This window comes from Caretta caretta, chromosome 2 (genome assembly GCF_965140235.1).
Source record: "Caretta caretta isolate rCarCar2 chromosome 2, rCarCar1.hap1, whole genome shotgun sequence".
NCBI lineage: Eukaryota > Metazoa > Chordata > Testudines > Cheloniidae > Caretta > Caretta caretta.
In genome coordinates this window covers 132,365,663-133,519,095 of record NC_134207.1, presented here as the reverse complement: position 1 = coordinate 133,519,095, position 1,153,433 = coordinate 132,365,663, and the positions used below count along the sequence as shown (strand labels likewise).

At 40.9% G+C, this 1,153,433-nt stretch overlaps 1 protein-coding gene, 3 long non-coding RNA genes and 1 pseudogene across 17 annotated transcripts; 1 reads left to right on the top strand and 4 right to left on the bottom strand.

Annotated features, from left to right (window-relative positions):
* Positions 1 to 113,504: 113,504 nt before the first annotated feature.
* On the bottom strand, positions 113,505 to 149,272 carry LOC142071096 (uncharacterized). 6 transcript variants are annotated; one of them, XR_012667071.1, is made up of 5 exons: positions 149,099 to 149,272; positions 121,147 to 121,218; positions 120,678 to 120,791; positions 119,703 to 119,887; positions 118,932 to 118,995 (listed from the first exon to the last, which is right to left on the bottom strand). It is a non-coding gene; the product is annotated as an uncharacterized LOC142071096 (long non-coding RNA). The 6 variants fall into 6 exon arrangements; XR_012667072.1 differs by lacking the exon at positions 149,099 to 149,272 and adding an exon at positions 121,437 to 121,651; XR_012667068.1 differs by lacking the exons at positions 118,932 to 118,995; positions 149,099 to 149,272 and adding an exon at positions 113,505 to 114,956 and having other exon boundaries at positions 121,147 to 121,651.
* Positions 149,273 to 217,507: 68,235 nt separating this feature from the next.
* Positions 217,508 to 1,049,131, bottom strand: CDH18 (cadherin 18). Of its 9 annotated transcripts, none has more exons than XM_048839639.2 (17): positions 1,048,635 to 1,049,131; positions 897,099 to 897,181; positions 815,249 to 815,358; positions 736,008 to 736,089; positions 669,655 to 669,733; positions 498,918 to 498,988; positions 470,169 to 470,659; positions 412,937 to 413,231; positions 396,225 to 396,344; positions 316,651 to 316,818; positions 305,470 to 305,657; positions 292,346 to 292,599; positions 275,038 to 275,174; positions 255,859 to 255,980; positions 243,405 to 243,522; positions 223,924 to 224,175; positions 217,508 to 221,955 (listed from the first exon to the last, which is right to left on the bottom strand). In XM_048839639.2, the coding sequence occupies exons 7-17, from the start codon at positions 470,394 to 470,396 to the stop codon at positions 221,465 to 221,467; spliced, it is 2,373 nt and encodes a 790-aa protein (XP_048695596.2). In that variant the 5' UTR covers positions 470,397 to 470,659; positions 498,918 to 498,988; positions 669,655 to 669,733; positions 736,008 to 736,089; positions 815,249 to 815,358; positions 897,099 to 897,181; positions 1,048,635 to 1,049,131; the 3' UTR covers positions 217,508 to 221,464. The 9 variants fall into 9 exon arrangements, with proteins under 9 accessions (XP_048695596.2, XP_074981530.1, XP_048695594.2 ...); XM_075125429.1 differs by having other exon boundaries at positions 736,008 to 736,086; XM_048839637.2 differs by lacking the exon at positions 736,008 to 736,089.
* On the bottom strand, positions 330,732 to 335,354 carry LOC142071250 (cytochrome c oxidase subunit 1-like; annotated as a pseudogene).
* On the top strand, positions 341,469 to 345,998 carry LOC125632029 (uncharacterized). The gene is made up of 3 exons (XR_012667066.1): positions 341,469 to 341,534; positions 344,911 to 345,032; positions 345,570 to 345,998. It is a non-coding gene; the product is annotated as an uncharacterized LOC125632029 (long non-coding RNA).
* LOC142070824 (uncharacterized) lies at positions 1,029,594 to 1,032,978 on the bottom strand. Its single transcript, XR_012666747.1, has 2 exons — positions 1,032,913 to 1,032,978; positions 1,029,594 to 1,029,752 (listed from the first exon to the last, which is right to left on the bottom strand). It is a non-coding gene; the product is annotated as an uncharacterized LOC142070824 (long non-coding RNA).
* Positions 1,049,132 to 1,153,433: the final 104,302 nt, after the last annotated feature.

The window sequence follows — 1,153,433 nt, the reverse complement described above, 5'->3', positions numbered from 1 at the left end:
CTAAATATCTTTTTAAGAGCCTAACTTTAAACTCCTAGTTTTGAAAATAATCATTTTATTTTAGGATTCCAGTAAAGCACTTTTTGTGTAATTATTTTCTCTGATCAAGATAAAAGTCTCTTCTAAAGGAAAAAGTATCTCTTAGAATATATAAAAGCATCTGTGTGGTTAGAGTGATGGGTAAGTCCGTCAGAGTGGAATTGGAGAGCAGGACATTCGCTTTCAGGGAAGAATTTTGCTCTTCCTGCTGAAAGTTCGTGCAGGTATAGCAGCTCTCCAGAGATGGCAGGGACAGGATGAACTGTACCTGTTTGCACTGCCTTAACCGGTCTCCTTATTTATGTTATCTTTTTAGGAAGTGTGATGTTTTACTTAAACAGGTCTAAAATGCACAGTATTAACATCATGTCTTTAGTGCTAATAGAGTGATTGGGTATTTTCTTTGTGCTTTTAGACATATTTACCTCATGAACCCTCAAATTCTAATTCTGAAAATGGATATGGATCTCTGAAAAGAATTCTTTCCTTAGCTAGACTTTAAATTTTGTTTTCATTCTCTGCTTAAAAAAACAATAGTTATCCCTTGAGAAAATGGCATTATAAAGCAGTTAATCGTGTTTGTGACAAAAGGGATGCAAATCCTTTATAATTATCTGAAGACTGTCATCTAATTGAACATAAAGATTAAAAAGATTGAGCTCCATAAAATATGCCATATACTTTTTATTACTACAGGCATTAGTGTTCCAAGCTTAATGTATGCTTCGTTACCTAGAAATTCATTCCATTGGCATGTTAACTGGGTTTTGTGCAGCAGATCCTTTCCCTTCTCTTCCTAAGATACTGTGTGGAGGTGCTACAGCAAAATACCAAATGAAGAGACTTAACTCAAAGTCACCCACTTAAAGAAGAGTTAAAATTCATCACTTCCTGCTACATAAAAATATATGCAGACAAATCAAGATCACCAAATGGCATGATCCTGACACAATTAATTGCTTTATCTACTCTAAAGTGAGTTCTAATAGGTGACAGGCAATTTTGTTCAGTTATTGTATTGATTTAAATTTGGTCTCCAAAGGTATCCACCAAAGAAAAGCAACATCTCATTTTCACTTCTATTCTAGTGCAGAGAGGATACAGTGATCATAAGTAGTCCACATTTTTTTTCAATAAAAAAACTCTTAAGGAAGTCATCAAATGCGCTCATTAATACATGCTTTGTAAAATACGGACATAAATTAATCTTATATTTTCCCAGAGTCAGCATGCACTTTGTTTCTACTACAGGGGAAATCAGCTGAAAAAAATGAAAATTTCAAAAGCCTTTTATCTCCTGTACTCTGACTCATTACACAATCTCTTCTGTAGCTTTTAAATCCAATCAATACTTATTCCTATATAAAAAGAAAAGGAGTACTTGTGGCACCTTAAAAACTAACAAATTTATCTGAGCATAAGCTTTTGTGAGCTACAGCTCACTTCATCTCCTATATAGTGTCTCAATTTATGATAGGCACTCCTGATAACATTATTAATGTGAGATACACAAGTAATCTGTGAATTAGCATTTCATAGCTCTGAATATAAATCAATATGAAATCAATCATATAAATGTTATGAAAGGCAGCTTGCCCTGTATATAATTATTTCTATCTTTAATGAATTTGAAGAGAATGTACACTATTAAATAAAACAACACATTTGCTTATGAAAAGAAGTTTATATAACCCTAAAATTATCTCCTCAATTCCAAACAGGCAACTTCTCTAATATTATAAACCAGTCTTCATGATTGCATTGCTTTGCAATAGTACATATAATTGCACTGGTTAGATAGTTTATCAGTACTGGAATTTCCATACTAACCGTTTAAATGTAATGTTTGCTTTCTTATGTCTAAATCTTTTTTCATGATAGAGAGGCATTAAGGACTGCATTTTAGGTCAATTATTGAACTTCTTCGTTGGTTGAAATTACTGGGACTTCAACTCTGTGCCATATATAGTCATCCAAGATACTGCCCTATAGTTCTCTGCCTGTTACATCTTATTATTTAATATTTACCAAAACAGCTACTCATCCAACAGCATGCAACATGAAGAAATGTACAAAGCATGGTTTCACTTTTTTCTCCTTCCGCCCACATTGAACAAACACCAAAACAGTGTACTTATTTTTTCAAGTTTCCTTTCATCAAAGTTTTGATGGCTTTTTTCACTTTTCTTTTGTACTTTGTTGTCTTTCTGCACATTAACACCCTAACTGGAAAAGTATCAAATGAAAATGTGTGTTTGGAGGAATAACTTGAAAGTGTCAGATATAGCAGTCTCTCCCCTCCTCAAAACAGTGGTATCATGCTGTGTGTTAATTCTGGCTGTAATTTTCCTTCTAGTTAATCTAGGTTACAGTAACACGTTTATTTTTTTATATATATAACAGCAAATGGAAACAAAATTTTGTCTGTTCCCCCAGCCACACTGAAGATCATTTCATATATATTAATCATAAACACATTTTCAAAGCTTAAGATTTTAAAAAATCCTGAATTTCAGGGGATGAGGATAGGAGGGGGATCATGTCTGACTTTTTTATTTTCTTATATATTTTGTAGACTTCTTTGTTCTATATGAAACCAGATCTTAAAAACAGTTTCTTTCTACCACAAGATAGAGACAGTTAAAACAACATCTTTTGCAAACACAACACACACACATCGTGACTGGTTTGCCAGTTCACTGAGCATAGTTGTTACCATCTCCATAATTGGCTTGGGAGGGTGTCATACATAGCCTGTATTCTCTTATTTTAAGGGGAAAGAAAAGCTGAGCATGGACAGTCCCACTTTAAAATGGTACATGTGTAGTTCTGATGCCTCTGAAAAGTACTGAGAGGAAGGATAGTGTAGGGGTTAGGGAACTAATTGAGCTCTTGGAAGAACCACATTCAATTCCCCACTCTACCACAGATTTCCTGTGTGAACTTGGGCAAGTCACTTAATCTCTCTAGGACTCAGTGCCTCATCTGTAAAGTGTGGATAATAGAGTGAGGGGTGTTATGAGGCTAAATACATAAAAGACTGTGAGGCACTCAGATTTTATAAGGATCATCTGAAGAGGAAGTAACATCTTTCTCATCCCTGTCTTATTATTTGAAGTGAGGTGCCACCTAGAGTCTTCAGCCCCATCATGCTTATGTATAACCCAATGGATAATCCATTGCTCAAACAACTTACAGTCTCAGCAGAAGACAAGGTTGATTCCAGAGAGCGGCAGGAGACAGGAACAGCAAGATGATTCCAGTGAGAGTGACAACTCAACCAGCAGTCAGAGCATAGCAGATGCCCAACTACTGTTGAGTGTTTTCTAGATGCGTTTTAAGGATAGATTTAAAGAAAGATAATGTGGTGGCGTTGTAGTCTTTATAGAGATCCCTTTCCACCCATAAAGATGGGAGAAAGCATGAAGGAGCTGGCTGGAAAATTTTAAATCTTTAGTGAAGGTTGGTGTCATTAGTGTAGAAGAGATAGGGTTGGATGTCTTGATACTATACAAGAATTTATATGAAAGAGGGAGACAGTGCTGGGATGAAAAGAGAGTGTGACACAGTCCAAGCAATGAACCATACTGAACTGCAGCCAGGACAGATACAATATTTGAAGTAAGTTACTCGTCAAAAGTTTTAATTATTTTAAACAATTCTTATTACAAAAAATCAAATCAAGTTAATCCAAAAACAACAAGAAAACAAATGAAAAACACCTCAAACAATATCTTGACTAAATTAGACTCTTGACATTCTTACAACTGTGTGTTTTTTACTTTTTCTCCCCCTTCAGCAGATGGGGTTAAAGAACCTAGCCCGAGTTGTGATATAAAATGCCATTGGTCATTTCAGTTTTCAAACTCCTGGCTAGCTTCTACATTGATTTTTTAATTGGAAAAACAATTTAATTTTCGCAGCCTTGATGGGAAATTCCATCGATGAATTGCCCAGTTCCTAAGTGGTTTGAGTCAGTGTAGTGCCAGTGACATCAAAAGTTGAGACTGGGCTGGATCTTGAGCTGCCAATATTTGTCATCCTAAAACGAAAGACATGATGCACTGTAGTCAGGCTGTAGCCAGCGTCTTCACAGGTGATCTTCCCCTTCCTTGCTCTACCCCCATTCAAGAACTGAACACAGTTCAAGAGGCTTTCACATTCAGCATTACTTTATGTCTGCATAGACCGAGAACTCAAATGGCAATATGAACTATTAACTGTAGTAGACACATGTATAGTGTTTCACTATCTTAATTAACATTACAGTAGTAACTTGTTCAGGGTCAAACCTACTTTACAAGAAATTGATTGGAACTGGGTACAAAACAAAAATCTCTTCACATTCTTTGATACTCTTTAAACTTCTTTTAACAGTCCACAACACAGTAACACAAAGTCACTTAAACTACTGTTCTCCAGGAGGCCAGTATAAACTGTATATACTGTTCTCCAGGAGGCCAGTAGCTGTATAAATCTTACATTCCTAGTCTCCTTATTTTAACAGTAGCGGCAAGGCCTCTGTACGTATGGATGAGCTGTGTTTGTGTTTTATTGATCAAACCGTTGTTTAATTGACTGCTATCAAGTGTTCTCATAAGACTCTATTGGGTTTCAACTCCTTTTATTTACTGCCTTTTCCAGTATAGGTGTATTTCATTGAATTGTAGTAATATAAGCATGGTTGATTGCAAATATCATCCTTCCTTTATAACTTTACCATTAATGTAAAATAAATCAATATGAATGCAACCCTTTTCACCCCTAACAGGATTGCCCTTAAAGTAAGCCCTGTCCTTAAAGTTTACAATATCCTGTCCAAAGCTGTATCAACTTTTTTCATCTTCCCTTTTAAACATAACTATTTCATCAAAATAGTTTCAGTCTAGTTCCCTATTTTTACCCCTAACTACTATATCTGGCAACATCATACAGTATCTTAATATTAGGTATCTATATTTCAATTAATTGTTTCAAAGTAGGGTAGAGAAAATGGAAAAGGGAAGTTTCCTTTCCGCTACGGCACCTAGGTGGTTAACAGGTTTCCTGACTTGCCTGTTCTGCGTTACATTACATACTCTTCTGAAAGGGAAAAGAAACTGAGTTTCTTCAGTGTTTGAAAAAGAATGAAGAAACTGGGCTGTTGGATTTTGAGACTCTACCCTTGCAGGTCTTTCTCTTTTCTGAAAAGTCTTGATACCTGGGCAATTCTTAATAATAATTCATAATTCAGGGCCTTTAGTCACTAGAACTGACAGCCACATGAAACTGAGGTGATCAGGCTGTACTTTCATTGCTATAGTTGGCAGCAGTGTGCATGATTACAGCAACATGCAGCCTATCACCACTGAGTTTCAGAAAACAGGTTCTCCTGAAAGCTCATACCATAAGCATCCATAGTTTGAGAAAACATGCTGAATATGGCTTAATGTTTCAAAAGCTATGTTCAGAAGCCTGTACTTCTTAACAAGACTTAAAAGTGAACAATATAGCGAGTTAAATGAATACAGCTTTCTGAAATCCAGAGAAAAAAGGACTCTGAAAAAAATCCTAAACATTTGTATCTTAAAAAAATAATCTGAATTTAAGTACTATACATCTCTAATTAGAACATTTGCTTCTGGAACAGAATTAAATAGGTCACAATATCCAGATAGCTTACTTTTAGCCTTATTATTGAAGAGATAATATGTGCAAATTGCTCATCACTATCAACTTTAAAATACAAACATGTTCCTCATATATTATGTCATTTTGCTAATTTATATTTAATATATGAAATATAGAATCCTCTGCATATATAGCTGTGGTTAATAATAATTCTGCTGACAATTGCTTATGGCCACATAATACTGTTTGAAACTTTACTAATAACTTTGCTTCTTATTGGAAATTCACTTTTTATATGTGTTTTTATTTATAGTATATCATTTTAAAGCATTAAATTCAAGTAATAAACAAACATTGACAGTAGAATAAGCTATATCTAAAGTCACTGTAAAGAACGATTTCCTAGTTTTAGATTAAATAATGGATGTGTCAGAAAACAGACACCATATTGTGAACCAATAGACAATTTCAATCATTTTAACAATGCAAGCTATAGGACAGAGGATTTAATACAATGGACTGGGACAGTCTACATTGCAACTGAAAGCAAGCCAAAGACCATGTTTACTCGCTAACATAATAAAATATATTAAGAAAATAAGGCATCCCTTTTCTGGAATGAAATACCAGAACAGAATAGTTTTAAAATTATTACTATTGTTTGCTTTCCTGTTCTGAGGCCTCATTAAGTTTTATGGTTCCCTGGCTGCTCTTAGTTTCCTTCAACATGCCAACATTCAAAGTTCTACTCAATATATCAAGGAAATAATTCTGATGCGTGTGTACACATATGTACATGTGCAAAGGAGCTAATCTGTGCATTTTGCACATAGTGACCCCTTACTGGGCCCTATGCACCATTTCAGCTCTGCATTAGTCCTCTTTAGGGGGTTGAGAGCATAATGGCTTCTGCAAACAATGCATGTTGTAGCCGGAACTCCATACCATTCCCAAACAGGCTGGTGTGGAAAGCACTGTAGGATCTATTTCTCTATTCTGGTTCTTATAATGGCATTATAGTATATGAGGCCCTGCCAAGAGATGATTATTGGAATTACAGTAGGCCAGCAGGCTAATTCTCCCTCCTTATTTTCTCTGAGAAAATCAGAATTATATTTTAAAAGTAATGAAAGGGAGAGAGAGAGAGAAAATATTTCCTACTACTTTCCCGTTTTTCCTCCTTCACCTCTTTAGTCTCTTTTTCCTTCTTTTGTCCTCTTATTTATCTTTTATTGCTTAAGTTGTGCATGCATGAGAGTGCCAAGTCAGAGAAACAGTTTCATGCTTTGCTCTGCAGAGAATGAGATCTATGTTCATTATTATTTTCTCTGGTAATGAATACCACAGATCTAGACTTTGTGCTGCAAAAGCACCGTCTCCCACACTTATGAGCATGACTCTTAATATTGACATGTTCATCATTCCTGACGAAACTAAAGAACTTCAATTTTAGCTAGTACTTCATGGGAAGCTATTGTAGTGACCAGAAAAATGGGGCAATGCACTCTCAATAACTAGTGTTCCTGAGGATGCTGGCTGCTTCATTTGACAACTTTAGCTTTTTTAACGTAGGAGTGCTCATCCTCATCTGTAATGAAGGGCGGAGGAAAGACCACCATATTCACGATGATAATCGATTTTTTCAGGTTGTGTCTCCTGTGGTGGGTTCCTCCTGGGGTGCCACCTGGAACTGAGGTACAGCTGAGTCCTTTGTCTCACCAATATGGGTTCCCTCTTGCAGTGTGTCATTGTGACAAGCTCATAGGTGCTGACTCCATGGGAGCTCCGGGGCTGGAGCACCCACGGGGGGAAATTAGCAGGTGCTTTGCACCCACGAGCAGCCAAGCTGCCCCCTCCTCACCTCCTTCTCCCCCCCCCCGAGGAGTGTGCCATGTCCCTGCTCCTCCCCCTCCCTCCCAGTGCTTCCTGCCCCCCCACTGCCTAACAGCTGTTTGGTGGCACTTAGGACTTTCGGGGAGGGAGGAGGAGGAGTGGGGACATGGCGTGCTCAGAAGAAGAGACAGAGACGAGGCAGGACAGAGGCAGGGACTGGGGGAAGGGGGTGGAATGGGGGCTGGGGTGGGAAAAGACAGCATGGGGCAGGGCCTTTGGGGAAGGGGGTGGAATGGGGGTGGGGCGAGGGAGGTGCAGGGGTGGTAAGAGGTGGGGCGGGGGCAGGACAGGGCCAGAGGCAGGAGGGCGTTGAGCACCCACCGGGCAGAGGGGAAGTCCGCGCCTATGGACAAGCTGCAAAGCTCTCCAAACTTGCATTCACACGAACCTCCACAGGCAGGGACCACACCCAGCTGTGTTCATGAACCCACAACAGAGAATCTACAGGTAAAATACTCCCAGCTCCCCAGCCGAAGACCCCAGGCCTGTCCCATCCTGCCCTGGTCAAAATCCAAGCAGGATGAATTTATTATCCAATCCACCACTTCTACAAAGGAAAGAGGATGTGCACCAACTCTTGTTCATGAGCTGAGATTTATCCCCTTTGCACTTCAAACAACACACAGTGTTTTAGGTAAAATACAAAATAGATTATTAACTACAGAAAGATAGCTTTTGGGTGATTATAAGTGATGGCAAACAGATCAAAATAGATTACCTAGTAAATAAAACTAAGCCAAAGATACTAGAAAGATTGGATATGAATTAGCAGTTCCTCACCCTGGCTGATGATACAAGCAGTCCACCAGGTTTCCATACACAGGCTAGAAATCCCGTTAGCCTGGGAGCAGCACTTCCCCCCCTCCCCAGTTCAGTCTTTTTCCTCTGGTACTTTCAGGTGTGTTGTTGTAGGGAGAGTGAGGTCCAGTCATGATGTCATTCCCCCCTTTTATATCTTCTTCCAAGTTTCTGGAAAGATCTTTTGCTGTGAGCTGGGTCAAACAGTTCCCATTGTGTAGTGCTATCTCTGAGAGGTTTCTATTGTACACAGTTCCTGGGGTACTCCTTGTGCTTGTGTGTATTTCCTCAATAAGCCATTAACATGGTTTGCCCTTTTTATTGTTGTACCTGAAAGGCTGCTTGTGGGTGTTCTCAACCTCACAAGACATTTCAGTAGCACATACATAGCCAAACTTCATAACTTCACATACAATGATGGCACATACAATCCAATAAGATATTAATGTCTAGCAGATCAAGACTTTTAGAATGACACCTCACAAGGCATACCTTGTCCAAAATGTATCATAATTATATGACAATGGTGAATGGGGGCGGGGGTGTGCCAGGGTGTCACATATCCCTCCTGTGGCTGACCTAAATATCTATAAAAGCTTATAATTTACTCATAGCTAAAGGATCCCTCTTTGGCAGGGACTCATGTTTAAATAACTAAGTTTGGTTGCTACTGAAGACCTTGATGCCTGTACACATGCAGCCATGATTCATACACAACTGCATGGAAGTCCTACCGCCTGCCCTAGAATTTTTCCTCCCAAAGTGCTTAGGCTTAGATATCTTAGGTAGAGTTTAGTTTCTAATTGTATAATGCCATTTCAGAATCATTAACATTGTCCATTAACCAAACTTCCTTCAGTTCCATCATGCTGATCTCAGATGCTTGAGAGACTCTTTCCACTCTTGCAAAAATTCAATCATTTTTTCTTACAGAAAATTTGTCTGTTAAGCATCAGTAATCTGTTGGGTTTAATGATCTCCAGGACATGGTGACAAATTGTATTTATATGATTTAATTTTAGTTTTGTTTGTTTATTTAAAAAAAAGTTTTAAAGCACTTTCATCATGAATGTATTTCTGGCAGCAATGGTGGCAGTAGCTTATAAATTTCTCATTTGGTATCTTTGCACAATTTAAATGTTTTGGAACAACATCTAGCTGCTACAGTAATAGGTTCTGAATAAATAAATGCAAAAAATACATTAAATTAAACTACTGACAGACTGAAATCCTAAACACATTGATAATGTGCTTTAGCTAGTCTCCTTATAAGAGCTACTATTAAATATATTTATATCCTTTCATTTTCTGTAGGGGTAAAAATGTAAGTGCTAAGCCACACGTGTACATTTTAATAATAGATATAGATGATTCCATAAAAATCATAGTAAAAAATCACTTATTGTAGTGTCAGTCTTTGGGGGGAAAATTCATTGGACAGATCCAAGAAATAAATCCCTTGCATATTTAATTCCATGATTTTTAAATAGATTTATGACTTGTGAGAGCAACTCAATAACTGGAAATTTTGCTGAATGCAGGGATGCCCTGATATAAGACAGGTAAGATGCTGCTAAAGAGGAAGCTTTGATTTTGCATTTAGATTACTTGGTTGTCTCATCAATCTTCCGCCACCATACTGGGAAATCTATAAATGTGGAGAAGAGTCTCAAGCCTTGGCCTTGAGGACCCTTGAAGGATCAGAAGTATGACTCTCCATATTTTTGCTTTCAAGACTTCAATATTATAGAGATAAGTAACCATAAATCAAATTGTACCACTCAAGCACCATAGCTTACATTCCTGAAAATGTTGCCAAGACCACCTCTTTCAGATGGCATCCTATAAAGTGCTTAAGTTTTTCAGTGAGATACCTTGTGCATTGTAGATCTGTCCATACTCTTTGGTCAAAATTAAGCCATTCAGATATCTCAGTCTGCACCTTTTGAAGACACCGCAACAGTGATGGATCATATTTTCATAGATACACATGCTGCACAGAGAGTAGGAAGTGGCCCTCAATACTTTCACAGAGTAGTATGGAATGACCAGATGCCTGGATGAGTTCATCAGCATATAAACACCCAGTATAAAATGGCACATAAAACAAATATCAGTGTCTGAGAAGGTAATTAGGACAAATAAAAATTTTAAGATGATTAAAAAGTTATTTAATAGCCTTCAATATCGAAAGTGTCAGTTATCTATTTTGTGCTAAGATTCACAAATGCAGTATCTAAGTATTCAGCTTGTCTTAGGGCAAGTTTGACCCCACGAGCATGTAAGCAGGTATTTGAGCTCTACTTACATGAATAGTTCCATTGACTTTGCATTCTTAAAGCTAAGCATGTGCATAGGTATTTGCAGAATGAGGGGTTAAATTGTATTTTACAAAATATCTTTGTCACTTCAAAGAAAATTGCGTGTGTGTACCGAATATGGTATCTTGAAAAAAAAAATACAAACACCTAAATCACTTAAGAGCACAAGTCCCACTGATTTCAAATTGCAAGCTTTCATGGAGTACAGTATAGCCAAGATGAAACCTTTCTGCTTTCTTGACATGTGGAAGTTCAATATAATAGAAGGTAATGTTGGGTGCAAATACAACACAGGCAACTTTCTTATCAGTTTTGTGTCTGGGTTTGTGTTGCTGTCATAGTAGGCATTAATGAAGCCCTAGACTTGTGTTTTTCAGCATAGATGAGCATTTTAAGTGTGAAAATGCTTAGTAGAAAAAAATCTTTACGCAGAAATCTCAAATTCTACATTTAGGAAGCTAAAGAAATGAGTACAAAAATCCACTTCAGCAATACAAGACAAGACAAGGAAAGAAAGAACTAGCACTGTGTACATACAATTCTGATTACATTATAAAGAACCGACTTTTCTTTTAAAACCATGTTTTAAATATAAAAACCTGGTGCACTTTATTTTAAATAATAATTTCTATTGACCCTGCTTTTTCCAGCTTATTTTGTCCTTTCTAGTATTTGTAGTAGATGGTAGAAAACTTAATCTGAAACTTCAAACTTTCAGAGACTTGGGAGCAGATGCAAACTTCATGGCTGTGGCCTCTCTCTAATAAATATATGTGTTAGCATTGACTATAAAATACCAAGGAGTTTAAATGACATTTTTGTAGACTTTCCCTCTGCTCCATCAATGATTATTTTCCCTTATTTCCCATTAACCAAAATTTCTCACAAACATCTTCACACTCTCCTCTCTGTTGCTATTCTTTATACGCAAGAGGCGCTCCCTGTAAAGATCTGCAAAGCCGCAACATTATCCAAATTCAAATTCACTTCTGCTATAATGCCTACAAAACACTAGACAATTGCTAAGCATTTGTGTCCTGATCTAAAGTTCATTCCGTCAGTTGATAGACTTCATTGGGCTCCAGGTCAGACCCTGAGATGTGAACACTGCTTGCTAACACTTATCTCACTACTACTATGTGCTCTCCCCATCTTTATGTGGCACTTACCTATAATTTCATCTCATACTTTGTAAGTTCCTTGAGGCAGAGGCTGTTCTTTTGTTATATATGCATACAGTGCCTATCATAATGTTGCCCTGGTCCCTGACTGGGGGCTTTAAATGCTACCACAATACTAAGGAAAATAATGTATTACTTCTGTGATAAGCTATTTATACCAGCTGTACAATAATAACCCAGGTGGTGAAAAAACAGGGGATACTTACAGTTTATTTTCCAACCAGGTCTCCTTTCATGTATCAAAGTATAGGCTACCAAGTTAAACAACATTATATATAGATATATAGATATAAATATAGAAATATATAGACTAAGAGGTCAAAATGGTCAAGTGAATCTATTAGTAAGGTTCCTGTAACTGATATTTTCAGGGTTAAAGATGCCACCACCTATGATGCAAAAAGAAAAGGAGTACTTGTGGCACCTTAGAGACTAACCAATTTATTTGAGCTTTCGTGAGCTACAGCTCACTTCATCGGATGCATACCATGGAAACTGCACGAAAGCTCATGCTCAAATAAATTGGTTAGTCTCTAAGGTGCCACAAGTACTCCTTTTCTTTTTGCGAATACAGACTAACACGGCTGTTATTCTGAAATCTGTCATTATGCAAGGCACTGCATTTAGCCGTATGGAGTGGAAATCTATCAACTGCACGAAAAAGCTTGCTTCTGCAGTTTCCACGGTATGCATCCGATGAAGTTAGCTGTAGCTCACGAAAGCTCATGCTGAAATAAATTGGTTAGTCTCTAAGGTGCCACAAGTACTCCTTTTCTTTTTGCGAATACAGACTAACACGGCTGTTACTCTGAAACCATCTATGATGACGCAACTCAAAGAAAAACTACAAGAAAAATTGTGCTTTTCACAATATTTATTATTTAATATTGTGAAAAGCACAATTTTTCTTGTAGTTTTTCTTTGAGTTGTGTCATTATACTTAAAGATCACCATCACTTAAGTAGAATACCCCAGTGTTGTATACTAAAAACTGTATAGTGTTGTATACTAAAAACTGATGGCATGATTTGAGCCAGACTAGTGGTAGCAAAAGTGACCTATTGAGTTTTACTATCATAAACAGGAAGAAAAGGTGCATTTAAATACTGCAAAGTTTGAGTATTTTAAATAGAAAACATTATCTTTAAAAAAAAAAAAAGCTTTCCTTTGTTAGATAAGTTGATTTACACCTGCATTTTTACTTTGAGTCACTTCAGCTGTCCATTTTCAGGGTTCTGCAGTGAGCTCTGGAAGAATTATACAGAGACAGAAGTAACCAGCTGCATTCCCAGGGGAAAAAAAATCATGTCAAGCAAATTAAAAGGAAGTCCTCTGACAGGTTCATTATAAACCTCTTTGTACTTTGGATTTATTAAACTGTCCTAATTTATACTGTGACAACCATGGAAAAAAGGAGGAAGAAAGACTAGAAGAGTTTTATCGCTGATCTAGAACAAGTGACTGATATTTTTGTAAATGGATATTGATATACATAGTTTGGCCTCTAGCAGTGGAGGTTACATTGGTATCTTGATAAGAATTATTACTAAATTATTTACAATAAAGAAATAAATAAAAAGACCATGTTGCCATTTCCTTACAGTACAGTGACATGTGATCAAAAAACCAATGGGGAAAAGGCAGGGGAAAGAGGGGATGCATATTAGGGACTGAGACCAGATGTAGCATAGTTGCAAAGCAAATATTTCATATGAATATTAAGGGCTAGGATTTGACTACATGCCCATACAAGGAAGTAAGAACTCCCTTGCTCTCCTTACAAATTTACCTGGGCTACCGAACCAAGATATTGCATTCACATGCATAGGGCTAGAACTGGTCAAAATGCAAAATTTCTGTTTTACAGGTAATTCCAATATATTTTTTAAAAATACATTAGTTACAAATTGGAACAAAGTCAACATTTTAAAGTTTCACATGAAACAAAATTTCCCCCTGAAATGTGTTCCAGGTCAAATGTTTCATTTCAATTTTGACCTTTTCAAAAATATTTCTTTAATTTTATACTATTTTAATTTTAGTATATAAAATATATTAATATAATCACATGGTATAATATATAATATACAATACTATACTATAAATAAAATATTAAATGTATACAATAACACACAAAATTAGAATACATTATAAAATAAAATATTTTAAAAAATTACCCGCAAACTTTCAAAAGAAAATCTTTCCAAAGCAAAACAAAAATTAAAAATGTTTTCTTCTGATTAGGTTTTCTTCTTTATGGCCTCATTTAAAAACTTCATATTGATTTTTTGACATTTCCCTTGAATGTTTTGATATTGATGAACTAGCATTTTCCAGTGGAAATATGTTCCATCAGAAAAATTTTGACCAGCTTTACATAGGTATAATTTGGGGATAATTGACAGCTTAATTCTCCCCTGATGTTAGTGGTTAGGGAAGAGAGTCTTGGCTCCAGTTATCCCCTTTACATACTAGGCAGAGAAACTTGAGTCTGGGCAGGATGGATAGACCAGGGAAAAGAAGGAAGCAGGGGGGCAGTACGGTCTCAGAGAGATGCTTCTGAATCATGTCTTCCAGTGTTAATACTGAGATGGTGCACCACAGTTAGACGGTGCCTAGAATCATAATCCAGCCCTAAATATTTATTGGGGGGGAGGTGACTGAATTCTAAAACTTTACAATGGTTCTTTCCTTTTTTTAAATGCAGAGGGTATAGATTAGTAGATTCACTAAGATCTACTTAGATTCACACATATTTGAGCCTCTCCTTCTCTCTGTCTGTTACTAGGGATGGAGATTATTAAGAAGAAAAATCCTTTAGATTGATAGTTCCTGCCAATAAATATTATAACATGGTGATATCCGTGAGCTAGATGAAGACTGTATGATAAATTGCATTTCGGATGCAAGTCACCTTCACTTTGCCCACTATCCCATCTCTACCAGGACTTACGCTAGCATTCCAAACCCCTCAAGGAGTTTCACACACCTAACACTCTTTCTGAATATCTTTCCACAAACATATTTCTCTCCTTCATTTCAATTAGATTCATAGAGTTTAAGGTCAAATTAGTCTGTCCTCCTGTATATCGCAGACCATTAAATTTCACCCAGTTATCCCTATATTGAGACTAAAAACTCATATTTGACTAAAACATAACTTGTGTTTGGGCTAAAGCATACATGGATATATTACAAAATCATAAATATGAAACTTGCCATCGCTCTGCACTGGTCTGAGGTGCTGAACCAGTGACAGATTTATGATTTAATATCTTCTGAACAAAAGTAGTTAAAATGAGTGTTTTACTATCACCTTCTTGTGGGGGCCTCTGAATTGGTATGTTACATCAACCTTTATCCTGAAAAAGTCTTTGCTGAGCACGTCAGCTGCATCATAATTCAGGCAACTGCTGTAGCTGTTGGTCGCTAAAGCCCTTGCACTTTGTGGGTCCAAAGTACATGCTACCAGCTGCTTCCAACTGCAACACTCTTACCATGGCCTCCAGACATCCTGCCTCCTTGAGCAAGTACTCAACTAACTCACTAACTGGTCATGGTATTGTGCCAGAACTTTCCCTGTCTCCTATCACCCTTCAATCAGGTGTGAGAAGGGTGACAGATTTACCCTTAGACTTACAATGCTGCCCTCTGCTGTCCTGTGTCTGCTCAACCAATTCATCACAGCATCACTAGAGAGTTGGGAATCTCCCATTTTCAAAAAACAAGGGTCAGGTTTTGCTCTGATGACACAAGAATACAAACAAAGACACAGTTGCTAGGTAGCTTCAGACTCTATCCTGGGAAAGAGACTGTTTTCTCTTTCTAATTCACTCTTGAAATGATGGCAGGAGGAAACATCCACCCCCCAGATGGAAGAAAAGTTATGGGTTAAAAAGAGTGGGCAAGAGAGTTATGAATTAAAGAGAGAGACAGGGCAGAACCAATGAGAGAGAGTTAGGTGTAGATGCCAGAGTTACTCCTGCTGGGCCTGACCTAAACATGGTCCTTCCCCACCAAGTTCTCCCTCACGGTACTTAAACATTTCCCTTCCCTCCCTCCTGCAAGTAAAATTCAAAATGGCTTAAAGGTTTATAAGTTTGGGCTTGTAAGCACCAAACTATTTAAAACATAAGAAATCTTTTAGTAGTATATAGAAGACATGGTTTCTAGTGCTGAGCCCTTTCTTCCACCTCACTGTTAACAAGGGACTTTCCACAGACATCAGCAACGATTCCAGGTCACATGCCAATGCCATATCCCCATAGTCTGGGTATGTGCTGAAATTTCCAGCTGTTAAATTTCTTGGACAGGGTTATTATCTTTTTGTCACCAAAAAGATGAGCCAAATTTAACTCAGAGCACTAACAAAAGACCCTGGGTCTGTAGAACTCTATTGGAATCTATTGCTGGATATTGGTCCAGAAGAACTCCATCAACTGCAGTGGAATTCTACCTGCCTAATGTCTATTGTTAGTGCTAGACCAGGTCTAAGTAATGTACACAGGCTGCAATATGTGCTTGATAATATCGTCCAGTAAATACTATTTATGAGACTCTGCCATGTATGAGGCTGTAGGAGTCATGAAACATGTTGCTTGCCGGATTCTCGAAAACCTATCCAGCATATAATTATAACACATCTGCCCTGAAGGAGTGAAATATTTCTAAAAGATACTTTCTGGCTGGCTTATTCATCTCTTTACCATAGCATCCAAGGGTTGTCAACCACTGATGCAAAACAACAAATCTGTCTGGACATTAATGTCTGAGCCTCTGGCAAGGTTATATCCTTTCTTTGCAGGGGCCTCAACAGATCACTCAGTTCAGACACAGCAACAAACATTATTCCTAAATTGTGAACAAACTCTGCTGAGGTCAAAGTGTGAACCCTAACACAGTCAGCTTTGAGAAAATACGAGCATGGGATTATAGAGACTTTTCTCCAGCACACTTTTTGTGGATCTTTTATAAGAAGAAATCCAGATGAATACTCAGAATCTTGTGAATGATTGTTTCCAAGGCACTTTCAGTATTTCAGTTCTTGCAGAGCTAAGATGGCCAGGTAGCTAATAAAAGTGCTGGGATCTGTATCCGTAGGACATTCTCTTAGTGTTTAGTCCTGTAATATTTGAACTGGAGTATAAACCTCTGGGCTTGTAATTTAATCTAAATGGGAGAGTAAATGATCCCTTTTAAGAATTTATTATGAACAGATCTATTTTCTGTGGGAGACATAACTTGTCAAGGGGTAATATGGCTCACTCCACTACCACATCCACGTGCTATGTCTCTGAACCACGAGCTCTTATCTTTGACTGCAAAAATATCTGATAAAATGACCTGGATTCAGTACCGTAACCAAGCAGGTGGCTTGCCCCCTCTGAAATAAAATAAATCCAATTGCTCTGTAGCAACTCCTATAATTGTATCACATCTCAGACAATTCAAAAAACCTGCTGGCCTCCCTGCATCTGTGCTGTTATCCAGTTCAATGAAACAGCTCATCAGGAGACACCCTTGCCACAGCCTAATTGTACATTATTTGGAGTGGCTATTGCTTCATTCTACCATTACTGATGGTGTTGCTTTCATCTCATGACTATTTACTAAAACTGAACGGTTAAAAAAAAACTCATACTGATTCCTGGCTGTTGTGTATAAGTACAGTAGTGGGACTGAAAAGTTTGTCAGTTGCACTGTAAGAATATGTCTACAGTGCAGTCCCGGGGTGCAATTGCAGTTTGTCTAGTTTTTATCTAGCTAGCTCCAGCACCAATAGCCAGTGAAACCACAGCAGCTGGTGCTTTAGCACAGCCTGGCTGTGAAAAAAATTACCCAGGGTTCCAGTCGGACTTGTACAGCCAGCACAGAGGCCCGTGGTGCTGCGGCTTCACTGCTCTGGTACCTCAAGCTAGCTAGAATAAAACTAGCTCAAGGTATCTATATGTGCTGAAGTCCCAACTGTGACTGCAGTGACTAAGATAAATAGATCAGGGTACTTCAATAGCTGCATTATTCCTATGTATTTTCCTATGCTGTTGCTTACAGTAGGAACAGCTAAACTTACTATTTGCAGTATTCAATTTTTCAAATTAATTGCAAACCTGATTTAGTTATCTAAGGCATATGGAAAATTTTCAAGGGGCACCAGTGCGCATGTTGTTTGGAAAACCCATGCTCCATTAAGTCGTTTCAGGTCCCCACGTATCACTCAGACACTGCAATTCTGTTAGAGGTCAGTGTTTTTGTTTTGTTCCTGCTGTTCTGCATTGCCCCAGAGTACAGTTAGTTATTTCATGTTCTATTTTAACCTGTTTTGAAAATTCAACGGATGTTTTTTTCAGCTGCAAGATGGGATGTGGATGGTTTGCTGTCATGCATGTCCCCCTCCACATCCCGTGACAGCTGCTCCACATTTTTATTATCTCCAAATGATAAATAGCTCCGTTCACCCACACAGGAGAAATGTCTATAATTTTTCAGGTCGTGAATTTTTCACCCTTCAACATGCGCAACAGGCAGCCAGATTGTTTACTACAATTAGCTAAGGGAACTCTGCAGGTTTTTGGAGGCGCTGGATGATGGTCCAGCAATCTGGGCCAATGCAGCAGGTTTCTGCATCCACATAAAAAGGAACATATATCTTTGACGTATCTTCCAGTAGATGGAAGAATCCATTTTTTCCCCATGGTACCATCTGGCTGTTCATATTTCCCGCCAGTAAAAGTGTTCATGGGTTCAGATTGATGGAACTGCATAACCAAAACAACAAAACTGTTACACTTTGTTCTCTTTAGTCACAGCTAAGTGAACCAATTCACCGAACAGGACTGCCACAACAATCTACAGATAGTAAAAAAAAACATGCATTCTACTTTGCTGGATGTAGCATTTTACTATCTTTTCCTGGACATTTGATGAACAACTTGATTCAGTGATTCTGTCCGAATTCTAGATTTGGATTATTAATTATCATTAACAAGTATTATTGCATCACCTAGGAGCCTCAGTCCTGGACCAGGACCCCTTGCGCTAGGTACTGTACCAACAAAAGAAAGAGAGAGTTCCTGCCCCAAAAGGCTTACAATCTAAATATAAGACAAGAGATAAACAGATGGCTATAGACAGGCAGGTAGGGGAGTAGAAGGAGTCAACATAACAAGCCATGGTCTCAGCACACCATCAGCCTAACCATTGTCAAAGTTTTTTTTGTAGGGATCACAGCAAAGGAGACTTAGTTTTGAGGCAGGATTTGAGGGTAGATATTGTGATAGCTTTGCACTTGTTTAAGGGAAGCACCTCCCAAGCAGGAGGGGCAGCATGGGAGAAGTTAGGGCTATTACATTTCTTTCTAAACAATGGATTACAGGTCATTTATATCGCGCTTGCCGCTAAGTTCCTGCAGTTCCTACTGAGATCACTAGGAAAGAAGGTGATCTGTATATTGAAGGATGGGACCGTGAGACAAACACACATGGGTTAAAAGTACATGCAGCTTGTTTGTGCCAGTGCCTTGTCTATTAGGGGCCAAATCCTCAGACACGATTAAATTTAGCCTAGTGCAGAGGGCCTATCCATGCAACCATGGAAGTTGCATATAAACCCTCCTCAGAACCTGAGGAAGGGGATTTGGGATCCAGGACCAGCACCTTCCCCACCCCCTACCTCACACATACACTTCTCTGCTTCTCTTTAGCCCCCCCCTTCCCCCCGCCCAATTCTGTCTCATCCCCAGTTGCCTCCTCCCTCTTCCAGAACCTTTCACCTATTCTATTCCCCATGCTGCCATCCCACATGTCCCCACATTATTTGTTTCTGCTTCTACCTATGCCTGTCCTCCAGCCTCTGCTCCTCTTACACATGAACGGATGGTAGCGCTGGGAGGAATATTTTGGGAAGTTTCCCCCATGTGGACAAGGGTTGAAATCCTGGCCTCACTGAAGTCAGTGGCAAAGCTTCCATTCATTTCAATAAAGCCAGGATTTTACCCCAAGTTTGCAAGTGCCTTCAGCACATATTGTTTTGATGAAAACTTTCTGAATATGGATTGATGCATTGCTGCCTTCCTGAGGCTGTAGATACTGTATACTTAACTCTGAAAGGTGTTAATTACACCCATTCGTTTGCTGTTATTATTAGTTACTTTACTGCTGACCATCTTAGGAAACAGGCCCGGCTGACATATTCATATGAGATTGTCATAAATATAAAGGGAAGGGTAAACCCCTTTGAAATCCCTCCTGGCCAGGGGAAAGCTCCTCTCACCTGTAAAGGGTTAAGAAGCTAAAGGTAACCTCGCTGGCACCTGACCAAAATGACCAATGAGGAGACAAGATACTTTCAAAAGCTGGGAGGAGGGAGAGAAACAAAGGGTTTGTGTCTGTCTGTGTGCTGTTCTTGCCAGGGACAGAACAGGAATGGAGTCTTAGAACTTTTAGTAAGTAATCTAGCTAGGTATGTGTTAGATTATGATTTCTTTAAATGGCTGAGAAAAGAATTGTGCTGAATAGAATAACTATTTCTGTCTGTGTATCTTTTTTGTAACTTAAGGTTTTGCCTAGAGGGGTTCTCTATGTTTTTGAATCTAATTACCCTGTAAGATATCTACCATCCTGATTTTACAGGGGGGATTTCTTTATTTCTATTTACTTCTATTTTTTATTAAAAGTCTTCTTGTAAAAACTGAATGCTTTTTCATTGTTCTCAGATCCAAGGGTTTGGGTCTGTGGTCACCTATGCAAATTGGTGAGGCTTTTTATCCAACATTTCCCAGGAAAGGGGGGGTGCAAGTGTTGGGAGGATTGTTCATTGTTCTTAAGATCCAAGGGTCTGGGTCTGTAGTCACCTAGGCAAATTGGTGAGGCTTTTTACTAAACCTTGTCCAGGAAGTGGGGTGCAAGGTTTTGGGAAGTATTTTGGGGGGAAAGACGCGTCCAAACAGCTCTCCCCCAGTAACCAGTATTAGTTTGGTGGTGGTAGCGGCCATTCCAAGGATAACGGGTGTAATATTTTGTACCTTGGGGAAGTTTTGACCTAAGCTGGTAAAGATAAGCTTAGGAGGTTTTTCATGCAGGTCCCCACATCTGTACCCTAGAGTTCAGAGTGGGGGAGGAACCTTGACATGGTGGCACAGTGGTGGGATTAACCTGAAATCATTTGAGATCCAGTTGAGATTTTTTGAACTAGAAATACAGATTTTAAAAAGGAATTTTTTTTTTCTTTGGAAAGAAAGTCCAGAAAGCAGCTTTGAAACTGAAAGCAGCTTGGTTTCTCTCTGCTTTGTGGCCAAGCAGAGACAAAAGGGGATTATCTTGTGAATTGCAGGGTCTTTTTGCCTGGAGGCAGGGTACTTAACTCCTGCAGGGAAATCTTCCAATCCAGAGGTTTTTTTTTCTTTTCTTCCTAAAAGTAAATAGGGGGTGTGTGTTCTACCCATTTGCTTTTTCTTTGGGCTGGGTAAGCAGGTTTCCAAGTAGTTGGAGGTTTTTTGCTTTAATTTGGGCCCAGAGCAGAGACAAGGGAATTGTCTTTTTCTGTAGGCTGACAATCACTATCAGAGAATAGGTATTCTATTGCAGCACAGCAAAATTTTTCAGCCAAGTTTTGTTTGTTTATTTCTAAACCTCAGGTGTAAAGTTAGTTAAAAACAGAGAGGTTAGAATGACCAAATCCTCAGCTCAACTACAGCTGGAATTAGCCAAATTTCAGGCTGAGGAAAGACAAAGGGAACATGAAAGACAGATAGAACTCATGCGGCTGGAGAAGGAGGTACAGGAGGCTGCCCACAAGAGGGAAATGGAGGCAAGGAAGCATGTGGAGGAGGAGAAGGAAAAAGAGAGGAAGCATGTGGAGGAGGAGAAGGAAAAAGAGAGGAAGCATGTGGAGGAGGAGAAGGAAAAAGAGAGGAAGCATGTGGAGGAGGTGGAGAGGATAAAGGCCCAGCAGAATATACCAACAAACCCTAGCAATCCTTCTCCAGGTACCACTTCCCATCCCAGAAAGTTCCCCACCTACAAGGCAGGTGATGATACTGAGGCCTTCTTAGAAAACTTTGAAAGGGCCTGCCTTGGGTACAACATCTCTACTGACCAATACATGGTAGAGCTGAGGACGCAGCTCAGTGGACCCTTAGCCGAGGTGGCAGCTGAAATGCCTAAAGAACACATGAACAAGTATGAACTGTTTAAATCCAAGGCGAGAGTCAGAATGGGGATAACACCCGAGCAGTCTCGTCGGAGGTTCACAGCCCTAAGGTGGAAACCAGACATGTCATTTACCCGACATGCCTACCACATTGTGAAACATTGGGATGCCTGGATATCAGGAGCAAGTGATGAATCTCCAGTAAATTTGCCCTTCCTAATGCAAATGGAACAATTCTTAGAGGGTGTTCCTGAGGAAATAGAAAGATACATCCTAGACGGGAAGCCCAAAACTGTAATCGAGGCAGGAGAGATTGGAGCCAGATGGGTGGAGGTGGCAGAGAAGAAGAAAACTGTTCGCAGTTGGAGTGGAGACCAGAAGGGACCACCCCAGACCACACCCTATTACCGGGGGCCGCCCAAAGCCCCACCTACCTCCCAAAGAACCCTCCAGACCCCTTATCGTCCCATCACCCCGTTCTCCAGCAACCCTCCTCGCCCCAGTGACCCGTCAGCTGGACGATGTTTTAAGTGTAACGAGCTGGGGCATGTAAAGGCCAACTGCCCCAAGAACCCCAACAGATTACAGTTCATTGCACCGGAATCACACCAGAGGTCCACAGGCCCAGATACCTCCCAGATACCCTTGGAGCGGAGGGAAGCTGTGAGTGTGGGCGGGAAGAAGGTCACCGCGTGGAGGGACACCGGAGCACAAGTGTCAGCTATCCATGCTTCCTTAGTGGACCCCAATTTAATCAACCCAGAGATCCAAGTGACGATTCAACCCTTCAAGTCCAACTCTTTCAATTTGCCTACAGCCAAGTTGCCTGTCCAGTACAAGGGCTGGTCAGGAATGTGGACTTTTGCAGTCTATGATGATTATCCCATCCCCATGCTGTTGGGGGAAGACTTGGCCAATCATGTGAAACAGGCCAAGTGGGTGGGAACGGTCACCCGCAGCCAGGCTAAACAAGCCGTGAGGCCTAGCTCTGTTCCGGAAACTTCTATCAGGACTCGGTCAGAGGTGATGGACCTGGACCCCAGGCCAATGTCTGCAACAGCAGTAGTGGATCCAGTCCCAGAGACACAAACGGAACCAGTCCCAGAACCGGAACCAGCCGAACAACCAACACCAGACCCCGTGTCAGCACTGAATCCAGTACTTGCAACCTCAACACCAGAGGGCCCCACCGAACCTGAACTGGCAGCAGCCGATAACCCGACCCAAGAGGCTCAGCCGGAGCCTGAATCCCAACATAGTGCACCAGCGGAGAGCGGTTCACAGTCACCAGAAACAGCTCCATCCCCTATATCGCTTCCAGAGGGACCAAGCCTAAGTCCACAATCCCATGAGGAACTGATGTCTCCAGCATCAAGGGAACAGTTCCAGACCGAACAGGAAGCAGATGAAAGCCTCCAGAGAGCTTGGACGGCGGCACGGAGCAACCCACCGCCTCTCAGCTCTTCTAATCGATCCAGAGAATTAAAGGTTTGTCAGTTTACAGCCCAGGGAGGAGACGACGCTGAGTGGCCTGAAGGTGTTTACTACGAAGGGAAATGTGCTGGTGGTGTGGAAGAGGTGAACCTCTCCATGACCCTTGGGCGTATGCAGCGACAGCAGATCCAGGAGCTGTGCACTAGCTATGCGCCAATGTTCTCAGCCACCCCAGGACTGACTGAACGGGCATACCACTCCATTGACACAGGTAATGCTCACCCAATTAGGGTCCAACCTTACCGGGTGTCTCCTCAAGCTAAAACTGCTATAGAACGGGAGATCCAGGATATGTTACAGATGGGGGTAATCCGCCCCTCTGAAAGTGCATGGGCATCTCCAGTGGTTCTAGTTCCCAAACCAGATGGGGAAATAGGTTTTTGCGTGGACTACCGTAAGCTAAATGCTGTAACTCGCCCAGACAACTATCCAATGCCACGCACAGATGAACTATTAGAGAAACTGGGACGGGCCCAGTTCATCTCTACCTTGGACTTAACCAAGGGGTACTGGCAGGTACCGCTAGATGAATCTGCCAAGGAAAGGTCAGCCTTCATCACACATCTCGGGCTGTATGAATTTAATGTACTCCCTTTCGGGCTGCGAAATGCACCCGCCACTTTCCAAAGACTTGTAGATGGTCTCCTAGCGGGATTAGGAGAATATGCAGTCGCCTACCTTGACGACGTAGCCATATTTTCGGATTCCTGGGCAGACCACCTGGAACATCTACAAAAAGTCCTTGAGCGCATAAGGGAGGCAGGACTAACTGTTAAGGCTAAGAAGTGTCAAATAGGCCTAAACAGAGTGACTTACCTTGGACACCAGGTGGGTCAAGGAACTATCAGCCCCCTACAGGCCAAAGTGGATGCTATCCAAAAGTGGCCTGTCCCAAAGTCAAAGAAACAGGTTCAATCCTTCTTAGGCTTGGCTGGTTATTACAGACGATTTGTACCGCACTACAGCCAAATCGCTGCCCCACTGACAGACCTAACCAAAAAGAAACAGCCAAATGCTGTTCAGTGGACCGGAAAGTGTCAGAAGGCCTTTAACAAGCTTAAAGCGACACTCATGTCTGACCCTGTACTAAGGGCCCCAGACTTTGACAAACCGTTCCTAGTAACCACAGATGCATCTGAGCGTGGTGTGGGAGCAGTTTTAATGCAGAAAGGACCTGATCAAGAATTCCACCCTGTAGTGTTTCTCAGCAAAAAACTGTCTGAGAGGGAAAGCAACTGGTCAGTCACTGAAAAAGAATGTTATGCCATTGTCTACGCTCTGGAAAAGCTACGCCCATATGTTTGGGGACGGCGTTTCCACCTGCAAACCGACCATGCTGCACTAAAGTGGCTTCACACCGTCAAAGAAACTAACAAAAAACTTCTTCGGTGGAGTTTAGCTCTCCAAGATTTTGATTTCGACATCCAACACATCTCAGGAGCTTCTAACAAAGTGGCTGATGCACTCTCCCGTGAAAGTTTCCCAGAGTCAACTGGTTAAAATCGTCCTTGAGATGTGGAAAATATTGTTAGTCTTTATGTACTTGGTAGTATATTTAGAGATGCATGTGTCTTATTAACTCTGTTTTTCCTAGAGATCCAGGAAGAAATCCCAGCCAGTGTTTCACCCTAGCTGAGATTTGGGGGGCGTGTCATAAATATAAAGGGAAGGGTAAACCCCTTTGAAATCCCTCCTGGCCAGGGGAAAGCTCCTCTCACCTGTAAAGGGTTAAGAAGCTAAAGGTAACCTCGCTGGCACCTGACCAAAATGACCAATGAGGAGACAAGATACTTTCAAAAGCTGGGAGGAGGGAGACAAACAAAGGGTTTGTGTCTGTCTGTGTGCTGTTCTTGCCAGGGACAGAACAGGAATGGAGTCTTAGAACTTTTAGTAAGTAATCTAGCTAGGTATGTGTTAGATTATGATTTCTTTAAATGGCTGAGAAAAGAATTGTGCTGAATAGAATAACTATTTCTGTCTGTGTATCTTTTTTGTAACTTAAGGTTTTGCCTAGAGGGGTTCTCTATGTTTTGGAATCTAATTACCCTGTAAGATATCTACCATCCTGATTTTACAGGGGGGATTTCTTTATTTCTATTTACTTCTATTTTTTATTAAAAGTCTTCTTGTAAGAAAACTGAATGCTTTTTCATTGTTCTCAGATCCAAGGGTTTGGGTCTGTGGTCACCTATGCAAATTGGTGAGGCTTTTTATCCAACATTTCCCAGGAGAGGGGGGGGTGCAAGTGTTGGGAGGATTGTTCATTGTTCTTAAGATCCAAGGGTCTGGGTCTGTAGTCACCTAGGCAAATTGGTGAGGCTTTTTACCAAACCTTGTCCAGGAAGTGGGGTGCAAGGTTTTGGGAAGTATTTTGGGGGGGAAAGACGCGTCCAAACAGCTCTTCCCCAGTAACCAGTATTAGTTTGGTGGTGGTAGCGGCCATTCCAAGGATAACGGGTGTAATATTTTGTACCTTGGGGAAGTTTTGACCTAAGCTGGTAAAGATAAGCTTAGGAGGTTTTTCATGCAGGTCCCCACATCTGTACCCTAGAGTTCAGAGTGGGGGAGGAACCTTGACAGAGATGTTTAAATATCACAGGAATTAGGGGGATATTTGTGCTTGTAGGTTTGAAGCAGAATTCCCACAATGAGATAAAAGAAAACCTCTTTAAAAAAAATCATGGTGCAATGTGATTCTAGAGATGAGAATGATTTATCAGGAACATGATGTACAACCTGTGGACACCAGGCTGCTTATCATTTAAACTTTCAGGGGAGCTGGATACTGCCAAGTATAGTCATTAAAAATTGTTTGGGTATGTTTAGGGCCCTACCAAATCCATGGCCATGAAAAACGTGTCACAGACTGCGAAATCTGGTCTCCCTTGTGAAATCTGGTCTTTTGTGTGCTTTTACCCTCTACTAAACCGATTTCACAGGGGAGACCAGCATTTCTCAAACTGGGGGTCTTGACCCAAAAGAGGGTTGCCGGAGGGTTGCAAGGTTATTTTAGGGGGTCACGGTATTGCCAGCCTTACTTCTGTCCTGCCTTCAGAGCTGGGAGGCTGGAGGGAGGTGCCTGTTGGCTGGGCACCCAGCTCTAAAAACAGCACCCTGACAGCAGCAGCGCAGAAGTAAGGGTGGCATGGTATTTTATTGCCACCCTTCCTTCTGCACTGCTGCCTTCAGATCTGGACGGCTGGAGAATGGCAGCTGTTGACTGAGGGTCCACTCTGCAGGCAGCAGCAAAGAAGTAAGGGTGGCAACACCATACTATTCCGTGACATCCTTTCTTCTGTGCTGCTGCTGGCGGTGGCTCTGCCTTCAGAGCTGGGCTCCCAGCCAGCAGCTGCCACTCTCTGACCGCCCAGCTTTGAAGGTAGCATCGCCATTACCAGCAGTGCAGAAATAAGGGTAGCAGTACCACAATCCCCCTATAATAACCTTTTGATCCCCCCACAATTCCTTTCTGGGTCAGTGCCCCTACAATTACAACACCCTTACATTTCAGATTTAAATAGCTGAAATCATGAACTTTACGATTTAAAAAATCCTATGACTGTGAAATTCATTAAAATGGACCTTGAATTTGGTAGGGCCCTAGATATGTGTGTGATTTGGTGAGAAAAACCAAGTGGTAAGAGAGAGACAAGGGCAACAGATAGCATGAAGAGAAGGAAGTGAAGGCCCTTGTCATTTTTATTGCAGTAGTGCCTGCGGACCAGAAATGCAGATTAGGGCCACATTGTACCAGGTGCTGTACAAATACCACTGATGTCTCCCTGCCTCAGTCTAGAATTTAGAGACTATACAATGGATGAATAAACAGATAAGCAGGAAGAGTGAGGGGTGAGAGGCAAAGTAACAGACATCTATACAAGTTAGGAGTTACAGTGGTCTCAGTAGGTACGCGGTGGTTGTGGTACTGTAGGCAGAAAAAGTGAGCATGGTTAATGGAATGGGCATGCTAGGAAAACAATCAACATCAGTATTGCCACAACTATGCCCTTCCCCTCCCCAGGCATATTTGGGCAAAAGAGATGGTTGAAGAAGAGCTTGAGAAGAGCCCTGAAAGGAGCCGTGTGAAGAAAAGAAAATATCCAAAAGAGGTACTGAGCTCTGGAAAAGAGCAAGTTGGTAATTTTTGGAAAAAGTTTCTTCTTCTTCTTCTTTTTTTGGGGGGGGGAGGGGAGGGGCAAGGAGCAAACATGGTAGGATTTTCTGGAACTAAAAATAGATATCAGAAAAGGAGGATCTAAAGTGTGACAAGGGGTGGAAGGAAACAAATTGGATGGTCAAAAATACTCTAAAAATTAAAAAGACTGTGTGCATTAAGATTTCCAATTAAAAGTCTTTGAATCTATGCAATTATTTATGTAAGGTTAGGCACGGGTTCCTGGCAAGTTGCCAACAAAGACTTCCGTACTGCAAATTTCTGCGTCATTGCTTTGAATGGGTAGTTTAATTGTGTTGATATCTGCTCACTTCTCTTGATGAATCCAGAAGTAAAAAGCTTAGCACTTCAAGTTATTATTTACAACTATTACTTCTAATTAGCTCATAGAAATGCATGGTCTCTTTCTGTAAAGCATTTTCCTTAGCCGGTTCAGTAAAAAGATAATCATTTAGTTTATAAGATTCAGGGTGTAGCCACATATTCGCAACAAACTTTAAGCTATAAATTGTGTTAAAAGCTGTAAAGGCTTTGATTTATCAGTTCCTCCTTAGTACCATCATTGATCACTTGGACCATTAAATCACTGAAGTCTCAAGAGGAAATCTCAAGAAAAGATATGCAGCCTCTAGCCTTACCTTTCACCTTTATGAAATGGCTTTTCTTTGAATATTCATACAACTGTTACATTTGGTGTTTCTTGGTGACAACAAGGTGACATCTGATTTATAATAGATTGTATTTCAGTGAGGCAAACAAAAGTAAATCCTATCGTATCGTTTTGTCTTCATCTATCTCTTCTCTTCTTTAGCAATTCATATGCATGCCATAAAGGGTATGCATTTGCCATTACATGGAATAACCCCAAACAACTATCTGTATTTAATTAAAGTGCTGCATTTCTTTGGACTAATCCTGAATCAGACGTTTTCCTTAAAGAAGTTTCTGCTGGACGTCTCAGAACAATCCATTGCAATTGATTCACCTTGTTAAAAAAGTAACTGGTTTTATATATATATATATATATATGCACCTTTTTTTGGTCACTAGAATGGGGACAAATAATGAGAAATATTTGTCAGATGCTTTATTTGAAAAAAAATTGTGACATTTTCTAAATGAAAAATATTCAAATTAATGAACCAGCTTTATTGGAGATCCCTTACCTCATAAAAGTTATAGGTTGTGCTCATAGAGCTGCCTGTTGTTAAGGTTGCCCATCATAATACTCTTTTTTCAGTTGCTTATAATTGTGTCAAATGTTAGGTGTCTGGGCTGAAGTTCTCCATGCCACATATCTGCCCCAGACCATTTTTAACTTTAGCCAAACCAATTTGGCTATTTCAGAAAACAAAATGAGGGGGAAATATATTTTTCCATGTTAAAAATGTATGGTGACCTTTTCTTTGAAAACATTTGGACAGAGCTCTTAACTCTAGCATTTCCCAACTTTTGACCACTTGACTTTGCAATCTTAATAATGTTTTTTTTCCCCACATAATACTTGGTGAGTAATATATGTTTACGTTAAATGCAATTTCTGTAAGATGTTTCAGTTATTAATAAAGGGTAGGTTTTACTATCTGAGTGGCAGGTTGAATTATGGACTGATTTCATAGACAGTTCTTGTTACTCATTCCAAAAGAAGCCTTAAAAAGATAAAAAGGCAAACACTGAGTTGCATTCTCCCTAACCGGAAACCGCTCAGTTAAGAGAGTGTAAATGCCATGAGTTTAAATTTTATTGTTTTTCCTGCAAATGTATTTATCTGGATGGGAAGTCTGTCCAGAGGGACCATTCAGAAACCTACATATATTTGGAGATCTTCCAGAGACATGGAACCATCTTGCAGAGTCCATAAGCTTCCACACTGCTGACCAGGTCTCCCCATGCTTCCAGTCATCCCCGCACAAATTGGTTCCAGCAGGAGCCAAGATTTCAAGCACTCTCCCAAATTTTGTCCACCCCAATGTCAACCAGCTTTAGCAGGGCAATTCACTTCACAGTAGTTTATGTTGGCTTCCTTCTATCTTCACGGCCTGGCTTGGTGATGGGTGGAGAATTTGTCAGGAGTCGATGGCAGCTCAGTAAAGCTATCACAGGTATGCTTACATCTATCTAGCACACTAGCACCACAGGTTGCAAGAGCCCACCCAGGAACCCCAAGTAGGTACTCATGTTGCTAGCTCATGCTGAAGCCTGTGCCACCACACATAAACCAGCAGACCCATTTTCTAGAGAAGGTCAGGGCTCAGAAGCAGTACTCTCACCTTCTGTGCAGCCCCAGACCACAGCTGGGAGTGTAAGCTCCTGTCCAGACGCAGAAGAAGAGGTAGGTTTAGTGGAGGGGCATCTTTCATCTAACAGAGCCAATAGTATTAATTTTGTGTATGGAGGTGTGGAAGGTACAATTCTGTGGCTGAGCCCAAAACCTCCCCTTGCCCTGCTAACAGGAAGGCAGGAAAGGAGACAATTTAAAAGACAGGTCTTACAGGCATGAATATGCACTCTAACCAATGAATCAATGTGATTAAATATGGATGAGGATGAAAATAGATCAGAATTCTGAGGTTTCTATTAACTTCTGTTTATGGACCTGAGCCTGCTAAGTGCAATCCTTTAGCAGGAGTTGAGGACCCTTGGCACCTCTCAACTAGGCCGGAATTAATTTAAATAAAATGTTTAGCATTATCATTTATGAGCTTGTGTACTAGATAATAAAGGGTCTGAGGGTGACTTTATTTATCCATCTGCCACCTCTCCAAATATATTAAAAATCACAGGAGGAACATATCTATTCTCTGACAAACTGATCTGAGTATTGGTTAAAAGTCTATTTCCTGCCACGGGACAGCAGAGTAACAAATTCAGCCAGCACCTTAGATTAAGTTATAATTTGCAAATGATTAGGAGGAGAAAAATCCTTAGAAAAAGACAATAAATAAAGCTGGGAACTATGCTCACAGTAAAACCCCAAACCATCCAGCCTCTGTTTGGAATTCTCCCATAGATTTGATAGTCCAACCATAGGTGATAACGTTCACAAACCTTTCAAGTAAAATGGGGTACAGCAATTCTGGGTCCAGGTGAAACACAGGAACTTAGACTCTCTCCATAATTACTGGTATTTACTGGGCTGAATTCAAAGTGGAACCTGAGATTATGTGACCTGCTGTGCAGAGATGCCACTTCCTCAGGTGTAAGAGCTTGGGAAAACCAGGCAAAAAAACATAGCAATAGCTAAAAATATTTACCAGAGAGATGGAAGAATGAATGGCATAGCCTTCTAGTATTCAGATGTAACATGGCCACTGTGGGTGGCAGCTGATTCTCCCCCCAGATTTAAAGGAGCAACTACCAGATTTTCATGGGAGGAAGAACCTAGAGCAGAGAGTTCAGTTGTAACTGAAACAGGAAAAAGTTCTTAGGGAAGTGGTTGCATTCCTGTCTTTCTGAGCACTAGGATTCAGGGTGAAAAACATCAAGCTTCATGAGATTGTCATTGCTGGAATATGTTTGAGAGTTATGATGTGTTTTTTTCTTTGATTAGTTTACTTTTAGACTATTTTATATTCACTTCTTTTCTCACACTCTCTGCCTGATACTTCTGCTCTGAATTCGGACCACTGAGTCTCAGAGCAGCTAATTTGCTATAACTCATGTCAAGCAGCCAGAAAAAAAGGAGTGTAGCAAGAAAAGTAACTCACAAAACTGTACCAGGGAATGCGTAAATGAAAATAAGTCATCCTACTTTTAATTGACATCTAGTTCTGATTCCTTGTTTTGAAAAGTGGGCCCTAAGCCTGCAGTGAGCACTATATGGCAAATACCTGCAGCTGTGCAGATCTCCACTGACTTCAAATAAATACATCTGTGTGCAGTTCACTGCAGTACTGGGAGTTTAGACAGCACTCTCAGTACTAACTTGCGTGTGTAAGTCTAAATACCCACTGATTCATGTGGCTAATACCGTTGCTCAGATCCACAATGGGATTTAGGTACCTAACCCCCCTATTTACATGTTACTGTGATCCACAAACACCATGTTCCGCTGCTGCCAAACCCTACAGGTGCCTAGATTTAGGTGGCATTTAATTTTTGCTGTAAAGGTTCCTTAGGCACCTAAGTTTCCACCTCTGGGAATGTGCCATTGTGCCTCAGCTAGGCACTTATCTCACACCTATAACCTATCACAGTCCTCAAACCAGGTGACAATAGGTGTTGGGAAGGAGAAGTTAGCAGCTACCTTTTTAACTTTTAGTCCAGCAGTTAAGGAATTCACAATGCTCTCCTGAGAGGAAGGGATTTGAAGAGGGTTTTCCCACCTTTCAAGCAAGTGCTCTAACCACTGGACTATGAAACAATCTAATGTGGGTTTCTCTCGTTTTGTCTTGTTGAAGCCATTTCACTTTGTATAAAATATTAATTGGGCCACAGAAAGAGTGAGAATAACTCTTTACATCAGAGATTGGATCACTCACCTGAGGAGACCCTTGCCCAAGTCTCTTTACCTCAACAGGCCTAAAAAGAAATTAAAGTGGATCTTTCTCATCCCAGGTGAGTACCTTAATCACCGGGCTGCAGGTTGTAAAGGAGTGGGTACCTCCACCTTTCTTTCCCTTCCTCTCCCAGCCCCTGGCTGTTTTGTGCAGAATTAGGAAGGTGTCTTAACTACTCTTGCAAGAACAGTTTAGGTGCCTAACTCCAGGAGAGGGTTCTCAGGTATGGATCACAAGCAGCAGTGGATGACTCCCCCTAGCTCTGACTTAGGTGCCTGACCTCAGGAGAAGGGGGCAGCTTAGGATACACCCCTCTCATTGGCATCTTCAACTGGCTATCTTAGATAACTCCCCACCTCGCATGCTGGCTTTTTTGGATACCATTTTCAGGTGCCTGTCCTTTCCCATGCATTGTACAGGGAACCTAGGCACCTAATGCAAGATTTGTGGATTCCAGTGATTTTCAACATACCTAAAATTTAGGCATTGCAAGTCCAATATCCCTTTGTGGATCTGGGTCCACATTAGTGAAATGACCAGGAGTCTAATTCACTCAAGTTTATACCTCACCTTTGAATTTTGTCCATGGTATTAGCGACTGCAATTTCACTTTGATATTTGAGGTTGCTTTGTGCCTGAAGCTCAGCATGAAATTCATGGTGAAGGAGAAACCATGCAGACTGAACCCAAAGAAAATGTTGGCCTGAACACTGATTTCAACCAGCTATATAAAAGATTTACTGAGAGTAAAAGGAAACCTGGGCAAATAAAAGTGACACCAATGAAAACAACATGCCACATAATCCAATAAATACGTGACAGAACATCAGAAAAAAGGTTTACTGTGTGAAATTGAGAACAAACACATGAGCAGAAGGTCAACAAGGAAAGCTACAGTGAAGTGAAAAGCAAAATAAAAAAGAATCACCTGTAAGAAAAATAAGTTTACAAGACTGGCCATTAAATTGTAACAAAGATCAAGTGGAAGGAAAAAAAATCAAAACACAATAAATAAAATAGTACAGGATGCAGCTTTTTTTTTTTTTACAGCTGACAGTGTAATATATAGATATGTTGTCACCCAGCATTCACCGCAACTGATGCTGTTCTGTGATGTCTATCCATTACTTTGTGCTGTAAGAACCAGCTTCTACTTCCAGTGCACATCTTGAGCAATTGAGTTATGTACCGGGGGAACCCACAGGATCCAGTTGGGGAAGAGATCACAGATCTTCAAGACTGCAGTGACTTCACTGCACCTCCAGGAAGAATGCTCGTGGTATCTGAATAGATATGGATCCACTGGCACCACTCCTTTACTGGCCTTCCCACGATACCCCATGCACTCCAGGAAGTTGAATTGCAGGGATCCTCTACATCACGCAGGTTCATAGACTCATAGAATATTAGGGTTGGAAGAGACCTCAAGAGGTCTTCTAGTCCAACCCCCTGCTCAGAGCAGGACAAACCCCAAGTAAATCATCTCAGCCAGGGCTTTGTCAAGCTGGGCCCTAAAAACCTCTAAGGATAGAGATTCCACCACCTCCCTAGGTAACCCATTGCAGTGCTTCACCATCCTCCTAGTGAAATAGTGTTTCTTAATATCCAACTTAGACCTCCCCCACTGCATCTTGAGACCACTGCTTCTTGTTCTGTCATCTGCCGCCACTGAGAACAGCCTAGATCCATCCTCTTTGGAACCCCCTTTCAAGTAGTTGAAGAGTGCTATCAAATCCCCCCTCACTCTTCTCTTCTGCAGACTAAACAAGCCCAGTTCCCTCAGCCTCTCCTCATGTGCCCCAGCCTCCTAATAATTGTTGTCCTCTACTGGACTTTGTTCAATTTGTCCACATCCTTTATGTAGTGGGGGGCCCAACACTGGACACAATCCTCCAGATGTGGCCTCAGCAGTGCTGAGTAGAGGGGATGATCATTTCCCTCGATCTCCTGGCAATGCTCATATTAATGCAGCCCAAAATGCCATTAGCCTTCTTGGCATCAAGGGCACACTGCTGACTCACTGTTGACCCATGTGGTTGGTGCCATGTAAGGGCTGCAAACCCCTCCATGGAATCATAGTATGTTCACCTCACCTGTCATGCTGTGGTCAAGGAGCACTCTTTTTCCCATTTTAGACAATAATTACTCTTTTCCCTACAATGTAATGATAAAGTGATTCATCTTCTTTCCTTCATTTATATTGCTTTGCCATAAAACTAATCCCCAAGTCTGTCTTTTCCATTTGTTACACACCAAACTCTTTAAGTCTCTCCTTATATATCTTATCCTCCCATCGCTGCGTCATTAATGTTGCCCTTCTTAGTATTCTCCTTCATTTTGGCAATATCCTTCTTGGACTATTGGGATTAAAATAGTGTATAACATTACGGATATGCTCATATCAGGGCTATGGAGAGTGACATTATCACCTTCCTTATTCTAAATGAGATGCCTTTGTACATCCATCCAGGAATAGCTCTGGGTTTGTTTTTTTTTCCTCAACAGACTCATTGAGCAAGCTCATATTTAGCCTCTGATCTATTGTCACTTCAGATCTCCCTTTCACTCACTGCTTTCTAGACCACTTCCCCGCCAGTTTGCCTCACTAGCTGTCTGTACAAGGATTATTCCACTGCCACAGAAAGGCAACCCCCGCAGTTGTTGAATGTGAATGTGATGCATCATCTTTCTTGTGCAAAATGGCTAACAGTTTCATGAAAGGGAGTGGAGAATAACTTCTCCATTTGACACTGCAGAGGGAATTTTAGGAAGACAGAAGTAGCTGTCTAAGGGTCAAATACTGTCTGCTTTATGTTGAATAGTACCTTACTCAACCAACTGTTCACTGTGTGTGCTTCTCACCCCTATCAAGCCCCTTTTTGCTATATAAAATGGCCAGTGCTGCATAAAGGGGCTCTAAAAACTCCCAGATCCTGCTGAGGGAGAATGCTCCAAGTGCAGGAACTGAAGAACACAGATACTGGTTGCTTCCAATGGCCATCTCACAATTCCTGGCATAGGGGGAATACTAGGGGTGAAACTGAAAGTGAGAGGGGCATGTCATAGGCTGTGCCATAGTTTGTAGGACTACAGAGATTCTGGGAAGAGCTGCTACCCATAGACAAGGAATGAAGGATGTTGTAACTTATGCATTATGTACATTAGCATTATCTAAACTTTTAGTCCCCGCACCAAGCAGCTCAGAATCCGGTGGTGACAAGTGTATCTGCTTAATGCCACTTTAGCTTCCCTCCACTGGGGCTGAGAGTTGTGTTGTCGGTGGGGCTTCTCGCTAATAATGTTCTATTCAACACGAATAAGAGTGGCAGAATCTGGCTCTAAGTTAGCCGCAGGCCAGCACACCAGCACTAAGACATCTATTAGTCTTTGAGTCGAGATGAGGATGGATGTGCATGACTAATAGTCATAAGCCGTTTGCAGCTTTCCATTGTTTGTTAATGTCTTAATATTAATGTATATTTGTACTGCCCAAGGATACTATTCTGTATCTGAAGTAAGTCAGATCTGGCATTCTGGTATTTCGGTATTTGGATGGTGAAAATACAAGGAGACAGTTTCACATTGTTTTGGGCCCCCAAAATTGGTCTCTGTGGCATTACAAAATATGAGCACAAATGCACAGACCATATATGGCTTTAGTTGAATTTTCCTGAAAATTGCCACAAATGCAGATGTCTGACTTCAATCCACAGCTATTGCTAGTGCACTTTTCAGTAATATGATTTCTGTATTAATGCCAACATCAAGATCACTATACCGAGCACTGAAGGCAAATACAAAGTTTTAACCTTTTAAGAGCACTTTAAATTCCATATAACAAAGACTTTAGTTGACATGTTAATTACCAAGCTGTATGAAAACTGGGTTATCTTCTGGCCTCTGGCATTTTTAAGTTCATTAATCTTTTTACCTTATCTTCCTCTTTTCCCTTCCTTTTGCTGAGAATCTCTAAGTATAGTGAGATTATAAAAACTCAGCCAGACAGTGAGATTGTTGTGGTGGTAAATAAGGAGAAGCATTTGTTGAAATGGAACAAGCATTTTGTGTTTCTTGCGTATAATACTAAAAGTAACAGCATCAATGGAAAATTCAGATAACTGACCTTTGTGCAGGTTATTGATAGCTGCCTGTACTGTGAGTGAGAGATGACAGAAGCTAATATTCCTTGATACCAATGTCATTTGCAACTACTAGAGTGTTTGGATTATTAAATTTCTTTTTAAATAAAAAAGTATTTAATTTTCATAGAAAATAGAAAACCTTATTTAATTTTGACAGATAGGTAAATTAGATAATTTAATGAAATTATTTTCCATGTATTTTTTTCAAGCAATAAAATTCTGTAATAATGATTCACTATAACGCTGCCCTTTGTGCTGTCATTTACACGTGTGCAAAGTGGGTGTAAATTATAATCAGTCAGGCTTAGTAGCATTTTACACCTCCTTTACACTGGTCTGAATGATAAATTAAGGTGAGGGGCAGCAGAGAATCCAGTCCAAACTGTTCTGTAATACTCTAGAATCCTTTGAATCAGGCTACGCTGGTAAACACCTTTTGTTTACCCTGCTAACAAGAATTGCCCTTTCCCAGAAGAATTGCCAGCAGAATATTAGCAGCAATACTGATCTCTAGAGAGCTGCAGAGATTCCAGCATACTACTGAACAGACCTACAGAGCTCAGAGGAGGCACTGATATGCCTGGCATAGAGATGGAGCCTGCTGTCTGTGCCTTGAAATTAAGAGGGGCAGATGCAAGATAAATGTTTTATGACACGGGATACATGTGGTAGTTGGCATGGAAGGAGCAAACCAAAGCCTTGTCTACAGTAGGAAAATACTTGCTATTGATAAGGGATGTCAGCAGCAGGTGCAGTAAACGACTGTTCTACAAGGTTTGACCACAAGAGTAGACGCCCGGTCAACGCTATTTCAGAAGCAGTGTTTTACTTTTCATAAAATTTGTATTGATTTTGGCTTTTCAATACAAACATCACAATATAAAAAGAAAACAAAAATGGACATTATGAATTTATAATCACCATCAGTAACAAACATACTTATGCAAAAACCACTCTAACAACTTTAATATTAAATGACAAAATCAAATAAATCAGTACTTTACAATTCATAGGGGCCCAGCACCCGAATGGCAGAGAGGGGAAATATGAAAGCCAAGGGGGCGGGGAAGATGGGCAGGGGGACAGAGGTGGACAAGTAAATCAATACATAGAATAGAATTGTGACCTCTCTGATTCAGTTACCCAAGGAAAATGTCACTTTCCACCACAGGGATCAATTTGAATTTGAAGGGAACTGGTCTCCACTGGTAGAAACATTTTGACTGAAAGAGCTGTGTTTAAAACAATGGTTAAAAATAGAGCTGCTTGAAAAACCCAACAGGTTTTCTTCAGAAAATGCTGTTTCATCAAAAGCTAAATGTTTTGTGGGAAGCAGGGGCGCTGGAACAATGTGTACAGCGGGGGGCTGAGAGCCATTGAACCAAACTGCAAACACTGTATGTGATGGTAACCACTTCAAGCTGGGGAATGCTGCAGCACCCCTAGTAACCCTAGTTCCAGCATTTGTGGTGGGAACATATTAATGTTGAAGTAATTTGACAGAACAATTCAAAATGATTAATTTAGACTTTCTCGTTTCATGTTGTTAAGGTAAAAATATTTGTTTTGGTAATGTCAAAACACTATAAAATACTGATGATAGTATAAAATATTAAATATAAGTTTTAATGTTTGATATGTATACATTATTGTTAGTATTTTCTATGGTATAATCATGTTTTGATGTATAAAAAAAAGAAACTTCTCCAAACAAAAATATTTCAGAATTTCTGTTCCATGAAATATTTTGAAATTTCACTTTTTGTCCCCATTCAGAATGAAAAGACATTTCAAAATGTAAGAGATCACTGTGGAATTGTTTGTTTTGTTTTTTTTGACCCACTCTAGTTAAAACCTGCTAGGTTTAACCACAGGTTTTGAAACAATGCTCAATGTGCTTTACACTTATGGTTTGACTGTGTTCAACAGTGGTTGATCTGCACTTATTGTCAGCAGTGGTAATTTTCCTAAAATAGACAAGATTCGTTATTCAGGAGCTGGCACTGGGAGTCCATGCACTTTTTTTGAGCATTCCAGGTAAGGTATTAGTGATTCAAAGTTATTAGAGGGACAAACAACTGAGAACCATCATTAGACAAAGCTGCACAAAAAGCCTAAACACCACCCAGTGCCATTAAATCACTGAGCAGAATTGCATCCCCATTAAACTGATATGATTAATATTTATTATCACTTAATTCTGGTCTCTGGGAGATTTATCTGTTAAATGGATTCATCCCTTATATGTGTCCTGATTAAATGGAGTGCATCTGTCTGTTTCTCAAGATACTGTTATGGATCCCATCACCATAATAGATAAGTACCTCCAAAGTATTTAAAAATAGGGCAAACAATAGGAACCTGTCTCTTTCTTCCTTCCAAAGGAATAAGAGAACAAATCTGGCGAGTTTGCAGGGTTTTATTATTTGTTAATTTTTGTTTATGCATGTGATTGGGTGTATGAAGAACTTATTGAGGAAACAGAAATTGATCTAGCAGTTAAAAGTATAAAGTAATGTGTGATAAAATCATATCAGCGAAATCTACAGTCAAACCCAAGCATCTTTGTTACAAATGTTCATGTCATTTGGAATATTAACAGAAAAGTAATAGTAACTGCAAAGCACTGAGGCATGAAGATAAGGAATTAGCTTAATGAAACAGTTACAGTAGGAGGTCAAACATTTCCTTAATTGTACCCTGCAATCCTAGAGCTGGATTTGACCCATGATCTTTACTTCAAACATTTTTCTTTCTTCTTCATTCATTAGTTAAAGGAAGTTAGCCATATAAAGGTTTCTTTGCTCAGTCCCAACATTAGTTATTAGTAGAGTTGTGAGAAATGTTTGCAGTAAACTTAACCTTGGGTACAAGATTCGCTACCTACTGTTCCTAGGCAGAACTACATTTCTAAAGCCATTAACAGTGGTCATCAATAAAGAGACACGTTGGTAAAACTGGCTATTATTATTATCATTTACTGTTTGTGTGGTTCCAAACATGTGCTAAATTGATTTACAGGCAAGTATACAGAACCCAACTCATAAGTTTCTGTACCTTCTCTAGTCATTTATACCAGTATAAACTGAGCATAAAATGCTTCCATTAGCACAAATGGCTGCACAAGGTGAAGGACAATGGTGAACCAGGTCATCAGTTCCTTCCCTGGGAAATTTAAAATCTAAAGAGACAACATAAAAGTCCAGTCTATACTATGTAATTTTTCTATATATTTTCCACCCGTGCTAATACTGGTTCAGTTCCACCACCATTAGCAACATCAGAAGGCCTTGTGCACACTAGCAGCAACCACCGTTTTAAATACTAATGGTGAAATTCTGGCACCATTGAATTCAATGGCAAAAAACTTCCATTGACTTCTGTGAGGCCAGCATTTCACCCTAAGTGTACTTCAGTTGCTCAAAGCAGGTTTAATCTAATCAACAAAGATTCTCAGTGTTGGTAATACAATACTGGCTGAGCCAGTAGTTGGCAACAACGCATATCTAGCTAGATTACTTACTAAATTCTAAGACTCCTTCCTGTTCTGTCCCTGGCAAAAGCATCACACAGACAGACACAGACCCTTTGTTTTTCTCCCTCCTCCCAGCTTTTGAAAGTATCTTGTCTCCTCATTGGTCATTTTGGTCAGGTGCCAGCGAGGTTATCCTAGCTTCTTAACCCTTTACAGGTGAAAGGATTTTTCCTCTGGCCAGGAGGGATTTTAAAGGTGTTTACCCTTCCCTTTATATTTATGAGACAGGCAGAAAGGCTTGCCATGTAAGAGGCTACTCTCTCATTGGAGGTGGTGAGCCTTGGAACAAAGTTTTCTGTATTTTGAAATTTAAAGGCTCCTTCTTAACACATGACCAGGATTCTGGTGCTTCAAGGAAGCTGCCTTAATTGCATGTAGATGCAGACTCTTATAGGAAAGGCTTTTTCAGTTCAGTCAACTCAGTCCAGCCCTAAACACACATCGCTGTGGGAAATGGGGCCCGTGAAGAATCAAGCTTAATCACAGAATCATAGAATCTCAGGGTTGGAAGGGACCTCAGGAGGTCATCTAGTCCAACCCCCTGCTCAAAGCAGGACCAATCCCCAATTTTTGCCCCAGATCCCTCAATGGCCCCCTCAAGGATTGAACTCACAACCCTGGGTTTAGCAGGCCAATGCTCAAACCACTGAGCTATCCCTCCCCCCATGAGGAAGAGTCTAAAGAACTAAAAATCTTACTGGCTGTGCCAGCTGAAAATGAAATCATAGTCAGCCTCAAAGGATGCTTCCAAATGAGGCTGACAGAATCAGGAGTTACTTTATCAACTTCTCCTGGGCGTGATTATATTGAGCATTAGGAACAAGGGAAACTTGACAGCACCAGAGCCTTGGGATGTTAAGGAAGGTGCTTTTAAAATGAGATTATATTTATATTGTATAAGAAATGCTTGAGGGAAAGTATAGGAGGAACAAAGTAAATGAAAATAGGGGAACAGGAGAAAGCTATGGAAAAACCTGCTCTCATATGAAAGAAATACGCCAACTAGAAATGCCCATATATTAACATGACTTAAAAAGAAAAAAACACTACCTTGTTGAGAACTATTGGTACCTGATATTTATACATTGTAGGACAGAAAGAGAATGAAATGGAGAAAAGGCATGTTACTTCACTAGCATAAATCTGATAGTATGAAGAACTATCGAAACTAGGAGACTCATTAGGAGAAGCCATAAGAGAACAATGAGTTGTACAGTGTGCGGCTTATCAATCAGAATGAAGTATTTAGCTAAAATGAAACAGCGCAAGCAATTCCCATTTTCTAGCAATGATAAAGTATTTTCCTGTTTTCCCTAGGGATGTTGAGCCAATTTACCCCACTGTAGATTGAAACACACACCTTATGGACTCTCAGACCTTTAAGGGCAAAATCATTTTGGCTTTTTTTTTCAATATGTTTTTTCACCTCTTTTTTATAGTTCATATTATTTATACCTATCACATAGCAAATAGAGAATACTGGCTGTTTTATTAGGGAAATAAATCATGGCAGAAAAGTAGTGGCTGCACAGAATAATCAGCTGACTTTATAGCAGTAGTCTAGTTTTATATTGTTAGCCTGAACCAAGTGAAGACAGATTAGTTGAAGTTTCTCTCTATTGTAACCTCTATAGCACAAGAAATAACACTGAATGCTAATATTTAAGACACAGTAGGCTTCCACTTCAGGATACAAAATAAAGATCATTTACTTCTCAGGTTTTCTTTCACCACTTGGACTTCCACGTCCTTAGGTTTTAGAAAACCCTGCTTTAATCCTGCAATACATTTGTCTTGGAGTCATAAGCCTGTGGGGAAAAAATATTTCAGTTTCTCTCATTTGAGGTTCAGTATTCTAAATGTTAGTTTTCTTCTCAATGGTAGTAATGAAACTAATATACTTATTGCAGATTGTAAATGAAAAAAAGCCTTCAGTGCTGAATCCTTTGAATAAGAATGCAGTAATATGCTGTGATTTGCTATAGCATGTTATCAATCTAGAATTAGTCTGTAGACTAGGCCTGGGTGAACCTCTAAGGGCTTGGAGTTTAGGTTCAGTTTAGATAAGCATCCACAGAATTATCCAATGCTCACAATTTCTAGAAGCTGCAAAACGGGGCTGGAAATTTCACAGTCAATAGATGCTCTCACATATCTGTCTTGCTTTTTATTCTCAGCCCAAGCCAGAATTTGGAAATGAAAAGGCATGCAAAATGAATTAAAAATAATATAAACATTTCAGAACCTCAGCAATGGTTCAATATACATTCATTGCTAAAAGTGGGAAAAGGTTTGGATCAGTTAATATTTTATATGGACCGGTTTACTCATCCCTAGAGTGAACCCTTTACATAGTGTGCATATATGTTTGTAGTAACTGAACCCAGGCTAGACTTTGGTGATGGTGGTCAGAGGGGAAAACATTTTGAAGATCTGGTCAGGATTCTGTCCTCCATTGAGGCAGTTGCTCCACCACTTGATTCATCAAAATGACGCAAAGCCAAAAGGACCTTTTGTGTTCTTCCCTAACCTTTAAATTAATTAATTAGGTAGAGTCAGTGGCTAAAAAGACTTCTTTCACATGTAGCTTTTTAGGAAATTGTTTCCCACCGGAAGACAATTTGGCCACAGCAATCTGTGCACTTGTCACCTCCAGTGTTGCCAACTGAATAATGTGCTTTTTGGCCTCTGATCTGGGCAGGCTCATGATGACGTCCATTTCCAATGTTTATATAATTTTGGGAAAGCAAACTAGATATTTGTGTGTCTTGGTCACCACTCTCCACCCCTTCTGCTCAATACCCTGTCACCTAGTGAAAGTTCCACTAAATTATAAGCCCAAAGACCAAGATTTCTGGCCCACATGGAGTGTAACAACAAACTTTCTCCTATCACTTACACTATAATTGATGTGGACAAGACTGTCCTATTGATTTAAAGGCTCTGGGTTCAAACCCTGCTCAAGTCTCATGTATAAGAGTTAGTATAAGGACACTGAAGTAATTATTAGAATGAATTCATATTGCACCTAACAAAATGGGTGCCCGATCCTGATTGGACCCTCTAGTGAGAACTATTGCCTTGTAACCAAAATTTCTTTATTCACTACAGATTTGTGAGAGCTAGTGACATTGTAATTGTCACAGGCACATTGTGCTGTGTGTAGAGGGAGTTTAAAAATCAAAAGACAATTACAAAGGTATGATTTAATCTTTTTTAAAAAAATAAACCTCATGATTTTGGGACCAGCCTCATAATTGTTGGGGATTTGACTCATGATTTTGAACCTGGGGTTGGCAGTACTGTTTACCATATTTGGCACTGAGTATGTATGCAATCCAGAGGCTCCAGAATGTGACTTTCTGACACCTGAATGGCCCACGCTGCCCATGCTGTGCTTCCCAACCACTTCACTGACATTTCAAAGCCTTGAGTCTGATCTCCAAAGCAATCGATGGGTCAAAACAAAACTCCATCAGCAAATGCTTCCCCTGCCATAACCTGCATAAGAACATAGGAACGACCATACTGGGTCAGACCAAAGGTCCATCTACCCCCGTATCCTGTCTTCCAACAGTGGCCAATGCCATGTGCCAGAGGGAATGAACAGAACAGGTAATCATCAAGTGAACCTTTCCCTGTAGCTCATTCCCAGCTTCTGTCACACAGAGGCTAGGGACACCATCCCTGCCCATCTTGGCTAATAGTCATTCATGGACCTGTCCTCCATTAATTTATCTAATTTTTTAATCCTGTTATAGTTTTGACCTTCACAACCTCCTCTGGCAAAGAGTTCTACAGGTTGATTGTGCGTTGTGTAAAAAAAATACTTCCTTTTGTTTGTTTTAAACCTGCTGCCTATTAATTTCATTTGGTGACCCCTAGTTCTTGTGTTATGAGAAGAAGTAAATAACACTTCTTTATTTACCTTCTCCACACCAGTCATGATTTTATAGACCTCTATCATATCCCCCTTAGTCATCTCTTTTACAAGCTAAAAGGTCCCAGTCTTACTAATCTCTCCTCATACAGAAGCCATTCCATACCCCTAATCATTTTTGTTGTCCTTTTCTAAACCTTTTCCAATTCTAATATGTCTGTTTTGAGATGGGGTGACCACATCTGCACACAGTATTCAAGATGTGGACATACCGTGGATTTATATAGAGGTAATATGGTATGTTCTGTCTTTTTACCTTTCTTAATGATGTCCAACATTTTGTTTCCTTTTTTTGACTGCCGCTGCAAATTGAGTGGATATTTTCAGAGAACTATACACAATGACTCCAAGAGCTCTTTTTCACTAAAAACAGCTAATTTAGACCCCATCATTTTATATGTATAGTTGGGATTATGTTTTCCAATATGCATTACTTTGCATTTATCAACATTGAATTTCATCTGCCATTTTGTTTCCCAGTCACCCAGTTTTGAGAGATCCTTTTGTAGCTTTTTGCAGTCTGCCTTAAGTATCTGAGCTGTTTTGTATCATCTGCAAATTTTGCCACCTCACTGTTTACCCCTTTTTCCAGATCATTTAAGAACATGTTGAATAGGCCTGGGCCCAGTACAGAACCCTGAGAGACACCACTATTCACCTCTCTCCATTCTGAAAACTGACGATTTTTCCTACCCTTTGTTTGCTATCTTTTAACCAGTTACCAATCCACAAGAGGACCTTCCCTCTTATCCCATGATAGCTTACTTTGCTTAAGAGCCTTTGGTGAGGGACTCTTTCACAGGCTTTCTGAAAATATAAATACACTATATCCACTGGATCCCCCTTGTCCACATATTGACCCCCTCAAAGAGTTCCAGTTGATCGGTGAGGCATGATTTCCCTTTACAAAAACCATGTTGACTCTTCCCCAACAAATTATGTTCATCTGTGTGTCTGACAACTCTGTTCTTTACTATAGTTTCAACCAGTTTGCCTGGTACTATAATGGACTCTGTAATGGACAATTGTGCTTCTCTGGGACTATATGAGAGCCAGGGATAAAGTGCTCTCAGTTGAGGGGATTCAGATGTGGAAAGAGCTTCCTGAGGAGTGGAATAATCCAGTCTGAACGCATTCAGCATATGCTACAAAAAACTCTTCTTTGTATCATGGAAGAACTGCATTGAGCAGGAATTAGTATGATCATGATAAAAAAACATGTATAGCACTTAAAAAACTACATTAAAAGTTATTAAAGTTGCATACTCAAGCTTTTGCAATGGAAATGAGAACTGAAAGTAGCCAGAGGGTCACAGAATGGACTGAAAGGACAGGAGTCTAGAGGCATTGACTTTATGCAGGAGTTTAAAAGTGCTTATTTTCTCCATCATAAGAGAGGTGTGGAATCACCTAGCCACCTTCATCTTTGGAGAATCTATTAGAGCAGCTAATTTATTCTTAGTCTCAAATGAGATGGTGTGGGGATCAAGATGTTACAGATGAGCTAAACATGGCCATGTTTTCATGAAAAAGCATGGACTGGCCAATTACAATTCATCTTAGAACCATTAAGGGACAAAACCATAGTATAATGACTGGCAAACAATAAATCACATAGCATGAATAAATCTTCTGAATGCTTTAAGGAGTTAGATAGATAGATAGATTAGATTAGATTAGATTAGATTAGATTAGATTAGATTAGATTATGTTTATTCCAGAGGAATTAATTCAAACGATTTATGAAGTCTCTTTGTACATTGAGGTAATCAGCCTCTCCCACAATCTGTGTAGTTGTCTTGGATCAATACAACTCTCTGGAGAATAGGGTGACTCAATTGCTTTTGAACTCTATTAAGACCACCTTAAATTGGTGTAACGTTATTAATATGAACTGGGACCATATAGATCATTGTTGCCACCATTGTTATATATTTAGAGCAAATATTATGCAAAGGTTGTCGTGTGAGATGTCTATGAAGAGATTATGATTTGCTGGTTATAATTATGCTAGCTGTATGTATATAACATTTTTGTATTTGAAGTTATGAATATGGGCTATGTACTTGTATCTCAAATGTATTTGATTCCAAGTAGCCTCAGCGAAGCATTTGGTCAGCTTCTTGAGAAAGGACTATTCTCAGTAAGTGCTCAATCAAGAAACATTTAACTGACAACAGACTTTGGGAGATGCCAATCCACATCTGAGCTTTCCTGGGAACATTCAAACTAACATGTAAACAATGGTGTCAACCTGCAAACTGAGTCATGCATAGACATTTGACTTGCCCATGTGACTCCAGACTCCATTTTGCTGCTGTGATTTTCCATAGTAAGAACAAAGGGGGGTCCTTCCATGGGCAGAGAGGATATAAAAGGCCTTGGAAACCCCTCTATTTTGTCTTCAATCCTGCTTCTGATCACTGGAGGAACCTTGCTACAAACTGAAGCTCTGAACGAAGGGCTGAGTGACCCATCCCAGCTGTGGATTGTGATGGGGAAAGGCCAGATGGCCATAGGAAAGTAATGAGAAACAGGTATGTTAGCCCCAGGTTAAACAAATCCCTGTTACCATGGTAACCAAATGGCAGTTGATCCAGGTTAATCAAGACACCTGGGGCCAATTAAAATCCTTCCAGAAAGCAGTGGAGACAGCTAGGTTGATTGGGACATCTGAAGCCAATCAGGGGCTGGCTGAAACTAGTTAAAAGCCTCCCAGTTAGTCAGGTGCAGGGCGTGTGTCAGGAGCTGTAGGAGGAAGTCACGCTGCTGGAGAAACAGAGCAGTACAAACCCTATCAGGTACAAGAAAGGAGGCCCTGAGGTGAGGGTGACATAGATATTGAGGAAGTGGGGGCTGCTGTGGGGAAGTGGCCCAGGGAATCGTACTCGTCTTGTTTCCAAAAAGTCAGCTACCAAGAGCTGCTACTATCAGGGTCCCTGGGCTGAAGCCTAGAGTAAAGGGCGGCCCAGGCTCCCCCCTCCTCTCCCCAACTAATCACTGAGACTGGGAGACAACAGAGACTGTGCGAGGGAGGACAGCTTCTCCTCACCTCCCTTGCTGGCTTATGATGAAAATGGCTCAGTAGGCTGTGACCCTTGCCTCTAGAGAGAGAAGGGCTACATTGAGGGTCAGAGTGAGCCTCTGGGGCTAGTGTAATCCATGAGGAAGTGCGGGACCCACTGAGACAAGGTCAGAACTTTGTCACAAGATGTACTCCAGAGACTTGATTTGAACCTGCAGTTGATTCCACCACTACTACAAGCCTGAACCAAGAACTTTGCCATTACTGTATGTAATTGATTCCATTTAATCAATTCTAGCCCTCATCTATATCTTTTTCCTTTTATGAATAAACCTTTATATTTTAGATTCTAAAGGATTGGCAACAGTGTGATTTGTGGGTAAGACCTGATTTGTATATTGACCTCGGTCTGGGTCTTGTTCCTTTGGGATAGGGAGAACATTTTTTCTTTTACTGGGGTATTCATAACCATTCATCCCCATAACGAGTGGCACTGGTGGTGATACTGGGAAACTGGAGTATCTAAGGGAATTGCTTGTAAGACTTATGGTTAGCCAGTGGGGTAAAACCAAAGTCTTCTCTGTCTGGCTGGTTTAGTGTGCCTTAGAAGTGGAGAAATCCCAGCCTTGGGCTGTAACTCCCTTACTCTCAGCAATTTGTCCTGAATTGATATTCTCAGAAGTGTCCCGCCAAAGGCAGCATTCTTAAAATTGGTCAGAGGACTGTGCTCTGACCCCTCACTGGTATGTGAAACATAGCTTTTTCAATAGTTCAGGTCTGTACCATTTCAATTTTCTTGTGATATACTTGAGTAATATCATTGAAGTAGACAACACAAGAAATGTCATTCTACTATTTTTCTGTAAATGTAACATGGGTTAAATGCATTCATATAATCAGACAAATATGATACATCTTATTTCATAATCACCAGGTATCATCCATATACTGGAAATATCCTGCAATATTGTCCCCAGCAAACCATGGCAATTGTCTCCAACAATGTCCATAAAACATCTTCCACTAAATGGTGAGGCTGGAAACTATACTAGTCCCTTAATTAAAAATACATTCATACTCAACATACATGAACAAGCATATCAGCCTCATCTTTAGTCCTCATATCCACATCACACTGTGTAAATAATAATACTAGTAATCTAATGATTCATTTAATTACTAAGGTGCCTTATCTTAAAGCTCCTTAATGACTAAAAATATAATGAACAACAATTGTCATCATGGTTAAATAAAAAATATTAGGAGTGTACTGAAACACTCCTCTAGAATAATAACATGGTCTGAAGAGGAAACATGAAAGTAAGGAGAAACATGATCTTACTACTAATCAGAGTTTTAGCCTCCTTCACTTTCTTTAGTTTAAGCCCATGTTAAGAAAACAGATTAGGGGAGGAAAGAGTGTTGGCCACATACCCTTTGTGTATAGCCCTATTTACCTACTTATGGTATTTAAAGGGGTCTCATCTCCTCCAACCACCTTTAATATATCTATCTTCATTATTCTCTTGTGAGTGAGGATAGGATTATTATCACCCCTTTACAGAGACACTGAGGGTATGGCGAAATTGGAGCTTGGAGGTGTGATTCCCTGTGCAGACAGATGGACTTGTACTAGTTCAGCTGAAGCTATCACGCTAAAAACAGACATTGCAGCACAGCCTAGCCACCTGAATCCCAACCTACCTAATCTCCTGGGTGCATGCTCAGGTAGTTAGCCTGAGTCACTGCCAGTGCCACAACATCCACACTTCTATTTTTAACATGCTAGCTTCACCTGAACAAGTGTGTCTCTCGGCCCATTCTGGGAATTACACCACCCAGCTGCAGTGTTGACATACCACATGTAACTTGTTCAAGAGAACAAAGAAAGTCTGTGGTAGAGCAGGGAATTAAAGCTCCCAAGTTAAGAGCCTAAACACTGGACAATCCTTCATGGTTTTTTTGCACTGGGGATGTTATTCAAAACGACTCTGTGAGATAACAGAAGATGCTGATGGACATGATGTATTTCTTGAGTCAGATTGCCTAGGTTACATCAAAGTTTTTGGCAGCATGCTGAATCTAGATTCAAATACAGACAGTCCTTGGAACTCATGGTATCATGGAAGCACTGAGTGCAGCTGAATCAAATCCCCCACGTTGTATGACTCAACTCCTCTGATGTACTGAGCACAGATCCCAATACTTATACAATTCCATTGACACAGCCTATGCAAGTCCCCCCAGCAAAGCCTGTGGTTAGGCAAGATCTAGTAGTTTCATTACTCATTCTTATAACAGTGTAACACATTTATGCCTGAGTGAGGTGAAAGAGAAAGTTGGAGTCAGATAATAAGGAGCGGTACTTTGACACAAAAGGTCTCTTTTGTTGTAAAATATTTTTTCAACAGGGGAAGAGAATAAACATAATGACCCTTAGCATCATCATGTTATCCCAACTGTGCAAAAGACGGTGGGTAGAAAGAACCAGCTATTCCTCCCATCCATTCTACATAAGCATGTCTACAGAGATTGCTATAGTATCCAGACTCATGGCACTTCTTGACTGAGATTCAAGATGCTGGGATGTAGTCAGAAGAAAGATTGCTTACAAGCCCGCAGAGCACTGTTCTTCTTGGGCAAATACCAGTTCAAGTTGTGGAAGAAGCATATTTATATGTTGATTCTCTCCCCACAGAGGAGCAAGATGAATTCAAAAAGCTGATCTACTCGGGCATGGAAACAACCCCACACAGAGGATTGTGGGAACTGATGTAAATAATCTAGAGAAAGTAGCTGCTTCTGTTGTGAGTAGAGAGAGAAAAGTCATCCTTCATTTCCCTATTTTCATCCAAACTACTATTCATCTTCTCCTACTACTAAAGATCATAAAAAGAATAGTCACCAAGAAAAGAAGCCAATTTATACTCTAGGTATAGATTTAGGTTAGTTCAGTGTGAAGTGATGGTTGATCTATTAATAGTCTGGATCAATATCTATGTTAAACAAATTCTTTCAAATCTCAGAAATGTTTGGAGAAGACTGCTGTAGATGGCTCAGGGTATTAATTAATGGGCTGTGAAATTTTATTCTTTCTAGTTCACAGTCCAGTGCAGTCCAGGTCAGAAGTGACTATAAGTCATTCAGTAGCTTATTTTAAATGGATTTTTCAGGCTAGCTCCTAATAGACAATTGGCACCTTTGTGGGACGGTAATGCATGCAAGAGAGCGAGATGTCAGGAACTTAATGAGCATACACTCTTTTTCTTTGCCCCTTAGAAGCAGCTTCTCCAGATCAGGACTGAGGTAAACCAGTGTGCTGGGTGGTGTGGGGTAGCTTACATTGACACTGCTCATTTCTACTTGTCAGCAACACAGCAGACTACTTCTCTGGCGCTGTCAATTCGGCATATTTCACATGCGAAAACAAAACCAAAAAACCCATTATCACTTAATGAAAAAAGTTGTGTTTTGCAGTGTGGGTGACTGTTTCAGTAGAACTGCTTAATTATACAAATGTTTATGTCCACCACTGGCAAAGAAGCCTGCAGTATTTAGAACTTTTTGGGGCCCCAAGATCGGTGAAAAATCAACAACAAATACAGCTACTTAAGAGAATTATACTTTCACCATATCATGCCCTTATGACCTGCTCACCAAACGTCTCACATTGGATTTACAGTAGCTGAAAAATCACCCATTAAAGATAAATTAGAATTTAAATCTACAAACTGTCTATCATTTATTTTAAATTATTATAAATGTATTTACATAGCTACTGGGAATGACTAAGCAGTGTAAGAAATTGGGAATCTTAAGTAATGTAACAAGCAATCTTCACTGGCTTAATTTAGCTGTGTTAGTAGATATAAATCCTTAATGATTCTTTTTGTATATTAAGCTTTTTGTATATTAATTTTGTATATTATTTGGCCAAAAATCCCAGGATCCTTGCTGTATTGGCCAACATGTCTAAACTCCAATGCCTTAACAATAGTATATTTTAGACTGAGTTAGTGTGTGACTAATGTCTATAACCTATAGTAGGGCTGTGCTTAATTATTCACTCTGGTAACCTATATCCAGACAGGGAACCCAGTCGACTAACAAAGGATGCCTGTTACTACAGAAGTGTCTTGTAATGAATAAGGCAGTGTGATTGATAAGGGGTACTTATGATCCAGATCAGTGGACCACTGAACAGTTCTGTGACTGATATTTCTTATTGTAGCTGTTTTTGGTGACTTATGAAATAATGGCCTTTTGAAAGATGTTTTTAACTCATTCGGAAGTATTTGTTTCCACAGTGGTTTTCAGTAATAATGGGGTTGAGATTCCTTTAGCTTTCAATCATGTAAACGGAGATACCAAGCAAGAACTTCCATAATTAATTAAGTAAATTTTAATAGAACAATTTCTGATATCACTTGAATTTGACTTAAGAATCTAGCCTTTCCTATCAAATATTTTCCTCCTATCAATCTTATCTTACACATTCTCTCATTCTTTAGGGTTTCAATCTTCCATATTCTTAATTCAGGGAAAATTCTCATTGATTTCAATAAGAGTTTTACTAGCAGATGTCAAAAAATTAAAACATTTGAAAAAAGGTAATTTAAAGATTACAGATTTGTTACAATAGTTGTTTCCAGATTTATTTACTGTATTAAAAGAGATAATTGAAAAAGAAATACATGCAAGCTGCTTTCGTTTCTAAGAAATAAAATAATTTTAATTTTGTTTTTTTCTCTTACAAATGTGTGCAAATTTTCCTTGATCCTTAAAATACCCCTTTTAAGTCTACGAGGCCTCAACACAGTAAAACATTTAAGCACATGCTTAACCTCAAGTATATGAGTAATGCACCAAGTCTAGCTGACCTTAGTCATTCAAGTAGTCTTACTTTATGTTCTGCCTGGGTAATTTCTGTTGAACTCAATAGCTTGTGGATGGCAATGTGAGTAGTGTGCACGACTAGGAGTACCAGTTTCCAAATGAAACAGGCTGCTACAAAAAGAAATGGGATTTGTGTTTGTTAGATATCTTTGTTGCAAAATAGCATTATTCTGACAAGCCCATCTGCCCATGTTTTGCTAGAAATTTGAAATGTTTCAGTGAAGGGTTGCAGGATCTCCCTTAAAAGCACAGACCTGGATTTTACTGCACTAAAAAATCAAGACAAAACTCCTGTCATAAATATAAAGGGAAGGGTAAACCCCTTTGAAATCCCTCCTGGCCAGGGGAAAGCTCCTCTCACCTGTAAAGGGTTAAGAAGCTAAAGGTAACCTTGCTGGCACCTGACCAAAATGACCAATGAGGAGACAAGATACTTTCAAAAGCTGGGAGGAGGGAGAGAAACAAAGGGTCTGTGTGTCTGTCTATAGTCTGTCTTGGCCGGGGATAGACCAGGAATGGAGTCTTAGAACTTTTAGTAAGTAATCTAGCTAGGTACATGTTAGATTATGATTTCTTTAAATGGCTGAGAAAAGAACTGTGCTGAATAGAATAACTATTTCTGTCTGTGTATCTTGTTTGTAACTTAAGGTTTTGCCTAGAGGGGTTCTCTATGTTTTGAATCTAATTACCCTGTAAGGTATTTACCATCCTGATTTTACAGGGGGGATTTCTTTATTTCTATTTACTTCTATTTTTTATTAAAAGTCTTCTTGTAAGAAAACTGAATGCTTTTTCATTGTTCTCAGATCCAAGGGTTTGGGTCTGTGGTCACCTATGCAAATTGGTGAGGCTTTTTATCCAACATTTCCCAGGAGAGGGGGGGGTGCAAGTGTTGGGAGGATTGTTCATTGTTCTTAAGATCCAAGGGTCTGGGTCTGTAGTCACCTAGGCAAATTGGTGAGGCTTTTTACCAAACCTTGTCCAGGAAGTGGGGTGCAAGGTTTTGGGAAGTATTTTGGGGGGAAAGACGCGTCCAAACAGCTCTTCCCCAGTAACCAGTATTAGTTTGGTGGTGGTAGCGGCCAATCCAAGGACAAAGGGTGGAATATTTTGTACCTTGGGGAAGTTTTGACCTAAGCTGGTAAAGATAAGCTTAGGAGGTTTTTCATGCAGGTCCCCACACCTGTACCCTAGAGTTCAGAGTGGGGGAGGAACCTTGACAACTCCACTTCTGACTGTCCTTTTGTTATAGATAATATGACCTCCTAATTTTTTAAAAAAATATATTGGTAAAAGAGCTGGCAGGTGTGAGTTTCATGCTGAGCTGCCTTGTAGTCAATGTAGAGATATGGTTGTAAAAGATTATAATTTAGATATGCTCCTCATTATGGACAGTATTATGAATATAGGTATTTGGAGATGTGCCCTGGAGGCAGGGGTATGGAACATTGCATGGCCACGTGCAGTAGTTCACCAGACACACCCTCAAGCTGGTCTTATTGAAGTTTTATTCCTTTCTCATTCACTGGTTTGTTATTTAATGAACCCCAAAATTGTTGCATGATATCAGAAGTGCTGAATGAGAAGGAAACTGCAGTCATTTTGAAGTTAACTCCTATGTTTTCAACTGAAAGCAGAGACAAAGGGAGGCACCAGAGAGGCATGTGGAGCACAAGGCACAGAGGGTTTTGCATGTATTTGGTGAGCACAATAGAAGCTTGACTAGCTTAAGAAGCGAGGGAAAGCCTCAAATGGATGTTTTGCAACCTCCATCCAGTCTGCAATTGTCAGGCAATGTTGCAGAGAACTGGAAAAAATTCAGACAGAGATTTGAATTATATTTAGCAGCCATAGGAGCAGAGGAGAAAAATGATAAAGTGAAAGCCATCAGTCTTTTTGCATGTTGTTGGGGCTGAAGCACTGAGTACTTATAACAATTCTAAGTTTGAAGAAGGTGAAATCATGAAGTTAAGTAAAATACTGACTATTTTATTCATTTGAGGAACACTGCATTCCGAAAAAGAATGACACCTTTGAAAGAGAGAGAGAGAGAGAGAGTTTTTCACATGTATGCAAAAAACTGATGACACCATAGAGCAGTATGTCACAGAATTCATAGAATCATAGAATATCAGGGTTGGAAGGGACCTCAGGAGGTCATTTAGTCCAACCCCTTGCTTAAAGCAGGACCAATCCCCAACTAAATCATCCCAGCCCGGGCTTTGTCAAGCCTGACCTTAAAAACTTCAAAGGAAGGAGACTCCACCACCTCCATAGGTAACGCATTCCAGTGCTTCACTACCCTCCTAGTGAAAAAGTTTTTTCCTAATATCCAACCTAAACCTCCCCCACTGCAACTTGAGACCATTACTCCTCTTTCTGTCATCTGCTACCACTGAGAGCAGTCTAGATCCATCCTCTTTGGAACCCCCTTTCAGGTAGTTGAAAGCAGCTATCAAATCCCCCCTCCTTCTTCTCTTCCGTAGACTAAACATCCCCAGTTCCCTGAGCCTCTCCTCATAAGTCATGTGTTCCAGTCCTCTAATCATTTTGTTGCCCTCCGCTGGATGTTTTCCAATTTTTTCACACCCTTCTTGTAGTGTGGGGCCCAAAACTGGACACAGTACTCCAGATGAGGCCTCACCAATGTCGAATAGAGGGGAACGATCATGTCCCTCGATCTGCTGGCAATGCCCCTAATTATACACCCCAAAATGCCATTGGTCTTCTTGGCAACAAGGGCACACTGTTGACTCATATCCAGCTTCTCATCCACTGTAACCCACAGGTCCTTTTCTGAAGAACTGCTGCCTAGCCATTCGGTCCCTAGTCTGTAGCAGTGCATGGGATTCTTCCGAACTAAGTGCAGGATCTGCACTTGTCCTTGTTGAACCTCATCAGATTTCTTTTGGCCCAATCTTCTAATTTATCTAGGTCCCTCTGTATCCTATTCCTACCGTCCAGCATATCTACCTGTCCTTCCAGTTTAGTGTCATCTGAAAACTTGCTGAGGGTGCAATCCACGCCATCCTCCAGATCATTAATGAAGATACTGAACAAAAACGGCCCCAGGACCGACCCTTGGGGCACTCCACTTGATACCGGCTGCCAACTAGACATGGAGCCATTGATCACTACCCATTGAGCCCAACAATCTAGCCAACTTTCTATCCACCTTATAGTCCATTCATCCAGCCCATACTTCTTTAACTTGCTGGCAAGTATACTGTGGGAGACAGTGTCAAAAGCTTTGCTAAAGTCAAGGAACAACATGTCCCTTTCCCCTCATCCACAGAGCCAGTTAAGGCAATTATATTAGTCAGGCATGACTTGCCCTTGGTGAATCCATGCTGACTGTTCCTGATCACTTTCCTCTCCTCTAAGTGCTTCAGAATTGATTCCTTGAGGATCTGCTCCATGATTTTTCCAGGGACTGAGGTGAGGCCGACTGGCCTGTAGTTCCCAGGATCCTCCTTCTTCCCTTTCTTAAAGATGGGCACTACATTAGCCTTTTTCCAGTCATCCGGGACTTCCCCCAATTGCCATGAGTTTTCAAAGATAATGGCCAATGGCTCTGCAATCACATCCGCCAACTCCTTTAGCACTCTCGGATGCAGCGCATCCGGCCCCATGGATTTGTGCTCATCCAGCTTTTCTAAATAGTCCCGAACCACTTCTTTCTCCACAGAGGGCTGGTCACCTCCTCCCCATGCTGTGCTGCCCAGTGGAGTAGTCTGGGAGCTGACCTTATTCATGAAGACAGAGGCAAAAAAAGCATTGAGTACATTAGCTTTTTCCACATTCTCTGTCACTAGGTTGCCTCCCTCATTCAGTAAGGGGCCCACGCTTTTCTTGACTTTCTTCTTGTTGCCAACATACCTGAAGAAACCCTTCTTGTTACTCTTAACATCCCTCACTAGCTGCAACTCCAGGTGTGATTTAGCCTTCCTGATTTCATTCCTACATGCCTGAGCAATATTTATATACTCATCCCTAGTCATTTGTCCAATCTTCCACTTCTTGTAAGCTTCTTTTTTGTGTTTAATATCAGCAAGGATTTCACTGTTAAGCCAAGCTGGTTGCCTACCATATTTACTATTCTTTCTACACATCGGGATGGTTTGTCCCTGTAACCTCAATAAGGATTCTTTAAAATACAGCCAGCTCTCCTGGACTCCTTTCCCCCTCATGTTATTCTCCCAGGGGATCCTGCCCATCAGTTCCCTGAGGGAGTCAAAGTCTGCTTTTCTGAAGTCCAGGGTCCGTATTCTGCTGCTCTCCTTTCTTCCTTCTGTCAGGATCCTGAACTCGACCATCTCATGGTCACTGCCTCCCAGATTCCCATCCACTTTTGCTGAAACTCAGTAAAACATGTGATTTTGGTGAGCTGACAGAGTCTCTGGTCAGAGATAGTATCATTTGTGGCATTAAAGACAATGTGTTAAGAGAAAGACTTCTCCTTGAAGGAGACTTAACTTTAGAAAAAGCTCTCCAAATATGCAAGGCAGTAGAAACTGTAAAAGCACAAGCCAACGAGCTTAATTCACCAGAAGGAGTTAAGTATGTAAGTAAGTATAAAAGCATGCAGTAAGTATAAAAGAATATAACCAGAATAGGTCTAATCAAAGAGTGGAACCACTTGCTATGAAAATCGCTGCTAGGATGAAGACTGGGTACAGATGGTCATGTGGAAAGGTGTGGATCATAGCATTGCCCCAAACAGTGTGTTGCCTTTGGGAAACTCTGTCATAAATTGGGACAAAATACATCATTTTGCTGATTCAGAAAAGTCAAGTGCATTCAGTTAAAGACAATCTGGTTGAGGATTTTTCCATAGATATACTGGGATCTAGCAAGCCTGATGAGAGGGAATGGATACAGCCTATGACAGTGAATGGAACAGTTATTCCACTGAAACTTGACACAGGAGCTCAGGTTAATATTCTGTCTGAACAAGATTATGAGAGACTAAAAATAAGACCAAAACTGAGACCAAGGAACAAATATACCAGTGAAGGGGAGGTATATTGCTAGCATCAACCATAAAAACACCATGTACAGGGGTGGGCAAACTTTTTGGCCTGAGGGCCACATCTGGGTGGGGAAATTTTATGCAGGGCCATGAATGTAGGGCTGGGGCAAAGGGTTGGGGTGCGGGAGGGAGTGTGGGATGTGGGAGGGAGTGCGGTGTGCAAGAAGGGGCTCAGGGTAGGGGGTTGGAGCAGAGGAGGGATGCGGAGTGTACGAGAGGGATCAGGGAAGGGGTTTGGAGTGCAGGGGGGGTGCACAGTGGTGCAGGGAGGAGTGCAGGTTGCGGGACGGGGTTGAGGGCAGGAGGTTGGGGTGCAAAGTGCGGGAGGGGGCTTAGGGCAGTGGTGGAGGGAGGAGTGCGGGAGAGGGCAGGGGTTTGGGGTGCAGGAGGGGTGCAAAGTGTGAGAGGGTCTCAGGGCAGGGGGTTGGGTGCAGGAGAGGTGCGGGGTGAAGCAGGGGGCTCAGGACAGGGGGTTGGGGTGCAGAATGAGTGCAGGGTGCAGCAGGGGGTTGGGGTGCAGGCAGAAGGCTCAGGGCATGAAGTTGGGGTGCAGGGTGCAGGAGGGGTTTGGGGTGTAGGCTCCGGCTCAGCGCTGCTTACCTGGAGAGGCTCCAGGGTGGCAGCAGGGCACACCAGTGTCAGGGCAGGCTCCCTGCCTGCCCTGGCCCTGGCCCCACGCTGCTCCAGGAAGCGGCTGACACCATGTCCCTGCGGCCCCGTGGGGTGGGGGAAAGGGGAGAGGCTCCGCGCACTGCTCTTGCCTGTGGGTACCTTCCCAGAAGCTCCCGTTGGCTGTGGTTCCCTGTTCCTGTCCAATGGGAGCTTCAGGGGAGGTACCCACAGGCAAGAGCAGTGCACAGAGCCTCTCCCCTTCCCCCCATCCCCTGGGGCCGCAGGGACATGGTGCCGGCTGCTTCTGGGAGTGGTGCCCCCGGTGCCACGGGAGTGGCAATCCCGCGGGCTAGATCCAAAGCCCTGAAGAGCTGGATCCGGCCCATGGGCCGTAGTTTGCCCACCCCTGTTGTACAGGCTCCCGTTCATTGAAGTGCCAAAAGAGGTGACACCAACTTTAGGCCTGGGTGCATGTGAAAAATTCAGTCTGGTAAAATGGGTGCTCTCACTACAAGATCATACTGAACCTGGCTAGGAGGCACTCTTTGGGGAATATCATGACCTTTTGCAAAGGTCTATGAACATACTGATGGTGTTGACACCGCAATGGATAAGATCATCATCTGGGGCTCAGTGAAAGAGGAGCATGATCATAGACTTTGGTAAGTTCTGGATGCAACTATAGCTGCAAACCTCAAACTAAATAAGGAGAAATGTCTTTATGGGTTACATAACTGACTTTTCTTGAGGTCATTATTTCAAACGAAGCTGTAAAACCTGATAAGAGGAAGATTTCAGCCAATGAAATGATGTCACATGCCCAGTCAAACAAAGATATCCAGCAGTTCCTGGGAATGGTCAGTTATCTTGGAAAATTCATACCTAATCTATCTACCAAAGCAGTAGCTTTGAGAAAACTCCTAGAGAATAAAAATGAATGGTATTGGGGTACAGAATAGGAGGAATCATGGCAAGGTTTTAAACAACTGATACAAGAAACCAGCATTAAATTTCTATGCACTAAGAATGCCTATTAAACTCCCAGCAGATGCTTCACAGTCTGGGTTAGGTGCAGTGATTTTACAGAAGAATGAGGATTGTTGGCAACCAGTGGCATATGTATCCAAATAACTGACTGCGGCAGAAACCAGATACACATAGATCAAGAAGGAGCTTTTAGGAATAGTGTTTTCCTGTGAGAGATTCATCAGTATATTAATGGACAGATTGTGGAGCTTGAAATGTATGACAAGCCCCTGATAGCATTATTTAACAAACAACTAAATGACTGTACCTTAAGGATTCAAAGAATGATGATAAAGCTGTAAAAGTCTGATTTGGTTATGACCTATGCTCCCAGTAAATTCATGTTCACTGCAGATGCACTTTCTAGAGCAGTGGCTCCCACAAAACCAGAGAAGACTTTTGAGACAGAGAAGCAAGTAGATTTCATTGTAAAGTCAATTCCCATAGCTAACAGGAAACTGCAACAAATAAGAGAGGAAACAGAGGATGAATTGCTGGGAATCCTTAAAGAAGTGGTAATTAAAGGGTGGCCTGAAGAAATAAGCAGTTGCTGTCCTAATATAAGCGACTATTGGAACTGCAGACATGAACTTACTGTGATAGACTGAGTGATTTTAAAGGGCAGTAAGGTTGTATTTCCAACGACCCCCCAAAAAGCAATGCTACAGAAGATCCACAAGGATCATTTAGGAATTGAGAGGTGCAAACAAGGAGCAGGAAAGGTGCTGCATTGGCTGTGGATCAATCACAACATTGCTGATGGGGTAGGAATCTGCATTTCATGTGAAATAGAATCCATGAAAATAGGCAAAACCACTGAGACCTCATCCAGCTCTACAAAGGCCTTATGAGGAGGTTGACACCGATTTATTTACCTGGCAATCAAAGGATTATTTAATAGTCACAGATTATTATACTCTGTATCCTGAAATTTGCACACACACTGCACAGTACTAGTAGTAAATCAGTAATAGCTGGCATGAAGGAAATCTTCTCCAGATATGGAATTCCAAATGAAGTCTTTAGAGACCATTGGCCACAATTTTCCAGTGCAGATTTTAGGCAATAAACCAGAGATTGGGATTTTCATCAGAAAACATCAAATCCAAATTACCGTCAATCAAATGGACTTGTGGAAATGTCTGTATGAAAAAGACTTTTGACAGTGGGAGTGATTTCTACAAAGCTGTACTGGTTTACCAAAGTACACCTTTGGAGAATGGCTTTTCTCCAGCTCAGCTGTTAATGGGAAGAAGGATCAGATCTAATTTACCAAATACTGATAATATGCTGAAATCTCATAACAATGAAACCATATGGAAGATGAAAGAAAACCAGAAGTCTACACAGAAATATTATTTTGACAAAAGGGTCCATGATCTCCCATCTCTTAACTCAGGTGGATAGAGTGTGCCTGAGGAATCACACATCTAATACTTGAGGTCAAGGGGGTACCATTAAGAGCTGCATTCAAGGTCTTATGTAGTCCAGACAGACCCGGGGGATGCATTTCAACATAATCAAAGGGATCCACGAGTAATCCCAGAAAGTTCCGAAACACTGACAGTGGATGTGGACTCTGGCATTTCCCATATGACTGATCCTTTATCATCAATGCACAAAGGAGAAACTGTCAAGGAACAAGAGAACAACTCAGACTCTAATGAAGGATTGATGCTGAGAAGATCAGAACAGGAGATTAAATGTCCTGAAAGACGCATAGGGACTTGCTAACCTCCCTGGAGATGGGGTATTAGAGGAAAGTGACTGGTAAATAGAGTGATGTGCTGGTAACCTCTCCTCTCTAGGTAGCTGATATACTGGGTTTATGGAAATGTATTACATGGGTTGAAAATGTAATGAATGTGTTATTAGATAGTTTTTAGCTGTCTATATATATGTATATGAGTTAAGTTGTTTTTCTTTAAAAGGGAAGATATACAGATATGGTTGCAGAAGAATATAATTTAGAGATGTTCCCTCATTATGGACAGTATTAAGAACATAGGACTTCGGAGATGTGTCCTGGAGGCAGGGGTTGGGAACACCGCATGGCCATGTGCAGCAATTCGCCAGAGACACTCCAGTTTGCTTTATTAAAGTTTTATTCTTTTTTCATTCATTGGATTGTTATTTGGTGAACCCCAAAATCATGACAGTTAATATAATGGGAACTGCAAAGAGGTCCCTCTTAGACCTGCGCAGCTAGACTGATAAGATGGCCAAAGTAAAAACCTATAGCTGTACTTTTAGGGCAGACTCTGCAGTTACTCTAACAAGTTGTTCCAATAGGTAGCCCACAGAATGATGACAGTATTGGGTTCTTCATGCAGCTCTGACACCCTGTTACAGCTCAAATATGCATACAATTGGTAAGACACAGTTGCATCTTAACACCAAAAGAAGTGAAGAGAAGTAAGTGTCCTAAGAGGGACACCATCAGGATATCAGACTGTTTGGGAATTGGGTGCAACCTGCGCACCTTGTCAGCAGGGCAAAGGAGAGTGTGCACTTGTGGAAGTCACATCACAAACAAGGGGCTGTCTCCTAAACCTTAGGAGACATGTCATTCTGTAGGCATAAATACTGTAGCTCTTACACCTTTTTTTACTGATTATGGAATAATGGCCCAGCCAGCGCAGAATTTAATTCATTGAGTCAGCAGAGCTGAGTGGGTTCAGGGAGTGGCATTAAGAAACTTTTCCCAGGGAATGCATCTAAATACCCTGTGCAGGAATGGAAGGAATTTGGACAAAAAAAACAGAGTGAGCCTGTAATGGGGCATGCTCTGTCCTCAGATGACCCTCAGTATCTGTCTGTTGAGTGGCAACTGTGTGTGTTTTATTTACACACTCCCCTCACCAACATCATACTCCTGGGGGAATTCTGCACCACTGGACACATGCAACATTCATGCCCCCAGCAGATTTCTTTGCTTCCCCACAGAAATATGATTTCTGACAGGGAAGCAAAGGGAAGCTGGAAGAGCTGTTGTACACAGCTCCCCAGCAGCCTGGGTGCATTTTTTTGGGTGCCTGGAGTAGCCAGCAGAGTGTTAAATTACTGGGGAGGGAGGCTTGGGACACTCCGGCCAGTGGCTCCTAGCATGTGCCAGGCTCAGCTACTAGTCCTGGCTGGGAAGGATGGGACTTCCTCTTCCCCTGCAAGGAGCGGCCAGGGCTGTGTCAGACTCACCCCCAGAAGCCTCTTCACCTGCAGGAAGCACCACACCCCCACCTCACTTCCTGCCCCCCCCCATCACATCTCAGCCATGAGGGGAAGGGGTCACTGAATGGGAGACTGCTCCCCCATCTGCCCAACCCCTGTGCATCTGGACCCACCTCATACCCAGATTTTCCCAGCAAGTCTCACCCCCTGCACTCAGAATCCCCCTCCCACACTGACTCGTCTGAACCTGAACCCGAACCCACACCCCTACCCCTAAAAGTCTGGTCCTTGCACTGTGTCAGGGTCAGGTGTAACTTTACTGCAAAGTCCATGTCCCAGCACAGGGGGAGCAGTGCAGGGTGATCTCCTACCTCTTTGCAGTTAGTGGTCTGTGCTTCCCACTGCCATGATGGAGCCTCCATATTTATTTATTGACAAAAAATTTGAAGAATTTTGCAGAATTTTAAAATATTGTGTGCAGAATTTTAAATTGTTTGGCACAGAATACCCTATGGAGTAATACCAGCACAATGTCATGCAACAATTGTATATACAGTACTTCTCTACCTTTAACCCTTTCCTGCAGGACCGGAGGACTCCCTTCCTTGAGATCTCTACACACACTGGGCCCTGTTACTCCATCTTTTCCCTGTTACGCCTTCCTGTGTCATCCTTATAACCCTCAGCAGCTGGACCAATTGGCTCATCCAGCCTCCCAGGCTGATCAGCCAATTATGTTCCACATCCTCATTCAGTTTTCTCCAGGGAAGCTGACTGATGCCTAATTGCTGGTTCACCTGCTAACTTCCAGCATTCTGTCACAGAGACCTATTGAAAGAAAGAGCTGGTTGAGTGCAGAAAGCAGGGCTGGGACTTAGATTGTGAGATCGGTCAAACTATAGCAACCTGATTGGCCATCAACAGTTAAGTGAGGCTGGAGTCATCAATGGAGTGTCACAATGCTGACGACCTCACGTCCCCAGTATGTTCTGTCAGAATCCATCTATGCCTCATAGTGTCACAGGGAGGCAGGGAGAGGGGCAGCCTCACCAGCTCTGCCAGGGCCTGGATCTGCCTTCTCCCAAAGATCAGGGATGCTAACATCTGGGGTTTTGGTTCACACCCATTTCTGATAGATAATATGGTGATAATGTTACAGCACATGAAAGGAGACCTTCACCCACCTACCAGATCTCCATACCCAGAGGTGTGTCCAATAAGTACTTCATACATATTCAGAAAGGGATAGTGAATATGGCTGTCCACTCTCTAGCTGTCCTGAACTAAAAGATCCCTATGGAGTTTTAACCTACACCAGTTTCAAAGGAAGGTTGAGCAAAGTGCAGAGGGGAACTTTCAGTGCATGGCAGCAGTGCCAACACAGACACAGTGAGCAGCAGGTTAGCATAGGGTAGATTCACATCCTAGCATGCTGCAAAATAAGAGCTCATTTGGCCAAACATCCTGTGCGTGTGCGTGTGTGTAAGTGAGTGTGTGTATGTGAGAGAGAAAGAGAGAGAGGAAAAAATGTTTCAAGGACTTCCTCAGTTCACACAGAATAATGTGTTATTGTCACAGACTGGGGACAAGGTGCCACTTTAAGATCCAAATTTCACACACCCCAGAGTCTGAGGGCTAGTCTACACTTGAAATGCTACAGTGTAGACACTACATACACTGACGGGAAGGGTTGTTCCATCAGCATAGGTAAATGACCTCCCCAAGAGGCAGTAGTTAGGCTGATGGAAGAATTCTTCTGTCATAGAATCATAGAATATCAGGGTTGGAAGGGACCTCAGGAGGTCATCTAGTCCAACCCCCTGCTCAAAGCAGGACCAATCCCCAATTTTTGCCCCAGATCCCTAAATGGCCCCGTCAAGGATTGAACTCACAACCCTGGGTTTAGCAGGCCAATGCTCAAACCACTGAGCTATCCCTCCCTCTGTCAACCTAGCGCTATCTACACTGTGGGATAGGTCAGCTTAACTACGTCGCTCAGGGTGTGGATTTTTCACTCCCCTCAGAGATGTATCTAAGCCAATTTAATATTCTAGTATAGACCAGGCCTAAGTGTGACTAGATCCAGGGTTTGGGTGTGACTGAGATTTGTATCTCCTTGTCACAATGTTTCTTTCCGATCTGTTTCTTTCCTTTTGTCTTCTCTCTTGTGCAATTTTCCTTCTCTAACCTTTTCGCGATGATTCTTTTGTGTCCTTTTCAGAGTTGCAACGTGGCTCAGATAAGGATATTTGAAAATTATTTTATAAATAAAGAAATAATCGTCTAAGTAGTCTTTTCTCACCCTGCTGAGTAAATTTCTGTGTAATTAATTCACCGTCAACTGAAGTCCCTAGAAATAAAAGAACTCAACTGATACTCAGCATTGAGCACTGGACTGTCAATCAGGAGACTTAAGCAGTATTCCAGCCTCTGCCACTGATCTGTTGTACCACCTTGGACAATTGACACTTTGCCTCTGTTTCTTCTCCTTTCTTTTTTATGTCCATCTTGACTCTTTAGATTCCAAGCTCTTTGGCACAAGGACACGTATGTGTTTTTACCTTGCCTAACAGAATGGGATCTCAGATGGGATTGGGCTCTCTACACAATCCCTTAATACCAATAATAAATAAACCTAATAATGAGGATGATGTTTGTGGTGGGGAATAGCACCAAATAAAATATTGGACAGACAGAGGTCCAAGAAAATACATCAGATGAATGTCTCAGCTGCAGTTCAGTGGGAAGGTATCAGCTGGGTGTCTCGCTGCGGATGATGGCATCTTTTTATTAATGGTGTTTCATACCACTGAGCCTGGTGATCAAGCTGGGAGAGGGAGAGGCTCTGGCACAATCAGCACAAAGGTACGGTAGAATGTATTAGTTCTAATAATAACATTTCTTTCCACTGGTTCCACAGCCCATAATCCACAATCCATACACAGAGTGAAACAGAGAGATAGAGTGAAATAAAGAAAGAGAAAGAAAAAAGAATGACAGTCAAACACTGCTGACTATCAGAGAAGCCCAATAGAACCCATCAGGCAGTTCAGAGTCTGCCTCTCATCCACAACTCTTTAGAAGAGTCTTTTCTTATTTAGGTCTTATTTGTGAACTTCTTACTCCCCTGCTGAGCATTTATTCACCCAAGGAGAACCACTGACTCCAGCAGTAGTATGAGAAAGAGCTCTCCATGCAACTAACTTCTCCATGGTCTGATCTTTTGTCCATTTGGTGAGGGCCATGTATTGTGCATGTGTTTGCACACATTTGCTGTGCTTTATAAAGACCAGCGTGTACCATCTTAACTCAGGCTGAGTAGTGCCTTGCTCCTCCAAGTGCTATTGAAATAAACATTGCTACTTGTGGAGTAAAATGCTGCTCAAGGTGAGTAAAAGTGGCACAATCTGGCCCTAAAATACTTTATTTACTGCCCCAAGTACCTTCGGTCTCTAATATTCTCATGAAAATCAACAGATCATTTGTGGACTAAAGTATGAGACATAATGGCCAAACCTAACCCCTATCCTTCGTAATATGCTCCTCCTGCCCATATCTTCCACAGTACAGAAAAAAAAGAAATGAACCTCTGCTTTTCTCCCACAACTTGAATACTTAGCTTTCTTTTGGTAAAATAAGAACAATCTATCTCAGGCTTCAGCTCTTCAGCTGGTCACCTGCACAGGGGCCAGGAAGGTTGTTATTCTCCCCTAGTTCAGAACTGGCCAAATGATTTAGGGGTTGTTGTTGTTGTTTTTAAGTCTTCCACTGAAACATCAGATAGCCACTACTGGACACAAGGCTAAATGCAACCAATGGTTTGATGCAGTTTGGCAAATTCTATGCCCCTAGATGTTTGTGCCACTCTTGATTTCATGCTCATGGTTAAACTAATCATCCAGTTAGGGGTCACTAAAGACCTTGGAGATTTTTCACCTTCATTGACAGCATCAACCAGGGCTGTCTTCTAGAATCATCTTGACCCATCAACATAACTCTAATTTCCTTTTCCTATTTAATAAATCTTTATATAGTTTATTATAGAATTGGCTACAAGTGTTGTCTTTGGTGTGAGATCTAAGGGGCACCTAACTCAAAGTGAGTGACTGCTCCGTTCAGATTGGTAGCAACCTGAATATTGCTGTGATACTTGGTCTAAGGGATCATCTATCACAGAGTTATGCTCATCTGGGTGAAGAGAGAGATTTGAGTACCTAATGGGGCTTCCTTTAACAATTCAGGCTGTTATAGTGCCTAAGGAGTTTACACTTGATGATTAGTTGGTGAAATCTGAGTATAGAATTCACAGCCAATTCGAGGGTTGTGTCCTGCTTCCTAACAGTCTGCCCTGAGGTTGGGACTCATGCTCTTGAGACCCTGCAGGAAGCATAACAGCAGGAAATTCAGAGAACTGGGAATTCAATACCAAGACTCTGGTAAAGTATGTGGAGATACCCATAACTGGCTCTAAAATGAATGGTGCCCGGAGCTCAAAGATCATTGATCAGGAAATGAGGGTAAAAGAAAAAAAGATGTGGGTTTATTGGGAGACCAGCTGATATCTGCTGTGCACGGCAACCTGCTTTGAGTGAGGTGCCTGCCTAAAGTCAATTCAGTTAGTGAGCAGTCATGTTTCATCCCAAATGGAGAGAAGAAACTACATTGTCCTAAGATTGGTAGTCCCAAATCCACTGACATCCATCTCTCATGAATTGGAATTGAGTGGTATTCCTTTACATAGTTTGTGAGTCCTCTAGGGATGATAGTACCTGTGTTCTATAGTTAGAAACCTGCCAGAGCAGCAGTTTGTATATTACTCCTGGGAGTATTCTGTGGCCAAAAAAAAAAAAAATCTGCACACAATAATTTAAAATTCTGCAAATTTTATTTGTCAATAAATAAATGTGGAGGCTCCAGCCTGGCAGGGGGAGCACAGGCCACTGACTGCACAGAGGGAGATCACCCTGCACCCTCCTCCCACAGACATGAATTCGGAGGTAAAGATGCACCCGACCCTGACACCACGCAAGGACCAGGGCTGTCCCAGAAACACCTTGGGGCCCTGCCTCTCTGTGCCAAGCAAACTAGGTGTAGGCAGGCAGGCTCAGCCCAGCAGGATCCAAGTATGGAGGGGCTTAGTATAGGTAGATCCAAGTGTGGGGTGATAGGGTTCTGTGTGGGGCAATCTGGATGCGGGTGGCTTGGTGGGAGTCTGGGTGAGAGGGAGATCTGGATGAAGAGGAGCTCTTGGGGGCGGGGGTGGGTTCTGGGTACAGACACAATAGGACTCTGCAAGAGGGTCCAGGTGAAGGTGATTAAGACTCAGCGGAGGTGGAGGGGTCCGTGTGTGGAGGGATCAGCAGGGAGGGTCCAGGTGCTGGCCTGATAGGGTGAGGGTGCAGGGGTGGCTTGGTGGGGTTCAGTGGGGTGGGTGTCTGGGTGCAGGGGGCTAGTCAGGGTGGTCAAGATGCAGATGAGCTGGGGCTTGTTGGGGTGGGGATTCAAGTGCGGGGAGTGGTCTAAGTTCAGGGGTGGGATCCAGATGCAAGGAGATGGGGCTCAGCAAGGGGGTCTGGATGAAGGGGGGCTCTGGATGCAGAGGGTGAGGCTTGTCAAGGTGTGGGTTCAGGTTTGGGGGGGGTCAGTGGGGTTGTTCTGGGTGCAGGGGGTGAGGCTTGGTGGGGAAATTTGGGTATAAGGTGGGTCTGGATGTACGGGGGTTGGGTGGATGGGGGAGCGGCTCCTTGTATAGTGACCCCTCTCCCTCGCAGCTGAGGAGCAAAGGGGACAGGAAGCTGGGGGATGGGGTGGGGGGTGCTTCCTGCAGCCAGAGAGGTTTCTGGGGGTGAGTCTGACCCAGCCCTGGCTGCTTCTTCCTCTTCCCCTGCAAGTCCCATCCTTCCCAGACCAGCCAGGACTAGTAGCTGAGCCTGGCACAGGGTAGGAGCCACTGGTCCAGTCGTCCCCAGCCACACCCCCTGCCCTCAGTGATTTACCACTCTGCTGGCTGTTGCAGGTGCCCAAAACAACACACCTGTGCTACTGGGGAGTGGCACGTGACTGCTCTTGCGGATTCCCTTTGCTTCCCTATCAAAAAGTCATTTTTCTGCAGGGAAGCAAAGAAATCTGCAGGGAACATGACTATTGCACCCACACAGTGGGTGCAGAATTCTCCCAGAAATAGTATATGCAGCCAGGCCTTGCATGTTTATTGTTAGTAACCACAATCATTTGGACTCCACAGTGTCCCTATGGTGCCATCATAGTTTGTTGAGTAAAGATTAAAAAAAAAAACATAAAAGTGTCCAAATATATGAGGACTGTAAGTTCACAATAGTAGATCTAATTTTGCCCAGTGGGGAAGGCTTATTTTCCAATGCAGCACAATTTTAGGAAACTGGCTTTGTCCAACACTTCCCAGCTAAAGCCAGAGGTTGCCCTATTCTCTCTCTCTCTCAGCTGTGTCTGCTTTAATTCACTTTGTGAGAGCCTAAGTCTTGCCATGACTTGATCCTGTACATAAAGGATATGGGGTCTGTATGTTATGATAAAGAACATGCCACCAGTGGCGTTACATCTCTGTAACTGGCTGCCTCAAGAATAGCAGGGCAGTCGCATAGGTAGTGCTGTTCGAGAAGAAAAACCATCCCTCCTTGTAACAGTTCTTATTCAAAGCGTCTGTACTAAAAACTGCAAACACAATGGGTATCCCAGCCTCGGTTATCTATCTAGTCAGTGATACAGACCAACCCCTGGGGCAATACAAAAACATAAAGGGAGACTAAGAAAGCCCCAGCTATTCTTTGTCTTTTAGAATGTTATTTATTTTGTGTGAAAGGACTGCAACCCCCAAATATAGGGAATATAAAAGAGACATACTTTACACAAGGTGTTTGCCAAGCCCAAATGGCCACTTACAGTAAGCAGCCCCCAAAACCAGGATCATGAAATCCCCCTGAAGTTCAAATATGAATGAAAAACTGATAGAGGATAAAACTTTCTCCCAGGGTGGAGTGATTGTATTGGCTTTGGCATCTACTATTCAATGTATTATACTTTCAGGATGTCACACAGTGATGGAGGTATAGCACTGAAAATTACTTTGAGTGACAGAACCTGAGGTAGAGCAGAGGTTAAAAATTCCACTCAGAAAAGATCAGGCTGATGCAAATAGCATAGCAAAGGACCAGTCTGTAGTGACATTAGGTTTCCTACACCATGGGCTCAGGTAAATGCTGCCACCAGCAAGCTTTGAACTTGACAATTTTACTATGACTCCCCTCATTTTGCTCCCTTATTCTGAGGACCTTGTCCCCAGGAGAACGGTGATCCCTGATAAATATGTTAGGGACTCTTCAAAGACCACTGGAGGAAAAACTAGTCACCACAGCTCCACTGCAGACATATCTAACAAACACTTTACTTCATTACTTACAAGTAAATACATGAATGAACTACTTTACTGTTCAAGTGATGACCTCTCTCAAGAACAGGAAAGTCTTATTACACTTCCCAGTTTAGTCTTCCTTCACAGAAGCTGCTGGGTCCTACATCCTCTGAACATCACCTTTCCGCTACCCTGGACTCCTAAGTCACCGAAGAACTAGTCTCTAGTGTCTTGAGAGTCCAATCCTCACACTTTCAGCTAGGTCCTGCAAAAACTTACTCTAGCCAGCAAGCCTCACCTCTCCCTTCCCCACATCCTTGCCTACCACTTGCATTTGAGTGAACCTTCATGGTGGATCTTAGCAACCAAATGGGCCTTTACCGAGTCCTTAGATGTCCAATTACACTCTTATGTCCAACCATGTGTTTAATTTCCACAACCCCATACATGGAATAACTCGCCACATTGCCTAACTTTCTCCACACACACCCAGGCCATGGAACTGACCTCCCTTATGGCGGGGAGAAAGCTGGGGAGATGTATGTGAGGGAAAGGATTTTCTAGTATATGCTCCCCAAAACATTGTTTTGTCCCTAATGCTTATAGTGCGTCCAGGGATTGAGATGTGGGTTAGGAGGGAGGCAGATCTGGTTCTCTTTGTGGGCCCTAAAATAAGGGATAAAAGAGGAGAGGGGGAGAGAGAGGTAGAACTCCAAGTATTGTGTAATGAGTTCAGGGGGTACTTGTAATATTCTGTATAACTAATACACTCCCTTCTGTCCTGTACCTCAGCCCACCTCTCTGCTGAAGCTCAGGTCAGAGCTTAGTCTGCTCATGACTTAAAAGGGGAAAAAAAGAAAAATATTACACAAGTGCCACTGCCAAGAGAGATTGGCATACCACTTCTTTAAGAATAATATCATTCTGCAACCTGCATTTGGAATACTTGTGAAAAAAAAAAATTAAACAATTCTCATGCAGTGTTTTCCCCACATAGTTTCCCCCACTCTCCTGCCGTTGCCTAAATTGGAAGGCACTCATCAGAACTCCCACACATACACCCAGACAGATGACTTCACAATATCTGCAGCATGGCATCAAAAGTGCCTGTGTGTCAGCTGGACTCCTCAGAGCCAGAGAGGAATGGCAGCCCCACAATTCTCCAAGCTCCTCAGAGTCCCCTCACCAAATCAGTGCAAAGCTCTTTCATGGTCAGCAGTAATTCCAGTCCCAAAGTCAATAGTTGACTGTCTCCACAGCTTCCAGCAAGATAGGAATTCTGCAGTGTCACAGATTGTAGAACACAGCTCACATAACATATGCATCTTAGTCCTGCTTTGGTCAATTGCCAGGTCCACAAAGCCTTCTCCAACTCCCCCTATTTATAACCCGTACCCCACTGAGCTCCAATAGGCTCAGCTCGCAGATAACAGATGTGCTGAACCAGCTAGACAGCTTGCCCTTAATCAAAACCCTTGACATAACATCAGACAGCTACTGAGAATATCCACAAATTACCACCACCACCACCTCCACTCCCTCCTTTAGATGCCTCTGAGCCCTTCTCATTGAGCATCCTGCCCTGCTCTCTACATGTGTGCGGAGACAGAGAGATATAAACAAAAATCCATGTCTCTTCCCCATTGCTTCTTTCTCATCTTTAGACTAAAGAACTTCAATTGCTGCAGTACAACCATGTGAGTTACAATTGCCTTCAAGAAACAGCCATGACACTCTCACAGAGATGCTAAGCTTCTGAGAAACATCTTCATGTGCCAACCCCGCTACCATACAATTGTTAGGCAGACACCAATAACAATAAGCGTTTTACATTAGTTATTACAAGGGGAGAGCCACAAATGGAGTTTTCTCCTGATTGTTTGGTTCTGGGGCTGAGCTGCAACATAGTTATTATAATGGATACTTCAGAGGGGTCCTTAATAGATCTGGACAGCTAAATTGGCAAGATGGGTGAGTGACAGGGGGAAAATCCAAATCTATGCATTTAGGGCAGATCCTGCAATCTCTACTTTTGTGAGAAGTCCCAGTGATATCTCACAGAAGAAGTTCAGGAACTCATCCTTCATCCAGTTTTGACATATTGTCATATCTCGAATACAGTTAGGCCTGGTGTACACTACACAGTTAGGCTGATGTAAGGTAGCTTATGTTGACCTAAATATGTCAGTGTACACACTACAGCCTTGTTCCACCAATGTAAGTGCCCTACTACACCGACATAGTAACTCCACCTCCACAAGAGATGTAGGATTTATGTTGGTGTAGTTAGGGCAGTGCAGTATCTGTGTATACACTGCATTACTTACATTGGCTGTTAGCTGTCTTGTCAATTTCATGGCTCCATGCTGGAGAAGCCAGGCCAGCTGGCCCCACCTCCCGGTGGGGCTCCCGGCAGGGAGCTGCATGGAGCTGACAGTCCTGGCTCTCAGTCCCTTACACTGCCCCTCTTCAGTCAGTGGAAGCACTCCTAGTGAGGATGCACTCCACTGAAAGAAGGAGGGTAGTGTGGACATCAGTAATTGCTGTGGTGGCTGTAAGTCAACCTAACAAAGGTCAGCTTATGTCTGTAGTATAGACATACCCTTAGATACATGCCTTAACCCCAAAAGTAAGAGGGAAATAAGAATTTATACTGCAGCATTTGATATTCTTAATTGGACTCTGCCAGGGCAGCGGACTCGTCTGTGATTGGTACATCATAAACACCTTATGAGTAGGGTAGAGAAGACAGTGTGCTCTTGGGAGTTTCATATCATAGACAAAGGACTGTCTCCTCAACATGAGGGGAAAATATCATTGTACAGTGACAGATCCTTTAAATCAAGCAGTATCAATTATCGAACAACAGTCCAGCCAACTATGAGTTAATTTTTTTCTCAGATAGTGGCTCTGGGAAGGATCAGGGAGGGGAAGGAAAAATTCTGTAATCCAAGTAAAGCATCTGAATTCCTGTAAAAAACAGAAGAACTGGGACAAAAGCAGCAGAAAAAGCCCCACTGAGAAATGAGCTGATTGGGTGCAGGGAGCAGGGCTGGGACTTGGATTATGAGATCATTCAAAATATGGCAACCTGATTGGCCAGCAGCAGCCCAGAGAGGGTGGAGTCATCAATGGGGTGTCATACAACTGATTTAGCTAAAGATGTTTGTAGATTATTTTATAAATAATGTAATAATGCCCCAAATCGTCATTTCTCAATCTGCTGAGTACAATTCTGTGTAATGAATTCTTTTAACTGAAAACAGCTGTTCCTAGGTGTGTATGGAGTCAGCTGAGGAACAGCAGGGGCCAGTGAATTGGACACTGAACTGTCAATCAGGAGAACAGGGTAATATTCCTGTCTCTGCCACTGATCGGCTATTCCATCTTGGGCAACTGATATTTTGCCTCTGTTTCTTCCCCCTCTTGACTTCCAGTTCTTCAAGATGGGGACAGTCTATTACTATGTGGTTTTACCATGCTTAGCTCAATGGGATCCCAGGTGAGACTGGATTTCTAGGTGCTCCTTTAATACCAACAATAAATACAACTAATTATTCGGATAGTGACTGGGTGAGGAATAGCTACAAATAGTGCATATGAGAGAGAGGGTTCAAAGAAAATACATCAACTTAACCACTCATCTGCAGCTAAAGACAAGGGAATAGTGCCATCTTTTCTGTAATTGTGTTTCAGTACCCCTGTCCCTGGGTTGAGCTGAAAGAGGATCTGGCACAATCAGCACCAAGAGACAGTTGAATGCTTTAGCTCTGAACTGACATTTCTTTCCACAGATCCCACAGGGCATAAACCATCCACAATCTATACACAGAGTAAAATGGAAAGAGAGAGAGAGAGAGAGAGAGAGAGAGAGAGAGAGAGAGAGAGAGAGAGAGATTAATAAAGAGGATGAGAAAGAGTGAATGTGAATGACAGTCAGACACTGCAGACCCTCGGGGGAGCATAGGAGACATTAGGATATAACCAGATATTGACCATAGATGGAAGAAAGACACCAGGCCAGGTAAGACCAGCAGTCTGATGCAGTTCAGCAAATCCTCCTATGTCCCGAGCTGCTTAGCTGTGCCACTCTTGCTCTCATGCTCATAGTTAAATTGTGCACTAGATTTGGGGTCAGGAAGTAATTTTCCTTCAGGTCAGATTGGCCAAGACCTTGGAGTTTTTTTGCCTTCCTCTGCATCACTGAGCAGGGGCTGTCTGCTTGGGTCATCTGGACCTATCTCAGGGGCTTCAGACATTAGGCTCACTTCCTGTTTTCACTGTACTTCCTATTTTCCATCTGTGGCTGACAACACTTCAGTCTCCTGAAGACTACAAATTTTAATACGTAATTCTCTCCTAACTGACTTGCCAGTGTGGAGTTGGTTCAATACAATTTATTTGGAAAGATTATAAAGTGAGTTATGCTTTGTCTACAGTTGGGCTCTGCTTGTGATAAAAACATTTTCAGATCTACAGCCTCTGACTTTATAGTGAGAGCTGAGATCCCATTTATCCTTTCTAGGGCTGTCTGCAAGTGGAGCTGGTAGTGATCATGAGTCCTTCAAAGGGTTTAGACTAGAAACCATTAATGCAATGGACATCGGAGTCTCAGATTTCTATATACTCCCTGGGTAACACACACATAAAGGGAGATTTTAAAATAATGCACACTGAAAAACATAATCTCTGTGTGATGGGACATCTGCCCCCAGTAGCCCATAAAGGGTTAAGAAAACCCTAGGGAGGCTGCGCAACAGGAAGCCAGTTGGAGACAACCCTAGGAAGGCTGTTCAGGAGATAGCCAATTGGAGAGTGCTACGAGGAGCAGCCAATCAGGGCTGCACAGGCCTTTTTCAGAAGAGCGGCAGGGCAGAGCAAGTCAGTTACTCCCTGGAGCTTGAGGAGGGAGAAGAACTGCTCACATCTTGGAAAGAGCAGTGCTGGGCAGGTTCAGGGGAGTGAGAGTGAGCTCCCAACTGGGATGCTGGGGCCCTGAGACAAGGGCAGAGAAGGTGCTGGGGGCTGCGGGGAAGTGGCCCAAGGATGTAGACTGCAGGATTGGAAGGGTCAGAGCACATGGCTGCCATCTACAGGGTCCCTGGACTGGGACCTGGAGTAGTGGGTGGGCCTGGGTTTCCCCCCCACCCCCCACTTGCCACTGAGGAAGTCACTGGACAGTAGACTATGGTTCCCAGGGAAGTGGGGAGGACAAACTGTGACACAGCCAGAGGGCTGAATCCTGAAGAGGATGGTGCGGTCCTTGGGGTGACATGCTTCCTGGAGCAGAACTGACAGTGGTGAGATATCACCAGATGAGGACACACTAGCGAACTAAGCTAATTCCCTGGACACACAGCAGGAGGTGCCACAGTGGTGAGTCGCACCACATCACACCCAACTATACATATAAAATGATGGGGTCTAAATTAGCTGTTACAACTCAAGAGAGAAATCTTGGAGTCATTGTGGACTCTGAAAACATCCACTCAATATGCAGCAGCAGTCAAAAAATCAAACAGAATGTTGGGCATCCTTAAAAAAGGGATAGATAATAAGACATAAAATATTATATTGCCTCTATATAAATCCATGGTATGCCCACATCTTGAATACTGTGTGTAGATGTGGTCACCCCATCTCAAAAAAGATATATTGCAATTGGAAAAGGTTCAGAAAAGGGCAACAAAAATTATTAGGGGTATGGAATGCTCTCTGTATGAGGAGAGACTAATAAGATTGGGATTTTTCACCTTGGAAAAGAGAGAACCAAGGAGGGATATGACTGAGGTCTATAAAATCATGATTGGTTTGGAAAAAGTAAATAAGGAAGTGTTAATTACTCCTTTTCTTAACTAAGGCTACATTTTAGTCAAGGGTATTTTTAGTAAAAGTCATGGACAGGTCATGGGCAATACACAAAAAGTCATAGCCTATGACCTGTCCATGACTTTCACTAAAAATGCCTGTGACTAAATCTTACCTTCTGGGAGGGGGGCACTCCTGAAGACTGCTGCTGGGGGGTGGGCAGTGTGGGGTGACACTTCTGCTGGGGAGGTGCAGTGAGGGGGCAATGCTTTTGCTGCGGGGGGGGGGGCAGCGCGGGGCCCCATTGCTGCTGGGGGGAGACAGCCTGTGGTCCTGATGCTGCTGGTTTGGGTGCAGGGCGGCCTGGGGACCCGCCACCACTGCTGGTCCGGGTGGGAGATGGCCCGTGGCCTTGCCGCTGCTAATCTGGGCGGGGATGGCCCAGGGCCACGAGGCCACTGCTGCTGGTCCCACATCGCTGCTCCAGCGCAGCTCTGGGGACCAGCTGCCTGAGGCTGCCAGAGTAGCGTCTGGTGCGTCTGACCCTAGGGCTTCCCCAACTGCTGGGGTGGTTCTGGGGTCAGACGCACCAGCTCTGCAAAATTCATGGAGTTCACAGAAAGTCACAAAAGCCGTGATTTCCATGACCTCCATGAATGATTTGCAGCCTTATTCATAAACAAGAACTAGGGGTCACCAAATGAAATTAATAGGCAGCAGGTTTAAAACAAACATGTAGGTTACAATTGCCTTCAAGAAACAACCAGCAAGAGGCCTGATGCTTTCCTCTCCATGATACCCACTTATGGATGCTAAGTTTCCCAATCATATGCTCCAGAGACAACCCCTTCACTGTACCTGTTTTAGCAGCCACCAATAAAATCACTGGTTCATATTAGTCATAACATGAGGCTAGTTAGAGTTTTCCCTTCTGCTTTTTTGTTTCTGGTGCAGCACTGCAATGCAGTTGATATAATGAGAACAGCAGAGTGATCTCTGCAAAACCTGCAAAGTTAAATTGGCCAGATGGGTGGGTAGGAGTGGAAGTAGGATGGATGGGTGGGAGTATCCTAGATCCTACAACTCTTACTTTTGCAAGTAGTCCCAGTGGCTAGCTCACAGAAGGAACGTAGGAAAGTGCCCTTTACACAGATCTGACATGCTGTCACAAGCTCATCAGGAATTGAGTACAGCATAAGCACCTTGTCAGCAGGGCAGAGGAGAGTGTGCACTCATGGGAGTGACTAATAAAAGATGAAAGGCTGTCTCCTACACATGAAGGGAAATGTCATTGTGCAGTCAAAAACCCTTTAACGCTAGCACCTTCCTTATTGATTATTGAATAATGGCCCAGACAGCACTGAATTTAATATATTCTGAGTCAATGGAGCTGGGAGTGTGCAAGGAGTGACATTAAATGGCTGCTATTGCAGGTAAAGGATCTAAATACCCTGTAAAAATACAGAAGAACTGGGACAAAAAGGACAGAGAAAGCCCTATAGAGATGAGAGCTGGATGGGTGCAGGAAGCATGGCTTGGATTTGATTTGTGAGGTCAGACAAAATACAGCAACCTCACTGGCCAGCAACCGTTCAGAAAGAGTGGAGTCATCAATGGGGTGCAACAATGCTGATGACCTCATCTCGCTAGTATGTTTTGTCAGGACCCTTCTCTGCATCAGAGTGACAGAGGGAGGCAGTAAGAGGGGCACCTAACAGCCTATTTCCCCGGTTCTGCCAGGGCTTTACCAATCAGGGTCTATCATTATTAGAGATGGTCCCAAAACATTTGGATCTGGATCTCACCCTTCTCCCATACATTAGGGATGCTGGGTTCCAAGGTTTTGGTTCACAATTACTTTTAATAGGTAATAGGTTGATAATGTTGTAGCAGATGAAAGGAGACCCTCACCAAACTACATGATCAAGAGGTAAATCCAGCAAATTTCAAATCCAAATTTCAAACATCCCACAATCTGAATGTGACTGCACCCAGGGTTTGTGTGTGCCTGAGATCTGTATCTCCATTTCAATCAGTTTCTTTCCAATCTCTTTGCTCATGTCTTGTGGAGTTTTCCTTCTCTGATTGTTTCATGAAGGACATGAAACAATGTCCCCTTTTTTGTGCTCCTTTTAATCTTGCAAAGTGACTTGGATACAGATTTTTTAAAATTCTTTTGTAAGTAATGTAATAATGGCCCAAACTGTCTTATCTCACTCTGCTGAGGACAATTCTATATAATGAATTCCTTTAATAGAAAGCAGAAGCCCCTATGTGAGAAAAGACTCAGGGTATGTCTACACTACGGAATAAGGTCGAATTTATAGAAGTCGGTTTTTTAGAAATCGGTTTTATAAATTCGAGTGTGTGTGTCCCCACAGAAAATGCTCTAAGTGCATTAAGTGCATTAACTCGGCGGAGCGCTTCCACAGTACCGAGGCAAGCGTCGACTTCCGGAGCATTGCACTGTGGGTAGCTATCCCACAGTTCCCGCAGTCTCCGCTGCCCATTGGAATTCTGGGTTGAGATCCCAATGCCTGATGGGGCTAAAACATTGTCGCGGGTGGTTCTGGGTACGTGTCGTCAGGCCCCCGTTCCCTCCCTCCCTCCGTGAAAGCAAGGGCAGACAATCATTTCGCGCCTTTTTTCCTGAGTTACCTGTGCAGACGCCATACCATAGCAAGCATGGAGCCCGCTCAGGTAACCGTCACCCTATGTCTCCTGGGTGCTGGCAGACGTGGTACAGCTTTGCTGCACAGTAGCAGCAACCCCTTGCCTTCTGGCAGCAGACGGTGCAATACGATTGGTAGTCGTCCTCATCGTGTCCGAGGTGCTCCTGGCTGCGTCGGCTGGGAGCGCCTGGGCAGACATGGGCGCAGGGACTAAATTTGGAGTGACTTGACCAGGTCATTCTCTTTAGTCCTGCAGTCAGTCCTATTGAACCGTCTTATGGTGAGCGGGCAGGCGATACGGACTGCTAGCAGTCGTATTGTACCATCTTCTGCCAGGCAGGCAAGAGATGAGGATTGCTAGCAGTCGTATTGCACCATCTTCTGCCAGGCAGGCAAGAGATGGGGATGGCTAGCAGTCGTACTGTACCATCTTCTGCCGAGCAGCCATGAGATGTGGATGGCATGCAGTCCTTCTGCACCGTCTGCTGCCAGCCAAAGATGTAAAAGATAGATGGAGTGGGTCAAAACAAGAAATAGACCAGATTTGTTTTGTACTCATTTGCCTCCTCCCCTGTCTAGGGGACTCATTCCTCTAGGTCACACTGCAGTCACTCACAGAGAAGGTGCAGCGAGGTAAATCTAGCCATGTATCAATCAGAGGCCAGGCTAACCTCCTTGTTCCAATAACAACGATAACTTAGGTGCACCATTTCTTATTGGAACCCTCCGTGCAGTCCTGCCTGAAATACTCCTTGATGTACAGGCACCCCCTTTGTTGATTTTAGCTCCCTGAAGCCAACCCTGTAAGCCGTGTCATCAGTCGCCCCTCCCTCCGTCAGAGCAACGGCAGACAATCGTTCTGCGCCTTTTTTCTGTGCGGACGCCATACCACGGCAAGCATGGAGCCCGCTCAGCTCACTTTGGCAATTAGGAGCACATTAACCACCACACGCATTATTCAGCAGTATATGCAGCACCAGAACATGGCAACGCGATACCGGGTGAGGAGGCGACGTCAGCGCGGTCCCGTGAGTGATCAGGACATGGACACAGATTTCTCTGAAAGCATGGGCCCTGACAATGCATGCATCATGGTGCTAATGGGGCAGGTTCATGCTGTGGAACGCCGATTCTGGGCTCAGGAAACAAGCACAGACTGGTGGGACCGCATAGTGTTGCAGGTCTGGGACGATTCCCAGTGGCTACGAAACTTTCGCATGCGTAAGGGCACTTTCATGGAACTTTGTGACTTGCTTTCCCCTGCCCTGAAGCGCATGAATACCAAGATGAGAGCAGCCCTCACAGTTGAGAAGCGAGTGGCGATAGCCCTGTGGAAGCTTGCAACGCCAGACAGCTACCGGTCAGTTGGGAATCAATTTGGAGTGGGCAAATCTACTGTGGGGCCTGCTGTGATGCAAGTAGCCCACGCAATCAAAGATCTGCTGATATCAAGGGTAGTGACCCTGGGAAATGTACAGGTCATAGTGGATGGCTTTGCTGCAATGGGATTCCCTAACTGTGGTGGGGCTATAGACGGAACCCATATCCCTATCTTGGCACCGGAGCACCAAGCCGCCGAGTACATAAACCGCAAGGGGTACTTTTCGATAGTGCTGCAAGCTCTGGTGGATCACAAGGGACGTTTCACCAACATCAACGTGGGATGGCCGGGAAAGGTGCATGATGCTCGCATCTTCAGGAACTCTGGTCTGTTTCAAAAGCTGCAGGAAGGGACTTTATTCCCAGACCAGAAAATAACTGTTGGGGATGTTGAAATGCCTATATGTATCCTTGGGGACCCAGCCTACCCCTTAATGCCATGGCTCATGAAGCCATACACAGGCAGCCTGGACAGTGGTCAGGAGCTGTTCAACTACAGGCTGAGCAAGTGCAGAATGGTGGTAGAATGTGCATTTGGACGTTTAAAGGCGCGCTGGCGCAGTTTACTGACTCGCTTAGACCTCAGCGAAACCAATATTCCCACTGTTATTACTGCTTGCTGTGTGCTCCACAATATCTGTGAGAGTAAGGGGGAGACGTTTATGGCGGGGTGGGAGGTTGAGGCAAATCGCCTGGCTGCTGGTTACGCGCAGCCAGACACCAGGGCGGTTAGAAGAGCACAGGAGGGCGCGGTACGCATCAGAGAAGCTTTGAAAAACAGTTTCATGACTGGCCAGGCTACGGTGTGAAAGTTCTGTTTGTTTCTCCTTGATTAACCCCCCCGCCCCTTGGTTCACTCTACTTCCCTGTAAGCTAACCACCCTCCCCTCCTCCCTTTAATCATTGCTTGCAGAGGCAATAAAGTCATTGTTGCTTCACATTCATGCATTCGTTATTCATTCATCACACAAATAGGGGGATGACTACCAAGGTATCCCAGGAGGGGTGGTGGAGGAGGGAAGGAAAATGCCACACAGCACTTTAAGCACAGCACTTTAAAAGTTTACAACTTTAAAATTTATTGAATGACAGCCTTCTTTTTTTTGGGCAATCCTCTGTGGTGGAGTGGCTGGTTGGCCGGAGGCCCCCCCACCGCGTTCTTGGGCATCTGGGTGTGGAGGCTATGGAACTTGGGGAGGAGGGCGGTTGGTTACAGAGGGGCTGCAGTGGCAGTCTGTGCTCCAGCTGCCTTTGCTGCAGCTCAACCATACACTGGAGCATACTGGTTTGGTCCTGCAGCAGCCTCAGCATTGAATCCTGCCTCCTCTCATCACGCTGCCGCCACCTTTGAGCTTCAGCCCTGTCTTCAGCCCACCACTTACTCTCTTCAGCCCTCCACCTCTCCTCCCGGTCACTTTGTGCTTTCCTGCACTCTGACATTATTTGCCTCCACGCATTCGTCTGTGCTCTGTCACTGTGGGAGGACAGCATGAGCTCGGAGAACATTTCATCGCGAGTGCGTTTTTTTTTCTTTCTAAGCTTCACTAGCCTCTGGGAAGGAGAAGATCCTGTGATCATTGAAACACATGCAGCTGGTGGAGAAAAAAAAAAGGGACAGCGGTATTTAAAAAGACACATTTTATAAAACAGTCGCTACACTCTTTCAGGGTAAACCTTGCTGTTAACATTACATACATAGCACATGTGCTTTCGTTACAAGGTCGCATTTTGCCTCCTCCCACCGCGTGAACGGATTTTGGTTGAATGCCAGCAAACATACACTGCAATGCTTTGTTCTACAGTGATTCCCCAGTACGTGTTGCTGGCCTGGAGTGGTAAAGTGTCCTACCATGAAGGACAAAATAAGGCTGCCCTCCCCAGAAACCTTTTGCAAAGGCAGAACCGCAAATGCCAGGGCAAAGTAATCCTTTCACATGCTTGCTTTTAAACCATGTATAGCATTTTAAAAGGTACACTCACCAGAGGTCCCTTCTCCGCCTGCTGAGTCCAGGAGGCAGCCTTGGCTGGGTTCGGGGGGTACTGGCTCCAGGTCTAGGGTGAGAAACAGTTCCTGGCTGTCGGGAAAACCGGTTTCTCCGCTTGCTTGCTGTGAGCTATCTACAACCTCCTCCTCATCATCTTCTTCGTCCCCAAAACCTACTTCCGTATTGCCTCCATCTCCATTGAAGGAGTCAAACAACACGGCTGGGGTAGTGGTGGCTGAACCCCCTAAAATGGCATGCAGCTCATCATAGAAGCGGCATGTTTGGGGCTCTGACCCAGAGCGGCTGTTCGCCTCTCTGGTTTTCTGGTAGGCTTGCCTCAGCTCCTTCAGTTTCACGCGGCACTGCTTCGGGTCCCTGTTATGGCCTCTGTCCTTCATGCCCTGGGAGATTTTCAGAAAGGTTTTGGCATTTCGAAAACTGGAACGGAGTTCTGATAGCACAGATTCCTCTCCCCAAACAGCGATCAGATCCCGTACCTCCCGTTCGGTCCATGCTGGAGCTCTTTTGCGATTCTGGGACTCCATCATGGTCACCTGTGCTGATGAGCTCTGCATGGTCACCTGCAGCTTGCCACGCTGGCCAAACAGGAAATGAGATTCAAAAGTTCGCGGTTCTTTTCCTGTCTACCTGGCCAGTGCATCTGAGTTGAGAGCGCTGTCCAGAGCGGTCAGAATGGAGCACTCTGGGATAGCTCCCGGAGGCCAATACCATCGAATTGTGTCCACAGTACCCCAAATTCGAGCCGGCAACGTCGATTTAAGCGCTAATCCACTTGTCAGGGGTGGAGTAAGGAAATCGATTTTAAGAGCCCTTTAAGTCGAAATAAAGGGCTTCATTGTGTGGACGGGTGCAGGTTTAAATCGATTTAACGCTGCTAAATTCGACCTAAAGTCCTAGTGTAGACCAGGGCTCAACTGAGGGACAGCATTGGCAATCCAGTTCCTAATCCTGCCCAGTCAGAAGACATAGACCATATTCCTGCATCTGCCACTTACCTGCTACTAGACAATACGCACTTTACCTCTGTTTTCTCACCATCCTTTTTCATGTCCTTATTGATCCTTTAGATTCTGAGGTCTTTGAGGCAGTGACTGTCTATTATTATGTGCTTTTTCCATTCCTAGCAAAGTGGGATCCCACTTTGGGGTGTCAGGTGCTGACTCCTAGTACCCAGGCCTACTGGTTGGAGTGGCTGTCAAAGTCAGATGTCAGGTCAGGACTGGGCCAAGGGTGGCACTGGAATCAAGATCTGGGGACAGGGCAGGGTCAGAACTAAGATCCATAGACAAGCCAGAATCAGTACCATAGCTGGAGTCCAGGTGCAAACCAGGGTTCAAAGCTGGGGTCCAGATACAGACCAAAGGTCAAAGCTGGGTACTCAGAGTAGGAGCATCCAGGGAGGATCAAGAAGTGGAGACCAGGCTGGAGCGAGTCAGTAACAGGGCTAGAGCAAGGTCAAAGTAGGGCCAGGACAAAGCTGGAACAGGGCTCAGGCAGGGCTGGAACACGATCAAGAGCAGACTGGGAGTCTTGAGAGTCTGAGACAGTGCTGTTCCTTTTCATATAGCCCTCCTGGCCCCTGCTTGGCTGCTTCTGAAGCCCCTCTGATTGGTTAATTCCCCTGCAGTCAGTCTAGGCCACTTGGATGTTTTCTCTTCTGCTCCTCTCTGCAACGGGATGTGGCAGGACCTTGAGGTCTCCAAAAGGGGGGCCTCTGGGCCTAGTTTCCCCTGTCACAGAATCCTAGAGACCTAGAGGTAGAAACAATGACTATACTCAGCCCAGACTCAGTTGGCTTAGAAGCACATGGGTCCACTTACAACAGACTGGTAACTGAGCCCCAGGTTGTAACAAGTTGCTCAACAAAAACAGGCCACTTATTTAGATTACTAAATATGGGTTTAGGAGCCTAACTTTCAGCTCCTGTTTCTTAAAATCTTGGCTGAAATGTTTAGTAGCATTTTTAATGTTATTGATTAAAAGTTGTTGGGTGGGGAAAAGGAGACACATGGTCTTCCCTCTGACCCTTCACCCCCACCCCACCCCACCCCACCCAACCCCACCCCTCCAGAGCATCTTTGGCACTCAGGAGGATTCAGCCTCCAGACCAAGCATAGGTGTAGTAGAGGACACACCCCCTTTGCCCACCAGGGAATTAAGAGATGTGTTCTGTCTTCATGTGATAAATGCTTTTCAGTGGTACCCTTTCAACAGTTCACGTTCTCACCACTGGGATGTTAATACTTTGGAAATAAGCAGGCAGATAAAATACAAGCAGTTGGAATGTTAGGTATAGCTAGCTATACTGATCAAAACTCAATGTAATGAAAAGTATGGATATTGAACAGTAAATCCCACTGTAACCAGTATAAATAATAGTCTTCGATTAGGGGATAAATTTTCAAAGCATTTTATAGGGTTTGACACATACAATTCTCATTACGGTTAAGAATACTAGATTCCAAAATGCTGTGCAACCCTACACAAATTGATCTGTGTGTTTTGTGATTATATTTGACTCCTTATGTGCAAGGGAATTTTCCCTGTTCTCTCAAGAATACTCTAGATAGATCACTTATTTTCCAAGGAGAGAGAGAACATTTATGATTTTATTTTATTTGGTAATGTGCTTTTCTGGAACTTTTCTTTTAGTAGACACTAACAGAACTGCACAAGGTATCCAAAAGGTAATTTTTTTTTACTGGGGACAGTGCATTTTTTGTCCTTATTTCTCATTATGGTGGCGAGCACACTTTTTCAAAATCAGATCAGTAGTTCATTTTCCATGTCTCTCTCCTAGTCTCCCTTGGAGTAGATATTCTTCATCAGTAAGAGGAATCAAAAATATGCATACACAAAGGAGCCCAAATGACATGCACATTTAAAGAAACCTATAAACTGCTGGCATTTCTGAGAGGTTGGTAGGATTCCTCCTTGGCGATTATCCACTTGTCTCATACAGCTCATATTTTTTCTAAATTGGTATGTGTTAGCTCATCTAAGAGTGCCAAGAGACTGTAACAATTAGCCTATTTGCATTAAAAAAAGCAGATGCTCTAAGAATTCAGCATTGTCCTGTAGGGGTTGGATTTGGGAAAGTGCATCTGTTACAGTGCAACAGTATTTAGATAACAAAGATTCATTATAACATTGGTGGAAAATATCTATAAAAAGTTTGACAGCAGCTATGCTACTTTCAGTGGGATGAATACAAATTCTCTTAGCAAGACTTGTTTGGATGCTGCACAGAGCAAATACTCTATATGGCAAGGTGTTATCCACAATGACATTACTGACAGTGCTGATCAGCTGGGGTATTTCTAAGAATAAGTCCATTTTAGTTTCCAAGAAAACATCCTCATGTTCAAAATTAACAAAATGATCAGACTGAATTCCATTAAGGTTCCCACGCAACAGTTCATTTAAGCAACTGCTGGGGCTGAAAATTGTGCTGACATGCCTCTGAACATGTAAGAGATTCATTAAACTGTGTAGGTTCAGCCCTGAGTTGGAAGCTAAGCAGTCAAGAAGGCATTCTGCCCCTGGCACACAATCTGCTTCCTGGTGGGCACAAGCATACAGAGATAGCAGATTGCAACATTGCCACAGTCAGACAACTGTGCTGGCTGGCCCATGGAAGGGGGGATGGAGGGAAGGCCCCCCTTTCTGCTCACCCATCACTGCCCCTATTGTGGAGTAGGGAGAGAGTATTCCTTGTGCTCCCTTAGCACAGAGACTGCAATTCTAGATGGCCATTACATAGGCCATGCATTGCCCTATAAAATGCACATATATGGAAAGGGAACAAAATCTTACACAAAAGAAACATGTCAGTACCCAGTTCAGCAGAAGGGGCTTTCAGTGGATGACTAATATTCTCAATGTTAATTTTGTTGGAAAGGATAGAATCAGTGCATCCCCAATTCTCATTTTTAAACTGAAATTTAAGTCCAGTTTTAGCGCCTGATTCAGACAAAGAATTCCTGGTTTGGAAACTCCTATTCATCAGTATGAGGTGTGCTTTGCTACATAACAGTAACAATTAAAAGATACCTTCAGCTCACAAGCAACTTTAGCAGGGGTTCATGGGTTTAATTTCACCCACAGAAATCATGAGACCATCCCTCATTCACCCTCAGATGTGGCTCTTGTCCCACAGAGCTGGGTCTTGCTCTCCACTCCACATATTGTGACTTGGTACATGGGGTCAAAGGGCCACTCATGTTCAGCTCAACCACTCCTCTGTCATGGCAGAGACTCCTTCAGCCTCTTCTCCTCTCCCACCAGGGCCTCCCCTTCTCATGAGGTCAGGATTCGTGTTGCAGTGCTCGGGTGGAGGGTGCTGCTGTGGGTGATCAGTACCCGTTAGCAGTTTAGTGCAGGGCACCCACTGAAGCAAAAGACTACATCTATTCCTGCTTCATCTCTGCCTTTGGTTCACAAACAAAATCTGAGAATTTTAAGACTCTGGAGTGCCTGTCTACCTTCGTAACCATTTAATACTGACCCATGAAGTTTCCTGCAAGTCAGCCAATAAGTCACAGGTGTCTAACTGTTCATGAATAAGGGAAAACTCCTATTGTGGACTTTGCTGGTGGGCATAACAATTGTAATGCAGACCCTGCTTCTTGTCTTTTACTACTAGTATATTATTGATGGGCTCAATTGATTTTAAATACAGTCATCTTTCAAGGTAAACAGTAACCAGGCTTATCCACAGACATATGTTGCAGTGCTTGGCTGCCTGGAGTGAATTTCTCTTACTGTACTTTGTATTCTGTTACATGTTTCCTCAAGTGCATTATTCTTAAAGAAAAAAAGATCAGAGTTGTATTTCAGTACAAAGTATTAGCATATGTAATTTGCTTACTCAGTTTAAAAAAAAGGACTAGTCTTTGGTACAATTCTTCTTTTTGTGATATATTAACGATGCAAAATAAGCCTTAACTGATCATATCATCCACCACTCTATTTTTAATGTAGAGTGGCACTAGTCATTCCATAGTCAATACTGAAAGTAGCTCTGTTATAAACCTGATTTTTCAACATCCCCATAACTTCACCAGAAAAAAACTGAAATGTATTAAATATTGCAAATCCTAGGGTACCTTTTTCCTGGAATGTGTAATAAAAAAACATTTTATAGGGATCTGAAACTTTGGATATTTATTTCAGGGGAGGGGAGAATCTTCTGCCCCTCATGCTAGCTCTTGCTCAAGAGACAACATGTTTGTTGGGTTCTGTCAGCGTGTTTGGAGAGACGCTCCTTTTAGTACTTTGATAGCTAGAGAGTGCAGAGAGTAATTCAGAACTCAGATACACAAATGTAGCCCTTGTTTATATTACAAAAGCTCTGCTAGTAAAACTCTATCAGTAGAGCCCTCTAATGTAGACATAACTTATGCTGACAGAAGTATTCTTCTGTCAGCATAGCTGCATCTACACAGAAGCTTTTGCCAGCATAGCTGTCAGGTGTGGGGGTGCGTGTGTTTTTTCCCACCCCCATGATGGACGTAGCTATGTCAGCAAAACTTTGTAGTGTAGACTTGGCCTTTTTAAAAAAATAGTTACTTAAAAGAAAAGCAAGGCAAACTTGTGAAGAGAGACTTGAAAGTTTCCCTCACTACTTACCCGCTCTGTGTTTATTTGCAGAAGGCAAACAACATAGAGTTATTAAAAATAAATTGTTGCATAGGGCAGGGAAAGTGAAAAGAAAAGGAGTACTTGTGGCACCTTAGAGACTAACAATTTATTTGAGCATGAGCTTTCGTGAGCTACAGCTCACTTCATTGGATGCATACCGTGGAAACTGCAGCAGACATTATATACACACAGAGATCATGAAGTGTTACTCTCTGATGCACCCCAGCACAGCAATCTGCAAAACACAAACAAAAGAAACAAGACATGCAGGTAGGTGTCAATCAAAACACAAACTAACCATGAAGCAGTTAGGGCAGCAACAGAGTGAACAAAACGATCACAGAAGGCTTCCAGGAAAACACTACAACGAAACTTTGGCATTTCAACAATTACAGGTGACGATCTTCAAATGATCTGAGGCCATGTCTACACACACGAGCTTACAGTGGCACAGCTGTACCAATGCAGATGCACTGTTGTAAGAATGCTCATGTAGCCGCTCTATGCCTATGGGAGAGACCTCTCCTGTCGACATAGCACTGTGCACCCCTGTGTACTAACACTTATGCTGGCAAAACTCAGGGGGCTGTTTTTTTCACATCCGTGAGCTACAAAAGTTTTGCCAACATAAGTGTTAATGTAGACATGGCCTGAGATTTTTATTTAAGAAAAAAATAAAAAGGTCAGGTACACTTTAAATCTAACAGCATTGATACAAGTAAACTTATTTATTCAAGAATTATTTTTAAAAGACCCTGGTGAAGATGCTCTTCCAAACTCTTAAGTTAATTGCTTTTTGCCTGCTAGGATTCCTCTGCACAGCTGGCCTGGAACTTCCATAGGACTGGGGATGAGGAGAAGACCTGGAATGAAGCCAGGGGCTGTGCCATTGAAGTTCACAGGAGGTGACATTCAGAACTAGATTGCTACAGACATACGCTCTTCTAAAAGGAGAATTCTCCCCACCCCTTTTTTGTTATTTTAGGAACTGGGTCTGGATGTCAGGGACAAGCAGACAGACCTACAGGGACACACAAACACTTTACAGTGGATCCATTTTAATTTTTGATGGTGACTTGATTTTTCTTCACTCTTGGACCAAAAATTTTAATTGTAATATTAATCAGCATTCTCATGTAGCAGGACCACTGTCTGGTCCAGTTTATGTTTTAAAATTTGGAACAATCAATTATAATATCACACTACTTGCTGTTTTATGATGTAATAGGAAGAGAGCCTGAGACATAAGCCCTTGTATCAGAGGCCTGGTACGAGGCAGGACCTGCTATACCCTGTTTGTATCAGGGTATAAAGATGTATCTCAGAGGGAGTACCTTTGTCTAGCCTAGGGAAGAACAGAAAGTCTCTCCATTCACTGAGCTGGTCCATTGTTATGGGCATACATGTATTAGTGGTCCAATAGAGTCTGCGGGATACTAGTACCGTGCTTAGTCGACAATAAACCTGGTTGGGTGCCTTCATCCCTAAACAGAACTTGTGGTCATTGGGCAGTTCACTCAAGGTCTGTCATGCCAGCTGTCTGCACAGGGCTGGGGCAGCACACAGAGGAAACACACACACACAGCCAAACATCTATCAACATCTAACCGTGTATGATATATGAAATCAGTCAGTGGAAAGACAAAAAATATTTTCTCATCCCAGAAAGAAAAGCATCCACTGTCATGTGTTCATGATAGAGTTTGGGATGCTATTTTTCATGGGGTGAGGAAGTCTTTTGTATGTTTCATCTTCATAGTTATCCTTAATTACTAAAAAACTTCAGAGTATAAGTACCTACAAATTAAAATTAGTATGCAAAATAACCTTATTAATTCAACTGGAATAGAATTATATAATTATTCAGATAATACTTAGATTTTAAAGATTTCTGTATTGCTTTACATAGAAAAGCTATTAATTTATTACCTTTATCTCCATTTTACAGGTGGGGAAACTGAGGCATGCGATAGCGAGCCAAAGTGACTTACTCAAGATCACTCTGCAGGTCAGTGGTAGCAGCAGGACTAGCACTAAGTGATCAGATGATATGATTATGAGTGTAGTGCAGGAACCTGAACTGCATAGAACAGAGCCAAGGTCTCTAGTAATGGGGAAAAAAAACAGGATGGTCTTGGTCAATGGTAAAATTAAAGAACGGGCACAAACAAAATACAATACAAAGTAAAATATACCCTTACCATTACCCCCTCCTCCACAGAAAACACAAGAGAATGAATCTGAAGCATTTGAAAAGCCAAGGGCCGAGGAAGTCTAATAGAGGGGCAGGTGGTGGTGGTAGCTCGGTAGTTCTCAGTCTGACAGCTCTGTGCAAAATGGGTGATGATACTGCCTGAGAAAGAGTGTGGCTAGGGCATCTGGGGATTCACTGTTCAATATACCTCCCTCTGCAGTCTTTGGTGGAGCCCCAGTCACTTAGAATCATAGAATATCAGGGTTGGAAGGGACCCCACTGCAACTTGAGACCATTACTCCTTGTTCTGTCATCTGCTACCACTGAGAACAGTCTAGAGCCATCCTCTTTGGAACCCCCTTTCAGGTAATTGAAAGCAGCTATCAAATCCCCCCTCCTTCTTCTCTTCCATAGACTAAACATCCCCAGTTCCCTCAGCCTCTCCTCATAAGTCATGTGTTCCAGTCCCCTAATCATTTTTATTGCCCTCTGCTGGACTCTTTCCAATTTTTCCACATCCTTCTTGTAGAGTGGGGCCCAAAACTGGACACAGTACTCCAGATGAGGCCTCACCAGTGTCGAATAGAGGGGAACGATCACGTCCCTCGATCTGCTGGCAATTCCCCTACTCATACATCCCAAAATGCCATTGGCCTTCTTGGCAACAAGGGCACACTGCTGACTCATATCCAGCTTCTCGTCCACTGTAACCCATAGGTCCTTTTCTGCAGATCTGCTGCCGAGCCATTCGGTCCCTAGTCTGTAGCGGTGGATTGCATTCTTCCGTCCTAAGTGCAGGACTCTGCACTTGTCCTTGTTGAACCTCATCAGATTTCTTTTGGCTCAATCCTCCAATTTGTCTAGGTCCCTCTGTATCCTATCCCTACCCTCCAGTGTATCTACCTCTCCTTCCAGTTTAGTGTCATCTGCAAACTTGCTGAGGGTGCAATCCACACCATCCTCCAGATCATTAATGAAGATATTGAACAAAACCGGCCCCAGGACCGACCCTTGGGGCACTCCACTTGATACCGGCTGCCAACTAGACTTGGAGCCATTGATCACTACCCGTTGAGCCCGACAATCTAGCCAACTTTCTATCCACCTTATAGTCCATTCATCCAGCCCATACTTCTTTAACTTGCTGGCAAGAATACTGTGGGAGACAGTGTCAAAAGCTTTGCTAAAGTCAAGGAACAACACGTCCATTGCTTTCCCTTCATCCACAGAGCCAGTTATCTCGTCACAAAAGGCAATTAGATTAGTCAGGCATGACTTGCCCTTGGTGAATCCATGCTGACTGTTCCTGATCACTTTCCTCTCCTCTAAGTGCTTTAGAATTGATTCCTTGAGGATCTGCTCCATGATTTTTCCAGGGACTGAGGTGAGGCTGACTGGCCTGTAGTTCCCAGGATCCCCCTTCTTCCCTTTTTTAAAGATGGGCACTACATTAGCCTTTTTCCAGTCGTCCGGGACTTCCCCCGATCTCCATGAGTTTTCAAAGATAATGGCCAATGGTTCTGCAATCACATCCACCAACTCCTTTAGCACTCTCCGATGCAACGCATCTGGCCCCATGGACTTGTGCACGTCCAGCTTTTCTAAATAGTCGTGAACCACTTCTTTCTCCACAGAGGGCTGATCACCTCCTCCCCATGCTGTGCCGCCCAGTGAAGTAGTCTGGGAGCTGACCTTGTTCGTGAAGACAGAGGCAAAAAAAGCATTGAGTACATTAGCTTTTTCCACATTCTCTGTCACTAGGTTGCCTCCCTCATTCAGTAAGGGGACCACATTTTCCTTGACTTTCTTCTTGTTGCTAACATACCTGAAGAAACCCTTCTTGTTACTCTTAACATCTCTTGCTAGCTGCAACTCCAGGTGTGATTTGGCCTTCCTGATTTCACTCCTGCATGCCCGAGCAATATTTTTATACTCATCCCTAGTCATTTGTCCAATCTTCCACTTCTTGTAAGCTTCTTTTTTTGTATTTAAAATTAGCAAGGATTTCACTGTTAAGCCAAGCTAGTCGCCTGCCATATTTACTATTCTTTCTACATATTGGGATGGTTTGTCGCTGTAACCTCAATAAAGATTCTTTGAAATACAGCCAGCTCTCCTAGACTCCTTTCCGCCTCATGTTATTCTCCCAGGGGATATTGCCCATCAGTTCCCTGAGGGAGTCAAAGTCTGCTTTTCTGAAGTCCAGAGTCCGTATTCTGCTGCTTTCCTTTCTTCCTTGTGTCAGGATCCTGAACTCAACCATCTCATGGTCACTGCCTCCCAGGTTCCCATCCACTTTTGCTTCCCCTACTAATTTTTCCCAGTTTGTGAGCAGCAGGTCAAGAAGAGCTCTGCCCCTAGTTGATTCCTCCAGCACTTGCACCAGGAAATTGTCCCCTACATTTTCCAAAAACTTCCTGGATTGCCTGTGCACCACTGTATTCCTCTCCCAGCAGATATCAGGGTGATTGAAGTCTCCCATGAGAACCAGGGCCTGCGATCTAGTAACTTCTGCGAGTTGCCGGAAGAAAGCCTCGTCCACCTCATCCCCCTGGTCTGGTGGTCTATAGTAGACTCCCACCACGACATCACCCTTGTTGCTCACACTTCTAAACTTAATCCAGAGACTCTCAGGTTTTTTCTGCAGTTTCATACTTGAGCTCTGAGCAGTCATACTGCTCTCTTAATACAGTGCAACTCCCCCACCTTTTCTGCCCTGCCTGTCCTTCCTGAACAGCTTATATCCATCCATGACAGTACTCCAGTCATGTGAGTTATCCCACCAAGTCTCTGTTATTCCAATCACATCATAATTCCTTGACTTTGCCAGGACTTTCAGTTCTCCCTGCTTATTTCCCAGGCTTCGTGCATTTGTGTATAGGCACTTGAGATAACCCGCTGATCACCCCTCTTTCTCAGTATGAGGCAGGAGCCCTCCCCTCTCACGCACTCCTGCTTCCTCCCGGTATCCCACTTCCCCACTTACCTCAGGGCTTTGGTCTCCTTCCCCCAGTGAACCTAGTTTAAAGCCCTCCTCACTAGGTTAGCCAGCCAGCTTGTGAAGATGTTCTTCCCTCTCTTCGTTAGGTGGAGCCCGTCTCTGCCTAGCACTCCTCCTTCATGGAACACCATCCCATGGTCAAAGAATCCAAAGCCTTCCCTCCGACACCACCTGCGTAGCCATTCGTTGACTTCCACGATTCAACGGTCTCTACCCAGGTTTTTTCCTTCCACGGGGAGGATGGACGAGAACACCACTTGCGCCTCAAACTCCTTTATCCTTCATCCCAGAGCCACGTAGTCTGCAGTGATCCGCTCAAGGTCATTCTTGGCAGTATCATTGGTGCCCATGTGGAGAAGCAGGAAGGGGTAGCGATCCGAGGGCTTGATGAGTCTTGGCAGTCTCTCTGTCACATCGTGAATCTTAGCTCCCAGCAAGCAGCAGACTTCTCAGTTTTCCCGGTCGGGGCGGCAGATAGGTGACTCAGTCCCCCTGAGGAGACAGTCCCCGACCACCACCACCCGCCTCCTTCTCTGGGGAGCGGTGGTCGTGGAGCTCCCAACCATAGGACAGTGCATCTCATGCCTTCCAATCGGTCAACCAATCTCCAGCAGAAAACCCTTGAGTTCAGAAAATCAACTGGTGCACAAGTTCAGTATGTTTTACACTCTGAAATATTAAAATACTATATATATGATTTCTTCTCTTCTTGGAATTTGAAGGGCAATTATACTTTGTGAAAAAGTGGGGAGGAGCCTCTCAGTTGGTTCTTGTGATTTCACATTGAAAAGAGATTGTGTTGTAGCCAAGTGATAGAGACAGACAACTTCTGAAACCATATGGACTATATCACTTTCCCAGCATATGACTATAATAATTAGTAGATTCATCCTTGGCATTTATACTTTCATTTTACATCTTTCAAACCCCTTTACCAACATTGTCTACCTGATTTAGCTGACTGAAGGCCTTGATTGATGTCAGAAAACCTCAAGAGTATCTTTTGCCTCTTCCAGATTGCAACTTCAGTATCCCCAGTTCCTGCCAGTTTAACTGGTGTTCACCAGGGGAGTTGCACAACAGGCTGTAGTTTGCATGCCATCTTCAGTGGGACATTGCAGGGTTCAAGCTACATTTACAGCCCAGTTTTGGCAAATACCTCCACTTGCATTACATTCCTAATGAAACATATTTACTTATTCCACAAAGTAAACTCTGTAGCCCTCAAAATAGGAATAGCAGATGTTTCTAAAGGCCCTGGGGGACTGTAAGATGAGTAAGGCAGGGTTAGCACACTCTGGAGACAAGAAGCAGGGCAGGCAGATTCCCTGCCTTAAAACATTATTTTCTAAAAAAATATATGGGCCAGTTTCTAATTAAACTGTAATGTTGGTTTCAAGCCAAAGGCACTAAATACCAGACTAGTGAAAGAGGGCAGTTTGCTCATCACTCCTTGTGATAACTGAAACATCTACAGTGACGCTGTAGACAAAGTGGATCACTTCTGATCCAGACACCTTACCTTAAATTACTCAGTTACCTTGTTCCCAGAAGTTTTCTTTTACTGCTTTGAATTAGTTCTCACAACTCCTGTCTGAACCACCTAGTAAGGAAGACAGCATCATCTAATGGGCCTGATCTTGGGCCCATGGAACTTAAATGCAAAGCTCCTATTCACTTCAATAGTGAAGGATCAAGTAGACTGCAAAATCTAAATTATTGCAAACTTATTGTTCAGAAGAAGTTTACCTGTACAGGACGACTTTGAAAATGTATCTGTTTGGTTGTTACTGCTTTATTTGCAGACCTTCTTTAAAGGACCTTATCACTAATAATTCCTGTACTGAACTCAGACTATCTGCATTAGGATACTTACACTGGTACAAATTATTTCACTTTGTTACCCAATTAAGCTTCAATGGTGAAGTCCTGCTTTAAGTGGGTGCCGCGTATCTTCGTTAGGAGTTTGAATTTGTATAACTACATTAAGTTTTTAGAGAGGTGTGAATTTCCTTAAACATGGACAGGGCCTAAGAAATAGCAGCAAATCTAAATGTTATGCTGTGGGAACTTAAACAAGCAGAATGATCGAATGGACGTTTAACTGAATGAGATGCCATCACTACTTGTGTTTCTTGAGGATCAATATTCGTTTCTTCACATTTGTTAAGAGGTGTATTAGGGGACTTAGAACTCCTACTCCAAATGTCAATGCAGCCAGCCAGAATTCTGGATTAGGAGATATTAGTATTGGTATATTAACATAAGACTAAGAATATATCTTTACAAAAAAAACTGCCTGATGGGGGGGGGAGAGAGAGTCATGGTGCTCCCCCAAGTTCAAATCACAGACCATGCTCTCCATGCACAGATGACACAAAAATTATACATCACTTACAGTGGATTGTGTAGATTTGTTGACACAATTGTGTCTCTTCTTTCTTGTGTGCTTTGATCAGCAGTGAACTTGTTTACAAATGTTGACATTTAAATTATCAAAATTACTCTTCAGAATAAAACTGGACAAATATTTTTTCACTGAAACTTTTTTCAGCAAAAAAATGTAGACTGGGTGACTCCAAAATATTTCATGAATTCATGTGGAATTCATCAAACGTTTCAGTCACTTTACCCCAAAAACTTTTTTTTAATTATTTTTCCTGAATTGCCAGTGAACTGGAAAAAATAGATTTTCCAAGCTCTATTTCAGAGTTAACACTTCACTACAATGAATGAAAATAGTTTATTCCTCTCCAAGCTATTGTTTCAGGTTACCTCCAGACTATGGTAGATATCAGAGCATCCGTTTACACTGTATTTACATTTTATAAATTGTCTTCACAACAATATAGAGCAAGAAATTTAAGCTAAGTGGGAAAAAAAAGTGTTTTTACTTTAAGGTAGTTAACTCAAGATCTCTTGCTGTAAAATCCTCAATGTGGCTACTTGAGCTCAACTGTAGATCCCCCACTTCAGGTTTACTGTAACTAGATACATCGAGGAGGTGAACGCTACCTGTGCCTTATCTCCACTACTAATTTACTTCAAGATAGCTATCTCAATGTCAAAGCACATCTTTACACCTTTGTTTACACTGGAGACCAATACTTCTTTATTATTATTATTTTATTATTAGATGAAAGCATGGATTCTACGGAACAGGTTGCCCAACTGCTGTAAGCCAGCACAGTTCAACACCTACCAACAATCTCATGAGTTAGAGAACCTTTAGAGAATGCCAGACTTGCAAGTCTTTGTGACAGATGAGATACATGATCTATCGGTAGCTTTAATGACTCTCATGAGAGCTGAAGGCTTCCCCTAAACCTCACTGTAAATATAACTGAATTAGTTGAGCGAAAAATGTACAGTTTCACCTTGCAGGACCATGAATGAATAAAGGGAAGATTAATTAATATCAACAACAGCACTGGAAAAGGGAAAGCAAATGGCTCTGGCCGATGCTCATGACTTTTTTCCCCATTAAATTCCCAGTTATAATTGTCCTTGAATACAATTACATTACATTCATAAACTTCTATGTTTCAGTGAGATTCCCTAGCAAAACGTAACAGAGGGAGCCTTTCCTCTGCTAAGTACTGTAATGACTGCACTAAAAGGACAGCACAATGACAGCACTGAAAGAACAGTATCACTTTCAAGGCCCCAGTGTCAACAGGCTCTCATGGAAATATCTCCTCCTTCTAACTGCAAGCCTTAGGAGTGAATAACAAACTATCTTTACTGGAGAGATCTGCCAGGGATAAGAACCTCTGAGCAGGCCTGGAAGGAGAGCATATCACTTATCTGATTTCAGCTCAAGACAATATTAACATCGATTTTAAAAAAATACATTAAAGTATTGTAAATGGACCTTCCTTTGTTGCCACTTGCTCCTAGAGCTAGTTTAATTCTAATCCTCAAGAATTTGAATGACTTTGTGAGGCTTTTGCCCTGCTGCCTTCTTGTGGTGAAGTCACTCCCTAATCACCACTCTCCCTCAGGGCATGAAGTAAAAGGATATCCTCCTCAGGTGCCTTTCCCCTGCTGACAGCTGTTCCAGTCCTGCAGTGGTCTAATTCTTCTTATGACTCAGTGCTCCAGTTGGGCCACATATGCCCTGCCAGGGTAAATTGAGCCATTTATGTCTATAGTCCAGCAACTTCTCGGTGCGTCTTCAGCCCAACTTCAACCTTAATAATCCTTTCCAGCCTTTGTCTCTGAGGCATCCACGCTACCTTTACCTTCTACCTTTAGAGGAATCCAGGCCCTCCCTCTATGCAGAGTTCCAGCCCAGAGACCCTTTAATAAACAGCTAAAATCTTCCTACCTGGACCACCTCTTTACCTTACCTTGCCTCTGCATCTTTCCACCAGCCCCCTCCCAGGCTCATTCCTCCACAGACCCCTGCAAAAAAAACAAAACAAAAAACACCATAGTCCCAGGGAACAAAGTGCGTGGAAGAGTCCTGTGATGAGCCTACCTGCCCCTAGGAACACCCTGGAATCTAGCAGCCTCTGGTTATCTTCCAGCCCCATCCTGGCCTCCCTTCAGGCAGCCCGAGGACAGGCCCTGGCCCCAGACAAGCCTTTTCAAGGGGCTAGCATGAAATGTCCTTTGTTCCTCCCAGCCAGCCACTGCATCCAGCCTGTTTCCCTTTTTAACCCCTCCCTCCAGGTTTAAAATCTCTCTTAAGTGAAGTAGGGCAGGGCTGAGTGAGCCCACAGGTTCATTAGCCCTTTCCTGCCTAATGAGGGGTGTGCACACCACATCACACTTCTCCCTTTTTTCTTAGCTTTCTGTTGACATGACACTAGCTAGGAGGCAGCATCAGGATTTCCTCCATGAAACATGTACAGCAGTCTTTCCTTTCCTTCCCCTTTACTTGTCTGACCCCTCTGAGCTTGAGGACCACACTGCACTCATTTCTTTGGATGTAAGACTTTTGTGACTGGTCACTTTAAAAAAAAAATCTATGCAGAAGATGTATTTGTCCCCTTGCTGAAAACGCAATCCCTTGACAAAAATTGTTGTTGATTAATTGTCATGATGCTAAAGGCAAAAAACATGCAGGATGTTTGGAAACAACATACTTTTCATTTTTCTCCTCAGACAAGAGAAGGGACAACATCAGTTATTACTTTTGCAGCCTACTCCTCAACACAGACTTGACCCTGAAAGGAATAAAATCTTATGACAAAATTACTAATCAGGGACTCCTTAGAGGAAACAGGTGGGGCGAGTCTCTCCTCACTTACACTGGCATAAGTCAGGGATAATGTGATTGAAATTACACTGATGTAACTGAGAGGAGAATTATGCTCACTATCTGTGGCTGGGAGGGGTTATGACTACTCCCTATAAAAACATCAGGAGAGAGAAGAGCTATTTAAACTAAAGAACAATATCAGCACAGGAAGAAATGAGTATAAACTGGGCATGAAAAAAGTAATGCTGAAAATTAAAAGGTTTCTAACCAGAAAAGTGAGGTTCTGGAACAGCGTCCTAATAGGAGAACATAAGAACAGCCATACTGTGTCAGACCAATGGTCCATCTAACCCAGTATCCTGTCTTCCGACAGTGGCCATGCCAGGTGCTTCAGGGGGAAAGAACAGAACAGGTAATCAAGTGATCCATCATTTGTCACTCATTCCTAGCTTCTGGGAAACTGAGATACTTCAGAGCATGGTTTTGCATCCCTGCCCATCTTGGCTAATAGCCATCGATGGACCTATCCTCCATGAACTTATCTACTTCTTGTTTGAACCCTATTTTAGTCTTGGCCTTCACAGCATCCTCTGGCAAAGGGTTCCACAGGTTGACTGTGCGCTGGGTGAAGAAATACTTCCTTTTGTTTGTTTTGTGGAGCAGGAAACATAAATGGTTTTAAGATGCATTTTAATACACTTATGAACACGATGATATGATGGGCTTGCCTGCGATAGCAAGGAACTGGACTCAGTGACCCATGAGGTCCCTTCCAGTCCCGTCCTATGTTCATAAGCTAGAGACTGTAAGTTTAAAAAATGTTGGGCTCACAATTTACAACCAAAAATGGGAAGGTGTCTGACTGGAAGTTATAGAAGGTGATTCTAGTAATGCAGTGCTGGCTGTAAAAGGCTAATTAATTAAGATGAGCTATTATCAGTAGGGTTATTATAATTATTATTCCTAGCAGGGTTACTACCAAAGCCTTTCCACTGGGATATGGGAAATATAGTGGCACCTCTGCATGGCTGCCAATACAGCCAATGGAAGCCCAGCCCTGCCCCTATTCAGGGTTCAAGTGGTACAGAGAGCCTTACACCAGCCATCTGTACTGTGCTGAACTTTACTCCTTATGCAATCTCCCCATTTGCTTCAACAGCAGGCTCTGATTGGGTCCATACTATTAGGCCTAGTGTAATAGTGCCTGATGAGAAGACGTGCTGAACACTCCAAGTTCCCACAGGAGGTAATATCAGTGAATGAACAACCACGGTTCATACACAGATGTAATCACCATACTTCAGAGTACCTCCACACAATATTGTAAACCAAAATATATTTTTGCCTCCCTACCCTTATAGCAGTGAGAAGTGAACTTCTGAAGAATTGGAAAGTTAACTCAGTTCAAATACTGCATTTTCTTCTGCACAACTGAAGAAAGGCTGTTAGAACCACATTGTTTAACAGATCCAACTATAAATCTTACAAGAACAGCATCTCATATAGTTTACAATAACTTCCAAGTTTTCTGTCCTGCCTGTTATGCAGCTAGAAGAGTTCATGACATTCTGGTATTTTTGCTTCTGGTCGTGAAAGAAGCTAAAAGAATATTGGCTTTTTTAAAAATAAAAATGGTTTATTTTTGGTTTAACTTCATAGATTCATAGATATTTAGGTCAGAAGGGACCATTATGATCATCTAGTCTGACCTCCTGCACAACGCAGGCCACAGAATTTCACCCACCACTCTTACAAAAAAACCTCACACCTATATCTGTGCTATTGAAGTCCTCAAATTGTAGTTTAAAGACTTCAAGGAGCAGAGACTCCTCCAGCAAGTGGCCTGTGCCCCATGCTACAGAGGAAGGCAAAAAACCTCCAGGGCCTCTTCCAATCTGCCCTGGAGGAAAATTCCTTCCCGACCCCAAATATGGCGATCAGCTAAACCCTGAGCACATGGGCAAGATTCACCAGCCAGATACTACAGAAAATTCTTTCCTGGTAACTCGGATCTCACCCCATCTAATAGCCCATCACAGGCCATTGGGCCTATTTACCATGAATATTTAATTACCAAAACCATGTTATCCCATCACACCATCTCCTCCATAAACTTATCGAGTTTAATCTTAAAGCCAGATAGATCTTTTGCCCCCACTGCTTCCCTTGGAAGGCTATTCCAAAACTTCACTCCTCTGATGGTTAAAAACCTTTGTCTAATTTCTAGTCTAAATTTCCTAGTGGCCAGTTTATATCCATTTGTTCTTGTGTCCACATTGGTACTGAGCTTAAATAATTCCTCTCTCTCTCCGGTATTTATCCCTCTGATATATTTATAGAGAGCAATCATATCTCCCCTCAACCTTCTTTTAGTTAGGCTAAACAAGACAAGCTCCTTGAGTCTCCTTTCATAAGACAAGTTTTCCATTCCTCGGATCATCCTAGTAGCCCTTCTCTGTACCTGTTCCAGTTTGAATTCATCCTTCTTAAACATGGGAGACCAGAACTGCACACAGTATTCCAGGTGAGGTCTCACCAGTGCCTTGTATAATGGTACTAAAACCTCCTTATCCCTACTGGAAATACCTCTCCTGATGCATCCCAAGATCGCATTAGCTTTTTTCACAGCCATATCACATTGGCGGCTCATAGTCATCCTATGATCAACTAATACTCCAAGGTCCTTTTCCTCCTCCGTTACTTCTAATTGATGCGTCCCTAGCTTATAATTAAATTCTCGTTATTAATCCCTAAATGCATGACCTTACACTTCTCACTATTAAATTTCATCCTATTACTATTACTCCAGTTTACAAGGTCATCCAGATCCTCCTATATGATATTCCGGTCCTTCTCTAAATTGGCAATACCTCCCAGCTTTGTATCATCCGCAAACTTTATTAGCACACTCCCACTTTTTGTGCCAAGGTCAGTAATAAAAAGATTAAATAAGATTGGTCCCAAAACCCATCCTTGAGGAACTCCACTGGTAACCTCCCTCCAGCCTGACAGTTCACCTTTCAGTAGGACCCGTTGTAGTCTCCCCTTTAACCAATTCCTTATCCACCTTTCAAATTTCCTATTGATTCCCATCTTATCCAATTTAACTAATAATTCCCCATGTGGCACAGTATTAAATGCCTTACTAAAATTTAGGTAAATTAGATCCACTGCGTTTCCTTTGTCTAAAAAATCTGTTACTTTCTCAAAGAAGGAGATCAGGTTGGTTTGGCATGATCTACCTTTTGTAAAACCATGTTGTATTTTGTCCCATTTACCATTGACTTCAATGTCCTTAACTACCTTCTCCTTCAACATTTTTTCCAAGACCTTGCATACTACAGATGTCAAACTAACAGGCCTATAATAACCCGGATCACTTTTTTTTCCCTTTCTTAAAAATAGGAACTATGTTAGCAATTCTCCAATCATATGGTACAACCCCTGAGTTTACAGATTCATTAAAAATTCTTGCTAATGGGCTTGCAATTTCTTGTGCCAATTCCTTTAATATTCTTGGATGAAGATTATCTGGGCCCCCCGATTTAGTCCCATTAAGCTGTTTGAGTTTCGCTTCTACCTCAAATATGGTAATGTCTACCTCCATATCCTCATTCCCATTTGTCATGCTACCATTATCCCTAAGATCCTCTTTAGTCTTATTAAAGACTGAGGCAAAGTATTTGTTTAGATATTGGGCCATGCCTAGATTATTCTTGACCTCTACTCTATCCTCAGTGTTTAGCGGTCCCACTTCTTATTTCTTTGTTTTCTTCTTATTTATATGACTATAGAGCCTTTTACTATTGGTTTTAATTCCCTTTGCAAGGTCCAACTCTACATGGCTTTTGGCCTTTCTCACTTTATCCCTACATGTTCTGACCTCAATAAGGTAGCTTTCCTTGCTGACCCCTCCCTTCTTCCACTCCCTATATGCTTTCTGCTTTTTCTTAATCACCTCTCTGAGATGCTTGCTCATCCAGCTTGGTCTACAACTACTGCCTATGAATTTTTTCCCCTTTCTTGGGATGCAGGCTTCCGATAGCTTCTGCAGCTTTGATTTAAAATAATCCCAGGCCTCCTCTATCTTTAGATCCATAAATTCTTCAGTCCAATCCACTTCCCTAACTAATTTCCTTAATTTTTGAAAGTCAGCCCTTTTGAAATCAAAAACCCTAGCTGCAGATTTATTTTTATTAATCCTTCTGTTCAGTTTGAACTGAATTAGCTCATGATCACTTGAACCAAGATTATCCCCTGCAACCATTTCTTCTCCTCACTACTCACCAAAACCAAATCTAAAATGGCATCCCCTCTAGTCGGTTCAGCAACTACTTGATGAAGGAATCCATCAGCTACTGCATCTAGGAAAATCTGAGCCCTATTATTATTACTAGCACTCGTCCTCCAGTCTATATCTGGGAAGTTAAAGTCTCCCATGATCACACAGTTTCCATTAGTATTTACTTTATTAAAAACATTAAAAAGGGCTCTATCCATATCCAAATTAGATCCCGGCGGTCTATAGCACACCCCAAGCACTATCCCAGGGGAGGCTCTAATAGTTTTCTTCCCCAATTTAATTTTTGCCCAGATGGACTCAGTCATATCCATTTTCATCGCTTCTTATTTCTTTACATTCTGTCTCATCATAGATATACAGTGCTACTCCACCACCTTTACCTTTATTTCGGTCTTTCCTAAACAGCACATACCCTTCAATACCTGTAGTCCAGTCATGACTACTATTCCACCATGTTTCTGTTATCCCTATAATATCTGGTTTCACCTCCTGCACCAGTAGCTCTAGTTCCTCCATTTTGTTACCTAGGCTCCTCGCATTAGTGTACAAACATCTTAATTTTTGCTGTTTGGCCTCACTCACATTCTGTACCCTATTAGGCAAGGTCATTTTACTACCAGTATTAGACTTGTATCTACACTGCCCTTCCTCCTACCCATGGCTGTATCCACTCTTACTTCATTTTCTTTCCTCTCAATGCTAAATTCTGGCGTGGAGATTACCTGGACATCTCCCAACCATCTCCCCCAAATTCCTAGTTTAAAGCTCTCTTAATCAGTTGTGCCAGCCTCCATCCGAGAAGTCTATTTCCTTCCCTGATCAGATGAAGTCCATCCCGAGAGAACTGTCCTCTATCCATGAATGCCTCCCAGTGGCCTTTCATCCCAAAACCCTCCTTATAGCACCACTGCCTAAGCCATCTGTTGAGAGTCATAATCTTGTCACACCTTTTGTTGCCCTTCTCTAGGAATAGGCAGAATCCCACTAAAGATCACCTGAGCCTCAATTTCCTTAAGCGTCTTCCCCAGCCTAGCATAGTCTCCCTTAATACTTTCCAGCGAGAATCTAGCGGTATCATTTGTTCCCACACGAAGGATAATTAGGGGATTCTTTCCGGCTCCCTTTAGAATCCTTTTCAACCTCAGGTCTACATCCCGTATCTTAGCACCTGGAAGACAGCACACCTTCCTATTCTCTGGATCAGCTCTGGTTACAGGCCTATCTATTCTTCTCAGTAAAGAGTCCCCAATCACATAGACCTGCCTTTTCCTAGTGATGGTGCTATTCTCCAGTCTATCCCCTGTTCCTTCTGGCTGCAAGTTCTTTCCATTCCTATTCTCCCTTGTAATCCTCTTTAACCCATCCTGTATCCTCCTGGGGCTCATATTTGGTGTAATCTCCATTAACTCTTCCCCTTTTCCTATAGGACTAGCCGCTCTTCTATTCTTCCTTGCCCTTCCACCTTCAGTGACCACCTGCTGAGCCCCTTCTTCATTTTCCAACTCTGCAAACCTATTCTTAAGCTCTATTTCTCCTTCACTGGCCCGTCTTTTCCTCTGCCTGGTTCTTTTAGTCACATGCTTCCACTGACCACTTTCCTCACCCAGTCTCCCCTCAGAATTCCCCAGTCCCGCTTCCATCTACAAGTCTGAGCTTTTCCCTTCAGAGACCTCATGTCTTTGCCCATAATCTGCTCAAACCCCTTCCTAAACTCTACCAGACTTTCCATCTGCATCTCCAAACCTCGGATCTTTTCCTCCACCAGCTCTATCAGATGGCATTTCATACAGACAAAACTCTTACCAGGTGCCCCCTCCAGGATCATGTACATACCACAACCAGTCATCTTCATTGTGTCTTCCGCTACATGGGTCACTCCCACTGCTGCCTCCGTATCTGTCATAGCCTTGCCACCTAAATCCTGTTAATCTGGGAAACACAAACCACACCAAAACACCACCACCCACAGCAAAAAACAAGCACCACAAGACAATCTCCCCTTTCGAACTCCCACTCAAACTCCCCTGTTTACAGCTCTGTTTGCTAGCTCCTGTGCCGCTGCAGCTGTCTGTTGTTCTTGAAGGTTTGGGTCACTTCTTATTTTATCTAGGCTGCTGTGCATATCCCTTTGCTGTAGAAGTTAAAAGTTATGTTAGTTTGATCATAGTTGTGTGTCTGTTTGTTCTAAAGGATGAAGTCAATTTGAATTAATCTTCTCTATTGATGCACTGCATTGCACAGATATTAAAGGACTTATGAAATGTTACTTGACATCTGGCAAAACGTAAATACTATGAAGCCTCCCAATATCTATTAAGGAGAGGTGTTACAAGATCTTACATGGTAAATGAAAGATAAGGAACTTGAATGACTATGGTCAGAAACATTCTATTGAAGTACTTTAAAAAATGATATCTTACACTAACTTTCATCTGAAAGTCTCCAAGGCAGAGATTCTCAAAGTTATTTAGGCTCCTAACTTCTATTGTTATTAAATGGAGTTGGGGCTCAAATCCTAAAAGGGGCAGAACTCAGGAGTTTTGAGGATCTGGGCCCAAGTTCCTACCTTGTTACAACCTTACATCAAGTTATTCCTACTATTTTGTCAATTCTGGTCCATGACAGTCCAAGAGCATTCAACATGATATTAAAGGGTTTACTTGTTTGGCAGTTGAAGTTGGGCCTGTTGATGGAATATGGGGTGGGAAAGGTGGGAAAGGGCAGTAAACATTTGCAACCTTTGTGTAAGCAAATTCTTGAAAATGCATAAGGAACCAATGATCCCAAAGGCTGTGCCCTACTCATGCCAACATTGATAAGAGGTCTCAGTGGTACTGTCACCACCTCAGAACTCCCAGAAAGGGAATACTGGAGGAGTGAGTTTATTTCTTCCAAAGACATCCCTGACAGTGAATAAGGTAAATTTAATTGAAGATGCTAATATAGTCTCGAATTTAAATCTGGGAAACAGAGTGACTGACAAAGATCACCCTTTAATTAAAGTTTAACATCTGACTGACACATTTGATGGGAATCAATACTGCAAGAGAACTGTCTTCCTTGAAATAATTATCCTACTTTACAGCAATTACGTGGCATTCATAATTATGTCAGTGTCCTGGTATAACTATATGAATTGGTTTCATCTGAATTTCAATGAAGAAGAGGAGGTTTCAAGATTTGACTTTTGCAAGTCATCTGCACAAAATGCAACTAGGTTATCTTAAAAATAATAATAAACTCACTTTTTCCCTCCCTAAATGTCTGATTATACGTCTATTAGTGACTAACCTGTAGCTAAAACTTTAAAAGCATCGTGTTACTCAGTAGTAACGGCTCAGTGTTTCATATAAAATACTAATTACAGCATGAAAACTTTTTTTAAAATTTTCACTAATAAATTTACAGTGCACTTGGTATTTGATTCGTACAAGGGTTTAGGATTATAGAAAGACGCCCCTGCCTCCCCTCCTCCCCAAAAAGCAAGAAATTTTAGTTCTACTTTGAAGGACTGGATAGTTGTGGAGCAAATCATTCCATGTTCCCTGTTCATCATGGTTTAGTTGTTAGTTTGTTTTAACCCCCTCTCTGCCCTGATGTTCTCCCATACTGCTCTGAACATTTATTAACACTTGATGCTGAGAAGATATTCTATACGCTATTATTGGAATCATACAGGAAAAATGGACCCAAGCAATAGTGCAAAATAGGGAGTTATACAGTAGATTCTACGATCCCTATCAAATTGTTCAAGAACAATTTGTGATTTCCAGAGCAGAATTACACGCTTATACACCTGTACCCATCTTTGGAACATTCCTAGAGAAACTCACAGACAGAAAAAATCATTAAAAGAAAGCAATCAGGTGTACTGCCTGTGACAAACTTCCTCCCCTCTACCTTTGTGGGTCTTGCGCTTATTGGCTGATTTGCTCGCCTTGGAGATTCACAGCCGCCCTCAGTTTGGCCGTTTTTGTGAACCCACAGTCCAGGTCAACCCCTCCTGTGTCTGACCAGGAGTTGGAAGGTTTGGGGAGAACCCGGGACTGCCCTTTACTCCGGGTTCCAGCCCAGGGCCCTGTGGAATGCAGCTGTCTAGAATGCCTCCTGGAATAGCTGTGCGACAGCTACAACTCCCTGGGCTACTTCCCCATGGCCTCCTCCCATCACCTTCTTTATCCTCACCACAGGACCTTCCTCCTGGTGTCTGATAATGCTTGTACTCCTCAGTCCTCCAACAGTCCGCGTTCTCACTCTCAGCTCCTAGTGCCTCTTGCTCCCAGCTCCTCATACAAATGCCACAAACTGAAGTGAGGTCCTTTTTAAACTCAGGTGCCCTGATTAGCCAGCCTTAATTGATTCTAGCAGCTTCTTGATTGGCTGCAGGTGTTCTAATCAGTCTTTTGTCTTAATTGTTTCCAGAAAGTTCCTGATTGTTCTGGAACCTTCCCTGTTACCTTACTCAGGGGAAAGGGACCTACTTAGCCTGGGGCTAATATATCTGCCTTCTAGCAGCTCTACTGGAGCCATCTGGCCCGACTCTGTCACATGCCCTATAAATATTGGTAATGGTTGGCATAATAGGCACATTTTAAAGTTAAAAATATAAACTGCTTAGTAAAGGTAATAAAAAGTACTAATCATGAAAAGATGCTAATTATTTAAAAAACTGAAGGAAAAATTTTTCACTGTAAATTTTGGAAGGTGTGTCAACTATGTGAGGCAAATGTAAAGGAAAAGACTTATTTACAACTTTATTTTAAGTGATAGTACTTACAACAGAATCAAGACATGCTCCCTGTGGGCTGCCTTCTAATCTCATTTATGTTTGTAGAAAAGAAAAGTACCTACATTGAAGCCACTGGACTTACAGAGTTGTAAGCGAGAGCAAAATGAGACCATCTATATTTGCTGCTATATTAAACACGACCAAAAAGATTGTGGGTTTGAAACATCAACATTTCAGCAGTTATACAGAATGCTGCCAAATTGTTTGGCTTCCCTGTGCATTAGTATGGGGGGCTGGGGAAACCATGATTTTTTCATCATGAGTCTAAAATGATTAAGTGCCTGATCCTGCAAGGTAGTAAGTACCCTAAACTTCCATTGAGTTAAGGTTTGAGCTTATAGCAGGTTGAGAACTTTTCATGGAAACACATAGGTTTGGACAAAAAAATCAGCAGGAAGATTTTTCAGATTCAGGACAGAATTTATGGTCAAAATCAGAGAAAGGACCCAGCCCAGAACAGCAAATAGCCTAAACTGAGATTTGAACCTGGGTTTCCCACATCTCAAGTGAGTGCTATGACCACCAAGGTATAGAGTCAGTCCCTCCTGAAAACATCAAAGGAATATTTATTTATTTTTTACAAAGTGAAACAGTACTCACAGGAGCACTTGAGAGGCTGATTTTTTAGCCTGGTGGTAAATCACTAGCTAGGACATAGGAAAGCTAGGTTCAAATACCTACTCTGCCTGATTTACAGCAGGGCTTGAACCTGTGTCTGCAACATCCCCTTGGAGTGCCCTAATGACTAACATATTGGCTAATCTGGGGTCTCTCTTGTTCTTTTTTTTTTTTTTTTTTTTTTTGTGGGGAAAAAATTGTGTAATGAGACATGAAAACAAGTATTGAAATTTCATTTTTTTAAAAGCAGAATCCTTGTTTTCTGACCTACCCTATTTGAGCTCCAATATTGTTGGTAAAATGATGAATATGCTTGGGATGCTCTACAAAAAAAGACTTGGTTCTTTAGTAATACAAGTATTCCTCTTCTTTTTGCGGATACAGACTAACATGGCTGCTACTCTGAAACCTATTTAAAGTCTGAGTCCCCTGAATTCACAGTTGTTTCTCACTCTTCAGGAGCTGTATTCAGGATCTCCAACCAATCATATCGAGCTTTTTCGCATTAACCTCCAAAGTTCCAGGCCACAGTGACTCACACAATGAATTCAGTATGGTTCGCATTAGTTCCTGTTAACTTTCTTTCATTGTCAGCTTAAGGGAGCTCCCTTGAACAAAATGAGAGGTCAGCTCCCAGCATGCCTAGTGCAATACCTCTCTAGCACATCCAGGTCAGGGATGAGCTGGGGATCAGAACTCTAACACACCTCTCCCCACCCAGTCAAAGGAAAAATGAAATACCACTAGACAACCTGGCCAGATCATTAAAATTTGTTGCTAATATTGCTTGCAGCTTAGGGGCCCAGATTCATTTATTGCTTTCTCTACTGAGGAAATTGAATACAATCTTACTTGCTCCATAAATTTAGATGACTTTGTGAAACCAACTATGAAGAACAATTTTGGGACAGATGAGGACTTAGATAGAGTGGTGAAAAGAATCTGAGTAGGATAATTTAGGTGAATACACCTTTTTGCCCCCCAAACAACTCTGTTAAGTTCAGTCTCAAGACAAAAACAAAACTAATGTTTAAAAAACCATCCTTCCAAAGGTTCTAAAACATTCAGTGAATTTTTTTAGAGCAGTACAGATAGTTTCACAGAAAAGAAATATTCAATCAACAAAAACAAGATCCAGACAGATTTCAACAGCACAAGAATTAAAGATAAGACCTTCCAGAATTGTATCAGTTATCTTTCCCCTTATGATTTGGGGAGCTGGCTTCAGGATATCAAATTCTGGATACAGTTTTCAGTCTTAATTTAAAAAGTGTGAATTTCCTGGGTTCTGATCAACTTCTTTGTCCTTTAAAACCCTTTTCACCTGAAAACTTACAAATATTAGGATAAAGAAATCTCAGTGATGTTAAAATCAAATTTTATTGACATAACTTCATACTTTTCTACCAAACGATCCAATGCTAAATGTTCACATGAGTAACACTAGTCCCATAAATTGTTGCCTTGATTAATATCCTCAGTAACATTATTCTCACATATAGGATTTAATGGGATCAGACCCAATTGTGGGATCTCAGTTCCTAAGAAATATATAATAAGCAATGGCTCTAAATCTCAAAAAGCTCAGAACAGCTCCTGACTCTTCTTAGCTAATTTGGCTTCAAAAATGCAAATTATTCTGTGCCTATAGTCCCAAAGCCCATTACCACAGAAACATTTATTAACACTCTCCCTAACCTCAATAAATTTGCTAGGAGCTAGTCTGTTTTTGTATGCTTGAAGTTAATAATGATTTTAAATTGTCAAATAACAGGCTCAAATGGAATTATTTAATCAAAGATTAACGATCAGAGATTAGTGCAGTACTGTACAGATTACAGAAAGAAGATATAATTTATCATTCCCCGTAGATGGTGAAAAGAAGGCAGTTTGGTCCCTTCCTCTGTACCTGGTAGAATGCTGACAGCATTTATTCCTAATCTAACTTTCCAACCCTATTTCAGTTGTAGGGTGTGAGACAAAAACTCCTTTTTGGAGGGAAAATCCTTTTCCATGATTACATTAACTCTTGTGGTTTTTTTTTTTTTTTTTACCTTTTCATTTTACCTAATTACTGATGGAATTTCTTTTATGTTATAGTTAGGTTACATGAACGATAAGCTAAAGGGAATGCTAATCCAGTCATTATTACTAATGGCTGTGACGGCAGTTCTTATGGGGTTAAAAACATTTCAATGGATCTTTAATTCATCCATTAAAGAAAACATCTGCAACAACAAGTATGCCTTATCAATCATTGAAGATAAATTAAATCATAGGCACCCCATATCAATCACCCAGTCTCAGTCTAGCATACGTCTGTAGACAATTTTCATTCGCTTGAGGGGTCTTTTCCCTAGACATCTATATCCTCAGCAACTCCAGGTCTGTGGGAATAATTAGATGCAGCCCAAATCTCAATTACATTAAAAAAAATCCTGAGTACAGGTCACTCACAAATTAAGAGTCATCATTCTGGGCCTTAGAATTAAAAAACAAACAAACACTTTTTGCTAATATCAGAGATTCTGGGGCAATAGTTAATATGTAAATAAATTTAATTTACAAGGGAAAAAAAGAGAATTAAAAAGGTTAATATTTACTAACATTATAGATTTCTTAACGAGCCCCAAATAAGGGACAGTACCGAATTGTGACAATTCTGTCCCTGGTTCTCTATTTTCTCCAGGAGGAAAGTAATACTGTGCCAGTCCATTACTGAATCCAGATCATTTCCCTTGCTCTGCTTACTCAGCTGTGCTGGCTAATACATTAGGGCATGGTGGTGGTGATGGAAAAGAGGCTTTGCCTACTCCTCGTTCTGCCTGTGTAGCTGCATGAGAGGGAGAATAACTGCAAGTTCATGATGCTCTTCTTGCTGTTTTGTGCTCTCCAAGGCAAGTACCCTGTACAGGGGAGAATAAAGATCATTATGCATGTGACAATTTTGCCCTAAATTGTTGAAAGCACCTGTAAGTTTTTGAGCTGTGTGTGTTGCGCTAAGGCGATGCACATAGATTCGCTCCAAAATCAACTATCTTCACATTATTTTCCCAGCACAGAAGAAACATTCAGGTCACTAGGACTCTTATAGAAAAGTATGGGTTTGTTATTCACCCTGATTAAGTCCAGCAAGTTTACTGCCTCTAATATAATTTTTCTGAGTTTTACCGAGTTTGTAGAAATGTCTGTCAGTCGGGAAACAATTGATAAAGTCCTCCCTCTGTTCTTTGATTTGCACTCTTTATCTTACACTTCAATAAAAGCCTCTTATTGCTTCCCCCCGTTCCTCCTGGTATTGAACACAGCGATGGACAGATTTCTATTGACACAAAGGCCTCTTTACAGTACAAGAGTGCAGTGAAAATCTGCCCCTCACTATGTAATCATGAAAAGAAAAGGAGTACTTGTGGCACCTTAGAGACTAACCAATTTATTTGAGCATAAGCTTTCGTGAGCTACAGCTCACTTCATCGGATGCATACTGTGGAAAGTGTAGAAGATCTTTTTATACACACAAAGCATGAAAAAATACCTCCCCCCACCCCACTCTCCTGCTGGTAATAGCTTATCTAAAGTGATCACTCTCCTTACAATGTGTATGATAATCAAGGTGGGCCATTTCCAGCACAAATCCAGGGTTTACACAAGAACGTCTGAGGAAGGGGAGGGAGGTAGGAAAAAACAAGGGGAAATAGGTTACCTTGGGGGAAAGAGGTAGAACATATAGATATAATGTATCTAAAATAACATTCAGGACTTCACATTTAGTTTAAATACTTTAAAATATGTCCCACCTTCTTTTACCATCTTCTTTTAGGGCCTGACCCAAAGCTGATTAGAATCAATGGGAGAGGGGTAAGGAATCTTCCAAAACTCTTAACCAGTTTAAGGATTCTTCGATCCATTAAACTGATCAAATGATATACTGTCATTTTGGGGAAAGAACAGAGTTCAATTTCCCCTGCATTTTTGGTTGGGTAGCCCAGGGTTAACCTCCTACTTTGACTTACAGAATGGTCTGCCAGTAATGTACATTGCCTCTAGAACAGAGAGGACTGTGTTTTGTTTATCTGACTTAGAAATAAGCCATCCTCTGGCACATATGCACCTCACTGCATGTGAAGCTGCAGATGTTTTTTTCTAGAGTCAAGGACATAAGGAGCTAAAGAGCTGTCTCATTATTTGGGCCTGAAGATCTAAAAAATCCAAGCTTTACATTAAGAAAGACATTGCAGTTTCATGCTGGATATTGGGCTGGATCTTCAACAGCAACTATCTCAGGTTCATTAAATTATTTGACAAGAGTTAGTTCAACCTGCTCGGCACAATTCCTATTTGAAAACATGCCAGCCTTTCCTTTGCGTATCAGCCAGAACTATTCAAGAAATGTATCATTATTGCTATTTTTGCCTATATACACTAGTACAGTATTCTTTTGTTTAAAAAGCAAAACCCACAAATCCTATCCTAATCATCAGAAATGTCCCAAAATATAATGATAAGCTTTAGGGTTAAATTGTGACAGGCCACATACAAGTACAGTGGGCTGGAGAATAGGGTACCCAGAGCCCACTCTCACCCTCCATTGTACCTAGAGGCAGAATACAGAAAAGACAGGACCAATGTTTCCTGAAACACTTGGCTATTTGGGCAATGAACATTCCTGGCAGCACTCTTTCCTAGATGGCTTCTGGGTCTGATCAAAGCCTTGTTTCCCACTCCATCTGATAATCAGAGGTAGATCTGGGGAAAAGAATGCAGCACATTCTAGAGATGCACATGCCATTTCTGAGCACGCTTGCCTCTGATCCACTGACGCAACCTATGTGCCTCAGCTGTTGTATGTAGAATGTCTTGGAGTCAGTACTTAGGTGCTACATCTTTGCTGCTCCCCCCGCTTCCCCCAAACGCATCTCTGGTAGTAAAAGCTGGAATTTGGACTAGTGTTTTGCTGTAGAATATTTTTATATAGTTGTCATGTAAATATATTTAGAAGTGTTGAATCCTAGTAACAATTTTCTTCTGAAGTTAAGATAGTAATTTTAAAGGTAACTGGTTTTGTTTCTGCTCTATAGGATCAACCAGCTCTATAGGATCTATAGGATCTCTATAGGATCTCTATAGGATCAATCTGAGAATCGCTGAAGAGTATTTATTTCTGCTACTTTCTCTTAAAAGCCACCAGTCATTATCTGCTAGATTAGTAAACACCTATACATTTTCTACATGAATAATGTCTGCCATTTTCCCATCTGGGCAGATTCTATCTCAATTACATAGGAGTAATTGATATCTAGATCTGCCTCTGCCTTTTTAATACTTGTCAAGAATTCTCTCCCTTAAAAGCAATTGTAAGTAATTAATTATTAGTTACATACCATTTGCTAGAGGCACCTGAAGTCTTGTGTCATAAGCCATTTGATTATTGATATACCTGTTTTAATCTGTGTTGCCTCAGAACAGCACTTACAGGATTTTCTGAATCAGCGGTGGGATTGTTTTACTTCATGTAATGACTGCAAACTGTTGATTAAGGATATTCCTCTCTCTCTATTGCATCCTTCACCAAACTATCAGAAATAGACTAGGGGTGGACAAACTGTGGCTTGCGAGCCACATGCAGCTCTTTTACCAAGCCCACCATGCTCCCCTTTCTCTGTATACCAGACTGGCGGAGGAGCTCAGGGCTTCTGCCCTTCAGCAGGAGTGCCCAGCTCTCGAGGTTACAGACATTATCGTATGTGGCTCACAGGGTCAGCAAGTCTGGCCACTTCTGCAATAGACTCTTGCCAAATTTGAGAATAATCCAATTCTATTCGAGGCTTTGTAGATTTTCTTTTCTAATGGATCTTTCTGATTTGTGGAAGTGTCTCATTAGTTACGTCTGGAATAACTTATCTGCTTGCATAATTGCCAATTTCTGCTGTCAGTGACACAAATGTATGTTGTGCGAGTGTACTGCTAGATAACAAGGAAAATTTACCGATATCTCAAAGGACTTTTTAAAACTTTATACTTAACTTTGTTCACAACCATGAAGTATAATACCCAAATACAAACAATATTTAGGGAATGCCCAAATGAGTGGCTCCTTGATCCTGGGTCCAGGTCTATACCAGACTGCCCTTTACTCCGGGTTCCAGCCCAGGGCCCTGTGGAATGCAGCTGTCTAGAGTGCCTCCTGGAACAGCTGTGCGACAGCTACAACTCCCTGGGCTACTTCCCCATGGCCTCCTCCCATCGCCTTCTTTATCCCCACCATAGGACCTTCCTCCTGGTATCTGATAATGCTTGTACTCCTCAGTCCTCCAACAGTCCGCGTTCTCACTCTCAGCTCCTCGTGCCTCTTGCTCCCAGCTCCTCATACGAATGCCACAAACTGAAGTGAGGTCCTTTTTAAACTCAGGTGCCCTGATTAGCCAGCCTTAATTGATTCTAGCAGCTTCTTGATTGGCTGCAGGTGTTCTAATCAGTCTTTTGTCTTAATTCTTTCCAGAAAGTTTAAGGCAACCTCAGGGCTTTCCACACAACACAGCCCCTGTGCTGGGCTAGCTAACCTCTCATTAATTATTATTATTAAATATTTGTGCTGCATTAGTATGACCCGGTGTGCCTAGGGCAGCCATAACTGGAAATGCCAATGTCAGGGCAGGCTTCAAATAGGAGAGCAGATATTCTGAAGACTGGTGGGTCACACTTAGTTTAAACTCCCAACCAGTCACAAACTGTGCTTTCAATTCCCCACACTGATTATCAAGAAGCAAAAAAGAAATCACACAGCCCCCTTTATTGCATTCCAGTTCTCTGGCTCCCAATCAGCACCTAGGTCCAGTACAGTGAGAAGTTATTTAACAACTCTGTTCACATATACAAAATGTTCTTCTGACCCCAAAGGGTCAGCCATGTTACTAGGTTAGTATAGTTTGGATCTTACCAAAATACCACATTGCCAACCAATCCTTTAGTGTCTAAAACTAAAGGTTTATTATATAAAAAAGAAAGACCAAGAAGAGAGATTTAAATGGCAAAACATACAAAGACTTTAAAGTCCATCAGGTTCCTAGCAGTATTGGTGAGTTTGCTGGCTTGAACATCCCTCTGGAATACATTCACAGCTTGGATGGGTCATTCAGTCCTTTTTTCAGGCCTTCGTTTGTAGAAAGGTTACTCCAGAGGTAAGAAGCACGTGTGAAGACAAGAAGCCAGACTGAAGACAAAATGGAGAAAATGCAGCTGCCTTTTATAGTCTTTTGCCATGCAGCTTGATTTCCTTTGTTTCAAACACAAGCTGCCCAGCACATGGCCTGGTAGCTTTAGAGTTCTGTCCATAGGTATGCCCCTGCATGCCTTGCTGAGTCATAAGGTGTATCCCTTGCCTTCTCTCAATTGTATAGATGATGTCCCTTGATGGGCTATCAATCAGGCTAGGCAGTGCTGATGCCAATCTGTCTGGGAGTGTCACCCAGATGCTCAGCACAAGTTTGGAACTACAGACATACCATGCCTATAACCTACAATACAAAGGTGATACAAACACATAAATAAGATCATCATACCTGGCAAATTATAACATTTTTGCAGATACCTTACATGGTATATCTGGCATAATTCATTGCAATTTTACAATATTGGTATTCATAATATCCTAACGTGCCCCCCACCCCCAATTCCATAAAGCATCACAATTAGCATCTACAGTTCCCAGTGAGGGAATGCGGTAAGAACTGTACACACACAAAAATAAAAGATAGTTTTGGCCCCTAAGAGCATACAGGGAGGTGAAGGAGAACTGGTAGATACAACAAATTAACAAAATAACAGTGAGAAAATTGTGATGAGCATAGAGTGTTATTAGAAGCAGCAGTCACAACTGCCTATCCATTGTTGAGCATTTTGCAGGAATCACAACAGACAGGAGTTTTAATGCAGAGATGTAAAGGAGGATAATGTGGTGGACTTGCAGATTTTTGACAAAGCTTGCCTACCCAGCGGCATCGAGATAGTGCAAAGGTGCTTATGGGAAAATGTGACTAAAGGACAATAAAGGCTGGCATTGCTGGTAGATCACAGCTGTATATGGGAAGCTTGACAGCATTTGAGAATATACCAATGGAAGAGATATACTGAAAAAGTGAAGACGTGTAGTTTGCATTTGATGCAGTGGAAAAAGGAGATCCCATGGGGGAATGCTTGCTGGGGACTCCCTCATGCTGGAAAGACCAAACATACCCCTCCCCCTTCATGATGGTATAGATTAAATAAAAAATGTCAGTTAGCAAGCAAAGGATTAGCAAATGCAACATATCATGTTAGCATACGAACAGAAAACTTAACTTTTGGAGTTTCCTGACTTTTTTCAAGCTTCTCATTGCATTCATATTAACTTGTGACTTTAAATTTCCCTGCCATTTCCTAAAGATTGAAGAGAGAAAACAAAAAGGGGAAAGATTAAATTAAAAAAATAAATAAAAGCAAATCCAGTCCCCAAAGGCCAGCTTATTCCCCTGAATCATGGGAAAATATGTTAATAAAAGAACACTGGTACACACATCTGCACTGTACATGAAGCATAGACAGACATGTATACTTTGCTATTTTTCTACTCTGCACGATCCAAATGGTATTCGCAACTAGCCATAACTTCATTAATTCAAAGCCAACATTTTTCAAAGCTCGCAAATAAACATAGCTTATACATATGGAAAATATGAGATTGTAAGATCTTTGGGGAAGGGGTTGTATCTGTTCATGTGTCAGCATTTAAGGTCAGAAGGGACCACCATACCATTTTAGTCTGACCTTCTGTACAGGACAGACAACTAACACCTCCCAGCCACTCCACACCAAGCAAACAGCTATAATCAAGCCACAGTATTACAGACCTTGGGAGACTAAAGTATTGTGTGCCACAGGCAGAGAACAGGAGGAACTGAGGTATAACAGTAATTAAGGCTCCAGCAATGGTAGGGAACTGATTAAGTGACATCTAGCCAGGTAATCTCAGCAAGTGACCCAGGCCCCATGCTGCAGAGGAAGGCAAAAAACTCCCCAAGCCCCCTGCCAATCTGTCCTGCAGGAAAATTCCTTCCCAACCCCAAATACAGCACAATCCTTGGCCCATGCCACTTCCTGCAGCCCCCATTGGCCTGGAACGGCATACCGCGGCCAGTGGGATCTCCGTTTGGCCGAACCTGCGGACGCTGCAGGTAAACAAACTGTCCCAGCCTGTCAGCAGATTTCCCTGACGGACCGTGTGCCAAAGATTGCTGATCCTTGAGCTAGACCCTGAGAATGTGAGCAAGAGTCAGCCAGTGAAACATGTAAGAGAGAAAATTGTTTGTGCCACCTCAGAGTCCTGGCCCACCCCTCCAGTGTCCCATCTCCAGCTATGGAAATCCCTGATGCCTCAGAGGACGGGAGGCGGGGGAGGGAGAGATAGTCACAGAAAACACTGGGGAGTGGGGGGAATTCCCTTCCTAGGCCTTGAATACTTTTGTATAGAGCCCAGGATAATCCTTGTAGTGCTTTTGAGTGCTACCCTAACCAAATGAATACGTTAATAAACACTAAAATATCAGCTAAGTACTAATACTATTATTAACCAGGTTGATTTTTCTCAGGATTACTACTCTGGTATTCAGAAAAGGCTGAATTGTTACATATGCATATTTCAACAGCTTCTCAGCACAGCACAGCTGCTGCTATATCCGGTGACAAAACCAACCTTTAAGGGACATGGAAGACATCAGAAGGTCAGTGTTACATGCAGTAAAAAAGCAAAAATAAGACTGTAAAATACAATACAAATAATAAAAAGACGCCATTGCCAAGTGAGAAGAACAGCTATTTCAAAGGACAAAAGTTGCCAGAGGCTTGTTCATACTAGACCAAAAAAAAAAAATGATAAAAATGGAGAGAATCTGCCCATACATATTGAGGACCAAAGTGTTGACAAATGGAGTGTTATCAACAAAGACTTCAACTTTATAGGACTCTATTTTTGGTAACACTGTAACGTAAGTCTCCTTTTGCTGGACAGACTGAGTAGTAAGAGGGACAGTGGCACCACTGACTGGGCAGTGGCATTATGTGGGAGAAATTGATAAATGGGTCATAAAAAATAAGGAAAAGAAAGAATGTGCATTTATTCCTGGAAAGTTACAATGAAATACCTACTGACGCACGGGAATGGTTATAATGGATCAAACCAGCAGGATTCTAGCTCCAAAAGCTACTGGATACTTCAGAAGAAGAAGTTGCAGGCAGCTGTCGGATAACTTGCCCACAGGGAGAGGTTCCTCCTAGCCCCTAATACTTAGAAGTAGGCTTATGCGCTGAAAATGCTTGTTGGGTTTTTTGGTTAATATTTACTGTGTTAACTCTAGATAAGTTATTTGTGTAAACATAAAAAACCTTTTTTGAATGATGTTACATGCTTGGTCTCAGTTATATCTGTGGCAATGAGTTCCACAGGCTGATTGTGCAGCTATATGAAAAAAATACTTCTATGCATTTTTTAATTTGCCACCATTCAATTTCAGTGAATGTCTCTGTGTTCTTGTATTATGAGACAGGGTGACTAAAAGTTCCCAATCTACTTTAAAGCACGTATGGTGCTGAAATCCATGTTATCATACTGTTCTACAGTATCCCGTGCCTTAGTCTGCCTCACCTGCTGTCTGAACACAGATCTATAACTGCCAAAACTACTTCTAACATTTCAAATCCCTAAGAAGTTTTCCTAGAGCTTCTATTTTAAAAAAGAGAAAAATCTGCCAAAATGTTACACTCCTTCCCCTCAAATATGAAATGATTTTCCCTAAAATGCACTATGCAGGGTAGGCAATATCCAATCCTAAATCAATTTCACTTTTAGGCATTAGTCCTGTATGAGCAACTGCTAGCACTGACATCTATATCATTGTGGCGTCCTATTGAAGTCAATTAATTCTTCAAGGGCACGGTGGGGCACACTTGAAGATCCTGGTGCAGATTTGGGATCCTAACCTTCAGGGATATAAATTGGCTCCGTCTACCACTTAAGAGCTAGAAATCCTCTCTCTCCAATAGCATTCTGGACTTATTTCTAGCACTGGTCAGTTGAAGGATACAGGATTTTACATTTTGGACTACGATTGACTAAACTGCTGTATTAAAAAGATTGCTTATATTTATTATACTTTTTAGGCAGCCTGTCAATACAAGCAGGGGGATATGAAAACTAGCAGCACTATGTCTTTTTAAAATTCTGTAAAATATGTTTTATTTTTTTGTAACGTATGCAGCATGGACAATAGATATATGGTACAGTTTGAAGTTTGTATGGGCACTCATCTGGAATTAATTGGTCTGTTTATAATCGGTATCATGTTCTTGACTGTTACATAAATGCTAGACACCCTGAACTAGAAAAATCGGATCTAATAATTATTCTGTTCTGATCCAGAACTCAACTTCACAATTTGGGGCTATGATTAAAATTAATATGCTTTTGTTCATCAGGCCTCCTTGTTTTATTCCATCTTAAAGGACACTAACATGTTTCTATGAGCATTTGGATCATTCATTTTGAAAAAACTAGCTATAACTGTCACTCAGCAAGAGCTGATCATGACTTATATGAGTACAGATAGGGCAATTCTCCTCCAGAGCCCACTGTATTCATGACTGTGTCACTTATGTATCCCTGAAAAAGAGCTTAATTTCATTTTTCTGTTTTGTTTTTGAAAATCTGTCAAAGGCTTGGCTACATCCCATCTGTCAGAACACATCAAACCTGACACCACAAATAACTTGTGAAGAGTTTCAATTGTAAGAGCTCACTTGGTCCTTAAAGATGTAACATGTGACAAGTAAAGATTAAGCTGCCTCTCAGAATTCGGATGTATAACTTGCACTTAGAATGACATAATCCAACCCTCAGCCAGTGGTTTAAGATAATGCATCAAGACAAGTGATGCTTATTCACATGTTCTGTTTTGAACTGTTAACTCAAATTTGTGTTATTCTTAGATGGCTTTCTATAGGAAAAGAACAGCCCTTGAGTAAGATACTGTACTGTGTTCAACTCACTGGTTTATTCTTCCATTACACAAACGGTATACAGAACTAATTAACCCATTTTGGCAAAGCTTCCCTGCTTTTCGTCTATTTGAAAGTTTTTATGAAGCTTTTCCCTAAAAATAGCCTTTTCTAACTCTTTTCTTCATGCCTATCAGGTACAGGGTTAACTGTAATTCTACGCTCTCCATGATCCCGTCAAGAACACCCTTTTAGGTCTCAGCCCTAAAGACGTGACCTCTCTGTGGGCCAGCACCGGTTTTACTTTCCCTCCAGAACACAGTTTAGGGTCACAATGCTCTTTCAATTCACTGTGAATATTTCAGCGTGTTGCCGGCACCCAGTGCCGAGAGGCTGAACAACAGCTTGAGTTGGTTCGTTACCCGGTGTGCTACACCCAATAATCACAACGGGGTGGAGAAGCAGAAAAGTTTATTTGCAGCTGCAAAAAGGTACAGGGAGAATAAAATCTCAAATCCTGCACAACAGAGCAGGAAGTTACACAGGCTTTTATACATCCTTTTTCCCAGCATACTTATCCAATAGCAAGCTGCTCCAAGTATCCATATAGCCAGCCAATCCAGTTCCCAGCTAGTTCCCTGATTCTCTGTATCATTTGTTAAACTATACATAAAGCTGCTTTATTCAGCATTGTTCTTCCATATCTCCCCTGTTTGGCCTTGCTTAGTTTCAGGCAGTCTGACTCTGCAACATACTGTTGCAGATTCTCAGCATAACTGCTGTGTGTGCCTCCAGGCGGGGGGGCCAAGGACACTTGGGCCTAGCACGCAGAGCTGCTGTGAGTGCCTCCAGGCAGGAGGAGGGGGGCCAAGGACACTGCGGCCTAGTGCGAGGGGGCTTCATCGACACTCGTGGTCTTCCATCCCCTCGAGTTACCTAGTGGCCATGCCCCAGTGTTCCCAACAAGCGTGTCTAGCTTTAGCCCAGCATCTGCTATTCTATTATCTCCCAGAGGCTATGTCAGCACTTACCAGAGAGCAGCCAGCTCTCACAAAGCACGGTACAGTTATTTTAGAACAAAAGCATTACAGAGAAAGCATATCAACAATAAACAGTCTACAAACATACTAAGCTTACCATGTATCACCCATCTTCCACATGGAGACCTGGGTTTGTTTCCAGTCCTTCATCTCTTTCCAGCAGCATTTTGCTCTCTTGGCTAAGGTGTCACATCAGTTTGTGACACGTGAGTTTGTGGGTCAACCTGGAGTCACTTCGAGCTGACACTGTCTACAGTTTGGAACCTTTGTTGCCCAGATCTCCTGAAACAGATGAAACCACTCAATTCCCCTTTCCTCAAGGGGGTAAAGTTTCAAAGGCTGGATAGCTGAATAACTGGCATTGGGACTTTGTATTAATCACCCCCATTGTTCCAGATTCCATAGGAAACCCACCCAGTGAGCCAGGAACACAAAGATACATATAACTATTATTTGTACAAAGGTCTATGAATATTCTGTGGGACCACAGAGTCTGGCACATCTCAGTATAATAGTCTTTGAAGTTTTCCACGCTTTCAAGAGCCCACATCTGTCACACCTGCCCATTAGAAAAGAAAGAATTTAATCCCTTTGCCCCAATGGGTAACAATGGTATATGAGTTGGAAAATTGATTCATTCTTTCATAAAATATATATATATAAGAAGTTTCACAGTTTTCCACAATGCCCACTTCTATACTAGCCATGCCCCAGAATTCCCTCTTTATCCATCCCGGCACCTTTTCCTCACACAATTCCCTCAAAACTCAGGTCTTCCACATAACCCACCAGTGATATTGCATAGCATTAAAAGTGCTCCCATGCAGCCATTAATGGAAAAATAAATCTCATTCTAGAGGCTTTGTCCTGACCCACAGAAATCAACTGGAGTTTTTATTTTGATTTTAATGGGAGAAAGATCAGAGTCTAGTATAGCCAAAAACTCTAAGTTTCCCAGTGATATTTGTTTTTGTGTGTGTGTGTTGGAGGGGGAGAGCTCTTCTTGGATTATAAGTGTAACTCCCCGCCACCCCTTTCCTCCCTGGGTTACTCGGGAGCAGGCAACACTCACCTGTGTGCCTGGGCGCCTGATGTTGTTGACATTAAAGGAGATCCTGAGTATCCCAGTGGTGATGTTGGATAGGTGGGAATCCTCTATCCACACCTCTGCTGCAGTCCTTTGCCCCTAAAGGAATTTGAAATTGGCAGTGCCTCCACGTGGCTGGGCTCTGTACACACTCAATGGTGTACCTTGGGAATCTCCAGGAATAAAGCTATTCTCATAACAAATAATAATAATATCATCTGTGGCATGGGTGTAACTCAAAAATACCAATTATAAATAATATACATCCAATATACTTAAATTAGAGCTAACACACCTTTACTTAACAACTTAAAGAACAGGGTATAACAGACTAAAATATTTCACGATTAATTTAAATCCACGGGGGGGGGGGTTGAATAAAATCAATTAACAAGTATAGGATACAGTGATAAATTAAACTTATCTAACTGGCATTGACACTGCCACCACTCACCCCACCCCGCAGTGTACACTCCTCTGGATTTCAGAGTCCGAGACACCGGCTTGCGTGGGCGCTCTGGAAGATCTGCAGGTGGAGATAGAACTCTGTTGTTTCTGTGTATCGGGCCCACCAAGGCAACAATCTGCACAACCCCTCGGACGATTGGAGCTGGCCCCACCAGACGTCAGCAACTCTGGGTCCTGGTTTGATGGGAAGATCACTCTGCTCGACTCAGACTCAGTCTCTCTGTGGTGTCCCTTCCCGAGCAAGTACTTTCCCAAACAACAGTGGGGGTTACTCACAGTCCTTCACTGCAGGCCCACCCCAGTCAGCTCTAAGCACAGCAACAGTCTCTGCCCTGGCTCCAGTGAAGCCACCAACAGCCGCTGAGGCTTCCTGCTGGATCAAAGCCCCTGCAGGCTCTCAGCAGCAGCAGCAGCAGCAGCTCCTGGTATGGACAGAGCTCCACAGCAGCACTCTCATTCCTCTTCCCAAAATGGAGTTCACTGCCTGCTCGCCCTGGAGCAGGAAGTCTCTGCCTCTTTCCTCAAGGCCTCGTGGGAGTTGCAGTCTCTAAGGCTAGATTGCGGCACACAGGCTTTTCCCCGGAACACTCCCAATAAAGTTCAAAGGCCCCTCTAGTAAAAGGTGCCTACATAAGGTTTACAAGGCAGGTGCCACACTTTCTTGGTATCTTGTGTCACCTGAGGCATACCATCAGTGCTTAATAGAGTGAGAGTTTAAAGTCAGAAAGGAGCACCAGATCATCTAGGCTGACCTCCTGTATATCACAGGCCACCCAGCACCCATACACTAAACCCAACACCTGGAATCAAAACAAAGTGTTATGGCCCTCAAGAGACTAGCACTAGCTAAAAACAGGTAAATATATCTCATGAAAATTTCCAAGAGAAATTAAACCTTTTCCAACTCATTTGAAGTTATCAGTTAAATGTTTTATTCTTTTTACTTTTAATCATTGTCACTACTACTGCCCCCTATACATTTCTGCAGAGTCCCAATCACTGTAGGATCTAGGAATCAAACAATTAATAGTAGTCATTTTCTTCCTAATCACAAAATTGTAGCCAAACATATCAAAGTTACCTACTACTAGTTCACACCGTCTTGAAACATAATCTGCACAGTGTGATAATGTACTCTTCGGGCTTGTTGATTTACAGCCTGACCTGACTTTTTATGAGAAATAAATATTGCTGTGCAAGACATATAAATGGATTGTGTCACGGTGTTCTCCCAGATGCTGATTGTAGTTGTTTCAAATTAGTGTGAAGAAAGGGAGATGAGTGGGTCCAAATGTTCAGAAAGATTTGGAAAATTATCAGTTCTCATCCTGCACATGCATTGTAACATCATCTACAAATAGTACTTTCGCCATACCTATACCATTTTATCTACTGCACTATATTTTACATAATTAAGGGCATATTAATTCTTATATACTGAACTGTTTGTTTTTCTATTCCATGGTTGGTCTGAGATGGAATTAAAATTGTCTGCAAACATTTAGGTGATTTCACTCAGGGAAGTTGGACAATATTTCAATAGTTTTGTTAATTCCTTTTTATGCCAAAAATAATCATTTTATTTACTTGATAAGCAAGTAGCAAAAGAAGATTACGGGTAATAAAAATGGATATAGGAGCATGTATATTCTATCATTTAAAAAAACATGAATTGTGTAAGGGGACAGTTGCCCCCTTACTAACAGTCAGTGGGGGTGTTTTAGTTGCTAGCTCCCAGTATTAAAAAGGAGGAAGGGTCAATGGGGAATCAGGACCCTGAGACTGACAGCTCCCAGGAACAATGGGGAGAGGCCAATGCTCCAGGTCAGCGTGAATGACAGGGTGAGCAGGCTAATCAGGGAGTCAGGAGGGCAGGGACGTCCCGTCCTCCATGTGAGCTGGATATGCCTGGGTCAGACAGACAGAGTGGGGCCGAGCTAAGGAGAAAGCAGGGGCGCAAGCTGAGCTGGGGAGCAGAGCTGTGCCAGATCCAGAGGGACCAGAAAAGCAGCCCAGAGAGAGCAGACCCTGTGCTGGGAGCAGAGCTGCTGCCCCAAAGCCAGAGGCACAGCCCAGAGAGAGCAGACTTGCCCTGGGAGCAGAGCTGCAGCAACCAGAGCCAGAGGGGCCAAAGAAGCAGCCCAGGGAGCTGGAGGCAGAGCAGCAGCAGCAGTGCAGAGACCGAGTGGTGGAGCTGGGGCTGGAGCACTCTGGAGCTGGGTGCGGTGAGCAGCTGGGGAGAGCGAGAGGGACCCTGGGCAGCAGGCCCAGCACAGAGAGACGCCTCAGCCAAGAGGCTCTGCAGGCCAGGCTTGGATCGTAACCCCGACAGGGCGGGGGCGACACTGGGAAGAAGGGTCCTACCACTTAGAGCCTGAGAGCGTGTGGCCACCACCAGAGCAAGTGTCCAACCCACAGCATCCCTGCAGCACAGCCAGGGCCTGAGAAGAAGGCCTGGGACTTACAAGGAACAGACTGTGAACTGCCCTGACATTCCAGAGACGCCGTTTGTGATGTTCCCCGCCACAGAGCGGGTTGATGTGTTTCCTTTAACCTTTCCCATTTTCCTTATTCTTTTTAAAATTAATTGTTGATTAAATAACTTGCATTTGCTTTAACTTGTATGTAATGGTCAGTGGGTCAGAGAAATGCCCAGTGCAGAGAGAGTACCCCGGAGTGGGGACACCCTAGCCCCCGTCCTAGGTGACCACAGCAGGTTTGGGGGTCAAGCCCCCCAGGAATTCTGGGCCCAGCCTTGTTGGGGTTACGAGGACTCTGCCAGACAGGAGAGTGGAAGGGGAGTCCTCAAGGGCAGGGAGGCCACTGGGTAAAGGAAGCGGGAGCGAGGACTCAGATCCTTTCGCTAGCCCACTTCACCGGGGTAGTGCAGAAGCCAGGAAAGTTCCCTACAATAGCGGGACTATTCCCCCACTTACAATTGCATCACAACCCACATCGCCCAGTCACTCACCTCTTAAAATTGACTGAGAGATACGGGATTTAGCAATGGCAGAATACAGATTATCTCTTGAGAGAATTTCATCTTTTTCCAGTTAAATTAAAAAGTCAAACTACAAGGGTCATGAGTGAAAAGAGACTAGCCACATTAGTGCCTAGTAATTACATGGATGCATTTATTAGACTACTAGCGCTATTCATATTAATTAGGTAATTGGATGAATGTTGCATATACAGCAAGCCCTACAGTTCAGAGGTACTTAATAGAAGCACAAAGGTATGGTATTACTTAATTCTCTACAGCTTCACAATATATCCATTCTAGCTATACTACCCTTTTAGAATACTAAATTTAAAAAATACTAGCAGCGTTGAGGTACAAATGTTATTTCCTGCAGATTGAAAGGGCACAGTTCTTAGTTAATTGGGGGAGATGAACATGGCTCTAAGTAATCTTTTTGCTTCCTCTGATCCTGGAGCCAAATCAGTCACTGATGTAAGTTAGTGCAGAAACAAGTCTGCTATAATTTTTGCCAGGGGTTGATAGACCACACTGAACTATAGGCCTACCCCTCCAGCTCCAGAATTGTATGTTTTGCATGTTTGTCATGGGACAACAGTTTTCGCTGGTGAAAACAGATCTCTTTTCCAAACTCAGGGAAAGTGATAAAGCCATAAAAGACTTATTCTACATTTGGTAAGAACATATTTATTTATTTATGTATTTATTTTACACTGGGGCAACTCTCACTGGCATAAAACCAAAGTAACAGAGTAGAGTCTCAGGCCTACGGTTTCCATTTTAAAAGATTAATTGAGCTATTTGACTTTTCTCCCTTACACCTTTTCTGGGGAAATATTTGTGACACTCTGTACCTCGGGGGGAACACCCAGCACCCCCATGTTGATCCTTGTAAAATGATTGTGTGGTATCCAATCCAATATTTTATAGGCAAGATCAATTTACAAAACCTGGCTAAAACAAGGGTTCAGTTAGGGATGAGGATGAGGTTTGTCTGATAATGTAACAGCCACTACTGATTAACTCAAATTTTCAGAAGTAACCATCTAGTAGGAGGAAGCACATTCTAACCAAACATCCATCTCTCTCTCCCAATAGCACCCTGCATTGTGGCACTTGTAGACATATCCATCTAGCAACAGTTGCTAATTAGGAAAGGGTCTCATCCTCTCATGGCTATTTCTATACACCAGAGCCTTCTGGGAGAGCATATGTTGTTAATAGCTTCCAGTGTGGTATGAGAAGCCTGTAATAGGATGCTGTCAGGATGGTTCAAGTAGGAAATTAAGATTTACATCCAAAGCAGCAATCTGACACAGCATGTTGGACAAAATGGCCTGGAAAAGTGTGGTGTGTATACGTCATCACACTGAGAGCAAACAGGTTATTGTCCATCTTACCAGTGGAAAAGTTCAATTGCATCAGCCTAGAAGAAACAGAATTGGACGCTGATCAGTCACTCATTAACTGCCAATGCTGCAATGCCCATTGGGCATTGAGTGAAAGTACAACAGCCACCCCTTGCTGGAGCAACCCCTGGAGTAGCAATTTGAGAACAAAAACATCTGGCCTTCAACTTTCTTTTCACCACTTCCTGGCCAGAACATTTCATAGAATCATAGTATCATAGAATATCAGGGTTGGAAGGGACCTCAGGAGGTCATCTAGTCCAACTCCCTGCTCAAAAGCAGGACCCATCCCTAATTAAATCATCCCAGCCAGGGCTTTGTCAAGCCTGACCTTAAAAACTTCTAAGGAAGGAGATTCCACCACCTCCCTAGGCAACGCATTCCAGTGTTTCACCACCCTCCTAGTGAAAAAGTTTTTCCTAATTTCCAACCTAAACCTCCCCCACAGCAACTTGAGACCATTACTCCTTGTCCTGTCCTGTTCCACCACTGAGAATAGTCTAGAACCATCTCTCTGGAACCACCTCTCAGGTAGTTGAAAGCAGCTATCAAATCCCCCCTCATTCTTCTCTTCTGCAGACTAAACAATCCCAGTTCCCTCAGCCTCTCCTCATAAGTCATGTGTTCCAGACCCCTAATCATTTTTGTTGCCCTTCGCTGGACTCTTTCCAATTTATCCACATCCTTCTTGTAGTGTGGGGCCCAAAACTGGACAGAGTACTCCAGATGAGGCCTCACCTGTCGAATAGAGGGGAACGATCACGTCCCTCGATCTGCTCGCTATGCCCCTACTTATACATCCCAAAATGCCATTGGCCTTCTTGGCAACAAGGGCACACTGCTGACTCATATCCAGCTTCTCGTCCACTGTCACCCCTAGGTCCTTTTCCGCAGAACTGCTGCCTAGCCATTCAGTCCCTAGTCTGTAGCTGTGCATTGGGTTCTTCCGTCCTAAGTGCAGGACCCTGCACTTATCCTTATTGAACCTATCAGATTTCTTTTGGCCCAATCCTCCAATTTGTCTAGGTCCCTCTGTATCCTATCCCTGCCCTCCAGCATATCTACCACTCCTCCCAGTTTAGTATCATCCGCAAATTTGCTGAGAGTGCAATCCACACCATCCTCCAGATCATTAATGAAGATATTGAAGAAAACCGGCCCCAGGACCGACCCCTGGGGCACTCCACTTGACACCGGCCGCCAACTAGACATGGAGCCATTGATCACTACCCGTTGAGCCCGACAATCTAGCCAACTTTCTACCCACCTTATAGTGCATTCATCCAACCCATACTTCTTTAACTTGCTGACAAGAATACTGTGGGAGACCATATAAAAGCTTTGCTAAAGTCAAGATACAATACATCCACTGCTTTCCCTTCATCCACAGAACCATTAATCTCATCATAGAAGGCGATTAGATTAGTCAGGCATGACCTTCCCTTGGTGAATCCATGCTGACTGTTCCTGATCACTTTCCTCTCCTCTAAGTGCTTCAGAATTGATTCTTTGAGGACCTGCTCCATGATTTTTCCGGGGACTGAAGTGAGGCTGACTGTCCTGTAGTTCCCAGGATACTCCTTCTTCCCTTTTTTAAAGATGAGCACTACATTAGCCTTTTTCCAGTCATCCGGGACTTCCCTCGTTTGCCACGAGTCTGCAATCACAGCCGCCAGTTCCTTTAGCACTCTCGGATGCAACTCGTCTGGCCTCATGGACTTGTGCATGTCCAGCTTTTCTAAATAGTCCCTAACCACCTCTTTCTCCACAGGGGGCTGGCCATCTATTCCCCATGTTGTGATGCCCAGCGCAGCAGTCTGGGAGCTGACCTTGTTCGTGAAGACAGAGGCAAAAAAAGCATTAGCTTTTTCCACATCCTCTGTCATCATCCTTTTTCCACATCCTCTGTCACTAGGTTGCCTCCCTCATTCATTAAGGGGCCCACACTTTCCTTGGCATTCCTTTCACTTTCAGAGAAGGCTCAGATATCAATATTCAGATTTTGCAGCTTCTCAAAGAGGAGGACAGCTTTAGCTATTTCTAACATTCCAGGCACCAATTTTATATCGACTGCCAACACACAGGGTACCAGAATGGCCCTTTAACAAGGTTTCAATAGTAATTTTTGCCTCAGAGGCAAATAAACTCTTGGGTATTTCAGCTAAAAGGTCAGTTGACCAGATTGTTGCACACATCTTGTCTCTCTAATATCCTGAGACCAACATAACTTCAACAACATTGAATATAACAAAAGAGAGAAGCAGGTTTTTTTCTTTTTTAAAATATCTTTCTTTGTTCCTGCTACCAAATGTTTATTAATTATTATAATTAGGTTTGATGCATGCTCTGTATTAAGCAGTAGTACACCACGCTCAACACAGTCTATGCACTATATATAAAGTAGTTTTAAAATGTACACTGTAATAATTGACAAAAGTATATAAGGCCATCTTTGAAGACACACAAACAGAGATAAGGTTTGCCTCAACCTTAACTCTGTTTCCTGACTTTTTGTTGTGTGATTTCTTGGGGTAGAGATCATCTTTTTGTTCTAGTGTGCACAGCGCCTAGGACAATGGGATCCTGGTCTATGCCTGAGGTTCCTAGGCACTACAGTAATACAAATAATAATCATATGAATATGTAATATTGCTTCAATGGTAGATTGCTGCACAAAATCCATAATAGCATATGGAAGTGTTCACTATCTGTTAAACTGATGATCCATTTGAGAAGTGGAATTCAACATGCACTTTTAAACATCTCACCTGCACTCAGCTTTTCAGTGCAGCATTACCGGAACTATTTGAAAATGCCCTAGCAGCTTCAGACAACTGCCCTTTCATTATTTAGCTATTGTTTTTGAAAGGAGCCTGACAGCGAAATATTTCCTTCTACTGTGATCCAGTACAGTCATGTTGTGGCCAAATACAGAAAAGAAGAGCGCCCGTATAGGGTTTTACTAAATCAGGGAAAGTTTGTTTATAGCCAAGGCCTTGGACATCTCTTTTGTCCGTCTTTTTACTGCACCTTGTCTTTTCTATTTCATTTCATGAGCTGCACTTAGCATTAAGGTATCCTAAACTGCTAGAAGTTTTCTTCCTACTGTTTTCAAAATAATCAAATAGTATCAGCAAACCATTCAGGGATACATGGCTGGGGAGCTGGAGGAAATGACTCATTTTAATTCTTCAGCCCCTGTAAAGCTTTGGCTCTTCAACTCACATTTCATTCTACAAAGACAAATATGTTTCATTCCCAGGAACCTTACAAGTCTCCCCACACATACTGAAGTTTCTGTCAATCACTCTTCATTGTTTGGCCCCTATGAAGCAGTGTGTAAACAATATTTTCATAAATTAAGATTAGCTTCAGCTTAATTGCTTCTTGTTCATCTACAGAGAGAATGAAAAAGTGTTATTCCTTTTCTGTTTACTGACTGTGGGCCTGTTTGCTTGAATCCTTTTCACTGCTGTATTTTCCAACATATCCTAAGACATTACCATACGTGTTTATCTGGCATATTTTGAGTGAAAGCAGAAACTTTAAAGCAGTGGCACTTTGAAAAACAAAGATTTAATATGGTTCTTTGTGCAAAATGCAACTTTAAATTAAAAAAAAAATGTTGGCATGAAAGATGTAGGCTTTCAAGAATTATATTCCCCTATCACAAAAAAAGCTATGCTCTCTTTATCACCTAAGCAGGTACAGCATTTCAAGGCACATAGTAAACTTCTAAAGTCCTTGTTTAGGGAAGGGAAGATGGTAATTTCATTAATGCACAGGACTGCTTATAGGGCTGTTAAATAGGGGTTTTTTTTTAAAGGTGACACAGTTATTTTGTGAAAAACAGCACATTCAGGTCACTTTCACATGTGGGTGGGTATTATGTAAAGGTCATAATTGTTCAGAGGGGTGCAAGCTATTCACAAAGACCTTCAAGAATCCCCAAAGTTTGACAAATTTCAACATAAATCAGAACATTCTTACCAAAATATATAATAGATTGTTTGTTATTATCATCCTGTTTTAAAAGAATAGAACATCCAGTCAGGGAGTGAAAAAATGCCATGCAGCTTAGCTGACCATCATCATTATGAATAGCAAATAGAAACTAGTCAAAGCAATCAGTTAGCAATAAACTTCCTGGCTGAAATTGTATTAATTTTGCCAAGTTATTTAGGCCTAATTTTTTGAAAATTCTTACTCAGTTTTAGAGTGGCCAGTTTGAGACATGCAAGGTAAAATCATAGCTCCATTAAAATCGAAGGCAACCTGTGGACTTCAATGTGTTCAGGATTTCTCTTGCATAGTGTGTTATTCAGAGATGTTGAGCACCTAAAGCTCTCACTGAAGTAAATTGTAATTGTGGCTCTCCAGCATTCCTGAAGATTGGGGTTTAGAGAACTCAAATGGGGAAGTTGAGTATCACGGTGTCCTGAAATAGGTCACAGATGTGAGTGCCAATCACAGTTTGGACTGTGAGAAAACTGGGCAGACACACCCAAACTGGAAGTATACTTTATAATTAGATTTCACCAAACCAGTAACAAATGGGTACTCCTGGATCACTACATTAGTTTTTCCCTGGAGCCATAGACAGTTGCCCTTAGGCTCGCTAGCCCCTACTTTGCCACCCAGACAGACTGGACTTTATGATGAGAGGTTATTAAAAGCAAAACCACTACATACTAGGTTCTTCCAGCCCCCAATGGCCAGTCACTTTTCCTAGGTCAAGGTATACTTCAGATCTCACCAAAGACAATGCCGAAGCCAATTCCTTTCTTAAATTAAAAAGATTTATTAGCTAAGAAAAAGAAATGAGTGTTGTTGAGAGGTTAAAGCAAGCAAATCCATTATAGGTGAATTAAAGGTTGTAAGTTCATTATGATAGCACAGGTGCAGTAATTTGCTGGTTTCCTATAGTCTCTTAAGGTTGCCCAAATATGAGTTTGGGGACCTCTGGCTTGTATCTGGTGTCCCCCCGACAGCATCCAAATGGATCAGAGATGTAGGATCGTTCCCAGGGCACACTTTTATAGATGAAAACAGACAGGCAAACATTTCTAGCACAGCATGGATCCATAGACTTCCCACTGTTGAACACAATGATCCACTCTTCATTTACAGTTCTAAGGCTGGTCCATCAGCAGGCGATTAGTGTCTTGCTGCAGCTGCACTGCCTCCTGTTAGGCGGCTGCCTGGACACGAGTAGCCTCCTGCTGGGCAGCCGTGGCTTGTATCAGTGCCCGCACTACCTCCTCCATTGTGGTGAAAAACAATAAAAATAGACCCACTTCCCTTTTTTTTTCCCCTTCCTTCCAAACACTCTCCCTCTTCCGCTGTGCTGTGGACACCAGATCCCACTTTCGACACCAGTTGTGACAAAGTTCCTGCTCTACCTTTGTGGGTCTTGCACTTATTGGCGGATTTGCTCACCTTGGAGCTTCACGGCAGCCCTCAACGTGACCGTTTTTCTGAACCCACAGTCCAGGTTGACTCCTCCTGTGTCTGACCAGGAGTTGGGAGGATTTGGGGGGAACCCAGGCCTGCCCTCTACTCCGGGTTCCAGCCCAGGGTCCCGTGGAACGCAGCTGTCTAGAGTGCCTCCTGGAACAGCTGTGTGACAGCTACAACTCCCTGGGCTACTTCCCCATGGCCTCCTCCCAACACCTTCTGTGTCCTCACCACAGGACCTTCCTCCTGGTGTCTGTTAACGCTTGTACACCTCAGTCCTCCAACAGTCCGCGTTCTCACTCTCAGCTCCTAGGGCCTCTTGCTCCTAGCTACTCATACGAATGCCACAAACTGAAGTGAGGTCCTTTTTAAACCCAGGTGCCCTGATTAGCCTGCCTTAATTGATTCTAGCAGCTTCTTGATTGGCTTCAGGTTTTCTAATCACCCTGTCTTAATTAGCTCCAGAAGGTTCCTGTTTGTTCTGGAACCTCTCCTGTTGGGAAACGGAACGTCCTTTGCTTGCTCCTCAGCTATCTGCTTTCTATTCTTTCCTAAAGCCCTCTGGCCTGGATTTTTCTTACTTTTTGAACCTGCCTTAGTCCCCCCCCCGACAAAAGCCAGACGCTTTTTTTGCTTTGTTTTGATTCTTTGTTTTTTTTCCGTCTACGTGCTGGTCAGCCCTCAGCTTGCCGCCAGCACCCGCCGCCCCGACGCCTGCTTTCGGGCGCAGCTATTTGTCTCAGCTGAGCCCCCCGGAGGAGGGGGGGGGAAGATTGCCAATTTTGCTGTCCGGAGGGGGGAGTGGAAACCCCCAGACCCAGCCGTTTTGCTGGCAGCTTGGACTTTACAACATTCTCAGCATGCCGGAAGCCTTGGAACACAGCCCACACAGCTGGAGAAGAAGATTTCAGAAGACAGGAGAAATAATCCAGGAGAGCTATAAATCATTGTGAAGGGGGCCGTAAGACTGAGTAATTTTCTGAATTATACTCTCGTGGGGGGAGTTTGACTGTGGTTTACTTGCGTTTGTGGCGGCACAGGGGGTGTGGCACGGAGACCCCCACCCCCGATCCATCGGTGCCCCTAACTCCCCCACCCTTACTACAACTGTTACGGCCCCCCCACCGTCCGTCCCTGCTGGCAACCTGCCATCTCCCTTCAGATCCAGCTGTTCACTTTGAACTTTGCCTTTCAGGCCGGATATAACAGCCGACCAAATGAGACTCTTTGGACAAACGTGCGTGGGTCTGCACCCCCCCGCACCAGATTGCTTATCCCACAGTTTGCCCCTATTACCGGACCCCGATTTTGTTTTCTCCCCCCCCTCCCAGTCCAACCCCTTCGGCTTTCCCCCACCCCTCTGCCTGCAGCACATAGGGAGGAGCGGCTACTCCGCTTCTCCCTTCCTCCTCCTCCTTCCGGTGTCTCCCCGTCTCTCCCTGCTCACAATGGCGGGGAATGAGAGGGGCGAGGCCCCTTTAAAAAAATCAGTTGTCCCTCCCCCACCACCACCCCTGCCCGACCCCCAAGGTCCTCCCCCCACCACTATTGTTAAGATACTTGCCACCACCCCCCCCGCTGGGCACCGGCAGCAGGAGGCACCAGGGTGATTGCTGCTGCTGCTGCTGCACCCACCGCCCCCCCAGATTCTAGGAAACCCCCCCCCGGTTGGCCGGAAAGGCCAGGGCGGGTGGAAAGGAAAGGCCCCGCTAAAACCACTAAGCCCTCCATGGCAGGGGCTGCCCCCACCGCTGTGGCCTCGTCATCAACCGTGGCGCCCCTCCCTGTGTTTCCCACCACCAGCTCTGCGATTGCCCCTCCCCTAGCCCCCAGGACATATGCCCGGGCGGCAGTGGGCTCCCCCCTGCCTGCCGCCTCGTCGTCTCGCCCCCCCGCCTGCCTCCACCACCATCACCAGCGGCCGGGGCCCTTTCCCCGCCTTGACCAGGAAGCACAGCGTCCGTTGCTTCCTGGTGCCCACCTCGCCCCACGTGGAGACATACGTGCAGGCGTTGGCGAAGGTGGTAGGACCCACGGCTATTGTGGCGGCGTCCAAGATGTATGGGAAGGTCGTTTTTTTTCTTAGCCTCGGAGGATGCCGCCCAGGAGGCGGTAGAGAGGGGCCTGACGGGGGGGGGGTGTTTGTCCCCCTAGAACCGTTAGAAGACCTGGGCGTTCGCCTCGTCCTTACCTCCGTTCCTCCCTTCTTACCCAATGCTGCCCTGTTACCCGCTCTTTCCACCCTGGGGAAACTTGTTTCTGTCATCAGCCCTCTCCCGTTGGGCTGCAAGGACCCCACCCTCCGTCACGTCCTTTCGTTCCGCCGGCAAGTGCAGCTTCTACCGCCGGCAGGGGCGTGTGACGAAGAGGCGCTCGAGGGGTCTTTTCTAGTCCCCTACCAGGGAGCCCGCTATCGGGTCTTTTACTCTACCGTAGAGGCCCGGTGCTACCTCTGCCGTTCAGCGGGGCATGTCCGCAGAGACTGCCCTTTAGCCCAGGGGGGAGGGGCATCCGAAACCCCTGAGACCCGGCAGGACATCGGCCCCGTTGCTGCCGACGCCCCTGGCTGCCCGGCACCTGAAACCAACCCTCCTCCTACTCGACCCATCGCTGCTCCCGTCCGGGCCCAAGAAATACCTTCCCTACAACGCCCGGGCGAGCAAGGGAGTTCCATGGAGGAGGATGTGGCAAGGATATTACCAGGTATAGGAAAGGGCCCTCCCCAAGGAGAAACCCCCGCCCCTCATGCTGCCTCACCGCTACCCCCCCCGAACCCCTGAACCATCGCCTCCGCCCCCCGACACGACCCCTGTTAACCAGCCCCCAGATGATGCTATGGAGGGCTGGACCCGAGTCCAGGGGAAGTGAGGCAAGCGGAAGGCTCGAGCTTCGCTGCATCCATCCGATGCGGAAGCCCCCCGGAAGACCAGGAAAGGGGGCACTGCTATCGAGCCTCCCACCACGGCCACGAGCGAGATCCATCCGCTGGTGTCGGGAGGGGAAGACGGACTGGCATTGGAGGGCAGAATCCCTCCTCCACGAGATACCCTCCCCTCCGAGACTTCTGAGGACGCCCCTTCTGCCTGGATACCACCCGAACCCCCCGCGGACCCCGAGGCGACCGTTGAGGCGAGCCCTAGAGGAGAGGCCCCCGGGGTGGCAGGAGCTGGCCTCTCCCCCGTGTATGCGGAGATTGAGGCCCTAGATTTGACCCCGGTCACTCAGGGAGGGGATGATCTGCTGCCGGCTGGCCTCGAGCTGGGCAATCTTACCCCAGCCTCCCTTTCCCCATGCTCCCTCCCCCTAATTGCCTTCCCGGGTGAGCGCCCTGCAGAAGGTGGTCCACCACCTGATGCCATGGCCGCTAAGACCACCATGGAGCCAGTGCCTAGCATTATTGGGAGCCCCCTCCCTTACCCCTTAACCCTTGACTCTGCTCAGGAGGCACTTTCCTTTAGCTGCTTGCCTCCTGAACCCCAGAGCCTTACCCCTGCCCCTGTCCCCACCCCTGTCCCTGCCCAAGTCCCCTCCTCCTGCAATGCTAATGCTGCCCCTGGGGTTATTTCCTTTCCGCCTTTCGCAGATTCCCCTCAGGGAGCAGTCTTTGCTCTTTCTAGCCGCGACCCATTAGGAGTAGCAATTTTTTCCCTGCCATCCCCCTCCACCCCAAGGCGTGAAATGAATTTAATAACCCCAGCCTGTTAGACGCCCCGTCGGTGGTCCGCACCCTGTTTACCCGCCTTAGCGGACCACGAGGCTGTATTAAGAGTCCCACCAGGGAACACCTCGGAAATTGTAACCCCACCCCCCCATGAGCTGCGGCATGCACTATGGAAGTTCCTAGAACACACCCGTGGCGCCCGCAATAGGGTACAGCTGGCTCTTCAGCTATGGGGGGACTTTGACCAAATCCTCCAGGCCACAAGGGCCCTTATAAAGGAGGGCAGGGGGCAAGGAAAGCGCGGTGCTGCGGCCTACGAGCGAGCCCGCAGCTTCCGACACGATCTACTGATCTACGGGATGGGTCACGGGTTGGTGCGCAACCCGCCAGGGGCCCTGAACACCCCCGCCAACAAGAAACCCCCACCCCCCCAGCCCTCCGCATGACACCTCTTATTATTGTGACCCTGAATACCAGGGGCTGTAGGATGGCTCTCCGCAGGTCCCAGGTGCTCTCTTACCTTCGGGAAGGGGGGTACTCTGTAGTTTTCCTGCAGGAGACCCATACGGACCCAGCTGCCGAGGACAGGTGGCGGCTGGAGTGGGGAGACGGGGTATACTTTAGCCACTTCGCTACTTGGCAAGCTGGAGTGGCGACCCTGTTCTCCCGCAACCTACGGTCCAAGGTGCTGGGGTCACTGAGGCCGTGCCGGGCCACCTGCTGCACCTTCAAGTCCATATGGAGGGGCTCGTGGTCAATCTTGTTAACATCTATGCCCCGCAAATGAGCTCCAGGCGGCTACAATTTTATCAGCGGGTGTCCAACTTTCTCGGCACCCTGGATTCGCACGAGTGCCTGGTCCTGGGAGGGGACTTTAACACCACCCTCAAGGAACGGGACCGCTCCGGGGCTGAGCCGAGCCCGGCCGCTGCGAATATTCTCCGAGGGATAGTTGAACATCACTCCCTAGTGGACGTCTGGTGTGACCATCACCCAGATGACACTTCCACGTTCACCTTTGTCCGGGTGGAGGCCCATCGGTCACACCACTCTCGGTTGGACCATATTTACTTATCCCGTTTCCATCTTTCACAGGCCCACTCCTCCGCCATTCGGCCGGCCCCATTCTCCGATCACCATTTAGTCACCGTAACGGTCTCCCTCCGTGCAGAGAGACCGGGGCCGGCCTATTGGCACTTTAATAACAGCCTGTTGGAGGACGAGAGCTTCGTGATGTCCTTCCGGGAGTTTTGGCTGGCCTGGCGAGAGCAGTGGCGTGCCTTTCCCTCGGTGCTGCGATGGTGGGATCTAAGGAAGGTGCGCGCTAAGCTCTTCTGCCGTGACTACACTCGGGGCACCAGCCAACGGCGAAATGCGGCGATAGAGCAGTTGGAACGGGAGGTCTTAGAGATGGAGAGGCGCCTGGCCGCCAACCCCGAGGACCCGTCCCTCTGCGGAGTGTGCCGGGAGAAGTGGGAGGAGCTCCAGGCCCTCGAGGACCACCGGACCCGAGGTGCCTTCGTTCGGTCCCGCATCCGCCTCCTTCGGGAGATGGACCGTGGCTCCCGCTTCTTCTATGCCCTGGAGAAGACGAGGGGGGCCAAGAAACACGTCACCTGCCTTCTTGTGGAAGACGGCAGCCCCCGCACGGATCCAGAGGAGATGTGTGGGAGGGCCCGTGACTTCTACACAAGCCTTTTCTCCCCGGATCCAACCGATCCTGGAGCTTGCGGGGTGTTCTGGGAGGAACTCCCCACGGTCAGCGTGGGCGACCGAGACCGACTAGAGCTGTCTCTCACCCTGGCCGAGTTCTTGGAAGCCCTCCGTCGCATGCCCACCAATAAATCTCTGGGCAAGGACGGGCTGACCGTGGAGTTTTACCACGCGTTCTGGGACATCCTCGGCCCAGACCTAGTCACCGTCTGGGCTGAGTCCTTGCAGAGCGGGGTCCTCCCTCTGTCATGCAGCCGAGCGGTGCTCGCCTTGCTGCCGAAGAAGGGGGACCTTCGCGATCTACGAAACTGGCGTCCCGTCTCACTCCTTAGCACGGATTACAAAATCGTAGCGAAAGCAATCTCGCTGCGGCTAGGGTCCGTGATGGCGGATGTGATCCACCCAGACCAGACCTATACTGTCCCGGGTCGCAGCATTTTCGACAACCTCTTTCTAGTCCAAGACCTTTTGGAACTCGGGCGGAGAGATGGTCTATCGTTCGCCCTCCTGTCTCTTGATCAGGAGAAGGCGTTCGATAGAGTAGACCATGGGTACCTCCTGAGCACTCTGCAGGCGTTTGGATTTGGACCTCAGTTTGTGAGTTTTCTCTGGGTGCTGTATGCCTCCGCGGAGTGTTTGGTTAGGCTCAACTGGACCCTGACTGAACCAGCTTCAGCTTCAGGGTCCAGCTGAGGCGAGGTCAGCTTCAGGCGAGCAGTGCGGCAGGGGTGCCCCCTCTCGGGCCAGTTGTACACTCTGGCGATCGAGCCTTTCCTCTGTCTCCTCCGCAGGAGGATGACAGGGTTGGTGCTGTGGGAGCTGGAGCTGCGGCTGGTTTCTGTCGGCATACGCCGATGATGTACTCCTCGTGGTCCAGGACCTGGGCGACTTGGCGCGAGTGGAGGCATGCCAGGCCATCTATTCGACAGCCTCCTCCGCCCCAGTCAACTGGGTCAAGAGCTCTGGTTTGGAGGTGGGGGACTGGCAGCAGGTGAGCTCCCTCCCACCTGCGCTTCAGACCATCTGGTGGAGTGCGGGTCCACTGCTCTATCTCGGCGTTTACCTTTCCGCCACGCACCCTTCCCCTCTGGAGAACTGGCAAAATTTAGAGGGCGGGGTAATAGAGCGGATCCGGAAGTGGACGAGGCTACTCCGATGTCTCTCCCTCCGAGGGAGAGCACTGGTGCTTAACCAACTCGTCCTGTCCACGCTCTGGTACCGGCTCAACACCCTGGCCCTGGCCCCGGGTTTCCTGACCCACCTCCGGAGATTGATTCTAGAGTTCTTCTGGTCACGAATGCACTGGACCCCTGTTGGAGTTCTTCATCTACCCCTGAAGGAAGGAAGGCAGGGCCTGAAGTGCCTGTACACTCAGGTCCGCGTTTTCCGCCTCCAGGCCCTGCAGAGGCTCTTTTATAGTGCACGTAGTTCGGCGTGGAGCATTCTGGAGCACGCCTTCCTGCACCGCTTCCAAGGGCTCCGATATGACCGGCAGCTCTTTTATCTTTCTCCGAGGGGTTTTCCGCGAGACCTCTCTGGGCTGCCGGTCTTCTACCAGGACCTCCTCCGGACCTGGAAACTGTTTTCAGCTACCAGGTCCGTGGCGGCCAACGTGGGAGCATATCTCCTCACAGAGCCCCTGCTACACAATCCCCAGTTCCGTGTGCAGGTGGCGGAGTCCCGCTCAGTGCGCCAGAAGTTGGTCCTTTCGGAAGTCATGAGGGTCGGAGACCTCCTGGACTACGACCGGAGAGACTGGCTGGATCCCCTGACGCTCGCTCGGCACATGGGGCTCTCCAGCCCCCGTACTCCCCGGCACGTACTTCAGGAGGTGAAGGCCGCCTTGACCCCCGCTGCTCGGGCTTATGTCAACTGAGCCTTCCTCGAGGGCGCACCCCGCCCATCCTCTACCCCAGGCCCGCCGGACCTTTCCATTGGTCCCCTACCCCGTAGATCCCAACAAACCCCTCACCCTTTCACTGCAAGCCGGCTGCATGAACTGTAGCCGGTCAGTTTTCAAATTGCACCACGGAAATATTTACACACACTCACGCTTCACACCCTTCACACCCACACCCTGGTGTCCCGCCCTGATACAAAGTGGCGGGACCTCCTCCCACCTTTGGAGGGTGAGCAACCTCGATGGGCCAGCCTGTATTCCACCTTGGTCCCGAGGCCCGTCGGGGACGTCAGTTGGCGGCTCCTTCACGGAGCTGTGAGCACGGGCGTGTTTTTGACATGGTTTACCCCCATCCCGGATACTTGCCCTTTTTGTAATGTGAGGGAAACCCTGACGCACGTATATTTAGAGTGTGCCAGATTGCAGCCCCTTTTCCGGCTCCTCACAAATATTTTATTGCGCTTCTGGCTTCATTTCTCCCCTCACCTTTTTATCTATACACTTCCCATCCGTGGCCCCACAAAGTCGTGGGATCTCCTGGTCAACCTCCTGCTAGCCTTGGCTAAAACAGACATTTATAAAACCAGAGAGAGGAGGTTGGCCCATGAAACGTCCTGCAATTGTAGGGCCTTTTTCCGATCCTCAGTACATTCACGTATCTGGGCGGAGTTCCTCTGGGCGGCGTCCACCGACTCCCTTGATGCTTTCGAGGAGCTGTGGGCGCTGTCCGGGGCTCTCTGCTCGGTGACCCCGACCGGTTCCCTCTGTCTGACCCTTTGATTGAGGGGAAGAGCGAGAGACGCCAGCCCCAGCCGTTGCCGCTGTGGATACCATCATTCCTGTCATCTAGGAGGGGTCCTATAATACATGGGTGTCTACCTCCCACCCCTAAACCGCCCATCCTGCAGCCGTGCCCATCTTGCCGGGCACTCTCAGGAGAGGGAGGATCGGTGACACTGGGCGCGGCACTAGGTAACTCGAGGGGGTGGAAGACCATGAGTGTCGAGGAGGCCCCCCACTCTAGGCCACCAGGTAACTCAGGAGGGTGGAAGACCACGAGTGTTGAGGAAGCCCCCCCGCTCTGGGCCCAGGCTAGCCTGAACACTTCTCCCTCCTGAAAGCTGCTGTGTTATACCTTCTGTTTGCATTGTTTTGTTGCATAGCTGTTCTGTTTCCTTTGGTATTTTTTGTAAGTGTTACCAATAAACTTCTTTTCTGTTTTAAAAAAAAAAAAAAACACCTTCCCTGCTCCCTTACCCAGGGAAAAGGGACCTCCTTCGCTTGCTGCTCAGCTATCTGCTTTCTATTCTCTCCTAAAGCCCCTGGCCTGGATTTTTCTTACTTTTTGACCCTGCTTCAGTTCCCCCGCCCCCCCCCGACCGGGCCAGATGCTTTTTCTTCGTTTTTTTTTTGCTGTTTTTCTGCTGCCATTCAAGTGCTGGTCGGCTGCCAGCTTGCTGCCAGTCCCCCCATGGTTGCCCTCGGACACTGCTACTGCTTTAGCTGAAACCCCGGGGGGGGGGGAATGCCGACCCACTCCCCGGAGGAAGGGAGTGGAAGCCTCAGACCCAGCCATTTGCTGTTTTTGTGGACCCGTAATTAATCAACAGTTTATTTCTTTCTTCTTATCTGCTTGGCATTTCTGGAATGCTCCACAAAGCCCAGAAGAGAAGACAGCCGACAGAGACATTGCCCAGGGAAGCTACAAATGATCATGGAGGGGGCCGTAAGACTGAGTAACTTTTGAACTGTACTCTCGTGTGGGGGGAGTTTGACTGTGTCTTAACTGCATTTGTAGGGGCACAGGGGTGTGGCACGGAGCTGCCCCCCCGATCCATCGGTGCCCCCCCAACACTACTACAACCATCACAGCCCCCCCGCCGTCCGTCCCTGTTGGCAACTTGCCATCTGCCTCTGGATTTAGCTGCTTGCTCTGAATTTCGTCATCCGGACCAGATACAACAGCCGGCCAAATGAGACTCTTTGGACAAACGTGCGTGGGTCCACGTTCCCCCCCCCCCCCGCCCCTGGACTGCCCACCCCACAGTTTGCCCCTACTACCTAACCCCAAGTCCTGTTTCCTCCCCCTGTCCAGTCCGACCCATTTGGCCCACCCCCCGCCGCCTGCAGCCCAGCAGGAGAAGTGGTTAATCTGCTTCCCCCTCCCCACTCCTCCTTCTGGTGCCTCCCCGTCTCTCCCTGCTCACAATGGCGGGGAATGAGAGGGGTGAAGCTCCTCTAACAACCTCAGCTGCCCCTCTCCCACCTACCCCCCTGCCCAACCCCCAAGCCTCCCCCCGCCCACTGCTGCCAAAACACCTGCCACCGCTCCCGCTGGGTCATCGGCAGCAGGAGGCACTGGGGCGACTACTGCCGCCACTACGCCCACTGCCCCCCCAGATTCTAGGAGAGCTCCCCCAGTTGGCCGGAAAGGCCAGGGTGTGAAGAAGGGAAAGGGGCCCCGCTACAATCACCAGGCCCTCCATGGCAGGGGCTGCCCCCACCGCTGTGGCCTCGTCATAGACCATGGCATCTCTCCCTGCTGTTCACTCCACCAGCTCTCCGAGCGTCCCTCCCCCAGCCCCCAGGGCATATGCCCGAGCGGTAGCAGCCCCCCCACCACCTGTCGCCTCGTCATCTCGCCCACGCACCGCCTCTGCTACCATCAGTAGCGGCCGGGGCCCCTTCCCCACCATGACCAGGAAGCACGGCATCCGTTGCCTCCTGGTGCCCGCCTCGCCCCACGTGGAGACATACGTGCAGGCATTGGCAAGGGTGGTAGGACCCATGGCTATTGTCGCGGCCTCCAAAATGTACGGGAAGGTCGTCTTTTTCTTAGCATCGGAGGCTGCCGCCCAGGAGGCGGTGCAGAAGGGCCTGGCGGTGGGGGGGGTGTTCGTTCCCCTGGAACCACTAGAGGACCTGGGCGTCTGCCTAGTCGTGACCTCCGTCCCTCCTTTTCTACCCAATGCCGCCCTGTTACCCGCTCTCCCACCCTGGGGAAACCTGTTTCTGTCATCAGCCCTCTCCCGTTGGGCTGCAAGGACCCCACCCTCCGTCACGTCCTTTTGTTCCACCTGCAAGTGCAGCTTCTACCGCCACCGGCGGCGCGTGACGGAGAGGCGCTCGAGGGGTCCTTCCTAGTCCCCTGCCAGGGAGCCCGCTATCGGGTCTTTTACTCTACAGGAGAGGCCCGGTGCTACCTTTGCCGATCAGCGGGGCATGTCCGAAGAGACTGCCCCTTGGCTCGGTGGGGAGGGGCACCCGAGACCCCCGAGACCCTGCAGGACATCGGCTCTGTCGTTGCCGACGCCCCTGGCTACCCGGTACCTGAAACCACCTCTCCTCCTGCTCGATCCATCGCTGCTCCTGCCCGGGCCCAAGAGACACCTCCCATACAACGCCCGGACGAGCAAGGGACCCCGCCCTTGCTGTTAACAATCCAGCAGAGCCTATGGAGGAGGATGCAGCAAAGATATGACCAGGCATAGGAGAGGGCCCGCCCCAAGGAGAACCGCCCCCCCCCATGCTGCCTCACCGTTACCCCCCCGAGTCCCTGAACCATCGCCTCTGCCCCCCGACACGACCCCTGCTAACCAGCCCCCAGACGATGCTATGGAAGTCTGGACTCTAGTCCAGGGAAAGCGAGGCAAGAGGAAGGCTCGAGCTCCGCTGCACCCATCTGATGCGGAGGCCCCCCGGAAGACCAGGAAGGGAGGCACTGACACTGAGCCTTCCGCTATGCCCACGAGTGAGATTCTTCTGCCGGTGTTGGGAGGGGAAGATAAAATAGTACTGGAAGGGGAAGATAAAATAGTACTCCCCCTCCATGGGAGACCCTCCCCTCTGAGACCCCAGAAGAAGCCCCTTCTGCCCGAATATCACCCAAACCTCCCGCAAATCCCGAAGCGACCGTCGTAGCGGGCGCCAGAGGGGAGACCTCTGGGGTGGTAGAAGATGACCTCTTCTCCATGTATGAGGAGATCGAGGCCCCAGGTTTGACCCCGGTCACCCAGGGAGAGAATGACCTACTGCCGGCTGGCCTCGATCTGGGCAACCTTACCCCAGTCCCCATTTCCCCATGCTCCCTCTCCCTAACCGCCCTCCCGGGCAGGCACCCTACAGAAGGTGGTCCACCACCTGATGCCATGGCTGCCAAATCCACCACAGAGCCTGCGCCTAGCATCACTGGGAGCCCCATCCCCACTCCCTTAACCCTCGAATCTGCTTGGGAGACACCACCTCTCAGCTGCTTGCCTCCCGAAGCCCAGAGCCTCGCCTCTGACCCCGCCCCCACCCCGTCCCTGCCCAATCCACCTCTTCCTGCAATGCTATTGCCGCCCCTGGGGTTATTGCTTTCCCGTTTGCGGGATTCCCCCCAAGGAGCAGCCTTTGCATTTTCCTGCCGCGACCCATTAGGAGCTGCAATTTTCCCTCCGCCATCCCCTTCTACCCCAAGGCTTGAGATGGACCTAATAACTTTAGCCTGTCAGATGACCCGTTGGTGGTCCGCACCCTGCCTGCCCGCCTCAGCAGACCACGAGGCTGCACCAAGAGCCCCACGAGGGAATAACCGGGAAATCGCAACCCCACCCCACCATGAGCTGCGAAAAGCATTGCGGGAGTTTTTAGAAGACAGCCATGGCTCCCGCAACAGGGTACAGCTGGCTCTACAGGTATGGGGGACTTTGATCAACCTCTCCAGGCCACAAGGGCCCTTTTAAAGGAGGGTGGAGGGAAAGGAAGGCACGGTGCTGCGGCCTACGGGCGGGTCCGTGGCTTCCGTGATGATTTACTCACTTACGGGTTGGGTCATGGATTGTTGCGCGACCCGCTGGGGGCCATGAACACTCCCGCCAACACGGAATCCCCACCCCCCCAGCCCTCCACATGATGCCTCTGATTATCGCAACTTTGAGCACCAGAGGATGCAGAATGGCTCTCCGCAGGTCCCAGGTGCTCTCTTACCTTCGGGAAGGGGGGTACTCTGTGGTTTTCCTGCAGGAGACCCATATGGATCAGATCGCCGAGGACAGCTGGCGGCTGGAGTGGGGAGACTGAGTCTACTTTAGCCACTTTACGATTCGACAAGCTGGAGTGGCGACCCTGTTCTCCCCCAACCTACGGCCCGAGGTGCTAGGGGTCACTGAGGCCATGCCGAGCCACCTGCAGCATCTCCGAGTCCGTATGGAGGGGCTCGTTGTCAACCTCGTTAACATCTATGCCCTGACAATGAGCCCGAAGCGGCCACAATTCTATCAGCAGGTGTCCAACTTCCTCGGCACCCTAGATTCTCACGAGTGTCTAGTCTTGGGAGGGGACTTTAACACCATCCTCGAGGAACAGGACTGCTCAGGGGCCGAGCTGAGCCCGGCCACCACGCACATTCTCCGAGGAATAGTCGAACATCACTCCCTAGTGGACGTCTGGTGTGACCATCACCCAGATGACACTTCCACGTTCACCTTTGTCCGGGTGGAGGCCCATCGGTCACACCACTCTCGGTTGGACCGTATTTATTTATCCTGTTTCCAACTTTCAGAAGCCCACTCCTCCAACATTCGGCCGGCCCCATTTTCTGACCATCATCTAGCCACCATAACAGCCTCCCTCCACGCAGAGAGGCCGGGACCGGCCTATTGGCATTTTAACAACAGCCTGTTGGAGGATGAGGGCTTCGTGATGTCCTTCCGGGAATTTTGGCTGGCCTGGCGAGAGCAGCGGCGTGCCTTTCCCTCGGCGCAGCGATGGTGGGATCTAGGGAAGGTCCGCGCCAAGCTCTTCTGCCGTGACTACACTCTGGGCACCAGCCGACGGAGAAATGCAGCGATAGAGCAGTTGGAACGGGAGGTCTTAGAGATGGAGAGGCATCTGGCTGCCAGCCCCAAGGACCCGTTCCTCTGCAGAGCGTGCCGGGAGAAGCGGGAGGAGCTCTGGGCCCTTGAGGATCATCAGGCCCGAGGTGCCTTTGTTCGATCCCGCATCCGCCTCCTTCGGGAGATGGATCGCGGCTCCCGTTTCTTCTATGCCCCGGAGAAAATGAGGGGGGCCAAGAAACACGTCACCTGCCTTCTAGCAGAAGACGGCGCCCCCCTCACGGATCCGGTGGAAATGTGTGAGAGGGCCCGTGACTTCTACACAAGCCTTTTCTCCCCAGATCCGACCGATTCTGGCGCTTGCAAGGTGCTCTGGGAGGAACTCCCCACGGTCAGCGTGGGCGACCGAGACCGACTAGAGCTGCCTCTCACCCTGGCCGAGTTCTCGGAAGCCCTCCGTCGCATGCCCACCAATAAATCTCCGGGCATGGACGGGCTGACCGTGGCGTTTTACCGTGCATTCTGGGATATCCTTGGCCCAGACCTAGCCACTGTGTGGGCTGAGTCTTTGTAGGGCAGGGTCCTCCCTCTTTCGTGCAGGCGAGCGGTGCTCATCTTGTGCGAAGAAGGGGGACCTCTGCGATTTACGAAACTGGTGTCCTGTCTCACTATTTAGCACGGGCTACAAAATCGTAGCAAAAGCAATCTCGCTGTGGCTAGGGTCCGTGATCCACCCAGACCAGACCTATACTGTCCCGGGTCGCAACATTTTTGACAACCTATTTCTAGTCCGAGATCTTTCGGAACTCAGGCGTAGAGACGGTCTGTCATTCGCCCTCCTGTCTCTTGATCAGGAGAAGGCATTCGATAGAGTGGACCATAGGTACCTCCTGGGCACTCTGCAGGCATTTGGATTCGGACCTCAGTTTGTGAGTTTTCTCCAGGTGCTGTACGCTTCCGCGGAGTGTCTGGTTAGGCTCAACTGGACGCTGACTGAACCGGTCAGCTTCGAGCGAGGAGTACAGCAGGGGTGCCCCCTCTTGGGCCAGCTGTACACTCTGGCAATCGAGCCCTTCCTCTGTCTCTGCCGCAGGAGGTTGACAGGGTTGGTGCTGCGGGAGCCAGAGCTGTGGCTGGTCCTGTTGGTGTACGCCGTTGACGTGCTCCTAGTGGTCCAGGACCTGGGAGACTTGGCGCGGGTGGAGGCTTGCCAGGCCATCTATTCGGCAGCCTCCTCCGCCCGAGTCAACTGGGTCAAGAGCTCTGGCTTGGCGGTGGGGGACTGGTGGCAGGTGAGCTCCCTCCCACCCGCGCTTCAGACCATCCGGTGGAGCGCGGGTCCACTGCTCTACCTAGGCGTTTACCTTTCTGTCATGCACCCTTCTCCGCCAGAGAACTGGCAAAATTTAGAAGGCGGGGTGATAGAGCGGCTCCGGAAATGGACGAGGCTACTCCGATGTCTCTCCCTCCAAGGGAGAGCACTGGTGCTTAACCAACTAGTCCTGTCCACACTCTGGTACCGACGCAACACCCTGGTCCCGGCCCCGGGTTTCCTGACCAACCTCCGGACATCGATTCTAGAGTTCTTTTGGTCAGGAATGCACGGGGCCCCTGTTGGGATTCTACATCTACCCCTGAAGGAAGGAGGGCAGGGCCTGAAGTGTCTGCACACTCAGGTCCGTGTCTTCCGCCTCCAGGCCCTGCAGAGGCTCCTTTATAGCGCAGGTAGGTTGACCTGGAGCATACTGGCGCACGCCTTCCTGCGCCGCTTCCAAGGGCTCTGATACGACCGGCAGCTCTTTTATCTCTGTCAGAGAGGTTTTCCGCGAGACCTCTCTGGGCTGCCGGTCTTCTACCAGGACCTCCTCCGGACCTGGAAACTGTTTTCAACAACCAGGTCCGTGGCGGTCACCATGGGAACAGATCTCCTCGCGGAGCCCCTGCTACACAACCCCCAGCTCCATGTGCAGGCAGCGGAGTCCTGCTCGGTGCACCAGAGTTTGGTCCTGGCAGAAGTCACGAGAGTCGGAGACCTCCTGGACTACGATCGGGGAGACTGGCTGGATCCCCTGACGCTCGCTCGGCGCATGGGGCTCTCCAGACCTCATACCCCCCGATGCATACTTCAGGAGGTGAAGGCCACCTTGACGCCTGCTGCTTGGGCTTATCTCAACCGAGCCCTGCGCGAGGGCGCACCCCGCCCACCCTCTACCCCAGGCCCGCCGGAGTTTCAATTGGGCCCCTACCCCGTAGATCCCAACAAACCCCTCACCCTTTCACTGTGAACTGACTGCATGAACTGCAGCCGGTCAGCTTCCAAATCGCGCCACGGAAATATCTATACACATTCACGCTTCACACCCTTCACGCCCACACCCTGGTGTCCTGCCCCAATACAAAGTGGTGGGCCCTCCTGCCACCTTTGGAGGGTGAGCAACCCCGGTGGGCCAGCCTGTATTCCACCTTGGTCCCGAGGCCCGTCGGGGACATTAGTTGGAGGCTCCTTCACGGAGCTGTGAGCACGGGCGTGTTTTTGACACGGTTCACCCCCATCCCGGATACTTGCCCTTTTTGCAACGTGAGGGAAACCCTGGTTCACGTATATTTAGAGTGTGCCAGGCTGCAGCCCCTTTTCGGGCTCCTCACGAATATTTTATTATGCTTTTGTCTACACTTTTCCCCTCACCTTTTTATCTACACACTCCCCATCCGTGGCCCCACAAAATCGCGAGATCTCCTGGTTCACCTCCTCCTAGCCCTAGCTAAAACAGCCATTTATAAAACCAGAGAAGGGAGGTTGGCTAATGAAGTGTCCTGCGATTGTAGGGCCATTTTCCGATCCTCAGTACAGTCACGTATCCGGGCGGAGTGCCTCTGGGCGCTGTCCACCGACTCCCTTGACACCTTCGAGGAGCAGTGGGCGCTGTCCGAGGTTCTCTGCTCGGTGACCCCGCCCCGGTTCCCTCCATCTGACCCTTTGATTGAGGGGAAGAGTGAGAGACCCCAGCCCCAGCCGTTGCCACTGTGGATACCATCATCACTGTCACCTAGGAGGGGTCCTATCACACGTGGGCGTACGTCTCCCCCACCCCCGAACCGCCCACCCCGCAGCCATGCCCATCTTGTCGGGCACTCTCAGGAGAGGAATAATCGGTGACACTGGGCGTGGCACTAGGTAACTCGAGGGGGGTGGAAGACCATGAGTGTCGAGGAAGCCCCCCGCTCTAGGCCACCAGGTAACTCAGGAGGGTGGAAGACCACGAGTGTCAAGGAAGCCCCCCCGCTCTGGGCCCAGGCTAGCCTGAACACTTCTCCCTCCTGAAGGCTGCTGTGTTATACCTTGTGTTTGCTTTTGTTTTGTTGCATAGTTTTGCTTTATCCTTTTTGGTGATTTTTTGTAAGTGTTACACAAATAAAATTCTTTTCTGCTTCAAAAAAAAAAAATTACTCTCCTAGAACCATCTGGCCCGGCCCTGTCACAGAACCTAAGCTCTATTTTCAAACTTGACTTGGGCACTTAGGGCCAGATTGTTAAAGGTATTTAGATACATAAGGATGCAGGTAGATGTGGCTAATATGCTTTAAAAATCTAAACCTTAGACTCCTAAATGCCTAAGTCACATTTGAAAATCGAAGTTAAGATCTTAGGTCAGTTAGTTGCTTTTGAATATTTTACCTACAATCCTAAACATTTGTAAAGTCCTTTGAGATCCTAGCATGGAAGGAGCTATGGAGTGCAATATTATACGTAATTTAATTATTTTACTTCCTATCAATAAGGTAATATTTTAATTTATTTAGGGAGACATTAAGAGGATAGCAACTTATTTTTAAACTTAAATAGTTAATAGGAACACTATGTATTTATGATTCTAGTTGAGGATGTTATTAAGTTGTTCCAGTGATAATTGCTGAAATTTTATATAGTTTAAAGGTGATGTTGAACTGAAATAAGTTTCTATAAATAAATACATCTGTTTTCACTACATCCGTTAATTATGATTTATCACTAGATAAAAATGAATGCCATTTACTTATTAAAAATTAGATAAAAAGATAAACATATCTCCTTATAATCCCCATCACTATTTCCTAATCACATGCTGAGATTGTGGACTTCCTTAGTGAAAGAAAGAGCAGTGGTCATGAAACAGAATGAACATTATTTTAGGAAGACTGATTTTGCTGTTCAGTTGGACAGATTTCCCTCACTTTGAATTGAGCAATTGTGTATACAGCCAGGACACAGGTTAACTTCATATTCACCCTGGGATATCTTTGGGTTTCCCATAGGAACATTTCAATGGAAACTGCATGTGTTTATCTAATAGAAATAATTTCACCTATATGTATTATCACAAGAGCTTATGTACAATATTTTACTGCTGATTTTGAAATTAAATGTGTGTACTGACTAAAAGAACGGTCAGAGTCTGTAATTAGTGAGGCTTTTTAAAAAAAAAAATATTTTCTGGCGTGAGATCAACATTTCCAACTCTATTGCATAACAATCTATATTTATTTATCAATATCCCTGAATGCCACATCATTGATAGCAGGGTTTGGTAAATGATAAAATTATTAATCTGACACAAACTAGTAATGATGGAGCCAATTATGGCTTTTATATAGACACCAGTTAAAATGAATGTGAATGTGACCCAGTAGTAACTGGAAAAGTTCTAAGTCTTAATCTCTAGCATAAGGGGAAAAAAATCCACAAACTATCAAAAGTATAGACAATCAGACTGATATCAGGAAAATGCTTTTAGTGTTACCTGGTATTGTGCTGAAACCAAAAGCTCTTGGTAACTTTACTCTTTGCGAAGCAGTGGCAGGAAATAAATCAATGGGGACATGGCTAGTTTGGCCTATAGATAGTTTTTGAACCCAGGTAAACAAATGTGCTTTCACTCAAAGCTTCTACTTTAATTTAGTCTCCAGCATTTACACAAGCCCACAACAGGTGAGTACCCCAAATTAATCCCAGATTAATATTTACCCAGGGTTTAGAGGAGGTCTCGAGTGGATTTCTGAAGACGTCCTATGGCCAGCTTTCCATCTGCTGGGGAACATGGCAGGTGTCCAAGTGTTCAAGTGTCCAAGAAGCTCAGATTTCTTCCTCTTTTTATATCCAATTTGTTAGTACGACATTGTTTATCTATTTTGATGAATAAGCTAACAAACAAACTGCTGAGCAGAAGCTAAGTGAGAAATATTCCAGCCTATAGTGTGTAGTTTTCCATCAGTTAACCAGCTGTATTTCACATAGAAGTAGTTAACTATTGGCAGACTTTGCATCTTGCAAAACCACATGCTATGGCAAAAAGCTCAAGTCAGGGAAGCACAGGGTCATGTTTACGCCTCGCGGTCACTCATATCCCCCGTCACCAGCTAGTCTGTTAGTTGCATTAGGCAGTTTCTGAAGCCTTTTCTCGTTGCTTTCAGCAATGAACATAACAATTGGCATTCCAGCTATGCGCAGTGGTGTACGCATGTTAATGGGCTCTGTGCTATCAAAATTTTCCCCCTCCTACAGTGCCCTCCTTGAAGGTCACCTCCTTTTAAAAGGGGGCTTCCACATAGCCACAGTCAACTCCACCAAGAGTTATGGTTGCACCAGAGCTGTGATACAATGAAAACTCAAGACTCTCAGCCGAGATTGATCAAATTTTCTTCTTGTTGACATCCCAAACTCAGCACACCAGATTAACTGTGTGATGACTACAGGGTGGCAAGTTACACATACTCCCCTTCTAAGGATGAGGGCAATGGTGGCAGAAGCCACTGGCTCATCTGTTGAGGGACTTGGAGTTGCCAAATTTTCATGAGGTCCAACATATCATCAGGTTGAAAAAGAAGATCATTATTACTTGGAACACTAAAAATACTACAGTGAGATTCAGGGCCAAATTTAAGATCCCTATGCCAGTGGGGAACCATCCCAATAATACCTTCCACGACTGGAGTTTTATATCCTGGCAAATTCTTGTAAATACACGTTTACTTTCAGTGGTGTTATGATGTATGGTAACCATGACCTTACGCACCTCTTTTTTGGCAGTGTGCATCTGGCTCTGTAAGTCAGAGTGTACAAGCAACATTTATAAAACAGTTAAATTCATTCCAAGGGATACAGCTTTCACAGCAGAGTACAAAGTATATGTCTCTTTTAACTGATTATATTTAAGTTCAGGCACTTGAAATTCAAAATTACATCCCCAAATCACTATAACATGACAAAAACATTTATTTTCATGAGGATCATGATCTACTTTATGCATGTAGTTAACAAGAAGCACAGGATATCAGCTTCTAAGACAAACACAGTGATCACCTATATATACACAAGCATAGAGTTATTATTTGCTAATGGATTAATAGCATAGTGGCATTTCCCTTCAGTTGTTTCCCAAACACACATTCTCTACTTGCAGGGCATTTTTGTTGCATTCATGTCCAATTCCAGATTCCTTTAAACAGACGTCACTATCTGTAGCCTTGCCTCCCCCAGATCTTCTTGTCCAGTGTTTGGGGGTGAAAGGGATTGTTTCTACTTAAAAAAAAATGGCTATTCCCCTGTAAACACATTTGGGCTTTCTACAATTAAATAACAGCCTGTCAGTTCCCACCCAGTGACAATTGTAACCAACTGGGTAGCTTTTAGTTCCCCCCACTAACTAATCCGCTCCTCTATTAGCCCCTTGCGTTTACATGAGGATGGTGTGGTTACGACCAAAGTGGTAGGGATTCCATAGTCACCAGCATAGACCATTTGCAACCCAAATCATGATACATTACTAGTTCTCACTCATTACCAATGTTAATATTTACTTTCGATTTTATTGAAGTGGGGCCATATCCGTCCCCGGGGCCTAAAGGAGTGATTTGTTCTCCCAGGATGTTGGGATCAGTAGTGATGTCAAGGGTATTGTTCACTTTACATTTCACAGTCATTCATGGATAGTCTCCCCATGCAGAAAACACAACAGGTTCCTAATTCACATGACCAAAGGAACAGATCTATAATCCAAAGGCCAGCAAAAGCAGCACATAGGAGTGCATTGCCTCCAAGATCTTCCAGTATCTACATAGTTAATAATCTAAAACACAAAACAAAACAAACATTTCCCCTCCCTATATAGCAGGAGGTATCACTGAACATTTAAGCTAAATTTATTAACTTTTACTCAGACCCATCCAGGCCTGAGTCCCTCTTCCCCTTTCCTTCTTTCCTGGGAGGGGACTCTTGAGCTTTCAACTGTCCTTTGAGCACCCACTTGGGGCTTGCTCAGCAAATTCATCAGAGCTGATTTGCTTAGGGCCTGCTGGGGCTGAACATGTTCCTATTATTTTTGCTAGCGAGTACATGTTTTATGGTCTGTTTTCAGGACAAAGGACAATCTCACCAGATATTCCCAATACTGCAAAGCCCATGTTCTTTTTTTCACAGTGAGTAAATCCCCTCTCCACCTCACTGGAAGGTAAAGAAATATGACACAGGATGGAGCTCTGTTCCATGGTTCTGACTCAGAATAGCTCCCATCCCATTCTCAGTAGTCATCAGTTGCAGAAAAAATGGTTCTTCCACCTGGGATATGCTAAACCGGAACCCTGGAATTTAAGAATCAGCTCTACTCTGTGTTGAACAGGGGAGTGCCGCTCCTGCTCCAGGATTAATCCGAGGTAGTTTTTTTGCTGGGAGCAGAGCAGGACTTTCTTTGGGCTTATCTTAAACGCAGTTTCCTGAATCATTTGTAACAGCCTCTCCAATACCTCCAGATTCTTTTCCCTGGTCTGAGTGCAAACCAGGATATCATGCATATAAAAAAAATTACACTGTCTCTTTTGGGCATTCCTGCCCACATCTTGACTCGGGCATTGATCCAGCCTATGGGGACCCTATGAAAACACAACTGCTTCCCTTAAAAGGTAAAAGGCAGATTTGTAATAGCTGTCCCAAATGTAAAGGGATAACAAAGAAAGCATTGGCCAAATCTAAAACTGAAAACCACTGGGCCCCTCCTACAATGGAGGCCATCCCCTCCTAATACCTAGACATCAGCCAGCTCACCCTGTTCAGAGGGGGGAAATACACTACCAGCCTCCAAGTTTTGTTATCACCTTTAAGGAATGGCCAGAGAACACCATTATTGGGGCTTATCTGTTCCACCAAAATTCCTTGGCCCAAAAGCCCATCACGTGTTTGTTTCAGACTGGCTTTTGCCTCTTTTATTGTTTCTGGTGTGGGGGATCAGGGTGTAGGACTCAGATTTCTACACCATTTTTAATACTTTCTTATTTTTGGCCCAAACATCACAGTGTTTCTCTGCAATTGCTAGGATTTCTGGGGGCCACATGGGACAATTCAGTTCTTCAGATATCTTAAGAGATGCTCTCCAGTAGCTTGCTGAAATCTCCACTGGCTCCCAGGGCGTGTCAGGGGCCGTTTCCCATAGGATCTGTTAGCAAAATCAACAAACATTCTTAATTCTCTCAAGACATCAATTCCCAGGATCACTTCTCCTCCCAAATCCATTGAACCATACTGCCCTTTTATTTCTCCTCTTCCCTACCCAATACAAAATGTTTCGGCAAAAAGGAACAACTCTCTGTGCCTCATTAAACTCCTGCAAGGTTTTAACTCCAGCCGGAGATTCAAACAGGTTCTTATTCTGGGTACTAATCAAGGAATAGGTGGCACCTGTATATAACGAATTCCATCCAAACACCCCTCCTTCAAACGCCACATAAACTGTGAACCTCCCCCAACCCATCAGTGTCCAAATCAGGAGAACTGGGGGCGACTGGCCTCCTCACGGGGAGGCAACGGGAGGTGCACTTGGGATCTTCCCTTCATGCTCAGCCAGACCTTAATAAAATTTCTGGGATGGAAAAGCCATCTATTTTGTCCTTCAGTTCATACCTTAGGCACTGTCTCCAAATTTCCACCCCACCAGGGATCAGGGGCTCTGCTCGACTTTTGTACCGCCTGTCTCCCTTCTCTTTCCTTTCTCCCCTTTAGCTCTCAAATAAACTACAATCTTTGGGCCCAATCCTTCTTTTGTTAATCTACTGCTTTTCTCAGAACTGCTTTCCAGGCAGTAGTTAGGATCAGTAGCAAAGTAAATTTTCCTGTTGCTAGGCAACAATATTTTCAAGGACAATAAAATACTTTTAGTAAAGTAAAGCCAGCTGAAGCTTTAACTCTTAACTTTCAAAACAAAAACGCACAAAGGCAAAAAACAGCAGATGGAGGAAGAGAGGGGAGGAAAAAGAAGAAATGGAAAGGGCAGGCAAAGAAAGTGTGTGTGAAGATTGACTTAAGAGGGAAGGGGAACTTAAGCCAAGAAAAACTATAGACAGCAACAACAAATATAGAAGTAGGGCTCTGTGAGCTAAAGCATCTAGGAACCCGAACCCTTAACCCCTATCTTGGCTCCGAGAGGAGAGTGGGAATTGCCACCACATCCACCGGAGTGAAACCGGGGGTGCCATCTATGCTTGCTAGCCACCACAAAGCTGTGCTCCAGCTTAACATGCCAACCAATTTCCCTGGGGCTCTAACCTTTTCAGAGGAGAAGGGCCTGAACTCTACCCATTCTTCCCCTCGTCGGTTACCCCCTTGGAGACCAATCTTCCCTCACCGTGGCACCTATGGGTGTGGATGTCTGCAGCTCTTCCAGTGTTTCAAGCAAGGGACCATACAGAGATTGCCCAGAAGAGCTCAAAGGAAATGGAAGTTCATAGGGATCATCCTTCTCATCATCATAATAAGAAGGATACAAATGAGGGTCCTCCTCTGACCCATCCCCCCTTCCCAGACTACAACTTCCTCTAATTACAGCCGCTATTCCCTTCTGCTCTCCAAACCCTGCCTCTTACATTCCCCATGGTCTGCCTAGGTCTTATCCTTGAGAACCCTTCAGTAAGATTCTAAAAGTTCTTTCACTCTCCACTGTCCTTCAGCCTGGATATCTTTTTGTTTTTTTCAACATTATCTTTAATTCCTCTATTTCTGTCTTTAACTGATCTCTCTCTTTATCTACTGCCATCGTGACCATCTTCTTACAGAGCTGCAGGAATTTTCCGGGGCCAGTCCAGACTCCTAGTTTCCAGGATCTGTTACTATGTTCCTGTATAAAATCAGTCAAGCTGTTTCCCAACATCATTTTCAACTGTTCTTCCTTACCAAATGTTTCCTTTCCTTTGGACAAAAGGTGAGACAGAATAACAGAAAGCAGCAGGAGCTGCAGGGAGAGAGAGGAGGAAGAGCCTCTTATGTACCTCTCTAGCACCCCCAGGAGCCTGGATGATTAACACCAGCTTCTCAGGGAGCTTCCTGTTTCCTGCTGCTTCCCTGAACCCACTTGAGGAGAACAGGCAGTCAACTGTAGTAGTAGGAGCCAGTTAGGCCCTTAAGAAGCTGATATCTTCCCTCACTCTGGCCTTGCTACCAGCCTGCTTATTTGTCCCCTTCAATTGAGTGTTGAGAGCCACTATAGCGGGCACAGAACAGCAGTCATGAGTGAAAGAAGAAAACGCCCCTCTGGGGCAGCATTCAGAAAAAGAAAGAAAGCAAAAGGAAGCTTTTCTATCTAAGCAGGAAGGAGTTCTCCTGAGATACATAGACACAAATGTTCACGGTGAGCCTTCCGGCCCCAGTGAGGACGTGAGTGGTGAGGAGATGCCTGATCTTCCAATTAGTCAGAGTGTAGCTGACCTGGCAACTACTGCAGCATCAATATCTCCATCTCAGATAGATGTAACCATGAACATTCCTGAAGAAAAGTGTTGATCAGAGAAGAGTGTCGTGGAGGCACAAGAAACAGCTGCTGCTGAGTTTAGTTCCTTAAGTCGAGATGATCCAGGACTGTGGACCTACTTGAGCAGTAGCCTGAGGGACTTCTTGTACTGCATGGGCCACAGCAAATGAAAAACTTCATGTTCCCCAAAGACAATGAAGATAGAAGTTTCCATCCAACACATGACTGGCCTGAAATCCCCAATGGTGACAAAGTGGAGAGGCCATGTACTCAAAAACCCAGAATGCTGCATACTGTTTTTGTTGCAAACTCTTTGAGTCTAATGTTCCAGCCACATTGGGTTCTACAGGAACAAAGGACTGGAAAAATCTGGCTAGAAATCTGGCATGCCATGAGAAGGCAGCAAATCACCAGAGAGCATTCTATAGGTGGAAAGAGCTTGAGATGAGACTAAAGTTAAAGGCCACCATAGATGATCAGCATCAAGAGAAGATTGCATCAGAGTCTCTTTACTGGCAAAATGTTCTGAAAAGGCTCATTGCCATTGTGAGAATGCTTGCTACCCAAAACCTAGCACTGCGTGGCACTTCAGATCAGCTGTATGTGCCAAACAATGGAAACTTCCTTAAAATTGTGGTGTTGATGGCTGAGTTACATGCTCCTGGGGTACAGCATCAAAGAAGAGTCACCACCCAAGAAATGTACACACACCACTCCCTTGTAAAAACAACTCAAAATGAGATCATACAGTTACTGGCAACAAAAGTCAAACAGAAGATTGTGGCAGATCTGAAGTCAGCAAGTTTACTCTGTTATTCTGGACTGCACACCTGACATCAGCCATACAGAGCAAATGACTTCAGTGGTGCATTTTGTAACAACAACAGAACCTTGTGAAAATGTCCCTGCAATTGTAACTGTCAGAGAATTTTCTAGAATTTATTGACATTGATGATACTACAGGAGCTGGTATGACAAACGTGCTTCTTAAAAAGCTGGAAGATACGGGAATTGTGATAGCTGACATGAGAGGTCAGTGCTACGATAACGGTGTCAACATGAGAGGAAAGAACAGAGGAGTGCAGACACAGATCCGAGAGTTAAACCCTCAAGCTTTTTTCGTCCCATGCAGTTCTCATTCATTGATCTTGGTGGTCAGTGATGCAGCATCAGCTTGTGGTGAGGATGCTGAATTTTTTAGTGTAATTCAAAGCATCTATGTATTTTTCTCTGCATCAACTCATCGATGGCAAATTTTGAAGCAAAATCTGCGAACATCCTCTCTGACACTGAAACCACTGAGTGCCACATGATGGGAAAGTTGAGTGGAGGCGATAAAGCCCATCAAACACCAAATTGGGAAGATAGATGATGCCATAGTTGCCATGATGGAGGTTAATGCTATGACAGGAACTGTTCATGGGAGAACAGTGGCAGAGGGAAATGGAATCATGAGAAACATACAGAACTTCAAATTTCTGTGTGGCTTAGTGTTGTGGCATGATGTCTTACTGGTCAGATGAGGGATTTCAAAACATTCTGAAGAGTGCACAGAAGTTGATGAAGAAACTTCACACTGATGCTATTTTTCCACCCATTCAAGAATACAGGAGTCACCAAAGAAGAAGACATTTTGATTATGAGGCATGGGATAATCCCATAAGAGACCCCGAACAACAATTCAAAGTTGAATTCTTTAACCAGGTGCTAGATTGTGCAATAGTCAGTTGAAGAACGTTTCATGCAGCTCAAGGAACACAGCTGTATATTTGGGATGTTTATGATATTCCAAAACTCCTCACTATACCTGAAGAAGACCTACACCACCAATGCAGGGCACTAGAGACAGTGTTGACACATGATGACATGTGCAATATTGATGCGAGTGATTTAGGCGATGAACTGAAAGCCCGTTCAAGATACATTTCAGCAGGATCAACTCCAAAGGCTGTTCTGGACTATATGTGCTCAAATAAGATGACCACCCTCTTTCCAAATGCTTTTGTTGCTCTGTGCATACTTCTAACACTTCCTGTAACAGTTGTCAGTGGAGAATGCAGCTTCTCCAAGCTGAAGTTCATAAAAACACATCTACGCTCCACAATGACACAGGAGAGGCTGGTTGGCCTTGCAACCATCTCAGTAGAGCATGAGCTGGCCCAGATTGTGGACCTTCAGGAAGCAGTTCAAATCTTTGCAACCAAGAAGGCACAGAAGGCACTTTGATTATTCAAACATATAAAAATGCCAGTGTTTACTATGCAGACAAGAAAAGTTAACTTTCAAACACCTGAACAGCAAATGTAAGTGTTACTTAACATTTTTGAACAAGGCATTTTAAGTTGTCAGTTCACCTTTATTGGGGTAGGTAGCAGAGCAGTACCATGAGAAGAGTAGAACAGGAAGAAGGCAGAATTGAGACCTTTCAAATTTTTGGCCCAAGCGAGGGGACATGGGGGCATCATTTGAGCTCCCCGCCTCAGGTGCCAAAATGTTGTGGGCTGGCCCTGGGAAACAGCTGCCAGCCTAATTAGCCTGGGGCTGCATAAAAGCCTCAGAGGAAGGAAGCCAAAGGGGGCAGACAGAAACGGGGGAAACCAGAGAGTGGAAGGAAAGTGGGAGTGCTTCTCTCCTGGCTGCAGGGGCTGGGAAGTCCTTTAGAGTGAAACCCCCATGCTGTATGTGGTGAGAAGGTGATGGGATTGCACTTATAAATAAACTGCACGGGTGATTGCTGAACCGGAGGGTCTCTGAGTGGTTTTTGCAGCAGAGCAGAGGCAGGACCCTGGGGGGACCCAGCTATGCCCTGTTAGTGTCCTTAAATTGTTCAAATGAATGATTTTTTGTTAAGTACTTAAGACTTGAATATATTTACACTGTGTAAATAATAATGTAACAGCTTTCATTATGTTTATAAATAGCAAAAGGGTAAGCGTTTAGATTTGGTCTGAAGTGCTTTCAGATGTTTGTTACCCAAATTTGAACTATTATCGCACTTTAAGGAATCATCCTCAATTGGTAAATTATGAACTAGAAGGGGTCACCAGCAGGTCATTATGAGCTCATGAGACTGTGTTGATTCCCACCTGACCTGTTAAACTTTCATTATATCCAGATAATTGGAACACTGCTTCATATTTTGCACAAGTGGAAAGCCAGTCCCAGGAGAAAATTGTGTGATACATTTGCGTTGTGCAGAATAGAATGTGAAACACCCAAGATGCACTATAGACTATAACTCGCTTTTAGTATCAACTAAAAGAGAAAAGGAGGCAAGGCACAGAGAGAGAAAAAACAAGAAATCTCTGCTTCAGGAGACAACACAAAGAGAGAAAAGAGCAACATTTCTCTTTCTTCATAAAAGGTCTAATTTATTGGAGGAACCAATTAACTACAAAAAGAAAAGGAGTACTTGTGGCACCTTAGAGACAAGTACTCCTTTTCTTTTTGCGAATACAGACTAACACGGCTGTTCCTCTGAAACCTGTCAATTAACTACAATGTTCTTTGGATTAGTCTCTAACTTGACAATAAGAAGGAAATGGGAAAAAATGAGTTCCTCCACTTCTCGAAATCCTTTGAAGATCCATGGTCAATGGCACAAATGTTTCTGAGATGTGGGGAAGTGGGCCACAAGATTAAAAATAAAAAAAGTGTCTGAAATGTGGGTCCTAGGAAAAAGTTGTTTAGAACTCCTGTTCTGGAATAATATACTCTAACAAGAGGTTTATATTAAAAATATTTACCTTTCAAGAGTTTTTAAAATTTACTGTCAAGCAAATTGAAACACAATATCCCTACATTTTGTACTGACTTTCATATAATGTGACTGCTTAGAAATTTAATTTCCCAAATCGGGTGCAGTGATAAATACAACTCTCTTTATAATGAAAATATTTAATTTTTATACCACACATATAATAAAACCAAAACCCAATTGAACTTCCACTTCATGCTTTTCTCCCTACATGTTTTTTTTTTCATTCTTTGATCATTGTAATGAAGTTAGCTTGTCTCTCTCTGGGAGAGCTTTTCTCCCTACATGTTTTTTTTCATTCTTTGATCATTGTAATGAAGAGAGCTTGTCTCTCTCTGGGGTGGCAGGGACCCCCACCGTCTCACTAAGTTCGGGAGGAGGCCTAGCAGGGAATTAGTCCAGCCACAGAAGTCTTCCTCCGCGGCCTTTGTGAGGGCAGAAACAACATACTTAGTTCTCAGCCCAGGCCCTAGGTCAGGGCAGGGCAAGGGTGAGTCAGGTGCTCAGGCCCTCAGGCAGGGGCTGAGCAACAACAGTTTATCAACAGTGAGCCCAGGCCATGGGTGCGAAGGCCTGGGAGAGGGGGAGACTGCTACTCACAAGTTGGGTAGCAGGGATGATGCAGGCTGATGACGAAGACCCGCTGCTATGCCAGTGGGGATCCTGGCCACAACACACTGACATGGGTTCTGGCAGTGTCGCAGCCAGACTAGGGTCTGCTGCCTGGGGCTACTTCTGGACTCCCCATCTTGAAGTACCTGGGTCAGAGTGGTGTCCTCAGGGGGGGTCCAACACCATGGGTTCCTCGAGATCACTGTTGCAAGGCAGGCTGGGCCACTCTTCCGGGTAGTTGGCCTGGGGCAGGCCTGGCAGCTCCTCCAGGTAGCTGGCCTGGGGCAAGCTCAGCAACTCCTCTGGGTAGCTGACCTGGGGCAGGCCTGGCCAGCCCTTGGGTCTGGTCTGCTGCAGGGGCTTCCCAACCAGGAAGTAAGCTGGAGGTGTCTGCTCTCCAAGTAAGCTCTGGGGTCAGGCCTTTATACTTCCTGTGCCATGCCTGACCCTCTGGGGGGTGGGCTCAGAGCTCCCCAGCTCCACCCACTCTGGTGTACAGAGGGGTTCATCTCTCTGGGGTGGCAGGGACCCACACCGCCTCACTACAATCATTTTTGTAAAATCTACTTACTATGATGCTATTATTGTATTAACTTATAGGTAATACAAATGTTCATCACTTGGTACAGAATATATCTGATAACTAGTCCATAATACAAACTGACTCCTGGGGGAATTCTGCACCACTGTGCATGCGCAGAATTTATGTCCCCTGCCAATTTCTTTGCTTCTCCACAGAAAATGACTTTCTGATGTGGAAAAAAAGGGAAGCGACAAGAGCAGTCATGTGACCTTCCCCAGCAGTACGTTTTGGGTGTCCACGGCAGCTGGCAGAGAAGTAAATTACTGTAGGATGGGGGAAGGACTGGGGAAGACCCATCTGGTGGCTTCTACTGTGTGCTGGGCTCAATGGCTAGTTCCGGTTGGGCTAGGGAGGATGTGACTTCCTCTTCCCCTGCATGGCATCTGGGGCTGGGTCAGACCCACACCCAGATTTGTCCCCCAGATCCAGGAAGCTCTGCAAACTCTTCCCCCCACCCCCCACTTCCTGCATCCATTGCTCTTCAGCTGCAGGGGGAGGGATCACTGTACTGGGAGCTGCTCCACCAACCATCATACATCCAGGCTCCCTCATACCCAGACCCTCCTGCTGAGCCTCACACCCATCACACACAGAGGAGCCCCACTTCCCCTGTACCTGGACCATGCCAGTGAGCCACTCACACCTGGATCTCCACCTCACCAAGCCCCAACCAGCTGCACCTGGATCGCTACCCCACTGAGCCCCACTCCCCCAGCATCTGGACTCTGCACTGAGATCCCCACACTCAGACCCCACCCCCTGCCAAGCCCTATCCCCCCACACCTAGACCTCCCTGCTGAGCCCCAACCACCTTCACCTGGATCCCCCGCAGCATCCCATTAACTTTGCATCCAGAACCCCCTAACAAGTCCCTGTGCATCCAGATACCTCCCACACTCAGATACCCCACTGACCCACCCACACCTAGATAGCTCCACACAGAACCCTCTCAATCCACACCTGGATCCTTCCACACTAAGCCCCTCCACACGTGGATCCTGCTGGTCTGAGTCTGCCTGCCCACACCTGGTGCACCTGACATAGAGGGGCAGGATACTGGGGTGTTTCTGGGGCAGGTCCGGTCCTTGTGCTGTCAGGGTTGGGTGCAGCCTCACCGCTGAGTCTGTGTCCCAGGGGGAGCTGCAGGATGATCTCCCACCTCCGTTCAGCGAGTGGCCTGTGCTCCCCAATGTCATGCTGAAGCCTGCACATTAATCTGACAAATAAAATTTGCAGAATTTTAAAATATTGTGCACAGAATTTTTATTTTTTTGGCACAGAATGCCCTCAGGAGCACAACTATGAATACATGCATTTGACTGTCATTAAAGTCAATGAGTACTTGTGGCACCTTAAAGACTAACCAATTTATCTGAGCATAAGCTTTTGTGAGCTACAGATCACTTCATCGGATGCATACTGTGGAAAATACATAAGATGTTTTTATACACACAGACCATGAAAAAATGGGTGTTTAATCACTACAGAAGGTTTTCTCTCCCCCCACCCCACTCTCCTGCTGGTAATAGCTTATCTAAAGTGATCACTCTCCTTACAATGTGTATGATAATAAAGGTGGGCCATTTCCAGCACAAATCCAGGTTTTCTCCCACCACCCCACCCTAGTAACTATTTCCCCTTGTTTATTCCTTCCTTCCCCCCCCGCCACTGTTCCTCAGACGTTCTTGTTAAACCCTGGAGAGTGGGGTGGAGGGAGAAAAAACCTTTTGTAGTGATAAACACCCATTTTTTCATGGTCTGCGTGTATAAAAACATCTTCTGTATTTTCCACAGTATACATCCGATGAAGTGAGCTGTAGCTCACGAAAGCTTATGCTCAAATAAATTGGTTAGTCTCTAAGGTGCCACAAGTACTCCTTTTCTTTTTGTGAATACAGACTAACACGGCTGTTACTCTGAAACCTGTCATTAAAGTCAATGGGAGTTGTGCACCTGTGTCCGAGAGGAGAGTTTAGCTCTTTATTTGAGATTGGAATCTGTTCAGTTGTAAGAAGTACTCATCAGAGTCAAGTGAATATGAACAGGCTATACAATGCCCTATATTCATATCTTAAATGACATTGCTATAAAGCAAGGACCTTATCAAATAGGTCCATTCTATGGGCACCTGAAAAGACTAACTCTTTTCTCCTTTGTTCTAAAGCTTATGAGAGCTAGCTGACTGGGTAATAGGACAGACCTGTAGTGGTCTGACTAGCTGGGCATGATATTAATAATTTGATTTTTCAAAAAATGTAATCAAGGGCTTAATATCTTGCCAGTCACAAAACATCTGTTTCACTGACTCCTTCTGTAATATGTATTAAATGTCTGGCCTGGCAAAAAGTCAGCCCTAGATAAGAAAGCAAAAAGGTAGACTAAAACCATCTTTGCATCAACACACTGCCAAGTAGTGCACACATGAACATTTCTGATTACCATGCACATTGTAGGGAGAGTGGTCACTTTGGATGAGCTATTACCAGGAGAGTGAGTTTGTGTGTGTATGGGGGTTGGGGGGGGTGAGAAAACCTGGATTTGTGCTAGAAATGGCCCACCTTGATTATCATGCACATTGTAGGGAGAGTGGTCACTTTGGATAAGCTATTACCAGCAGGAGAGTGAGTTTGTGTGTGTGGTTTTTGGAGGGGGTGAGGGGGTGAGAGAACCTGGATTTGTGCTAGAAATGGCCCACCTTGATTATCATGCACATTGTAGGGAGAGTGGTCACTTTGGATAAGCTATTACCAGCAGGAGAGTGAGTTTGTGTGTGTGGTTTTTGGAGGGGGTGAGAGAACCTGGATTTGTGCAGGAAATGGCCCACCTTGATTATCATACACATTGTGAAGAGAGTTGTCACTTTGGATGGGCTATTACCAGCAGGAGAGTGAGTTGGGGGGGGGGAGGGTGAGAAAACCTGGATTTGTGCTGGAAATGGCCCAACTTGATGATCACTTTAGATAAGCTATTACCAGCAGGACAGTGGGGTGGGAGGAGGTATTGTTTCATGATCTCTGTTTGTATATAATGTCTGCTGCAGTTTCCACGGTATGCATCCGATGAAGTGAGCTGTAGCTCACGAAAGCTCATGCTCAAATAAATTGGTTCGTCTCTAAGGTGCCACAAGTACTCCTTTTCTTTTTGCGATTTCTGTTCATGTGCTTGGTCTTGATTGTGACAATGTTGCACGCTGTTTCAGTGAGGGACATTATATTACGGTTTATATGTTCTGCATTCTATCAGTTTTATCAGCTTATTGTTATGATTCTCAACCATTAGGTGATACGCTCAATTTTAAAATTTAAGTTAGAATAACTTGCTTTGCTTTCTCCATTTGGATGAATCACTGTAGATGTCAGGCCAATAAAACTGTGTTGAAGGAAAGAGGCTAAATTCTGATCTGCATCAGTATACACCAGTGGAAAATTTGGCTGCAAGTCTTTTGATTATGGATACACCTTATTGATTCGTTATCAGTTTGGATGCCATCTCTCTAGAAACGTAGGAAAGACACTAGGCCATAAGTAATATCTATATTTATGCAAATAGAGTTAGGAATCATCCACTTCACAAGTACATTAAAATAACCTATCATAGAAGTCCAAACCTTAGGGTTACATTTTGTACTATTCTAGACATTGTATATTGATTTTATGTGCATAATGTTAAATAATATATCTCAGCTACAGTCACATTCCATCATGTACTCTGATGGCATATCCTAACTGGACATAATCAGAAGAATTTAATATAAACAATTTCTAAAATTACCACCTTTGCTCTGATCATTTCTCACTTTCATGTAGCTAAAAAACATAGGGCCTGAAGAAACTGTGCCTGACAAGTGATGCTGAGACCCATCTAATCTCCATCTCAAAAAGTGCTTAGCACCTTGCAGAATCAGTCTCTTTAGATCCTTTTATTCTAAATGGAAACAAGTATCTAAACATAAGTCAGACTTTTCACTGTCTAGATAAAGGACAGACAGGGAAGAGGAGAGTTCAAGTATAAAGGAATAACATATTAAGTCCAGGTGTGTCAGGATCACAAATCCCATTGACTTTCAACAGAACCTGTGCTACTAAATCATATAGGACTTTTGAAAATTCCACCTGTAAGGAATGGTGTCATGTGTGAGGAAATCACTAGGGCATTGTGATCAGAAAAAAGAATGGAGATTACACAGCAAGTGGTCTATATGATGGATTTTGGTGGTGACTTCAAAGGCCAGGATTTTAAAAAGTCTTTGTGCAAAACCAAAAACCTATATACATATATATACAAACACAAACACACAAGAGCATCTATAGGGGAAAAAAACAGGTTATAAGTGCAAAAATAATACAATACGTAGGGAAAACAGAAACACAAGCTAAGAGGAACACACAATAAAATATGAAACAGTCAAGTTAAAGCAATGGGAGAGGGGGTGTCATTCAAGGTAATATAAATCCTAGGTATTTTGTTTGTACAAGTGAAAGTCTAGTAAGATAAAAAAAATAGACATTTTAAACCAAAGGACTAAAACAGAAGGCAAGAGAAAGAAAGGGTGAGAAAATGCAACCAATATGTACCCTCATGCACCGTTTAGATACATTTAGAAACCAAGACAAGTGTTGGAACTGATAATTTTAGATAAAAGGAAAATTGAAATGAAAACTGTAGCTTTGAGGAACCAATAACCCAAAGCAGACTTTCTGCACAGAAAGACTAGGAAGACAACATCCCCAACTACTGTAGGTTTCTTAATGCAGGAAACTGCTCCAGCACAGGTATATGAAGATGTGCAAAATGTTAATATTGGATCTGTCTCAGCTTTTTGAAAATATGAATGGTCAGATAGTGGTATTAAGGTATTGGCTTGCCCTGGAAAAGCAAAGGGCCAGGTGTTGGTGTGCTATCCCTTTCGGTGGTGGGCTTGCTTAATGTGCTCCTAGGCAGCTCTGCTAGTTACTGTAGAAGGGAAAGTCTCACCTCCACACTCATCTTTTGGGGTAATTTGCATCCCCAAAAGCACTAGCAGGGAGTAGTGCCTACACTTTCTGGAATGCAAGAGTCTTACCTGGAAGAAGAAAGACTTCTCTGTGCATTCAGATTTCTCTGTGCATTCATATTAGGTTCAAGATCACCCTGAGCCAAAATATAAGAGGAAAGATCCTCAGCTGGTACATATTGGTATATATTCATTCAGTGTAGCTACACAAATTTTACCAATGAGAAATTTGGCTTTAGATCTTTTTAGAGCTTTGTGGAACTTGACACTGAGTGTGTAAAGGTTCATTAGAACATTTTTCAGTTTCAGTTCATGTGGGCTTGCATTTTCTGAGTTTTGCTTTGCGTTTTGTTTTCAAAGTTAAAATCAGCTGATTGATATCATACCCACCCACAAGAATTTGCATATAGTCTTTGGTGGACACTAATCTGAACTAGGACTGCTTGCAATTTGGTCCAGGCTCACCAAATTATTTCTGAATTTTTTTTGAACAAAAGTTGTGTGTCCCTTCCTGATTTGGGATTTCCATATGAAAGCATTGCACATCTATAACCTATTCAAATACAAAACTGGAGATGGAAACCCCTTATCTTGAAAACCAAGGTAGACAGTATGATATTTTGCCAAGTGCACCTTTTCTAAATAGGACCTCTAAAAATGTTGTCATCTATCACAAACAACATCTCTTATCCATTGAATATGGCCACTGAGCTTGTCAGTACTGAGGGGTACCATGAAGTGCCATACTTGTCATTTCTATATTGATAATCCTGGTTTCTCCCTTCCAAAACCAAATTCAGAAATGTAATAAATATACAATGTGTTTTATGCAGACAGGAAAATAGTAATAGTTAAATGGCAAATGCTCAGTTGTTTCTCTCTTTTGTACAGAAATATGTCTGGAAAATTTTCTGACAGTCTGCATAGCACACATCAGCATGGTGTCTGAGGGTATCATAAAATTAGATGTGTTTCCAGGACAGGACAACACTGAGGGGACTTCAAAACATCTTTCCAATACTCCAGCCTTAGCTGCATAAACACAGATCTGGTGTGGCCCAAGATTCAGATAGTTTAAGACGGGAAGGGACCATTAGATCATCTACTCTGACCTCCTGTATATCACAGGCCCTCAAATGTCACCCAATTACTCCTGTACTGAGACCATTAACTTGTGCTTACTAAAGCATATCTTCCAGAAAGGCATCCAGTCATGAGCTGAAGATATCAGAAGATGGAGTCTCTGCCATTTCCTCTTGTAATTTATTTCAGTATTTAATCACCCTCACTTAAAATGTGCATCTTACTTCCAGTTTGAATTTGTCTGGCTTCAGCTTTCAGTCACTGGTTCTTATTATGCCTTTCTCTGTTTGATAAGAGAGTCATTTAGTACCCTGCATTTTCTCTCTATGAAAGTACATATACAGTTTAACCAAGTCACCTCTGAATATGCCTATGAACCAAATGCACAATTCCCTTGTTACCTATCAGCTCTGTGTTCGTCGGGAACCAGGGCACAGTATCCAGCCTGTCTGACTCACAAAGGACCCCCCCCACACACACACACACAGAGCCTCTGCTTGAACCAAAACCGATCAGAAGAAAGACTTACAAAAAGCAATGAAAAGGCAGTGGGAGACACACCTAAACCCCTGGGACAAGGGTGACAGGATTAAGGAAATTCACCTAGCCTCATTTTCATCGAAGATGGGACAGGGAGGCGTCTCCATTAGCATACAGAATCGAGAACAGAGATTCCAAGGCAAGAACGGCACTGACCTCTGGGACCAGAAAGCAGGGAAGCACTGCATGATGGGGGATCTCTGCTCCAGATGTTAATGAACCCATGCCTGCACACACCCAGCTCAGTAGTTATCAGACCAATTCTAGTAATAAATCCTTTATTGGTACCCAAAATACTAAAGCTTCCTAATTCCATTGTGAGCTCCCTCTAAGGATCACTGCCCACAGCCAGGAATGATCAGTTCCTTTTGTCCAGCCTGAACAAAACAACTTCGGTATACTCCCTTGAGCCATCAGTTTACCCGTAAGCAAATCTAGTGTTCTCCCTTGAACCATTGTTGTTTCCCTACAAAAAACAAACAAACAAACAAACAAAAAAAAACCCTACCCACTCTCAAGTAAGTGTTCTAATGCCTGGATTAAAAATCTGCATCAGTTCCATTGGGACTTCATCTTCTCCTGACTGATTGTGCTGGGGGCTCTGCCTGTCTCCAGCACTCTGAACCCTCAGCTGCCACCATCACCTAGGAACCCCGACCGGTTCAAGCTTCACGGAGTGGTGAGAACCCAACTCTCTCTTTTTTTCACCCCCTACTTTAGGTACAGCTTTCTAACCCTGACTTGTGTGATCAGGTATAGTTTTCTAAACTTGACTTTTGTAGTCAAATTAAGCTAGATTTAATATTGTAACTGTTTTGTTTGGCTCTCCTTGTATGGTTATTACCTGGCAATAAATAACTTTTATCGTTAAACTGGTTGATTCCCTCCCTCCTTCTCTCTCTTTTGCATTTTTGGCTTCCCTATTTGCTCTGCAGCAATGTTCCTCTTACCTAAGCTAAAGATCCCTGCAGCACCCAAAACTCCTGTAGGGTTTGCTCATCAAGTGAGTTACCACCAGAACAGTTGTAACGTGAAAGTGGGGATAGGGACGTGCTGAACCTGTGGCAGAGGAGGGTGGCAGCTTTTAAGTGCTGCTTGACCCAGCCTGCTGAGTCCAGGGACATCTAACGGGTCAGCCTGGGTGTGCTGATTGACCCAGTCTTCTCAGACATGCTCTGTTAATGTGTGTGTTTGTGTTTTCATCTGATTCTGGGACTGGAGGAACCCAGCCCTGGGGAACCTAGGTCCTGCAGGATAGCTCCATTAGGAAGGCACTTGCAAAGGGAGAAGTAGAGCTCTGTATGAGAACACAAGTGACACAAGCAGTACATTGATAGAATTACAGAACTCCCCACCCCAGAAGAATAACCCAAATAAATGAGCATACCCCAGGATAATGGGCAAACCTGGTTACACCCTGCATGTTATAAATGGCAATTAAAATGGCATGCAAGAATTATTCTGAGCATAGTAAGCTTTCACTGTAATGTCTTTGAACCACCAATGTTTGGGTTTTTTTCCCAAGGCTGATGGGTATTGCAGTTCTTTTGATGTGAAAATTTGAAATCTAACTGAAAGATCCAAATTGAAAGAACCTGGTAGTCACAGCAATTTCTACAGAAGAAATAAATAGGTTTTTTTTGGAGCTGATTTCTAAACAGAGGGAAAAGAAAGTTTGCCCAGCATGCCCTTTTCATTATTGTCATAAAAAAATGTTTCAGTGTTAACAAACATTCCAGCAGCCTATTACCCCATGAGTTTATTGCAATTTATGTGAAATTTAGCAGTGGCCAAAAAAATAAAATTCTTCCATTTAGGGAGACTTAGCCATAAGCTTAACCAACTCAGAAATGACCACAGCTCCAGTTGAACCTAGATGCCCAATTTTACAATTACTTAAGATATTATCAAATGATTAATATGACACTTGTTAAAACATTTAACACATCCTTCAAGCCAATTGTATTGTATCCTTCTGAGATCATATAAAGCGAGAGAGAATGATTATACTTCTTAGTCCCCCGTCCCCCCACACACACACACAATTTTTTTCCCCAAAGATTTGAAGATTTGGCTCTTTAAATGTGTTCTTTCTTTGTTTTCCCAGATGTGAAAAAAGCAGCAGCCAGTCTGAAGGTCTAGGTTTTGCTCTTGGTAGCCAGAAGATACAATAAGATTCAGGGAAGGTTCAAGTTGGTTTTTATTGCATTAGAATCAATATCCTTACATTAAAATGCAACCATTTCAGTAAGACAAAATGAGACAAAGGAAAATTCAAAAAGCTAAAGTTACTGCCTAACAATGTTGAGGTTATAGGCCAAGCAAGGCTGTTAATAGCAATACATATGACACAGTTTACCTGCTTTTTCAGAAAGGACTTTTGTGAAATACAAAATGACAGGCTGCTGATTAGGCATGAAGCACCAGGGATCCAGGCAGCACACAAAAGAAAATACACTGAAGACAGTGTCTTTGTAAAGGACAGTGTTTACTTGAGTCTCTCAGAGGTCAATTGTTAGAGTCAGACCCTATTTATATACAGGTCTTACAAGAATAGAAAAAAAAGCATGAGAATAAGTGAGAAGTTCAAAAGGGTGTAACTGCTGCCCCATCGGCATCACAGTTCCCTACTGAAGAATCATTCAGGGCTTGCTTGCTTACCCTTTACAAAATGCTTACCTTATTTTAGGCACAGAAATGAGATGAAATTAGCTCCTTTCTCTTTATTAGCTCTCAAACTGCCCTCCGGTCCCGACTAAATCATTAACATAGGTGCAATCTAGCAGATTAGTTACAGCCCTATGATTACAACTACTATGATTTGGAAAAGCATTTAAGCACATGCTTTATTTTAAGCATGAGAACAACTCCTTGGAAGTAAATAGGACAGCTGATGTACTAATGTTAAGTATGTGCTTAAGGCAGGGGTTGGCAACCTTTCAGAAGTGGTATGCCAAGTCTTCATTTATTCACTTTAGTTTAAGGTTTCACGTGACAGTAATATGTTTTAATGTTTTTTAGAAGGTCTCTCTCGCTGTAAGTCTATATTATATAACTAAGCTATTGTTGTAAAATGAACAAGGTTTTCAAAATGTTTAAGAAGCTTCATTTAAAATTAAATTAAAATGTTGATCGTACGTCGCCGGCCTGCTCGGCCCGCTGCTGGTCTGGGGTTCCATTCACCTAGGCTGGCAGCGGGCTGAGCGGGGCCGGCAGCCAGAACCCCAGACCGGCAGCGGGCTAAGCGGAGCCGGCAGCCAGAACCCCAGACCGGCAGCGGGATGAGCAGCTCAGCCCGCTGCTACTCAGGGGTTCCATCTGCTGGCTCCTGCCAGCCGGGATCCCAGCTGCCAAACCCGCTCAGCCTGCTGCTGGTCTGGGGTCCCGGCCCTGTCCACATACAGTGGGTACCTACCTTCTCCCTGGTTCTGGTCATTCTCTTCCTCTGTCTCTGCACTGAGCTGAGGGTGGGAGTGCACTGAGCACAGGGCAGCAGGTGAAGGGAGAAGGCTGGGGGTTGGGGTGTAGGGTCTGGCCAGGAGTTGGAATGAGGGAGGGGGCTCAGGGTTGGGGAAGGAGGTTTAGGTGTGGAATGCTTACCTGGGCAGCTCCCATTTGGTGGGAGGGGTGCAGGTGCTCCCGTTTGGTGCTCAGGGTGGGGCTGGGTATGTGGGGGGTGCCAGAGTCAGGGCTGGGGTCGTGGAGGGTGAAGGAGTCAAGCAGAGGTCTGGGTGTGTGTGAGGGGGGTACAGGGCTCAGGGCAGGGGCCTTGGGGTGTGCGGGGCTGCAGAGCTCAGGGCAGAGGGATGGGTGTGTTTGGGGGGGTCAGGGCAGAGGGCTGGGGGTGTGGGCTGGGGTTGTGGGGTGCTCACGGCAGGGGGCTGGAGGGAAAGGGGATATGCCCCGCTTCCCCAAGGCCCTGCCCCCCGCTTCTTCTCTGCTTCCGCCAGGAGCAGCGAGCACGCTGACTCCGCTCCTCCCCCACCCCCTCCGTCACAAGGGCCGGCAAGGAGGGAGGGATGAAGAGGAGGAGGAGGGGCAGGAACCCAGCACACTGCGGGAACAGGCAGGGGAGCCGGCAGGACCAAGCTGCCGGGACCCTGGCAGTCAGCAGCGTGCCATTAAAAATGGGCTCGCGTGCCGTCTTTGGTACACGTGCCATAGGTTGCCGACCCCTGGCTTAAGGGCTAAGCTGCATAGGGGCCTAGATCACAATATTTCGGATCCCAGGCATTTCTTGCCAATAGAAAGATTGCTGCCCCAGTTATCATTTGATAACTCAGTTAAGAACTTTGCAAAGCATTTACATATCACCGACCAGAACTGGCAGTATCCTATTCCTTAAAAATACACACATAGATATGTGCCCATAAACACCCCTCTACAGCCACTCATTTGCAACTTAAGCTCCCTCTATTTATTTAGTTAATGAATTAATTTAAAGGCATTTTTATGATGTTCAGTATAGCTATCCATTTAAACAGGTCCACTGTTATGCTTAAGAGAAGCAACATATTTCAAACATGATTTGGGCATCCCTTAGGTAGCTGTTTTAAGAATTTCCAATAAAATTGCATTCCTCTTTCAGTTCTGCAACCACTGCTAGGACACAGAAACCCTACAAAAACTATTTGCCAACATCCATGTATCTGTGTAAATAAATAGATCTATAAAACATCAGACACATTTTGTATTACCCACCTCCCTTGTCCTATTGGCCTTGTTTCATGAAAGCATCCCTATTCAGAAAAGAATGTAAGCACATGAATATAGCCCATTGACTTGGGACTTAAATACATGCTCTTAGAGTGTTCCATCAAACATTCAGGACAACTAATACACAGCAAATTCACCTGCAAGGTAGTGAGAGTCAAAAATAAGAAATAAAAAGCTGCTGTGGATATCTTGATCATGTCAAGACCAACATGAAATCCCTTTTAAAAAATCAGTCCAATTTACTATTATATTGCTAGCTTTTTAATACTGAGAAAGGGTATCTTTCATCAACTTTATTGTAGTTCAAAGTTACAAAAAAAAAGCAATACAGCAGCTGAACATGCAGTTCGTCACAGAGAATATACATAAGATCATACAAGCAAATGACGTAGACTGGAAGTAACTAGGACTATTAGCAGCCTGTTACTATACCATAATTACAGCAGGAAGTCAAGTTAGTATGTGGTGCAATAAATCAATTTGCAAATAACTGGCAGGCCTAAAGGACAGGTGAACCAATCACTACATAGGGCGTGGCCAGGCATTGTTTTCCTGGAGTAGGGACTGGAGATGTTTGGTGTGTCTTTCCATGGAGAGCCTGACTTTGCTTGTGTAGGTGTTTTAGTCTGGGGCCAGGTTTATGGGCATTAGTCAAAGTAAATTAATAGAATGAGACTAGTTATTAGTTTTTTACTATAGGACTTTGTTCAATACAAATACATAAAAATATCTAAAGGCTGGAGAGGAAGGATGGTTAAGGATCAGCACACAAAGTACAACACTTCAGTTTTTAGCTCTGCTACAGACTTCCTGTCTGACCACAGGCAAATTATTTAGGGCTAGATTGTGGTGCCCCGTATGTGGCTGCTCAGTGGGAGTAAGGGGGGATGGCTCAGTCCTGTTTGTATAGCTTATGTAAAGAAGCAAAGTTTCAGCTGCTGTAGACATAGAAGTCAAGGGGCTGCAACAAAGTTGTTTCCTTCATGAAGAAACTTGCTGATAAGAAGGCAGGGAGTCAGTAAAGCTGTGGTTCTCACACACACAGCTAGCAGAGCTGGCGTGCTGCATTGGGGAAGTATGTTGCCCCCCTTTCCCTCCCTGCGAAAGGGTTGTCATGGATTTCTCCCTCCCAGCACAATCACAAAGTGTGGAAGGCATTGTACTTTTAAGACAGAATGTTTCCCAATGCTACCTCGGATGCAGTGCATCTCCTGTTACAGGGCTATGGCTAAATACCACACTCTAGCCCTTAATCTCTCTGTGCCTCAGTTCTCTATCTATAAAACAGGGAATAATTCCCTGGCTCTCAGGGGTTTGTGAGGATAGATTCATTAATGTGTCTGAGGAGCTCACTATGGACACTATGTCAGTATCTTGATAAAATTCAAAATATTACAAGTTCAGTCATAACCGTGGAAGCTGCATTATACCTTGAAGCTCATTGGACTAAACAGGAAAGCACAACTGAGCAATTCAGCATGAGTCAGGAATGAAATTTACAAGCAGAAGAAATCACTTAGGAGCTATTGGAGCAGCCAGTTAATAGGACAGTCAAATTCCTAACAGGTACCAGAGGGCAGCAAACCAATCAGTGAGTCAGCAACAGGCAGCAGTAGCTATGGCGACAGAAACAGACTCGTTCACCAGGAGGAAAAGAACAAGTATCTTGTCAGTGAGTAGGGCCCAAGGCTGTGAAAATGAGAGGGCCCCAAAAGTGCCACCTTGCTGCCTGCCTGAGTGCGGCTGCCTGGGGTGGGGGGGGCAGGGAAGATGGACAGTGGAGTATGGTTCAGGATGGGAAGCAGGGGCTGCATGTGCCTTCCCAAGTGAAGCAATGCCCTCACCTTTCTGTGGAGCTCCTGATTGCTGTCTTCTTCCTGCTAGAGTCTGCATGATCCTTAGGGGAACAAAGAGTTATAGTTCTAGCCACACTGCAGTCATTTATTTTGTCTTTTTAAAAGTGCTTCTTTGTTGACTAAATGTGATACATAATCACCATCCACATTACAAAGGAGGTTTATAAAAATCATTTCCCTTTGCTTCTTTCATATCAGTCTTGTGCTGTTGTTCAAGTCTTTGTTTGAGCCTATAGAAAGGCAGAAGTTAAAATGATCCATTGTTCAAGCCGTGTTTTTCTTCTGCTCTGGCCATCTTAATGTTAAACTGTGATAGCAGAATGAATGCTCCATAATAACTGCTCTGAAATAGTCCAGAAACAATAAGGCAGAGTTTTTAGATAAAATAAATAACATAATATCTGGTGATTTAGAAACTTGAGTTTGCCAAAGTTTTAGCTACATGGAGCAGCATGAGTCCATCCTTGCTAGTTACACAGGGAATCAGCTGCCCTCTTGGTGAACCTGTATTTGATTTAGACTTAAAATGTATGGCGCTTCTGAAAAGAAAAAAATTTAAAAGTGCTGCAGACGTTGCTGAGCTCTCTTGAGAGTAACAGGTCAATGAACTCAGATAGAGTCATGCTGGAGACAATGAAGAAAGTGACAAACATAATCTGAAGAGTGGCATATTCTCTGTCTGGTAATGCTGTCTGCAGTTCACTCAGGATTAAGTAATGTATGATCTGAATGGTGAAAAAAAATCTTCAGCTGAATATTACACCCTTTTCAACTGGATTTGATGAAGGGTTTTGCCAGAAACCCATATCTTAGTTTTTTGATTGATTTAGATAAGTGCAGGACTATTTTTATTTTAAAGGCCATGGGTGACCAGTAGAATTGCCAGCATTGCACATACGTTCTTCAATCTACACTGCTTTCTAATTTATTTCTAGTTCTAGAATAAGAAGTTCATTTTAATCTACAAAGCCCTACATGGGTTTTGTTACCAAAGAGACCTTGTTACCAAAAGACTCTCATTGGGTAAGATCAGCTGAGGTGTCTATGATAGAATCATAGAATCATAGAATATCAGGGTTGGAAGGGACCTCAGGAGGTCATCTAGTCCAACCCCTGCTCAAAGCAGGACCAATCCCCAATTAAATCATCCCAGCCAGGACTTTGTCAAGCCTGACCTTAAAAACTTCTAAGGAAGGAGATTCTACCACCTCCCTAGGTGAAGCATTCCAATGTTTCACCATCCTCCTAGTGAAAAAGTTTTTCCTAATATCCAACCTAAACCTCCCCCACTGCAACTTGAGACCATTACTCCTTGTCCTGTCCTCTTCTACCACTGGGAATAGTTTAGAACCATCCTCTTTGGAACCACCTCTCAGGTAGTTGAAAGCAGCTATCAAATCCCCCCTCATTCTTCTCTTCTGCAGACTAAAAAATCCCAGTTCCCTCAGCCTCTCCTCATAAGTCATGTGTTCCAGACCCCTAATAATTTTTGTTGCCCTTCGCTGGACTTGCTCCAATTTTTCCACATCCTTCTTGTAGTGTGGGGCCCAAAACTGGACACAGTACTCCAGATGAGGCCTCACCAATGTCGAATAGAGGGAAACGATCACCTCCCTCGATCTGCTGGCTATGCCCCTACTTATACATCCCAAAATGCCATTGGCCTTCTTGGCAACAAGGGCACACTGTTGACTCATATCCAGCTTCTCGTCCACTGTCACCCCTAGGTCCTTTTCCGCAGAACTGCTGCCTAGCCATTCGGTCCCTACTCTGTAGCGGTGCATTGGATTCTTCCGTCCTAAGTGCAGGACCCTGCACTTACCCTTGTTGAACCTCATCAGATTTCTTTTGGCCCAATCCTCCAATTTGCTTAGGTCCCTCTGTATCCTATCCCTACCTGCCACCGTATCTACCACTCCTCCTAGTTTAGTGTCATCCGCAAATTTGCTGAGAGTGCAATCCACACCATCCTCCAGATCATTTATGAAGATATTGAACAAAACCGGCCCCAGGACTGACCCTTGGGGCACTCCACTTGATACCAGCTGCCATCTAGACATGGAGCCATTGATCACTACCTGTTGAGCCCGACAATCTAGCCAACTTTCTACCCACCTTATTGTGCATTCATCCAGCCCATACTTCTTTAACTTGCTGACAAGAATACTGTGGGAGACCGTGTCAAAAGCTTTGCTAAAGTCAAGAAACAATACATCCACTGCTTTCCCTTCATCCACAGAACCAGTAATCTCATCATAGAAGGCGATTAGATTAGTCAGGCATGACCTTCCCTTGGTGAATCCATGCTGACTGTTCCTGATCACTTTCCTCTCGTGTAAGTGCTTCAGGATTGATTCCTTGAGGACCTGCTCCATGATTTTTCCGGGGACTGAGGTGAGGCTGACTGGCCTGTAGTTCCCAGGATCCTCCTTCTTCCCTTTTTAAAGATGGGCACTACATTAGCCTTTTTCCAGTTGTCCGGGACTTCCCCCGATCGCCATGAGTTTTCAAAGATAATGGCCAATGGCTCTGCAATCACAGCCGCCAACACCTTTAGCACTCTCGAATGCAACGCATCCGGCCCCATGGACTTGTGCACGTCCAGCTTTTCTGTCTTTCCCCTACTTTAACTAGATGTGACTGGAAGTATTTTCAGAGAAGGGTCCACAAAAGTGGAATCTGCTTCCACCATCAGTTTGCCAGAGCTTGATGATTAATGGGTTAGCAAAGGTGGGAGATATGTCACAATCTCACAAAGATCTAGCCTTCCTTCAATCATTCATCATATTCAAAAGCAGTGTTGCATGCTCTTTGTTCATGTTGCCTGGATGGACACAAAACACCCCAGCACACTGTACTCTCAATCTCTCCCTAGGACCTCAAAGGGATGCACGCCCTGACCCTAACTGGTAATGGCTGCAGAGCTTCCCCAGTGATTCATGGATTCAGTGGATTGAGTCAGATCTGGGAACTTCATTACACTATGTCTGGTACAACATCATCAACCATGGTCACTCTGGCTGGTGCAACAGTCCTCAGTAGAATATCCATGTCTGATGATGGAGGTGAGAGGAAAGCTTTAAATAGGGGTTTAGAAGAGTGTTTGGTTTTGGGCATTAGTTCTATTTGTAGTATGTATAAAGTTTGAACAATGGTAACTTTTATCAGTTAAAATAAATAATTAAATTAATTTGACTGTTGATGTTCTATAGTTTACTTGAGTGTCAGATCCAGTGAAACTATTTTAAAATCAGTGGAGTCAATGGAGTTGCACCTGATTAAACTAGCTTTGGCCCTTAAGAGTGTTTCCAACCAACTCATTATCTAATATAATACTAATTTGCAATTCTGTAGTGTGTATCATTTGAGGAGCTCAAAGCGCTTTATAAATATTAACTAATGAATGATCACAATACCATTCTGAAGTAGATAAAAATATTTTCCAGATGGGAAAGTAGAGCTGGTCAGAACCCAGATTTATTGCTCTAATTTTCTCATTTTTTTTTCATTCAAATCAAAACAAATGTTTTGAAATTTTCCATGCAGTGAAATTCCGAGGTCTAATTTCAAAAAAATCAAAACTTTTTTTTGGTCTGATAAGTTGAAATGTTCTGTTTTGACTTTACTGACTCAACTTTTATGTTTATAATATAAAATGTTTTGAGTGTTATAAGTTTATATTTTACATTTTTTATTATTTAAATTAGTAATTGGTTTTGAAATTGGTATTCTGACTGGTACTTGGTATTTGGATGAGTACATGATATTCTAGAATCTAACTGACAATTGTTGATTTGGTAATTGGTATTTAAATTAGTTTGGTACATGGTTTGCTCAAATGGTATTATAACTTGTGATTTGTAACTGTTATTCCACTTTATAATAAGTACTTGATTTAGTAATTGGTTTGGTAACATAACATAATATAATAAAAAACTGGGCAGCTTGTCAAGTGGCAGCTCAAGAAGTTGGCCATTCAGAGAGCTGTGGAGAGTAGGAGCTGGACTGCCCAGGGAACCTTGCTTCTTTGCCAGCCAGTCCGCCCATTGAGATTCCTTCTAAGCTTTCACTGAAATTGACACATTCCCTCAGAACATTTCGATTTCATAAACTCAGCATTTTTTGATGGAAATCTGGTCAATTGGAAAAAAAAATTGCCTACCTCTTTGGGAAAGTCGGAAACACAGGAATTGCTATAATGGATCCCTCCAATGGTCCATCTGGTTCAGGGTCCTGTTAAGTATCACTTGGGATGATCTGTCTCAGAGAAATTCCCCCATAGTGTTCCAAAACTGGCTTATGCCTTGAAACATGAGGGGTTAGAGAACCATAGAATTGTACGGATGGAAGGGACGTTGAGACATCAATAAGCTTAGTCCCATGTACTGAGGCTTGATCAAGTAAACCTTGAGCATTCCTGTTCTACCTCTCCTTAAAAACCTGCAATGATAGGGATTCCACAACCGCCTTTGGAAGCCTATTCCAGAGCTCAACTTCACTTATAGTTAGCAAGTTTTTCCTAATATCTAACCTAAATCTCCCTCACTGCAGATTAAGCCCATTACTTCTTGTCCTACCATTAATGGACATGGAGAACAATTGATCAGTATAAATCACAATTGATTTATAACAGTCTTTATAATATTTTAAGAGTGTTATCAAGTCCCCTCTCCAGGTTTTCTTTTCTCAAGACTAAAACATGCCCAGTTTTTTCAACTTTTCCTCACAGGTTAGGTTTTGTAAACCTTTTATTATTTTTGTTGCTCTCTTCTAGACTCTCTCCAATTTAGGCATATCTTTAGTTAAGTGTGGCACATACTTCCCCTAAGGCCTCACCAGTACCAAGTAAAGTAGAAGAATAACCTCCCATTTGTCATAATCCAGAGGTTTCAGACCTGGATGTTCACGGTTCCTTAGGATTATCATGCTCCAACCCATCACCCATCAGTTTACTGGCATCAGTAAACCTGGTAAAGCCTTACCAAAATCAAGCTATATCACATCTACTGCTCTCTCCACTACCCACCAACCATTAGGCCAGTAACCCAAGTAAAGAAGAAATTTAAGTTGGTTTGGCTTAATTTATTTTTGACAAATCCATGCTGGCTAGTTCTTATAACTCTATCATCCTCTCGGTGCTTATAAACTGATTGTTTGATAATTTGTTCCAGTATCTTTCCAGGTACTGAAATTAAGATGACTGGCCTTTAATTCCCCAGGCCTTCTTTGTTCCCCTTTTTAAAGATAGGTATTATATTTGCCATTTTCCAGTCCTCTGGGACCTCAACTGTCCTTCATGAGTTCTCAAAGATAATTGCTATAGGCTCTGAGATTGCTTCAGCAAGGTCCTTAGGTATCCTAGGATGAATGTCCTCAGGCCCTGCTGATTTGAATATGTCAAACTTATCTAAATATTCTTTAACCTGTTCTTTCCCTATATTGGCTTCCATTCCTCCCTCCTTGTTGTTAATATTAATTATACTGAATATCTGGTCGCCATTAAAACTTTTTAGTGAAGACCGAAGCAAAACAGGCATTAAACACTTCAGCCATCTTGACGTCATCGGTTATTAGCTCTTCTTCCTCGCTAAGAAGTGAATTTACACTTTCCTTCTTTCTCTTGCTTCCAGGGTATGTAAATAACATGTTCTTATTGCTTTTTACGTCCCTGGCAATTTTGTGTCTTAGCCTTTCTGATTTTGTCTCTACGTGCTTATACTATTCTTTTATACTCCTCCTTAGCAATTCACCCATGTTTCCATTTTTTTGTAGGACTCCTTTTTAATTTTCAGGTCATTAAAGAGCTTCTAATGCAGACATATTGGCCACTTCCTGATGCAAAGGAAAGATAGGAAGAATAGGATCATTTGCAGTTGTGCCCTTAATATTGTGTCCTTGAGAAACTGATAGCTCTCCTGAACTCCTTTTTCCCTGATATTTTCTTCCCATGGGACTTTCTCTACCAGTTTTATGAGTTTGTTAAAGTCCGATTTTTTTAAGTCAATTGTCCTTATTCTGCTGCTCTCACTCCTTCCTTTCCTTAAAATAATGAAATCTATCATTCATTATATTCAAAAGCAGGGTTGCGTGCTCTTTGTTCATGTTATCATTCCATAACAACTTTCAGCCAAATTGCCTTCCACCTTCAGTATCACTACCAATTCCTCCCTGTTGGTCAGAATCAAGTCTCAAATTTCTGTCCCTCCCCCCACCCGGTTACTTCCTCCACTTTCTGAAACAAAAAGTTGACCCCAATACAATCAAATATCTTATTGGCAATTTTGTGTTTTGCTGTGTTATTTTTTCAATAGATGTATGCACAATTAAAGTTCCCGATTACCACCAGGTCTGATGTTTTAGATATTTCTGTTATTTGTTCTAGATATGCCTGATCCCCTCCTTGTCATGATTTGGTGGACTATAGCAGACCCCTTCCATCATGTCTCCTCAATTTTTCCCCCTTTTATCTTTAGCCAGATAAAGGGTGCAAAGGACACGTCCCTTCTAAAGATCTTTACAAATATTTAGAATTCCAGATATTTTTATTATCCTAGGTCTGATCTTTTTTTTGACTCCTGTTAAATTCTTGGCCTCAATGCCGAGGTTAAATTATTTTCTGTAGGTCAAACAGTAAGTCAGTGGCAGAGCCAAGAAAAAAATGTTAAACTCTTGGCTCTCGGTTCCATCTAGACCACATATCCTCCAGACAGTTGCTGAAATTCTCCTGGATACACATAAAACATCCCCATTTTAAGACCAATCTAATCACATTTGTAGAACTGTAGGGATAATAGTATTCATTGTGGCATTACTTGAGATTGAGAGTTTAGTCAACTTCAGTGTTTCTGCAAATGAAAGTTAGATAAGGTATAAATTCAACATAAGTTCAAGCCTCTACTATTTCTCATATAGCACCTCCCCCTCCAGAATCAATGGTTCAATTACTTCCTTTTTATTTGAACAACTATCCTATGTTAAGACAATTTAACACATGCAGCATGTTATGTCTGATCCCAAATCAAGAATCATAGTTACAGTTCCTCTCTTACTTTTTAGCAATTCCCCTAAAGGTTATCCAAAAAAGAGAGCCTGAATCTCACAAACTATTTTAAATAATCTTTAATAAATGAGAACGTTTCAGGGTTGTTTAAAAAGTGTACCTTTCCATGAATATATTATACCACTCACTTTACTCTCACCTCTTCCTTCTCAAGCACATTTGCTTCAACTACTCATCTGGGTCTAGATTTTAATTACATCAGTGGAGTGTGTTGTCTTATTTCAATGGAGTATCTCCTGAATTACATTGGTGCAAATGAGATCTAAATCTGGGTATATACGGGTACATGCATCTTAATGGCAATGCCTCTAGCAAAAAACATTTTTGAACCCCAGGCTTTTGTGTGCGTTTGTTAGAGCTTTCCCAACTCCTATATAAAACCTACTTTATACCCATTTAAAATAAAGTAACTATGAATGAAGAAATAAAAGGAGAAAAGAAGGGACCCTTGTCTGTCTGGGGGCAGATTTTCAAAGGTACAGTGAGGCACATGTCTCCCCTTGAATTTCAATGGCAATTAGGTGCTTAATGGCTCTTTCGACTTTAGAAAAATTCCTACTTGCTAAGTATTGAGGATTTTTTCATATGGTATGTAGAAGCATTTTTGTAAAACCTGTATTTAATTGATCTGTCAAGTTCACTCAAGTCAAAGATGTTGGGCTACTGCTGTGGTGCTGCTCAAGTTTTGTCACGAATATAAAAGTCCCAATTGTGACTGCCGTAAGTGGGTATACTATAGTGGAGAAAAGATAGAGAAACCATGTTTTTCTATCCATCTGCAGGCATAATGCTTTTGTCTGTCCCCTCTGGAACAGGGCTTCTCCTCCTTCTATTTACACTGCTAATGCAGCTCTGGCCACAAAACAGCTCTAACTGTGTGCAAATGCATAAAGAGATATTTTAAAGGGGACACGGATGAGTTATCCTCATTGATCAGCAAGCAGTGGATCTAGACTGCCTAAGCAATATTATACTCATTACTCTGGGGCGCGGCGGGGAGAACAGAACTTGACCTGGGCTTACATTGCTGCTGTGAAAAATTAAGTTAAATCATAGAAAAATCTTTAACAGGAGTAATGAAACAACAAAATGCATCAAGGGAGGTTGTGGGATGGAATCACTGTCAGTGAAGATCTTCACTATTAAACCAAACCCTCCTTTTATCAAGTATCAGTTGAGGAAAAGTTAAATTAATCTATTCCTGCCATGATGCTGTACCACAAACTTGATGCACTACAGCCCTCTTTTAAGTCAAATGATTATGTGATTCCATTCAGTATGGAAGTGGAAATGTTGATATTCCAGGTTGCCAGAAGCAGACAGTACAACAAACACAAAGGGACAGATTTTCCCCTCTGATATGCATGTACAACTCACATCAAAGAAAATGAAAGCTGGACACACATATCTGAGAAGGGAATTTGGAACAAAAGAGAAAGGAGATTCACTAACTCACTGATTTGTTAAAATGGGAGCTGAGTGGAGTGCCCTTCGCTAACTCTGAATCATTTTCTTAGTTCCCCACCACCATGCTCTGTCAGATGCTGAATTACTGATCATCAGGGCATATTATAAAGTCTACATACTTGGCCAGGGCTCTCTGTTAGGTGATGGGTTGTAGGGACTGATGAATTCCAAACAGAAGTGAATGGGAAGTTTGAATAGCATTGGTGCAATATAGTTGCATCAGCCAGTTTTGCTAATAAAGTAAGTTGCAGTATTCCAGGATATCGGGCAACAAAAGCATGGATCTCAGTACGTAGGCCCTTGTCTGACAGGACAGGCTACAATCACCTGACCAACTGAGTGGGAAAGAAAGCATTCCTCTCCATATTAGCCAATCTGTGTGTCCAGAGATAGTGAGGACTACAGCACAACTTCAAGGCTTTACACCACTTCCTTGCTCTGTGGTGTGATTCTTGGGATTGATGATGGAATTAGAATTGTTCTGTAAGTGCTCACAGCTACAAAAGTCTGTGTTACAACACCCATATTGTCTGAGATGCTAATTCTTTACGGTTAAAAGAAATGTACAAAATTGCTGTTCTATTAATAAATGAGAGAACATTAGCCCAAATGTTTGTCTTGAGCTTCAGCACAGCTAGCTTCAAATTAGTACAATTAAGGATCATTTTAATACGTTTTCATTGAAACATGATGTTTTAGGGTTTAAAAAGGTTCTACAATCTTTAACAAGCCAAAGGGAACTGAAGCAATATTTCAGTCCGGCGCCTGTGGCTCCCAGATCATTGGGAACACCGCTCTTCTACCTTGGTTAATTTAGGGTAGCTGAGTTGCCACCTATTTAGTTCTAAAAAATAGTAACACATCCCAAAGCATCATGACCCTTTACTCAGGAACAGGGAGTAGGTTAGAGTTAGGTAGAATGGCTAATTTAAGAATTTCTTCTCCATTCCAATCTGTCCTGAAGCAGTTCCTCTGCAGCTAATCAAAGCCTTTTTTAGGAAATCTAGTTTTGGCTCTCCCAACCCTTCTCTTACTTAAAAATCAGGCATCTATCTCCAAATCCAATTATAAGGACCTGATCCTGTCAACGCACATTTTAAATAAGAGTGCTCGCATGTGAAAAGGTAATCTTGTGTGTAAGTGTTTGCAACATGGGGGTAACAAACAACTAAACAGCCTTATTTGTAGAGGGGCTGAGCTGCCTTTAATTCCAGTGACTTCAATAGAAGCTGCAAGAGATCAGCACCTACATATGTATAGGCTGAAGGTCCAGAAATCTGCAGATTTTATGAAAAGGATGCAATATAGAACCTGTCATGTGTTGTGAATATGCATTACATCATTTGCATAAACACCATGCTACACAGTTGGGGGTGGGGGAGGGAGAGAAGAGAGCACCACGCTGAATATCTGCCACATTACCTCATCCCAGAGGTCATCAGCATTCAGCCTTCCTACACTGGCTCACAGCACCATGACAAGCCATTAGCCACCTAGACCCTTTTCCACTTATAAAACTCAATGGGGGCAAATAGGAAAAAAAGCTACTGAAGCTACAGATTAACTTTGGAGTGGAAGACAGATTCAGGTTTACTGCAGAAGAATGAACATTTGCATGTCCTCCCATCAACTGGCTAAATAACATGAATAAATGGTTAAATAACCCAGTCACCATGGTTTGTATAACACTCCTGCAGGGTGGATATATCCATGGGCAGGTACCTCAGCTCCAAGCACCAGGTTAAACTCCCAGTACCCAAAAACCTCATTCACTCCTAGAAGCTTTCACATTGATACACACATAGAAGTCACCACTCTCCACATTCTTTCAGTCCCACATGTGTGGGCTACCTCCCTTCCTCATTGGCCAGTCTCCCTTCCTCCTTCACCTGATCTGTTCCATGAACACGTGTGTGAGGGCATCATCTTTTTCTCTCTAGTGTTTCTCTATGTTATCTCTATACAGCTTTCATGGCATCTGTGATGTGAGAGAGTCAGGTGGACAGTTGGGAGTCCAGCAGAAGGTGCATGAAATTGGCAGTCTCCTGAGCAAAACTGGTTTGCACCTGTGAAAATCAGGTAACTTATTTAGGTGCGTAAAGGTAGGCATCTAAATCCACTTTTAGGTAACCACGATTGAACATTTTGTCCATATATCTATTTGATGACTTTCAGTTATTTTGGATCACCAGTATTTCAAGGAAAAGATTAAAAAAGAAACAGAGCTCTTGCCCATGTGTGTCTTCAATCTATACAGCTACTCTCCACTTCTGTGTATAAGACACAAACTATGTGCAATCATTGTGTAACCCCTTGGCCGGATGGTGTTGGCAGAAACCAGGGCCAGATTCAATATCTAGGGGGTTCCTCTTACAAATACAAAACAGAACTAGCCCAGTCTCCCACCTTGTAATCTGGGAAAATCAAACACCACCCCCTGGGCATCTCTAAGAGGCAGTACTTCCCCACTTGCAAGCACTGAGTCTGTGCTTAACAAAAGAAAAACTTTTATTAAAAGGAAAAGGGACCCCAGCATTAATGTGGGAAAACACCACAACCATTATTCAAAAGCATGTAACCATAAGCAAACACCTACCCCACAGTACATTGGGTAGCGTCCTTTGCCATAATTTCCCACTGTGTAGTGTGGAAGTCCAAGGAACGAATGTCCCTTCAACACACCATTCCTTTTTTTCCCCTGCTGCACCCCATTCACAGTTGGTGGTCCTTGGTCAACCGGACCCAGAGTTCAGAGGTGTGTTCATGAGGATTCACTCCCACCCTCTGCTGCTGCCATCTCTGCCGTCGCTTGCTGCTGCCTCTGCTACTTACCGCTGGACTCTGCTGCCACTGGCTACAGCTACTACGGTTTTCTCTGCCATCCCCCGCAGCTCACTGCCACTTCTGTGATGCTGTGTTCTGAGATTCCGCCACTTAACTATGTTCTCAGTGATTTCAGCTCTTAGTGAATTCACCGGGTAGTGGGGAACCTCACTGCTAGTACACTGCACTGTCTTTCACTGCAAGAGTGCCCCAAGTATATTACTTCAGCCACTATTACCTTTATCTACCAAAATTGTAAGTTCATCCAAAAAAGAAACCACATTAGTTTGACAGGATCTATTTTCCATAATGCCATGTTGCTTTCCACTAATTAAATTACCATCCTTTATTCATAGAATCCCTTATCAACGTCTCCATTATCTTGCTTGGGATTAATGTCAGGCTGATTGGCCTATAATTACATGGGTCATCCCATTTAAATTTATTAAAAATTGGCACAACATTAGCTTGCTTCCATTCTTCTGGAACTTCCTCAATAGTGCCAAGACTTATTGAAAAACAGCATTAATGGTCCAGCAAGCTCCTTATCCAAGCCTTGTAAAACTCTTGGATGCAAGCTATTTGGACCTGTACATTAAAAATGTTTAACTTTGTAGCTTCTGTTTAACTACCTTGTGGTGGGGCACGACTCACCCCTGTGGCACCTCCTGCTGGTCATCCAGGGAATTAGCATTTCTAGCCTCCAGAGTGCCCTCTGCAGGCCAGTATCCTGCTTGCCGCTGGACCCGAGTCCCTCCCGGACCCCAGTGTCTCTTTCACGCTGGGGTGCTGCCCCCTGCCAGTACCCCCACAGATCTGGGTCTTCTCCCCCCGCCCCAGGGAATCCCCACCCCACCTCAGTCTTTGGCTACTGCCAGTCACCATCTAGTCCCTGCTCCCTGGGGCGGAATGCAGTATAATTGCCACTCATCATCGGCAAGGAGGGTCTGGATCTGCTGCTTCTGCCTACCCTTGGGCTGCCCTCTGCAACCCCAGTACCCTTCTCCTAGGCCTTCTTCAAGGCCTGAAGCCTGGGGGTTTCCCAGGCTGGAGCGCCACAGGTCCTCTGGCCTTTCCCCAGCCCACCTTAGGTACCTGGCTCAGCTCCCAGCAGTCAGGCCCCTCCCTTTCAACATCTAGAGAGACTCTGTGTCCTCCTGGCCCACTGCCCTCTTTTAAAGGCCAGTTGGGCCCTGACTGGGGCATGGCTGCAGCTGTGGCTGTTTCCCCATTCAGCCGAGGCTTGCTGCTTTCCCTAGCAGCAGCCCTCTCCAGCCTCAGCCCTCTCCCAGGGCTGATTTCAAGCCCTTCAGGGCAGGAGCAGGTGACCACCCTGATACATAACTCCTGAGAGACTAGTGAAAAGGCAAGAGTGTTCTCATCAGCGTATGATAAGACTATATCATCTATTTCCCTACTCCTTCCGAACACAGAACAAAAATATTTATCGGTCACTTCTGCCTTTTCTGCATTATTATTAATAACTCTCCTATTTCCATCTAGTAATGGACCAATACCATTGAGAAGATATTTTTGTTCCTAATATTTTTTTAAAAAAAAAACCTCCTTGTTGTTCTAACTCAGCTGACTATAGAGCACTCCTGGTGTCCCTTTGCTTCCCTTATCAATTTGCTGTGGCCTTCTTCCTTGATTGTGGAATTATGGATTTTTGGGCATCTGGTAAGATGTTCTTAAAAGATTCCCAATTATCACTCACATTTTTCTGATTAAATTCTTCCTCCTCACTCATAATTATTTTCAGCTTTGTGAAACAGGCCCTATTAAAGTACCAAATGTGTGTGTATATGTATATATATATTATTGATCTGGACTTTATTCGGCTTGTCATGATCACTTGCACCTAAGCTACTGTTAATTTTCTGTTCTGTGATCAGTCCTGCTATCTAATACACACTTCCTCTGTGTTGGCTGCAACACTTCTTGAGTCAGGACATTGTCATCTATAATATTGAGAAATTTCAGGATATTTTAGTACAGGGAGCATAACACCTCCAGCATATGTCACTCAAATTGAAGTCCCTCATGATCATACGGCTTATATTCCTGTGCATTATAGATAAATTCATAAGGAGGCAGTCATCCTGTTCCCTAGTGTTATGTGGTAGACTGTGGCAGACATCAGTTAGTACCCCATTTTGTGCTTTATCTGTTAGGACATTGATCCATAAGCATTCAAGTTAATTTTCTTCCAAGTTAGCAGTGACTTGAAAACAGGTAATGCCATTTTTTACATAGAGTGCCATTCCCCCTCCCCTTTGGCCACTAGGTCCTTCCTAAAATAGGTTACAACCATTAATTTTAACATTGAAATAGTATGAAACATTCTACCAAGTTTTAGTAATTCCAACTAGATCAAATTTATGCTCATAAATTAGCAATTCCAATTCCATGTGTTTGTTACCCAGGCTCCTAGCATTGGTATATAGAATTTCTTTTTCTTAGTGGCCTTTGTTTTTTATTCATTTTGTTCACTACATCTCACTTTTGTTCTGAGTGCTTATATCTTCCCCCCTTTTCACCTTCCCCTTTTGCTAGTATTTTAACCTCCTCCTGTGTAATCTACCCTGCCTTTCCCTGAGGAAATTGGTTCTCCTTCTACTGAGGTGGAGACCATCCAAATTTGATAGCCCCCTCCCTCGCAGAAAGTGAACCAAAGTTCCACAAAATCAAAACCTTCCACCACCTACCTATCCACTGGTGCACTTCCAGCATCTTCTGCCTTCCTTTAGTTGTGGGACAGGAAGAGATTAATTTACTTGCCCAAGGTCACTTTGGAAGCCTGTGGAGGAGCAGGGAATAGGATCTGGGTCTCTGGAATCTAACTACTGGACCATCCTTCTCCTGTAGCCTTGCATTGGCTACACTAATTTTACCTCAGTCAGAGCTTGCATGGATCTATTTCCTCAAGCTGTAAATTACACCCTCAGCTCTAAGTGTACAAATATCCTCAGTCTCATTTATGCTAATGTTTTAGTTATGAAAAACAACCTTGAAATATGTGTGAACATAATTTTACTTCCACTTCAAGGAAGGCCTCTTTATACTGCCAAAACCACATAGAACAGCCAATGCATAAAAGAGAGTCAGCCCAATCAAGTTTAATACTACCCTCATTTTAGAAGGCCCAGAGACTATCTGCCATGTGAGATAATCCCCTTATTTAAAACACCTCCAGAATATGAAGCAACCTCATACTTAAGATTAAATATCACAATTTTGAGTTGGCACAGAATCTCATTACTCATTACAGGTAAAGCTGTTGGTAAATTATGCAAAACATCCCTTATTACACTGTAAGTTCCTGAAGTGAGCAAGAACTATGTCCTCCTATATTTGTATTATGCTAAAAGGATTTTGCGTGTCACTCTAATATACATTATAAATAATAGTCAAACACCATCAAGTATTTTTGTTGCTTATGCGACAGTTTAAAGACAGGGCATTTGAGAATATTTTGAAAAATGTAAACTTTTGTTTTAAATAAGCAGTACTAATTTCTGGAATCCTCCACCTATAAGGACAGGTTGCCTCATTTGCACAGATGGTGGCATGAATGAACGCATGAAGTTGGGGAAAGAGAAAAAGATCCTGATCCTGCAAAGAGAATCTCTGGGGCACAAGAGGAGGAGGAGGAGGGGGAGAAAATGAAGACAAGTCAATAGAGAGAGTGTGAAAAGTTATTTGAAGAAGATAAATGTATATATAAAAGAATATGGGAAATCAATGTAGAGATTCGAGAAGTGGAAAAACATGGTCAAAAGAGCAAGAGAGGAAAATTATCTCAAAGTCTACCATTATCTCTTCACTATCTAGGACAAAAATACTGTCTCTGTCGCCTTCTAAGAGCAGAATCTACTAATCCCACACATAACTCCAGACTAACTCAAACCTATTTTTATTTTCTTCATTTATAAACAACCAACTTTACAATATCAAAAAGTTGCTTGGCTCTCAGCACACTATTAGCCTTAGTTTTGTATTGTTCCTGGATTTTAATCGTTCAAGAAATTGGCTAATTGCCAACACTGTACAGAGAAAAATTGTTAGGTGACCCCCCAATAATCTCTAAATCCAGAAATCAATGCCAGATAAAGGGCAACTGTCTAATCAAGCTAACTAGAGGATTTTAAAGCTTTCAGCTACTTTCAAAGGGGCGAGAGGCCAGTAAGTGCACCAAAACACAGAATTACAAGTCTACTGGCATAGTGAGATAAAACACTGCCTCCGTCGTAAGTAGAAGGAAGTTGTGTTTTGTTTCAGCACACAAATACAATTTAAACAAGTATTACTTTTGTCTGTAGTTGTTGAATGTTTCAGGTATCCTGCAAAATATAGTACAGTAATGAGTGTCACAGTGTCAAAGATAAATATATCAGAACAATTAGTTTTTGTAGGTTATGTTAGGCAAAGCTGTGCTATTAATTACTTTGTCTGTGGTAGAAATTGACTGATTTTACTTTTTCAGTTAGTGGCATTATGGAAACGGTTATACTTTCCACTATCTATAAGATGAGATGTGATTACTGTCAAAAGTATTGTCCAAGTGGTCAAAAGGGGGATTGGACTTCTGGAGTGTGTTAATTCATTACCGAAACAGAACTAGAGAGTCAGAATATTCCTTCCTAATCTACTGTTATCTACAATTATGTATATAGCTTCTATTAATATTTCGCTACGGGATGTATGAACAACCGAAAAGCTTACACAAAAGCAATGCTAGTTTCAGAGCTCCAGCAAAACAGCAGCGCTGTCTTCAAGTTCCTGCAAAACAGGTCCTCCCACCAGCTGTACAAACCCTCCAATATATTAAAGTTCTTTTATAGAAAACTGTTTGATCGGCCAAGCAAAGATTTTTTCAACTAGACACACTTAGTTGCCCTAAAATATTACTATTGACCAAGGTCAGACAATTACTTTGTTCCATAGGCTGGGTATACGAGGATTGGACACAGTTCATCTGAGTGAAGTGAGTATGAAGTACACATTTCAAGATACCAGGCTAGTGTTTTTCTGAACTCTTACCATGGCCTCTGTGTTTGGAGGAAGAAAAGGAGTACTTGTGGCACCTTAGAGACTAACAAATTTAAGGTGCCACAAGTACTCCTTTTCTTTTTGTGGATACAGACTAAGACAGCTGCTACTCTGAAACCTGTGTTTGGAGGGAGCTAGCAGCCCTACTGTGGTTGACCAGCCGAGGAAGGATATATCATCTAGGAGCTGAGGGGTTTCCGGCATTCCTTTGGGGGTGGTTAAAATAGGCGTGATTGCATCATATAGAAAAATCCAACCTGTTCCATCCTAATCAGAAGCGACATTAGGGAGGGGCAGGCATGGTCACATGACCCTCCCCAGATGCGGGGGAGGGGGGTGGGGAGTTACAGCTGTGCTCAGGTACCTGCCTCAGGCCAGAAGGAGAGCACTCGCCTGCGCTCTGCGGCTGCTTGCCCTGCGCTGGTGAGCTTCTTTCTTGCAGTAACGGGGCAAAATAGGAGGAGGGGAGCAGGGAGGAAGGGGGGGCTGCCGGGGACACTGGGGATGATCGTGCTGCCTCTAGGCAACTCTGAGAGCCATAAACCCCTCTCATCTTTTTGCTGGGAGTATGAATTTTATCTAATGCTGGAAGAGCTGCACAGCATGTTTAGTTGATGGCCTCCTTTCAGGCTATGCCCTTAGCAGCACATTCCAAGGTGGCGCCTCATTTCGTATGTAAAGTCTTTTGATTGAAGAAGTTTGGACGGGTCAGGTGGTGTGTTTGCATTAGCACGCTGGGTTTCTGTAGGTCTACAGCGTATGTGCCCTATTCCCAGAGTAGCATGCTGGTGGTCTTGCCACGTAACAAGAAAGCCCCTTCCAGCTCACAATGGAAATACAGAAAGCATCATTGGTGGCAATGTTTTCACTGCAAAGAGTTTGCCAACAAAGGATAAGGAAAAAGTGTTGTTAGCTGCTCTCTCTCACCAGGCGCAAAGTACACAAGAGGGGTGCAGCCATCCTGAGTGTCACCTTACTGCACCATCCCTGCAGTGGCCGAGTGCTACATGGATACAAACTTCAATATTATTTCTAGTACAATACAATAATAGGGGCTTATAAATTACAAGCTCTGAAAATACTGTATACAGAGTGGGGTATTAGAAGGTATGCTGTATTGTATACAGCGGTGGGTTGGAAGGTGTGGCATATTGTGCCCAGGGTATTGGAAGGTATGGCATGTTGTTGCATTTTGAAAGCTAGGGGTATAATTAATCTGTTGTAATTCCACTGATTCCAGTGAAATTAAACCAGGGGTAAAATTGGCCTAGTTGATTCAATTCTTTTTCTGTACTTTTTCTGTACTGCTGCCAATATCTTATGGCTTACATTGTTCCAGAAATCCTCAGCAAACAAACAGTTAATTATTGATTGTTCCCTACACTTTAGCATAACTAAAAACAAAAACCTAAAATGAAAAGAGAAATTTAAGGCTTAAGCCATAAAGCAAGCAGGTCAAATGTATAATTGAAGTGACTGAGCAACGCAATAGGTGTCCAAAAGCTGGGTTGCTAACAGGGGCGGCTCTACCAATTTTTCCGCCCCCAATCAGTTGCCACCGAATTGCTGCCGTGCCTGGAAGAGCGGCGGAGCTGCCGCTGAATTGCTGCTGCGGGCCACGGACTGCTGCCCCATTCTGAAGGCTGCCTCAAGCACCTGCTTGGAAAGCTGGTGCCCGGAGCGGTCCTGGTTGGTCAGGAGAACCTGGTGTCTGGTGAAGAGATGCAATAGATCTGCTCTGCTCCCAAAGCCAAACAGAAAGTAGCAGGTCAGTGGTGACAGAGGAGGTAAACCTGGTCTAAGATGACCACACCATTAGCCGTCCCTGGTATTACAGACCTAAGGGACAGGTCTCTGTTAATGCAGCACAGAATGAACTTGAAACAGCCAAAGGAATTTCCCCAGTGGCAGTGATGGTTCTGCTGCCTTCTGCATCTGCCATCTACTGCGCTGGAACCCACTGTGCGGCATACGGGAAAGCAAAGGCTTCTCGGAGGCAAAGAGGGGACAGAGCCATGTGAGGGAAGGGGAGGAGGAAGAGCTAGGCTCTGGTATACCCAGTTCTCCGCTGGTTTAAGGGCCTTGGGGGATCTTTCCACTTGGGCACAGTGGAGAATTAAGCCCAAATCTCTGAACTAGACCAGAGTAATGGATCACTGAAATAAGAGTCTTGGCCTGGTATCCCCCTTGATATAGCTGTTGTTACAGGAAAACAGTCTCTTACATTTATAGCCCATGGCTGGTCTTTTCAGATAACTAATACAGAAGTAAAGGTGGATCAGCTGTCTCACTGATTTGATGGGGATATAGCAGCTCAAGGGCATAAAATTCTCATTCACTTTAGCAGGGTTCAAAGCCAGCTAGATAACAAATCAGTGACACATTTTTGTGCACTGTCTGAGCAAGACCTTGCTAATTTGCTTCTAAGTCCCCATTCTATTGTCCAATTAGCTGGGCGCTCTCCCCAGACAAACTCTGTCTAGCATTGTACTTCTCTGCCTGCTTGCATACTGTGGAACAGCGTATGTCTCTTGGCAGCCATCTTCCACTGAATTTCTCTAATCCACAAAGTGCAGATAAAACGATTGTATCTCTGGGCAGCTGCAGGAATTTTTCTGGGAAATGTAAACTCGTTGGAGGGCTAAGCTGCTGCTATTATTCAGAGCTTTCACCGCAGTGGCAATGCTTTCGTCCATGCTGTTTAATGATCTGCTTACATCTTTGCCACTAGCATCAGGAAAATTCCTCGACACTGCCTATGAAATTAATATGCATCTAGTGTGCTAATAAAAATCATTTGTTATCTTAGTGCTTGGGAATGTGAATGAGGGATAGGACTTCATTCCTATTATTAAAATAAAGATAGATTATTTTTCTATCAAAACTTCACATGGTTTCGCTGTAATTATAAAGCTGTATGCAGTTGTGTTGGGGTTATATTTATTCACAAGACTGATTCTGGCCCTTTATTCTAAGGTAGCAGTGGGCACACCAAAAAAGCAAATGACAGAATGCATAAGAATTTCTGTGAGCACTCTTTTTTTAAGAATCTCAAATGTCAGGGCCAGCAACATACAAATCTGCCTAAATGCTAGTCACATATTAGGACAACTTTCTTAAGATTTTTAGTGCACCTATGAAACATACAATCACAGTTTTCTCATGTGTAGCTCTCTTTTAGAACAGTCTCCATTTACTGTTACATAGTATCGTAAAACATGACATCAAAAGTAGTAAACCAAAACTCCTTTATCTCATGAGTACTGCCTTGAACCCCGTTGCATACCACCATAACCTTTAAGTTGTCCCCGCCTTACTATCCGCAGTTACTAGTCGCCTGTGATCCTAATGACATTTATATCACTGACATCAGCATTGATCTCTGTAACACTGACAAACTGACATGAGTTGGGGTCTGGCTGGCATCTGAGGGAATGAAGTCTACCCGTAAAACTCAAGGAAAGCTGTAATTGTGCCAGTATAACCTGGCAGCAGGGATTAGAGGAGCTTCCCCAATTTGGGGTTCAAAAGTATTGTGTGGGGATCCAAAAGGCTCTGCTGATTTTTTTGTGCTTAAACAAACTGATCTTCTGTATCTTTTGAGGTTCACCCATCATCATTGTGATCAATTAAGGACCAGATCCTGCTGCATTAACTTCACTGAGAACAGGAAAAAATTATATAGATATATATTATAAATGAATATGATACAGTGATTCTAAATGATAGGCCTTACTCTGATGTCTCTCTTCATATGACCATTCTCACATGAATCCAGTGGGACTACACCCATGAGTAAGGGGGGTAGGTCCAAAAGCACAATCTAATAAATATATTTCCATAGAGCCTACATCCATTTTCCACTGAAATGCAGGAAATAGAATATATTCTGACTGAAAATCTTATGAAACCTAGTAAACTGGTTGATTTTTAAAGTAGAAGTTAGAGAATATAAATGTAGCTTAAATATCAGAATTAATAGCAGTGCATGTCACCAATACTGCAGCCAGTGTACTGTGCATCATCGAATCTTGACAGCTTTACATATAAAGCCTTTTCCCGCAGTGCCCCATCTGATTTTTTTTCCCAAGGTGGTATTATTTATTTATGAATCTTATTGGGGGATAGCGACACAGGGTAAGGACTTTTAATTCAAACTTCAAATATGCTGCATGACTACTTAGCTAACACAACACATGGGACTAGTAATCTCCATCAAGTAAAGTAAAAATAACTGAAGTTGTGTCTGGAAAGTGTTATAAAAGCTTTTAGAGAAGGCTGGTCATTGTTGCGGAAAGTGAGAGGTGCAGGCGGCAATGTTTAAAATAAAGTTTGGACAGAATTTCTGCTAAGCTCTTGAAACTCTTTGATATTTCCTAATTGCCCTCCCTTGAGTTTTTATCTGACATTCTACATGATTAGGTTCCAAGTAACCTGGAGATAATGTCTATTGACTAAGCCATATCTGAAATAGTAAGTACAGTATTATGTAGCAAACACCAAAATGAATAGCAACATCCAGTGCCCACTTGTCAAGATGTCAATCAGGAAGTAATTCAAGTGCTATGTGCGGAGGGTATATTATGCACTGCTCAGCATTTCTTTTCCACGGTTACAATTTTTGCCCTCTCTGCGGTCAATATTTTGTTTTGTACGGTCATTTATTCTGTTAAATGACTCATTCAAAACGGAGCTATTTGTTCAAGTTCACTGGAATTCCAGAAACTCTTACCCCCTTAAAACCCAAGTAGGCTTTGATGATGGACAGACTAGATCAGATGCATCTTCATGTTTGGTCAACCGTGCTTGTGAGACCAAGCAAGGACCAAGTTTCTTGATACCTCCAACAATACTGACCGACGCTTGAGGTACATGTTCACAATACAGTAGCATCTTTTTGTGCGTGTGATGTCTTCTGTAATGTTCCATATAATTATATTCTCTATAAGTCAGATTCCACCATCGTTGCTCACATTGAGAAATCAAGAATAGTCCCACTGAAAACAATAGGACTACTTGAGGAGCAGGATGATCCTCAGTGTTGAGTAGAGGTGGCAAAATCTGGTCAGATGTAATATATGCAAGACACCGACCTGTTATGTAAATATTGGGTTTGGTAACCAGCTGAACCATTGCCAACTCAGTGCATATGCAAACTATCTAGGAAGAAATTAACAATTACAATTAATAAAATATAACATTATACATTAATTGAACCAGATTTTCCACAGTTTTTTCACCACTTTTAAACATATATATTATACCATTCAAATCAGTGAAGTTACACTGGTGTTAAAACTATGGCACAGGATTGGACAATCTGACTTACTAACTTTCAAGTGTGAGCTCCAAATATTCCCTTCCATCTTCCAAAGATCCAGCTCAGAAACAACCCATACCTCAGCATTTTACCTATATCCAGAATGAAAAGATCAACAAAGGTTTGATGAAAACCTGAAATGGTTGGGAAATAATGGTTGTTGCAGACTGATAAATTCACTCTCACTCATTTCGGGGAAAATTTTCAGAGTCACAAAGGCCAGTGAGGTGCTCAGCTCCCATTGACAAATCAATGGAAATTGATGTCTAAGTTATATTTTTACCTTTGAAAATCTCCCACTTTCTTCTGCAGAGTATTGTGAGAATCCAAAGGTTATTTGGGGGGAGGGGAACAGCTGCTTCGTTGTCAGGCTTTAAGTCATCTGCATAAAACAGGAGACGTGGCATATTCCCTAAGCAAGAGATACTATATCAGACCAGCTGCCAGTGTGCCAAACAAAGATAATAAGTATGTTAAGAAACAAGCATTACATCCTCAGAGAGAACTCAAAATGGCTGACCACTGAACATAAGTGATCTGATACTCTTATCTAATTTACAATAATCCAATGTAATGTGCCCAATCACTTCCTTGTCACCAAAGGCACAATCCAACTATCACTGAAGTTCAAAAAAAGTCCTCCTGTTGCCTTCAATGGGAATTGGATTGAGCCCCAAATGAGTGCTGGGTTTTAAAATTACCCCTTCTTTAGGTATCACATACACCACATGGAACCAAAGATACATTTTCTACGAGACCTTCCTGTGGTGCATGTTAGAATTGCAATGTCACATGTACTTAGATACTGATCTGTAGTGCTGCACACATTGACATTTTCAGCAGGTGGTGCTTAATGGAAAAGAAACTACTGCTGACAAAGAGGCAAAAGCTACTGGGCAGACACAGATGTGTGGCAGTCTAATTAAATTTGCAATTGTACTTTTACTATAATTTGTCGTCTAATTGTGTCCCAGACTAAACTGATGCATTTATGAGTGTAATTAATGATGAGTTATTTAAAGGCACTGATTGAAGTGATTGGTTTTTCATTGACTACAAAGCAAATGAAGGAAGAGTAGATTTGATTTTGAATTTTTTTAAAATGTTTCCTTTCTTTTGTATTATTTCCATTTTAATTTTTTTCTGCCATATTAGAAAGTTAAGCATTAGTGAATGCAGCTAACAGGAACAAGATTCCTAGACAGATCTACAAACCAACAAAACAAACCAACAAAACAGCAACAAACCAACAAAACAAATTGTAAGAAACAACAGCTGACAAGGAGGAGACGTGTGATATGGGTTGGCTCTTTACCATGCCGACCCCAGTCATGTGACCAAGGCCAGGAAATAAGTTTCATACTAGATTGACCTCTAAGAGCCAAATAAATTCAGTCCCTCATGAAACAAGGGGGGAGGCATTCTTGTGCCTCTCTTATAATAGTAATCCCTGTGTTCTAGAGAACAGATTGCTGAAAAGGGAACAAAGGATTGGTAGCTCCTGATTCCCCTACCTCTTTGCTTCTGCCCAGGGGACAGGGCCGGTGCACTGGAAGGAGCAATTTTCTCCATCCAAAGAAATGTGACAGGTTGCTCATATCCCCTGCCCATTCACGCTTTTCTACCACCCCCAAGACACAATCTCCTTGGTGCTACTTCTGGTACAGGATAGCTCAGCATTGCTCCTTCTTCAGGGCAGTGGGACAAAAGTCATCATTATCCCTTATTGTAGTGTATGCTCGATTTATAGACAGTCACATGAGTTTTAATTTATAGATAGGCTTGGAAGTATTAGATTTTTTTTTCTCAGCAAACGTTGATTTCACCATACACACACAAACATAGAAACAAATATTTCCATCAATGATAATCTAAATTTACAGATACACAGAGTAAGAAAAATGTTGCTTGAGAACTTATTCAAGTTTTATTTAAGGATATTAACTTTATATATTTTGACACGTGATGATTGTGACAATTTGTGTTATAGTGCTTATTAAGCTTTAACCTTTTGAATCTGAACATCTGTTGTCATTAAATAATTGTCTGACACACACCCCGCCCCGGGGGTGACTCCCTCAGTACTTTCCTGCAACCGTGAACATTTAAATCAATAAAAATTGGGGGGAAAATGCTTAAACCCCATAATTTTGCCCAACTGTGGTAAATTAAATTGATATAAATAGAAACCAGTGCTTAAAAATAAAAAACAATATCCATTGAAATTATTTTAAAAAATTGAATTCTGTCAAGTCTATTTAAATGGCGTGTTTAGAATAGGAATGTTTAAATGGAGGAGAGGTAGATGTTTCACTACAGTAGTATTTTTCAATGAAAAATATTCTACATATTTGATGTGGTTTTTGGTGATGACAGGTTTTTAGTGACACCAAATAGATGGTCCATAGGGTATACTATAGATTAGAGCTATGTCTGCTCCCATTAATGCTTGAATCAGGCCACTTTGGAACAGAAAAAAAATCAGTGATTTTTCCTCATGCCATTCACTCTTATCTTTCTCTCACTATCCCATCAGAATGTTGGGATGCATGGCAATTTTCCCATAGGGAGAATGTCACATAGAGGCCCAGTGGTGGTTCATCACTCTGGGTCAGCAACTCTAGTCAGGCCTGACATACTTACTACACCTAGCACAGTGTTGTCATAATCTATATCTAACAGGTGTCATGTAAGGTACCATATACAACATGGTAACACACTGATCCCCAAAACCTTTCTGTGGTTTATATACAGGATGTGTACAAATAGTTATAAATAGGTGTTAGAATTATGTTATTAAAATGTGTTTGGCAGGAAATGCACAAGCCCAGTCTGCTTTAGACAAAGGAATGTGTATTTGCTTGTCAGACCAGCCTGGTTATCAGGCAAAGACAACGAAGGTACAGGTACACATAGGTGCGGGAATTAATGGTGCAGGGGGTGCTGCAGTACCCCCAGGTTTTGCATGGGGTCCCGGCTTCTGGCCCTGGTACCATCTGCCAACCCTGCGCCTGGGTCCCGGCTGCCGGCCCCAAGCTGGGGCTCTTCACCCATCCCCAGCTGGGGCCCCAGCCTTGCCCCCCTAACCCCTGTATGCATCCCCCCCTTCTGGAACCATGGCCCTGCTCCTGGCCCCAGCTTTAGGGGTGTCGAGGGATGCAGATGGGGGAAGAGAGGAGAGCAGCTCCCCCACTCTAAAAAGTGTTCCAGCACCATTGCATGTACATGCAAGGTAAAGAAAGCCATGAGGAGAGCAAGTGGGGAAAGACGTTGATTTAGCAGTCTCCATAGGAGATGGACACAGCACCCCCAGGAAACCTTCCAGCCTCTTGAACCTGGGCCTTAAACTTTGGAAGATATAAGCAAGGACAGAAATCAATTTTGGCATCCTTCACCTAAAGAAAAAGGAACCAGGCACTTTGAGATCTGCAAAGGGTCCTGGCCAGGGTCTGGTCAGCCATGCTGGAAAAGAAATAGGTGAGGAAGACTTCTTTGAGCAAGAGAGTCTAATTTATTAAATCAGATGTTTGTCTTAAAAGCATATTTTTACTTTTGTTTGTCTGTAACCCTTTCTATCTTTAGTCCTTAATCACATAATTCTATATCCTTTTGTTAAATAAACTTGTTTTATTTTAGCATAACTCAATTCAGTGCACTGATTGATGGGAAAGGTGTGTTGACCTGAGTTAAGATAACAGTCTGTAGCGTATTGTTTCTTTAAAGGAGCAATGAACTTAACTTCTGTAAGTGTTCAGTAAGGGGGCTCGACACTGGAGGGAGACGTCTCTGGGGAACTTTGGAATTGGGGTTCACCGAGTGTTACCTGCAAGGCACAGTTTGGACTAGCAGTATCCTGAAGAGTTTGTTGGCCAGACAGTCATCTGTTGTGTCAGGGAGTTGTCACACAGTTTAGGAGTAGCAAAACTCACTTGATGAGGCTGAAAGGGGTAATACACAATTCTGGAAACCCCAGCAGATTGTCACAGAGAATATCCGTGTAGCATCAATGAAATGAGAGAGAATCTTAGAGAGTTCTCAAAATCAGCAGCAGAGCAAGCAAACCAACCGAGAAAGTAGACTTCCCTTCAATTTTGTAGTGGTTGCAGCAGAGGTGAAAAACAAACAGACAGAGACATAAATATAAATATTTCATACAGAAGTAATCTAACTTCAAAGGCCTCAGTAACTGAATAGGAATGAATATCCCAGTCAGTAAATGCAGTTTCCAAGATTCTTTTATTTAACCTCTAAATCATTTTTCTGCCTTAACATTTCCTGTGCAGTAGACTATATTTTTTGAAAAGAAAGCCAGTTCCTCTTTTCAGTGCCAGATAATAAACATCCTTGGCTGTATCAAATAAACACAATAGTAAAGAAGATGGGTTGCAGCATTTCAGTACAAGGAGAAAAGCTATAGTGTGTTGGAGTAAGTACTATGGAATTTGTTGTTCAGTGGGGGTTGTTCTTTTCTCCCTTTTAAACTATTGTTATTCAATATTTCCACCACTTGGTTTAAAGCAGTTAATTTAGCTCACACTAAAACTAGTTTTGGGAGGAGATAAATTGGGGAACTCTTTATAAACCTCCCATTGGGCCAACCTATAGGGTCTGATCGTGCTCCCACTGAAGTCAACAGTAAAATTCCAGCTGATTCTATCAGGGCCTATAAGGACCAAAATAGAACACAGAAGGATCTCCTTATTTTAACCTTATGGGGGAATATTCAATGCAATGGATACAGCTACCAATTTTGCCTGAGCAGGAAAGTACTCTTGCATATTGTCCAGAAACAGATTAGATGCTGATAGTTAAAGTTTTGGCTCAAAACACTAGAGTAGGTATAAAATAACTGAATGGAGTACAGCTGGTTAATTTAATTGTAGCCATATTTGAAAAATGTCACCTTTTTATATGTTTGAAAAGGAAACCAATGTGACTATTCACCTGCTTAAACTTAAGCATGTGCTTAAATACATTGTTGAATTGGAGCCATAATAAACACATATTGTTTCTATAAAATATAAAGAAATACAACACCCTCAACACAACTTTGATCCCCCCAAAATCCAATTCTTTGAATAGTAATCTCAACACAAACACAACAAAGACCCTTGCAAAAGGAGTATATATATATATATAGTGACAAAGTTCCTACTCTACCTTGGTGGGTCTTGCGCTTATTGGCGGATTTGCTCGCCTTGGAGCTTCACAGCAGCCCTCAGCTTGGCCGTTTTTCTGAACCCACAGTCCAGGTCGACTCCTCCTGTATCTGACCAGGAGTTGGGAGGATTTGGGGGGAACTCAGGCCTGCCCGCTACTCCGGGTTCCAGCCCAGGGCCCTGTGGAATGCAGCTGTCTAGAGTGCCTCCTGGAACAGCTGTGCGACAGCTACAACTCCCTGAGCTACTTCCCCATGGCCTCCTCCCAACACCTTCTTTATCCTCACCATAGGACCTTCCTCCTGGTGTCTGTTAACGCTTGTACACCTCAGTCCTCCAACAGTCCGCGTTCTCACTCTCAGCTCCTAGTGCCTCTCGCTCCCAGCTCTTCACACGCACACCACAAACTGAGTGAGCTCCTTTTTAAAACCCACGTGCCCTGATTAGCCTGCCTTAATTGATTCTAGCAGCTTCTTGATTGGCTGCAGGTGTTCTAATCAGCCTGTCTTAATTGTCTCCAGAAGGTTCCTGATTGTTCCTGGGCGTTTGCCTCGTCCTCACCTCCATTCCTCCCTTTTTACCCAATGCCGCCCTGTTACCTGCTCTCTCCACCCTGGGGAAACTTGTCTCTGTCATCAGCCCTCTCCCATTGGGCTGCAAGGACCCCACCCTCCGTCACGTCCTTTCGTTCCGCCGGCAAGTGCAGCTTCTACCGCCGGCGGCGGTGCGTGACGGAGAGGCGCTCGAGGGGTCTTTTCTAGTCCCCTACCAGGGAGCCCGCTATCGGGTCTTTTACTCCACCGGAGAGGCCCGATGCTACCTCTGCCACTCAGCGGGTCATGTCCACAGAGACTGCCCTTTAGTCCAGGGGGGAGGGGCACCAAGACCCCCGAGACCCGGCAGGACATCGGCCCCGTCGTTGCCGACACCCCTGGCCGCCCGGAAACTGAAACCAACCCTCCTCCTACTCGATCCACCACTGCTCCCGTCCGGGCCCAAGAAACACCTTCCCTACAACGCCCAGGCGAGCAAGGGAGTCCCACTCTTGCTATTACCAATCCGGTAGAGCCTATGGAGGAGGGTGTGGCAAAGATATTACCGGGTATAGGAGAGGGCCCGCCCCAAGGAGAACCCCCCGCCCCTCATGCTGCCTTACCATTACCCCCCCCCGAACTCCTGAAGCATCGCCTCCGCCCCCCGACACGATCCCTGCTAACCAACACCCAGACGACACGATGGAGGGCTGGACCCTAGTCCAGGGGAAGAGAGGCAAGCGGAAGGCTCGAGTCCCTCTGCACCCATCCTATGCGGAAGCCCCCCGGAAGACCAGGAAGGGAGGCACTGATATCGAGCCTTCCGCTACGGCCACGAGTGAGATCCATCTGCTGGTGTCGGGAGGGGAAGACAGACTGGCATTGGAGGGCAGAATCCCCCGTCCACGAGATACCCTCCCCTCCGAGACCCCTGAGGAAGCTCCTTCTGCCTGGATACCACCCGAACCCCCCGTGAACCCCGAGGCGACCGTTGAGGCGGGCCCTAGAGGAGAGGCCCCTGGGGTAGCAGGAGTTGGCCTCTCATCCGTGTATGCGGAGATTGAGGCCCTAGATTTGACCCCGGTCACCCAGGGAGAAGATGATCTACTGCCGGCTGGCCTCGATCTGGGTAGCCTCACCCCAGCCCCCCTTTCCCAATGCTCCCTCCCGCTAATTGCCTTCCCGGGCAAGCGCACCGCAGAAGGTGGTCCACCACCTGATGCCATGGCCGCCAAGACCACCACGGAGCCAGCGCCTAGCACCACTGGGAGCCCCCTCCCTTACCCCTTAACTCTCGACTCTGCTCAGGAGGCACCTTCTTTTAGCTGCTCGCCTCATGAAGGCTCGTCCAGAGCCTTACCTCTACCCCCGCCCCCACCCCTGTCCCTGCCCAATTCCCCTCCTCCTGCAATGCTAATGCCACCCCTGGAGTTATTTCTTTCCCGCCTTTTGCAGATTCCCCCCAGGGAGCAGTCTTTGCACTTTCTAGTCGCGACCCATTAGGAGTTGCAATTTTTTCCCTGCCATCCCCTTCCACCCCAAGGCGTGAAATGGATTTAATAACCCCAGCCTGTCAGACGCCCCGTCGGTGGTCCGCACCCTGTCTACCCGCCTTAGCGGACCACGAGGCTGCATTAAAAGCCCCACCAGGGAATACCCCAGAAATCGTAACCCCACCCCCCCCATGAGCTGCGGCATGCACTACAGAAGTTCCTAGAACACACCCGTGGCGCCTGTAATAGGGTACAGCTGGCTCTTCAGCTATGGGGGGACTTTGACCAAATCCTCCAGGCCACAAGGGCCCTTATACAGGAGGCCAGGGGGCAAGGAAAGCACGGTGCTGCGGCCTACGAGCGAGCCCGCGGCTTCCGAAACGATCTACTCATCCACGGGATGGGTCACGGGTTGCTGCGCAACCTGCTGGGGGCCACGAACACCCCCACCAACAAGAAACTCCCACCCCCCCAGGCCTCCGCATGACGCCTCTTATTATTACAACCCTGAATACCAGGGGCTGTAGGATGGCTCTCCGCAGGTCCCAGGTGCTCTCTTACCTTTGGGAAGGGGGGTACTCTGTAGTTTTCCTGCAGGAGACCCATACGGACCCAGCTGCCGAGGACAGGTGGCGGCTGGAGTGGGGGGACGGGGTATACTTTAGCCACTTCACGACTTGGCAAGCTGGAGTGGTGACCGTGTTCTCCCCCAACCTATGGCCCGAGGTGCTAGGAGTCACTGAGGCCGTGCCGGGCCACCTGCTGCACCTTCGAGTCCATATGGAGGGGCTCGTGGTCAACCTTGTTAACATCTATGCCTCGCAAACGAGCCCAAAGCGGCCACAATTCTATCAGCGGGTGTCCGACTTTCTCGGCACCCTAGATTTGCACGAGTGCCTGGTCCTGGGAGGGGACTTTAACACCACCCTCAAGGAACAGGACCGCTCAGGGGCTGAGCCGAGCCCGGCCGCCGCGAACATTCTCCGAGGGATAGTTGAACATCACTCCCTAGTGGACGTCTGGCGTGACCATCACCCAGATGACACTTCCACGTTCACTTTTGTCCGGGTGGAGGCCCATCGGTCACACCACTCTCGGTTGGACCGTATTTACTTATCCCGTTTCCATCTTTCACAGGCCCACTCCTCCGCCATTCGGCCGGCCCCATTCTCCGACCATCATTTAGTCACCATAACGGTCTCCCTCCGTGCAGAGAGACCAGGGCCGACCTATTGGCACTTTAACAACAGCCTGTTGGAGGACGAGAGCTTTGTGACGTCCTTCCGGGAGTTTTGGCTGGCCTGGCGAGAGCAGTGGCGTGCCTTTCCCTTGGTGCGGCGAAGGTGGGATCTCGGGAAGGTGCGTGCCAAGCTCTTCTGCCATGACTACACTCAGGGCACCAGCCGACGGCGAAATGCATCGATAGAGCAGTTGGAACGGGAGGTCTTAGAGATGGAGAGGAGCCTGGCCGCCAGTCCCGAGGACCCGTCCCTCTGCGGAGCGTGCTGGGAGAAGCAGGAGGAGCTCCGGGCCCTTGAGGACCACCGGGCCCGAGGTGCCTTCGTTCGGTCCCGCATCCGCCTCCTTCGGGAGATGGACCGCGGCTCTCGCTTCTTCTATGCCCTGGAGAAAACGAGGGGGGCCAAGAAACACGTCACCTGCCTTCTTGCGGAAGACGGCACCCCCCTCACGGATCCGGGAGAGATGTGTGGGAGGGCCCGTGACTTCTACACAAGCCTTTTCTCCCCGGATCCGACCGATCCTGGCGCTTGCAGGGTGCTCTGGGAGGAACTCCCCATGGTCAGCGTGAGTCTAGACCGAGACTGACTAGAGCTGCCTCTCACCCTAGCTGAGTTCTCAGAAGCCCTCCGTCGCATGCCCACCAATAAATCTCCGGGCATGGACGGGCTGACCATGGAGTTTTACCGCCCGTTCCGGGACATCTTCGGCCCAGACCTAGTCACTCTCTGGGCTGAGTCCTTGCAGAGCGGGGTCCTCCCTCTGTCGTGCAGCCGAGCGGTGCTCACCTTGCTGCCGAAGAAGGGGGACCTCCGCGATTTACGAAACTGGCGTCCCGTCTCACTCCTTAGCACGGATTACAAAATCGTAGCGAAAGCAATCTCGCTGCGGCTAGGGTCCGTGATGGCGGACGTGATCCACCCAGACCAGACCTATACTGTCCCGGGTCGCAGCATTTTTGACAACCTCTTTCTAGTCAGAGACCTTTTGGAACTCGGGCAGAGAGATGGTCGGTCGTTCGCCCTCCTGTCTCTTGATCAGGAGAAGGTGTTCGATAGAGTAGACCATGGGTACCTCCTGAGCACTCTGCAGGCATTTGGATTCGGACCTCAGTTTGTGAGTTTTCTCCGGGTGCTGTATGCCTCCGCGGAGTGTTTGGTTAGGCTCAACTGGACCCTGACTGAACCGGTCAGCTTCGGGCGAGGAGTGCGGCACGGGTGCCCCCTCTCAGGCCAGTTGTACGCTCTGGCGATCGAGCCTTTCCTCCGTCTCCTCCGCAGGAGGATGACAGGGTTGGTGCTATGGGAGCCAGAGCTGCACCTGGTCCTGTCGGCATACGCCGATGACGTACTCCTCGTGGTCCAGGACCCGGGCGACTTGGCGTGAGTGGAGGCATGCCAGACCATCTATTCGGCAGCCTCCTCCACCCCAGTCAACTGGGTCAAGAGCTCTGGCTTGGCGGTGGGGGACTGGCGGCAGGTGAGCTCCCTCCCACCTGTGCTTCAGACCATCTGGTGGAGTGTGGGTCCACTGCTCTATCTCGGCATTTACCTTTCCGCCACGCACCCTTCCCCGCCGGAGAACTGGCAAAATTTAGAGGGTGGGGTGATAGAGCGGATCCGGAAATGGACAAGGCTACTCCGATGTCTCTCCCTCCGAGGGAGAGCACTGGTGCTTAACCAACTAGTCCTGTCCACGCTCTGGTACCAGCTCAACACCCTGGCCCCGGCCCCAGGTTTCCTGACCCACCTCCGGAGATTGACTCTAGAGTTCTTCTGGTCAGGAATGCACTGGGCCCCTGTTGGAGTTCTTCATCTACCCCTGAAGGAAGGAGGGCAGGGCCTGAAGTGTCTGTACACTCAGGTCCGCGTTTTCCGCCTCCAGGCCCTGCAGAGGCTCTTTTATAGTGCACGTAGACTATGACCGGGGAGACTGGCTGGATCCCCTGATGCTCGCTTGGCGCATGGGGCTCTCCAGACCTCATACCCCCCAGCATGTACTTCAGGAGGTGAAGGCCGCTTTGCCGCTCGCTGCTCGAGCTTACCTCGACCGGGTCCTGCTCGAGGGCACGCCTCGCCCACCGTCTACCCCAGGCCTGCCGGACTTTTTAATTGGACCCCTGCCCCGCAGATCCAATCGACCCCCCTCCACCCTTTCACTGCGAGCCAGCTGCATGAACTGCAGCCAGTACGCTTCCAAACCGCGCCAAGGAAACATCTATACATGCTCGTGCTCCACACCCTTCACGCCCTCACCCTAGTGACCCGCCCCGACAAAGTGTCGAGACCTGCAGCCACCTTTGGAGGGAGAGCAGCCCCGGTGGGCCAGCCTATATTCCACCTTGGTTCCGAGGCCCGTCGGGGACATCAGTTGGCGGCTCCTTCACGGAGCTGTGAGCACGGGCACATACTTGGCGCAGTTCACCCCCATCCCAGATACTTGTCCCTTTTGTGGTGTGAAGGAAACCCTGGCGCACGTATATTTGGAGTGCGCCAGGCTGCAGCCCCTGTTCCAGCTCCTCACAAATCTCCTATTATGTTTTTGGTTGCATTTTCCCCTCACCTTTTTATTTATGCACTCCCCATCCGTGGCCTCACAAAGTTGTGGGATCTCCTAGTTAACCTCCTCCTGGCCCTGGCTAAAATGACCATCTATAAAAGCAGAGAGAGGAGGTTGGCCGATGGAGTTTCCTGTGACTGTGGGGCCATTTTCCGATCCTCGGTCCGTTCACGTATCCGGGCGGAGTTCCTCTAGGCGGCGTCCACCGACTCCCTTGATGCTTCTGAGGAGCGGTGGGCACTGTCTGAAGTTCTCTGCTCGGTGTCCCCATCCGGGTCCCTTTGTCTGACCCTTTGATTGGGGGAGAGAGTAAGGGACCCCAGCCCCAGCCATTGCTGCTGCGGACACCACCACCTTAGAGGGGTCCTTTCACATGTGGCTGCACGTGCCCCTCTCCCAGATTGTCCACCCCACAGCCTGCCCCGCTTGTTGGGTGCTTTCAGAGGAGGGAATTGTTGGTGACACTCTGGCGTGGCGCCAGGTAACTCCAGAGGGTGGAAGACCACGAGAGCCAATGAAGCCCCCTCGCCCTGGGCCACCAGGTAACTTGGAAGGGTGGAAGACCACGAGAGTCGAGGAAGCCCCCCGCTCTGGGCGCAGGCAGCTTGAACACTTCCCTCCCCTGAAGCTAATGAGAAAACAATTGTGATTGGTTGCTGTGTTACACATTGCATATGCTGTTGTTTTTACTTTGAAAGTGTGTTATGCAAATAAAAATATCTTTTGCTTTAAAAAAAAAATTACTCTCCTAGAGCCATCTGGCCCAACCCTGACACAATATATAAATTATTGATCTTACCAGCCTCTAATCTAAGGTGACATACGTACAAAATTTTTACTACAATCAATATTACATTTTTCTTTTAAATTACGTATACATTAGTCTCAAGAAACAGCACTTATAAGTACTTTACCAAAATATATTCTATTGCCACTTGACAAATGCAAAATACTATCAGTATTTAAATATGTAATAGTATCTCCTTTAAAAATTTAGACACTGAAGTCAAGAGTAATGCCTAAATAACTCACTAATGCACTGGTCAGAGTTAAGATTGATGTGATGCAATATGCATTTCCTTATACTTTATATCTTCATATTTAAATCTATGTGTTTGTTTATTATGTGGGCATTGTAAGATTTATAATGTCTTTACCCATTAATATCTTTGTTTTCAAGTTGTTGAGATTGGTAAAGGATGTGGTAGTTAGGTGTATTGTTGTCACATAACACCTTTATATTAACTGGATTTTAAACAAAGGAATTTTGGTTCATTTGTTTAAATCTTTCATATAAATAGGCAGTGTCTTAAATGGCTAAACCTTTCTGTGGTTTACCCAAGTCATGAAGAAAGTCATAACTTTCTGATGTCCGGATTTCTTAGGTACAATCTCAGCTGCAATGCTAAAGATTTCCATGAATGTCAGAGGTGGAGATGATTAATGGCTGAGAAATATAATGACTTACTTTTGCATTCTTCTTTAAGCCTGATTGGCTGAATCATTTATATGGCTGCTTCATAATTCCCAGCTTTTAGTAATTTAGTTAAACAGCAGTTCACTTCAGAGCATGTGGAATGGAAATAATATATGGCTCTGGACAGTACAGACCAAGTAAGGGCAAGCAGCTCCTTAGAAAGCAGGTTCATAATTCAATATGCATCAGATGGACATCTGGGTTAATTATCCTGACCCAGTATTACCCACAGATGAACTGCATCTTCTTAAAAAGGGTCAGGTGCTGCATCTGTAACAAAGTGATAGGCAAATTTCAAAGACATAAACGGTCTCAGGTTCATATATAATAAGGCTGAAAAGGATCTGATGTTTCACCTGGCTTACCACTGCCTCTTTTACACCCATTCTACATCAGCAAGCATGAGACATCCCAGCTAATATTATCCACCCACTCATGTATTTGATTTTGATTTGTATAATTTCTGTGCTGTTTGCCATGAGCACAGCAATTCATCAGCCAAATTGTTCCGCTATCAGTGCTATAGGTCAAAAAAAAATAAAAAAATATCCATTTCTCGTAACCCTTTTTCATAAACCATAGTCTCACTTATAGTGGCTTTTGAATCCTATCTGCAGACTCATTCCATGCCATTATTTTATTTCACCATCAGAAAATATACATCTAACTTCTCGATTAATTTTCTGTGTAGCACTGAGATGTGAATTTTGTTAAATTGCCTCGTCTAAAAGGCTTTGCAGAGGCAATACCTGCATGTTAGTCAGTGCAGGTTTTTGCCTCAGTACAGCTTCAAAGTTGGCTTCCAAATCCAGATAAATTGGGGACAATTTTACCTTCAAATAATGGCGTGGTGCTCACTTGCCTCAAAGGATGTTATACTCCTGCAACTGAGGACAGAACAGGACCTATTAGCCAAGATTTTCAAACATGACTAATGATTTTGGATGTCTCCCTTATTTCAACTGGAGACACTTGTAAGGGGCCTGATTTTCCATAAAGTGCTGAGTGCCCATCCTCTGAAAATGGGGCCTCTTTAAGATGTCTGAAGTTGGGCTCCCTAAGCTTTCGGCAATGAAAATCACTAGTTACTTTTGAAAATTTAGGCCACTATCATGTCAACCAAATTCATCTCTAATTGCTCAGACTCTTACCATATCAAACAAGGGGCTCAGCTTGGCACAATCTTTTCTTCCTAGCCTTCTAGGGCCTGCCATATAATGATTTTCTCTGAACGAATGCATGCAAATGGACCTTCATTATGTTTACAAGCATTTTCCCTATGCAAGAAGTTAGGCTAAAACAGTTCAGATTAATTTTTCAGGACATCCTTTTTCTCTTTAAAAGAATAAACTGTAGTCTTCCTCCACTTCTTGAGCACATTACTTGATTTCTATTTGTTAAATTCTGGGTCCTAAAGGTCTTTCATTGGTGATTACAGGAATCTAAGATGTATGCAGCCTGGTCTTGAATATTTCTATTCATTAGAGTTAACTAACTAATATTTTGTATCATCTTGGAGCACAATCCTGCAAAGTACCAAGCACTCTGGCCCTGTTCCAGCAAAGTCCTTAAGTACATGCTTAACTTTAAACCCATTAATAAGTGCTTTGCTGGATCAAGGACAGAGTGCTCAGAATTTTGCAGGATCAAACCTTTACAGTGATTCTGTTCTAGATTGCAATAATTTTGTTACATAATTGTTCCTTAGATAACTTCTCTTCTGCTTTCTCTTTAAATGTAAAGTGCATATGTGTATGTGATATGTTACAAAACACAAACCTTTCCCCCCCTTGATTTTGGCTCCTAGGGTCCCATCCAATTCCCACTGAAGTAAATGGGAGACTCATCAACTTCAGTAACCTTTGGATCAAGCCTTTAAGACTTGATTCAAACTCCATTAAAGTAAATTAAAAGACTCCTTGACTTCAGTGGGGCACTATACCAGGTCCTAGATTACATTTTCTATCCATTTGACACATAACCACTTTGGTGAGACTAAAGAGAAGTGAGCCATTTGATACCAGTTTGTGGTGGTCTTTGATACAGAAAATGTGTTCCCTAGAGACAGGACTGAGACACCATCTTATTTATATAGGCCACTGGGTAGGTATCAAATGTTAATGACTTTTGAATGCTACTGACAAAGCTAGATTTATGTTGGTGACCTACATTCTCAAGGCTATGAACATTTCCCAGAACAGGCACCTCGTATTATAAGGTGTCACCTCCTTGCTGCAATGTATCTCTTCAGTTTTTATAATTTCTAACCATCTATTTCTAGGCCCTCTGTGGTATGTGTTTCAGTAAGAACACATTCTTTTGAAGTTTATGGCATATGAAATAATGGCAATTATATAGCAACTTTCATCCTAGTTGCTCTTAACAAATATTGAGGCAAATATTTTTTAAACCTGGAGACCTAAAGGTAGGTTCCTAACTCAATATTTAGGCACCTAATTCTAAATGGCCCCATTTTTAACAGTGCTCATTCCCACAAATCCCATGGACGACTCTGGCTGCAATCCATTTATTAGTCTACTTGTATTTCATATATATTTAAATACGGATTTAAGATCTTAATTTTAAGCACTCAGTTTTGAACATTTGGGGCCAAATTAATTAAGCATCAGAAAAATGTTATGGAAACCTAAGTAGGTTAAGCCACTTGCTCAAGATCAGACACTGAGTTAATGGCAAGAGTTGGGACTAGAGTAAAGCTGGGAAAGTTTTTTTGGATGACTTTTTTATTTGACAGAAAATGCAGTTTTGGTGAACCCAAAAATATTTGCAAATTTGACATGAATTGTTTTGGCCATTCACAGTATGGCCAGAAGAGAAAGAGGATGGTTTCCCTCCCTCCCCCCTAGCCTCCAGACCATTGGCTCGAGTACTCACCGGGAGGTGGGAGATCCAGGTTCATGTCCGCACTCAGAAACAGACCTGACATGGCCTTTTTTTGATTCTCAAAAAATTCTGATTTTTTTTCAGATTTGGTCCAACCTGAATTGAAATATTTGTTCAATATTTTAGAACTGTGACCAACCAGAAAAATCAGTGATTCACCTAGATCTAGAATACAGTCCTGGATTCCTGACTCACCATCTCTTAATCAAACTATTAAATGGACCATTTCTATGTCACTGCCCATGGTTTCATCTTTTATTGTGCTAAGCTCAATAAGTGGATCTGTATTGATGTTACTCCATTGACTTCAAAGGGGTTGTACCAGCTCAGTATTCATGAACTAGTTAGTTCATGACCACAACTCCCAGGTGTCCTCCACTTTTTAATATAATCTCTGTTGGAATCAGATCTCTGATGGACATTTCCTCTTTGTGTCTTTTTCAAGTTTTGAGTGATTTGAGTGTTTTGAAGGTATCCTTTATCATTTTTAAAATATATGTACCAAGGACTTTTGCTTCAGTACACATTTTCCTTTGTAAATAACTGGAAAGTTGAAGTCACTCAAAAGCACCAAGACACTTAATCTAACCATTGGTCCCTTTTCCCTTAGCAATTATTGATCCTTCTCTTCCCTTGGATTGTTCCTCTAACAAAACTTTGACTATAAAATATCGTTAATTACTCTTTGTTATCATTCATATTATTACTTTCCAGATGACACTCTCTCTCAATTTCATGTATGCTGTCAGCTCACTGAGGCAGAGAATCTCACTTTGTGTTTGTATACCATCTAACATATTGGGGTCCTGACCCTCAGTGGATCTCTGGGATGCTATTGCAATATAAATAAATCATTGTGAAAATATTTTGATTGTAACACAACTGTCCTCTCTTCTGCCCATTCCTGTTGTTCAAGAGTGGAAAGAGGAAGTGTACTGGGAGATGAGGTAGCCTGCACATTTAAATGTGGTCTCTGATTATTCTGATGTGGTCGAGATGTTGGAGTATGAATAAGAACATCAACTCAACTCCCATCAACTACCCCTCAAATCAGTGTCACAGTACAAGAAAAACTAAAGAAGACAGCCACCACAACTATGTACTGTTAATGGTAGCATGTTATAGCAAAGAAAAATCGGAGAAAATAGGTATCTGTACCATTGTCATGTGCAATATCTTTAAAAGAAAAAAATGTCATTCGGGTGAGGGGTTATTTTAAAGAGAAGCAGAGAGAAAGATTGATCTGCTTTAAGAAAAAAGAATCATATAAATATAATACCACATGGAAATCAGATGAGCAGAGGGCAGCAGTTCCAGTCTGGACTCAGTACCAGCAATGCGGTAGGGGCTAAGTGAGGAGAAGAATTATGTGGAGTTGGGAAACACACTGACATAATTTGAAAAGAACACACACATCTGCAGGGCCAAGTCTAATATGCTGTAGGAGTCTCAAAATGCTTCAAGAAATAGGATTCTGAGATTGTGCCCACAGTGAGATTGCCAAGGAGGCTAGCATCAACTGTGGGAATATTTTCTGGGATGGAACTGGAGTGAGATCACCAGCTCATGTCACATAAACCACTAATCATGAGATGGTAACAACATTTGGTCACCATTCATATTGTTCAAATTTGAACTGGTGACCCAGAAGTGAAATGCTCACTTTCCATTACCAGGCCTCTTATCCATCTCCATCTCACCTTTAAAGGGGATGAAAGGGATGGAATACAGATCAGCAGACATCCTCTGTTGAATGGCACACTACCTCTGTCCACACAATAGTCAAGGAGGTGGATTGACCGTCAGATGTCACAAGCTACTGTACGTAGAAGAAACCTTTTAAATTATATCAAAGTATGGTGGAAAACATATTGCAAACGAGCAAAACCTTTTCACTTATGGAATATGAGAGTTTTCATTTCCCTAGTCAGAAATAGCCAACTGCAGCCTCTACTTGGCCATCACAGGTACATAAAACCCTGCAAGACAGAGTGACCAGGTTCTTCAGCACATTTGAAGTGGAACATTTGACCTGACCACCTTATAGGTCACCTGGTGTTCTTTCCTTTTAAAAATACCTGGACAAGTGGCTGCTGGAGTTCAAATCCACACAGCTGCCCAGCATCACAGCTGCACCCTGAATGTGCCACTTTGACATAACCATTTAACTGATATAACCATGGTGAATGGGATGTAGGAGCTGTATGTCAAAGCTATCCAACACTTTATCTCCACAGGTAATATGATAAATCTGGTGTATGCCTTGAAGAGTAAGCAATCTATTTATTCATGTTCCATGCTTTGTATGCTGCCTCCTTTCTCCTGGCTTTTCACACAAGTTGAGTGAAATGTTTGCAATGAGCTCATGCAGAACTCACCTAGTTTCATGTTCTGTTACAAATGGAGACCTCAGGCCAGATTCATCAGATGCTTTGGTGAATATATCTTCTGAGTGATGCCCCATCCAAATTCCAGTGAACCTGGCCAGATGTATGGTTTGTGTTGACACAAAACCAGGTGAAAACTGGCATGTTCCCAAGAGTATACATATGCCAATTAAGACCTACAACTCAAACCCATAGCTATACATTATGGCGCATGCCACTGTTACATATTTGAACAATCAAAAACATCTTATAATTCTAACCAGAGGAGTTTTAAAATGCCACAAATGACCAAGGGAAATGATTTTACATGTGCACTACAGTTTTGTTTTTCCCCCTGCATGGTACAATCCTATGCATATGCGTGGGGCCGGGCTGGGGGGGAGGGGGAGTAGCTAGACATTTTCCAAAATGCATATGCAACATTATCGTGCATAAATCCTGCATTTGTGCACACAAATGGGAATTTCTATGTGTACACTCAGTCACTGTAAGCACAAAGATATAGAGTATTCATAAAGGTCAGCATTAAATGTTATCATTTGCTAGAGCAGATCAAATAAGTAATTAATAATAATGGTCAGCCACTATTTGAAAATTTAGTGTTTTTCTGCTTCAACACCTGTGAGCTTATGATTATATTTCTATCCTGGAATTTGTTCTAATTATGCATGATAGACCAAATAAATCAGATTTGAACCAATCTATTGCTAGGTTAACTACAATAAATGTTTCCCTTGCAGTTGCCGTCAATTGATCAGACCACGCTTGATTTATCATTTACAATGGATCCGATTTTTTAAATTATTTAGGTTCCTAAAGAGGCAGATAGGCTTCTATTGGGATCTTCAAAAGTACTTGGTACCCATCTGTGACGAAGCGGGACTGTTCTTATTGTTTCCTCTGAATAGTGTGGAGATGCCTCAGTTTCCCCTATGCAGTTCTTAAGTATCTAGGTGGTGGAATAAGGGTGTATGATCATTGCAGAGCCCTAGAGGGCAGGTGTGTGCAGGGGTCTGGACACAGAGAATGGCCGACACCCTGTTTCCTGGCAACTGATGACCTGGGCCCTTCCCCCCTGCAAGAGAGCTAAAGGGTTGGAGAACAAAGGAATCAGGTGACCTCCTGGCCCGGGAAAGGGACAAAGCCCAGAAGAGGAGGGGCTGGAGGCAGTTTCAGTTAGAGGCTGGCTGGAGACGAGGCGTGAAGTGCAGATGTAGTTGTCTGGCTCACTGCCCCCCAAAATGGACCCAGCTGAGGGGTCCTGTTCTCTGCACCTGCAAGCTCTGTGTTAGACCATGTTCCTGTCATCTAATAAACCTTCTGTTTTACTGGCTGGCTGAGAGTCCCGTCTGACTGCGGAGTTGGGGGGCAGGAGCCAGACAACTACGTCTGCACTTCACGCTTTGTCCCCAGCCAGCCCCAAACTGAAACTGCCTCCAGCCCCTCCTCTTCTGGGCTTTGTCCCTTTCCCGGGCCAGGAGGTCACCTAATTCCTTTGTTCTCCAACCCTTTAGCTCTCACCTTGCAGGGGGGAAGGGCCCAGGCCATCAGTTGCCAGGAAACAGGGTGTCGGCCATTCTCTGTGTCCAGACCCTGCACACACCTGCCCTCTAGGGCTCTGCAATGATCATACACCCTTATCCCACCACCTAGATACTTAAGAACTGCATAAGGGAAACTGAGGCACCCCAACCCTATTCAGAGGAAACAGTAAGGACAGTCCCGCTTCGTCACACCATCTTTAAGCATCTAAATACCTTTAAAAATCTGGCCTAATGCGCCTGTTCCAAATCCCATTGAAATCAAAGGAAAGACTCAGACTGACTTCAGCAAGCTCAGATCAGGCCTAATGAGAGCGCATTAATTATTATTATTGACATCCTTTATCAATAATAGTAACTGAGTGTGTGTGTAATTAATAAGTGAATTGAAATATGATTATGAATCAGTGGTTTCAGTTCAAGTCAGAGTCTGGATTTCTGGTTAAAGCACAGGAGTGAGAACGCTACTAATTTCTGGCTCCTCCATTTTCACTGTGTGACCTTGGACACATCACTTAACCTTCATTTCCCAATCTGTAAAATGGGTCCAATAATGCTTTCCTCATGCTTAAGGATATTGTGAAGATTAATTAATTACTGAGTGTAAAGCATGTTAACATCCTTGGATGAAAGCACTCTCTATAAACTACTATGCTTTCACAAAACTAGAGTCTGAAGGAACACAGGAGTCCCGGAGGGCGGGGGTGGGCAACGACCCCCTCGTGGGGTGAGGAGGGAACCCGTTGTTAAGATTTTGGCAGCTCATCACTGAGTTCATCCCTAACTGCATACAAATGATTTATATTCCAACCAGCACAGGGGAAATAGAACCAAGTTGGGGAAACCCTAAAATTAAAATATAATAAGTGGGGTGGGCCTACAAATTGGCTGTGCCGAGAAGGAAGGATACAGAGGATATTAAACTTTAAAGAGGGTCTAAGGTATCCCTAAATGTTTTTTTTTAAAATGATCAGTTTCTCCCTTAAACTTCCTTTCTAGATCCAGGCCTAAAATATCTGTATCTTACAACTGGATGGTACCTTGTCCCCAAAAGCCATTCTTACAATTTTTCTGAAGGCATCTATGAGAATTGTCTAAAGCAAGGCAGCTTGTCACCATAACAGCCAATAATGAATTCATTTGGGAAAGAATGATTGCTGCACATGCATATACACATACATGTGCCTAAGAGTGGCTATGCGTATTCTTACCTTTATTTTCTTCCACATCAGTAATAAGCAACCATAATAACCCCTGCTGTGACCATGGATCCATGTATGTGCAATTCACTGTTTTAATCACTTTGATCATTTATATATATTTGTGAATGGTTCACAAATGGTTTCACAAATTATTATATTTTGGTCATTGATTCATCTAAGAAGCCCTGGTTCCATTCCAGAACAATGGTGATTTGGGTGGAGTACTTTCATGAGTATAAATAATGACCTGTTTAGCAGTTATAATACTGCTGTTGTGAAATAACTCTTGGCATTTCTTGCTCCTTTCCTATTTGCAGCATGTTCTTTGAGACAGTGAATCAACTGAATGGACATATGGAGATTTAAAATCCTATTTAAAGTTACTATAGCATTGCTGACATACATCGACCTCACTAATACTGTTAGAGCATATCCTATTTTTAAATGTGAAGTGCCTTTAAATGGTTATATTTCATCAGCGCATACAATATATGGGGTTACATGCAAATATCCCACTGTGTTTCAGGAGTGATGAGGAATGCAATAACCCATCACCATGGCAAACGGCATAGTTTATTTGAAAAATACGAATAAAAGATTTGATCCCTTTTGTTTATTCAAAGAAAAATGTAACAATCTCTAATGGTAACACTTGCTAAGGAGGTATTTGTAACCTAATTCAATAGAATATTATACTTTTGACATTTCTCTTTTGTTAAAAAAATATATATATATTTGGTGACTTTGGAAAAGTAAGAATATCCTAATACTTGCAATGCTGCTTTTAATGTTCCTCAGAATGCATTGTGCTCTTTTATATGAATGGCAAGTACAAGATCCCGAGTACACTGCAATCCCAAAACAATTACCTTATGCAGCACAATTTGCTATTCTCCTCTAGATTTTTAAAGTTTCCTTCATTATTCTTTCGTATGACAGTGTATAGAGGAGTTTACAGGACACAGTTAACTCCAATGTGGTTGACATTAAAATTTTGTAAAATGAGGTTTTACAAAGCCTAAGACCAACAGAAACATTGCATTTTTAAAAAAGTACCAATAGAAATAGTTGTTACAGCAATGAGTATTATCCTGCGGTATTTGCAATTCAAACATAGCAGCAACTTCAAATCTGAAAGCAAAATGGATTACAATGATTGACATGTTCCAAGCTGAAAGCAAGGCTAAAAATAAACAAAGTACATTAGAGAGTGGAAACTATTTTGGACTTTTAATTGTATTTTTTTTTTCAGTTTAAAACATCCAAGGTGTTAATAGTAGCACCCATAAAGAAACTGATTTGTTGCCAAATCCAACAACAATATGCAGGGTTGGAGTTTGACTCACTGGAGCCCAGGGTAGAAACTAAGGAGTGGGCCCCAACTATGCTCAAGCTGAAGCTCAAGCCCTGCTGCCCAGGGCTGAAGACTGAGCCACTTGTTGTTGCCGCTCACCCCTACCCTGCAAACTTTCCTCCCCACCCCCTGAAGAGGCATACCCCACACTTTCAAAACCTCTGCTTCAGTGTGATTCTCCCCCCCCTCACCCCCGCTGTACTTTTAGAGATTAAATTATTGTAATATTCGCATTACATTTACCCACAGTAACTCTGTAAAGATGATGTAACTTAGCTTCGTGAGGCTCCCTATAGTGTGGGGCTCTGGGCAATTGCCCTGTTTCCTACCCCCTAATACCGGCCATGCCAATGAGTCTATGATAATCTTTCCATTGACTTCAATAGGCAATGGATGAAGCTCTGTGATTTTTAACCTGGCAGGGCACTTTTAGATTCTATTCTTTACCCCTGTATGTGCGCTGTTCATTTTTCCAGATTATAAACCATGCTTACAACATGCTGAGTGCCCTCACCCAGCACCTTGCAAACAAAAAAGACCTGTTTGAATTAATATGATTAATTGGTTGGATGTAAATATCAGACAGCTTTTGCAGAAATAATTAGAAAGCCTTAAGTAACCCCTGTAATATGGCACTTAACTATTATTATAGCCATATAGCTTTATTCTGATTCAGGATCATCCAGCTTTAGTAAAAGTTGAGCACATTCCAGTGCTTAAGCTGGCAGAGCTGCAATAGAATTAATGTTTGGGCTCAGAGTAAATTGTTTAAAAACATGACTAATACAAGAGATCCAAGAAAGTTTTAAGCGACGTCTGTAGAATCAGACTCAACCACAACTAGAAAAGATTTTAACACAATATTTTCACTCTATGTAACCTTTGCTTAAATCAATAGTGTGACAAAATGATCATGGCTTCTTTGACACAGAGAGTTAGCTTTTTCTTTCAGTTTAATCATGTTAACACAGAAAGCATCAAGTATAGTTGTAGTTTGTTCCTGGGACAAGAAAATCAAGGGTAAAATGGAAAGGTAACAAGGGGAAATCTGGCAAACCTATTTGATCTCCACCTTGAGATCCTTCTCTGTGTCTCTGAAGATTTGGTATTCTGCTCTTTGTCATGCAAACAACACAGCACTGTGATGTTTATTTGAGTAAACGACAGTAAGCATAGCATGCAGACTTATAATGATATAAAAGCACATTTGGAGATCATAGTTGCTAGGAGATATGAAACAACGCACAGAAGCATCAGTGAAGCCGAGTCTCAATAACCCCACAGCAGAATTTGCACTTTAAACACCTCAGAATTCCACACATCCTGTGTACAGTATATGTGTAGCATAGCAGCAATGGTACATGGAACATTACAAATGGTCAAACAGGGATTTCTCGTCTTCTGAAAGGTGACCCCCTACTCTCAATGTCAGAATATGAGCATTAGGAAAGTCCATCTGCCTGTGTCACTACGCTTCACTTTTATTTGGCTTTAAACCTTCATGTATCTATGACGCAATTCATACAAAAGTATCCTATCAAATATTACACAACTCAAACGGCAAGTCATTTCTCCTCTTTGGGGGCAGAGGGGACAATTTTGCAGATTAAACTGCCCTAGATTCCATGTCTCAAACCTGTAATATAATAATGAAGCAGGTGTAATATAAAATATTAGGAAACATGGGTACTATAGCTTTTGAAAGCTTTTGTCTTTCCTTACACTAGTTTCCTTACCCTAGCACTCTGTTTCCTTACCCTAGCACTCTGTTGGTGCTATACAAATAATACAGATGGTGGCATAAACTGATCGTCATTTAAATCGGGAAGAAACGCCTCCAGATCATTTATTGCACCACTGAATAAATTATGGCTTCAGTTCAGGAACGCATGTAAGCATGTGCTCCATGGGCACAGCATGTGCTTAACTCCCACTGAAATCACTTTATATTAAGCACATATTTCAATATTGTCCTGAACAGGGATGTCAGCTTGAATAAGATCCTATGAAGACTTCTCTTCTGAGACCTCCTGCACTGGGCACAAATTGAGACAGGATGCCGGACTAAATAGATCCAGGGCCAGCTCTAGGCACCAGCAAACCAAGCACGTGCTTGGGCCACACTTTTCAAGGGGCAGCATTCCGCCCCCCTCTCCCCTTTTTTGCTTCGGCGGCACTCGGCCCTCCCCTTTCTTTTTTGCTTTGGTGGCACTCCGCTTGGGGCGGCAAAAAACCTAGAGCCGGCCCTGAATCGCCCTCACATTGCAACTAAAGTAGACCAATTTTTTTTTTCAAATCGCATTGAAAATTTGAATTTCAAAATAAAAAAAGATACAGAAAATTTGCTCTTGTAATTTTTTCCCACTTTTCCTCCCAAACAGGTCTTGTTACAACTGCTGTGCTTTTATATACTCCTGTTGTGTTCAAATTCATTTTAGCACATCAACATTTTAAAAAAAATATTACTTGTGCTTGGGGATAGGAGGTGATGAGAAAGTGGCTAACAGAAGCTTGTGAGAAGTGCTGCGGCAAATAGCTTAAAGGAGTTTTCAATGTTTGTCTCAAAGTGTCAAGGTGAGTGAGGTAATATCTTTTATCGGGCCAACTTCTGTTGGTGAGAGAGACAAGCTTTCAAACTGACACAGAGCTCTTCATCAGTTCTCTTTCAAAATGTGTGAGCTTCCTGCCCATTTGCCCAGTAGGCCTTGTAAACTTGAAAGCACTCTTCAATAATGTCATGAGGGGCTGGCAAAAAAAATTCAAGAAATCGAAAGTAATGTTAAGTGTGAGCTGATGATTAGGGTCCAATTTGTTTCTGGCCCTTGTTCAGGTGTGTTGTGGGGAAGGAGGGTCCTAAGGAGCCTTCTAATTGCCTTATGTGGCTCATGTAAAGGCCATATACAACGGAGGTCCTTGCTTGGTGGGAAAGTCTAGAAATGCTTCCGTCTCTACTCACCAGAGGGCATACAGCAGCCCAAAGGCGCAGGGAAGGGTGGGAAGAAGGTGGGATTATGGTTTTTCCACCCCTCCACAACTACCTGCAGAACAGGACTGTTGTAGAGTAGCATAGCAGCAGCCAGTCTTCCCCTGTGCAATAGGGAGCTTGGGACAGGGGTACCAGAATGGGGTGGGAAGCGGTGGTGCAGAAGCAGGGTCTCAGGGGAAGAGGAGGTGCAGGGCCAGGGTCTTGGCAGAAGGGGCAGTGTGTGGGTGGGGGCTTGGGGAAGAGGGGTGGTGCAAGGGCAGTGCAGGGAGCAGCGTGGCATAGGGGGCGGGCCCACATTTCGGGTGTCTATGGCCCCCCACTTTTAGGGCGCTTCCGCCACTCCTATCTTGGGGAGGAATTCCATCTTTTTGAGCTCCACCAGGGTCTATGCAGCTCCACACTGCTCCTAGCTCTGGGCTGTACCTTAAAGGTCATTAATCATGATCATGGTCCTTTTATAGTCTGAGTGTGAGAAAGATGAAGAGCAGAAGAAACTTACTTTAAAAACACTAGCCATCAAAAAACTGTGGGAGGTTGGATTAAGTGTTAAAATGCTGAAAAAGCAAATTCCACAATGATAAACAATTAGAAATTGAATATCTTGATTTACTCAACTTACATGTACCCCAGTAATGGAATTTCTACATTACAATATTTTTCCACCTCCACTGATTTTAATAGATTTGTGTACCCGCCAGATTTTAAATTAGTCAAAAACTTTGCTGTGCTTGGAGGGAGATACTTCTAAGATCCTTCAGCATTTTGGGCAATAATAATTAATGTAACTATCATTAAAAAAAACACAGGAACATTGTCTTAAACTCCTTGCTGTCTCAGTTTCCACATTCAGATAACATCATACCAGCAGGTCTATTTTTCTTTGGGTAACACATGCAAAATAAACATGGCATAGGAGAGCCCTCGCATCACAAATTGACCATTGGAGCTCCGGACACAGAGGAATGTAAGCCTAGTTAGCTTCATTCACTGACCCCCAAGGGTGCACAGTGACCCAAACTACTGCATAGGTTAAAATGTACTGCGCGGTTCTTTTTATTGAGAAAGTCTATGTCTCATCTGCTTCACTGCATAGAGAATATTTTATACCATTCCATTTAGATGAACAAGGTCCCTGTGGAAAGGTTAAAAAAAAAAAAGAAACAGAGAATGGAAGCAACAGCTTCTACACCACTCAATAACAGTGCAGGTCTTGTGACTATGGGCTGCATGCATATTTGTGCAGGCAGCCAGTTACCCCCATCTCCATTGGTTTGTTACCGAGCAATAGACTGAGGGAGGGCACAACAAAACTACATACCTGCACTGCAGCCTGATGTTTCAATAAGATTCAATGTGTTACTAATAGGGGCCCACCAAAGGGCCATTTGAGTGGATAATTCCAACGTATCCCTTCTGTAAAGGAATGGATTGCTGGCATTTATCACAGCAGTAACGATCCCCATTGGTTATCTCAGTTTGGGATCCCAAGCCTAGTGCAGAGCTAGAAATGCAATGTCACAACTACCTGCATAAGCTCTCCAATGAACAATCCTCACCACAGGCACCACCATAGACTTACTGTTTTTCTGGCATGTTTAAATATATTGCAATAAAAATGTCATTGCTTCATTTATTTTAGGTATTGTTATGGATATGGTATCACAGACTTTATTTAGCAATTAAAAAATATACACAAAGGACAATTGTTTCTTTCTTTTTCTGTATTTTTCAAAATTTGATTTTCTTCCAGTTGAAGAACCCAGTTTCAAATATGAAAAGGGCACTTGTTTCTACAGTAACTGTGTACAACTTGCTCAGTTCCAAGTACTGTATTCATTTATTGTTACCGCTGCTGTGGTTCGCTCCAGTTTGGGAACTAAAACACTTCTTGTTCCAGGAATGGTAACTAAGTTGTTCTTTCTGATTCTATTTCTCCATAGAGTTCAGCTAGCTTCTTAAACTCTGGTCCCCAGTCACCAAGGTAATTATAATCCTGGTCAGAGTGTGTAGTGGCTGAATCCAGAGAGCTGATAGATCCGGCTTCTGATCTATGACCCTCATATGCATATGTTTGTATGGAGTCATAGGGAGGCACACTGGGATCGAGATCTGCCTCTGCCAATCTTTGTCTAATAAATTCATGAACATCTATACTGTTCAGACTTGAAGAAGGCTGGTGCCTAGGTGCGTGCTTCACGTCAGGACGCACATCCCTCCGATACTTCAGCTCCTCAGCAGCTGATGGGTTCCGCAGGGCTGAGATGTCAAATGCTTCAGTGTCCTCCTCTCCACCACCCTCGTCATCATACGTGACAATGTTTTCCCGAACATCCTCCTCGGAAATGATCAGGGGCTCCTTTTTGCTGCGTCTTAATGTAATGAAAAGGACCACAATTGCTAAAGAGAAAATTGCAGGTATTAGGTTAGGTTTACAGGCATTACATATGAAATAAGCAACATATCTCTTACATGGGTCACAAATACGAAATCCCAAATAAAAACGGATCAGACACTTGCGGACTGCTATTTGGATTCTTGCATTATGATGTTGGGCTTCAACAGAGTTATGATTAACTCAGCAGTATGTTTGTATACCCTGTGGCCAATATTTTCAAACCTGGATGCCTAAATTTGGGCATCAAAGGACAGATTTGCAGCTGAAATGGAGCTGGTGTCCAACTGAGCTGTGCCAATTTACATCTGCTGAAAATCCAGCCACTAAAATCCACCAAAGGCAACTAAATAAGGGCATCCTGCTTTTCAGAGGTGCAGAACACCTGCAGCTTGCGCTGACTTCACTGGAAATTGTGGCTACTCAGGACTGGTAACATCAGGCCACTTTTGTTAATACCAAGCTTTAGTTACAACCCTACTCCTCCCCATGTCCCTCAACAGCTCCACTACTCAACACATACGTTTCAAATTTCCATTTCCCATTATGGACCCTTGTAACGTTCAGATTGCCTGTGTGTTCCTGTGTCTCATAAAACTGAGCACACATAATGTAAAACACTGGAAGAATATGTAATACACATAAACTAGAGGTTTTTGTGAGTACAGCTAAAGTTTACCTCCCATGCACAGCCCATTGGTGGAAGAACAGGCTCTATTGTCGATAAGGCCCCGATTCTGCAAGTTGTCATATGCAGACAGTCTGCTGTACCCATGTGGAGTCCCACTTAAATCAGTGGGGTTCCCTGTTGGCACAGCAGCCTGCCAGAATATAGCAAGCAGTGCCTATAATGACTAAGAGGGAAATTTCCAATGGCACAAAGGGCAGTTGGGTGTCCAACCCTGATTAATTATCAATGAGATTGGGATGCCTGATTCCTGCTTTGAAAATCTTCACCTAATATACGAAAGATGAGATTTTTCAACACTGCATAAGGGATCTGGATGCCCAATTCCTAATAAAATTAATAATCAATTAGCTATCAACTTAAAATCTTCAAGGTTTTGTGTTTTCCTTTTGGAAAAAACAATAACAAAATGCTCTTTCATTTCCATGTCCATGTATTTGCACATATTGTGACTGAAATGTTGATAACATAACTCAAGTGTGTTTCTGTACATTTTAAAGTTATACTCTAAAACCCAGGAAATGGCTGAGATAAGCTGTGGCGAAAGGAATCAGTAGAAAGAGCACAGGCTTTCAAGATAAATTCATTGATTTAAGGGATGTAAGTGGGTCACAGGACAAATCCCATTGTTTCAAACATTCTCTGTTAGAATGCATAAAAACACATGGATAGTACAATGATGTTTATGTACAACATGTTGTATCTCTGCCAAATGAGAATATTAAGTAATGGGTAAATTAAAATTGGTCTGGGAAAATAGAGAAAATGCATATCCACGGACATTTATCTAATGGAATCATTTTGTCATTTAATATGTCCCCTGCCCCTCTTGATTATGTTGTGCACTGATATCAGCTCATCTCACAGAGGTAATTAGAAAGTGGCTTTTGTACAGTATTAATAGTGCTTCTTACAGAGTAATGCAATTCAAAACTCTTTTCCTCATCTCTCTTCTTTATCATTTTTCCAGCTGTTCTAGTGATGATCCTTGAGTCAATGGCTTTCTGAAACCTTTTTAAATTACCTGGGAAGATCTACAATGCTAATTACTCTGACTTCTGGACATTTTTTTCTACAGGATGCCAGTTTTTCACCAGTATGCTTTACAGGCATTTTTCCTAATAATTTTAGCAAAACCTATCTATAAAACCACAGCTTTATATTTCTAATTACCTCTTTTCACAAGTAATCCCTGATTCGGAAACGCATGATAGTAAAAGCCGCTACTGCCACGTTCTGAAGGCTAATGAAAGGATATCAGTATTTAACCAAGAGAGTGGCTTACCCAGAAGAATGATGACACAGAGCAGAATTGCAATTAAGGCTCCTGTGCTCAAACCGGCTGAGGAAAGGAAAGCTTCGGCATGGCAGGTCCGAACGCGCCCATCTCTCTCACATGCACAGACCCTGATTGTAAGGGTGCTGCTGCTGCTGAGAGAAGGGATTCCACTATCAGAAATCAAAATCGGGAGGTAGTAGACATCTTGAGTAGTTCGACTGAATCTCCTCCGTCTGGTCAGGATACTGGCTGTGTTATCTATAATCACAAAAAGCAGGACACCCTGGCTTAATGAAGAATAATTATGATTTATTGTTTCTGTCATGCCCAAGGGTGTGAGAGACACCTCAACAAACAGACAGTCCCTGCCTCAAAGGGCTTACATTCTACAATTTAAACATGGCAGGACAAAGGTGTGTGACAGAGGAAAACAACAGGGGGGAGTGTGGTGGGATTAGGCAGGGTTACATAAATATCATGTGCCAGCTTTGCTAGTTCACTTCTTGATGACTTAATTTACTTTGATAAAGTTTTTGGGTCTCATTCTCACTTAAGGACACTTTGTACCATCTGGGTAGTGTAAAGGGACCTGAAAGGGGGTGCACATGTAACTTACATCCACTTAAAGTCCCATTTTCCACTACCACAGATGTGTAAAAGTTCTTTAGCATAAACGAGAATAAGGCCCTTCAATTTAACTGACTGTGTTTCTTATAGGCTTCACAGCAGAAGTGAGTTATCAGGAGAGATCTGAGCGAGGAGAAGAGGGTGGCCAAAAAGCACCAGCTGTGTGACATTCAAGGTGGAGGTGAGAGTTGACAGAGTGAGCTAGGGTAGGGGGCATGGGAAGTTAGAAGGTGACACTCAGCTAAAGGGAGGGAACAGGCAAATGGATTCGAGTCATAGCAGAACAAAAAAGAAGGGAGAGGAAGTTCATGTTGAATTTCATTACTTAAAAGTTCCTCAGGTCCAGCTGGCATGCTCTGCAGTTAATAATACTAAGGGGTTATTTTAATTTTACATTTATATGATAGTAGCACCCAGAGGCCCTCATTAGGATCAGGACCCCATTGTGCGAGGTCAGGGATTGGCAACCTTTGGCACGCTCCCACCAGCTGCGGTTCACCACTGCAGGCCAATGGGGGCTGCGGGAAGCGGCGTGGGCCGAGGGATGTACTGGCTGCCGCTTCCCGCAGCCCCTATTGGCCTGCAGCAGTGAACTGTGGCCGGTGGGAGTTGCGATTGGCCAAACCTGTAGATGCTGCAGGTAAACAAAGCAGCCCGGCCTGCCAGCGGACTTCCCTGACCGGCCGTGTGCCAAAGGTTGCCAATCCCAGTGCCAGGGGTTGTGCAAACACATAAGAAGACACTGTTCCTACTCCAAACAGCATGCAATCTTCTAAGAAGTCAAGTGGAAGAGGGAATTGATACATTTTTATATACATATACACATCTACAGAAGTATTTTTTAGTTATTATAAACAAGAGTCACTTATCCCCATCAACATGGTACCAAATCCATCCTTAACTGATTGATTTCTTAAAGACATTGTGAGCAGAGATGAATCCTGAGGAGCAATATGAAAGAGGAGGATAGTGGCCATACAGATCAGTTCAGGGAGTGTTGCGACGTTTTCAAGAGAAACTTGTAAGTGAGCTGATGAGTCTGGTATCACTGGCAGAGCCGAGGAGATGGATCATCGTGTATGTGAATACATATGATCATGGAGATGTATCTCTATAAGAGTGGAGTGATTAAGGGCAGGGAGGAGAAAACAGGGGGATGATTTTGTAATATTACTGGGAGTCAACAGATGATACTGTTACATAGATAGCCTCACAAGCTTTGTTTAACCAACACTACAGGCAGGAAGATCTTGCACACACATGTGTTGGGGCAGTTCTTTTTTGGAAGTGGCTTTCACATCACTATTAAAGTCTGTTCACTGCCTGACTCTTTCTGATTGGAATATTTTTGTTTAGGTGTTGAGCTGCTGCGTACAGGACATACTGAAGCAAACATATATATATATATGGTCTCAGAAGCTCAGTGAGTGCTGAAGAATGCTAAGAAAGAACAACTGACCAAGATTATGGTGTGCTGAAGTCCATCCAGTTAGGATGAACTGAGGAAAGTATGACTTTTTCCTGAGGAATGGAGGAAATTGAAGCAGGAAAGAGCATACATATTGTTAAGAGTCCTGTTAAAGGGCCTGAACAGCTGGGTTGGCTTAGTGATGCTTCAAGACTCTGCTAACAATGCTTTGGGAAAGGGGCACACCAAGAGAACTAGGTAGATGTCACTGAAAAAGGGATACAGGTGCAGGAATATAGATAGAATGGCACGTTCCAGCCCACATGGCTAGTTGTTTTCCATGGTGGGGAGGGGTCATGAGTATGGCTAGGTTGGGTAGGTATTACTTACTTGGTTTTGATTCAATAAGCTAGCCCTTTGTCTATCAAGCTCTTTGTGCCAACACTTTAAACATTGATCTCATCTGTCTCTCTATCCTAACATTTCACCCATGCCTGCAGCAAGATCTATGTACGTATGTGACCCCCATCACCATGGGACTGGAATACTTGGCAATCATTAATGGATTTCATTCTCAACACCCTGTGAGGTAGATATTATCCCATTTTTACATGTGGGTAACTGAGGCAAAGGGTAGATTAATTGACATACCCAAGATCACACAGGAAGTCTGTGACTGAGCCAGGAACTGAATGTGTTTCCCAAGTCCCAGTCCAGTGGCCTGTTCACTGTGCTTATTGGTGCTTTCTTAGATGACTTAGCTAAATACATTTATCTTTGTCTCCATTTCCACTGGTTGCAATATATAAAACTGCCTCTTAAGTCTCCTTCCGCACTTAAAGGGCAAGGTGCCACTTTTGTGGGTTTTGCTCTGAGGCAGGCTGGCTTCCCAGCAGACTTCCTCCCACTCTTTTGGTGGTATGATGCCTGCCTGCTTTGTTGTTGTTGATCAGGCCCCATGTATAAAAACACAAATAGGTGATTCTTTTGAAGTCATTAACGCCCACTGACAGTATGTTCCTACAAAACAGCCTGAGAGTGGGGAAATAATATTTATAATGATACAATCTATCCCCTCTGTTACTGAGGTGCTAGGGTGTTGCACACTTAAAATAAACTGAATGAAAACCCCTCAGCAATAATTAAAACGGTGTCAAATAGTCTGCAAGAAAACCCCAACAGAAGTACTACACAAGAAACACAGCAAATCTGTACAGCTGCTTTTGATTTTGTGACACAGACCTTATTCCAAAATACACCTAAAAGTGTATGCAATACAAAAAGATTTGTTTTAAGACATCTCCAAATAAGCTGATAAAATTTTAGTTTTTACCATGCATTGTCCGGGGAGGTAGCCTTAATGAGACTCTGCAGCTATGACATTTTATTAAAAAAATCAAGATCCCTCCACTAATATTCACTGTTTCACCATTAAAGTACATGCTATTTCCACCTTATTTTGCAGCACCCCTCATTTTGTGTTACAATTGTGTCACTTGATTGAAAAGATCAAATTAAATGTCACTGGGATTCAGATTACATTTATTATATTCAGAGACCTCTTCCCCAGAGCTGGGTGAGTACTGGCCTGCGGATTCTATTCACAGACTGTGCCATGGAAAGAGGTTCATCGAGTTCACAGGTCCACAGGTTTTACAGGCCTCTGCCAATTTAATTTAAAAAGAATTGGAAGATTCGTAAGGCTTATTTGACAAGAGGTTGGAAGAGCTTGTTCTTTGATACATGTATGACATTTTACATTTACTAAAATGTTTTTCACAAACAATTTCAGTTCTTTTATTCTAGCATACGGATGGGGCGATGGGCTATCATGATGCTGAATTGGCTACAAAAGACCATAATATTGACCTTGCCACTCATTAAACAGTGGGGGGCTGTTGTCTGGCTTGTTGGAAAAGAAGTGTGCCCCCTTTAAGGGCTAGAAAGCCAAGAAGTGACTTCTGACTGCAGCAGCAGACCGGGGCAGCATGGAGTCTCTGACCTGTTATCCACAGGTGACCATAAGAGAGGGGAGACTATATAGATTCATGCTGGTTCAGAAAAAGCCTTCTTTTACCTGGACCAGTGGAACAGCACCCATCCTACCACCCATGAAAGTGGTAAAATACCAGGTTTTGTCAGGTTCTGCTGTGGGCATTGCACTAGTTGCTCCTTTCTCGGGGCAAGGGAAAAGGGGCTGGGAAGAAATTTTTCCCTCACCACCAGATTGGCAAAGGCAAAGTGTTTTTGTATTAATTTTTTCCTTCCTTACAGCAGGTTCAGGAGGGCTTAGTTGGGCGAACATGAGAGAGGAATTAGACTATGATGTCGCAACTCATTATGTAAAAGTGGTGAGGCTGTCCAGTGCAAGTATGCCTTAGGGAAGGGATACAATGATCAGACAAAATGGATTGGTAAAGGAGGTATGCTTTAAAGGAGCAAAAACAGAGATATGGACTGAATTCCCATTGACTTCAGTTCCCAAAATTGCCACTGACTTCAGTGGGGCCAGGACTTTACACATTGTCATTGTTCATCTAATAACTCTGCCCATATCTGGGATAATTCAAGTTAACTTGTTCTGACCTTGACACCAAGAACAAGATCTTTAGTAATTTTCATACCCAAAAGTACAATGTTAAACAATAATGTTTTATTTAATATGGCAAAATTCCCATTGCCTTCAATGAGGCCAGGATTTCACTCCATGTGTTTTTGTAGTGCAAATCTGCAAACCACTCCAAGAGCTAGATTTGCAATATGTGAAGGAGGATCATTGTACAAAAGAGCCAACAAATTTGACATTTTAAGAACATATATCTTCCAGAATGCAATGTCAGGCCTTAAAAATCCAACTGAATTGCATTCTATCAACCAGAATTTTGATGAAACAGCGTAACCAAAATGTAGGCAAATACTTTAATTTGCAACATGACTTTTTAAAAAGTGCCATATCCTGACTGGCACTGGGCTCCTGGAATTGCAATGAAGTCAATGGGAGTTGCAGGTACTCAGCACATCTCAGCAATTTTGTAATAGAATGGTCAACAGTAGGGATGGTTTGATTTCAAGTTGTAAGAAAAATGGGGTGAGAAAACAACACCACAAAGTTATCTAGACAATATAATAAAGTAAAAATATCAAGAATATATTTAAGGGCTAAAGCTTGTAGTGCAATTCCATTTTCGTGACAAGTAACACCGTATCCATCAACTGAGCATCAACAGTTGCATCAGTCATGAGGCTCATCCCAATACAAGTCATCCTCAGATCTTCTACAGCTAATCAAACATGTAGTAGCAAGTGCTATTAAGAATACTGATGATGGCCCTTTACTTCTTTTTGGCGATTTATTATTTTTCTGTTGTGATGGTGTCTACAGGCCCCAACATATAAGCTCAGTTGCTCTGTGTAAATTTAGACAGAATAAGAAGTTCCTACGGTATTTGCCCATGTAAATCTGCCTGGGATGACATCCAGAAGAGGCCCAGTCTTTAAATCTGGGCAGGAAAGCATAACCTCCTCCTTTCTTCCCCTGACATAAATCTAACCTAGAGTGAGTGATCCAATGATGCAGCTAAAACAGCAGTGACAAAAATGCAGTCTGTTAAGAAAAAAAGCCAAACACATCAGAGACCTAATACGAGAGCAAAAAGTGAACCATCCTGAGCAGAAAGGGTTTAAAGTCACACAAAAAACACGAGTAGCAACCAAGCAATGATGAAAGAATTTAAGCATGGAAGCTTATTGGCAAAGCTGTGAAGGAAAGAACACTGAAACATGAGGTCTGATATGAAATAAGGCAGCAGATAACTGCAGACAGGGGGAAATCCAAACTGAAAAAGCACAAAGATGTCAAAAGAAAAAAAAATAGGCAAGGTTGCGAGAAGATGAAATAAAAAAGTCATGGACGAAGTTGGCAGACGTAACACTAGAGTGAAGAAATCTTGAAAGAACGAAGTTTAACCCCACCACCCCAATGAGAAGCTGACATTTTTATACTGTATAAAATAAATTAGTAAACACCAAAGAGTTGGAAGAATGCAATGCAACAACATTTTTCACAGTTTTGCATTTTTAACTCTTTTTTAAAAAGATAGTAACCATCAAGAGGCATGGGTTTAAACACAAAAGCAGTTAGAACCAAGGTCTCTAATTTAGAAATGCCCTTGATCATGGTCATTTTGGTACTTTATATTCTTTCTAAAAGTACTTACAGCATGGAATAAGTAGACAAAACCCTAGCTGGAATGTGTCTAAGATCGCTAAAATAGTAAGCAAAATTAGAGCCATGTGTACAAAAAATAAATATTTTTTTCTCCCAGTGGAGGTTTACAGATATAAATACAAGCAAAGGAGGTTGTAGGTATGTGTTGTGGTGGTGGAATAGAAGGTCCAGGGGTATCAGTATGTTCATATATTCTAATGTTCATTATTACTATGGGGGAAACCTTGATAAAGGTAATACCTAGCTGTTATATAGTGCTTTTCTATGGTGGATCTCAAAGTGCTTTACAGAGGAGGTCAGTATCTTTACTCCATGTGGGGAAACTGAGCACAGGAAAGTGAAATGACTTGCCCAAACTCACCCCTCAGGTCAGTGATAGTAGCAGAGCTGGTGTTCAGAATCTCATTCTAGTGACTAAATATGAATAAAGTGAATAAATGTACAAAAGTTCAGCCAAACATTTGCTCAATGACTTTTCTTCCTATGCTTTTTATATTTACACTGGGTGACTTTTCTGAGGGAGGAAGAGAAGTTGGAGAAGCCACTGAGAGGGAAACTATGGACTGTGCAACTTATAAGTGGAAAAACTTAACATGAAACAAAAAATCCCACAAATGTAGAAGGCCAAAGACAGTGGGGTACAAAGAAAGATGCTAATGATCCATTTAAGGGTTATGGGGGAAATAACACAGAGAGTTTCTTCTGACAAAGGAAAAGAGACAAGAAGACAGATATACTGGAACAGAAGCAGTAACCTTAGGATGATGAAAACTGTACAGGTTGGTTCACCAGGCCAGAAGTGAACCAGCCTTTGTAAATAGGCTAGATGGTTCATGTTCAATGACCTATCTATACCTGTTCCATAACAAAATATACTTTGTACATTCCAGTAAGGCCCTTGACACCTTTACAAAGCTGCACCCTTCCTTCCTGAAAAGATCTAAAGTCAGAAGGTGGGTCTCAAGGCTTGCAGGGGATAAGAGGGTTGGCTGCTAAGGGGCTAACTTAGAGGGGGAGGGAAATTTGTCTAGTTTTGTAGCTGTACAAATAACAGTAGTTCATGATAACTGAACTTGTATACACACGAGCTACGCTTTGGAAATACACGGAAGCTGGAACCCAAGACTCTGCTCAAGTGGGTATGAGGTTCAGTGTGGAATATTCCCCACAGCTCTAAGCAATCTTTCTTTACCCTTTGGAATTGTAGACTATGAATCCAGACTATCCTGCACTCAAGGCCATTATCACAATCCTCTTTGTTTCCAAAGTGCTGTTCATCTCTGATTTATATTTTGTTCCCACCCTGAGAAATGCAATGCAGGAATAGGGAAAATATCAAAGAAGCTGAGAACTGGTGTGAGTTCTGGGGAAGGTGAAAGTAGGAGCACTTTGTGGACTACTAATTTATGTATTATACACAAATTGAGAATTCTATTGACACACTACAGGCAAGCACAAGAGAAATGAAAGTAAAAACAAAATAAAAATCCATTTGTTGCTTTAGGCATATTTTAATTTGTTGCTCTACTCTGCTTATGTCAGCAGCTGAACTTTTAGAAGTTCTCTGAGATATTGTGACTAATTAAAAATAAACAGAATTATCAAAGAGACAATGTTTGCGTTGGTAATATTCCTAAAGTGATAGCTGCCAATTTCTTTTTTTAATATATATTTTATATATTACAATATATAAATAATAGTTGCAAATACAACAAATATACCAAAATACTAGATTCAATATAATACACCAAGTAAATAAAGAGGGTTAGAATAAAGGAAGTCAAGGGGAAGCAACATATTTATCCTCAGAGTCTACATTAATCATAGACCTCTAAAAAGTCAGCTCAAATTGCTATGTATATTTTGGGCATTTCCTTTCTGCAGAATGCCAGTCATTTGTTAGCTGCAAGGTCAGCCATATCACTGGCCCAGGCATACATATTTGGTGAAGATCAACTTTTCAATTTTATCACGATTAATTTTTTAGTGACCAAAGCTGACATTGGAATCACACCATTTTGTTACCAGGTAATCTGCAGGTATCAGAAAAAATATATCCAAGAATGAAATTTAAGGGAGAGGGCTCCAACTTAGCATCCAATATCAAAGTGATCCTTTGACCTACTGCATACCAGAAATTCTTGACACAGGACACTCCCAAAACATATGCACTAACCTACCAAGAGAGTTACATTTCCTACATCAGTCAGCATTCATGAGGCCCATTATCATTAGCCTTTGTGGAGACCACTGTATATATATATAATTTTTTTTTTTTCGGTGAATAAGCCATAGTCTCAGGTCTACAGTTGCTTTTATTTTTGTTAACATTAGATGCAATTGTATTCCATTGGGTAACAGATAGTTGTGTATCCAAATCTCTCTTGCAAGCAACTCTCCAATTATCAGTCTTTGGCAGAATTTTTTGGAACAGAAAACTGTAAAAGGATACCACTGGCCAAGTAAATCCAGTAAGTTTCCTCCAAAGTAATAAAAATTCTGGAGTTCCCAGTGCATCCAGTCCAAACACATTCATTAGTAAATGCTTTATTTGGAGATGTTTCCATGCTCAGGGGCAGGGCAAGCCAAATTGTTGCTGAAAATCTACAAATACTTTAACTTTTTCATTGCCTATTAGCTGCGAAACAATCATAATTCCTGTCTCCATCAATCCACCCCAGTCAAGGTTTTGCCACTGATTTTAAAAATAGGATTGCTCTATGGGATTGCTTCTTTATGGAAGAATGCATGGAAGAAGAACTTTCTAGCCAAGTATGACTAAAGCTTGCTTCACAGCTGTTATTGTGGAAACGTTGGAGTCTTCAAATCCATAATAATTCAATTCTACAGTGTCTGAAATAGGGAAAGGATATACCAATTCTCATACAATCATAGAATCATAGAAGACTGAACACTTTTTGCAGCCATAGCTAACAGCCACAAAGATACCTGACTTAACAAAAAGGAGATATCATAATTTTCAAAGTTGGAAAAGCCAAACTCTCCCAGAGGGAGGGGGAGCTGTTCAGAATTAGTCTAGGTTTCTTACCTGCATCCTAAAGGAACATTCTGAAAATATTATTGAATTTCTTAAAATAATTTTGAGGAATAGAACTAGGGAGACCCCTCAGAAGATATGAAATTTTGGGAAGGACAGTCATTTTCGGTATATTAATTTTACCCCACAAACTGAGGGGTTAAGGAGTTCCATCTCCCCAAATGGTTAGGTACTTGGGCAATTGTTGGCTTTCTCTATATCTTAGGAATGTCCTGAATATTCTGTATCTGTATAATCAGTATTCCTATACATTTTATGTAAAACGATTGACACTGACAAGTTCTGATTTAAGAAAAGACCTTTGTGAGCATAGTTGTTAATGCCTAAGATTTCTGATTTACTCCAATTAATTGTATATCCTGAGAGGTGTCCAAACTTTTAAACAGTTGGGTTAGAAGGTTAGGAATCGTAACTTTGGGCTTAGATACAAATACAAGAGCATCATCCGCTTAGAACATAATGTTGGACTCTGTTATCCCCCACCCTGATATCATAAATATATTGGTCAGATAGCAATGGCTACAACTTCTAGATCTAAATCAAACAGAAGAGGAGAAAGGGGACAGCCCTGCCTCATTCGTCTGTGTAACAGAAATGGGGCAGAAATAATACCTTTGGTCACTACCCTGGAAGTCAGGTTAGAGTACAAAAGTTTAATCCAAGCAAATAAATTGCTTACCAAATCCAAATTTTGCTAACACATGAAAAAGATAATCACAGGCTATGTGATTAAAGGCCTTTTTTGGCATCGAAATAAACAAGAGCTAAGGGTTCCTTAGTATCTCCTGAAGCAGCAATAATATCAGTCAGATGACACAAATTATCTGAGCTTTGTCTATTATGAAGGAAGCCTACCTGATTTATGTGTATAATGTGTGAGAGAAGTTCATCCAATTGCATAGCAAGAGCTTTGACTGAAATCTTAGCATCACAATTTATTGAAGAAATTGGCCTGTGATTTCTACATAGTCCAAGGTCTTTCCCAGGTTTAGAAATATCTGAAATTACAACATCTCTTAGAGTAGGCAGGAGAGTTTGCTCATTCTTGGCCTCATTGAATATGTTCAATAATCTGAATGTTAAAGTTACATAGAACTTTTTGTAAAATTAAGTTGAGAACCCAGCAACACCAGGAATCTTTGCAACTTTCATTTCTTTTACAGCTGGCATTAGTTCCGTTATTTCTAAAGGAGCAGCTAAAAGTTGCTTCTGATAATTAGAGATCTGTGGAAGAGACAATACACTAGAAAAGTCATCTACGGCATCTTTGCTGATTCTCTTTTCAGCTAAATATAGTTTTGAATAAAACTGCTGAAATTCTTCATTAATATCTGTGTTTTATATAATGTATTGCTACTATCATGAATAACACCCATCTTATTTCTGTTAGCCTTTTGCTTAAATCTATATGCCAATAGCTTGCTATCTTTCTTGCCAGATTCCCAGCAGTTTTGCTTCAAACAGAAGAAAGCAAACTCAGCCTTTTGGGACAGAAATTTGTTGATTTTGTATTTTAGATGAATGAGAGTTCTGAGTTCCTTTAGGAAGGGGGCAGATGCAGTCTACATCCAAGACCTTAATTTCCTTTGAAAGGGCATCAATTCCATGTTCTCTTCATTTCTTTTTAATGGAGGCATAAGAGATGATACTGTCTCTGACAAAAGCTTTAAAGGCTTCCCAAAGTGTGTCAGGTGATGAAGCAGTGGGGCATTGGTATTAAAAAAATGTTAACTCCTGCTGGATAGAGTTACCAAATGATGTATCAAACAGAAGAGATGTGTTTAATCTCCACATTTTAGTTGGGGGGTACATAACATGGGGACCTCAAAGACATATATAGATAAGCATGGTCAGATATAGTAATAGTACCAGTGACAGAATTGGTCAAGTTTTGTGAAAGTAGGAAATAGTCCAAACTAAAATGTGTTGAATGAGCTGCAGGAAACAAAACAAAACAAAAAACACCCCAAACCTATAGGCTCTGGCTGTAGGAATACCAGATCTCCACACATTTTGTCATTCTAAGTTAGCTATGTATGTTTTTTATATAGAAATGGAGAAGATTTATCAAGGATTAGATCTAGAATTTTGTTAAAATCAACAGCTATAATAAGGGTATGGTGGCCTTATACTATACTATACTATGGCATTTATACTCATAAAACGTTTATGAAAAAAATTGGGATCATCCAGGTTTGGCCTGTAAAGATTGCAAAAGAGGATTATAAAACTGCCAATTTCAATCTTAAGGACAGTGAATCCACCCTCATTGTCAGACCCTGTGATCAAAATATTAACATTCAATTTTTTATGTATTAGTACAGCAACACCCCTCACTTTAGAATTAAAGCAACTAGAAACTGAGAGGCCTACCCAATCTCTCTTCAGTTTATAAGCTTCAAGTTCTGTCAGACGCATCTTGTGGAGCATGTCAATGTTCTCTTTTTTCAGTACTGAATTACTTTTTTTTCTTTCAGTGGGGTTATTAAATTCTTTTATATTCCAGGAGATGCTTTAAATTATTGGAGCCATCATTGTTAAAATATACTGGATAAAATATAAAGTCGTTTTGTGAATAAATGAGAAATTGCAGATGTTCCTAAGTAGCATACAGCTCTTTCATATCTTAGCAACTAAAGCTATATAATCTAGGCAGAGGGTGTCACTTCCCAGTACATATTCCATAGGCATGGGAAGGAAATTCCCAGCATGGAAGAGTGATGAGAGGGAGGCAGAAAGAGGAATTAAATAAGCAAATAAACAAAATATAAAAAGATACAGGAGAGAGAAATACACACAAGTATCATACAATCCAAAAGAAGAATTTGTTTAAACTGTCCAAAAATACACACTTGACAATCAGAGGAGGTGGTTGGATCAGGTGAAATTTTGAGATTCTCACAACCCCTGGGCCCCAAACATTAAAATTATAGTAACTGTCTGCTAGCAACAGAACCTTGACACATTTGTCAATAAGAAAGCACCATCTAATAAAGCTACTACAAAAAATATAATTACTGATCAAATGATTGATTTTACATTGATCCTCTTTTTGAACAAGTTAAGGCAATAGGAAGTAAATTGATGATAACCTTTCAACACTTCAGCCCCGGTGAGAGAGAAATAAAGGAAAAGAAAAGAAACATACATATCAATATCTATGAGCTCACATCAACCTCTTTAGAGGGGCCATATCAGATCTCAGAGAGCCATACATTAATCCCATACAGTCAGCTCATTCCATAGATGTCTCTTCTTGTGAGGAAAGAGTGTGCAGAATTTGAGGCAATTTTTCTGCCTCCTAAGAGGAACTGAATGATACTGTCCCCTCATCATTCTTAATATGGAGCATTGCCAAATAAAATATTTCTAGTTTATCTTCCTGGCCAGCTGTTTTGCTTGGTTAAAACACTGCCCTCATTGCAACCACATCACAGGAATAATCTCAAAAGAGCTGTATTTTAATTGCTGTTTCTCTCCATACCAGCTCCTTTTTTCCCCCTCTGGATTTCTGCAGTATAACTCCCGTAGTGGTAAACTTCAGGAACTGTACAATCAATAGTCTAGGCTGATTTCCTGGAGCTGGCTAAGAAGCAAGAGCTCATTGTGCCCATTCTATGCCAAAACCAGAAGATCCAACAACTTAGTTAGCAGTTTAAGGACAAATTCAGAGGGTTTACCTTTCTCTAATCCTTTAGGAAAAAACACAATCCTCATGTTACATCATTGTGAGTGGTTTTCTAGATCAATTAGCTTGGTCTTAACAGTCTTGATGTCATTACAGTTCTTCATAACCTGCAATTTGTTCTCTTTGAAATCATTTTCCACATCAGAAATTCTGTGTTGTGCTTCACCCATCTGGATTGAGCTTGTAGCACACTCTGAATCTCAGTCGTGGCGGTCTGTAGGGTCAAAACTGTAAATTTAATTTCACCAGTATCTACGGTTGCCTGCAGTAGTACCACCCAATTGTGCTGCCTCAGGCTCGGGCATGTTTCTGTTTGTAGAAGTGGGGAGGCAGGTCTCGTCTGTTTTGGTTTTTTTTCCCTGTGTTTTTGGATTCAGAGAGGAAGACGCAGAACTAAAGGGCATCTTGCGGGCTTCCATAGTTGGAAGCAATATTTCTCTGGGTTGGATGGTGAGTTTCAGGGGACGGATATTTGGCGATTCCCCATTGGCTACTTTAGAGCTCAAGAAACCTGCATCCACCTCAGTCACAGTGCCCTCTGGTGTCCAAGCTTTGAATTTCTGAGTTTTAATTTGTTTACGTAGGACTATATTCTTGGGCATTTCCATTTCATTTCTTCACTGATAACACTGGGACAAACATTTATTTCTGGTTAGTTTCAAATTTACTGTCACGGGGCTGGTCTGCCACTCCAGTAGCGATGGCACGATGTGTGGCCACAGTGCAGTTCAGAGTTTGGGCTTAGGGCTCAGGAATTCGTTTCTCAGCTAGCAGGGATTGTGAGTTGCAGATGAGGGGTGGGGGGGCAGAGTGCACCCACTCAAACAAAGGGATAAAGAGCCTTTGTGTCACTCTTTAGCATCCCCTCTGGTCAGTTCAGGAGCAGAGAGGGATCTAGCTTTTTTTTCATTTAAGAAATGTTTTGGCCAGAGAGAGGAGGAAAATAGCAGAGATCTTCACAGCTCTGAGAAGTGTTTAGCTGGAAGAGTTCCCTCCCCCTCACCATGGAAAAACTCCTGATATCTGATACACTCCTTCTCTAAATTCTCTGCGTGGCTCATAATTTGCCATCCCTTCTGCTTCCCTTTGCACTTGCAGCAGATTTCCTCTTTATTTATGTTTTTCAGTTGTGTGATAATATCTGAGCAAGACAGTATACATCCTGTTGATGCCCCAAGTGCTCTGGGGTTCAGTCTTACAGTTATCATAATTAGTGCTAATGCTGTTCTCCTTTCCCAGATATCTTAACATTTTTTCCCTTCCTGCTAATTCAGCAAAAATATGTTCTTTAAAGGTCCACATTTCATGAAATATGCAGAAAGTATTTGTAATAGTTCTATAAGTTGTGCTAGCTTTTGGGTTTTCCATCCAGCTCTACAGTAAAGAAGTGATTTCTTCCTGTGCTACTCTACTAAAAATAATATTTATTTCTCTTGTGCCCATTTATTAAGTATTACTGCTACCAGAGCAGCAAAAACATATGTGTGTATGTTACATCTTCTAGTAATATCAATGTGTGCTCTTACAGAATTAATTTTGAAAGTTCAGCTGTTTGATATCAGCAACACCAGCATGAGGAGGTGCCTCTGTACCCTTTTCTTTCTTTTGCCTGCTATGTGCTGATCCCAGCCTTGATCCCAGAGTTATGTGACTTTGCAGTCTGCTCAGCATTGGAGGACAAGTGAACACAATCCCTGGAATAATGGTACAGATATAAGCTCAGTAATCAACAGAACAACGTTAATTTATTATTGGAAAAGGATGGCCCAGTGGATAGAGCTTTAGCCTGGAACTTGAGAACCCAGTTCTGTTATGATGTTAGGCCCAGAATGTTAAAAGATATTTAGGCATTTCTTTGCTCAGTGTTACAATACCTAACTGACTTAGGACTCTAAATCTTATCTTAAAAAGTCAGTTTGGAAGTTAGGACCCTATGGGTATGTCTACACTGCACACCCCAACCCCCCCCCAACCCCCCCCACCCTGAGACATTGAGTTTCAGAGCCCAGGTCAATTTACTTGGGCTCAAGGGGCTCGAGTTGCAGGGCTAAAAATAGCAGTGCAGACTTTTAGCCCAAGCCCGAATGTCGATGCTGCAATTTTCAGTCCCGCAGCCCAAGCCGCACAAGCCTGAGTCTGATGACCCGGGCCAGCCGCAGCTGTGCCAGAAATCTTTGATTGCCATGTTGACTTACATTAAGACTAATTGAAAGTCTATGGGACTTCAGCCCCTAAATCACTAAGGTGTTGCAACACATACATAACTTGGTCTCTCTTTGCCTCAGTTCCCCATTTCTAAAACAGGAATAAATGGTATTTCCCTACCTCACAGGGGTCTGGTGAGGGTAAATACATTACAAATTGTGAGGTGCTCAGGTATTTATCTGGAGGCAGCTCTTCTCCCGCAGCTGCTGTTAAAATATCTTGTTGAAAAAAGAAAGCAAACAAGTTGCAGCTATAGAAAAGGCATGTAACTTTTCCCCCACACATAACTCAAAAATGGCTCACTGGAAAATCTTCAAACTTGTTTTCAATATTGATCCTCAATGACAATTAGTGCACGAGACTGTCTTTACCAAGTTGGAGTTGAACATTTTCTTGGGGTTAAGTCCAATTTCAGACTTTCAGAAGTCACCAGTCTCAGTGGGTTAAAGCTTGGGGAATTTACAAATTATATTGGCACAGCTGACTGAATACGTACATTCTGTGACACCAAAAATTACAGAGAATTTACCAGAGCCATTGGGGCAGCCAGTAGGATTTGTAAGTTTTGTGAGAGAAAAAGTTGTATCTCAAAGAGCTTGAAAATCTTAAAAGTTCTCTGAAACCTGAGTGAAGTTCCCTCTAGAGGTTACAGTCTCTTCCAAGTGTCTCAAGGGCAGTATAACTTCTGCTTGCAGGTTATAGCCTGAACCAAAATAGGGACGAAGCGATCTATCAATCTAATCCTCTCTCTCTCTCTCTCTGTATGTGTGTGTGTGTGTATATATAAATACACACACACACACACACACATATACAGGAAGACTCTGTATGTATGTGTGTGACTATGTCCATACCAACCTATATATCTGTACAGAGGTCTTGGGCTTTCACCACAACTTGGAGTAGACAGAGCTGGCTGAAAAACATTCACAAACATTTTCATTGAAATCTTTTTTTTTTTTTTTTTCAAAAATGTCAAGCATTCTGCAAACTGGTCAAGAAACCGTGTAAGCTTTTTGCAAAGAAAAAAATATTGTTGATGTTTTGAAAATTTAAATTTTGTCAGCCAGCTCTGCATTCTGAAGAGGTTCTTCTCCCCTTCTTTGGCTCCCTGACAGTGTGGTCCTGCAGCAAAGACTTCCCTGGGTGTCACTAACTGTGAAAACTCCCGTAAGGGGCCTTCCTCAGCAGGAAAAGACTCGAGGAACAGTTTATGTAGAATGCATTCATGCTGCCGTCTTTTCTACTGCTGTCTTTGGGGAGCAGGGAATGTCCTTCTTGTTACTGACCCCTTTCCCTTCCCAGACACAGATCTCAAAACCCATGAAGGAACTGAGGCACAGAAAAATCAGGGTATCCGACTGAGCACCTTCCGTATGGGATGAGAAAGATCCATATGCAAGGTTCTTTGTATGCTAGAATTCATGAGGAAAGGATAAGGTTTAAAAAAACATAAAAAGAATTAAGCATATTAATCAACTACACATTAGTGGGAAAAAGAAACCATTTGGGTAGGTACAGAATTCATAATAAAGAGCAGATTCACACTGGCAGACTAAACAAGCAGATTTTAAACTGGGTGAATGGGCAACTGTATTGCAAAAAAATGATAGTAACTATGCTAGACTAAGTAATAACTGCCAAGTTCAGACATTATTGATAAATTAAAAAAAAAAAAAAAAAACTACGGAGAATACTTATTTTTTTCTAATAGATTCTATAATGCCCAGTGCTAGCAATATTATGAAGAACAATGTGGGAAGACTAGAGAGGCTCAGCATTCTTTTTTTTCCCCCCCACAGAAAATTTTGACTTTTTGGCAAATGTTTATAAACCAGAAATTTTCACCTGAAAACTTTCAGATGAAACCCAAAATTTTTGACTCAGAAATGCCACTGCACAGCTTCATGGGAGTTGTAACTCCTGTGCTCCCCTTCTCTATCAGCCAGGCTCCCAGGCTGGACTATATCTACCATGATGTACCTTTGTCTCCTCTCTTGCTGAGCCTGCGTATGAAGAACAGGAATCCCTATGGTGCATTTTGAGCGATGCACTCTGGTTGGGGACCCTGAAGGCACAGAGTAGAATGTGGGCATGAGGGAACCAAACTATAAGTCCTATGAGGAACCACAGTAGGTCTTCCAAAAACAAAACGAAAAACAAAATATTTCGTGTGTGTGTGGGAGGGGTATTCAATTTTTTGGACAAGAAGTCAAACTTTCCCTCAGAAAGTAGTATATTTTGCAAAAAAACAAAACAAAACAAAACAAAAAACACATTTTCTTGAAAACCCAGTTTTCCATCAAAAAACATTTGCAGCAGAAAATTTTCAAATAACCAACTCCCAAATAATTGAAAAGCCATTTTTCATTGGTCTTGCTTTCTAGAATTGCAGGATTAAACCATTAAATAAAAATATATGTGATTTTCTTCAATGTAGCAATATTTTGTTGTTTCTTTGTTGTATTTGTCTGTGCATACTGTATTATTTTGCTGCTGGTGGTATTCTCTGATCCCTCTGGGCCTGATTCTGATACCCTTGTTCAAACTGAATAGTACTTATTTCATGAGGACACTCAATCAACTTCAGTGAATCTACTTGAGAAGTAAAATACTACTCAACATAAGAAGGAGTATCAGCACCCAGCTCCCCTTTTAATATTTTTAATTTTATATATATTTTTTTTATTTTTATTTTCTTTTTTCTAACCTAACAATCCCCAAATATTCAGCGATTATAAAGTTATGCAGTTATAAAATAAAACCAATTTATTAAATTGTTCTGATCTTTTTTTTACACAACACAGCTTAGAAATGGTTTTGTTTGAAAAGTTCAAAGTTGCCATATGCATGGGATGTGTCTTCAGCCAAGTCTGGAAAAAATGGTTTAGAAATACTAAAGTTTCAAGTGGTTGAAAATTGCACTGTATATGTTTTCCACTGATATTTCAGGGCTAGATCGTGCCTAACAACACAGCTCTGAAGAAGGGGTGCTAGATAAATAGCACAAACCAAGGATGCATTGGTTCATGGACAGCCTTTGGAGGCACAATTTCCCACTCTAGTTCCCCTGCTCAAGAGTGGTATCATTTGTTGTTGTCCTATAACAAAAGCAAATTATGACACTCCATAAACCAGCTGTAGTTGGTGGGGTGGAGTCAATGCTCCACTCCATGTGCCCATATTCCACACTCATATGCTCCAGGGGGTATAGTAGGCCAGCAGCAACCTCTTACTTCAGTTCAACTGCACCCGAGTCTGGATAGCTTGCACACAGAAGTAAGGAAAATTCTTACTCTCCCTCACATCCGTATGTGTGAATATGTAGTCCAAGTCACATTATGGCCCTTAAGCCTTAAAACATTGATATTTTGCTGGTGGCCAGACAAGTGTATGGTTTAGAGCATACAATTTGTTCAAAGGCTCCAAAGGTTTAATAATATATCAAGATCCAGAGATCCAAATATATCCATTCAAAAGCATGCAAACATCTGAATCCCTGTGCATTGAAATGAGTGCAGCTGTGATCCCAAACGTAAAAACATTCAAACACTCAGTGAGTTTATATGAATCTCCCTTCAATGTTCAAAATATAAAGGCACACAAGTACACTCTGCATTCATTTCAGGGGTAGACCTCCCATCCCTGAATACAATGCTCCATCATGATCTGAACAGAATGAAAGCTCCAAGTTGGCAAAGGGCTAGATTGCACCATTTAGTCACCGCCCTGTGGGGGGATAGTGCAGAGTCATATCGTTCCCGGGGCAGTGCCGGAGGCCTTCCTTTGGGATACAGACCTCTAGGACTGAGAGGGAGTTCAGTTTCCTTCAGTCCTTGGTTTCTCTTGTAAGAATGTCAGCCATAGTGACAATTCATAGTGGCGTAGTGGTGGTGGCTTTATAATCATCAACTAGGAACTGCACTGAGACTGCAAACAAAACATTTCTCCAACTCATTTAAATAAAACAACCACCATGAGTGGATAAAAAGACTATAAAGCGTACATGCTGGGTATAAAAGAGAACAGAATATAAAAATGGAATAACATTTTCTAAAAGACTATTTTTGAAATATAGTCCTGGTTATTCATAGTTCACAATACAATGTGTACAAATATGATGTCCTTGGAATCAGCCAGTTGAACATTGATAGATTAGAGTTTCCACCTCCTGATAAGCATTGTGTGGAAACAGAGCACAATTGCTTTGTTCAATGAGACATCCCAGACAAAACAGAGTCCCACTTCTTATAGATTAATGTCTTTGATTTACCTTCATTGTCCCTTAGGGTAAAGTTGGGATTCAAAGAAAGGCCTTCATCAAGAGAATAATGGAATCTTGGCCCATTTGCAGAGTTATCTTTGTCAGTGGCTCTGATAGTCTGAATGACCTGAAATATAAATTAAATAGTAAATGTGTTGAAATTTCAACTTGACCCAAATATTACCTGACCTCAGCACAATCTTTAAGCTTAGCTTATTTTAATTTTCTACTTGGCTGCAGCCAAATTCAACCCATGAAACTACTGGCCCATTAGCTTGATTTCTCTCAAATGAAATATTTTAGGACCCATACTATGGAGCAAGCTAAAAGCATCCATACTTCACAATATTTTAATATGAGTCAGGACCTTGCTACAAATATTTTCCTTATCATTAATATGCATACTGGGGACTTGCAGAATTACAGTTTTCCATAAACACCTGTTTTCTGAGAGACAAGACAATAATTAGACAAATGTCTCCAATATAAAGCATCTTCTGTGTGTTGTCCCTACTAATGAAATGCAAAAGCAGTTGACGCTTTTTCCACTCTAACAATGCTTAGGCAAAACAATTGTTAAATCAGAGTGACAGACACTCAACACAAGCATTGTGTTTAAATCCCCTTTTAGGACTCAGTACCAAATTGTAAGAGAGCAGAAGATGAAGAGCAGCAGCCATAACCGGTTTTAGTTTGGCTTACCCCAGAGTAACATTAGATTAAATATATTGAGACAGACACCATGATTAGGAGAGCCAGGTTTGAAAGATAAGATTCCTATAACCCAAATCCCTACTGATTTTTCAAATTGAATGCAACCCAAAACTTTACTAGGCTTTTGCAATGTTTGACTGAATATTTTTCACCTTTCACTTTCATTTTCTTGGTGGGACTGGAAATTCAAGTGCCAAAATAGTGTAAAAGAAAGACTGTTCTTAAGGTATTTCTGGATAAGACTGAATAAACTGCTGCACACAAATGACCAGAAATCCAGGGAGGGAAATACATTTTCTCATGAGATTTCCTGCTCAGTTTTGTAGACTGATAAGTGTCCAAATGTTTATAGACTCATCCACACTGAACTTCTTTTAGGGCTGTTAGGGGTGCTGCTGTATTAAAAGCTGAAGTACACAGGCTTGTCTCAATGTCCACTTACACAGGAGTGGCAAAGCAAAAGAAAGAAATGATATTTTTAAAGCTAATATAATACAACAATTACTGTATAATCAGTAGAGTCTGAGTCTGAAGCAGATAAGAAGGCAAACAATATTTTCTGATAATTATTTTTTATTGGGAGTTGGGGGGAAGATTTGATATTTTTAAAAGTAGCCACAATAAATTATTTGCGAGATTGTAAGCAATCAAGGCAATTATTTGCCAGATTGTAAGCAATCAAATTACATCTCAGATCATCTATAATCTTGAAGTCTGCAGCTAAGCAGCCTCATACTACAGCACCCCCTGTTAAAACTTTGGTAAGCAGCTAATTGCTCTACATTACATTTTGAAAAGGTGGTAAACCCCAAGAGGCATATCTGTAATTGAAATGGCCTTGCAAAATGAAAGAAGGATTGACATGCCTTACCTGATCAGCCTAAATTCAGATATTTCATTCTTAATGTTTAGAGATACTTGGGGAGGGAATATTTTCAATTTCAAGTACGTCAGTTTTTTGGGACTACTGAAATTTCTTTTCACAGTTTTTTTTCTTTTTTTCCTTTAATAGCTAGTTAAAATGTAGATCAAAGGCCTGAGAAAATGAAAGTGTGTTTCATTAAGTAATAGTTCCAAAAACTTGGCTGTTTATTAGCAAAAATACTTTATATTGTCATACATTGTACACTTTTCTTTGACAAACTATGTTTTTGCTAATGGATTAATCTTGGGGCTCAATCCTGCTTTACTCATATAAGTAGCTCTATCTGACTACACTCAGTATGGAAGACTGGACCAAATTTTCCTCTCAGATGCATGTGCCTTCCATTGAAATGCATCCCTGAGTAAGTAGCCTTTGGTTGCAATTTGAAGGCCTCATCCTAAAAGAGCAAGTAAGTCATGGAAAGCCAGCATTTCTGCTTAGGCGAGATAAAATCAGTGTTCTCGCTTTTATTTGACATTGAGGACTTCTAGAGATACAGAGGGGTGGAAGATTAAGAACTTTTGAGCCACCACTCCACTATTAGAAATAAATGATCTTTAACAATACTGAAATGCATGCATTTTTTTGTCCAGTTTTTCATGACGGAACGTACCGTGGGCACTGTGGTTGATGCAAGGAAAATCTTACTATCCAAATGTGTAAAAATGTACCTCTCTCATTTATCTAACATTTCAGGCCAATGATTTTACAGGATCTTGTTTCAGATACATGCCACAGTTTTTCAATACTCTATCTCAAGGTTTCTGTGCCACAGAAGAATTGGTAGGGTGTCTTTAGTAGCACTTTAAATCTCAAGAAAATACCCTAGCTATATTCTCTGATTTTTGCATGTGAAAATCCATGTTTACTCTACTTTAAGCCATATAACTGAGAAAGTCTATAGTCAATTGAAAACACGCAATGTGGAAACAACACTTTTTCATGTACAAAGTGTGTACATCGGGGCTGACTGAATTTTTTTGTTCAAATTGTTTCTCAACAGAAGTTTGGGTTTTTGACAAAATTAATTTGCTTCATGAAACATGTCTGCATTCCACAGAAAACATTAAGTTTTCAGTGCCAAAGAGAGGGGAATAATCACTTCCCTCGATCTGCTGGCAATGCTCCTACTAACACAGCCCAATATGCCATTGGCCTTCTTGGCAACAAGGGCACACTGCTGACTCAATTCCAGCTTCTCATCCACTGTAATCCCCAGGTTCTTTTCTGCAGAACTTAGCCAGTAGGTCCCCAGCCTATAGCGGTGCATAGGATTCTTCTTTCCTAAGTTCAGGACTCTGCACTTGTCCTGGTTGAACCTCATCAGATTTCTTTTGGCCCAATTCTCCAATTTATCTAGATCACTTTGGACCCTATCCCTCCCCTCCATCATATCTACCTCTCCCCCCAGCTTAGTGTCATCTACAAACTTGCTAAGGGTGCAATTCATCCCATCATCCAAATAATTAATAAAGATGTTGAACAAAACCGGCCTCAGGACTGTCCCTTGGGGTACTCCACTTGATATCGGCTGCCAACTAGATATCGACCCTTTGATCACTACCTAATGAGCCTGACAATCTAGCCAGCTTTCTATCCACCTTATAGTCCATTCATCCAAACCATACTTCTTTAACTTGCTGGCAAGAATATTGTGGGAGACCATATCAAAAGCTTTGCTAAAGTCAAGATATATCACATCCACCACTTTCCCCATATCCACAGAGCCAATTAGCTCATCATAGAAGGCAATCAGGTTGGTCAGGCATGATTTGCCCTTGGTGAATCTATGTTGACTGTTCCTGATCACTTTCCTCTCCTCCAAGTGCTTCAAAATGGATTCCTTGTGGACCTGCTCCATGATTTTGCCGGGGACTGAAGTGAGGCTGACCCTAACCCTAACCCTAGCTATTGAATTTGAAATGCTTCATGAAATTGGGTCGATATTTTGTTGCAGAAGAAAACTGGGCGGGGTGGGGGGAGAAGAGGGAAAGGTGCAACAATGTCAAAATGTCCTATTTCAACATTTGGGAATGAAATATTTTTGCTTCATTTTTTGTATTGTATTATATTGTAGGATGTTATATAATGTATAATACAAAATAAAAAAAATCCTCAAAATCTACATGAAGCATTGAAAAAAATTCCTTCTTGATGAATTTCGAAATAATTGGTTCCCTTTCCTATTTGTAATTAAGCCAAAATATTTTGGAAAATGGAATTTCTGTCCTCCTCTAGTGAGGTATATATATATGGATGGAGGGATTTCTCATATATGAGTCTTGTTCTTCCTGCCAGACATTTAATCAGCTTCTCAAACTTTATCACACAGTTCAGATGAAAGTTTTGCTATCATTTATTGGGTCTGGATAATATCCATAATTGGAGTCTGAATAGTTCCAGAATACAAGGACCTTGAACTCTGATCTACATTATATGCTATTTCCCCCTCATTAATAAATTAACATGCTTTGAAATATCCTGTAATTTGTTTAATAAGGATTACACCATAGAAGAGGATTTTATTTTACAAATGAATTGAAACACGTATGAGTAAAAGTCTTTCTGTCCGATGGTCAAATTCTGTCCTGGCATAAGCTGGCACAACTCTAATTCACTTCAAGGGGAATTGCCCTCTCTTATGATTGATTTGAATTTGGTCCTGTGTCTCAAGCTATATTTATTGTGCATCAGTCAGCAGTTCTTGTGGGATACAGAATGTATCTGCTAAGCAAGGTGAAAGCCAGACTAGGAAAGTCATGAGCAGAATGTTCAAATGGTCTTCTCCTCACAAGTGTTTTGATTGGGAGATCCTTTTGCGGATTCATTGAAATAATTCCTTTCTAACACTACGTTTTATTGAATTAAAAACAAAATCAATTGTGCTCTTGGGAAGAGAGGGAGAAACAGAAGGAAAGACTGTGGAAATCAGTGTCGCTGTTATTTTCCCCACCTCAAACTTATCCCCAAACCTGTACCTAAAAACGCCCACTAAAAAAATCCCACAGGTTTATGGAATTAAAAACAAAATAAATCCAGTATGTTAAGTCTGCTTTATTCTGCTTAACTGGACACTGGAGGATTATCACTTTGTAAGGAAAACCTTAGGCAGTTTAGGGCCGCTGTGGGGCTACCTGCACTCTCATCCTAGCTGCTGGGGCAGGAGGAATGGCTGGGCCAAAAAGGTACGGCCAGGGGAATCCCTGACTGCTGGTACAGCCTCTTAGGACCCTGGGCAACTAGCATAAAATAAAGCAGCTCTTAGGATGTCATTGTGCCCCCCCCTTGAATTTTAGAACTCATCTGCAGCTGAGAATCTGCCCTACTATGTGATTGACTTCTTAGGTAAAACGGGTTAGAAATTCTCTGGTGGAACAGTTTTCCATTGGAGAATGCAGGTTTCTCAACATTGAAATATTTTGAGGAGAAGGTTTGATTTCAACAAAGGTCGAACAGAACCCAGCCAGGGCTCTGACGGAATCCTGCCAGCCAGATAGGTTTCCATCAGACACTCACCTGGTTTCCTGCCAGCTCGCCCACCCAACTCTTCTAAAGTCTGCCACGCAGGCTTTAGGGAAGACAGGAGCCTGAAAGTGCTGGCTTCAAGCTCTAAGGTTCTCAGCTTTGCTGAGGCTCTCAGGGCTTCCAGGATCTTGGCTCCCCATCAGCCCACCAGGCATAATTTCATTGAAATATTTTCATTGATATATTTTCATTGAAATATTCATTGAAATATTCATTGAAAATATTTTCAATATTTCATTGAAACATTGAAATATTTTGAGGAGAAGGTTTGATTTCAACAAAGGTCGAACAGAACCCAGCCAGGGCTCTGACGGAATCCTGCCAGCCAGATAGGTTTCCATCAGACACTCACCTGGTTTCCTGCCAGCTCGCCCACCCAACTCTTCTAAAGTCTGCCACGCAGGCTTTAGGGAAGACAGGAGCCTGAAAGTGCTGGCTTCAAGCTCTAAGGTTCTCAGCTTTGCTGAGGCTCTCAGGGCTTCCAGGATCTTGGCTCCCCATCAGCCCACCAGGCATAATTTCATTTCAAAATTACTGATTTCCCTAAATGATTTTTTAAAAATTCTGTTTTGTGGAGAAAATTGATTTTGGGAGAGGTGAGAATTTATTTTGGGGGGAGGTACTGATTTTGTGGGAGGCAAATCTATTCATTCTGCTATGAGAAGAAAGAAGTGATTGTGTGACGGGGTGAGTACATGGTGCACAGGGGAGAAGAAAACTTGGGATGAGGCCTAGGTGTATTGTCGTGGGGTGTTTTTCTTAGAAAAGCCAGTCACAACTTATTTTCCCTTCCTAGGCATAGACCAGAGATTTTGCTTCATCTGTAGTGTCCTCAAGGGGAAGGGAGTTACACAGAGAGAAAGGATGAGAGACAGAGATGTAGAAATTAGCGATAAGCATGGTAATTGTATGTAAATGTTAATGTGGAAATCATGAAAATTTAATGTAAATTAGTAATCATTCTTTTTGATGGGCCAATGTAGGAAAGTCTGGGATTGATCAACCATCGTGTATTGGTGTTAATCTTGATTCTTTAGTTCTTCCCTTAATTTAATTTTTCCTCTGCTATTTCATATGTAGCATCAAGCAGTGGGTCTGAGAGTTTAAATCTGTCTCAAAAGATATCTCTAGGGCAAAGTGCTTCAATCATTTCTTTAAATTGCTCATTTTGTGCTACATTGAAGGCAGTGTCAGCATAAAAGAAGTTTATAAATTATCAAGTTCAAGTCTTTGCCTTTCAGTTGCTTTTCTGGGATAATCATTCACCAACTGAATATACACATTATTCTTTTTCATTTCCTGAAAGTTGAAGAAAAACAAAGAGTTTCCCGAATTAAATTGATATTGAAAAGCTGCTGAAAGACTGTAAACAAGGGTTTTAATTATTGCGACTTTCAAACAGAAGATAACAACATAGACCAGTGCTACTCCAAGTGGTGGTCCGCGGACCGATGCCGGACCGCGAGCCATCGGCTGCCGGTCTGCAGACATATTGGAAAAAAAAAATTGCTGGTCCCCCACATCAGATAGCTTGAGAAGCACTGACATACACAATGCCTCACTTCCAGGATCATTAAAACAGTAGATGTTCTGCTTTTCCACTTCAAAAGACAAAGTATCATTCACTGGCACATTTGATCTTAAAGAATCTTTACATTTTTATTTAGAATTACCTATTTTCATTACTTCAGTTCACTGAGGGCTTTTTTTTTTTTTTTTACTTTTTTCAACTTCAGACATATTTAATCAGTGACTAATGAACAATGTTTATAATCACTAAATATTTATCAACCATTTGCAGTATTGATCAGCAGCTTTCACATGTACTGCAACTAGAATGAGAAACAACCCCTTAATCAATTCAATATTGTGAAGCCTGAAAAACTAATAATCATGTTATCAAGTGCCCTGACTCCTTCCAAGAGTTTCCAGATTCTAGCAAACCACGCAGTTCTAAGAGTTCACAGTGCTATCAAGGACTATCAGTTGTTCTGTCCCAGTTATTTATACATATTTATATATCTATATCTATCTATATCTATATCTATATATAGATATTCATGTAAATACTTCAGATGAACTTAAATCCAAGAGAGTCCAACAACAGCAACTGATTAAAACAGAAATAAAATATTCACAAAAAGCTGGGACAGTGTGGGAGGAGTGTTGGACCCAAAACCCATGTGTTTTTCACAGACCTGCAAAGTAACTCATCAGGAAGGCTGCAGTATAGTTGTAGCCTAGTCAGTCCCAGGATTTTAAAGACACAAGATGGGTGAGGTAATATCTTTAATTTAACTAACTTCTGATGGTGAGAGAGACAATCTTTTGAGCCACACAGCTCTCTTTTTAGGTCTGGGAAAGGTACTCTGAGCATCACAGCTAAATGCAAGATGGAGCAAATTGATTAACATAAGTAGTTTGCACATATTCTAAGGAACCATTCAAGGTAGATGCTAACTATGTACGCTAAACAATCTGCTCCAACTTGCACTTAACTGTGATGCTCAGAGTACCTTTCCCAGAGTTGAAGAAAAGCTTTCTGTGGCTCAAAAGATTGTCCTTTTCACCAACAGATGTTGGTCCAATAAATGATATTACCTCACCCGCCCTATCTCTCATCAGGAAGTGATATTTGAAAAGCAAGTTTTAGTCATACATTTATACATTGCTGTTATACATCTGATTTCTTACATAAATTATGTTTTTCGTTAGATGGAACTTTTAAACTGAAGTACTTAATATTTTCAAAAATGAAAATGTATGAAACCCAAGAAATGCTGAGCAATATTTTGCTATTGTAATTATTAGTACAGAACCTCAACTCAGGGCTTGTCTACACTACCGCTTAAGTCAATGTAACTTTTTCGCTCAGAGATTTGAAAAAAAACACCCCCTCGAGCGATGTACGTTACATTGACTTAAAGTGCTGTCTACATTGCATTATGTTGTGGGGAGACACTTTCTCACCAACATAGCTTCTGCCTCTCAACATAGCACTTCTTCGCTGATGTAGTGCGGTGGTGAAAACAAGCTCTTAGTGTTTACATTTTAGCCCTCTGCTTTCAGAAACAGGATTCTTCTGGTTATAGTCCTTCCTACCTCTAGGATTCAATCAAGTTTTAATTTCCAAACCAAGCTATTTTACTAAAGAGGGGATAGCCCCTTACAACTGGAATGCCTTCTGTGAACTATCCTCTTTTCTTGCAAATCCCTACTCTAATTCCATTTTTGCTGTGACCCTAAAGTAAATTTTCCATTGTGTTGACTATTTGTAGAGTTCAAGGAAAATGTTAAGGCCCAAGTCTGTATTAAAATAAAGAAAAATATTTTTCTCTGTTAAATTGTTCTTTTAACAGCTAATTTGATTTTTACTCACAACAGTGTAAAGTGAAGCAATCTTATGGAGTTGCTTGACAATTTATTTGCCCTGTGATTAGCTGAAGTGAATGCCTATTTTTTGTGAAATGTAAAATTGGGTGTTTGAATCTATATGTTTTTTTATAATCAAATAAGAAAATACAATTCCAGCTTTTATGTTTTCTATGTTTCCTAACTCAAAAAGTGTTGCATCCAACATGGGGGAATTCTTTATTAGATCTTGTCTTAACAGGTAAAGAAGAAATGATCACAGAACTAAAAATTAATGGTAACTTAAGTATAAGTGATCATGATTTGATCACATTTATAATGTGCAAGCATAATAAAGTCCAGACCAGCAATCTATACACTTGGTGCTTTAATTGGGCTAGTTTCACAAAGCTATAAATAATTATGAACCAAATCAGCTGGGAGGAAGAATTTAACAAGAAGACTGTGAATGATAATTGACAGTCTTTTAAGAATACTTTACAAGATGCCCCAAAATTGAAGGCAGCTCCATAAAAATGGAAGTTGATAATAATGACAATAAATCAGAAGTAAGGAAGTGTAGAAAATTTATAAGGGAAGGAAAGAGACAAGAGGGGAAATCTATGTCCAACAGATTTAAGGACAATAAAAAGGAGTTTAAATATACTAGGAGCAAAAAGAACCTTGACAATGGTATTGGTCTGTTACTAGATGGAAATCGTAGAATTATCCATAGTAATGCAGAGAAGGCAGAAGTATTCAATAAATATTGTGGTTCCATATCTGGGGAACAAACAGATGATATAGTTTCATCAGATGGTGATGATAACACTCTTTCCATTCCACTCGTATTTCAGGAGGATGTTAAACAGAAGCTAATTAAGTTAGACATTTTGAAATTAGCAGATCCAGATAAATTGCATCCAAGAGTTTTAAAAGAGCTGTCTGAAGAGCTTACTGGACCATTAATGTTGAAGTCTTGAAGCACTGGGGAAGTTCCTGAAGAATGGAAGAAAGCTAATGTGCCAATTTATAAAAAGTGTAAAGGAGGTGACCCAGGTAACTATAGGTCTGTCAGCATGACAACAGTCCCAGGCAAGATAATGTAGCAGCTGATATAGGACTCAAATGATAACGAATTAAAGGAGTCTAATGTAATTAATGCAAATCAACAAGGATTTATGGAAAACAGACCCTGTCACACAAATTTATCTTTTTTTATGAGATTACATGCTTGGTTGATAAAGATAATAGTGTTGATGAATATACTTAGACTTCTGGAAGGTGTTTGAGTTGGTACTGAACAACACTTTCATTAAAAAAATTAGAATGACATAAAATTAACATGCCACACATTAAAAGGATTAAAAACTGGCTAACTAATAGGTCTCAAAATGTAACTGAAATGCGGAATTGTCATCAAGCAGGTGTGTTTCCAGTGAGGTCCCTCAGGGATCAGATCTTGGTTCTACATTTAACATTTTTATCAGCGACCTGGAATAAAATATAAAAACTTCACTGATAAAGTGGACAGATGACACAAAAATGGGGGAGTGTAAGTAATGAAGAAAACAGGTCACTGATTCAGATCAATTGGGATCACTTGGTAAACTGGGCACAAACAAACAGGCGTTTTAATGCAGCTAAATGTAAATGTATTAATCTAGGGAAAAGATACAAAATTGGGATTTTGTGTCAAGCTGGGAGTACTTTAAACTAGATATGTGCGGAGTCTAAGAATCTAAGAATTGAGGTTGCTTGATGCAATGAGTTCCTTAATGGGACATCCTATTGGTCATTCTCATCAATTGTGGCTAAGTCAGGATAAATAAAAGTAATAAAATGTCTTTTAAATTATTCTGAACCATCATATCTATCTGAACCATCACACCTTTTATCATAAGTAATGGTTAACTTACAATGTACCCTCATTTTTCCTCTCCTCTTTCTTAATATCTGTCAAACTCATTTGTTGCATCTTGTCTTCAATTACATGGTAAGCTCTTTGAGGAAGGATCCATGACTTCTTATGTGTTTCTTGCACAGTACAGTAACTCGATTCTCACTGGAGCCTTGGTGCACTTCCCCAATACAAATAAATAATAATAAAAAGTGTGCAATATAGTTTTCCTAGTTTAAAAATAAAACATTAATAACAAGCACACTTTCATATTAAACTACTGTGTTATAAAGTCCTTCCCAGAGGTACTACTTCTGGATGTTAGATTGTAGTGTAGCAAGGGTCATGGCATCATTCACATCAGGGAACAATAGCTCCGGAGAGAAATATAATCCCAGTACACATCAGCAACAGATGTCAGTGTGGTCAGAAATATCTGATAATTTAATAAATAGCTTGCTCAAAACTGCCCATATACGGAAGTTTCTTTTGAGAGTTTAAATCTTTGTCAATGGGACTAATTTGCTGACTTAAAAACATAGCAAACAAAGAAAACTCAAACATTTCAGAGTTTTCCTTGTCCTGTTATAACACATTCAAAATATACCTTGTCTTTAATTTACATAATTTAAAAATAAAAGCATTGCACTAGATAATATCTAGAAGTCAGAAAAGAAAGTCACATTATTTAGGAGAATTTCACAAATTTTTGTCACCATTTAGTTTTGTTCAATTCTTCAGTCCCTGAAGTTGTACTTTATTTGAATCATAGAATCATAGACTTTAAGGTCAGAAGGGACCATTATGATCATCTAGTCTGACCTCCTGCACAACGCAGGACACAGAATCTCACCCACCCACTCCTGTAACAAACCTCTAACCTATGTCTGAGCTATTGAAGTCCTCAAATCATGGTTTAAAGATTTGGTGCGGATATTTCTTACATTGCAGATATGAATACTTTTACCCTTTCCTCATGTTTTTGATGTGAAAGCCATTATTGCTCAAAAAATGGACCCCTTAAGAAAAATGTGAGAATCCTTGTATTTTGAGTGTTTTCATTTTGTTACAGATAACACTTTATCTCTAATAGCTGCTCAATATCTGCCTCAGATTGTATTGTAATCTGTGGTGAAAGCAATACTTTATTAAACACATAAAACCAGATTTCTCCATTAAGCATAAATTAACACAGATTGAGATAAAATGCGTCCCCAAATGAACAGAAAATGTGAAAAGCAATTACACCCTAACATCCATTTTAAGGCTGTCAAGCAAACTAGTGCATAGCCAGAAGGAAGTGGTAGCGAACAGTGCAAAACACTGAAAGAGAGTGAAAAATATGGAAATATGGTAAAGCCCAGGGCACTGATGGAGCCTACCAGCAATGGACGTAGCAGTAGAGCAGTACTCCATTATTCAGCCTCAGTTTTAAAAGAAAAAAATGTCAGCCTCCTTTGCATTATGAACATCTGATGTCATTTCACAGGGATACCCATGTAGGGTTCAGCCTGTTTGTAATCCTCACACAAACTGCTCTTTAGGACAACAAAATGTTCAAAGAAGCACTATGGCAGCTTTGTTGTATCTACCATTGTACAGAGCACCATAAAGGAATCTTGCACCGAGTGACAAATGGGGTGGAGGGACATTGAATTTGTTTTGTAGCATTGTTGATGATGATGGTGACGATGATGACGACGACAACTATAAACAAGATCATGGGTTTCCAATATATAGTCATTTAACAGATGTGATTACGATTTTGACTATCTTGACTGAACACAGACATCTGATTTTTAACATTAACATCACAAAAATATTTTTAAAAAATCCCCAAAACACATTTCCCTCCACCTATCACATTCAAAAGTCTGATCAAATACAAAGTATACAAAATATAAATGGCATTCGTATTTTTCGCTTATGAAAATATGATGCTCAAGTATTCATTGAATCAAAATTATTTTGCACGCAACATTAACAGAAATAAATCTGTTCTTTTACCATACATTAGAGGAAAGAGAACCGTGAGATGGATGGGTTACCTGACCGGGCTTTGCGTTCTCACAGACAACTACATCATATTCTCTGGCAAGCTCTGGAGGGTTGTCGTTGACATCCAGGATTCGAATATCAACTGGAACATGGCTTAGCAGACCAGGGTTGTCTGTAATACAAACAAAAATGGATTCAGTCATTTGACAGTTTTAATACACACTCTAAAGCCTTAGTCTACACAAAAATTCTTAAAATCATGGTTTGTTGGAGGCTCCAGCTACTACAACAGAACTTTCAGTAAAGATACTTTAATAAAGATCGTATTTGCTGAGTCTCATTAACATTCTGAAAAATGAAAAATGAATAGACAGGCATAGCATGAATACTAAATTGCTATTTTGTCATATCAAGAAAATTACAAGTTACTCAGGAACTGAAGTGGGAGAAAGTTTTCAGAGTTTATTAGATGGTGTCACACTGTATGCTAAGAAATGATCAATTGGCTTCACAATTAACCTGGAAGTGTCACTCCAGTGTTGAACAAAATCTAAAATTAAATATAGTACTTTTGTTTTCCTCTGTCCCTCAAAGATTTCAGGGTATGAAAATAAAATACTGAAGTGATAAGAGAAGAAAAAAAACTGTTTAAACCATTTTCTCAAACTGCGCTCCAGATTCCATGCAAGATATTACACAGCTGCAAATTATATAAATATAATAAAGTCAGCCTTGATGCTGTTTCATTGAAGTCAATGGGACTTTTTCAATTGACTTTAAAGGTGCAGGATCAATCATGTAAACAGTAATAAAATAATGAACAATAAAGGCTTAAGTTGTTTAGGTTTAAAAAAAATAACAGAGTTTATTCTACGAGATTAGGTCTGTCTCTGATTTCCAAAAAATCAAAACGAAAAGTACAATAAACAGACTTGTTTCAAATAGCAGTTTTACATGATGAAATGGGAAAGAAATGCATGTTTTCTTGATCTATACACATATTCTCTCATTTTCATTACCTTACATTGGCTTTTTATATTTCATTGTATACATTTTATGTGAAGAACCTTTTATAATTAGCATTCTTCATTATAATACCCTCAGCTCCTGTAACAACATCTCTTCCAAAAAAAAAAATGCAATATGCATAGCTGAACAGAAGAAAAAAAATCTTTCCTAACTGGTTAAAAATGAAGACCCTTTGCTGAAAATTGTGGACTTCATTTTTATGTCCTCCACTGGAACCTAACTAGCAGTAAAAGATATCTGGGTCCAATATTCGGGCACTGCATAGATGTAAATTGCTTGTAACTGCTACGGAGAACTGAGTCTGTGTTTTTTATAATGTGTGTGTGTGCGTGCGTGTGTTATCTTTGCCTTAATTAGCCCATATCACATACCTCTATCAAAAAGGTTATTGGTGTGATGGCTCAGACTCATTTTAGCTTTGCTGACTGTTGCTCAGAATTCTTCCATCTTATTGATTAGATGAGAAAGCTTTCTAGTCCAAAAAAATTCTATCTAAGGCTATTTCTAGATTTGAGCGGGGAGGTGCGATTCCTAGCTCATGTAGACATACCCATGTGTAACGAGGTAGCACTATTTTTAGGTAGCTAGCTCGCAGAACTAGCAGTGGTCCATGCAAATCATACTTCTCAGCTCAAATGTAGAGATAACCTGTATCACCAAATAACTTCCTGGTGAGATAATATATCAGAATATATCAGAATGCTAACATTCTAGTGTATTTCAACAAGCCAGTCTTTTCGAGTTATAGGTGGGCTTTGGGACAAAGGTTCTGGTTGACAGGTCCCCTTAAGAGTCTCCACTCTCTCGCATGCACACACAAATGCATACAAATGTGTTTCAAATTATACTCCACTTGCCCCCTATTCAACAGTTCTTAATGAGTTAACATGAGAAACAGGAGGAAGTTAAAATAATTATAAGAAATCAAGTATGGGGGTAGCCATGTTAATCTGTATTCACAAAAACAACAAGGAGTCCGGTGGCACCTTAAAGACTAACACATTTATTTGGGAATAAGCTTTTGTGGTTTCTGGGTTAGTGTTTCTGTGGTGTGGTGTGTAGTTGCTGGCGAGTATTTGCTTCAGGTTGTGGGGCTGTCTGTAAGCAAGGACTGGCCTGCCTCTCAAGGTCTGTGAGAGTGAGGGATCGTTTTCCAGGATAGGTTGTAGATCGTTGATAATCTGCTGGAGAAGTTTTAGCTGGGGGCTGTACGTGATGACCAGTGGTGTTGTTATTTTCCTTGTTGGGTCTGTCCTGTAGTAGGTGATTTCTAGGTACCCATCTCGCTCTGTCAATCTGTTTCCTCACTTCCCCAGGTGGGTACTGTAGTTTTAAGAATGCTTGATAAAGATCCCGTAGGTGTTTGTCTCTGTCTGAGGAATTGGAGCAAATTCAGTTGTATCTTAGGGCGTGGCTGTAGACAATGGATCGTGTGATGTGTCACTCTCACAGACCTTGGGAGGCAGGCCAGTCCTCGCTTACAGACAGCCCCCCAACCTGAAGCAAATGTTCACCAGCAACTACACACCACACCACAGGAACCAATCCCTGTAGCAAATCTCGTTGCCTACTCTGTCCCCATATCTACTCTAGTGACACCATCAGAGGACCCAATCACATCAGTCACACCATCAGTGGCTCATTCACCTGCACGTCTACTAATGTTATATATGCCATCCTGTGCCAGCAATGCCCCTCTGCTATGTACATTGGCCAAACTGGACAGTCCCTATGTACAAGGATAAATGGACACAAATTGGATATCAGGAATAGTAATAAACAAAAGCCAGTAGGAAAACACTTCAATCTTCCTGGACATTCTGTAACAGATTTAAAAGTAGCTATACTTGAACAAAAAAACTTCAGAAACAGACTTGAAAGAGAAACTGCAGAACTAAAATTCATTTGCAAATTTAACACCATTAATTTGGGCTTGAATATGGACTGGGAGTGGCTGGCTCATTACAAAAGCAGCTTTGCCTCTCCTGGAATTGACACCTTCTTATCAATTATTGGGAGTGGACTACATCCACCCTGATCCAATTGGCCCTGTCAACACTGGTTCTCCACTTGTGAGGTAACTCCCTTCTCTTCATGTGTCAGTATAATAATGCCTGCATCTGTATTTTCACCCCATGCATCTGAAGAAATGTTTTTTTTATCCACGAAAGCTTATGACCAAATAAATTGGTTAGTCTTTAAGATGCCATCAGACTCCTTAATGATAAGAAGTGTCACTCATACGGATGGAAGACCTGATCAGGACAGCATAAGAACATCTACTCCTACCCCAAACTCCCCCCCCCCCCCGCAGTATTAGAACTCATATCAAATGAACCTTTTCAGAAGTTAGATACAGGCTGGACACTTCTATTTTCTTGCTTCAACTTTTCTTGTGTGTTTTTATTTTCAGTTCAGCTTTACAAAAAAGACTGGTTACCTACCTGTATTGCAAATGTTGTTCTTCGAGATATCACTGCAAATGTGTATTTCGTTAAGGTGCATGCATACCCAGCGCACCAGAGCTGGAGAGTTTTCTGCAGCAATACCCATTGGAGATCACACATGCACATCCTTGTGACACCTGAGACTATATCAGGGTGGCGGCACCCCATCCCTCCCTCAGTTTCTTCACACCAGAACATGGCAAAATAAGACTTGGAGACGGGGGGTGTGTGTGTGTGTGTGTGGAATATACGAGGGCAACAACATCTAAAAGAACAACAGTTAAAATACAGATAATCATTTTTTTCTTCAAGTGGTTGCACATGTGTATTCCACTCAGGTGATTCACAAGAAGTACCATTAGGAGGTGGAGCTCAGAGTCTGCAATATGTAACTGCAATGTGGCTCTCTCAACATTTGCATCAGATCTCAAAGCAGTCATGATGGTGTAATGATGAGTGAAGGTATGCACCAAGGACCAAGTGGCAGCCCTACAAATGTCCAGTATGAGGACATCCTTTTGAAAAGCCACTAAAGTAGTTTGAGCTCTCACTAAATGAGCCAATAGTATACGTGGAGGATGGGTATCTGTTACTCCCATGAACCATGATAATACAGGAAACAATCCATTTAGAAATTGTGTGGTAACTGCTTGACCTCTGAGTTTGTCAGCATAAGAAACAAATAGCCAGTGGAATATCTTAAAAGGCTTAGTCCTATCAGGATAAAAGGTGCATGCCCTCTTTACAAGCCAAAATATGTAGATGTTCTTCATCCTTACGTGAGTGTGATAATTTGGGGGGGAAGAATGAAATGCAAATGAAAGGCAGATACCACTCGTGGCAAGGCACCTCCTTAGTCTCGGCAGACTTAGCATTTCCCCCTCTGGTGGTGGTGGGCCTTTGGGCTCTTGGTGCCTGGGATATAGACCTCTAATGAATTAAGAGTAGCTCAACAATCTTTAAAAGAATGTAAAGTCTCATTAGTGCTGTATGAAAACAAACACAAACCATCAAACATAGTTTGTTGCATGTCCAATTGCTATACCCAAAGTTCTGTAATCAGAAAGCTTTTCTCATTGTTATTACAGATGCTATTACCATAGAAGCAGCATCAGATGCAGCAAATGCAGATTGGAGTGCCATCTTGGCCACTAAGCAACTTTCTGGCAGGAAAGACTTTACTTCCTCCTGGTAGTTTCTCAGTAAAGCTGGACATTGCATCCCAGTTCACACAGTCACATGTAACTCACAGTGCTTGCTGATTTGCTATATGTATCTGGAGAAAGGAGGGGGAATAATTTTTTTCTCCCAAATAAATCAAGTCTCTTGTGCCCTACTTCTTGTGGGTTGATTTAAATCTCCCCAAACATGATTTTTCATTGACAGGGATCACTACTAAAAATTCAGGGCAGAATAGAATAAAAACCCTCAAAGTCTTTCACAGGAACACGATAACATTTGTCTGTGCACTTAGCTATAGGGGCTAAGGATACTGGCATATTCTGTAAGGTCTTTGCTGGTATTAGAAGAGTCTCATTGATCGCAAGGGCTATGACAAAGTTTTGGAGTACTCTGATCAGACTGCAAGCGGTCATCTAAATATTCAGTAGGCATTGGGGATCAAAAGTTGATGGGATCACTAGTTGAACTGATTGATCTCTAGTCCATTGTGAAGAGGTCAGTGTAGGTACTGAGACAGGTATGGCAGATGATACCACAAAAAACTCCCAAGATGTTGATGGTACAGCATCGTGAATTGCTGTTGAGAAAGACTTCATAGTCAGTGCCATGGAATATGCTGGGATCAGTAGCCAAGCTGACAATCATTCTGGTACTGAGGCTGTTGATGCCAAAGCAGAGTCCAAGACTGAAAATGAGACCTAAGACTTTCCCACCACTGACACAGCATGTCCTGGTGTCAAAGTGGGTACCAGAGAAGGCACCCAGCCCTCAATATGCTTCTTAGGTCATACTGATATCAGTACCACTAACAGTCTCTGCACCAGAGTTAAGGAGACAGAGCCGGTACTGCAGGAGATGTCACAAATGCATGGACTTGTGAGTACCGGATGGTCTGGAACAGAGGGCAAAGCAAATTCTTTTGCTGCCTCAGAGACCTGTGGGGTTGTCAGTATGATGTCAGCACTGAAATACCATGCACTGGTTCTGGACTCAACAGCCATCTTGTAGATAATGCACTGAGTCAACAGCACAGTACTGATATCTGTCCACCATGGTATTGGACTCAGTTAGCTATCCTAAAGATTGTACCAGAGTTGACAGGATGGTACTGATATCATCCCACTGCAGTACCAGACTCAACATCCTTCCTACCGATGGTACCAGAGTCAATGGCATGGTACTGAACTCAATGGTTGTCCTGCAGATAGTACCAGAGTTGATGACATGGTACCCATATCCTGCTGCTGTAGTACCAGGAAGATGTATACATGGCCCAGCTCTATCATGGGTACCTGAAGAGCCCAATGATGTTTTGAGTTCTCTTTCAAGGAAGACAAGCTTATGTGTCCACTTTTGGGGAGGCCTTGAAGAAGAAGATTTCCCCCTCTTCCTCTGTGGAGAAGAGTGCAAGTCCAGGGATCTGCCAGACAACTTGCAGACTTCATGAGAATGAAAGGTGTGATGTCCCAGGGCTTGAAGCCAGATCAGAGAGTCCCCAAGCAGCTGCCACTTCCTGATTCACCCAATAGGTAGTAAAGTGGGTAGGCTGAGAAGCTACTAGGGCTTCAGCGCCAGGCAAGGGACCACCCATGGGAGCGCTGACTGGAAGATCACTTGGCTCCACCAATTGGCCCAACTATGCTATTTAAACCAAGAGGAGGAACAGGAAGTTTGTCAGAGCAACCCGGTGGTTTTATGTTGTGGATGCACTGGATTGTGCTTGTGCTTGCCTCCTGCACTCAACCCTGTTCCTGACTCCTGCTCTGCTTCTGCCTCCTACTTCTCTCCCACCTTCTCTCCTATTCCCACCGGGCTCTTGCTCTATGCTTGATCCTTGCCTCTCCTTCTGTCCTTATGCCTTCCCTCCAATCTTCAGTGACCAGTCCTGCTCTGACCCCAGCCCCCAACTTCTGACCCTGACTCCAGCTTGACCCTTGGCTCTGGTATTTGGCATCTGATCTCAACTCTGGCCCTGAGTTTTGATTACGGGTTCTGACTCTGGCTTGGCCCCTGGCTCTAGTAACTGGCAATTGACTCTGGTGCTGATCCTTGGCTTCATTCCCCAACCTGGATGCCTGTTCCACCCACTAGACCTGACTCCTGCTCTGACTACTACGCCAGACTGCGTACATGCTGGTTCATAACAGCAGGGCACTCATGTGAAGGCCCCAGGGGTTGAGGCAGGCCACCTGCTCCATAGGTGGTGTTTGAGGAGCGGGTTTCTGGAAAGCTGCATTCTTTTCTAAAAAGAGTGGTAGATACTGCACTTCTCAATGTGCTCCTCACTGAGGGTCAAAAAGGCAGCATGTATGAGGGTGACTATTCAGGATAGACACTTACATGATGGGAAGTGCTCAAAGCCTAGTGAGCACTTCATGCCACCAGTGCATAGCACTAAAATATTTAAAAAAAAAAAAACAAGTAAAACATAAAATAAAAAGCTAAACAACAGTTACCAACTGCTAACTATTTACAGATAAGGTAGAAGGCTAAACTGGCTAACTGTAGAAGAAAATAACATGAGGTAAACTATACATCGATTTCTGAGTCAGGCCACAGGTGATGAAAATGAATTGAGCTGGGTCAGGGCAGTGCTGCCTTTATGTAGGCTCAGGAGAGGCCACAAGGATGTGCAGGACATGTCCCACCCCAGCGCGCACTGGCTCTGGCATGCTGGGTGCACACACGCATCTGGTGAAATACATGAGAAGGTCTGACCATCCTCCTTTTGTTCCCTCAGAACCCACTGTGTCGTCGTAAAATCTCTAGCTACATGTAATATTGACATACCACAAATAATGGAGACTGTGGAAGGAACATCCCCAGGAGCTAAAGACCATCAAAACTTCAGCACCTTCTGCTCCAAGTACAAGGTACAATTCTTTGATTTTGCCTTTTCTAACACAAATAAATAGCAACATGTATATTAAAGAAAAAATAGAAAGATCCACCCTACCAAATCCCAAATCAAAACATAACAAATTCCTCCAACAAAACAAGACACTCCATTGCACACACGTCTCCCTATAAGGAGAGAATGAGAGAACATGGGTCAGATGTTAGTCATATTGCTCAATGCATTAGTGGAAGGTACTCAGATATTATAGTCATGAGCATGGTATAAGAACCTATATTGAATAGAATAGATTATATAAATAGATTCGTAACAGCCCACTGTAAACTGGACCATCTCTCCACTACTGAATATTAAAGGCCAGTAGAAGGTGCAACTATGGACATTTTCTGTATCACATTAATGCAAGGATGAGGCATTGAAGTTGTCACCTGCACCAGAGAAGATGACTCTATTGGGAATATTTGAGAATGAAAGAATAGTGGGAAAAGAGGAGGTTCAGAACAGGAAGGACACCAACTGGTCACTTCTGAACAGCTGGAAGAAAGGAGCAAGCTGTCTGGTCACTGCTAGAGGGACTTGGAATACCAGTAGGCTTCCCCACAGAAGACAATTCAAAGTAAGGTGGTGGGAAAACCAGACCCTGGTAAAAGAAGATTTTAAGGTATAGGGGAAACTCAAAGTTGGCCCTCCCTAATAGGCACACCATGAAGTTTCCTAGGAGAGTACAAATGAAAGGACAGCACATTCCTTTTTAGTTGGGAAAATACAGTTATAAGCTGCCTTCTGTTTACCTGATCCCCCCTCTTGGTGCAGAGTTGGGACAGTCCAAGAGCATGCATTTCACTAGTGGGAAGTATGGGAGGTGGATTCTGCCAGTAGCTGAGCCTGAGCTGATCTGTGGCTAAGAGGAGCCTGATCCCAACTCCAGCAGGTTCGTGCATATGGACTGAGTGGGATATGAACTGAAAGAGGCAAAAAACTAACACAAGGAGGCAGACAGACTGAGGGACAGAGGAGGACAAGGAATTATTGTAGGAGGAATGGACTGGGAAGAAAGTGACAATGTACTCGTGGATGAGTAAATAAAGCAGCAAAAATGGATTTGGGGGTAATCCCATCAATTTTGGGGAGAAAGAAATGGAAGATGTCAGGTGAGACACGACCAGAGGGAGCTCGGGGTGATGAAGAAAGATGATGACTCCCATTCAAAGAACAGCATTGCTCCTCTAAAGGTGAGAGAAATACATTGATAGGGGAAGGAAAGAAAAAAAGTGAGTGAGAGCACAACATAGAGCATAGACAGAAACATAGTGTTCCCTGTAAAGGTATAAGAGATTCCATTCCTATGGGATCAGAGGCCAGCAACTGGCTGCCTGGCTGATTAGCCACACCCACTGCAGCTGGGGAAAATAGCTCGAACTTAATTAGCTGATCCTCATAGAAGAAGGCAGTAAGAAATGGAGGGAGAGGTCAGCAATACCCTCCAGAAAGCTGAGGGGCCAGTGGCTTTAAGCCCAATGGACTGCTGCTAGAGAAACTGTATTACTAAGGCTCTGAGGTAAGAACCAGGAAAAAATGGGTTAATAAACTAACTGGTGTGAGGGGCAAACTTGGGGAAGGGACTATTCAGCCTGCACAGACTTTGAGGGAAGAGTCTGTGAAGTTTTTTTCATTTGTTTTAAAAGGCTTGAAATAACAGTTTATATATATATATATATATATATATATATATATATATATATATATATATATATATATATATATAACCTACTAACCCTGCTGAAAATTGCTTCCCTGGATTCCGTGAGAGAACATCAGACAGAATTACCCCAGGGAGCAAGTTGGCTCAGCAAGAGCAAAATCTGGTCTGGTAAAATGATGTTGCTATAGACAGGCCCCACTGCTTTACCCTGCCCCTTTGCTGAGTGTTTGCAGAATCCAGAGGCTTGCAGGTAAATTTCCTGTTTGGAGCAGGAATTGGTGAGGCTGAAGCACACATTTTAGTGTAGTTTGTTCTTTCACAAAATGTATACAAGCCGTGTTTGCTTGAACAGGAGTGGTAACAAACAGCAAAACAGGCAACTTCCTTCTTGCAGAACCTTCATATCAGACACTGCTACCCTGTCTCCAGAGCAACAATCTTGCACCTCTGTTACTTTTCAGGGGGTCATCACTCCAGTTCAACTACTTAACAAACTTTGTGCCCCTTGCATTTTTCACCTGGGAAACCCATAATCGAAAGCTGCTCATGGACACCACATAATGTGGAAAGTTGAATCAGGGCCTTTACCCTTCCTTTGTGCAACTGCTCTCTAATGAAACATCTTAAAGGCTTAGACAAAGAAACATTCTTAAATGCACAGGATACCCTTAATAACACTCTGGATTCAGTTATTGCATGACATCTTTGATATCCGGTATAACTAGGACCAGGATTTGGACTGCTGAATTCAGTGATAGTTTTCTATGAGAAAAGAGTGAATAAAGACTTTTAAAATTTTGGTCTGAATTAATATTCTAGCAGAATGTAGAAATTCAGAAAACCTTGAAGCATTTTGTACACCAACCCACACCACTATGAGCCAAAAAATGTCATGAAGCTTATGACAAATAACGAATACTCAAGTTAGTCCATAAGAACATAAGAATGGTCATTCTAGGTTGCAGACCCATGTTCCATATAGCCCCATATTCTGTCTTCCAACAGTGGACAATGCCAGATGCTTCAGAGGGAAGAAACAAAACAGAGTTATTTATTGAGCCATTCATTCCCTGTTGTCTAGTCTCAACTTCTGGCAGTCAGATGATTACGGACATCCAGAGCATGGGTTTGTGTCCTTGACCATCTTGGCTAATAGCCATTGATGCACCTATCCTCCATGAACTTATCTAATTCCTTTTTGAACCCATTTATAGCTTTGGTCTTCACAATATCCCCACAATAAGCTCCACAAGCTGACTATGTGTTGTGTGAAGAAATTTTTCCTTTCATTTGTTTTAAACCTGCTTGCTGCCTATTAATTTCACTGGGTGACTCCTGGTTCTTATGTTATGTAAAGGGGTAAATAACACTTCCCTATTGCCTTTCTCTACACAATACATGATTTTATAGACGTCCATCACATCCCCTCTCAGGCTTCCCTTTTACAAGCTGAACAGACCCAGTCTTCTTAATGTTCAATAACCCTGATAATTTTTGTTGCCCTTCTCTGTACCTTTTCTAATTCCAACATATATTTTTGGATGGGGTGACCTGAACTGCACTCAGTATTCAAGGTGTGGGCTTGGACTTACATAGTGCCAATATTATATTTTCTGTCTTATTATCTATTCCTTTCTTAGTGATTCCCAACATTCTGTTAACTTCTTTGACTGTCGCTACACATTGAGCAGATGTTTTCAGAGAACTATCCACGATGACTCCAAGATCTTTTTCTTGAGTGGTAACAGCTAATTTAGACCCCATTATTTTGTACATATAAGTTTATATTGTTTTCCAGTGTGCATTACTTTCCATTTATCAACATTTAATTTCATCTGCCATTTTGTTGCCCCGTAAAGTTTTGTGAGATCCCTTTGTAATTCTTCACAGTCTGCTTTGAACTTAACTATCTTGAGTAATTTTGTATCATTGCCGATCTTTGACACCTCACTTTTTACCCCCCTTTTCAGATCATTTATGAATATGTTGAACAGCACTGGTCCCAATACAGATCCTTGGGAGACCCCATTATTTACCCCTCTGTACTGTGAAAACTTGACAGTTTATTCCTACCTTTTATTTCCTCTGTTTCAATCAGTTACGGATCCATGAGAAGACCTCTCCTCTTATCACATGACTGCATACTTTATTTTGGCCTGTCAAAGGCTTTCTGAAAGTCCAAGGACAGTATATCCACTAGATCACCCTTGTGAATATGATTGTTGACACCCTCAAAGAATTCTAATCAATTGATGAGGTATGATTTCCTTTTACAAAAGCCATGCTGACTCTTCCCCAACATATCGTGTTAATCTATCCATCTGATAATTCTGTTCTTTGCTATAGTTTCTACCAATTTACCTGGTACTGAAGTTAGGCTTGCTGGCCTGTAATTGCCAGGATCTGAAGCCTTTTTTTTTTTTTTTTTTGTAAATTGATATTACATTAGCTATCCTCCAGTCATCTTGTGCAGAGACTGATTTAAGAAATAGGTTATATACCACAGTTAGTAATTCTGCAATTTCATATGTGAGTTCCTTCAGCACTCTTGGATGAATACCATCTGGTACTGGTGACTTATTATTGTTTAATTTATCAGTTTGTTCCAAACCCTCCTCTACTGACACCTCAATCTGGAACACTTCCTGAATTTGGCACCTCATAAGGATGGCTCAGGAATGGGAATCATCATAACAATTAATTATTCCTCTCAAACACTGTACCAACAACTAAGAAAAGTGCCTGTTTTTTACTTAATTTTCCGAAAACAGAGGGAAGGTGAATTCTACTAAGTTAAGCCAAATAACTATTTTAGTATTTCACAGAATAGGGGGAAGCATTTATGTTACTTTTCTAACACATGTGAACAAGAACAACAATAATTAGTTATATCCTCTTAGAAAATAAAATAAATCTTTAGAAAGAAAAAATTAATACTCTGTGGATACTGAACTCTAAACAGTGAAAGAATATATGAGACGTGACTATATGTGGTCATATTCAGATTTTGCTGTCTTGCACATCTATGGTGGTTGCTTAATTATAATCTAGATTAATAGCCTCAAAAACATTCACATGTTTCTTTGATGGGCAGTGTCTTTGATCTTTAAAATTAGGGATGTGAGTTTGAAAGAATCTCACTTGTTTTTGAAGGTAATTACACCAACAACAATTCGGGTCCTATCAGTGCTAATTCACAAGAAGAAAAAAAACCTTTTCCCCTTTTATACACCAGAATCATATCACCCCATATTCTTATTCCCACCAGGCTGTACATATATAAATTCCTTTATCTTTCTTCAAAGTTAAACAAGAGTGCTTGTGTGCATCTATCATTTCATTTTTAAGTGTATGTAAATGTACACACATTTTGGTCACTGTTACACATCTATTTTATATCCTCTGGACCTCTACCATGCTTTTGACCATTTTCATTAAACCTTTCAATTCCTCCAGCTGCATCCTTCTGTCTCATTTTGCAGAATCAGTAACAACATGGATTTTAATCTCACAACACATTTCTTTTTCTTAAAAGCAAAATAGTCATGTCTCCTTCTCCATCTCTCTCCCCAAACTACTGCAAAACCTGAGAACAATTGGCCAAATTCTTTCCTTTGTTTGGAGCCCACTGACTTCAACTGAAAATATGTGTGGCACGTGAAAGAAAAATAATGGCCCGATTTTTGGCAGGTGTCACATGTTATCTTCTCTTAGGCTACATGGTCTGTTTATAACATTCATCTGATAACTCTTGAACCTGGTTTAAACAATCTCATATCTTAAATTTGCTCTCATTCTGTGTTTCTTAGTTGTCATTGTTATTTCCTTGTATTTCTTAATTTCTATTTCCACTATATTTCATCTTTGGAAAATGTTTGTGTATAATTAAAGTTCATATTGATCTCTGTAGCATAGTTAACAATTATTGCATGTTGTTTTGTATGTTTTGGTTATCCTCATCTTCTTTCTTTTGATTAGAATTTATTGCCCTGTCTCAAAGTGTCTCAAAAAAGTGCTGCTTTGTTGGGTTTTTGTAGTGACTGTATTTACCTGGGATCATTTCAATACTGCAGCATAAACCATTGCACATTTTATTAATATATCACAGAGTTGCTGCTTTGTATGTATATATTTTTCCCTTTCCCTTTGAAGCTGGCATGAGGAATGGTGGTGGTGGGGGGAAGAACAAACAAACATCATCAAATATCTTTGTTTTCCAGTATCTCATTTTATCTTAGAGCCTTGAGGACTTTTAAAAGTATGTAGCTGCATAATAATATTTCATAGACTCTTATTTCCTATCTCACTGTGGGATCAAAGTTCCATTTGTGCAGTATCATTTCACATGGTCATATTTTACTCTCTTTTCCTAGAACTTCAGACATCCAGAGCTTAAGAAAGTCTATGTGGATCTGACATTACCCCAGCGGATAGCTTTGCTATTTTCAAGTTATTTAATTTGCTCCTATTCTTTGCATCCTCTGCTCTGCAGGTTAGAATCCTATTTGGAAAAAGATCTAGGAACCATAATTGAATAAGTCTTTGTGCACACTGGAATTCAGGCTTGTTCTTGGAGTTTATCCTAATGGTTGCAAATTCTCCTTCCCCTCTCTAATCCATTCTGGTTATAAATTCAGTGAGTTCACTTGATAGCTACATAGGAATACAGGTACTACTATTCTATATGAGGCCAGTGATCTATCTAAACCAGGATTCTATATCCAACAGTGGCCAATACCATCTCCTTCGGAGAAAGGAGTGAGAAATTCTGTCGAATGCACTTATAGTATAGTATGTTTGACAAAACTTTCTTTCAAATCTTCAATACCTAGAGGACAGTTTATGCCCTAAAGCATGATGGTTACTATCTTTCCAAAATTCATGATTTTTGTTAACATTTACTATTATCACTCTGGATGATATTATTATCCATTTTAATGTCAAATCTTTTCCCCTTCAATGACTTCTTGTGGTAATGAATTCCACAGACTGATTGTGAGCTGTGTTTACCATGTGGCAGGTCTCAGAAATGTTTAGTTCAGTTGCTAGACTTACTGCTGAAACAGATTTCCTGACAAAATCCTTCTTGTTGGAGGAGAGAGAGCGAGAGCATCTGGAGCACTGGGCCAGTAAAAGACCTGAGGCCTGAACCATAGTCAGTAAAGTCAGGCCATAAACCAAAGCCAGGCCAAGTATTAAAACAGATACTTACAAGTTCATGGTCCAATACATGAACTTTGCAAGGGGTTATTGCTAGTTTGTTGCTAAAACACAGGCAGTCCTAAGAAACAACAGATACTGGGTATGTACGTGAACACATCTCAGAAGATTAACACAGGTACGTCCTGACCTAACCCAGATAAAAGGGTTTGACAGAAGTGATGAATGGGGATGTTTTGCCTAAGTCATCTGGAGCAAAGTATAAGGGGAGGTAACAAGCAGATGTTGTGAAACATGTAAGGTGGCATGTAAGTTGTTTGACTCAGTCTGTAAATGTTGGGGTACCTCTCCTTAATACTTTGTGTGGCCTAGGGGACAGCAGAGAGTCCCACTGCTGACTGAGCCACTCCTTGTCACTGGGCACTCATGTGTTAGTGTAACCTATAACCAAGGAGCCAGAGCACTAGACTGTGCCTTCAGGGCAATAAACCCATGTCCGTGGTCTTTCTTTATGACTGACATTGAGGCCGGCTGAATTAGTAGGCTGCATTTTCTGCTAGTGCTAATAACAGTGGAGCTCCAAGAAAAGAAGCACTGAGCAGCTATAACAACCTGGCAGCAGTAACAACATTCTTCAGCAACATTCTTAACAACACTTGCAATTTTTCTTGTCTGGGACCTCTGATGCAGCATGCCATTCTCATTCTAATCCTCTAATGCCTCCATGTTATGCTTATTTCCCCCCACAGCTCTCACCCCATGTTACTGGAACAACAGGCTCCAAGGGATATTTTTTAATCTTTCTCATTTGTAGCGTGTGTTGCTTTGATTGTTCAAACTATAAGTTAACTTTAATTGGAATTGACTTCAGAGCTGGAACAAGCCTATTAGAAATGAGTGCTTTAGTACTTCTGCCCCTCTCTGGCCCTCATCTTTCTCTTAAAGTAGGCCAGACTCCTATTTGTTGTTTTCAACATTGATGCATATTGAGCAATAATCTTAAATGAAGCATCTATCAGTGATTCCTGCAGTAGATCTTTCTTCTTCAAAATGTATCAGTGTGTGTGTATACACATCTACCCTGATATAACGCAGTCCTCGGGAGCCAAAAAATCTTACCATGTTATAGGTGAAATCGTGTTATATTGAACTTGCTTTGGCCTCGAGCATTTCCGTTATTAACACAGTATTTGACACAATAAGTTTTATTCTTGGTGTTGTTTTAGAAAGGGCGCAACTGATGTCGTCCTTCGCATCAAGCCCAGGGTCGGGGCTCGCAGCTGCGCGCCAGGGTCGGGGCTTGCAGCCATGTGTCCCTGTCGGGGTCGAGACTCACAGCCGCGCACTGGGGTCAGGGTTTGTAGCCCCACAGCTCCACACAGGGGTCAGGGCTCGCAGCCCGGAGCAGGGGTCGGGGCTCGCAACTTGCAGCCGCGCGTTAGGCTCGGGGCTCGCGACCCCCACATAACTAGGTCGTGACCCCTGAGGGTTCGCAACCCCCAGTTTGAGAACCAATGTTGTAGATGAGACAGAAAACCATTTTTGCTTTACCGCGTTATATCCAAATTTGTGTTATATCGGATCACGTTATATTGGGGTAGAGGTGTATATAATATTATACTGATATATGGTTTGTATCAGTGTTTATTGATACAGAATGTATCTGTGTGTGAATATATATATACACATGTCTGAAACATCTGCTTTTATATATAAAATCAAAACGCCTCATTCATATATATGAGTGATTTTTTTGATTTTTTTCCCTCCAGTATGACTCCTCACGTTTATCCAAGTTTAAATTTCACTGCCCAATTTCCAATATGCTTAGATTCTTCAGGAGTCCGTCTAAATCCTCCTTAGTTTTTACCAACTGGGATGGGACATACTGTAATCTGATTTCACCACTTTTCTGCCCATTTCATTCATTACATCATTACAAAGTATTCTGATCAACACTGATCCCAACATATTTTCCTTTCAGAGGAACAACTTTTCACAGAGGCTCTGTTCCCTCTCACTAAATCAGCTTTTAATCTACGACAGCACATTGGCCACTCATTCTGTAGTTATTTATTTCCCTTAATAGTCTCTTGTCAGAGACCTTGTCTCAAACCTTTAGAAAAGCCAAACAAATCATGTCAACTGGCTCTCCTCCATCACTATTCCACTTACTTTTTTCAAAGAATTCTAACAGTTAGTGAGACATGATTTACTCTCACTGAAGCCATGCTGTTTTAATGCTATTAATTTACACTTATCCAAGTATTACGTTACTCTGTCTTTAATATACTTTCTCAGTCAGTTTCCCCAGAACTGAGGTGAGGTTCATCACTCTGCAGTTCCTTCACTTAAGATGTAGTACCAGATTATCAACTTTCTTATTCCCTTGACATCTGGGGAGTTCATAGCAGGAGTTATTGCAGACTGTTTTGCACCAACCAATGCTGAAACAGCCAAAACAGCTACTTCAACTATGTTATTTTCCTGGCACATCCCACTTACCCTGACTGTGGCCTTCTTATATCTCATTTCTCATCCATCTTCCCAGTTAATGTGTTAAAGAAACCCATTCCCCTTGCAAGGACTCATGCTTTGTGCTCATTGGGGATGGAATTTTCAAAAGGACTCATCATTATATTCACTCTGCTCCCACTGAGGTAAAACTTCAATGGGAGTAGTTAGGCCAATTCTGAGACCCAGATCCCTTGATTTCAATGGGAGTTAGATGCCTAAACACCTTAGCAGATCTGGAACTGAGTTCCTCTCAAAATTCCACCCAGAAAGTGCATGTAAGCACCTCCTAGAGGGCTCAGAGACAATATTTTAATCTTAGAGACTAGTTACGGAAGAAGAAGACCCAAGAAAGGTTAATCAAAACCTAGTCTGTCTGCCAATCCCCCCTTTTAACCAAAAGCTTCAAATCTTTTCAACACTCCAGTTTTAAGAATGAGAAGTACATGGAGGGAAAGCAATGCCCATTTTCCCCCACAACAGTGTACAACAGTGCTTCAAGCTTTTCTGAATTTCCCCCCACAACACAGAGCACTGTGGATGCAGAATTCTAAGGAGATTGTCTTTTAAAATAGCATTTCATCACCATACATCTCATTTTCTTTAGTTATAAATATAATCTTTATTACTACCCTGTGCACAACACCACCCTCTTGATAATGTGACATAAATAATGTATAGAAAAGCTTCATTTAACTTTAGTGCTATTGAGATTTATTTCTGCAAAAGAGTTACATTTGGAAAGCCTGGATAGCTACTATTCCTTTTCACTTGCAGCTTCATATGGATGTCCCAATGAGGCTTTTAAATCTTAATTAAAGCTCACTTTTACTATGCACCTGTTTATGATTAGGCCTAAATTATAGTTTAATGCATGTTGCATTGTAATAAGACAATTTGCAAAGAAACTGTAAAGCACACCGAGGTCTCAGTGGTTGTGTTTTTTATGACTAACCACATAAAACTCAAGATTTTACTATTTACTATAGGCATAATAATAAAATCAATTTGTTGTCCTCATACAATTATATATATAGTACTAATACTATAGCATATCCTAGTAGCATCTTCCATAAATGAAACTGCAAAACAGATTCAATTTTAATCTGTAGCTGAAACAGATGAAAACAGAGGGGATGCTCACCAGTGTTGGTGGCTATTGTCATTGGTCCACATTGTGTTGCATCATCTTGTGACAATGATGGGATATAGCAAGAAGAAAAGAAAAAGTGCATCTGAAAATAGTTCATGTTCCCAAGCAAAATCATAGCCACTGAAAGATTACATTTTTGGGTTCAGTTGGCACAGTTTGTGTGGACACATGCTTAGTATTCCTATCTCCCTTTGTTTTGATGCCAGCATTTATACTTTACCAGGATGGAGGATCTGTGACGAAAATGAGTTCAGTCACTTTTAGCTATTTTCTTAATTGGAGGAGAATTTTAAAAAGTAAAACATTTTTTTTCCCTGTACCAATAACATTTTTACAACTTCTTCAGTTAAATAGGGCTACTGACAAAACTGGCTTTACAGATGCGACGTATCAAGAAAATACTCTTATTTTAAGGTTGCAAGTAGCCTTGTTTCTTCAGAGGAATTTGGTCTGGATTAGGCAGTTATGAGCATTTCACATAGAATGTTTGCTGTAGGAATAGGAACAGAATCCAGATCCAAATCTTATCCACTAAACTACAGTGACCCCCTGACAATTTGCTTCAGCTTTCTGTGTCTTAGTCACAATGAGTAAAAGTTTCAACATTTCCTAACCTGTGTCCCATTTTCCAAAGTCGAAAACAGATTAATAATACTTTAAGGAAAATTTGGGGATTTAATTTCTTAGATGAAAACAACAGGGGGCGGGGGGAGGGTACAGAGATTCAATCTATAGGGTCATAAGGTTAATTCTAGTTATAAAAGGGAATGGTTGAGTTTCTCAAATTAGGCAATATTCTTAAAAAATGATACTGTTTAGTTATTTGTCAAGAAATATGAAAGCTGATATTCAACCCACACAAAAAGGCTAAATTCCTCCCTGATATGAGAACATTACCTATAATGGAGTTGTGCCCGAGACAAATTGGTACCAATGTGCTTAACAGAGGAAAAGGTTGTAAATATATATAGATGAATAAATATATGTATTTGTATTTTTTCTGGAATTAGAGAAATAACATGTATACCTCAAATTCTCCTTTACCTCCAAATTGGTGGGAAAAGGCCTGCCTTTGAAGAGAACCTATAGACAATCGGTATAATATTCCTTAAAAAGAATTATTAGTCTTGCATTCATAAGATATGGAAGCTTTTCTGTTACACGTCTACTAAATGTATTATTTACCTATCTCAGAAGCAGCAACTGTGATGTTGTACCAAGGTGTTTCCTCTCTGTCAAAGATCTTGGCAGTCTTAATGTTTCCAGTGTTAGCATCAATGATGAAATACCTATCTTCTTCTGTATTATGGTCAATGAAATATCTATGAAGGAATAAAAAAGCATAAATGCACAGATCTACTCCTTGTGGCATATATAATTGCAGAGCTGAAGAAGGCTACAAAGGAATATAATATGGGTTAATTTGTAAGTCTTTAAAAATGGCGCAGATTTTTTTAAAAGGTTAGGAGAAGTTCTATATTATCAAAGGATCCAAAATAAAATTACATTTATTTCTTATTTCATCATGCAACTTGATTTATTTATTCAAAACAAAATTTCCACAGGAATTTACAAGACACATTTTGCCAGGAGTTGATTTTTACATAGCAGGGGAAAAAAAGTTAAATTCTATTATTAATTATTTGCTGTGACTGCAATCTCTCTTGTTTGTTTATTTCCTGTACCAATAGTGTAGCATGTCTCACTGATAATGAATTTTGAAACTGATGACGTAAGATATTTTACAACATTAAGGGTTGCTGGGATCAAAAATAGCTGATTCATGAAACTGCAAGTGACACTGGACTAGAAGCAGAACTAACCAAGCTTAACTGCCTTGGCTTGTTGGCATGTTTCCTAGCAGTGAAAGTGAGAGCCTTGAAGTAAGGAAAGAAAAACAACAACAACAAAACAGAGTGAGGGAACACAAAGAAAGAGATTGGCAAGCAATATTTTTCAATGTATAATTCATTCACGATTACTTTTAATAAATGTATCATTTACAGACTTCAGTCAAGCTTTCTTTCTAACTTCAGGCTTGTTCATAATCTCTGACAAAAAACAAAGGAAGAAGATACTGAATATCTCTTATGTACTGTAAATGGTTCTTCAGATAGTTTATGACAGTCGTGCTGTAACTGTGATAGTTTGAACATACAGAAGTTATGTAGGTCAAAACAGTAGTTTTGACATACCACATCCAAAATGAAAAATATTTTCATTATGATTTATATATCCCTACAAACATGTATTGTACATTGCAGGATAATAAAATACATAGTCCCTATTCCAAGGAGTTTCTAATTTAAGAGTCTGGCTCCTGCAGACACTGGCTACTGGACACATTGCTTATGACTGAGAGGAGACCCATTATTGACTATTCACAGTAGTATGTACTACACTTATTTTTGTTTGAACATGAACACTGTACTCTAGGATTAGATATAGTACAATAAGTACAGCTAGAGATGGGAGTAAATGAGATAAGGATTACAATGATAGGAACACATGGATGCTTATGGATAACTATCAAATCACTAGACAAACTATATCTATATTATACTTGATTTTCACAGCTGCATAACAAATGGTGGCTTTAGTTTTTAAAAGAGGAACAGCTTTGTCCACATCAGTTACATATGGCGACAAAGCTCTGACCTTGTCTCAGTGGGCACCGCACTTCCTGGTGGATTACGCTAGCCTCAGAGGCTCACTCTGACCCTCCACATAGCCCTTCTTTCTCTAGAGGCAAGAGTCACAGCCTACTGAGCCATTTTCATCATAAGCCAGCAAGGGAGGTGAGGAGAAGCTACCTTCCCTCGCACAGTCTCTGTTGTCTCCCAGTCTCGGTGATTAGTTGGGGAGGGGAGGGGGAGCCCGGGCCCACGCTCTACTCCAGGCTCCAGCCCAGGAACCCTGATAGTAGCAGCTCTTGGTAGCTCTTGGCCACTTCTCCACAGCAGCCCCCACTTCCTCAATATCTACATCACCCTTACCTCAGGCCTCCTTTCTTGTGCCTGATAAGGTTTGTTCTACTCCATTTCTCCAGCAGCATGACTTCCTCCTACAGCTCCTGTCACACGCCCTCCACCTGACTAAGTGGGAGGCTTTTAACTAGTTTCAGCCAGCCCCTGATTGGCTTCAGGTGTCCCAATCAACCCTAGCAGTCTCCACTGCTTTCTGGAAGAATCTTAATTGGCCCCAGGTGTCTTGCTTAACCTGGAACAACTGCCATTTGGTTACCATGGTAACAGGGATTTGTTTAGCCTAGGGCTAACATACCTGTTTCTCACTACTTTCCTATAGCCATCTGGCCTTGCCCCGTCACAATATGTATATTCTATGGGAGATTAAAGCACTCAGTGTTGAATGAATAATTTCATTTTTATTTTTGTCACTTATGAAAATAATTTATTTCACTCACTGTTTCAGTTCACTTACTATGATATTAGAGAGAGAGAAAAGTTTTGAATCAACCCACAGTTGTATTTACTTTTTCTCTAGTTTTATTTACATACAGTTAGGGATGTATCTTTAAAAAAACCCATCTATTGGGTGGCTACATATTTTCATGGCAAAGGTAAGAGAAATTTTCTTTGGCATAAATAAATGGACTACTGGACTGTTCTTTCATCTTCCCTAATATCTTATATTGAGAGAGTGCTTTCCTGTCTTCTAAGAGTCCAGAGTCCTCCTTAAAACCACTTCTTGCTTAAAGATTTCCAATACTAATATTTTCATTGAGTTCTCCAACCTCCATGTGTCCCAATTGTTTCTTGTGTATCCTATCTAGAAGCATCTTACAAGTAGTTAGTGTAGCATGGAGTCCCCCTGATTTCATGTGCAGAAGAAATGATGTGCAGAAGAAATGGACTATGTGCAGAAGAAATGATGCATGCAGCACTGTTTGCTGGATCAGACTCTTAGATGATAAACTCTTCACTTGTATTTTATAAGTATCTTGTCTCCTGTGTATGGTGAACCATTGTAGGTATGACCCGAAGACCATCCCAGTGCCAGAGCGCCAGTATCTGGTAGTGCGTTTCAGCTAGTCTGACCAGTTCAGTGTATCCCAATTAACTTATGTTATAATCTATGTCTAGTAGGTATTTTGTTACGCAGTGTTTCCCAAACTTGGGAAGCCGCAGACAATGGGCACTGCGGGAAGCGGTGTGGGCTGAGGGACACACTGGCCGCTGCTTCCCACAACCCCCATTGGCCAGGCACAGTGAACTGCGGCCAGTGGGAGCCACAATCAGCCAAACCTGCGGACGCGGCAGGTAAACAAACCAGCCTGCCTCACCAGGGGCTTTCCCTGAACAAGCGGCATCCCAAGTTTGGGAAACACTGGTGTAAGGTATCGTTAGAAAACCAGTATCACAATAATCATTAATATTTTTGCGTGGTGTATGATAAATTCCCCAAGGGCTGAACAAATGGGAAGGAAATATGGGACTAAAATGTGTTTGAACCAGAGAAGTCTGGGGAATGGGTAAACATGTTTTTTTTCCTAACAAAGGAAAGGTCGATGCCCCCCTCCAAGTGTAATCAGAGACAATTGGCAATCACAGTCAAGTGGCCATTCATTGGCATATCAGAGGCAGCAGGGGCAGATCAGTTTGCATTGCAGAAAGCACCAACAAGGAAGACAGCAGCCTGGAACCTTCTCCATCAGACGCTATGGCACCTTTCCCTCACAGCAGGGGCACCGAACTTTGAGAAGGATACTGTAAAAGATCCGGACTCACCTGGCGGTGCCTCCTGCTAGTCTTTGGGAATTAGCTCTTTTCCAGCCTGGAGCACCATCTGCAGGCCGGTGATCTGCACAGCTCTGGCCCCCCTGTCCCTCACAGACCCTGGTGTCCCTTTCTCTGGGGTTTTGCCCCCTGGCAGTACCCCCACACTGCCTCAGAGTCCCCTTCCTGGGGAACCCCCAACCCACTATCCCCACCTTGCCTCAGTCTGGGCTACTGCCAATCATCACCAAGCCCCCACTCCCTGGAGCAGACTGCAGTGTAAAGGCCACTCATCACAGGCAAGAGGGTTTGGACCTGTTGCCTTCCTCTGCCTCCCAGTACCTCTGTGGGCCTTGGACCAGGCCCTACAGCCTGGGGAGTTGCCAGCCTGGAGTGCCCCGGCTAAGCCTGCTCCTTCCCCAGCATTGCACCACCCTCAGTACCCTGTCAGGCAGGCAGGCCCTGCTCTCTCCCAGCCTGGAGAGAGATTCCTTGGGCCTCTGGCTCACAGCCTTTTTATACAGGCCAGCTGGGGCTGATTTGGGCATGGCCCAGTTGCGGCTGCTTCCCCAATCAGCCATCCCCAGCCACAGCCCTCTCCAGGGCTGCTTTTAACCCCTTCTATTTTAGGAGCAGGGTAGCCACCCCACTACAGATGCATTTCAAAAGTTCACTGGACTATAAATGTCAGAGGCAAAGAACCCCAAGTTATCTTTCACCTAACAAACAAAGGAACCAAACACTTTGTATTTGGTGGGAGATCCAAAGGGCCCCAAAAGTACTGAGTACAATCTTGTTTAGGTTAAGCTACTGATTTTTGTCAGTCCCTTGAATGGACACTTTGCTGTACTTATAAAGTACTATGAATGCATACTATTGGTGCTCTAGAAATAAGCTTCCTGCCTCTTAATGACCAGATCCACTGGATTCAGGTTGATGACCAAATAGCTCCACTCATATAGCCTATTTTAGAGCTAGATGACTATACTTCACCTAGGTTTTTCAATTTCTTGGTCCAATCAACAACAACACAACCCAGAACAAACAACCAAACAAAAACCACCTTGCTGCTTATGACATTAATTAATTACATTGTTATTACTCTTAATAATACTAGTAATGAATGTTGGTGCTTCTGTAGAATAGAAAATGGGGATAGCATCATTGAAGTTCTAAAGCTTCATATTGTTTCTTCAAAACTGAATTTTTATCATAGATGAAACTAGATGCAACCTGTACCACCCTTTTGTCAGGAGGGGGTCTGTGCCCCAGAGGGGGATTCGCTGAAGAGAAGGTCAAATGGAATGTGAATCACTGTTTTCCTTGGGTCTTCTGACCCAGTTTCTGGTCAAAGGGGGTGGCGGCTGCACTGGCCAGCTCTATGTCTTTTAGTTGAGCAGCGGTTGCAGGTGTCCTCAGTTATCTTAAGAAAAGCAAAGTATATTTGCCATGAGGCAGAAACAAAGAGAAGTTATAAAGAAAACAAGCAGTAAGCAGAATATTACCGTAGACAGATGTGAAAAGCAAAGTGAGTTAAGCTCTGAGCTTAGATACAGAAAATATTGGGCAAGGGAGATTTTCAAAAATACTAAGGATTTTAGAAACACAATCACTATTGATAGTCTTTCACTGAGATTTTTGCTTCTAAATCCCTTAGAAGCTTTTGCAAAATCCCACTAAATTAACTGAAGATGCCGTATAATACCAAATCTGTCTCCCTGTCAAGCCAAACAAGCTGTCAGTTGGAGTTACTGCATGTCTCTCTCCAGTCATTTTGTTTTATTGAAAAACCTAGCTTTTCATCCTATCCTAACCCCTTTTATTGGCTTACACATTACATTATAGATAGTACAAACCCAGTTTGGTGTCTGTCTCATACCTCTCAACAGCTATGGACAATAAGAAATGTTCTTGTTCAATTGCCCCTTGTCATCTGGCATACATAGCTATCTGACCAAATAATCCTCCATAAATCATTTTTGAGACAGACCTGAGTTCACAACTCCCAATACATCTTTGACTTTACACATCAAAGCATGCTTAGCCAGGCAACCCTTAGATAAACTGTTCATCCCCAAACCAAAAATATCACTCAAATAAATAGGTATCTTGGCATACCTATTAATCACACTATCCACAGACATACTATTATATAATTAAATAGCACTACAGTGATACCTATTGGGAGACTTGATTTGGCTTCAAATCGTAGCAGAGCCTCTTTCTTCACAAAAGACTCTCAGATTTAAAGCAAAGGTGAGAGGGAAGATATCTCAAACAGTAGCGCAGAAAAAAGTAAGTTATTCCTTTAAGTTTACTGCCTGTGATCAAAAGTTTGCACAAAGATTTTGATCAATACAAACCTTAAGGATACTGCAGCCTATTGTTTATGTAAGAATCAGTCACATAATACTGAGTGATGTGATGAGTATAACTAGCTTTGACTGGTGTCTTGAGCCTAACCTCAGTGGATGTGTTTTGATTTTAAAAATGCATCTCAGAGGACTGGTAGATTGCCACCTCCACCTGCAAAATGGAGAAACAGGATCCCAAAAGGCCAAATTTCTACTTCTTAAGAAAATCTCCCACTGTTGTTAACTCTGTTTTGTCTCATGGCAGAAGTACTCCACCACTCTAGTGTGAACTCTAGTACTCCAGTACTCTAGTGTGAACTCTAGTACTCCACCACTCTAGTGTGTTTGTGTGGTGGGGGGAGAGCATAAGGAATCTTTGCTTCCTTGCAATTTCAATCTGCACATTCCTTTTAGGGTCATGGGCGAGGGGGTGTGGCCTCATTATCCACTAGAACTTAGCAGATCTGGATAGCCTTGCCTCAGGGGTGAACAATGGAATATATAACACTTCACAAAGGGTTGTAATAGATGTGCTGCCTATGCACTCCTGGGAAAGCTCCACATGGCCAGTTACGACAAGCAGTGCCAAACTGATGCAATCCAACCCAGAAAGATTTAAACCTGTACCCTTCCCCATCAGACCCTAGCAAAAGAAGGCAGCCTAAGGTTGACATCTGATTTCAAAAAAAAAAAAAGAGTCCCCAGTCATCCTTACTGGTGATCACTGGGGCTGAATCTGTATATGAACTCTAAATTGATACAAGGGGTTTCACAATCTTAAATATAGATAGAAGTAACTGTTTGGCTCTAAAGGAAGGAAACTGGTAATATTGAGGCTTTCAGGCCTTAAGAAGGGTTATTGAATGTGAAGATTCAAGAGAGAGTGGTTAGATCTTATATCCACAGTCCTCCATGTCCACCCTGGTTTGAGTCTAAACACATTTAATCAGTTAATGATAGCCATTTCACTTGGGTGACCTCAAAGATTTAAAAGCCATTGTTTACTTTATTGGCAAAACCAGGTTTGAGCAGGGTCTTTCCTGTCATCCTCATGCATTCAAATTACAAGATATTTCTAATGTTCTTCTGGAAAGAAGTCGTGTGCCAGTTGAAGGCAATGGTGCTTAACATCTGCATTGTCCCCAAGAAAATATAAAAGATTATGGATTTGTCTCATCAGGCAAGACTAAAACTCAGGAGACTGTAATCCTATCCAGCTCTAAATTGGCACTGATGAGAGACTGAGGATTGTTCTAGTCACTGTCCTGCCTTAAGTATACAAAAAGGTCTGAGGATAGATAAACTGGCTTAGATATCTAAGAGGCTTTACAAGTTGATTAGATCCAATACAATCAAGTCTTGGAACAAATTTCAAATGACCTGAACATTTCTGAGTATGCGTGGGCACTGTCAGAGAGCTGGGTGCTCCAGCTGCAGCTAGCCACAGCTTGCTGGTCAGAAGACAGAACCTTCATTAAACATTACTAGAGCCCCTCAAATGTGGACAAATACAACTCGGCAGATGCAGCCTTCAGATGCGCCTCCCAAATGTGAAAAAGCCCACCATGTATAACAACAGATTACTTTTCATTCTGAGAAAATAGAATGCTGTTTGTATGAAGGGAAAAAAACATTTTTCCCACACTCACTTTTATTCACTGACAACTTCTACACATCTTTCCTACCCTTGATCATGTGTACTCTATTATCTTGCTTTTCTAGGAAAAGATTTGCTTCCACATTTTCTTTCTTCACCTTTGCATGGACAGGAAAGCCTGTAAGGACCTAAGTTAGAAGCCAAAGCAAGATGAAGATCTCTCTTATTTTACTAAAAAGAAAAGGAGTACTTGTGGCACCTGAGAGACTAACAAATTTATTTGAGCATAAGCTTTCGTGAATGCATCAGATGAAGTGAGCTGTAGCTCGTGAAAGCTTATGCTCAAATAAATTTGTTAGTCTCTCAGGTGCCACAAGTACTCCTTTTCTTATTGCGAATACAGACTAACACGGCTGCTACTCTGAAACCTGTCTTATTTTACTGATTTCACTGAATTCTTCAGAGAATTACTCCTGCTGCAATGGCGCTTTAAATAGGTGTATTGATACTGGGCATCTCACTGTTATATTCAGAATCCCCCTTTTTCAGTGAAATAAATATTTTACTCAGGTTCCAGTGCTGCTAGGTAAGTACCAATATTGAGTTCAGTAAATACCAGACCCAGTCTCCATCCCAAGGAACTTACACACTAAATGTGATTTTAATAACATATTTACTCATGCTTTTGGACGTATATACACAAAATAGCAGAATAAGTCATATAAGAATAAGTTTATATATTCATATTTGTTTATTACAGATTGGTGAAGCTCAATCCTTCAGATCAAATCATGTCTAGATTTTGGGGACACTCAGATATATGACCTGAGTCTTAATGCTATACGCAAGTTTTACTCCAGTGTAATTATGCTGAAGTTAGTGCAATTCCACCAGCACAGAGTGAAAATTCAGGCCCTTGGAACTCCAACAGAGAAACAAACTGTCAGTTTTGCTGTCAAAACTATGGATAAGGGAAGAAACAATTCTGGTTGCTGAGAATTTTTGACCACCTTGTACTCGAAATCTGTGATGTGATAGCATCTTTTGGACTTATAAACTGCTGTTACGTATGCGTAGCAGAGATAGAGCACACAGCTTGAGCTAGCCCAATAATATTTTGGGTATCTACAGGGAAGGAGCAGCAATTGGATGAGAGCTGCTTCTGTTCCAACACTGTCAGTAAAGAGATGTACTCTGCAGCCCTGGGGAAGACCCACAGCAATTCAGACAAAGCAAAAGACTTCTAGTCTTCAGCCAGGCAAAATAGAGTGCTCTTCATATATTTTGATTTACAGACAACCTTGTAGACCTTGGGAAAAATAATATTGACGGAACAGAGAGGGCAAAGATATAACATGAGAGGAAAAGAAGGCCCCTGCCTTCTCTGCTTGTATGGATCTGCACACAAGAACTGGGTGAATTTTTCCGGAAAAAAATGCAGATTCATCGACACCGAACTGTTGTGTGAATGCATGTTGGTTTTGCCAAATTGTTCATGTCAAAAAAACCAGGACACAAAAATGCCAAAATTGTAAAAAATGTTGAAATGAAAAGTTAAAAAAGACAACGTTTTGATTTTTTTAATTCAAAATAACTTTTCATTTGAAAATATGCTTCAATGTTATTTATTTATTTAAAGGAACCACTCAAAATACAACCATTTGTTTTGGGTTGACTGATTTTTTTTCCTTTGACCCAAGACCATTTTTATTTATTTGTTCTTCAATTCACATAAATTTTTGAAAATAATTGGTTTTGGGTCAACCCATTATTTTTCCCTCTGATTTTTTTTGGAATTGCCTTAAAACAAAACAAAAATCAGTTATTTGCATAGCTCTACTGTACACTGAAACTCCTGCAGAGATATACAGAGTGGGAAAACTTTACAGTCCATCTGTCAGAGCTTTGGTACCATCCTGCTCACTGTTTCATCCTAGTGCCTTACAAATTTTATGAGTAAACATAAGGAAGAATCTCTACCTTTTTATCGGCCCTTTGCTTTGCACCAAAGTAGGTTCTGCAGCAGCCAACAGGGTGATTCCCATATATTACCCAGATTCATAAAAATACAACAGGGTGATCCCCGTAGCACAGATTCATAAAACAGAGCCAAAGTGATATATTCAATACAGAACACAGACAGAAAACAGTTCATTCTCTATACTACACCATGATTTAAAATATCAGACTGACCCTTTTCCGCATATACATTATATCATCACTTCTGACTGTAGTAAGGACCTTCTGTTGACTTCTCTTCTCATTCATACACTGTGTTCCATATTAGCCAAGTATTTTTGTTGTTGTTGACCTTATTCTCACACAGTGATTACACACAGCTTTCCAGATTACAGTAAGGATCCTTCCACTAACCCTACATCTCCATATTAAGCCTGTGCTCCCACAGTTCACAGACTACATTCCATAATATAATAGCTTCTACTGTTCCAGCATGTACTGGACCTACTTTATGTAGGGCTTTTCACTGCACTCTTTACATACGGCATTCCAGACTATTATCGGAGCTTTTTATTGCACTGATGATGTAATGTGTTTCAATCTTATATTAGGTGCCTGTCACTCCGTTGTTTATGTGTATTGTGCGCCTAACTGAAATAGGAGATGCTATTCTATCATTTATATATATATAAAGTGGCCTACTTTATCAATGGAAACCTTCACTCCATTAATATGCTGCATTCCGTATTTAATATGGGTTTTTTTTTCTCCATCAGCATAGCATGTACTGTAATATAAAAAGAGTAATAACTGATTCTGAACAGTGTGTTTGCCATAGAACCCACTTGAGCAAGCAGTTCCTGCTCCCTGTTCTGCTTCCTCTTGCAGTGTGGGCATGCAAGAGGGTGTAGGTCAGGATGTTTACCAGGTCACCGAAGCTCATTAGACCTATCTTCCCAAAGACATGTAAGATAACTGAGCCTGTGAAATTTAGCTTTGTCTGTTTGGTTTTTTTTTTTTTTTTTTTCAAAGGGTGAAGCTAGAATAGTTAGCTTTCATTCTCTTCCCTATTTATCAGCAGTGGGTTTTAGGAAAACCAGCTACTAGGCAGGGAAGAAAAAACTATAAGAACATAATTCTTGCAACATTCATTTCATTTCCAAACCCACACTATAGATCCCTCACATACTCACTGCTAAGATTCTGATACTGAACCAGAACCTACTTTGTGTAAGCACAGGTTTGGCTATAGGTTCCTCAAATCAAAAATTAAGGAGGGTTCAGAATGCGAGGGGATGCTTTTGTTCCATCTCTAATAAATATACATTTTTGTATTTAGGAATGTAAATATAATCCAGCTCAAGATCATTAAAGTTCTTAAAGGTCACAAAAAGAATGTTAGTAGTACACTGAATTTCAAGAGGATATACTCTTTGTTACAATATGAATCTCAGTGTTCCTTTTAAAATATCAAAATTTTTCCTGGCTCTCTGAAGTATGATACCATATAATTTGTTAAATCATCCCTATATTCTACTAGCAATGCAGCAAAGGTTAAAATAGGTTCCTGCATCTGCTCCATTATTTGAAACCCAAATTAATTTCCCTATATAATGTTAATTTTGTAATCCTGTGACTAAGTAATGTATTATTTAATTAGTAGGTTATTTGAAAGCTCCAAACAGAAGGTTAGCAATTTAATCCAGACTAAATTGACGCAAATCTGAGTTCATTACAGCGCCGATATCACTCAGTGGCTGGAAAGCAGGTTCTTCTACTCTGTAACAGAGTAGGTATCTTAACCACTATCATATATTATCCATTATGAGGTAACACTACGCAACAGTTAGACAAAGCAGAAAGGCAAAAGCAGCCGGGAGACTCTACTACATGCTCTACTAACTTCCCATAAAATGAGCAGTCTGAAGCTTACAGAAAAGCTTTTCCAATTTTGTAGGTTTCCTTAATCTGGTTAATGCTTTCTACTTTTCCTGGAAATAAAGCAGCTGCTTTGTATAAAAGGCAACTGAACCATACGGCCCAATTTACTCCATATCTAAATCTTCCATGTGCTATTCTGTTTTAGCTATAGTGGCAAGAGTCAGGTTGGAGGGGAAGGAAAGAAAGAAGTTTATTTTCTAGTGCATTCAGGAAGATACTCAGACTACTTCAGTTTCCTATTGTTAATCAAGCTCTGCACTGACTAATGAAGTTAATTATAGCAAAGTGGAATACCAAGTGGTTTGGTTCAACATGAAAATGCTGTGAATTTCAAAACACTAATACAGTGAACCTGCCCTAATCAGCCATGGAAGGATCTAACAAAAGTCAGTCACTTAGAAGAGTCAATTTTAAGCAAACAATGATAGAAATTATATAGAAAAGCACGAGATGTTTATATTTGTTGTTATTTGTGTTACAGTGGCACATAGAGAGCAAATCAAGATTAGGACCCTTTGTACAAGGGACCATCTGTTCAAACAGCTAGTAGGAGACAATCCTTGCTCTGAACAGCTTACAATCTAATTTAAAGTAGGACAAAACAAATGTGTCTAACAGCTGATGGGAGGAAATCTTAAAATTGTTGTTTAAAACAGTGAGTTGAATCCTGGAAATAATGTAAAATTCACTACATGAAAAATATTTGTTAACTAATATGGTATTTCTAGAAGGCTTTGTATTCTCAGCATTTACACTAACTACATGGTATGAACCAAACTACCACCATGCTTTGCACTCTTGCCAAGCTTATTGTGAACTGTATGTAACCCTGTGTATGCAGAACCTTTCAGAAGTGATGCAAAATATAAACAGGGTGCTAGGATAATTGGGATAGGAGTCCTTAACTAAATAAAAAGCTAGAAATAATTGGTGATTTGGCCCTCCCAAAATAAATAAAAAACAGACAAATCCAAAAATATATAATGAGTGAATGGAGAGAAACAGATGGATGGATAGAGATATAAGATTTCATTTGCTTACTTTTATAATTTGTAAGGCACAGAGCTGAGCACAGTAAAATGTCTAGATAAAGTAAATTGGGTACGTTAAAAAGAAAGAAATAAGGTCATTGATTTTCCCAAGCACAGAAACCACTGACAATTAAAAAAAATATTGCATTTTGAAACTGGTACAGAAGATGATGGTTAATCATCACCAATTTGAAGAAGGAGGTATATAAAGATTGTGATGATATTGTGGATGGAAAAAAATAGTAGAATGTCCTCCTCTACGTCAACTACAGTGTCAGTACTAGCAATGTTTAACTGCATGTACAATTTGACACAGCGGCAGCATCTTTCGATTTAGACTTACGTGAAAAATAAGAAATGTTATGTGGGAACAACAGTGATGCAATATGGAGGAAAGGATCTCCCACCTCCTAACAGCAGATAACAATATCTGTATTTGGTCACCTGCTGCTTGGCTTTATTGCTAAGAATTTTTTTAAAAATATTTCTCCTCGGGACAGTTATTTGCTATAATCACTCTTCTGATCCTTACTCTGTCCACAGTGATCATTCTTGCCACCAGAATAAAGTGTAACTTAATTGGGTAGTAAATAAATTGTATCATTAAACCAGCAGGTAATAAATTAATAATAATATGCTTGAAACCATGTTTGTCTAAAGCTATATCAACCTCAGTAATGGCAGTGTCCCTATAAAATGGAAAGGACATACAACTGGATTAGGAAACACTGTGAAGAAAGTCATTGCTCTTTAATTATACTGTGGACTAGTATCATTCTATAATGGATCTAAGTAACTTAATTGGCTGGTAGCTAGCACTGTAGATGGATCAGCTGTGGAACACATACCTTCATCTATGCGGTACACAGGCTGTAGATTTTGTATTTTCTAGTAAATCAATGTCAAGCAAAGTAGTTTTTGTTTGATTGTTTTAAACTAGCGTTCTGTGGGGATGAACATGGAGAAGGTAATCCTATTCTCCTCCTCTCAACAGGCTCACCCCTGAATTTTAAGAGTTTAATCAAACAGCTCTTATTAAAGTTAATGGGAGTTTTATGGCTATATTTCAAACATATTGGGTAAGTCAGTAACTTGCCCTCCACACCATGGCAGGGGAATAAGGGAATCCTTTACTTCCCTCCACTGATGGCCTGCATCATGGGTAGTTTCCACAGAACTGCAATTTCCCTCTGTTCAGGTAGGTAAGAAATAAGGAGAGAGATTTGACTCTCCTCCCCAGTGTGACAACAAGCATAGAGGGGAAGGCAATATGCACCAGGCAAAGTGCTCATTTCTGTTCTGCTCATGGGGCAGCACAAGTATGTGTCACCCGTTACTCAGAGCAGTCACAAAGCCACAATTCAGCCCTTTAAATATTAAAGCCCTGTGACAGAGTGCTGGAAACTAAAAGGTAAGTCAGCACTCTGACCACTTAGGCACCAATCAGACCCCCTGGAGACGGCTGATTGGATAACTAGCTGGAAATCCCCAATCAGGCTGAGAAGGGTGTTGAACCAGAAGCGTATCATTATAAAAGGGGGTACAGGAAGGAAATGAAGGAGTGCACCTGGGCTAGCTGAGCCCTGTATGCTCTGAGATTTTCAGGAAGGGAGGGCTTATCCTGTGGGAAAGGGCCAAAGGGCCAGAAGCACCATAAATACTTTGCTGTGTGAGACTGCACAGGGGATAGTGGCAGGACTATAAATAAACTCACATGAAGTTGACACCTACTGATAGAGTTTGAGAGGTTTCTGGGGTATCAGGGGATGGGGATGAAGCCTGCACAGTTACAAGCCCCTTAATATGTTGTGTGTGGGCATCAGATGGTTCAATATTGGGATGTACACTCTTTCACCTCTTGAATTCTGGCTCAAATACAACCCAAAGCTACCATGACAGAAATTGTTACCAGATGATGGTTGCTCGGGTGACTATATGTGAAATGAGTTTGATGGCTAGTCCAGCTATTAGAAGACAGGTATTTCCATAACAAAAACAACCATCACAATTGGCACCCATTTTGGTACTCTCAGAGGGATGGATAAAGAGAGGTTGGACAATGAACTTTCCTCTCACGCCTAACAATGTTTCCTACAGGTCAGGATTGAACCCCTAGTAGGGCAGTAAGGGGGCATTTGCACCGCTGCTGTCCCTGCTAAACCTCTACTATGGATAAAGAGAGGGTTTCAATGTCCAAGGTAGTCAATCCAGCTCCTTCCACAAGCATATCTTTCATATAGGGAAAAAACATTAAAAGAGAGAGAAATGGAAGAAAGAGTGAGGAAATAAAGGGAATAAGATGAATGAGGAAAATGATAAGAAAGAATAGGGCTCAGGAAGGGGTGAGCAAAAGTTAGGTTCAGTTATTGAAAGAATTTGAATAATTTATGTTGTCACCTCAGCCACTTGTTTCAAGCTGCTAGTGAAAAAGATGCCAAAGGGCTGGATCCACTACCAGGACTGGTGCCAGCTGTTTCTCCAACTAGTTTCCCACTCTACTCACCAAACCTGCTGCCGTTTTCCTTCTCAGCCTTTCACAACTTGCAATGGCTTCTCTCCTACCACCTTCCTCTGACTCTTCTCTAGACAAAATTTTCTTAACTGTTGAAAACTGTTGAGGGGTGGTGGATCTTCATTTGGCTTCCCTGTTCTCAGGCCAGCAAGAAAGCTAATCTCTATGTTGCTCCATGCTATGGGGTCACAGATTCATCTTCCTTACAGCCATTGTCATTTAGCTGACTTAGAAAGCGACTTGTCTCTTAGTCAAGTTAATTTTACTAGTTAACATACTAATGTTATGATTTAGACAATAACATGATAACCACAGTTTAAATTAATTATCTTAGCATTATCAAATTGTGGATACTGATTGTTGGATACCAAACACTTCTGAGAGTTGGAGTATCAGCACAAAAACAGGTTTCAGAATCATAAAAAATTAGGAGTTTATAACATTCCATGGTAATTGTTCCACTGTATTGACAGTATCATATTCATACAGTAGGCTTTAATTAAAATTGTGCATGTCCAATTAACTTCAGAAAGACTGATTGCCATTTACTTTCTCATATAGTGATGCAAGGGATTTACAATTCATTCATAAAAAGGATTAGGCTACCAAACATGTAGTCATATGGGAATTATTTTTTTCTAAAAGATCTGAATTCCAACCTTAGATATTTGTTTGTTTATCTAGGGAATTATCATACTTTTTATTTGAAAAGAACCACGCTTCCTTATATAAAGCAACACAAGAACTACCACTGTATTCCTCAGTATGGCCTAAAACATGTAGAGTAACTCTGCTGTAAACCAGGAATGGATCCAAGCCAAAATTTTAGCTATGACCAGCAACCCTCTCCTTCTATGTTGGCTGAATCCAAACACCTTGAAACTTAGAAAACTTCAGATTCAGATTTCCTGTACCTGGGTATATGAGTTTTCAGCCCCAGTATGGTGATATGGCCTGTAATACGGAGTGTGTGAAATTTGGAGCCAGCTTCATAGTTCAGATCTTGCTGTTTTTCAAACCTAGCTGTGTTATAAACTGTAGTGTTATGGTCAAACCATTAACACAGAATATCACAGAATTTATTAAAAAAAACCCCAGAAACTGTTCCAAGAAATCAGTTCCAGTAAGAAGACTATTTGATTTCTTTCTTCACTAAAATGTTATACGTTTGTTTCATTTACAAATGACGTATCTGATCTAGCACATGCTCGCTACTGAGAAAAATAGCAACAGGACTAATCATCCTTGTATGTACTTTGCCTGGTAGTAAATGTTTGCAAAGTATGCCTCAAACAATATCAGCAATGCAAGAAAATTCACTAGATGACCCAAATTCTTTTCTACTCTGATATGAATGAAAAATATTAGAATATTATAACTCAGATTATAAATATTTTGTAAAATTACTGCATTCCCATGGTGTGGGAGGAACCTCCTTGACACCTGGCACAAGTGCTTGTCACTGTTAAATTTCCTCCATTTGGGAAAGTGCAGTGACTGCTTTCTCCCTGTGCAAGCATAGCACCTCAAAAGAAGATAGAGAGAAGCCAGGGTCACGGTCCTAACCAGGGAATGGGCTGGTTACACCAGTTGTGGAGTGGAACAGCAGGCTGTACAATCTTACCGGATGAGTCAGGCAATTAATTGATCTTTGACTATTAGTGGTAAATATGCCCAATGACCTGTGATGGGATGCTAGATAGGATGGGATCTGAGTTACTACAGAGAATGCTTTCCTGGGTGTCTGGCTGGTGAGTCTTGCCCACATGCTCAGGGTTTAGATGATCGCCATATTTGTGGTTGGGAAGGAATTTTTCTCCAGGGCAGATTGGCAGAAGCCCTGGGGCATTTTCGCCTTCCTCTGCAGCGTGGGGCACGGGTCACTTGCTGGAGGATTCTCTGCACCTTGAAGTCTTTAAACCACAATCTGAGGACTTCAATAGCTCAGCCATAGGTCAGGGGTTTGTTACAGGAGTGGGTGGGTGAGATTCTGTGTCCTGCGTTGTGCAGGAGGTCAGACTAGATGATCATAATGGTCCCTTCTGACCTTAAAGTCTATGATTCTATGATACTATGAACAGTAAATCATTCCTGCACAATGGACTACTCAGAGAAGGATTGTGTCAACGTGAGCTTCATGCTAACTTCTATTCAGGTTGATGGCAAAATGCCTCAATTTAGCACAAATTAATTGAAAAGCTGATAACTACAATACATACACAAAATTGGATGTTGGGAATAAAAAAAATTCATCCATTTTTTCTAATATAGGTTAACAGAAAATACATAATCCGACATATCCCAGATCTCATTTATCCATTAGCAACCAGAGATCAATTCAGTACTACTTGGACTTACTGTACCTTACTAAGCTGTTAGTGCTGTCAGGATCTTGTGCTGCCACTGTACCAACAACAGTCCCAATCTTCGCATTTTCATAAACTTCCATGACATAGGAAGGCATAGAGAATAGTGGAGGTTCATCCACGTCCCCAACAATGATCTTCAACATTGTTACGTCTTTAAAGGGTCCCAAATGTGAAAAACGGAAATCAAGGTGTGTATTTGCTACTTCTATATTAAGTGTATAGGATTTCTTTTTTTCATAGTTCAGTGGCTGTTGGAAGAAAAAGATATGACATTATCATATTGTGCTTTTTTTTTTTAACTTGTTGCAAATAAAATTTCTTTCAGTTTTGTCGGAAAGACAATTGGAGTATGTCTACACTGCATTAAACCACCTGCAGCTGGCCCATGGCAGCTGACTTTGGTTTATGGGGCTATAAAACTGTAGTGTAGAACTTTGGGCTTGGGCTGAACACATGAAAAAAATTCTAAATTTACATTCTGCTTCTTTTTACATCCATTCACGCCTTGAGTAATAAGTACAAATTAAATTATATTAATGCAATGGTAACTTTGCAGCTGTACATTCAGTCATGACATATAAAATATAAGGTTACATGTGCAATCTTAATTCTGCCTCTAGTGTGTAAATATTATGGCATAGGGCCACATTTTTCATTGTTACCCTTCTGATTATCTCGAGTAACTCCATTGAAATCTCTGGAGCAGAATTTGGTCCTATGTCTTTAATTCTGTGATCACATGGTGTTTCTTAATAATTTTTTCTTTAAACAATTTTAGATATTCATGTTTACCATCTGGTACTACTGTGCAGTATCGGGTGCATGTAAGACAAAAGGGCTACATGCTTGTAATTTTGTGAAACATTCTAGGGAGTTACATGGGGGAAAGAGGGTAATAATAACCAGCTCGGGGAATGCTTCCAGTAACCTTGCAATCAGTACAATACAATCCCAGGATCACAGAGATTGGCCTGTGATTCTAGATGCAAAGTGAACACATTCCATGATGCAAGCACATATGCAGTGTACTCATGTACCAACTTAATGCAAATATGTGCTCAAGCTGTAGTTTTCAAAGGTTCATAAACTAGTAAACTAAAAAATAATAATGCTTTTAAATAAAGAGGGTACTAGTCATCAGAGGATTAAATCTACACCATACTTCATACGTCAGTCATTTCTAAAAAGAGAAAGAGAGATTCTTTATTTTAAAAGGGAAATGTAAGAGAGAGAGAGTGTGTGTGTGTATGTGTATTTTTTCCCCATCACTAAACTCCCAAATGGCTGAAGAGATTTTGTTCTAATGTTTGAACCAATTCCATCTTTGAGCAAACAACAAGCAAGGAAAATATAAGATCACATTTTGAATATATAAGAAAATTTTGATCATATGAAAAAAGTAGCTTATAATGGAAATTGTTCTGCAACCTCAAGAAAGTTCTAACTGTTTAACAATGTTATTAAGACATTTTGTGAAATTACATAAACATAAAGCATTTAGCTCTTTTTAAACAATGAACACCACACCTTGTGGTACACACACACACACATAAGACCCCGATTCAGCACTGAGCTTCCTGCAAGCAGAAATGATACCCAACACAGAACTCCATTGAAATCACAAAGGGCTGACTGAGTAGAACTCAGTGCAAGAGTGAAGCTTCAAAGTGACAGCTACATACATGCATTTCCTATCAACATCAACATTGGGAATCTAAAAAATCACTAATTAAGGCAGGAACTGTGATGAACTAGTTGTGTGAACCATTGGGGCTATATACTCCAAGTGAAAGGGAGTTTGCTGTGAACATCAGGTCTACAGTATGTTTCGGTGATAAGGTATGGCATTTAGGTTTGTCTGGATGTTAAAGTTGCCTAAAGTTGTGGTGATTTCTTCAGTTTTTACTGGGTATGTTGAAACGAAATGAACTTGTGCAATCTTAATGCTAAGGAAATGAGGTCTCTTTGCATGGAAATGTATGTTATTTTAAAAGTCATACAAATTTCTCAGTACCTAGCAAATCTTCCAGCATGCAGATCAGAACCATATACATCATTCAAAACAAATAATCATTGCCTATTGCCACAACATAATTATGTAATTACGTCTCATATGACCTTGTTAGTCAGTGTTTTAATAGCACGTCTATTTTAAAAGAAGTGAACATAAATTGACAATTCATACTGCTAGATGACATGTTTAGACAATGATCAATTATACAAGACAATGCAAAATGCAACTAACATACGTGTATTACTTTGGAAACACAATTTAAGCCATAGTTGTGGAAAGATGAAAGTAAATGGGCCCATAGCAATATTTGGATTCCCAAGTAAATTGTGGAGAGCTATAAATCAAATACATGGTTGCAAGATACACAGTATAATTAGGAACGTAATTGTTTTTTGCAGTTATCTTAAATGAAGGGTGGCAATTGTACCCAACAGCTTCAACAAAGTTTATCTCTATTTTAACAATATTTGTAGCTACAGCAAAGCAGGAATAATAACTTCATATAAGCAGGAAACAGCTGAGATTTCAAGGGCATCTATGCCTTTATGTCCAAAAGATAGACCTATGCAGTTTTTCCTCTCTTCTTCTTTCTGCTTCCTCCAGCCTATCCAAGAGAATCTGTCATTGAGAAGTGGGAGAGGAAGACCATTCCACTCTGCTATTTTGTGCTTCATGGTGGTGGGAAGACCAATGCCCTTTAATATTTAGCTATTCCGTAGCATATGGGACACATACGGTAGTGATTTACACCCCATACAATCATACTGAAGGCAGTGAGGTGACAGGGAGAAAATCAGTGGAGAATTTGCCACTTAAAATCCTAAGGTGAACCTAGGACACTCACTCATATAACAAAAACTAACAAAATATTCCACAACTACCAATAATTTTTGCTATCATTTGACCTTTTTCTTTTACATTTAATGTAAAATGTGGGAAATTGAAGTGTGTTTGTAATTTGGACTGACAGAACTAGATTTTGTATGGCGGCTGCTTGAAGTTGTGTACTTAAATTGAATTTGGCTTTATGTAATCTAAAAGAAAAAAAAATCCTGTGTCAACGATTACATTTTCACCTGAAACAATGGAGGCCTGGTTAAAACGGGGCTAAAAATTTGGTATACAGCATTCACCCTACTATAGATTAGGTAGTATTTGGGCTGTATATACCTTTGTGGTTTTGCTCTTCCAGTTGTTTCAGGTTCATGTTGTATCACTCATACAAGGTTCATGCACTTGGCAACATTCAGGGCACACCTGGAGTGTTGTGTAGGAGCAGTGCACACACGGCTCCTCTCAAGGGCATGAACCTTGGAATCTCGCCCAGATGACATGAACCGTGGGAAGCCTCCCAGGACTGGGCTCAAGGCCCGAGAGCAAGGAATGCAGTAGATAGAAATAGGTAAATAAGAATGTTAAACAAAGCCAGTGTATTCCTTTTATCGGTTGGAGAATGCAATGCGCGGGGGGAGAGAAAGAATAAAGGAGAGGGTGTAAAGCTGACAGGACCAGCCGTTGGCAGACCAGCCTGCTTGCTTGCTTAAAGCTTTGTGCTGTCTTGTATTTGGACCGCAACATCATCATGTTAATATAAAAACCACTAAATGAATCTCACATGACCATTTCCAAAACTCACTGGTTTACTAAGCAATTAGGGGATTAATTTGGGGAAGTATTCACTACCTTAGTGCAGTATGGGTTTCTCAGGACTCAGATTTTGGTGAGGTTCAGCAGTAGTTCCATCAGCAGTAGGAGGACTGTTTTCTGTTCCACTTCAGCACAGGGGCAATGGGAATATGGGCTGGGCTGCCTACTCAGGCTATTCCACAGAGTAACATGGTTTCTAGTTGTTTGAGGGAGTCAGTAAAAATATAGCCAACCCCTTCCCCAAGAGATAGAATGGGTGATTGGAGGGAATATGCCACCCAGGGAAGTAATGGTTTTTGTCACACTTTCACCCTCTTCTCCCCAGAACTGATAAACCATATGAAGTGAAGGGAAATTATAGCTTGCTCATGAGATTTTGATGAAAGCTTGAGGTCTCTTCTGTAGACAGAATTCAGAAGGGTTGAAGCGTGCACTCACAGGGACCATGAGGGAAGGAGGTTGTGAGGGAATAGAAGGCCCTGGGTCAGACCACAACAAGGTTAGAGAGAATCCTCACAGAAGCTGATGTGGGCGTTTCAGTCAGGTTGACCAACCTGGCCTAGAGCCTTGAGTGAATCTCTGAGAAGTTTATTCTTGCATCAAAACTTCAAACCTGCCAAATTTCAGATGATTTTGAAGAGAAATTTTGTGTAGACTTAGTTACTACATTTACTTGTGGCTTTTCTGATGTGCTCATGATACAGTACATTCTTCCTCAGAAAAGCAAGAGGGAAGGGATATTCTTATATGCTTTAGAGAATCTGTTGCAACTTTATTTACTGAACAAAACCGATTGTGATCTTAGCAGAGATAAGCTATTTGAGGTAAAATGTTACAGTGATTAAACGAGGAGAAAGATTTTTAAAGATTATCTGAAATTACCTTCCATTCCCTGAACTGGAATCACAGGAGTACAGAATTAGTTTAGGGGCTCATATTCAAGTTCTTGATAAAAATATAGATCTTAAATGCCCTCCAGGCATCCATTTATAGAATTGACCAAACACTAAACATATTGCCGAAGGACGCTTTTAAAATGTATATATAGCCAGTGGGTATAGTATAATGTCTCAGAGGCAATACAGGGGACATGGGATGCCAGGAATTTTCTGAAGCATTGGATTTCAGCTCATCCAAACCATAGTATTAGCTCAGCAAAATATGCCCTTGTATGTCTGAATGTGCAAGTGACTCACATCACCTATTATTTTGCATGATGATACAAAAACAGGCTGTGTTCACATTGAATGTACCCTAAAACAAAATAGTGTGAAAATGAACATTTCCCAGCTGCTACAGTGTCAGCCATAAATGGAGTTAACTCAGATTTTAACCTGGTTGAAGTATACAGTATCAATGCAATTTCTGCACCTTTGCCTCGTGTTTTTAAAATGTAAATGTATTGCATTTAATGGGCAATAGTCATAGTGAGCTTTTAGAGGTTTGATCCACTCTTATTTTAAACAAAATGTTGCAGATTATGACTTTAGTTACATTTATATAACCATACTGACTTTACTGGGATTGCAGGAACACAAAGAAGGGCAGAATTTATTTCCTATGCATCTGCATCAGTTGTCACTCTTACTATACAGAGACACATTTAATATTAAAAGGCAGATGCTACCCACTCACTATAAACAAATGAATCAAAACTTGACATGATTTGGATAGACATATGAGCCATTTTAAAAAAAACCCACACAATAAAATGAAATGTTAGTTATAAAATCTCATAACTTATATACAAATTAGTTGTGCATACTGTAAAATAAAAAATAATAATGCATAGGCCAATATTGGAGGTGTCATATAAAGGTATTTTTATCTACTTTTAGATGTAGGACTATTGTTAGGTGCTTATACTAGAGAGAGTTTGTTCTCATTTCTTCTTCTTGCCAAGATGGTTGCAGCCTCACTGGCTGGAGCTGAAGGAAGTGTTGTTCCTCCAGTGTGTTCACTGGATGTGATGGTGGAAAAGTCTGTTTGTTTGGAAACTGATGCAGAAGTTACTGTGCGCAGACTGGTAGATCCCATGGTTCTATGAGCTGACGTTATAAGCCTTGTTCCTGTGTTGCCTGAGGGGGTTGTGCACCCAGGCCAAATGTATCTGTAGGGAAGCTGACTTGGGAACTTCACTTGGGGACTGGAAGGATTTGCAATGAAGGGACAGGCAACAGGAGTACGTGTTCAAAAGGAGAAAGAGTTTTCTGTACCTTTCTCTGCTGTTGGGGAGCAGCTGACAAAGGAAGTTGTTGGTACAGATATAGTGGAACTAGTTCTCCTTACTCTGGGAAATGGCTTGCAGGGCGTACTCCATTTCAAACTCTGCCTGGGTGTTCAAGAGGGGCAAGAATACATTGGAGCTTTGCCACAATCAGGCTGTATCAGTAATGCAGGGGTGTAGGGCAGTTTAGCAGTCACACCTATGACTCCCCCTTCCTCTGTGATTGGAGAGGGGACTAGTACTGGGCTCTCCTCTGTTGCAGGGGTCCATTCACTTTAATGGACTTCACTCAGGATTATTAAGAATATGAGCTGACCAGAGGGAAAAGTGCCCTAAAAGAATCATTTTTTAAGACTCTGAAGTAGGGTTTTTTGTTTTTCCTGACCCTGGGGGCCCCAGAAACACAGAGGGAAGCTGCAGTGCTGATAAGGAGCAGAAAGGTCTGTTGTGAATAAGCAGCCATGGAATAATGACAATAAGGAAGGACCTAACTTGTCTATTTCTGACTCTATGTCTTCTGAGGGGCCACCCAGGAACAAATCCCATGCAGCTGTCATAGCCAATCAGGATCAGGCTTCTGGGCAGGGTGCCTCACAATGGAAGGATTATTTTAGGATGCCTTGGCATAGATTTGTGATACGTCCGAGCTACAGAGAGGACACAGACAAAGGTCACACTAGGGATTTTGTTGTTTTGACTCTTGTTAAAATCTTTAGGTTTCTCGCTTGCACAGCTGAAAACTGTGATCCACCTGCTAGGCAGCAGAGAATTCATTGTCAGCTTTCACTTTGATAACAAACTGGATTTTTTCTGGGAGCTGTTTGGAATTGGGAAAGGAAGTAGGGATTGGGATGATATAGTAGCCGTTTCTTTATTCCAACCTGCCATTAAGCCTGTGACTATTTTCTTCCACAATAAAAACATACATGAAACAGACATTCTGCGCTGGGTTTCATGTTATGCCAAAGTGTTGTAGCCTCCAATTAAAATATAGGGTCAATGTAGAGTTTGGAATAGTGAATTCAAAGGCACCTTTGTACTTTTCCAGGTAAATAATACAGTTCAGCATCTTGCCAACATATTTTATTTAGGTTCTGAACAGAGTTACTGTAGGCATCCTTGGAAGCCATGCACGTCTCTTAACTGTGGAATTAAAGAGTGTTTGAGGAAGTACATGCACTTTTGTTCTAATGCATACAAAACTGAGGATGGCAGAGACTTCATTAGATGCTGTGTGTGTGTGTGTGTGTGTAAAAAGTGGCATGTTTATAGGCAGTGCCCAGAGACATGGCAAAATAGGGAAAGACTGCATTCCTACCCGTGCAAGGACCTTTCCTCCTTCCTTGAGCTGGGGGGCAGAGGATTCCAAGCAGCCCTGCAATGATTGATGAAAGCCCTATTTTGAGCAGCATGGCCTCCCTACTTTTGAGAGAAGGACTGACTTTGTTCTTTAGCAGTAAAGGATTGGGAAGGGATCAGAGCAAGGGAGTGGGAACCATTGAGAGCCAGGATAATACAGAAGAGGGTACAAGCACTAATAATGTGGAGGAGTCTATTAGAGATGATGACAAAGAAAAAGAGAAAATTGGAAAGGAACATCTGCAGGTGTAATTGGTTGTGCAGGAAGCCAAGTCACCAGGGAGGGACTGGCAGCTTCTGGTATAGAAGACCTGATAGTTGGGCAGCATGTTTTTATGTGCTGAGCTTCAAGAACAGGAGGATTTTTTAAAAGAGAGGATCCGAGAAGACTGCTGGGGTTATGGCCTACTGCTGTCTGAACCACATATATGGTTGTCAGCTGTCTAATCGCACAAACCCAAACACCCTTGCCCTGTTCCCTGCCCCACCCCTTCTTCAAGGCCCTCTGGCCCCGACCCCCCAGACCCCCCACCCCTTCCAGATACCCCCCCATGGGCTGTAGGCACCTGGCAGTCACTTCCAGGAGTGGTGTGGGGTCAGAACAGGCAGGGACCTTGCCTTAGCCCTGCTGCACCACCAGACTTTATCGCCTAAAAAATCCCAGTTTGGCTTCAGTAGCCCCCGGGAGATAGAGCCCAATTCTGGACAACTCCCAGAGAAACACATAGTATTTTCACAGATCCAACAGGCAGCATTATAATACAGTTTGTATTAGGCACTCTTCTGGATGAGGGAGAGCAGAGAGATGACCCTGTGGGTGGGTTACAAATGCATTCATTAGGGGAAAGGGACCCAGGGGTTACTGGGCTTGAGCAACTTCAGAAAGAACTGTCAGTTGGGATCAATATCTGAGGACTCAGAAGGCCCCCCCACAGCTGAGAATAATAAACCAGCCAACAAAGAAAAAGTGGCTAAAGGAAAGAGTGTGTGGATAAATCAGACGGATTAGTAACAGTGACGAGGTGGTCAAGTAGACAGGAATCACAAGTACCAGTAAGTACTTGGACCTTCCTTTCTATAGATGGTATTGCAATTTGGAGTATGCACTCCATTCTGAGTGTGGTCTGGAGGAAGTTGATCTATTAAGTTTTTGGAGGGGCAGGATTTGGATTTCATGGGGATCCAGGAAACAAAAGCAATATTCTAGGTGTCACATTTTGTGAGCGTAGAGAGAGTGGGGGAGGAGACCATCTTTTTGGTCCCCAGTATCTGATACATATGAAGGAGTAGGGGTACTGTTTTATACTTATGGAGCATCAGTATAAAGCATAGAAGAACTGCAGCTGAGAAGATGTTTATTCATTGATTTCTGTTATTTGGGTTGGGGTATTGTTGTGGCACCATCTATAACCCACAGCATCAAAAGCTGAGGAAAGATTTATTTACAGAGGTTGCTCCTTTTTTTTTTTACAGACATTATGACACTTGTTTTTAATGGGAGATTTTAATTGTTTAGCTGCAGTGACTGACAGTGTGAATCAATTGGCAGGGTTATGAGTTAATGAAACTTACTTAGAAGCAGTGTGGGTTGTTGCTGGATTAAGAAATGTTTTTTGGGTATCCTCATTCAGTGAAAGAGGGGGAATTCACATTTTTGTAGAGGAGAATTTTGTAGAGTAGTTGATTGGACAGGGTATATGCAAAAGATACTTCAATGACTGGACAATGTGTAGTGCAGCCAGTAGAGTTTTCTGACGACTGCTTGGTCAAGTTGAACTGGGGGAGTATAGAACAGTGATTTTTGGGTCAATGCTATTAGAAACTAAATGGTTGTTTACTTAATAGGGCAGTGACAATTAGAAAAGTTGAAGCCATCTTTGTAGAAAGAGAAATAGTTTGGAAGTTTCATGAACCCCAGATGGAGTGCTGGGAATGGACACAGAGGAATCTGGTGAGCTGTCGACATTCCTTTTCAGGACAGCTGCATACATCTCATTAGGCATTATTTAGCATTGCAGAGCTATTTGAGAGATCTTCATAGTTGACTGCAAGGTGGGGAATGCCTAGAAATAAGGATCTCTGGGGAAGTTAAGTAGGAAATGGTTCAGTACTGAAGGAGAAAGCCGGAATCAGCTATATTTGCAAAGAAATTGAGGCCAGAAGGTGCAATAGTCTCCTCTGATATGTTTTCAGGATGTAAAGAAAAGAGACTATTTTGGGTTATGGTGGGGTTACAGGATCCTAACACTGGGCAGGTCTGCAGGGACTCTAATGGCATGTGGAGGATAATTTACAAATATTACAATGAGCTCTTTTAGGGACAAACCATTCCTCATTTCTAGCAGCAGCAGTTTTTGGATAGTATTGCAGGTTTTCCAACACTGGCAGTTCAGGAACAGGACTCACTTGTGAGGCCAATAGAGGAAACGGAAGTTCATGTAGTTGTCTTGTCACTGAAGAAAGGAACTTTTCTGAGGGCGGACTATTACACAGTCAAATTTTATCAAAGGTTTACGAATCCCCCTCTGCAGTGCTCTCAGTGACACCTTGAATACATGTACATCGGACCTTCCTTTTATGAAGGCCTCTCTTTTTTTCAAAAACAGGATTGGGAAGACATCAGGACCTGGAGACCTAATACCATTTTGAAAACAGGAAACAAAATGTTGGCTTTTCTAGCAAAAAGTTTGGAGAAAAAGCAGGGAAATTATTGCATCCCACTCAGTTTAATGCAGTTCAAGGTCACATGCTGGCAGGCACTTTGTGTAGTTTGCAGGAAGTATCTGAAATTGGTTGACGGGGGAAATGGGAGAGTTATGTTTTGTCCTTGGATCGGACCAAAACTTTTGACAAGAATGAACTTGTATTATATATGGTTGGTCCAGTCTCATAGTGGTATTTCCCTACTGTTTATTTATTGGCTGCAGCTCTTGGATGTTCATGTATTATGCCCTTTAGTAAAAGGGTGGAAGGGAGAGGCTATATTCTGGGATAAGACAAAGTTGTGCCTTGAGTCCGTTGTATTATTTTTCTTTGGACACTTTACTGTGGGCAGTGTATAGTAATAGAATTTTAGGGCATAAATACATGGATTAAGGGGAAGAGGAATTTCACTCTGTCAATGAAAATGTTCATCCACATAAATGATGTCACAGTGCTGGTGGGCAGTACAGAAGATGGGGACTTTTTTTTTCTTTACACTTTACATAATTATTCAGCAGCAGCCAGAGCAGCAATTAACATGAAGAAGAGCTTTTGTGGGTGGGGATTTCATGGTACTCTTTTGTTCTTTCAGAGAAGTTGGAGCTTGTGATGAGCCCTCCTGGAGTTACAGATATTTTGGGACTTGTCTTGGGCAGTGATTCAGTTGCTGAGTAGAACTGAGAGAAGCAGGTTAAGGTGATAAGGTGCCAGATTAAGGTGATGAGGTGGAAGGGATGAACACTAATGTTGGCAGAAAGGATGATATTAACTATAAATATTCCTATTAGTCCTTTGCATTTATATAGCATATGGGTATCCTGCCCTGGAAAACCGGGTTATTTTTTCAGATGCTCTGGGGCAATAATGTAACCTAATGGAGAGAAGACTGGAGAGTCTACCTTCCAGTTAAAGAAGGGGGTTTGGGTTGTTATGCCCTGAAGCTTTCTTGATGGAATTCTTTGTATTTTTAATTTTCATAGGCTTTGCATGGCTGAGAGTTCAGAATGGTAACTCAATTCCCAGTATTATTCGGATATGTCACAGGGGAAGAAATGGAGTAACTGGTGGGAAAAAAGGGTAATTTCCCCCCCGTAACAGTCAAGCAGCCTCCCTCTAACCTACACTTACTTTAAAATGTATTTCCCATTGGCAAATTCAGGCAACAGCATTCCAGCATGGTGGCTCAATTTAGGAGAGCTCTAAACCAGAGCATGCTTATGGAATATTTCTCCGAATGCCATTTAGAAGTATTGAATTGCCCAAAGGATTGTCTCAGTAAGGTCATTATAGAACCTTCAAAATAACAGAGTTCCTGTCACGTACAGGGACATATGGTTGCAGGTATTTCATAGTAAATTCTATTTTAGAAGTAGCCTATGAGGGAAGCACATAGTAGATGAAGAGGATCCTCAGGAAGCCTGCTCTGGGTCAGAGGAGATAGTGGAGCAGTTTTTATTATTCTGTTCCCTTTACATCTGCATTTGGGATTTGTTGGCTTCAAAACTGAGAGTTCCATTGTTGCATGGCCAGACTTACGGAAAATTGACTTTTGGATCTTTTTCAGACACCAGAGGACTCAGCATCTGTTCCAATAAGTAAAAGACAGACATTTTCTCTGAAACTCTGGTAGTTGTTAATACAATGGTTTTATACTACCTCTGCAGAGCCACTGTTTAGCTGTCTGGGGCAAGCACAGAATGGCACACCTGAAACTCTCGTTCATGCTATTTGTGCAGTTGTTCAGTCACTGGCAATGTGGATAAAAAAGTATGAGCTTGGTGGAATGGAAGCTGAGATGGGGCCCTATAATACTGGATTGATCTTCTAGTTTTAAGGACAAAAATTCTGGGGTGGGGAGGGTTTGGATTTTGTGTGTGTTTGTGTATCTGTGATTTGTTCTTACTTTGACTCTAATTTTGGGTTTTTGGTTATATTTCAATAAACATGAAAAGTGAGATGGGGGGAGTATATTTTCTTTCAAAAAGTTTTGTTTGATTTCACTTCTGGAGCTTCCCTCCCAACATCTCCCCTTCTTCATATCTTCCAGAGATTGTTTTTCATTCTTCCTGCCTTCATTGAAAGTGAGCAAATACATTAGTAAAATATGAATTTTAATGCATTCTTCCATTGCTTGTTTGTGTAGTATAATCCAGGCCTACACAGGTAAACAACAGCTCCACATTAAAAAAAAAAAAAAAAACAACTAATTGATGCCTGTTAATCCAAACAGAGACTTAAATCTAAAAACAATTTCCTACCATTGGCAATGTTTTGAAAATTAATTAATTAATTATAACAGCGTATGGTTAATTCCTGTTTTCTTCATGTAAAACTAAACAAAAATCCAGTCACATCCTACAAAGGGGTCTTAGTATTTTGTGGGGAATTTACGAGAAACTCAGTTCAGGGGACCTGCTTAATGCAGATATGAGATGAACTTGGTGTCATAAACCCATTTGTGTAGAACTCAGTTAAACATCACCATATATGGCACAAAGCCTTTTGTCTAAGGGCCAACAGTTTGTCTAGAATCTGGATAACATGGATAATTCATATATGTTATAACCACCTGATAGCTACTTAGTGATTTCAGTCTATTTGCAAAGGTGTAAGTGTGTATGTTATATAAACCACCTCAATAATTGGCACCTTTCCGGTAGTCTCAGCAGGGAGGTCAAGGACTGAAAAGGCATGAAAACTAAACTGAATTTCTCATTGCCATAGATGAACCTTCTAGGTCAGGATTCAAGCCATTTGGGGACAACTATACTCTTGCTGTCTGTCTGTACTTAGTTTGTTTAATCCAAAATGTTTCATGAACAATATAGCCACTTGCAAGGGGCGGGACCTTTAAAAAAATCCTACATGGTTTAATCTGATTCAGACTATTTGGATATTACTGAATACTGAACTCTGGTCATTCTAGAAGCACAGAATATTTAATTAATTGTTGCCTTCAGATTGTTTCCCATCTCCTTCTCCTTCTGCACTTCCAACACAGAATTAAAGCTTTTGATGGAGACATTATATTAGCATTGGATCAATATGTGCTCTAGTAAGTTTACAAATTAAAACAAACATTTCCATCTTGACCTCTGCTTGTCTTGTGCAGACTTCACTAACATTTTAATTATATTTACAGAAGCACTTCCAAAGCCATTTGCTTACCTTCTTCAGGGAAATAATTCCTTCCCGTGTCTCTTTGTCAGTGGATATGGAAAACACTCCAGAACCATCACCGTTTATGATCGTGTATTTCATGTCTGCATTAGAACCAGCATCTGCGTCATTTGCCTTGATTTTGCCTACTGCTGACCCAACTTGGGCTGATTCAGGAACATACAGCTGATAATGTTCTGGAAAAAAATATTAGGATAATATTTGTAATCAAGCTAGAAACAGAATTTCAGAATGCTCAACACCCATTGTGCCTGCTAATCAGAGAACACAATTACCTCAGAATACTGACCATACTAAACTGCAAACCATATACATTTCTGACCATAAAGAGCACCAGCCAGAATTTTAAGTGACATCCAGTATTTGTACAAGCAGGTTCTGATGGCCACTAAAAGATAAAATACTAGTTCAAGAGATAATTAAGTAATTGGAGCACAATACCTCTTGTTAGCAAACATTTGGGAAAATACACTGTGGTGTGAATCACTGGTTTATATTATCCACACAAAAATATCAACGTATCGACACACTACACATACCTTGACTATGGGACATGATTTCTTCAAAGAGCAGATCACTGTTTTGTAGGCAAGAATGACAGAACCAGTCTCCTTACAGTGGGGTAAAAATCTATGTTAACAGAAAAGTCCCAGTTCTTATACTTTGAAACATGTGTTTCAATATAAGGTTTAGAGGCAACAGCCAGTGTAGCATGAGTATTTTGCAGCCTTAGTAAACATATAACTCTCTATGTTCATTTCCCACCTCATCTGGTGAAGGAAACATTTGTAACTACATTTACAAATGTAAAAAGCTTGGAGTTGTTCTCTTCCTTCCCAACTCTTGCAGTTGCAAGAGTGATTACCACTCAAAACTTTATTGCACTGAACAAAATCTGTTTATATCTGAAGTGAGTATTCATGCACCCCATTGTCTAGACATAACGTAAAAAGGCCTATTATGTAACGTAAATGCCTATAAAAAAGAATGAGACAAGAGAAGCTGCAATTATGATACAATGACACCAATGGCTGTTGATATGGAGCCGGGAGAGTTTAATATTACTGAGTTCATTGAGAAATATGCCCAGTACTGTTATACTAGCAGACCTATATTTAGGCTTGGCAGAATTCAATTTCTTTTATTTGATTTTTTTATAATTTTAAATATTTGATTTTTTATCAGTTTTAATTTTCACAGTATCACATAATTATGGGTTTTAAGCATTTTATTTGATTTTTGTCTATTTAAACTTTCATAGTTTCAGGGAATTATGGGGGGATCAAACAATGGAGAGAGTTAGACAATAATTATTTAATGACAGTAGCTGTTGAGATTTAAATGGTTAAAGTTCCATAAACATTAAATCACAAACTATTAACATCACATGTCAAAATATGCAGAGTAAATATGCTTAAATCAAGCTCTAATAAAGTTATCAAACAGCATTTTTCTTACTTTACCCATCCATACATTTCAATTAAAATTGCTGGAAATATTTTTTCATCGGGGGTGTGTGTGTGAATGTTCATCGACATTTACCAATAAAAATACCTTCCAAGCCTACCTATATTACTCATTACTAAGTGACAATAAAACAAGAAACCACTGATTTTCTGTTGAACAGTATAAAGTGGCCTTAAGAGCCCCAGTCCCATGCAGGGGAGGATTCCTTCAGCATAGATATTGAGAAAGACAGCCATAAGGCCGTTTCAGAGAACTCTCTCCTAATCCCTGGCATAGGGGGTAAGCAGAGGACAGGGCTGAGGGGGGAGGGCTATGTTGGGGGGAGAGGCAAGTTGGGGGCAAGTCTGCTGCTCACAGTCCTGTGGAGATTCAGAGCAGTGCTGCACCCATAGACAGAACTCTTGGGGCTGTCTAAGGTCTTGGCTACAAGGCATGGAAATGCACACTAGAGGGTGTGACACATTGTGCATTAGCTGACCGGTGTAGATCCTACTCCATGCACTAAAAGCTCCCTAGCATGTATTAACGTAGTGCTCATTAACACACATTAGGGCAGTGATTCTCAAACTTTTGTAGTGGTGACCCCTTTCACATAGCAAGCCTCTGAGTGCGACCCCCACCCCTGTAAATTAAAAACACTTTAAAATATATTTAACACCATTATAAATGCATTATAAAGGTGCCGTCATTTTGAATGAAGACATATTAAACTGATTTGTGAAAACATCATTTCATACTTTTTTTCCGCATGGTGTCACTACAGCACAGCTACTGAGGCTACAGACTGCCAACCTTTGCTAATGGCAGCCTGTGGCTTCAGACCTACTGAGAACAAAAGAAGATTGGGCCAAAATTGCCACTGTCTTAATTGGGGACAGCCTGTGGCCTTAGTCTTATTGAGAACAACAGATGGTGCTGTCATTTTGAATCAGGACAACTCTTCATGAGTTTCTCAGAAGCACACTTTTTTTTCCCAGTTTCTGCTTTAAGAGACACTTTCAGTCATGAAGAATAACAGAAAAAATAGCATTAATCCTACAAAAAAGTGTTTTCAAAACTATGCACTGCACTGAATCTACTTAAAGATACATTTGAAAATTAAATATGAACTTAAATTCATTGCTGAATTGTAACCTGTAATTTTGAAAAAGAAGTTTTAAGACTGTGATGAATTTTAAGAACACCTAGACTATATTACCTGATAATAACTCAGACTTTGATGCTATTGTAAAGTCTGAATTTGTTTCTCACATTCGGTCTTGCATTCTATTTTTACTTGATAAACAAGGGTTTGTTTTCAGTCTGCTGCTAACAAATATACAGTGTTTTCTTCAAATGTGAGACTACTTCAGCTCTTTGCTGTCAACCCCAAAACTAAACTAGGAAGCTTAAAAAAAAATCAGTTTATCTAATTAAAACCCAGCATTGATTTCACCAGTAAGGAAATTAGAACAAAGTAATATTGATTTTATATTCCCTGTGTTACCCAGAGAAATGATGTAAAATTAAGTTCTGAAGTTTTCATGTAATGTATCAAGGACTTGTTCCAAATTCCATCGGAAATCCACATCATAGAGATCTGGGGACTGGATTCTGTAACTTGTTGCATCAGGGCAGAAACCTGCACCCACATGGAGTCCCAGTGATTAAATGGGGGTCTTGTGAGGTCTACAGGACTACAGCTGCATAGTCTCCTTTGCAAGGGCAGGACCCATGTTTGTAACTGTGCTGCTGGGTAACAAAGCACATTTATGACATTGAGCTGTTTAGAGAAAACATTAGTTTTCTGCTCTAGCTAGAATCTTTATCCCTATTTGTCAGTCATGAATGTTTGGTATTTGCTGAAACAAGTTCATTTATTTTCAATGTAGATCCTGGGAAATGTTCTCATCTACCTTGGACATGTGAGGAATATATGTGAATAATTTGTTGTATGTAGAAAAGCACAAGGATGACTGTATCAAGTGGAACAATCATCTGGCTATTGTCATGGATGTGGGAATACTCACCCTCCCCACCACCCAACCCCCCGAGTAGGTGAATAAAGAAAATAATTTTTCACAAGAAATTATTTGAATTTAAATACAAATCTCTTTGGCCATGTTAGCTACCCTTTTGTGTTTGACTTCCAAGAACTGTCGTGTGATCAATCTTTAAAATCACATACTTAAAATACTCTTGAAAACTGAGTGTTAAATTTACCTTCCAGGAGTATTTACAATAAAAACCTGATTATAAGAATTACGCTTATCTAACTGGGGAACAAAGGCAATACCATCAACCTTATGTGACCAAATACAGTTAAAGCAACAAATCTCAGTTTTCAAATAAAGCAAGCAATGCTGTAAATGATATTCAAAACCTATTTAGTTGACTAAGTTCAAATAATCTATACATACAATGAAATTACATTTGCTCACAGGCATTCTGTGAACATAAAAAGAAGGCAAATTCATCAAAAATTATTTCTTGCACATTATTTGCCCAGCTCCAGAGAGAGAAAGAGAGAGCGACAGAGTGAGAGAGAGAATTCTTAGTTGTCTCAAACAAACAGAAAACCCTTAGCTCTTAACTCTTGGATACATTTTATGTTCTTCGTAAGTTATTATGTTATGTATTCCTTTCCATCTCTCAGGGCACATCATATGTTAACAAATGATTCTAGTATATTAAGAATGTAAAACATAGTGGAAAAGGTAAAAAACCATTCAGATCATTGAGGGTTGTCTCTTTTTACACAATATTTCCTTGGGACGGTCTTGATACGCTGCTTTTAAAATGACCTAATATCTTTGGTTCAGCAACCTTGCTAGGCAGGTGATTCCAAACAATTCTTATAGGGGATTAACCACTGCCCCCCCAACCTCCCACCCCCATGTCTCTTATGTTTGGAACAGTAGGTTGCTGCTCTTTGGCTTGACAGATTTGATTCTCATACCAGCATCAGATAATAAAAGACAAACACATGCCTATTTATTTTTTCTCCTGTCATATCTCCTGCTGAGAGAATTAGAGAGAAGCCACATGCTCTGAAAATTTAAAGAAATTGAGCCTGGATAGTTCAACTCTTACCAGGCTTACCTTTAATAAAAGGTGAGAAACATTTGCAATTTTTAAATGTAAAACAATCAAAGTCAAATAGTTTGGGGATTTACTTCATCTGATGTTATCTTGTAAAAAAAGGAGAATAATCAATACATTGTACACTAAGCCATTTAAACAAAGGATGTGTCAGTCACTGGCCAGTCTCTTTTGGACCAGAAGTAGAGACATTATACATATTACTAATTGAAATAATTGTATAATTGAAAACTTTAAGAACAAGAGAGGAAGAAAATAACAGTTGAGCAGGAGAGTTATGCAGTGTGACTATCATACAAACATTGACTTGATTCATGTTTAATGGCAGTAAAGTTCTGCTCAATAGTTGAGATAATTCCTCAAGTGGCACTCTTATGTCAGTCTTAATGCCCTCTACAGTTAAAGTTGCAAAATAGTTTTCATTAGCACCCTATGTCCTTGCATTCAGATCTGCAAAACATTCACTTTGCGGGGGGCTAACATTTTTCATGCTTCATCATAGCTGGACTGTCAGTTTTTCCATAAATCTTAAACACAATCCCATTGACTCTTTCTGAGTTATGAGTGCTTTTAAAAACAATTCTGACCATATTTCCTCCCCATTCAGCCAACTCAAAAAAGGGTGAACTTTGATTCTAACTTGGCATGCAAATTTGTGTGCTAAATTTGAAAAAAAAAAATTGCTTGGATAATAAAGATACAGGCTATTGAAATATAATCTAAATATGTTTATCAGCAACTACTAGGATTTATTGCTTAATAAAGTCCACCTCTTTGTGACATCAAAATGAACCTTTACCTTGAGGCCACTTAATAATGTATTGAGGTAGTCTGGATTAAACTTGAGACCCATATCTGATTGAAAGCGACGGGCTGGAGGAGAAATCAAAGTTTTGCAGAAAACTATTTCCAGCTGTTGCAGTATGGTTTGGCTGGTGACAAATTTCAGCATAGCTGGTACAACAGGGCAGCATGGAGGAAATCTCGATGAGGATCTCATTTTGGAGATTCCTCACATTGAGGCTACATCTACACTACTCACCATTTTTGGCAGCAGATAGTGTCTGTATAGCTACACTCCACAGGGAAAAGCAGGCTGTGTCCACACCGCAGTGTTGTAGCTACATGTGTCAGTGAAAGGTTCTGGCAGAGGGGAACAGTGGGGAAAAGCTCCAGCAGCTCCCTGTTGCCAGAGCCTTTCATTGAGGCAAGAAAAGACTAGCAGGGAGGAGGCCACTGGGAAAGGTCAAGCTGATGGAGCCTTTCCTGGAGTCAGCTCTGGTAGCCAGGAGCTGGCAGAGCCTTTCCTTTCTGCCATTTAGCTGCTGGTATCTTGCCCTATGACAAAGTAGTGGTCCAGCAGCAGGGAACTGCTGAAGCCTTTCACTGATGTCTTCCCTCTTCCAGAACTGTTCCTCACAGGGGAGCCTTTTCCTGCAGCGGGGAAAGACTCCAGCAGTGGGGAGGCAGTGAGACACCACATGTTTAAAAATAGCAGTGTAGATAGGAAGCACGTCTTGGGTAAGTAGACAGCACACAAGGTATATGCTTGCATACATACTCATACCCCTCAGGCATATCTTTACTCTACTTATCTAAGCCATGCCTCACTGGCTACACTCCTATTTATACTCATGCTGGGGGGGGGGTGAGGCTTCCAGGTATGTACACTACATGCTGCCAAAAATGGCGTGTAGTGTAGACGTAGCCTGAGATCCCTCAAATTGCCCATTGGTCTCTGCTCCCTAAGGCCCAATGTAACGGCTGAATTTTCACAACAGAAAAGGATAGACATTTAGTTTAATTTTTAAGTAGCACTAGCTGCTGAGCTAATCTAAATCCGTAGAGGCTCTTATATTTTCCCCTCACTTGCAAGCTTCTCCTTTCCACAAAATTAAGGCTTTTCTGCATGTGTGGGAAGAATATTGATTTTATGTTTATAATTGCCTTTCAGGAAATTATCCTCGCAGCAAAATTTCCAACTACCCAGATCCCAGCTGTTCTTCATCCCAGACTCTAAGAAAGATTATATGAAGAGAATTATTAAATATATTAAATAATCAAACCTTATTGCATGTAAACCAAAATGCTAGAAGACTATTGTCATGCTAAGTTGCAAACTATGCACAAGGACAAGCAATAATTATTGTGGAACAAAAACTCAGCAATGGAACTCACAGATGAAAAAAAAACAACAAAAAACAGTGTGTGTCATCTTAAAACTGAAGAGCTGGAGAACATTATTTAGAAAAAAAATCTTTATAAACATAGAGCTGATAGCTTCCTACTGTAGTTAGGATGAAAATCAACCAACTACACAGCCGGTACATGTCCCTATGCACTGATTAAGGTCTTAAAAGAGTTAAGTAGGTCTTAAGTAATGCTTAAGTGACACATGGGCCATCTGCATAGCAACAGCTTTTACCCTAAGTGAATTATTGCTATTAGATTGCCTTACTGGGAACAGTCACAGAGGAACCCATGAAGGCATCCAATTATTAGAACATCATCTCTATCGAAAAATGTGTTTCTTCAATCACACTTTTAAAATATGGCAGGTGACCAAATATGGCTTAACAGTGAAATCCTTGCTGATCTTAAAAAAAAAAAAAAAAGAAGAAGAAGCTTACAAGAAGCGGAAGATTGGACAAATGACCAGGGAGGAGTATAAAAATGTTGCTCATGCCTGTAGGAGTGAAATCAGGAAGGCCAAATCACAATTGGAGTTGCAGCTAGCAAAGGCTGTTAAGAGTAACAAGAAGGGTTTCTACAGGTATGTTAGCAACAAGAAGGTCAGGGAAAGTGTGGGCCCCTTTCTGAATGGGGGAGGCAACCTAGTGACAGAGGATGTGGAAAAAGCTAATGTACTCAATGCTTTTTTTGCCTCTGTCTTCATGAACAAGGTCAGCTCCCAGACTACCGCACTGAGCAGCACAGTATGGGGAGGAGATGACCAGCCCTCTGTGAAGAAAAAAGTGGTTCACGACTATTTAGAAAAGCTGGATGAACAGAAGTCCATGGGGCCGGATGTGCTGCATCCAAGAGTGCTAAAGGAGTTGGCGGATGTGATTGCAGAGTCATTGGCCATTATCTTTGAAAACTCATGGCGATCGGGGAAGGTCCCAGATGACTGGAAAAAGGCTAATGTAGTGCCCATCTTTAAAAAAGGGAAGGAGGAGGATCCTGGGAACTACAGGCCAGTCAGCCTCACCGCAGTCCCTGGAAAAATCATGGAGCAAATTCTCAAGGAATCAATTTTGAAGCACTTTGAGGAGAGGAAAGTCATCAGGAACAGTCAGCATGGATTCACCAAGGGCAAGTCATGCCAGACTAACCTAATTGCCTTCTATAATGAGATAACTGGCTCTGTGGATGAGGGGAAAGCAGTGGACATGTTATTCCTTGACTTTAGCAAATCTTTTGATACGGTCTTCCACAGTATTCTTGCCAGCAAGTTAAAGAAGTATGGGCTCGATGAATGGACTATAAGGTGGATAGAAAGTTGGCTAGATTGTTGGGCTCAACGGGTAGTGATCAATGGTTCCATGTCTAGTTCGCAGCCAGTATCAAGCGGAGTGCCCCAAGGATTGGTCCTGGGGCTGGTTTTGTTCAATATCTTCATTAATGATCTGGAGTATGGTGTGGATTGCATCCTCAGCAAGTTTGCGGATGACACTAAACTGGGAGGAGTGGTAGATACGCTAGAGGGTAGGGAGAGGATACAGAGGGACCTAGACAAATTGGAGGATTGGGCCAAAAGAAATCTGATGAGGTTCAACAAGGATAAGTGCAGAGTCCTGCACTTAGGACAGAAGAATCCCATGCACTGCTACAGACAAAGGACCGAGTGGCTAGGCAGCAGTTCTGCAGAAAAGGACCTAGTTGTTACAGTGGACGAGAAGCTGGATATGAGTCAACAGTGTCCCCTTGTTGCCAGGAAGGTTAACAGCATTTTGGGCTGTATAAGTAGGAGCATTGTCAGCAGATCGAGGGACATGATCATTCCCCTCTATTTGGCATTGGTGAGGCCTCAGTTTTGGGCCCCACACTACAAGAAGGATGTGGAAAAATTGGAAAGAGTCCAGCGGAGGGCAACAAAAATGATTAGGGGGCTGGAGCACATGATTTTTGAGGAGAGGCTGAGGGAACTGGGAATTATTTGTCTGCAGAAGAGCAGAATGAGGGGGGATTTGACAGCTGCTTTCAACTACCTGAAAGGGGGTTCCAAAGAGGATGGAGCTAGACTGTTTTCAGTGGTACCAGATGACAGAACAAGAACCAATGGTCTCAAGTTGCAGTGGGGGAAGTTTAGGTTGGATGTTAGGAAAAACTTTTTCACTAGGAGGGTGGTGAAGCTCTGGAATTGGTTACCTAGGGAGGTGGTGGAATCTCCTTCCTTAGAGGTTTTTAAGGTCAGGCTTGTCAAAGCCCTGGCTGGGATGATTTAGTTGGGGATTGGTCCTGCTTTGAGCTGGGGGTTGAACTAGATAACCTCCTGAGGTCTCTTCCAACCCTGATATTCTATGATTCACTGTGCCAAGGAGGAATCTCACAAGAAGGACAACCCAGAGCTGGACCCATTATCACTGCTGCCCAGAGTGAGTACTGGGGCTTGTGCCTTTGCTTTGGAAATAAGGAGGAAGGCTGTTGTTAAGTGGGCAGGTTGTCACTCTGTGTGGCTTTGCAGAGAGTGGCAGAAGAAGGCACCATACAGGTTTTGGGGGGAAGATTTACTGGTGCTGAAGATTACAAGGACAATCAAGACTCTCCACTGGACTGGAACTTTGCCCAGTGACACCACTAGTTCAGCCTGTGTGTTCTCTGCAAACTTGGCAGCCATTAGAGTTCATACATTAGAGTTACTCATCTCCAAAACCTGCCAGGGAGGTTGGTGTGCATTTCTGTGTCAGTTTAATATCTAGGCACATCCCCAACCCTGACTCTCCCTACCTCCAATAAAAGGAAACAACTCTCCAAAACTTTTGAAAGCTGCTTTGTATTTTTGCCTTCTTTGGTCGCTGAATTCTCACACATCATGGTAACCTAAGACTTTTTATTTGTTAATTAAGATATCTAAATATTACATTTATTTCACTATATGCTGTAGCCTTCATCTTTCCAATCAAAATGTGAAAGTGTTAAAGATGGTGGTGGCTATCTTGCCAATTTTATGGGATATAAAACTGAATTAACTATCTCAGATTACATTTCAAAGGCTCTTCATTGTGCATATGGGAAGGACAGGACAAGTATTCATTATTACAAAACTTTTAAAGAGCTTCCTAACTACATAACATTAATTGTCAGATAATTGTATCTTTCCTTGGAGCTTTGTGATCTCAATTCTTCCTTATAAATCTTTTCCTTTAAACAGCTTAACATATTTCCCACTGGGTGAACTTATAGTTGCTAGGCCATTATGTTCTACAGTGGCTCTTAATAATGTCTAAGTCCAGATAACCATACTTTTACTGGCCCTGAGCCAATTTGCAATCAAAAGTAGGTTTAGTCATGCAATTTTGGTCTGAAAAGTCTCTTAAATACCTTTTTGGGGCCAGACTCTGAAGTCTTAGAAGACTACAACTCCTGTTTCAGAATTCTAAATGCATATGCTGGGTGTCAATACATTTCCTATTCGTTATTTGATTGTGACCTTGTATGCACTTGCAGTTACATGAAGCTACACAGCACGGTGAAAGACAGGCTGTGCCCACCCTCACTCTGGTGTATATTACATGCAGCAGTGAAAGGCAGGGGGAGGCAGCGGGGGTGGGGAGGGTGGGTGGGAGGGTGGAGAAAGGCTCTGACACTGCGACACTACACTGATAAAAATAAGCACTGCTTGGGTGTGTAGAAAGCTATGAAGGGTACATACATTAAAGGCTCAAGCAGGTAGGACACCCTACTCTACTCACCTAAGCAGTGCCTCATCATCTACACTGACATATACATCCATGCTAGCTAAGTGTGAAGTATCTGTATTCTACATGATGCCATAAGTGAGGAGTTACACTAAGATATTCTTACTACATGAACATTCATCATAACTTGTGATGTGCGAGCATTTGGTTTTTGATATTTAGTATCCATACTTCACTTACTTCGGGAAAAGGCAGGATTTACTGTACAACACCAACAATAATAGTAATATCATACTTTGAACTATTGTTTTTAATATCAAAAGTGATTTATAAATCTTGTGTTGGAGCGGGGTGGTGGAGGGGCATGTACATGCTGGATTAAAGTTTATAATTCCTTCCCTGTCATGGGAACAACACGATTAACTTGGTGAATCCATACCATATTATCATGTAATTACATTTCAGAATGGATGGAGCAGAACCCACAGTAGAGTTCTTATCTTTTCCCTATTATTATTGTTGTTAGTAGTAGTATTATATGTAAAGGGATCATGGTTGGCTTCTGTGCTGGAATTGTATCACATCCTCACACACTATCCCACATGAAAAAGATTAAAAATAAAACCCCTGAAAACATCACTTTTTGTGTCCCCTCTCCACCTGTAACTTGAACAGTGATTGATTTTCATTAATAGGTCACTTCCATCACTAAAAATCAGTGTGGCTTTTCAAATCAAATACATATTGAACTTTTACATACTCTGAGGAAACCTGGGTGGATTGTCGTTGACATCAGTGAGTGTGATATTTACAGTTGTTGACCCTGATAGTCCTCCGACCTGCCCAGCCATATCTTTGGCTTGAATGACAACGGAATAATGCTCTCTGGCTTCCCTGTCCATGTTATGCAAGGCAGTCCTGATGACTCCTGTGATGCAAAGAAAAATAAAAGAAACACCAGCGTTAGCACTTCTGAACAATGGTCAAGGGTAGACATCCACAGAGCCTGTTTTGTCACCCGAGGTAGGACACAGAACTTCTACTATTGCAAAGCCCCTTTACAGCCAAAATAAACTATTTTTTATTTAATTTCTGATTTCTAACCAACAGATTGGAAGTCTCTTGTGTGAAGATAACCAAAGAAAATGGGTTATACAATGTGTTGTGGAGAAATGTTGGTGAGAACTGCATTGTTTTCTAAAAAAATTAATATAATTGTGGCAGCATTTGCTAGACAGACAGCTTGCTTGAGGATATGTAGAAATTAAAAACACCCCATATTACAAGAAAATGTAATATATTAATAAATGATTACTCCAATTCATGTAATGTACAAAGACCTCAAGGCACATTGCCAAAAAAACAATGTTTTATCTTATATAATAATTGCTTAAGTAGCTGTTTAATTGAAATATTAATGAATATGCATTCATGCCCCACAAGAGAAGTCTCAAATTCCACTATCCAGTAGCCAAACAAATAATAATCTTTTGTTTTTGTGCATAAAGTTTGGAACTATTCTGAAAAGTGACTTCAAAAATGGCACCCTCTTATTCAAAATGCCTTGATCTGATCCCTATATCCATTCACAGCTGTAAACAGTTGACCTTAGTGAGAAAAATGCATTTTTGCTGCTTTTTGACTCCTATTTAGCCCAGCAGAGCCGATAGAGCTGGAGGTGAGTGAGCAAAAGTTTCTACTTAATTTTACACATCATCAGCAGAAATGTTTACTAACTTCCAATATCTTCAAGCACACTGATGACAAAAGGGTTGTGCAGGTATCACCTAAGGCTTGACCAATATGACCAATATTACTTTTGTCACTGGTGATATGTTAGATCAAAGGTCTCAGACATGTGACCCGCAGGGCTCTTCCCTGTGGCCCGCCAAGCTCCCCGCTCCGCTCCCCCCGTTCCCTCCCTAGCGCACCGCATCCCCAGCCTACCTCCAGGCCAGGGGTGGGCAAACTACGGTCCCGGGCTGGATCCGGCCCCTCAGGGCTTTCGATCTGGCCCGCGGATTTGCCAACCTCGTGGTGCTGAGGGCCCCGCACTGCTTCCCTGCGGCCCCGGGAGAGGGGGAGAAGAGAACTCTGTGAGCTGTTCTTGCCTGTGGTTACCGCCCCTAAAGCTCCCATTGGCCGGGAACGGGGAAGCACGGCCAATGGGAGCTTTGGGGGAGGTACCCACAGGCAAGAACAGCTCACAGAGTTCTCTGCTCTCCCTCCCCCCGGGGCCACAGGGAAGCAGTGCCTGTGACTTCCCGGAGCGGCACGGGGCCAGGGCTGAGGCCAGGGCAGACAGGCAGGGAGCCCATCCTGGTCCCGGTGCATGCCCCTGCCACCCCGGAGCCGCTCAAGGTAAGAGGCGCCAGGCTGGAACCCGAACCCCTCCTGCATCCCGCACCCCAATTCCCTGCCCTGAGCCCCCTGCCTGCACCCCAACCCCTTGCCACACCCGCACTCCCTCCTGCACCCCAACCCCCAGCACTGAGCCCCCTGCCACACCCTGCTCCCCCCTGCACCCCAATTCCCTGCCCTGAGCCCCCTGCCTGCACCCCAACCTCTTGCCACACCCGCACTCCCTCCTGCACTCCAATCCCCTGCACTGAGCCCCCTGCCACATCCCACACCCCTCCTGCACCCCAACACCCTGCCCTGAGCCCCCTGCCACACCCCAACCCCCTGCCATACCCCACACTCCCTCCTGCACCCCAACCCCCTGCCCTCAGCCCCCAGCTTCACCCTGCGGGTGGGGGGGTGGAGTGGGGGCAGCGGGGGGGAGGGTGATGCAGCCCTCGGACCAACGTACGAGTCCTCATGTGGCCCTTCTGGTGAGTCGAGTTTGAGACCCGTTTTTAGATAGAATAACCCAGCTACATTCGCTGAGCCCAGACTGAGTTTGCAAGGTTGGCAGTCCGGAAAATCCCCCCACTCCCCTCCACACACTATTATTTGTGAGTGGGGAGAATTTCACACTTAAAGGGAACTGCAGGAGTCACTTTCCAGAGCAGAGTCCCACTTTAAAATTTAGAATTACAAAAAGATTTGTAAGGGCATTTTGAAACAGATTGTTAAATAGAGAAAGAAAACAAAACCTACCACTATCAAAGCTTCCTTAAAAAAGTGTGTGAAAGACTAAACTTGTTAAAATAAAACTGTCCTGACATGGTAACTGTTGCTTCTTTACAAATTTAAATCATTTGATAGCCATGCACAAGAACAGACAGGGATATAACAACAAATGCATTGATGGATGAGGGAACTTGATGGGGCTGCAGTGAAAGGTGGGAAGTCCTAGCAGCGATGGAGGGAGACATTCCCCGTGGGATAATAGTTAGCTCCTCCCCCTGGGAGTCTCTGGCACCCATTGGCCAGCTGCAGGAGAGAGGTGCTGATGGATCAGCATTTCCCAGCTCCCAGGATGTAACTTGGCACAGAGGCCACATGGAGCCTCTTTTGATTTGCCCATTCTTACTAGTGGTTTCAGGCTTGGGTCCTAGATACACTTAAACTGAAACTACGGCTGGCTTAGACATAAAAGTATTACTTGCAGTCTACAGCAAGCTTCCAGGTCACAGGTGTTTCAGCCCACTAGGGAATGACTGAAATGTTAATATGATCTTAATTGTGCATGCTCCAGTGAGGTGTGAGGTGGAGTATGAGCTACTTTTGATGTCTGACAGCTCTGCGGTGAGAATCACTCTGCTTCTCTCCCTAATCATTACACTGGCTGGTACACAGCAAAGCGTTCTCCTTCTGCTTTCTGAAACCTCCATCATCTACTTGCTAGTTTCCTAATTCTTTCCAGAAACATACAAATGAGTTCTGAGAACAATGAGCCAGACCTCCACTGGAGTAAACTGATATAGCACCCCTGAGATTAATGAAGCTCTTTATGGCAATTTATATCAAATGAGGATCAGGATCATTACCTATTCCTCTTACATTCCTATACATAACACTAGCACATTGCCCAGTGCAGGAAGTTTGTGGTAGCTTTGCAAGAGGCCTAAGATTAGATCAAACTGGCCGTACTTGAGAAAATACAAATCCCACTTTCAAAGTGAAGGCTATGTCATTTTCCTTGCCACTAGACTCTATAGACTGGCTCACAGGTAAGCAAAACACACAACATACTTCCAGAACTGGGTTAAACATGGTTATGTAACATTAAAACACATGCAACTTTCCTAGTTTGACACTTCATTACCAACTGTAAACTCAGTTAGGTTTATTAAAATGTTGGTGAATTTTTTGAGATTCTGTTCTGTACCATTTCAACAGAACCTGGAGCAATGTATGTGTGACATTCCATACCTTGGGGGAGCATCCTGTAACCCTCGTTTCTATATAATTCCATATTCCTCGTTTCTATATAATTGTGATCTTACATATAAAGCATGCCTTGTAAGGTATCAGGGGAATGGTTATGATATGCTGAAAGTCATTTCTCTATCTATATATGTGTATAATTACCGCATATGAAGTTATGAGAATTGTGTGGTATGGTTGTCACTAGAACATGCTGTAAGTTGGGGAATAAGCCAGGTATTAGCTCCCCAGAGGCAACAGCAAGGAAAGTAACCAATGCCAGGGTGGGGTATCAATCAATCAACAACCATTGACTAGGGGAATTGCTCAACCTTGCCTGGAGACTCAGCAATGCCCCGAGACATGCCTGGACTTGTGTTTTCAAGGACTGAGGGTATAAAACAGACACAGAGGCTATATGCTGGCCCTTCTCCTGCCTCCACCTATGCTGCAAGCAACTAAGACTAGACTCCAACAGAGGAGACTGGCCCAGATTTAAGGAATAAACCTGTATATTAAGGACTGCAATATCCAACAGGGTGAGAAAAACTGCTTAATCTAGATGTTGCCCAGTCTAATAGGGTTGAGAGTTTAGACTGCGTGCTTATATTTTATTTCTTTTGGTAACTAACTCCGACTTTTTGCCTGTCACTTAATACCACTAAAGATGTACCTTTTATGCTCAATACATTTATTTAATTGTTTATCTTTACCAGTGAGTTTGTATGAAGTGTGGGGCAAATCTGCTCAGGTTTTGCAAAGGCTGGTGTATGTCCACTTTCCACTGTTGAAGTGGTGAAGCAATTAATAAATTTGCACTGCCCATCTTGAGCAGTACAAGATGGTATATTCCTGGGGTACAGTGCTGGGTGCTGGGGCCTTTCTCTGTGTGATTCGTGAGTGGCTCTGGGAGCATTCATGCAATCTAGCTGGGTGTGGGGCTCCACATGCTGTTGTGCTGAGTGATCACAGCACCTAGAAGGGGTACCTTCTTGTCACTAGCAAAGCATTATGAGAGACAGCCCAGGCTGGAGAGAGTTCAGGGGGTACAGCAGCCCCGCAGTCCCAGGCTGCACCCCAGGGGTCCCGTCAGAGTATGTTTAAACAAGAAACCATGTAAAAAATTGTGGTTTTAACTCAGTACAGCTTTGAGTTTCTAGGTTCACTATCAGCAGCAACTTAATATTCCGGAATTGCATACACCAGAGCCAAAGGAAGTTTGCCTGACACCTCTCACTCAAATAGAAACATTTGTATAGTTCCACATCTTTATTCACATTTAGTTTTCCCACAGAGATTCTCAGAACATTTCAAGAATAAATATCTAACCCCAATTTATATGTAATTACCAGAACTTGCCAAAGAAATTTGGATGAAACCACATTCAGTAAGAATATGCAGATCTGTCAAAATTGAAATGTGTTGTGAAATCAGATTAATTTTGCCTAATTTCTATTTTGGAAGAAAAAGGGAATGGGGGGGGGGGGGTGGAGAAATCCTAACAATATTGCAACTTCCCATTTCAACATTTCCAGATTAGAAAATTTTGATTTTACATTTGGAAATTACTTCATTCTGTATTTTTTATTTTGCATTATATTATCTATTATAATTAGATTATCTATTATCTATTTTTAAAGTCCAAATCAAAACAAAATGTTTCAATCAACACAAAACAAATTGTTAGGACTGTCGATTAATCACAGTTAACAAATGCAATTAACCCAACAAAATTAATCTGCAGTTTTAATTGCACTGTTCTACAATAGAATACCAACTGAAATTTATTAAATATTTTGGATGTTTTTCTACATTTTCGTATATATTGTATTCTGTGTTGAATTGAAATCAAAGTGTAAATATTTTTATTACAAATATTCTTACTGTAAAACTGATAAAAAAAGAAATAGTATTTTTAATTCACCTCATACAAGTACTGTAGTGCAATCTCTTTGTCGTGAAAGTGCAATTTGCAACTGTAGATTTTTTTGTTACATAACTGCACTCAAAAACAAAACAATGTAAAACTTCAGAGCCTACAAATCCATTCAGTCCTATTTCTTGTTCAGTCAGTCGCTAAGACAAACAAGTGTGTTTACATTTACAGGAGATAATGCTGCCCTCTTCTTATTTACAATGTCACCAGAAAGTGAGAACAGGCATTTGCATGGCACTTTTGTAGCCGGCACTGCAAGGTATGTATTTGCCAGACATGCTAAACATTCATATGTCCCTTCATGATTTGGCCACCATTCCAGAGGACATGCTTCCATGCTGTTGATACCCATTAAAACAATAATGTGTTAATTAAATTTGTGACTGAACTCCTCAGGGCAGAATTGTATGTCCCTTGCTCTGTTTTACCCACATATATATTTGCCAAATGTTTCACAATGTAGCAGTCTCGGGTGATGACCCAGCACATGTTGTTCATTTTAAGAATACTTTCACTTCAGATTTCACAAAACGCAAAGAAGGTACCAATGTGAGATTTCTAAAGAGAGCTACAGCATTCAACCCAAGGTTTAAGGAAAGTGCCTTCCAAAATCTGAGAGGGATGAGGTGTGGAGCATATTTTCAGAAGTCTTAAAAGAGCAATACTCCTATGCGGAAATTACAGAACCCTAACCACCAAAAAAGAAAATCAACTTTCTGTTGGTGGCATCTGACTCAGATAAATGAACATGCGGCAGTCCACACTGCGTTGTATTGTTATCGAGCAGAAACCATCACTGGCATTGTTGCATGTCTACTGGAATGGTGGTTGAAGCATGAAGACATATGAATCTTTAGCGCATCTGTCACATAAATATCTTGCAAAGCTGGCTACAACAGTGCCATGGGAACAACGGTTCTCTCTTTCAGTTGACATTGTAAACAAGAAGTGGGCAGCATTATCTCCCGCAAATGTAAACAAACTTGTTTGTCTGAGTGATTGGCTGAACAAGAAGTAGGACTGAGTGGAATTGCAGGCTCTAAAATTTTACATTGTTTTACTTTAGAATGCCCTTTTTTGTCCACAGTTCTATGTCTGTAAGTTCAACTTTCATGATAAAAAGACTGCACTACAGTATTTGTATTAGGTGAATTGAAAAATACTATTTCTTTTGTTTTTTTACAGTGCAAATAATTGTAATAAAAATAAATATAAAGTGAGCACTGTACACTTTGTATTCTTTGTTGTAATTGAAATAAATATATTTGAAAATGTAGCAAACATCCAAAACATTTAAATAAAAAGGTATTCTATAATTGTTTAACAGTACGATTAATCACATGATTAATCAAGATTATTCTTTTAATCACACAGTTAATCATGATTAATTTTTTAATCGCTTGACAGCCCTACAAATAATGATTTTTTCATTTTTCATTCCATTTTGGAATAAAGACAACATTTTGAAATCTCAAATTCCAACACAAAAAGGGATTTCTCTCCTCCACACAGAGAAAACATAAGAACATAAGAATGGCTATACTGGGTGAGACCAAAGGTCCATCTAGCCCAGTATACTATCTTCCGACAGTGCCAATGCCAGCTGCTTCAGAGGGAATGAGCAGAACAGGGAATCATCCAATGATCCATCCCCTGTTGCCCATTCCCAGCTTGTGCAAACAGAGGCTAGGGACACCTCAGAGTATGGTTTTGCATTCCTGCCCATCCTGGCTAATAGCTATCCTCCATGAATTTATCTAGTAGTTTTTAGAACCCTGTTATAATCTTGACCTTCACATCATCCACAGGTTGACTGTGCGCTGTGTGAAGAAATACTTCCTTAATTTGTTTTAAACCTGCTGCCTATTAATTTCATTTGGTGAGCCCTAGTTTTTGTCTTATGAGGAGTAAATAACACTTCCTTATTTACTTTCTCCACAGCAGTCATGATTTCATAAACCTCTATCATTTCCCCCCTTAGCCATCTCTTTTCCAAGCTGAAAAGTCCCAGACTTACTAATCTCTCCTCATGTGGAAGCTGTTCCATACTCCTAATCATTTTTGGTGCTTTTTTCTGTAGTTTTTTCCAATTCCAGTGGATCTTTTTTTTTTGAGATGGGGTGACCAGATCTTCATGCAGTATTCAAGATGTGGGTGAACCATGGGTTTATATATAGGAAATATGATATCGTCTGTCTTGTTACCTATGCATTTCCTAATGATTCCCCACTTTCCAAGCTGCTGCACATTCAGTGGATGTTTTCCGAGATCTAGGAGTTATTGTGGATAAATCTCTTTCTTGAGTGGTACCACCTAATTTATACCCCATCATTTTATATATATAGTTGGAATTATATTTTCCAATATCCATTACTTTACATTTATCAACACTGAATTTCATTGAACATTGAATTGAACAGTATAATCAAGTAATTATAACACAAAGAATATTAACCTTTCTCAAGTGTCAAGAAAAAAGTTACATTAACTGTGAGGTGGAGAAAATTTGTACCCTAAATGCATTCAGAAACCAAGAATAATTCTTTAATATCTTAGAACAAAAATATTTAAAATCAAGTATCATGAAAAAAGTTATACTAACTGTGTTGTGGACTTTTGTCCCCAAATTTATTCAGAAATTATGAACAGTTCTTTAATGTGTTAGGCAAAAAAACAAACAAACAAAAAAAAACAACCAACAACTTTATTTAACTAGCAAATTGAAAGAATTACCAGGGGTCTCAGTTAGCCCTTCTACCTTAGGTCGATTGTATATATCGAAACAACAAGGAGTCTGGTGGCACCTTAAAGACTAACAGATTTGTTTGGGCATAAGCTTTCGTGGCTAAAACACCACTTCTTCAGATGCATTGAGGTGCCACCAGACTCCTTGTTGTTTTTGTGGATACAGAATAACACGGCTACCCCTTGATACTTGTATATATAGAGCCCTGCACAGATAAAAAATTTGGACCTGCATCCAATCCGCATCCATGATAATTAACTTGTATCCAATCTGCACTCCACCTTTTATATGTATGTGTATGCACACCTGCACCAGCACCTATGTCACTATTAGAGCCCTGCAAGGATAAAAAAAATTTTGGATCCACATCCGCTCCGTGATCTGCAAGGATGGTAAACAATACAACCGAATTGGGCTCTGTGGATGCAGATATCCACAGATATAAAGTGTATATCCAGTGATTTGCAGGCTTTTATGTGTACAATAACCACTGTCACTGCAATGCATTATCAATTAGCATATGCAGTGTCCTAAAATAACATATTAGGAGGGCCAATGTGCATGAGTTATCCCAACATATATCCCGTGGGGTATATTATGCTATGGATGTGATGAGGGTTAAATTGGTAAATTTTAATTAACATTAAGGCAGTTCTGAGAATAAGCAATTTCTCCATATACAAAATAAATCCTTCCTAAGTCACAATTTCTCCTTGCTTCTTCCCTACTCCTAGGTGGTACTGCCCATTCTCTACCCCTTCCTGACAATCTCTCACCTGTATTTTCTGGGGAGCAAATAAATAGGCAATTGGTTCTGCTTGCTCCTTAATGCTTGGGCCCAAAGTCTAGGGAAGTCCTTGTAGAGATTAAAAGGTTGGGTTTTTTTACTCCCTCTTACTTGCTTGCACGGGTACGTCATCATCTATCTATCTATGTAGTGTATATACGTATATCTAGTGCTAAAAGATTTTTGATCCAATCAAATAAAAATATATTTAAATTTCATAAATATGTATATAGAACACGCATATTAAAATTAGGGTAATATTTTGGCAACAAGTTATATTTTTCTTTCTTGCATAGATGTAACCTGTAGACAACAGCCAAACAAACAAACAAGATTCTTAGAGAGGTGCAAATCTTAGAGAGTGGAGCACACATTGCTGTTGATATGCACATCATCTGAAAAGAATAAACTAAGTTTTTCTTTCCACATTCTTAATGCAAAACGCTTGTAGCTAATGGAAACTAACTAGGCATATTCATTTCCCTTTAGCAGTTACTCTATTTGCCATGTGGAAGTGCAATCTTTGCATGTAAAATATTTTATTTTGTTGCTGGAACATGAAGCTGATCAAGTAGAGCGATTCATACCAGCCCACTTTGACTCCACCTCTGCTGCTTCTGTGCAATTAGTACTTTAGTTTCTTGTGCTGTCAGTCAGATAACAATCATAAGTGCTAAACTCAAAATATATTTTAAATGTCCACTTTACACATTGATTATGCATGGGATTTTGACTAATTACTAAAGAAAGAAAAAGTGCCTCTGAAAGCATTGGAATATGATAATTTAATTAGTACCATTTTCTCCTGGTGGATGAAAGCTGTATTTCTGCAACTGCTTTGATTTAAGAATGTGAGGATAGGTTTTTAGATTCATTTTCTGATAGCTTATTATTTTAATGGACTGTCATGAGCACATTATTATGAATTTCTAAATTTCTAAATGTGAAAATACAACAACTTTCAAGGAGGTCATCACATCCCTTTTTTTGTATTATTTTTGCCTTTTTAGGGTAACTGCTGAAGAAGCACAAGCTCTGAAACTATTCATCACAAAAGACACTTAAAACTAAAGCTAGAAAATGTAGCTTCCTAAAGTTTGGATTCAAGTTTTTTGTTCAGCCTTAATTATAAAGATATGAGTAATACAGACATTGAGATTTTAGTCCCAATTCAGACTGTGAATACTTCCAAAATATAGGTGTTTGGATTCAAGCTTTTCATTCAACTCTCTCTCTAGATAAAACATATTTTGCATTGTGCTTCTTGCTGAGATTACACAAGTCAGCCATGAAACTAGATCTGACAATTACAGCCAAGAAAATGTAATAGAACCGATAATACTCCCTCATGTAGGGGTCAAATTTCTGTTACATTAAAGACTGTAGCGTTAATGGACACTGTCTGTGTGTATAAAAGGAAGAAGTTTCCTCTTCAGAGCGAGTTATTGCAGAAATATTTTACTTATCTTTCACAGACTTCGTAATTAAGTAGGCAATAATAGTAAGTACTAAATTAGAATACATTTTTTAAATTAAATCAAGTTAATTTAGCTAGAATGGTGTTATAAGGAAACTGAGGGGAAAAAATCAGTCATGATTTGTCATTAATAATGAAAGCCTTGTCAAAAAGGCTTCTGAATAGCAACCAGAACTATAAAATCAAAAAACCTCATGCACTAGCCTTCCAAAAGCAATAGTATCTATTGATTGAAGGAAGCCTTCACTGGTAGAGTGGAAAGACCTAACTACAATAATTTCTTCTGGATGCCAAATGTAATCACAATATTTTCAACACTTTCTTAATGCAGAGCTAACAAAGTGCATAAAATGCAGTAGATGCTGCCAATGAACAGAAAGGAAAACCTAATCTGTCATGTACAGTGGCTGAAACCTCAAGAACTGTCTGCTACAGAACTACCATAGCAATAGGCCACATTAGCTGGGCAAAAAAACCTGTCATTCTTTCTACTGTCCATAGTTAAAGCAGCTATAATATGGATGCCAGGTTTGTCAGTTGTTCTTCAGTTGGTGTTTACACCCACATTTAAAAAAATATTCTTCTTTCCTCTCTGACTCCTGGAGCTGGTTGAATCAGCAGGATCCTATTACCTGCAGATTGTTTTTCTGCTGAGCTGTTGTAGCTGTCCCATTCCTTGCAAATTGCTATCTGAGTGCTGCTTCCCAATCACTGTGATACTGAGGGGATTTTGCCTGGGTCTCTGGTGTCTGCTGATCGCAGGTTCACAGCACTGCGCCTGTGCTCACTTTTGTAAACATTACCCTTTGATTTCCGCTCACTGTCCTGTTTTGAACTAATTTAGCAACCAAACAAAACATATGCATTCTCCAGTGCAAACCAACTTAACTAGTAACATACCAAGTTTTAAGCACACTGCAAAAATCTGAAGCTTTCTGTATAGTTTTTTTTTTGCTTGTTTTTTTTTTTTAAAGAAGTGATATTCTGTGCAAATATACATGAATGGCCTGAACCTAAGCGGGTATACTCTGAAGATAAAGAAGTTACGTTGATAAACTTTCTCAGCATCTGGCCCTAAGTATGCTCAATTCTATGATCAGGTACAACTATCATGGACTTCAGTGGGATTGTCTGGATGTAACTGAAGGCGGAAAGCTGGCTCTTTAAATGCTTTTCACGCTGCTTATAAATACTGGGGAGGGATGAATTGGGTCTGATAAAAGAAATGCCATGTTGCAGTGCACTCAGGAGAAGGAGCACAAAGATCCCTGTAGGGATACAATAGACATAAGTGTTTTATTAGTGATAATCTTCAAGTGACACAGATAGTAAATGCTACTTCTAGGTGCAGAAAGACGTAAAACAGTATTTAACCCAATACGTATTGCAACACAATAAGAACCAACCTCCATCATGACACGATCTAGAACTGTGGTTCTTAACCTTGGTGCACCCACCCCCTGGGGGTGCAAGATGCCCTTTCTGGGGGTACGAGACATGCCAGATTTTTTTAGAAGGTAAATCATCGAAAACACAATTAAGCACAGGCATGTAAGTACAACTACTATGTTTCACAAACCTATGTATTTATTAACATTATACATTTTTAATGATTACTGTCATATACAAACAAAAAATATATCTAGGTTTAAAGAACTGACCTACTTTAACAATTTTTGATAAGGGGTGCAAGAACATATTTTGATTTTGGTAAGAGGTGTGAGAACATATTTTGAGAACCAAAGGGGTGCAGGCTGCAGTAAAGGTTAAGAACCACTGGTTTAAAAGAATGGTCATTGAGCTGGGAGCCAAGACTACAAGCTGTCTATGACAAGCCAATATTGTTCCACAGTTCTTTAGATGTTTCTTGGCTTTCAGAAAAGACCTTTTTAATGCTCTATAAATAGAGAGTGGCCAGAGAAAAGTGTGCAGCAACATCACTGGTCATCAGTAGCTTGGCTATTTTTTTCCTGTGAGATGAAGGGATTAATACTCACCTCCTGACACAAAGTTATTAGAGATAGGCTTTTGGACTCAGGCATTTTTAAGGTAAATCTTCTGCATTTATTCGAACACTTAGGAAATCGAAGATGGGGGAGGAAGTAAAAACAGATTTGCATTTAGCCATGCCCCCAGGCCTTTAACAGAGGTACTCAGGTCCTTAAGTGTAATTTTGTAAGTTATCCTGATGCATCTGCAATTAACATGTAATCGTCTAAAAGGATTAACATTGTTAGACCTAAAGATCTTAAAAGGTGAATTCCAGGTCTTATTATTCCTAAACACTTTTAATAGCTCTGGAACTGCACAGAGACCAAATATTGCGACCCTCCCCCGATCCCTTCCAAAATAATCCAAGAAACCTTTTCAAAGTGATTTTCTTTCTCTAACTGGGCTCTTCATTGATTTCTCTTCTTTTTAGTGTCAATCAAGCTCCTGTGTCCTTACGGAATTGTTCAGGGGTATGAGATATAAGTACTGGACGATAATCTCTTGAGGATTTAGTGACAGCAAAATGACTTTAGCTCCGACAGATCCCTCTTTGAACTGCTTTTAGACCCCCCTAAATTTCTTCCTCCAGTGTTAAAGATTTAGCTTGGCCTAAATTTATCTGTGGTCAGGACACCCTTCAGACTCGACTGACAGTCAAATATATTACTACTTCTAGCAGTGCCATACAACGTGCTGGCTCTGTGTGTGTGTGGGTGATGACGTGACACTCTTCACAATGGGTGGGTGGTACCAGCAACTCTCTCGGCAGTGGCAGGTTTAAAACCTCTGACAGGGACTGCAAAGTAACTACTATGGAATGGCTGATATGATGATACTCGTTTGGCTTGCATACCAACATATAGTAACTGCATACCTCCAGCAGCAAGCAGGAGTTAACCAGTTCCAACTTGTGACCCAGAAGGTGTAGTGGGTGAAAATGGTCTCTGGCTAATAATGACTTGGGGCTTTTGTATACTTTATGTTCCCTTGGGATGACTATCTTACTTCTTAATCAGACTTTAACTTTACCCTAACTGGTCACAGACCGAAAAGTTGGGAAATCCCTGTGTTTGGGGAATGGCCTTACCTTATAGTCCTGTAATCTAGAATCTGCTGTGACTCCAGTCACACAGCAGAAGATATGCCTTGCGAAAGAACAGACTATTGTCATGTTAGTATTTTGTATTGCATCATTTGAATATGTCCCATTTCTCAGTATTTTGTTTCACTCCTTGCAATCCAGTTTATGGAATGACAGGCCCAGGCAGCCCATTGAGGGTGTTTGTTATTCTCCTGGACTTCCTTTCATGAAGGCTCCAGCATAGGAGTTTTAACAATAGCTGAAAAGATCCTTACTGTAATGACCCTATGTTTGGTGTCTAGCTCTTTACAGACATGGAGGAAGCTAAATACAGAGAAAGAACTAAGGAAGTTCCAATAGAAAGGCCCTTATTGAAGTTTCCTCAAGCCCACAACATATACCACCACACCTGAATCCACTCTTGCTATGCTTGCTAGTGAGAGCCACTTTCGGGTCTCATAAAGCTACAGGTCACTTCACTGACTGAATCATATAATCTCCTTCCTCATCATGCTTCACTGTAAGCCAATATTTTCTTCATCATGGGGAGCTCTCCACAATTGCTGGCCCAGTCCAGACACTCTGCAGATGTTTTGGCTGCAATATCTTGTAGCTTAAGATGCAAAAAGTTTCAACAGTAGATCTCACTGACTTCAATAGTGGTAAGCTCCTAACTCTCTCCAGAAAAGAGATCACTTCAGCACTCTTGGCAGCACTTACTGGCAGCACTTGCTTGGGGTTGAGGTCTGAGTCAGTGGGGTTTCTATCAGGAGAAAAATCTGGTGTGAATAGAAATGGTTGAATATTCAAATCCTAGAATCTGGACAATCAAGGTCTAGGAGCACCACAGACCTTGAAGGCTTCATACCATGGGAAAAGATCTTCCCTGAGTGATGGACAGTCTACTGGGCCTGCAGTGATATAGTGTCCCTGCTGTGCTTAATTCTATTGCTGCCTAGATGTCTGAGGCCCTGGGTGACATATCTATCTCTACTTCAAAATCCTCTCCAAGCTCCTTCATAACAGATTCATAACACCAGGCAGGCAGGCTGAAATAGAGTGAATGACTGTGCAGGGGATGGGTTAGAGGGGAGGTTAAAGGTAAGGAAATAATCCATTATAGGCTCCTTCTTCAGATAAATGATTTTTTCCCCATAGGTTTGTATAGTTCCATGGCACTTGGTGAAAAGAAACAACTCTAGGCAACTTGAGATGAAGGGGGGGGGGCAGTGGTAGCCCTAGATAAGACCCTTAGATAGTGGGAGCAGATTCAAATTCTCCATCGCAAGGAATCTTATCCACAAGACAGAATTCTTGTTGGATGGCAAATGTAAAGGCGTGACAAATTTATGTTACCAATCTGCCTGAGGCTTCAGGTGATCAGGCTGAGGCCGCAGGATTGTTAGGGGAGGAGATGACGGAGCATACCAAGTGACCAAATTTTAAAGCTTTATTAATAAAATAATAAAATAACAGCGGAGAATGCTGGGATTCCATTCCCCAAGTCACTCAAAGGAAGGAAGAAAGCGTTAGTGCCCCAAGCCCTAACCCACTTTCATACTCACTCCTGCACTACCCGAAGCTGGACTTTAGACAGGCACTTTCGGCTAATCGCAGCTCCCCCTGGCCGCGGTTTGCTGTTCCAGGTCAATGGGAGCTATGGGAAGTGGTGGCCAGCACATTCCTCGGCCCACGCCACTTCCCGCAGCCCCTATTGGCCTGGAATGGCGAACCGTGGCCAGTGGGAGCTGCGATTTGTCGAACCTACAGACGCTGCAGGTAAACAAACCATCTTGGCCTGCCAGCGGATTTCCCTGACGGGCCACATGCCAAAGGTTGCCAATCCCTGCTCTAGGGCCTCAATCAAATTGACAAAAAGCAGGAAAAGTCAGATTAATCTGCTACTTGTCCCATTCAAAATGCCTGCTGTTGTTCCATTTATTACTTCCTTCACAATGGTGGGAGCAAAGGATGGAGTGGCAACCTTAACTTTGCATTTCCTATTTATCATTTTAAGTTGGACTCTTATGTCAATTAAATTTATCTTTTTGTCTTTAATAATTATTTTATTGTGTATGTAAACAATCTGAGATAATTAATGTGGTTGCCTGTGTTGTTACATAACATTGCAGTTTCAACAGACAGCAGGTCACCTTAATGACAGGGCCAAGATAAGAAACTATGCATCAGAATAGAACATTCATATGGGGTCAGACTGGAGAATAGACGTGAAAACTGATAGAAAAAAAGCATTCAGGAGAATACTTCCATTTCATCTTCACCTTCACTCTACTTCAGCTCAGTTTGATTTACTGATCTGTTTACATTACAGTGCTTTGATGTATAATTTCAGTCTCTATGTATTGCCAGGGAGACAGCATGCTCTAGCTGCAGATCATTAGGTTCTTTTCCCACTTCTGCCACAGATTCACTATGTGCCCTTGAACATAAACTCAGTACTTGATTTACATATCTCTTAAATGACCTAACGGTTAGCTATTTCATGTACTATGGGGAGATTTAAGTAATGTTTGCAAAGCATTTAGTCCCAAATCCTGAGAATCACTTAAAGCATACATGTAACTTTTGATGACTAGAGTAGTCCAACTGAAGTTAATTTGAAGATGTCAGTGGGACTACCTACATATTTAAAGGTTCATATGTGGCAAAGTGCTTTGTTTAATCAGTGTCCTATAGATTCTTGGATGAACAATGCTAAAACCGTGGACAATATTATCTTTAACCAATACATCCACAGCATCCATAAGTAATGTTTTCAATCATGTGTGGTTGGCTAGGAGACTGTCACATCTTGGTGGACAATAATCTTGCCTCAGGTATTCACACCTTTGTCACTTCTCAGCAGGACTACAGCAATGTGATAAACCTGGAAGCTTTCAGCACTTAGGAAACTCCAACTAGTACAGAATGCTGCTGTGTGTCTCCTCAGCAACATAGGCTAGCTTGAGCACATGGAACCTGTCCTCCACTCTTTATACTCACTTCTCACACAATTTCAAATCAAATCCAAGTTCTGAGCTCTTATCTTCAAAGTACTCAATGACCTGGACTCAGAATATGTAAAAGATCACTTAAAACCCTGGGATGAAGACTGTAGTCAAAAACTCTGCTCCTCGAACACAATCGAACTCTCAACAATAAGGGTAAAGGTTGTCTGTGTGAGAGACAGATTTTTCTTGGGGGCTGGTAGGTGACTGTGCAAGGAACTGCCCCAGGATCTAAGGACTATCACAAATCTTACCATCTTCCACTCCAAGTGCAAGACACATTTCTTTGACCTGCCTTCTCTTAACATAAATACACAGTTGTGTGTGTGTGTGTGAGAGAGAGACACTCCATTGCACATTCTTTTCCCTCTTGGGAGGGGATGAGAGAACAATATGCAATGGACGTTAGTCACATGGTTTAATGCAAAACTGGGAGATACTCAGATATTTTATGGTGAGTGTGAGTACTGTATAAAAATCTATATAAAATAGAATTCTGGGTGGAGAAATGCAAGACCACCTTAAACACCACATTCACTAATTCTGGATGCTTTTTTAGTCATAACAGTACTACTGATCTGCCTTCACTATGGTAAAAGCTATTTCTGCAAATTCCATTGTGTCCCCCCAAGAGATCAAGAAAACAAACATATTACTGCATCGGATGGCTTCCTGGCTGCACTCTTGGCAAATGGTTGATTGAATAGCCAGCTAGTATAAAATGGTTGTTTGCTACAACAAGCAGAAATTCATGGCTCCTGCAGATGCTCAGTGCTTGATTTAGGAACCTTCGCTATGTGAACACGTTTATTGTTTTCCAACACACACAACAAAGAATGCTGTATGTTATATATGGAACATGTAACACAATCCCATCAAGAAACTTGTGATGAGTGTGTTTAAAAATGCTATTTTGCTTCTTAGACCCAACACCTCCAATTTATTTATCCATTAGATGACATAATAGGTAACTATTGACTTCTGTTGAGATTCAGTCAGGACTTATTGACCTGAGAGTTAAATATTGATTGCATTGAAGACAAGATAAATCTTTATCTGAAGGTTGCAATAAATCTTAAATTTGTCTGAAAACAGATGTTTGTGTTGTTTCATTGTTACATGTGCTATGGTACCAGGGAAAAAAAATAAGGCTATTAAAAAAGTGTTTTGGCTTATTTTAAAAAAAAGTTCTCCAACACGCTATGGTGCATTAGGAAAGCCTTGTCTTCTTTCTCCCTCCTACCCACCATGACTCAACATATAATAAATATTTATAAACAACATTATGGGACAAACTTTTAAAAAAGTTCCTTTTGAATTAACCAGGTGTGTTATAGTGTATGGTATGCTGCCCTTGGTTGAAAATACCATGGGTGAAATCCTGGCCACGCTGAAGTGAATGGGAGATTTATCATTGAAATAGAATTTCATAAGGTGTGCATCTGAATAGTCTGAGTAACGTCGTGGCATTCCAGCTAAGCCTAGGAAATGCTGAGGGAAGAAGGTTATGTTAACACCTGCAAATATTACTCCGAAATGTACTTTTTTCAGGTTTGGTATAGTGAATATCCTGTAAAAAGAGGGAATCAGTGGGTAAACCCTGCTATAATAGCGAACCCAGCTCCTACTGAAAGAACATAGTGGAAATGTGCTACTGCATAGTAAGTGTCGTGTAGCACAATGTCTAAGGATGAGTTGGCTAATACAATGCCTGGTGGTCCACCAATAGTAAATAGGAAGATGAAACCAAGAGCTCAAAGTATGGCAGCGTCTCATTTAATTATTCCACAATGTAGGGTGGCTAATCAGCTGAATACTTTTACTCCTGTTGGGATGGCAATAATTATTGTTGCGGATGTAAAATAGGCTTGTGTATCTACGTCTATTCCAACAGTAAATATGTGATGGGCTCATACAATGAAGCCTAAGAAACCAATGGATATTATTGTTCCAAGTATCCCTATAAAACCAAATGGTTCTTTTTTATCTGCATAATAGGTAACAACATGGGAGATACTGCCAGGAGAAAGGGAAGGGGCATGATGAACCAGTGGTCTGATTTGGCATGGAAATATCCTATTTCCGTAAGAAAGGCAGCATTTTAAAAACTTTATCTTTGGCATACTATAAATAAAGCTTATTACTGGGAAGCATAAATACTATCGTCCATCTTCTATTTGTTTCCTCTTGCTGTCTTTTCAGATACATTCTTTTAAGCATTTGATGTCAAAAGCATAAGACTTTGTTTTCTGACTTCTGATTTCAAATAATTTAATTTTATGAGGAAATGCTGAAACATACTAATTTATAACTTGATTGCGCTCTGCCAATAGGAGTCAGTTTCACATACTACACTAATCTACTAGTGTACAAAGCATTCGTAGAGTAGCATGAGAGAAAAAGTAACATATATTTTCAAGCTCAGTAAATATTGCTGGTCTAATTCAATTAACAGTGAAATGAATCATCATCCGCTGAAAACTGGGACTTCTTATTTGTTCAAATCTTTTATAAGACTCTCGTTTAACAAAGCATTACTATATACTGTTGTGCTTTACATCTTCAGCCAAAATATTGGCTGTATTAACCCTCACAAAACCCCCATGAGATTATTTTATTGGATTGGAACAATGAGATAAAAGAAGTTTAGGGAACTATCAAAAGCCCATTTAAGTCAATGAGAACCAGAGGCGGTTGAAGATCAGAAATTTCAATTCCACAGGCATTCCTGGTATTTCTAAATTTATTTTCATCCCAAATCAGGATGAAACATCAAGCTATCAAGATTCCTTTCAGGGGAAAAAAAAACATTCTGAAAAATTTCAATTTGGAAATTGAAACAAATAGTATTAAGATGCTGCACAAAGGAATGCAAACAGTAAGATAGGATACTAGTTTATAATAACAGGTTTCAGAGGAACAGCCGTGTTAGTCTGTATTCGCAAAAAGAAAAGGAGTACTTGTGGCACCTTAGAGACTAACCAATTTATTTGAGCATGAGCTTTCGTGAGCTACAGCTCACTTCATCTGATGAAGTGAGCTGTAGCTCACGAAAGCTCATGCTCAAATAAATTGGTTAGTCTCTAAGGTGCCACAAGTACTCCTTTTCTTTTTAGTTTATAATACTAAATCCAAATGTTTTGGGGCCTGGTTCTCTGTTGGTGTAAATCAATGTACCTCTTCCAAAATGAATGGAACGATGCTGATTTACAACAGTTATGTATCTGGCCACAAGGATTAGGAAACATTTCATGATGTTAAATGAATAGTACAGTCATTCATGAGAGAATAATCTGTCACATGAGTAAAAGTTCCACATTCTAAAGCATAAACAGTAAAAGTACAAGAATTACACCAGCTGAGAATCTGGCCCTTAGTTTTTAATTAAAGTTGTTTATATCATTGTCTTTTTGTTTCCCAGACTAAAAAATGCCTGGTGTATAAAATATGCATTTATTGACATGTTGCTATGGCACTGGACTGGGACTCAGGAAAACTGGATTCTACTCCCAGCTCAGTCACTCACCCAATGTATGACACTGGACAAGTCAATTCACCTCTCTGTGCCTCTTTTTATTTCCACGTTCTATCTATCTTGTCTATGTAAACTGTAAGCTGCTCTGGGCAGGGTCTGTCTTTTAGTATGCGTCTGTAGAGTGACGAGCAAAATGGGGCAGCGCCTCCTGCCTGCTGGCAGCTCTGCCAATTGACTCCTCCCGCACCCTCCCAGGGCCTTCTGCCCCCTGCGATCAGCTGTTCCGTGGCATGCAGGAGGTGCTGGGAGGGAGGGGGAAGAGAGGAGATGGGATACACTCAGGGGAGGGGGTGGAAAGAGATGGTGTGGATCAGGGGCAGGAAGAGGCAGGGGGTTGGGGCAAGGGTGGAGTGGGGGTGGGGCCTGGGGATGACCAGGGGTTGAGCACTCCCCTCCCCCCGCCCTTTTCCTCCAGGGACAATTGGAAGCCGGCACCTGCAGCTATGTGCATGGTTAGGTCTTATGGCCCAGGGACACCGATGGCCAGGTGTGATATCAAATCTGCTTTTTGACTGTTGCTGGTGCACACTTCTGACTTCAACCTTTTGGATTTCTCTTTCAAGGGTCAATTTTATTTTGATAAACTATGCCCATGGGATGTGCACTATCCTCTTCAGCATTTGAAAAAATGAGTACAATGCTACACTGGGCAGTGATGTTGGAAGCTGGTTTATGGCAAGTCGTGCATTACTTATTCTTTTTGTTCATGGGCAGCACTAATTCAGACAACTGATGGACACCTTTCAGTCCCTTGCTAAAAGACTTGGGGGTATGAAAAAGCAGTGGAACCTTACACTACACTGACCTACCTGGGGATTGAGCTAAACACACTGGCAGGTAAATCATGATTCCCTCAATATAAGCTTCAGGAGCTATTGGACTTGATTAGGAGACGTAAAGGGGTTACCTAGTTACACTCTGTGAGCTGCAATCTCTTTTTGGGAATCTTAACTTTTCCTGCCAGGTGTTAGCCTCAGGGCAAGCATTCTGTGTTTGGCTTGCAGCAGCCACTGCAGGCATAGCGAGACCTCACCCTTTTATGAGTTACTAGAGAGATGAAGGAAGATTTCGGGATGTGGGAACAGTTTCTGGGCCATTTTAATGCAGCGTCATCATGGACGGAAGAATGGATACTGGAGGCTGAATTAAAGATGAACTCAGATGCTTTGGGAGGTGTGGGTTTGGGGGTATTTTACCAACGTGGGGTGTGCCCAGAAATGGCCCTCCACCTGGCTGCAAAAAGGGATAGTGCAGGACATAACATTTCTGGATTTTTCCCCATTTTGGTCACTGTGGTCGTTTGGGAACAGAGTTCGCTAACAAAAGAGTGTGCTTCTGGTGTGACAGTATGGCAGTGGTACACATTATCCATCGCCAGTCCTCCAGATCACACAGGGTTACGAGGTTAGTAAGGATATTTGTACTACGATGTTTACGCTTTAAATCTGCTTCACTTCCAAACACGTGTGCAGGGTTGATACTGGAATAGTCGGTGCATTGTCTCCTTTTCAGATGGACAGATTTTGGGTTTTGGCACCAGGAGCTAGCGAGGAACCCAAACAGACGCCGCGAGCACTGCGGAACCTTGGCATATGATGGTTGCCGGTATAGCACAGAGGTCGGTGGCTCTGCAAACAGTGTGAAGCTATGAGAGAAGTTTTTAATGATTTTGTGCTATTCAGGCTCTGGAAGCCTGTCAATGATATAGCCCATTATAGAGGACCGTGTGCTGCAGTACATGCCGTCAACAACCAAACGACTGGTGTCTTCAACCATCTCCACTCACCTATCGGCCCTTACATTTGTCCGTGAGCTGAACAGTTAACCAGACCTTGCAGCAGGTTTTTTAGTTCACCCTAGGGAGGCTACACATCATCCCATCATTGTTAATATGCTTAGGGATCTGCTGCCGATCCTGGAACCCATATATTGCTGTGGACAGGCGCTGGCCTTGTTCAGAGCGGCATTTCTGGAGCTTTTTTGGTGCTTTTACGATCAGTGAGCTAGTACCTAGTTCCTGATAGTGATTCTCTGGAAGGGCTTTGGCACTAAGGAACATACAGTGGAAGGGGCGATCAATTATACTAACCTTGAGGAAGTCAAACTTAGATCAAGGTTTGGGGATGAATCCATTATTCTACAGGGACTTGGTAATCATAGAATAACAGAGTTGGAAGGGACCTCTGGAGGCCATCTAGTCCAACCCCCTGCCCAGAGCAGGACCAATCCCAACTAAATCATCCCAGCCAGGGCTTTGTCAAGCCTGACCTTAAAAACTTCTAAGGAAGGGGATTCCACCAGCTCCCTAGGTAACGCATTCCAGTGTTTCACCACCCTCCTAGTGAAAAAGTTTTTCCTAATATCCAACCTAAACCTCCCCCACTGCAACTTGAGACCATTACTCCTTGTCCTGTCATCTGCTATCACTGAGAATAATCTAGATCCATCCTCTTTCGATCCACCTTTCAGGTAGTTGAAAGCAGCTATCAAATCCCCCCTCATTCTTCTCTTCTGTAGACTAAACAATCCCAGTTCCCTCAGCCTCTCCTCATAAGCCATTTGTTCCAGTCCCCTAATCATTTTTGTTGCCGTTCGCTGGAATCTCTCCAATTTTTCCACATCCTTCTTGTAGTGTGGGGCCCAAAACTGGACACAGTACTCCAGGCCTCACCAATGTCGAATAGAGGGGAACGATCATGTCCCTCGATCTGCTGGCAATGCCCCTAATTATACACCCCAAAATGCCATTGGCCTTTTTGGCAACAAGGGCACACTGTCGACTCATATCCAGCTTCTCGTCCACTGTCACCCCTAGGTCCTTCTCTGCAGAACTGCCGCTGAGCCATTCGGTCCCTAGTCTGTAGTGGTGCATTGGATTCTTCCATCCTAAGTGAAGGACTCTGCACTTGTCCTTGTTGAACCTTATCAGATTTCTTTTGGCCCAATCCTCCAATTTTTCTAGGTCCCTCTGTATCCTATCCCTACCCTGCAGCGTATCTACCACTCCTCCCAGTTTAGTGTCATCCGCAAACTTGCTGAGGGTGCAATCCACACCATCCTCCAGATCCTGAATGAAGATATTGAACAAAACCGGCCCCAGGACCGACCCTTGGGGCACTCCGCTAGATACCGGCTGCCAACTAGACATGGAGCCATTGATCGCTACCCGTTGAGCCCAACAATCTAGCCAACTTTCTACCACCTTGTAGTGCATCCATCCAGCCCATACTTCTTTAACTTGCTGACAAGAATACTGTGGGAGACGGTGTCAAAAGCTTTGCTAAAGTCGAGGAATAACACATCCACTGCTTTCCCTTCATCCACAGAACCAGTTATCTCATCATAGAAGGCAATTAGATTAGTCAGGCATGACTTTCCCTTGGTGAATCCATGCTGACTGTTCCTGATCACTTTCCTCTTGTCTAAGTGCTTCAGAATTGATTCCTTGAGGACATGCTCCATGATTTTTCCGGGGACTGCCCCTCTTTATTCACAGTGGGGGGGGGGGCCCTTCAGAACATTCCAGTTCATTACAGTTTTAAGATGGGAATTGACGAAGTTGGGGCTCCCAGTGCATGAATTTGGTTCCCACTCATTTAGGATCATGGTGGCAATAGCAATGGTCCAGCTTGGTCTGAGATCTAGGGCAATTCAGACAATTGGGCACTGGCATTCTGAAGCATACAGAATGTACATGAGACCACTGGTAGGGAATCAATGTTAATTTTCTGTAGTGTTTTCATTTCAGATGCTGGCAGATAGGCCAGGCAGATTGTGGTGTGGAGCTATGGGCACTGTATCATTTACTTGGTGCACAGGTGGGCTTCCAGGTTGTCTGGAGGTTCACAGCTGGGCCTCAGTGGTGATGCAATCCTGAGCCAGCATGGGAGGAGACCAGGTGATTCCGCTTCTATACCCTGTGGGGGCCCATGAGCGGGCACCAGATATAATTGTGGCTCATCTTGGGGAAAATGCTTTGGGAATGTGTAAAGGGGTAGACTTCAGGATCAGAGCTAAGAAGGACTTGGGGCAGATCCTGGAACTTTGCACAGGAATAAAAAATTGTGTGGTTGGACATGCTGCAATGCAGGGTGTGTTGAGTTGACATGGCTAGGAGGTACGTGAATAGGTGTCATGGGGTGGGGGTGTTGATAATTCTGCATCAGGACATAGCATACATGGCACCGAATTATCAGGGAGGGTGGAGTCCACCTGTCAGACTTGGGAGGGACACGTTTTTGGGCCAATAATAAAGGGGGCATTATGAGATGTCTGTGAAACCGGCAAGGTACGGGAGGGAGGCAGCCACGTTAATAATTGTTGGTGCCTCCTTGTGGCAGATGTCCTGTGCAGGTACTCCATGGGGAAGGGGTATAGTGAGCAGATAAAATGGATTGGTAAAGGATTTAAAGGTGGTATTCTTTAAATGAGTGGCAAGGGGGAGGGATAGTCTTATGACTGGAGACAACCCCATTTTTATAGCCCCCCCAACTCTCATTCGAGGGGTGTGCAGGGTAAAGTCCCTAGCAAAGGGTTGGCTGGGAAGCAGGATGGGTAAGGGGGGGCTGATGGAAATCTCACCCTGGTATATATTGAAATGATTATGGAATTACCTGCACTGTACACTTTTATCTGCTGGGTACTCCATTTAAGAATAATGTTGCGGCCTAATTAAACCACATACAGTGTCTCCTATCCTTCTTCCAGCATAGCCGGTTAACTCAGTTGCTCAAATGTCCAAGGAAAGTGAACACAAAAAGGATATACGGTAAGTACTGCTGTAATAGCTGTAATTTGCTATTACATTTGAGCTAATACTTGTGGAAATATTTTTGTTTCAGTTTTCATGTAGTTCTACTTGTTATGTCACAGAGAACAATTTAGTTATTAACAGACTGGCGACCCTGCACAAGCGCTTTAACAACCAAAACAAACAACAAAACAGAAAACCTTTCAAATATTTTCCAAAACTTTGAGAGAATTAATATCCTGAGTGCTAAAGTCTAAACAGTAAACTTTATACGTGTTTTGACATGTATAAAACCTTTGTGTGGTTATCCATTCCATTAATATTGCATCACTTAGGGTTTTTCTATGAACTGTGTTGGAGAAGACATTTACAAAAGATTGGAGAACAGATTTTCATTACCATTTCTAAAAGATGTAATTTATCACGTGGACGATGACACACACATCCTGAGAATTTTAAGATATTGAATGAAGTAGAGAAATATATTTTGCAAAGGACACTGCTATTTGCTACAGAATATGAGATTTGACATTTCTGAAAGCTGTCCTTGAGCATTACATCTCTTAATTTTGGTCTCAACATTATCAAATAGTACCCTCACAAAAAAAGTAATCCCTTTTTATGTGATAGCAGGAGTTCACAGACTATGGTTATACTTTTCAAATCTGGGTACCTAAAGAATAAAGAACTTAGGCACCTAAAGAATAGCCTAATATTCAGAGGTGCTACGCATCCACAGTTCCCACTGAAATCAAATTCTAACGTTAGTCAACCGATGTTTGAAAATGTAACCTTTATATTTTAATTGCTTGAATCTTAAACATATTCATAACAAGACTAGCAGTTTGTTTACAGATTGTGCATTACTATGTGAAATGGGGGAAAGAAGTTTTAAATAGCTAGCTTTCATATGGTCTTATTGGAAAAAAATATATATAGACAATGTTATGACTTGACCATTTTAACAAAATAAAACCATCCAAATCAATGCAAAATATTTCCTACAGAGTATGCATACATAACTAAATTTTACAAAATGATGTGTAACAGTTAGTGTCAACACTGTACAGAAGAATGCATGTAAGCATAATGGAATGGAAAGTAGCTGAACTATATTTTAGGTTGCAACAATATTAAAGCAAAATTTCCATAGTTCTCTAAAATCCACAAGCACACAGACTGGCCTGCACATAGGTATGATAGGTAAGGACACATGGTATAGTTTGTTTATTAATATGGAGTCATTTGGTTAAGGGATTACCAGAGATGTTACCATCGCCACCCAATAACCCATTTTTAACATTTCATCTTTCTTAGAACAATTTTTTTGTGCAGAGATAGGGGAAAAAGCAAAAGCAAAAAACAATGGGAAATATCCACGTTCTATTTATATCATTGAGCTGCCCCTGCTGAGATCTACTGGTGAGCACCAAGAACCAGCTCCAAATTTCAATAACTTATTAGACTTTGGTTTTGGTTCCATGGAATGGTATCCCAGGTTGCTACTGTTCATAGATAGGACACCAGCACTGTCTAATGAAACTTGGAGGGAAGAAAAAAAGTAGACTATGCTACAACACATCATTTGGTTTAGGGCAAGTTGCACTGACCTGGAAGACAAACTATCATGAGTTCAAGTAACCTCTTTTGATAACTGTTGGTAATATTTCTGTGCACTTCACAAGCTCTTATAATGATCAAAGCCTCATATCCCTATCTAGAAAAAAGTCACTATGATTGCCTCACATTTTGCAGAAAAGCAAACAGAGTTATTCCTAGCAAAGAATAATTTTTTCCTCTATAAAAAAACGCCTCCCATTCTCCCCTCACTAATAATATTTATAACTGCCATCCCTTTTAAAATAGTCTGGGATCTGAAAGTTAAGCTGTGTTTTTTCTAGCTTCTGCCTCTTCTTTAAAATTGTTTTCTTTAGGGGGGGGAAATGTGTTCTCTTCAATTGTGCAAAGTGGCAACAAAGCTACATGGCATTTTAAATATACACGTATTTCAATGCCCAGCATGAACCAAAAAAGTGCTAAAATTGTTTCAGAACATACCTGAAGAAAGAATGAGACTTTCCACTCATTTTTTACCCTGTTGGAGCTTTTCTTTGAGCACTTCTTAGTATTACAGGGTAACGTGTGTACAATTTGTTTCGAAACCCAACACATTTCAATAAAATCAACTTAAATGTTCTGAAAGTTCTATTATAGAAAGGAGATTTTTAGGTTTGCTTCCACATAGAAATGGATAGCTAGTTTATTCAGCATTGCACAGTACGGAACACTCACAGATATAAATGCTTCCGTCACATTAGAAAGGCCTGCTTTTCTTGTTGCTCTGTATTTGTGCCAAACAACTATTTCATGGTCACCTGTTTTTCTGCACAGCAGTTTGCAGTAAGATCAAACTCTCACTTCTTCTAGTATACAGAGTGGCTTCTAGATAATGAGCACATGCTTTTATGAGCAACTGGACTATTACATGGAGCACAAAACGTAACATCACAAGCGCGGGAGATTTGAGGCTTTATATCCAGGAGAATGAAATTTGACAGAAATATTTCTTAATTTAGAATCTATTTTGTTTGCCTCATCATTCTACTTACTATGTACAGTGATACTTGCTTTAAAGTCTTTCTGATTAATCTACAGGAGTGACTGCTTCGGGGCAAACATAGGGTAGCCAGAGATTAACTGCTCTGAGAGGGAGAAAATCATTCAGAAGAGGGAGAAGGAATTTTAGGAGTATTATGACTCCTTCTCCCTCTTGCTCACACCCAGGGGTGCTGGAACAATATTTATAGTGGGGATGATGACAGCCATTGAATCAAACTGTAAATGGAATCCACTTCAAGCCAGGGGATGCAGTAGCATCCCCAGCACCTATGCACACACCAGTGTTTTCTCTGGATGGTCAGGAAGAAGAGTCAAAGTGGAACACCCCTTTCACAAGTTCTTCATTCTTTTGTCTCTCTCACAACTGAGGTAGGTGATTGTGGAGCCTGCCCTGAGAATAAGTGGGGAGAGGAGAGCAAACACAAGAACTTAGGAGAGAGGGGACATGCATCTCCACTGAATGAACAGTGCCAGTTTAACTTCTGTGTTTTCTTCTCCCTTGGGGAATGATGGGAACACTGAGCCTTGGGGTGGCTCTGGGGGGATCAGATTGTTGCTTTGGTGGGTGTGCATGAAAACTCTGGGCATGGGGGAGGCAGTTACATCTTGTGTAAAATTAATATGGCTAATATAATGTTATGGAGGTTAAACTATATGGAAGGAATTTGCATTTTCCCAGGATGTGTGCAGTGCATATTGGAGAAGGGGTAAAAGAAATGCAAATAAAACATGGTACTCCAAAAGGAGGCAAAATAGGTTGTGCTTTCTTTTTCAGATCTCTGTGTTTTGGAGCAGGAAATGAAAGTGGAAAGTAATCAGAACTCTAGTGGAAGTGGAATGTTTCCCTTTTAAGACACTCTCTAAACTGCTAACAGCTTTGGATCCAAAAGCAAGCTAGTAAGCCTCTGTGTGTAAATGCAAATTACCTAGCTGATGGGCATAAAACAGCTGCAAATAACGAATACATCTGGTCAGCAAACAAGCTACTAGAAGACTCAGATTATGGCCCTCCAGGAAAGGGAGGTGAAAAAACAAGTCAAGCCTGAAAATAAGGGGGACAGGTTAACCTTAAGGGGTGTGTGTGTGCGGGGGAATGGGAACAGGGAATGGGGGTAAGGAAATTGGAATCATGTTTGCTAAAGGGGGAGATGGGAACAGGGAATGGGGGTAAGGAAATTGGAATCATGTTTTGCTAAGGTCGGGAATGGGAACAGGGACACAGGTGCATGGCTCTGTTGTGTCAGAGCTGGGAAGGAGGATACTAAGGAAGGAAACTGGAATCATGCTTGCTGGAAGTTCACCCCAATAAACATCGAATTGTTTGCACCTTTGGACTTCGGGTATTGTTGCTCTCTGTTCATGCGAGAAGGACCAGGGAAGTAAGTGGGTGAAGGAATAAGCCCCCCTAACACTTCTCTCTGCTGCTTTTCTCAGAGATCCAGTCAGCAGGCAGCTCAGGCTGAGATAGCCGAAGAGCAAACCTCCTTCCTCCTGCTATGGCTGCCTCCTTCACCTCAGAGAACTGAATTGCTCAATCACTTCTGCCTCTCTCAAGCTTTTTTCAGTGCACATGTAAAAAATTAAAAAGTGGCAGTTTGAATTTCATGTTTTTTTCACAGAAATTGTACATTTTTCTTGGCAAATGTTCAGTGTCTCCTTTTCCACTAAACTCCATGGCAACTGAAAAAATCATAATAAAAAATTCATCATCATCACCAAGCTCAGGATTCAGCAAGCCAAATTCTGCCAGTTGCAGCTGGGCAGCTCCAACCTCTTCATATTCTGCCCTCAGGAACACACAGTCAGTGCTCTTGCCCTTCAGTGGGGTTTTCACAGGAATAACAGAAAGAATACTATTTGAATACTGTGAGATATACAAGGGACCTATGGGGCAAGTAAAGCTCAGATTTTTTTTTACTACAATTATTATTTATATAAATTAAAAAAAATGTATATAAAGATGCCTGAGACTCTAGGAGTTCTAACAATCCATTAATGTTATAGTGTAACCCCAACAACATTAAAACAATCAGCCAGACAGGAACACAGGCAGCCAAGTAATGTGTTCCTTTCTACCCCTTCTTGCAGCTCAATAAATATACTCAGCCCTCTCCAAAAGACCTATCAAATGGAAATCATAATTCTGTTGATTGTGTGCAAGCTAGAAAAGAATCAAATTTCCTCTCCTGGAGCTACGTTGGTTCTGCTGGGCTAACAGAAGTAAACAAATCTTCCACTTTTTACCACTATCAGTAAAGCAATGGAGCTATGATTCAAAATAAACACAGGAAGCCGAGCTGCTATGAGAAAAGGTGCCATTTTTACACAGTCATTTTTCCAAGTAGCTTTCGGTCCAGCAGTTTCATAAAGACAATATACATCTATACGTCTGGACTGCATCATTTCTTTCATAACTTTAATGAGTTTAGTGTAAATGATGGCTAATTTGACATTTTATTTTGCACTTTGCTAGCAGTGCTTTTATTTTATCCTTTTTCATGGCAGTGATAACCGAGAGGAGATAACTGCATCACACATTCTGTATTCCCACATACAGCTGTTGAGCAACACTCAAATCGTTTTCCAGATCATTAAGTGCATTCCCCACCTAAAAGACTGAGATGTTAATAATAAAGCAGTGATAATTCAAACAAGTACATGCAGGTGCAAACCTGTCAAAAGGCAAAGCACTAGAAGAAGAACTGGTTTCTAGCCATCACTTGTAATCCTCTTCTTTGAATGCTATGTTTGTGTATTTGGTATGTGTCCCTCCTGTACAGATGGCATATTACGGTCTCACACTAACTGAATATTTGAAAAACCAAAAGAAAAAAAACAACAAATTCTATCTAAATTAAATGACTAACAACGGATCGTGCAGAGTGGGGGGGGGGAGAGGAGAGGAACATTTTTTCAAAATCAGATGCAGTGAGTGTACCCAAAGAAATATACATGCACATTTTTGCATACAAAAAATGAATATGTGTGTGCTCAACTATTAAGTGTCAACTATTTATTTTTTATGCAGCAGCACAGATTTTCTGAGGGCACAGGATGATTTCATGGGGAGGTATTTGAGGATCTGTCTGTTCCCTGTCCATACCCTCCAGAGTCCCAAATCATAGCAACTCTTTTGGCCAATAAATACTGCTTTGGATACCTGCCAGACAGGGTAAATTGTAAGCAGTAAGAATCCTCAAAGGATGAATTTGGTGCTTCAGCAGCATTCCAAAAGCCCCCGCCCCCCACTTTGGTGGCAAAATATAAACTGCTCTGACTTTCTGAAATGTTTCATAATTTGTGTGTCCAAAAATGATATCCATTCTTCTGTTGAACATAGTACAGCAGATCATGCATTGGGAGCTTTATGCACAAGCTTTACTTAGTCACATCCTAAACAACCATTCTGATGTTTAAACCCTCAAATTACATTGTTTTATTTTGAGTCATTGTAGCTATAACCTCTATTTTAGTCACTATATTATTTTTTTTTCCTTTTTATGAAATCCTGCGCTTTCTGGAAAATACATAATCACAAAGGTTTATAAAAAGACAGAGTAGTGTGTCATTAGGTTATAATACTGAAATCCCTTAGCAGGATATAAACCTGCCTAGTATACCTCAAGCTATTTTATTGTTTTGGTCTAAGCCTTACATTTGGAAAATGTAGGCGTCCTAGAACCACAGGTGACAATTTCAGAACAGTCAATTCAGTTCCTCACATTTTGATGGTTGATAGACAAAGTTCTGTCCAATTTGCTTTGCAGTTCGAACTTTATAAACAAAAGGTCTGTCTGCTCTGTGGGGAACAAGATTGTGTGAAACCATTCATAAGGGTAGAAATTTGCTTCAATATCCTTGGACAGAATGCCCCCTCTCCATCACTCTTCTGCAGCACACTGTGTGCTAACTGAATGGCACCATACATCTTAGAAGTAGCTGCATTTCAATGGCACTGTTTGTAAAGCAGCTCTTTAGGATTCCTTGGAATGAAAAGCAGTGAATACATATAAAAATACTACTCCTTGGAATTTAACTAAGTGGGAATACTGATTTTGTGTGTCTGTGTGTGAGAGAGAGAGAGAGAACTTCAGCCACAGTTTATGCTGTGGCATGTCATATTTCATTCTTTACAGATTCCTAGTAGCCCTGAACTTTTCCCTGTATTATCTTTCACACAGACAAATTTGGACAGCTGGCTTCAAAATCTCTGTCTGGGCTATTGAAATATCACCTATTTATTGGGAATACCCAGCACATTATTTCAAAATGATGAAGGAAAATAATTGGAGACTAAGCCAAAGAGGCACAGAAATGTAGTGCTGAGTCAGCATTGTAGAGGTCCCAGAACATCCCTGTTTTAAATAATCCATCTATAACATGAGCCAGTTTACCCTACCTCAGAGAGGTATTGTGAACATAAGAACGGCCATACTGGGTCAGACCAAAGGTCCATCTAGCCCAGTATCCTGTCTTCCAACAGTAGCCAATGCCAGGTGCTTCAGAGGGAATGAACAGAACAGGCAATCATCAAGTGATCCATTCCCTGTCGCCCATTCCCAGCTTCTGGCAAAACTGAGGCTAAGAACACCATCCCTGCCCATCCTGGATAATAGCCATAGATGGACCTACCCTCCATGAATTTATCTAGTTCTTTTTTGAACCCTGTTTAGTTTTGGCCTTCACAACATCCTCTGGCAAGACTGTTCCACAGGTTGACTGCATTGTGTGAAGAAAAATACTTCCTTTTGTTTGTTTTAAACCTGCTGCCTATTTCATTTGGTGATCTCTAGTTCTTGTGTTATGAGAAGGAGTAAATAACATTTCCTTATTTACTTTCTCCATACCAATCATGATTTTATAGATTTGTATCATAACCACCCTTAGTCAGCTCTTTTCCAAGCTGAAATTTAACTCATGTTTATAAAAACACTCTTTAGGCCCTTGATTAAAAGAAAATCATCCTGGAATTCCTAAAATGCTTTATTTTATGTAATATGTTCTGCAATAAAAGGCCAGTTGAGAACGGACAGCCTTAACTCTGAGCTTCTTTACATTTTGTGATGAGTGTTGTTATCCTTATCTCTGACTCTAGTCTATTCTGAGAGCTTACTGTGTGGCTGTGATGTATTTACTGTTACATGTTCTCTTGATGCGATGCTGGAATAATAACCAATTACTGTCCAGTCTCTAACTTCCCTTTTGTGTCCATTCCAGATGCACTGAGCCTTGGTCTACACTACGTGTTTAGGTCGAATTTAGCAGCATTAGATCAATTTAACCCTTCACCCATCCACACGACGAAGCCATTTTTGTTGACTTAAAGGGCTCTTAAAATCGATTTCTGTACTCCTTCCCGATGAGGGGATTAGTGCTAAAATCAACATTGCCGGGTCAAATTTGGGGTAGTGTGGACGCAGTTCAACGGTATTGGCCTCCAGGAGCTATCCCGGAGTGCTCCATTGTGACCTCTCTGGACAGCACTTTGAACTCTGATGCTCTAGCCAGGTACACAGGAAAAGTCCCGGGAACTTTTGAATTTCATTTCCTGTTTGGTTAGCATGCCAAACTCAGCAGCACTCAGCTGCACAGGCGACCATGCAGTCCCCCCAGGATCGTAGAGCATAGACAGTTTCTACGCTCCCCCTATCGTCTCCGTCCCTGAGGTTATCGCAGATTAGAAAGCGAAAAAAAAGCACTTGCAATGACGTTTTCCTAGCTCACTCAATCCTCCCACACTGATAGGACACAGCTTAATACATGGAGGCATTCAGTGGCAGAGGCCAGGAAAGAATTGCTGCGTTTCCTTAACAGCAAAAGTATCATGCCTCGCTAGCGATCCTGCCTGAGCCATATCACTGTGTCACATGCACTCCGCGCTGTGTCAGCCTTGGGCAGGGGCATGACCGCTTTGTGAGCAGGAAGGCCATAGATATAGACATTGCATTACGTAGCTTCTGTAGCTAGAGAAACCATTCCTGTGCATTTGGCAAAGTCTGTGTCAAAAAAAGAGAAGTCCCATTCAAGTTGGGTTTCTGTAGTGAAGGGGTTATCATGTTTGCCTAACACACAGAAGGTCCCCGCTTTGAAAGCGGGCAGAAACAGGTTACTGTTTCTTTCTCTGACTCTCCTCCTGCATTTTTAGTCTTAGAACAGACCTCACTGTGAAATTTTACTTTGAAGTATATCAATTATGAGTTAAATAATAAGGAATCTCTCTCTAAGTTATAGTCCTGGGTCCCTTACCCTTTCAGCTGCTCTGATAAATTAACATTTTTCTTAGGGGAGGGGAAAAATTTTCATGAAGCCTTTTATAGGGACTAAATGCTATCTAGGACTCTGAAATAATCTTAACGTGGCCCATAGAGTGCAATCCTTCATTCTGGATTTGTCATTCCACAAGTTGAACTGCTCCTTACTACTGTCCAGGCTTCATGAGCCATGGGAGCAAGGAGTAGGCTGGGGTAGGTGTGACCACATGGTGCTGCCAGCTGGGAGAGCAGCCTGAGGCAGAAGCCTCCATCTCGCATGATATTCCAGGCAGGACTGAATCTCCATGAGACAAAACATAAAGAAGAGAATGACCTGGAGTCACTCCCATTCGGTGCTCTAAGAGGAGGATAGCCATGTCTGTCCAAGTGCCCCTGATCGACCTCATAAAGGTCTGCCAGGAGCACCCAGGAGACGTACAACGGCTATCAGTCCTACTGCACCATCTGCTGCGAAGGCAAGGAGCTGCTGCTGTGTAGCAACGCAGTACCGCATCTGCCAGCAGCTCCCAGGAGACGTACGGTGATGGTGAACTGAGTGGCACTGGCGGCCGGGACCCCGGCTGGCAGGAGCCAGTGGACAGAGCCCCAGTCCGGCAGCGGGCCTGCTGCCGGTCTGGGGCTCAGTCCGCTGGCCCCATTCAGCCCGCTGCCCGCCTGCGGTTCTGATCATCCAGGCAGGCAGTGGGCTGAGCGGGGCCGGTGGATGGGATCCTGGAAAAAAAGCGTGAAAAGATGGTCTGCCGTTGCTTTCATGGAGGGAGGGAGGGAGGGGGGCCCAACAACATGTACCCAAAGCCACCAGCGACAAAGTTTTTGCCCCATCAGGCACTGGGAGCTTAACCCAAAATTCCAATGAGCAATGGAGACTGCAGGAACTGTGGGATAGCTAACCACAGTGCACCACTCTGTAAGTTGACGCTAGCCACGGTAGTGAGGATGCACTCCGCCGACTTAATGCGCTTAGTGTGGACATACACAAGTGACTGTATAAAATTGACTTCTAAAAATTGACTTCTATGAAATCGACCTAATTTTGTAGTGTAGACATACCCTTAGACACCACTGGGATCCTGCTGGCTTGGGCTCCTCTCTTGCTTTTTAAATTGAACTTGTGCTTGTCATCATCATGAATGACCCCCTATTAGTTTTGGATTAGAATCAGTTGACCATTAGGACATGCTCATTTACTTCTCATTTGCTTTTGATCCCAATGGTCATTGTTGGTATTTCAGCAACTAAAGGAAATTGCTAACATGCCTGGAAGTGATCCCTATTCTTTCAAGTCATACCTAGAGATATGATATTGATTCTTGGTCATGGAAAGTGTTATAATGTTCCTATCCTGTGCTGCTGTTCAACATATAAACAACATGAAGCCCTTTGGCAAGACATGAGTAGACATTAATACAGTGTCTTATACTTAGAGGATGTGTAATTGTCTCTCCTCCTTGTAGACACCACAAGTTTTGCCTCAGCACTAGAAGAAAGCTTGGATATTTACCACCTGAATATATCAGACTACTTTTTCCTGAGTCTGTGACAACACAAATACTGCTGGTAAGACAGATCATAATTAGAGATGGTCTCTCTTCTCTTCCTATATTAAGGGAGGTGATTAGAAGCAGTGAAACTGGTTAAAACTTTGGAAGTAAATTAAGCTAAACAGAATTAAGATAGACCTAAGCTAAGAATCAAGATCCAAGGAATCATACAACCCATTTCACCAAGCACAGGGCTGTCTTTCCATAAATTCATCACTAGATGCAGGAAAGGATGTTTTCTCCTGCTAACTATAACTACAGTCTACATAATTTAGCATGGTGTAGTGGTCAAAGTGGATGGGGGTGGATCTGTGGAAGCACCTAATATTAGGCCCATGGACCCAACTGATAATAATATACTGTATGTTTTGGATTTTACACTGTAGAATGTTATTTTATATGGTGAATATTTGTGATGTACTTGCCTTTATTTGTGACTTTCTGGCATTCCCTAGGATGTCAAAATTGTCACAGCCTTTTCTGTAGCAGTTTATCCTTGTTGTTTAGTAGGAAAACTGAATCAGGAGTCTTACTCTTTAGCTGCACACTTACCAAGCAGAGTGTCATCTAGTAAGGCCTCACTCTTGATAGCTGGACAGGGAGAAAGGCAGTGCACGATGTCTAGATTTCACACAACACTCAGGAAGATCATGTGTACTTTATAACCAGCCTGTAAACAACTGGAGTTGCTAAAACATGCTGCTGGGGATACCTAGAACTGTGAGCCACTGTGTTACCTCTCTGCCTCAGTAAGATTGAATTTTGCTGGAGCTTAGATTATGTCTCAGCTCCCTGCCATACCAGCCAAATTCTTAAAGCTCTCCCAGCTCTAGCAGGAACAATCAGTGAACTCCGAGCTCCTCAGAGATGTTTCTCTAAAATACACAGCCCCTACCACTGCATTCAAAGAAGATATTAAGTTCGCTTCTCTGTCAAAGTGTCAGTACAGTTTCTTAATCTGACTGGGGCAAATTCACCCTTCCCTCCAAACACAGCACTGAATTGATTTCTAGTAAAAGTGGAACAAGTTTATTCACAAAATGGCATGGATTAAGTAATACCAAGTAAAAGAGATAAAGGTAAGATTGTTACAAGCAAACAAAAGAACACACATGGAAAAGTCTAAAACCTAATCCATCAAGATACAATTTTTGTTCAAGATGGTTTTGTTCAATCTCAGTTTCCTTTCTGGACTTTATTGGCTGGTCTGGCCAGGACCCATCACAGAGACCAAATTGCTTGGTTTCGTTTTCTCCTTGAGGTGAAGGGTTAAGATGGAGTATCATTCTGTTCCTTATATTCCCACTGGGATTTTTTCGTTTTACTAGTCAGGAAGGCTACCTGGTGATTCAGTCTCCACTGTCTCTCTGGGGTGCAGGAGACATGTTAACTCTTTATCTCTTGAGGTCAGGCTCAAGATAATTATCCCTGGTTTAGCTTGATGGCTTTCTTAATGGCTAATATGTAAATCAAAGAAAACCCACGTTCCTTTGTCTAAGACAGACCCATTTCTCACCTTTGCCTTGGCTAGGCTGTCTTGTGTTAAACATGTTCTAGTTACATCACACAGAATGAATTCATAACTTCACACATAAAGTTAACAAATGCATTTTGCAATTATATAAATTATCAGAGTGCCATCAGTTTTCATATATACCTCTGTGACAGAAATATACCCATGTTCATACACTACACACTACTGTAATAATTTTGTACAAGGAATGTCATGTAAGGTATCATTTCAAAACTTATCATTTTCTAGCAAGTATCATCCTGGTAAAATAGGTGTGGCAACATTGTATGTGAAGTTTTAAGATTTGCTTGTATGATGTTATTAATACATGTTCCAAACCCCGGAGCCCTACCCAAACAGAAGTTGGCAAACAGGTCTGTCCTAAACAAAGGAATGTGTGGTCAGCTTAATTTGCATTTAAGCAGTAAACAGAGACATCAAGCAGGATGGAAGACAAAACCAGTTCAAACAGGTGAGAAAAAACCGGGAGGGAACATCCTTCCACATAGACTCTTTGTCTCCTTATGCCCAGCTGGAAATATTTTTTTAAGAAGGGGACTGAAACTATATAAATGAGGGACAAACACCCCCAAATGGACCCCTCTCTCTCCCTGCCTATCACATTCACTGCACCTGAAGAGAAAAAGGAGCAAGTGTTAGTCTCTGGAAGAGGAGTCCTAACGTGAGAATTTGGTCAGTAATCCGCTGGAGCATGCTGTGAGAAACTTTTCTTGAATCTGATATAGTTTATTAAGATAGGCATTAGTAAAACATTTTATCTTTGTTTTACTTGTAAACACTTTATGGTTCTTTAATTGTGCCCACTTAAAATCTCTCTTTTTTGAAGTTAATAAACTTGCTTTACTATTTTATCTAACCCAGTGTGTTTAAACTGAAGTATCTGAATAACTATTTGAGATAATAAAATGGCATATTATTCCCTTAAAGGAATAACAGACTTAAAATATTTTCACTATTTAGGAGAGGGCTGGGCAGTACAGGACATAGATTTCTGGGAGGATATTTAAGATTGGGGATGTGATGGGATCACCCTGCAGTATAAACAGGGCAGCTGAGAGCCAGAGTGTAACCCATCTGCAGCTGGCAGGCAAGTTGCGGTTACACACTGACACTCAGGGTGTTGTTGCATGCTTGCAGGCTGTTTGTGTGCAGCTCAGGTGGGAGCTACTTCAGCAAGGCCATTGTAATGCATCCGAGGTGGCAGGGTAGGAGTGACACAGGTGCCATTAGTCTGGATTGTACCATGGTATGTCACAACCTCACAAGGCATATTTTGTACACATTATTGCAGTAATGTATAGGGTGCAAATACAGGGGTATCTAGAGTCATAATTTCTTCTCATGGGGAATATCAGGTCATGATGCTGCACTTGGCATATTGTAAAAATTCTGAGTCTATGGATGGCGGTTTTGGGGAATAAATGGTGCAAAGGAGTGGGAGGAGACACAGTGGGGTTGTTCTCTCCCTGCTAGATAGCTTGGCAGTATTACATAGTGGGATCTGCAATTTTTGGAAAAGGGTAGAGTTTGATAACTAAGCAAAGAATTCCACCTTGCAGAGATGCCAGTCTTGCTCTGAGACTTTTAGGGACGTTTATAAACAAAAAAATAGGGAGGAAATAGGGAGGTTCCTGGGACTGGCAGCAAGTGTTGAAGGTGCTAAGCCAAATACAGACAGGGGATCTGGGGTAACACCTTGACCACTTGAGGTGCATTTTACATGCACTCCTGTGTATGGTAGAGAGACTGGGAACTCTCTCTAACCCCTACCCTCTCCCTGGAAAATCTGGTCTCTCTCTCTCTTCCCCCTGGAGACACTAGGACCTCTCTCTCCCCCTGCCCTTCGCCACTTGTTGTACCTCTGGCCCTCTTGCCCCAAACAGGGAGAAGGGGAGGACTGGTCCTAGGAAAGATACCCTCCTATGGTGCCTGGGGCGCTTAATTACCTTGGCAGTCTTGGGCCTGGATCTCTTTTCCAGGATGATCTTCCTCTGTTGCATTCCCTCTCTTCCTCCTCCTCCTGCTTCTCCGGCTTCTCTCCCTTGAGACTGAGCAGTGATGGTCAGATAGGAGGCAAAGCCATGGAAACTGTCAGTGGGGTTTGGGGTGCTGGATTCACCACCCAAGCCACACACTATGTGTTGTATTTTAACTGCCCCATATGCATCCTGCTGGTGCACTCTAGATACCTAGAGTGCATTGAAACATGGTGCAGCAGGATCCATCTGAAGCAGGTAGAATGCAACGCCCAGCCTGCGTGATATCAGGCTTGGTGATATCACCCAAGCCTGCGTTTATCACCAGGCTTGGGTGATAAACGCAGCAGCACTCCAACCCATTCAAAAACTTATCACGCTTGCCTCCTATCAGACCCTGACTGTGCAATCTGTGCGTATGCCACAGGGGCGTTGGAGAAGGTGGCTCCCTGTAGTGCTTTTTGCTGTGTTTCTAAGACCCTAGTGGTGATGAGTGACACACATACTTTATATACATGTGTGTGCATGCACATGTTTCAGCTTACAAAATTTGCAAATTTAAACCCAAATTACTAATTTCATAGTGAAATGTAAGTAATTGGGAGTATTGTGAAAAATTAGGGAGGAGTGGCATTTCTGCACCTTAATATCTTGGTTATGTTCCTTATTAATAACTTATTGTAACCTATGTGAATTTCTGTATTGTTGCTTGGAAAACTAATAATAATTACATTTTCAAAAGTCCATTAATAATAAACTGACATCATTTTGGCATGAAAAATAAACTATCCCTCACTGCAGAATTCCTAGGTGCTGCTTTCCACATGTACTTGTACATTAAGGAACATTTTTGTTTATTCACTTTTTGTCCCTCTCTCAGCTACAGTCCAGAGAGAGATGCTTTTCCTCTTAAGCTCCTAATGCACTTACATAACTTCAATAAGTTAACTAAACACAGACACTGGCTGTTGCATTCATCATACTAATTATATACTGAATGGTATGTTTCTCCCATCAAGTGCCTCCCACATATTTGATATAAACCTTTCAAACTGAAAGGAAAAAAAAAAAAAAGAAAACAAGTCCTAGAATTGTGCTGTGTGATTGAGAGAATCACTTATCCTGGTGTCACTAAGCTACAAAATCAATTAATGTGTTCCATCATCTTCAGAAAGTGCTATCTAACATGCACCATGCAAACCATTACACTGGATATTCCAAAAAGCAATTGCTTCCTCCATTTAGGATTAGGATTAAGGTAAATTGACCCTTTCTTTACATTTTATGAGTAAAAGAAAACAGATCACTTTTTTTCTGCTTGCCTTTCAAATAGATTTTGCATGGCTTGCTAGTAGAAGCCAAACAGTAATTGAAATTCTACCTGTGGAATGTACATAAAGCTATTTAACTGAGATGTAATTTCTATGTAAAGTAACTTTCCTTGGATGCATTAGGGTACATAATATAATTTAAACACTGGTAGTAACCTTCCTTCTAAGTGGATTAAAAAATAGCCAATGTATTTTTGGTAAACAAAACTGTTCTGATATTTCATTAGCATATTCAACATTTACTTTTACACTTCCCAAATGCCAGAAATAATCTTAATGCCAATTAGATGTTCAGTTTTAATATTTTAATCAAATGTTGCCAAAATTCACTTGACAATGTGCTCAAGACAGGCAACCCTAGGCTCATGTCCAATAATGAATTACATCTTTTCTTTCTCTCTCTCTCTCTCTCAATATTTACTATTTCTTAAAGGAAGTAGAGGAATGTTGATCTTGTGGTTAAATTAAATGCCTGCAAAGCAGGACATATGAGTTCCCTTCCTGCCTCTGCAACCAACTTTCATTGTAACTTTGTGTCAGCCACTTTGGCTCATTTCCTCATGTAAAATGAGAATATTATACGAATCTATCTCAACAGGGTTGTTGTGAGGCTTTGTTTCCAGTCCATTTCTGAATGCAAATTAAGGACTTGGTTTTGCACTATAAAGCTCTTTATAATTTAGGTACTGGTAATCTCAGAGACTTCCTCTCTCTTTGTACTTTTACCCAACATTTGAGTTGGCTGAGGCACTTAGGCTAACAATCCTTAGGCTTAAACATCTGACGTTTACAGAAGGGAGTATTCAGGAGAGAGCCTTTGACTGGAATTTGCTTTCCCTCTTCAGTCAACTGAACCAGAGCTTGCTGACATTCCGGAAACACTGCAAAGTCTGTCTATTTAATCAAGCTTCTCCTGATGAAGTGGTTTATAATAGGCAGAACTGAAGGAACAAAAAGGAGTTCTCGGTTGGAAGCTAGGAGGAAGTCATGAGTTCTAGTATCTCTTCTGCTGACTGATGTTAATGATTTATATTTACTTCACATATTATTGAGTGAGGCCTCTGTCAAGGTTCCTCCCCCACTGTGAACTCTAGGGTACAGATGTGGGGACCTGCATGAAAACCTCCTAAGCTTACTTTTACCAGCTTAGGTTAAAACTTCCCCAAGGTACAAATTAATTTTATCCTTTGTCCTTGGAATATCCACTGCCACCACCAAACTCTAACTGGGTTTACTTAGGGGAAACTTAGTTTGGACATGTCTTTCCCCCCAAAATCCTCCCAACCCTTGCATCCCACTTCCTGGGAAAGGTTTGGTAAAAATCCTCACCAATTTGCATAGGTGACCACAGACCCAAACCCTTGGATCTGAGAACAATGAAAAAGCATTCAGTTTTCTTACAAGAAGACTTTGAATAGAAATAGAAGTACATAGAAGTAAAGGAATCACCTCTGTAAAATCAGGATGGTAGATACCTTACAGGGTAATTAGATTCAAAACATAGAGAATCCCTCTAGGCAAAACCTTAAGTTACAAAAAAGACACACAGACAGAAATAGTCATTCTATTCAGCACAATTCTTTTCTCAGACATTTAAAGAAATCATAATCTAACACATACCTAGCTAGATTACTTACTAAAAGTTCTAAGACTCCATTCCTGGTCTATCCCCGGCAAAAGCAGCATATAGACAGCCACAGACCCTTTGTTTCTCTTCCTCCTCCCAGCTTTTGAAAGTATCTTGTCTCCTCATTGGTCATTTTGGTCAGGTGCCAGCGAGGTTACCTTTAGCTTCTTAACCCTTTACAGGTGAGAGGATTTTTCCTCTGGCCAGGAGGGATTTTAAAGGGGTTTACCCTTCCCTTTATATTTATGACAGCCTCATATCCTAAAATTTGGGATACAACAAATATGCTCCCACCATTTAACAAATGGGGTAACTGAGAGGTTGTACAAAGTGCCTTCTTCTGGCACAGATGGGAATAGAAACCATGTCACTAAAATGTCATATTCCAAGTCTCATCCAAGGAGTCCCATAGCCTTTCAAAAGGAAAGGGCCAGGTCCATATACTTGGCTATGTTGTGACCACTACACCACACTTCCCTTCCAAGTCAGTAATAGAACCCAGCAATACTGATTCCCTCCTTCCTACCACTGTCTAGCAAAAAAAATATGGAAATAACTGGCAAAGTCATTGAATGTTTTACATCCTCCTCTATAACAACCTAAAACTGTTACCTGTTACTTCTTTAGCTCATGTGAAAAATTGCTCTATATAAATAAAGTTCTTGCTGTGGATATAAAGACCCTGTATTTATACCCATGATGACACCAGTGGGGAGTCAATATGGTTCCACATTACAGGACTTCTGCTTTTTCAATTTTCTTTAAAAAACAGGAAGTTACATACAAAAACTATGCTAAAAGGATATTACCAAATGAAGCAGGTTACTCATCATATAAATAATGTAAACATTTGCTTCAGGGTTAAAATCAAGCTACAGCATTGTGGTATACATAAGGACAAGAATATAAAACTGTACGTTTTGGCAATATTCATCTGAGCAATATTCAGTCACCTATCCCTATGGTCTGATGCTGACAGGATACAGCAGCATACCCCAAGTTGATCAGTAATTTTCTAACACCCATCAGCTCCTACTTACACCGTGCAGATCTGGCACCAGGTTCTTCTCCTTAACAAGAGCTGTCCTCTGGACAGTTAGTCTGATAGTCTTCTACTTCCCAGCCCTCCAACTCTACAGATTTCAGTGGGTGACTTTCTGGATGCTTCCACTTTCTTGGAGCCACAAAGTGGAGGTCTGGCCTACCAGCCTCGTATTTAAGGACCAGGGAAATCATTAAGATAGGTCCATTTCTCTTCCTATTCTCCCCATAGGGTGTCCAGTTTGTGACCAGAAAGCCCGGTTGAAAAGGGAACCTGATGGCTTCTGGTCAGATCTATGGATCAGACACACAAAGTCTGGTTACTGAGGGTGGGGTGGTGCCGAGTCATCACCTGCATCAGTCCCTACTCAGCTGGGGCCACCTACTACCTGCATTGGGAAGCTGCAGCTCCCAGTCTCAGCTGTGCAGGTGAATCCATCCCGACCCACACAGGGAGTGGGGGAGAGGGAAAAAGCAGTGAGTGACGGAGGGACGGGGGAAGAGGAGGGAATGGGGGAATGGGGCCTTAGAGGGAAGGGGCAGGGCAGGGGCAGGTCCTCAGGGGGAATGGGGTAGGAAAAGGGAGGCTCCAGCACTCCTGCTGGAGTGTCCGGTTTTTAAATATTACAAAGTTGGCAACCCTGTCTCCCCAAAATATAAATCCAGCTACAGCCATCTTCACTGAATGGCCTGTCTGTGCTTTGATTAGTCTAAATTCTAACACACTGTAATTCCATTGGCTTTAATGGAATTAAAACTGGGTCAGATTGGTTCCATTATTTTTAAGAGGGAAGTCACTCCAGCTAAATGTCCATTCCTACATAGAGTTAGTAAACAAAAGTGAAACTATTTTCTGATCATCCAGGACATTTCCAATATAAAAAGACTAATAGGTACATAGAAAGTGGTATAAGTACATGCAGGTGCAAACTTGTCAAAAGGCAAAATACAGGAAAGATAATAACTTTCAGGCCATCATCTGTAATCCTCTTTTAAATGTGTCATCTGTACATTTGGTGTATGGCCTTCCTGTGCAGATGGTATATGACTGGCCCACAGTTAATGAATACATACAGAGCCAGAGTACAAGGGGGAAAAAAATCTGGCAGTATTAGATGGCATTAACAAAGAGTCCTAGGGAGAAATCCAAAAGAAATGTAGCTGAGCATCTTTTAGTTTCTTTCAGTGCTGAGCAGTGGACTACTGGGATCCCTCATTTTCTCCCTTCTCCTCCCTCAAAGGCCCCATAACACAGTGACCCTCCTTCTGGCTAAAAATGACAGGCTAGGACTTTGGGTGTCTGCCAGAAAAGGATGTTTGTGAGTGACACAAAGCACTCCCAAGCCCAAGGGGCTGAATATGGGTTCTCTGCAGAAGTGGGTATTTTTAAAGGTTTTTTGCTACAGCTGAATGGGGGAAAATGGTGCCATGACTTTTCTTGGACTTTTTTATATATATTCTGTCAAAAATGATATTCATTATTCTGCAAGAGACAGTACAGCAAACAATGCATTTAGATTTATGCACAAACTCTATTCACTCACTTCCAAATCAATTCTTCCTACAAGTAAATCCTCAAATTACATTCCATTTTATTTTGATCCATTATAGCTATCATATAATATTGCAACATATTTTTTTCATTGTGATGGCTTTCTAGGAGAGGCATCCTCACTAAGGTCTGTACAGGCACAGAACTATGTTATGGCAGGTTTTATGCAAAGATTTAAATTCGTAATTGTGCTCCACTTTATTTGTGAAAGTCCATACGTGTAGAACAGAAGGCATTATTAAACCTCCAGGTGTGGCTCTGAATGAAAGCTACATGTGAATACTTATACATCCAAAATAGATGCCACCCACATAAAATTGCCCAAGAAACTCTTTTTCTAAATGTGGGAGGTAGCATGCTAGTCACATAGCACGTCTCTTAGACAGGCACAGTATAAAGTTCATATGCTCCCATGTTTGTTTATATAGAGCTATTGCTCCTCTTTTTTTTTTTTTTTCTCTCTCTTCCTCATATTTTCTAGCTGGAATAGGTGGATGTGGGAAGAAACAAAGAGATTTTATCACGAGAGAGAAAATCATTGCATGCTCTCTCTCTCTTTCATATATATGATTTTTCTCCCCCATGATAAAATCTCTCTGTTTCTTCCCACATCCACCTATTCCAGCTAGGAAATATGTGGAAGAAAATGAACCCAGGAGCAATAGCTCTATATAAACAAAATTGGGGGCACAACACCACTATACCGTGGCTATCTGCTCATCCAAGAGACATGCTAGATACACACACACACACACACAAACACACGTGTTATATATATAAGACAGAAATTGCTGTTCCAAGTTACTCCAGGCTCATTTTTAAGACCCTGCTAAGTGCAAAAATCATGATCAGTAATGAATTCTCACACACACAGATGCTCAAAAAACTGGACAATAAATCTGAGTCAAAATCTTAATGGTCTTTTTTGGTGTGAAGGAGTGGACGGCGCAGATATTAAAATAATATGCCAGTCTCCCCATTTTCTGTGTGTTGATGCTCGTGACAAATACTCAAAGACTCATAGAAGTATGAGATGGAAATGATGTATTAGGTCATCTAGTTCCTTCTCTTTGTCAATGCAGGACTGCTCCCTACTGCAAGTTAACGTCACTGTGTATGAATATATGCTGCAGCATTCATTTGTCTCTCTTCCTGATGGAAGGTTTATTTTATTGCACTGAATGTTCAGAGTGCATTTTACTGAGTGAACTGAAAGATACAATTTGCATAAAATATTTCAAAATGCATCTATATTTACATTAATAAAGTAAATTGCTTTTGCTTAGAATACTTCCTTTCAAATATTTATATGGCCATCTTGTAGAACTGAAGTTAAAACTATGGGCTACAGAGAGTTGTAAATTATCTTATCTTCCTCCTCATATCCTGTGTATTACTCTGTGGATGAGCTAAGGTGAAACATTATGAATGGAAGGGCTTGAAAATCTATGCCATCACAGACTTGAGATTTTAGTTAGAGTTTGCAAAGCTGATGTGTAATAAGATCATTCAAAGAGAAATAAAGATTAATCATTTTCACTGAGGATTTCAGGCCACTCTGGTGACAGGGCTGGAGGAGTTGAATACCATGTATATTTTCCACTGGCACCTCAGAGGTTCACTGAGTTATTCTCAGATCTGAAGCAGCCATTTGCTTGCTCTTCTTTCTAAGAGGCATTGCTATGTATCTAGATTTGCTATTTATCTAGAGTTATGTGAACTGTTTTTTAGCAAATAATATATTTTTAAGGAATTTAGCTCTTTTTCCGTCCTGACATATACTCTGATGTTTGTTATTCTTCTAAATTATTGGCCAGGTGTTTTATGGGAACTTTTCATCTTTTCTGCTGTTCATGTTTTGGATAGTTACTAATTCACAATTCCTATTGGTACTAATAATGTATGTAGGAATGGAATGAAGTTTAAACAAGCTGATCTAAATTTTAGTAAAAGTTTTGGGTAGGGCTTAGGTTCACACATGCTTCAAGCTGCTCCTCAGAAGTGGCTTCTAGCTGTCTTTCTATCACTATTAACTTACCTATGAATTTTTACCATGTAGTTGTTTTTCTAAGTTATCTATAACACAGTACTGATGATGTGTTAAAGGAAAATATATTTTTGATTACAAAAACAGGTGTCAACTTTAGCTCTATTAACAAAATGCTGTGTCTTGGAATATATTTCTATAGATATACTAGATATACTACAATCTCAGAGGCAAATAGTCTTCAGAATATCAGAACAGAAAGTGAATACACATTTTTTAATTATACTAAAAACTTATTTTGTGGAGATTTTAATGTTGCACTTATGCATCCATCTGCACATGAAAGCTAGCAAAATTAAGGATTTTAAACATTTTTCTCCTGTCATTGCTAATGGATATTTTGTTGAACCTTTTAAGATATGGTGCTCTCTCAGGGAAAACAAGCATGTGTTGAGTTTCCTAGCAAAGGTATTATTTAATTTGGTTACCTTTAAGGTACACTAAAATTAATAAAATCTGAGGTTAAGGCTTTCTGCAGCTTCTGTTAAAGAGAAAACAAGACTAGAAGTTGTCAATTGCCTAAGCAATACTTATTAACAGTGGTAAAGTGGAGATCAGTGTCATTTATTAATTCCTTGAGATCTTGGAGGAATTAATCTTCTCAAAAATAATATATTTTTATTTCCTTTACACATAAGATATTAAAGGCATTGGAGGAAGAGGAGGTTAGATCATGGCTTGAAGGCTTTATCTAGGACAACAAAAAGGAGGAAACAATAGAAGAAATATTTTAAATTTCTCCAGGGAACTACAATCTGATAAATGCTTCTGGATATATTCTTTTAAGACAACTATATCTATTTTCAACTTCAATCGGGCCTCATTCAGTGTTCACCAAATTCAGCAGAAAGATTCCCCTTGTCTTTATGGGGCATTGGATCACTTCATTAATGTTCCATGTAACCGTTACAATTTAGTATTTAAAGATGTAATTGTCTTAATCAGACTTTGTGTTCCTTGACTCCTTACTCTTAACACAGAAGGGCTATTTAGTGTGTTTCCTGAATCCATTTGTCATAAAATAGAGAGATAAAAATTTTAATAAAACTATATGCATTGAATAAACAGATAATAAGTACAACGTGTATAACTGTTAGCTGTCTGAAACGTCTGGATATGTTGATATTACATCTGTCTCATTACTAAACTCAGATCAAATATGAAAAATAAAAACAGAGTTAAGCTTCACAGAAAGGTTCTGTTCTTAATCAGACGTGTGGCCACCATCTTAAAGATGCTCAAGGAGGAAGATTTACAGATTTTAAAGGTATTTATTAAGGAAACCATAGCATGGCAATGTTTGTTAATGAGGTAAATAGTACTACCAGACTGATCACATAAGGGGGGAGTCGAGGAGAGAAAAAAAGATGACAAGATGTGGTAAACAGAAGTGACATACAGTTATGTTTTGGCCTCCACCGGACGGAATTCATCCATGAGTGGGACACAGTATCTTGGAACTGATTTGCTCTAACAATTTCCCAATCCGAACTGATACCAATGCATTGATATGCCAGCAACATTGTCTCACAGAAGTGACGCCAGCTGGTGCTGAAGTAGTTGAGAATAAAAACGCAGCACAAATTACAATCAACACAGCAGGGATGTTATACAGGGCTTAAACACAGCAAAGAGGTATGAATTTAGTTAAATGGATTAGCTCAATCTGTACACTTAAATTCAAACCTCTATTCTGTCAATAATCAATTCAAAAAGAGCAAACAGTTTAGTCTGGAGGAAATTGGTTTGGCCTGAGGTGAAAGCCAGGGTGTGAAAAGATATCAAATAGGATAAAACAAACAAATAAATAAATAAAACTATATTATTCCCCACACCATCATTTCCTGTCTTTACATGAAGTCATCTGTTAAAATCCTGATTTTAAGGACTGTTTTTTTTTTTTCAGAATTCCATTTTCTTAATCCATTTTGTTTTGATACCAAGATACCTGCAAAAATAACAAAGTAACAATGCAGATTTTCATGTAGCAAAATCTTCATATGGAGCCTCTCATTCTACAGTTCAGGAAACTGGTTAATGACAGAAGTTAAGAAATACTGCAAATTGCATGTCAGTTTATGACTGTATTATAAAGAATAAATGTCAGGTTATGATGATTTCAAGTGCTCTGTAGATTTTCATCAGAGTGAAAGATAGCAACCTTGATCATGCTGTTAAAAGACAGAGTGCTTGTGAGAGAGAGTTGTCCATATCCTATGAAGAGATTTTGTTAATATGCACTTGCAAATTAACAGCTCCTTTTTCTGTCTTTCCTTTTCCCTCAAAGGATTTTACAGGCATCTGAATAAGATTTAAAGCCCCAGATCCTGAGCTGTGTAAATGAACCTCACTGTGACTTCATTGTAGCTACATTGCTTTCACCAGCTAAGGATCTGGCCATTATCAACAACATGGATTCTTTTGCCTCTAAGGAAATATCTTCGATCTCACACTGTTTGCTGCATTTGCACCTGCCACATTTATAACTGTTGTTTATTTGTTTTAAAGCCCCTAGAAGCAAGCAGACTCCAAACAGGCAAAGGACTGGGGTTTTTAATTTATCTTACAGCACAACCACAGAAATGACAATAGGCAATTGGAAAGTATTCTGATAGCTGAGGATCTGGTCACTACTACCAACAAGAAAACACCCAAACCATATGACCTCTCACCATGGGCATTGGAAATGAAAGTCTCCATATCCCACTATCAAGCCACCCAGTCATCTAAGCATGTGCACTCTATTTTTGTGTGAGTTCATAAATATTTGATAGCATTCAACCTCCTTGTCACCTGAGCCAGTTCCTCCCCTCAACTCTTTCTGTGCCTTTACTGGGCAATAGTGCCCATCATTTCATTGCATATCTGAAATGTTTCATAAGACACTCATGAAATGCTATGCAAAGGAAAGCAGATTTTCATAATGACTAAGTCAAGCTGTAGAGGAATCCACAATACACAGGTGTAGTTCATGGCTAAAAAAGGGGGAGGAGGGAACCTTATGAATAGGGCCCTATGAAATTCATGATTCATTTTGACCAATTTCATGGTCATAGGATTTAAAAAATCATAAATTTAATGTTTTCAGATATTTAAATCTGAAATTTTATGGTGTTGTAACTGTAGGGGTCCTGACCCAAAGAGGGGGGTAGGGGGAGGGGGGTCACGAATTGCCACCATTACTTCTGTGCTGCCTTTAAATATGGGCCCTTGGCCAGCAGTCGCCAATCTCCAGCCATCCAGCTCTGAAGGCAATGTAGAAGTAAGGGTGGAAATACTGTGACCTTCCCTACAATAACCTTGTGACCCCCACCCCTGTAACCCCTTTTGAGTCAGAACCCCTAGTTTCAGAAATGCTTGTGTCCCCCGTGAAATCTGGGCTTTTGTGTGCTTTTACCCTATACTATACAGATTTCAAGGGGGAGACCAGATTTCACCGTCCGTGACATATTTTTCACGGCCGTGAATTTGGAGGGACCTACAGTAACTCCTCACTTAAAGTCATCCCGGTTAACATTGTTTTGTTATTAGGTTGCTGATCTATTAGAGAACATACTTGTTTAAAGTCACGCAATGTTCCCTTATAAGGTTGTTTGGCTCGCCTCATTCCGCCCGTCCAGTGCTCCTGGAATGCTGGGCGGGCGGAGCGGGGGAAGACCCTGGACCCCAACCCCACTTCCCGGATGGAACACCAGGCGGTCAGAGCAGTGCAAGCCCCCGTGCCCTGACCCCGCTACGCTCCTGTCTCAACCAAACTTCATAATCATCATTGGTGAGAACAGTATTAAATTGTTTGTTTCAAATTATTTAAAACTTATACTATATATGTATCTAATGTGTTTTGTCTGGAAAAAAAATTTCCCCTGGAATCTAACCTCCCGTATTTACATTAATTCTTATGGGGAAATCGGATTCGCTTAATATTGTTTAGCTTAAAGTAGCATTTTTCAGCAACATAACTACAACGTTAAGCGAGGAATTACTGTACTTATGAACTGATATTTTGGCCAAGAGACAGTTTGTACTATAGTGGGTTTTATTCTTACATGTATATGCATAATTATTGTTTGCTCAATTTATTAAGTACAAGTTATATACTCATTAGTACACCATGATTATCTTTATTACACCGAATACCAAATACTGTAAACTGTTAATGACTAGCCACTTATTTTAAAATCATCCCCTATTGTTTCAGATAATTTAAAACACTGCCCTCAAAAGAGTGGCTTTATTCATTTTAAAATGTAAATGTCATCAGTTTAACTAATAAGAAATAACTCTCTCGCCTGCCTGACTATAAAGAAATATGGTGCCTGCCTACCATAAAAATGTTTAAAGGCTTATCAGCTCAGCTCAGTATTTGATAAAGCGAGTAACAACCAGAAGACCTGAGAATAGTTTAACAACAATATGAAAAAAGTTTCTTGGTTTCCTATATGTTCAATTACTTTCTTTCTTTAGCATGTGATATTCTGAGTCTATGCTGTCTCAGAGATAACAAATGAGGAAAGCTTATTTAAATGTATGATATCTGAAAGAATGCTGTACACATGGTAATCAAAAAGGCTCATTAAAGAACAGGGTTTATAATAGAGACTACAAATCCACAACCACCATACTGTCATGAATGCAACATTATAATTTTATTCATGTAAAAAAATAATGAGAACTATACAGCTTCTAACACCAATACAAAATTGGAAAAAAAAATGTGGCAAAGGCCAATAAATAGTAACAAACAGCAAAAGCCTGGGGGGAGGAGAAACGGGGTCACTTGTGAGAGACTGGGACAATAAAGAGATTGTGCTAGATTCTGCTCTCAGGTACACCAATGTAAATAGAAAGTAACTTCAGTGAAGCAAATCAAGTTTCCCACTTTTAAGGTATATTTGTTGAGGCTATGTTTTAAGTCATGTTTCAGCCTTAAAAATAATTAAATGAAATGTTTGTGTATTTTTTAACACCACCAACCACTGTTTTAGTTCAAGATCATACTGGTTTTCCCAGTTACACTGGGAGTTGGGACTAGTGACTGCTGATTCAAGATGTGATTGCAACCATCTGGATTTGATCCTAATGTAACAGTTGGATTTATTATATATAAAGTACAAGGCCCCAGGTTGGATTGAGAACTAGAGGGCTGACCCTTGCAAGGTATGGGTCACCTTCAATGTACATTAACATCATTGAACTTTAAACACTTCACAGGACTGGATCCTAAATGCCTTCCGTATATTTAGATATATTATTAAATCTGTACACTTTTTTAGAACAAAACATGCATCCCTTTTAAAGAATGTAAGAGATTTTCATAAAATTGTGCAGAGAAAAAAAAATGAATGAGATTTCTTTTACCAGAGGTACTATAATGGGTTTTATTTGCTAACATTGTAACCCCGAGAGCAAATTATTATCACCGTTTTATAAGACCTGTAAGACTGTTGACACAATATTAACGATATAAATAGATCGTAAATAGATCTGTGTACAACTATCCATTTTGATGCTTTTTCACATGTGAAAATAGATTTCCATAAGAATTCATGGCTAATCTCACTCTTGGGTATTTTTCCACCTATTTTTTCAGAGGAGCAGTATTAGCTGGAAAATGTAAATACATAAAATTTATTGTGGAAATATCCTGGTAAACTGAGAAGAGGCTTAACTTTATTAACACAGAATTTTGCAGTAATAATCTATGAGGCAACAGTTTACTCGATTCATTACCACAGTGCCACAGCCTTCAGTTCTCACAAAACTGGGTGACTGGGCAACAAAATCGCAGATGAAATTCAGTGTTGATAGATGCAAAGTAAAGCACATTGGAAAACATAATCCTCACTGTACATATAAAATAATGGGGTCTAAATTAGCTGTTACCACTTAAGAAAGAGATCTTGGAGTCATTGGGAATACTTCTCTGAAAATATCCCCTCAGTGTGCAGTGGCAGTCAACAAAGCTAACAGAATGTTTAGAGTCATTAGGAAAGGGGTTAGATAATAGTACAGAAATTATCATATTGCCTCTATATAAATCCATGGTACTCCCACATCTTGAATACTGCATGCAGATCTGATCGCCCCATCTCAAAAAATATATATTTGAATTGGAAAGGGTACAGAGAAGGGCAACAAAAATGATTAGGGGTATGAAACATTTTCCATATCAGGAGAGATTAATAAGTCTGGGACTGTTCAGCTTGGAAAAGAGGTGACTAAATTGGGATATGATAGATGTCTATAAAATCATGACCTGTGGAACTCTTTCCAGAGGATGTTGTGAAGGCCAAGACTATAACAGGGTTCAAAAAAGAACTAAGTAAATACATGGAGGATAGGTCCATCAATGGCTATTAGCCAGGATGGGCAGGGATGATGTCTCTAGCCTCTGTTTGCCAGAAGCTGGGAATGGGCGACAGGGGATGGATTACTTGATGATTACCTGTTCTGTTCATTCCCTATGAAGCACCTGGCATTGACTACTGGAAGACAGGATACTGGGCTAGATGGATCTTTGGTCTGACCCAGTATGGTCGTTCCTACGTTCTTAGGGTGCAATCCTCATTACCCAAGTGCTGAAAGTAAACAAGCTTTGTACATCTTAATCTCTGTGGAGGATGGAAACATACCTACGACATCCACCAGCACATGCGGAGTTACTTTGCAATGACTGCTACAGTGCTCAGGCCACCATATTCCCCTACAAAGAGATTTTGCTCAACGAACCCCTCCTCCAACCAGCACCCATCCTACTCCTTGAGACACAGCCAACGCAAAACATCTCTCCAGTGAGTGCTATGAGTGTCATTTCTCCCTTCCATTTCATCTACATGGCCTGCACTCAAACAGACGCAAGCAGAACCACACTGAATGGATAGCATTTTGGATCTTCTATGTTTGTGCAATTGGGGAGGATGGGGGTGAGGGGATGAAGGGAAGCTTTCTCCCTCAGCTCCTATTCAGGAAAACTCCTATGGAGTCAACAGAAGCTTTGTCTGAGCAAGGAAGGAGTGAGACCAGGATGTGGCTTTAGGAGCACTCTCACAGAATACTGTGCAGGATTTTTCTGTTGTTTTAGTAATTAAAATTTAATTAAAGATCAACAGAATTCTTGACCATACAAATTATGGCCCCAATCCTGTGAAGGCATATGTACCTGGCGAACCTGTGACTTGAATCATGGTCCTGCTGAACTCAGTTTGTTACATAACATTGTGTGAATCAACTCGTTAACTCCTCTCTCTCTCTCTCTCTTTTTTTTAAGGAGAAAATGAGTTAAACATCTGGGGTCTGATTCTACAAAGAGCTGGCACTTCACTATCCCCACATCCCCCTAGGAGAGGCTCAGTAACTTGCCCTTGGCATGATATGCAAAAACACAACTTTTAACAGGGAATCTTAGTAGATTCTCACAGTGCTGGCCAAAACCAGGTCTCCTTATAGTTCACCTGGAAGACCTGTGATTTACAGAGCAGGTAGGATCTCAGTTCCAGTCTTCTGAAAAATCACATCCACAATAAAATTGTGGATTTTAGAATTTTTACAGTGTTCCAGAATTTGTTGCTTTTTCAGCTCATTTTTCAACTGTAGACAACAGACTTATACCAGGTTACCACTATCCGGCTATGCTGAACTGTTTGAAACAGCACTTGATTCTCTTATTCTGTGTAAGGAGGATGAAAAGGGAATAGAATGCCTTTGCAAAAGGAAGCATAATAGATGAATAGCTAAAGCCCAAATGGAAGAAAGAAACAAAGAAAGAAAGAAGCAAGCTCAAGGCCCAAACCTGTTCCCACTGAAGTCAGTGGCAAAACTCCCATGAACTTCAATAGTGCAAGATACAAGTTCCATGTTGTATAAATATTGTATATGAAAACCACAATTCCCATAGCTTTTGACAATGGGCTATTCAGAGAACTTCCATATGGTCACAGAATGTCTGATCCCTGCAGGACTAGAAATTTGTGTGTGATGGAATGAAACATCAAAGTACTTAAAATAGCATGTGGTTCAGCTGCTCATGGCACTTCATGCTGATTTCAAAAGCTCTTTGAATTCTCCTGTGTCTGAAACTGACAGAAGGAACAAATATCAGCAAACACATGAGATGATGGGATGAGTGGAAATTGTTTTATATTAAACATGGAAGGACTAACTTTTTTTTCCCACATCAACAGCTTGGTCTTGTGGTTACATATATGGTCAGATCCTCAACTAGTCTAACTTGGGCTAACTTCATTGATGACTAATTTACACAAGCTGACACTTATTTCCTTCCCCGTAGAATGAATTACAAGTGTTAATGGCAAACGATCAAAATTATAGGTAATGTATTAAAAAAAATAAAAACAATATTAAAGAAGCATTACTGTTAGCAAAGTAGTCTGAGGGTAAATACAATAGCACAGAAGCAAACAGTGTCAAATTTTGCTCTTAATCACCAGTGTAAACTGGTTTACTTCTGAACAGAATTTAGACCACGGAATGAAAGGAGTTTATTTTTATTAGTTCAGTTCTTTTATTTTTATCTCATTAAAGCTGAGAAATGAAATTAGTCTCAAGAGTGATGAAAATACACTTACTCATATGCAAAAAAACCCCAAACAAAAAATCTTGAAATATTTGAAAACATCACTTTCTTCTAAAAGGATTATTTTTTTACATTTCAAAGAAAAAAATAGAGCAATGTTTTTTTTTTCCCTCTTGTTTCTGTAGCTTTAGTGGAGTCACATGCTTTTTATTGATTGATATAAAATATGCAATTAACTTTCACTTAAGATTATGGGAGTGCATTTCCCATCCCATTTAAATACTAGGAATTCCCTAGTTAAGAAAACATCACCCAAACACATTACATGCTACCTAGCTTTACAACCACATGTAACACTATACATATGCATTCTTACACTATGTATTCCTTTCAAAAACCAAATCTATACCAGCCCATAAATCCACACAAAGAAAACTAGTTATGTCTCAGATTCTGTCTAGAGTAATCCAAACCTAAATTTAAACCACTACGAGCAAACTATTTGTTCGCTAGAGGGCATTGAAGGAAAAGTTCAGACTAACAGCATAAATTTTTTAAAAAGTTATTTTTAACTGCTAACCTTGAAACCATTGAGCAAATTTTCATGTAAATTTCCAGAAAAAAAAGTCTCTGTGTCTTGCAAGTATAAATGAAGTGTTTTCACCTTATATCTTCACAAATGTAATTACCATTAAAACTGTTAATCTCCATAAAACCTTATCTATGGAATAACTAGCAATGCCTTCATACATAACGAGAAAAAAGTCACATTAAATATGTTACAACTTGTTTGCAAATATGGTTTGGGGTTTTTATTTTATTTTTTTTTTTGGCTTTTCTAAACCTTTGTATTAAGGAATTTAAGATTAATTTATTCTGGGATCTCAAAGAAGCCCAAAGGCCAGCATCAAGGCTATCTGTGCAGCCCAAAGCAGCTCCTTAGGGGAAGGGTTACCACAGCTTGTCCAGGAACTGAAAACAGAAGAGGGTGATTACTGCAGTGCCAGAGATTTTAAATAGCTCCAGAGAAGTACTGTCCCCGGGGTGGGGAGGGGGTTGCACAAACTGGTTTAGGGCAGTCCCTGAGAAAGAGCAAGGGACAAAAAAGAACTTGGGATATCAAAGCTGAGTGTGAGGATGTGTCTTCCTTTTGACGCAACAAATGGACAGGGCATTGGATCTTCAGGGGACCCCAACCTTTGCTGAACGATTGGAAAGACTTTGGCCTACTGATGAGTATGATGGTGAATCCTGGAATGTATAGGGTGCATTCAAATTTGTATGTATATACGTGTATAAAATGTGTTCTCTGTAATGCTTTGCCTTTGCCAGTACTTTGCTGTGGAAGGTCACTAACTTGGAGAGAGAGTGTATTAGAGATTGGGGCCGCCTTCTTGCTGGACCCTGGCTTGTTCTTGCTGAGCCAGAGCTCTCCCAGGGTAATTCTTCCTGAAACCTTCTCACTGAGAACAGGGAAGGTAATTTCCAGCAGAATCAGTTGTTGTGGCTTCTTTTTCTTTCATTTCAAGTTTTCTCAACAAACAAGATCAAATCTTCCCCGAGTCTGTCCCTCACTCCCCATAAATTCCTCAATCCAAAGTTCCTGGCTTCTACCTGAGAGCCTTTTGATAATAGGACTTCCCCCACAGTCTTCCTTCCGTCCACCTTTTTGTTTCTGGGAGCAGTTCCTCCCAGCAGGAGCTCCAGCCTCCAACAGGTACTGCAACTCTTCCCTTTAATTGCCTGACTCCTCCTTTTATGATGATCAGAGGGTTAAGCCGCCAGCTTTAGCAGGTGCTGTAGGCGGGGCTAATCAGCCAGCTAACTAGCTGCCAGCCTCTGACCTCAGTCAAATTGTATCCCTTATATCTTCACAGAAAGCAAAGTACAGGTGGTGGCATTTAGGAAGACTGGCTTGCCAGGGGTATCAAAGTCTATGGCAGGGTGCTATGCAACCTTAAAACCCCCAGTCAGGAGGGAAAGACACAAGGGTCTCTGTCCAAGAGTCAATTGCTGAAAGTTTGAAATCTTAAGTTTGTGGGTGCTTTTGAGGAACCACAGAAGGGTTTAAACATGTGCAGTTACCATATAACTCTGACTCAGTCTAGTTAAACATGTCCATAATTGTTTTCAGGATTGGGGTCTCATTGAGTAATAAAAACTGAAATAAAAAAACTGAAATAGATTTGACTTTATTTCCTAGTCACCTCTATAGGTTAGGGCTCCAAAAATCATAGAACATGGTTCAGTATCTGCTAACAGTGGGTATTGTTACATATTCTTAATAACTTCTTTCATCCTTCTATTCTTGTCTATAACTGCAAATGTGTCACTTATTTCAGTAAAGTGCTTCCAAACACAATTTGTATAGAGGATGTTATATTGCACTGTAGTGTACTGCACAGATTGACTGCTATATAAACACAAAAGGTTAAAGAAAATCAGAATCTAGGACATTACAATGATATCACTATTTAATGGAAACATTCTTCATCTGTAGTTAGGGCCCTACCAAATTCACGGCCATGAAAAACACATCAGTGACCGTGAAATCTGGTCTTTTGTGTGCTTTTATCCTATACTTTTCAGATTTCATCGGGGGACCAGTGTATCTCAAATTGGGGGTCCTGACCCCAAAGGGAGTTGCAGGGGGGGTCCCAAGGTTATTTTAGGGAGGGTCACAGTATTGCTACCCTTACTTCTGCGACAGGTTTCAGAGTGGTAGCCCTGATAGTCTGTATCAGCAAAAATAATGAGGAGTCCTTGTGCTACAAGGACTCCTTACTTCTGTGTTGCCTTCAGAGCTGGGCGGCCGGAGAGCGACAGCTGTTGGAGGGGTGCTGAGCTCTGAAGGCTGTGCCTCTTCAGCAACAGCACAGAAGTAAGTGTAGCCACCCTTACTTCTGTGTTGCTGACTTCAGCAATAGGAGGCTGGAGAGTGGCAGCTGCTCACTGAGGGCCCAGCTCTGCAGGCAGCAGCACAGAAGGGTGGCAATACCATACCGTACCATCCTTACTTCTGTGCTGCTGTTGACGGTGGCTCTGCCTTCAGAGCTGGGCTCCCGGCTCCCAGCTGCCGCTCTCCAGCTGCCAAGCTCTGAAGACAGTGCCACGGCCAGCAGCAGTACAGAAGTAAGAGTAGCAGTACTTCAACCCCCCTACAATAACCTTGAGACCCCCCCCAAGTCCTTATTGGGTCCCAACAATTACACCCCCTGAAATTTTAGATTTAAATAGCTGAAATCGTGAAATGTATGATTTTTTAAATCCTATGCCTGTGAAATTGACCAAAATGGACCATAAATTTGATAGGGCCCTATCGATAGTGCAGGTTTTTCTTTAAAGACTAAAGCATTCTGATAAAGCATTAGGGACCTAGTATTGTGGAGGGGGGAGCTATTGTCATAAGGGATTTTCCTATTTGTCTTCATAAGTACAACATTCTCTTTGATATATCAAAAACAAAAAACAAAGATTATTACTATTTTTTTCATCAGTGCCCACCTGCAGTTCCAATTCAGATATGTACAAGTAATTGTTTATTTCCATTTAACTGCAAACAAACAACACTTTATTTTACCACAATAGAAATATTTAAATCAGAAAGAGAAATGTGATAATGTACAATACAGTTCCCCTTTCTATATCACCTGTTCTTCTCTGTTGAGTCTGTTTTGCAAACATGTAATAAGACTGCTTAGACTCACCCCTCAGTGACAAAATGATTTGAGAAAGACTAAACATTATTATAAAGCTAATTATTTACTAATGAATAAATACCCCTTGCTTTATGAAGTATTGCACTAACCAACTAGTCTCTGTACAGAGTCATTCACGTGTTTATGATTCTTTTTGTCCCTCTAACAATTCAGGCTGACACCAGCAAAAGCTAGCTAAGTGATAGGACAGATTGCTTAGGTTTGGCAGACCCAAATATTGGATCTGTTCCAATATTTAAAAAACAAAACAAAAACAAAAGCAGTCTTGTAGTCCCCCTATACATGTCTTTATTTTACACAGCATAGTTTCATAGAAGTAGTAGCTATCTTAAAAGAATTTTAAGGGTGCAAAATCAGGCATTCCAAACCTCAGACATGCCAGATTTAAGGTTTCATGTGCAGTCCTAATGCATTATAATTGATAGTCTTGTCAAGCATCACATAAGAAGTCTGGGGAAGAGCCAAGAATAAAGTCCAGCTTTCCCAGGTCCTATTCCAACGCCTAAACACAAACACACCACACTACACTATGCCCTTCCCATAAAGTCATCCTGGAAGCAGAGAAAGGGTCAGATATGGGAGGTAGGGAAGTGCTCTTTGCTCCAACTATTCTGGACCGCAGAACTTCCTATAAGCAGACAGTTACAGCTGTTGTAAGTTAGAGCAACCTCCGGGGCTGATGTGTTTTACGTCAAGGATTGGACTGATACCTGAAGCAGCCCAGAATTTAAAAGATGCAAAGTGACATGAAGCTGCTGGCCTATCTTCCCAGTGCAGGAAGGACCGACAGCAAACCCAAAGTATGGGTCAAGCCCTTTTTCTTAGGACTCTCCAACACAAAATACAGCTATTCCCCTAACCAAAGAAGGCTGCAGGAGCCCAGAGGCCTTCCCCGGGGCATATTTTTCTCCTTCCTCCATTGCCTACCACAGGAGCCCAATTACTTCCTGTAACTGTTCTTTCTACTGAGCTCTTTCAGTCTTTTATAGGAATCACCTGACCCCTTTTCCAGCTGGATTTGATAATCCCCTCTCCCAGGCAAAAACACCTGTTCTAAAAAAGTCTGTATCTGAACAGGGCTGGCTGGACCCAGGTCCCCTGACCCCAGGTCCTCTGGCCCATAAAGAGTCAGACCACCTTCTCCCCCCCCACCCCCATGCTGGGTTGTGCATTCTGTGATAGGCCTTCTCAGTCACTTTTCTGGACCTTGGGTTCTATTTCCAGCTCTTACACAAGTGATCTTTTGCAACTTCTCAGCTATCTCATCTGTAAATAGGGTGGGCAGAAAGGGGAAAAATAATGTTGAGCTCCAAGGGTAGCATTTTGAGGACTCGCTCAATAATAAGGACTGTGGAGCTCAAAGAATTAACACCAATGAGCATACAAGAAAATATTAGACCTCATGACTGGCACTGAGGATGCCTTCCTAGGTGTCAAACAAGTGACAGCAGCTGCTGTACTACTGTATCACCCTTGGATCTCTTGCCCTGTGCCACAGTGCATAGAATATTTAGGAAACTCAGGGAGCTGAACCATTCTCAGATATTTGAGTGACAATTTTCTAAAAAGCTCTACAGAACAGGTGCAAATAGCAGGGGTTTTTTCAGAAGTTTTAAGCAACCACCTCTGGGTGGATTTTCATTGGGAAAACAAAATGTACCTCCCCTAATCCCCAGCATTGCCCACCTCCCAAATATAATGTTTCTGCTCCGAACTGTGGAGCCACTACCACTCTTAAAAGAAACAGCTGGGTGAAAAAAATATCAAGCAAAACTACTTATTTTTCCCTAAACTCACTTTTGGATACCGTGTTTACTGAAACTTAATAAACAGCCTGAGACAGAGAGTAAGTATGGAGAATTTTAGCCCAAATGATTAAAGTCTGGCAAAGTTGCAAGCATCTAAAAACAGGGGCTTAAAATGGAAACTCTTAGTCAATCTTAACTAGACATGTTAAAACACTTGCTCAGAATACATTTAAATGTTTATGTGAATCTTTCCTTTAATACTAAAAATGAAGAACAATTTGTATTGTATGCAAATCATTTGCAGACCTATCATAGTGTAACCTACCACATGTCAATTGCAATTTCATATTACAGTGACACTGAAATTACCAGTTACTTTTTATGTCACCTTGTGACAGCTATCATTCAAAACTGTACCAATATTCCCAAGAAATAAAATGACAAAATAACTAATTACATTCTATCTTACAAACATTTCCAGAGTTACAACAGGTAATTTATGTACCACATTACTGACCAAACTGACATAATCAGAAAAAGTCCATTATTAACAGAAGATCAACATTAGAGCTTGTCAGGAATTTTCTCTGAATATGAGTTTTCAGTAGAAATGCACTTTCTTCAAAATCAAAACATAATGCAGGAAAATTAAAATACAGTATTTCATTTCAGTTGGTTCAATCTGAGTCAAGATATTTCAGTTTCCTAAATTGAACTGAAAGATTAATATTGAACAGACCTCAAATGAAAACTGCATCTACCTAAAGTGTGTGGTGCCTCATGGGAATTGAAGTTTGGGTTCCATATGCCCTCCTTCTCCCCAATAGACAGGGCTGCTTGACCAGACAACATGTCCCACAATGCAATGTGGTCTCCCACTTACTAAGCTGTGTAATACAGCTTGGGAGTCCTCTAATTCTAGATGTATCATGGGATATGTAGTTTCATCATTTCTGAGTTAGAATTTTTCTTTCCATAAAAAATGTGTTATTTCAACTTTTCATCCCAAATCTGTAAACAAACAAATGTTAAAATATCAGAATTTCCCATGGATGGAAATTGTGGATTTTCACTCAGCTCTAATCAATGTTTTAATTAAAAAAAATCTGCAAAGATACTGATATTGGAAAACATAATAATATAAAATATATTTAAAATATTGCACTGTCACCCATTAAAGCTGATTGGAAAATGAATCCCTGTGAAACTTCCAACTTATCATCAAAAACATGAAAACCTCCAAACTGAAAATGTTTTTATTTTTATTTATTTATTGGGGGGTGAAAAACAAACCAAAAAAATGAGGAAGACAGACACTTTCTGCCAAAATTGTATTTTGTTGAAATTTTTTGGTCAAAAATGTTTCAACAAACAGTTTTCAACTAGTTCTGTCAATATTACGTTTACCTCTCTTGATTCATTAGTGAAAGGAAAGACTTTATGGGTTTAGTCCAAAGGCCACTGAAGTGAATGGAAGGATTCCTGTTGAACTTAATGGACTGTGAATCAGACCTTCTAACACTATCTTATTACTGTTTACCTGAACCACAGTGTGGACTCTCACCTATATAAGCCAGTGAGAAGGAGCTTCCCACTGCTACTTGTTAAAGTATATTGTCTGTATTGCCTTACAATCTATCCTAAAACAAAAGCCATTTATCTAACAAAATTACTTTTATTCAAATCCAAAATCCATAATTAACTGAAGATTACTTTGTGGAAAAGCTGGTTGGAAAATCTGAGAATGACTGCAACTATTACATTTATATTTTAACTTCTCTATTGCTCAAACTGAAGATTTTTGTGATACATTAACTTTGATTTTGTTTAAGGCGGTTTGGAAATTGGCAAGAATCAATACCACACATATGTGGAAATTTTTTTGTTATCCCTCGTTTCACTACCTCTGGTTACAATGACAGAACTAAAATCAGTTTTCAATCCATTTGGGGTCTTATAAATAGTAAATTGGTCCTGGGAGTGGATGTGTGTGTCAGCAACTATCTCTGTGAAGAAATTTATGTGAATTGTTTTTAGTTTCAAGCCTTTGAAATTCATCCTCCAGCTGCCTATCAAAAAGAAAGTGTCTTCAAGCTGAAAAAATCCACATTAGTTGTAGTAATGAATCCCAAATTAATGAATTGGAAGAAAAAATAACTATTTCATTTTACTAATGGTCTGACTTAATGCCCATTGAAGGCAATGGGAATCTACTATTGACCACAATGGGCATTAGATCAGCCCATAAGTCCCGGCTAGTAACAGGCAGTCTGTTGGGGGAAGAAAAAGGGATGGGGGAGAATTACAGCAAAACCAATATAAATCTATACGTTCTGCAATTCTTAAGTATTGTGGTCACCTTGGCCTAGTCTGTGACTTGGACAACACAAATGCACAGGAGTGAGACAAGCCCCACCACTCATCTCCCTCTGGCCCCCATATCCAGCTTTCACAGCAGGGGGGTCAAATATGCTTCTGGTATAGGGCAGTGGCAAATTACTATCCATGACCCCAAGCCCAAGGGGAAAGCAGGGAATGAACTGTGCTTCATATGAATATCTTTGAGGCACAATGCCTGTCACTGCTATTTCTGGACTGGGGCAGTTTATGCACCATTCCTGCTCAAAGATGCACCTAAAAGGAACAGTCTAGCAATAAATGTTTACATTTATTATTACATTTGTTAAGATGTAATTCTCCACCTACTTCTTTCTGTAAACTACTAAATCAATAAACAGACCAACTGGAAATCTGATCAGAGTATCTTTAGGTATAGATATTTACAGATCAATCTTGGAAAACTGCAATGAAAATTCACCATGTCAGGCACAAAATCTACTCACCAACCCTTCCCATGATAATCATGCTACTGAAAAACAAACAAACAACCTTCCTGCCTTCATGATATTTTACTTATCTGTGAAAACAAAACAAAAACAAAGACACAAACAAAATACCCTAAACCTAGCTCAGGACAAGTACGAATAAGAACATACGATTTTGCAAGAGTGATATAAATGTAGATCAAGGAAACAAAATTTTGTTATAAAGACATGCAAATCTCACTCAACTGCCTCAGTTATATGCATCATGCTATGCTGCATCCTCCTTCATTGTATATGCTTATTGATATAAGCTAAGGCACAATGCCGTTAGCTAGACAATGAAATATAGCAGCAAAATATATTCTCTTAATAGGTCCATACCTTGAGTATGCATTCAGTGTTTTTTTATATCGTCTAATTTAATACACAGATAAATTGTTAAAACAGATTGATTGTTTTAGCAAGTACAAATTTTGCACTGAATTCCATTTACAGTGACTATATGAAATAACTTGTTGCTTCATTTGTGCATGCACCCAACAAAACTACCACTTTTGACACAAACAGTTTGGGACATTCTGATGCAGCACAGCTTACAGGTGTGGTTGTACCAGTGCATTCTGGGACTCCTGAAATACCCACTTTATAGTGCCCAGAACTGCTGTTGGGAACAGGGACTTTTGAATAATTCCTAAATATAAGATACTGCACCTTGAGCTAGAATTTAGACAGCTGGTTGAGCCAAAGCAACAGGAACTCTTGTCAAATCTTTTCCATACTGATGAGAACTTGCTCTAAACTGTAGCAGACTGGAGCCAAAGACCAACCATGTGTTGGCTGCACATATTGGATGCAAGGTTTTATACATACATGGCAAGCTGTAGGCACTCTTGTTAATTTTTTCCCCTTCTATCTTTAAAACTAAGTAAAAAAGGACCTAGGTATTTATTATAGAGACATCCATTTTGAAGTTGAAGGCTAAATACCAAAGTGATGGGCGTTGTATAGGAATAGGAAACCTGAATAGGAAAGATTAGGTAGACAGACACCCAATCACACTTGCAACAATCAAATCATTTGTACACAATAATATTGCTGAGGCCAACAATCCATTTCACTGGGATTTTAATGACTTTTCGTAGAAACTAATTTCAAATGCATTAAACCCCAAGAATGCTAAAATGAGTTCAGACAGTGAAAAGACCTTTATCTTGTTACCAATCTTTGCCATTCTATGCTGAGGACATGAAGGTAGGAAAAATCTCATCATAAAAAGGTATTCCCCAGGAAGGTATTCCCCACTGTATCAGCTAAGTTCTTTATTTGATTTTTTTTTCCCATTCAAGCAAAGTGAGCCTCTGGCCTAATTTATGTGGTAGTTAGATATAGAGAGAATCATGGTATTTTCTGCCTGAATACTTTTATATACAGCCAATCAATCTACGAGTATTTCTTTTAAGAAAATGGTGGTGGAGAGCTAAACACTCATTTCATCTACCAGCATCGTGTGAAACTGCTGTCAGGATGCCTGCATTTTCTTCTGGTGTTGTAAATGTTTTATCTAAGTTTTCTACTTATAAGGAAAAGACATCCTTATAGACAGAAATAAAGTTTGCTTTGCTAGTATCTTAAATTTAGTTTCTTCAAAATACTAAGTGACGGGGGGATACAAAAATATTGAGGATGTTGTTGACCATATAGAGTTAAATGCAATGGCAACTGAATCCCTGAGAAGTCTAGGCAATTACAATAATGCAAGCATTGTTGCAAGCATTATGAAAACTTTCATACTATAGGCCTATTCCTGAAGTCCTTATTCAATCTTTATCAAGGAAGATCTCCCAAAGACTTAAAAGGGAGTTTTGCTCCAAGTGCAGACTAAGAACTGCATATTGGGTTACAAGGCAGAAACTCTAGTGAGTGGTACCATTTTTCTCATTCTGAAATGATGACATTTTCAGTGACAGAGATTGTGACATTGCTTTGAGACATCCTTGGAAGCATTTATGGGCTGGGGATTTCTGAAACTTGTTTGCCTGAGAGATGTTTATGGACCTAAAAGTGTTCTTTGTTAATAAAACTTTATTCTTAGTTTCACTACAAATAAACAATCTCAGTGCTGTGTATTAAGATGGGTGTATAATCCCAGCTGAGCTAAGAAGCTGTTATGTGTACTGGCTTCTTGGAGGAAGAGAATTTGATTTTACCTTTGTGAGTGTCCAGTAAAAGAGACAGGGCACTGCAAGGGAGATGGCTGTTGGGAGACTAAGGACTGGAAGGGTTATTGGGGTCATCCTGCAAGGAGCATCTGGACTGGTGGAAACCAGGGTTAGACCACTATGCTGTCAGAATGCTCCTGGTGTCAGGGCTCTGAGCCAAAGCTGCACAGCACAGAGACACCTAGGGTTACAGGGCAGATGGTAACCGAACCCCTTACTGGTCTTGGTGAACCACTAAAGGGTCTAGTGAACATCGTAGGAGAATAGTGAGCTTGAACACCAAAGAATAAGTAATTGAATCACCTGATAGTATATAGTATTGCTGTAATATAAAAGTGTATTGAGGAAAGTCTTTTATGAAAGCTTGTAATGTTCTGAATGTGATGGTCATTGGGAGATATGTATTCAGATTATGATTATGAATGTATGCACATATAGATCATAGAAATTGTAACTGTGGTGCAACTACAGCGTCACCTCACAAGTAATCAGACAGGGAGGGGCGTCTCCCAACCTAGTAGTTTACACAAAACCAATTTCAAGTACCCACTCATTGTCCAGCCATGAAGAGATAATGGAGGATCATTCGAGTTAACGAGAAAAAACTGAAACAATTTGAGAATGAAAAGAAAACTGCCGACTTGGCCTTGATCTACACTACAAACTTATGTGGGTATAACTACATCACTCTGGAAAATCCACCCCCCTGGGTGACATAGTTATACTGACCTAACCCCCTGCATAGACAGCACCATGTCATGGGGAGGGCTTCCCCCGCCAACGTAACTACTGCCTCTCAGGGCAGTGGAGTACCTATGCTGATGGGAGGTGTTTGGCATAGGGAGCGTCTTCATTAAGTTCTACAGTGGTGCAGTGCAGCTGCACTGCTGCAACACTGTAAGCACAGACAACTCCTCGGAAATCTAAGAGACGAGGGAATTTCCCTCACCATGGATCACCGGAGTCTGAGAGAGAGAGAAAGAGAGAGTGCAACTTTTAAAAGCAGGCTTGTTGCTGAGATTTTTTTTATCCAGAAATGGAGGGCCAGCACCTAAGCACAGGGCTGTCTGTGGAATACTGGAACCCCTCTAGGACAGAGAACATGCTGGGAAACTGTCCAGAGGTTATAGGTAACTTGTATTAGAAAAGGGATTTTAGCTAATATAGAAATATAAAGCCTGAGGTTGTGTATATGCTTATTTTCTGGGTAACACATATATGTTTTCCTCCCTTACTATTTCACCTTTGAAATTAAGACTTTTCTATTAAATTAACTTTTTTTGTTTATTTTTACCCAAGACAGGTTTATGTTGTGGAGACTGTGTGGTGTGTGTGTGCCAAAGTGAACCTATAACATGAGGCATAACTTTCTTCCTTCAGGGGTGATGAACCAGAGGGGAAAAGTCCAAATGTCTGGTAGTTAAGAGCTCAGGGTGGACAGATCTGGGGAGACTCAGGACTGGAAGGGCTGTTGATGTCAACGCGTAAGGAGTAAGTAGGCTAGTGGCAACTGAGGTGAGACCTTTATGCTTTTAGACTGGCTACTGGTGTCAGGGCACTGAGACATAGCAGTACAGCATTAAGGCACCCAAGGTAACAGGACAGATAGTGACAGAACCCTGAACTAGTCTTGGTGATCCCCGAAACATCCCAGAAGCCAACACCAAATTCTGACACTCTGGGTTGGTAAAGCTCAGAACCATTATGGAGGTAATGTGTTCGGGCTTGAAAGTGGTTTCTCTCCCACCTTCCTGCTCATATGAAAAAAATGCATTATGGAGGTTCCAGATATCAACTCCTCAGTTAGTGTTGAATTCTAAAGTGAGGTATATATTTCTGTGTTTCCTCTAAAAGTAGGTGGCCAAATGATGTGAAATTTAAATGTTTAGTAGGAAGTATTTCTACTTGTGCTGAGTTGCAATTTGTCCTTCAGAATGCTAGTTTTCATTGCTGTCCAATGTCTCGAGAAATATTGTCTATATGCACATACATTAAGAGACAGGTGGCTCCTGACTAAATCTGGCACAATAGGTAGTTTGTTTAAAATAAAATGTTGAGTCATTTTTAGATGTTATTCACATTATAACTAAAAGTTTGTGTGCTGTGCACTCAAACCTGATTGTTGGGGCCTGGGTGCATGCAAATGCAACTGATGGACACACATACGACCTTCTCCGTCAGGGAAATCTATAGTTTTTGTCAGATTTTTTTTGGCAGATGAATGAGGATCCATGTGCAGCTGCTGAGAGATAAAATGTTCTCCACCAATAGCTGTACTTTTATCACCCCACAGGTCCACTGCCCTTTATACAACCTCAAGCGCTGATTTAACATTAAAAAATTAGGACATTAATACACAAAACACTTCATTGTGAAGTAATTAGGTTTGCTACTCACACAACATACCTGACACAAACCCACAAAAGCAAAGTCATGACAAATTAAGTCACCTAGTGATACATAACCTCTAGTCCTCCCTCCACAAACATACACCTCACCATTAGTACAGCTAACACACATTATAAACCACACTGCTGCCTGGATCTCTGCTCCCTCTGGGGAGGCCAGTGTTCCATCATCCTCTTTAACCTCCCTGATACACACAGCCTTTAGCAAAATATCTTCATCCAGTGCAACCAAATACTACAGCTAAGATCCATAACTATTAATGTTGGGAAAATCATTAGGTAATGGGGTAGAGAAAGGCAAAGGGTGGCAAAATTAAGGTTATGGAGAGTGATCTGTGTAGTATGATAGTTGCCATAATGCTAAGGTGTATGCTGTGGATGGAGGAGTAAAAGTTTGTTGTGTACTAGTACACAAAGAGAATTATATATGTTTGTACTAATATTTTAATCTAAACTATTGAATCAGTTTCTAAAGAAAATGTAAGTAATGGATATAGAACAAAAAGACAAACGGTATCCTCCAAATATCCCAGTAATTTTTGAGGATTAGAGGCATTATTGGCCAACATGTTTTCCCCATTCTTTCTATCATAGTAAATTAACAGGAAGTAAGAAAGAGATAATCATTGTCAAGAAGAATGACACCTGTTAGTACAACCAAAAACCATGAAGATATTACTTAGCTCCACAGAACTGAAATTTGACCTGCAAAGTGTTTCTAACATGTGGAACAAGTCCTAAGGGGAAGAGTGTTTAAGAGTCTGGTGCATTAATCTTTAGAGTCACTGTGCTGGCTCACATCCCAGATGAGCTAAAAATTACAATGATGTATGTGTGGTTTAAGGGTGAAATCTCTTTCTTTTCCTCTCCTCCCCCTGAAGTTAAACACATTTCTACCATGCATGCAATTTTCTACATGGTGTTTGTATAGAATATTGGCTCACAATGTTTACAAATCTCTTAAATTAAAAAGCTTATACATCTCTTGCCAAAAGCAAGACAGGGAGAAAGATCTGTGAATAGAAGGATAATCCTACTTTACGGATATCACATTTTACAGCTTGATAAAACGGAATTGTTTTTTCTTACACCAATATCATTAGCTACTGTAACATAGCCAGTAGGGTATTTTAAGGGCAAAAAAAATATAGGCCCTAGCATCCTGAATGAAGTGGGGCCAGCACATGTGAAAAGAGATGCAAGCAGCTATCAGACAGGGGCAAGCATGCAAAATAAACACAAAAGCTGGAGTATCATTATGCTGTCCCAGCATGCAGAAGATAGAGCTCAAACCTCCAATAATGCTGTTCACAGGGCAATTTACACATAAGACAAGGGAAACGGGCAGTAAGGGTAAGGGAACAGAACCTGTGCTGCAGTATACGCCTCCCTTCTTCCCCACCATGTGTTTAAAGCAGGGTATAACAAATACACAGGGCAAAGCTGCCCAGGCACTGCGTCAAAAGTATAAGGATATAATAATATATCCACAGATCATCGGTAAAGGGAGGTATATGTCCACAGAAGACTGGGACAATGCCATCTTAGGATAATGGTTCTGCTTATAGAGTCAGGATGTTGGAGTCCCTAGGTGGCATGTCCAGAAGCCTTGAGAAAATAACACTGTGAACTGGTGCTGACTGGCGATTAGCAGATAGGCAGACATCATGAGACATCATCATCATCCACAGCAATTGCCCAGAAGGGCAAAGAGGGTTTTTATTTAAAAAAAAAAAAAAAAAAAAAGCCCCAGCATCCAGCTCCATTTCCAAAGGAGAAGAGCAATTGTCTTGGAGTGCTGGGCAGCCTGTTATCCTTTGTCTTGATCCTCTTAACTGTTTTCTGGAATAAACATTATACTGGACATGTTTGGGGTAAAAGCACTGCAGCCTCTTAGGGGGTAATGACTGTCATCCCATGTCCTGTCTGGGACATGTGTCTGTGTCCAATGCCTTTGTCAATCAAGGTCTGAAGCATGCTAGACTGTGCCACATCATACCTCCTCTTCCTCCTCATGCATTCCAGCTTCTCTGAGAAATCTGTTATCAGGACCTAGGTCACCATTGGTGGTTGTCAACTAAGCATCATTTTTCAGACAGCTTTGGAGAAGGATGCATGACCATTTCACTGGCTTCTTTTGGACAGGTTGCACAGAGTTTTGTACCTCCCCCTGTTCTTTGTACACAAGCTTTGCTGAGCACTTTTGATCTGGAAATTAATGACTAGGTATCTGTCCCCATTTTGGGACTCCTCTCACATTCCCCTTTTTTGGAGCGCATCTTATTCTCCTGTAGTCTTTGCATCATAGTGGACAAATAGCCCTAATCAATGAGGGTTTTAATTGTATGGAAGTCCTGTGAAAGTTTTAGTTGGGCCAAAATAGAGTTCTCAGGAAAACCAGATGCAGAGCAGCAAAAGCTACTTTATTTAATCAAAACTAGGATGTTAAATATTCCTAGCCTGTGTTTTGTAGTACTCAGCAGCATGTCAGTAAATGTATTAAGTGGCATCAACCAACTATTTTTCTTCCACTCTGTTTTTCATCTTCCCACATGTACAACTCATCTCTCTTACCACCTTTCCCTTTCTTTGAGTATCTTTGGGGAACATAATAATGATGTGCAAATGTGCTGAACACAAGAAATGGAAGTACAACGAAGACTGGTGAATACTCGCAGCTTACGATCATAGTAAGAAAGATTCACATTTGTGTCTTAATTATTCCCATGAAATCTAAAGCGAAGGAAATAATAGTACTTAGGGTATTATTAGTTGCTAGTTAAAAAAGTAGCACTGTTAGAACCAGGGTAAAAAATAATTCTTGAAAGGAGAAAGAAAACTAAACAGAAACCTCAAGGATCAGAACAATACATTGAATAATACCTAGCAGAATTAGAAGAAAGTGACTAGACTCTTAAATTTTGTTTTGAGCTTGAATTCCTTGAGATTCTCTTTCTCCAACAGAAAAGTTGGTCCAGTAAAAGACAGTACCTCACCCACCTTGTCTCTCTTGTGATTCTCTTTGACGGTAAACTGAATGCTTTGACATTGGTGTAAACAGGAGGTAAAATATCCCTGGGAGCTATTTCCAAGGATACCTCAAAGAAAAAAAAAATAAAACCTGCTCATGGAATATAGTTTTTAAATCTCCTGGAGAAAATGTGAAATCATCCACGAAGGAAACAGTAAGTTTTAGCTGAAGTGGAGCTGCATGCTCTGTTAGTAACATATATCACTGATAGAGAAGACTTTGACTGACATGGTCATTCTCTAGTATGACTTCTTTTTGACACCACAGAGCAGAAATCAGTCAAATATAATAATACATTTGGATTCTGTAGTGGAGGATATAAGTAAATGGTCTGAGTGATCATTGTAAGCAAGACTTTCAAGACTCTCTATACTTGCTTGTATAATGTAAATAGAATTTATCTTCTGCAAAATTCCATTTTTCATGTAACAATTCTTGCAGAGTTCTTAAGGTTTGAATATTGAGCTACAAAGGTTTAGGGCTCTTTGTCATGTCAAGACTGTAGTACAACATAATAAGCCAGATCAAGAATTTACTCTGAGTCCATTTCAATGGGCAGCACTCAGCCGTGCAGACTTAGCAGCTGACCGAGCAGGGAGTTGTAAACGATTCAAAGTTCCCTCCCTGCTCCAATGTGGAAGTAATTTAAGCTACTTATATGGCCCCTATTGCCTTAGTATCTGAGCACCTCACATTTTTTTAACATATTTATCCTCACAACACCCCTGTGAGCAGGAGAGTACTATTATCCCCATTTTACAGATGGGGAACTGAAAAACAGAACGAGGTGACTTGTTCAAGGTCACAGAAGGAAGTTGATGCAGAAGAAAGAATTAGACTCAGATCTTCTAAATCCTGTGCTATTGTCACCCATCCTCCATACCAACAGCCAATGACGAGTCCTACCAAGCAGGCTTGGCTTTGGCTTTAGCTTTAGCTTAGGTCAGAAAGGAATGTACTTTTGCCAAATTTATATAAGACACTGAAACTGAAAGGTTTCAGAGTAACAGTCGTGTTAGTCTGTATTCGCAAAAAGAAAAGGAGTACTTGTGGCACCTTAAAGACTAACCAATTTATTTGAGCATGAGCTTTCGTGAGCTACAGCTCACTTCATCGGATGCATCCGATGAAGTGAGCTGTAGCTCACAAAAGCTCATGCGCAAATAAATTGGTTAGTCTCTAAGGTGCCACAAGTACTCCTTTTCTTTTTTTGAAACTGAAATGTTCACACAAGAGAATTTCACCATTGTAATTAAATCAATTCCTAAACGGAAACCAAACATGACAGTCTCTATGCAAAAGAATAAATGGATACAAATCAGACATGAATAATTGTAACATTCAAAAACAAGTAGGAGAGCATTTTAATCTCCCTGGACACTCAATAACAGACTTAAAAGTGGCAAAAAAAAACCCTTCAAAAACAGACTTCAAAGAGAAACTGCAGAACAGGAATTAATTTGCAAACTGTACAACATCAAATTCGGCCTGAATAAAGACTGGGAGTGGATGGGTCACTACAAAAAGTAATTTTCCCTCTGCTGATACTCACACCTTCTTGTCAACTTTTGGAAATGTGTGATGTCCTCCTTGATTTCATTGGCATTGTTAACACTACAAAAGTAATTTTTCTCTCTTGATATTCACCCCTTCTTGTCAACTGTTGAGAATAGGCCACTTCCACCTTAAATGAATTGGCATCATTTGCACTGACCCCCCCACACACACACTTGGTAAGGCAACTCCCATATTTTCATGGGCTGTAATATATATACTGCTTACTGTATTTTTCACTCCAGGCATCTGATGAAGTGTGTTTTAGCCCACGAAAGCTTATGCCCAAATAAGTTTGTTAGTTTCTAAGGTGCCACAAGGACTCCTCATTGTTTTTGCTGATACAGACTGATATGGCTACCACTCTGAAACCTAAACAGAGATAGTTATGTTGGTGCAAATTTAGTCAAGGCTTCAAACTGTAAGCTCTTTGGAGTGTTGGCTGTGTTTTTATGACCTGTGCATGTACAGAACTGAACACTATGGGGCCCTGATCAGGATCCCTAAGTGATACTGATACTAACAATTAATAATAAATCAAAAACATAGCACTCTGCCCTTCCTGCAGTGTGTTGTGCTCTGTGGCTGAACTCTGAATGGAAACAAAGGGATGCTGTACCCCCTCCCTCAAAAGCCACAATCCTGCCCAATGTGATCAAAAACATCAAACACACAAAGAACAAAGTCACACCACCTAAAAACTACAAAGACTGAAGTACTCACCCCATTTCAGCTCATTTAAAAATTCAGCGCTAATGGTAATGTAGGCACATTAATCATTGTACTCCTTTTATATAGATATACTCTGTCTAAAAGAGAAACACAACGTGCCTGTGCCATTAGCGCTGCATTTTTAAGTGAGCTGAAACGGGGTGACCACTTAAGTCTTTGTAGCATATTGCTATATATATGTGTCTGTATAGCAATACCATGATCATAAATTATTAATGTTAATAGTTTCATCCCATATTACTGTTATGCAGCGTGATTTAACACGTCAAAAATAAAAACAGATACACAAATTGTATAAGTCCTACAGTATTCAGTTGGCTTATGAGCTAGTATCACGTGCTGTTTGTTCCCCCCTTCCCCCGGTCCCCCTCCAAGTGAATTATAAATACATTTTTGCAAAATCATTCTTTAAAGATTTTGATATCACAAAATCTACGTGCTGTCTGTAAATTATGGGTAAGTACATTGTTCTACACAAAATAGAAGTGACAATATGTTATAAATCACAGAGATAGCCAGTTTGGCACACATGGCACATCCTTATGCTTGGAACTACCTGCACATCCCTTCTTTGTATTGGCATATTTTAATATCATTATTATTTTACTCTCAGTAAAAGAACCAGTCCAGAGATGTTGTAAATTAATGCTTTCTTATGAGGAATGCTTGAAGCCATTGAAATCTTATTGCATTCTTGAAAAACACAAAATGAGGCCACTTCTCTCATACCTTGTTTATACTAGTTTGCAGAAATATTATCTCACAAATATGTTGCTTTACAATTTAAACTTCTAAAGTAATATGTTCAAAAACAACAATAACTGATCTATGATTACGAATTTTGGTGTATTGTTGCCACCCAGTTCCAACCAGCCAGACGTTTAAAAGTACATTTTCTGTGTAATCTGAATATTTAACTTTTCTTTGTGATTTGTTCAGAGACATTCTTTCAAGAATAAATGCATTTCCCTGCATCAATTTCTGTATTTCAAATTAGTGTCAGGAGTCAGATTTTCATAATACAAATTTCAGTATATTTAATGGATATAAGATAAACTGTTTGTGTGAAAAAGATAAATTATATCATTGTACTAGTCTCAGTAAATTCCTAATGAATACTGCACACTGTATATTTTTAATGAAGTTCATCAGGTATGTCTGCATATCGGTTTCATATTTCTTATACCATTGAGTGAATGATTAAAGCTATTTGTGGAGTAATACACTCAAGGAAAGATTCCTAGTAACTTCTATGGGCTTTCGACCGTGCCCTAATACAGCAAGATATCTGTATTGTACAGTCAGTCGATAGAGCTTTACAGCTTATCTATCTTTATTATATAATTTTGATTTAATACACTTATTTTTATATTAACAAAGAAAGTTTTTTGATGTGGAGTTTAATTAGTAGAGATAGTTCCAAATCAAAAGTCTGGATTTAAAATTTCCCAAATATTAGGAAAGTTGGGATCTGAAATTTGTAACTCAGCTCTCTATCTGTCATGAACTATTGAACAAGCAATGTACAAATGTCAAAAAGTATTTTAAAAGCATTTCTTGATTCTTCAGAAAGTTCCACCAATACCATAATTCATATTTTTAAATGCCATTTTGCCCTAATATATTTATCAATTTACTTGTTCTATAACCATTCATATCCACTGATAACTTAATTACCTTATAACCAGTGATGAGCTGCCAAACTCTTAACAACCAGTTCCCTCCTCACCCCATGAGGGGGTCGTGGCCCGCCCGCCCCATGGCCTACCCATCCACCCCCCTTCCCTGTCCGCCCCTGGATCCAGGCAGGAGGGTCTCGTGGGCCACCGTAGTGGGTGCCCATCCCGCCCCGCCCCTAAGAGCCAGAGGGACCTGCCGAGGGGGTGAGGTGGGGAGTCCCAGCGGTGCTTACCTGGGGCAGCTCCTGGGAAGCATCCCGCAGGTCCCTCTGGCTCCTAGGGGCAGGGTAGCGTAGCTAGGAGGGGAGCTGCACCCACCAAATTTTCCCCGTGGGTGCTCCAGCCCCGGAGCACCCATGGAGTCAGCACCTAAGGTGTCACTTTTGGCCAATTGTTAAATTTAGAAGCCCTTTTAGAACCGGTTGTCCCTTTCAGGACAACCGGTTCTAAAAGGGCTTCTAAATGTAAATGTTCGGTTCCAGCGAACCAGTGTGAACCAGCTCCAGCTCACTGCTGCTTATAATAGGGGTGGCCACCTGCAGCTCTGGAGCCACATGCAGTGCTTCAGAAGTTAACATGAGGCTCCTTGTACAGGCACCGACTCCGGGGCAGGAGCTATGGGAGCCAACTTCACTGCTCAACCCCTGGTTCACAGGCACTCCCCCCACACCACTCCACCCCTTCTCGCCTCCTTCCCTGAGCCTGCAGTGCCCTCACTCCTCTCTCTCCCTCCCCCCACAGAGCCTCCTGCACACCACAAACAGCTGATCAGGAGGTGCGGTGAGGGAGGGGGGAGGCACTGATCGGTGTGGCTGTCGCCATGAAGCTGTCGCGGGACTGCTGACGTATTACTGTGGCTCTTTGGCAATGCACATTAGAAAATTCTGGCTCCTTCTCAGGCTCAGGTTGGCCATCCCTGCCTTATAATGTCATTAGTTATAATATGAGGGGGGAAGACTATTACCGTAGGTTCCCTATATATCTGTCACATTCAGGTCCCACATCAAGTTGATGCAGGTTAATTCTGCTAACATAACCTAGGATCTAAAAATAAATCTCTTCAGTTTTTGCCTCTTTCATGAGCATCAGTAATAAATATTCTATACTCAGAACACAGATCATTTGCTGAAGATGTGAAGCAAGGCAGGAAAGAGTCCAGTTCAATTTTCCACAGCAGAACTACTAAGAGTAGTAAGTAAATACATAATAATACTTAAAACGTATAGAGCACCTTTTTGTAATCAAAACATGTTATAAACCTTAAGCTTAGATAGTAGTTGGCCAGGGTTAAGTTTCCACTTGAGGCAGGAGTCTGGCATCCCTCTACCTTGATGAAAACTAAATTATTTGCCTGAAAATTTTGCACATATTGTTTTGCCAGGGAAGGAGACTTGTTTTATTTATGTATTTATTTTTATTTGAGGGTAGCTAAGCAAATGCCTTAAGACATAACAATTAAAAAATGTGAAACCTGTTGCATTTTTGAAAGTTTAACTTGAAAAAAAACCCACCGTTGATCAAAATATTTCAGATTTGATTTATTCTCTTCAGTGACTATTGTTTTATTCTCTTCAACTCTGATAACTTTCGAAAGTGTGATGATCTAATTTTTGAGTTATTTGATACCATACTTCTGAGAAGTCCAGAATTGGAGTCCTTGAATTGTAAATTGCACAGAACTGAGTTCAAACTATCTGTAGTTACAAGCTGTGTACTTCTTAAAGTCAGTATTCACAAAAGACAGCTAGCTATAAAAGATTTAAGATGTCTCTAGCCAAAGACTCCAAGAAGCTTTAAGAACTGTTACAGGGACCCTGTGGGTTTGAATAACCATAGCATGGACTCCTGGGGAGTTTATAAGACTTTCTCTCTTTCTCCCCCCTCCAGATTGTATCAAATCCATCTACATTTAGTTTTTGTATATCATTATTTTATATATTAAGTTATAAACTAAGAGAATGGCCAGATAAAATCTTCATTATGATAGAGTAGAAGAAATAAAGACTTCAGGAAAAGTAATCTACTGTAGTTGTAAAGAATAGAAGTGATTGAAAATCTGGAAGTTCAGAATTAAGATTTTACAAAGACTGTCAAACAGTTCATATTCTCCTGTTATATCTCTGACTATCCTGCATCTAGATTACAAACACCTTAAAGCCACACACTACATCTTTTTCTTCATTTTCCAGTATCTTAGTTCCCCCCTTGAATCATACCAAACTCTGTATACTGATGTTATCGGAACTACCTGTCAAGTCAAATACCTTTCTCCAATTTTCTCTGCCCACATGAGCCATCTCTATCAATGTCTCACTTTTTACCTTCCTTATAAGGAATAAAACCTATCTTTCTCCCATCCCATATTTCCAATATAGTCAAGAAGTCATAATATTTTCACATCTTATCATCTACATAAAGTCTTGAGACCACTTAAGTTTATAAGGCCAATCCTCATGAAGGCTTCAGAAATTAACATTAAATCTACTCCTATCCACTTTCTGAGTACAAAGACCACTACAACTGTCTTATTCTCTTCCCTGATGTGGGCCTGACTTTCAAACATCCACACATAACCAAATCTGCACTATGAGCCATCCATTGGCTAAGTAATGGCTCCAGTTTACAGAATATCTCATTCTCCAGAATGAATTAGATCCAACATTGCATTAGAATGACAAAATAAAGTAGAAATATAGATGGCAACAATGGAACTATAGTTATCACAGCTGTGATCTGATATCATGTGGATGGTGCATAGTGTGGTGTGGTACAAAGATTGAGAAAATTTGCGTAAACTTAACTGAATTTCCAATTTTCTTCTTAAGCTTTTTAAAATGCAATTTAGTTTAAAATTATCTTACTCTATAAGGCCTACATTAATACAACTCTAAAAAAATCAACTATCAAACGCATCATAATGCTTGGCCAATCAAATACAGATATTCTATCACCTTTAAAACACACTGAATTCTTTCTAAAGGATCTGATACATCTATGCATGCGCACGCGCACACGCACACACACACACACACACCTGTATCTAGTTGTCTGAATTAAATATTGGAAAGATTTTGTTCTCAACACTCTAAATCAGAAGATGACCCTTCCCTACTGGAAGCTGCATGAGCAACTTGAAGTGTAAAATATTCCAAGCCTCATTAATGTCTTTCTTGGTACCCTGGATCAGTTTTGCTAGATATAAGTTAGCAAACTGTTGTTATTGTTTTATCAAGTTCATCAAGAAATGATGTAGGGTGGAAATTCTCCCTCCCGTTCTGCAATCTTTATGCTGCTTTATACTGTGGCAGCAAAATGGGTTGTGAAAATCTTGTATCCAGCCACCATAGGAACGGAGTAGAGGCCATCTCTCCAAATCCCAGACGAGGGAATGTGTGTGGGGCACCACAACAGTGGATTCTGGGTGGCATTGCTGCCGATAGGCAACATGGTTTAGACTCCTCAAATTGCACCCGGGGCTGTTTCAGCCCCCATAGTTGCCTGAAATCTCAGGGCAAGAAAAGATGATATAACAGCACCTTAATCCCCATCCCCTGGCTGGGAGGTTTGTACTACATCTCTTAAAGACACAGCACAAAATATCGTTTTTCGATCTGAGTCTATAGGCTTCTTGTCTTGAGACATGTCAGGGAAAATAAGAACCCATTGTTCCTGATAAAAATGTTTTGTTTTATAATCACCAAGAGCCAGATTCAGATACTCTTACCTCACATAGTAAATTTACTCCTCCAGCAGTTGTGCATAGGGAGATCAACACACACACACACACACACTTTCACATGTAACAAGTCTCCTGTGAATATATATGCATATAAAGTGTGTCTGCATTTATTTCATGTCATACAATCTCAAAAGCGTTATTTTTTTGTCATAAATAGTAGTTGTGATCTCTTTGCTCCATAGCAAAATTTTGCTGGCTTACAAGGATTTGTTTTTGAAGGGAGGAAAAAGGAAAAACAACAATTATTAAATTAACCCGAAGTGTATACTGTATTAAATTAAACAGCCTTGTTATTAAAGATAACAAATCACGTTAAACAAAATAAAATGTCTGTCATCGAACAATAGATAGGTTAATGAAGTTCAGGAAATTCAAGCAGTATTAAACACCCCACTTGGTAGACATTTCTTACTCTTTCTAATAAGCTATTTGGATTTCTTATTCTTGTTTTATGCTTTTATGTATCTTAGGGGGCAGCGGGGGGGGGGAGCATAAATGATGCACAGAGCTTAAACCTGATCATTTCAGCTCATTCTACTCCTTGAGTCATATAGAACACATTTTCAGTGTAATGACAATATTGCAGTTTTAGAAATACAAACATAATATTTGTTTCTTATGGTATGTGTGTTGAATTCACTAATCCTGCTAAGCCTGTCCTACAGGCAAGACAAAGCATATACAATAATAATTTAATAGGCACAGTTGAGTGGTTTGCTGAGCCTAAACCTGAAAGTACAAAAAAGTGATATTCCACTTTGGCTGAATGGTTCATATCACAACTCCTTGAAGAATAAATTCTATACACAGACATGTCATTTGAATGAAGAGTACAAAATTGCAATTCTCATAGCTCAAAGGGTGTTCAAGTCAATGGTAGAATTTAATAGGAGAAAAACAATTCTTTCATATGTTGGGTTACAATCTACCAGATTGCAATCTATCAGGTGCATCAAACCATAAGAAATATAAAGTGCCCACCTGTTTTAGGGTCAACAGAGAAGTATGGCTGTCCCTGAAGAATACTGTATACCACCCGGGCACTGTTCCCATAGGTAGGGTCATCTGCATCTGTAGCTGTCACCTGTAGAACAGAGGTACCTGTACATCCAGGAAAACAAGGTTTAGTTGATAAAAGTTCTAGATTTCCTGTCAAACAATTATTTTTAAATGCACTTCCAAAATCCACCCCCCCCCCCCGAAATCCCTTCTTTCTAGCTAGCGAAGGGATCAAATTGCAGAATTGCTTCTCCTTTTCCCATCCTTCCATATTTTTAAGGTGTTATCACCTTAGTATCTAACTGCAAAAAAAATTATGAGTGTTAAGGTCTGGGGTTTTGTTTCAGCTCATTATGTAAGGATAGCAGCAATTTCAAAATTCATATTCAGATCAAGATTTTGAACCACCAAAGTTATACATGTTGGGATAAGTCCACCATTTACTGCAGATACTAATCTTGAAAGATATATTCATTTTAAATCACATCAGTGGAGCTCCAGAAATCAATGAAAGGTGTACAACAATTGAAGTATAGAAATCAGGAGATTCCAAAGAACAAAAACTTAAACCTAAAACTGCTTTTTACAAGACTACAAATGGAATTTCAGAGACACAATTCCAGAATTAACAGAAACATCTGCGAGCAGCCTTCTTGCTGTACTTAACAGATATTTTTAACAAATTATCAGTTGCAACTATATCATAAAGTGGAATAGGGTTATAAAATGCACTCTAGAGAGATTAAACTGTGTGAATTGCTGTGTAGATAAAGTGAAGCAGAGAAGTTTGTGATGGCTCCAGTTGCAATAAAGAAACTTTGAAATTTACTGTAATTTCTCCAGTAAATACTTGATTATGAATCTTTTTTGTTATCTCATTTGGACACTATTTTCAAGAAATCAGTTAGTGGAAGGAGGATAAAGTTTTGGAGCTTCATTCTTGTCCCACTACTCCATGTAGCCTCACACTTCCTATTTCCACACATAGAGTTGGCCAATATCAATGAGGAGACATATAAGAAATGTAATATTGGAATAGACCATTAGCCCATTTCTAGTGTTATCGTAAAGCTGGCAGTGATATTTGAAGCCGATGGCTCTGATCTTGCAGATACTTATGCACCATGAATTGAACTGTTTGAGGCCAATGGGACTCAGAGTCATAGTCAAGCAAGCATGTGAGGCTTTGCAGGATCAGGACCTGTAAATGCTGAGGAAGCATCCATGCTATAGTGCAATGTTATATCATAGAATCATAGAATATCAGGGTTGGAAGGGACCCCAGAAGGTCATCTAGTCCAACCCCCTGCTCGAAGCAGGACCAATTCCCAGTTAAATCATCCCAGCCAGGGCTTTGTCAAGCCTGACCTTAAAAACCTCTAAGGAAGGAGATTCTACCACCTCCCTAGGTAACGCATTCCAGTGTTTCACCACCCTCTTAGTGAAAAAGTTTTTCCTAATATCCAATCTAAACCTCCCCCACTGCAGCTTGAGACCATTACTCCTCGTTCTGTCATCTGCTACCATTGAGAACAGTCTAGAGCCATCCTCTTTGGAACCCCCTTTCAGGTAGTTGAAAGCAGCTATCAAATCCCCCCTCATTCTTCTCTTCTGCAGGCTAAACAATCCCAGCTCCCTCAGCCTCTCCTCATAACTCATGTGTTCCAGACCCCTAATCATTTTTGTTGCCCTTCGCTGGACTCTCTCCAATTTCTCCACATGCTTCTTGTAGTGTGGGGCCCAAAACTGGACACAGTACTCCAGATGAGGCCTCACCAATGTCGAATAGAGGGGAACGATCACGTCCCTCGATCTGCTCGCTATGCCCCTACTTATACATCCCAAAATGCCATTGGCCTTCTTGGCAACAAGGGCACACTGCTGACTCATATCCAGCTTCTCGTCCACTGTCACCCCTAGGTCCTTTTCCGCAGAACTGCTGCCTAGCCATTCGGTCCCTAGTCTGTAGCTGTGCATTGGGTTCTTCCGTCCTAAGTGCAGGACCCTGCACTTATCCTTATTGAACCTCATCAGATTTCTTTTGGCCCAATCCTCCAATTTGTCTAGGTCCTTCTGTATCCTATCCCTCCCCTCCAGCGTATCTACCACTCCTCCCAGTTTATCCTGGACATAAAAGTTCCTTTCTACTTCCAAGCTGGTGATTAGCATATGCCTTATAATGTTGAGAATTGTTATCCGATGTAGTTGTTAATTCCACTCACATAAATAACTCGAATACATGGGAAAGAGTGAAATTTGAGAATATCTTGTTTAATTTGAAAAGTTAAATATAGCTCAATCAGCTGATAATGACCTGACCATTTATTTTTATCCAAGTTTTAATAACCTATATAGAAATGTAACAGATACACTGGCATGCAATTATTTTAGGTTCAAGATGACTGAATTCTTTTTGAAGTACAATAAGCTGAAATAAAATGTTGTTTCCTTAAACTGTCATTGAAATCCATATGGCCATTTTTACTGTGATGCCCATACTTAATGTTCATGTACAAGTTTCAGCAAATCATGACAGATAACTTCAACTAACAGCAAATGCCCCCTCCTCTGTTTCACAACTTGCCTAACTACCTGAAGAATGAACTTCCACCCTCTTCAGCAATACTATAAACATCAACGTGAAAAAGCCATATCTTCTCTGTACTTTAGTTTAGTCTAAAATCTCTGCTGACTACAGACTTTCCATATTAATTTACTTATACTTTTTATTAATGAATTTATTATTTTACCTTGAAGTATTATTTTATTTTATTTGGGCCACCGTCAATGCCAGGACACAGGAACAAAGTGATTTTACTCATTACAATGTACATACTAACCAAAACCACCTGCCCATGTAGGCAGCTTCTATAGATATTTAAAACACGGTAAAAACTGCAATCTCTTCCTACCCTCAAAAACAGTAATTACCAACAGATGCCTTCCCTGTCAAAACATATTAGCCCCATATAAGCACCTTCCCCAAAGCTTGGAAAACATATGAGGTTTGAAGAAGTCTCTACATGTCAATGAATATGGGCTTTTTCAGAAGGCATAGGAGGAGTAAGGTCCAAAGCTGATGTTATTTCATTGTAAACACCTTTCTAACAGTCCCTCTCTCTTTTAAATAGATACATTGGCAAAAGATTCATAGATTGAAGTGCTATCATGATTCTATACCAAGAAGACACCATAGTTTAAAATAATCTGGGCATTTTTATTATTTATTCATAAAGAGCAATAAATATGCATTCATGCTTAATTATTTATTTATGATTTCATTTTTATTTGATGTTAAAAAGGAACAAAAATGAAAAATAAAGACTTTCTAGAATGCATACTCAGGACATTTTATCAAATTGCACCATTGGAATCCAAGTGTTATGGCTTTGCTGCAGAAATTACTGTTTTCTTGTGCAGAATGAAATTCAAGTTGTATCTTGTTCGCTGTTGCTGTTTTACAATCCTTGCAAATTCATTTGAGAATTCAGCCCAGAGCAGTTCATGCAGGCAGGCAAGTACTCTCAGCCTTCAGAAATCTTCACCTTATTTTCACTTCTTAAAGTTTTCGTTCAACATTGATCCATCTGAGATTTTAACAATGCAGCAAATCACAGCAAGTTATGCATACAGATTTGCATTCTCAGCAGACATTTACTTTTTATTAAACTTCCTCATTAAATGTTAAAGTTTTGTCTGCAGAGACACAGACTGACGTTATCCTCTTCAGCTTTTCTTCTCTAGATAACTTTACAACATTCTGATTTCAAAAAAAAAAAAAAAAAGAAAGAAAAAAAAAAGACAGACTAATATATGGCTACAGTTCTGATTTCCCAAATCAGTTCAGCCTTAGTTTTGATAACACAGGAAAAAGTAAAACTTTTTTTGGGGGGGCACGGGGGTGGGAAGGTGATTCTGAAAGTACATAACCATATTTTACAGTTACAAACAAAGTATCAACTAAGTAGAAGTAATACCCAATATGTAGTTCTAAAAGTGCCAAGGGGAATAGTTGGAATGGTTATGTACGCTGAATAACCAACTAATCCAAATTTTGGGAAAAAAACACCATTTTTAAAAAAAAATATTTGCAATGTCAAAAATGCTTTCACAGCAAAATTTTCAGGTTTCCTTGATATAGACTTATGCTGTAGTTTAGTGAATAAAGGCCTTCAGGGAAATTAAATGTTTATTTTTTTACTTGGTTCCTTTTTGAGAACATAAAAAATGGCCAGAGTGGGTCAGACCAATAGTCCAGCTAGCCCAATGTTTTGTCTTCCAACAGTGGCCAATGCCAAGTGCTTCAGAGGGAATGAGCAGAACAGGCAATCATCAAGTGATCCATCCTCTGTCGCCCATTCCCAGATTCTGGCAAACAGAGGCTAGGGTCACTTCAGAACATGGTACTGCATTCCTGGCTAATAGCCATAGATAGACCTATCCTCCATTAAGTTACCTAGTTTTTTTTTTTAACCCTGTTATAATCTTGGCCTTCAAAACTTCCTCCGGTAAAGAGTTCCACAGGTTGACTGTGCACTGTGTGAAGAATTTTTCCTTTTGTTTGTTTTATACCTGCTGCCTAATAATTTCATTGGGTGACCCCTAATTTTTGTGTTCTGAGAAGAAGTAAATAACACTTCCTTATTTACTTTCTCCGCACCAGGCATGATTTTATAGATCTCTATCATATCCCCTCTTAGTCATCTCTTTTCCAAGCTGAACAGTCCGAGTCTTATTAATCACTCCTCATATGGAAACCGTTCCATACCCTAATAATTTTTGTTGCCCTTTTGGTTTAGGTGGAGCCCATCCTTCCTGTATAGGTTCCCCCTTTCCCAAAAGGTTCCCCAGTTCCTAATAAACTTAACACTTCTTCCCTACACCATCATCTCATCCACACATTGAGACCCTGCAGTTCTCCCTGTCTGATGATGCATGTGGATCTGGAAGCATTTCAGAGGTTACCATAGAGGTCCTGGACTTCAATCTCTTACCTAGCAGCCTAAATTTGGCTTCCAGGACCTCTCTCCTATCCTATCCTGTCACTGGTACCTACATGTACCACAACAACTGGCTCTTCCCCAGCTCTACACAAAAGTCTATTTAGATGTCTCAAGAGATCAATAACATTCACACAGGGCAGGCAAGTCACCATGTGGTTCTCCTGATCATCGCAAACCCATGCAAATATCTATGTTTCTAATGATCATATCCCCCAAGACTATTACCTGTCTCTTCCTAATAACTGGAGTTCCCTCCCAGAGAGAGGTATCCTTAGTGTGACAGGATACCATGACATAATCTGGAAAGAGGATCCCAACTATGGGATCATTTCACTCTGCTTCAGTTTGATGTTCTCTTTCCCTGAGACTTTCATCCTCCTCAACAGTACAGAGATTGTCAGACTGGGAGAGGGACCATTCTACTGCGTCCCAGAAAGTCTCATTTATGTACCTCTCTGTTTCCCTTAGGTCTTCCAGTTCAGCCACTCTGGTCTCCAAAGCCTGTATGCATTCTCTGGGGGCCGGGAGCTCTTTGCACTGAATGCACACATACGCCACCCGTCCATAAGTCAGGTAATCATACATGCTACACGAGGTTCATTAACATTACTGGTAGCAGTAATGGAGTCCTGGTTTACATATAGCCACATAGTTCATTGGAAGAAATTGTTCATTTGTCTGACATTTACAGTAATTTACAGGTAACGATAACTCTGAAGGAAACCACTGGAAGAAGTGGTCCTGTCTCCATCAGAATGGTCCCCTGAGCAATCGTCACATTCTCTTTCTCTCATGCCGAACAAGATAACCAGGAATCAGATAACATGCTGATAGGGCTCAATCCTGTAAGCTGCTGAACACTCTGGCCTGCACCAGTGAAGCACTTAAGCATGTGATTATAGTTACACACAGAGACTCACAGAAATGGAAGGAGGGAAGGGAATTCAATAGGCCAGGTAGTCCATCTTTCCTGCACTGAAGTAATACCAAGTATACTCAGATGGTACCTAACAGATGTTTGTCTAATATGTTCTGAAAAACCTCCAGTGGCAGCAATCCCACAACATCCCTAGGTAACCTATTCCATTACCTAACAATCCTTATACTTGAGAAGGTTTTCCTAATATCTAATGTAATTCTCCCTTGCTGCAGATTACGTCTTGTCCTAGTTGCAGTGGCCACAGAGAGCAATTGATCATCATACACTTTATATAATGCTTACCTTATTTGAAAACTGTTATGTCCCCCTCAGTCTTGTCTCAAGACCAAACATACCGAATAGGTCTGGTTTCCTAAATCTTTTGTCATTTTTTTTATTGCTCTCCTCTGAACTCTCTCCATTTTGTCCACATGTTTCTTAAAGTGTGGCACCCAACACTGGGCACAATACTCCAGTTGAGGCCTTACAGCAGTGCCAGGTAGAGCAGCACAATTACCTCCCATGTCTTAAATACAACACTTCTGTGAATAAACCCCAGAACATTAACCTTTTTCACACCATCATCACATTGTCAGCTCATATTCAATTTATGATCCACTCTAACTCCAGATCCTTTTCTGCCATACTACTGCCTAGCCAGCTATTCGCTATTTTGTATACATTTGATTTTTCCTTACTAAAGTGTAGTACTTTTCAATATTTAATTTAATCTTATTGATTTCAGACCAATTGTCCAATTTATTAAGGTTGCTTGAATACTATTCTTGTCCTCTGAAGTGCTTGCAACTCTTTCCAGCTTGGTGCCATCCACAAATTTCATAAGCATACTGTGCACTCCATTCCCAATCATGAATGAAAATATTGAATAGTACCAGGACCCAAGATAGACCCCTGCAGGACTCCAGTGGATACTTCCCTCCCCACCTCAGTTTGACAGCAAACCAATAATAACTATTCTTGGAGTATTCTTCTTTCAACTAGTTCTTCACCAAACTTATGATAATTTCATCTAGACCACATTTCCCTACTATGCTTATGAGAATGTCATGTAGGACTGTGTCAGAAGCTTTTCTAGTATCAAGACATATTCTGTCTACCACTTCCCCTCTATCTACCAGGCCTTAACCAGTCAAAGAAGGAAATTAGATTGGTTCAGCATGATTTGTTCTTGACAAATCTAAACTGGCTATTACTTATCACCCTATTTTCCTCTAGATGCTCACAAATTTATTCTTGGTAATGACAATGAGAAAGACTGGGGTGAGGGGGGGCAGAAGAGAGAGAGAAGAGATTCATAAAGCATTACCACCAAATCCACCCTAATGTAGAATTCAAGAACCAAGGAAAGTACATTGAATGGCAAAACAACAAATTCAGATATCACAACAAGCACAAGAATAGCTACTGGTGAAACACCTTTAACAAATACTAAAATAAAGGTGTCATAAAAATAAAGGGAAGGGTAAACCCCTTTGAAATCCCTCCTGGCCAGGGGAAAGCTCCTCTCACCTGTAAAGGGTTAAGAAGCTAAAGGTAACCTCGCTGGCACCTGACCAAAATGACCAATGAGGAGACAAGATACTTTCAAAAGCTGGGACGAGGGAGAGGAACAAAGGGTCTGTGTCTGTCTGTGTGCTGCTCTTGCCAGAGACAGAACAGGAATGGAGTCTTAGAACTTTTAGTAAGTAATCTAGCTAGGTATGTGTTAGATTATGATTTCTTTAAATGGCTGAGAAAAGAATTGTGCTGAATAGAATAACTATTTCTGTCTGTGCATCTTTTTTGTAACTTAAGGTTTTGCCTAGAGGGGTTCTCTATGTTTTGAATCTAATTACCCTGTAAGATATCTACCATCCTGATTTTACAGGGGGGATTTCTTTATTTCTATTTACTGCTATTTTTATTAAAAGTCTTCTTGTAAAACACTGAATGCTTTTTCATTGTTCTCAGATCCAAGGGTTTGGGTCTGTGGTCACCTATGCGAATTGGTGAGGCTTTTTATCCAACATTTCCCAGGAAAGGGGGGGTGCAAGTGTTGGGAGGATTGTTCATTGTTCTTCAGATCCAAGGGTCTGGGTCTGTAGTCACCTAGGCAAATTGGTGAGGCTTTTACCAAACCTTGTCCAGGAAGTGGGGTGCAAGGTTTTGGGTAGTATTTTGGGGGGAAGGACGCGTCCAAACAGCTCTTCCCCAGTAACCAGTATTAGTTTGGTGGTGGTAGCGGCCATTCCAAGGATAACGGGTGTAATATTTTGTACCTTGGGGAAGTTTTGACCTAAGCTGGTAAAGATAAGCTTAGGGTTTTTTTTCATGCAGGTCCCCACATCTGTACCCTAGAGTTCAGAGTGGGGGAGGAACCTTAACAAAAGGTAAGAAGTTCAGCTGTTTATAGCATCCCAGCTGAAGGTTAAAATGGCAAACTTGTCATGAAAGTGGATCCAATCCACTATGCCAGCTATGCCAGCTATGCCAGCTATGCCAGATGGGATGAATCTATCCATCAATTGAAGGTGGTGATGGGGAGATAAAGAGACCAAAAATATCTATAAAAAAGCAATAACAGACTTTTATCAGGTATCACTGGAAAGACTGACAAGAAAACAAATTGTGCACAATATACAATGACTTTTCAAAAAGTGTGACGAGGTGGGAAAAAAATCAATAAATGTTAAAGAAAAGAATGATCAAAAACCTGCAATGAAAGCATCAAGACTGATTACAGTAAATGGTGAGATGTAACACTAACTCTGAATCACAGGGAAGTTTCTTAAAATATATTCTTTAACAATCATCTCAGACACAGCCCATCAACAGGAAAAAAAAATATATGTTTTTCTCCACACAAGCTAGATGTTGATGCTTCACCATAGCATTAGCAGTGTTCTGGGTTAAAATAAAACACACTGATTTATTACCCAAAATGTTGTCCTAAAATAGCCTGGAAGAGTCTGAGTAATCCCTAAAAGCTGATGATCAGGATACATAATTTGTAATGTGGCTGTGAATTAAAGCCAGGAATTCAGACTGATATGAAATGAGGTTTGTTATCTATAGAAGAATCAAACAAGCTCTACCCTGGAGTGACTAGTGAGAGGACAATAAGAAGTGAACTACTACAGATAAGAAGAAGAAATCATTACTTTATGTGCTCTTGACTTTGAGGACAACATCGATCTGTTCTCTACCAACCTTTTCACTATATAGATAATAAAGTGACTGCTGAAGAGACAGAGAATCAGGAGCTTAATTGCAAGTAATACCCTATTCGAGAGTATAGAATTTGAAAAAAGGGAGGAGTAAAACTGGTGAGTTTTCTTCATAGAAAGTTGTCTTATTGGAGACAGAACTGGCAGAAGTAACTGGCGTGTAGTCTGATTACAGATGACTGGAAGGTATTGCAAGGAATGAATATAAGCTAGCAACTATAAGACAAAAAATAATAATTAACCCAAAAACATACAAAAATTGCCGTGCTGTTTCTATAGTTGTGATGTGACACTGCAGCAACAAACCAAAGACAACTGGAGAGACTTCACGCAGATCTGCTGTATTTTTCATGACAGCAGCATTCCCTGACATCAATAGTGTACATGAAGAAATAACACTCTCACTGTTGTAATACCATCTGCAGAAAAGGCCTCTAAGGCCATGTCTACACTAAAAAGTTAAGTCAACTTCATCTAAGTCCACATCGAGCTTCTGATTTAAGCAAGTTGATCTTGCATTTCCATACTACGCTCATTGTGTCGGCGGAGTGCATCTTCACTAGCAGCATTTGCATCGATACACAGAGCACTGCACTGTGGGTAGCTATCCCACAGCGCATGTAGCCGAGTGGAATTTTGGGTTGGACTTGCAATGCCTTATGGGACTAAAACATTGTCGCAGGTGGTATGGGAACATGGCATTAGCCTCCCATGATGCACTTAACTCCCCCTTCCCTGAAATCAACGGCAAACAAACCAAGCCTTTTTCGAGCCTTTTTTTGTAAGCCTGGGTTACCCACATGGTTGCCATAGCACGATAAACATAGACCCCACTCAGCTGTACACTGTAGCTGTCAGCATTACAAGCCGATACAGGAGCTGCTGCACAGAACAATGTGCTGCCACGCAAGCAGCCCTGCTGGAAGACATAGTGCAGAGCAATTCTCAGTTGCTGGCGACAGTCACGCAACACCTTGACACAGTTGAGCACCATTTCTGGGCCCAGAAAACGAGCACTGACTGGCGGGACCACATTGTTATGCAGTTATGGGATGACGAGCAGTGGCTGCAGAACTATTGAATGTGTAAGACCACTTTCCAGGAACTGTGCGAAGAGCTTTCCCCAACCCTGAAGTGCAGCAATACTAAAATGAGAGTTGCTCTGACAGTGGAGAAATGAGTGCCGATAGCTCTGTGGAAGCTTGCAACACCAGACAGCTATCGATCAGAAGGGCATCAATTTGGAGTGGGTAAATCTAGCGATCCAAGCTTGCAGGGCCATCAACAGACTTCTGCTAAGAAGGGTAGTGACTCTGGGCAACATGCAGGACATATGGGATGGTTTTGCCGTGATGGGGTTCCCTAATTGCGGAGGGATGATAGATGGAACACATGTCCCTATCTTGGCACCATACCACCAAAGAGTACGTAAACTGAAAGGGATACTTTTCAGTGGTGTTGCAAGCGCTGGTGGACCACAGAGGCCATTTCACCAACATGAACGTTGGATGGTCAGACAAGATGCATGACGTGCTCATCTTTAGAAACACGGGTCTGTTCAGAAAGCTGCAAGCAGGGACTTCCTTTCTAGACTGCAAAATAATAATTTTTGATGTTGAAATGCCAGCCATGATCCAGCCTACCCCTTACTCCCATGGCTCATGGAGCCATATACAGGCAGCCTAGACAGCAGTAAGGACCGGTTCAACCATAGGCTGAGCAAAGACAGAATGGTGGTGGGATGTGCCTTTGGACGTTTAAAAGGTTGCTGGCATTGTTTGCATACTAGGTTAAACCTCAGTGAAAGCAATATCTCCATTGCTATTGCTGTCTGCTGTGTGCTCCACAGTATCTGTGAAAGAAAGGGAGGAAAGTTTCTGCAGGGGTGGAAGGTTAAGGCAGATCGCCTGGCAGCCAATTTTGAGCAGCCAAACACCAGGGCAATAAGAAGAGCACATTGAGGGTCTCTACATCTCAGTAAGGTGTTGAAAACAAATTTCAGCAATGAGCCAGAGTAATGTGACACGTATCTGTGCTGTTCCTTACCAAAATGTCCCCGCGATCTGCATTTTCTCCCCTGTATACTCCACCCCCACCAACCACTTTGTGTTCAATGAATAAAGAGCCCTTTCTCCTCAATCAGTTAAGTTTTATTATGCACATAAACACAAAGAGACAGCAAAGAAAAGTAAGATAACCTGGGGCAAAAGGGCTGATAACACTATGGGAGGAGAAACAAGGAAAGCTTGCTTACAGAAGCACTGCAATAACAATCAAAGGTGTCGAAATGGGCACCTTCTGGTCCTGGTACCCTCCCCTGGTGTTGAGTGCAAGGGATAACAGACTTTCCCAGCCTCCGCCTCACAGGACATTTGTGGGAGGAGGATGTAGAACCGGGTGATGATGGCAGCACGTTCAGCATAGGCTGCAGAGGGACTCCAGCATCCAGGTGACCTTTTTTGAGCCTCAAGCAGACACTTCAACATGTCTGATTGCTCCTTCATAATCCGCAGCATCTCTTCCTGCATGACACGCTCTTGTTCCATGCATGCTCACCTGTACTCCCTGACTATACCCAGGTTCCCGGATAGTGTGATCTCTATGCTCTGAGCTCCATCTTGTCACTCTTGAACTCATTGAACATGTCCTGCCGAGTCTTCTTTTTCCACCTTCTAATCTGGGAAAGTCTGTGTCCCGGTGTGGAGGATGGACACATGGAGACAAGGCTTCAGCTGCAAGGAATGCAAAGTACAAGGGTAGCATTGACAGTTCATACATTGTTTCTGGTGCAAGGTTAATATTTTTAATTAAAAACCCCACCCCTCAATACACTTCACTGCAAGCCACAACATAATAATGAGTCAATAGCCACTGGCTATTGCAAGAGTCAGTTTGCTGCTCCAGCCATGGAGAATAAGGCCACAAGTTATGGGCGAGAGGTCTTGTGCTGCTGCTTTTGTGAAGACATCCTTGGGATCACAAGTTGGAACTTGAGAAAAGCCCCCTTTCCCCAGGAACCTGGATGGTGCTTGAGGACAGGCACCAGGGTAAAGCCCCTGAAATAGTTTGGTTTTTAACAAAAGCAGCACCGGGGGGAAGGACACAAACAAGAAGCTGCCACCCTCTTTTTTTCAATGCTGCTTGCAATGCACGCTGATCCCTTCCAACTGCAACCATTGCACATTTGGGAAAGTGTGGTTGTGTTACCCAGATTTCACCAGAGAGGGGGTGGGTTACTTGTTGAATTGTTTGCGGTATAAGGGCTAGCATTGAAAACTCCCCCCCGTTTCTCCCAAGTGACCCTATGTGATATCACTCTCCTGAGGGTATCATAGATGGCAAGGAAGCAGATGCTGCAATGCTGTGTGCTGCAATGATACCAGCAGAGTTAATAATGGAGTGGCACAGGAAAGTGTCCTACCATGGTGGACAAAACAAGGAAGCCCTTCCCAGAAACCTTCTGCAAAGGATTGCAGAATACCTTCATGAAAGCTTCCTAGAGATCTCCATGGAGGATTCCCAGGCCATCCCTATGCACATAAATAGTATTTTTCAGAAGGCACTCTCTGCGAAGCTGGAGTGGCCACCGATACCCACTACACCAACTTTTTTGTTCAGATTAAACATTAAAAATAATAGAATGTAACTCTTAGAGTTTGATTGGAAATGTGTACTCACTAGAGTTGCCTTCCCCAGCATCATACTCTGACGCCAACTGATCCTGTGAAGTGATGGGCTCTAGGGTTAAAAACTGTTCTTGGTTGTTGGGGAGAATTGATCCTCCATTTGCCTGCCCTTCTCCCACAATCTTGGCATAGATGCCAACATTTCTTCTGCTGGATCGGAGCTCTGCCTGCACAGAGTTTTCTTCCCACACAGCAATAAGATCCACCACCTCCTGTGTACTCCATGCTGGAGTGCGTTTTCAGCCTTGAGTCTCCATTCTCTTCCTCCTCCTCCTCAACAACAATGTCCTCCTTGTTGTTGCTCAAGGGTGCCTGGGGTTCCTGGGAGGTATTCACAGAGCGTTTTGGGGTAGTGGTGGGGTGGTCACCGAGAATTGCATGCAGCTTCTCATAAAAGTGGCATGTCTGTGGGGCAGAACAAGAACAACTTTTCGCTTCCCCTGTCTTCTGGTACACTTGCCGAAGCCCCTTTATTTTCACATGGCACTGCTGCATGTCCCTGGTGTAGCCCTTCTCCCCCAATCTTGGCATAGATGCCAACATTTCTTCTGCTGGATCGGAGCTCTGCCTGCACAGACTTTTCTCCCCACACAGCAATAAGATTCACCACCTCCTGTGTACTCCATGCTGGAGTGCATTTTCAGCCTTGAGTCTCTATCATCAGCTATGCCAGCATGCTCTCCATGCTGCTCAAACAGGAAATGAAAATTCAAAAGTTCCAGGGGCTTTAACAGGGGAGCAGCTGTTTCCTGTGTAACTGGCTGATGTGCAGCGGAGTTGAAAGTGCTTTCCAAAGCAGTCACAGTGGAGCATTGTGGGACACCTCCTGGAGGCCAATTCATTTGAATTACACAACAGAGTCTACACTATCCCCATGTCGACCCATGGATATTGAATCAAGCGCTCCCCCTCTCGCGGAGGAGTACAGAAGTTGACTTCCCAAGCCACTTTGATCAGCAGAAAGGACTCAGTAGTTTAGACCCATACATTATTAGATTGACTTAACATGGCTTATGTCAACCTAAGTTTGTAGTGTAGACCAGGCCTTTGAGACATTACTTCCAGGAATTATATTTCTTCCTGGAGGTGGGGGAGAATTAATATATTTTGGTTGTCGGGCATAGCAGATATGGATTCAAAGCATTAAAATAAAACATGTGGATCTGTACTTATTAGTATCTCTGTGTGGAGAAAAATCTTGCTAGCTCCAGGACAGAAACAATAGATCAATTAAGTAGTCAGTATCCATGAAGGAGTCATGGATTCAGACAGGAACAAACAACCATAAGCAAAGTAGTGTTGCACCTTTTGTTTTAAATGATATCAAGTCAGTTAGAAAGCCTCTTATCAGTCACCTGAAGAGCTATCTTAGTTCAAAGACTGGCCAGTTAGAGTGGCTGATAAAAAGTGCAGAGCAGCTAGAAAGGATTTATGGTGATATCTGGAGCTGGGAGAAAAGGTAGATAATGTGCTTTAAGCTGAAAGCAAGGTAGTGGAAGGAGAAGGGGCTGAGGGAGAGATTCCAAGTATGGGGGAAAGACTCATGGAATCAAGGCTGGGAGTTGAGATAGAGACAGAGACCCCAGGAAGGGGTCCAAAAGTTAGCAGGAGACTAAAAGAAAGAATCAAGAACACTCGGGGGCAGAAAGACACCAAGGGGAAGACTCACCAAAGGCTTGGACATTCAGCTATTAGGAAGAGAGAAGGGTACTTCCAAGGGGTGGGGGTTAGGGAGAGACTTTTAGAAAGGGGAAAGAATTGGGGAGAGAAACAAATGGAGACTTACAGAATATATCAGATAATCTGTGGAAGAGAAACATGGTGAGGGGGGTTAGAGATGCTGAGCAAGATAGAAGTTGGGATTCTATTGCATAGTGAGGGTGAAAGAAAATCTGAGGAGAAGAGAATGAGTGGGGAAGGGGGAGAAGAGAACCAAGGGGATATAACAAGGGGATTGTTCTGTGACCTAAGGAGGAATGAAACAGTAGGGAAGCGAGAAATGGGGATGGATCTAAAAGCATTAGAAACAGGAGAAAAGAAGGGGATGGAGGGAGAGATTTAGATCCTTCTACATTATGATAGTTACTGTGCTGGGCTGGACAGTTAAAATAATCTGGTCTTGCAGGGTAGATGGGAAAGAACTGTATTTAACCAATGGGGCTAATTCACCTCTCTCTTACACCAGTGTAAGTCCATTTACATCAGTGGTGTAATGGCTGTTTTACATCAATGTAAAGGGAGAGGAGAATCAGTCTCAAGTTTTCAAACTGCTACAATCCTGGCTTTGGCTGTTGAATATTTCAGGAACATGATTTAACAGTTTGGTGCTATCTACAATGGTGTGACCAACACACATGCTAATATGTTATATGCTGTATTTTACTACATGCACGTGTTGAAGGAAAATGTGAAGGGGCTAGCTATGTGCCTGGACCACTCCCACAGCAAGGTTAGAGTCACAAACTTGATGAACCCAAGAGACCTATATGTCAGCTGGCTCACAGTAATGATGGCAGGTGATGCCCACCCCCCACTCTACATCTTAAATGCCAGTGAGCCAGAGAATGAACAAACAAAGGACTCCCAGCCCAAAGCAAGCTCTCCATACCTAAGCTTTTAAATGTCCTCAAATTACCTCTCATTAACAATAAAACCTTTTTCTCTCTGTTTTCCTGACTCGTACAAAGCACCCCTGATTATTTTTTTGCTGCATCTGGCCCATTATGATGAGCCATCATCATAATTCAGTGTGACTGAATGATGATAAACCATCAAGATTCAATCATACTAGCCTTTCTCTCCAAACATATAATTCAAATAATCACTTTTTTTATGAGAGGCCAGTAACTCAGTTCACTTTGGTATTTTTTTCTGTTGGCATTTATAAACTCCACTTCGCAAAAGTTCAGCTAGACACCTGCTGACTTAAGAAAGAAAGAGTCAGTAGAAGTGAACAAATTATATGTTTTATGTAAATCGACTCCAGAGGGTTATTTTTGTCTTGGACTTCCTGCTGTTCTCTTTTAGAACTAGTGTGGGTAACTGTCCCCAATCACCCGTTAGTGATACAAGGCAGCAGGCTTCAGGAGGAAAACTGCTTACAATAACTGAGCTTTCTAAAACAAAAATATTTTTGGATCTGTCCATCCTGCATGAGAAAAGAAATATATCTAGCACTGTGCCAAAAAAAAAAAATCTAAATCAATGATATTATTGAGGAACCAATAAGTAACAGGAACTGCTAGCATGTTGCTGCTGCTTTAAATATAGCACTGATCAAGCAGCAGCAAAATGCATGGACATATAATTAATACCTAAGGTAAAACTGTCATAGGGTAATACAAAGCTGAGCTACACTTTATCTTACATTATAAAAAATAACTGAAGATGAACCTGTGAGGCTGTGGTCTAAAATAAACTGGAGATTTACTTTTCCTTTCATTTATTTTATTCTTTCCATAAATTGCATAGATTATTTACACATTCAGATGCCTCTGAAAATAAAGTAAACAGTGTAGTTGTACAGAAATGTAAGAATGTAACTTTTTTTCCCAAAGTGCAGTTACCCAGGAGTGCAAAACTATTGAAGTATTTAAGAATAGCACTGCATTTCCTCTTCTGCTGACATGCATAATGTATTGTATGAGTGAACTATGGACAGGCAGATAAAGAAAACTAACATGTGACGTTCAATTTGAAATCTTGCTGCCTTGTTATTACTACAACCTTCCAGCTTTTGTTGACCTTTGTGTATAACTGATGAAAAAGAAAATGCTTTATTATAACTCTGTGAAACAGGAACTGGTAGCTTCACTAATTAAAATTTAGCTGCCTTACAAGAATAAAGTATCTTCCTTACCCATTTCAGACATCTCTGGCACAGTAACAATGTAAGGTCCATCTGTAAATTTTGGTGCATTGTCATTGATGTCCTGCACTTTGATAATGAACTCAGATTCAGGCTCGAGTGGCTTGTTCGTCCGTCTGTCAATAGCCTGAGCATGCAGCACATAGTGTGTCTTCTGCTCTCGATCTAGGCTTTTGGTTGAATGGATGTCTCCCGTAGTGTCATCAATAATAAATATAGTTCCAGCCCCTTCTCCTGTAAGGATATACTTGACTGATCCATCACCTTTGTCAGAATTGGAGTGTAGCTGAAAAATATACACAAACACACAATATCATGTAAAATAATATTTAATATAACATGTCATATAACACGATGTAATGCATCTGTATGCTGTTAATACTGGTCTAGAAAAAACTCCTCCCTGGCTGTTGTAATGTTCTGTGCACAAGTTTAGCCAACTCATACTTATTCTGCTGTGGGTTACCTCATCATAACTGATCTGCTTGAGTTCCATAGGGATCTCCCTCCAGTCAGTGAGCTTCTTCAACTCTGTCATGGTACCAGCAAGTACATGAAAACAATATTTCTATCAGTTGCCTTTTTTTAAGGCTCGCATCAAACTGAGTCAGCACTGCTGGAGCAATACCTTGAGCACTGTGTCTGAAACACCTATACTGATGAGCTAAGGCAATATGATTAAGTTTTACTTCACTGATTATGGTTCAGATCCAATCACCCATAAGTCATCTTGTATGGCCCCATGCACAATACCATTTGTAATAACTGGAAGCTGGGGATAGCACCTGAGTGACAGATCCCCCCCCCCCCCGCCTTGTTTTACCTCTGCCTAAAACATAACTACTTTTTCACTTTCTTCTATTGGAAAGTCACCTAATCTGCTGACCCCTGTATTATCCATTATAAAGTAATGGAGTTTGAATGGTCTATATCTTAACTATTGCTAGCATATCTATTTAAAATATGTAATTATTTCATCCTTTGAATAGGACAAAAAACAACCAAAAAAACTCCTTGTGAACTTAAATAAATACCAAATTGTATTAAAAATGAAGGCTAAAAAGCTATGTATCCAGGCTTTCCCCTACTAAATTCATAAAAAGGGAGCCTAGAAATCTGTTTGCCACAGAAAAACCATGGAAAAATGCAGAATTTCAGCTTTTACAGGAAAAATCTTTAGTTTTTACATTTAATATAAAGATAAAAACTGGTAGCTTCACTCACTGCAAGTTATCTGCCTTACGAGAATAACATTTTCCTTACCCATTTCAGACATCTCTGAACTCATACAGCAGAATTCCATTTAGCCATCTTATATTATCAGGCTCAGACAGTCAGCCCCAGGCCACTGGGGCTCAGTTAATATGGAGAGCCAGAGGCTCGGGTAAATGGGGTTCTACTGTATATCAATAAAACACTGTTCAACTAATACCTATACATATTATGGCTAGGGAAAGCAAAGTTCAACATTTCATTTTAATCACAAAAAATGTTGATTTTTATGTTTCTTTTAATTCGAGAATTTTGGGGGTTTTAACCATGGAAAACTAGTGGTTATCTACATTAAAAACAAATCTGTGTTCTCTGGCAGGCGGGCATCATTATTTGATGGGTTGAAAGGTTTTTATTAACATCACCTTGATAAGAGGAGAGTGAATTTTGTACAATGCTGACCAAAGTGAGAATACAGTTATCAACATCTGTCCCAATCCTCACATTCTCCTCAAGTGACATTAAATTGGAGAAATAGACTTTATGATTTTAAGTACTGACTCATTCTCATACTCACTGAATTTGCTTGAATAGCACAAATTGTATTCTTCTAGCATGTGTTAGCACTAAATATCTGGCATTATTAACTTTCCTTGAAGAATCTGAGTAAAATATATTGAGAATACCAACAAATGTTATTAATTCAATTAATGCAACACATGGTGTTGCTTTCCAGTTGCCTCTCCAATTTGTGCCTCTCCATTAGTGTACAATTTCCTTTCAAACCTCATTTTAGAAACCATTTTAGGACATAGAGTATAATGTAAAATGAGATAGTTAAGGGAGATTGTAACCTTCTTGTTTATGCTTTGTCAAGTCAGAAGCTGCAGACACTTTCTTATCACCCCTTCTACCTACTTCCTTCTTTGGAAACTCAGTTTTATGTTTGAAAGGCATTTGAGGTTGTGATTTATAAAGGTAAAAGACATATGTAGTCACTTGACGTTTTTCATTGTGCTTCTATCAGCTATGCATGGTTGATGTTGCACATCATTTACACTGTGTTCTGTATGTATTTAACATTGCTGGGGAAAGTCTAATAAAATTAAAGGCCAGATTCTCAGCTGATATAAATCAGCATAGCTCCATTGTCGCCAGTGTACCTACACAGATTGAAGCTAGTGGATGACCTGGCCTAACGATTAAGATCAAATTAAAAAGTTATAAAATTCCATAACTCTGAACTTATTTTTTAAAGTCTGAAAAAAAAAATGTGTGGGGAGGGAGACAAAGTTGTACTGAGAGAGTGTGTGCGCGCAACCATCTAGTCCTGAAAGGACATCTTTCTATTTTTACATATCTCATTTTTTATTCCTTTGGGCCACATTCTGCATTCAGATACATGTACACATCTCACAGACTTAAACGGAATTGGTGCTTGTATTATCAAGGGGAGGATCTGTTTATATGTAAGTAATTTATAATGCTCAGAGTGCTCAGTCTTGTAATGCTTATAAAGCCAAAACACTCACCAAGTTGGAATTTGCCCTGTGAGAAAACTGGAATATCAGGACCAGGATGTTGGTCCATCTGGTGAAATAGCAAGTATTCTCATGTGCATCATTGCTAATTCCACTTTTATGGATAGATTACTATGTGCCATAATTTTTAGGCCAGTAGAATTTATTTCAGAAAGCACAAGTGGTCTAATTTCTTATTAAACCTGCAGACAAGCTGCATGCGGCAGATCGTTCCAAATCCACCCCTGGTATAAAGCTCTGAAGTCAATGGAGCTGTCCCAGCAATGTGCAGAAGCCTACTCCATGCTATAAGGAGATAACAGGGAAAATTCCCTCCTCATTCTCTTTCTTTAATACTCTGTGTGTGTAGTTGTTGTCCAAGCCCAGAACACTGGTAAGAAATGAACAGACTGAGCAATACAGATTGAATGGGCTCAACCACTTCCTCACTTCAGCTTTGTAAGATTTTTCTGTAAAGATGCCACTACTCAAGGCAGTTCTACTAGTCGACCAGAGAAGGGAACTCTTAAAAATTGTCTGTAGCAGGCTGCTTCTAAGTATGAAATACCTTAGGATATAAAAACTTTCCAAAACCACTGGCATGCTCATGGAACTGAACAGTATTGGACTGATTTTTATTGTGGGGTGGGGGTGGAGGGGAGGACAGAGGGGAAGGAAGCTTAGCACTAGCTGTCAGAATGAAAATTCAGGTATATTTTCAGTCAGGAGAATCTTGACTCTCACAGGTAAACTATAGGAAGTAAGAAGCATGTACCAGCAATGAAATATTCCTCTGCTCACAGGTGTCAACAAATTATATGCTTGTCCTGCTACATCTTATGTGAAAATTACCCTGCAAGCTATTAAAGGAAAATTTGTGCTGGGATAATTAAGGGAAGACAATGAGTTGGATTACATTAGCAAAACCTGAAACCCTTCAGATTTTCAATTGTGTCTTTCACACTTCCATTGTAAAGCAACTGCTGAAAGAAAGAAACTGGCAGAAAATGATTTGGGTGCCTCTTTTTCTGCTTTTTGATATGTTTCCTTCAGTGATTCCCCCGCTTATGAGGGAGTTGGTCTTTTCCCCCCCTGCATACTGCTAAATCATCCCCAGTAGAAAAAATGTATCCCTGTGGCTCACAAAGAAAAAATGACTAGAAGATGGTCCAATGGTTAGGACACTAGGCAGGGGCTCTGGAAATCTGGATTTAATTGCCTGTTCTGCCACTGAATTCCTGTGTGACCTTGGGCAAGTCACTTAGGGCTTGTCCTCATGACACGATAAAGTACATTAGAGGGGTGTGATTTATAGAATGTGCTGCACTCTAACTGCTCAACACAGACCTTGCTGGCACACATTAAAAGGCACCTAATTCATATTATTCTTAATTCATGCCAGCAGTATCTACATGGAGTTTTACCGTAGACAAGCCCTTACTCTTATTTGCCACAGTTCCCTATTTGTAAAATAGGGATGTTAGGGTTCTTGGGATACCCAGGACTGTGAATCACCTTGTTAATCCTGACTCTAGAGAGAGGGAATCTTTCTTGTGGTAGCTGCATGACAGATAGGTCCACCAGCCTTACAGCCACTCGAGCACTCTCCTCTAGGCTATGGCATCCCTGACGTCACCTCACAGGTTAACAATAGGGACACCACGATCCCCGAGTCCCTTTGAATTATTCTCCTGTGATATCCAGCCACTGCTACTGGCTACTCACAGAAATTCCAAATCCTCTGCCCCCAAAGGTACAGTGTACCCCAGTTTACCTGTTTCACCTTATACCACTACTCCCGTGAACCACACGGCACTTGTGAACACTTACAAGAAAACAGAAGTAGGTTTATTTAAGAAAAAAATAACTAGAAATGAGAGAAAGTGATGGACGCAACTGGATACAACACGAAATAGCAAAATGCAAACTGGATCTACACTTATCAATAGTTACCTCTCCAATATAATAAAGTAGGTCCTCCCACCCCAAAGTTCAGTCTGTTGCAGAGCTGTCTGACTTCACAGGAACCAGGATTCAAATGTTCATGATGCCTCCTCCCCACACTCCACCAGGTGTCTCCTCAGTGAATGGACCCAGAGTGCTTCTCCCACCCGTGTTATACTGAAAACAGATTTTTTTTCTATTCACAGATAGGAAGAAATCCTGTCTCGTTGTAAACTTTCTTTTTTACCTTTAACTTTAAGTGGTTTCAGTTGCTTGTTGTTGCCTCTGGTGGTTTTCCATACAAAATCTTAGTATTCCACAAGGCTGAACAATTGAGCCTTGCACTGAATCACAGGCCAAACAGGACAGTGTGTCAATTCCCCTTTGACTAAATAGGCCATCACCAAGACACATCATCTCCTCGTGACTAATTACTACTCCAATATAAACACCTTATGACTTGAATATTACCCATATATGCATCTCCGAATAATCATGAATCTTGATAAGTTATGCGGTTTCTGTGGATACCTTTCATGTTACTCTTTATGGATAAATACCCTGTAAATCATGTGTTTGGTGTAGTGAGTTTGTCAGGTCTGAGGTTACTTAACTTTCCTAATAGATAACACAGAAAGATCAGATGCCAAGTTACCAATGCTTGTTTGGAACCCTATTTCCACTCCTTTCAATGACTACTATCCCTTTGAGGTCTCTCTATCAAAAGCAGTATCACTGAATCCAAATCCAGGAAGTCACAAACAAGACAACAAACCATAGACATGAGGAAAGAAGAATAAAGAGTGACCATCTTCTAGGTTAAAACAGCTTTAGGTTATTAAAGTACATGAGCTCTGAGAGCCTCTGTGGCACATCTGCCCAAGACATAATCATTTATCCCTAAAGTCCCAGGTTTTTTTGTTGTTGTCCTCACCAAGACATTTTCTTCTCCCTATAAACTCCACAGACATGGTTGCTCATAAAAGAGCATTTCTACATGCAGGACACAGAGCCAAGATTTTCAGAATTGATTACATGATTTTGGGTGTCTCAATTACTGGGTGCACAAATTAAGACACCTTGGATGAGCCTGATTTTCCAGAAAGTGCTGAGCACCCTGTGTTTTGGAAATCAGGTCCCTTCAAAGAGTCTCAAACAGGGCATCCAAAATCAAAGCACTTAAAATCACTAATCACTTCTGGAAATCTTGGCCATTCTGAATCTGCTTCTGTGTCTCAGAAAACAAGATGTTTAATTATTCATTTGTCTTGTACTGGACATGACAAAAAATAAAGGCAGTCCTTGCCCTATAGAGATTACAGTCTAATAAACAACATTCTAAACGTTAGAGAAATAGAAAAGTGGGATAACGCAGATTTTTTCCCCTTTCCTCCAAATTGTAAATACACTGAGAGGTTTGAATGGGAGTAGGTTAGTAGATAAACAAACTAGGATTAGGTCATTCCACAAATAGATAGGGCAGGCTACATATTGAAATACTAGAAAGTATTTCAATATGTACCTTTCTCTGTAGGTGAGCCATACAAAAATAAAAGATAACATCTTCAGTGGTGCCTGCATGACTTAGGAGCCTCAGCTCCATTTTAAAAAATGATCTAGGCACTTAGCAATCAAATCCCCTTTGACTTGAAATGAGACTTGGGCTCCTACATTATGTCGGCATAGCAGGGGAGTTACATCAGCGGGAGGAGCATTTCAGTGTGTACACTATTTTGTCAACAAAACTATATAGTGTAGAAAAGGCCTAAGTCTCTTCTGAAAATGAGATTTAGGCCATGAATCACTTAGGCACTTTTGAAGATTTTATCCAATATTGTTTATTTGGTAAAATTCCTCGACAGGACAAATACAATAAATATTCTGAATCTGTTCACTTCAAGAGGAAGCCAGACAAGTATTGCAGTATGCTTATTTTCCTTCTTTTATCCCTCACTCACTCCATCCCTGTCTTTATTTCTTTAAATGTGTTCCTGTTCTGAGAAACAAGAAAGTGAAAATAATAGCTGAAGAGTAAATCTGAAATATCACCTTTATCAAGTCAGTAGGCTTCATTTCTTGACATATTTAATAACAGTTTGGCTTCAAGATGATTTATGATAGCTCTTTCATCTTTAACTGGTCTATTTCTCTAGCGTATGACTGATTTAGCAGAAGAGTGAGCAAGGTGTCCTTGTTTTGTTAAGACAAACATTTTTTTCCATTAATGCTATTATATGTCTAATTTTCTTTTATAATCCTCAAGATATCATAAAAAGGATTAAGTTTCTGAAAGGCACAGTGTTAATAGATTTCAGAGTAGCAGCTGTGTTCGTCTGTATCCGCAAAAGGAAAAGGAGTACTTGTGGTACCTTAGAGACTAAAAAAATTATTTGAGCATAAGCTTTCGTAAGCTACTGCTCACTTCATCGGATGCATTCAGCGGAAAATACAGTAGGGAGATTATATATACACAGAGAACATGTTAATAGATGTAGTTTAAACTTCTCTTAGCTAATATCAGTTTTCCACAACTAATTTTAAAACCTCTAAATAAATGCCATACTATTTCAGAGACCTGCAATCTGAATTGCTAGCTCACTAACTACACCACACAGGGATTTCAGTACAATATTTAAAATCCTCAGATCTGGAACTAGGTTATCACTATCAAGATCTATGTGGCACCAATGTGTAGCTACTGAAAGTGATAATTTAGGAACAAGCTTTATTTCTCAGCAAGCTGGCTATACCTGCTTATTTGAATGATTTTGTAATTGTCACAGTTCAGGGCAACTGAACCTGTATTTCCCATGGATGGTTCACCATGGGCACCTACTCTTGGCTTTCAGCTCCCTAGCTGTTGCCTCTCTTAGGTGGAGATATGCATCTCTCTCCCACTTCTGACTCTGTGCTTTCCCAGGCTGGAGAGTTCCCATTCCTTCACTGTGTCTTCCCAGCACAGACAGCTTGCCCTAGAATACCTGCTTCCTTTCCCTTCAGAGAAAGATAACAGTGTAATTGCTACAGATATAAGTTCCACACAACTCTTTCTAAGCAAACTTTCTTCACTTGTAAGGTACAAAGCACTACAGAGAAAACAGATTAAAAACAATAAAAAACTGACAAGGCGTGCTAATAAGCTTACCAGAAGTCAACCCAATTTTCTGCTATGGATTTGGCAAGTGCAATCTTTTAACCTAGGGGAATCCTTATGGTTACAAGTTCATCAGAGTTTCAGCTCACAACAAGCACTCAGTGTTATGAGGACCCAGTAGGCCTAGTCCTTCCAAACATCCCCTAAGGATTGGGGTCCTCCATGGACCTGTCCATTTGCTGGAACAGTAAGAAGGCCCTGAGGCACGTTAAACCGCAGGCTTTTATCCAGAAATCCTTTTTTTTGACTGTTGCTCCTTGGAGACTCCAGTTGGAACTAGCATATGCATTTCTCCCCAAGGAGGGTGGTTTCAAAGGGTTGATAATGGAGGAAGTACATTAGTATTTCCCCTCTCTACTACAGGAGGATATACAATGCCGCAACTCTACATACTAAATTGCATTTTTAATACAATGTACCCCAAGGTGTTAGATCTAATACAATAAAGTTTAACTTAACTCTATAAAGTTTACCTTCACTCCATATGGTTCATTCGGTATATTGCCAATCGATCACAGTAATAACTAATATGTTATGAAATTTCTAGTGCTACCTTATGAGGAGAAGGTAAGAATTGCTAGCAAATTTTATTAAAGCAAAATGTAACCATTGGTAGTCCCACTTGTTTGTGATTTTTTTTTTAATATTATACACACACATACACACACCTGCCAAGAAAAAATGCTAATTTGCATCATACTAAAGAAGGGATCATAATAAATACAGTAGTTATTTTACTATGGGGGTTGATTATTTCAAGCAAAACATGATGTGGGATTTTTTTGAACTTTAAATTTTTGGGGGGAACATATTTGTAGTAATTTAAATATAGTCACCATAGTTAATTAACCACAAAGAAGGAATTGGTTTCAGTGCTATATTTGAATATGACAGGAAGGATGGTCCTGTGGCTAGGATGCTAGCCTAGGACTTAGAGACCCATACAGTATTTGATTTCTCACTATACCAAAGACAGTGTGTGTGATCTTGGACAAGTCATTTAGTTTGTCTGTGCTTGTGATCCTCAACTGCACAGTGTGGATAACAGCACTTTCCTCATTCACTATACCCCCATGAAGTAGGGATGAGGGCCAGATAACTACCTTAAGTATGCCTGTGCAACTTCAATGTAGCCCCTTGTGTGTCTGCATTATAATACACTCTTTAATTACATGCTCACACAGTATTATTCCCCCGAGGAGTCCCGCCTCATTCAATGCACAGAGTAGACAGTGCTCAATTAACATGCAGATATTCAATATTTTGTTTTATATTCATTTTTCAAGATGTCTGCTTTATTACAAGGAAGATAAGAAATATTAATTTCCTCAGAGGCTTTTCTATGGTGCTCATTACTACAGTATCTGAATACTTCAAAAACATTAATTAATTAATTTTCACCAAATGCTTGTAAAGTGGGGTAGTTGTATTATCCCCATTTTACAGATAGGGAATAGAAGCATGGAGATTAAGGTAAAAAATGTCCACCAATTTGGAGTGTCCAATTTGATATACCTAGGGCCTGATTTTTCAGAGTACTTGGTATTATATAGCACTTGTATATATTCAAGCACAGTCCCATTAATTTCAGTTGAAACTATGAGCAACTCAGCATTCTGCAAATCAGACCCCAGGGTCTCAAGTCAAGTATCCATAAAATGAGGAAAATACAATTAGTGAAAGGTTTGGTTTAAGTGACTTGATTCACATTCCATAGGAACTCTGTGGCAGAGACAGGGATAGAATCCAATTCTCCAGGGCAGCATTAAAGTGCCTTAACCATGAGACCATCCTCACTCTTCCTGAAATCCCCTGCCTCATTCACCATACAACTTCCAACTTCTGCAACATATAAGGAAGGGTTCCTACAGACAACAGTCTCCTTTACCACACAACCCTGATTCATTCCAAGAGCAGGTCCATCCTGTGCATGAAATGAGGCAGGGATCCTGTGGCAAAAAACAGCGTATAATTATGAAATTAAAGACTATCATAACACATATGCCAAGGGGGCCAAATTAAGAAAGACAACCTTAATTGTGGCATTTGCTAACTTTTGAGTGATGCATAAAATGGGGATGTGCTCCCCCCAGATTGGCTCACTGGCTCTGTCCTTCTCTTGCTACATCTGCCCCCTGCACACTCAGCCCCTGTCCTTGGCAGCTGGGTGAGGAATGGAAGGGGCAGGACCAGCCACTTCTCATGCCAGCCACTCTGGGTCACGGCTCTGTGCAACAAAGCAGATGTCTGAGAGAGACTGAGAGAGCCTTGTTGGGGAGATGGTGGCAGGCTGCCCCCTTCCTGCACCCAGCTGCCAAGGACATGGACAGAGCAAGCCAGAGCCTCCACTCCCCCAACATGTTTCTGGCTTGCTTAGCCCCTATCCCCAACCACTGGGCCTGGCTGGGGGGCAACCCACCACTGCCTCCCCAATCAGGGTCTCTCAGGCAGCTGCTGCACTGTACAGAGCAGTGACTCGGAACGGCCAGCTTGAGCCATATGAGAAGCAGCTCCCTTACGCTCCCTGCCTGGGCCTGGCGGCTAGGGAGAGCACCCGAATATACCAGGGGGCAGGCACAGCAGGAGGACAGAGTCCCTCTCCTCCCCTCCCCCATCCCCAGGTAACATGAGGTGAGGAGAGTGAGGCAGCCCCGGGCTGGGTGCAGTCACTGAGCAGAGGAGACATGTGGGACTGTCACGTGTCCTCCCCTTTAGATTGTGCCCCCCCTCCCTCCGGTATGGGGAAGCATGAGTCATCTACTCTGACTTTGCAAATTTAATACTATTCTTTGAGCTCTGTTTGCCTGGGTGTAATTTCCCAGGTTTTTTGTTTGTTTGTTTTTAAAAACAGTAATTTCACCACATGGTATTATCATTGATATCCACATGGGACACCACCAGCATTGGGACTTTCAGATCCCACACACAGCTCCCCACCAAATGAGCCAGCACAGTCACCGATAGAAGCAGTACATTGTCATCCTCCATATGCACCAGAAGTAGAGGGTAAGATCCTTTGCCATTGTGGTTCACAGATACTTGCTGACAGCAGAGAAATAACGAGAATCAGGAATTCTGGATTTTATTGTGGCCTCCAAGGGTGTGTGTGCTCTTGTGGGCAACAGATTCTTCTGCCCACTCCCCGCAAGCTTAAAGCCTTTCTGCCTCTTCCCCTCTCATCCTGTCCCTATCCCAGTCCTGTCTCTTCCCTTCCTCCTCCCAGTCCCATTCTCCACTCCTCAGGCTTCTCTTCCCAGCCTTAGTGTCCTCACCCAGCCAGTGCTAGTATCCCCCTACATACTTCCCATCCCAGTTGCAGCCCCTCCTGACTCCCAGTCTTCCCCCACCACTCTTAGTCCCCAGTTCCTTGTCCTAGTCTCTTTGCCCAGGCAGTCCCAATTTTCTCCCTGCATCCTAGTTCCTTGTTATATCTGTTTCCCATTCCCCTCACACCTTGTTCCTTTCGCCACACATACTGGTTTCCAGTCACACTGTCATTGCTTAAGCTAGTCCCAGTCTTCCCCTCATGCCACATCAGATTTTAGTCCCAGTCTCTCTCCGAAGGATCCTAGTCTCACTCTACTCCTCCTAATTCCTCCTCAAGGACCAGTTCTTGCCCACTCCACATTCCAATCAGACAACTTTCTCCATCCCGCTGGTCAGGCATCACTGGTGGGACATTGTGATCACAGGAAAGACAGGCTCACATTCTCAGTTCTGAATCCCAATCCTCAGCAGGCCAGATCAGAAATTGCAGGGAATGTCTATTCAGCCCTACACAGGGATATGCCCAGTATGGAGAATTCAACTGATACATTTTAGCAAGACTCTAGTGAGCAGGTGTGAACTGTTATTTTTCCAAGACTTAAAACTTGGCCAAATTTGGACAATTTTTTCATGGAGAGCAAAAGGTTCATCCCTGGTACTTGGATTACCCCTCCCTTGCCAATTTTCAAGTCCCTGCCCCAAAACACTAGAGCTTTTCAAATTAAAGCTAGTTTTTAAAAAAAAAAACATGGGGAAATAATATTTTTCCCTCTCTAAGCTCATTCTCACCAACAGTTGGACCATTTTAGCTGGGAGGAAAAAACTTGAGGCAAAAATGGAAAATTTCAGCCCATGTTCGGCAAAATTATAAGCAATTGAAGACAGGGTCTTATAACAGGAAGTATCAGGCAATATTTCATATTAGATATCAGCAGTGCTACCAATACTGCCTTTAGTAGAGTGGTTTTTCACGTTGGGATTGGTGTTACAGTAACAAAATTAGATGGAGGTTATTAGAGTTGAACAATATTTTGTGGCTGGGTTCCAGTTCAAGTCCCTGATTAGATGTTCCTCTAAAACAAAACAGGTTTCAGAGGAACAGCCGTGTTAGTCTGTATTCGCAAAAAGAAAAGGAGTACTTGTGGCACCTTAGAGACTAACCAATTTATTTGAGCATGAGCTTTTGTGAGCTACGTAGCTCACGAAAGCTCATGCTCAAATAAATTGGTTAGTCTCTAAGGTGCCACAAGTACTCCTTTTCTTTTTAAAACAAAACAGAAACAAAAGCCTTCCTCAGATAGGCCTGAAGTACTGCTTTGTGTATCAATGAAGATGAAAAGTTTTAACTCATTTTGATTCTCACTACATCCAGTGAATCTCTGTTGGATACTCAAATAAACAATGACATGCATACAAACAAATGAAATTGCATACACACCTAGGCTTGTTTTCTGAGATTTGCTTCAGTAAGCTCACTAAGCACTTGGGGAAAACAAAGAATTGTTCCCCTGACAGTCTCTTTCCCCTAGGAACTGCCTCTTATAAGTTCCTTCATTAGTAATAAAGTGCAGCTGCCTTCAGTAAATCAGGCTCCAGAGGGATGCAGGTGTCTTTTCTCTTACCTTCCCTGTGTTAAGAGAACTGCATTGGAGTCTACACTAATGGTGCTTCCTTCTGCTGGGTAGACTGGGTCAGAGGGTTACAATGATGTGAGGGGCAGCAAAGCATCTGTACCCCCAATCACAGCAGGGGGTGGGAATTGAAAATTGTTCCTAATTGAGATTACTACTTTGAATTCGAGTAAGGATTCATGAGAGTTTAGCTATTTTGTGACAACAATATATTTTAACAAATTACATATATTACAAATTTGTATGAATTTGAGATGCAGGGAAAGCTCTCTAATGTTCACTTTATATTTTACAGAACTCCAAAAATACTTTGGGTTTTGTTCCCCTAGAAGCAAACTTTAAAATTTCTTCATTCAAACAGCATGTGTCCTCCTAATCTACGATTTGCCATTGTTAGACAAGGCTCACAGCCAGCAACCGCTTCCAGCTTTCCTTCTTCAGCATTCCAGAGTTTATTTTTATCCTGAATTTGCAAACAAATGGTATTGCTGTTTCTTCTTTAAACATGCACGCGTGCACACACACACACACAAGAAAAAATGTGCGTCCCCTAACCCATACTCACAGCAGAACTCTATTCATCACAGCACAGCTAACAAGGAGTTAATAAACCAAGGCTGATTTATCCATGCTACTAAATTATATGCAGTCCATTCCACCTTTAAAATAATATTATATTTTCAGATTACCATATGCTAAAATATATTTTATCCCACAAGCCAAGTCCAAAATTCATTTAATATGAATTAACATTAAAATGATAACACAACCTCTTCTTAGAATAAGTAAATTAATAATTAGAATAAAATAGAACATTTCACAATGCCAATTGCTGAGCTTTAGTTGTAATGTATTGAGGCTAATTTCTAGTTTCCTCAGTATCCATCTGGAACAAAGCGACACAGCTAAAGTCCAAGTAGTAACACGGCCGTTCAGTTCCTTAGAGCTTTAGATATTAATGTAAACAGGTTAATCTGGCTAAAACCAGATTAGTTTTGCAACACTAAATTGCATCTGTAGCAATTACATTCCACATACTGTGTTATAACTAATGTGCATGTTGCTGTCCCTATGGAAAGTACAAGCAACTCAAGCTGTGGGATGAAGATCTGTACTGGAAACTGTTTGGGAAGCGAACTGGAACCAATATAAAATGAACAGGAAAAAAAAAAAACCTCTGAAAGAAGTCTCAAGCACTGATAGTGTTTGTCGTAAAAGAACAACAGCAAATATATACATCAGTGAATTAGTCAGTTAAATCAATCCATTTGCAAGGAGTTTCTTTATTTCCTCTATTTTTATTCTGATCCTGCCACTATATATTTTGGATCCCCTATTCTCTTCAGACCTGTGAACAAACACATTCCTTCTGCCCAGGAAGAAGGCATGGCTTCCCTTAAAACTGCTGTCATCGCTGCTCCGTTAACCAGACAACATGTGGGTCTACTATGCTACTTCCAGAGGTCAAGCATAGTACTACCATAACATTCTTATCCCCACTGACCCAAGAAGGAAGAGTCCCAAGGTTACTCTACAAGCTGGATCTCCCACGCAGATTGCAGCAATCACATGAACTATTTTTGACAAAGAAAGGGAGTAACTGTAGACAATGAATGCATACATAATGCCCGCTAACTTCAGACATGCATACAGTATTGAGGGCAACTTCTGTCCTTGGGTATGTATATGAGGTTCCTATTCATTTTGTGTTTCTCTAGAAAATAGTCAAAATATAGATATAAGGGAAATTACATTATAATAATAATAAATTAATAATATACTAAATGGCAAATCTTTTGCTCTCTCTTTGGTACTCGTGAGAATACTGATCATGATGACTTCTTTTGATACTTATGTAGATATAATATGTAACTTCACAGAAATGCTCCTGTAATGTACCAGTGAGGTTAACAACCACATACAGAATGCTACCAAATGAGGCATATACTGCATAATCGGAATCTGGCTTGATGCCACTAAGATGTGCATTGTCTCCATACAACTGAGAGCATCCTCAGACTTCCCCAGTGAATCTCTTCCTTTGGCATATACTACAAAATCTGATTTAATGAAATGTACTGCTGTGGGCAATGTCACACCTTTCTACTGAATTCTCAGAGGGAATCATTTGCCCAGGAGATAACTGTGTTATCCATAGTGGTGTTCACAAATTGAGTCGGAGCTACTCAAACACCCATGTCAAAAGGAGGCTGAAAACACAGAATTGCAATTGCCCCCATCTGGTGAATGGGCTTTCTGAGATAGAAGAAAATAATTGGATCTCAATCATCCAAGAAAACACAACAGAAACTGTATTAACTTTAGAGTATAACACAATAGCACACCAACATCTGTTTTTGTGAGACGTATCCATTTAAAGTCCACTCCTTTCCTACTATTTTTGGGGAGCCTGGGTAACGGCTGGAGTGTGCAGATGCATACATAATGGAGTCTGAAATAACTTCTAGAGCATAAAAGCTGATACAAGCGGTCAATGATACTCTTTACTTTGTTCCACACACACAAAAAATTGATATTAAAAGGAAGACCACTGTGAGAATGACTCAAGTGAAATACAGCCTGAAAATAAAATAGCAAAGAAAATAGTATTTAATGTAGTCAGCGGAAGAAAACTGAAATGCTCATTTATTAGACCGCTTTAACAAGAGTACCTTTCTTTTAGAAATAAAATGGTTGTAGATTCAGAAGCTACATCTACAGTGCACTATGTGTACAGATCAATATATAAGAAAACAAATCTCTCAGTTATGTTAAAGTTTTTGTGTGAACTCTCTTCATAGTAGTAGGTTTTCATTTCAGTTATGTTTTTATTTGTGTGAGATGATGTGATGAGCATTTAAATGTACTATTCACAAGGATAGGGCCCTTTACAGCAGTTTGGATTTAAACACATGCTTCTTTTGTTCAGATGGATCTTTGTACAGCAGGATGGCCACTCTGGTTGCAGAATCATGTGCCCAAAGAACATCTTAAGTATGTCACCATTAGACCAATGCATTTTTTTTGCTGGTTATATGGCTAAATGCTCAGAGTACATTGAACTATTAACTGAACATAATTTTGTTCTGTTTGGGAATTTGTTTGAAAACAGACTATTTTTAAATGAATCTCTGTGTTATTCAGAATTGTTTGAAAATGATATAATGTGAATATACTGCATTTCAGCCTATAGCCTGCTCACTTCCCAAGCTGCCTGAGCATATGCACTATTGGTTATTCCTGAGGTGTAAGCAGTTACCTTAGTTACAACGTATTGCTTCTTTTTTCTGAGTAGGTGAGGGTAACTTTAAAAAGGAAGAGGAATTATGAGACTTTACAGAGTAAAGGAGATCACAGTTTGTGGAGTTAGGGAAAGTTAATCTGGGAGGATTAGGGAATTTTAGGATATTTTAACTCTTTTACTTTCTGGGCCAAAAGAATGACACCACTGCTAGAAAAAATAGGCCATCATAACATATCTGGGGTCAGATTTAAAATTAATTTTCTATTGTAATATTCAACCAAACCAGTGGTCAAAACTGTGAAGGGTCTTGTCAGAGTCTTACCTGGATGATTTGTAATTGTCCTTGTACCAGGACTCTGGCCAGGGGTTTGAAAGGCTAGCTACAATGGTTGTGGTCAATATCCTTGCCCACTTTATTTAACTGTGTTATTGTTAGGGTTCTGGCTTTGAAATTTGGGAATTCAATCTCTCCCTGTGATACTGTACAACAGCACTCCATATCTACTGCATTTATTTAATTTAGTAATCTCCAATTTTTTTTCCGTCACCTACCACCACACACCACACTCGCTGTCATAAACAAATTAGTAATTGCAGTAGTAGTACAGACCCCCACTCATAGTTGGTAAAGCCAACCAGATACCCATAATACCATGATTCTGACCAGGAGTCCAGGCAGCACATCATTGTCTTTGGATGTATGATGTTCTTAAGCAGAAACCCATCTACAATAACATCCATTTACCATATACTACAGGATTTTTTTTAAAAATGCACTGGTCTCCAGTATTCAGTGATATATCACCATTCATCACAGTCATTGACACTCAACAACTGTAGTCTGTACATGGGAGATTCAGAATTGCTCAATATTGGTATAACTCTCCTCCTGCTGAAATTACATGTGAGTTTTACCATAGATTTCAATGGGAGAAGAGGTAGACCAATGTTTGAGGACTTTTGAAAGTCCTACCTTATGTGTACATGCACCATCAAACTGATAAGGGTTCATTAAAGAGCTGCAGTAGTCTATGTCAGGATTCTGGGGATCAATTCATTTCCACAGTTCTACTCCTCCATTGTATTAAGAATTGTTCTATTTGCAACTGCTTTACTGGTCATCCGCACATACAATGTACAAGAAAATTAGCAGTGGAAGGATATAGGGATCTGCCACAGACACATTTTGACTCTGTGGAGACATTAACAGAGAGTCTTACAATGGACACTACCAGCGTAACTTCTTTGTCACAATGTGTTTCTTTGTCACTAGCAGCAAAGCACAGTGTTATTTTGGAAAGACACAGCAGTCTCTTTTTCTTTCAATTGTTTCAACACATTTCAGCTGCAGACACAAAATTAGTTTTTCACGAACATTGGTACATGTGTAGCTGTACACCACCCCTCCACACACAGAAGTTTCTAATTCCCCAAATGCTCACAAAGTTTTTGTCTATTTGCTCAGGTCTGCTAATGATTATTGGAATATAAGCAGCTTTATTTTGTTTTAACCAGAGCTGGTAATGTCACATGTTTTTAATGCACCGTGGACACTTTATTGAGGCCTCCAGGTCTCAATACTTTATCCATGTGACAATGTGAGTCACCCACTCCTTCCCTGCCCCTGCACATAAGGGTGCAAAGATAAGAGAAATGTACGTGATTTGTTCATTTAGTGATTGTAGTTCAAATGGTAACTAACTAGGAACCATTTTAATTTATGGACTCCATTAATTCAAGATTTTGAATAGGAAAATATTATGCAGAATGAGTGCAATAAGAGTTGCTTAGTTTGTCCAACTCCCTTTGAGACACTGATGACCGTGAAATAAGGAACAGAGGATTTTTGAGAGGACAGTATCAAATGGCTTCCAGTTCACTAAAACATGAGGTTTGTCTGTTTTCATATGATAAAAGAGACATGCCTTTTACAACCTGATATGAAGAATCTCCAGAGATTATTACTCCAGTTCCATATCAGTAAAACTGTATGAATTTTTTTTATAAATATAGTAGATAATATAGACATGTTCAAACAGACAGTGAGGGAACTGGACATTTGCTGGTAGCCAAAAAGATAAAGACAGAAATAAATTTAAAATATATTATGAGAATCTGTCTACTCCCCTGCTACAGATCCCATAACAATTCAATTTAAAGGGATTTTTCCACTTCAGGCTACTCTGTATTACATATTACTTTTATTTTCACTTTGCTTGTTAAACGTTCTCTGGCTTTTAAAAGTTACTTTAAATTATTTCCAAGTCACAGGATGATAAGATCACAAAATTTAGTGGTGAAGATTTTGACTCTGTAGCCATACACAGAAGATATAGCACTACAGAGGTGTTTTGGTTATGGTTCTGATACTTCACTTTTTTCATGTGGCACACGAGTAGTTTAGATGTATACGAAAATTGCTTCAGTCTGAGGTTTCCATTCAGCACGTCTCCTTTACAATATTGTATATCTTTTGCTCCCTGACATGATCACTTTCCTGCCTCTTCCATCATAGCACCCTCATTGTTTGATATAAATCCAAAGACCTGTGTGGCCTGGGAACAGAGTGTCATATTATCATAGTGAAGAACGGTGATTAGGAATTACTTTAGAAAGTCACCTGTGCCTCCTGCTCAGGTGTTTCCTGATAATGGCAAGGAGGTGAACATCAGCTATGCTATTCATGACACCTCTGCTGGCTATTTCAGAGAAACACCAGTGTTGTTTATAAATGTTCCTCACCAGCCCTCTCAATAAAGGCAAGATGTGGTAATGATAGTAATAAAGGAGTGACACAAATGTGGCTACTGTTGCAACGATAACCATGCTTTTGTAAACCTCATTCAAAGGCTGAAAAAAATTGCATACTCAGTGTTTCTTCTGAGATTTCTAATACCAATCTGTTTTAGCTGAATCAGAGAAAAACACAATAGCTCTGGGTGAAGCCAGGAAATTCCCAAGTTTGCAGAAATAATCTCCATTTCCCTGCCCCATCCAAAAAAAAAATGTTAACCAAGCTTCTTCTGAACCTCAGCAAGAGCCACATTCTGCCACATTAGATGTGGGGTGAAGTGAAGTGGGGAGGGTCTGAGAAGCCTTTTCCCATCCTCCCTTGAGCAACCATGTGAGAGCTAGGCAAAACTGCAGTGTCAGTATTCAGAGGAAGTCAGAGACTGCTCCTGCTCTCCTCCCCTGGGGATACATAGCATGCCAAATCAGGTGGGGAAGAAATAAGGACGTTTCTGATGGCTACAACTATGCACTGGCTTTCAGAGGGGTAGTAAGCTGCTCCCCCTGAATGCCTCTTGGAGGTATATTGACTCCAAGTCTTCCCTGTTGTGGCAATAATGCAGGACTCTGCCTACAAGACACAATCAAACTTCAGATGTTTAGATTTGGCTCAGCACAAGTGCTGATAATGATAATGACAACATATTATGTTCCAGAAAATGCAGAAAATAAATGGTTTCACAACTATTCATGACAACTAAATAGACAAGGGACACAAAGAAACAAAATGATGTTTCTACAAAGGGGTGTCTATTGCATGCTCAGACCCACAACTGCACAAAGCAAATGTCTAACTGTGCTCCTATGTGAAACATTTTACACATAAAAATATCTGCTTCTCTATGCAAATGTGGGTTGTGAGTGCACAATGTGAACAAAAGCACTGGCTATTGGCAGAAATTTGGTATCCATATCTGAAACCATGCCCTAAAATGTATACTTCTAACTTCTGATATGCTGGTACTTCTGAACTATTGCACTGTTCAACAAATCTTCTGCCCATAGTAAAGAACTGAGAATGTGCTATCATGAGCCAGAAAGGTAGATCTTCCACATTCAGCAACAATACTAAAATACTTGAGGGGGGGATTTGTTTTTTTTACAGGGACATATTGGTTCTAAGTTTCTCAGTGAAGCAAGATTTTAAATTCTTCACTGCCCTAATGTGGAGTCCATGGAAAGTCTCAACCAGAAGCTGGTATTTGAAGTTCCCCTGGTCTGACTGCAGGTTGACTGTACCCCGGTCATGTGGTAATTTCATTACGGAGATTGACACACACAAAAAAGCAGGTCGAGTCAACCTTCCTTTCTACTTAGTTATCCTCTTGATTAGATTTAAAAGCAGTGTGGTATTCTGGGAGTCTCAGAGAGATCCTTGCCCACCCAGTGGCCTCAATTCCATACACCTAGGTGTATGGAATACACAATATCACATTTTGCTAGTCATATTTTTCATAAATTTTTGGTGTGTACCTTTCTCCTTATGATGATGCTGTCCAAAGATAATCAAAACCAAAATCCAAATGGGACACTCTTTCATCCCCTTTTGCAAGTACCCAAGGAAGTCCATTAAATCCCTAATATACAGAACTGTTGTTTGTGGTCATCAACTCATTTTCAGTTCTATCTTGACCCTTCTTCAGAAACAGAGTTTCCTAATACATGAAACACCAAAAATTAATTACCAACACTTGGAGAACTGCATCTTCCTCTACTTGGTGTGCTTGGCAGTGTCTGCTCAAACATCAGTAGCAAAGTCATCTATGATCAACATTTCAGTGGTTTTACTTCCCAGAGATCCCCTAATCAACGTTCCAGCAGTGTAGGGTTGTATTGCCTCACACTGTATTCTGCCAAAGAATAATATAAATTAAGCACCTTAAGTATTACAAAGCAATGTGGGCTTGGCAAAATGACAGGTACATCAATATCAAATACCTCATTTTTGAAGATTCTGCATATGATGAAAATGAGAATTTTAATACAGTTTGTTTCCAGAGATTATTGCACACAGTACCGCTGTGTACTTAATCTGGACACCTCTCCTATTCATTTAATTAAGACTTTCACAATAGACCTTTAAAAAATTAGAGGAATCTCGTAGGAAGGAATCTTGTAGGAAGTATGTTAATACTGTGCTGATGTGGCGGGGAACAAAGCGTCAAATTTTGATCTCATATCACTGTTATTTTTACCAATATGCGAAACAGCAGAATCAGGCCCTAAAAGTATAAAACCTATGGATGAAGCAGACATATCTTTTGTTTCTGGGGAAAAGCTTAGGATCTTTAATTGCAGCCATGTAACTCAAAATATCTACTGCATACAGGTAAATTCTCTCAGGTAAATAGGGTATCCTACCTAGACTAACATAACCAGTGATTTAAAAGGTTACAGTGACATTCACTAATGTTCTGAGAACATAGTAGAAAAATAGTTAATAGAGCTGATTGATACAATATGGACTACCAATCAAACAGCCAAGAATATAATGAAATCATCGTTTTTTAAGGGATGTTTTTTTTTTTCCATTTTGCATCCCTAGGTTTTTCATTTCCTTTTGGAGTTTTAAAACACTTACTTATAAACAAATTTTGCTACGGCTACAGGCAGCACTATTGGCTTTCAGGATTATAACTCCATCCTGAGTGACCCTTTGTCTAAAAGTATATTGTAAAGCACTCCACTAACCCACCCAGTGGTTGGGGTGGAAAGGACTCTATGCTCTTAATCTTGCAAGGTGCCAATTACTCTGGCTCTGACCAGTAAAGCACTCAAGCAGCCATTTATCTTTAAGAACAGACGTAGTTCCACTTAACTGGACCTATTCCCTACTTGATGTGAAATACATGCTTAAGTGTTTTGCTGCACTGGGACCAGAGTAGTCAGTACCTTGCAGGATCGAGCCCTGTACATAAAAGATATTAGTGTGTATGAATAAGGATTGTCCACTAGAGATGTTTCTTAACAGAGTTGCCATTTCTCATAATAGCTGGTGTTTTTTTAAACCCCTAACTGCAGAAGTCATGTGACTATATGAATACCTCATTTATTATTGTTAATAATAAATAATAATAAATTATTATTAAATATCATTATATTTATATATTTCAGCAAATGTTATGGTTTTTTTTAGACATAACTCTAGTTTTTAACATTTGCGGTGGCCAATTGGTGTTTCCAGCATGAAAATCTGGTTTTCTTCAAATGATTAATTTGTAACTACTCAACTGGGTGCCTTCAATACTAAAGTATCATCTGAAAATGAGAATGACTTTTTTTGTCTGATGCTTGTACTGTATAGCTGCTGTCAGATGTGGAGAAAGAGATACTGGGAAGCTAACCAGAAGCTCTGTATGACAGGAAAAGAAAGCAAGCACCAAATGCAGGAGATAATTCATCTTGTCTGAAAAATGTATAAACAGATTGTTGAATGATAAACTACATATTAATACTCTAAATTGTATCAATGCAAGAAGTTTGCATTTGTTGTGGTTTTATATTGTCGTTGCATTTACCACTGTATACCCTTTCCACCTCTCCAACTCTTTCATCGTCTTTAGTTTTGGCAATAAAAGAACTATAAAATACAAAACCTTTAGAAAAAAAAAGGAATATAGCAACTGCCACACTGGCATAGACCACTGGTACACGTAGAACATTGTTTTTTTTCTCAGGCATTGCCAGATGTATCAGAGGAGAGTGGAAGAAATGTTGTAATTAAAAAAAACACGTGTAACCATCTTCATATGATATTCTAGGAACATTTTTGTGGATACCTGACATGCCCCAGTTTCTCATTTCATGAATCAAAATCTATCTACCTTTGTTCAAGACAAAAAGCATTATTTCCAGTGAAGAAAAAATATGAATGAGTTTAGATATTATCAGAGCTATTATTTTGCTAAAAGGAATGTTAAAAACGTAAGTCTAGTGGAGAAATAGGCAAAAGTCACTGGTTGAGTCAGACACCGGCAATGGTGGCACCAACACAAAAAGTGTTCTTTTATCTTGTGCATGACTATTTCACAGTCCTCAAAAATGTCCCCCTAAAATGTGCCAGGCTTTATCTTATCTTTACTGGTCACTTATGAAATAATCTGTCCAAATGGGAAATTTCTTCCTAACCACTGTCAATTGAAGATTGGCTTATGCCTTGAAACATAAGCATTTAATTTTCTTTTTTTCTTTTTTAAATTTTAAATCCTATATATTTTAATCTGGATGTTCTTAATCACTTTATAAATTTGTGATACCTTTTAGAGTCCTACTAAGCACCTGACCATGATAATACCTTGTGGCAATGAATTCCACATTTAATTATGCACTGTGTAAGAAAAGGATTTCCCTTGAGAAGTTTTAAATTTACTACCTTTCAGTTTCATTGACTGTCCCCTGGTTCTTGTATTATTTAATCTAGGCCTGATTCAAAGTCCACTAAAGTCAGTGTAAAGACTCCCATTGACTTTTGTGGGCTTTAGTTCAGACCCATTATGCCAGGAGATACTGAATAAGGCATAAAGACAGAATATTCTTGAAGTAATTATTTTTATTGTAACTGTTTAGTAAAAAAAAAAAAAAAAAGAAGCAAACATTTTGAATAAGGTAAGATTAATATGTATGCATACAGTATAATAAAGCATAAATCTAAAAACATAACTAGATAACATCATAGAAAGGGGACAACTTTAATTTCAGAGGTCAGCAGACTGCCAGTCCCAAAGAGACACTAAAATAAATAGGGGATATTGTCATATAATGCCTTCAGTTAGCTGACCATGAAAGGAGCACAGCTTATTATTATAGGTTTTATTATTTTCAATTATTTTTGCAAGGGAACATTAGCTTTTCTATCAGTGAAGCGTTGGACATTTCTGAGAGCCATTTGTGATAAGATGGGCATGCAGTTTTCCATTTCTCCGAATAGCCCTGTTTAGTTATTGTTAAGGCAATAGAAAGTAGTTTGGATGCAGGTATAAAAAGGGAAAATTTGTGTACCCTTAAGACCAAGGATCGACGGATGTGCAGGTAGGATGAAAAAGGGAATATCCAGCCCTTTTACCTCCAGGAACATTGGGCTGGAAGGGACCTCCTGGGTCACTGAGTCCAGTCCGCAGCAATCAGAGACAACCCCATCATATACTTCCATTCATAAACTTATCAAGCTCTAGGGTTGCCAGGTTTCCGTTTTTTGCCCAGAAAGTCTGGTCGAAAGGGGACCTACGCAGTGTCCAGTCAGTTTTGCTGACTTGACACCAAAAGTCCGGTTACCGCAGTAACCATAATTGGCCTCCATTTCCTGGAGGATGGAAGAGCAGCTGCTGCTGAAGGAGCAGGGATCCTCACAGTGCATGGCATTTGAGAAGTGGGGCCAACAGGTGGGCTCACTGCATGGATGACCTGTCCCACTTTCTCAACCACCCATGGCCCTGGCTCTCTCCAGTACCTCGCTCCGCACCTGTGTCCCGATTAGAAAGGCAGGCAGGCAGGCTCTGCATCAGCTCCTCCCAACCTGGCTCTGCAGGTATACCCCAGAGGAAGAGGGAGAGAGTGACGGGGGAAGAGAGGAGCAAGCATAGAGTCTCCAGAGAGGGAGCTCTGGGGAATGTGGTCCCACACCAGGGCCAGGACAGCTTAAAAAGCAGGGATAATTTGTGGGAGCCCAGAAGGGGCTGAGAGACAGTTTGGTCAGGGTAGTGTGATAGGCCCTGCTGAACTGATTGAAAAGCGAGCCCCAGGATAGGGCTGAAGATCAAAGGACCTTGCAGAGGGCGCTGAAATAGGCCCCCAGTTAGACTTATACCCTGGAAGGGGTTTGCTTTGCTTTTATGAGACAGACTGTGTGACTCAGCCCTCCGGCTGGGCCACCGAAGACCCACCACAGGAATGGGTGTGCAGGCTCTACCACTTGGCCAGAGGTGGCTCGCGAGAGGTGAGTGTGACCCTCTTACAGATGGACTCTGCATTCCCCTGATCATCCTAGTAGCCTTCTCTGCACCTGTTTCAGTTTGAATGCCTCCTTCCTGAATGGTTTCCGAGTAGCAGCCGTGTTCGTCTGTATCCGCAAAAAGAAAAGGAGGGCTTGTGGCACCTTAGAGACTAACCCATTTATTTGAGCGTGAGCTTTCGTGAGCTACATTGAATGCATCCGATGAAGTGAGCTGTAGCTCACGAAAGCTCATGCTCAAATAAATGGGTTAGTCTCTAAGGTGCCACAAGCCCTCCTGTTCTTTCCTGAACATGAGTGACCAGAATTGTACACACTATTCCAAATAAGACCTCACCAATGCCTTGTACAATCGTATTAATACTTCCTTATCTCTGATGGAAATACCTTATGTGCTATCTCTGGGTAGGCTGGTTAGTTATTAGGGGTTGGTGGGGCTAATTCTCCAGCTGTGAGCCACACTGGAGACCAGGGGTGGGCAAACTTTTTGGCCCGAGGGACACATCTGGGTGGGGAAATTGTATGCAGGGACATGAATGTAAGGCTGGGCAGGGGGTTGGGGTGCGGGAGGGAGTGCGGGGTGTGGGAGGGAGTGTGGTGTGCGGGAGGGGCAGGAAGATGGAGTGCGGGTGCAGGAGGGGTTCAGGGTGAGGGCTCCAGCCCAGCGCTGCTTACCTGGAGCGGCTCCGGGGTGGCAGCAGCACACACCGGTGTCAGGGCAAGCAGGCTCCCTGACTGCCCTGGCCCCAGCCCCATGCTCCAGAAAGCGGCTATTATAGAAAGCTATAATAAATGTGGTGGAGAAGTTATAGAACTTTGTTAGGGGGAGGGAGGTTCAGCAGGGTGCTGGGCTTTTTGTAGACATATTAGAGGAATACAGCTGTGTGCGCTCAGTATGAAAATCAGGGCTGTAGTGGGAAATAAAGGGCATCTGGGGTCCCTGGGAAGCACAGCAAGGATAAATACTTACCAGGGTGGATAGGGGCCTACCAAATTCATGGTCCATTTTGGTCAATTTCATGGTCATAGGATTTTTAAAATTGTAAATTTCATGATTTCAGCTATTTAAATCTGAATTTCATGGTGTTGTAATTGTAGGGGTCCTGACTCAAAAAGGAGTTGTGTGGTGGTCGCAAGGGTATTGTAGGGGGAGATTCCAGCTCTGCTACCCTTACTTCTGTGTTGCTGCTGGTGGTGGTGATGCCTTCAGAGCTGGGAGGTTGGAGAGCAGAGAGCCCATCTCTGCCAGCAGAAGCACAGAAGTAAGAATGACATGGTATGGTATTGTCTGTCTTACTTCTCCCCTGCTGACTGAAGAGCTGGGCCCTCAGTCTGCAGCCGCCACGCCCTGGCCACCCAGCTCTGAAGGCACCAGCACAGAAGTAAGGGTGGCATGGTATGATATTGCAACCCTTATGTCTGTGCTGCTGCTGGTAGGATACTATCTTCAGAGGTGGGGACCTGGCCAACAGCCGCCACTCCCTGGCCACCCAGCTCTGAAAGCAGCGTAGAAGTAAGGTGGCAATACCATGACCCCCCATAAATAACCTTGCAATCCCCCTGCTATGTCAGTTTGGGTCAGGACCCCCAGTTTGAGAAATGCTAGTCTCCCCTATTGAAATCTCTATAGTATATGGTAAAAGCACACAAAAGACCAGATTTCACAGGGGGAGACTAGATTTCAAGGTCCGTGGTGCGTTTTTCATGGCTGTGAATTTAGTAGGGCCCTACTGATAGTGATCCATGTGGCTATCCACACTGATATGTATATTAAATACCCTGGGAAGTTTCCCAAACAAAAAAAAACCCTTTCATTGGTTTAGAATTAAGGTCACTAGGGTGCAAATTTCCCTAAAGCAATCACTGAAAATGAAGGCAATCCCCAATGAAACCAGCACTCAACACATACCAAACCCATCTCACATCTCTTACCCAGACACAATCACAAAGTCCACAAGTATGCATGAAACTCAGGTTCAGTCCTAACACAGAACCACTCATAATGGCCACAGCTAATTCCTTGCAATTGCACTCATATGCAACCTTGAACAAGTGGATAAAATTAGGTTTAAACATCAGAATATTTTGAAACACTGAATTCGTAGTTTGCTTTTTTTTTAAACACACAAAACAACGGCAATTTTCAGAATTGTAAGCATATCACTACTCATAAGAGGAGGGCTTCATGCATCTAAATAAAAGCCGTGGCTACATCTTTGATAAAAGCATTGGCAAAATACACAGAAAAGACATGTGTGCCCAACACTTCAGTCTGAATGTTGTTTGCTCTTGTTTCTGTTTTTTTTTGGAAATACTGGCTTCAATGTAATTTGGTTATTTAAGAGTTGAAAGTCATAATGTCCAATTAAATTCTCAAAATCTTCAAGGACAAATGCAGCCTCTGAGAATTTACTTTCTGATAAAAATCTAGCAAATATTTATTGATAGTTTCATAATCAATTGTGGTTAGCTGTGCTTAAACGGGTGAGAGCAATATTGGCTCTCTACTCATATTCTATTTGTAAGACTGCTAATAATAATGCTGCTGTCTCACCCTTGCCTACAGCTGTTCATGTGACAGGAAGTCTTTACAAGTGCTTCAGATTTTGCATATATCCCACATTATTTTTGGTGAGTTTGCAACACTTTATATCATTTACATTCCTGGTTTTTTTAAGCCTGATTCAGTTTCAGTAGAAAACTCCCTCTCTCTCCTTTATGCCAAAGGAAACTCTGAGATATAGAAATTGGAGAACATGGGACGACAGAGGAGAGGTGACATCAGGCAAAGGTGAAGAGGATGTCGTCTAGTGGGAACGCTTTCAACTGTATGACAAATTATAATGGTTAATTAAATGACAATCCCTTATGTAAACCTGGTGTCATATCCCCCCTAACTCCACAAGAGGGCTCCCTTCAATTGTTCTTCTTCGGAGAGAAGAAGAGACTCAGTCCTCCAGGTGAAGGGAGCAATTATTTTCTAGAAATGGAGACAGGACTAAGAGAGGTGTCCTGCTAGAGTCATTGTTTAAAAGAACACTCCTGTTAGGAGGTGAGGTCACTGGAAATGGCACAGTGCTGAGGCAAATCACCTGTAGACCTCCACAAAATACATTCAAAGCCTCACAATTGTGGGCAGTACCTGGGTCACATCTTGCTATGGTGTCAATGCCATAGCACTTGTGAATGTTATAGTAGTGTTGGGAGCAGGCTGATTTTCAGTGTATGTTTGCCAGAAGCTGGGAATGAGCGACAGGGGATGGATCACTTGATGATTACCTGTTCTGTTCGTTCCCTCTGGGGTACCTGGCACTGGCCGCTGTCGGAAGACAGGATACTGGGCTAGATGGACCTTTGGTCTGACCCAGTAGGGCCATTCTTATGTTCTTATTTTTTGGAGTCCTGTAAACTACAGTGGAGCATTCTGTAAGGGCCCCCCACATAAGACCATCATTTCTGCAGTGGTTCCACCATCTCAGGGAGCTCTACCAAATATTTAACAGACTCTTGAACTTTCAGTATACACTGTACTATCCCTATAAACTGTCATGAACTCTTCTGATGCCAGTAACTATTCACTTATTAATCATGCTACCTAGATGAACAAACATTTCTACTTAATTAGGTCTGAATATAAGTTTATTTTAGCTCATGATGCTTGTTCTTTTATCACACTATCTCCGTCCAACTTGCTCTTCTTTATCACATCACTTTTGTTATTCAGCATGTGTCTAGAGCTCCTTAGGTGTGCACACGGCCTGATAGAGAAGAAAAGACTTAGTCCCTGTCTCACACATCTAATAATTAGGGGAGGAGAAAGTCATCTAGTGGGAACCCTTTAATTTGTCTCTTGCAGTGTTTTATCTGTTTTCTTTACATATTTCTGCAAATAAAATGATGAAATTGCAATTATAATCATCCCAGTGCTAACCTGCACTGACATAGGATATAGACTGGAAATAACGTGTTACAAAGTAAAATAATCCAAAGTATATACATGCCACTCATCTGGCTCTATCCACCATGTTCTCTGGGATTATACTTTACTGTATTCCTGAAAGTCATTACAGCTGCACTGCTTCAGAGGGACCATTTAATTCCCCACAAGTTTGAGAAGAAAAACAACATTAATATTTGTTATGCCTTTTAAAAAAACAGTGAGCCAATTGTGCATTTTAATTTAAATACAGTGATTTTACTGGGATCAGAATAACAGCAAGAAAATAATATAACAAACAATGAGCTGAATTAACACAATGAGTTGGTATCCATTTACAAGTTACATCTGACCCCACTTCTTTCTTCTCTTCAGTCTCCAACCAAATCCAGCTGCAACTCCTTCCATTTAACAAATCTCTTTTGAGTGCTACACCACATACAGTGTTCAAGGATCCTCAAAGATACAGTAATCACACAGTCATCACAGTACTCTGTATGCTTGGTGGGGGAGTTTCGGGAGGGAAAGAGGGGAAGAGATTGGTTGAAATATATATAAAAAAAAACAAATCAGTGAATTTAGAGGTTGTGAAAAAAGCAAGATTGATAGTCCTTTTGTCCCCTATCTTCTGGACAATGAAGTCATCAACTGACATTATTATCCATTCAAGTAATGATTTGTCCACAGAACAGGTACAGTACAGAGTAGAACATGGCAAATTCTCTCACACATTTCATGAATATATCTGAACCATGAACTGGAGGACCACATGAAGTTAGTTCAAGCTCTACTGAGGATACCAAAAAAGTTCCAGCCTACTCAATAATTAGTGAAGCTGCTTCTGGATAGTCCACCATGTTTCACTCAGGAGAATAAAATGAATGACAACAGATCTTTTGCTTGCACACATAAGCCTAAAATCTTGAAGAATTATACACAGTGAGATATGTGTTCCCATTTTCACTGCAGAGTTATCATTTTTGCATATGATACAATTACTGTTTCTTTATTAGCTGATATAGACGTAGGGAGTCACTACTTTTTGTTTTCAAGATGGGAGTTTGTGAAAGTTCATTATACCATATATTGCTTGTAAAATTTGAACATTTGGAGAAAACAGTGTTTCATATCCATGGGTTCACTTCATGCATTTCTTGCTTTCGCTATATATCCCTGACATCACTAAGTATGGCATTTCACTGCATTCTTGTGACAAGAGTCTCACTGGCAAACATTCACTGTTCTATAACAGTAGCCCCAAACAGGCCTGACAAACTCACTACATCTAGCACACCACTTTCATAGTATTTATCCATAAAGAATATCACAGAAGATCGCTAATAAAGCATTATGTCATATAGATCCTCATAAGCATTGTGACATATGTACAAATGATATGTAAGGAGCTCTGTGTATGTACTGAAAATACATTTTAAAGTCTTTCATCAACCAAACAGAAAAAAAAAAAGGAAAAAAAAAAGTTTCTTCCAGACAGGAGTGAGGATGTATAGTCACTTGTCTATCAGTTTATATGTATATTAAGCATATAAGACAACACACTGGGAGACCAATTTACATATGAAGTCAACCAGAGGATGACTCAACCTTGCCTAGGGACTCAGCAAAGTTATTACATCATTCAAGTGTAAGATATTTTGAATCAATAATATATTTTCTTTTTCTTTTTGGTAAAGACTAGCTTTTATTAATGCACTTTCTATTCCCTGAAACCTTTTTTGTGTTGGTAGATTAAAGCTAAATAAAACGTGTTGCATAAAAAAATGCCCACCAGACATGCCTGGACTTGTATTCTCCAAGCACATGGGACTGAGGGTATAAAACAGAACACAGCAGGCCCATGCTTTGCCTTTCTCCTGTCCCTGTGCTGCAAGTGACAAAGACACTCAGAAGAAGACTTAAGACTCCAACAGAGGAGACTGGCCCAGATTTCAAGGGTGAAATCTGTATACTATGAACTGCAATATCCAGTGGGGCGAGAAAAAACGCTTAATCTAGATGTTTCCCAGTCTAATAGGGTTGAGAGTTCAGAGTCCATGGTTATTTTATTTTATTTTGGTAACTAACTCTGACTTTTTGCCTAACACTTATAATCACTTAAATTCTATCTTTTGTAGTCAATAAATTTGTTTACTTGTTTATTTTTACCAGTGAGTTTGCAAACCTCAGCAGATTATCAAACACTTCATACAAAGGCTGGTGTATATCCACTTTCTATTGTGGAAGTATGATGGGATTGCTGAGTCCCCAGACAAGGTTGAGCAATTCCCCTTATGGTTTGGCCTTATGCAGGTGAGTCATTGCATGTAGCTCCCTTGTTGGACAATGGCAAGTGATGGGTTGTTTGACACCCCACCTGGGAATTGGTAACTTTGCTGTTGCCTCTGGGGAACTAATAGTTGCATGTTTTACCAATTTACAGCATGTTTTACGGACAACCATACAACACAATTCTCATAACTTCATATGCATTAATGATATACATATATGGATAGAAAAATGACTGTCAGCAGATCATACCTTTCCCCTGATACCACAGCCTGCTTTATATGCAAAATCACAATTATATACAGATAAGGAATATGTGGGTTACAAGATGCTACCCCAAGGTATGGTATGTCACACTAGGTTTCCATTTTCTGATTTTATGTATAACCATTTTGTTTCTAATTATCCATACTCACTATCTCTTCAGTCCTAATCTGTGATGATAAATTTATGATTGTTTTCACTATAAATGTATCTCAGTGCTGTGATTTTATAATGGACCTAATCCTGAGCTGAATCAGAGAAGCTAGTTTGTATGTTATCCCTCGGGAGATAGCAAACCTAGTAATTTCTGAGTGTCCAGTGGTTAAAGGCTGGACACTGCAGGGAGCATTCCGAGGACTCAGTGATTGGCATTTGTCTATCACTAGACTGCACAGAGGGCATGAGGCCTGCAGAGGCCTGGAAGACAGTGTCTGTGTTGCTAGAAGCTGTTAGCTTCCATTAGCTGAGCTAGAGCAGGCATAGACAAGACCACTTAACACGAAAGACAGATATTCATGAGGTGCCTTACAACCTTGGGTATCCCTGGGACGTATCACACTTGCTTTCTCTATACATCCCTGGCATCACCACATATGGCATTTGACTGACTTCTGGTGAGTAAAATAAAGATGCATAATTCCGACACTTGTGGTGATTTTGCAAGATCACTAAGGGTTCTTTCCAAAACTCAGCAAGTGAGTTTTACATATTTACATATTTTAAATGTTTTACATATTTTTAGCCATTTTGTCTCTGAATGTTCTCATTCCTTTTAATCCATGATATTGTTTTTCTGTGTCAGGAAGGAGGCAGCAAAGGCTGCATTGACTAAGGATAGGTGAACTGATACAGACAAAATAATAAAAGCAACCTCTACTAACACAGAGACCTCTAAACAAATCATTTCAGATGTTTAAAAAGGATTTTTTCAAGGGAATCTTTCATTTTTATGCCCCTCTCCTGCTCCTGATTTATTCTGGAAGTGGAAATGTTGAGATACTCGCAGAAAAGTTTCTCTTAGTGCATCTGGCCCAACTAGGAGGAGGAACCATCAGATACCTTATGAGAAAGTTTTGTTCAAGCTCACATTTGGTGACCTAAAAGGTCTAGGGAACTGATAAACCACATCTCGAAAAAAAATTGTGGTCTGTCAATTCTCAACAAGAAATCAGCCATGAGAAGTATTTGAATAAGTATTTGAATAAATTTTATTCTCATTACACAAAACCTCAGCAATAACCATTTAGGGTTACACTTTATGTGTTACTTCTTTATGTGTCTGTTTATGTGTAAATTAATTTGAAATTATACCAATGCTTTGGTTACAGTATTTATGGCATTCATCCAAATTAAGTATTTTTCCTTTGCTAAAAGGAGTATGTCCTTGTTATAATATATATGTTACAGGGTTAGACTCTATTTACAATATATGGCTGCCCACCATGCCTTGAGATGTCACAAAAGGCAATTTGCAATGTGGAAGACAAATTATTTTTTGCTGAGATAAAGCATAACTAGGGAAGAATTATATGTACTGTTCTCCAGGACCAAAAGCAGGATGGGGTCGACTCCTGAAGTATGTCTACACACTAAAGAAAAAAACTGTGGCTGGCAGGGCCCATCAGCTCAGGCTCATGGGGCTCAGGCTGTGGGTCTGTTTCATTGCTGTGTAGACTTCCAGCCCCTAGAGATATGGACAGATTGGTATTGGTATGTTTGTTACATATGTTGTCTTACCTGCTGTACTATCAATGAATATTATAAGTAAATATATTTTTTAATGATTTCTGTATGTTAAACTCTCATAATTCTTTTATGTGCTAACCAACATGATTTTATATTGTATCTATTTACAGTAAAAGCTGTGTTATCCAGCACTTTACCAACCGGAAAGCCCTAGAAACTGGCATTTCTGATATCTCCCAATACGAATCTTCAATAGGGTTGCCAGGTGTCTGTTGTTCGACTGGAACACCTAGTCATAAAAGGACCCTGGCAAATCCCGTCAGCACTGCTGACCAGGCCATTAAAAGTCTGATTGGTGCAGGGCCAGCAAGCTCCCTACCTGGCTCCGCGTAGCTCCCCAGAAGCAGCAATATATTCCTGCTGCTCCTAGGCGGAGGAACAGCTACGGGGGCTCTGTGCGCTGCCCCCGCCCCACCCCACCCTGAACTCTGGCTCCACAACTCCCATTGGCCGGAAACTGCAGCCAATGGGAGATGGTGGGTGGCACCTGCAGGCAGAGGCAGTGCACCACCTTGCCGCGCCTCCACCTAGGAGCAGCAGGGACATGTTGCTCTTGTGGGGAGCCGCATGAGGTGAGCACCTTCCCGAATCTGGCACCCCGAAACCCCTACCTCACCCCAACCCCCTGCCTGAGGCCCCTTCCATACCCAAACTTCCTCCCAGAGCCCGCACCTCCTCCTGTGCCCCACCCCTGAACCCCCTCCCACAGCTAAGCTCCCGCCCTCCATTGGTAAGTATAACTCTTCGTTAACTGGAATTTTTGACTAACCGGGGGTATGGAGGGTGCCAACATGCCGGATAACAAAGCTTTTACTGTATTTAGTGCCTTTTACCTATTGAAACTGAAATGTCCTTTGTCCTACACTTGAACCTAGTTGGTGAAGGGAAAAAGAACTCAAGAATGGAATCTGTATAATCTTTTACCCTGCTCTTTCCCCTAACCTTTCTAATATAGCCCAGATATTTTATTGAAGGGACACCCCAAAACTAATGAAGTGACCCTACAGAAATATATTATAAACAAGACTGGGTAATTAATAAGGGGACGCTTATAATCCAAGTATGTGCTGTGATTGATATGGGACATTTGTTATTGCACGTGTTTTCTGTGGTTTATGAAATAATGACCCATTGAAATGTTTTTAACTCATTAGGAAGTGCTTATTACAACAGGGGTTCTTAGCTTATCAATCAGGTAAACTAAGATATAAAAGAAATTCCATAAGTAATGAGGTAAATTAAGATATCAAATTGTGGGATATTAATTGTGGGGAAATATTTTTTTCCCTTCAAAAAGAATTTATTTGTCTCACATCCTCTAAAATGAAGGAGTGTGGGGGATTTAAACTGGGAATGAACACTGACAATTTTCCACCAGTTACTGAGGAAAGGAGCAGGGTTTCATTTCTTCACCATTCAGAAAGAATGGCTCTACAACTCTGTGGGGTGGGAGGATCCCCGAGCTCAGGGTCTAGCCAAAGCCTGGAAGTCTACATAACAATGAAACAGATCCACAGCCTGAGCAGCGGGAGCCTAAGTCAACTAGTCCAGCTAGCCATGGGTTTTTCTTTGCTGTGTAGAAATACCCTAAGAGACAACCCCTTCCCCCATTTGGTCCTGAAGAACAGTACATATAAAACAATATATTTTACTTGCAATTTCCCTTCTTCTCACTAAACTAAATAATTTCACTACAATGGGTCCTAAATCAAGAAACTCCCAACTCAATTGCCAAAGAGACACTGCACTTCATTAATCAAGTTGTATTTGTCATACTCTTTGCACAGATTAATAATCTAGTCACCCAGCTTTTAGTGTATCCTTTAGATAGGCATTCCTACTGCAGACAGGAGTGGGTGGGTTGTATGAGATCTGTCCCTTTTACACAACATGAAATTGGTTCTTTGAAATTTCAGACAGTTAAATAAACTGGCTTCTTTCACCTGTTTAATTATCCATGTCCTGTTTGTCTCTGCACAGCAGAAGCTTATCAAACAAAAGCCAATTACAAATCCCTCTTTTGGTTGTCAACTGAACATTAATAAAAATATGAAGCATTGCTGCAATGCTCAAGAACCCATTTGAGGTCACCCTAGTAACCACAAAATTCTGCAAAGTTAAAAATGCAATTGTCTGCAGAAGTGTTCCGAAGTTTCTGGAGTTAGTCATTTCATTTTTCTTGAATCTCTCTAACATTTCTGATTTACAAGGGTTTTGTTTTGTTTTACAAGGTAAAAGGCAAGCAAACACAATGCCCACTAACCTGAGGACATGACTATTTCTGTACAATGTTTAGACTGTACTACACAGCAAACAAGTGTAAAATATTTTTTTCATGCTGGTGGGGTGAGACATTTACAGAAATACAAATTGTGTTAAACTGAAAATAAATGAGGAAAAGATGTCTAGTTATCTTTCCTATGTTCAACAATCCCAACGCTGGAAATATTTATGGCACTTATGTCTGAAACGAAGCTTTTAAAACCCAATAATTTATTTAGAAATTCAGGATTTGCAATTAGCAGAAGCAGAGTCTTCTTAAAAGAAGGATGGAATTGAAAAAGCTGAGCAAAATCAAAGGGCTTTGAGTGAAGACTGAAGAGGCAACATAGGGCACTCAACCATGTTCACTTTAATTTTATATTTGAACTCAAAGTGATAGACAGTGAAGAGCAGCCACTTTGGTATGTACTTTCAATAAATGCAATTTGGGATGCTACTGTAACCTGTCTTCTGTGTTGTCTATGTACCTTTGCCCCACACAAGAGATTTTTCCATTGGCTGTAATCAACAGGAACAAGTTGTGTTCCCTTTTAAGCACACACTGACGCATTCATGTACTCTGTTACAAGATATAGTTGACATATCTACAGTGTGGGAAGGATTTACAGATCAGGGTGATAACCAATGTTTTAATTACCTCAGGGCAGGTCTACACTAGAAGCGCTACATCTGTACAGCTGCGCCACTGTAGCGCATCTGGTGAAGATGCTCTATGCTGGCGGGACTGCACTCTCCCATCAGCATAATTACTCTACCTCCATGAGAGGCAGAAGCTGTGTCAGTGGGAGAGCATCTCCCACAAACATGGCACCGGTGTGGACAGCACTTAGGTCACTGTAACTTGCGACTCTTGGGTGTGGGGGGAGGTGTCTTTTGCACACCTCTGAGCAATGCAAATTAGATCGACTTAAACAGTAGTGTAGACCTGCCCTCAGTAAGTCTTCAGGCTGTACAACAAATGAACAGCTCTATCAAATCAAAACATAGGAAACACAACTACTACAAGGTATCAGCCAAATAGTTGTCTCTAATTCTCCTCTAATTGCCATAGAGGGGTCCAGATCCTCAGGTGTTATAGATGGGCACAGCTGCAATTGGTGATGTCCAGGTTATGCTCTTACTATGTTCTGGGGGCTACAGATAAAACAATGTTCAGTAACACATAGTAAATATGAAAAACTAATTAAAATTATTAAAAATCATTTACCTACTGACTAGGGGATTGCAATTCTCCAATAACTTAACATTGTGCTCTGCAGGCACCAGGCAGTGGAGATACCGATTTCTATCTGCACATGGGAAAGGAAAAGGAGAAAAAAGAGGACTCTGCTTCTTCCACTGTTACACAGCATGACTACCCATTAATTTAGGGCTTCAATGAAGTGAGGAACACTTCAGAGACAACAACACTGCTGCCATTACAATTAATTCCCTTGTTTTGTGGTCCTGAGTTATGCCTGGAGCTCCTTTTGTCTTGATAATGCTAACAAATCTGCATCTGTCTGCCTTAAACACCATTTGGTTGTGATGCCAGGAACCTAGGGAGATTGATTGTCATTGTGTATACTCAGTAGTACATATTACAGTAAAGAGTCTGGTTTTGGAAAGACAATTCAAATGGAAAAAAAAAAGGCAGTGTTTTTGAAGCTGAACCTTCATTCCTGCTTATTCCGGATGTACAGAGTGATAAAACTAGGAATTAATTTCTGTTGTTTCATTTACCAGAAACTGATTTTAATAATCTTCATATATTCTTCATCAGGACTGGAAAGATAGATTTGGGGCTAAAACACAGAAGATGATGTGACCTTCCAGCTATGTACCTCAGCTTCCATTTCTGTAAAACTGAGATAATATTTCCCCAAATCATAGGGGTGTTGTGATGTTAAATTAATTAATGACTGCAAGGAGCTTTGAGATCTTTAGATAGAATGTGCTATAGTTCAAAATCATTTTGATGCATTGTAATCCCTATTTTTTCCTATTCTGTCTCCCTATTAGCATAAGCAATTTACGTACCCTTGAAACATAAATTATCTCCTGGTTTAATTTGTTACATTATCTCCTTGCTTAATTTGGTTCAGAGTATGTTGAGAGCAAAGTGATTGAAAAAACCTTTGGTTTAGCTTCTCTTAGTGCCTGTGTATAACATTCTGCTCACACACAAAAAACTCTATTTGGCAGAAGCATGGACTGAGCTGACATGAAAATTAAATCATGTTTTAACCTCAAAGGAGTATGCCTGGGGGTGAGATGAAGCGATCTTTTAAAGTTGCTCTTGAAATCACAGGTGCTACGGCATGCAAAGGGATTACAGGTCCCAAATACATTCATGAGTTACTAAAAACCGGGACTGCAATCCCTCAGTGAAATTTCAGCAAGTGAACGGAATCCAGCTGAAGCATTTCAACAGACTTATCTTAAAAAAATATATATCTCCACTTCCCCAGAGGCATTGCTGCTAGCGGTGGGGGCTGGGGAGGGAAAAAGCAGACAATATATAGCTGAAGAAAAAGGGAATAGCACAAGAAACATGGAATATTTTAAATTAGGATTATCCAAGACAAACCAGGACAATCACTTGGCTTTGAAGAGACTCTAATTTTGTAGGGTATATTTCTTAAATAAAATGTACTATAATTCAGATTGTTTCCAATTTAGTAAATAGTTATTGCCACTGCCTCCTCTGTAATGCGGTGTTAGGGCACTGCATTTGATACGGGCAATTATTAAATAATGATGTATTTGGAATTCTCAGAAGACGCTCTTTGAAAGTATTTTTGATTGTAAAGGTCAGATAATGCTCTCATCGCTCTGAGGAAAAAATGTTAGCCAGGAATTAGAAGGGTGTCAAAACAGCTGGAAAACTTCTGAATTCTCCCTGGGATAACCTTGTGTTCTGAAACTGTAGTATCATGAAATTCCCACTTGTGGCTTTTTTGTATTCTGTTGTTTCCCACAAAAGGCTTTTGGATAGAAGTACATAACTTCTATGACAATTGCTTATGCACAACAAAAAATGTTAGTGTTACAGCAGCTTGGAACATTTTTTCAATGAAATCACAAGGGTCACATCTACACTGTGATAAAAGACCTGTGGCATGGCCATGGCTGACCCGGATCAGCTGACTCGGGTCAGCCATGGCCATGCCACAGGTGAGTGCCATTTCATTAAAACATTCCAAAGGTGTTGGTTTTGTTCTGCATTAGAACAAAGACAATTTTGAAACCTCTCAAACTGTCAAACAAAACAGAATTCCATGGGGCCGGACGAGTTGCATCCGAGAGTGCTGAAGGAACTGGCGGCTGTGATTGCAGAGCCATTGGCCATTATCTTTGAAAACTCGTGGCGAACCGGGGAAGTCCCGGATGACTGGAAAAAGGCTAATGTAGTGCCAATCTTTAAAAAAGGGAAGAAGGAGGATCCTGGGAACTACAGGCCAGTCAGCCTCACTTCAGTCCCTGGAAAAATCATGGAGCAGGTCCTCAAAGAATCAATCCTGAAGCACTTACATGAGAGGAAAGTGATCAGGAACAGCCAGCATGGATTCACCAAGGGAAGGTCATGCCTGACTAATCTAATCGCCTTCTATGATGAGATTACTGGTTCTGTGGATGAAGGGAAAGCAGTGGATGTATTGTTTCTTGACTTTAGCAAAGCTTTTGACACGGTCTCCCACAGTATTCTTGTCAGCAAGTTAAGGAAGTATGGGCTGGATGAATGCACTACAAGGTGGGTAGAAAGCTGGCTAGATTGTCGGGCTCAACGGGTAGTGATCAATGGCTCCATGTCTAGTTGGCAGCCGGTATCAAGTGGTGTGCCCCAAGGGTCGGTCCTGGGGCCAGTTTTGTTCAATATCTTCATAAATGATCTGGAGGATGGTGTGGATTGCACTCTCAGCAAATTTGCGGATGATACTAAACTGGGAGGAGTGGTAGATACGCTGGAGGGGAGGGATAGGATACAGAAGGACCTAGACAAATTGGAGGATTGGGCCAAAAGAAATCTGATGAGGTTCAATAAGGATAAGTGCAGGGTCCTGCACTTAGGACGGAAGAACCCAATGCACAGCTACAGACTAGGGACCGAATGTCTAGGCAGCAGTTCTGCGGAAAAGGACCTAGGGGTGACAGTGGACGAGAAGCTGGATATGAGTCAGCAGTGTGCCCTTGTTGCCAAGAAGGCCAATGGCATTTTGGGATGTATAAGTAGGGGCATAGCGAGCAGATCGAGGGACGTGATCGTTCCCCTCTATTCGACATTGGTGAGGCCTCATCTGGAGTACTGTGTCCAGTTTTGGGCCCCACACTTCAAGAAGGATGTGGATAAATTGGAGAGAGTCCAGCGAAGGGCAACAAAAATGATTAGGGGTCTGGAACATATGAGTTATGAGGAGAGGCTGAGGGAGCTGGGATTGTTTAGCCTGCAGAAGAGAAGAATGAGGGGGGATTTGATAGCTGTTTTCAACTACCTGAAAGGGGGTTCCAAAGAGGATGGCTCTAGACTGTTCTCAATGGTATCAGATGACAGAACGAGGAGTAATGGTCTCAAGTTACAGTGGGGGAGGTTTAGATTGGATATTAGGAAAAACTTTTTCACTAAGAGGGTAGTGAAACACTGGAATGCGTTACCTAGGGAGGTGGTAGAATCTCCTTCCTTAGAGGTTTTTAAGGTCAGGCTTGACAAAGCCCTGGCTGGGATGATTTAACTGGGAATTGGTCCTGCTTTGAGCAGGGGGTTGGACTAGATGACCTTCTGGGGTCCCTTCCAACCCTTATATTCTATGATTCTATGATTCTAATTGCTATGCCACCAGGTTAGCTCTAGAACAGTGTTAAATAGTCTTAGAATCAGATTTTCATTAAGAATGTGTGTTTACAAATTCAAAATTCATTTTGCACAAATATATTGAAAATGAGCTCTCTCTTTTGTTGAACATGCCAACCAGGAAATTAATTCACTAGAATATTCATAAAAGATGAACACAAGAAAGAACATAAATACTTCTGGGATTTTCTTTGCCATAAGTTTCAACTTTAAAAGTGTGTTTGTCTATGAACCCATATCAACAGTATGAATGGTGTTGGTGTAACCTCTTGTTGATCTTTCTTAAACTTTGTCTTTTGCCTTTTCATTACAGGGTGTTTCCGTTTGGCTACTATAGTTTAGGAGCTCTGTGGATAGTGGCTTATACCTCAGTACAAAACTCATACGGCACAGAATGACTCTCTCTGCTTTCTCTGTTCTGACAGAGAATCATGGGTGGGAATCTGTGGGAGTTGGATCCAGACAGGGGTACACAAAGTGGCAGAAAGGCTACAGGGAAATGTGTGGATCAGGAGGTAGATTGAGAGTGATGCAAGTGAATAGGGGGATCAGGGGAATACTCAAGGGGAAGCAGGGCATAGAAATAACAAAAAAATAAGAATGGCCCTACTGGGTCAGACCAAACGTCCATACTATACTAGCCCAGTATCCTGTCTTCTGATAGTGACCAATGCCAGGTGCCCCAGAGGGAATGAACAGAACATGCAATCATCAAGTGATCCATCTCCTGTCACTTATTCCCAGCTTCTGGCAAACAGAGAGGAAGAATGTCATGTGTAGGACACTTGATGGGAAAGGTAGCAAAATATGGGGACCAAGTGAATTTACTGGTAGGTGGGGGACAGGAGACTGTGGAAGAGCATGAATAATGAATATGAGTGGGGCATCTGCCTATCCTGTTTATTTGAAAGAGGGATAGAGGGGGATAGAATGGAGCTCCCCATGCTCCATGGAACGGGAGACGGTAAAGAGAATCCTTTAAAATAGCGAGAAGGCAGTCTGGAATTTTTGGAGATATATTTGAAGTTGAATATTAAACCTGAGAGTATCACACAAAAACAGGATGAAAGGAAAAAAAAAATCAGCGACCAAGCAAAAAACAATGTGATTTTTTTTTAAAAAATCATATGAATGTTAAGCCAATCACACAATTTTGGGGGTTCTGATTAAATATGTGAATCCCTATGAGACAATAATGCTGCTCATGTGCTTAAAGGTATACATGTGCTTAAGTGTTTTGCTTGATGGAGATCTGTCACAGGATGATCTCTGGGGCAACTGAGGCAAACTAGCAAATCATATTAATGGATATTGACATATTCTGGTTACCCGTTGTTATCTTTGACCTAGAAATATCTGAACAAGTGTCTAATGCAGGAGTGGCCAAACTGTGGCTTGCGAGCCACATGCAGCTATTTTACCATGAAAGTGTTGCTTGCAAGTCTCCCTTTGCCTCACTATTCTCCACCTACCAGACTGTGGGGGCGAAGTGAGGGGAAGCTCTTGCAGTGCAGTGGTGGGGTAGGAGCTTCTGTCCAATGGGGAGGAGGGTCTCAGGTCTGTGGGACACACCTGCCGGGGCTCGGGGCTTCAGCAGGAGTGGAGCTGAAGCCCTAAGTTCTGGCTCCTGGCAAGTGTGCTCCAGCTCTCAAACTTCTGACGACTGTTGTATGCGGCTCAGAGGGCCAGTGCATTTGGCCTTGATCTAATGTGTGAAAAATAAAAATCAACGGCATAAAGTTATAAAGCTATCTCCTTTAAACAAACTGATACTGTTGTTTTTTTTTTCATAAATCCAGTGCGTGTTTCCAAACAATGCTTTTGCAATATTCTACCATATCTAAAATGCTTTATATGTTGTTGGGAAGTTTTAGGGTTTTTTTATTTATTAAATTATAGTGCACCATTCCCACATATCATGGTGCTTTAAATAATATAGGATAAAACAGGAAATACCAAAACAATAATATTAAAAAATGAGAATACACTTGAGATTTCTGCTATTTAAGATGAAGAAAAATCTAGTGAGAACAGTTCAAGAGACATTGATTCCACTGAATCTAATCTCCTAAGTGCCAGGTTCTGTGTGCCATTAAGGCCACTATGTGGTATTCTTGCATGGTGACCTGGTCTAAATCTGACTTTTCTAGCTTGTGAAGGATTCCCTAAGTCTTCAAGTGGTGAAGTCCACTGTAGCAGCTCCTATGCCACACTACTTCCTAACCCTATGCCCTGGCAATTAACTCTTAGCTACCATAAACAGCTCCATGGGGTTGGCCTGCACAAAAAAGGAATTCTAAGGATGCTCTCATTTCCACCAGGAACACACTGAAAGACAAACGCACCTAGGACCAGGAGAATGCAGAGGTGACTTAAACTCATGCTATCCCTCTGTCCTCTCCTAACTTACACTGCTTGACCACAGTTTAAGCCTGTGGCTGTAACTCTACAGCCACAAATCTAAACTGGATGAAAATACCACCTCCTCCATTCTCTATATAAGGTTAGAAGTTCCCTTCTCTGTGTGCTATTCAGTATTACTGAAAAATATTCAAACTGCAACTGACAAGCTCGCGGTGGGAAATGACATACATGAAAATTAACTGCTCACTAAGAACCTTCCATAGCTCCCACAGCTGCAATAAAATGCTGGTGAGCAAAAAATCTGAAATAGTCATTTCACATTGTTCTGACTGATAATTTCTGTTATAGTCAGAGATTATCCTTAAATGTTTATAGAGGTGTCAGTAAATCTGGGATCTCCCTATTGCTACTTTAAATCAGTAGAGGATAGAGAGAGAGACAGAGACAGAGAGAGAGATCTTCTTAGTTACCAAAATCTAAAGGTAACTGTAGATCTGTGCCAAGTGTTACAGCCTATTTAACCACACTTTTGCTAACCTATGTGCCAGCTAACATCTTTGCAGGATACAGGCCTGTAGGATTCTTGTGTAATAGCTGAATATAACAGAAGCAACTAAGTATCATAAAGGCAAGCCAGTGAATAGAATGGGGTGAATATAATGGCCAAACTTGCTGTCTGGGTTACAGATGAGAAATCCAAGGGTTTAACTCAGTATTATAATTTTTTGCTCCTTCTTTTGGTAGATGTCCATGATCTATGATCAAGCTTGGCCATTATATTCATCCCATTCTATTCATTGGCTTGCCTTTATGATATTTAGTTGCTTCTATTATATTCAGCTACAACACAAGAACCCTACAGGTCTGTATCCTGTAAGATATTAGCTGGCGCATAGGTTAGCATAAGTGTAGTTAAGTAGGCTGTAACCCTTGGCACAGATCAACAGTTACCTTTAGTTTTTGGGAACTAAGAAGAGCTTGCTCAGTGGTAAGAGTTAGAATGTTCCAGTAAGTGCAACCGCAAGGAACATGGAAGTAACTGCCGCAAATCCGCTTAAACAAGGGGTGACGGTATGATCATGCACTGAAAGGGTAGTTACACATAATGTGTTAACCTATAGAATAAGTACACCCTCAGTTTTATATTGTTGAAAAGGCTAAATATGGGCATGGAGGACTGAGCACAAGCAGATGATGCTCAGGGACTATAACAGGACAGTCACCATGTGATCAGGGGCTGTTTTTTTCTGGGCCTCTTCCATTACTGTCTGCTTCTCTACTTCCTGACCCTTCAACTCAGTGGGGAAGTTGGACTATTGGACACTGTGACATGCCAGAGACAGGGCTGGTCCTTTTGTCTCTTACCACCAGGTCCTCAACTAAGGGCATGAGTATGCAATACTAAGAGCTTATGTACAGAATGATAAAGATAACAAGATAGCAATAATACAGGATTGGGGTTATATGGCTTGGATCTTTTCTAGCTTTATCCATTATTTTAATAAAGATATCGAAGGCTTTATTTTGCTCTCAGTGCGAGTGTCCTTGTCATCCACCCCGAGACTCCCCACAAGATATTGAGCTCCATAGTGTGAATTCTGTGTAGCCTGATTCTGGGGGAAGAACCTCATCACTGTCAGATCAACTGGCCATTAATCCAACATTATTTACCACAAAAAGGTTCAGGCAACACATCTACAGCTTTATTCCTTATTTTCCGACAACTTTTTACTGTACAGTGCATGTACCCTTTTTAATGTTGTCACCATTTTAATGGTGTCGCCAGGGCTGGCTTAGACTTGCTGGGGCCCGGGGCCAAAGCCCAAGCCTGAGGGTTTAAGCCCTGGGCAGCAGGGGTCAGGTTACAGGCCCCCAACCTGGGGCTGAGGCCTTTGGGCTTCGGCTTTGGTCCCACCAGCCTGGGGAGATATATCATGTTAAAAGACAATGGCTGCTTTCAAAAGGTTGTGTGATATATTGCAGTTCTAGTATTACATGTAATGTGTCTGATTTCTTCATGAGTTTTATTTAAATGTATAATCTCCCCTACATGTGTTACTTCCCCCTAAGATTATGTGATATTTACAAGATCTATTTGTTATGTAGTAATAATATTTCCAACCATCTCTCTAGAGTTCCATACAAAGGTGGTTTCCTTCCTTTTATCCTCCTAATGAGACATTCTTTACTTTCAGAAGGCAGGCAACCAGGGCCTTCCTTACTGAATGAGAGAGGCAACCTAGTGACAGAGGATGTGGAAAAAGCTAATGTACTCAATGCTTTTTTTGCCTCTGTCTTCACGAACAAGGTCAGCTCCCAGACTGCTGCGCTGGGCATCACAAAATGGGGAAGAGATGGCCAGCCCTCTGTGGAGATAGAGGTGGTTAGGGACTATTTAGCAAAGCTGGACGTGCACAAGTCCATGGGGCCGGACGAGTTGCATCCGAGAGTGCTGAAGGAATTGGCGGCTGTGATTGCAGAGCCATTGGCCATTATCTTTGAAAACTTGTGGCGAACGGGGGAAGTCCCGGATGACTGGAAAAAGGCTAATGTAGTGCCAATCTTTAAAAAAGGGAAGAAGGAGGATCCTGGGAACTACAGGCCAGTCAGCCTCACCTCAGTCCTTGGAAAAATCATGGAGCAGGTCCTCAAAGAATCAATCCTGAAGCACTTGCATGAGAGGAAAGTGATCAGGAACAGCCAGCATGGATTCACCAAGGGAAGGTCATGCCTGACTAATCTAATTGCCTTTTATGATGAGATTGCTGGTTCTGTGGATGAAGGGAAAGCAGTGGATGTATTGTGTCTTGACTTTAGCAAAGCTTTTGACACGGTCTCCCACAGTATTCTTGTCAGCAAGTTAAGGAAGTATGGGCTGGATGAATGCACTATAAGGTGGGTAGAAAGCTGGCTAGATAGTCGGGCTCAATGGGTAGTGATCAATGGCTCCATGTCTAGTTGGCAGCCGGTATCAAGTGGAGTGCCCCAAGGGTCGGTCCTGGGGCCGGTTTTGTTCAATATCTTCATAAATGATCTGGAGGATGGTGTGGATTGCACTCTCAGCAAATTTGCGGATGATACTAAACTGGGAGGAGTGGTAGATACGCTGGAGGGGAGGGATAGGATACAGAAGGACCTAGACAAATTGGAGGATTGGGCCAAAAGAAATCTGATGAGGTTCAATAAGGATAAGTGCAGGGTCCTGCACTTAGGACGGAAGAACCCAATGCACCGCTACAGACTAGGGACCGAATGGCTCGGCAGCAGTTCTGCGGAAAAGGACCTAGGGATGACAGTGGACGAGAAGCTGGATATGAGTCAGCAGTGTGCCCTTGTTGCCAAGAAGGCCAATGGCATTTTGGGATGTATAAGTAGGGGCATAGCGAGCAGATCGAGGGACGTGATCGTTCCCCTCTATTCGACACTGGTGAGGCCTCATCTGGAGTACTGTGTCCAGTTTTGGGCCCCACACTACAAGAAGGATGTGGATAAATTGGAGAGAGTCCAGCGAAGGGCAACAAAAATGATTAGGGGTCTAGAACACATGACTTATGAGGAGAGGCTGAGGGAGCTGGGATTGTTTAGCCTGCAGAAGAGAAGAATGAGGGGGGATTTGATAGCTGCTTTCAACTACCTGAAAGGGGGTTCCAAAGAGGATGGCTCTAGACTGTTCTCAATGGTAGCAGATGACAGAACGAGGAGTAATGGTCTCAAGTTGCAGTGGGGGAGGTTTAGATTGGATATTAGGAAAAACTTTTTCACTAAGAGGGTGGTGAAACACTGGAATGCGTTACCTAGGGAGGTGGTAGAATCTCCTTCCTTAGAGGTTTTTAAGGTCAGGCTTGACAAAGCCCTGGCTGGGATGATTTAACTGGGAATTGGTCCTGCTTCGAGCAGGGGGTTGGACTAGATGACCTTCAGGGGTCCCTTCCAACCCTGATAGTCTATGATTCTATGATTCTATGAAGGTGGCTAGTTTAAGGAATGAGTGGCCTTGTGCACTTAAAAAGTCTTGACTTGATCAATGTTTCCACTTAGTGCAGAAAATGTTTTAAAAGTTATTGTGCTTCAGGTACTGGTTCTATGTGGATATGGGGTGAAAGGGCAAGAAGTAACAACAAGGTGAAAGTCAGAGAAAGCTGAGTCTTGTCCTGACTTTTCAGTATAAAAAGAATCTCAAGGAAAATGAGTTCACCCTGATAAAACTGATTTGAACATTTAATTGAAATGATAGTCTCCTGCAGCAATTAGACAGTTTACAGTATGAGGCTAACAGACTGGATAAAGCCTTTTGACAAAAACAATATTCTACTGATATAGTAGATTGAATGTTGTCATTCTGACATAAAAGGACAAATTCCTCCCTGTGGAATTCCTCATTGACTTCAGTGAAGTTATACCAGATATGAATCTGACCCAGAAACACTGAAGTCCACTGTGTTCCAGCTTTTGTTTGTTTGTTCTGTCAAATCAAAATGCACTTGTCAGTCTCATCTATATAGCCATTTCTTGTCACTGAACTGCATTATGAGTGACAAGGAGAACATGCTCCAGGAAATCTAAGACATGGCTGAACTGTATGTATCAAATTCAGAAGGGTAAAAGCAGTCTCTTCTACTGGGTTTTAATTTCTCCCCAATAACCTCTGAATGTTTTGAGATTCCAAGTCATAAGGGAGTTCCATTACATTCCATGACTAGTACAATTTGTGTAATGAGTCCCTCTTTCCTTATAGCCAAACAAGCAGAGAGTCGATATATTGAGTACTAACATATAAAAAATGAGGAAGAAAATGTAGCAAGTAGCATGTATTAGGATTATGCAAGAACTAGATGTGGCGTGCAAAAAACTGAATATTTACAACAGATTTTACATCAGTACTGTGATAATGGGAAGACTTTGCTCTTATACTGCAGTCTGATTCAGTCTACCTATCTTTAGTAGGTCCTTACTCAGTGAATAACCACACTGAAATCAATGAGACTAAACACAGAATAAGAAACTAGTGCCTGATCCTGTGCCCAATGAGATTAATGTCAAGGCTACAATCACATTCAGAATCAGTGCCTGTTCATCGTGAGTAAGGGTGGCAAGGACAAGCTCCTAAGCAGCCTCAGATACTAGAAAAGCAGATAAAACACAATAAAATTGAAAATTAACCTAAAAATGACCGAAAAGAAGGTTTGTGCTTTTTTTGGTGCTTCTTTATAATGTACAAAAGATGAGAAACTTTTACTATTATTGTTCTTAAAGAATACTTTTCCCTCAACTGAATTTTTACAGTAGAAGTATCAGGAATTTTACATGTTATCTTTGCTGTTTTGCTGGAGGGCTCCCATGAAGGATCCAGAAAGTTAGCTTGTGAGTTCTCTCAACCCTTAATTGAAGGAGTTGTTGTAGTGAAACTTTAAGAACAAATCTCTCTTCCCACTGTTTTACACACACACTTCTTGAAACAGTCTGAATAAAAATCACTTCCTCTCTCAATCAATCAGGTTTTCCATCCAGAGTATCTATGGTCTCAAAACCTGCTACTTCTCTAGTCATCCAGAAAAACAAAACAAAGCAGGGTAGACAACACAGGAATGTTTAGTATAAACAACTAGGAGAAATTAAAAATGTAATTACTTTTATCTGTTTTTAAGAACAGACTTTCCTACATTATAAAGGATTTGATTGATTGATTGATTGATTGCAAGTCACATTTAAGTCACAACTTTTGGGAAGTACCCAAGGTCAGTGTAGGAAAGGAAAAAGCTGTTCTTTCATGTGCATCTGGCTATATTACTGTTACCGCCATCATTTTTCACCAGCAATAGATCCTAGAAAAATAATTTTATCTGAATTTATTATTTGTGAAACTAGCAATTTAAAAAGGCATAAAACAAAGCACATATTTTTCTAGCTGTTGATTATGCCACTTGCACTCATCTTTACAAAGGCATGAAGACAGCTAACAAACCATGTGCAAAATCTTCAGCGAGATTGTGGCATGTACATTTTTCATTTCATTTTCTTTATCAAGTAAGAACATTGTTTCAAATTATTAAAATAAATGTAATATAGTCTACTAATTTATCATATGAAGATGCTCAAACTCTAGTTACATTATTTATTACATATGAGCTCGTTAGTAAGGTTCAATAAAATGCACTTTCTACGTGTGATTTAATGAAAACAACTTGTGTTTCCCTCCTTAGCATTTGATTTAAGCTCTACATTTTCAATTTCTCTCCTTACTAACATTAAGACAAGAAAGTTGCAATTTTCTTGATATTATCAGGAAAATACTAAATCAATATTGCTGTGTGTTAGAATTAATCTCTTTCAGCATCATGTCACCACATTGTCTTTTTCAGGAAGTATGAATGACAAGTATAATATAGAGACACAAGGTGAGGTAATATACTTTATTGAACCAACTTCTGGTGGTGAGAGACACAAGCTTTCGATCTACACAGAGCTCTTCTTCAGGTCTGTTTAAGCTTGGACAGAAGTTGCTCCAATGAAAGGTATTTCCTCAACCACCTTGTCTGTCTAATATATTGGGACCAACCTGGTTACAGCACTGCTTACAAGTTTAATATACTGTATCTTCAGTCTTCAGGGAATAAAACTTCCAAGGAATTATCTTGAAAATCCCACATGATAATGGAGATCTCTTTCTCTATATGGCTAATTTGCAGTGCAATATTTTACCAGGGAAGTGGAAATGCTATAATTTTCTTTAAAATCGTATCCTCCTTTTGTACTACCTATCACTTGAACTCAGGGCTTTGGACCTGTGCTCCGGCTCTGCTCCAGCTCCAGGCAAAAACCTGCAGCTCCACCGCTTCAGAGCTGCTCCGTGTTCCAGCTCCAGGCTCCGCTCCAAAGCCCTGCTTGAACTCCCTTTAAACTGAGAGTCATATCATTCCATTTGGTATGCTTTGCTATATTATCATCATAAATAGTGTGTCAAAGTGTTTTACAGTGAACAGTAAAAAAAAAAAAAAAAAAAAAAAGGCTAAAATACTCCCAGACTCATTCCACCATTGTGGGAAGATTTTTGCAGCTGCTTATGAGGGGTGTACCCTTAAAAACTCACAGAACCTACAGATCACCATCAGAGATATCAGGTTCCAACTTCATGGATCCCATGCCTATGTCGCTATGCAATTTTCCTTAGCAGCATAACTCATTCAAGAGTCAGATTGTTATTGCCATCCCGCCATCACCATACACCTTACTTGTGTCTCCAAGGTAAGGAATGTTGAGGATGTGAGCTACGATTCTGTTTCCTGTGCAGTGCACTTTTAAACATACCAGGAGTATAACTACCTGTCTGTCAGAGGCAGGGATGTCTGAAGATCTTATGGACTGCAAGATGAGCTCTGATTTTCTGTCAGTCTCATGGAGTTTTCTATTTGTTGTTTTCCTTAGTCTAACATAAAAAGCCAGATAAACTGAAAGCGCATGTTTTTTTCTTTTATGTGTGGAAAATATACCCAGTGTGAATTATTGCAAGTGAGGAGATGATGCATCAAGCAGTGCCAACTTCTTTGTGGCTCTTCTCTTGGGACTCTCCCATTTTATGAGAGTAGTGCACTGCATAGAAGGATTGTATCCAACTCCTTCCCAGGTCATTCTGCATATGTGAGCCCTGCTTCATCCAGTGCTCAAGACTCAATGGAGAATGTAGACCTTTGCCTTAACATGTAAAGTGCCCACTCAGAGGTAAGGGTCCTCATGAGCCTTTGTCTCATTGAACACTCATGAAGGATGGAGAATTTTGTTGCTATCAAGAAAATAACTCCACATAATGGAATTTCTTTCTTGCATGTATATATGCTGGACATCTCGCAAGCACAGATATTAGGTTAGATATTTCAGAGTAACAGCCGTGTTAGTCTGTATTCGCAAAAAGAAAAGGAGTACTTGTGGCACCTTAGAGACTAACCAATTTATTTGAGCATAAGCTTTCGTGAGCTGCAGCTCACTTCATCGTGAGTTGTAGCTCACGAAAGCTTATGCTCAAATAAATTGGTTAGTCTCTAAGGTGCTACAAGTACTCCTTTTCTTTTTAGGTTAGATATTGTGGTTCTCTTGGAAGTTTTCAGGAAAACTTCCCAAGATCAACCATAAGTTTCCTTTTTAACATAGTGACTGATTCCGCATGAAATATATACTCCACAATTGTACATATAACCCCCAAGTATCACATTAGCAAGGCAATGTTAACAATCTTAACATCAGAGAGAGTCATGTACAATAGGACCATTTCTCATTCTTATCACAATCCCATTTAGTGAAGGGCTGTATTTTGTCATGTTCCATGTTCCTATAAAAACCTTAATAGTGTTACGAATATAGATTAATTTCATACAATTTTCCAGTCTCCTAGCAACATGTTTCCAGGAGAATAGAAATATTACATTTTAAGAATGGGTATATAACGTGTTAAAATTCAGGATCAGCGACACAGGAGCCAGCAAACAGAGTTGCAACCAGGGGAGTTTGAGTGGGAGTTCTGTTAGAGAAGGAGAGAGGAGGCAAACCCCTATTCCTCAGGGGCAGTGATTGAGTTTGTGTGTGTGTGTGTGTGTGTGTGTGTGTGTGTGTGTGTGTGTGTGTGTGTTTTCAGTTTGCAAAGTCTGGAAGGCAGCAGTGTGCTGAGAGAGAATCAGAAACTTTGATTTCACAGCCCTGATTAGGGGTCCTATAAAGGCAGCCAAGTAGTTAGTCAGCAGCACAAGAGCCAGCAAACAGAACTGAAAACAGGGGAGTTTGAGTGGGTGTTTGTAAGAGGAGTACTCAGAAAGAGCTTTGTTTGTATGAAGTGCTGCCTGATAGAGCTGATGGAAGAAAAGATCCGAAGGTTGGAGGTGCATGTGGAAACTATGGTTGAGTTTCAGAGGGGATTTGGGCATGATGGAGGAAAATGTCAAGACTCGCAGATGTAAGATGGACTGGAGAACAGAGAGGACAGACTGCAGGGTGAGGAAAGAGGGCAGTGGAAGCATGTGACTGTGAGAACCAAGGACAGGAAAAGATCAGCTAGTGAAGGAGAAAGAGCTCAGGAAGAGGTTTGCTGAGTTGGAAAATGAAGAAGGGGCAAAGTAGTCAGTAACAGAAGGTGGGATGGCAAGGAAGAAGCTAAGAGCTGCTATTCATATAAGAAGAAAGGAAGAGTCAATGGAAAGAGTTTGGAGTTCTGGGAGAATACAGGATGACATGCAGAATATTGCAAGAGAGGACCAAAGACAAGAGGATTTGCAGCCAGAAAGAACAGGAGGAAGTCCAGAGAATCCCACAACACCAGAAAGAGGAAGGTCTACATGATTGGTGACTTCCTACTTAGAAGAACAGACAGGACTGTCACCAGAGGTGATCTGGAGAACAGAATAGTTTGCTGTCTGCTGGGAGCTAAGATATGGAACATGGACCTGAAGATGTAAGGCTGAAGAGGATCCTATTGGGAGCACAAAAGAGTCCACTGATTTTCCTTCACATGGGAAAAGATAATACTGATAGATTCTTGCTGGAACACATCAAGAAAGAGTGTGCCAGGCTAGGGAAGAAACTTAAAGAAATGGAGGCTCAGGTGATCTTAAGTAGGATTCTACCTGTTCCTAGAGGAGGAAAACGAAGGCAACCCAAGATTTTGATGGATTCACAGATGGCTCAGACAGTGGTGCTATAAGGAGAACTGTTCTCATGGGATAGACTCCACCCTTGTAGGGAGAGAAATAGACTTCTGGGATAGAGGTTGGCAAAACTGATTAAAAGAGCTTTAAACTAGGAAAACAGTGGTGAAGGTTGGGAGGTGCTTATGTAATCTCCATGCCTGATTCTAATATTGACCAGGAAGAAAATCAAAATGAAATACAGCAATTGTGAAAGGAAGAGCAATGGGTAGAAGAATGAAGTTTAAGAGGGAAAGATAGTGTCTATACCAATGAAGCTAACAGTCAGGTAGGCAATACTGGCAGTAGAATGACTATACCTAATCAGATGAGGAATCTGGGGAAAGCCAAACAGAAACAACTAAGTTGTTTGTACACCAATGCAAGGAGCCTGGGTAACAAACTGGAGGAACTAGAACTACTGGTGTAGGAAGTGCAACTAGATATTATAGGGTTAACAGAAACACAATGGAACATTAGTCATGACTGGAGTACAGATACTGAAGGGTATATGCTGTTCAAGAAAGACAAAAATAAAGGAAAAGGTGGTGGATTAGCATTGCATATTAATGATAAGATAGACTTCAAAGAAATTGGAAGTGATGGAATGGATAAAACTGTCTGTTTTCGTCATAGTCTCTTTGGGGAAGAAAGCTATCAGAAGTTCCCCTGAGATAATGCTTGGGGTATGCTACAGACCCCAATATCTGGTTAAGATATGGATAGAGACCTCTAAGTTTCAAATTAAATAAATACTACTGGTAATTGTATGATTATGAGAAACTTTAACTTCTCAGGTATAGATTGGAAGACAACTGCTACTAATAATAGTACAGCCCAGATTTTCGCTCATGTGATGGCTGACAGATTTCTTCAACAAATAGTTCCTGAATGAACAAGAGGTGACGACATTTTAGATTTGGTTTGGTATTGGTGAATAGTGAGGACATCACAGAAAAATGGGTTTCAGGAGCCAACGTTGGGTCGAATGATCGTGAGCTACTTCACTTTAAACTAAATGGAGGGATAAAGAAAATATATTTGCAACTAAGGTCCTTGATGTCAAAAGGGAAACTTAAAAAAAATAATGGGATTAGTTAGGGAAGTTGACTGGACTAGAGAACTAAAGGATCTTAATGTGGAAGTGGCTTGAAATTATTTTAAGTCAAAGTTGCAGAAACTATCTGAAGCCTGAATCCCAAGCAGGGGAGGGGGAGGGAATTGTAGGGAGGAGTTGCAGATCACGCTGGATGAGCAAGCATCTCAAACAAGTGATTAAGAGAAAGTGGAAAGCCTATGAGGAATGGAAGGATCAGCAAGGAAAGCTCCCTCTTGGCGGTCAGAAAGTGTAGGGCAGGAAAGTGAGAACAGCCAAAAACTAAGCAGAGTTGGGCCTTGCAAAGGAGATTAAAATCAATAGTAAAATGTACTATAGTCATATAAATAAAAAGAAAACAAGGAAAAAAGATGTGGGACCACTAAACACTGAGGATGGGGTGGAGATTAAAGATAATCTAGACATGGGCCAACACTTAAACAAATACTTTGTCTCAGTTTTTAATAAGGGTAATGAAAACCTTAGGGGTAGTGGCGGGGTGGCTAATGGAAATAAGGATATGGAAGTAGAAATTACCACATACAATGTCGAAGACAAAATCAAACAGCTTAATGAGACTAAATCAGGGCACCCAGATATCTCCATCCAAGAATATTAAAGGAACTGGAATATGAAATTTAAAACATAATAGCAAGGATTTTTAATAGGTTATATCCTATGAATGGAGGATTGGTAATATAGTACTTATGTGACAGGGTATACCAGATCTTCTGAGGCCCCCTGCTGGAGGCCTCATGGCCCTGCCACACCCCGCCCCAAAAATGGGAAATTGAGAGGGTCTTCCAAACCTCCTAGAGTGCCTGTGTGGGACACAGCCAATCAGAGCCCAGCCACCTAGTATAAGAAAAGCTGCAGGGCCAGAGGGAGTTCAGTTCCTTGCTAGAGCTGTAGGAATGTGGATGGTTTGTGGCTGGCTGATGGAACTACAGAACCACAGACAGGGCAGTGCAATCAGAAGCTGGGGAGAGTGAGAAGGAGCCATAGTTGGTTGCTGGGACTCCATTCGGACAAGGCCTTGAGGTAAGGGTGAAGATGATGTGGTGCCACAGGGAATTGGCCCAGGGAATTAGAGAAGCCATGCAACATTGTTAAAGTGACACAGCAGATGGCAGCAATCTACAAGGTCCCTGGGCTGGGATCCAGGGTAGTGGGCGGGCCTGGGTTCACTCTCCCATCTCTAGTAGCCACTGGGGGGAAGTAACCTGGACATTGAGGCACCCCAGATAGTGCAAAGTCATTCACTTAGGGAATAAAAACAAGAATTTTTGCTATAAAGTGGAGATTTATCAGTAGGAAGTGACAAAGGAGAAAGACCTGGGAGTATTAGTTAATCACAGGGTGACTATGAGCTGCCAATGTGATGTGGCTGTGAAAAAGGCTAATTAAATCCTAGGATGAATCAGGTGAGGTATTTCCAGTAGAGACAGGGAAGTGTTAGTACTATTATAGAAGGCACTGCTGAGACCTCATCTGGAATGCTGTGTGCAGTTCTGGTCTCCCATGTTTAAGAAAGATGAATTTAGACTTGAACAGGTGCAGAGAAGGACTATTCAGATGATCAGAGGAATGGAAAACCTACCTTAGGAAAGGAGATTCAAAGAGCTTAGCTTCTTTAGCCTAAGCAAAAGAAGGCTGAGGGGAGATATTATTGCTCTCTATAAATACATCACAGGGATAAATACCAGGCAGGGAGAGGAGTTATTTAAGTTAGGCGCCAATATGGACACAAGAACCAATGGATATAAACTCGCCATCAACAAGTTTATGCTTGAAATTAAAGGAAGGTTTCTAACCATCAGAGGAATGAAAAGCCTTCCAAGAGGACTAGTGGGGGCAAACAACCTAACTGCTTTCAAGATTGTGCCTGATGAGTTTATGGAGTGGGTGGTATGATGAGACTGCCTAACAATGGCATGTAGCCAATCTGCAACTGCTAGTAGCAAATATCCCCAACAGCTGGTGATATGACACTAGATGGGGAGGGCTCTGAGTTATTAAAGACAATTCTTTCCCAGGTGCCTGGCTGGTGGGTCTTGCCCACATGCTCAGGATCTAACTGATTGCCATATTTGGGGTTGGGAAAGAATTTTCCCCCAGGTCAGATTGGCAGAGACCCTTGGGGTTTTTCGCCTTTCTCTGCAGTATGGAGCATGGATCAATGGCAGGTTTAAACTAGTGTAAAAGTTGGATTCTCTGTAACTTAAGGTTTTTAAATCATGATTTGAGGACTTCAATAACTCACCAAGTGATTATGGGTCTATTACAGAAGTGGGTGGGTGCAGTTCTGTGGCCCGCAATGTGCAGGAGGTCAGACTAGATGATCACGATGATCCCTTCTGGCCTTAAGGCCTATATGTCTGAGCACATACTGTACAACACACAGTGAGTGACAGAAAATTAATCCATCCTCATAATAAGGATGAGATACCTCACCATTTTGATTAGAGACCTATTCTTGTCTTTAGTGAACATTACAGTGACAATGACTGCAACATTATAACAGCATTTTACACCATTACTCTGCTCTTGTGATGTTATTCCTAAACTGGGTATGAAAAATGTGAAAGGGCATGATCTAACACTACTACCAATGAGGCAGAATAGATGACTTGATTAATAATTGACAGCATTGGCAGGTCAGTGACATTGAACAGATGCCTAGAATTACAGAGACACACCCACCCATCCATTCCTTCATAAATCTAGGGTCCTGGTATGAAAATCTCTTGTCAAATTAAAGGCACATCAGATGAAACCTAGATTATGTAGAAGAAATTACCGTAAATATTACAGCAGTTTGGAAACCTATTTCTCAAAATGAAGAGACACTATAACACAGCAACCATGATTTAAATTCTGTTGATTACTAGTATTATTTTAGTCTCTACAGATTTCCCTTCTTGAATAAAAATAATAATAAATAAAGCTACGTATGATAATATTGGTCAATCTCTACACTAAAATTAGAGCATCAGAACTACTGTCAAATGTAAAATGGAATACTGATACCTCCCATTGTAAGGAATTTGCTGCAAAGATAAATTCACTAACTTTTGTGAGGCACTAAGATACTAAAATGGTTGGCACCAAAGAGAACCCTATGAAGAAAGAAGGAAAAACAATATCCTTATTTAGTGCAGAATTTGAACTGAGTGCAGCAAACGAAGCGTGGGGCCACACATTGAATGAGGGAGATGAAAAAAAAATACTGAATAGCTGCCTCATGTCCTGAGCACCATCCATCCTGGGCAATGAGTGAGGTGGGGGTCCTAAGGAAAAACTAACATGGTTTAATGAAAGCCTGTATCACAATGTGTAGAAGAGAACAGTGTTTAGATACGCCTGTAACTTGGAGGCTCTCAGAAGTCAGGAAATGACACTTTGCAGCCTTCATGTTCTTGTAATGACTTTTTAGCATGGATTATCTCATACAGACAACATCACATGCTGGGAGCCAGTTTTTTGGTTGACACCTACACAGGAGCATAAGGGTGTGGGAAAGCATAGGGACCTTTCCCCTGAATTCACTGCATAAAAGCCAGACATAAATGTAGTCCTTGCACTCTCCTTGGGCTCCTACCACTCTAAAGTTGCATCCTAAATGGATGTGGTAGATATGGTGCCATTATCCCCCCAGATGCACACATGGCCAGCAGTGGAGGGAAGCATATGATATACCCTCTGATAGAGGAAGAGTCCCAATGAAACTCCTTCCAAAATGGTGCTTCTTCACATGGATCTCAAAGTTGGCCTGCAACTTGTTGGACAAATCTTGTCCTTAAAGCATTTCTCAGGGAAGATTTGCAACTTTTTATAGTTGTATGTCATCTTTTTTACTCACCATGATTATTATTGTAAATAGGGATAGTGGGCAAATAAAATACTTTGTGAATGTCTAACATCATTGACTTCTGAGGTGCTTCCAACTTTACAGGAGATATCAGCTAGGTTGGCATCTGGAACAACTATATATTCCTCTCCTAATGTCCCTGTACCCCTTTACAGAAAAGAAATAAGAACTTACCTTTCCCACATACTGGGGATCCGGTCCCAGGTGTTCTTCTAAAACAAAGAACTGGTTCCATACCCATCCACGCTTGGGACGATGGTGCACTTCTGTTTCACCTTCTATGTGTTTGGTTTGATTTCTGGTCACCTTGATGGAGCCATGATGAGCAGCTCCATAACACCTCTGCACAAAACAGAGACAAACTAGGACTGGGCAGATACAAGATGTGCTCGTAATTCTCATTGTAGGATAACTTTCCAGTTCAAGGTTTCCTTTTCTCTTTTGGTTTTCTTTTCAGACGTAATCCCTTAATAGGTCCCCAAGAGGGAAGGTGAAGCCTGGTTTAGAAAAACAGTCCAAAATGTTTTTTTTTAGTATGTCCATGGTTTAACTGCCCATTGGGGAAAGGTCACACTGCATTTACATCATGAAGAACTGAGTGTAGAAATTTCTGGTATTTGTTCCGAGATCTTCACAATAGACTGCCACAGCCAACCATTTTATACCTAATAGAAGGGGAAAAAAATGAAAACCACTTACATATCACTAGAAACAGTAATTAGAGCTTTTCAACCTCAAAAGGTGATGTACCCACTGCTGTGCTAATTGGTGTTGGACCCTTTGACAGAACCAATCAACATTTCTTTTCAATCTTTTGTGGAAGTGTTTTCTGATTGTTTTTGTGAAAGCACCTTAAAAGTTAGTATGGCTCTTTAAAAGTACGTAAAATGTGTGCAATATAAGGACTGGATGATTCAAGGGACTCTGGTAGTATGAGATTAGGCCTTTTACCTACTGGTTCAGAGTGACAGCATCAGTCGTAATCAAAAACCACTGCTACCCGATTGATCGCGTTTAGCAGTTTATGTGAAATGAGTTGTTGGTCTCCATGAATTTTCAACTGGACAGCGGGTCAACATTATGAAAACCACCATCGTGGCTACTGGTAGTTTCGAGAGAGAGGGCAAAAAAAGAATGAGTGTGGAGACTCCAGGTCAAAACTGAGGCAAGTTCACAGAACTGTATGACCAAATCATAAACTGATAGTGCCTGTGTTTTACCTCCTATGTGGCTGCATAGAGGGCTTCAGTCCAAGCTGAGCAGTAATTAAGATGGGCCCAAGCAATTCCTGAACCCTAAACTCACATCCTTCCTAAATGCAAACTGACCCTAAATTTGAATTCAGCTTAATGATTGATTTTAACAGACGTTTATACATCTAAATCTAGGCAACTCCTTCACATTCACTGACTGTTCTTGTCACAGACCTCTTTCATTCCTTGTCTGAGGATAGAGTGCTGCACATATGTACACACAAGCACATATGTGGCGGTGACAAACAGATAAACAATTACAGAATTTTGTGATAAACTGCATTTCTCATAAACGTTTGACTACTTCACCTGCACTCTGTTCACTGATTTCCTCTCTCTCTCTCTCTATCAGGACTAGAGCTGGTAAAATATTTCCCTCAGAAACTGAACTTTAGTTGAAACTGAAATGTTTCCCACGAGTGTGTTGATTTTGAAAAAAAAAATGACCGAGTTAGGCCAGCTCTGAACAGTTTTGAAAATCCCATTTTAAAATTACAATATTATGTACACAGTGTTGTTGTAGCCTTGTTCGTTCCAGGATATTAGAGAGACAAGGCGGGAGAGGTAATGCCTTTTATTGGCTCCACTGCTATTGGTGAGAGACAAGCTTTTCAGCTTACACAAACCTGAAGGAGAGCTATGCGTAAGCTCAAAAGCTTGTCTCTCTCACTAATAGCAGTTGGTCCACTAAAGATATTACCTCCCCCGCTTTGTTTCTCTAACATTGTATATGACTGTTGAGGGTTATCTCGCCAGCATACCAGGAACCCTGACTCCCACTGCCCAGCTTCTTTAGAGGATGCCTTCCCCTAAATCCACTTCCTACTCCTGTTTATCAGGAACCATAGCCGCTCTGTAATGAGTACCTGCACTGGACACTTACCACGTTTGCTACCTATTAATCTACAGCATCTTGTTACATCTCCCACTAGGTCCCTGGTCTGCTTTAAGGAAGGCATACAAAGCCCACCACCACTTGGACAGTTTAGTGGTGAGGGAAACATTCCTTCTGAGCCCCGAACAGAAAGAACAAGTTGATTAGCTCAATGCCTACATCAGATCATAATACCCAGTACTACTCTCATCCTATAGCTGGATGCTGCGGGATATGATGAGAGGAAAGGGTTCCATCTGGAGGGCCTGGGATATAAATACATCCCCACTCTCTATCCCCTGGTGCTCATGGTGTCCCCACCTGCTCTGGCCACTTCAATTTCCCCCCTTTGGCTCCATTCAGGTGAGTCCCCCTTTGTTCTCCCTCATAACCCAATGGCAGTGGGGCACTTTAAAGGAGCCATGACCCCTTTTCTTCCTGCTGGCTAGATGAAGTCCCATCACATTCAGTTGTGCATTACATATGAAAGGGTCCCTAAAACATCTTGCTTAATTTCTCTACATCCACAACCTGTACAGTTGGACTTATGGGGATGTCATCATGGTATGGTGTCATACAAAAGGTTCCCTCAGCATGGCTTGACATGGCCACCATGTATGTGAAATTCAAAAACACTTTATACAAAAGCACATAATCAGGCATTCTATATATCCCAGACAATTTATGAAAATATCTTAACATGTTTTAGGATATTTTTGGGCCCAGTTATCTTACCCCTCCACCTGTAAAACCAGGTCCTTTTGTTACATGTATAGGACTCAAAAGAAAAGAAAAGAAAAATGTATAATACAATTAAAATGCCTAACAAATGATTTTAAAAAGTTCTTCTGTACAAAAAAAGTCATAACTTCATCGTCTAATATCTCAGCATCTTCCAACCCTAGAACCAAGTGCCTGCCACTAAAACGCTAGAAGTATTCTTTTTCCAATGGTATAAAATTCCTTTTTCTCAATCTACAGAATCATAAGGGATTAGACTTGAAATTCTGCTAATTTTATGCATAAAAACTCTTATTGTTCCAGGATTCAATTTTTCCCATCCTGGGACTTGGGCTGGTATTTTTGTTGTGGTGGTGGCAGTGGTGTTTTTTTGTTTAAGGAGCTGAGCAGGGAATCAAATGGAATTTTTTTTAAATGATCACTTACTGAAACAGCTCAGGATTTTAGAATGTTAGAATATGTACTGAGGCTGATGGATTAATGTCAAGTGATGTGATCAAACATGCCTAATAGATGTATCACAACCTGTGCAGTTTATCACATAGATATCTCTCTCTCTCACTCACACACACACACTATACACAGGCCCAGTGGAGTCAGGCTAAAACAAACTATTTTTATAGTATTACAGTGTCTTCCAGTAAAGAACATCTCTATCTACAAATACTGAATTATATTGATCTTAAATAGATATGGTGATCACTAGCCAACTACCAGGGGGGAAAGCCTCTAGATACTACTTCATGGTTGCAAAGAGTATGAGAAATGTAATAACATAAAAAGTAAATGATCAGATAATGGGAATTAAATAAATTCATGCCGTTTTTCTTTTGTGAAATGTTAAAAACCCTAAAGACACATAAGCTGCTTCCAAACCAGATAAATGCAGATCTTTCATTTAATATGTCACTGTAGAAACCCAATATTATAATTATATATTATAAAATATATATTATATATTATAAAATATATATTATAAAAATATTATATTATTTAATGCACTTATTTTAACTCTTATCGACTGTATCATTAAGCCATGGTTAGGTGGACTGAGCAGGTGTAAAATGTGGAATGAAATGTGAGAGAAGCTTGGAGAGAATGGAGAGGAGAGAATAAATGGTGGAGTAGAAAGAGTGCAAGAATGAGAACAAACAGGAATGATGAACCAAAGATAGATAGATAGCATGAAAAGAATGAGACAAACATTGAAGATGATGAACAATGATAGAAAATTTTGTGTGAGATAAAACAAACTGAAAGTGCCTAAAGAAAAGGCATCAAGAGACAGAAAAAGGAAAGGCCAAGTGGGAACGTTGCAATTGTGCAAGATACGGGGTGAAACTCTCTCTCTGAGATGGATTTGCTTTCAGAAGACTTAGAATATTGAAAATGACTGAAGAAAGTACATCAAGGTAGATAAGCACAGGAGAAAGAAAAAGAAAAGAACACGTGGTAACTTGGCAATCATGAAAGATACCGTGGAAAGCTCTGTCTCAATAAGAGATTGATCTCGTAAATTGATAGCATGCATCCGAGAATTATAGATTCAAGCAGACAGTAAAAAGTTCTGAAAAATCAAAAAGATCAACTGTATATCTTGCACAGATGAAAACACTATTAAACGTATGAAACTATCTATCAGCTAGTGGATCAGACAAATGCACAGTATACATTTGAATCCCAGATTTTGGCTTTGGATCTGTGAATCAGCCTATAGAAATTAATTGGATTTATGATCAACCTATAGGAATCATCCTATAACAAAAGTCAGCACACAGTATTGACAGATGTGAATGCAAAACTGATAGAAATGGGCCCCGTATGTTTTTTTTTTTATTTTTCAAACAACAACAATGGTTCTTGTTCTGTGTCACATGTACCTATATGCAACTCCCACTGAAGTCAGCTGATGACATATTTTGTCCAGGACATGAGAAAAAGCAAACATAAAATGCTTGTAATCATACATGAGTATAGAAAGAACTGTTCAAGTTTAATGACTAGAGGCAGCTATACAGTATGAATAGATGCATGATAGACTATAATATTCTTGTGTACAGTTTGCATGCAGAGAAATGAATAATGTGAAGTTATTCACCTTGATCTGTAGTCAACTCCTGCAGAGAATAATTGATAAATGCTGCCCAAGTAAAACCAAAAAAGAAAGGGAAAACAAACCACAAACAACGGAAAAGGAAAGAATCTCTAATGTTCTGAGTTGTCACAGCAGTACCCTGTGAAACCTGCTTCTATACAGATTGCATAATACTAGGACTCCCGTTCTAAAAGGGTGAAACACATCACAATAAAAGGAGAAGAAAGCAACATTTGTAAAAGGAAAACACTGCAGATAAAAGGTACAAACACACCATTTTGTTTGTTGAGAAAGTAGTTGCATGATTGCTCCAAATGTGGGTTACAAAAGAATATGTACACAGCAGGTGTCAAAAGTCCAAAAAGAAGCAATCTCCCATTTGGTGTGGGTAAGCTCCCTAAATAAGCAAATCCTTCCTTTGGCATCTCAGCAGGGCCACACAGTTTTTCTTGGGTGCCTGGGGAAAAATCTGAAGCTGAGGACCCCCACCCTTCCAAAAAAAAATTACCACAGTAGGAAGGGTTGGAGATGAAGCCAAAATGGTATTCACCCTCACTGTAGTGGCTCGGATCCTGTCCTGCAGGCTGGGTCGAGTTCACCACTTCAGTTATTGGGACCTGGCCCAGGGGATCACAGTGTGTCTCAGGATTGGAGGGGGCCTCTCAAATAGGAATCCTGGGGCAAACTTTTCCCTCCCCTGAGAGGCCCTGAATCTCATATTGGTACTCAGGTGCCAATATAACAAACTGCTGTATTATGCCAATATAGAGACAATTTGATAGCCCAACTGTTGGCTCTGCATGTCCTAGCATTGTGGTAAGGTACCATAATTAAGAAATGGACCTAGAGATTCACAAATCATGCTTCCCTGATGAGATTTTCCAAACTGGCTAGGGAATTTAGCAACACATCTATTTAAATTATTCGGCTAGAGACTCGTCAGATTTTTTAAAATCTCAACCTTTGGTTTTTGTGAAGTACTCTGGAAATATTCACAGCATGTTATAAGGTGGTTTAGATATTTAAGAGTGGTGAATGCATTTATCAGTATCATACTGGGGAAAAAAAAACAAATTATTTCCTTAGAAACATCACGCTCAACCAGGATTTAAGGTCCCAGCCTTCTGAATTTAGGTGTGATGTTTTGACACACTAGCGTGTCTATCTTAAAAACTTAAAAAAAAAAATTGTTAGTTTTTGCATCTTCAGTAAGTTACTTCTCAAATTCTTTCTTGGCCTGCCTTATTATACTTTTACACTTAACCTGCCACAGTTTGTGCTCCTTCCTATTTTTCTCAGTAAGATGTGACTTCCAAATTTTAAAGGATGCCTGTCTGCCTCTAATGGCCTCCATTATTCGGCTGTTTAGTTTTGGGGTCATTCTTTTGGTCCTCCTACTGTCTTTTTTTTATTTGCAGTATACACTTGGTCTGAGCCTCTATTATGATGCTTTTAAGTAGTCTTCATCTTACTTGCAGGCATTTTACACTCGTGACTGCTCTTTTTAACGTCTGTCTAACTAGTGTCCTCATTCTTGCTTAGTTCCCCTTTTTGAAGTTAAATGGTACTGTGGTGGTATGTGTACATATCTGTATATTCATTCCCCTCCACAAGGATGTTAAATTTAATTACATTATGATCCCTATTACCAAGTGGTTCAGCTATAGTTACTCTTGGACCAGATACTGTGCTCCACTTTGCACTAAATCAAGAATTGCCTCTTCCCTTGTGGGTTCCAGGACTAGGTGCTCCAAGTTGTCATTTATGGTGTCTCGAAATTTTATTTCTTCATTACTCCCTGAGGTGACATGTACCCAGTCAATATGAAGATAGGTGAAATCATCCATTATGATTGTGTTTTCTGGCTTTGTAGCTTCTCTAATCTCCCTGAGCATTTCACAATCACTGTCACCATCCTCGTCAAGTAGACAGCAATGTATTTCTACTGCTGAACTCTTATTTTTCAAGCATGGAATTTTTATCCATAGATATTCTATAGTACAGTTTGAGTCATTTAAGAGTTTTACTTTACATGACTCTGTGCTTTCTTTCACAGAGTGCCATTCCTCCCAGCAGCATGACCTACTTTGATGTTATACATTTTCTACCCTGGTATTACAATATCCCACTGACTATCATCATCCCACCGAGTTTGTGCAATGCCTATAATATTAATATCTTCATTTAATGGTAGGGACTCTAGTTCACCATTCTTAGTATTTAGACTTCTACCATTTGTATATAAGCACTTGTACATTTTATTAAAATTCAGTTGCTTGCCTTCATGTGTTATGTTTAAATGGGACTCATTTACATTTGCCTGTTCCTTACTAACTCTTACCTGTACTTTACCAACTTCTTTCCTATAGTCTACATTAGGATATAGAGTTCCATTTTAAGAAATTAATCCCTACGGGATGTGTCATAAATATAAAGGGAAGGGTAACCACCTTTCTGTATACAGTGCTATAAAATCCCTCCTGGCCAGAGGCAAAATCCTTTCACCTGTAAAGAGTTAAGAAGCTAAGATAACCTCACTGGCACCTGACCAAAATGACCAATGAGGAGAAAAGTTACTTTCAAAGCTGGAGCAGGGGGAACAAAGGGTCTGTCTGTCTGTGTGATGCTTTTTGCTGGGAACAGAACAGGAATGGAGTATTAGAACTTCTTAGTAAGTAATCTAGCTAGAAATTCATTAGATTTCCTTTTGTTTAAATGGCTGGTAAATAAGCTGTGCTGAATGGAATGTATATTCCTGTTTTTGTGTCTTTTTTGTAACTTAAGGTTTTGCCTAGAGGGATTCTCTGTTTTGAATTTGATTACCCTGTAAGGTATTTACCATCCTAATTTTACAGAGGTGATTCTTTTACTTTTTCTTTAATTAAAATTCTTCTTTTAAGAACCTGATTGCTTTTTCATTGTTCTTAAGATCCAAGGGTTTGAGTCTGTGTTCACCTATGCAAATTGGTGAGGATTTTTATCAAGCCTTCCCCAGGAAAGGGGGTGTAGGGCTGGGGGGATAGTTTGGGGGAAGACGTCTCCAAGTGGGCTCTTTCCCTGTTCTCTGTTTAACACGCTTGGTGATGGCAGCATAGGGTTCAAGGACAAGGCAAAGTTTGTACCTTGAGGAAGTTTTTAACCTAATCTGGTAAGAATAAGCTTAGGGGCTCTTTCATGCAGGTCCCCACATCTGTGCCCTCGAGTTCAGAGTGGGGAAGGAACCTTGACAGGATGTCTCTGCACAAACTGTGTACTCCCCTACAACTGTGCACTTTCCTCCAGCCATTAATTTAACAAAAACATAATCTACAGCCTTTTTATGTGCCAGCAGTCTGTGTCTATTTTGCTTTAGGTGGAGCCCATCCCTCCTGTATAGGCTATTCCTTCCCCCAAAGGTTCCCCTGTTCCTACATCATCACACCCATGCATTTTGAAAACCTGCCAAACAGGCAGTGGGGCCACTAGATAATAAAGGTTTTAAAGGAGTACTCAAGGAGAAGACCATTGTAGAAAACAAAATTAAGTCTTTGAATTCATCTTCACTGCAGATATGGAGCAGATACTACGAGACCTAGTCTTTTTGGGTGACAAATCTGAAGTACTGTCTTAAATTAATGTGTTTATGTGATGGGCTGTAGAAACCCCACACTGGGCAACCGGGGGTTAAGGAACTAGTCTGGGGTCAGCCAATCACACTCCACCTGTAGGAGGAGTTAAAAGGCAAGGGAGCAGGTCATTTGGTGGCAGACCAGGGAAGAGCAAACCTGCAATCTGAAGCTCCAGCAGAGAAGAGCTGAGGAAAAAGCAAAATTTCTCCCCACAACAATTGTGAAAAGGTTCCTGCCTGAGGGAAAAGAGGACCTACTACAGAGAAAGCCTCAGAGGGAAGTAATTCCCCCTCCCTCTCCTGTGGACTCTGAGTTTGTTAATTACCCTTTATTTTGTGTGGACTACCCCAACAGGGGAAAGCCCGGGACTGATCCTTCCCAGGGGAGGAGTCCATAGCGCAGGAGGAGGCAGTTGCTGCCTGAGCAAGAAAGAGAGCAGCCTCGCTACACACAGCCACCACCAGGTGCTGTGTGGTGAGCAGACACCTTGCACACTGCCTTAACCCAGATGGTGACTCTGGGGCAATCACAAAGGGAGGAGTGATAGGAACTGGACCAGGGAGGACAACCTTAAGCATCCCCTGACTGTCAGATCACTGATAGCCATCAAAGGGTCCTGGGTCAAAGCTTGATGGAGTGGGAGTGACCCGGATGCCCTAACAACAACTCCACTGCAGGTCATGGGCCAAAGCTCTGACCACTAGGCAATGCTCCCCTACCACTCCCCCTGACCCTGAAGAGATTTTTTTTTTAAACAAAGTGATAAACAGCAATAAGTCACCAGTTGGTATTTACCCAAGAGCTCTGAAGGAACTCAAATATGAAATGCAGAACTACTAACTCTGGTATGTAACCTATCATTTAAGTCAGCCTTTGTACCAGATGAATGGCAGGTAGTTAATGCAATGCTGAGATTTAAAAAGGGCTCCAGAACAGATCTTGGCCAATGAGCCTAACTTCAGTACCAGGCAAATTGGTGGAAACTTATAGCAAAGAACAGAAGGATCATAAGACACCTAGATAAACATAATTTGTTGGAAAGAGTCAACATGGCTTTTGTAAAGGGAAGCCATGTCCCATCGATCTATCACAGTTCTTTGAGGGTGACAGCAACCACGTGGACAAAGATGATCCAGTCAATGTAGTGTAATTGGATTTTCAGAAACCCTTTGATTAGGTCTCTTAAGGTCTTAAGGAAACTAAATGCCATGGGCTAAGACAGAAGGTCATCTGATGGATCAGTGACTAATTAAAAGATAGGAAACAAAGGTTAGAAAGAACTGGTCAGTTAAAGAAAGGCAAAGAGCAGGGTCCCCCAGATATCTATGCTGGAACCTGTGCTGATCAACATATTTATTAATGATCTGGGAAAGGGGATAGTCACTGAAGAGGCAAAATTTGCAGATGATACAAAATAAATCAAGATAGTTAAATCTGAAGCAGACTATGAGGAGTTATAGAAGGATCTTTCCAAACTGGATGACTGGGCAACAAAAGGGCAGATTAAATTTGATGTTGATAAGTACAAAGTAATGCATATTGGAACAAATAATCCCAGCTATACAGATACAGTGATGGGTTCTAAATTAGATGTTACCACCCAAGAAAGAGATCTTGGAGTCACTGTGGATCAGTGATGGGGAACCTGTGGCATGCGGGCCACACACAGCCTGTTGGGGTAATCCGCTGGCAGGCCGTGAGACAGTGTTTACATTGACCGTCCACAGGCACTGCTGCCTGCAGCTCCCAGTGGCCACGGTTCGCCGTTCCTGGGCCAATGGGAGCAGCAGAAGTGGCGGCTAGCACGTCCAATATTGCATATTGACAGTTCTCACTTATGTTGGTCCAAGAATATAATATCAATTCCACATCCTGGTCCAGGCCTCACACCTTTGATGGGCTTAATGCAAGAATTGCCAAGTGAAATCTATGACCTGTGCTATGCAGAAAGTCAGCCTATATGAGCATAATGATCCCTTCTAGCCTTAAAATGTATGAATTTGTCTCTCTATGAGAACATCTTCTCTATTCCACAATGTATAAACACTGCTGCATGGTCCAGTTTGGTACGAATACATGAAAAATAAAAATAACAGTCCTTTTTTTGCCTTCTCAAAGTTATGTCCCATTTCCTGTTCTTTCTGGCTAGATTTTACACGAATGTTAAAGGATGTTGCTTCCTCCACTACTATTACATTAACTGCTGATTACAGCTACTGTGGCTTCCAAATGATAGCAATCATGAAATTATTGCCACTAATTAATATGTTGTTTTGTGGGGGGGCACATATAGCTGAAAACCTCCTCTGATTAACCAGCTGCTGCATTTGTTGTTTGATGTAGAGGCCTTTGCACTCATGGATATATGGAAAACATTACCTGAGTTCTTGTTTTCATTTGCTTCATAGCTTTGGTTTCAGACCATTCATATCCCACTTCAGTACTACAAGAGCAGGCAGTCCTTCTATTTATTTTCACTACCGCAGAAGCATGGGATTCTTTTTCAAGATATAGTACCTCAGAGTAATAAAGGTAAATAAAATTTGGAGACTGGAGTGAAGGAAAAGGGATGGGAACATTCTTCAAAAAATTAGAGATTACTGGTTCATGCTGCTTAAGCATCTCTGACATTACTGGGTTCTGACTCTCTTATGTTTGCTCTAAGTAAAGTGTTGAAGTACATTTGATTAAAATCCTGACTGAAATCAGGCAGTGTGGAAATTTTATTTATTTATATATGAAAATAAGAGAGAGAGAGATGAAAATAAGAGAATTAACCACATTTCCTGAAGTTCCACAAGGTTTTTGTTCAATTCAAGTGTTTGATAAAGGTCCATTTTTCTCTAGCCATATTCCACTGCCAAAATGCAGTTTTAAAGCCATTCAGAGTCCACACGCTGCATTAGTTTAATAGGCATTAACATACAGTTACCTCACTGGGTAATATGAATCATATTTAAATTAGCTGAGGTCATATTAGAGTGCAAATACTAGCATGAATAAATGGTTTCTGAAATTACTCAGGGGGGAAGTTGTCCCACAGACCATATTTGAAAGACCTTTGTGAGTTGGGAGGAAGAAAGGGAAGAAAGGCTTCAGAATGGAAATGAGGACCCCCCAAAACAAGAAAAAGTATGGACAGCAGTCACAGGGAGGGAGTGGGGAGATGGTGCGTTAGCAGCAATATGGTCTGTGCGATAACCACAAACACATGAAGGGCAGGGATGCACTTGTTCATCTAGCTGGGTTCCTGGACAGGCAGCGAGGAGGGTGAGGACCACCCCACAACAGAAGCTCTTTGTTAGCAGCTAGGTAAATGCTGTGTTATATCTGGACAGGCCAAGACCAAGAGAAGAGACAGTATCACAGTGAAGGACAGAGGCAGTGAAAACTGCAGCAGTGCCAGAGGAAGAAGGAGGCCCATAACTGTAAGCAGTGCTGGATGAGGCATAAATGCTGCCTGTAACAAAGGCATCAGCTCAGTGAGAGCATTCACCTGGCTGCTGCTGTGATGGTGAAGGACCAAGACCTTAGGTGCCAACGTGGTGCTCTGTAGAAGTGCAGGTGCTGAAGGAGAAGCATGGAGCTGCTCATGGAACACAAGTAGTCTTGGAGATGGGACAGCATCTGTGGAGGCAGCAGCAGGGTACCATTCAAAGAGAGTCTGACAGTTTAGCCAGGACATTTGACCTGCAAACCATTTCTGTGGTTGCTGCTGCACAAGATCCTGCTGATGCACAGCTGAGCCACGTGGGCTTTACAAGCAGTCAGTCCCAAGCTGGCACGAACAAAGAGCTGTATTCAGGCTCAGTTACAATTTTTATTGACTTTAAAGAGAGAAGAGTTATAGTTCACAGTTCATCATTTCAGCTCCTGATCAGAGTGTGGATCCACTCTGAAAAGTGACTGTAAAATGGCAACCTGGGGTTCCATGGTCTTTTGGCTCTCAGTGATTTCTATAGCAAATGTGCAATACAAGGAAAAAGATGACTTTTCTAACCTTCAGGTCCGAAAGCTCACCCTGTGCTCTCAGAATTAGGGGAAGATCTTTCCTCCCTAGACACACCACCAGGGATAGAGATTCTGCAGGCCAAATACGCCCCTCACTATTTTCTTCAGATTATGAGCAGTATGACAAAGGAGCAGTCCCATTTCCATATGTGGGTTAGCACCTGTGTAACTGTTTGGTTCTATAATTACATGTTGATGCACAAGCTGAGTTGCATCCCTCACCACAGCTGCTAAATTATTGTAACACATGGCTCCAGTGAGCAGCAATTACAACAGTGATTGACTATGTAGATCAATATATTTAATAAATGCACTGAAGAGACACAAGAAATGTGGATTTATATTAAATGGCAGTAGGAGACTCAAAGGATTTTTCCAACCCTACCTCATTCCCATTCAAGGATCTCACATGGAAGTAATTAGTCAAATATGTGACACAAAGCTAGGAATTCACACCATTTGCAAAAAAAAAAAATACTGTGCATGACTACACAATAAGATACAATGGTAAATCATTGATAGCAAAATATAATGACAAAATAGAAGCCAGTGGATTCAATAAATGAACCTTGTTTGGCAGATATGATTTATGAAAGACTATGCATCTGTACATGAGTGGAGGAATACATAAGAACTCCTTTAGCTCTTTCCTGATTAGAGCCCTGATACTCAGGCAACTAATCAAGAGACACACAACAAGATAGGTGACTCCACTATTTGCAAACCCTACATGCCTACCTGCAATTAATGACAATGGTAATGGTTAATAGAAGTGTGAAAGTGACCCAAGCAAGTTGCAAAGTCTGCTAAATGATCCATAGCTGATTTACAACTTTCTCTCTGTCAAGCACCATACCAGCTATTTCTAAATCTGGAGAATGTATAGAATTAAATAGATCTAGCCAAATATAATCCAATTTCATATACAAGAGAGAACTGGAAAATATTTTAAGTGTTCTAAATTCTCCTGTTCTGTCTTTTTCCAAGCTGCTCCCCAAGAGAATCAAAGCTTCAGTGATTTCTTCAGCCTGTTCATAATGGTTAGGTCATTCAATCAGGGAACAAACAAACAAGCAAAAAGTGATTTTGATGAGCAATTATGCAACTTAAATAGCAAATATTTGCAGCTGTCCATCTCTATGTAATCCATACACTTTGTTCAGACAAATTATTTGTCAAACAAATGTGAATAATGATACTTCTGTGAAAATCATGACACCTTAACAGATAATTGAAAATAGGCAAACCATAAAAGGGACAGATTTTTAAAGGTATTGAGGTGCCTAGTGATGCAGATAAGCACCGTAGGGAATTTTCAAAAGTGCCTAGGCATCCAAATTACACTGAAACCAATAGAAGTTAGAACTGGAGCTGAAAAGTGACTGAGACAATGTGACATTCAGTATTTCAGTGCCTAACTTTAGGTGCCTTGAAAATCACAGGAACAACACTGCAATCCACAGTGCCTGTGTTAGATACCTAGGGTCTCTATACAATGAATGGGAAGAGATGCAGGCCTGAGAATGCGATCATTAAAAGCCAGAATGCTAAGTGACTCCCCCCCACACCCAAGATAGCCAATGGGAGATGCTGATGAGAGGGGTGTGTCCTAAGTCTCACCCCTCCCCAGAGATAGGTGAGTAAGTCTGGGCTGGAAGGAGGCACCTATCTTTGCTTGCAATCCAGAACTAGGAACCCCTCTCCGGGAGCCAGGCACCACACACTTTATAAGTTTTATTGCAGTGGCAAAAGCATTGGACTAGGATGTGGGATAACCAAGTTCAATTCCCCACTCCTTGCTTGAGGATAAGAAAGAATTTGAACTGAGGTCTCCCATAACTCTGAGGAGAGGGTTCTAACCACTGAGCTATTCTGATGTGGGGCTCTCTCAATCTCTCTTACTGAAGCTGTTCCACTTTGGATAAATACTTAAAAAGTCATTGGAGCAGGGGGACTGGACACTGGGTCTCCCTCACATCCCAAGTGGGTGCCCCAACCACCAGGCTATAGACCATCTCTCTCTCTGGTCCAGCAACTCTTTAAACATTTATCCAAAGTGCAACAGCTTCAACAGGAGTGATTGTGTGAGCCCCAGATCAGAATAGCTCAATGGTTAGCACACTCTCCTAAGAGTTATGGGAGACCCCTGTTCAAGTCCTTTCTTCCCCTGAGACAGAGGGGGGAATTGAACCTGGGATTCCCACATCATGGGTGACTGGTCTAAGCATTGAGCTAAAAGTTATAGAGTGGATACTGCCATAATCTCCTTCTCCTCAAAGCATGCCTACTGGCTCAGCCGCCACTGGGAAGACAGGTGTTCACCTGCCTAGCTTCCCCAGCTTCATGGATTGCTCTGTGGCTCAGATGGAAGATAGGCGACTGGACACCTAGAGTGAGGCTGCAGTACGTGTGCTCTGAAGCAGAAACTTAGGGAACTTACACAGTGGAAATTTAGGTTCTGAGTTAGTTCAGCTGCCTACAGGGTTAGCTGGCAGCCAAGCAGGAGCTTTGTGAATCAGAGTGGAGCCTAAAACTGGTGTCTTAGGCTAGGGCCAGTCCTAGACCAAATGGCACCTCGCCAAGACCAGGCCCGTGCTGCTTCCCAGAGCTCCCATTGGCTGGGAACAGTGAACCACGGCCACTGGGAGCTGCGGGCGGCCATCCAAATGTAAACAAACTATCTGGCGGGCTGCAAGAGGATTACACCTGACGGGCCGCAGATTGCCCACCACTGGATCAGAACATTCTAGGAGGTCAGTGAAAAATGAATCCACACACACAATACCAGAACCATATTACTTCAAACATTCTATTTTCCCTTTTGTCACTAACAACAACAGCAGCACCCCAAGCCTGGCACCCTCCAAAGCCCTGTACCCCAGGCAGTCACCTGGGTCACCTGCCCCTAAACCTGGCTCCGCTTAGGCACCTAAGTCCCTTTGGATCTGGGCTGAGGTGCCTAACTCCCCTTTGTGCTCCACTCTTTGTTACAGTACATGCACATGGGCAGGAAGAATGATGCTTGTGTAACAGTTTTAGATCTATAAGGCATTGTAAAATCACACATCTGAAAGGGTAAAAAGCCATTATAATCAATAACTACTGAGTCTTTGCAGTAGTTATTGCACACAAATATGCTTGCTGTTTGAAAACATTTCTTTTCTAAATGCCAAGAGGCATGTCTGCCCTATGTAGAAGCATGCCTTAAAAGGTGAATTTTTCAGACAGAACATGGACAAAATGCATTTTAACTGCTTGATTCTATTTGTTTTCCTTGCTTTGCAACTAAATGTAGTATAACCAATTGCCACCGTTGTTTCTTAAACAATCACTATTGTTATTGTTGCTCATTTTTTGACAGCTACCAAAAGTGTGCAAGGTGCATTAGAGGACAGACCAAAAGACAGAACCTTTGTCCCCAAATGCTACCAATCTTGGCAGGGGTAGATGGCTCCTGTGAATGGGGGAGGGAAGAGATAGAAGGTGGGGGTAAGGGGAGATACTGAGATGGAGGGAGGGGCAAAAGCCAGCTTCCTGGCAGTTCCTACCACTGTTCCAATGGCAGTTCCTCTGCATCTGGTGCCTATTGCCTGGAACTCCCCAGCAGACCTTGGCTGGCACCCTGTGTGCTGACACCCCCATTCCCCTCACCCAGATGCTGGAGTCCTGTCCCATTCCCCCATCCCAACAGCTAGCACACATGCTCCCGCCCCTCTTCCAGGTCAGGTGTCTCCATGGGCCCTGCAGTAGCTGGAAGATAGGACCCGTCTGGGACAAGAAGTCCTACCAGTTCCATGGCAGCCAGGCCAAGCTCCTGCACAATCATGGCCACTGCAGCCCCTCCTCTGGGTCCCACTCTCATCTCCCCCACAACACACACACACACACACACACACACACACACGGTGGAAAATAGCCAGGTCCCTCTCTGGCTTCCAAGAGATACTGTGAGGACAAAAAACATTGCGGGGTGGAAACATAGATCCACCCTCCCCCACCAATTCCCATTGCAGCGGCACAAGCCTCCCACCTACCCCGCTGTCATCCTGGTTCCGCCACCCCTGTCCAATCTAAATGTAAAATATGATTGGCAAGTGAGGGTGGTAGTCAACAGGAAAGTGGTGATGTGAGGAAGGACAAGGGTTAGGGCAACAAAATGTTGCGGTTATGCACTGAAGTAGCCATAGACAGGTAATCATTTTCCTATTCCACAAGAGTTTGTGAGATTTCATATTGGTTTTGCATCCCGAGTTGGGATTAAAAAATCATAGCTTTGACAATTTTCATCAACTGATCATCCAAACTTTTTTTTTTTAATCTGGTCAACTGAAATGTTTTGTTTCAACAATTTTGAAATGTTTCATTTGTATTTTGACTTTTTTTTTTAGTATAAATTAACAGAAATTTCTAAACCAAAAGTTATTTTGAGTCCAAAATAATAAACTTTTTATTCTGGGCATGTTTCACTGGAATGTTTCAACAATTTGACAAGTTTTTGTTCAAAAATGTTTTGAATCAGGAGATTCAATCGAAACTGACTACTTTTCATGAATAGTTTCAGTTTTGACAAATTGACATCTTCCAACAACAAAAATCTGTGCCTGAAAATTCCCTACCAGCTCTGCATTTAAGGTATATGCATTTATAGATCGTTTTAAGTTCTGATTTGATATTCTCATAATCATCATAATTATCATTGCATATAAAGTTGGTAACCATACATGATTCAAATGGCTAAGCAGTCTACAGACATACTCCTCAAAAATCAAAGGTGAAATCCTGGCTCCTGCGCTTAATATGGTCTGACAAAAAGGGAAGGGGCAGTCTATCATAACCTGGGAGCAGAAGCTTTACTAAGACACTGCTTAAAGTGCATGTCTCAGTGACCCAGCTCAATTTTATTTTTAGTTGTTTAATTATTGATGGATCTGCAACCTCTTATTAACTGCCCCATGTACACTTTAAGCACTGTCTGACCCCACTGAAATCAATGGCAAAACTCCCTTTGAGTTCAACAGGACCAAGACTTCCTTTCAATTTAGTAGCACGCAGCATGAATTGTAGTATCTTGGTAATAAAAACACATGTTATGCACTGTTTATGTAATTTTCCTATGAACTTTTTTCCCTCCTCAAATGTATTTTCGAGTTATAAATTTCTCAAAGCCAAAGTTCACAATTGAAATGTGAACAGATCTTTAATTACAACAATATATGAGAGGAAATGCTACGAGTGACTAGCAAAATGCCTCATCATTCTGAAAAACTCATTAATTTGTGCTTAAAATATAAACCCCCATGTCTATCTTTAGTTGGCTTCTTAAAGCCTGATCTCTCAGAAACTGTGGCTCAAATGTTGAGGAGAAGTCCAGCTTAATAGCTCAGCTGCTGGCAAAATACCTAACCAGTGAAGACTGAGGTTCAGTTCTCTCTCAGCTGGTTAAAGTCAAGAACAGCAGAAGCAGTGATCTGAACCTTCAGCCTGCACCTGAACCAAATCTTTTCTGATGTTTTAAAAAGATTGCTTAACTCTCTCTTATTTTTCATTTTCATGCACTTCCACCTGCCTGCCAAGACTGGCAATTGAAGTGCTAAAATAGCAATAAATGCTATTCTCACAAGATTTCCAGCTACATGTGGCAGACATAAGAAATTTTGATAGTTCTGAAGTTTCACTAAACCTTATCCAGATGTTTAGAGATTAATCCCTACGGCCCCAAACCTCCAAATCTTGTTTGACCCATCACAAGAGTGTCCTGCAAATAGTACATTAGACTACAGAGGATAAGTTTATCAGTCAAAGTTTGGACAACAGCTTTCAAAAATGCTGTTTAAAGGATTAACAGAGAAGGAACAAGATGTTGATGGCAGAGGTGCTGAGCAACAACTGAGCTTTCAGGTCAGTGGCAAAATCGAAAAATAAAATTACTGTATATAGCAATGACAAAGTTTTCCCATTTTTTTCCTAATGAAATGAGAAATTGGAAAACAAATAATTTCTGGGCAAACAAAATGTTTTGTTCAACCTGAAACAAAACATTTTGTTTATTGTATGGGCTTTTTTAGTTAAATCAAGCTAAGTTTCAAAACAACTTTTTTTTTTCTTAATGAAAAGTTGAAATGTGACTTTTTTTAGATGAAAAGTTTCAACATAGAACATTTTGATTTTTTTTAGAAAGTTCCCCTTCCATTTTTCCCTGAAACTACTTGCCAAATTCAACCTAAATTTGCAGTTTTGGGTAAACCAAAACTGCATTTTCAGCACTTTTTTTTTTATACTGAAATAATTCTGCCCAGCTCTAGTTATAACTACTTGCATCTTTAGCTAAATTAAACAGAAACTGAAAAAAACTTACGTGTGTAACATACGTAAAGTATCATGAATTCCACTGATTTTTCTACACACAAACATTCTAGTTGAAAACGACAGGGCAAAATATTTGAGTAGGTGCTCTGCTAAAGACTGCCGACAGCACTTCCATGCAGTTACTTTGTAGGAAAGAAATTACTCTAAACAATGTACTATTAAGCTCATATGTAATGAATCTGCATGAGATCTCTACCTTCCATTTGAAAGAGTATTGCACTGGAAATCCAATTAATATGTTTCTGAATATCAGTTGAAAAGACCAGGGAGAGTTAGGTTCTGAGTATTTGGAAGTGTGTATAGATATTCCAATGTAGGGGGTGGAGTCATATATGGGGGACAGTTTGAGGTTCATGACAGAATTTCAGCCAATAAAAAGCAGAGACATTTAGCGACTTAGGTGACTTATGGACATGACACAAATCATTTAAATTCATTGTCAGCTGTGTTCTGAGTGCTGGCTGAAAGTGGGAGTAAATTGCTCTTGTCTCAGTGAAAGTTCCACACAGTCAATCTCTGCTAATTTAACATATCCTGAAACTCAGTCTATAAATATCCTGCTGTTTAGCTGCAGGAGGTGTTGAAGAGAAGCAGGGAGAAAACACAGGGGTCCTCTATTAGTCTTCAAACTCTACAGTTTCTGTTACAGAGGCTGTGGACCCAGATTCATTTTTAATTTGAAACAGGATAGGTCCATAGGAACTGTTACAGCTTTTATGAAAGCTGTAGTTAAGGGGGTAGGGTTGGTCAATGAAGTGGCTTGTGAACTGAACCCTATGGGGTGTTTCACAAATGCTAGAAGTGAACCAATGCCTACAGGTTAAACTCAAACTTTCAAGGAGAAATTCCTACAACTGGGTGTTGACTACATCCCACCTCAACCTCCTTTTGTGCCTTGTTACCTCGTACATTTTCAGTTGGTTTCTGGGTTTAGAAACTACTACCATAAATCTTATGAACGCCTGGGATCTCAGCATTTCAGTCATGAATAGTAACGCTTGTTAACCCTTATGAGCTAAAGGTTTTCAGAACCTTTTTCTCCAAACTTTGATTCCTTCAAGATTTTAGCGACCATCATCTTGCTGGAGCTAGAATAAATGCTGCTTAATATCTGGAAGTTTTTTAAGTCAGCTTTCAAGGGGTAAGTTGCATTAAGGTTAAATTCTGTTACTCCTGTCCTGTGCTGGGTGCAGGTAAGGAGAGAGAGATATTGGAAAATGTGTTACAAATTCTGTACAGAACCAGAGTCCTCCTTAGCCAGAAGCAAAACTTAGAGTAACCTGAGGGCTGCTCTAAATAACACTGGTTTGAAATGGTTCTTTATAGGCCATTATTCCAGCCAGCCATCTTTCTGCCCTTGATATGTCTCTTACTCTGGGGCCGTGGTGTTTGGGCAGCATAATGCAATTATGTTAGTTCTCCAAAAGATGCCTTCACCCCCTTGTATAACAGGGGAATTGTGTGGGGAATGTTTCTTGTATCACAGAGCAGAATCTCAGTATCTAACTCAGAAAAGTCAGCCTGTAAAGAGGGAATGTTATTCATTTTATTCAACTCTTTCAATATTTTAGCTGTTTAGTGTTAACCCTCTAACATTTTCCATCTATTTCACAAAATGTGAAGAGATGTTAACATCTGTCCCTAGGCTGGGATTCCCTCACTCTGAAAAGTGAAAGTAATCATTTGAGTCCCATGCTGCTGCTATTGTAACATATAGTTCCTATGTCTACATGGAAGACAGGTCACAATGTCCCAGTGAATTTTAGTGGAGAAAAATTTAATTCAGGCTCAAGCTGGGAACCTGAGATTTGGGTCTCAGAGCCCAGGCTCCAGAGAGAGTGTCTACACCACAGTTAAACAGCCGCATAGACTGAGCCCTGAGAGTCCAGGTCAGCTAGCATGGACCAGCCGTGGATGTTAATTCCAGTGCAGACATATCTAGAGTGCCACAGCTAAGTACAAGGAGGAACAGATTGTTACACATAGGACAAATGAGGGTTAGTTCGTGACAGATCATCCTAAGAATGCAGGGGATGGAAAAAGAATCATCCTCTCTCTTCCTGCAGTGATGGTCTTGTGGTTTAGGCAGTTGAATGCTACTGTGGAGACTTGGATTCTATTCCTGTTTTTCTGCCACAGAGTTCCTATTTGACACTGGAGAAACCAAACTTTTCACAGGTAGTCACTAATTGTATATTCCTCCTGATATCTGATTTGTCCGAGTGCTGAGCTCTCACACCTGGGTCTGAAGTCAATGGGAGTTGAACTTTGAACTTAAAAAGCTAAATACTCTGCAAAATCAGATTCCAAGTATCTCAAATTGGGCACACAAAATTAGCAGACACTTTTGACCTTATTCTGTCTGTGCATCAGTTTTTCATCTGTAAAATGGAGATGATAGCCCCTCACCTCATAGGACTTTTGTGAAAATAAATATGTTTTAAACACTCAGGCACTGTAGACAAATGTCATAGGAAAGCCCAGGAGGAAATTCATAATTCTGTCTTCAGAGCATGGTTTGAACAGTGTGCAATAAATAAGGTGAGGGGCCATATATTGAACAATGAAGATAAAATATTCAATATCTTCTCATTAATTGAGCACTGTCTACTCTGTGCACTGAATGAGGCAGGGATCCCATGGGGGAAAATAGTATGTGACCATGAAATTATCATAATGTATTCTCACAAGGGGGGCAAACTAAGGATGCATAGGCAACCCCAATTCTGGCATTTTCTACTTCCTGAGTGCGTGCATTGCAAATGTAATAATTTTCTTTTAATGTGTATTAGACAGACAGCTAGATGTGTGTTTCAGTGGGGGAAGGAGGGAAGGAGCCAGCTGCCCACCAAAAACTAAACAAATAAAATCTTGGGTCTGATATTATTTAGTACTGGAATTGTTCATCCATAATTAGTTCTGCAAACACAAAACATATTTGACTTACCTTCACCATCTTGGCAGGAAAAGAATCCTTGATAATTAGAAAAAATACCAGATCTAGTCCAGAAGCCTTCCAGAACAGATTGAGAAAATGAAGGGCTAAATGTCACATTTTGATTTTTTTCTTAGTTACTTTGGAGAAAAATCACATTTCTGTTTTTAGCAATAACTATTTATATTGTCACTTTCAAGCAGAAACTAATACAAGCATCAAGCATTTTCCTAGAACTTTTCACCCTTGGGGCAAACTAGACTGGCTGAATGGACTTGCACAGAACACCTTACATTTAAAGACATTTACTGGGTTGGAGGATTCCCACTATCCGGATAACTAGGTTATCTATTTTAGGACATGAAAAACCTGTGATTTTTCTATTATTAAAAGAAGCTAGTGTATCTGCTATGAATACATTGCCTACAGTCACTGAAAATCTCTGGAATCTCCAAGAAAGCATCCTTATGTTTTCCAGCTTATAAATTTGCTCAGTATTACTGTTGCAAATAAATGAAACTCAAATTAACTCCACATACAAAAGTTTGATAAAAAAGGGTCTCAAAGCATCTTTTAAAAAGGTACAAGATATGATATTTTAACCGAGGAATCTATCTAAAGACTACATTTTAAAAAGTAATATTTGTGGTTATTATATCTGCACCAAAGCCTTCCAACAAGAAATGTATTGTAGCAGGGGGGAAAAAGTCTTTAAATTTTACTAATGAGTAGGGAAATATTTATCCTACTTACGTAGTAGAAGAGTATTTGCATTCTTTTCAAAATTGTATATCTGCAGGTAATTTGGGGCCAAATTCTCTGTTGCTATGATTATCCCAGCCCTATTGAAGTCAACTGTATGATAATATTGATCTCACTGCACCAATTTATGCTAGCAGAGAACTGTGTCTTATATCTCATATTGTTGTACCTCTACATTTTTTAAAAAACTGTATGTTTTTGTTTTGTGTGGGTTTTTTGTTTTTTCAGTCTGTATACTAGCACATTGTTACTAAAAATATGTCAAGAGCACAATAATTGCTTCTGAGTGTTTTGGTGTGTGTGTGTGTGTGTGTATATATATATATATATATATATATATATATAATGTTAGTTAGTTAGATATATACCTATATATATACACATGTACAATATATACATAATGCAAAAGTCTTTGGCAAATTCTCTTACACATACTTGCAAAACACAAATCCATAGTGTATACAATGCAATTCCATAATGTGTGCAAATCCTAATATTCACAACATACGCATAGCTATTACAAAACTTCCATTACATGTTTGCAACATAAAATAATTTGATGATTTAACTATTCACCTTTCTGACAGATGGGTTTATGATCTGACAAATATAATGTGCTGAGATTATTTTTGTAATTATTCACCTTCCCCAGCCCACCAGCATATCACCAATTCAGAATATACATGCAATGCTAAGTAATATGTGAGGATATATTTACAAACTGATAGTTTCTCTCTATTGTATACTGGTTCAATAGACTCATAAAGTGGATTGATATCCCAGAACAAAAACATTTTCTGTTTCCATATTTTTTTTTTCTTTTTAATGTGTTCTCTGAACTCACATGACTTTCAGCAAAATCTCAGTTTGGGGAATGTGCAAACTTTGTGGCACTTGTATCATGGAGCCATGATACCGTGGGATTTATATTGCACATATTTATGAGTAATCAGTGAAACACAGATTGATATATACTAAGAAGTGTTAAGAGCATTTGTAGCATTCATTTTCAAAACTTTTTTCCCCCTCATTCACACCGTATTAGTAGCAGCCTGGCACCAAACCAAACAGTATAAACTTTCTTTTGAAATGTTCTTTATAAAGTCTGACATAGAATTTGATATGTATGAAGCTTTCAAGCGTGAGCTGAAGGACATTTTAGGAGCCACATATGAGATCACTTCTTGTATGCCTGAGAACATTTCTTTTAATATTTGAAAGAAGCGACTAGACACTTTACATGCAGAAGCTAACTTGAGGTATAACCTATATATCTGCTGGATCTTAACCTATTTCCTGTAAGTGAAGAGAGAGAACATTTATCATCATCCTACTCAATGTTCAAGAATCATTAAAAAATCCAGGAGTGAACATCCAGAAAAAGTACTGGGGCGAGGGAAGGGAAGTGGGGGCCACATACGTGTGGGAAGTAAAGGGAGTAGATTTATACATTAGCTCTCTGCTATCACTTCCTAACTGCACATATTTCAGCAGTCTTTTGTTATTCTTTGCTTCTGGAAACCATTCTGCTTTCTTGGTTGCTCTTTTGAGGACACGGGATGAATACGGAGAGCCTTAAAGACTGAGAAATCTGATAATCTAGGCTGAGTTTGTCCAGCCAGTTTCCTTCCTCAGATCTTCCTTCTTTTCTGCTCACTCCTAGAAATAGCTTGGTACTACCCTTCACTGTTTAGCCCTGCTGCTTTCTTCTCCTTTTAATATTTTCTTCCTTCTGTAGGTGTATAGACTAGGAGACAGTTTGTCAGTTTAATTCCTAGCATGAGGAGATCCTATCTTTGCTTTCTCTTCTCTCTTTGGACCTTCTCACTTGCTGACCACTCTGCTCTCATTGCTTTGGATTTAAGATTGTTAGCCTGCAGATATCTTTGAAATCTGACTCCCATTTTACTTTTAGTCCCCTTATTGACACATTAGCCCCACCGACACATTTATTTACGGTGATTTGTTATGATGTGCCAAAGGGTTAGAATGATTCGGATGTTTACAAAAAACAAACTTTTCCATTTCCACCCCAGACAAGACCAGGAGCAACATTAAAAGCTGCTATTTTCTCAACCCTGAGCCCTGACTCAGACTTCAGCTTTAAAAGACTTTCTGATATGATTTCCAAATCTGAAGGCTTAATGACCTAAAGACTTGACCCTTTAGAAGAAAGAGTGCCGGCTATACGTTGTAGGTTTCAAATGTTGGGTTTACAATTTACAAGCCCAGAAGGAAAAGTATCTAACTGGGAAGTTACAGTAGATGATCATAGTGCTGCTGTGATCATTTTTGAAGAAAATCAAATCCTCAAATAATTTAGGGCCTGATTCTGCTAGCATCACAGCTGTGTAGTAGTTCCTTATTCCACCATAAATAGTCACCATGGGAGTACAGGTGGTAGAATTGGATCCTGTAAACTCCTTGGATGAAATGATGGCTCCACTGACACCAATGGGAGTTTTGCCATTGATTTCTATGGGGCCAAATTTTAGTCCCTTGACTTTTATGGGACTACTTATGTGAGTACCTGCTCATCAATGTGCATAGATTGCACAATCTGGCCCCTGCTGAACAACAAAATGAGGAAAAAGAATATCAGATTGCAAGGGGTCTCTGAACTTTTACCTGATACTGATTCCTGGTGAAAACAGCCAACAAATATTCGACCCAAAAGTCTTACAATCTCATCTTCAACATGATTCAGCTATTCCTCACCCAGTCAGGAAAAATGTGGCTCAGACATCTTTATTTACAGCTTTGTATCCCTGCATTTTAGTGTTTCCTCTCTGATTAAAATATACAGATTATTTTTTACATATGACAGGAGCACCTACCAACCCTAGTCATTGACCAGGACCCCGTTGTGCAAGATACTCCTACAAACAGAGATTTTACCGATGAATATATATATATATATATTTTTTTACAGAACGGGGTATTAATTTTGCTTCACTTTTCCTGGCAAAGCTTAAGACCATTGGTGGCAGTATAGTTACCCCCTATATGAGCTACTATGCTATGCAGTTTATGAAATAAGTGACCACTGGTGCTAATATGAAAACAGCATACCATAATATCAAGCTCATGGCCCCAATCCTTTGCTGCAGCCCCAAGGAGATAAGGGGCAGGGATGAAGTGTAAAGATGCCTGTAAACTGCCTTTGGAACCCTGCTCTGTGGGGTTGCTTCATTCCAGGCTAAACCCATTAAGAAAGCCCCTTACAACCTTCAGGAAACTATTTTTTCACTGCCAGGGATACCAGGGGCACTCTTTTCCCCCACTAATACCCCTACTGCTGGCTTCAGGGATAGAGGCTGGAGTAGGAGCTTCCGCAGCAAATCTGTCTACCTGGGAATTCCCCTGCACTGGAGAAATCCTCCAGAAGCTGGCTAAAATGGCTTTAGAGCAGCTCTGCATCACTGGAGCAGCAGGAAGTTGCCCCCTCGCGGTGAGGATCTGGCCCAACTTGCTTTGGAATCTCTGTATCCTGTCATCTACTTTAAGGTCATAATTGTTTAAATGTGAACACTCTTTTCCTCTTTGAATGTTTGAACTGTACACCATTGACATATGTTGAAAACTGTCTTGGGTTCATTTGAAATGTCTTCCAGTTCTTACCCCATAACCATCACTAACAAAGTCCACCACAAGTGGGCAGTTGTCCACACATGCCTGGTAGGATAGGGATGATTGTTCGGCACATGTTTCATTAGGGAACCAATCTTCATTTTATTTGGAGAAAATAGAATAAAATATTATTGTTCCATCAACTGGTATTTTATGGCCCATTGAACAGCCAGAGTAGGAAACATCTTAATAAATAATGGCTTATGTACTATTTAACTGTGAACGTTGACTATTCATTTCATATATAAGTTCTATAAAGAGCAGTGGTAGCTGCTATGTACACATAACGGCCACTGCTCACATTTGCTCACCAATTATTTTTTTGAACGATTAACAAAATAATGACAGCATATTAATAATGACAACATACTCCCTCTTGGTGTAAATATGCAGAGCACTAGGCAGATGTTTTTATTTTTCCCCTCATTTTTGTTCTGCTTGTGAAGGACACAGGGTTGACAGCCTTGCAGACTAAACTCCTCCATGTGTGACCAGGAAAAGAACAGCATAGCCAGTGGTAGGGCAAGCTTTCCATACCCTGCCTATCCAATCCCACCCGACATTTTGCAGGGCTGACATATGCTGTGAATTAGGGGATTTCAGTCTTCAGCTCCTCTGCTAAAACTGTAAACACGAGTGACAATGAGTAACAGCTGTGGGGTTCTTTTGTTTGTTTTTTCAAACATGGATACCTTTATCTTGCTCATTACACATACAGTGTGAAAAAATCACTAGGTGGAAATAATGTTTGGTCCCTATTGGACTAGGCTGGGCTTGTGCCAGTGACATAAAAATGAGACTATTTCCCACTAATAAACCCATGAGCCTCCAGTTTCTCTGGACGCTCTTCCAAACAAAGAGCTGCAGGTCACACCTTCTTGGTTCATCTTCGCCCCCACTTCATTACAAATTTTATCATCACTTCTCTTGTTCTTATATTTCTATGGATGCTCCTCTCTCATTCAAAACATTGGTGCTGATTTCTGAGGAGATAATGCAGGCGTACCTTCAAGGTGTTCTTTTTTCAGATAAATTTTATGTCAAACATATGATTGGCACCTTTTTATTGACAGTAGGAGATGGGTTGCCAGATTATCCTGCTGGTATATGGATGGTTCCCATATTTATTCAAGCAAATTAGATCTTTTCTACCACCCCATGTCACCTAGTAATTCATCTGATGTAGCTACTTTCTCTGTCTTCTTTCCTTTCTTCCTTCCCACTACTATATTAAGCTAGTATTAATGATTTATTTAGTTAGTGCTAGCTTGAGCTTTTAGTATAGAGTACATAGGAAGGTATGGGGTGGAGATGCACCATACTCTGGGTGGGGTGGAGAGCACTAGAGGCATTGTGGGTCTCTGAGTTGTGGCAGGAGGGAGGGGAGTCAGTTATTACAGCTACATAGTGGGAATACTATACTCTCTCTCATAGCATGACCAGCCAGAACATGGGCATGGTGGAACCCTTGTTCCACCTCCCCAGCCCCTTTGCTCAGTTGTTCCGAGGGGGAGTAGCTGAGGTAAAGATCCTGTGCTCTCAGGAGTGCAGGAACTCCACATCTGGCTGTCTCTTACATTAGTCACACAGATGGTGGCAGGGGAGACTTTATTCCCTCCTATTGATCTGCACTTCTGTAAAAGGAAAAGGCACGATCCATCCCCTAATTATTTGAAGTAGAACCATGAGACCTAGAGTACCAGACTACATTTCCAGACAGTTCTACCTGAATAGCTCTCAATTTTTTAACTCTAGTTAGTTCACAAATGGCACCCTTACACTTACTTGTATGTTTTAAGAAGCTGATAATTGCGGCATGAAAAGTCACACATGCAAAATCTCTGCATTATTTTCAGAAAGCAGCTGATGGGCTTAATGCAGCTGCAAATAATTCTAAATGTTCGTACACCATCAGCCCTCAAATTTAGTACATTATGCACTGTTTGCAAATTAAGTCTACCAAGCCCTTTAAGGTTTATTATTATATGTTGTATTCTGCTGCAGAGATATTTTCTCAAGGGGAAAAATAGAAGCCATCTATATTTTACAATAGAAATTAAGCTGGCATTATTCCAAAAACAGTGTAAATTAGCAGCAAGGCACATTGCAAACAAAGCTGACAGTAATTTATAATATAAAACAGAGTGGCATTTTAGTAGCATGTATACAAAATGGACAGATATGGCTTTATTCCTAGCTTCTGAGGGCATAAATTAGTGTGTGCATGCCTGCACTGCTCCCTCTAATTTTAGAGGGATTTTGAATAATTTTGAATATTATCTATTTAAAACTTCTTGGTATCTGAAAGAGTTTACCTGAATGCTATTTAACACACTTTTCAGTTTGTAGCACATCAATAATTTACTGTATATTTCTGTACAGCGCTTATGTCCAGGTCCCTGATTACCGCCAAATTGATATCTTGACATTTTTCAGAGCACTTCAGTTTAGAAGCCGTTTGGATTGTACACGTGTGCGTGTTACAAAGTGATTGAAATGAAAGTAGCACTCCCAGTGCTGAGCAGCAGGTCTAAAAACATTTCAAACCAATAACTCTGAACGTCCTGCTCATCTCCATTCACTTTAAAACCAGAAGCAATATGTGTTGCTGGTTAGATAAGAAAATAACACTTAAAACTGGCACTTACTGCCCAATGGTAGCTGTGTGCTTCCCTTCTCTCACACAATCTGCCAAGCCAATCTTACTGCTTCTGCGATGCTGAAAAAAAAAATAAGACAACAAATCAGACATTAGCGAAAGAGGAGAGATTTTTAATTCTTGCCCGGAGCTGGAGTTAAGAGTAGCATAAATGATATTGGTACATCTGTTTGGAAATACTGTTGACACTTGAGACTCCTCTTCAGAAAGAAATGCAGATAGGGATGGAAGTTCCCTTTTTTCCCTTCTGACAGTGGACTCCATTTAACCCCTACCTGCTACAAACTAATGACAATCTGTCAGTGTAAAATCTAGCCACAAATATTTTATGTTATTGTGTAAAGTTCAGGTCTGACCAAGAAAAAAATAATCAGATGGGTTTATCAGCATACTGAAGAATAATCAGATCCATCACCCTCACCTTTGGCCATTTTTAAGAGCAATCCTGAACGTTCCAGAGTATTGAGTTAACTTTTCTTTTTAAATAGCCTCCCTAATTTATTCCCCATGCTATGTCACCTCCAGTTACCAACTGGAAACCCAAGAATCAAAATAGTGCAATATTAAACAGAACAAATTTCCAGCCTGACTGGAAGCAGAAGTCACATTTGGAGGAGACCCTGATTATGAGATGTCCACCTCAAATTTTCCTATGAAAAAGCCTAGGATACATCAGATGACATTCTAATTAGCACTCAAGCTTCAGGGTGCACATCTCACCCAAATGCAAGCCAAATCCAAAACAACAAACGCTTTATAGTTTGCCTATCATACAAAAGTAGAATCCCCATCTCAACCAACTTCATTGTAAGTTAGACCCATCCAGGGCCACATAAAGGCAACACTCACATACCCACTCCCTCAAGACACTTCTGGCATTGCCCCCAAATTATGACCCAGCTCTCTACTTGAAATGGAGTAGAGTGGAAGGGGCAGCAGGATAGGGCTGTGTAATCTCTGACAGAACAGTAGCAGATACCTACTCTGCATGGGAGCTTCAGTGGTGACAGCAACTGTCCCTCTCCCCTGTGGAGGCAGTGATGGCAGCTGTGATATATCTGTTTGGATGGGTAGTCTGGGCCTACTGTATTATTCTCCTGTCACACAGTCCTCAGCCGGAGTGGCATTGACTGAGAACCGCCCGGAACAGTAGGTCTTGGAGTAAACACCCCACTGTCATGCATAGGCCAGCTCTTCTTCTGCTGGTGCAAATAGAAGAAAGCACTGACTTTCTGACATTCATGTGTGACAACTGCTGTGTACTGAAGGGTACAGTAACCACTGGAGCCAGTGAGCCTGACTCCAGTCACGTGACAGGGCTAGTAACCCCTACCCATGTCAGCTGACTGGGGTAAACAAATAAAGTTCAGTTGACTCTTACTAGCATTCATGTGTGAGTCACACATTTATTAACCTAGTATGAAGAAGCATTTACAGTTTCTAGTAAGCTCCATTACAAAATATCAGATGGTGTTAATTTAATTAAAAATTTAAAAAGAGATGCAGATAAAACTCTTAATCATTCCTCACTTCTGATACATTATAGATGTCACCACATTGAAGCATACCTTCCTTACAATGTTACACCTACAGTTGTTCCATTTTCAGTTCTCCATGCAGTCTGTAAAGCTTGTCAAAACTTAGGGAAATGATGACAGTTTTGTAACATCACTGTTGCCAACTCTCATGATTTTTTTGCAGTGACGGGATTTTAGCTGTGGCTAGAGCCCAGTCTGAAGATGAAGAGAGAAACTCCAGCCCTCTAGCGAATTTGAGCCTTGAATGCCTGTCCCAGTTGCCTGCCTCCTGGGGTAGAGCAACCAATCACAGCTGCTATGGGAAAAGCAGTTTCCCCTTCCCCCCACCTCATAATCCCAAAGCCACTCTCATGGAAGGAGAGGGGGAGTAGTGAACTAAAGAATTCCTGGAGCTGACACCCCCCCCAAATCTGGAAGGGGGAGAGGTGACCCCATTGCAGCCCCCAACCCAAAAGACTGGAAGAGAGAAGTGAAGAACACCAGGAGGAGCAGAAGTGTGGCTGAGAAAACTTGGGGGTGAACTGATGGAAAGAAGGGCTGCGGGGGGCAGAACTGATTTGAAAGTTGGGGCAAAATTAATTTCTGGGCAGTGGATGGGAAGACGTGGGGTAAGAGCACCTGAAGCATGGGCCAAATCTCTCTCTCTCTCTCTCTCTCTCTCTCACACACACACACTGTAAGGGAGAGCTCAAAAATCTAAAGACAGACCAAAACCCCCACTATTTTATTCAGATATAACATTATCAATTAATAATAACATTAAAATGTACACGTTTATTAACATTATTGCACTAATAATATTAATAAAAACATATGTTATTATTAATGATATAGTAGTAAATTGCATTTAAGGTCTGACTCATGATTTTGGATCTCCTGAGATTGGCAATGCTGAGTACAAAGCTAGTGACATTTTCAAATAACTTCTGATAACCCCACCAACCATAATGAGGAAAGGATTTTAAAGGAACACTATCAATTTCAAAATGTCATTTTATTATTAATATTGTGGTAGCAGTAGGAGGCCACCACTGAGATTAGTGCCTCATTATGTTATTCATACATGTATTAAGAGACAGTACCTGCCCTCAAAAGTTTCCAATCTTAATATACAAGACAATAAAAGGGTGGGAGAAAGAGTATTATCTCTCTGTGGAAAATGAAGACACAGTGATTAAGTGATCTGCCCAAGGTCATAGAGGAAGTCTGTTGTGGAACTCAGCCTAGACCCATGCTTTCCTAAGTTCCATTTCAGTGCCTTAACCAAAAACTTTTTTCTCTAGATCTTTCTTCATTTCTATATGAAAGTCTCTGACCTACTATTTTTACATGTAACCTTACCATACAGAAATTGCAAGTGGTCAAATAAAATGTGGTGCTCTCTATTTTTCAGTCTTATTTTTGCATTAGATATTTATTTGTATTGCAGCAGTACATGGAGGCCTCTGTTAGGGATAAGGACACATGTAAAATTAAAAAGATGTTCCTCCTCCAAGGAGTTTATACAATCTAAGTAGCTAGTGTCCAGTCAGTTGCATGTCTGTGTTGATAGTGAAATTCACATTAATTTTACATATCAGCATGGTGACATCACAGTAATGCCAACTTAGGGGAATTCATGTGTACACAGGTCCTGTAAGAGCGTGTGATAAGAGCAGAGGAACAGCCAGAAGGGTGTCTATTCACCTCTCTAGGACTCCTAGAAGAGGCTGAAGGATAAAAGCTGGGATGGTGTCTCCCCTTCGTGGTTCCCCATATTGTTTTAGGGCAAATGAAATCCAACGATCACAATCACCACAGCATGAAGCTCTGAAAGGTAAACAATGTGTAGCAAGGTGACACTGGTTTTCTAGTCTCTCCCCAGGCTGTTTGCAGAATTGGAAGAGAACTGAATGGGAAGGCAGAGTCTATGAGTTACCAGCGGGGGTGTAGCAGGACTCAGCCTCCCTGCCTGATCTGCCACTGTCACAGATAATAGCAGGGACTGTGAGCCATGTCATGACCCCTCTCCTGCGTGAAAGCATCAAGTGGGGATAACCAAGGTAGCTGTTAGGTGAAGAGAAGCATTGAAGCTCTCTCCCCTGCTAGTGCAACCCAGGTAATCATCAGAAGGAGAGAAAAGAATATTAAACATGTATGAAAAAGTGCAAACTGAAGAAAAATCATGAAGTGGCAGCAAGTTGGGCACAACCTTTAAGATGCTCATTTTAATGACACTTTGAAAACATGGGAGATGTCAAATTGATTGCCTTTGAAGACTATCATAAGAGATCAGATGTGGAGCTGGAGCACCAAGTTTGGCCTCCAGAATAACATATAAAATAGAAAAAAAAACAAAAAACCCTTCTGTGTTAAAATGAGATACGTGTAGTTCCCTCTACAGTGCATTGATAATCCTGCAGTCTTATAATTCCAGCAATTCTGCAGAGGATTTCACTGAACAACAAAGAGTGCCTGTTACAACAAAAACAAAACCAAACCCCTCCTGTTCCTGCAGGGCTGAAGGAAATTTTGAAACAGCTGGACAGCACTTTTTCAAGAGAGTCAAAATATAACGGTTATATTTTGACTCTTGAAAAAGTGCTGTCCGGCGGTTTCAAAATTTCCTTCTGTCCTGCACTTTTTCATACATGTTTAATATTCTTTTCTCTCCTTCTGGTGATTACCTGGGTTGCGCTACCACATTCATCTACAGTGGCTTTTAACAGTGAACACATGCAAATTGCTCCTAGAATATTTCATTTGTCCCTTTTGCAGAGAAACTTGAGCAGGGTGAGTCATGGTGGAACCTGCTTGTTGAGAAGAAATAGGCACTCAGAGTCTGGCTTTCTTCTTCCTTGGAACACACAAGACCAATTATACTAACTAACATCATCATCACCGAAAGATGAAAGGAAGAAGGGAAATGAGTGTAACTGTAGATGCTTTAAAAAAAAACCCACTGTTCTCCCCTTCTGGGTTTAATATCACAGTTGGAATAAATCTGTTTTGATTAGCACCACACTAAAGATATCTTTGGGGGAGAAAAGAAAATAAACAGTATACATTTTTTAAAAAAATCCAACAGCCTTACACTGAAAGAAGTTATTAATATTGTCTTTATTACTTTTACTCTTGTTATTGCTTCTTGAAATGGTAGGAGAGATCTAAGAGTTATGGTCTGTTTTCCCATTGATACTATAATGAGCCACTAGGGGAACTAAAAGCAACTTACTGCCACACAAATTATGGCAAGTTTTTGGGGTTTTTTTTAGGTTGTATAATTAAGGGGAGGTAGTGCTATTGGCAACAGGATTAGTCTTTAAATTCTTCACTCCCCGCCTCAGGGAGCTGAGCACTGTAACTCCCCTTCTGTATATTTCTAACCAACTAAAGCTATTATCTTTTTGTTTACCATAAATAGTGCCTGTGACTCACTTTGTTTTGGGGAACCTGCCTCACAATCCCAATATAAATGTATGTGGCTAGCCCCTGTGGGAGAACCACAGTGCATTGCAATGGTGCAAAACCCATCATAAAGAAATCTCCCAACATTTACAACTTGAAACAGTGCAGCTATATCATCTCAAGAAGTGATTTTGTTAGTTCTCAGAAGGTAAACATACTGGGCCTGACCTACATACCCAAGTGCTCCAGGAACTAGTATTGATAATGCTATAGAAGTTATAATATCAGTACCTGACATAACTGAATAATTGCTGATGTGGGCACTGTGCTATTGAAGAAGCTGTCTTTTAGGTGTGATTTAAAACAGAAGTAATCTTGACTATTACCCTAGAGACCCAGTTATTATACTTGGGGCATGTAAGACTCCCACAGCAATTTTTGCAAGAGGAGGTCAATAACCATCCTTATGTGCTCATCTAATTACAATGTGACATTTTGGTTGGATATGATATTGTTACTTCCTGTCCTAAGCTCTTGCATAGTGTTTCTGTGCATGTTATCAGCTGCTATGTTATGCTCCATAATTCTTTCAGTTTTGGTAGCGGGTAAAGTGATTAGACTAGACTGATGGACAAACTATTTATATCATTTAGCAAAATGCATAAACGCTTTGGGATCCATATGGATGAAAGAAGTCCTCAACATTGAAGGCCTGCAACATATGATAACTCCATTCCTGTACCCACACACTTGTCTTCTACATGTTTTTGTACTGGAAATAACATTTTTGACTAATATTGATTACTTGTAAACTATATTCTCAAGTAAGTTTCAATTGGTAAGCATTTGCTCAGAAAAGTGATCATCAGAAATGATTTCCTTGTGATTTTTTACACTTTAAATATTCCTTCCCTCCCCCTCCCCCGTGGCTACTTGAAAAGTCAAAGCACTGAAAGCCTAATTCATCTTCTTGCTTTGGCACATAGCTGGAATCCAACTGAGTGACTGGAGTCTAAGCATAGAAACAAGAGCAGCACTCTAGGGAATGCATGCACCTAGCAGGGACCTAAAAGCTTCAATTTTTAAGCTCCAACAACAGTATAATGATCTTAGTGATCTTACTATGCTATGAACAAAAAACAAAAACAAAAAAAAAAAAGGGGGATGGTCATTTTATGCCCTATAATTTTCAAATGCTACCTACATATGACATTTGCTTGAAGGCACAGAGCCATATAGCTGAACTTGACAGTTTTTCCTTCACTGCCCTGCACTTTTTCATTGCCATAAATGGGAGATGAATTAGCATACAGCTATTTGTTCTAATGAGAAATTCATTCCTTTCTGAGAATACCAGTAAGAAATAATGTGTGCTTATCATACATAAACTGCATTTTTGAAGCATAAGCCAAATATTTACTATGCTGCCTTTCCCCCCAATTCTTATTGTCTAACTTATAGAGGGTTGTTTTAAATCTTTTAATTAAACTTAGAGTCTAATTGCTTGGCTCCCCATAATCCCCTTCATCTGTAGCTTCACTGAGGCATCCATGAAGGGAAGCTCAAATTACCAGCTAGAACCAAGCAAAGGTATTAGAATATGGCCATTTATAGGGTCCTACCAAATTCACGGCCATGAACAATGTGTCACGGACCGGGAAAACTGGTCTTTTGTGTGCCTTTACTCTATACTACACAGATTTCCTAGGGGGAGACCAGCATTTCTCAAATTGGTGGCCCTGACCCAAAGGAAGTTGCGGGGACAAGTCACAAGGTTATTTTGGGGGGCGGGATTGTGGTATTGCCACCCTTACTTCTGTGCTGCCTTCAGAGCTGGACAGCCGGAGAGTGGCGGCTGCTGGCTGGGAGCCCAGCTCTGAACGCAGCGCCCCACCAGCAGCAGCAGCACAGAAGTAAGGGTGGCAATACCATTCCATGCCATCCTTATTTCTGCACTGCTGCCTGCAGAGCTGGGCAGCCAGAGAGTGGCAGCTGCTGACTGAGGGCCCAGCTCTGCAGGCAGCAGCAGAGAAGTAAGGGTGGCAACACCACAGCATGCCCTCCTTACTTCTGCGCTGCTGCTGGTGGGGCTCCAGAACTGGGCTCCCGGCCAGCAGCCACCGCTCTGCAGCTGCCCAGCTCTGAAGGCAATTTCTGCCACCATGAGCAGCACAGAAGTAAGGGTAGCAGTACCGCAACCCCATCTCCTACAATAACCTTGCAACCCCCCTCCCTCCCCAACTCCTTTTTTTGTCAGGATCCCTACAATTACAACACAGTGAAATTTACTATTTAAAAAATTCTGTGACCATGGAATTGACCAAAATGGACCATGAATTTGATAGGGCCCTAGCCATATATTAGTTTAAATAGGCACATGACTTATTTGTACTTCTTATTATACCGGGTAGATTTGTTTCTTTGTGTGTGGTTTGGTTTGGTTTTCTACCTTACAGAAACAAGCTCGCTGCTTTCTTTTTACATATTTAGCTACAATCCACCCCGGATGTAAACCCACTGAAGACAATGGAGTTACATCAGGGATGAATTTATCCCTGAATGAATTAAAGAAGAAAAGGCTCAGATTTCAAATTCTCCACTTTGTCAAAACAGGTCACCACCACTTAGTAGCTCCTTTTAAAAATATTTTCTATCACAAGAAAGCATTTCAAAACATAGTGTTGCATCTATCTGCATTCACCCTGGTAATAACTGTCACTGTGCATTGATAGAGATGGTTCTTCAAAGAACGCTATAATACATTCAAAACCTAAGAATAAGCATTCCCAGCACTTTGCTAAAGGTGATTGAGATAAACATGACATTACTAAGGAAAACATGTGTTATCAAAATGCATGTACACCCACATTTGGAAGTTATTCAACTTTACTAGGGGTCTTCTAAGGTTATTCTATTAGCAAGGTTGATTATTATGTGTAATATAATTGGAGCCATGACACCAGACAGTAATTTTCAATGTAACACATGAGAAAACATTAATAGCAATACAAAGGTAAATAAGTGGATAGCTTGTACTAATCTATTCTTTAAGAGCCATCCAAGATGTATAACGTCATGACTGAATGCTGTGGAAATTCAGCACATTCAGTAACTTGCTGGTGCTCCTTCAAGAAATACCAAACATCTTTAGAGGTACAAAGTAAGTGAAAGCAATGAATTAGCCTCAGATCTCCAAGTTAGAATGAAACCAACACTTGTAAATCTAAATAATCTTCTGTCCTAGAATTTTGTATTTTAAAATAATAACAACAAGTAAATGTATAACAACCACCACCACTTTACATAAGACAGAAAAGAGATATGAGGGAAAGAGGGCCATGGCTGACAAGGACAAGCAGTGTTGATGGGAAAATATAATTAATTGATCTCATTCTGTTGGTATTGCCACAAAGCCTGAAATAATTGTCCAGATTGGATTAAAAGAAATTGTGGTACTGTTTGATGTGGTGGTGTCGTTCTCCCCCCACCTCCACCCCACCTCAGCCCCCTCCTCTATCAAGGTCGAGGAGAGAGATAGAACAATCTAAAAATTGTGAACTACATTTACATTCATAGGGCACATGTAAAAAAGGTATCAATGTCTTTTGGACATGACCAGCATTATCTTGACAGCGATAATCTATCTCAATTTAGCGTCTACTATCCTCCATGAAAGATAAAGGGTGAGAAGAGAGCTGAAGAGAAGAAGCAAGTACATGAACTGGTGAGCGTATATACTGTACAGATGCCCACTGTGAAGGATGATTCAAGCCAGTTTCCGAAATCCTTTCAGTAGCATTACAAGTAGATTAATTTCCTGTGCTTATTTTGATCTCACAACAGTTTTATATTGGTGTCCTTCCAGTAACTCTGACAGAATTCCTCCTGATTTATGCTGGTGTAACACAAAACACAATCATGTTCCCTATCTTTCTTTCTTGTTTTTGGTAAATTGCCAAACAAGATTTTCACTTTTCGAACTCCAGATCAGCCATTTAAAATCAAATCACCTAGGTCATCTTATATCTAATGATGATAGAGAACAACGGCAGAAACAAGGTGTTACTTATTAAAGTCTTTCAAGCAAGTCTTAATTCAGTCACTTTAAATCAAAAAATTAAAACCCTAGAAAGCAGCAGGCTGTCTAGGCATTTTCAGCTGGAGAGCAGAAGGAACCATGTGGCCACAATCAATCAGTACTGTGGGGCAGATTACCTGACCTGCTGTAGTAGCACCATTCAGGCAGTACTGGGGGAAGAGAAACCACCTGCAGGTCTCTTACCAGGCTTCCCATGGCTCCCAGGCTCTCCAGCAGACTGCCAGTTGGACTGCAGAGGACCTGGGAGTCTCCAGGCTATGAGGCTCACAGTGCTTGTTCACTGCCTGGCTAGCCAGCACCCCAGATAGCTGATTCCTGGATTGCCAAGCTGCTTGGTTAGCTGCCTTCTCAAGCAGCATGGGACGGTGGCCAGCCAGGGAACTGGGCAGCCCACCCACAAAAAACAAACAGCCAACAAGCTGAAAAATTCCATTTTTGTTCTGTTATGAATTTTTTCTGGAAATCCCTTCCCACAAAAAACAGTTTGTGCTTTTTGACTTTTTGCCCCAGTTTGAGATGGGAAAACATTCAGAAACTTGTTTTGTAGGAAAGGATTTCCATTTTCCAGCCAGTTCAGGGCAATAACTGGTTATTGGTTCTCATCTTCTCCCATCTGTTTCCCACATCTGCTGAACTGCCCTTGATGCTGGTGATAGTGGGTACCCATCCTTTGCTATGCAGTCCCCTTGGCTCAAGCAAGGCCAGATAATTCCTATCCTGCTCCCCTGAGACTCCAGTGCATCTGGCAGCAAGCTTCTGAGCCCAGACAGACCAACTTGTGCTAACAGGGCTCAAGCTAGCACATTAACAAAAGCTGTGCAGACATGGCAGCACTGAAGGGAGCTTGGGGTAAGCATCCACGGTCAGATCCAGAGGGCAGGGTGGGCTGGAGTTTATGTGGCTAGCCCAAGCCACAACATCCTCAGAGCTATAGCTTTTGTTTGTTTGTTTGTTTTTTCCATGCTAGAGCAAGCCCCACTAACATAAGTCTGTCTACCTGGGCTGGGAGGCTACCCCCGCTACAGTGTAGATGTAATCCAGTAGCACAGGAGGCTATGGAGTAGTCTCCTTTCTCTGCAATGCAGCAAGCAGCCAGAGAGGGAGTTGAGCTGCTGACCTGCTGCAGCAGAGACAGGAAAGTAGCTGCTCAGAGGCTACGCACTAGAGCCTGAGGCAATAGGAGAACAAGTGGTAAGGAGTTCTGAAGGCCACAACATTTCAGCTTAGAAACATGGTTTAGGGAGCACTTTTTCAATTAATAACCTAATCCAAATTTTCTTAACACTGTCCTGCTCAAGAGCCAAGATTTAGAGCCTTGTGGACACCCTTATGCTAGAACACATCTTCCCTTGTGATGCAGTAAATATATACAAGGCTTCTATTAGAAATACCCAACATATCAGGATCTCAGTTCTTACCTGGAGTTAAAGTTATGAGTTCATGAGGTCAGACTAGATGATCACAACGGCCCTTTCTAGCCTTGTAATCTGTGACTCTCCATGGAATGCTAATCGTGACATTATGGCAAGTGAACCAACAATCCATATGCGGAGATAATTTGGTGAAATATTACATCTGAGAAAGCAGTGTTTCTGCAAATGGCAAGGGACATTACGTCAGCTGAGATAAGAAGTAGCTTGGCAGTGCCAAACTGGGGCCCTTACATAGATATGGTGTGATGATGTAGTAGCAAAGTCTAGAATGTGATAAACCCAGACTAGATTAGTGCTGGTCATTTAGAAAAGGTGGCTCATTTTGTTCCCACCTGGCATTAGGTTACGCCTGGTGGGGGAATTATGTGTGAGTTGATTGTAAGACCGAGCAGAGTTTGTGAAACTGAAGCTGCCTTCTCTGCATTACATGTCCTAGCCTGTTGTCTAAATTGTTTGTGGTAAGAAGAGTATTATTTACTTCGTCCTCATGTTATGTTTGAGCCTTTATATTGTAATTCAGAAAGAATCTGACAATTTTTCATAGAAAAAGGTTGTTTTTTTTTCCCCATTGGAAAAAGGGGGTTTATCAATATTTTAAACAAAAACTTCAAAATAAATATTTCAGGGAAAATCCCTTGACATGTTTTGATATTTTTGAAAAGTTTATGGAATTTTTTTGTAATAATCACTTTTGTTCTTTTTACAATAATAATAAATAATAATGCTAATAATAAACTTTCCCCTCCCAAGAAAAAAAAAAGTGATACAAAAATTTCAAATGGTAAGAAGTTAGAGAAAGTAACACTTCTGTTTTTAAAAGTGTCATTTTCTTGCCCTTTTTATTTTTAACCTTTTTTATGTTTAACCTTCCTCCCCCCTTTGTTAACACTTAAAAGTGAAAGTATTCCTTTTTTTTCTAAGAAAGTAACACTTTCAGCAGTTTTACTGTTTTCCAACTGACAAAACTTGAAAAACAGAAAGTGTGGCATTTTTTTTTTCCACAGCAGGAAAATCTGAAAACTTATTTCCCATAGGAAAATTCACATGAGAAAAAAAATCCCATTTTCTGGCCAGCTCCAGAAATAATTATATAATGTTTGTAAAAATAATATTGAAAGTTAAACATATAATTGGCAGTGCTTAGTATTATAATAAATAAAACAGCAGCATTAGCATACCTGTGACATATTTTCTATTTAAAACAAAACTCAAACAAAAGAGCAAACAAACAACTATTTTTATTGAATCTTCTGCTGTATAAACTTTCTAAATGAATATTGTGTAAGTTAGTGTAAGTGATTGAGCAAATACTTTTTTGTAATACTGTGTGGATTCTTCACTCCAAGAGGGGCTATATATTTATAACTTTCTCCTCAACATATAACTTGGACACCTCCCAAACATTAATTTATTCATCCTCACAACATCCCATGATGTAGGAAAATGTTATAGCCATTTAATATATGGGGAACTGAATCATAGTGACATTAGTGACTTGCTCAGATTGTGGCAGAGCTAGGAACTGAGTGTCAGTCCAGTGATTTTCACAAGACTATCCTGTCCCTACCTGTATGAAACCTTTTTCTGGATTTTACTGTTCAAATATGCGATTGAAAGGGTGCTGTTTAAATTGTTACTGTGTGGCTGTGTGACTAATTTTGGTGGTAACATATAGTAAAAGAAACAATGAAGACCTGATGTATTGTGTTCGGAGGACCCATGATTGCTAGGGAGAGAGTCACAATAGTGCAGATATTTGGAACGACAAAGAATGACATTGAACTGGAAGAACAGAAGGCCTAAGTGCCTGCCGTTAGTAGAATACTCTCTACTCTTCCAGATACCAAATCACAGAATCAGAAGTGTAGGACTGGAAAGGATCTCAACCGGTCATCTTATGCAGTCCCCTGCATTCAAGACAGGGCTAAGTAATAATTAGACCATTCTGACAGGTGTTTGTCTAACCTGTTCTTAAAAACCTTCCATGCTGGAGATTCCACAACCTTCCTAGGCAATTTGTTCCAGTGCTTAACTACCCTGACAATTAGGAAGTTTTTCCTAATGTCCAACCTAAACCTCCCTTGTTGCAATTTAAGCCCATTGCTTCTTTTCCTAGCCTCAGAGGTTAACGAGAAGAAATTTTTCACCCTCCTCCTTGTAACAACCTTGTATGTACTTGAAAACTGTTAGCATGTCACCCCTCAGTCTTCTCTTTTCCAGACTAAACAAACCTTTTTTTTTTTTTTTTTCCCAATTGTCCCTCAGAGGTCATGTTTTCCAGACTGTTAATCATGTTGTTGCTCTCCTCTAGACTTTCTCAAATTTGTCCACATCTTTCCTGAAATACGGTGCCCAGAACTGGATATAATACTCCAGCTGAGGCCTTATAGTGCGGAATAAAATGTAAGAAGTATTTTTTGTGTCTTGCTACAACAATCCTGTGAATATATCCCAGAACAGTGCTCCTTTTTCTTTTGCAACAGTGTTACATTGCTGACTCATATTTAGCCTGTGATCCACTATAAGCCCCAGATCCCTTTTTATATTCCTCCTTCCTAGGCAGTCATTTCCCATTTTGCATATCTGCAACTGATTGTTCCTTCCTAAGTGGAGTACTTTGTATTTGTCCTTATTGACTTTCATCCTGTTTACTTTAGACCATTTCTCCAGTTTGTCTAGATCATTTTGAAGCTATACTCCAAGCACTTGCAACCCCACCCAGCTTGCTATCGTCCACAAACTTTATAAGTGTACTCTCTGTGCCATTGTCTAAATCATTTATGAAGATATTGAACAGAACCAGACCCAGAACCGATCCTTGCGGGACCTCACTCAATATACCCCTCCAGCTTGACTGTGAACCACTGATAAATATGCTCTCGGGAATGGTTTTCTAACCACTTATGCACCCATCTTATAATAGCTCTATTTTGGCTATATTTCCATAGTGTGTTTATGCACATAAAGACAGTATCAAAAGCCTTACTAAAGTCAAGTTATACCACATCTACTGCTTCCATCTTATCCACAAGGCTTGTTACCCAGTCAAAGAAAGCTATTAGGTTGGTGTTACATGATTTGTTCTTGAAAAATCAATGCTAACTGTTACTTCCCACCTTATTATCTTCTAGGTGTTTGCAAATTGATTGCTTGATTTGCTTCATTATTTTTTCAGGTACTGAAGTTAAGATGGCTGATCTGTAATTCCCTGGGTTGTCCTTATTACTGTTTTTATTGATTGGCAATGTTTTTGCCCTCTTCCAGTGCTCTGGAATCTCCTCCATTTTCCATAAGTTTTTGAAGATAATTGCTAATGGCTCAGTCAGCTCCTTGAGTATTGTTGGATGTATTTCATCAGGCCTGACAACTTGAAGACATCTTAGTAATTTTTAACTTTGTCTTTCCCTATTTTATCCTCAAATCCTTCCTCAGTTTCATTGGCGTTCACTATGTTAGTTTTCGGATCATTACTAACTTTTTTTTGTGAAAACTGAAATAGAAAAGTTTCAGAGTAACAGCCATGTTAGTATGTATTCGCAAAAAGGAAAGGAGTACTTGTGGCACCTTAGAGACTAACCAATTTATTTGAGCATAAGCTTTCGTGAGCTTCAGCTCACTTCATCGGATGCATACTATAGAAAATGTAGATGATCTTTTTATACACACAAAGCATGAAAAAATACTTCCCCCCACCCCACTCTCCTGTTGGTAATAGCTTATCTAAAGTGACCACTCTCCTTAAAATGTGTATGATAATCAAGGTGGGCCATTTCCAGCACAAATCCAGGGTTTAACAAGAACGTCTGGGGGGGGGGGGGAGGAGGAAAAAACAAGGGGAAATAGGTTACCTTGCATAATGACTTAGCCACTCCCTGAAGGATGACCCAACACTCTCACAAATCTTGGGAGACAGGCCACAGAGTGGGTTTGTGTGTGGGGGGTGGGGGGTGAGAAAACCTGGATGTGTGCTGGAAATGACCCAACTTGATTATCATACACATTGTAAGGAGAGTGATCACTTTAGATAAGCTATTACCAGCAGGAGAGTGGGGTGGGGGGAGGTATTTTTTCATGCTTTGTGTGTATAAAAAGATCTTCTACACTTTCCACAGTATGCATCCGATGAAATGAGCTGTAGCTCTCAAAAGCTTCTGCTCAAATAAATTGGTTAGTCTCTAAGGTGCCACAAGTACTCCTTTTCTTTTTGAAATAGAAAAGGCATTTAGCACTTCTGCCATTTCCACATTTTCTGTTATTGTCTTTAACTCCTCACTGAGTATGGGGCTATTCTGTCCTTGTCTTCCTCTTTCTTCTAATGTATTTATAGAATGTTTTCTTGTTAACCTTTAAGTCTAGCTAATTTAATCTTATTTTTTGTCTTGGCTTTTCTAATTTTATCCCTATGTGTTTGTGGTTGTTATGGGTTTTTTTTAATATTCATCCTTTGTAATTTGACCTAACTTCCCCTTTTTGTAGGACTCTTTTTTGAGTTTCAGATCATTGGTTATTGCCTAGTTAAGCCAGGGTGCTCTCTTGCTGTCTTTCATACACAGTGGGATAGTTTGCTCTTGTGACCTTAATAATGTCTTTGAAAAATTACCACCTATCAAACTGGTTTTCTCCTTAGACTTTCTTCCCATGGGATCTGACTACCAATTCCCTAAGTTTGCTAAATGGTGTAGTTTCAATGAATACTTATAACTAGAGTTGACATTAGTTCCAGCATATGGTCTTTCCGAAACCAGAAAAACTAAGAGATAAAATTTAGAATGAAATCTAAATTTCAAACAGTGTCCTTCAGTGAATGTTCCCCAAATGATGAGATGATGAATGAATTAGTGTTAAGACTGTTAGAAGATGATTTGTATGGAATCTTAAAAATAAAAATATGGATAGACAGACTTAAGAGATAAAGAAATGCACACCAGGGAAAAACTAAGAACTAGACTATGTAACTAAAGGGGACTGTTTTTTTTAACAGGTCTATGTCATCTTGTCATGGACTTTTTGGTACCAAACATCTGGGTGCAATGACATCTTGTCCTGTTTTATCTCACCATACTGCTCTTGTAGTATAATGTTTTATTGGTGATGTTTCAGAGTGATGACATATCATCCACAGAAATAAATATATAAGGCCAGATTCACTGAAGCAGGTGCAGAGAGTTTTAAATTAAAATTTACTCCTCCAGCCTGTCCCCTTGCATGCTCTGATGTTATCTCACTCAAGCTTGAAGAAAGGCAGCTGGCATTCCTGATGCCTGCACTCCCTTGGGGTTTCTATCATGAGTGGGCAGCTTCAAATCCACCAGTAACTGAACAGCAGCTCCCCCAGCAATAGACATTGATAAGGATATAATGTATCTGTGTATTCCCTAACTATGCCCTGTTTATATCTGTTAGCAAATATTAACCCTTTTAGTTCTTTCTGTATATTTGATTCATTTATATCTTAACTATTCTTTAGAATATTTAACTTCAACAAAGAGTATGTCTGAGTTCTAAGGCCCAGAACATGGGTCCTTGACCAACAAGTAACCCTATTCAGGAATTTTATGCATTATATGCTGTATTTTAACGATCTTGGGTGCCTTCATGTCTATAAAACTTCAGAAATCGTTGGAACCCATTTCCTTAACATATCTATAAGCTTACATATGCATAGACTTGGGAAACTAATAAGGGATGATTAGTACAGCAGATGTTTTTTGTTGTTTCAACAGAGAATCAACAAGGAAGAATGATTGTGGGGTAAGAAGGACCCACAGAGATATTAACTTGAAGAATTGTTAGTCCTCTGAGCTGTAAATAATCATGCCTTCACACTTAAATCCGGTAAACTGAGAATGTATAGAAATGATATAACAACATGTGTTTCTTTGACAAAGAAGTCTTCTTTGTGTACAACCTTATATGACAACAATGGTATGGGAACTTATTGGGGGAATGGAAACTGCGTGTCCCTTCAGATACAGTGAAGGAGAGACACAGAGCCAGCTCTTGGTGTGACAACAAAGGGTGTAATGTATCTATTTATTTCCGTATTCTGTATAGTGCTGTACTAATCTCTGATTGATAATCTTTGATTAAAGCATTCCAATTGAGCCTGTTTGACAGTCTTGAGTCATTAACTCAGACACACAACAGCCCCTTCCACAGCCAGTGCTCACTCAATTTTGGGGCATCCCTGGCCTACAACCACTCCATCAGAGGGTGCACATTTTCTACAACTAGAGTCCACCCACTTGTAGAACATGGACTCTTGGCTGATTTTAGTCCATAGCCTTGGATGTACAACTCCTTAGTCCACAAAAATATATAGATGATATGTCTCTGATAACTGATTTCTGAGAAAAAGGAAATGCAGTAGATCTAATCCATCTGGATTTGAGTAAGGCATTTGATACAGTTCCACATGGAAAGTTATTAGTTAAATTGGAGATTCTGGGGACTAATATGAGAATTGAAAGGTGGATAAGGATCTGGTTAGAGAGGAGACTACAAGAGGTCTTACTGAAAGGTGAACTATCAGGCTAGAGGGAGATTACGAATGGAGTTCCTCAGGAATCAGTCTTAGGACCTTATTTAACATTTTTATTAATGGACCATAGCACAAATAGTGGGAGTGTGCTAATAAAATATGCATATGACCCATAGTTGGGTAATATTCCCAATACAGAGGAGAACTGGAATATCAAACAAGAAGATCTGCATGACCTTGAAAACTGGAGTAATAGAAATGGGATGAAATGTAATAGTGCAAAGTGTAACTATTTAGGGACTAACAAGTAGAATTTTTGCTGCAAGCAAGGGACTTATAAGTTGGAAGAGACAGAGGAGGAAAAAGACCTGTGTGTTTTGGTTGATGACAGGATGACTATGAGCCTCCAATGTGATGCAGCCATGAAAAAAGGCCAATGCAATCCTAGAATGTATCAGGCAAGGTATTTCCAGTAGAGATAGGGAGGTGTTAGTACCATCATACAAGGCACTAGTGAGACCTCATCTGAAATGCTGTGTGCAGTTCTGGTCTCCCATGTTTAAGAAGGATGAATTCAAACTGGAACAGTTGCAGAGAAGGGCTACTAGGACAATCAGAGGAATGGAAAACCTATGTTAGGAGAGGAGATTTAAAGAGCTTCACTTGTTTAGCCTAACAAGAAGGCTAAGGAGAGAGAAGATTGCTCTTTATAAATACATCAGAGGGATAAATACCAGGGAAGGGAAGTAGTTATTTAAATTAAGTGCCAATGTTGACACAAGAACAAATGGATAAAAACTGGCCATCAACAAATTTAGGCTTGAAATTAGACAAAGATTTCTAACCATCAAAGGAATGAAGTTCTGGAACAGCCTTCCAAGGGAAGCAGTGTGGGCCAAAAACCTGAATGGCTTCAAGACTGAGCTTGATAATTTTATGGAGGGAATGACATGATAAGACTGCCTACAATGGCATGTAGGTGGTCTGTGACTGCTAGTTGCAAATATCCCTAATCACCCATGATGAGACACTAGATGGGGAGGGCTTTGAGTTACCATCATTCTTTCCCAGGTGTTTGGTTGATGGGTATTGCCAAAATGCTCAGGGTGTAACTAATTATCATATTTGGGGTCAGGAAAGAGTTTTCCCCTGAGTCAGATTGACAGAGACCTTGGGGATTCTTTACCTTCTCCTGGAGCATGGGGCACAGGTCACTTGCAGGTTTAAAACTAGTGTAAATAGCGGATTCTCTGTAATGTGAGGTCTTTAAAACATGATTTGAGGACTTCAGTAACTCAGCCAGAGGTTATGGGTCTATTATAGGAGTGGGTGAGTGAGGTTCTGTGACCTGCAATGTGCAGGAGGTCAGACTAGAGGACCACAATGGTCCCTCTGGCCTTAAAATCTATGAGTCTGAGGAAAAGGTTGTGCTACAAGTGGGACATGGTACTGATGAGGAAAGGACACCATACCATGAACATTATTGGTAATCCAAATGAAGTGGTCAAAGCTGTCTGCTTCCTATTCTTTAGAATAAAACTTCTTCCCTTTTATACCTGCACTATTACACACAGGATTTTTCCAACAACAATAATGCCACTGAAGGATACAGAGATTGGCAAATTTGCCTAGAAGACTAATGTCTACATTGTGAAGCCTTGTTTTTGTTTCTGATTTTCCTATTAGAAAAGACTCTGATATTCTGTGTTTTGCTATGTTCTTTGGATTATTTACATTGAAACTTACATGATATTCATCAACTATTTAGATGAAGTAAGCAAAAAACAACAACTAGATCTGTATGAAACCGAGTAGTTTTGTTTCTCAGGTGTTTGCGTAAATATTTTCTTTGGTTCTCTCTGCAATGTTTTGCTTTAAGATTTTGGATTCATTTTAACAAAAATTCAAAGTGAGTTTCATTTGAAATTGCTGAGTTTCACTTGACATAGTGTCAAATCCATTTATGTAACTTCATTGTGAAATCATTTATCATCAGTAATACGATCATGGAAGTTAGCATTAGAAAAGACCTATCAATAACTCAATTTTTCTGGCATATATAGAAGGTGTTCTCTAGACTATGCTGTAAACACTTGATAGTTTATTTTCTAAGGTGGTCTGGAGTGATGTGATTTATAATAATACATTTTAAAGTGTTTTTCTTTTCCAGATTCAGATGTCCCTGTAAGGAGACTTCCATTATGTCCCTGCCAGAGCTCACTGACTGGATTTTTTTTCACGATATTCATCCTACATTTTTCATTTCTTAATTTTATTAAATCACTCCTGTTTGTACCACATTGTTTCCCCATACTGCATGGCTACCTCACTGAAATATGGTTGTACATGACACTAAGTAGATCAGATAACTTGCAGCGTTTTTCCCCCATGGAGATTTGTTCTTAGTCTCTTGCTTTGAAATCCAGTAAAAATACCCAACTCATCATCAAATCATCAGGTGTCTATAGTAATTATTTTTGAAAGGTCAGATCACAGCTGGAAACCTTTATGGCTAGATTGTGCTTTAAGGCATTGTCCTGAACAAAGGGCAGTGAGTAGACGGCTCTACCCCAGGAGTACATGCCTAAAGGAACTGTACCTTGGAGACACCCCTCTGAGACAAAACTGCTGCTTTTTCTGGGTTCCCCTGGAGTGACTTAGCTCTGCTGCTCAATGCATCAGGGATCTGGAAACAAATCTCAGTCCAGTTCCCATCTTCACCAACTGCTCCAGGAGAAAGGAACTATGTGAGCACAGAGAGCTCACTCTCTCCTGTAGGTATGGGTAGCCCACACCAGAGGCGGGGTGGTGGGTGGGTGGGTGGGTGTGTGTGTGTGTGTGTGTGTGTGTGTGCACACGTGTGCTCTTATTCCCTGTGTCTCTCTTACATAGATGTATAACTGAAGTAACAGTTGAGTCATTTTACCAAGTGAGGGAAAAACAATATGGATAATATAAGATCCTGACTCTGCCCCCCCCCCCCCATACTGAATAGTGCCTTACTTTGAAAGCAGTCTTACTAAAATCAATGGGAAATAATGTTCTATACCAGCAAGGAAGACAGTCTTTAGTGGGATATATGGAAACTATTTTAAAATCGAAGGATCAAAAGCAGTCTCCATAAAACATATTTCTAAAGAGTCAAAGAAAGTTGGTAGTTTAGATGGTTTTGATGAGATGAGTGTTTACTCCTTTTCACCATTCTACCCACACTGCTTCAAATATGCAGCTGCAGTAGATAATAACCAAAAAAGTATTTTGCTCTCTGCAAATAAGTTTTTGAGGTGCCAAAATGCCACTTCTGCAAATACCAACTTTTGCAAAAGCACAACAGTCTAATCTTCACACAAGGCACAGTTACCTGGGAACAGAGCTAAGCATAATGGTTTTAAATAGCCCTCTCAGGCTAAAAATCTATTTATTCCCATTAAAGGGATACTTGTTGAAGCATGACAGATGTCTGCTGAATGAGCCATTAAAAGAACAACTACATCTCAAGCAGGGTGGACACGCTAGTGCTTACTGATAGTCTCAGTTTCTTTGCAAAAAGAACAGGAGTACGTGTGGCACCTTAGAGACTAACAAATTTATTTGAGCATACGTTTTCGTAAGCTACAGCTCACTTCATTGGAGGCAGTTTCTTTGGTGCACCAAGAGGAATTTAAGATTTGTAAATTTAGATGCCAATGGGGGTGGTGAGACAACTTAGGATGCATAGTACAGCAACTGCAAAGAACTGGAGGCTAGAGCTCTGGATGATGGAGGTGGAGGTGACAGAGAGATCACTGACTTAGATTTATTAATTCTATTCAGGTTCTTATACTGCCATCACTGTCTTATCTGAGCATCTTCCAGTAACAGTTTAAACTAACCGCTCTCACGTGCCAGTATGACTTAGCAGTAATTATCCTGAATCATAATTTCGGGTATATCACCTGTGCCATGAGGGATTCAGAAAGAAGAACTTTGCATCCTCTCATATAAGGTCTTAAACTCTGCTACTTTGATACAGCATATTATTACTACTTGTTTGTTTTACAGTAGCACCTACAAGCCTGCCATGGATCAGACCCATTACTGATTTAACATGATAGGAAAATCTACCAAGCACAATTTAAAACAAACCAACCAACCGACCACAAAATAAAACAGCTGAGTACTGGTAAGACAAGTGACAATTGGACTTTTGCCGAGCTACTTACTGAACTTGTACAGTCACCATTTTTGTAATGAGTTGGGACAAGATTCTTAGCCCCAAATAAAGACTGCACCACAATTGGAATAGTTCAGATTTCCAACAAAATTCTTGACTCAAAATATTATAAAGTAAGAACAGGTATTTTAGATGCAGAGTGTAGTAGCCAACAACTTGAAAGAATAAATATTGTATTGGGATGCTTAATGCTATAATAGTCCTTTAAAGTATATCATCTCTGTTTAAATTACATCCCCCCCCCCCCCCCCCCCAGACAGTGTGTTCTCAGCAAAAGTCAATTCAGTCCTGTTATAACTAAGTTTAATGGGCTTCAAAGTAGTTGTTTCTTTTCCAGCATGTCATACTTTTATGTGAAATAAAGCATAGGCTGTCAACTATATATGCTGAAATATGTAATTTGTGGTCTTTTTATGGAGAATTCTATGAAGAATACATCTCTCCATGAGATTTCCAACTGACTGTTAATGGGAAGTAAAATTATAGCTACAGATCTTCTGTCCTGCAGCAAAGTCTTATAATAAATCCCACAGCAGGGTCACCTGCTTCAGTCCATCTTTTGGAATAAAAACCTGCTAACAAAATTGTTTCTGATTATGAGTTTGATGGTTTTGACAGTAAAGCCCTAAAGGGATATTCAGCACCCTATTGATTTAGGAGAGTAAGAATCAACACCATATAAGATAAATACACCCCCCCAAAAAAAACAACATTATAAACAAGTTCATTCGTGTAACCTCTTTTCTGATTGTCATAATTAAAAACTAATCTTATTTGTTCACACAACAGGATACTCAGCCTATTATGAAATTGGTCATTTAGTTCAGAGGAATTTGGGACACATTAAAACAAAGTTTTTTGTTTAATTTTAAGGATAGTGTGTGTATGTGCGAGGACTGCACATTCAAACATTTAAGACAGAGAAAACTAGTATAGTCAGCACTGCACCTCATAGTAAGCGTCTGTAGGTATGTGTCTGTTCTGTATATATAGTATTCCTTTTGAAAATCACATTTTCATGACATGTTCAGTAACCACACAACACTGTGGCTGTATGAGAGCATATTTGTAATGTATATCTATCCTTGGTCACTTAAAATAAAAGGATTTTGAAAAAGATAATGTGTTTAAAAACCCATTCAGAATTATTACTAAGTCTTTAGTTCCATTAGACATTTAACTGTTGCTCATTTAGTGCAGTCCCAAGTGCTATTAGTGGATTAAAATAAATAGCATGAGCTCAGAGTAACTTGAATGAGAGAATTCGATTTGTAGCATGGCCCAGTGAAAAAACAATGCAAAGGGCCCAATTCTGCTCCCACTGAAGATAATGGCAGATGTTCAATTAACTAAAATAGGAAACAGGATTTCATTTATCAATGCATCAAAAGAAAAATTCTCCTTCATATCAAAGCCCTTCTAATTTGCTGACCACTGGATAAAAACTCCTAAAAGTAAGTCTTACAGTCCTTGGTTCCTTCCATTTGCTTTGCAAAGGTTAACAAGTTATGAATAAGTCTCCGATGATTTGATGGTTTCAGTTCAGTACAGATAAATATACAACACTTTTAATGTACACATGAGTCATATTTGAATTCAGCAAAACTCTGAAAGTAAGTCTGGAAAAATCATGAACAGAGAATCTCTCTTGAGCTTTCCAGGACCCCTTCAGATATGTCAGAAATCGTGGCACTGCTTATAGCAATACTTGCAGCATTTCAATGCTTCTGCCTAGTTGCTCAGGTAAGACCAGAAAGCTACACAGCTGTGCAAAAAAAAAAAGATACTGTAGGTTATAAATTGTATTTCCATATCTATATTACTAAATTGAATTAATTTTAAGCTAATTTATTTTACCCATTACTTACTGGGAGACCAGAGGGTGGGGAGGGTGGAAAGGTGGTTTTGTTTTTGGATTTCTAATCTAGTCAGTTTCATTCTTATTTCTAAGTAGGTGCCAGTCAATTTCACTTTCCAATTCTCATACAGTAGCACAATATTCTTAGATTTGAGTTTTACACACTGCAGGGGAGGGTTCATTTGTTAAAGTACTTAGCAGATGTTGTGAAGGGCACAGAATACATTTATGCTTCAAAAGACTGAAGTGCCATCTAATTTGTTTCTGCAATTCAAGATACTGGTTTTAATTAAAACATTCCATGGGGACACTGATACTGACCTCCTTTATCTAGCACTTTGAGATCTACAGATGAAATGCACGACATGAGAGCTAGGTATTATTTCTGGTCTGGGTACTGTATTTTACTTGTTTCCTTTACTCTCTCTCTCTCTCTCACACACACCCCCCTTCCTTCACACACTCTTCAGCTTCTGGTCCCAACATCTGTAATATAGAGGCATACAACTGTTTTAATTATATTTACACTTTTTGTTTTCATATATCACTAAATGGTTTGTTCATAGATGCATCAATTATTTTATCTAAACCAGGTTGCATATTCCTAGCAGTCATAAATAACTTGGTTATGTTAAAGCTTTTTTATAATTCAGTGCACTTTTTAAAATTTTATTTTATTTATACAGTATGCTAAATCCCACTGGCCATTTCTCCATATTTGATTAAAAAGCATACGTTCTACCCAAGAAATAGGAAAGATTACTTTGATTTCAGAATGTAATCTTGACCAGTTCTACACAATATAGAAGGGGGGTCTGCATTACTATACAATGTGGAAAGGATGAAAGGTAACCTCAATAAATAGTGAACAAACAGTATTCTGCATTTTTGTTCATGTATAAGCTTCATTTCCAAATATGCATTAACTCTAACATGTTTACCCTTTTAAATTTTTTCATCTTTGTTTCATCTTATTCTTTAACTAAAAAGTGACAAACTCACTGTCATGGAAATAAGTTTTACCACTGAATAGGAGAAAGGATTATGGGTATTGCTCTGGTTTCCCAGCCTTTCCCATTCTTATAGGAATTCAGTATTGCCAACCCCAAGCTTTGAGATATCATGAGTCTGGCTCCCTAAAATCCTCATTTAATTTTTTTTTTTTTTAATTTGCCTTCTGCTTTCTGAGCCTCTAGGGTACACTCAGCTCTCTCTCTCTCTGCAACCATGTGGGCTAGATACCTACTAAAAAAACCAAATAAAACAGATTCTCATACCAGCTCCTGGTTCCTGCAGATGTGTTTTTTAAGAAAGCAGTTATAAAAATAGAGGAGAAACAATAAGTCAGGAGGGAGCAGCTTTAGGGAGGAGATACCCAGGATACAGGGCAACTGATCCTTTCAGAAGTCTTTAAAAAGATGGCCAGCCACAGACTGAATCAGAGTATGGAATAAGGTTTTCAGAGAGAGAAACAGAAGCTTACATCGAGTGCATGAAAAAACATCTTTTCTACTCACCTCTTTCCCCCCATTTGTCTGTTTATTCACCCACTGGGGCAAACACTCTCTTTGCTATTTGTTTGTATGGTGCCTAGTACAATGAAGGTGTAATCTCTGTATTTATTCCTTAGGCATCGGGGCTATAAAAATAATTGGTCCAGGTGATGCAAAGGGATCCCTCCGATATATGGGGAATCACTGGGTAGCATAAAACCAGCTTAGTCTACCATACACCATGGCCTTTCAGCATCCAGTGGTGGTAGTGGTAGGGTGGGGGATAATGGACAAAGCTGGCCCCATGGAGACGGCTGCTGCAAAGGTGTAGTGTAGAATAGTACTGAGGCTGTGTTATATGACTATAGGGCTGGGGAGCTGAAACCAGTTCTTTTACAGCTTCCCCACATCTACTCCATAGTCTTTTCACTATGCAAGAAAAAGCCTGAGGCATAGTTTCTATAATTGTACTTCACCTGGTGAAGATGTGTCCCAGAGAGAGAAGGGTAACTAGGAGCTGACCAAGTAAACCTGGATGATTCACAGTCACATATCAGCTGTTATATTTGTGTATGTTTCTCAATGTCCTTGATGCATCAATAAATCATGGGTCCACAAACAATACATCTCACCTGCTGTACTCAGCAGAACAGCACATCCATTTACAATGCCCATAACCCATACACTTTCTATTGCATGAACAACTCAGGCAACATGCATTAAGCTTTCACATATGAGATTTTCTCACATACACATTACATATGTTTATATTCCTAGTAAAAGTTGTCTCTTGGGTTAAGTATGGAATATAATGTATATCAAGTAAGCAAGCATTTCATATTATCTATTGGCAAACCTCTCGTTTTGAGTTTTATTGTTGTTTTTTTGTTATCATTAGTGGTTTAATACTTAGTTAAGGAAATATAAATGCATATTTTAGTGTACCTACATTGAGATGTAGCCTCTCATTTAGAAGCTAGTAATCCCACATTATTTTGAGGTGGTTTATAACATATTAATGTATGCATGGAAAAAGAAATGTAAAAATATGATTTTTTGTATTCATCCTCTCCTATACTCAGTCACATGCCCATCATTAACGAAAAAGAGCAAAGTTGATCATTCTTCCCTGTGGTTATCCGCACTACACAGTGCGAGGATATTTGATATGTACAATCAGGGTGCTGTCAGTAAAAAGAAACACTTTGTTCCCAGGTCTCACCACTGAGGGTTCAAAATGGCATGATTAGCCATTCATATGCCTAAACCATAAAATTCTCTCTCCTCCTCCCTCATAGGAGTAGCTAACATTTTATTATCAAGACATCTACTCATCCAAATCTGTATAAAATATGCAAAGTGAATAAAGATGCACCAAGAATGTGTGAACATTTAGTAGCACAACTGAATTCTACTGTCCAATCAAACTTAGCCCATGTACTCCTGATTGTAAGACAGGTGATATCTCCACACATCCTTTTCATCACCCTATAGGGCACTTTCTCGCTTCTGCATTCCTTACATTAAAAATTAGCACATTTGATTTGTCTCATAGTTCTTGTAAGTTCAGACTATTTTTGAAAATATTTAAATAAAATTGGTTTCAGAGGAACAGCCGTGTTAGTCTGTATTCGCAAAAAGAAAAGGAGTACTTGTGGCACCTTAGAGACTAACCCATTTATTTGAGCATGAGCTGCAGCTGTAGCTCACGAAAGCTCATGCTCAAATAAATTGGTTAGTCTCTAAGGTGCCACAAGTACTCCTTTTCTTTTTTTAAAATAAAATTGGAATCTTTTAATTAACTGCATCTCGTTTGTGTCTGTTCAGTTATTGTGAAGTATATTCTTTTATGTGTCCACAATAGTAATACATTAAGGTTTGTAAAGCACTACTTTACTGTTTAGTATTGCTTGATTGAATCAACGTCTAACGCTGGTGAAGTCCCTCAAATTTGGCTACAAATAGAGAGACACACCCCCCCCCCAATTGGCAATGATTTACATTTAAAAGCCTTCCTGAGTACAAACAAATACAGCTTTTTGATCACTGCGGAAATATTGTATGACTGTGAAAGAAGTAAAAGGTAAGGGGTCAGAATCTCGGAAACCGACCTTATGGAACTGTGCATATTTCACAGCAGAGGATAAAAGAACTTGGAAGACGGTAGTATCTTGAGGATGGAGGTGGGTGTCTCTCAAACAAACTTGGGGCAAATGTTTCCTCCCCAATATTGCTTTATATATAATAGATTATTTGGCAACTATTTGGCTTTATAAACATTGTCCAAAAGATATTCTGCTGCGTAAGGGTGTGTTTCTATTTAACCCCATAATATAAGAACATAAGAACTGCCACACTGGGTCAGACCAAAGGTCCATCTAGCCCAATATCCTGTCTTCTGACAGTGGCCAATGCCTGGTGCCCCAGAGGGAATGAAACAGAACAAGTAATCACCAAATGATCCTTTCCCTGTCCCTCATTCTCAGCTCCTGGCAAACAGAGGTTAGGGACACCATCCCTGCCCAGCATAGCTAATACCCATTGATGGACCTATCCTCCGTGAATTTATCTAGTTCTTTTTAAAACTGTTATAGATCTAGGGGGCCAGGCTCTGTTGCCTCTACTGGTTCAGAGGCGTTAGGGTGTGGGTCAGACTCTGGTACTTCTCCCTCCTGGGTGGCCTCCTTTTCAGCTGCTCGGGTCCGCCTACCTACGAGAGCGGCCCTCTGACTTTGGGCTAGTATTCAGGTTCCCAAGGCCTTAGTTGCCCTTCTTTCCCTTTTCATCTTTCTATGCTGTCTGGGAGTGGAGAACAAATCTGGGGATATTTCAGAGAAGGTTGGGGGTTGACAGTCTACTGTGGATGCCTCACTACTTTCAGGGCTTCCCCCTTTCTCCAATTTCCCTACCGGGAGTAAATCTCCAAACCCTGGGAAGTCCCTCCCTATGAGCACGGGGTATGGGAGTTTAGGGACTACCCCTGCTGCAACCTCAGTAGTGTTCCCCTGAATCTCGATTTTTACTGGGATGGTGGGGTAATAACCAACTGTCCCATGGACGCCTGTTATCCCCATACACTTAGCCCCCAGCAGCTGACTACACTTCACGAGCTTCCCTGAGACAAGTGTGATAGCACTCCCCAAATCAACCAGTGCTGTGGTCTCTATCCCATTTAGCTTCACTGGTCTGGTGTACATATTTGGGGTTAGTGAGGTGAATTAGGGAGCATAGGTCTGCCCAGTTCCCCAGGTTACACTGCATAGGCTCCTTGGCATTGGGACACTGTGCAACTATGTGTCCCCACTCCCCACAGGTGAAACATCTGTATGGAGCCCTAGGCATTCCCTGGTCTCTTGGTTTGGGCAGTCTAACATCATGATACTCTTCCCCTCAGTGCTCCGACTCTTTGTGGCTTCTGGTGGGCCTTCAGCCCCTCTCTTTTTCCACCTGGGCTCTCCTGGTGGCCCAGTCACTCGAGCTTTAGGGCTTGGTGCTGCTAGTTTAACCCGGGGTGCTTCTTCCTTAACTGGTCGGGTCAGCTCCCTCGCCATCCTTCACCTTTCTACCAGCACGACAACCTCATCATAGCAGGAGGGTTTGTTCTGGCTTACCCAGGCGTGAAGGTCTGGCAGTAGTCCTCTCATGTACCGGTCAATGACAAGAACCTCTAGTATCTCCTCCGGACTCTGGGATTCAGTTCGTAACCACTTTCGTGCAAGATGGATGAGGTCATATAACTGGGACCGCGGGGTTTTGTTTTCCAGGTACCTCCACCCATGATATCGCTGGGCCCGCACTGCAGACGTTACCCCAGATCTGGCCAGGATCTCTGCTTTCAGCTCGGGGTAGTCTGCCGCAGCCTCTTCAGGCAAATCATAGTAGGCCTTCTGGGTCTCCCCATACAGAAACAGAGCAAGGATGCCAGACCACTGTTATCGGGGCCAAGCCTCCCGCAGTCCTCTCAAAGGCCAGGAGGTATGCCTCTACATCATCCTCCCATGTCATTTTCTGCAGCCAATTGCTGGCCCATATGATCTGCGTCCCATCATGGCTGCGGTTCAGCTCTGTAAGGGCCTTCACCTGGTTTACCAGTTCCCGCAACGTAGCCCGGTCTTGAGCAGCCTGGTCCATCAGCAGGTGATTAGTCTCTTGTTGCAGCCACACTGCCTCCTGTTGGGCAGCTGCCTGGACATGGGTAGCCTCCTGCTGGGCAGCCATGGCTTTTATCAGTGCCCACACTACCTCCTCCACTGTGGTGAAAAAAAAGTAAAACCTCTCCCTTTACCTCCATCCCAACACCCTCCTCCTTCCGCCGCAACGTGCGCACCAGATCCCATTGCTGACACCAGTTGTGACAAAGTTCCTCCTCTACCTTGGTGGGTCTTGCACTTATTGATGGATTTGCTCACCTTGGAGATTCACGGCCGCCCTCAGTTTGGCCGTTTTCGTGAACCCACACTCCAGGTCAACTCCTCATGTGTCTGACCAGGAGTTCGGAGGTTTGGGGGAAACCCGGGCCCGTCCTCTACTCCGGGTTCCAGCCCAGGGCCCTGTGGAATGCAGCTGTCTAGAGTGCCTCCTGGAACAGCTGTGCGACAGCTACAACTCCCTGGGCTACTTCCCCATGGCCTCCTCCCAACACCTTCTTTATTCTCACCATAGGACCTTCCTCCTTGTGTCTGATAATGCTTGTACTCCTCAATCCTCCAACAGTATGCGTTCTCAATCTCAGCTCCTAGCGCCTCTTGCTCCCAGCTCCTTACACATGCACCACAAACTGATGTGAGCTCCTTTTTTAAACCCAGGTGCCCTGATTAGCCTGTCTTAATTGATTCTAGCAGCTTCTTGATTGGCTGCAGTTGTTCTAATCAGCCTGTCTGTCTTAATTATCTCCAGAAGGTTCCTGATTGTTCTGGAACCTTCCCTGTTACCTTACCCAGGGGAAAGGGACCTACTTAACCTGGGGCTAATATATCTGCCTTCTATTACTCTGCTGTAGCCATCCGGCCCAACCCTGTCACAACACTCAAACCACTGGTACATACCTGCAAATTTACCATTATCTTAACATAATGGGCTTTTTGTTTTGCTTTGTAACTGATGATTATTTAACACTTATATAGTGACTTCCACCTGCAGATCTCAAAGCTCTTCCATTCAAATATCTCAGCTATTATTAAACCTCAAAATTACAGCTGTGACATAAGTACTGCATCCATTTTCTAAATGGGGACACAGGTCAACTGTGACATGCCCAATTCCATGAACCAAGTCATTATCAAAGAAAGGATTAATACTTAGGACCCAGTTCCTTCTCATATATAAGATGAAGTCCCAGTGTCAGCAGAGAGAATTATTCTGATTTGGAAGAGGGAGAACTGGTCCCAGGTTTCCCGACTCTCAATCCTGTTCTCTAATCACAAAACCATTCTGCATAGATACACATAGCTATAATAAAATGTAAACACATTGTATTATCGTTGATGAATACACCTTGATCTTAAACAGTGATCTTGGAATACAGAATGAGATCAATGACAGTTTTAGCAGACAGGCTTAATGCATAATGGCCTTATTAAGCAATAAAAAGCTAATATAAAGCATCATAACCACAGAAATAAAGCATTATATAACAGTAACATGAAACAACAACATAAATTCTATCCTCCTAACCTTATAAGACATAATCCTGAACTCTTTACTCAGGCAAAACTCCCACTGACTGGAATTTTATAATACCTTTGTCACTCCAAGGTTATATTTATTTGTTTGTTTAGTAATACATGAGCAGCTGCATTCCTTTCCAAAATAAGCAGTTATATTCCATCCGTTCAGTAACTGTCAGGTAAATAATGGGTAAACAAATGCAAAACTTGTTTAATAATATGAGAAGGAAGAACTGTTTTTGTTCAGAAGATGTTATTGCTACAAAATAATGACAGAGGCGAGGAAAAGAAAGAAAAGAAAAGGAATATGATCACAGGAAAACAAAAGGCTCAATTTCTCTCCCCCATCCCCTCAGTAAATTGGGCAAATACTACATTCAAAGTGGCTACCAAAAACTTGCTGTCTCTGTAGTTTTTCTTAGCTAATCTGAACATCTCCATAAATTTATGACAACTGTGGATCTGATTTTCAATGGGTGATTCTAAAATGGATGTTAAACATGTCTTCTGTAGCTAGGGATTCTACCAGCAACCTAATCCCTTAAGGCATTCTCGAAGAACGCACACAAATGTGTAACTTTTCAAAATGAGTATCTGAACTGGATAAATGTTAGGTGTTTAAAGTATCTGTTCTCTATATTCATAATTAGTGGTAAGGCATGAATTGAATTATTGAAGGAGTAAACATGTTCTTATTCTTATTTTTAGTAAGCAAAAATCATCCTACTGAGTTATCTTTTTGGCTGGCACAATGTAATGTGTGACTTGGCATGAGGTGTAGCACCAGCTCAGGCTAACTGAAAGCATTTACTCCTACAATGGTATAGAAATGGAATCATAATTCTCTGTGATGCACAGGAAGATAGAGCATGTCATCACTACCATTCCACAGTATTGCATGCTGAAGATTAGAAAAGGAACATTTCACTCATACAAGTAAGTCTGTTAATTGCACAGCAAATGCTCCTAACAAAGAGAAGAGATCCTACAGTACATACATCAATGTGGCATATTCATTCTGACATGATTTATTTTCTAAAATTATAATTATACATGACATTTTTTCTTCTTTTTATAGGCTATAGTATTGGTTATAGTTCTGGCTATACTACAGAACCTGCTACAGTTCTGACTGGAGAAGAACTATGTTAACATGAAGAGATTACACTTTCCTTTATGGAGACTCATCTACACAGTCCTATAGTCAAACAAGCCCTGGCCAAAATCATATGTCCCTTCAAAATTACTCAGATCTTGCTGATAGCCATAGATACAGTTTTAATTCTATATTTGGAGATGCAGCTCCAGCTAGGCCAATGGGGCAACAGGTGGAAGGCAAATTCTGCACCTACCTGAGGCTTGCAGTTTGAGAAGGCAATGCCTTTCCACATCCTCTGCACAAACTACACCCATGCTGTTGGCATAGTATGATTCCTTGATTAATAGAATACAAATATTTATTGTTTGGGTTTTTTTTAAACTAAAATTTCTATTTTAAGAGACTCCTACACTCTATTATTAATAATTGACTAATTAAGCTTTGATCCTTATGATATTAAATGGAAGTAGCAATGTATCAACTTCATCCTTTGTGTAAAGTTAAGAAAAGCCATGCTACTTATGGGAACAACTCTTCTAGCATAGAAAGCTCTCAAGTGCTCTAGAACAGACACTGCTAGATATTAGCTGAAAACTCAGAGAATGCAGTGCTGAGAGATAAGCCTGAAGGACTGAAATGTAGCTGAAATGTGATGGGTAAAAGCAGTCTGTTGTGTCTCCATGAAAGTGAGAGCAACTGTATTATGAAAAAAAGAAGAGCCTAAAGATCTATTCCTCAGTAACAAGTTTCCACTGTCGGTGCTATTTATCTCATGTAGATAATTCAGTTTTTGCTTTTAAAAAAAAATCTAATAGGCTAAGAAAGAACTCTGTTGACTGAGGCTGGGCTTTTCAAATGAACCTAAGAGAAGTAGGTACCCAATTCCCATTACATCATCAAAAAATAGCTAGCAATTTCATATTAATGTGATCCTTGTGCTCCTTTTTTCTTTTACCCCATGTTTGTAACCATTTTTCATCCCATTGCATCTAACTTAGGACCCAGTCCTACAAACCCTCACTCATCTGAGTTATCTTTTATCTAACATATTGTTCCTTTCAAGTCAAAGAAAGTACTTGTAAGAGTAAGGACTACTCATGTGACTATTACTAGTCAGAAGCCAGCCTTCAGATTTTAAATTTTTCCAGGCAGGGACATCATCATCTATTTTTTCTCTGCAGATAACAATAGCAGCAGTATTCTGGACGGAAGGAAAGAAAGAAAGAAAGAGCCATCTGTCTTATTTAAAACATCATGGGTCACATTAACATATTTTGTTTGTAACCTGAACCTGAAATGTCAAGTAAGAGCCTACTATTATGAACATCAACACTTCTCTTTTCTACACTGAGTTTTCTGGCCTGAAGTAGAAATACTGAAGTTGACAATTCCTACATGTTAAGCCTCAGTACTTGCAGTTCTCTATCTTGAAGATGACATCCAGCAGTCATGCATTTGTTTTGATTGGTTTCCATGGAAATTAAATGAAGGGTTCATTCGACACTGCTTTTAGTCTGTTCTCACTTTTCCACACTTAATAAAAAATGGTTAGCACAGTCATTCTGCAAGCTATTTTTCTTTCAGATTGTTATAGCAAGTGACTAACAAAAAGAGCACTTTCCCCCCACTCTCTTTAATAATTTTAAATATGTCTCATCTTTCATTGACTCAGTCACCATTAAAGGCATCTTCAGGAACATTCCCAAACACATTGGTAAGTTCTGATTATTAATTACTCTCATGTCCCAAGTATGACTAGCAGACAAGACTAATAAGCAGCTGTGTACGAATATTCCAATCATGTTTCTAAGGGCATGTCTACATGTACAGCGGTGCAGCGGCACAGTTGGTGAAGACATTCAGTGCCGAAGGGAGAGAGCTCTCCTGTAGGCATAATAAAACCACCTTTGCAAATGGCAGTAGCTATGTTGGTGGGAGACACTTTCCCACAGACATAGCGCTGTGCACATGAGTGTTTATGTGGGCGTAACTTATGTTGCTCAGGGGTAGGGGGGGTTTATTCACACCCCTGAGCAATATAAATTATGCTGACATAAGCTGTAGTGTAGACATAGCTTAAGCTAATTCAGAAGTCTCTCTTCATCCCATTTCTTACCGCCTCATTGAGGCTTGTAGTTTTCTCCCAAAGCACTGTGCATACTATAAGACGCCCCTATAAATGTTCACTGTTTGCTCCCCATTTGTTGGGACTAGGATAGACTCATCTCCCAACTCAGTCTCTCTTCCCCACAGTTGTTCCGCACATGCGATTACAAACCAATACATAGGAACCAGCAACTGCCTCTAAACGGATGAAGCCATAGATTCTTCTGATATTGACAAAGGAGACCCAAAATGTAGAGGTTTATAATGCTTTCTGAATGATGGAAAACTAGACAACAATAACTGCAAAATCAGTTTTTGTTTTCTGAAGTACAGGGAATAGTGTCACTCTATAGCACTGTAAGCATACATAGCACTTTTCACAGGGGCTACACTGATTACATCAGATGAAGTTCCTGCCCAAATTGCCTTTCCTGTAACAACTTGTAATCTAACGCAAACATAAGGGTTACAAGAGAGCAGTTTAAATGGAAGGAGCAGCTTTGTAATTCACAAACTAGATCACCATCATAATCTTTAGATCTTAGGAACTCATTCCTAGGACCTGTGGGCACTTTAACAAAACATTTTAACAACATAATTTACAATAAATAGCTCTACATGCCCAATTAAGCCACAGAGTAAGAACCAAGATTGAGGGAATAGAAGATTTACCAAAATATCCATATTCAATCTCCCTAAATACATGTAAATAAGCATATGAACAGAGTACTACCATAATATAATTTGTGCTTTAACTCACAGTCCAGCATTCAGCCTTGAATAACTGCTCTGTGCACATATCTGGAACATTTCAATGGCAAAAAGCTACGTTAACGCAGAGTTAAAGTTGCTTGGTGGCATATTGTTCCCTTGCAGAAGGTTGAATTGAGCAAAACTCAAACTTAAAAGTCTAGAAAACATGACCTATAAGGGAAGATTGAAAAAAAAATTAGGTTTGTTTAGTCTGGAGAAGAGAAGACTCAGAGGGGACATGATAACAGTTTTCAAGTACATAAAAAGTCGTTACAAGGAAGAGAGAGGCAAATTGTTTTCGTTAACCTCTGAGGACAGGATAGGAAGCAATGGGCTTAAACTGTAGTAAGGGCAGTTTAGAGTGAACATTAGGAAAAACTTTGTAACTGTCAGGGTAATTAAGCACCGGAATAAATTACTTAGGAAGGTTGTGGAATCTCTGTCACTGGAGATTGTTAAGAGCAGGTGAGAATCACCTGTCAGGGATGATCTAGATAATATTTTGAGTGCAGGGGACTGGTCTAGATGATTTCTTGAGGTCCCTTCCAGTCCTACAATTCTATGATTATATGAAATTTCTAAAAATCAGGAAATACACAGTTAAAGTTGCCCACGCAACCATAACATTTCCCTTTTTCAGCAATGCCCCAACACACCTCAAAACACCCATACCTTTACTCTGCCAACCCTACGAGTGCTGAAATGCACAAGTTATTCTCCTCCTTTTACAATCTGTTCATTCTTACCCATAGAAATCCATCTAACATGACTTAAGGACAAAAAGGAGGGGGAGGGAGGAAGGTTGCCCAAGCCACCTTGCTTCTATCTTGTTTAAACAATGCTGCAACATTCACATACAGTAACTCCTCACTTAACGTTGTAGTTAAGTTCCTGAAAAAATGCAACTTTAAGCGAAATGATGTTAAGCAAATCCAATTTCTCCATAAAAATTAATGTAAATGGGGGGTGGGGGTTAGGTTCCAGGGAATTTTTTTTCACTAAACAAAAACCTATTATATATATACACACAGTATAAGTTTTAAACAATTTAATACTGTACACAGCAATGATAATTGTGAAGCTTGGTTGAGGTGGTGAAGATAGAGGTAGTAACCAAGGCTGCTGGAAACCAGAGTGTGACCGGAGTGTTGTTGATAGGCTGCTGGGGTCAAAGCTGCTGGGCCAGTGCTGTAGCTATACACAGATGCTCAGGGTGTGACCTGCATACTGTTAAGACTATTTGTGAGTGGCCTGGTTAGGAGCTGAAACAACAAAGCATTGTGAGACATCCAAGGTTGCAGGGCTGGCAGTGACAAGCCTCCACTGATCTGAACTGCATCCCGGAATCAGACACTCCTCCAAGGAGTTCACAGTATAGCTACTTATAACTATCTGAGCACCTCACAACCCTTACTGTATTTATCCCCACATTTCCTACTTCATACAGTGTGTTATTATCCCCACAGACTTCCCACGAGGCATGGCTTGAGCCTCCTCCCTGGTGCTTGCTTATTGGAGTGGACCTTCCCCCATCCCTGACTCCTTCTCACATGAGTTAGGTCCTGAGTTCTTTATTTTGGTACCTGGTGCCTCTACCCAAGCTGACTCCTCGCTGAGACAGGGACGCAAGGGGTGCTGTCACTGTGGAAAATAACTAATACTCTACTCTGTTCACAAAGAGTAAACCCATCACACAAACACAATACATTAATACGAAGCTCACCAATGAAATGGTACCCTCAAAAAGAACAATAAAACACAGGGGACCTTGTTGAGGATACCAAACAAAGGTTCTAGGGAAGGAAAGGCTCAAGATCAGCCAAAATACTAGAACTCAACAAGATAAATTCCCTACCTCCCTGCATTTACCACTGCACTCTGACCCCCAATTACCTCCGTAGCATCTTTCCAGGCAAATGGGACACTGGGGAATTGGTCCTGCAATGAGTGCTGTAGCACACTGAACGTTAACTGGCTTACACCAAAAGAAAGGTGTTCCCTTGGGGTGCGTTTATCGAGTAGGACAGGGTCCTCTCCTGGCTCCTAGTCTGTAGCCCTGTGGAGGTCTCAGTTGGTCTCAGCAGTAGGTTGGTTCATTGCCTCCCAGATCGCTGGTCTCTACACAACTGGCACTGCTCGATCAGGTACTAAACCCCACAATAATTCAAAGTCTCCCTTTCTATGGGGAGTGGGAGTTGAGTAGAGATTCCTCAAGCTGCACTGCTCCTCTCTCAGCTCCAAACTCAAACAGCCCAAGAGTCAAACCAGAACTATTCCCTTTGGTTCTGAGGCAGCCGGTCCCTTCTGACTAAGGGACTGAGCAGTCCTGACTCCCCATTAGTCCAGCAAATTATCTATATAGAACACTCAATCCAAAGCTTCCTATTGCCTTTAGTAGGCGTTTCCAGTCTTTTCAGTCCCTCCTCCGCAGACTCTAAACAGGCTGGGAAATGGTTTCGGAGGCTCTGGAGACATTGTTGCTGTAGCCCAGAGGGAAGGACCCACAGAGGATCAGTTCAGTGTTCTAGGAGATAGCAACCTCCAAAGGGGGTTACATCCCCATTTTGCAGATATAGAATTAAGGCACAGAATGAGTAAAGGACTTTCCCAAGGTCACACAAAAAGTCAGTAGCAGAACAGAGAACTGAATCTGGATCTCTGAGGTCACAAGCTACCAACCTAACCACTAGAACATCATCTCATCAAGTTGGCTAAAAGGAATGAGTCTGCCCTCTCCAGTATATTGGCCAGCAAAACTGGCCAGGTATGAGGAGGAAAATAAGCAGCATTCTTTCCACACTTACAGTAAATTATTTCCCCCAGTGGATCAAGAGGGGAACAGGTGCTCCTTCTGGAGATAAAGTTCTATTTCACCCCTTAGTCTGGTGTGAACCTAACAAACCAGTCTGACTCCAACTCAATCTAGACAGTCTGGGGATTTTGTCTATAATGTGATTATACCCAGTAACACACAAATTCTGGGAACATAGTATAAATAATATTATGTTTGAGAGGCCTGTTTTATTTAAACTAAAACTTTAGGGGTCAGAGCCTCTGCTGTTGGCAACAGCATAGCTATATTGATGGGAAGGGAACGACACCAATTTATACCAGCTGAGCATCTGGATGTAGAAGCAGATTTCAAGATTATACTACAGGAGAACCTCAGAGTTACAAACACCTTGGCAATGGTGGTTGTTCGTAACTCTGAAATGTTCGTAACTCTGAACAAAACATTACAGTTGTTCTTTCAAAAGTTTACAACTGAACATTGACTTAACACAGCTTTGAAACTTTACTATGAAGAAAAAAATGCTGCTTTTAACCATCTTAATTTAAATGAAACAAGCACAGAAACAGTTTCCTTTACCTTACCTTCCTCAAATCTTTCTGTTTAAAAACTTTCCCTTTATTTTTTAGTAGTTTAGGTTTAACACAGTACTGTTCTGTGTTTGCTTTTTTGTGTGTGTATCTGATGCTGCCTGATTGCATAGTTCCGGTCCCAAATGAGGTGTGTGGTTGACTGGTCAGATCAGTCCCCAGCAAAATCATGGAGCAGGTCCTCAAGGAATCCATTTTGAAGCACTTGGAGGAGAGGAAGGTGGTCAGGAAGAGTCAACATAGATTCACCAAGGACAAGTCATACCTGACCAACCTGATTGCCTTCTATAATGAGATAACTGGCTCTGTGGATATGGGGAAAGCTGTGGATGTGATATATCTTGACTTTAGCAAAGCTTTTGATACTGTCTCCCACAGTATTCTTGCCAGCAAGTTAAAGAAGTATGGATTGGATGAATGGACTATAAGGTGGATAGAAAGCTGGCTAGTTTGTCAGGCTCAACGAGTAGTAATCAATGGCTCGCTGTTTAGTTGGCAGCTGGTATCAAGCAGAGTGCCCCAGGAGTCACTCCTGGGACCGGTTTTGTTCAACATCTTTGTTAATGATCTGGATGATGGGATGAATTGCACCCTGAGCAAGTTCGCAGATGACACTAAGCTGAGGGGAGAGGTAGATATGCTGGAGGGTAGGGATAGGGTCCAGAGTGACCTAGACAAATTGGAGGATTGGGCCAAAAGAAATCTGATGAGGTTCAACAAGGACAAGTGCAGAGTCCTGAACTTAGGAGAGAAGAATCCCATGCACTGCTACAGGCTGGGGACGGACTGGCTAAGCGGCAGTTCTGCAGAAAAGCACCTTGGGATTACTGTGGACGAGAAGCTGGATATGGTTCAGCAGTGTGCCCTTGTTGCCAAGAAGGCCAACGACATATTGGGCTGTATTAGTAGGAGCATGGCTAGCAGATCGAGGGACATGATTATTCCCCTCTATTCGGCACTAGTGAGGCCACACCTGGAGTATTGTGTCCAGTTTTGGTCCCTCCACTACAGAAGAGATGTGGACAAATTGGAGAGAGTCCAGTGAAGGGCAACAAAAATGATTAGGGGTCTGGGGCACACGACTTACGAGGAGAGGCTGAGGGAACTGGGGTTATTTAGTTCTGCAGAAGAGAAGAGTGAGGGGGGATTTGATAGCAGCCGTCAATTACCTGAAGGGGGGTTCCAAAGAAGAAGGAGCTAGGCTGTTCTCAGTGGTGGCAGATGACAGAACAAGAAGCAATGGTCTCAAGTTGCAGTGGGAAAGATCTAGGTTGGTCTAGGAGGAAACACTATTTCACTAGGAGGGTGGTGAAGCACTGGAATTGGTTACCTAGGGAGGTGGAGAAATCTCCATCCTTAGAGGTTTTTAAAGCCTGGCTTGACAAAGCCCTGGCTTGGGTGATTTACTTGGTGCTGGTGTTACTCCCTACTTTGAGCAAGGGATTGGACTAGATGACCTCCCGAGGTCTCTTCCAACCCTAATATTCTGTGATTCTATTATCATAACTCTGAGGCTCATCAGTATAGTTATTTATTTCTGAGGAGGGACAGGAGGCTCAGATGAACTCTCCTGTGGGCACAGGACTATTAGAGTTTCTGTGGCCCCTGTATACAAGTCTTTTTCCAAATTTAAAACCAAATGATCACAATTATGGCATCGAGGCTATTAATGTTATATTAAACTTGCCTTTTAATTAACATAAAGCCGTTCTGTGGTTACATTTCAGTCTTAAAATATGTAGAATATAGTTAAGTTAATTCAAAATAGCCTACTTCTTATACAGCTGTTATATTTGTTTCTTTCTGGGAGGGAGTTTGGGTGCAAGAGGGGATTCTGACCTGGGGTAAGGGGTTGGAGTGTAGGAGGGGATGCGAGGTGCAGGCTGCCTGCCTGCCTGCCATAGCCCCATGCTGCTCCCAGAAGCGACAGCTGCTGGCACATCTCTGCGCACCCCTGGGGGGAGGGGAACAGTGTGTTTCCGTGCACTGCCTAAACCTACAAGTGCCACCCTGCAAGTGTCACCAGTTCCTGGTCAATGAGAGCTGTGGGGACGGTGCTGGGGGCAGGGGCAGCGTGCGGAGCCTCCTCCCCCTGCCCGCCAGGGGCCGCAGAGATGTGCCAGCAGCTGGCCACTTCCGGGAGCGGCGTGGGGTCATGGCAAGCAGGGAGCCTGCGTGAGCCCTGCTGTTGCGCTGGACTTTTAGTGGCCTGGAGATCGCTCCAGATACTCCAGGATCCACCTGTCGATCGCAATCGATGCGTTGGTGACCACTGAATTGTATAGAATTATGGATTTATTTTTGTGGGGGCCCCCTTAGCCAGAGGCCCTGAGCTGCAGCCCCTAAAGCCCCTCAGTTAATCCAGCCCTGAATATATGCCTAGCAGAGTTATTTGGTTCAGCCTACAAAAGAAAGATTACTGGCATAGGTTATATTCCAGAGCAACATGATTATTCCATTTGTACTGTGGCAAGGACATTACTTACATAAACAAATTGTGTAATAAATAAATAATGACGTCAACAACCACAAAATCAGACAAGTGGGCTTTTAAACTTGACTTGTTTAAAAAACGAAAACAAAAAATAGACTTTCACACCTTCTATGTCCAAGTATCCTACTAATGTCTTTGATGAGACTACTCACAGGAGGAAGAGTTTGCAGAATCACATTTGGTTGTAAATAGGGATTCAGTGTGAGTTAACACTAATCACGTCTAGTGAATATGTCTGTTAGTCTATAAGGTGCCACAGGACTCTTTGCTGCTTTTAGAGATCCAGACTAACACTGCTACCCCTCTGATACATGAATTTTAAATGTTCTCTCCTCTATCCTACAGTGAAAAAACAAAAGCACAATGTTGTCTCTGCACATTCAAACTAGGAAGAAAGTGCTACTCCAGCTGCCTAGAGTGTGGCTGCACTGGTCCTGATTTCTTAGTTACGGTTGAGTTGAGTTTTGCACTGAAAGCAGAAATATATATTACACACACACAATCTTGTCATATTTGTCTGTTGCATTTTTTGCTCAGTGTATTTTTAGTTTAAATGTCCTTTTCAGTAACATTAAGCAGATGAATATTTCCCTATTTTTACGTTCAGAAGAAAGCATAAAAAGAATGCTAAATTGCCAACCTAGTCTGCCTCCTTATCAGACTCAGAATCATGTTTTATAAGATGCACAGTAAAATATTTAAATTGTGAATAATGTGAACTTCAATTGACACAATTTTAAGTGGTGCTTCGTAGGAACATAAACCTTCATTACAAATGTTCATCAAAATGTACAGCACTGAGGTAGCATCCACCAACAATGCATCATTTCCTTAATAGTGATATTCAGCAAGAGTTTATTGAAGCATAGTTTACCATTCATGTAATATTTATTCCAGTGGGAAACGGGATTGGAATTAGATAAATTGTTACACTGTGACTGTTGTCGAAATGTTAAATGTTGCACAAATAGAATACTAATGAGAGAGCAATGGATTAGAAACACATATACTTATTGTTAGCTGACATAGCTCTCTTGGTGCTCATAAGGAATCACGCTTCAATATCTAATGTTCATTTCCTGTGATTAGTGACCTATCACTTCCTGTCCTGCAATGAAGCAGTATTATACATATCTCAGCGCCATTAGGTACACATTATGCCCCTAAACTGTAAAAGTCATTTCTAGGATCAAATAAACCAGATGTCATTACAGGTTACCTAGCCAGGTGGTACTATATATTGAATTGAATTTAGTTAACCCTTACAGACAAATCCCATGGAATTTAATGGGAATGAAACAAAGAGTGTCTTACTAAAAATTAATGGGGTCCTGTAGAAATTGCTCTAAAAATCAAACACAACCCAGGTGTGGAACCAATATTCACACTGGTGAGCACTTATCAGGACCTTAGGTTTGTATTTCCTTAGGGATTTTACTCGACCTTACTCAACATTCATTTAATAAGAGTATTTTCAGTTTAGATGGGGTTGGGTGATAGCAGAACATTTTCATGTGCTGGCAAAGAGCTTTCATTATAACAAAATCTTAAAGGATGATTTCATTCTTTATGTACAACAATATAGTTTCTTAACAAGCATAAGATAATACAGCCGCATATATAACAGGTGAATAGCTCTATTATCTGAAATGTTTAAAAAAGGATTATTGGGAAAGAACAGATGCATCCTTGAAATGGTTGCATGTGCTGTTCCCAAAACCTAGGCTGAAAAAGTTGATTAGCCCCTGCTAAGCAGTAAATCCATCCTAAGCTTCTGTTCAGAGTGTAAACCAGAGGGTTGAAAATAGCTTTTGCTTTCTACTTTGTTTGGGCATTTAGTCGTAGACAAAATCAAGGCATGTGGAATATAGTAGGTCAAATCTTTTTTTTAAATCGATAGATATAAAATATATTCTGTTTTATCTGTGTTTATTCAAGATACCTCTATTTACAAAGCATGGGTTTTGCTCCCATAGAAGTCTATCAAAACAAAATATGGTGGGTGCTAAGCTGCATGATTCATTGCCCTTTTGAGTATCATGTAACACCAAAGCACTCACATACATACAGACAATGCCTTTAACAGAGTACCTGCAAAGGAGTTTAAAGGCTTATATAAAACTGCAATCTAGGCGGAACAAAGAAAAATTGGTCCATCAACTAAATAAAGTATTGAAATCTACACTAGTACAGTGGCTGTCTGGTAAATACTGTATATGTAGTTTATTACCCTTTATTCTCATTTTACTTTTCTTTTTTTAAACTTCAGTGATAAAGAGAATGCAGATGATCAGTCAAAGGCAGCTTTTCTGCAGCTGGCTGCAGAGATTACCTTATTTTTTATTTAAGTCTTCTGAGTAAACAGACTTGACATGTTTGGACAAAGCACAGTACGGATCATTCCACAATGGCTGTTCAAGCAATATTCTCAACTACTAAAAGGTTTCACACCACTTGATTTACCAAGGCCTGAGGATTTTAAACATTTATTCACCAACTCATGCAGTACAGGGGTGAAAAAGTAAATTAGCATAAATGTTCATACTCTTGGGAGTGAGGTTATATGATTTTCCAAAACTCCAATACTGTACATTCAGTTCCCAGCTCTGCCACAGACTTCCTTTGTGACCTTGGACAACTGACTTAGGGTGCCTCACTTTCCCAGCTGAAAACTGGGGATAGTAATACTTCCTTACCTGCCAGGGGTGTTGTAAGGATAACTACAACACAGACTGGGAAGCTCTCTCAGATCTAATGATGATAAACACTATGTAAGAGATAGGTAGTGTTTTTGTAATAAATGCACACAACATACATGGAAAATATAAAGCTACCAAGATTTAAGTAATATAATGGCAAGGGTTCCATTTCCAGTTTATTAGAGCACTAAAATATACTTTTATTTATTATAAAAAGGTTAATTGCCACAAAATATAGTTAAAAATTAAAAAAATTGAAGCCTTGAACATGACCAGATTCTACCCCCTTTGCTCATGGTGAGTAGTATTTTATTCTGTAAGCAGTCCCATTGGAATCACCATCAATAAATCATACTTTAAAAAAATCTTAATTCATACTGGATAACATTTCTTGGGGCTATTTTGAAATCTTCATTACACAATTAAGGAATAATATTTTAAATCTGAAGTATACCCCCACAAGAACAGTTCAATAATGGAACTAGAATTAGCTAATGATGGGTAGGTTATGCAAGTCAGAGGGAGTTATAGTGAGTGAGGGAGCTTTATATGGTGAAGAATTATATAGAAACATAGGACACGGTATTGGAAAGGACCTCCCGTGTCATCATTCCTATAGGGGTAAAATTTTCAAAAGCATCTCATGGACCTAAGAGCCTACATCCCATTTTCAAAAGCGACATATCTAGGAGCCCAAGCCTCATTGAAAGTCACTTTTGAAAAGGGGACATAGGCTACTAATTCAGTGAGATGCTCAGGAAAAGTTTTCCATACATCTGTTGTTAATTTCCAGACTTTCTAATATTTAAGATTTTTAAAAGATGTAAAGTCTTTTTATAAAGTAAAATATTACTGTAAAACGATAATTTGGGGTTGTTAGATGGGCTCCATGGAAATATAACAACTCTTTTAAAACTAATTTTATCTCCACGCAGGCGGCAGGGTCCGCTCTACATGTTTTGCCACCCCACGCAGTGAAGAAAACTGCTGCCGCAGATGGCAAAAGGGAGAAGCTGCCGCCGATTTGCCACTGTGGCCGGTGGGACAGAGAAGCTGCCGCCGCCAAGACAGAGGAGCTGCTGCCGAATTGCCGCGGAAACACTGCCGCCCCAAGCACCTGCCTGGAGCTGGCCCTGGCTGGCAGATGGACTAGATGACATCTTGAGGTCCCTTTCAGCCCTACTTTACTAAGATTACATGATTTATTACTACACTGCCTCACCTTGTAGGTTACAATAAGAAAGGCATTCCACTTTATCTTCTAATATTATGGGAAATGTGTATGTAGGTATGATATAAATATGTATGAATATACTGAAATGATCCTGAGTCAGTATCATTCACAACATAAGATACCTCTTCTTGCTTCAGAATTTCTCTCACTTTCAAAAATCAAACATGAGCAAAAACAAAACACACAAACAAAAAACCCACACTCCACCCAGCTACTAGTATATATTTTTTTACCTCTCCCCAGAAAAAGGTGGTTATTTCAGCTTGATGCTGAGGCTGGATACTTCTGTGCTCAGCTTATGATTTTTAGCCTCTGGTGTACTCAGTCCTTCATCTTCTACACAAAAGCAATTCAATTTTGAACACACCAGGACAAAGAAAAACCTCACAAGTTAACATCCTATTTAAAATGTGGGTCTTTCACACTTGGTCTCCAACAAGCGATTATGAGAAGAGGGCTTTTCACTTCAGTGCTTTGGTGCTGGGAAGTGCTACTCAGTTCTGTATGTCATTGAAATGTCCTGAAGTGAATTCCCATGGGAAAAATTCAACTGTTAATGACAGACTAATTTTATGAGGATATTGGTTGTTTTAAACTACACACGTTTCCATGAAGCACCAACTGTTTTTGGTTTGAGTGTAACAAAACCCACAAACTGAAGTATGAGTAATACCACCAGCATGCTTGGAGCTTTCATTTTAAATCAGGATTTGATAGCAGTGTCTGGAATCCTGATAAGAGAATTCCCCACAACATGGAGAATTCACTAAATTCAGAAATGTACTATACAGTTAAAAGGTACATTCTCATTCCATTCCTGTAATGGAAAATTCTGGAGAACTGTAGTTCAAGAAACTAGTTTTAAATGTCCATCATTTCCTTCAGAGGAGGATTTTGCTGAGCCTTTTAGATAACTGTATCCTTTGCAGCTCTGCTTTGTACATTACACTTTGTACTCCACAGTTCATCCAGTCACATTCTCCATAAAACAGACAAAGCTGATTTACCAGCACAGCGAAGAAAAAAACAACCAAAACCAGGCCTACCTTAGAGGACCAAATTCTGCCTTTAGTTACACAAATGTAATTCCAGAGTAACTTCACTGATTTTGATTTACTTCAGACAGACACTAATTTAACAGAACAGCATATGCCCAAGAAGTCTGAATAAGGTATTCAATTCCAGGCACATGGTATTTCTTGACCAGTGTTCTGGGATGATGGCAGGTTTTTTTTAATCAACGTATGATTTTTTTAGCTGGTTATATATTTAGAATAAAAACGTAGACAAAATATTAACTGCATTTCTCTTATTGCAAATCTAGTTAACTGCTGACCCTATTACTTTGAAGATATTTAAACATTCTTTCCGTTACCATTCTCACTCTCTCTTAAGAGCAGCACCAAGAGGCAGACACTTAGAAATACTTCAAAAATCTTCAGCATACAGCTGCGAGCTGTTTCATTCAAAACAAAATGTTAGACTAGTTTCTTTCTCTTTTCTTTGAATTTGTCTAGCTACATGATATTAATCTCAGAGATATTTAGATATGGTACTTACAAAATTTTAACATTGGTGTCTACAGTTTCCTCCAAAAGGGAAATCAACTAATTAGGAAGGTATATAAAGCATACAAGGCCTGTATTAATGTTAACCACCTAATAAAAGTTTAGAAATCACAATCCAAAAAAGCAAAGTTCTTCTTCCCCTACACACACGCCCCTACCCCTTGAACATTCTGACAGTGAAAGTAAGATGGAATGCTATAGGAGATTATATAATACAGAACGGAAAGGAAATGTCTACAAGGTGATGCTCTCTCCATCTAGAAATCACCTTTAAAAAAGCCACAGCAAAAGACTAAGAAAGCCTTTAGCCTAAGGAGAGGAGTGAATACAAAGGGTTTTTCAAGCCCAATCAGACCATTACAGAACCAGGTGAGAGCCAAAAAAGACACTGAAAGCACTGGAGAATCCCGATCAATGAGCATCTAAAATGGACTGAAGAGTAGAGTACTGATAAGATTCAGAGCTCAGGAAGTGTCTGAAGTCCATCCAAATATTGTAGTGAAGATCAATCAAAATATTTCTAACTCAAAACTAGAGGTCAAGGCCCAGGCACACATACAGAATGGCATTGGCAAAAAGGAGAAGATTGTTTATTTTAAGTCAGGAAACTGATATTTTTCACTGTGGTAAACTAATCACAAGAAAATGAAATCATGTAGTCGATTTATTCCACTCATCCATTTGCTCAAAAGAAATCTGAAGAAATTGATGGAAAAGTCTGTTCCAGTCTCATTGTGCCAACTTGGATTTTACAAGTATTTCCAGTTTGGTACGTAAAGTGGTAAATGAGGGGCTGAGCGATTGAACGTGCTGATTTACCACCCAACCAACCTACCTTTCTCTTTTGTATAAGAAATAAACTCTCAAGCAGTGCAAAAGATCAAATGCTGTACTGCAGATCCATGTTTTTTGCATACACAAATATTTTTAACAGATGAAGACAATAACTTGGATCCAGGGAGTAGGGACATTACCTAATACTCACTAAACAAAGGGATAATTACAGGTCTGCTGTCCCTGCTCTTGTAGAGGTGCTGAGGTGTAAGACTATAAAGGAATCTAATGACTTTTGCTGTAGAGTTGATTTGATCATCAAACTGGATTTTAGGAAATATTCCCCCCCCAGGACTTATTAGTACAGTGGCATTGGTAATTATGGCTTTGCTTAGAGCATGGCATACAGGGGAGAAGGCATCGGTATGGGTATTCTCAGTTTCTGCTTTTATGTTTCTTAACGTAAGTACTTAGTTTAGTGCTAAAAGCCCTAAATGTTGTCTTAATTCTTAACACAGGAAGTCTGTGGCTGAGCCAGAAACTGAACCCATGTCTGCTAGGTTCAATCATTCCTATAAATCACCCTTCCTACCTACAGCCAAATTTTATGCTGTTAACATTAGTGTGTGTGTAAGTGGCATGATTTGAGTACCTCTAAACATGGAAATATCCATCAACCAAACCCATTACCTAGTGCACCCTACTACTTATGCTACAGGACACTGGATCATATTCTTTGTTATGCACATAATTTCTAGAACAAAACAGAAAACCTGGTCTTGGTAATCCAGAAACAAATTATTGGTGTCTATCAAGAAATCAGATCCATTGGTGGTTGAGGTACCATTTGAAATGATATTTTGGTATTAAAGGCTACTGTAGAACAGCTGCATAGCTAAGATCATATTGCCCGCATCTCTTTGTTCATTAGCCAATATATGCTCAGTACCTTTTATTTTGCATGTACTTACATGAAGGTATAGTATACAATAATCTTTTAAGAGATAATTACATTATCCATTAAATTAATATATTGTTCTCAATTCCAAACACTTGCGTCAGTAGAATAAAATCACCTTTTCATTGTGAGGCGGTCACACATGATCCATGGTAACACATTACCACCAACTCATTTGTTCTTTAATTGCTAGTACAAAGGTTTTAATATCCTTGCTATAAATGGCTTATTGTCTTGCACTTTAGGACAGCAATATAAACACAAGTATTACAATGTTTATATAAACAGCTCCAATATAATTGGTGATTCCTATTTTTTATCATACTAACAGAACAGCAAATAGAAATACATCATAATAAATAAATTCAGAATGGGACTACTATTAATGTTATAAGGAGACTTATAGTACTATATGTTAATGACACCTTCCTTGTATTTCAGTCTTATCCAAACCAGAGTGGTTGTGACTTACCCTAACAGAGAGTAGGGTTTGGAGATATGTGCGTGTGTGTACATTGTGGTAGGATCTAGGGTCCCCAAGGACCAAGACCTATTCTGTTACACACTGTAAAAATTTAGAACAAAGAGACAGCCCCGGCCTCCAAAGAGATTTAATCTAAGTAGGGCTGGCCAGGAAACCAAAGTTGAGTTCTGCAAAAAAATTTCAAGTTTTTGGAAAAAAAGTCCTGAACAAGGATAAAAATCCCCGAACTAAAGAATGGAATTGAAATCCTGTAAAATATAATTCTGGAAATACAGAAATGTACTGCCTGCCTGGTGACCTGTAGTGGAGCCAGGGACCAAGAAAATACTGTCAGCCCAACACTGAATAGCAGCATTGAAAGTGATTAGTCTTGTCAACAGAGAGGTCTGTCTATTAGGCTTGCAAACCCTTAAAGGGACCAGTACAGTGGGGCCCCAATCTAACTGAATAAATAAATAATAATACAAAATACAATGGTCTTCAAGGAACACATCAGTAGAGAATGTATGATGTTTATCAATTAAAAACAAATGTGTGTGTGCGGGGAAAAATAAAACTGTGTATGATCTCTGTGACTTCCCCAAGAAGCCCGACATGACCCTCACTGCCCTCTCCTTCAGGGGGTTAATGACCCACTTTTGGCGAAGCTCTGCTGTATTGTGAAAGTTCTCAGAGTTCCTGTAATGTTATCTGAATCCAGGTGAAACTGCACTGGGACTTGTTCTTTCATGTCAGAAGTATTTCGCACTTTACAGATAAGGTTTTGAAAGTGTAGCTGTACACAATGGTTAACTGTATCACAGATAAAGACAACATCCAAGGCAACTCCTCACAGTGAGCTGTCACATAATTAGCGCTGTGCTTTTAGTATAATTAGCCTGATAATGCAGCATTTCTGTAGTGCAGAAATGACCTGATTAGTCTGACACTTAAGAGCACAATCTAGAACATCAAGGAACATGTACTGGTATATCTATGCATTCAGCTTATGAATCCTCTCCACATGGATTTCAACAGCCTACCACTGGCAACTGCCTTCTAGATCTCTGGGGAAAAAACTAGGCAGCCCACTCATCAGGTGACTATAAAACTCTGATTCTCAACTTGGGCAGTAAGGGCAAGTGATATAATATAGAAAGACAGTGTTCAAGTAACATGGGTCAGCCATGTAGAAAGTTAGAAGTGTGCCTGGACATGGCCGCTGGGATTTTTCACAATTAAATGGACCTTTCTTGTAGCATAAACACATATGTATGAAGCAACATTGCCACACGTGCAAGTTCCAAGGAGTTGTTGGCATATCCTAATGCTAAACCTCAATACATATATCAAATGTAAACAGCTGGGAGGTTCTGAAGTTGTGTTAAAATTCCTTGCGAGCTGTATGTTGAACTGGCGGCAACTCACACATGTAAGCAATTTCTACAAAATATCACTCAGGAACTGCTTTTCATTATTGTTCCATGTCCCTCAGCTTACAACACTATCTGATAGGTCACTGCTTCATTATAAGTTTCAGAGTAATTGTTTTAATGATGTTCTCAAAGGAAAATGCTAACAAGAACGAGACAGCATTTTTCCTCACACATGCCACATCACTGACTATCGTGAATGTAATCCAAATAGTCTCCTTGACTCCCTCCTCTGAGTTCAGGTATACAAAATCATGTTTGTATTTAATTGCAGTTTTAGTTTACTATGAAAGTCCTGCTAACCATTTTGTCTCTTGAAAGAAACCAAGGAAGTTCAACAACCGGTTTAGATTTTTCAAAATATCACTTATTAGCATGTCTGTGCAAATACATATAAAAGTCATTATTTGCCAAAATGTCAACATTTTAAGAGAGAACAGTTATTATGTATGTTTATGTAGAGAGGAATGCTATGCTATCTAAGACATTACTGTATATTAACAATTAGCAAAGGAAGACACTTTAATGGTGACTCTTATACATAACAGATTGCCACAAAAAGGAGTTACACTGCTGACATTATCAACTTAATGCAAATCAGCATGGATTTTTCTGCAACATGAAAGATTGATGGAGAGCAGGCAAAGTGATGTATTTTGTGATGCAGCCATAGTTTCCATATAAAGCATTCCAGAAAGCCACTATTGCTCATCAGGCAAATAGGAGAACAAGAACTTGAGCAAATATGCACACACACGCACCCCAAGAGAATGAAGACACTCCAAAGATTCAAGATCCTATGACGGCAAATTGATAGAGACAATACAAATGTTTTTTATAGATATTAGAGACCAAAAATGTATAACTATATAATAGTTAATAGAGATGAGCACAGACACATACACAGCCACATTTGGGAAGTCTAGATGCAAAATAGGATCTGAATTATGTGGCTTGGGCCTATCTGTAGATAAAATTACAGTTTTTTCCACTGTGCAATAAAAAGTGTCAAATGCACAACAGTTTAAGGAGTCTTCAACAGGAAAGACGAAAATGACATTCCTTATTACCTTTTAAGCAACAGACTTTTTTAACATAACATTAATACAGAAATATTACAAGAAGAAATAGCCCAGTTTAGTGTGCCATGTTTTCCAGTTGATGTACAGCCGCAGTTGTAAGCCATGTAAATATTAAGACATGATAATAGTCTAACTGTTCTGGAAGCCATAGATTGAACCTAGAAAGATGTCTGGTTCAATCCCCAAATCATAAGACATGTCATAATATCGAATGTATGCCAGTCTTTAAAAGTGAAGAGAAGATGTGATTTAAAATGTCATTCTTTGGATGAGCAGTATGAGCTGGATTGTTATGATCTATTATCCAAAATAAACTATATTCAGGAGCTATATGAAGACAGAGAGGTAGAAAACATTTATAACACTGAATAGAGGAGTTACAGTAGTGTACTCAAACATCTGAATGACTTCTTTACATCAGTGTCGATTGCTTTTTCATATTTGAATGTATTTACCTGACAAATAACTCAACAGAATGAGCAAACACTGCATAACATTAGAGAAGAGGAGTGCTGACATATGCTACTGAGTTCCATCTAAGGAGTGTGAAACTAAACAGCTGAGAAAGTTACTATGTGCTCCTCTTTGCACAGGCTGAATTGCAATGTGCCCATCCTCCTTAGATCTATCAGAGTAATATTTCCTACCCAGCACACAGTAACAGTAATGAATAAGAATAGAGAATGCACACAGTGAACACAGATCTCGGATGAAATCTGTTCCCATGTCATATTCAACTAGTCAAAAGATGAGTGGCAAATAAAATCTGTCCTATAAAGAGTTGTTGTTTCACTGTGACAGTGACAAATACCTTAATTTGTAAAAAGTAAACATATAATTACTTAAATATTGAATAGATTATGGAAATAGAGCTACAAATAGTCCCAGAAATAATGTTACACTTTAGCAGAAAATATTAACAAATATACATGGTTTGATTTTCTAATTCATTCTAGCAGTTTTGCACACACACACACACACTTAGTGAGAAATGCCCCTAAATATTGTATCTGTGCACAGCCTTAAACATTTTCAGTCACCATGGTATAATACATAATTGTGGTTTCTAACGTCTAGTTACTAGGAGCAGGCATTGCCAGGGCATGCAAATGAGATTCAGTGTGGCCACTGAAAATAAAATTACATGCCATTTTATGCCACTACCATCTGTGGCTAGATTAACAGAAACAATACAAAAGTTATGCATTTATGATAGAGTTGCCAATTTTGCATAAGTCATTCAACTGACATTAGTCTTCAGTTAGAATTATCATTCCATAGGAGTATAGAGAGGAAAAACAAAATATTTTCTGTGCATCTCTGGACATAGCTCCACTTGTGCTCTGCTTCCAATTTAACAGTCAATCATCAGTCGTATTCCTTTCAACCTGGGCAAAATTTCATGAAGCAAACCAGAGAGTGAGATGGCAGTTGCCACTATCTGCTCACACAATAAAGAATCCCAGCTTTCTTCTTGCATCAGGAAGTGTTTTGTATAGTGCGAAAAACAGACAACCAACATGTTTGCATCACAAACCAACATAATTAACCTGTTGATACAGGTATAAGGTACTTTGTATCAAAGATTTTATTTTCTGGATGTATGAATAAAGATATTTATTAAAAAGACACTGCTAACTTGCAAGTCGCACTTCTGCATGAAGCTGTTTTACCTATTAATACTACAAATAACAGCTAAACTATTTGGGTTAGGGACTATCTTTTTGTCTAAAGATTGTTTATTATAGTTCGTTTCATTTTTCCCTCTGTATAGGCAATTTCTATGTGGGTCTTTCACAAAGAAACAGGAGAAAGAAAAATGCATTATACATACTCACACACTAATGGAAATTTGATTTTATAGTCAAAAATTGACAGAGGGACTCAAGGGCAGGTGTAGTACCTGAAACTACATTGAGATAATTTTTCTTAATGTAAAATTAAAGACTCAGTTTTCAAAAAATAATAAAAAGAGGACTGGGACTGTTGATTAAATAAGCAATGGCTAACAAACAAAAACAGATGTAAACAAATATATAGCCATAGAACAATAAAATAGTTATTCGAGAACATCCATCCCAAGCAATCAATACCTTTAATTTCCAACATCTAGTGTGATCACATGACAAAAAAAAATGGCCATGTGCAATTAGAAGGATTTAAGTGTATTATGTATTCATTAAATGACAAACAAGCGGAATATAATTGCACATGACCATATTTCTTGTCGTGTATTCTCACTAGATGTTGGACATTAAAGGTATTTATATTGATTAAATAATCCATCCCAATGAATAAACACCACATTTAAATCCTTCTTTCTCTGCCATCTCAGAGTATTAGCTCTTTAACAAAGGCAGATCAGTAAATTTCCAACATCATTTAATTATGTTGTTAATCACAATAATGCTGCTGATAGCCATTTCTAACTCGGATTATAAACATTCATCTCTCCAAAGTCACATATAATTGTAATCCAAGGCACTATTCAGAACCACCATATCGAAAATATTTGTTGACAAAAGTTTGCAGAACTGTTATAGATACATTATTTAGGAAACAGATTTTCAGAACTGCTCAACACTTTAGGTATTAAAATCTTTTGAAAAAATCTGACGGTAACTGCATACTGCAAGCTACTAGATGCTGAACACTTTTGAAATTCTGGCTCTTATTTAGGTATCTAAATGGAAGTTGAGCTCTCTTAAAAATGTGGGACCAATTCTGGGTGGTGATCACTTGAAAAATATGACCCTGAACACTTTTGAAAGTATGGTCACATGGGTGCACTATACTGCCGTACTCTGGACTAACCCTCCAACCTTTGTCAGTATGCAGTAATCTTTGTTTTAAAAAAAGTACTGACTCTCCAAGCCTGCAAGAAACTTTTGATTTACATTTGATTTTTATTTATAACAGGTTCAACTTATGAAGCCAGCAGATGAGTATTTTATTTTGCAAAGTGATTCTTTTCTTATAGCAAAAAACAAACAAAAACAAAAAACCACCAACAAAAACCCCTGCGCTCACCACCCGAGTACCTACAATAAAATGCCAATTAACTATCAGAGTCCTAATCCAAAAATTGTGTCCCCTTCGAGATCAGGTACAAAAAGGCTGAAATTATAGCTGTACCAGCAAGCTCCTCCAGAGCCCCAAACTGGCCATAACAAAGGAATTGGAGGACAATTCAATTTGTGTAGGCTGCTACCAAAATAATCCATATTATGTTTGTGTTATGTCAGGGTTGCTCTCCTGATTCCTCTTTGTGGTGACAGGGTATATTGAGGGTGGCCATGTTAGGCTCCCTTACTCTTCAAGTTACTGCTGTTTATACAGTATATCACACCCTACAGAATCTCTCAGATGTCCTCTGGATGTCTATTGAGTATTAGATTTTGGGACAATCCAGCACTCATCCTTTTCCTCTCACAGGTGGTAGCAGCGAAAGAATATGAATTGTATCCTTGCTAATGTTATTCAGGACATTTCAGTTTTCCTCAAACATATCCTGAGCACTCCAGCAAATCAAAATTCACCAAACACAAACTCAGCTTGAGGACCAATGCTTGTATATTTACTTGAGAGTTAGAATCTTCCTCCTCCCAAGCACTTTGACTCAGTTTGGTGTCCAGTAGAACTGGGTGAGCAGCATGTAAAGTGCTCAACGTGTTTTGATTTTTTTTTTTTTTGGTGAAAGATTTTTGTGGAGGGAAAAAGCTAATTAAAAAATCCTGCATTTTATCAGCTGCTTACCCAGTTCTACTGGACACCAAACTGAATCAAAGTGTTTGGGAGGAGGAAGACTATTGGGTCATTCAAGACAGATAAAACAAAGATGCCTTTAAACTATCTATCTCTGTTGCCATGGTGATGCCATGGGGACCTCTTTATAGATGCTATAGTACATTGCTTTCATCTTCCTGTATCACAGTCCCATAGACTACAGAGATGCCATAGGGAGAGGCAACAAGGCTGAAAGTCCTGCATTCTATTCCAGACTCAGTCACTGATTTACTGTATGACCGCTTAAGTGTCAATCCTGCACAGATTTATGCTCATGCTTCAACATGTGCATATGTCTGTGCACGATCAGGGCCTTAATCTCTATGTGATTCAGCTTCTCCATTGCTGAAATGCTATAAAATACTTACTCATTTCTGTTAAGTGTCTTGAGATTTTTTATTTGGTTTTATACCCATTTTTCTGGAAACGAGAAGTGATGTGGAGGTTAAGCTTTTTGTTCAAAGATTGCAAAACATTACTATCATAAATTAATCTGTGAACAAAAGGGACATACATACCATGTTGTAGCTAGTTTAGGCACAAGCCAATTTAGCCTGGTGATCTCCCCTTGAATTCTACTAGTTTTAGGAAAGTGAATAATTTTTGCTGTGGCAGAACATTAAAATGCTCTCCGAGTCTCTTTTGTTTTCACAATCTCTGGTCAGTGAGTTTCTAGATTTAATACAGCAGTACAAGAATTCCATAAAAGTAATACCTTTTAAAAATAAAATTAAAATCAAATCAGCTTAGAGCCATTGAGTCCTCAAAAGAGAGATTTTTGTTTGAAAATGACTAGGCTACTTTTGCTTTGGACAATAATTGAAAAATGAAAGCAGGGAATGGTTTCTCAGACACTCAAATAGTGAGGTCAGAACCTTTTTCTTTTATAACTGATGTTTTTGTAGCTGTTCAGGCTCATCTGAGCTTCCTTGAGAGAACTGAAACTGACTCTGTATTAGACCTCTGTTTTCAAAAATCTATGGAACGTTCTTAAAGACACAGAGGCCTTCCATCATACATAAGGAAGGGCTCTTTTCTGAAAGTAATAAAAAAAATTACTGCTCCAATAAAAATCTGGTGCTATAGGAATAATGCAGAGAGAAGCTTCTCAAGTTAAAATTCAATAGTCTTTTTTCAGGTGGAGGAAATCAACCCTTTATCTGAAGATAAATAATAAATATATACATATATGTACATGAACATACACACACACACACAATTGTATATTCACATATCACGTTTATCCTCCAGTGCAAGTAAAGCTTAATCAGTTTACATTTCCCCAGAAGTAGATTTTCTAGTGCCTCATCCAGTTGAGTTTTAAATATTCTACATGATGGGGCTTCTATAGCTTTCCTTCAGAGACAATTCCACAATCTAACAGAGCTTCTGGTCTGGAAATTCCATCTGACTTAATCCAGACTCAATTTCCCCCTTCTTAATTTTATCCCACAAATCCTAGTACACGTTTGTTCCGTCTTCAACAGTTCCTTTCTTGCTTTGGCTCGTACTCTCTTCACATATCTAATTTTACCCCCACCTCCATTCCAAGACACCCTTAGTCATACTTTAACCAAGCTATTCATATTTAGTTCTATTGAATGTTTCCTCATGTCTTCTGAGGATTTTTCCAAATATTTGTGCTGGAAATGGCCCAACTTGATCATCATACACATTGTAAGGAGAGTGATCACTTTAGATAAGCTATTACCAGCAGGAGAGTGGGGTTGGGGGAGGTATTTTTTCATGCTTTGTGTGTATAAAAAGATCTTCTACACTTTCCACAGTATGCATCCGATGAAGTAAGCTATAGTTCACGAAAGCTTATGCTCGAATAAATTGGTTAGTCTCTAAGGTGCCACAAGTACTCCTTTTCTTTTTAAGATTTAGAAGATCAGTTTAGGAAAGGATGAAGAAATTACTGGGGAAGAGGAGAAGGTGAGGATAGCCCAATAGTCAGTTTTACAGATGGTTTTGAAGGAGGAGAGAGACAATGTACCAGTTAGAGAACTAGTGTTCTAAGAGGAAGTAAATCTCAAGATGCAAATCCAAGAATGGACTATAATTGGAACAATAAGACCAGAGGATTCAGAGAACTATAAGGAAGGAGAAGGGGAAAGGGTAAAATTGAGAGCAACAACATGATTATGTAGAACCATCAGCAGAGGGAAAAGGAAGCTGAATTTCCTTTCTGTTCACTTGTTGCTTTATGGTCTTTAACAATTCTGATGTTTCAGTTAGGGAACATCAGTGATATAATGGAGCATTTTATGTGTAAAAAGGTCTACCAAAAGCAAAAGTGACACTGCAGCTTGTCTGAGCTGCCTCTTACATAAAGCAGCTAAACAGTCCTCCATTGCACTTAGAGAACTATGACAGAAGAGAGAAGCATTACCTTAAAATATAAATAATGGGAATAAATTGGAGGGTGCCTGAAAGGAAATCTCAAATCCATCATGCTAAGCTTTCAAAGGCAAACTTTAAACAAAATGGAGGCAGTTCAAAATATCTATTCATTTTGCTTGTAAGACAGAAATGAATCTCTTATGCCTGTAGGCAGCAGAGAGTAATATGTTTTTTTGGACTGAAAAAGTGCAAACAGAGGATCAGACTGAATAAATGTTAAGATGCCAGGCTCACAAGACCCTTGGGAAACCACTCAAAAACAATATTTCTGAAACATCTCAGGAATAGTGGTTTTTTTTATTGTTATTTACACCGCAGAGTGCATGCTGTTAACACCAGAAGGGTGTATGTGTGTGTGTTAAGGAATGGGTGTGGGAGGGGAAAAAGGAATATTTACATTGGAATTCAAAAGAGATCTGAATGGATCCAGGCACCTAACAGCATGGGGCAAAAAATCAGCTAATTCAGAAACTTTCATTGGATACGAGCTAGTGTAACAAAGAATAATAACTTCACACTTATATTTTATCTTTCAGAGCTTGCAAAATTTACTCACCCACAGCAAGTAGGAATCTTTTTCAGTGAGTCTCATCAACATGAGCAAAAACTAAGCACTCTTCAACTATAAAATTCCAGTCCATATGTTGAGAAGAAAACCTTGCAATATTGAACAGAGTAACTCAATGTAGGAATGTCTTCCTAAATCTGCAGAGACACTCCAGTGCTGCCATGGTTGGTGCAGGGTCGGAAGCACCTACTGCAGATTGGCGTAGGAGTAGTGGCACTTGCACCTCTACAGAAGTCTGTGTATGATGGGACTGGAGTTGAGCAAACGTTTTTGACCAATTATTTTTTCAGTGAAAAATACAGATTCGGCAACCAGGAAACATTTCCTGATTTTTTGTTGATTTCACCAAATTGTTTTGGTCAGGAAAAAAACAAGCCTCCCTTCCCCCATGAATGTTTCGTTTAGATATTTTCAAAACTAAATGTTTCAATTTTTCCATTCAAAGTGACTTAGCTTCAAAATTTCCTTTAATTTTATCTTTAAATGTTAAAAAACGCTAAAAATTAAAATAAAATGTTTTTTTTTTCTGGTTGGACAAAACTTTTCATTTGACACTAAGACATTTTTTTGACTTTCCAATTTACTAAAAATTTCAAAAAATGTTGTTTTCAGTTTAACCTGAAATGTTTTTTTTTTCCAATTTTTCAGAATTTCCGGCAAACTGAACAATCTATTATTCATCCAGCCCCGTGCAGCAGGGCCTATGCGGCACTCCACGATCATCCCAGCTCTGTGTGCCATTCTTGTCACCTCAATAGAAGGCTCTATATGTGAGGAGCCTTGGAGCCATCACTTCCATCTCCCCCCTGCATACCCCTCTATGGGATGTCTACTTTCACACCAAGCCCTTGCTAAGACTCAGGTCTGAGCCCAAGCTCTCCTCCACACACAAATCAGTCTGACTCAGGTCAGCAAACACTCTGGACCTGGCCCCTAGAATCCTGCTAGAGCGGTGGATCAGAGCTTGAGTCCATTCCTGCTTTTTCAAAAAAAAAAGACTATTGCTTAGATCACTGACCAGCATTGCAAAGAATGCATACAAAGCTCCCTTTCACGGAGTATGCTGTATATCTGGATAGGCAGGAGCTAAGTGCCACCTATTGCATCATTTAATGGACTAGCTGTTCAGCTGCAACCAAGTACACTCAGCACAGCTGGAGCAGGCATGTGTGTCTTCAAGCTACTCCCTTTAAGGCTCCTTGATCTTAGGGCTAATCAAGGTGCATCTGCACCTGTGACTCCAAGAGGCCATTGTGGAACAAGAATCTGGGCCAAGGATCTAGATCCCATGTGTGCAGCTCCCACTAGTGGCATTAAAAGAAGGTAAAATAGTTTGTTTAAAGAGTCATTTGCTTGTCTGAATTTACTAGGAGTGCAACTTTTAAATTAAGAACATCAAGCAGACCTTCAGTTTCTTAGAGGATATCCAACGGCAATACACAGAAAACAATTCTAATTTTTTTTTGTTATTTTAGATTTAATTCTGCTAAAATTTCTACATTTCCAAATATTCTGCATGATTTGGTTTGCCTGGGCTGATGGTGGTGTGGTTGAGATTCCTGCACAGAAGTAAGCAAAGAATGAGGTGCCGAGTGACCAACAATTTATATTAAGTGTTGATATGGTGTGCAGGGGATCCAGGTTATATAAATAATGTTACTCAATTTTCCTCTGGCTGCTGTTTAGTTGTCACTGTTTATCCATATTAACACTGTTCGAAGTGTATAAATCTGAAGTTAAAAAAGTTTAAATATGAATGATGTCTCACACTGAGCCCTAAATTACGCTCAATTCACATACGCTCTTTTAAATGAGTATACTGAAGAGTTGAAAGCAAGGTTTATTGAATGGGTTTGATTTGTAAAACCATTCACCCTTCATCTGATCCAAAATGCTTCAGCAAAGATTTGGTGTTAGGCACCTTAGGAGGCATTTCTAAAGTTGAGGAAAGTAACCTACTGCTTTTAAAAACAATTGCAAATACTTACAAATGTGTCAGAAAGCTTGTACACATGTCACAGGATGTTTAGTGTCATCGACTTAAATAGGACATAGGCATACAGGCATTCTTGAGTTTTGTTCTGCAGGAGAGTTGCAAAACTCATTAAATATAATAAGCTCCACAGTGAATAAGGCAAGATCTCATTGTAATTTAATGAGCAATAATTAGCATTCGGATGGCCCTATGAAGTGAAACTCATTGCAGTTCTGAGAATGGGATACACTTTTTTTTTTTTTTTTTTTTTTTTTTTAAGGTGGATGAAAACCTTTCTAGTTTCAGTTCAAAACTAGAAAGTGTGTAGATATATGTGAATGTGGGATTGGGTTTTGACCAAACACACCACAGTTATTTATCAATCCAGGCCAATCTGACTCCAGTTGCACATCGGTCCATTATTAGATTCTGGAACTTGGTATTCACCTGAACTCACCTTAGTGTAACAAAGCTCAAGTTTATTGGCCATCCAGGCACACGACAAACCCTACACATTCACCCAGGCTTTCTTCTGCTCTGGTTGCTTAAGGGATATTTGCATGGCTGCCAAATTTATGGGTTGACCCTGTAGACAACTGGTTTTCAGAGTCATTTTCAAGGATATCCCCTCTGATTGGCTGTCCTTCCCTACTCCTCCATCTCCTGGGTAAAGAGAGCCAATGAGAGAAACTCCAAACACTGCAGAATTTTCTTATCCCTCAGCACATGAAGCAGGCAGTGCTCCCTCCCACCCTCCAGCCCCTAATTCACGGGGACACACCATTTTTGGACCATTATACCCATAATACAGTGTAACTGCTTTTTATGAATTTATTTATTTATTTATTGCAATTTTTTTTCTTAGTTTTCAGAAACCATTTCCTACCCTCATATTTTCTTTCATTTCCCCGTTGTTTTCCCCCTTTTCCAGTGCTCACCAAAAAGAAAGGGTGAGAGAGAAAATGGGGAAATTAATATTTTTTTAAAAAATAATTTAAAATGCTGGGCTTTTTGAGTGAAACAAAAATAGAAAAATGGCCAAGATTATTCAATGAAATGGTTGTAAGACGTTTTTTAACTTGGGCAAAACAATGTATTTTCCCCAAATCTCATTCTCTGAAACAGATGAATCCTTTTTTGCAGAATCTTAAAAACCAGCCACAAATAAATAAACAAATAAATGAAGGCAGACACACAACATAGTATTTTTCAAAATGGTTGCAACTTGACAAAGTTATCAGGAACTGAGAACAGAGAGTCTCATAAAGGAAAGTGCCAGGCGACTTTATGTATAACATAAGCATGACATCTTTAATTAAAGATTATCTTTGTTCCAAGAGACTCCAGGCTAATCCTGGATGGTTGGCAACCCTCAACATAACAGAGTAGGGATATAAATCTCTATTAAATTGCATAGGACTTTTCCATAATAGAAGGAAAACATCAAGGAAGTTTTAATGGTAACAAAAATACCTGTCAAAGGTCAGTAGTATTAAAAGCATTCCACAGCTGAACGGTACTGGGGTTAGCAGTACTGTATAAAACAGCTTAGTGACAGCTGTGAAAGTAATGCTGCAAGGTGAGGGAGAGAGAGGGAGAATATGGATTTATAATCTGGAAGAATCCCATGGACAAAATCCATTATATGATTATTTCCATTATACATCGAGCTAAGAAAGTTGTCAGTCTGAGATCCTTCTTTTTTTTGCCCTTTTTTTAAATGTGTTGGAATACATTTGTTGGGACAAGGAGTAAAATGTGATCAGAATTGCCATGTCTGAATGTTGTATATTACACACATTTGGTTGTCCTCTACCTCCCCACCTCCAAACCTTCTATAAAAGTTTCTTATACAAAGCTGTGTTGGATTCTAAACCTCAATCCTATTCCCACTGAAGTTCCGGGGGGGGAGGGGGAGTGACAGATCCAGCCCCCACGTTTTTTTAGTCGCTTTCAAAGAAGGTTTTAGATGTTTTACATTTAAAAAAAAAACTTAAAATGTAGCTTTTAAAAGGAGCTCATCTCATGTCACTGCAGAAGACATTGCTAACTGAATTGATTTATTTTACATCTTGTACCATACAAATACAAAAATATGTTCACATCACTTTAAGCTGAATAGGTGAGATAATAACTCTAAGCTGAATATCTCTAAACTGAATACAAGAAATCTTGTTTTAATTAATTACAAATGCATTTATTTAGAGTATGTCCTCTTCATCAGCAAAGTGTGTGAAAATTACATATAACAAATGATGTGTAGCTTTTCTGTGACTTCAGTAATAAGGCCTTTTATTAGCAAGAACAAAATTTGAAACATAAAAGAAGTAATGATTCAGGATTTTAACCCAGCTATAAATTACAGTTTTTTTCTTTATTTTTAAATATTGGCACTTTCCTCAGTCAGATAACATGCTATGGTGCTGCTCATGTGCCCTAGTTTATTTCACCTTTCCTGAAAGCCAAGATTTTACACTTAGAAGAGTCAGCACTTCCATAGTGCTAATGCCATATATCAATGTTAAAAATACCTTCTTAGAATCAAATGAAATCTCTCTCACTACAGGACAAGCCATAGTAGCCAGCTTTCTTTCAGCAGGATACTCACTCTACACACACACACACACAAACTGAAAGAACGTCAATCAGTGTGACTGCTACCTAGATATTCCTGTTATATTTAACAAGAAATGTTAAAACAAAACAAAAATAGTTCATCCTAGCATAATCAACTTTTTCATGCTCCTCCGGCAAAACTGGATCCATTGTTATGGATAAAATGTATTTATAAACACACAACCTAGTCTTCTGCACCAGCTGGAATGTCCCCCATTTTAAAAAAGTCACAGGGAATGAGAGAATTAAACCACATGGATTCACATTCTGCATTCACACGCATGTAGCCACACTGAAAGAGTTACTTGAATGCAGTGAAAGACAGAATTTCACCCAGTAAGGAAAGCTGAACACAGAAGCAAACTTATTTCTACAACTAGAATTAAAATGTCAAAACAACCCATGCACTCCAAATAGCCACAGGAATTGAGTGGTGAAAAAAATCTTTGCTCATCATTAGTCTGATATTTAATTGTTTTAATTTCCCCCCCTCTCAAATTTTCTTCCAGATTCCTGATTCAACCCTGAGGATGTATCCATTATTCCCTGCTTTAACCTTCATTACCCTACATTGTGACCTCAGTTCTTTCAGCTTAGGAGATCTGAAAGCAACATTTATTTTTTCAAAGTTAAAAAATCCCCTTCATGGCTACAAGTGCTATTCCATTATCAACCAGTGGGATCGCTATTGTGAAACATAAGACATGCACTGTCACTTCGGGCAAAGAATTTCAATTCATAGTTCTCAATCTTTGCAAGGAGGAAAAGACTTGAGTGATACAAGATTCAAATTCAGGTCTCCTGCATTGCATTATATAACATTACCGCTAGGTTAAGTGATCCAGTCATTTATTTAGTTAGTTAATTAGATAAAATCATTTAGTGTAATTGTGAAAAAGAAAGTTTCCATCTCTGAAAATAAACATATTGGCCTTATTTAAACATTCTAAGAAAGATCATTATTCAGCTACACACTGTAAGCAGTACCTTATAAATGTGTTTACTAGTAACAAACACTCTATTCTTAGTGCCATTATTATTGCATTTTTTAAAAGCTGATACTCTCTTTTCCCTCACCCCCCAACATATTTTCAGTTAAAGCATGAGTATATTAATAATCATTCATTGTGAAATGATACAGTATGTGATGAACCCGTGAAAAATCACTAGTGACCTGGCAAAATGAAAACATATAACCCTCTAATAGGAACACTGCCTAGAGAAAATCCCCTCTCTCTTTTTCCTATGTTGCAACTGCCTAGTAGAGTAATGGACATAAAGCAGAGACTGAATTTATAAGATCCAGATAATATGGGTGAAATTGTCAGTCAAATGAAGTAGCAAAAGGCATGGAAGAAACTCAAATCCTGTAGTTATAATTAACTGGGCATTGGAAACGCTACAAACTACAGTTAACATCTCCCAACTAGCTCAGTTTTGTTTGAAACTATCACAACAGAAAATCCGCAACCTTTTCTTGTCCCCTGCTTGCCGATTTGCTTTAAAATTTGATAAAAGTAATGATGCTTCTGTTTTCTATCCAAAAATATCTAAGTGCTCTAAAAACATTAATTAATTCACAGATAAAAATGTACTTAACCTGGAGTTAAAGTTGAAGTAAAGACATAAATATGTTTCATCATATCTTTCAAGAATATCTGTGTTTGGAAAAAGCAAATAACTATCAAAAAGCCAGAGATTAGCAATTAAGGTTGTGCTTCTTAAACAAGACTTTAATTTTCATGCAATAGCAGCCGCGACCTTAACTCTGCCTAATAGAGGCAAAACAACCAAAAAATCTAGTTTATATAATTCCAGCAAAAATGTACATGTCAGTATAACTAATCCAATGCATTATCTTTGGAGGTCTCAATCATTTTTATATCCATTTTCATAACACTAAACTTGAAGACATGCAAGGTTGCTACATCGTACATCAATTAACTAATAAATTACAGTATCAACTTGCTTCATGTTACATTTGCAATATTAATTATTATTTTCTTTGCACTTTTTAAAGCTTTAAGTTAACAGAACATTAATTTCCTTGTTAATCTTCTGCTCTACCACCGGTTAGGGTGACCAGGTGTCCAGTTTTTGACCGGAACATCAGGTCTAAAAGGGATCCTGGCAACTCTGGTCAGCACCGCTGACTGGGCAGTTGAAAGCCCGCTCAGCAGCGCTGTGGAGCTAAGCAGGTTAGTGCCTACCTGTCCTAGGGCACTGTGCTGCGCCCTGGAAGTGGCCATCAGGTCCATCTCATAGGTGGGGGTGGGCCATGGGGCTCTGCTGGCTACCTGAGCACCGGCTCCGCACTCCCATTGGCTGGTTCACGGCCAACAGAGGCTGGGAGGGGCGGTGCCTGCGGGCGAGAGCAGCACATGCCACGGAGCCTCTTCCCCGCCCTACCTAGGAGCCAGACCTGCTGGTTGCTTCTGGGGCACAGCACAGAGCCAGGACAGGCAGGCAGCCTGCCTTAGCCCTGCTGTGCTTCTGACCAGGAGCCGCCCAAGGTAAGCCCGCACCCCAACCCTGAACCCCAACCCCCTGCCCCAGGCCTGAGCCCTCCTCCCCAAGCTGGAACCCCCTCCTGCACCCCAAACCCCTCATTCCTGGCCATACCCCAGAGCCTGCACCTCCATTTCGAGCCCTCACCCCCTCCTGCAGCCCAACCCCCTGCCCCAGCCCAGTGAAAGTGAGTAAGGGTGAGGGAGAGTGAGCCACTAAGGGAGGGGGAATGTAGTGAGTAGGGGGGGAGCCTCATGAAGGGGTGGGGCTAGGCGTTCAGTTTTGTGCAATTATCAAATTGGCAACCCTACCACCAGCACATCATACTTTTCATTTCCATACTTTGACATTTCCTCTCACTCTGCTTCTCCCCTCTTTCCTTTTCCACTGCTTTCCTGCTCTACTGGCAACATCCCCTCAATCTTCAAGATCTCCTTCCTCTCCCTCTCACATATACACTTGCTGCAGACCTCTCAAGAGACAAAAGTAGTAAGCACATTAGCAGATTCACATGAAGAAGATACTGAGGCTAGCAGTCAAATGGGGTGGGAGGCATTCCCCCTGCAGTCACCGATTAAAGAAATTATTGCAATTAATGTAATTTTAATTGTCTCCAACTCTGTTCCCATGCTAAGATCTTGCAAAAAAATTAAGAATTATTTTCTAACTGTGGAGTCACTTTTTGTGAGCGTGTGTCTTAATTTACCATGAGCTTGTCTGATTAACTCCAGGCTTAAGCACACATTGTCCTTTCTCCATTGAAAAGCCTATCTAGCAATTGCTTTATGCACTGAGGCTGAGGCCTGTCTCTGCAAGAAAAAAAGTTTCTACACACTTTTTGGCAGGGGCGGGGGGAATTAAGCTTTGTACTTTCTCAAATAGTCAGTCAGTGCCCTATTTTAAACTTTTTGAAACCAACAATCTATTGAAATATTCCTAATTAGAAGGTTAAACTCTTTTACAATTTAATTGTAATCAACTAATCTTTGGTCATGTTAACTACTCTTCAGTGAGGGGAATACTGGAAACTATGTTTTCTCTTTCTTGCTTTGTCCCAAAGGTGGCAAAAAAATACATTTTTAGTGTTTTGGGGAATTCTACCAATTTTGGGTCCCATAGTCCTTCATTTGGTAGAAGTGGAGGGTAAAATTGGGTGTATAATGGAAACTCATTTGCAACCTTAACTTTGAAACTGCTTGCACTCCATAATTAAGCATCAGGGAATCCCTATACAATTTACATATTATTCATATTCATTTTATAGATGAAGAAACTAAGGCATAGAAAGATTAAGGACAATAATTAGGATAAATACAAAGTACTACACTTGGGAAGGAACAATCAATTGCACAAATGCAAAATGGGAAAGGACTGCCTTTGAAGAAGTACTGCAGAAAAGGATCTGGGTGTTACAGTGGATCACAAACTAAATGTGAGACAACAATGTCATATTGTTAAAAAATGCAGAAGTCATTCTAGACTGTATTAGCAAGAGAGTTATAATTCTTCCACTCTAGTCAGCACTTATATGGCCTCAGCTAGAGTATCATGTCCCATTCTGTGCACCACATTTTGGGAAAGATGTGGACAAATTGGAGAAAGTCCAGAGGCAAACAACAAATTGATTAAAGACCTAGAAAACATGATCTTCGAGGAAAGATGGAAAATAATGGGTTTGTTTAGTCTGGAGCAGAGAAGACTGACGGAAGACATGATGATAATCTTCAAGTACATGAAAGATTGTTATAAAGAAGAGAGTGATAAAATGTTGTCCTTTACCACTCAGGACAGAACAGGTAATTGGATTACATTGCAGCAAGGGAGCTTTAGGTTGGACATTAGTAAAAGCTTCCTAACTGTAAAAGTAGTTAAGCACCGTAACAAATTACCTAAGAAGGTTGTGGACTCTCCATCATTAGAGGCTTATAAGAACAGGTTAGACAAACACCTGTTAGGGAGAGTCTCTCGATAATACTTAATCCTGCCTCAGTGCAGGGGACTTGACTAGATGACCTACTATGGTCTGTTCCAGTCCTAAATTTCTATCATTCTATGACCATGTGACTTCCCAAGTTCACATAGCAAATCGGTTGCAGAATCTGGAACAGAATCCAAGAGTCCTGACTCTTAGTGTTATCACTAGACCATACTCCCTTTCCTTTAAGCTCCGACATTGCTGACCCATAACATGTGTGTTCCACTGAAATCTCAAACCAAATTCTAGCTGTTTTTTTTATACATTGGATTATGTAAACTACCATATGCACTACCATTTCCTTTGAATCATTTCTGTATATCACATAGTGGGTGTCCAACACTATGAACAGAATATATTTTATTGATTTGCTTGTTACCTCTTCCCACCACCCCTTTGTTTCTTGTCACTCTCCACCCCCATGTTCAGTACACTTAAGAATGCTGTGCCACAGTGTGTGTGTCATCATAGCTAATCTAGTGTAGGCCTTCTTGCTGTTAGAGAGAGAGAGAGAGCGCGAGCGTGCGCGCTTATTGGTACCTCTTCAGTTTGATGTGGTCTGTTCAGAACATTGATCATGCCCAGTAAGTTCAATGCCACAACCACATTAACAGAATACTAATTCTTAATCCAAGTAAGATTTTAGGGAACCAAAGCATACCTTTGCATGTCCATTAAACCCTATTCATTGGACTCTGAAGGAGGTTAAATATTACAAACAGCTGAAGTTCAAAACCACCTGTTCTACCAGTCCAATTTTTAAATTAATTTCTTTTTATTTTTGTTTATAAATTCACAATTGTCACTAAAACCAGTAAATAACTTTAAAATCAGGAGAAAAGAATAGGATAGGAAAAATGTCAATGTATATATATTTTTTAAAAATCCTTTTCTAATGCAGACTCTCCCAAACTACACTAAGTTAGGCAAATTGACTATATACTGCAGCTGAGTCAGTAATAGTACACACACATTTTTGGCACACACACACACACACACTCCATTTTGGACTCGACAGTAAACTGTTCAAGACAGAGTCACAGCATAATTCTAGTTCAGGGACTAAAGAATATTGTATGAAATTGCTGAGGAAATTAATATGGGTAGAATGTAATTACCCAAATTGGCATTTTGCCAGAATACCAGCCTCAGCACTCCTACTCTTCTGAAGTCCCAAAGGATCTTTAACATCTGCAAGTGATCAGGAGTTTTATTCTGTCTGTGATCTATAAGGTGGCACCATCTCCAGCAGCACAGTGCCCCCTAACACCATGCTGGTGCACTGGATCAATGTTTGTTACCTATACATATGTTCCTGCTCATGGTTTTTTGATGGCTTTCACAGCAGAAATGAAACAAGAAGTGTGTCATTAGTGCTAGTCAGCAAGATCCCTGGTGATTTTAACCAGTCAGGAAGCATAAAAATATTTTACCAGACACAATGCTTTATATAATTAGATCCACCATGTGCAATGGGAACCATATCTTGACTTGAAATCCTATAACACATTTACTTAATTCATATCCAAGAAAAGCGTGAGTTAATTATTCTAGGTGATATTTTAAGGTGGTAAATACCAACAGGGTAAATTACCTTTGGATATAGTCAGGTTATTTTTTCTAAATGTGTCATTTTCCCTACCAAGATGGACTCTATGCCAAACACACGTTAAAATCTTACACTAGTTTAATATCTCCCCTGAAGACATGTGTTTACTACCATAAAGGAGAAGAACAATTACTGCAAAAGGAAAGCTACACTGTGTTTTCAGACAACCGTATTTGATTGACTGCAGCATAGAAAATAAAGCTTTGGAAACACCGGAGCTATGTTTAGAGTTCTGGATGAAGAAAAAAATCTGTACCTTAAATAAAAAGTCAGTGATGCTATCACCTGAGCTAACTGAAGTCCATGCTCATTTTACCTTTCCTTTTCACCACTTTCCTCTGAGCAAGAGAAAACTGATGGGGCATCACTGCTCTTTTAGTTGGATATATCCCAAGTCCCAATTTAGCCCACAAAGTACTTATAAAAAAAGTATACATACTATACTACAAAGTCTGACTCCAAAACACATTACTATTTTTTACACTTGTGACAAGTAAGTAGCTTCCCCACCCTCTTGCCCTCTCTCAGTGGTGTCACTCATGCAGACAAACAAAGTCGCACATGAACACACCGGTTCAATGCCACCTTGTTTTCAGAACACACGTTAGTGAAGTCATATTGATGAACTCCTTCCTTGCTAAAACCCTCAATTCCAAACCCTGCGGAAGTTCAACTGGCAAAACCATTGAGTGAGCTAAATTAATGCTGAATCATATATTATTTTTTGTCCATTAGCACAAGTGGTGTAGGGGTGGGAAGGGGAAATGAAGGGAGGTCTCATTTCTGGCTGTGCATTGTTTACAGTGCCCTTTACAAGTAGTAAAAGTTTAGGCACTGCTTAAGCTTTAACAAGCAGCTACAGCTAAAACCATGACAAGAGCTCTGTTCTACTGCAATTTCAGTGCTCAGATATCATGTAATGTTACAGGTACTGGAAAGACTGATTAAAAATCACTGTTCAAATATCAAATGTAATGTTCCTGCTATACAATCTTACAGGGTTTGCCTTTTAATATATATTTAGGTACATATATAAATGAGATCTGATCTAAATCATCTGAATGTGATCACCATTAAAATGCATCTGCACATTATTCTCACAAGTTATACAGCAGAAATGTAGGTATTGTTCAGACATTCACAGATAAATGCACACAGAGAACACAGCTATATTTTTATGCTTATATTTTGTAGGTTGCACTGCAATATTCTTGGATAAGCAAACACAATTCTAAAATATCACAAGGGTATGGCTTACACATTAGAGTTAACTTTAAAATAAGCATATTATAGGCTGTGGATCCACTGCTACAGTAATAGTTCACAAAATATTGTTGACACTGGTTAGAAGACTGTGTTAGCAGCACCATAGTCCAGAAATATTTATGTTGCTACATATTAAAGTGTCATTTTATTTAAGCCTTACCTTGGCTGACTTGCCCTAACTGGTGACAAGGAACTTAATTTATAAGAAGCAAATGGGGACTTTTCTCAGTGCTCGCAGCACAGCTGCTCCCAGTCCTCAGAGAGGCACACGACTCCAGCTCTGTGTACCTCCAAACCTCTCAGCTCATATGCTCTGCTTCTGCAGCTCATGAGAGCTTCTCTGATTGGCTGGCATTGCCTGTCTGCCTGATCCTCTCCCTCTCTCTCTCCTTTTTGCCCCCCTTGTTTTTCTTTCTTAAGCACTTCAGGGCTGTGCAAATTCTAGAGCACACAGTGTTGGTCCCCCTTTAGCCCTTTCAGCAAAGTCATCTTGCATGAAACAAAGAAAATGTATATCTAAGCTCATCATCAGCATCACTGCAAAAAAAAGCACCCTTTGGTACTAGAGCTCTGGAAAAAATGACAGCTCTGTGGCAGTTAGCCCATAAATTCAGTGCAGGAGAGGGAGGGGAGCAGCAGAAAGAAGGGGCTTGGCTGTCGGATGGATTGGGAGTGCACAGAAGGAGTATACAAGGGAAAGCACGCAGTAAGGCATTGGTTGGTAACCTGGTAATAAATTTTCATATTTCGGTGCAAAGTCGTCACAGCCAGCTAAACATTCAACTGCTGGCTCATTCATCAATGATCCACGCGATCTGATGGTGGCTGAGAGATTCAGTTTGAGTGATGTCCTTTAGTGCCTTCTTCCAGCCTAGCCAGGGCACAGATAGCTCACCCCCCACCAGGTCAGCCCTATGTATTTAAAGAAGAATAGATATTGATTTTCTGCCCTTCAACATCCCCTCCTTTACATTATTCTACTATAAACTGAAACTCTGTAGTTATTTTGTTGCCGCAGACAGCTCTGTGTCAGGACACACTGGCTTAATGAAAAATTTATTCCAGAATCCATGTCTTCTTTAACACCTTCACTTCAAACAAATCACTCCATACCTATCCACCCCAAGATAAATAGCATTGGCTTAATCCAGGTTTTAGATAACGGAGTAAACAAGTGCCAGATGCTGCTTACCCAACCTGCTGTGGGCAATCCCTAAGAAATGTAATTACCATATAAGTGGCAACTCTGGCACACAGACTGTTGGCAGTCAGAGATCCTGTCTTTAGCCTCTGGGTAGCAGCATGAACTGGGATGGGTGGACAGATGAAACTGAACATGCTGAAGTTACACAAGGAGGAATAATAGGAGAGAAAAATATATCTCATAATGAAACAAAAAATGGAGATGCTCGAGACTGGGTAAAGGAGAGATGGCATGAGAAATTCTACAATTTAATGTAATTGGACTAAACGCCGATATCCTGAATTAGATGCAGGGAGCAGCAGAATTGTGTCCAGCGAACAGTTAGACATCCAAGGGGATAAAATCTGGTGCTGGGTCTTCAGCATTTTTCCAACGTAAACACCATTAGCTTCCTTGGGATACACATTTTAAAAGATGTGTGCAACTTGTGGAGGAATGTTGAAGCCAGGGAGTTAGAAGTTTGGATTTGGGAAATCTAAACTCTCAGCAGGAAGTGAAACAGAAACTGTTTCCATCTGCTATGTGTGTGTCCTCTGGCTTGCAAGAGCAACACATATGAATCGATGCTTTAGTGTTCAGTATTTCTGCATGCCCTCTCTCATGCAGCTTCTGTTCTGAACGAACTAGGTTTTGTATATCTCCAGATTCAGTTTTTTTGTTTTTAATTCAGCTCTTTTTGTTGTTGCTCTTACCTCAGGAATAACTTTCAAATCTCCCCCATCAGGAAGGGGTAGGAGTGCATGTGTGTGAAAAAACACAAAGCAAAGCACAACAAAATAAACAAACAAAACTTTTTACTCTTTAATTGGTGATACAGCTTCATTCAAAAAAAAATCACGCTAAGACATTCTCTAGAGATTCCCTACTTGGTATATTTCACTTCCTCTAGTGAAAAGAGACATAATGTTTGCTTGCCTGTCTGCCTCTGAAGCATTTGTTGAGATGCCACCAATATGCAACCCAAGGACAGACGAAAACAAAATTGTAAGTCTTCCCTGGTGGTTTTCACTGGCTAAGACAGTACTAAGCACATCCACTGAACATTCATAATGCAAGTCAACAGGCATTTGCTACTCTACTGTGTAGTAAACTAGGATGACATGCAGAAGGGACTATTGATAATTCCAAAGAGCAGTATACAAATTCCGTAAAGAGTTTACAAGTTGAGGATCTCTGTTTTCTGACATTATACAGACTTCACTCAGGAAACATCAATGTAAAAAGTTTACAGGGAGCACGACAAGATGCATTGGTATAAAATGATTAGAAATGTTCTGAACATTTTGGAATTATTAGAGGGGCTCATGGGAGGAAAAGGACAGTCAGAAAAAAGATAAGCCTCAGTATACTGCCTTTCAGACTTCTTCCACTCTGGAGTTTATAAGGAGAATCAAAAGGAGCAAATAGCCCGCTGAAATAAAATCAAGTTATTTGTGTGAGGTGATTAAGGTTCTTTATATCAAAAATGATTGCAGAAAAACATATCTGTCACTGGAATTTATTACTGCACTAATTTCTGAGACTGAGAGAATGGGCATTGCTGATGCCAAGTTCCTACTTTTATGACTGAGCATGTTAGAAGAATCCTTCTATTGAGTGATACATACATAGCTAAGTGATACGTACCTACCTATGAATCTAATCCAGAATTCATGCAGGACCTACTACTGAAATGCGAAAGTTAAAATTACTGTCCTGGATTGTGACAATACTATCAGAGGTATTCCCAGGGAAATGTAGGCATATCACATTCAAGTAATTCTATACATAATTTTATCTCAAGAGTCCAGTAGGCTCCTGTACTTTTTAATTCTCAAAAGGTAGACACTCCTCCTGTAGACTACATTCAGAAAGTTCCTTTTGTGAACTCATGAGATTGTGACGATCATCACAAAAAAACTTGTTTTTTTAGTATTTTCCATCATAAGGGCTTGTTATACAGTACTTCTAAGAGTAATGCTGAAATAAATTCTGAAGTAGAACATGCAGCTCTTCACTACAGCACTAATCCTTTCTGTTACATTAAAAAAGAAAACATGCAGTATTTCACCCATATTTTTTCTTTATTGTTTAACATGAGGTGGGAAAACTAAGGCCTGCAGGCCGAATCCAGCCCACAAGACATTTTAAGCCAGCCCACGAGCGCCTGTTGGGGAGTCGGGTCAGGGGCCGCACCACGCGGCTTCGTCCCACTACGGTGCTCCAGCCGAGGCACCGGCTGGGGGAACCGCACCATGCGGCTCAGCCCTGTTCTGGCGCTCCAGCCAGGCACCAGGTCGGGGGCCGCATCAAGCAGTTCCTGGAAGCCACGCCATGGCTCCACACCGAGGGTTGGGGGCTGCTCCACACCTAGGAGCCAGAGAAGGGACATGCCACTGCTTCCGAGAGCCACTTGAAGTAAGCGCAACTCTGAGCCTGCACCCCTGAGCCTCTCCCCATGCCCCGATCCCCCTCCTGCTCTCCAAACCCCTTGATACCCGCATGGAGTACCCTCCTGCACCCCAAACCTCTTATCCCCAGCCCCAGCCCAGAGCCCACACCCGCAGCCGGAACTTGCGCCCCTTTCCGCATCCCTGCCCAAGGCCTGATCCCCCTCCAAACCCCTCGGTCCCAGCCCAGAGCACCCTCCTACACCCCAAACTCCTCATCCCCAGCCCCACCCCAGAGTCCGCACCCCCAAACAGAGCCCTCATCCCCTCCTGCATCTGAACCCCAATTTTGTGAGCATTAATGGCCTGCCGTACAATTTCTATTCCCTGATGTGGCCCTCGGGCCAAAACGTTTGCCCACCCCTGGTTTAACAGATCTAGGTAACCATTTGCAGAATAGTTCTAATTTACCTGGTCTCTCTCTGCTGTCACTTATTATGCTAAACGTATTGATCATCTTGCAGTTCACTGCTGGAGAATAGATCATTCAGCTAATATTCAAACAGTTACAAAAAGACTGACTCTTTCATTAGTAAATAAGGTAATAACAAATCAGGGTCATTTACAGATTGAAAACTGCCAGCACCTCGGGGATGTACAGAGCAGCTAATCATTGGCAGCATGATGCGGCCAACTCAACGTAACATTTAAAAAAAAATAGGTTGTCCTCTGTACAGCAACAGACAAAGAAACTGAACACATTTGTTGACAAGGATCTCACCACTGCTTCTAGGATTCCGACTGTTCATATGACATTAGCACCAGAGAAAGGCTCCCACCCCTGGCTTATTTTTAGCAGAAACTTTCCAGTTTTACAAGAACAGTTAGAAATTATTCCTTCTTTCCAGTAGTCACATGAGACCTTTTGTGGTGTTTTATCATCAGTCTACTTCCACCCACCCAAAGGAATGAGATTGTCATCTCCGAAAATGAATGAAACTCGCTCTTTAAATAATAGTGTTTCCCATGGTTGTGGGCAGGGCAAAATGTTTGACTGGACTCCACCATAACTTTTGTCCTCTGCTCTAATGCATAAGAACAGCCAGCTACATCTGTATGTCTGTCTGTCATACAGATGTCTCTCTCCTTTCATTATCTTACTTCTTATGTCATCAACACTTTTTAAACCCACTCAGCCCCATTTACAAGACCTTGACATACATACATAACAAAACAATAGACGTCAATGTAGAGTAGAACATTTCAGTGGGATGGTCACTAATTATTATTACCCTCATCATCTTGTTTGCTACTCACATTTGTTGTATATTGTTTAAATTAAATTCTAAAATCCTCTAGACGGTATTTTCTCATGAGCCTTGATGTCGCCTAGCATGATGAGGCCTGTATCCTGATTAGGACCTCTGGGAACTAACATAATACAAATAATACAACCCTTTAAAGTCTTTCTACATACTACTATAGTATAGTGTATACATTAATGTACCACCTCCATCAAAGATTACCCCCATTAAAATCAATGGGAGTAAGGGTTGCCAATGTTGGTTAGACATATCCCTAGAGGTTACATCACATGACATAATCTTTAATTAAAGATTAATCTTTGACTCCTGGAGACTCCAGGACATTCCTTTGTTCTTCCATTGACCTCAGTGCAAAAAAGGCCCTAACGTTGCAGGCACTCTTATCACAGCTTTGGAACAGACCATGGATCTCTCCCCTAACTTACATTTCTCCAGGATTTGGAGCATATTTTATTTGTCTAGAAAGTGCATACCATATTTTGGGTTCTGTAGAAATAATAAAAGAATAATTATTTTATGTTTTGAAAGCTTTTAAAACCCATAAAGACTATTGGACAAAAATGGACTGAATATAGCCCTTTAATAGGCATAATCCTTATAATGAAACTATGCATTCATGCCAGTAAGACTGGACATGAAACAATTTTCCACAAGTGTCAGATTAATGAAAAGTTACACAAGAGAAATAGGATCACATTAAAATTAATATGAACATTATTTGTTGGCTATAGATACTCTTACAGATATCAAAGCAATTGCCTTATAGAACATACACTTCAATTTAGCCACAGTAAATACATACTACGCACAGTAACAGTCTTCTACCTTGTTCTGGAATAATCATCCTATCAAGCGAGAGGATGGTTAATTCTCTATAATCTCATAATCCTCAAACTCCTGACTGAGACTGCCTACAAGGATGCCAGTTAGTGCTAATTGCGGCAGTGGATTTAAAAAAAAAAAGGTTTGGTAACATGTATACATGCCTACTGGGAAATTGATTCAGACAAGCAGTTCATTTTACATAAATCCCCACTGCTTGGTCCCCTTCTTCATCTGGCCCTCCAATTTCTTTTTAAAAGTTTCTTTTAAAGCTTGAATGTAAAAAGATACATTGTTAAAGATTTGCAAATTCTGCAACAGCCAACAAAACTCAAGGTGAGGTGAGGTTGCTGATGCTGCCTTGGCTCCCTATATATCTAATACCACTGGAATATTTTCTAACAAAACAGCAACAACTTTTGCTAAATAGAATGATACCAATAATAGTTGCCAATCACAGACAACGAGTGACACAAGGGACCATTTCCCCTTAGTATTCCATAAAACGACAGGCAAAACATGCTGCCTGGGCATGCAGAAAACAAAGTTGCACATGCCATGAAACTACCTGTTCCCATCAAATTATGAACTCAGCAATTCCCTCTTCAGTTGCAAAGAAGTACAGAGAACATGAAATCATCTCAGCTAGAGGGAGGAAAATAGGAGTGCCGTTTCCTTTACTGAGCCCTGGTCCACACTACAAAGTTAGGCTGACCTAAGTACATTGCTCAGGACTGAAAAATTTCACTCTGAAATGTAGGTAAGGCACCCTAAGCTCTGGCCTAGACACCGCTAGGTTGACAGAAGAATTATTCCGCCGACCTAGCTCCCACCTCTTAGAGAGGTGCACTTACTTCAGTAATGGAAGAACACCTCCCGACACTGTAGTAAGAAGCTACACTACAGCGGTCCTATAGCGTTTCTACTAGTGTAGACCATCCCTGAGTTTCTGCGTCATTGTACACACTGAATGGAAGAAAGTGAGGAAAAAGGAGAAGGACACAACTAGAGACAGTGCTGTGTCTGACTCACATGTCAAGAGCTCTTTCTGCCTAGTCTCTAACTCTTCATATTAGTGAATAGCGTATGTTGCACTTAGTCAGGATACACCTAAGCAGAAAGCCTGCTTAATTGAGACGTCTCCCAGGAAACCAAAATATCCCTAACAATACATAATGGCAATGGCTGCTGTTTATTAGGGATACTTTCAAGTAACTGAGTAGGGCTTACACAAGGAGATGCATCCGATGAAGTGAGCTGTAGCTCACGAAAGCTTATGCTCAAATAAATTGGTTAGTCTCTAAGGTGCCACAAGGACTCCTTTTCTTTTTACAAGGAGATGAAGAATTTTTGTGAATTTACACTTATGCTCTTCTAAACTAACAGAGCCAAAAGAAACAATCTCTGATATACTGACATTAATGTTAACTGACAGACCAACTCTTTCCAGAGAGTGGTGCTGCTAGTTATTTATCTATTCTATTTGCATATAATAAACTCTCTGGTTTCAAAATGTTTGTTTTCAAGGTAAGCGTGTAATAGTGGAATTGAATGGCTCATGTGAATGATAATGAGATACAGAATCTATCACCTCTCTGTCATCAACTTTAGGTCAGCACTGAGCAAATCTTAACATGTAAAAGCTGCATAGTCACCTATGGGGCAGAAGTTGGTGGTTTCAGACCAGTTTTTACAGGACAAGTGATAACTTCATGTAAATCAATTACAGCTGATATCAACTAGTCATAGTTGTTGGACAAATGATTGAATGAATGGTTATGGCGATAACTTATCTCACTTATATTGGTGGCCCCTTAATTTCAAGAACATTTCTAATGCTGTATGGAGGAATCTTGACCTTCTCCTGTCTGTTCCTGCAATATCTGTAAATCATAGAATCTTAGAAATGTAGAGCTAGAAGGGACCTCAAGTGGTCATCTGTTCCATCTGCTTTGCTGAGGCAGGACCAAGTATACCTAGACCACTCCTGACAAGTTTTTGTCTAACCTTTTCTTAAGAATCTCCAGTGATGGGGATTTCACACCTTCCATTGAGAACCCATTTCAGTACTTAACTATCCTTATTGCTGGCTTTTTCCCCCTAATATCTAACCTAAATCTCCCTTGATACAGATTAAGCCCATTACTTTTAAAGAGGGTGGTGCTCAAATGTTCTCTTTATGCACTGAATGCAGGAAAAGTTGTGAAATCCCCTTAACATATATGAAGACTTATCAGCCCCTCCACCCAGCTATTGGATCTTTTTCCTCAACACTTAACATGCCCATTTTTTTAACCTTTCCTTTTAGGTCAGGTTTTCTAGACCTTTTATCATTTTTGTGGTTCTCCTCTAGACTTTCTCTAATTTGTTCACATCTTTCATAAAGTGTGGCACACAAAACTGGACATAAGACTCCAGCTGAGGCCTCACCAGTGCCAAGCAGAGCAGGACAATTGCCTCCCAAGTCTTACATACAACACTCCTATTAATACACCCCAGAATGATAGCAGCCTTTTTCTCATCACGTTGTTGGTTCATATTCAATCTGTGATCCACTATAAATCCCATATCCTTTTCTACAGTACTGCCTAGCCAGTTATTCCCTGTTTTCTATCTGTGCATTTGTTTTTTTCCTTCCTAACTGTAGAGTGTTGCATTGTCTTTAGTGAGTTTCATCTTGGTGATTTCAGACCAATTATCCAATTTTGTTTTTCAATTCTAAATAGACAAGTTTTGTTTCTAGTGTTGTAAACTTCACCCCTTTCGCAAGCACTAAACATTTATTTCAATAATACAACTAACCAATACAAAATAAACCACTTACATTTCTGCGTATGTCAGAACCACCAAATTATGGAGAAGCTGACTGCATGTTGGACAACAAAAATTTGCAGATATTTAGTCAAAAGTTGAATGTATATTTTCATCAAGTGACACATTTGATGTAACAATCACGATTTTGAACATGAAGAACTTTCTAAACATTAAGTCTCTTCTAATGCCTGTCTACAGGAATGACACAGCTTTAAGGGATATGATGAATGTCCTATAAGACAGTAGACCAGCACAGAGTAACTCTAGTTTAGACTCAGCAATACACTAGGTACGGATTGAAAGTGAGAATTCTGAAATGTAGTAAGATAACATTTCTATTGATGCGTGAGTGTTCATTCCATTGAGACTACACTGGTGAAACATGACAACGCAGTGTTAAGGAAAAGAAAAACTTCCAAATGCTATTTTGCCCCCCTTTTTTACAGGATAGAATCTGCTTTGAGACTTGCTAAAGTTCTCTCACTCCAGAGCTATTATTACTCCATTGCTATTATTATTCCAGGCACTACTACCTTCTTAAATCTTAGGAAAACTTTCATAAAACATCAAAAAAAATTCCATTGCAAGACACCCTCAAAATATTGCTGAAATGTGTGAAACTCTACAGTATCTGCAAAAAGAAAAGGAGTCCTTGTGGCACCTTAGAGACTAACCAATTTATTTGAGCATAAGCTTTCGTGAGCTACAGCTCACTTCATCGGATGCATACTGTGGAAAGTGTAGAAGATCTTTTTATACACACAAAGCATGAAAAGATACCTCCTCCCACCCCACTCTCCTGCTGGTAATAGCTTATCTAAAGTGATCGCTCTCCTTACAATGTGTATGATAATCAAGGTGAGCCATTTCCAGCACAAATCCAGGGTTTAACAAGAACGTCCGGGGGGGGGGGGAGGTAGGGGTAGGAAAAAACAAGGGGAAATAGGTTACCTTGCATAATGACTTAGCCACTCCCAGTCTCTATTCAAGCCTAAGTTAATTGTATCCAATTTGCAAATGAATTCCAATTCAACAGTCTCTCGCTGGAGTCTGGATTTGAAGTTTTTCTGTTGTAATATTGCAACTTTCATGTCTGTAATCGTGTGACCAGAAAGATTGAAGTGTTCTCCGACTGGTTTATGAATGTTATAATTCTTGACATCTGATTTGTGTCCATTTATTCTTTTACATAAAGACTGTCCAGTTTGACCAATGTACATGGCAGAGGGGCATTGCTGGCACATGATGGCATATATCACATTGGTGGATGTGCAGGTGAACGAGCCTCAGAGTGTGGCTGATGTTATTAGGCCCTGTGATGGTGTCCCCTGAATAGATATGTGGGCACAGTTGGCAACGGGCTTTGTTGCAAGGATAGGTTCCTGGGTTAGTGGTTCTGTTGTGTGGTATGTGGTTGCTGGTGAGTATTTGCTTCAGGTTGGGGGGCTGTCTGTAGGCAAGGACTGGCCTGTCTCCCAAGATTTGTGAGAGTGTTGGGTCATCCTTCAGGATAGGTTGTAGATCCTTAATAATGCGTTGGAGGGGTTTTAGTTGGGGGCTGAAGGTGACGGCTAGTGGCGTTCTGTTATTTTCTTTGTTAGGTCTGTCCTGTAGTAGGTGACTTCTGGGAACTCTTCTGGCTCTATCAATCTGTTTCTTCACTTCCACAGGTGGGTATTGTAGTTGTAAGAATGCTTGATAGAGATCTTGTAGGTGTTTGTCTCTGTCTGAGGGGTTGGCGCAAATGCGGTTGTATCACAGAGCTTGGCTGCAGACGATGGATCGTGTGGTGTGGTCAGGGTGAAAGCTGGAGGCATATAGGTAGGAATAGCGGTCAGTAGGTTTCCGGTATAGGGTGGTGTTTATGTGACCATGGTTTATTAGCACTGTAGTGTCCAGGAAGTGGATCTCTTGTGTGGACTGGACCAGGCTGAGGTTGATGGTGGGATGGAAATTGTTGAAATCATGGTGGAATTCCTCAAGGGCTTCTTTTCCATGGGTACAGATGATGAAGATGTCATTAATATAGCGCAAGTAGAGTATGGGCGTTAGGGGACGAGAGCTGAGGAAGCATTGTTCTAAGTCAGCCATAAAAATGTTGGCATACTGTGGGGCCATGCGGGTACCCATAGCAGTCCCGCTGATCTGAAGGTATACATTGTCCCCAAATGTAAAATAGTTAGGGGTAAGGACAAAGTCACAAAGTTCAGCCACCAGGTTAGCCGTGACATTATCGGGGATAGTGTTCTTGACAGCTTGTAGTCCATCTTTGTGTGGAATGTTGGTGTAGAGGGCTTCTACATCCATAGTGGCCAGGATGGTGTGATCAGGAAGATCACCGATGGATTGTAGTTTCCACAGGAAGTCAGTGATGTCTCGAAGGTAGCTGGGAGTGCTGGGAGCGTAGGGCCTGAGGAGGGAGTCTACATAGCCAGACAATCCTGCTGTCAGGGTGCCAATGCCTAAGATGATGGGGCGCCCAGGATTTCCAGGTTTATGGATCTTGTGTAGTAGATAGAATATCCCAGGTCGGAGTTCCAGGGGTGTGTCTGTGCAGATTTGATCTTGTGCTTTTTCAGGGAGTTTCTTGAGCAAATGCTGTAGTTTCTTTTGGTAACTCTCAGTGGGATCAGAGGGTAATGACTTGTAGAAAGTGGTGTTGGAGAGCTGCCGAGCAGCCTCTTTTTCATATTCCGACCTATTCATGACGACAACAGCACCTCCTTTGTCAGCCTTTTTGATTATGATGTCAGAGTTGTTTCTGAGGCTGTGGATGGCATTGTGTTCCGCATGGCTGAGGTTATGGGGCAAGTGATGCTGCTTTTCCACAATTTCAGCCTGTGCAGGTCGGCAGAAGCACTCTATGTCGAAGTCCAGTCTGCTGTTTCGACCTTCAGGAGGAGTCCACCTAGAATCCCTCTTTTGTTAGTGTTGGTAGGGAGGTCTCTGTGGATTAGTATGTTGTTCAGAGGTATGTTGGAAATATCCCTTGAGTCGGAGATGTCGAAAATAAGATTCTAGGTCACCACAGAACTGTATCATGTTCGTAGGGGTGGAGGGGCAGAAGGAGAGGCCCTGAGATAGGACAACTGCTTCTGCTGGGCTGAGAGTATATTTCCAACATACCTCTGAACAACATACTAATCCACAGAGACCTCCCTACCAACACTACAAAAAGGATTCTAGGATTCTAACCCCTCAGACAGAGACAAACACCTACAAGATCTCTATCAAGCATTCTTACAACTACAATACCAACCTGTGGAAGTGAAGAAACAGATTGATAGAGCTAGAAGAGTTCCCAGAAGTCACCTACTACAGGACAGGCCTAACAAAGAAAATAACAGAACGCCACTAGCCGTCACCTTCAGCCCCCAACTAAAACCCCTCCAACGCATTATTAAAGATCTACAACCTATCCTGAAGGATGACCCAACACTCTCACAAATCTTGGGAGACAGGCCAGTCCTTGCCTACAGACAGCCCCCCAACCTGAAGCAAATACTCACCAGCAACCACATACCACACAACAGAACCACTAACCCAGGAACCTATCCTTGCAACAAAGCCTGTTGCCAACTGTGCCCACATATCTATTCAGGGGACACCATCACAGGGCCTAATAACATCAGCCACACTATCAGAGGCTCGTTCACCTGCACATCCACCAATGTGATATGTGCCAGTAATGCCCCTCCGCCATGTACATTGGTCAAACTGGACAGTCTCTACGTAAAAGAATAAATGGACACAAATCAGATGTCAAGAATTATAACATTCATAAACCAGTCGGAGAACACTTCAATCTCTCTGGTCACACGATTACAGACATGAAATTTGCGATATTACAACAGAAAAACTTCAAATCCAGACTCCAGCGAGAAACTGTTGAATTGGAATTCATTTGCAAATTGGATACAATTAACTTAGGCTTGAATAGAGACTGGGAGTGGCTAAGTCATTATGCAAGGTAACCTATTTCCCCTTGTTTTTTCCTACCCCCCCCCCGACATTCTTGTTAAACCCTGGATTTGTGCTGGAAATGGCCCACCTTGATTATCATACACATTGTAAGGAGAGTGATCACTTTAGATAAGCTATTACCAGCTGGAGAGTGGGGTGGGGGGAGGTATTTTTTCATGCTGTGTGTGTATAAAAAGATCTTCTACACTTTCCACAGTATGCATCTGATGAAGTGAGCTGTAGCTCATGAAAGCTTATGCTCAAACAGATTAGTCTCTAAGGTGCCACAAGTACTCCTTTTCTTTTTGCGAATACAGACTAACACGGCTGTTACTCTGAAACCTGTCTAAAGTATCTATGCTTTAAAAAAAAAGTTTAAAAAAGAAAACAATTTGTCATGTTTCCCAACCTATACTTATGGACACTGCTAACTTGTAATAGTACTTTGCACTAATATAGTACTAAAACTGGCCTTTGGAAGTGCTAAACTCACTGTTAAGATGTCTAAATTGTTAATTAATCCACTTTGTGGGACAATCACATTTAGCACAAGGGCATGGAGTCTTTTATTTTTTGCGCACACTCATTCCATTACCTTTGGGTGAACCAAGTTTTGGGCCAAGGCAGAAAAAAGGAGATAGAACAGTCTTCTGGGAGGAAAGAAAAACTGAGGGGATGGAAGGTATACAAGAAGCACATTCCTGGGGATCCTCAAAATCTTAACACTTGACTCCTTTGCACTTTCATATGAAGAGCTCAAATGAACAACTGAATCACCAAGAATTTATGGGATTTTCTTGAAGTCACACCATGAATCAGTTACAGAACTGGAAACGGAAGTCAAGAAACTAAGAGTAATTCCTATTTCCTGCTTTTACTGGAAGAAAACATTCCAGTTCTGCCAGACAACAGTATTCACCTAGTTAGGAAGAAAAAAAGTAATTGAAATACGGCTATCTATTGAGATAAAAAATGCTTTCCATAGGTGGGAAAGCATTTTTTAATACTTTGTTTGTTTCTTGTGTTTTTCAGCTTACTTTAGAAATAGTGAGAATTGCAAACAATGTTAGTATGTTTTTGTAGATTTGTAGGCAACAAAAAGTAACCTTATATTGATTGGTGACAAAGAATGAAACAAACAAATGTTTGCTATTTTCCCCAAGCATAAACAGAGCATGGAGGTTCTCTCAATGGTACATTCTTTTATTTTAATTAAATTAAATGTTTAGTAACATTTCTTCTGTTCTATCAAATAATTCAATAGATGAAATGATTAATGGGGAAAATGGCAGCATTTTCTTTAGTGCCCACATCATAAACACATCATAGATTATTTAACATCTTTTCACTGGAGGTAGGAAAACTAAATTAATGTGAAGCCTGATTCATAGTAAAAAGGTTAGCTAGAGTACTGTGCTTTTGTCTTATGTCTACTAAGATCAAAGGCAATTTTTTCACAAAGCAAAATTTGGTAGTGAATATCCTAAACAATGTGAGACAATCTTTTTCCATTGTTATTGGAAGTTATTCTTATAGTTTTATTGGGGTAATTACAAAGTCTGGTTGTATTCTGAAGATTGATTATCACAATGGCATATTCAGAGATTTTATGGCCAGAAGGTACCATCAGATCATTGAGTCTGATATCCTATATAACACAAGCCATATAATTTCATCCATATTCCCTCCTGTTGAGCCAACAACTTGTGTTTGATTAAAATGTATGTTCCTGAAAGACCTTCTGTCTTCGTCTGAAGATTTCAAGAGATGCAGAATCCACCTCCCCATCTGCCAGCCCTGTACACTCAATCTGAAATCTTAAAGTCAAACTAGTCCTTTCCTTCTCATGATCATCTATAATTAAGGTTCTGCAGACCAAGCTATGCCCTCAGTTACACCAATGCAATCCCATTGCCTTCAATGGAGTTGTACAGGTATAAGTGATTGGCCTTGTACCAGGCTTTTAGTGAAAAATTCTGGTTATAATTGGCAGGGGAGAGTATGCCTCATACTATTCACTGTGTAGCTAGAGACAATAGCCTAACTTTATATTTACCACTAAAAGAACAAGATATGACTGAATACACATGAAAAGCATGTCTATTCTGTAAGTAGGTGCCATTTTTTACATAATTTCCTTTCAAAGTAGCAGTAATTGCTGAGCTAAGAGATCTATAGCTTCTAAAACAGTTTAATATTCCATACTAATGAGGAACTAAACAGTTAATCTCTAAACATATTTAAAATGGATATCTTTAACAGTGAGTTTGGCAAAGTTGAAGCTAATTAAATATTTCCCCCCAGTTCCTTGTAATATAAGGCTATGAGATTAATTGTATATATATCCATCCTTTATTTTTTTCTTTCTTCGAAATGCCTCATTAGAAGTAAAAGTTCATTGCTGCAAATGGAAGTTGAGACTACAGCATGCATGTTTTTCATGCAGTTGACATTTTAGCAATGACAAAGATTATTTTAACATTTCAGAATCTAGGTTGTATTTTATGGACAGAAGATTGAAGTCAATTGTGTCTGGGGTGCTGGAGGAGGCTCTGGGCTGGGGTACGGGCTTCGGGTGGGGGGTCTGGGAGGGAGTTAGGGTGTGGGCTCTGGCCGGATGGCGCTTACCTCAGGCGGCTCCCGGTCAGTGGCGCAGGGTCCCTGCCCTGGCTCTGCGCTGCTCCGAGAAGTGGCTGGAATGTCCGGCTCCTAGGCAGAGGCGCAGCCAGGTGGCTCTGTGCAGTGCGTGCTGCCCGCACCCACAGGTGTCACCCCCACAGCTCCCTTTGACCATGGTTCCTGGCCAATGGGAGCTGCGGAGCCAGTGCTGGGGGCAGGGAGAGCATGTGGAGCTTCCCTGATCACCCCTGCGCCTAGAGGCCAGACATGCTGGCCACTTCTGGGGAGCTGTGTAGAGGCAGGGAGCCTGCCTTAGCCCCGCTGCACCAACAACTGGACTTTTAATGGCCCGGTTAGCAGTGCTGACAAGAGACACCACAGTCCCTTTTCATACAGGAGTTCCGGTCAAAAACCAGACGCCAGGCAACCCTAGTTGGAGCCTAAGTATGTCAGTTAAAAATCCCAGGCCTATTATTGCTTCATTTATGACACTTCATATAATAATACACTGCATTGGTATCTGTATTTTTTATTAACCATATTCATTTAACATTTACAATAATCTATATGCTATTACTGCAAGGCCATTTGTCATGCTGTAGTTTAGGGTTTAGTGATATGTCCTTCATTCACGTTCATTTAGAGGTTAGCAACTTGCTCATAGGGTTGCCAACCAACCCAGATGGCCTGGGAGTCTCCTGGAATTGCTCTCAATCTCCCGGTTGCTATTGAAATCAATCCGGGAGATTTTAATAGGCCAAAAATCTGATCGGTGGCACACCTCCCTGGGCTCCACCTGGCTCCTGGAAGCTGCCAGCATGTCCCTTCGGCCCCTAGGCGCAGGGGCAATCAGGGAGGTGCCACACACTAGCCCCGCCCTGAGCACCAGCTCCGCAGCTCCCATTGGCCAGGAACCATGGCCAATGGGAGCTGCAGAAGCAGTGCCTTCAGGCAGGGTCAGTGTGCAGAGCCCTCTGGCCACCCCTAAGCCTAGGAGCTACAGGGACATGCCGGTTGCTTCCGGGAGCCGCCTGAGATAAGCATCTCCCGGCCGGAGCCCGCATCCCACACTCCTCCCTGCACTGCAACCCCCTGCCCCAGGCTCAGCCTAGAGCTTCCGCCCACACTCCAAACTCTTTGGGCCCACCCTGAAGCCCAGAGCCCACACCCCCTCCCACACCCTAACCCCTGCCAGTGAAAGTGAGTGAGGGTGGGGGAGAGCGAGCAATGGAGGGAGGGGGGATGGAATGAGAGGGGGCGGGACAGGGTCAGGGCCTCAGGGAAGGGACGAGATAGGGGATGGGGAAAAGTTGTTTGGGTCTGTGCAATTAGACAGTTGGCAACCCTACCAGCTCACTGTCAATTTTACATGAAAATAGCCCCCCAAAACCTATTTTTTAAGAAACCATTATTCAAAAAAATATTAAGTGAGATCCTCATCTCATCTACGATGCAAAACACTACACTAATCAATTCAGTGTGTAACTGAACAATTTAATTTAGGTGTCCAAATTTGAAAATTGGGCTCAAAATATGTAACTAGGTGACCTTAGGGAGTTATATTGTGGTACATAAGCCATTTATTTTAATTACCATACTTCTTTTTACAGAAAAATCTCTAGGGTTTTGGTTGTTCCTCAGGAAACGTAGCAGCTCCTACTTTATACTCAGCAAAAAAAGGAGCAGGGGAAATGGGGTGAGAAGGGTGATCATTTATATACTATATTAGGTCCAAGTTCTGAATTGTGAGTGGGTTGTTATGTGCCAGATATTCAAAATGGTACAGCTGTTGTTGAAATCCCCTTATCACTAAATTAGAAATTGTGCCCCTACTTACAGATTTTTATTTGCTGTAGTGTAGCAAAGTATTATACTATACTGTGTGTCCTTGACAAAACAATATTCAGGCCTTGCTGCTGACACCCTTTATAAGTCATTTGCACCTGAATACAGTAGCCCAAAATACATGAAAAAAAAAAAAAGAAAAAGAAAAGGAAAAGTCTACTGCTCCAGAGCACATTAAACTCTGTATTATAAAACTGATGACTCAAATATGTCTACTGAGACAAAAGCCTTGTTAATTAACTTTTTGAAGTGTACAAAACTTCTTAACACCTGAAAACATCAATAAATAAACTAACTTGCCATTGATTATTTTTAGAGATCGAAAGGCCTCTGCCAAATACCTCAGTACCCATATACATTCAGTGGTTGTCTTTTGATTCTCAAGGAGCCCCAGACCACATCTTCTATGCAGTTCCTGGCTTGACTCAACATTGAACCAAGGGTTTTCATTATTCCTTGCATGTATGTGTTTCATACACTTTTCTGACTTTTTAACTAGTGAAGCAGACACCTGCATCACAAAGCACACATATTCTGTTAGTTCTTTACAGTCAAACAGGCCTCAATCCAAAAAAACTCGCAAACACATGCATATCTTTATGCACGTTAAAAGATTCCACAGAGCGAATGTCTAGACATTCCATTGTTTTCAATTGTTATTGAGCATAATGAGACATTTCTTGTTTTGATTACAGAGAAGCTTTAAGACAATTTAATATTTACCACCACAGCACAGGTGTGTTCTCCCGATCCTGTGAACGTGTATGTATGAGCTTATCTTTATTACAGCCTTGTCCACGCTTGCAGCAAGGTGTAGAGTATGTGTAGTTACGTGCTACAGCAAAAGGCAGGCTGTGTCCACCCTGCAGTGTGTAGCTACTGGCTCTGGTAGGGGGAAGGCTCCAGCAGTGCAGAGGCAATGGAATACTATATTGGTAAAAATGGCAGCATAGATGGGGGAGGCCCTGCTTTGGTGTGGTGAGGACCATGTAGGGTATAAATATCCTAGGATTGTGCATGTCTCTACCTGCATAAGCTGTACCTCACTATCTACCCTCCTATTTTTACCTGTGCTAGCTGGGCATGAAGCACCCTGTACTCTAAACACCACCACAAATGTAAACATACCTTGCCATGAGTAGCAGCATTGATTGCAATGCACTACTCAGAAGAGCAAAGTTAACCCAATTAGTAAATGTTTGCAGGATTGGGCCTTGTTTCATTATTTAAAGCTTTAGTAGTGACTAGAGTTGTGCAAATAATTGATTTTTTGGTTTGATGGCCGTTGCAAAAATTGAAAAAAAGTTGTGTTTTGATTTTGTTTGTTTGTTTTAACAAAAATACAAATGAAGACCATTTGGCAGCAAATGGTAGATTCATCTGGGCACTTAGGTGCCATTCATAAAACTGAGGAGGAGTAGCCCCCTCTCCTCTACCTTTAAACCCAATAACCCAGTGGTTAGTGAGGTCACCTGAGATATCTCTGAACCAGATTTGAATTCCCACAAATTTGTTTTGATTTTGACTAACCGTTTAGTCAAATAATAATAAAAAACAGAAATATCAATATTTCACATGTCCAAAACACAAAATTCCATTTTTTTGGTGGTGGGGGGGCTAAATTCACAAAGGGAAGTTAGGTTCCATTCACATAACAGAGATAGTGATGGTGCTGCCATCCCCCTTAATCCCAGTGGTTAGTGCACTCACCTGAGATGTGGGTGAGCCAGGCTTGTATCCCTGCTCTGGAGCAGGGACTTGAACGCAGGTCTCCCTCTACCCCATTGGTGAGCATCCTCCAGGTATTGGCTATTCTGGGGTCGGTGTCTCTGTCTCTCCTGTTGAAGCTGTTCCTCTTTGTTTCAATATTCATTGGAGAAGTAGCAGGGACTGGAATCATCTCTGTTTTGTGATTGGTGCCTAAGTCCCCTTGTGATTTTAGACCCCCACCATGAAATATTTAATTTTGGACATGTCAAAATTAGTGTTTCAACATTGCTGATTTTTTTTTTTTTTACCAGAACAATTAGACAAAATTGACATGAGGTCATTAAATAGTTTGGTCAACCCAAATGTCCATTTTTTCAGTGAAAAAAAGTTTTGGCCAAAAATTTGGTGCAGCTCTACTAGTGACCCACACGTCATAATGTAACCTTTGGGTGGGCTACAGTTCACTTCATTTCCCATCCCCAGTGCCTTAAACAAAACAAACCAAAAAAAAAAACAAAAACAAAAACAAAAAACAAAAACAAAAAAAACCCCACACACCTCCCATAGAAAGTAGCTGTAGACCCACAGTTCGGTCTCTAAGGCTTTTCAGCAAGTATTGCACAGGGTCAACCTCACCACATTCAGGTCCCAAAAGGAACTAAAGAATTAAATAACTTTATAAAATCTTATGATTAAGAAACAAACTGTAATCTAATTTTTACAGCATGACATGGCTATTTTATAATTCACAGCTATTACCTTCACAGTTATACATAAACATAAATAAAGAAAACAAATTAAAATCTGAACAGTTCAGTCCCCACAAATACAGTGGGAAGAATCTGAAAGTTCCCAAAGCTTAGGTTTTGTTCATCTAAGTCTCAGTTAGAGTCTTTGATCACCAAATCTATACAGTCTGCTGTGTCTAAAACAACATCTTCCCTCCACTTGCTTGTAGGAATCTTTAGTTGGAATCCATGCAGACTCTTCCTCTACTGAAATCACTGCTAGACAGTCAGCTAACTGATTAACCAATCACTCAGTTAAGTGTATAGATTTGAAAAAAAAAAAACCTCTTACAAGAAAATACAAAACTGAGAATAGAAAAATAGAAATGACTCTTTCCCCATTACTACATTTAAAGAAAAGACCGTGAATCAGACTAGCTGAGGCAATTTAACTAGAACAGTTTGGCTAAAATCAAAACAGCATTCAAAACATACAGTTAAAATAGAAGTTATTTTTCCTTCCCAATTTCCCCTTGCTATAATTAGCATTGCCCAGGCTTCCCTGTTAGAGGGTTACATCATCACTAACCTGCTGCAAAATGCTTCAGAGTTAGGGACAACAGCCTGCTTTCTTCTCCTGGGGTCAGCTTCTCCCAACCCACACACGGCACCTGGGCTTCTGCAAAGCAGCTGCCCTAACTGCTTGCCCTCATGGTGTCTGACCCCAGCAACAGGGAACCTACTGGAGCAGGGGTGGCCAACCTATGGCTCCAGAGCCACATGCGCTCTTTAGAAGTTAATATGTGGATCCTTGTATAGGCACCAATTCCAGGGCTGGAGCTACAGGCACCAATTTTCCAATGTGCGGTGGGGTATTCACTGCTCAACCCCTGGCTCTGCCACAGGCCCTACCCCCCCCCCATCCCTTCCCTTCCCTGAGCCTGCCATGCCCTTGCCCCTCCAGCACCCGAGCCTCCTGCATGCCACGAAACAGCTGATCGGGAGGTGCGGGAAGGGAGGGAGGAGAAGGCGCTGATTGGCTTGGCTGCTGGTGGGTGGGAGCCGCTGGGAGCCGGGGTTGGGGGGAGAGAGCTGATGTGGGGGCTGCTGACTTATTACTGTGGCTCTTTGGCAATGTACATCGGTAAATTCTGGCTCCTTCTCAGGCTCAGGTTGGCCACCCCTGTATTGGAGCATATCCAAAACTACCACACCCAGTTCCAGAAGCTTCTAGATTAAGCTTAATCTGCCTAGCAACAATGACCCAGACACAACTCACTCCTACCTCCCCACAATGGGTCTTTTCAACAGATATCTCCCAATTAGGCACATGGGTTACAATAACACTTTTTTTTAAAAAAAATGGAAAAGGTTATGATCATAAGTGTTATCAAGTTCATTTCTCCAGTGTGGACATCATAGAATATACCAACATTTCTGGATTTATGTAAATCATCTTTCTTTTTTCATGTTTGGGAGGAACATGTGACAAAAATAAGTCTGAATTTTAATATCTTTTACTAAGTAAAATAATGATATACTCTTGCTTTTATTTTTTTAGTTTATTTTGCCAGCACTCTAACATTATTTTATTGCAACAATGGAAATGAACCTGAAGTATATCTACTACACACTTTACAAATTAAGCCTAGGAATGCAGTGTGATATGCACAGTTGCAACCCTGGACCCTTTCAGAATCCCATTGACTTCCCTGGGATTCTGTTCAGACACAGAGTGTTCACCCACACTCATTGCAATCTCAGGACTTAACTCATCTGTTTTAATTTATTTAACATGTACTGTACCAGAATGCTTCATTGTTATAATTAAGTCATTTAGGTGGTTCTTTAAGATTTTCTGATAAATGGAATCAGGATCTTGAGGTCAAATTCTGCTTGTTTACACATTTCAATGACAGCAGAAAATGGTCCATCTATCTGGATTGCTCAAAAGAAGACTGGAATTCCAAATAGATTAAGTTAACACAAAACAAAACATTGCTCTGTTTAATGAATCAATGGGATTCTGTAGCATCACAGTACTCTACTCACACTCATCTGATTGACAAATCAAAAAATCTGGGGGACCCATATGGTGCTGTAAGGTAGATATTCTGGTTTACCAACACAAATGACTTTATTACGAGAATTCACAGTAGCATCTCCATATCTTTCTGAAAACCTTTACACGGTGCAAAACAGCTCCTCCCTAAAGTCCAATGTACTGGTTACTATCCTTCTCCTGAACTCTGCTCTAGCTATCCCTCTTGGTTTCTTTTATTACATGCATCCCGACCCAATATTTTTAGAATCTTATTACTGCCTTATTTCAAGTCTCTGATATTGTGAGATTGTCTGTGAGATATAAAAGACAATCTGAAAATGCAGCAGTAGCGGATCTCTTCTCCTCTCAGGATCTTTGTTGTTTCCTTCAGCTCCAGTCTCATTCTTAAGGTCAATGGAGAGATCCCTTGATAATTTTTCCAGGGAGTAAAATACAAATGAATCTCACTCAATTCCCTGGCTTTCGTATAATGGCTTTTTTTTTTTCATGAACACAGTGAAGTCTTATTATAAAGTCTGTTAGTCTGCTACCAGCACTTTCGAGAAGTTCTCTGGGTACTGTAGCCATTAGAATTTCATCTACATTTTGCAGATTTTTTTTTTAAATAGCTGCTGAGTAAATCTAGCCTCTGAGTTCCCAGGTACTCTTTACATATATATTGTTCTCCCTTTGCCTGTTTCAATATCCTTTTAATGTACTGCATTTTTCATTACTTTCATTCATCTCTGAAGATCAGCACCTGTTTGCATTTTCTACTACTCCGTTCTCAACTCAAACTCAAATTGGTGGCTCTTTTACTATGGCCAGTATTTTGAGACTAATATTTGCTCTAACTGCCTTAAATTCTGATAGTTATTCCTTTAAATCTGATTTCATTGCAGGTTAGCTCTTGTCCATTTAAATCTCTCTGATCAGCGTTTGGGCACCATATTTTCTTGATGTGTGATGATGATGAAGAGGGCTTTCTGCTGTGTCTGCTATAGTGGCTGTTAGTGGGAACAAATGTCAAATGTGGGCCTTCCTATGAAGCAGTCTTCTAGGTTTCCTTTTCCAGGAGGAGGTGGTAGGCTAAAAGGCCACTAAGAGTAGATTTTGTTGCATTCCCTCTCAGAGCAATTGCTTGAAACAGTCATCACTTACAAGTGATGTCACTTCCCCAAATATCATCTGTTCATTCAAAGAATTAAAAAGTTTGTAGATGGAAGGAATGCAGCAGATGATCAGAGATGTAACAAGACTTTAACAGAACATGTCATATAGTGCTTCACAATGTTTTTTTTTTAATAATTCAAATTGTCTTGAGTATGATGCAGTCTCCTTTGGTTAAAGGCACACCCCTACAAGTGCTCTATTCAATCTGTACTTGAGTAGGGCTCCTGGACTCCTCACTGATACAAAGCTTTCCCATAGCCTGTGTAACACTTTTTTACCCTCTTCAGTTGGCTAGGAGGCTGTCCCATCTGGGTATACAATGCCCTGAGCCAGGTTATACATGCCTCAATCACATTTCTGGCGGGACTACAGCAATGCATGAAGCCATCAGCCCTTATGAAATTCCGTCCAGCACAGAATGCTGTAGCATGTCTCCTCAGCAACACAGGCTATCGCAAGAGCATCAGACTTGTCCTCTGCTCTCTGCATTGTCTTCCCATAAAATATTAAGGTAAGTCCAAAGACACTCAATATCCTGTGCCCAGGATATTTTAAAAGTTGTCTAAAGCAGTGAGAAAGAACGTGGCCGACAACTCATCAAGCACACTGGAATTTCTATTATACAGCTTAAGTTTATGCATCAGAGCTTTCTTGGAGGCCAGTCTGAAACTGTGGAACAAACTCCCACAAGAAATAAGGACCATCACAAACCTCACCATTCAGTTCCAAATACAAGATGCAAGTCTTCAATCCGGTTTTCTGTAATAAACATAGATCACAGTGTACATATTAAAAAAATGAAAAATAAATAAACCTGCACTTCCCACACAATGAAATAAAGCAGGGCTTCTCAAACTTCATTGCACCGTGACCCCCTTCTGACAACAAAAAAATGCTACATGATGCCACGAAGGGGGACTGAAGCCTGAGCCTTCCCGAGCCCCACTGCCCCAGGCAAGGAGGGGGACAGCTCAAACCCCACTGCCCTGGGTGTTGATTAAAGGGAAGGAAGGACAGATTCATAAGGTAAGAGCTACACATGGCTAAGCAAAGAAATATATGGGCATTATGTTAAATGTTGACTCAGGTTGTTTTTTCTTGTATATGATGTTGGGTATATTATAAGAGAGTGAGATCATCTGCGAAGTCCAGGTCTTCAAGGGATAAGAAGGATGTCCACCCTATGCCTCTTGGCATGTCTTCTGTTGTACACTGCGTTACCCAGTCAATAGCAATGCTGAAGAGGATTGCAGACATGACATCACAGACATACTCCTGTTTTGACTTTAAAAATAAGCTCACTGTGATCAACACTGCATGTAAAGTTGGAAAAGAAGCTTTTAATTATTAAACAACCTGAGTCAACAGCAAATTGGACTGAAAATCAACTGCAATAAGACAGATATAATAACCCTTAATATTGCCTCACCATCATCAATATGGATAGAGGATTATGTTCACACCCATATAGAAACATTCACAAACTTGGGCGGCACCATCAGCCAGCAGGGTGGAACAAGCCAGGATATCCAGAACAGACTAATAGAACCAGGAACACCTTCAGGAGCTTAAATATAGTCTGGAAATCATCAAAATACAACACCAAAACCAAACACAGGATTTATCAGAGCTGCACACTTCCAACACTACTTTATAGTGCAGAACACTGGGGAATGAAGAAGTATGACATGTCCAAACTGTCTTCATTCATTACAACCTGCATCAGAAAAATTCTCCACATCCTTTGGCCCCAAACAATCTCAAACCAAGACCTATTCACACAGTGCAGCCAAGAAGATATGAGCACCATCATTACCAGGAGACATTGGAGATGGATTGTCCATGTACTTTGCATGGAAATTGATTCCATCACCAGAATAGCAATAAGATGGACACCTGAAGGCAAGCAAAAATAAGGTCATTCAAAAACAACATGGCAAAGAGCTGTGGATGCTGAGCTGAAAAACCTGGGGCACAGCTGGGGAACCATTGAAAGACTTTCCAGAAAGAGACAGAAGTGGAGGAGCTTTGTCGCTGCCCTAAACACCAGAGGTGTAATAGGTACTAACTAACTAACTGTTAAATGTCAATACAAATATTTGAGAAATGTAAACATTAAGAATAGGGAGGATATGTTTAGGATTGTCGGGCTCTAATTAAGAGTAAAAAGATACTATGGACCAAATACAGTTTTTTACTATTATTTATACTTTTGTAATGCCTAAATGTCCCATTCAGTGCTGGGGTCCCATTGTGCTAGACCAGTGGTGGGAAACCTGTAACCCGCGGGCTGCACACGGTCCATCAGGATAATCCGCTGGTGGGCCGCCAGACAGTTTATTTACATTTGCACGGCTGCCTGCAGCTCCCAGTGGCCGCAGTTCACCGTTCCCAGCCAATGGGAGCCATGGGAAGTGGCGGCCGGCATATCCCTGTTGCTCACACCTCTTCCCGCAACTCCCATTGCCCAGGAACGGCGAATAGCGGCCACTGGGAGCTGCAGGCAGACATTCAAATGTAAACAAACTGTATGGTGGCCCGCCAGTGGATTATCCTGGCGGGCCGCGTGTGGCCCGCAGGCTGCCCACCAACGTGCTAGGACCTTCACACACAACAACAAAAAGAGATTCCTGTACCAAAGAGTTTACAGTATAACTAAATAACTTAGATGTCAGCAGAATAACTATAAACCCAACAGAAATGTTTTTCAGGTTGTGGCTTATCTAATCCCCCAATTGAAGACTGGAAACCCTGACTGAGGCTCCAATTCAATAACGTACTTAAGCGCTATTGAGTCCATTCCTTTTCAGCAATACACTTGGCATGCATGCTTAACTTTAAGCATGTGTTTAAATCCCACTGAAGTAAATAGGATTTAAGCATGTACTTAAGTTTGTTGAATTAGGGCCTTATTCATTTAATATCAGACTATCTATGTTTTCAACAATACGTTAGTATAGAGGAACAATTTTGAAGTGGCAGAGAGATAGACTGAACATACCTCTGCTTCTAGCGTTCCAAAATGTGGCCTAATAGGATCCATGGTCCCCCTGGTCCATGAAGTATAGCCTCTGTGTATCATTATAATCTTCTGCTTTATTAGAAAACTGGATGTTATTACTAATGATCTGCTTATTTCATAGGCATCAGTTATCAACCACTCCACTCTCCTAAGGCAACTCCCACAAAAGCAAGGGAGAACCCCTCCCCTGCCTGGTCTCACTCACACCTACTTACAATACACCTCTTCCTCTATGCTCAGTCCTATTCAGTCTGTTCCATCTCCCTCTTCCTTATCCTCTGACTCACTTTCCATCATCAGCACTTACCCACTGATCTCCCTTGAGACAACACCACTTATCTCTCTCTTTCCTCTTCTCTTCAGCACGCACCCTTCTGCCTGCAACAATCAACTATGAACGTATTTCATAATGTATATACTAATGTGTGAGAGAGCAGTGTGGCCTATTCCCAACTGTGCTCCTGGCCTGCGTGACCCTGGGCAAGTCACTTCACCTCCCCGTGGTTCTGCTTCCCACCTGTAAAATGGGGAAAATAATACTGACCTACTTCATAAAGCATTATTGTTGAAAAACACTGTCATAAATATAAAGGGAAGGGTAAACACCTTTAAATCCCCCCGGTCAGAGGAAAAACCTTTTCACCAGTAAAGGGTTAAGAAGCTAGGATAACCTCGCTGGCACCTGACCAAAATGACCAATGAGGAGACAAGATACTTTCAAAGCTGGAAGGGACGGAGAAACAAAGGCTCTCTCTCTCTCTGTGATGCTTTTGCCGGGAACAGAAAAGGAATGGAGTCTTAGAACTTGGTAAGTAATCTAGCTAGATATGCGTTAGATTCGGTTTTGTTTAAATGGCCGATAAAATAAGCTGTGCTGAATGGAATGTATATTCCTATTTTTGTGTCTTTTTCTAACTTAACGTTTTGCCTAGAAGGATTCTCTGTTTTGGATCTGATTACCCTGTAAGGTATTTACCATCCTGATTTTACAGAGGTGATTCTTTTACTTTTCCTTCAATTAAAATTCTTCTTTTAAGAACCTGAATGCTTTTTCATTGTTCTTAAGATCCAAGGGTTTGGGTCTGTGCTCACCGATGCAAACTGGTGAGGATTTTTATCAAGCCTTCCCCAGGAAAGGGGGTGTAGGATTTGGGAGGATTTTGGGGGGAAAGACGTTTCCAAGCGGGCTCTTTCCCTGTTATATAGTTGTTAGGCGCTTAGTGGTGGCAGCAAAAAGTCCAAGGGCAAAAGGTAAAATAGTTTGTACCCTCGGGAAGTTTTAACCTAAGCTGGTAAAAATAAGCTTAGGGAGTTTTCATGCAGGTCCCCACATCTGTACTCTAGAGTTCAGAGTGGGGAAGGAACCTTGGCAAACACTATATAGATATTATTTATTAAGTACTCTAAATGAAGCATACTTAGCCATGTCAAATTAAGCCATGACAGAGTCAGGAACAGAACTCAGGAGTCCTACTGACCCCTAATAACTTGTTATAACCATAGACATTAATACAATCTATAGGTAATTCTCTATCCTAAAATGGAATCCATACTGTGGAAGTGTCATTTCTTTCAGATTTTTGAGTGTATGTTCAAATATCTTATTAATTTTAAATATTAAACACAATTATATTGCTACTGTAATATGATAGGACAAGAATGGTACACTATTTAGAGAAATAATTACATATGAGTGAAGGTTAAAAAAGACTGCATACATACAAAATCTCAAAGTAAAACAGTCAAAACTCAAATTTCACCTTGTTGAGCATCAAATCATAAGAAATAATAAATGTTATGTAGTTTTAAAGCAAAGCCAAAATATTGTACAGTTTCTTTTACCTTGCTGAAAAAATGGCATTTTTTAAAATGCAGCAAAAGATCGTCAAAAATATTTTAACAGCCCCTTGTTGAAGCAGCAAAAGTGTGGGAAAAGAGAAAAAACAGCAGAAATTCCTGGTGCTAAAAACCTGGCTGCCTTCTAGTGATGCTTCTGCTGTCATTTTAGATAGAAATGCTGCAACTCATGAGTACAGACTGGTAGGTATTAGGGCATAGTGGACAAAATAAATGAATTACAAATTTAGCAAAATGATGCAATAAAAATGCAGCACAATTGCAGACTTATATTCCCCCCCCCCCATTTTAAAGCATACATTCTGGACATGCTAATGTTACTAACATGTCTAAAATTAATTGCTACTTGATTTAAACACTTCACTTCAAATAATTGATAGATAATCCTTGCAAAATTAAAACAGACACAATTTCTCACTCTCAATAGGCCATTCAGATGTCTTTAAAAAGCTTTATCCAAGTTCACAGTTTCAACACAGGATGTACATGTTATCACAAGAAAGAATGGTTTGCGGTACTAAAAAGACCTAGTGATAAGAACAGATGTGAAATATAAATCCCTAGCAAGAATATTTGTTAATGTAGGGCTCAATTGAGTTGCCCTATGCACCTGCACAACAGAGTAAGAGATAGGAGTTTGTTCTTTCTTATTTTCCCAGGAAATCTCCAGTGCTTATGAAGAGGCAGAGATCAGTCTCTTCAGGGCTGCTAGAGCCCTAACTATCTGCCAGTACCATGAGGTACAAACTTGAACCGGCAGAGAGGTAAATTGGCCACACCTCTGCTTCTACCATTCCAAACTGAGGCCTACCAGGGTGTGCAGATAGGTAGCTCCACCCCTCATCCCCCCCACCAAACCGTGCAGCTAAACCAGCAAGGAGGAGAAAGTGATCTGCTTCAAGTATATGGCTGGCACAGATTACTTCCTCCATGGAGCAATGAGAGAATCAAGAATGGACTGTGACTGTGAGTCATAGTTTGGGTCCTAGTCTGCTCCTTGAGAAGCACAGCAAAAGCCAAAATTCAACCCTTAGAATTAAAATAGCTAGACTGACTAGTCCACAAACACAAACTATAGGAAGAGAAGAAATAAGCAGCTGTAACTTACCCTTTGGTTGACTGAAGTCACTGATGGAGCCAGTGGCAGATTTAGAATTAGTGGGGTCCTGTGTGCAGCTTCATTTTCAGCCCCCCCCCCCCCCCCACTCAGGACCCAGTCAAGAAAAAGAACATTTTCTCTTAACTCTTCCCCCCTACCCACATTTTTCATTTTTTTCTTCCTCTTCCTCCTATATTATAAGTAATAGGAAGTAAATGACAAAGTGAGGTACCTTGATTGGGGCAGGGGGTTGGGGTACAGGAGGGGGTGCTAGGTTCTGGGCTGGGCAGGGGTTTGGGAGGGGGTGAGGAATGCAGGCTCTGGGGGGAAAATGGCTTGCGGGGTGCGGGCTCTGGGCTGGGGTGCAGGAGGAGTCAGGGGTGGGGCTTACCTTGAGCGGCACGGCTCCCAAAGTGACCAGGACACCCCTCTGGCAGTGGCTCCAAGGCGGGCAGGAGGGGGATGGACCAGCAGGTCTCTGCACATCACTGCCCTCAGGTGCCGCCCCCGCAGCTCCCATTGGCTGCAGTTCCTGGCCAATGGGAGCTGCGGAGTCGGCAGTCGGGGCGGGGGCAATGTGCAGAGATACCCCCTCCCCCAGGAGCTGCAGGGACATGCCGGTCACTTCCATGAGCGGTGCGGCGTGGAGGAAGGGAGGGAAGCAATGCCAGCAGGGAGCTGCCTTAGCCCTGCTGCTGGCACATCTCTGCACACCCCTTGCGGGGAGGTGGGCAGCAGGTCTCCAGGCACTGCCTGGGGTGGGGGCAGTGCATGGAGCCGTGTTCCCCCCCACCACCAGGGGCATGCAGAGACATGCGAGCAGCTGTTGGCTTCTGGGAGTGGCATGGGGCCACTGGCCATGAAATGCAGGCACCTTGCCTACCTGAGCCCTGCGGCACTGCCGGCAGAGACCCGGAAACAGGTTGTCAGATGAGATTTGTCCTGCATTTTGGGCCCCCGACCCCCGCCATTGGGTGGCCCATGCCACTGCACTGCTTGTTTCATGGTAAATCCGCCTCTGGATGGAGCAGCTGCAGATTGATTAACGAGGGAACGAGTTTTCCTTTGTTTTCCAGCACAGACATAACCTGGCCCATTTTTTTATATTATATATTCATGTATTTCTATTACTAACATAGGGTGGATATGGCTTTTCGCAAATGGGATTGTATCTAGTTCGGTACATGGTGCAATACTGGTGCATGTAAGGAAGGCTTATTGCAGGATTGTAAATTGTGAGAGTGATATAGTTAAGAAAACTTTTGTGATTGGGTGCTTTTCTAGATTTGGTGATAATTTCTGTGTAGAAATCTGTATATGTTTGTTTGTATGTCTGGAATTAAGGTTTAACGCTGGCTCTTCCATTGCCATATGGTACTAACGGGAGCCAAGGCAGGGTGGCAGGAGCCAGGAAGAGTTTGGAGTCTAAGTCAAAGTCCTCAGAGTCTAGGAGCTTGCAGCTGTGCTACAGAGGCCATTACCCTCTGTTTTATCAAAAAGGGAAGGTCATTGGTGGATCTGAGGAGTTCTGCCAGCTTTCCCTGGCAGGGATCAATCCGGGTATGATGGATAAATGGAATGATTGTTTTTGTATTTCATTTTAAGAGTTGATAGGTGGCCTAGGTCTGAGGAGTTTTGAGAGAGAAGTTTGGGGGTATTGTTGTTATTCAACTAGAGCAGTGGTGGACAACCTGCAGCCTGTCAGGGCAAGCTGCTGGTGGGCCGCCAGACCGTTTGGTTACATTTCTAACCGTTTGGTTGCATTTGCACGGCCACCTGCAGCTCCCAGTGGCCGTGGTTTGCTGTTCCAGCCAATAGGAACTGTGGGAAGTGGCGGCCAGGCCCGTGCCGCTTCCTGCAACTCCCGTGGGCCAGGAATGGCAAACCACAGCCACTGGGAGCTGCAGGTGGCCATGCAAATGTCTAGTGGCCCGCCAGCAGCTTGCCCTGATGGGCCGTGTGTGGCCAGTGGGCCACAGGTTGCCCACCACTGAACTAGAGGACCCAAGAAAAAAAAAAGTAGACTCTCAGGGATACATTTGTAAAATGGATCATATTTAAATAGTTCTTTTGCAAAAGTTAGTAAGTATGTTTCACATAAAATATTCATGGAAAATTCAATTTTGAGCTCCCCGAGGCAGGAATTCTTATCTTATTACTTTATTACTTGTTTGTATACCACCTAGCAGAGTGGAACCTTGATTGAAGCCCATAGGGCATTACTTTAATACAAATAAATAATAATAATAAATAATTGCCTTCTAAACAATCATTGTGCCAAATCTGGAAACTAAATTCAATCATTAAAATATGAAACAGATGGATATTAGCCTTGCTCTAAGTTTGAATCTCAACACTCTCTTAACTGTAAATAGTTTTTGGGACTCACTTTTCCATAATAACATTAAAGGGAACTAGACAGGTAGCAACACCACAATTAAGGATAGCTTGAGATTTGCTTAAAGCAGGACTAATAACCATCTCTTTCCTACTTTAATGAAAGGTTTTCTTTTTGTTCAGGTCCTATGAGCCCATTTTTGTCTTCAGATGTATATACACAAACCACATTAATGCCAGTAGAAGCTGAATGCATGTTTCAAGGGAAGAATTAGCCCCTATGTTCCTAATACAAGCACAGTGGGATCAAAAATACCCTTGTAAAGCTGAACCGCTGAAACTGAAATCACACCATAGCTATTTTGAGCAATGTACAAAAAACCCTGTTCTTATAATTTTCCATGTTTTTCCCCCTGACACTTCTTAAGACCACTTCATGTCTTATTTATTTGGAATATTTTCCTTCCCATTGTCTCAGGTTTTTCTCTTCATTCTAAATTCAGGATTTTGTGATGATTTGTTGTGTCTTTTAGGAACAAATCAGGATTACACTGTAAGTTTTGAAATGGGTTTTAATTATTTCATTTCGTTGCATAGGGTTTGTTCTGTTTTGGGAGATTTGCTAGGACATCATCAGATGGGAGAATGGTGGATCTTTTTAATACTAAATGTTCAGTGGCTTCTAAGATTTCTTTCTGAGCACTCAACTGGTTTTATGAACTGAAATCTTTTTATCTTTCATAACTGTGCTGTATCATAACTTTTCCACCACATGAAATACTCCTGCGCCAAATGACTTTTTTGGAGCCATTTAAAAAAATATTTTCCCTAATACTAATCTAGTGGCTTAATAATAATTAATAATGAAAAGTATTTATTATTAATGAATGCATGAACAAGTGAAAGAGGACAACCTTAGCTATTTTTCCGCACAGTTATGGAGTGTCACTATACATTACTTAGGGCCAGGCTGTAGCTGATTCTTGTGCAGGTGGGTAAAGGAGAGGGTACAAGGAGCCTTAGCCCCTTGTATTCTACACAGAGGCTGGCTACAACTGCACTCCCTGCATTGCCGTGAGGATCAAACCTCTAAATGATGGAGAGCAGGAGAAGGGAAAAGGTAAGTTCATGGCCCCACCTTCCCTTAACAGACAAACTCTGTTCTTTAGTGATAACTGGTTGCAGGAAGGAATACTTGCTATATGCTTGTAAACAGTGTAAGAAGGGACAGTGCACTGGTTATGACACTAACCTGGGACTCAAGAGTTAGGCTCAATTCCCTACTTCACCTTCCTGTGTTAACATGGGAAAGTCACTTACTCTCTCTGTGTCTCATTCCCCATATATAAAATGGGATGCTAGGATGCTCACAGGGATGTTGTGAGGATTAATTCCTTTAAAATTGGGAGGTGCTCAAATACTACAGTAATGGGGACCATATAAGTACTTTGGGGAGACAGTGTGTTCTCCTGCTGGCCTGTGCTCTGTCTCTAATGCAAACCTGTGACTTAATAGCCTAATCTGTCTCCTAGCATTTAAATCAACTGCTTCTCCCTTTCCCACATGTGGCTGCATCACTTCCATTTTTTCCTGTTTCCAGTCTGGATATTTAATAAGAAAAGAGTGAATGTAAAACTGAAGGCTAGAAAAAGAATGTATCATGTCCAGACAACTATCTGTTAATAAAAAGGGAAAAAAGATTTCTGTTACTGTAGCAGTGCCAAACACACAACAGCTAATAAAATTCTTCTTGGATGTGTTCTTTTAATTTTAATTAGATTGTTCTGGGATGATCTAGAAAGTGTTTTATGTCAAAGAGAGCAGTTAATCAATGGAGGAAAGGATTTTCATTTCTGATAATTTGTTACTAACTGATCCTCATAACAACATTGTGGGGTTTTTTTTAAGAATTTGAAAACGTTATAATTTGCTCTTCCCTCTTTTGTTTATGAAGAATGATTTTTTTCTAATTGCAACCACTTAGCAGATGTACTTTTCTTAAATAGTCAGCAGCAAATGGCAACTAAAGTAAAACATATTTGAAAAATAAAATCAAGTAGAAAGATTGGTCTGCACAGACTCAAATGATCTGAAAGATGTTAATTTACTAATCCTCATTATTATTTATAACTATAGAATCTGTAAAATCTGCCCAAATTCTGGGTAAATATTTCAGTGATGCAGACCTCAAAAAGAAAACACAAAGGAAATGAAAGCACTAAGGCTCATTTAAAAAGAGCTGGATCAAAATTAAAGAAAACAGTAAAGCACAATCCCAATTATCCAAAGGTCTAGAAGGACTCTCGAAAACTTCAGATAATTGGAAGAGCCAGCTAGCAGGCTTTTAAGTCCCCTGGTCCTGAGCTCAGCGTTCAGACTTACTAGTAGGCTCCTAGTGTCTGCTACATTTCTAAGACACAGAAGGAGCTGCACTTTAGGACTGCAGTGTATGTATCTTGATATACTGGTCAAACAGATATAAAGACTTGAGCATATAAAACACTTGAGCATATAGAGATTTATATGCACATGTCTGACCAGTCCAACCTTATATACTGAAGTCAAACCACAAAGGGACAGATCTGACTTTTGCATATCAGAGTTTTCAATGAACTGCTATTTGGATAATTGAGGTTTGCCTATGTGACACATGGAAAAGTTCCAAGAAATTCATGCATTCTTTAAACATTCCCATGGACATTCTCCTTATTTACCACAGACATTTATGCCTTTGTAAAGATACTCTGGCTACCACAATGGTAAGTAAAATTCCCTTCCTCCTATGGTCCTATGACATACTGAATATTAAGAACTTCTAAAGTAAAGCCCAGAAGAAAGATGCTGAAGAACATGCACCAAGATTTCAAGATTTTCCACAGAATGTGGGTCTCTGTCAGTAGTAATAGCTCCAATACCAGGGCCCACTGACACTAACTCCTGGAACAAATGAAACTACCACCCACTTGCTTTGATTTATATTAAGTTTTACTGATGCCATCAACTCTTTCTGGAGACACACTAAATCCCAATCTCAGGCCTTGGCAGGTAAATTAAGGAGGAAATGATTTTTAACTCCTTTGATCTTGATACAGCCCTGCTGTCACAGAGGTGGTGGCTTGCTGCCGCCACAGAAGGAATTCACCCCAGGGACAGCATGCTATGTTTGACAAGGGCTCAGTTAGTGTATCTCCCGGCTGCTCCATCCAGAACCACACACACTGGGAGTTCTGCTGGACAGTTTAGGGACTCTGTGGGGTGAGAGTTGGGAGTGCCTTCCATTGCTGAAATCTTGAGGCTAGGCAGTCTTTCTGCTATGGGCCTTCTAGTCAACAAGAAAATTGAGTTCTTCCCAACAGTTTGTATTTAACATTCTTCAGGTCTTTACATATATCACAGGCTTCAGTCTTGCTCCCAAACTAGTTGGTGGAAATATTGGCATTTAAAAAACAGCACAAACATGGTCATATTCTGAAAATAATTTGGGGAGTCTTAAACTGCATAGTGCCTTCTAATCCTTAAAAAACAAGCATGTTTCAGCTTTAAAAGCAGTATATATATGCACATGCCATTTGTTTTTAAAATAGCCAGAACTATATTTACTTTGTGTACATATCAAATTATTGCTTTTTTACTCTAGATAGATTTATAAACTGACTAACTGAGAATGGGGACCCTGATAATCTGAATAAAAAGCACCAAATCAGAAGAAGGAAACATAGGAAGAGGAGAACAGCAGCTGTAAGGCATAGTTCCCTTCCTCCTCACAGCCTGCTTAGGCTTGTCTGCCCTGATTCTGGCAAGGACAGACCTCCACTTGTTAAAAGTGTATTCCCAGAGGAGAGATACTGGAAAGCCACATCTTCCCCTCCAGCCACTGTGGATATCTTCCTAGGAGGCAGTTATGCTCCAAGCAGCAGTAAGATCCATAGACTCCCCACCTCAGTTTGCACTGCGAAGCCCCAGAGGAAGGCATTCAAAATCTGCTTAAATTATGAAGCAGCTCTTGGGGTACAATGGCTCTTGCATTTGGGGGCACAGTAACCTGCTGTGTAGGTTTGGAGAAACATATACTCTGACCCTTCTCAGCACAAGTCTACCTTCAAGTTTATACTCTTCCTACTAAGAGGAAAGCAAAAAGCTGAACCATCTTATCACACAAACATTTTCGTATTCAAAAGGTGAGCTATAGAAATTAACATTTTAGAGCAGGTGAACATTTTTCTTTTCTTTCAGAAGGTATTCCAAGAGACTGCAAGTTATGTTGGATTCTGCAGTACATTTTGAGGTCAAGAAGAATAAGGAAAGGCTCACATTTATCCAGTGACAGCCAAAGGCAGCATTAAAAAAAATGCCAGTCAAACAGAATGACAGCTCCTTTATTATACCCAAAATAACACAAAATAATTACCTTGTATAACCACTGCACAACTTTCCTCCCCCCCACCCATGAATGCCACAACTTTGCCTGGCATTTAGCTAGAGGGAATATCTCTCTTTCTTCTCGGGGTTGTGGGAATCCTCGTTTTTTTTATTGTTACATAGAGTGATATATACAGAACTTTAAAATGGCATTAAAAATAGAAACTTCCATGCATGTGAAGGTGAAAAGACCTCACTTCTATCACAGCTTGTCAATTATACGGATAGAGCAAAGCGTCACAATTGGACTTTATTCAATGGGCTACTGGTGAATGAGTATTTTCTCCTGGATCAGAATTCAAATCCTACTCTGGTGTATTTTTTATTTTTAACCAAGAGGTAAGGATTCATTTCTTATTTAAATTTAATTCTTCTCAGGGCAGCAGATGATAACTTATATATCCCTTTATATCTCCAGATCAAAATTTAAGTATTTTTCTTCATTTTTACTCATAGCTGCTATCTCTATCTAGGTATAAATATAGCCCTAATCATTTTTTTTAAAACCAGAAAGTCACCTATTCCTATTTTTCCATAAAAAGGCAACAGCTCTCAAAGGGCTCAATCCAACTCCCACTGAAGTCAATGAAAAGGTTCCCTATTCTCTCCCCCCCCCCCCATCTCAGTAAACTGAAATAGGCATGCATATGCTTCCTTGTGCATAACCGCAGATATTGCTAGCCTCACACTTCACCTTCTTTCCTCTGAGATACAGAAACTTCCATATGTTTACAGTGATCTTTTCCAGCCTAAAAAGGAAGCTTCTGGTAACAGTGATGTGCTTCCAAAATGAATGGGAATATCAGATCTAAAATGAACCATGTCTAACAGTTTACTTAAAGAAACCATGCTTGCTGCATTTTCTTTCCACGCCAGTGCAGACCCCCTTTGCCTTTCATCATTTCACGATTACCATCTACCCATACATATTATGTATAATCCTACCTTGATAATATTACCTCAGCACAGTAGGTCTTAGTACCAGTCCTCTCACGTAACTCAACAGGGTACACATAGCAATAATTACCCGACATTTATTCATCTGACTGTTCTTTTCTTAAGTGCCAGATACAGCATGTTTTTGTTGTGGAATTGTAAAATAGCAATCATAATAAAAAGAAACATCATTATTTATTGTCCTTATTTATTCTGTAGTTAGGGAGTAGTTCTAAATCCCGTTTATTCCCGTGATGACAGATGGTGGTGTCATAAACACAGATTTATGATTTTACTGCAGGATCAATCAGAAGAAGAAACTGAGTTGTAAGGGAGGAAGTTCTTATCTGAACAGAAGATATTTGAAATAAAAGAGAAAGGAGTACGAATGATAGCCAGCCAGGTAAAATTACTAATTTTTGCAAACAATCTCATTTTTCTACTTTGTCTCAATGTAAAATTCCCTTTTTAATACAATGTAAAATGCATACTTTGAAAGGTACTTAGATGGGAGGCATTCCATGTACTTTGGAGGACAGGATTTGAATTCAAAACAATCTTGACAAATGAAAGAATTGGTAAGAAATCAACAAGATGAATTCAGTAAAGACAAGTGCAAAGTATTATACTTGGAAATGAAAAATCAAGTGTGCAACTACAAAATGGGGGAATAACTGGCTAGGTGGTGCTAAAAACGATCTGGGGGTCTGATGGGGAGCTCACCTTACACCAGCCCTGACAGGGTTAAGTAAATTGAGACAGGGGCCAATTCGTGAAATGGCCAACATTAGGGGTTTAGGCCCAAGAAGCAACCCCTGAGTAGAAAATGGGGCTCAGTTGACCAGGTGGGGGCTGGGCTGGTATAAAGCCAGGAAGATGGTAACAGAAATGGCAACAGTGAAGGAGTCTAGAGCCATCCTCTGTGTATTAGAGAGGGAAGGAGAGAACCCAGGGAAAGAATAGGAACCTGGGATCCTGGTGATGAGAGAAGGGCATACTATGAAGAGAGAAGGGTGGAGAAGAAAACCTCTGGGAGCTGAGAAGGAAGCAGCTGAGGGAGAGAGCAGAAAGGCTGGGGACTGAGCAGACCTTGGCTGCATTTTGTAGGGTCCCTGGACTGGAAAATGGAGTAGTGGGCAGGCTCGGGTTCCCCTATCAGCCACTGACTGAGCGGTGGGATAGTGGGTCCAGAGAGACTCTATACCCTGCAAGGGGAAACAACATGGAGACCTGGCTGGAGGACTGAGTCACAAAGAGGAAGCTGCAGCTTCTGGAGCAAGAAATGGGCCATAAAATGAGAGAGAGGACAATGGGTAGAGAGATAGCAAGAGAAGGTGTCAGCAAGGGGAGATGTTGCTGGAAGAGAGCTAATCCCCAAAACAGCCAGAAGGAGGTACCACTGGCAGTGAGTGAGTTACCCTGTGACAGGGGGTGTCATAAATATAAAGGGAAGGGTAAACCCCTTTGAAATCCCTCCTGGCCAGGGGAAAGCTCCTCTCACCTGTAAAGGGTTAAGAAGCTAAAGGTAACCTCGCTGGCACCTGACCAAAATGACCAATGAGGAGACAAGATACTTTCAAAAGCTGGGAGGAGGGAGAGAAACAAAGGGTCTGTGTCTGTCTGTATGCTGGGTCTTTGCCGGGGATAGACCAGGAATGGAGTCTTAGAACTTTTAGTAAGTAATCTAGCTAGGTATGTGTTAGATTATGATTTCTTTAAATGGCTGAGAAAAGAATTGTGCTGAATAGAATAACTATTTCTGTCTGTGTATCTTTTTTGTAACTTAAGGTTTTGCCTAGAGGGGTTCTCTATGTTTTGGAATCTAATTACCCTGTAAGATATCTACCATCCTGATTTTACAGGGGGGATTTCTTTATTTCTATTTACTTCTATTTTTTATTAAAAGTCTTCTTGTAAAAAACTGAATGCTTTTTCATTGTTCTCAGATCCAAGGGTTTGGGTCTGTGGTCACCTATGCAAATTGGTGAGGCTTTTTATCCAACATTTCCCAGGAAAGGGGGGGTGCAAGTGTTGGGAGGATTGTTCATTGTTCTTAAGATCCAAGGGTCTGGGTCTGTAGTCACCTAGGCAAATTGGTGAGGCTTTTTACCAAATCTTGTCCAGGAAGTGGGGTGCAAGGTTTTGGGAAGTATTTTGGGGGGAAGGACGCGTCCAAACAGCTCTTCCCCAGTAATCAGTATTAGTTTGGTGGTGGTAGCGGCCAGTCCAAGGACAACGGGTGGAATATTTTGTACCTTGGGGAAGTTTTGACCTAAGCTGGTAAAGATAAGCTTAGGAGGTTTTCATGCAGGTCCCCACATCTGTACCCTAGAGTTCAGAGTGGGGGAGGAACCTTGACAGGGGGTTATAGTGGACCACAAACGGAATATAAATCAACAATGTGATGCAGCTGCAAAAAAGGCTAATATCATTATGGGGTGTTCTAAAAGGGGGTTATAAGCCAATTATAAAAGGACTTATTTAAGACAGGGGTTCCCAAACTTTTTTCCCTGAAGCCCACCTGTGTAGCTGCAATAGACACTGTGGCCCACTTTTAACACTTCTTGAGGAAAATTATTAATATTATTACATGCATGTAAACTATACCACTATAACTGAACAATGTACATGTTTCCTTTTCATTTTAATGTAACCAATTGTAATGATAGAAATACCTAGCGATATGCACTCAAAGAATACGTCAATATCTTTCAATATTTTTGAAACCAAAAAAGCTTTAGTAAAACTACATTTTAAAAAAAATGTTGAGAGCAAAATGTGGTGTTCAAACAGGGAAAGCACAATTTGTAAAAACGGAATAATAAGCAACACAACAATGTTAACAAAATTGTTAAAAACACATTGTGTTATTTGATTTTAAAACAAAATAGTTGTCCAACTTTGAACCCTATATTGTATTTTCAATATTTTTAGTGTAAAATCTGAATTTCTGTGCTAAGTAAAGACCCAACCCTATTCTCTACGAATTAGAAAAGTATAAAATATTGCAAATAAAAATATCAACTTACAGACCAGCAGTTGTGTTAATGGAATGGATGTGCCTGCTTCTCTTTGCACAGTTTTTCCAGCTTAACCTGATCTCATCTTCTATTTTCAGCTTTCAGCCAGCTCAGGGTGCAAGCAAGGAGTAGCAAAGGGGCTGTGTGCAGGTGGGACGGGGGGTAGCAAGGGGTTCAGGAAGAGGACTGTGTCCAAGGGGGTGCTGCTGTGGGGCCCATCCAGGCACTTGGTCCCCATTTGGCACTATGAGGGCAGCTCCACTCTTCTTGGCTATGTACGCACTGGGGTGGGCCCAGTCATGCCATCCTACACTGTCACTGTGACCACTGGCACCCAGTGGTTCGCAGGCACCATGGACTACACCTACCTGAGCCTCTAGGGCACGGCATCCATTATCAGCCCACATGAGGAAACTGACCTGGATGCACAAAATGCCTGGCATCACCACTCCCACCAGCCCCTGAAACTCTGCTCATGATGGTGGGCCACTTGGAACTATGCTGAGGCCCACCTTTGGGCCACTGCCATGGTTTGGGAACCCCAATACAAAACATGAGAGGCAACTGTCCTGCTCTACTTGGCACTGGTGAGGCCTCAGCTGGAGTACTGTGTCCAGTTTTGGGCACCACATTTTAGGAAAGATGTGGACAAATTGAAGAGAATCCAGAGGAGAGCAACAGCACTGACGAAAAGCTTAGAAAACCTGATCTATGAGGAAAGATTAAAAAAAATGGGTATGTATAGTCTTGAGCAAAGACGACTACGTGGGAACCTGATGACAGTCTTCAAATATGTTAATAGCTGTTATAAAGAGGTTGGTGATCAATTGTTCTCCATGACCATTAGAAGGAAAAGAAACAGTGAGCTTAATCTGCAGCAAAGGTGACTTAGGTTAGATATTAGGGAAAGTTTTCTAACTATAAGGGTAATTGAAGATCTGGAATAGCTTCCAAGGGAGACTGTGGAATTCCCATCACTGGAAGTTTTTAAAAAAAACAGATTAGACAAACACTTATCAGGGATGGTCTAGGTTTACTTGGTCCCACCACCCTGTGGGGGGGGGGGGGGGGGCTAGGCTAAATGACTTATTGAGGTACCTTCCAGCCCTACATGGCTATGATTCTGTGTAGTGAATTTAACCATATGCATATATCAGTAAGTAAAATTTAATTTTAAATTTAGTATTTAATGTTGACCTTTTAACAATCAGCAATGTACCTGATTTTTGGATGTGATATAGTTGCAAAATTAAAGGCTATATGTGAAAATGTGGTCATTACATTTCCACATATTAAACTGTATAGATTTCAATTTATCAATATCTGAAGGATGAAGTGCTGAGTTGATCCCCACTGGGATTAAACTTTCAACTGGAACTGAGGCATTTAAATCATCCAGACAACTAAGGCATTCCCTCCGAGTATCCTCTTTTCATCTTTGAACTACTAAGCACATGCTCTACTATTATGAAAGATGGAAAAGCAACAAATTATCTCCTAGACATAGTGTTGACCACTGCTGTATACATCATAGAACGGTTTAATGTAGATGCTGAAGATTAAGAAGAATGTTATCTGGGATTCCACAATAGAAGAGCTACCAGGGTATTTTTCTGACCTACAAACATTCATTGCCAGCAAAACATAAAATTGAAATGTTGGCCAAAAGAAAAATGTCCTCATCCAGCCAAGAAGAATAGCAATCCACAACGATGACGCTGATTTAATGAATGTTTCCCACCCCCCAACGAAACTGTTTATGATACATCTTTGAAATAGACAGGTAAAGAGTTCAAACTTGGGCAATTAAAATGGACACCCCACACACACAGAAGGTGCATGTTTTTTAATTATTATTTGCATGCAGGGGTTGTGACCAATATGGCTGTGTGAATTTTACAATGTTCTGATTAAATCAATGTAAATTATCAGACCAAAAATCGTGAGATGCCAGGATATATGAACAGACTCATTTTTTTTTTCCCTTTCCTCTTTTTCTTTTATATTTCACAAACTGCAGAAATGAACTGGGACCCACATTTCATCAAAACATTTAAGCATCTGTGTGTGTCCATCATTAGTTGGTAAAACACTTAAAAGTATATGCTTAAATTGTATTGAAGTAAATGGGACTTACACACATGCCTAAAATTAAAACATGTGCTTAAGTTCTTTTCTGAACAGGAGTGGACTGCTGAATTGGGGCCTCATGTTCACTACCTAAATCCTGCAGTGGCTTAATTTTCAAGTGAATTTCAATGGGAGTTGTGAGAGCTCTGCACATCTGAAAAATAAGCCCATATTCTGCTTTACGATAGACTAGTGTGAACTCCTGACATCAAAATTGTTATAATATACCAACTCTTAGGAACTCAAGTTGAAAAACGTTAGCCTAATGTAATAAAATATAATGTGGCCAATATGTTCACTCCAAACTGATTTCAGAATATCTCTTGATATAATACTGTAATAACACTTTTGATGTACTCTTGATATAATTCTGTAATGATCGGTGTATACAGCACATCCACAATAGGTGGTGGTGTATCATTATCTTATTGTTAAATTGTCTTGTGTTGATATTCTGCTATCTTGATTCAGGAGGAATAGGAGAAGGTTAAATCCTGCCTGCCTGTGTGCTGCAGTCATTAATTGCAGTGTCCCAATAAATCCTTTGATTTCTATAAGAGTTATTATAAATTCTGCCTTCAGAGCCTTAGCAGAAGCTTCACCCCAGTTATGCATACAGAGTATGAACATGATAGTGTGGTATAATGATTTTACTGGCATGTGTTTAGGGTGGCTACATCATCCAAAACCACAATAGACTTTTGCAGTATATTCCATTTGACTGGCAATAAACAAGGTACACCTCCTTACTCTATCATGCATTCTGTGTCAGTCACTATTTTATGTGTGTTTTCAAAAATATTATTTAGAATTTTCTGTATATCATTACCTGCAAATCAAGGCTTCATGAGTCCAAATGTTCAGGATTCAAGGGAAAGAAAATTAGAACTGATAAACTGAAAACATTTGCTAAAAACATCTGTCAAGGTTCCTCCCCCACTCTGAAGTCTAGGGTACAGATGTGGGGACCTGCATGAAAAACCTCCTAAGCTTATCTTTACCAGCTTAGGTCAAAACTTCCCCAAGGTACAAAATATTACACCCGTTATCCTTGGAATGGCCGCTACCACCACCAAACTAATACTGGTTACTGGGGAAGAGCTGTTTGGACGCGTCTTTCCCCCAAAAATACTTCCCAAAACCTTGCACCCCACTTCCTGGACAAGGTTTGGTAAAAAGCCTCACCAATTTGCCTAGGTGACTACAGACCCAGACCCTTGGATCTTAAGAACAATGAACAATCCTCCCAACACTTGCACCCCCCCCCTCCTGGGAAATGTTGGATAAAAAGCCTCACCAATTTGCATAGGTGACCACAGACCCAAACCCTTGGATCTGAGAACAATGAAAAAGCATTCAGTTTTTTTACAAGAAGACTTTTAATAAAAAATAGAAGTAAATAGAAATAAAGAAATCCCCCCTGTAAAATCAGGATGGTAGATATCTTACAGGGTAATTAGATTCCAAAACATAGAGAACCCCTCTAGGCAAAACCTTAAGTTACAAAAAAGATACACAGACAGAAATAGTTATTCTATTCAGCACAATTCTTTTCTCAGCCATTTAAAGAAATCATAATCTAACACATACCTAGCTAGATTACTTACTAAAAGTTCTAAGACTCCATTCCTGGTCTATCCCTGGCAGAAACCAGCATACAGACAGACACAGACCCTTTGTTTCTCTCCCTCCTCCCAGCTTTTGAAAGTATCTTGTCTCCTCATTGGTCATTTTGGTCAGGTGCCAGCGAGGTTACCTTTAGCTTCTTAACCCTTTACAGGTGAGAGGAGCTTTCCCCTGGCCAGGAGGGATTTCAAAGGGGTTTACCCTTCCCTTTATATTTATGACAACATCTATTTTAAAGTCAGACATCTCAGGACCTTCCATGACTAAAAGCTATGTTTTAGTGCTATGATCTCCATGGGAAAATCCATCTCTTTCCAATGGTCTAAATCTTCCATTTCTTGATGAGAGATTAGCCAGCAGAAGTATGGTAGACACAATCAACTGAAAGGCACCTGGGTACAGGGAAATGGGGAATATTCAAAAGGTACAAAGGGAAGCTAACTCACCTTTGTGCCTTTGTAAATGTCCCCCCAAGTAACTAGCCAGCTATGCCTCAAATCTCTGAGCACTTTTTCCCCAGAGTGACAGATGCTGGGCTTCCCTTGGATCCATGGAATCAACCTTTCATCTCATCCAGGTCCTAGATTTGTAGATCCACAATCCTGTTCCCACTATTTAGCATTTTTGTGCCACTTTTTCATTCCAAAGCTATTTAGAAAAACGTCAAATCATAGCAATATCCCTGAAAGACAGACAGGCAAGTATCACCACCACCATTTTAGAGATCTGGAAATGACATATAGTGGTTAAGTGACTTGCCCAGGGATACAGAATCACCCAGTGTCAGAGCTGGGGTTAGAAATCAAAAGTTCTTGTCTTCCAGTCCCATCTTCTGACCACTTGACTTTGCCACTCATTATTATGAATTTCTTTTATTTTTCATCACTATATTTCACCTGTATATTTTTTTGTTTTGCCATCCATCAGTGTGTTACAAAGTCTATTGTTGCTTATACTGACTGTTTATTCCTTTCAATGTAAGTGAAATTTTAATGTTCTTGAAATTGAGAAACGAGTATCACTGGCTTGGGAAAGGCATTATATAAAGCTCCACATACGGCAATGTCAATGCCTCAGATTGCCTAGAGATTTATAGTTAGATACAATGTACAAATCGAAATTGTAAATAAATCCTGATCCGCAATGCCAAAGCTACAGCACTGTAGTATTTCAGACCTGGGTCACTCTTTAACATGAACTGTCAGTCACACCAAACTGAGGAGTATTTTGTAATGTGAAAAATAGGGACCAAGATAACATCACCAAATTTAATTTTACTTGTGATCTGAGATAGCATTTAAACTCAAGGACTCCAGAGGTGAAAGGCTATTGCAATTGTACACTTCAATAACTGCCACCATTCAGATTCATGCAAATGTATTATACATGCAAACATTCATAACTAGATGTTACAGATGTGATAAATTATGGACTTTTATAACCTTGTATTTTACATTGCAATGTCATGTTCAATACCAATATACTGTATTCTATTGCTATAAGATATGACATTGTAATATAAACTACAAGTCTGCAAAATACACTCTGCATTCATACGTACGTTTGCCCTATTTTAAAAATCAATTAACGTTGATTCTTATACAGCACTGTCAACATCCATTACTTTTTGTCTTTTTGTTTAGTGGTGAGTGTGTTTCTGTGTAGCTATACAGCATATACCCCATTATACAGGTTTGTAGGGGCAGGGTCATGGAGAACAGAGTGTGTTTACTTTTTGGCAGCTGCGACTGCTGTCATAATCCAGGGGGAAAAAGTTTAAACTGACAGATTCCTATCCACTGGTAAATTGAAACTGACTTTTAGGCAATTGGCTCAGTAAAATTCCCAGCTGGTTCCCTAAAAAGCCTAGGTTTAAAAAAAAAATCAAATCTTCTCTGGATCTGGATTGTGGATGTGTTCTTGAAAATCTCACACACTTCTGATTTTGTTCTCTCTGTCTATAAACACAATAGACCAGTTACTGCTGCACTCATATTTCCCAACAGAATACATATTTGTCACTCTTCTCTGAAGCTTCTGATTACTGTAGGGTGACTTTTTGTTTCTCTCTCACTAAGGTTGGTATCCCCAAATAAAATGGATAGTTTCTGACTTTTTTCTTTAAAGGAGGTTAGTTTGTTTCTATGTGTCTGTTAGGAACTGTGAAATGTACAAGGAGGTTAGTATTAAACACATTTTCCTAATAAACAGGTAAAATTATCTAATCAAACTGCACCTTAGATTTTGTGTTCTGCACTTGACACCCATGTCCAATCATCATCAGCGTCAATGGGAGTCCTATATAATGACTGAATGCCAAATGTGAAACAGATCTGCCCTGCAGCATGAAGAAGACAATTCTTCCTGATGAATGACACGCTAGTCTGTCATGAAGAAAAAGCAGAGGAGAGAGAGTTTCTAGTGGGTTATTGCCTAATATTGCTATTGGCAAGATCAGTAACAATAATACATTTCAGTTTATATGTCTCCAAGCCGAAAATGTATGGCAGATTAACATGTGGTTATTTTCTGTGAAGTGACTCTCTAAAAAACATCATACTTAGATCCCTTGTTCATTGTCTCAATGCTTTTCTGGTTTAATTTTTTTTTCAGTTTACAATATACTCAAGCTGTTTTCTTTCTGGCTTGCACATCATCATCATCAAGATTTTGAAGGACAAATTTTGCTTTGTATAATCCAATGAGCTAAATTCTGCTTTCTTTGTGTAAATCTGGAGTTACCCTATTGACTACAACTTTGAGTTCTTTCATGGGACTTCACAACTAATGGCAGAATTTAACATTCCAGTTTGAATAAAGCACCCAGAATAACCTCCATATGGAAGGAGAAGCTACAAGAATCAAGTCAGTTGCAGTAGAATTCTTCCATCAGAGCGTGGAGTTTGCTCCACCCTCATCCTGCCCCCCAAAATACCTTATTGTCTACAAAAGAGATTTAGGATTACAACATAGAACCTCATTTTATCAAGGGGTCTGCTGGTGGCAATATATATGGCTTATCCCATGGTTCCATTCAACTCTGGGGAATGTCTTCTGCATGAGACATGCTGCTTGAAGTTTTCCTTACAGGAGTCCCAAATCACAAGGTGACAGCCTAAGTTATTTCATACTCTGTCTGAACCAATGGAATTAGTTTAGGAAGAATCCCTACCCCAACTTCCCAAAAAAACAACAGAGCCCATCCTCTGGAACAACCTACAAAAGGGGTTTTGTGGCTAAAAGACAGAGGGTAAGAAAAAAGAAGAGTCAGAAGACCCTCTTCCACAAACAGTGAGATACCTTTCTCTACAGGTAGATCTCTAAATACTATACCAATTTTGCACGGTCTCTTTTCAGAGCAGAATTATACATGAACAGAAAATTTCTAAACCACAAAAGGTACAATATTAAAATCTACCATGTCCATAAAAATCTGAGGAATTGGATCTTTTCATTCTCCCTCTGTATCCAATAATTATATTCATTCAATGATATATTAAGAGTATACAAAACTACACATTGAAATAATAAATTAGAAAAAATGACCACACCATGAAGTCGGAAATGAATTAGAAGTTGTTCTAGGCCTTTGTTACCTACTTGTGCTCCCCTGTGGAGTCTGGATACAGATTCTGCAGCAAAATTGTTAAGGCCATAGCTGAACATTCCAAAATGGTATATGTGACTACCTTTTCTCCTCAACTTCCTGTCAGAAGAATCTTTCAGGGAAATGATCCCCTCCATCTGGAAAGCCAACTTCTGCATGCAAGTGACTACAGTATCTATACGCATGACAGTAACTTCCAGTTTTGTAACATCTCTTAGGGGATCACCTTTGTGCAGGGAGAGCATCTAGTTGCTCCCAGATTTCCTTGAATCTCCTCAGTATCCCCAGGGAAGAAGAATGCCCAGTCACCTCTTAATTAGATACCTCAAACTTAGAGTTGAAGAAGTTCACTTGAGAGAGATTTAGCTAGGAGGAAAGTTAGGACTAATGTGTAATACAGCTCTCCCTGACTAAAATCTCCTCTGGGTCTATGCCTCTGCTCTGGCCTTCTCAAGTTGGACAGGCAGCCAGTCTGGTGTTGGCCTGGTCAGAGGGTGGGGGACGTCTCCCCTCCTCTCTCTCAGGCAAGAGTGAAGGTCCCATGGAGCAAGGAGACAGTAAAGTCCAGCCATAAAAGGGACCAGACCCACTTTGTAGTCACTGCAGTGGCTCATGTGCCTTCCAACCCCCCTACTGCTACCACTGCTGAAGGAGATCCTCCTTTGTCACTGAAGTAGGAAACAATTGTGTCTGAGAAAGAGAAAGATCTGCTGGTAGGAGGGGCTCTGCTGGTTAATGAAAACAACCACCAATGGGAAAAGCTAGGCATTGCAATGCGAGCAATGATGTAACAGTCAACCCTGGTAGCACCCTTTCAGAAACAAAAATGTAAAGTGAATGTAACGAATAGACAATAAGTTCAATTTAACTATCTTATCTATCAATGCAACAATTATTTCTAGTAGAGGGTAAAATTACTCAGCTAAAATACAAAAGCATCAGCAGAGTGTGACTGAAACTGCAGTACATTAAGGTGGAACATCATTTTTAGAGGGTAGGAAAATCAGTATATTGGCAGGAGGGAAACTGAGTGTGGGCAGGAAGAAGGTCACCGCATGGAGGGACGCTGGAGCACAAGTGTTGGCTATCCATGTTTCCTTAGTGGACCCCAATTTAATCAACCCAGAAATCCAAGTGACAATTCAACCCTTCAAGTCCAACTCTTTCAATTTGCCTACAGCCAAGTTGCCCGTCCAGTACAAGGGCTGGTCAGGAACATGGACTTTTGCAGTCTATGATGATTATCCAATCCCCATGCTGTTGGGGGAATACTTGGCCAATCATGTGAAGCTAGCCAAGAGGGTAGGAATGGTCACCCGCAGCCAGGCTAAGCAAGCCGTCACACCTAGCTCTGATCCAGAAACTTCTACCAGGACCTGGTCAGAGGTGATGGACCAGGACCCCATGCCAACGTCTGCAACAGCAGCAGTGGATCCAGTCCCAGAGACCCAGACAGAGCCAGTCCCAGAACCAGTGGAACAACCAGCACCAGACCCATTGCCAGCATTGAATCCAGTACTTGCAACCCCAACACCAGAGGACCCCACTGAACCTGAACCAGCAGCAGCCGATAACCCTACACCAGAGGCTCAGCCGGAGCCTAAACCCCAACATAGCGCATCAGCGGAGAGCGGTTCACAGTCAACGGAAACAGCCCCATCCCCTACATTGCTTCCAGAGGGACCAAGCCTAGGTCCACAATCCAATGAGGAACTGATGTCTCCAGCCTCAAGGGAACAGTTCCAGACCGAACAGAAAGCAGATGAAAGCCTCCAGAGATCTTGGACGGCGGCCCAGAGCAACCCACCGCCTCTCAGCTCTTCTAATCGATCCAGGTTTGTTGTAGAAAGAGGACTTTTATACAAGGAAACTCTTTCTGGTGGACACCAGGAAGACTGGCATCCTCAGACAGTTGGTCGTTCCAACTAAATACCGGGCCAAGCTCTTGAGCTTAGCCCACGATCACCCTAGTGGCCATGCTGGGGTGAACAGGACCAAAGACCATTTGGGGAGGTCATTCCACTGGGAGGGAATGGGCAAGGATGTTTCTACCTATGTCCAGTCTTGTGAGGTATGCCAAAGAGTGGGGAAACCCCAAGACCAGGTCAAAGCCCCTCTCCAGCCACTCCCCATCATTGAAGTTCCGTTTCAGTGAGTAGCTGCGGATATTCTGGGAACTTTTCCAAAGAAGACACTCAGAGGAAAGCAGTTCATACTGACTTGCATGGATTTTGCCACCCAATGGCCAGAAGCAGTAGCTCTAAGCAACACCAGGGCTAAAAGTGTGTGCCACGCACTAGCTGACATTTTTGCCAGGGTAGGTTGGCCCTCCGACGTCCTCACAGATGCAGGGACTAATTTCCTGGCAGGAACTATGGAAAACCTCTGGGAAGCTCATGGGGTAAATCACTCGGTTGCCACTCCTTACCACCATCAAACAAATGGCATGGTGGAGAAGTTTAACGGAACTTTGGGGGCCATGATCCGTAAATTCGTAAATGAGCACTCCAATGATTGGGACCTAGTGTTGCAGCAGTTGCTCTTTGCCTACAGAGCTGTACCACATCCCAGTTTAGGGTTTTCACCATTTGAACTTGTATATGGCCGCGAGGTTAAGGGGCCATTACAGTTGGTGAAGCAGCAATGGGAGGGGTTTACACCTTCTCCAGGAACTAATATTTTGGACTTTGTAACCAACCTACAAAACACCCTACAAACCTCTTTAGCCCTTGCTAAAGAGAACCTATAGGATGCTCAAAAAGAGCAAAAAGCCTGGTATGATAAACATGCCAGAGAGTGTTCGTTCAAAGTAGGGGACCAGGTCATGGTCTTAAAGGCGCTCCAGGCCCATAAAATGGAAGCGTCATGGGAAGGGCCATTCACGGTCCAGGAGCGCCGGGAGCTGTTAATTATCTCATAGCATTCCCCATCTCAGACCGAAAGCCTAAGGTGTACCATATTAATTCTCTAAAGCCCTTTTATTCCAGAGAATTAAAGGTTTGTCAGTTTACAGCCCAGGGAGGAGATGACGCTGAGTGGCCTGAAGGTGTCCACTATGAAGGGAAAAGTGCTGGTGGCGTGGAAGAGGTGAACCTCTCCATGACACTTGAACGTATGCAGCAGATCAAGGAGCTGTGCACTAGCTATTCGCTGACGTTCTCAGCCACCCCAGGACTGACTGAATGGGCATACCACTCCATTGACACAGGTAATGCTCACCCAATTAAAGTCCAACCTTACCGGGTGTCTCCTCAAGCTAAAACTGCTATAGAATGGGAGATCCAGGATATGCTACAGATGGGGGTAATCTGCCCCTCTGGCAGTGCATGGGCATCTCCAGTGGTTCTACTTCCAAAACCAAATGGGGAGATATATTTTTGCGTGGACTACCGTAAGATAAATGCTGTAACTCGCCCTGACAACTATCCAATGCCATGCACAGATGAACTGTTAGAGAAACTGGATGGGCCCAGTTCATCTCTACCTTGGACTTAACGAAGGGGTACTGGCAAGTACCACTAGATGAATCCACCAAGGAAAGACCAGCCTTCACCACACATGTTGGGAATTTAAATGTACTCACTTTCGGGCTGCGGAATGCACCCGCCACCTTCCAAAGACTTGTAGATGGTCTCCTAGCAGGATTAGGAGAATATGCAGTTGCCTACCTTGACGATGTGGCCATATTTTTGGATTCCTGGGCAGAACATCTAGAAATTCTACAAAAATGTCTTTGAGTGCATAAGGGAGACAGGACTAACTGTTAAGGCTAAGAAGTGTCAAATAGGCCTAAACAGAGTGACTTACTTTGAACACCAGGTGGACCAAGGAACTATCAACCCCCTACAGGCCAAAGTGGATGCTATCCAAAAGTGGCCTGTCCCAAAGTCAAAGAAACAGGTCCAATCCTTCTTAGGCTTGGCCGGATATTAAAGGTGATTTGTACCGCAATACAGCCAAATTGCCGCCCCACTGACAGACCTAACCAAAAAGAAACAGCCAAATGCCGGTCAGTGGACCGAAGTGTGTCAGAAGGCCTTTAACCAGCTTAAAGCGACACTCATGTCTGACCCTGTACTAAGGGCCCCAGACTTTGACAAACCGTTCCTAGTAACTACAGATGAGTCTGAGCGTGGTGTGGGAGCAGTTTTAATGCAGGAAGGACTGGATCATGAATTCCACCCTGTTGTGTTTCTCAGCAAGAAGTTGTCTGAGGGGGAAAGCAACTGGTCAGTCAGCGAAAAAGAATGTTACGCCATTGTCTACGCTCTGGAAAAGCTACGCCCATATGTTTGGGGATGGTGTTTCCACCTGCAAACCGACCATGCTGAGCTACAGTGGCTTCATACCACCATGGGAAATAAACTTATTCAGTGGAGTTTAGCTCTCCAAGATTTTTATTTTGACATCCAACACATCTCAGGAGCTTCTAACAAAGTGGCTGATGCACTCTCCTGTGACAGTTTCCCAGAATCAACTAGTTAAAATTGTCCTTGAGATATGAAAAATATTGTTAGTCTTTATATACTTGGTAGTATATCTAGAGGTGCATGAGTCTTATTAACTCTGTTTTCTCCTAGAGCTCCAGGAAGAAATCACAGCCAGCATTTCACCCTATCTGTGATTTGGGGGGCGTGTCATAAATATAAAGGGAAGGGTAAACACCTTTAAATCCCTCCTGGCCAGAGGAAAAATTCCTTTCAGCTGTAAAGGGTTAAGAAGCTAAGATAACCTTGTTGGCACCTGACCAAAATGACCAATGAGGAGACAAGATACTTTCAAAGCTGGAGGAGGGAGGAAACAAAGGGTTCTCTGTCTTTTTTTTTTTTTTTGCCCCTGGGACCAGAGCAGGAATGCAGGTCAGAACTCCTGTAAAGGGTTAATAAGCAATCTAGTTAGAAATGCATTAGATTCTGTTTTGTTTAAATGGCTGATACAATAAGTTGTGCTGAATGGAATGTATATTCCTGTTTTTGTGTCTTTTGGTAACTTAAGGTTTTGCCTGGAGGGATTCTCTGTGTTTTGAATCTGATTACCCTGTAAGGTATTTACCATCCTGATTTTACAGAGGTGATTCTTTTACTTTTTCTTTAATTAAAATTCTTCTTTTAAGAACCTGATTGCTTTTTTTCATTGATCCAAGGGTTTGGGTCTGTATTTATCTATGCAAATTGGTGAGGATTTTTTTTTAATCAAACCTTCCCCAGGAAAGGGGGTGTAGGGCTTGGGGGGAAAGACGTTTCCAAGCGGGCTGTTTGCCGCTTATATTTGTTAGACGCTTGGTGGTGGCAGCAATAAGGTCCAGGGACTAAAGGTAAAACAGTTTGTAACTTGGGGAAGTTTTAACCTAAGCTGGTAAAAATAAGTTTAGGGCGCTTTCCTTGCAGGTCCCCACATCTGTACCCTAGAGTTCAGAGTGGGGAAAGAACCTTGACAGCTTGTTAAAAGGCATTTTAAACATTTTCATATTTTGACATCTAGAGCACAATGAACATGATAATTGGATTCCAGTGACAGAAAAAGGGTGCAGAAAATAAACTGCTACTAGGTATGACACACTTGGCAACTCATTACTCTGTATGCTACTTTTAAATGTCAAAAATATTTAAGCACCTCAGGGCTTAGCTAGTAAAGACATGTTGCAGTCATTGTAAATAAATTGTCCATGGAAATAAACATAAATATAACTTTTGACAAAAATGGTGAAGGCAGCACATACAATACTTTCTCCTAATTTGGAGGTGCGGGGGGGCAGGGGAGAGAAGATATTGACAAAAGGAAGGTTGTGCTTGAGGTCTGAATCATGGAAATGTAAGGCCAGACATGATTTTGAGATCTATATGCATATCTCCCTCAATCTGTATGTAAAGGAGAGTGGATTAGCCATATGCATATATTGTACCCTCTTCCTGGAATCTCTCACAGGTTTCTCCATGGATCCCAGAATCCAAGTGGGGTGGATGAGACAGAGGTAGTGGATTGGCCTGTGTTCACGAGGAGATATGGAGGGAAAGAGTGAAAGGAATTCACACCACAGGCAGATTACTAGAGGATGATAAAAGTTTAAACTGTATTACACCTTTTCCTCAGATGCTCTTACGTTTTACAAGTTTTTTTAAATGGCTAGATGGAGCCAGGGAGGCCATGATGGTACATCTTGGTGGAAAAGTCCTGTAGAATTTAATGGACACTGAAAACCTTTTTAGAAATCCTTTGAACTATCTTATAAAATTTAATGGAGATCATAGAGGAACTTTTCTAAAGCAGAAATGGCAGTTAACCACCCCACTCACATTGACTTCCAACAGCAGTTAGGTGCCTAATTGCCATTTTTACCTTTAAACATCTGCTTCAAAATACCTACACAGAAAGGATATTAAATGCTAGAGGTTTGCATAGCAATATCTACTGAAGTTCTAAAAAACCCTGTTGGTTTCATTCCTCTTAATTCCTGTCAATTTTCTGTAAGAGTAGCTCCACTGAATCATATTGCCAGGAAGCCAGAAAAGGATGGGTCAAGGGTACTGAAGCTAGTAAAAAGTCACAAGATCTTTACAAAGATGGTCTTTGCTTCTATGTATTTCCTGCCCCCAGAAGATTTGAGGATTTCCTGTGGCTTTCCTCTGTCCAAGACCCCTCCCATATATACATATATAACAGGGGTTGCTCAGATCCCCCACATATCAGAGAGGTAGCCATGTTAGTCTGTATCCACTGTGACAAATTCCCTGCTCTACCTTGGTGGGTCTTGCGCTTATTGGCGGATTTGCTTGCCTTGAAGATTCACAACAGTCCTCAGTTTGGCCGTTTTTCTGAACCCACAGTCCAGGTCGATTCCTCCTGTGTCTGACCAGGAGTTGGGAGGATTTGGGGGGAACCCGGGCCCGCCCTCTACTCCGGGTTCCAGCCCAGGGCCCTGTGGAATGCAGCTGTCTAGAGTGCCTCCTGGAATAGCTGTGCGACAGCTACAACTCCCTGGGCTACTTCCCCATAGCCTCCTCCCATCGCCTTCTTTATCCTCACCATAGGACCTTCCTCCTGGTGTCTGATAATGCTTGTACACCTCAGTCCTCCAACAGTCCGCGTTCTCAATCTCAGCTCCTAGTGCCTCTTGCTCCCAGCTCCTCACACGCACACCACAAACTGAAGTGAGCTCCTTTTTAAAACCCGGGTGCCCTGATTAGCCTTCCTTAATTGATTCCAGCAGCTCCTTGATTGGCTGCAGGTGTTCTAATCAGCCTGTCTTAATTGTCTCCACACGATTCCTGATTGTTCTGGAACCTTCCCTGTTACCTTACCCAGGGAAAAAGGACCTACTTAGCCTGAGGCTAATATATCTGCCTTCTATTACTCTCCTATAGCCAAGAATCAATCCTGAAGCACTTACATGAGAGGAAAGTGATCAGGAACAGTCAGCATGAATTCACCAAAGGAAGGTCATGCCTGACTAATCTAATCGCCTTCTATGATGAGATTCCTGGTTCTGTGGATGAAGGGAAAGCAGTGGATGTATTATTTCTTGACTTTAGCAAAGCTTTTGACACGGTCTCCCACAGTATTCTTGTCAGCAAGTTAAAGAAGTATGGGCTGGATGAATGCACTATAAGGTGGATAGAAAGTTGGCTAGATTGTCGGGCTCAATGGGTAGTGATCAATGGCTCCATGTCTAGTTGGCAGCCGGTGTCAAGTGGAGTGCCCCAGGGGTCAGTCCTTGGGCCGGTTTTGTTCAATATCTTCATGAATGATCTGGAGGATGGTGTGGTTTGCACTCTCAGCAAATTTGCGGATGACACTAAACTGGGAGGAGTGGTAGATACGCTGGAGGGCAGGGATAGGATACAGAGGGACCTAGACAAACTGGAGGATTGGGCCAAAAGAAATCTGATGAGGTTCAACAAAGACAAGTGCAGAGTCCTGCACTTAGGACGGAAGAACCCAATGCACAGCTACAGACTAGGGACCGAATGGCTAGGCAGCAGTTCTGCGGAAAAGGACCTAGGGGTGACAGTGGACGAGAAGCTGGATATGAGTCAGCAGTGTGCCCTTGTTGCCAAGAAGGCCAATGGCATTTTGGGATGTATAAGTAGGGGCATAGTGAGCAGATCGAGGGACGTGATCGTCCCCCTCTATTTGACATTGGTGAGGCCTCATCTGGAGTACTGTGTCCAGTTTTGGGCCCCACACTTCAAGAAGGATGTGGATAAATTGGAGAGAGTCCAGCGAAGGGCAACAAAAATGATTAGGGGTCTGGAACACATGACTTATGAGGAGAGGCTGAGGGAACTGGGATTGTTTAGTCTGCAGAAGAGAAGAATGAGGGGGGATTTGATAGCTGCTTTCAACTACCTGAGAGGTGGTTCCAGAGAGGATGGTTCTAGACTATTCTCAGTGGTAGAAGAGGACAGGACAAGGAGTAATGATCTCAAGTTGCAGTGGGGGAGGTTTAGGTTGGATATTAGGAAAAACTTTTTCACTAGGAGGGTGGTGAAACAGTGGAATGCGTTACCTAGGGAGGTGGTAGAATCACCTTCCTTAGAAGTTTTTAAGGTCAGGCTTGACAAAGCCCTGGCTGGGATGATTTAATTGGGGATTGGTCCTGCTTTGAGCAGGGGGGTTGGACTAGATGACCTCCTGAGGTCCCTTCCAACCCTGATATTCTATGATTCTATGATCTGTCCCGACCCTCTCACACCACAAAAACAACGAGGAGTCCAGTGGCATCTTCAAGACAAACAGATTTATTTAGGCATAAGCTTTTGTGAGTAAAAAACCTACTTTTTCAGATGCATCAAAGCTTATGCCCAAGTAAATCTGTTAGTCGTTAAGGTGCCACCAGACTCCTCATTGTTTTTCTGATCTCCACAATCCTTCTCCCAGTGAACCTAATGGCAAACTCCCTATTGACTTCATGGTGTCAGGATTAGGCTCTTAAACCCAGCTGAGGTTCTAAAATGAAGAAATCCTCCATTTCATCTTAAAACATAGCAATAAGGGAAGGGGGTCTACTAGCAGTTAATGACCAGCAAGAGGTCCTGAGGCCCCAAAGTTAAGCTGGTCATTAATTGCCAAGAATCAGTTACTATTGCTATTAATAAGTATGACACTATATGAATGAAAGGGTGACAAAAAGTTTTAATACAAATTGTACATTTCTATCTTACTTAGAAGATTAACTTTCTTTTCAGCATAGCTATAAGGTGTATATTTATCATAATAATTTATTAGAAAGGGAGTAAAACCCACAGCATTTGCATTGTTCCTCATTGTTAAAAATGTTCCTCTCTAGAGAGGCAGAAAACTGTATGAAAATGAAATTACATCTTACATTAAATTTTTTGGGCCAGGCCTGCAGTCACTGATGATAAATCATTACTAACCTCCTTGCATCATAAATTAACGGTAGGTAAATACAGATTTGACTCAGCAATTATTTTATGTTAAGTGCAGAACCATGGCAAGTGCACTGTACTGTATACCCTACTGGAACAAACCTGAGCACACAGACTTTACTCTGTCTTGTATTGCCAGACCTAGCTAATCAAACAAAGAGAATCCTCCACATAAATGAGGTTTCTTCGATACTGATACTATCTAGTTACATTTTCAGTCTCAGACTAATTCTAAATTCAGATGGGGTATGTACTGTAGAATAGCTATTCAGACTGTTAGTTGAATTTAATTAAATGAAAGTACTCTAATGATTAAGGGATATTTTTTTAAAGTAAACCATAAAGTACAGGTGGTCTACTCATTAATAGGTAACATTATTCAATAATATTATATGAATATCAACATTTAAATATACATTCCAGTCCTAAAAAAAGCACAACACAGAGACACTGTTTTGACTGAAGTAATGCTTTGTTCTTCTGTTTGATTTTTCTGCCCATGAGAGTTTTGAAGTTGGGCTAGGATGGGTCTGTATGAAGAAGCATGCAGATCTCTTCCCAATCAATCAGTTTGCCTACTGAGCCACTGATTTATTTTGTAAGGCAGTTACTTTACAACAGTCCTAGTGCAAGCCTAAACTCCCTCCTTTTTCTGAGTACTTTTTAGAGGACATGGGTAAATTGTTTAAGGCAATTTACTGAGAAAGGTTCAAAGCTGCTAATGTTAGGATCAGTTTCATTCTTCAAAATAATGATTTTGTTAAGAGCACAAAAGTATTTTAATGAGGTTATCAACTTAAACTACAAACATTCCCAGTATGATGCATCATCATGGCAAAAATAGCAAGCTTATTTTACAGTAGCAGATCTAGGTGTCCAAAAACAGATACTAAGATATTACAAGTATTGAAAAAATAATTAAATACTATAAATTTTCAGTACATCTTACATGGGAATGAAATTTTAAGGAGTAGTCAATAGAAATTCAAGGCTGGAGGTGTAAAAAGACATTATTATTGCCTAGTGACTAAATGTTTAACCATTGCAGAGCAATGTACAACAGCAAGAGATCTTTATACCATAATTATGCTTTGAAATAAGTGACATACTATATGTGTTAAAAAGAGGGACCAAAAATATTCAAGTCCAGGTGTCCAAAATTAGTCTCCTAAATAATATGTAGGCACCCAGGTACAAATGGACTGATTTTCAAAAGTGCTGATCTGCACCTTCCAATAGGCACTGTATCAAATTGTAGAACATAATGAGAAAAACCCTTTACAAATACTGTATACTGGGAAAATATGCAAATTTTACAATGATGACTAATGAAATAGATATATTTTCCATCTCTAATTGTAACAATCTACTTCTTAATTACATGTGGGTCACTTCCCCCATTTTTGCTGCCTTTTTCATTTAATTTAGAAAGAACAACCGGAGACATTTCCTGGCATAATCTGTCTAAGTGGTTACTTTAAGGCAGTGGTGGGCAATCTGCTGCCCACATGGAGCCCATCAGGGTAATCTGCTGGCAGGCCATGAGACAGTTTGTTTACATTAACCATCCACAGACACAGCCGCCCACAACTCCCAGTGGCCATGGTTTGCTCACCATTGCTTTAAGGGTTAATTGCCATTGGGTTATTCCTCTATGGCAAAGTCATGATTCTCTACTTATTGTGGGCTAGTCAGTAGAGCACTGGATAGGAGACCTGGGTTCTCTTCTTGGGCAAGGCACTTTACCTCTCTGTGTGAGCTTGTCAGTCTGTAAAATGGGGATAATGATGCTCACCTCCTTTGAGATCTGCTGATGAAAAGCACTATATAAAAGCTAGGTATTATCATTACACTGTGGCACAATTGTGGTGGAAAAATAGAGGATTGTTTTTTTTTTTTCTAATATCAGTGTCATTTGGGTAGATGGAGTTAATTCGACACAAGAAGTGTCAAAAAAGAAGTTAACAGGAAGTCTTTAGAGACCCTGCTTTGTAAAGAAATAATCACTCAAGACAGAAACTGTTATCAGCCAAGCAAATGGGAATGTCTCTACTTGACCTTGAGAGAGAGAGAGAGAGAGAGAGAGAAGGAATACAAAAGTAATAATGAGGAATAGCCTTCTTGTAATAACAACTTTGTGTATATTAAACCAAGGGGCTATTTCAACGAAATGCAAGGGGAGTCATTGAAATTGAAGTTTTAAATAACAGAATTCTTTCAATTCATAAGAACACTCTTTTTTATAGTTAGCTAAGGGCACATATTGGTAAACTGGACCAGATCCTGCATGCCTTTCTCACTCAAACTCCTGTGGATTGTACTAGGAGCTTTGGGTCTCCAAAGAGTGCAGAGTCTCAGCCACTGGTAAAATGTGAGGTAAACGAACTCAAAATACAGTAAAAAGAAAAGGAGTACTTGTGGCACCTTAGAGACTAACCAATTTATTTGAGCATGAGCTTTCGTGAGCTACAGCTCACTTCATCGGATGCATACCGTGGAAAGTGTACATACACATTGTAAGGAGAGTGATCACTTTAGATAAGCTATTGCTAGCAGGAGAGTGGGGTGGGGGGAGGTATTTTTTCATGCTTTGTGTGTATAAAAGATCTTCTACACTTTCCACAGTATGCATCCAATGAAGTGAGCTGTAGCTCACGAAAGCTTATGCTCAAATAAATTGGTTAGTCTCTAAGGTGCCACAAGTACTCCTTTTCTTTTTGCGAATACAGACTAACACAGCTGTTACTCTGAAACCTGTCAAAATACAGTGTATTTAGATGCACATACAGGGCCTGCTCCTGGTTCCATTGATGCCAATGTTAAAACTCCCAATGACTTTGGGAATGTGGGAGCAAACCCCTAGCAAACAGATTTATATGAGCATCCATCCAAATGTTTTGAGGAAACTGAAGAATGAAGTGGTCAAGCTGCTACCAGAAATCTATAATTTATCATTAAAATTAATTCTTATATCAAGAGATTGAAAGGTAGTGATAGTTGTGCCAGACACGGCAAAATTGCAGAGGACAAAAATGAATTAAATTAGTCAACACTAGAGAGGATTGTGAGAAACTTCAGAAAGACCTAAGCAAACTTGACAATAGCAAATTAAAATTATTAGAACTATTCAGATTAAAGAGGAGATGAATATGAAATAATAAGGGTATATAAAAGTGGTATGTAGGAGGTCACATGGATATTCTTTTTACCTTTTCTCATGATAAAAGAAAAAGACAGGGATACCCAATGAAATTAAAAGGTAACAAATCTAGAAGCGAAAAGAGGAAATACATATATAACATGTAACTAAACTGACATATTATTGAGGCAACAACATTAGTCATTAATACGAATGACAAAAAATATCTGCTTTTACTTTTACTAGGATATACAATTAAAGGGGTGCCAGCCAACATATTTCAGGACATAAACACGCCGATAATTATTTGAGGGTTAGAAAGAAATTTCTCATTCATAATATTATCAATTTGCCCTTCACTCCAACTAACATCTCCCATTGAATAATCTGCTACTGGCCACTACTGGAAACAGGATATTGAATGGGATGCATCAATCTCCTCTGGTTTGGCAAGTTTATGTCCCTTACTGACCAAATCCAAAGATAAAATTTCAGTTCCTGAAAAATCATAAGGCTGAAAGTAGGGCAATGAATATAATTATCATTAGTGGGTACAGCCATTAAATTGGTTACTCCACTGGACTCAAGCTAACCTTTATTCCATGCTGCCTCTCATTCCATTTCATTCTTTTCTTTACATTCCACCATTCATTCCATGCCCTTCTGGTCTTTCAATTGAAGGATTATTTGTTAAGAAAATGAGGTGTTAGACTGGAGAAATACAAAAGGGAATGGCAGACTGCACATTCCTAGGAAAAGGTAACATCACCATTCGTCACTAGAATGTTCACATATATATTAAGTAACTACTGTGGAGTTGTTTTTGTGAACTTCCTATAGTTCCAAATTTTCACACATGGATGTGTAAAGTTAATCACTTATATGTATACCAAAGCACCTAAACAAGTAGCCTGATAGTATCTACTGCTCTAACAGACTTTCAACAGGTTGGTCATCATTTCTGAAAACCAAGCCATTTATTTAGGTGGCAAAGTATGGATGTGTGTGATTAACTCTAGATGTTTCAAAATGTTGGCCTTAACTCCAAATGCTATTTCATTTAATTTCTACAAAAGATTTTTAGGTTTTCCTCTTACTCTACCAGATGAACAAGTAAAAATTCCAATAAGAATGCACAATTTCCTGCTGCCATTCTAAAGTGGTGTCTAAAGTTACGCTCCTAAATCCACGTTTAGGCACTTAAATAGAAGTGGCCTGAGTTTCAGAAGTCTGAGCATACAAGAAGTCCACTGGTGTCAACAGCATCTACAGGTGCACAGAACCTCTGAAAATCAAGTTGTGTATTTTTTTGGTTACTCCTTGGTAAACTGAGGGCTTAATACGGCTCTCTCACCACCAAATGCAGAGCTTCTTTTTAGACTGAAGTACATAAATTAAGATCCAAGTCTCCTATGCTTTAGGACACAAACACTTCATCAGAGACCTTTTGTGCAGGAGGGTGAACCTCTCATACTCCAAGCCTTTGGGAGTAAGGTCAGGAAATCCAGTTGCAATGCTTGGCCTTGGGACAGTACTTTTCTGTTAAGATTCAGAAAAAGGCCTTTCACAGAAAGCTACCTCTCACTAATTCTGAACTACAAAGCAAAAGAATAATCTATGTGGCATTTTAGCACAAACATGGACCCCAACCCACACCCACTTTTTCCTCCATCCTTTACATTTGTGCCTGCTTCTTTCTAGAACAGCAGCAAATCCTGCATACTCATGGTCATTTATAGGACTGTGTTTAAAAAATGCTCACCCAGGAAAAATGGTATTTTAAATTATACAAAAATCTTAGATGTTGTGCTCTCATATCAGATTTTTCACAGGTTTCAGTGAAAATCAAAAGGAGATTTCACAAGTGAAACACTGCCACCTCGTGTAAACTTTTTTCTGCCAAAATAGGAATATTTTTTCCCCTGGTGGACATCTATAATTTCTCTATGTAAACCCCATGCAGTGTTTGTAGTGCAAGGCTGTGTTTGCATGGTGGAAACCAAGTCATTTAATCTTTGATCACATTCACAATTTTTTTGGTGAAAATAACAATGTTCCACATGAGAATACGTAAGGTGAAAGTGGTTGTCAAATGCACTTCAGAAAGAAGTCAGATTTCATACAGAAATACACACAGACACACACACACTTTGCAGCATCTTCTCTTTATTACTGTTCACATGGTCTCTTTTGTTGAATTTCATGGTGCTGTAAAATCACTTGTGAAACTAGCTAGGGTCATTCAGCTTATTTTGATACATGAGTTTTTTCTTCCTTACCTGAGACATCTTGAATTTATTTTGTAATATGTGACTAACAATAAAACTTCACGGCAATGTTAAGGATCTTTTTTAATATTCGGCTATATAAAGATATTATCTGGTCTTCATCTACATAGATAAAATGAACAAATGGATACATAATTAGGACCATATCTTAGACTTCCAATGAATGTTGTTAGTTATGTACAAAATTGATAATCATAGAATCATAAAACTGGAAGGGACCTCAAGAGGTCATCTAGTCCAGTCCCCTGCACTCAAGGCAGGACTAAGTATTACCTAGACCATCCCTGACAGGTGTGTTTGTCCAACCTACTCTTAAAAATCCCCAATGATGGAGATCTCACAACCTCCCTAGGCAATTTATTCTAGTGTTTAACCACTCTGACAGTTAGGAAGTTTTTCCTAATGTCCAACCTAAACTGCCCTTGCTACAATTTAAGCCAATTGCTTCTTGTCCTATCAACAGTGGTTAAGAACAACAATTTTCTCCCCTCCTCCTTGTAACAACCTTTTATGTACTTGGAAACTGTTATCATGTCCCATCTCAGTCTTCTCTTCTCCAGACTAAACAAACCCATTTTTTTTTCAATTTTCCCTCACAGATCATGTTTTCTAGACCTTTAATCATTTTTGTTGCTCTTCTCCGAACTTTCTCCAATTGGCCCACATCTTTCCTGAAATGTGGTGCCCAGAACTGGACACAATACTCCAGTTGAGGCCTAATCAGCGCAGAGGAGAGTGGAAGAATTACTTCTCGTGTCTCGTGTCTTGCTTACAATACAATAATAATGTCTTCATAAAACTATATTTGTATTTTGCATATAGATTTGTACACTTAGCTTGTAAATGACCCACAGCTGGTTGGCAAAAAGATCTATAGCACTGCAAAAATGAGACACAAAGGGAAGGAGGATGGTATTAGAACACTACTTATAAATAATGATTGGGGACACTGCTCCTGAACAAGTGAAAGAGAGATGTAAACAATACTTAGCGAGTGTCTTAAATGAGGCAAAACCCGTTTGTGGAGATGCCAACATGTGATCTACGCAACAAAGGAAGAGGTGAGCAATGCAGTCTAGGAAATGGAGAGTGGTAAGACAGTGGGATCTGATTAAGTGAGGGCAGACCTGGTAAAAATCTTGGGCTACAGAGGCATAAAATGGATGAGCAAAGTGATTCAAGCCACATGGCAAGACAAGAGAATTCCTGAATACTGGTGCAAGTCTATCCTGTTCCCAATACATAAGAAGGGAAGCATGCATGAAGAAGAAAATTATCAAGGGATAAAGCTATTGTTGAATGGGATGAAGATACTGGAATGTACCCTGGATGTTAGGATTAGGAAAATGGTGGATCCACTCACTAAACAGGTTTCAGAGAAACAGCCGTGTTAGTCTGTATTCGCAAAAAGAAAAGGAGTACTTGTGGTACCTTAGAGACTAACCGATTTATTTGAGCATAAGTTTTTGTGAACTACAGCTCACCTCATCGGATGCATACTGTGGAAAGTGTAGAAGATCTTATTATATATACACAAAGCATGAAAAAATACCTCCTCCCACCCCACTCTCCTGCTGGTAATAGCTTATCTAAAGTGATCACTCTCCTTACAATGTGTATGATAATCAAGTTGGGCCATTTCCAGCACAAATCCAGGTTCTCTCCCCCCCCACACACACAAACTCACTCTTCTGGAAATGGCCCACCTTGATTATCATACACAATGTAAGGAGAGTGGTCACTTTGGATAAGCTATTACCAGCAGTAGAATGAGTTTGTGTGGGGGGGGGGGGAGAGAAAACCTGGATTTGTGTTGGAAATGGCCCACCTTGATTATCATACACATTGTAAGGAGAGTGATCACTTTAGATAAGCTATTACCAGCAGGAGAGTGGGGTGGGAGGAGGTATTTGTTCATGCTTTGTGTGTATAAAAGATCTTCTACACTTTCCACAGTATGCATCCGATGAAGTGAGCTGTAGCTCACGAAAGCTTATGCTCAAATAAATTGGTAAGTCTCTAAGGTGCCACAAGTACTCCTTTTCCTTCTACTCACTAAAGAAGGACCGTTTGGCTTTAGAAAAAGGTCTTTAGGAAAGACTTTAGGGGAACACAGATGCCATGTTTTTAATTCATCAGAGGATAGAGAGGTGGCTAGAGCACCAACAGGATGGCTCCTGGGCTTTTATACCCCTAGAAAAAGGCATAGGATAAAGTGGAGAGACAGATGCTCACACCAGTGCTGAGGAAATATGGAGTTTCTGAGGATTCAATAATTATGGTGAATGTCACACATTGAACACCTAAAATAGTGGGCCAAGCATATTTTGTAATGACAAATCACTTTGAAATAAAAGTCAGATTGCACGAAGGGTTGGCCTTAAGTCTACTGCTGTTTATATTATTACTGGACTAGGTCAGCAAGAAGATCCCAATGGAAAAAGTGAGAGGCTCCTATATACAGATGACATGGAAATACGGCATTTTCTATAAGACGACCTGGAGGAAAATGTATACTAGTGGTATGACCAGCTAAGCAGACCTAGGATGAAAATATGCATGATGAAGGCTGAGGTCAGCAGAGTTGCCGCAGGGGAATTGCACATAGAGATTAATGGAGTGAGAATAAACAGACTGACCCGTTCAAGTACTTTGGTGATGGAAGACGGCATGCTTGAACACGAGATATAGTCCAGACTGGGAAGTGCTGGAAGAGTGAGGAATAACATCTCAGGGGCTGTGCATGTTAAACATATGACACTGAGACTAAAAACCCAACTGTGTAGAACAATGGTGTGCCCCGGAACTTGTACGATACAGAAGCATGGACGATATAGAGATGGCGGGTTCAACACCTACAGGTGTTTGAGATGAGATGTCTTTTCTCCATAAGAGGGCTTATACAAAGACACAGATTTTGAAATGAAAGTATTAGAATGGAAGTCAATGTCCATGATGTGGCTGACAAAATATCGGCAGTGCAACTTCACTGGTTTGGACACATGCAGAGAACAAATGAAGGGGACCTGATGAAGACAGAATGGCAGGAGAGTGTGGTAGAAAAAAGAGGCAAGGAAGCAATGGATGGATGGCTTCAAAGAAGATGGTAAACAGGTGGATGATGGAACATGATTCCCACTTGATGGGGGGGCGGGGAGAGGAGGAACAGAAGAATAATTTTGTAAACTATTGTTGCTTAGACATCAGGGACTAAGTAACAACAACAAATCACTTAAACACTCTGCAAGTAAAACAAACAAACAAAGTAACAATTTTAATTAACTGTCTCAAAATTGTATTTAATGTAAATGTTTAAAAGATAGCAATAGTTTATTGAATAAATACCTGTAAAGATGAAGAATAAATTAAAACCTCTATAAAACACACCAGATGACTGCTTTTGTAATTTTGAAATTAAGTAGTGATGTGTACGACCAATGATTTGGGTTCACACACACACAAACACCAAACACAAACATAGTTGTTTAATCAGCTGTTAATTCAATGCTTTCTGCATCCGGAAGGCTGTTAATTTCTGACTGATTATCTCTGTCTAATTTCCCACGGAGAAGCAGACTGAAGGACATGGCTGTTTACAGCATAATGAACTCAGAGACAGTTTTAGGCTGCATATTTCATGGCCATTTTTTAAGCAATCTGCTATATTGAATGAGCACCATGTCTCTGAATTTCAATATATATGACAGTGTTTTCCATAGTTTTGCCACGAGGATGCACAAATATTATATGGAAACATATTAAGTCCCTGACAAAGCTCTGAATTGTGAAATACAAAATAATACTCATATGGGAATGGTAACATATCCATGAACAATACAGATTACGGGAAGAAAATATTGAAGTGGTGTCAAAGTTGAAAGTCAGGAGTTCATATGCACTTGGAAGGCAATTATGAAAAGTGATGTTTACAGAAGGTAGTAAAAACTCTCTGTCCCAGGCATAAATTCAGAGGTATCTCATTTCATTAACATACTATGTTAAGTGAAGGAAGTATATTTGTAAAGAATACATTAAGTAATGTTAAATCAGTATTTCAGGCACCAAAATGTAAGTTTTGTTATAGTGCAGGGTGAGTAATGTAATCTAGAAAAATGTCCTTCCTATCCACAATCCATGTATTAAGAGGCACACAGACCGTTATAGCTGTTTGCATTGCTGCTTAAATAGATATTTCTAATTCACTAATGTTAATTTTATGGGGGCCAAACTAAGGCAAGTAAATCCTGTTCTCTATCCACATTTGATTGTATTTTGTCACACATGAAATATCTGAAGATTTTTCAGAAGAGAATCCTTTGTTTCGATGCAGACACTCATAGGAATTTGGCATAGGCAAAGCCCAAAAGTTTCAACTTGATTTGGATAAACACCCCCAAATTCAGATACTTATCTAAAACTTATCTCAACAATCAGGACTGCTTCTTGCTGATGGTAGACCTGTGTTAGGGGGCTTATTCCTTCACCCACTTACTTTTTTGGTCCTTCTTGCATGAACAGAGAGCAACAATACCCGAAATCCAAAGGTGCAAACAATTTGATGTTTATTGGGGTGAACTTCCAGCAAGCATGATTCCAGTTTCCTTCCTTAGTGTCCCCCTTCCCAGCTCTGACACCACAGAGCCTTACCTGTGTCCCTGTTCCCATTTCCCCCCTTAGCAAAACATGATTCCAATTTCCCCACCCCCATTCCCATTTCCCCCCCTTACTTCCCGATTGACTACAGACTATATAGTAAAACTTGAGTTCTGCTTAGCTACACTGTAACCAATCATTTTACTGAAATTTAACTAAGCAATCCTAACATTGTAATATGATTATGTAACCAATTATATCCCACCACCTTAATTAGTTTACACCCAGCAAAATTATACAGCAGACAGAAACAATCACAGAACCAGACAGAGATTATACAGACAAACAATAGGGAAATGAGGACTACAATGATAGAACACAGAAATGAGGATTTCACATCCCAGCTATTGATAAGTGAGTTCTTGCCAGACAGGATGCTATCAAACTAAGTTTCCTTTTACATTTCCTAGGCACTTCCCTTTCTCTGGAGGTGATAGGCACTATCAGGACAGGACTGTATTCCTAAAAGCCCAATAGCACCTTCTTTTAGTGTGACTAGTTTGGAATGTGAGGATGTGACCGTTCGCTTCCCAGCTTATGGCTGCCTCTGCTGCTTAGCCAAGGATCTTAGCCTAAGAACAGGGCCTCAGACTGTCACAGTGAGAAAAGGCCTTTACACCAGCAGACACTGATTTTGATTCTCTCTTTTATACCTCTATAACTAGCTAAGTGATAAGAATACACCTAAATTCTTAGAGTATAGGCCTTTACAGACAGGCCTGAATATCTATATCCTAACAACCTGAACTACACTCTGCTCATGGTCCATGTAAAAAGCAAGCCTTGTCCCCAGGGTATTTATTGAGGCGGCACTGGAGTGGGATTCACTGAGATCTGGGTTTAGTTCCAAGTTCTGCCACAGGCTTCCTGTGGGACCTTGAGCAAGTAACTTACTCTCTCTGTGCCTCAGTTCCCCCTCTGTAAAATTGGTTTAATAATACTTCCCTACCTCATAGGGGTCTTGTGAGGGTAAGTTAATTATTTTTGTAAAGCCCTCAAATACTATAGTGACAAAAACCATACAAATACATTAAGATAGAAACTCATGGTGTAAAGTCAGGTAAGTATATAAAGCCAAAAATTTTCAAAGGAAGAACCAGTTCTGGGTTTATTTGTTTGATTTTATACTTCCATAGCACAACAGACCAAATAAAAAGGAACTAAAACAAGCCTTTCCATCAAGAAGAATCAGGGCAGGAGCTAAGTAACTCAAGAGAAGCTTAATACCACTAAACTTTATTTAAATCACATTTTCATGCCACAGTTTCTTGTTATTAGGCCTTCAGAGGTCAGACAGCCTTCACAACATTCATCATGAAGTTGTTAAGACACAAAAAGAATCTATTTTTATCCCACCCACTCAAGTTTTTGGATACATAAAACAGATGTTGCTAATATCCGTGTTCTCTCTACCATGCAGCACTTGGGAACCATTTGAAGCTTGTTTATATTCAGTGGTTATTCAATCATTCTAACCAGTTTGCCTCTACTGCACTTCATTTATTTGCTTGACATCTAGGCGTATGCAATTCTGGTAGCCTGTGGACGATACAGTCACTGGACATCTGGCTGCTGACAACCATGAGGATATTCCTCTCATCATACTTGAAACAGTATATAATCAGTATCATTTTTCAACAATTCATGATAAGAGCACAAACAATACTTCAGTGTACAGTTTCCTAGCAGTTAGCCAAATGAAAATCTCAATAACAATCTCAATATTTTAGAAAGCAAATAACTGGCAGAGACTATACAAATGCATTCAATACTAAATATTTACAATTAAATACATTATTAAAACTATGCCTGATTGATTTCCATGCTTCTGTTTGTAGGCAATTACACATTAAGAGGAAGGAATGAGAGGAAGGAATGAGAACACAGGCCTGGGAGCCATAGCTCTTGAGGAAAAAGAAAACAAGTACAAAAGAAAAGGGACCTCTAAACACTGAGGATGGGGTGGAGATAAAAGATACTTTATTCATGGCCCAACACCTAAACAAATACTTTGCTTCTGTTTTCAAGGTTAATGAGGAGCTTAGGGGTAGTGGCAAGGCAGCTAATGGCAATGAGGACTTCTGAGGTGGAAGTCAAACTCGAATATCTTATTGGGACTAAATTGGGGGACCCGGATAATCTCCATCCAAGAATATTAAAGAAACTGGCACATGAAATTGCAAGCCCAATAGCAAGGATTTTTTAATGAATCTGTAAACTTGGGGGTCATACCTATAATTGGAGAATTGCTAATATAGTACCTATTTTAAGAAACGGGGAAAAAGATCCAGGAAACTACAGGACTGTTAAATTAACCTCAATTGTGTGCAAGATTTTGGAACAAAATTTGAAAGAGAACGTAGTGAAGGACATAGAGGTAAACAGTAACTGGGATAAAATACAAAATGGTTTTACAAAAGGCAGATCATGCCAGACCAATCTCATCTCTTTCTTCAAGAAGACAACTGATTTTTAGACAAAGGAAATGCAGTAGATCTAATCTACCTGGATTTCAATAAGGCATTTTATACAGTTCCACATAGGAAATTATTAGTTAAATTGGAGAAGATGGGGATGAATATGAGAACTGAAAGGCAGAAAAGGAACTGGTTAAAGGGGAGACTACAGTGGGTCATACTCAAAGGTGAGCTGTCAGACTGGAGGGAGGTTACTAGTGGAATCCCACAGGGATCGGTCTTGGGACAAATCTTATTTAACATTTTTATTAGTGATCTTGGCACAAAATGTTCGAGTGTGCTAATAAAATTTGGTGATAGCACAAAATTGGGATGTATTGCCAATAGGAAGGAAGACTGGAACATCATCCAAGAATATCTGGGCAACCTTGAAAACTGGACTAATAGAAATGGGATGAAATTTAATAGGGGAAAGTACAACGTCATGCACTACGGGACTAATAATATTTTTTGCTATAAACTGGGGACATATCAGTTGGAAGTGACAGAGGAGGAGAAAGACCTGGTTGATCATAGGATGACTAGTGTGATGCAGCAATGAAATACATTCATGCAGTCCTAGGATGCATCAGACAATGTATTTCCAGTAGAGACTAGCAAGTGTTAGTATCATTATACATGATAATGGTGAGACCGCATCTGGAATACTGTATGCAGTTCTGGTCTTCCATGTTTAAGATGAATTCAAAATGCAACAGGTGCAGATAAGTCTACTAGGATGATACGAGGAATGGGAAACCTACCTTATGAGTGAAGACTCCATGAACTTGGCTTGTTTAGCCTAAACAAATGAAGGCTGAGGGGAGATATGATTGTGCTTTATAAATACATCAGAAGGATAAGTACCAGGGAGAGAGAGGAGTTATTTAGGTTAAGTGCCAGTGTGGACACAAGAACAAATGGATATAAACTGTCCATCAACAAGTTTAGGCTAAAAATGAAATGGAGTTTTCTAACCACGAGAGGAGCGAAGTTCTGGAACAGCCTTCCAAGGGGAGTAGTGGTGCCAAAAATGTAACTGGTTTCAAGACTGTGCTTGATAAATGTATGGAGGGGATGGTATGATGAAACTGTCTACAATGGCATGTAGCCGATCTGCGACTGCTAGTAGCTAATATCCCCAATGGCTAGTGATGGGACACTAGATGGGGAGGGCTCTGCCTTACTACAGAGAATTCTTTTGCAGGTGTCTGGGTGGTGGGTCTTGCCCACATGCTCAAGGTCTAACTGATATTTGGAGTAAGGAAGGAATTTCCCCCCAGGGCAGATTGGCAGAGATCCAGGGCATGATTTGCCTTCCTCTGCGGCATGGGGCACAGGCCACTTACAGCTTTAAGCTAGTGTAAATGGTGGATTCTCTGTAATTTGGAGTATTTAAATCATAATTTGAGGACTTCAGTTACAAAGCCAGAGGTTAGGCATCTATTACAGAACTGGGTTCTATGGCTTGAGTTGTACAGAAGATCAGACTAGATGATCATGATGGGCCCTTCTGACCTTAACATCTATGAGTTCTATCCCCAGTGATATTACTAACTCAGTGTGTGACTTGGGACAAAGTGCTTAATTACTCTGTGCCTTAGTGTATTCATCTGTAAAATTGGTATAATTCTTATTTCATGAGTGTTGCAAGCCTATTTTCTTTGTGTTTGTAAAAGACAGCTTATCCTTTGAAAGGGTGCTATAGGATTGCAAAGTATTATTTGACCATAATTTTAAAAATAAGATACATTTAAACTAATTAAATTATTTTATTTAAAAATGGCCCAGTTCAGCTACACTTACTCCACATACCCGACTAAAATTGTAAATTATTCAATTTGAGTTAGCTTGACAGAATCATACCCAAAATGTTTGGATATAGAGACAATGATCTAGGATTGTAAAATAAACATGTTTATTGGAACTTCCAATATCCTGCAATATTTAAGGAACCTTCTTGTAACCTTACGGTGACATAAGTCTCTCTCTCACCCAGACAAATGGTATTTTGGAAAGAAAATCTGTTAAATATTTGAATTCAACTAAAACTCTTGTTACCCTGTAAGCAAACAAACATCCCCAAATAAATACATACACACATAAATATCAGAGCTTCAAACTACAATCTTTACAACCTCATAAATAAGGAACTGTGTTCAAATGCTGGCAATTAAAATGTTATATCTTAAACTCCATGGTACATTAGAGTCAATAATAAAAAAGATGCTAATATGACTGCATTTTAATGCTCCTAATCTGTTTCCAAATTTTATTTTTAAGAAATCTATGACTACTAATCCTTCCCCTTTGGGTCAGGACCAATGTAGAAAAGATTTGTGAATGGAACTGAATGGATATTCTTGAATACAGATTGACATTGTTGTTTCCAAGTGACTAATTCCTCTTGTATTACCCAATAATCTTATTTTCTTCCATCCTGGGATTTAAGACCCATGTAAATCAGCAAAGATAAATGCCAATTCCCTCCGATTAAGTCCTGTAGTATCAGAGCTAGCATGCTTTCCCACATGACAGTGTTTTGGTTCTGGACATTTTATATGATCAGTATGATAACCAGCATTTCACTCCTCTCAACTCACTAAGTGTCTTTGTAGTGGGGCAGTTACCCTGCTCCTGAGAGAAAAGGCTAGGCTGATTGGGGAAGCAGCCACAGCTGTGGCCATGCCCCAATCAGGCCACAGCTGGCAGTATAAAAGGGCTGTGAGCCAGGAACTGAGGCAGTCTCTCTCTAGCTCAGAGAGAAGGTTGCCTGGGAGAGAAGGGTACCTGAGGTAGAGTAGTGCTGGGGAAAGGCAAGAGGAGCTGGGGAGCCCCAGCCTGCTAACTCCCCAGGCTGAAGGCCTTGTTAAAGGCCTATCAAAGGTACTGGGGCTGCAGAGATGCAGCCTGAGAATAGGCAAAGGCAGCAGGTCCCTGCAAGAGGCTGGGGCCCAGGTGGTTGTGGTACAGGACACCAAATGGACCCAGACCCTGGGTGTATGTAGCAGGGCAGTTACCTGCTCCTGAGAGAAAAAGCTAGGCTGATTGGGGAAGCAGCCACAGCTGGGGCCACACCCCAATCAGGCCACAGCTGGCCCTATAAAAGGGCTGTGAGCCAGGAACTGAGGCAGTCTTTCTAGTTCTGGAGAGAGAAGGACCTCGCTGCCTGGGAGAGGAGGGTACCTGAGGTAGAGCAGTGCCGGGGAAAGGCCTATCAGAGGTACTGGGGCTGCAGAGATACAGCCTGGGAATAGGCAAAGGCAGCAGGTCCTAACCCTTTGCCAATGATGAGTGGCAATGACAGACTGCAGTTTGCCCTAGTGAGCAGGGGCTAGATGATGATGGCAGTAGCCACTGAGGCAAGGTGGGGATAGAGGGTTGGGGGTTCCCCTGGGAGGGGAGACCCAGAGCATGGGGGTACTTCTGGGGCAGAGCCCTGAGGTAAAGGTGTACCAGGGTCCAGGAGGGACACGGGGGTCTGAGGCAAGCGAGACATTGGCCAGTAGAGGATGCTCCGTAGGCTGAAGAGCTAATTCTCAAGACGACCAGCAGGAGGCACATGCTGGTGAGTCTTCTCTTCGCTACAGTCTTAAAAGCAAGTCCTATCCACACAATGAAACACAAGTACCAAGAAACTGGGTAAGGTTCTTTGTCCTGTGTATTTCAGTGGTTATGACTAAATGGTCATAAAGGACAAAATCTATGAAAAATTGACATGGATGATCAAACATCTGTTTCTTTTTCCATGGAAAATGCTTTCAAAATAAGGATAGGCTGAAGTCATTAAAATATAATTCTTCTGTCAGGTGGAGTCAGCAGCAACAAGAGACAGGTTCAATATCTAAGGGTTTCTCCTAACAATACAACACAAAACTGGCTCAAGCCCGCACCCAGTAATCTGGGAAATTGAAGCCCCACCTCTGGGGGCCGCTTGCAAGTAGAGAGTCGGTGTTTGGCAAAGAAAACTTGAAAAGAAAAGAAAGCCAGCACTAATTTGGGAAAATACCATAAGCGTGAATTGCAAGCATAGGGCCAGGAGCAAAACACCCATCCCAGAGTATGTTGGCCAGTTTTCTTCACCTCAGGTTCTCACCTTGCGGTGCGAAAGTCAGACAAACAAATATTCCTTTAACATGCCACTCCCCTTTCCCTCCAACGCATCACACACATAGTTGGGGTCCTTGGTCAGTGAAGGCTCAGAGTTCAAAAGTATATTTGTGAGAGTTCACCTGCAGGGAGGGAGAAGGTGTCGAGCAAGGCCTCAGTGGCTGCTGTTGCACCAGTCACTCTGTGTTGCTGCTGCCGCCACCCCCCCACTGTTCACTCCACCACTGGCTGCGCGGTTGCCCTCTGTATTGTTCACTCTGCCACTGGACCATCACTCACTGTGTCATTCTGCTGCAACCTCTGATATCTTGAGGTCCCACCACTTGCCATAGCTCTCAGTGAATTCAGCAGTTAGTGGGGGAGCCTTACTACGAGGGCAGGCTAGTCAGTTTCTTTCAGCAGAGACACTGCCCCACACCAGGTCTAAGGTTTAACACTTAGACCTGGTTATCAGTGATTTCAGCTTATTAACAAAACAAAAGACTCCCAGTTGAGTCTAATCAACATTGTCATTAAACAGTGGAGAAAGGAAGAGACAACACCACCAGACAAGTATCTGGCCCCGCCCTCTCATATTTCCGCTGGCCTTTGGCACTCCAACCTCCTGCTTATCAAGTGCAGTTCAGTTGAGGGTGACCGTCCTCCATCAGGGCATACCAAGCACAGTTCTGCTGCCCTTTATTCACAGAATGAGGGTAACACTTTATTACCCCTGTACACAATAACAAAGTGATTTGCAATCCAACACCAACTAAAAGTGATCCTTTGGGCAAAGCAGCCCCATCATGCAGCACACCTAGGCAGAGTAGGTGTGTCTATACAAACAAGGTCAGTTCCTGATGTCTTTTCCCCTCAGCTCATCAAGAGATATCAGGGAGAATTTATTCAGGCCCAGTTTACATCAACAAAGCCATAGGTATATATGACAAAGACACAAGTGTACCAGATAAAGCCAGACACATATTGAATCAAAGAAAGTACTGCAAGTCTTTTGGTTTCTGAAAGGTCTTAAAAATTCTTCTAATGGATAAGAGTTATACAGCTATGAAGAGTTGTAGGGCTTTTCACAGATCCTCAGATTTTTGGGATAGAAAGGACTATTGACCCACTATATAATGCAGGCCATAGAACCTCGCCCAGTAATTTCTACATCAAGCCCATAACCTGTTTTAGTTATTTAGACACTCAACACCTGTGAAATGATGTGTAAGGATTTCTTTTGAACACTGACTACATGAAATGGACACCTTCCATCATATACTTGTTGTAAACTGTGAGCAGCCAATAGAAGGCAACAATCGTACATAAACTAGTGAACTACAGACTTCTTTCAGTTACAGCTAGTCTCCAAGAGTCTGGGAAATGCAGAAATACATATTGAATACCTGGCCACTAGTCAGTAATTGATTCACTGAAGAGGCAGTTTCTTACATTTCCAGCCATTGGGGAAGCTGAAAACCTCTTTAAACCAGGTTAGTAACCCATGTTTTGAATTAGCAGGCAACTTGCATTCATCTAATCTTACACAGAATGGAAACAAATGAACAAATCTTTATTCTGAATAAGCAAATCTTGATGTTTGCAAAGTAAGATAATGCATTAACCCAACCTCACTGTAAACCACAACTCCAATCACAATAAATATTATAGTTAAGGTTGCATCACAGCATTTGATTAAAGGATAATCATTTTAAGTCCACTAAAATTGAGATGCTTTGGTGGATTCCTTTGAAATTTGATGTACATCAGGAGGATGGTAAGGTAGGGTCAGTGACTCAAATTTGGAGTAATTTGAGCCAGGGGTTCTATAGATAGAAGCTCTGAAAAAAGTGCCATTTAAAAAAAATATAAGATTGTGTTTGTTTTGCAGAGCTAGAGATCAAACTACTAATATAATGAAGGTCAAAATAGTTTCAATCTTAAGTTTTACATGAGGTAGTGCATGGTACACATTAAATATCTGGGGCACCCAAATTAAGAACGGCAGTTAAGAAAATGTATATTTTGGCACTGCATGTGCACCAATACAGAAAAATAGCTGGGGGGGGGGTTCCATTCCTGCATTTTATACCCAGATTTGGTGTGATTGGTTTCATAGAATCATAGAATAACAGAGTTGGAAGGGACCTCTGGAGGCCATCTAGTCCAACCCCCCCTGCCCAGAGCAGGACCAATCCCAACTAAATCATCCCAGCCAGGGCTTTGTCAAGCCTGACCTTAAAAACTTCTAAGGAAGGGGATTCCACCCCCTCCCTAGGTAATGCATTCCAGTGATTCACCACTCTCCTAGTGAAAGTTTTTCCTAATATCCAACCTAAATCTCCCCCACTGCAACTTGAGACCATTACTCCTTGTCCTGTCATCTGCTATCACTGAGAATAGTCTAGATCCATCCTCTTTGGATCCACCTTTCAGGTAGTTAAAAGCAGCTATCAAATCCCCCCCTCATTCTTCTCTTCCGTAGACTAAACAATACCAGTTCCCTCAGCCTCTCCTCATAAGTCATGTGTTCCAGACCCCTAATCATTTTTGTTGCCCTTCGCTGGACTCTCTCCAATTTCTCCGCATCCTTCTTGTAGTGTGGGGCCCAAAACTGGACACAGTACTCCAGATGAGGCCTCACCAGTATCGAATAGAGGGGAATGATCACATCCCTCGATCTGCTGGCAATGCCCCTACTTATACACCCCAAAATGCCATTGGCCTTCTTGGCAACAAGGGCACACTGTTGACTCATATCCAGCTTCTCATATCCAGCTTCTTACCCCTAGGTCCTTCTCTGCAGGACTGCTGCCTAGCCATTCGGTCCCTAGTCTGTAGCGGTGCATTGGAGTCTTCCGTCCTAAATGCAGGACTCTACACTTGTCCTTGTTGAACCTCATCAGATTTCTTTTGGCCCAATCCTCCAATTTGTCTAGGTCCCTCTGTATCCTATCCCTACCCTGCAGCGTATCTACCACTCCTCCCAGTTTAGTGTCATCCGCAAACTTGCTGAAGGTGCAATCCACACCATCCTCCAGATCATTAATGAAGATATTGAACAAAACCGGCCCCAGGACCGACCCTTGGGGCACTCCGCTAGATACTGGCTGCAAACTAGACATGGAGCCATTGATCACTACCCGTTGAGCCCGACAATGTAGCCAACTTTCTACCCACCTTGTAGTGCATCCATCCAGCCCATAGTTCTTTAATTTGCTGACAAGAATACTGTGGGAGACAGTGTCAAAAGCTTTGCTAAAGTCGAGGAATCCACTGCTTTCCCTTCATCCATAGAACCAGTTATCTCATCATAGAAGGCAATTAGATTAGTCAGGCATGACTTTCCCTCGGTGAATCCATGCTGACTGTTCCTGATCACTTTCCTCTCGTCTAAGTGCTTCAGAATTGATTCCTTGAGGACATGCTCCATGATTTTTCCAGGACTGAGGTGAGGCTGACCAGCCTGTAGTTCCCAGGATCCTCCTCCTTCCCTTTTTTAAAGATTGGCACTACATTAGCCTTTTTCCAGTCTTCTGGGACTTCCCCGGATCACCATGAGTTTTCAAAGTTTGAAGGGTCCCCCATAAAAATAAATTCCTTTCGCTGCCTTGTTTTGTTAAACCCAGAGGTACTAGTTACTGGATGAATCAGACACTGTTGAGATTGATGGCTGTGAAATCGCTCTTTTATTAGCTTATCTAAGGATAATTTAATCACAAACCCATACCTAAGAATGACAAAGGGAATTCTGAGTGGAGTGGCTGGAGGTTGTCACAATTTGAGAGTCATGGGTGGCAGTATCATGTTGGGGGGAAGTATTCAAAGTATTTTTGGGGAAAATTAGGTATTTGAATGCTTCCTGGGAGGGGAGGGGAAGGAAGGGACATAAGGGGGCAGAGGAGTGGAGGAATATGGAGAAAGGGGTTTGGGGCTGCAATGAGAGAGGTTGGGGGTTCAGGTGACGGAGGCATGGCATCCCCATCTCTACCAATGCACGCCGACTCCCTACAACCTCAGTTCTGCCAATGCACCTCAACCCCTCTGCACCCCCCAGCTCTGCCAGTGAACTACAGTTCCCCTGCTCCCCCAGCTATGCCAGTGTACCCCCAAACCTCATGCACTCCACAACACGGCCAGTTTACCTTTGCTGAAAGAGCAGAGTTAAATGTCCATGCAACCTTAACTGTTCATTTCCCTGGTTTTCAGAAGTTTGAGTTCTGCTCAACTCAACATTCCGCAAGGAGATGACATACCGACAAGCAGCTGAAACTCCGCATTAATACTAACAAATATATTTGAGCATAAGCTTTCGTGAGCTGATTTGATTTGATTTTCATAACTCAGCCTTGATTTTACTTTAAAAGGAATATGCATACATTTAGAACAAATATGATTTGCTGCAAGTCACTCTTACATGTGCTGTTTATATGTCAATCCTATGGTTACCCCACTACTGCCAGGTGCAGTGTTTTTAGGATGTGGAAAATGTCTAAAATAATTCAAGAAACTTGCTATTTGACTATATTTATTTTGTTTTAACACCTTTCAGATCATAAGAAACGCGCATCCTGAAGCCTTAGGCCACTCGTATATAATTTATACCATAAAAGGTACTCTAGGCAAGTTGTATTTATTAAAAAATAAATACCTTTTATTTGAATGTTGCAAATTGTTATTCCTCTTTCCATTTTAGCTACAATAATGTTTTATATGAAAGGTTGACATGAGCTGACATAACATATGACAGCAGAAAAGTAAATGAGGCCATACTTGCTAATAGAGTAGATCATTTCCTTTTGTTAAAATAGCAAATTGTTAGTGGGCTGGATTTTCCTTAAAAAGGAGGTAAATTGAATGTTCTAGAGAAATTTTATACCTGCAATTAATTTATTACCTGAAAATGTCTACTGTGTGAACTACTAATGAAGGCAATCACTGAATCACATTTTTCGCACTTCTCATCTAAGGTAATATGCAGAGCAAATTACTTGAGAGATTTTTGTTTTAAAATGTTTTGAGGAGAAAATATTATCTCTCTCAAGTGTTTTCTATAGCACTCTTACCACAGTGTCTAAGCCCTGAGCTGCTGAATTAGTATTGCATGACAATGTGCAGAATTCATCACAGATCTAGACAAGCAGTACCTTTCCGGTGAAATGGGATAGCAGCATTGTATTCCCACTAAATTTCCAGATGGAAATGGATTTGGCTGGGAGAAATCAATAGACTCATCCTAGTTTCAATACCATCCATAAGAGTGAATAGTAACATAACAAAACCCAAAACACTGCTCCCCCTACACATCTTAACTCCTTTATGAAATTTTAAACAGTTTGAATCAGATCACAATATTAAAAATCATACAGTGAAGATTTAAACTAACGATTAAGGATCTGGAAATGGCAAATGCCAGTAGTATGTGACCATTAGGAAGCCCTGTTCCCAGAGCTATTAACCATTATGATTATTAGACCAGTGACCAGATTGACAGTAGAGAAGGAGTTTCTCAGATGTGAGATGATCTGACTCTTCTAACTTCTCTGAAGAAAACTAGTCCTCAATTAGTCCATTTTGTATTGTTAAGGAGTGCTACACTCCATGAGATTCTGATAAATTGCAAAGTTCTCTTGTTTGTATTAGCTAGTTTGTTCCATGGAAATACTTGTCAAAATGATGAAGAATCTGTATGTAAACCTCATTTTCTCTTTTTATCTGTTTTCTTCTAACACAATTATCAGCCCATGTTATGGTACATTATTTGAAATGACATTTTAAGGAGATTTTCATGAGGCCCAGTAGAGCCTAGACATACCAGAGGATAAACATAATTGAGCCTGTATTTCCAATTTCTTCCTTCTATCACTTAGTATCACATGATACAAGTATGATTGCCAATGTGTTATAACCCAGATGTTGTATAGCTTGCAAACTATTTATAAAACAACAAATATGTAGGAGTCCACTGGGTTTGTTTGGAAGATTCTTGCTAAAGAAACAGAACAGGAATTATGCTAATTCTAAATAAGCAAGCATTCAAAACATATTTTGGCAAAGTGAACTGAATCCACAAATACACTGTGCCCTGAGCCAGTAATGAGATTGACTTGAAGCCAGTAGCTTCTGTCTCATGCCAGATTATTAAAATAAATCAGTGGAAGAAGCTAACAACCCACTAACCCATCTTTTCTTTTTTCTTATGAGTAGCCCAGTGACTGCACAATCTGATAATAGAGAAGATATTGGTCTAGTTGCTTTGGACACAGGACTAAACCAGAATCTTCTGAGTTCTAATCCCAGTCTTAGACTACGTCATTTGGCCCTAAACTTTGAAGAATATCTGACAACTATTATTGGGTGCCCTATTTAAGAAACCTAGGGCATGGTTTTCAAAGGTGCTGGGAATCTGCAGCAAGTCTTGAGGTCAGGTGGATATCTGGATCCTGAATACTACTGATAAATCAGATCTTTGATGTCTCAAGATAGGGAGCAAAAATTAGGGACATTTTATCAAAATGTAGGTCTTAACATCCCAGCCTCAGCTTTCCCATCTCTAAAATAATACTTGCCTACTTTAATGGCTACAGGGTGAACTGTACCTTAGATCCCTTTTGGTCTCTGAGTACCACTTAGGTGACAGGCCTGGCTCCCTGCACCTCAGTTTGGGTGGAACCACACGATCCAACCATGAGCAGACTGGTTCTCTGTGCTGCAGTACCTCCTGATTCTCAACTATGTTAATGACACAGGCCTAACTCAAGTCTGGTACGGGTAAGCGTTTTCCCATAGGAAGCCCATGGCAGCATAATTTGGCAGTGGCACAGGAACAGGGGCTTCAGAACAAAGCATTATTTATTTATTCCTCAAAGGTACAAAGCATTTATGAAAATAGGTTAACAGAATAAAAGACCTAGACATATACTTCCTCACCGAAGCTTAACCTATCTAGCCACAGCTCAGGGAGGTCCTGCTTATTCCCATTTCTGAGTTGGAAGAGCCAGCCTGTCCTCTGTCTCTGGGTGCCTGCCTATTTTGGTGTCAGTGTCTGTCTGATGACAACCCACTCCTCTCTCCTCCTCCTCAAGTATTTGTTTTAGGTTTAGAATTTCCTTTGATCCTAGACTCAGCCTTAGGAAGAGTAAACTATGGATGGAGCCAGACAGGGATATTCCATAATAAACAGCTTTTCCATTGCTTCCTCCAGCATTTTTTATGTCTATCGTTGTTTCATTTCCTGAAGGTTTGCACTTAAGTCTCCTTTGATTTAACTCCTGGCAGACCAGCGGGTTAACATCAAACAGATCACCCAAGGGGCATATGAAATTTATAAAATATACACATGGTTCTCTCATTCTCCTCACCTGCCTTACGGGGAGGGGGGAATACTTAATAAAAGCATTTTGAAGATTTGCTAAGTAATATTACTCTTTTGGCAGGACCAGCTCTAGCTTTTTTTCCGCACCAACCACCAAGCCGCCGAAGCAAAAAAAAAAAAAAAAAGGCTTCTCCTTGAAATGTGCTGCCCCAAGAACAGCCGGAATGCCGCCCCTTCAAATGGGCGACCCCAAGCACGTGCTTCCTTGGCTGGTGCCGAGAGCCGGCCCTGTCTTTTGGACTCCAACCCTGAGGTGGATATTCTGCACCCAAAGGACCAGGGCAGTGTTCTGCACCCATGGAGACTTGTTTCAATCTAGAAATGGGAAAGCCCTTTGGGTAGTGAAAGAAAAGCTGTTGCAGCCCCAAAGTCTTTGTGGAAGTCCGAATGAAATCTGGGGGGGGTTAGCCAGGGAGCTAACAAAGAGAATTAGTGACTTATCTACCTTATCAGTACTTAAAGTGATCAACAGCTCCAAAACAGAGCAGTCAACTGGCAAGGGACAGGACCACCTTCAAAACACCCCTATACTCCAAAAGAAAGGGAAGCAGAGGGGTGTGAGAGGTGTAAAAGATAAGGAGCTAGATTAATGCAAACCAATTTTTAATAGCCTGATACAGTCTAATTATACTTCTACTTATGCTAAATAGCCTTATTAATAAAAAAGAGCATGATAATCTATCAGTTTTATTAAGATGATAGTCAAGTGGGTACTGTAAATGATGTTGTGAAGTATCACCAGGCATGCCAAAACTTCCATTTCATGGAAGTGCTCAAAATGTATCTACATATAAAAAAACCCCAAACCAACCAACCAAAAACCCCTTGTCACTTTGTCATTTTGCATTTTTCAGTTATAATGAGCACTACAAGCATTTTCCATGTTTTATTCATGAAGGAGGAGACTTTCAAATGAGAGTTCAGTGGGCCCTTAAGCTCAAGTTCTGTTAAAAAAATACATGGAAAATTACAAAAGGATATCTTTCACCAGACTATAAAATAATAGAAATTAGCAATAAAAGAGACTTATTAGGTAATTGATATCAATCCCCATGGTAGTGGAATAGGTCCTTATTGTACACTTTCAAGTGTTTTCTGCAGTTTAATTTCAAATGCCCCAAGTATCCATTACTTCTCATAGGCCTGGTCTACACTGAGTGTGGGGATCGATCTAAGATACGCAACTTCAGCTACGAGAATAGCGTAGCTGAAGTCGATGTATCTTAGATCGACTTAGAATCACTTACTTTGCGTCCTCGCGACGTGGGATCGACGGCCACTGCCTCTTGCAGTGGTGGAGTTCCGGAGTCGACGGCAGAGCGATTGGGGATCGATTTATCGTATCTACACTAGACGAGATAAATCAATCCCCAATAGATCGATCACTACCCGCCGATCCTGTGGCTCGTGTACACGTGGCCATAGAGACAATACAATAGATCTCACTGTCAGGAAGTTGCTCCCCCACCCCCTTCAGCTTGAATCTCTCTTTTCTTAAGTGTAAGTTACACCAGTGTAAACACTCTCTGTCCTTGGCATTTAGAGCCTCCAAATAGTTGTGCATAGTTACAACATCATGGTCAGTTATCCATTAGTCAGGATATTCATATTGGACCAAATTTACCCTTGGTTTATATCATCATAAACTAGAGTACCAGATTCCTGGCAGTGGAAAGTCCATTGGGTGAGGTGCCTTCACACATACTCGCAGCTACCAGAGCTAGCGCAGCCCAAAAATGAGAGGTTGATTAGAGGAGGAAGGCATAGCAGGCAAGGTCAACCTGCAGAAGTGCTGATCCATCAAATTCCCCTGCAGCCTCTACCAGCAAGGTTCCTATGGAGAATACAGCAGAAACTTATGTTACCACACGCAGGAAGACCTTCTGATGTACAGCAGTGGTAGAACTATGTCCTGCTCTCCCTGGGGATGAATCCCCACTAAGGCCTGTTCTACACCTAAAACTTAGGTCGCCTGAGGTACATGGCTCAGGGCTGTGAAAAATGTCATGCCCGGTGCAACAGTTTAGTTGCCCTAACCTGCACTGTAGACACAGGTAGGTCGAGAAAAGAATTTGTCCATTGACCTAGCTATGGCTTCTCAGATAAGTGGATTTACTACAGTGATGGGGAAAAAAACCTTTTTCACTACAGTGCTACCCATGGCATAGATATAGTGCTGCAGTTGTGCCACTCTCATGCTTCTAATATAGACATATCTTGAGATTCTGTGGCCCAGGCTCATGTCAGTCACTGCAATTTGCTTCTCCCTGAGCTAGAGGGCTGAATCTCGTCCACTTAGTTCTTTTAACCTTTCTTTATAAGTCAACGCTTCCAGCCCCTCAATCACTATTGTTGCTCTTCACTCAATTCATTCCAGCCTGTACATTCTTCTTTTATCAAAGTGCCTAGAATTTTATACAGCATTAACAGGTATGGACTCAATAGCTATGTACATGGCAGAGGGGCATTGCTGGCACATGATGGCATATATCACACTGGTAGATGTGCAGGTGAACAAGCCTCTGATAGTGCAGCTGATGTGATTAGGCCCTATGAAGGTGTCCCCTGAATAGGGCCTAATCACCATGTACATTGGTCAAACTGGACAGTCTCTACGTAAAAGAATAAATGGACACAAATCAGACGTCAAGAATTATAACATTCAAAAACCAGTTGGAGAACACTTCAATCTCTTTGGTCACTCGATTACAGACCTAAAAGTGGCAATCCTTCAACAAAAAAACTTCAAAAACAGACTCCAACGAGAGATTGCTGAATTGGAATTAATTTGCCAGTTGGATACAATTAACTTAGGCTTGAATAAAGACGGGGAGTGGATGTGTCATTACACAAAGTAAAAGTATTTCCCCCCTCCCCCCAGTTCCTCAGACTTTGTCAACTACAGGAAATGGCCCATCTTGATTATCACTACAAAAGGTTCCCTCCCTCCCCACCCCCACCCCCGCTCTCCTGCTGGTAATCACTCACCTTACCTGTAATCACTCATTACAGTGTGTATGGTAACACCCATTGTTTCATGTTCTCTGTGTATATAAATCTCCCCACTGTATTTTCCACTGAATGCATCCGATGAAGTGAGCTGTAGCTCATGGAAGCTTATGCTCAAATAAATTTGTTAGTCTCTAAGGTGCCACAAGTACTCCTTTTCTCTTTCCACTAAATAGGAGTTTTGCCTGGTCAAGGACAGCAAAATGGATCCCCAAATTCTAAGCCACTCTTGGACCCTTTTTAATATTTCATTGTTCTTGCTCGTGTTTGCTTTCCAAGAACTTCAGCATTATTTGTGAATCTCATTAACACGCTGTTTGCTCCCTCTTCCAGGTCAGTAATGAAGATGTTAAGGAAAACATGTCTGATCCCTGCAGCATCTGCCAGACACCTCCTTTCAAAGTACACAGCTGTTTATCATTATCACGTTTGGGATTCTCACCATTTTTCAAAGCACTGGTAAGCTGAGGCACCACAGGGTTTTGCTAGCCCCTTGTTAACTGACCTTTGACTAATCACAGTTTTTATTTAAAGAAAAAGAAACAAATCTGGAAGTTTCTCTCCCCTTTCCTTGCAGAGTAGCCTTGAAAACAAACTGTTCCTATTACTTGATCAGTTGGGTTCAAAAGAACTAGAGCTAAGCTCCACTTCTGTAGCGGCTCCAGAGAGACCTAATGATGCCCATACGACACTTTTTATATGAAAAGAACCAATTATGTTTTCCACAGTCTCATTTCCCTGACCCTCCCTGAAATTCTTAGCCCAGTACTGTGTATAGTCTTGTCTGATAATGGTGGGCAGGAAACAGTTATTTTTGGGGAGAGGGAAAAGCATTTTTTCACAGGTCTGCCCAAAATACTAAAGCCAATATAATGTTCAACTATCTCTGATTATGGACCTGAGCTGGCTGCTGCTCTCTCAGACTGTTGCACAGTGCATCCCATTGCTCCCTTCCTGCATCCTACACAAGTGCATATAGGAATATATGGGGGACACTTCATTGTAGTTCCTGCACACTCTTGCCAGTTGCACCAGCAAGGCAGGAAGACCTAGTCTCCCACCAAACCCCTTAACACAAATGAAGAGAAACCCATCCATCTCAGGAACCAAAGGGGATCCATTCCTATCCAGCCCACACACATGGTGACTTGAAACAAACAACCACCACTATTTCCAGACAAGACTGTGGGACACCCATCAGGTATACGGCCATTGATAGGAGCCTCCATGAAACCATGAGGAGGGGAAATTACTGGGAATGGGGGAGGGGATGGTTAGATTTGGGGGGTCATGTCACAAACTGAGACACACAATCTTTGAGAGAGCATTTGTTAAAATCGTGGCAGCACATTACCATTTCCAGTGGTTCTTTGCACCATAATTTTAAACTCCTTCATCAATAAATAAAAGCATCCAAGAGGTGGCAAGCTTCACAGTAAGGGCAGGAAGCCCATATAGTCCCTGATTCTCTCAATAATACACAGAAGTTTTTCATATCCCCATCTATATCGAGCTTGACTTGAATATACTTTGTGTAAAGGTTATTACTGAAAAAAATATTATGTAATTAAAATGCTTCTCAGCTTCTTATAGTTTTTGCACTCACGTGAGTAGAAAACAATATAATGTAAAAATTTAACTTTTTAGGGCACTACTCAGCTTCCTCTTCGTGTAAAAGGAGGGTGAACTATTTCATAATCAGTAAAGCTACTACAAGACCTAAAATTCTTATGACGTAAGTGTGAAGGTTGGGACATTTGTCAGCTTTGTGGAAACTTTACAGCTGTTGTGAAATGTCTATGAATTAAGAAGATGCAAGATAAAGTCGCATATCTCATGCAGCTTGTGCAAAGCCTTGACAACTCTTCAAACAAGACCCAGTTCAGAATGAGGAACTAACACATTTTCCACTTGAACATTTCCAATCAACACATCAAATCAACACATCAATCACCTAAAATGCCACTGCCAGTAATCATATTCCAAAGTGTTAAGTCTGCAACAACTGCCAAACGATATTTTGTAGAGCTTTGCACAGTGAATTTCAATGTAACCACTCAGATGAAAGCTGATGTTAGCTAAACCTGTGATCGTGTAAGGTCCCGAACACTCTACATTTCTGTTAACATCAATTGAAGTCAGATGTGCTGAGCAACTCATAGGATAGAGTTTTTTCTGACTAAGGGCTCATCCTACAGCCCCTTACTAAATTAATAGAACTTGCATGACAATAGTAAGTCTTTACAGGATTTGGTCCTCATAGTAATATCTCTAAATATTTTTCTTGGAAAACAAAATACTGTAGGCAGAAGTAGCATAAAGGAACATGCCCCTGCAGACAGTACCTAGAAGAGGTATTTTTTGTCTTAAATTAAAGAGTGTCATGAATTTTTGAGTAGTGTAATGATTTTCACAGTATGATCAGACTGGTTTTATTAACTTGAAATTATTTTCCCTAATAATAAAAAAAGAAAGAAAGAATGAAATATACCAACTTTAAAATGGGTTACTGGACTGCCAAAAGAAAGGTTTGTAGAAATTATATGGTATATTTTAAGTAAACACGATTATATGATGAGTCATTTAGTTGTTTTTCAGCCCTTAGCACTGGAACAAAATGCAAACATCGGTGAAACTGTGTGCTGGCAAGGGCATAATAGAATATGGAGCGGGAGGAAGCCCACAGTTACTCAGAATGTAATGGAAAAATCAGATGTGAAATCTGATGCAATTGTACAAGACTATTTAATTATAAATGGCATTGTTTCTATAAGTCTGCAGTAGCATGCTTGACTCACAGCGTTACACGAGTACATTGGGAGAAAGGGGGTGAGGGCAGAGTGACACTTCCATAAAAATCCCTATTCTCAGGAGTTTATAACACATCAGAAAATAAGTCTCGGTCTGGAATTACATTTGGTATAAGTAATATGTAGTTAGAAGTTTTGGCTAAAATTCTCTCCTGGTATATGGAATTACTTCATCAGAGAATTCACTCATTGTTTTTATTCTACTGCATATTTTTTACAAATTGTCATTATGTGCCCTGAGCAATCTGTGTGTGTGTGTGTTGTAAGATCACAGATACATAATAAGTCAAATTCTATTTCAGTGGGACTAACTCATGTAAGAGTAACAATTCAGCTCAATAAATATATTACTAATACTGATCTTATATACAAGTCTTATAATCAGAATTTATACACAAACACACATATATACATATAATCTGTATTGCAGCAGTTACATTTGTGAACATTATATATTTTTGTTTTCCACTCTTAAAGCTTAAAATAGCTCAAAGAATGTTCTCTAAAATTGAGGGTATATATATATATATCACATATATATTTCATTTCTGCAATACAGAAGAATGCAGTAGATATGCTTAGAAAGCACATGTATTGGAGGGTTACTTTTAGCTCATAGTATTGGTCAGGCAAGGCACAATCCTGCTATTTATTTAATAAATGGCAAAAGCTTATATTGATTCCAATCAACAGGATCAGGTTCTGACTGGTTTAAATAAAATATTATTTAGAGTTTTCAAATGAAGCAGCTGATATATTTGGGAATGAATTGCTTGTCGTCAAATAATTTAGGTCCTAATTCAGCAAGTTACTTAAGCACATGCTTAAAATTAGTCACATGCCTATGCACCTTGGTGAACTGGGGACATATTGTGCATTTTGAAATACAATATGTGTGTGAAAAAAAATATTTTAAAGTCAGGTTAAATAAATATGAATAAACTCACTTTGTTTGATATGCCCCCAATTCAGCAATGTATTTTAGCACACAATTAAATGCTTTACTGAATCAGGGTCATAAAACAAAGTATATTCAGAGTAAAAGGAGACATCATATTCCCTTGGTAAATAATATGGGTGAAATCCTGTCTCTATTGTAGTCAATAGCAAAACTCACCCTATATGTTTTATAACTTCCTAAAAGGAACTAGCAATTTTGGGTGTCTTGATTTGTGAGTCCAAGGCTAACCCCAACCACCTCCTTTACCCGGGACACCTTCAAGTGTCCTGATTTTCAGAAATGCTAAACAGTCACCTTCTCAATCAGGCCTTTTTATGATTTTTAAATTTGGGGACTAAAAGCTGAGATACCTAAAACAACTTGTCATATTTGAAAAGTAGACCTAGAGGCCCATGTTAATGATCCTTATGAACCAAATAAAAGACAACATATTTGAAACTATTGATTCACTCAGCTATATTTTAATTTCATTCATTTGGGTGGACAGAGTTGTTTCAGTAAGGACAGAATATCAAATTAAATTTTAAAATTTCCTGGCTTTTGACAAGTTAAGCAAGACTCTCCACTTTATTTAAATGTGGTTTTGTATTTAATTTACCTTAAGCAGGCACTAAATTTGTATAACCTTTAGAGTTCTGTTAGTGCTCTTGTCCTAATCAGGAATCTTAATGAAATTCTCTCATCTATTAATAAATTACATGACTTTGCATTTAATTATAGAGAGCACTGATTATTAAATGAAATAGTCTGTAAATGAGCTTTCAAGATAACTTTGGCACTGCTTGGAAACCATAAGTGCCAAAGATGAATAATAAGTGCCCTAAAGTCATGGCCTTACTTCTGTAGAACTGCACCATTAGACTATCTGGGAACAAAGTAATGGAACATTGTTACAATTTGGGAGACTCTAGAAGTCTGGCCAAATTATGTTTTGCTCTGCTCTGAGAGGCTGTAGTCAGTTGAACATCTGGCAGACACAGATCAGGAAGTCAAGGCAGTTAAAATGATAGAGCATGTTATAGTAATTTTATATTGTATATCATCTGAGAGTTAGGCTTCTTGAAAGTTAATGTTTTCTTGTTCCAAAATATACTAAAAAAATGAAAGCCTCGCCACTACACATCAGTCAGAAGGCTTGCCAACAATATATAGGATGACTTTACAATTTATAAATTATGGGGGATATTTTCATGAAGCTCATTCAAGTTTGGATGGTGCTCCTTGCAGGACTGGCAATTTCATGGAAAAAACTAGTTTATGACGGGGTGTTGGTAAATACCTGCTTAAACCATGAAACTCAGAAAAATAATTGCAGATTCAGAAAGTATAGAACGAATCATTTCAAACTTTGGATATGTCCATTGAAAGCTGAGGAATAGGCATAGTCTATCCAGTACATCAAAGTTTGTCTTCAGAATGCTGCATGACAAAATGAACCTGTAACTCTGATGGTTCTGATTGCTTAATTCGTTCAGCCTATAATTCTGCATTGTCGTCATTTTCATATAATCAATTTTTTTTTTTTTTTTTTTTGCAGCACCCACCTTCTCTCTCCTTTAGGTGGTCAGATACCAGGTTTGGCCAAAACCTGCTGTGGGCATTACACTGGATGCCCCCTTTTTAGGGGGGTTGGGAAGGAATTTTTCCTTTACGAGCAGATTAGCTTGGGTGCAGTTGGGTTTTTCTCCGCCTTCCTCCCAATGGGTTCAGAAAGGGCTTTGTTCACTAAATATAAGTGTAGGGTGGATGTCCAGTGCAGGTACTCCATAGGAAAAGTATATAGTGACCAGAAAAATGGCTTGGAAAAAGACTTTAAAAGGAGGTGTTTGTTAAAGGAATGAACGGGGAGGGGGGTGAGATTTGCAGACTCCTATATGATTGGTACAGCAAGGAGCCCATCTCCATTTTTTAAAGCCCACCTTAATTCTCCTACGGGGTGGAAGGGAGAATGCTAAGATTCCAGGGATGGACTGGCTGTGGGAACCTGGATGGAAAAAGAGGGGGAGCTGGCAGAAGCCCCCTCCTCCCAGGTAATTATGGACTAAATGTGGGGTTACCTGCACTGTACACTTATCTGCTGGGTAGTCCTAGAAATCTAATAATAAAGTTGCAGCCTGATTAAACCCATGTCAGAATGTCTCCTGTCCTTCTTTCAGTATAGCTGGGCAAAGAAATGAATCTACCTAAACATGCCATGAGACCTCCATTGAAATCATCCTTCAACCTCCAGCCTCTCCTCCTCTGAACTCCAGCCTACCACAAGGCCTGTGAGAAAAGATGGATTTTGCATTGTGCCTGCAAAATTAAGAAATGTGGGCTCTTCCAGCAATGGATCAAAGCAAATTAAAGAGTTGATGACCCCCCTGATCCAAACTACTATGCTTCTGCAGCCTGCCGAATTTGATTTGCTTGAAGAAACCGTAACTAACACATTTGAATTAATGAAGGGCTTCACAGTGGAATGAGATTTTTTTTTCTGAACACTTCATCTATCCAAAATACAGCATATGCCAAAATGTGAGCCCCACCCCAAAAAAGTGGGTGTGAATGATTAGCCAGTGGATGCAGATGTATAAATGAAGATGGGTAGGCCTTGGCAGAATCTCTGGAGGGCATTTTTGTTTTATTTTCCCAAAGGGGTGGTCAGTTATTGTACATTTGGGAAATGCTGTGGTAAGATAGTTTGTTCCCATCAAACCTCATTTTGCAACCATGAACTACCATAAACTTAGAATATAGGGCCACCTCTTCATTTGCACAAACACATATGCACAGTTCATTTACTCCATTAGTATATGATGCTTACTTGTTTTTTATTTATTTTTATGTCCAAATTTTAAATGATTCTGCATCACACTGAGTTTGGCACATCCTAGCCACAATAATCCTAACATTGTGCATTTAACAATTTCAATTTGTACTATGAGAGATTATCTGCACCCATAGTGCAGCATAAATCTTGTTAATAGTGATTCCACCTGTGTACCAATTAGGGTGATGAGGTGTCCAGTTTTCAACCAGAACACCCGGTCGAAAAGGGACTCTCACAGCTCTGGTCAGCACTGTTGACTGACCCATTAAACGTCCGGTCAGCAGTGCTGCGGAACCAAGGCAGGCTCGTCCCTGCCTGTCCTGGGGCACCGTGCTATGCCCCAGAAGCGGCCAGCAGGTCTGGCTCCTAGGCGGGGGGGCCCACTAGACTCTGCGCTCTGTGCCCGCCCTGAATACCAGCTCACCCAATGGGAGCTGGTGGAGGGGAGCAGTGTCTGTGGGAGAGAGAAGCATGCACCCCAGAGCCTTTTTACTTAACCATCATAAAGTACAGAACAAAGGTTTGGCATGTTACTTCAGTATCATGTATTGTTGATCAACATTATTAAAAATGTTCTCATATATTTAAGCCTCATCCACAAATATTGATAACTGCAAATGATAAGCAGAGGTTTTACCCATCGGTTTCTGCAGCATTGAACTCTTTATTAAAAAACAAAAATCAAGTTTCTAGCTCTTATGGCCAAAGTTGATATGTAACCTTACACAGGGGAAACCTTATTATTGAATATCTACAGGAAGCCTGAAAGAACAGAAAGGTGAAGTACATGTATTCATTTCAATGGAGTATATTAAATGTGGCTCCTGTCTTAGTGTTACCCCTCCGAACTGCTGTATGGCTGGAAGTTTTGGGAGGCAACAATCTTCTCGCTCATTCTGAACAAAATGTGAGCCTTGGCAGCAGGTAGGATTCTAAGTAATGATCTACAGGATGATCTGTCTAGGGTTGCTCCTATCCACTGTTTCCCCCCCGCCCCCAATATCAACAACTTGTAGGCCAACATATTGCTCATGAAAGAACATACAATTACAACAAACTATTTTGTGAACAATCATTGTTTTGCTATAGGTAATTTCTGTTCACTCTCACTCCACCTGAAGCAAGCTACAGAAATAACTCATGAGATTTGTTACTTTCAGCAGATCAATCATTGAGCCTCTAGATTAACATAGAATTAAGGGTTAGCTAAACCTCAAAGATGAACAATGAAAAAAAGGCACTCTGGGATATAAAATTCTGATGGTTACAGCCCTAACAATTGGATGGGTACAGTCACTTGTTTTAATTTAAAGTCTTTGAAATATGCTGTGTGTCTATTCCTGGGTCTTCCCGTCAGATCAGGTGCCAGTAAGCTGTTCATTTTGTTCATTATGTCTTCTGTATCATTTTGGATTATAGCTTTCAGGCTTGGATTAAGCCTATTCTTAGTGTTTCTAAATCAAAGCTGTGTATCTGGTTTTCATTCTGTCAGAAGTATCTAAGTAGCAGGATTTGGTAGGACATACTTAATAGCTCCAACAATAAGCCTGACACTAACACCCTTCAACAGAAACAGGTTTAAAATTAACAGAACAGGCACATGATAATGTACATGTACTACATTAAAACTTAGTTATAATGATCAGAGGAATGCAAAATAGATGTGTCTACTGAGAGACTGTGCAAAATGACATCAGAATGCAGTTTCAGCTCCCCTTAGTTTATGTTAGACCATATCTACAATACTCAATGTACACCATATCAAATTTAAATAGACATATTTATTAAAATAGAATAGCCTTTACAATAAATATATGTATTTTTAAGTCTCTGTTCTGCCTTGACTTGCAAAACCATGCTCTGAAGTGTCCCTAGCCTCTGTTTGCCAGAAGCTGGGAATGGGTGATGGGAGATGTAACACTTATTCATTCCCTCTGAAGCACCTGGCATTGACTACTGTCGGAAGACAGGATACTGGGCTAGATGGACCATTGGTCTGCCCCTGTATGACTGTTCTTATGGTCACTTTTACCTCATACTTCCTGGCTGCAGGGTGTAAATCAGCTCAGATTTTGTCCCTTAACTAATTGTGCACTTGAAATGCAGGGAGATGTCAAATAAGGTAACCTTTACCTTGGCAAAAGGTTCTCCCATGAACACCCACCCTCACCAAAGACAATTCAAGAAGAATCTTTAGATACATCAGAACCAGGCAATACTTCAGAACAAATACATCCGTTTGTAATGAAGACATTTATCTCATCAACCACAGTACAGTGTAATTTACTGCAGATAAATATCAAAGAATTCTTCTCACCTGAAGTTACAAATGGCAAGAACATGACAAATCTTCCCCTCCACCATTTTCGCTACCAGAAGCAATGAGTTTGAAACAGCTTCCAACTTCTTCCATGTTACAGAAATCCCCTAGGATCTCACCTCAAATCAACATCTGTGCACACACCTTTTTCGACCCAGCATCTATCACATCTGTTCCTCAGATCTGTTCTGCTGCACAGCTTTAAATTCGTTCTGGTCCCTTTCCCTACCTCCAACATCAGAAGCACCAGATGTCACAACCAAGTCTAATCTGGCTCCTCACAGCACTCTTAGCTGCAGATATCATTTGCTTGTTAGTATATAGGCTTGTCAGTCAGCCTCAGATAGAATTTTGGGTTTGACCTATCAATATTCTTACACCTTACACTAATGTGTGAACAAAGAAAAAAAACAGAGTGTGTGTTTCTTCTGCCTGGCCAGATGGGTTTGTTAGCATAATGGGAACAGAGAAGAGCAGTTAAAGTGTTACTCCTATCTCAAGGCCAGGTCAAGCAACCAGTTGGGAGGGGCAAAGAGGGATTGGGAGAAGGTATAAAACACTAAAAGGCCAAAGAAGAGCCTGTCCCTGACCATAGCACAACTTCACTCCTCACCCCTCCCATGGGATACGAAAGAGGTCAGACAAAGACCCGAGATTCACGACCCCCCCAAAAAGGAACATGACCATAAGTTTGTAAGGGGTGGCACTGAGGACGTGCATTGCAGGTATATTTGGGCCTGCTAAGAAGGGAGAAATGGGAATGAGGAGGAATGGGGACATAGGCAAGGTTCTGCGGTGTCAGAACTGGGAAGGGGGACGTGGGTAAATGCTCTGTGGCGTCAGAGCTGAGAACGGAATCCTGGGAAACAGACTCTGCCGGTGTATAGAGCGATGAATATGCTTGCTTGGAACTAACCCCAATAAACATTGCATTGCCTGCACTTCAGACTTCTGGTCTTCTGCTTTCTGTCTTCATGACAAGAACCAGGGGAGAGGGTGAAGGGAAAGACCTCTAACACTGCTCTCGCCCCAATTCATCATGACCACAACCCATTGGTATTTTAGTCCTCTATCCAAAAAACAGAACATCTCAGCATCCCTGTCTCTCTCCTTTCATCAAGCCAACCCCAGCACCCCCCATTCCACCACCAAATATAGCTAAAACAAAATGGTTGATAGAGGGAGAGTTACTCTTTTTTAAACATTTTCTTTTATGTTTTAAGAACAACCCAGATCCTGCAAGTCATGTTTTGAGGATGAAGTCTAAAAAGCACAATTTTTCAGCTTTCTAAACCTGTTCTTTTGTGTTTCATATGTGTTCTGTCTTGTACATAAAAATCTAATTTGGACTGATAACTTCCCAGCAAGGTAAAATAATTCAGAAAGCCCTGAAGTTCAAGATATGGATAAGCTCTCTTAAGTCAAATGTGTGTTGACAGTTTGGTGTTCCATCAGTCTCATTCAGCTGCATGGTATGGCAACTCATCTAGACCATATATAATAAAGGCTAGCTAAAGGTCATTTTTGGGATATGAAATTTTCCACACAAGTGTGATACACCACTTCACATACGAAGCCTGTAACCTACCAACTGTTTTATAAAGATCAAGTTATGCTAGTGGGTCATTCACTTCTTTGCTTCTTCAGGCAATGCTCACTGAAAGCAGCAGGGGCTACTTGTATCTCTCCATTCTGCCCCCACCCCATCCCTGTGTGCCTCCCATCCCCATCTATTTTCCAGGGAGTCCCAGCAACTCCACCCCACCTCTTCACCCATACCAGGAATTGTGTGTACCCCTACAATCCCCCAACTCATGTCCCCTATTTCTTCTTTCCACCATACCATGGTCCATCATTCTCCCCCATGCCAGGGAATCTGGGGGTCTCCAATGATACCTCCCTACTACGGTTCCCCATTCTCCTTTTCCTCCCCAATGCCACAGTTCTTTGTGCTCCCCTCCATTCTCCTCTCCATCACATGCCAGGAGCTGTGTGTGTATGCCATTTATTTTGTGACTGGTCCCATCTTAGCCTACCCATGTCTAGAGGGTCACAAACTCCATTGCTTCTTTAGGCTGAACTCATCATACACACAGGGACTCCTTGCATCCCTCCATCCCCACTCTAAAAGCTCCTGGTGTGCCACCCTCCCATCCTCCTCTATGTCAGGGACACATGCAAATATGTAACCTTGTGTAAATCATTGAATTATTTATTTTCTTTCGGATTGGGAGATAAATCACTCAGTATATCAATATTTTGAACTCTGTTGGAATGATGAGCTGAGCTGGGGTGTCATTGTTATGCTAGAAAATGACAATGGCTTTCATCAACCAGTTCTTTGATCTACAGAAAATTACAAACCTGGTTAAAACTAATAGATGTACTAGCCAGATGTAAGGGGTTCTGTGTATCCCCTATTTCTCCTTCTGTTTTTTCCAGGTTTCACCAAAACCAATAAAGATCTGTGCACTGATGTCTAGAACATTTCCTGACTATTTGGAATTAAGCAGGTGCAGAATTCAAATGTTATTGTGTTACAGGCAGACAAAAATGCCATTAAGTTGAGAGGAAGGCCTTGCTTTGCTCAGCCAAACAGTGTAAATCTAGGGTAACTCCATTGTAAGAAATAGAGTTACTCCATATTTATATCAGGGTAAAAGAACATAATGTGGCCGTACATTATTATGAGCCCACCATATAATTTAATTTGAAAACAGTTTTTGTTGAATATCACTGTGTCCTAAAGAGAGGCTCATCACAATATAACAAAGAAGGATCCTAATTATTTTTTCCTTCTGACATTTTCCTTTTTTTTCCTTAGCACATTTTGCTGGAATGACTTATACTGTGCTGCTTCATGAAAATCCTATACAAACAATAACAAGAGTAGAAAAATTTGAGATCTACAATAACAAAAGAAAGCAAGATTTTCTTAAGATTACCAGTTTTATAAAACTTTCTGCACCCATGGTCACAACACAAAGTGAGTGAAAAATATGACACATGCACTTCCAAAGGCATTTTTTGAAGATGAAGAAAAAAAGCATTGTGTGAATGAAGTGCTATAAGAGTACATGTTATTTTGAAAGAATACTGAGTATAAAATAAAGGAAAAAAGTGTGCATCTATGTATAATATAAAGGCTGATTTCTTAGGCCTTAAATTTATGTGTTTTAAAAGTGATAATATGCAAGTGACAAGATTTTTTTTGGGTGGGGACAAAATAGCTCAGAAAATTGGTAATGGGACTCCATACGTTTGAGACTCTGTTGCATCTTCTGTGATATCCAGAATATACATGCAAATACAATTTGATCCAGTGCAGGTACAAAGACTGGGATAACTAGCTATCCAGAGATGGCCAATTATAATCAAGTTCCATTATATCAAATGACTGATCTTCCTTGATTAGAACAGACATAATACATACTTTACATGCATCTGATGACACCATGACGAAGGCTGCTTAAAGAAAGTTGCTCTGCAGTAAAACCCACTGCAAAGCCAACATATCATGATGGAGATCTCAGTTGCTCTGTACTGTGGCAATTGCGGCACTGCAACATTGTTTAAGAAATCTTAAAGGCATATTTTAATCAAATACAATTATAATTAGATTTTTTTTCTTTTCTTGTCTATTAAATCCAGCTATTTCATTTAATATGCAGTTCATTATAAATGTAGTCCTCTTACTTCAATGGCACATACATATTTATGGGTGTTAAACTCATAGGCGAAGGCAATCCTACTCGTAATCAAAGATTTTAGTTGCTATTCTAAAAGACGTTGTGTGAAAGATTGTTTTGATCAATTTGACAAAAAGTGCCAAAAATACTTAAAAACAAAAAGGAAATTGGCCTCACAAATAACTGCAAAACAGGTTTTTACTATGATAGCATTTTTACAGATCTCTCGATCTAAGCTAACCTTTAGAATATGCTGTTTTTAAGTATCTTTTGATCAGATATTAGATGTTTTTCTAGGTTTACATTTTAGAGATTTCAATATGCAGCTACAACAGTCATATAAATATGGAATATTTGATCATCATTTTCTTCATATAACTAACCCACTATATTAATTTTTGTGGCAGTTGTTCTGGAAGAAGTAAAACACATATGTTTGTAAACAAATTAATCAATTTCAAATTGTGTAAAACTACTTTTCTTTTCTAAATCATATAGATCATATCCAAAACAAGCTGGTAATTTCAAATTGCCTGCCAACACCTTCATTTCTAGACCACCAGTTCAAATTCAGTCCAGCTTAGCAGAGACTAACATTTTGGTATTGACTAGTGGCTGTTCATTCTTTCTATTTGAAATTACTTTGTCGGTTTCATTGCTCAATAACTGATTCCATATCCCAGAAAGTGACACAATTGAACACTAGTTGCCCATTTCAGTAGAAAAAACCGGAGTACTTGTGGCAACTGTTCTTTTTGCTGATACAGACTAACACGGCTGCTACTCTGAAACCATTTCAGTAGAGATGTTAAGGATTGACTGCACATGGAGGGTTGTTCCCTGCAGGTCAGAGATGAGGAAGTTGGCAGCTGGTATAAAGCAGAGTGCCCCAGGAGTCGGTCCTGGGGCTGGTTTTGTCCAATAACTTCATTAATGATCTGGAGGATGGTGTGGATTGCACCCTCAGCAAGTTTGCAGATGACACTAAACCGGGAGGAGTGGTAGATACGCGGTAGGGTAGGGATAGGATACAGAGGGACCTAGACAAATTGGAGGATTGGGCCAAAAGAAATCTGATGAAGTTCAACAAGGACAAGTGCAGAGTCCTGCACTTAGGACGGAAGAATCCCATGCACTGCTACAGACTAGGGACCGAGTGGCTAGGCATCAGTTCTGTAGAAAAGGACCTAGGGGTTACAGTGGACGAGAAGCTGGATATGAGTCAGTGTGACCTTTTTGCCAAGAAGGTTAACAGCATTTTGGGATACATAAGTAAGAGCATGGCCAGCAGATCGAGGGACGTGATCACTCCCCTCTATTCGGCACTGGTGAGGCCTCATCTGGAGTACTGTGTCCAGTTTTGGGTCCCACCCTACAAGAAAGATGTGGAAAAATTGGAAAGAGTCCAGCAGAGGGCAACAAAAATGATTAGTGAGCTGGAGCACATGATTATGAGGAGTGGCTGAGGGAACTGGGATTGTTTAGTCTGCAAAAGAGAAGAATGAGGGGGGATTTGATAGCTGCTTTCAACTACCTGAAAGGGGGTTCCAAAGAGGATGCAGCTAGACTGTTCTCAGTGGTAGCAGATGACAGAACAAGGAGTAATGGTCTCAAGTTGCAGTGGAGGAGGTTTCAGTTGGATATTAGGAAAAAACTTTTTCACTCGGAGAGTGGTGAAGCACAGGAATGCGTTACCTAAGGAGGTGGTGGAATCTCCTTCCTTAGAGGTTTTTAAGGTCAGGGATGATTTAGCTGGGGATTGGTCCTGCTTTGAGCAGGGGGTTGGACTAGATGACCTCCTGAGGTCCCTTCCGACCCTGATAGTCTATGATTCTATGAATATGAAGGACTGCATAGGAAAGTTTTCACTTCCTCTTCCCATGCTCCTTTGGTCCAAAAGATACACCAGAAGATGGCAGTATTTAAGACAGCCAGTCAGTATGATGCCTTTTCAAAAGTATGAAATTCATACAAACCAAATATTTTATATAACAAAGAAAAGCAATATACTTTATATTTAATATCACAGGGAAATATACAAATGGAATGTGAATAAATAGTCAGATACAATGGGTATAAGCTCCACTATGAAGAAATATACTTAATAGAAATGGGGAGGGAGAAGGGGATGACAAGTAGTACATTATATAGTTATTTATCTGCAAAGCCCCCAGAAGTATGGCAGACACCATGCAGACAAATAGTGAGGATGCAGTCTCAATATATAGGGGATATAATTGAAGTTGCTGGCACAGCATGTGAGCACGAAGGGAGAAAAGGCTGTCAAACATCTTAGCAGGGTACTGGTGTGGGAAAGGGGAATCTGACAGGATTACAAATGCATTGCAAAATAGTGACTCAGCACTAGAGCATTAGACTGGTCAGCAGAATAGCAGGCTACACAGTCAGTGACAAGGGATGCAAAGAAAAAAATCCCTAGATGACTGTTAGTGCTTAAGAAGAACTGGAGGACAAACAATGGTTAGGAGTTCATCGAAAAGGATCACATATAGACAAAATTGTGACACGAGGCCTTAAACCCAGAAATCTCCCCATCCAAGCTGAATTCCATAACAAGATAAACGTGCAACAGTTAAGTTGTGAGCTAAACTACAATATATCACATATCTGGTGGCAATACCCATTTAATAAATCACATGTATAATGCACCTACTTCACTATACATTTCTAAGTCACCTATCACCATGGTAACATTGACTCACTTGCACATGGTCCATTATTCTATATTCCTTGTGTCTATCTGTGATATTCCAAACCTCTGAATATCTTCAAACAGCTTAATATATGATGGTAACAAATCATAGTGTAAATCCTGTCTTTCTGCTTACAATGTCAATCAAATGCCATTGTCCTGATTTGAGAGACCTCAAGCCAGTGCAAGATGCTCAGTCACCTTCACAACTCCCCCAATCTCCCACCAAAGTAAAAAAAACACCACTTATTGAGTCAAAACTAACTACAAAAAATCAGGTGACAGATGCACATGAAAGCATCAGTTGGTACAGTGTCTTCTGGAATCAACATTTGAACGATCATTTCGGTTCATTAGGATCGAGAATTGTTTCAATGGCTTTAACAAGTTTCACTAGATGGAGTGTGTTTTTGTATCATTGAAAATCTATCACACTATTTCCAGATTTCGGGGAGGAGAGGGGAGAGTTTATTTTCTTATTTTATGATGGGTTATCTGACTGTGAGAAAGGAAAGGCCCATGGAATTATGGGGAGCCACTCTGAAGGATTAACCTGGAAGGGTATCCTATGATAATTATATCAAATCCCTTTTGAGAAGTCCAGCATGGACTCGCAAGGGATAGATAGATAAGAAGGACCCAGATGCAGTTTGCAAAGCTGGTCACCTCTATTATTCTGAGTTCTACACTAGAAAAAGAGACTCCAAGGAATGCTCTTACCTTTGGAAAGATTGTTGGTCAAGGCCAGAGGAGAAGCCAGCAGCAACTACTTACTAATGGGAACCACCATTTTGGAGTCTTCTGAATTAACCTGACGTGCAGCTGATTGATAAGTATTAAACACCATAAGGAGGCAGAAATGTAGCATTGCATTCTCTCATTAAGTTAGATGAAAAAGGCAAATACATATTTTCCCTGTATAAACATTTTTTCTTCTTCTTGCTTTATTCTATCTCCTTATATGTGGTGTTCATTTAGTGCAGGTTATGTAATGGTTTTAAAAAACTAACAAAAAACTGGAAAAGAAACATGGAAAAGCAGAGGGCAAAATAGCTGCAAATATATAAAATCAGCAATTTATGTGTAGCCCTGCTTTATTACATTAAGCAAAAAGATTGTTATTTTTTTAAAATCTTCTAATAGTTGAATAGAACAATATTCTTTATTATGCTCCTAAAAGCAATATAAATTTAATACTCATACTACGAGTTTCAACTATAAGAACACACACTATATACAATCTATAAGACAAATAAGTGTACTTGCATTTAGCACAATGGGAGTCAGGAGGAGCTAATGGCGATTGTTTCAATGGATCAGGGGCAGACACTTTCTGAAGCATTGTTCTAGTAAGTCATCAGCAAATGGTTGGTTGGTTGTCATAAGTTCAGTAATAAAGTCAGTTCCTTTGTTAACAAACCTATAGGAAGTTTGGATATGATAACCAACATCGAAAATTGTGAGAATGTGTGACATCTATTTTAATTGTGAGAATGTGTGACATCTATTTCCATTCTTTGGTTTCACTCTGGTCACTTATACCACAAAAATAATGCTTTCAAATACTGGTTCCTCGAAGAAGGAGAAAGAGGTCATTGAAAGAATGGTATCTGTGTTTATAAATTCTAGAATGGTCAATAAGGCTTCAAAGATCCAGATAATGTTAGAAAATAAGATGTTATTTTTATTTATTTGTCTAGATGTATAAAAATGTGTTCAGTTTCTTGCTACATGCATCTTCAAAACATTCTATTATATTAATGAAATTAAAAAAAAAAAAGACAATTAGCAAAACTGAGCGAATGTCAACTAGGGAATACTATACAGAATCCAGTTTAAAGGACTCAACAAAATTCTCACCTCTAACGGACCACAAAACCTGTCCAACCAATGTCCTCAAGCAAAGGTTTTAGCAACAAGTGAGGCCCATGGGTCAAAAGTCTTGGGCAGGGCTACAAAGACCAGTGTATGAGGCCACGAATCCTGCAGTTGGAAAAGCTCTCTCAAAAATACCCTGCTACCAACCCCCACACCAGCTGATCTTAACTTTTGGGAAAGAACATGAGAAGAGAGATGGTTTTTAAAGTAGCCAGGACAGAAATCAAAACGCTTTCAGAGGTCAAAGCTAACATCTTGAATTGCACAGGGAAAGAAACTGGAAGTACAGCTACCATATGCCTACACCAGTAACAAAACAATAGCAACTTCCTAGCCAAGTGTAGCTGGAAGAAATAACACTTGGCACAGCCTGAAAATTGCTATTTGGGAAAACTCGGTGTTTCTGAATAATAGCTGAAAATGTTTGGCTCCTCGACCTATTCAAGAGAAGGTAAAACTGGGGCTGCCAATGGAGGAGGGAAAACAGATGGGTCCCAGTCCCAGATATCTCCAAATAGTAACAGAAAACAGTCAGTCTGTTCTGGATCCCAAACCTCACATTACATTACAATGTCTTTGGGAAGCTGTTTGTCTAGCCATCAGCTGCATGTTTAGGGTGTTTCTCTTGTAACTGTTTAGGACCTTTGTGATGCAATTCCTCAGCTCGAGCCTAACCAATGACAGCAGTAAGAGCAGGACTAAAGCGAATTTTGTTGCTGTAAAATGGAGGTTGTGAGTATGCTGATAACTATATGTATAAGAACCTTTACATTAGGAACAAGTGGATGGATGTAGCTTCACTATAAGCTCTGTAGGTGAAATTTACATAGGCTGAAACAAGTCCACTAAAATTAGAACTACTTCTGTAACCTGCGGTGACAGGGCTAATCACACTAATTTAATCATCAAGGCAGATCCTGGATTTTCTCAGTACAGCCTCCATTGGCCTGTATACCTACTGATTGCCTTCTGTTGTTCACCTGCTGAACTCCTATCAAGCTATATGGAATTTACTTACAAACTATTTTATTTTTGCATGTTGAACTGGTAGAGGCTTCACTTAAAATCACGAAACACAAACATGAACTGTAGAGACAGCCCTAATATCCTGAAGATAACCTTGTGACACAGTCTGATAAGTGTCAATGATTTCTTTCAGAACATTTAAATACCATCCTATTTTAGAATTCCTATTACATCAACCAGGAACATGGAGAATAGTTGTTTATAAATGGGGTAAAGTCACTAGTTATTAGACTTTGTCTGGATATAACTAGCCTCCACAGACAGCTCGCTATTCCTGTTGTATTGTATGTAGATAAAACAAACTGATTTCTAAACAAAATAATTTCCAGTAGCTTAGAAGTATCAAATGGAAGAAAGAAAGAGACCGAAAGAGAAAGACCAATACTTCTGGGCTTCCCCTAAAGTGAAGCAACATGTACGTCTTTAGAAGATATGATTAAGAACAAATGTTCAAAAACAGTTACAATTATTTTTAAACACAAGCAGAAAGAGTGAAAAATAGTTTATATGATTTATAAAACAAACATACCTCAAACACACAGGTATCTTAATTTCACCAAAGAATTAGTATCTCAGCTGTCTTCAGCTCTTGCATTTGTTGCACTGGCCTAGGAAAAATAAATCTCAACTTACTTTCAAACAGAAAGCATAAGGCTATACCAAAGGAAAAAAATGTTAATAGCATTGCTGTTAATTCCTCAATCCTACTTCATTTTCGTAAGGAAATAAATCTCAGAAAAGGATTGCCTTATTAAAAGTGAATTAGAAAACTGAATGTCATCAGTGCAGGGAGGCACTCTCTTAAAATGCAATCTGCAAGACATCGTATAAATAGGGCACTATACAAAAATATTCCTATCAGGCAATCTTTAACAGATTTTCAACAGATGTGTACATAACTTTGATTTCATGAATTCCTAAAATAAAATATGTCTACATTATTTACCATGATCTCTCAAACAAATAAGGCAACAACAACAACAAAAAAATCATTTAGATTCTACTCAAGGAACAATATTTTAAAGGTATGTAAGGTGAGTGATTATCAAAATATCATTCATGCAATTTTTCAGTGTCATCAAAATATTTTATTTACCTTGAAAGACTGAAAAAACTGGTTTTGTTTTGATTGTATTGCTATATATAACCCATGATTAAAAAAAAAAGTGTAAACCCTTATGCACATCTTAAACACACATCTATCTCTAGCTATAGTTATGTGTGAAGGGTCTGAGCTGCGCAGAAGCAGTGCACAGTAAAAATGCAAACTTGGGACAACTCAGCACAGTGCTGAGTTAATTAATATTATAATATTAATATAACCGTTTCATCTAGCACCACAATATCTATACCTCGCACAGATCACTTTCAATCATGTTATTTGAAAATAGGCAGCATTGAACAATTGCTCATTGGAAAAACTCATCAGTATTAAAACAGATTAAAACACTATTTATATAGAAATATGTCAAACTTTTATTAAATATATGGGGAAAAAACGGGTGTGTACAAGCCAACTACCGCATGTCATTTTTCTTCTCATTAGTATCACTATTTCTCTTCATTGTTTCCAAAATTCTATTCTAATTCTCTACCTGGTGGTCACCCTTTGAATATTTCTATAATTGACATAGCTTTTTGCATTATATAGCCGTAACCGCTGTAATAAAATTATTTTGAAGAAAATATAAAAATGATGGTGCAGGTACAATATAAGATGAGAAGACTAGATCTGAAAGATATCCATACTTTGTGGAACCTAGTTAACACCTGGAAACAAATGGTGGAGACCTTTAAAGCATTCGAATGAAAAACATGTATTCCCTTTGGCCGTGTTCATGACACTTTCCACAAACATACTATTTTTTTCACTGAATCCTAGTCTCAAATTCAAAAGGGATATGTGTTTTGTGAAAGGGATCATGTTGGAAATGTCTGTGGGAAGAGATACAATTTTGAGGAGTAGAGCAACAAAAGGAGAGCACATTTGATTCTTATTTGTATATCAATATATAAGTATTTCTCAACTTTTTCTCTCACCTTAAAAGTTTATTTTATCAATCTATATTAGGGGATGCCATTCATCACAACACTATCTGAGCACTTACACATGAATTCAATAGCAATAGTAGAGTCCCTAGTTGATTTGCATTATCCCAGAGGAGTGCAGCTGACAGTGGTTCATAAATTGAAATATGCTTTTTAATGTAATTAGGGCTTGATGCATTAATTGCTTTGACAATTAGACCCAGAGCTTTAAATTGGGATCAGAATCTGACTAAGAGCCAGATGAGGGATTAGAGCATACAGTGGATGTGCTCATAGCAGTCTAAGCCAGGAAGATGGTGCACAGCTGTATTCTGTACCAGCTAGAGCTTCAGAGTAACAGCTGTGTTAGTCTATCTTTGCAAAAAGAAAAGGAGTACTTGTGGCACCTTAGAGACTAACCAATTTATTTGAGCATGAGCTTTCGTGAGCTACAGCTCACTTCATCGGATGCATACCGTGGAAACTGCAGTAGACATTATATACACACAGAGACCATGAAACAATACCCCCTCCCACCCCACTGTCCTGCTGGTAATAGCTTATCTAAAGTGATCATCAAGTTGAGCCATTTCCAGTGCAAAAAGAAAAGGAGTACTTGTGGCACCTTAGAGACTAACCAATTTATTTGAGCATGAGCTTTCGTGGAAATGGCCCAACTTGCTGGTAATAGCTTATCTAAAGTGATCATTAAGTTGGGCCATTTCCACGAAAGCTCATGCTCAAATAAATTGGTTAGTCTCTAAGGTGCCACAAGTACTCCTTTTCTTTTTGCACTGGAAATGGCCCAACTTGATGATCACTTTAGATAAGCTATTACCAGCAGGACAGTGGGGTGGGAGGGGGTATTGTTTCATGGTCTCTGTGTGTATATAATGTCTACTGCAGTTTCCACGGTATGCATCCGATGAAGTGAGCTGTAGCTCACGAAAGCTCATGCTCAAATAAATTGGTTAGTCTCTAAGGCGCCACAAGTACTCCTTTTTTTTTCAGCTAGAGCTTGTGTATCTTCTTCACATTTAGCTTCAGATCCAGTGAATTACAGTAATCAAGACTGGAGATGACAAACATATGGATCCCTGTGGACAGCTCCTTGTCCAGGAGAAAGGGCCAAAGTGAGGAGTGAAACAGTAACTTGAGACCCATGCCACTTTGATGAATGGGGACTGCATGTCTTCAATGGAAGGTGGAGACAACATCCTAGCTGGCTCTTGAAAATGATTCCCCTTTCTGACCAGCATAACTTTGGTCTTGCCTGGGTTAAACTTGGACCAGCTACTTTCATGCAGGCATTGATTTCTTGTACACATTCCAACATTTCAGCAATGACAGTGGCTGCATCCACAGAGAATGAAATATTTACTTGAATGTAATCAGCATACTTCTGGCAACTGAACACGTGTGTCTGTCTCTCCCAGTGATCTCATGTAGATATTGAAGAAAAGAAGGGTAGTACAGCTATCTGGGGGACTCTGCAAGCAAGGGTCTTTAGCAATGAGGAAGAGTTACCCATCACAACTCTGAGGTTTGCTGTAGAGGAATGACTGGAGCCACTGTGATGCTGGACCATTTACTCCTGTTATGTCATGTAGGTGGGTTAGCAGTTCCTTGTGTCAATGGATGCGGAGAGGTCTAGCTCGATGAGTATGGAGATCATGCTTGTGTCCACGGTCCTAAGAAGATTGCTGTGTCCTGATCTGAACCTATTGTGAGGCATCCAATCCCAAATGTTGGCTGATGTCCATGTTGTTGAAGATCAGTGGTTACTACTTTCTCAATTATTTTGCCCAGGCATGGAAGGCTGGAGACAGAACAGTAGTTGGAGAAGTCTTCCAGATTGAAAATTGAATGAACTATTGTGTTTTGCAGTAGGTGTGCTTCTCTGAAGAAGCCCTGACTATTTTTATTACTAGTACAATAGTTGTTCTTCGCTGGCTTTCACCAGTCAGAATGGGATGGATGCATTTCACAGATTGGGGTGCTAATATTTTCCTTAGGTTGGTATAGTTACTCTTATGGATAATGTATGTTTTAGATCGCTCTTTAGAAGTTACTATATAGTACATTGTTGCTAAAAAACAATATTTTACAAATGTTGGTATCTGTCTTTATTACTCCTTAACACAGGGAGCAGGGGTATGATGTGAGAAGGGAGCTCTTAAAAGTTCTCGGGTGGAACAAGGGACCACTTTAAAGCTTTGTTTGGAGGCTACTGTATTACACAAACCATTTCATCTCTGGTATCACAAGACTGAATATTTCACCAGATTTACTGATCTCATGGGACTCTTCCAGGCTTGGTAAAATGCCTAAATCTTTGAGACTGCCAAACTATTTGTCTAATCTATTTCAGGTATGTCTAACGTTCCAATCAACTTGGTATTTCTGTGCTAAATAAAATTGTCTGGAATCCTCTCTGCAGTTTTCAGAGCAGCAAGGAGGGATAAACATGTTTATATTTATCATAGATTTAAAAAATAGCTTTTTATTTATTATATATTCATATATATATATATATATATATATATTCACTGATGTTTGTGTTGTACCTAAAGAAAAATGTATTGAAGAAATATGCCTTAACTCTTGCTCTGGCCAGAGACAAGCATGGACTCTTATTTCTTGGACTCGTGTGTGTGTGTGTGTGTGTCTGTTGCTTAGGAATATTCTGCTTCTGCATCTGATAGTTTTAACCTTACTCCCACAAGCTGTATAGTTCTTGTGGTGCATAATTGTCTTTCAGGCCCTTGCAGAACTAGATCAAACATAGTCAGGTCTTAATTTAGAAACACTCAGTGGATTAACACTAGTACTTCAGGCCAGGATTTTCAAAGGAGTCTAGGGAAGTCAGCTGCCCACCTCCCACTGAATTTCAGAGGCATTTGAGAACCCAACTCCTTGGGAAATCCCTGAATCAAATTTTGTTCTGAAAAGAATGGCAGTGGAGTTTGTGACACACAAGCATAATGCAGTTCCGTCAGACTATGAGCTGGTGTGTGTGGAATCAACTTCATCCTTTTGTGGCAGTTGGGCTCTTGGGAATGCCTGTTTTTAGAAAATGTTGTGATGGACAGTTGGAAATGAAAATACATTGTTAGTGTATTTTCATTGTTGAATGTCATGGTGTTTCCCAGGATGATAACATTAGATGCGGTGGAAAGAATTGAGTGCAATGAAATTAGTTTAGACCACAGGGGTCCACTCCCCGCAATGGCTTGCTGGTAGCTTGAGCCATTTTTTTAATTAAAGCTTGGTTTTATTTAAAGCAACATGAGCATATGTTGGTAGTGACTGTGTTTTCACTGTAGATAGCTACCACTGTCATAGGAGACCTATTTAGACCCCATCCCTAAAAGATAAGATGGAGGATGGGAGAGAAAAGCTGGTGTGCGACATCTTGGTGAAAACTACTGCCCCAAGCTTGCAATCAACCCCCAGACGAAACATTGCTAAACTTGACAGCCTGCAGTTTTTCTTGCTTCCCACAGGAGGTTAATATTTCACTGCTGCACCTAATACACATCTCAGTACGTCTTAAGCTGTATAAAGAAACAAACTTATGCATGACAGCGACACGACTAAAGATTTAAGTCTGAATTTTAGTCCCCTAAAATTTATATTCTAACATGTAATGTCTCCAGAATTAAAATAATTAACAAATATTACACCATTTTTCTGTAGTGATATAAATCTATAACTTAGACACTGATTATGTAGGATCTACCTTATGATTTGTGCAGTTACTCAGCAAAAGGAGCTTTAGTTGACCAAACCCCCACAAAAGATGGTGCTTGCATCCTGGATGGCAGCACTGCTGAGTGTGTTAATGAAGATAAATGCACTGCATTTTATTTTTTTCTAAATTAGCTCCATTGACAACAAAGAGAAAAAAATAATGGAACTTGGCATCCTCTCCTCAACTCCTACTAATATGAAAGAGCCAGAACAGGTAGCAAAGGGAGAAGATGTGGTTCTGTGGCACACCCACTGATTCCACATGCACTCAGAGAAGTCCTTCTTGTAGAACTGGAGATAGTTAGTTTTAAATATTATTTAGATGTGGCATTCCATTAAAGTTTTGAGAATAAGCCTGAATACACTAATTTTTACTCTTAAAAAATCATGCTTGAAAAAAACATTTTATAAGACTCTGCTTGCACACCAACACAGCAAAGAGGCAAATTACCAGGCTGCAATAATGAAGCACTCTCTTTTTAACAGGATGAATGCTTCTTCCCCTATTGGCCACAGATGGCTTTTAGAAAACAAGGAGCTTGCCATCACCTGTATAACAGGAAGTCCAACATCAGACAGTATGTTGCAGGTTGTGCATTACACCTGAAAGCACGTTAAATGTCAGAGGGAGGTGTTCCTGTCTTGCTGCTGGGCTTACCTGCACAGACTTGTGTAAGTGTCAGAAGAGTGAGAATATTAACGAAAAATCTGCTGAACCTGTCTTTCACAATGCTGATATGTCCGACAAGAGTTACTTTGAGGAGTCAGATCCCATGACTGTCAGACTGGCAAATAAAAGTGTGTTTTACTGAGGGAATAAGCCCTACGGTGCCAACAACAATATACATGACTCAAAATGAACACTGATTTGAATAATAAAATAAAATGTTGATTTATATCAATAATTATGTCAATTCAGGCCAAACCAGCTAAGATGTCAGTTTTAAATATTTGAGAAATAAATGTCAAATACAAGGGGATTCCCATAAAAAGTTTTATGTTTTACCTTTTTCAGAACTGGGGCTGAGGAAAATATGCTGGTTGTCAAGGGAAAAAGCAATATTTTAGGTGTTTACAGAGAAAAATTAATCAGATGTATCAAATTTATAATTTCACATAGTTAGGCCGGCGTATAAACAGTTATTTTGGGGACAAATGGTAACATAGTCCAGCCTACAGGGAAAGGTGAGTATTGCCAGGAAAAACAAATTATGGGAATGAGGTAAATACCTTGACCTATATTTACCACGAAAAGGTAGACATGGTAATTTATTGCACATTATTTGTTAGACTGATGATTGTAGAAAACATTTATGCATCAAACACCCCAGTAGGGCAAGAATTTTTAGTTCTTTAGGACACTTTATTGTCCATAATATTAAAAAAAATAAAAATTTTATTCCAAATTGGCTATTTGCAATATTTTTTCTTGTATATGATTTTTAAGTTCCTCAGTCCATTCAGCCTTACCTTTAATGTACTTTGAGGCACATTTTGATCATTTTCAGCCAATTTGGGCCTTTACGGGGCAAACATTAAGGAAGTTATGGACAAGAACTCTGTTACTATGATGCCAAAACTGATAACTTTGGATGTGTCATGACAGAAAACTGCAGCGTTTCTTGTGGAAAACTTTTAAACTCAAGGTCTCTCAGATTATTGGCTATATAAATTTGCAGAGAAAAAGTAGCGCTGCTGTTGCTGGAACAAAACATAATTTTAAGCACAATAAGGGCCTTTCCATACAGCCTATTATAAGACCAAGTCAGAATCAGACACACTAAAAACAAAAGAACAATAAAGCCCAGGCACAATGGACCAAAACAGAACATGCAGAAGACGAAGAATGCTTTAGACAATCACAGCAGCCACAATATCTCAATTTAATTTACTTCAGAGAATGAGAGTGAGACTAAAAATTGGGACAACCACATTTTCTTGTCAAACAACCAATATTCCTTTCTTTGCCACCTATAGACAAGTGCTGTGAATTTCTTTCTCCAGCCTAGATTAAACTCTGCTGATATTTTTCACAGGGATGTACAAAATATACTGACGATAAGGTAGCAAACATTCTTAATCCACTACAATGCTGCATTCAAGAATGGCTTTGGCCCCATAAAAAGCTCCACAGCATATTTTAGATTGCATACTGGTGCCCAACTATTATTTCATAAATGTACCCTTAGTCCTCTGAGATTTCAGAGAGGCAACGGACCAGCCAAGATGTGTTGGCTATTTCCATGTAAATTGACTCTACGTTGAGGATGTGGTCTGTGGCTTGTGAAAAAGTGATCTATGGTTTTACTGCTTAGCAGATGAAGGCTCTGAATACCCAGTGCTGGCAGCAGTCTGACAGTAGTCTGGGACTGTGCCTAATGGCAGAGCATCCAGCCCAGTTTGGGCCTGGGGGCAGATAGAAAGATACCTGGACACAACCGGGCTTGATTTGAGCAACTGGCTTTGAGGAGGAAAGCTTTGTTTCCTAGTATTGTACTTAATTTAATTGCTGAAGTCACAGCAGCTTGAGCCTTTAGTTCCATGGGGAGCTGGCCCTGGCTCAGGCTTGTGGACTGTGAAAGGAACTAATTATAGTGTGCTCTTTCAATTTAAAAATGATAAATAAAAGGAAAAAGAAGAACAAAAAAGATTGAGCTGTACAGGCAGAGCAAAGTGCTAGGGTGTCAGCACTGCCAGGGTCTATATTGGTTATGTCACTTGCTCCATGGTTGAATCCGTTAACCATTATGTGCCTCAGTTTCCCTATCTACGGAATAATAATATTATATTCCCCTAACTTTTAAAAATTAAATTAATACACATTTGTGAAGCATTTTGAGCTCCTAGACTGGACATAACTAGGTAAGTGTGAAGTCGTTAAAGATGAAGTTAATAACTAATTTTCTTGTATGCACCTACCTCAGTTGTTGACAGAAGCCACAAAATTTAGGGTCCAACCATGCAACCCTTACTGTGAATAGGTTCTAAAGGATCAAAATCTAATTGTATTTTTGGGAGAGAGGGGCAGGTCTATATACATTTCTCTAAAAACCTATGAAATTTAATAGAGAGTAAAATCTTGTGTAGGGTCTATGGGGTTTGGTTTGGGGTATTATTTTTGTTTTGTTTTGTTTACTGTTGTATAGAATTTTATAGCAAGCACAGTATCCACATTAAAAAAAAGGTGATTTTCAACTGTATATTTTGAACTTTACCATAGGCACCATCCTATTGAAAGCATTAGATTAAATAGCCCACTAACATTGGCAAATCACAAATGTGGACCTACCAATATTGTAAAAACGTGAAGAGGAATATTTTCAAAGCAGTGCATGTCAGTTTGCCATGAAACCTCTTTTGAAGATAGTGGGAATCACACAGCTAAATCTCCATGCACTGCTGTGAAAATGTAGTAGTAAGTAAAAAGCAATAAGGTATTCAGACAAACATGCCCAGTATCAAATTTTCAAACAGGTATAGAAATAAGCCTTATTGCTACAGTTTAACCACTGGACTACCTGACCCAGTAAACTCCTTTTTTCCATCCTTAACTATGCACTAGCTAGTAACCGTAAAAATCCAAAGATCTAAAATGAATAAGGCAAAAGATGGACAATTTTGTAATTTAAACATTATTAACATGTATATAGTGTAGTTATAAACACCATGAGAGTGCATGACACTGTACAAACAAATATTGAATCAGCAACAGCTGTGATTTTTTTTTAGATGAGCATATGGGAATCAAAACATTTTGAGTATCTCTTGGAGAAAAAAACAAAATGCCATGAATAAGAAGGTAAAGAGGTAGGTCTGTGAGTAGTGTCTACATTTCAGTAAAAAACCCATAGCTGGCCTTGGCCAGCTGAGTTGGGCTTCTAGTGCTTGGGTTAAGGGGCTGTTTAATTATGGTGTAGACATGCGGGCTCGGGCTTGAGCCTGGGTTCTAGGATCCCAGAGCTCAGGATGCATCCCAAGCCCAAATGTCTATACTGCAATTAAACAGCCCCTTAGGTCAAGCCCCATGAGCCCAACTCAGCTGGCACAGGCTAGTCTCAGGTGTCAAACTGAAGTGTAGACATACACTAAAAGGGCAGGGGCCTTAGTGGGGAAGGGCAGAGGTGGGGGAGTCATGGTGGCAGTGAAAGCTTTACCTGGACACCAGCTTCAGCTCCAGAAGTTCTCCTTGCTCTTCAGCAGCTCCTCACCAAGCAGGGTCCCTAGATGCCTGCAATGCTGGACAAACTGCATAGCAGCTTGTCTGCTGGGAGAAAGCTCAAACAGGTGCCAGCTGGCTCTTCTGTTGAAAAGCCAGATCAATAGTTCTGTAGCCTGGCTTTTATCTACTGGAACCTAAATGATCACTCCAATACCACAATCTCAAGAGATTAAAAGTTGACTGTCAGACACCATCAAGATAAAGAAAATAATGAGTTGGAGCCCAAAAAACCATGATATTTGGCTACAAAAATATTATATTGTTATTTTTTGGTCTGTGTCTTTTGATTTTTTAAATCTCCCTGCCTATCCCCAGTTTGTGTGCATGTGACAGATAATGCAACCACATGAAAAGTCTTTGGGGACTATTATATTAACCTTATGAAGGTTATATGTATGTCTGGGGTCTAGGGATTGTATTCTACTCCATTGGGGAGGGTTACCACAGCTCCTTTAAAAATTAAAATCAGTGGGGGTTGATTATTATGGTCCCTGGACTGTCAACAGCTCCAGAGAAGTACCATCCTTTTACATGGTGTATATATACTGGCTGAAGCTGGATTTTTAAGATATGCAGGAGACAAAGAATGAAACTGGGACATAAAAGCCTGAGTTTGAACTGACAGAGGGGTGGTTCTTTGTCATTCAACAAAGGGGCATGACCTCTTGTCCAAGGGAGCACGCAATCCTGCAGCACGTTTGGAACGATTGAAACCTACCAGGGTCTCCATAGGACTGATGGGCAGAAAGGGCTATTGGTAAAGCATTTTAGATCCTTTACTTGTGTTTCACGTTTTCGCAAAATGCTTTCATTCTTAAATAAAGATACCCTACTTTGGAAGGTCTCTGTGATCACGTGTAACTGTTGGCATGCAATGGTTCATAGCCCTTGGAAAGAAAGGAAAGTGCAGGGACTGGATATCAGTCAGAGCTGTTGAAATAATCACAGTGCAACCTCAGGCAGCTGCAACCTAATCCTCTGGCCTGGAGAGAGAAAGGGCCCTCCCCAATTGGGATGATGGCTAGAGACCTGAGAGGATATTCCTGGAGCAGAGTGGGATCAAGACACAGTCCACTCTCCCAGACTTTAAGGTGATTTTGGCCCCCACTGCAAGACATTATGAGGTAAGGTGATTTTGGCCATACATCTACCTGTCTCCTGCCCATCAATTAATTTTGCCCCCCTTAGCTCCCACTCCCCATCAGTTCAGCCTCTGAGCATCATCTCTGCTCCTCAGTTCACCCACCCTCTCCTGGGTCTGGGTAGCTGCAGCAGGGTCCTCTCTTCCCCTTCCAGGCTGGGAGGTGGGTGGCTCCAAGGGCTCTTTACCCCCTTCTGACCCTTCCTAGTGTGGGTGCTGCAGGAAGGAGGAGGAGCAGAGCACCATTCTGTACCTACAGCTCACCGGAGTGGAATGAACAGCTGGGCTCGTTAGCACCATTATTCCCCTTCCCCCCCATTAAAAAATGGCTTTGGGTTGTTTAGGGGAAGCAGGACAGAATTCCACCTGCAGAAACTCTGATTGGTTGTTCAGCCCTAGGATGTGGGCAAGTGGGGCAAGCAGCCAATCAGAAGGCTCAAATTTGGTAGGCAGCTGGAGCTTCTCTCATCAACACCAGATGGGGATCCAGTCCAAGCCAAACTACTGCCACTGTGACAAAAATCACGAGAGTTGCGAATTCTGTCACCCCAACTTCCCTGAGGGGACAGGAGGGAGTTCTTCCTGCGTCCCAGCCCTGCAGGGGCCAGGCTGCAGCCTTTGCGGGACAGGGAGTGCAGTGGCTTCCTATGGGGGACCCTTTGATCTCTGGGGCTACCTGCAGCTGCAGGTTTTGCAGCCGCTCAGAACCAGCACTCTGTCTTTTTGGAGGATAGGAGCTTTGGCAGTGTGATATGGAACTACACAAGTTCGCCTCAGTAAATTGAGCCTGGCGGCTGAAGGAGAGGCGTAGCAGAAAGCCAGCCAGCTGTGCGCCCCATCAGAGTACAGTGTCCATGTACACAGACAGTATCCAACACACCACTAAATAAAACTGCTACTCCAGCATGGTCAGTGAGTGTTACTCACTGTTACAGCGGAAAGTGAACAGAAGTATGCATTTTGTTTTTCAGGCATTTTCTGGTGCACTGCAATGTACACAATGACTGCTTTTTTCAAACAAAAAGATTTTTCTTTAAGAGGCTTTGGCTTCCAACGAACTCATGTACCACCAGTGCTACATAAAAATCCTGCTCTAGTTCATCCACAAATTGTTAGGTTTCACACAATAATCACTGGGTCAGTTTCTATGGCCTGTGTCATGCCGGAGGTAAGATTAGATGATCAAAATGCTGCCTTCTGGCATTAACATTCTATGAGATCTATAAAATTCCTGGACACTGAAGTCCTGTGTTTATTTACAGAGCAATTACTAAAGTGCAAGTGTAGTGTAAGCATCCCTATAGCACCCAAACAATATACCTCAAACCTACCCTATGACTGTGATCTTCATTTTATGAACACGTATTAAATTATTCCTTTCCAATAATTGCAGTTCTTATAAATATGTAAGATAGATAAATTATTGGGGGGTGAGGGAGGGAAGGAGGGCAGGGTATAAGAGAGATCCCAGTAAAGATCAAAGGCATGGTAATATCAGAGAGGTGAACCTAAGAGTAGACTTTCAATGCACTACAGTGCAAAAAACAAACTAAAAATATCAGGAAATGATTTGTCTCATTTTTCTTACTTTTAAGATACAAACCTGGTGATTACATTACATTCACAAAGGTTTATTGTTTAGGTTTAACTTGCATATGTCTATATTTCATTAATTTGATTCAAAAGGATGCTCTCTTGGGATCTGGCACTATAAAGCGCTTTGCTTGAGATTTTGAACAGCAGAATACAAACAAATATACATTGTTTACATTAAGGCATAACAACCCTTCCCAAAAATGCAGTCAACTTGTTTCTTGTTTCATAATATATAAGAAGTACGATGGCACTGCCTCACCATTGCATATGGGAGAGTCTGGTTCAGAAAAAAGTAGATGGCATTTTATTCAAGAAGCCACGCACCTCTCTGTCTCTAGTGAGACTATTTTGCAAGAACAGTCTGTGTCAATCAGGAATTAAGGTAAGGTGAATAACAGGCAGCATTTCTCTGCTGAAAGCAGAGGGACAGATCACTCTCCTCTTTCTGACCCTGGCGTGGAGGAGCTCCTCTTCCTTCCTAGCTGGGGACAGGAGGACTCACCACACAGGAAATCCTGAAGAGGTTTTAAGGGAATTTCTGGGATTGCTAGGGTTTCCCCAAATGGGTGGAAACAGCAGAACCTGACAGGGAAAACAAGGGGCTCCTGTCCTTTCTTCCTGTAATGGAAGATTCTTCCCGGGGCAGACTCTGTTATCTTTCCAACCCTACCAAAGGGGAGGGAAAAACTCCTGCCCTGCATGCTCCGTGTGGGATGACAGATACATAACTCAGATTTGAAGCTAAATCTTTCCCTTAAAATGCTGTACAATCTTGTAAAATACAGAAAATTATGGCAATCACCAAGGAAGAATCCCCCAGTCCTTTCCCACAGTTTTACACCAATATAGATTTGCCATCCTGGTAAAAACTGGGAAAGAGGAGGAGCCCCATAAACATTTGGGATGGGGGCTTGGTTGTTTTGTTAAATGTTTTTAATTTATCAAAAACAGCTAATAAAATGCTTCATTTGCCAGTAACTCACTTTTCAGCAAATGGAAATTTTCTATCATGATTTTAATACAAAAATCAATGTAAAGAATTTTGATTGACTAATTGATGTGAAAAAAAAAAAAAACAAAAAACTAAAATGGGTTGATTTCAAACCCAGTAGAAATGGAAACAACTTCACATTTATGAAACATTGGAAGATTTTTTTTTTTTAATTTTCAACCAGGTCTTACATTCTTACTTACTTGGATGCAGACCTAGCTATAGGCAGGGACTCCTTTTAGATCAGTGGTACCCTGTGGCCCATCAGGGTAATTCAATGGCAGGCCGTGATACAGTCTGTTTATATTTGCATGGCCATCTGCAACTCCCAGTGACAATGGTTCACTATTTCCGGGCAATGGGAGCTGCGGCCAGTATATCCCTGTGGCCCGCGCCGCTTCCCGCAGCTCCCATTGGCCGGGAAAGGCAAACTGCAGCACTGGCAGCTGCGGGCGGTGGTGTAAACATATACAAACTGTATCTTGGCCTGCCAGCAGATTACCCTGACGGGCCGTGTGTGGCCCGTGGGCCACAGGTTGCCCACCACTGTTTTAGATACTGTTCTTTTTTTGTCCCCATGTTTCCTTCTCACCACATACTAATAATGAAATGCACACCACCACATATTAAAACCTATGTGATCAGCCACAGGTGCACTCCTGAGCTTCCTTAGAATTGTGCTATAAGACAGTTTTTTTCAGACTTTGAATCATCATTGTAACTCTTTTCTGTGACCTTTCCAATTTATCAACATTCTTTTTGAAGTATGGGTACCAGGACTGGACAACACTTTAACAAACAGGACCAGCCTTAAACTTCCAGATAAGCCAGAAAAAAAAAATTCTTTACTCTGCCCAACTTCCCATCAAACAAATTCCCATCTTCCTTTATCTCACTTCTATGCACAAGGAGATTTGGGGGAGAATAGCAGTAAGAGGATTTTTGAAGGATACACCCCAAACCAAGCTATGGGTTTGAGCCAAAGTCCATCTAAGTCATTGGAAGTCATTCCATTGTCTTTAATGGACTTTGAATAAGGATCCAATTCATTTCACCCAAAATGTATGTGCATGCTTAGTATGAGTGGCGGGAAGGGTAGGAGAAGAACTTAGGGTCTCCTTAGCCTCCTGCTTCAGACCCAGAACCCAGTTGTATATTCTTTTCAACTCTATTGATTAGCTTACATTTTGAATGGCTATTGTAAGAAACGACTTTTTCTTTGTAAATGAAAGAAATGATAGTCTTCCCTGGAACCCAACATCTGGCTCAATTAGGGTCTGATCCAAAGTCCATTGTATGGAATGCAAACACTCCTATTGACTCCAGAGGGCTTCATGTCATGCCCTGAATCAGGGGCTTGTGTAAGCTCCTCCAGCTGATCAGATCCACCTTCCATTATCTTACTTCATGGGCTGTGTGGAACTTTATCCATACAGAGCTCCTGCAGCAGAGCATCATGAAGGGTAAGAAAGTGAAAGGACTGTGTCCTATGGGTGGCAATCTCTGGTTCCACAAGAACATGCCGCCTTTGCACACAGGTCTACAATGGCTGTTCCAGTCCATAGTAATCAGAACAGCAAGGTTTTAGAGGAAAAGGGGTACAAATTCAGCCTTAGTAATTAAACATCTTAAGTCTCTCACATATTTAGAAAATAGTTTTCCTTTCAGAATTGAAAATCACACTGACAATCTGAACTTCAACCTCCCAACACCACGTTATGGAATAATTAAATTGCAATGAGACGCTAAACTCTTTGAGCCATACGCTACATATATGTACAGCAACTGGCACAATTGGTACCCAGTCCTGACTGGGGCTTTTGGGTGCTACCAGAATACATATAATAATAATTAATAATATCTTAAACTAAATCTCATGGCATTTCTCATCATACACCAGACAGGGCCAAGCTGCTCATACAAACTCAGGTTTTTTCACCTTATCAAAACCACATGTGTCTATAATAGTTACATAACCACTCCTAATAAAAATCACACCAACTATACTATGCACATAAGCAATCAAACCCCTGTTTAAATATGCAAGTGTGCACATATATACACACTATATCATATGCACATTATTCACCAGTTCATGAAACACCACGTTAACAGGCTGGAGTTAAAGTTCCCTGTTGCAGTATGGCTTTCCGTTATGTTACAGGTGCAGTGAAGGGGATAATATTGCTGAATTGAGAGTGAGTGCATTAGCGAGAGTACTGGTGTGTTAGTGTGGATTTGTACTCTGAAATGTTACAGGTTAGCTCCTAATCTGGCATTTATTGAAGGTTATACAGGACTTTCACTGATTCAGTAAAACTTGGATTGGGCTGCTAATGCCTAGAGATTTAATGTACTGAATGTGAATGTTGTCTTCATTTATAATCTTTTCTTTTGTAAAGTGTTCGCATCATTGGGAGAAAGTATGTTTCAGCGGACTAAACTGTAGGTTAACTTTTTTATGTTGCAACGCACACAGATACAGATAGATATCCATAGAGAGATGGAACGTATTTATAATTTTTAAATAATCCCCACACTATAAAGAAGGAAATGAACAGACAAAAGATGGACTCTGTCAGCAATATTGGCCTTGTTTTTACAGTGCACGTGCAGCAAAGGCAGCCTCAGAAAATTAATAAAGCTTCTATGAATATGTTTGGGGAAACATGATAAATTTATGAAGTGTTGCCTTGACCCTCCCAGACCGGCTAGGCGTGTTGCTGTGACTGACTAAATTCAGAACAGTGTAAAAAATTCAGAACACTGGAATACTGCTGCTAAAGCTTAACATGTTAATTAGAAACAAATATTGCAATACTCCTGTGCCATATTGACTAGGAGCCTGCAGAGAGGATATCAGTGAAAAAGCGACCGCAATTCACCTTGTGTTCAAGTGGCCAACCTGCTGTTTTCAGTGCACATATCCTTGGCTCAATTCCCAATAAAGTTAGACTTCTTGTACGTTCAAGTAGCATTTAGATTAAAGGAACTGATTTAATATTGCCATCTGAATCGCTAATGTGTTAGCATGGGACGCACAAGTCACTAGGTTAAGAACTGCCAGTCTATTGTTCAGAAACTTCCAAGGTGCTGCACCAGCATTCCAAGGACTTTGAAACATCCTGGGCATGATGTCCCACTGATTTGGTACTTATTTACACCTATGCAACATATAACATCACCATAGCATTTTACACCCCTTTTGCAAAGGTGTAAAAAATTACTCAAGGTGCTCTGTGGTAAGGAATCAAGCTCTCAGTATCCTGGAAGGTTTATTACCAAAACAGGCACAGGGACATAGTTACCAAAATTGTTCTATTATGGGCAGATTATGTGCTATTCCTCTGAGGGCATTACTGCACTCTTTCAGTAACAGACTGAAATGATACTGCAGTTCTGCTGCTGAGGAGGTCTCTTTTTGTTGGATGCAGGGGGGATGTGAAGGGACACACACAAGAGAATCCATGGAGAATTATGGACACCGGCTATGATGCTGGCAGACCAAGTGACAGCTCATGCCAAAGCCCCAGGCCAAGTCACTTGTGCATTAGTATAGATCAAAGTGATAGTTAAATGTGTAAGTGTATATTTGGAGTTTAAACTTCATGAAAACTAATGGGTTAGGGATTGTTTTTACTTATCTGTATCTTGTTGTAATGTAATAGCAAACATTTATGTTGTGTATACCCCTGTGACTAAATAACCCACCAAACAAGAAAGAAGCCTTGTGGAATGCAAATGGGGACCTTTAACAGAAAAGTGCTTCTTCAAAGCAAGTGGTCATTGTCCGTGATGATCGGCAGTCGAAGACTCAAAGTGCATTCCTCACCCACCATAATCCAAGGAAAAGCTCACACTGACCCTGCCAGCTTCTTTTCTGTGAGAAAAAGCTGTAGATATGAATTCAAGGAAAGATCCTTCATCTCTGGACTGTTTCAGCTCTTACAGGAAGTGTACCAGATGCAAAGCAGAGATCCCAGAGACAATCTGGGTACCCTGAAAAGATTTCTGGGAAACTGACAGTTTATTATATCACTGCCACCATTCAGAATTACAAACTATGACTCACTTGTACATATATTTTACCTGCTTTAACCTTTCAATAACTTGCATTCTTTTTTTCTTAGCTAATAAACATTTATTGTACTATAGAATTGGCTACCAGCGTAGATCTGGAGTACCAATTTAGCTGGGGTAAGTGATTGGTCTCTTGGGAAAGGGAGCAACCTGATGTGGTGTGATTTTTGGTGTAAGTGACCTTTTATCACAAAGTCCAGTTTGTCTGGGTGGCAAGATAGATTGGAGAGCCTAAGGGGACTGTCTGTGACTCCGTGGTAAGACTGATATAGTGATCCACGAGTTCACATTTGTTACTGGCTTGGTGAAATCTAAGTATAGAACATACCACCAGTGGTGTCTGCTCTGTTTTCTGACAGTCTACCCTGGGGTAGGCACTCACAGTTGTGAGCTTCTCCAGACAGCATGACACTGGATACAGCCAAATGACTCATTCCTTTGAGACAGACTACTTTCATTGTAACCTCTTCCCTCTTGTCATCCATGTGAAATTTACTTTGGTAAATAAGTAAGCAAAACAAATTATTTTGAGTGTTTTGTGTGGAAGTGTGTGTGCGCATGTGTGTGTATGCATACACACATTCCCACAGAGAGAGAGTGTACACTATTTTGACTTCAGTAGGATTTGCTAGGGAACTTGCTAGGTTCTCAGCATTTTTGAAAATCGGGGCACATATTTAAGTGGCTAAATATGGGGTTTGGAACCTAAATTTAGGCATCCATAATTTGAAAATCTTAGCCAATAAGTAGATACAGGAATTTAGCATCTCTCAGGTTTAGATTATAAAGTTTTTGTGACTTTTTCTGCCCACTGTCCCTATTTGATGTTATCATGTACTCAGCTACCCAGAATACTATCAATCTCTAATTAATAGGTGTCCATTGCTTTAAATCACTGTAGTACAGCACAAGTATACAAGGTTCCTATTACAAGGTTGGGCCATGCCACAACAAGAAAGAATGCCAAAATCAAGAGGCAAATTCTCAAGTGCATAGAAGTTCCACTCAGCATATATCGGGGTGAGGGTGGGGGTGTCAAGCCACCTTTCTGTGCCCCTTGTCCCTTCTCTTATCCTGGAAGGCAGCTGAGGGTCAGCCAGTCATGCAAGTTAAAGAAACCTCAGAGTGTCTGGAAGTTCTATTAACTTTTAATTGCATTCCCCCTTGATTTTGGCCATGCCTGCTCCAGCCCTTGACAACTGTTCGGAAGGGAGCTGGGGTTGGAGGTGAGGAGAAGGGGAATAGCTACACTGCCTCTATGCCTGTTAGGGGTTTTTCTTCAGAAGGGGAATTCTCAGCTGCCCTGGTAGTGTCTCTAAGTTCTCTTTGCATTGCAAAGAGGATTTAGCATAGCACAGGAATACTACAGAAAAACAATTTGGGATCTACTAGCATCCTGAACAGAAGTTTTAACACAGTTAAGTGCACTTTTAATAAATGTAATTTTTTAAATTCTGCCATTTGGATTGTGAAAGATGAACTGCAAAGAGAAAACAAAACTGGAACATAGTGCACAGTAATGTGTTGAACACTGCCCTTTAACCTTGCGCTGCGGCGGTGGGGGCAGAATACAGCACAGAAACAAGTTTTAATGCATTCTTTTAAAATTATTTCTCCTCTCCATGATGCTGTCTCATTACTAGTTTCTTTATATAGTATACTTCCAAATGCCTCATTCCATGAGATCACAAAGACAGTGTAAATCTTTGGTGAATTAAGAAGAACCAGGAGCTTTTCACAGAAGGGAAATTCAAATTTTGAGAAAAGCAAGTTTAAAACTATATCTGCTTCATACAGCCTGGTTCGTGGGAGCACTGGGCTCAATCCTGCAAGTCAATGAGTGTCTTTACCTACCATTAACATTAGTGGGAGTGAGGGTGCTCTGCAACTCCAGGATCAAGCCAAATTAACAACTGAAATGGATTCTTAACTCAATCATCATTTTTACTTTGCAGTTCAAGTTCACAGAGGTAAATACAAATCGGTTTATGTTTGATTCTAGGTGAAAATACAACAAATGATAGAACTGATATATTACAACACTTGCTGAACCCAACACGCAGGGAATACTGTACTCAGTGGGTACAAGAAGTCCTGTGGCCCCACAAATCCTCCTCCTCCTCGTCCTCCCATATAGCTTACTATCTGATTCAGTAAACCCGTGTCTGACATTCCAAGTCAGTGCCCTAACCACTGAGCTATTGGTTATGGGTTAGTACTGAAAAATTATGAAAATTTTTTGAAAGGGTCTTGTTTTCATGCTGGTGTAGAAGGAAGACAATTTTTAAAATCTTGAAATTTTTCACAAAACTGAATTCCAACCATCACATGGGAGATCCATAATCTTTAATGAAATAGCCAATCTCTTCAATCCTTTTACAATAAAAAGGTTTCAGCAGAACATGACTAAAACTTCAAAAGTTTAGACAAACCATGGGAATAAAATTGAAACTTAAAATAAAGTAGAAAATAAATTGATACATTATGAGTCCTGAAAACAAACCTCCAGCTGGCTTAGCATAAAATACTACATTGTCGGAAAATAAAGCACACAGTTCAAAGGATGTTTCCTCCCTTGTACTACACCATAAAACCCACAGGGAATCTTCAAAGAACTCTTTATAGTTTAGTTTAATTATTTTTTAAAATGTGTGTGTAAGAAACTAAAAAGAAAATCTAACTAATGACAGGGCAGAAAAGATGATTTGCTACTGACTTGGGATGATGTTTAGCTAAATACTGCAGCAGTAGGTGCGGGGTCAATAACTGCATATTTCCCCATGACAATAAAATACAGGCTTGTGACAGACTATTTTGCCCACTGACTGACTACTCACATGTTCTCAGCTAGAACTTATTTATGGTATTTATTCAATAAAATATTAACAGCCACTATTTTACTATCTTTCACAGCATCAGTTGAAAGCATTTCCATGAAAAAGGCTTAGGAGGGGGTCTTAAAAATCATATTGTGCAGCTATTTCTACTAAAGACTAAGATAACATTTTCAAATTTGGTTGCCTGCAGTTGGATACCTAAATTCATGTTTAGTCAGCTGAAATATAACTGACCTAATTTTCTGTGACCTACAAGTCTCACTTATGTAAACAGATGTTTTTGATGCTCAGCACCTTGGAAAATCAGGCCATTTATATTTAGGTGCATAAATATGGCCTTTACTCACCTATTTACACAGCCGAGTTTGACAATTTGGGGCAAAGAGTTTTCATTTCAGAAGATGAAGATACACAAGGACTTTACAGAATTTTTGAGGTGACATGCAGCTCTCCATCCATCTCAGAACAGCTGTACCATTTGGTTCTTAGCCTAGAAGGCTAAGATATTAGCTGGTCAGTTGAGCCAATGTATCGAAGGTAAAGACATCTTGCTGTTCAAAGCCAAACGCTGCCCAAAAAACAAAGCCAACTATATACCCTATTCCAAGGAAAATGCATAGCAGGGCAGAGGTGGAGACACGTGATGCAGCAGTCAGCCTGGAAGATTCCATATACTGTATCTCGTATATATTGTGTTTTTTCCTAGTTGATGGTCAGCCAGCCAAGAAAGAACCCACTCATCTTTTATTGGGACATTGCATTTAATGTATCTCCCAAGGTCATTTCCCTTTGCCCCATTGCAGAGCAGAATCTGTGACTCAACTCCTGGGGAGGAAGAATTGTTCTGCCCTTTTGTCACTACACCCTTGCTATAACTGATAGTCAGTACTCATTCCAGTCTTAGTTAATTGTTCATAAAGTCTGTGTGCACTGTTCCAGCGAGGTCTATTTTCCATTTAATGAACGCGCATGATTTCCATTAGCAATAACTCCAGTTAATATGTGGAAATTATCCATGTTTAGTGAGAAGAGAACTGACCAAGCTTGCTTTAGCTGATATCAGCAACTAACCACTAACCACATAATTTAGCAACATGAGCTACTCTGTATGGTAGTTTAAAGATTTTTTTCAAAGGGTTCCTTAATATTCATAACTAAATATTTCAAAGGTAGTGGGACTGTGGTTAAACAACATATTTGGTTTTCCTTTTCAATTAACATTTGATTTGTTATAGGGAAGATGCTGCTTTTTGGTAACTCCTACCTTGTTCCCCCTGTGCTCTCAGCATTTGATAGGAAAAGGAATTATGCTAAGTATTTCAATCACAGCACAGCTTTCTTGCTGTGTTTTTCCTCATTTCCTAGTGAAGAATACGGAAATTAACTTTCTATTTTTTGCAACTGTTTAGCTGTTTTCATTTTTCATAATGGACTGCGAGTAAAAATGTATCAGAGAAGAATATAGGAGATTGAATAATTTCCATCTACAGTAGAAGAGAATATGCTTTTGAATCAAAGAACTGAAGGGGTTTTAGCAGAGATGAAAAGCCCACCAAACTGCTGGCAATTTCAAATGATTTTAATTTGAAAGAGCATTATAACTAAAAATAAATTTTACACCACACAGAAAATATAGTCAAAAACAGTATTAGTTTTCAGGACCTACAAGTAAAATATTGTATATTAGCAAAAACATGCAGAAGGCAGCCCTGATTTGTTACGGTCTCATGGAAAATAGGAAGGACCAGTCAAACCCTGTCACGGTGGTTCCTAATTGGTTACCCTGACAGTATGCCATTCACAAACTGTATATGATGATGAATAGTGGCAATCTTTGACAGGTGACTTGATATACTTTCGTACGAGATTGCCTTAGTATAAAAATTTATGGATTAAATCATATTAAGGAAGTGGAGGCAAGTGACCAACAAGCCATCGGAACTTGGTTTAAGGTTGGGGCAGAGGATAAGATTAGATTTAAACTGAAATGAAGTTCACAGTACTTTAAAAATAAAAGCTGACAAGAACTATGGATGTTATAGCCCCATCTCCATTAGCCTGATCATTAAAGCTAAATGTAGCTAGTATAATAGACAATCACTAGTAACCTTGTGTCAAGTTGCAAATATTATAAGGCAACAAAAAAAGGATATGTAGCGGAGCAAAACTTAATCTGGATTTGTCTTCAAGAAAATGTAAAGTAGTGTGCTGTGACTTCCAGAAAATCTGTTTACCTAATTGGAACTTGCCATTCTTCTTGCCATTTTTTAACTCACTGGGCTTGAAGTGACTTTTCTAAGACAAAGTGTAGAAGAATTGTATTCCTTCATAAACTTAAAAAAAATAGTTCTTCCAAATAAAAATGAATGTTGTCCATTCATATTTTTATACCTTGATTTATAATATCAGTAGGATGCATTCTTTTAGTGGACATCATCTGAACCTAGGAGGAAAGATGGTACTGTGTGCTCTCGTGGACATTTTTTCAAAAAGTTGATGTTACTTAAAATCAATTTTGAAAACACAGTCTGTAGCTTTATGCTTTTTGTATTCTCTGTGAATAAGCCTCTTCTTTTCCCCTTGATTTTCTTCCCTAGTAGGGTGGATAAAGAAAAATTGATTGCCCAAATGAGTTCACTTATAATTTGCAAATGTAGTCAAATTTTTTCATTCAAAAATGCTTGAGAAATTAAGAGCATTTGTGTCACGGTGTGTAAGTTCATATTAGGAAAGATAATTAATATCAGAAACTGACTCAGAATGACGAAAGTGAAACTAAAAAAGTTGACTGAATAAGTGTTCTGACTGGGCTAAAAATAGAAGTCTCAGGTGAAATTAATGTTTAATAAAAATCAGATGCATAATAGAAAGTTAAAAAATAAGGCCAATTTGGAAGGTACATCAGAAACAATGTTTCATTTTGATAGAAGCATCAAAATTATTTCACCTCTCAGGCTCTCACATATTGATGTTTTCAGGTCAATATAACATGAATGTTTTAAGTCACAGACATGACAGTACATGACTTGTGATTTCACCTTTATAGTGTATAAAGTCAGTATAACCTAAACTGACTACCATTGCTGCAATGGTACTTGTTGAGCTGAACTTCATGGCTTTTCCACATGACCTACGTCCTTTTTAGGGAAAGCTGGTCCTTTCCAGTAGAGTAGAGCATTACTGAGGATCAGAGGTGTCTTTCAAGTGGAGAATATTTTTCATGATGAGAGATTGCTCAGCTCTGCTTTAATAGACCGACAATGTTTTGTTGTTTTTTTTTTTTTGCTTAAAGGCATTAGCACAGTGGGTTATACAGCAACAAATACTAATATTTAACTGACCCATGAATGGGACAAGTGTCACACCTGATGTGGAAACTGAGTTGATAGAAAGAAAAGGAGTACTTATGGCACCTTAGAGACTCTAAAGTGCCACAAGTACTCCTTTTATTTTTTGCAAATACAGACTAACACGGCTGTTACTCTGAAACCTGAGTTGATAGAGTATCAGCATCAAATGCAAGCAGATGAAAAAGTTTTCATAAAGTCAAATAGAACGTGGGGATCGGTTATGTTTGGGTGAAGGATACAGAGCATACTTTGTGAAGCAGCTACTGAATATGGTTACACAGACTCCCATAAAATCCCACAAAGAACCCTATGATCCATGGGACCAGTCTTAGAGTTCTTACGCATATACAACTTTCACTGAATTAAAAGGGTGTTTTTATCTGGCAGCTAGATAGCACTAGGCCATCTTATTCTAACATGGAAGAAAAGAACATGTAACTGCAGTGGTGGTGTTTGTGCTTAAACAGATCAATCAGCAGCCTAAAAATTTGGAGCCACTTTACTTTCCCAGCAATTCAGGAAGGAGTGCAACAAGACCTCAGAGCTTTAGTAATGAAGTAGTTAAAACAAATATTGTTCAATTATTTGAGCACTACTCCAAATGAGCTCTCTCTTTTCAAACTGCAAATAACTGTTCTATACATTTTCCTTATTTTCCAGGAGGAAAAAGAACTAAAGCATAAATGTTTATTAAATGGAGACAATCTAATTACCACAATTCATTATTATGAACAAGAATTATAATTAAAAAATAAAGTTTTACTTAAAAATAGTTTGTCAACTTCCCCTTCTCTATACTCACACTTATAGAATAGTCAGTACTTCTATCTAGCAATCCCACCAATATATGTCCCTCATCTTTGTATCTGAGTATCCCCCATGCTTAAAAAATGACAGTCTTCTGTCTGCTTCCCTTGCCACCAACAACACGGCTTATGATATTTTATTTCTAAATGAATGAAACATTATAAACGAGGATGCTGTAACAAAGTTACCATGCTGGCTGGGTCTCTGTGTTTGGCACATGAACACGCAGCCCGTAAAGAGTGTGGCTCCTCCCAAAAAGGGAAAGATCCCTGATCCAAGAAGTAACCCTCAGAGGAAGGTGCTTCCTGCCTAAGGGAGTATGCAAAGTCAGCAGCACCAGCACCGAGAGGGGAGCTGCCTCTTAAGAGTTACCATCTTAAAGTAACAAACACATCTTTTGGTATTACTGAGCTCATGCCAATGCCATGTTCCTGGGGACTCTGGCTGATTGTGCTAACCCAGAAGGAGACCACAAGGTCATGTAATAGTACTACAGTGAGTAAGCCTTGGCAAAGAGGTGGGTTATACATTTAGCTCTGAATGGGGTATGGTTAGTGGCTGTACTTGTTTCTTCTGGTAGTGAGTTCCATATCCTTGGTTTGGCTCTATGAAAGTTCTGGTTACAAGCCCACCGCTGTTGGCAGGGCCACATAAGGGTCTGTGAAAAGCATCTGCTGTCCTCCACAGAAAATGTTGAGTTTTTCTTGAAAAAGTAAGTATATGTGCCTGCAATTTTTTAATGCAGAGTTAATGATGTATGTCAGTGTTTCACTGCTCATTCATTCAACTAACTGATTGTGCCTGCAAACATTGTGCATCTTAAAAAGAGTCTTTATTGTTTTTTTTTTTTCAACAGCAAGGGTAGTATGCACCATTACTATCTATGGTAAGAGTTTTCTTATTCATGTTTGCAACATATCATCCTATGAAAGGACAGAACATACTATTACCCTTACTCTGCAATGGTATTTCTAGAAATATTTTGAAAAATTAAGCATTTATTTTTATATGAAGGGACTTTGGGGAATGAGAAACTGTGCTGCTGGAGTCCTAATAAATGCCTAAACTAGTGAGATCAGACAGGAGATGACACTCAATTTGATCGAGACACACTGGAAACAGAGAGACAGATAGTTTAACTACCCCCTATTCTGGAGGAAAAGGGAGGTGAGAATCACAATAGTTCTGATCTCCATGATGGATAAGGTGCAAGTTTTGGTGAGGGTTGAAAACAAAAATAAGAATCAAGTCTTGTACTATGTTGCACTCAAACATACCAATATGCTGTGCCTCCACCTTCTTATTTTCACCATGTCTATCTAATTAAGTATATATTAGCCCATAGAAATACAAATTTCTGGCACTCGGAAGGTTATTATTATAAGCATAAAATCACTGAGCTGGCATCTAATTTTTAATATACAATTATTTACATAATGCTCTAAATTGCTACATTCGCTAACATGTTAATAATTTCCTTCCCCTCCAGGAGATTAAGGCCCTGATACTATAATCAGATATGCTAGTGTGTAGGGGAAAATCATATGGAATAAAAAACTCAAATAGCATTGGGTGATGGCTCTGATTATGCAAACACTTATGCACATGTTTAACTTGATCTGAGTAATCCAATTTCTCTATCATGCTTAAAGTTAAGCATGTACATAAGTGTTTGCAAGACCAGAGCCTAAATTAGTATCGACACGCATATTGCCTGGGACCATGTATAGCACAATTAGATGTATTTTATATGTTCTTAAGAAGCATTCAGCTTTGGCCACTGTGAGCTGTAGGAATCGTGTGTCTGTGTGAATATGGCAGCTTTTATATTTGTTTGTTTTAATTCTGTCTAGGAAACAGTGGGCAAGACTCTGTTTTGCAGAGACTCTACTGGACAACTTAGTCTTATATTTGACCCTGAATACCTTTGCACAAAGCCCCACTACGTTTGATCCAGAAGCAGAGGATTTGGATCTATGTAGCACTCTCGCTATCCTAAAATTTTGATTCACTCTTATGCTAATGACATACCTATATAAATAATAACTTAACACATTCTTATATTGCAAATACAAGCTATGGACTTTTGATTGAACTGTGTTATTGATTGATATTTTGTAATCTTAAAAATCTCCAATGATGGAGATTCCACAACCTCCCTAGGCAATTTATTCCAGTGCTTAACTACCTTGACAGTTAGGAAGTTTTTTCCTAATGTCCAACTTAAACTGCCCTTGCTGCAGTTTAAGCCCACTGTTTCTTGTCCTATCCTCAGAGGTAAAGGAGGTTTATTCTCCCTCCTTGTAACAACCTTTTATATACTTGAAAACTGTTATGTCCCCTCTCAGTCTTCTCTTCTTTAGACTAAACAAATCCTATTTTTCAATCTTTCCTCTTAGGTCATGTCTTCTAGACCTTTAAACATTTTTCAGGCTCTTTTCTGGATTTTCTCCAATTTGTCCACAATTTGTCCTGAAATGTAGCACCCAGAACTGGACACACTACTCCAGTTGAGGCCTAATCAGCATGGAATAGAGCGGAAGAATTACTTCTCACGTCTTGTTTAGAACACGCTTGCTAATACATCCCAGAATGATGTTTGCTTTTTTATGGAACAGTGTTACACCGTTCACTCATATTTAGCTGGTTACCCACTACGTCTCCTGGATCCTTTTTTGCAGTACTCCTTCAGGCCATTTCTCCAGTTTGTCCAGATCCTTTTGGATTTTAGTCCAGTCCACCTCCCAGATTGGTATAATCCACAAACTTTATAAGTGTACACTCTATTATCTAAATCATTGATGAAGATATTGAACAGAACTGGACCAAGAACTGATCCCTGGCTGCAAGGATCGTGTCACCAGAAGGGCTTTGGCTTCCTTGACCACAGGATGCTGTTCTGGGAAGATGGACTGCTAAGCACAGATGGGGTCCACCTATCATACACTGGTCCACTCCACTATGGAGAACTGCAACACCATCTTCATATACAAGCACATAAATATAGTAGTTAGTCTTGACAACATCACAGAATTACAGGTTGACTACAAATTCATGCAATTGACATGTATGCTGTTCTGGTACAATATCCGAGTGTCCGCAGGTAGCAGAATGGGATTTGAGTGCAAGTTAGAAAATCTCACACCTTTAAGAAAACTAGCTACATTTATGAAAGTCATTCTTTGCATTCTTCTGCTCATGTGAATCATGCTGCCTAGGGGAGAAAAGTATAAGCCCTATGTTCTTCTGCCTCCCCTGTGGCTCATGAATTGTCAGATGGGGAATCCCAGAGGTATACTGGGGGGAAAAAATGGCTGTTGGGATGGAATGAGATGCTGGGAGGTGCAGCTTGGGCAGAGGAGCAGGAGGTGAGAAGCTGTTCATTACAGTCAGAAGACAGGTAACTGGGGGGAGGAGGGAAGATGGGAGAAAAGATTCCATGAAGTGCAAACAAAGGAATAACAAAAACAATGGAAGTGTGATTTAACTTTTATATTTTCATAGAAAATTTGCAACATTATATAAATACACAATAATCATATGCATGTGCATATACATATATTTACATCGTATTGAAATGTGATAACTTCACAGGACCGATGCTTATGGGATTTCATTTTATCTTACATTTTAGCTATCATTGTGAGAATCTCACATACAGTTGGAGGGTTGACACCTATTATGGGCAGGCAGGGGTGAGAGTGGTGTGGGCACACTTGTCAAGGGGTGTGTGAGTGAATAGTGGAAGTTGTGGAGACACAATCAAAGGCTGCCAGACTGAGTGGTTGCTGCTAGTTAGTGCACTTTTACATTTCCAATTTGAGTGCTTTCCAGCTGTCACTGTCACTCCATCTTTGTATAGTCCTGCTTCAGAGATCATAAATGATGCAAATGAGTGTGCGGTTATATGCAATTCTGTAAGTGGCTTTACCAGAGAAGAATAGCAGTGTAAGAATACAGAAATGTTTAATATATCTATGTCTGAAAATGCCTCCATTTATTCTACATTAATTTTCTAAATTCATAATATTGTGGCGAGATAATAACCTCCTGATAATCTAAAACTGATCTATAATGCAATAACTTTAAATAATTATATTAGCTCAAAAAGAAAAGGAGGACTTGTGGCACCTTAGAGACTAACCAATTTATTTGAGCATGAGCTTTCGTGAGCTACAGCTCACCGATGATGAAGTGAGCTGTAGCTCACAAAAGCTCATGCTCAAATAAATTGGTTAGTCTCTAAGGTGCCACAAGTACTCCTTTTCTTTTTGCAAATACAGACTAACACGGCTGTTACTCTGAAACCTATATTAGCTCAAGTGTTTCTTAAAAGATTTTAACTGTTAATTGCCTCATCTAGTCATTCTTAGAATATTTTCTATGACAGCTTCTACCCAGGGATAATCAGTCATCTTGATCAATGTGGCAGAGACACTTGGCATAGGAATGTCGGACTTTTGGCATCTTGTTTAGATGTTAGTTGAGGAGGGAAGGTCATCTGGGATGAAATAAATGGCTTTGTAGTATCAGGAGAACTACAGTATATTAAAATATATTGTCTAGACATGGTGATATAACAAAATGCATTGGTTATATGACACATTCCTACTGCTCTTCTTTATTTCCACATTAGACCATTTAAAACAAAACAGATTCTAAATGGGAACATTCTAGTGGCTTAAAAGACAAGAAAGGGAAGACAAATGGTGCTTAATCATAATGTATGAGGACCAAGGCCAAAATTCTTGAATGTGGTGCCTAAAATTAGGCTCCTAAATCAGCAGGCTGATTTTCAAAGATGCTGAGTGCCAAGTTGCTCTCAATGAATCCAATGGGATTTGTAAGTGCTCAGGACTTTTGAATATCAGGCCTTTTTTTTTATGCCTGAATGCTGTCTTGGGAGCAACCCAGTTTAAGACAAAAATTGGACGCCAGCAGCAAAAATATATGACAACTGAACCACAAAAAGGCAATGGTTGGCTAAAAATAAGTTAACATTTTAAATATACACATTAAGAAAGTGATGTGTACTACTCTCTCTGCAGCTAGGGAAATTAATTATAGCAATTATTAATCTGCTGTAGACCAGTGCTTTATTTGGTTAATTGCAGGACAGGTTACATAGAAGCACAAAGTAAATATTTAATTTTCATATAACTTATATTATATATGTGTTCCTTAATTAAGGTGTACAGAACATGAACATTTATAAACATTTACTACATATTAATGTATTTTAAATTATGTATGTGTGTGTGTGTTCAGTTTTGCAGCTTGTCATGTCTTGTTTTAAAACTGCAGTACCCCACATTCTAAACTCATTTTGATAGTGGAGAATAGTCACTATTTATGTGACACAGGAGAATAGCGTATTTAGCCTTTGTTATGCTGTTAGTTGTGCATATTTACAACCACTATGCACTGTGGCCAGTAGGGGACACAATGCAAGGAGGTAAGCATTTGTATAAACAGGAAATAAAGAAATAAAGTCTTGAATTCACCCCAGCCAGGGTGTGCTCGGTTTTTGTAATCTCTACCCTGTGTCAGAACAGGATCAAATAAATACCCAAAACATCACAGACCATCCCTCAGCTGCATGGAGCATATGGGTGTTATTTCCACAATAGACACCCAGACTGAATGGTGTGCAGGCATGTTAGTCGTCTCAAAACCAAACAACAAGGTTCAAAACTGTACATCTTACGTAGCTCAATGGTAAAGAGCGACATGAACTCCCGTGCATTGAACACAACCTTGGACATCTTAATAAAGCAAGTCTTTTCAAAATTGGAGCCCAGTCTGGGTTCTGACAGATACCACTTGCTGCAGAGTCTGTACTATCAATGACCATGAGCACACCTTTTGTAAGGTTTTATTTCAATTGACTGCCAACTGGCATATCATCTGCTCCTGAACTCTTCTAGAGGAAATGTCACAAGGAGGAAGGATTTTGAAGGGGTTCCCTTTCAAACAGAGGATATAATTACCTATGGATCAACTCAAAGAACATGATCTGGGTGTCTGCAATTCTGGAAAGACTGGAGAAAGCAGACCCAACAGTTAACGACAAGTGTGAATTCTCAGAAGATAATCAAGTTTTTAGGCCAGAGCATTGATGGAACTGGGGTCAGACCAGATACAGAAAAAATGTGAGCAATTTACCCAGATGAAGCAGCTTCACAATGTCAGTGAATTATGTCAGGGCATTGGCATGGTGATACACCTGTGAAAATTCCTATGTTACCTAATACAGAAGTAAAACCTAGAATGAAATTACCTGAGCCCACACAATTCCTGGTACTGGGGAACTAAACAGAGACAGGCATTCACAGAAATAAAACAAGACCTGAGCACTCCACCACTTTTGACACTATATCAGCCAAATAAACTCACCAGTTTCTGCTGGTGATGCACCATGCGGGGGAGAGGCGGTCTCCAGTCCTCCTCAGGATCAATTTATCTCACTGTGGCAGCCAGTAGTGTACACCTCACAAGCACTATACAGGGGAATGCGGAGCAGTACTATGCATATATAGAAATGGAAGCATTATCTAGTACATGGGCTGTGACCATTTCAAAAACTTTCTAGTGGGCTCAAAATTTAATGTGAAAACTGACTACAAAGAACTTGTCACTCATTTAAGTTAAAAATATAGAAGCATTACTCCCCAAGATATATTTTCAAATGAAACATATGAGTTTTCTGTTCCCGATTGTGCTTGTACCTGCTGAGAGCTTTGTCACAGCTAATACATTCTCAAGGGCCCCAGTACCAAACACCAGAGCAAGTGTGTAAACAGGAGGAGCTGTTCATAGATTTTCTAGATGCAGTAATTAATAATCACCAGTTAAAGAAAAATACCTACAAGAAGTGAAAAAGCAGCAAGAGACAGATGAATTACTGAGTCAAGACATAATTCACTGGAAAGAAGGCTGGACAAAACAGACACATTCAGAAACCTCTATAAAACCATATGGGGGGTTTCTGGGGATCTTACCAAAAATCAAGGTCTATTGTTGAAAGGGTACACACTGGTTATCTTTATATCAACACAACAGGAAATCCTTGACAGACTTCAGGAGGGACACTAAGTCATTACAAAATGTAGGGAGATAGCTAAACAGCCTGTTTGGTGGTCTGGACTGACCAAAAAATGACAGAGAATTGAGAAATGTGATGTTTGTGGCTGCATAAGAACCAACCCAGTGGGACAATTGTTATTGTCTGTTCTACCAAATAGGCAGAAAGTTGGGAATGATATTTTCTATCTGGATACCACAACCTATTTTTTGATTATTTCTAAAGATTCATTGAAGTTCCCAGGTTTCACACCACCACATCAAGTGTAGTTGTGGAGAGGATAAAACCCATCTTCATCTGCTATGGGATTCCCCAGCAACTCATCTCTAAGAATGGTCCTCAATTTTCCTGAGGCAGATACTTATGGTTTCACTCTTGTCATATGCAGCCCCTAGTTCCCCCACAGGGATTGTGAAGCAGAATGTGCAATAAAGACAATAAAACAACTTTCTTTTAATCATCACATCATCTCTGTACCCTGTTGGCATACTGGTCAACACCTCTAACAAATTGACTCAGCCCTGTAGAACTGTTGATGGGAAAGAATTGAGGTCCACTACTCCAACCATCCCTTGCCAATTAGACCCTTGTTGGCCTCATTTCCCAAGACTAAAGAAGAAGAAAGATCAAAATAAAACCCAACAGAAGTGGTACTTTGACATACATCAGAGTCGAATCCTTGAGTACTGAATTCAGGAGATCATGTTTAGGTGAAAGATTCTCAAGGAAAGGTGACCGTGTAGGGATGTGCCAGTGTATGCTACTTTGTAAGCATGCCACCAGGAATCATCTTTCATAGTCAGTGCCATCTTTTGCCATCAGGTGGACCTCCAATATAGCATGTTACCTTGAGACTGACATAAGGCTGAAGGTTCAGGCAATCTACCCTGTCCTTCATAGGGCTGTTTATTCTTGTTTTGTATTCATATTTCATTACTGTTATATGTTGTGCTTTAATGAAAAGCTTAGATACAGGGTTCATCATTCTTTCCTTTTCAGAAAGGGGATGTGGTGTGAGCTTTGAATGTTAGAGCAGTCACGAGGGAGCGTTATAGTAAGGATATAAGAGTCTCTGTAAACAAGCCTTGCATTCACCATGACCATAGTGTCCTGGGTCTCTAATCTGCCCACTGGTAGAGAAAGTTATGATGTTTACTGTACCTAAATTACATAGATATTGCAAAGGTTAGTGCCACAGGATATTACTAACCACTTCATTTATTTGTGCTGCCACTTGAAAGTACCATTCTTCTGCTTCTCTGTAAAAGCATGTTACTATATTTTGAGAAGCAGAAGCAATGAAAAAGAACAAAAATCCTCTCTCCTCCATAGTCCATGACACCAACAAATACTCAGCTGCATTTTTCCAGGAGCTCTATAAGGCCACAATTCAGCAAGGTACTTAAGCAAGTGCTAACTTTAATCACTTTTATAAGCAGGGTCTGAATGAACTCTCCCCTGACATCTAGTGATGAACTGGGAGAAAGAAACCTCAGAAGCAGACTTACTCTGCCTAGGTGATCAGCAGACAGACCTGCTTTGTCAAAGTAATTAATTTTAGTGGTTTGGGGCTAAAATTCTCTTTATTATTGAATGTGGGGGTAATAAAATGTTATCCTTCTTGTACAAGTAAAGGGCACCAGAACAGTACTTAACATGCCTTAGCTGTGGGGGACACTAACTTTAACCTCACTGATTAAGCAGGAAGTAATGATCCCAAATCCAAGTAAAGGTCAGAGGGTGAGGGCAGGTATTCCTACCTGGTGGCATGACCTTTGTTTAAAAAGTCCCAGTTACCATTTGACTCTCTCCCTCTAGCATCTAAAGAGAGCTGATCAGATTCAATTTTGAGTTCTTATTTCTGCTTAGTGATTAATAGAGCTGAAGTCACTGATAAGCTGATGTAAGAAGTCTGAACTTCAGATATGGCATAGAGACAATATTGCAGTGAAAAGACAACACAGAAGAGGAGGCAGCAGAGAGATTCCCCACTACCCAGTGAAATCACAGAAGTGCTGAAATCACTAAGAAATGAGTTAAGTGGTAGAACCCCAGAACACAGCATCACAAGTAGAGGTGGAAGCAGCAGACTGCAGTGACAGTGGTGAACAAAGGTGGAGTAATCACTCAAGCATCCTTCCTGTTAGGGGGGATGTGAACCCATCCAAATCCACACCTGGGACATTGCTTACCTCGGACAACAAACCTTGAGTGGGATAGAGTGGAGGAAAAAGGGGAGAGGCATGAGTCTGTTGAACTTTCACACCGCAAAGTGGGAAACTGAGGCAAAGGACATTGGCCAATATACTGTGGGATATGTGCTTGCTTATTGCTTGCATGCTTTTGAATAATAGTTTCCCCAAATTGATGCCGAGTTCCCGCTCCCTTTTATTAAAAGTTTTCTTTTATTATACCAGACTCAGATTTGCAAGTGGAAAAGTAAAGCCTATTGGAGGTGTCCAGGTAGTGTTTTCCCAGATTACTGAGTGGGGTCTCAAGGCAGTTCTGTTTTGTGATGTTAAGAGGACCCCTATATACACTGAACGTGGCCATTGTTGCTGCCCACACCATCCAGCAGAAGTCACTGGATCATTCCATTTGAAGTCAATGGTACTATTTAAATTATGAAAGTTATACCTTGTTAAAACTGGGCTGAAAACGGATGCAACACAGAGATGGAAAACATTTTCTTTTTCTTTCAGAACAGCCATTTTGCTACCCCCTGCCCAAGAATAATTTTACAACAGAATGACGACATTTCTTTATATAAATGGTAATATTTTTCAATGTGGGAGAAATTCAAAATTTTACATTATTCACCATAATTGCAATAAAACAATCTGTAGGGTTTAAGAGAGGGGGGAAAATGCCTTAATGAAACTTGACTTAACATCTCAGGCAATTCCACTCCCAAGGCAAAAAGTAGCAGCTTCATACAGCTCAGTTTGAAGGCACAGGTCATTCTTGTGGCCCTACTAATAAGAGACATGGGATAGTCCAAGAACCATGGGTGCTGGAACTAGGGGTGCTGTAGCACTCCCTGGCTTGAAGTGGTTTCCAGTATATACACGGTTTACAGTTTGGTTCAATGGCTCTCAGCAACCCCACTATACAAATTGTTCCAGCACCCCGCCAAGAGCCTGATTCTGCAAGGTTCAGAGCACCTCCTGATTAGTGCTGAGTGTCCTCAGTTCCCAATGAACTCTATGGGAGGTTAGCACCTTGCTTGGACTCATGGGGCCTGATTCAAAGCCCTTTGAAGTCAATGGCCCTGGTCCTTTAGGGTATGTCTACACTACAATGTAAGTCCAGCATTCAAACTCAGACTCAAGCCCAATCCCTTTCCATCTACACACAAGTCACACTAGCCCAGGGCTTGGACCAAGGGTCCCATGATCTCACAGGGGTGGAGGTCCAAGCCTGAGTCAAGCTGGGACCCAGGGTTTAATCCCTATTGCTTTTCAGTGTAGGTGTAGCTCCACTGAGTTCATGCTCTGTGAGCCCCCCAAAAGTATACCACAATTCCACAAGCAAACTTTCTTTATCTTTTGGTGGACATTCAAGTTTTCCTGCAGTGGATGTCCAAAAAAGGGCTAGAGTGGCCACTTTTTGGGAGGGCACTAGGAAGTCTGGGATATGAGTAGTTGGATCCAGGCCTGCATAATGCAGTGTAACTCCAGGGTTCAACAGTTCCAAACCTGGGGTTACAAATGAGTATAGATGCTCAAGTCCTGGGTTTACCACCCAGGGTCTGCTAACTTGAGTTCTACTATATCTGGTCTTGCAATGAAGATATGCCCTTAGTGTTCAGTCCTGCACCATTCAAATCAATGGAAGTTTTTCCAGTGACTTGAATGGGAACAGAATCAAGCCCTTGGTGAGTATATAGGATAGCTGGCATTATATTCTACCAATGTAGAGAAGTGCCCATATCTCAACATGGATCCTGCTCCATCTCAACATTCCAACATTGCAATTCTAGAGTTAAACAGTGTGGATGTTTAAACAATAGAACCATTAAAGAACAGAAAACAGCATCATGCTGGCCTTACAGGTGCACATTATGTTTCAAAGATCTAAAAAGAAAATATTGCATTGTATCTATTTGGGAATACAATTATGAGTGATGATGGACCATGGTTAAAGATACATCATCAAGTAGTTTCAGCCCACTCTATGTTCAACACCACAACATCTTAAACATCATAATCTGATGGAAATTTTCCTCTGGATAACATTTTAAACAGAGCAAATCAGGTTTTTGTCATAAAGTGAAAATGAATGGTTTCACATGAGGCAGGGAAAGAAAATAAAAGTGAATAATATTGTATTTGCCAATCAGGCTACATAAAAATTGTGGATCAAGACACTCAATATTTATTTGGGGAAGAGGTACTAATCTGGTTCTTAACTTTGCACTTTACACAAAAAATGAAACAAAATTTGCAACTAAATAATACAGTAGTTCTCATGTAAATTTGTGACATGGTCAGCATTTGTTACACTAAAACTTCTGTATTAGCATACACACATGCAGCTCAAAAGCTTTTTACAGCATTTTAAAAACAAATTCTTATTTATGTCTTGTACATTTTATAGTCTCTTTCCTTCTAGTAAGATATTTCCTTTATAGCTTTTAGATCCTTAGGATCCAAGGGCATAGATCTCTGCTTCTGTATATTCTATTTCTTGGTTGTCCTATATATGCTAAATCTGTGTTTAAGGTTATGTGGATTTCTGTATTTTAGAAAAAGGATCCAGCCCTGAGTAGATATCCTTCATCCCTGCCTCGCCTGCAGTCTTTCAAATGTATTAAATATTTAGTTAAAATAATTAGATTCCTTTGACATTTATATGGATTCTACCTATCCCAATGAAGGCACATCAGATGATCCAGGCATATAAGTTTAAGGTTTTCAATGGAAAATAATTATTTTTATTAATAAAAATACAAATGATGTTGGCTTACACTGAACTATCTTATTTCTCTACATAGTAAGCAGATCTATGCAATTCAACCTGTGGCACAAAGTGCCAAAATCTTATATGAGAAACTCTCAGAACAAATAAACATACTTAATTAAAATAAGTATTATCCTAATTTTCACATTTGCATTTAGTTTCCACACACAGCAGAAATATGTCTGGTTCGCAACAGTACTTTGAGAGCGTATATGAAGTTTAAGTCTTTACCTGGAAGCACGATTTTGACTATAATCTGGCAAGAGCTTTTCTTGCAGTCTGTGATACCATTTGGGCTAGAACTTCTGTGAAAGGGTGCTGCCACTTTTTTTTTTTTGAGCTAATCCTTTAACAGACCAGTGCTGCTTCGAATCTCATCAGTAATGGTTGATTTTATGGGTAAAAATACTCATTACTTTTCATTGCTGGTTCCATTGAAATAATCTTCATTTTTTTCCTAACTGAAACAATAGTGCTTATCATATTCTCATTAATTTACTGAATCGTCCTACTTTGATGAAATGTGTTAGTTCAGATGAAACTTCTCTTTGGTAGTTTGTCTTTATGATCATTTACAATGATTATTTTATTGATTTTTTTTCAAAGTAGCTTGCTTTCATTTTGAAATATAATTGCAGTACTACAACAAATAGAACATAAAAAAGCAAAGGTAAAGAAAAAGGAGAAATTAATGTAGTAAAAACAGGGTGTGCATAACTGGTATTTCCTATTTGATATTAATATAGCAAAGTACCAAAATGAAAATGGAAGCGCATATGAATTGTTAGTGCCATCCCTTATCTTTTGAAAACATCTTCCTTTTCTCATATATGAATCTAATTCCCTCTTACCTCAAATTGCTCCTCAAAACACACTTCTAGTACAAACCCTTTAAAATCAAACTTACAAGACGCTAACTATGATCTAAAATACTTGATAGAGCCTCTTGCTATGCATGGCCTAAATCCATGATTGATTAATTCCACAGTGTTCTTAAACATTATTTAAGCAGTGTGTGCATTTTGTGCTGGAGTTTTGTACATATCTGAATTTCATCTTATGTGAACAAGAAGCCAGTGAAGTTATTGAATAACAGATGAAGGGAGGATGTGGAATCCCCATCACTGGATTGGCATCCCTATCACTGTAGGTCAAACAAATAAACAAAAACCTGTTCCACTTCCTCTAAAATTAAAACTGGGAAGGAAATTAGTTTGATGGATTAATTTTCTTCTGAATTTTTTGCTTCTCTCTTTGTCATACCTCATTTTGGGATGCAAGACCTCCCACACAACAAGATCTATTGTCATTAGAGTACTAGGTGTCTTTGTGCTTTCCTAATTCCTTGTATTTTAGGGAGATGAGAACTCTGTTGTCATGAATGTATAGGTTCTGTGCTATCCCCCAGCCTTTATATAAACACAAAGCTTTATCAACAGTGTGAGTTGCACATATAACTCAGATTACCCACTGCTTCATACAATTAATTAATCCCATCCCTATTTTTTTTAATAATGGAACATCCTGAAAAGGTTCAGATTTCTGATGCTTATCTTCGCTATCCAAACATTTGATCTCTGCAAAAATTGAGTTAGCAATCTCATAAGAACAGACTAACCTTTTACTGCAAAAGTTTTTTTGTTCAACACAACATTTTCCTTCAGAAAAGTTGACTTCCATGTTTTAGATCAGCCCATTATGACAGATGACAAGGTACCATTTAAAGCTAGGAAATTTCTGATCTAAACTATTGCATATATTTCAATTATCTTCCTTTATTTTTATTTATGCATATCATAAACAAATATAATAACCAATCAAAGAACTGGTTCATGTTTCAGTTTGCTTTCTCCAGTAGTTATATTCTCCAGTGTGGGACTGCAAGCTTAAGTACAGATAACGGGTTGTGAAATATACCTAATTAAAAAAAAATGCTAAAACTGGCTATGCTGCCAATGTGTTCTCTTTCTCTGGAAATTATGGGTTCAGTCATGAGCTACCATGTGTACCCATGTTAGGGACTAAAGGAGCAGCAGGATCTTTTTATCACTTTTGGCAACTGCTCAGGTGACCCAAACCAGCCGCTGCTGGAGTGATCTGTGGCCAGCTGCTCTAGCGGTCCCTGGGGCCAGCCGCACCAGCCACTGTTCAGGAGACCTGGGGCCAGTTGGCTACCCAGGATGCCCAGAGGGCATCTGGAGAGTAATCCCCAGGAGCAGCAGCTGAAGGGCAGTCAACCCCCAGTACTGGACCAGGGTCCCCTCCCAGCGGGGGGCTCTCAGAGCAGTAGGGCCCCAGAAGTAGAGATTTAAGTAGGGTATTTTTTAAAAGTCATTAACAGGTCATGGGTGGGGGTGGATTTTTACATATTGCCCCTAATCTGTCCATGACTTTGACCAAAAATACCGATGACTAAATCTTAGCCTTATTATCTACATATTATGGTGCAGTTCATCATCTAGCCTGCGAAAATATCTCACTATAGACAAACCACATCAATGGTGTTAACAATTGCTGGAATTAACTGTCAGGTTGTCATCAGTGGAAATCAAATTAGATTTGACAATCCGAATTTCAACTGCAAAGTGATCTTTGGTAATTAATATAATTAACAGCAAGAGAACAATGTACTAACATCATTAGCATATTGTTTGCTCAGATGAATCGTTTTCACTTTGGTATTTAATTGATGTGACTTTTGCTTTAGTTACACTACAATTATTATGTCATGTTCCCGAGTAGATAGAGGAAAAAAATAGCTAAATTACTGTTTTCATTTTAAGGACAAAAATTTAAGTACCAGTTAAAAAAAAAGTCAGTGCTCAGTATGTGAAGAGGTAAATACAAGTACTGGGCAACCATACCTAAGTCTTCTTTTTCAGTATGAAAAAAGTAAGCTTGAGTGTTGCTAGTATCAAGTGACCCATGGCCGAGTTTGCAACCATTCAACTGCAGTTCATAGAGAATATCACCACGAGCCTTCTTTCACCTACAAAGTAGCAAAACTATATGCTCTAAGTCCTCCATTGGCCCCTCAATGCAATTCAGCATCTAGTTAAATCTTACTCTTGTTTTTACAACTTTTGTAAATTTGCTCCTACCTATTTCATGTACTTTGTATCTACATGCTCCCATCCTTGCACCACTCCACTTATCTAGCACCAGCCTCCTCTCCATCCTGCCACATTGCCTCACCACTGCTACTATGACAGCTTTATCCTTTTCCTTGCCTGTGATATCTTTTCCTGGTGCTTTCAACAATTAGCTCTGGAAAAGGGCAAGGCAGAAGCCTAAAATCCTGATTCACTCACTCCCCCACTCATGTTGCCTGAGTATCTAATGCATTCCTGTCAACTTAAAATGTCCAACAATCATTAGCTGTCCTCAAAAATAAGGAGAATGGCTTAAAATATGTGATTTTTTGAAAAATAATACATTTTTATTGTTTTTATTTACCTTCTGGCAATTTATTTCAGCAGCAGTTATGACTCAGGAGATTGGCAACAGGCTATCTAGCTCACTTCTTTGAGCCTGGACCACAGCGAAATCATTGAAAGTTGTTACCACCTGATGGCTATGCTGCGGTGTCATCATTAATCAGGTGCTCTTTCTTATCAGAGGTGACTTTATTCCACTGTTGGGTTAATCAATTAATCCAATTAGTCAGTTAATCCAATTCCTAGTGAGAAATGTATCTATATCACCCCTCTATGTTTCCTTTGTTGCCTGGCTCCGAAGAGAAGCCAAGAACTGAATGGAGACTAAATTATCTTGAAAAGATACACTACAACCTCATTTATATGAAAACCATTAATATGAAAGAGGGTCATGCTTCTAGAAGAGTTTTTGTTGTGTGAAGTTTGGATAGATGGCCAGCCAGGTCAGTAGGACTTCATTGCTCGTGCAATGAATCTGTGACCACATAGCCATCAGTGGAGATAAATCCTGGGACTTTCAATACTACCATAGAGCACACCCCACTAATATTCAAACTAAAGAGGTAACTCCTCTTAGTCAGTAGCAGACTTTCATCCTCAATATAGAGCAGCCAGTAGAGAGAGGTTCAATCACATCCAGTTAGGCAATATATTACATACTCGTTCATTAGTCATGGGTCATACTCAGGAGCATGAGGTCTACAAGGAGTTCAAACCCTATGAAAGTTCCATTTTATAATGAACATTTCAACACATTCACATATCTAGTCCCCAGGGAACCTCAGAGATAGAAGCCAGGACCTGATTCTGCACCATAATCAAAAGTTCCTGCTAAATGAGCATAAAAGATCATTGCCATGAGCTGTTAATAAGTAGCAGGTTCTTATCTTCAGCACAGGCCAGTCTTGGGAGGAAGAGAATCACCCACAATTAGCTAAAATGTCTTACCTGAGGCTAAAATGCTTTGAGCAACATACCTTAAGTGAGACACTTAACATACTTCATAGTTATACCTCATCTTTTGCCCTAATCCCTCTGCACTCAATTACTCTTTAGTTGTGCTGCATTTGTTGGCCTTGGGAACCAGCTAGTTGTCTATAACCTGGGGAAGGAGCCAGCAAGATCTGATGCCAAAACTCCAGAGATTTCTCTGGGCCAGCTCCACTGATTATCTGAGGGTTTCAGCTGTCCCATGAGCCCCTTGGTTTTATTGGAGTTCATCAAGGTTAGGACTGAAGTACAATGGCCAGACCACATGGAAAATCATGCCCTGCTACTATCCATGTTTTACCTGTTAGGTACATAGAAGAATTAAGGTTCCAGGGTTACTTCTCTAGTCATTCTGAAAAGCACAAAAAACAACTAATAAAAATAATATTTACTTCTACACTAGAAATTGATTGGTTTTTTTTCTCTTTTTTTTTCCTTTGGTCAGAAAGCCTGCCAATCACAGCCAGTAACTGACAGCCTTTGAGATTAACAGCTATCATTTCCTGTGGGGATTTTTCACTGATTTCATAGAATGTGTAACTCTTGCTTTTCATCCATATACCAGGTATAGCACGAAGAGTAACAGTATCTTCAATCTCAGAGATGGTTGCTCAGCACCTGTGAAATTCAGGCTGTGTGCACCAGTATGTGGATTTTAGTGTCTAAATTTAGGCATTTAATTTTGACAACATTGGCCTAGTTTTGGATTGATTTTAAAACCTTCAATTATTATCCACCACCAGTCCCTGACCTCCATAACATTACTACTTTAAAATGTCCTCTAATCTTCCAGATTTAACCCTGTGTATCTAGTGCATTGTAGCCTTCCCCTCCATTCCCAGTTGAGGCCACCGTGCTGTTTTAATTTCCTTTCAATATCAGTAGAGAAACAAAGGCATTTAAAGCTGCAGCTGCCTTTTTGTAGTTCTGCATACTAGGATAAAATCCACTCCATCTGTCTAAAACGTTAACTCATCAGGCTGTATGCAGATAGATACCAAAGATCTGAGCAGGTAAAATCCACCCATCAATGCAGGGTCTATTAATAACTTCTCACCAGAGCCCCTCAACACCTGTTGCACTTGGGCTTCTGGATCCACCCAAATGTAGAGCCTGTGGCTTCTTCCATGGCTAATCCTTATCACTGCCTTAGACACTGGCCTATATAGGTTAACAGAGACCCTTTCTGCTCCTCCAGCCACATCCCACAGCTTCTGTGTGGAACTTAAGCGGTGGTGGTGGCGGGGTGTCTTCCACTGGCTCTCTGCACTGACAATGAATTTCTCCCAGTGTTGAAGTACACTGATGCTCTGACACCCCAGTGAATAAAACAAGCAAGGACAGAATTACAAAATATAAAGCTATTTTCAAGAATGTTGTATACAGTGTTGTTGTAGCCATGTTGGCCCCAGGATATTAGAGAGACAAAGTAAGCAAGGTAATATCTTTTATTGGACCAGGTGCCTTGAAGAAGAGCTCTGTGTAAGCTCGAAAGCTTGTCTCTCACACCAACAGAAACTGGTCCAATAAAAGATAGTACCTTACCCACTTTGTCTCTCGGTTTTCAACAACAGCAGTTAAAAAAAGTTAAAGAACAGATTAGGGGGAAAGACAACAAGAAATACGTCCTCCTCAGGGATGGAGTCCATCTCTTTTTAAAGTTTTGTTTTACTGAAAGCCCTTGCAACTTCACCAATTAAGTTTAGAATCCATGCAATCTGACTGCTCCTTCTAATAACTAAAGATCAACTACAAAAATTAGCTTGGGTAATGTAGATTAAAAAACCACACACACACAAAACAAACGAACCCATAAGCAAATATTATTTCTATACTGAATAGATCTGGGGTTTTGTATGGAAGAATAGCAAGATGAAGAACCCCAAAGGAACCATGTAACGAAATACTAAATTGGCTTTCCTGGAATGCTGTCAGAAGAAGATTTTCATCTCTTCATTTTGCTGATAAAGAAAGGTTAGAAATGACTATTGCTTTATTGCCATGGCTTGGAAAACAAAGCAATTTGAGACTTTGAACTCAGTGATTTTTCTTCCTATCACAAATGATCTATAAGTTTCATTACTCTATGATCTTTGATTCCTCAGGCAAAAGTTCTGCTGTATAAAATAAGCCTGGAAAATGAAACAAACATCACTACCTGCAGAATTCCAAAGGAAAAAAAAAAACTATTTCAGTTTATCTGCTTAACCCTGTTCTGCCTGTAGTAGCTACTTGCCTCTGTCAACATGCCAGTAAGTATTACCTTCAATTGATTTGTACTTAAGAGCAAGCACTTTTCTTTTTTTTTTTTTAATTTGTCTACACAATGAACAACTTCAAACAATTTGAACACCTGCCATTGTCAGCATGAGTCCTTTTCTTTTTCAGTGGTTACCATGCTGAAGCTTGGTTTAGTTTTAATGTGATCCTCACTTGCCTCCTTAACACCTGTGCCACTGTGACTTCTTGCAGCTGAACAGGGAGACAAGACCTGTCTTGACTACCTGACTTAATAGATCCTAAAGAGGAAAAAAGTCTCCTGTCTTCATATGAAAAGAAATATGGCAAAATAAGACCTCTTTTTAACACATTTTTCTTGGAAACTTTTTGAGGACCTGTTCCCCTAGGTAAAAAGGTGAATAATGAAGGAAGCATATAGTCTCAGATGGATAATCATCCAAATGTTCTAATTAAAGATTTTGAACTCCTAATGCTGTGAAAGAAGAACTATTTATTACCACTGTATTTTAATTCACAAAGGACACGTTTCACAAGTCACTGTCATAGCTAGCAAAACAGCTAACTTGATATTAATTTCAAATGTGGATCTTATTGATCTCTGTGGACAAATAAAACAACTTTATAACCAATCTGTGCATGTGGAAGTATAGCAAACCAGCTCAAAAACTGTAGCAGCAGAGGCAAGAGGTGCTTGTTGCTAAACTGGCTGACTTTGTATTGATTTTATAGCCATTGTCAGGAACACTGAGCACATTAGCAGGAGATGCACCTTTCAGCACCATCCGGAGGTAGGATGAAGAGAAATACATACAATGTGTGCACTTAAAAAGTTCCTTCAGATTTATGACATAATAAATGTTTCAGAAATATTCCCAGTACCCATCAGAGCAAGTAATAAATCTTGGAAACTTTTAAGATGCTGTATGCTCACTGTACAAATACAATGGGGGTGGGGGAAGAGGATAGATTAGGGAAAGATTAAGGGAAGGAGGTACAATTATGACCACATATATGGCATGATTAGAAATGCTCAGGTCAAAGAAACCATACATTATATATAGTACCATAGTTTGCCAGAGCAAATTACTTTAAACTCTTTTCCAATTAGGGATGGTCAAAAAATGGAAACAAATTTTCACCAAATAAAAATCAGTAATTTTTCTTCTACAGATTTAGAAAAGGCATTTTTCATTTGCTTGAAAATGAAGACAACTTTTTTAAAAAGTTTTTGGTTAAAAAATTTTAAAAATAAAAAAATGTTAAAAGTATTGCCCCCACTTTTCCCATCCTGTTCTTTTTTCCTCCACTGCATTCAATTTTTGCCTACCTTTTTTCTAGTTTGCCACTGAAAATGGAAAGAAAAAGAAAAGAAAAAAGAAATCACACTTTTTCCATTTTTGAATTGTATTTAATATTGAAAACTTTGAAAATGTTCTTTTCTGGAAAAAAATCCAATTTTGAAAAAAGACCAATTTTTGACTAAAAAGAGTTCTATTTGAAAAAAAAAATCAGCTCTATTTGAAGTTACAAAAGACTAAGATTTAACATTTGTAGAGCTAAGTAAAATAAAATAAAATTTAGGATATGTATGTTAGTAAAATCCCAACTTGAAGAGAAATCAGTTAGTAAACAATTTACCCCCAGTGTGAGATTCTGTTCATAGAAGTTAGTGAAGGGTGGGGGAACCTCACTGAACCTGAGATTAAATTTTTTTGGTATAAAACAGAAAAATACAATCTTTAAAAAAAATAAAATAGTATGTACACCAGGAAGTAGTTAAATAATTCCTTGAATATTAAAGCTTTTTCTTAGAATTGCACAACTGGCCTTCACTCATCCCTGGGCTCCCAAGGAAGGAAGTGGGCATAGTGTGTGTACACATTTCTCTACCCTGCTATGCTTATACTCTGCATAATTATATATACATAAACCATAACAGTTTGTACAGAGATTTGGACTCTTAAGATCACCCTACCACTTTATATTTCAATAAGGACAGTATGTGCAATGGATATCTGGAAAAGCAAAATAAAACTCAATCTCCTACAAAGACTTGTGGACATGCTTAACATTGATTTCAGTGGAATACCTCAGAATGTTAGGGAATCAGAATCAAGAGGTTAAGAATCAAGGCCTTAATTTGTAATTATATTTTTATTCATATCATAAGAGAGCAAATATCCTGCAGACATAAGGGGTAAAATCCCAGCCCCATTGACGTCAATTGGAGTTTTGTCATTGACTTCAATAGGGACAGAATTTCGCCCAATGTCTTTGGTTTAAATTTGGAGTAGCTCCTATAAGGTCAATTAAGTTATTTTGGATTCATTCTGGTGTTGCTGAAAGCAACATATGCTTCAGAAACTCTTCTAGGAAGGTAGTATCTCCAGAGCCCAGTAACTAGGGCATTTTAGCACCTGGGCCAAGCAAGCATATTTGCACCCCCTATCATTTTTTCCTTCAATTCTCTGCCCCACTGTTCTGCCCTTGCAGCTTTGTGCTCTGGGCAACTGCCCCCTCACCCTGCCCTGGTTATGGCCTTGGGTATCCCATTGGACCTTATCATCATAAGTAGTTTTTCTTTTCAGTTATTAATGAAAAATTTCCTCAATCTGCAAGAACTATGATATGACAATGGCACTGCTTCCAACATCGTAATTTGCAAAAATATGAAATTGTTCTTGCCATCTCATAAGCTTCACTTTCCACTCAGGCTTGTCATCATAGCTGTGAATTCATTGTTTCTCTGACTTCTGTACAATGGAAACAGCTGTCAACAGTCACTCTTAGGATGGTGTTTTATTACCAATGTCATAAAATTGTTTTAAAGACTTTCCGGTATATTCCACTGTTCAGATTATAGTTATGAGACTTTGAATGAAGTCCTTAAAGCCCTAGTCATCAAATCAGTCAGTATTCTACCATTGCTAATTATGTTGATCAACAAATCACAACTGAATAGATGTATCACATATTTGGTCAAAGTTAACACAATGCACATATGTAAAGTGTATCATATGCTATACTCTCACCTATGTGAAGTGCATTTTTGGCACTCTCAGTTTTGGAAAGCTAGTTTAGAAAGGCATTACATTCTCTCAGAGATCTGAGATAAATATTGAGGGCAACGTTTTTAAATTGTGGCCTCTAATATCGCACAAACACTCTTGTGCGCAAAAAACATGATATATAAACAGTATTTGCACATGCAAATTTTGTAATTCCACTAGGAAATATTCAGATATGCAGAATTGCACAAAGTACATTTGAGACTGGGTTGAGAGCCCTTTTAAAATTTGCATTGGATAGTCACAAAAATAGTCAACTTTGATAGACATCATTAGAAATAAGGTTTTCAGCACCGAAAGCTGGCAAACATTTTATTTTTCACCAGTTCCATGTGGACGCACAAATATCTGACATTTTACAAACAAAAAGCTGTATTATTTGGACTTCAGTAAGAGTGTTGATGGAGAAAGAACATTAGAATTTGGCCAAGAGATGCCAATACCATGCTAAAGTTGCCGTGCATGATAATAAACATATATAGTATAGAAGCATGAATTTTATTCATAATTCATCCAAATTACAATGGAAACCACTCACTTTCCATTCTTTTATGAAGGAATTTGGAGGGTACCCATGTCAGATCAACCCAAAATGATTTAGAGATTGCATGATCTGCTTCAGACTTAGGTTATTATTAATAGCCTCTTAGATTATTCACAATTTTCCAGTGCTTCTGGCGAAAGCATAGTATTAAAAGATTTCCTGACACTACCATGTAAATGTTTACAATTTCATATTTCTTAACCATAAAGGAAAGGAATTAGCCTCTGAAAGTGTATGAAACTCTACTAGTTCCTTTATGACCACTGTAGGCCAAATTCTGTGCTTCAGGGAAAACACATATAGGGCTCTCGTTAACTTCAAAGGAAGCTTCACATGAGCATCCAAAGGCAGAATTTGGCATTAAATTCCAAGCATCCAACCATTAAATGTCTTAAAACTACTATATCTAAATCTGAATTGTATAATCCTTCTAACTGCTTGTAGATTATATTTTAGTGCTTCAGTAAGAAAGAACAAGATAGAGTGAATTCTTCTTGTAAAAGAAGGGGTTTCCTCCATGGCTCCAATCAGTATTCTATTGTAATATGTGATATTAGACTGCCAAAACCATAGCCATCTTCACTTCTAGCAAGTTTTCTTTTGACCTGGATTCCTGGCATTTGGTTAATTTGTTTCTGTGTAAGTTGGGTTTGTCTGTGTCAACGGAAGTTTAGGAACCCCTGTACATAAAATACTATAGAGGTTAAGAAAATATTCAAATGTGGGAACTACTTAAATCCATAATTAGGACCTAAACCCGAGTGGCTTCATTTGAGAAGTGATGGGACCCAAATCTCCCATTGAGATCAAGAATAAGAAAGGGTCAAAATCTGCCTGTCTCTTACCTAGGTCCACACTGAGGGAGGGATGCAAGAAGTCTCTCTGAGAGAATTAAGAATGCTCCCTGCGTGGGGTGAGACAGCTCTGCATTGCCCCCAACATAGAACTGGGCCTAACTGCAAGATGTAGCTTTAAGTTTGTATGGAACTGCCTGGATGTATAAGCTGGACAAAAATAGTGTCATATCTGATTTTTTGCCAGGTGATCCTTTCCTTAAATAAATAAAGTCAAGCTTCTTTTCTTCCAGCATTTACTCCTTTTTGAGAAAGAATCTCCTAAATTTGGTAAATTGTTATAAAAAATCCAATCAATGCTATTTAATTTAAATCTCTACAAAAGTTAGAGCAAATATCAGCTTCTATTTTCTCCTTGGCATACAGGTTCGGCAGTGAATGCTTTCACATAATGTCTCGGGTCCAGAATTCTTGCACTTTTAATGTGCCAAAGGTTGATAGTATACTATTAACTTTAAACAGTCTACTTTACAAAAACAAAGTTTCAGGTTAGTGGATCTACAAATACATTTTCCTGTTTTTTTCCTCTCTTCTGTGTAACTGTCTTAAAGATCAAAACAAAGAATGGGGGAAAGGTGAAACTGATTATACACAAAGTGCTGTCAAATGCACAAAGGAATTATTTTCTCCTGTATCTATCAATTGTAATAATCATAGGTGATACTTCTAGTGATAGTAGTTACAACATTTTCATGTAGAAATGTGGCTTTTAAGTCGATAGTGTCGCTGTAACTCCTGATCTATATCTCTGCAGCATTTTAAAGGAACTTTGTTTGAAGTGAACTTAGGTTCCAGAAGAGAAGAGAAAATAAAAAACATGTTTCATATTTACAGTGTGCTCTTGAATCAAAGTAGGAGGCTGCGAGAAATCCAGGCTCAGTTTGCCCCTCAAGCCCATGATAACAGGAAGGAGAGAGAGGCCTTGAGTGTTGGATATTACATACACTATCTTATCCATGTTCATCTGAGTGCTCTCACTTCTTTGAAGCAATGCAACTTCCCCAGACACTCAAACTGAACTTGTAAACAACACTCACAGCTTTTATGAGACTTCATGATGAATGATGCATACTTTGACCCTCAAACCTTAAGCAGATAGACACAGTTTAGATAACAGTCTCTTGCTTAATGTATGCACAGAATATGCCCAGTGTTTAGACCATGCCACTCTCGATTTGGCATATATTAATGCACACAAAATTTCCATATAAGGGCACTATACAGAGCTATTGTTCTCTTCCAGCTGTCATCTGTGTTTTGTTTGTCTTGATGCTGGAGATCTTTCATTCACACTTCCCACTTTTAAATGCATGAAAAAGTGTGATATTTTTTGTTTATGTATGTAAAACATACGGGGTAAACCAAGTAGTCCATCCGTAGTATTCTGTTGTTCATGTGCTGAAGACCATTCTCCTGGAGACTTGTAAGGGTTTCCTTTGCATTTTCCAAATATCTGGCTAAGGAGAATCCCTGAGTGACTCCTTAGGGAATATTGTCAAATTCTGCTTATCTGGGTGGATGATGGGTTTGATACAGGGCTTTGAAGGTGATGAAGTTTTAAATATGTAAAACTGGTTTGTGGAAAGTATGAAGCTCAAGACACCACAGATGAAGTGACAGACTCCTGAGTGAGGAGGATGGGAATCTATATTTTACATCTTATTTATACTCCATTTCCTTTTCATGCATCAGTAGCTTCCATGTAAAATGAAAACAATTTTCCTTGCAAAAGGATAACCAAGATAAGATGAATTTATAAGCTGGATCAGTAGTTGCTGATTTCTGTTGTGTCAAATTGCTTATGTAGATTTTAGTAGTTGCTGCACTCAGTCATGCACAATACAGAAGAACTGATATTTCACATTTTTATTGTGGAAACAGGTGGTTTTTTTGTGTATTTTGTTTTGTAAAGATCCAAAGAATATGTTACACATCGTTTGATGAGATGTTATGAAAACACTTAAGACATAGGCAAGGGACATATTTTGAAATCTCTATAGTGGGCTTGCATATGCAAGCAGGTAGGAATCATGTCTTGTGATTAAGGCACTGGACTGGGACTCTGGAGATGAGGGCTCAGTTCCTAGTTCTCCCATAGACTGTGTGACTTTGGATACGTCAGTTAATTTCTCTGTGCTTCAGTTTCCATCTCTAAAATGGGGATAATACTTCCTTTCAGAGTAGCAGCCATGTTAGTCTGTATTCACAAAAAGAAAAGGAGTACTTGTGGCACCTTAGCGACTAACCAATTTATCTGAGCATAAGCTTTCATGAGGGACACCATCACCCCTGAGGGACACCATCACAGGGCCTAATAACATCAGCCACACTATCAGAGGCTCGTTCACCTGCACATCTACCAGTGTGATATATGTCATCATGTGCCAGCAATGCCCCTCTGCCATGTACATTGGCCCAAAAGGCAGTCCAGACAGTTAAGGGGGGGAGGAAACTTTGTCTGTGGCAGGGGACACAAGGTCCTAGGGGATTATCTCAGACCCAAGTGGGGTCCTGATATAGGGCCAAAAGAGAAAAAGAGGGGGAGAGATAGAGAGGCAAACAAACAAGCCATTCGGTTACAAGCCATTGCCTGTTTCAGTCAAGGAGGGAAAAGGGGCAGGAGCTGGTAAGCAGTCTCAGCATGGCTCCGGGGAACACAAAAAGGGGAAAAAAAATGGGTTCACAAAAGGGGAGGCTTAATTCTCCTTTTCCTCTGGCACCACTGGAGCAGGGTAGCAACAGGAGAACAGAGTCACAAAGGGAGGTAGAGTTCAGTAGAGGGGGTATAGGAACAAGAAAGAAAAGGGGGGGGAGTGGGCCCCTCCCAGAGCAGTTGCAGTGTACGTGGATGCTTAGCAGTTTTGCTTAACATGTTGCAGTTTTTCCCTGAAAGGGAGAAGCTCCCCTTTTTGTACATGGAGACAGGCGTCCCCTCATGGCATATGATTACCATGTTGAGATGGAGGTTAATGAGGTTGGGGCTGCTGGCCCATGAATTTGGTTCCCACTCATTCAGTTCCCACTCATTCAAAATAGAGGGGGCTCCAGCAGCAGTGCAGATAGGTATGGAAGCAGAGGCTATTCAGGCAATCAGGTGCTGGCAGTCTAATGCATACCAAACATATGTAAGACCACAGGTGGAAAATCAACATTAATCGGTTGTGTTCTTATTTCAGATACGGGACAGCTGACTATACACACGAGGGTGTGGATCTGTGGGCACAGTATTGTGTTTTGGGCTCCCAGGTGGGATTCGGTGGAGAAGCATTACTCAGTTGGCACACACAGAGGGGCATGTTATGGGATTAACCGATATCGCTGTTGTATGCTGTGCAGGTGCGTCAGCGGCCACCGGATATATTGGTGATACACCTGGGAGAAAATGGTCTGGGAATACTTAAAGGACTGGAGTTAATGCTTTGAACTAGGAGGAACCTGAAGCAGATCCTGGCAATTTGTCCAGGGGTTAACACTGTCAGGTCAAATATCCTTCAGCACAGGGTGTGGCGGGGAGCCATGAATCCTGCCAGGGTGGACAAAACCAGGAGGTATGTGAACAGGGAAGTGGCCAAATTCTTGCTGCCCTTGGGAGGCACAGTAATTTCACATCCTGGTATATTCTATGGAGCACCACAGTTTTTTCGGGAAGATGGGGTGCACTTGTCAGACTCAAGTGCTGCCATATTTTTGGCCGATATAAAAGAGGGCCTTGGGAGATGTCTGGGAACCCGGCTGGGTGTGGGGGGGAGGCAGCCAAGCTAATGGCTGGTGCCTCCTTGTGGCAGATGTTCAGTGCAGGTACTCCGTAAATTAAGGCACAAAAGAACAGATAAATGGCTTGGAAAAGGAATTAAGGAGAGGTGCTGGTAATTGAGAGAGCTGGGAGCAGATAGGGACTCCTGTGATTGGTACGGGAGGGAGCCAACCCCCCATCATTATAGTCCACCTTAACCACTCCTAAGAGGGGGGATGATCGGTAAGGTCCTGGCAAGGGAATTGCTGGAAGGTCCTGGATAAAAATGCAGGGGAGCTGGTGGAAGCCCCCAGCCACCTTCCTGGAATTGGAGGTTCTCGGCAGTGGATCTGCTGGAGGGACAGAAAAGGAAAGGTGGTGTGGGGGTAGTGGTGGTAACAGCACTCACCACTCCACAACCCTGGTTAATTGTGGGGGTTTCACCTGCACTGCACATTTTATCTGCCAGGTTAGTCCCAGACATCTAATAATAAAGTTGCGGCCTGATCAAACCCATATCTAATGTCTCCTGTCATTCTTTCGGCATAGCCAGACAGTGAAATGCTGTTGTAACTTAATACTTTAGGTTTTTTCTTTTCATCACCAAATGGTTAGACCATGTATTCCTAGAGAAGAGACTGGGGCTAAAGCTCTTCAATCTAGCAGACAAAGGTATAATACATTCCAGTGGCAGGAAGTTGAAAGCTAGACAAATTCAGACTGGAAATATGGTATACATTTTTAAGTATGAGGGTAATTAACCATTGGAACAGTTTACCCAGGATCATGGTGGGATTCTCCATTGCTGACAATTTTTGAATCAAGGATGTTTTTTCTAAAAGATATGCTATCGAAATTATTTTGGGGCAGTTCTATGGCTTTTGCTATGTAAGAGGTCAGACTATATCACCACAATGATCCTTTCCCAGCCTTAGGATTTATGAAGTCCCATTTCCCAAGAGACAACTGCTTATTTTTCTTTTCCCTTCTCACCCACAGATCGTCCTCCACCCTCCCCACTTTTGCTTCTGTTCAACTGTTGATTTTACAGCAACATCCAGGATGGTAAGTGATTGCTGAGGTGCATCTATACACCTTGGAACAAAGGGAATTTGCAGATAACAGCGCAGCTGGGTTTGGCTGTCTGACAATATTGTAAGGAATTATTTCTCTCTGCTTTTTACAATCTCAAGATGCATGAATGCAAGACGGAATGTGCACTTTCTTTGCAACTTTTGTATAATAATAAATAATAATCATAATAATAATAAATAAATAATATGAAAGATGAGTGTAGCTGGAAGCATGGTTTTAAAGACACCTGCCATTATATTGTGATAGATTTCTTAGAAAAGTGTCGCTGTATAAAGACATTAGTATACAAGACATGTACAGCGTAAGTGCGTTACTGAAGCTCTTGGTCTGTCAAGTGACTGTTCAAATATAGACGAATCCAATACTTATTATATTAATGAAACTAATATTTTTCATAGAGGATTTTGTAGCAGTACTTGGATTCATAGTAACAGCTAGTGCTAACATTCTCTTTACATACAAAAAGGATTTGAAGCAACAAGAATTTCAAGAAGCCCACAGCGCTCAAAATATGTACATGAACCATATTTTGTCCCTATTATGGAATATAATTTCAAATAAAATAATGGTAATTCAGAAGAAATACATACCACCGAATACAATTTTGCTCCAAATTATGCCTTTTCGTTTTGCCTACCACTAAATTATAAAACATACCTTAGTAAAAATAGTGTTACCAGTGCAGGAATGTGAAATAATTTTCATTCAGAGTCTGTGAAAACCTAGTGGAAGATGGTAGAACAACATTGTGATTGGGAGGACCTTATGTATTTCCAGAATAAAATGAGTCTGCATTTACTACTACTATCAGTTGTATCATGGTAATGGGAAAAGGCCCCAATCCTGGGTCAGGGTCTCACTGGGCTAGTAGCTGTACAGATTACCATAAAAGGCAGTCCCTGCCCAAAGAGCTTATAGTCTGAATAGACATGAGAGATGAAGGCTAGGTGAAGGAGCTGCCCCTGTTCCTCAGTTAATGCAGGAACTGATATATTTAATTTCTGTTTATATCAGTGCTAAAATGTCCATTTTTGTGAACTCTAACCTGCTCCCATTGATAGGGGTGTCAGTAGGAGAAGGACAGGTCATTTGATTTCATTCTACTGAGCAGGTATTAGTCTAGCCAATTCTCACAAAAGATTTTTGTTGCTTACGATTGGTCGGTCATTCTCTAAATAGCAGAACCATTTTGAAGTAGAAGATGTTTGTAAATCATCTTTCTTCCTTTCCTCCTTAATCAAATATAAGGCTAGATTTTTTTCCCTTGGCATTGCCAGGTATATTAGAGGGGCTGCAGAGGGACCATGCAATGGCTGGAATCCACAGAAGGAATTCTGTCTCCACAAGAATTCCCTCCAATGACTCTCAGCCTACGCAGATGAGATAGCTGCCATCTTAGCTGACAGACCAAGGACTGAACAGAGATCCTCCAGAGACAAAGCCATAAGATACTACAGCTTGAGCTAAAGCTCTGTAACTGGGGGCTGTAACAACTCATATCCTCTGTGGAGTGGCATATGGGAGGACTTGTGACCCTCCCTCCTCCATAGGTTACACAGACACTACACTCTGCTTAGAGAAGTTGCTGCATGCTCCCCCAGCAACACCACACCCAATCGGCTTTGCTGTCCAGTACAGTAAGGGATAGATTGATGGCCTCACTCACCTCATTAGCTCTGATAGGGACTTAAGAAGCTGGCCTGTTCACAGGAGGGAGTGGCAGATGGGAGGAAGAAGCTCCTTGTGCCTTCTCCCATTACATAGACATACAGGAGCTGAGCACAGTCTGACCCTTAATATTCATTAGTGATAACACAAGATATATTGTTCAAATTCTAGTTTGTTTTGAGTTTGGGGCAATATTCTATATTAAGAATTTATCGTTTTACGTCTGATTCAAAGTTTTTGCCAAAGTTAGAATCAGATTTTTTTCCCCTCTGTTGCTGGCCAAAGAAAGAGCAGAATAATTGGTTGCAAATTATGTTCCATTTTTTAAAAACTGTTTCAGCTGCAAATTTAAAATCCAAATGTGACAGTCCAACAATTGGCAGAAAGCCTAAAACTGTAGACAACTGGATGTGGGAGGGTCTCTCTCTGGGTGATTTATTGGTGACGGGTAGTTGCACTAAAGTAGAATCAAAGTGCAATTTATTAGGGAGTATGTCTACAGTTTTTCACAAGGGCTTTCCTTATCTTTGCAAGGTAATCTTTATAATAAAACTCCAAATCAGGTTTATACCATGAACTAATCACTTATTTTGCTTACAAAAATATAAATTGTAATAAATAAGTAGCTTGGCCCCAGTTCAGCAAATTACTTAAGCAGCTACCTATCTTTAAATATGTGATTAGTTGTAATAAACCATGGGATTTGGGGTGGGGGGGGAGAATCACACTGCCCAGACTTATGGTTTTTGATGTTTTGGTTTTTGTAAAGTGGCAGCCCAATGAAGTCAATAGAACTACTCAGTGTACACAATCTGGGGATGTGATCCTCCTAGAGTGAGTTGATAGATTTGGTCTAGTGGGCTCACTCTAGCTTTCTGAAAATAGCAGTGTAAACAGTTTTGAAGTTACAGCTCAGGCTGGAGCTCAGGCTCTGAAGTCTAGTAAGGGGGGCGGGGGAAATGTGCTTCTGATCCCTACCACTAGCTTGAGCTGCAACTTCAAAGCACTGTTTACACAACTATTTTTAGAGCATTAACCCAAATGTGTTGACCTGGGATGGGAGGCTTGTCTGCTTGGGTTGTGTGGACATACCCTCAGGTATTTAAAGTTAAGTACATGTATAAGTACCTTGCTGAATCAGAGCCTATATTGACAGACCACAATGGTGGAGGTACTGTTAAAAAAGTTAAGGTCAATGTTTTATTAAATGGCATCAGATTTTGTGTGTTTACATGTCAGAAGGTGACACTGGCCCTTTAACAAGAAAGAGGCCAGTTCACCTGTGACTGGTGAGTTGACAAGATCAGGAAGATCCAGTGGAACTACATCATGGATGAGACTTGAGATAAGTCTATTCCTCAATGACTATTTTGAAAAGTCATAGGGAATTTGGGAAGTCCTGGCCATATCTACGTGCATTAAGTGAAATGGTTTGAGAATGTGTCTCATTTTGGGGTATGTCTAATGTATCCCATGGAGATGTTTGGAAACTTAAAGGAGGGGGGGGTGGGAGTAGAGGCTTTTCCGTGAGATAAGCAGGACTTGTTTAATTTTGCTTTTGAGAGGGGCAGTTATGTAACAAGGTAGCGGCTCCTTTAATGAAATCAAGTCAAACTCTCCTGTTGTAGTCCAGATGTGCCTTAGTTTGGTGTAATGAGGAGAGCAGGGAAATTTTAACCTTGGTGGGTATGTCCCAGTATATGCCCCTGGGAGATATAACTGATAGCCCAAACACCACATGAAGTTTAGATCAAGAGAAATCAGGGCCCACAGCCCAAAGGGAGAGAGTTCAGAACCACATTCCAAAGAGAAAGGGTCCAGAGTCCCAAGACACAGAGAACTCAAGAGCAGACAGAGCTGAAAGCCAATAGGGAGGGGAGAAGCATCCCAGCTAGACTGGTTGGGATGACGTGTTTTGAGAGATGCCAGAGACATACTTGGCGTGCTGATGGATTGTTGGGAATTGAAAGACTGTATGTAATGCTTGGACTGTGGTGGAGAATTCTTCATGAAGATTGTGGGACTCATAATAAACTAACTCTGCAAAAGGGTGACTTAAATGCTCAGAAAGCTGTACTGGAATTACTGGTACCAATGAAGTGAAAACTGAGGAAGGGGCACTGGTCATGCAGCAACATGGTGCTGGAAGGGATGCTGTATGATATAAGGTGGAGATTGTGGACAGGTGATTGACTACTAGAAGAGGGGAACTATGAGTGCCCAAAACAACAAAATCGAGGCAGCGAGTTGCTTGCATAGCCACCGTGAGGACATGAGGGAGTGCCCTGGAGGTGGCTGCCCTATGACACCAATTTAAGAGAGCTTGGCCCTGATTTTTAGAGGTGCTGTGCACCCACAACTTTAACTGAAGTGAATGGAAGATGGTGCTCAACCTCTCTGAAAATCAATCCAAAGGTGTCAGAAGGTAGGCAACTAAAAATTAAGGCACTCAAAATCCGTTTTGCCAAGTTTTCAACAGTGACCTAAGATTTCCCTGTATCTCTTCTGCAAATACTACTTCTCAATTCATTTATTTCACCTATCTTAACCACTACTTTTCTTGACTCCAAGAATTTTTTTAAAGTAAACAAGAATTATTCAAAGCAAAGCAATTTATATGTTTTATTTGTTTATCTATTTAGGTACTTATTGCTATCATGGTAGTAACGAAGGACAAGATTTGCAAAGGTATTTAGACACCTAGTGATGCAGACAGGCACTTAATGGGATTTTTAAAAATACCCAAGCAGGTTAGGCAGTGAACTCCCTTGAAATCATGAAAATCAACAAGAGTTAGGAACCTAACATACTTAGGTATTTTCAATATGTACCGCTCCTTAGATTCTGAAATACCTTTGAAAATCTGATCCTGAAAGCCTAATAATTTGCTCTCCTTGAAAACAATGCTCTCCCAATCAATAATGCTGAATAGAGAGTCCATGAAAAATTTTGAAAGATTTAAGCTTGGAAATAATTCTATTCATATACACCACTATTCATAAATCAATGTACTAGGATCATACCTGGTTTCCTAATGGTTCTTTGCTGACACAATTGCAATTCAAATTATATAAGCTGGCTCTTACGAAGATTTATGATAGGCAAGGTCTTTTTTTAATCATTGCTACAAAGATGATATCCAAGAGGGACAAAACAGGCCTAATCTATTCCTGCTGCACTAACCTGAAAGATTTTAAATTTAACTGAATGTGTCAGAGAAAATGTATTAATAAATTCACCTCTTGAGAAGATGAATAAATTGGTAAAACCAAAATTATGCAGACAGGAAGAATGGCATTTCCAAAAGATTACCATTTTAAAAAAAAAATTAGGAGTAGCTCCACTGTGCCAGTATGCTTCAAAGTCTAGTTATTTACTATGAGGCAAAAAATTGAGGCAAGGGTCCCATTTTCAGGGTGCATGGTTGAGAATTATCTTAGTAGGTGGCAGCACAAAGGTTGCAGAAGGGTCCCAGTTCCATACAACAGTATGAAAGGAAGCAGGTCATATTTTGAAAATGCCCAAGAAGATAGAATTGTCAACTCAGCAGACTTATGTTTAAAACTCCTTCATTAACAGAATTGGTGGCAATGTTTTCCTCACCATCTGTTGAGCTTGACAGTAATTTCAGCTTCCAGAATCTGATATTGCTCAGAGAAATGAAAGTATAAATGCACAATTTTATTCCCTTTGAGGCAAATCCAGTCCTTTCCTCCTTTGCTGCAGAGCCCCTTGACAGTGGGCCCACTGCAGTCCCGATACATGAGCGGTCATAGTGTTACATAGTTTAAAGCCAGAAGGGACCACCAGATCATTTAGTCTGAGCTTCTGTATATCACAGGCCACTAACATTACCCAGCCACCTCTATACCAAGTCTAAGAACCAAAATGAGACCAGCCCTCAGTATTAGCATTACAGCCCTCAGAAGACAGAGTATAGGAAAGACTGAGGTGCACCAATGCCTTTGGCCCCTGCAATGGCATGGAACTGGTTAAATGATGATGAGGAGGATTGATGATGTGGCTGGATGAGAGGTATCCATGTAGAGGCTCCCTGCATGGTAATATTCAAGGTATAAGAAAACTTGGAGTTGCACAGATCGTTCTGTTGCCTGGATGGGCATATAATGGCTCTCAGAGGGTACTCCAGGCATTAGTTTTGGGAAGCCTGTGATGTGCCTATACAGCCTGAGAAACAGAATTACTCTTTCCAGTCCCCTATGCATCTTCCCAGTGAATGACCAAACCACAGAACAACCTGGAGCAAGAGGAAGGAGAGCTATCTTGCTTGGACGACAACAGAAGATATACATCCTTAGAATCAAAGCTTGATTTGATGGAAAATAAATAATGTGATCACTTTCTTTGAGAAGATAACTGATTTATAAGACAAAGGAAATGCAATAGATCTAATCTACCTGGATTTCTTAAAGCATTAGATATAGATCCACATAGATTGGAGAAGACCAGGATTAATATGAGAATAGAAAGTTGGTTAAGGAATTACTTGAAGGGGAGACTATGCGCTTTTTTGCTATAAACTGGGGATTGATCAATATGAAGTAACAGAGAAGGAGAAAGATGTGGGTGTACTGGTCGATCACAGGATGACTATGAGCCTCTAAAGAGATGTAGCTGTGAAAAAGGCTAATGCAATCGTAGGCTGCAACAGGAGAGATATTTCCAGGAGAGATAGAGAAGTGTTATTACTCTCCTACAAAGCACTGATGAGACTTCATCTGTGTGCAGTCCTGGTCTCCCATGTTTAAGAAAGATGAATTCAGACTGGAACAGGTGCAGAGAAGAGCTACTAGGATGATCCTTGAAATGGAGGGGAGATATGATTGCTCTCTATATGAGTACCAGAGAGAGATAAATACCAGTGAGGGAGAAGAGTTATTTAATTTAAGGTCCAATGTTGGAAAAATGAGAAAATGGCTATAAACTGGCCATGAAGAAGTTTATGCTTGAAGTTAAAGGAAGGTTTCTAACCACCAGAGGAACAAAGTTCAGGAACAGTCTTCCAAGGGGAATAATGGGGGGGGACCCTAATTTGTTTCAAGACTGAGTTTGACAATTTTATGGAGGGGATGGTATGACAAGGTTGCCTATAACTGCATATGGCTCATCCATAACTGCTATTAGCAAATAGCTCCAGTGTCTAGAGATGGGACATTAAAGGGGGAGGGCTCTGAGTTACTACAGAGAATTCTTTCCCAGGTGTCTGGCTGATGGGTCTCTTCCAGAAGTGCATTAAATGAAAATTATTAACATCTGTCACATGATACAGTCTTCCTCTCATCTCCTCAGGCGAAGACTTGTACATGTAGTGTAGTGTTTTGGTAGGTTTGGTACATGTTGCCATGTATTCATGTAAGAGAAAGGAAAGCTGAAAAAGTATGCTTTATACTTGGAGCCAGAAGTGGTGAGGATTGTGATGGTCCTTACTCCCTGTGGGAGTTCATTCCACAGTCTCAAACTGAGCAAATAAAGCTCTGTCTCCTGCCAAATCAGTTTTACCCCTGTGACAGACTTCACACAATATCCTTAATTTTTTCACCTAATTTAACTGTCACAACTGAACATTTGCGCATTCATTCACCAACTCTTCTAAATGTAACAGAATTGGGGATAACACAATTATTTCTTTGTTCTAGGCATAGGAAAATACTGTTATATCAGAGATGTTGTTAAAAGTTGACTTTGTAACAGTAACCTTGGTTTCACTAGGCAGCTCATGTTGAACAGTGCAGATGTTAACACTCCATGCATAATTTTGGTTTTATTTTAGGTGTATTGAACCACTTGTGAAGAATCTAGAACATGAAATTGTCAAGCTGCCCTACGGGGACCAATTAGCTCCCCTTTTACTCAATCTGATATTTGTGCTTATATTAGTATTTGTAGAGATTTTTATTTGGTAAGTACAGGTTTCTTGCCTTATTCTTTGTGACTTGTATTTTTTCTGTCTCCATAACCCTGAAGGATTCTGTAACATAAGGGCACGGTAACAGGGTGACACCAGTCCTTTAAGAAGGAGCAGCGCCAAAGTACATTTGCTGCATCAATTTATCCAGAGTAGGCTTTGTAAGAAGATGTCCGGGCTTTGAGGGGGAGGAGACAATGAGGAAAACTGGATGAGTCAGAGCTAGGAAGCCACAAAAATCAGAGGGAGGGGAAGCAGTGAGTCTGAAACGTAAAGGGGCTTATAGCCCAGGGTGAGCTGAGGAACCGTTTGTTTGTTTTGTTTAAATTTGGCATAAAACTGCCTAAAAGAAACTGTAGGTATAGCAGTAGATCATGTGGGAGCTGCGGAGAAGCCCTGCCCTGTTAACAGAAGCTATGATTCTATGAGTACTATAAAAAGAGACAGTACTCTGGTTTGGATATCTGTGTCATGCAAGGAGACAGGTTATTAGAACACAGCTAATATCTGATTGATTTATTTACTTTTGTTTTAGCTCGACATGATTCTTATCATAAGGCATTAAGATAAGCTGTTCTAGTATTTTATTTGGTCTCATGTCCAACCGGTTGAAGTTTATGACGAAAAATAATGCAAAATGAAATAATCAGAAGTAGCATTTTGCTTGGTAACAAAATAAAATGTTTCAGGAGCTATTGGTGTTCCTACAGACAAATTGGCTTTATTAGTATGGTTACAAAACCCAATCTTGTTTATTTTGGGAGTATGTATTTGAGGCACTTGTCGAATAATCATTATTCAATAATGATTCAATAAAATGTGGTACACATGGCGCTGTCTTAGGAGTGACACGTAAAATAAGTATTTTAATAGGATGATAGATAATTTGTAGAGAGATGTTTCCATTCTGGAATCCTTTAGAAGTTCCTTGATTGGTGATCAAACTAATGAGTTCAAAGACAACACAATTTAGATGGGAAGATGAAAGTAAATAAAGTATAAGTTGATGGATCAAAGTAAAATTCTGCCTTTGGTTTATTTTCTTTGTTCTAGCTATATTTTGGAAACTTTGCTGAACAGCCAAAGGTATCCTCATTTTTCTAAAGTTCATCAGAAATATCTTGTGTTAAAACAATTAGAACTAATACAACTTAGAACTAAACACGAACTAGACAAAATCACCTGGTTTTAGATTTAATTAAAACCCCCAAACATGAACCAGATCTGCTGAGTTTCCAAATTTCGGCCAAGATTTAGATATGCTTTGGCACAGCATTGAGCAAACGGGAGCCAATTTATGGCTCCTGGTAGAAAAATCATGCAAAATTTAGAATTGATTTTCAATTTCAGTTATAACAAAGAAAATGCACATCAATTGTAATATCGTAACCTCAGTCACATAATCTGTGAGAAACTCTCAAAAAATATATTTTGTACCACAGAAGGAAGAGAAAGGAAAATAAAATGAGACCTCCCTACAGAGGCTGAATCTCCCTCCTCCTATTTTAAAATCTTATTTATCTACTTCAATTTAAATAACTGAAGAATTTCCAAGGTTCTAGGTGCCCTAACACATCATTAACAATACAATTATAGCTGCATTCAAATAACCAGTTTTTGTTACCAATTCAGCAGGCAACCAGTTCAGCAGGAGTTCAGCCAGCCACCTACAAATGCTCCCTTCTGCTCCTTCATTGGTAAGAGAAGCATACCTCCAGCCTTTTGAAGAAACCCTATGAAACTGAAGTCTTTTGCAGTATGCCAGGAAAGTTACCAAATTCTAGTGCAGCAGGCTTAGCTGGTGAGCTAGCTTTGCTGAATTTGGCACAATGTTTTGAAATGTATTATTCCAAATAGTTGAGATTCTATAAGAGTCTCACACGTACTTGGAGAGTCAAAAAGGGGAAGAAAAAGTGAGGACCTCTGGGCTAGAAGAAAGTGAATGACTCATGTTAGCAGGTGGCAGTGACAGACCTGAAATGTGAGATCCCAAAACTGAACTATAAATACTAAAGTCTGAAGTATCTGGACATTAGAGGTTGACAAGCCTCATAATAAACCAACAAAAACAAGGACTGAATAAGAATTAATAATCAGAACCAAGACCACACTATTCAAGAGGTTAGGATAAAAGATCTAGATCTAAACCACCTTGGATTTTGTAAATCCAAACCTCAAGCAACAGAGCTTTTGAAAACTAAAATGACACCCATCTACATTGGATATATGCAGCTAATTTTAAAACATCGCATGAAAAGCAAAGTTTTTGAAATGACTTTGGGTCTCTTGAAAACATAGGTTTAATGTAGATGACAAGTGCTATTACTGCTTTGAATCACATCATTTTAGATGACAAATTAGAAGATGTATGCTTTAATTAAAGTAAAATGAAATATGATATTCATTATCACAGGCTCAGGAAGCATTAAAATATGCAAGGAAATAATTTCTATATAATAACTAATGCATTTTTGGTCTATAATTGCAAGCCAGTTCATGTTTATGAAATTGTGAATAAACATGGAAATCTCAAACTGAAGCAATGGGAACTACATTAAAGTTCATCAATCTTAACTGACTACATGTAATGTCTAGAAAATATAAGCTCTGTATCAGTTTTAACTCAAGTCCCATTAGAGAACAGTCTCATTGCATATTACCTAATTGGTACCTACTAATATGACAAAAGCTATGATTCTTACACAGGTCATTTCAAAAAGCGTGATGAACTTCCCACTTTACTCTTGTAGAAGAACTGAGAGTCTCAACAGCATATCTGTCTGGAGCAATCAGTTTGCTAGTCACATGTCTATGTTGCTTCAAAGATTTTTTTTTTTTAATATGGCCATGACAATCATCTTCAATAATCTCTATATATTTTACTTATAAATAAAATATATACACACACACACTATTTTATATATATATATATATATATATATATAGTGTGTCTGTGTCTAAAATTGTTTCTGACTCAGTCAACAGATCAAGCTTGAGAGATTACTTTTGTATTTAAATTTAAGGCTTAGACAGCTATTGGCCAATTTTATCATGATAGTGTAGCCACTGACTGATTGCAGTTAACTCTGCTCTCTGTGTAGCCATTTGCACACTTAAAGGGCACGTTTAATCTGCTGCTAGTGAGTATCACTCCCATCGACTATGAACAACATCAATTCCATTTATTTTGTGCTTATGGTCTAATACCAATCTCAATCTGTATAAAAAAGTCATTTATCAATGGGATGTCAATGCAAATTCTGCTATGGAAGAAAAACAGTATGTAGCCCTTAAAGAGTACTATAGATAATCTTCATTTTAAAGGCAAAAGACTATATTTTGCCTTAGTTATATCCCTGCAACATCTTCAACTTCAGGGATAGTGATTGGGTGCAACTGAGGGCAGTATTTGCATCATGCTATATGGTATAATTAATAAATTATTGCTCTTTCAAATGCTCTGCACGTCATACTGCAATTGAAAGACATACTTGTTCAGTGAAAGACCACCCACCACTGTGGCACTGGATTAAAGCAGAAATCATTGAAGAATATGTTATGACACCAGCAAGCTATGTTCCTTGAGAAGTGCATTCAGTATCCATGAGCAATATCAATAGTAGATCATAATGATGGCTGCCCTGCTTCACATAAAAATTCCTACTATATTCCTTAAATGGCATACTGCTTATTTAAGTAGGTTCTCACTACTGTCTTAGGGTATGTCTACACTGCAATTAAAAACCTGCAGCTGGCGCATGCCAGCTGGCTTGGGCTAAAGGCTTGTTTAACTTCAGCATAGATAATCGGGCTTGCTTTGGAGCTAGGCTCTTGGACCCTGTTTGGTGGGAGCATCCCAGAGCTTAGGCTGCAGCCTGAGCCTAAATTCTATGCTGCAGTTAAAGAACCCCTTAGCCCAAATCAGCTTTAATGGGCCAGCTGCGGGTGTCTAATTGCAGTTTAGACATACCCTTAGACAACTGTTGATACATAGTGGGTAAAAAACTGAAAAATGAAAATTCACTACCCAAAATAAAACTTCATAACTCTGAAAAAATCTACTTAAAAACTTACACAAAGATTTTATTTTAATTTACATCAGTATTCTTTAAAGCATCTCAAGATCAGGAGGGAAAGTATTTGTGAAATGGGGAGAAATACTTAAGTTTACAAGTGTATATATTTTTATTTTCTGCTCCTATCTCTCATTGCTGGGTTTTCTTGTTTTGTTTTTTTTGCTTGAGGAAGCTCTGAATTTGATTATGAGTTTTCTACCTCCTTCACTCTGAAATACACAATCCTTCATATATTGTCTGAATGTAGTAGGCTTCGCATTTTATCACTATTTTTTCCCCTCTCCTGGCACCTGCTTTCTATCATCTCTCCACACAATCTCATTGCTGTCAGTTACCAGTGTGAAACAATGCTTAGGCAAGACTGAATCATAATTTTAAACAGAAACTCACAGTAGGAAAAGTTAATGATCACAACCAGGGGCTTCAATTCCATAAAATGAACTAAAGCTCAATGGAGGGTTTGAGTCCATGTGGTGGTGGATGCCCTCAACTCCTTTGAAATTAGTGTGGGAGAGGATATTCAGCTCTTCATAGGACTGATTTCTTCAGTAAGTTTGAAGTTCCTTAAACTTTATCTGTTTTTGTTTCCTGAATGTCACTAGAGAGCTGCTCAACAAACGAACAACTCCTAAGGAGCAACATGATATCAGAACCGAATGTTAGCATGAGAAAAAATGGTGCGGTATGTTGAATACAACCTAAGGCCATCTTGTGATCCTCCAAAGAACCAACTGCTAAAGAACCAAGTGTATTATTGGTATGATGATAACTAAGAAACCAACACCTTTTCCCAAATGTTACAGAAGCACAGTACCATATAACACTTCAATGCCAGATAAACCGTCCATAATGATACGAAATCAACAGAAGGGGGAAAATAGGAGGTATGCAAAACATCTAAACTATTGTAGAGAAATGTTTTCCCTTTCTCTTCTCTCTTCAAAACAAAGTCCTAAGCAAGTAAGTTCTTAGTCATGCACCTGATTTTTAGTTATACAAATAGTCCCATCTAAGCCAATGAATTTATTCACATGTTTAAGGACTACCTGAGGGCACAATTTTGCTATTTTGGCACACTCTGTGGAAAAATAAGGCCTTGATCTCCTGGGCATGCAGAGGCTGCTTTGGTGGAGTCTAACCTAAGTCTAACCTGTATGTCTTTGCAGCTTCAATGGTCAGTGACTACAAGGTGCCTATCTAGTCCCCATTTCCACCCTGACTCTATAGTGTGCTCTGTGCCCCCAGAGGAGAGGAAATGGAGCAGTCTCTGTGCTCCTCACAGCATAACCCCAATGTAGATTGCACAAAGATTACAGAAAAGCTATGCCCTCTCCAATCTAGTCCTAAACACACAAAAATCTGCTGGATCTAGCACTCTTTAGACTTTTCTTCTACAATACTGTTCAATTTTTTGCAGTACTATTGAATCTACCATTCAAAAGATGCAACATATCTGTTCTATTTTACTAAGGGCTGGTTAAAATGAGGATCAATTAGAGGGAAAGTACACAATGAAAAAGTAGCATCGCTCTCTTATGTCTCTCTTTTCAAGTCTTCAGCTTTTCATCTGGTTGATGGTGCCACAAAGGAGGCTCAATCAACATTTGAGATAACAAATTAACCAAATGTGGTATTAAGAGTTGTTGAAAGATGTGATCTCTATTTTTATTTGATACCACCTCATTTTTCCTACTTTTGATTTTTCAGTCTCTAGTTATTTGCCAGGCCCTTCCTCTCCAGCCCCCAGCATCTAATAAATTGGCAATGTAAGTCAGGGATTGATACATTAGTTTTGACTGAGGTCCTAAAAGATTTCTGAAATGAAAAGCCTCTCTGCATTTATTAGCAAAGAAACACAGAATTAATGACAAATAGTAAAACACACATGCTTTTAAATATATGTATATATAATATTTATGTATGTTCTTCCTTTCTAAACATTAATTTTACACTTAATTGTAGTGCTCATATTAGTGGAAACATTTTAATTAGCATTTAGGACTACCGGCCTCTCTCAGCAATGAAGAGTTAGCTTTCCCCTCAGATATAATCTCTCTATTTTTTACCAATTAAAAGGTTTTGTGGGTCTCCCCCCGTGCTTTTTTAGAAACACCTACAAAAGATTTCACAGTAACAAAGAACCCTCCCTATGCCATGGCATTTGCAAGGAGTGTGACTCTTTGGAACAATATTAATATTTATGAAGGAGAACAAATGATTAAATAAATAATTAAAATAAGAACCTTTTAAGCAACAGAACAAAAGTATTTTTTTCATATTACATTCTGATCTGTCTTAAAGCAAGATCTTCTAAAAAAGGATAACACTGTGACAAGAATTCTGACATTTCTATATTATTATTATTTTTTAAACAGTAACATGAAGAACAATACAAAAACTACCTCATAATTTTGATGTGAGCCTCTGGTGCAACCCTTTTTAGAATCTCTCTCTGTTCCAAAATGTCTTCTCTTTTGAAATCTTCTAAAAGAAAGAATAGAGCCTTTTGGTTTACACAATTTCCTTCTTATAGGTTTTAAATATTCAAGACATTTGTTTACAAAGAAGGCCTAGAGAAGTTGTGATACAGGAGGACCAGGAAGGAATAGTAGAGAGTTAGAGGGGAAATATATAAGCCCTAGGCTAATTAAGGCGTGGTTTCCTGTAGACTAGGGAGGGTTGCTACAGGTCAATTAGAGCACCTGTTGTCAATTAAGACCCTGTCAGGAACCTAATAAAACCCCTCTGCTTCAGGCAGTTAGGGGAAGAGGAGGAAGAAAAGAGGACTGGAGTGTGGAGGTGTGTTTTGAAAAACCAGAGAACTGATCTAGGAGACTCTCTTCCCCAGCATCTAAGGACTGAAGGTACCCCCCTGAAAGGGGAAAAGCATAAGAACCTGTAGGGGTTGAGAGGGGTTGGGGTTCAGAGTGAGGAGCAAACCCAGACCACTAACCTGCTTCCCTTCTCTACCACTTTCCTGGGCCATTAGTGGGGCCTTTGGGGCCCTAAGAGCATGGGCAATGGGTGGCATCTTAGCCCCCCACCAAGAAAAGTGCAGGACCCACCGTACTAACATTGGCTATCTTGTCACAAAGTCCAGAATGGCAGGAACTGGTTATATATAAACTGGACTTTATTGGGACTCCCATACTGTATACTACACTGTTAAGTTCCACATATATTTTTTTTTAAATGGTGCAGTAACAATCTATTTTGTAGATTTAAAAAAAATCTCCATACTTTTCATGCAGTTTAACTAACCAGCCCCATTTATGCTTTGTGGATTGGGGGGAAGCAGTAGACTTGGTATATCTGGACTGTAGTAAATCTCTTGATAGTGTCTCACAAGATCTTCCCCTAAACAAACAAGGGGAATGCAGCCTAGGTGGAACTACTATAAGGTTGGTGCATAACTTGTTGGAAAACCTTTCCCAGAGGGTAGTTATCAGTGGTTCACAGTCAAGCTGGAAGGGCATAATGAGTGGGGTCCCACAGGGATCAGTTCTGGGTCTGGTTCTGTTCAATATCTTCATCAATTATTTAGATAATGGCAAAGAGAGTGTACTTATAAAGTCTGCAGATGATACCAAGCTGGGAGAGGTTGCAAGTGCTTTGGAGGACAAGATTATAATTCAAAATGATCTGGAGTAAATAGGATGAAATTCAATAAGGACAAATGCAAAGTACTCCACTTAGGAAGAAACAAATCAGTTGCACACATATGAAATGGGAAATGACTGACTAGGAAGGAGTACTGTGGAAAGAGATCAGGGGGGTGATAGCTAACCACAAGCTAAATATGAGTCAACAGCGTAACACTGTTGCAAAAAACAAAACAAAAAACACATCATTCTGGGATGTATTACCAGGAGTGCTGTAAGCAAGACACAAGAAGTAATTCTTCTGCTCTACTCTGCACTGATTAGGCCTCAACTGGAGTGTTGTGTCCAGTTCTGGGTGCCAAATTTCAGGAAATACATGGACAAATTGGAGAAAATCCATAGAAGAGCAACAAAAATGATTAAAGATCTAGAAAACATGACCTATGAGGGAAGATTCAAAAAGTTGGGCTTGTTTAGTCTGGCGAAGAGAAGACTGAGCGGGGATGTGATAAGTTGTCAAGTACATAAAAGATTGTTACAAGGAGGAGGGAGAAAAAAAATGTTCTTCTTAGCCACTGCTGCTAGGACAAGAAGCGATGGGCTTAAAGGGCAGCAAACGAGGTTTAAGCTGGACATTAGGAAAAACTTCCTAACTGTCAGGGTGGTTAAGCACTGAAATAAATTGCCACCCCTGCTCTGCCCCAGCCCTCCACCACTTCCCCAAAGCCCCCACCCTTGCTCCACCCCCACTCCCTTGAGGACTGCAGCAAGGCCAGGCCTGCACTCACTGGTGGCGAAAAGTGCAGCAACCCGGCCCCAGCCGCACTGCTGGTGAGTCCTGGGAGGCAGTTCCTCCCTTCCCCCCAAGCCATCTCTCTTCCCACCCATGGAGGCCTGGGGCCCCACACTCCCCACCCATCAGGGGGCTGTGTAGGGCTCCAGAATAGCAAGGGACGGCCCTGCTCCCCATTCATTGTATAGGAAGCCTACATGCCTCACTGCAGCTTTGTGGTTCACAGTGATTTTTCTAAGTGCCTATAAGTTAGGTGCTGTGATGCTAAGTGTTGCAACATCTAAGACTACACCTACACTGCACACCACTTTCAGGGGCATGTAGGGTAAATGTAGCTACATGCTGCAGTGAAAATCAAGCTGTGTCTATGCTGCAGTGTACAACTACATGTATCAGGAAAAGGCTCCAGCAGCTGGGAGGCAGTGGGACACTATACAGCTAAAGGTAGCAGTGTACAGGAAGGCAGGGCTTGGGCAAGTACAGAGTTTATAGGGTATGTACTGTAGTACACATGCACACCCTTCAGGCCTGTCTGCACTTGATATACCTAAGCCATGCCTTCCCATCTACACTGTTATTTATACCTGTGCTACGAGGGCTCCCCAAGTACGTACTCTACACTCTGCCAAAAGAAACATTCAGTGCAGATGTAGTCTGAGTCCCTTCCTGGGTCTGAACCTATAAGTCTAACCACACAGGAGTTTGATGACAGAAAAAATTTAGCTAACAAATTTTAGGAATTACACAATATTATCACCTTCTAATCTCATACTTTGGGTCCTTCTGGGGGCTAGAAGTAAGTATCCCACTAGACAGTTGAGCATCTCTCCTTTCCACTGGTGTAAAGCTCCTGATTTTAGCTATACAGGGTCACAATGTCAGACCTCATGGCTGTCACTGAACATTTCCCATCCTGTGCGACAGAACAAGGTAATTTTTAGGGGAAAATTCTATCTAATTTTGGGGACAGAAGGAAGTATTTCTTTGGCAGGATTATATGAAGAAAAGGGGCTGGCACCAATCCAAGTCTTAAAATGTTAGGATCTGTTTGGCTAGATGGATTAGTGGGCACAGTACAGTTGAGATTCATAAAGGTAGGATAAATGCAATTTATCACAAGGCTCTGAGATTATCACCTCCCAGTGATAAATATCTGCTGAATTGCATAATCATGTGATAAACTGCAAAGTTGCCTTAGAAGCTTAAAGCAGTAGCAATAAAATCTCACCGAACAATGTTCCAGCTACAGCAGAGGATTTAAAGACTCTTCCAAAAGCACCCTTAATTGATGAGCCACTATCAGTAAGGTGACTTAAATTTTGATGCAGAGCCAACATTGTGAGGTGAGTATTTGGGAAAAGGAGCCTTTTCTGTCCTTAAACATAGCTAAGCAGAGTTCACCATGGAGCACAAGAGCCTGCAAGCATGCCAGTTCTACTAACATACATCCTGAGGGAACAATCTCTGTGGTGTAGGATTGTCCTATTCTAAGCCAGATTCAGCTGGTAAGGGTAGGGTTTAGCCATTAGGATTCTGTTGATTTTTTGAAAAGATAGGTACCATGAAAGGACAACAGATGCTCTCTGCTGTCTGGAGTATATTACTGAGTTATAAAAATGAAAATGGAAGTTTATTGCCTGGTTCACTTGTGTGCATGCTGCAGTGACAGATTTTTTTTAAAAAATTCTCTGCCTACTGTACAGAAGAGAGTTGACTCTGTGGCCCTTAAAGTCAAACCAAAAAAAAAAAAGTAATGACAGACAATAATAAAATACTATTTTAAAAGGAGAATTCTTGTATAATGCAGACTTTCAAGAGGAAAAGAAATTTCCTCAAATACTCTAACTGCAAAGTATTCAGAAAGAAATCCTATCAGTTTCAAGCCTTGTCCATGGTATGCAAAAAGAGTACCTGTAAAACAGCCACTAGCACTTACAGTTGTAACAATATCTTAAGCACTAGTGTAGAGAGACTGGGGTGAAATCCTGGTGCCAGCTTAATGGATCCAAGATTTTACCCTATGTGCTTTTACCACAACATGGTACTAAAACCATCTGATATCTGTTTACACAAGCACTTTTGCTGGTTGACACTGTAGCCCAAAAGGTAAACATGTACCTGCATGTTTAAGTTAGGCTCCTGCATCTATTTTTACATACAAAAACAGAGCACATTCAACTCCCCTCAAAGTCAGTGCTACTTACACACATGCTTAAATGCTTTGGTGAATTGGGGCCTACAGTTATGGACTGCACATTTCAAAAAGAAGGGGTACATATTTCTACTACACTTTTGCCTCTTATTGTACAGTTACTTAATCATTTTTAAACTAAGTAAACCACTCAAAATTTTACTAAGATTAAATGTCTTGACAATTTCAAACTTTAGAACTAGGATGCATTTTAAACTGAAGCACAAAGATGCACACTAATTTATTATTTATCCTATTACATTTTCAGTATTTTTAATGTATATTTTGGGCTACAGTCTCATTTATTAAAAAATCCCCATTTTGCTGCTGTGGCAAAGGTCCTTAAAGTAAGTGTAAATTACTGTTCCACTCATTTTGAGGCCCTTTACATTGCCCTTGGACATTAATATAAATGAGATTCAGGCCCTTTAATTTGTTGTTGTGCAAACTTTTATCCATTTCAGGGGAAGAAACATCTAAATAAACTTAGTTTTGAAAAGCAGTATTTTTAAGCACTGACGTTTTCTGTACTTTGCTACTGAAACACATTTCCAAACCAGTCAAGAGGGAACTATCCTGTAGACTTGGTTATTAATATTTATGGACACATTCTGCTAAGGCCTATCTTACATTAGAAGAGCTACATAATTCTGTGAAAAATCCAGAATTAAATCCACATACACCATTAGCTGGAAGCAATTGGATGATCAACATCAGTCTGACCTGAGCACTAAATAAATAAAAATAACCCCTTGCTATTGAACTGACTGCAAACACTCACAATGGGAAAAGTAAGGATGGCAGTTTGCTCTTGTCAGGTTTCCCTCCCCACTCTGAACTCTAGGGTACAGATGTGGGGACCTGCATGAAAGACCCCCTAAAATTATTTCTACCAGCTTAGCGTAAAACTTCCCCAAGGCACAAACTTTTTGCACTTGGAGAGTATGCTGCCACCACCAAGTGATTTAACAAAGAATTAGGGAAGAGACCACTTGGAGTTTGGCTTCCCCCCCAGGCCTTACACCCCTTTCCTGGGGAGGCTTGAGAATAAACAAGATGAGCACAGACAAGCCTTGGGTTTTTAGGACCCTAAAAACCCATCAGATTCTTGAACAAAACAAAGATAAAAGAACTCTGCAGGATTGGAATGGAAGATAATCTCACAGGCAGTCAGATTCAAAACATAGAGCTCCCTCTAGGCAAAACCTTAAGTTACAAAAAGACACACAAACAGGAATACACATTCCCTCCAGCATAGCAAATTTCACAAGCCAAAAACAAAAAATGTATAGATTTAGTAAGTAATCTAGCTAGAAAATGCTTTAGGAGTTGGATTGCTTGCTTTCTTGATCTGTCCCCAGCAGAGGCATTCCACAGACAGACAAAGCCTTTCTTTCTCGCCTGCCCCCCCGCCCCAGATTTGAAAGTGTCTTGTCCCCTTATTGGTCATTTTGGTCAGGTGCGAGCCAGGTTACTTGAGCTTCTTAACCCTTTACCGGTAAGAGGATTTTGCCTCTGGCCAGGAGAAATTTTTATAGCACTGTATACAGAAAGGTGGTTACCGTTCCCTTTATTTTTATGACAGCTCTTCTGACTAGTCAGTATTCAACTTGACTTCAATGGACAGTGGCTTCATGCTTAAATAATCCAGGTTTTATGCAGTTTTGATTTTTTTGATAGTCAAGAAAACTAATCTTTATTTAAATATATATATTTTTGTGTAGTCGAGTAAAATTCAGTCAATTATTTATATGTATTTGATTAGTCAATAAACTGACCTGCCATCCAATCTTGTTGCAAGACTGACATTTTCAACATATTCTCGATATATTATTCTGAAAATATCAAACACTTACTACACACACATTAACCGTACTTTCTCATACAATACTGTAGTGCACCAGACTCAGTTTTACTAAATACACATTTCTTGGTGGACAGAAGTCCACAGCATAAAAACTGATATCACAACTGAAATCTTGGTTGGGAATTTCATTACTGGCATGTCTACATTAGGATAATTTACAAAAGACCCCACCTTAGCGTGATGGAATACACCCCTGTGTTCAGACCCTACACAGTACTGTAATTTTGTAAAAGGTATGCCTTGTGACATATCATTTGAAAACTCATAACTTGTTGAACAATAATACTATGGTAAGGTGCATGTAGCAACATTATATGTAAAGTTATGAACATAATCTGAAATGACTGAAGTAGATTTCCCAGATAAATCTGGGATTTAAACCAGTGATTTAAACTGGTGATTAAACCAGTTTCTCAAAGACAAAGGTAAAGCTGATGTCCCAGGCAGGTGTCAACAAAGCTAAAGGGCCATCACCTACCAAGTGGCCATTCTTCAGTAAGAAATGGGGGCAGGCACAAAGATCTGCATCTTAGCAAGGAAACAGCATGGAGTCTCCTTCCTCCAGCAGACTGCCTGTCTCCTGGCTCTCAGATAAAAATGCTTTTCAAAGAGGGACTAGAACACTATAAAAGGGAAGAGCAAACACCCACCTCTCTTGCCCTGATTATCTAATTCTTTTCACCTGAGAAGAAAAAGGAAATAGTCAATGGACTCTGGGGGAAGGGTCCTGACAAAGTTTCGTCAGCTGGAAGCATGTGGTAAGAAACTTTGCTTTGAATCTAATATAGTTTGTGAAACTAGGCACTAGAAAGCATTTTTTCTTATTTTCTTGTAAAAAATTGACTTTCATGTCTCATTGCTTATACTCAAAATCTCTTTTTGTAGTTAATTCGTTTTACTGTTTTATCTAATCCAGTGGAGTTACCCAGACACTTTAATTTAAACACATTGAAGTTGGTAAACTAGTATATATTATTCACTTAAAGGAACAACAGACTTAATATATTTGGACGGTCCAGGAGAGAGCTGGGCAGTACAAGACAAATTTCTGGGAGGAAATCCATGACTGGAATTGTGTTGGGGTCACCCTGCACTATAACCAAGGCTGGTGCACTCCAGAGTATAAACCGAGTGTGGCTGGCAGGCTTCAGTTAAACAGACATTCAGAGTGTTATTTGCTTGCTGGAAGGCTGTAAGTGAGCAGACCAAGTTGGAGCTAGTATCAGCAAGATATTATAAGTCATCCGAGGTTGCAGGGCAGGCGTTACATGGCCCCTCACTTGTCTGATTTGTACCCAGGTATGTCACATTTAGCTCATAATGGTTGAGAAGGAGCTGGATTAGACAAAGGTCCAGGAGCCAAACCCATTTTACAACTTCTACACTCACTGAACTTCCCGTGAGTGTCACTGACAGCATCCCAGTGCTTCTCTTTCTGCATTAGAATAGCCTTTTGTATAAAAATGCTGTGACATGCACAGAATAGCCAACCTGTGTATGACCCTAACAAAGAGGCATTGAAATGCAATCAAGACAATCTACTTGTATGTGAACTTAAAAGGTGTACTAGACCAGCAATAATCAATCCATTTATTTCTAATAATAGAAATCAAGGGTAGATGTCTGTATTTACTGATATGCTGATAAGTTTAAAAGTGTAACCAAATTAGCTTGTAATTCCCTTTCATGTCTTAATTGCCTTAATTATGTATGTAACTGTGTCCAGTTAACCTTAAGATCAAAGATGTGAGACATTGTAGGAAACTAATATTATCTATGTTGTCTTCAGCTTAACTATCTAAGCTATAATGAAGGACTGGCTAATAGCCTTATGTGAATAAATGCAACTAGTTTACCTGTGCATGCATAGGAAATAGAAGATTAGTTTCAAAGCAAAGATCTGCATTGCCTATTCTTTCTTGGGTGAGGCCCTCCTGTGACATTACTGTGAGGAGGCTTGTCAGCTTGCTATGGAGCTCTAAAGGAAAGCCCTGGGCCTGATCTTTTCATCTCAGGTCTGCTTAAACTTTAACAGGGGAGATCTAAGCCATAAGACTGACATCTCCAGATAGGCAGTTCAGGCATCTATCGGAATATAACCCTTTGAACTGATTCCAGAGAGACTTTTACAAATCAGCAGCCTCACCATCTCTGCCATGAAAGTGACACATAAGGACTTTACATATATGTATATGTAAATTGACCTCGTAATAACCATACATAACTCTCTTCTTTCTTTTTCCTTTTATTAATAAATCTTACATTTAGCTATTAAGGATTGGCCATAAGTGTGTATTTGGGTAAGATTTGAAATATTCATAGACCTGGGGAGTAATGTGTCTGATCCTTTGGGATTGGAAGAACTTGATATATGGTGAATAGGGTTTTAATAACCTCTCACTATATTAGTCTTAGCTGTCTAGATGGGAGCCAAGAGCTGGAATGCCTAAAGTAGATTGGTTTTGGCTTCTTGTTTACCAATGTGGTATTACGAAAGCTATTTTGTCACTGGGTTGGTGAATCTAATTATAGAACAAACTATCAGTTTGAGGGTTTGTTTGCCCTATTTCTTGCAGTGGGTCCCAAGTGTGGCATTCTCAGTGTGGCCCCTCTAGGCACCTGGTCACAAATGAATATATTCAAATTCTACAAAGTGAATTTGTAAGAGTCATAGTACAAAATACAGCACCTACCTTCCAAAGATCTTAAATCACTTTGCAAATAGTAATAAGTTACTCTCCACAACAAGGTAGGTATTAACAATATATAGCATCTATAGAACATGATTAAGTGTCACACTGTACCATTTACAGAAGAGTGAAACTGAACACACAAATGTTGATTTCCTATTCTGAGCTTTAACTAGTGCACCATGCTTTCATTCTAGGCCATCTTACATTTTGCTTGTGCCCAGAAAAGGGAAAATTAATACTGAGCAATTTACAAGGGAGCAATGTGTTTTTAAAAGACATCTGTTCTTACCCATATCCCTGAAACAGTCCTATTCCCTTATCTTTCCATATCAGAATAAGTTTTCTTTTCTCACCAAATTTCTTTTAAGACATGTTTTCAAAAACCAGCAATTTTTCCTTTCATTTTCAATTTAGATATGTAGAAAGGCAGATACTTTAATTGGAGTTCAGAAAACAGTTAAAGCTTGTTAAACAGATTTATTCTGCATGAAGCAATACATATATAAAGAAAACATAGGAATGTTTACCTGTAAACTATTTTTGTATCTGACCGTAACTATAACATTCATGTTCTTTTGTATCACACAAGTGGCAAGGCAAAGTTTATAAAAATTGCATTATTTTTTTTGGTGGGGGGGACTCTATGTTCCAAATTAAGCAACCTCATTGTATTCAGAATAAAAGAGAAGGCTTAAGATGAGCTGGAAGTCCTGTCTACTGATGCATGCATATCAATCTGCTAACATCTGAAGGAATGTAAGGAAAACTATACTTTGGACTTGCATCTCTCCTCAGCAGAAGATAACCCTCTCTCCATCAAAGACAAGGCTACTGCATGAGAGAAATTGTCCTTGACATTCAATGGACATTGAAACCCTTCCGCATCCTGGAAAGCACAGACTCTGAACAAGATTTAGGGGTCATAGTAGATAATCAATTGAGCATGAACTTATGGTGTGATTCTGGAGCTAGGAGGGTGAATGCAATCTTTGGATAGATTAGCAGGGGAATATCCAGTAGGAATAGGGAGGTAGTATTACCTCTGTAGTGAGTCCATTACCAGAATTATATGTCCTGTTTGTCTATCCACACTGCCTCCCCTCCCCTCCCCCCCAAAAAAACTGAAAAATTGGATGGTTGAGACAATAGCTACAGGAATGATTAGAGGTCTGGAAAACATGTGATAGTGTCAGACATAAGACCAATCTATTTTGCTTTTCCAAGGAAAGTTTAAGCAGTGACTTTGCCAGAGTCTACACTTGGAACAGATTTCTGATAGTTGACAGCTCTTTAATGTGGCAGAAACAGGCATAATAAATCCAGTGATTGGAAACCGAAGCAAGACAAATTCAGATTAGAAACAAGGTGCACATTTTTGTCAGTGCAAGTAATTAACCAATAGAACAGTTACCTAGGGACATGGTTGTTTCTGTATCAGCTTTTAGCTGCATTTATTCTTTCTAAAAGATAGCTCAAATAGAATTTATGGGCTTGATCCAGAAATTATTGGATTAAGTTCTTTTGGCCTCTATTCAGGTTAGACTAGATGAGTATAATTAACCCTTGTGGCCTGAAAATCTATAGTTCAGTAGCATTTAAAAATATAAGCATTAATTCAAAGTGTTAGGAGTGCTAGTGACAATGTAGGATTCAGGCCTGTATATTCATCTGAGATAGAATTTTGGGTCGTCTTTGCCCATTTGAATATTTTTATATACTTGTATCATTACTAATATGTGTGAACAAAGACACGGTATGTTGCGTCTGCATAGCCAGATAGGTTTGTTAGTATAATGGGAACATATAGTAACAGTTAAATTGTACTGGGCATGGTGGGGGTATAATGTACAAGCACACACTCGTACTGCCTCAACTTCTCTCTCAAGGCAAGGTTAAGCAACCAGTTGGGAGGGGCAAGGGCAATGGGGTGTGGAGGTATAAAACACTAAAGCCAAATAAATGCCTCTCCCTGATCATGGGATACAAAAGAGATAGGTTGAAGACCCCAGACTCATGACCCCCTAAAATGGAACATGACCATAAATTGTAAGAGATGGGACCAGGGGCATGTATTACAGGTATATGTATGCTTGCTAAGGAGGCGGGTGGATGGGACACTGTTAAACAAGGCTCTGCAGCATGAGAGCTATGGTATGTTTGCTTGAAACTAACCTCAATAAACATTGCATTGCGTCCACTTTGGACTTCTGGTCTTCTGCTTTCTGTCTGCATGACAAGAACCAGGGGAGGGGGTGAAGGGAAAGCCCTCTAACACAAAGACTTAAGACAGTACCTTGGCATTCCTCCTATTCAAGAGGCTCACAAATAGAGGAAAGAAAATAAAACACGGCTAAAGAGTTTACAAAGGGCTGGACTCAGGATCCAGATGAAACCTCAAAGTAAATTCTCATGTCAGAAAATGGGCCACTAAATTTGAGAATCTACTGGGTAAGGTGAAATTATCCCCAAAGGGCCCCAAAGCCTGGACTCAAAGATGCATCTCCTGAAGGCCAGTCTCCTACTATCTGAGGAGATAATTGTTTTATCTTGAAGATGCTCTGAAGATGTTAAGAAAACATGGAGTAGATAGAAGAGGTAATTACCTTTGCTGCTTCCTTTACTCAAAGGAAAAGCTCAAAAAATCTCTGGAAGATAGGGGTTTTACTTGTCGTCTCTGGGTAGTCCTTAGAATATTTTTCTACCATATTGATCTGTTTTCCTCCAGGATATTTCAGCTGGAGAAAGTTTGTTCAGTGCCTTGGACATTTGGTTCAAGGACTTCTACAAAGCCCAATCTTTGAAAGTGTGGGGTTGATCAACCAATATGGGGTTGATTCTTATTACAGGCTGTCAGTCAGTGCATTCTGACTAGTTATGCATTACTATTGGGGACTTGCCCATAATCAGCATATTAATTTCAATAAGGACCTTTGATCCTATCTAAACAGGAACTTCAAAAACCAAAAACTTACACAATGCACACACTATTCTACTAGCATAAATTTAAGCGTGCCAGGCTCAAGGGATGTTTTAAAAGCAGAGTTTGACTGTTCTACAAGGAATTTGAAAACTTGAATTATTTCTGTAATTTTCCTATTTTTTTAAATGTCTGAAACCATATTCAACTTTAACACTTAAACACAGACATGATTATGCACTGTAGCAAGGACTGGATCCGATCTACTCCCAGTCTGCATATGGTAGTGTCCTACCCATCCAGATCTCCCTTGTTCTATGTGGAGGTGCTTCGAGCCTTCTCTAACAGTCCTCAAGTGGACCCAGCTGGGATCATCTGGGGCCTGCATTGGAAAAGAGGGAGGAGGCTGTGCAGGATGGGACCACACTTTGTTGTTCTCCTTCTCCACACTCCCCATTCACTTGTGCACCTTACTAAGAAAAAGGGGCCACATTCCCAAACTGGATTACCTTTTTCACATAGCCCCTTCTAGAGTTCCTGCCATTCATGTTGCCAGAGTGTTAATACCAATGGGGGGAATACAGCCAATCACAAAGGTGGTCCTCACTTCCTGCAGACCCACCAGTTTTGAGGACAGAGCCTTACACGTTTATTACATGGCAGCAGGCTCAGCATCCCAGCTAAGATGAGAACTTCCATGAAGAGGTTTCCTCCCAAGAAAGCTCTCTTCCTTGAGTGCAGAAGAGGAAAATCTGGCCCATTATCACTAATACTCATTGTAACCAATTGTGTTTTATTAACCTCCCAATCTTCCTATTTATAGTGTTAGAAATATAAACAACAAGGGACAACTTCAGGCCTGGTGAAACCAAGTGAATTTGTCTGCTGGTAGCCAAATAGGTGTTTTTAGTTTTTTTTTTTTAAATTCTTGCCAATATTCTTGTTAGGAAACAACAAGAAAGTAAAGATCCTAAAACAACTTATTTGCAAATGAGGTAACAAAAGCTGACCCTACCATAAGATTAGTATGATCTGTGTTTCTGTGCAGCCGTATTACTTTTTATTAATTTACAAGGACAGATCTCAAAGAAAACAATAACTTAAGGAAAGCAGATGACATGGCTCAAGAACATTCTCAGTATGCCTTACAAGTTTTCCCTTTTACAGCTGCTGCTTACATTACATTCTTTGCTTCCACCTCTCCCAGTGCTTGACTCAAATCTGGCATGTAAGATGCCAAATTCTGAATGGCAATGCTCATCTTTTAGGTTAATTTGCAATGAATTATACAATATGTTAATTAAAATGGTTTAATGTTAGAGTAGACATTGCAACCTGTTTACTTAATTTTCTGAAAGGAAGGTAAATAGCAGCATCTGTTACACTGGAAACTATTGTTTAACGGGGACAAAACATGCAGGAAATGCAAGATGATGAACGTTGTATATTTGTGGTACAAAAGAGGAATTACTTTATTTAGCAAAACACTACAAGATTTACTTTTTAACTCCTGAATTAAATCTACAAATGAAGTTAAATTTTGCTCTCACCACTTCATTAATTTTGGTAATTCTGTCCTTTATTGAATTCCTTGAATATTGTTGTTTAATTCTGAATGCTCTGTAGAACTTGCTACTTAAACAAAATAACATAACATTAATGAATCTTAAAGGCCTACCATAAACTAGAAATTAAGACAGTTCTGTGCATTAAAGCCTCTCAGAAAGCATTGATAATGTTGAACACAACACAGAGCCATTCCTGACTATGTGAATTTGATAGTTACCACCAAGAAACCTGCTATACTTTATATAATCAGCAAACCAATGTATGAACAGCCCTTTTCTCCTTGCTACAATGTGCTGTTTATTCTCTAGCACCGTGGGAATTTGTGGACCAATTTTGTCATTATTTGCTAAAGCAGGATAAAGGGAAAATCATAAATAAGAAAAAATACTTTTAATGGACATTATTTAAATTAGATAGAGCAAAGGTATGTTAAAATGCCTGTGACTTAGTATCCTTTCACAATAATACTTAAGGACCCACACAGGGGTAGAAAGACTTTAACAATGTCAGGGAAATCACAGAAATTGATTGGAAGTCTAAATTTAATTATCTACATAGTTTTCATTAAAAAGAAAAGGAGTACTTGTGGCACCTTAGAGACTAACAAATTTATTTGAGCATAAGCTTTCGTGAGCTACAGCTCACTTCATCGGATGCATTGTGGAAAATGCAGCAGGGCGATTTATATACATGGAGAACATGAAACAATGGGTGTCTCCATACACACTGTAAGGAGAGTAATCGGGTAAGGTGAGCTATTACCAGCAGGAGAGCCGCGACGGAAAAAACCTTTTGTAGTGATAATCAAGGTGGGCCATTTCCAGCAGTTGACAAGAACGTCTGAGGAACAGTTGGGGGGTGGGGGGGGATAAACCATGAAGAAATAGTTTTACTTTGTATAATGACCCATCCACTCCCAGTCTCTCATTACAGTGTATGGTAACACCCATTGTTTCAATTTCTCTGTGTATAAATCACCCCACTGTTTTCCACTGAATGCATCCGATGAAGTGAGCTGTAGCTCACGAAAGTTTATGCTCAAATAAATGTGTTAGTCTCTAAGGTACCACACGTACTCCTTTTCTTTTTGCAGACACAGACTGACACAGCTGCTACTCTGAAACATAGTATTCATTAGCATTTTGGGGCATTTCAGAACAGAGATTATGCTGTCATCCATAGCAACACACTTTTACCTAGAGCGTTGTGGGAAGTTGGACCAACTTGGTTGTATTTCAGTAACTGACAAGTCATGAATGATGTTGATGTACAAAATATAGCTAAAAATAAAAAAAACTTTTGTTAAGGAGGCTGATGTCAAAAGAAACAACAATATTAGGCAAACACGATACTAAAAGAAAAAGGTGATTAGAACTTAGAGGATTTATCTCACTCATAAAAAAATAAACTGCAGACAGCCTTTGAATAGAGAACCAATGCTTATGGATGTGATCAGTGTTTGCTCTAGATTTTCAAGTCTGAACTGGAAAATTCTATTAATGTTGTGCACTTGTCAGGCAGAGACACATTAGACAAAAGAAATACCAGCCCAACAAATTTAGTAATGCTAGTGAGGAATATCTGCCTACACCACAAGAATGAAGCAAACCTTTACAAACCATCCCCAGGGCAAGGAGAATGTAGGAAAAGGAGTTTATGGATAATTAGGTATTCATAAGTATTCTGCTATACTGCTACAAACTGGTTTAAGATTATGGGTCTAGAGAGTAAAACAGAAGGTCAAAGTATGAAATTTAGTAGAAAATTAAAAAAAAAATGGTTAGACCCTGAAGGAAAACATTCTGTGATTATACAGCTTAAAAGATTTTTTCACAATGCCTTTTTTGTGTTTCATTTATATAAATTCATGCATTAACATTTCCTAGTTTCATTATAAGGAGCCAATATTTATGAATATCCACAAATTATTCTTGTGTGTAACCATGAGTACACATTATTAAACCAAGAATGATAAATGAGATAGTTTAACCATAAATATTTATGGCCTATATGAAATTCATCATGAAACCGTTAATGATCTATTATCCTATCTATATTGACAGTTCTCTTATTAGGGGGTTAGTGATGCAATATCCTAAAGAAATCACCACGATTTACCCTGGGTTTTGGTGCTGAACTCTGTACACCTTCAGACTTACCAGTCCTTTCCATTCCAAAAAAAGTGATTCCTTTTAAAGGTTAAGGGAGAGGGCAGTCTAACTTTCCAAAACACTTTCCTCAACCCTATATCCTACAGTCCCAGAAACCAAACTAATATAAACCTGCTTCAAGAAGAACAAACAACCAACAACAAATATTCTCCATCTTGATTGGGGGAAAAAATAGTCTTACATAATACATAACCTTGCTAAGCATTTTAAACCTTTTGTTCAGATTTTGCTGCTCAGGAATCAAATAACAATATGTCAAGTTTATGAAACCAGCATCATACAGGGAAATCCTCTGGTATAACTTTGCACCAAGTTAAATGGAAAAATATGATAAAGATGATCATATATATATGCGCCTGCACACATACAAACACACCAGTTTGCAGGAGATATGAGCTATTGACTGAGGGACTATAAGAACTTTCACCTGTAGATGAACTCTTATGTTAATGGAGTATTTATAAAGCATGAAGTTGCTTTCTAAGAAGAGCAATGTGTCCTTAGTTATCTATTTGTAACTGTGGTCCTTTCCTACACAGAAGTAATGGCAAGTACTCCTATGTACTCCTTTCTCCTCTGAGATACAACTTTAAACAAATAATGACCTCAGTTAGACCAGTGAAAATATGGAGTAACTCCACTTAAATCAACAGTTACTTCAGTTTAAGATTATAATCTGGGTCCTGTGGTTCAATAACAAAGGCCTTGTCTACAGGGTAAACTAGTGCAGTGTAAGATAGGACGTGAATTTAAAATACTCGTTATTCCACACTAACTCCCAGTGTAGACACTCTTACTGTGAGTTAAAAGTGGCTATGTGTGTGCTTTAGCTTAAACCACACGGGGCACTTTTAGCATGCAGTAAGAGTGTGCACATTGGGAGTTAATGTGGAATGTCTAGTGCTCTTTAAATTCAGAGGCTATCTTACATTGCACTAACTTCTCTATGTAGACAAATACTAAGTAACAGGCTTATAAACATATGGTGACAGATACTGCTCTCACTTACATCGGTGCTACCATACTGAAGCCGATAGAGTTGGAAGCATGGACATAGGGTAGAAGATGACCCAGAGTAAAAGAACTATTAGTATGATCCTGCCTTTGTTTGTAAGACAAAACTACTTTTGCTCTTATCCTCAAAAAATGTTTTTCATATTAACTGGTGTTTGAAAGTATATAATAACTACCTTATTACACTGAAAGATCTAGCTGCATAATACTGTATGCAAATTCCAATTATTAAATACATGCTGCGATGTTCAAAAATAGCACTCCAGATATATATACCTTTCTAACTTCAGTAATTTTCTTTTAATTCTCAAGTGTGTATTGAAATTAATATAAAATCTCTGTTCTAAATGGACTCTTGAGAACTTCATTCAAGTGTTATCCAATAGAACTCTGCCATTGCAATTTTTTAATATTTATATTTTTATTATTTTTTACAAGTAATACATATACTAAAATACCAGATTCATCATCATGTTCAAAATAAGTAAATAAGTTTAGGATAAAGGTAGAGGAGGTGAAGTGACAAATCTATTTTCAAAGTCTACAGTAATCATACCTTGCTTTGAATTTTTGGGGCATTCCCTTTCTGAAAAATGCTAGTTCTTTAGCTGTGAGGTCTGCCATATCACTAAGTTAGTCATCAGTGTTTGGTGGGGATTGACTTTTCAATTTTTGCAGGATTCATTTTTTAGTGACGAATGCTCCACATTAGAACCATACCATCTAATTACTAGGTAACTTCCAGGTATCAGGAATATATCTAAGAATGAAGATTAAGGGGGAGGGCCCCAATTTAGCATCCAATATCAAATTGGTCTTTTGACCCACATCATACCAGAGATTCTTGAGGCACTCCCAAAACATATGAGCTAATGTAGCACCCAGGGAATTACACTTCCAACAGTAGTCAGCATTTATGCAGCCCCTAACTATTAACCTATGTGGGAACAAGTATATTCAAAGAAGTGTGTCTTTTGGTGAATAAGCTGTGGTCTCAAGTCTATAGTTGCTTTTTTAACATTAACATTTTAAATATTCCGATCCATTGGGTTGGAGATAGTTGAGTATCCAAATCCCTATCCCAAGCAACTCTCCAATTATCAATCTTTGGCACAGTTTTTTGGGCCAGAAGATTTTTAAAGGATACCACTGGCCAAGTAAATCCAGGAAGTTTCCTCCAAAATAATAAAACTTCTCGATATTCTGGAGCTCCCAATGAATCTAATCCAAATAACTCTGTAAGCAAATGTTTTAATTAGAGATATTTCCATGCTCTGGAGCAGGGCCAGCCAAATTGTTGCTGCAGAGCCACAAATGGTTTAAATTTATCATTGTCAATCAGCTTAGATGGTCATAATTCCTTTTCCCATCCAATCAACACCAAGGTTTTTCCACCAGTATTAAGGATAGGATTGCTCCATGGTTCCTTCCATTTCTTTTTAAAGGTGGCATAAGAGAGGATATGACCTCTGATGAAGTGTGGCAGCTGATGAAGCAGTGGGGGCGTTAAAAAAAATCTAACTCCCGCTGGATAGAGTTAACAAATGATGTATCAAACAGCAGAGAAATACTTAATTTCCACATCTTAATTGGGGATGCATACCCTGGTGGCCTATAAGATGTATATATAAGAGCATAGTCAGATATAACAATAGAACTGATGCCATAATCAGTGACAGAATGGATCCAGTCTTGTGCCACTAAGAAATAGTCCAATCTTTAATATGTTAAATGAGCTGCAGGAAAAGGGGGAAATAAAAAACAAACACTAGAATCTCTGGCCATAGGATGACCCACTCTCCACACATCCTGTAAGCCTAAATCAGACATGTATTTATGAAGTACCGAATGTGTTTTTTTTAAAGAGATAGAGAAGACGTATCAAGGAGTGGTCTACAGTTTTGTTAAAGTCTCCACTATAATAATATGATAGTGACCCAGGTCATTTATACTCCAAAAATTTACGGAAAAAGTTGGGATCATTCTGGTTTGGCTGGTAGAGATTGGCAAAGATGACTATAGAATTCCTAATTTCAGCCTGGAGGACAGTAAATCTGTCCTCATTGTCAGATCTTGTGCTCAAAATATTAACATATAACGTTATATGCAATAGTATAGTAATGCCCCTGACTTTACATTCAAACCAACTAGAAACTGAGAAAACTACCCAATCTCTATTCAGTTTACAAGCTTCAAGAGATGTGTCTCCTGGAGCATGGCAATGTCGAGAGTCTCTTTTTTTAGGCATTGAGTATATATTTTTCTTTTAATAGGGTTATTAAAACCCCTTATATTCCAGCAGACACATTTAACTACCATTGTTAAAATATTAACCATATAATATACATATAAAGTTGTTTTGTGAATAAATAAAATTGCAAATTTTCCTATATAGCATACAGTTCTTGCATATCTAATCAGCAAAAGTTATGTAATCCAGGAGTAGGATGTTGTTTCCTGGTACCCATTTACAGGAGTGTGAAGGAAATTCCCAGCATGCAAGGCAATGGGAGGATGGCAGAAAGAGGAATGAAATACATTAAGAAAGATCATGGATAAAGAAATACTTTAATACCATACAATCAAAAAAGAAGAATCCATTTAAATAATCCAAAAATACACTTGACAGATGGGATGTGGGGGTGTGGGCTGGATCAGATAAAACTTGAAGATCCTCACAGACCCTGGGGCCCCAAACATAACAAATATACTAATTATCTACTACCAATAGAACCTTGATACATTAGTCCATAAGGAACCACAATCTAATAAAGCAATGATAAAAAATATTATTACGAATCACATGATAGATTTTACACTGATGCTCTTTTTCCAATGAGTTAAGGCAATAGGAAGTAAATTGATAACCCTTTAGCCCCAGTGAGAGAGGAGAAATAAAAGAAAACCAACTAATGTATCAGAATCAACTATTGCCAATCAACTTGTTTAGAGGTGCCATCTGAGAGCAATATATAAATTCCATACAAGTCAAATTATTCCACACATATCTCCTCTTGAAAGGGAGGAGTTTGCAGATTTTTGAGGTATTTTTTGCCTCCTGAGGGAAAATGAATGATACTATCTTTGCAGCATTCTTAATATGCAGCAGTGTCAGGTACTTAATAAGATATGTCAAAGTCCATCTTGCTGGCCAATTGTTTTTCTCTGTTAAAAGCTGCCCTCCTTTCAAGCACATCACAGGCACAATCCTGAAAGAGCTCTTTTAATTGCTGGTTCTCCCCATAACAGATTATTTTTTCGTTTGGATTTCTCCAATATACAATTCTTAACTCTGAGGAGCTTCACAATCATTGCTCTAAGCCAACCTCCTGGAGCTGGTGTAGGGGGCAAGGGCTTGGTGTGCCCATTCTATATCGCAACAAAAATCTATGAGCAGGTCCAACTACTTAAGTTGCAGTTTGGGGAGAGAAGGTTTACCTTTCTCTATTCCTTCAAGAACACACACAATCCTGATGTTACATTTCCATGAGTGGCTTTCCAGATCTGTTAATTTGGTCTAATCATTTTGATAACATTACAGTTCTTCATAATCTATAATGTGTTCTCTTTGAAATAATCTTCTACTTCAGAAATTCCGTGTTCTGCTTCACCCAATCATCTGGACAGAGCTTGTAGTACACACTGAATCTCAATCATGGTAATTTAATTTAATTTCAATGGTATGTGAAGCCACCTATCATAGTACAGCCATCAGTTATGTTCCACCAGGTTCAGGTGTCATTTTGATTCTAGAGGGGAAGCGAGGGAGATCTCCTGTGGTTGTGTGTGGTTTTTGTTGTTGTTTTATTTGTGCTTTCAGATTCGGAGAGGTAGATGCGGAGCTAGAGGGCATCTTCGGGATTTCAGTAGTTGGGAGCAATATTTCTCAGAGTTGGATGGTGTGTTTTAGGGGACAATGTTTGGGGATTGCCCATGGGCTGCTTCAGAGCTCAGTAAATCTGCATCCACCTCAGCTGCAGTGCTGTCTGGTGTTCATCACTCTCATTTGAAAAAATTGTGCAGGATTTTACCTGCCTGCCTCTTGTTAAAGTACCAAGGCAAGTTGAGTGAGCTTTGCCAGACATTTCTTCTTTCTTATGCTCTCCATCATCTCACCTAGCTGATGATGTAGTCAAAATCCAGCACTTTATACTACTCCCAACTGTATTACTTTTTCACCAGCAGAAAATTTGGACAGTAGAATTAATTGAGTTTGAAGCATTCCATTATATCTTGAAGACAACTTCAGTGAATTCAATGAAGTTGAGCCAGTTTTCACTAGAGAATTTGGCCCTATGATGAATCCTTTTTGCAAGTCCAGAAGCCTGAAGGCTTTGCAATGGTTTGGGGGGAAAGCAGTAGTGGTAACATTTTTATGGAAACTCTGGGAGTATCACAGATCCTGGAGATATATTATGTTAAGGAATGGGAGCATATGTTGTACTGCTTGCCAAGGACAGATCAGGATCAATCGTATAGCAATATGAAACAATGTGTTTCTTTGTGAATTTTTTCAAGCTTCATCTAAAAGTTCTATTATACATATTTTAGTTGATGTGAAAAGGGAGACAGTGTCAGGGAGGAATATGAGAAAGCATATGAGGGATATGGGAGAAAATCTAGCACCTGTAATATGGAAAAGGAAAATGCTTCACTAAGTAGCCCAGCAACCAAGCAAAGCACCATGGGATAAGCACGCGGAATTCTGGGTGGGTAATATACAAAAAGTACCTACTTTGTTGACACACACCGATTCATATTGGAGCCAAAAATAGTTGACTAGTGCATGCAGTTGTTGTGGACTAATGTGTACAAAAGCTCAATGTGAATTGAGCCCCTGCCCCCCATACAGAAGACAAAAAATGACTGATTTTACAATTGTAACTCCTGTCCCCACTTCAGTGGCAAGAGCTAATAAGTTCGAGTGGCTGTGTTTTTAGTTTGTGGTGGTTTCAACCTGCTTTGTGCAACTGTCTGTTTAATGGCAACTGGATCTGATGTCATCAGTTAATGTTTTTACTCAATGCCTCCAGTTGTCTTGAGGATATGAACAATATAGGTGTCACTCTGCCTCTGTGAACAATATCAGTTTACAACACTTACTCAGAACTCTGAGTGAATGGAGCAGCCAGCACAAAAACAGGAAGAACTCCTAATGAGAAGCACAAAGGGAAAAAGATGGGAAATGAAATATTTTTGAAGGAAACAGAAACAGTCAATTTACCCATCAACATCTTACATCCCCAAACTGCCATTCTCCTAGATCTCTGTGGCATCTGTTTGTGACAGTAGTATTCTTGCTAGAATACATTTGTACAACTGATCGTTCTGAGAGCCCTAATTTTCACCAGGCCCAGTTGGTGTGGCTGAAAGTTGCAGTTAGTATATGAAGGTTTCAGAGTAGCAGCTGTGTTAGTCTGTATCAGCAAAAAGAACAGGAGTACTTGTGGCACCTTAGAGGCTAAGAAATTTATTAGAGAATAAGCTTTTGTTGGCTACAGCCCACTTCATCGGATGCATAGAATGGAGCATATAGTAAGAAGATATATATATATACATACAGATAAGTTGGAAGTTGCCATACAAACTGTGAGAGGCTAATTAGTTAAGATGAGCTATTATCAGCCGGAGAAAAAAACTTTTGTAGTGATAATCAAGATGGCCAATTTAGACAGTTGACAAGAAGGAGTGAGGATACTTAACTTTAGGGATACAATTAACTTAGGCTTGAATAAAGACTGGGAGTGGATGGGTCATTACATAAAGTAAAACTATTTCCCCATGTTTATTCCCTTCCCCCCCCGCCCCGTTCCTCAGACCTTCTTGTCAACTGCTGGAAATAGCCCACCTCGATTATCACTACCAAAGGTCCCCTCTCCCCTGGCTCTCCTGCTGGTAATAGCTCGCCTTACCTGATCACTCTTGTTATAGTGTGTATGGTAACACCCACTGTTTCATGTTCTCTGTCTATATAAATCTCCCCACTGTATTTTCCACTGAATGCATCTGATGAAGTGAGCTGTAGCTCACAAAAGCTTATGCTCAAATAAATTTGTTAGTCTCTAAGGTGCCACAAGTACTCCTGTTCTTTATTTAGTATATGAAGAACGGCTGTATACCAGAGCAGGAATCTGAACATAATGCTAATAGAAATCTTAGTATTTCTTATAGACACATAGTCCAGTACATCATGAAGATCCAATGCCAAAGTTTCACAGTGTTTGAGTCTATTATGGAAAACAACAACAACAAAACAGTCCCACCCCCCATAGGCTGCCCTTTTCCAGAAGCTTCTCTGAACTTAACTAGCTAACTAAATAGATAATAGTCCCTCAAGCATCCCTTGGGTTACTCACAAAAGCAGCCACAGTGTAGATGGGGCTCCACGAGGTGTCTCAGAAATACATTGGTCAGCCAGCCCCAAATAAATAATCCCTATCAACCCCCCCTCCAGGAGTAAAAAATAATGCTCTAATTGTACAAACACTTAGAAAATTAGAACAGTGATACCACCTCTGTGCCACCAGGAGATTTCCCCTGTGCTGGAGGAATTCCCAGTGCAAATGGCCAATGGTGGATCCATGTACCAGACTCCCTAACGATATGTATCAGGGTGTGGAATAATCACAGTTCAGATGTAGTGAAAGACTCTTCTTTGGAGGACTAAACTTAATACACTATTAGAATATATACCCAAGGAAACAACTCTGCATTGGCAAGGAGATGCACTGGATGATCTAAAAAATCTTTTTCATCTCTAACTTCTATTAGTCTATTCAGTTAGTTAATTTTTAGATGCTAGGATAATCTTCAATACTTGGACGTTTCATCCTTTAGGCATGTTAAATATTGCAAAAATCCAATATGAAATCTTATCAGCCCAAGTACATTATGTAGAACTATAGTTGGATAGCACCTAATATTCCCCATCTACTCTTTACATCCTTATTCTTTGTAATAATTTAGCCTAGTGATTCTGTAGCAATTAAAACATTATATAATGCACCCTTTGTGACTACAGAGTTTAGTAAAAAGTGCACATTATATTTTCATGTTTCTACAGGGATCAAAATGAACGTCCATCTGTTTGTCCATATGTTGATAGAAGGTGAATTTTTGTCATTTGTACAAGGTGAGAGTCCACTGACTGCTTGTCTCCTGCTTTAGGATGAATATACAGTTCTTACCCTTTACTTTATCTAATTAAGCACGTGGCAACCTACACAGAAATGTTTGGTCATACAGTATGCTGCAGCAATGTAAATGCTCTGTTTTTCCAGCAACTTAAGTTTGTGTCTTTTTTATATGTATATGTCTTTGGGAATCCCATAGTTGTTATCACAATAGCTTCAACCACCCACATAATGGCAGGGAAAAATATGCTACTTAATTGGCTTTTGCCATTATTGGAAAAGTCATACAGAATGAGTTCAACCAAACACTCATTAAGACATTTGCATAAATATATATTTTGGTTGTATTTTTCTGTGCTGGGGAATAAAAATATACAAGTCACAGAGGTAATTAAACCACACCTGTTTTTTTTCTTATACATCACCAGTAATTTTGCAGACTCTTAATATTTCTAACTGTTAAAAATCAAATGTGCAAAGTTCACTCAAGTTTCTGGGCCCACTTCATGCATTAAGTATTCAAAACACATAGTCACTAATGAGTTTGTGGTGGATTATATCTTTCGTTCACAATGTCATGTTTTCAGTAATATCAAATAGCTTCTGTGATGATGGGGAATATCAGTGGTTATTGCAATCCAATGATGTGGGAACTGAACTATATGGCAGATGCCAGGATAATAGTACTGTGATGGAGAAGTATATTACATATTTTTATTATGGGTGCAGATTATTATTAAGGTTGCCTGACACTTTGTATTATAAGAATCTATTTTTAGTTGCTTATAAATTTAACAAAATTTAATCATGTGGGTTGATACTTTCTATGCCGCACTGATTTTTTTGGAAAATTTCAGCCAAAATGTTTCAGTTGTTTCTGAAAACAAGGCTAGGGAGAAATATATTGCTTTGCCCATGTTGAAATATTCTGGCAACCTTTTATCTGAAGAGCTCTAGAGCCCCCATGTTTTGGGGGTAGGGATTTGAAATTTGGTGTGAAGGGTAGTGCGGGGTGGTGGTTTTGAGTCAGAGATTTTCCCATGAAAATCTGCCCAGATTTGGCCAAGTTATAACTCTTTAAAGAACTGCAATTCACACATGCTCAGTATAGTCTTGCTACAGTTTTGTGTTAAGATTCCAGGCTCCCTGAGCACGCTTGAGCCTCTCAGCTACTAGTGACAATCTGATTGTAGATGTACCATCCTGAGATGATGCATCCGACGAAGTGAGCTATAGCTCACAAAAGCTCATGCTCAAATAAATCTCTTAGTCTCTAAAATGCCACAAGTCCTCCTTTTGTTTTTTTCATTCTGAGAGACTGACTGAGCATGCTCCAATTTAGGGTGCCTACAAAATGGTCAGAAGTGTTTTTTTTTCCTGAAATGGGTGTTCTGGGCTGGACTGGGGCTGGCGCAACAACCAAGAGCAGGGAGCCTGTCTCTCCTTTGCTTTCAACAACCCTCCTTGCTGCTGCCAAGGCAGCACAGAAGAGGAAGTCACCTGAGTCTAATGCAGAGGGGACAAGAGCCACTCCATGAGGGAAAGAAAGAGAAGATTGGGATAAGAAGTCTGATGAGACTGGGACTAGAGGGGAGAGAACTGTGACTGGGAGCTGGAAGAGAAGACTGGGACAGGGGATGGAAGACAGGCTGGGCCTGGTTGGGAAGGAGACTGGGAGCTGTAGGGGTGGTGGGAGACTGAAAATGGGAGCCAGTAAAGAAAAAGTGGGGTGGGTGTAGTGAATTAGGCAGTGTATTGCAGGGGGGAAAAGGACAGTCTCATGGTTAAGATAGTTAAATGATGCCCTGAAGAACTGAATTCTAAGCCTACTCTATACAAGAGTTCCTGTACGATGCTGGGCAAGTCACTTAAACCAGACTTTTCACAGGTGGTCACCAATTGTGTGTTCATCATTTTCTGGGTGCCCAACATGAGATGTTGGGCTGTGATTTGCAGAAGCTCCGAGCACTCACAGCTGCAGTTGAAATCAATGGGACCTATGCTTTCAACATTTGAGATGTTATATAATGCTAAGTCCTCTGAAAAATCAAGTACTTGTTGTCTCAAATTGGACACCTGGAATTATTTTGACCTTAAGCTCTTTGACCCTCAGCTCCCCATCTGTAAAATCATCTCACAACCGTTTGGTGAAGATAAATTAATGCTTGTGAAGCACATGGATATTATAATGATGAGCGTCATAGAAAAGCCCATGGGGATTTGAATAATTCTGTCTTCAGAGAAGGTTGTAAATATTATGCAGTAAAAAGGCCTATGGCAATATATTGAACAAGGAGGATATAAAATATCGCAAGGCTGCTCATTGAGCATTGTTCGTTCCGTGCACTGAATGAGGCAGGGCTACCGTGGAAAAAAACAGTATATGCAATCATGTAATTAAAGACTGCACAATAATGTATAAGCACAAGGAACCGAATTAAGGTTGCACAGGAAAACTTAATTCTAGCATTTCCTACTTTTTGAGTGTTTTACTCTGCAACCATAATAATATTTTAACAGTTTTTGTGTGTAATGGTAAATAGATTATAGGGCATATTCTTCTCGATGTTACACCAGTGCAACTTCATAGTGCATAATGTAACTGAGGGGAGAATGCAGATGTATGTGTATTCTATCAAGAGCACCTTAAAAGAATTCTTATACAAATGCACGTCTAATTCTGTATTATATTTGTGCTAATACCTCTGTTAACAAGCATATAAAATATTTGGAAGTCTACTGTTAAATATGTTTCTCTGATGCCTGATTTTTTCCATCTTACTTGAAATCAATTCTGCACTGACAGGGGATTTTAAAAAGGAAGTGAACATTGGGAGTGCACAGAGGAGACAAAGAAGTAGATTGAGATACTTTGAAGACAGCTGTGCAAATCTTCCATTACAAACTCTGAAACCACATGAAAATTGGCCTTTAATTGGATGAGCCAGGTAGGAAAGGGGAAAGTACAAAAAGACAAACCCTTCCCCGAAAGACACATATATCCTCTGCAATTTGGACAGTTTACATTCTTAAGACCTGAATTACTCTGTGTGGGTGGGTGGGTAGATATGTGTGTGTTTTAAATTAGCTAAAGCTAAGGAAAGACCAGCTGAGCAGCTACCATTTTCACTACTTGGGGTTCCAGTTTCAGATTCAAAGCTTTTAGTCTTAAAACCCTCGTCGGCAGAGAGCACTGCAAAGCAGCATACTGAGCCCTCGCAGAAAGGAAACTGTGGCACATTTCAATGGCAATCCCAGGTAGATGCATACAGTGAATTTGGAAAGATGGTCACTTTTGAGTAGCTGGGGTATGTCCAAACTTTCCAATATGAACTTTACTGACAGTATATTGAGGATTTTAATAACATGTGTCAAGTTAATTTCCAAAATCAAGTAGGTTTAATATGGGTCATTATTACGTTTATTCTGTGGGGGAAACTATTAATTGCATTTTAGTTACTAAAAATGAATGTTACTACAAGTCTGTTTCTCAAAACATTGTGTTTTCACAGTTTAGAGCATTAGAACTTCACATCCAGTAAACTCCCTCCTCAAAGTGAACAGATTAGACTCTGGAGAACAAAATAGTGGGGTAGCTTTAAATACCATAGAATTCAAGCTAATAAAAAAGTCTGTCAGGAACTTAAATATCACCTGTACAGAAGGGTTGCAGAACCAGGGACATGGTACATCTAGCTTTATGTATATATGACTACTGGCTTTCCTGACTGGGAGGAAGAACACCCTCCAATCCCATCTGTTCCAATGAGGAATGGAATGGGGGTAGACCTAGGAGCTATCTTACTCCATCTACAAAACAAGGAAATGAGTTTCCGCCCATGGCTACACTGAGCTCAGGCACAACAGCTCTTTACCTCCATTCCCATCTGATGGATGGTTAAAGACTGGATGTTAAAGACAACATTTAAGCTGAGGCAGATGAGATAAGAGGCAGTGGAAGCAACAAAGGGATGGACAGCTGTGATAGGCTTATGATAATTTGGGAGAGAGTCACTGAGTGAAACCCACCTTACCCATATAACCTTTGAATTACTGGGCTTTGTGTGCAGCCTGGGATTTGTTTATCCTGATACCACAGGTGTAGTACTTGGAGAAGAATACACCTCTGGCCACAGAATTGTGCTCCAGATCCTCAACTTTCATTTGGAAAACATTATGTTTCTAGCCCACATGATTATAAAAACAACTCAGAAAATGGGAACAGAGACTAGACAGCGCTGCCTTTCTGACTTTGCAGAGAACCTGACTCTGAGAGACGTGAGCTGACCTTTTTATCTCAAAGGGGGGTTAGCTCTGAACATGAAGGCGGCGATTTAAATGTCAACATTGTAAATTATTACATCAAAATGGCCTACATGAAATGTATTTTTACTGAATTGTGATACTCCTAGACAATGGCTTTCTCTTCCTCCACTGTCATGCAATATTTTGTCACTCAGTATTTTGTCAGCTGGCCAAAAGATATTGCATAGGCCAATTTGTACTGGCCAGTCTGAGTCTTATAAACCTCATCTACAACCTGAATTTCAACAGCACCACCAGCAATAGTGAAATGGGCGAGAGCAAAAAAGCCCATTTTCATTAACCATTTCAATAGTGTTCGACAGGTGTACCTCTGAGTTTGAAATAAATGAGTAAGTGGTTTCTGATCAACAAGAGGTTTAATAGGCATACCAAGGGCCTGACCCAAAACTTTCTATAATCAAAAGGTATCTTTTCATTGACTTTAATGTGCTTTGAACCAGACACCGAGTTACTTTTTATTATCATGTGTGTAGATCTAGCATAAACAAATACAGACATCCATCTTCACTGGGACTCTAAGTAATGGCATGTCAAGCTACTGGTGTCAATATGTCTCCTATTAATTTCCCATTTGCATCATGACCAACCAACCCTTTTAACTTTTAATCTGCAGAGTGAAGCTGCCCTAACTTCAGAGTCAAAATGTGATTTAACAGGGCCAGTACAATATTTCTTCATTCCCTGCCTTTCATCTCCAGTGACCAAGTTTATGTTCTGACTCAATGAAAACATTATGAGTCCATTGTGTACTCCCAATACAGTTGGAGCTCAGCAGTGAAGAGACCATGATTAGACTCAATTAAAAAAAAAAAAAACCTGGCAGATGTGACCCACTGTTTACTAAAGAGCTTCAGACTTGAATTCATTAACATTTTCACTGCTACTATATATAAACATGTATTTCAATAAAGGTCTTGAAGACTTTCATTTGAATCATACCTTCAGTATACATTTTTAGACTGCGTGAGGCATTAAAATATAATGGTCATGAACACAATATAAGTACCCTACATTAGTACATTACTCCTTCTGCTACTCATTCAGCCTTATCTCATTAGGGCAAAAGCTTAAACATAATAATGGACTAATCACCATTATCTCTTCTGAATTATTATTATTGTCATTATTTACAGAATAACTATAATAGGCCTTAAAGTTATTGAAATTCAAATACACAACCTGTTCTCCCTGAAGTCCTTCAACTCAGAAATCACTTTTTGTTTGAAATGAACGTGGCCTTGGATTGAGTGAAGCAACATTAACTGGACAGGAATGTTCACTGCCTCCATAGAACTTTATAAACTTAAAAAAAAATTACTCAACTAGTATTTTTATTTTATCTACAGGACAGATTCTGATACCAGTGAAAAGTTAATGAAATTACTCTGGATTTATGCCTAAGTGAAATTAGAAACTGGCCCAGTTCACTATGGAATTATTAATTCACAAAAGGTTTGGTGAACATTTAGCTGAGCTGATAGGAAACCTTTTTTCTGTTTTAACTGTTGTAGCTATTATGCCAGACATTTACACCCTACAAGTGAGGGAAAAGATTAATAACCTTTTCCTCCATTTTATGTTCTGTATTAACTTTTTGCTTGAATTATCAAGTTCCACATTAAAATTATACAAATGGAACCAATGACTATTTCTGTCTGTGTGTCTTTTTTGTAACTTAAAGTTTTGCCTAGAGGGATTCTCTATGTTTTGAATCTAATTACCCTGTAAGGTACCTACCATCCTGATTTTACAGGGGTGATTCCTTTACTTCTATTTACTTCTATTTCTATTAAAAGTCTTCTTGTAAGAAAACTGAATGCTTTTTCATTGTTCTCAGATCCAAGGGTTTGGGTCTGTGGTCACCAATGCAAATTGGTGAGGATTTTTCCCAAACCTTTCCCAGGAAGTGGGGTGCAAGGATTGGGAGGATTTTGGGGGGAAAGACGTGTCCAAACTACGTTTCCCAGTAAACCCAGTTAGAGTTTGGTGGTGGCAGTGGTTATTCCAAGGACAAAAGATAAAATTAATTTGTACCTTGGGGAAGTTTTAACCTAAGCTGGTAAAAGTAAGCTTAGGAGGTTTTCATGCAGGTCCCCACATCTGTACCTTAGAGTTCAGAGTGGGGGAGGAACCTTGACAGATCTGGGTTTGCAGCGGGCTAGTGGATCTGCCTCAGACCAGGCAGGGAACTGAAGTCCTAAGCTGGGAGGGCAGGGAAAGCAGGGGCAGAAGTAGTCTTGGCACATCAGGTGACAATTCCCAAGGGTTTCTGTGATCCAACCCATCACACCAGTGTCCTGATGAAGTTTCATACTGGCAAAATGGCACCTTATAAATAAAATCCTCTTCTAGTTTCAGTTGATTTCAGTATTTACTTCCTATCTAACATGTTGCATTGCAGTTATATTGTATCAATAAAGTACTGCCAACCCCAAGCATTCAATAATTATGAGTCGAGCCTCAGAAAGTGATGAAATTGAATTAAAAATCTTGAGATTTAAAAATAAAGTTAAGGAGTACTTGTGGCACCTTAGAGACTAACCAATTTATTGAGCATAAGCTTTCGTGAGCTACAGCTTACTTCATCGGATGCATACTGTGGAAAATACAGAAGATGTTTGTTTTTATACACACAAATCGTGAAAAAATGGGTGTTTATCACTACAAAAGATTTTCTCTCCCCGCACCCCACTTTCCTGCTGGTAATAGCTTATGTAAAGTGATCACTCTCCTTACAATGTGTATGATAATCAAGGTGGGCCATTTCCAGCACAAATCCAGGTTTTCTTCCCCCCCCCCCAGGAGAGTTTCCATGAATCCAAAGTTTTGGTCCAACTCTATTTTTATATATAATGGTAGGTTTAGACAGTAAAGTAAGCAGATATGGTCCATTAAAATGGGGGGAAAGAGTCAAGCAGATCATAATTTAACTTTGAATATAGGTATGATTCTGCATTCTTTTCACAGGGTACCCAGAACTGGGCCAGTAGAATGCAGTAAGTTACATTACATTGTCTCTATTTGAACGTGAGTGGTAGTTTTGACTCTTACAAAGGGGAGATGGAAATGGAGAGGGAAGTTTATGGGGAACCCGTAAGTCAAAATTGTGACAAAGTTCCTCCTCTGGCTTGGTGGGTCCTGCGCTTATTGGGGGATTTGCTCGCCTCAGAGATTCACAGCAGCCCTCAGTTTGGCCACTTTTGCTAGTGGCTTAAACCTGCCATCCACTCAGCTAACCTCATCACTGGGAATGGCATGGGAAATGCCCAGCACTCTCATAATTAAAAAAAAAAATTAGAACATACTTGTTTTTAAACAAATCAACTTTCCTTGCACTTCAGAGAATGCACACATACACAAAATCATGTATCCTGGGAAATATTTTAAAATGTCACAGACATGTTTCATTCTCCTGTAATGGAAACGCTGCAAATGTTTAATAGGGAAGACTGGAACATAATGCACTGGTGCATAAAGAGATGTAAATCTTGGGTTCAACACCTCCAAACTTCAAAAGTAGTCAGGGAGAGGTGGTATATATATTGTGCTTTCCATTTCTGTATTGTTTCATGAAGAAACTAATATGGTTCAGTCACAAAACCACATATTTGTGCTTAGTTTTTATATACCCTTATAATTTATAGTTACATGTATGGAATATGGTTGAATCTACATTCATTATATTAACAAAATTTATTCTGCTGGAAGTATGGCAGCAAAAAAAATAGACAGTAAGGATTTTACAATGCATAGGATATTCAAAAAAAAAGGATGACCAAAATATGATATTTCTTGCTATTGGATTACATTACATTCGAACAGTAATTACTAAGCAATTAGATGTTAGTACTTTTGGGGGTTTTTCTTTCCCTTCTGCAGAAAGGCAGATGATTTGGGTGAAAGAGTGCAAGTACACTATTTTTCACTAATTGCATCATATGGCTCAGTCTGATAATATGTTTTGGTGGGTCTAATGTGATGATACATACACCAGCAATTGTAAATTTTCCATTCTAATCACTTGTCTCATGTGTCATGAAACAACTGGCTTTGGTGGTATAGCTTTCACATTAAAATGTGAGAACCTTACTGCACAAATCCATAACAAATGGGTAGTAGCGTGTACCATGAAATATGAAATCGCAGTCCATCTTAAATAAAAGGCATTTACATAAAAAAGAAAAACAATAATTACACGTTATAGAGATAGCAACAAATAGACTTCCATATTGCTTGATTTCAACTTTTTCCAGTGACCGCACCCTATCTGGAACTCGATGCAGTCCACAGAGACATCTCGTGGATGAACAATATACTACTAATTTATGTATCATTACAGGGTGTGTGTATTTGAAGAGAGTAGCTGATTGGTCCAGGAATGTGGGTGGAGTGGTCAAGCCAAGAGCAGGTAGTCCCATTGATGGAAGAGTGTGGGAGGAAGGCTCTCTCAATAGCAAATCATGCAAAGCCTAAGATGACTGGTAACCAAAAGGTCTGAACACCAAATCCTGCCCCACAGTGTGAACCCTCAACTCAATTTAAGGTGCCAATTTGCACAAGGATTCAGTACTGCTGCAGCCAGATGACACATGTAAGCAGACATTATGACATTCTGGGGTGCAATCCAGACCAGTGAGGGACTGTGTCACCTCTGCCCTGCAACCTGGGGTGCCTCACAATGCTTTGTTGCTGTAGCACCCAACCTGGGATCCTCACAAACAGACAAATACCATACAGGTTACAGCCTGCGTCTCTGTGTATAGCCACAGCTCTGGTCCAGCAACTCTGACCCTAGCAGCCTGTTTTAGCAGGAAGAGGACCTGAGACATAAGCCCTTGTATCAGAGGCCTGATATGAGGCCTGAGGCCTGGGCAAAAGTAGTGGTCAAAGCTTTGCTGATATAAAGCAAAATCAGGCTGTGAGCTATAGGCAGGCCCTGCTCACAGAATCTGGCAAGAACAGGGCTGATATTTCAAAAACACACATTCCCAAGAGGTGCTAGGCACAGAGCACTCATGCAAACACATTCCAAAAGGGTGGTATTAGAACACCTCACTACCAACACATTTCCTAAAGATAATAGGAATATGCTGACCCATCCTAAAGATAAGTTCAGGATGACAGTGTGATGGACAGAGAAGTACAAGGTGATGGGTGGTAACTGGCTATGTCAGAGGGTGTGAACTAACTATGTCAGAGGGGAAGTATGTAATTTGTTGAACTGATGTATAAAATGGAGTCTGAGAGGGAGTGTTTCTGTGTGGCTGAGGGGACAGTGGAAAGTCCCACCACTGACTTAGCCGGTACATTGTCACAAGCATCCATGTGTTAGTCTACCTGTAACCATTGAGCCAGGGCATGAGCACTGTGCTTCATCAGCAATATACCAAGTCTGTGGATTTATCGGGTAGTTCGCTTGGAGCCTGCTGTATGGGCTATCTGGCCAGAGTCAGTACAGCATGCAGAGAGAACACAAATACAGCCAAACATCTGACCACACTGGTAACCCCCAACCGCTGATCTGGTAAGTAAGCAAGCTGCCCTCTGTAGGAATCATGATCTAACATGGCAGAAAACTGTTAGGGAACTCCCTTAACTGCTCCCTAAAAATCCCCACAGAATTCAATAAGGTATGGATGTGCTGGGTTGCTATCAAAACAGTTCCATCTGAATTTAAAAAAAATATAGTGGGGAAGAAACATGGAATGGAATCTGTAAGGCTATGACAGAGACTGTAGCCTTTAAATGAAGAATATTGCAAACTATAATCACGGCTGCTAAATGGTTAAGACAACACACCATTAGATAGTTTTTAAGTAAGTAATTAAAGTCAGAAATGGTTATAAGATAAAATACTTTCTAAACTTAACAAACTAGACTTGTGTGACAGGGTCAGGCCAGATGGCTACAGGAGCGTGATAGAAGGTAGATATATTAGCCCCAGATTAAGCAGGTCCCTTTTCCCTTAGTAAGACAATGGGATGTTCCAGAACAATCAGGAAGTTGCTGGAACCAATTAAGGCAGGCTAATTAGGACACCTGGAGCCAATTAAGAAGCTACCAGAATCAGTTAGGAGAGGCAGGCTAATCAATTCACCTGGTTTTAAAAAGGACCTCACTTCAGTTAGTAAAGTGCATGCGAGGAGCTGGGATCAAGAGGGCGCAAGGAGCTTAGAGTGAGAAGGCATACTGCTGGAGGACGGAGAAGTACAAGCCTTATCAGACATCAGGAGGAAGGTCCTGTGGTGAGGATAAAGAAGGTGTTGGGAGGAGGCCATGGGGAAGTAGCCCAGGGAGTTGTAGCTGTCACAAAGCTGTGACAAGAAACCCTGTAGACAGCTGTGATCCACAGGGTCCTGGGCTGGAACCTGGAGTAGAGGGTGGGCCCGGGTTCTGCCCATCCTCCCAACTCCCTACTGGATACAGGAGAAGTTGACCTGGACTGTGGGATTCCACCCGAGGGAAGGTCCCTGGCCTGTCCCACGACCCACTAGGTGGACCAGTAGAGACTAAGGGAATTGTTCTCCTTCCTTTTCCCCATGCTGGCAAGTGATGAGGTTAGCTGAGTGGACGGCAGGTTTGAGCCACTAGCAAAAGTGGCCAAACTGAGGGCTTCTGTGAATCTCTGAGGTGAGCAAATCCCCCAATAAGCGCAGGACCCACCAAGGCAGAGGAGGAATTTTATCACACTTGGTTTAAAGTTAAATTCTCACCACAGGTTCCCAGTAACATTTGGAGTAGATCCTGACCTGAAACTTGGTCTGCAAAGTCCATAGGCTGTTTCTTTTGTCTTCTTAGGTGAACAAGAGAGATGGGGGAGAGGGAGAGATGAGCTGGGGTGTTTTTGTCCCTCACTTTATGGTTCAGTCACCCTCTGAAATGCATTTTCCTGAGGGTTGCTGCTAGTTAAAGTTTATTCAAAAAGTAAAGAAGGTGACATGGTGTCTGGTGGTGAAAAGAGGTTGAATGCCATTCCTTCTCACTTCTGTTTGCTGAAATGTAGATTTTCCATGTCTTCCCCCTCTTGCTGTCTAAGGACCCTGTTTACCAATAAGTAAATTGAGGTAAACCCACTTTCCTTTGTTTAGGGTTTAACAACTTTGCCATAGGCAGGGCTGTGTGATTTTGAACATGTGCTAATAACATCATAAATAGGGATTTCATAACTGCACACATAATGTTGCTACATACATTTCACCATGATATTATTGACCAGCAAGGAATTAGTTTTCAGATGATACCTTACAGGAATATTCTTCCCAAAGATTATTACAATAGTGCATAGGCCAGAGGTCCCCAAACTGTGGAGTGTGCATGGATGAATGTCCACGGGGCATGGATGAGGCCTGGGCCAGCCCCCATGTAGGATGGGGAGGGGAGGAAGCGCCACCCAGCTCTGCTCCTAGACCCGTCCCTGGCTGCTGCCCCATGCCCTGGGTCCCCGGCTGTTGGTTTTGGCCCCAGCTGAGGCTGCATTCCAAGCTGTGTCCCCAGCCCTTTCCACGTTTCCACCTCCCAGAGCCACAGTCATGCTCCCAGCCCAGCTCCCAGAGCAGGGGGAGGAGGCATGGACAGGGGCAAAAGGGGGCATGAGGTAAAATGTGTGGGGACAACAGGTGTAGAGTGTGAATATGGGGTGACTTTGGTCAGAGACCTATTTAATCAAATATGTCACAAGTCCTTCACTCAGAATTCTGTTTGGAAACAGTCCAGAATGGTGCTAAGGATGATGCACAGGAGGAAAGCTTTTGTGAATTAAAAATGTCATAAAAACAACGGTACTGATACTGAAATATACTGGGATGTGGTTCATGCAGTCTTGGGGCAATGATTTTCTCTTTATTTATTTACAGTTCCACATTGCACTAATCTATGCTCACACCGTGTGTAAGAATACAAATAAATATTAAACTTCCCTACAATCCCAAACTCATCTCTATCTCCCGTGCCATAGTCACCAAAAGTATAATCTATTCCTTTCTGTTCACAGGCCGCTTTTCACACCTCCTAAAAAGCTGCTCGTAGATACATATCATAGCCCATTGTCTGTGCAATTACTGATACAACTTTCCCGTATTCCCACTTTTATGAACAGAATAGGATGATTGGAAACTATTAGTTTGACAGTTTCTCCCCTCTCTCAACTGATTATTTAAGAAGTTTTCATAATATATCTCCATTGTACTTTCTGCCACCTAGGCATTTTATGAAACACAGTTCCTAGAATTCTTTCTTCATAAATAGGACAAGTAATATTTGTAAAGCAGAAAATGCCATAAATCGTAATGTTGCCATTTTGCACAGATGAAATTAGAAAGCAATATGACAATTTAATGAAATTGGAATTAAACTAACATTTAGAAATAGTTTCATATTCTTACTGAAAGTTAAAAAATGACTCTTTGATATGCATAGCAAGCTCAGTCTGCAGTAAAACAAATTATTTTCTCTGTTCTTAAATATTGTTCCTCCAAATTGATTCTTTGGGACAGAAGAAAGCATTTTTGCTGTTGCTCTCAGAGCTTCATCTTTCTTTGCTGTAGATGGTGTAAATGTAATAATTGTCTGGCTATTCAGAAAGAAGGACAGGAGACATTTGATATGGGTTTAATCAGGCTTCAACTTTATTATTAGATGTCTGGGACTACCTGGTAGATAAGTGTACAGTGCAGGTAACCCCATGTTTATTCGTTAATTATCCAGGGGGCTTTTACCAGCTCCCCCTCTTCTTCCATCCAGGTCCCTCCAGAAAATCCATTGCCGGGACCTTACCATCCAACCCCACTGCCCCCAGTAGGAGAGTTAAGGTGGGTTATAAGAATAGGGGGTTGGCTCCCTGCTGTACCAATTATAGGAGTCCCCAACCACTGCCCATTCATTCCTTTAAAGAACAACTCTTTTTAAGTCCTTTTCCAAAGCATTTATCTGCTCACTATATACCTTTCCTATGGGGTACCTGCACTGGACATCCACCCTACACTTAATGAGTCGTGACATATGGTCTACTGCCCATCATGCCATGCATGAACAGAGCCCTTTCTGAACCTGCTATGGGAAAAGCGAAAAAACCCCTAACTGCACCCAAGCCAATACAGTGGTAAGGGAAAAATTCTTTCCCTCTAAAACCTGGATGGCTAGCGCAATGCCCACAGCAGGTGTTGACCAAACCTGGTATTTTACCACCTAAAACGGAGGGAGGGTGGGTCCTACTTGAGCCTTGGTCCGTGTAAAAAGGATGGCTTGAGGCAATGAACTGCCCCTTTTAAACTCTGCATTCCCAGGGGATGAATCAGCAATCACATTGACCACTTTTTGCAGCAGTTTTCATCTTACACCCCCACCCCAGCCATAAATCACCATTCCCTTCACTCGGCCAGCCAGCCAACACCCCCCCACCACTTAAAGGTGCAGGGTGGTCAGTGTCCATGCACATCTTTTAAATGTCAGTAAATAATGCAGAGTAAATTCTAGGTGAGACATCAGTCGGTGCTGACAGCTGTGTAAAATAGCATTTATTTTAATGTATATTAATGGTCTAAAATTTGGTAGTGGGCACAGAGATTAACCAAGGCTCAGCTACCTCTAAAATACCTTATTTGCCACAGGTAAAACCCTTTCCTCATCTTAAGGGAGGGAATGCATTTTCTGCGTCCAGATGTATTTATTACAAAAACTTGATAAAGTCTTTTATTATAAATCCAAGACTTAAGGGAGAGATTTCAAATGCTGAAAAATAACTTTTTAATCTTAAAAAAGTATATTTGGCTATTACTATAGTGTGCCCAAGAGGAACGGACAAAATTGATTTAGTTAATTTTGACCCACTCGAGCACCGTTTATCTATTTATATGGATATTTTCATTGATCTAAAAGCTACTAGAGTCAAGGACAAGTTTTAGATTAAATTAACTAATATACACAGATAAAAGTGTAGGTTTAAGTCTATTTCAGTGTTTCACTTTACTTGTATAACACAGTACTTCAAAGACATTATAATAAAAGGGAACAAAAAGAGAAACAGAGAAAAAAAACAGGATGCAATATGTGGTAGAGAATGAGCAGAATTCTTTTAAAAAACAGGGAAACAGAAATTCTAGTTAAGCAAACAGAAATGCTCATGAAAAAACCTGATCTCTTAAAAACATTTTATTGAGAAATTTCATGTAATTTATAGATTTTTAAAGCCAGATGGCATCAATATGGTCACACAGTGTGAGCACCTACACAACACAGGTCACAGAATTTCACCAATAATTAATGTATCTTAGTGGTTGAGCTGGAGCATATTTTTTTAGGAAGACATCCCGTATTAATTTGAAGACTTCAGGTGATGGAGAATTCACCGTATTCCTTGGTAAATTGAACTGATTCCAAATACAGATAGACTTAAGTATAGAGTTGTGGTGTGGTAAGTTTTCAAAACCAGTGTTTCTCAAAATGTGTGGTGCACCCCCATGCAGGGGTGCAAAAGACTTTTGGGGTCTGTGTATGTGTGTGTGGACAGACGTCTTAAATGTCCGATTTTATTTTTAAAAGATTTAAAAGATAACTGTTAAGGATGCAAAGAAACATTAACATCTGACTAGAGTTTAACTGATGCAGCAATGTTTGCTAGAGATTACAATATCTCTAAGAAATATGACTTGCCACATTCATCTCAATTGGGGATAACTCAGATCCCAATTATGATACTTTATATCAACATTGCTAATTATTTCACTGATGATCAAAACTTGGAAGAAAGGAAAAGAAGGATCTTGTTACAGAGATATACACAATCTACTCTAATTCCTTATGTTGCGTAGGTCTTTCGAACCAGATGGTGAGGATGAAGGGTGGATGATTGATTTTATTTTCCTGAAGGGGGTGCTCAATTTCCAGAAGTTAAGGAAATGCTGCCATAAAGAACTAATCAGTGGGAGCTAGGCACCTAAATGAATGAGCATTTGGAGAATGTTCATAGAAGTTATTAATGCTGTTAGAATTCCCCTTAAATTGAGCTGCATCTCCCTTAAATTAATCTCAGTGACAAATAAATAAAAACATAAAACAAAGATTTTAAAAAATTTGTCTTGGTCTGAAGTTAATATCTATGCTCAGTACCAAAATTTAGACCATGAAATATAGATCAGGGTGTCTTGCTTCTAATGGAAGTTTCAAGACTGATCGTTGAGCAAACAAATTAGCCTTATACTTTCATTTTTTAAAAACTGCCAAAAATGACTGTATCTTTTGTGCTTTTCTGAAAGCTGGGATAGTCTGTCAGAGAATTTTTGCTGCTGTGTAATAATAAAAAAAACAATGGGGTGAGATTCCATTATTTTTCTCCTCTTCTTCTTTTCATCCCAGAGCATCTTTGCAGATAGGGAGTGTGGTACAGCATTGCCATTTTTGAGCCAGTCCATGGCTTGTTCTTCCATTAAGCCCAGATTAGTCATATGTCTGTGTAAAATGCCATCTATGCCAAAATGCCATCTGCCATCTAGTTGGTGGTCAGCCTCTAGGTAAGACTGACCTTGGCTGTGTTTGAATTATTTCTGTTGGCATCATATCATCTGTTTGTTTTTTGCAATGCCCACACTTTCAATATCTTTTCAGTTGTAGCAAGTCCCCTACGTTGATTTCATATCCTTCTCTCCTTCCAACATCATCATTTGTCTTAATACCATTCCATTTTACACGTGCCATCTTTTAAGGAATGCTCGCTGTTACTGCTTCAAGCCTTCTGATGTCTTTCCTTTAACACAGCTGCTTCCAGATCATACAGTAATATTGTCAGTGCATTGGTTTTATAGTTTCTCACTTTGGCACCAAACAATGTTTTTATTGGTTCATAATGTCATTGATTTCTGTGCTTGTATTTGTAGCTAAAGCACATCTCTATGACAGAATGTCATATTCACACCCTAAACATTATTGTAATAATCTTTGTACAAAGTATTCTTTGTAAGGTATCATCTGAAAACTCATTATTTGCTGGTCATTATTGTCCTGACAAAATATGCGTGCCAACATTGTATGTGACGCTATAAGAGTCTGCTGTATGGTTATTAAAACATGTTCCAAACTGAGGTTGGCAAACAGGTCAGTCTTAAACAAGGGAATGTGTGCTCTGCTTAATTTGCATTTAAGCAGTAAACAAAGTTATCAGATCGGAAGGGAAAAATGGAAGCTCAAACAGGTGAGAAAAAAACATCAAGGAACATCCTTCCATATAGACTTTTTGTCTCCTAGTACCCAGCTGGAAGTGGTTTTCAAGAGGGAGACTGAACCTATAAAAGGGAGGGACAAACAGTCACATCGATGGGCATTCTCTCAATACCCATTGATTCACTGCACCTGAAGGGAAAAAGGAAGCAGCCATTGGACTGGGGAAGGAGGCCTGACAAAAGAAGTTTGGTCAGTAAGACTGCTGAAAGTATGTGGTGAGAAAACTTTACATTGAATTTAACATAGTTTGTTAAGTTAGGCGCTAATAAGCATTTTATCTTTATTTTTCTTGTAAACATTTCTGACTTTTATGCCTCATTACTTGTACTCACTTAAAATCTCTCTTTTTGTAGATAATAAACTTGTTTTATTGTTTTATCTAATCCAGTGTGTTTAAATGGAAGTGTCTAGGAAACTCCATTTGTGGTGGCAAGTTGTGTGCATCTTTTTCCTTTTAAAGAAATAACAGACCTGATATAACGTGTATTGTCCAGGAGAGGGCTGGCCAGCACAGGGCATGTGTTTCTGGGGGGGAATTTAAGACTGGGGGTGGTTGGGGTCACCCTCAAAATAACCAAGACTAGTGAGAGCCAGAGTGTAACCCAAAAGTGATTGGCAGGCTGCAGCTACACACAGACACTCAAGGTGTGGCTTGCATGCTGGAAAGCTGTTTGTGAGTGGCCCAGGTAGGAGCTACTTCAGCAAGGCCCCCAAAGTTCCAGGGCAGGGATGACACAGATCCTCCTTAGTTTGTATTCTACCCTGATGTGGTCACAATCTCCTTTTAACCTCATCCTTGATGGAACTGTTGGCACTGGTCAAGCTTCCTAGGTACACAAGTCTTTACTTATTCTATGACTTCACTGATATGGGATGATTTAACTGGGAATTGGTCCTGCTTCGAGCAGGGGGTTGGACTAGATGACCTTCTGGGGTCCCTTCCAACCCTTATATTCTATGATTCTATGATACTGAATTTCAACATTTTATCTATTGTCCTTTTCCAAGATACAAACACTTCATTGTTTAGCATTTATTGGAAGTCCAAGTCGATTACACCATTTTTCCAAGGTAACAAAAAATATCATCATAAATGCAAACATGTCTGCCAGTTGTGCAATGTCATCTGCATAAACTCAAGAGTTTAACTCCAGATCACCTTATGTCACACCCTTCAACTTGTTTAGAATTCTTTTCAGTGTTCAATTTAAGAACACGGTCAAAAGAGATGATGATTCCATGCCCTCTTGTCTTACACTAAACTTCAACTTAAACCAGTTGCTTAATCTTTCCCTAGAAATTCAATTTCTCAAAATGGCCTGCATTTAAAAAGAATTCCATACACATGAAAAAGATTGGCTATAATATGCAAAATAGAACAAGCAAAAGGAAAATTAACATCTTTGTCTTCGGAAGGTGTTCAGTGGTTTCTGTCTTTCATTTGAAAATCTTGTAATACTTCTACCTGAATTGAATTTAGATGCAGTCTTAACGTGATTTGAATTCTAGGTGAATGTTTAGTCAGTGGTGCTGAGCACCACGTAAAACTCTGTTGCAATGTGCTTGTTGTGCCACTCTGTAAGGTGTGGAGTTTTTTGTTTTTGTCATTAGTTTCGCCTCTTCCTTTAATTAGGCTTCCCTTTACTATGACAGTTTGTGTTTTTTGAAGACTAAGCTAAAATGTAAAGGAATTTCTTTTTATTTACATTTAGTGGTATCAAATGACACCCAAGGGGCATTTATTTTAAAAATTTACTTTAACGGGTTTGAAGTTTGGTACATGAATATTTAGGTATTTCCACTTTATGTTTCATTTAACATAACTCACTGGAAAAAAAAGTAAAAATAAAAAATCATGTTCACCTGATCCCGTGATTGACTCAAACCATCATTTCATACATTATACAATATACTGGGTTCAGCAGAGCTATGCTAATTTACACCAGCTGACCATTGGACAGAATTAAATTTGTTGTACCATTCACTGATTTGGGGGCAGAAAAATACATTAATGGAGTTATTCTGAAACAGGTTCTGGAGGCTCAATAAGATTGAGAACTATGAAATGGCAGATAAAGAGCAGCAAAGAAAATAAGCCAAGGTTAGTTCTAGTAATTTCAAAAAAATAATGTGTTATCCTAGTACTAGTCACTTGATTGAACAGTTCAATGTTACGCTTCTCTTCTGTTAGTCTGCCTATACTAATCAAAGCAGCAGAGTTCACAAAGCTTTTATTTTTTTACTTTTACAACTTTTTATTTGCATTATGAAGATATAATTACAGAAATAAACTGTTCTTGAAGAGCTGGTTTGTAAAGCCACTACCCTCTATTTATATCACTTCCAAAAATCCATTTGTTCCATGACACCCAAAGAACCCTACGTCATTTTCCTACCTGTTTCATTTAACTTATGAATTAACCGGTCATTTATATGATGGGAAAGGGTTTGATTTTTGGCTGCGAGAGAGGGGGGAAAAAAGACAGATACTGGAAACTGAGAACTTCTGTGTTGGATTGTGAGTCAATTGCATTGTGGAGGAAGAAAGAAGGGAGGGGAAATTAGTATCTAACCCAGAAAACAAACAAACATATACCTTATACAAATGGTAAAAAAATGCAAAATGTCCATGGAAATAGACATTTTTTTCTTTTTTTGCCACATTTTGGCTAGCACTAGTAAATAATATTATACATGCCATCATCATCATTTATTTGTCAGTTGGATCCTTTTTTCCCCAGTGCCACCCTTCGCTGTCATCCAGGTGTTCTTATAGGGCAACTGTAGCAGTGGTGTGGTACTGGCCTATGATGCTTCCCCCTCAACAACCTCAAAAGGCCTATATTATACTTTATTACACACCACTACACATAAAGAGAAACAGTGTTAGCAAATTATTGTTAGATAATCACCTTTAGAGAGTAGGGAGCAAATTCAGCCTGGCTGAGGCAGAAAAAGTCCATCTCACTCAACCAGAATCATTTTGGCTCATTTTGAAATTAGCCTACTGACTGCAGCCAGATTCCTAAACAAAATTAGAATAACTCAGCCCTGCCAGATGATGCTATGTGAAGGCCCTACCACTTGTCATACCAAACCAGAACAATGGTCTATTTAGTTCAATATCCTGACAGGGGCCAGAGCATGATGCTTGTGCAGAAGTACCAAAGACATCTGTGGAATGACCTTCCCTTCTTCTCCCAAAACATGCTGGGTGTCAAATATTAATAATGAAAACTGCTTCCTGAAATGGGAAAGTATTTGTTCAGTGTGGCCACAATAGGGACTGATGAAACAAGATATTGGTGGGAAAAGAGGAGACAAAGTTTGAAATTAAGAAAAAAAAATAGGATAGAGTCAAATAAAGGGAGACATCACCTTCACCTACATGAGAGAAACAAATGAAGAAAGGAAAGAAGAAGAAAAAAGAAGCATCATTAAAACCAAATCACAGGGGCGGGAGTGAGAAAGAAAAGCTAGTAGTAAGGTGAAGATTCTACTGTCACTCGGTAATCAACAAAAACAGACTGTAATGCTAATTTTCATGATATTGCACAGCTGGAGTGAGTCACACATTTTTTACTTTATTTTAAGGCACTTTTGAAGTCTCACACTCCAATGATGAAGGAATCTGCAATGTATATCCATGAGTCCTTTCCCTTCTTTCTTCCCCTCACCCCATTCTCACTGATTTAATTTGTCATAGCTTGTCAACTCTGAGTTTCTAAGCGGTAAACATAGGTTACCATTGTAGGTTTCAGAGGAAACCATTGTAGTTCATTATATCACATATAATAATACAGAATATAAAACTGTTTTGAATGACAACTCTTCTTTGCAAAAGAGGATGTCCCACATTCTCCACATAATCAGTTAGACAACTTGAAATTCAAACACCACTCAATAAAGGATTCACTGACTAAACTCTTTGGGCTAGATCTTCAGCTTTTCTGAGTGGTACAGATGCACAGAAGCCACAAAAGTTACATGCATTTACACTAGCTGAGGAAAAGGCCTTTTGAACAGAGTATAATGCACCTTCATTCGGTGCAGCTGTTTCAAAGTGAAAACAATTTTGAGTTACTGTTAAAGTTAAATGATACAGTTAAAGAGACTGATAACATAGTTGAAAAAAGCATAAGGCGAGATAAGTTAAGACAGTATTTCTCAACTAGTGGGTCGACATCTCCAAGAGGGTCATGAAAAGCAATTGGGGAGTTGTGAGGCATTGAAAATTGCATTACAATTCTAAAAGAAGGAAAATAAAGTTTCCAGAGTAAGTTAAGGGCAGCCAAAACGTTCAAACTTTGTGAGGTCAAATGTAGTAATTGTATTACGTAGTCTTATCTTTGATACATTCTTAATTCTTACACTAAATATAAAGGGGTAGATCATACAAATGTTTGACTTTGAATACAGCGTTGCCACCTGGAAAAGGTTGAGAAACACCAAGTTAAAAAATACAATCTAAGGAGAGAATATATGTTGCATCTGATTTTTATGAAATGACCGTTTATGACTGAGAAATACAGGAAGAATGTTTTATGTGTAAGAAATCCATATACCAAGTGATAAACATGAGGTAGACACATTAGATTAGATAGATGTAATGAAATTCAGAGAAGAATCCCACTCACCATCAGTGGTCACATTATATGGAGGAACAAAGAAGAACGAGTGTTGGATGTGTGAAGGGAACAAGAAGGGGAATTGAGAAAATCAAGAAACTAGATTATTCAAATATATTCATGTATATAGTGCCCATTCCCATGCTATCTGGATAATGGGCTTCCCCGCATCACCACACAGAAAGCTGATGCAGTTGCATCTACTTTTTGCCAGTACTGATCCATGAGACTGACAGTGGCAAAGTCTATGAAGGGTTTTGAAAACAAAGGAAGGCAGTTGTGGACTGGATCCTGAAATGAATAGTGAGAGGCTAGAATTGTTCAAGGATGGAAGTGTTATTGCACTTGGTGGAATCTGGGATGACAGAACTTGGGGAAGATGATTGGGGCATAAGTACCCCCCACCTTGTGTTATAAATATAAAGGGAAGGGTAACAAACTTGATGTATACAGGTTTCAGAGTAACAGCCGTGTTAGTCTGTATTCGCAAAAAGAAAAGGAGTACTTGTGGCACCTTAGAGACTAACCGATTTATTTGAGCATGAGCTTTCGTGAGCTACAGCTCACTTCATCGGATGCATACCGTGGAAACTGCAGCAGACATTATATACACACAGAGATCATGAAACAATACCTCCTCCCACCCCACTGTCCTGCTGGTAATAGCTTATTTAAAGTGATCATCAAGTTGGGCCATTTCCAGCACAAATCCAGGTTTTCTCACCCTCCGCCCCCCGTCCCCCACAAACTCACTCTCCTGCTGGTAATAGCCCATCCAAAGTGACAACTCTCTTCACAATGTGTATGATAATCAAGGTGGGCCATTTCCTGCACAAATCCAGGTTCTCTCAGCCCCTCACCCCCCTCCAAAAACCACACACACAAACTCACTCTCCTGCTGGTAATAGCTCATCCAAAGTGATCACTCTCCCTACAATGTGCATGGTAATCAAGGTGGGCCATTTCCAGCACAAATCCAGGCTTTCTCCCCCCCCCCCCCTTCCCGGGGACACATACACACACACAAACTCACTCTCCTGCTGGCAATAGCTCATCCAAACTGACCACTCTCCAAGTTTAAATCCAAGTTTAAACTTGGAGAGTGGTCAGTTTGGATGAGCTATTGCCAGCAGGAGAGTGAGTTTGTGTGTGTGTATGTGTCCCCAGGAAAGGGGGAGGGGGGGAGAAAGCCTGGATTTGTGCTGGAAATGGCCCACCTTGATTACCATGCACATTGTAGGGAGAGTGATCACTTTGGATGAGCTATTACCAGCAGGAGAGTGAGTTTGTGTGTGTATGGGGGTGGGGGGGTGAGAAAACCTGGATTTGTGCTGGAAATGGCCCACCTTGATTACCATGCACATTGTAGGGAGAGTGGTCACTTTGGATAAGCTATTACCAGCAGGAGAGTGAGTTTGTGTGTGTGGTTTTTGGAGGGGCGTGAGGGGCTGAGAGAACCTGGATTTGTGCAGGAAATGGCCCACCTTGATTATCATACACATTGTGAAGAGAGTTGTCACTTTGGATGGGCTATTACCAGCAGGAGAGTGAGTTTGTGGGGGACGGGGGGCGGAGGGTGAGAAAACCTGGATTTGTGCTGGAAATGGCCCAACTTGATGATCACTTTAAATAAGCTATTACCAGCAGGACAGTGGGGTGGGAGGAGGTATTGTTTCATGATCTCTGTGTGTATATAATGTCTGCTGCAGTTTCCATGGTATGCATCCGATGAAGTGAGCTGTAGCTCACGAAAGCTCATGCTCAAATAAATTGGTTAGTCTCTAAGGTGCCACAAGTACTCCTTTTCTTTTTATGTATGCAGTAACATCAAATCCCTCCTGGCCAGAGGTACAGAATCACTTACCTGTAAGGGGTTAGTCGGTTCAATTAACCTAGCTGGCACATGACCAGAAGGACCAATGGGGAAAGAAGATACGTTCAAATCGGGGGGGGGGGAGAGGTGGCGGGGGGAAAGGGTTTGTAAGTGCTTTTTGTTTTGTTCCCTCTTGGGACAAAGAGAGAGACCAAGCCAGTAATCCAGCTCCTACTGAAATGATACATCTAAAATTACAGAAATTGTAAGTAATAGCAAGGAAATGTGTAGTGTTTATCTTTTCTTTTAGCTTGTTAATTTTCCCCATGCTAGGAGGGAGGTTTATTCCTGTTTTTGTAACTTTTGAAGTTGAGCCTAAAGGTGAATCCTCTGTGTTTTAAATCTTTTTACTACCCTGTAAAATTACCTTCCATCATGATTTTACAGAGGTGCTTCTTTTACTTTTTTTTTTTGTAATAAAGTTCTTCTTTTAAGAACCTGATTGGTTTTTAGTGTCCTAAACCTACAGGGTCTGGTCTATACTTTTATTAAAGACAATTGGTTGGTATATTACTCTCAAACCTCCCCAGGAAAGGGGGTGAAAGGGCTTGGGGGGATATTTTGGGGAAATAGGAACTTCAAAAGGTCCTTTTCCTGAATCTTTGTCTAAATCACTTGGTGGTGGCAGCAATACTGTCCAAGGACAAGGGAAGTAATTTGTGCCTTGGGGAAGTTTTTAACCTAAGCTGGTGGAATATAAGCTTAGGGGGTCTTTCATGCGGGTCCCCACATCTGTATCCCAGAGTTCAGAGTGGGGAGGAAACCCTGACACCTTGTGAAGACAGGGAAGATTTAATGGGCTGCACTAGGACTAAGGAAGTACAACATCCCTACAGTTCTCTCTCTACATTTGAGATCCTATGGGAGGAGAGGCTCCTAGTCAATACTTGGGCTCCAGGAGTTGGAACATCTAAATACCAGTCCTGTAGCCAGGACTACCATGGAATTAAATGCAGATAGACCATAAATCTCCCTCCCCTGACACACACACACACACACACACACACACACAGAAAAAGATTTGACTGAGGGTGCAAAAACCACAGGTAAATCTTCCTTCCTACCCTAAATCTGCACACAGTTTGATGGAGGGTATCCCTGGCTGTCCTGCATAATCCAGTGGAAAGAATTATCCTACAGGAGCTAGGACAAGAGGATCTTTGAATGGGTGGTGCCTTGATCAGGTAAGCACAGATATGCCTTGCTTGCAGCAGCAGAACTGCCCAGACAGTTGTCTTAGGGGGCTCATGTGAAGATCTGGCCAGGAAAACTAATGCAGAAATGCTGTGTATCTAGCCACAGTCAAATAAGTAATTAACTTTAACAACACTGGCTGCACAGAATTTGTCAAGGCTCCAAAATAAGTTGTTTGAAAACTTTAAAAAATCCCATAAAGGAACCTGTCAAGGGATTTTTTTAAAAACAAATAATGATGATTCAGTAGACATATTTTACAGTTCAAAAAATGAGAGAAAAGGCAGGAAATTAAACAGTCTGCTGAATACTTGGGGAAAAGCTTTAAAATATCATAGACCTACTCCAACTGAAACAGTGCACCTAACTCTACTGCCACTTTGTATCCTGAGTGTACTCACTACTCCTAGGGTCACAATGAAGAACAAAAAAAAAAACAGTAAAGATCATGCCATTGGTTAGGCAGGAGATTCAAACTCCTCTATTATTAAATGCAGAAGTAAAATATCATTGTGATGGGGCACCTGCCTCACACTGAACTCTAAGGTGTAATAGAGCCCTAGGAAGGCTGTGCAGGAGGCAGCCAATTAGAGAAGGGCTAAAGGGAGTAACCAAGCAAGGCCAAGCAGGCCTGTATAAAAAGAGAGCTGCCAGGCAGAGGAGGGCAGTTCACTGCTGGGAACCCAGGGAGGAAAGACTGTGTCTCTGTAGGACTGAGAGAACTGCCAACATCCTGAACAGAGCAGTGCTGCAAGCAGGGACCAGAGGCGCGAGAGACAGCTCCTGACTGGCTGCTGGGGTTTGCAGGCTTAGGCCCTGTGGCAAGGGCAAAGAGGATGCTGGGGCCATGAGGAAGTAGCCAGACAATTTGCTGCAGTAGCCACTAAGGGAAGTGCCTGAACAATGGATTGAAGGTCCCCCAGAAGGGGCGAGCACAGTGTGTGGCATGGCTGGAGGGCTGTGTCGTTGAAGAGGATGCCAGAGGCCTTGGAAAGGCATGGGTCCTGGAACAAAAGTGACGGCAGTGAGGCACTACTAGGGAAGGGTGCATTGTCAAACAGAGCTAATCCCCAGGACAGCCATCAGGAAGTGGCAGAGTGGTAAGTGAACTCCATTACAATCATGCTTAAACAAATTGATAATATTTCAATGTGAGATTTATTTTTCCCTTTATTGGTATATGTCAGATTAATCCTGAAGTCGGATGTATCATGGATACGTATAAAATAAAGTTAGGTTCACTTTAGTTTTGGAAAGCCTTCAAAAGTCTGGCTGCTTTGCTTTGATACCAGCTGCTTGATTTTGTAATATTGAGGCCTGATCCTGCCAACCCTTATTTACACGAGTAATTTTATGTACAAGAGAGGACCAGGTTTGTATCTGGAAATCTCAGGAGAGCACAATCTCTTGTGATATTTCCAGTATTTTTTGCATCTGCTTGAGCAAGAAATACCATGAGATAAGACTTTCTTTAGTCTTTAGCATATCCACTTCCAAGCGCCTAGGTTCCCAATTACTTCAGTTATCATCGGATCAGGTTCTAGACACAAACACACACACACAAGAAATTAAAAGCCTCATCCAAACATTTTTAACCGGCTGGAGAGTTTGGCTATGGTTCAATTTGAGCTTTGTGAGAAGATCCACTTCTCTTCTTATGTTATTCAAACCACTGCAGCCATCTCTGGATCAGAGATATAAGGGGGCAAAGAAAAACAAATGTGAAGACTAACATAATGAGTTTGCTTAAATCTATGACTCCTAAAGAGCACTCTTCTTGAATATTTTAAAAATGGATATAAAGCGATAGAAAGGTGACACCCCGACACAAGTCTTGTCTTTTGAGTATTCTTAATTCACTGTCAGAAAGAACCTTTAAGAACACCTTCCACTTGTTAACTAACCCACCTCCTCTCCTGAAAATCAATCTTGATATGAAATAGATTGAATATAGAATAACAGTGATGTGTAACAAGTGCAGAATTGCCTTATGCTCCAGGCTCATTCAAGATAACGCACCGCAATAGAACTGTTGTTTGGCTATGCCTAAAAGAGAACAGGAGACACTGGATGTGGTTTAATTAGGCTTCAACTTTATTCTTAAATGTCCGAGAATACCAGCAGAGAAAAGTATACGGTAAAGGTAATTTCCTAATCATTTGAGCATGTACCTGGGGGGCTTCCATCATCCCTCCTCTTTACCCATTCTGGTCCACAGTGAACCCGATGCTGGGACTTCACCATCCACCTTGAAAGAAGGTTAAAGGGGGATACAAAGAAGAGGAGGTGTTGGCTTCCTGCCATACCAGTCATAGGAGCCCCCAAACCGCAGTTTCATCTTTTTTAAAAATACTTCCTTTAAATCCTTTACCAATCCATTTTATCTGATCACTGTATCCCTTCTGTATGGAGCAACTGCACTGGAATCTGCCCCAAGTTTCCATAATTAGTTGCAAAATCATAGACTAATTCCCATTTCGTGTTTGCCCAACTAAGCCCCACCCCCCAAAACCACTTTGGGAAAGGCAAAAAAACCCCGATAAACCGCTTTCACCTTGGCCAATTTAATGGTGAAGGAAAAATTCCTTCCCAGCCTCCCAGAAAGGAGCGACTAACACAATGCCCACAGCAGGTCCTCACAAAACCTGGTATTTCACCACTTCAGTGCATGGAAGGGTGGGTGCTGCTCCACTTGGTCCAGACACAAGAGGGCTTTTCCTGCACCAGCATGAACCTATATAATCCTTTCTCTCTTTCTGTCACCTGGGGTGGTGATGGATCAGCATGCCAGGCTGTCCTGGTTTGCCACTGCAGCTAAAAGTCACTCCCGGGCTCTCTAGCCCTGAAAGGGGTCACACACCTTTTTCAACAAACCAGACAATGACCCTGTCTGCACAATGTGCAGTGAGGTCATTCTGCAAGAGAGATATACCAAGAACATCCTTCCACTTACTTCACTGAATAAACTTTTACTATGCTCAGAACACTTATGTAATTACAACAAATGTCATTAGTTGCACAGAAGAGTAGATTATGGGATTGCAATTTAAAGATATGTTAATTGAAGAATGGAAGTGGTGCCTCTCCTTTAAGCATTGACCCTTTTGTGGAGGTAGTTTGAATATGAGATATGTGTCTTCCCCCTCCCCTCCCAAGAGGGTAATCAAAATGCACAGACTTCTGTTAGAAATGCCTGAAGTCCTGCATTTTCCACTTCTAGTTCTTTTGAAGAATATGTAATTTGTTTTATCTCGGGTGGACTTGGGAGGAGGATAATTTAGAAAGAAAATCTACAAATTTCATTAGAGAAAAAGGCAACAGTTGATCTACATATACAAATATAGATTTAGAGACGGATCTTCTCACTTGCATACAATTATTGATGGAGTTTACATATGCCTATGGTTTACATTAACATCTAACTGAGAAAAACTTTGTATATATATGTTATATATGTATGCACATCTCTAAAAAGCACAGTTCTGCATATACCTACATACAGTCCAGTTATAATAAAACAAATGTGCACTCAGAAAAAGACAATGGAAAACAACATCTGTTCATTCTTCTTCATCTATGTGTCATGTTTTGAGGAAACAAATAATACACAAAGCTGGTAATTACTGAAATCAAATTGAAGGGGGAAACATTTGGATTCACCACCTTATGAACAATTCTTATTTGTATCCTTGACATTTATTAAACTAATAGGGCATCATACTGTGAGAATCTTGCATTCTGCCAGATACTATGATAATAATCAGTGGGAGGCTTTCAAAAGCCATACTTAGCCTTGCACACACTGTTCATTAAAATTATATAATCATTAAAGTTTGTATTTCTCACTAATGGAGGGGAATAACTTTTATATTCTTCCTGCATCAGTTTTCATATGTTTGCTAAATTAGTCTTGTGGCATTTCAGCATGAACAATTAGTCAAGGTTTGTTGTTAGATCAAAGCAATAAAAGCTACAGGTCCAGAAAATTTACTGTCTTCCAGACAAAGAATTTGGAAACTCAGTGTCATCACCTGAGATTGCCTCTTCATCACATTCAAGGGGATGATTAAATTAACATTAAAAAATGAGAGGAGAATATCCTCCCGTATTTCTTGTTTAGCTAACATCATGCTTACCTTACAGATATACAACATAATTCCTCTTAGAAGAGAAGGATAAATTAATCCTTTATTTAGCATTCTTTAGCCTAAATTTACTATTACTTGTGTGCTGTAAAGAAAAAAGAAAAACTAACTACCAGAGGAACAATGAGTGGGAGAGGATCCACTGAAGGAAACCAAAATGGAATGAAAAGATCTTACTCTTTGTTTATCTATTTCCAAAGTATGCTGTAGTGCAGTGGTTCCCAAACTTGTTCTGCTGCTTGTGCAGGGAAAGCCTCTTGTGGGCAGGGCTGGTTTGTTTACCTGCAGCGTCCGCAGGTTCGGCCGATCGTGGTTCCCAGTGGCCGCGGTTCACTGCTCCGGGCCAATGGGAGCTACTGGAAGCGGCGGCCAGTATGTCCCTCGGCCCGCGCCGCTTCCAGCAGCTCCCATTGGCCCGGGGCAGTGAACCATGGCCACTGGGACCCGCGATCGGCTTAACCTGCGGACGCGGCTGGTAAACAAACCGGTCCGACCCGCCAGGGGCTTTCCCTGCACAAGCAGCGGAACAAGTTTGGGAACCACTGCTGCAGTATATTTTAATTAGATTTTTCTAATTCTGTATTCTAAAATGAAGAGTTCCTGAAAACTAAAATTCACTTGCAAATTACTAACAGTGCATTTTCCCCAGGCAATAAAAAATAATACCATATATGGTTAGGCTGTTCACAAAAGTGCCCTTATTACTTTTCTAGGGTCTTGCAATCTGATTAACTGTGCAAGAACAAAGCTTGCTACACATTTCAATTTAATTAATCTTTGCATTTGTATGTTTTCTTTCTGGTAAAGTCCCAAGACCAAAGTGGGGTTGGGTTGGTCATCATCAGGCATTAAATAAGAAGAGGTCATAATTAAAACATTTATAATGGTTCACCTGACATGTGAACAGCTGAAGACTGATTACAATCAATAAAATTGAGCCTGAAGTTTGTAGCAGAGGGATTGATTTTGCAGAAGTGAGGCTCTGTTTGTGATGAATAGAAATGTGTAAAAGCCGTTTCATTTTCCTTAATTTTTTATTTGTATGGGTTTACACTTCCAGAGCTTGACTCTGAGTTTCAGGTTTGCTTCAAATGAATACTCAGAAATTTGGATACTCATCATGAGTATCTAATCCCAACCTTTTGGGCCACTCTGTAAAATCAGTCTGGAAATCTCATTAGATTAGGGATTTCTTCTGAGAATTCTGGAACTGCCTTCTTCAAGTTGGAGTAGAAATAGTGAAAGCAGATTTCCTCTTTTGGCTCCAGAAAAAGTGAAGAGTAACAGGGAACCAAAATGAACCAAACCCTTTCATATGAAAAAAAAGTGTTTGCAAGAGGTTTGGGTGAAGAGGGAATTTCTTTTATATGAACTAATTCACCATCTAGAAAAAGAAAAACAATTTATGAGCTGTAGCTCACGAAAGCTTATGCTCAAATAAATTGGTTAGTCTCTAAGGTGCCACAAGAACTCCTTTTCTTTTTGCGAATACAGACTAACACGGCTGTTATTCTGAAATTTACACCCTCTACTGCAGCTCTTTGGGCAAAGCAACATTAAAAAAATGCAACTCAAATGCTTGGCAAAAGCTGAGGAAAGCGTGTGTGGTTTTTTTTTTTGTTTTTTTTTTTTAATGTGTAGTCAGTGTTGCTGGAAGGTTGGCTGGAAGACAGAGAATTGATGGGAGAAATGTTGGCCCCATTGAAATCAATGGGAGTTTTGCCACTGACTTCAGTTAGGCCAGGATTTCACTCAAAATGTTTTTCACTATCGCTGATGATGTGAATACACATCCTGGAATATGTATTACTTGATGAAGAATCTGTAAGATTTTTAGGTGGGTAACATCCGGTAAAACAATCACACTGGTCAACAGACATGAACTTACAATATATTATTGTTTGTTATAATTATATTGCATGCTATAATCTACAGACTTGAAGGACACCCATGCCATATTCAGTAGAAATACAATTATCTGATCCCAATTATTGGAAAGGTGGGTATGCAAAGCAGGATCATGTGCCCTGATGCCTATTAATCACAGAAAAAAATACCTTAGTTATCCACAGATATTCACTGTCCCACATGACATTCAGATAATTGAAGCTGTACTGTATATCAAGCATTGCATTAAACTAAAGTACAAAGCCATAAATCTATACTTTCTATGTACTTACTGATTTATCTGATGGATGAACCCTAAAGCTTATTAGATCCAACATTGCCATGCATAATTTCACTGAATAGGATCTTTGGCATGGATTGTGCTTAGCCTCGTGAACACTCACAAGGCATGGCAAGAAAGAACCAGGAGTCAACCTCACCACTATATAGGGATCAGGCATAATTTTAATTCATGTGGAAAACTCCTATAGAACTTTATAAGGATGAACCAATAGGTTTCTCTGGAAATTACCCAAACAACCAAGTGAATTTACTATTTTATGTTATGTTAATTATTTAGAGAATGTCTCAGAAGTATAAGTCTATAGTTTGGTTTGAAAATGAAATAAAAAGGTTATAAGTCTCTATTAAATTTTCTAGGATGAACAAAGGCAATAGAAAACTTATTGGAGCAGAGAGGAGCGAGACGAAAACTAGGGAATATCTCCTTCACGCCAGTCAGCCGAGGTGAACTGGTAAAAGCAGATCACATGCTACAGCCTGTTGACTGGCATGGCAAATGACATTGCTGTGCACATTTCTTCAGCATTAACTCTTCCTCAGGCTTCTGGTAGTTTCTCCTCATCACTAGCAATAAAGCAGTGGTGTTCAGATTGGTGTGAGATATAATATATCTTTTCATCTATATATGTGTTAAGTATTATTTAGTGTCATTTGTGCTATAGCTCTTTGTGGGTTTGTTTTTCTTAATTTTAAATCCTTTAGCATAACAGTTAAGCAAATACTAACAAAAATGCATAAAACCATTAGATAGTTTATCCCTATTTATAAAAGGGCAAGGGTTTCAAATGGTCAGTTTACCTGTACTCTATTGGGATAAGGGAGGAAAACTAACTTTAATAACATTCTGGGGGGAAAAAAGGCATTGTAAGTGTTTCTTGTACATATTTGACTACTGATTACTGACAGTTGCAGGATCGGTTCTAATTTAGTTAACGCTACAAATAGCTCATTTGTGATTCAGTCCACATCACATTTAAACTTTCAGAGTGTCTTTAGTTCTAATATAGCTGCTGATAAAGTAGAGATATGCAAAAAATCTCAGACTGTCACATTTGAACTGCAGTCTTTGAGATTTATTTTTTTTCATTTTGCCAAATTCAGAGTTTATATTGTTAGAGTAAATGTACCGGTAGTTATTATTGAGGAGACCATTTGGAAAAAGACCCCGTTTAAGTGTTTGTGGAAAAAACAAACCAAAACAAAAAAAACATACTTTTGGCTGAAATTTCTTATGCTTGTTCTCAGCCCAAAGGCAAATATTTTTGGAACGATTGGTAAAATTCTGTTTAGCTGTTTATAAATTATGCAAGAATGGAAAAAATGTGGGTTTTATGCTTTAAGAAAAATCAGATTTTAATTAACATTAGTGTCTCAATATCACTTCATTTTTAAGATATCAGACCTACCAGGGATGCCTTAATGAGGAAAAATGGAACCGATATGTTTAAAGAAAACTGGTTTAGAAGTAATATGGAAGTCATATGTTGTACATGTGCAGTACAAGATTTTTCACTAAATTTTTAGCACGTAACTAATAGGCAGAATTCAAACATACACACTCCTTGTTAGTGTTCCTCACATTTACACCATACAGATGTATGCATTCTTTGACTTTATTGCAATGATACATACTGTATTCAAATAAGCTCAGTTGCAATACTCTTTTTATAATCTCTTTAAAAAGTCCCAGCTAAAAAAACAAGTAGACAAAAAGGGACTGTTTTAATGCATCTTTACAGCTGAGGCTTTAAGATGGACATGTCAGGAATTTCTATGGCTTAGACTGTGAACCCCTTTCATGGCATGGGCCTGATCCAAAGCCCATTGACTTCAGTGGGAGCTGGATCAGATCCAAGATTAATGAGTAGTGGACCACTTGTGTGAGCAGCTGCCCACCAATGAGGGTCAAGTGTTCACAATCTGTCCATATATTACAATTCTCAAACCAATTCATGGTGATAAGTGGCCTGACCAATGATCCATGTATCTGTTGTGAGTTCATCACAGAGCTGGGTGAAATTTTAGCATAATTTATAGTCAGTCTCTTTCCCTGGCCCTATTCATTGCAGTTATGAATGATTATGAAGAGTCATTATGAATGACAATGAATTGTGCCAGGGCAAGAGACTGAGAATGACTTTACAGTTTGGTAGTTAGGGCACTCACATAGGATGCGAGAGACTCAAGTCCCTGCTCCAATGACCATTTAACTATTTTTACACAGTGGAAAAGCTTCAACAGGAGGAAGGGAGACTTTCCCTATAGCCTAGTGACTAGGGCACTCTCTTGCAAGTTCTCACATCAGGCAGAGGTGGGCACTGACACTGGATTTTCCATATTGCGCGTGAGCGCCCTCGCGAGAGGCTAAAGGTTAAAAGGGAGGCTGCCTCGTTCTCTGCCACTTCCCAGAAAAATCCATTTCAGGTCAAACAAAACATGGATCCAACAAAACCAAATTTTGTCCCCCAGATTTTTCAGAGCTGCCAGCTAATGGAAAAATTCACCCAAATCTGGAGAATTGTCCTTCCATCTTAGTCATCAAATAAGAATGTGAATATATAAAGTGCCATCATTTTTGCCAGTTTTGCATTAAGCAGGGTGTCGAGGAGTTAGTGTACAATGGAATTTAAGACATGCAAGGCAGGACAGAGGTTTAAAACCAAACCAAACCAAACCAAAAACAAAAAAACACACCCCAGTAATGGTTGAACAATTTGGCTGAAAAGTATACGTGCAGTTCCATATTTGATTCCCAAACACTACTTAATCAGACCTGCTCACTGCACAGTCACAATATTGCTGCAGATAAATGAGTCTGTGTACAATAAAATAATAGGATTGCTAGTTTTCCATTTGGATCCAAACACCTCTAAATCTTTGCAGAGTTTGGGGGCAGGAAAATTCATATTGTAAATCTGAATATGGGTGATATTTTCACAGCTGGTCCTTATCTCTAGAATGGACTGAACCCCAACCCTCAGCTCTGAACACCATCATACTGTGTGTATGTGTGTGAATCCAAAACATGGCTTCAAATTAAAATGTACTGACTGGTCTCAGCTCTAATATAAGGTTATTTATATTTCTTTCTACTTGTTTTTACAGCTTACTATTTTACTCTGCTTTACACAAAATAAAAAGGGATTCTATTTTATTGCTGAGCTTACTTTACTCCTGTCAGTGCATGGGTAAAAATAAAGCCTACCAGTTGTGAGCTAATTTTGGTCCTCTTCAAAATCCCATCCTAGTGGTGTCACATAAAATTATAGTCTCTTCCAGCAGCTGAGTTCTGTGGCCCCTGCAATTTTGATGGGGATCCCCAGTTTATTATAATGCCCACTTGGGGGGGGCTGCTTTGACAGAAGTCCTCAGAAAATGTGACTTCTTTCTCAGAAATCTTTATGGCATTTTTCAGAGTAGTTCTTTTGACAGCGGTGGGGGGTGGGGGGAAACCCAGCCGCGCTAGGCTGTTCACTGCGTGGCTCCGATCAAGCTCTCTCTCACCAGAAGTGCCTTCTCCAGGGTCATGGTCTGGGAGAATGCCTTGGGAGTTGGGGGAAGCTATTGGCTCCAGCGTTAAGAATAGTTCCTGGCTAGGGGGGAAAACAGATTCCCCACTTGCCACCTCTGCAGTGTCGTTGTCCTCCTCCTCCTCTTCTTCCTCCAAAAACTCATCCTCCTCACTCCGTGCTACTCCCCCCTTGCAGGTGTCCATGGATAGCGGTGGGGTAGTGGTGGCGTCACCCCCCATAATTGCATGCAGCTCATGGTAGAAGTGGCATGTATGGGGCTGTGACCCAGAGCGCGCGTTCACCTCCCTGGCTTTTTGGTAAGCTTGCCTGAGCACCTTGATTTTTGTACAACACTGCTCTGTGTTATTTGAATGCAGGTTTTTTTTTTTTTTTTTACATAATTCAACATCTGTAAGTTCAACTTTCCTGATAAAGAGATTGCACTACAGTACTTATATTAGGTGAATTGAAAAATAGTTTCTTTTGTTTTTTTTTTACAGTGCAAATACTTGTAATCAAAAATAAATATTGTATAAAGTAAGCACTGTACACTTTGTATTCTCCGTTGTAATTGAAATCAATATATTTCCAAGTGTAGAAAACATCCAAAAATATTTAAATAAGTGGTATTATATTGATTAATTGTGCGATTAATCATGATTATTTTTTAATCGCTTGACAGCCCTAGTAATTATTAAACTGATATACTCCCTTACAAAATTCTGATCAGAACTCAGTCAGGACTATCCAAAAATGATCATAGTGGGGGAAAAAATGAAGAGTGAGAAATACATCTGATAACACTATCAAATTTATTAATCATAAAATAGATGATCCACAGAAAGTTTTATATTTAAATTGCTCCAAAGTAGAAGAAGACAATCAGGGTGGACATAGAAATATGAACTGATGGCCTGGTCTAAAGCTTCTCCTTGAAGTTCGTCAACGAACTTCAATGGGATCATATACTCACAGTTTATTTTTACTAACAAGGGCCTATGAATACATGCTTCAAAAGGTTACTTATTATGTTCCATTAGATTCCGCTAGGACCAATTTGTACTTCTGAATAGTTTGAGTCACATATTTTAATTTCAGCATGGCAAACATTTTATGATTTCAAACACACACAGTCATCATAGTTTTGAATGTTTAACACTTTCTGTTCAGACGGAATCAGGCTGAAATGGAAAGGTGTCCTAAATCAATTGATGATGACATCCAAAAATCTCATTCCACAATTTTATAACATGGATCCTCCCCCTTGCTGAGAGTTTGTAATAAAATAACCCAGTTAACCCCAATCTGATTGTGATTTGAAAAAAAATTATGGAAAAGGAAACTATTAAAAATGAAATAGGGATAAAATTAGAAGCTTAGACAATCAAAAAGAAGATGCTAATTGTTGATCCCTGCTCCAGTGAAGGCAGAGAAAGGTAAACCACTCCAAAAAAGCCACTTGGCCCTTTACCAACAATACTCTCTATCCAATATCTGTGTTTCTTCCTTGTACCTTTCCTGAGGAAGGTGGAGTAGTGAACCCAGCTGGATGATGGCAAGTAGCAGGTCTGGAGTACCTGATCTCATATGTACAGAGATTCAAAAAAATCACACAATCAATAGCCCTCTAACCCCCAAATCTAGCATCACTAAAAATCCTCTCAGCTGGAAAAGAATTGAAATCATACCCACCAATAACATGCAGTTTATGATAGTGTGCTACATGCTAGCAGGCAAAACAGTGGAGCAGAAGGGATTTTGAGACTGTCACCTGCAGTGGAATCAGCGGTGTTGAACCATTTAAAAAAAAAAAAACTGATTGAATTGAAGGGCTTCTTTTTCTTTAAGTATGTATATATATTTATAGCTATATATCTATATAAAGAAAAACAAACTAATGGAAGTTCATTAAAATACAAATTATTTCTTCAGTCCATAAGTTCTCTATGCTTTACTAACTACATTTTCTTCAATGTTTCATAGTCCATTTCAAATTTAAGAAAGCCTAATACATATTATTTCAACAGCTGATCTTTCAGCTCTACTGGAAACGTTACTCAAGGAAGATCTAAAGGTCTCTAAATTGAATTGTTCCCTCATAGTTTACTAAATTTTTCATTGTTATGTGTTCATACATAAAGGTTTAATTGTACGTCCAAGGTCACTGCTACAGATGAACTATCTTGCATTTTTTCACTAATTGTTTTATTATTATTTCTATTCAAAGCAGGAGTAAAAGAAATGAAAAGGAAAACTGACAAGGTTGAAAATACAACCCTTTGAACCAAGTTCTACCTTTTGGTTTTTATATGAAAAGATGAATTACCACTTTTTTTTCTATGCCCTTTTTGTTGTTGGATTTGTTCTCCAGAAAAACTGTAGTTCTCCTGCTATGAACACTGTAAAGGATTTTGCTCCTCTGAATACATAGATCTCATTTTAAATTGCAGTCTTAAACACTTAACATTCTGTGCACTTGAGTGCACTTATCATTTGCTTTTTTGCTGCAGCTATAAATAATGTTAGGGGAATGTCAGTGTCTAGATGTTCTAACCACACATATGCAACAGGATCAGCAGGTTTCACAATACATTTGTCAAGACGATGCTTGGAATTTTCATTCAACTTACTTTACTAAAAGTAAACAACTGCTGCAAGTGGTTCTCGCTAGGTAAAGTGCTACTCAATTATTCAAACAGCTTTAAACTGTATTGGTTTTGTTATGCATTATTCTTTTTATTACGATAATGTTGAATGTTAACATGTTTAATATTTTATGATCAAAGATAATTGTATTCACAATTAAGATAATATATAGGAGTAAATGTAAAATGTTAAACATATTACAATTTGCTAATTTATGAAGACTAAGCAAGAGTACAGGTAGTTTACTAAATCTATGACTCATGTATTTTAACTGGATTTAAATAATTCTATTGTACCCCATATAACACATCCTTTAACATAACGTCTGCTTATTCTTTGACAATAATGTAAAAAAGGCTCCAAAAGAGCTGGGCACTGCTGCTGTTAAATAGAAATATATAAAATGTGAACACATAGAATGTGCCGCTTGTTATTTAGAACAAATGGTAAACAGATCAAACTGAATCATTTGTAAGATCAGCTCAGCATGAATTTAAGTGGCCTGCAAGGTGGATCAGATTGGGTTTGTAGAGTGAATGCACCGCAAGTATGGGGAGGAAGGATTAGCCAAAAGTCAGAACACAGGATTTGGTGTCAGAACTCGGTTCTATTCCTTGTTCACTACTGACTGGGAGTGTAATCGTAGGCCACACACCTGATCTATCTGCATCATTTTACCCTTCTGCAAAACGGAGATAATACCATCTTCCTCTGGAAAAGCATCTTCCAAGACAGGCAATACATTTTACAAGTTACAATGATTTACTTGAACCCAGATTTTGCCACAGTTACTCACATGTAGCAAAATCTTACTCCAGGAATAGTTTCCACTGAAATAAATTGGTGAGATTATGTGATGCACATCTAAGAAGCACAGAACTCACAGCCCAGAAGGAGAGGATGCTAACATAGTTATAATCCAATTTTGTGCTTTCCCAGTTCTTGGCTATTTCAATAGTCAATGTGGCCCACAACGTAATTTAGACAGATTGGGGCTGCAAGACCCATCTCTGAAACACATCCTGTGTTGGAGCTTGCTTGGCCGTTTCTCAGTAGACAGGCTGTGGCTGTCTCTGTTCCTATGCTGCAGTAATCTTCTCATGGCTTTTAGAGCCTCTTTATCCCACCACTCTGGCCCCTCTACCCAGTATTCAGAGACTGGAAGGAGGATGAGACTCTCACTCAAAGGGCGATAAATGAAGGTAATACTCAGTGTGAGTAAGGAGGATAGAATCGGGCCCTGAAGTGGAAAATGTCATATTTCCAAGATTTTTCTCCCCTTTTCATGAGGCAGAGAACTACATTCAATCCATGTTACCTTATGGCCAAAAATCACGAGGAACTTTTTTTAAAAAAGTATGTACCTTTATAATAAAAAACCCTAAAGAAGTTCTGAAATTTGTAAAGATTGAAAAGGAGAAAACTTAAGTCTTAGGACACATTTTTTGTGTATGATAAGCTAATGCTGATATGTCATTAAAAGACCAATACTATTTTCTAAAACAAAGATCTTCAAATAATTATTTGTAAATAATAATTTTCACTGTGGAAAAATAGAACCACCACTTTTGGCAACAATCATTGTAAACAGGAGAGTACTACTGAGAAAGGGCACACAAGTAGAATCTCATGGTTGAAAACAGCACTGGGAAATAAATGGTTTCAGAGGAACAGCCATGTTAGTCTGTATTCGCAATAAGAAAAGGAGTACTTGTGGCACCTTAGAGACTAACCAATTTATTTGAGCATGAGCTTTTGTGAGCTACAGCTCACTTCATCAGATCAAACCTGGATTTGTGCTGGAAATGGCCCACCTGTTGATCACTTTAGATAAGCTATTACCAGCAGGACAGTGGGGTGGGAGGAGGTATTGTTTCATATTCTCTGTGTATATATAAAGTCTGCTGCAGTTTCCACGGTATGCATCTGATGAAGTGAGCTGTAGCTCACGAAAGCTCATGCTCAAATAAATTGGTTAGTCTCTAAGGTGCCACAAGTACTCCTTTTCTTTTTGGGAAATAAATGTAACTAACCTTTTATTCCAAAGACTAGGTATATTCTTAACATTCTGCCCTCACCACACTTGAGGAAGCGTAAAAATGACTGGCCTATAAAGGTGAAGATTGCACTTTTCGTTTTTTGGAAAAGCAAACTAGGGTGGCCAGGTGGCCAGTTTTTGACAGGAAAGTCCATTCGAAAAGGGGACCTGACAGTAACTGGTCAGATCTACTGACACCAAAAGTCTGGTTAATGCAGGCGGGGAAACACCAGGTCATCACCTCCGCCAGCCCCTACTCAGCTGGGGCTGCCTCCTACCTGCATTGGCTGGCTGCAGCTTCACACCGCAGCTCTGCAGGCGAGTTCCTCCCAACTTGAGCAGAGGGGGAAAGAAAGGGGGGAGAGACGGGAAAAACTGCGAGCAATGGGGGCAGTGGCCTTAGAGGGAAGAGGTAGGACAGGGGAGGTTCTGGCACTCCTGCTGTAGTGTCCGGTTTTTAAATATTACTAAGTTGGCAACCCTAAAGGAAACACTTGCTAAACTATCTGTTGACAACATACATATATGTAATGAATCAAAATAAAAAAAAAATATAAGGATATAAAATGCAGAACATTTTTCAATAACCCACTTTCAAAATTATTCTTTGGATAGTTGCTCTCTAACCATTACCATTTGCGTACCTTTTAAAAAATAGTATTTATTTATGACGTATTAACAGGTTTTAAAATTCTTGCCACTAAATATCAGAAATAAAGCAATAATGATTTCAACTATAAGTGTTTTGATTATATATATATATATGTATATAGGAATATAGTCACCAGATCTCTCTACTTAACAGGGTGCTAACATAGTAAAGAGTGAGCATCATGATGACACCTACAATATATTATTTCTAGTGATTGTATTAAATTGAGTGAAAACTCTGATTACACACATTTAACAGGCTACAGGGACAACAGGAAAGTCTATGAACTATTAATATTCAGAAAATTTGACATATGCTGGGTGTTCTATTACAGGTGAACGTACTTTGAATATTGAATAAAAGGTAACAACATATCTAAATATCTATTTGTCATCTATGTTGCAGGGCACATAATTGGTGCAGCATTTTTTTCCATAACAACAACCTCCCATCTGTTTTGAACCATTCTTCTTTGGTTGGACTATTTTCTTTTTCCATGAGAAGCTATCAAGCAGCTACTAGTAGATAAGATATTTATTCTTAATTTCCACTTGTGTGACTGTGTCTGTTAGGAAGCCCCGTAAGTATTACAAAAGGCTTATTTGGTAATAAACATCCAGTAATTTGTGATACTTGGTTACAGATTGCATCTCAGTACTCTAATGACTGGACATGTCCACCACAAATGCATAAAATCTTCTCTTTCCTCACAATTTCTCCAACATGGATCCTCATTCAATGTGTAGCTATACATTTAACCTGACAGGTCTGAAGTAGGACTGAAATGTTCTCTGAAAGACATTTGATTTTATTGTGCTACAGATTGAGGCTGCTGGTCCTCTTTTCCAGATCAAACCCCAATTGGTCTGTTTAGGTCCTTTTCTTGGCATCTCACATGTGGACTTTTTTGTTAGAAACATTGTCTACAAAGACTGATATAAATTAATTATTTTTTTGTTGTTGTTTTGTTTTCTAACTGACCAGATGCCATTGCTTCCATTGACGTTAGCTTTCTGTGTCAAACATTCTTTCTAGAAAAATGAGAAACGTAATGCCTAACTTGAAAGTAGTGGTACCATGAGAGAGTGGACCAGTAAATTTTGATCTCCAAATAAATTAGAAAATTTCTTTACTGAATAGCTGGACAACCATATGTATTCCATGGCTCTCCCAATCTTTAAAGTTCTCTTGTTCATGATTTGGGTTAAAATCTGGATTATTTGCAATAGGTACCATTAGTGAGGGAAAATAACTTCTCTCTAGTTCTAGTCCAAACTCATCACAGTAGCCTTTGCTAAAGGATGTGTATACATTTCTAGAGGATGTGTGTGTGTGTGTTTTGTTTGTTTTTTAACCCATGGCCTAGCCATGTTAACATTGCCACAATTTTCTTGTTCATGTTTAAGTACTTTTTATTGGTTACTTGAAGTTCATTGCCTTTCTGAATACGATTGTATAGTGCCTTCTTTAATGCAGTTAACATCTAAAATCTAAGAAACTTAATTTTTGAATTGTTGAAAGTTAAAGGCTTTATACAATGAATACTTCTACAACTGATATAAAGTGTTGTTGGCTACAGGTTCCCTTTACAACTAACTCATGTACATACAGATTTACAGCATGATTCTCCACTCAGTTGCCCCTGGGGTAGCCATACACAAACTGAGAACAAATCTGTATAAACTGAGTGCAAAAGGCATTTTGATTTAGTAGAGTTTTGCTCTCACTTTGCTCAGGTGTACACAAGTGGCATGGTAGTGGAGAATAAGGGCCTTAACACTGATCTATGTGTTGTAGCTGGAGTAGCAAAAATATAAGACATATAAAAGGATACTGAAAATGTGAATACAATCTTTTAAAATGGGGAGCTGACACCATTACAGTGTCATTCAGAAACAAGCTTGGCTTACACAGCTGATATTTGAGATAACTGGAGGGGCTACTGACTTTGTATGAAAAATCCTTTTAGAAATAATAGACAGTAAGTGACATCAAAATCTTTGGGTCTCTAAGTAACTCTGATCCTATTGCAGAACCACCAGGATGAGTGCCCTAGATAGAATGCTTCTGTAAGCATATGTCTGAACACAAAATAAAGGGAAAGGAGGGCTAATATGTATTTAGGGAGGAGCTAAACACAAAGGGCCAGTGAAATTGTACTGGAAATGAATTTGGGTTGGAGCCTTCCAAACAGAGAAAGTGACCTTTACAAGTCAAGTTGTGCAGGTAAAAACCATCTGGGCTCTGCAAGAAGAAAGACATGCAGAGTATTGTCAGAGGACTGTGGTGAAAAAATCCTTGGCTGCTATCCTGGTTCTGCAAGCTTGAACTGTGCTTCTTTTGCTACTAAATCTCATTTCTGTTCAGAAACATCTGCAAGAATTATACATTTGTAAATAAAAGTAGGTTAGGATAATTTAATAATCCTGTTTTGGCTGTCCATTCATTCTCTCTCCTAAAAGTAATAATCCACTTCTCAGGTCCCCCTGGGTGCTACGTGTGCAGCATCATGACTGTATGTAAAGTGGCTCTTTCCCAAGAACACATTGCAGCGCTTGTTTATAAAAATTAGGAATTTTATTGAGAAAAGTTGCTGGCAGTACGTAAAACCAAAAGTAGTCAAAAAGATGGTGCAAATGTGTTTTATGAAACCATAATATGTATTGTATGTCAGCCTGAATGAAAATATGGACTTCCTCTATAGAACTATAAAAGTTAGAAAGGGAAAAGGTCTATTCAGCTATCCAAGCTATCTCCTAAAAATAGGTTAAAATAGAATATTTCAAAAATATTTTCATGTTATTGTTAGGGCTGGGGGGTCCAGGAGATATGTTGTTGTTTTTTTTTAATTGTGAGCCATTCACAAAATAATGGAGAAAATAATGGAGCTTCTATGTGTAGAATGACAAGATGGTATTTCCCAGTTCTGGGGGCTCGGTGTACCCATTGCAAAGCTTTTCATTTAACAATTAAAAGGCAACATGTCAGACACTTCTACACATTTAAAGAGATGGGGAAGAAAAGCACTGAAAAATGGGAAAGACCTTATCTTTAATATCATGATACCTGATTAGGACAAGCAGGAAGTATCAAATTGACTATTCTTTTTCACCCTCTCACACAGTGTGCTGTCATATCAAAGTATATTAGACACACAGCCACTCCAGTTTAAGAAAATACTGCATTTCCCAGAAGGTCAGACATGTATAATGTGATCCTACTGGTTTCTGCAATCTTACATGGATTTGAAGTTCACTTTGGAACATTCCAAAAGTCTGTATTGCTTATCCAGACTTTGTCAGAGCCTCCTGAACTTGCAAGAAACAGAATGAAAGTCTTAAAAGAACAGTCTTTCACAAATGATTTCCAGTGCTACCTGAATCCTGATATGTAAGAGATTCTTACATTGCAAAAGAAGTCTTACCTGCACTATTTCAACATTTCTGCTTCTGCCTTGCTGGACCCATGAAGTTAGGAAATGGATTAAAATAAATAAAAATAATTTAATTAAAAGTCCTCCAGACTTATTAGGTTTTCAGATATTTTGGGCTGAAATTTGAAAGAAGTTTCAGGTCAGTTCTTATCTGAGCTTACTAACCCCTCTCTATTTATGTAACCTTAATTATAGTTGAATGGCAATGTAAACAAATTAGTTTATTTTGCCAATGGCATTCTTCCACTAAACTACATTTATACAAAAATGTTACAGCTTTAGAATCAAAATGCTATAGCTTTATATACTTTTAAAAGGGCTTGTCTACAGAGGACCAGGATAATTACAGACCAGGCAGCCTAGTTTTGATACCTGGGAACATATGAGAAAAAATATTAAAACAATCACTTTGTAAGCACCTAGAGGATCATAGGTCTAGGTTTACCAGGTCCTGCCTCAGCACAAGGGGGCTGGACTTGATGACGTCTCATGATCCATCTTTCTAGCCTTACATTTCTATGATTCTGAATATTAAGTATACGTATGGCCTCCGTCGTAGTATCTGAGAGCCTCTGTCTCAAGACGACATTGACACTTTAAGAAGGAGCAGAGCAAGTGCACCTGTACCTCATGAGCTGACCAAGATTAGGCTTTAAAAGAGGACACCTGGACCTGGTGCAGAGAGAGACTGGTGAGTCAGAGCTAGGAAGCTACAGGAAGGAAGCCTGCCAGAGTCCCAAGGGAGGGGAAGCAGTGAGAACCTGATATGAACTGTTCTGAAAACAGGGCCTTCAGGGAGAAAGCAGGACTCCCAGAGTCCTTGAGGACTGGGGCAGCCTAAAAGTTAAAGGGAAAAAATCTTGTGGGGTGAGCTGAATAACTGTTTTTGTTTGCTTTGCAATGTTTGAGAAATAAAAATTGCCTAAAAGAGACTGTGGACATGACAGTAGGTCCTTTGCAAGCTGGGGAGAAGCCCTGCTTTGTTACAGACTCATAATCATGTGACTGTATTGATCCATACATCTCCCTTGTGAGGTAAGAAAGTGTTGTTATCCCCATTTTACAGATGGGGAATAATTAATCTAAGTGACATGCCCCGTGTGACACAAGAACTCTTTAACAGGGCAAGGAATTGAAGCCGGGTCTACCAAGTTCTAGGTTGGCACTGTAACCACAGGACCACCCTTCCTCTCTTCATTAGGAATGTATCTTTCCAACTGGATTAGCATGATTCTTAGAATCAAGTTTCCCCTGGGAATACTCATGATTATGTATTATTTGCTGCCCACAAATATTCTGGAATAAATGTTTAAATTAATTCCTTTACTGGTTTAAATATTCACCAAACTTGTTTACTTGATTATTAGTAGAAAGTGAGCACAAAAGGGGGCACAAACATAATCAAACCAAATCCTTTTTTAAAAAAACCCAGACCTATATTTATGGTTAATTTGTGCAGTATTCACTCAGCTCTAATTCTCTGGCTGCAAAAACCTGGGCGGGGGGTGGGGGTGGGAGGAATAGTTTTTCTCCTTGGTTTGCACAGCCTTACGTAGGGTTCCATGGTGCGAAAGATTAACAGATTTTTGTCACTGACTATGGTACAAATATATCAAGCTGTCGCACAAAGTAAACAAAAAGTGCAGAGTAAACACAAATTTTGCCTGTGTCAATATATATTCTAATTGGAACATTCCGTAAGGAAAGCAGCAAAAATCAGAAGCATGCATGGTGCAATCTTCATGGAAAGACAGTTTAACAGGGACATGGGTTCCTGCTAATCTATTTCCAACAAGTGTTGAAAAACACAGAGAACTTGCCCAGATCCTAGCTTTAGACAGACTTCTCTGTTTCTACAAACAGGAGGAATAGTTGGGGAAAAAAGCAAAGAAAAACTTCTTCTGAAGTGCCCCTCGCCTCCACTGTCGACACACTTTGCTAATTAACATTCATTATGTGTGTGTATGTGTTTCACACCATATCCTCTGCAAACTCTTCAAACAGCTTTTTAATGAATCCTGCAGTCTGCATTGATACACTATTGCTTTCTTTGTATTTCTAGCAAAAGCTAAAAAAATAAAATTACAACAGAGCAAAATGTAAGGTGTGTTAACATAAGATAAGTTATTTTCAGAATTGTCATTTCAATTATTAACAGTCTACGGTTGTGTAGGCTTCAAATAATACTTGTATGAGCAAAGAATGCTTTTCTCCCAGTATCAGCAATGTTAGTTGTGAATAAATGAGCTGATCTGAGCCACTGTTATAAATGAAAATGGTATTTAGGTTGGGATGTGCACAAGGCTCCGAGATACCCAGCTACCTACATTAGCTGAATTAAGTTTCCCATTAGTCTCAGTAGACATTGTGAGCACTGTGTTGTTTTTATCATTAGAATTAGAAGAGACCTCAGGAGGTCATCTAGTCCAACCCTCTGCTCAAAGCAGGAGCAACACCAACTAAATTATCCCAGCCAGGGCTTTGTTAAGCCAGGCCTTAAAAAACTCTAAGGATGGAGATTTCACCACCTCCCCAGGTAACCCATTCCAGTGCTTCGCCAGCTACCTAGTGAAATAGTTTTTCTTAATATCCAACCTAGCCCTCCTCAACTGCAACTTGAGACCAGTTCTCCTTGTTCCGTCATCTGCCACCACTGGGAACAGCCTAGCTCCATCCTTTTTGGAACCCCCCTCCAGGTAGGGGTTTTGCCCTCAAATCCCCCCTTACTCTTCTCTTCTGAAGACTAAACATGCCCAGTTCCCTCACCCTCTCCTCATAAGTCATGTGCCCCAGCCCCCGATCATTTTTGTTGCCCTCCGCTGGACTCTCTCCAATTTGTCCACAGCCTTTCTGTAGTGGGAGGCCCAAAACTGGACGCAGTACTCCAGGTGTGGCCTCACCAGTGCCGAATAGAGGGGAATAATCACTTCCCTCGATCTGCTGGCAATGCTCCTACTAATGCTTTGTGTTACATTGTGTTACACTCCTACTTTGTGTTACACTGGGGAGAGAAACAAAAAACAAAGCAATGGAAGGCTTCTGGATTTGTCAGTCTTGTGTCCATTTCTTTATACAATGGTCTACAGAGATGTATGATCTGCAGCGTATTTACAGTAATGTTTGCCATTATTTCCTCACATTCATACCAGCAGTAATTTCACAGCAGGTTGTTACTATAAAAGTTTGAGCCCAGCTGTGAAAATGTTTTCTTAAATGTACATATTTTATTCATTCTGCTTTAGATTAAAACGTGCGCTCACACACACACAATCTAAAACTAGTAGAATCTTGTGTTAAAATCTAAATTTAGTAGAACCTCACTAGTTCACTGGTTCCCTTTAGGAGGAGGTGGACATGAGTGGGGACCAGAAAGAGTTCGTACCGTGGGGGGGGAAGGGGGTTAATGGGGAGGGAGAGACTGGAATTTGCCCCTTCCTCAAGAAATATCTGAGTTGGCATCACTGCCAGGTAACTGTCCTCCAGGAACATCTTTGCCAAATATATTTTAGAACACCACTTGATCCAATCTTACATGTTTAGATGCTGCATTGTATTAATAAGCAAATGACAAAAACAACAACAACAACAAACCCACTAAAATTTTGATCCAGACTAGTTTGCCAGAAAGCATAGAATGATATTCTTCTACTTCTAAAAATTACGTTAAGTTATGCATATTTATTCTTTCCTAACCTTTGATCATTAAGTTTTTGTTTTTTTTTTGCACACCTTGTTTCTTTGAAGAAACTTCTGTATACTTACATAAGATACATAATCCGTTTCTGGACATATGCCTTTCAGACACATCACTTCCTTTGCTTTGATATATAACAAAATGTCAAAACCAGTTTCCACTCTCACTTTCCATTATGCTCCAGCTCTGGGGACATTGATTTAATTGAAACCCAACTTACATCGGCTGTTTCTACCCCAATCACAATTAATCAGTGTAGTTTTTATTCATTTTACATGTTAAAGTGTTCAAACTTCTTCACAGGAAAACAGCACTATGCATTTAATTGGCCAGATCTCAGCCCACTGCTAATGAACCTTTGTGATGCTTATAGGACCTTAAAATTGCCCTAAGTAGGAAGCTGAGAATTCTGTGCTATGGGGGAATCCTGGTCTACAGTAAGGCCAACAGAGTGGCTCTGTGCCAACCTCTCCTGGCCCTCCAGCATAGGGTTTATCTTTACACTGGTCTGCTCTTCTGTAAGATATGATGGGGTACCAGGAATGGAAGGCACAGAATGCTGGAAGACCAGTCAGAGCAGTAACATTGAAATGGCTGCCACAGAGCCAGTCCTACTAACCTCCGCCCTTCCCAGCTCTGAGAATCAGGGGAAAATGCTGAATGTGCCTGTAAAATGTTCAAACAGCAATTTCAACTGTACAACGAACGCCACAGTTGAAAATAAACTGGAGGATGAGCAGAAGATTGCCCTGCTCTTAACGGTGGCAGGCATAAATGCAAGTAGATGTATATAATACATTCTATGTAGATGATGGTGGAGAAAGAGAGGAAAACTTTGGAGAAAAAGAAAATGTTTGAGGATCATTGTGTCTCTGGAAAAAATGTTATTTTTGAGAGACCTATGTTCAGGATGAGAACATGGAATGTAGGGGAAACAGAGGAGTTTGTCACACACACACAAAAGTATCAGTCTCGTGAATTTGGAATGTTAACAGACTCTCTCATTAAAACCCAGTTTGTGCCAGGGTGTAACAATAAAATGTCCATGAATGATTACTAAGGAAAAGGGATCTGACACTAGATATGGCAATATGTATATGTCAAGCAGCAGAACATAATGAAACACAGATAAAAATCCTAGGGAAAAGGCAGAGAGCACAACTATGAGTACTACAGCTGAGTTAGCAAGGGAAAAATTCACAGAAATTAAATTGGCAAGGACAGAAACATGGAAAGCAGGAAACAATGCCAGTAATGTGGCAACCAGCATGAGTAAAAGGAAATACCCAGCATTCAGATGAATGTGTAAAAACTGTAAAAAGCCCAACCATTATGCTAAAATGTGCAAAGAAAGCAGTAAAGTGAATGTATTAATGCAGAAAGGGATTTCCCCCAAGTGAAGAGGAAGAGCTATTCTTAAGCATAATAATGGAGGAGGCTGAAAACTCAGAAGAATAGCTAATTAAAATGTGCACAAATGACACTTATGTGATAGATAAATGATAGACACTGGGGCATAAATAAATGTTACAAGAGAAACTGGAATAAAGAAATATATGGAGCACATAAAAGTGGAAGAATCTAAAGTGTCTGTGAAAGACTATAATGAAAAAACAATTAAAGTGTTGGGAGAGTGTACACTGACATTAAATACAAAGGCAAATGATAAAACAAGTTTGCAGTGGTACACAGAAGCAAGCAACCAGTCTTGGGCTTACACATGTGTTAGGTGCTTGGTCTTGTTAAGAGGATGTATTACCATAGAGCAGGGGTCGGCAACCTTCGGCCTACGGCCCATCAGGGTAATTCGCTGGTGGGACACGAGACATTTTGCTTACATTGACCGTCGGCAGGCACGGCCCCCTGCAGCTCCCAGTGGCCACAGGGATGTGCTGGCAGCTGCTTTCTGCAGCTCCCGTTGGCCAGGAACAGCCACTGGGAGCTGCAGGGGTCATGCCTGCGGACGGTCAACGTAAACAAAATGTCTCGTGGCCCGCCAGCAGATTACCCTGATGGGCCATGTGCTGAAGGTTGCGGACCCCTGCCATAGAGAGACAGAAAGCTATACAGAACCGGATATGAAAGTATTAATAATATCATATGAAGATGTATTCACAGGAAATGGATTCCTTTCAATAATATACAAGAAATGTTTAAGGGAAGATGGAGAACCTGTGCTACACAAAAAGTTCCACAAGTCTTAAGAAAGAGACTGGAAGAGCTTCAAAACATGACAAACGGTATCATTTGGAGAACAGAAGAACCAAGAGATTGGATTCACTCTTCAGTGACTGTAAAAAAAAGAGAAGGATGATTACAACTGTGTATGGATCCTAAAGGGCTGAAGAAAAATATAAAAAGAACACTTCCACTTGCCCACAAGTGAACTGTTTTCTGAGATGGCATGAACCAAATGCTTCAGCATGAGCCAGATAAGATGCATTGGCAGGATATTGGCAGATCCCCGTAGACAGTCAGAAATTCAAGATCTACACTTTCAACAAACCATTTGACAGATACTGTTTCTAAGACTGCCTTTTGGAATATGTTTGGCTCCAGGAGTATTTCACTGCAAAATGAATCAGATGCTAAAGGGTCTAGTAGGTATGAAAGTGTAAATTGATGACATAATAATTTGGGGCAGGACTTCCTTTGAATATGAGGAATGACTAAGAAGAGTACTGGAAATTGTGACAGGTAGAAACCTTAAACTGCACAAGGGCAAATATCAATTCCAAACAGAAACACCATAGTTGGAAGAGAGATTGACCTCCAAGGGAATCTTGCCTGATGAATCAAAGATTGAAGCAACACTCAACATGCTGAGACTTTAAGATAAATAGGGAATTCTAAAGGCTGTAGGTATGTTGAATTATGTCAGCAATTTCATACATAACCATATACCTCATCTAAGGCACCTCTTCCACAAGCTCATTCAATGGCCTTGGATGCCAAAACATGTAAGGGATTTCAGTGATTTAAGGCACTTTTTGATACCAGCTTCAGTGTGGCAATTTTTTTACCCATTGAAAGACAAACTCTCCACAAATACCTTGAAAGGAGGGCTGGGAGCAGTACTATTACAGTGTTATGGAACTAACTGCCACTTTTATATACAACTAGGACTATGACAGCCAAAGAGAAGACATATGAACAAACTGAAAAAGAGACTAGCTCTGGTGTAAGGTTGTACAAGATTTCACAAATTTCTCTATGGATGTAGCTTCAAAGCAGAAACTGGTCACAAACCACTGACTCCAATACACAAATAAGGACTTGGAGAAGCACCAAAAGGGATACAGTAACTACTGTTGAAAATACAGAAGTATGATGTGACCTGGAGGTCCAACCTGGATGCCACTTAGTAACGGCGGACTCTCTTTCAAGTGTAACCCTTCTGCCCATCAGAGTTGGCAGCAACAAGGGCCAGGTTCAGTATCTAGGGGTTCCATTCCAATAACACAATGCAAAACCGGCTCGAGCCCCAACCCAGTGACCTGGGACAAATATATACCACCCCCGCTGGGCACCTCTAAGAGGCAACACTTCCCCTCTCACAAGCACAGAGTCTAAGTGTAGCAAAAGCCTTTTAATAACAGAGAGAAACAATGTGGCATTATGTTGGGGAAATGCCACCAACAGGATTCATAACACAACCATGAGCCAAAACCCTCCCCAAGCAAATTGGGCCATGTCCTTCCCCTTTGGTTCTTGAGTCCAGCAACCCAAAAGTCACCCAAAGTCCCAAAAGTCCAACAACCCAAAAGTATCTGTCCCTGGTCAGTACAGCCCCAGAGTTTGAAAGTTTATCTGCAGTGTTTTACCTCCCAACCTGAGTGGAAATGGGGGGGGGGGGTTTAAGGGGCACCTTATGTGGTCTAAAGCCGACTTTCCAACCTCTCTGTGGGACTCCGCTCCACCAGCCGCCCCACAAATTGCTCTGCTCTGCCAACCGCTCCGCCAGCCATCCCGCAAACTGCTCCGCAATATATCTTCAGCCCCCCCCCCACTACTTAACACAATGCTCAGTGATTTCAGCTCTTAGTAATTTTAGCTCTTTAGTGATTTCAGCTTGTAGTAGGGGAGCCTCAGTGCTGGTACACCATTGGCCCAAAGTGAATTCAGCTTAGCAGTCTAACTCGACTCCTAGTGGAATCAAAACTAGCTCTGATATTCCACTGTGGACAAAGGAGACGGTGTAATTGGCATGTAGGGCCCTCACCAAGAGCCCATACAAGCAGGTATTCGGCCCCGGCCCCGGCCCCGGCCCCGGCCCCGGCCCCGGCCGCTCCCTCTCTCTCTCTCTCTCTCTCTCTCTCAATTCACTGGGTTTTGGAACCCATGATGCTTGCCTAGCGACTGCTGCTAAGTTGATGGCGATGATGATCCCTCCATCATAACAAAAGGCCAAGTGCAGTTCCACTGTCCTTGATTCACATAACCAGGATAATAACAGTTTATTCTTCCTGCACGAATAACAGAGAAACTGGGGCTTCTACAGCAGCTAAAGTGGCCATCGAGGCGGGGTGGGTGTGCCTATGCAAACAAGATCAGCCCCTGAAGTTCTTTTCCATAACCCACCATGACTCGCCATCAGATGTCAGGGTAGAGCTCATCCTGACTCTGCTTACACAAGAAACGTGCTCCATCTGACAATACACAGCCTGATGATGTGGAACAAGCAGTAAACATACATGTGAATATGATAAAAGTGTTACATGCTGTATCTCCAGGCATTTGTAATAAACTGGAGACAGAAACAGCTCAAGATGAAATGTTCCGAACAGTGATACAAGTGATAAGTAAAGGAGAAAACAAAACAAAAAATACTCCCGACCTGTGTATTCACACTATAAATATAAGGTTTCAGTGATCTCAGGAGTGCTTCTGAAGAGAACACATATTGTGGTTCCCACAGTGATGAAAGAATAATGTTGGAATTAATACACAAAAGCCATCTGGGAATGACAATCAAAAAGGAGAGCTGGAGAAGCTGTATTCTGGCCATAGATGAATAGTGATATCAAAGAAATGGTGAGCAGGTTTGGAACATTTCAGAAGTACAGAGATTCCCAGCAGAAAGAACCAATGTTACCACACGAATAACTTGCAGTTCCACCGGACAAAGCTGGAATTGACATATTCAGTTTTGGAAGACATAATCACCTGGTTATAATGGACTACTTAAACAATTTCCCAAAAGTAGTCACACTGGAGGATTCTGATTGATTCTCTCTGAGACTTCTTTTCCCCACAGTTTCCCAAGAACTCAGTTTGACTCCAGATTTCATTACTACAGTATTTTTATTTGTTATACAACAAAGCTATGCTGAGTTGATCAGATTCAAGCATATGGGGTGGGTATAGGGATTGGGATTGGCCTGGTTACTTTGTAAAAGCCAATCCCTGTACAGCATGCTGTCACACATTGTCCATGCACAACTTACTCAGCCTTATTTTGAGATCCAGGCTTATCGTGTCCATTGTAAATGGTTCCCAGCATGCTTCTCCTTATCTTAGCTAGTACAGACATTCTGTTTCCAGCCTGACTATCCATTTAACTCCCTAATCCTGTTTCCCAAGAAATGAGACCGCAAACATGTGTACTTACTCATATAAAACCAAGCCTACAGATGTCATAGCAGTAACAGTTGTCAGAAACATTAAATCTCTATTTGCATTGTCATGGGATTCCAAGAAAAGTAATAATTGACATCAGATCACAGTTCAAGAATAGGGAATTCCTGAATTTTATTAAAATGTGCAACTTTCATCAGGAGACATCTAGATATTGTCAAACCTGTTACTAAGGCACCTGTGATAGTGAGGAAAAGACTGTGAAAGTACAATTAGACAAAATATTACAATAAAGGAGCATGACCATTTCCACAGCTCAATAAACAAAGCCCCAATGAGAATTTGGCAGGATATAGATACTGGCCAGTCAAAGCCACAGGGATCAAAGAATAATAACCTTTCTCATACTTACTGATCATAGATGAAGGCAAAATATTGTTAAGTAATCATAATAATCTGCTCAAGATACTTAACACCTTCGCCAAGACAACTGAAGTTAGACCAGATACACAAGTTGAAAAGTATTCAGACTGACCCTGTTACTGACCAGGAGACTGAAGAATTATGGACAAGGATTTACCTGAAGAGGGTTTGCAATACAGCAGTTCAGACAAATAGCTGAAATACCATAAAAGACTGAGCAAGGTATATTAGGGTTGTGTTTCAAGCAACCTGAAGAGTTAATTCCATTGTAGTATTTGTAATAGTTTAATAGTTTAGTTTAACAGTGTTTAAATTCAGTAAGTAAATTTTAAAAAAGGATCCAAAAAAGGGAAGATGTGATACAGAGTAAATTCTCTAGGAAGTGTGGAGAAGCCACACTTCCTGTGTACTCTTCATGCAGTCTTTAGTTTTCTGGGAGACTTCCTACTGGGGCAGAAAGAAAGAAGTGCATGAGAGGGCAGTTGCAGGCTAAAGCTATGTGTGTTTCCTCATTGTTATGAACAGGAACTATGTAGAGCAAAGAATTTATCTTGAAACTGGTCTGCTTCTCAGTAAGATATAGAGGCATGATCTAGTATCAGTGTCATTCAGTCAATACCCAAGCACTTGATCGCAGTGTAGGATTGGAAGAACCGTTCAGAACAGTACAGCTCAAATGCTTGAATGAGTGAACCCAGCTAATTCCTCAATCACTGATTTTAAACTAATTACCCTGGTGTTTACTTACCATTTTTTACAAAATAATTCAATACAAGAGTCTTTTCTTTTCAAATCTTCCAGACTTGCTACTTTCTTCACAGTCCACTCTTGTAGAAAAGTTATTGTTAGGAGCTTATGTACAAGGGAGGAAGAGGACAATGAAGAGAATCTAAATAAATGAAAGTATCAGGGAGTACCCATGTTAGTCTGTATCCACAAAAACAACAAGGAGTCTGGTAGCACCTTAAAGACTAACAGATTTATTTGAGCATAAGCTTTCATGGGTAAAAACATAAATCTGTTAGTCTTTAAGGTGCCACCGGACTCCTTGTTGTTTTTGTAAATAAATGGAAGACATTCTTTATACTCTGGTGATGCAGAGACTGCCTAGCACAATGATGTCCTGGTCTTGTCTGGAATGTACACATAGTAAGACACAATCTACGCCCACAAGAGCCTACAATCTAAATGGAGTAGGAGAAAGGAAGTATGAGCCTCATTTTACTGTTAAACTGAGGCAAAGAGACTTGCTCAAGGTCACACAGGGAGCGTGCGGCAGAGCTGCGGACTGTATTCAGATCTCCTGAGTCCTACTACAGTGCCTCAGTAACAAGACCATTCTTCCACTCTATGCATTAGTTCTCATCTATTCCACAAGTGATTAATTTTATTTTTCTACTTTAAATGACAGAGCAGTACACAGGCAGTCACAATTACCTGTTATTCAACTGGATAGAGTAAAATTTCAAAAGCTTTGAGACCATGAAATCCCGTTTCATGGTTCCTGAGTTTCTCACTTCATGTGGGTTTATGTGAATTTGTTGTACATTTTAAGTGTTTACTCTGTAGTTTCTTTACATGATATTTAAGGAAATTTTATCAAGGTTTCTTGCAATGAAAAACTATGAACTATAAATTGCCATTTAACTACTGCTAAACATGAAAAAAAAATACATACTTTGAAAATGTACCATGAAGCATGCAGAGAATTCAACTTTATACAAAAGTCCCTACTGCATTTGGTACTGTGGTCACAGTGTTCTAAATAGAATAGTCATGCCTGTGTAACTACCAGCACTCTTATTAACTCTGATTTGGAAATTTTCCACAATCAAACTTTAGCTGAGCCCTAAATGTTAGGTAAAGTATTATGCAGTACTCACAAAATGAGCCATGAAATACAAAAATACAGTTTTACAAATTGTAGTGGCTCTAGCGAATTTAACATGGATGATCACCTAATGTATTATATGCAGGTCTTTAAGAGGGAAACAGTTTTCCCTTCCCATGAAAATTTTTGAGATTTTGAAAATTTTCCCACATAGAATTGTGACTAATTGTTGAAATCTCAAAAAAATTCATAAACCAAAAACTGGGGGGGGGGGGGGAAGGGAGGGAAGGGAGGTTAAGTTCAGGTCAATCAAAAAAGTTTTGTTTCACTAATTTTGAAATGTTTTGTTTTGAGTTCAATCTTTTTTATTTTTAACTATAACATTAACTCAAAATAAAAAGTAATTTTGAAGCCCCAAACCAGAACGACCAACTCTAGTTCACAGTAACAAGGTCAGTTTAAACCTGCCAGGATTAGAGATACTAGCTTGGTCACTAGTAAAGTGTTTGAGCTTCTAACTTGTGGAAAAATATTTGAGCTATCTTCTTCAAATAATTCCACCGATAGTACACATTTTGGTACTTTTAAAAGCAGGAAGAGTTCCTTATTTCTATCTGTCAAACTATAGTACTTCACATCACATATTATTAAAGAAATCTGGGGTTGGGGGGAAAGGCTCTATGGGGACCTAAGGACTGGGGAGGTAATAGTTGTTTTGGGGTCGTTTAAGTCAAACAAATGGGCATGAAAAATGTAGTCAGGAAACTATTACCTGAATTTTTGTTGACAGATGCATTTAAAATGAAAATTATGCTTGGAACTGTTACATCCAGAACAACCAGGTTTCTAAGTAACGTTGGAAATCTTGCTCACTAATACATTTGATATAAAGATCTTAAGATACATCATGCTGAAAACAAATTCCATGGCCTACAGCAGAGCTCTTCAGCAGCCCCATCAAGATGACTATGGAGCAGCATATAGGAGTACATCAGTCACAGGAGACACTATGCATTCTTATGCCTATTTATTATTTATAGCGTGGTAGTACCCACAGGTTACCAATCAGACATCAAGGCTCAGTGCAATAGATGTTGTACAGACATATAATGAAAACGTGCCCCCTGCCTCAGAGTGCAGAATCTAAGCATTCTGTTTTCCCGACCAAAACTGTAAAAAGCCTAAAGCAGGAAAAAGAGGGGAGGGTTTAGAACAGCAAGGAGAAATGTCAAAAGTTAAATAAATTAATAAATTGCACAAGCCAATCAAGTTTTTCATGAGAGGTGATTGAATTAAAAAAAAAAAAAAAAAGGTAAAATACCTTTTATTTGATGAGTAGCCCACAGCTCAGAAATGCATGTTGGTTAAACAATCTTGAGCATCTCCCATGAAGATATCAAGAGGTGGATGTGGAAGGCTCACAAACTTTCACTGAAACAGAATAATACTGCTTTCAATATGCCTATCAGATAACAATGTGCCTATTGGATCACATTTTGCCAGCATGATACCGAAATGAAAAATAGCAATATACCTAAAATGCTGCACTTGGGACAGATAGATGATGAGATATTTACTTTCAGCAAATATATCAAATTATCGAGTTCCGATAGTAATAGCACATGCTTTTTAAAACAAACAAACAAAAATAAACAGCTGTCCATAACAGCAACTTCAGATCACAACAAATGGATAGTGGGGATGTTTCCAGGCTTGTAAGTAGCTCAGGAATTTTCCTGCCCGTACATCGCATTCCAGCTTGGAAAATTGGTTAGACAATCAGCTTTTTTAAAAACAAAAATGAAAAACTATTATAGAAAGAATGATTATGATTTGTAAAGAGTTTTATGAGTATTTAATAGCAAAAGTGTAGAAAAAACATCCATAACAAAGGAATAGAGCCTATACTCTATCCAGGCAATTTAGATAATATCTCATGCTCCTTCATATTTTCTTAGCTTCACTGATTGTTAGCTCTGTGCCATGCTGTAATATTTTAATTAAAGCTGATCAAAAAATGGAATTTCCATACCCATAGGAAGTTCAGAGATATCAATATTTGGTTTTGTCCCAAATTATAAAAGTCTAAATGAAGCTTTTCAACCTTATCAAAACAAAATATTTCAATAATTTCCCAGGACAATCTAAATATTCCTGTGAAAGGTTTTGACTTCTTTGAACCAGCATTTTCAGGAAACAAACTGTTCCATCAGAAAAATTTTGATCAGCTCTAATTTTAATGATGGCAGCAGCGGTTTGAGAGAAAACATGTTTAGTCATATATTGGGTTTTACCATGCATGACTGATAAACTTTGTACTCTATTGCACATTGCAATATACTACCACATCCCAGGCTAGCTGTCAAATGGAAAGGGCTATGAGGTAATAATTACTACTTATATAGTGTTTCATATTTAAAGAAAAACACTGTTAAATCATCAGAGCACCACTGTGAGTTACTTCTCTCATGTTTAAGAAAGGTAAATTTAAATTGTAACAGGTGTAGAAAAGGGCTACTAGGATGATCAGAGGAATTGAAAACCCATCTTATGAGAGGAGACTCAAGGAGCTTGGCTTGTTTATCCTTATCAAAATAAGGCTGAGGGGAGATATGAATGTTCTCTATAAATACATCAGAGGGATCAATACCAGGGAGGGAGAGACGTTAAGTGCTAATGTTGACACAAGAACAAATGTATGTAAACTGGCAATCAGCAAGTTTATGCTTGAAATTAGAGGAATGTTTCTAACCATAAAAGGAGTGAAGTTCTAGAACAGCCTTCCAAGGGGAGCAGTGGGTGCAAAAAAAAAAAAAAAAAAAAAAACCCTAACTGGTTTCAAGACTGAGCTTGGTAAGTTTATGGAGGCGATGGTATGATGAGATTGTCTATAATGTCATGTGGCAAATCTGTGACTGTTGTTAACAAATATCCCCAATGGCCAGAGATGGGACACTAGATGGGCAGGGCTCTGAGTTACTACAGATAATTCTTTCCCGGGTGTCTGGCTAGTGGGTCTTGCTGACATGCTCAGGGTATAACTGATCACCATATTTGGAGTTGGGAAAGAATTTTCTCCCTGGTCAGATTGACAGAGACCCTGGGGTTTTTTTTCAGCTTCCCGCAGAGCATGGGGCATGGGCCACATGCTAGTTTAAACTAGTGTAAATGGTGGATTCTCTGTAACTTGAAGTCTTTACATCATGATTTGAATAAGTCAGCCAGAGGTTATGGAGTGGCTATTACAGGAGTGGCTGGGTGAGGTTCTGTGGCCTGTTATGTGCAGGAGGTCAGACCAGATGATCATGATGGTCCCTTCTGGCCTAAAAATCTATGAAATAATTATCCTGTTTTACACAGTGAAGGAAACTGAAGCAGATTTATTGTTATAATTATTCTTTAAGTGATATGATCAAGGCCACACAATGGTCTTGATCCTCCACAGCCTTATGCCCTAAGTTATACCTGTAGAAAATGAATACAAAGTTGGTATACAACAAACGGTAGTATTTTAAATCCACTTTACACATGCATAAATTACTACACCAGGAGCAAGACACAGGGAAATCAGATCCAGTTAGTTTGTGACACACTCAGTATTAGGTTCCTAGAGTTCCTACCCACATTCAGTTCAGTGGAGCATAGCCCTGTTCAACAGACTGAAATAATACATCAGCTGACCAGGGATTCTGGGACCTGCATATAAGGGCAAGGCAAGGATTAGAAAATGGTATACTATCAACAACCATCTCCAACACTTCAAAGAGAAATTAAGAAAACAAATTCTTAAGGCCTGGGCATCTGAGGTCTACTAGGCCCTAGATAAGTAAGATTTTACAGTAAGGCCAAGAAAGTTACATGTGGAGGAATAAAGCCCTTTATAAGTTTCAAAAACTATTTTATTATTGCCCGAAATTTTGTATTCAGAAAGAAGGACAAAGAGCCCCAACAGTTAGTTTTGCTTTGCGCTTGAATTTTTTTCACAGTTCTCTATAAAATATTTCTCTTTGTTTGGGTTCCAACTTCTGGAGTGCCAGCTTATGTTTTATATTTGACTTTTTTTAATGTTGTGGTTTGGTGTAAGTTTTATGTAACTTGTCCTTTATGCACCCTTACTGATTTCTAAGTAAGCATTAATTAGCCTTTCAGAGTAACAGCCGTGTTAGTCTGTATTCGCAAAAAGAAAAGGAGTACTTATGGCACCTTAGAGATGAAAGTTTATGCTCAAATAAATTGGTTAGTCTCTAAGGTGCCACAAGTCCTCCTTTTCTTTTTAATTAGCCTATAAGTATTGCACTATATGCTTAAATATATTCTATTAAGGTCAGTGCTGTTTATGAACACTGGAAGTGCCATACTAGCTCTAACCAGTGGATCATCTGTTAGTTCAGTGTCTTGACATCAATAGGGAGTAGTACTAGCTGGTTGTGGGGCAGTTGGAAGTAACCCCTCCCATGAGGAAAATTTCTAACACCTCATTAGCTTCTGCCAAAAGCATGAGGCTTCATATGCCTTCAAAAACCTGTTATAACTCTGGATATCCTCTTGTTATCCATAAATTCCAATCCGTGTTTGGAACCTGTTAAATTCCTGGCCTTGATAATATCATGCGACAGGAAGTTCTGCAAGCTAATTCCTTTGTTTTGTTATAATTCAAGCAGATTACTTTTGTGTGCTCTGTTAGTAATTTGTTAGCAAATATTAACAACTTTTAGTCCTTTACTTTCTGTACATTTGGTTAATGTATTAACTGTTCTTTAGACTCTTTAGGATATTAACAAAGAGTATATTGAGTTCGAAAGACCCACTGAAATATATTATCTTGTTAGTCCTCTTGACTGTTAATCATGTTTTTACACACAAATCAGGTAAACTGAGAATGTATAGAAATTACATCAAAACATGTTTCTTTTGGCAAAAGTTCATTTGTTTGGAAATCCTACATAATGACATTGGTATGGGAACTTAGTTGGGGAATGAAATCTACCACATTCCTCCAGACACAGTGGAGGAGAGACACACAGAAAGCTCTTTATCATCATCATCACCGCCACCACCACCACCACCAAGGTGGTAATGTATCTATTCTTTCTATCTCTGATTGATAATCTGTGAATAACTGATTCCAATTGAGCCTGTTATTTGACAATCTTGAGTCATCATTAACTCAGACATGCAACAGCTCCTTAGTAAATTTCTTGTTTCATGTGCTCCCCTTCTAAGGAAATAAAACGCACATAAAAGTAAAAAAATGAAACAATTGTTAAATTTGCACCACTTTTTCTCCCATTGTTGGAGGAATTACAGGCAATGGAAAATAGGGCTAAAGATCTGCGGTAAGCGCTCGTTCCAGTCTCACAGCTCTTGGGTAATTCACAGGAAATGCCTGCCCCTCCAGGTACCATCCTTCCAAACCAGCACTGACAGCACATCTGATTCAGTGGCCATACAGTTGTTTTGTTTCCCTATCACAGCTCTCCACTTGTTCCACCTCTGCAGGGAAGAAGTCTGTAGATAGAGATTTCATGCTGCTATGATACCTGTGGCAGCAGAAAGCCTGTGTTAAAGGCCATTGCTACAGAAGTGTGCCACTTATGGTAAATTCTGCCAGGCATGGCCCTAATTCATGCTAACCATTCCCCCATAATGCCATATGGATTTAATATACACAAATTTGTTACTATGTATTGTGTGCAGGGGGGCAACATGTTATGTGTTTACTGTTTTGATTTTTGCCACCGTAAGCAGGATTAACCTAAATTTGCTGCCCTCAGTGCCATTTAACAGAGAGGAGATTATGGTTCTTTCTGGGCTAGCTCTAACAGAGGTGTAGAACATGCTGTTTCTTAGGGCAGAAAAGTGTTAAGTGGCTGCTTTATGTGAGTGGCTACACAGGAAGGACAGTTAGGGAAACTGGGCTGGAAGGGGGTGGCGTTTGTGGTTTGCTTAGGGCAGCAAAAGCCTTAGAGAAGGCCCTGGCTCTTAAAAACAATAGGTGGTGGGTAGGTAGTAGAATGTCAGACTCACCAAAACACACTTCCTCCAACAGTTCAGCTACCTCTATTTTTATAATGAGCTTGTAAAGAGAGAAGCGGAGGAAAAAAGTTGGCACCTTATATACAAGACCTTGTACTGAAAAGGCCATGAATTATGTAAGCTGCTATTATTACTGAAAGCTAAAACAATTTAAGATGTAATAAAAGACTGCAGAAAATGTATTTGATGCCAGAGTCATCAGAGCTATCATCAGCTAACCAATCTGAAGGGTAATGTTCTTATTAACTGCCAATAATATTAATCCATTAAAATATTAAACAAACATATTACACTATTAAGTAACAATTTATGCCTTCAGTGATGCTTTTGTATCACCGTTGGTGTATTAAAGCTTTCTAGTGATGCATAAACAGATTCCTAATTAATGAACAAACATAAAAGACCCAGGATTTATGAATACAGTGCAAAAACTGCATAATTCTTTTGATCTTATTCTTTCTCCTTGATCAGCATGTCAGTGTCTATAGATCTGGCTCTGGATGAGTGCTGAGTAAAAATGTGAGAAGCAACATTGCTCGGTGCACTGTATATTACACCGGGAGAAGTAAAACACTGCTGTATTTTATCTGTGCTTGTTATACTGAAGCTTTGTTAGGCTTTTAAAAATGCAATACTCATTTTTGTCATTCATGAAATATTCATGAAACCAAACCAAACAAACACAGAACCAAAGTCCTGCCCTCTGTTTCATGCACAAGATGCTCCTTTCTGCCATTGCACCAGTGCAGCATGTTCCACCATGCTCAGAGTACACTCCTATTTCCAAACAGGGGACCCCTTGGAATGTAGTCCACACACCCCAAGGAAATTTGATATGTTGATCTGTGGTATTGTCATGCAAACAGATCCACAGGGCAGACGTTTGGCATGAAATATGCACTAAAGGGAAGAACATGCACTAAGGTACCCCCATTCCTTTCAACTACCTGAGAGGTGGTTCCAGAGAGGATGGTTCTAGACTATTCTCAGTGGTGGAAGAGGACAGGACAAGGTGTAATGGTCTCAAGTTGCAGTGGGGGAGGTTTAGGTTGGATATTAGGAAAAACTTTTTCACTAGGAGGGTGGTGAAACACTGGAATGCGTTGCCTAGGGAGGTGGTGGAATCTCCTTCCTTAGAATTTTTTAAGGTCAGGCTTGAAAAAGCCCTGGCTGGGATGATTTAATTGGGGATGGGTCCTGCTTTTGAGCAGGGGGTTGGACTAGATGACCTCCTGAGGTCCCTTCCAACCCTGATATTCTATGATTCTATGATTTTTCCTCCGCATCAGTCTTCCTGAACCACCACAGATACACTACCTGCATGGCAGGAATTCCCCCTCACTCAAGAGGGACTATGAGTAATAACTGGGATAGAGGGCAATTTCCTGCAATAGCCTGGAAAAACTTTATTTAATTAAACTTAATTAAATAAAGTTTCACTTAATACCTTTGGGGTCCATTGTATTAAAAATGCAATTGTTTATGTGTTACTGGGGGATTGCATATAACTTTTCTAGGACATTTACTAATGTAAACCTTGGGGGATATGTTCGGAACTTCAAAGAACAGCTTGGGAAAATATGTGAAATGGGTTTCCTGGGAGGTATTGTGAGTTCATTTGAAGTTACACCTGGGAGGAAAAGTCATTATCTACTGATGTCCTGCTCCTGAAAACTCCAGGCCAGAGACCCCTGAACAGTATAAAGGATGGACTAAACTTGTCCTGGGTGCACATAACAGGTAGGGCTGTTATGAACTTGTGACCATAGAACAGACTCTTTTGTAGAGTGTGGAGGACTAATCACCTGCCAGAGCTCATGCTGGCATCAGACTGATCTCTGATTAGCTTAATAGCCAGGTCTACACGAGAGAGCTCACAGCAGCACAGCTGTACTGATGCAATTAAACCACCCACAATGAGCAGTTGTAACTATGTCAGCAGCAGAGCAGCTCCTGCCGACATAGCGTGGTCCAAACCGGCGCTTCTGTCGGTGTAACTTATGTCATTTGTGGCGAGTTTTTTTTCACACCCCGAAGCAACTATAAGTTCTACCAACAAAATGGTTAGTGTAGACATAGCCTTAGTAAGTATGTAGATTCTTTTATTGTTTTAATATGTCTTCTCCATAGTCTTAAGGTAAAAACATTACATAAGTTTGCATAGAAAGAGCATTGTGGTAGCTTAACTCTAGGCAGTTAAACTGTTATTAGTCTCTGAAATGAAAGCAAGAGGAGTGCTTAGGCAGATTCTCTTTTGCTGGAAATGAGAGAGAGCAGGCAAGGCACTATTCTGCCTGGTGATATCCTGGTCAGAAAGGAGAGAGACATGGGTCTCCCCCAGAGAGAGGTGACAGGTAAGGAAGCTGGAGGCCTGAGAGTCTGTGCCCGTGCCAGACCACTGAGAGGAAATACAGACACAGTTGCCATGAACTGTGACACTAACAGCTGGATTTTACTTAGTGTCTGATATTTAAACTTTGAAAAAGCACTTCCAATATTGTGCATGTTAAAAGCTAATATGAAGAGCTGTACACTGGAAGCCATGTGCAGCGCACAACAAGTTGTATCAGTACTGCGAAACCAAGGAACTGTGCTGCATATTCTTGAGTGCCATATCGATTGTCTGTTTACATGTAAACAGACAGAGGACACACTTACTATGTCTCATCCTCTACTAAAAACTGAGTAATTTCAAGTAGCTGTTGTCTTTGAAGTTACAAAGTAACTATACTGTTGTTCTTTTGGGAGTCCCTTCCCTCTCTTCTCAGTTGCCCTCCAGAGATTTATGGGCCACTAGATTTTCTGCATCAGCTTTGCCAATTTCTGTGAAGCACTAATAGGTGAACTCCCCTCACAAACTTCCCTACATCCACATATGGGAGGACTCCTAGATCATCCCTTCAGGATTATCGTTCCTTTGTTGTTAGGAAAGATGAGATGTACTGGGCTGCTGCACATGCCTTGTGTTAGTGCATTTGTCTGGTAGAGCAACACTGTTTGTGGGGTTTTATTTAGTATGTGTTTTTAATTGTTTCTTTACACCTGTTTCTGCTTTGCCATTAGACTGGCTGTGATGTGGGGAGGAGGAAGGTGATGTGATATCTTTCTATTCAGCTAATGCTGAAAACTATACAACAAATTCCCAATAGGAAAACAGAGACCCATTAATTATAATGAGCATCTGAAATTTCATGCTGGGCAAACTGAGCTTTGCAGCACTCTCTGACAAAAATTTCTGCTCTTGCATATAAGGGGTCTAATTCCCAATAATCCAAATGGTAATCAGGCATCAAAAGGTAAAATTTGTTTTGCCATGTACATAAATCCATTTCTAGCTTGCTCCATGGCTGATAAGATATTTTGTGTGCTTCTCCTTGCAGACTGGCTAAAAGCATATTGCAGCTATGTCCCTGGCTTATGTCGTCTTTCACCTCACTTCTCATGTTTGGCTAATACAGGATGTCTCAGGCATTGGTACATATGATTCAGCACCAGTGTGGCTTGTGTGTATGTGGATTTGCATTAGCAGACATATCTTTATGCATTGTGACCCCATAGCCTTTATAAAGCCTTGTACTGTCAGTTCTTCTATATGTCCCACTATTCATGAATATTAAATGGCACCTTTCCCATCCCTAACCGGATGACCATTCTGAATGCTTGAACAGCATAGAATCATAGATGATTAGGGTTGGAAGAGACCTGTTTGGATTTATCTCTATCTGCAGCTTGACTGTATCTGTCACAAGAAGGAATTCTGCTTAGTTGATATGTTCAAGTTCCTGATGAAACTTCCCCTTTTTGCATATGCTGAAGATTTCATAATCAAATGTCTCAGCAATCACAGTCCTTTGTGGTAATGCTGCCTGTCATAAATATAAAGGGAAGGGTAAACCCCTTTGAAATCCCTCCTGGCCAGGGGAAAGCTCCTCTCACCTGTAAAGGGTTAAGAAGCTAAAGGTAACCTCACTGGCACCCGACCAAAATGACCAATGAGGAGACAAGATACTTTCAAAAGCTGGGAGGAGAGAGAGAAACAAAGGGTCTGTGTGTCTGTCTATATTCTGTCTTTGTCAGGGATAGACCAGGAATGGAGTCTTAGAACTTTTAGTAAGTAATCTAACTAGGTATGTGTTAGATTATGAATTCTTTAAATGTCTGAGAAAAGAACTGTGCTGAATAGAATAACTATTTCTGTCTGTGTATCTTTTTTGTAACTTAAGGTTTTGCCTAGAGGGGTTCTCTATGTTTTTGAATCTAATTACCCTGTAAGGTATCTACCATCCTGATTTTACAGGGGGGATTTCTTTATTTCTATTTACTACTATTTTTATTAAAAGTCTTCTTGTAAGAAAACTGAACGCTTTTTTCATTGTTCTCAGATCCAAGGGTTTGGGTCTGTGGTCACCTATGCAAATTGGTGAGGCTTTTTATCCAACATTTCCCAGAAAAGGGGGGGTGCAAGTGTTGGGAGGATTGTTCATTGTTCTTAAGATCCAAGGGTCTGGGTCTGTAGTCACCTAGGCAAATTGGTGAGGCTTTTTACCAAACCTTGTCCAGGAAGTGGGGTGCAAGGTTTTGGGAAGTATTTTGGGGGGGAAAGTCGCGTCCAAACAGCTCTTCCCCAGTAACCAGTATTAGTTTGGTGGTGGTAGCGGCCAATCCAAGGACAACGGGTGGAATATTTTGTACCTTGGGGAAGTTTTGACCTAAGCTGGTAAAGATAAGCTTAGGAGTTTTTTCATGCAGGTCCCCACATCTGTACCCTAGAGTTCAGAGTGGGGGAGGAACCTTGACACTGCCCTAGACAAAAAATCTACAATGAACACGAGACACTTTGTACAGCCAACCAATGCTGTTAATTTTCATTAACATTGTTTGAAGAAATTTTGGAGCTGATAACAAATTTATTCCAAAGGTTTTTGTTCTGTATCTATGTACAACGACACCCCAGGAGACCCTGGTCATGCTTGGTGCATGAACCACAATGGCTAAGCATTCCTTCTCTATTTGAGCACAGTTTTGTTCTGTTGGATATAGTGCCCTGGAGGCAAATATAGGATGACCATTTTGTGAAAACTCTGATCCCAATCGGTATTCACGAGCATCACATTAGGTTACAGGTTCTTTTACAGCACAATATTTTAGGCATGAATGTCTAGTAACTAACTTTTGGACAGACACAGTCTCAAGGGCTGGCAAATTAGGATGTAGTCATTATCAATTGCTGTATTCAGTGCAGCCACTCGGATTGCCATACTTTCTTTGTCCAGACTTTCAGCTACTTCATAGTTTGTCACAGGCTCTGAAGAAGCTCCACTTTTCATAGGTATCCCTGCCTGCACTGCAGCAGGGAATGGAAAGTTGCTCAGAGTCATTGCTGAAATGACTCAGTGTCTCAGGTCAGACATAATGAAGAATTAAAGCAATTGAAAAAAACCAAAAAACCTTTTGGTTCTGCCATGATAATAAGAACTGACATAAAGAGCTGCTGCCAGGAAGCCCCAGTGCACAACAAGATTTATTGATCCTATAAAGCGCAGAAACTTTGCTACATATTGTCAAGCACCATCTACTGGAATCTTATCTAAAACTATTTATTAGGGTTGTCAAACGATTGAAAAAATTAATCACTATTAATCACGTGATTAATTGTGCTGTTAAACAATAATAGAATACTATTTATGGTGCTTTTATGAGGTGAATTGAAAAATACTATTTCTTTTGTTTATCAAGTGAGTACTGTACACTTTATATTGTGTTGTAATTGAAATAAATGTATTTGAAAATGTAGAAAAACATCCAAAATGTTTAATACATTTCAATTAGTATTCTATTGTTTAACAGTGCAATTAAAACTGTGATTAATTTTTTGAGTTAATTTGTTAATGTGATTAATTGACAGCCCTACTATTTATATATAGGCAAAGCATTTACATAACATTCTGCTTTGGGATAAACTCCTTGAATTCATAAGAGAACAGTTACTGCCATGGTCACCAGAATGTGTTACCATCCTGACGGGAGATTTCTACCCCAAAGGAGAATTTACCTTATGTTATAACTAAAGCTGATCAGGAATTCTCTGTCAAAAGAAAAAGGAAAAAAAAAAAAAGACAGAAAACACAGTTTCCACAATATTAAAATTTTCCATGGGGAATTTCAAATGTTGTCATTCTTTTTCAAGTTTTGGTCAGGAAAATCAAAATAAAATATTTTGTACTGGGTGAGGACAACTCAAATTAGAACATTTTATTTTAGTGAATTAACCTGAAATATTTTGCTTTGAATGAGTTAAAATAAATAAAAACATAATCCCTGCATTTTCCTAGCAGATTGGGTAATTGTAGTTCAGGTACCTATTTCTCCTGAAACTAAGCATATTTCTTCTAGGATGTACCCAGAATCATGTGGCTCCCTGACGATCCATGCAGTTTGATCAGGTGGGTCCACACTGCATCTTGATAGAGTTTCCTGAAAGACTAAACCTATCATATGAAACCACGGGGGCTCAAACTACAACTCCCATGAGGCAATAGATATGCAGTATCATGTTTAATGGTTGAAACATTTTATTTAGAACAAAAATGCCCAAATGAAATGTTTGAACATTTCTGAATTGAATTTTTTTTCAGAATCTATATTTCAACTTTTTTCTTCTGGGATGGAAACAAGTGTTGAAGTGTCAATTTCCTGCAGGATAAATATTCCAAATTTTGATCAGCTCTAGTTCTTTCTCACACAATATTTTCCTCAGTTGGCAGTAATATATTCAAGTGACTGCGACTATGTGTGCTGAAGGAAGCATGTGGAAGGTGTTTGAGAGGGTGACTGAGAACTAAATCATATTTAAAATGGCAAAATTCACCTCAGGGACTTAGGGAACTAGCTGAAGCAATCTTGGAATCATTAGCTATTATCTTCAAGAACTCATGGAGGACAGGTGAGGTCCTGAAGGACTGGAAAAGGGCAAACATAGTACTTAACTTTTATTAGGGAAACTAAGAGAACTTGGGGAATTCTAGAACAAGGAACATAACTTTGATACCTGGAAATATACTGAAACAAATTATTAAACAATCAGTTTGTAAGCACTTCAAGGATAATAGGGAGATATATAATAGCCAACATGGCTTTGTCAAGAACAAATAATGCCAAACCAACTTAGTTTCCTTCTTTGATAGAGTTACTGCCCTATTGGATAAGAGGGAAACAGTAGATGAGCTATATCTTGATTTTAGTAAGGCTTGAACACTGTCCAGCAAGACATTGTCATAAGCAAACTAGAAAAAAAATTGATCTAGATATGAAATTACTATAAAGTGGGTGCATAAGCAGTTCAAAGATTGTACTCAGTAGATATCAATTGCTCACTGCCCAACTGGGAGATGTATCACATGAGGTCCCACTGAGGTCCATCCTGGATCTTGAACTATTCAATATTTTCATTTATGACTTGTTTAATGGAGTGGAGAATAAACTTATAAAATCTGCAGATTACACCAGGTTAGGTGGGGTTGCAAACACTGTGGAGGACAGGATTAGAACCAAAAAGGACCTTTATAGATGGGAGAACTGGTCTAAAATCCACATGATGAAACACAGACAAGCACTAAGTACTACTTTTAGGAAGGAAATACCAAATACAAAATGGGGAATAACTGGCCAGGTTGTAATACTGCTAAGAAAGGATCTGGAGGTTCCACTGGATCACAGACTGAATGAGTCAACAATGTGATGCATCTGAGAAAAAGAGTAATGTTCCAGTATTAACAGGAGCATTGAATGCAAGACCTAGGAGATAACTGTTCTGCAGCATTCAGCACTAGTAAGCCCTCAACACTGTTGCCAAAAAGACAATTCACAGACCAATTCAATTGCAAGCAAAAGCCTGCATGCTTCATTTTCACTTGGTCCCTGCCAGAAAACTTATGCATGACCTAACCCTAAATTAAAAAAAAAAATCCCTAAAAATATTTTCTCATTGGGATCTTTCTTTGGCTACTGTATAAATTACAACTCTAAATCTAGAAATAGCTTTAGAAAAGGGGAGGTATACCATGCTTCTTTTGAGGGCACATCCCTTAAGATCATTAAGACAGTCTGCTGCCTCAGTGTTTGCCTGAACTCTTCAATACTACTCAAACAGCCATAGTTAAATAGATGCCATTTTCCATCTGTTGCTGCAGAAATGCCATTTCTCCCTCCTATAGGATTCAGAGTTAACTACAGTGATACACATATTCATGACTGCTGAGATTCTCTGTAACTAAAAAATAAGTGCTGACCTTTTAAAAGCTACATTTATGTCAAAGAACAGCAACAGGATTCTTAAGGCAGATCATCTCAGCACTCTGCTCTCTCCTCCAGACTCCCATTTGCTATGAGATAATAGAATTATCTATTTAATTACACCTCTACATCTTCAGAACAAATCAGGTGTTCCATTTTTGCTCTACACTTTTCCTTTACTACTTTTCGCATTTTCTGATGCTAAGTATTCCTTGCTAATTTTGATAAAAAATCAAATTCTAAAATTATTTTAAAAGGTTTCAAAAATGCCATTTTTCTTGTTTCTGGAATTATATTATACTGCTGCATTAATTTCAGAACATCATATTGGTTTAATTTCTTTCATGTGTTTCTCCAACTAATATAATTCCTTTTGCAGTACATGAAAACTAATTAGGGAATATTAAATTGTATCAAAGCTCAGTGGGAGTTGATGGTACTTATCACTTCTGAAAAATCAGCCCACTTATTTAAAAACCTAAATATGGATCCAGATGCCTATTTTTAGACATCCACATTTGAGAATTATAGCTGTAACTTATATTAAGACACATGTAATGAAATGTATATGTATATAAAATAAAATCTTTCATTCTAAAGGCCAAACAATTACTTTGTATTGTAAATGTACTATACAGCCACCTCTCCATGGTATCTGAGTTTACCACTATTTTTCACTATACTTAGAATAGCAGACAACTGTAGTAATAGATGGGAATTGTTGTTTTTTGTGACTTCCATTGTCGGAATCATTAATCTGAAACTAAAATGTAACAGCAGACCACATTGCACGATCCATTGTCTACAGCCAAGCTCTAAGATACATTTGCATTTGCTCCAGTCCCTCAGACAGAGACAAACAGCTACAAGATCTCTATCAAGCTTTCTTAAAACTACATTACCCACCTGCTGAAATGAAGGAACAGATTGCCAGAGCCAGAAGAATACCCAGAAGTCACCTACTCCAGGACAGTCCCAACAAAGAAAGTAACAGAACGCTACTAGCCGTCACCTTCAGCCCCCAACTAAAACCTCTCCAGCGCATCATCAAGGATCTACAACCTATCCTGAATGACGATCACTCACTCTCACAGATCTTGAGAGACAGGCCAGTCCTCACTTACAGACAGCCCCCCAACCTGAAGCAAATACTCTCCAGCAACCACACACCACGCAACAAAAACACTAACCCAGGAACCTATCCTTGCAACAAAGCCTGTTGCCAACTCTGTCCACATATCTATCCAAGGGATACCAACATAGGACCTAATCACATCAGCCACATCATAAGAGGCTCATTCACCTGCACATCTACCAATGTGATATATGACATCATGTGCCAGCAATGCCCTTCTGCCATGTACATTGGCCAAACCAGACAATCTCAACACAAAGAATAAATGGACACAAATGAGACATCAAGAATTATAACATTCAAAAACCAGTCAGAGAATACTTCAACCTCCCTGGTCACTATTCTCCAACAAAAAAAACTTCAAAAACAGACTCCAACAAGAAACTGCAGAATTGCAATTAATTTGCAAACTGGACACCATTAAATTAGGCTTGAATAAAGACTGGGAGTGGATGGGTCATTACACAAAGTGAAAACTATTTCCCCATGGTAATTTTTCCCTACTGTTACTCACACCTTCTTGTCAACTATTTGAAATGGGCCATCCTGATTATCACTACAAAAGTTTTTTTTTTTCTCCTGCTGATAATAGTCCACCTTAATTGATTAGTCTTGTTACAATTGGTCTGGCAACACCCATTTTTTCATGTTCTCTGTGTATATATATCTCCCTACTGTACATTCCACTGCATGCATCTGATGATGTGGGTTTTAGCCCATGAAAGCTTATGCCCAAATAAATTTGTTAGTCTCTAGGTGCCACAAGTACTCCTTGTCTTTTTAGTAGCTATTCTGTCCCAGTAATGCTAGTCAAGGTTGCTGGAAAGGAAATGAAAAGTAGCATTTCCAACAGTAACCACCAGGGGGAATTTTAACGGATCCAAATTGGAATTAAACTAAGAAACCAGGGAAGTCAACTCTACTCTTGTGAAAAATATCATGGAATCTTGTTACTTCAAGTGTTCATGGCCTCAATTTTATATCTTATGCAACTGTTATACTCTCCCTCTCCCCCCAAAACAAACAATTCAGCTAATACCATTCATTTTTTCTGCCTTAGCGGGAAAGTCATATACTGTAAAAAAACACAGATATAAAGAGGAAAAAATAAGCAAAGTGTCTGAAAAACAGTAAAGTCACAATTAAAACAACAATTATACACAAAAAACCACATTTCAAAGAGGTCCATGACATTTGTTTTTTTCTACTTTCCTAATCCACAAGGTTGATACAGTTGCTCAATGGTGGAGCAAGCCAACAGATTAAACAGTATCTATTGATTGAAACTGGGAATTCAAAATAACACAAGTTGCTCTTCAACTACACCCTACTTCAATGTAAGTGACACAGATTACTCCAGATAAACTTTTGGACACTAGGCAGGTTATAGAAGTAATGTCATTATATGCCATAGGCATGGGAAACTATGTACAAGTTGTGTTTATTAAAAAGGCTTGCAAATGTGCATAGCCTACAGGCCAAATGTCAAAATGCAAGAGTGGGTCTCAACACTGTGAAAGATAATCAGTTTGCCCACCATTTGAATTCTATAAATATGGAAAGGGGAAAAAACGGTTATTGATACAATTTGTGACCAAATGGACCAATTCCCACCCAATACAGGGAAAAGAAAATTCATCCACCATGTATGAGGGAGACAAATAGGGTGACCAGACAGCAAGTGTGAAAAATTGGGATGGGGTGGGGGGTAATAGGTGCCTATATAAGACAAAGCCCCAAATAGCGGGACTGTCCCTATAAAATTGTGACATCTGGTCACCCTACATATAGCCAATATGTGAGAACTTCAAGTTAGTAGGCAATGGCTGCACAAGAAAACAACATTGACTTGGGGAAAACTGAACACATACATACCTGGAAGACAGCTTCCAGCCTGTTGGAACTGCAGTGCTCTGAAAGCAGTAGAAGGAGAAGAGGAGAAAGTGATCTCTCAGGCATTCCAACAGTATTATCTAGAACAGTGGTTTTCAAACTTTGTTCATTTGTGGACCCCTAAAAAAACTTCAAATGGAAGTGCAGACCCCTTTGGAAATCTTAGACATAGTTAGTGGGCCTCCAGATTGAAAACCACTGATCTAGAATATATTTTGTGCCAAAGAAGAATGTACAAAGTGATTCTAAAAGGAGGAAACTGTAAGAAGTCAAAGTGAAGGTGGTGAAAGGGGCTTTGATAAAGCTACATCAAGACATCAAGCAGCTGCAGACTGAAAAAAGTGTTTGAGAAAACTCCGGAAGGTGCAAGAAAGAAACTGTCAGATTTACAAAAGAGACAACTTTAAAATATTAAAATATTGAGGGATTCAAGAGTGCAAATGAAGATCTGATGGCAAAAAAGATCAAACTGATTTCACAGGAACTTTGGATGTACCTTGGCAGTAAAACAGACAAAAGCCAGAACCAGCAAGAAAAATACTTTCTGCCTTCCATTTTTGGTGATTCAGACACCAGAACTGAAAATAAGCAGGGGAAACAGTTGAACAAAACCACGAAGAAAACAGTTGTCAATAAAATGCCTTCAAATAATAGTAATTCAGAGGAAACCCAAACCTCCTTAACAATAAGCAATCTTTTGAAATAACCATAGTAAGAACAAACTGTAACTAGGGCAGAAGGTCTGCAAGACTATAATAATGATGGTGCTTTGCATGAGAACTAGGAACAGAAAACTACAGAAGAATATATTTATTAGATATTGTTGTGTTTGTAAGTGATTGGAGGAATAATGTAACTGTGTCCCACCAACTGATCCGAGTTACCCGGGAAAGAATTTTCTGTAGTATCTGGCTGATGAATCTTGCCCATATGCTCAGGGTTTAGCTGATCGCCATATTTGGGGTCGGGAAGGAATTTTCCTCCAGGGCAGATTGGAAGGCCCTGGAGGTTTTTCGCCTTCCTCTGTAGCATGGGGCACGGGTCACTTGCTGGAGGATTCTCTGCTCCTTGAGGTCTTCAAACTACAATTTGAGGACTTCAATAGCACAGATATAGGTGTGAGGTCTTTTTTAGGAGTGGTGGGTGAAATTCTGTGGCCTGCGTTGTGCAGGAGGTCAGACTAGATGATCATAATGGTCCCTTCTGGCCTAAATATCTATGAATCTATGAAAAAAAAACTGTAACCTGAGCATTCCAGCATTGCACAATTTGGCGCACAAAGTGTTCAAGTGTCCAGCAGCCTGCTGGAGCTCTGCTTAAAAAAGATTTAATTCTGTATGAGTGTCCTGAATTAATGGTCAAACACAATACACTAACTAGACAGAAGCTAGACATGGACTTTTTAACCACCTTGTAGTTGGGTACGAATTGAAAATAGAACCTGAACACAAACTGTCATCTGGAGTTTTGGACCAAAATCCACATTTCCAGATCAAGAAGGAGAAAACTGCTGGTAGAGGGAGAAGAAAAGGAAAACAAACCCTTTCTGTGGAAAGGGAGAGCAAACGTTTCACCCTTGGCTACTTTTATTTGCACAGGGAACAGTGCACATCAAAGTGACCAGGAGAAGGCCACAGGAAGATAGGGCAAGCTCCAGCACAGAAGAAAGCACCCAACCTTCAAAACTTCTTATCCCCACCCCTTTCCTTCTAACAGCCAGGAAAGAATCTCTGTCCTGATGCATTGTTTCATTCTCCTGTGAAATTTAGCCTTATTCCTTCTCTTCATGCATTTTTGTTATCTTGTACCTGCCTTCTTTAGCATAGTGAATAGATACAGTATCGGGGGAGGGTTAGCTCAGTGGTTTGAGCATTGGCCTGCTAAACCCAGGGTTGTGAGTTCAATCCTTGAGGGGGCCATTTAGGGATCTGGGCCAAAAATTGGGGATTAGTCCTGCTTTGAGCGGGGGGTTGGACTAGATGACCTCCTGAGGTCCTTTCCAACCCTGATATTCTATGATACACAGTCATATTGCTTTGACCTGTTTCACTTTGCAGCAAGTACCACAAATGTAATCCCACAAGCTGATGTAAACACTGGATATCTATTCCACTTAACCTGATGACTAAAAATATCAAGGAGCTGCACCCCAACTATTACTGCTTCCTCTGCAACTCTGCTTCAAGTATTGACTGTAATCAGACACAAGACTGAGAGCTAACAATACTGCTCACACAACTCATTCTATCCAGAACCTTGTCGAACCAAAAGCTAACACCATCACAACATGTCTTCCCAAGACAAAAACTTGCAAAGAAAAATGATGCAGAAAGCTTGTAACAGTGTCACCTGGTGATCTGCGCCATACCAGTATAGGGATATAAATTCTCCCTCCATCAATGAGCAGCACTCAAAAGACAATGAAACTCCATTCTTCCCTTCTCCCATCAGGAGTAAAGAGTGAGGAGCACCTCCTCTAGCACTAGAAACAAGCTCAGCAGCTGCATCCCTGGGCCTCAGGACTTGGAAGACCTAAACATATCTGAGCCCTTCATTTCAAGAAATGGCTCTAATCTTAGTCACCAAATTCCCAGAACATTCAATATGAAACTGTTTTTTTCTCTTTTATTGCTATAAGTACTAAAAAAAAAAAAAAAAAAAAAAATCACAAAAGAGTTATCATAAAAGGTTTAGAGAATGAATAAAGGAATTAACCCCACAGCATTTTAAGCAAAGCTGGTTACATTTTCACCCCATCAAAATGCTTTTTAAAAAACAAAAATTGGCTTTTCAACCAAAACAGTGTGTTTAAAATTTTCATGTTGATAGACATTTTCTCTTCCATACAAAAATGAGAACCAGAAAAGTTTCAGATTAAATTGTTGTTTTCTTGAGTAAAATGAATTTTTATTAAAAAAAAAAATGGTTTTTTTTGGTTCATTTTTGGATAAAATAGTCTCTTTATCTTTCAAAGACCTATTTTTGTTAATTTTCCTTTTTTTAAAGCAGAAAACTCACTTTTTTTATTGAAAACTGTTTGCCAGAACCAGATTGTTTTTGACAAAAACAATGTAGTGGGAAATTAATAAACAAATATTTTAAAATATTTCCCATGGAAAATAATTGTCATTCAACCAGATCTAATGTAAATTTCCCACATGGATACACTTTTTGTGTGTGTCTCATTGTGAATCTTTTTCACATATTGCATCCCGAGATATGGCTCTAACCAAGGCAGAAACACGTCACCTACTTCCCCTTTTTCCTTGAAAGAAGAAAAACAGCACCGTCCCATCCTTCCTACCAGGATCAAGCACTATATCACAGCATGGATGAATTACAAGTTCCGTACCAGTCTTTTTTTAAAAAAAGGGCCCCCCATTTGCAATGCCACTTTCTGTTACTCTGTAGCAAAGCTTCACCGCTTAGCCATCACACAGTTCTTAGTCCTCCCTCCCTCCTCCCCATTATCCAACATCTATATGAAGCATTTGGGAAAGCTGGTGAGGCGATACAAGTTGAAATTTCAGAAAAATGCAGATAATACTCAGTGCAAGATCTCCTTTATATCCAACGTAAACAGTAGCACGTTCAGTTTCCTCAATGCCTTGCTGAAGTCACCCCTGGATGAATTGCAGAGGGCATGGACTCCTGAATGGTATTAGATGTCCAGATAGCCATGGCAACAAAAAACTATCGACACTGAAAAAACACCACCACAGAGAGGCTTGTCAGTGCAGAAGACAGAACTTTTCACAGGATATGGGTCTAGAGTATGGAACTCATTGCCACAAGATGAGAACAAGCAGTTTCAGAACTGAATGCAAATCTTATTTCTCGGACGTAAAATTTTACATAATAATGTTGTCACGCACACTTTCAAACCCATCCTATAGTAGCATCACATAGTGTACTTTGCATATAACTTCAACAGGGATACAGCATACATATGTCATTATGCCATTTCTGTGTATTTTATTACATGCATTTTGTTGTGTTGTATGCTTTTGTGGTGTACCGTAGACAATTGGACCTTCATGTATTTTCAGTAAATGTTTTCCTCTCCAATATTTATGCATTAATCCAGACACTGACAGTAATAAACCAGATTCATGACTCATTTTCATTAGCAGATCATTTAACAGCATGATGTAGACAATTATACTTAATTTTATATCTAAACATCAATATTTCATCCTATCTAGAAAGCAGCAGCAGTAACACCTGCAGAGCTTGGTCAAGGGCAAATAAGGCTAACTTTGAAAGTAATGAATATTTGTACTACCAACTGCATTTGTTTTTCTATGCACTTTACTGCAGGCTAATTTTCTTGCAGAAATATTTGTAAAGCTTGCTTGCTAAGACCTCTATGTCAGCAAGTACCATTACTGCCTCATTAGCTGTCTTTGATTTTCACGACAAAGTTTTTGCTTGTTTTTTCATGGCCATCTTGTCTATATCAAAATTGTAATATCAGGAGTTTTGAGCAGCCACTGGGTGGATTTTGTAGGTTATGAAATATATGAAAAGTTTCTTCATGAATATGAAGAAAAATTTAAACCTGCTAAACTTCGGAGCTGGCCTCCTTATGCAAAAAACCACGATTAATAAAGCAGTGATTTATAAAAGAGGCGCCCACAAAAAATCTCTTTTTGTCTGTGGTAAACTCTGTAGCAATGGCACATGTGCCACAGTAGGGAGACAATGAAACTTAGAAATCTATTAGATTTCTTTTCCTCTATAAGCAAAAATATCCATTCCACCTCATATATTGGGGATGAGGAAGATCTCTTGAGTGGACAGCAGGGAATGAACAGAACTCTGTGGCTTGACTGTGGCAATATAAGAGTTTAGGCATGGCGGGACATGGGCTGCCCCTTTCGTCAGATCCTGCACCTCCCAGTCGGTTGGGGCAGGGGGTCAGCAGATTGGCTCTCAGATGTGACACCCCCCACAACTCCCCCGCTGCTCTACAGCATGCCTAAGCTCAACTGGGCTTTTCAAAAGACTTGTGCTCCTGGAAATCTCTAAACTTGTTTTTTTTCCCGTTTAAGCAAAAATCCTCTGTCATGTCAGTGATTGAGGAGGGAAACAGCAATGCTTGGCAAACAAATGCATGTGGCATATGCTTGCTGGAAAATTTCATACTTTACTCCTGAAAATACACTGAGGGTGAGATCCTGGTTCCATTGAAGTCAGTGGCAAAATTCCTATTCTCTTTAGTGGGGGCAGGATTTCACCCAGAGTGTATAAATAGTATAAATATATTTGATATTCATAAGTTGAAATAGGGAGTAAAGACTGACAAAGGAGTCTACTAGTATTCTCCCTGTCACAGCTAGATAGATATATCCCAGTTCAGTATGGCAAGGAACCCTCTCCTGTTAACTAGACTGTTACATGTCCTGCGTGCAGGATTTGCAATTAGTACAACTGAGACAGCTCTGGGGGATTACTTAATTCCACTCAGCGATCTATGGGTCCAATTACGTTAACTGACCAGTGTTTACTAGCACTACTCTTTTGTGTAATAACTACTCAGGGTAAGTAAGGGATGTGAAGTTTGGCCCCATACGTCGGCCTAAAAACCCACTATCCGGAAATAAAGATATTACACAGACTTTTTTTTTTTATTTTCCTGCCCCAGTTACGTGAAGAAATGATGACTGGCCTCAGTCACATGACAGGGAACAATATCTACTAGCTATTGTTATAGGAAGTGAGTGTGCCTCTGCCAGGAAGTCATCCCTCACAAAGAGGGATGTAATCAGAGAAGAACAAGTGTTTTCCTTTACCTCTGAGGAATTTGCCTGCAGAAATCTACACTTTGCATTCTAGCTGTGGGAAGCCCTGTTTCCTTTTCCATTTTTACCATAAACAGAGAGGACATTCTTTACATTTTTAATTCTGTTTTACAGTAAAGCAAACAAAGGTATTTAAACTCCTCCTAGGCACATTAGAAAGTTGTCGTGTACTAATCAGAGAGTAATGTCACACTCCCCAGAGAAACTTATTTTGAAAATATCTGAAACATAGTGTAGAATACTCCAAAGGCAAAAACATTGTTCTTCAAAAAGTACTTTTATCAGAACCATGGAGAAGTCATCTTGTTGGATCATATTAAAGAAGTTCTATATTAAAATCACAAATGAGTTTGATTCCCCATAGTTTAAATTCCAGGGTATTACTAATTAAGAGGTCTCTTGGTTTTTGGTACTGTTTCTCTCCCTCTCCCTGTGAAACTTGCAAGCTGCTAATTGTGTTAGTACATCCTAAGCCCTGGTCTACACTAGGACTTTAGGTCAAATTTAGCAGCGTTAAATCGATGTAAACCTGCACCCGTCCACACAATGAAGCCCTTTATTTCGACTTAAAGGGCTCTTAAAATCGATTTCCTTACTCCACTCCTGACAAGTGGATTAGCGCTTAAATCGACGTTGCCGGCTCGAATTTGGGGTACTGTGGACACAATTCGATGGTATTGGCCTCCGGGAGCTATCCCAGAGTGCTCCATTATGACCGCTCTGGACAGCACTCTCAACTCAGATGCACTGGCCAGGTAGACAGGAAAAGAACCGCGAACTTTTGAATCTCATTTCCTGTTTGGCCAGCGTGGCAAGCTGCAGGTGACCATGCAGAGCTCATCAGCACAGGTGACCATGATGGAGTCCCAGAATCGCAAAAGAGCTCCAGCATGGACCGAACGGGAGGTACGGGATCTGATCGCTGTTTGGGGAGAGGAATCCGTGCTATCAGAACTCCGTTCCAGTTTTCGAAATGCCAAAACCTTTGTGAAAATCTCCCAGGGCATGAAGGACAGAGGCCATAACAGGGACCCGAAGCAGTGCCGTGTGAAACTGAAGGAGCTGAGGCAAGCCTCCCAGAAAACCAGAGAGGCGAACAGCCGCTCTGGGTCAGAGCCCCAAACATGCCGCTTCTATGATGAGCTGCATGCCATTTTAGGGGGTTCAGCCACCACTACCCCAGCCGTGTTGTTTGACTCCTTCAATGGAGATGGAGGCAATACGGAAGCAGGTTTTGGGGACGAAGAAGATGATGAGGATGAGGAGGTTGTAGATAGCTCACAACAAGCAAGCGGAGAAACCGGTTTTCCCGACAGCCAGGAACTGTTTCTCACCCTAGACCTGGAGCCAGTACCCCCTGAACCCACCCAAGGCTGCCTCCTGGACCCAGCAGGCGGAGAAGGGACCTCTGGTGAGTGTACCTTTTAAAATACTATACATGGTTTAAAAGCAAGCATGTGAAAGGATTACTTTGCCCTGGCATTTGCGGTTCTCCTAGATGTAGTCCTAAAGCCTTTGCAAAAGGTTTCTGGGGAGGGCAGCCTTATTGCGTCCTTCATGGCAGGACACTTTACCACTCCAGGCCAGTAACACGTACTCGGGAATCATTGTAGAACAAAGCATTGCAGTGTATGTTTGCTGGCATTCAAACAACATCCGTTCTTTATCTCTCTGTGTTATCCTCAGGAGAGTGAGATCTAATTCATGGTCACCTGGTTGAAATAGAGTGGTTTTCTTCAGGGGACACTCAGAGGAGCCCATTCCTGCTGGGCTGTTTGCCTGTGGCTAAACAGAAATGTTCCCCGCTGTTAGCCACAGGGAGGGGGGAAGGTTGAGGGGGTAGTCACGCGGTGGGAGGAGGCAAAATGTGACCTTGTAACGAAAGCACATGTGCTATGTATGTAATGTTAACAGCAAGGTTTACCCTGAAAGAGCATAGCCACTGTTTTATAAAATGTGTCTTTTTAAATACAGCTGTCCCTATTTTTTTCTCCACCAGCTGCATGTGATTCAATGATCACAGGATCTTCTCCTTCCCAGAGGCTAGTGAAGCTTAGAAAGAAAAAAAAAACGCACTCGCGATGAAATGTTCTCCGAGCTCATGCTGTCCTCCCACACTGACAGAGCACAGACGAATGCGTGGAGGCAAATAATGTCAGAGTGCAGGAAAGCACAAAATGACCGGGACGAGAGGTGGCGGGCTGAAGAGAGTAAGTGGCGGGCTGAAGACAGGGCTGAAGCTCAAATGTGGCGGCAGCGTGATGAGAGGAGACAGGATTCAATGCTGAGGCTGCTGCAGGACCAAACCAGTATGCTCCAGTGTATGGTTGAGCTGCAGCAAAGGCAGCTCGAGCACAGACTGCCACTGCTGCCCCTCTGTAACCAACCGCCCTCCTCCCCAAGTTCCATAGCCTCCAGACCCAGACGCCCAAGAACGCGGTGGGGGGGGCCTCCGGCCAACCAGCCACTCCACCACAGAGGATTGCCCAAAAAAAAGAAGGCTGTCATTCAATAAATTTTAAAGTTGTAAACTTTTAAAGTGCTGTGCTTAAAGTGCTGTGTGGCATTTTCCTTCCCTCCTCCACCACCCCTCCTGGGCTACCTTGGTAGTCATCCCCCTATTTGTGTGATGAATGAATAAAGAATGCATGAATGTGAAGCAACAATGACTTTATTGCCTCTGCAAGCGGTGATTGAAGGGAGGAGGGGCGGGTGGTTAGCTTACAGGGAAGTAGAGTGAACCAAGGGGCGGGGGGTTTCATCAAGGAGAAACAAACAGAACTTTCACACCGTAGCCTGGCCAGTCATGAAACTGGTTTTCAAAGCTTCTCTGATGCGTACCGCGCCCTCCTGTGCTCTTCTAACCGCCCTGGTGTCTGGCTGCGCGTAACCAGCAGCCAGGCGATTTGCCTCAACCTCCCACCCCGCTATAAACGTCTCCCCCTTACTCTCACAGATATTGTGGAGCACACAGCAAGCAGTAATAACAGTGGGAATATTGGTTTCGCTGAGGTCTAAGCGAGTCAGTAAACTGCGCCAGCGCGCCTTTAAGCGTCCAAATGCACATTCTACCACCATTCTGCACTTGCTCAGCCTGTAGTTGAACAGCTCCTGACTACTGTCCAGGCTGCCTGTGTACGGCTTCATGAGCCATGGCATTAAGGGGTAGGCTGGGTCCCCAAGGATACATATAGGCATTTCAACATCCCCAACAGTTATTTTCTGGTCTGGGAATAAAGTCCCTTCCTGCAGCTTTTGAAACAGACCAGAGTTCCTGAAGATGCGAGCATCATGCACCTTTCCCGCCCATCCCACGTTGATGTTGGTGAAACGTCCCTTGTGATCCACCAGAGCTTGCAGCACTATCGAAAAGTACCCCTTGTGGTTTATGTACTCGGCGGCTTGGTGCTCCGGTGCCAAGATAGGGATATGGGTTCCGTCTATAGCCCCACCACAGTTAGGGAATCCCATTGCAGCAAAGCCATCCACTATGACCTGCACATTTCCCAGGGTCACTACCCTTGATATCAGCAGATCTTTGATTGCGTGGGCTACTTGCATCACAGCAGCCCCCACAGTAGATTTGCCCACTCCAAATTGATTCCCAACTGACCGGTAGCTGTCTGGCGTTGCAAGCTTCCACAGGGCTATCGCCACTCGCTTCTCAACTGTGAGGGCTGCTCTCATCTTGGTATTCATGCACCTCAGGGCAGGGGAAAGCAAGTCACAAAGTTCCATGAAAGTGCCCTTACGCATGCGAAAGTTTCGCAGCCACTGGGAATCGTCCCAGACCTGCAACACTATGCGGTCCCACCAGTCTGTGCTTGTTTCCCGAGCCCAGAATCGGCGTTCCACAGCATGAACCTGCCCCATTAGCACCATGATGCATGCATTGGCAGGGCCCATGCTTTCAGAGAAATCTGTGTCCATGTCCTGATCACTCACGTGACCGCGCTGATGTCGCCTCCTCGCCCGGTATCGCTTTGCCAGGTTCTGGTGCTGCATATACTGCTGGATAATGCGTGTGGTGTTTAATGTGCTCCTAATTGCCAAAGTGAGCTGAGCGGCCTCCATGCTTGCCTTGGTATGGCGTCCACACAGAAAAAAGGTGCGGAACGATTGTCTGCCGTTGCTCTGACGGAGGGAGGGGCGACTGACGACACGGCTTACAGGGTTGGCTTCAGGGAGCTAAAATCAACAAAGGGGGTGCCTGTACATCAAGGAGTATTTCAGGCAGGACTTCACGGAGGGTTCCAATAAGAAATGGTGCACCTAAGTTATCGTTGTTATTGGAACAAGGAGGTTAGCCTGGCCTCTGATTGATACATGGCTAGATTTACCTCGCTGCACCTTCTCTGTGAGTGACTGCAGTGTGACCTAGAGGAATGAGTCCCCTAGACAGGGGAGGAGGCAAATGAGTACAAAACAAATCTGGTCTATTTCTTGTTTTGACCCACTCCATCTATCTTTTACATCTTTGGCTGGCAGCAGACGGTGCAGAAGGACTGCATGCCATCCACATCTCATGGCTGCTCGGCAGAAGATGGTACAGTACGACTGCTAGCCATCCTTATCTCTTGCCTGCCTGGCAGAAGATGGTACAGTACGACTGCTAGCAGTCCGTATTGCCTGCCCGCTCACCATAAGACAGTTCAATAGGACTGACTGCAGGACTAAAGAGAATGACCTGGTCAAGTCACTCCAAATTTAGTCCCTGCGCCCATGTCTGCCCAGGCGCTCCCAGCCGACGTGGCCAGGAGCACCTCGGACACGACGAGGACGACTACCAGTCGTATTGCACCGTCTGCTGCCAGAAGGCAATGGGTTGCTGCTACTGTGCAGCAAAGCCGTACCGCGTCTGCCAGCACCCAGGAGACATAGGGTGACGGTTACCTGAGCGGGCTCCATGCTTGCAGTGGTATGGCGTCTGCACAGGTAACTCAGGAAAAAAGGTGCGAAATGATTGTCTGCCCTTGCTTTCACGGAGGGAGGGAGGGAACGGGGGCCTGACGATATGTACCCAGAACCACCCGCGACAATGTTTTAGCCCCATCAGGCATTGGGATCTCAACACAGAATTCCAATGGGCAGCGGAGACTGCGGGAACTGTGGGATAGCTACCCACAGTGCAACGCTCCGGAAGTCGACTCTAGCCTCGGTACTGTGGAAGCGCTCCGCCGAGTTAATGCACTTAATGCACTTAGAGCATTTTCTGTGGGGACACACACACTCGAATATATAAAACCGATTTCTAAAAAAACGACTTCTATAAATTCGACCTTATTCCGTAGTGTAGACATACCTTAAGACAGAGTCTGTTCTCAAAGCAATACTTTGTAACAACAGAAACAGCACACAGAGACTCCCTGCCCTTTTGTTGTATTTATCTCACTTTGTTAACAACTGTGATTAAAATAGAGATAGAGGATGTATGTGGATGGATGCTTGGTGTGGATAATAACTGAATGATTAGGGAGGTGCCAGCCTAAGAATCCAGTGTCCATCAGCTGAAGAAGGCATCAAGTGGAAACGACCAGAGGACCCCGGAGGGCAGATTGGAATCTACCCATCAGCCTCAAGGATGGGAGAACCGAAGAACAACACAGAGCCATCAGGAATGTGCCATCTGCTGATTGATTCAGCAACAGCATGATGAAGCAATTCCCATAGACTGGCATAGGAATACATTCCTATAAAAATGGACTCCAGAAACTGAGAACTTTGGGGTCTGATTCTGTAAACTAACTTCCAGGAGCATCAGATGTGCATCTGACAAGGCCCTGCTTCTTCCTCGTGTCCAAGCCACCTGGCCAGTGGCTTGGCATGATCAACTCTAAGGCTGGTAACTATGATAACAACCTTGCAGAACCTCTGTGTGTGTGAGTATGTGTATATGAATGAATGTGTGAATAAATATGAAATTGAATGGAATGTTATAGCTATAACTAACTGCTTACTATGATTCTTTCTGTATTCACAATAAATGTGGTATTTTGCCTTTTCCCCTTTAAAAAGATCCTGCTGGTTTTTACTTTATTGGGATAACAATCTCTGGCAGGTATGATTAAGAAGTGACATGAGAGGGCTTACATTCCATTAGCAGAAACAAAATTATCCCACCATCCCTTCCATTTGTTACAAGAATTTTAACAGGGGTCTCCTCTGAATGCTGATTCTTTTTTTTGCCAGGACCTCTTTGTGCTGTTCTGCCAAGAGGCTGGAAATCCAATGGATCTGGTCAGCTGAAAATTATCCCTCTGTAGTGGGGAAGCCTGGATGGCTTAAGAACTACCGCATATATAGGGGACAAAACCAGGGGAAAGGGAATATTGTCAGAATGTCTCTAGGGTCCAGTGATTGCTGGATTACTGGAATGGCCTGTTGGAACCAAAAGGGTAAATTTGAGTAGTATTTCACACTGCTATCCAAGGAGTGATGCATTTGTTCCTGGGCAGCTGCATGCTGCTCTTGGTCATGTATGATCTAGGGCTGATATTAGTCCATTAGTAGCAAAACTCTTATATAAGAAAATTACTTTTCTTCTGTGTTGCTAATATAGAACTCCTACAACCTTTAAACAGACACAAGCACCAAGTGCATGTGATATTAACACATAGCCTACTGCCTACCAGTTCTACAGTGTTTTAAGGGAATGTGAAATTACTTGATTCAGTTTTTACCTTCCATCAGAAAAGTCATGATCAGTATGTCTAGGGAAATAGAAAATCTGCATATTCATGAATAAGAGATCAGTGATTAATATAAAATTGTCTGCAGAGATCAGACTGCTCCTTTCATTTACAACAATGAAAGAAACATTGCAACATTAAAAAAGATCGAGTTCAGTGAGGACAACTAAGTGTGCAACAGCCGACAACACCACTAGCTCAAAGGGAAGACAGCAGTGCATAATTTGTACCAGGGTTTGCCAGGGTTGAGCCCTGGCACCTCTAAGTTTGGGAGTTCATAGCCCCAGAACCTCTGGGATTTCTGCATCAGTTATGAAAGAATTTTTTAAAGAATTGCTTGAGGCTTGGCACCGCTTTCATTACAAATTAAGCACTGGAAAACAATTATCAATCTGTGATATATGTAATAAATATATCTATATAGGTACTTCTGCGAACCCCAGTGTTGTATTGTCTGAGGATCTCACAAACATTCATGACTTCAGCCTCATAGCACTCCTGGGAAGTAGGGAGGTATGCAGAACTCACAATTTGATCCCAAGTGCATTGCAGTAAATGGAAAGACTCCCACTGACTTCAGTGGCCATTGGATCACGCTTTTAGAGCTTAAGGATATATCTACACTACAGTTGTAGTGGTACCAGTCAAGTGAAGCCACAGCAGCACTGACTTCCGCGCAGGCTAGCTGCTTGAATACATATCCTGGGTGGGCTTGTGTAGCCCATGCTGAAGCTTTTGCAGCTGTAACTTCACTGCTAGCAGTGCCTGAGCTATGTAGATTAAAGTTAGCTCAGATATGCCTATATGTGGTGCAACCACACACTACAATTGCAGCACAGAAATACTTTAGAGACTTACCCAGCATCACAAAGGACATATGTGTCCAAGATGAATCCAGAGCTTTTCAGTCCTCATTCAGTATCCATATATAAATATATGTAATTCATCTGTAGCAAATTAAGAAAACTTAAGTCTCTGCAGACTGGTAAGCCTACACACTTCTTACTTTCAGAAGACTGACGATATTTGCTTTGCCTTACCACTACAATAAAGTAAAAGCTTCTCCATTAGTTGAAAGAACAGCAGTTAATCCCTCTCCATCTTTGCCCTCTGAAAGAATATTTGCTGATTGAGCAGCCAATAATTGTTTCCAAGAACAATTTAAAAAGACAACTCAAATAAATTATGTATCATATATCTATGTTTAGAAGCTTGAAAATGATAATGGATTGTATTAAAACAGTGTTATTTCTATTAAAAGTTAAGTCTCAGAAACAGAAATAGAGCTGCATTGTTTCATGTGGCTAAATGTACAACATTAGGTTTACAATTTAAAGTGATGGTACTACAAAGAACTAAAAATAATAGACCTGTCACACACACATTAAAAATCAAGGTAAAGCAGGTTGAGAGAATGGCATGTGGAAACCAAAAAGACTGATGAATAAAAGGTGAAATGGAGAATGGATCATATATGAAAATGTAAAATGCTGATGCTTTGGCAGTACAGATTTGAACCATGACCTACTCATTAAGGGCCTGATCCTGTTGTCTTTAAATCCATGAGCTTTTTCCACTGACTTTAGTCTGAGAGCTGTCAAGTCGAAATGGAGACTTCTAGTTACATGGATTGTATAACAGCATTAGCAATACATTGTTCAATATCACAAAAGTTCATGTTTTTTCCATTTGTTTATATTTTATCATATAAGTTATGTTCAAAATTCTTCTATTTAAAAGACGGTTTCCTTTAAAAAAAATTCCAAAATATCATATTGAGAATTGCAACACAGCCCTGTAACTTTATGGCTTTTTTACCCTCTTTTGACAAAACAGTATTTGCAAGATTTTTTTGGCACTGGTTTTGATGAAAGCCTGAAGCCTTCTTAATGTCCACATCCCTATATATAATATTGGCTTCCTTAAGAAAATGGAGACTTGTTCCCTTTGAGAACACCAGTCATCATGTTCCTCAAGATACAAAAGGCATACCCAGCTCAGATTAGATACAACAAGTATGAAACTGCAGAAATACCTGAGAGTCTCTGGATTAAGTTTAGAAGTGTGAGCAACAAGGGTGATGTCGTGGTGGGAGTCTGCTATAGACCACCGGACCAGGGGGATGAGGTGGACGAGGCTTTCTTCCGGCAACTCGCAGAAGCTACTAGATTGCACGCCCTGGTTCTAATGGGCGACTTCAATCACCCTGATATCTGCTGGGAGAGCAATACAGTGGTGCACAGACAATCCAGGAAGTTTTTGGAAAGCGTAGGGGACAATTTCCTGGCGCAAGTGCTGGAGGAACCAAATAGGGGCAGAGCTCTTCTTGACCTGCTGCTCACAAACCGGGAAGAATTAGTAGGGGAAGCAAAAGTGGATGGGAACCTGGGAGGCAGTGACCATGAGATGGTCGAGTTCAGGATCCTGACACAAGGAAGAAAGGAAAGCAGCAGAATACGGACCCTGGACTTCAGAAAAGCAGACTTTGACTCCCTCAGGGAACTGATGGGCAGGATCCCCTGGGAGAATAACATGAGGGGGAAAGGATTCCAGGAGAGCTGGCTGTATTTTAAAGAATCCTTATTGTGGTTACAGGGACAAACCATCCTGATATGTAGAAAGAATAATAAATATGGCAGGCTTGGCTTAACAGTGAAATCCTTGCTGATCTTAAACACAAAAAAGAGGCTTACAAGTAGTGGAAGATTGGACAAATGACCAGGGATGAGTATATAAATATTGCTCAGGCATGTAGGAATGAAATCAGGAAGGCCAAATCACACCTGGAGTTGCAGCTAGCGAGGGATGTTAAGAGTAACAAGAAGGGTTTCTTCAGGTATGTTGGCAACAAGAAGAAAGCCAAGGAAAGTGTGGGCCCCTTACTGAATGAGGGAGGCAACCTAGTGACAGAGAATGTGGAAAAAGCTAATGTACTCAATGCTTTTTTTGCCTCTGTCTTCACAAACAAGGTCAGCTCCCAGACTATTGCACTGGGCAGCACAGCATGGGGAGGAAGTGGCCAGCCCTCTGTGAAGAAAGAAGTGGTTCGGTACTATTTAGAAAAAACTGGACATGCACAAGTCCATGGGGCCAGATGAGTTGCATTCAAGAGTGCTAAAGGAATTGGCGGATGTGATTGCAGAGCCATTGGCCATTATCTTTGAAAACTCATGGTGATCAGGGGAAGTCCTGGAAGACTGGAAAAAGGCTAATGTAGTGCCCATCTTTAAAAAAGGGAAGAAGGAGGATCCTGGGAACTACAGGCCGGTCAGCCTCACCTCAGTCCCTGGAAAAATCATGGAGCAGGTCCTCAAGGAATCAATTCTGAAGCACTTAGACAAGAGGAAAGTGATCAGGAACAGTCAGCATGGATTCACCAAGGGAAAGTCATGCCAGACTAATCTAATTGCCTTCTATGATGAGATAACTGGTTCTGTGGATGAAGGGAAAACAGTGGACGTGTTATTCCTTGACTTTAACAAAGCTTTTGGCAGTCTTCCACAGTATTCTTGTCAGCAAGTTAAAGAAGTATGGGCTGGATGGATACACTACAAGGTGGGTAGAAAGTTGGCTAGATTGTCGGGCTCAACGGGTAGTGATCAATGGCTCCATGTCTAGTTGGCAGCTGGTATCTAGCAGAGTGCCCCAAGGGTCGGTCCTGGGGCCGGTTTTCTTCAATATCTTCATTACTGATCTGGAGGATGGTGTGGATTGCACCCTCAGCAAGTTTGCGGATGACACTAAACTGGGAGGAGTGGTAGATACGCTGGAGGGGAGGGATAGGATACAGAGGGACCTAAACAAATTGGAGGATTGGGCCAAAAGAAATCTGATGAGGTTCAACAAGGACAAGTGCAGAGTCCTGCACTTAGGACGGAAGAATCCAATGCACCGCTACAGACTAGGGACCGAATGGCTAGGCAGCAGTCCTGCAGAGAAGGACCTAGGGGTGACAGTGGACGAGAAGCTGGATATGAGTCAACAGTGTGCCCTTGTTGCCAAGAAGGCCAATGGCATTTTGGGGTGTATAAGTAGGGGCATTGCCAGCAGATCGAGGGAAGTGATCGTTCCCCTCTATTCGACATTGGTGAGGCCTCATCTGGAGTACTGTGTCCAGTTTTGGGCCCCACACTACAAGAAGCATGTGGAGAAATTGGAGAGAGTCCAGCGAAGGGCAACAAAAATGATTAGGGGTCTGGAACACATGACTTATGAGGAGAGGCTGAGGGAACTGGGATTGTTTAGTCTACATAAGAGAAGAATGAGGGGGGATTTGATAGCTGCTTTTAACTACCTGAAAGGTGGATCCAAAGAGGATGGATCTAGACTATTCTCAGTGATAGCAGATGACAGGACAAGGAGTAATGGTCTCAAGTTGCAGTGGGGGAGATTTAGGTTGGATATTAGGAAAAACGTTTTCACTAGGAGGGTGGTGAAACACTGGAATGTGTTACCTAGGGAGGTGGTGGAATCCCCTTCCTTAGAAGTTTTTAAGGTCAGGCTTGACAAAGCCCTGGCTGGGATGATTTAGTTGGGGATTGGTCCTGTTCTGGGCAGTGGGTTGGACTAGATGACCTCCAGAGGTCCCTTCCAACTCTGATATTCTATGATTCTATGAACAAAAGAAGTGGTGTTTGGAACTCAATATTAGGGAAACAGAAAACAAAGAGTTAAATATTGTGCACCTGTTATGGGTATTGCAGAAAGTGATTTCAAGTGAACACAGAATTTAATTACATAGGAAAGACACACCCCTCCCAAAGAAACCCATCATTTCACAGCTCCTGCTTCCCTCTACCACAATGTCTAATGGTTTACCTTTAGATTCAACTATTTTCAAATCCTGTCTCTCTGATGGATTGGCCTAGGGAAAATTCTAAGTGCGGGGTGGGGGGTGGGGGGCTCAAGTTAAAAGCTGGTGAAATCAGAAGGGAATCTAGCCACTTCATTTTTTATGGCACAGGGCAATCTGACCCTATGTTCAGATACTGGGCTTGATCCCGTAAGCAGGGGCACCATTTCAGATTTTGGTGAAAGAAAGAAAATTAAATAAATATTAGACCCATTCATCTCCAACAACAACGTGTTTTGATATCTTGTGGCAAGTCACTTAAGGGACACTGGTTAGGTTTAATATTTTAATGTATATTCTTGCTTTATTCCTAACTTTGTGGAGGGATTTCAGAGTAGCAGCCATGTTAGTCTGTGTCTGCAAAAAGAAAAGGAGTACTTGTGGCACCTTAGAGACTAATACATTTATTTGAGCATAAGCTTTTGTGAGCTACAGCTCATGAAAGCTTATGCTCAAATAAATGTATTAGTCTCTAAGGTGCCACAAGTACTCCTTTTCTTTCTGTGGAGAGAGAGACCCCATCAGGACACCTGGGTTCTATCCCAGCTCTGGGAGGACAGCGAGGTCTAGTGGGTTACAGCTGGGAGCAGACATATGTGGGTTCTATATAATAACATCATAATGGCCATACTGTTTAAGACCATTGGGCCATCTAGCCCAGTATCCTGTTTTCCAACAGTGGCCAATGCCAGGAGCTTCAGAGGGCATGAACAGAACAGGTAATCATCAAGTTGCCCTGTTGCCCACTCCCAGCTTCTGGCAAACAGAGGCGAGGGACATGCAGAACATGGTGTTGGATCTCTGCCCACCCTGGCTAATAGCCATTGATGGACCTATCCTCCATGAACTTGTCTAGTCCTTATTGGAACCCTGCTACAGTTCTGGCCTTCACAACATCCCCTGGCAAAGAGTTCCACAGGTTGACTGTGAAGAAATATTTTGTTTGTTTTAAATCTGCTGCCTATTAATTTCATTGGGTGACCCCTAGTTCTTGTGTTATGTGAAGGAGTAAATAACATTTGCTTATTCAATTTTTCCATACCATTCATAATTTTATAGACCTCTATCATATCTCACCTTAGTCATCTCTTTTCCAAGCTGAAAAGTCCCAGTCTTTTTAATCTTTCCTCAAATGGAATCTGTTCCATACCCTAGGCACCATCTTCCCCTCTGCCCCTTCGGTGTTCGACCCCCACCCCCGGCCTCACCCCTGCCCGTCCCTGCACCGCCCTTGACCAGCCCCAATTCCACCCCCTTCTCCCAAGTCCCCACCCCTGCCCTGCCTCTTTTCCGCCTCCTCCCCTGAGTGTGCCGCATCCCCACTCTTCCCCTTCCCTCCCGGAAAGTCCTAAGCACCACAAAACAGATATTAGGCAGCAGGCAGGAAGCACTGGGAGGGGGAGGGGGAGGAGTGGGGACGCAGTGCTCGGGGGAGCAGGAGGCTAGAAAGAGGGGGTGGGGGGAGCTTGGCTGCTGGTGGTCCCACTAATTTTTCCCTGTAAGTACTCCAGCCCCGCAGCACCCATAGAGTCAGTGGCTATGTTCCATACCCATAATCATTTCTGTTGCCCTTCTTTGTACCTTTTCCAAATCCAATATATTGAGATGGGGTGACCAAAACTTCACACACTATTCAATATGTTGGCGTACTGTGGATTTATATAGAGGTAATATGGTATTTTTCTCTCATTATCTAACCCTTTTGTAATGATTCCCAACATTCTGTTTGCTTTTTTGATTGCCACGGCACATTGAGCGGATGTGTTCAGAGAACTACCCCCGACTCCAAGATTTCTTTATTGACGGATTCAGCGAATTTAGATCCCATCATTTTGTATGCATAGTTGGGATTATATTTTGCCATGTGCATTACTTTGCATTTATCAACATTGAATTTCTTCTACCACTGTGTTACCCAGTCACCCAGTTTTGTGAGATCTCTTTGTAACTCTTCACAATCTGCTTTGGACTTAATTATCTTGAGTAGTTTTGTATCATATGCAAATTGTACCACCTCACTATGTACCCCTTTTTCCAGATCATTTATGAATATGTTGAATAGGACTGATCCCAGTACAGACCCCTGGGGGACACCACTATTTACCTCTCTCCATTCTCACCTTTTATTCCTATCCTTTGTTTCCTATCTTTTAACTGACATGCCTGGCAACGCTTTCAGGATCATCTAATGATCCTTAATTTACTTTAATGATAATCCTTTTGTTATCTTAATCACCCTGCCTCTGTTTATAAACAAACTCCCTGCCCCAAAGGCTGTGCTGCTCCCAGCTTCTGAACTCAACACACTCAAGTTGCTGCAGTTAAGAACTCTGTCTGGGGCTCGGGTGAGTAGACCCCCCCTATGAATCTCGGGGAGGAGGGGGTAGAGCCTTCCCCTGCACCCCTCTCCCCCCCGCCCAAATGGCACCCCTGCGTGTAAGGTGCTGAGCATCTCCAACTCTCACTGAAGTCAATGGATGGGAAGACAACAAGAACCTAACAGGATCGGGCTCATAACCCCGACTACTTTTGAGGTATCTCATTCACAAAAACGGTATGTCTTCAATAGAAAGCATGATTTCCCTAATAGTTGGGCCAAAGCACATATACATTTTGATTAAGACATCCTCCAAATTGGAGGCATAGTTATAGAACAATTACTATTTCCATTCTCCCTTTTTACAAAATAATGACTTAATATATTGAATTTCCTATGAGAGAGAGGGAGACCTCTCTCCCCTTTACTGTTCCTTCCCCATGTGGTTAAACAAAATTTAATGGGATTTGAAACAAAGTATATCATTAGCTGCCATGTTTTTGTTCCAGCACTCAAAACACTTTGCATGTTTTCAGATTGACTTTTTTCTTTGCATTGCTAAAGATTTTATTTAGCACCTCTCTGGAAGGAAGGTTCCATTAACATGCAAATGACCAGATCACACTGTGAGCTCCTTTTTGCAAGACAAAGTATCCCTTCCTGTAGTGAGGACACAAGTTCTTTATTAGAGGTGGGGTTCATAGTTCCACTGATTATTCAGGTTGCCTGACATTTCCCGCATTTTAAGACCCAGTTTTTAGTTTCTCATAGCTTTGCCAAAATAATTGTTTGGGCTGAATTTTTCCTTGCTGCCTCAGGGTGAAGATTTCTGGAAAATTTCAGTCCAAACAGTTCAGCCATTCTGAGAACAAGTCAAGGAAAAAATAATGTTTTTTCCAATGTCAAAAAATTCTTTAGAGCAAGGATCTTAAATTTTGCAGGTGGTGGCCTTTCTATTGGAGATGTGGCTTTTGCCATACTCTGAAAACCTGCCCAAATTTGTCCAAGTTATAATCCTCTGAAAAAAAATCACAGTTCTCTAGTAGAGCTTAACAGCTAAAGTCTCCAAGGAATCTGTTATCACTTAGCATTCTCCATACAGCTCCTAGTGCTGAGCAGACTGTGCATGCACCATCCTCACACAGTAGAGGAGCTTGCTTCCTCCAGCCCAGCACTCCGGTGGCTCAGAAGGACTTTCCATGTAATGGCTGTCCTGGCTGGGGTTGGGCCAGTCACTGTAACTGAGAGCAGGCAGCCTGTCTCTGCAGAGTGACTCCCCCACCACACACACACCCCAGCTGGCAACCAGGCAGCATGGAGGAGGAAACCAACTCACTCACATGGAGTGAGGGATAGAGTGAAGAGGGTAACCAGTAGGTGGCAGGGCTTAGGAACCAGAGAGGAAACTGGGACTGGTAGGACAAGGAGACTGGGAATTGGAAACTGCGGGACAGGGGAAGAATGTGGTGGGAAGGGAAGACAGATAGGTCAAGGAGCTGAGGTGAGACAGAAGAATTGGTCTGCCTAGGCAAAAGCACTGGGAAAGGAATCAGGGGAAGTGAGGATAGTAGAAATGGATGAAAAACCTGAAAAGGGAAACTGGGACCAGGAGTCAGTAGGGATGAAGAATGATAGATAGGGAATTTGAGGAGGAAATTTGGACTGGCTGGGCAAGGACACTGTGAACATGGAGCCAGAAGGCTGGGGGTGACTTGGAATGTCCGGGTAAGCCAACTAGGAGTAGGAGCAGATGGGAGACTGGAACAATGGTGGAAAGTCTGGAGGGATGAGACTGGGACTTACCAGGCAAAGAGGCTGGGGTCTGAAGCCTGAGGGGTGTAGATAGGATTATTTAGGCGAGGAAAATGGGACTGGGAGAAGAAGCCAGGAATGGGGAAGGAACTGAACTGGGACAGGTTGGAGAGAAAGGGACAGAAGGGGTTAGTTAGGCTTGTGGGGAAAGAGCAGAAGAGTTTGTACCGACTAGAGCACATGCCCCTCCCGCTTCCCAGGGTAGAGTCCCTCACCCTGTAAATATTGCCTACATTCTTTGTTCTTAAAATGTATACATTTACATTTAGCCATATTGAAAACAAATTGTTTTATTGCATCTCCTGGTAGTATAGAGAGAAATAGGGACCACCAAATTAAAAAGAAAAAAAAAAAGAATAGAGATTAAAATGATTAAGAAACATGGGACATGAAGGTTTACACTCTCACAGTAATACATAATACAGACAATGGCCTGATTTTCAGAGGTGCTGAACACTCAGCTTCCATTGATTTCAGCGGTGACTGCCAGCATTCAGCTCATCTGAAAATGAGGACAAATTGAAACTATGGTATGACATCAGGACAAATGGCACTTGTCCTTCACTACATGGAATTTCAGAGACCATGTGTTATACATTTTTCACAGAGAAGCATAATAAATAATATCCTCCCTAATAGCTCAAGAACCATCTGGAAGCAGAGACTGGCATTGTGTGATTGCTTGTCTGCTGGTTGCTTTCTCTGTAAACCTGCAGCTGCTCCAAGAATGTTGAGTCAGCAGCTTACTCAGCAAAGTGAATCTCCCCAGAGATGTTCACCCAGTCTATTCGTTGTGTAGGTTTTATTTAAAACTAATGGAGAGTGCTGACTGGCAGTGAAGTCTGTCACCAAACACTGTTCCTTTGAGTAAAATATACCCAAGCTTTCACTACAGACGTCGGGATGGAAAACCTCACTGACCTTTCTGGTATGAAACAATTCTGAAGTGTGTTGATTGCTAATACTGCCAGCTTGTTTTTGATGAGGCCTGCAACCCACTAACAATCCTCATGAAATTGCATTCCTTATATTGCTCTCTGCACCAGTCTCCCAGCATGAGCTCTGAAATAATCACAGATTATTTTAGAATGCAGTCCATCTGTATGCATCAGTGCATATGTCGTAGCAAGTTCCTCCTGCACATTAAACAGCTTTCACAACAGTTTTCTGGAGGAAAATAAAAGTAGTCAAAGAAAATAAAGCAAACACTAGATATTGATATTCATCCACGTGGGACCCAGCCTTTTCCCTCGAGTATCCTGGCTTCAGATCTCGCATATTCTTTGTCAAACAAGGGAATGGGTTTGTGCTCTCAGCAAATTCCTTAGAGAGTGTATATTCATATCATGAAACTACCAGGCACACTGGTGCTATCGACAGTCTCTACTTATAAGAGTCCCGGGATTGGACCAGAAGCAGTTTTGTAGGCCAGGGCTTGTGTATAATTGGAGACGTAACAAAGTGTATCTCATAAGAGCCTGCCCACTGTAGCTGTCTTTTACCAACACTAACAGTCTCACTTTAAGGAATATTAAATTCATTTAATTGAAAATAGTCATTTTGGCACTTGTAGTGGCATTTATTAGTTTTCATTCCAGAAACTAACATACTTGATAATAAAGACAGCTAGAATAGGGTTATAACTCTCTGATCGTGGCCACAGTTATGGATTCTATTTGCAAAAATTAATCCTCACAATAATCTGTAAAACAATCATTCCTGATTCAACAACCTTTTACCCACATCCAAAAAAGAAGCACTGCTTTGGCCTTTCCATTTGCCCTTGCCAATGGCTCCTTATGTGGGTATGGTAGTCCGGACTGAGCTGACCTATAGATTTAGTTTTAAAAGTCTGTACTGAGATGAGCCTTACAGTTATACATGCCTGCAATGAAGCCACCTTGGTATGTGATCGCAGAGGTCATAAGCATATTGACCAACATTTTCAAATTAACTTCAGGGAGATTTGTTGTCATGACAGAGGGGTGGCCAGTCCAAACCTAAGCAGTGCTTCAACCTCCACGTGCCAGCTCACAATGCCACTCACTGAAATTTCTCCCAGTCCCTGTGTGCCAAACCTGATAAAAATAATTAAATGAGATAGGTTTTTTGCTTGTAAATGACCTACCGGGACATTTGGTCAGTCTGGTCATAGGCTATGTAGGATTAAACCTGATCCCTGTTTGGATGGGGAGCCTTTATAAATAACTAGGTGCTGCAGCGTGTAGGTGTGGTAATTCAGCATGTGGATCTCTTCCATCTGAGTTGATGCTTGGACCAATGATCAAGCATGTAATTAGAGGAAACTGTGCTGGCAGAGCTGCCATCTCTCAGTGATGCACTAAAGCAGAGTCCCAACCATTTCTGATTAATAAATATCCCCTAGTGTTTTTAAAGGAGTATTTAACTTTGATGTCCTGGCTGAACTATCTTTTGAATTATTACTGTGATGCTGTGATGCAGGTGCCGGATCATGCCAAAGTTCCTATAGCTCAGCTAAACACTAACAAACACATAAAGTGGAATAAGTCTGGCTCACCTGTGTGCTAGTAGCATTAACATAGCTATTAGACTTAAAAGTGTGTTTCATGTTTAGACTGTATTGAATGCTTGTGAGTTGCTGCATCCATTAATCTTACTTATAACATCTATATCCCATACTGTAAGGTAATATTTGAGTGGTTGTATTTGAGCCTCTGTGACTGTGTAGATCACCAGACAGGGAGAGACATAAACTAGCATAAAGTGTTGATCTCCAATAGGAGGTATTACGTCCTGGAAGAGTCCATCGACACCAGATGGACTACTGTGGGATGATAAAGAGGACAAAGGCATTGCGTTGTTCTGCCCTCCACCCCCTGCAGATCAGGAAGCAAGTGGATTCCTCCCATCAGCTGAGTTTGCAGCTCAGACCACCAAGAAGTGTATCCCTGTGACACTTGGACTCTGTGGGGCAATGTGTCCTAGGCATTCGCAAAAGATCCCCAGCTACTTAGCCTGGGTTAGCCCTAAAGTACATATAGATCTTGCTTACTATGGAAGCTTCTATTACCTTTGGAAATTTAAAATTGTAACTTATTTGTGTATATTATATATATGTATGTTTACCTTCTCTAACCTTGTAAATAACTCCCTTGTTTCTTTTTCTTATTTAATAAGTATTTATATAATTTGTTATTGGATTAGCTACAAACATTATTTTTGGTGTGAGATCTAAGGTGCAATTGATCCAGGGTAATGAACTGGTCCTTTGGGACTGGGAGTAACCTCAATATTGTTGTAATTCTTAGTGTAAGAGACCATCTATCACAAAGGTAAACTCGCATGATTGGCAAGATAGATCAGAGTACCCAAGCGGGCTGTCTGTGACTCCATATTTAGGCTGTTATACTGACTGAGGAACTTACACTTGATAATGTGTTTATGCCCTGGTTTTTAACAGGCTGTCCGGAGAGTGGTATTCACACTCTTGAGTCACTGCAGGTAGCATTGCAATTACATTCCCTCTACACTTTTAATAGGATGTGATAGTCTTATTCACTTCCTAAATTGTTGTGTAACGTAACTATACCTTATTAATTAGCAAAACAAATTGTACACTAATGTTATTGCTGTGCACTACTCCATTTTGCTATAGGAAGCGGCTCAAGTAACTCCTGTAATGTGAAGGGTTCTGAAATCCTTTGAGATGAAAGGTGCTATGTAAAGCTTTATCACCACCATCAGATGAATCTGATCCAATATGCTTTAACAGATGCTGTCGAAGAAGAAGCTGTCTTCAGTGCAACTGACATATAAACTTGTCAGCTTTGTAGCTAGAACAGAACGTTGAAAGTTTCAGCCTAAAAGCAATTTTGGTGGTTGGGATGTGGGGGCCAAGGAGATATGAGAGAAACCATACCCCACCTTAAGCATCGCGTTCATTACTCAAATACCTTACTATAGTCTAAGTGAATTAAAAATAAATAGAATAAGCTCCCAACAAATGCAGGTGAACAAGTATTTTTTTAAGGATCCTATTCTTATACCCTTATTCTGGGGTACTATCTGCGTGCTCCATGACAATAATGGGACTACAACAGCAAGCAGGTAATACACCAGAATAAGGCGCTCTTAGATAAAGCAAAGGATATTGGATCTCAGTTGTTAGATCTGTTTCCTGATCTGTTGTTACCACTTTTAAACAATAGCTCACCTGCAAACAGAAAAAAAGAACAGTGATCCCAGGTCCTTGGCTGTAACTAATGATCATAAAATCAATACCAAAGAAGTCTTATAACAGATTGAAAACAATACAAACAGAACTGAAAGAAAAACAAATAAAATAAAAACAAACACAGACAAGTGTACTTAGAGCAACAAAGGAAGAAAAATATATCTTGAAAAAATAATCTTATAGATGTATAAGAATATTCAGTTTAGAGCAGACAGACTACAAGATACTGCAACTTGTAACATTTAGATCCAGCATTAATCTTAAATGTCTGACAAACTTTGATTTTTCAAATTTAAGTGTGGATCAAAAGTTGTGAGCATGCAGTTACGTACTGTCTCACTTTTTACAGCAGAGTTCGTCAAACAATTTTTTTTTTATATTTTCCTTGGATTTATTACTTATACCCAAAGTTCTTTTAGGAACATTTCTGTAACTAAAATTTGATCAGAACCTATTGCAGCACTATTCCTTTTGCGGCACTGACATCACAATGTCTAGTCTCCTTGTGTGACCTGTTACCCCATCGACTGTTGCTGAGGCAACATACAGAAGAAAGATTGTAAATGACTAAGTGAAATACACACGGCACAATTCACCAAATGATGCAAACAGTTTGTGTTTTTCATTTGCTGCTTTCCTCATCTGTTCATTTTCAAACCTATTGCTGTTGCCCTGTTAAGCTGACCTTGCATAAAAATGTCTGTAGCCAGACAATAGCAACAGCAAAGGCATAAACCATAAACAATTAACTTCTGAGGTGTGAATTCTCCTCTCCAGCAGCCCTTTCATTATAGGATGTGATAGGTGTAACCCTTCTGCCCGTCAGAGTTGGCAGCAACAAGGGCCGGGTTCAATATCTAGGGGTTCCATTCCAATAACACAATGCAAACCGGCTCGAGCCCCCACCCAGTGACCTGGGACAAATATATACCACCCCCGCTGGGCGCCTCCAAGAGGCAATACTTCCCCTCTCGCAAGCACATGGTCTGAGTGTAGCAAAATCCTTTTAATAACAGAGAGAAACAATGTGGCATTATGTTGGGGAAACACCACCAACAGGATTCATAACACAACCCATGAGCAAAAAAAGAACCCACCCCAGGCAAATTGGGGCATGCCCTTTTCCCTTTGGTTCTTGAGTCCAGCAACCCCAAATCACCCAAAGTCCCAAAAGTCCAATGCCCCAAAAGTCTCTGACCCTGGTCAGGGCAGCCCCAGAGTTCGAAAGTTTATCTGCGGAGCTTTACCTCCCAACCTGGGTGGAAATGGGACGGGGGTAAGAGGCACCTTACGTGATCTGAAGCTGACCGCCCCATAGCTCCATAGCGGCACTCCGCTCCGCCAGCCGCCCCACAAACTCCTTCGCTCAGCTGCACTCCGCTCCGCCAGCCGCCCCACAAACTCCTTCGCTCCGCTCCGCCAGCCGCCCCACGAACTCCTTCACTCAGCTGCGCTCTGCTCCGCCAGCCGCCCCACGAACTCCTTTGCTCAGCTCCACGGCCCACAAGCCGCTCCTGCCATCCACACACTGCTCCGCGTCGAACTGCTTCTCCAGCCGTCCCGCAAACTGCTCCACAATATATCTTCAGGCTCCCCCACTACTTAACACAACACTCAGTGATTTCAGCTCTTAGGTGAATTCAGCTTGTAGTAGGGGAGCCCCAGTGCTGGTGCACTGTCAGCCCAAAGTGAGCTCAGCAGCCTATAACTAGACTTCTAATGAAATCAAAATTAGCTCTGATATTCCACAGTGGAGAGAGGAGGAAGTGCAATTAGCATGTAAGGCCCTCACCAAGGGGCCCATGCCACCAAGTATTAATACTTGTCCCCAGCCTCTCTCCATTCACACAGTTTTGGAACCCATGACCCTTGCCTAGCGAGTGCTACTTAGTTGATGGTGAATCCCTCCATCATAACAAAAGGCCACATACAGTTCCAAGCACAGTTCCCATAATCAGGGTAATAACAATTTATTCTTCCTGCCCCAATAACAGAGACACTGGGGATCCCACAGCAGCCAAAGTGACCATTTGGGCAGCTATGGTCTCATTCTAGGCGGGGTGGGTGTGCCTATGCAAATGAGATCGGCCCCTGAAGTTCTTTTCCACAATTTGCCACACCTCACCACCAGATGTCAGGGTGGAGCTCATCCTGACACTGCTTACATCGGCAAAATAAACTTTGTACCATTTACATTCTACCATGTGTGGGCCTTTTCTATTTTATTCCTAACCTTTGGTTTCCTTTTTTTTTTTAATCGCCACTGGAGCCCTGGGGTAGTGGTAGGAGCCAGGAGTCCTGCGCCCTTTAAATCACTGCTGGTGCCCTGGGGTAGTGGTGGTGGCGGCTGGGAGCCCAGCGGTGATTTAAAGGGCCCACCCCATATCAGCGGTCCTGCCGGTACGGCGGCTACTTTCTTACTATTATGCCGTTCTGGACCACACTGGTTTACTTTCACCTCTGGTTGGTGCAGACAGCAGCTACAACTGGTGCAGAGTGCAACTACTCTAAGCTGGCCACACCCACATGAGGAAAAAAAAATCAGTCAGTACTAACACTAGTTCTGCCACAGTAGCGGAAACCCTTTGTAGAGAAGGCTCCAGGACACCTAGTTAGCTAAATAGAACCTCAAATGTGGGAGCAGCTACTTGCTCTGACTATAAATAGTTCTGGTGACTTCTGATGTTTCTACGACTAAGCTAGTTAAACCTGCTCACGAGCAGGTTTAATTAATTGATACAATGGGAAACATGACAGAAGCTACCAGACAACTACTCCCAGAGCCTTATCTATTCTTAGGTTCCCACGAGGTAAGATTAGTGGTGTAAGGTAGAGGGTTTGGGTTCTGCAGAATGTTGGTGCCCCTTTCTACTGAAATAGAGGCCATCCAAACTACACAGCTTCCTCTACCAATAGACGTTGGACCAATCTCCTCAGGGACCGGCTGGGTAGAGTAGTCAGGAGTGGTTTAAACTAATAGTAAAATCAGTGAGTGAAAAGAGGGAATATATGAATACTCAGCACAGAATTGAGATCTTGAGAACAAAATCAATTAAGGAACTAAAGAAGAAGGAGGGAATAAATTACTGAATTGCCTATACACCAATGCTAGGAGCCTGTGTAACAAACAACAGGAATTGGAATTGCTCATTTATGAGCATAAATTAGAACTAACTGGTATCACTGAAACCGGGTGGGATGAGTCACACACTTGTAAAGTTAACATCAATGGTTATAACTTATTTAGAAAAAGATGGGGTAGACAAAAGGGAAGAAGGGGTGACGCTACATCAGAAATGGCATTACCTGTTTCTGAATCACTGAAAATCATCTTAAATGTTTATGAATCAATATCTGAATAGATAAAGCACAAGATGGGGTACTGCTACAGATCACCCTATAATTTCAGGGAACAGGAAGACTGCCTCCAGTCCTTACGCACCTGTCTATAGTGTGCAGGGGGGGGGAAAAGTTGCATGAGCATGGAGGCCTTCAATATGAGTGACATGTGCCAATATTAAAACATCCTTGGAATTCCTAAACATTATAGATGACAATTTCCTAACTGAAAAAACATTGAAGCCAATACAAGGGAATTTTATATGAGATGTTTTCCTAACAAATAAAGAGGCACTGCTTACAGATTTAAAAAAATCATGGTAGCTTAGGTACAAGTGATCATGATTTATAATGTGCAAGCAGAATAAAGTCCAGACCAGTAATATATATATAACTGGTGCTTTAATAGAGACAGTTTCACAAAGCTGACAACAGCTTTAAGTAAAATCAGATGGGAGGAAGAACTTAATCAGAAAAGTGTGAATGATAATTAGGAATAATTTAAGAACACCTTATGAGAAACCCCAAGAGCCACAATTGTGGCTAAAAAAACTGACCTCATTTAGAGGGGAAGTGCAGGAAGATGTAAATTGAAAAATAATACTTTACAAATGGAAGAAAGTAATGAATATAAAACAGAAGTTAAGGATTGATAAAATTGATAAGGAAAGCAAAGGGAAACCAGGAGAAATCTATGGCCAGCAGAGTGTAAGACAATAAGGTGCTTTTGTTTGTTTGTTTGTTTAAATATATCAGGAACAAAAAAACCCTGACAATGTTATTGGTACATTATTAGACAAAAATAATAGAATTATCAATAATAATGCAGAAGGGGCAGAAGAGTTCAATAAATATTTGTTATGTATGGGGGTGGGAAGGAGAGAAACAGATGGTATAGTCTCATAATATGGTGACAACACTCTTTCCATTCCACTAGAATCTCAGGAGGATGTTAAACAACAGCTAACAATTTTTAAAATCAGCATGTCCAGATAACTTACATGCCAAGAGTTTTATAAGAACTGGCTGAGGAGCTTGTTGGGCCATTAATGTGGATTTTCAACGAGACTTGGATCACTGGGGAAGTTTCAGAAGATTGGAAGAAAGCTAATGTGCCAATTTTTAAAAAGGGGAAATGGATGGCTGCGGTAATTATACGCCTGTCAGTCTGACATTGATCCCAGGCAAGATAATGGAGTGGCTGATTCAGGACTCGATTAATAGAGAATTAAAGTAAGGTAATGCTATTAATGCAAATAAACATGGGTTTATGGAAAATAGATCCTGACAAACTAACTTGATATAATTTTAGAAGAGATTATAAGTTTGGTTGATAAAGGTAATAATGTTGATATAATATACTTAGAATTCTGTAAGATGTTCCACTTGGTACGTGACACTTTGATTAAAAAAACTGGAACTATATAAAATAACATGGCACACATTAAATAGATTAAAAACTGGCTAACTGATAGGTCTCAAAATGTAACGAAATGGGGAACCATGGAGTGGGTGTTTCCAGTGAAGTTCCTCAGTGCTCTCCTCTTGGCCCTATGCTATTTTACATTTTTATCAATGACCTAGAACAAAACACACAATCATCACTGATAAAGTTGCAGATGACACAGAAATAGAGGAGTGGTAATAATGAAGAGGACAGATCACTGCTTGAGAGCAGTGTGGATTGCTTGGTAAACTGGATGCAAGCAAAGAAGGGGGGAGGGATAGCTCAGTGGTTTGAGCATTGGTCTGCTAAATGCAGGGTTGTGAGTTGTGAAGGGGCCATTTAGGGATCTGGGGCAAAAATTGGGGATTGGTCCTGCTTTGAGCAGCGGGTTGGATGCGATGACCTCCTGAGGTCCCTGCTATTCTATTGGGGGAGGGATAGCTCAGTGGTTTGAGCATTGGTCTGCTAAAGGCAGGGTTGTGAGTTCAATCCTTGAAGGGGCCATTTAGGGATCTGGGGCAAAAATTGGGGATTGATCCTGCTTTGAGCAGAGGGTTGGACTAGATGACCTCTTGACGTCCCTTCCAACCCTGATATTCTACGATTCTATGATATGTTTTAATACGGCTGAATGTAAATGCATACATCTGGGAACAAAGAATGTAGGTCATACTTACAGAATAGGGGACTCTATCCTGGGAAGCAGTGTCTCTGAAAAAGATTTGAGGGTTGTGGTGGATAATCAGCTGTACATGAGCTCCCAGTGTGACACTGAGGCCAAAATGAGCTAATGTGATCCTGGAATACATAAACAAAGGAATCTGGAGGAGTAGAGAGGTTATTTACCTCTGTATTTGGAAATGTTGTGACTGCTACTGGAATACTGTGTCCAGTTCTGGTGCCCACAGTTCAAGAAGGATGTTGATAAATTGGAGAGAATTCAGAGAAGAACCGCAAGAATGATTAAAGGATTAGAAAATATGCCTTATAATGGTAGACTCAAGGAGCTCAATCTATTTAACTAACGAAGATAGGATTAAGGGGGACTTGATTACAGTCTATAAATATCTACATGGGAAACAAATATTTAATAATAGGTTTTTCAATCTAGGAGAGAAAGGGATAACATGATCCAATGGTTGGAAGCTGAAGCTGGAGAAATTAAGACTGGAAATAAGGTGTAAATATTTAACAGTGAGAGTAATTAGAACCATTTACAAAAGTCATGGTGGATTCTCCTTCACCGAATTTTTAAATCAAGATTTAATGTTTTTCTAAAAGATATCTCCTGGGAATTATTTTGAGGAAGTTTTAAGGACTAGGTTATACAGGAAATCATCTGGCCTGAACACAGTGGTCTCTTCTGATCTTGGAATGTATGAAAAACCACCACCACCACCGATGGGATTTTTCTAAAATGTCCTAGAATAGACCTGGCCTTACAAAATATTAACTGACAAATTGTAATAGGAACTATACCAGCTTCCTTTTCATTTCATTAACATGGAGCAAGGTGATGTAAAAGTCAAAAAACAATCAATTTAATTTCACTTCCAGAAAATGAAGTAACATTTTAAATTGCTAGAAAACACTTGTTTTTAATTGCCTCTATTGATTTCTTCAGTTCTGTTGTTGCATTCTAGATCCCCTCCTGATATTCCACTGCACTGTAAAATGAGACATTATTTGATTCATTCATTCTTAAATTGAAATTGAAACCAAAACTCTAACCATTAAGCCCCTGTGTATACCTCACTGCTCTCCTCTTAGCCCAGCATTATTTAACTTCCTTTCACCATTGTAACTCTAACAAATGTTGTTGCTATTTCCTTTTAACATAACCAGTCAATGAAAAGAACAGGAACACATTCTTTATCTTTCTTTCCCTTTCTTCTTTCCAGAAGGATATTTTATCCTGAAGACTGATGCCTACAGCAAAACAAACTGACATTCAGTAATGATATTCATTTAAAAATGTTATTCCTTGATGCAAAATTGCTTTGAATTTTTTATGATTTCTCTCCTCACTAAACATTGATCTAAGCTCAAAAAAAACCTCCTAATATATTTTCTTACTTCATTTCTAAAAGTGACAGACTCATGGGTCCCAAGATTATTGCCTGGTCAGGGAGTGTCAGAGTTAGATCTGGGCAAAGTTTTGGGGACAATTCCGCACGCCCCCCCCCCCCCCAAAAAAAAAAAAAAAAGATTTAGGTCAACTGGAACATTTGGTGAACTCGTGTAGATTTTGGCAAATGGTTTTGGTTGAAATTAAAAAAAAAATGAAGCGTTGAAACAACTCATTCTGACAGTTTCAAAATACCAAAACATTAAGCAGATTTCGGCAACATTCCAGAGGTGGGGAATTAGTAATTAGAGTGTTCACCTGGGATGTGGAAAACTCAGGTTCAAATCCCTATGCCAAAGCAGCAACTTGAACACAGGTCTCTTCCTTTTAGGTGGACACCCACCTAGGAGGGGAATACCTGGGTTGAACATCTGCTCCAAAGGAACTGTGGCCAATGGGGGCTGCGGGGGCAGCGCCTGCAGGCAGGGGCAGTATGTGGAGACCCTTGGCCATCCCTCCGTTTAGGAGCCGGAGGGATATGCCGCCACTTCCTGGGAGCCACGCGGACTTCCTCCATTCCCAGGAAATGCTGGGGCCACCTGAGGTCAGTAAGCACCGCCCAGAGCCTGCACCCCAAACCCCCTCCTGCGCCCCAACCCCCTACCCCAGCTCAGAACCCCTTCCCACACCCAAACTCCCTCCCGGAGCTCACCCCAGACCCCGCCCCAGCCCTGAGTCCCCTCCCACACTCCAAATCCCTGGGCCCCAGCCCAGAACTCCTTTCTTCACCCCAAACCCCTAATCCCCACCCTCAGCCGGAGCCCTTGCTGGACCCGCACTGAACCCCCTGCCCTCACCTGGAGCCCCCTCCTACATCCCAAACCCCTCATCCCTGGCCCCACCCCAGAGCCCACAGCCCCAGACAGATCCCACACTCCAACCCCCTGCCCCAGGCTGGTAAAAATGAGCAAGTGAGCAAGAGTGAGGGAGAGGGAGCAATGGAGGGACGGGACCTCAGAGAAGGAGCAGGGGAGGGGTAAGGGGCGGAGGAAGGGTATTTGTTTTTCTACAGTTAGAAAGTTTGGCAATGCTACCCTTTGGGTCCAATTCAGTAAAACATGACGATGTTACATTACTTAAGATTTTTTTTCAGAGCTTATGTAGTGCAAAAGCTGATGATACATTTTCTAAATTGGGTCTTCACAAAAAATTGAACAGTAAATATACATCAGAGGAATGTGATGAAAGCATGAATAAACCCACATTTAAAAATAAAATAAATACATAAATAAATGTAATTAGAAATAAAATTGAAACAGAGCCCCAGATTATAATAGCCCTAACATTTTGGGGAGCCAAATACAAATATGGATCCAAATTTTGCAAGTTGGGCCTCTCTCTATTTTTAATAATGCAAAAATTGTTTGTCCTTATAAAATATTGAGCAGGTGACATTTTAAGACTACAGGAATACACTTCGTATCCTTGCTTTGGTAAAATAATTGCAGCTGTATCATACCTGACCAATATTTTGAATTCTTTGATGGCATGGAAGGAAAATGCCATCTCCACATTTGCTATTCCAGAACAGTAAAGTAAAATGTTAAAGTACTTCCAGTATGGCTGAGTAGATTTACTTAGGATTTCAGAATAGCTGAAATGATAATAGAACTAACTTCTTATTTATGAATATACCACTTGCTTACAAAGGAAATAGCAATTGTCAAGCTAGTCAGTGCGAAACTGAGTTTTAAATTTAATCATCCAAATCCAATGTTCCGTAAGTGAATGGCTCTATAATAAATGTATGTTTTGCTAGTAGCAATGAACTTCAAAGCTGATTTATTTTATACATACATCAAAAAACTCAGTAGTTTCATGAAAAAAAAAAAAAAGGATGAATTTTCATTCCTGCTTCATGGACAAGGATTAATACTGCACTATATTTTTTTTTAAGGAAGACATATCAATTACCAGAACACAAAACTGTACCCATGTACTAAAATGTATCGTAGGTTTTTTTTTTTTTTTGAAGTGTAAAATAGTTTCCCCTGTGTTCCTGCTGCAGTGCAGGTTCTCTTAAGAACAGTTCTATAATGTGGAAGGACAAGGTTAAATTTCATATTAAATATTAATGCAAGGTTTAGTTCCTGATAAAATATTTCTTGATTTTCTAACAAATTTATACAGTGCCCCTGAGGTACTGTGGCACATTTAAACTAAAATTAGCACTAATTGCTTTGTGTGCATCCCTGCATATCTAGATTCATATATTCAAACCCTTTCAAACTGCAGTATATTAAGTAGTGTTTGTAAATTAATTGTGTTCCTGATCCAACTCCCACTGAAGTCAGTGCAAATATTCTCATTGATTTCAACGGGCGTTGGGACTGGGCCCTGTAATTTTAAAACAGACTTGTAAGAAGAATACAGACTGATAACTTATTATGAATGAAGTCCTATGTCATGCTCTGCAATGTGGTTCAGCCAGTGGTTCTGTAAAGTTCCCTGTCCTATGGATGTCTAATTATTCAGATTCCAAAGACTATTTCTGTTTTCAAACAAAACCAGAAATTTCAAATATACTGTGGTTACAACAGCTCCCTTTTTTAATGAACACTGTTGCACTTGTGGTACCTGGAGACACTCAGGCTGGAGACCAGTTAGTATAAAAGCCTAGGAGATGCTGGTAAGGTATTCTGTAAGAAAACCCTTTGATTCTGGAACTTACTTCCTCCATGGGTTCTAAATACTCCATATTATTCGACCTTTATAAGGCACTGCAAAGCTTCCCCCCGCACCCACACATTCAACCTGGCCTTTAGAGAAGATGGCAGAAATTTGGTAGCACAAGGAGTGGTGGGAAGGGAAAGGATTTTTGTAGTGTCTATATATTGCCTGGCCGTTTTTGGTTACAGGAAATTGGTAAAATCGATGGAGTCATAAATTACAATAATTGTATTTAAAATGTGACATGGGCACTTAACATCGCATATAAGTATTTTTGTATTTTTCTGCATAACTCAAAATATATAAGTAAATACATACATTAGAGAGAGAGAGAGAGGCATACATACACACACGTATACATGTGTTATATGAAATGCACATACTATTCTGCAGCTAGAGATAATAAAATAAGAGAAAGGCACAAGTTAGTGAAAGACTGAAAGAAACCTGAGTCCTTCAGAAAGAGATACACACCAAACATCTGCCTATTCACTCGTTCATACAAACAGATTAAAAACCAAAGCTGTAAATTAATAAAGCTATTTGTCTTACAAGAGCAGAAGGAAGAGAGACTGTATATTATTTCTCTATTTAAATACTTGAGACACTGAAGGTCATGCTATTATATTGCAAGATAACGACTTTTTACATCATACATTGCTTAGGCTTAATTCAAACTACACTGAAGTCAGTGGAAGTCTTTCCATGGATTTTAAAGGCCTTTGGATCAGGCCTTATATTATCATTGTCTGCATAAACTAGCATAGAAAAACTATCTGATGTTGAAAGTTAAATATTCATACTCAGAAGCAACTGATGTTTTAATAAATCATGTAGACTGAAAAAAGGTAAACAGCAATAGAAGTGAGAGAGAGAGAGAGAGAGTATGTATGATGGCCACTATCATGGACCAAAAATCCAGTCCCGCTGTCTGCTATCCTCTCAACAAACCTTAACATCCCTTTGACAATGGGGATGACTGCGAGGATAGCTGTGTCCTGGAGTCAGCACCTTGGAACGTATTTAGTTCAGTGCAACAGACTAGATCAAGCATGTTATATTACAACAGTGTTAATTGCCATTTCTCTGTTTACAAGAACAAGAACAGATCTGTGTGGGTGTAGAGAAAGAGGTGATTTCATTCTGCAGAATCTCATAGCTACCACCTGAGGTTTTTTTGTTTGGTTGGTTGGTTGGTTTTTTTTTTTTTATGACTCTACCACACATTCACCACTTACCAGGGCTAGATTTCCAATTAGGCACAGTAGGCAACTGCCTAGGGGCACTGGAATTCTAGGGGCAACTTACCTCTCTAAAACTGTGTGCAACACAAAGGTCAGCTGTAGGCGGGGGAGGGGGGGGAGAGGCGCTGAAGATGTTCTGCCTAGGTGTGCGTAAGGTCTAAATCCGGCCCAGATACTTACCTAACTTTCCATTTCCAAATTAATAATCAGTATTTCCCCAAATCTCCAGTGACGTCAATGCTTCAGTAAGGACTGCAAGAATGGGCCCTATATCTTTAATATTAACTATGTATAGCACTGTATATTTCTGCAGCACTTTACAGAAATAAAAAAAAAGACACTGTCCCAGACTGAAAGAGCTTTTAGTATAAATTAGACTAACAAAGGGCCCAGTCCTGTTCCTCCCCTCCATCCATGTCAACTAATTGTTACATAACCTAGAGCTCAGTGAGTACTACCACTGATTTCTGTTAAAGAATAAGTTATTACTCATATTGAGTAAAGGACAAGAAATGGGTCCACGTTACCAGAGCTGGGTGAATAACTCATAATAAATATTGTTTAAAACAAATCTTTGCTTCTCTGTGCTTGTAAATGATCTGTGGTTGTCTCACATGTTCATAGTCTGAAATTAACGGTCATATAATTTCTGCAAATATTTCTTTTCCTGAAGCTCAGTCATGGACAATTATTGTGAGTGTTTTCTATGTAAGCTGATTTGTTGGACTATGTTAGTTACACTGGATGTTTCCATCCCCTGAATAGGTAAGTGTAACTCTTAGAGCTAGTCTACCCTGGCAACACTAAAGGGCTGCCACACTCTAAAGAAACCACCTCCGCAAGGGGCGTAGCTACCCGCACTGGGAGCGCGGCTACCAGCGCTGGGGCACTGTTTACACTGGTGCTTCACAGCGCTGAAACTTGCTGCACTCAGAGGGCTGGTTTTTTTTCCACACCCCCTGAGCGAGGAAGTTGCAGCGCTGTAAATTGCCAGTATAGACAAGCCCTTAGGATAGGTTTACACTGCACACTCCTTATGGTGGCACTGCCCTGTCCCAGCACTGGTATAAATAGCAGTGTAGATGGTGAGGCACTGCTTGGGCAAGTAAAGATACACCTGAATATTCAGGGTCTGTACCCTACTTTATATGCCCAAGCCATTCCTCCCTCATCGACACTGATGCAGGGAAAGACTGACAGTAGGGAGGGCAGTGGGGAAAGCCTCCAGCAGTGGCGAGTTCCTGGAGTCTTCCCCTGCTGAGGTGAAAGGCCAGCTCTGCACAAGCACTTACTTCAGTGTAACTTACGTTGCTCAGGAGCGGGAATAAGCCACCCCCTGAGTGAAGTAAGTTACACCAACCTAAGTGTGAACAGAGCTATGTCAGCAGGAGAGCTTCTCCCACCAATATAGCTACCAGCTCCCATGGAGGTGGAGTTATTATACTGATGGGAGAGCTCTCTTCTGTCAGCACAGAGCATCTTCACCAGATATGCACAGGGGCGCAGCTGCAGAGGTGCAACTCAGCTGATGTAGCGCTTCTAGTGTAAATTAGCCCAAAGACTCTTCCAATGGGGGAAGACTCCCATTACCAGAGCCTGCCTTCCCCTTGCCATAGCTTTTCACTGCTATGTGTAGCTCCATACCACAGTGTCCATTCAGCTTGCTTTTCCCTGAGGCATGTAGCTACATACCATCACCGGTGGTATGCAGGATAGACATGCCTTTAGAATTGGTTTCCCCACATAGATACTCACATTTAAGAATGTGAATCTCACTGGAAACATTCTTTGCCATTTACCAGTCTTCACCATTTGCACAAACATTCCTTTTAATAAACAAGGACCCATACAAGAAGTAAGGTATTATTCAGAGTGAGATGGGGAGGCACAATCAAGGCACTTTAAGGGGTTAGTAGTGTTTTGGTGGTGTGGGTTGGTTGGTATTCTAGGTGTTTTATTTATTGTACTGCACCTCAAATACTTCTATCAGCTCCTAAATGAATTAATTTAAAATATGAGAAACAAAAACTTCTCTTTCTTCTCTTGTTTTATCTCCTGCTTTTTGCAGCTTCAGAATACCTTGAAAATAAATTTCACTTTGGATGCAGTCAATAATTTATTAAGCTATATTAGCACTGGGCTGTAAATACTTCATGTCTAAAGAAATGATGACCAAAAAAAAAAAAAAAAAAAGCAAAAGACAGGATATTGTAAATAATAGAGTTTGATGGATAATCTGTAGTGAATAATATATTGAACAAGTTATACTTATAGAATCATAGAATTTAAGGTCAGAAGGGACTCCTGTAACAAATCCCTAACTTACGTCTGAACTATTGAAGTCCTCAAATCATGGTTTAAAGACTTCAAGGTGCAGAGAATTCTCCAGCAAGTGACCCGTGCCCCACGCTGTAGAGGAAGGCGAAACCCCCCCAGGGCCTCTGCCAATCTGCCCTGGAGGAAAATTCCTTCCTGACCCCAAATATGGTGATCAGGTAAACCCTGAGTATGTAGGCAAGACTCACCAGCCAGACACCCAAGAAAGAATTCTCTGTAGTAACTCAGATCCCACCTCGTCTAACATCCTATCACAGGCCATTGAGCATATCTACCGCTAATAGTTGAAGATCAATTATTTGCCAAAGTTAGGCTATCCCATCGTATCATCCCCTCCATAAATGTATCAAGCTTAGTCTTGAAGCCAGATATGTCTTTTGCCCCCGCTGCTTCCCTTGGAAGGCTGTTCCAGAACTTCACTCCTCTGATGGCTAGAAACCTTCTTCTAATTTCAAGTCTAAAACTTCCTGATGGCCAGTTTATATCCATTTGTTCTTGTGTCCACATTGGTACTGAGCTTAAATAATTCTTCTCCTTCCCTGGTATTTATCCCTCTGATATATTTATAGAGAGCAGTCATTTCCCCTCTCAGCCTTCTTTTGATTAGGCCAAACAAGCCAAGCTCTTAGAGTCTCCTTTCATAAGACAGGTTTTCCATTCCTCGGATCATCCTGGTAGCCCTTCTCTGTACCTGTTCCAGTTTGAATTCATCCTTCTTAAACATGGGAGACCAGAACTGCACACAATATTCCAGATGAGGTCTCACCAGTGCCTTGTATAACAGTACTGACACCTCCTTATCTCTACTGGAAATAGCTCGCCTGATGCATACCAAGACCACATTAGCTTTTTTCACGGCCATATCACATTGGAGGCTCATAATCATCCTGTGATCAACCAATACTCTGAGGTCCTTCTCCTTCTCTGTTACTTCCAAGTGATGCATCCCCAGTTTATAACAGAAATTCTTGTTATTAATCCCTAAATGCATGACCTTGCACTTTTCACTATTAAATTTCATCCTATTACAGTTTACAAGGTTATCCAGATCTTCCTGTATGATATCCCGGTCCTTCTCTATATTGGCAATATCTCTCAGCTTTGTGTCATCTGCAAACTTTATTAGCACATTCCCACTTTTTGTTCCACAGTCAATAATAAAAAGATTAAATAATATTGGTCCCAAAACCAATCCCTGAGGAACTCCACTAGTAACCTCCTTCCAGCCTAACAGTTCACCTTTAAGTGTGACCCGCTGTAGTCTCCCCTTTAACCAGTTCCTTATCCACCTTTCAGTTTTCATATTGAGCCCCATCTTATCCAATTTAGCTAATAATTCTCCACGTGGAACCGTACCAAATGCCTTACTGAAACTGAGGTAAATTAGATCCACTGTGTTTCCTTTGTCTAAAAAAATCTGTTACTTTCTCAAAGAAGGAGATCAGGTTGGTTTGACATGATCTACCTTTTGTAAAGCAGTGTTGTATTTTGTCCCAATTACCATTGACCTCAATGCCCTTAACTACTTTCTCCTTCAAATTTTTTTCCAAGACTGCATACTACAGATGTCAAATGAACAGGCCTACTTCTTTTGCATAAGAATTGTTTGCAAACATATTATAACATTTTCAGATGTATTCACCATGGAGATTATTTGTGGATTTTTCCAATGAGTAGTTCTCAGGTCTGTATGTCAGTCACAAACAGTGAATATTCAAAATTCACCCTAAGCCTGATTCTCCACCCTCCTCCACCCTTCTAACTCAATAACAAAGGAATCTGCATTTCAAAGGGTACATTGTTGGTGGGTAGTTAATGGATTTAGAAAGTTGTCAGTGACTATTTCAGCTAAAAATCTACTTCTTTGGCTAGTAAAGCATGTGAATATTAACGTGAAAGGGAAAACTTTCATAAAAAGTTATGGATATGGTCTAAATCAGAACTGGCTTCCAAATTCAAATGAGTATCCAGGAATATTGTTGTTCACTATTCACCCAGTTCACAGCAGTTTTGCTTTGATCATTTGACAACTTGCAATTCAAAGCTATTTTTTTTTACTACAGTTGCTAGTGATTGCCTATTCCACACATATGTACTTTAATACTTATTTTGCAGTGATGTGTTGGAAGTGATATGTTGATTTTGTTGAGTTGTTGCTTTTATCAGTGTTATGAGACCATTTCAAAGAGTTTCCTTTCAAAATATCAGACCTAATGCATTCATAAAAAATGAATTTGGAAAAGTTAGAGATATGCTGTATGCTAATAAAATTGATCCTTTATTTCCCAAGGCTGTATTCTATCCCAAGGTAGAAGGTTGAAGAATAACAATGGATTCATGTTCTGTAAAATGAGATGATATTTTACTGGTTCTTTCTGCATTTTGTAGCCAACAGGATGTTTATGTCTCACTTCTCAGACAGGTTTGCCATAGTTCTTAATTTCATAATGGCTTATTCAATATAAAATGAATATCTAATTAATGTTCTTGCCTTTCCTCTCTCTTTTGTTGGAAAATAAACAAAACCAGTTTATTCCTTTTGAATTCTACTTCTTCCTCATCACAGTAAATACAGTATATATGTTCTTCCCTGTACACGCTTTGCCTTTTCATTATAATTAGCAAGCAGGTAACAGTGCAATACCCAAGTAAGCATACAACATTGACTCTCATACCTACTGAGCAAATGCACACAGAATGCAACAGGAATTCTAGCCCGGGGGTGCTACTCATGAAAAATGCAAGATGCATTCTGGTCTAGGGTGCTACTGGTTGATAGACTGTTTCATACTCAGACTTCAAATTGGGCTAGGCTATACAATACCCTACAATTTATAGGGCACCTTAACAAGGGAACATCTCAATCACTTTTATAAAGAAGAATATCAGAATACTCTAAATTAAAAAGAGCACTAATTCCTAAACAACACAGCTAGTGTGTTACATTCTGTGGCTTTTGAGATCAACATGTAGATAGCAAGCATTAGCCCTTCACTCCTCATGTGGCTATCAGTTCTATCATGAAAGATGCTAAGTACCCTTTTACTTTGATTGTATTCAACAGGAGTGGAGGGCACTCTGCACCTTTAAGAATTGTATTGTGAAAGGGCAGCAGAACTAGATTATGCCGTTTTCTGTGGATCTTTAAGGTTTAGTGGAGAGTTAGAAGTGTGGACTCACCACTGGCATGCCTCCTTGGGTGTAGTGTAGAAGCTCTGCCTTCTCTAGAGCCCCTGATGATGATCACTTCACTCTCTTAGCTGTCTGTCTGCCTCTTCTCATGACTTGGCCCTCTGGCAGGTCACATTTAGTCCCACCCCTTCCAGGTTAACAGAAGTCCAACAAAAACAAATGTCTGATCCCTCTGTACAGTCTGCCACCCTCAATTCTGGGCCCAGTGGTCATTACACCCTTTTCTCAGGATTTTCAGTAGTCCATATCCCCTTCTGAGGGCTTCATGGAAACTTACCAGTGGCTGGTAGGGGAATCCAAGCCCTCTGACCCTACACAGGGACCCTAGGCTGTGCAGCCAAGGTGTGCGTCATCAGACACCTCGCAACTGGCTCCCTAGGCTAATGGTAGGAAGGAGCCCTTCTTCAAGGCCTTTTCACCAGCCACTTTGTGGGATCTTTGTAACAAGCAACACCTACCAGTGTTTATCCCCACTTCTAAGCCTTGTATCAGGGTTAACCACAGGAGCTTGCTCCAATCCTGTGGATTTCAGATATCTCCTCTTTATAATGCACTGAGGATAAGAACATAACAAAGGCCATACTGGGTCAGACCAAAGGTCCATCTATCCCAGTATCCTGTCTTCCAACAGTGGCCAATGCCAGGTGCTTCAGAAGGAGTGAAGAGAAGAGGTAATCATCAAGATCCAACCCCTGAAATTCATACTCAGCTTCTGGCAAACAGAGGCTAGGGACACCATCTCTGCCCATCCTGGTTAATAGCCATTGATGGCCCTATCCCCTGTGAATTTATCTAGTTCTTTTCTGAACCCTTTTATAGTCTTGAGACTACAGAGTTTATTGCTCTGTCCCTGTAGCCCCTCAGACTCCGGTCCAAATGTCCCTTATGCTTTAACATCACTGCCTCTTGGATGTTACTCCTTTAGGCTTTCTTCTGACTTAGGACAACTCACCTCTGGTTCCACGCTTCACGGCCCCCAACCTTCCAGGCTTCTTCCTGGCTCAGGAGCCTCTGATTCTGGATTCAGGCCTCCAAGGCTTCCTTCTGCCTTTAGCCCGCGAGAAGCTACCCAGCTCATCTGGGTCTCCTTCTTGGCCTCTTTCCCACTGCTTTAGGTGCCTCCCCAGCTGGGTTTGATCACTAAATATGCTTAGCTCCCCTAAATATGAAAGCTCCCTACATATGAAAAAATATATTATTTTTTTTTAATTCCCAACCCAAGAAAGCATTAACAAAGAAAAGAGGAGGGAGATGATGAGGAGATGTAGAATGAGAATAAGAATGAGGAGAAACTGAGCTACCTATGGTTAAGCAATTTTGGGTATACACAGAGAACATTCCAAGTTAAGGTAAAAGATATAGCTTCTTGTCAGCAAACAACATAATGGTTCAGAATTCAGTGATTGCATTCTAAACTTCCTTTATGCCACCTGTCGGTCCACCTTTAAATCAGCAATACCAAATGACTAAATATATGTATCTGAGTAGAGGTCATCCAGGTTTAAGGGATGGATTATCTCATTCAAGTTAATAAAATAGGTCCACATCCAACAAATAAAGACACAGAAAATGAAGCCAGTTGGTTGATTTACCTGGGCATTGTTGCTGGTAAAAATCATTGAACAGACACACCAGGGAGCAGCTGGAATGCTCAGCTCAATTGCTTTGAATAAGAAACCAGACATACGTATCAGAGGGCAATTTCATCCTTTTTAAACACATGTGGGCTTTAACCTTCTTAAATACAATGAAAAAGTCAATTAAGCTTTGTAAGGCTCATTGTAACATGTGGAGTTTATTTAGCAAACAGGAAATCAAGACTATTTTAATTACATGTATATGGCTCTATAAAGAATCGGGGAGGGAATGCCATGGTTTTGAATGTCTCTTGGAACTTGTCCATTATATAGGAAGTCAAGATTTTTAAGAATTACTAGTGATCTGGGGTGCCTCAGAAAATCAGGCCCCTTTAAGATGTTTCAAGTTGAGTACCCAAAAAAATGAAGCAATCAAAATCACTGTGCAGTTCTGAAAATCTTGAACAGGATGTATGATGAGAGAATTAATATACTACAATTTGAAAGAAAAGGATAGACAGAAAGAGCTCCATGTGTTTTTTGCCCATTGAAGAAGGAAATTATATATATGAATGGGGAAAAAAAAGCTAAAGCATCTGATTTAGAGTATTTCATATAGAGTTGCAGATTTTTTGGAAATTCATATATACATGCAATAACAGCTGGAAGAGAAGAGCTGCACTCAGAAATGAAAAGGACTTTATCACTAGCATATAGTTCAGTTTTAACTGCAGTACTGCCTGCTTGAATACCTTGAATAAATTAAGTACAAGGATCTGAGATGAATAGCCATGACCTTGATTGAAAGAATGGGAAAAAAAAGTGCATAGAAAAGGTACCTCCCAGTAGGCCCCCCTTTCCAGGTCAGAGTAGTGTGAAGCACAATTGTTGGCAATCATGAAAATCTTGCATAAATTTTTGGATCCAATTTATAAAACAAATTGGAATCCAGCCAAAACTTTCCCAGATCTTTATCCTGGTACGACCAGCAAACCCAGACATATTTTTTTAATCTCTCTTCCTACATCAAGAAAAGTCAGGAAAGATTTTGATTTTGAGTGTTTAGAATTGCCTTTGGTGGTCAATGGACAGCTAATGTTACAGGACAAATTATAGTTTTGTCCATTATGCCATTTTGAGCTAAAGATATTAACGCAGGAAGGACATTCTTGGGCCTGTGGAAACATCCATGACAATGTTCAGGTCTAGGTTTATTAATGAAATAATTATGCTCTCTTCAGGGTCCTTGGCTTTTTCTGAGTTCTGTGCAGTAGCTGCACCATTCCATTGGCCCAGGACTACAACTATTAGTGATAAACAAAGAAGATGCATGGAAGCCCATGAAAGATAATTTCTGCTTTCTTTTAAAGAAAGCAAAAACAAAAAACGGGGGCACAATTTTGATCTTCCATTGACTTAAATGGGAACTGAGCGAGGATAAGGCCAGAATTGAGCCCCTCGGTACTTGCTTTTTCCCTTGCAGAGCTACCATTGAAAATGCAGGCCAATGTAACCAAAGCAATAGCTCTGAAAGGAAGAAGCAGCTTGACTGCATTTCTGCAAAGGTTTCAGAGTAACAGCCGTGTTAATCTGTATTCGCAAAAAGAAAAGGAGTACTTGTGGCACCTTAGAGACTAACCAATTTATTTGAGCATAAGCTTTCGTGAGCTACAGCTCACTTCATCAGATGCATACTGTGGAAAGTATAGAAGATCTTTTTATACACACAAAGCATGAAAAAATGTGTGTTTACCACTACAAAAGGTTTTCTCTCCCCCCCACCCCACTCTCCTGCTGGTAATAGCTTATCTAAAGTGATCACTCTCCTTACAATGTGTATGATAATCAACGTGGGCCATTTCCAGCACAAATCCAGGGTTTAACAAGAACGTCTGGGGGGGTAGGAAAAAACAAGGGGAAATAGGTTACCTTGCATAATGACTTAGCCACTCCCAGTCTCTATTCAAGCCTAAGTTAATTGTATCCAATTTGCAAATGAATTCCAATTCAGCAGTCTCTCACTGGAGTCTGGTTTTGAAGTTTTTTTGTTGTAATATTGCAACTTTCATGTCTGTAATTGCGTGACCAGAGAGATTGAAGTGTCCTCCGACTGGTTTATGAACGTTATAATTCTTGACATCTGATTTGTGTCCATTTATTCTTTTACGTAGAGACTGTCCAGTTTGACCAATGTACATGGCAGAGGGGCATTGCTGGCACATGATGGTAAATATCACATTGGTGGATGTGCAGGTGAACGAGCCTCTGAGAGTGTGGCTGATGTTATTAGGCCCTGTGATGGTGTCATGTGATGGCACATATCTATTCAGGGGACACCATGCGCCTCTGCCCTGCCCCAAGAAGCAGTTGTCATTGGCCTCTGTTTCTCTACAGGACTCTCCTACAATCTAATTGCTTAAACACAGTTCTCTCTACTTACCACCATCCCCTGAACTTTACATGTGAGAAACCTCCTATCTTAAAGCTCTTCATCTGGGACCATCTGGCCTCCAGATTGAGCCTTGGCACCAATCCTCCTTTTGTATAACTGCTCTGAAATACAAAAGAACCTGAGAGCTTTAACTGCCAGACAAAGGAGAGTGCTTCAACCTTAAAGAGTGTCAAGATGCTTACACATCAATGACCCAATAAAATGCAAGCCATTAGTACCTTTTGGACTGGAAAGGTCATTTTGGGAGGGGGGCTGCAGGACCAAATGCAATGGCCAACTTAGCTTGTTACAATTTTCAGCCTTCTGTGAGACCTAGAAGTTTGCTATTCAGATAGACAACTGAAACACCACAAGTGCATCTGTCATTGATCTGACTGCAGCAGCTGTTGCAAGGAGACCTCCCATCCTTTGTGCCCATCAGTGACAACATGAGCACATGAAGTGTGCTGCCCGGTATAGTCCTTACATCTCTGCCCTCCAACAAGCAGTGAAGAGGAGGCAAGACCAAGCTGCTGCTGCTGTTGTATTGAGTGGAAGTGCAGCAGCTGCTGCAGCTACCTCTCTCTGCTTCAGTACCTGCCTGACCAGACTCAGCTCAAACTTTAGAGTCAATAGTAGGAGGGTGCTTCAACCCCTGCTCCCCTCTCAAACTTCAAGACTAGTCCTCACTCAATTCCTCCGATAAAATTAGAGCACAGTGCCAGCAGCCAGGTGAGGGCATGCCCACCTACAGAATGAAAGGGAACCTATTCCTGCAACAGACCACCTTGTCAACCACAGGGGAATATGCATCAGTGACGAGTGGGAAATATTTTGGAGGGAAGTCTGTGGTTAAAGGTTTGAGAATAGGAGAGGTAGGAAGCTAGGTCCAATGAGACAAGGCATATTTTTGATAAGGGACTGAGAATTGTGCTGCTGCAAAAAGGGGGATCTACACCCTGGCAGAAAGAACTAAAATGAGAATGAAAGTTCTAATCACCCATCTCCCTAGACTCCTCTAACTCTACATAGTGTCAGGTTTCAGAGTAGCAATCCGATGAACTGAACTGTAGCTCACGAAAGCTTATGCTCAAATACATTTGTTAGTCTCTAGGGTGCCTGTCATAAATATAAAGGGAAGGGTAAACCCCTTTGAAATCCCTCCTGGCCAGGGGAAAGCTCCTCTCACCTGTAAAGGGTTAAGAAGCTAAAGGTAACCTCGCTGGCACCTGACCAAAATGACCAATGAGGAGACAAGATACTTTCAAAAGCTGGGAGGAGGGAGAGAAACAAAGTCTGTGTGTCTGTCTATATGCTGGTTTCTGCCAGGGATAGACCAGGAATGGAGTCTTAGAACTTTTAGTAAGTAATCTAGCTAGGTATGTGTTAGATTATGATTTTTTTAAATGGCTGAGAAAAGAATTGTGCTGAATAGAATAACTATTTCTGTCTGTGTATTTTTTTTGTAACTTAAGGTTTTGCCTAGAGGGGTTCTCTATGTTTTTGAATCTAATTACCCTGTAAGATATCTACCATCCTGATTTTACAGGGGGGATTTCTTTATTTCTATTTACTTCTATTTTTATTAAAAGTCTTCTTGTAAAAAACGGAATGCTTTTTCATTGTTCTCAGATCCAAGGGTTTGGGTCTGTGGTCACCTATGCAAATTGGTGAGGCTTTTTATCCAACATTTCCCAGGAAAGCGGGGGGTGCAAGTGTTGGGAGGATTGTTCATTGTTCTTAAGATCCAAGGGTCTGGGTCTGTAGTCACCTAGGCAAATTGGTGAAGCTTTTTACCAAACCTTGTCCAGGAAGTGGGGTGCAAGGTTTTGGGAAGTATTTTGGGGGGAAAGACGCGTCCAAACGTCTTCCCCAGTAACCAGTATTAGTTTGGTGGTGGTAGCGGCCAATCCAAGGACAGCGGGTGGAATATTTTGTACCTTGGGGAAGTTTTGACCTAAGCTGGTAAAGATAAGCTTAGGAGTTTTTTCATGCAGGTCCCCACATCTGTACCCTAGAGTTCAGAGTTGGGGAGGAACCTTGACAGTGCCACAAGTACTCCTTTTTTTCTACATAGTCTCTCACTCCAGTACACCCAGCTAGTCACATCAAAAAGCAAGACTTCAAATCAAACACCATCATCATTTATAGACAGCTTTACTGCAGCTTTCTATGGTTAGAGCAAGACTCCAAAGTATATAAGGCATTTGGGGGGGATGTGAAGTTCTGTTCTGGAAAATGACTTAAAACAGAATTGTGGTGTCCCATTGTTAATTGCCTCTGTGAGTATGGGGCCATCTCCTCAGGGAATGCATAGGGAAAACATAACAGAAAATAAAACAAATATTTACCAGCTGAAAGAGAGCATACAGCAACTAGTGTTGCATTGCAAAATGGCTGCTTAAGGGCTGCTATTGCTTTGCTCTGCCAAATTTAAAGGGCCAGTGAAAGGCATGCTGGGAAAGAATTTGGTGAGGGTTACATTTTGTCATCTTCCTCATGCATATATAATGCTTCTGCCGAGTGCAAATGGCAGCAGTAAGGGATGGGTTCAATCTGTCTAGGAGAGTCCTATAAAATAAACAAAACGTATGGCCTGAGACCCTACCCAGGGCTGTACTCGTATTTCTGGCTCTGAGAAATTAAAATATAATCTTCTTGACCACCTTTCTAGGTGATATTTCCTTGCTCATAATTACTCAGGAGTCTTTGTTTTTCTTTTATTTTTTTCACAAATAAGACACTTTCATAATCCCAAAGAAACACTATAACTAACTAACTAAATATATATATATATATATATATATACACACACACACAAATGAGCAAACCCCACTCAGAGTGTCAGGAGTATGGTTAGCACCACAATTGCCAGTATTAGTTATTTGATCAGTTGTAGTCCAGAACTCTTAATCTCAAAGCAATCCCCACACCCATGGGTCCAATAAGACTAAGAGGAGTCTGGGTCAATCTCCTCAACCAATCTTTTCTAGACCAGAGAAGTGAAGACAACAAGGTCTTTCTCCCATGTACAGCCCCCTGATCCAGTTCTGTGACATTAGCTTTGTCACCAGTCATCTGGTTGGGCAGCATTCGTGGAATTTAGCTTTCTGCAGTTACCTGTCAGGGTGCTGTGAAGTCAGCTCTGTGCTGGTTCCAATGGTCTGGTCAGGCTCGGCTGTGAAGCCAGATCCTCATCACCACTAGTCTGGTCATGCCTCACTGTAAAGTCAGCTCTGACCTACTGCTGCCATTTCAGCCTGAGCCAGTCCAATCCCACAGAAACACTATGCACAGGCTTCAGAATCTCCATGTGTGGAAGCTGGAGCAAATAATGACCCTTGGACAGTTTTACGTGAATGAATGGTCAGGAATACTTTTTCCCATAGTATTTTACCAACGCTAGCAGCAGCGGTGTGCCATCTATATATGCAATACATGCATTGCATGCCCCTGAATTCACAAAAGAGGTGATCCACCTGGCAGCCCACAGGACAATTCTGTCCAGGCCCAGATTCATGCCGTAGAACAAAATGGCCTCCTCTGCACAGCCTGACCTTACTGGCATTGTACGTGCAGGGTCACATTGCATGGATGACACAATTTTGTGGAACATCAGTAAAAAAGGTTGGACTACTTAAGGCATGCAAATGTGAATTGAATTGTCTATGATAGAACAGAGCTGATAGCGTGAACTCTTCATCAAGATGGAAAGTTTAGCACAAAATTTGTTCACTAAATGCTGTTGTGTGCCTTATTAAAATGTCAGAAGCACTTCACTGTCTCACAACAATCATAAGATTGGCTTGTAAGCCAGTCCATATAACAAAGCTGTTCCAGCTAACCATACAGGCCTAGACAAGATGAAAACTCAAGCCCCAATCTTTCAAGGACTTCTTTGTGGGCAGTCACTTGCATTGATTCCATTTTAAGTCAATGGGGCTCTGGGTAGCCATAAGGACCCTCCACACAGAGCTCCATGCAGGACAAGGTCTTATATCAATCCAGTATTAAATGATTATGGTAATCAATTATTCAGCTACAATTCAATCTGAAAAGTAGTAGGAAAGGAGAATTTTATTTCAGGAGGCAAAATACAGTAAAGGTAAATACATAAATAAATGACCCTCTTAACAGAAAAAGTCCAACTCATACCCATCTAACTGTAACAGCAGCACAAAGTTGCAGAATATAGATGTTAAAGGACTGGTGCTGGGGTGGAACCTAGATAACCTAATATTTATTTTCAGAAATAGCATATCCACCGTTGCCTCAGGTAGGGTGGAAAAAGGACATCTCTGAAAAGAGAATAACATTTGATGGACCAGAAAGAATCAGATAATCCATCTGAAATCCTCAGGCATTCTAACCACAAAAAAATAAGGTCTACTGCATCAATGGCCGCTGAGATACCTACTGGGAACACGATGATCAGAACCCTTATGTGAATTAATAAGCAACAAAATTACAGAAATGCACTGTGGTCTCATTGTAACCCAGATGAAAACTTGTTACAAACAGAGTCAGCTCAGCCTGAAGCCAAGTAGTCTCCACCTTTTAAAGTAACTAGCTTCAGAATGAACTAAACAAAGCATCTGTAAGCAGAGACATTTGCTTGAATAAATGAGTGGCAGGAAGCAATATAATAAAAAGATTTATTTATAATCTGGGTTTTTAAAAAGCAAAGGACAGCAATTCACACAGGAGATATAAAGGAGCCAGAGCTGGATGGTCACAGGAGAAGGACTGTTTACCTTAGTAATAACAGAGAGAAGGAAAGTGAGACCCACACTCTAGTGCATATGATTCAACATTTATTCGTTGAGTTTGCCAATCTAATTATTACTCTATGATCTCAATCTTTAAAGGAGCTGTTCCTAACACAACCAACCCCCTTTCCAAAAAGGAGGCTAAAGTTAAAATTATATTCCATATAAAAAAAATCAGACAGCTAGTTGTTCATTTATTTTCCCCATATATATTCATATTTTTAGGCCCCGATTCAGCAAGGCACTTCAGCACATGACCTTAATGATAGTTAACACATGCTTAAAGCTAGGCATATATGTGACATACCAGGGTACAATGCAGACTATTGAGCAGTTGTTTCACTCTTGGCCTGCAACCTTTGTTGCCTTAAAATGGCCTTTCTGAAGTAGCTCCCACCTGGGCTGCTCACAAACAGCCTGTCAGCATACACGCCACACCCTGCCAGCCACACTTGGGTTATACTCTGGCTCTCAGCAGCCTTGGTTATACTGCAGGGTGACCCCAATACATCCCCAGTTTTAGCTTTCCCCCAGAAATGTGTGTTCTGTACTGAACAGTACAAATTATATTAAATCCATTATTCCTTTAAGAAAATAATATGCACACAACTTGCCACCCCAAATGTAGTCTCCCAGATACTTCAATTTAAACACACTGGATTACATAAAACAAGAAGACAAGTTTATTAACTACAGAGAGATGGATTTTAAGTGAGTGCAAGTAATGATGCATAAAAGTTAGAAATGATTACAAGAAAAATAAAGATAAAACATTACTGGTGCCTAACTTACGAACTATGTTAAATTCAAAGCAACGTTTTCTCACCACATGCTTTCTGCAGTGTTACTGACCAAACTTCTTAGCTCAGGACTCCTTCCCCCAAACACCAATGCTTCCTTCCTTTGTCCCTGCAGCTGCAGTGAATCAATGGACTGGAGGGGCAGAGGGGCTTGAGGTGTTTGTCACTTGTTATCCTTTCAGTCCCTCTCTGAAAAGACATTTCCACCTGGGTACTAACAGGAGTCTGTGTGGAAAGATGTTCTCTCTGTTGCCTTTTTCTCACCTGTTTGAGTTTCCTTTGTTTCCCTTCCAACTTGATGACTCTGTTTGCTGCGTAAATGCAAATTAAGCAGAGCATGCATTCCTTTGTTTAGGACAGACCTGTTTAACAGCCTCTTTTTTGGCAGGGCTATGGAGTTTGGAACACCTGTTAACATCATACAGGGAATTCTTATAACTTTGTGTTATATCTTATAACTATGTTGTCACACATATTTTATCAGGACGATACTGACCAGCACGTTATGAGTTTTCAAGTGACATCTTACAGTGCCTTGTATAAAAATTATTACGACAGTGTGTAAGGTGTGAACACAGGGGTATGCTGTCACAAGCTGCTTGAGTATCTTGCTGACTCAGGGACTTCAATTGGTCATACCAGGCCAATAATGAGACAAATTCTGCCCTTATTTACACCCATCCGTTTCCATTCAATTCAATGTTGTTTTACAGATGTACCTGAGGATAGATTTTATCATGATATTTCTTACATCTGTTGTACAATTAGGATGAAAGATGAAACAAAAGTCATTTTTTATTCAGGACACACTGAATGTATGGAGGGTTAGGTCCAAACAAACTCATTAAATTAGCAAGAATTATATGTTAGATTAATTTTACAGTGACATCCATCAGAAGAGCCCAAAGTCTTTTACAAACATGAAGTAATCCTCACAGTACCCTATGAGTTCTTAACCTCAATTTAATGATGAGAGAAGAGAGACATGGACAGAAATTAAGGTCCTAATTTTGAAAAGTGGTCTCTTTTTTGGTGGCTTTAATTTGGAGACTCAAAAATGGAAGCATCTAAGATGAGTGGCCTCACTTGAAAAGTTGACCCTATGTGACTTGCTCAAGGTCACAAGGAAAGTCTGTAACAGAGGTTAGGATTAGAGCTGGCTGCGGAACAGTTTTCCCATCCCACAAATATTTTCAAGATTTTATAATTTTTTTCCCATTCTGCACTGAAATAAAACAGAGACCTTTTGAATTTGTTCATGAAAAAATGAACCCTCCACCCAACCCAGAACTGCCAATAACCCAGGGGTGAGGGCACTCACCTGGGATGTGGAAACCCAGATCCCAGTCCTGAAGCAGAAACTTGAACTTAGATCTCCCACATTGCAGAGGACTGTCCTAACCAGTGGGCTATAGAATAGGTCTGTCTTTCTTATACAATACATATTTATTTATAAAATGTGGAACAGCTCCAACAAGAAATGGGTTCTGGGAGACCTGTGTTCAAATCCCTTCTCTGAGAATGCTTGAGACCTCAGGTGCATGCCCTTAGCCACTAGCTAGTCTGTCTCCCACATGTGCAATTACATCCTAGATGTGTGCACCTGATGAAGTGAGCTGTAGCTCATGAAAGCTTATGCTCAGATAAATTTGTTAGTCTCTAAGGTGCTACAAGTACTCTTTTTGCGAATACAACTAACACAGCTGCTACTCTGAAATATATCCTAGACTGAAACCCTTTCTCAGATGACTCTGTTTACAAACAACAATACAGGAAGATTTTTTCAAAAATCAAAAACAAATTTTATTCAGAAAGCTGCTAATATCAAGACTGTGAAAATAAAATAGCATTGTCAAAATCTTGGGGAAACATTAAGAACATCAAAATCGCAAGACCAGAATAGCCCAATTGTCCATTTGGGCCTTGATCCAGCAAAAATCAGTGTTTTGCACTGTAAGCATTCCAATTTACTTCAGAGATCTATGTAAGTTTGAAAGTGCATCTCTCTCACTAACAGAAGTTCATCTCGTCATAAATATAAAGGGAAGGGTAACCACCTTTCTGTATACAGAGCTATAAAATCTCTCCTGGCCAGAGGCAAAATCCTTTCACCTGTAAAGAGTTAAGAAGCTAAGATAACCTCGCTGTCACCTGACCAAAATGACCAATGAGGAGACAAGATACTTTCAAAGCTGGGGGGGAGGAGAAACAAAGGGTCTGTCTGTGTGTGTGTGATGCTTTTGCTGGGAACAGAACAGGAATGCTCTTCAGAACTTCTGTTAAGTTAGTAAGTAATCTAGCTAGAAATGCGTTAGATTTCCTTTTGTTAAATGGCTGGTAAAATAGGCTGTGCAGAATGGAATGTATATTCCAGTTTTTGTGTCTTTTTGTAACTTAAGGTTTTGCCTAGAGGGATTCTCTATGTTTTGAATCTGATTACCCTGTAAGGTATTTACCATCCTGATTTTACAGAGGTGATTCTTTTAATTTTCTTTAATTAAAATTCTTCTTTTAAGAACCTGATTGCTTTTTCATTGTTCTTAAGATCCAAGGGTCTGGGTCTGTGCTCACCTATGCAAATTGGTGAGGATTTTTATCAAGCCTTCCCCAGGAAAGGGGATGTAGGGTTTGGAGGGATATTTTGGGGGGAAGACGTCTCCAAGTGGTCTCTTTCTCTGTCCTTTGTTTAACATGCTTGGTGGTGGCAGCATAGGGTTCAAGGACAAGGCAAAGTTTGTACCTTGAGGAAGCTTTTAACCTAAGCGGGTAAGAATAAGCTTAGGGGGTCTTTTATGCAGGTCCCCACATCTGTACCCTAGAGTTCAGAGTGGGGAAGGAACCTTGGCACATCCAATGAAAGATTTCAGAGGAACAGCCGTGTTAGTCTGTATTCGCAAAAAGAAAAGGAGTACTTGTGGCACCTTAGAGACTAACCAATTTATTTGAGCATGAACTTTCATAAGCTACAGCTCACTTCATCAGATGTAAGATATTACTTTAGCACCTTATCTCTCTGATAACCCGAGACCAACACACCTACACCACAACATACTTAGTGTGGAAAATTGGTAAATCAGTGCAGTTTTGTAGACCCAGTGTGGAAATCTGCTGCAGTCATTGAGAAGCTCAGAAATCAGGGGATATTGACAGGAGAAGGAAGCAGGGCTAGAAAAGTAAGCTCCAAACAGTGAGGTCTGGGGAGTGGTGGCTTTAGGTAGGGTTTATGATTTTAGACTTTGTTGAAAGCTGTTTGGATTATTTTGTGATGAAGGACTCTGAGGTTTTTATGAGCTTTATCTGACATTAAGCCAATCTGAAAAAGGGGTGCTGAGAATCTGTAACTAAAACTATCTGGAGTACTAAGCAGTCTGGAAGAGAGGGCTAATAGAGATAGGATGCCTGAAAAGTGACCCTTAGCCATGAGAAGGCACTCAATTCGTGGCTACACTCATGTAAAATAGGGTAAGAAATATATATAGCTCTATTTGGCACAGGATAATAAGATTTTCCATCTTGAGTTGTGTATTTAAAACGAATATGGAACAATTTTTCTGTTTTACCTCCAGCCAATTTAATCACATATCACCTGCATTTAAATGTCTGTGTCTCTCTAGAGATTACAAGTCAAGAAAATTGTGTCAAGAATGAAAATATCCACACTAGTTGATTAGATTTGAATGGGTTGCTAACCTCCATCAAGCATGTCAGAAATGCTTTCCTTTTATCTTTTATGCAAAATGACTAGTAGGTAATTGCATTCTCCTCAGCTAATAGAAAGGTATTTTTTTTTTAGAACCTACCAGGATGCTCAGGGCATCACTCTGACAAATTATGTTTGACAGAAATCCAGCATCACTCAGGAATCCACTTTGAAAAGTATCCAGGACCATTGGTAGAGTAGCACAATTTGACTGCCATATTACGAAGTATCCATAGGCTTCAACTATTATGAATATGTTCACAGCTGTAAAAGCAGGATTTTCAAAAGCACTCAGACTTGGCCTAACTTGTATACAAGCAAAAACCTGGCGTTAGTGAATTTTGGCTTATAATAAAAGATGTAAAATTGAAAACTCTTTTTCCATTAAAGCCAGTGGTAAATCTCCCATTGACTTCAGGGAGAACAAGGAGAGGCTGACGCCTAGTGCTTTTGAAAATCCTCCCCAAAAACTTGTCAATAGCTTTTTATTTATTGTTTTTAAACACAAAAAAAGTCTGGGGAATGAGCATGAGGCAATGTTAGAAAACAAGGTAAATGAATGGGTACATCTCTCACAACCACAAGCACTGCTGAGAGAAAAGGAGGGAACTGCCATTTGTTCACTAGCAGCCGGATTTGGAGATCCTGAGTACCTTGAGTAGTAGCCCTGGTGATTTCACACCACTCAAGGGGAGTGTGGGTATCACAATCTGTCTGAGGAGTGATGCTGACATTACTATACAGGACAATCAATTCAACAGTTTATCATAACGTAGCCTCTTTTGAAATGTGCTGGTTAAAGCAATCTGAGGTGAACCACTCCACATGCTCATTAATTGTTGTCAGAGTTGTAAAATCTAGTCTGTCTCCCAACTTTTCCTTATTTGACTTTGCATTACAAACAAACTAAAGCAGAAACCTCAGTTACTACAAAATATTGTTACTTTCAAAAAACTAGCTTGAATTTCTTTATGGTGCTGGGCTATTATTCATCTTTTTGTGACTCCAGGCTTTGCAATGTTATTTTAAAGATTTTTTTGTGTGTGTCAGTACCCCCGTGTTTTGAGCTCAGCTTCATTGTATAGCAAGTTTTGTGTATTAAAGCAGGATGCATGGATCAGTGGGCTTGGATCCTGCTGAGAGGATGTCTATGGACCCACAATTTTGATCCTAAGATCCATGGGACTGTGCTCAAAGTCTGGGAGCACAAAGTGCTGTGAGTCCCACCTTTGGGACTGGGAAGCAATGGCCGGGCTGGGGACTCAGAGCACCTCCACGGAGATGCTTTCTGGTCTTCTTCTTGTCCCACAGCTTCTTCCTTCACCTGACTCTGGAACAACACATTCTCAGCTCTCACAGTAGCAGCTAGACTGTGAGAATGAATGTGGTTTACAGGCACACGGAAAAAGAAGAAACTGCATGGGCTCAGCCTCGTGGAATCTGCCATTCATTTTTATTGGCTGGACACGCCATAAGTAGAACCTTTTCCAGATAGCTCATGCTTGGTGTCCCAGTTCAGTTCACACTCAGTTCACTCTTCATGAGGCTGCTTCAGTCAGCAGCTAGCCGGTTTACAGGTGCTTAATCTGGTCATGCCAGTCATCGCAGGGTATTCAGGGACAACTGACTATGCCTACAGCTTCCTGTACTCTACTAATCACAGGGATCCTCAGACAGCTATTTGGGCAAGCAACTCACAGAAACTTCCACCATTCCAAAAGACCAAGTCAGTTAAGGATCTACAGAGGAGTGGAAGAGCAGGAAGGGTTCTCAGGGTTCATGTGCACTGGGAAGATAAATGAGGATGAAGGGCTATCAAACCTTGAAGGGAAAGAGAAAAAGAAATATCAATTTTGATTTCTTTTGTATATTATGTGTCAGATTATGGGAGAAGTGGACACTGAGTTTCCATATATTGTGTGTGGATTTTGGGGAGGAGGGGTAATTTTGATGTGCTTTTTTTTTTTGCCTGTAATATTTATATTTTGCGGGTATGTGGTTAACTTCTGCTTGTGTTAGATGGAGGATTATATGGGGGATGGTGGAACACTTATTTGCTGTTGTGAATTCTGTGTTCTCACTGAAATAATAGCGTTCCAGTAGCTCAAATTTTTAGTATATTTTGTGAACTTTTGTAACTGACTTCAAATTAAACTTGTATTGACAATTTTAATTTAACAAGTACTTAATTTTCAAAGTCCTTTTCAAAGGCTAATTCCCTTTATAATCCCAATAGGGCCATATCCAGGGTGCAATGGTCCACAGTAGTCGATAGAAAGATTTCCATGGACTTTAATGGGCTTTGATTTATACCTGTTCTATTTCACTGGTTTTGAATAGTAAGTGAAAACTCTGGTTTAAAAAAAAAAAAAGCTGGGTAGGAGGGGTTGGAAGGGGCTAACAAACATTTTTCATTCTTTTGTTTAGGCAGCTATTCTCAAACGTTAGCAACCCGAGGACCCACACTGTGATTTCACATTTTTTGCAGACCCTCAAGCCAGCTTCTAATTTTCCTTGGGGGTTCTGAACCCCCGCTCAGCCCCCGCCCCTACCCCCACTCCACCCCTTCCTCCAAGGTCCCACTTCACCTTTCCTGCCCCCGCTCCACCCCTGTCCTTTCTCTTCCCTGCCTCTTTCCGCCCCATCCCCGCTCCTCCCACTCCCTCCCAGAGGCTCCTGCACGCTGCTGAACAACTGTTCCGTGGCTTGCAGGAGACACTGGGAGGGAGGAGGAGGAGTTGATCAGCAGAGCCAGCAGCCCTGGACATGACTTGCAGACCCCCTGGAGCCAGACATGATTCGTGGACCCCCTGGAGTACCCTTGCAGACCCCCAGGGGTCCATGGACCCCAGTATGAGAATTGCTGGTCTATATAGTCAATTTTATGCACTCAGTATCCCTGTTTAAGTATAAAGGCCTCATGCATCTGTAAGTAATCAAGGTTCTTATTGGTAATTTAGAAGAAACCACAAAGTACCTATATTTCACATTTAGTGGAATGGTTGTGAAGTAATGATTAGCATTAATATACTCTGTCACAGTTCCTCCCCCACTCTGAACTCTAGGGTACAGATGTGGGGACCTGCATGAAAAAACTCCTAAGCTTATCTTTACCAGCTTAGGTCAAAACTTCCCCAAGGTACAAAATATTCCACCCGTTGTCCTTGGATTGGCCGCTACCACCACCAAACTAATACTGGTTACTGGGGAAGAGCTGTTTGGATGCATCTTTCCCCCCAAAATACTTCCCAAAACCTTGCACCCCACTTCCTGGACAAGGTTTGGTAAAAAGCCTCACCAATTTGCCTAGGTGACTACAGACCCAGACCCTTGGATCTTAAGAACAATGAACAATCCTCCCAACACTTGCACCCCCCCTCTTCCTGGGAAATGTTGGATAAAAAGCCTCACCAATTTGCATAGGTGACCACAGACCCAAACCCTTGGATCTGAGAACAATGAAAAAGCATTCAGTTTTCTTACAAGACGACTTTTAATAAAAATAGAAGTAAATAGAAATAAAGAAATCCCCCCTGTAAAATCAGGATGGTAGATATCTTACAGGGTAATTAGATTCAAAAACATAGAGAACCCCTCTAGGCAAAACCTTAGGTTACAAAAAAGATACACAGACAGAAATAGTTATTCTATTCAGCACAATTCTTTTCTCAGCCATTTAAAGAAATCATAATCTAACACATACCTAGCTAGATTACTTACTAAAAGTTCTAAGACTCCATTCCTGGTCTATCCCCAGCAGAAACCAACATATAGACAGACACACAGACTTTTTCTCTCCCTCCTCCCAGCTTTTGAAAGTATCTTGTCTCCTCATTGGTCATTTTGGTCAGGTGCCAGTGAGGTTACCTTTAGCTTCTTACCCCTTTACAGGTGAGAGGAGCTTTCCCCTGGTCAGGAGGGATTTCAAAGGGGTTTACCCTTCCCTTTATATTTATGACATACTCTCTCTGTTAAAGTGAGAGCAACAGCTAAGCAATATGGAGGAAAGGCTTTTGGGTGTTCTGGTTTAAGGATTATAGTATGCTCTTTTAAAAAGGCTGCAAAATACTAATTATGGATCTGAAGGTTACTGAAGAGTTAGTATTAAGTTACCTTTCGCATTCTGTATGAACCTCAAGTAGCTAATTACATGTAGAAGTGATTATGCTTATCTTCTTGCTTGCCAGAAAGTCTTTCTACCTCACCTGCTACTCACTTGATGGACTTTTGATCAATGTAGCTTAATTCTAATGACATCACCCTCACTCTATATCTTTTCCTATCACTGAGTTTTGTTTTACCTGAGAACTTCAAAGCAAAACCTTCTATTTTACTTGCGTGGCTGTAAATAAAGGATCTGAGGATTTATGTTCACACATAAAACATTAAGTATTCTCTAGCCTTAAAAAGAAACAACAACGAAAAATAATACCCTGATCCTTATGCTTAATTTTGATCACATGCTTAATTTTGAGCATATGAATGGGCACACTGAATTAGATGGTTTCAGAGTAACAGCCGTGTTAGTCTGTCTTTGCAAAAAGAAAAGGAGTACTTGTGGCACCTTAGAGACTAACCAATTTATTTGAGCATGAGCTTTCGTGAGCTACAGCTCACTTCATCGGATGCATACCGTGGAAACTGCAGTAGACATTATATACACACAGAGACCATGAAACAATACCCCCTCCCACCCACTGTCCTGCTGGTAATAGCTTATCTAAAGTGATCAACAAGTTGGGCCATTTCCAGCACAAATCCAGGTTTTCTCACCCTCCGCGCCCCCCCCCCCCAAACATACTCACATGCTTGAAATTAAGCATATGTGGAGCTGGGTGAAAAATGATCTTTTTGGTTTATTGGTAACTTTGAAAAGTTACCAAACCTGTTATTGGGTCAGGCCAAAATTGAACACTTCCAAAACTTTTGGAAAATAAAAAAGATTTAAAAAAAGTATTTTTTTTTTTATTGAATGAAACACTTTGGTCTGTCAAACTCAATGTTCTCGTTTTATTATGACTATTATTAATGTTTTTAAATTTAAAAAAATGAAATATTAAAATGCAACTTGTTTAAAACCAAGAATTCAAATTGTTTCACTTTAAGAAGTTTGAAACAAAATATTTCAATTCCGTGTGTGGAGGGGAGGAATTAAGCAAACAATTTAATTAAATTGACACACAGTCAGTTTAATTGAATCTGTATTTTTCACCAAGAGAAGTTTTGCCTGAAAAATATTACCCAGCTCCATTGTTCCCTCTAATTTTTCCCACCCATGTGCAGAATGAATTTTGTTATGTGCACCAACATGGAGGTGATGTGTCACACATCACCTCCATATTGGTGCACATAACAAAATTCATATGGTGGGGGTAGGGCTGAGGGGTTTGGAGTGTGGGAGGGGGCTCAGGGCTGGGGCAGAGGGTTAGTGGTGCAGGGGTGTGAGGACTCTGGCTGGGGGTGTGGGCCCTGGGGTGAGGATGGGGATGAGAGGCTCAGGGTTGGGTGTGGGGAGGGGAGGGCCCTGGATAGGGATGCACGCTTGGGGGTGAGGGGTTTGGGGTACAGAAAGGTGCTCCGGGACTACAGTGTGGAGAGAGGACTCCCCTCAGCTCTCTCTCCTCACAGCAGCACCTGGGCTTGGGGGTATAGACACCTCTCCCTCGGCCATGGCAGCTCTTGGACTGGGGCTGGGTTCAGGGAGGGGTGCCCCACAATCAGGCCGCGCCAGGCTGCCCAGGTTTGGGTCAGGCCACCCTGGCCATGGCTGGGTCCAAGCAGGGCTGCCGCAGCTAGGTCTGGGTCAGGTGGGCCACGGCTGGGGCATAGGCGCCCACTCCATGGATGCTCTGGGGCTGGAGCACCAATGGGGAAAAATTGGTGGGTGTGGAGCACCTACTGGCAGCTCACTGACCTGCCCACCTGCCCCAGCTCACCTCCACCTCTGCTGCACCTCCACCTCCTCCCCTGAGTGGGCTGACGTGTCCTGCTTCTTCCCTCACCCTCCACAGCGCTTGCACTGCGAAACAGCTGTTTCGCACAGCAAGTCTGGGAGGGAGGGGGGAGGAGGAACACGGTGCGCTTGAGGAAGAGGCAGGGCCAGGGCAGGGATTTGGGGAGGGATCCAATAGGGGCAGGAAGGGGTGGAGTCTGGGCAGGGCCGGGGGCGGGGCTGGGGAGTGTGACCACCTACAGGCACCAACAAAAGTTGGCGCCTGTGGGCTGGGGCTGCAATGCTCCACCCCGGCTGGGTTCGGGTCAGAGGAGGGGTGCCCCGGCATGTCCGAGCTGCAGCATAGCTGGGGCTACAGGGCTGCATCAGCTGTTGCAGGTTGGGAGCTGGGCTAGAGTGGGGCCGGGGGTGGGGAATCCCTCTCCCAGCCATGGCAGGTCTCCAGATGGATTTCCTGTGTGCCTGCGCGTTGCTAAATAGGCGGCTACACGGCCGCACTGCTTACAGGAAATTTAGGATGATACCAAGCTGGGAGGGGTTGCAAGTGCTTTAAAGGATAGGGTTAAAATTCAAAATTATCTGGACAAAGTGGAGAAATGGTCTGAAGAAAACAGGATGAAATTCAATGAGGACAAATGCAAAGTACTCCACTTAGAAAAGAACAATCAGTTGCATTCATACAAAATGGGAAATGACTGCCTAAGAAGGACCACTGCAGAGTTTGGATCTGGGGGTCATAGTGGATCACAAGCTAAATATAAGTGAACAGTGTAACATTGTTTAAAAAAAAAGCAAACATCATTCTGGGATGTATTAGCAAAAGTGTTGTAAGGAAGACACAAGAAGTAATTCTGCCGGTCTACTCTGTGCTGATGATACCTCAGCTGGAGTTTTGTATTTAGTTTTGAGCACCACTTTTCAGGAAAGATATGGACAAATTGGAGAAAGTCCAGAGAAGAGCAACAAAAATGATTGAAAGGTCTAGAAAACATGACCTATGAGGGAAGATTCTGGTTGTTTAGTCTGGAGAAGGGAAGACTTAGATGGGACATTATAAGAGTTTTCAAGTATGTAAAAGGTTGTTACAAGGAGGAGGGAGAAAAATTGTTCTCCTTAACCTCTAAGGAGAGGACAAGAAGCAATGGGCTTAAATTGCAGCAAGGGAGGTTTAGGTTGGACATTAGGAAAAACTTTCTGTCAGGGTGGTTAAACAATGGAATAAATTGCTCAGGCTGATTGTGGAATCTCCATCATTGGAGATTTTTAAGAGCAGGTTAGACAAACACCTGTCAGGAACGATCTAGATAATACTTAGTGCTGCTATGAGTGCTGGGGACTGGACTAGATGACCTCCTGAGGTCCCTTCCAGTCCTACAATTCTATGATTCCATAGTGGATAATAGCAGCCAATGAGTTTTCTTCCGATAAGTTAGATAGCTTTTTTTTTTTTTTTTTTGCAGCATTTTGCTGAACCTTGTAGCTGGAAATGCAATTACCATTTTACAGTACAAAAACGATCTAACAAAATCAACTTCCTACAGATCCATGTAATATCAGAAATACACACTTGAAAGACTTTTTTTCAGATGCTGTTGCAATTTATCAGAGTGGGAACAGATGATGAATGCCTTAATGCTGTCTTCCAAATAAGAAAAGGAAACAGGTGTTGACAGTAATATAGGCAATTAGAAGCTCTTCTTGATGAATGTGACCTTTCTCTTCTTGCCATGTGTAACCATCATATGGCAAGACTGGGTCATAGAATGTTTTCTTGAATTTCTTTAATAGTCTTATCTACCAATACTTAAACCATAAGCAGCGCTTCCTTATAATAGACAGTGTCTGGTTTCTGCCTGTTCTACTTTGCAATCAATTGTTTTTGGAAGCTGTTTATTTTGCTTTCATTGTGTCCCATGCTGCTCTGACAAAATGATGCAGGTATAACAATGAGTGCAGTAGAGATAGCATGTGTAAAAGTTCATCTTATCCTTATTTTATGCTACAAAGTTTAACATATGTTCTGCTCCTTTATCAAAAATGGCCTTCCTTCTGCTACCAACTAACAATTGGTTAAGATGCACACCTCCCACAGTTAACTTCAGACTACTGGGCTTTAGACTTTGTTAATCCTCTTTATTACAGCAGGTGCTTATTTAAAAGAATGCCTGCACTAAGATTAACAAATTTATTAGAGCATAAGTTTTCATGAGCTACAGCTCACTACATCAGATGCATGCAGTGGAAAGTATAGTGGGGAGATTTTATATACACAGAGAACATGAAACAATGGGTGTTACCATACAGACTGGTTTCAGAGTAGCAGCCGTGTTAGTCTGTATTCGCAAAAAGAAAAGGAGTACTTGTGGCACCTTAGAGACTAACCAATTTATTTGAGCATAAGTTTCGCGAGCTACAGCTCACTTCATCGGATGCATTCAGTGGAAAATACAGCGAGGAGATTTATATACACAGAGAACATGAAAAAATGGGTGTTTATCATGCACACTGTAAGGAGAGTGATCGCTTAAGATGAGCTATTACCAGCGAGTGGGCGGGGTGGCGGGGAGAAAACCCTTTGTAGTGATAATCAAGGTGGGCCATTTCAAGCAGTTAACAAGAACGTCTGAGGAATGGGGGGGGGTAAACAAGGGGAAATAATCCCCCCCCCCCCCGCTGGTAATAGCTCATCTTAAGTGATCACTCTCCTTACAGTGTGCATGATAAACACCCATTTTTTCATGTTCTGTGTGTATATAAATCTCCTCACTGTATTTTCCACTGAATGCATCCGATGAAGTGAGCTGTAGCTCATGAAAACTTATGCTCAAATAAATTGGTTAGTCTCTACGGTGCCACAAGTACTCCTTTTCTTTTTACTATACAGACTGCACCAAGAGTGATCAGGAAAGGTGAGCTATTACCAGCAGAAGATTGTTTTTTGGGGGGAGGGAGGGGGAACCTTTTGTAGTGATCAAGGTGGGCCATTTCCAGCACTTTACAAGAACAGTAGGAGGGGAAATAAACAAGGGGAAATAGTTTTACTTTGTGTAATGACACATCCACTCCCAGTCTTTATTCAAGCCTAAATTAATTGGAATTAATTTGCAAATAAGGTTGTATACAAATGTAGCTTGAATGCTATGTACAGTCCACAAGAGGAAAATAAGATACTGTAAAATGGTTTCCTTAGATTACAACAATCTGGCACAGCTGGATTAGGATGAAGGATAGTTTCACACTGGGGTTGCCTTGTAGATATACTTGATTTTATCAAAATAATCCTCAGATTGAAGGAATAAAAAAACCAAGAGTCACAAGGGGGGAAATTGCCCTGTTGAGTAATCTTGTAAACTGTCAAGACAAAACATAATATCCATGATAAGCATTTCAGCAATAGGAGTGGGAGGAAGAGAGGGAAAGAGAGAGTTTTTGGGGGGCTTACATTTGCTTGTGAATACTTTTCATTCATAAACATAGAACCAAAACCAAACCAGAATAGGGGTTAGATTGCAAATTTGCTATGCCTGGTGTTTTTTGTTTTTGTTTTTAACTCTGACTGCAGATTCCAGTTTCTGGTATCCTTTGCTGTCTTCCTCTTCTTTTACACCATTTAAAGCTAATGGTAAAAACTCTTTCACTTCAATAGGCTGGATCTGCCCCTATATCCAAAGTAGAGTTTATGCTCAGATTCAGAGTTGGAAAAATCTCACATGCTCTTTTTGTGAGATTGCCACTGTCAAGGCCAATGTAGTAAAATCTACAAAAATGTAGTTGATCTTGTGAAATTTCCACCCTACCGAATGGTGAGTCGTTCATGAGATCAATTGTTTCCTGAAGGTGTTACCCAATCTTGGACCGAAAACCTGAAAAAAACATGGCTGTTCTTGAAAGATTTTTGGCTGCTTTCAAATTAGAACCTGACATTACACCCTGGTTTTGAGTCAGACCTGGAAGCAAAACAAGAGTGTCTTGTTTGGATCCATTTGGACCGTATATTTGAAATTTGAGCTATTCCCTATTATAGGCCTGCTCCCCACTTTGGACACTAATTCTTCATTCCAAACTGGCATAATGAATTTTAAAGCCTAGTCTGAAACTCTAGGCCATTCTAACTTTCTCTCTCATGAGTGTTCAAGTGGTTAGTCAAACTACCTACCCCCACACTCAAACTTCAGCTCTGATTCAAAATATGTATTCTAGTGTTTGCCACTTGCTGAACAGCTGCCTAATTATATGCCTGGTACCATTATTTAGGATAAATTATATGCTGCATCTGATTTCCTTGAGTCTGAAGGTTTCTTTCATTTTGATACACCGAGAGAATGACTCTTAACTGTAGATACTAATAATGCATCAATCTAATAAGCCAGTATGTTCAACAGATGCCTTCTCCAAAGGAAAACAATTGATAAAATTGAAAAAATCCCTTTTGCATATTGCCCCCTAACCTAGATGTGCATGGTCAATGTAGTGATAACAAGATGAAAGTTTAACTTTTGAAGACTGCTGAATTCACATATTTATAGGAAAAGTCTTACCCTGAGTCAGCAGGAATCTCATAAGCACAACAATTAATTAGCAGTGACCTTCTAGCTCCCACGATACCAGGCAGCTGGATCTCCTGAAGAGTGAAGGGATGGGAAAAATTCAGGTGAACCTTAAAGTGACTGGTTTCAGAGTAACAGCCGTGTTAGTCTGTATTCGCAAAAAGAAAAGGAGTTCTTGTGGCACCTTAGAGTCTAACCAATTTATTTGAGCATAAGCTTTCGTGAGCTACAGCTCACTTCATCGGATGCAATGAGCTTTAGCTCCCGAAAGCTTACGCTCAAATAAATTGGTTAGTCTCTAAGGTGCCACAAGTACTCCTTTTCTTAAAGTGACTTTGCACTATTGATAATTATGCTGATATAGAAGATATTGCTAAGTGAATTTTCTTTGAGCACTCACTGTATGAAAAGAATGACTATTAAGTAGCAATGCTTTTTATATCAACTAATATAGCTATGCTCTGAAACTGATATAAAATCTAAAGTGATCATCAAAAGTCAAGTCCATTATCCGTTTAGAACTTTCCTTTGCAAACACATAGACATTTGCAGGAAAACCCCTTTAAAGAAGTATGCTTCTTGCTAATGGAACCATGAAGAACCACTAGGAGGTAAATCTATGGCTGTAAGGCTGAACAAAATAAATTGCATGGAAAAAGCAACAAAAAGATTCATTATGGATTGTTACTTAGCATATCAAGACTATTCATATGGATATAGTTTGCTTACCCAAAGCTTTTTTTCAATCTCATGGTTTATACTCAGAACTGTGCACAAAAGTGTGTGTTTGAATTCTTTAAAGATTGGACAACATGTACAAGATTTTCAACTACTATATACAAGGAAGTATTAGGCACGTGCTCACAAATTACTGATTATTGGCCTTGTGGATGATGGAGGGGTGAAGCAGTAGATACGATTTATCTTGATTTTGAGTAAAGCTTTTAATGCTGTCCCACTTAACAGTTTAATAAGTAAACTAGGGAAATGCAATCTAGATTAAATTACTATAAAGTGGGTGCACAACTGGCTGAAAAAATGTACTCAAAAGGTATGTGTACACTATAGCTGGGAAGTGCAATTACCAGCATGGGTTGACAGACTCAGTGGGGAGGGATAGCTCAGTGGTTTGAGCATTGGCCTGCTAAACCCAGGGTTGTGAGTTCAATCCTTGAGGGGGTCATTTAGGGATCTGGGGCAAAAATTGGAAATTGGTCCTGCTTTGAGCAGGAGGTTGGACTAGATGACCTCCTGAGGTCCCTTCCAACCTGGATATTCTATTCTGTGACTCGGAGTGGCTCAGCTTGAGCTAGGATGTTAAAAATAGTAGTGTGAATGTTGAGGCACGGGTGACAGCTCAGGGTAGTCACCAGAGCATAGACCCACAGAGTTGGGTGGGCTTCGATTCAGGCACTGGCCACTGGCGGTGCTGCAATGATTTGAGCCACTGGAAGTGCTACAGTGTCCACACTGCTATTTTTAGCATGCTAGCTCAAGCTGAGTTAGTGCAAGTCTGTCTACGTGAGCTGGGAATCATATATCCCAACTGGAGTGTTGATGTACCCAACCGATAGTTATCAATGATTTGCTATCAAATGTGGAGAATGTATCAAGTGAGGTTTCAGGAGATCTGTCCTTGGTCTGGGGGGTAGTAGACAGTATTTCCATTAATGACTCAGATGATGGAGTGGAGAGTATTCTTAAAATCTGTGGATGACATCAAGCTGGGAAGAGTTACAAGCACTTTGGAGCTCAGAATTATAATTCCAAACAACCTTGACAAATTAGAGAATTGGTCTGAAATCAACAATAAAAAAAAAATCAGTAAAGACAACTGCAAAGAACTGTACTTAGGAAGGAAAAATCAAATACCCAAATACAAAATGGGGAATAATTGGTGATGTGGTATTTACTGCAGAAGAGGCTTTGGTATTTATAGTGGACCAAAGATTGAATATGAGCCAACCCGATTCAGTCGAAAAAAAGGCAAATATAATTCTGGGATGTATTAAAAGGAATATCATGTGGGATAAAAAAATGTAATTATCCCACTCCACTTGACACGGGTGAGGCCTCAGCTAGAGTACTGTGTCCAGTTTTTGGTGCCATACTTTAAGAAACATGTGGCAAATGGTAGAGAGTACAGAAGAGAGAAACAAAAATCTTGGCATATGAGGGAATCTTTTTTTTTTAATTAGACAGGTTTGGTCTTGAGGAGAGAAGATTGAGGGAGGACGTGATAAGTCTTCAAATATGTTAAGGGCTGTTATAAAGTGGCTGGTGATCTGTAGCGTAACTAGGGAGGGAGTGGGGCAGCGGCTGCTCCCCCATTGAGCACAAGTGGTGCCTTGTCAATGTCTTAGCACCCTTTAAATTTTCCTTTGGTGAGGGAACAGGGGGAGCGATCCAAAAAAAATGGTGCCACCCGCTGCAGCACTTTTACTCACCTCGGCAGCAGGAGCTTCAGTGCCACCAAAGACACCCAGAGCAAGTGAGGGCCGGCTGCTGGAGGGCTGCCTGGCGATTTTTTTGGATCGCTCCCCCTGTTCCCTCCACCTGGCTACGCAGCTGCTGGTGATCAATTGTTCTCCATGTCCACTAAAAGTCAGGCCATACTTATCACACCTCTTTCGTTCTCCTCACTGCCTTCTTCCACCCATTTTCCCCCATCAGCCTCAGCCCAGATCGCTACATGTTCTAATACTTTTCCTGCATGTCTGTTCCTTCTAGAACTTCATCTTGCCCCCAGTGTTTCTGGTCCAACCAAGCTCTTACCTCCTTCTTCCTTCCCTGCCCCACCTCTAACAACATATATGCATCATTGATCCCTCTTCTTGACTCCAAGAAACAAGAAGTTGCTGTTCCTAGATGTTAACCATTTCTAAAATAAGGAACATTCATAGAGTTAAGGTGCATTAAAATGGCTTTCCCCGACAACAATAACAAAAAACCTGCTTGACAACATACACATTGGCCCCTAATCTGTAAGAATCAGTTCAGCTTCACTATGTAACCATAATGTCGTTCTTTTGCTGTAAGCATTAGCATGCAAATGGAAGCTGTAGCCTATCTATTAATCAAACTTTCATATCTGACATGACCTATTACTGTATGCAGTATTGTTGTAGCCATGTTGGTACTAGGATATTAGAGAGACAAGGCAGCTGAGGTAATATCATTTATTGGACCAACCTCTATTGATGAAAGAGACAAGCATTTGAATACACCCTTGTATTCGCACCCTACACACTACTGTAATGATCTTTGTACAAAGTATGCCTTGCAAAGTATCATCTGAAAACTTATAATTTGCTGGTCAGTATTGTCCTGATAAAATGTGTGTGGAAAAGTTGTATGTAAAGTTATAAGATTCCCTGTATGGTGTTATTAACACATGTTTCTGCCAAACCCTCAGAAATTGGGCTTGTTTTTGACTTAATTGGCTTGTGAGTTGCTTGTTAGCTAGTTTTTGGCTTGTAGCTTGTTGCTTCTTTTTTTTGATCGGCTCCCAGCAAGTGTGGGCAACGGGCAAGTAGGGGCAAGGGAGGGGGAAGAGTCAGGGGTGCACAGTGGGCCCACCACGGTCCCAGAGTGCATGCCAGGGGAATCTAGTCACATAGAGTGTTGGGATTCTTAGGGATTGACTTGTTTTGACCTTGTTTTGAAATGGGATTAGGTTGACGTTTGGCTTATTGTGAAAGTTGGGGTGCTTATTTATCACATGAAAGTTGGCAACTGTGGTTCTAAATCCTAGGTGAGAGCTAAGCTTGTAAAGGCACCCAAGGTGGCAGGGCAGGAGTAACACAGGTGCTCATGAATCTGGATTGTACCCTGGTATGTCACAATAAGGTAATATCTTTTATTGGACCAACTTCTGTTGGTGAGAGAGACAAGCTTTTAAGTTTACACAAAACTCTTCTTCAGATCTGGGAAATATTCTCTGACATATTATTGTGCTTTGGGTCTAAGAGAGGTGTGAGCATAGACAGATGCTGAGGGCTGGTTGTTGCTTTTGTGCATGGTGCTGTGGGGAACATTCGCTTCTCAACTCTATGAGCTAAGATCAAGTGTATGTAGTCTCTTGGTCTACCCAAGGCCGTGATCAAGTGTCTTGATGTTTTTGGTATTTTGGCCTCGAAATGAAAACCTTGTTTGTGTCTCTTGGACCTTGAAGTGAAAAAAATCATCTAAGTTATATCTGTTCTTTCAGTTTTTCTTCTTTGCAAAGAACAGACAGATTTGTGATGGGGTATCATGAAAGCTACTTCATGAGCAGGGAGGAAGAAATAAAACACAGAACACTTCTTATCCTTTACCCTCTTAATATAAATATTTTCTGTGGGAGGGGAAAACCCCCCAGCAAGGATAATTAAACTAGCTGTGTTATAGATATACGTTATTAGAAAGTACATGGAAACACCGATTAATAAAAACTAAGAAAGCTTCAACTCCATTGCCATTCTGCCTATAGCACTATGATGTATATTACCAGACATATCACCCACCTGTGTACATCTACAAGGGCATTTTTCATGTTGTAATAATGCCTCTTTGTTTCATTAGAGGAAGTAGAAAACAATAAAATAAAAATATTCTCTCAACATTACACAGACAGTTGTTCCTCCCCAGTATCTGCACTGGGATGAGGAGCAGGTGGTATGAAAATTCAGTTATTATGTAGCTGGCACAGAGCATGCACTTTTGCACAATTGTCTGAAATCTCTAAACACTAAAGGAATCAAACTTTAATTTTCCTTTCATCATTTGGCACAGGAAAAAGTTGCCGACTGTCAAAGTATAAAATCCATTGGATTTTATATCTAGCATCTAGATAAAAAAGTCAATGCATGTTTCACAGCTATCACCCTTGATGTTTGCAGAAAAAAACTGGAACTAGACTATGTAATATTTGGTTACATGTATGCTTCTGTCTCTATTGGCTTGTAACATGAACTGATGAGATGAAATATAGATTTACTTTGAAACCATGAAGGAAATTCCCCTTTTCCTCTTTTTAATTGCCAATATATTATGAGATGCACAGGTCTTAAAAAAAAAAAAAAAAAAAAAAAGTAAAGAATAAGGAAGGCCTGGCATGAAGAAACAATGAACATCATAATCATCCCTAGTGTTATTCCATTCTGCTCATTGGAGTTACACTCGGGATTAGCATTTCTAATGGTAATGGCATTTCTAGTGGCTCAGCATTTCTATTGTCAGTAAAATCAATACATTTTATATAATACATTTAATCATGTCTCTGCAGGATCATCTGCTGAACAACAGTGGATTCCAACAGTGAGGTTTCTGGGAGTTTGTAGGGTTTTTGCAAATTTGCTGGATTTTGACAGCATCTGACAGGATATCTATGGAACTGCAGAGCTATCTGGCTGAGTGCTTCGTAGAAGTTTACAAAGTACACGATATACCACCTGAGATTTCTAGCTGATACCGCTCTTGTATGTTGGGGTAGGAGTTAACATTTGGTGACTCACCAAAAACATATCTACTGAAGCTTAATTATATCCTAAATAGTTGTTTTTACCCGATGTCCACTCATTGATTAGGCCCCAATCCTGCAATCAGATTTTAGCAGATGGGCCCTCTGCATCTATGTAGAGCCCATTGAAATGAATACATCTTTGCATGGGCACAGGTCTCCAGCTGTAAAGATCTGATTGCTGGATCAGAGTCCTAGTACATAGCACACATTTATATGAACACCTTTTGAATACAGTCATTATATGATTAAAGAATTAATGTTGCTAGGACGTCTATAAGACACACACTTTCATTCGTGAGGGCTCTCACCAACTTAAATTTACTTTTAGAACTACAGAGACTTTGTACTTTCCAAAGGAAAATTGCTTCCTCACAGTCAGCTGTTCAATTATTTTGGTTTCCACTCTGTGGCACATCATTTGGGGCTAAACTTCTCCCTGCTGTACATCTATTGACTTCCTTTAGGCCTTTTGTCTGTCTTATGTAGACTCAATAGGTTCATAGGAATGACATTAGGGAAAACCCTCAGTTTACACAATTTATCTATTCTGCTCAGAGCAGTTCAGTCAGATGGGTAAGAATTATTAAAGGAGTCTGAAATGGTCATCTCCCTAGCTTATCTCCATACTTCCTCAAACAGTTTCACAACACAGACGCTCTCTAAAATATAAAAAAAATGGCCTTTTTTAGAAGGCTACGCTATTCAGGAGACGGAATGCCAAAGCTGGATTGTTTGTATTCAAACACACCTGTAGGAAGCATTAAGATTATTGTAGCACAAGCTGACGAACTGATTTCAATGTCCCAGATTAATACCTGGGGTAAACAGATAAAGCTCCATTGATTCAGACCAGCAGTTCCCAAACTATGGGGCAGGCCTCCCAGTTGAAGCACAGGAATATATCAAGAAAGGCAAAGGGGGTGTGTGTGGTTTGTGGTGGTGTTGGTTTTTTTTTTGTTTTTTTTTTAAGAGCTTTGGCTGTCAGCCTAGGGTGGCTGGGGCTTAAGCAGAAGTTCCATTCATGTCTAGGAGGTAGGGATAAAGGGAACAGCAGGAGCCCGGCCACCCAGGCTTGTTCTCTCCTTCCCCCCACCCCAATCCCTCACCTGGAGGTGGCAGGGCTCTGGCTGTCAGCCCCAGGGTTGCAATAGCAGCTCAAAAGTAAGGGTGACAAGGGGGCACAAAGTCTGCGGTGGAAAGTGATATTGACAAATATTCACATTGCCACCCTTCTGTGGTGCTGCTAGCATGTAGCTGCCTTTGGAGCTGGGGGCCTGGCCAGCACCCACTGCTCCCCGCTCTGCCTTCAGAGCTGGGGGGTGGTACACGTACTTGAGGAGGGGAGAATATATGAAATGAGAGGGGCCCGATCAAATAAGTATAAGAACCACTGATTGAGACCAAGTTGCCACCAATTATAGCAGGACTGATTTTGGTTCAATTTATATATTCTAGGCTATATTGTCTGCTGGTTTTGTGGCATGAAGCCAAGAAACAAGAAAATAGCAAGGTAAGACCAAAATAACCAAGTGAACCCCACCACGTTACAATACACCACAACTGCTATGGTAGCAAAGCCAAAATTGCAGTGTTACTCCGGCACTATAAGCAGTGTGCTATGCATGTAATAGTAACAATAAGGAACTATTGCCCAAATGAGAAATTAGTCAGGGAAGGAGTGTAACAATTTGAAAGGATCCCCTTCAAGACAGCATAGTGGCAGAGGAGATAGGGACTGGATGGCAGATCTAATCACTGCAGCAGAACACTGGCTCAGAGCACTCGTACACGTACATGCACAGTCAAAGTTATGCTGCAGGCTGTGTGGAAGTACAGGATGCCTACACGATGATCTGGAATACAGAAAACTGGAAAATGTCAAAGTGAAGTCTCCCTGAGGTAGGGCATGATTAGGCTCAGCAAAGAAAATGAGACGAGTGGGGGCACATGGAAGGATAAGACTCGGGCATACTGTCCAGTGGCATGTCAGATGAGTGCAGTAACCAAGCAGTGCACTGTAAGTAGGAGGCAGTTTGCTGTGGCTGTGTCACTCTCCTAGCAATCAGAGTTGAACTGTAGGTACAATACAGACTGGTGTTTTACTCAGGTATGCTGAGAGGCGGGAGAGGGCAGGTGATGGGCACACAGTGAACTCATAACCCACACAGAGAAAATTCAGATAATCTAAAAAGGCTACTTTCAGAGTAGTTCTCAGAGCAATGCCAGTCATCAAAGAAACCAAAGAACCAAAACCACCTACTAACCCCATATCCATCATTGGAAAGAGGTCACAATCATGTTGTACCACATGGTGTCACTGAGTATAATAGTATGTCATTGGGATGATGAGGAGGGAGGGCCATTTTAAGTTGTCATCTTCTGCCACTTCAGTTCCTCACAGCAAACAAGAGGCTTAGTTTCCTATTTGCCTTTCGTTGACCTATGACCTTTCCCCTGCTTCCTCTGCATTAGTTGTTGCAATGAGGATAATGATATTACATAGGTATGTGACGGATCTTGCTGTGTTTCTTATTGGTTTGAAACAGGAACGGGGGCAAGTAGGTGAACATAAGTAACTGGGTTATCAGGGTTGCTATATTAATGATTTGCTGTATAAGCAGGAAACTTATTAGAAGTAGTTAGGCTAAGGCTTTAGTTATAGTAGTATAGGCCCAAAAGAATATAACCCTTGCTCATATGTTTGCACTCCCATTCAAGAGGATAAACAGGAGACCACAAAGGGACAGTACACCGCAAGACCAAAACTCCATACTTACAGAATCACTTGGCAAGCGGTAGGTAAGTAGATAGACCACACTGACACATCGGAATTGTTAGGAAATAATTGAGAAAGGATTGATGCCAACGGTTAATATTAGTGATTAGGGTTAATTAGGGACTCCCAGAATGCCATAGATGGAGGGGAGCAAGCACTAACATTGATAATTGGGATATCAGAATAAATATGGGCATACATCTGTAACTTCTGCATAATGTAGTGTATAAGGCCTAATGCCTAGTTCCCTTTCCTCGGGTTCTCTCTGGCTCGGGATTAGCACCAGATGGATCTGTGGCCTTCTGAGGTTTTCCGCTTGCTAATTTACATCTCTATTTCTTCTTCATCATCATCATCATCTTTTATAGTGCAAATATGAAATGTGTTTATTACCCTGGCCCTACTGGGTATACAGGCTATTTGGTTGGAAACGTTTTTTATGCCAGTTAGTGTTTACAGGTAGTCCAATTATCAGGTTTCTTTGTAAGGTTAGTATTGAATCTGTACTACTCTACCACCAATCACTTCAGTCCCTGAAAGAAAAATGGGGATTCCTAAGGGAATCTCATGTGTAGCCCATTTTGGGAAAGAATCTGTGACTGATTATTCATAATAATCATTATAGACATGACAAATCAATTGTGTCAATACTTGTAAGGGTTACACTTTTTCATTTGTTGTTGACCTTATGGGGATTAAATGATTGCGTAGGTACATCCCTATATAGCTGTCCCAGTTTATCAACCTCATTTATTATGGCTGGAGATCTAAGTTGTGATGTTGCTTGAAGTAATATGAGACATACTCTGCATATATGACCAGGAGTAGAGTGGGGATGACAATGGTACCCAATTGCATGCAATGCATCCTGTTGCTTTTCTAGTGCCAGTTTCTCTAAATTGTGTCCATTTATGTTCATTTTTGACCATACACCTTGCTAGTTAGTACTGTAGAAAGTGAATGGCGTTCTTCATATTTCATTATGATCCATGTTTTTTGTTGGTCTTATCTGCAGTGTTTGCAATTTGCACAATTTTTAAATATGGTGAGCAATACATCCCAACACATTTAACAACCCCAGCCTTCTGCAGTATGTGTGGCTCAGAAGACTGCACATACTGCAGATACTTTCAAAATACATGTGCCTGTAGTGAAGTATTAATACAATACTGAATAGATTTTAAAGCCAGAAGGGATGCTGTGCTCACCTGGTTCAATCTTCTACATAACACCCCATAACATTTTATCCAGTAATTTCTGCATCAATTCGCTTTCACTTGCCACCAAAAATAAATCAATCAATCAAATGTTCCCAGCAGGGAGCTAATTGAAAAATTAGTGTACATGTAGTAATTGATTGCTATTTATGTAAATAAGTTATTCATTATGTCTAAATTGAATATGAACTTGTTAGGCTTACTTTACGTTTTGTTGTCTATTTTTGAAAGCTGTATTAAAATAGAGATTAAAAATATTTCCTAGTTGCACAAAATGTGAAAGGCTGTAGAGAGCCAGCAGTACCTATGAAATATGCCTCTCCATCTTGCTGGCTGAATGAACAAGAAACCAGCCAGCCTGAAGAACACAAACTACTTTCTTCTCTTTTTTTTAAACACTGTTTAGGACCAAAATGGTGTGAGGCGCATAGGTGAATGCTATCATATCCTGGGGCCAGCGATGTGCGTATGTATAAAATTTTTAATCTCCCTTGGACTCCAGACTGAATTTCCGCAACCCACAGTTACTGCAGTTCTAAGATACAGGGTGCCAATTGTAGGGGGGTGGGGGGCGGCTCCAGCCACCTACTGAGTTTCACACAGGATGTGTGTTCCCAGAAGGAGATCTTAACTGCACAGAATTAGTACAGAATGTGAGTTCTGCAGAGAGGTGCTGCTCCCAGGTTGTGCCCCTGGGGCAGGGAGTCTGTTTTTTGTTTACAAACAGAGGCAGAGTGATTCAGATAAGCAAGGGCTGATAATTAAATTGAGGATCTGGAAATTGTTAGATGAACCCGTAAAATAGGAATCCCTCTGCAGGGGGGAGAAGCTGTTGAAGAAATACAACTAAGCCCTCTGAGAGAAGGTTACATTCAGAAAAGAGGGAGATGTGAATGGGGTAGGTGAAAAGAAGGGGCCAGGAAAGGAATAGCAGTGGTATAGGGAAGTTCCCACTCTACCTGAAGTACTTATGTTGCCCCATCATCATAATATCTGAGCGCCTCACATCACAGCCCCTCCATGAGGTAGTGCAGTGCTGTTATCCCCATTGTACAGATGGGGCACTGAGGGACACACAGACTAAAGGCCAGATTTTCAAAGGTATTTAGGCACCTAGTGGGATATTTAGGCACCTAGTGGGATTTTCAAAAGCACCTAGAAGGTTAGGTGCTTTGTAAACCCCACTAGATGCCTAGCTGCATCTTTGGGTGCCTAAAAATCTTTGAAACTCTGTCCCTATATCACTGAGCTGAGGTCATACAGGAAGTCCATGTGCAGGGGAAGTAGAACCCAGGTCTCCCACTCAGGGCTAGCTCCCTATCCAGTGGACCAGCCTTTTGCTCTCTGCTGCATGTTGCAAAAAAGAGGACTCAGATGGAAGGAAAACCAAGGCGGCCAGTTCTCTGAGTCTCCAACAGTTGGTCCCAGGAGATTGGGAAGGTTGTCATGGTTGACAGTATGAAAAGCAGCACAGAAGTCAAGAAGGATGAAGAAAGAAAGAAAATTAGAGTCAGATGAGAGAAGAGCACTTAACTGTTAATGGGTGGCAGGTTCTGCCCTGCGCTGGGTTGTACAGCAATGCCTGATGTGCAATTTCAGATTTTAACTGAAAAACATTTTGTTTTGTCATTTTTTTGTTCTGAGTCTGAGAAAAGGAAGGAATGAGAAAGTGTCATATGAGTATCAGATGTGATTATACCTCAAATTCTTAGGGTTTCAGCTGTATTCATGGCAATTCCAGAACAAAGATCAGAAACTGCATTGACAGAGTCGATGATTGTCATGATTTGTACTATTCACTGGGCGCCATCTGTGTGCTCAGCACTGTTCAGCATATGCCAGAAAATGTAATCCCTGAGCCAATGCATGTAAAATGTGTAACTCTGGAGAAGATGGCTCAGATATTTAAGTATGAAGGGTATAGTTATTAAGCACATGTTAATATCTATGAGTCTAGGCGCTGATGGAGATAGAAGTTTTATTTGATTAAGGACTAGAAGATTTGATCCTCCAACTTTCTTTCAAGAGGAAGAGCTGCCCAGAGCTCCTATGCCTGTTTATTTTCCTTTCCTTCTGATATACCTCAGAAGTCTCATTTTTTTTTCTCAACTTTAAAATGTGGAATTTTCTTGGCGTTTGGTTTAAAATATTCTCCTGTGAAAGCTGCAACTCAGTTACTCTAGTGTTGTGTTTAAGACCCTTCTGGAAAGAAAATAGCCTTTGCCAACTCTCATGATTTTGTCATGGGACTCATGATGATTATTTTTTTCCTTAAAGCCCCATTTCCTGCAGTCAAGTGATATATGATGATATCAGCCTTCATTCTTAAAGAAAAATGAACTTTCTGTCCCTTGTGGCTATGGGGAAAGTGTCACAATGTGACTCTAAAAAAGAAAAGGAGTACTTGTGGCACCTTAGCGACTAACCAATTTATTTGAGCATGAGCTTTCGTGAGCTACAGCTCACTTCATCGGATGCATGCCGTGGAAACTGCAGCAGACTTTATTTATACACAGAGAATATGAAAAAATACCTCCTCCCACCCCACTGTCCTGCTGGTAATAGCTTATTTAAAGTGATCATCAGGTTGGGCCATTTCCAGCACAAATCCAGGTTTTCTCACCCTCCACCCCCCCACACACAAATTCACTCTCCTGCTGGTGATAGCCCATCCAAAGTGAGAACTCTTTACACAATGTGCATGATAATAAAGTTGGGCCATTTCCTGCACAAATCCAGGTTCTCTCACCCCCCTCCCAAAAACCACACACACAAACTCACTATCCTGCTGGTAATAGCTCGTCCAAAGTGACCATTCTCCCTACAATGTGCATAATTAAGGTGGGCCATTTCCAGCACAAATCCAGGTTTTCTCACATCCCCCCCACCCCCATACACACACAAACTCACTCTCCTGCTGGTAATAGCTCATCCAAACTGACCACTCTCTAGTACACCCTAAAGGCTCAAAAAGCAGAATGTAAATAAAAAGTACACCAAATCTATTATTTTTACATAATCTCATTATTTTAAACCCAATCTCATGATTTTTGGTGAGCCTGATTCATGATTTTTCAACATTTGGGGGTGGCCATACTGTAAGTGACTTGACAGTGTCAGTTTCACTCCTGTTTAAAGTCAGTTTCTAGTCTATTATTTGTAGTGGAGTAACTACTACTATCCCTAGAGCCCCAGGCCGGTGCAGTATAAACTCACAAGGTCTTGCCCTAATAGGATGTTTCCAAAAATTAAATGATCTATCCCAGGCTTGAAGAACAGCAAAAAAAGTGATAGAAAGTAATCTAGATTTTTCTACAATTGTTTCAATTGTTGTAGTCAAGAGTTAGTAACAAAGTAAGAATATACATTACAATTTTAAACCTAACCAGTCCCTTCAGTGAATTGACACATGTCAGAACATGTTAGTATTAGAGCTGCGTGGGTCTAATATTTATTTAATTCTATTTCTTTATGTAGGAATTAGAAATTATTATCTGACAGGAGCACTGTATCTAGATTATTATCTGAAAAAAACAAACAAACAAAACAAGAGTTTTCAGGTGCCCAAGTAGCCTCTGGAATCACAGTTAAATTGCCTCCCCCACCCCCAGTCAGAAATGGCACCCTTCAGGACCCCCCTGAGATTAGGATTTTGCAAACCTACGCAACACTAATTGAAAGTACAGGATTCTCCACATAATTGGGAGGGCACTAACCCACTGGGATTTCTACTTGCAAGCTAAACAAATGAGAGTGGGTGTCAATGATTTCTGTTTAATCAAGACAGAATAAACAAAATTATTCTTAATAGGGATGCAGTCTGAAAAATATTAAGACCTCCAGCCTTCAAGGTATTCCACATATGCAGACTCCTACAGATCCCCATTCGGCATAAATGAAGTTCCATTAACTTTCCACAAGAAAGTATCAATTTTGATGATGTCTTGTTTTGGGGAAAAATGAAAAAAAAAGTGTTCTGTAAAAAATAGATCATTTTGATTTTTTCATTTCAAAATGAAGTTGATTCATAAATTAGTTTCTTTTATATTAGAATGAAATTATATAATTCATTCTGATTTTGACTTTTTAAAGAATTACATGTTTTGATTTAATTGAAATGGAACAGTTTTTTTTTTTTTGTCCCAAAACTATTTTCAAAAACTTAATTGTATAGGAAATATTTTTTTTTGTTTCAAATTGAAACGAAAGTGTATTTCAAAATGGAATGGAAATTTCAGGTTTTGACCAGGTCTATAAAACACCCTATAATTTTAGTTACCCACACCTCTCCCTAAAGTTATTACAACTGTACTAGTTAGCATCTGAAATATTCTAATGATGTGCCAAGTGCCAAGCCTGCCAATGATCAAAAGCTTTACAGCTTAAAGACTAGTATGAACTGGGGTGAAAGATGCCAGATACGTTCTGAATTTTAAAGCTATATTAACTTTCTGCCAGATTCAAATTGTGTTTAAAAATCACTGGGTTGGAATTCACTGCCAATTAGAGCTTTTAGTCAGAAAAGAGGGCATTCATTCTTCTTATATGGGAAGGAAAGAGCGTAGCTCCATTTTCACTAAATGTTATGGGCCCTTTTTTGCCAACACAAAATACTTGAGTTCCCTAGTAATAAAACATAGTGATTCAGAGGTCAGACACCACCCTGGTTGTTGACTTTATTAGGATTTGATTTTTTTTTATTTTTTTTTTCAGTTCCACAAAGTGAGAAATACACCTATTAAAAATGAGTGGGGGGGACTGGAATATGGCTGTTAAAACTGCCCCTGGGTTATACCTAGGTATCGTGCTCTCCCTCTACATCATTTCTTGAAAATTAAAACATACTTTTATTTGTGAACATGTAGGTGAGTATGGGAAATACCAGCAAAATGAACCAGTTGGTCACATTCACAAGAATTTGCCTATCCGGTGCTAAATCAGATAATTTTTTGGAGATGGGGTGAATGAGTGTTTGTCAAGGAAATAGTCTTTTTTTTTTTGTGTGTGAAAATCCCTACATGATATATTTTTAACAATCCACAAACCACTTTAAAAATACATTTTAATGCCACACCAGACAGTGGATAGGCAAATAATGGATTCGCTGATTTCAAGGCCAGAAGGGGCCATTGTAATCATCTAGTTCGACCTCCTATATCACACTGCCCATAGACCATCCCAAAATAAACCCCACAGCATAGCTTTAAAAAAAACCCCATCCAATCTTGATTTAAAAATTCAGTGAGGGAAAATCCACCACAACCATTGGTAACTTGTTCCCATAGTTAATTACTCAATTACATATTTATATCTTCTTTCCAGTCTGTCTATCTTCAACTTCCAGCTATTGGATCATGTTATATCTTTCTCTACTAGACTGAAAAGCACATGATTAAATATTTGTTCCCCATGTAGATACTTATAGATTGTATTTAATCACCCCTTAACCTTCTCTTTGCAGAAATAAATAGATTGAGATCCTTGAGTCTGTCACTATAAGGCATGTCTTCTAATTCCTTTAATCATTTTTATGGCTCTTTTCTGAACCCTCTCCAATTTATCAACATCTTTCATGAACTGTGGACACGAGAACTGGATACAGTATCCTACCAGTGGTCGCACCAGTGTCAAACCTAGAGGTAAAATAACCTCTCCACTTCACCTTCAGATTTCCCTGTTTATGCATCCCAGGATCATACTGTGAGCTCATGTCCAAGTAATAATCCACCACAACCCCCAAATCTTCTTCAGAGTCACTGCTTCCTAAGATAGAGTCCCCCATACTGCAAGTATAGCCTACATTCTTGGTTTCTAGATATATATGTGATGGGTTCGGACTCAGAGACCCCCTTGGGACTGTCACCTGACATGCTGAAATTACCTCTGTGCCCATTTTCCCTGTTAGCTTGGGACTCCAGAACCCTGCCTTGTTGAGCCAGACATGCTAGCCTGCTGCAACACAGACCCAGGTCTGGTCCATGCCCCCAAAGCTGCAGACTTTAACCAAAAACTGCTCAGCAGGTACTCTGTCTCCAGCACCCAGACACCCAGCTCCCAATGAGATCCAAACCCCAGATAAATCTGTTTTACTCTGTACAAGCTTACACAGGGTAAACTCATAAATTGTCTGCCCTCTATAACACTGATAGAGAAATATGCACAGATGTTTGCTCCTCCAGGTATTAATTACTTACTCTGGGTTCACTAATAAACAAAAGCAAACAAAAAAAAGTGATTTTATTAAGAATAAAAAGTAGGATTTGAGTGGTTTCAAGTAATAGACAGAACAAATCACCAAACAAAATAAAGCAAACAAGTAAGTCTAAGCCTAATACATTAAGAAACTGAATACAAGTAAATCTCACCCTCAGAGTTGTTCCAATAAGCTTCTTTCACAGATGAGACGCCTTTCTAGTCTGGGCCCAATCCTTTCCCCTGGTACGGTTCTTGTTAGTTCCAGCAGACATCTTAGGTGGAAAATAGATGTGTTCTCATGGCTGGCAGCCCCCTTTATGTTCCACCCCCTTTTATAGCTTTGGCCCAAGGTGGGAATCTTTTGTCTCTCTGGGTCCCCATCCCTCCTTCTAAATGGAAAAGTACCAGATTTAAGATGGATTTCAGCATCATGTGACATGGTCACATGTCCTGTGAGACCTCCCAGCCTCCATTCTTCCCGGGCTGGCTTACACGAACACAGAAAAGCTTGCAAGTAAACAAAGAAATTTATAAGTAATTGTCCTAGTCAAAGGGAGCCATCAAGATTCTAAATCACCATCAATGGCCCACACTTTGCATAATTACAATAGGACCCCAGAGTTATACTTTATATTTCTAGCTTCAGATACAAGAATGATACATACATACAAATAGGAGGAATATATTCAGTAGGCTGTAACCTTTGTTATACCTTACAAGAGACCTTTTGCATAAAGCATATTCCAGTTACATCATATTTACACTCATAAGCATATTTCCATAAAACATTAGAGTGCAACGTCACAGTATATATTTACAAAGCACAACTATGTCACTTGTGATGGACACAGTCAAAAGTGGAATAACGTGACTTACTTGTTAGTCAGGGAGTATTTGGTGTATACACTATATATGTCTATTACAGCTAAGTGAATAATTTGTAATTAATCATTTATTCAATGAATTTAAGTTCTTTCACTCCTGGAAGACTGTTTGTGAGCAGACTGCGATAGCCTCAGATTGATTCCTATTCATAAATCAAATTTATTCAGTGAGTATCTCTTCAAAAAATACACCAGGGGTTAATCAAAAATATTCAAAATGAAAGCTATGTTTATGTTTAGCCAGGTGCACCTCCTGGTCTCTGTTCCATGATTCAGCATGGCACTTAAATACAAATGTTCACTTCATCCAGACAACTCTTGTACTTAAAGTGAGGCACGTGTTAACCTATATTACTGAACTGGGGCTGGACTGAGCATGAGGGAGTAACAGAGGGCTGCATTAGGGAAGCTGTGTGGGTGAGTATCTGAGTGTCTATTGTGGGGACAGTTTGACCGTTTGCTTGATTGGTTGTTTGAAAAATGTGAATTGGGAGTGCTTTGTTCCAGGTGAGCCTTGAGTGGGCCTGACTGTTATAAAAAGCCAGTCAGCTGGGAACCAGCTGAACGGCGAACAGCAGAGAGGCTAACAGAGGGCATTTGCCTGGGAGTTCGCCTAGGGAGAGCCCACTGAGGCTTATATCTTGTCGGCTTCTCTGAGTAGTTACTACAACTCCTGAGGAAGCTCGTAGATGGAAGGTAATATGGATGGGGAGCGTTTAGCTCTTGTGACCTGTACTGCATGTGCCATGTTTGTCTTTCTTCGGCAGGACAGAAGCGACTTTGTCTGTACAAAGTGCAAGCTGGTCTCCATATTGGAAGAGAAGGTTCAAGGTCTGGAGAAACAAGTATCGACCCTGCGTTGCATAAGAGAAACTGAACATTTCCTGGATAGATATCAGGATATGCTTCTACAGGCACAATGTTCTGAAGATTCAGAGCAGGCTGCGCAGTGGGGACAGGAGGACAGTGAAGAAATTTGGCAGCATGTGACCTCCAGAAGAAGAAAGGGAAGCGTCCATGTACCAGCAACGCAGATACAGGTAAGCAACCGTTTTCATGTTCTCTCCACAGGTACTAATGCGGAGAGTGGACTAGATGATAGATCTAAGGGAAGGGAACAGAAGGAGACTCCACTGATTGGAAGGCATGAGATGCACTGTCCTAGGGATGGGGGTTCCATGACCACAGCTCCCAAGATGAGGAGGTAGGTGGTGGTGGTCAGGGACTCTCTCCTCAGGGGGACTGAGTCATCGATCTGCCGCCCCAACCAGGAAAACCGAGAAGTCTGCTGCTTGCCAGGAGCTAGAATTCACAATGTGATGGAGAGACTGCCGAGACTCATCAAGCCCTTGGATCACTACCCCTTCCTACTTCTCCACGTGGGCACCAATGATACGGCCAAGAATGACCTTGAGCGGATCACTGCAGACTATGTGGCTCTGGGAAGAAGGATAAAGGAGTCTGAGGTGTAATTGGTGTGCTCATCCATCCTCTGCGTGGAAGAAAAAGGCCTGGGTAGAGACCGTCGAATAATGGAAGTCAACGAATAGCTACATAGGTGATGTCAGAGAGAAGGCTTTGGATTCTTTGATCATGGGATGGTGTTCCAAGGAAGGAGGAGTGCTAGGCAGAGACAGGCTCCACCTAACGAGGAGAGGGAAGAGCATCTTTGCAAGCAGGCTGGCTAACCTAGTGAGGAGGGCTTTAAACTAGGTTCACGGGGGGAAGGAGACCAAAGCCCTGAGCTAAGTGGGGAAGTGGGATACTGGGAGGAAGCACGAGCAGGAGAGAGCAAAAGGGGAGGGCTCTTGCCTCATACAAAGAAAACAGGACAAACAGCAAGTTATCTCAAGTGCCTATTCACAAATGCACAAAACCTGGGAAACAAGCAGGGAGAACTGGAAGTCCTGCTACAGTCAAGGAATTATGATGTGATTGGAATAACAGAGACTTGGTGGGATAACTCACATGACTGGAGTATTCTCATGGATGGATATAAACTGTTCAGGAAGGATAGGCAAGACAGAAAAGGTGGGGGAGTTGCATTGTATGTAAGAGCAGTATGACTGCTCAGAGCTCTGGTATGAAACTGCAGAAAAACCTGAGTGTCTCTGGATTAAGTTTAAAAGCGTGAACAACAAGCGTGATGTCGTAGTGGGAGTCTGCGATAGACCATCGGACCAGGGGGATGAGGTGGATGAGGCTTTCTTCCAGCAACTAACAGAAGTTACTAGATCGCAGGCCCTGATTCTTATGGGAGACTTCAATAACCCTGATATCTGCTGGGAGAGCAATACAGCGGTGCACGGACAATCCAGGAAGTTTTTGGAAACTGTAGGGGACAATTTCCTGGTGCAAGTGCTGGAGGAACCAACTAGGGGCAGAGCTCTTCTTGACCTGCTGCTCACAAACCAGGAAAAATTAGTAGGGAAGCAAAAGTGGATGGGAACCTGGGAGGCAGTGACAACGAGATGGTCGAGTTCAGGATCCTGACACAGGGAAGAAAGGAGAGCAGCAGAATACGGACCCTGGACTTCAGAAAAGCAGACTTTGACTCCCTCAGAGAACTGATGGACAGGATCCCCTGGGAGAATAACATGAGGGGGAAAGGAGTCCAGGAGAACTGGCTGTATTTTAAAGAATCCTTATTGAAGTTACAGGGACAAACCATCCTGATGTGTAGAAAGAATAGTAAATATGGCAGGCGACCAGCTTGGCTTAACAGTGAAATCCTTGCTGATCTTAAACACAAAAAAGAAGCTCACAAGAAGTGGAAGATTGGACAAATGACCAGGGAAGAGTATAAAAATATTGCTTGGGCATGCAGGAGTGAAATCAGGAAGGCCAAATCATACCTGGAGTTGCAGCTAGCAAGAGATGTTAAGAGTAACAAGAAGGGTTTCTTCAGGTATGTTAGCAACAAGAAGAAAGTCAAGGAACGTGGGGGCCTCTTACAGAATAAGGGAGGCAACCTAGTGACAGAGGATGTGGAAAAAGCTAATGTACTCAATGCTTTTTCTGCCTCTGTCTTCACGAACAAGGTCAGCTCCCACACTGCTGCACTGGGCAGCACAGCATGGGGAGGAGGTGACCAGGCCTCTGGAGAAAGAAGTGGTTCATGACTATTTAGAAGAGCTGGATGAGCACAAGTCCATGGGGCCGGATGCGCTGCATCCGAGAGTGCTAAAGGAGTTGGCAGATGTGATTGCAGAGCCATTGGCCATTATCTTTGAAAATTCATGGTGATCGGGGGAGGTCTCAGATGACTGGAAAAAGGCTAATGTAGAGGCCATCTTTAAAAAAGGGAAGGAGGAGGATCCTGGGAACTACAAGCCAGTCAGCGTCACCTCAGTCCCTGGAAAAATCATGGAGCAGGTCCTCAAGGAATCAATTCTGAAGCACTTAGAGGAGAGGAAAGTGATCAGGAACAGTCAGCATGGATTCACCACGGGCAAGTCATGCCTGACTAATCTAATTGCCTTCTATGACTAGATAACTGGCTCTATGGATGAGAGGAAAGCAGTGGATGTGTTGTTCCTTGACTTTAGCAAAGCTTTTCGCACAGTCTCCCACAGTATTCTTGCCAGCAAGTTAAAGAAGTATGGGCTGGATGAATGGACTATAAGGTGGACAGAAAGCTCGCTCTATTGTCGGGCTTAATGGGTAGTGATCAATGGCTCCATGTCTAGGTGGCAGCCGGTATCAAGTGGAGTGCCCCAAGGGTCGGTCCTCGGGCTGGTTTTGTTCAATATCTTCATTAATGATCTGGAGGATGGTGTGGATTGCATCCTCAGCAAGTTTTCAGATGACGCTAAACTGGGAGGAGAGGTAAATACGCTGGAGGGTAGGGATAGGATACAGAGGGAACTATATAAATTAGAGGATTGGGCCAAAAGAAATCTGATGAGGTTCAACAAGGACAAGTGCAGAGTCCTGCACTTAGGATGGAAGAATCCCATGCACTGCTACAGACTAGCGACCGAATGGCTAGGCAGCAGTTCTTCAGAAAAGGACCAAGGGGTTACAGTGGACAAGAAGCTGGATATGAGTCAACAGTGTGCCATTGTTGCCAAGAAGGATGTGGAAAAATTGGAAAACGTCCAGCGGAGGGCAACAAAAATGATTAGGGGACTGGAACAATGACTTATGAGGAGAGGCTGAGGGGACTAGGATTGTTCATTCTGCGGAAGAGAAGAATGAGGGGGGATTTGATAGCTGCTTTCAACTACCTGAAAGGGGGTTCCAAAGAGGATGGATCTAGACAGTTCTCAGTGGTAGCAGATGACTTGAGACCATTACAAGGAGTAATGGTCTCAAGTTGCAGTGAGGGAGGTTTAGGTTGGATATTAGGAAAAACTTTTTCACTAGAAGGGTGGTGAAACACTGGAATGTGTTACCTAGTGAGGTGGTGGAATCCCCTTCCTTAGAAGTTTTTAAGGTCAGGCTTGACAAAGCCCTGGCTGGGATGATTTAGTTGGGGATTGGTCCTGCTTTGAGCAGGGGGTTGGACTAGACGACCTCCTGAGGTCCCTTCCAAACCTGATATTCTATGATTCTATGCCAGCACTTCTGGCAAGAATAGCTTTGCATATCCTGAAAGACGATCCCTCAGTCTCACAGATCTTGGGAGACAGGCCAGCCCTCGCTTACAGACAGCCCCCCAACCTGAAGCAAATACGCATGAACAACCACGCACCACACAACAAAAACACTAACCCAGGAACCTATCTTTGCAACAAAGCCCGTTGCCAACTCTGTCCACATATCTATTCAAGGGACACCATCATAGGACCTAACCACATCACACACCATCAGAGGCTCACTCACCTGCACATCTACCAATGTGATATATGCCATTATGTGCCAGCAATGCCCCTCTGCCATGTACATTGGCCAAACCAGACAGTCTCTACGCAAAAGAATAAATGGACACAAATCAGATATCAAGTATTATAACATTCAAAAACCAGACGGAGAACACTTCAACCTCGCTGGTCACTTAATTACAGACCTAAAAGTGGCAATTCTTCAACAGAAAAACTTTAAAAACAGACTCCAATGAGAAACTGCAGAACTGGAATTAATTTGCAAACTGGACACCATTAAATTAGGCTTGAATAAGGACTGGATGTGGATGGGTCATTACACAAAGTAAAATCTATTTCCCCATGCTAATTTCCCCCTACTGTTACTCACGCCTTCTTCTCAACTGTTTGAAATGGGCCATCCTGATTATCACTACAAAAGGTTTTTCTCCTCCTGCTGGTAATAGCCCACCTTAATTGATTAGTCTCGTTAGAAGCGGTATGGCAACATCCATGTTTTTCATATTCTCTGTGTGTATATATCTAATCTAAATCTATATATATCTTCCTATTGTATTTTCCACTGCATGAATCTGATGAAACGGGCTTTAGCCCATGGAAGCTTATGCCCAGATAAATGTGTTAGTCTCTAAGGTGCCCAAGTACTCTTCGTTCTTTTTGCTGATACAGACTAACATGGATGCCACTCTGAAACCTGTTTGCATTTAATTAATTTTTAGTTAATTTTTCATGAACACTCATGCTTTCACCTTTGAAATCTGTGCCAGTAAAGGTGAATTACTCAAATATTTGTGGAACAACACTATGGCAGGGATGAAAGCATTGCTGAAACACATTAAAAAATTCTAACTGGTATTAGTGGGAAAGGTTTTCCGTATTTGAATAGTTTTAATTTATATATATGATACATTTGTATATAAATAAGAAATATGTACATGTCTACAGCCATGCGCTGTTTGGCTTTAATTTTTAATGTGATTGTCCAGGTTTCCTCCATTAAACGTCTCTTTCCATTAAATCTATCATTTCAAGACTGTTCAAGGATTTGTAGCATTTTGCAAAAGACTTTGCATAGCCTTGTTTTGCAAGTGTATATTTTATACCTATATGATTTGTTTGAACACACATTTCTATCATTATAATGGGTATGCTTGTAAATGATTCATCTGAATTAGGAAACTGAATCCCTAATAAAGAGTTCAGCTGGAATTATTTCCTGTGTTATAAAATGGTTGTGATGTAAGATGTTGTAACATTTATTATGAATTAGGAAGGCATTTATGATGAGAGAGATGGGTTTTCATTAATGTCAGTTTGACATTTGCAAAATTGATTTGTGTTGACATTTAGAGTACTTCTGTTGTAGTGTGGACCCTTGTTTGACATTAAGCACACTAAACTACATGAGTTATTCTTAAAAGCTTCCTATAGAACATCGTCCTCTATCTTGTAAAATAGCATGAGTACTCTACATGTGCCAGGCATATTCCAGGGAGCAAAATAAGGACAACGATTGGCATAGAAAGCAAGTCCTCCAACAAAAGTTATCTACTGCCAGACTTCCTCCTCTTCTTCACAGTGAGAACAAATGGATTTTCACAGATTTGAAGGGCTTATCATATAATTTTAATTGTCAAGAAAAGTTGGAGCAAGACCACCACAAATAAAAGCCGTGTGTGTGTGTGTTTCAGAAAAGTGAAATGATGAAGTGGCTGACACTCAAAAGGACAATTGGAAGAACTGAAATCTGACCTCAAATTAAGTGTGCGCCTCATTGACTTCAATGGGAGTGACACACATGCATTTGAACACAAGTTTGAGCATTTCTGAGAGTCTTTTAATATTCCTGGCTTGAATTTGAAATGCAGTAGAAGACATAAGTTTAAGGGAAATAGATCAAATTAAAGACAGGGCAAAATTCCCTTCAGACAATTTTTTGCCCAAGTTGTTCACTGTAATTGTCATGACAAACCAAGAAATTCAATCTTCAATATTACTTATGTAAGTAAATTCTCTAGACGTTTTGGCTCCAGTGTTGTGTTACTTGAGCATCATGTATCACAAAATATGGGTCTGTTCTTGAGTGTGGCTGCACTGCACACAGTGCAGAATCCAAGGCAGGGAACAAAGATGGCTTTAGGCTACCATTGGGGAACCCCGACTCTGCAGTCTAAGGTAGAGCAGGCTTCGGGGTTGATCAAGCATACATCTAGAGCCCCAAGGTCCGGCAGCGACAAGGAAGAATGAGTGTTCACAGATTCTGAAAGTGTGCTTGCTTTCCCCCAGTTACATCCTTTCTGCTGCCTCAAGATGAGGCGGGCAGATTGAGTCCCTGCACAACCTTCACAACCCACAACTGAGGAATGCCTATACTTGGGGGGGACTTGCAGTTAAGGCACTTCCACTTGATTTCTAGCACTTCAGCAGCAGAAGTGAAGCACAAAAGGGCGGAAAGTCCTCAGCACCTCTGAAAATCAGGCTCTATTACTCTTTATTCTTATGTATCTGTGGATTCATTATATGTCAGTCAACTGCTTTTCTAAATCTTTGATGCTGATATTTTATGGCAGTGAACTCCCTAAGTGAATTATGAAGTTTATGGAACTCATTTCCTTTTATTATTCTCCTCTGCAAATTGAACAGTATTGCTTCACATGCTTGTCTTTCCGTGACATTAATCATTTTCTGTTGCCTCTTTCTGTGTATCTTTTCCCACTATATCTTTTATAAAATTGGGTAGTCCTATGTGAGCTCAGTATTCAACTCATATGATAGCATTCCACTATTTTCAGAATTATTTTCTATTCCATCCTAACTTTTTTTTTTTCTTTGATTGTTGCTACCGATTTGACCAAATTTTTCATTGACCTGTCCGCAATTGATGTCTGGATCTTTTGTCCAAAGTGGCTACAGCTAAATTAAATTTAGAACCTAGCAATATTTATGGTTAACTCAAATTATTTCTTCCAATATGAACTGCATTCTATTTCTCAAGATCAAATGCCATTTGCCTATGTGCTGACAATTTATCTAGCTTTGTTAGGTCCCTCTGAAGTTCTTCAGTTGTGTCTAGCCTTGAACATATTAAATAATAATGTGTTACTTACATATTTTGTTCATTAGTTCTCATTCCCCTTTTCCAGATAATTAAAGAATATATGAAAAAAAACACTCATCTTTGGGGAAATCTTTGGACACACCACAGTTAAATGTTTACCATGTCAACAACTGCCTTTTTCTGTTCTGTCGTGTAACCAGAAAAAAACAATAGATTGCCTGTTAGAGGTAGTTTATCTCCCCTGTCCGGGTCTATGTCTCCTCACTGCTCCCCACATGCCGGCGAGAGAAAACAGAAAAGATGAAGTCTTCCTACAGAGTGCTCCTTACCTCACTGGGTAATAGTGATTGCCTGATATATGGATATGACTGCAGTTTTACATATAACAATTCTAGGAGTAAAGTACAACTATGGTGGTCCTGGCCATTCATGTAATCATGGGCATTTAGCTGGACATCAGCTGACAGAATTCAAAACTAGCTCATCTGTAATTTTTTAAAGCTCTGTAGTAGAAATTGTTCATGTCATTACAGTGAACAAGAATAGTTACTAGATCACTATTTACCTGCAGTACAATAATAGAAGTACCATACCCTAAGCATCATAGTTGTTTCCTCATTGTGCAACAGGGAAAACAAGTGCAGCACTTTAGACACCACCATGTGGGAACTGGGTCACTGCTAACGCTCACCACCACAAGAGATAAAAATTCATATTCAGCTGTGACCAATACAACTAATGGCTATCCATTTATTGTTTGCCTATATGGTACTTATGTTCCAGCAAATAAGGGAAGTTGAATATTCTTTCCCTCACTGGCTCACTTCTTAGTTAGGACCATTCATAAGGGAGATCCCTTTAATTTTAAACAGAAATAGACTACTTCTGTTTCTGCATTTTTTTTAATTGGGACAATGTATTTGCAAGTGGGGTCATATTTAGAGTACAATATGAACTAAATGAGGAGTTTTGAATGGAATCTGATTATTCCAATCAAACAATAGTGAAGACGGATCTGAATGTTTATGAAGCAAGTAGCTAGTCAAAGTTTGTGGCCCTGGGATGTTCCAGTTAAAAGGAGGAATTGGTGAAGTCTGGTATTTTGTTTATTCAATCTTGTTTATTTACAAAGTCCTGCTTGTTTGAACACAGCAGGCATAAAGAACTAAAGGAGCAGTCTTTTGGTTTACAGCCCCAAGCCTCTTTAGCCAACTCCAAAGTATGCTCTTAGCTCTTTCCAGCATCACACTGTGCTCTCAGGCTACTGCTAGTCTTTCCTGGTTTTCGCTTTTGCATTTCTCTCTCTCTCTTTTCTTGTCTGTTCTCAGTTTTGGTGTTTTTCAGTTTTCCCTTCCCTCTCACACACACAATTCAATACTGAGCAAAACAATACTGAGCAAAAACTCCTGGGCAAGTTCACCAACTCTTTTTTTTCTAGGTGTGGGCTTATCCTTATGGTTATGCTAACTGAAGTATGTGTTCACACCCATCAATCTCAGTGAGGTTTAACCTCAATCCATAACAAGGTTTAACCTTGCTCATAACACTTATTAAAAATGTCCCCATTACAATAAAATCCATGACAATCTATGGAAAAACAGCTTTGGCATATTAGCTTACACTATCTCATGGTCTTATTGAATTGTTTTTCATTGTTGAAACCAAAGGAAACTGTTACTGAATTTAGGCTAAGAACCCAGTTCTGTAGCTGTATCAATCCACTTGCAGAAACAGGGGACTACATTTTCAAATGTACACAGCACCTTTGGTGCAAGAAGAAAATAAGACCTATTCTGTTAGAAACAGAATTAAAATTAATAAGCACATTACATTTTTCTGTTTGATTTTTATTGGATTTGATGTTAGACCAGATCTTAAAATATTAGTCTGAAAAAAATAAACTAAGTTTGATCTAAGCAATTTTGAAGAACTGATTATTTAAAAAAAATATCTATATGCTAATAAGCTATTTCTAAAGGATGGGATATGTCAACTGTTGAGCTGATTCATTTGAATCTGCAATTTAATACAATTATATAGATATCTCAAATCAAGGCCATCTTAATGTGTGTACATAGGAAGAGTGAGTCAACATTTAATTATGACACTTCAGTTTAGGGTGGGGGGAGGCTTATCAAAGCTGCTTTAAGTTGCTATGAAACTTTTTCTGGTTGGCATTTTCTCTTACACTGTGGAATTGTAACCAAAGTTCAGAGAGAACAGAAATTGTGATCTGCAAGGCCATACAATTAAGAGAAGTATCAGACCAGAACAGCTAAGACTTTAGAGGCCTCTCATTAAACACAGTGGATACAGATTTAAAATAATCAAATATTTGTGCCAAAAGCAGTTTAGTCAAAAGTTTTCTTTATGTTTTTGGGTTACAAAAAAAACAAAACTGCAGTTCCCCATGTTCACTGATGGAGATGTAAAAAAATCAGTAGTACGAGCACTACTTCCAATGTTGTTAAATCATTGTCCTTGAGAAGACTGTTGTTATGGTTCCTCATATGTGTCTCTATTGATCCACGAGAAGGAGCAGCAGTACTACAATTTTCTCATCATGCTCAGAAATCCATAAACATTAAAAATGTTCCAAATTATGCACTATTGGTTTCCGTGCCATTTTCATTTCCAGTGACTAATGCACATCAAGAGTGAGAGAATAATTTAAAAGTCCACAGGTAATTACTGGGAAGTAAACTGAATGATTAGGCTGTGACTTATAGCATACTGAGAACAATGCTCAGTACATGATTTCCATTGTTATTCGAGACTTGTAGTTGCTTTATCACAAAATCAATAAGATCTTGCAATCTCTTAGAGTTGGGCAAATTTGGGTCCTCTGATGTCATAAAATGTGTACTAGTAATGATATAATTATTCTGTAATAAAACCTTCCATATTCAGTGACAATTTTGCATAGTATTAATGAATGGATAATATCTAAATATTAGGTAAAATAACTTGCAGGATCATAAGTACTTGATTTCCAGAATGTCCGTTGGCTCTGGCTGATTTTGCATTGTGCTCTTTAAATTTGGTTAGAATATGAAATGTTAACACACAGGATCAAAACCTTCCCATCTGAGATTACGTCCAAGAATATGTATTTTAAAGGCTATAGTCATGCCAATTTATGAATAGAGCCCTCATTGACATTAAGATTATGCCTGCCACAACCTGCTTATATTTTGTTCATAGAACCAAACTCCTTTGCTGATTGTCTCAAATTAACACAATGTTCCAGTATGCAAATATTCATGCTGGGAACTATGGATTTGCACATGACATGTTGCCAGTCAACTCACTATGGAAATACATCTTGGCTGACAGCAAGAAGTAAAAGAATTCTTCCTAAAGTCAGGATTACACTATGTTCCTAAAATGGATTCCATATATGCAGTTTTCAGATAGCAGCACACTAACTGGAGCTATATACTTTTGTCCAAAAAACAACCAAACAAAAGCTATGCTCCTTTTAGAATAGCAGCAGCTCGGATAAAATTCTGATGTCTATTACAAATCCATAATGAATAGACTGAAGGAGATATAGTATTTGTGATGTGGTATACTAGCCCTTCAGAATGTAGTGCAGAAACAATTCTGGACCAGCAGTGCACCATACAAAGCTGGTCCATAATCATTAACCCTATTACAACCCTGTGTCTACTATAGAGATTAATCCAGGATCAGTAAGATTAAACAAGCTGTCATTGTTTGCCTTCAAATTTGAAACTATGTAATATGCTAACCTGGCCTGAGCCTGGCTAGGGAGCTGAGATACCACCCAGGTACACCACAAGTAAATTCCCTAGCCTGGATAACTAGAAGGGTGACTCTCCTGGAATTTGGACTAATTGTGTCTCTCTTTTTATAATCACTGCTCTTCAAGATTATAAAGGATTAGGGGGTCTGGGATTGTAGATAGAGGAGTCTGTGGTAGGCATCACCTTTTGTTGACTTATTATGCTAACAGACTAAAATAAACCGTATCCCTGGAGATTGGGGTAATAATTTGTATTTATTTATTTTTAATCAATCCGAGATTTTGGTGTGTGTTACTAAAGAGAAACCTGGTTTTGGTTAAAACCCATATAACTAAGAACAGAACTTGGCACTGGCAGACATATCTCCAAACACTATAATAAATCCTTATTTGCAGAATGTCCAGTACAATCTTTGCAGATGTCTCTATATTAGAGGTGGCTGGGAAAAAAACAACAACAACTTTTTGTGGGAATTAAAAAAACAAAACAAAACCAAACCCCCTTTACTGATTTTTTTCAATTTTGAAAAGCGTCAACATCTTTCAACTGTTGAAACACTTCAAAGCAGATGTATAGTGAATTGGAAATACACTCTACTCCCCCCAAAATAATTGAAAAGTACATGGTGCCATTAAAAAAAAGAAGTTAAACTTGGAATTTGGAAAATTTTGACCAGATCTGAAATATATATCTGCTTATATTTATGTACCCCCTCCCCAAAGGCCCACCCTTAAATACTATTGCATATATCTCTGAAAAGGTGTGTATTTTGTTCCCCTCAGTATGTCTATAGAAAAAGTTGCATCCAAACGTGTCTGGAAGCAAATCTGCTTTAAAACCAATCCTTTAAAATATCTTTGCAGTAGCACCACAAAAGCTTCAGATTACCCTATTGCACTTGCAGAAATGCTGTCCTAGGTCACTTCTGCTCCCATGTCAGCCCTGCTGGTGCTCCGACTGTAGCCTCAAAAATATATTTTACCGTTAGCTCCTTTACTTGATGCATGATTGGTTTAGAGAAATGCATGCAATTAAAATGTGAATTAATACTGACTAGGTATCATACAAAAAGTTTGTATGGTGTGAGTGGGGCCTCTAGCCAGCTATGTGAAGCAAAGACAGAAAAACCTGAGCATAATCATATGACTGGAGGATCATCACTTTCCAGTTGTTGTAGATTTAACTGGGAATTGGTCCTGCTTTGAGCAGGGGGTTGGACTAGATGACCTTCTGGGGTCCCTTCCAACCCTGATATTCTATGATTCTACGATTCTAGATGCTGAATACAAATTAATCAAAGTGGGAGAATGAGCTGCTGGAATACAATTCAATCCTAATTCTTCTTCTAAATGCGTAAGTGAGACCTCACGAGTGCGTAACTCCGCACAGCTTAAATCCAGAGCTAATAAAAGCCAGTGGAAGGGGAAAACTCACTGTCACATCTGGATTTAAGCTGTGCGGCCAAATGGCTATTGTATTCTGCCCCTGCCTTGGTCTCACACAACCCCCCCACTCCCGGTCCCAGCAACAACCCTGAGTGAAATGAACAAGGATGCCAGAAATAGCCCTGAATCCCATGGTTCAGACCGCTGAGTGAACAGCTAAGTTTAAACTGTTCTTATGCAGGCAGCAGGCTACCTGGGGAGGCTTCTCCCTCAGCCAGTCCCCCTGTTCCCTGCTACAAGCTAGAGGGGAGCCCCTGCAGCGTGTGGGGGTTGGGGGAATGCGGAGCCTAGCTGTGTCGGCAGCCTGGCTGGAGGAGGAGGAGGAAGGAGGACAGGGAGAAAAATGTGACAGTGAGTTTTCAGGCTTGTTCCAATAGTAAAGTTTTATTACAGACAGTACTGATAGTAGTAATAGTAGCTTTATTTTCTATAGCTAAGTCACGCAATGGGAGGGATCCATGAAGTATGTAGGAGAGGTGGGTTGCTTGTGTTTGGACTGTAGGGGTAAGAAATGTAACTTACTTCCACCCTTGGCCCCGCCCCTTCCGGGGGAGAAAGAGTGGGACCCGTACCGGTAAGAGCTGTATTTTACTTTCACCCCTGATATTAGGAAAAACTTTTTCGCTCTGAGGGTGGTAAGCACTGGAATGGGTTACCTAGGGAGGTGATGGGATCTCCTTCCTTAGAGGTTTTTAAGGTCAGGCTTGACAAAGCCCTGGCTGGGATAATTTAGTTGGGGATTGGTCCTGCTTTGAGCAGGGGGTTGGACTAGATGACCTCCTGAGACCCCTTCCAACTCTGATACTCTATGATTCTGTGAATCAGTGTGTTGGGCCTGATTCTGATGCCACTGAACATGATGGCAAAATGCTCATTGATTTCAATGAGAATAGAAATAAAACCCAGGATCTGCTGCTCTTTGCATCTAATATAGCCATTTATATCAGTGCCTATGAAGGTTTTAAAACCCCAACGTGAATGGTAGTGATTCTGATTTGGAACCATTTATACCTATTTTGTGCACAGGCAAATGACAGCCCAAGCTGTGTTGGAGTTGAGAATTGGAACCACCATATGGTACAGCCACCATCACTGCTGCTAAGCCTGATTAGAAGATAGCCAATATATAATGTGATAAATAAAGGGCGGGGGGTAGCTCCCTTTTATGGACACCCAGCCAGCCACTAGCTATAAAATCCCTCTTAGTAGCTGTTCTCTAACTGCTTTACCTGTAAAGGGTTAAAAAGTCTCATTGTGATGCATAGGTAAAAGGAAGTGAGTGGGCACATGGCCAAAAGAGCCAGTGGGAAGACTAGAACTTTTTAAAATTGAAACAAGACTCCCCTTTTGTCTGTCGTTGTTCTCTGGGGAGAGGCAGACAGGGCTGCAGTTATGCTGTAAGAAGCTTTGGGCCAGGTCTGAAAAATCATCAGTATCATACCTAGAAATTACTCATTTAAAACTCCAGATATGTAAGTAGATCAGGAAATGTCTAGGAAGATGTGATTAGGTTTATTTCTTTTATTTTTTATGGCTTGTGGATTCCTCTGTGCTAACCCCAAGTACTTTTTTTTTTTTTGCTTGTAACCTTAAACTGGACCTCAAAAAAGCTACTCTTAATACTTAGCAAAAAGAAAAGGAGTACTTGTGGCACCTTAGAGACTAACCAATTTATTTGAGCATGAGCTTTCGTGAGCTACAGCTCACTTCATCGGATGCATTCAGTGGAAACTGCAGTAGACATTATATACACACAGAGACCATGAAACAATACCCCCTCCGACCCCACTGTCCTGCTGGTAATAGCTTATCTAAAGTGATCATCAAGTTGGGCCATTTCCAGCACAAATCCAGGTTTTCTCACCCTCCGCCTCCCCACACACAAACTCACTCTCCTGCTGGTAATAGCCCATCCAAAGTGACCACACTCTGCACAATGTGTATGATAATCAAGGTGGGCCATTTCCTGCACAAATCCAGGTTCTCTCACCCCCTCACCCCCCTCCAAAAACCACACACACAAACACATTGTGAAGAGAGTGGTCACTTTGGATGGGCTATTACCAGCAGGAGAGTGAGTTTGTGTGTGGGGGGGCGGAGGGTGAGAAAACCTGGATTTGTGCTGGAAATGGCCCAACTTGATGATCACTTTAGATAAGCTATTACCAGCTGGACAGTGGGGTGGGAGGGGGCATTGTTTCATGGTCTCTGTGTGTATATAATGTCTACTGCAGTTTCCACGGTATGCATCTGATGAAGTGAGCTGTAGCTCACAAAAGCTCATGCTCAAATAAATTGGTTAGTCTCTAAGGTGCCACAAGTACTCCTTTTCTTTTTGCAAAGACAGACTAACACAGCTGTTACTCTGAAACCTGTCTTAATACTTAATCCTTGTAGGTTTTTTTTTAATCTAGCAAATGCCTAAATTCCCAGATGTATTTTCTCTCTCTCTCTTTTTTTTAATTAATAAACTTTACCTTAAGAATTGGATTTTTGTGTCTGAAGAGGTTTGTGCACATGTTTAATTAGCTGGTGGCAACAGCTGAATTCCCCCCTGCCCCTTCTCATCTCTTCCCCGGGGGGGGGGGGGGCACGTGAAAGGGCTTGAGGGTACCCCACAGAAAGGAACTCCCAAGAGTGCCTTCCAGGGTTCTGCACTTGGGTGGTGGCAGCATCTACCAATCCAAGGTCAGAGAAAAGCTGTAACCTTGGACGTTTAATAGAAGCCTGGAGTGGCAAGTATTAATTTTTAGAATCCTTGCGGGGCCCCCCCTTCTGCACTCAAAGTGCCAGAGAGGGGAATGAACCTTGACATATAGTAAGGGGAAGTGTGGATGTGGTTAGCATCTTTTTGACAGCTGAATCTGAATCACCCTGCCACAGTGCAGAACAAGAAATGTAAGTAGAATCACTGTTTCTCATGACCAATAACTCATTCTCTTCCTTACGTGCATGGACTTAGTTCAAAAAGCTTTGTTGTGCTTTAAAAAATAAAGGGGAAGAGGTGAGCCTGTTAAATAATTGTTCCAGGATACTCCTGCTGACATATGAGCTGTGGGAACAAATTAAAATGGCTGGCAATGGGCATGCTTTTGGATGCACCAGGTTCTTCTCTGTATTCTTTTTGTTACTTTATGGAAGACTGGGTTTCAGAATATCTTTGAAGAGTATATGAGTGACAGCCAGAGACAGATGTTCCTTTAAAAAAATCCACACAACAGGTCCAGTACAGTCTGAACTAGTTTCCCTGCACTACCCTGCCCATTTGTCTTAACCCTGATCTGGCAGAATCACCTTTAGCAGAGAAAGGATAGACAAGTTCAGTTCCCATGCCCATGCTGTCCTTGCCCTCTCTGCTAAGATTGTCCGCCAGGATGCCAATTACTGCCAGTTATCTTGGTGAATTTTGTCATGTGGACTAGAAACCAGACTGAGCCAAGACCTAGCCAACTTTTAATTATATGCACACTGTTAAGACTAGTCAGGGAAGTAAGGCTAACAGCTAATTTTCAAGGACAGTGTCTAACACAAAGAAAATAGAAGATTTCTGATGGTTGGCTGGATTTCACATTTTATACTAAAATGTGAAAATCCAGTTTTTGCTTCTTCAGCATCAGAAGTTACAGAGCCTTGATAACCCAAAGCTTTAATGGAACCAAGAAACCAACGGAAACTCAGTCCCTTGATGAGTTTCTTATACCACACGTTTGACATCCATTTTAAATTCTTCAGAAAGGACTAAGATTGGTTCAGGGCTAGAAACTGGCAAAAGTTCAGAGCATGTGTGGAGAGATACATATGTTAGACAAAGATCTTATACCTGAACTAGCTTTCACCCCACCTAGCTAAGGGATCATAATAATTCTTTTCTCGAGCCCCTGTTCCTAATCCTGTATACTTTTATTTAGAATTTTACATTACCACATATAGCCAAGTATCTGGCACCTTAAGATTTTGGAAAAACTAGTAATAAAATAACAGCTTTTCAGTATAAAGGAAAAGAATCCTGCTCCATGACAGAAAACTGCATTCTCTGGTAATAACTAAATGGAAAACTTTTCAAAGACTTGACTAGATAGGTACATCAAGGATCTAATCATCTTACTTGACCTACAACAAAAATCTACACTGCTGATTTGTGGGAATCTGTGACACGAGGGGAAACTCTCAAGTTATCAGATATAATTGTATTCAGAATAGATATATTGGGAATGCAGAGATTTGGTTTAAATGTATCATCCCTCCGCCTTCTCCCCCCGCCAATTTGGGATCTGCAACCTGGATAAACAATGCATTTGACAAAATATATTATATTCAATTCCAAATAACTGTCTGCAACCAGAAAACCTAGCACACTCTAGCAGATGAGACATGTCTGAAACACACAGCCAGGCACATTATTCCAGCAAGTTCTTACATTATTAGCATTGAAAGAAAAAGAAAAAAAAAATCCAAGGACACTAATTCTTACAGCTAGCATAATTTTTCATTCAAAAATACTTTGCAATGGACAATAAATAAACCCTATAAAAAAACCCATTGTGCCCATTATCTGTTCTAGTATATTTCCTGAGTAGATCAGCTGGCTAAGAACTAACCTTGGCCGGTTGCCACAAACACTCTCTATTTGCCCACTTTGCATACTCACTCAGCAATGCACCACTTTTGTAGTATTTGTTTACAAGACAGGAAGTTATGCAAATAAAGAGGCATTAATAAAGAAAATCACTCAGAAAAGCCTCCTAGATACAAAGGGCAGTAGAATGTTTTCTTATATGAATCTCTGGAGTCAGCATGAACTGGCTAAAAGCTATTAGAATGAGCTCCCCATCAGATCCAAAACCCATTGAAGTCAATGAAAAGAAGCCTATTGACTTTGGAAAAGGCCCCGTTCTTGCTTTTAGTTATGGGCAAAATTCCCAGATACATTCCTCTCCTGTTGTCCAGCTGCACCCTGAAATTAATGAGGAACATGCTAATCAAGAATGGGAAAATATAAAATAAAATTTGAACTCATATCTCTTAAAAAAAAGTCATGTTAAGGCTTTAGCTAAGTACAATCATTGCAGAAGAATATATAAGTAGTGTTTTAACTTTATAGATAGGGGAAAATGAGAGACCAGGCCAAATTCTGCCCTTGGTTATAATGGTTTTAATCTACTAACTTCTATGAGATTGCATGGTTTAGATGAGAAGTTAAGATCCTGGCTAGATCTGGGAGCAATTAGTTTTGCCATGTAAGATGAGAATTCAACATTAAAAAAAATTCCTAAATCAGGACAAAATTCAAAATCTTGAAAATTTTCACAAACCAAAATTCCAAATGTTTCTTAGTGTGGATCAATTGAAAGTTTTTTTTTTCAATAATTTAGAAATATTTAGTTGAGATTTCAATCTTTCTCCCTTTAACTGATTTTAGTGTAAATTTTGTAAGTTTTCAAAATTAAAAGTTGTTTTGACTAAAAAAACTGAAACTTTATGGTTTGACAATGTTGAAATGGGATGTTTAAACAATCTTGAAACTATTTTTGCAAATGCTGGTCTAGTCAGGTGTTTTGTTGAACTAAACATTGTTTATGAACAGCTTTACTTTCAGTAAATCAGCTTTTTTTTTTTTTTTTTTTTTTAAGAGGGGGCAGTTTCATTGAAACGTTTTTCATCACCTCTAGTCCTGGCACATCAGTAGAAGAGCCAGCATTAAAAATTAGGAGTTTGTGTGTCAGTCCCTTGATGAGTTCATTATACCACAAGTTTGGCATCCATTTTAGACCCTTCAGAATGGACTAAGATTGGTTCAGGGCTAGAAATAGGCAAAAGTTCAAAGCACATGTTGAGAGAAATACATGTTGGCTAAAGATCATATGCCTGAACTAGCTTTAAACCCATTAGCTAAAAGGTCATAATAATTCCTTTCCCAAGTCCCTGTTCCTAATCCTGTATAGTTTTATTTAGAACTTTACATTACTACCTATAGCTAAGTATCTGGCTCCCTAAGATTTTGAAAAACTATCAATAATAAAATAACAGCTTTTCAGTATAAAGGGAAAGTACCCTGCTCCATGACAGAAAACTGCATTCTCTGGTAATAACTAAACCAAAAACCTTTCAAACCTTGACCAGATATGTAGGTCTTATATTGTGCCTTGATGCTAATTAAACTGGATACCCCTAGACAGAATGAGTTCTAGGATGGTAGACTTAGCCATGGAGAGGTTAATTCCGGTTTCTTCTGAAGGCCCAAAATAATATATAATTAACTCCTGTATCTTTTTCTAAAAATCCTTGCAGTTTCAGAAAAGATGTTAATTTTCCTGCTGTTCTCTGTACCCTCATGCACTCTCATTCTGTTCTCATGCACTCTCATTCTGTCACACTCTCGAGGTTAAAATAATGGACCAGTTCAGAGATGCTATGTTTGGACTTAATCCCGACAGATTCTCACACCTTCAATTTCCACTGTAGTCAATATGCGTTGAAGGCATTTAGCACCACTCAAGATTGGGGCCTTAAACTAGGCCTAGCTTACAGTACAGTAGACCTGCACTAGTGTGCACTTTGGAAAGATGCAAATCCCCAAACTGTTAATAAATAATGGCATTTACCGTGCATCAAACGTGTCACTCCCCAGTTGTCAAGAAAACCACTGTAAAGTGTCTATAGAACTGTGCTCTTAGTTTATATTCTACTGCACAGCTCAAGTTTATTTTTCATTGTACATTTGTTATCATACAATATCACAATTATATACTTGTATAAACACCAAAATCTGGAAATGTCTAATGTCTCCCCCACATATTAGTGCATATTTTCAAGGTTCTACTGTACTAAGACTAAAATTTAAACAGAAAAGTTGCCCCATGAGCAGAAAACTGACACTGAGACTACATGAAAAAAAAATAACTTAGACAGGATTTCTCTCTACTTCCTTTTCTATGGGAAAATACAGTTATTCTAAGTTGTTTACTACTTTCTGTTGAGTTTTTACCATCTGTGGTGCTATAGATTGCTCAAATTTTATCAATCTTGGCTCCCTTGAAAATATGCAGGCACAAAGAACATATTGTCATGGGAGCTTACACAAAGCGAACATATACATCCTATATATTGATAGTGTTGTCCGGCTTTCATGTATTCTATAGTCCTGATCCACTGTACTTCTGATTATTGGAAGTTTAAGCAAGAAGGCACAGCAATAGCATACCTATAGTCAGCATACCATTTCTTTCTATTCATTCTTCATTCATCCTGGAATTCAAGTGATTTATAAAAAAAACAAAAATACAGGTCATATCCAATTATATTCATGATTTAGCATCAAACATACCACTGTCTTTTTCTAGAAGGATTTCTAATAGCCGCCTATTTCTTTAGTATCTCTGTACCTTGTACATAAATTATCCCTGACATCTTTTTAAGATTAAATTTATATATAGCTGTAGAGAGTTGATTTATACAGTGATTTAAGTACTCTGATTATTTGAACAGGGGAATTATGACAACTGGAATATATACCAGCAGGGGCAAGTACTGTAGTTATTTCAAATACAAGCCCTATTATCAATTTTTAGATACCATGAACTTTTATTGTACAATTTCTGTGTATATTTGGTGTGTATATTTTCAAAGCACTGCCACCTTCTGCTCCTGATGCCACCAATGCAGTCCCTATCCTGCTTTATACATGTCTGGCATTCATTTGGACTCTTTGATTCCAACCTGTGTAGGCTTATTAGGGTATTCTGTGAAAGTTTTTCAACTCTTACTTCACCAATCACAATGGTTTATGCAGATTATTTCATATGTTTTACCATTCTTTGTAGGCCCTTGACAATTTTCCATGTTTGCCCCATTTGTTTGGTGGTTTTGATGTTCAAATCTAAGTCATATACAATTTATGTTGTATATGACTACTTGATGTAGTATAGAAATTACGGGGCAGATCCTCTGTGATTGAAAGTCAACAAAGCTCCATAGAAGTAAACGGAGCTTCTCTGGTTGATAACAACTGAGGATCATGGCCCTATAAGGCTGTGCAGGTTGTCTAAAATGAAGTCTTGTTGTAGTGCAAGACTTAGAGTTCAGCTAGAGCTTTTTATTATTTATGTGTATCACCACAGCAATTAGGACCCCTCGTCATGAACTAGGACCCCATTGTGCCAGGCACTATACCAACAAAAATAAAATAGTCCCAGCCCCAAAGAGATTATAATCTAAGAACAGACACTGGATTTATTGAATGCAGTGATCCTTGTCTATGCTTTCTAATGTTGCCTTGTTTTTTGGCTTCAGCAATGGCATATTCTGCTTTCCTTCACGCAGGTCTGAGATTTTCACTATTGATCCAGGAAATCTTTTTTTGTGGATGCTGAGCCTAATTTAATGAAATGTGTGTAGTGTGAATACTTTGAACTGATAGTGGTTTTTGATCCTGAGGAGCTTAAAGCACGTAACAGATGTGGGCAAGCATTAATATAATTAACATTTAAAATATTTTTTTGGAATATAAAAAAAAATTGGTCCCTGCATGTCTCTGGACATTTCATTAGTCTTATTATCAAAGGGAACAATAAAGTTCTCTTCCCTCACATTTCCCTAAAAGTACAGTCAGGTACTGCCTGCATGTGAGGGAAGGGGAGCTTCACAACAGGACCACCACTAAGGACCATTCCCACCATGATTTCAGCAATATCAGCACAGCCCTCATTCTCCCAACGTTAACTGAAAAGTGGGATGCAGGGCTAAGACAATTGCCTTTATACCAATGGGAAATCAGAGAATATATTTGCAACACAATTAGGCATTGCTTACCAAAGTTCTTGAGGGGCCAGTGCAGAGTGGAAACCAAAACTTTGCCACATCCCTGAGGCCTGAACAATCTGCTGCAATATTCCTTCCCTGACTCAAATATGGTGTTCAGTGTTAACCTGTGCAACCCAACAAAGACCAGTATGGATAAGCAATTCAAATAGTCATCTAAACTGAGCACTCTTCCAATGGGGCCCAAAAGCCTACTTAGACTCAACAAAAGAATTGGGTGCAGAGATTCTGCTACTGTATCAGCAAGTGGGGTAGACATCTATTCTGTGAACAGGGGCTGCTAACAGGAAGTTTCAAGAGGGAGTTCTCCGGTGAAAGAGGAGCAAATACGGGACTCTTGGGGTAAGTGGCTGTCTGTAGTGTGTGTTTGTGTTTCGGGGTTACTTGCTGTGTGCTGCACTTGTGTTTGTCTGTCTGTTTGTTTGTTTGAAGGACCATGTGCTGTGGCTGGCAATTGGAACCTGTGAACTTCTAAACAAGGTTTGAAATCTAGAAGCCTCTGTTCATTGGCTGAGTCCTAGTCAGGGGGCGGGGCTATCAAGAAAGCCAGGCCTTTATAAAGCAGCGAGCAAGCGACTAGGGGCCGCTAGCAGGGAATTTTGAGAGGCAGTTTGGAAGGGGGAGTGGGAAGGGAGTAAGGTGCCATTCTTTAAAACCTTTAAACTAAACTGTAATCAAAACTTTCTGATTTAAATAAAAACCCTATCATCAACCTAGTTAGCTGTAGGAGAGAATGCAGGCAGAAGCCCAGCAGTAGAGTGGGGGCTATCCTGTTTATTGCACTCAGTGTAGCATGTATTACCTCCCCTGTTGGTGGGTGGTGTGTATGTGCATTCGGTGCAAGGAGCTCCTGGTCCTCAGGGACTGTGTATGGGCTTTAGAGGCCAGGGTGGCGGAACTGGAGGAGCTAAGGGAGGCAGAGAGGTATGTTGATGAGGCTCTCCAGGACACTGTAGATTTGTCCCACCTCCAGTCAGATAGACCCGGAGCTGTTAAGGAGGATGAAAGGCCCAGGGAAGGAAAGCAGTCAATGGGAGCAGAGGGAAACCTTCCCATAGTTGGGACCCTCCTTCCAGATGATGTTGAGGTATCCTCTCGCACTGAGGTTACCTCCTCAAGGAGGGAACTCCAGTCATTAGGAAAAGGCAGGTGTTATTAATGGGAGATTCGATCATTAGAAACATAGATAGCTGGGTTTGTGATGACTAGGAGAACCGTATGGTGACTTGCCTGCCTGGTGCGAAGGTTGCAGATCTCTCGAGGTATCTAGATAGTCTTATGTGTAGTGCAGGGGAGGAGCCGGTGGTCGTGGTACATGTAGGTACCAATGACATAAGAAAGGGTAGGGGAGATGTCCTGGAGGCCAAATTTAGGCTTCTAGGAAAGAAACTAAAATCCAGGACCTCTATGGTGGCATTCTCAGAAATGCTTCCAGTTCCACATGCAGGGCCAGGTAGGCAGGCAAAACTTCAGAGTCTCAATGTGTAGATGAGACCATGGTGTAGAGAGGAGGGGTTTAGATTTATTAGGAACTGGGGAAACTTTTGGGGTAGGGGGCGCCTATACAAAAAGGATGGGCTCCACTTAAACCAAAGTGGATCCAGACTGCTGGCACTTAACATTAAAAGGGTTGCAGAGCAGTTTTTGAACTAAGAGACGGGGGAAAGCTGACTGCTGCAGAGGAGTACGTGGATCAGAGAGAGACTTCTCTTAGAGGAGAGAGTCTATTGACAGAGATTCTCTAGGTTTTAGTTAGGAGTAGAGAATGGAAGAGGATAAAGTATGGGCCAGATCAGATGAGAAACACTCACATAAAGAATCTGACACATCAGAAAAGGGCAGACAAACAGTGACAAGATTTTTAAGTGCTTGTACACAAATGCTAGAAGTCTAAATAATAAGATGGGTGAACTAGAGTGTCTCACGTTAAAGGAAGATATTGATATAATAAGCATCACAGAAACTTGGTGGAGTGAGGACAATCAATGGGACACAATCATTCCGGGGTACAAAATATATTGGAAGGACAGAACAGGTCGTGCTGGGGGTGGGGGTGGAGAGTGGCACTATATGTGAAAGAAAATGTGGAATCAAATGAAATAAAAATCTTAAATGAATCCACGTTCCATAGAATCTCTACGGATAGTAATTCCATGCTCTAATAAGAATATAACAGTAGGAATCTATTATCAACCACCTGACCAGGACAGTGATAGTGACGACGAAATGCTAAGGGAGATTAGAGGGGCTATCAAAATAAAGAACTCAATAATAGTGGGGGATTTCAATTATCCCCATATTGACTGGGTACATGTCACCTCAGGACGAAATGCAGAGACAAAATTTCTTGATATTTTAAATGACTGCTTCTTGGAGCAGTTGGTACAGGAACCCACAAGGGGAGAGGCAACTGTCGATATAGTCCTGAGTGGAGCACAGGATCTGGTCCAAGAGGTAATTATAACAGGACCTCTTGGAAATAGTGACCATAATATAATAACATTTAACATTCCTGTGGTGGGAAGAACACATGAACTGGCCAACACTGTGGCATTTAATTTCAGAAAGGGGAACTATGCAAAAATGAGGAGGTTAGTTAAACAGAAATTAAAACGTACAGTGACTAAAGTGAAATCCCTGCAAGCAGCTGCATGGACACTTTTCAAAGACACCATAATAGAGGCTCAACTTAACTGTATCCCCCAAATTAAAAAACACAGCAAAAGAACTAAAAAAGAGCCACCGTGGCTTAACAACCATGTAAAAGAAGTAGTGGGAGATAAAAAGGCACCTTTTAAAAAGGGAAAGTCAAACCCGAAGTAAATATAAAGGAGCATAAACACTGCCAAATTAAATGTAAAAATGTAATAAGAAAAGCCAAAAAGGAGTTTGAAGAACAGCTAAGCAAAAACTCAAAAGGTAATAACAACATGTTTTTTAAGTACTTCAGAAGCAGGAAGCCTGCTAAACAACCAGTGGGGCCCCTGGACTATGGAGATACAAAAGGACCACTTAAAGACAATAAAGTCATTGCAGAGAAACTAAATGAATACTTTGCTTCAGTCTTCATGGCTGAGGATGTTAGGGAGATTCCCAAACCTGAGCTGTCTTTTGTAGGTGACAAATCTGAGGATTGAAGGGTCACTAGAGGAGGTCTGGGAATTAACTGAGAAACTTAACAGTAACAAGTCACCGGGACCAGATGGCATTCACCCAAGAGTTCTGAAATTGCGGAACTATTAACTATGGTTTGTAACCTGTCCTTTAAATCAGCTTCTGTACCTAATGATTAGAAAATAGCTAACGTAACACCAATATTTAAAAAGGGCTCTAGAGGTGATCCTGGCAATTACAGACGGGTAAGTCTAACGTCAGTACCAGGCAAATTAGTTGAAACAATAGTAAAGAATTAAAATTGTCAAACATGTAGAATAACATAAATTGTTGCGCAAAAGTCAGCGTGGTTTCTGTAAAGGGAAATCATGTCTTATTAATCTATTAGAGTTCTTTGAAGGGGTCAACAAACATGTGGACAAGGGGGATCCAGTGGACATAGTCTACTTAGATTTCCAGAAAGCCTTTGACAAGGTCCCTCACCAAAGGCTCTTATGTAAATTAAGTTGTCATGGGATAAGAGGGACGATCCTTTCATGGATTGAGAACTAGTTAAAAGACAGGGAACAAATAGTAGGAATAAATGGTAAATTTTCAGAATGGAGAGGGGTAACTAGTGGTGTTCCCCAAGGGTCAGTCCTAGGACCAATCCTATTCAACTAATTCATAAATGATCTGGAGAAAGGAGTAAACAGTGAGGTGGCAAAGTTTGCAGATGATACTAAATTGCTCAGGATAGTTAAGAGCAAAGCAGACTGTGAAGAACTTCAAAAAGATCTCACAAAACTAAGTGACTGGGCAACAAAATGGCAAATGAAATTTAATATGGTTAAATGTCAAGTAATGCACATAGGAAAAAAATAACCCCTACTATACATACAATATGATGGGGGCTAATTTAGATACAACTAATCAGGAAAAAGATCTTGGAGTCATCGTGGATAGTTCTCTGAAGACGTCCATGCAGTGTGCAGCAGCAGTCAAAAAAGCAAACAGGATGTTAGGAATCATCAAAAAAGGGATAGAGAATAAGACGGAGAATATCTTATTGCCCTTATATAAATGCATGGTATGCCCATATCTTGAATATTGCATACAGATATGGTCCCCTCATCCCAAAAAAAGATATACTGGCATTAGAAAAAGGTTCAGAAAAGGGCAACTAAAATGATCAGGGGTTTGGAATGGGTCCCATATGAGGAGAGATTAAAAAGGCTAGGAAAAGAGGAGACTAAGGGGGCATATGATAGAGGTATATAAAACCATGAGTGGTGTGGAGAAAGTGAATAAGGAAAAGTTATTTACTTGTTCCAATAATATAAGAACTAGGGGCCACCAAATGAAATTAATGGGCAGCAGGTTTAAAATAAATAAAAGGAAGTTCTTTACACAGCGCACAGTCAACCTGTGGAACTCCTTGCCTGAGGAGGTTGTGAAGGCTAGGACTATAACAGGGTTTAAAAGAGAACTGGATAAATTCATGGAGGTTAAGCCCATTAATGACTATTAGCTTGGATGAGTAAGGAATGGTGTCCCTAGCCTCTGTTGTCAGAGGGTGGAGATGGATGGCAGGAGAGATATCACTTGATCATTACGTTAGGTTCACACTCTCTGGGGCACCGGGTATTGGCCACTGTTGGTAGATAGAATACTGGGCTGCATGGACCTCTGGTCTGACCCAGTATGGCAATTTGTATGTTCTTATGCTAGTGACCTCCACATTATTCACTATTTCCCCACCACTCTAGCCATTCCTGAACCAGATGTGAAAATCATAGGCTAGCCTAGAGCATTCCAAAATCTGCCTGCACTTCTGGCAGGTAGGCAAAATGGTATTCCCTCTCCTCTCTGGGGGACCATCGAAGTAGGGCATAGCAACATGGAGCCTAGTTGTTTAAAAATAGCCCATTCCTTTCAGACCCTGTTAGAAGCAGATAGTCTCTCTTTAAATAGCTCCTTATTTTTTCTCCTTGAAATAAAAATGCAACAATCTAACAAATGAATGCTCAGCATTTTTTTTTACTCTTTCCAACATCACTTTTGTTGATAAATGATAATGTCTTTAAGTGTAACTTGAAGACACTGTAGTCAAGCGTTGCATATAAATGAATGTATTTTGAAATTGAAATAGAATATGTCCCAATGACAGGAGTCTGCTGATGTGTACTATCAAAGTTGCAGGCTATTTCTCTGTCATAGCTGCCTTCTTCAATGAAAATAATAGTCATGGATCTGTTTTCATAATTTACTGGGTAATTTATTTTCATAAGAAGGGAAATGCTAAAGCTGATGCCTTTTATCACTGCAACCTTATTTGGATTTTGTACAGACTAATAATTTTATGTCAGTATATTGTGGTTTTGTAATTGTTAAATCACCACAGCAAAGAGCCACATTGTCCATATCTTTAAATGGAAAACTTATGAATACACAAATAACATTCCGTGTCAACTATTTTTACAGGTTTCAGAGTAGCAGCCGAGTTAGTCTGTATTCGCGAAAAAAACAGGAGTACTTGTGGCACCTTAGAGACTAACAAATTTATTAGAGCATAAGCGTTTGTGGGCTACAGCCCACTTCATTGGATTTTACAGGGTTGAATTCACTAAAACCAGCAGCTGCCCATGCTTGTCTTACACTGCACAAGTCAAAACGTGCTAAATGTTCTCTGATATGTCATGTAAAACATCTGCTAATGTAAAACTGAGGTCAGAATTCATGATTCATGTAGTGATTATTTTTACTATGACGTTTCAACTGTAAACTACCTAGGTCAAGCCAGCCTGCAAGAGACTCTTTCTTTGCTTGTTTGAATCTAGAGATAGGAAACACTCTCCTTGAAACCAGAACATATGTTTGCATTCCAGGGGTGCTTATTCCATTATCTTTAATGGCAAAACAGCAGTTCAGAAGAGAACAAATAGATGGTGGGAAAAAATACTCTATAAACTACTCTTCCTATATCAATATGATTGCAAGAACTAGACTATCTAATTGATTACATGACCCCAAGTAAACATCACTACCGCTATGCAGCAGTTTATTTTAAGGCTGCCAGTTGCTAGCCGGTGGTCTGTTAACTTAAATTCCTTCATGACACCCACACATAAAACACATCTTGTGTGGCACTCTAAGTCATGGCTCTTGGGAACTGGCCTCGTCTCATTGGACACCGGTAAGAAGCATGTTGTATGTCTTTTTCATAAAAAACTGAGGGATCTCTGAATACATTTTTGTACATTGGTCTGAGGGTTTGTTTTTGTGGATGTCAGTCATAGTTGCCTCAAGAGTCTCCAATTACTTCCTCTCTAAAAGCCTGAACTTTAAGCAGGGGTTGGGGGGGAGGAACAATATAATAAAAACAAATCTTTAACTGAAATGTCAATAATTCATTTGAAGCTATTGCCATAGCAAGCACGTACTGGGTCTTCAGTGGCATACTATCTCTATACGCCTTAACATGTTATTCTGTTTGCCTGATTTGGGTAGTAAGATCATTATACATGATGCAGAATTCCAGGGCAAGAATTGTTTGAGCCACAGCGGGCAGCATTGTCCAGCTTACCAGGGGAAATGGAATAGAGCTTTGTGAGTGGGGTGAGAGAGAGAGGCTCAGTGGCTGCTGTAAAAGTAGAGTGGGTTAGCGTGGTGATTTTGACTCATCCCCCAGGGACTCATCCCCCAGGGACCACAACGGCTGAGGAGTTGATAAAGGGCAAACCTGGAAGCCCCTTTTCCTTGGACCAGGCAGAGCAGCACACACACACACACCCTTCAAGGTGGCAAAATACCATGTTTGGGCAGGACCTGCTGGGGGCATCGCACTAGCTACTCCTTTTTAGGGAGAGCTGGGAAGGAATTTTTCCCTCACCACCAGATTGGCAAAGGTAGAGTGGCGGGTGGGGGAGGGCTTTGTTATGGTGAGTAGGGAAAGGAGTTAGGCTATGATGTAGCTACTCATTATGTAAGCATGGGGTGGATGTCCAGTGCAGGTACTCCATAGGGAAGGGATACAGTGACCCAATAAATGGCTTGGGAAAAGACTTAAAAAGTAGATGTTGTTAAAGAAGCAGAATGGGGGGAGGAGAGAAGTTTCAGGGCTCCTATGACAGGCATGGCAGGGAGCTCATCTTACAGCCCACCTTAACCCTCAGTGGTAAGGTCCCAGCAATGGGTTGGTTAAGGGACCTGAATAGAAAAAGGAAGAGCTAACAAAAGCCCAGAATAGATATTGAAATGGTCATGGAGTTACCTGAACGGTACACTTATCTACCAGGTAGTCCCAGACATCAAATAGTAAAGTTGCAGCAAGATTAAAACCATATCAAGTGTCTCCTGTCCTTCATTTGATAGAAACAGACAATGATTAGCCAGTTCAAATGTGACTACTTAAAGATTAGGCACCTTAATTAGCACGAGGTGCCCCAATGGATATTTAGCTGCCTAAATACAGATTTTAGGCTGTAACTTCTGATTTTAGGCTGTAACTTCAGAGTCTCCTTAATGTGATGGTTCGAAGTGAAGAACATTTCCACAGATGTAGGTAATGATGGTGAAATTATCTTAATTCTAGTCTACTGTCTTATATGAGCACTTTTATCTGCTCCCCACATACCCACGCAAACCTGCACCCATACCTACACATAGTATCGGTAACTATCAAATTCACACCTAGTGTAACTCCAGTGACTTACCACAAGCATATATTTAGTACAAGTTCTCTTCTGAACATTTATCCTTCTATCTTACTTCTATTACAATGCCTAGTGAGCTGAGTATTAGCACTTTAAACATTTGTAGACCCTTTAGCAAACTGGTGACAAGGTATTTTTGTAGTGTTTTTTAATATAGTAGATAACATTTTTTCCAATTCAGAATAGTTTTTTAAAACACGAAATACGAGTGACCTGGCTGGAGGGTCAAGCATGAAGTGGGAGAAATTCTGTCTTGAGAGAGCAAGGCAGAGAGTAACAGAGTGCAATTGCAGGAAGGGGTGTGGGCCTGGCAGAGCCGATCCCCAGATGCAGCTACAAGGAGCCACTCTGGCAGTGAGTAGAGCACTTTGTGACAGATGGGATTAATGCAAGGAAGAAGAGTTGTATGTACTTGTCTGTATTTTAGATACCTTCAAAATACAGGCAAATCACAATGATACTGTTACAGCGACATCTTTCTCACGTGGTCTGGTAGTAGTATTGAAATCTTACTCCTGAAAAAGATGTTGAAAAACCATTGCAGCATATACTGTAAGTAGATGTTGATATGTATGTCCTCACTCTGTTAATCCCCATTGATTTTGGAAGCATACATTTTGTGAAGTTACCTTATTGGACAGTTATTTAACATCTTTAGTAAACAAAAGGAGTTTCTATAAAAACAAATGTAATCTTATTAATTCTCAGAAGCAAATTTCTTCACACTGTCCTACCAATGAGCCTCAAGTCTGACCAGGAGAGACCATTTCAGAAATCTTGGCCACTCATTCCTTAGCCTCTTGACTTAGATTACCAAAATAATGGCTAATTAATGACAACAATGCATTTGTGTGACATGAATGCTTCTTCAAAAATCTACTGGAATCAATCTCTGTTTAAAGGAAAAAAACTTACAAGATATTCAAATGGTAAAGTTTCTAGTGATGCATCTCAAAACAACTATGAAGCTAATGGGTCTTCTCATAACAGCAGCCACAAAAATAGCAATAATTAAAAATAGATAAATGTTATATACGTGGAATTATGTTCATTCAATTAAGCATATAGTGATATATGCTCTGAGGCTGCAATTTCACAGATGGTCCTGGTGATAACACTAATTACTTAGTTTTTGCATAAGAGTTAGTATCGAGATAGGTTCATACATATGACATTTCTCTAATTATAACTACATGGAATTAATTTCTGCTTTGTGAGAGGAGATTGCTGTTTCTATGATGTTCAAATAGTTTTGACTGCCAAAACTATCTTTTGACCCTTTTTTGCGTGAAGATTGTCCCCCATGTATAAAAGTTAGGGGGTTTGTAAAGAGCTATGACTGATGGCAGGAAAGGTTGCTTTATACTTTCTGGCTGCTGGAAGTATTTTGTTACAGGCTAGAGTTAACATTGATTGGGTGGTAGGAAATAGGTCTCTTTCTATTTAATGGTCTCTGTTTGTGACTTGGACGTAAAGATTTAGTGTGCAAATTGCTTATAAAAGTTTAATAGCTGTTGGATGAGGAATTAATAATGTGTGTAATAATATGCTGTGTTTGAATTGCATATATAACTTTAATTCTAAATCAATTTCTTTTTTCTGACAGGATTACCTCGCAGGGTTCACTTCAGTCAATATTTTCCAAAAGGTTCGATGAACCTTGATGTTTACTGAAACAAGAAGCAAATTAGGCTGATTTACTGGAAGGGTTCTAACAGCATAACATGGGCTGTGGACCCTTGCTTGGTCGAAACTCCACCTGGAGCAATAGCCTCTCATCATAAAATGCTTGCAAACCCTACAACCCAGAATTTGGTTAGGCCAGCTGCAGGAGGAGTGGGGATCAGGGGACACTGGAAAGGCACTGATTGAATGCATTCCCCAGGTCTCCTTTGGTGGTGGACCTATTATGGAGTCCTGATTGTGATTTAAAGCTGACCAACCCTGATACATTAAAGCAGCATCCCTGCCATCTGCATTTTCTCAAGAACTGAATTCCCATCAGATGCAGGTGAACTCAGTTTGTTTCCTACTTCAGATTACATCTACAGGAGTGTACTAAGAACCATGTGTGTGTTTAACTGATTAAAAAAACTCAAATATTTCAATCACAGTAACATTTAACATATATTAAAAGAACAAAACCATGAAAGTACAAAAGTAATGTTCGCTGTAGGACCACACACATAGCAGGCTGCATTTGAGTACAAATTTTTAGCTGCCTCAGAACAAGGAGGGGAATTCTCTCTATTTGAATGTGCAGTACACGTTCCACAAGCTACAGAGACCACAGCAGTGCTGTAACTCCTTTGTTTCTCTTTATCAATATGTAGCTTTAAAATTTTGTTGGTTAACTTGAATGATAGAAATGGAATAAAACTTTAAACTTTAAGGAACCAAGAACCCAGAGAATCTAGATATAATTGCTTCCTTTAAATAAATCCATAATTTTGATATACTTCATTTTTGACAATATATAGTGGAAATGAGCACATTTTTATTCTTGTTACTGCTTATTCACTCCTCTTCTGGTGCTACTGCCTCCTCTTATATGCCACTCTTCCTTTATCCTCTCCAGCTGTTCCTCCTCTTTTTTCCTCCTGCTTATTCCCACCAGCTGTTTCATGTGAATCCCCTATTCATCCTGTATCACAGTTGACAGTCTTCCTTGTACAATCTTTAATTATTGCTTTCTCTTCATGCCTAATAGATACAAATGGCTGTTTGAATTATTTTCACAACAGTTTGGATTTCACCAGTTTTAATTACCTAGTCATACTGGGTTCAAATAATTTACATACCATCATACTGCAGAAGGATGAAGAACTTCATGTCTAAGGGCCACATTCTGCAATTGGAACTATCCAGGCAGACATATGCACGCTCAGAGACCTGCTGATATTAAGAGGGTTCTGAGTGGCAGGCCGGTCTGTGCACAAAGATTCAACTCCCGGATGTGACTCTCACAATTACTGATGGGTGAACTGCTACTGCAATTGAGGTGTAGCTCAGAGAAACATCTCAACAGCTGCTTTTATTTCTTGTCCTTTTTTTGCAGTCTCTGTATTTGTTTTACATTCTACCTCATTCTACACCCTACATTTTAAATTATATTTTGTTCTTCTATACTCCTTTATTCCCCCTCCCAACCTCTCTTAGTGGAAAGCAAAGGCCAAGCTACGTGAGAGACCAACGTTGTATTGCAACCCTAGACACCTGGGCAGGTGGAAAGACTACCCCCCCTCCAATTCAAGATGAAGAACACCATTTAGTCAGCATCACTCTGATCTAATGTGTCACCTGGAATTAGGAGATCAATTTGAAGGCTTAAAAGTCAGCCTCATGTTCATCATATAAGAAGTCTTACAGTTCCTGCCCACTGTGTATTTCCTTTCTCCTCATACTCCATGCACAAAATCTCATGTGCCAAACCCATGTAAATCTATCTCACTTAGTAAACTGCCCCCTGGCCTGCACCATTCCGAACACTGCTTGCATACAAAAGAAATAATAATTTGAGTGATTTATTAGCCCAATCTCACACCCCACAAGATGTGATAAGCTGCATCATTTTTTTATCTTAACATGGAGAGGGGAGTTATCCATTTGGGAACCACCGACAATGAAATAACATGAATGAGGGACAGAGACTAATAACATTCCACACACTGAAAGAGCGATTGCAGTTATACAGACATCCACATGCAATAGAGTTTGTTCTTCATCTTATTAAAGGCCCCTCTGAATTGTGTTGTAAAAACATTTTGATGCTTAAAAACAAGATTCACTGAACATAAATCAAATGCTTTAATACTTCACATTTATATAGTACCTTTCAGTGGAGGATCTCAAAGTCCTTTGCAAACACTAACTACTCAGACCACTGGAAAGTTTTATTATACCCATTTTACTACCTGATGTACACAGAGCCCAGGGTCACACAGTCAGCTGATGAGAGATGGTGCAAATTCCCTGTACTCTGGCCTAATCACTCGCGTGTCTTCTCTTTTCTTATTAAATTAACCTCATTTCAAGCAAATTCGCAAACCCCTCATATCAGTTTATAAAGATTTTCATTTATTTAATGAGGAGGGACAGGAGAAAAAAAGGAAAAAATATATTAAAAAGATCAATTAATTTTTTGTTAGATATAGTACTTCAGTCAGTAAAGCCTCCCTGGCTATGCAGGAGGAAGGTGGTAATTACCTGATCAGAAGCACATTATTGCTCCTTTAGAAAAGAGTGGAGTGCACCATATTGGCTAATTTAAATGGCATACTGCAGTATATATGTTAGGTGGCTTAAAGATCTGATCACTTTCTTTAGTTACAAGACAATGCCCCTTTGGGACTATTCAGAAACGGTTGTAGTAGCTGAGATCTTCTCCTAACACTTTACTAGATATCCCAATTAAACAGTCTGTTGTGCAACCGTGATGCATTTTGGGAGTTAATGGGAGTTTTGCATGAGTAAACACAAAGTTATGATTTCAGAATTTGGCCCACTGTTGTTAATTCTTTATTATAATTAGGGCCAGATTTACAGGTAACACATGCTGTTTGCAAAGAGGACAGGACAGCCGTGTTAGTCTGTATCCGCAAAAAGAACAGGAGTACTTGTGGCACCTTAGAGACTAACAGATTTATTAGAGCATAAGCTTTCATGGGTTACAGCCCACTAATATATCTTCTTACTATATGTTCCAGTGTATGCATCCGATGAAGTGGGCTGTAGCCCATGAAAGCTTATACTCTAATAAATTTGTTAGTCTTTAAGGTGCCACAAGTCCTCCTGTTCTTTTTGCGGATACAGACTAACACGGCTGCTACTCTGAAACGTGCTGCATGCATTGCTTTAGCACTATGCTGAATTAATAGTTGCTTTATGTCATAGGAGCAGTGGAAGGCAGCAAGAATGCACTGGTGAACCTGGCTCCCTGTGTTTTCATTTTAGATAGTGTGACACAGGGCCAGAAATTGTTACACAACTATCAGGCTAATTGACCCAGATTCAATCTTTAGAGACATATTAGTAGCTAATGATTGTGGGTTTTTTGTGCATTTACATATATATTGTTGTATATGGACAACGTAACCAAACAGTCCTGTCTGAATTGACAGCGATCAAAAGGAGATGTTAACATTTAGATGAAATGTAAATGTAGTAACGTCACTGACTATTTCTCTTTGAAGTTCGTAGGAAACTACTGTAAACGGTGGGAGATGGGCAGTTGCCTTATGCTAAACCATGTAGCTAATTACCAGTGATGCTTAGGACATAGGAGGTCTGCTTCAAAGACACAATGTTTCACCTATTATTCGCCTGCTGTAAAAAGGCTGCAAGAAAACTACAGAAAGAACTCTAGGGCCCTGATCCTCCATCTCAGATCTGCTTAAGCTTCAACAAGGGAAGTTTGAGTCACAAGACTGAAATCTCCAGTTCCATTCTGGATCACCCCGATATTAGAGATTGGATTATAACCTACGGAAATAATTCTGAAATAACTCTTGGCAACTCTGAAGCTCATCACCTCTACTATGAAACTGACCGAAGAACTTTATTCATATCTATATGTATAATGATCTTTTAAACAATACTCTCTCTTCTTTTTTTAATAAATCTGAGTTTAGTTAATAAGTATTGGCTGTAAGTGTGTATTTGGGTAAGATCTAAACTAGTAATTGATCTGGTGGGCAATGTGTCCAATTCTTTGGGACTGGTAGAACTTTTTTATATGATGAACAAGATTTTCAGTGATCATCATCATATTTGACTTGGCTATCTGGGTGGTAGCCCAAGGCTGGGTTGCTTTAAGGGAACTGTGTTTTGGCTTCTGGGTAACCAGTAAGGTGTTGCAGAAGTTGTTTTGTTGCTGGCTTGGTGAATCTAAGTGTTAGAATAACCACCAGTTTTGGGGATTGTCTGCCTCATTCTTTGCAGTTTGCCCCAACCGAGCAATCTTAGTGTGACCTCCCTGGGACCCTGATCACAGATGGTTATACATTCTGCCACTGATATCAAGGTCTAGTATGTCATACTATGAACAGAAAGCATCGCTCTTCTTTCCCAAATGTAAATCATATTATATTGCACTTTCTGATATAAAATAATGGCGATTGGTGGGGAGCACATGTCACAATGTGTTGATCTGGCAGATCTAAAAGAAGAGAACTTTTAAAAAACTGTGGCTAAAGAACCCAAGCATTATGGAGGGACTTTAAAAAAGGGGCTCTGATACAGCAAAGTACTTAATCACTTTGTCCATATTCAGCAAAGCACTTTAGTATATGTTTAAACTTTAGGCATGTGCTTAAATCTCATTGAAGTCAATAAGACTTAAGTACATACTTAAGTGCTTTACGAAATTGGGATTTACTTAAACACTGTGATTTGCTAAATCAGGGACTAAATTTATGAAGTCTCACTTGTCAAGAAAAACAAACAAACAGTAACTGTGTATTTAGAAGGTAATTAGGATGATTAATGAAGTAAATCACACACCACATGTTTAAGAAGCACCTAACGTACTGAAGAACTTGCTTCACATCTGTGAAAAAAATACTGCAGCCACCTTACAAATCACCATTGGAACAATAACACATCAAAATGCTTATCTTCCCTCTCAAAGTGTGCAAATATGCCTCTTTTGGCAATCACTGAAGGCTATAGTCTATCAAGTTCTCACTCAGCTTAATATTTTTAAAGAGGGTAAAATCCCACTACACACACACAAACACACACAGAGAGAGAGAGAGAGAGAGAGAGAGAGAGAGGATGCACAAATAGAATAGGTCATCTGGTCTGACAGTGGCCTATAATGTCATCACTTCTTTTTTCCCCAAATCTGTTGTAATAAAAACAATATTTTACATCAACCTCAAATGTTGCTCCACTTGAGGATGTCATAATGCTTCTCCTTCAATCCAGGTGTGAAGGTTCCTTCTCCATTCTGAACTCTAGGGGACAGATGTGGGGACCTTCATGAAAAACCCCCTAAGCTTATTTTCATCAGCTTATGTTAAAACTTCCCCAAGGTACAAACTATTTTATCTTTTGACCCTGGACTTTATTGCTGTCACCACCAAGCATCTAACAAATATATAACAGGGAAAGAGCCCGCTTGGAAACGTCTTTCCCCCCCAAATCCCACCAAGCCCTACACGCCCTTTCCTGGGGAAGGCTTGATAAATATGCTCACCAATTTGCGTAGGTGAACACAGACCCAAACCCTTGGATCTTAAGAACAATGAAAAAGCAATCAGGTTCTTAAAAGAAGAATTTTAATTAAAGAAAAAATAAAAGAATCACCTCTGTAAAGTCAGGATGGTAAATACCTTACAGGGTAATCAGATTCAAAACATAGAGAATCCCTCTAGGCAAAACCTTAAGTTACAAAAACCGGAATCTACATTCCATTCAGCACAGCTTATTTTATCAGCCATTTAAACAAAACAGATTCTAACACATATCTAACTAGATTGCTTATTAACCCTTTACAAGAGTTCTGACCTGCATTCCTGCTCTGGTCCTGGCAAAGGCAACACACAGACAGAGAGAACCCTTTGTTTCCACCTCCCCCCCCCCCTCCAGCTTTGAAAGTATCTTGTCTCCTCATTGGTCATTTTGGTCAGGTGCCAGTGAGGTTATCTTAGCTTCTTAACCCTTTACAGGTGAAAGGGTTTTTTCCTCTGGCCAGGAGGGATTTAAAGGTGGTTAACCTTCCCTTTATATTTATGACACCAGGACTCACATATCAAGCTGCATGATAAGATTTTTTAGCCATCTCCTTGAGTTTTTGAAGATTGAGTCTGGAGTTGTCTTTAGTTCTGGCACATTTTTAAAGAGATGACTGGCTGTCCTGCCTGTCACCTTCCAGAACGCCATTTCAGTTTGAAAAAAACCCTAAGATTTTGAAATAATGTTTTTAACATATTTATACCATGTGTCAGTGTATGTATTGTGTGCATGCTATGTATTTCCATGTCACACATACACACAGTAGTCACCATTAAAATTAACATTTACCACAACACTGTATCTGAGATTCCAGTTATTTTGTTTTCTAAGTATGGGGTGGGGAGATGAAGATTTATTGTCTCTCAGATACAAGTTGAGGTTTATTGGTGACCGCTGTATATAGGCAACATACTGATACACATACATACAGAGTTCCTACTTATACAGTGCATATAAGCAAACACAAATCCTTTGCAGACCTTTTTACCATTCAGTGAAATTTTTCAAGCTCTAGAATGAATCATAGAATCATAGAATATCAGGGTTGGAAGGGACCCCTGAAGGTCATCTAGTCTAGCAGGACCAATTCCCAGTTAAATCATCCCAGCCAGGGCTTTGTCAAGCCTGACCTTAAAAACCTCTAAGGAAGGAGATTCTACCACCTCCCTAGGTAACGCATTCCAGTGTTTCACCACCCTCTTAGTGAAAAAGTTTTTCCTAATATCCAATCTAAACCTCCCCCACTGCAGCTTGAGACCATTACTCCTCGTTCTGTCATCTGCTACCATTGAGAACAGTCTAGAGCCATCCTCTTTGGAACCCCCTTTCAGGTAGTTGAAAGCAGCTATCAAATCCCCCCTCATTCTTCTCTTCTGCAGGCTAAACAATCCCAGCTCCCTCAGCCTCTCCTCATAAGTCATGTGTTCTAGACCCCTAATCATTTTTGTTGCCCTTCGCTGGACTCTCTCCAACTTATCCACATCCTTCTTGTAGTGTGGGGCCCAAAACTGGACACAGTACTCCAGATGAGGCCTCACCAATGTCGAATAGAGGGGAACGATCACGTCCCTCGATCTGCTCGCTATGCCCCTACTTATACATCCCAAAATGCCATTGGCCTTCTTGGTAACAAGGGCACACTGCTGACTCATATCCAGCTTCTCGTCCACTGTCACCCCTAGGTCCTTTTCCGCAGAACTGCTGCCTAGCCATTCGGTCCCTAGTCTGTAGCGGTGCATTGGATTCTTCCATCCTAAGTGCAGGACCCTGCACTTATCCTTATTGAACCTCATCAGATTTCTTTTGGCCCAATCCTCCAATTTGTCTAGGTCCTTCTGTATCCTATCCCTCCCCTCCAGCATATCTACCACTCCTCCCAGTTTAGTATCATCCGCAAATTTGCTGAGGGTGCAATCCACACCATCCTCCAGATCATTTATGAAGATATTGAACAAAACCGGCCCCAGGACCGACCCTTGGGGCACTCCACTTGATACCGGCTGCCAACTAGACATGGAGCCATTGATCACTACCCGTTGAGCCCAACAATCTAGCCAGCTTTCTACCCACCTTATAGTGCATTCATCCAGCCCATACTTCCTTAACTTGCTGACAAGAATACTGTGGGAGACCGTGTCAAAAGCTTTGCTAAAGTCAAGAAACAATACATCCACTGCTTTCCCTTCATCCACAGAACCAGTAATCTCATCATAAAAGGCGATTAGATTAGTCAGGCATGACCTTCCCTTGGTGAATCCATGCTGGCTGTTTCTGATCACTTTCCTCTCATGCAAGTGCTTCAGGATTGATTCTTTGAGGACCTGCTCCATGATTTTTCCAGGGACTGAGGTGAGGCTGACTGGCCTGTAGTTCCCAGGATCCTCCTTCTTCCCTTTTTTAAAGATTGGCACTACATTAGCCTTTTTCCAGTCATCCGGGACTTCCCCTGTTCGCCACGAGTTTTCAAAGATAATGGCCAATGGCTCTGCAATCACAGCCGCCAATTCCTTCAGCACTCTCGGATGCAACTCGTCCGGCCCCATGGACTTGTGCACGTCCAGCTTTTCTAAGTAGTCCCTAACCACCTCTATCTCCACAGAGGGCTGGCCATCTCTTCCCCATTTTGTGATGCCCAGCGCAGCAGTCTGGGAGCTGACCTTGTTCGTGAAAACAGAGGCAAAAAAAGCATTGAGTACATTAGCTTTTTCCTCATCCTCTGTCACTAGGTTGCCTCCCTCATTCAGTAAGGGGCCCACACTTAATCCATAATTCACATAATCCATTTCTTCCTAGGCAGAGAGACCTACAACTTCAGAATATTCAGTGCTGTGTCAGACAGTGATGACTTGATACATCCAAGTCCTGGTCTATAACAAGACAATTCACACTTGGCAGCATTAGTGAAACTTTCCAGAACAGTAGTGCTGAGATTATGGCTGTTGATAGCTTCCAGCCCCATTAGAGAATATTATGAAGTTTAAGTCTACATAACACTAGAATAAGCCTTTCCTGTATTAATTCCATTGTATAATGTTGTGCTTGACCTTTTGTTTCCTTTGTATCATATAATTTTAAAGAGAATGCCTAGTTTTCTTGTTTGCTTTATTAGAACTCTGTATTATTAAAACTCTTTGTAATTGACTCTAGCTTTTATCCTCCATTCTCATTAAAAATATAGATGCCTACATATGCAAAGAACCATGTTTTTCATCTCTTTTAAATACAGTGCTTTAGTAAGCACTTCTAGTAAGTGGAGAAAATCTTTTTATTATGCGGAAATTTGCAATGCACATCAAATGGTATAAGGACCTTGTTTCCTTCTTTTTTAAAAGCTGGAGTTTCAGTACTGTTTTTTGTTTGTTTGTTTTCAAGTCAGTTTAGAGTCCAAGAAGGGTGTTTGATTGCCAGTGCTCAAGTTCTTTATTTATCTAAAAAACCAGGTACAGCATGGGCATAGGAAAATCATGGGTTTAACTACAATGTATACTGGAGCGTGGCAGAGAAAATTTTCTCCACAAAAGGCCATCTCTATGGTCTGAAGCCATAGCATATTGGTCATTGACATCACCAACAAAGTGCCAATTATTGCCTGTTATGACAGCAGCTTAGTAATGTGCACATCTGTCCCTTATGAGCTGAATTGCAACTAACATGCACATTTAACATCAACCAATAAACAGCCTCGAGATGGTAACAATCTGTGCTAACTACTGACTTGTTCTTGATTTGAAACAACAACCAAGAAATGTTGTAATATTTTACTTTCCAATCAAAAGGGTAAAAAGGCAAGTATCTCAACATTGTATGTTCACTTCAATACAACTGTCATGTTCATTTTTGGCCAATATCCAGCAAACAAGCTGGAATAGTATAAATAGCCAAGGAGATAACTCTCTTCTCAAACTGTAAATTTTACAGTTGATATGCAGTTCTTCATTCACACTGTTTTGGGTTCCAATCAGGAAATCTGCTAACCTCTGTGACTGAGTAACTTCCCTATCTTTAGCTCAGGTGGGTCTGGCTTCATTGAGTTGAAAGACGTAGCCTGCACTGTTTGCAGCCTTCTCCCCCTGTCTCTGTCAGCTGTCTCCTTCAAGCCTGTCAGCTTTTTCAGTGATACATCCAAAGCCACCTCTCCCAGCTCACCCCCAGATCTCCTTCCTTGCTGTCAGGGGAACCTTCTCAGGGTCCTCTGATCTTTTAGGATCTCAGCATTGGGAATACAAAAAGCATTAACTTTGGTGTTGCCTGGAAGAAGCATCTCTCCGTAATGGCCCCTATCTGCTTTGATGTCTACCTAAAGCTATCTTATCTCTTAGTCATCATTTCTTTTCCTGCCAAGGCCAAACCCCCTCTTACTTAGTCTTTTGGGTTCAAGTAGGCAGCAATATAAAACTGATTGGGGAAACTGAGTCATACATAAACTAAGAAATAATACATTTTCCCAGTTTGTCATATCCTACTCTTAACCAGCACCCGTAATGTGCAAGTGTAACAAACATCATCTTCACTGACACTGGGGTTTGAACTGGGGACTTTCAGAGCTAAAAGCTAAGTGTCTACAGTTTGAACGAATGAACCACACTCTGTGGCTGAGATCCGTAACAACTCATTATCAGCGCATCATAATATACACTGACCAGTGAGTTAAACAAGTCTTCTATGATAGGTTTTCAGCCTTCTAGAGGAACCAGCTAGTGACTGATCTATACCTTTGTTTATGAACTCATAGGAAAATGACTCTCTCATTCACTTTTTACCGACAGCATAGATCTTGCAGCCTCCAGTCATCACTGGACTCAACTCCTTACCCCCATCCTTCATTCTTAGTCTAACCACTCATTACATGGATTTTCTGTCTAGCCAAGTATAATTTGGGTTTGCTGAGATGCATTAGTTTCCATGGTAGAAATGGTATAATCAGTGGATTAAGATTTCCGATATGGTCAGGTCAGATAGGATTTGTGTCAAGCTGCTGCTTTGGGTTAGATATCCGCTCCATATTCTTGACTCTCAGAATGACACATTTAGTGCCTGGATGCCATGTTGTTTGACCTACTATAAATACACAGATAGATAGACAGACAGACCTTAAATCATAGTCTGAACACACTTATTGGTCTCATTCTGATTTTCTAAAGTAATCTCTGAACACCCCCACCACTCCATCACATTCTGGGTGACATGTGGCTGTCTCTACCATTTTTGTAATGAGTAGGTTAAACACAATCAACATAATCAAAAATATTTTTCTTTACATTCTTTATCATCTGCACATGTGTCTTGTTGTCAGTAATAAACACACATGATTTAGGAAACAACAACTATTGGCCTATTTATTTTGTGAGGTAAATGTCAGCAAATGTTTCTTGACACCTACAGCAAAACAAGGCCTGAGGGGCACCAAGCATCAAATTATATCAGATTAGCCAATATTGCCTCACAGCTCGGATTCATAACAGATACACTGAAGGGTTCAGAACACTTACCCTCCCGTGCAAGCCATGAATGACCACTCTAATCCTGTTTTCCTCCCACAGTTGGCTACTACATTGATCTAATTATCTAAAATAAATAATCTGCATTATGGACCTGGAGGGAAGCCTATTATCTCCTAGGTTAAAGCGGCCTATCTCCCTTATGTCTTCTATACAGAATTCAGAGTTTAAACAAAGTTTATTTGACTTTCAAGACCTGTTGGGCTAAAGAGATCAAACGTTTAACTGATATGTTTGGTGCTTGAGGTATCCACTTGTTCAAAGAACTGCAATCCTCATTTGATCTTCCCCAGTCTAGCTTCTTTTGCATATCTCCAACAGAGACACTTCACAACCACTCATCTTGGTCAAACAAGTATTAACCTATTGATCTTTCCTTGGAATCCACTGTTTCCTAAGGGGTATATTGATTATGTTGATAGAACAGCATAATGTTCAACTTGGGTAACTTGAAGAGGGACAGGGGTATCCTCCTTCAACCATTAAAAAAAAAAGCAAACAAAAAAACCAAACCTGCCATTAACTATAATCTAGCACATTCCAAAAAAGTGTCCACCAATTGTTTTTAAAGATTATTTTTAGGAGCCCCATCTTTATCTTATCTCTGGTAAGGAAGTGGTACAGTATCCAGACAGAAGGTGAACTTCATCACAGATAGGAAAATTATCCTCGACTTCCCTTCAGTCTGGTGAAGGAATGTTAATGAACAGCCACTTGAGAGCCCCTTCCATCACATCACTGCTCAGAGCCCTTTAACAGACCTTAAAAAAAAGAGTCTGAGAAATATAAGGCGCTTCCCTCAGACAATGGGCTGACTGTATTGCCTTCATAGCTCCTGTGACAGTGAGCAGATGTAGTATCTCCAATTGGTTTACCTCTAATTATAACTTTGGTTTTACAGATCTTTCTTTTTTATAAATACTAAATCTCATCCTGACTATAACTAGATTTTATACTGAACCATTCCATCAGTTTGCAGTCCCATTCTTTGGCCAGTATGAATGGAAATAGCATCTCTAATGAGGCATTGCAGGATTACAGGATAGGCAGTTTGCTCCTTCTGGTTTACCAGCCTGAGGCCCCAGTCACCAAACTTTTATTTTTTCCAACTTCTTGTCTTCCATAGGATTCACAACCCATGCAAGCGATCACTCAGGTGATTTAAATTTTCCAAAATCTATAATTATTTATTGTCCACTAAAAGTGTGCATAGAACGGTCGTTTCTTTGCAAATTAAGTGCATACCCAATGTGTTAGGATGGCAGTAACAGTAAAAAGTGATGCATTCTGCAATGAATCTAGCTCTGATGAGATACCACCTGAAGATTGTTTGGAGTTGTCTGTGTGTCTTCAAGTCAAAGTCAGGCACATCTGTGATTTTCTGTTGAGCTACTTGTCCAACACTATTTGATGACAGGCTATAGCTGTAAAGTTTATAAATAAATAAACACAAAATCATAGCTAAAGAAAAGTATGCAAACAACACAAATCTGCTCCAAAACTAAGTAGAGATGTTTCACAAATCACTGCAAGCAGGGGAAAAAATGACGACAATAACACTGTTTACACCAGGTGAATGCTATTTCAGCAGCAATAAATACAGAGAGGAAAAAGTGGTCTTTCAGATTCTGGTAACATCATCACCATAATAGAGAGGATGATGATTGTGGCAGCGGGTGTGGGAACAGTGAGGGAATACTGGGAAGGTGGGCAGTATGACATTGGTGCTGGTATGACTCAGACCATTTTACTCTACATCCCCTACAAGATCGCAGCTGCAGTGTCACAAAAAACATTTAGCTTCCACGGACATTTATTGGAAAGGCAGTAGACTGGGACTCAGGTGATATACTGGCATTGATACAAACTGAATGTGTGACCTTGGCTGTCAAGGTTCCTTCCCCACTCTGAACTCTAGGGTACAGATGTGGGGACCTGCATGAAAACCTCCTAAGCTTACTTTTACCAGCTTAGGTTAAAATTTCCCCAAGGTAGTTTTTACCTTTTGCCCTTGGACTTTTGCTGCCACCACCAAACGTCTAACCGGTATTATGTTATTAGGAAAGAGTCCGTTTGAAAACGTCCCCCCCCCAGAAAAAATCCTCCCAAATGTTACCTGGGGAAGGTTTGATAAAAATCCTCACCAATTTGCATAGGTGAACACAGACCCAAACCGTTGGATCTTAAGAACAATGACAAAGCAATCAGTTTCTTAAAAGAAGAATTTTAATTAAAGAAAAAGTAGAAAGAATCACCTCTGTAAAATCAGGATGGTAAATACCTTACAGGGTAATCAGATTCAAAACATAGAGAATCCTTCTAGGATAAACCTTAAATTACAAAAAGACACAAAACCAGGAATATCCATTCCATTCAGCACAGCTTATTTTCTCAGCCATTTAAAGAAATCAGAATCTAACGCATATCTAGCTAGATTACTTACTAAGTTCTAAGACTCCATTCCTGTTCTGTCCCTGGCAAAAGCATCACACAGACAGAGAGAGAGGCTTTGTTTCTCCCTCCCCCAGCTTTTGAAAGTATCTTGTCTCCTCATTGGTCATTTTGCTCAGGTGCCAGCGAGGTTATCCTAGCTTCTTTAGCCTTTACAAGTGAAAGGGTTTTTCCTCTGGCCAGGAGGGATTTTAAAGGTGTTTACCCTTCCCTTTATATTTATGACATTGGCCAAGTCACTTAGGCTGCCATTTTCAAAGAAGACTCTAATAGTTAGGTGTCCACTCCTCATTGAATTTCAGTGGAACATGCACTCCTAACTTTCTTAAAGTTCCTTTGTAAACCCCAGCCTCAATTTCCATGCGCCTCAGTTACCTATGTATAAAACTAGGGTAATACCTTCTTTCACCCATCCATCATCTTTCTTATCCTCTTTAGATATATGCTTTTTGTGCTGAGGACTCTCTTACTAAACGTTTGTACAGTGGCTTGTATGAAGAGGCCCTGATCTCCACTGGTGATACTGTAATTCAGATATTTTTATTTTAATAATACATTCTTTTAAATACATATTTAACTCCCTAGAAATCTTTTTTACAAATCTCTCACAGAGTATTACTTTAATACGCATTTACTCATGTGCTCCATATACTAAAGGGGCTATTTTAACATCAGCATACAATGTGTTTAACTCACTTACCTAAAGACACAAAAAACTGGGGAAATGTAACCTTTTAAAATGAATGGTTGGCACAGTAATGAAACAGCTTCTGTTGCCTGTAATAGTTATTCTTTTTGACATCTTTGTTATGCAAAAAAATGGCAAATACTATTCTACCTTGAAACTACAGATTATACAGAACTACAGAATAATTTATGTACTTAATAATTTACAGTATAATAATTTGTAAAAATCAATTATTGATGAAAGAATGCGGTCATAAAAGGAATAATAAATGAGCACAGTCACTACCACATGCAATAATTTCATCTTATTTACAGAATTCATAGTAGACTGTAATCGCTTCCTGAGAAGATAATCACTTTTGGGGCAGAGACTGGCTTTCAATGCATACGTGGACACTGTGTGGCACATTGTGGATGCTACCACAAAATAATAATAATAAATACCAGCTACATAGAGCAGTAGGGTGACCACCCTTATTGAATTGGGATTGAGTGGGACAATCCCAAAATGCAGAGTTCAAGTCCTAGGCCCTGTGGCACCAGGCCACACCTGCCTGAGGGTCAGGGGTGCCACCAGCCTTTTCCCGGTGGGGCTTAGCCCCCCCTCATAAACCCCCCCCCGATTCTCCTCTCCCCCCACCATAAGGCCCAGCCCCCTGGCCAGAGCAGATGCTGGAGCCAGGCAGTAGTAAGAACCATCTAGGGAGCCTGGGCTGCTGTCAGGAACACTGAACCCACCACCTTCCCTGGATGGCATGCCCTGGGGGGTGAGACATGGGCTGGGGGCTGCTCTCAGGCACCACGGCCCCCATCCAGGGCAGGTGGAGTGTCTGGGGCTCCCCACAGCATCCCTGCCTTCCTAGGCAGCTCTTACCACTGCCCAGCTCTGGCTTCTGGCCTGGCCAGGGGGCAGGGCCTCCAGGGAAAGAAGAGGGACAGAGGCTCCTTCATGTGTCCCGCTTTTGCTTTCTGACAAAGTGGCCACCCTATAGGACAGTAGTACAACAATGGCACTGTTTGAATGGCTCTTCTTCAGACCTTATCAGTTTTTATTTAAAAAAAACCTTATTTTCCCCCTCTGGTTGCTACAAATTTATAAATTAAGGGCTACTTCCAAACTACTCTTACTGGAGTCCAGCAGGCTTGGGGGACAAAATCAGCTTTAATCCTCCTTCATCAATCCCTGGTGGAAAGTAGAGAAGGCTTAGAGATGCTCTGTTTTATGCTGGTTGTCAGCAACCCCAAGGGGCAATACCAGTAGCCCAGAACAACATAAAGTGGTCTGATTATGTCCAGAATCTAGCCTCAAACTGATAAAATTGAACTGTACTAAACATTTGGTGTGAAAATTTAAAAAGTAAAAACTGTCTTGAAGTTTTATCACAAATTCTTCTTAGGTTCCAAGAACAGTTTGCTTATCTTCGTGCACTGTTTACTTGATATTGGACGCTATTACAGGTAAATAAAAGCCCAATTTTGAGTAAGTAGGGAATAATTTGTGGGTTTTGCATCAACATTATGCAAAATCCCATTTTACTTAGTTTTGAAATGCAACCAAAATTAGGTGAGAAACTTATTAGTTTCAAGTGAGATTTGCTTTTTTGCTTTTGGATTTCTCTGAACTCAGTTTCAAAGTGAAACCAGAGCAGTGTGAATCCGCATTCATCAAAACTGAATTTAAAAAAATGGTATGACTCCCCAGCTCACCTGGCTTTAATTTTATTTTTCAAATTATTAAAATCAGTTGCTAATTTAGTAGAGTGAAATGTACCTTATTTTCTTGTTGAAAATGTCTCCTGCTTGATGTTGTAATGAAACAGTTTGACACTTTCAACAAGATAAGCATTCTTTAATAATTAGAGTAGCAGCTATTTTTAATGTCTTAGAAAAAATGATTCCAGACTACCACAGCTGCTCCTCTAATTATTACTTCTCATTCCAAATTATAACAATTTAAAAAAAATTGGAATTTCCCATGGAACAGAAATTCTCAGTTTTCACTAGCTCTATGCCTAGATCTTTGGCTGTTTTGTCCATGTAGAGTCAAATTTTGGTTTATAGTAAAAGATAAAATGTACAAAATGAGTTTTTATTTATCTTGCAAACTCTCTTGTCCTTGTTCAGAACTCACCCTGATTTAAGACAACTGTAACTCTAGCCACTACTGCTGATGTTTACCATTGTAAGTGAGAGGAGAATCAGGTATTTTTCCTCCTTATTCTTTTGAGGTCCTATAAACAGCACTTTTATAACTTACTTACTATATTGTTTCTAACAAAGGTGTAATTGAGAGATCATAGAAGCAAAATACCTCCACAATCAAAATCAGAATTGAATAAGAGTGACTAGTCTTTCTGACCATAGACAGGTTCACTTATTCTCTTTTGGACAAGCAGAAAGCATGGTAGTATGGAATTCATTCTATGGGCTGGAGTCTCACCTTCTGTAAATTGGAGGAGCTCCATAGAATTCAATGGAGCTAGGTCAATTTACATCAGCTGAGAGTCTGGGCCCTAAACAGGGTGACCCAAACACTACAGAAATGCCATTTTTGTTTAAATACATGTGTTCTAGCTTTACTATACATTTCTGCATGTCTTGCTTCTTTCGAGACTATGTAAAAGAGGTGCATTACCTGTGGTTCTGAAGGTGACACAACATAAGTAAAGGCACACACAGTGGACACTTCATCAAAATATGTAATTTCTACCTCTGGGTGACCTGAAACCCCAGTGCACAGGTGAAATATGCATGTTGTCTTGCACATTAGGATAGTACAGGCATGTTCCTTTCTCTGCTAGAGATTGTAGAGGGCTAGGGCCATTCATTCTCCCACCCCCTTTCCCACGAAGTGGTGAATTGACATCCCTGGGGGATACTAGAACAGAGGAATCCCTGGGCCTCCAGTTGTGCTAGTGTCCTGCACAGGTGATACGACTGAGGAATGGTTTCTTAACATCTCCTTGCCTCTCCTCCCCTTGCATCAATAGTTGGGCCAGGCACAAGCTTATCTCAGAAGGGGAATAAACTGTATTCCTGTTACATGTTTTATAAGCTAGTCTCCTTAATTTCCTTCATTATCTCAGTAATTATGAGGGGTACTTTTAGTGATTTCTATTATTTATGGGCTTTGCTCTGTTAGAAACATAAAAATGCTCTGTTATAGACTAATGTGCTCTGACAGTTCTTGGTCTTTCACCACTTGGATGGTGTTCCTATTAGCCTTCTAACCTGTGTGCATAAAATTACACTTAACACTACATTTTTTAAAAGTCCTCTCTTACAAGCTGAGGGTCCATGGTGGACTACAGAATATGCACTGGGAACTTTAAGTAATTTAGAAAAAACATCAAAAGAGCCAGGATAATCCCTGATAAGTAACAAGAATTGTGACATGGTGATACTAAGAGATACTTTTCAAAATACTTTGTGTACCCAATGCCTATTACAGAATTGTTCAGATGATAAAGTGGAGCACCAGTGTTTTCAATAACGCCAATTCAAAATACACAGCATTTGCCATTCTTATTACCCATTTTTTAACAAAGAAATACTATCCAGTTTTCTAAATATTTCAAAAAGGAATTTCTTTCAGAAAAGCAAAAGGCATTTGCTGGAAAACACACATCATTTAGTGCAGGAAAAAACAAATAATATGCCAGATTATGAGACAATAAAAAATAAAAATTATTAGTGTGTTACCTCCCCTATAATGCATCTTGCAGTGTGTGTCCCTCTTTCAAGAGTCTGGGCCTACTGCTCTGTAAGTTTGTGGTGGAGCATGAAACTGAATCTGTTTCTCTCAAGAACTAGACTAACACCCTAACCACTGGACCATCCTACCTCTCCAAATCAAAATCCTGGCCCTGATCAACCCCCAAAACTTGAGGTCATTTGAAATACTACCCCAGATCCAGATCTGAATTTTGCAAATTGCCAATTTTTATTTTTATAATGTACTCACCTGACATCCCAGATCCAAACATCTCCAAACATTGTATTCAAAATCAGGGTCTGAATCTTTCAACTTTAGCACATATGACACTTTGGCAAAGGCACTAGCTGTTTCCTCACACGTTTGGGCATGAAAGTTAAACTGTCGGGATATCAGATTAACGTGCTGCCACCAAGCAATATATATTCTTCATTACTGTACCTCTTTCACTCAGAGAATCCAGTAAGCATGTGATTGGATGCTGCTATTTGAAGCGAGACTGCTATATAGAATCTTTCTTTTGCTTCTGTTCTTTTATGGTTGGAGCCAACACTAGCAGCCATATACTGGAGAAAATCAACTTCTTCATGGCAAAATGAAAGAAATATAGACACGTCTTAGATTTATTCTGTAATTTATCTCCATATAGTGCAAAAAATCAAAAGGGCCCCTGCAATGTGGAGGTGCGTCCATAATACTGATTGTTAAAGTTGTATAGGGAGCATAAATATATGGTTAAACTCAAAGCCCAAACTCAAGAGCCCCTCTGACAGGACTGTACACAGTTTGTGAATTCAAGTATTTCTTTGGGAACAGTCAATTAAATTAATTTTACTTGAAGTGATTTCTTTTTGGATTTAGATCAACAGTTTAAGTTTTAGCATTTAGTTCTATCAGTTGATCAAGTGCAATTTTTATTTTACTTTTTGATAACTCCATGTAGACTCCTATATATTTTATATAATCTTCATCCACGAGAATGAGCCTACATAAATACCAGTGCCAATCACAATTTTCAGTTCACAAGTTACAAACACTTATCAAGGTAGCAGATGACACAATACAGAGATTTCAGTTTACCATTAAATTACATGTTCGGGAGTTCTTTTTAACTTAGTTGCTTTGGGAGGTTATCTTTGGTTATACAGTAGATTGGGTTAGAGCTACTGTTTTTAAAGTTTGGGATCCTTCAGGCTTGTAATTTTGTTTGTTTAAATTTTTAAGTGAATTTTATTTTTTGGGCTTGTGGAAGATGCTGGATCAACACCTGTGAAGCCAAGAGTCCTCTCTTTGGGCCTGACTCACTGCTTATTTACAAAGGGCAAATTATGTGTAATTCCTTTGGTATCAATGGACTTACACTAGTGCCATGCATCAGGTCATTTATTCACATATATAGCAACTGTGCAAACTCTCACCCATCTGGAACTCACCTCCAAAGGGAAGAGAGTAATACAGCTTATCTGATGGTGGACATGGACAGTTAAGTCCACTAATGGCACAGCATTATTTCAGTTTGTAAGAAAGATTGCAGGATTCTTTTTGTGTTGATGTACTCAGCCATGACACACTAGGGTTCTGAACAATTATGAATTAAATCATGAATTAAATTCTGCATGTTATGATATTTTTATGAATCAGATTGTAAATTCATCTGTCAGTATTAACAACGTGTTTTGTCTGCTCCCAATCTATAATATATACTGCTCATTATTGCACAAGTAACTGCATGACAGTGAATGGGAAGAAGGTGGTGTTTTTTTAGGGAGTATCAGGGAATCTGCTGCAGGCAAACAGAACTCATGATAAATCAATACTCTGATCTGCTATGTTTGTATGAGTTTTAATGTATCACCTAACAATTGGGAAACTGGGAAGTTTCCATAGAACAAAATGACTAGAAGTCTCTTTTCTGTTTCTAAAACTTGTACATGGACTAGCAATAACATGCTCAAATGAGCCAGAGCAGGGAAGAATGCTTATTAGGGTAACTTACAAGCAAACATCTGCAGTTAAAGTAACTCAGACATAGTTCACCAAAAATTACTTACATTAATTCTTGTTTAAAAAAGAATGATTCCAAGGCCAGAATTCTGAAACACTCTATGCATTACGATTAGTAAAAATAAAACCCTCTTCAAAAATAATTAATCTTATATTTTCTTATCAAGATGGCAATATTTCCAGATTTCAGTGGGAATAAAATCTTTAAATTTTTCAGCAGTCAGCTACTAGCCTTCTACTACTCTAGTCAAGAGAGACTTATTTCTTCATTTCCAATAATACTAGTTTCCCCTTGTCATAAAGAGAACACCAAAAGTACACGATTAGATATTTGTAAGCATTACCAAAACAAAGGTTTCAGAGTAACAGCTGTGTTAGTCTGTATTCGCAAAAAGAACAGGAGTACTTGTGGCACCTTAGAGACTAACCAATTTATTTGAGCATAAGCTTTCGTGAGCTATAGCTCACTAAATCGGATGCATAAAGTGGAAAATGCAGTGAGGATGTTTTATACACACAGACCATGAAAAAATGGGTGTTTATCACTTCAAAAGGTTTTCTCTCCCCCCACCCCACTCTCCTGCTGGTAATAGCTTATCTAAAGTGATCACTCTCCTTACAATGTGTATGATAATCAAGGTGGGCCATTTCCAGCACAAATCCAGGTTTTCTCCCCCCCCCCCCCCCCCAAACTCACTCTCCTGTTGTTAATAGCTTATCTAAAGTGATCACTCTCCTTACAATGTGCATGATAATCAAGGTGGGCCATTTCCAGCACAAATCCAGGGTTTAACAAGAATGTCTGAGGAACCGAGGGGGGGGGGGGGGAGGAAAAAACAAGGGGAAATAGGTTACCTTGCATAATGACGTAGCCACTCCCAGTCTCTATTCAAGCCTAAGTTAATTGTATCCAATTTGCAAATGAATTCCAATTCAACAGTCTCTTGCTGGAGTCTGGTTTTGAAGTTTTTTTGTTGTAATATCGCAACTTTCATGTCTATAATCGCATGACCAGAGAGATTGAAGTGTTCTCTGACTGGTTTATGAATGTTATAATTCTTGACATCTGATTTGTGTCCATTTATTCTTTTACGTAGAGACTGTCCAGTTTGACCAATGTACATGGCAGAGGGGCATTGCTGGCACATGATGGCATATATCACATTGGTGATGGCATATATCACTATTACCAGCAGGAGAGTGGGGTGGGGGAGAGAAAACCTTTTGTAGTGGTAAACACCCATTTTTTCATGCTTTGTGTGTATACAAAGATCTTCTATACTTTCCACAGTATGCATCCGATGAAGTGAGCTGTAGCTCACGAAAGCTTATGCTCAAATAAATTGGTTAGTCTCTAAGGTGCCACAAGTACTCCTTTTCTTTTTACCAAAACAAAGGAGACACAAAATTCTGAAAGACATCTGACAAGGTATATGGAACCACCTTTTCATCTTTCAGGATTGTCCTAAACCAAAATATGTCTGGTCTAGTGTTACAACAGGAGCTGTTTCAGGGATGTTCTCCCCCCCAATTTTTTTTATCATCATATTAGGATATCTTTTGCTTTACTGAAGTTAAACAGAGGTATTTGTTTAGAATCCTCGTTACGGCAGCCAACACATATATTTCACCAATGTAGCTTCAGAACTGTGTATCTGCCCCATAGAAACATAACTCTCGAGGTTAAAAGATATGGAAAGGCTTATTCTTAGCTTGTCAACTAAACTGGTTTGAAGAAAGGTGGAGTGAGTGATTAAAAGCCAATCAGTGAGGCCCAGACTCAGCCACCCTAACTCATGTATGGATTTACCTTCACCATCAGCAACCCCGTTCCTCTTTCTTTATACTCCTTTCATAAGAAAATATCTCAAGCTATCAATAAATCTGTTTAATTTTAATTTAAAAAGGTGTAACTAAAAATCTTACAGGTATCAAATTGTGTACAAAACTCATTAAAGGGGCCAACATTTTGCTTTCAGTTACACTGGCTGAATAGGTGTCTTTGACAGCAGAATGTGACCAAAGACTCAGATTCCAAAGGCAGAAGGCACCATTTTGATCACCTACTCTGACCTCCTGTATACCACAGGGATGACTTGGTTAAGGTCTACAAGTATCTACATGGGTAACAAATATTTAATAATGGGCTCTTTGGTCTATCAGAGAAAGGTATAACATGGTGCAACAGCTGGAAGCTAAAGCTTGACAAATTCAGACTGGAAATAAGGCTTTTTTTTTTTTTTTTTTAATAAACAGTGAGAGTAATTAACCATTGGAACACTTAGTTATCAAGGGTCATGGTGGATTCTTCATACCTGACCATTTTTAAATCAAGATTAGATGTTTTTGTAAAAGATATGCTCTAAGAATTATTTGGGGAAAATTCAAATTTCCTGTGTTCTATAAGGGGTCAGACTAGCTGACCACAATAGTCCTTTCTGGCCTTGGAATCTATGACTCTATGAAAACAATTTTGCATGAGCTTATCCTTGGCTTTGTGCACATGCTTATGGTGTGTCTGCATATACAAGATCTTACATGTACATAAACTATATGCACCTGGATTTGAATGGGGAAAGGGGGGAATTTTGAAGAGAACCCGATTTGGGATAATAAGTTCCATTGATGGTATAGTACTGGTGCTCCTAAGTCATGCAGGGTCAGAATTTTAAAGGTATTTAGGCACCTAAAGAGGGAAAAGATGCCTGGTGGGATTTTAAAAAGCATCTAACTCCATAGGCGGAATGGTCTAATGCCACATGATTTTGGCATTTTTGAAAATCGCATTAAACATCCTAAAATCTTGAAATTCTTGTCTTTATTCACGTTTGAAAATACCACCCTTGGAATGCAACAGAAGTATACATTTGATTTTGAATATTTAAAGATTCAGAACATAAGTGTGAATAGGTTACATTGCCACCAGTTTACACATGCACAATTTTTTTTCAGTACCAGTTTGTAATAGCAGAAATAATGTAATTTTTATTACTTGCCCTAGCAGAGCAAAAGCACTATTATTTCATGTATGGTGTTATTTGACCTTGGGCTTTACTTGTTAGCTTGTCTTGTTGCGGGAGGGGGAGGGCAGGCAGGCACACCTGGAGCTAACATTTCACATTTGATGCTCTGTTTCACTCTATTTGTACAGACCAAGGATTTCACAGATAAAATCCAACAAACTAGTTTCATGGTTTACACAACCCTGAAGCTGTTTCAGCTAAGTTCCAGCAGAGAAACACACAAAAAGCAAAAAATATTTATATCTTCGTATAATACTATATATAGTATTCTATTCTCTGCCATTATTTACTAACACAGTTTATTACTCAGTTGTCTGAAAATGGGTATGAAATCAAATTCATAACTTTAAGAGTTGAAAGTAGAAATGGATGTTTTATGCAATATCTGACTATCCTCCTGTCTCCCACAGGAAAGGGGACCTAAAGAAATGTAGTGTCATTGGATCAACCTATACAGACTTGGAATCTTGTTATTTGTGTTTATTCAGAAATGGTCATGTTTCCAAGTTCATTATATGGGCGGTGTATCATTCCCTTCCCCGGCTCTCTGCATTAGGCTGCCAATCAAGAAGAGAGGAGGTAGGCAATATAAAGAAATAGGCAATCTTCCAAAGAATGAATGGAAAGAGCCAATGTTAAGAGAAATTTTATATGTTCATTGGTTTGAACGACAAATATGAAAGCATAACTTTAGAGCTGCTCTTGCTATTATATCCTGAGACATTAGGATACCTCCCAGTGAAAGGACATCCATGAAGAACATAATATCCGTATTGAATATGAAAGCAAAGGAACTTAATATTGGCCTTTCTGTTCTCCTCAGAATATAAAAACTCATGAGCCTACTACCTATGTCATATAAGTACATTTGTAGCAATGAATTACAACACTAAAGACAATGGACAGTCAGAATAGATTATAAATACTTCAGGGTCTATATTCCTCTATGTTTGGACAACACCTAGTACAATTCAGGTGCTATTGCAATAGAAATAATAATACTGAATCTAAACAATCGGTATCTACTGCTAAGAATGTGGGAAAGGTGACTTAGAAGGAATATATTAAGCACTAAAAAATAAAATCTAAAACACTCAGAAAAGTAAGGAAAATAATTGCTAGTTCAACTGAACCATACCAGATGGTTGAGGCCCTAACAATCTATAGTATTAATTTGAAGACTGATTAGTCCCTCCTTCTCATCCATTAACAACCTATTCCTGACCTCTCCCTTGGACCTCTTTGACTGAAGCATACTGATACAGAATTTCTGTAAGAAAGAATTGCCAATGGTGAAGATATACCTATCCCTTGCTGTTCCTTTTCATTTGCTCACTGCATGAAATACTTACAGCATTGTAGTGGTGGTGTCAAACCTCTGGCCAATGTAAGATCCTGATTAGTCAGAAGCATGTTCTCATAAACAAATCTACAGGCCTCATCACTGTCCTTTCAAACTCTAATGCGAAGGCCAAATAAATCCCGCAAAGCCTACTGCACCTAATCCTTGGAATTTCAGTTTACAAAAGAGACTAAAAGCTATAGTAGTACACGCTGTGGCAACACTAATACATGAAAGAGCATCAGCAGGAGTAAGACATTTTACTCTGCCAGAACACTTTGCTAATGCAATTGAAAAATGTAACTCATTAGTTATCATTAGTTCACAGTGATGAGGTGCTATTCAGGCAAACAATGTGCCTCTATCAATGGACAATATTCTCTTGATGAAAGGGCTACAAATGTCAGGGTAAAACAAGCTCTAATGTAATGGAGAACGAAATAGTCAGCTGTAGCCAGCTTTGAAGGAAACATTTGTTGGTTTCCAAATCAGTTGCTCTCAGTCAGAGAACATTCAGATCACATCTTTTTGGTTGCTGATTACATAGGGATAGGATGAAGAACCTTGCTCAGAGCTGTCAGCACTGGTTGCTTAAAAGCACTTGCATACTAATGAATATGGATGACTCACTAGATAACGCATCTTCCCCTCTAAGTTACGCCTTGGAGTGTGGGGGCATGCTGGAAGACACAGATGAGTACTAATAAACAAATCCCTTATTTAGGCTAAGGAGCATTTCCTTTTCCTTTTAAGGAAACATACTGCTTATGACACTACTCACATCTAAGTCACTGATTTGAATCTTACCCAAATCTGCAGTGAATGGAGGTTTTTAGCTAACTGATGGCAGCTTGGTAGCCTACGTAAAGTGAGGCAGCAGTTTCAGTTTGGTTTTAAATGGGCAAATATTGACATAAGGAAAGGCACAATCACAAATGAGACCTTTGATGCAGTTTCTGTGTTATGTTTCCTTTCTGTATAATATTCAGCCACTAGACATCTCAGTGCTGTGTCCTGTTCCAGACAGGGTGAGGTCCTTGGAAAATCACAAAGAAAAAGCGAGAGAGACAAGGTGGGTAAGATAATATCTTTTATTAGACAAACTCCTGTTGGTGAGAGACAATAAAAGATATTACCACACACACCTTGTGTCTCTAATATATTGGGACTGATATGGCTACAACTACACAGCAAAGAACAAACTATAAATCAAGCCACATAGTAACCTGTTTCTTGGTGTCTGCAATTGACAGCAGTTCCATTTCATAAACACTTCCTCTTTAAGAGAGCCTGTTATATTGCACATCAGGATAATTTCAGTAAAATAAGCCAAGACTTAGTGGAAATGTGAAACACTTCAAGATGGCTGACTCAGACAAGCAAAGTGGAGCTGTCATCTAACATCTTACATATAATATTAAATTCACTTAAAAATCATGCTGATGGTGACTAACTGGTAATATATGCACTAGGAAACCTAATTATCAGCTATACATTATTGACAGCTGCATATTACAGCTACTGTTTATGTTGATCCACCTGCAATTTACAGTGTGGGATAGATTTTTAAAGTAGCCTTAAAATAACTTTCCCTTGTCATGAGTACATACACTGACAAAATTGTGCTTGCAGTTATAATTATTTGCAGACACAAATGAAGGTATTTTGATATTTAACTACATGAATTGTGAGCACAATCAGTTTTCAAATGTCTGCTAACATGGGAAGACAATTTCTGGATGCTGAGCCCAATAAACATTTAGGTACCTCAAATTAGACACACCCCAAATTAGCGAAATATAATGATGCCAATTCTATTGTATGTCAATGAAACCTGGGCGCTGAGAAAGGCTGAAGAACATTGGATTGATGTTTTCATTTCTTGTCACCTTTGTCAGCTGCTCTATACCAAGTGGTAAGACAAGATATAAATGAGGATGTTTGAAACCAAACCTAGCCTCCCTATCAGCACTGGTTCGGTTTCGGCAGCTTTCTTGGCAGGGACATATTATTAGACCGGAAAAAAGACCAACAAATTCCAAAGTGGGTTTACCAAGGAATACTGGTACACAGCTGGCACATGGGCACCAAAAGCTTTGATGGGAAAACAAAATAGACAATGATAGACAAACACTAAGTACCTTGCCACAGATCAATCTTGGTATTGCTCGATTTACAAGGAGGCCATGTCCCTTTGGGGCTTGCCATATTGATGATGATGACAATGGATTCTTGAAAATTTGGGCCTATATATGTATATATCCTTATTTACATTCATAATTACTTGTACATGCTAAAAGGGAGGCCAGGTCTTTAAAATCTTGCTATTTAAATGATCTTGATAAGGGCTGTGAGTGATTTTGTTAGAGAGTTCATAGCACAATAAAATTATGTTTGATCATATGGTGATTACTGATATTTATGTTTCCTTACTTCCTCTTTCTAAAATAGCCATCTTGGAGACTGAGAAAATACTTGACCTAACCCAATTCAATCATTTTCTTATATCTAGTTTCCATATGAAATAAACAGCTTTCTTTTTTTTTTCCAGCAACTTGGGACATTATATTACTAGTTGGCCTAGATGTATTTTGTAGATATCTGCATGTAAAAAAGTGATCTGAATCTGACTCATTTCTTCTTTATCTACATACTTCCAAAGGAATTGTTTTAATAATAATTACAGACAGTAAAAGATGTGTGGCAAATCATACATTCACTGGACAGAGGACGGAGGGAAAAAAAGCCCACCCTCAAGATTAAATTTACTGGGTACATTACATAATTAAATCAGTATATAGGAAGCAAGAGTCCTGAATCTCTTCTAAATCAAGAATCCCATGGAGCAACAAGAGTATGCTCCTGTCCCTCTGGTGGCTGTGCTGCCAATGGCTTTAAAGGGTCATTTAAGCAAAGTTTTAAAAGTATGGGGAAAATTGAATGTAACAGTTGCAGTTACATTCTGAGACAGGAAATCCCATTGATGCTACATTGTGCATCAAAATACTGGCCCAATGGAAATAAACAAAAGTAAAATGCAATTGGTTTAATACATTTTGAAATGGAACTGAACTGACAAGCTCCAAAAGGGAACGGGGGAGAGAGAGAAGCACCGATGCCTTCTAATGGTGTTGTGTGTTATTTCCAGATTTCAACATCAGACCTACCGTATGGAGAAGCCCAATTGCATCTGCATTGTGGCATCAGCTAGATCTTCCTTGAAAAACACTCAGCATTTCTGTGTTACATGCTATGTTTTATGTGAGTCACTTGATTCATGAGCTAAACCTGAACTGAAATCATTGTACAGTTATGACTGTAAAATGAGCATCATCTGAAAATCGGCCTCCAGAGATGAAAGCCCTGCAACGAGGGATGTACTCAGTCCTGACATACACAGCCATGGAGGTGTCTGACTCACTGGAACCAGCGACAGCAAGGATGAGACTGTATTCCAGGAGGATGCTCAGGGAGTGTGCAGAGCCCAGCTTCTTTCTTGGTGCAGAGCCCAGCTCCACACAGGCTTCTTTCACAGCAGCGCACAGGGAAAAAGAGCAACCGGGTGGGGAGGATCTGATGCTGTATATGTTCTCAGTCCTCCCCATACTGTGGGGCTGTATCAGGAAAAAGCTGGGCTACTTCAAGCATGCAGCTAAGGCCAGCTAAGGAGGGAAGAGAAAAAGAGGTCTCACCTTGAATTTCGGCACATCTCCCCAATACCCAGCTGCTTGGGCTTGTAGCTGGGCTCAGGGATTTGTTCCATGGTGGCAAAGGGGTAAAACTGCTACATCTATATGGGATCAAGGGCTATGCTAAAGGTGTTCAGTGCAGCTCAGCAACAGGAGTGTAAAAGTAGTCTTAAGTCACCTGATATCCTGGCCCATCCTGGTCACCTGATGCAATTTAGAGAAATTCTGGAGCTGCTGAAAAATATACCTGGCTACCCATGGTCCAGTGGGCTACTCTGGCAGCCAGGAAGTACAAGGGTACTTCAGCCATGTCCACTTTCCTCCCTGCCAAGCCCTCTTTTCAGTAAGAGGAGCATAAGGAGTCACAAAACAGCTGGAGCATAAAGGATTGCCACCATATATTCTTAAAGATTATCTGGCACACAGATACACTGGCAGGGTGCATTAGAAATACACCAAGGTAGATTAGTAAAGAGATTAATATATGACAGTTGGAACATTTATTTTAACAAAATGAAGGTGCAACAGGCAGATGCTCTGAAAATAAATCAGAGAGCCATATACCACTTTTTTATTAAAATCATCTGAAATTACTCACAAAACAAAGTATGAGCAGTGAGTAAAAGTAAGTTTTTTGTGTGTGTACACACACCACACACACACACAGAACTATATATATACATTGGGGTACATATTTTAGTTGTAGGAAAGTTTAATCCTGATTTAGACTATGTGTCTCCCCACAAAAAATCAGTACAGTTGGAGAGAGTGTAAATCTGTGCCAATTATGGTTCATTGCCTACAGATTCTATCCACTATTACATCTGTGATTAGTGAGTTAGTTAATGTTGCTTCATCAGTAGATCATGCTGTTTCCACAAAGTCAGAAGGAAGCATCCAATTGCCCCTTGAAGTACATGGGTGCCTGTGTGTTCCTACTTATCAAAGAATTAAGAGTATTTCCTTTGTGTGATTCCATATTTTAATTATTCAATTAGACAGCACAGCTGGGTAACATGGGATGTATCTGCTACCATCTAGAGCAGTGGTTCTCAAAGCCGGTCCGCCGCTTGTTCAGGGAAAGCCCCTGCCGGGCTGGACTGGTTTGTTTACCTGCAGCGTATGCAGGTTTAGCCGATCCCGGCTCCCAGTGGCCGCAGTTCACTGCTCCAGGCCAATGGGGCTGCGGGAAGGGCGGCCAGCACATCCCTTGGCTCGCGTCGCTTCCCGAAGCCCCATTGGCCTGGAGTGGCGAACCACGGCTAGTGGGAGCCGGGATTGGCTGAACCTGCGGACGTGGCAGGTAAACAAACTGGTCCAGCCTGGCAGGGGCTTTCCCTGAACAAGCGGTGGACTGGCTTTGAGAATCACTGACCTAGAGAGCCTAAAACATACATCACACAAAGAACATCTTCCAGCTGAGACAAGCTTAGGAGATATCATCATGAATTGAGTCAAGGAGGACTTTAGTTTGTCCCATCTGGTGAAATCCCTGATAGAGCTGGCCTTTGGACCCTAAAACTTACAGATATATTGTCTAAGGATTAATAAAGTCACTGTTTAAGTATCATATGTTGATCAGGACTAAATCATAACAATAAGCTCCTATAGGCCCTAACATTTTGAGTTCTACTCCCAACTTGCGTTCTTAATCTCTCTCTCTTATTGAACCACAAAAATGGCATATGAGGGACATGAAAGGGGTTCAGGAGTCCCACTGCACTTTCCTCAGCCTCCCAGCTTTCCATGGCTGGCTCTGCAACTCCCCCCACCTCACTTCGGCTCCTCCGCCAGCACTGCCTCTTCACTCAAGCCCTGCTGTTCTCTGGCATGTTGCACCTCCACTGTGCCCTATCACATAGTTGTAGCTCACAGCTATAAACCATTAGGAACAGCTGCAACCATTAATCAGATACATTACTGGCCAGACAACTTCTTATGATCAATTTGCCCACAGGGGCTCTACTTGCTGCTGGGCTTCTCCAAGATGATATGTTCAGAGATATCACACCTGATTCTGATATTTCTTCCACCTTTTTTACACCAGCATCATTCCACTTTCTTCAGTAGAGTTACTCCTTTTTTACATTGCAGGAAGATCAGACCCAGTAACACTGTGCTTTCTTCAACACGGACTATTTATTGAAAACAATAGTTCACAAAATTGCCCTTCCACTAGAAATGTAAATAATTTAGTTTGCATTTAATATTTGATCAGGTGTGTCGTGATTAGCATTTTTCAGGGACATTGTGTTTATGAGATAGTTTCAAATACTGGTCTGTTAATCATTCTTAGCATTCTTTTCTTCTACCATGGGTGACTTGCAATTTCCAGACATTATGTTTGCTTGTCAGCAAATGTTATTACTTATGCAATTTTGAAATTAAGGTTTTCAGGCTTGATTCTACTTCTACTGAATTCAGGGGGAATTTTGCCATTGACTTGCCCCGGATTGGCATTTCATTATGGAACAGTGCTGTGCTTCATTCCCTTTTCTTCTCTTGCAGTTTATAATGAGGGAGGTAAACATCAGCAGCATATATTTATGTGGGAACACAAGATTCAGTCTGTATTTTGTATTTGTTTGTATTCCTTATTTGTCTGTGATACACAGGTACTTTACATATATATTTTTATGACAGGAAGAGATCTGCTATTCTTAATCCTATATGACTATTTTGAGCCAGCTGCCAAAAGTTAATACTGAGATTTTTACTTTGTGGAGGAATATATTTTTCAAGTGTGTTTCAAGAAGAGATGGACCTGAAATGGATTGCAGAACAACTCTAACCACTGCATGCGATTTGAAATCTAGACACAAACCTGGATCTGGCTTACACGCTTCAAAACCTCTCAGTTACCCCACCCCCGAACTTTATTGAGAAGGGTGTCTGAAATCCAGATCTGAATTCAGATCTATATTTTATGGTGCTGTTTCATCTCTAATGTGAAGATTTACATTATTCCATTTGAGTCCATTTTCGGTATCAAACATTACACTGGGTCTCTATATATGCTAAAAGCTTCCACACTATATTTTACTTTATTATTTATAATTTTGCAAGGAAATTGCAGTCTCAAAGATCTCAGATCAGAAACTTCAGAGAAAATTCTCTCCTACTTTGATAAGGCCTCATTAGATTCCTTCTGTGAGCTTGAACTGGGACTCAAAAATATGTTCACTGACATTTTATCTTGACTTTCTAAGTTCTCCTAAAACACACATTTAATCTACATTTTATTGTATGAGAAAGAATTATTGTACCTTGCCAATATATATTTATTTTATTTACAGTCTTTCTAGTAGAATTTGTTCTTTGTTAGGAATATTATATGCATTGTTTTACAATATACCTTAATCATATGTCTGATTCCAAATAATCTGTGTGAAGAATTTGAAATTCTGGCATTTGTGATAGAAATCAGGTAAGCAGGAAATCACCAATCTCATCAACCCCATCTCCACTGTTCTATGACCCTCTGAGGTGAACACTCAGACATATCCTTTTCCCTTGGGAAAAGTAGGGAAGGGGACAGAAACTTGTAAAACCCTGACCCAGAAAGTGATCTGGCTCTGGGGCAAGCGGAGGCCACATGGCAAGCCATGAGCAGCAGGGAAGCTGGATGCAGGAGAAGCTACCAGAGAACTATGTGCAGAGCAGACTGCAGCAGGAGCTAGGGAGTTGTGTGTGGACCAGGGTGAGACTGCTGAACATTAGAGCTGGGATCAAGTCTATGCCGAACCTGGGGGGTAAGCAGCAGAGACTGGACCAGGAGAAAGAGATACCACTGGTCCTGGTCTTGACACCTCAAAGCTCCAATTTTATTAGAAGACTGGGCTGTAGATGCCAACCCAGGAATTAGGCTTGAAGAGCCCGAACCCTTGATTGGGCTGCCCCCAGGGGCCAAAATACAAACTACTATTGTCTCACTGAGTTGTAACTGTTGAAGCCTCTGTACCTAGGGTATTTGCGACCTTTCCCTTTCTTGCCAGCCATAGTAAAATACTCTTTCCCATAGACATGTATCTGAGTAATTACTGGAACTCACCAGGGCTAACACCTACAGGGCCTAACACTTTCTCAACCACCTTCAGTTCTTGCCTCAATAAACCTGGAATTCTACTAATAGTTTAGAGATTTGACGTAGTATGGCACTGAACAGCTATGGTAGTTATATTGGGTATCTTTTAGCCTTCATCTACTGTGAGTTTAAAAGGATACTGGATCTCTTTTTTCTTAATCCATAGGAAATGTATTGTTCAGAATAGATAAAGGATTGTAGTGTTGGTTAATATGTATAAATGGAACATTTTTAGGACATGTAACAGAAACATGTCTAAACTAAATGATCATTATGACATATTGACAATATACTGAAAAAAAACCTGGTAAAAATAAGATAAACTTCATTGAATTAGGGCTAACACCTTTGGAGTTCATCATGTTACAAATGCAAATGTGTATGTACTATTGTGAGATTGTATAGACCCTCTTTGCAGAAATACAAGATTAAAGCAATCTCTGGAAAGTATGAGGAAGTTCAAAGGTCTTTTTTGGAATAATTCATGCAACGTGGATTTCCTTTGGAAATATCTTGAAGTGAGGGGAATGCAAATTCTCCCCCCCCCCACCCCCAAGCCAACTTTTTGACGATATGTTTTAGGGAGAGAGATCCTTTGAATACTAACTACCTGCTCTGGAAAGTCCATTCAAAGACCCCTGAACTGCAAAACAGGGAACTGAACATGATAGGAGGGTCCTTGTTCTGACCTGAAGCTCTGATGAATTTGTAACTACAAGGATACCCCTGGGGTGGTATATTAAAAGACTGCACTTGCCAGATTCCATGTGAAAGCTGGAATGAACTCTGTTAAGATTATTGGTATGCACATAGTTTCTTTTAATATTTTAATATGTTTTCTCTGTAATGTTTTTTACCTTAAGAATAAATTAGGCTTCCATAGGAAAAAATTGTGTGGTAGCATATCTATAGCAATTAAACTGTTATCCACCTCTGAAGAGAAAGCAAGCTACCTGTCTGTACTGCGAATGACAGAGTGAAGGCAGGGAACAGTCCTTTTTTTTTTTTTCTTTTTTTAAAGAGGCAATGCCTTTAACACACCAACTCTTTATTGGCTCTGAGAAGCAATACGACATTGTAAAGCAGCAGGCAGTTCAGCCTGGGGTCCCACAGAGCAGAAACAGGAGGGTCCCACGGGGGTCAGGGCACCCTCTCAGTGTGGCAGACGGTGGGGGACCAGCTTGTAATGGGCACCACAGGAGGGGCAGCGCTGGGGCTCCCCCTTGTGCAGCCAGAACCAGATCACGCAGCTGTTGTCGTCTTCACAGATGCAGCCCAGGATCCTCTTGCTAGAGATGGAGGGGACCAGGTTGGGACCCTCCTTGGTCCCAGCATAGCACTTTGGTTGGAGCATGTTGTAGGGATACCCTGGTTAGAAAGGATAGAGATGCAAGAGAAGCCACAAATGGGGAGCTGAAAGCAAAGAGTGAATGCTCTTACTGAACCACTGAGGGGATATAGAGGTGCCGTTGCCCTGAACAGTGAGAATCATATATTAACATAATTATGAGATTCCTCAGAGAACAAAATACATGGACAGATGTCTCAATTTTTGTTAATGCAGATACACCAATTTACACAAACTGAGAATCTGGACCAGCATCTTTAACCATACGGGAAACATACAGTGTGAGATAAGAAGAAATGCTTTTGAAATGAAAGACATTACTCCTGATTTACTCTTGAGTTTTTGGATTTACATCCCTATTTAGAAATAGACTGTACATATGAGTAGAGAAACCCTGTTGAGGTAAGGACTAGTCAACAGCTTCCACAGAGACTGTCACCATAAAAACTCTCCTGATGTTTGCTAAAGCATATATGCTTCTTGTATTGCTTTACTATAGAGGTGAAAGGAGATTAGATGAAGAAGCATATAACTAGTCATGATTTCCTTGATGCACTCCTTAGTAGATCAAAGACAAAACATGCTTCTGCAGTAATCTGCATAAACAACGGTAAGTGCCTTTTAGAACACAGACTTGTTTTAACATAACTTTATTTATTTTTACTTAACCAAATTTTATAGTGGTAGAATATTATACTCCCTTGGCCCAAAGTTTATAATCAACTTACTTTTATTTTTTCTTCCTAAAACATATTCAATAACAATTTAGTTATGGCATTTGTTGTGCAGTCTTTGATTACCGAGATGCCATATGTTCTCCTACAAAAGATGAGATAATGCATCAAAGGCACGAATGCAATATTGTTTCAGCCTTTGATCATTTAAATAGGCTTAGGAATAAGAAAATAAATGCTTGCATAACTCTAGATACAACTTCATTAACCAAATAAAGATTATTTAATTCAATGCATTAGAAACACCTATAGCAGTGCACAAGGAGAAAATACCATGTAGGACAGTCAAACATGATCAAAACACTTGGAAAATTCATGTTTGTTTTAAAAAAAAGTTAGGAATTATAAAGGGAAACCAGCAGCACTAGCAACCTCAGCTGAACAGAGAATGAAACAAACTGGTCTGAAATAAATATTTGTTAAAGACAATCTTGACTTTTCTAATTGCCTCATTCTCGAATAGAGTTTATCCTCATTTTAATTTAATGTTTCCATTTTTAAAAATCAAGCAGATCTTCCCCTAGGAGAGACAAAGTAACACTGTATGAAATATAACAATAATGAATAGAGAATTTTCATATACAGAATGTTTATTTAAAAATAAAAGTTAATTCCTCACCCTTGCCTTTATAGAAAAACAAAATATTCTGTACTTTTCTAAGGGTTAATGTTGGAGAAAAAGACAACTAAATTCTATGTCCGTGTCATCTTGATTAAAACAGCTAGACCCCCTTAATATATTGTTCATTCATAATGAATTCAATCAAAATATTATTCATTCTTTAAAGGTATCAGACTGTCAAATCAGTCTCAGGGAACTAAATAGACAATACTAAAAGTACCTCAGAGGAAGCATACTTTTTACTTCCACCAGATGGGGGTGATGGGTGGTGTAATAGACACCTATATAAGTAAAAGCCCTGAATATCAGGACTGTCCCTATAAAATCGGAATATCTGGTTACCGTAGGACCTGCTGTGGGCATTGCGCTAGTCACTCCTTTTTAGGGAGGCTGGGAAGAAATATTTCCCTCACCACCATATTGGCTTAGATGGAATGGGTTTTTTTTCCCCCTTCCCCACAGTGGGTGTCAGGGAGGACCTATTATAGTGAGGAAGAAAAGGGATTAGGCTATATGTCACAACCCATTTTGTAAGTGTAGGGTGGATGTCCAGTGCAGGTACTCCATAGGGAAGGTATCTAGTGACCAGACAAATGGCCTAGTAAAGGACTTAAAAAGGAAGTGCTGGTTAAAGGAACAGAATGGAGGGGTTAGAGGTTCGGGGCTCCTATGATTGGCATGACAGGGAGCCTACCCCCATTTTAACATCTCAACATCTTCTTGGGGGGTGGGGGTGGGGGGAATGGATGGCAAGATCCAAGCCATGGGTTGGCTGGGGCATCTGGATGGAAAATGAAGGGGGTGGCTAGTGGAAGGCCTGGGTAGCTATTTGAATGAACATGGAGTTGCCTGCACTGTGCAGTTTCATCTGCTGGATATTCCCAATCATCTAATAATAAAATTTCAGCCTGACTAAATCCATATCAAGTGTCTCCTGACCTTCTTTCGGTATAGCCAAACAATTAGAAACATATTTAATTAAAGCAGGGGTCAGCAACCTTCGGCACGCGGCCCATCAGGGTAATCCGCTGGTGGGCCACAAGACATTTTGTTTACGTTGACCGTCCACAGGCACAGCCCCCCCGCAGCTCCCATTGGCCAGGAATGGTGGAACCTTAGCCACTGGGAGCTGTGGGGGTCCATGCCTGCAGACGGTCGGCATAGACAAAATGCCTCGTAACCCGCAAGCGTATTACCCTGATGGGCCACATGCCGAAGGTTGCCGACTCCTGAATTAAAGAAACATTTGCCCCATAATTATTTCTAAACTAGCCTTCTGATGATATTTTCCATGACTCAGTGTTATAAACTGCTATACTACTCAAAGTCATATGGCAGCAGTCATTTCAAGTATTGTCTATTTTTTATTTTATTTGAGAATCCTATGTGTATTAATATGGTTCTGGCAAAATTACTTGTCATGAACAATTTCTCATCATATCCAGGATGTCATCTTAGTGCCTCCCCATCCCGCCCCCCACACATACACAAATGTGTGTGCAAGACATCATGGGCATGAAGTGAAATTGTTCATGACTCAAATAATTTTGCCAGATTTATACTGATATGCATACCAACATACAATAAATAAACTAAAGAACACAATTTTGAAGAAAGAGGAAAACCCTGCTAGTGTCTCTTTTTTGCCTAAGAATATTTAAATAAGGGAAAATTTGTTTTGATCATGGCCCAAATTTTTAAATAGCTTGTGAACATTTCTCCCAGTCATTCTAGTGCCACAACAATCCTCAGACCCAGCAAAAATTAGCATGATCCCCAGTCACAGATGAGACAAATCAGGGAAAGGCAGCATTGTGAAGAGTCTACAACCCTTATGCACACCATGGAACAAATATTTCTAGTATTCTTCTCTGTAACAATGCAGAGGGGGGAATCGGGGAAGGAACACTGGTGGTAGAGGACAGGCCTGGAGGTGTGACCTGGGGATCCACAGCTACATGAACCAAATTCTTTGTGTAGGGAGATCACAAGCTCAGCAGTCACTATTTTAGTTCCGAGGCTTCTTGTAGTGCCTCTTGCAGTGCAAACATGGTGACTTTACAGTCTGCTGTTGCAAGAGGGATAAACTTTCCATTCTTTCTCAGTCTCCTGTGCAGTCCCATTTACAAAACTCAACGTCTTTGTGCAGGAGGGTCCAGAATTTGACCCAAGACCTCTATCCATTTTTGTTCTCCAAAATTCCATTTTCTTAACACCACTGGTTAGAACTGACCATTGGTGGAATTGACTGAATACTTCTCCTTCATCTAACTTTAAAATATCTGTTGATTCTTGTATTTATTTATTTTACCAATTCATTTACCTCCTGAAAACTATAACTATTGAGCCTGATTACCCTCTCACTTAAACTGGTGTAAATCAAGCATAACTCCATCAAAGGCAAGGGAGTCACTCTGAAATAAAACTGGTGTAAGAGAGAAGAGAATCAGGACTATTATCTGTAAAACTAGGTCTTATGTTTTCAAGAGACTAATAAGCACTCTAATTTTGTTGCTGTATCTTAGAGTGCTTATTAGTCTCTTGAACACAGAAAAATATCAGCTTACATGACATACATTGAGAGGCACCCTTATCTTGTTCCATGTTACCGTAATTATTGCAACACCAAATGAGACTATTAGTTGGACCTGTCTTTCAAAGGAACATAAAAACTGATAGCAATGGTGGAATTGGTTGTTTCTAAATCTGATAAAATTTCAGCTGAAAACAGAACTTGGCTCCAAAAGATCTTAGAATCATAGAATATCAGGAGGTCCTCTAGTCCAACTCCCTGCTCAATCCCCAACTAAATCATCCCAGTCAGGGCTTTGTCAAGCCTGACCTTAAAAACCTCTAAGGAAGGAGATTCCACCACCTCCCTAGGTAACCCATTCCAGTGCTTCACCACCCTCCAAGTGAAAAAGTTTTTCCTAATATCCAACCTAAACCTCCCACACTGCAACTTGAGACCTTGTTCTGTCATCTGCTACCACTGAGAACAGCCTAGATCTATCCTCTTTGGAACCCCCTTTCAGGTAGTTGAAAGCAGCTATCAAATCCCCCCTCATTCTTCTCTTCTGCAGACTAAATAATCCCAGTTCCCTCAGCCTCTCCTCATAAATCATGTGCTCCAGCCCCCTAATAATTTTCGTTGCCTTCCTCTGGACTCTTTCCAGTTTTTCTACATCCTTCTTGTAGTGTGGGACCCAAACTGGACACAGTACTCTAGATGAGGCCTCAACAATGCCAAAAAGAGGGGAATGATAAGGCCCTCAATCTGCTGGCAATGCTTCTATTTATACAGCCCAAAATGCTGTTAGCCTTTTTGGCAACAAGGGCACACTGTTGACTCATATCCAGCTTCTTCTCCACTGTCACCCCTAGGTCCTTTTCTGCAGAACTGCTGCCTAGCCATTCGGTCCCTCATCTGTAGCTTTGCATGGGATTCTTCCATACTAAATGCAGGACTCTGCACTTGTCCTTGTTGAACCTCATCAGATTTCTTTTGGCTCAATCCTCTAATTTGTCTAGGTCCCTCTGCATCCTATCTTCATTTTCTCTAACTTATTCTCTTTAGCTAGGATATAAGCCTGCTCAGAATTCATTTGTGGAAAGGTAATTGAATTTTTAAATATCTTACTTTGAACTGGGAAGATCTGGTGTATATAATAGATTAAAATCAGATAGAGTTTCAATACAGTTTTGCAGTTTTTTAGACTATTTTCTCTCAAGGCAGCCTACGTGTGAAAAGATTATTCTTCATGTCTTTTTTAACCTGACATGCCAAAAAGTTTCCTTGCGCATCACTGAAAGAATTCACCCTGGGCAAAGGGACAGTACAAGGCTTACACATCAATTAATCCCCTCACAACCCTTTATTCAGAGGGCTTAAGTATGACTTGAGTGATGCATAAGCCTTGGGCTAGCCCTATACAAAAGGCTGAATTTTATTCAGTATGAATTAGTATGTGTGATTTTACTCCAGAATTTATTTTACTCTTGATGAATGTCTTAATATTCTTGTTGACATTCCAAGACTGTCTAATATTCTGGGATATTTTCAAGGACATGACCCATAACCAGTTGCTTAATTTTCGTTCCACTTGATCAGCTTTATATATTGTCTCTTTCTTTTTGGCTGATGTAAAAGATTCTATTTATCCACAGGGCTAAATTCTCCTTTTGATTACACCAGTGCTTTCAACGGGACTGGACTGGTGTAACTGAGAGGAAAATTTGGTTCAGAATCATTAAGGCACCCTGAAAAAAACAGGGCTAGTAGTATTAGTTTGCAGCTTTAAAAATGCACTTATTCTGTAACACAGTCTTAATTCTCAGTTTAATCTAAAAGATAGAAAGTAAAGCTTTAGATCATAAAAGTAGATACAACTTTAACATACAAATAATCAGGGCATGGTTAATTTAAAGAAATTGCCAAATTATGGTAATTAATTTATATTAGGCAAATGGTATTTAACATTAAAGAGATAATATGGGAATATGGTTCATGTACCAGAGATTTAAAAATATACATTCTCTTTGGTTGATGTTATATTCAGCAATCAAAATGCTTAAAAAAAATCCCATGCTGACCTAATGGGTTCATTATTTTAATGTAATGTGTCAAAGAAACTTGATTTGAAACTATTAACACTTTTCAATAAAGATGTGCTGAACAACCACAAAACTATTTAGAGTTTCTTACAGATAAATATTGAAACTCTGTATTATATCATTGCAGTCGTATCTGCAGGGTGCGATTCATCTGTTGTAACAGTTGCTATGAGTTTTGAATCCAGCCATTATGAAGTTGTATGTCCTCTATCACGATTTCTTAGCATACTTCACAGAGTGAAATAGTTCCAGGGCGTTGCCTAAATAAGATGATCTTTTGTGCTAATTTCTCTGAATTACCATTTTTTTTCTATGTTCTTGCTCAGCCCATGTTGACTTGTACACCTAATTTCCATTAAAAATAAGAATCAGGTTCTAACTGGAAAATTTGCTTATGTAAATCCTTGTGTAACTAAGAAAGAATATACCTCTAAGCACAGCAGGGTGGTTTATGCAACATATTTGCTATACTGTATATCACAGTATGACACAATTGGCTCAAATTGTGTTTTAATAAGACTTTTGGTGACTGGGTGTCAACTCCTAGTCTGGCATTTCTGGGTTTATTGGATGTGTCTGGTATTTGTTGGGGGAAAATTATTCTATGGTCATTAAAAATTTAATCACAGACTCTTATGTCATAGACCTGTAGACAGCATGTGAGCTTTGATACTAAGTGAATGTTGGATGCAATATCATGGAAATGTGCACACTGTCATACAATGGGATGTCATTTGAGAGCAATTTCATATTAGAGTACGCATTTTTAGTTTCATCACAGTCTGTGGGGGTAAGTTAATACTATTCACGCTCTGCCTCATGATCACCCTAGAAAAATCACTTTTAACATAATTAAATCAAAACTTTGGTTTAGTTAAGTGGTGGGCAACCTGTTGCATGCAGCCCAACAGGGTAATACGCTGGTGGGCCATGAGACAGTTTGTTTACATTGACCCTTCGCAGGCATGGCTGCCTGCAGCTCCCAGTGCCTGCGGTTCAACATTCCCAGACAGTGACAGCTGCAGGAAGTGGCGTGGGCCACAAGGACATGCTGGTCGCCGCTTCCCACAGCTCCCATTGGCAGGGAAGGCGAACCACGGACACTGGGAGCTGTGAGCAGCCGTGCCTGTGGATGGTCAATGTAAAAAAAATGTCTCGCAGCCTGCCAACGGATTACCCTGGTGGGTGGTGTGTGGCCCACGGGCCGCAGGTTGCCCACCACTGGTTTAGTTTGAACACATACTCACAATATTTCCCCTCATCTTAATTAGCACTTTTATTGTAATGTTACTGGGGGGGGGGGGGAATGGAAAAAAAAAGATGTTTTGCTGCAGTGGTTCTTTCTCCTCTCACTCCATTACTTATCTTTAATGGCTTGCCAAAGGAAAAAGAGAATTCTATCATCTTTAAAAAAAAAAAAACGAACAAAAGATACAAGAATTTTAAATTACAGGATTTGTGCCTAGCACCAAGTTACTGTAGCATAGATGCACAGCACTGGTAAGCTAGCACAGTTGGCTTCTGGCCTCGCAACCCCTTCTCATGAAACTCCTGACACTCTTTTTCAGGTACTTGATCTTTCTCCTCCCACTCCCCCTTTTCCAGTCTCTTCTCTCCTTTAGCTTCCCTTAGCCTGACCCTGCCCTCAGTCTTACATCCTATCATTGCAATCCCTGTAGGATCTCTTGCTTTCAGTTTCTTCAGATGCAGGATCACAGACCCAAGTCCAAAGAGTCCCAGAGACACCAAATATGGCATCATGGGATGTGTAGTCCTCATATTGTCTACAATTCAACTGGAAGTAGTTATAGTCCTTTGGAGCCAATTCACAGTACATAGAGGCCTTACCAAAACATCCCTGGCAAGGTTTGGAGGGGAGGGATCTACATGTGCATTATTAATGAAAGCAACCTTGCAAAATTCTACTCACCAACTCACTCAGCAAACATATCATTAGTATTTTCATCCATCATGGTATTTTAAATCATGATGGTAAAGGATAGGTTGGAATAACAAGAACCATTCCACTCATTTTGTGGGATAGGTAATGTCAAAAAGTTAATGGACAAGGTGTTCCTGGATGGACAAAGATAACGGAGAAATACTGGGAACAGCAGGAGTAGGGAAAGTGAAAGCTTTCAGCTATTCTCTTGCTTCACAGTGCCAGGCCGCCATTTCATCAGCACCTTGTTCTCCTCCAGCCATTTTTAGACCCCAAGACTATTAATGAAGAGCACCCTCTCTGCCTACTGAAATCCATAGTAGTTACAGTGCTCAAAACATAGTCAGACTGGACCTTTGACTGACTTTCTAGTTAACAAATGATAGGTATTATTTGTCACTACATAAATCTTGTTTTATTCTTGAGAGACACCAGATTATGGCCCACAAGAAGAAAAAGAACCTTAGCAATTAAAATGGCAAATCAAATGCTGTCTGATTTTCTTCTCATATCATACCAATTTTACATCATTGTAGAGCTTGACTGACTTAATCACGGTTATTTCTGATATACAAGGGTGAAGGTGAAAGGTAAGTAAGGCCCAATGAGCTATACCACCATTATCAGTCTGGCCCATTCATGTTAATAAAATGACTCTGGCATTATCATGCATTCAAAAGATGTATAAAAAAAAAAAACCCTACCCTTTTAAATTTGAATAGAAACAGCTCAAATGTTTGGAATCTTAAGGACAATAATTTGGTATTTAGTGGTAGCATTTTCCGTGTACAATTTTGAGTAGCTCTGCTGCTATCTGGAAAAAGTATGTATTTTTTTACATAAAATATTTTCTTTACCTATAATGATGCAGACATGACATTCTCCATTACAGTTATTCTAGACTAAGCCGAAAATGATCCAAATGGAAGTGATTTAAGACATATATGGAATAATTTTAGAATATGTAGTAAACTGTCAAACACACCCAGGGAATATAAAACCACATTTTTTTCAAGAAAGTCTTCGCATTCCAAAGATTCCAGACTAGCAAATACTCTGGAAGTGGTGGATTTTTATGGCTGTTTGACATTCCCTCAAGTTTTGATGTGCTAGATCATTGGCTCATTTTTAACCTGTCCATCTTCCGGCCAGTCTGTACTTAAAAACCTGCACTGGCACAGCTGTGCTTCTGTAGCACTTTAGTGAAGACACTGCTGATGGGAGAGCTTCTCCTGTCAGTATAATGAATCCACCTCTGTGAAAGGCGGTAGCTTTATCAATGTGAGAAGCCCACTCATATCGCTCGGGGTGTAGAGATTTTACACCCCTGAGCAACACAGCATCCGACGAAGTGAGCTGTAGCTCACGAAAGCTTATGCTCAAATAAATTGGTTAGTCTCTAAGGTGCCACAAGTCCTCCTGTTCTCTTTGAGCTACATTGATGTAAGTCTGAAGTATAGACCTGGCCTTAATAATGTCTCCTAGATCTTTCAATTAAAAACAAAAACAAAAAAACTAAGGTCTCAATCCTGCACAGACAGACACATGTGCTTAACTTTACACAATGAATATTCTTATTTAAATCACAGAGCATGAGGTTAAGTAGGATCAGTGCTTAATTTGTAATGAAAGAAGTGCTGGGGCTTAAGCAATTTTTTTACATTCATAACTGATGCAGCAAGTTCTGAGGTGCTGGGGCTATGAACTGCAAAGCCAAGAGGTGCTTGGGCTCAGCCCTGGCACAAATTGAACACTGAGCATGTGCCAAAGTCTTTGAAAGACTGGGGTCTCAGGTCATTTGTCCAAGGTCTGCTATGTTTGAGCCCAGATAGAACCTTGATTTGAATGAACTACATTTTGACTGCAGGGTTTAGGTAGCTGTTAGGATTGTTTCTAGCAAAACCTTTGGATTAGCCTCTGTTACAACTTGTTTAGGAATAGGTCTCTAAGCAGCTAATTGGAATGCCTCAAAAGCAGGAATGGCTAGCAGAGACTGCAAGGGGAGGACTGTAAGGAGAGACAGAACCTGATCTTCAGATCACTGATCTCTTTCTGTGTTGAGATAAGGTCAACTGACATTAATTGATCATTTCTCCCTAAGAGGCAAAAAAGCCAAGGGACAGTGAAACTTGGCAGCGTTCTTAATGAATGATTTACCCAGCACCACCAATTTGTAAGAATTATAGGCCAAAAATGCCTTCCCTTACAGCCAGTCATCCTGATTGGTCAATGGGCTTGGATGGATGAAACTGCTAGCAGAATTTAGCCCTATGTTTTCTTTTTCATATTACAGTAAAACAGCATGTGAAGGGCATTTCATTCCACCCCTCAAAAATATGCCTTGATTAATTTCTTTTTTCTTCTCAGAGAATTTTATTATTTGGGGTGTTGCAACTTTGAAGAACTCTACCAGTCAAAACTGACAATCCCAGCTCCTTTTCTTTTGCAGTCATAAATTACTACCATGTATACATGATTAATCCAGGAAGAAGACTTGGCATGAGCTGCACAGTTTAATTGGGGGGTAAATCATGTGACTAGTTATAATTTCAGACATATATAACAATAAGCAATAATACTTTCTCCAATTGTTTTGTATGCATAATATAATGCTAAATTAATGCTTGTCTGGCAGTCAACATATTGCTGTCAGAAAGCTGCAAATCACTCACAGTAAAAACTAGCTGTCAAGCAGTTTAGAAAGCTTATATATTGCTGCTATTTAGAAATAGCCACAAATACAGGCCCCAATCAGCAAAACAGTTAAAGCATGGGCTTACTTTTAAGCACATGAGTAATTCCAACTCTCTTCCACACAGCAATTAATCACATGCCTAAGTCCCATTGCATGTGCTTTAGTGCTATGCTAAATTTAGTGCTACAAAGGGCTCTCTGGTTTCCAATATGTTTTCAGATTTTCTTTATTTTCTAGTGGCTTCCAGGCTCATAGGGTCAAAATCAGTGGGATATACGAGCTGACAGATGATGACTTTTAAACTCCAAATAGTAAAGTGACTGTATGAGATGTTTTCATATGATTGAGAGATAATACATGGCACCATTGCAGGGCTTTTGTATAGAGTTAATTATATGTGTCTTTAATTCCTATGAAATAATGTCAGCCTGCTCCTGTAAACACCATAGAGAATGTAAGAAATCAAAATGGTAGCTGTTGCATGCCCTGTTGCAGTAATCTAGAAAATAATGCCTATCGTACCTCCAATCTGGGTTTTATTTGCAGAATTTTAAATGGGTAAGATTCTTGAACTCACCCCACAGTTCATACCTGTACTAGGAGCACACGGGGGCTTAGTCCCTTTAGAACTTATCAGTGCCTCTCTCCAACCTGTAAACTGACATTGTCACAAACCCAAAGGAGGATTAGTGATGCAAGGAGAAGGTGTATATTCAGAATGACACAAGTTGTTCCCTACATCTTACCAGATGGTGAGTATGGTGCCTTTGAGTAATTAAGATGGATGGTCAAGTGGCGAGGGCCCTAACCCAAGACATGGGAGACCTAGGTTTTATTTCCTCGTAGGCCACAGATGTCCTCTGTGACCTTGAGCAAGTCACAATCTTTTTTGTGACTCCTTGACCCAGTTGTAAAATAAGGAAAATTCCTCACAATGGTGTTTTGTGGACAAATACATTAATGATCTCTCAGATACTACAGTCGTGGGAACTTCAAAAATACCTAGGTTTCTAACTATAAGGCAACTATCTCCCCCATACTGCAAATTAAATCCTGTTCTAATCTTACAAAAGGTAAATTGAAGTAGAGAAACAGAGAGGAGCCTGAAACCTTAATTTCAGATGGGTTCAAAATTCACAACTAGACTCAGATCCAAAGGTTGTGATTAGAGCTTATCTTTATAATGAGCTGCAATAGAACTGAAAATCTCAACACTTTGATCATGGGGAACAGCTTGAATCTGGTCCCAATTCCTAATTCGACCTGTAGTAGAAGCCAATGTATACAGTGTATACTATGATTAAGTAAGCACAGATGTTCTTTTTAAGCAATGTTAATGAGAAAACAAATTTTAAGGTTTCATGAACAAATGTCCCCATTGCATGCTTTGTACTGCTCCCAAAGTGTAACAACTAGACCACAACACCATTGGAATGAAATTAGATATATTGTGAGTTATTGAAAGCTCATAATTTTCACAATGGATCAGCACAAATTTATTAAGTGCAGGTGGTTTTTTTTATAATTGGGCTGCACTGAGAGAATTCAATGTCCTTCAAACTCTCGTATAAAAACTAGGGCTGTTGATTAATTGCAGTTAACTCATGTGAGTAACTAAAAAAAAATTAATCAAGATTAAAAATCATGATGAATTGCACTGTTAAACAATGGAATACCAACTGAAATATTTTAAATATTTTGGATGTTTTTTCTACATTTTCAAATATTTTGATTAAATGACAACACAGAATACAAAGTGTACAGTGCTCACTTTATATATCTATATTTTTACAAATATTTGCACTGTAACAAAGATAAAAGAAATAGTATTTTTCAGTTCACCTCCCATAAGTACCATAGTTCAACCTCTTTATCTTGAAAGTGCAACTTACAAATGTAGATTTTTTTTTGGTTACATCACTGCACTCAAAAACAAAACAATGTAAAACTTTAGAGTCTACAATTCCACTCAATCCTACTTCTTGTGAAGCCAATTGCTAAGAGAAACATGCTTGTTTACATTTATGGGATATAATGCTGCCCTCTTCTTATTTACAATATCACCTGAAAGAGAGAACAGATGTTTGCATGGCCCTTTTGTAGCCAGCATTGCAAAGTATTTTTATGCCAGATATGCTAAACATTCATATGCCCCTCAATGCTTTGGTCACCATTCCTGAGAACATGCTTCCATGCGGATGACGCTCGTTAAAAAAATTATGCATTAATTACATTTGTGACTGAAGTTCTTGGTGGAGAATTTCATGTCTTCTGCTCTGTGTTTTACCTGCATTCTGCCATATATTTCATATTACAACAGTTTCAGATGATAACCCAGCATGTTGTTCATTTTAAGACCACTTTCGCTGAAGATTTCACAAAGCACAAAGAAAGTACCAATGTGAGATTTCTAAAGACATCTATAGCATTCCACCCATGATTTAAGAATCTGAAGTGCCTTCCAAAATCTGAAAGGGAAGGGGTGTGGACTATGCTTTCAGAAGTCTTAAAAGAGCAACACTCCGATGTGGAAACTACAGAACCCGAACCACCGAAAAAAGAAAATGAACATTCTACTGGTGACATCTGACTCAGATGATGAAAATGAACATGCATTGGTCTGCACTGCTTTGGATCATTATTGAGCAGAATCCATCATCAGCATGGACATCTGTCCTCTGGAATGGTGGTTGAAGCATGAAAGGACATATGAATCTTAAGCGCATGTGACACAAATATCTTGCAACGCTGGCTACAACAGTGCCATGTGAATGCCTGTTCTCACTTTCAGGTGACATTGTAAACAAGAAGCAGGCAGCATTATCTCCTGCAAATGTAAACAAACTTGTTGGTCTGAGCGATTTACTGAAAAGAAGTAGGACTGAGTGGACTTGTAGGTTCGAAAGTTTTACATTGTTTTATTTTTGAATGCAATTATTTTTTGTACATAACTGTTTTCTATAGTACTTGTATTAAGTGAATTGAAAAATACTATTTCTTTTATTTTTACAGTGCAAATATGTATAATAAAAATATAAAGTGAGCTCTGTACACTTTGTATTCTGTGTTGTAATTGTGTGCTCCTCCTGTAACGGGGATAGGCGGTTGGGGCTCTGGCGTGTGGGGGGGGGCAGGGCCAGGGGGCTAACCTCCCAAAAGTGGGGGTTCACCCACTGCCCATGCCTCTATCATATCCCTCCTTAATCGTCTCTTTTCCAAGCTGAGCAGTCCCAGTCTTTTTAATCTCTCCTCATATGAAAGTTGTTCTATATCCCTAATCATTTTTGTTGCCCTTCTCTGTACTTTTTCCAATTCTAATATATCTTTTTTTAGATGGAGCAACCAAAACTGCATGCAGTATTCCAGTGGTGGGTATACCATGGTTTTATAGTATTTTCTGTCATGTTATCTATCAATCACTTTCCTAACAGTTGCTAACATTCTGTTAACTTTGACTGCTGCTGCAAATTGAGCAGATATTTTCAGAAAACTATCTATGATGACTCCAAGATGATCTCTTTATTGTGTGGTAAATGAACACTTTGTGTGTATAGTTGGGATTTTGTTTTCCAATATGCATTACTTTACATTTATCAATACTAAATTTTATCAGTCATTTTCTTGGCAAGTGACCCAATTTTGGGAGATCCCTTTGTAACTCTTCACAGTCAGCTTTGGACTTAAATATCTTGAGTAATTTTGTATTTTCTGCAAACTTTGCACCTTACTGTCTATCCTTTTCCAGAACATTTATGAATATGTTGAACAGCATTGGTCCCGGTTCAGATCCATGGGGGACCCTAGTATTTAGCTCTCTCTGTAAAAACTGACTATTTTTTCTGCTCTTTGTTTTCTATCTTTCAATCTGTTACGGATCCATGAGAAGACCTTCCCTTTTATCCCATGACTGCTTACTTTGCTTAAAAGCCTTTGGGGTGGGAACTTGTCAAAGGCTTTCTGAAAGTCAAGGAACAAAATATTCACAAGGGATCACCTTTGTCTGCATGTTTGTTGACCCCCTGAAAGAATTCTAATGCATCGGTGAGACATGATTTCACTTTACAAAAGCCATGTTGACTCTTCCCCAACATGTCATGTTCATCTATGTATCTGATCATTCTGCTCTTTACTATAGTTTCAGTCAATTTGACTTGGTCCTGAAGTTAGGCTTAGTGGCCTGTAATTGCCAAGATCGCTTCTGGAGCCTTCTTTAAAAAAAAAACTAAAAAAAACCCTGGTGTTATTGTAGCTATTCTCCAGTCATCTGGTACAGAAGCTGACTAAAGCAATAGGCTATATAACATAATTCTGCAATTTCATGTCTGAGTTCCTTCAAAACCGTTGGTGACTGCCATCTGGTCCTAGTGACTTATTACCATTTAATTGATCAATTTGTTCCAAAACCTCCTCTTTTGACAACTCAGTCTAGGACAGTTCCTCATATTTGTCACTTTTAAAGGATGACTCAGTGTAACAAACTCCCTCACATTCTCTGCAGTGAAGACCAATACAAAGAATTCATTTAGCTTCTCCCCAATTATGTTATCTTCCCTGAATGTTCATTTGGCACCTCAATCATCCAGTGACCCCACTGATTGTTTGGCAGTTTTTCTGTTTCTGATATACTTTTAAAAATTGCTGTTGGTTTTTGTGTCTTTTACTAGTTGCTTTTGAAATTCTTTTTTGACCTGTCTAATTATATCTTTACACATCTTGCTAGAGTTTATGCTCCTTACTATTCTCCTCAGTAGGATTTGACTTTCAATTTTTAAAACATGTCTTTTTGCCTGTAACCATCTCTTCTACTCTGTTGTCTAGCCATGATGGCATTGTTCGGGTCCTCTTACTTTATTAAAAAAAAAAAAGAAAAGAAATTGGGTATACATTTAGTTTGAGTCTCTATTACGGTATTTTAAAATAGTTTCTATGCAGCTTCAAGGCACTTCACTCTTGTATCTGTTCTTTTTAAATTTCCATTTAACTAGCTTTCTCATTTTTGTGTAGTTCCCCTTTTTGAAGTTAATTGCTGTTATGTTAAGTTTCTTTAGTATTTTCCCATACACACACACCAGGATGTTACATTTAATGAAATTATGGTCACTATTACTAAGTGGTTCATCTATGTTCACCTCTTGGACCAGATCCTGTGCTCCAGTTAGGAGTAAATCAAAAATTGCCTCTCCCCTTATGGGTTCCAGGACTAGCTGCTCCAAGGAGCAGTCATTAATGATGTTTAGAAATTTTCTCTCCATGTCCCTTCTTGAAGTCTCATGTACCCAGTCAATATGGGGATAATTGAAATCCTGCATTACTATTGGGTTTTCTGGTTTTGTAGCCTCTCTAATCTGCTTGACCATTTCACAATAACCATCACCATCCTGGTCAGGTGGTGTGAGGTATATTCCTACTGCTATACTCTTATTATTCAAGCACAGAATTTCTATCCATAGATATTGTCTGGTATACTTTGATTCATTTAAGACTTTTACTATATTTGACTTTATGGTTTCTTTCACATATTGTGTCCCTCCCCTCCCCAGAATAACTTCCTCTGTCATTCCTATATATATTTTTGGTACCCTGTTTTTACCCTATTCCATTGATTATCACCATTCCAACAAGTTTCTGTGACACCTCATGTATCTATATCCTCATTTAATACCAGGTGCTCAAGTTAACCCATCTCAGTATTTAGACGTCTAGCATTTGTATATAAGCACTTATCAAATTTGTCAATACTTAGTTGTCTGCTTTCATGTGATGCTGTCATGGGAAACACTGGAGAATTTATTTTAACATACTGGGAACTGTAATACAAAACATTTAGGAAAACAAATAGGCTGCATATATATATGGTCACACAAGTAACAAGTGGCTGATAAAGATCACAGAATGACATTTTGTAAAGTGTTGCTAAAAAAACCCTCTATTGTCAGCCTCTTTCCTCATCACTCATGTTCACCTATTTCACAAAACAGACATTTTTTTTATCAAAGGACTTTCATACTATTTTCCTGAGGAGCACCTGACCCTAGTACTGTTTCTGGGCATATCAACTCTCTCTTTTCAATGAGACTGGAGGTGTCCAATCCACATGGTAAGAGTTTTCATTGCAGACACTCCTGCAGCTGGTTCCCTCATTGATTTCCTGCCTTTGTTAAAGCAGCAGCAGAAGTTGTTGGATGTGACATCCTTTTCCAGACAGTTTAAAAAAAATAATGAACTTCTAAAACAAAACTCTGCATTGTACACACCATGTCTCCCCTGTGGAGAGGATGAATGAAGAATATATTTCTGGAAGCTTCTCAGATACCATTGTAAGGAGAGCATTATAAGAACCTGCACATATCAGAACAGGCATTTGATCTCACCTGCACTGATCACCATGGAAGAAGAGATGAGGAAGAGGCCCAAAAAAGGGGAGGAAGCATGCAGATTGCAGACATGACTGTTTCATTCCCAGACTGGTAAATAAACAGCCACAGCACTCTCCATAGGATACCCTCAGGGAAGCCCAACTCTCCTAATTGCTTAATCACAGACAGAAGTCAATTTGGTTGAGGGCACATTCAGTGTGGAACATGTTTCAGGACTGTTGGTGGGGCAAGAATAAGGCCCTCTTCATCAACATCCTGGTACTTAGATTGTTAGCCTTGAGCTACTATGCCTCATAGGATGACTTACCTAGACAGCCATGACTTCCAAATGAACTGATAAACAAAGCAGTAGTGTCATATGTGAAACAGGTTTCAGAGTAACAGCCGTGTTAGTCTGTATTCGCAAAAAGAAAAGGAGTACTTGTGGCACCTTGGAGACTAACCAATTGATTTGCGCATAAGCTTTCGTGAGCTACAGCTCACTTCATTGGATGCATACTGTGGAAAGTGTAGAAGATGTTTTCATACACACAAAGCATGAAAAAATACCTCCCCCCACCCTATTACCAGCAGGAGAGTGGGGTGGGGGAGGTATTTTTTCATGCTTTGTGTGTATAAAAAGATCTTCTACACTTTCCACAGTATGCATCCGATGAAGTGAGCTGCAGCTCACGAAAGCTTATGCTCAACTATATTGGTTAGTCTCTAAGGTGCTACAAGTACTCCTTTTCTATATGTGAAACAGTGTGCAACGAGAAGCAAATGGAACAAGAAAAGCAACTCTTCTGAAATGGGGAGCTCCTCTGTACTATTGGGCAAGAAAGAATGTGAAATCTTAGAGCTCTGCAAGAAGGCTGGCTAAATATAATTCAAACCTACCAGGAATGGGACCATCAAAAAGTATCCTAGGGGACAGTCAGAAGCACTGACTGTCAACCTCTTCACATCAAGTCCAAGCCACCGACCAGAAAGGTTGCACTGCAGTTACTAACTGGATCCCAGGGCCCTGGCAAATGACACATTCATGACCAGGCAGGCAAAGGAGATATTGTTTTCATTACTTCTACAACCTTCCCTCCAGTCCCATACTTCAACTAGGACTGCTGAGAGAAAAAAAAATGGCAGTCTGCTTACCCCTCTAGCTCTAGATTGGCTGAGGAGTATGGTTCACAGACCTCCTCCATCCGGTGAATGCAACCTCACTTTTCCAGAAAGGCAGACCTTCTATTTCAAGGACCAATTCTACACCATGGTAGGTCTCATTCCAGGGCCTGGCTCATGAACCGCACCATTGGACCAGAACAGACGCCTTGAAGCAGGTGCTTAGTATCATTCTCCATTCACAGAAAAGCATCTTCAAAGCTCTTTACGGAATCTGAGATATAGTCACTTCATGGTGCCAATATTTTAAGATTGGAGCACCCCTTTCCACCTCTTTCAGACTTCCTTTAAGATAGGTTTAACAAAGAGCTTTCAGTCAGTTACTGTGCAGTGCAAACCATTGTTCTGAGTGCTCTTTTTGGGGGATCAGTCAAGGGCTACCCCGTGTATACCTTCCCCAGAATGAACAGATTCTTAAAAGACACCACTTGTCTGAGACCCCAGTTTAGTTCTTCTATTCTGCTCTGAGGCCTTAAACTTCTTCTGAATGTCTATGCTCAGACCCCATTGATCCTTTTAATGCCACCCCAGCCCCATACTACTACAGTTGTCTCCTAGGCAACAGTATGCTGTATACTGTTGATGTAGTGTTTAAACACAGACACCAAACTAAAACCCTGTCTCCAAACACTGATGAATTTGGAGAAGTTTGGGTCTTGATCAAGCTATGATACTCTGACCTATGTCTAGTACCGATCTCTTCTTTTGTTTTGGGGTGTTTTTTTTTTCAGTTAAAGGGATTTGGGGGCTGAGATAACCACCCTGCCTGTTAATCATGAGTAAGACTATGATTCTGTCATGGTAGTCACAGATTCTGTTTGTACCACGTCCCCTCCAGGGAATTTTTAGTAAAATTCAGGGACAGGTCACAGGGGCTTCTGTGAATTTTTGTTTATTGCCCACAACCAGTCTGACTTTTACAAAAATACCCGTGACAGAATTGTAGCCTTAATCATGAGGGAAAGGAAGAAAAACAGAGAAAATTAGACAGATTTGCTATGATCTTTTTAAAAAGTTCCCAAGTCATTCATTACACTTTATGGAATGTTTCAGAGTAACAGCCGTGTTAGTCTGTATTCGCAAAAAGAAAAGGAGTACTTGTGGCACCTTAGAGACTAACCAATTTATTTGAGCATGAGCTTTCGTGAGCTACAGCTCACTTCATCAGATGCATACCGTGGAAACTGTAGCAGACTTTATATATACACAGAGAATATGAAACAATACCTCCTCCCACCCCACTGTCCTGCTGGTAATAGCTTATCTAAAGTGATCATCAGGTGGGCCATTTCCAGCACAAATCCAGGTTTTCTCACCCTCCAGCCCCCCACACAAATTCACTCTCCTGCTGGTGCTAGCCCATCCAAAGTGACAACTCTTTACATAATCAAGTTGGGCTATTTCCTGCACAAATCCAGGTTTTCTCACATCCCCCCCACCCCCATACACACACAAACTCACTCTCCTGCTGGTAATAGCTCATCTAAACTGACCACTCTCCAAGTTGGGGGGGGGGGTAGAAAAAAACAAGAGGAAACAGGCTACCTTGCATAATGACTTAGCCACTCCCAGTCTCTATTTAAGCCTAAATTAATAGTATCCAATTTGCAAATGAATTCCAATTCTGCAGTTTCTCGCTGGAGTCTGGATTTGAAGTTTTTTTGTTTTAAGATAGCGACCTTCATGTCTGTGATTGCGTGACCAGAGAGATTGAAGTGTTCTCCGACTAGTTTATGAATGTTATAATTCTTGACATCTGATTTGTGTCCATTTATTCTTTTACGTAGAGACTGTCCAGTTTGACCAACGTACATGGCAGAGGGGCATTGCTGGCACATGATGGCATATATCACATTGGTGGATGTGCAGGTGAACGAGCCTCTGATAGTGTGGCTGATGTTATTAGGCCCTGTGATGGTGTCCCCTGAATAGATATGTGGGCACAATTGGCAACGGGCTTTGTTGCAAGGATAAGTTCCTGGGTTAGTGGTTCTGTTGTGTGGTATGTGGTTGTTGGTGAGTAATTGCTTCAGGTTGCGGGGCTGTCTGTAGGCAAGGACTGGCCTGTCTCCCAAGACTTGTGAGAGTGTTGGGTCATCCTTTAGGATATGTTGTAGATCCTTAATAATGCGTTGAAGGGGTTTTAGTTGGGGGCTGAAGGTGACCGCTAGTGGCGTTCTGTTATTTTCTTTGTTAGGCCTGTCCTGTAGTAGGTAACTTCTGGGAACTCTTCTGGCTCTATCAATCTGTTGTTTTTTTCTACCCCCCCCCCCCCCCAGATGTTCTGGTTTAACTTGGATTTAAACTTGGAGAGTGGTCAGTTTAGATGAGCTATTACCAGCAGGAGAGAGAGTTTGTGTGTGTATGGGGGTGGGGGGATGTGAGAAAACCTGGATTTGTGCAGGAAATAGCCCAACTTGATTATGTAAAGAGTTGTCACTTTGGATGGGCTAGCACCAGCAGGAGAGTGAATTTGTGTGGGGGGCTGGAGGGTGAGAAAACCTGGATTTGTGCTGGAAATGGCCCACCTGATGATCACTTTAGATAAGCTATTACCAGCAGGACAGTGGGGTGGGAGGAGGTATTGTTTCATATTCTCTGTGTATATATAAAGTCTGCTACAGTTTCCACGGTATGCATCCGATGAAGTGAGCTGTAGCTCACGAAAGCTCATGCTCAAATAAATTGGTTAGTCTCTAAGGTGCCACAAGTACTCCTTTACTTTATGGAATGTTTGCCATTTAAACTTGTGGCATGACTGCTTCAGCATTGTTGTGACACCATATTGCCCCCTATTGATTTTTCCCCTTGGTCTTTCAGATTTAAATGTTTGCCTCCTTAAATGCTTCCTAATCTACCACTATTAAATGACTACATACATTTCAATAACATACAAATGTACCTTGGAATGAAAGCATTATGGACAGAGAATAAGTATCTTAACCCAAGCAATCTCACTTTTCTGATCATGCAGTATATACACCTGCAGCTTTTTGTTGTCAGAAGATTCCTGATACATCATCAGCAGAGTTGTGTGCTTGCTGGCTCAGGACTAAAATAAAATTGTTCTTTAATTGCAAATATTCATACAAACAAAACTATGCTTATCTGAATGTTATTGGAAGTGATTTTTTAGGGATTTAATTCTCCACTTCATTAAACACATTTTACACTAAAATTAATGGAGTATCATTACGGTAAAACTGATGTATTAGAGAGGAGAAGACTCAGGCTTGGGCCTTAAATCATATTTCATTTAATTTAGAAACTAAATTTAATTGACCAAAAAAAAATTATAATAATGGTGCTGGGTAGAAGTGAAAGATCTTTGTTAAAATTAAGTCATTCAGTCAGGGATTAAGAGACAATACCATGTGAATTAGATGACCAATCACACAATTTAAGCAGTGATTTCTGAATATGTGACAATCAGATTAATATTCACTATGAATAGTTTGAAATCAATAGACTGAAATTTGTTTGCATAAATTCAATGATCATATACAATGAAGTAAAGCATTCCAAATTGATACATGGAATAAATTCAATAACACAATTTCTCTGTGTGAATAATTCAGTAACCTCCAGCAAATGACCAAATGATGGTTGTTAGAGGCTTATATGAAATGAGTGAACAAATTTCTATGTCACAATTACCAGAGTCCATGGCTAAGCAGCTATGCTTACAGAGGCCACAGATGGCAAGAATCAGGAAGACTTAATATCAACTGCCTCACCACTAGATGTCACCGTTTAAGTCTGGCTTGAAGCACACTATTCAGGTGTGAGAGAAATGTGAACAGCTTCTTCCTATGCTACACCTGTTCAGTCAATTTGAAGAGAAATAGAAAGCCGTCATTTCAGCACTTTTCATGAGCAGTAAAATTCATTTAAAATAAAATAATAAAAAGAGATTTCTTGTTTGAACACGTGTTCTTGGAGAAGTTTAAAATCTTGCTTGAAATGTTTTTCATTACAAGAATGATTCATGGTTTAAATAAATAAAAAGCTTACTTCTAATTTATGTGCACACAGTTGTAAGCAGCACTTCATAAAGCATGTCAGTATAAAAATCAAATCACTTCTGGTGCTATATATCAATGATTCTGCTGGATATGATTTCCAACTCAAGAATGATTAATATTCAAACCTGCATGTCAAAGCTCATGCATTCAACCTGCATTGAGGTATCAATTTGCCTTGTTTTATGCTTCCTATGAAATCACAGTTGTAGGAATCTGACAGAATGTTTCCAAATTCTCCTCCTCATATAATGTACTGGAGTCCATTTGAAGAACAAGAGGATAAAATCGGTGGGTCGTTTAAAGCACTTTGTCCAGAATGGGATTTTTTTTATCTTTTCAATCATTAGCCAAACTCTTTGTTATTGAAATCACCTTTGTAATTTTTTTAACTGTTTGAAAACTTTTTGCTAGAAGTGAATTCGCTCATGCACTTGTTTTGCAAATCAGCTGCTGTCAGCTGACTTGACATTTTAATCACTCTGTGGATCTGTGAAGAATGCTGGCTCAGAAATGGGCATGTTCCCTCTCCCTCCGTGCTGCCTCCTTGCTTGTGGCAGTAGATATGCTGACCCTTTGCAAACCTTTGAGTTTGGCTGAGGCTTGAGAAATGATATTCTTTTGTACCACAGGTTCCATAATAATAAATCCAGCTTCTATAATTGTTCAATAATTTAAACTGGAAGAGTCATCCAACAGGAATTTAACAGCATACTTCGTATATTAAATTCTGTATTATAGTGGATAAACAGGCAATAGTCATAGGTGCCACAATATCTTCCAGGACATCCCATGAGATTACTGGGTGCAATGCAACTCCTTTAATAGCACTAAAATTAGTTTATTTCATCTTGGCTAAAACATCTCTACAGTTTAACCCATTCACAGCTGATCTCCACTGAAGCTTCAGTACTGAAATCTAATGTGACAACTTCTCTGAAGTGTTGATGTTCTTCTGTCTCAAGCTAAAATACTCAAAAAAGAGAGAAGTGCACTCTTGGTGCTTTTAAACTGTGCTTTTAAACCACATTTACCAGTTTTAGTCATTAAGAAAGCACAGCATTTAAACAGTGATGAGTGAGATATTGTATTCAGTCCCAATACACTCATATAAAAATGAAGTGTAGAGAGGTTGAACTCTGTCTTAGTGTTCAGCTTATTGACAGCTGTACTGTTAGGGGGGTTTCTGCAGTGGTGTTAAATGGAGAGAAGGTTAAATATCTATGGAAATGTTTCCTATGTTATTCTTGTTATAAAGTTCAGAATCCCTCAAGTCTTCATCCTTCATCAGCATGAATCATAATGATTTTAGAAAAAAAATAACAAGATCCAATCCTGATTTATGAGTTTCCAGTGATGGAGAATTCGGCACAACCCTTGGTAAGTTATAACTTAGCTCAGAAGCTAACTCAACATCCTGTCATTCAACTCCTCACCTGTTTAAATTAATTGAACTCTGACTGAAAGACAGGCAGTTGGCAGTGGAGACAGAGATGAGGGGCTAATTGGGTGAAAATAGTCCAGCAGCTAGGATTATATAAGCAAGCAGGAAGGAAGTGCTAGGAGCCTGAAGGAAAGCAGAAATAGGGAGGATTGGTTGCTACAATTGCAGCCTTCCCCAGAAGTAAGTGAGGAAGTCAGCTACTGATCAATACATATAATATATAATAAAACATAGAGGTGGTTCAGAGGATCTGGAGTAGTTGTGGTCTGTGATTAAGGCCTGAAAGGACATTCAAGGGACCAACCTGTGACATTCTCTCCCAATGATTTTATATATTCTTCCAGGTTATTAATAACAAATATTTAATAGCATAGGGCCACAAACTGATCCCTGTGAGACCCCACTAGAAACACATCCACTTGATGATGATTGTCCACTTAAAATTACATTTTGAGGTCCCTCAATTAACCAGTTTTTAATCCATTTAATGTGTGCCAAGTTGATTTGTCATTGTTTTGATTTCTTTATCAAAATGTTCATAGAATCAGAGGACTGAAAGGAACCTTGAGAGGTCAACTCGTCTCGTCCCCTGCACTAATGGCAGGACTAAGTATTATCTAGACCACGGGTTCCCAAACTTGGTTCACAGCTTGTTCAGGATAAGCTCCTGGCAGGCCGCGAGATGCTTTGTTTACCTGAGTGTCTGCAGGTATGGCAGCTCGCAGCTTCCAGTGGCTGCGGTTTGCTGTTCCAGGCCAATGTTGTTTGCTGTTCCAGGCCAATGCTGTTCCGGCGCTTGCCGGGCCACCACTTCCCACAGCTCCTGTTGGCTGGGAATGGTGAACCGCGGCCATTGGGAGATATGAGCGGCAGTACCTGGGGATGCCCAGGTAAACAAAGCATCTCATGGCCATCCAGGTGCTTACCCTGAACAAGCCATGAACCAAGTTTGGGAACTCCCGATCTAGACCATCCCTGAGAGGTGTTTGTCTAACTTGCTCTTAAAAATCTCCAATGATGGAGATTCCACAACCTCCCTAGGCAATTTATTCCAGTGCTTAACCACCCTGACAGTTAGGAAGTTTTTCCTGAATGTCCAACCTAAACCTCCCTTGCTGTAATTTAAGCCCATTGCTTCTTGTCCTATTCTCGGAGATTAAGAAGAGGAATTTTTCTCCCTCCTCCTTGTAACAATCTTTTATGTACTTGAAAACTGTTATCATGTTCCCTTTCAGTCTTCCCTTTTTCAGACTAAACAAACCCAATATTTTCAATCTTCCCTGAAAGCTCATATTTTCTAGACATTTAATCATTTTTGTTGCTCTTCTCTGGACTTTCTCCAATTTGTCCACATCTTTCCTGAAATGTGGCACCCAGAACTGGACACAATACTCCAGTTGAGGCCTGAGTAGAGTAGAGTAGAGTAGAGTAGAGTGGAAGAATTACTTCTCGTGTCTTGCTTACAATACTCCTGCTAATACAACCTAGAATGATGTTCATATTTTTTGCCACAGTGTTACACTGTTGATTCATATTAGCTTGTGGTCCACTATGACCCGCACATCCCTTTCCACAATACGCCTTCCTAGGCGGTCATTTCCCATTTTGTATGTATTCAACTAATTGTTCCTTCCTAAGTGGAGTACTTTGCATTTGTCCTTATTGAATTTCATCCTATTTACTCCACTTTGTCCAGATCATTTTGAATCATAATACTATCCTCCAAATCACTTGCAACCCTTCCCAGCTTCGTATTGTCTGCCAAATTTATTCTCTATGCCATTAACTAAATCATTGATGAAAATATTGAACAGAACTGGAACCAGAACTGATCCCAGCAGGATCCCACTCATTATATCCTTTTAGCTTGACTATGAACCACTGATAACTACTTTTTGGAAATGATTTTCCAACCAGTTTTGCACCTACCTTATAGTAGCTCCATCTAGGTTGCATTTCCCTAGTTTGTTTATAAGAAGGTCATGTGAGACACTATCAAAAGTTTTAATAAAGTCAAGATATACCACATCTACCACTTCCCCATATCCACAAGGCTTGTTACCCTGTCAAAGAATGCTATCAGGTTGGTTTGACATGATTTGTTTTTGACAAATCCATGCTGACTGTTACTTATCACCTTATTATCTTCTAGATATTTGCAAACTGATTGCTTAATTATTTGCTTCATTATCTTTCCAGGTACAGAAGTTCAGCTGACTGGTCTGTAATTCCCTGGGTTGTCCTTATTTCTCTTTTTATAGATTGGCACTATATTTGCCCATTTCCAGTCATCTGGAATCTCTCCCATCTTCCATGATTTTTCAAAGATAATCATTAGTGGCTCAGATATCTCCTCAGTCAGCTCCTTGAGTATTCTAGGATGCATTTCATCAGGCCCTGGTGGCTTGAAAATATCTAGCTTGTCTAAGTAATTTTTAACTTGTTCTTTCCCTATTTTAGCCTTTGATCTTACCTTATTTTCACTGGCATTCACTATGTTAGAAGTCCAATAGCCACCAACCTTTTTGGTGAAAACCAAAACAAAGAAGCCATTAAGTACCTCTGCCATTTCCATGTTTTCTGCTATTGTTTTCCCCCCCTCATTGAGTAATGGGCCTATCTGGTCCTTGGTCTTCCTCTTGCTTCTAATCATTTGTAGAATATTTTCTTGTTACCCTTTATGTCTCTAGCTAGTTTGAGCACATTTTGTGCCTTGGTCTTTCTAATTTTGTCCCTACATACTTCCATTATTTGTTTCTATTCATCCTTTGTAATTTGACCTTGTTTCCACTTTTTGTAGAACTCTTTTTTTGAGTTTTAGATCATTAAAGATCTCCTGGTTAAGCCAGGGTGGTCTCTTGCTATACTTCCTATATTTCCTACACAGTGGGATAGTTTGCACTTGTGCCCTTATTAATGTCTCTGAAAAACTGCCAACTGTCTTCAAATGTTTTTCCCCTTAGACTTGTTTCCCATGGGATCTTACCTATCAGATCCCTGAGTTTGCTAAAGTCTGCCTTCTTAAAATCCATGTCTTTATTTTGCTGTTCCTTCTCCTACCATTCCTTAGAATCATGAATTCTACCATTTCACAATCATTTCACCCAAGTTGCCTTCCACTTTCAAATTCTCAACCAGTTCCTCCCTATTTGTCAAAATCAAATCTAGAACAGCCTCTCCTCTGGTAGCTTTCTCCTCCTTCTGATATAAAAAAAATTGTATTCAATACATTCCAAGAACTTGTTGGAGGATCTGTGCCCTGCTGTGTTATTTTCCCAACAGATGTTTGAGTAATTGAAGTCTTATGCATATAGTAATGAATCTCAGTAAATGGGGTTTTATATTTATATTGAGGTTGATACTTAACAAATCTGGGAATACAGGAAAGTCCTAGAAGACTGGGGAAAAAGCTAATATTGTGCCAATATTTAAAAAGGGTAAATGGGGTGGCTGGAGGGAATTATTATAGACTAGTTAGCTTAACATGCTTACTGGACAAAATCATGGAAAGGCTGATATAGGGTGCAATCAGTACAGAATTAATGTATGGTATCATAATTAGTGGTCAATCTTTGGATCAGTTTTGTTCAACACCTTCATTAATGATCTGGGTGATGGGATGAATTGCACCTCAGCAAGTTTGCAGATGACACTAAGCTAGGGGGAGAGGTAGATATGCTGGAGGGTAGGGATAGGGTCCAGAGTGACCTACACAAATTTGAGGATTTGGCCAAAAGAAATCTGATGAAGTTCAACAAGGACAAGTGCAGAGTCCTGCACTTAGGATAGAAGAATCCCAGGCATCGCTACAGGCTGGGGACCGACTGGCTAAGCATCAGTTCTGCAGAAAAGGACCTAGGGATTACAGTGCATGAGAAGCTGGATATGAGTCAACAGTGTGCCCTTGTTGTCAAGAAGGCTAACAGAATATTGGTCTGCATTAATAGGAGCATTGCCAGCAGATCGAGGGAAGTGATTATTCTCAACTATTTGACACTGGTGAGGCCATATCTGGAATTTTGCATCCAGTTTTGGGACCCCCACTACAGAAAGGATGTGGACAAATTGGAGAGAGGTGATGGTGAAGCACTGGAATGGGTTACCTAGGGAGGTGGTGGAATCTCCATCCTTAGAGGTTTTTAAGGCCTGGCTTGACAAAGCCGTGGCTGGGATGATTTAGCTGGGGTTGGTCCTGCTTTGAGCAGAGGGTTGGACTAGATGACCTCCTGAGGTCTCTTCCAACCCTAATCTTCTATGATACTATGATTTTAGAATATAAAGCAGTAGGTCATTATTTTTAGTAGGAATTTCTAACTGCAAAGTAGAACAGGCAGTATAATTAAAATATTTGTTAAATAATTTATCAAAAATCGTGAAAATTGGGGATATAGTCACATGTCAATATATGTCAATGATATATGTCAAATACTTGAATCATCAACTCCACTCTACAGTTGGGGAAATATTTTTTTAAATAATATTTATCAAATATCATATTTGATCATATTATTAGAGCTGCTGAATATTTTTGAGTATTTTAAATTATGTTTTTAACTCAGTTTCATTGAAGAGACTAAAAGTTTATGCTTATGATAGGAACTCAAAGATTACAGTCAGAGATTAATTAAAACAAAACAAAAATATTATTTTTTGTCTACATTTTCCATGGAAATTTTAATTTTTGGTGTAAATTCAAATACTGAAATTTCTGGGTTTTGGTATTCAGTTATGATGTTTAATATCACACACCCAAAAAAGTCTGCTCCCAGATCCAATTTTCTATTGAAATATATATGTTTGATGGAATTTTTTTGACTTGCCCTGTGGTAGACAATTTTCTGCAATATCCTTGGGAGACCTTATTTAATTAAATGTAAATATCTTTGGGGATCATTGTATTAAATACATGTTTTTTGTATTATTGTGGGATGGAACTGTGTATAACCTCTAGAGAGGGTTAATGTGACTGATGTGAGACCTGGGGGTTCAAACTATTATATTGAACAATGTGCCAGACAAGAATCGACTTTTCAAACAAAAAGCGTGAAGTCATTTTCCTGGGGTATATTTAGGGGGGAGTTGAATGCAAATTCCCCATTTCTGGTTATGCAAAAACCCATCGTTTTGAAACTATGTTGTGAAGAGCACACCATTGGCTGCTGAACACCTGTTACATGAGGTCAAGATCAAAGGTCCAACCTACAGTAAAACCTCAGAGTTACAAACTGATCAGTCAACCACACACCACATCTGGAACCAGAAGTATGGAATCAGGCAGCATCAGAGGAAAAAAAAAACGTCGGTGGGGGGGAGGGGGGAGGAATACAATACAATACTGTGTTAAATGTAAACTACTAAAAAATAAAGGGAATTTTTTTATAAAAATTGACAAGGATAGGAAACTGTTTCTGGGCTTGTTTCATTTAAATTAAGATGATTAAAAGCAGCATTTTCTTCTACATAGTTAAAGTTAAAAGGCTCTATTAAGTCAATATTCAGTTGCAAACTTTTGAAAGACAAACCATAATGTTTTGTGCAGAGTTACGAACATTTCAGAGTTACGAACAACCTCCATTCCTGAGGTGTTTGTAACTCTGAGGTTCTACTATATCTAAAGAAAAGACTCAACTTTTCATGGTGGTTCAGGTTCTGAATCTGAGACAATGACAAACTAATAACCAGGGGGGAAAAAGCAGTCGTGGGTTTTGAAGGACTGACACCCCCCAGAGCTTGAGGTTGGGGTGACCTCTGGGAAGCTTTTTACATAAAAACGGCCATACTGGGTCAGATCACTAGTCCATCTAGCCAAGTATCCTGTCTTCTGATAGTGGCCAATCCTAGGTGTTTCAAAGGGAATGAACAGAACTGGCAATCATTGAGCATACATGTACGTTAGCATGCATGTAGGTTCTTTCATTGTTTTTAAAGTGTTTTTTCCCCCTGCTGTTATGATTTCACCTGAAATATAAAGATGTTTGATCATAAAGAACTGTGTAGTAACTTATAACTGGGGGCCATTAGGAATTTCATAACTCTGAAGAGAAAGCAAAGTACAGATGCTGGCCTTTTAGGCAGTCCAGATTTCTGGGAATATCACAATGTAGGCAGAGAACTGTACAGCCTGAAAAAAAGTCCATCCAGAAGGGAGAGAGATGTGGTGGTCTACCCAAAAGAGTTGATGGCTGAGGAGCTGGAAGCCTACAGTGGGTGCCCTGGCTGGACCACTAAGGGAGAATACAGGTGCTATTGCCTGAACTGTGACATGTCCTAATCACAGCTCTGTGCTGCCTGTTGCAGCTTGTCCTCAGGCTAAAACGTTAGCTCATTAGGCCAGGGACCGTGTTCCTTTAACTTTTGTACAGTGTCTAAAACAGAGTTGGGCAAACTACAGCCTGTGGGACGGTCCTGCCTGGCTCTTGAGCTCTGTCATAAATATAAAGGGAAGGGTAAACACCTTTAAATCTCTCCTGGCCAGAGGAAAAACCCTTTCACCTGTAAAGGGTAAAGAAGCTAGGATAACCTCGCTGGCACCTGACCAAAATGACCAATGAAGAGACAAGATACTTTCAAAGCTGGAGGGGGTGGGGGAAACAAAGGGTTCTCTCTGTCTGTGTGATGCTTTTGCCGGGAACAGAAAAGGAATGGAGTCTTAGAACTTAGTAAGTAATCTAGCTAGATATGCATTAGATTCTGTTTTGTTTAAATGGCAGATAAAATAAGCTGTGCTGAATGGAATGTAGATTCCTGTTTTTGTGTCTTTTTGTAACTTAAGGTTTTGCCTAGAGGGATTCTCTATGTTTTGAATCTGATTACCCTGTATGGTATTTACCATCCTGATTTTACAGAGGTGATTCTTTTACTTATTTTCTTCAATTAAAATTCTTCTTTTAAGAACCTGATTGCTTTTTCATTGTTCTTAAGATCCAAGGGTTTGGGTCTGTGTTCACCTATGCAAATTGGTGAGGATTTTTATCAAACCTTCCCCAGGAAAGGGGGCATCGGGCTTGGGGGGATTTTGGGGGGAAAGACATTTCCAAGCGGGCTCTTTCCCTGTTATATATTTGTTAGATGCTTGGTGGTGGCAGCAAAAAAGTTCAAAGGCAAAAGGTAAAATAGTTTGTACTCTGGGGAAGTTTTAACCTAAGCTGGTAAAAATAAGCTTTGGGGGTTTTCACACAGGTCCCCACATCTGTACCCTAGAGTTCAGAGTGGGGAAGGAACCTTGACAAGCTCACAGCAGGGGAGGCTAGCTCCTGGCCCCTCCCCCGCTGTCCCCCTCCTCATCAGCCTCAGCTAGCCGTGAGGCCAGTGCGCTGGGTGGGGGGGCTGTGAGCTCCTGCTGAGCAGCACAGCGGTGGGGCTGGCTCTGTCTGGGCAGTGCGGCTGCCAGTCCTGCTGCTCTGAACAGCATGGTAAGGGGGCGGGGAGTGGGGGGGTTGGATAAGGGGCAGGGAGTCCTGGGGGGCAGTCAGGGGACAGGGAGCAGGGGTCGGTTGGATGGGGCAGAAGTTCTGGGGGGAGGGGTGGTCAGGAGACAGGGAACAGGAGGGGCTGGATAGGCGTGAGTGTCCCGGGGGTCCTGTCAGGGGCGGGTGGATGGGGTCGGGGCTGTCAGAGGTCAGGGAGCGGGGCGGGGCAGGGCAGGTCGGATAGGGGGTGGAGTCCGGGAGGTTGGTTAGGGTCAGGACGTCCCGGGGGGGGGCTGTCAGGGGACAGGGAGCAGGGGGGTCGGATAGGGGGTGGGATCCTGGGGGGGGGAGGTTAGAGGCAGAGGATCCCGGGAGGGGGAGGTCAGCGGACAAGGAGCGGAGCGGGGATTGGATGGGTCGGGAGTTCTGAGGGGGCAGGAAGTGGGAGAGGGCGGGAGCAAAGCCTTCCCCACCCGGCCCTCCATACCGTTTCAGAACCCCAATGTGGCCCTCAGGCCAAAAAGTTTGCCCATTCCTGATCTAGAACAATGAGGCATTGACCCTACTCTAATACAAATAAGTACTAGTAATAATGTATCCCAGTGCTGTGAAGAAAAACAAAGCCCCATTTTTTCTCCACGAAACTATTTGTAATGAAAATTAACCTATATCATTCTGGTAGGCGAAAGGCAAACACTCCACTGATGGCTTTGACAAATCCTAAACCGGATGTAGTAGACAGAAGGAAAATTTCATGAAGAAACTATTTTTCTACAACACACTGTTTCTTTCCAAATCCAGAATGCACACAATAGAATAACTCAGCTTTTTTACTTCTCAGTGTGGAGAAGGAACTCTATGAAATGTACCTCTTCTTATAGTGGATACAGTTTATTTTGCAATTTATTGAATTTCACATGGAAAATTATTTATACTTTCCTTCATTTTAAAGTACTCAGAAACTTTGGAGATGGACAACAATAAAAGATAGATTTTACACTTGTGATTGTGCTTGATTTGTATGAGGAACTTAGTGGTTTCCTGTGGAAGCTATTGGCTGCTACGATTTTACTGTCTGGCAGTTTCCCTAGTGAATTCTCCCAAGATTTATCTAATAAAAAATTCTGATCAGGCATTGGCTCCAGCACCAAAACTAAGTTCTGAATCTAGAATAGAGTCCAGACTTCCAAAATTTGGAGACTGTTTATACCTACAACTTTCGTTTGGCCCATTACAGAGATATGGGTCTGCTGTAAAATTCAGATCTGGATGTGAATTTCCCAAAAAATTGGGTATATATAGATCAGAGGGTTTTGAAAAATGGTAAAACTACATAAACAACAGATTTTTCTTGCAACAATCAGAGATATTGATAAACTTCATAAGGATCAAAATTCCACCATTTCCACTATCAACCTTTTATTTTTGTTGGTGCACAACTGCAAAATTGCAACTTGGAACAAATTGTAAACTTTCACACATTTGTTGCAAAAGTGGAGATTAACCACTTTCCAACAGTTATCCCTCCCTTTTCATACTACAGGCAGTTTGGTTTTGCATGTGAAAATATAATTATTTTTATTATGGGGCACTATAAAAATTGGGGACAGATTTACAAAATGACTTTGCCAAATGAGGGTTTGTTAATCTTTTTTTAAAAAAACAAAACATATCTACATCCAGTGAGAAAATATGTTTGCTGTTGAGTCCCCATCTAATGACAATCATCACTGAGATACCTGAGTGTATGTCAAAACAGTGAGCAGCTGGTCCTAGCAACAAGTCTCAGAGCCTGGTTCAATAGACTCAGGCTTGCAGGGTTCATGATAAAAATGACTGCATAAACATTGCAGCTTGGGCTGGAGCTCAGGCTCTGAAGCCTAGGAATAGGCTCAGGGTAGGTCTACTCTGCAATAAAAAATCCTGTGGCACTGAGTCTCACAAGTGACTGGGGTTCACAAGGCTAAACATTGCAGTGCAGATATTTGGGTTTGAGTGGAAGCATGGGCTCTCCGACCCTCCTATCTAGTGGGGTTCCAAAGCCTGGGATCTAGCCCAAACCCATATGTCTACACTACAATTTTTAGCCCTGCAGCCTGAATTCCAAGAGCCAAACTTATCTGACCTGGGCCAGCCATGGCCATGCTGCGGGTCTTTTATTGCAGCACAGATGTGCCCTCACAGCCTAGGCTCCAGCACAAGCCACAACTAACAGCTATTTTTAGCACAAGCCCCAGTGTGTTGATCTGGACTCTGAGACTCACATGTACCTGAGTGCTGAGACTCACATGTACCTCTCTATTAAGCAACCTACTACTACTGATGGCAGAATTAAGTTGAGATTCCACTGGGAAGAGAATGCTTGCAAGTTTATTGATAGATGTGGGACTGAGTTCAAGACTTATAGGACTGGTGGATAATTATTCTTTTCATATTGTAACTATGGTTATTATGCATGAAAAGCAAGACCTCTCCCATGACTAATTCTGTGGTAATTTCTGTGGTAAGTCCCAGCTTTCTGCTGTTCCTGATAATGCACACCTTAATTGATTTTGAACAACAGTTTGAATTCTAATATGTTTGTATTATGCTAAAACATTTACATTTGTATTTACTGTTAAGCATTTAATGTGAGAGCTGTTTTGGTAATTAGTGAATATGTTGCATTTTGTAAGGTGCTAGTTAGAAAATAGCTTACTTGTTACGTGTGGCCAAGGCCATGGGTACATTTGTCTGGTATCTGGATACAAAGTTTCTACAATTGGAGGTGCTGGCATTGTGATGCCTTACTGCAGTATTTTTGGTTGGCTCCCCAAAGCATTGCACAATTAGTGCAGAATGAAGGTGCACAAGCTGAGAAGCAGGTGTCATCTTAAGCAGAGAAGTTTTCAACAGAAATAGTGTTAGAAATAATACCGAAAGGAAATAAATTAATTAAAGTTGGTGGGTGTTTGGGGCACTAAGATTCAAGTAGGATCTGTCCCTATGGCACATGGCAACCAATGATGAGTATGTGTTCTGTATATTTAAAGCTAGTTTCTAAAAATGGTGTGGCCTTTTATCTTTGCAGTTGTTCTATATGGTTCTCAATTTAAAAAAAAAAAGAAACAAGTTAATAAGAAGTTATTTTGAGTTGAGTGGCTGGCAGAAGTGAAATCAAAAGAGCAAAAATGAATTCATATTTAAAAAGAAATCTGACTCAGAAACAGACAGTGAAGGCCCGATCCCTAGGTCTGGCTGATCTTTACTTGGGAGACTTGGCAGGGGTGAGCGTGCAATTGTGGGCAAAGGTGATTTTGTATCACCTTTACGCTTACCCTGATTCAGAAATTGACTGGGGGCCTGTTAGGCCCCTGGCACAAAGAAGAACAATCTGTAGGCTAATTGTGGGAGAAGACTTAGACTTACAAAACTTTACTTACAAACTATACAGGAATGATATATCAGGTTGTAGTTGTGCAGCAGAAGAGTAGCAGTATGCATAAAGTAAAATTTTTGCATGGGGGAGACCATGCTTCAGGATTTGTATGGATAAATGTCCCATTAATAAGGATATAAATGCAATACTGCCATTTGCTGCAACCTCCAGATCAGAAATGTAACAGTAAAATCAGAATGCTGAATGATACAGGAAATGAGCAAGTGGAATGACACCCTGGGACATAGGAGAAACAGCATCTAAATACCATGAAAAACTCCTTGGAATAGCTCACTATGGAACTCACAAGATGAGATGGGACCCTACCTTGCCCTCAGTAACAGACAGGATTTAATTCAGGTACCATGTGGCTGAAGCACATACAGCAATAATATAATTAAGTAGGTCACACTTTATATTAAGGGTGCATTTATAATAGCTTGCAAGGGGTCAATAAATGATTTAAAACTGTGATAATCTTATTAAAAACCTATTCATTGCTGTAAGTAGAAATGGTCAAAAATTTTTGGTCTAATAGTTTTTTTTTAAATAAAAAATGCCTTTTTTGGCAAAATGGAAGTTCCCGCAGGAAATGTCTGTTTTAAATTCAATATTTTTTTTGGCTGGGGGGGAGAGAGTGTCAATGACAAACCAAAATCCAAAGAGTTCTAGTTATAAGTACATTAGTAGAAGGTGTTAAAGATGTTTATAAGACATAGTTTATAAGCCATATGTTTGAGCTGCTGGACTGATATAACCACTGATTTATCATGTAATACAATATCTATTAAATACGATTTGTTCTTGGAATTTTGCTATAAAACGTGCCAATTAAGTTCAGCAACCTTGCAGCATGGATTGTACTAAACCGAAAAAATGTCAAAAAGGGTTTTTTTTGTTTAGTTTTAGCTTAGTTTTAAATGAACAAGTTAGACAAACATAATTTAAAGTTAAAAGTTGAGATATTAAAATCCTTAGAGTCAGGATGCAGGCTGATTAGTTATACCATGGCCTAATTTTTTAGAAGTGACTAAAGATATTGTGCGCCTGACCTGTAACAGCTTAAAAGCAGCCTTAATTTCAGTAGGCAGACGATCAGCGCTTTTTAAAAAATCAGACATCTTTAAGACGAATCATGTTTTACACCCAAAAATCACTAGTTAGATTTGAAAATCTTGGTTCTTATGTGTACCCTTACATGCTGCAAACCCCAGAACAAGGATGAGAAAAAATCCCAAACAGGAAGCAAATACTAAGGGACACATGAAGATGATTGAGTGGATAGAAACACAGTTATTCAGGCTAAACAAATGTCTTTTAAAAAATGCCCAAGTGATGCTAATAGAACTCAACATAAACTCTAACAAATCAAAATCAACTTACTGTACTTATACTATACAAGCTGTACCCAACTACAGCTGGGCAGGAAACTGTTTTCCATCCCATGGATACGGTCTTGAAACAAGACCAGGACCAGGACACGTTTTTTAAAATATTGAGACACCAAAAACATGATAATTTTTTTCATTCTGGGTCAACCAAAATGTTTCATTTTGATATTTCAAAATGTTTAATTTCAAGTTAAGCTTTTTTCTCCCTTTTTTTTTAAAGTTTTTTTCACTCTAATTAGTTTAAATTTTGAAACAAAAAGTCATTTTAAACTGGAAGATGGGAATTTTTGTTTTTGGAAATGACAACATTAAAAACTAACAATTTAAAAACTTTTTTGTTTGACTTTTTTTCAAGTTAGGAAATGCATCAAAATTTCACAAACAGTTTTGAATTTGACAAATCAGCATTTGCAGACAAAAAATGATATGTTGAAAAATTCCTGATCAGCTGATCTGCTGTATGCACAGTGCACCGAAATATGTAGTTAAAGTGAGTGAAGGAAAAATATGTATCAAATATGTTTCTTGATATTCTTTGGAGCTGAAAATTATTGGTAATAGAGAGTTTCCTTCAACATGTTACATGTAAGCTCATACAGTAGCAGGAGCTCTGAATCTATTGGCATTAAGGACTTTTAAAAAATATCAAGATATTTTATTTCTTTCCCCAAATCACTAGTTCAAAATAATTTGTTATATCAGATATGCATATGGAAAAGAAAAATAGTGGTAATAAAAAAGAAAGCGTGGGTGTAGTTACTTTGGAATTATTTTACAAGTTCACCAATGGTGATACAAGGATCTATGTCATATACATGTTTCAGAGTAACAGCCGTGTTAGTCTGTATTCGCAAAAAGAAAAGGAGTACTTGTGGCACCTTAGAGACTAACCAATTTATTTGAGCATGAGCTTTTGTGAGCTACAGCTCACTTCATCGGATGCATACCGTGGAAACTGCAGCAGACTTTATATATACACAGAGAATATGAAACAATACCTCCTCCCACCCCACTGTCCTGCTGGTAATAGCTTATCTAAAGTGATCATCAGGTGGGCCATTTCCAGCACAAATCCAGGTTTTCTCACCCTCCGAGTGAATTTGTGTGTGGGGGTGGAGGGTGAGAAAACCTGGATTTGTGCTGGAAATGGCCCACCTGATGATCACTTTAGATAAGCTATTACCAGCAGGACAGTGGGGTGGGAGGAGGTATTGTTTCATATTCTCTGTGTATATATAAAGTCTGCTGCAGTTTTCACGGTATGCATCCGATGAAGTGAGCTGTAGCTCACAAAAGCTCATGCTCAAATAAATTGGTTAGTCTCTAAGGTGCCACAAGTACTCCTTTTCTTTATGTCATATACATGAAATTCTTTCGTATCCATCTTCAGACCTAGTGCAAAACTACTTTTCTTATTTCTACAGTCTGATTAGTTCTATAGTACACTCAAATAATTTGTGTCTAAATGATTAATATAAAAATGATTATTGCGTTTACATACAGCAAACAGAGGCAATGAAGATAAGAGCTGCCACAATATTATTCAGTCTGGGAGTTTATATTTTAAATCATTCCATTCTTTCATTTGTCTTTGCAAGTGACAGTACACAAAAACAACGCGTGCATTAGAGTTGGGGACATGTTTCTGATGAACAGTAAAATTGCCAAAATGCATTTTGGAAGCACGAAAACTATATAATAATTTGGATCAAATTCAGCCAATAATTTTGTCCAAAAACTGTTGAAACAGTTATGACCATTTTGAACTGAAACATTCCATTTCAACCATTTTGAAACATTTCATTTTGACTTTTTGTTTCACAACAGCATTTCAGATACAAATTTGGCGATTTTTTAGAAAGGATGAAAAACACTCAAAGAGAAACACTGGGGAAAAAATCATTTCAGGTTGAACAAAATGTTCTGGTCCACCCAAAACAATATTCTTTTTTTCATTGCCGTGATTTTTTTCATTTCCCCATGGATTTTTTTAGTTTGGCCTTGGATCAAAAACACAAATTATTTGCTCTATTTTAATGTACATAAATCGAAGCTAGGAGGAGGTAGCTTTGAAAAGTTAACTCAAAGCATGATTCTATAATTATAATTTATAGCTATTACATTTTTGCAAACTACGTAATATATATATTTTAAATGCAGTTGACTACATGGTTTACCATATTAGATAACTCAGCTAAATAACTTTATAACATGTAATCGTAAAGGATTAGGGCGTTAAAGGACAAGCCTTAATGGAAGATACCAAGCTCAAGCTTAACCTTTAGGTTTTATCAAACTTAGTGGCTGAAGGCATATGTTGCTAATGTAGCATCTTACCCAGAATAATGACAGAAGAATCACTGCGGCATGAAACCACAACCTGCAGGGAGTTAATCATGATCATTAATCACTGTGCCACATTTCCCCCTCTTCGTTCTTTGTGTGGAATGGAGTGTTGACAAAAACAGACTTCATTCTTGTTTACAGAATATAAACGAAGTTCAAATCAACGTCACAACTTCTTGTGGGATGGGAGAACAAAATACATTAAAAAAAATTGGCTCTTTTTGAAAGACTAGCTGATTCAGGGACTGGAGAGATCACATTATGAGGAGCTTTTCACCTCGAGGTTGTTGGTTCATATCTAGTGTTCAGTTGCCAGTGTAAAATGAAATTGGTGATCTGCACCCAGTTCATAGTGGAAAGGTGCCCTTATTGCAAAACACATCTACACAGCTGGAGGCTTGTTGGTATTCTCCTCAGGAAGACCACAAAACCCAAAGATCAATTGCGCACAGAGACTGAACTAGCTTCTCAAGTCTAGAGATGGCTTGTGATCCTTCAAGGGCTGAGAGTCACCTTGTTGCCATCTGTCACCAGCACGAGGGAGTCTGGCCTGTACGTGGCTGAGTGTCGGCTCCCTAACACCACCAGACTTTCTGCTACTCATGGACTCTCCTTTGGGCTACGCTATCCCTGCCTTTGCCTTGCAGGTTGACAATAGATGCACCCAGACCCCTACTCCCTAAAAAATGTTCCCTGTGGTGTCCAGCCCCTGATCTCTGGATACTCACAGAAATCCCACACACTCTGTTTCCAAGGGACCAGTATACCCCAGTTTACAAGTTTTACTTTAGCCCACCACTTCTGTATCACATGCAGTGCTTCAGTTCAGTTACAATAAAACATAAGGAAAAGTATTTAAGAAAAAAGAGATTCAAATACAAACAAGTGTGAGTGAGGGAAACAAATGGTTAGCTACTGAGATTGCATGTGCACCCCACACAAGACCTGACTGGACAAAAAGGACCAATTAACCTTGTGACAGACTGCACCTGAGAAGGGTCAGGGCTGATAAGGCCTAATGGCAGATGGAGCCAAACTGGGATAGGTACACAGAGAGGAAGTTGGTGGTAAGAGATGGCTGTGGGGAGAAGCTTTGCAGTCACTCGTTAGAGAGGAAGGTGACTAGCCACAGACAAGGAGGAGTAAACCCTGAGATCCTGCCTTGGGATATAGATTCTGACCAGAAATCAAGTGAGTGAGATAGACATAGGGGGCAGAGGAAGTTCCACTGGTAACCCAAGTGTGGGCCAGTTATAGGAAGGAAAGGTAGGAAGGAGCTCAGCAGAACAGCAACAAGGTCAGAACTTGAGTAGACCACAGTTGCTGGATATAAGGTCCTTGGGCTGGAATCCGGAGTAGTGGGCAGGCCTGGATTCCCCTACCAACCACTGGGGAAGTGGCAAAGACTGGACAATGAAGCAGAAGCCTGTCTGGAACAATTTGTCCAGTAGGACCTTGATACTACCTCAGATGGGGAAAACTATAGTGACCTGGCTGGTCAACCAAGCCATGCAGTGTGAACATCCTGAGTGATGAGGAGAGAGTAGCCTGACTCCACAGAGAGATTGACCACAGATTGAGAAAGTGAAGGAGTGGGTATCAGACTGGTTGTGAGCTAACTGCCAGATGGGCCACAGCAGCAAGTAGTGAATCATATGACAGATACACAGCAAAATAATGAAATGCTAACTAGGGCCTGATCTTATTAATAGTCACCTTTCCTATTTAATAAAGCAGATTCTAACCCCAAAGTTCAGTCCTTTGCAGCACTTGCTAGACCCAATGAGCTAGCACCTAGTCTTTCATGAAGGACCCCCACGCATCAAGTTTGTCAGGTCTGAGACAGGAGTTGCTTGTAATGAACCCTTTTGCCAGTTGGCACTGATGGGCTTCTGTGTCTGCCCCCTCCAGATGAGGGGTGAGACAGCTGTGGGACTGCACGGAGAAGTCTGTACTGCTGCTGCTTCAGCTATGCCTGTTCTGCCATTAAACAGAGGGATTCAAGTTCCATGTCTATCAATCTGGCAACTTTCACAAACATGGAATTAAGTTGTTTTTTTTTTCCTTTTGGGAGATCAAGTTTATCAGCTTCTGCCAATCATTTAGATTTCTGAAACTTAGGACCAATGTAAAAAAACACACCCACACCCAAATTTGTCTTATAAAAGTGAAGCATAATTCTGGATTTTATTAATATAGGTTAAAAATTTCCGAATCAAAAAGGGGTTAGGTATTTTATTTTCATACTAGTTTCTTTTCTTCTGGTCAAAGGAATTTTCCTCCCAAGAAGTGTTATAAAAGACAAAGACAGACTTACTTATGCAGCTGCAGAGGGCCAGAGAAAAGTAGCATATAAGGATTTTGAAAAGGATTAGATAACTTTGTGATGGTTAGTTATGCTTATATACAGAAGGATAATAGAACCACAGGTTTGAGCTGTAAACTGGCCACTTGTGGGGTTCTGGGACAGATTTTTCACCCAGGTCACAGTACTGGATAATTGGCCAATTGTATTTGAAGTAGGATTAATTGGAAATATGTTTGGCTAGACCCCTGCATTTATCTTAGATTAGGGTGAGTTTGGGTTCTAGCTAGACCTTGTGGACATCAGTACAGGCGTACAAAAATCTGAAAGACCACGGCTTGCTAGTTCTATTTGCACTCATACTCCATGGCTTCAGAAACTCCAGAAACTCCTCACTTTCCACTTATGTGGTGCTCTGGGAGTCCCCACTGGTCTAGCCCACAACTCCCTTTTGGAAATCAGTGGCTCCCAATCTTTGGGGTTTACTGGGAAATCAGGTCTCCACACTATCATTTGTAGTGGGCCTGCCAGATAGCGGAGCCTTCAGGAAAAGGAGACCATTTGGAAACCCTCTAATATCCCCCCAACTCAAGGCAGCAGATAGGTTAACCATTCCTTTTCCAGTGCCATCTAGATGGCAGACTGGAGAGAAAAATAGCAACTCAGAAGTTTTAGAATGTGGCAAGCCTTAGGGGGTCTGATTTTCAGAAGTACTGAGCACTCACAATTCTAATTGTGGTCAATAGGAGCTGCAAGAGTTTAGCGCTTCTGATAATCTAGTATTGTGGCTTGTTAGCCTTCTGCCAGTGGAAAATGTTTGTTTTTCCCTCTGCCCAATGGAGGTCAGGCTGGTCCTGAACCTTTTAGAAGACCCAGTAAGATTGGGAGAGGCACTGGCTCTCTCTCTAGTGGACCCTTCAAAGGAAAAGGATGCAGAATGTGTGTGTGCTGTATCACCAGCAGATCTCTGAAATGGGGCACAAACTGCTGAGTCTGTACAACCCACGTCCAAGCAAACCAGCCAAGGGAACCCCCTGAGAATCAAAAGGGAAGCCACACAGCACAGTCGCTCCAGGTATCATTCTGCCCTAGTTATGGGGTGTGGGAGTCGTTAGCTCTCTCAGAAATGTCAAGTACAGGCCACAGCTGGAGACAGAATTTTATTTTTTCCCCCTGTGCACGCTAACATTTTTTTGTCTGCTTAATTTTTGTGGCTTGCAGTTTGTCTGTTTTACTAACTTGCTAGAATACCTCTGAATTTTGCCATTATATCTTGTTTGTTTCTTCTGTTCTTTCCATTTCTTGCTCTTTCCTTTACCACTTCCATCTCATTTTAAAATCTTACCTACTGTTCCTCTCCATGGATTCTTATTGCCTTAACTCTGGGCTATTTCAGCCTTGTTCTGAATCAAGGATTTGTATTGCTTCTCTTCTTTCCTTTCACTATATTTTATCTTGGTTTTAATGATACCCAACCAGAGAGAGAGAAATGATAAGAGAAAAAATAGCTATGACCAAACAAGACACTTCAACATTCTCATCACACTACTGTAATTTTATAAAATGTTAAAACAGAACCACATAAATGGGAAATGTGAATATAAAATAAAAATTTAAAAAGTACATTTAAAGTGAACATTGTTTTGTGGATATGATTCCCAGTGATACCAATCCTATTCCTTTGAACAAGCTGCAAATTCAATAGAAATTAGAAAGCACTTACATTTTAAAGCTCTGATCCCACAAATATTTAAGCACCTGAGCAGTCCCAATGAACATTATGCAAATGTAAAGTTTTTTTTTTCATTGCTGTTTATGGTTAGAGGGCAGAAAGACATTATGAGTCAGAGATGGCATCACTGCTGACACCAAAATAGCACTCTGGTTGCGACAGGAGGAAGTCTGAAGTGGTGCTTTAACTGCTTGTTTTCCAACAATAAGCATTTCAAACATAATTACAAAGATCATTTCAATGCCATTGGCACATTGTACATACTTGAGATCAAATGAACTATGATCTACATGAACTACGATAAATATAGGATGTCAAAAGAGAGGACAAAATAAGGACTTAAATACAATGGAATTATTCACTTGCTTAAAGTAAATCAGCTATTTGCAAGATTGCAGCACTATTTCATCTTCTCTTTTGACTTTCTATATTTATTGCATGTTACTTTGATTCTAAACAATGCACTGCATGTCAGAGGTATTGAAATAACATCTTTGTACTTGATTGTTTATGGGATGGTTAATGCAGGTTAGTCACCATCATGGAGCTCCCCTGTCAGACCCAGAGTGTCATTCATTTTGGTGATAGCGATACCACCTCTGACTCACAACAACCACTTTCTACCCAGCATACCCCACTGTTTAAACATAAGGAGACAAGAAGAAACCTCCCAGTAAGTTCACAGTTGCATGATGTGAATAATGGCCCCACTAAATTGAACTTGCATCATGGAAATTAGTGTAAGTAAAGCTGCTAATAAGCAAAACACAAGTAGGTTATTTTATTCAAATGCTGGGAGTCTGATTTATTAAAGTAGCCACCTTAGGCTTATCTTAAAATGTGGATGTAAGGGGCTACCAGAGTCTGAAAGAGAAGGCTGACAGAGCATGTCTGTTTGAACCTCCCCTCTCCATCAGCCAGTGAGAAATGCTGCTCCATCACCCTGTATTGATATACAGCAATGTCCTTCATGCTGGGCAAGTTTTCAGTACTAGAGAAAAGTATAAGACAGGTATACGACAAACAATATTTCTTTGTCTTTCTGGTAATGCACTGCTAAAGCCATTAATTTAAGGATGGGCCTATGCCAAAACCACAGCTTTGGCAGAAAGACCAAGAGGAAGGAATCCACAATTAAAAGCCTAAACAAAACATAGATGATACATAATTTGGAACTGGTATGCCATAGTGGGGACGATCTCATTGAGTTTCTCTCCCAGATATCTTCCTAAGGTTTTTATTATTTTTATTACTAGTGTATTGCCAACCGCGGTCATCCTCAATCCAAAATCATACTTTGGATTTCTAAGCTTCCTGTGATCCAGCAGTCTTCATCTACAAATCTACCACTGGATGTTGACAAGATACTGTTTGTTCCATAGACCTGAGATTGCTTCCATTGACTGCACATTTTATGTCCAGTAGAAGCACAGTAATGTTGGGACAAAATAGAACAGAAAAAGCCAGCAGATCATGATAGCAGACATTGCTTTATTTTAATAATTCGTAATCAGTGGCTGCTCCCTCTGGAGTTGATAAGATATCAGACAGGAGGAAACCAACCAGCTGCAACAGTTTCTGTCATTACATATTACAAATATGAGATGTATATTCAAAATGCACATAGAAATAAAATGACCTTCCAGGACACAGCAGTTATTTTCTTGAACCTCTTTTTAAAATAATGCAACGGAGGCCTCAAAATCAGGAACGAATAAATAAATACAAGCTTCCTTCGTAAAAGATGCTAAATTAAGAAAAGAACATGTTGTGAGCTGGATTTCAAATGGCTCCAGAGCAATTACACGAGCTCAAGCAAAAAGTTTCTCCTCTCTGCTCCCCTATATGTGCTGCTCACAGAAGCAGTCCCTACAGCTGGAAGGGAGAAGGCTGAAGAAACAGGGAAGGGAATGACAGAGAGAAGGTCTTTGCCTCTGCAGCCTGAAAAGTGAGACTGACACATCAGGGGAGCATCTTACTCCATGCAAGTGATTGGTGTGAGGTTTACATTCTCCCTAATTGTCCTCCACTTTCAAGAATAAAAGCGTGTGTTAATACCACTACTGTGTAATTACTCTGTTTACCCTCTAATAAATCCCCTCTTTTGAGGGACTGAAAGGAAAGCATTAATGTGTGTGTGTGTGTGGATGTAACTGCATAAATGCTTTAGTGAAATTTATTTATTTTTGTACAAACTTAACATGCTGTTAGAGGTATTAAAAACATTGCAAATGTGACTGTATTTATCAGAGGAGATTTGAAATTCCATGAGCACTATGTTCTATCTGTCAAATCATCACCCTTTTCAGCACTCATTATTTATAAAAACATTTCAAATTTTAAATTGTAATTTTTTCAATGTATCTCTATTTTCTTCAACAAGAGTAACATTTTGCTGACCTCCTCAACTGACATGATCTTAAATATGGGAAATGTTGGCAGGGAAGGGTTCCTGAGATGTGGAAAATGCATTGTCAAAACAGGTGTGTGAACTTGCTGAATCCGTACAGTACACTCACAGGCAAACTTAATGGAACTAAGCTGTTGTAATCTTGTACCTCTGTAAATGGTTTTATGAGTCGGAAAGGGGCGAGGAATAATGTAGTGAAAGAAAAGAAAAGAAACTTCTGCCCAGTATCTATTCATCTGACCAACTGAGGCTTGGCAACAGCATACAGACCAAGCAAACAAGAAGGGATGAAGTGGTCATGGCACTGCCTGGGTAATAAAGGGGAGTAAGAAAGTCCAAGGAAGAGATGAGGATCAAGGAGACTCTCTACCATGAGTAATGGGGAAGTTTGGATGTTAAGATCAGCAGGGACTACCGTGATCATGCACTCTGACATTCACATTATATGTACTTAACTCAGATAAAATCATCACACAGCTACATTGGACTTTGGAGAAGTTACTGTAATTAGTCTCAGTAACAGAGGCTCACCATTTGGGGTCCATGATGTTTTGGCCCCCCAAGTATTATTCTAATCCCAGCTTTCATTTAAAAGTAGGGTACATTTCTAGCCCCCCTCATTTCAGAGACACATTCAAAATGTAAACTGATTGCAAGTGTGAAAAGTTGTCATAGCAATTTTTCCTAAAAGTAATTGGTGACTCTGTTACCCTGTAACAACCCTTGCACATCAACAGGGTTTTAATCCAAGACCTGGACTAAAACGGACCTCTATCATGGATAAGTAAATCCTTTAGCTGTCAGCAGTAGTGAGCTGTTATCTCTTGTGGGCTAGTTACTAGTGGGATATATGTCACACACTTTACAAACATGCTCTTTCTGCCAAGAGGCAGAAAGCCTCGGCTCTTGGGGCATACAAACACCACAGCCCCAGATTTATTGGGAGAGCCTTGGCATCACTACTACTATTAGTGTAGTAGTGATGTTAATAGTAGTAGTGATATTCTCTATTGTCATTTCTTCCTGTCAGCTCAGTGAAGATAGCCCTTGACTCATTCTCTCCAAAGGCTTTCATGTGCAGGGACTTCAGCATTCCCTTTTGCCACCTACCATCCATTTGTGAAGACACTAGGGGAGACTGATATTTTGGACTGAAGCATCCTCAGTATATAAGGATGCTCAGCTCTATCACACTCTAATTTTGCAATCTTTCCATGCCCGAACAAGATAACGTTCCACATGAAAGAGAAACTGACTGTCACAACCTGAATAAAATGTAAATGAGGCTTGTTGGCTATAAAATTTATGGGAAGGGGCTGATGCCATTTAGAGAAATGGTTGATGCCACACGCTCTACTGGGAATTTACTCCTGGTGTGCCCAATCGGAGTGTGCAACTTGCACACTGCCCTCTCTCTATCGTACCCTCAGATCATCAGAAAAACGTCTGGCTCTCAGATTGTAACTGGGGCCATAATGAATTTCAACATCTATGGCTGGCCAGAAGGCTGTTTCCTTTCCTGTCACAAGAACCACCTAGAACTTTACATTCTCCAGGTAAGAGTGTTGCAGTGACTACATAGGGTACTTCTGAAGTCTAACCAAAAGCTATGGCTTATGTACTATTCCTGATTTTCTGGTAATGGATTTCTTGCATACTTGGAGTTATAAATACCAGCGGATATACAACATATTCATACAATATTGCTTCTCATTGCTGCTCTGAGATTCAGATCTCAGACGCCATACAGTCTTGACTGAGTTCTTATTCAGGCACAAGCCCCATTGAAATCATCTGGATTTTGACCTTGTAACTGATAAATGATTTCACAATAAGGTCCATAATGAGGATGTTTACATAAAAAAGAATTTACTTCAATTTAAGGATCTGCTTTCACTGTATTGTTGGCTCGAACTATAACTCGAGCTTTGCCCCAACCCAACTCCCATCCACACACCTACAATTCTCTAGGTCAACGTTTCTCAAACTGGGGTTTCTCAAAGCGGGTCACGAGGTTACTCCCAAGGGGCCAAGGGCCCCACTGATTAACTTCTACCCGTCCCTCGCAGCACCCCCTGCATGCCGGTGAACAGGTGTTCCCCAACATGCAGGAGGTGCTGGGAGGGTGGTGGAGGAGCGGGGACGGGGCGGAAAGAGGCAGGGAAGAGGAGAGGCGGGGGTGGGGCCTTGGGGGAAGGGGTGGAGTTGGGGCGGGGCCTAGTGCTGGGGGGGGGTAGGGGGTCTGCAAAAGATTTTAAATCTAAATGAGGGTCCTTGGGTTGCTAAAGTTTTGAACCGCTGCTCTAGGTTGAGTTACGTGGCATTTTGAAATTGAGCAAGCTGGCCCACTGGGGGTGTGATTTCAAGTCTCAGTGCTGTTAGAGCTAGTAACACAGCACAGATGTATCAACTGAAGTTACAGCTAATCAACTGCTAATCCAATCACTCTATGATGCTAATCAAATCACTGTGTAGCTCTGCTGTTGTTTTGCATAGTGGTCACCCTCATTCTGTTCTCCCTCAAGCTCAAATTCAAGTGGAGTTAACCTGAGGCCTGGCTTGCACTCACAAGTTAGGCTGACATAGCGACAGGGCTCAGGGGTGTGAAAAACGGCCCTAGCTCTCAGTATAGACACAGCTTGCATCAACCTAGCTACCATCACTCAGGAAAACTGAGTTCTTGCAGTGATGGAAAACCCTCTTCTGTCACTGTGCGCTGTGTCTATGGTATGGGGTTATGCCAGCATACCTACAGCACTGTAACTGTCCCCGTAGTGTAGACATGGCCTACCTCAAGCTCACTGTAGCAATGACAACAAGACCTAATTTCATTCTTTCATGAAAGAGTCTCATTAAATGAGCCAGTTTGATACATCTCTGCCACCTTATAGTAATCACAGGAAAAGATTGTTTATCATGAACCACAAGTGGGAGTAAATAGTTGAGACAAACTAAGAAAAAATTAAAATAAAACCTCACGTGGATAAATAACAGTTACTAAATTAACTGTACCCTGCTGATAATTTTAAAAGAACGGAGTGTACTGAGCTCTGTGGTATTCCATCAGCCTCTAATAATAATCTGCAAGGTGATTTTGAAAATTACAATTTGAGTTCTTGGCTATTGTGTCAACATTTGACAGGGAATGGAAATGCTTTTAAGAATAAGGTCCTTTATCAGTTGGCTCCCAGAAAACTCCCAGGCTATGCACAATTTCTATTCAGTGAATGGTTGTATATAATAGCATCTGTTAATGAAAAATATCACAGACTTGTATGGTATATTTTAACAATCTGCCAAGCACAACACAATGCAATAAAAACCATGTTGTCACTTAAATACCAGATGATCACAATTTATCTTTAAATTATGGACCCATCGTTATGGCAAGTTCAAGTGAAAGACAGTCTCTGGCTAGCAAACATTTCATTTGACCTCTAAGAAAAGGCCACTATCATAAGACAGGATACTGGGCTAGATGGTCTCATCTTATTATATTCAATAAAGTCCTGACATTTGTATAAATTCTTGTCTGTGAAAGAATGCAAGTAAATTTATCCTGGACACACACACACACACACGTTATGCTCCCTTCCAACTGCTAGCAAAGTCCTTCTGGAAGAGGAGTCCTAAAAAAGTGTCCACCCATCTACATATATTTGCATATGAAAAGATATTTGCACTTTATAGCTATACATACACCCCGAGATATTGTTCATAAATGACAAAGCCATGGCCTCCCAAGTGTAACCCCTGGCTGCTCAGCGTGGCACTCTGCCCCACTCTTCTAGTGGCTAGGCCAGCCAGCAATCAATGGACCTGTTACAGCCTTGATTAAAAGAGATGCGTCTTTTAAGGCAGTAGAGGCTTATGCATTAAGCTCAAAGAGATCCCAGGTTTGATCCCTGCTGTCAACAAGGGGATGTTGCACAAGGAATCCTCTTCCTAGAATTCATTCTCACATGTCCAATCCCTAAGCAGCCTCAACCAGCTGCCATCTTTTAAAAACAGCCTGCTAGAGAAATATTTCCTCCTTCTCCCTTACCTATCCACCACAACTGTGGAATTTTTCCCTTCAACATTTACACTGCTTTGACATGTAGCAAGGGGCATATTTGGGTGTGAAACAATGACAGGTTTAAGGAGAGTTCTCTCATGATTTATTAAGGCTAGAAACAGGAGCCCTGCTCTTCCTCCCCTCAAATGCACATACACATCTCCACCTTCTTGAACCAAATGGGCAAATCAGCCCTTTCAAGGTTCTCAGAAAACCACCTCCAAAAATATTTTCCACTGTGGAAGAGTCAGGGATCTATGTCTACTGCATACATCTCCTCCCCATTCCCCACCTCTGCATGGGGAATCCCCTGAGACGTTCAACTATCTTGAGGCTGTATTCATTTTTCAGCAAACCTCCTTCATCATGTGGACCCTCCCCAAAGCATGGAAAGTAGGTTGTTCTCGTGCAGCTGCAGATGGAGCCATGCTGCCAAAGAGCCTTATAGAAGGCAGGAACACCAGAGCCAGTGTGAAGGCACAAGACTATCATGCATGACACAGACCTCTATTCAAATCCCAAAATCCATAGGTGCCTGGGGATAAATTCCCTGCCTGAGTGTTCTCCGTTTGTTTAGACTTCAGTAGGGAATGACCCCTGATAGCCACTCCCCTTTAAGATTCCAACCCTTCCAGATCTCCCTAAGGAGATCTGCAGAGAAGGGAAACTGAGGGAGGATAAGGGTCTCGGAGAGGTGGTTGTGAGGACCATCCCCATTTCCGTGGATCTCCTGAAATTAACAGAAAGGGAGAGCCCTTAAAAATCTTTAAATTGGAGTCCCCTTGTTACACCTAGGAAGTCTGTTCAGACATCACCCCATGAAACTTAGGAGGGACTTCAAAACCTTAATAGGCTCCCCACCCCTGACAAACCAAAATAGGGTCATTATCCTCCGGTGAACCAAACTTAGAGAGAAAATCTTTTATTGGACCAACTTCTGCTGATGAGAGAGACAAGCTTACAAGCTTACACAGAGCTCTTCTGCAGACCTGAAGAAGAGCTCTGTGTAAGCACAAAAGCTTTTCAGACCGATAAAAGATATTGCATCACCCACCTTGTCCCTCTACTATCTTGGGACCAACAAGGCTATAACAACACTGCATGCAATGAGCCAAAATGGCTATTTGGGGCATCACAATTAAGCTAAGGCTCCTGGTGAGTTGGGGGTTGCCCTCCATGAGCTTAATAAAGGCAGGGGGAAGAACAATTAATTTAAGGCTTGCTGGAGGGGTGGGTGGCGTTCCCCTGCTGCAGATCTCTTTAAGTCCACATAAAGGAGGAAAGCACTCTTCTCTCTCTATAAGAGAAGCTCTTCATGAGCCTTTTTATAGGAAAAATATCTTTTTCCCTATAGAAAAAACTGCATAGCTATACTTTTCACCTCTATCTCATCTAAAAAGAAGGGTAGAGTGGTGCACTTTTTGTAAATGTTTCCCTCTGTCTTCTGTTGAGCTATAGAATGTTATCTGCTAATAGTATAAACTACATTTTAATAACTCTTGAAACCACACATTAAATCAACTAAATTTGAGTCTTTGGCACTACAGATCTCAATCCAGTAAAGCAGATTTACTCTCTTCCTTTATTTTATTGCTACGAAGTTGAAAAAAATCTAAAAAGAATGTTGGAACAGCATTTAACCCCTATATTAGAGAGTATCATATGTCAGGAGCCTCTTCTCTGATTAAGTTAGTATTTTGTGAAAATTTCTACCCCGACTTCAGATCTAACCTACCAATTTTGAGACTGAGATGCTGGGTGGGTTTTGGGGTTTTTTTGTGCATTTTAGAGGAGAGGCAAAATCAGGCTTCTAATGGAGACTCATTTGCAACCAGACCTATGATACAACTATTGTCATTTCATAACTAACTACTAAAAAAATATTTTTTCTGTACTAGATTGACAGCCTGAATAAAAGGACAATGATTTTGGAAATCGGAAGAGTTTCGCAACAAGGAAGTCACAGATGGTTAATGGAGTGCCATGGGAACTCCTGCATCTGGTCCAGCAGCAAAGACTAATGACAGCTTATTCACGGCTTACTTTGGCCATTATCAATGGGATGGCCAGATTAAGCATGGCAAAAGTCCAGGGACTTCCTCCATCTGCCAGTCTGCCCCTTAAACCAGAGATACGATAGCCAAATGCAATAGTCAGAACATTCTAAGTATAAGAAAGTGGATATTAACCTTAGATGAAGCTGAATATCTAAAGTGTTTATATTCTCCTATGCACTAAGATTTTAATATTACCCTTCAGTAAACAAGCGTCATAAGTGTGGATAATACTTCACAAATATTAAAAGACTGAGTCCCTACCTACAGAATAAACAATAGAAAGACCAACCAGAATTTTACCAGCTGCTTCATGGGAAGAGTCAGGAATATAAATTTTCAAATGTAACTTTCAAAAGAGTCTAAAATCAAACACGTTAAAATGTTAAAAGTATTTCTTTAATTCATGAAATACCATAGCGTCTAGTTCCCCACAGCCTTTCACCATATGCAGTCATTTACAGTTGAAAGTGAATATAAAACACTGCCATTCTGATGTGGTAGCATTCTACAGTGCTGTAACTGGACGGCACAACCTGCAAGGCACAAAAGAGTCAGACTCCAAGTCAGTAAGTATACTGTAATTTATGAAACAATAAGGAAATATATATGGATTTTTTATAATGTATAAATATAAAAAGCCAAATTCTGCTCTTGGTTATACTGGTGTAATGTAAATCCAGATTAACTCCATAATAGTCAATGGTGTTACATCAGAGGATATGAGAACAGAATTTGACTCATAAATAGGAAGTTTTACCTTAATTTTTATTGGCAAATGAAATGAAGTATAGGGATCACTGTACAGGTTAGGACTGGCAATTGATACAGCAGTGGATTGAGATATAGTGGTTAGTCCATGATGAGCGTGATGATATTAATTAGACCAGAATTAGATTTCTCTTAACTATTCTATGTCTTCCCAGCTGTATAAGCAGGAAGAAACAATTTGCAGGTCATATAAATACAGCAGAACTGCTTGGCTTTCAGGTTACTTACATTATACTTAGGTTAAAGGTGGTAGTTTTTGTGGTATAGAAATCAACATTAGGCACCTAGATTATGGTAGATTTACAGTAGTTTGGCAATATCCATAGCACTAGCCCCTAGTAAAATTAAGCCTGTCGGGTAATGAAGGAATACCATATCCATCAGAGTAAAAACTATTAGTTGGTGTCATTCAATGCCCAAGTATAATGTATCATGATCTTGTATTTCAGATGAGAAAAGCAGTTTTTATTTCCCCACAGGGAGTAAAAATTAATTGTGGAGATGGGCACATTTGCTGGTCTATTAAATGATATTCTCCTACCCAAATATAAAATTTCCCTGCTAGGACTGGTGTCTAAGGGAGTATAGACTGATTCATTACCTGTTGCCCTCAGAGGGTTAATCATTACGACTTTATTGACCACAGCTCTGCTCAGCAAAAGTGCTTATTTGAACCAAGCAATTTACAGTTGCTAAATGCAGGTGAGGGAGCCATCACAGCAACTACTAGTGCGGGCCAGGCATGCTGTTTGTTATCAGAGCACCCAGGCTGTTTCAATTTACTTAGTTTATTTTTAGTGGGTACATTTTATTTTTTAAAGGCCACGGCTCCACCAGTTGTTCGCAGTCTCTCAAGGCTTTAAAGCAGGTGGCGCAATCATCCACCTTATGGCTACAGGGACACGAAGTTTCTGTGTACACACACACGCACTTAGCTACAACGCCCATGGAGGTTATGTGCTGGCATGCCTGATCAGCCTTTCAGCATGTATAATAAATACAAAATTGGATGGTCTCTTATGTATGGACTGAGAACATAAGTCATCTGGCATCATCTCTCTTTTGGGTCATTGAGCCCAACTGCAGTTCAGGAAGCCAAAGGCTGGAACAGGAGCATTTTGTGGTCTACAGATACAGCTGTAGAGGCAAAAGTCACTTTAAGTAATATTTATATCATCACTAGAGGATTTGACCATTACAAGTATAGCATGTAGGTTTGTATGGGAAGATATTTGTGCCTCAAGCTAATGATCCCCACAGAGGGATTTCAAAAGCAGTTTATCAATAATAGGCCTATGGCAATCACCAGGCAGAATTTAGTCATACAACTGTTTCTTACAGTGCATTTGGGGATGGTTGTTTGGATGGAATAGTCAAATTATTCAGTATGCAATTGATAAAGGCTCCCGCATCTTTTCAAAGGAACACAATGTAATGAGGAGTTTCTTCAGGGCATGACTCTCTGTGGTCCGCACCAGAATTTTGTCCCTATTTACACAACATGCTTCATTTCCAGTCAAGGAAGAAAATAAACACCATAGCTTCCTTGCCTCATAAGTGCTTTTAAGGGTCAGGTCACTGTCTCGCAAAGCAGAGTTTGCTAGCTACCTTATTTTTAAATGTGTAAAGCAGCACATTCTTCTGAAGGCAAGAGATGGGTTCTTACACTTGTAGAATAATAATTACGCTATTCATAGGGTTGCCAATTTTGGTTAGATGTATTCCCGGAGGTTTCGACACATGACATAGTCTTTAATTCCTGGAGACTCCAGGACAATCCTGGAGACTTGGCAACCATAACAATGAAAGCAATGTTAAAGCAAGGTTTATGGGACATTTAACAAAAGACACTGTCTCAAGCTTAGTATGAATGAAAGGGACACAGTTTTCTATAGGTATTAAAAAATGTGCCAACTTTTGATTGTTTTTGTATTGACAAGAGCATTACTGGGTTGGTTTAATCTTTTATTATATAAAGTAAATGAGCATGTGTACGTTAAATGTTATAATGGGTTTGTGTGTAGTCAGTAGTTATACAAGATGAGATCATATTGTTCAGTGCATTTCCAGATCAGATTCTTTAATGGTGTTTGTGGCTCTCACTGGTGCAAAGAGAAAGGTAATCAGTCTGAAAAATACAGTGGTGTTATAGACTTGCTTTGTTATAAATTGTTATTTTCATCAGACGTTACAAATATCATAGGGATGTGTTTGTGAGTTTGCCTGCTGCAGGAAGGTAGAATTTAGCAAAGTGAACCTACATATAGATGTCTTCTTCCTGTTTCAAATCTTCTCCTAAAAGTAAAGATTTGTTTAAGCTCTTGGAGACCATTCCCTCATTTTGGACAGTAAAAGCAGAATTTGATGAATTGGATCTACAAGAGTAGAGCTTACATTCATTCTACAAAGGCACAATAACTTAGCTCCCAAGACTGTCCTCTCTGTGATAAGGTAAAGGGAAGTAAGTAGATAGAAATATGGAAGGCTCAGGTTTTACAATAGACAACATTACTCTGGCTTCATTTTGGAAAAGTAGACTGAGACTTATTTTTGTTGGAGGAGCGGGGAAAAGTGAGCATTGTTTTGCTGACCAATAATTTACCTCAGCTACAGTATTTGAAATGTGAAAGTATAAAATTCTTTGCTGTTTGAGTACTACTATGCACATTTTAAATTAGGTAGGAATTACTTTAAAAAAAACAATGTGCAGTAAGTATTTAACATCTGGATGTTTTAAAACAGATTATATATATATTTATTGTAAGAGGATGGCGAGAATCAGAACCTCAAATCCAAAACCTTTGAAGTTTGGGAAACTGCAAATATAAATCTGAACTTCTTGCCATAGGTGCTGCCAGTGGTTCTCAAACTAGGGTCGCTGCTTGTTCAGGGAAAGCCCCTGGTGGGCTGGGCTGGTTTGTTTACCTGCCGCGTCCGCAGGTTTGGCCGATCGCAGCTCCCACTGGCTGCAGTTCGCTGCTCCAGGCAAATGGGGGCTGCAGGAAGGGCGGCCAGCACATCCGTTGGCCCGCACCGTTTCCTGCAGCCCCCATTGGCCTGGAGCGGCAAACCGCGGCCAGTGGGAGCTGCGATCGACCGAACCTGCTGACGCGGCAGATAAACAAACTGGCCCGGGCCGCCAGGGGCTTTCCCTGAACAAGCAGCAGCCCTAGTTTGAGAACCACTGTGCTAGTCTGACTTTCAGAATCTCTTCTTCCTTGTTCCAGGTTATACACACTCAGTATTTCCAACTGTCACAACTTTATCACAAATCTTACAATATTGGATGTTTTACTAAATGCCTCAGCTCCTGGAGACAAGGGGTTGCATGATTACGCGAGTAACTCATCATCTTTTATTTATATTATTTTTAAAAATAAAATAAAATAAAATAATGGTTCTAGCTATCATAAATGTAAAAAAGAAAAGAAAACTTGGTAATGTGACCCATGTGCATTCTAAAAGTTTTAAAGAAACAATTGGAAAATAAAAATCATGGAGTTCTTTTTTAAATAATAGTTTAAGTCATTATCATGAATTTTGAGAGTCTGACTGAATCTGTGAAAGTTTGGAGTTGGCAATACAATATCCTAATCTTCTTTCCAGATGCATCTTAATGCATGTCCAAAATAATCGGGTAAAACCTAACATGAAAGATAAGTACATGCCCTTCAGAAAGTGACTTTATGAAAATTTACATTTATTGTTTGCTTACATAGGGTGATGGGATAGGATGCACATAGCCCACACATAAAATTAGAAAGAGATGGGATTATCTGCTCACATATGGAAAAAGGCAGAGGGTCTTTCCCTGCCCCAGAGAAAATGTTCAACCTGTCAGCAAAAAATTAGGACTCCCCAGATGGCCTGCATTAAAGGAGGGTTAAAAGAGAGTGGGGAGTCTGAAAGGATGAAAGAGGAAGTGTTGGTTCTCTTCTCATAGCACAGAAAAACAAAGTCAGGAAATTCCCAGACAAGTCCTCATCAGCAAGCAAGGTTTAGCTGTGAAGTTGTGTAGCTTGCTACACTTGGGGCTTGTCTACACTTAAAATGCTACAGTGGCACAGCGGCAGTGATGTAGCTGTGCCATTGTAGTGCTTCAGCATAGTCTCCCATCAGCATAGGGAATCTACCTCCCTAAGGTCCAGTCTACACTAACAAGTGAGGTCTACCCAACTATGTCACTCAGGAGTGTGAAAAATCCACATCCCTGAAAGACATAGTTAAGCCAACCTAAACCCCATGTGGACAGTGCTTGGATGACAGAATAATTCTTCCATCAGCCTAACTACTGCCTCTCAGGGAGGTGGATTAACTGCATGATGTAAGAACCCCTCCCACTGCTGTAGTGTGTGTCTACACTGAAGTGTTATAGTGGCGCGCATCTCCAGGGCTACAGCTGTGCTGCTGTAGCATTTCAAGCATAGACAAGCCAGGCAGAAAGAACATATGACTTAGCACAGACTTTGGTATTTCTCTCTCCTTCCACCCTAATCCTAGCAAAAGCAAGCAGTACCCAGTTTGGCATAGGGCTCTTCTTTTGGAACAAACAGGAAAACGTCAATCCTGACTTTCCGTGGGTACATCTCCACTGCAATGTAAGCCAATGCTTGAACCCAGGCTCAAGCATAACCCCCCTTACATCTACACTGCAACTGCACTAACCCAGGACTTGGACCCAGGCTCCCAAGAACCTGTAGGGCTGAACGGTCTGAGGTAGAGTCATGACAGGACCGAGGGTCTGAGCCCTATTTATTTGCAGTGTAGCCACAGCCCCACTTCACTCAGGTCCTGGGAGTCATCTGGAAGCTTCCCACAATTCTATGGGACAACTTCCTTAGGCCTTTCTATTCCAACAATCTGCAATCCATTATACTGAAAACAGAAGCGCCCCCCCACACCCGCCAGCAAATGGCAGCAGTTTAGGTCAGTGTTAACCAATTCTCCTCTGATCACTGATCTGCAGTCACACTGTTAGAGAGCCACCTGGGTTTGCAAAGGAGAGCAAATACAGACAGACAATCTGACGCCACACAACACCACTTTTGCTTAATATCACTGAGAACTGATGTATCCTGTCAGCCATTGAGGGAGCCCATATTGTTCTAAGAAAACAATAGAAAGACATGGACTCATTTCAAGACTATATTAGTACAAAAATGGATGCAAGAGCTATACTGGCATTCCCTTGTCCCTGCCAATATACACAAACATACAAAATGTCATGAAATCAGATTTATGGTCCAATCCTGTACTCCTTGTTCATGCAAACGTCCTTAGAAAGTAATAGGTAAATTTCCTGAGTAAGCACTGTAGGACCAGGTGCTTCAAATAGAACCACAATTTTCTGTACGTTTTGCCTACACTGATCCCTAGGAACATGGCACATGTTAACATGACTTCCTCTTGTTATATGGAGGAGATTAGGAGTATTCAAAAAACACCAGAGAAAATATTCCCAATGTCTGTTTTTGGAAACAACAATAGCTCATAGTCCCAAATTCACTTCAATCCTAAATCTAGTAGTAATATTTGTCTGACTAGGCCTGCAGTCACAATTCTCTCAGTAGAACTCTATATAATTTGCCAACGACTTTAGAAACAATAAAGTCACCACAATTTGGGTGTATAAACATAGATACTGAGAAGTAATTAGTTTAGTTCCTAGCTATACAAAACTATAACTAAGTAAATATAAAAAAGGCTACAGAAATAACTAAGGCAATTTAAGAACTTAGTTATACAGAAGATAGGGAATTGATTCTCTGCTCTCTCATACCAATTTTATGTCAGAAGAATGCCATTATTTTCAGTAGCATTACTCCTGGTTCATAATGCTGTAAAGTAGGAAGAGACTCAGGTTCTAGTTCTGTGCATTTGGAGAAAAGGATATTTAGGGTTTGACTTCAAAAGGAGCAGGACTCGGGGGCTAAAAATAATGACCTTGTCAAGGTGTATACACAGGTTTGAAGAGTATTTTAGAAAGTTTAGATTATATTGCATTTATGTCAAATACAAGAAGTGTGAGGCCCTAAAAGGAATTTACTTAAAATGGCTTTACATTAGTAGCACCAGCAATTAATATGTAGAGTCATCTACTGAAACCAGTTGAACGAGAATGTCCTGCACCTTTTTTAAAGTGTTTTGAAGAAAAAAAAAAAGTAAAATAAAGGTGCTAATGCTGCATGAGGTACAGTCTTCTTTTGAGTCCCACATGTTCCTGTGAGTTGGAGCAGCAAAGTGATGCCTGGGTAATCATTTAATTGCTGTATTATATCTGTCCTCTGGGATACAAAATACCCACATGACTACCTTAAAATGATACATCTATTCCACTATTAGCACGTCAAAGAACACCACCATATTTTTCCACCACAGATATTGCATGATGCATACCAAAAGGTGAGCCAACAGGTAAATAATGTGTGTGTGTATATATATATATATATCATAAGATGCCCTGGTCTTATGGTCTTATTAAATAATGTGTGTGTGTGTATATATATATCATAAGATGCCCTGGTCTCGGGAAGGATAGTATACAAATGAAAATAAATGTATATAATAACTTATAGGTTTTAAAGCTGAGTCTTTCCCCAAATTGCAATAAGACCAATTTATTCTCATATTTTGATCCTGATTTTATATATATATATATATATATATATATATAAAAGCAGAAATGAATGACCAGTGATGGTGACTATACAAGCAAAACACAGGATCAAAATATGAGAATAAATTGGTCTTATTGCAATTTGGGGAAAGACTCAGCTTTAAAACCTATAAGTTATTATATACATTTATTTTCATTCGTATACTATCCTTCCCGAGACCAGGGCATCTTATGATTTACTGCTAGAATTCACTGAGTTGGCACATCTCTACATTCACAAACCCACAAGCCTGCAGTTAAATCCAGAAGTTAAAGCATCATCTACAAGGCAAGCAGTGTGAAGTTTGACCTAATTATATTTTATTATCTGAACTCAAGATTTATTAGTAGGGTGCTGAAAATGCACAAATGAACATGTAAAGCAACTCCCACTCCAAAAAAGCTTAAGAAAGAATAATGTCTACTCTGCACATTCCTTTCAGCAGAATGTAAAATACAGACATTGTATGTACCCCTAGCAAAGATATAAATATCAGTGTAGATGATAAGATACCGCTTAGGCAAATAGAGCAAAGACATTTCTGAACCCTGTGGGTATGTACCCTGGTATGTAGCCTTCAGGGCTCTCTACTCACCCTTTCTACACTTATATTTTTAGCAGTATAGTGTCCCACTGCCTCCTCACTGCTGGAGACTTTCACCAGCATGGGAAAATGCTCCAGCACTGGGGAAAGATTCTTGCATTTGCGGAGGTAACAAGGAACGACTCTGGCAGTGGGGAAGGCTCTGGTGCAGAGGGAGAGGCAATGGTGAAAGTCTCCGGCAGCTCCCTGCTCCCAAGCCCTTCCCTCGTCCCCCCGAGTCTCTCCCTGACACATGTGATGCAACCTGCTTTTCACTGCTTCATGTAGCTGCACAGACCCTACATGCCACCTCAGGAGGTGTGAGGTGTAAACGTAACCTCAAGACACAGATCACACTCCAGTCCTCTGCCCACTAGAAATATAACATATTTATTACAGCATCCTTCTCCATGGTGGCTAGACACATTTTCAAAATTAAAAAAAATAAAACAAAACATAACTTATGCATAGGTAACGGGAGAAACATGGTTGCTGCATACAAGAGTTTTAGCAACCATTTTGTCATATTCTCAGTCAAGAGGACACAAAGCTCCCTTTCCATAAAAACAAGACAAACTAAATAAATATCTTGCATCAGGCCCTTTAGCTCACTAGACACAGGTGCTGGTGGATTTCCAAAAGGATTGCATTTCTGAGAAAGGATCCCTAAATTAAGAAGGCCCTGGAAACTGGTTTTAAAGTGTTCAAAGTCTAAAGAACCAACAGCAAGAAGCTTTGGGCTGATGTATTTAAGTACTGCAACACAGTGTGGGGTGAAAGTCTGTTTCTCAGATAAGAGGGTGCCTCTGATATTATACAGCATTGATGAAGTACCTCTGACACAGAGTCCAAATCATATGCATGCTGAAGTGATTGTGATGCCCACATGCTTTACGTTTGGCTATATTTTTATTCACTTGGCCTGGATTTTGCTAATCCATTTCTTCTCTTTAGTAAAGTACATGATGCAATAAGCAGAAAATACCTCCTCAAATAGTAGAATAGTCAGTTGATTGGCTGAAACAAGGTAATTGCTTAAGCAATTTCCTTTTCAAAGTACCGAAGTCCTAAAGCTCCTCGAGATTATTTCCAGAAGGGAAGACTGTGTATTGCATTTATAAAGAAACTGTGAGAAATATTTGGCAGTGATATGCCTTGGGCGGGGATAGACTTCAGGTACTAAATGGAAAACTTTCCTGGCTGAGGTGTTCAGTAACATCTCATGTGAAAAGAGACACAAGACAGATTTAAAAACAGTTTGACTTCTATAAACTAGACTGAGTGTAGGTCAAATGTGGGCATCTCTGGAGCATTAGAAAAATCATTATTTGCATTACTGTATGTAATGTTCCCAGCAGTTATCCCCTGGGTGTTATATTTTTAATTGGCAGAACACTGGACTTCAATCCTGGAGTTTACATTTTATGAGAAGAAGAAAACTGGTAGAAAATAATGAGAACCATTTAAGAGAAGTTCATAACCATCAGGTTGTGGGCTTAGTAATTGTTTTTGCTGTCTGCTATGTGGATGTTCAAAATACTCTGAAAGAGCTTGTGGTCTTATTGAGCCTTTTAGAATCTGATTGGAGACACCCAGGTAAAGCCAGGTGAACACGTATTGTGGTAATGAACTCCTTACAAGAATCTAAATAACACAAGAAACCTCTTCCCATCCTCTGACAAGTCTGCAGGGCATTAGAACCATACAGGAAAGAGTTAAGAGGGTCAGGGAATGTATGCTTCTGTGCCTCACAAACCCACCATGCCCAGATGACAATCATAAAAGGAGGAAGGAGAAAAGGGGAAGGAGAGGGAGAAAGTTACAATGTAGGTTGAGAAGGGCCCGTTTCCCTGCTTGTCACTAACAGGAGGAGATGACTTTATCTGGTTTCCTAGAGGGGGAAGAACTTTGGTTCTGGAAAGTACTTTCATCAGCAGTGAGGAAGAGCATAGCTTGTGACAGGGCCTCAATTGCTCGTAGAAATAGGGGAGATCATCTCTGCACAAATACTGAGGTGGGTAGTTTGCACCTTGATCCAGGAGCTCCTGGGAACTAACCAGGACACTTAACTTGCACACAGCTGCCCAAGGCCCCTGTAGGCCTTGTGACATCCAAATAATAGTTGAAGCACTGGTCTGCCCCAGCAACAACCCCTCCACATCCTCCAAGCTATCCCCTGGCCTTAGCTGCTGCACTATGGCCTCCTGCAGGGGGTAGGGTAGAATCAGTAGAGCTGATGTTGGATCTATCAGTTGGGCTTTCTTTACCAGGGTTATTTACCAGGTGTTTTATAGCTTCTTTGCAGCCACTTTGTATCAGTGTAACAAAGTGGCTTCATGGCAATTGTCAATATAGCCCTAGACATTTTATTGGAATAAGATGTGGAGAAGGAAGAGCAGTTGCCAATTGTGTTGCTGATATTTTGCTAATTACATTATCTACTTTCTTATAGGACTGTGTTTGAAAATTATCAAGAAAAGCTTTCTTGTTCTCTTACATGAGTGCACAGCAGTAATGAGCAACCCTCCAAAAGCTTTGATGTTTTGGAATGACATCCAAAACTTCATCTGAAGCTAATTGAAATTTGTCACATCTCAAAATAGGGTTAGATAGCTGAAGAGAGGTGGCTTTCCTGTGAGGATTTTTACTTTCTGGTTTCAATTGGGTAGGGCATTTCACAACACTAGTCTCCCGTATGGTAATTTAGTATATCCAGATACTGTCCCAGCCAAAACTGAAATGTGAAGGTTATCTGCATATTTTTTTAAAGTTAAACTTGAGAAAAAAAAATGGATCTGAACTTTGGATGAAGCTTTGGGTCATGTTTCAGTGCCTTTGTACATCATGAGAAATCATTAAATAATGGGTCCATCCTTACTCCCAATGAATTTAGTGGCAGTTTTGCCATCAATTTCAATTGTAGAGGGATTGAGTCTATCGTTCTACACTCAGCAGTACATTTATTTATCATCCAATAAAGGCTGGAGCCGATAAGTATTGTCTGGATTTTGGATGACTGGGCAATGCAAAAAAGGAAAACCCATTTCTTTGTCTCAATTTTTGTTGGAAGAGGAAAACAAAAGTCTGTTTACTCCAAGAGGAAAAAGATGAATGCAGCAGTTTATAAACCAGTATATTGCTACTCTCCTCTATACCATACATAATTCCCAGTGGCCACATGTCTAGTCTATCATCTTCACCTTTAAATATTCTGGGCCATGTACAAGTGGGACTGCTGATCATTCTTCAGTATTAAGAACAAATGTACTCCTCAATGGAATCAAGCAAATAGTTAATCATCATGCATTCTTAGTAACTGAAGTGGTCACTACTTCAGATCTGGCCAGGAAGTTAAACTTGCACCAATTTATATCAGGAATCTTCAATAATTGGAAGGTATAAAATATACTCGGGCTACTGTCCTTAGCCAACTACTGGAATTCATGAAAAATACTTTAAAAAATAATAACAACAGTATAAATAATTCAAGGAATTGACATGGCTTTGTTGTTGCTATAAACAAGTTAATTTTCTAAGGTACAAATCTGCCAAGGAAGGACAGCCAACTAAAAGAAGTACTTTTCACTATCAGCTGTTCTGCAGGACCTTGCTGACGTACTTTGTGCTCCACAGACCTGCATCATTAATTATTGTACAGAGGAAGATTTGTCTGTGCATTGTTCTACACCTCAGCATATTCAGTGTTTTTGCAAAGCAGTAGCATTTTGTTGCCTCTGTTCTAGAGGTTTGAAATTCAAGTCAATCCATAATTTGTAAAAGCTTATCTCCAGACTGTCCTTCCACACACTTTAATAGTATTTTTCTTCATTATACACAGTAAAGTATTTTTTCCTTCTTCATGTATTACAGCTGGTCATGTTAGTTGGATGGAATAACTGTAAATATTGGAAAAAAAAATTCATTGCAGGATTCAACCATCTGATGACCAACTAAAGTTCATGCACTTTGAGTTACAAGCTTTTTCAATACCTTATATCCACCACAGAACTTAACTAGGGGGCACATTTTGCAACTGGATCTGCACAGGTGGATCCTTGTACTAATATGGAGGCTGATTGAACACACCTGGTTTCGGCATTGGTGCTGCAAGAGTCCATCCACATATCTGACTGCAGGATCGAGGGCTACATACACAACAATACAGAACAGGATGGGGGTATGCATATATTTACATACAAGATGATATGAGGAACAAAAGGTAGAATTAATATAAGCATTGGCTTATTCCTGAGCTTCTCAAGCCAAGGGTTGTAAATAGCTGTCAGTGAGTCCTGATCTGTCCTTTTCATATTGATAAATAGGATGATAAATAGGTCGATCTGAGGTATCTGGGAACAGGGGTCCCAGCTTTAATTATTTTTTAATTTTTAAAAGAAACTGGAAAAAATAACAGCAACAGACCCAGCTTCATATGCATAATATAGTTGATATCTTAAATCAGCTCTATTAAAATGAGTCTAACAGTTTTCATAATATTTAAGTTATTCTTGTAAACTTCTTACTTATAGCAATGATAGTCAGAGACACATGACAATCTTCCCCCGCATTGACTCCAAGAAAGCAGAAAATGGGAAAAAATGTTTCCTGTTCAGCATATCTGGAGTCTTATTTGGAGACATGTCTGAATAATTGTTTTATACATCTTTAAACATTCATCAGTGACAAATATTTTATACATGCTTAGCAGAGCATCCTAGACTGTTTCAGGTTTCATTAGCTAAAGTTTCAGAGTGACTTCTGTTTATCATAATACCACCTTACATTTACACAGTAGTTTTCATTCAAAAGTAATTCAAAGTGCTTTACATAGTGTGTGTATTTAAAGGATAAATTCACCACCTAGTAAATTAGAGACATCTCTGCAGTGGAACACAGTAGACACTGTGACAAGAGCTTCTATGTGAGATTGTGTGTGTGTGTGCGTTTGAAGAAACCTCATTGATTTTGGATAAGCAGAGCATAATTGAATTATACAGGATTTGTGGAGAAGACAGTGAGCTTGGGGTTAATGCACTACATTCTGACTCAAGAGTTCTGGCTTCATTTCCTGGTTCTGCTACAGACTTCTTGTGTGATCTTGTTCATGTTAATCAATCACTCTGGACCTCAGGTCCCCATCTCAAAAATCATACTTCCTTTCTCTCAGCCTTTGACAGTCTTGCCGCCTTAGACGGTACAATCTCCAAAACAAGGACTCTCTCTTGCTGTATGCATCTATAGCACCTAGTGCACTGAGTTCCCAATCTTGGTTGGAACCACTTGGTTCAACTGTAATAAAATGAATTGCAGCCCCTCCTCTCAGAATGCAGCACATCATCTCACAGAGAAAACTGCAAACAAGCAAGCATGTGATCATTGTGATCTTCAGGAAAATATAAAAGGAAAATGACTATTGTTTCCATTTAAGATGCAGTTCTGGGCAGGGACATCTTTTTGCTACATGTGTGTAAAGTGCCTGATCACTGACTGTGGCCCCTAATTCCTACCAAAACCACAATACTTTAAAGGTTAAGTTAGCTGTATAGTAAAAGATGAGATGATTTTGGCTAATACTCCCATCTTTATTCACATTGAGTAATGCCTTACTCTGCGACTACTCCTATTGTCTCGTTCAGCTGGGTAACTTAGGCCAGGTCTACACTAAAAAGTCAGGTGGGACCCAGCGAGGCAGATCAGGGGTCTGAAAAATCCACACCACACCCCTAACCAACATAGTTAAGCCAACCTAACCCCCTATTTAGACAGGGCTAGTTCAACAGAAGAATTCTTCAATTGACCAGGCTACTGCCATTTGGGGAAGTGGATTAACTACAGCTATAGAGGACCCCTGCCATCTCTGTAGTGAATGCCTACACTCAAGTGCTACAGTGGTGCAGTTGCTATGGTGCAGTGGTTTAAGTGTGGACATAGCCTTATTTGTGTAGGAAGATACAAAAATAGCAGGAATAGGAGAATCCCATCTTTTATAAGTACGCTGAAAGTAACTTTGAGTGGCTCATACTCAGAACATCCCAGTTTTACAAGGTAACTTTTGTTTTAAACAGAATTACAAATTTCAAAGCTTCTGTAAACCAACCAGACTTGGCAGGTTACCTTGTCCAGTGAGCAAATATATTCTATTTCAAAGTTAAACAGTTATAAAAATAACTCTTTCAGAAGTAAAATAATGGAAGAAGGAGGGAAATAATTTTCTGCTAGTTTTGGCTCACATTTTTTTTTCCAATTTCACATTGTGTCACTGTTTTTAGTATATGCATTCCCTTGAGCCTCTCTTCTCATGTTTTAGCAACAGATCACTTGGCAATAAGAATCATAGAACTGGAAGGGACCATATCACTTGGCAATCATAGAATCATAGAACTGGAAGGGACCTCAAGAGGTCATCTAGTCCAGTCCCCTGCACTCATGGTAGGACTAAGTATTATCTAGAGCAGTGGTTCTCAAACTAGGGCCACCGCTTGTTCAGGGAAAGCCCCTGGTGGGTAAGACTGGTTTGTTTACCTGTCGCGTCCACAGGTTTGGCCAATCACGGTTCCCGCGGTTCGCTGCTCCAGACCAATGGGGGCTGCAGGAAGGGTGACCAGCACATCCCTTGGCCCACGCCGCTTCTGCAGCCCCCATTGGCCTGGAGCAGCAAACCATGGCCAGTGGGAGCCGCGATCGGCCGAACCTGAGGACACAGCAGGCAAACAAACTGGCCCGGCCTACCAGGGGCTTTCCCTGAAAAAGCAGTAGAACCAGTTTGAGAACTACTGATCTAGAGCATCCCTGATAGGTGTCAGTCTAACCTGCTCTTAAAAATCCCTAATGATGGTGATTCCACATCCTCACTGGGCTATTTATTCCGTGCTTAACCACCCTGACAGGATTTTTTTCCAAATGTCCAACCTAAACTGCCCTTGCTGCAATATATACCCATTGCTTCTTGTCCTATCCTTAGAGGTTAAGGAGAATATTTTTTCTCCCTCCTCCTTGTAACAACCTTTTATATACTTGAAAACTGTTATCATATCCCCTCTCAGTCTTCTCTTTTCCAGACTAAACAAACCCAATGTTTCCAATCTTCCTTCATAGGCCATGTTTTCTAGACCATTAATCATTGTTGTTGCTCTTCTCTGGACTTTCTCCAATTCATCTACATCTTTCCTGAAATGTGGTGCCCAGAACTGGACACAATACTCCAGTTGAGGCCATATCAGTGCAGAGTAGAGTTCAAAGATGGCATTTAAAAGAAAAATACTACTTTAATCATTCATTTTGAGAAAAATCTTCCAGTCAGTATATTTTTTCTCTACCATATTTGCCTAAATCAAGTAGAAAGATTTTGTTTCTAGGTTTTGGCACTGAGATTTATGAATGAGTTTTTCATAACCTTTGGACTGCTCAATTTCAGTCCCCAGAGCCACCTCTGATACTGTGCAACTGTGCTGAGGAAGGTGTTGAGGAGTGACCTCCTGCATGGAGGAACTGTGCAGCAAATCTGTCGCCCAATAGAATGTGTGCAGCTAATGTGAGGGATCCCTCAGTACAGAGAGGGGAACAGTGCTAACCACTGATCGCTCTAAGTATACTTATTGGTATAACCTTCATTGGAAAATATTTTCACTAGTTAAGCTCACTCTGTTACTTTTCATCTAAATGTCAGCTGCCTTGCATTGATGTCAATTTGCTGTGTTAAATAGTGCTATATACAGAAATATATTGCAAATATACTATATATATAGTACTATATACAGAAATAATATTGCAAGTAATACTCAAGGACACTCCTATGGAGTAGTATTGTATTCCACTTGATGGGTGGCTTCTCAAGTCAGCTAATACTCAGCATGACCAAGAGGTTCAGAATCCAGTCAAAAGTGACTTCAGTGAGATTACTCACATGAGTAAGTGTTTTCCGGTTTAGGCTGATAGGGAAAAAGGGAAATGAAGGGTGTAGCATTTGCTCTATGTCTCATTTCAAACAAATAGCATCCACTTTAAAAGTTCACTGATATCTATTCTCTCCTTCCACAAGAATGTTGCATGTCTGAAGAAACTACATATTCCATATTCCAAACAACTTAAAGGTTCTTATCAGGCTGCTCAGTCAAATATGAGTCTTTTGCTAACCATATCAGAACACTCATCAACTATTTCTTTTCATGACAGCTCCCAGGAAATGTTTCTGGAATGAGCAGATATGTAGCATCTTTTGGACATTTATAGCAACTAATATTAAATGCAGTTGTCTTATTTTTCTTGAAAGTGTTTCCCTACACACACTGGATGGACAGCTGGATGGATAGATGGATGGACACACACAATAAATTTAAAACATTGTTGTATAAATCAGCAGCAGCATCAGGACTAGCCTCTCAATCATCTGCATGCATACAAAAAATCAATAAATATTTTCTGGTTGCTCTATCTGATTAAAATAGTTATATGTTCAGAATAAACTCATTCAAGCAGAATGTATTTAAAAATGGGTAAAGGAACCAATAGCATCTGTCCAACGTGGCCTGCTGTGTGAATAGTATAGGAAGAAAGAGCCCCCTAATGGCTTCAAGTTATCTGTGAAAATAAATAGATTTCAGTTTCCTGAGTTCCTGGTTGAAAGCAGAAGCAAAATGAGTTTCTGAATGGCAAAAAATTAGTAATTTGGGTAAATGGTTGATATTATTGAACCAAAGTGTGAAATGGAGTGACCAGTCAAGATTCTCTGTGCTCAAAAAGTCAAAGGAAATGAACAGTTTAGACTACATAAATCCAGCTTGAAATGAACATCTGTTTAAGAGGTAAATTCAATTATTTAAACCTGGGACTGAAAAAAGTGAACCCTTATGGTGTAAAACTTATGCACAGACGCTATCAACACATTTAAATTTAACAATCTCAAAACCTAAAATAACGTGAAGGCTTTGGATTCCTCCCCCCCACCCCCTTTTTTAAGAAATAATCATTCAAGCTGAGTATCGCTAGTAGAAAAATAAAAGTCTTGTAATTTTCTTTTAGAATTTCATGATGAGCATCGAAGTATTAATGTTTTTAGATACTTGTTTGTAGGGGGCTTATTGATATTATACCCCTTTGATGTAAATTAAAACTGATGCTTATTTTGTAGTTTCATGGCGGGGGTGGGGGGGATCCCATTGAGGGAAACAACCAAGAACAATCAGTGATTCCTCTCTTTCATAAGTGGTACATTTAAAGAGCACAGGTTCAATAAGCAAGCATGTCTGCACAGATAAAAGGGAGAGGTGAAATGTGAAAGCTTTCCCATAGCTCTTAGTCAAAGCTATGCAAAAGAAGTATTTGTAAATGTTACCCTCAGTGCTACATATTTAAAGAGACAGGCATGCATTTTCATAGGCGCCTAAGGGAGTTAGGGATTCGGCTCCTAATGAAATTCAATGGGAGTTAGGTGGAAAATCCCAGCCCCAGCTAATATACTTGCTAGCTCTACCCCCTTCAGTACCTGACACATATACTGTGCTCTGTTAACATTGTCAGTAGATAAAATAGAAAGCATTTTTCTCTCTCTCTCTCTCTCTCTCTTACTTTGGGCTGGATTCTGACACTTACCTTGTACAGTAATGTATTCTGGCCAGCAGTCTTATTTATTCTATTGGGACTGTTCATGTAGTGAGGCCCTATTCAATGCACGTAAATGCGGCAGAATCTGGCCCTAAATGAGTCCACTGTTAAATGTGAAGAATATCACCGGAGGAAAGGCTAGAATTACCTATATGCATAAATTGTGTTTATCAACTATAGAAAGACACTGGGACTACTTAACTACACTATGTAAAAACAGAAAGCTGAATACAATAGACAGACAGTGCTTTTTTTTTTTTTAAGGCTTGTCAGTTTGCATTTTTACTTTTCTAGCTTTTTTTTTTTCATAAAGTATATTAAAAATGAACCCAGATACCTCGCTCACCCATTCAAGTATGCACTCTGGTCCATTATACTAATGCCAATTTCAAAAAATTATCTATGACCATATTTCCCTACATACCAGTAACTAGTTTTTAATTAATATTTAAGGTCTACAAAATATGAAGAGTGAACTGAATAATTATGAATAAGGTATTTCATGTTACTTTTGGAGATTTTGAAGTTACCAGGTGAAATATTATTATTTAATACTTTAATGTTGCATATACAACATAGGCAAAATATTTTGGGGGAGGAAAAAATGTAATTGCAGCATATCCATTGATGGTTTGCCATCACCAGGGGTAGACTGCAATGTAGGGTTTAAAAGAACAGAAATGTTAGGATCAGTAACCTCCTGTAAAAATTCCTTAACTTGATGACCCATAGGAAAATTATTCCTGGTTGTGTGAATTACTGCTCAAATGCTTGGATTAATGCAGTGACTACTCCACTTTGCTCAGATAGAAAATTAAAGTGGCTAGAATACAAAACATCCTTTTGGCTGGGATCAAGAAGCAGAAAGCACAAACAAACTAACATGAAAGGTGATGCAAATCATCACAGTTAAAAAGAATATGATATGAATGCCTTTTGTTTGAAGTCACAGTGCTGTCTTTTCAGCTTTACTCTCCTGTCACCTATAATCCCAAAGTCAATCATCTTCCTGACTGCTGCATAGCCTAAAGCTCGATTATTTCTTTTCTAACCTATCACCTTCCATAGAGGTAATGAAACTGTTTCCCACCAAGTTGAGGGATGTAATGTCTGAAAAGTTTACGGAGAACAAAAGACGCTTTAAGGGAGGGGAGTGTCAATGTCACATCAAAATAGGCAATCAACTCGATAAGACTAGTACATCAGGCACAGAATAACTGAACATCTGAAGATTCATGTTTCAGCTCCTAAACCTTGGTATTTTCTTTTCAAGCAGAACGTTAGCTATAATTACCATATCTCTAATAAGATGGCAGTATAATGCCATATCATTTAAGACAGATCATGTTTGTGCAGCAGTGGTTAGCTTACCGTCAAAAGACAGATTTTGTTTTAAACTACTGACAAGCACTGTGAAATGCTCCCGTGAAATGACTGCCTTACCTGGCTGCACAACATGAATAGCCAGAAATTTACTGCCCTAAACTGCTTAGCATTTGTGGAACAGTTTACATTATAATATTGCACAAGTAGATAGAAAAATATCATTGCTACCCACTTCATTTTCACTTAGTTCGGGCAAAAGTATAATCAACATTTTTCACAATCCAGAACTCCTTCCTAATTCTCTCTGTGCATGCATAGTATTTGATACCTATCCATCTGAGAATGAGAGAAAACTATATGCAATAAATACATACTGTACATGAACCCAAAGCTCACAGGTATTTTTTAACATGCAAGGTATACAAAAGAATAAGGCATTTTTTTTTTATTAACTGCTGAGAAAGGACAAAGAAAATCCTTACCTGGAGGATCAAACTGTGTATATTATCAGTGCTGTGTGGGTTTAGTGGGGAGAGGGTGAATTTTTGTTTTCAATAATGAACCTCTTCTTCAGAGATGCAGATTGTTAAGAGATAAGTAAAATGAACTATTCCAAGGTCCAGTCTATCATCGCTTGCACAGACTTGAGGCTAGCATCCTCTCATGAAGGAAGAAGGTAGCTCAGTAAGTTGTCCACTGAGGGAGCTAGGTATCAGTGTTATCAGGCACCAGCAGTCACATACTGATGCTATAGTACATACTCTCTCCCTCTCTTGCTCTCTCAGCTCTGAGTCTAAGCTCCTTCTGCTGCTGTATAATCAATCTAGCCTGTCTGAATCTAATAGGCCTCTATTTAACCAGCCAATCAATAGAAAGGATTCCAGTGCTGGTCCCCAGGGTCTTTTCCAGAAGTGGTACAAAGTATAAGAGTTTTGGCAGCAGTTTAAACCAAGTATTTTTCAATATTTTATCTCCCTTAGAGAGAGAATGTTTAGGAGACCCCAGCTTCAAAGCTAGTCTTGTCTCTGTGCTTTCTCATGTGAATTATATAAACACACACACACACTGTGCTGCAGTAGCATTCTGAAACCTTCCCCTCTCTTTCCCATTTTCAGGGTTTCAGAATAGAAATGCCAGAGATGGATCTGAACAGCAACCCCCTGATCAAAGCACTTGAATATTCGGGTGTTTAAAATCCAGTTCTGAGTTTCGGAACTTGGGACTATCTCTAGTAAATACAGAAAAGTAAGTAAGTATATGCTGACTAGAAGGGAAACATGCCTTGCAGTCTTATATTTATATCCCTCTGATTTTGAACCAGGATCCTTTCTTATGCCCTTTTACAAGCCCTAACAATACCCTACAGAAGCTTACAAGTAAAAACTTTGGGAGGGTCATTCTGCACTGTGCATAACTGAGCATTGTATCACCACAAAATTCTTTAGCCTGAATAGTTCTACCACTGATTTTAGCAAACTTTACAGAAAAATGGGTCTGCAAGCTGGTGGTTCTGGTTCTGCTTCTGACCCAGTTTTCATTCTGAAACAGACTGATGGGTAGCTGCTGCCATGCTTCTAACTCTGCAGAATTGGTCTCATTGACAATCAGGTGATCCCACACCTCATCATGTTGACAGTACCAGAGAAGCTGCTGTTTTGCTTACAACTACTGACAATTACTGCTCCCAGCAGACGTTTAAAAAAAGAAGAGCCTCCTAGTGAGCAAAAACAGACAGTGTGACTTCACAAACCATGTTGCCCTATTCCAGGACTACGAAGCATTTGCTGACCCAGATCTTTCCAGGCTGAGTCACAGTATATGTGCATGCAACTGTGCATACATACTCCCACATGAAACTGACTTGCAGTAAAAATTGCTCAACACTATCACTAAGATTCCAAGAAATCACCTATTAAGCCAAAGTTCGTATACGCACCACCTTCAACTCACCCATTACCACCAAATATAATATCCAGTTTCAGATTCCTCAGCTCCACACTATACTTCTTCTCAACTCCAACATATCAACAACCACAAAGCACACACCATATTCAAATGTGCAACCTGAACTCCAATCCTAGGTGGATGACAATAAATCACCTTTCTGCATGCACAGTGGTGAAATTTAGCATTTTACATGTAAATGAAATATTATATGATCAATATTATGTTTTTTCATGAGTGAAGAACCTGTTGTGTGATGGGGTGAGAGATGTGTGGTTACCATATGGGGCAGAAGACAGCAAACTGAACCATTCTTAGGTCCAGGAGAGAGGAAATTTGGGGTGGGGAGGGGGATTGGAGAGAAGGAGAAACAGACACAGGAAGCACTGTGGGGGGTCTGAAGTCTGGGATGGTAGGGGGTCCACATATCTGTGCTTCAAGGATTCCTCATGGAGTTTTTACCTGGTGCATTAAAGGAACACTTCCCCACTTCTCCCTGTATACTCCACCCCTCAAGTCTGTTCTGCTTTTGGAATTTTAGTTTACCTTTAAGTGAAAATTTCAACACAACCTTAACTGTGGAGTTACTATAGATGCCATGTATACTGTTTACATACTGAACACATACTCATATGCATCCAGCATAAAAATATATATCTTTGGCCACCACACAAATACAGCCACTTCTGGGGTGGAACATAGTACTGTTGTAACAGTGCATAGGAAAAAAAAAAACCCTCCACATCAGAAGAGTTTAGGACAGGAAGCACACATTTTTAGTTGAAAATACAAAGAGAGGATATTTAGCAAGGCAGAATTATGCACAGATGTTTTACACCAGAGCTCAGTATAGTAGCACAGAGCATTGAATCAGTATGCCAGCAAACAGTGTGAATTAGAGCTAGGCAAAAACAGATTCAGAATAAAAAACATTGTTAGCCTTTCATATGTATCTATATTCTGCTTTTATTATTCCCTGAGGAGACACAGTAATAAATAGCTCATTAAAAGCCAGGTGGCCTAATTGCTGTGTTTCAAAACTAAGGGTGTGTGTGTGTGTGTGTATATATACACACCCACACACATAAATATATCCACACATCTCTGTCATAGTGAATTTTCACGTTATAAATACTGTTTCCCATGCACTTTTACCTCCCCCCCATATCAATATATAAATAGGGCTCACTTTTCCCTGAATTTTGAACCACATGTGATGAGTTTGTTTGTTGTCTGTGTCACAGTACAGCCCAAAAGCCCCAGAGTCATGGCCCCATTGTTCTCAGTATGGTACAAATGCTTAGGAAGACACAGTCTCTGCCCCAAAAAAGATGGGAAAAACCAAGATTATGACAAGCTGTTCATTATTTCTTTTCAGGAGAAAATACAAGCTGCATAGGGATATTTATATCTATATGACAACATATATATATATATATATATATAATAATGATCGGGGGATCCTGGCCTTCTAATACTTCCAATGGGAGAAACCAGCCCTCATATCAAATGACTTTTCCCTGAGCAAAGAAGCTGTTACAGAAAGTGTCCTAGGAGGTATGTGAACAATACAAATACACAATCATTCAAATATTCCATTAATTAAAAATATAAAATCTTGTCTTTTTCCCACAATATGGGAAGGTATTAAAGATCAAATTCAGTAGACATATAAGTGGGCACAACTCCATTAAAGTTAAAAGGCAGGGAGATACAGAGGCTCCTTTGCCTTTCCAGTTTGTAACAATAAGGATTAAAATAGGATTGCAATCTATGTGAATATGTCATTGTCTCAGCCATAAAAAAAGAAAAACACAACAGACACTTACTCACTGAAAAAATAAGATACAGCCAGTAGCTTCCAAGTGCAAAGCGCTTCTATTAGGGCTCCAGCTGCTTGTCTCTGCCAGATTTAAAGAGCCAGACCCAGAAAGGCATGCTGGGAAAAAGTGCCTATAAAAGGTCAACACTGCAGCAGAGTTTATGAATCTATGTGGTGTTGTGTGAGTGTTATGTACAGTGTGTTAGAATTCTTCAGTTTAACAGACTGTAGTTATTTTCCCACATAGTTTGATCTTAGAAATGGTTTGGATTTAATTGTGTTTCAGGTTCATTACCAGCGTACTAAAATCTTGGATGTAGTTCTGCCATGGGTACATCTAGAGGGAAAAGGGCTGTAAAAGTAATTGAAGCATTTTCCTACTGTCAATGACAAAAACAGGAACCTAATCCTAGGTCTCCCTCATGCATGCCTTAACCAGTGTGCCATTAGATATTCTGGGAGCGGGTCTCCCTCATTCTCTTGGAGAAACTGTTCTAAACACCAAGCTATAGATTTGTGCTACTGAACCTTCTAATATTTAAATTACTTATAGAAAGTGGAACAGCTCCAACAGAGGAGATTAAGAGTGCCCTACACCCAAGTAGCCAATAGGGGGTGATTAGGGTACTCCCGTAGGGGAGACCTGGATTGACATGCCTGCTGCAGAGTAGGGATTTAATCCGGAGTTCTCCCCTGCCAGAACAAAGCCCCCTTACCATTGGGCTATTGGATAAAAGGGGGTGGGGACAGGAAGGAAAGCACCCTTTTCTCCTCCATTTTGTGAATGCCCCAAATAAAAAAGTTTATCTTTCAGTCAACAAATGTGTTGTTTTTTGTTTCACCAAGAAAACTATATATATATATACACACACTTTTGGGTTGCTCCTGAATGATTTTTTCCCCAGTTTTTTTTTTTTGTTTGTTTGTTTGTTTGTTTTGGCTAGCAAACCAAAAAATCAATTATTTGCTCCAAGTATAACTCACTGGTCACTGTGGGTGGGATCCACAAAGGGATTTAGCTGTTGAAATGCTCAGCATTATGTTGCCTAACTTTTAGACACCTAGAAAAGTCATAGGAATAATGCTAAGATTCACAAAGCTGAGTTAGGTGGCCTACATAATGAATGGGGAGAGCTAGGTACCTAAGAATGTGATTCACAAAAGCCAGCATACTAGGCAGGGAGCCACCTAAGGTAGCTAATGGTTGGCATCTCCTAAAGAGGTATGTGCTAAGCTGTGCTGCTCACTTGAAAATAGGCACTTAAATCTGGTCTGTAGGGAGGCACCTAGTCCTATTTAGCAATCCACAAATGGGAACCAGCTGCCTAAGTTATTTTTTGAGGCAATGATTGAGGTACCTGCCTCTCTCTATACAAAATGACCACAAGATGAGCAGACCTTATAACCCACTAGTTAGAGCACAGACCTGTGATGTGAGATTCACTCTTTTCCATAGGGAGAGCTAGGATGTGAACCATTATCTCCCACATGGTAGGCATGTTTTTCAACCATTGACCTATGGAATAGTTTGTGGGGGAACGTCCCTTAATCTCTCCTGCTGAAGCTGTCCCACCGTGGCTAAATAATGAAAGTGATTAGAGCAAGAGGCTTGGAGCCAGGCTTTCGCACCTCCCGGGTACGTGCCCTAACCACTGGATGACAGAATCATTCCATCTGTTGCAAATTTGCTCTAGCTCGCTGGCCCAATGGAATAATTTCAGCAGGAGAGATTGGCATAGCATGACACCAGACTATCCACTAGATCAATGGCTAGTTCAATCGTTGTTAATGGCAAAGTCTTATTTATTGTAGACTTTGACTTAGTTTTGCCATAAAATTAGGTCTACCAACCTGATGCCATTGATTACCCATCAATGAAAAGTAATATGTCCTCCTTTCTTGCTATATATACACACACACACACACACACATCACATGCTGAAATGCTTTTCTGCAGGATGAACATGATATAAAAATAAATGTTTTAAAAATAGTTATCTATCACTGTTAATGTTTCATATATTATATAAGTTCTCTTAAGAAACCAGTGCTGCTCTCTGCAGGCCAATCATTTTAAAAGGGTTTTACAAGCCTGATTTCAAACTTAATATTATGCAGAAGCAGTAGCCTCTTCTGAATTAAGGTTGCATCAGCTTGCACTATAAAAATCTCTCTTTCATCTGCCCTCTTCTCCTCCATCTTTAGGATGGAAAAGTGATTTGGTTTGAAAATTACCAGATCTACTTTCAAATCTTATACCTGTGCATAATGCCTAGCACAATAGGGCCTGATCCTGAATCTGGCCTCCAGGTACTTTGTGTGCTATACAATTCAATACAATACAATTCAAAGGTTAAGTAATATTAACAAATCGAACAAAACATTATTCTTCACAATCTGAAGAAAGTTCATTAAATGATTTTTGACTACAAGTCCATAACACAAATTTACCCTGAATTGAAATCTTCAATTAATATTTCTATCTGTTCATCTTGTTCAAAACGCTTTGTCTGCCTTTACAATCTTTCCTTGTGCTATGCTTAAAACTACACACAATTTCATGGACTGGCTCTTAATGAAGCCCCAAATTCCCTCCCATCCCCATCACTTTTTTTTAAGGTAAAGAAAGGATCTCCAACACAATACTGCTTTCAAGAAGGACACATTCTTTGTGAAAATGCCTAGATTTCTCAAGGAGCGTTGGTTTAATGGATGAGTGAGTGTTTTTAATAAAGATCCTGTTCTTCATGAAAGTAGTTGCTTCTTTGTCAAAGATCTTCCTCTACAACAAAAGGAAATGCTGCTGGGCTGAAAAAAAAATCTGTTCTGTCCACCATGACAGGTCCTGATAGATAGAGACCATATTGCTGGGGTTATGGACCACCACTGTACTACTCTCCGAAATTGTTCAGAAATAAATTTGACTGATTTTTTTCCCCAAAATCAAGATGAAAATGCATTAAAACAACTCAGTCATTTATGGCCAGAATAAAGGCTATCGTGCTGTGAAGAAGAGACATTTAGAAATGTTAGGAAAAGGATAGACAGAAAATACAATATTGCCTCTGGATAAATCCATGCTTCCACCCACATCTTGAATACTGCATGCAGATCTGGTGGCCCCATCTCAAAAAAGAAATATTGGAATTGGAAAAGGTACAGAAAAGGGCAACAAAAATATTAGCGGTATGGAACAGCTTCCATATGAGGAGAGATTAAAACTGGGATTTTGAGTTTGGAAAAGAGATGATTAAGGGGGGATATGTTAGATGTCTATAAAATCGTGACTGGTGTGGAGAAAATCAATAAGGAAGTGTTATTTATGCCGTCTCATACCACAAGAACTAGGGGTCACCAAATGAAATTAATAGGCAGCAAGTTTAAAACAAACAAGACAGTATTTCTTTACACAACACATAGTCAACCTGTAGAACTCTTTGCCAGAGAAAGTTGTGAAGGCCAAGACTATAACAAGGTTCAAAAAAGAACTAGATAAGGAGACTAGGTTCATCAATGGCTATTAGCCAGGAAGAGCAGGAATGCAAAACCATGTTGTGAAGTGTCCCTAGCCTATGTTTGCCAGAAGCTGGGAATGGGTTGCAGGAGATCGTTCACTTGATGATTACCTTTTCTGTTCATTCCCTCTGATGCACCTGGGACTAGCCACTGTTGGAAGACAGTATACTGGACTAGATTGTCTGACCCAGTATGGCCGTTCATATATTCTTAAGAACGTATTTCTTTGTGCTTGATAAGAATTCAGAGTTTGCTTATGATGTGCACATTGTAAGATTTTGTGCTGTCATTAGTTATTTATTTCCTTACTTTTAAGTGGAGAGATTTTATAAACAGTGTGATTGGTAGTGATGTTGCTGCCACTTGGCACTTGGACTGGTTTTAAAAACAATTTTGTTAGTTTTTTTTCTGTTTTGGTTTGTTTTGGGAATTGTTACTGCTAGAATTGGGAAGGAGACTGTATGGTGAAAAATGATAGGACCTCCTTTAATATTTTCCTCTACTTTTTTCTATTTATTTGTATTACCATAATGCCTAATATTTCCAATACTAGAAAATTTGGGACAGAACAGTTTTTATCAGAAAATGCTGAATTTTTGAAATGGAAACTTTCCACAAGATTGTACCCGTTTCAATTAAACTTTAATCAGGAAAGGTTTCTCAGGTCCAGGATGGAACTTCTAGTTGAGAGAGAGGTAGACATAACCATGACTATCTCAGAAAAGGAAGTACCCAAGAGGATCAAAACACTCCCATGAGATGGGACCTGCTTTCAGCCTTTTTTTCTGAATGAGACGGAGAAGGAACTTGAACCAGGGAATCTCCCACAGCTAAGGCAAGTGGCCTTAGCACCACAGTCTATTGGCCACACTGGGGTTGGGGTGGCCATCTCTGGTTTTTCACTGAAAAACTCCAAAAGGTCTTGGTTTCATTCTGATGCAGAGTGGGAACCATTTTCCATCCAGCTGTAGTCCTGACAGCTGATCAGACGTAATATGGGGAAAGTCAAGGGTTTTTTTTTCATTTTTCCTCTCAGACTTTCTTCTTTTTCTCCCTTCTCCTTTGCACAACTAACCTCCTTCCCACAATTTCATGTGATGTTTGTCTGTCCGTTCCCCTCACACTTAAAGGCAATTGTCATATCCTGCTTGTTCTCCCTCTTCAGATCTTGTATGTCCAACAGTTTTTCACCCGGTGACTAAAATATTTGTCCATGCATCGACAATCTCTTGCCTTACCTAATTCAAAGAACACAGCACCTGCCACTGCAGACTAGAGCAATGTTTCATCTACTCCAGAATTCTGTTTCCTGCACTGGTCAATGACAGATGCTTCAAAGGATGGTGCAAGAAACCTCATAACAGGCAATTATAGAATAAGCTGTTTGTAGGGGGAATTTCTTCCTAACCTCAGTTAATTAGTGGTTGGTTTATGCAGTGAGTCACAGGGGTTTATATACCATTTCTCCCCGGTGTCTTCACTGCGGTGAGTCGACTGCTGCTGCTCCCCCCATCGACTCTGCTTGCTCCTCTCGCGGTGGTGGAGTACAGGAGTCGATGGGAGAACACCCGGGGGTCGATTTATCAGGCCTAGACTTGATGCGATAAATTGACCCCCTCTGGATGGATCGCTGCCTGCCGATCTGGTGGGTAGTATAGACGTACCATTAGTTGCACATTCCCTCATACAACTGATGGACAGATTTTATTTTCCAATTATGTGTAGGGTCTTATGCCTGGGAATGTTAGGCCCAGGACTTTGAATGAGGAATGTAGGTTTCTGATTGAACTTTGGGGGCACTACCAAATAATTAATACATATGAATAATATGGCTATGATGTATATATTTATAGTGTATGTGGGTATATATTTATGTGTATATATGCCACCACCTTATATTGAAGCATAACAATATTTTTAATATGGTGTTGTAGTTTGGCCCTTTTACTTTGGTTGCACAGATAGCAGTTATTACCTGTATGATTATTGGTAGTAGGCTGAGTGTATTAAAATAGGCATTTTTATAGTGTTTTCCACAGTACTATGTATATGAGAAGTAAAACTGAAATTTGGAGTAGTGACATAACAAATGAGGCCTTTATATATAATTGTGTGTGTGTTTAGTTAGTACACAGTACTGTCCATCCAGGTTATAGGCAATGTTCCCTCTAACTTTTGACAGGCCGTGTGCGCAAAAAATGTCTTCTGTGCAAATTTTGACAGGCCGTGTGAGCAAAAAATGTCTTCTGTGCAAATTTTTGTGCGCATGGTGTTTCGCCGTGTGCGCGGGTTTAGGATCTGTGTGTGCACACACACACGCACAGCTTATAGAGAACAGTGGTTATAGGTTACCCTTACTGCTGGCTGTTACCCTCAGGTAAGCTTTGCTGGGCAAGAAATAGGAACCATTAGCTTTTTCGTTTTGTCGGTTGCATTGCTCTGTAATACACCCGTAGCTGCTGTAGATGAGTTGTTTTTTATAGATGCTGTCTTTCAAATAACCTACTAAATGGACAGTAACCAATTTATTAAATATTGCTGTGTTAGCATTTAGTATTGGTACCCTGACACTGAACAAGATTGTTTTGAATAATGTGCCTTACTTAGGATGCAGTGTTACTGACTTCAGAGTGTTACTGGTACTACTAGGGAATTTGTTGAGCCAAGTTGTAGTCACTATGTAATGTTTTTTTGTAACCAATTTGATTTGCTTTGTTTGTCTTCATGTTGTTTGCTGCCATTTGCTTGTTGATATTTACCTGTGTGTTGTTTAAACAGTTTAGCAAGGTTATGCACATTGTAAATGGTGTACAGCAAAAATACAACAATAAAGTAGCAATACAGAAATAATACATTTGCTTTTACACAGTAGCCAAGTTCAAATTAAATGACAATTTAAGCTGGTCCAGTGTTAGTGGTTTTTAGCTGATTGCCAACTTAATTGTCCATAGGTGGTGGACTAAGGTGTAGTTGACCAGTGTCTTATTTATAAAGCACTTCACTTTTCTTTTCTTGATGCTTGGGGGTTCCTTCGCTGTATACTGATATCTTCTAATGTTTTTGTGGTGTGATAGTTTTGGTGTGTGAGAAGCAACCTTAAACATCTAGTTAGTTAACATATTTTTTGTTTGTTTTACATTTGTCATTGTTTTAGTAACCCAAATTTAATACACAGATTAACTTAATTTGTTTACAATGTAATGGGGACCAAGTCTTTCATAACAATAATTTAGCAAATGTATAGACATTAATTTTTACTTGAGGTTCATTACTAATATTTTATACTAAATGTAATGCTGAACTGCTAGAATAGATGCTCACAATCTTCTATGAGAAGGTGTATTGCTTTTTCTTGGCTGAGCGCTTTGTTTTAGCAAAAGAGTTAGTAACATAATTTTCACCAAGTTTTTTAGAGTTAATTTTCTTGTGATACTAATTCCACTTTTAACTATTTAGAAGCACAATCTTTAACAACTACTTCCCTTTAACATAATATAAAAATGTCTAACAATTAAACCAAAATAAATTTTAAATGCAAGTTTATGCAAACACTTTGAGGGTATTAAATTTTTATGACACTTTGTTATGTTTGGGAGCTAACGGTGGAAAACTGCTAAAAAGGTGGAAACCTGTTGAAATTGACATAGCTTTATGCATAAATTGTTATTTTTTTAAAATAATTACTATGACATTTCTATCACTATATTTAAAAGTGCAAACAAGTTCATAAAACCCAAATAAGAAATTGACATTTTGTTAATATTATCTTTACCTCAATATTGAGGTTTCCCCTTTTATTTTTATTTTTTATTCAATGAAAAAATATAAGACTGATTAATAAAAGAGATTTTAAAAAAAACCAGGCCTCTAATACAAGGGCTTATGTCTCAGGCTCTGTTCCTACTGTTATAAGCAACTGAAAACAGGATCATGTGAAGGAAAGTGTGAGGCAACCTAGCACTGCCAATTCAACCAATAGGACTCACTTCCTACATTAAAATACTTATTTATGTAAGTTTCTTAGAGCTCTCTTTACAAGCTTAATATGAAAAAAGGGATTTTAAATGGCCTTTTGTTAGCCACTTGCCAAATATAAGTGATAACATAATAGATTTCAATACAGTAGAGAATACTTATTCAAAAATAATTTAATACACAGCAACTATCAAATTCAAAGTTAACACAATGTTTCTTAAACACACTGCTTATTTATGCTTGGTTAATACTTAATAGAGATTAAGCTGCATATTTAAAATATGTGTGTGAGTGTTTTCTGAACAGAGTAAACTTGTATTTTAAAGAGTGAGCCCCTTTATGCTTGCTGTGAAACAGGCACCCATTTTCATAGTTAGGATCTAGACAAAGCAGAAGAATGATAGTTGTCCAACAACGAAAATTACTTAAGCATTGGACTAAAAAATTTTATAAAGGTTTGCTGAGCTTGTTTGGCATTGGTCTGTGGCCAAAGAAACCTATACATTATAATGAATTTCCATTTCTTATAGCCTCTGAGTCAGAAATACCACAGATGTCAATGGGAACAGTATCAAACTTATGTGGAGGCCTCCATACCTTACTCAGAGACAAAGAAAGAAAATCAACTTAGTCACGTTGTGATGTTTGTGTAAACTTGATGTAAGCTCAAGTCTATTTCTAAGCTGCTTCTCAACATCTTGGAAGCGGTGATGTAGTACTTCCTCAGAAGAGCTCCTTGCTTTTCCCTGGAGGACATTTGTCTTCAAGAGGGACTCTGTGGAGATTTGTCTCAACAGCATTTCTCCAGAGGAGATGTTGGAAGGCTGTGTTGACTAAACATTTTGTTGGCTAAAAAGATCTTTCCAGTGCTGTTTCTTCTCTTCTGCCAGTCGTGATCTTCCTGTTTTAAATGCCTCAAAATGTAGCATGTGTGAGTTTTCGTATTACTTTTATCTTTCATTCATTTCTAGAAAGACTGTATCTCTACCCTCTATTCAGGTAGCATTACATTGAAGTCATAAGATCATCAGTCTGATCTGTCCTTTCACTATTACGTCATCTCTTATCGACTATATTGATATGACTCTGGCATCACCAATAGTCCTCATTTTATCCTAAACCAGTACAAAGGTACCTTCAAGTCCTTTTGTTAGAAAATCGTATTTATCCAGCTTAGACAATGGCAAGAGATGTTGACAATCTTTCTTCAAAAACTTTCAGAATATTTACTTAATAGACATACATTTTGTGCAGACTTTATCAAAGTTCATTATACTTTAATTCTGAACTTCCTAGAAAATGTGTTTATTACTTTATTTAGGAAAGAGCTGTATTTAGTTGTTTGGGTTATTTTAAATCTGCGTAACATAGAATCATAGTAACGTAGGGCTGGAAGGGATCTCAAGATGTCATCAAGTCCTGCCCCTCCATTTAGCAGGACCAAGTAAACCTACATCATCCCTAACAGGTGTGTAACCCATTTTTCCCCAGTCAGAGAAGAAGTCCTTCTAGCAATATTTTAGATTATACTAGTGCCTGGGTGGGTAAGCATCCCAGGCTGACGTTTTAGAGATTTTTTTGTAAACATCATCCTGGGAGTTGGTGTGTGACTGTACATGTCTCATTATAAAATAGAGGGTGTGGCTGGCAGGGCATTCTGTAAGGGCTCTGATACTCTGAAACTTGTTCCTCACCCTCGGTCTTAAAATATCCTGAATTTGGTGACTTTCAGAGCATGCTGAAAAAGACACCCATTTGGAGAAGGCTGAGGGCATGCTTTCTAGATGAAGAAGGAGATAGGGTGGCTGTCTGGTCATGTTCCTCTGGAACTGATTTCACTGCTCCTGACGTTTAATTTAGTTGTCTTTATTGTATCATTAATTATATGAAGGCTCCTAGAGCCATGAATTGGAATCTTCACTAATTAAAAAAAAAATCTAAACAAACTCAAAGCATAGCCCTTCAGGAACATTGCTACTAGGGAAACCACTGAGGTTGAGTAGACCTTTAAAAGTGATGCAATTGTGACAGCTTCCCCCTTGGCTGACACAAGAGGGGCTGAATTGGGGCTCTCTAGAACTAAAATCTAGAGTTGCTACAGCTTGAGCTTAAGAACCAAGCTGCTACAATAAGGGACTGTAACAACTCATATCCCCTGTGGATTGGCTCAGAAGTAGACTTGTAAAACACACTCAGCAGCAAGTGAATACTTCCTCTGCTTAAAGGAAGCACAACCCAAACCCCTGAGGGCCAGAATGGTTCAAATTCTCAGTAAGCCCTGTCACAAGGCACCTCTGCTGCTACCTACTGTACTGCCTAGCCAGTTTATGTGGTTCACAGTCACAAACACAAATCAGGTGTGTATTATTTTTTCACCAAGGGCTTTATTTATTCTTTCCTTACAAATCAGCACAGGCTTGTAATAAGGAAATACTTCCTTACAACCTTTATACCAGGCTGTCAAGGTTCCTTCCCCACTCTGAACTCTAGGGTACAGATGTGGGGACCTGCATGAAAGATCCCCTAAGCTTATTCTTACCAGCTCAGGTTAAAAACTTCCCCAAGGTACAAACTTTGCCTTGTCCTTGAACCCTATGCTGCCACCACCAAGTGTTTTACACAAAGAACAGGGAAAGAGACCACTTGGAGACGTCTTCCCACAAAATACCCCCCCAAGCCCTACACCCCCTTTCCTGGGGAAGGCTTCATAATAATCCTCACCAATTGGTACAGGTAACACAGACCCAAGCCCTTGGATCTTAAGAACAATGAAAAATCAATCAGGTTCTGAAAAGAAGAATTTTAATTAGAGAAAAGGTAAAAGAATCACCTCTGTAAAATCAGGATGGTAAATACCTTACAGGGTAATCAGATTCAAAACATAGAGAATCCCTCTAGGCAAAACCTTAAGTTACAAAAAGACACAAAAACAGAAATACACATTCCCTCCAGCACAGCTTATTTTACAAGCCATTAAACAAAAGAAAATCTAACGCATTTTCTAGTTAGATTACTTATTAACTTTACAGGAATTGTAAGGCTTGCATTCCTGATCTGTTCCAGGCAAAAGCATCACACAGACAAAACCCTTTGTCCACCCCCCTCCAGATTTGAAAGTATCTGGTCCCCTCATTGGTCATTTTGGGTCAGGTGCCAGTGAGGTTATCTTAGTTTCTTAACCCTTTACAGGTGAAAGCATTTTGCCTCTGGCCAGGAGGGATTTTATAGCAGAAAGGTGGTTACCCTTCCCTTTATATTTATGACACAGGCTCGTCCTCTAAGTTTTCCTTCTGAACTCCTTTGTTTCTTGTTCCTCCCACTTATATCCTTCCAATTACATTGTTAGCCTAGTGATTATCACCTAAATGCTTATAATCCACTCCACCCCATTTATGTGGCCAAACTGAAGCAGGGACCTTTAAAATTAGGAGTGTAAGATGCTAAAGTTGGGAACTGTAACAACTGATGTATTCTGTGGATTGACACAGAGGGGGACCTGTAACTCATTTCTGAGTGTGGGTTATGCTACTACCTACATAAAATTAGAGGTAAGTGGAATTAGGCTGAGAGCTCCCCACTTCCATCAGAGAATTAAAATTAGAGATCAGATTAAGGTATTTTTCTTTGGAATCCACATGGTCTTGTGCATATATCTAGAACTCTCTTGGTTGACACATAGACAATTACAGTCTCAAGAAAAGACCAAATCTGAATTCCCTGAAGCCAACTGGGTATAACCATGACTGTATTACATTTCTCAAAAATTTTTCCAACTGCTTTTACAATTTTAATTCTGTGTCTTCAATCTTCCAGTTCCCCAGTGTCTTGACATTTTTCTAGAATCTACTGGTTCTTCAATTGTGCAGTTCCATAGTACTCCCTAGCATCAGATGCTGAAAGCTTTATTAACTTCCTTAAGAAAATAAAGGGATGATTGTAGGTGATTCTGTTTGTCTACTAAATCATTCTCTCAAATCCTCTTCCCAGTTCACATTTATTTCACTTTTGGATTGCACAGAAAATGCTCTAGTTCTGTAGTTCTTGAGTTATAGAAACATTTGAACAGACCAATGAACTAAAACTCAAAATGTTTTGTTGAAATAACAAGTGGCTGTACATCATTGCAAAAGTTTATGCTTTGTCCAAACCAAAGAGAAACTGTTCTGTAGTGCCATCTAATGATGTTAAGAGGGCACATTAGAAACAAGCTTCAAAAGGTTTCATAGAAACTGTTTGTAATAAGATACAGTATCACAGGGCATGAAAATAGCCTTCAGAACAACTTAGTAATTGGGTGATGATTATCTACCAAAGAAATGTTACCTCCTATTAGTTGAATGGCTGCTCTGTCTGTTACTTTGCATACTTGAGAAAATAGGTATGAGATATTTTAAATAGGGCTGTCAATTAATCACAGTCAACTCACGCAATTAATTAAAAAAATTAATCATGATTAATCGCACTGTTAAACAATAGAATAGTAATTGAAATGTATTACATATTTTTCTACATTTTCAAATATATTGATTTCAATTACCACACAGAATACAAAGTATACAGTGCTCACTTTATATATTTTTTTACAAATATTTGCACTGTAAAAATGACAAAATAAATTGTATTTTTTCAATTCACCTCATACAAGTGCTGTAGTGCAATCTCTTTATCATGAAAGTGCAACTTACAAATGTAGAATTTTTTTTGTTACATAACTATACTAAAAAAAAAAGGCGCTTACAAGTCTACTTAGTCCTACTTCTTGTGCAGCCAATCGCTAATCATTTACATTTACGAGAGATAATGCTGCCCGCTTCTTATTTACAATGTCACCTGAAAAAGAGAACAGACGTTTGCATTGCACTTTTTTAGCCAGCACTGCAAGGTATTTTCATGCCAGATATGCTAAACAATCATATGCCCCTTCATGCTTTGACCACCATTCCAGAGGATATGCTTCCATACTGAAGATGTAAGTTAAAAAAAATTATGCGTTAATTAAATTTGTGACTGAACTCCTTGGGGGAGAATTGTACATCTCCTGCTCTCTGTTTTACCTACATCCTGCCATACATTTCGTATTACAGCAGTCTCGGATGATGACCCAGGATGTTGTTCATTTTAAGAAGATTTTCACTGCAGATTTCACAGAAAACAAAGAAGGTACCAATGTGAGATTTCTAAAGATCGCTACAGCACTCGACCCATGATTTAAGAATCTGGAGTGCCTTCCAAAATCTGCAAGGGAGGGGGTTTGGAGCATGCTTTCAGAAGTCTTAAAAGAGCAACACTCCAATGTGGAAACTACAGAACCTGAACCATGAATAAAGAAAATGAACCTTCTGCTGATGACATTTAAGTCAGATGATGAAAATGAACATGCATTGGTCTGCACTGCTTTGGATTGTTATCGAGTAGAACCCATCATCAGCATGGATGTATGTCCTCTGGAATGGTGGTTGAAGCATGAAGGGACATATGAATCTTTAGCACATGTGACACATAAATATCTTGCAACGCTGGCTACAACAGTGCCATGTGAATGCCTGTTCTCACTTTCAGGTGACATTGTAAACAAGAAGCAGGCAGCATTATCTCCTGCAAATGTAAACAAACTTGTTTGTCTGAGCGATTGGCTGAATAAGAGGTAGGACTGTGTGGACTTGTAGGTTCTAAAGTTTTACATTGTTTTATTTTTGAATGCAATTATTTTTTGTACATAACTCTATATTTATAAGTTCAAATTTCACAATAAAGAGATTGCACTATAGTACTTGTATTAAGTGAGTTGGAAAATGCTATTTCTTTTATTTTTACAGTGCAAATATTTATAATAAAATATAAAGTGAGCTCTGTACACTTTGTATTCTGTGTTGTAATTGAAATCAATATATTTGAAAATGTGGAAAAATCCAAAATATTTATATAAATGGTATTCTATTATTGTTTAACAGCGTGATTAATTGTGATTAATTTTTAAATTGTGTGATTAGTCGCAATTAATTTTTTAATTGCTTTACAGCCCTAATTTTAAGTTAATAATTGACTGAGCAACAGCATCCATTTTAATTTTACGTAGTCTAATATCTGATAAGAAATTGTGCAAACAATCTTAGAACCTGATCCTACTTTTCTCTCTCAGGCAAAACTCTCATTGAAACCACAGGTAGTTTTGCCCAGAACAAAGTGGAAAACTGGAACTATAAGGTACATTAGTATGTCAGACTCCCCTCATTGCGCAAGAACATTGCAACTGCATCACTGCAAATATACATAGTAAAGAGACGTCCCTGGGTATTTACAACAATAGAGCAAAAAAATCTAGTAAAGTTAGAGGGAGAAAGAGTTCACATGTCTACTGGACTCTTCCTTTTCTCAAAGGCCAAAATACATTGATTATCACATAGATTATACTAGGAGGATGGTGGAGTTTTGTTTGTTCATTTGAGGTGGGGTTTTTTTTTTGTTTTGTTTTGTTTTTTTACTTTGGGATTTTTTTTCATTTAAAATATCATTCTTCACAGATCAGACTTTACTATAAGTCTTTCCTAGCATTTATCCCCCAAAACAGGTTTGCTCACAGCTCTAGTCTCCTGTGGATATGTCTAATAATCATCCTTGAACTGCCCCTTCCTAGGACTAACGACTGCAGAGGCACACTGTAGACAGCTGTAGCTCAATTCAAAACTCAAAATTATAGAACTGTAGAAGTAAACAGCTGCTGTAGGTAGCATATTCTGCAACAGTTAAAGAAGTCAACATGTAAGGGAGTCTTAAAAACAATTCAAATGTTTGTTTGCATTACCTAAGGAGCAGCACAGTCACATAACCTCCAGTTCCAGGCACCCCAGAGGACAGCAAGTTTGTCATGCCAGCTAATCAGCCCCCAAAGCTAATTTTGCTGAGGATGGACTAGAGTCTTACCTAGTGTAAATCAGCACAACACTACTAAATTCAGTGACTGACTACATTTGATTTACACTAGCTGAGAAACGCTTCCAGAAAGTGCAAAGTTACAGTAACTATCTTAACCTTTACCTCCCCTGAATCTCAGTTCCTTACCGTTCTATGGCAATGCATTTACTCAGTTGAAAAAGGGAGAACAGCAAAGTGGTTCAGGTTTCAGAGCAAGTGCAACCACAGGAGAGGAAGCCATGCAGCAGAAGTGCTGCCAGCACAACCACGGTTGCTCCAAAGTGCCTAGTGTCACCAGAACACAACTAGTCCTGTGTGTGCCCCACATATAGTGGAACTGACAAATGATAATGCTGTTGCTTTTTTCCCCTCCGATTCAAGAGGTTTTGTAGTGTTATATTCTGGCTATTGGCATCAAATGGATAGTGAAAAATGTCCTGGAAAGAGGTGCGAGGCATTGGAATTTTTTAAAAAAAATACTGTACTAAGGCTGATTGGATGTTCAAAGATCTGGACATTTAAAATCCTGACCTACCAGTTTGTGTGTAGATCACCAGCATTATGATGCGTTGCTTTCTAGTGTAGGCAAATCCCATTGCTTCTCTTGCTGCTAATGGTGGTAATAACAGTGGCGCTGATAACAGCGGGATATCTGATGGAGCACCTCCACAAAACCTCCTCATTGATGCTACTGATTATTTGGATTTGCTTGCCCTTCTTTTCTGTTTCTATCTTCCTTCCCTTCCAGTCCCATACTTCAAGATGATCACAAGAAGCCTTCTGAACTGAGCATATACAAAAATAGAGCCTTCATAAGAATACTCACCTCAGCATATGTAAGCCTTCTTTTTTGACTTTCTTATAAATAAATGTTTGGTCCTACAAATCAATGCAGAAAATGAATAAAAAGGGTCAATTTAGAATTCAACTAAAATGTAGTAGGAATTGGCATTTTCAGTGTAAGCCAAGCTCTGTGAAGAACGTTATGATGTTGGTACCATCTACTTTATGACCCATCCTGCAAAGACATATGCATGGTCTTAACTTTATGAATTCTGAGTAAAGGTAAGCCAGTGCATATGTCTTTGCAGGATGGTGGGTTTAGTCTGCATATTTTGCCTATAATTAAAATTATTCCTTTGAATATGAAAAAAAAATCTTCTCCGCCTCTCAGTGTAATAATTATTTTCTACATTGTGATATTTCACTTAGAAAACAACCCGCTTCCTGGCATTCAAAACTCAATTTATTGCTAAACTCTGTCTTTTTTTTAAAAAAACAACCAGACCATTTCATTCAGTGTGATGTTAATATTCATTTATCTGCAGGGATCAGTGCCCCTTGGATGTTTCGCTTAATGTTTAGAGCAGCCTGGGCATGATTTTTGTAGAAGCTTCAATACTGGCGATGGACTGAGGTGGGGAAGGAATGTCATATGAATATCAAACCCTTTTTACTCAAATGAGTGAAGCTGCTTGGCTTACTTGGCAATGTTACTGTTTTGTGTCTAGGAGCTCTCTGCTTCAGTCCCTCCTGACTCTTTGCAATGATTTATGTGTGTGTTAATATTAAATCACGTCCAGAAGAGACAGCAAGACTGCCTGTGTTGCACAAGTGGTTGATTACTAGAAAGGCAGTGATTAGCATTTTTAGTTACTTAATAGGAGGTACCTGTGGATTGACAGTATCTATTATATATGAGGAAAGATGAAAGGTGCCCTGAGCTGAATCAGGTTACAGTGCCATATTGATAAACAAAACCTTATTAAAGTAGAAACAGATCAGATAATACCTTCCTCCCTTTTGGTTTGGAAAGATAGTGAAAGTCTTCTTATGAAGAGAGGACTACTGAGTTGTGCCTTCCAGAGGTGGCACACAGTAATTAAAATTGACTCTCTGGCTCTAGTGTGCTCACTGGAACTATCTGAATGAGGCCTAATCAACCCCAGATGCAGGTCAGTAGAAGCCTCTGTTCTTCCTGTGAGAGCAGTCATTGCCCTGACTCACCTGAGCTAGAAAAAGAACTTCTGCAGGCTGTATTCATATTCAAACTGCAGCTCATTGAGGGAATAGAAACTCAACATTTTTTCCACGCACAAAGACACGCTTTTGATAAAAATTGTCCAGGAAAAGTCTCCCTTTTTTGAAACATTCTAATTAAATACAGGTTCCTGGGTAGAAATTTCACTTCTCTTGTTGACACCCTGACTCTAGATCCACGCAGTGTGTGTTGCCTAAAATTTGCAGATTTGAGATGCAGAAAAGAGGAGATTACAGTAGAAATCATTAGAAAGCCAACATTTACCAACTCTTACAACAAGAATTACCCCACTGTTCATGGTAGCAAATGTCCAGTCTTATTTGTTCACATTCCAGTGACATATCTGTGGTCCATCATTTTCATGTGGTTGTGAGCACTGCCAACATTTCCCACATATCCATACCTGAATCACCACAGTGTTCCCCGCTGTTTTCCATAGGGGATATATGTGATAATTGTGAGAACTCTCCTGGCAAATATTGACTTTTAACACCATTGCCTGTACTCACTACCTAACATTTTCTTCATCTATCACGTGTTTACACATGTTTAGGCCATGCACAACTGGTAGCAAGTTGTTCAAGCAGTAGTGTTTTCAGCATTGAATCTTTGGACACACTACTCCTAGAGGAATTTTGAGCCACTGCTCATGTGAAGAATTCATGTGAAATGCAGATTTTTTTTCCCCCCTGCAGAAAATACATTGAGCCAGAGAGGCCCACAATTACAGCCTTCACTCATCAGGGGCTGCTGTGGCACCAGAAGAGAGGGAGCTGGGTTTGGGCCAGAACACCCAGCTGTGGAGAGGGAGAAGATGCTGACTTCTCACAGACCCTGCCTGTGGGGCCAGTTGAGAAGGCATGGGATATCAAGGGGATGGACAGTATGGCACTTGGGGCTGCTGGGAGTGTCAGTCTGAGGTTCAGAAGGGCTAGTGGTGGGGGACAGAGTGGGGTAAAGGCACAGGAGGTAGTGGGGTGACAGCATTGAGCTAGGGGCTGAGTGGGGGTGCAGGGCCACAGGGGGTAGAGGCAGGGATTTCCTCCCCTCCCTCCTGAATTTCCCCAACACCCCACCCCCAGTGGTCAACCTCTAGGCTTGGCAGTTGATAGGCCTGGGACCTCTGGGCTTGACATATCAGTTACGAAAGTAACACACTTTCTTGAGCCCCAGCACCTCTTTCATTACCAATTAAGCACTGGTCACACTCAACTGAACTGTCCTCGCTAAGCAGGGGGGTTGGATGCCAGATCCAGGTGGGGGGAGAGAGGGTGGGGCACAGGTGTGCTGCTTGGTGGTGTGGGCTCTGCCTAAAAGTCACAGGCACTATTTGACCTGCCCCTCTTTCCTGTTTAAAGATAGAGGCTGATTCAACTCCATAAGTAGTCTTTTGGGGTGTTTTTTAAAGTTACCACTACAGCTAAAATCACTGATTATCAAGTCAAAGGGCTTAGACCAGCTGCCTGAGAGAGTTTCTGTGGAAGAGATGGCCCAGCCTGTGCTAGCAAAGTGGTTCCCCCAATGAGAGCTGAAATCATGGAGAGTTGGTGGAACCTTGAGAGACTGACTCACAGAGGTCATAGTTGCAGGTGACAGCAGAAAGTGACAGTGCAGGGCCATTGGGGACAGAGCGGTGGAGTGAATGATGGCACGATAGACAACAGCAGCCACCAGAGCAAGTGGTGAGTGGCTGGAGAAACAAGCAAGATGGGGGTGGGAGGAGAACTCATATGAAAGCACCTTTGTACTCTGGGTCTCCACTGACCAAGGACAACAACGATGAGTGGGGTGCAGTGGAGGGAGAAGCTGGGGAGGGGCACATTGCCGATCCCTGCTGTAAGTGAAGAGGACAAGAAGTGTTTGTTAAGCCAGTTGAAAAAGTACAGAGACTTGATGCTTACAAATCGACAACAGCGACTTCTGGATTCTACTCAACCTCTGTGTAACTTTTACAGATGCCTGTCTCATAAAACTCTGAAAGTTGAGTGCAGTGAGGCACTAACAACAATGGGGTTGCCATGTGATCAGGACAGAATATAAAGAATTTGAACACAGAGTGTAATATCTTATGATGAATGAATGAAGATTTGACTTCAACTTCTTCTTTATCATCACTAGTGGTTCAACCTAATCTTTGTGCTATGTTTCCTGGGATGAAAGAAGTATGAATTCATCGCTTGCTATCCCAGTCACAACAGTCTTAGAGGAGTTCTTTTCCCTCATTGAATAGAATATTGTGTTCTGAAAGAAGTTGCCTTCTTCCTGACCAGGAGCATATCAAGAAGGACAAGAAGTACCGGACACACAAGAAGCCACCCAAAATGAATACACTGCATTCAAGAAGTTCAGTGAAAGAGTTGTTCAAAATTACAACAAGAAACCAAGAAGGATATAAACATAAGGCTTTATAGTAGGCCTGAGTAGCCAACTTTAATTTCTGTGATGATTTTAAAACATGAGTAAAATCTAATAAAAAGATTATGAAACATTTTTCAATTTTTACTGTTGTACCATACAGCCTACTTTCATTCTTATGGTGTCACCGCTTGTTGCCGCTCACCCCCCTTGTATATTGGAACACCTCCCCTAATTTCATTTCCTGGGAGAAACACTGGGAAGAGGGGTGGCTGAGTGGGAGTACAGGGACACATGGGGATGAGGGAGGGTTTGCAGGGGCACATGGGGAAGGGGAAGATGTGCCTGACTGGATGGGAGAAGTTAGGAGTCAGTCAGGGTCTGCATGGGGAGGCTTCCCAGCTCCCTAACCTCTCCAGCTCCCTAACCTCTCCAGCTTATCAACCCCCCACCCCTCCAAAAACCCTAAAAAAACCTATTTCATACTTCTCCCACCCACACCCAACAAGCCTCCAGGTTCATTCTCAGTCTCCTTTCCAGGAATTTCTTCCTTTTCCCTCAGCAACTCCATTACCCTATACTTGTCCAAGCTGTTCAACTGCTTTTCAGGGGTGTGGGAAATGCATTTCCATATTGTAGTTTAAATGAATTAGTACTCACATTTTTATATTAATATGCCTACTAAGGAATCTATTTGTCAAAAAAAAAAATAATCCAGAACCTTTTTTATTGTCTGTATTGTTACAGACATATTTGTTGACCTGTATTTTGAAATAAATTACCAAACTAATTGAAACCAGTGTAATTATATTGTTATTCTGACAAATAAAATATGGAGAATTTTAAAATATTGTGCACATTTTTAATTTTTGTGTTCAGAATGCTCATTCTGCATGTTATTCTTGTGGGAAGTCTCCAAGTTGGATGCAACTAGGAAGTGGAGATTTTCCATGTCTAAGCCCCAGTCTACACTGGGGGCGAGGGGGATTGATCTAAGTTATGCAACTTCAGTTCTGTGAATAACATAGCTGAAGTCAACGTACTTAGCTCGACTTACTGTGGTGTAATAAATACAAAGAGTGTACTAGGCCAAGAATCAGTACTTGTAACAATGTTGAGCAGTATGTGGTATAGCTGTAGCTGAGTCAGTCCCATGACATTAGAGAGGCTAGGTGGAAGAGGTAATATCTTTTATTTTACCAAGCGGCAAAGAGTCCTGTGGCACCTTATAGACTAACAGACATATTGGAGCATGACCTTTCGTGGGTGAACACCCACTTCATCAGATTAACATGGCTACCCCTCTGAAGCTTTATTTAACCAATTTCAGTTGGTGACAGAGCCTATTCTTCAGGAGTGTGTGGCATGAAAGCTTGTCTCTCTCACCAACAGAAGTTGGTCCAATAAGAGAGAAGTTTTTGAGCCACACAGAACTGAAGAAGAATCTCTGTCTCCATCAGACGTTGATCCAATAAAAGAAATTATCTCACCCACCTAGTCTTTGTAATATTGAGCAGGTAATTTATGGTCAAATGTAATGCACCTGAAAGAACCCAGCAAGATTTGCTCTTTTGTGACTTGTGATTAGGCTCTTTGCTACATATTTACACACACATAAAACAGGAAGTATCATCTTGAGAGAAGGGCCTTTTTGTTAGACTCTTTAGCAGTGATTTTTTTAAAGTATTCTTGCGGAATGAATAGCATTGTGGAACTATCATGTGTGTGCTACTTCCTTACATAAAAGGAAAGTGAAAGAAACAGCTTAATATCACTGTGCCAGTTTGTCTCTTTCTCCCACGCAGGAGCCACAAACCTTAATTATTTGGACCTCCCTAAGTGAAAGGGGAATGCTTTCCTCACATTACTATCCCTACTCACTTCCACCCTGTGGATGCCCCTCCATAGGTGTCCAACAGAGAAGGGATTCCATTGAGTTTTGGTGATGGAGACATGTATAGAAGAAATGGACTGTTCAGATTTCATGGCACTGCACTCTACCAGATCTCTGCATAGAAATTAGAAGTTTACTCTCAATGGTAGTTCTCATATTGATTCCTGGGTTTCACCATCCACACTTTATCCACCTTTATGATTACTTTCCTTAGATATGTTGGCTTGCATTCAGTTTAGATGCATGCCTAAATTAAAACTTCTCCCTCCATGTTGTTCTTCACTAAAAGGAAGCTTTTCACTTCAGGTTCATCCGGATTAAAAATGCTCTTATAACAACCCAGGGAGCTCCTTCAGTAACTCACGTCAGGCCTGACATACTTCTTGCTCTAGCTCACTGTGGTCATAATCTGTATCTAAAAGGTGTCATGTAAGGTATCATATATAAGCTGATAGCATGCTGGTCATTTAATATTATTGTCTGAGGTATGTACAGGTGGAGTATAGAGAGTTATATATGTCCAGCACTCATCTGTTCTTAAAATGGGTTTGGCAGACAGTGCAAAAGCCCAGCCAGTCCTAGACAAAGAATGTTTCACCTGCTTGACAGTGTCTCCAAGGTAATTGAACAAGACAAGGCCAGAAGCAATGAAAGTTTTTACATATAAGGTAAACTAAACCACCAAACTAGCAAATGTGGGAGATGACCACTTGATCACAATGGGAGATTGAGTTTGTATTTCAAGAAGACTTCTTGACCCTTGAAACAGAGAAAATGGACTTTGAGAAATACAGAAAGAAACAGCCATTTTGGCATCCATCACTTGAGGGACGAAAGAAGCGAAAGCTCTTGAAATCTGAGAGAGTTAGATCCTTCAGCCAAGTGGGCTAAAGTCTCTGAGAACTGACTATAAAAGAAGAAACCTGTTTAGACAAAGATTGGAACTTGCTAAATTTAAGTTTTAGTCACTAAAAAGTGTTTGTAAACTTTCAAACCTTTTGCTCTTATTTGAAAACACTGAAACTTATGTTCTTTGTTTAAATTGTTTTGTAATAAAACAAGAATAATGTGCATGTGTATATTGAGATGAAGTGTGAGTCATCAGCTTACCTAACAGGCTGTTGTTTGCTGCCTCCAAAAAGGCAGGACATACCTAATAACTTCTGTGATTTTTTTTTTCTCCAGTGAGAGGGACTGGAAACTGCAGAAAAATGTCTCTGGGAACTCAGGAACTGGGGTTCACTGAAAGGCTAAGTTTGCGTTGGCAGAATCCTGAAAAGTTTGCTGGCAAGGCAGGCAAGCACTTGATACATAGCTTAGAAGCAACAAAGTTCATTGTTGCTGAGGCAGAGGGGTAATACTGACTCACAGTGCTGGGTGACCTGAGCAAGATGTCACATCCATACTTTTCAGCTAAAGAAAACCTTATTCCCTCAGTCAAAGAGAATAATAGAAATATGTAGTGTCAAGATATCATAAAGAAGGAGAAAATGTTACCTGTTTCCTGGTGTCTCAGAGAAGCAAAAATCTTTCTCTCTAGAGCTCATATCTTTCCAAGGTTATTGATGACAATGGGAATTAGGTCTGAGTGAGGAATAACTAAGGATTTTCAAATTAAGGTTTTTGGCAATAAATAGCATGTTACAAAACATGGTCCTGCAAATTAGAAACATACTCTGAGTTTTATGATGTCATATTTAGTCTTCAAAACTAGTATAGAAGCCCAGATTGCTACTCTAAAATGGATTTACTAGCACAGAGATTTCTATTTTTCTTCTGTCAATAAATGAAGGAGCTACTTGTTTTCAGTCACTTGATACCCATCCAAGATGATCCTTCAGCTGCTAAGAGATTAAAATGCTGTTTGATCTTTCTAGCACTTTCTCCAGCTAGAGAATCCTGTATTTTAAAGTAATAATTGCAGATGTTTCTTAACCTCAGTGGTTTACTAGTACTGTAGTGACCATATACTTTTATCTAATTTTTTAAATCACCTTTTCTGTCAAGCATTTTGGGGTTTATATTATGTCTCTATCTAGGGGTAATAAGAAATTACTAGAAATGGACACCTGACTCCAGATTAGATTTAGGACAGTGGTTCTCAAATTTTGTGCCGGTGATCCCTTTCACATAGCAAGCCTCTGAGTGCGACCTCCCTCCCCCCCGATAAATTAAACTTTTTAAAATATATTTAACACCATTATAAATGCTGGAGGCAAAGCGGGGTTTGGGGTGGAGGCTGACAGCTCATGATCCCCTATGTAATATCCTCTCGACCCCCAGTTTCAGAACCCCTGGTTTAAGATGAAGTTTGGGTTCATACTTGATACTGAGTTGTTCTTGCAAGATTCTGTCCTTAAATGGTATCTGATAAAATCAGATGATCTGATTGGGTTTACATCATCTTGAAAGATGGAAAATTTCATGAGGCCAACAGCTTTTATGAGCATTTGGTTTAATCCAATCGTGAAAGGGTCTTTTTATCTTATTTTAAAGTTGGACAAGACCCAGAACTAAAATAGGACATGTTTAAATGCAGGGGCTCTGAATAACTTTTTTTCTCCACCCCAAAAAACAAGTGTTTGGATTTGACAGGTTCCTGTTTTTGGCCCATATCTAATAAAAACATTGCCAATTCCACCAAATAAATACAGATTTTTTTTTCAGGATCACTATCTTTTTCTTCCCTCCCTGCTTTTGACATGGGATCATTCTCTATCCTTTGTATTCACATCACACATGGCTGGTAGACTATGGCCTGACCTCATCGCAATAGGGACCATGAGTTGGGCTCCTAGATGCTACAGTAATACAATTATATTATAATAATCCTTCAAAAAGCTAAAGGAATCTTCAGGATTCCATCCTAAAACTGAAACCCATCTTTCTGTTCCCAAAAGGTTTTAATGGTTTGAAAATCTGAAAAGTCATTCACACTACATCCTAGTCAAACATGCATCTAGCTAGCGAGCTAGCTAGTTTAAATAAATACTTTGTTCGATAAAGGTTTCTTGAGATAAGAGGAGACATTTAAAAAGTATTTTATATGTGCCAAATAGTCTTTTCAAGATGCATACTGAGCTATACATTGACTGATTCACTTGAAGTTATTTGTCTTCAAATTGACATTTCTGTATTACTTTAAAATGCTTTTTCAATTTTATTCATTTCTGTAGCATTCTAAGTTACTGACATCAAAAGAGCTATAAGCATAAGTACAGATTGACTGATGTCTGAATGAGGCCAGCATTGTGTAGGTGTAGAGAGTGTGTGTATTTTCTAGGGTGAAAAGTTATAATAGATGGTATTGTGATGGTATTTACTAATTTTAATTCTCTACATTCATATTCTGATTTTTCTAGAATAATTTGAATATATGAACTAATATTCAGTTTTGAGCACTTCTATCTTCTGAAATGGCTGCTTCCACCTCTAACACAGTTAGCCAAACCTACATGCATACCATGAAAAAGTATCTGAACACTTGTTTGAATAAAAAAGTAGAGAATGCCTGGTCAAGTTCTCTCACAGTGTATGAAGTCCCACCCCCTGCCCAAGTTGCATCTCATCAATAACAGACTGGAGTTCTCAGTGAACAAACTTCACCAAGGACTCATGGGTCATCTTGTCAGGACTCTTTCCTCCAGCCACTGGGTATGGCTCCATAGAAAGACTACATTGTCAAGTGTACTTCAAAAAACAGGTATAAGATGATTTGAAAGTGCAAATCATGTCTTTGCTATTGCATTTGCATTGCATAAGCATTGGCCTGGAGTCTGTAATTAATGTGCTTGGCATGAAGCAGGAGAACTGTTGGCCCTATGAGTGGTTTCTGATCACAGCCCAGGCTCTGCAACATCTGCTAATTATGGATAGGGCTCCTCGTTTGGGGGGTTAATTAATTTCATTTTCAGGATTATTCTTATCAATTTTTGAGTTCTATTTAGGTGTCCAAAAATTGTGGCTGTGGGGAGGGGAGGCTGGAACTTTCTTTGAATATTTTGTAATGTATACATTATACATTACAATATTGACTATTGTAATAAGTAATTTTAATAATTCACTGTTAGGATATAGATATTCAGGCCTGTCTGTAAAGGCCTATACTCTAAGAATTTAGGTGTATTCTTATCACTTGGCTAGTGATAGAGGTATAAAAGAAAGAATCAAAACCACTGTCTGCCAGTGTAAGGGCCTTCTCTTACTGTGACAGTCTGAGGCCCTGTTCTTAGGCTAAGGCCTTTGGCTAAGCAGCAGAGGCAGCCATAAGCTGGGAAGCAAACAGTCACATCCTCACATTCCAAACTAGTCACATTGAAATAAGGTGCTATTCGGCTGTTAGGAATACAATCCTGTCCTGATAGTTCCTATCACCTCCAGAGAAAGGGAAGTGCCTAGAAAATGTAAAAGGAAACTTAGTTTGATAGCATCCTGTCTGGCAAGAACTCACTTATCAATAGCTGGGATGTGAAATCCTCACTTCTGTGTTGTCTTGTCATTGTAGTTCCCACTTTGCTATTGTTTGTCTGTATAATCTCTGTCTGGTTCTGTGATTGTTCCTGTCTGCTGTATAATTAATTTTGCTGGGTGTAAACTAATTAAGGTGGTGGGATATAATTGGTTACATAATCATGTTACAATATGTTAGGATTGGTTAGTTAAATTTCAGGAAAATGATTGGTTAAGGTATAGCTAAGCAGAACTCAAGTTTTACTATATAATCTGTAGTCAATGAGGAAGTGACTGGGTGTGGGTGGGCATGGGCATGGGGGTGTGTGAGATGGGAACAGGGAATGGGGGTAAGAAAATTGGAATCATGTTTTGCTAAAGGGGGAGATGGGAACAGGGAATGGGGGTAAGAAAATTGGAATCATGTTTTGCTAAAGGGGGAAATGGGAATGAGAGTAAGGAAGTTGGAGTCATGTTTGGCTAAGGGTAGGAATGGGAACAGGGACACAGGTGTAAGGCTCTGTGGTGTCAGAGCTGGGAAGGAGGATACTAAGGAAGGAAACTGGAATCATGCTTGCTGGAAGTTCACCCCAATAAACATCGAATTGTTTGCACCTTTGGACTTCGGGTATTGTTGCTCTCTGTTCATGTGAGAAGGACCAGGGAAGTAAGTGGGTGAAGGAATAAGCCCTCTAACATTCACTAGGGACCATTACTGTGTACAGCTGTTTCAAACAGCACTATATTAAAGTGTGCTGGGGAACCCTTAATGCACACAGAGTCTACACAGACCAATTAAGGCACAACATGTTAATCTTTAGAAATCACACCCCCAAAATGCATATTATGCCACTGTCTAGAAAAGTCCTTAGATACAAGTAACCATTTCTTGTGTTTAGTGGGTAAACATCAATTTCATTTTTTTTGTATGGGGGGTGTTTTATTGGTGTTTATTGGTTAAAACCTAAAATCAGAAGTCCTGCCTATGGCTTTGATTTTTGTCCACTGAACTGTTGTGAGATGGGATTTTTTTTTTCCACATTAGCTAAAAAAACATGTCAGTCCCTTGCAGAGTGGGGTAGAGCTCTCCAACTCCTACCATCGCAGAAACTTGTGATGCTGATGGGGACTATTCTTTTGAATAGCTCCAAACAGTGTTTACAGATGATGCATCACACCTGCTGTGGCCTCTGGAATATTCAGGAGGTTAGGCTTGTTCTTTGTTTATTTTCCCAGGTTCTTGTATTTTTGCCCTGTATAGCTGTCTGTGTCTGCAACAGGCTGGCAGGACCCACTTCACATACCTGAGTCCCTACTCACCTTCTTTGCCCTGGCAGACTATAGGGAGTTCCTTGTTTCCGTCTAACATTCTATTTGTGCAACATTTGAGCAAAGAATGGAGGAAGCTGTTTTAATATCACTTGAACAAAGTGACTAATTGCCTTCCTTCCTATCATAGTCTGTTCCGATGGCCTTTTCAATCCATTCAGGTGCTTGTACTGCCCTCCCTCACGAGAATAAATGTTGCAATGAGAAGGCTGAAGTGACAGGAGGAAACAGAGACAAGAGGGAGAGGCTATCACATTTAGAAACAGGGGAAAGTACCTGGAAACCATATCAAAGATCATCAAGACTTAGAAAATTGAGTTCAGCTTGTGCTCAGCCCAAGTGGAGAAATGATACTCCCTGGTAACCCACAACCAAAAATGTCTTCAGAGCACAACTGTTGCTCGAAATTGGCTTTGAAAATTTCCCCTTATTTTCTAAGTGTTGAAAAGTGGACAACCCATTCCACTGCAGAGGACATAACACCTTTTAAAATTTTCCTCTACACAATCTTATTGAGCAACATGTAGAAATCTGTTCACAGTTTACTTGCATTCAGAACATAATTGAATAAATTGAAGTAAATAGTATGCTATGAATAGCTCTCTCAGCTGTACAATTAATACAATTCCGAGACTATATTATACAGCGCTAATTAAATGCAAAATAAAAGTCAAATTACTATCGTATAAGCTTTGATGTGCATCTCCAAGTGAATGTAATCCTGTAGCTGAAGGTTTTTTTAGCTTATTGACAAATAAATGACAGATGTTGAAATACATAAGATGGGGTAGATTGTTTTGCTTGGTGGCAAGGTCTCCATTCATTTGTGTGGTTGTAGCTGGTGACTTTCCTCCCTTGCTTATTGGGTAATGTTACTGGGTAATGAAAGTCCAAAAGAAAAATCCAATGGCTGAAACACATTGTTTATGCAGGGCTCTTAGGGCTGCCGGCTCTTTTCTTGAGAGTTGGTGCTTCCTTCAGCTCCTCTCTTACTGCAGGAGAGGAGAGAAGCTTCCTCTCACCTTCTGTCAGAAACTCCAGCCTTGACTGAGTACTCAGATCCTCCTTTCCAGGCCCCAAGTACGAAGCCCTTTATGCCTCCTTATCCAAGGCCTCCACACTCTCTGGAATCCTCTTGACACACTCTACTTCTCTTTTCAAAAGTTTCATCTTCCAGCATTCTGGATCCTCTCTGAAAGCTATTTCTTCCTTGGCTTCAAGGAAATTAAAAGATGTGGTGTATAGCTCTCGCTCCTTTAACAGCTTAACACTGGTGGTGGAATACTGTTGGAGTACTGGTGGAGTACTGTTTGTTCATTTCCATGCTCATGTGCATTATCATGCTCTCTCTCTTTTTCAAAAGCATTTTCTCCTCCCAGGTCTCCAATGTGTACACTGGAGATACCCACTGTCACCACCTGTTCCTCTAATAGTTCTGGTCAAGACTTTTTGAACAAATGACTTATTTATCAAAGTCCTTTTTAAAAATCAAACACTTTAATGATTTTTTTTAAAAAAATCTCTAATTATGATCAAATTGAAAAATTAGTTTTTTTCTGGTTTGGGTTTTTTCTTTTTTCTATTTTTTTTTTTTTTTTTGGTTTATCACTTTGCCTTTCTTTGCTGTACCCAAATGTGCACATTTGCTGGACGTGATCCAAAGCTTATTGAAGTCACTGAAAATGTTTCCAACAATTTTAATGACTGTTGGATGAAAGTTTTCATCACACTTTGTTCATCATGTATGCTACTTTTGCTGTTTTGGTTTTTTTTCTTTTTTTGGTTTATCACTTTTCCTTTCTTTGCTCTACCCTATTTCCCTTTCATTGTCAAAAGTGAGAGAAAAGGGGAAGGAAAAGTGTAAGAAAAAGAAGAATGGAAAAGGGAATTGAAAAAAAATGGAAAACATTTTGACAATGTTTACTGAAATTTTAATATATTTTGAATACATGGGTCAAAAATGGCTAAGAAATTGCATAATTGTTCACAAATTATTTTTCCATTTTTTTTACCAGCTCTAGCCTATAGAGATAATGTATTATTTGCTCTTTCCTATTACTCATTGTAGGCTACTGCAATTGTATGGTCCCTCTAGGAACCGCCTCAGAATGCCTTGGTTTTGCTGAAACAGGAGGATAGTACTGTAACTCTGGCCTTTCCTTAAAGGGACAGTATTCCCTTTTACATGCCTTAGTAACTAAATTTCTTTTGAGTGGAAGAACTATCTGAAATACTTTCACAGTATTTAGCTTTTCACAGTGCTTTCCCCCCTCCTCTATTCTTTTCCTTTCCAAGATTTTTTTTGTTGTATATTAGTCTAATTTGAGAATAATTTTTAGCGTGTTCCTTTTTTTCACTTCACCACCTGATGTCATTGCCACAAAAACACATGGAAATAATAATTAATATATGTAATAAATAAATTAAAACTGTAACTAATTTACATGCCACTGGTATATTAATGGGTTTCCTAATTTTCTACTTTCACAGTAAAAGGTTTTACCTTTCTCTTGCATACAAGAACACTTAACCTGAACAAATAAATTGCTTTGAAAAGCACTGTGTACTTGAAATACAGTGATTTAATTAAAAATCAATTGACTACATAAGAACCAATTACTTTATTCTTTTAAATTATATTTAATAAAAATAAAACAATGCCTCTTTTCTTTGAGCGCATGATTCATATTTCAATAACTTTTAATAAGCAGATGTTTTATTTACTGTTGAAAATTGCAGATAAATATAATATAGGGGCTGAGAAGTGGGATATAAGTTTAAGCTATTTAATTGGGACCTGATGCACAGCTCACTGAAGTCATTGAGAAAGTTTCCAACAGCTTTAATGAACTTTGGATTAAAGTTTTCATCACACTCTGTTCATAGTTTATGCTACTTTTACTGTTTTGTACTGTAAAAGGTAAAGAAAAGAGGTTGTTGCTTAGGTGAGACTCTGTTGATCAGAATGTTACTGACAAATAAACATGATTTATTGAAGCAGGAGTTTATCTTTTCATGTCAGAGCCTTTGCAAAATAAACAAGTGCCTGAGCCTTTCCATTTTTACATTGCAATTCTCAAACCTTTCTGTAAGTCTTCCCATAGGGAATTATGGATTCACCCCACTAATATCTCTGGGCATGGAAACCACTTGGTTTTCACTGATTTCAAAGTTTAACTGAGGGAAGGCAGAAAAGATGGCTCCTTCTTATGAGAATTATATGTATTGCTTATCTATCTACATGGGCACCTTATACTATACCAGTGGTTCTCAACCCGTGGGCTGCATTTAGCACACAGCTGTGACCAATTGTTTGCTAAAGGCTGCTGCGTCATACAGCAGGGACCAGGTTCCTGGCTGCCGCCCACCCAGCCCATCACCCAGGGCTCTGCTTCTGGTCCCATTCTGTGAAGGGGGCTCTGGGCAGGAGGTGCTGGGCATAGGGGTTTATGGGTGGAAGGGGTTGTGCTTCTCAACATGCAGCCCAGGTAACACATTGTGGGCTGCATATGTAGCCCATGCTGATAAATAGATTGAGAACCACAGTACTATACTGATACGATCCTAATTAATTCCAATAAAAATAATATGCAGGCAAGGCACTAGAGGCAGGATTCACCTGGGGGGTTTAGAATGAGGATTGCCCTGTCTAACTCTTAGGTGTCCTACCACCAAGTGGAATCCACAATGTTGAGTTTAGGCACTCAGCTTCCCTTTACAATATATGGGAGAGTTAGGAGCTTTAGAGCGGGATCCACAGAAGCCAACATGCTGAGTGAAGAGCCACTGAAGTAGCCTCTAGGAAATACCATGGGTGGGAGGTTAAACTCCACTCCCTCAAAGTGGAGGGTATGCCAATCATCTCCAGTCAGGACTCACAGCCGTGAACTTCCTCCTGCAGTTAGGCACCTGAAAAAGGGCTGGCCTTGCTTAAAAAAAATAGAGGAGGAGGAGCTGTTGCTTCCTTTCTACCCTATAGCTCAGTGGTTAGAGCACTTACCCTAAAGGTGGTAGGAGACCAAGGTTCAAATCCCGCCTTTGCCTGAGAGGATCAGGTACTTGAATCCAGATTCCCATATGCCATGGGAATGCCCTAATCACTGGATTATCTGGTAAAAGTGGTGGGGACACCACCACCTATGTTTTATCAGGGTGGGGGAAAATCCATTAGATGTGCTGATCATAGATAATGTCTATAAGATTAGGCTCTGATGGAAAAATATCTGCGTGGAATGCCTAGCTTCTAAATCCCATGGGGGCCTCACCGCTGCTCACTGTGGTCAGGACTAAAGCACCTATGCACATGCTCAATGGCAGAAATTTGAGGTGACATTACCAGTGGAAACTTTGGTGCCTATTGGGCTAGGGGGCAGTTGAACATGGAGGCTTTGAGAATCTACATTTTGGACTTAGGCATCTAAAGTCATGTTAGGTGCCTAGGTCCCTTCCGTGAGTCTCATCCTATTCTGCCATATGAGCTGCAATGTGGCCTAATCAGTAGCTTCCCTGGACTGGGATACAGGAGACCTCAATTCTGTTCCCGGATCTGGCATGGGCCTGGTGGGTGACATTGTGTACATCACTTTGTCTGTCTCTCCTTCAGATTCCCCGTCTGTAAAATGAGGATAATGATACTTGCCTCCTTTGGAAAGTGCTTTAATATCTATGGATGAAACATGCTATATTAGTATTGATGCCAGGGAGGGCTTCATTGTAAGGCTGATTTTTCACATCGTTCCAAACCCCAATTTTAAAGAAATGCAAATGTTGAGACCATTTAAAAGTAAAGTCTCCAGAGACAGGATAATTTCTCCAGAATATCTAGAGGAAACTGAGCAAATCAATTTTTGAGATTTACAGCCAGGAAATTGTCTCTAGTATTTTTGCAAGTTTTCTGATGTTTGCCTCCTTCTCCGAACCCCTTGAAATTAGATAATACTACATTTTGGAACAACAGCAGCCGTAATTAAATAATTAAGTCCTATTTAAAAACTGTCCTTCGTTCTCACACAATGAAAAAGACTCCTTTCCTTTCCTGGTGATCATTTGACTTTTTCCACTGTGATCATTACATTTCACCTCTCATGACTTGTCCAATATTTTGTGGACAAAAACACAAAGACCTCAGTATCACTCAGAGCAATAAAAGCATAAGTCTTACATACAGTGGGCACTACCTCATGGATTCATCTGATTATATAAGAACCTATGTTTTCATTAAAGCAATGTTTTAAGCATTCACAGCTGTAAAGAATACCTTGAAAAAAAATGGCCAGATTGTAATCAGTGCAGTGATGGCTGTAGACAAGCTGAAATAACAACCTGAAAGGGGGTGAACCCTCCGTGGATTGTGAACTCTAAGACCTGCTGCTCTGGGGGACCTTGGAAATACCACAGCCAGAGAGACCTCTGCTGTGGTCCCATCTCACCTATCCAGGCAGATTAGCTGCTTATGTTGGTACTACATGTCATGATGTGGGGACCCTTCTTCTAAAAAAAATTCTCTCCTTAAACCTGTTTTTTTCCTCCAACTACCACCCCAATTGTCTCCTCATGTTCTTTTCTAACATCTTGGAATGGGTTGCTTCCATAGGCGGCAGGTGAACACGCTGTTGGGGGAGGCTAGAGGCCCCCTGTCTTCTACTTTCCATTCCCCCTGGAGCCCGGAGCGTGCACACACCCTACTGCTACCGCCCCCTCCCCTGCACACCCCCAGCACTGGGTGGCATGGCTGGAGCACCCCCCAGCCCTAGCACTGGGTGGGCGGACAAGCGGTGTGGCTGGAGCACCCCCAGCCCTGGAGTGCTGGGCGGGCAGCAGAAGTCCCAGCGCCAGGAGGTTTGGCGGTATGGAATGGCCCAGCCCAGGGATCCTGTGTACACCGCGGGCCCCAGCCTGCCTACCTCAGCCTCTGGGCCACAAGGGAACAGCAGGCAGGAAAGGGCCTCGGGGGTGGAACATGGGAAGGGCCATGTCAGACTGTTTGGGGAGGCAGAGCCTTTCCCTGCCTATAATAACTGCTGCCCATGGCTGCTTCTCCTCAAATTCTTCCTTCCCTGATCCAGCATTCTATTCACACACCTTCCCAATCTTATTTTCACTTATGTCCTTCTACTGAGGCAACTGTTATGGCATTATTAATTATTTGTTTGTGGCTAAATCTAAAGGTTTTACTTCTGTCCTCAACCTTCTTGAACTATCACCTGAATTTCACATTGTGGATCATGCTCTTCTCTTTTAATTCCTTAGCACATGCTGTGTGGTTTCTCTGATTTTGTACTCCCATAGTTTTCTTCCTAATCACAGCCCTGGAATGTTAAAATTCCAACAACACCACAAAAAGGGAGATTTTTTTTTATAATAGGAACTAGGTGTTGATTGAATTCATCCTGCAGGGCAGAAAGTCCTTTAAAAGCCTGGAACAATTTTAAGGTGGCATAAAAGTAAATGACTGATACTTTAGAGTACATGAAAGAATAATATTTCTTTCTCATATTTTCTCTTGCAGCAGACGGTGTTCCCAAGTGCTTTGCTCTGCGTCCCCTACTCTTTTCTCTTTATACTTAACTTCTTGGAGAAATTGTTTCTTCATATGACCGACTGTACCATTTGTTCACTGATGATACTCAATTGCAAACCTCATTAAATTCATTTCCTCCATCTTTACAACTTTGTTTCTGCCTGTCTTCTCTTCAGTTTCTCTTGGATAAAAGCTAATTATTGTAAATTAAATACTGGTGAGATACAAAATTTGTTTTCTTACCCTCTAACTCCTCTTTATTCTCTGATGACTTTAACATCAACAATATTCCGATTAGTTGTTTTGTTTTGGGGTTTTTTTTACTGCTAAGAACATCAAGTGAAATTGTGTCCCCTTTGAAGTGTATGCCAAGACTTCCATTGACTTCAGTGGGGCAAGATTTCACCTATGCGTTTTATCTATAAGTAGTAACACTATTTTTGTGCCCATATTTCTGAAGTTGCTAAATCATAGATACTGTCTAAACATCTGAAGTCTCTACAAGTTTCTTAATGTTTAATACAGCACATACCAGGTGCATATATTTCTGATCTCATGCCTCCAGTTCTACAATGGTCTTCTGAAATCCACTCAAAACTCATATAGCACATCCAGTTTTTGTTTTACCTAACTATTTACATGTTTCTTTTCTTTCTTCTTTTTGCCGTCCACCTTTCCAAAATATTCACCTGCCTGGGTCAGAGTAAGAGCTGAGTGGGCAGCTGTAGGGAGCCACGGACCCACCACCTGCTGCTAAGAGGTGGGGACATGGGTCAGGGGTTACTCTCAGGCCCCCCATCCCCTCCCCAGGGGTCCCAAGCCCAGTTCCAGCTTCCAGCTTGGCTGGGAGGCAGGGTCTCAGGGGGAAGAGGAGGTGTAGGTCCCCCTAGTCGTAGCCCCTCCCCCCACACTTTTAGGTAGAATCCATCACCCCGGCTTCTAGGTCCCTGCAGACCTCACCCTCTCCTGTACGGGCTCATGACATACAAAAAACAACCTCCTCCACCACTGTCCCCCTTATTCGTATCCAGCACCCATCACTGGACACTCACAGAAATAACCAGGTAAACAGTCTCTGAAGACAGAGAGAGTGTACACACAGCTGAACTGGTACAACACAGGATCAGGTCCTTTATAACAACACAGTGGAATCTACTTATAGTGAAAATAAATGGTTGTTTACTAAGATTACAATATAAGAAAGACATCTTTTCAACATGTCACTTTGTCACTTTGGATGGGCTAGCACCAGCAGGAGAGTGAATTTGTGTGGGGGGGTGGAGGGTGAGAAAACCTGGATTTGTGCTGGAAATGGCCCACCTGTTGATCACTTTAGATAAGCTATTACCAGCAGGACAGTGGGGTGGGAGGAGGTATTGTTTCATATTCTCTGTGTGTATATAAAGTCTGCTGCAGTTTCCACGGTATACATCTGATGAAGTGAGCTGTAGCTCACGAAAGCTCATGCTCAAATAAATTGGTTAGTCTCTAAGGTGCCACAAGAACTCCTTTTCTTTTCAACATGATTTGCCCTACTCAGTTTTACCTTTCTACTTTTTCTTTTTACTGGGAACCACTTGTTTTTTAAATAATAAACAAACTGTGATATGTCATGTGAGTTTCTGAAGCAATTTTGTGAATACTGACATGCTGAGGCCCCTTTAAGAACAAGAATGAAATCTCTGAACTATGTATCTGAATATTATTGATGCAGGCCCATGAGGGAAGAGAGTTCTGTTGGGACTTGCTACATCTTGTTAACGATGGTCTCCTATATTCTTTCTGCAACTAAAAAGAAAAAGAACAAAACAAGGAGATGAAGGAAATTATGAATAACATAATTTGTTAGTCTCTAAGGTGCCACAAGTCCTCCTTTTCTTTTTATGTTACTGTCAGATACTTTCTTAATCTTATTTGAATTTCTGGTCAAATTGTTTGTCGCATCAAAGACAAATATCACATAGTTACTTGAGATATAAGACTTGGTTCTGTTTATATAACCCACTGGTGCGTGTGTATGATGAGTCCCCTTCTTTGCTGACCTACAGAGGATATGGGTTTTTGCAGCCCCACCTACAGTGCCTGGACTCTTTAACTCAAACTATAGCAGCTTATACGTCAAGTTCTGGAGGTCTGTGGGTTTATCCCCAAAGTGGCAGCCATAACATTTACACAAAGGAATAAAAATGCTCTGCAGAAATTATCAGTACTCATACAACCTTATATCAAAAACCCAGTCTACAAAGAAATTAGAAACAGAAACTCAGGAACAGAATTAGAAAGTTATCACTACTGAGTTTCAGGGAAACAAAAGTTCAAATATTCAAACTTCTAAAATATCTTCCTTTAATAAACATTCCTCCACAAAAGGTTGAAAGCATCACAAATGGCCTTTGTGTATATTCTTTGGACAAGCTGTTACTGTTCAATATCTGTTAACAATGTTCATGCTAAATGAAGGACTGTTAAGATCATTTATCTTTGCTAAAAAGAATGCAAAAAGAAATGTGTTTTGCATGCATTTCTGCTGCCCCCCAGCAATTGCATTAAGTTGTATAGTTGCATCTGTTGAAATGATATAACTTAAATACAAAACTCCCATTCATGAAACATTAAGGATGCACATTTTAGTGAAAGGAGAACTAGATTATTTTTGTCTAACATGAATAATTCCCCCACATTGGGCTCAATTCTCTACTGCACTGAGTCTTCAGGGGTCACATCTCAGGGGAACTTGTGGGTGATGGGGATGGAGAGGAAGGTGCTCCTTAATCATCTTTCCACTGATTTGATTATATACCACCTGGAGGCCAATACGGCCTCCTCTAAATGATGCTAGCTTCAGCCACAATGCTGGCCAGGATTTAGCAGACAACTGTGCACTCCACCCTGCCCCTGACATGCCTCCTATGTAGAGATGCTACCAGCTTTGCATTAGCTGAGAATTTCCTATGTCAAAGGTCATCTTCAGTAGCAGGGCAAAGCACACCAAATGGAAAGAATGGTTAGGCTACTGTAACTAATGTATTTACTGGGGATAATCCTTACCAAAATACTCCCCAGATTTTGGATTGCTTAAATTTCAACATGCTCACCTGTATTTTATCTCTAACATATTTAATGTGCAAAAGTAGTGCATACAAAAAACTGCATTTAAACAACTTTATTAAGGTTGCAAAGCCAAGCACTCAGAAGTTACAAAATGCCAGAATAAAGGTTGCTTCTGCAACATTAATTCACCCCCCTTGTACATGTGAATTATGATACAGTCTTTAATTACATGATCACATACTATGTTTTAAAGCAGGATCCCTACCTCATTCAGAGCACAGGCTGGACCTGTTCTGGGAAATTTATCAAGCTTGTGTAGTAACCCCTTCCTGGACTTCTGGCAGCAATATCCCCTCTCCCTGCCTCTTTTGTCCCTTTGTCCCAAGTTTTTTTTCTTTCTTTTTTCCCCGCAACTGACCCAGATCTCCCTTCATATCCACAGCTTCTTGTGAAATCTGTCTCTCCTCTTCTTGCCCCTCTTCATCTCCCACGGTTTCCTCATCCCAGTATCCCTGTCCATTCTCCCTCAGTTCCTTATCTGATCTCAGTGCTTTCCCTCCCCAATCAAATAGCTCCCAGTCACCTCCATTTGCCTCACCAGGTCCAAGTCCCAGTTTTGTCCACTTCTAGCTCCCAGTCTCCTTGCCCAAACAGTCCTAGTCTGCACCATACTCTTGTCCCAATCTACTCATTTTCCACCCATAGTCGGACTTCTGTTTCCTCTGCATTCAAATCAGGTGGCTTCCATCCAGGGGTAGGGGTCATGGAGAGCACAAGAGAGATAAGCTGCCTGCTCTCAGTCACTTTTAAAAGTGCAGACCCGTAATTTCATATTCAGTTAGAAGTATATTTTCCCCCTGGTGAGCATTTGTCTCCCATTAGCAATAATTGGGGCTATGCATGTACGTGGAAGGGAAAATACATCAACAGACCTAATTTTGAGCAACAGGAAGAATCTGGAAATCACTTATTTACTAATCTATTTCTCTTCTTGCATTAGTTTTTCCATTAGATGACACTAGCAGTACTGATTTTGTACAGATTGCAAATCATTAACTGCTTATTTTCTTAATTCTTTTTCTGATTTGGATAATGTCTTTCCTTCTCCTGCTCATCTCCTTTCCACTCAAAGTGCTAATTTCCCTTTAAAATCTGTTTCTTCTGCTGAAGAGAGCATAGATCTAAACAAATTGAATTATTCTAAACAATGTGCTTCCAATGTGCTCACAATGGGACCAAAACTTATTTTCCTAAAATGTCAAGTCACTTAATTTTGGGACAATATCTTTTTTTCCTCTCTGTTTTGACTTCTTTTGTGTTTGTGCGTGCCTTGTAGCAGATCTGAATACTGTACTTATTTATTTCTGCTTTTCCAAAAGCCATCAATAAATTCACCTTGCAATGAAGAGAGGAAATATGTGTAGATGCATTTCTTGTTTAGTTAGCAAAAGATTTCCATTCCATTTAATTTCTTACAAATAAACTGATCTCTAACACCAGAATAAACTGCAAGCAAGCCTCTTCTTAATGTTTCGTGTTAGTGATGGGGCAAATCCTGACCCCCGATCCTAATGCATCTAAATGATGTACGGGGTGAAAATTGTTCAGAATACCAGTTAGGGCTCTCTTCCTTTCCATCACTCTTAATGACTCCACCATCCTTGCTCACCCACACTTTCAACATTGGTGTTATGTTCAGTTCTTCCCTTTATTCACCTTTCTGTATATTTCTAACAAGATTCATGGAGTTTAAGTCCAAGACGGACCATTAAATCATCGTCTGATTTTCTGTAGGTCGCAGGCCTGTACATTTCTCCATTACCCCAATTTTGAGTCCAATAATGTGTTTGACTAAAGCATACCCTCCAGAAAGGCTTTGATTTTAAGACATCAAAAGATGGAGAATCCTCCATTTCCCTTGGTAGTTTGATCCAATGGCTGATCACCCTCGCTATTAAAAATGTATCCCTTATTTCCAATTTAAATCCAGGTGACTTCAGCTTCCAGCCACTGGTATTATCCTTGGGTATTATCCTGGTTGCTGCTATATTAAAGAGCCCTTTAATACCCCAGTGAAGGTACATATGCAGTGTAATCAGCCCACCTCTTCATGTTTCTGATAAACTAATCAGATTTGAGCTCTTTCAGTTTCTCACTGTAAGGTAATTTGCTCAGCCCTTGAAACATTTTGGTGGCTCTTTTCACCACCTTCTCCAATCTTTCAACATCCTTTAAATAGGTGAGACACTGGAACTGTATGCAATATTCCAGTATCAGTCTCACCAATGCTGTATACAGAGATAAAATTACCACCCAACTAGGGCTGGGCAGGAAATGGTTTCCCTGCCCCAGGAAAAAATTGTGATTACGAAATATTTTCCCATTCTGTGTCAGGATGCAACAGAGGCATTTTGAGATTTCTCATGAAAATGAGAGTGTGATACCAGAACAGCCAGTAGCCCAGAGGTTATGGCACTTATCTGGGATATGGGCATCCCAAATTCAGGTTCCTACTCAGCCTGATTCATGAGCTGGGGTTTAATCAGTTGTATGTGATAGAGGAGGAAAGAGACCTAGGCATGTTTGTTGATCATCTGATGGCTATGAGCCACCAATGTACTGTAGCTGCAAAAAAGGCAAATGTGATCCTAGGCTGTAGTAGGGAAGGCAATTCCAGTAGAGAGAGGGAGAGGGATGACAAAGCCCTGGCTAGGATGATATAGTTGGGGATTGGTCCTGCTTTGAGCAGGGGGTTGGACTAGATGTCCTCCTGAGGTCCCTTCCAACCCTGATATTCTATGATTCTATGAGTCTATTAATGCTATTGTACAAGGCATTGGTAAAATTTCTTCTGGAATGCTGTATACAGTTCCAATCACCAAATTCAAGACAGATGAATTCAAATTAAAGCAAATGTGTAGGTATAGAGCTTGCTAGGTATGAGTAAACTTGAATATAGCTTGATTTGAGTGCAAGGTTAAACTGTAAACAAAGGTGTGACAGGCTGTGTACTGAAGGTGGTGTATGGGGGGTAACTGAGATAAGTGGAAACACCCTGAATTGATAAACTTGAAATGTAGATAAGGTGAGGACATAAGCAGTTGGTCCTTATGCAATCTGCAGAATATTTGTCCTTATATGATCTGTAAAATGTCCAAGACAATTAGATTCAAGAAGTATAGATATTAGTAGCTAGGAAAAATGTATATATACTATGTAGTGGGTCATATAACTTGGGATAGTGGTATCCACCCTATACCTAAACTCCCTGCATCTGAGCCTGGCTAGCATGGGCATCGATCTGTTACATGCCTAGTAAAGATAGCTGAGAGATGAGCTGGAGTCTAACTGAGTTTTTGGATCCCAGAGAAATGGATGACGTGTCTAGGTAAAACCAGTGGAAAAGATCTCAGAGAAAATCCCAAGAAGAGACAGAGTACAGCTACTACAATGATCAGCACAATGGAGAGCCCATCTTACGAGAGGTGACTAAAAGAGCTTGAATTGTTTAGCTTAGCAAAACAAAGGCTGAAAGGGGATATGATTTCTTTCTATAACTATATTGGAATGTAAATACCAGGGAGAGTAAGAGCTGGTTAAGCTAAAGTCCAATGTTGGCCCAAGAACAAATGGGTATAAACTAGCCATGAATAAGTTTAGGCTGAAAATTAGAAGATTTTTTACCACCAGAGGAGTGAAGTTCTGGGATAGCCTCCCAATAGGATTTGGGGGGGCAAATTACCAAATTATTTTTAAGAGCTTGATAAATATGACTGGGATTGTATGAGACTGCTGCCTGTGATGGTGGAGTGCTGGCCAGGGCAGTTCTGGGGGTCCCTTCTTGTTCACGTTTTATGATCCTAAAATCTCATGCTTCAGGATTTCTTCTGGTAACCTATAGGGGTCAGGAAGGCAATTATTTTCCCCCAATGTATTCTGGCATGGTGCTTTTTGTTTTTATTTTTTTCTCCTTCCGAAGCATGAGAGATGGCCACAGCTGGAGATGGGACACTTGATGGGGTAAGCCAGTGCTCTGAGGTGGCACAGAGAATTCTCTTTCTCAGGTGCTTGATTGGGAGGTTTTGCTAACATGTTCAGGGTCTAGTGGATCATGATATTCAGGGTTCACAAGTAATTTCCCCCCAGGTCAAATTGGCAATGATGTTGGGACTTTTGCCTTCCTCTGCAGTGTTGGGCCTGGGTCACTTGCTAGAATCATCTGGATATATCTCCCTAAATCAATTCCCTGTCATTGTAGGGGTCTTGGGCATTGATGCACCTATGTCCCTCCTATTCTCTGCCTGTGGCACACAGTACTTTAGTCTCCTGAGGGTTGTAATAGTTCCGTCTGATTCTGTATGTTGGCTTGGTTTGTGAGTGCTGGGTGGCACTGAAGGCCTGTGATACACAGGAAGCCAGACTCAAGGATATGATGGTCCCTTCTGGCCTTAAACTTGATGACTCCGATTCCTAGATTCTTTTCAGAGTCACTGCTTTCTGGGAGACAGTCCTCCATTCTCTAGGTATGGCCTGCACGACTTGTTCCTAGATGTATGACTTTGCATTTGTCTTTACTGAAACACATTTTTTGGATGGGCCCAGGTTACCAAGAGATCCAGATTGCTCTGTACTACTGCCCTGTCATTATTTACCATTCCTCAAAACTTTTATGTCAGACACAAATGTTAGCAGCAGTGATTTTATATTTATTTCTAGATAATTGATACTGTTGAAAAGTGTCGGGCCTAGTACTGACATCTTGAGAACCTTACTTGAAGCACCCCTTTCAATGGTGAATTCCATTTGATTACTTTCTTTTTAGTGCTGTTAGCCAGCCATTCTTAATCCACTAAATGTGTGACTTATTGACAGTGTATAGTGATATTTTAAAATCAGAATATCATGTTGTACTAAGTCAAACACCTTACAAAAGTTGAAGTACATCCACACAGCTAGTTTTTTGTCAGCCAAACGTGTAAAGTCCTCCAAGAATAAATCGGGTTTCTTTGACAAAACCTATTCTCCATAAAATCATGTTGACTGGTACTAATTATATATCTATGATTTAATTCTTTATTAATTAACTCTTGAATCAGATTTTCCATTATTTCGTCCAAAATTGATATCAGGATAACTCTGCTTTAGTTACCCAGCTCATCCTGTCTGCTCTTTTTGAATATTGGTACAATAGCAGCATTCTCCCAGTCTCCTGGAATTGTCCTGGTATTCTCAGATTTATTACAAATGAACATGAGAAGGCCAGAGATCTCCTCAGCTAGTTCTTCTAGGACTCTGGGGTACAATTATCTGGGCCTACTGATTTTTTGTTGTTGTTGTTTTTTAAATGGCCATCATATTACAGTTGAGTTATCATATGAATAATAAAACAAAATTTATGTACCAGCTCATTCTGACAAATACTGTCCCTGACTTATGCTTCATGTCAAAGTGAGAGTGCACTTGTAGTTTATCTCCTGTATAAACTTCTATGAGCTACTCTGCAGCCAACTTTATTGAAGAGAGGCTTGGGCAAAATGCTTTAGACGGTAAGATTCAAACTGTTTTATGTTGGTGGAATTCCACAACCAAAAGCCTTAATCTCAAAAATACAAAGCCCCCGTCTCAGCAAGTTTCAGCCTATGCTGTGTGAGAATGAACAGATCAATCAACAAACGTACATGTAGTCTGAGCCCACGACAGGGAATACACCTCTACCCTGATGTAACGCGACAGGGTTATAAGACGAATTTGGATATAACACAGTAAAGCAGCACTCTGGGGGGGCGGGGCTGCACGCTCCGGCGGACCAACGTGTCAGCGTGTCTGGCTCTGACACACTGCTCTTAGCGGTGTGTTAAGGGTGCCGGGCCAGGGCCGAGGGGTTGGATAAGGGGCAGAGGGTCTTGGGAGGGGTGGTCAGGGGACAGGGGGGTTGTATGGTTCAGAGGTTCTGGGGGTTAGGGCCGTCAGGGTTATGGGGGCGTTGGATAGGGCGTGGGAGTCCCGGGGGGCCTGTCAGGGTGTGGGGGTGTGGATAGGGGCCGGGGCAGTTAGGGGACAGGGAGTGGGGGGGCGGGTTTGGATGGGTTGGGGGTTCTGAGGAGTCAGTCAGGGGATGGGAAGTGACTATTAATAACGGAAATGCTTGAGGCCAAAGCAAGTTCGATATAACACAGTTTCACCTATAACACAGTAAGATTTTTTGGCTCCCGAGGACCGCATTATATTGGGGTAGAGGTGTATTTCATACACACAAATCATGTACATCTTTTTCTGTCTTTATTTGCAGATGGTTTGTGCTTCTCTAATTTTTTCTCTTCATCAGTTATGGGAATACTGTCCACTCTTCAGCCTCTCAGGCTGTATTGAGGAAACTATAGAAGTTCTTCTTCTTGTTCTTGTTGTTATTTTATGGAGTCATTTTAGTGCCCATGACTGAGTTGTATATCAAAGCTCAAATTAGTTATCTTTTGCCAGCAGAAAGCTATTTCATTTGCTATTAATGATACATAAATAATTGCATAATAATGCTCCAATTTATTAATCCTTTTTCTTCTTTATTTATTAATAGCCCAGGTTATTTTTTCAGATATATATATATATATATATATATATATATATATATATATATATTGCTGCAGTCTTTCCTTCTAGTGTGGGTGTTATTTGTATGGTATTGTAGTTTATCACTGGAATGTTTTATAATATATCAGAAAGTGAATAGTATTCATTAATTCAGTGTTATTGTCTTAGTTGAAAACAATATGCAACTGCAGATTATATTTATCCTTATGCTAAAGATGCATTATATATTTGTTGTGAATGGAATTAGACTTTTTTTTGGTAGTATAGCAACATATGCTTGATTCCCTGTAGTCCTCAAAGGCATTATTGCATGTGAAATGTTTCCATCACACTGCAGGATTTTAAAATTTTTAAAGATATCTTTGTCAAAGTTTATTTGTAAAGAAATGCAAATAGTTTCAATCCAGAGCTGATGCTAGCTCACTGGGAGCCCTAAATAGGAATATTTTGCCCCACCCCATACTAAAACAGGTTAGGTCTTACAATAAAAGTGAATAGGGGACCCCTTGAGCTGCCAGGGCCCTAAGCAATTGCTTAGTCTGCTTATGCTTATCGCCAGCTCAGTTTCAGTAACATCCTTAGATTTTCCAATTTTCCACCTGTAAGAAGAGCATATTTTAATTTCCCAGCCACGTTCATAAAGGATGTTAACATAATAAAATTAACAGGTTTAGGGTCTGGTTTTGCAGCAATGATGTCAATTGTTTTCAGTGAGAAGGATGTGTAAAGAATAACTGGCAAATCACACAGAGAACAAGTGGATCCCTTCTATAGTCACACTCAGGGCTGGCTGGTCTACACTACTGCTTAAGTCGATGTAACTTACATCACTCAGTGCTGTGAAAAAGACACACACCCCCCTGAAGCAATGTAAGTTACATAGACTTAAGTGCTGTCCACACTAGTGCTGTGTTGGTGGGAGTCGCTCTCCTGGTGACACAGCGTCCGCCTCTCTTGGAGGTGGAGTAATTATGTTGACGGGAGAGCACTCTCCTGTTGCCATAATGAATCTTCACCTGATGCAATACATGAGCACAGCTGCATCAATGTGTAGACTTGCCCTGTAACAATAGCATTAAAGTAGACTTTTGTTCTATATTTGTTGTGTACAGTGAAACATTTTTATATTTGTGTAGAGCACTGGCCTATCACGTCTATCTAATTTCTCACATTAGTCTGTGTCTAAGGCAGAGGTGGGCAAACTACGGCCCGTGAGCCACATCCAGCCCGCTGAACCGTTCTGCCCAGCTCCTGAGCTCCTGGCCTGGGAGGCTCACCCCCAGCCCCTCCCCTGCTGTCCTTCCTCCCGTTCAGCCTCAGCTCACTGTGCCACGGATGCAATGCTCTGGGCGGCGGGGCTGCAGAGCCGCAGCCTGACCTGGTGCTCTATGCTGCGCAGTGCGTGGCTGGCTCCAGCCAGGCAGCGTGGCTGCCTGTCCTGGTGGGGCCACGCTGCCAGCCACCGGTGCTCCAGGCAGCATGGTAAGGGGGCAGGGAGAAGTGGGGGTTGGATAGAGGGCAGGGAAGTTTGGGGCATGGTCAGGGACACAGGTGTGGATAAGGGTTGGGGTGATCAGAGGGCTGGGAACAGGGGGGGGTTGAATGGGGGCGGGGTCCCGGGGGGCAGTCAGGAAGGAGGGAGGGTTGGATGGGGTGGTGGTGGGCAGTTAGGGGCAGAGGGTCTGGGGGTGGTCAGGGAGAAGAGGTGGCTGGATGGGGCAGGGGTTCTGAGGGGAGCAGTCAGGAAGGAGAGCGGGGGTTGGATGCGATGGTGGGGGGCAGTTAGGGGCAGGGAGTCCAGGGGAGGTCAGGAGACAGAAAGCAGGGGGGGTGGATGGGGCAGAGATCCCGGGGGGGCCTTCAAGGGGGTGAGAAGCAGGGGGGGTCGGATGGGGGCGGGGGCTGGGCCATGCCTGGCTGTTTGGGGAGGCACAGCCTCCCCTAACCAGCCCTCCATACAATTTCTGAAAACCGATGCAGCCCTCAGGCCAAAAAGTTTGCCATCCCCTGGTATAAGGGATTATAGCAAGAGGAAAGTCTGCCTCCCCCAATAGTTCACCCAGACAATGGTGCAAGTCTGTGTACATGGGGAAAAAAATATTCTTTGACCCCAGCAGGCAATTATCCTTGCTTTTGTGAAGATACACATTTAATAAATAAGGATGAAATTTTGCTCTGTAATACATATGCACACATTGCATTTAAACAGGACATCTGGACGAAAATGATTGATAAAGGAGCCAACTGGAATAAGGACAAGAAAAAAAGAAAGACAATGGAAATAGGGCAGAGAATTGAAACAACAGGAAAAATAAAAGAGAGAAGGGAATGCAGAGAAGGCTAAAGTTTGTGTCTGGGATTAGACATAGGCCTAAACTGCAGAGCTCAGATTTTGACTGGAACTTCATAAAAGTTCAAACCCATGGAGATTTGGCCACTACAGATATAAGGATGAGAAATAAAGGCTGGATCTGTATTGATATCCAAGCTTTGTCCAATGTCCAGGTGCGTTTGGGCCGTTTTCTTGTTTGTGAGATCATTAAAATGATTTGAACCGGAAAGGCTGCGAACTCCTGCTCGAGACCTTGAACTTCACCACTTTGGTATGGCTTTTTATTGGTTGATTTAAATCTCAAATCAATCAACGGATTAACTACCTTAGAAAATTTTAAAAATACTTTGCAATGGCAACATCTTACATAAACCTTCAGGTCCACTTGTAGTGCTGGGGAAAAATAACTTGCCAGCTATTTCTGCTTTGTTCAGTTATTGCATATTGTATCTAGCAACAAAGACTTTTAGCAGTGAAAGACAAGTTTCAGGCTTTTCTCCTGAACCCACAGAACTGTCAAAACCAATCATATACACAATAAGATTGCACTGCAGTATTTCACAGGCACTCATACTTTTATTCTTCTTTTAACCTGACATTGATTTTTAAGACATACAGTATTTTATCACTTAAGGAGCTGTAATAATGTGCTAGCAAGAAGTACTGCTATTTTGTAATTTGGAAATAACTGGACTGTGTCCCTGTTCATTTGATTAGCTAAGGACACTGTCATTCTCTAATCTATTTAGGTACTTACAACAGCAATGAAGGCAATATATCTGAGCAACAATTTGGGTTTTTTTGGATTTAGCCTCATAACACCCACAAAGTCAAGAAGTCCTATCAGTGACATTTTCCAAATAAGAAACTGAGGCACAAGCCATTATAGGTCAGATTTTCAATGGTATTTATGCGCCTAAAGATGCAGACAGATGCCTAGTCGGATTTTCAAAAGCATCTAAGCAGGTTAGTCACCTAAACTCCCCCTGAAATAAATGACTTGCCCAAAGTCACACAGGAAGTCTGTGTCAAAGCTGGGAGCAGAAACTAGGATTCCTATAGCCCAATGAAGTACCTTAATCATAAAGTGATCTGTTGGGTGAAAAATGAGATCTAATTCAATTTAGGCTTAAACAGTTTTTTTAGCCTTTATTATGTACATTTTATTTGTTAAGAAAATGCTATTATTACACATGAATTACATATTCATGCAAAAACAGAAAAGGCAAGAAAAGTAGTTTGATCAAGAAATCTCTGCTGCGGACAGGGTGACTCTTCAAATCTCTGGTCTCTGATGTGTTTGCCTTGTGTCTTCTCCTCTGTTATTGTTAATCATCTCTCTTTTATCCGCAGTTCCATAACTTTGCACAGACACAGTTTACCAAGTGTGACAAGGTCGGGCCAGCTGGTTACAGGAGAGTGATTTTTTATTTTTTATTTTTTGGATGGAGCAAGTTCCTATTCCATCCCCCTGTTCCAAAAATCCATTTAATATAAAGCTCTCAGATAGAGAACATATCAGATATTAAACTTATAAGAACAGATTTAAAAATTTTGTTAATGTTTAAAATCAAATTTACACAAGTTAAGAGGGAAGGTACTGTACATCCGAGGTCGGGCTTGGGTTATGCGGGGTTGCAAGTATCGGTTACAAAGTTCATGAGGTACATACATATCACATAACCAGCATAGATCCAGATTGGGGTGTGGGAGTTTTTAACATGTCAGTGATTAAATGGGCTCAGGGACGCCACCTATGGAATGTATTAAGAGTCCAAGTCAGTACTGGTGTAGAGAATAAGTACATGGCTGGGGTGCGTCCCTCAGTTCATCAGGGAAGGAAATGGATTATTTCCCTGGTCAGTGTTCTCGGTTACTTGACCTGGTACTGTCGGTGTCCTGTGATGTGTTTTGTGTAGATGTCTCTGGACCACCTGATGGTGTCAGGCACCATGAGCTGTCTTATGAGCCGAGTGTAGCGTCGACCGACTCCGCACACTCTCAGTACCGGCTCGTTGTGGGGGTCCCATGCACCCAGGGCTCTCATGACCAGGGTGCGGGTCTGGACCTCATAGTCCTGGGCTCTCAGGGTGTCAGCCAGCAGTGTGTACTTCAACGCCTTCCATGCTCGGGCCTCGTGGAAGGCCTGCGACCTGTTTTCAAATGGCTCCGTGACGTCTGCAATAAGGACCTTCTTCTTTTCTGTGTCGGTCATGATGATGTCAGGTTGCAGTCAGCTGTCTGTCCCTGGGATCACAGAGTCGACGGTGATCTTTCCCAGGGACGGCGGGATGGCTTTCACCAGCCGGTTCTGGATGGCATTGTGGCGCCAGGCTCCTGAGTGCAGTTTGCATCCACACAGGACGTGCAGCAGGGTCTCGTTGGTGTCGCCACACTTCCTGCAGTGCTTGTCCTGGTTGCCGTGGCGGATGGCTCCACTGAGGGGAACGCAGTTGAGTCTGGCCCAGTGGACGAACCGCCAGTCAGCAAACCTGGTGAAGCTGCCCCTGGGGAGGAACTGGTTGCTGCTATCCCACTTGCTGGACACCTCAAACATCTTGCCCTCGACTGGCTTCCGCTTGAGGTTCTTGGCGTAGTGGCAGCAGATGGCGTCTTTCAGAGTCCTTTCCAGCATCGTTCTAGTGGTCAGGGTGATGATGGTGTGGTCCCGGGTCTTTATGTGAGGCACCAGTATTCCCAGCGCACCTCGCACATCCCCTTTTCTAGGTGTCTCGAGGTGTTGCGGGAGCAGGACCAGAGAGGACAGGTCTCCCCCCTCTCTCCCAAATTCAGCTTCCAAGGAGCTGCTGAGGTAAGTGGCGACATCCTGCTCTGAGGGGGCCCTGATGATGCATTTCCTGACTACGTCCCATACAGCTTCCTCTGCGATGCTCCTCACCATCGGGTCCGGGTGTGTCAGGAGGCGGAAGGTGTGGGTGATCACCACCACGTCGCACAGGTTGCCCATCCGAGGTACGTTGGCGCCGCCCTGCCTATGGGAGATGTAGATGATGTCTGTGCTGGCCCTCTGGGGAAGGAAAAGCCACTTCCTCACCAGCTGCTTGATGGTGCTCTCAGCCTTGTTCAGGGGTACCTTGGCCACAGCCGATCCCTTGAGGACAAAAGAGATGTGGGGGATCAGGAAGGTATTGAGGGCATTCATCTTTTGCCAGGGGGTGAGCAGGGAAGAGTTGATTTGGGCTGCGTCCCGCAGGATCTCTGCAATGGTGTCTTCGGGGTCTGTCAGGCACAGACTTCTGGTACATTGAAATCATGTTGGTATACCTCTCCCTCCCCAAGGGAGGCCATGGGCTCGTCCTGGATCAGGAACCATGTCACCTGGACCAGAGCCCTGGTGCCGCCTTTAACGTGAAGGGAGGTGCACTTTTTGGAGTTGAAGCAGAGACCTATCCACTTGGCGGCTCGATGATGTCAAGCATCCGCTGGAGGCTTTCCGAGCTGTCAGGGCCAGATCATCCGCATAGGCCAGGATGCTGATTTTCTTGCCATCCAGGTTGAAGCCAGTCGGGCCGCTGGAGATGTTTCAGATGAGCAGTTCCATGGTCAGGTTGAAGATGATGGGGCTGAGGGGGCAGGGAGTTGACCCTCCTTCTGGCTGTGATTTCTGCAGACAGTTCTGCCATCAGCCTGTCGATCAGGGTGTCGAAGTTCTCAGCCTTTACCAGCTCTTCTGTCCAGGCAGATTGCCATGGCGTGGCAACCCTCACTTGCAGCCATCGCTCCTCCTGCTGCATTGTCTCCACAGGTTTAGGTGCTGTGGGGACAGTCTGTGGCCTTCTTGTCTTTCGGACTGGGGAGCGGTGTTCAGGTGGATCTTGGAGCGGGGGTCCTGGTGAGGTGGGGGGAGCAGCTCTTGATGTCTCAGAGGTAGCTCTGGATCTTCCGGGAGGGAGTGGGGTTCTGGAAGCACCAGTGTTGGACTTTGGGGTGACGCGGTCATGTCTGGAAGCACTGGGGATGGTTCTGGTTCTCCTTCAGGCAGTATCCAGCTGGGGGGTCCTCAGTGGGGCATGGGATTTTTGGCAGTCAGGGTCTCACTGGGCAACCCTGGAGGAGGTGTTAGCCTGATCGTGGAGTCTGGGGGGCTGCGGGAGGCTCCTCTGTTGGCTGGATCTGGCCAGGCTGCCTGGGGGGAGGTGCTAGTTGCTCCTATTGCAGGGCGGTATGGTTACCTGTGGGGGAGCGCTGCCCCGTATTCTATCTGTGTTGTGCCGGATGGTTTCTATGAGATCGCTGAGGCATCTGGTGAGGTTGCTGACTTGCGAGATGGCAGTGATCCTCCTCAAGGCAGGTTCCAGTGTGGGGATTCTGGAGATGGGGCTGGTTCTTTTGGTGGTGTCGTCTTGTTGATCAGTCATCAAGGCAGGGGTCGTGCTTCCCTTGGTTGGCAGTTGGTCCCCCCTTATGTGCTATGGCTCTGGGCATGCTGGCTGGGGTGCTGAAGCCAGAGCGTTGGTGGGGGTCAGGGTTGGAATGCTCAGGGTGTCAGTGGGATTGACCTTTGCCATTGTGAGGGGTCCCTTGTAGGTTGTTTGATGGTAGTTACATTTCTTTTGTGTCTTGAAGGGTAGATCGTAGCAGCTACACCGGAAGGTGATCCATTTGCTGTGGGCCTTCCAAACGTGTTTGCTGAGGCCCCCAAGGGTCTGGACTCCACGGAAGGTGAAACGGAAGTGGTAGAGGAGGAGGCCTGTAGGGATCGAGTACTGGAGATAGATGCAGTCGTCTTCCTCTGTCTCACCCTCTGCACCTCTGTTGTGCATGCAGACTCACCAGGAGGTTCCTCTCAGTCTGGCAGAGAAACTTGAGGAGGTGAAGTCGCTCCTGGAAGGGGCTGGACTCACTGGCCACAATATCCCTTTGCCTGGAAGGACAGTGTGTGGCATCGAGATCCTGAGCTGTGGAGAGCGTTCCCCTGGGAGCGGCCTTCCTCCGGGCAGCAGGGTGGTAAGTAGTTTTGGTGTCCCGGGTTAAGGAGGTGGTTCCTTCGGGAGCATCCCTCTCTGGAGCAGCAGGGCAGCGATCAGTATCCTGGTCCTGGGTCATTGTGGGGGCTCCTCTGATAGCAGCCTTCTCTGGAGCAGCAGGGCAGCGCTCAGCATCCTTGTCCTGGGCAGTGGGAGAGGTTCTCTGGGGGTCCTCCTCCTGAAGAGCTGGTGAGATGTTGTTGCTCCTCGATGTGAGGTCCCAAAGAGACATCCTCATGGCACCAGGTCTCCCTGCAGAGGTATCCCCAGTGGTTTTCTTCAGCCAGGTGCTGATTTTTTCATCCTTGCTGGTGGTCCGTGTCTTCCTTGAGGCGCCAAGGGTCTTCGAGATGGGCTTCCACTGAGCTTTCTGAGGGGTGGAAGATTCAGACGCAGTAGCCGAGGGTACAGCTTGGGATTTCTCAGGAGCAGAGAGAGGATTTTCTTCCAAAGTAGCAACAGCAGAGTACATCTTCAAAGCAGCATCAATTTTTTTCAAAAATGACAGCAGGAGAATCCATCTTCAGAGAAGGTGTCCTAACTGTCTATCAAAAGAGATTAAACAGATAAGAACAGATTTAATAATTTTATTAAGATAATGTTAAAATAAGGAACAGTACAGAGTTCAAGCATAGAAGTTTCTAGTTGTCAGGGGATAAGGTACAGATTATCAAGGGGTGCAAAATTCGATTTAGGAGCTGGTGGAGCAAGGATCACATAATAATCTACAATCTCCCTGACTGGGGGGAAAGTTTAACCGGTCAGAGTACAGACATTGAGATATGGAGTAAGTTATCCACACAATGGCTATGTTCAGTATGCTGGGTATAGTGAGTGAATACGGAGGTGGGGATGGGTCTACCCTCATTTGGTGGGGTTTAATGTTCAGTGGGTTTATGGTTCCAGTTCATACGGTCCGATGGGGAAGGTCTCTCAGTCTCTTTCCCACAGTCCATGCACAATGTCGTACCGGCTCACTCCTCTTGGTACTGTCGGTGGCCGGTGATGTGCTCGATGTAGATATCCCTGGACCATCGGATGGTGTCCGAGACCATGAGGCACCGTATGAGCCATGCGTAGCGTTTACCGATCCCGCAGGTCCGCAGCACACGCTCGTTGCAGGGGTCCCAAGCACCCAGGGCTCCGACGATCAGGGCGTCCAGCTGCACCTCGTAGCCCTTCGCTCTCAGGGTATCGGCCAGAGGGGCGTATTTTTCCAGTTCCTGAGCTCGAGCTTCTCGGAAGGCCGGGGTCCTGTTCTCCAAAGGGATCGTGATGTCGATGAGGATGATCTTTTTCTGGGTTTCGTTGGTGACAACCACGTAGGGTCGCAGCAGGTTGTCGGTACCAGAGATGGCGCAGTTCACGGCAACCTTCCCCAGGCTCGGTGAGATGGCTTTCACCAGGCGGTTCTGGATGGCGTTGTGGCGCAGCTGCCAGGCTCTGGAGTGGGGCTTGCAGCTGCACAGGATGTGGGGCAGGGTCTTGTTGGAGTAGCCACACTTCCTGCAATGCTTGTCTCGGTTCCCATGGCGGACGGCTCCGTTGAGCGGGACGCAGTTGAGCCGGGCGCGGTGGATGAACCGCCAGTCGGCGAAGCGGGTGAAGCCGCCCCCGGCGAGGAAGTGTTTGCTGGCGTCCCACTTGCTGGTCAGTTCGAAGGCTTTTCCCTGGTCCGGCTTGCGCTTCAGGGCTTCTACGTACAGCAAGTGGGTGGCTGCCTTCAGGGTCCTCTCCAGCAGGCCCCTGGCGCTCGGGGTGACGATGGTGTTGCCCTCAGACCTGATCTGCTGCACCAGGACTCCCAGCTCCTGGTGCTCCTCGCACCACTCCCAGCAGCAGCTGATGCGCTTCCCCAGGCGGCGCGTGGCATTGCGGGCGCGGGACCACAGCGAAGTGATGTCGCCCCCATCTCGGCCGAATTCGCCATCCAGGGAACCGCTCAGGAAGCTGGCGGTGTCTTGGCTGGAGGGGGCTCTACCGATCCGCTTTTGCGTTGTGTCGTGGAGGGCTTTCGCTGCGATGCTCCTCACCATGGCGTCGGGACACGTCAGCAGGCGGAAGGCGTGGGTGATCACTGCGATGTCACACAGGTCACCCATGCAGGGGACATTGGCACCGCCATGCCTGTGGGTGATATAGACCAGCTCGTTGCTGGCTCTCTGGGGAAGGAATAGCCACTTCTTCACCAGCTGTCGGATGACCTTGTCCGCCTTGTTGAGGGGTACCTTTGCCACAGCGGATCCCCTCAGGATGAACGAGATGCAGGGGATCAGGAAGGTGTTCAGGGCGTTTATCTTTTGCCACGGTGCTAGCAGTGAGGTGTCGATCTTGGCGGCATCCTGTAGGATCTCTTGGATGGTGTCCTTGGGTGTCTGTCGGATACGGAAACCCGTCGGTGTGCCGAGGTGTCGGTAGGCCTGCCCCTCTGCCAGGGGGATGACGGGCTCGCCCTGGATATGGAATTCTGTCCCCTGCACGGAGTCCCTTTTGCTGCCATCTATGTGGAGGGATGCGCATTTCTTTGCATTGAAGCGGAGCCCCATCCAATCGGCAACTTGACTGGTGGCATCTATCATACGCTGGAGGTTCTCTGGGTCGTCTGCGGTCAGGACCAGGTCATCCACATAAGCCAGGACACTCACCCTTTCACCGTGGAGGTTGAAGCCATCTGCGCCCTTGGAGATTGCTTGCAGCAATGGCTCCATGGCGAGGTTAAAGATGATGGGGCTGAGGGTACAGCCCTGCTTAACTCCGCTCCGGATCGGGATCTCGGCGGTCTCCCCTTCGACCGAGCGAATGGTGGTGCTGCATCCCTCGTACATCTCTTGGATCACCCGGCGGAAGTTCTCTGGCATCCCAAACTCCTGGAGTGTGGCAAAGATGTGGTGGTGGGGCATGGATCCAAAGGCGTTGGCCAGGTCCAGCCATGCTATCGTACCCTGCCTCCGCGCTCTTCTGGTCACTTCGATGATGGTTTGAAGGACAAAGTTGTGTTCATAGCAGCCCTCGCAGGACATGAAGCCTTTCTGGGTGGAGCTGATGGACCCCCACGCACTGACCACTCCGTGATCCTCGATGCCAGGCAGCTGGCATAGAGCTTGTACATCGTGGAGCAGAGGGAGATGGGCCTCCAGTTTCTGGGGTCATCCCGCTCACCCGTCTTGTACACCAGAACCGTCATGGCCTTCTTCCAGGAGCTGGGAGTCCGGCAGAATCGCTTGCACTGGTTGAAGAGTGTGGCGAGGACCAGGCAGCCGGGATCTCGCTTTTTCAGGAGACTGTAGTGGATGCCGTCTTTCCCGGGAGCTGTGTTTTTGTTTTTGAGAGCCTGGCCAACACTTCCTTGGGCGTGAAGTCAGCTTCCAGGGTGCCCGCTTCGTTGACACGGAGCAGGAGGCGGAGGCACTCAGGGCTCAGCGCGCCATCCTGGGCTGTGTGGTCGAATACATCCTTGAAGTAGCTGTAGAGGCGCTCAGGTGGGATCGTGCAGTAGGGCGGGGGCCCGTCGAGGATCTCTCTCATGGCTTTGGGGCGGTTTGCCCGGTACAGCTTCTGGATCCTTGAAGCCGCTGCTGGATCGTAGCGGCGGTTGGCGCCTCTCCTTCTGGTCCCCCTGGTGATGGTGTTGGGATTTGGAGCAGGCGTTCTGTGGGCAGGCAGGGCATTCTCCTGGGTGGGACGTCTCCTGGGAGCGGTTTCTGCAGACTGTACCTGGGTGAGTCTGTCTACGAGGAGGTCAAAGTCGTCGAAGGAAGCTGTTGCTCTTAGCTCCGCGGTCCAGGCAGTCTGCCACGGAGTGGCAGCCCTCTCCACTGGCTGCTGGCCCTCATGGTCCTCGACCTCGTCTGAAGCAGACTCAACACCTGCACAGTTGACCTGCCGTCTATCCCGTGAGTCACCGTTCCCTTCGGTTGGGAGCTGGGGCGGGATCTCTGGCGGGATGCTGGCATTACTAGTGGTCGGAGGGACGCGGTCCGGCTCGGGGGTTGCCGAGACATTGCTGGTCCTTCTAGGTGTGGCTGTTGCTTGGGCGGGTGCTGCTGGAACATGAGATCCGCTGCTGGCAGCGTCCCACAGGATGGACTCGGGGGCCGTGCTGGGCCGTCTGGTGATGAGGGCCCGGTGGTTTTCTGTGGCTGCGGGGTTGGTTTCTTCAGCAACACGTGGAGCTTGCTGAGCGGCCTGTGGCTGGGCACTGGCTCCCTCGGCTGCTGGAGTTTGCAGGGCAGACTGAGGCGTGGCTCTGGCTCCTCTGGCGGTTGGGGTTCGCAGGGCGGTCTGAGGTTGGGCTCTGGTTCCTCCGGCAGTTGGAGTTCGTGGGGTGGTCTGAGGGGCGGCGCTGACTCTTCCAGTGACAGGATCTCGAGTCACTATGCGCAAGGGGGCACTGATCCTTCTGGGGATGGGGACGTGCTGGGCCGGGGGCAAGGTAATACTGAGCCGTCTGAGTATGGAGATTTGCCTGGCGACGTGGGAAGGTGAGACGGGCCTCCTGCTGGCGAGGACCTGGATGGCGTTCCCCGTGGCAGCAGGCACCTTCTCGATCGCAGCACCCTGTTGCGCTGGTCTGGTGACGGGGGCAGTCTTCTTGACAGCAGCTTGCACAATCGCTGTTCTTTGTTGAGGCTCAGGAGCGGTGGGCCGGCGCGCAGCAGCAGGGCTGGGAGCCGGGGCAGGAGGCCGTGTGGTTCCCTTGGGGCATTTCCTGCAGGTGACTTAGTGCGCCTTGCATTGTTTCTGTGTCTCGAAGGGCAGGCTGCAGAGGGCACAGCTGAAGGCGACCCGCTTGCTGTGGCATCTCTTCAGGTGCCTGGTGACGCCACCAAGGAGGTGGAAGCTTCGGGGAGGGAAGCAGATGGGGCAGATGAGCACGTCCGCCACGAGGGGGTACTGCAGGTAGATGGTGTCCTCGTTACCTTGCAGCGGGGGGGTGCCAGCAGCTTTAGCGGTATCGCTGGCTGGTTCATCCTGGTGTGGGCGGGTGGGGTCGAGAGGTCTGGCTGAGCGGGCATCTGGCAGGGGCCTGCTGTCTCTTTGGGTGGTTTCGGAGGCTGGGCAGGCATCTGGCAAGGCGCTGGTGACCCTCTGGGTGGTCTCTGGAGAGATGCTGGTCCCATCAGCGGAGATTCCTCTCTTGCTGGTGTGTAGAGCAGTGAGAGCACCCTCCGCGCCAGGGACCTGGGCAGCTGCGGGGGTGGGAGGTGGTCACCTGGGAGCCTCTTGCAGCGGCGGAGCGGGGGGCTCTCTAGTGGCGGCTGGTGTTGCTGGAGAGTGGGGGGGCTCTTGGTCAGCAGCTGCTGTAAGGTGGAGGGGCTTGCCCTCGGCAGCTGGCGCTGCTGGGGAGCGGCAGGAATGTTCCTTCTGGCGGTGATGTCCCGACAGGCTGGCCTCCGAATGCAGGATCTGTCTGGAATAGCATCTCGGAGGGGGTCCTTCGAGCAGTCACCGGCCTTCCTCTTCGTGCTGCTGACCCGTAGCGTCCTGGAGGCACCGAGGGTCTTCTTTGTAGTCGCCGCTTGAGGGGCCTTCTGTGGAGCAACAGCAGCGGTGGTACACGGAGCAGCTGAAGTTTTTGTTTTATTATGCCCCATGTAGGTTCCAGGACGGCTCAGGAGGCAGTATGTTTTATTCAGCTTCCTGGGTTCATCAGTGATCTCCCTGGACTCCAGAGAGATTACTGATGAACCCAGGAGGCTGAGTAGCAAATACCACCTCATCAGTCGCCCCAGAACCTGCATGGGGCATATCAAAACTTCCTTGGGACGAGATGCTTTTCCTCAGGGTGGCTTCAGGTCTGGGGAGGTCTGGGGAGGGGAGTCACAACACAGCTGCAGATAGCCCAGGGCTCCTCTGGTTGTGGGCGGGAGGGGAAGGAACAGCTCTGGGCTTCGGTTGGCCTGGGGCTCCTCTAGCTGAGGGAGAACAGGGGGTCTTGGAGCTCTGGGTGTGGGCGGGGGTGGAGGGGCATGGAAAGGATGGAACTACGTGCTAGACTCTCCGAAATGGGGCTCCACCCACTGCCCATGGGGCGCCTAATGAATTTAAACACTTACAGGGTTAGGCAGCAGCCGTATGGGGATTTTGTAGATTGCAATGGTCCCTAAAATGGATATTTAGACACCTAAATCTGGGATTTACATGGCTAATTCCTTTTTGTAGCTCTGGACCACTGTAACAAGTCAAGGATACTGCAATCTACAAGGATTAAGAGGTCCCCTGCCTGTCACACAGATGCTTGGGAGGGAGTATAAAAGGCAGGGGAAGCTGGGGCAAAGAGGACTAAGAACAGTTCTTAATTTGTAATGAAAGAGGTGCCCAGGCTCAAGCAATTATGTGTCGGGGTTCAAGCATTTTTTTTATTTTTTTTATTTTTATTTTTTAAACATTCATAACCCTGGAAAGCTGTGGCACAAATGAAGCACTGACTAAGAGGAAGAGGTGTTTTTCTCTTCTTTCCTGTCTGGTTAAAGCAGGAACTGCCTAGGGGAATTATTTGCCATTGTTTTTCAATTGATTTGTTTGTCTTGTGATTGTAACTAAAACAAGGCCTGTGGAAAGGACATTAGAAGCTAATGCCTGAAGCCTTATTTCTCTTTTTCTGGCTGGGGAAACTGCCCACTTCTCTCCTCTCTTCACACTTTCAATCCTCTCTGTTCAAGTTTCTACGTGCAATGTGCATGTGGACAGTTAGGATGGCATTGTACGGTTCAAAGGAGGCAACTCGTCTTTAAACCAGAACCGTGATGTGACATGGTGGTGTAATAATATTTGGTCCCATCCTAGGCAATGCTTTACAGGAAAGCAGTTCATCAGGCAAGATGTTAAGGTGGCAAACACCACATCAAAATTCTATAGGTAAATCCAGGTGTAGTCCTGGCTCCTGACAGGCAGAAAAAAATTCCCATAAATCTATGCTATATACTTTCTCTACACTCCAGGTTTTATTTATTGCACTATACATACAATTAAAACAATCTTTATTCATAGGTTACAGGAATGGAATAAATCAGCAAAGCTCCACTGAAACCAACAGAGATGTATCACTTGATGTCAGCTGAAGAACTGGCGCTACAGATCTACTCATATTTCCTTTGGCTTTGCATTTACCTCAGATACTTTGGCTTGCGTAGTCCCATGACATGCATGAATTCATGCAGAGCAATAGAAAAGAGTGGCTGTTAAACAAGGTGATGGTGATATTCTATACCTCAGACCTGACATATACAATAGCTGTCAAACAAAAGATTATGTGTACCTCACTGTGCATTAGGGGTTGTGCCAATCATTTTCAAACACAGCTACCACATCTAGCAGCCTGCAGCAAGGGATAGAAAGGATGCCTGTGGTACTTTGTTTTTGGTTTTTTTGTCTGTGTCAGATCAGTTGGTATGTACTGTATATTTTTGGATACTTCAGAAAATATGTGAGTTAAAGTACATGGAGGTTGCCAGCTTTGTGTTGGACTCACTAGTAACAACTCATTGTCAGAGTGGTCGAATTTTGAAGGCTGGATGTGTGTTCTCATATTCTTTGTTTCACCAGTGCAGTAAGCCTTTGAGGGCAAACTTCCCTTTAGTAGATTGTAACATAGCAAATCTACTGGGAAATGCTGAATAACAGTTGTGAGAATTGCCTCTCATCAGTGTTTCAAAACCAGGTGCTATTTGGGGCCTTGTGCTACTCTACTGAGGTACTTATTGTTATCTGTATTATCATAGCACCAAGGAGCTCTAGTTGTGGAACAGGAACCCATTGTGCTAGGCACTGTACAAACACAGGATAGACTATTGAGTAATACTACTGTGTTTTTAAAAAAAAAAAGGGAAATCACAAAAATGCTTTCAATATTTATTCCCCCTGGCTTTCTATCCATTGAAGGTTTTTTTTTGGCTGAAATTTAAAACTTTGACAAATTCACCAAACTTTTGAAATGTAATGTTTAACTGGCTGTCTAGTTGGTGCATAAATAGGGGGGGAAAAAACCTCAAACATTTTTCTATTTTTAATCAAATTTCAAAATTTCATTGACAACATTATTGCAAAATTGAAAATCAGAAATATTTTGTCCAATGCATAACAGTTATGTCAGGACCTGTGTACCATAAATATGTCATATGGCCCATGACCCTGATTCAAGAAAGCATTGAAGTGAATACTTAAAGCTTACTTGCTTCTTTGGGACTAAAGCACGTGCTTGAAATTAAGCTTCCTTCCCAAATATGGACGCCTTCCTGAATCATGATCTGTCTGTCTAATCAAAACAACTTAAGTTTCAAACATTGAATACTCAAAGTGAACTACTCCCAAATGAGCTACTGGCCAAAAATTATTCAGAAAACCTTTTGGTGAATCGTTTTGAAAAACAAAAATGTAAGACAATATTCATCCTTTGATGGGCATGTTGTGCACAGAGAGAGGGAGAGAGTCAAGTAACCAAATAAATGTATACCTTCAAGTCAGCAGCACTGCTAGGGGTACCTACATGGCCCCACAGTATGCCAACATTTTTATGGCTGACTTAGAACAACGCTTCCTCAACTCCCTTTCTCTACTTATGCTACATTGATGACATCTTCATCTGGACCCATGGGAAAGAGGCCCACGAGGAATTCCACTAGGATTTCAACAATTTCCATCCCACCATCAACCTCAGCCTGGACCAGTCCACACAAGAGATCCACTTCCTGGACATTATAGTGCAAATAAGCAATGGTCACATAAACACCACCCTATACCAGAAACCTACTGACTGGTATACTTACCTACATGACTCCAGCTTTCATCCAGACCACATCATATGATCCATTGTCTACAGCCAAGGTCTAAGATTGTTACACTAATAAAATAATACCAATAGAATCTTATAAGAGGGATAAGGCAAAATGCCACATTTATTGTAAATACAATAGTTAGCATATGCTTTTCAGTCTCTCTCTCACACACACACACACGCCATGTACACACTCCTGCCAGTTGATGTTTATAGTTACCAGTCCAGAGTCTGGATCAATCTAGTGGCCAGCCAGATTGGTCGCAGAGGGGAGCAGGGCTCTGTCAGTCACAATCCGATGATCCTGGAGTGTGGCAAGATGAACCCAAAGTCTCATGGCCAAGCACCCTGTTCTTATAGACTTTTTTTTTTCTCTGTTGAAGTCTATGGATTTTGCTGTGACAGTTTATGACCGGTTACTTCTTGATTGGTGTTAACATTTCAAAACACCTTTGAGAGGGTCATCCTGTCCTGGTTTCAATTTAATCAATTGTCTTTAGGGGTGCCAGGCTTCCCCTCAGAGTCTTCAATCTGCCCTTCCTTCATTACGGATGCGCAGTTATGATTTTCTGGAGTTGTTAAGTCTCTTCAGTCCTTCTTTCTTGACCATCTGGCTATAACAATGGCCTTCACACCTTATCTTTTCCTGATGCATGCATTCCTCATTCACACAGTTTCTCACAGAGAAGGCAGAAATTAAACTTCAGTAAATCTTGTGGTCAAAAACAGTTTACATTGTGCTCAGGCCTTCAACATTCCTTTAATCTAATTAACATAGACAGAATACAAAATCCTGTCTCTTATTAACTAAACTTTATAACAGGTCCTAATTGTAATGCATATGGGAAAACAGAATCTCGTAGTCCCAGAGGGTCATTCCTTTCTGCTATTCAAACGGGGAGGGCTAGCAGGATGAAATCAAGACATACATTAATTCTTATAGTACAAATATAAAATCCTGCTCCTACAAGATACAAGTGCATTTGCTCCAATCCCTCAGACAGAGACAAACACCTACAGGATCTCTATCAAGCATTCTTAAAACTACAGTACCCACCTGCTGAAGTGAAGAAACAGATTGACAGAGCCAGAAGGGTACCCAGAAGTCACCCAATACAGGACAGGCCCATCAAAAAAAAATAATAGAACTCCACTAGCTGTCACCTTCAGCCCCCAACCAAAATCTCTCCAGTGCATCATCAAGGATCTACAGCCTATCCTGAAGGAGAATCCCTCACTCTCACAGATCTTGGGAGACAGGCCAGTCCTCGCTTACAGACAGCCCCCCAACTGAAGCAAATACTCACCAGCAATTACACATCAGACAACAAAAACACTAACCCAGGAACCTATCCCTGAAACAAACCCCGTTGCCAGCTTTGTCCACATATCTAGTTAAGGGACACCATCAAAGGACCTACACACATCAGCCACACTATCAGAGGCTCGTTCACCTGCACATCTACCAATGTGATATATGCCATCATGTGCCAACAATGCCCCTCTGCCATGTATATTGGCCAAACCAGACAGTCTCTACATGAAAGAATAAATGGACACAAATCAGACCTCAAGAATTATAACATTCAAAAACCAGTTGGAGAACACTTCAACCTCCTTGGACACTCAATAACAGACCTAAAAGTTGCAGTTACTCAACAAAAAAACTTCAAAAACAGACTCCAATGAGAAACTGCAGAAGTGGAATTAATTTGCAAACTGGACACCATCAAATTAGGCCTGAATAAAATCTGGGAGTGGACGGGTCACTACAAGAACTAAAAGCTAATTTCCCAATGCTAATTTCTCCCTACTGTTACTGACAACTTCTTGTCACCTGTTTGAAATGGGACACCCTGATTACCACTACAAAAGTGATTTTTCCCCCTCTTGCTGATAATAGACCACTTTAATTGAATTATCTCATTAGAATTGGTTAGGAAACGCTCATCTTTTTACGTATTATGTGTGTGTGTGTGTATATCTATCTAATCTTCCTACTGTATTTTCTACTCTGTGCATCTGATGAAGTGGGTCTTAGCACACAAAAACTTATGCCCAAATAAATTTTTTAGTTTCTAAGGTGCCACAAGGACACCTCATTGCTTTTGCTGAATAAATTATTTTATGAATAATATAGTTCTACACTCTAATTAGTCCAGGTGGAGTACCAGTGCTATATGTTCTAAAAACATGAGTCCCTTAACTTGAAATCCCTTAACAGATGTAAAAATGAAAAACAAACAACCAAAGAAAACCAAACCCAACCAACCCTTCCCCCGCACGCCCTCAGACCCCCACCATAAAGCAATAACCTTGCCAAAACAGGAGTCCAAAATATAGATGTCGTCTGAAGGACTTTTTTCACCTTGTCTAGGTTTTGAAAGAAGTCTCACTCAGGAGAAGGAATTTTATGGTTGCACCAAGGAATTCAGTGTTGCTAACAATGTTGAATTGAATTGTCTTCAGTGAGGATCTCGAACTCTTTTGTTATTGAACTCTTCTGAGAACAATATTTTCCTGTTGGTCACAATAATCTATTCATTGGGTGAAGCACCAGAAGCCAAATCCATTGGCTTCACTGGGAAGTGGAAAGACTCGCACTGATGTCAATGGTTATTGGATTGCACCATAAGAATAGAGTGCCAAATTTGACCCATGATGGTATCAAATCTTGTGTATTTCTTGCTAACAGACTGCTAGAGCAAAACATGATGAAGCCAAAGGATTATCCTTGTTACTTTTTCTGATCAGTACTTTAACTTACAACTGCCTGCTGCCACTGTCAGACACAGGTTTGACAGTGGTAGCCGTGTTAGTCTGTATCAGCAGAAAGAACGAGGAGTACTTGTGGCACCTTAGAGACTAACAAATTTATTTGAGCATAAGCTGATGAAGTGGGACCATGATGAAGAAAGAGACCAAAATGTTAGTTTTAATTCTTCAGTTGTTATCTTCCCAGTTTCACAGTAGAACACCTTGCAGGACTGGGTCCTCTATACATTCAGTACCATTAATGTGTAGATGGGTTTGGAGAGGGATAGTGCAATGTGGAATTGGTGCACAGGAAATTTTTATTTACTGATCATTCAAAAGTTTTATTCTACTATTTATATGCACAACCTTCAAATAATCTGTTTTTGGAACATTTTATTGTAGCAAATTTATTTTAGAATATAAATCATTGCAGACACGCAAAAGAGTCAAATTTCATAATTCTGTCATTTAAACTTTATTGTACAGAGTCGAGGGTGGATAAAATGGAACAAATTCAGTGAAAATTACATAAAATGTTCATTTCTTTAACACATTTTTATTCTTCTTCAAAAAATACTTTCATCAAGGTACATGAAATAATGAAAGCAATAGTAAAGAGTTATGAAATGCTGCTTTATGCCCTATCTAATGTTATGAAAACAAAGTGATACTCATGACTAAAAAGCAGTACATTTTAAAATGAACCAAGGGAAATGCTTTCCTACAGTCACCCTCTTGAACTGACCTCTGCAAGAGATTATCAAGACAAATAGTGTAGCCGGATTTATAAAAGGCAGGATAACTTGGAGTCTATTAAAGTAGCATCTAGAGTATTGTTAACTCTTTCACATCTCCTTATTCTCTACTGCAGTCTTCAAATTATTTATCTCCTGCAAATGTGCTGGTAAGAAAGCAGTTCCCTTCATCTGGATCCCCAAAGAGATGTCTTTATCTTAGAAATTGGTTCTAATCTTTGCAGGGTACAAAATTGCTGTTAGCGCACTATCCTCTGAGAAAGCAGACTTAAGATTGATCCAATATTTCTGAGGCGGGGTAGGGGGGGAGGAGAAAAAAAAGTACTTGGCATTGTAAGGAGAAAAAACAAATTCCAGAAGAGTATGCATATGTTTCCTGATGTATATGTTTGTGCAGAGCAATTCAAGCCCTGAAGGACCATCTTATCAATAGAACCTTTTCATTTTTATTCCCAGCCTCTTGTGTGTTGAATTGGTTTTGGCTATTGTCTGGAACATGACTGCTGTAGGAACAACCTCCTCCTCAAAGCAGTATACCTCCTAGACAGGAGTTTAGAGCAGAAGTGGGAGAACAAGCTTTGCAGAATTTAGAATGCACGCAGACACTGTAGGTATACATTTAGAATTGGACCTAAAAACAGATCCCTTGTGTGGTAAGGTGTCTATCTGTGGCTTGGAAACAAACACACAAAACACCTCCCTGGGGGTGTTCAGTTTGCATGTTCTTAATGGTTCTATTCTGTAAACAAAGCACGTTGCCAATAGTAGCCCAGCAAAGTGACATAAGTTTGACACTGTGCAGTTCAGCAGCATTGAGGTGTAAGATTGTCAAAGTCAAAAAGGCCAAAAAGCAAATATAAAAGTAAAAGCAGAGTCCAGGCCGTATTCTTCCCATGTAGGATACAAAAAAACATCCCACTAGATATCAATGAATTACTTGAAATCTCTAGGGGGTGTTACCCAGGGTTTTCAGAACCCAAAACAGTGGTAACTTAACTTTTTCTCTCCAGGCCATGTCAGGAATAAATCAATGGGAACACAACTCATCCATCTGATAAATGATTAATACAAACTATAATGCTTTTGCCTAAAACTACTTTTTTATTAGTTTTCACGCATGCACGTGCACATGCATGCACACATATCTGTTGTAGCAGTGGGTTCAGAACATTACAAGCATTTAAAGTTACCCCAAAAGTCTGAAATGGTTTTGAGGAATCAACAGCCAGGCTTCTGGGGACCCTCCTTCTGTCTGCCTGCTGGGGAACTTGGGTGTTAAATCCTTGTCCAGAGAAAAGCTTCCTTGGACTGCTCCAAAGCACGCTTTCTAACTAAACTTTTTATCCAGACAAAGTACATAACTCATTATAGCCCCTAATAGGCTAACAATTTCCCTAGCAACAGCCAATATCATTTCATTATTTTCCTTATCAGCAAAACATTTCCAGTAATAACAACAATAACATTTACATGTCAGAAGCACCTAAAACCAAGGTCAGTTGTCCAAACATTCCTTCTATTTCCACAGTACATTAACTTCTTGTCCCAACCTTCTATTCTGATTACCAGAGCTGCAAACATGCAAGTGCACGATCTGACCTTTCAGGGACGAACATTATTCTTAGCTCTGTGGTGTTTGGTTTTCAGCTGGCAGTGGCTGAACACACAAGATGGCTGACTGCAGTGCTGTCAAATTCTGGGGTACATGCAGTAATGTCAAATTTGGGGGCTATATGGGGAGGGGAGAGTTTATGGGCTAGCTCCTTGGGCTCTCATAAATGGGGAGTGTCCAGGTTCCCTCCCCGCTCTAAGCTCTAGGGTACAGATGTGGGGACCTGCATGAAAGACCCTCTAAGCTTATTCTTACCAGCTTAGGTTAAACGCTGCCACCACCAAAGTGTTACACAAAGAACAGGGGAAGTGCTCTAGCGGTGGCAGCAATTGGCGGCGACTGCTTGGGGCTGCAAAATTGGTAGATCCGCCCCTGTTTGCTGGGAATAGAATAGCAGTTTATGTGCCCGCTAAACCAATTTATCTCTTGAGGTACAGATTCTTTACATGTAGTGTGTTGAAAAGACCTCTCATATCAGGGGGAAAGAAGTCAGGATTTAGTTTTCTTTATAGATAACACTAGCTGCTTTCAGGATGTTTTCTTCATCCCATATGTTAGTGTAATTATGATCATGTTGGCTAAATTATCCTTGTTACTTAATATAGTATCCAGAACATATAACCAATCAGTAATAAGATAGTCCATTGTCAAGCTGGGGTAAAACTTAAAACATGTATTGGGCAAAGATGGCCAGTTTTTTTCTCAGAATTCACATGACCTATTGTAAATAATGCTTTGTAGTTGGTATGTTCCAAGAAGTATTTTTACATGACATTTAAGAGAAAATCCATTTCTTTTAAATTCCAGCCATGTTGTTTCTTTTCTTACAAAACAGGAACACATTTACTATAATATATCAAATTTAAAACTGTAATTTCAAAATTAAATATGAGAGAGAGTGAAGGGAATACGGAATGGAAAAGTGTATGATTAGTAAGCACATGTATCTTTATTACGACATTGAGAGGAAACTTGAGCTAGTGGTTAAAATAAGACTGCGCCTCAGAAGATCTTGATTCTGTTCCTAGCTCTGCCACAGACACCCTGTGTGACCTTGGGAAAGTCATTAAATCCCTCTGTGTCTTCGTTTCCCATCAGTAAAATGGGAATAATAGTACTACCTTTCTCTCACCCATTGCCTTGTCTATTGGCTTATGCCTAACTCCCAGTTACTTAGCAGTTGGTTTATGCCTCAAAGCAAGAGGGATTATGTCCCTTGTACATTTTTACCCTAATTTATCTGGCCGTGTATGTTGATATAAAAATACAATGCTTTTTAAAACCTTACTAAACCTCTGGCTGCAATGGTATTGGGTGGTGGTGAGTTCCAGAGGTTGATTATTCATTGTGTGAAAAAGTATTTCCTTTTATTGGTTTTAAATTTATTCTCTTATTTTCATTAGATGTCACCTGTGACACTGGCAGATCACATCATACTAGAGTGTATTCAGGTCAATTCACTTGTGTATTAGCGTGGATGAAAGTGATTGTTAAATCCATAAGAGCATATTTGGTTTTGAAAACTAAAGTGATGTTACATGCATAGTTTTTACTTCTCTGTCCTGCTTTAATGTAATAGCAAGCATTTACATTGTAAATACCCCTGTAACTAAATAACCTATTAGACAAGAAAGAAACCTCATGAAATACACATGAAGAAATTTAACAGAAAAATGCTAATTTCAAAGCAAGTAGCCATTGTGTGAGGTGACCGAAGGTCAAATACTCAAAGTGCATTCCTCACTCACCATCATCAAAGGAAAAGCCTATGTGGGTAAGGACACTGTCAGATTGCTTTTGTCAGAAGAAGCTATAAGTATAATTTCAAGGAAAGATTCTTCATCTCTGGGCTGTTTGGAGTTTTACAGGGAAGTGTATCAAATACAAAGCAGGTATCCCCAGAGACAATGTGGGTACCCTGCAAAGACTTTTGGGAAACTGGCAGTTTATTAAATCACTGCCACCATTTGGAGTTACAAACTGTGATTCACCTGTTAATATATTTTACCTGCTTTAACCTTTCAACAATTCTCGTTTCCCTTTCTTAACTAATAAGCCTTAAATTAGTTTACTATACAATTGGCTACCAGCTTTGGTGCAAGATCTGGAATACCAATTGATCTGGGATAAGTGATCGGTCTCTTGGGACTGGGAGTAACCTGATGTGGAGTGGTTTTTGGTTGAAGTAACCCTTATCACAAAGTTCAGTTTCTCTGGGTGGCAAGATAGACGAGAATATAAGGGGACTGTCTGGGACTCCCTGGTAAAACTGGTATAGCGATCCAGGGGTTGACATTTGTTTCTGGTTTGGTGAAATCTAATTATAGAATATGCCACCAGTTTGGGCTGTCTGCCCTATTTTCTGACTGTCTGCCCTCTTGCCCGATCTTTAGATTATGTATTAATTATACGGATTAATTAAGAATCCCCAGTTATCACTTTGAGTGTTGACAGGTTCTTGACCCAGGATCAGGCCCCATATTATTCAAAGTATTATATAGTTGGGAACCCTGATGCGCACAGTTGCAACACTCACACTATAGGGGAAAAGAGTCCTGTGGCACGTTATAGACTAACAGACGTATTGGAGCATAAGCTTTCATGGGTAAATACCCACTTCGTCAGATGCAGGTAGTGGAAATTTCCAGAGGCAGGTATAATTATGCAAGCAAGAATCAGGCTAGGGATAATGAGGTTAGTTCAATCAGTGAGGTTAAGGCCTTCTTCTAGCAGTTGAGGTGTGAACACCAAGGGAAGAGAAACTGCTTTTGTAGGTGGATAGCCATTCATAGACTCTTTAATCCTGAGCTGTTTAATCCTCAACCACACCATCACCAGTTCATTCATCTGCATGTCCACCAATGTAATCTATGCCATCACGTACCAACAATGCCCCTCTGCTATGTACATTGGCCAAACTGGACAGTCCCTACGTAAAAGGATAAATGGACACAAATCAGATATTAGGAATGGCAATATACAAAAACCTGTAGGAGAACACTTCAGCCTCCCTGGACACACACTAGCAGATTTAAAGGTAGCCATCCTGCAGCAAAAAAACTTCAGGACCAGACTGCAAAGAGAAACTGCTGAGCTTCAGTTCATTTGCAAATTTGACACCATCAGCTCAGGATTAAACAAAGACTGTGAATGGCTAGCCAACTACAAAAGCAGTTTCTCCTCCCTTGGTGTTCACACCTCAACTGCTAGAAGAGGGCCTCATCCTCCCTGATTGAACTAACCTTATTATCCCTAGCCTGATTCTTGCTTGCATATTTATAGCTGCCTCTGGAAATTTCCACTACATGCATCCAACAAAGTAGGTATTCACCCATGAAAGCTTATGCTCTAATACATCTGTTAGTCTATAAGTGCCACAGGACTCTTTGCCACTTTTACAGATCCAGACTAACACGGCTACCACTCTGATATTTCACACTATAGGAACTTTTATATTTATAAATATAATTTGTTAGTACATTTAACATTGTCACAAACACCCCGTCTCAGTAGGTAGATAGTGATAATACAGAATGTACATCTGCACATCCATATACTCACACCATCTCCTGTAAAACAACCTGAAGTGTTATCCATCATCTTCCTCATTACCATCACCTTCCCCATCATCATCAGTGGCCATCATTCTGGCACCTCCTAAGGACTAGAGATCTCTCTCCCACTGCTCCTAGGTTGGATGCAACTTTTATAATCTGTTACACTGCCACCATTATGTTAAATGCATATTCAGTAGGGGATTCTTTTCCTTATTTGTATTTCCTCACCTTAGTCGTGTTGGAGTGTCTTTTTCCTATAGGTTAGGATATCAGTGATCTGAACTTATTATTATATATTTCAATTCATTACCATGGGCCATTTATGGTTGGGTATCACATTTGTTATTTCTCTCCTAACTGCTTATTTTGGTTCTTTCCAAGTTCCAAGTTGTGGCATACCTTTTAAGTTTAAAAGGGTATGAACTTCAGAAGCCTCCAATACCAGCCTACTTCAACACATCCTCTATGTGAAAGGTCGCAGCCATATATGGACCTTATGCTTTAGCTCATCACCATCTGTCTAGGTGAAAGGTCCCAAAAATATGTATGCTAACTTTTGCCTTAGATCAAAATACAGGATGTGGCCTGTAGGTCCCTTGTTTTACGGCCAAAATATACTCTAACACAAACTTATTATAATAAAACAAATAATTAAACCTATAAGAAAAGATATTTAAGCAAGCAGGCTAGCCTTAGATGTATCTTATGTATCTGTTATGTATGCCAGTTCATTGCCAGGACACTTCGTGGTTCACTCATGTACCTGTGGTCAGAACTTCCCCTTAAACTCTATTTTCAGCTCCCCACATACTTGGGGTTTTCTGTTGGGCCGTTTATCTGTGTAAAGTTTCTGGTCAAAGTTCATAGGCCTCAAGCCTTACGCTAACTTGCTGAAGCTAATGTTTTACAAAATACAGGCCTGTACGTGTTTTGCATTACTGCTGAATATAATGCAAAGCAGTAAATACAATAAAGGCACGCTAGTGCACTGGGCTATAGCCCGGAGATAGGCATTCCAGAAAGCGTGACACCACTTTTTTCTTGTATTATGAGAGGTTAAATATAAATTAATTTCTCTCTTTCTAATGTGTTCCCTCTTATTTTGACACAATAATAAATTAAACCATCCTAACATTTTCACTCTCTCTCCTCACATGGAATCCTTTCCATAATTCTAATTATTTTCTTAGCCCTTCCTTGGGCCCTCTTTTTCTGCTTCATCTTTTTTGAGATATGGTCGCCTTCTCATGGAATACCATGGGTTTATGTAATAGTCCATGGCATTTTATGTATTCTATCAATTGATGTCTTTTTTTAAAATGCTACTTCACATTGAACAGATGTTTTTGCTGAGCTGTTCACACTGCTGCCCAGGTGTCTTTCCTATCTGGCTAGAGTTAATTTAGAACCCAGTGCTGTGTAGAATAGCTGAAAGTATTCCTTACAACATGGATTATCTTGCATTGGTCAACAACTAATTTAATCATTCTGTGTCTGTTTTGCCTTGAAAATTGGACATTTATTCAGATTCTTGGTTTCGTTTCTCTTAAGTTTCCTATACATGATTGTATTTAAACACTTGTTGCTTGATTACATATTTTCCTTAATAGCCTCTTGTGGTTAAAGGCTTGTTGAAAGTCCAGATCAATTATGTGAACTGATTATCTTTTAAGAAGTATTTCGCCAACATCCTCTAATAGTAGATTGGCAAAGCATGCTTCTCCCACACATAATCCACCTGCCAGAGATGTTCTAGATATACTTTATACTGCCTCAGTGCAGAGGAATGGGCTAGATGGCTTCTTGAGGCCCCTTCCAGCCCTATATCTCAGATTCTATGCTGCCTTGCCCTTATCATAGGATTTTCATGTAGGGGAGTTATACCTCAGAAATAATTAATTTCATGTTGGGGAGTTATACCTCAGAAATAAGTGATTTTTTTTTTCCAAACCAGCTTGTCTTGAACAAAAAGTACAGATCTGTAACCTCAGTGTCTTTTTTTTTTTAAAGTTACCTACAATGTTTCTTTGCTTTCCACTCTCTATTTGAAGGGTGTGTGTGTGTGTGTGTGTTTGTTTTCTCCCCCCAATTTGTGTGGGCCAACTATGACTTCCAAGAGTTAATGCTAGGTTACAGGAATATTTTATAAAATGCATGGAATATCTTTCAAAGGCTTCACCATTCTATTTCCAGCACTTCAGCGGAGTTAGCTATACAATTTTAAATTTCCTTTCCAATTGCCCAAATAAATCCCTGTTTCATGGTTGTCAGAAATCCTAAGGAATGAGAGCAAAACCAATCACACTTAAAATAGACTGTCTTCAGTATCTTCAGTGAGCTTGCCTCTTTCAGTGTAAGCAGACCAGACAAACTCATAGGCTGGAACTTCCAGTGCTGCAGGTGACTGGCACCCAGTGCTATTCATAAAATGCAGATAGATCTGCAACATTCTCCCAAAGCCCTTTGTTAATATGACATTTTTAAACCAATGTTACTGTACTTGCAGTTAGATGGATTATACTTTGAGGCCATGCTCATTAAATTCTTGTTAAATGCTAATTAAAGTCAAACTAACCAAGTTTCTTTTCTACAGCACTTAGGGATTGGACTCCCCCCACCCCCTCCCCTGACATACTCACACCTTTCTCTCTTATATGAATAATTGCTAAAGCAAATATATTTATACTGCTGGTGTTTGAAGAACAGCCTACTGAATACTAATTCTGGCTCACAACTATCAGCAAAGAGGCTTTCTGAACATCTGTTTTTTCTCTGCAACTAAGAAATAAATTTACTATACTACAAGAAAACTTTGGCTGCCTCATTGGAAGACACTGCACGGGAAATGAAATTGTTGCATAAAAGCTTATTATTTCAAAGATGTTAGCAGCTAATTGTTTTGCAGTTACTTAGACTATTTGCTTTTACCAGCCTAGCTGCAAATTACTCATGATGGACCAAATTCTGTTCTCAGTTATGCCAGTGTAAATCTGGAGCAAACTAAATTGAAGTCACTAGCTGAAAGTGGAGTTTAAACCAGCAACATTAACTTGGTCACTTTTCACATCCTGAATATCTTATGATAAAATGTAATGAAACAACATGTTAACATAAGCATTTAAGGAGGAAAAAATGTAATTGAAAATTCACCATCTGTTCAATTTACTTATGACTGGCACAGAAATGCATTACGGTAGCATTTAGAGACCCCAACTAAGAGCAGACCCCCACTGTGCTAAGCGCTGCACATTCCCATGTGGTAAGATTTATAAATCTGCCTTTGGGGCAGAGACACAATCTAAATAGACAAGACGGGGAAAAAAATAGGACAAAGCAGTATTGGCTTCATTACATAGATGGAGACCGGAGGGTCAGAGATTAAAGTCCCAATCCTGAAAGTGATGTGTTGGTGGACCCCTGCACCCATGTGGAATCCCAATAAAGTAATTTGGACTCCATCCATGTACATAACTCTTCTAGATCAGGGACTAAATGTTTTGTCTAAGATCACACAAGGATTCTGACAGAGGCAGTAACTGAACCCAGGTCTCCTGAGTTCTAGTCTAATGCTTCCTTGAGACCTTAATTTCTGCCTTTCTGTACAGTTTCAGTTTAGTTTGTTTGCCAAATTCCTCTGAAAATCTGGAATATCTTTTTAAATTATTATTAGTGGCCTGGTAGCACTGATAATGTACTGGCTACTGTCAACATACACATGAATACATATTTCCTACTTCAAAGATATTTTTAATTTCAGTTTTGATTTTTAAACTAAAACCTCTTTAAATCCTTATTACAAGTCAATTGCACATCTAGCTTCACACCCAAAACAGTGCAGAATGAAGAGTTCCCTTAAGGCTACCTTATTGTGGTAACATACAATCCTCAGCACTTCTGGAAATTAGCTTGGAGCATGACTTCTGAGAGAAGGAACATACTGCTTTTAAGAGGATGGCCTGTGAGACACCCTGGCACCACAATATTCACCACTGTCATATAATTAGGATATGTTTTGTATAAAGTATGCCTTGTGAGGCATCATTCTAAATGTCTTGATCTGCTAGACAGCAATATCTCATTGGATTGTATGCGCTATTACCGTATGTGAAGTTATGAAGTTTGGCTATGTATGTATGTATGTTGGGGGGGGGAGGGATAGCTCAGTGGTTTGAGCATTGGCCTGCTAAAGCCAGGGTTGTGAGTTCAATCCTTGAGGGGGCCATTTAGGGATCTGGGGCAAAAATTGGGGATTGGTCCTGCTTTGAGCAGGGGGTTGGACTAGATGACCTCCTGAGGTCCGTTCCAACCCTGATATTCTATGATTCTATGTGTTACTGAAACACGTGAGGATGAAAATAGCCACAAACAGCTTTTCAGGTACAACAGTAAAAAGGCCAAATAATGTTCATAGCTTATTGAGGAAATGTACACAACCCCAAGAACTGTGTACAATAGAAACGTCTCAGAGATAGCACTACAGAATGGGAACTGTTTGACCCAGGTCACAGCAAAAGAGCTTTCCAGAAACTTGGAAGAAGATATAAAAGAAGATATAATCTGCCAGCCTGTTTATCATTCAGGGTGAGAATTTGTTAATTCATATCCTATCTAGTACATTAAGCCCAGTTTGTGGTTTTGTTTATTTACTAAGTAATCTGCTTTGATCTGTTTGCTATCCCTGATAATCACTTAATCTATCTTTCTGCAGTTAATAAACTTGCTTTGTTTTGTCTAAAACCACTGTGTGGAAATCACAATTTGGAACAGAAAGCTGTGTATATTCTGCTCCACATTGAGGGAGGAGGTGAATTTCATGAGCTTACACTGTACAATTCTCTGTGCAGCGCAACACAGTATAATTTTGGGTTTACTCTCCAGAGGGGGTGTGTGCTTTAGGAACTGGGAGGTGCCTTAGTTGAGCTTTCCCATGCAGAGTTGAACTCAGCATCTGTGTGTATCATAGAATCATAGAATATCAGGGTTGGAAGGGACCTCAGGAGGTCATCTAGTCAAACCCCCTGCTCAAACCAGGACCAATCCCCAACTAAATCATCCCAGCCAGGGCTTTGTTAAGCCTGACCTTAAAAACTTCTAAGGAAGGAGATGCCACCACCTCCCTAGGTAACGCATTCCAGTGTTTCACCACCATCCGAGTGAAAAAGATTTTCCTAATATCCAGCCTAAACCTCCTCCACTGCAACTTGAGACTATTACTCCTTGTTCTCTCATCTGCTACCACTGAGAACAGTCTAGATCCATCCTCTTTGGAACTCCCTTTCAGGTAGTTGAAAGCAACTATCAATTCCCCCCTCATTCTTCTCTTCCGCAAACTAAACAATCCCAGTTCCCTCAGCCTCTCCTCATAAGTCAGGTGTTCCAGTACCCTAACCATTTTTGTTGCCCTCCGCTGGACTCTTTCCAATTTTTCCACATCCTTCTTGTAGTGTGGGGCCCAAAACTGGACACACTACTCCAGATGAGGCCTCACCAATGTCGAATAGAGGGGAATGATTACGTCCCTCAATCTGCTGGCAATGCCCCTACTTATACATCCCAAAATGCCATTAGCCTTCTTGGCAACAAGGGCACACTGTTGACTCATATCCAGCTTCTTGTCCACTGTAACCATAGGTCCTTTTCTGCAGAACTGCCGCCTAGCCATTCGGTCCCTAGTCTGTAGCGGTGCATGGGATTCTTCCATCCTAAGTGCAGGACTCTGCACTTGTTCTTGTTGAACCTCATCAGATTTATTTTGGCCCAATCCTCTAATTTGTCTAGGACCCTCTGTATCCTATCCCTACCCTCCAGTGTATCTACCTCTCCTCCCAGTTTAGTATCATCTGCAAACTTGCTGAGGGTGCAATCCACACCATCCTCCAGATCATTTATGAAGATATTGAACAAAACCGGCCCCAGGACCGACGCTTGGGGCACTCCACTTGATACCGGCTGCCAACTAGACATAGAGCCATTGATCACTAGCCGTTGAGCCCAACAATCTAGCCAACTTTCTATCCACCTTATTGTCCATTCATCCAGCCCATACTTCTTTAACTTGCTGGCAAGAATACTGTGGGAGACCGTGCCAAAAGCTTTGCTAAAGTCAAGGAACAACAGATCCACTACTTTCCCCTCATCCACAGAGCCAGTTATCTCATCATAGAAGGCAATTAGATTAGTCAGGCATGACTTGCCCTTGGTGAATCCATGCTAACTGTTCCTGATCACTTTCCTCTCCTCTAAGTGCTTCAGAATTGATTCCTTGAGGACCTGCTCCATAATTTTTCCAGGGACTGAGGTGAGGCTGACTGGCCTGTAGTCCCCAGGATCCTCCTTCTTTTTTTTAAAGATGGGCACTACATTAGCCTTTTTCCAGTTGTCCGGGACTTCCCCTGATCACCATGAGTTTTCAAAGATAATGGCCAATGGCTCTGCAATCACATCCGCCAACTCCTTTAGTACTCTTGGATGCAGCGCATCTGGCCCCATGGACTTGTGATCGTCCAGCTTTTCTAAATAGTCCCGAACCACTTATTTCTCCACAGAGGGCTGGTCACCTCCTCCCCATGCTGTGCTGCCCAGTGCAGCAGTGTGGGAGCTGACCTTGTTCGTGAAGACAGAGGCAGAAAAAGCATTGAGTACATTAGCTTTTTCCACATCCTCTGTCACTAGGTTGCCTCCCTCATTCAGTAAGGGGCCCACACTTTCCTTGACTTTCTTCTTGTTGCTAACAAACCTGAAGAAACACTTCTTGTTACTCTTAACATCTCTTGCTAGCTGCAACTCCAGGTGTGTTTTGGGCTTCCTGATTTCACTCCTGCATGCCCAAGCAATATTTTTATACTCTTCCCTGGTCATTTGTCCAATCTTCCACTTCTTGTGAGCTTCTTTTTTGTGTTTAAGATCAGCAAGGATTTCACTGTTAAGCCAAGCTGGTCGCCTGCCATATTTACTATTCTTTCTACACATTGGGATGGTTTGTCCCTGTAACTTCAATAAGGATTCTTTAAAATACAGCCAGTCCTCCTGGACTCCTTCCCCCCCTCATGTTATTCTCCCAGGGGATCCTGTCCATCAGTTCCCTAAGGGAGTCAAAGTCTGCTTTTCTGAAGTCAAGGGTCTGTATTCTGCTGCTCTCCTTTCTTCACTGTGTCAGGATCCTGAACTTGACCATCTCATGGTCACTGCCTCCCAGGTTCCCATCCACTTTTGCTTCCCCTACTAATTTTTCCCAGTTTGTGAGCAGAACGTCAAGAAGAGCTCTGCCCCTAGTTGGGTCCTCCAGTACTTGCACCAGGAAGTTGTCCCTTACACTTTCCAAAAACTTCCTGGATTGTCTGTGCACTGCTGTATTGCTCTCCCAGCAGATATCAGGGTGATTGAAGTCTCCCATGAGAACCAGAGCCCGCAATCTAGTAACTTCCGTGAGTTGCTGGAAGAAAGCCTCATCCACCTCATCCCCCTGGCCCGGTGGTCTATAGCAGAATCCCACCACGACGTCACCCTTGTTGCTCACACTTCTAAACTTAATCCAGAGACTCTCAGGTTTTTCTGCAGTTTCATACTTGAGCTCTGAGCAGTCATACTGCTCCCTTACATACAGTGCAACTCCCCCACCTTTTCTGCCCTGCCTGTCCTTCCTGAACAGTTTATATCCATCCATGAGAATACTCCAGTCATGTGAGTTATCCCACCAAGTCTCTGTTATTCCAATCCATATTCCATAATTCCTTGACTGTACCAGGACTTCCAGTTCTCCCTGCTTGTTTCCCAGGCTTCTTGCATTTGTGTATAGGCACTTGAGATAACTCGCTGATCATCCCTCTTTCTCAGTATGAGGCAGGAGCCCTCCCCTCTCGCGCCCTCCTGCTTGTGCTTCCTCCTGGTATCTCACTTCCCCACTTACCTCAGGGCTTTGGTCTCCTTCCCCCGGAGAAGTGTTTAAAGCCCTCCTCACTAGATTAGCCAGCTTGCTTGCGAAGATGCTCTTCCCTCTCTTTGTTAGGTGGAGCCCGTGTCTGCCTAGCACTTCTCCTTCTTGGAACACCATCCCATGGTGAAAGAATCCAAAGCCTGCGTAGCCATTCATTGACTTCCACGATTCAACGGTCTCTACCCAGGCCTTCTCCTTCCATGGGGAGGATGGACGAGAACACCACTTGCACCTCAATCCCCTTTATCCTTCTTCCCAGAGCCACATAATCTGCAGTGATCCACTCAAGGTCATTCTTGGCAGTACCATTGGTGCCCACGTGGAGAAACAGGAAGGGGTAGTGATCCGAGGGCTTGATGAGTCTCAGCAGTCTCTCCGTCACATCGTGAATCCTAGCTCCTGGCAAGCAGCAGACTTCTTGGTTTTCCTGGTCGGGGTGGCAGATAGATGACTCAGTCCCCCTGAGGAGAGAGTCCTCGACCACCACCACCCACCTCCTTCTATTGGGAGTGGTGGTCATGGAACCCCCAACCCTAGGACAGTGCATCTCATGCCTTCCAATCGGCAGAGTCTCCTTCTGTTCCCTTCCCTCAGATGTATCATCTAGTCCACTCTCCGCATTAGTATCTGTGGAGAAAACATTAAAACGGTTACTTACTTGTATCTGCATTGCTGGTGCATGGATGCTCCCCTTTCTTCTTCTGGAGGTCACATGCTGCCAAATTTCCTCACCATCTTCCTGTCCCCGCTGTGCAGTCTGCTCTGAATCTTCAGAACCTTGTGCCCGTAGAAGCACATCCTGATGTCTGTCCAGGAAATCTTCAGTTTCTCTTATGCAACGCAGAGTCGATACCTGTTGCTCCAGACCTTGAACCTTCTCTTCCAATATGGAGACCAGCTTGCACTTTGTTCAGACAAAGTCACTTCTGTCCTGTGGAAGAAAGACAAACATGGCACATCCAGTGCAGGTCACAACAGCTGAACACTCCCCATACATATTACCTTCCTTCTATGAGCTTCCTCAGGAGTTGTAGTAACTACTCAGAGAAGCTGGCAAGATGTAAGCCTCAGTGGGCTCTCCCCAGGCGAACTCCCAGGCAAACTCCCTCTGTTAGCTTCTCTGCTGTTCACTGTAGCTGCAGCTGGGTGTGTCCCTACTTGTATGTGTGCTGGAGGGGGCTTGAGGGCCCCCCACCCCTTCACCGTGAGCCGGCTGCACAAGCTGCAGCTGGTCTGCTTCCAGACAGCGCCAAGGAAACATCTATACACACTCATGCTCCACAACCTTTATGCCCTCACCCTCGTGTCCTGCCCCGATACAAAATGGCGGGACCTCCTGCCACCTTTGGAGGGTGAGGAGCGCCGGTGGGCCGGCCTATATTCCACCTTGGTCCCGAGACCCACCAGGGATATCAGTTGGCGGCTCCTTCACGAAGCCATGAGCACAGGCATGTACTTGGCGCAGTTCACCCCTATCCCAGATACCTGCCCCTTTTACGGTGTGAGGGAAACCCTGGCACACATATATTTGGAGTGTGCCAGGCTACAGCCCCTATTCTGGCTCCTCACAAATATTTTATTACGTTTTTGGTTGCACTTTTCCCCTCACCTTCTTATTTATACATTCCCTGTCCATGGCCCCACAAAGTCACGGGATCTCCTGGTCAATCTCCTCCTGGCCCTAGCTAAAATGGCCATCTATAAAGCAAGAGTGAGGAGGTCAGTCAGACTTTGCCAGCAGCAGACTATAGGGCCTCACCCCTCTCTGTGCCTGGCCCTGGCCCTGGCCCTGGCCTTTCCCTTTCTCTCTCTTCCCCCTCCTCCTCCTCCTCCGGCTTCATTTCTGCCAGCCTTTATAGCCCTTGGATGATTAGGCTGGCAGCTGTTTCTCATTGCCATGCCGGCACAGAGCTGTTCAACCAGCCCCAATCCATGCCCCTTGACTGGGGCTGGAGTGGCAGGGTGCTGGTTAAGCCCTTCTTACTCAGCACCCTGTCCCAGTAGCAAACTGTGTTAGAAAAGTCGGCAAACCCATAGAGTGGAGAGAACAGGAGATGTACTACCTATTCCTGGAGATCAATCTGCATTGAGGTTGGGGTGAATCTCATTGTAGCCTGCCTTGGAATGATTGCAGGTTGAACTAACAGCAGTGCTCTGTCCCCCTCACCCTATGCATCTGTTTCAATGCAGCTGTCACTTGGCACCTGAAGGTGGTAATACTCCTGAGGGAGCCAAACTGCAAAGGAAATGGGAAAACCAAGGAGGAGGCCCTTGGACTGCCCCTGACCTTCTTAAGCATCCTACAACTTCTGCAGATCTTTGAACATTTATAGGCTTAAGAGGCCAAACCGGAAGCTATTTTCAGTGGCTATGAGGTGGAAAACTTTGCCTCCTGCAAGGAGAGAATTATTTGTTGGAATCTGCACAACTAGACACTTTGTTGCTTGCCTTGCTATGAAGGAAAATTGCTGAAGGGAGCATATGACCCATTGACACTTTATATATAAATGTCCTAAGAAAGTATTACAATCTTTATTTGCATTCAGTAATAACCCTGTAATAGTAGTTAACATTACCTAATTAAAGATATCTATTTCTGATTAGTAACAGCTAATACTACTCAGAGGCTTGCCGTTGTTTTCTTTGTGCACCAGCAAGAGCTCTAGGTGAAACTCTGCCCTTTCTGATCTTTCTGTTTGCACAGCACCTAGTTAGTCCATGACGGGGACTCCCAGAGACTACTGCAATACAAATAATACATAAAAATAATCTTTAAACATCCTCCACAAAATCCAGAAGAATATGCCCTGTAACTCAAAGTAGCTGGACATTTCCCAACAGGACATTTTTACATCACAAAATGTTGATTAATCAAACTAAAACATTTTGTGGGGACATGTTAATTTCAACAAAACTTCCAACAGAACCCAGGCAGCTTCCAGTAGACTTGATGTGGGATGAAAAATTTTCCAAAATCTCAAAACTTCTCAAAATCAAATTCAGTTTTTCAACCAGCTTCACTTGTAAACTCAAGCAACCTTCAAAATAACTGGAAGTCCTTAACTTACATGGACAGATTCTCCAATCTGATGAACCTAATTAGTGGAGCTGCGCAGTCATGGCTCCACTAATTAAGTGCCTGGACCCTGGAGAAGACACACATGTAAGGTGAGGTGGCGGCCTTGGGGGGAATATGGGGTAAGTTGGAGGGGGCAGTGTGGTGAGAAGAGGGGGTGGGGGGAATTTGGGATGTGCAGGGTTGCGGCAGCCAGAAGAAGAGGTGACTTTCCCCAGCTCCAGGGCTGAGGCTGCCAGGGAGAGATGGCCCTCCTTCCCAGCTCCAGCTCTGTGGCTGCTGTGGTGGGGGAGAGAGGGAGAGACCTCATTCCTTCCCAGCCCCAGCTCTGTGGCTGCTGCAGCAGGGGAGAGAGGGCACATCCATCGCATTAGAAAGGTAAGATTACTGATATGAAAATAGGAGTTGTGTGCTTTTATTTGTAGAACAAAAAAAGTTAAGGCTTTTTTTTAATATATATATAGCACTTTTATCCAAAGTGCTTTACAATAGTTAGCGAATGGTATAAACAGCATTTGGAAAGATCATTAAGTGGTCCGCCGAGACCCTCAGCAATTTTCAAGTGGTCCACAAAAAAAATGTTTGAGAACCACTGTGATAAAACCATATGGCTTGGTGCAACCCTAACTTGCACTGGGGATGGGCAGCTCTGAACTGATCAGCTGCAATGAGGTCTGCAACTGCACCCCTCCCCCTTTGTCGAAGCACACCTTGAATGGAGTGGAGCATCAAGCCCATTAGGACAAGTGTTTTCAGAAGCTCTGCTTTGGAAGTGCCCAATTCTGAAGCCTTTACTCATGTTGAGTAGAATATATTCACATGAGTAATTTCATACCCTGCAGTGTGAGTGGTACAAAATCTGTCCCTAATTTAGTGCCTCTGTAGCTTCTGCGTATATCAACAGTGCAAAAATCAATTGCATAAGTACAAAATGACTCTAGTTTGCCTGAATGTGGTGGGGCTTTTTTTTTCCCCATCATGATCTTGTAAACATATTCATCATTGCTATGAGCTAGGATATTATGATATATCTGCTAGTAGCTTTTTAAAGAACATTTGCAGCATAGCTAGCCTTGACATCACCAGTGCTTTTTCAGAATGTCACGAGCTTGGGCGCTCATGTTATTTTTGCTCATGCAGTGTCAAATAACATTGATATTTGAGGCAGAACTCAGCTTGATACTCAATATGGAAAACATTCTGACTGGCATACAAATTGTTTTTTTCCCCCCCCAAGACTAGTAATGTACCTAATTCCGTTGCTTTCCTACACTTTTCATTCTTTTTGCAGAGTAAACGCAATCAGAACTAGAGCAGCAGCGAGCTGTTCAGATCCACACTCTGGCAAACAAGGCTCTGTAATCCTTTTTGGGAAAAAAAATAACTTGCAATCTGCAACTTGTTTCACCAGGTACTGAGTGAGGCTTCCTAACTCTTCCAAAATGCTTGGTATTTAACTCCAAGTTAATACTGATATTGACAGAGAAATTATTTGTGGTTTCAGCTCTGTTAGATACGCACCTAAAATCCAGATGCTTCATGAAGCTTATCCAAAAGATCCAGTCCTCATTGGCTTACAAAAGTGGCTGGGAAATTTCATGAGAATCGGGTGCTCTCATGAGTAATCTAGTATTTCTTGATTTTGGTCAAGCGAAAACAACTGAAAGACCATCCTTTTCAGAGCTGGTTGAAATTTTTCTTCCTGCAATTTTTTGTTCCATCAGAAAAAAGCATTTTCACCACCATCATCCTTTTCTGTCGGGGAAAATGATTTTTGAATAAACTTTTCTATTTTCCAAAGTAGCTTTTCTAAACAAATCAAACCACTACATTTGCAAATGCTGACTCAGACCAATTTATTTCAGTTGTCAATTTGACTTAGTCACGTTAAATGTAAATATTAATTAAAAAGGAAAAATGTCATTTCAAATCAGTATTTCATTTCAAAATGTCTCTACTTTTTTATTTTGACATGTCTGAATCAATTTTTTTTACTTTACATTCAGCTAAAATATTCAATAGTTTGTGTATAAAATGTGTTGAAATATCAGAATCTCCTTTGGGATTGAATTTTCATTTTCTGGCAAGCTCTCATCCTCTCTCACACAAATTTAACAATTCAGCATCCAGGCAAAAATCTCATATTCAGGAGTAGGTTTCAATGGAAAATAAAGATTGACCAACCTTACCAAATTCAAAAAGGCATCATTTCAAATTTATTTTAATTTTAGGAGCATGTTCCAGATGGTTTTTAAATTAACTAGCCCTATTTATTTGACCATACTTTCTTTATTATATCATATCATATTCACTTGTCATCACTTTATTGTCCTTACTGGGGTTAATTTGAAAAATCCAATCCACCAGTAACAATAAAACCCCAAATGTGAAATAATTATAGACACAAATGTATCATTCCACTTATAGGCACATTTACATTCACCTGCTCAGAGTGCAAAGACCCCATTTAGCCGTCCATCCCTGATCAGCAAAGCATGTACATGGAACACATTCTACCTGCATCAGCCACAGATAGCCAGGGAAGCTGGCTATAGTAGCCAAAACTTGCTTTCCTATTACCGAATACATGAAGAGTATAGAATATGCTATTGGTTTAAAATGAAAGATCACGTGACAGTGTTATGGCATGGACTCCATTCATCATAAATCTGTATGAAAAATATTTGGTGACCCACAAAATGTTGAGACCTCAAAAGTGCCAGAGAACAAAAGGAAGCACAAGAGGCAACAGCACCAAAAAAAAAAAAAAAATGCAGAGAAGAAATCTAGAAAATAAGCATTAAACTGCAGACAATGCAGAGTTCTGATGCTCACTGTCTGACCAGAGTGCTTCAAAATACTGTGAGAAGAATTCCTCTGATCAGATGATAGATATATTAATGTAGTTCATCATTTTTGAACTTTTCAGGGGAAAAAATGAGAGATGGCAGGAGAAAAGATTTTAGCCTGACATTTAGAGTTTATAATCTAAATAGTCAATACTGTACTGCATAGAAGCAAGACATAAAGATGCCATGGGTTGTGCATATGACAGAGGAAGAAATTATTTTCTCTTTTAATGATCATGATAGAAAAGAAATAAAAAGATTTCAGGAACAGCAATATGAAAAATAGAGCTGGTTGGGTAATTTTTTTACAAAATATTTTTTTCATCTAATGATTATTCATCAAAACCAGAATGTTTTGTAGAAATGTATAGGTTTTGACAAAAGTTTTGTTAGGAAGGTTCCTCAGCCCCAGGCTAGAGGAGGAAACACAATCTAGTGGTCTCCAGCCCCAGTCTAGTGGTTAGCACACTCAGCTGGGATGGGGGAGACCTAGGTTTAAATAGCTACTCTTCCTGATTTGAAACAGGGACTTGAACTTGGGTCTCCCGCTTTCTAGGTAAGTACCGTAATGACTGGGGAAGAGGGTCTCTGTCATTTGCTTTTTCAGAAAAAATTCTGTGTCATTTTCATTCCAATACAGAATTGTGAAATCTCAATGTTTTGATGAAATGGAATCCTTGCTTTCCAGCCATCTCCAGTAAGAAACTAGAAAATAGAAGTTAAAGAAATGATCTGGATATTTGTCATATTAATGATAATTGAGAACTAAAACACACATTTCACATTCTTTTTTTGGTTTTGGTTTTGTTGAAATAATGAATGCCAGGATGTTGGAGGTGCAGACTATGAGACTGACAAAGACTATAGGTGGCTACAGGTGAAACCCACTGTGTTAGTATAGCAACTGAAACATGTTGCATTTGAAAATCAGTTTATCTAATTTTTTTCCCCAAAGGCAGGATTTTCTCTTTTTCAGATCTTTTCAGTGTATCTTTCAAACTCCTCTTGATATCAGACTTATGAAAGTAACAAAACATTATCATGAATCTTCTCTCTATTATTTGAGCAAAATCAAAAGCCAAATGTAGGTAGTTACCTCCTAATTTGTTCTTGTCTGTTCTATAGAAGAGCAAATCTGAGGATAAATAGGCAATTCGAAAGAACATGCGTCCTGCTTGACCTTTGCAAAAACTTACTTATTGGTACTGTGTTGATTTTCTGATAGATTAGATTTGTTCAAATAGAGTTCCACTGATTTTTAGTTCCATGTAATGATGGAAATAAAATGGCTGGCTTCTACAAGTGTCTATTGTATTTAGTACTTTTAAAGTTATGCATAAACTCCCCAAGTAAGATCAAGCGCCTGGTCCTGTACGCGTACTTTGCATAGGATAATAAGAGACTACATTCTAAGGCCCCCATCCTGAAAACACATGTGGTGTGTACCTTTACACACTGAATAATCCGGTTGATGTAAATGAGACTACTCATGTGAGTTAAACTATCCTTGTGTATAAGTATTTGCAGGAATCAGGATCTACATGGACAAGACAAAGGGTAGGAAAAAGTAGTAGTTTCCCTATTTGACTGATAGGGAAATGAGGCACTGAGAGATTAATGGCCTTGTTCAAGGTTACAAAAGAAGCCCCGAGGAGAGCTGCCATCTGAACCCAAATCACCGGAGTCCTAGTCTAGTGCCATAACACAGGCCCATCCTTCCATTTTGTTTTGATGTGTTTTATTACAGTCACTAATGAGTACCAGTAGCAGTTTACAGACAGAAAATGTATTAATCAGAATGAATGTACTCCTTTAATAGACTATGCCATTTTTTTATTAAAAATATTTCAGTTTCCCTGATCTTATATTTTAAAATCAAGTTTTATAGGTACATCCAGCTTCTGTTAATTATATAGTTAATTTATGTGGGGGAAAACCTATTAATCACAAAACCCATAATTTATAATACATAATAATATAATTATAATATAAAAATAAGGTCTTAATCTTTATCTGATTTGTGAAGTATTTTCGAAAGCTAAGGTCTGCATTTTAACATCCGTGCATTTAATGGCCTGGTCCTGGAAGTCTCTGTGCTCAGATTTCATGTAAACTTCAATAGGATTTGTGAGTGTGGAGCAGCTGCAAGGTTGGACCTCAAATGTCCTGTGTGAAAATGACCTGTAACTACACCCACCCACCCAGCCACTATAGAGTTAAGGTGGAAGAAAGAAGCAGCAGTAGTGTTCTTTCCTGTTTATTTATAGAGAGACAAGGTGGGTAATATCTCTTATTGGACCAACTTCTGTTGGTGAGAGAGACAAGCTTTGGAGCTATAATAGAGCTCTTCTTCAGGTCTGGGAAAGGGGCTCCTAGCATCACAGCAAAATGCAAGGTGGAACAGATTGTTTACCAAAAGTAGTTAGCACACGTTGTAAGGGACCATTCAAGGTAGAGAGGCCTATTAACACTCCTCCAAGTCATAGGGAGGAAAAGGGATGAGGGGAAGCAGCTGAGGGGGAGGGTTGTTGATAGGTTATAGATTGTTGTAATAAGACATAAATCCAATGTCTCTATTCAGTCCATGATTTTGAGTATGTAGCAGTTATGAATTTAAGCTCTCAGGCTCATATTTTGAAAGTGTTATGCAGGTTTCCTTTGAGGATGAGGACTGAGAGGATAGTTATAGAGTGATTGATTTGTGAAGAGAGTTCATCCACAGGTGATGTGGTGTTTTTGTCTTTTATCAATTTCCTGTTTGAGTCCATTCAAGAGTGTTGTGATTGTCTGATTTGACCCACATCATTGCTACTGGGTTATTTAGCTCACTGGATAAAGTACACCCACATGTTCTGATAGATATGTGTAAGACCCACAGATCTTGAAAGGTGTCTTGTGGGGAATGTTGATCATTGTATCAGTGGAGCTATGTCTACAGTTTTTTTCAGCTGTTTTGGCAGGGTCTGGTGCCACTTTGAGTTGGTGTATCCTCATCTGTGGAGAGCTTGCTTCTAAAGATGAGTTTGGGGAGTTGTTTGAAGACCAGAAGAGGGGGTTCAGAAAATATTTCTTTCAGGATGGGGTCCTCATTCAAACTCATGCAGATGTTTTATGATATCCCTTATGGGTTCCAGTGTGAGGTGGTTCCAGTGAGTGGTGAGGTGACAACTAGGGGTTTGCAGATGGAGGGGGTTTTATTTCTGTATTGAAGCAGGTTCTCTTGGGATATTTGGGTGGCCCATTCCATAATGTGATCTACATCTCTGGTGGAGTGTTCTTGTTTGGTGAAAGTGGCTTTGAGTGTGTCAAGATGTATATCTTGGACTTTCTCTGTGGAGCATATTCTGTGATATCTGAGTACCTGGCTGTAGATAACAGATTTCCTGGTGTCTTTGAGGTGGTTACTGGATCTATGAAGGTAGGTGTGGTGATCTGTGGGTTTCTTGTCTCTAGAATTCTATTGTTGAAGCAGATTGTCGTGTCCAGGAAGTGGACGCGGGGTGGGAGTGTTCCAGAGAGAGAGTTTAATGGATGAATGGTGGTTGTTAAAGTTATGGTGGAAATCTGAGGGACTGAATAGAGACTCTTGATTTAAGGTGTATTACAACAATCTATAATTCACTATCACCCTGTTTCCCCCCGCCCACACACAAACACCTTCCTCCCTATGACTCCACAGGTGGGGAGGTGGGGGGTATTAATGGAGCACTTCACCTTAAATGGTACCTTTAAAATATGTAAGCTACTTACATTAAACAGTCTGTTCCACCTTATATTTAACTGTGACACTGATTAAGGGTATGTCTACAATACAAAATTATGTCGACCTAAGTTACGTTGATGTACAGCCACCATAGTAATTAAATTGCTTTTGTCTGTCCACACTAAGCTCCTTTTGTTGGTGGTGCATGCCCTCACCAGGAATGCTTGCATCGATTTAACTGTCAGTGTGGGGCATTGTGGGATTGCTTCTGAAAGATAGCAACAGTCAATGTAAGCAATGCAGTGTCTCCACTAATACTGCATCCACCTAATTATGTCAACCCAAGCACTACACTTTTGCAAAGGTGGAGTTATTAAGTCGGCATAGCGGGCAAGTTACATCAGCGATAGCGGCATTTTAGTATAGACACTTATAGAGTTAGGTCGATGTAAACTGTCTTGTGTCAACCTAACTCTGTAGTGTGCACCAGGGCTAAGTTTCATGGACCTGAATAAAAGCTCTGTATAAGCTCAAAACTTGTCTGTCTCACCAACAGATGATGGTCCAATAAAAGTCATTACCTCACCCACTCTCTAATATGCTGGGAACAACCCGGCTACAACAACACTACATACTATTTACTTATAAAAAGAACAGGAGTATTTGTGGCACCTTAGAGACTAACAAATTTATTGGTGCATAAGCTTTCTTGGGTTACAGCCCACTTCATCGCGCTGTAGCCAACAAAAGTTTATGCTCTAATAAATGTTAGTCTCTAAGGTGCCACAAGTACTCCTGTTCTTTTTGCAGATACAGACTAACGCGGCTGCTACTCTGAAACCTTATTTACTTATGATGTTTGAGGGTCTTCAATTTCTTTAATAAATTATGAGGCACTGAATATTTGTGTTTGGTGGATTAGGCTAGGGATTTATAACCAGTTCAGATAAAATGACAAAGGTCCTAAATCTTCACCTATAAAACATACCAGGCCTCAAAAGAATCTTTCTTGAAGTTTAAATAAATAAAACACAGTTGACTTCTTCCCTCTTTATTTTTCTTTTTGGTGTTCCTCTTCATTCCTCATTCTGGGTGGCATTGACATTGAGGGTGCAGAAATACCATGAAAAAGACTTGTGGAAATGTCACAAAGTACTTTTAAGAGACCTACCCTACTTTTACAGGCCAGAGAAAGTCAACACTGTCAGAATTCATTAACACAGAAATGCACGCTGTTAGGTGCTAATGCCATTAAAACATCTGCATATGCCATATCATCATAGCTGAGATAATTTCCCATATATATATATATATATATATATATATATATATATTCTAGTATATATATAAACTAGAAAATAACTGTGAGGTATCTGTTAGCAAATGAAACACGTTAATGGGGGCTAGCGTCCCTGAAGTGAATGGACGTGTTAATCATTTTCAGATCTGACCAGCCTTGCTCAAACCATGCTTCCCTTCCTTACTTTATTATTTGTATTACTGTAGTGCCTAGAGGCCTCATTATGGATTGAGGACCTATGGTACTAGGCACTGACACACATACACTCACAAACAAGTCCCTGACTCATGGGGTTTGTAGTCTAAGTATATTAAGGAAAACAACAATTGGATACAATAAAGAAATGCAAAAAGAAAAGGAGGACTTGTGGCACCTTAGAGACTAACCAATTTATCTGAGCATAAGCTTTCGTGAGCTACACAAGTACTCCTTTTCTTTTTGCGAATACAGACTAACACGGCTGTTACTCTGAAACCTACCAATAAAGAAATGGGAAGTACAATATAACAGATATATTTACAATTAGCTGTCTCCTGTTTCTTTTTAGCACTCAGTTCTAATTTGAGACTTAGAGCTGTGTATCACCACACAAAGGATTTTAATGATGCATATCAGTGTTTCTATGATTTGAACAGAACCTTTGATTAAATGGGGAAAGAAATAAACAATAAAAAGTGAAGTTTTAGTGACCATCCTGGATGGCCTCTCTTTTGTCCTGCACAGGAGAGAATCAGTACCAATATTCCTGCTCTGAATATCTTGCAATCTAAATCATAAATGTATATTTGTTCTTGGGAAAATGTAGTGAGCTACTAGTAACTTAGAATTTCTTCAACTTTGGCATAACAGATTTGTTCTCATTTCATAAACTGTGAAACCAATGTCTAGTAAGAACATGCCTTATCTCCAGATTTTATCTTCACTTTCCCCAGCTTATCTCCCATGTTCATTTTGCTCACTTTTTTTTTGTTGTGCTCTGCATTTATAGCAGTCTCCTCATTCACATATGCCAAGCCTCCACAAATTTCCTGAAAACCCACCTGCTTTTTGAAACACTGTCGGTAACATATAATGACCATAAATGGTTCTTTGTTTGTTTACTGTACTAGTTCTGCCTTTAGATTTTAAACTATGGCAAAGCTTTGTATGTGGTTACAAAGAATGTTTGTTTGTGCTATGTAAAAATAAATAAATAAAACACATAGGATAGTACAGCTGCATGATTTTTGAAAGCAGAAATCTGGAGACCAAATGTAAAACTGAATGAAAGACAAATTAAAGGCTAGGGTTGCACTGTTTGGAATAAGAACTGATGGCTCATTCTGCACCCATCTGCCCAAATCCTTGTAAATTCTGTTGTAAAAAGAAGTTTGTGGAAATGTTGATGGATATGTCTTAGTGCTTTGATTCTTTTTTATTTTAATTACAAAGAATAGTCACTGAGATTTGTTAAAACCAGGCATGTGATCAGAGTGGAGGATTGTCAGTAAAATGCTTCAAAAGGTGGAAGTTTGTATTCTTGTTCTTGGAGACATTCTGCATTGGTGGGGGTGGGAGGAAACCAAATAAATGTGTCAATTCAGAAATCAGAACTTGAAGCCATGCTCAAAAATGGCCACACTACAACAATCAACAAACTTTAAAAACAATTAACGTATCAGTCAGAATACTTATCATTTTAAGGAAAAATGCCAGGAATAAATAATCCACTTTTGTTTATTTCCACTCCAGTGACAATGCCATCCATTTCCATCACACCTGGATATCTGAAGACAAATTCATTGCAATTTTGCTGTTTCTCATTGCAGAAAGGCTTTAGGTCCTGATCCAAAGCCCATTTAAATAATTTGAAAGACTCCTATTTACTCCACTGGGCTTTGGATCCGGCCCTTAATTGGGAAAATGTCTCAGTTATCTTGTTGAACCATAAGTGTTTGCCACACCCTCTCTGTCATTGTATTCCATCATGCATCTACATACCACTCCCACTGATGTAGCATCACTAGCTAGTTAACATGCTTACTTTTCCCCAGAAAGTGGAGTCAAATGATAAATGGGTGATTTTGAGCTAGATCTCAATAGCATACACCTTGTAGTCCCCTTTTTGGTCTTTTGTCTGACAGAGTTTGTATGCCCAATGTCTTGAGAAGACTGACTAGAAAGCTTTCCACACAATTAGCAGAGATGGGGTGTTCATGGTCAAACTTTATTCGATATTATGCTTGGCTCTGGACAGATACCTCCATCCTCTCTTAAGAGAATCCAAATGAATGTTTGGTGGATAATGAAGATAACCAGAAGCTGAAGGTGCCATAATAATTTGTATCTATCATAACAGTTGAGAGTTGGCTTTTAAGGCCATTTTTTTCAAAAGTTACTCCAAAATTGTTAACTCACTTATCTACATTTTTTTCACATTTTTTTGTTTCATGAGAATTTTTTTTTCTTTTTTTGGGGTGGGTTTTAGCCCCTCTCTCTTCCTTTATGCAAAATGGCTGAAATGTGTTTCCTCGTTTTTTTTTTTGTTTTTTTTTCTTCAAAAATATTTCACTTTTAGGTAAAGATAAAGCACAGAAAATTTTCACCTGAAAATGGGAAAGTTCCAGAAAGTTATTAGCAAGGCAGTGTGCTTTTAAATGTTATTATTTCCATCATAAAAACAAACAAACAAAATAAACCCCCCAAAACACAACATGAGTTCTGGGGTTTTACTAAAAAGAACCAGGACATGATCCTCAAATGGTGTAAACTGGAATGATTCCACTGAAATAACCTTTGATAGTGTTTTGCTATGTTTATATGTTGTTATACTATTATAGCTTATTTCACCATTTAATAACTTTGGACTAAATCACACTGAAGTCACTGAAAGCTATTTAGCACTTTTTTAAATGGAGGGAAAATATTAACAATCAATTTATCAGGACTTTTAAAAAACTAAAATTATGACTTTCACAGTTTTGCCATGACAAAGAACTAACCCTTGTTATTAGCCATTGTTAAACAGGGGGCTCTACTGTAACTTGAAACAAAGGAGAATGCTATTAGCTCCCACTCATAAATTTCCCAGAATGTTAACTTAGAAACACATTTAGTTTATTTCTGATTAAGTAAACCACCAGACTAAGTTCAAATTATACCAGATCAATGTATTTGTATTTTTAAGTCTAGTAATACTAGGGTCTCAAATTCAATGAGAGACTGAGTATAATGTGTAAAACGGTTCTACTTTATCTAATATACAGAATGACAAGATAAAAAAAAACATATCACTTACATCTTTGAGGATAATTTGAGAGTAGAGGGGATTTTTAAATAACATAGTGGATGGCGGAAAGCCCTTGATTTGGTCTTTTTAACAAACAGCCTAGATCATTGCAGCTGAAGTGCCTGGATTCATCTACATTATTTTCTTTTAAAGCAAGGCTACAAAAAGGCACAGTCTGTGCTTTCCCTAGCAGCAGATCTAGGTTTTCTAATTTGGAAGCCTGGGGGCATCTGTCACTGTTGGGAGCCCCATAAAGAATTCAAAGGTACATCACCACAGGACTATTTCTTCCTGAATAACTTACCTAACTTTCAACTGCTTGGCTGTTCTCTCTGCCCTGAAATAAAGAATATATCTTTGTCTATTTGCATTTGATAGACATTTATATCAGAACAGGAAGTTGCAAACATATGATCTCCATGTGGAGTATAAATCAGGTAAGGAACCACAAAGAGCAGATACCCTTAACAGGCCAGTATGCAGAGGAAAATCACTTGAAATTGATGATGCATATGTTGAATGCAGTAAGGCTTATGCCTTTTATAACAACACAATTAGCAGCATTTTAAACATACACTTGTAGAGGTAGAACCCCATGTGTGCTAGAGCAGTTCTCAGTGTGCTTACACCTCCTATGAAGACATGACCACTATGTGATACATTTCTTTATTTTTGCAATCATAATAATTGCTAAATTAATAATATAAAATATATACTAGAGTAAATGCTGCAGTTTACAATGTTTTTTGACTCCACAGTAACAAAATAATACAGCCATATTATGGTGTGATAGGATGTAATATAGACTGTAAGAGTTCAGGAAGAATCACTGCCTTTTATTAGGAATATGTATTTACGTATATCATTTAAAAACATATTATTGATAAATAGTAAGCATTCTATAGGAACTGTTTTGATCTATTGACTGACTACTCAAAAAGAAAAGGAGTACTTGTGGCACCTTAGAGACTAACCAATTTATTTGAGCATAAGCTTTCGTGAGGTACAGCTCACTTCATCGGATGCATACTGTGGAAAATACAGAAGATGTTCTTATACATACAAACCATGAAAAAATGGGTGTTTACCACTACAAAAGGTTTTCTCTCCCCCCACCCCACTCTACTGCTGGTAATAGCTTATCTAAAGTGATCACTCTCCTTACAATGTGTATGATAATCAAGGTGGGCCATTTCCAGCACAAATGCAGGGTTTAACAAGAACGTCTGAGGAATGGGGGGGGGGGAGAGAAAAAAACAAGGGGAAATAGGTTACCTTGCATAATGACTTAGCCACTCCCAGTCTCTATTCAAGCCTAAGTTAATTGTATCCAATTTGCAAATGAATTCCAATTCAACAGTCTCTCGCTGGAGTCTGGTTTTGAAGTTTTTCTGTTGTAATATCGCAACTTTCATGTCTGTAATCGTGTGACCAGAGAGATTGAAGTGTTCTCCGACTGGTTTATGAATGTTATAATTCTTGACATCTGATTTGTGTCCATTTATTCTTTTACATAGAGACTGTCCAGTTTGACCAATGTACATGGCAGAGGGGCATTGCTGGCTCATGATGGCATATATCACATTGGTGGATGTGCAGGTGAACGAGCCTCTAATAGTGTGGCTGATGTTATTAGGCCCTGTGATGGTGTCCCCTGAATAGATATATGGGCACAGTTGGCTAGTGGCGTTCTGTTATTTTCTTTGTTAGGCCTGTCCTGTAGTAGGTGACTTCTGGGAACTCTTCTGGCTCTATCAATCTGTTTCTTCACTTCCGCAGGTGGGTATTGTAGTTGTAAGAATGCTTGATAGAGAACAGAACGCCACTAGCCGTCACCTTCAGCCCCCAACTAAAACCCCTCCAACGCATTATTAAGGATCTACAACCTATCCTGAAGGATGACCCAACACTCTCACAAATCTTGGGAGACAGGCCAGTCCTTGCCTACAGACAGCCCCCCAACCTGAAGCGAATACTCACCAGCAACTACATACCACACAACAGAACCACTAACCCAGGAACCTATCCTTGCAACAAAGCCCATTGCCAACTGTGCCCACATATCTATTCAGGGGACACCATCACAGGGCCTAATAACATCAGCCACTCTATCAGAGGCTCGTTCACCTGCACATCCACCAATGTGATATATGCCATCATGTGCTAGCAATGCACCTCTGCCATTTACATTGGTCAAACTGGACAGTCTCTACGTAAAAGAATAAATGGACACAAATCAGATGTCAAGAATTATAACATTCATAAACCAGTCGGAGAACACTTCAATCTCTCTGGTCACACGATTACAGACATGAAAGTTGCGATATTAAAACAGAAAAACTTCAAATCCAGACTCCAGCGAGAGACTGTTAACTTGGAATTCATTTGCAAATTGGATACAGTTAACTTAGGCTTGAATAGAGACTGGGAGTGGCTAAGTCATTATGTAAGGTAACCTATTTCCCCTTGTTTTCTCCTCCCCCCCCCCCCTTCCCTGTTCCTTAGACGTTCTTGTTAAACCCTGGATTTGTGCTGGAAATGGCCCACCTTGATTATCATACACATTGTAAGGAGAGTGATCACTTTAGATAAGCTATTACCAGCATGAGAGTGAGGTGGGGGGAGAGAAAACCTTTTGTAGTGGTAAACACCCATTTTTTCATGGTTTGTATGTATAAGAACATCTTCTGTATTTTCCACAGTATGCATCCGATGAAGTGAGCTGTACCTCACGAAAGCTTATGCTCAAATAAATTGGTTAGTCTCTAAGGTGCCACAAGTACTCCTTTTCTTTTTGCAAATATAGACTAACACGGCTGTTACTCTGAAACCTGACTGAATACTGTAATGCCTAAAAGGTGTCCAGATACATAATGATGTACTTGAACCTGGCAAACTATTCATAGTAAACAACTTATTCACTGAGTATAGCCTCTATATAACTTCCATAAATGTGCCCATTCTACAAATTATTTGTTTGGTAAATGCAAACAAGCATATTTAAAGTCTACAGATTGATCACACATTGTAAATGTGAATAATGCTTTGAGAATTACATATTTATAATTTGATATTTGAGCTGTGTGATCCCTACAGTGACATATTACTTTTTCTGTTCCCTGATTCAGCCATCTATCCCTGCTAAGCAAATGTCTAAACTTAAGCATGCCTTTAAGTATTTTCTTTTACTGACTTGAATGTGATATAAACACAATACTTTAAGACAACCAATAAACATGTGCTTAAGTCATTTGCTGAATTGGAATCAGGATAGCAGTAACTCTCATATTATGGTCTTTGCATAATAAAAGTTAATGTCCTATTAGAGAACAGAAACAACACCAGTGGCTCTCCATAATTAAGATTGCAATGATATTCCATCATAAAGTACTTAAACATTGGGATTTAAAAATGAGCTTGAAGTACTCTGCTGAATGAGGGTCATAACCCTGAGTAAGGACTGCAAGATAGTAAACTATACATGGAATCTATTCTATTCTTGAAAAGATATTTTTTTTTACTCAATGAGCACCATAACATCCCAGCTTTTGGGCTTATACCTCTCTTTAGATATATAGTAGAAGATCAGTATGCAGATGTAACTACAAAGTGTTCTAATTATGGTAATTAAAAGGCTTTGATGAATTCTTCATTTTTGGTTCATCTAAGGAATGGCCCATCAGACTATTGTATGAATCTATTGCAGTTTTTCTATGAATTTACTTCCAAATCTATGCAACTGATATTTGCTGTCATTTTACTGCTTTTAGTTAATATAGGTTTCAGAGTAGCAGCCATGTTAGTCTGTATTCTGCCTGCCCACTGCGTGGGGCTGGTGTTGTCACTAGTGCCCATCTCCCCCCCCGCCCGCATGTTCCTCTGCACCCCACTTTTTGGCAAAAGTGGGCATTTGTCCCACTGCTTTTGCCAACTGATCAAGTTGTCACGAGCAAATGAGACAAATGCCCATTTTTGCCAAAAAATTCCGGATGGCTGGGACAGGGCTTAAAAAAGGGACTGTCCCTGCCAAAACGGGACATAAGGTAACTCTAGCCCTGAGTGATGCAGTTATACCGACCTTACTTCCAGAATAGACAGTACTATGTCAACGGGGGTCTTCTCCCAGGGGCATAGCTACTGCTTCTCTGGGAGTGGGAGTACATACGCCAATGGGAACAGTTCTAAGTGGAGCAATGCTGATTTTTACAACAGCTGGGGCCAGATTCAGCACCTTGGACCTGCTCCTCTGCCCATTGAGCAAAATTCCAATTGCCTTCAATGAGTGCAGGATTGGACCTTTGAAGAATTAGGTGGTGGAGAAAATTGTTACAAAAGAGACCAAGATCTAATTGGATTTTATGAAGTTACTTCTGTCGGTAGTTGTTCTAAGAAACCCTAGCTTTGGTACCCAAGCACTTAATGAAAATGACATCCTCTTCTGTCCTGGGAGGCAAGACCTACCGGGCTAGTATGGAGCAATGAGAAGTACTCTGAATTTGTTGGCTGTATTTTCCTGTTGATAGTGACAAGGAAGAAAACGGGGGGGAAAGAACACCAGAATTGTCCATTTCACAGGATGAAGGTGTCATACAAATATCATGAGCTTTCCTGTCTCTTTCCATGTGTTTTGAAGAAAGTTCATTACTTTGGGCACACAAAAAGTTCCTCAGAGATGCAAGTCAGCCCTACATAGATGTTATAATCAGAAATATACTCAAACCTAGCTCCCACTTCCCTGTAGAGAGAGTCTTATCTTATTAGCTTGTGGATATAGCTTCCTTTTCATGTTTGATTGTGAATCCTCTCTCTCTCCCTTCCTGCTATATCAGTTGCTTCTGTTCTTAGAAAGCAGCTTTTTATGCACCCTGTAAAATATCCAGTGGATCTCGCGGTAGCATGAATAAACTGAACACTAGAAAGCTGCACTTTCAAATGGTCACTTATTAACACAACCCTCCCACTACTCAAAACAAAACCCCAGAACTAAAATAATCAGGAAAAAGGTCAGCATCTACTACATGGCTTCCCACCAGCTGCATCATTTACACTGTAAATTAAGTATAATTTCTGGGAATTCATAAATCTATCCAAAGAGAAAACCTCTGTTCTAGTCTTTGAACAGACACCAGCTGACTCCTCCTCTACAGTAAATCTTTTTACAATTCCTGTAAGATACACCTGTCCAAAGTACTCTGATATAAACCCTTTTCCTGGACAAAAAATTCCCTCAGGTGTCACAGTCACTTTGCTTTCATGAAGATTACTCCCACTGTACAGCCATGTCAGAAGGAAGACAGAAGGTAATGGATGTGGTTTAATTAGGCTGCAAGTTTATTCAGTTAAAATATCTGGGAGTACCTGGCAATATATTGTACAATGAAGATTGTCATCTTTTCCTTAATTCTTTCCACATAATCCCCAACCTGGTCCCAGCTGTCCTGTTGCAGCCCCCTCCTTTGCCCCCCACCCACAAGAGGATTAAGGGGACTAGAAAAGGAGTGGGTAGTGTCCCGTGAGTAACAGCCTTAGGAAACCCAAGCCTTCATTCCTCAGCTCTCTTAAGGGATGCTTTACTTTACATCCTTTTCCTATCTGTTTTCTCCAATAACTGTATCCCTTCCACAATGAGTACCTGCACTGGGCATCAGCGACAAGGAAGCTCCACCAATTAGTTTGTCAGTCTTACACACACACACACACCCTTCCCAGGTATTCTCTAATTTCTTCCTTAATATCAGACAAAAATATATCTATCCCTCAAATCAGATGTGTATCCTTTCCTCCCTAAATAGCTTGGGTGCCCAATAAGATCTATCTGGATATGGAAATACCAATTACCATTGGTTATGTATGATTTTAGCCACCTCCCTATCTACACGCCTCTGGGTTTCTCCAGGACTTCACAGGGTATAAACACCCCACCTCACCTCCACAATTTCTGGCCAGCTGGATGGGCCCCCTCGACCTGGTCCAGCCGTTTCCTGCTCCTCCCCGCTCCATACAGATAAAACATTTCCCCTTCCTCCATCTGTTACCAGTCGATGGAAGAGCCCTTAAAAGCACAATAGCTCTTTTTCAATAGTTCTTGACAGCTGGACAAGGACCTGCTGCATAAAGCTGCAGTGAGCACATTTCTAGCATAGGTCCCCCTTTCCCAACTAAACGAGCAGTCTGACCACACCCAGAGTAACTTCTTTGGATATGGACGAAAGTTCAGGATAAAAATCGGCTGTTCACCCAGAACAGCATAAGGTAGGAAAAAAGAAGAGACCTGGAACCAGGAGGGTTCTCTTCAGGGTGACCAAATATGCCAGCCCTCAGGTGAATAAAATGAAGGAGTAAGAAGAGAGGGTAGAGAACAGTAGTACCACAGGGCTCCTATCTCACATCTTCACTTGCTCTGAGGGAAAAAAAGGAGGGTGTTAGTCTGCCACACACCCCCTATGATATTCATACAACAGGCTATAGATGTTCTGTGACCATTTTTTCTTAATATAGACGAAGTTGTTTGGAAAGAGAGTTTTGTTAATTCTCATGCTTCCTTGACTTCTAGATACTTCAGGCTTAATTTGGACTCCCCATGTTTATTACCAGATTCCCTCATACAAATAGTAGTTAGGCCCCAGTTCTGCCATGAGCTGTGTGCAGGAGTGGGGGGTCTGCCCACATAAGGCTAATCCAGGGAAAGGGACATTAGACAGGCTGGCATCTAGCATTATCTTGCTCTCAAGTGAAACTCAGTGAAGTTTTCATGGAGAAATTACTTCTCTCGATAACCCGTATTTTAAAGTTGCTTTTTGTTATTTGTCCATAGAAATGTCAGAACATGGTCTAGACAGCATTGCTGGAAGTTCCACTTCTGAGGAAGAAAGTCCTCGCTTAAGAATGGTAGCTTTTCAAATATAAACATCTGTCTTTGAACTGCCAACAGCTCAAATTCACGTTACCATAAGATATATGGTTTTACATCTTTTTGTTGTATAGCTTTTTCCAAAGATCTTATACATGCTTTTGTGGCTGGGCAACATTAAATCTAGTAGCAGAGTCACGTGCAGAGATCTCCACCATAAACATCTTCTGGCTTATATATAATTTAGGAGAGTCAGACTTTGAAGAAAACTCTTCCATGACACAGAATCTATAAATGAAAGACAAGGTTGATCAGATATCCAACAGGTTTCTCAGCCATCTTGGATATTTTGGTCACTTTGTTTATTTTATTTGCAGAGAGGATTTTAGCCAAAACAGAAGACACAAAGATATTTTCAGTACAGTAACAGCTGAAAAGAATATCTTTGAATAAATTTATTTGAGACCCTGATATTCACTTGAAATAAGACTGGGGCTAAATGAAATTCACTTGACAAGTTTCGGGGGGGGGGGGGGAGGAGGGAGGGGAAACATGTATACACTTTTTGGATCTCAAGGTTTGGATGAGACCTGACACATACCAGTGATCTCCTCTTATTGAGGAGTAGCTACAGTCAGTCTCTTCTTCTTCAGCAGGATTCATAACCTGAGAAAATTTTAACCATGATTCTTCATCTTGAGGGGAATCTTGTGAATGTGGAAGTATTGTCATCTTGTTGATGCAGCATAGAAATAACTGTTTCATTCAGGTATACAAGTTTATTAGGCAGTAGGGCATAGTAATGGCTCAGAGGAAGCTCTCGGAAACTCTCCCTCGTTGTGCTAGAAGCTATTTTTCACTCTGTTGTGTACAGCCTGTTTTTTTTTCCTGTAGGGAATGGTGGGGTAAAGGGAAGGAAGAAGTCGAATAATCTTTCTGCTTTTGTGTTATCGTAGAAAAGGGGAAGAAAGGAAACTGTTTTTTTTTTGTTTCATGTTTACACTTTCTTTTTCTGAGATGGGAGAAAGGAAAGAAGTCACCTGTTCCCTTTATTTTCTTTTGAGTTGTGCAGCATTTCAGTGAGGTTGGCAGAGGATGATTGAAATATCAGGTAATTCCTCTTGAGATAAATAGTTTCTGTCCTGAGAGAATGCGGGGGGGGGGGGGGGGGGGAGAGTGGGAAGAATGCTGGCTTCTCTCAGATGCAATCCCTGAACTAACTGAGCACTGACTCTGAAACTCTACTTTTGAGAGCATTTGATTTGGATCTCTGAGGCAAACAACAGTGCACTGAGAAGCCACAGAAAGTTGGCAGCAAGAACAGTTCTCAGTTTGGCTTCCTGCTGAGCTTTGTTTGAGCACTTTGTGTGATCTATATGATTGTCTTTGCAAGAAAATACACGAGGGGCCTCAATTAGTTTTGGGGAGGTCTCTGACAACAAGGCCTTAGAGGAGTAGACTAAACTGTGCTTTCCTCTAAAGCAGGGGTGGACAAATCTGGGCCACATCTGGGTATGGAAATTGTATAGCGGGCCATGAATGCTCATGAAATTGGGGTTAGGGTGTGGGAGGGGATGAAGACTCTGGGGTGGGGCCAGAAATGAGGAGTTCAGGGTATGGGAGGGGGCTCCGGACTGGCGCAAGGGGTTGGGGTATGTGGGGGAGTGAGGGCTCCAGCTGGGTGTGTGGAGCTGGGGATGAGGGGTTGGGGGTGCAGGAGGGTGCTCTGGGGTGGGGGCAGCCTGTGGAGCCCTCTGGCTGCCCCTACACATAGGAGCCAGAGGGGGGGCATGCCACTGCTTCCGGGAGCTGCACAGAGTAGTGCTAACAAAGCCAATACAATCAAGGTGGATATTGGCCTCATTAGCACTACAAATGTAATTTTCCCTCTGTTGATATTCACCCGTTCTTGTCAACTGTTGAGAATAGGCCACTTCCACCTTAACTGAATTAGCCTCGTTAGCATTGACCCCCCCACTTGGTAAGGCAACTCCCATTTTTTTGTGTGCTGTAATATTTATACTGATTACTGTATTTTTCACTCCATGCATCTGATGAAGTGGGTTTTAGCCCATGAAAGCGTATGCCCAAATAAATGTGTTAGTCTCTAAGGTGCCACAAGGACTCCTCATCGTTTTTACTACTGTGTTGTGATTTGTAAGATGAGGAAGAGAGATGAGACATGTATTGAGGTGGAAAAATCAACACGGTGAAGCTTTCCTGAAGTGAGAATGAGTAGTGAATGGAGCTAGTGTTGAGGTGGTACATTAAAGGCAACAGAACTTTTCTAGTATTGGAGCCAGATTGGTGCTACAGGGGAGGACCTTCCACTGCGGTGGTAGTGCCAAGTCCCAAAAGCCACTTCACAGTAAAAGAGGCTGCAGCTGAAATAAAATGGTTTCAGGTGAAGCAATAATCCTGTTGTGAAGAAAAAAATATTAATTTCATTTCTGTAGAGGAGAGAGGAGCTGATAAGGGAAGCAGCTCAACTAGGGTTTCTGCTGTATAGTAACTAGGTTACTAAAGCTTCCTGTTAATACAAAATCTGACACATGCCTGTCTCCAAGGAGACCTATTCCGTAATGAGCCCTCCCATTACTCCCATTACATTTGACACTGAAACCAACACCTTTTCTGCAGGTGTGTAATATAAAGACATACCATAAATGTAAGTGTAAATGATGTGCTGTTCCTTCTCTGTCCAAGACGGGAGGAAGCAATGGGTGGATGGTGTGCAGATGCAATATCCTGTTATATTTTTCTAAAGAGACTTGGTCTGTACAGGTTTCAGAGTAGTAGCCGTGTTAGTCTGTATTCGCAAAAAGAAAAGGAGTACTTGTGGCACCTTGGAGACTAACAAATTTATTTGAGCATAAGCTTTCTTGAGCGTGTAGCTCATGAAAGCTTATGCTCAAATAAATTTGTTAGTCTCTAAGGTGCCACAAGTACTCCTTTTCTTTTTAAGTCTATACAAGTTAACTTCTTATTCTATTCCATTCTATGTAGGTTTTTATACCGCACTAATCACTGTAAAATCGAAGCGTCTTTCAGGAGTGCATTAATCAATGTGAATAACATCCGTCAAGTGTGGTTTGTTCTTTATCATTTCACCAGGTTCTTAGGGTCAGATCCTCAATTGGTATACATGGGTGTAGTTTCACTGACTTCAGTAAGCTTGTCTCCTCCAAGACTTGATCTCTAGATTTGCCTACACTTTGTAGCAATACAGTAGACCTGTTTAAAACAAAAACAAAAACATAGAAAAATATTTGGGATCAGATTCTGATCTCACTTGTGCCCATGTAAATCCAATTGAGTTCCACTGACTTCAAAAAAGTTACTCCAGATTTACACCAGAGTTTGGACACCACAAGGGGCAGATCCTCATCTGCTATAAATGGTTGTAGTAGCTCCACAAAGGATCTAAATTTTGATATTTGTTGAAAGATCATATTGTCTCTGAGAACTTGAAAAAATGTGAATAAAAGTACATTAAAATTAGAATGGGGAAGAGTTCTAGAATGCAAACATTAAAAAGAGTAAGATTAATGAAGTCAATGGAACTATGCCAATTTACAGCAGCTAAGGATCAGGTAACCTCCTGTCATTTCTTTATCTGAATTAATCTTTGTCCATGCCTCAAATCAAGGTTTAGGAAAGTATATGATCATACTGTACCAACCTGGAACCACTTTTTGGAAAAGGAAAAAAGCCTATTCAGTTGTGTAACTTCATCAGCCAGGCAACAGCAACTCCTGCTCCAGATAAGTGAGAACCAGTATACCTGAAACCACTCTCTTTTAGAAAAGTATACATTAAAAGTATAAATAAAAAGGGAGTGTATGACCTCTGTCATAAATATAAAGGGAAGGGTAAACCCCTTTGAAATCCCTCCTGGCCAGGGGAAAGCTCCTCTCACCTGTAAAGGGTTAAGAAGCTAAAGGTAACCTCGCTGGCACCTGACCAAAATGACCAATGAGGAGACAAGATACTTTCAAAAGCTGGGAGGAGGGAGAGGAACAAAGGGTCTGTGTCTGTCTGTATGCTGCTCTTGCCAGAGACAGAACAGGAATGGAGTCTTAGAACTTTTAGTAAGTAATCTAGCTAGGTATGTGTTAGATTATGATTCCTTTAAATGGCTGAGAAAAGCATTGTGCTGAATAGAATAACTATTTCTGTCTGTGCATCTTTTTTGTAACTTAAGGTTTTGCCTAGAGGGGTTCTCTATGTTTTTGAATCTAATTACCCTGTAAGATATCTACCATCCTGATTTTACAGGGGGGATTTCTTTATTTCTATTTACTTCTATTTTTTATTAAAAGTCTTCTTGTAAAAACTGAATGCTTTTTCATTGTTCTCAGATCCAAGGGTTTGGGTCTGTGGTCACCTATGCAAATTGGTGAGGCTTTTTATCCAACATTTCCCAGGAAAGGGGGGGTGCAAGTGTTGGGAGGATTGTTCATTGTTCTTAAGATCCAAGGGTCTGAGTCTGTAGTCACCTAGGCAAATTGGTGAGGCTTTTTACCAAACCTTCTCCAGGAAGTGGGGTGCAAGGTTTTGGGAAGTATTTTGGGGGGAAAGACGCGTCCAAACAGCTCTTCCCCAGTAACCAGTATTAGTTTGGTGGTGGTAGCGGCCATTCCAAGGATAACGGGTGTAATATTTTGTACCTTGGGGAAGTTTTGACCTAAGCTGGTAAAGATAAGCTTAGGGGTTTTTTTCATGCAGGTCCCCACATCTGTACCCTAGAGTTCAGAGTGGGGGAGGAACCTTGACATGGTGGCACAGTGGTGGGATTAACCTGAAATCATTTGAGATCCAGTTGAGATTTTTTGAACTAGAAATACAGATTTTAAAAAGGAAATTTTTTTTTCTTTGGAAAGAAAGTCCAGAAAGCAGCTTTGAAACTGAAAGTAGCTTGGTTTCTCTCTGCTTTGTGGCCAAGCAGAGACAAAAGGGGATTATCTTGTGAATTGCAGGTTTTCTTTGCCTGGAGGCAGGGTACTTAACTCCTGCAGGGAAATCTTCCAACCCAGAGGTTTTTTTTTCTTTTCTTCCTAAAAGTAAATAGGGGGTGTGTGTTCTACCCATTTGCTTTTTCTTTGGGCTGGGTAAGCAGGTTTCCAAGTAGTTGG

What these genes read in the sequence shown, in the direction of transcription:
- CDH18 (XM_048839639.2), bottom strand. Translation starts at nt 470,396, where the DNA reads ATGAGAATTACGAGCACATCTTGTATCTGCCCAGTCCTAGTTTGTCTC. An exon ending in GAATTATTTCCCTGAAGAAG is followed by an intron (nt 292,600 to 305,469) that starts GTAAGCAAATGG and finishes TTCTTCCAACAG; the next exon opens with CCACTGAACTATGAAAAAAA. An exon ending in AGCACTAACAGCTTAGTAAG is followed by an intron (nt 275,175 to 292,345) that starts GTACAGTAAGTC and finishes ATTCCTTCATAG; the next exon opens with ATATTTCATTGACCATAATA.